Raw genomic sequence first — 1,153,433 nt, forward strand, 5'->3', positions numbered from 1 at the left:
AGAGTGGCTGCCAGAGGCAGCTGCATGTCCTCCTACCTGGGGACCTAATTTAGTAGGGGCACAGAGAGACTTTATCCACACCTGCCCAGAAGCGAGACCACGTAGATAGATAGTGAGCAGGGCACAGGCTCTGGTTAGATCCAAGGAATTCCCTGCCAGCACGCAGGGGACAGGTTTGTGAAGTGTGGGCTCCCACAGGGGTTGAACAGGTGGCAGAGCATTTTAGGAAGAGACCTGTCATCTACACTTGGCCTGAAGGTGGCAGCTCTTCCCAGGTCTGCAGACAGTTGGGAATTTCCTTCTCTGAAGCTCTTTAAAGTAGGCCAGCTTCTCTCCCCACTGCCTGGAACGTCTCCAGCCTTTGGAGATTATGAAACAGCCTCATTTCTGATTTCAGAGGTTTGTTGGTGGAATCATCCACACCAGCCACCGCTCCAAAGCCCGGGATGGCACAGAGCAGCCCCTGGCAAAAGGACCACTCCCCAAAGGGCTCATCATGCTGGGTGGGGGCACCCTCAGAGCCAGTCTGTGTGGATGAAAATGCCCGTTATGCCTCTTGCCAGTAGTGAGGGTTTTGCCCAGTGACTGAGCCCTTCCGAGGATGGGAATCAGAACCCAGGTGATTTCCTCCCTGTCTTCCTGCTCTCTTACCTTCCTCACAAACAAGTCACCTTCCAGGAGTCTTCAGGCATGATGGTTTAGAAAGATAAACATGGAGCCTGTGAAGGGATGGAAGCACTCATTGGTCCAATGGGATCCATTAAGTGGGTATCCAGCAGTTGGCATGCAGGGGAGCCCACAGTGAGGCCACCTCCTGCACACTCTGTGCCTCTGAACTGCAGGGCGCACCCTGCTGGACATGCTGGGGACTGCAGCTCCATCCTCCCAGGAAAGTCTACTAATAGTAATAATAATTACATCCAACCCTTACTGATGCTACCTGTGCCTGATGCTTTTTTTTTTTTTTTTTTTTTTTGAGACAGGGTCTCATTCTGTGACCCGAGGCTGGAGTGCAGTGGCACAATCATAGCTCACTGTAGTCTCAAACTCCTAGGCACAAGCAATACTCCTGCCTTAGCCTCCTGAGTAGCAGTGACTACAGGTGCATGCCACCACGCCTGATTAATTCTATTTTTTGTATTTTTTGTACAGACAGGGTCTCACTTTGTTGCCCAAGTTGGTCTCAAGCTCCTGGGCTCAAGCAATCCTCCCACCTTGGCCTCCCAAAGTACTGAGATTACAGGCGTGAGCCACCACACCCAGCCTGGCACTCTTCCAGGAAATTTATATCTATTACTTTGTTTGATGCTAACAAAGGCCCTGTACTGTTGATACACAATTTTATATGTGAGAAAACTGAGGCATACAGAAGTTAGAGAAATTGTTCAAATTCATACAGCTGGTAAGTGGCAGTTCTGAGATTCAAACCCAGGGCAATCTGGTTTGGCTTAAGAGAGTATTTTAAAAGGCTAAACTGAAGTGCCTCTTAAAGACACAGTCAGCACCACTGTTGACAGAAGCCAGGTACAGAATTATGGAGAACCAGGTTCCAGGGACCCAAGTCTGTTCTGTGTACAGAGCACAGAGAGCTGTCACTTCGCCACTAGTCTAGAATAGGTGCTCTGCAGTCCAGGTGGCAACCAGCAGAACAAAAGGGCAGCCTGTCTTTGGGGCTGGAGAGAATGAAGCTGGGGGAGCTCATTTCCAGGGTGCTGGACCACTCCTGAGCTGTCCCCATCAACACCCAAACTCTGTAATTCTGCTCCAAACCCTGAAATGGTACAGTGAAAGCCCCTGACAAGATAGCAGACCCTGGGGAGAATAGCTGCGGAAATGGAATCGCAAGTGCCAGCTGCGGGTGGGAGCCACATAAACATTAGAATGGAAATTAAGCTGGAGAAGAGACAGCTCAGAATGGACTTTGGGGACTGCTTTTCTTCGTTCTGTAGATTGCCTTTCAAAGAGAAATTAAACACTAAACATAAAGCAAATGTCCAAGGGAAGAGAGAATCTGCTTTCCTGCTGGTACCCTGGATGTTCTGGGCTGGGCCTGCCTCTGAGGCCCCCATCAGGCCTGAAGCCTAGAGCCTCGGCCTCCTTCTGTGGACACTGTGGGTGGAAAGGTGCAATGAGGGCATATTTCACAGAACTAACCTGCAGCAAAGACTCTGTGCACTATGAAGTGTTCAGTTTCGGGGGAGGAGGCAGCCCAAATGCATCAGCTGAAATTATTAGAGTCACTAATTGCTGCCTGGGATGAGCCAAGCTCTAACTGGGGCTTTTATGAACCAGCAGAATTTCCAGGGAGCCCGCAGGGCTGCGGCATCTCAGCGTCCTCCTCCTGCAGAACAGCAGCAGCCACTGCGCTAATCAGCCTGTCCTCAGCCTGCCTGTCTCTTTCCTCCCAGACCTCAGTTTGGTTCCCAGCGTCTTGCAGCCTAATTATTCCTGGAGGTTGGGGGGTGCATGGGGAGGTTGGACTCATAATTATATTAAGAGCTTTTGACAGGACCAACCTTTCTGTCTTCTATTTCTGTCTTGTTGAAATTCTACTCTGCCACGTTAAAGGCTGAAATAAATGTGAGGGGAAGGATCCATCAACTCTTTCTGGAAACAGGGGAGGCAGCGCAGTGCACTGTGTGCCCAGCACTCTTGTCCATGGTGAGATGTATGGCTTGTTCTCTTGACTAATAGGAAAACTGCCCAGACTTAAGTGAGGAGGAAAAAAAATCCCATGTTGTCTCACTCAGAGTTAAATTTGTTACGTTCAATTTTATCCCAATCTCAAACCATAAGACAAAATGGGGCCCCCAGAAGATATCTGGTCGACCCGTTTCTATTTCATGGGCTGGCTCTTTCCTGGCACCCCTGCTCTTGTCCTGACTTGCCCTGTGGTAGTTTGCCTCGTTGGGTATAAACAGGCTAGTGCTGGGAAAGTCAAGGCCACTGGCCAAGGCCTTCAGCTGGAAAGCGGCCAAGGCTCTGACTGTCCACCATCCCCAACACTGGCTTTTCTGACTTCAAGGGGAGTTAACAGTGTGAGCACATAACGGTCAGCACAGCAGGACTAAAGCAGAAAGCAGGAGAGTTGGAGGCAAGAAGGCCTTCTTGTGTGATAATAGCACCCTGGACAAATAGCCATCTGCTCTTGCTGGAGACCCTAACAATAACTAACATTATCAATGACCATAAGCCAGGGCCTGAGTTAAGTACATGGTGTGGCTTATCTAATTTAAGCTTCATGAAAACCCTGTGAATTAGGCATTGTTATTAGTCTGTTTTATAGATGGAGGACAGACTTAGAGAGTTTAAGTAACTTGTCCAGTGCTATATGGATAGTAACTCTCATAATTGGGTTGTATTCATAACTGAGGTTTGAACTCAGACAATCTGTTGCCTACACTGTTAGCCCCTGCATGAAATTGCCAATTTTGCACCCAGTGACAGAGAGAAAGAGTGGAGGACAAGGGGAGAGTCAGGCAGAGTCATCAACATCCCCACGTTTCTGGCACTCCCTGGGAAATATCTCGGGGTCTCCAACTTTGACTTCCGTCCTCCTTGACTGCTCTCCTTTCTGCTTTTCTCAGAAAGATCTTCATCAGGGTTTGGTGGGCTCTAAAGGGGTCTCAGAGATGACCACAGCCCTTCACAAGTTTGCTCCTGAAAGTCTATCAACTTTAGTTCGTGTTCTGTGCCTGATCATTGATCTAATATTTTAGTTTAGAGAAATAAAATACCAATTTCACATGACTCTCATTATTCCAAGAGTTTTATTATCATATCCAAGGGCTTCATGCCTGGCAAATGAATGGACTCCTATCTTGGTGCTTACTAACCAATAGAACTCACCTGACCAGGGCATCACAAGACTTGCTACTGCTTTAGTCTGTCCCATAAGGACCTGCATTCATCAAGAGTATGCTTGGCTGCAAGTTAGAGAAAGCCAGACTTTCAGGGGCTTAAAAAGAAAGGGGATGTATTTGTTGCACATACCGAGAAGCCTACAGCTAGGCAGCTGATGGTGTAGATCCGGTGGCTCAGTGATGTCAGGACCACCTGCTCTTGGCCTTTCTTACAAGTTTGCAAGATGGCTGGTGCTACTCAAGGAATGTGACCCCATTAAACCAAGAAGAAGGCGGGAAGAGGTGGAGTTAAATGGCATCTATCCCTTTCTTCAGAAAAAGCAGCAGCCTTCCCAGAAGCTCCTAATGGACTTCTGCTGACATCCCATTGGTCTGAACTGTCATGTAATCAGACCAGGGACTGAGAAAGGAAGAAATTGCCCTTCGTAAAGAGATGCCCAGGATAAGGGAGCGGGATTATCCATTGAGTCGATCAACAAAGAGTGTCTGCCAAAGGAGCCACTCGTCAAATACTGTCTAGAGCCACAGTTCCCACCCAGGCTCTGCCACTTACTAGCTATGTGACCTGGAGAGTCACCTAATCTATGAAGTCTCAATGTCCTTGTTTGTAAAGTGGAGGTGATAGCAGCTGCTCAACAAGCTTGTTCTGAGACTGAAACAATCTAATAAATGTGAAAGCACCACGCCAATGCCTGGCACGTCATAGAGCTGGTTCCCAATCAGACTTAACAGGGACAGCTGGCAGCCAAAGAACTGAGCAGGACTTCTCCACGCCCCTTGCCCTTTTCCTGGCTGTCTTCCCACTCTCTGCCTGCCATGTGGAGCAGCCCTGGCTTAATGAGTTCCTAAGATGAATGTCGGAGAACCGCAGAAAAAGCCAGTAGAGGACAGTGGTTCAGAGCAAGGACCTCACGCTCAGACGGGCCTGAGTTTGAATCCTGGCTCAGCTCCTTACAGCTGTGGCCCATGGGGAAGTTACTTAAGTTCCCAAAACCCTCACTCCCTAAAGCGGGGTATCATTAGTTGTTGTGAAAAATAATGCAATACTGCTTGTAAAACATGGAGTCAGACATCTAGCAAAAGTTTGACTAATTGTTAATATGAGAGATGTGAACTCCTCCAGTACTACGCTACTTTCAGGTACGAATCAATCCCAGTCTTAACCTTGCTGAACTGGAATGAAGTTCAGCAGAAGTGTCAGCCTGGGTTCCAATGTCAGCCCAGTCCCTCTATGAGCCTGAATTTGTTTGTCTGCACAATGAGGTAGAGCCTTCTCCGCTGGCTACCTGGGAAATCTGGAGACAGCCCTGGAAAAGCCCCAAGCCCAGAGTCAGGCACAGAGGAAGAACTCAATGGGTCCCTGCTGTTCTTACTACTGGAACCTTCATGGGTGATGTGGGCTGGGCTGGACATGGCTTGGGGCACAGAGGTGCTTGGTTTCATTTCTGACAGGCAACTTGGAGATTTCTTTGGAATTCTTTGACAGGGCCCCTGTTGATGAAATGTGACAGCACTGCAGCACCTGGGGCTCAGCCATAGCCCTGGACAAGTAAAGCAAAGAGGAATGACACAGGCAGTCATACCAGCCCTGCCCTTGGGGCCTGCGATGGCACAGGAAGCAAGCCGATGACGACAGCGATTGCCAGGGGCCACGCCCACTCGGAAGCACCAGCGATTCACTTTCTGAATCTTCCTAAAGGGGTCTGGGGCCTTTGTGGGTGAAGGGAAGCAAGAAAGCAAAATGTTTTACAATTTCTGTGTGAGTCTTTCCACACACACTCCCTCGATTCTATTGGGGCAGGTAAATCTCACAGTTTTTCTTCTCTGTGATTTAAGGCATAAAATATTGGGGAAGACAGAGCTTTGCCCCATATATCCAGAAATAGCATCTTCATTCCTGGTGATTCTGTGAATTGATTTCCACTAGGAGTTTATAGGTTCACTCTGCACACCACCAGAATGGGGTATGGGAGGACCAAGGATCTACCAGCCCAGGGAGCAGACACAGATTTTGTTTGCAGTATACAAAGGTTGAAGCTAATGCTATTTTAGGTACCTCCTAGATGCACTATTTCTTTATTCACCAGTAGTTAAAATAGGCCGTGTTTCACCCACGTTTGCTTTGCACGTACTCATCCAAACTGTTAATAGTAGTTGGTGAGGACTTTGCACATGTATTTTCCTATTCAACATATGTAAGAGTTGGCTAGTCGTATGAAAATTGGAGAAATGAGGAAACTGAGGTGCAAAGAATTATTCTACGATTTTCCTAATGTCACAAGTAGAAAACTGCAGAAAGGGCCCAAACCCAGGTCCTCAGACACAGCTCTTTTTTACAATACCATTTTGCTTAATTCATTAGCAGGTTTTGCACCCATGCATGGTGTCACATTGCCAGTCCATGCCTTGGCTTCCTCGTCGGGGGCAGCATAGCCTCATGGCTCAGAATATAGGATCTGGATGCAGACCTGCGACTTTGCCATTACCAGCTCTGTGACCTTAGCACTTCACAGAGTGATACAGCTTGAATGTTTGTTCACTCCGAATCTCAGGTTGAAATGCAATCCCCAGTGTTGGAGGTGGGGCCTGGTGGCAGGTGATTGGATCATGGGGGCAGATCCCTCATGAATGGCTTAGAGCCATCCTCTTGGTGATGAGTGAGTTCTCCCTCTGAGTTCATGTAAGATCTGGTTTAAAAGCATGTGGTCCCCTCCCCCACCGCCTCTCTTGCTCCCTCTCTCTCCATGTGACTGCTCCCCCTTCTCCTGCTCCTGCTTCATCTTCCACCATGATTGCAAGCTTCCTAAGGTCCCACCAGAAGCTGAGCAGATACTGGAACTGTGCTTGTACAGCCTGCAGAACTGTAAGCCAATTAAGCTTCTTTTCATTATAAATTGCCCAGCCTCAGGTATTCCTTTATCGTAATGCAAGAATGGACTAACACCCAGAGTTTGTTGTTTTGTCATCAAAACAAGGATAGTGCCCACCTTACAACTGCCAGGCACATACCATATGCTCAATAAATGGTGTTGTGTACTATTACATTAATAATAATATTCTCCTGGTCAGTATTATTTAACAGTGTGGCACCAACATGGATGACCCTCTGGTACTTTATGTATGCATTTATTTGAATTGGTCTATTTAAACATTAGATCGGTACTTAATTTGAATGCAAGCCTCCAGAGTTAAGGGACCATCATTTTACCCTGTGATACCCAACCTCTTCCTTCCTCATCTCCAGGGCACCTGCCTTGTACATGTCTATCAACTGAACTTGAATTAGGTGACAAAGGGCTTGATGTACATGTATATCCAGGCAGTCAGAAAAAACGAATATCCATAAGAAAACCCACAAAAAGCTAAATGAATTCATTCTAACAACTTTTGAGTAGAGATCATGAAGAAAGGGTTGGAAAGACTAGACCCACTGGCTTTGAATAAATGTTTGACATTGGTCTGGATGTTCTGTCCTCAGGCAAAGCCAGCAATCAACTGTGGCCAGATCTCTACATATGGGTTCTCCAGCTGTGCCCCATGAAAATGAAACAGCTTATCCAATAACGTGCCTCACCATTGTTTTGCTTGTAGAATAACAGGCAGGCATCTGTTTAGGCAGGAAAGGAAGAGACATGCAAAAGTGAAGAAGTTCCTGTTGAAAGTGCATGATGTCATGTATAGCTCTTAGTAAGTGAAAATCGTGTCTTTGCAGGAAATCTCGTTCCAGCACAGATGGTCCTGCCTGACAACCCCAGCCAGCCTTTGGAGCAACAGTTGAGATAAGTCTAAAATTATAGGGTCTTCCCACAAAGGTGAGAAAAGGTGGTATTTGAAGAAGAAAAGATTGTTGAAAATGGAATGTTTATACCCAAATTATTGGGCTCCCTTTGCCTCTCTTTTTTTCTTCCATTAGATTCATTTTTCTAGGATCGGCCTCAATGTTCTCAAAAGGGAAATTTTAAAACACTGTACCTTTCTCATGGTGGTGGAGCAATAATTTTTTTTCTCAATAGAATCATTCATTTCATTTTCCATTCATGCCTTCTCCTGCCCTCCAACAAGCAACTCTCTCTCCCCAGTGCTGACACAGAACCAGAGATGACCACTCCCAGTAGGGAACATCTGTGGATCAGAATCACAGCTCCATCCTATTCCCATCCTTCCATTCAGTGATGATGGGAAGTGCTCAGAGACTACGAGGCAGGTGTGTGCACTCAGGTGCCTGGGTCCTTACCTACAGCTGTGTGAACTTGGATGAGTTACTTAACCTTTCTGAGCTTCAGAATCCTTATTCAGAACCTTATGAGGTAATACCTCATAAGGTTATCATGAGACTCAGGAGATTTAAGACAGGCAAAGTAAACCCGGTGCTGTGGCTCAGGCCTATAATCCCAGCACTTTGGAGGGTCAAGGTGGGAGGATCACTTGAGGCCAACTGTTTGAGACCAGCCTGGACAACATAGCAAGATCCTGTCTCAATAAAAAAATTTTTAAAATTAGCCAGAATGGTGGTACATGTCTGTAGTCCCAGCTACTCAGGAGGCTGAGGCAGGAAGGTCTCTTGAGCCCAGGAGTTGGTGAATCTGCCTTTGCAAAGATTATGACAGTGAGAGAAATACGGCATGGCTGACTCCATCTTGCTTCTAGCCTCGCAGGCTGGCTGGCTGACTTTGCTCATTCCTGGGCACAGGCCAAGCTAATCATGGAAGGAATCTAACCTTGAAGCAAGGATGATAATAGTCCCTCCCTAGAACTAACCCCCTCCTTGCTCAGGGACCAAAAACTAATGAAAGGCTATGAGATTAAGATTATGGGAGGGATCTGAATTCTGCTAAAATATAGACATAGTTTATATAATCCCTAACTACTCAGGAGTCATATAATCAGAGGGCACAAGATTTGTGACTTTCCCAATTGCTCCTATAGATAGACCCCACCTGGACCCATGACTCATGACTCAACCAATCCTGCAGGCCCCACTCAGAGGCAAACTCAATGCTCAAAGACCGTTTCCCACCCCCCTGTGATTTCATCCCCAGCCAATCAGCAATACCTATTCCCTAGCCCCCCTACCCACCAAATTGTCCATCAAAACCCCAGCCTCTGAGTTCTTGCGGAGACTGATTTGAGTGATAACCTCATCTCCCACATGGCCAGCCTTCCATCAATTAAACTCTTTCTTAATTGTGGTATCATGGTCTCAGTGAACTGGTTTTGTCTGTGCAGTAGGCAGGAAGAACCCACTGAGTGATTACACTAGAGGCTGCAGTGACCTGTGATCCCTGCCACAGCACTCCAGCCTGGGTGATGGACTGAGACCCTGTCGGGAAAAAAAAAAAAAAAAAAAAGACAAGCAAAGCATGCTTCCAGCAGTTATTGACAACCACTATTAGACATAGTAGGCATATACTGTAAGGTAGTCTCATATATTCCCCTGTTCACATGCTCCCAGACCTTGAGGTATGTCCTCACCACTGTGTGTGCTCATTTTGGACTGTGTGTGCCCTCTGGGCACAAGAGCCACCACACCAGGCCATCTCAGAGAAGGATTTTCTGAGGCCCACAGGGATGGCTTTGTCAGCCAAGAAAGAACCAGGCCTGGAGGTCCAGTGACCTCATTCTCAGGCCCATATTTATTAGCCACCTTAAGGGTTTTAAATTTTGGCAAAGAGTGAAGCGTTCTCAAGATCCAAGTCACATGAAGCAGAGTCTGGTTCTGTGTGTTTGTTTAAATGAAGCAGCTTATGACGTGAGTATTCAATTTCTGTCATCTGTTCTAAATTTAAGCATGCAAAATGTCAAGTTATCTCACTATTTTGCTTGAGTTAAAAAAAAAGATTTAGATTTATGGCTGAATGTTATGAGAGCTTCTGCTTCATTTCAAATCCTGGCAGGCCCCACAAAAGAAGCAACTGACCGGTAAGTCCCTTCCTGAGCCTAAGGTCAATGTGCTGGTCCTGGAATGCACATTAGCAACAAGATCCAAACCTCTGGAGGGAGGGTCTGGATGCTCCAACTGCTCCTGCACCACCTATGCTCCCCACCCATGTCCCTCTCCAGCTCCACACCAAGGGCTACCTCTGAGCACCTCCAAGGCCAAGAGCTTGGAGCTCCTCCAAGACCTGGAGGACTGAATCCTCCTGGCCCTCAGCAACTTGCTCCTGGGGCAAGAGGATGTTTCTACAAAGGTGCCCCATGTGAAAGGACACTCTAAACTTAGGGCTGAGGCCCAAGGGACAGTGCCTGGCTTTAATATCCCAAGTTACTCTCCAATGTCCCTGGACATCTGCCACTTAAAGATAGCATCAGGGTAAAACATGCATCTACTGGTTTTGTTTTCTTAGATAATAGCTTTTAATAACATGCCATTGCCTTATCAAAGACCTCGTAAGAAAACTTCGTGATAAGTAAAAATTCTCTAAACAGACAAAGAAAATGGCACTTGGACTCACTGTTTATTCATTTTCTAACCAGGCCTGGTTACAACCTCTGTCTGGTATAGATAAGAAAACTTACTCACTTCTTTTGTAACTTAGAGCCAAAATTGCAGAACTCTGCAGTGTATCCGATAGTTTCTCAACCTGGTTAATGGTGTTGTGGATCATAAATTGTCAATTCCCCCCCACCCTCAACATCACAAGAGCTGCAGCAAAAGCCACCCAATCTAAAGCCATCCCCTGATGGAGCACGCAGTTGCAATCTCATCTTTTCATTTTAATTCTCAGCACATTACGCTCTGATAGTTTCCTTGTTTGTTTATCTTCTGCCTCCAAAACACAAGAATGTAAACTCCTAAGTCAATCTCATCCACAGCTATGGCCACAGAGTCCAAAACAATGAGGTGTTCAACACCTAGGTCTCTTTGCAGCTTTAACTATTGTTATCTAGGCAAGATCAGGAAGCCAGTGGAGAGCTAGAAGAGGAAGGAAAGTACCATAGGAGAGAGGGACATAAAGGTATCCATTAAGGAAAGGAAGCTGTATCCAGGAGAAAGCCAAGGAGGGAAAATCAAAGAAATGTCAGGGATGATGTGGAGGATAGAGGAGAGTTAGGAAGGGTGGCTTCCCCCTTTCTCCATTTCTGGACCTACTGAAATAAGGAAGAATTTTAAGAATGAACTGAGCTTTTCTATCAAGCTGCTTTGCAGGTGAGCTGCCTAATGTCCACATGATCCACTTTCTCATTCTCTACAACCATGGCTGAAACCCATTCCTCCCTCTGTTTCCGTCAACCCCTTACATAGCTGCCTCATGCTGTGGGCAACAAAGGCCACACCAGCCTGCTGATAGAAGCATAACAAACTATGCCTACTGTGTTAGTCTGTTCCCACACTGCTAATAAAGACATACCCAAGACTGGGTAATTTATAAAGGAAAGAGGTTTAATTGACTCACAGTTCCACATGGCTGAGGAGGCCTCACAATCATGGTGGAAGGGGAAGGAGGAACAAAGTCATGTCTTATATGGTGGCAGGCAAGAAAACTTGTGTAGGGGAACTCCCCTTTATAAAACCATCAGATCTCGTGATGGTTTTATACCTATTCACTACCATGAGAACAGCATGGGAAAGACCCGCCCCCATGATTCAATTTACTCCCACCGGGTGTCTCCCATGAGACACCTAGGAGCTACATTTCAAGATGAGATTTGGGTGGGAACACAGCCAAACCATATCACTTACCTACCTAAACTGAGAATGAAAATTACTGCATGGGTGTTACACACTGACATTCAGAGATGTGAGTCAAAAGAGATGACATGGGGCAGTGAGTGAGTCCTGGGGCAGTGCCTGGGAGAACTATCAAATGGAGCAATGTATCAGTCAGCTCTAGCTGCCATAATAGAATGCCACAGACTCAAATCTTTATTATTATTGTTATTATTATTATTATACTTTAAGTTCTAGGGTACATGTGCACAAAGTGCAGGTTTGATACATAGGCAAACATGTGCCATGTTGGTTTCCTGCACCCATCAACTCATCATTTACGTTAGGTATTTCTCCTAATGCCATCCCTCCCTCAGTCCCCCAGCCCCCGACAGGCCCTGGTATGTGATGTTCCCCACCCTGTGTGCAAGCCCTGGTATGTGATGTTCCCCACCCTGTGTGCAAGTGATCTGATTGTTCAATTCCCACCTATGAGTGAGAACATGTGATGTTTGGTTTTATGTCCTTTTACTAGTTTGCTGAGAATGATGGTTTCCAGCTTCATCAATGTCCCTGCAAAGGATATGAACTCATCCTTTTTTATGGCTGCATAGTATTCCATGGTATATATGTGCCACATTTTCTTAATCCAGTCTATCATTGATGGACATTTGGGTTGGTTCCAAGTCTTTGCTATTGTGAATAGTGATGCAATAAACATACGTGTGCATGTGTGTTTATAGCAGCATGATTTATAATCCTTTGGGTATATACCCAGTAATGGGATTGCTGGGTCAAATGGTAATTCTAGTTCTAGATCCTTGAAGAATCACCACACTATCTTCCACAATGCTTGAACTAATTTACACTCCTACCAACAGTGTAAAATCATTCCTATTTCTCCACATCCTCTCCAGCATCTGTTGTTTCCTGACTTTTTAATGATTGCCATTCTAACTGGCATGAGATGGTATCTCATTGTGGTTTTGATTTGCATTTACTTGATGACCAGTGATGATGAGCATTTTTTCTTGTGTCTGTTGGCTGCATAGATGTCTTCTTTTGAGAGGTGTCTGTTCATATCCTTTGCCAACTTTTTGATGGGATTGTTTGTTTTTTTCTTGTAAATTTGTTTGAGTTCTTTGTAGATTCTGTAGCCCTTTGTCAGATGGGGAGATTGCAAAATTTTTATACCATTCTGTAGGTTGCCTATTCACTCTAATGGTAGTTTCTTTTGCTGTGCAGAAGTTCTTTAGTTTGATTGGATCCCATTTATCTATTTTGCCTTTTGTTGCCATTGCTTTTGGTGTTTTAGTCATGAAGTCCTTGCCCATGCCTGTGTCCTGAATAGTATTGCCTAAGTTTTCTTCTAGAGTTTTTATGGTTTTAGGCCTAACATTTAAGTCTTTAATCTATCTTGAATTAATTTTTGTATAAGGTATAAGGAAGGGATCCAGTTTCAGCTTTCTACATATGGCTAACCAGTTTTCCCAGCACCATTTATTAAATAGGGAGTCCTTTCCCCATTTCTTGTTTTTGTCAGGTTTGTCAAAGATCAGATGGTTGTAGATGTGTGGTGTTATTTCTGAGGCCTCTGTTCTGTTCCATTGGTCTGTATATCTTTTTTGGTACCAGTGCCATGCTGTTTTGGTTACTGTAGCCCTGTGGTATAGTTTGAAGTCAGGTAGCGTGATGCCTCCAGCTTTGTTCTTTTTGCTTAGGATTGTCTTGGCAATGTGTGCTATTTTTCTGTTCCATATGAACTGTATAGTAGTTTTTTCCAATTATGTGAAGAAAGTCATTGGTAGCTTGATGGGGATGGCATTGAATCTATAAATTACTTTGGGCAGCATGGCCATTTTCACAATATTGATTCTTCCTATCCGTGAGCATGGAATATTCTTCCATTTGTGTGCTCTTTTATTTCGTTGAGCAGTGATTTGTAGTTCTCCTTGAAGAGGTCCTTCACATTCCTTGTAAGTTGGATTCCTAGGTATTTTATTCTCTTTGTAGCAATTGTGAATGGGAGTTCACTCGTGATTTGGCTGTTTGTTCATGGTGTATAGGAATGCTTGTGATTTTTGCATATTGATTGTGTATCCTGAGACTTTTCTGAAGTTGCTTATCAGCTTAAGGAGATTTTGGGCTGAGACAATGGGGTTTTCTAAGTATACAATCATGTCATCTGCAAACAGAGACAATTTGACTTCCTCATTTCCTAATTGAATACCCTTTATTTCTTTCTCTTGCCTGATTGCCCTGGCCAGAACTTCCAACACTATGTTGAATAGGAGTGGTGAGAGAGGGTATCCTTGTCTTGTGCCGGTTTTCAAAGGGAATACATGCCCATTAAGTATGATATTGGCTGTGGGTTTGTCATAAATAGCTCTTATTATTTTGAGATATGTCCCATCAATACCTGGTTTATTGAGAGTTTTTAGCAAGAAGGGCTGTTGAATTATGTTGAAGGCCTTTTCTTCATCTATTGAGATAATCGTGTGTTTTTTGTCAATGGTTCTGTTTATGTGATGGGTTACGTTTATTGATTTGCATATGTTGAACCAGCCTTGCATCCCAGGGATGAAGCCAACTTGATTGTGGTGAATAAGCTTTTTGGCATGCTGCTGGATTCGGTTTGCCAGTATTTTATTGAGGATTTTTGCATCGATGTTCAGGGATATTGGTCTAAAATTCTTTTTTGTTTGTTGTGTCTCTGCCAAACTTTGGCATCAGTATGATGTTGGACTCATTAAATGAGTTAGGGAGGAGTCCCTCTTTTTCTATTGATTGGAATAGTTTCAGAAGGAATGGTACCAGCTCATCTTTGTACCTCTGGTAGAATTTGCCTGTGAATCCATCTGGTCTTGGACTTTTTTGGTTGATAGGGTATTAATTATTGCCTCAATTTCAGAGCCTGTTATTGGTCTACTCAGAGATTCAACTTATTCCTGGCTTAGTCTTGGGAGGGTGTATGTGTCCAGGAATTTATCCATTTCTTCTAGATTTTCTAGTTTATTTGTGTAGTGGTGTTTTTAGTGTTCTCTGATGGTAGTTTGTATTTCTGTGGGATCTGTGGTGATATCCCCTTTATCATTTTTTATTGCATCCATTTGATTCTTCTCTCTTTTCTTCTTTATTAGTCTTGCTAGCGTTCTATCAATTTTGTTGATCTTTTCAAAAAACCAGCTCCTGGGTTCATTGATTTTTTGAAGGGTTTTTTTTGTGTCTCTATCTCTTTCGGTTCTGCTCTGATCTTAGTTATTTCTTGACTTCTGCTAGCTTTTGAATGTGTTTGCTCTTGCTTCTCTAGTTCTTTTAATTGTGATGTTAGGATGTTGATTTTAGATCTTTCCTGCTTTCTCTTGTGGGCATTTAGTGTTATAAATTTCTGTCTATACACTGCTTTAAATGTGTCCTAGAGATTCTGGTACATTGTGTCTTTGTTCTCATTGGTTTCAAAGAACATCTTTATTTCTGCCTTAATTTTGTTATTTACCCAGTAGTCATTCAGGAGCAAGTTGTTCAGTTTCCATGTAGTAGTATGGTTTTGAGTGAATTTTCTTAATCCTGAGTTCTAATTTGATTGTGCTGTGATCTGAGAGACAGTTTGTTGTGATTTCTGTTCTTTTACATTTGCTGAGGAGTTCTTTACTTCCAATTATGTGGTCAATTTTACAATAAGTGCGACGTGGTGGTGAGAAGAGTGTATATTCTGTTGATTTGGGGTGGAGAGTTCTATAGATGTCTATTAGGTCTGCCTGTTGCAGAGCTGAGTTCAAGTCCTGGATATCCTTATTAACATTCTGTCTCATTGATCTGTGTAATACTGACAGTGAGGTGTTAAAGTCTCCCATTATTATTGTGTGGGAGTCTAAGTCTCTTTGTAGGTCTCTAAGGACTTGCTTTATGAATCTTGGTGCTCCTGTATTGGGTGCATATATATTTAGGATAGTCAGCTCTTCTTGTTGAATTGATCCCTTTACCATTATGTAATGGCCTTCTTTGTCTCTTGATCTTCGTTGGTTTAAAATCTGTTTTATCAGAGAGTAGGATTGCAACTCCTGCTTTTTTTTGCTTTCTATTTGCTTGGTAGATCTTCCTCCACCCCTTTATTTTGAGCCTATGTGCGTCTTTGCACATGAGATGCATCTCCTGAATACAGCACACTGATGAATCTTGACTCTTTATCCAATTTGCCAGTCTGTGTCTTTTAATTGGGACATTTAGCCCATTTACATTTAAGGCTAATATTGTTATGTGTGAATTTGATCCTGTCATTATGATGTTCTGTGGTTATTTTATCATTAATTCATGCAGTTTCTTCATAGTATAAATGGTCTTTACAATTTGGCATGTTTTTGCAGTGGCTGGTACCAATTGTTTCTTTCCACGTTTAGTGCTTCCTTCAGGAGCTCTCGTCAGGCAGGCCTGGTGGTGACAAAATCTCTCAGCATTTGCTTGTCTGTAAAGGATTTTATTTCTCCTTCTCTTATGAAGCTTAGTTTGACAGGATATGAAGTTCTGGGTTGAAAATTCTTTTCTTTAAGAATGTTGAATATTGGCCCCCACCCTCTTCTGGCTTGTAGGGTTTCTGCTGAGAGATCTGCTGTTAGTCTGATGGGTTTCCCTTTGTGGGTAACTCAACCTTTCTCTCTGGCTGCCCTTAACACTTTTTCCTTCATTTCAACCTTGGTGAATCTGACAATTATGTGTCTTAGGATTGCTCTTCTCGAGGAGTATCTCTGTGGTGTTCTCTGTATTTCCTGAATTTGAATGTTGGTCTGCCTTTCTACACTGGGGAAGTTCTCCTGTATAATATCCTGAAGAGTGTTTTCCAACGTGGTTCTATTCTCCCCATCACTTTCAGGTACACCAATCAAATGCAGATTTGGTCTTTTCACATAGTCACATATTTCTTGGAGGCTTTGTTCATTTCTTTTTACTCTTTTTTCTCTAACCTTGTCTTCTCACTTTATTTCGTTAATTTGATCTTCAATCACTGATACCCTTTCTTCCACTTTATTGAATTGGCTATTGAAGCTTGTGCATGTGTCACGAAGTTCTCACACCATGGTTTTCAGCTCCATCGGGTCATTTAAGGTCTTCTCTACACTGTTTATTCTAGTTAGCCATTCGTCTAATCTTTTTTCAAGGTTTTTAGCTTCCTTGTGATGGGTTCAAACATTCTCCTTTAGCTCAGAGAAGTTTGTTATTACCGACCTTCTGAAGCCTACTTCTATCACACCTCAAAATCATTCTCCATTCAGCTTTGTTCCATTGCTGGTAAGGAGCTGCGATCCTTTGGAGGAGAAAAGGTGCTCTGATTTTTAGAATTATCAGCTTTTCTGCTCTGGTTTCTCCCCATCTTTGTGGTTTTATCTACGTTTGGTCTTTGATGTTGGTGACCTACAGATGGGATTTTGGTGTAGATGACCTTTGTGTTGATATTGATGCTATTCCTTTGTGTTTGTTAGTTTTCCTTCTCACAATCAGGTCCCCCAGCTGCATGTCTGTTGGAGTTTGCTGGAGGTCTACTCCAGACTCTGTTTGCCTGGGTATCACCAGTGGAGGCTGCAGAACAGCAAATATTGCTGCCTGATCCTTCCTCTGGAAGCTTCGGCCCAGAGGGGCAGCCACCTATATGAGGTGTCTGTCAGCCCCTACTGGGAGATGTCTCCCAGTTAGGCTACACAGGGGTCAGGCACCCACTTGAGGAGGCATACTCAGAGCTCAAACACCATGCTGGGAGAACGACTGCTCTCTTCAGAGCTATCAGACAGTCGTTTAAGTGTGCAGAAGTTGTCTGCTACCTTTTGTTCAGCTATGCCGTGCCCACAGAGGGAGAGTCTAGAGGCAGTGGGCCTTGTTTAGCTGCGTTGGGCTCTGCGCAGTTTAAGCTTCCTGGCCACTTTGTTTACCTACTCAACCCTCAGCAATGGTGGACGCCCCTCCCCCAGCCAGGCTGCCACCTAGCAGTTTGATCTCAGACTGCTGCGCTAGCAGTGTACAAGGCTCCATGGATGTGGGACCCACCAAGCCAGGCACAGGAGAGAATCTCCTTGTCTGCTGGTTGCTATGACCTTGGGAAAAGTGCAGTATTTGGGCGGGAGTGTCCCATTTTTCCAGGTAGTCTGTCACAGCTTCCCTTGGCTAGGAAAGGGAAATCCCCCAACCCCTTGAGTTTCCCGGTTGAGGCGACACCCCACCCGGCTTCAGCTCACTGTCCGTGGGCTGCACCCACTGTCCAACCAGTCCCAATGAGATGAACCAGGTACCTCAGTTGGAAATGCAGAAATCACCTGTCTTCTGCTTCGATCACACTGGGAGCTGCAGACCAGAGCTGTTCCTATTTGGCTATCTTGGCAACTTAGCTCTTTAAACAACAAAAACGTGTCTTCTCATTGTTCTGGAGGCTAGAAGTCCAAGATAGGTGTGGGCAGGTTTGGTTTCTCCTGACGCCTCTCTTCTTGGCTTGTAGATGGCTGCCTTCCTGCTGTGTCTTCACATGACCTTTTCTCTGTGTACATCCCTGGTGTCCAAATGTCTCCTTCTTATATGGATGCCAGTCAGGTTAGATTAGGTCCCACTCTCATGACCTTATGTTAGCTTATAATCACCTCTTTCAAGATCTCATCTCCAAATACAGTCACACTCTGAGGTATTGGGGGTTAGGGCTTCAATGTATGAATTTTTGTGGAGGGCAATTCAGTCCTAACAAGCTGTGTAAATGTATGGAACTGCAAGTGATGTTGGCCCTGGGCATGATATGGTTTGGCTGTGTTCCCACCCAAATCTCACCTCAAATTGTAATAATCCCCACATGTCAAGGGCAGGGCCAAGCGGAGATAATTGAATCATGGGAGTGGTTTCCCCCATACTGTTCTCATGGTAGTGAATAAATCTCACAAGATTGGATGGTTTTATAAATGGGAGTTCCCCTGCACAAGCTCTCTCTTACCTGCTGCAATGTAAGATGTGGCTTTGTTCTTCCTTCACCTCCTGCCATGATTGTGAGGCCTCCCCAGCATTGTGGAACTGTGAGTCAATTAAACCTCTTTCCTTCATAAATTACCCAGTCTTGGGTATGTCTTCATTAGCAGCATGAGAATGGACTAATACAGGGGGTTTGAAATGACGGCATAACTGCATCTGATCAGTTCTTCCTGCCCACTAATACAAACAACATCAATTTACTAAGACCATAGCGTTGCAGTAAAGAGTTTAATTGATGCAAGGTTGGCCACACCACATGGGAGACAGAGTTATTACTCAAATTAATCTCATCAAAGGCTCAGAGTTTAAGGGTTTTTCAAAGATAGTTTGCTGGGTAAGAGGCCAGGGAGTGGGGAGTGCTGACTGATTGGAGATGAAATCATAGGGAATTGAAGCTGTCCTCCTGAACTGAATCTGTTCCTGGGTGGGGGCCTCAGGGCTGGTTGGCAAGTCTGGATGGGGCCATCCAGTTGTCAGAAATGCAAAAACCTGAAAAGACAACTCAAAAGGCCAATCTTAGTTTCTCTAATAGTGATGTTATCTGCAGGAGTAATTGGAGAAGTTGCAACTCTTATGACCTCTGGAATAATGGCTGATAATTTTTTAACTATGCCTACATCATGTCCTCTTGTAAAACCTTTCATTAGTTTTACAAGAGCAGTTTAGTTTTGGGAAAGGGCTACTATAAATTAAATTTAAACTATAAATTAAATTTCTCCCGAAGTTAGCTTGACCCACACCCAGGAATGTGCAAAGACAGCTAGCCTGTAAGGCTAGAAGCAAGATGGAGTCAGCCATGTCAGATTCCTCTTATGTCATAACTTTGTAAAGGCAGTTTCAATGGGAGATAGAAAGGAAAGATGCAGTGGCAGTTAGACACAGGTAAGATCTGTAGTTTAGAACCATTAATTAGGATTTAGATTGTGCTATGGGTTGAATTATGTCCTCAAAATGTGGGGGCTATAGTCTCCTGGCCCCCTAAAAGTTCACTGAAAAATCACTGACATGAGGCAGATTGATTAGTAGGAGAAAGGCATACAATTTATTTAATGTGTATACATGGGAGCCTTCAGAATGAAGATCCTACCCAACAATATGTTCTAGAAGCTTCTGTGTCATCTTGGGAATATAGAAAAAATATGAACTCAAAGGATGCCCCAAAACCAGGTTTTAGTGGCGAGACAGGTTATGGGAGGGAGAAAGGAAGAGGCTTGGCTGCCGAAGATGGCCTTGTTATGTAGACAAAGCCTCCCTCTGACAGAATAGATGGTAAATGATTCTTTTTAGACTTTTAAAGATGTCAGACTCTCAACCTCTTTAAGATCCTGGAAAGGCATGGAAAGGGCCTGACTACACTTGATGAAGATGCTCCACAGATGCAAATTTTTCCCCACAAAATCCAGCTTTGTGAGGTCACTTCTGTTTGCTGGCTTTGTGGCAGCCATTTATATTTCTTTACATATAAAAAATATATTTTAGGGTAAAATATTTTTATTTCCTTCAGAGTTATTAAGGCCAGGTACAGTGGCTCTCACCTGTAATCCCAGCACTTTGGGAGGCCGAGGCAGGTGGATTACCTGAGGTCAGGAGTTCGAGACCAGCCTGGTCAACATGGCGAAACCTCGTCTCTACTAAAAATACAAAAAAAAAAAAAAAAAAAAAAGAGCCAGGTGTGGTGGCGTGTGCCTGTAAACCCAGCTACTCAGGAGGCTGAGGCACGAGAATTGCTTGAACTCGGGAGGCAGAGGTTGCAGTGAGCCAAGATTGTGCCATTGAACTCTAGCCTGAGAGACAGAGTGAGACTCCATCTCAAAAAAAAAAAAAAAAAAAAGATATGTCGAAGTCCTAACTCCTAATACCTCAGAACTGAACATACAGTTTTTACAGAGGTAAAAGATGAGGTCTTTAGTGGGACCTCTAGTCCAATATCACTGGTATCTTTGTTGAAAGGGGGAAATTTAAACATAGAGATAGACACATACAGAGGGAAGACACACAGGGAGGATCCCGTGTGAAGGTGGAACACTAGATGGACACATGTACAAGTCAAAGAATACCAAAAATTGCCAGCAAACCACCAAAGTGGGAAGAAGTCAGGAAGCATTCCCCTGCAGGTTTCAGAGGGACCGTGACCTTGCGACACCTTGGCCTCAGACTTTTCAGCCTTCATAACTGTGAGACAATACATTTCTGGTGTTCTAAGCCATGCAATGTGTGGTACTTTGTTTTGACAGCCCTAGGAAACTACTACAGATTGAGTCTGATAGTAGATGGCCAACCATTCCTGGTCTGGCCATCAGCCTGCCAACACCTACACAGAACCAACTTGGGCAGGTCACACATGCAGCAGAGGCAGCTGGACACCATGCTCCTGGATGGGTGGCCCACATCCACAGCTGACTGCCTCTAACTGTTAAAGTAGGTAGCTAGTCAGGCATGAGTGGAGCAGGAGGGGACTCCCCCCAACCCACTAGGAATGTCAGGCAACCGTCAGGTAATGGTCCAGCAGTTGTCACATTGCCTCTCTAAAATGATCATAGGTTACAGCTGGTGCCAGGGTGAGGTAGTTTCCCAATAGATACAAATACCTGAAATAGGTAATTGGCAGGCTCCAATAAGATCTCAGGAATTGGGCAAGTGGGCTCAATCATGCAGATTAAGAGGAAAAATGGCAGAGTATGACCTTCCAGGGGCATTCCACCAGAAAATGGAAGAAAGCCTCGCGTGAGCATGCACACAACTCCAGTAAACACAGTGCACACGCTTACCTCACAAGCACAAGCAGGGAACGGTGCATGCAGGCGTTTCACTCTAAGGGAAGAATGAAGGGAAAGGGGCACAAGACATGGAAGTAGGCCAGCATATGAAATTTTAAATTACATCCTGCACTGGACCTCCAAGATGTCAGCTTGGGTCTCTTCCAAATATATTTTCCTTTCTTTCCTGCTCTAAAGCTTTTTAATAAACTTCCACTCCTGCTATGAAACCTGCCTCAGTCTCCTTTTCAGTCTTATGCCTCTCAGTCAAATTCTTTTCTTCTGAGGAGGCAAGAATTAAGGTTCCTGCTGACTCATATGGATTTACCACCAGTAACTCAAATACCTTCTACCACTAACATATTTTGGTGCCTGGTGACTCGGATCCCCTCTGCCGGTAACACAGTCTTCTTGCCTGCCTGAAAACCTAGACCTCTTCAGTCAGTCAACAGCACATGGAGACTTTGCTTTCTAATATGGGACAGAAATCATTCCTGGTCTTTGGGCTCTGCTGTGGTTTGAATGTCTCCTCCAAAATTCATGGTGAAATTTGATTGCCATTGTGATGGTATTAAGAGGTGGGACCTTTGAGAGTTAGTTAGATCATGAGAGCTCTGCCCTCCTAAATGAGTTAATGCTGTTATTGTGGGAATGAGTTAGTTATCGCCAGAGTGGGCTCCTGATGTAAAAGATAAGTTTGGCTCCCTCCCTCTTTCTCTGTCTTGCATGCTCCCTGGCCCTTCTTCTTCCTTGTGGATGGGATGATGCAACAAGAAGGCCCTTACCAGATGCTGGCCCCTCAACCTTGGACTTCCCAGCCTCCAGAACTGTGAGAAGTAAATTTCCATTCTTTATAAATTATCCAGTTTCAGGTATTCTGTTACAGCAACACAGAATGTACTAAGGCTCTAAAAGATCTTATTCATTTCCCATCCCTGGGAACCTACCTACACCCTGTACTTTACTGTGTTTCCTGCTCGGCAGGAAAATGTTCCCACTCAGTGCCCAGCTTTGGTGCATTAGTTTTTATTTTCTTTTTAGCGGACTCCATTTTGTTCACTGTACTTGCAGCAAAATAGCTTACCATAAAAGCCAGACAATCCACAGCTCTGATTTCTGCACAAAATTGAAAATAAAATAAGTCAACTTGGAATATAAGCTCTACAAGGGTAGGGATCTTTGTTTTGTTCCCATTGTTGGATTTTAAGTACCTAGAGCAAATGTTTGTTGAGTATGCATTGAATAAAAATGTGCTGAATGAATAATGATTGACAAATGAGAAGACAAGTATATATTCTGAACAGGTCTCAATAATTAATCAGTAAAGCAGGAACTTGAGCTATTCAAAATGAACGGGTAGTATTTCAGAATATAGGCAATCTCATTTTAAAAAATGATCTGATATGGTTTAAAATAAAGTTTTCTCACATATTTCTCTGAATTTATTGCTTCCCCTGCAACCCTTTGAAGTGGTGGATGTTTTTTCCCAATAGCCATCACACCACTTGACCTAGAAGTAGAATAGGGTCCCTACTTATTTATTGACTATAACTCCTAGTGCATCATCACTGCGCACAACATAAGCCCCTGTTAATTTGTGTAGATTTACATAAAGATGATTCTTCCATCATCCTAGACTTTCAATTCCTTGAATTCTTCTCCTTTAAAAGCCTTCTTCCATTTTACCTTACTTCTATTTCCAAGATACATTTATTACCAATAATCAAAACTGTCTCTCATCTCATTTCCATGCATCCTACCCTGACCACCACCTTTAATCTTTCCTATACGCTCCTGTCAGTCCCCCATTTCCAACCATACTTTGAGTGTAGCAGAACATTAAAGCTATTATGCTATCACTCATCCACTTGATATCCTATTTCCTCATCTTCCTCTGCAAGAATTCCATGGTTAATCATTATAATCACTCTCTTGGTATATCCTCAACTCTCTGCCGCTCTCCATTTGTCATGCTGGCTCAGCAAAGAAACATTCCTGGTTGAATGAAAATCTCTGTTTCCTCTGCGCCTGCTCTCATATGGTTGAATGTGGCTGGAAACAAAACAAAACAAAAGAAAAAACACACAATCTTGCTGGCTGGTCTAACCTTAAACTCATGACCACGGTCTCAAATGGGCTTTTAGTGCCTCTGGGCAATCTTACTATACTTTCCAAACCCATTTGACCTCGTGCTTTTCTGGATGAAAATTTCAAGCTTCTCTTTTCCCAGACCTCCAGCACCTTCTCCCCGATCCTCTCAGCTAATGATCGTGATTCCTATTTCACCAAGGAAATAGAATCACCAGAGGGCTTCTATCCACTGCTGCCACCACACCTACCCACCTACAAGCACCTGTACCTGCAGCCTCTGTGGTTTCTCAGTTCCTGTAGGTGAACCATTCATGCTGCTATCTAAAGTCAATTCCTCCACTTATGCCTTCATCCCATCCTCTCTTACCTACTCAAGGGCATCACTCTATCAGTCTCTCTCCTGCATCAAAAATTTCCGCTTTCTGCCATTTCTCCCATCTGAAGGCATGGGAAGGGTGGAGAAATAGAAAACTGCTTTTGACCTGAGTTCTTTCATCAGGCACTACCTATTTATTTTCTCTTCTTTACAGAATCACCTATACTCGCTGGCTTCAGTTCCTCTCCTCTCATCATTTCTTAAAATCTTCTCTGGTTGGGCATTTGCCCACACCAACCACCAACTGTTCTCGAAGTCATCAATGTCCCCCGTGTTGTGTTGACCTTATGACAATGTATGACTAACTGTTCCTGTAGCTTAATTCCAACAATACTTGATATTTCCAGACTTTAATTTTTGCAAATTTAGTGGGTGAGAAATTGTATCTATTTGACATTTTATTTTCAATTTCCTGAGTGCTAACAAGGTTGAACATGTTTTCCTGTGGTCATTGGCTATTTATACTCTCTTCTAGTACAGGCATATTCATTGTTTGCCCTTTTTTCTATTGTTTATCTTTTTCTTATTAATTTGTAGAATTTCATTTAAATTATGGATACTAACCTTTTGTCATTTTATGTGCTACAAGTATCTTTTCTGAAAATAGATTTTTTGGAAGCTAGATGGTTTCCTATGAATAGAAAATCTTAATTTTAATGTAATTGTCATTGTCTATGTTTTCCCTTAGATTTAGCACTTTTTGTGACTTACTTAAAACATTCTTGTTTATCCTGAGGTCATAAAGATATTGTCTTACTATGAAACTTTGAATATTTCGTATTTCATATTTAAGTCCTTGATCCATCTGGAAGTATCTTTGCGTATGGTGTGAAGTAGGGATACATTTTCTTTTTTCTCATATGAATAATTAGTTGTGTATAATGCTAACACATTTACATTGTGTATCTTTTTCTCTTGGTCTACAATGCCATGTCAGATGCATATCAAGTTTTCAAATACATATGAGTCTGTTTCTGAGCCCTAGTTCCTGTTCTGTTGATCTATTTGTTTTTGCACCAACGTCACTCTTTTTAATTACTACCACCTCAAAATAACTCTTTACATTTTATAGGCCAATGTCTCCCCACTTTTGTTCTCACTCAAGAGCGTCTTTGCTATGGTCTTTATACAAATGTAGAATCAGTTTAACAAGGCCCGTGAAACCTCCTGTTGGGATTGATTGGAGTTATATTTTGTTTATTGGTCAGTAAGAGGATAAATATCTTTTTGTATTTAAGTCACCGTATTCATGAACATATTATCTTTCTACATTAGTATAAACCTTTCTTCCTTTTTTTTTTTTTTTTGAGACGGAGTCTCTCTCTGTCCCCCAGGCTGGAGTGCAGTGGCACAATATCGGCTCACTGCAAGCTCCGCCTCCCAGGTTCATGCCATTCTCCTGCCTCAGTCTCCTGAGTAGCTGGGACTACAGGCGCCCGGACCATGCCTGGCTAATTTTTTGTATTTTTAGTAGAGACGGGGTTTCACCGTGTTAGCTAGGATGGTCTCGATCTCCTGACCTTGTGATCCACCTGCCTCCATCTTCCAAAGTGCTGGGATTACAGGCGTGAGCCACCGCGCTTGGCTGACCTTTAATACCTTTTAGTAAAGCTTTATAATTTTATCTATGAAGATCTTTCACATTTTCATTAGATTTATCCCTATATCTATTTTGTTAGGTTTCAGTTATTTTGTGATATTTTAATTAGTATATTTTTAAAATTATATTTTCTAACTCTTTGTTGTGGATATTTGAAAGTGCAAAGGATTTTGGCATTTTGAGTAGTAGCAGGAATTTTGATAAACTCTCTTATGAATTCTGATAATTAATCCTTAGATTATGAGGTTTTGTTCATGTAGAAAATCTTATATAGATAATGATAGTTTGTTTCTTCTTTTCCAATCTTTGTATCTTATGTCATTTTTATTTCATTATAGCCAGGGCTACACTGGTTCTAGTGTGGTTGGATCACAGTGGTAATAGCTGGTGTGGGATGGGCCAGCATCTTTCTAGTTTCAATTTTTCTTTTTCTTTTTTTTTGAGATGGAGTCTCGCTCTGTTGCCTAGGCTGGAGTGCAATGGCACCATCCAGGCTCATTGCAGCCTCCACCGCCTGGGTTCAAATGATTCTCCTGCCTCAGCCTCCCGAGTAGCTGGGATTACAGGTGCCTGCCACCATTCCCAGCTAATTTTTGTATTTTTAGTAGAGAAAAGGTTTCATTATCTTGGCCAGGCTGGTCTCAAACTCCTGACTTCAGGTGATCCACCTGCCTCGGCCTCCCAAAGTGCTGGGATTACAGGTGTGAGCCACCGCACCCGGCCTCTAGTTTCAATTTTTCAAAAGTGCTTCTGATGTTTCACTATTGGGCCCTTAGGTTTAGAGTTGGTATTTAGGAATCCTTTATTAGGTTAAGAAACTTTCTCTCTATTCTAAATTTGCTAAGAGATTAAAAACAATTTTAAATCATAAAAGACTGTTAAATAACTATTACCTGCTTTAACTACATCTACTGAGCATATCCTATTTTATTTTCCTTTAATCTATGAGTGTGATAAATTACACTGATTTTTAGTATTCAACTACCATTGCATTATTGGAATAAACCCAGTCTGATCATGTTTTATTATTTTGCTATGTTCTGCTGGACTTGAGTTGCTAATATTTTGTATAGAATTTTTGCTTTTATGTTCACGAGTGACATAGGCTTTAATTTTTATTTATTGTACTGTCTTATCTAGTTTTGGAATCAATATTTTACTAGCCTCAGAGAAGGGGAGTGTTTTCTCTTTTTATTCTCTGGAAAAGTTTGTATAAGTTGAAAAAATTATTCCTCAAAATTTGGTTGAATTTACTCCTAAAAGCATCTGAGCCTAGCGTTCCCTTTTTGGGTAGGTTTCGGGGTTTTTTTGGACTGTTTATTTTTAGTTTTAATTTTTTAAGAGCAGTTTTAGGTTCACAGAAAAGTTGAGCAGAATATACAGTTCCCATATACCTCCTCCCCCACCACAGCACAGGCTTCCTCATCACCAACATTCCACCAGAGTGGAGCATTTGCCATAATCGATGAACCGGCATCGACACAGCATTATTGGCCAAAGTCAATAGCCCAGGTTAAGGCTCCCTCTTGATATACAATCTATGGATTTGGACAAATTTGTGATGCTATGTAACCACCATTATAGTATTGCAGAGTAGTTTCATTGCCCTAAAAATCTTCTGTGCTCTGCCTATTTACCTCTCCTTTTTGGAAACGTTTCAAAATACAGATTCCATTTTTTGTGTGAGTTAGTATTGGTAAATTATATTTTTCAGATAAGTTATCCTTTTTCTAAGTTTTCAAACTTATTTACTCAATAATAATGACTACAGTTCTGGCACTGGAGATACTGTAGTGCGTGAAAAATATGATAGATGAGAATCCTAACTTCATCAGGTTTGCATTAAATGCATTACAATGTTCCTATTATTTTCTCATTATTTCTGTTGTATCTTTAGTTAACTTTTCATTTCTACTTTTTATTTTTATTTTTTGAGACAGAATCTCTACCTCCTGTGCTCAAATGATCCTTCCACATCAGCCTCCCAATCCCAATTTTTGTATTTTTCTTTTACTTTTTTTTTTTTTTTTTTTTTTTTTTTTTTTTTGAGGTATGGTCTTGCTCTGCTACCTAGGCTGAGTGTAGTGGCACAATCACAGCTCACTGCAGCCTCAACCTCCCTAATTAAAGAAGCTTCACCATTGGCAGGGAACAGGAGGCTCTGCCACGGTGGCAACAATCCACAGCTTCTCTCTTCCACTGACGGCATCTCAAAGCAGAGGCCCTGATGAACTTGTGCTCTCGTTTTTAGTCAAGATGAGGAAACTCAGTCCAGATGACTTCAAAGAGATACAATAGGGCTCAAGTGATCCTCTTGCCTCAACCTTCTGAATAGCTGGGACTATAGGCATCTACCACAATAGTCGGCTAATTTTCTATTTTTTTTGTAGAGACAAGGTCTCACTGTGTTGGCCAGGCTGGACTCGAATTTCCGAGCTCAAGTGATTCTCTGCCTTGGCCTCCCAAAGTGTTGGGATTATAGGCTTAAGCCACCATGCCCAGCCTCTTTTCATTTCTAATATTGGCTTTTATATCTTTTTCTCTCCTTTTTTTCCCCCTAGGTCAAACCCACCAGAGGTTTTCTTTCTTAGTGGTACATAAAATCATTGCATGCCTTACAAACAAAAAGATCATATATTTGTTAGGAATGTGGTATTGTATCAACCTTTGCAAAGAACCAACTTTATTTTGGTTTCAGAGTTCAACATATGGTCACTGGATCAAGTGTATTAAATGGTTTTGCTTGTCGATTACTCATTGTAGTTTCATCAAGTATTCTTTACATATTGTAAACTTCACTAATAGGTCTATGCAAATTTAGAATGGTATATTCTGCTGAACTCAACTTTTTCTATTATGCGCTGGCCTTCTGCTATTTGCCTCAAAGTTTTTACTGATGTAATAGAGCAACAGTGACTTTATTTGTGTTAGTATTTGCCTGAAATATTATTGCTTTTGTCCTTTTATTTTAAGCCTTTCTCTGTTCTTAGGTTTTACATGTGTCATATCTTAGACTATAGCAGAATATTTTTTGACAGTTCCTAATTATTAAGTAAATAATTCAGCCCATTTTCATGTTTTGAGGCTCCTGATGTATTTTAACTTACTTCCAACATTTTATTATATGCTTTCATTTATCCCAATTTTTAAAGTTATATTTTCTGTAATTTTTGGAACAGATTAAATTTTTCCTGTGTTCTATTCTTTTTCTCTCTTTTCTAATGGTTATTCTAAAAACTACAACATGCATCCTAAAGAATGAAAAGTTCATCAATGTCTTTAATTCACCTTTCAAATAATACAAAGACCTTAGGAAAACCCCAACAAGAAATTGTCCATTGTGTTAGCTCTTTTGACCCCACAAGTTAAATATTATTCTGTATAACATGTTTTAGATTTTTTCCAAACTTACAATTTAAAATAATTTATTTATTTATATACAATTACAATTTATTTCTTTCTGTATCTCAGAACTAGATTCTGGAATCCTTTTTTTCTTCTTTTCTCTTAACTTTTTATGGTATGACAGATTTTCCATTAGTGTGAGTTTGGAGGTTAACTTTCTCAGTGTTCATCTGAAAATGTGTTTATTTTGCTCAAGAACTATTTCTTGAGAAATATTTCTACAAAATGTATTAACCTAGGTTGACAGTTATTTTATATCAGCATTTTGAAGAGACTTCTCTAGCGTTTTCTGACTTCCATCATTGCTGCTAAGTCAGCTGCCAGCCTAATTGTCACTCGTTGGTAGTTAGCTTTTTTTTCTCACTGTATTAAAGATCTTTTTGCCTCTGATTACCTTCGTAAATAATTATCTGAGTTACCATTGTTCCCGTTCCTCTCAGTCACTCTCTCATCCTCAGAATCTCTTTCCAGTTCTCCCAACAGCCTATGTTTTCTATGCAAGTGGTCTGGCGTATTTACTTGTACACCAGACTGCTCTTCGGAAGAACAAGACTTCTCCTTGTTCTTCCTTGGGTCTGGGAGTCCAGCTGAGCCTCGCAACATGTGGCTATGGTTTGCTGAGGTCCTCTCTGGAAAGAGGAAGTGAATACCTGTTCCCCAAACGGAGTCAGATGAGGAGAAAACTGCTAACAGGATAAGTGAGTGTGTTTAGGTCTCTAACATCTGGGGGATACAATGGCATCGTATTTTTATGTGTGGAAACAAAAATGTATGATTCAAAGTCAGCTTGATTTTAAGTAGGAGAAGGTCTGAAACATCACTGGAGCCAAAACAAATTCTTTGTTTACTTTAAGCAACCAAGAAATACATATACAGCTTATCATTGCTGAGAGCACTGGATCCATGTGATCACTAAAGAAGTTTTGCCATTGGCAAGGAACAAGAGGCTCTGCCATGGTGGCAACGACCCACAGTTTCTCTCTTCCACTGATGGCATTTCAAAGCAGAGGCCCTGATGAACTTGCCCTCTCATTTTTAGTCAAAATGAGGAAACCCCGTCCAGATGACTTCAAAGAGGTACAGTATCTCAAAATAATAAAATTCTTTCTTTCTTTCTTTCTAAAAGATTTTAATCAGAGAAAGGTACCTTATTTTATAAAATCACATTGTAAAATGGATTTTATGATGATAAAGACAAAAATAGACTAATGGCAATAAAAACACAGGTTTAGCTTAAGTCACAAAATTGAAGATCCCGGGATTAATGAAGTTGAGTATTTTTCATCCCAATCATCCTGCTAGCTTACCTAAGGAACTCACAATTCATCAGGCAGGTGGTTTATCATTTTCCAAATTGTAGCAAAATGAGATTGTCTCAGCAGCAAGTCAACTGGTTGGGCCAGGGCTCTCCATATTGTATACATCCTCTCTAACCTACACCTTGAGTTAGGCCAGAAGCTCCCAGAGAGCAGGGACCTATTTCACTTGTCTTTGGTACCCATGACATGATAAACACACTCAGGTGAGGAAAAGTGTAGGCATCTCTGCCCATGATTACCTAAGTGGCTCTCTGTGTAGGCGAGCAGGGATGCACGCGTGTTTGTATATTGATGGTATAAACCCAGGGCTTCCTGACATGTCTGTTGCTACTGATGGAGTTAATGCAGCAGGTCTTGGAATTTCATGCTGTCTTTTAAAAAATATATACATTGATATGTATTAACTGTAGAAGAAAATTGAGAAATACCAACAAACCAAAAAATAAAATAAAAGTCAATTATGACTTTTCTACCCAGAGAAAACTACTGATAATATTTTGGCTTACATTCCACTAGATTTTTTTTCTAGGCACATATATTTTTAACTGTTCAAATGGGATCCTATTTCACATGTAGCTAAAATTCAAACATAGAAACATATAGAGTAAAACATTCCCATCCCCTTACCTTGTTTAATCAGACACATCCTACAGATTATCTCCTATGGACATTGTAGTAGGCATCCTTCCTGACTTTGAAAAAGCTTATTTGCATAATAAATTTATGTGTATATACACCACATTCCTAACAAATATATGATCTTTTTGTTTGTAAGGCATGCAATGATTTTATGTACCACTAAGAAAGAAAAAACATTGGCAATTAATCTATGATGTTATTGATTTTAAGGTGTATTCAGATTTTTGATGTTCAAAGTGGGGGAAAAAACATCATATGATGCAATATGTTTTTTTAAAAGATATAAAAGAGACCTTGTGTTTTTCTATCTTGCTTTTCTCATGTAATGACATGTCTTAAAATAAATTTCTGTGTCACTGCTTAAGGCTCTGCCTAGTCATCTGGTTATGAATAGATCATCACCAGTTTAACCATTCTCCTATGAGACTGTTTTCAATTTTTTACTCTAAAAAAAAGCTGCAGTAAATATCATTGTTTACATATATAATATAGGTAACAATCATGTTTTATTTTACAAATTGACATCAATGGTGTATATCACACATATTGTTCCACCTTATGTAGCTTATTTTTTCTGTGTATAATCTTCTTGGACCCCATCTAAAGGTAAATTTCAAGAACAGAAACCCTGGATGAAAAGATATGTGCATTTACAATTGTGTTAGATGTTACACGATTGTCCTACCAAAAGGAGAGGGCAATTTACACTTTCTCCAGCAGTGTGTGAGGAAATCTTCACAACCTCACCAAGAATTAACACTGTCAATCATTTTAAACTCTGTCAAACCTATCAACAAAGAATAGATTTGTCCATGAACACTTGTAAGAGTTAACATTTTTTCAAGTTTATTGGCCATTTGTATTCTGTAACTTTTCTGTTTATGTCATTTATTTTATTTTATTATTATTTTTTTTTATACAGACCCTCACGCTGTCATCCAGGCTGGGTGCAGTGGCATGACCTTGGCTCACTGCAGCCTCCACCTCCTGGGCTCAAGTGATCCTCTTGCCTCAGCCTTCTGAGTAGCTGGGACTATAGGCATGCGCCACCACGCTCGGCTAATTTTTCCTATTTTTGGTAGAGACAGGATTTCGCCATGTTGCCCAGGCTAGTCTTGAACTCCTGAGCTCAGATAATCCACCTACTTCAGCGTCCAAAAGTGCTGGGATTACAGGTGTGAGCCACTGTGCCCAGCCTATGTCATTTTATTTCTCCTTTTTTATAGATTGCTTTTTAGAAATTTACCTTTCTCATTGGTCTTTTTATGGTATGGATAATATTCTCCTCCTTGGTGACTTTTTAAAAAATACTTTTTCTTTATTGAAGAAGTTTTTAATTTTATATGCTCAAATCTCTCAATGTTTTTCTTTACGGCTTTATGTTTTTTTTGTTTATTAGGAAGGTCTTATCTCAAGAATATAAAGAGATGTTCTATTAGCTATCTGGGTTTTCTTTTTGCATCTTGATCATTAATTCATTTGGAATTTATATCTGTGTATGGTATAAAATAGAGATCCAATTTAATTTTTTCCCTTAGGAAAATCCTTCATTGCTTCTTAATTACCTATTTGGCTTCCCTGAAAAGATACACCTGGAAATGATCAGTCCACAGTACGTTCTGTGGTCAGCAGTAGGATTCTGTTCCATTCTAGCTTCATAACTTATGGGGATTTTTTCAAGTGGAAAAAGTGCAAGTGAAACCAACCACGAATACTTCATTATTACACACGAGTGACTTGCTGCATTTCTTCCACAAGATGCTCTGACCGCAGCACTCTACCTCCCCAAGTCCATTTACTTTCCATTTCAAAAGGAGTGATCGTAGATTTGCTTTATACTCTGTACCCTGTGAATTACCACATAAGACACAGCCCCAATCTCAAAATGTCTCAAATGCTTATAGTCTTATGAAAAAACCAGTTCATACATATGTAATTAAAACATAGATGTATACACATGCAGATGAAGTGAAAAGCATCCTAAGGCAGTATATATTAATATTAATGTATGGGCCGGGCGCGGTGGCTCACACCTGTAATCCCAGCACTTTGGGAGGCCGAGGCGGCTGGATCACGAGGTCAGGAGATTGAGACCATCCTGGACAACATGGTGAAACCCCATCTCTACTAAAAATACAAAAAATTAGCCGGGTGTGGTGGCGGGTGCCTGTAGTTCCAGCTACTCGGGAGGCTGAGGCAGGAGAATGGTGTAAACCCGGGAGGCGGAGCTTGCAGTGAGCCGAGATGGCTCCACTGCACTCCAGCCTGGGTGACAGAGGGAGACTCCGTCTCAAAAAAAAAAAAAAAAAAAAAAAAAAAAAAAAAAAAAAAAAAAAATTAATGTGTGATGCATACTCTGATGAGCATGTGTGTCTCCCTGCCAACTTCCCGCGAGGGGAGGATGATGGCATTGTCATTTTCATTTGCTTGGAACAAAGTAGGAGCCTCATCTATGTTAATGAACAGATAAAATAGTAGGTAGCCAGGGAATTTAGAGAGAGCGAAATATTCTTGTGGTTAATAAAGGTCAGAGGGTGTTTCCCAGAGGCAGGATTGTGCTGGCCCTGAGGATTTGGAGAGACGGAAAATGGGAGAGTGGGCCTGCCGGGTTCAGGCCCTAAGGACTGGCTTTCTGGGAATCAGCTTTCTCTGTTCTCACGCAGTAGTTCAGGTTGTCTGGGAGGGAACTGCAAAGCTACAAACATTATGTAGATCTCCCTAAATCATCCTTATTCAAATGCTCCTGGAGCCCCATAGCTTTTCAGACCCATGAAAATCAAAGCTCTAGGAGCCACTCGACTGACTGTTCTGCTGGAATCCATTTTCCCCAGGGCATCAGCTCCAGGAGTGCATACGTGCTCACCTCACAGAAAATTCCAAACAATTATATCCCTTAAGTCTCAGCACAAAGCTAGGCCTCACCTTTCCTCTCAGAGCCAATTCTAGCAACAGGCACAAAACAGCAGCAAGTTCTCTGCCCAGGCAGAAAAGTGACACTGCTTTTCAGAGTCAGCCCTGAGAGAGCTGACCCTTCAAGTCAGTAGTGAGAGGGGAAAAGAAAAGATGTCACGGACCAAAAATGGACCTGAACCTTCAACTTCAGTCAGAGATGCCTGGATCTGCCTAGTGCATTTCCTGGGACGTCGGGACACTGGCACAAAGAGGAAGGTGGCAGTGCCTGTACGGCAGATGCACCCTACAGCAATAACAAGCATAATGTAAGAAGAATCCTATGGTCTAAGAAGAACATGTGTTCAGAATTGCAAGCTAAGGAATTGCAAACCTTGAGTATCTGAGATGGTTTCAGTTAATTTAGAAAGTTTATTTTGCCAAGGTTGAGGACGTGCGCTCGTGACCCAGCCTCAGGAATTCCTGATGACATGTGCCCAGGGTGGTCGGGGCACAGCTTGGTTTTATACATTTTAGGGAGACATGAGACATCAACCAATATATGTAAGAAGTACATTGGTTCCATCCAGAAAGGCGGGGACAATTTGAAGCAGGGAGGGCGCTTCCAGGTCACAGGTAGGGGAGAGATAAAAGGTTGAATATTGAGTTTCTGATAAGGCTTTTAGAAGGAGGCAATCAGATATGCATTTAGCTCAGTGAGCAGAGGGATGACTTTGAATAGAATGGGAGAGAGGTTCAACCTGAGCCGTTCCCAGCTTGACTTTTCCCTTTAGCTTAGTAATCTTGGGACCCCAAGATTTTCCTTTCACAGAATCTGAGCGGCCAACCTAGAGATTTGCTTTATCTATGATGGACATCTGAAACCTCAGCCCATTCTTTGGAACACAGGCCATACAGGGAGTTGAGGCCCTTTGTTTTGGGTTAAATGGAGGTTGCCAGGTAGAGGGTGTTAAGTGAAAATGCTTTATACACAACATGCTTTTTACAAACAATAGCAGTTCTCCTGTCCAGCCTGCCTCCACTGGATTTCTCTGTATATAAATTCACACCCCCCATGCCAATAAATCCTATGTCTCCAGGTCTCTTCTTTGGCCTCTCAGACATGGTACCATCCCTATTGGAGTCAATAGGGGGTTGGTAGGACCGTCCCACAAGTAGAAGAAACACTGATTCACTGGATGCCTCATGAGCACCTTCTCCAGGTCAGGCACTTTCTAGGAGCTGGAGAAATATCCAGGAACAAAACAGACAAGTATTCTTGTCTTCAGGGAGCTACATTATAGCAGGGGGAAAATAGGCAAATATTAAGAATAAATAGAAATAAGTTAACACAAATTAAGCTTCTTCCAGATTATCCCACCACAATGGCATCATCCCAACTTTAAAATATACATAGTTTTTCCTAGTGGCAATTTAATTCAGACCATAATGGCCAAAATGATTGCCTTTGTAAACTAAAAATAAATTTCTAAGCCTTCCAACCCTTTTATTGGACCCCTCTTCTCAGCTAAGGGAATTCTAAAGTTAACCTGAAAACCTAGTTCAGGTCAGGATGGGAAGCCAGGGTCAGGGATGTTGGCCATGCCTCATTATACCCTCCACCCTTCGGAAGTGAGGGACAACTGGCCAGCATTAACATCAAAACAGAGATCTTAAGACTCTTTTTGTAGCAATAAGACTTCAAATCCCAGCCTGACTTTAGTATAGCATCACATGACAGATAGCAGGCCCTGAATGAAATCAAAGTATTTTACCCTAAAATATCTTCCTTCCTTCCTTCCTTCCTTCCTTCCTTCCTTCCTTCCTTCCTTCCTTCCTTCCTTCCTTCCTTCCTTCCTTCCTTCCTTCCTTCCTTCCTTCCTTCCTCCCTCCCTCCCTCCCTTCCTTCCTTCCTTCCTCCTCCTTTTTTTTTTTTTTTTTTTCTGAGGCAGAGTTTCACTCTTGTTGCCCAGGCTGGAATGCAATGGTGTGATCTCGGCTCACCACAACCTCTGCCTCCTGGGTCCCGTTTCAAGCAGTTCTCCTGCCTCAACCTCCTAAGCAGCTGGGATTACAGGCACACGCCACCATACCCAACTAATTTGTGTATTTTTAGTAGAGACGGAGTTTCACCATGTTGGCCAGGCTGGTCTCAAACTCCTGACCTTGTAATCCGTCCGCCCTGGCCTCCCAAAGTGCTGGGATTATAGGCATGAGCCACCACGCCCGGCACCCTAAAATACATTTCTTTGACATATTTTAAAATGGCCCTGCAAAGCTGTGTCTTGTGGGGAAAAGTCTACATTCTGCAGAGACTCCCCTTCCCTTTCCAGGTCTTTTCTTCTGATCCAGGAGAGAATTAACTAAGAGTCTAGCACCTTTTTAAGTCTAACAAGAAACATTTACAATCTATTGTCTCTGAAGCCTGCTACCTGGAGGCTTCATCTGCTTAATAAGAACCTTGGTCTCCACAACTCCTTACCTTAGCCCAGACACTTCCTTCTATGGATTCCAGATTTGCAGATAAACTCTTTCAACCAATTGCCAATCAGAAAATCTTTGAATCCACCTATGACCTCGAAGCCCCACTTCTCACTCCCACTTCAAGTTGTCCTGCCTTTGCAGACTGAACCAATGTACATCTTACATGTATTGATGGATGTCTTATGTCTCCCTAAAATGTATAAATTCAAACTGTAGCCAAACTGAAGCAGAGCCATTTGTCTGGGATAATACCCCAGGTCTGTTGCCTCGTGGCCAAGGAAAGCAAGGACACGAACACACAAGCAGTAAGTTTAAGAGTGGATGTTTAAGGCCAGGTGTGGTGACTCACGCTTGTAATCCCAGCTCTTTGGGAGCCCGAGGTGGTTGATCATGAGGTCAGGAGTTCAAGACCAGCCCGACCAAGATGGTGAAACCCCGTCTCTACTAAAAATACAAAAATTAGTTGGGCGTGGTGGCACACGCCTGTAATCCCTGCTACTCGGGAGGCTGAGGCAGAGAATTGCTTGAACCCAGGAGGCGGAGACTGCAGTGAGCCAAGATCGCACCACTGCTCTCCAGCCTGGGCCACAGAGTGAGACTGAGTCTCAAAAAAAAAACAAAAACAGAGTGGATATTAAATAGGCGAGAGAAAGAGAAATGGTCTCTCTCCTGCAGAGAGGGGATCCCGAGTGGGTCTTCCATTTCCATGGTGAAATGCACGTGGTTTTATAGATGAGTTTGAGGAGGTGACTTTATAGATGAGTTTGAGGAGGTGATGTCTGATTTACATAGAGGATGAGAGATTGGTTGGATCAGGTGTGCCATTTGCATAGCATACAAAGATGCTGGCCACCCCACCCTCGTCTTTTATTATGCAGATGTGTTCCCTACCTGGCTGGCGCCATGTTGCCTGCTTCTTTACTGTACCCGTGGTTGACAAAGAAAAGGGAAGATGGAGCCTCCATGTTGTGGCACAGCTGCTGGCATTCACCCGTTCAAGCTTCTAGCTTGCTTTTTTATGTCTGCAGCTTGATTTTTCAGGCTTTTCTTTGTTAGAAAAAAATGATTCGGGGGCTGCTTTTTATTAAAAGGGAAACCTTGCCGAAGACTCTCTTACCCTCACTAAATGCCTAAATAATTTCTTTCTAGCTCCTGTATCGAAACTACCTTGGGTACATGTCAGAAACTCCTGAGGCTGTGCCACGGGCATGTCCTTAACCTTGGCAAAATAAACTTCTAAGTTGACTGAGATTGTCTCAGATACATTTTGGTTTATACTTTCAACTCCTAAGGCTACAGAGGCTAGTCATAGAGTTTTACAGAGATCTGTTTAAGTTTCTCTTTCAAAAACCCACATAGGTAAAAGAACAGACCCAGGAAAATCCTTCCTAAGTCCCACAGTAATATTTGAGAAAGCTCAACCTCATACAGGTATATGACTAAATTCTGTACATCTGAAACTAGGGCAAATCCAAGTAGCAGATGCATTGCATGTTAAGCCAGTAAGGGCTGGTTCAAAAATCATAAAGAGTCTGCACTATTGAAAACACTGAGAGAATCCGCTTCAGCAGATTGCTACCTGGCAGCCATCTTTCCCAAGCAGCTGTTGGGACCAAGGGAAACTTCCTATTTACCCTCTGAATGTTCACTGAAAGATCATCTCACAAAAGGCAGATTAGTTGGTGAAAAGTTATTCGAATTTTATTAACAAATTCATGAGGAGAATCACAAAGTGATTACCTCCTGCCAAGGGGTTTGGACGCTTCTATGGCATCCTGGCAAAACAGATTATGGGAAGGGGAGAAGAGGAATTCTTTTGAGGAGCAGTAAAGGCTTGCTAGGAAGAACTATGGATCCTGGAACAGAGATTAACTTGTAAACACTTCTCTTCGGGATTTGAATAAGCCTGAGAGGCAGACATTAGCTTGTGAAAAGGTCTGTTCAGGTGTGGTTACATACTTGGTCTTACAGTGACAGGAAGAAAAAATACTTGTTCTCCTTTTTGGTGGGGAGGGGGGTCCAGACTTAAGGGAGATAATGGAACTTAACAACTTTATCCTGTGCTTTGAGAAAGATGGTGGGGAGAGGAAGGTCGGAGAGACCTTGAGGCTTCTTCTACAGTTCAGCATGTCAAAAGCACCATATTTGGAGAATGGTTTCTGAGCTCCAACACTGCTGAAGATGATTCTGTGGCAGAGTTACCTAAGGGAGAAGGCATATGCCTCTAAACTAATAAATCTTACGTATTGAGAAGTAAGTGTCTTCTAGAAACTTCATTTACAGTAGGTATTTACACACAAATGGACACGCAAGTGTACAAACCCAGACATTTAAAATTTCCATCTAGTCCCCATTTTCTGTGAGAGCTTGATCTTGAGACAGGAGTTCTGCAGGGCTGGTTTCACAAGATACAGGTCACAAAGACCCCACTGATAAAGCAGGATGTGGGAAAGAGGCCAGCCAAACCCCACCAAAACCAAGATGGTGACATAAGTGATCTCTGGTCATCTTCACTGTGCATTATACACTAGTTATATAATACTATATATAATATATATATAAAATGCTAAAGAAAATCCCAACTGGTGCCACGGCAGTTTACTGATGCCATCACAATGTCCGGAAGTTACCCTGTATGGCCTGAAATGGGAAGGAACCCTCAGTTATGGGAATTCCCTGCCCCTTTCCTGGAAAACTCAGATGAATAATCTACCCCTTATTTAGCATATGCTCAAGAAATAACCATACAAGTAGCCAACTAGAAGATGTTGGGGCTGCTCTGCCTGTGGAGTAGCCACCCTTTTATTCCTTTACCCTCTTAATAAAGTAGATTTCACTTTACTCTTTTGACTGGCTCTTGAATTCCTTCATGCTCAAAGACAAGAACCCATGTGACCTCCTGGGATGAACCCCAATTTGGGGGTTTGCCCTGTGACATTGCCATTGGAGATTTTGCATGCCATGGAACACTCCAGCTCAAAACCTCAAAATCAGCTTCACTGATGTTTCTTGTCCTCTGGGAGTCAACTTACATGTCACATCCTGAGAGACCTTTCCTGACTAGTGTGACTATGCTCTTCAGCTCATACCTCCCACCCACATGGTTACTTCCTTTCAGAAGGGAAGGAAGAACTAAATATAATTTATCTTATCTGAACTAGACATAATAGGAAATTATCTCTTTACTCATTCATTTCTTTGCTTACTTGTTTATTGTGTGTTGCCTCCACTAGAACGGGGTCCCCAACCCCTGGGCCATGGACCAGTACCATACAGCAGTAGGCAAGCTGTGTGTGGTGCAGGCGAGCATTACCACCTGAGTTCTGCCTCCTGTTAGATCAGTGGTGGCATTGGATTCTCACAGGAGCGTGTATTAGCCTGTTCTTACACTGTTAATAAATTCATACCCGAGACTGGGTAATTTATAAAGGAAAGAGGTTTAATTGACTCCCAGTTCCACATGGCTGGGGAGGCCTCACAATCATGGCAGAAGGTAAATGAGGAGCAAAGTCATGTCTCACATGGTGGCAGGCAAGAGAGCTTGTGCAGGGGAGCTCCCATTTATGAAGCCGTCAGGTCTTGTGAAACTTATTCACTGCCATAAGAACAGTATGGGGGAAACCTCCCCCATTATTCAATTATCTCCACCTGGCCCTGACCTTGATATGTGGGCCCTGACCTTGATATCACAATTCAAGGCAAGATTTGGGTGAGGACACAGTCAAACCATATCAGAGCGCAAACCCTATTGTGAACTGCACATGTGAGGGGTTGAGGTTGTGTGCTCCTTATGAGAACCTAATGCCTGATGACCTGAGATGAAACAGTTTCATCCTGAAACCATCCCATGCCCCAGTCTGTGGAAAAATTGTTTTCCACAAAACCAGCCCCTTATGCCAAAAAGGTTGGGGACTGCTGCACTAGAAGATAAGTTCCATGGGAACAGGAAACTTAGTTTGCTTTCTCTCTCCCAGCTCCTAAAACAGCGTTTGGCAAGAGTGAATGCTCAATAAATATTTTCTGAATGGATGAATCAAAAACTGTGTCAGGTTTAATTTAACAAAGCAGCTTTGATTTTGCTGCTACCTTAAGCAACCATCTTGTTTCCCTTCCTTTTTCACGTAGTTCAGGGTTCCACCCCCACTTTTGATGGCTCCCTTCTCAAACTGGCTTCTTATCCAGCCCCCTTGCCTCCCTGAAGCAGCTCTCCTGAAGGCCAACCATGTCTTCTTCAAGGTTAGATCCAGCCTTGCCTCATCAACTTATCTCCAGATTGGGCACTGAGGAAACTTCTTGACATGCTTCTCACAGATGTGACCCTAGATGAAACTGAGCCCTTTGCTTGTCTATGTGTTTTTATTTTCCCTTCTCGAGTATGTGTTCCTCCTACTGTCATATAAATAAGAATGTTCTTTGAAGTTGTATCTTTAGAGCTTTGCTTTTCTCTCGTTCCTCTTTACATCAAAGATGGTACCTCCTGCTCTGTCATCATTGTCTTTTACATGGATGGCACCTATGGAAGTCAGTAGAGCAGTTTACAAATGGTGGTCTTTTGCCATAGGCACATGTAGAATCATTTTTCTGCATTCATCAGATCTCAGGAATGATAATGTGACTCACTTTGCCAGTGAAATGTAAGAAAAAAATGTCATATGTCACTTCTGGGCAGAAATTTTGTAAGCCAATGCTTGGCTCCTTTCCCTTATTCTCCTTTCCCTTTCTCCATAATCATTGAGAATATATGAATGAAACTGACTTGATTGTCAATTATAACAAATATTTATGATTTTTTTTAAATCAACATAGAAATAGAGGCTCCCTAGTCTTAAAACTTGAAACTTAACATTTGTTTCATCTGAGTTTCTTTCTCAGGAAACTTACTTTCAGGCACGGAACTGAAACTCACCAGATCACCACAACCGGTGAGATGCCAGACCCCTCATCCATCATAATTGCTTCCTTACTTTTTTCTAATTCCTGTTTTCCTACCTTGCCTGCTACATAAACCCCCCAATTTTAGTCAGCTGGGGAGACAGATTTGAAACTATCTCCTGTTCTGCTTGGCTGCAGCACCCGATCAAAGCCTTCTTCCCTGGCAATACTCATTGACTTAGTGATTGGCTTTCTATACAGTGAGCAGCAGGATCGATAGTGTTTGGCTCTGTGTCACCACCCAAATTTCATGTCGAATTGTAATTTGCAGTGTTGGGGAGGGATCTGGTGGGAGGTGATTGGATCATAAGGGTGGAATTCCCTCTTGCTGTTCTTGTGATAGTGAGTGAGTTCTCACAAGATCTGGTTGTTTAACAGTATGTGGCACCTCCCCCTTTGCTCTCTCTCTCTTCTGCTCCACCATGGTAAGACGTACTTGCTTCCCTTTCAGCTTCTACCATTATTATAAGTTTCCTGAGGCCTCCCAGCCATGCTTCGCTTCCTGTACAGCCTATGGAACTGTGAGTCAATTAAACCTCTTTTCTTCATAAATTATCCAGTCTCAGGTAGTTCTTTATATCTATGTGAGAAGAGACTGATACAAGGACCTAGACCAAACCCCTGCTGTTTCAGTAACAGATTTTGGTTCCCTAACTGGGAACATGCTTCTTGTGGCTTGACCACAGTGGGCTAGCAGTTTCAAAAGCCCTCCTAAGGAGCTGCCCACCTTTTTTTGGCCAGAGATTGGTTTCAGTCTCTCTCTCTCTAACCCCACCATTGCCAGCTCCAACCGCATTCTTGATTGCCTAAGAACAGCCTTTTTAATTTGGCATCAGTGTCTGGGTAGGTGAGTGTCTTTTGTGGGCTCAGACAGCAGGATCAGCTCCTCTCAATTTGGGAAATTCTGGAGGAATTTTCATTTGTAGATGGAACAAGCCCAACTGTCAGAGAGGAAAGCACTCGGACTGTTTCAGTTTGGACACTCTTGGGGCTTGTTAGTAATTGCTTGTGTGTCCTGGCAATTGAGTGTCTTTTGTGGTTACCAGACAGTGAGATCAGCTCCTCTCAGTTTGAGAAATGTCAAAAGACTTTCTGTTTGCAGGTTGAACAAACCCAACAGATAGAGAGAGGAAGCACCTCAGCTGTTTCAGTTTGGGCCCTTTTGGCCCTTGTTTGCTGCTGCAACAGTTGTATTACATTTTGTTGATTGTTTTGTGTGTGTTTTGATGCAGTTGTGGGAGGTCGGGATTTGATCCCACAGTTCAGCCCACTTTGATGCATCCTTTAAGGTTGGTCTGAATATAGTTATGGGCTTGGCCATCCCACACCGAAAGTGCCAGGTCTCATCTCATCTCGGAAGGTCTTCGAATTATAGTGCAGTCTTCATTTTGCTGTTGAACAGGAAAGCAGGAGGGACTTCCATGTATCCAGGATTTTTTGCTGCTGTTCTAAGCAGGGTTGGGCCTGGTTAGTACATAATGTTCTTCTGTAGTGTGTTTGGCCCCAGTATTCTTTGGAGTTTGGGAGAGTTTGGCCTCTAAAAGGAAATCTAACTGCCGTGGAAACTGCTTTACCCAAAACTTTGGTTCACAGCCTTCATCGGATTACCTATCAGAACAAATCAAGTTTAGCCATGTGGACAGGTCCCAATTTTGTCAGAAATCATTTGGATCCAGCTATCTTTTACAGACTGGTGAGTCTGTATTGCTATCTCATGGCTAGAATTCCAAGGTGAAGCTACTGGCTCTTTATTTATATGTGTGTACGTGTGTCTGAATGTTATGTGTTTTCATACAGTACCAAAATGGCTTATAACTAAAAGAGCACTCATAAGTTGAATAAATAAGTCCAAGCATTTTTCAAATGTACATGACTAAAGTAAATGTGTAATAAGCAAGCTGACTTTAAGATTATTAGTAAAATAAAAAATAAAAATGTCTTCAGAGTTGTCAGCATATATTTTTGTCTGGGTTTTATATTTGTCTCTGCTAAAAATTTTAAGGTGTCAGGGTTTGGCGCAAAAGGTTATAAGACTGCAAAGCCAGTCAAGAACAAAATGATCTTTCTGTGATTTTTTTTTTTTAATGAATAAAACTAATTTAATGTTGTTGGTTTAACAAAAACAGGTGAATCTTCTAGGGTATAGGTGAAAATACCTATGTGTGTGCCTTTAAGAGTCTTACCTAGATGAATGCCTAATAGGCACTGGTCATAAAAATGGTTAACAAGGAAATCATTACTAGCTTTTTCTGATATTGCTGTTTTCATAAGTCATCTAGATAAACTGCTAAAAATGAATGAAATATAAACGGGATAAATACTGTAAGGGAATCTTTGTGGTTTTAAAAATCTTATAATTATTTTGGAAGCTCATTAGATGTCTGGGTCATTTCTAATAAAGAAAGGGTTATGACCTAGAGAACCATGATTTTAAAAATTGTGGAAAGATTTCATCTGTGAAATGCTAAATTCTGACAGACAGTTCAGGATTTCTTACATCCTAGGTTTTCACTAAAATTTAAGGTTACTAAAAATAAGAATTCTAGTTAATATATAATTCTGTATATAGAGCATGCCAAAGAAGATGTGTCCTTATTGAGAAAAAGAATAATTTTGTCTAAATTCAGAAGTTATCTAAAGGTTGATTCAAATTATGGACTTGGAAAAGTTATTTATGAAACAAGGGGAAAAAAAGGAACCAGTAAGTAGGGGAAAGACACTTAAAAAAGTTATGGATATGAAGATGTATTTTTGGAAAGAAAGGTTATAAGGAAAAGAGAGTGATTTTGTATGAGAAAGGATCTTGTATAAGAGGCTTTGATTTTAATTCTATAAACTGTTTCTTTTTGAAAACTTCTCAGAGTTCTGTCTCTGAAACTCTACTTTGTTGTGTCTTGCTGTTTTCAGCTTTTTCCTCTCTCACTGAGACGGTAACTCTCTCCTTCAACTTTTTTTGTCAGCTCCTGTAACTTTATTTTTCTTCCTATTCTAACTGATGTTGTGGCCTGATGCTTGAACGTTTAGTTTGAAGGTCTAGAAAAGCAACGTTTTCCTCTAGAATAACTTAATTCTATACTCTTGGCTTTTCTTGCTATGTTGAAATTGTTCATCAGGTTTGACTTTCAGGTTATCTAAATAAGCTTCCCGTAAAGAGAAGAAATCACCACCTTAGCAGGCCGAGGCAGGCAGATCACTTGAGGCCAGGAGTTCAAGACCAGCCTGGCCACCATGGTGAAATGCTGTCTCTACTAAAAATACAAAAATTAGCCAGGCGTGGTGCTGGGCACCTGTAATCCCAACTACTCAGGAGACTGAGGCAGGAGAACCATTCAAACCCAGGAGACAGAGGTTGCAGAGAGCTGAGATTGCACCACTGAACTCCAGCCTGAGTAACACAGTGAGACTCTGTCTCAAAAAAAAAAAAAAAAAAAGAAGCAGTCACACTGTGGAAGGGCTTTCTTTGCCTTTTGGTATATGCTGCCAAAAACAAATCTTACATTTTACCAAGGTAATTCCTGTGTCATCATTATTAGGTTTTTGATTGCTTAGGAATACTGGGACTTAGAGGAACTGAGGAATTAATGGTTTTACATCCATGTAATTTTCTCTATTGCTAATAAAGTCCTTGTGCTGTTAAGTTACACAGCTTTGGCTGGGTCTGAAAAAGGCACTGCCTTCTGCTAAATCTTGAACACTGACACCAATCAAAGCCTCATCTTCAGACCTGACAGAAGATTGCAATCAAAATGAACTACTTTCATAAGACATGAGGCCAGAAGTTAAAAGTGTCTGATCTCTCTTGGCCCAGGGACTATTGCAGAAGAGCTGGGCATGTGAGATTGTAAGGGCTGATTTTGAGGAATAAGATTAGTTCAGAGTTTCTCTAGAAAGTAAACAATATCAAAAGCACACTTTTGCAAGGCCAATGTCTGGGCCACTGTGTCAGAATCACAGGATTCTTCTATAGCATTGATCTGCTCTTTCACAGAAAATTGTGAAAGGTTATAAAAGGCTTATGAAAATCTTACCTGTGGCCAAGTTTATCAAACTTAGATAGAATTATTTATAGAGATTTATTGAAATTAGCTTTAACATAAATAATACATCATACCAAGGTAAAATTTGTTTTTATCTTTATAATAAAATGTTCATATAATATTAATAAGAGATAATAAAAGATTTCTGTTTATCTTTTGAGTAACCTGCAGGAAAAAAAGAGGAAAAAGAGAGAGAGACTTTTATTTTGGCTTCATACTGCCTTTATTAGGCCTTATTATTTGATAATTATTATTTTGGCTAAATGAATACCTATTTTGTAGTGACCTGTGATCTTATTTTGTGATATGAAATGTTTTAAACCTTTGTTATTTGACAAACTTTCCAAAATCAAAATTTCAAGTTCTAAATTCAGTCTTTTGACTTAAAACTATCTTTTTAGATAGTAGGATTCCCTGAAGTCCAAGAGGGACATATTATGTTCATTTGATGTGTTAAAATTTTACAGGAAGTTTTGTCAAATATGAAATGGTGTTTTGCTTTCTTTGGGTTATATTTATATAAATGTGTTCCAAAATTGTATGAGATTCCTAAAATCCTGATTTATCTTAGTATATTATCAGGAATCATTATGATTATTATGTTAAATTGTCACATAAATAACCAAATTTCCTTGTCAATTGTGTCTTTAACTATGGGTGTCTTAAGACTTCTGTCATCTGCAATTATTGTTTCATTTTGATTCTTCTCAAAAAGCAGCTTACAATCAGCTATAGTCCAAAATTTACTTTTGCAAATTGCTGCTTCTTTTTGTTTTTGTTTTTGGAGTCAAGGAGGCTTTTTTTTTTCCCTTTTGAGCTAAGTATAGTCTTTGACTATTGAGTGGAGTATATCTTGTGATCAAAATTTGAAGCATATTTCTCTGTCTACCCGATTTCTCCAAAATTTGGAAACTATTTGTGTGTATTCCTAATTTATAGCAATAGTTATTTGCATAAGTTTAATAAGAATCTGTTTTCTTTTATAACTGGGCACAACTGGAGGCACTGGTTACTTTACCAAGGCTTTGACTGGAATAATGTATTTTCAGATATGAGCAGAATGTTTTGAGGAATGGATGCTGACTTATAGAGCCTATGAAAACCCCTCGGAAATGCTGGCCTTGTACCTGGTCTACACAGTTCCTTTGCAGGGTTCCTGGCCTGTGGTAAGTAAAGAATGTCACTTTCTGACAGGCCCAGAAACCTCAAGTTATTCTGGGACCTCAAAAAGAGAGGAATTCACCCAATTCATACAAGTATCTTCAGGCACAGGTACATCCTTGGTTGGGCTTGAGAGGTCTTTATTATAAAATCTGAGATTCCTTATGAAAAGTTCCAGCAGAGCCTAATTTAAAAGAGCCTGTGAGAACAATAGTTTTTGCTGTAATTTATGCAAGTAATCAGGTCACCTAGAATGAGACTAACACTTATTTTTGCAAATAAATTGGGTCTACTATGATTTGTCTTTGGTAGAAATGGGGGATGGGAAAGAGAAAAATTGTGTTTCAAAAAAAAACACTAGAGTACAGCTGTTATTAAATTAACCTTTGATTCTTTTTTTTTTTAAATTTATTTATTATTATTATACTTTAAGTTGTAGGGTACATGTGCATAACGTGCAGGTTTGTTACATATGTATACTTGTGCCATGTTGGTGTGCTGCACCCATCAACTCATCATTTACATCAGGTATAACTCCCAATGCAATCCCTCCCCCCTCCCCCCTCCCCATGATAGGCCCCTGTGTGTGATGTTCCCCTTCCTGAGTCCAAGTGATCTTATTGTTCAGTTCCCACCTATGAGTGAGAACATGCGGTGTTTGGTTTTCTGTTCTTGCGATAGTTTGCTAAGAATGATGGTTTCCAGCTGCATCCATGTCCCTACAAAGGACGCAAACTCATCCTTTTTTATGGCTGCATAGTATTCCATGGTGTATATGTGCCACATTTTCTTAATCCAATCTGTCACTGATGGACATTTGGGTTGATTCCAAGTCTTTGCTATTGTGAATAGTGCTGCAATAAGCATACGTGTGCATGTGTCTTTATAGCAGCATAATTTATAATCCTTTGGGTATATACCCAGTAATGGGATGGCTGGGTCATATGGTACATCTAGTTCTAGATCCTTGAGGAATCGCCATACTGTTTTCCATAATGGTTGAACTAGTTTACAATCCCACCAACAGTGTAAAAGTGTTCCTATTTCTCCACATCCTCTCCAGCACCTGTTGTTTCCTGACTTCACCCGGCCCGGACACGGACAGGATTGACAGATTGATAGCTCTTTCTCGATTCCGTGGGTGGTGGTGCATGGCCGTTCTTAGTTGGTGGAGCGATTTGTCTGGTTAATTCCGATAACGAACGAGACTCTGGCATGCTAACTAGTTACGTGACCCCCGAGCGGTCGGCGTCCCCCAACTTCTTAACCTTTGATTCCTGATGGCACTTTGGTCACCCATCATATGGAGCTGCAGCTGTGCTGCATTCAGTTATTAAAGCTAAAAATTACCAGTGGAATTTACAGCTGGATTAAGCTCCTGGGGAGCTGGCTCACTGGATGCATAAGGAAACGTGAACTAATGAGGAAAAAAAATTTCAATTCCTTAGTTATTGTTATCTATAATACTTCGAAAGAAAGTAAGAAAGTGCTGAGTTGGGCATTCAAACGAAACTAACCTCAGACGTGAGACTGTTTGGACTCAGATCACTAGCCTCAAAGCTACCCACAAAAGGGAAAATTATGCCAGGGCACCAGAAATTACCTTGGAGACCTGCAGTTTCCAAAAAGGTAGTCAATGTTGGGGAAAGGCAAAAATCAAGTAATTATTGAAACCAGAGTGTATAATGTAAAAGGATAAGTTCTGTTTTGTAGATGGGTACCATCAGCTTCCTCAGAAACCTTTACTAAAATGGGTTGTGAGAATAACTAATTGAAGAGCAATGTCTTTGGTTTTAAATGCTGCAAAGTAGAAGAGCATGTTTTGGTTGACTTAGAACCCACAACTTGCTAGTGAACAATCACAGATAAATATACATAATACAGACACACAAGAAGTTATTCTCAAGAGAACAGCCAGCCTGGTTGACTAGATAAAAGCCACTAATATCTGTTTACTTACTGAATACTTAGCCGGTAAGATCTGTTTACCCTGAGAAGGGAAACTGCTCAACTCCACTTATCAATGCCAAGTGGAGCACGTCAGATGAAGCAGATGATATGCTTCCTAGGCAAGCCAGAGGGGACTGGCTTTACAACAGCAGGGGTATTAACTTTACCCTTTGGAAATATATTAACTAGTTTCTCTGAGTTTACTTCCAACAGGCTCCAGTTCCCTATGGATGTGCCTCCTCACTCTTTGAAACTGAAACCAGAGAACCTCATGCTGAGGACCAGCTGCAACCACAGTGGGTCGGCCCTTTTGAGGTGCTGCTGGCCAGCCACCCATCTGTGCTTAATCAGTGTTGAGGCTTGGATTCACCAGACTTGAGTAAAACCAGTCCCTCTGGGATCCCTCCAGGGAAAACAGTCGTGGTCTTGTGAACCTTCGGAGGGCCTTGGGTTAGCATTCAAAGCCCAAAGACCCTAGATAAGAAATCATAAAGGGAACATGCAGCTTTCAGGAACATTTTCTTGTCTTCCCCAAGGGATTGACTCCATTTTCTTTGGCATTATTTACATTTGCATTATCTATGTAATTTATTATCTTAGTCAATGTGGTTTAAAATGTTGCTCTAAAACCAAGACAAAAGTACCCCCTGAGTGATTCCAATTATAGGGGCAACATTTCTGAGCCTCCTCATGATCCCACAACATCCCTCCTCAGCATGAAGCAGCCAGGAACATCGATGACCAGATTCCCCATGATTGAGGAACTGATCTATTGGAAAGGGGGACTGAAATCACCCCAATTGTCCCATAGAACTAACATTTACAGTTGTTTGAATAAACATAGAAATTGACCCTCCCTAGACTTAAAACTTGAAACTTATATTTGTCTCGTTTGAGTTTCCTCCTCAGGAAATCTACTGTCAGGCAAGAAACTAAAACTCACCGGATCATTTCATCTGAACAATGATATTCCAGACCCCTCATCCATCATGATTGCTTCCTTACCTCCACGAATTCCCATTTTCCCACCTTCCCTGCTTCCCTGCTATATACACCCCCCTAATTTTAGTCAGTCACGGAGGTGGATTTGAGACTTTATCTCCCATTCTCCTTGGCTGCAGCACCTGATTAAAGCCCTCTTCCCTGTCAGTACTCATTGCCTCAGTGATTGGCATTCTGTGCTGCAAGCAACAGGACCTAGACTGAACCCCTGGCATTTTGGTAACATCAAGATACAGCCTCTATTAAATGGAGCTCCTGAGTAACTAGGATGGACACAATGCCCCTGGTGAACCACAATGAACATGAAGCATGAGTTACAAATAAGCAGCACTGTTTCAAGTCACTAAGATGCTCATGTAGCTTACTATTGTAGCATAACCTAATCTATCTTTACTGATACATCTCAATTTGTTTCTTTCTCTGAAGCTCAAGTTCTACTTCTCCAGCTGCCATCAACATTTCTATATGATTTTACTTGTAGAAGTACAAGCTCAACATATCTATATCTATATTCATTATTTTTTCCTCCCTAACCCAGAAGCAGAAGTCTCTTCCTAATTTTTTTATTTTGGTCAATGGTACGAACACTCTTCTAAAAACCTAAACTTCATTCAATCACTTACAGTCATGTGCTGCATAATGATGTTTTGGTCGTGACAGACCACAAATACAACGGTGGTCCCATAAGATTATAATGGAGCATATGTAGAAGCCTGATATGTGGCACTTGATACTGGCGTTGCAGACCGAGTAGGGGAAATTATTGATATTCAGTAATGCTGCTGGGAAATTTGTTTTTCATATATATATGATCTAGGTTTGTGTAAGTACACTCTGTGATGTGTGCAGTACTGCAAAATCACCTAATGACACATTTCTCAGAAGGTATCTCCATTGTTAAGTGATGCGTGACTATATCACATTTTGTCCCCACTTTATTTGCAACTCTGCCTTATGGTTCCCACAGGTGCCTCCTTGCTTCTAGCTTTGGTCCCTTAATTCTTGCACTATTGTACCTCTTAAGTCATTTTGCTGCTTTCATTCTCTTCCCTTTTATGATCAATTATTCTTCCTTTGTCATTAGCCATCCATGAATGTGATAAAAGTAAATATCTAGGTTATATTATGCCTTTGCTCAAAACTCAGGTGTGTCCCTATCATCTACTGAACAAACTCTCAATCCTTGATCTGGTATTTAAGACCCTGCATTCTCTCACCTCTAATTTCATTTCCCCTACTCTTTTGCATGGATCTTACATGAGCAAAAAACTACATGGCCCACTATAAATGGGATATATCCTGTGATGGTTAATTTTATGTGTCAGTTTGACTGGGACATAGGATTCCCAGATATCTGGTTAAACATTTTTTTTTTTTTTGAGAGGGAATCTTGCTCTGTCACCCAGGCTGGAGTGCAATGGCACGATCTCCTCTCACTGCAACCTCCACTTCCTGGGCTCACGTGATTCTCCTGCCTCAGCCTTGCAAGTAGCTGGAATTACAGGCATGTGTCACCACACCCAGCTAATTTTTGTATTTTTAGTAGAGATGGAGTTTTACCATGTTGGCCAAGTTGGTATTGAACTCCTGATGTCGAGTGGTCCTCTTGCCTCTGCCTTCTAAACTGTTGGGATTACAGGTGTGAGCCGCCATGTCTGGCCTGGTTAAACATTATTTCTGGATGTATCTGTAAGGATGTTTCTGGAAGATATTTGTTTGAATTGGTGAACTGAGTAAAGTGAATTGCCTTCCCCAGTATTAGGATCATTCAACCTTTGAGGGCTCTGAACAAAAAGTCAGAGGAAGAGGAATTCTCTCTCTCTTCCTACTTAAGGTAGGTCATTGGTCTTCTCTTGCTGTTAGCCTGAGAATTACACCAACAGCTCCCCCGGTTCTCAGGCCTGCAGGCTTGGACTGGAATTTCCTTTACCAACATTCCTGGGTCTCCAGCTTGCACACAGCAGAGTGTGGGACTTCTCTACTTTCATAGTCACATGAGTCAATTCCTTATAAAAAAAAAATCATTCTCTATATATAGAATGAGTATATACTCTGATATGGTTTGGCTGTGTCCCCACCCAAATCTCATGTTGAATTGTAGCTCCCATAATTCCCACACGTTGTGGGAGGGACCCGCTGGGAGATCATTGAATCGTGGGAGCAGTTTCCCCCATACTGTTTCTGTGGTAGTGAATAAATCATGAGATCTGATGGTTTTATAAGGGGCTTCCCCTTTCACTTGACTCTCATTCTCTCTTTGCCTGCTGCCATCTAAGATATTTCTATGCTCTTCCTTTGTCTTCCGCCATGATTGTGAGGTCTCCCCAGTGATGTGGAACTGTGAGTCCATTAAACCTCTTTCCTTTATACATTACCCAGTCTCAGGTATGTCTTTATTAGCAGCTTAAGAACAGATGAATACATACTCTATTGATTCTGTTTCACTGGAGAACCCTGACTAATACATACCCTGAGCTTATTTGCCTCAGTGCTCTTAGAATTAAGTTTCTGTCTTTGAAATCCTTTTCTTCCCACATACTCATGTCAAAATTCAAGTTCACTTTTAAAATTCCGCTGAGATGCCACTTTCTTCATAGGAACATCTCTGATCCCTCCAATCAAAAGTGACTCCACTATCCTGGTACCCCTAAGGCACCTGCTGTGCTCTATTTCTTGTTGTTGCAGTAATAATTTCTCCAGGAGTCTCATCTCCCCTACTGGACAGTGAGTTTTTTACATGAAGTCACCGTATCCTGCACATTTTTGGCTCCCCCCTCATCCCCCAGAATGCAGTGGCGAAGCCCCATTGTTTTTCCATAACTGTTAGTTGAGTGAAGCAGCACCAGGACATGACCTCAATTCACAGAAAAGTTGTGTGGCCAAGCAAAGATAATTCATGTGAGAATTTCACATTTTGACAAAACAGAGGACAATATCAAGGTTAGGTAATAATTAGTGTTGTTGTTTTTTAGTTTTGCAACTAATAAAAATGGTCCACCCTTGGGTTATGAAATTTCATTTTGTTTGATTTACAGATTTACTGCTGGTGATAATAAAACACCTAAATATTAGAAACATCTGTAATTCTCCATCATTAACCTTTCCAGTATAGTATATTAGATAAATACCGCCAGACCTCAATTGTATACGGATGGCTCTTTATTGACAGCACTGCAAGTTCTGGAAACCCTCAAATCTCTCTGCTGTCATTTCTTCCAGAGAAAGAAAATCATTATCAATGTAATGGCTTATTTATGACCTTCTCGTTGCTCTTGGATATTATCTTCCAACTCTACCTCTCTGTGTTAGTCAGGGTTCTCTAGAGGGACAGAACCGATAGGATATATGTATATATGAAAGGGAGTTTTTTAAGGAGAATTGACTCACACGGTCACAAGGTGAAGCCCCACGATAGGCCGTCTGCAAGTTGAGGAGCAAGGAAGCCAGTGGTGGATCAGTCCGAGTCCCAAAACCTCAGAAATGGAGAAGCTGACAGTGCAGCCTTCATTTTGTGGCCAAAGGCCTGAGAGCCCCTAGCAAACCACTGGTGTAAGTCCAAGAGTCCCATCGCTGAAGAACTGGGAGTCCGACGTTCCAGGACAGGAAGCATCCAGCATGGGAGAAAGATGAAAGCCAGAAGACTCAGCAAGTCTGCTATTTCCAACGTCTGCCTGCTTTATTCTAGTCGCTATGGCAGCTGATTAGATGGTGCCCACCCAGATTGAGGGTGGGTCTGCCTTTCCCAGCCCGTTGACTCAAATGTTAATCTCCTTTGGCAACACCCTCACAGACACACCCAGGAACAATACTTTGCATCCCTTAATCCAATCAGGTTGACAGTCAATATTAACCATAACACCATCTAACCTTGGGAATATGGATGGCAGAATTTTGTGAAGTAATAAGTTACCATGGAGCTGGTGACTCTGTAAAGGCGGGAACCATAAACAGATGAACATTAAAATGAACTTACTCTGAGAATTATCCATGCCAGTGGTTCTTAAAGTGGGTTCCCCAGACCAGCAGCATTAGTACCACTGGGCACTTGTTGGAAATGCATACTCTTGGGCCTTTCCTCAGACCTACTGAATCAGAATCTCTGGCAATGGAGCCCAGACACTCATATTTTAACAAGGGTTTCTCAGAGATTCTGATGCACATTGAAGATTGAGAACTATTGCTTGATATCATCTCTTAAGTCCCAAAGTTAAGAGAACTAGAATAAATTCCTTTACCCAGTATGGTCAGAAAATGTCTCCGGACTTCCAGCTGCACATCTGTTCTTAATGTTTATGCCACTTCCTGTACTCATACAGTGCTCAGATTTGATGAATGTATTCATGTCATGGTTTGACAAATTGTCTGAATTATAGATGATGTTACAGTTTAGCTTGTCTCTTGGCTAAATAAATGGAGATTTACTCAAGCAAGCTAGCTTAAGGAAGGCGGGTGTTTATTGTGAGGACTAACATGAAGTGATTAGGAGAATTTCTTGGATATTTAAGAAGAGAAGAACTAAAATAGGGCTGGACTTCACACAGTCCAGATTCAAGATGGGTCTAAACATCTTGGCAGAGTGTTGGTGATACATCATGGTTTTGATACAATTGCACTTCATATGTCTGCTTTTTTCATCCTGCTATCAGTTAGTTTCCTCTGTTTAATCACGTTTCTGATCCTCCATCATTTGGGGTTGTAGGGTTAATTATTTCAATGAAAGAAAGGCTATGATAGGTTGAACTTATCTTTGAAGTGTCATGCTATTTGTCATTCATGTTGATAGTCAAATATTTAACAATTGATACATAAGAGGTATCAGCCAATCAGAATGAAGAACCAACATTTTAGAACAAGATGTCAATCAATTAGAATGGGCTCTGACTATATAAACCTGGCATGGCTCTACCAATGCATACCTGCTAAATATTGGGCTGAAAAAATGACTACGTACATTTGACCCTTCAGAAGAGACCATGAGCACAGCAGAAAGATTTGTATAGGCAGAAATTATGATTTTATTTTTGCTTAACATCACATCCATAAATTTCAGTACATGGCACATAAGAGACACACATTAAATGTTTAACAGGACATAATTTTGAATTATTTAAATAACACCAATAAACATACTTAAAATTCAAGCTTTAAATCAAATTTAATGTTATCTCTTCCTTGCAAATGGCCTTTCAGCCTCCTTATCTATTATTTTTGCCCTTACTTCTTCCTCACCAACATTCATTGTGCATAATTTCAATAATCTTCTAATTAACGTTCCTGTCTCTAGAATCTCTTTTTCTTTTTCTTTTCTTCTTCTTCTTTTTTTTTTTTTTTTTTTTTTTTTTTTAGATAGAGTTTCGCTCTTGTTGCACAGGCTGGAGTGCAATGGGGTGCTCTCTGCTCACTGCAACCTCTGCCTCCTGGGTTCAAGTGATTCTCCTGCCTCAGTCTCCCAAGACGCTGGGATTACAGGCACCCACCACCATGTCCAGCTAATTTTTGTTTTCTTTTTTGTATTTTTGGTAGAGACGGGGTTTCACCATGTTGGCTGGGCTGGTCTCGAACTCCTGACCTCAGGTGATCTACCTGCCTTGGCCTCCCAAAGTGTTGGGATTACAGGCATGAGCCGCTGCGCCCAGCCTCCTTTTCTAACACAACTTCTGTCTCCAAAGCATCTCTCTAATACAAGACTTAAGCATTTCAGTTACTTATCCATTTTCCTGTTTAAGGATAAATTCATGAATAGGAAAAGTATACTCACACATAGAAGCGATAAATGTAAAAACACAATAGTCGTTGCCTCTGGGGATACTAGGAATAGTCAGACAAAGATTTAACCTGGAAGTATAATTCTTTATATGTTCTAAAATTTAAAAATTAAAATAAAAAAATTAGACTTTATAAAACAGTCAAGAGTTGTTGTTATTATGCTCCTGTTAATAACGTTATCAATAAAAATAAATAAATATGTAAACTTTCCGGCTGTGTATTTCTGCTTCTAACCATAAAAGTACTGGACTTACCTTTCTGCTAAAAACAACTATACAACCAAATAATATATATGAAGCAATTGTTTTGGGGCATAAAACCACACATAGAGCAGGACTGTGATCTTGATAAAAGGAAATTCAAGAGATGAGCCCATGGGCACTCTGGCTTTCTGTCTGGGAACACTTACCTGGTACAACATAGGGAGGCACAAGCCTAGTAAAGTTGTGATTCTGCTGAGCTAAGAAGTCAGAAGATAGCATTCTGGACTACGGAAGCAGCTGGAATTTGTGGGCCAGATACCTGAGAAAAGGGAGCTGTTGAGAGTAGTGATCTCAGAAGTTAACACAAGAATTCCCTTTAATTCCTTGGCAAGAGCTGGATGGTACATGAAAGGGCTAAACTCCATAGGCCAGCATTTTGAGGATGCAAACTGAAAGGTGGAGCTGGGAGATGTTTGTATTCCAGACAAGCCAGAGTGGAGACAGCTCAGTGAGTACTTCAGACATGCAGTTTTGTCTCCAGAAAGACTAGGCCTTAGGTATGAGGGCCATGCTCTAAGTTCAAAGAATGAAACAAATCTGACAGGACCAAAAGAACCCATCATTAACTAAATAGTATCATATGGGGTAAAAACACTCAACGCAAAATTCTTTATCCATTAAAATTCTACTTCAAAGGATGAAATAAAGATATTTTCAGAACAACAAGCCTATAGAATTTATTGCCAGCAGATCTATATTATAAGAAATGCTTAAGAAAAGTTTTCAGACTGAAAGGAAATGACACCATATGGAAACTTGGATCTACAGGAAAGAATGAGAGAACCAGAAAAAGTAAATGTTATTAGAAATACAAAGAAATGTTTTTTCCTTCTCTGAATTTTTTGAAATATAACAAATTATTTAAAACAAAAATAATACATTGCATTATAGAATTTTATTACTTATGTAGACAAACTAAAGGACAACAATAGCAAAAAGGTTAGGCAGAGTAAATAGAATTTTGCTGTTGTAAGGGTCTTACATTTGATGTGAACTAGTAAAATATTAACTGTACATTGACAGTAATAAGTTAAGGATCCATCTTCTACTCTATCTAGAAGCAACCATAAAATATTAACACAAAGCAAAGAGAGGAATGAAAATGGAATATAAAAACATATTAATTCAAAAGACAGGAAAAGAAGAAACAGATAAACCAAACTAGATAGGATGACTTGGAAATAAATAACAAGAGGGTAGCTTACACCTAACCATATTATTAATTATATTAAATGTAAATGAGTTAAACTTTCCAATTAAGAGGCAGAAACCATCAGACTAGATTAAAAAGCAAAAGGCAGCCATATAATCCCAAAGGAGACAGAGAAACAATTTAAATAAACTGGCACAAACAGGTGAAGAGTAAAAGGATGGAAACAGTAAGCATAAGAAGGAGGTATAGGTATATCAACAGAAAATAAACTTCCAGACGAGGAGTATTACCAGTAATAAAAGGATACTGCATATAATGATAAACAATTTAATTCAACAGGAAGATATAGCAATCATATATCTTATGCAGTTAATAACAGAGGTTCAGGATACATGAAGAAAAAAACTGACAGAGCTAAAGGAAGAAATAGACACACCCACAAACATAGTTACAGATTTTAATACTTCTGTCTCACTAACTGACAGAATTAGACAATCAGGATATAGAAGATTTTAACAACAATATTAATCAACTTGACCTAATTAATATTCATAGAAAAATAACACTACACCCAACAACTGCAAAATGTACATTCTTTTCAAGTACACTTGTAATGTCAGCCAAAATAAACACTATGCTCAAAAGTAAAATAAGCTTCAATGGTCAAAAGATCAAAATCTTAAAGAATTTGTTTTCTGGCCAAAACAGAATTACTTAGAAATCAATAACAATAAGATAGCTAGAAAATGTCCAAATATTTGGAATTAGTACATTTCTACATACCCCATGGATTCAAATAGCAATCACAGGCATGACAAAACATTTTATCTGGATGGTGATGAAAATAACAATGTTTGGTAGAAGCAATTAAAGCATTGTTTGGAAGGAAATGTATAACTATAAAGAGTATATGGGAAAGGAAGAATGATTTTAAAACAATGATCTAAGCTTCCATCTTAAGAAACTAGGAAAAGAACAAATTAAACCCAAAGTAATTAGAGGTAGGAAATAATAACAGAAATCAATGAAATGGAAAAAATAGAGAAATATGACAAATCCCCAAATAGGTATGTTGAAAAGATTTTAAAAATTGATAAACTCATAGTAAGACTGCTCAAGAAAGAGAGAAAATTACCAATATCAAAACTGAAAGAGAGGTCATCATTTCAGATTCTACAGACATTAAAAGGATAATAACATTACACATACCTTTATAATGAAAAATTTGGAAACATATAAAATTGACAAATTCCTTGAAAAATATAGCCCAAACTGACAGATATTCTATTAACTTTTTATTTACTGAACAAATTTAATTTATAGTCAAAATGTTTCCACAAAGAAAACAAACTTCAAGTCTACATGTTTTTACTGTTGACTTTTATCAAATATTTAAGAAAGAAATAACATCAATATTAAACAAGTTGGTTCAGTAAATAGAGCAGGGAAACACTTCTCCACTAGCTTTTTCATGAGACCAACACATTAGAGGAAAGAAAATTGAAAACAAGTATCTGTCATAAATGTAGGTGCAGAAATCCTTAAGAAAATATCAAACTGAATCCAGCGCTATAGAAAGAGCTAATACATCATGATCAAGTCAGCTTTCTTGCCAAATTTTCAAATGTCTTAACAATGGAAAATCAATCAATGTAATTCATTATATTAACAGAGTACAAGAGAAAAAAAACCACCATACAATCATCTTAATAGAAGCAGAAAAAGCATTTGACAACATTTAACACCCATTCACGATAAAAAATAAAAAAAAAGTCTCAACAAATTTAAAATAAGAGGCAACTTCCTCAATATGACAAAAGAGCATCATATTTAATGGTTAAATATTAAACCATTAATATTTTCCTCCTTAGACTGGAAGTCTTGGGCAGGACTTCCAGGTCCAGGAAATCTTTAAAGGTAGCTGCCCAGTTGGCTGGTCCCTTTACTCTTCCCTCGTCCCCTCTCTCTTTTTTCCTAGAATGTAGATAGCAGGAGCTGCAGCTACCATCTTGTAACTGGGAAGTAACCCTGAATTAAAAATAAGCTTCTATAATTTTAGGTTACTTTTACTGAGGACTCTGTTATCCATGGCTGAATGCAATGCCTGATTGATACAAAGAAACAACTTTGGCTGAGTCCTTATTATATGCTGGGCTGTCATTTCTTTTGTCATTTAAATTCTCGAAGGCCTTTGTAGTGGGCATTGTGCACCTCAATTTACAGATGAGCAAACAGTAGACAGAAAAACGCACCTCTTCTGGGCAGCCTTCCTAAAGAAAATTAACCAATGCTTCTAAGATCCTGCCTAGCAGATCTTATCTAGCAACTGACACATCGTATTTTAGGTATAGAGGCATACAATTTGGTCATATTCAGGTAGGCTATTTGAGGTCTGGAATGATATCCACCATGTCATTGTTAGTGCTTGAACAGAATATGTTTTAAAAATACAGTTCAGGGAATAGCCTGTCATGTACTGTGTTATTCAGAATCGTCATTATCAAGAAGACCAACTGCGTACTAGAGTCAGGAGCAAGTGGCAATTGGTAAAGAGTTTCACCACCTAGAAACCAAGGATTGAAAAGTTCTCACATTACACAGGCTCTTTCCAGGGCGACTGCTTGCTAGTGCCTACCGGTATGTTCCTTGGGGCCTACCCTGTATTTTATGCCCCATGATCCTATTTCCTAGGTAGAAAATAGTGTGTTTGAAATCCAGCCGATAAACCACTCTGCCCAACAGATGAGAAAAATATCACTGACTGGGCAGACCCGTACTCTGATACTTCTTTAGTAAACGAAGAGAAAGGAAAAATAATGGACACACGATTCTGCAGTGGATGATAGCAGTAACCGCAAGGTATTTCCATTGCCACACATCGTGTTCCAAAGGAAGACCTTTCCATTGCAACGTTGCTGTGGTCCCACGCTCTGTGAGTGTGGTTTGTCCATCCCCAGGTTTATTCGGCCCTAGGATTTAAGTGTCCTCTTAAAGCCATGACCCCTCTCCTTGACCCTTTCAAGGCACACTCAGCTCATCGGGAAGACCCTGGAAGTAACTATGTAATTAAATGAAGCCTCCATATGTTTGTTTCTGTTTCCATTTTGCTTCTGGTTCTCACTCGCATTCACCTACTCTCCTGCCTCACTCTGAGCTAGATCTGAGAAAACAAGGATTACAATTCTAGATGGGGAAAAACAGACCAAATTCCAGTTAAGGGGTAGGTAGTTTTGAGACATTTTCTTCCCTGGTTCCTTCTTTTTCTATACTCTTCTTTCCTCTCCCTTTTCCTGCCCTCATTTCCTTTTTTCTTCCATGAAAAAGAGGGACAGGGTTTGAGGTTCAGTGTTGAATGAAGAGCCCACAATGTTTATACCTGAGGACCAAAATGGGATTCGTCGTGACAAAAGAAAAGATGTAAGACAGAAAAGATGAGTTTATGAGTATCTAGAGGTGGCTATTGAAAGAAGACCAGTCCTTTTAGAAGGACAATGATTCCTGGATATTTTTAAGAGCCTGTCTCCTAGTGGATCTGAAGACCGTAGCCCTGTTTGTGGAACCCCATCACTCCTCCTCTCTGAGCAAGCCCTGCAGATCTAGGTTTCTGGTTTCGTGAGTTTGGGATTTTCCCCTAACCAGGCTTGTACCGACAAGTTGACTGAGTTTTCAACTTTAAGTGCGCAGCGCTCATCGCATCTCAGGACGCTCGGGAGGCCCCTCCCCCCACCACCAAAGTTTTAGGATTTTTTTGTTAGTTTTTTACCATGTCACAAACAACTTGTATAAGCTCCATGGATGTTAGCACATGAGGTTTTATAGCAAATCAAGAATATCCCAGACAACGCGTCTCTTTCCCCACAGCTTCAATATTTCTCCAGTAAGAGAATAAGGTTTGCCAAGGAAGCTCATGACTGTTCATCCGACACAGGTCCCTGTCCTTCATCACTACCCAGACAGGGACCGAGTTGTCACAGGATCAGGTTCTCGGTAACCCCAACATATTGCCAGAGTTCCATTGTAGTCCACAGGGGCCCTGCAGTCCTTGGTGACTGTGAGTCCACCCAAGAAGCCTGCTGTCCCCAGCAGCCCACCAGCCAGACCTATGACACAGGGAGCCCAGCCTTTGGCGGCAAGCACTAGAGAAGAGCCTGACCTATTTCTTGCTTAGGAAATAACTAGAGAAGCTGTGTGATAAGGAATGTGAGGACCCACCCAGGAGGATTCTGAGGTCACCATTTTCCTATGTAGTGTGATCTTCCAGGGGCTGAGGCGTCCTCTGCCATCCCAAACTCCCTGACTCTCCAGGACCCTGAGAGCCAGCCCAAGGGTGTGAAACTCTGCTGGGGCATTTTTAAAGCCCTATCCTTTGGATGACTGCTGGACTGGTCTGCCCAGCTGCTCCTTTCTGAGAAGGCCTGGAGCTTCCTTGCAGTGTGGGATTCCTCACAGGGGTCTCTCTTTTAAGTAGTGGTGGGCAGTGGACTGCTGAGCCTGTGGGGGGTTCCTTCCTCTCCAGGGAAGGTCTGCTATGAGGGGGTTCAGCAGAGTCATCTCCACATCCAGCAGGGGATACCCCAGCTTGGTTCCCAGTGTTCAGAGGGGACTCTGCTTCCCTTAGAAGACTTGTGCCTTAGATGAGACAGTGCAGCAAAGAATGAAATGGTTTTCAAGACATTCTAATCAATTACCTATGCTAATAATTGGCATTTGTGAACACTAATTTTACAGCACTTATGGTACTATGTATTCTATATACGGAATCTCATTTAATCCCCTTACCAGCCCAGTGAACTGGGTAGTTTTATGATTTCCATTTTGCTGATGGGGGTAGTGAGGCTAAAAGAATATAAATGACTTTGTCAGGGCTGAACAGCTAGTAAGTGTCAGTCCAGGAACAAGCCAATAGAATATAATTCTTAAAGAAATAAAAACAAAATAATCGTTCGTGATGTAGAAATTTGTCACTGAAACACTTGGGAATAGGTCACTATTTCATTTTATAGTCATGACAATGAGGAAAATGGATGCTGGTCGTTATCAGACACATGTCCTGGAATTTTTAATTGATGTGTGAAAAAATTCAGAGGATGTAAGGATGATTCCTTGGCAGGAGTGGTACTAGCCAAAGATGCATAGAAAAATCTAGAAAAAAATAAACTTATTATTCTAAAATTCCAGTGAGAAAGAAAGGGAAAAAGTAGGTATGTATAAATATTTGCCTATATAAAACAAATATATAAACAAAACCAAAGCCAAAGCCAGTCTAATTACAGACAGGCACCACTGCTTAACTCAGATTTTAACAAATAAATATAAAAGGAGGAGGCTGGACCCATAATGAGGGCAAATAGAACCAGGGAGTGCACCTGAAGGAAGAGTGGCCAGAAGCAGAGGGTTAGAATCCAGAATGGCTGAAAAAATGCTGAAGGTGATAAAAACGTTCCTTTTATTTCCTTTGGGTCCAAGGAGTTGTTAAGGAAGGGGCAGATCCCTTCTACTACTCAAAGATAATGAAGGGAAAAATGCTGAAGCATTTCAGTTCTCTCTTGCTTTTCTTGTGTGCAACTAGAATAGTCTTTAACTGGAAACAAAACAGGAGTTGAGGCTCATGATAAGAAAAAGAGCGGCCATTCATGGGTGCCCATTTTATGCCAAGTCCATATACATGTTCTCGTCAAGTCCCAATAGTAACTCAGAAAAGATGGCATATAACCAGCAACCTCCTTCTCGCTCCCCACCCTGCCCTGCCTGACATGCTTTCTGTTGGCACCTAGATTACTCTATGAGGAAAACATATCAGTATTTCTGCAAATCATTTAGAAGGCCATAATGAATTCTCTGTGGATAAAGTGGGGAACTGTGTGGTGGATTATAGTCAAGTGAAGTGGCCTACAATTGATTGACCCACTCAATTTATTGTCAGAAGACCCACATTTCATCTGGATATGGCCCTTCTCAGATGGGGGACTTTGGTCACATTATTTAAACTATATGAACTATAGTTTCCTTATCTGCACAATAAAGTTGATGTTACTACTCACTCATAAAGTAGTCATAAAGATTGATTTAGATCAGGGTCCTGAACCTCCGGGGCATGGACCAGTACAGGCCCATAGCCTGTGAGGAGCTGGGCTGCACAGTGGGAGGTGAGGAGTGGACTAGTGAGGGAAGATTCATCTGTATTTATGGCTGCTCCCCATCGCTCTTATTGCTGCCTGAGCCTCGCCTCCTGTCAGAGCAGCAGTGGCATCAAGATTCTCATAGGAGTGCAAAGCCTACTGTGAACTGCACATGTGAGGGATCTAGGTTGCATACTCCTTATGAGAATCTAATGCCTGATGATCTGTCACTGTCATCACCCCTGATGAGACCATCCAGTTGCAGGAAAACAAGCTTAGGGCTCCTACTGATTCTACATTATGGTGAGTTGTATAATTATTTCATTGTATATTACAATGTAATAATAATAGAAATAAAATTCTCAATAAACATAATGTGCTTGAATCATCATGGAACCATCCCCCAACCACTCCAGTCTGTGGAAAAATTGTCTTCCAAAACCAGTTCCTGGTGCCAAAAAGGTTGGACACTGTTGATTTGGATCTTGTGTATTAAAGTCATTTTGTAGGTGTGTTACAAAATGTAACACATTTTGTGTTAGATGACAATACTATTGATATCAATTAATATTACCAGAAAAGAGTTACAAAACTTTGATCTTGGCCTTATTTTAGTCAACATTTTATCAAAGATGTGAATCAAAATAGAGGAAACGTCCTTATCAGATCTGCACGTGACACAGAGCTGGCAGTGAAAGCTGACATGTTTTATAAGTCTTAAGCCTTCAGCAAAATTCAGAGTGAATGCAGGTTTAGGGCAGTTGTGATGATTTTGATAAGGTGGAATATTGGACAAAACCAATAAGAAAAAAATTTAGCAAGAAAACTTTTATATCTATGCTTGGCTAAAAATGAAATTCCACAAGGTCAGGTAAGAAAGCAATTCAGATGGAGGATCGGAGAGATTTGTTTGACCACCAGCCTAGTCTGAAAAGGCTATGTGAGGTAGCTGCAGAAAACAGCAACAGAATCACAGGTTGTGTTTACAAAGCAGAGTCCATAGTACTCTTCTTGAGCCAGTACTCATCCGGAGTCATTTGCTTAAGCCAATGGAGAGGGTATGTTTAGAGGAAAAATAAGATGATGAGGTTTCTAGTAAGTGACAAGTGGTTGAAGGCATTATACGTGCCTGGAAGAGAAAAGAAAACTAATGGTAGTAAAACTAATAGTAATAATGACAATCACCACCACCACAGCAATAGCTAATACTTTATGTCTTAGCTGTACGTCTGGTATTGTGCTAGTCCCTTGTCTATGTTACATTGTTTAATCCTCTCAACAACCTTGTGAGTCAGGTACTGTTATTATCTCTACTTCCCCATTTAATAGATAAGAAAACAGACATGATAAGTGGCTTATTCAAGGCTATAGAGCTACTGCATAGTTATTATACAGCAAACGAGAAAACAATGTTTAAACTCAGGCATTCTTATTTAGAACAGGAATTTTAAGCCAACATGCTATTCTGCTTTCTAAGAGTTGGGGATAATAACATAGCTCACTAAAATATTTGAAGGACTATCTATGGAAAAGCGATCAGCCATTTGCTGTACATTTCTGCAAGGTAGTGCTATCCCAGGAAGTATAAAATACTGGGAGGAGACTTAGGCTAAGTGTTAAGGAATACAATTTAGGCTAAATGTTATGGAATGAAATGGATTGCAGCATTTATTTCTCCATCCATTTGTTAAGCAGAGGCTTAATGGCCACCCCTTAGGGTTTCCCTTCATGCTAAGAGGTGCCCTAGGTGAACCCAATGGCTCCTTCGAGATTCTAGTTTCATTAGAATCATCTTTGGCCAAATATATTAATTAGGACTCATGACCTCAAGCAGCAGGAACCCAACTAATTACAGCTACACTGTGTAAGCTTTCTTGGAAGGGCAGGGATGCTGCAGATACTGTCGTAATGGAACTAGGAACGTGGAATCTGTAGGACCCTCTCTCCAAGTCTTGCCTCCACTTGGTTTTGTTGACTTTCTTAGCATAAACCAACTTTCATCCTATATCAGAAAACACTGTCACTGGAGGCTCCTGCCTTTTCCCCCACAATGGGATAGTTTTTGTCACTGCAGATGGACTGCCTCTTTGGTATCAAGGCAAAACAAAACAAAACAAAACAATAACAAATCTTCACAGGCAAGGTAAAGATTGACCCAGTTTAAGAGTCTGCACCCTCTATACCACCATCATATGGGGCCAGGGGAATGGCAGGTCTCAGAGGAACAATCTGGATGGACTAGAAAAGATACTAAGCAATAGGATCCCTTGCCCCAAGGCAGGATTACAGGAAGCTGGCACTCAAAATGCATTAAGGACACGACAGGTTTAAAGTCTTTTTGATGTAACCGTACACAAACTATGAACATAAATTTCAGGACTCAGGAATCTTCCATGTTTATAACAACAATCTTTTTTTTTTTTTTGAGACACAGTCTTGCTCTGTCACCCAGGCTGGAGTGCAGTAGCGTGATCTCAGATCACTGCAACCTCAGCCTCCAGGGTTCAAGTGATTCTCGTGCCTCAGCCTCCCACAGGTGCCTGGCTAATTTTTGCATTTTTGGTAGAGATGGGGTTTCTCATGTTTCCAGGCTGGTCTCAAACTCCTGGCCTCAAGTGATCTGCACGGCTCGGCCTCCCAAAGTGCTGAGATTACAGGTGTGAGCCACTGCACTTGGCCGACAATAATCTATCTGAGAATATTTGAGAGGGACATTCACTGTTAATGCTGGATATCTGGCACCTATAATGTGCTCGGCATTGAGCTAGGTGCTGTGCTGGGTATGGAATTGCTGGCTTTGATTCCTATGTTCAAAGGCTTAACCATTTAATGGGATTAAGGACTAAGTAGCATTCTGAGAACCATTTCAAATATAATGAAAGATTAGACCTTATCAATTATGTCATTTAGAAATAGATTTCACATTAAGTTTAAATCAAAACTATCTTCCCAATAAAACTCTCAATGCTTTAGAAATAGCCCAAATGCAGGAATCTATAGATGCATTCATTCAACTCATTCACATCCTATGTGCTCATCACTGTTTTAGACACTATAAGATAATACAAATGGTAATGATTCCCTTTTCTCCACTTTCTTGCCTGTTGTTCTCTCCACCTGACATAGTCTTCATCTCACTCTTGCTTCCCATTGCCATCATCTCCTTCTGTTTAACTCCTGTTCATTTTTTTAGATATAAGCTTTCCCTAAATGTCTAAACTGGGTTGAAACACTTTGCTTTGTACTCCTGTAGCATTTTGGGGGCTTCACTTTAGGAGTTATCACACTTGGAATTGTTTACCCAATGTGTCTTCTTTAGAAGAATGAAAGCCCCATGAGGACAGGGCTAATGTTTGTTTTGTTCACTACTATGCCTGAAATAGTGCCTCAAAAAAAGCTAGGACTAAATAAACCTTCACTGGACAGATATTTATTGAACATCTATGTGTCAAAAAGTTTTTGATACTGAAGATATGGTCTCTGCCCTGAAGGAGCTTACATTTTAGTTAAAGTGTTGATTTAATGATAGATGAGAATCTACCTCAAACTCCATATTTTCCAGGTGAGGAAATGAATGCCCTGGAGAATAAGTGACCTGAGTAAGGGCATAGGGAAGATGTGAGTGGCACGGATTTGTTGTTTGTTCACTTAAAAAATTTCTCTTTTGCAAAGTATTTCTCAATACACATTTCACAATCCAGAGGTGGGTTGTACAAACTCCCGTTTCTTCAGTGCATAAATGCCCACAGAACACTGAGGGCATCACGAGCTGAGGGAGTTGAGACAAACACGTTGAGCACATGATTTTTACATGCACAGAATGGCAAGGGTTACATCAGTAGTCGGCAGACAGCTTTGGTGATCTGTTGCCTAATTCTATCATATCCACTACAAGAATATCATATCCTTTACTGTTGTCTATAGAGCCTCGGCATCTGGGGTCCCTGGGAAAGTGAAGGTGTTGGCGTCAATGGCAGCCGTGTTGTTAGGGTTTTGTCAGGAGCTGCCAAAAGAGCTCATTCGTGAGCTGGGAGTGGCAAGAAGGGACTCATATGTATTATTACTGAGAAAAGTAGAAGAGATTTTCAGGAGAGGGCACATGAGAAAGGGAAGGGAATTTTTGTAACAGGAATGTATGAACAAAAGCAATTCACTAGAGTGAGGGTATATATGGGATAAAGGAAAAAAAATACGGGATAGGTATGGGGAAATGGACTGGAGTTGAGTCTTTGGAAATGGAGGAAATGGTTGTTTCCAAGAATGGAAAGACAGCTAGACTTAGATTTCAGTTAGATTACTAAATAAATGTGAATTCAAACTAGCTCTTAAATTTCAGACCTGAAGCAGACTCCCATGAGAACTCCACAGGCGTTCCTTCTCCCAGTTGAGGAACTGCCCCAGAAGGATATGGAGAAATCCTGTCACCCATTCATATCCACACATAGAAGACAGTCTCTGGACAGGTTGTTATATGTCAGGTTACCACATGTCTCCCTACCCCAAAAACACACCCTCCACCTCCCACAAAGCAAAACTGAAACTTTAGCAGAAACACATATGCATAAAGCCAGCTATGCCTTCGCCATCTTCACTCAGGGGCTAGCAGAGCCTGTGCTTGAGTATTTGTGACTCTGCTGTCAGTGAAGGCCATGACTAACTTAAAAATTTCACTCATAAAATCTGTGAGTTGCTGAGTCATTTAATCAGAAAGCAACTCAATCCAAAATAACAACCTTTTAAAATACAGCAACTTTTAATAGTGTGAGCAGAAATCTTTTGGCATTTTGAAGAAGTGCTCTACTGAGGGCTATTGCTAAGACCAGCAGTCTACTTATGTTATTGAGAAGTAGGAGACGGTGATTTCATTCTTTAAATGATACATGAGTTCAGGAAACGAGCTGTAGCAGGCTCAGGGCTATGTGGGGAGAAAAGTCAGAGAAAGCACTGCAGATGTCTGTAAAGAAAATGTTTTATTTAAAGTGTTAAATACCATCACCAGAATGAATTTGATTTACATTAGTTGGTGTTCATTACAGGACTCATCTGCCCTTTTTTTCCAACTGGAATTCCCTTTACTTTTCAAACATACTATGTACAGGGCAACAACGGTCACTGGCATAGTGCTAGTTACATGACTAAACCACAAGTCGAGGTGCAGATGTGAAAATTTAAAAAAAAAAAAAAAAACACCAACTTTTAAATAAATACTGCATAATGACAAGTATGTACAAATATTCCATACAGTCATGTCCTTCTTATTAAAATTAGAAACAATTTGTATAGGAATATGCACAAAAGATTATGTGACTGCATCTTAGTATCAGGAAAATCATAAACCTTTATTCTAAGGGATAGTATAGACACTCTAGGTCTATTAAATCAATTGTTGCTGGTACACAGGTGTCTAAATTATTTTAATAAAGTTTTATTCATTCTTTTAACAACTTTACCTGGGTCCATCAGAATGTCAAGACACAGTCTTGGTGTATTTCATATTGCACCACATAAAGAGAAGGCATTTTTAGTGATACTCATTTTAACTTTTGCACCGTATCAAGCATGATAGTTTTTAATGGTCAGCACTGAACTAAAAAAAAAATTTGTGCATGGCCTTAATTTAAACAAATGAGATGTGGATTTCAAAAATTAAAGCAAAGAATTAAAATCAAGCTATAATAATGTTATCAAAATGTACATAAAGAACCATGGGTGGTTTATTACAATAACCAGTGACTTTTCCTCTAAATAGGGGAACTTAGGAGAAATTTGACCTTGCAGCACCACCCAATGGTAATAACTGTCTGTAAAACCAAAGGCAGGGGTTTTGACTTTAGGAGATTTTCACATAGACTTTTGGTGATGGCATCAAATAACTATTAATAGGCATACTGACTTTCTTTGAGTCACCAAAAAATCGGAGCTTTAAAATTGTTGCAGATTTATGTTTGCTATATTTCTTTAGAAATATAATTTGTGAAAAGTTGAATTTTACTACAGAAAAATGAATGAATAAACAGCCCTGTGTTTCAGGGCTCCCAATTTTTAGCAGTGTTTCTATTCACATAGTAAATGGAAACTGACTAAAGAAATTGCTTTAACTGATTAAAAAACAAACAAAACCTAAGACCTTCTACAAATAATACTTTAATCCCTGTATGAATAATGCTGGTGCTAAAAACAAATTTATTGGACATCACAATGGCAACATGATTTTAGAATTTTCCTGTAAACTGAATTTTAAAGGTGAAAAAAAAAAACCATGCACTGTACAATAAATTGCAAAAGTTCAAATATCTTCTTTTTCAAATACATGCTGACTTACTTTAATGTACTCCCAAGTCATGTTGCAAAATCCTTTTCAACATGCTTGAAATAAAGAAAGCTCTTAAAATTATTTTTCCCTTGAGAAATTCGCAAATTCAGAGACATCTACAGCTCTGAATTAAACATGGGGTATAAGAGAGGATCAGATCAAAACTTGTAATTTTTTAGTATAAGGTTCACTCTGGCAGGGAGAAAGAAAAGATTAAAAGAGGGAGAAGAGGAAAAGTGAGAGGAGAAAGATGTGAAAAATTTGCACATATTGAACTTCATAAGATTTGTATGTTTAAGATGGAGATAAATTGAATATATTATACTTATTTGTCACATAAAGAGAATTTTAAATATCTTCTAGAAAGTATTTCCATTTGTAATGTCTGCCAAAACACAGACTATGATTAAAGAATAAACATGGTGTATCTTTGTATCACCCTGTTGCATTCTCTCTCCTTTTTAAAACCATGCACTAGTGAAATTTATTTTTAAAAATAATATAAACTGTTGAAAATGGCTGATTTTTATTTTTATTTTTTGCAAGTTGCAGCCCCAAGAAAATAATTTAAGTATTCAGCTAATCTGTGTCCATGCAAAAAAAGTTTCTTTAATTTCATTCAGTACAGTGTAGCCACAGAATTTTGCTTTTCAGAGTCCAACACATCTTGGCATTAGTAAAGGACGTGCCTGTGGAGCTACAGAGTCTGCCACTCTTCCTGCTGCACAGACTGCTCTGATCCCCGGCCAGAGGAGGGCTGATGATTGTTCCTGACCACTTCTTTGGTCTCCTACTTTTCACTTGATGCTTCCTAGGATTTCACTCCTTGACCTGTAACACGGCTTCATGGCTGTATAGCTCCATTTCTGTGGCATATCAGGGCTTTGGGGTTAGATAAATGAAGAAAAAGGAACGATAAAAATATAAAGGTGCCATTGAAAAGGGCTTCTGTTGCATGAAACTGACTGATTCTTTGAGATTAATCCATGGCTTCAGATTGGACCAGAACTCGAATGTCATTTAATTCCAAACCTGATAGTTCTTCACAGCTCTGCTCTTTCACCTGAGGGCCTTCTTTAGGGCACAATGTGTGCAACTTCCTCTGAGAACACAGGATCGCTTTGTATCCCTAGAAACAGGCTCAGAAGACACAACATTAAGCATGCAGTGTTACCAGGGTTTGCAACCTGTGATTTGTTTTTTTTTGTTTTTTTTTGTTTTTGTAACGCTGGTTGCTGTGACAACAGTTTTACAGCTGCTATGAACGAGAGTAAGAAGGTCCAGTTGAACTTTCCAGAGATGATTGGGAAGCTCTTCTTGTCAAAGGGGCCAAGGTTGGATCTACTAGGGAGGAAGGAGGGAAAAGTTTGAACCATCCGATCACCATATTGGATAGCTCTAGTTCATCTAAAAGTATCTGGGCCACTCCCATAAAAGATTTGTGATCCATGCGGCCATAGTCTCCCCAAACGATGATCTGTTGGCAAAATAAAAAGTAGAGTGATGTCAGTGTAGCTGTGTAAATAGAAAAAGTTGTAAAATATATTAAAATACTAAAGTACATTCACTTAATTTTCTGACATCAAATATCAAGTTAAAATCTGTATAATGAAATAGTTGTCTTTAACTAGTGGAATCTAAAGGTACATTGGGGAAATTATACTGAAGCATTAAGGTTGTAAGAAATCCAGAGAGAGTGGAATTTATGTGTGGTGGAGATTTGCATGTCTATAAATCACTTTAAAGAAAATGACAACGTATATTGCTTTACAGCACTGGTCACCGCTTTGAAAAGTTTCCAAAGAATTTCAGTTGTGAGGAACATAAAAGAATACAACAGAAAAGATTTGGGGTATAACGTCTGACTCCATGAAAAATACTTTCTTAGGTAAGGGATAAACAATTAGGTAGATACCTGTAAAACTTTTCCTTGTGGACTCTCTTCGAAAGATAATAGCTGCTGGTAAAGGGGTTCCAGCGTTTTTCTTGCCACTTTTGTTTTCTTCTTGGCTATGCAGACTCCGTTATCTAACAGATACACCTTTACATATGGTGCTTGGGAAAGAAAAGATAGAGGAGAATAAGCGATAAACTATGGACATGAAATGGCCAACTCACAGTGACATTTACCACAGTTTAATCTTTGGCTGAAAGAGCTAGCAATCATGCCACTGGCCTAGCCGCATTCTGTCAAAATCACTAGATAAACAGTGGATAACTGTGTCTTTCAGAGAGTTTTAGGGGATGTTAACATAGCCCCTGAGTTTATTATTATTATTTTCATCAACTGGTTATACAGGTTTACACACTGCATTAAATAAAGTGAAATGCTTCCAGTCCTGAGAGATGTCCTACTCAGTCTTTAATTTATCAATACTTAAATCTATTTAACATGCTTGAAGCTATATTGTTTCATTCACTCATCCCCACAAATAGTGATTATCACTCAAAAGTACTTATTTATTGGTGGTGGTGTGGGTATAACAGTAGTGGAATTTCATGTGATATTGATCAAATTAGCTAAGAGGCAACTAATTAGAAAATCTATGGCTTAAAATTTATCCAACAGACACTTCTTAAAAACCACTTTTTATGCATGTACAAATCATGATATTCTTTATAGCAGAATGAGTTGACTAGCTCTAAGATATATAAACACAACTGTCTTAATCACCAGTGCAAGGTTATACAATAGATTATATAATTAAAACTTTCTGCAAGGATAGAAAAGTTGAGTCAAAGTTACAAGTCAATCAGTAGAGATGCTGAAGCTAGAAATAGAAAAGTTAGGAGTCAAAATTACAAGTCAATCAGTAGAGATGCTGAGGCTAGAAATCAAGTTTCAGAATCCTCAGGAATTGTTTTATCCATCTTATCAAGCAATCTCTACACAATGTATTTGGAGCACTGTGGCACCTTCCATGGCTTCAAGCGCCTTAGATTATAATGACATTTCAGTATGAAATATGTAGCATAAGAAGTTATAATAGTGCCTTTCTTTCCTCAGATTATAGGAAGTAAAAGTCTTATAATTAGAATATCCAGCATACATAGCTTATGCTACTTTTGGAGCCTGTATCTATTTTTATTCTAATTCCAGAGCCTTACGGATTCCTGAGGAGAATTTTGAAGCTCTAGAGAAACTGAAGAATAACACAAAAGACTAGCTAATAAGAAAAAAGAACTCCTTGTGTACATGGTGTGACAAAATGAATTTTCTAAGTGGGATGGTTTTTATTTTGCAGTGGTTTCTAGTATGTATGTACTTATTTAACAACTTACATTATCCCCACCGGATCATCCTCATTGAACACTCATTCAGGATAAACATACAAATGACTCCAGCCCCAAACCAGTCATAATGGACTATCCATTAATAACCTTGATTAACTAAATCAAAGGTCTAAACCAATCAAAAGATCTCTAAGTTGAAACAATATAGATTATGGACAATAATAGAAAACTCTCTTTTGTTTTTACCTGGCAGTGTCTTGGAACCTGGTTTTACAACAAGGCCACGGGCCCGGATGATTTCTACCTCCAACTGTCCCTTCTTGTCCATCATTCCTACCTGAATGTCACCTAATGGAAGGAGGAAGAAACAAATATGCTTTAATATACAAATGCACTAAGGAAAATACTTGAGTCAAAGACCTTGGTTTAACATCATTTCATCATTTCCCATATATTTTCTTAAATTCAAATATACTTAAAATTCTATCAATAATATCTTCCTTTAAAAAGCATTAAAATTAAAAGAGAAATAATGGTTAAATATTTTTTACTGCTAAAATCTAAGGTCTTGATTCCTGTTGATAATATTGTTACAGATTCTATTGGGCTGAGCCCAGTGGCTCATGCTGTAATCCCAGCACTTTGGGAGGTGGAGGCAGGAGGATTGATTGAGGCCAGGAGTTTGAGACCAGCTTGGTCAGCACAGTGAGGTCCTGTCTCTACAAAAAAAACAGTCAAAATATTTGCTGGGTATGGTGGCGTGTGCCTGTAGTCCCAGCTACTTGGGAAGATGAGGTGGGAGGATTTCTTGAGCCAAGGTGGTCAAGGCTGCAGTGAACCATAATCATGCCACTGCACTTCAGCCTGGGCAACAGAGTGAAACTCTGTCAAAAAAAAAAAAAAAAAAAAAAAAAAAAAAAAAAAAAGAGGGAGAGAGAGAGAGAAAGAGAGAGAGAGAGAGAAGATTCTATCAAATTTAGAGAATTTCATTTTCAATAATCTAAAACAAAATAGTGAAATCATGTGGCAGAAATCCTTACCCATTGCAGGTGTTGCCAGAGTCTGGCGTCCCACCAGCTGAGCAGGGCCAAGGCCATCTAGGAAATCGCTGAATTGGCTATCAGAGGCCAAGCGAACACCAGGGAAAATCAGACTGAAAGCAAAATAACATATGAGATTAAATCCCCAATCCCTATTTATTTTCAAGGAAGCTTGGTTTCATTCTAGCCTCGTTATTGTGGCAAAACTAGTCCTATTATTTTGCCACTTATGTTTACTGGATCCAAACACCCCGCTCCACCTCCCAGGGCTCTTCCTTCATACTCTCAGCAGCCCACGTATGACACCAGAAGCACCTGTCACACTGCATTGCAGGCTTCTGCTGGTGAGCCTTTCTCTTCCTTGGTCGCAAGGGCAGACTGTGATTTCTATGAGTAACACTCAGCACATATTGAGCACTTACTCCATCACAGGCTTTATCATATTTAATCTTCTTAGCTGCACTATGATACGTTCTATTATTTCTCCTATTTCATACATGAAGAAATGTTTCTGGATCATTCCCATCTGCATACAAATATGCTGTTATTTCTTCCACCATATAAAAAAATCTCTTTCCTGACCCCATTTCCCTCTCCAGTTACTACCCCATTTCTCTCCTTGAAATAATTGTCTCTATGTGCTGTCTTCCATTTCTTTCCTCTCATTCTCTCTTGAAAGTCTAATCATGTTTTCATTGTTGCCACTCCACTAAAACTCTCTGATCATTTGACACAACTGACCTTGCCCCTTCCTCCTTGAAGCACTGTCTCCCACTGCTTTCTGCACACTCTAGTCTCCTGGTTTCCCTTTTTTCCCTTCTGCCATTCAGCCTTAACCTCCTGTGCTAGTTCTGCCACTAAACACTGGAGCTCGATCCTTTGACCTCTTATCTTTTTTCTATGTCTGAATTCCCTTGATAATCTCATCCAGTCTCATGGTTTTAAATGCCATCTATGCTGCTATTGCCTAGATTGACATCTCCAGCCTGGATCTCTCCCTTGGGCCACAGACCTATGTTCCAACTGCTTAGTCTACACATCTGCTTGGATATGTAATAGGCACCTGAAAGTCAAATTGTTTAAAACGGACTCTCCCCATGCTCTTGTTCCCGCACTGCAAACACACAAACAAAAAATCCAAACTCTGGTCCTGTCAAAAGATTCCCATCTTGATAAATGGTAACTTCATTCTTCATTCTTCCAACTGCTCAACCTTGGAGCCATCTGTCTTCCTTCCTCTCTGTCATGGACTGAATGATGTCACCCCAAATTTCTTATGTTGAAGCCCTAACCCTTAATATGTTTGTATTTGGCCATAAGGCCTTTAAAGAGAGAAGGCTAAATGAGGCCATTAGCATGCAGCCCTAATCCAATATGACCCATGTCCTTGTAAGAAGAGGAAGAGACACCAGGAGTAGGTACGCACAGAGAAAAAGCTGTGAGAAGATATCACAAGAAGGTGGCCATCTGCAAGCCAAGGAGAAAAGCCTCAGGAGAACTCAAACCTGCGGACACCTTAATCTTGGACTTCTAGCCTACTGATCTGTGAGAAAATAAATTCCTGTTGTTTAAGCCACCCAGCCTGAGTATTTTATTATGGCAGCCTTGGCAAACAAATATACTATCTTTTCTCTCATTACCCACATCAAATGTACCAATAAATCTTACTTGTTCTACTGTCAAAATACATTCAGAATCTGACCTCACTAATGCTACACTCTGGTCCAAGCCACCATTCCCTAGCTTCCGTATTCCTGTAGTAGCCTTGCGAATGCTCTCCCTGTTGCTGCCCTTGCTGTCCTGGCCCCTTGCCCGCTCAGCATTCAGACTGATCTGCCAAAAACAGAAGTCAGATCCTGTCACTCCTCTGCTCAAAACCATCCAACATCTTCTCACCCCACTCAGTAAGAGCAGAGTCCTTACAATACATAAAGTCTATATAAGCTGTCCTCACCCCTGCCACATGCCCTAATTCCTCGTCCGTTACTGCTCTCACCCTTCCTCCCCAGTGCTGCCCTCCTCACTGCTGACACTAGGCCAGCTCCTGCCTCAGGGCTTCTGAAGCAATCTTCATCCTAGAATGTTCTTCCTTCAGATATCCCTCTGCTCACTAAATTCCTTCAGATCTTCATTCGAATATCTCCTTTCCCCTTTCCCCATCTATCCTGTGTCACATCTTACCTCCAACCTCTTGATCATCTTTCTTCCTTGCTGTATTTTTCTCCTTAGCACGTATGCTATCTAATCTACTATATATTTTACTAGTTTTTCTTTTATGTACATTTTAACAATTTTTCTTGTTGTTTGTCTTCTCTATTAGAGTGTAAATGTGAGGAGAGTATTTTATTTTATGGGGAGTGGTGTCTGCTTTGTTCAATGCTGTATCTCTAGCACCTAGAACCAAGCCTGGAATATTGTAAGTTCTACAGAAGGAAAGGAAAGGAAAGGGAAAAGGAAACAAAAGAAAAGAAAAGACTCAGTTGAGAGAACCAGGCCTATATGACTGCAAACCCCATGATCTTAGCCATGGAGATTTACTCCCTCCCCACTATGACTTATATCTCCAATGTACAGCACGGTGACTGGCCCACTGGAGGATATGGTAATATTTGTTGAATGAATTTATGGGTACTCATCCTCTTTTTCCAATAAGACTATAAACATCTGGAGCAAGGGCTATAGTGTAAACATTTTTATGTCCCTAACAGTACCTAACGTAGTTCTTTGCAATGATTAGTGCTCAGTGCACGTTTACTTTTCAGTTGATTTTCCCTCTCTTTTTAGACTTCTTTAATGAATAGCGAATCTATTTCTCCCCCCGACCTCAACTCTCAAATATTCAGTTAATACAAATGTTTTAGTCTGTTTCTATAAGTATCCCATATAAGCCTACTTACAAATGTATAGAAACCATTTATATCTCTTGTATTTATGTTATCATGCTAGACAAATTATCCTGAGACATACCATTCCTGCTGTGCCAACAGCTCCTATGGCCTCACATCTGTAAACCGGCCACACACAGGTTATCTAAACATCTAATACTTCCATGGTGGTGACAGTGAGGCCAGTAAACCCCATTTTCCTTTATTAATGTCCTCTACAGCCCCACTTCCAGATCTTTAGTTGCTAAGTACTATTAATTTGTTGGTGACAGAACTACACAAGCTACAAATGCTTTAAAAATATCTGAGACAGTTGATTCAAAGGAAAGCTACATGATAACCATGTAAAAGGCTCCCCAACTTTTTTGGTGGCATTTCTTTTTGGCTGTTATATTTAATATAATTAAATAATTATAGTTGTGTGTTACAACATGGAACTAAGTATACACCAGCATTCCATATTTTTTAGCAATCATTCTCAGGATAGAGATTCTTAAAACTAGCATTGTTCACATGGTATGGCAGGCATGCTTATTATTTTTGGGCTTTTATATATTATTTCAAGCTAGGGCAAAATACTGTATTTGCATTGCATTGTAAGAGTTACATTTTAGCAACTTGCCATTAAGGCAAAACACTTTATTCTTAAATCTATTTCACTTGATATAAAAAGCCAGATACGTCACATTGCTCAGTGGCAGGTGAGCAAAGTTCTCTTCACAGGAAATTAACCAGTGAAAATTCAAGTGGTTCTGAAGAGCATGAGAGTTAGAAAGTCTCTGTGGAAGCACAGAGAGTGAGACAGGTGAGGCGCGGAGGAGACACACATCATATGCAGCCTCACTCACTTTCCTTCTGAGCTGTAGCTGTTCATGCTGCCGTCTGTAGACTCTCGGCTTGCTTGTCGAGTCATCCAGTTCCTCATCTCCACGGCCAGGCCTGTTTCTGTACTTCTTTGGACAGTGCTCCTTAGTTTTTTACCTCCTGCTTCTGCAGAGATAGAAACAAAAAGTGTAACAGCTTTGTCATCACTATCTGGTAAGAAATATCAGCCAAGGCTCTCAGATCATCAGATGCAAAGAACTGTGTAAATACAAAGTGCTCTTTTTAAGGAGACAGAAAGAAAAGGTATTTAAAACAATTTTAAACAATGTCATGTTGAGTGGGACGAAGATTTTCTAAAAAATCTGTAAGCACAAAACAGCATTGTTTTATTTCCATTTAAAACAGTGTTCAAATTGTTAATGTAACAAAAAGATTCAACATAAGGAAAACAAAAAAGCTTTATTTTCATTGTAATACTTAAATGCAGGTTAATTTATGCCTATCTTTTGTTTTCATTGTAATATTTAAATGCCAGATTAATTTCTGCCCACCATATTTTCCCCTTTCTTTTAATCATAGTAAAAGAACCAGGCCTTCACACAATTTACAAAGAAACAGATGGTGAGTAATCCTCAAATTCCAGTCTTAACTTTTACAGGAAAGTCTGTTTTTGTAGGGTGATAGATATTAGAAGGAAAAAGAATCTACACAAAGGAGAGAGCCTAGTTTGCCAACAGTTTCACATCTCTTGGTAACTTTCAGAAAGATACTCCAAGGGGAATGCAAAAACCCACCAAAATAATGTGAAAAGAGATTTTTAATTTTTGTTCATGGACAGTCACGTCCTCAAGGATCTTTAATAGTTTGGTGATGTGATTTACTAATAGAAACCAATTAGAAGAGCAAACAGGAAACTGAGTCAAGTACTACAGATGTGACACAGATAGGAAGTACTATCTGGAGAGGTCAGGGAAGAAGGTGTGTCATAGAGGGTGTGGGATTTGAGCTGGGCATGCAAAATAGGTAGATTGGGACTTAACGAGAGGTGAGAAGAGAGCTTCGTAAGCAAGGGAAACGGCATGGGCAAAGGTGCAAAGATAAGGATAGCCACGTGCATTTAAGGGAGGTGCAATGACCAAAGCACATGTAAAGTAATGGGGGAGTGGGTTCCACAAAAAATTGAGCCCAAATTACAAAAGCTATGAGTGTTGAGATGCGAAGTTGAGAGGCTACCAAAGCTTGAGCAAGAGGGTGATAGTACAAATGATTTGTACTCGATTACTTCTTGTCAGGCTTAAATATTTATCCACACTGTGAATATTGATAGCTTTTTGGGATATGACCATACAGTTAGCTCTTTTAGTGCCTGGTATTAATAACCTTTTTTTTTTTTTTTTTGAGACAGAGTCTTGCACTGTTGCCCAGGCTGAAATGCAGTGGCGTGATCTCTGCTCACTGCAACCTCTGCCTCCCGGGTTCAAGTGATTCTCCTGCCTCAGCCTCCTGAGTAGCTGGGATTACAGATGCCCATCATCATGCCCTTCTAATTTTTTGTATTTTTAGTACAGACGGGGTTTCACTACGTTGGCCAGGCTGGTCTTGAACTCCTGACCTTGTGATCCGCCCGCCTCAGTCTCCCAAAGTGCTGGGATTACAGGCGTGAGCCACTGCACCCGGCAGTAAGTTATTTTTAGGTCTATAAATATTTGCTGATATTGCCAGTGATTTGTCGAAATCTCTTTTCACCAAGTCTCTTACAAGTAATTACCATTTTGAAATACTGCTTTAAATTTCATCCATTCTCTACTTCCAACATTAATGTACACCAAAATGCTTTAAAGAGTATATATGAAATACAAATTATGACTGATCTGTAACTCAGTTCCACAATCTAAGGCTGATATTTTAGATAACTGATGGTAAACATGTTGTACTGATATGAATTGTAACAAGATACAAAACATCCCCTACTAATGAGGGAAAGATCTTCTTTACAGCATAATATTAGTAAATGTAAAAGGAATAAAATTTAAAAATTACCAATTTGCAACCTCCATTGGAATAAATGATATAAGCAAGGCTCATCAAGGGAGGCTAACACTATTAGATGAAAGGTTGTAGAAAGGATACTCATATGAGCCAAATATTTGTTCCATAAATTATTCTAATTGTTAAAGGAAAAAAAAAGTACTTTAACACTGGGAGACCAGCTGCCACCATCTTAATTAAGTGATCAAACTTAGTAGCACTAAGAGGGGACAATAATATGCACCTCCGGATATAAGATACACAGTATCACTTGTCAAGCTGTTCTGGACAAAAACATGCAACCTGTTTTTAATCAGATCTTTGGAGCCAGCTTCAAATTTTCAAAAACAGGTGATAGAGTAACAAGATATATGATAGACACACATACACAAAACAATCAGAGAAATCCAGAACATGGACTACTGTTCAAGAGAGTTGACCTAGTCTCTTAAAAGAAGTTAATATAATGAAAACAAACAAAGAAATAAGGTAAGGGAATTATTCTGGATTAAAATATATCAAAGAAATTTAACCATCAAATGCTATGAGTGTACTCGAACTTCTTGTTTGGGAAAGCAAAACAAGAAATTCTATATGCAAAACAGTATAAAAGTAAATTTGAATATGCATTTGACATTAGATATTAGAAAACTGTTATTTTTTAAGGTGAATAATGACATGTATTATAAAGAATTTTCTTATTAGGAGATACATGCTAAAGTATTTAGACCTGAAATGTTATATATTCTGCAATTTACTTTCAAATGGTGTAGGAAAAAACAAAACAACCACCAAGCCCCCACCCCCACCCCAAAACTGCACATATATGTTTTAAAAAATGAGGGAGAATGTTAAGGAGAAATGAAAGAATGAGAATGCAGAGTACATCCTGATATTTATGAAGTTAATATTTATGATTTCATTTGAGCAGTCCTCAAATAACTATATCAAAAAGTAAGCTGGGCATGATGGTTCACACCTGTAATCCCAGCACTTTGGGAGGCTGAGGCAGGTGGATCACTTGAGACCAGCCTGACCAACATGGTGAAACTCTGTCTCTACTAAAAATACAAAAATTAGCTGGGTGTGGTGGCCCATACCTGTAATCCCAGCTACTTGGGAGGCTGAGACTGGAGAATCACTTGAACTCAGGAGGCAGAGTTTGCAGTGAGCTGAAATTGTACCATTGCACTCCAGCCTGGATGACAGAGCAAGACTCTGTCTCAAAAACAAACAAACACCCCAAGCAAGAAGTAATACAATTTTGTACAAGTGTGTCTCTCCATGTAGCTTTAATGTTCATTTCCTGTGAACAGTGCCCTTGTGAAAAAATTGCCATCAAGTGAGACATAAAACTTCAGTGAAATTTGAGCATGTGGAATGAGGATATGTACAAGAAACATATGACTTAGAAAGGAAATGAGATTCTGAAATATCTCAGAACACAGCCTCTGCAATGTCAAAGATCTACAGTTTTTAATTTAAGGTCTGACTCTATTATAGCGAAAGCGACTTGAAAATCTGCCATTATAGGGTTATGAGAACCAGCACCATTTGTCAAAGAATAATATGATCAGCATGTAATTCTTTTGTTTACAGATTGCTTCTTACATGTATCCCCTTCATAACGATGCTAAAAATCCCAATTTTACAGATATAGCATCTAAGGGCCCCAGAAGTTTACATAATTCCCTGAAGCAACATAGTAAGTGACAGAACCAGCATTTGTAGACAGTTCCCAGACTCCAAATTTTCTGCTATTCAGTACCTCATTGTCAGAATATAACTAAATGGGGAGCTTGTGCAGCTGTCTATGGAGATTATCCTGTGCTAATGCTGTAATTGCATATGGAAGGCCCTATTAGAAGCAGCTTAGTGGGGTGGGAAAAGCAGAGCACAGTGAAGGAGTCAGGTCCTGGGATCATCAAACTGCTTCTCTTTTAGTCTCCACTCTACCATTTACAAGGTGGGTGACACTTAAGCAAGTTACATACCCGCTCTGTGACTCAGTTTCCTCAAACTGAAATGACAACAATAATAAGCCTATCTCATTAGGAATGAGGTAGGAATTTTTGTGAGTATCAAGGAAAACAATACATTTAAAGCACTTAGGATAGTGCCTGATGCATAGAAAAGCTTCAGTTAATTGTACTGTTACTATTACCAGAGAGGGAATTTGAAACTAAGTATTCTAGGCCTGACTCTACCACTAACTTGTGAGCTCTATCTATTATCCTCTCTGAGTCACATCCCCTCTCTGAGTCTCTGGCTCCTCATTTATGAAAAAGGGAGGGGGAGGAGGGCAGATGATTTCTGATATCTTTGAGTTCTAATGTCTATGAGTTTGTGTATTAATGCATAACCGAGACCATGACTAACACCATACATTGAGGAGATACACTAGTCACTATCATCTGACATAATCAAATAAATCCAAAAATACACTGAACATTTATAGTAGCCCATTAATACATGTCTTTTTCAATGTTCCATTATCAAATACATTTATAGGCTTATTTTAAAATTAATTTTTCAGCACCACAAAATCTTTAGCTACATTCACAGTAAAACTAATTTAACTTGAATGTCATTCATTACCATGATTCACATTTAATGTTCCAAATGATTTGTCATGTTATTTAACTTAAAAACTGAATCTAGCCGGGCGCGGTGGCTCAAGCCTGTAATCCCAGCACTTTGGGAGGCCGAGACGGGCGGATCACAAGGTCAGGAGATCGAGACCAGCCTGGCTAATACGGTGAAACCCCGTCTCTACTAAAAAATACAAAAAACTAGCCGGGTGAGGTGGTGGGCGCCTGTAGTCCCAGCTACTCGGGAGGCTGAGGCAGGAGAATGGCGTAGAACCCGGGAGGTGGAGCTTGCAGTGAGCTGAGATGCGGCCACTGCACTCCAGCCTGGGCGACAGAGCGAGACTCTGTCTCAAAAAAAAAAAAAACAAAAAAAAAAAAACTGAATCTATATAATGGTGAAGGTCTATATAAAGAAAATGTGGTAGGGAGAACTCTAAGATGATACCCATGATTATGTTACTCTACATGTAAAAGGGATTTTGCAGATGTAATTAAGGTTACTAATCAGTCAACCTAAAGATAGGGTGATTATCTGAATGGGCCTAACTGAACCACACCAGCCCTTTCAAAGCAGAGTGCTTTCTCTGGCTGGTTCCAGAAGAGGAAATCAGAGAGATGTGAAACACAAGAAAATTCAATGTACCTCTGTCTGCCTGAAGAGGGAAGGGGCCACATGGAAAAGATGTGAGAGCAGCCTTTAGCTGCTGAGAGTGATGCCTGGCTGACAGCAAGAAAAGAGGGACTTCAGGCCTGCAACTGTAAGGAATTGGGTTCTGTCCACCACCTAAGGGGCCTTGAAAGCTGATTTTCTCCCCTAGAACCTCCAGACAAGAACTCAGCCCAGGCAACATCTTCATTTCAGCCATGTGATGCTCTAGAAAGAAAACCCAGCCAATCGTGCCAGACTTGTGACCTACAGAACTGTGAATTAATAAATGGGTGTTGTTTTCAGTTGTTAAATGTGATAATTGTTACACTGTAATATAAAACTAATACAGTAAGTTCTGAGTCCTTTGTAGATAAGTTTTTTAAATGAGGAGACTTATTAAAATATCCTATTATGACTTAGGGGTGGACCATCAAAACTGTAAAAACTTAGCCATTATTTAAAAAAGTGTACATTTTATTTTTTTATTTTTTGAGACGGAGTCTTGCTCTGTCCCCCTGGCTGGAGTGCAGTGGCACTATCTCGGCTCACTGCAAGCTCCGCCTCCCAGGATCATGCCATTCTCCTGCCTCAGCCTCCCGAGTAGCTGGGACTACAGGCGCCCGCCACCGCGCCCGGCTAATTTTTTTGTATTTTTAGTAGAGACGGGGTTTCACCATGTTAGCCAGGGTGGTCTCGATCTCCTGACCTTGTGATCCGCCCGCCTCGGCCTCCCAAAGTGCTGGGATTACAAGCGTGAGCCACCGCTCCCGGCCAAAAGTGTACATTTTAAAAAGTATACACATACATATAAATATACACATGCATACATAAACATATATGTATAATGTGTGTATGTGTGTGTGCACTGAAACATCAAAAAATACTCAGGTAAGGCCCAGATGGTGGTGTTGTTGAGGCCTTAAATCACTCATTTTGGTATTAGGTATTTTAAGCCAAAGTACATTTGGAGAAGATGCCTGCAGGTAAAAATCAAATTCTTGAACTGCAAAATATCACAGGCAGAAAGCAGAACACAGGAGGTGTCCTTGTTATTCTGCTCTGCTTAGTCTGATGACTCATTTACCTGGCACCCTCAGTAAAGCCATTTGATTAAACAAAAGACCAAAGGGTCAGTTTCCCCTAATAATATCTGGAAACCAGAAAACCTTTTGAGTTACTTGACAACAAAAACAAAAAGATCCTTTCTGCTACTGACTTGGAAACTGTTGTAAGCCCCACCCAAGGCAGGGCTTACAATGCACTGTCAAACTTAATGTCACAGTGACCTCCTTTCAAATCTTGGATTCACATAACCCATTCCTGGTTGCTCCCACCTGCAAGGTCTCATCTACTGCAGACAGACTTACTTTGGATTCAGGATTTTCTCAATGTCAGTATGCAAAATGATTTATGGAAACAGGATGAAGAATAGTTGGCAGATTATGAAAACTGACTTTACATTTTAGTTTAGACTACAATTTATATGCTTTAACAAGTTGCTATTTTTGCATTTTATTCATAATTACCATTTCTCAGAGTTAGTATAATTTAGAAAACCATTTGTGTTACATTTAAATAATTAAAAATGCATTATAATGAGAATTTCTAAAATTATTGACTCACAGATTTTAGGAAGTAATCTTGGGTAGCCAGTATATCTATGTAGTTTATGCACTCCCTTATTGCAGCAATGAGAAAGTTGAGGTCCTGAGTGGCTAGTTTGTCTTTGGTAGAAGACTTTTTCATCTTTAAGAATCATTAATAATTGTAAATTGTACTTTTACTCTCTTCCACCTTGCTCCTTTAATTCCTAAAATTTAAATATAACAATTGTCTCCAGCACCTTCATCAACCTCTGTGGTAGACTCTGTAGACATAACTTCTCTCCTATCAGCAGATTTTTTTTTTTTTTTTTTAATTTTACTTTAAGTTCTGGGATACATGTGCAGAACATGCAGGTTTGTTACATAGGTATACATGTGCCACGGTGCTTTGCTGCACCTAATCAACCCATCATCTAGGTTTTAAGCACCACATGTGTTAGGTATTTGTCCTAATGCTCTCTCTCCCCTTGCCCCCTACCGCCAAACTGGCCCCAGTGTGTGATGTTCCCCTCCCTGTGTCCATGTGTTCTCATTGTTCAACTCCCACTTATGAGTGAGAACATGTGGTGTTTGGTTTTTTGTTCCTGTGTTAGTTTGCTAAGAATGACGGCTTCCAGCTTCATCCATGTCCTTGCAAAGGACATGAACTCATTCTTTTTTATGGCTGCATAGTATTCCATGGTGTATATGTGCCACATTTTCTTTATTCAGTCTATCATTGATAGGCATTTGGGTTGGTTCCAAGTATTTGCTATTGTAAATAGTGCCCATCAGCAGATTTTATAACTTCCCTCCCATCAGCAGATTTTATATCAAGATATGAAAGATGTTGATTTATTTATCTATTTGGTTCTGCAAGACCTCAATATGGGGACACTGTCGTGGATTACTCTAACTACGTGTAAAAGCTCAAACACTTAGTTTCTCAGGTCTTGCTACTATCATAAATATAATTCAAATCTCTAAAAGTCTAAACAAAATAAAGACAAAGAGCCAACAATTTTGTTTGGGCTAATCCAGGCTCTGCATTTACAATTAAAATAAACAATTATTTTAAAAATGTTAAAATTAAAATTAAAAATGAACAATTGACACTCAAAATTGTTTCAGACTTTAACATGTATCCATTCATTCCAAAAGCTTTGTCACAACTATTTAATACTATAAAAGTTATGTATCGAATAGCTACAGCATGGTGAGCTTCAAGCAGAGGTCATAACTATGGTAGATGTTAGGGCTATTCATGTATTCATGTACTTATTCCCACCTCTGAAGTTAGGTGTGGTCATGTAACTTGCTTGTCCAATGAAATGTGAGCAAAACTAACCCATGTAACTTCAGGGTGGAAGATTTAGCAGCTGATGTATGTATGACTCACTATGTCTCCTTCCATCAGCCTGAGTACAGCCACACATAGGACTCTCAATGGACATGTAGCAGGAGTGAGACATAAATTTTTTGTGTTAAGCCATTAATATTTTTAGTTGTTTGTTATTACAACCTATTCTGACAGATACATACAATAGACAGTATTACATTTTCTTGTAAAAGTTTTAAATTTGTCTATTTTTTTGTTTTCAATATCATTTAAAAATTGGCCATTTTGAATACAGCTCTGTTAAAAACTCTGAATTTGATATTCTATTTTGTAACTGTTTTCATGGCTTTTGTTTTATAAGCATGCTTAAAAAAATTTAATCATTGTTCTTAAAATTCAGATTCACATTTAAAACACATTAAAATAATTTAAAATAAAGATTTGACTTTAGAATAGTTTGAGATTTACAGGAAAATTGCCAAAGATAGTACAGAGAATTCTAGCACCCCCATATCCAGTTTTCCCTATTATTAACATCTTACATGGGTATGGTAAATTTGTGACAATTACCGAACTAATATTGATATATGACTATTGACTAAAGTTTATACTTTATTCTGATGTCCTTAGTTTTTACCTGAAGTGCTTTTTCTGATCCAGGATACCACATTACATTTAGTCATCATGTCTCCTTACGTTCTTCTTGGAAACAAATTTTTTATATCTCTAATTCCTGATATTCTTTTACATTTGTAACTACTTTTTGTCTGCCTTTGTATATAAAATTAACATGCAGTATGACTCATAATAGTATTCACATATTCATTAATATATCCACTTATTTTTGGTAAAAACAATATATAAATTGAAAATACTTGTCTATAGAAAAGTAGAAAATGTCACATCATATGTGAAAGTGCTGTATGTAAGAAAATAAGTTATCCATGGAACACTATGCAGCCATAAAAAAGGATGAGTTTGTGTCCTTTGTAGGGACATGGATGCAGCTGGAAACCATCATTCTCAGCAAACTGTTGCAAGAACAGAAAACCAAACACCACATGTTCTCTCACTCATAGGTGGGAACTGAACAATGAGATCACTTGGACTCGGGAAGGGGAGCATCACACACCAGGGCCTATCACGGGGAGGGGGGAGGGGGGAGGGATTGCATTGGGAGTTATACCTGATGTAAATGACGAGTTGATGGGTGCTGACGAGTTGATGGGTGCAGCACACCAACATGGTACAAGTATACATATGTAACAAACCTGCACATTATGCACATGTACCCTAGAACTTAAAGTATAATAATATTAAAAAAAAGAAAATAAGTTATCAATACTATATTAATCCAGACTGTATGACACAATGTAAAAGGACAGACTTAATACACATTTTAAGTGTATTTATAAGTTTGATTATGTTTCAAAAAAATTCAATTAAAATTCTCAGTCCCAGTGTTATAATTGAGTCAGGCAAGGGTCAGCACTGGATATTAAAATTATTGGATAATTTTTAGAGAACAGAATATTCATGTGGTACCAAAGTATTACTCCAGAAATTGCTTAGTAATTCTAAAGGGAAAAATAAATCTTTTCCACAGAGAGAAACTGGCAGTCACCTCTTAACCAAGTGATGAAATGTAGCATGCCTAGGAGTAAGAATCTTGACATTAGGTGTCTATTGATGGACTATATCAAGTTTATATCACCTATGACATTTAACCTCAATGTAATCACATCTCTAGGTCTAACTTCCAGTTCACCAGAAATACAGGGAATAGAGAGAATGATTAAAAAAAAAAATCCAGAATGTTGGACATTCTACAACACAGTTTTATCTGGATTCTTCAAAAGTCAATGTCATGAAAAATAATAGGGAAAGTACTGTTTTAGATTAAGCATAACAACCAAATACAATGAATAAACCTTGACTGAATCCTGGATTAAGGAGAAAAACAACAAAAAGCTTTAAAAAACATTTTTTTGGGGGACAACTGAACTGAAGAAATTGATACGGAATGAATATGAGATAATAAAGAGTTTTTTTGGGTTAATTTTGTTTATATATATTTTTTAAAAATTTGAGATGTATGCTAAAAGTACTTAATGATTTATCATGATGTCTGCAACTTACCTTATGCTCAAATGTTTGACAAAAATACATACCACATGTATGTGGTGTATGTGTGTGAATGCATGCGTGTGTATGAGTGAAAAGAGAGCAACAAAGATAAAAGATAAAGTCAATAAAGTCTGTCAGTCTATGTAGTGGATGCTCGTTGTATTATTCCTTTTTTCATATTTAAAATATTTCAAAATAAAAGTTGGGAAAAAACTCAACTACTCAACTTAGAACAAAGGAGGGAAAGAGCTATTGTTTCACGACTTACAACTATGTGGAGATGCTTTGGATATAAAATCTACGTATCTCTAGTTTTCATAAGAAGATTGTATGGCAGTGATGACTATTATCATTTTCCATATGAGGAAAGAGCCCAATTCACACAGTTGACTAATGATATAGATGAGATTTGAATTCAAATTTTGGCAACGTTAAAACCTATGCTTGTTTCTCAAAGCATGCCGGGCTTCCATCTTCACTTAGTATTTTCGACACAAATTTCCAATTCCAGAATAATCAGTGACTTGAAACCTCATCTCAGGTTCTCCTCGTATGTCCAAATAAACTTAAAATACATTGTTTTATGGGTAGTGTTGAGACTCAGATCATTCACGATTTTTGGTCTCTCATGAAAAATGGGGAAACGTCACTTTCATTGCCAAATTCTGACTTCATGAAAATGATGGTAACATGTATTTATGATAAAAATGGAAACAAATGTGCTAGAAAGTTATTCCCTACAATACACATATGCATTTCAATCTCTCAGTGTGCCACTTTGGACCAACCCACACCAAAAATTAGAGATTTCATCAAACGATACCACAGCTGTCAACAGGACTGAATACATCGTGAAAAACTGAGGATTTGCCAACATGTGGAGTTGAAAAGGATCTTGACCTCTTGTGTGTCTTGATCCTCATCTGCAAAACAGAGGTATCAAGCCAGAGGACAGGCATACCCGTTTCCCATTATGGGTTCCTGTAACTGTTAATACCGACTTTTAATGAGAAGTAAGACCTTATGAAGAAATAAAGCTTAAGACTCTTCTGCAGTAAGATAATTACATTTTTTCTATAAAAGTAAGACTTATCATTTTGGTATTCTTAACACATTTAAATATAAGAAATTATAGCTGTCATTGTTACTCTTTTGGCATTTGTAATTTTTTGGTACTTCCTTGCTCTTCTTGTCTGATGTTGTTATTACTACACTAAGGGGGATCAAGTAAAAGCCCATTAGAAAATAATCCATTCCTGATCCACAGTTAAACTACTTAGATAGAGTTGCATATCCACTACCCCACTCCTTGGCTTTTTTTTTTTTTTTTAACTTTCAGATCTGTACTTGATCATGCATCAGTTCACTGATACCTGTGCCTGTTTCTGTCTCAAGAATGGATGTGAAATATCACCAAACTCTTCATAACTCTCAAGTTAGATATTTTGAGGCAATACTTTACGGTCGGATGAACATGCCATTTTAGAATCAGATGATATGAGTTCAAGTTCCTATTTGACTATTTGCAAATTTTGGGCAGGTAACTTATCTTTCTGTAGGTCAGAGTACTTTGGTGTAAACCTGGAATCATAATTAGCCTATGCCATAGAGTATACAACATGTATTGGTGTTTAATAAATAGTATTGAAAAAGAATCAGATCCTATAATCTGCATAGTTTTGGAAACTGAATAACATACAAAATTATAATAAATCTACAGGAAAAAAACTACACATAAATAAAAGGCCTTGCCATGTAAGAGGAGAGAGCCTATTGGCCAAATTGAACTAAGGGGTTGACTTCCCACCCAAATCCTTTTTTTCAGATGATATCAAGGTGGCTGCCATTAAGTTGAAAGCAAAGGAAGTGAGTAAAGCACAGAGGCTAGAAACTAAAGTATCAGAGTTGTTAGGCTGAAAGTCTGTGTCTAATGAGGCGTTTGGCTGAAGTGACTCACACTTGAAACTGATCTGAAGCAAACAGACTGTAAACCTACTGAATTTCTGCACTACTGGTATAGAAAAAAAATACTAGCTTACCTTATAAAATTCTGTTGAACCCATAAGATAACAATGGAGTTTCCAAACCTGTACTAGAAAGAAGCAGGCTATGACAGCAATGGAGCCACCTCTTCAATACAAACCTTCATGGCCATAGAGAATAAACAACAAAGAAACACCTTCCTGAAAACAGAACCAGGGTTGCCAGATGAATAAACTAAGAAACATACTCTACTGTCAATCTCTGCCATTCCTACCAAGTGAGATTGATAACTCCTATAGATGACTGATTGTTTTGGGTTTCCTATTCTCTCCTTTCTAAATGGGAATTTTTCTTTCAGTTATTCTATGGCTACCATACATTTAAATTACATTTAACAGAGTCAGAAAACGGAGGCAGATAACTTGTTTTCAGGCTTGCAGGTCACTATAATACGAAAAGCCACATCTAGATATAACAGGACTACACATTGCTCAAAGATTCTAGATTTCGAACAGCTGGGTAAGATTTTAAGGTTGTCCTTCTGAGGAGGAATTTATTATGCTCTATATGAAAAAACAAGAGAGTGCATGGATATTGGGTGTCAAATCTGCAGAAAAAGTTGAAATCGAGTACACCATATTCTTTACCTTAGATTTCTTCCATAGATTTTACCCTGTTCTTGTCTGCTTGCGCTCAATGAACAGAGAGGAAAATAACAATATGAGAAACTCTTATTTAAAAAGAATTAAAAAGAGCTAATCATATTGAGCTTAGTTTTTTTTTCTTACCATTGGTAATTATTTTATATTACAAAGTGGATATTTGTTAATGTTTTTGGCTTACCAGCATTTAAATCTTCTTTCTACATTTGAAAAATATCCCATCCTTTAATTATAGAAGTTGAAATCGTCAGGTGCCACTTTTCCAGCCTGCTTTGCAATTAGGGCATAAGCACATGGTTGAGGCACTACTTTTCCAAACTCTGAATCTGAAGTTAATAAAGCAAAGAAGCAGAGACACCATAGGCTTTCATTCCAATGAGGGTGGTCGCCAGAATATATTTTCCCAAAGTGACCCTACCCTGTAGCAGCATGCAGTGATTCGCCATGAGTTCTGACAATGGTGCAAGCTGTGATGTCTGTGCCAGGTAGCAGTGATAGTTTAGCAGGATTAACCTGCAGTGTGGTTTTGGGCATCACTCCTAACCTACAGCCCAGAATCTCCAGCCTTCCTAGAGATTCTGTGACCTGTCCAGGATCCCTTAGCAAATACCTTTCTTGTCTGCCTAAATTGCCAGAATTGATTTCTGTTGATTGCATCTGGGCACCTGAAAGGAAACATGTTGCATATACATGTTTCTTTGTAATGCATGATAGAAAAATATGTTGTTAGTATATATTAAGCTAAGTATACACAACTTCTAGGTGTAGCACAAAGAATGCATAACATTCAAGTACTCTTGTACATGCATGAATGCAAACAATCACCTAATCAGTATGGTCCCTTTCAGATCTAATAGCTTCTTTCCATTCCACAATAACAACACAGAAACCGACCAGGTACTTGTTCATTTATTCATTCACTATATATTTGTTAAGTACTTCCTGAATGTAAGGTACTGTGGGAGATAACAAATTTGTAATACATGATCACATAATTCCCAACTATGTGATTTTTAAATTTAGTAGGTAAGATAGTACACAAATAATGACAATGCAAGGTAATATGCGCTAAGTGCTTTATGAGTGGTAATGTTTCTAGAGCTGCATTGTCCAGTAGAACTTTCTGTGAATGAGATAAATGTTCTATAATTCTGCACTGCCTGATAAGGTAATCAGTAGTCATACGTAGCTACTGAATACTTGAAAGGTGGCTAGTGGGACTGAGGAATAAAATTTTAAATTTTTAAAAATTTATTTAAATTTAAACAGTCACATGTGGCTAATACCTCATGTAGTAGATAACACATATTTAGAGGTTCCGGAAAAGGCAAAAATATTTTGAAATGGGATTATAAGGGAATAGTAAGTATAATACTAGTTCACGATATTCATCAAGATAGGTATTGTTATATACACTTTACATACAAACGAGGAAACTAAAGCTGAAAGAAATTGTCTTCATAGTCCATACCAGTAGGAAGAGGTGGAGCCAGGATTTCCAGTTCAGCCACACAGTTTTTCCTCTGCCTACAGAAGCTCTCATAGCTTCTGAATACTTCATACAGTAGATGGGATATGGGCTGAGCTTTGAAGGACAATTAGACAGGATATACATACAGAGGTAAAGGAAGAATAGAAAGAAAGGCATGAACAAGACTTTGGAGACAAAGAGCAAGAAGGCTTAGTTTTATAGAATTACTAGCCTTGGAAGGTGGGGATGTTAAACCACACACACACACACACAAAAGTCTCCTATTGTTAAAGAATTTGAATGTCGGGCTAAAGGCTTTATTTAGTAGGAGATGTAAATTTACTGACGTTTTTGAAGGAAGGGTAGTGTTAAGATGAAGACGGTGTTTAAGAGAACTGATACAGGAGCAGTGATGTTGGATTGGTCCAGAAGGGAGAAAGAGAGAGTGAGCGAGCAGGTTGGGGGGTTACCAGATCACTTCAAAGATGAGCTCACGTGTCCCAAACTACCAAGGTGACAACAAGAATGGGAAAGAAAAAAGAGAACTGAGAAAAGCTGGGAATGAAGCATTTCCTTGGCAGAAGTTGCAAAATGTTGGTCTTAAATGTCAGGCCACATTTGGTCAATAAGTGTATTTTGTTTGGCCCAAATAATGTTTGAAAGTTTTTATTCATGTGCCAACATTTTAAAATATAAAAGTTTTAAGTAAACAACCAGATTTATAGCTTTCCTTCAGGAAAAAAAAGAGTAAATTTTCCAACCTTGGGATGACATTCAGTTTGGCATCAATTAGCTGGAACTGACTATTCATCCTTCTTTTATAGATAGGTAAGCTTTCTCCAGCACTTTGAGTACTTGTCTTTTCCCTTTCATTTTATTCCTATCCTACTTCACTGATGCATGTTACTTTCCTGGCCTGTGGTTTACAGGAATAATAAGGGAACAACCGATAATTTTATTTTATTTTTTTGAGACACAGTCTCACTTTGTCGCCCAGGCTGGAGTGCAGTGGCTTGATCTTGGCTCACTGCAACTTCCGCCTCCTGGGTTCAAGCGATTCTCATGCCTCAGCCTCCTGAGTAGCTGCGATTACAGGGGCCCACCAACATGCCCGGCTAATTTTTGTATTTTTAGTAGAGACAGGATTTCACCATTGTTGTCCATGCTGGTTGCGAATTCCTGACCTCAGGCGATCCACCTGGCTTGGCTTCCCAAAGTGCTGGGATTACAAGTGTGAGCCACTGGGCCCAGCTGATAATTTTATTTTTAAGTTGCTAAAATAAAATTTCCTTTCCTTTTAGCCTCATTTAAACAAAACCTATTTTTTTTTTTGGAGATGGAGTTTTGCTCTTGTTGCCTAGGCTGGAGTGCAATGGAGCGATCTCGGTTTACCCTAACCTCCACCTCCCAGGTTCAAGCGATTCTCCTACCTCAGCCTCCTGAGTAGCTGGGATTACAGGCATGCACCATCACGCCTGGCTAATTTTGTATTTTTAGTAGAGACGGGATTTCTCCATGTTGGTCAGGCTGGTCTCCAACTCCCGACCTCAGGTGATCCACCCACCTCAGCCTCCCAAAGTGCTGGGATTACAGGTGTGAGCCACCGCGCCTGGCACAAAATCTAAATTTTAAAAAATGGTACTTCAAATCCTTTGTTCTTGATGACCCAGACAAAAGCAGACACCTTCGGTGATGTCTACAAAGCTCACAATAACCACTTCCCTTCTTATTTGCCCAGAGAAATGCATTTTTGGTGACTACATTTATACATACATGGCCTTGCCTTCTGGCTGTATTGGGATGGACCAAACTTGGTAAGTGGAATCTCTTCTTTGGGAATTTGGGAGTGGGACTGAGAAAGACAGTAATATGCAGTGTGGGTGGAACTGTGACAGGTGAACTTGGATGCCATTGGCGGCCATTTTCCACAGGCCACATGGTCTGTGTAACACAGCAAGGGTGAGAGTTAGCTGCTGAGAAAGAAAAAAGCAGCCATGCAAAGACAGAATCAATGGCAAGAAATGGGAAAAGAATGCTCATGGGTTCCCAACAGCCTTCTGGCTCCCAGTTTAGGTCCATGTGAGGCCTGGTGGGATTTCTGCTCATGAGCTTAGTAAATTATCTTTGCATAAAGCATGATTTACATTAAAGTAAATACCCTGTTTTCATTTAAAGAGTGATACTTCCAAACTAGAATTATACTATCATTTTTGTGTTAGTTTGTTTTCTACTTGTTCAAATAATATTATATATACACAGTATTAGGTAAATCTCCCTCCTCCTCAATCAAAAACATTTCAATATGAAAGAGAATATACAGAATGATCTTGTCTGATCGATAAATAGGGGTCTATGTAATAAGAGCAGAGAACATTTACATTAAAACATAGTCCTTGGAAGAAATGGGATGCTGTTATTACAACTTTCTAGTGGGTTTCCTTTATAAGTCATTATATATAAGATGTCTCCACAGGGAAACTCGTTCCCATTACTGTTTTTGAATTTAGTGAATCTGTTAAAGGATGAAAGCCAATAGGGGTTTAATTTTACTTTTATATTAAAGGGGTTTTTTTCTCTGTAGAACTCAGTCTACTAAAGTTTCAAATTAAAGATACTATTTGGACACATGGTGGTGAAAGATTCTGAATCTTACATGAAAAAGGTAATATTTGATAAGCATTGAGTGGAACTGTTACTCAATTTACTTTTCTTAATTCCAAAATCCTTTGCTTCACTTTGTCTGTTACAAAAATATTGTGCTATTTTTGAATATGGTATGAACTCATTTATGGAATGATTTATTACACATAATCATAATCTAGAAAAAATAATATCCCCTATAAAAAGATCCATAGTAGCCTGTAACTGTCTATCCATCTCCTGCCTCCAAGGTTGGCTTCATGAAGATGTGCAAAAACTATGATCACTGCATTTAAAAAAGTCTCTATCACATGTTACATTTTTAAACAGTATAAATATAATCGATGGATGGCAGTCGGTTATACTGATATTCAGTGTGAAAAGAATGGTGGAACTATATACTGTTAATTATTAATAGGCACTGAATACCACTGTGCAAGGTATGATGTTTGCACTTTAAGAGGATTACATTTAAATGTATGAAGAATTTTTTTTATTTCAGTGGAGTAAGGGCAAAGTTCTAAACTATTTTAATCAAATGGGACTGATTATTAAGAATTAAGTATATTATTTACTATACACAAAGATTAGAATAAGGTATGTCTCTTTATACTCTTCTTGCTGGGTGAATAAACCTCTTAAAGAGTGAGGCTGAGTTAAATAGGTCTTTTTATTCCAGTTTATTTAGTCAATTTTATTTTAATTCCTCGTAGCTTCACTATCACATGCAAAGACTCTTTCCTCAGTTTTCTGGTGATCTTAAAGCTATTCTTGTTTCTTAGATGGTTTTCCTATAATTTATTTTATTTTATTTTATTTTGAGATGGAGTCTCACTCTGTCACTCAGGCCGGAGTGCAGCGGTGCGATCTCGGCTCACTGCAAGCTCTGCCTCCCAGGTTCACACCATTCTCCTGCCTCAGCCTCCTGAGTAGCTGGTTCTACAGGCGCCCGCCACCATGCCCGGCTAATTTTTTGTATTTTTAGTAGAGGCGGGGTTTCACCATGTTAGCCAGAATGGTCTCGATCTCCTGACCTCGTGATCTGCTTGCCTCGGCCTCCCAAAGTGCTGGAATTACAGGCGTGAGCCACCGTGCCCGGCCCCTATAATTTATTTTTAAGCTAGTGGGATGTAAAAGAAGTTAGATGAGTTAATTTATTCAGTTTTATAGTATTAAGCTGATAGGATCTCTTCTGTATGACTGCCAAACTATATTTGAACCAAAGGTGTCAGATCATAAAATCAGGCAGGCCAAATTTATCACATATGGACATAATTAAACAAGAATCACTAACCCAGAGCCACATGTAACATTAAGATAGCTTCTGAGAAACCAGATTCCCTAAGTATTAGAAAATGTGCCATTTTCCTTCATTATAGGGCCATAATCATTTGCCCTTGGATCTAGGGTGAGAAGTTGTGGGGTTGCTTCTCTTATTTAGGAATGGTAACATTTCCTTGAAATAGTTCCTTCTTTCTTATAATTGTCTCTAATGTTTGAAAACTCCACACACAGTAATATTCTACATTAGGGAGGTGGACCCAGTGTCGAGGCCAAGTAGTTTATATAGTGAAAATAATTCTTATCTCAAAGGGTTCAATGATAAAATAAGTATACACAATTTATAAACTGTTAAATAATATGAAGGTACTATTACTACTTTCACTGAAAAAAAAAAAAAACTCAGAGATTTGGAGAACATCTACCTAGAATATACTCAGGGAAAAGGATGAAAAAAAAAAAAAAAAAAAAAAAAAAACAGAGCTCCAATATACAAAAACGATTCCACAAACACCATCAACAATCTTAATTTATTTTGTTTATGGGAATGTCCCTTTCATCCTCACTGAAGTAAGCTTCATTGAGATTTATGATCTGTGGGCAAGTTGTTTAGCTTCTCTGAGTTTTGGTTTCCATATGTGTAAAATGAGGAAAATAGTAACATCCTTGAAAAATTATCATGAAATTAAATGAATGTGGCACATAGAAAGTGCACAATGAAATGGTAACTTTTATTACTATACTTGGTTTTCAAGACCATAGCATATTAAAAGGAAATGTCATATAATAATGAAGAAGCAACATACAGAGTAGTTAGATTATAAATTTCAAAGACAGATGTGGGGTTTATAGCTTAACTCCATCACGTACTGGTTGTGGGCTCCAGGAAAATTCTTTTCAAAGGTGTGTGGGAGGCTGCTGATACTGGCTTGGTTCATGAGAAACTGAGAGTTATCACTGACACCTGAATCAATGTTTAACCCTCACTTTCTCAGGGCATGCTTTTCTACCTCCTGAATTAGGTTTTCTTATAATCTCTTGTTGCACTCTGCACTTTACCTTCCTAAAACCTGTCACAGTTATAATTACGTAGATATTTCTATTAATGTCTACCTATCTCCATTAGGGTGTAAACTCTAAGAGGGAAAGGAACGTATCTACTCAATTCATTAGAGACTCATTGCTTCTAACACATCAAATAACCTCAATAAATATTTTTGAATGAATGAATGAGTGGATGAACGAAAAGAATATGATCTCTCTGTAGATTTCTCAGCACTTTTTGTGCAGAATGGAAACTAGATACGCTGTACAAGAAGAAAATGTGAATATGGAACTGGAAGACAGGGTATACTTGAAATTATTTAGCTATTGCACTCTTTCTGAAAAGAACAAAAAAAAAAAGACTAGCTTTAAAATCAGACTAGCTTACTGAACTGATTGGTTAATTTAGTCAAATCACACTGGTTAGTAGATCAGTGCTCTTTATACAAGTTGCTCTTAACCAGTGTGAAAATCATATGGTGGGATAGATTTACTTTCTTTATAAATGAGTCCCACAGTTATGATAATAGTAACATAATCCTGAGTATGTTATCCACATGACCTTCATGTATCCTATGTGGGTATCTCAAAAGAAAAAAAAAGTAGAGAAGCACTGCTTTAGGCCAACGGTTTCTAACTTTTACATACTCCTGCAGAGTATGTTGAAATATCTTCAAAAATCCCAGGACTTTCAAAGGTGTTAAGAGAATCACAAAATGAAAGAAAAAAGTTAAGATTTCTTCTCGTGGCTATAAAAATGTAAGCCAATGGAAAAACCTCTAATTTATGGAAAGTGCCTCCTCTCTAGTTACTAGTACAAAACTGTATGGTTAACTTTAAAAACGGTGCTTCCCATTTAAAACATTTTGTCTTGGCAACTTAAGAAGCCATATTACGGGACAGAAATCTGTTCCAATTTCCATGTAGAGATGTAGGAATTTCCTTTGGGATTAGTCTGTGTGAGCCGTGGTTATGCAAACATACTTTAAATATTGAAATAATTTCATATTTATATACATTTTTTTCTTGTCTCAAAAAGGTTTTTGGAATGATATTTTGTAAACTCGATGATCCTAATCATAATTTAAAGAAAAAGGATGATATCTTATCTGAAGCAAAGTCAAGACTGAAGACTTAGTGTAAAAATAAAAATCTGGGAAATGAGTCCATAATAACCTATGTTTTATTTAAATATATATTTTCAGGCACAAGTCTTTAAATTCTAGCCTCATCACTTACTAGGTATGGGAATGTGACCAAATATAAGAAAATAATAATCTAGTATAGCTTGGGAGCTGAATGAATAGGCTGTGTTGCTGAATGCCTGGGTTCAAACACTGGCTCTATTACCTACCACCCTGGTGACACTGGGCAAATTTCGGAACTCTCTCTGCCTCAGTCTTCTCATTTGTGAAATGAGGATAATAAAAGTACTGCTTCATAAGGTTGCTGTGGGCCTAAAAGAATACATGTCAAGTGTAGAACAGTGCCGGACTAATAATAAGTACTAAAAGTTTTAGCTACAATTATGATCATTCATTTACTCAATTTAATTTAATTCTTGACTTGTTTACATTTCCTAGAATTTTAAATATTTAATTATAGGAAGCAAGTGAAATGTAAATGTACAAACAAAAACAGAAAAGGACTAGTACGAAAATTAAATCATGTTTATATACGGAAGTACCCTGCTGTTAAATCTATATTGATTTATAGCCAACTGATATTGCAACAAATAACCCAGAAGAAACTTGGATAGCTCTAGCTAATAAATTAGTTTGAAGACAACTTCCCAGACATATTACCAATCCTCCATCTTCTACTTTCTCTCCTCCCCCATCAGGAAAAATAGCAGAAAAAAATTATTTCAATCTGTTTTTAGAACAGGCAATTTCTTTTAAATGAGGGCTCACTATAGATGTCCTAATAAGAGGTCATTGATTGTCACGGGATAAAAGCAAAACCAACCCTGTTATTTACAAAAATAGAGTTAACATCATGATAACTAACCTACTCTGGATATACATCTAAAAATGAACACAGTTTGCAACCAGCGTATCAGTAAATTAATACATATTTCAAATGTTGGGACACTACTTACTATTTGCCAGTCAAATCTCATTTTGATTTACAAATTGTATTTTCAGTGTTAGTTGTTAAATCTTATAGGAAAGTTCTTCATGAAGAAAATACATCTTATGTTATTCAAAACTTTATGAACTCCAAACCAACTGCTGTAAAGTTTAAAACAGCGAGTCATCCTCCTCGTGTTTTTTATTAGCTTAATTACAATGGCATTGCTGAAACACCAGAGATTGTGCTTTGAGCACAAACTCACCTTCGGTACTATCAACCCTCCACCTGTCTGTCTATTGTGTAACTCCTTCCCCTCACCCGATCGTGGGTTTTCATAGGTTGAGACTCCTGTTTCAAAGTTTTGCTGCTGCATTTCCCTTTAGTTTTCAAGTATTTCTGTCCTAGTAAACCAAAACAGAGTGGGGTGCACCCCAAGAGGCGCCGCCTTGCCTCCCACCAGTCTACATTCTCATTCAACTTCCAAGCACTTGTAAAATACTTCACAAGGAGAGCCTTTTCCCAAGTCGGCGCCTGTGGAGCTCTCCAAATAACCAAGAAACAACTTCTCTGCTCACCTGACGTGCTCTAGGGCTCTAGGGTTCTCGCCCCCCGGCACAGTCCCGGAGAGCAGAGGAGCTGGGACACTGCTACACGGAGTTCTCTCTGCCTCTGACAACCCTCCAGCCACTGACTTTCCAAACAGATAGAGACACCAACTACGGGGGAAGGGGTGTCTCACCTCCTTCTTCCTCCTCCAGGGAGTTCATGCAGGGAAAGTAGCCGGCCAGTGCCTCGAAGGAGGCAGACAGGCTGCTCCGGCTCTGGGAGCGCTGCATGGAGCGCCCTGCAGCGCCAGCACCCCCCAAGCCCTGCCGGCCCATCTTGGACGAGGACCCGCTTTTCCCTCGGTACAAGATACGCGGCGTCTTGGCGGCTGGGGCGCGACGTCCGCAGCGGTTCCAGGACCAGTGGGCCAGAAGCCAGGTTGGTGCCGCGGGACCCTGAGGCTCTGGCCCCTGCCTCCCTGACCTAGCCCGGAGGAGACGTGGCTTTCCTGGCCGCCGGGGCCTCCACTTTATTGGAGAGGGGTCTAGAGGAGGAGATAGAGGCGGTGGCGAACGGAGCGGCTGCTCGCAGTGAACGTCCGAGGTCTCGCCCCGGAGGGAGCTGAGAATCCTGGAGGCTGGAACTGCTGGAGTCTCGCTGCTCTCCCCGCGCAGGGAGATGCCGCTGATGCTGCGGTCTCCGCCAATCAGCGGCCGGAGGGGGAGGTGGCGGCGCGGCTGCACCTCGGCGGGCTGGTGGCCCCGGGGCGCGCGCCTCAGGTACCGGGCAGCTGCGCCGAGTAGCTCCCGCTATTTCCTCTTCCCTCCGCGTGGTTAGGGCCAGGGAGTGGTGACTAATTAGATGCAGTGTTAGGCATCTCAGATGAGTACACAGGTAAATTTCTGGTAGTCACTTTCCCTTTCCTCAGGTTCACAATTTTTTAAACGCTCCTCAAACACAGGCAAAAAATACTGAAATTTTCTTCAAGTCATGACACAAAGGCTCCTCAATTTTTACCAAGTTCCACGAAAACCTACAATTAAAGCTTTCTCGTTTGTTAAATGTTAAAATGATAAAAAGTGAACTAAAGAAATCAAGAACCGATAAACAGAAACACTGAAGAGCACAATGATGTCTATCAACTTTGTTTTAATTTTAGGAATTTTTATTGCCTTCTTTCTCTAAATTAAATAATCCACCCAGTATGGCTAAGAATGACAACATTGTAAGGCTTAACATCTAAGCAAAAGGTAACATCCTGTTAACATAAATGTGGAAACAACACAGAGTAGAGCAAAGTAGTTTATAAGCAACATTACATGATGCATCTGCAAACTGCACATCTCTATCCCGGAACCTAAAGCTACTTTAATTCCGTTTTCCCAGGAGTCAGATGACTGCCTTACTTTTTGTAACCTGAGACAAGTCATTCCACCTATTTCCCAATCTAGGGAGGTGGGAAGGTAGGTTACTATTCAGTCCTAACCCTGCCAAACATGACCATTGGGCGTGTGTAACAGGGGATTTCAACGTAAAATGTGAATTATACAATCTAAAATGGTTCATTTATTCAATAAATAGTTCCTATATAGTATATATGCACAAGCTACTTTCTTGATATGCTGAAAGATTCAAATACTCATTCAATTAATATTAATTGAGCTCCTAGTATATGCCAGGTACCATGGTAGATGTTTATATGATGATGCAACAGTGATCAAAGCAACTAAAAAATCCCTGCTCTCATGAAGCTTACATTTTAGTTGCAGGGGAGAGACACAACAAATCAGTAAATTATATAGCGCTAAAAAGGAGATGAATGCAAATAAAAAATTAAGGGGTATGTGACACTGCAATTCAAAAAGAGTTGTCAGGCTGGGTTCTCACTGACAGTATGACATTTGAACAGAGGTATGAAGAACCTGAGGAAGTGGCTAGTCAGATATTCCAGGAAGAGAGTAAGTTTGAGGCAGAGAGAACCTCTAGTGCAAAGGCCCTGAGGTGTGATGTCCTGGTGTGACCACAGAACAGCAAAGAGGCCAAGGCAGTTGAAGTGAGTGGAAAGGAATGAAGGACAGAGAGACAAGAGTCAGAGAAAGACACAGGTCATGCAGAGCCTTGTAGGTATGATAAAGACTTTCTTTGTCCATTGCACATCACAATTTAGAAGGTATGAAAAATGCATACAAGTAATAATCCTTTTAAATCCACTTAAAATTAGGAAACTTTCCTATAAATAAGAGTTCCATGGTAAGAAAAAGTAACAACTTTAGCTGTTTAGACTTAGGTTCATCCAGATTTATTGCTTTTGTTTTCCTGATAGACTTGTCCTTTCTCATTAATGTTCCTACAACTCCCTGTTAGTCCAATTTCCTTTTCGTTATTTATCTTCCTCAAATAATCAGCATTTCAAAACAACATTGATAAAACCAGAGAACGCTATGAGTACTTTTTCAAACCACATCACTTTTATTCAGAGACTAGAAAATTTTATCAAATGAGATTTTCATTATAAGAATCATAGAATTTTAGAAACTGCAAGGACTTTATTAAAGGTCACCTAATGTTTTTCTAAACAGTGGGACACAAGTGAGTCATGAAGATAACTTATTAAGTTTTGATTAGGATTTTAAAAAAATACAGTATCAGAGTTCAACCCATATGGTTAGTACATCAACTGCACTATTGTTTTATGAATATGTATGCTTATGTATGTGCGCATGTATGTATTGAGCTGTGATGTAAAATGTTTCTCACTTTTGAAAAAGTTTGAAAAACATGAATCTAATGTAATAAAATATGTACTTTAAGAGAAAATTTAGATTAAAGGTAAAACAAATATAGAAAATATATTTATATTTAAGAGGAAACAGCTGTTACCATAAAAATCTAATTATACTCAGAGAAATGGGGAAGTTTACCAACCAGTCAGACTCTCCTAAAGATTAAGTTACTTGTTTAGAAAAATTTGAGTACTTTTGACTGGATATCCCTAACTTCAGATCAGGGGGAAGGTATCAAGGAAGAGGGATTGAGCAGAAAATCTTAAAGAAATAAATTGGCAAGCTGCGCTCAGGTGGTTCATGCCTGCAATCACAGCACTTTGGGAGGCTGAGGTGGGAGGATCACTTGAGCTCAGAAGTTTGAGACAAGCCTGGGCAACATAGTGAAACCTCATCTCTAGAAAAAATTAAAAGTAAAAATTTAGCCAGGTGTGGTGGTGCACGCCTGTAGTCCCAGCTACTCAGGAGGCTAAGACAGGACAAAGGCTTAATTAAGCCTGCAAGGTTGAGGCTGTAGTGAGCAGTGATGGTCTCACTGCACTCCAGCCTGGGTGACAGAGTGGGGTTGTGTCTCAAAAATAAAATAAAATAAAATAAATTGGCTGGGGATGCATGGAAAACTTTTATTTTGGTACTCAGGGACATCACAATGATGGCTGAAAGTCATTTTGGAAAAAGATTTCTTGGGTTTCTGCTAGTGACTGCCCGGGGAAGGGGAGTCTGAGAATGGAATCAGTGGTTATGCCTGAGTTGCCTGGGCCCTGCCTTGTCTGTGTTAATAACCTGGTTTCATGAACCAGGAAAAAGTTAATCTGGAATAGTCTAGATGTGTCTACTACATGACCACCACTTCCCTCTTGCAGTTTCAGAATAAGGTTGTCCTGGGAAACTTTTTGATACTTTTTTCCTAGGATCTTACAGATATAGATGAGTGATAGAAGAATGGTACAGGTAGAGTAGAAAGAATGAAAGAGAAGGAAGAAAATAATCTTATTTAGGGGAAGAAAGCTTTAAGGAAAGAGTGTTGGCACAGAAGTACCAGAGTGACAGACCCACAATAATGGCCAGAGACTTCTAGTCTTGAATGACAACTTGTGGAATATACTGAAATTATTGAGAAAATTTAGAATTCTACTTTTTAAAAAATTTTTAAGTTCAATTGTTTTCCTATGTATAACATTAAATAATATTTCTGGTTTATATATATTTTAATAGGTTGATTTATTATTCTTTGATTTCATTCTAAGTACTGTCACCCCCTAAGGAATTTAAAAATTAACATAAAAATAAACAATTGATAAAAGATTGAAAATGTCCTTCCTCCACATCAGAATATAAAAGTAGTATATGTAGTTTTGGATGTAGTTCTCAAGCAATGGGCCACTATATAGTTTTATTACATGAAATTACTAACTGTAATTCCAGAATCATTATCATCCAGTATTTCAAATTATTTATAACTTTCTCATTAATTTAAAGATAGAGAAAAAATGAGTCACAAATATACACAATAAATTTGTCATCTAAAAGCAAAATATGGCCTTGAAAAAATACTGCACTATTAAACATAAAAATCACCTTTTTGAAGAAAAGATAAACAGATATAACTTGGATAAACTATCATAGTATCCTATTTGACAAGTGTGTACTCGCATTTTTATAGATATGTTGTACTTTAGAGTTTATAAAACATAGTAATTATGCCACTTAATTCTTATATCAGTACTGACAGAATGTCGTCATTATCTCTTTATAAATAGCCAATAAAGACTCAACATTAAATGACTTGCTTAACTAGAAAGTGGCAGAGCAAGACTCAAACTCAGGGTTCCCGATTTCAGGTTCAGCGTCCTGTATATCATATTACAGGTATCTTATACCACATAAACTTACATAAATCGTAGATTATAAATATGATTTTAACTGTGCAGTAAGTTACTTTGTCCAAAATAAATGTTGACAATGCATCTGTAAAACCATAGTGATTATTCAAACTATATACCAACATTAAATCCATATTCTTTTTAAAAATAAAAACATTTATATTAAATAGCCCTATATGTATTTAAAGTCCCATCAACTCTAACAGGGCTAGAAAGTTACACGTCATTTATGTATCACTTTTTGTAATAGTTTTTAAAAAATCACCAAAGTTTTAAATTACGTGAAATTAGTTTATTCCTGAAATAGAGGTTTGGTCACTTAAGTAAATACTCAGAAAGGTTGTTACAGGAAGTAGCTCTATCATGTCTAGACCATGTATTAGTTCCATCAGGAACATGGTTACGCCTGTGGCAGCCTCCCCCTTTTCTATGCTACAAATGATGTAAGCCAGGGGTCCCCAACCTACCCAGAGCCACACAGTAAGAAGTGAGCAGTGGTGGGTGAGCAAGGCTTCATCTGTTCTGTATTTACAGCTGCTCCCACCTAATTGCCTGCAGTACCACCTGAGCTCTGCCTCACAGGAGTGCGAACCTTATTTTAAACTGCGCACGTGAGGGATCTAGGTTGCGCACTCCTTATAGAATCTAATGCCTGATGATCTGTCCCTGTCTCCCATTACCCCCACATGGGACTGTCTAGTTACAGGAAAACAAGCTCAGGGCTCCCACTGATTCTACATTATGGTGAGTTGTATAATTATTTCATTATATACAACAATGTAATAATAATAGAAACAAAGTGCATAATAAATGTAATGCCCTTGAATCATCCTGAAACCATCCCCTGCTCCTGGTCTGTGGAAAAAGTTGTCTTCCACAAAACTGTTTCCTGTTGCCAGAAATGTTGGGGACCACTAATGTAGTTGGTGATGAGGAGAATACAAGCTGCTGGCTAATACCAAGGGAAGGGAAGAGAAAGTAAGTCCCTCTGGGAAGTTATGGAAAAAAAAAATGGCTATGCTAAAAAGAAGTAGAAAAACAAATGGCTACTTCCATCACTAAGTGTTTTCCAGTCAACTCAGAAAAGGCTAGTTGCTGAGAGAGATGGGAATTTCTCAGGAAAAGTTATAAATCATGCTGCAGACTGAACTAACCTCTTTCCTCTTGATATACACTTGTTGTCGGTAATAGGAGGATTCATCAGTTGTGAAGATTGATATGATAGTAGTTTTCACAACTGAGATCAATTACCTGTGACTGTGACTTAATTCCTTACATACAAGTGTCTTTATGCTAAATAGGAATATTTGTGGATATATTTTGGTTTGATTTATTAAAACCCACCTCTCAGGATCCTAAATTATTTTACTTTATTTTTATTTTTTTGCTGTAATGTAATATCTTTGCATTTAAGTCATGAGAGATAAACCCATGAAGTTGATATTTTTAAACTGACTTCAAATTGCTAATGTATTTAATGGTCTTGAGAAATTACCCTTGATGTGAATATGAAATCCAAAATATGTAATCTTTTCTTCCATCCCCAGTTTTATGTCAATATTGTACAAATAAATTTTAAGCTTTTGTGATTTCAGTTTTCAAAAGTATTTTTGGTTTTTACTCAGCAGTTTTCAAGAGTAAAGAGCAGATGTTATACTTCAGCTAGTTAACCCAAAACTTGCATAAAAATTGATGCGGTCAAAAAACATTTACAAGCTGGACATGTCAGCCCAGGCCTGTAGTCCCAGCACTTTGGGAGGCTGAGTTGGGTGGATTGCCTGAGCTCAGGAGCTCAAGACCAGTCTGGGCAACACGGTGAAACCCTCTCTCTACAAAAAATACAACAATTAGCCAGGTGTGATGGTGCGTGCCTGTAGTCCCAGCTACTTGGGGTGTTGATGTGGGAGGATCACTTAGGCCCTAGAGGTCAAGGTTGCAGTGAGCCATGTTCACGCCACTGCACTACAGCCTGGGTAACAAAGCAGGACCCTGTCTCAAAAAAAAAACAACAAAAAAACAAAAACAAAAACAAAAAAACCAAAAACAGATATTTACAGTATGAGAAGAAATATTAAATAATTAGTATTTTCATTATTTCTGCAATGAGATTTATGATAATATATCCATGGAAGTAAGAAAATAAACTTATTGAGTAAGATAAAAACTAATGGTAAGATTTGACTCAGGAATGAAGGGGAAAAAACTCTAAAGATTAAAATAATGAGTTATAAAAGCAGAGTAGGTAGATAATACAGGGGAAGAACAAATATCTGGACTCTAATTTTGATTATGGCCCTTTATAATAACGATGATGATAATAGGTAACTTTAGTTCTTCATATGCATTACCTCATTTAATTTTCATAAACACTATATAAGGTAGTTAATCCCATTATTCTCATTTCACAGACAAGAAAATTGATGCATATTCCTTCAATAAATATTTGTTGAGTGCTTACCACATGCCAGGTGCTATTCTAGTCACTGGGGATACAGCAGTGAACAAATATGGATAGAATCCTCTACCTTCACGAAGCTCACACTCTAGTAGAATAGTGGCTAACACTCACATCCCACTTACTATAAGCCAGGCCTTTTTCCTCAACAACTTTACTTACCAGCACATACACTCATTTAATACACACACAATCCTATGAGGGAGATATTATTGTTAGTATACTCATTATATAGATGAGGAAACCAAAGCACATTGAGGATGTCTCTTGCTCAAGGTCACATAGCTTATTAAGAAATGAGATCAGGAATAAGCCCATGAAGTTTGAGGCACAGTGTTACAAATAATTTTGTCCAATGTCACAAGGAGCAAACCTAAGATTTGAATCCAGGCCTTATGACTCCATAATCCATAGTCTTTAATTGCTAATTGACACAGCTGAAGAGACTGCTGAGATCAACAATTAGACAATGAAACTGCTAATAAGAACTGTTGACCATGATGATAAGACCATGTTGTCCAGGCTGGTCTCGATTTCCGGGCCTCAAGTGACCCTCCTGCCTCAGCCTCCTAAAGTGCTGGGATTACAACAAGGAACTTTTAACATGATTAGTTCTGTTTTCTTATATGGCATATTTATGTAAGTCTTTATTTAGCTATCGCCAGGAATCTAAAACTCTCACTGAATGTCTTCAAAAAGTTTTAGGAATTGGCGTATGGGTATGAGATCAGCCAAAAATCACATGAACAACTCAGCCTCCAGAGAAGAAAGGAAATATATATTCATGAGATTTGCAATTCATTGCTATTTGGCCACCCATGAAAGTATATTTCCAAAAATGAAGTATAGTCAATCATAAACCAAACATTTTGAAGGACGTTTGGTAGGCAGAAAATAGGGACAAAGAAAATTAAAAATGGAAGTTTCCCTACTCTGCCCATAATAACTAATATATATGCCTATTTTTTGATCTTTGAAAATGGGCAAGAGTTTGGGCTTCTCATGAGGGCTTCTCTTTTTCCTAGTCTCTCTAGGGCAGTCGTAGTGGCAAGGACGGTTTCCAAGTTTAAGAAACTCCCTGCTCACGCATTCTGTTCCACTGTTCCAAGCAATGCTCCAGCTTTGTGATAAATTCATACAAAGTCTTCACAGCAATGTTAGAAGAATATCCTTAAACACTTGAGAAAAGAAGAAACATGTCTCCTGACTATTATAATTTCCTTGAAATTCCAGATGAACATCACCTAGCAACTTCTCATATCATTATGAGATGAACAGCACTTTGAGATTTTGTGAGTGTAAGCATTCTATATGGCAAGATCTAAAAACTTTGAGTTTCAGATACCAATGCCAATAACTTTATGCAATATTTGTAAAAAGTGTGCATATTTACACTTTTCCTATTCATTTATTATTTATTCATTCACTATTCATTTACTCCTTACACCACAGTGTGACTAGAATAATATTAGGGATGAATAGAAAAATAAAAAATTCCCTTAACCACGATTAAAGTCTAGTTCTTACTTGTTCCTGTTCCTTTTTTTCATTACTAGCTAAGCTTCATGTATTCATTACAACATTTATGGCAATAAAGACTTCTTTTGATTACCACTTTGTTCAACTAAGTCATATATTAGTTGGATATAAATGGTTATAAGTTGCTTATACTGCTTGATATCATGCTGACATAAAAATAGAAAATTTGGCATTTTTCATAGATGTTTTTGCTTAACTGTCCAGTTGACTTTTTAAATTGCAGACACCTTATGTTTTATTATGCACAAAGACATAAGATTTGTAATAAAGTCATCTAAAGTTATTAAAGACCAAAGGCAGTAGAGAAGAGTGAGGGGTCTGTCAAAGCAATAGCATATTGGAAAAAAAGAGCCCATGGAAAACATTCATGTTATACAGATCCAGGTCAAACATCACCTAGATTGGGTATAAGTGAACTGTTGCCTGAAGGTAGTTCTATTTGTAGCTCAGTATATTTGGTAAACAGTTAAGGCTGTGGGCAAAGTAGCCAACTCAGGAACCAATCTAAGCAACTCATCATCAGCTGATTCCCACTTAAGGTACTCTGTTAAAGATGTCTTTCAGGCCGGGTGTGGTAGCTCACACCTGTAACTTTGGGAGGCCGAGGTGGGCTGACCACTTGAGGTCAGGAGTTAGAGATCAGCCTGGCCAACATGGTGAAACCCCATCTCTACCAAAAATACAAAAATTAGCTGGACATGGTGGTGGGCGCCTATAATCCCAGCTACTCACAAGGCTGAGGCAGGAGAATCACTTGAACCCGGGAGGTGAAGGTTGCAGTGAGCCGAGATCATGCCACTGCTCTCCAGTCTGGGTGACAGAGTGAGGCTCTGTCTCAAAGAAAAAAAAATATTTCAATAAGAGTTTGTCTGTCTTGTTGATATGAAACTTTATAGTAGGAAATAATAATATAGATTAAACATGTTTTCCTCCTAAAATTCAATTCAAAATGGTTCCATATAATTTGCTTCATTTATAGGTCCACAATAAGGTGAGTGGCTCACATCTAACAAGACTATTACCCAGGAAAAACAGTCTCACTAAGAGGTAAATGTGTGGTATGAAACAGAAACTCTCTAATAAATACAAGTAATTACAAGGAGAGGCAAATCAGTATGTATTCTAATTTCCTTGACCACTGCTTTATAACTTGGATTCCTCTGCTGGCAACTCCTTAGGCACCTCAACTTTCTAATGGGATAACATTTCAAACCCCAATCTCCTTTCCCATACTTCACAACAAACTATGAAAAGACATTTGCAAAGGAGCCACAAGTCTTGATCCATGATTTACAGCCTGCACTGTAACCAAATTAACAAACCCCAAAGCTATTCTACTTTCTGTGATTTCTCTTCTTTTTTTCCCCCGAGACAGCGTCTCGCTCTATCGCGAGGCTGGAGTACAGTGGCTCAATCTCGGCTCACTACAACCTCTGCCTCCCGGGTTCAAGAGATTCTCCTTGAACCCTGTAGCAGGGACTACAGGGGCATGCCACCACACCCAGCTAATTTTTGTATTTTTAGTAGAGACGGGGTTTCAACATGTTGGTCAGGATGGTCTTGATCTCTTGACCTTGTTATCCGCCCACCTTGGCCTCCCAAAGTGCTGGGATTAAAGGCGTCGGCCACTGCATCAGGCCCATTCATTTCTCTTCTGTCTGTTCAACAAATATTAGTTGACCACTACTATTTCCCAGGCACTTTCTTAAGCTTGAAAGCAAAGTAATGAGCAAACAGGAATGCGTGCTTTTCCTCATAAAGTTGACAAAGTAATGAGTAGGCAGACATTAACAAATAATCACAAAAATTAACTCACAATTATTGTTAAATACCATGAAAGAAAACTGCAAAGTGTAATGAGAGTGGGGACGTCATTTAGATCGGAATTTGGGGAAGTCACAGAAGGAAGAAGACTTTTCTTTTTGAGACGGAGTCTTGCTCTGTTGCACCGGCTGGAGTGCAGGGGCATCATCTAGGCTCGTTGCAACCTCTGCCTTCCGTTTCAGGTGATTCTCCTGCCTCAGCCTCCTGAGCAGCTGGGATTACAGGTATGTGCCACTATGCCTGGATAATTTTTGTATTTTTAGTAGAGATGGGGTTTCACCATGTTGGCCAGGCTGGTCTCGAACTCCTGACCTCAGGTGATCTGCCTCCCAAAGTGCTGGGACTTTTCTGAGAAACTTTCTTTGATTGTGACACTTGAAGGATAAACAGGTTACAGTTAAAGAAAAAACTGAGTTAAAGATTTTCCAGGTAGAGGGGACAGCATGTATAAAGGAGAGCTATAACACCCCCCAAACTCAACAATTTCTCATACGTCTCAACACAGTTCTCAATGTGTCTGTGGAGCATAGTGAAATTATCATCTCTTATGAGGACAGTGTTCACTTTTTTAGGTCACTCAATCTGGGTTCCACTCAGTTATAATAGCACTAAATTCCTGAAGTGGTTTATAAGACCTTTTAAAACCTAGCTTACTAATTAGTGAAGTATACAAATATCAGAGGAACAGAGTATACTGTTCTCTCAAGTAAAGAAATCATGATTTAGTTTTAGTTAAGAAAGAACATGGGTGCATGTGTGTGTGTGTGTGAGAGAGAGAGAGAGACAGAGAGAGAGAGAGAGAGAAAATTCTCACTGAGAAAAGCATGCTTTTCAGGGAAAGTGATTTCACTTTGGGAGTGGCTGGTACAGGCTGTGGTTTACTCTACAATGATTCTCAATAATTTCAGTCATCTATCAATTTTAGTTTGATGTTAGGGGAAAATATGGAGACTCAAACTTTTTGGGGGACTAATCATAAAATGGGTTCATAAAAATAGCCAAGTGAAGCTTATACTCCTTTACTTACAAAATTTAAAAGGTATGACATTATATTATGACATTCAGTCTTTAAAATATAGGAGAAAAAAGCTTAATATTCTAAACTAGATTGCATATATAATATGTAAATATATATTAATGTTGCATGTTAAATTTTAAGATTGGTAACAGCTTTCCTCCAAAAATGTTTATGTATTGTCTAGCCACCACCATTTGTCAGCATAGAAAATCTGTGGTGTAAAATTTCAGTTCCTTTATTTTCTGTTATGCATTTCTTTGTGATATTTGGCATTGATCTAACATCTGAAAAAAAGTCTTTGCAATTCACTGTTACATTAATTTCATTTCAATTAACACTATATTTCATAATACGAGGGCAGCATTTTATAGGTTCTCTGGGTGAGGCAAAACATTTATATCTCAATAAATCTTATATTGTATCTAAACAGACACTGGAAGACATTTCAAGGACAATGATCTTAAATAATGTAGTTGTTACACATTTTATCACAATTCAAGGTAACTGCAACTTTAAAACAATAATAAAGGATTTATTATATTAAATTTCATTTATTAAAAATGATCCTTTTTATTCTCAACTTCAGATTACAGGTTAAGATTAGCTGACAAAGGGTTAGTTTTCTGCCTTCTGTAGTGACTGAGAAGGTGCTTGTCATAGAACCTGAACATTCTAAAATAAATAAAATTATCATGGCAGGGGGTGACTACTCCTTTGTCACTCTTCTAAGACAGTTTGCCCCAGTCCTTTGCAGCATTAGAGCTTCACCTACTTCCATCTTCTTATATCTGTGTCCTCCTTGCATCCGTAGTCCATCTCAACATTACTCTGAATCTCACGATGGCAGTTACTCTGATCCTATGATTATCTGGGACTTACCAAATCATGATATCTCCTTTACTTAGACCCCACTGTAGCTGAACTTTTGAAATGAATAACAGAAGGGAGTTGCCCCCTATAACCTAAGTTCCTCTTTACTTCCACACATTTTCTCATTTGTTTTAACACAAACTTTTGTGGAAGAAAAACACCATTTTTTTCTCATAGTGGAGTCTGTTAAGAAAAATGTATTGAATCTAAACAATCCTTGAATCTAAACAAGCCAATGAGAATCTATTATCAACATGTATTCATTTCTCTAGTGATTCCAATAATTATAAAATAATTCTCCAAGCTGTATGTTTTTGATAATGTTCTCTATGCATATATATATATATATACATACACACACTTTTACATACACATTAACAATTTGCTAATGAAACGATCACTGACAGTCATGTCAACAACAGTGTTCAATGTAACATAAGAATCCCTATAAAAAGTTTTCTGGGCCGGAAGCTGTGGCTCACGCCTGTAATCCCAGCACTTTGGGAGGCTGAGGCGGGTGGATCACTAGGTCAGGAGATCAAGACCATCTTGGCTAACACGGTGAAACCCCATCTCTGCCAAAAATACAAAAAATTATTTTTTTTGGGTGTGGTGGCAGGCGCCTGCAGTCCCAGCTACTTAGGAGGCTGAGGCAGGAGAATGGCGTGAACCCGGAAGGCGGAGCTTGCAGTGAGCGGAGATCGCGCCACTGCACCCCATCCTGGACAGAGCAAGACTCTGCCTCAAAAAACAAAAACAACAACAACAAAAAACTTTTCTGGTTCTTATGTGAGGCATTCTGCATGGTTTAATTTTAAAGGTTTTTGATGTTATGTCTGTCTGATGCATAATTCTGTTTTATTTTTTATTTTTATTTTTATTTAATGTTTTGAGATACAGTCTCACTCTATAGCCCAGGATGGAGTACAGTAGCACGATCTTGCTCCTAGTTCAAGCGATTCTCCTGCCTCAGCCTCCCAAGTAGCTGGGGTTGTAGCTGGGAATAGAGGTGCATGCCACCATGCCCCTCTACATTTTGTATTTTTAGTAGAGACAGGATTTTGCCATGTTACCCAGGCTGGTCTCCAACTCCTGAGCTCAAAGCGATCCGCCCGTCTTAGCCTCCCAAAGTGCTGGAATTACAGGCACGAGCCACCATGCCGGGCCATAGTAATTTTTGTTTGTTTGTTTTTGTTTTGATTTTTGAGACGGAATCTCTCTTTGTTGCCCAAGCTGGAGTGCACTGGCGTGATCTCGGCTCATTGCAACCTCCACCTCCCAGGTTCAAGTGGTTCTTCTCCCTCAGCCTCCCAAGTAGCTGGGATTATAGGCACACGCCACCACGCCTGACTTTTTGTAATTTTAGGAGAGATGGGGTTTCATCATGTTGGTCAGGCTGGTCTTGAACTCCTGACCACAGGTGATCCACCCGCCTTGTCCTCCCAAAGTGCTGGAGTTACAGGCATGAGCCACTGCGCCCAGCCAGTAATTTTGTTTTATACAATGACTTCTCTCAAGTATTTTTAAAAAAACTATACATTCATCTCTAAAACGTATCCATGAAACTAGTCACTACTAGTCCTCATTTCACAAGTGCTGAAGTATAAAGAAGATAAAAGGCTACATCCACATCAATTACTGTAGATCTGGGTAAAGCCTAGATAGTTAAACTGTGCATTTAAAAACTTCTTACATTTCTGCATACTGAATATTTTCTTAGAAAAATATATGCGAAGTGCCAATGAATGTATTCCCATCAAAAGGCATTCTATTGAAAGTGTTTATGAAAGACAACTGATTGCTAGCTTACTAGAACTTATTGATTACTCAACCATTCATTAGTAAATAATATTATTTATCAAATAGCATCATGTGCAAATATGGTGCTTAGCAGAAGTAGTAGATAGTATAATTCATGAACTGACCATTGGTTAAATCTATTACTGTCATCCATTAATTATTATTTGAACTGGTAAACACAGAAAAGCAGAGAAGACAAACCATGTATTGCTGTGTAATTAAAAGTAAAGAGAGAATAATGGACCAACATGTATTTGGAACATTTTGTATGCAGTTCAAAAGCATTTAAAATATCAGCAACAAAGCAAAAAGAAGACAGCTTAAGTATTCCTGTTTTGAACATAATAATGCCACACTTTCAAGATCATGAGACATTAATTTTAAAAATTGTAGGACTATCATGTTCTAACATAACTTTGGGAAAGCATAGTATTCAACAGGAAAAGGGCACTAAAGAAGAAATCTGAAAATAAAGTACTTTGGCTATCACAAAAAATCAAATTATAGAGGCATAAAATGACTCAGAAAAGAGTAAAACAACAACAAAAATAATAAAAATAAAACTGCTCTTTAGAAGGTTCCAATGACCAGCTCGTTGTCATATCCAATGGGACTTTCAAGTCCTTATCTTATTGGCTCTCTGAGCAGCATTCCCCAGAGTTGAACACTCTTTAATCTGAAATTATTATCCTCTCTTGACTTCCATAAGATCACATTCTTGTTAGTTTTCTTCCTATCTCTGTGGCATCCTCTTAAAAAAAACCCTGGCTGACTTCACCTCTTCTATCAAATTTACACCTCCAACACCTGTTGTAACACATTCTTCATGTTCAACTTTGGGCCCTCTTCTTTTATTATACATTCCTTCCAGAGGATATAATTTCATTTCCAGTTTTAAACACCAAAACCATTTACTCAAATGTAAATATCTAGCTTAGCCCTCTCATCTGAGTCTCAGAGCTGTCTACTTGATGTCACTACTAGAATAATTCACAGACTTCTCAATCTACTCTTGACTTCTTTCCCACAGAAATTACTTCTTTTCTTATTTTCCCTCTCTAGATAAATGACATCAGCAGCCAAATAGTTGCTCAAACAAAAAAAATCTGGACATCCTCCTTTATTCCTTACTTTCCCTTACCATGTGCCTCCTCTTGTCCAATCATCATCGTAAAAATTCTGTCGATCCTACTTCTAAAACAGATCTCATTACTATCCATTTCTCTTAATCCTATTCCAAGATACTTTCAGTCTTGCCCCCAAGATATTCCTCATAAAGCAGTTAGGACTATCTTTAAATAATAATCCAGCCGAGCGCCCCAGCCTGGCCAACACGGTGAAATCCCATCTCTACCAAAAATACAAAAATTAGCCAGAAATCGCTTAAACCCGGGAGGCAGAGGTTGCAGTGAGCCAAGATCGTGCCACTGCACTCTAACCGGGGCAACAGAGCGAAACTCTGTTCCCCACCCCTACCGCCCAAAAAAAAAAAATCCATATTGGGTCATGTCACGAACCTCTTAAAAACCCTTCAATGTCTTTCTCCGCAATGAAAATAAAATACAAACACGTAGCATAACCTCGGAGGACCTGTATGTCTAATTTTATCACAAGTCGCACTCCCTGGTGATCACCATACTGAAATCACACTGGTTTATTCCTCAAACAGGGCCAAATTCTTTTCTGCTTCATGATCTTTTGTTATTGGTTTACTTCCTGTTCCTATAGGGCCTTTCCTGGCAATCCAATCTAAAGTAGAAGGCCATTTTATTTTCTTATATGGTGTCCTATTCTTTTTCTCATAAATATTATTCCAAAGGTATATTTATAAATGTCTTTGTTTATATTTTACTCTCTTCCCACCCCCACTCAACTGTAACCTTTATTAGAAAAAAAGACTCTCTGTTTTATTCCCTACTGCACACTTTCTCCCTATCCAGTGCCTAATATTTAGAACACGTTATCTTGTTTAGTTAATGTAATAAAATAAATTAGATTTTGGCTGTGTGTCTCTAGTTTCGAATGATTTTAAATTCTAGGTCCTCATCTGAAGAAGCACAATGTCAAACATGAAGAGGAAATATTTCTTAAGTTTTAAGCCTATAATGTAAGTTTTATTTCAACAGACATGAGATTGCAGTCGATCAACTTACTCCTAATCCCAAGAATGTCTGTGTCAGAGATGCATTTTAATCCTACATAATTGAACTAAGCTCCTTATTTAAAATATTAGGACATATTACTTCAGGTTGTACCATGTAGCACTGTTCTTGACAGGTCAATTTCAGTGAAAGAAATATAACTTGAATTAGAAAAAGAAATGAGCAGCCTGCCTCTGTGCAAAGGTCAGATGGAAAGGCCCTGTGATACTGCATTTCCACACAATAATCCAGAAGTCTATGGGCAAACATGGATGGGCCTTCTGAATTTTATGTTGATTTATGGCACTCCCAAAAGGGTCCCGGAACAACATTTAAAAAAAGAGAGATATGTGTATGTAGAGATCAGAAGAGGAATAAATACTTTGCATAAATACCTTTTTCAATTTAAAAGAATCTCCTTTAATTTTCCTTGAGAACACTCTCACTCAAAGTATAGGGCCCTCATTCCAAACAAAGAGCCAATGAAATTCCAAAGTACAGAAGAGGTAATAGATACTTAATATTTTATGCAGTGTAATATTTCTACCTGTAAACTCTTCTTGAACAATTTTCAGTGATGAAGATTTGTGGTTTTAATTAATAAATAATTATTCTTACTATGATGTCAAAAATTACCTCACTGTAAAATCCAGAAATTGGTTCTAGCTGTGCCTTCTGTAATTGTAAAAAAGTCCTCTTTCATGGGGGAGCCTTAAAATATTTAAAATACATCATTTTACTTTCTCCACAGCTTCCTGTTTTCCTATCTTTTCCTTCTGGCTTGTTTTTGGTGTTTCTATCTATACAAAAAATCTGCAGGTCATTTGGACTTCAGCCGTTGTGGTATTGTACTTATAGTTCTACATCATTTCCCTTCATCATTTTCCTGAATCTTTAATTGTATGTCCCTCTGTTTCCTTTCATTCTTTGGTATTTAAAAATCATAGTGATTGCAAGCTCCCCGCTCAGCCTAAAATGGTTTCTTATATATCCTTTCCCCTTACTTTTGAAAGATTAGAATCAATTTCATTTTTTATTATATATGTCAGGATTGTATTTTTAAGCTTTTCTCACTACTCAAGTCTAATTATTAAGTCAAATCAGTATAACTGCAACTTTAACACATTTCCAGTTTGTGTCCTTCAGACATACATGCAAGAAGTTTAATTCCTCTTCTACAAGACAGTCTTTCAGGTATTTCATTTATTTAACAGAATTTTTAGGCACCTACTATCTTAAGTACTTCAGATACATTAGTATACAAAACGAAGATCCTTGCTCCCTCAAGGCTCACATTCTAGCAAGGGGAAACAGACAACAAACAACAAACGAAATAAGCCAGTGAATTATACAGTAAGATGAAAGATGAGTGTGATTGAAAACAACATAATAGCACAGTAAGGGAGTGGTGGGAGGTGACAGTCGGTGCTCCTCACCAAGAAGGAGATATTTGAGCAAAGTCTTGAAGATAGTTCTCTTGTTCCTCTAAGCCTATTGCCTTCTCTTCCTTTATTTTATTACCAATGTCTTCCTACAGATTTTTTTTAGCACCTACAATGTGTGAGGCAACTAGGTCCTAGAGAGTAAAAGATCCATGAAAGAGTCTATTTCAATTATTAGCTCACAGCTAGTAAAAGCAGAACCACAAAACAAATATCCCTATGTGTTAAGTGTTGTAATAAAAGGGTGAATATAAATTATAGAATTGGAAGTAATTAATTCTGCCTGCTATATTTTGATTAATTTTGAAATCTAGGGAAATGTGGTCTCCTTCTCCCAAGATTTCTAACACTTGCTCTTCTCTGTCAGTTCTTTGTTGTTCCTATGAGTCTAGAAGGACAGTTATCCTGATTATCCTCAAAAAGACTTCTGCAAATGTTTAGATATTTATAGCTTTCTAATTACCCCATTTTGCCTCTGTAGTAGTTTTATGACCTGTTTTTAAGAAAATATTTTATCTTCTAGACTGTATTAAATCTTAAAATTACATAATTTTTCTTTTCAGCTTCACTTAAATGCTGTGTACTTGGCTTCCTTTGTCAAGTTCATGGAATTTCGGGTCCATTTAAAAGTCTCTATCAGGCCGGGCTCACACCTGTAATCCCAACACTTTGGGAGGCTTTTCAAGCCTCAGTTTTACCTCTAAAATTATATTTACATCTTCATGTTCAAATTTTAGGTTTTCCTTATGATCCCACAGGACTTCCCTGTAGTATTCGGTTTCTGCTATTTATTCTAATAAATCACTGAGCACCTTTGTCCATTGTGGTTTCTCTTGTTATATCATACTGATACCCTTTACAGAAAGTATTCTTCAAGTTTTTCTTTTTTTCTGAGATGGAGTCTTGCTCTGCCACCCAGGCTGGAGTTCAGTGGCTCGATCTCGGCTCACTGCCACCTCCGCCTCCCGGGTTCAAGCAATTCTCCTGCCTCAGCCTCCCGAGTAGCTGGGATTACAGGCGCCTGCCACTGCACCCGGCTAATTTTTGGATTTTTAGTAGAGACATGGTTTCACCTTGTTGGCCAGCCTGGTCTCGAACTCCTAAACTCAGGTGATCCGCCCCCGGTTGGCCTCTCAAAATGCTGGGTTTACAGGTGTGAGCCACCATGCCCTGCCTAGTATTCTTCAATTCTAAATAGACCTTTTCTTCCTCTCATATTCAGTTTAAAGAACTATTTAAAGGTCAGTCGATTCCTACCAAACGTATTTTTCAAGGTCTCATGAAATGTACTATATCTCTGGCCAGGAATATTTCATAACAGCATCATAATCCAGCGCTTGTTTAACACAACAATAACTTGTTAGAAGAGGACTTTAAAACTTACACTTGGTAGCTGGTCATGGTGGCTCATGCCTGTAATCCCAGTACTTTGGGAGGCTGAGGCAGGAGGACTGCTTGAGCCCAGGAGTTTGAGACCAGCCTGGGCACCATAGCAAGATCCTGCCTTAAACAAAAATAAAATAAATGAAAATCTACACTTGCATCCATGAAGAACCTGTGTCTCATTTATGTAGTGGGCCACTATTACTGAATATTATTCACAAATATATATATTTTATATATATATATATATATATTTTTTTTTTTTTTAGATGGAGTTTTCCACTTGTTGTCTGGGCTGGAGTATAATGGCATGATCTTGGCTCACTGCAACCTCCGCCTCCTGAGTTCAAGCAATTCTCCTGCCTCAGCCTCCCAAGTAGCTGGGATTACAGCTGCCTGCCACCAGGCCCAGCTAATTTTTCTTTGTATTTTTAGTAGAGACGGGGTTTTACTATGATGGTCAGGCTGGTCTCGAATTCCTGACCTCAGGTGATCTGCCTGCCTTGGCCTCCCAAAGTGCTGGGATTACAGGTGTGAGCCACCGTACCTGGCCCACAAATATATTTTATGGACAATATTATGCACAAGTATATTTCAAGTTATAAGCAAGGATAGGCTTAGGAACCTCAGGACCATGACATAGACAGCAGGATATTATTATTCTACTCCATCTACAAAGTCATTAAGAACATATTAAACTGGATTTAAATTTTTTAAAATGTATTTTAAATGTCACGTCTCATGTCCACTCTAATAAAATCTTCCAGTATCTATTAACTAGCTCTGCAGCCGGACAAAGACATTGGTTATCCATGATGGAAAAATGGGCTGGGCCTAGCAGACATAGGTAGGCCCAGATATTAGTCATCCTAAAACAAGACAAATTATGAATCTCCATACATACTTCTGGGTCTTTGGCAGACATTTAAAATCTTATATGTAAAAAAAGAAGCCTTTTTTTTTTTTTTTTAAATCCTAATCTCTCATTAACTAGATATCTCTTTAACAGACATGTGATTTTAGGCAAATTTAATCTCTCTGTCCCTTGGTTTCTTTTCTAAAAAGAGGTCAGATAACTTCTCTATCCTCTCTATAAAGATCACTGAGCTCCCTTCCAGCTTCAATAGCTTGCAATTTAAAACTTTCTGCTTTCTTCCACACAGAACTAAGAAAGAACTCTCTCTTAGTTCCATACAGAACTACCTTCTATCCCTCTCTTGTAAGAGACAGGAATATATGAAACTCTCTGGAAGCTAGGCCTCCTTACTCCTTGGAACATATTCCAAACAGTTTGGTCAGATGTTTACTTACTCTTACTCAAAGGGACATTATGGCACAGTGGTTAATCGTGTAAACTCAGGAATCAGACAGGCTTGGGTATATCCCAGCCTTTACACATCCTAGCAGTAAGGCACACTTGGGCAATTGCTTAAACTCTCTATACTTGTAAATAGGAGATAATAGTAATAACCTAATAGGTTGTTGTGAGAATTACTTCATTTGATAGTGAATACGAAGCTCCCAGTACAATGCCTGGTACATAATGAGAACTTAGGAAGTATTACTATTATCATCATTACATTTTATATTATTTTAAATGGATAATTTAATGGTATGTTCTTCTGAAATTGATCCAAGGCAACATCTCCCATGATATGAATCTATAAAAATGCAAACGATTTATTTCTTTTTAATGCAGTTAACATATTACTGAACAAAGCCTTGGTCACAGTTTGAATTTTTTGTTTCTAAAGTTTAGAGAGATAAGAATTTATATGAGCTACAATTCAGACCAGGCAAAAATTAATATCCCTTTTCAACTTTCAATATAAAGTGCTAATACGATTACCAAACACAAGAATAAAAATAATTCAGTAACCCCTTTCTGTGACTTTCAATAAAACAAACTTTGACAATTACAGAAACCAGTGAATCATGAGGCAACCTAAAATTTTATGGTGTTGTGGTAGATTACGGGGTCTTTATTATATAGGACCTCCTTTTCCTCTTCATAATATAAATAAGCAGTTCTTGGCTGGGTACAGTGCCTCACACCTGTAATCCCAACACTTTGGGAGGCCAAGGCAGGTGGATTACTTGAGGTCAGGAGTTTTAGAATAACCTGGCCAACATGGTGAAACCCCCTCTCTACTAAAAATATAAAACTCAGCTGGGCGTGATGGTGTTTGCCTATAATCTCGGCTACTTGGGAGGCTGAGGCAGGAGAATCGCTTGAACCCGTGAGCCGAGATCATGCCACTGCACTCCAGCCTTGGTGACACAGCGAGACTCCGTTTCAAAAAAAAAAAAAAAAAAAAAAAAAATCAAATAAATAAGCAGTTCTCAATGACAAGTGTGCCTGATAATCCCTAGAGAGCTGCTTCTGCTGCAGAGACTTTGATTGACCTATCAGGAAATTTGTATTCTTAACTATCATTTTAAGTGATATTAATACAAGTAGACCTAAACACACACCAATAGACACTGGTATAGAAAGCTTCTTATCTGTAAGAACTCACAACTTAAGTTATGATGAATAGGGAGGAAGGTGCATATGTATGTGCATGCTCGAACACACACACACACAGACACTTCACAAAATTTTTATTGTGAAGTGTCTATGTGTTAGTTGTTGGCAGCTCATAAACCATTTTCAAAAAGTTATAATGTAAATCAAAATGTCATTCATTTCCCAGGTCATCTCTGGCAAACATTCAAGCCAGAAAGTAATTACATTATATTTCATATAGTATCAGCTTGTGTTCTGATTCTGGAATCCAGTAATTATATAGTACAGTGGGGAGAACGAGAGAAGAGGAAGAAAATTTAAAAATGAGAAAATAAAAGAGGGTTTACGTCTCTATTCTTTAGTACAATGAAAATCCTAAAAACACTCTGAAATGGGGAAAAGGTATAGTTTTCACATTCCTAACAAATTTTCTTCATTGCTTTCTTATCTCCCTACATCTCTGAGCATCTCCAGATGGGTAGATCTAAAGGTAAACTCTGTCTCTCACTTTAGTATGTCACCAAGGCTGATGCCCGAAGTCTTCAGAAATTCCAAAACCATTAGCTCCATATCCTGCCTCCTTCAATTAAGACTTCTGCTCCTAAAGTATTGGTCATCTTAGGCTTATTTAGCATTAAAATAAACTGGTGGAGTCTATTCATCTTTCAGAGATATTCTTATTTTCAAACAATAACCTTAACTAGAGAAATTTCAGGGACTGTTAAAAGTGCATTTAAAAAACGTATAGGCAAACTTATAGAGGGACTGTAATTTGGAGCTGGTTACTTTCCTTAAATACAAGCCTCTTACAGGATTCTTCTCTGGGCTCAGTTCTTCTGACTTCTAGCTTTGTCATAGCCTCTCTCTTTCCTTAAACAAACCATATTCATAGATTTGCTAAAAAGGTCAAGTAATTTTTTTATTTTTGTTTTTAAATCAGGTGCTTTAGAGGTTGTGGTTGAGGAATTGAGGTCAGTTTTTCAGACAAGTGTTTAATATTTTTAAGAGCACTCTGTGTAAATTTTTTAATATATTCAAATTTAATTAATACTGTCCATAGAAATTTAACACCAGCTTCTGTACAACACCCCTGTGAGGCAGAGGAAGAACACTAAAATAACAGCGTCATGTTAAGACAGGTTTTTGATTAAGTAAAACTAAGCTTGGCAAAGCAGCCATCTCAAGTTAATCCCACATTCAGGACTAAAGGTTTATTACCTAGTTTGCATTACTTCATGATTATAATGTAAATATCACAAAGATTTTCAGCATGTAACATGCACTTACAAAGTTCTTAATTCTTCTCTAATATTGCATATATAGATAGGTTCACAATGTAGAATACTGTACACCATATATATGTATAGTTTCATGTACATCCATATGTTAACAACTGCCCACAGGTTTTATGGCCAAGTATACTCAGGACAAATTTATGTTCCAAAATTATTTTGCTGTTTTATCTAGCATTTTTAATGTGGGTGGAATGGCGACAGAGAGTCCTTCTGCATCAACTATTTCTGCTATAGCCACATGGGGCAACTTTGCAGACTTAGGAACTGTCAATTAACAATACTCAAACTATTGGCTTTGCCTCGTCCCTTTAATCAATTGAGAAGTAGCTGTAGCCATTGTTTATAAAAATCACCAAAGCAAAAACCATTCGAATGTTTCAGAAATAGTTTCTAATGGATTTATTGCTTCAATGGTTCTATTTAGTGTAATTAAAATAAAAAGTAGGCCAATCGCTGTGGTTCATGCTTGTAATCCCAGAACTTTGGGAGGCCAAGGCTGGCAGATCTCTTGAGGTCAGTAGTTCGAAACCAGACTGGCCAACATGGCAAAACCCCATCTCTACTAAAATTACAAAAATTAGCCAGCCATGGTAGCAGGTGCCTGTGAGTCCAGCTACTCGGGAGGCTGAGGCAGGAGAATCGCTTGAACCCAAGAGGCGGAGGTTGCAGTGAGCTGAGATCGCACCATTGAGCTCCAGCCTGGATGACAGAGCGAGGCTCCGTCCCCCCACCCCAAAAAAAAGTACAGTGTCTAGTTCCATGTCTAATAACTCCTATAACTTGTATTAAAAATTCAACTGGTTTTAAATGATCCTAAGTTGCTCTCTTCACTTGGTGTCTTCACTTAGAGATCATTTTAATAGGTTTCTGTGTTTGGGCCATAATATATTTATGAGACATGACAAAACTAGAAGTTTAAGAAATTTACTATCTTAAAAGCTTTTTCACACATCTTTTCCAATTTAATTCTTTTCTGCACATAATACATTACATGATAAAATTTTTGGTATGAAAAATATATTATTTTATTTTCCTGAAATTAATTTATTTCTGATAAAATAACTTGATATTTATTTTATACTAAATGTACCACTATTATAAATGTTTTCATGTTTCTAGGCCTGATATATCATTTTGTATTTGAGGGACTGGGAAGAATGACAATATCTTAGATTTGAAAGTGTCTTGAGAAAGTACTGGTATAATCTGTCTATGAATACAACTTCATGTGAAGGGAATCAATTACACTTCTCTTCTAAATATTTAGGAAACACACTTCCCCACATCTTGCACTTCCAGAGTCATGAGAGTCTTTAAGTGGAGACACTATCCTTTACAATTCATTATATACTTATTCCTACTAAACTGGAGAAAATTTATTGTGATTTATATCTCTTCACATGTGTTATGGGATTAAATTGTGTTCCTCCAAATTATATGTTGAAGTCCTAACCCCTAGTACTTCAGAGTATAATCATATTTAGAGATAGTATTTAAAGAGGTGATTAGGTTAACAGGGCATTAGAATGGGGTCCTAACCCAATATGACTGGTGTGCTTATAAGAAGAGACAGCAGGGATGGACTGGAACAGAGGAAAGGCCATGTGAAGAGGCAGCAAGAAAGTGGCCATCTGAAGTCAAGGAGAGGGTCTCAGAGGAAACCAGTCATGCTGGACGCTTGATCTTGGACTTGCAGTCAGCCTCAGGAACTATGAGAAAATTAAATTTCTGTTGTTTAAGCTACCCAGTCTGTGGTACGGTTTTTGTATAGTATGCTTCAAGATAAAGTGTCCTGTAATCTTTAGCTTTACAGTGCTTTCAAAAGCTTTCACCAGTCTCTTTTAAAAACTTTAAGGAATTTACTTAGGATTATTTAGATCTATTCTAAGATTTAAAAAAAATCTTGCACAGTTTTGCTGTCCCAATATACCATGTCTTTTTGTATCATGAAATTCAGCTGTAAAGTGAATTTCCATAAGTTAAATGATATGTCCTAAGCACGTCTGCTCTTTTAAAAATTGGTATGTCTATACCAATTCTGAGTATCATGCGTTCAGTTTAAACAAAGGTAAATTGTTTATATAATCTCTTAAAAACACACTTGTATTTTTATATACATAAGACTTCAAGTTTCCTAAAAGCAAAAATTCCATTTTATTAATGATGTTATTCTAATTCCCAGGGCCTACCACAATTATAAGCTCACTGATTTGCTTCTAAGCACACTATTTTATCTAAACAAATTCTAATAAAGAAACTACGTATTACCAACAGGCATACTTCAACTCTTATTTCATTATTCTTCTAAAGAAAATATTTTAAAATGAAAACTGTTAATACTAGCTTCTGCAATAGAGCTGAATGAGTCATCTGAATACTATTACTGTGGATTGTAGCTTTTGAAATTAATTTTTCTACATTAGCATTCTAAATCATTACAAATTCTATTTTTGATACTTAAAAATCTCTACAAAATGGAATTATAACTCATTCACATCACCAAAGAAAATAGATGCTCCAAACTCATTTTTATATTTCCACTTATCAGGAAGTAAATCAAAAGTGAACATGTTTCTCATTTCATCATTTAAAGGGTTCAGTACTAGAAGCCTGGATAATTTTTTAAGCCCGAATACACTAAATTAACTGTGTAATTTTCTAGCTACTTAATTAAATAGAATAGAAACGTAAGATCTTGCATTTCTAAGATGTGTCAATTCAATATCATTTAAATCTATGATGCCGAATTTTTTACATTCCTCAATTATGCATTAGCTTTTATGACCATATTCTTCTCCTAGATATCATTAATGACATACATTCAATTGAAGAGACTTAAAACTTATTTTGAGAATCTTTTTAGAATTTTGTGATGGTTCTGAAAAAATACGGAAACCCTAAGTTGTTACTAAATTAGCTTGGAAAGCCCTGAATTCTATGCAGCAATTAAAAATTTCCCACAAAAAGAATAAGACAAAGTGCACATATCTAATTATGTTTTAAAAGTTACTTCCTATGTTAGGATCAAAACTTTGTTTCATGCAAATCAAAACCACAATGAGATACCATCTCACACCAGTTAGAATGGCAATCATTCAAAAGTCAGGAAACAACAGGTGTTGGAGAGGATGTGGAGAAATAGGAACACTTTTACACTGTTGGTGGGATTGTAAACTAGTTCAACCATTATGGAAAACAGTATGGCGATTCCTCAAGGATCTAGAACTAGAAGTACCATATGACCCAGCCATCCCATTACTGGGTATATACCCAAAGGATTATAAATCATGCTGCTATAAAGACACATGCACACGTATGTTCATTGAAGCACTATTCACAATAGCAAAGACTTGGAATCAACCCAAATGTCCATCAGTGACAGACTGGATTAAGAAAATGTGGCACATACACACCATGGAATACTATGCAGCCAAAAAAAAGGATGAGTTTGTGTGCTTTGTAGGGACATGGATGCAGCTGGAAACCATCATTCTTAGCAAACTATCGCAAGAACAGAAAACCAAACACCGCATGTTCTCACTCATAGGTGGGAACTGAACAATGAGATCACTTGGACTTGGGAAGGGAACATCATACAACGGGGCCTATCATGGGGAGGGGGGAGGGATTGCATTGGGAGTTATACCTGATGTAAATGATGAATTGATGGGTGCTGATGAGTGGATGGGTGCAGCACGCCAACATGGCACAAGTATACATATGTAACAAACCTGCACGTTATGCACATATACCCTAGAACTTAAAATATAATAATAAATAAATTAATTAATTAAAAAAAAAAACAAACTTTGTTTCAGCATTGAGTACACATGGACACAAAGATGGGAACAACAGACACCAGGGCCTACTTGAGGGGAGAGGGTGGGAGGAGGGAGAGGGTTTAAAAAACTACCTATTGGGTACTATGCCCACTATCTGGGTAACGAAATCATTTGTACACCAAACCCCAGTGATGCAATTTACCCATGTAACAAACCTACATATGTACCTTCTGAACCTAAAAGTTGAGAGAAAAACAAGAACAAAAACAACCTTTGTTTTAGTACATACTGGCTAGGTTTTGCTGTTGTTTTTGAGACAGGGTCTCCCTTTGTCACCCAGCAGGAGTGCAGTGGCAGGATCATGGCTCACTGGGTTCCAGTGATCTTCCCACCTAAGCCACTCAGGTAGCTGGGACTATAGGTGCGTGTCATGAGCATCGCCCAGCTAGTGTTTTTGTGTGTATGTTCTTTTTTTTTTTTTTTTTTTTTTTTTGTAGAGACTGAGTTTCACCATGTTGCCTAGGCTGGTCTCCAAGTTCTGGCTCAAGTGATCCACCCGCCTTGGCCTCCAAAAGTGCTGGGATTACAGCGTGAGCATCACGCCCGGCCTCACACTGGCATAGTTTTAAGGTAAAAATGACTATTGACTCTGGCACCAACTCAGATTTAAAAATACATATGTTAAGTATTCCTCTTTTCAATTTCCACTCCTCATGCCATGGCCCTAGACCTTACTACTTTGTGCTTGGATTCCTTCACAGTCTGCTCACTGGCATTCCTGCCTCCGGTTTCTCCGTTTTAATCCTTTCTAGACATCTCTGCCAGATTTATTTTCCTAGAATATATATATTTATAAAATAAGTTTCTTTCTAAGGAAAACAACAACAAAAAACTATTAAGTGAATTGACAGGACAAAATCTAATCTACCAATCTTGGAATTCAGGGCTTCCAACCAAAGAGCTTTCCAATTTTACTCCTACTTTTCAACACACACAGTTTTAACTAAGTCTCTCTATTCGCTGCCCACCTCCCCACTCAGCATACCCCTTTGCTTCTCATTTATTTCTCTTCATTTGGATCCATTAGTAAGGTGTAGAATGCATCTTCCTGTCCAAAACTTCTTCCTGTCAGAGCTAAGCCCTGCCCTGACCATTCCTATATCCTGGGGCTGAAAGCTATTCGATTCCTCATGCTCTTTTAGCCTCTGGACCTTCAGAATCATGATAGGGCTTCTAGTCTGACTCTGAATGCTGACAGTTCTAGACAATTTCCTTGTCATGCCATTCCCTACCTCCTTTCCCCAAGTAGGAGCCAGGTTCATGACATTCCTCTTTAAAGCACACTTTAGACTTCAAATCAGGGTCTTCAGGAAGGGGGCCCAACTCCACAGCATTTCCAACACCACCCAGTTCAAGTTGCTTTCCTCCCAACTCTAGGCTTATGGTCCCAGCAGCCTTGCATATACAGAGCCTGTTAAAGACATTATTGTGTGCCGCTCATAGAATGTTCTCCTGCATCTCTGCTTATTGGTATATTGTCCATCCTTCAAGATTCAGTTCAGTTCCACCAGCTCTCTGAATCCGCTGAACCACAGGCATCCCTTCCTACTCTGAAATTCCTTTCTCTTATTCATTCTTTGGGAGTTTATCACACACTACCTGCTGAAGGAGTTAAAAATTTACCACTCTGGCATACTGATGATTTCAGTTAAAGACACTTGAGTGGCAGCTGGTGGAAAAGATCACCCTAACAGTGTTGTTTCTTAAAAATAGAAGATGAAATTCCCATGTGAAAGATGCCCTCCTTTTACATCTTATCATCAAGAATGGGAAATTTGAACCAAGAAAATCCTATATAGATCTTGTTAAAATAACAGTTATATTTTAAGCCTTTCTCCATAATTTAGTTGCTTCTTCATAGTTTACTATTCTTTGTCCAATTCATTATATAAGTAACTGACTTTAACTGCTTCTTTGGGTTATTTCCTTATGAAAGTTCCCCTGTCATGTAAAATTTGTATTAAATAAATTTGTATGCTTTTCTCCTATTAATCTATTTAATATCAGTGCAATTCTTGGGCCCATCCAGGACCCTAAGAAGATGGTGGTGGAATTGTGCTCCCTTGGCAGGCTCTGGTGACGACGACTGGACCTAAAAGGCTGGGATGCCCCACTCACTCCAGACCCTGAGGATAGTATCCCAGGAGAACTGACAAAAGCCAGAAGGTAGAAATTCCTACCAAAATCAGCCCTCCTGGATCTCTGTCTAGAATGCCTCATGGAGAGAGAAAAGTTTTTAATATTTTTTAAATATTAAAAAAATTTTTTTAAATATTTTTCTTTGTCCCTTCCTTCCAAATCTGGATTGGCAGGAGAAAAACATTTGTAGGAATTAGTTCTTTCAACTGTGACTCTTGTGAATTTGGTTCTGGGTACCCATTGCTTATTGATCCACAGCCTCCCACAAATAGTCCTTGTTTTCCTTGTCTCTGTCTTTTGTGTGGTTTCTCATAAGGAGGAAAACCATAGAATGAGATTCTCCTTTTGTCTTGTTTTATGTCTTGAAAACTAGGCTTTGTGATCAGTGAAAATATTCTCTGTGGTCTCCACCATGACAGCAGCACAAGTTGTCAGGCTTGCATCGGGCAGCTAGCTAGCTGGCCAGGGGTCTGAATCATGGAGTGTCTCTTTTTGCGACTCTGCCAGCACTCAGAAGAATTTGTGTTAATTGTCTCAACCTTTGTTGCCTTGTTAACAATGAGTGTCTTTGGTTTTTTAGCAAAAACTTTGGATCTTGAGGCGAACTGCATCTTCTGTGCCATCTTTGGGATATAATGGATGCCTCCATAATAATGCCATAAACGGATTGTTGATTTTGAACCATAAAAAAGGCTTATTGATTTTGAATCACAATTAAAATAGGTATACTTTTGAAGATTTTGACTGTATTTAAAGTTTTTAAAAAAATTTATTTTATTATTATTATTATTATTTTTAGAGAGCTCACATCCTAAGAAATTGTCTCATTGGTACCTATGTAAAGATTAAATTAAAAAGAGGACACAAAAAATGTGACGGCTAGCCTTAGGGACACCCTTACCAAGATTAAATAGAAATCAGACTTAGAACAAAAGCTAAAATACACACCTGCCAAAAATTCTCCTTTTCTACCCATCTATGCTCCCCTTAACCTCCAACTCTCTGTCCCTGACTGCCAACCCCAGAAGATCCTCTGGCTCTCTGAGTCCCTGGCTTAGACTACCCTTGCAAAATCCAGTCCCATCTCCTCAGACCTCAATGAGGAGTTTTAAGTTTTCAAGATCATGTGATCTGGGGTAATCTTTGATAAATAAAAAGTTAGTTTAAACGTGTTAGTTTAAAGAAGGTTTATCTTCAGAGTTGTCAACATTAAATATAATGCAGACATACAACTTATTCTACCTGAATTTCCTAATAAAATTGCTTACGTTGGCCAGGCGCGGTGGCTCACGCTTGTAATCCCAGAACTTTGGGAGACCCAGGCGAGTGGATCACCTGAGGTCAGGAGTTCGAGATCAGCCTGGCCAACATGGTGAAACACCATCTCTACTAAAAATACAAAAAACTAGCCAGGTGTGGTGGTGGGCGCTTGTAATTCCATATACTTGGGAGGCTGAGGCAGGAGAATTGCTAGAACCCAGGAGATGGAGGTTGCAGTGAGCCAAGTTCACACCATTGTACTCCAGCCTGGGCAACAAGAGCAAAACTCCATCAAAAAAAAAAAAAAAAAAAAAAAAAAAAAAAAGGCTTATGTTTAAGATTGTAGAATTACAAATTCAATAAATTCAACCTAAGAACAAAACATACAATCAAAATAAATTGCTTAATGTATGACAAAAACAACAATGAAAAAATAAAAAGAATTAAAAGATCCATATGTCTTAGTTTTTAGGTTCTTTGCGTCTGATTTATTTATATTTATTTATATTTGCCTGATTTATCTATAGGAAAAATATAAGATAATGACTAGCTTTGTTTAATGTCTCATGAAATTTTCATGAACAATTCAAAGATAATTGTTAAAACTAAGTAAATTAAATAAATGTAAGTGGGATAGAAGTTTATAAATAAACTTTTCAATAATTATGGTTTTTAGAGTATGTCTACTTAAAAATCATTTTCAAAATCTTTTTGGCAACGTAAAACTTTAAAGTTATACTAAGTTAAATTAAATGATGGATATTTGTTAAGTATCTATATGATTTCCAAATAGGACATAATACTGAAAAATATTCATTGTGAAATGTAAGTTTAAGCTTATAAACTGGGCTTCTTATTACAGAACAAAGGACATTTGGGTCTGTTAGCAAACACATCCTGTGCCACAGTGAAAAACTGTACTATCATCAAACATATTTCTAGAAATTATAAAATGGTGTTAATATGTAGAATGATGTTATATATCAGTTCATAATTACTTCTTAGTTTTCTAGTTTTCACTAGAAATTAAGATTACTAAGAATTAAAAATTCTAATTGATGTATGTAATTAAAGCTACAAGTAATAATAACAGAAAACAATGCTACATACAAAGCTTAGGAGGAAAATAAGATATATTTTTGGTAAGAAAAGCTGAACATAGGAAAGATATTTTTATTAAGGAAAGAGTAATTTGTTTAGGTTTAAAGGTTACTCAAAGGTTGTTTCAGAATCAATCAGTGAATCAAACATTAAAAGTGAATGGATATAAAAAGTTGAAAAGGAAAAACAAGAGAGAATCTTGCATGTTCAAGCAGACTAAATTTAATAAATTCACTATAAGACTTTGGAATTTGGTCTTTGTTAAAAAGACGAAGTGTTTTTTGGAGTATTGGTCTGCTCTTGGTAGAAAAACATTATGAAAGATTTTTCTTTACTTTTAAAATCACCTACCTAAAAAACAAATATTTCATGTTTTATAAAAATAATTTTCTGTGCTTCATGTTATCTTCATATTAGGTCTTTGATTACTTAAGAAAAAGAAATCTTCTCAATATTTAAAGAGCTAAGCATTTTATCCCTACAACTATGTAAGTTTCTATATTTGCATAAAAAGTCTTTTAATTATATAAAACGTGTATTAAATAAATTTATACACATTTGTCCTGTTAATCCGTCTTGTGCCAATTTAATTCTTGGGCCCAGCCATAACCCTAAAAAGATGGAGATAAGGCTGGGCATGGTGGCTCATGCCATAATCCCAGCACTTTGGGAGGCCGAGGTGGGCAGACTGCCTGAGCTCAGGAGTTCAAGCCAGCCTGGGCAATACGGTGAATCCCCGTCTCCCGTCTCTACTAAAATACAATAAATTAGCCAGGCGTGGCGACATGCACCTGTAGTCCCAGCAACTCGGAAGGCTGAGGCAGGAGAATTGCTTGAACCCAGGAGGCAGAGGTTGCAGTGAGTCGAGATCAAGCCACTGCCTTCCAGCCTGGGTGACAGAGAGAGATCCTTCTAAGAAAAAAAGAATGGAGATAAAATTTTGCCACCCTTACACTTCATTATTATTTAATATTTCTTATTCAGAGGCCCACTACACATCGTTACTTGAAAGTTCCTGAGGTATCAAAACTCAAACTATCCCCAAACGCTTTATCTTCTTGGCCAAACTTGCTCCTAATTCTGTGTTCTCTCACTTAGTCAGTGAGAGCACCATTCATTCATTCAGTCATCCAAGGTAGAAAACTGGGAGTCACCTTTGAATTCTACCTCTTCCTCAACTTCCCATCCATATCTAATCGATCACCAAGCCCTAATTCATACCTTCTAAATATCTATAATATCGATTCTTCTTAATCCCTAATCCAGGGCCTCACAATCTCTAACATCTATTATTAAAAATATTACCATTCTGTTGTTCCACCTCCAATCTAAATACTTTCCAGTTCACCCTTCATGAAGCCAGAATGATCTATTTAAAAGGCAGCTTAGGCACGTCACTCTTCTGCTTAAAAAGCTTTCAGCAGTTTCCCTTTCCTTGACCTAAAAGGCACACCTGTTATCCGTGTTTATATGTTGCTTCTTGTTTCTCACACCAAGCTTCAGTAATACTGAATTATGTGAGTTGTCTTGCATATCAGAGGTTCTTAACTCCCACATGTTTGTGAAGGTGAGGTACCTGGAATGTCCTCTTTGCTCCTTTTCTCTTTACCTGGACATTTTCTACTAATATGTTCAGGTATCTTTCAGGGAACAATTCCCAATCTCTCTAGGTCAGAGTAGATGCCTCTTTTCTGAGATTCCATACCATCTGGAGTCTGCCTCTACCAAATAGTATTAAACACTATGTTATAATATGTCTATTTATTCATTGATTCACCAAGTATTTATTGAACACCCATTCCGGGTCAGACAATTTTTGTGCCATGTACTAGATGGTCAAGAAATGATTTTTGCTAATGAGTCAGTGAATATATCCAATTGAACTTCAAGAGCAAGATTGTTATGTTTTAAAAATGTATTTCCATTCACCTTCATGTCCCCACCCTATGTCTAAAGCCGTATTTTATATGTAGTATAGCTCAAAAACGTCTTTAATTTTACATTCAGTCTTGATTTAGAGATGTTTTCAAGAAAAAATGTCATTGATTATAAATCACCATAAAGATTTTGAAAAGCTGTAAGAGCACAGAAAGTAAATAATGCCCAGTAATATTTATAATATCAAAAACCTTAATTGCTCATAATTTTGGTAAAATATTTGCAGAAAGCTTGCCCCAACACATGAATTTTGGAGCCACAATGTCTGAAGATTACAGAGAAATCATATGCAACAAAGATTCAAGTGCAAAAAGGGTCTATAGGAGCATTTTTCTCATTTGAAAAAAAAAGAATGAAAAAAATTCTCCTAATATTGATTATTTGCCATAGGAAAGTACTCTAAGCAGGCTGAAAAATAATGTAGTCATTGTGAAAAAAGACCATTTGGAGACCTTTGGCTCTTGGCCCTATGCCTATACTGCCTTAATAGTGAAGAGTCTTGCTTTGCGGTATTCTAGATTCTTCCAGATTTTACTGCATCACATTCCAAATGAAAAACAACAATAAAAACCTTCCAGATTACAGCTAGCAAGATTTTATAATGTCTCAAGTCAAAGAAGGTATTAATATCAGAAATACTCAAAAACCAAAAGGATAAAGATAGAAACCCCAATAAAAATGAGCAAGGGTTAGGAATAGAAAATTTACATAAGATCACACTGAAAGATTGACTTGTGTGAAAAGATTTTCAGACTCATTAGTTATCAGAGAAACACAAGTTAACATAACAATGATATATCACTAATTGCTGTCACTTATGCTAGCCATCACTAATGTTGATATTAGATGTACTGATATTGGCATGTTAAAAATTAGGAAGTAATGCCAATCTTTGGCAGAAATGTTGCGATACAGGGATCCTGACGCACTGCCAGTAGGAAGGTAGATGAAAGCAGGCAATCTGATGAAGAAGCTGTCAGACCTTGGCCCCAAATTAATTAAACACACATTGAAGGCTCGACTCTGTAAATCCAAAAGACATTCTCACCCAGGCTCATAAGTAGACATATATGAAGATACACAACTCAACGTTATTTGTGATGGCAGGAGTTGGAGTATATCTGGACGTCCGGCATCAGAAGAACAGCGAGGAAAAATACAGTAAATGAATACCACACAATGCAACAATTAGAAATACAGGAATAAAACCAGGAAGAGGATCTGAAAACCACAGTACTCAATCAGAAAAGTAAAAAGAATCTAAATTAAAAAGCATACACAAATACATTTATGAATTATATAAAACAATACTATTTTACAAGAGCACATACACACACCAAAGGTACACATTAAACATGTAGAAAATTAGAATAACCATTCTAACAGATGGAGGGAGAATGGAGATTAAAGGGAAGAAGGGAGGGAAGGAGGGAAGGAGAGAGAGAGAGGGGAGTAGAAAAAGAAGCAGACTCTTTCAGTGCAGACCTGTGTGAAGCTCTCTCCACCCTGTTTTCTCTAGTTTCTCTAAGTGTTTCCTTGTGCTGCCTCCTTTCTTATCAATAGCACATCTCATTATAGCGTAATGATACATTAAATGTCTCTTCAGCTAAGTTATAAGCCACGTGGTAGTGGGTACCATGTGTCTGTCTTGTTCACTGCTGTATCCTCTACAACTGGTACGGTGCTTGCACACAGTAGGTGCTCAAGGAATATTTGTTGAAAGAAGGTATAAATGCACAACTTTCTACGATGCTTACTCATGCTAAAAGAAAGAAAACCAAAATCTGAATTTAAGATCTTGAAAAAATATCACGTGGATCTATTCGGCATTAAATTCTGGGTTTCATCTCCAGAAAGACAAGTTCTTACATTTCATTCAAGTGAGGAAGTAGAGCAGCAATTTTGTTTTGAATGATACTCATTTGTGGCACCAGCTGAACCGCTTCTATATTAGCTAATACATTATACGAAAATTAATTCAAGATGGATTAGAGACTTAAATGTTAGACATAATACCATAAAAACCTAGAAGAAAACCTAGGTAATACCATTCAGGACATAGGCATGGGCAAGGACTTCATGTCTAAAACACCAAAAGCAATGGCAACAAAAGCCAAAATTGACAAATGGGATCTAATTAAACTAAAGAGCTTCTGCACTGCAAAAGAAACTACCACCAGAGTGAACAGGCAACCTACAGCATGGGAGAAAATTTTTGCAATCTACTCATCTGACAAAGGGCTAATATCCAGAACCTACAAAGAACTCAAACAAATATACAAGAAAAAAACAAACAACCCCATGAAAAAGTGGGCAAGGGATATGAACAGACATTTCTCAAAAGATGACATGCATACGGCCAACAGACACATGAAAAAATGCTCATCATCACTGGCCATCAGAGAAATGCAAATTAAAACCACAATGAGATACCATCTCACACCAGTTAGAATGGCAATCATTCAAAAGTCAGGAAACAACAGGTGCTGGAGAGGATGTGGAGAAATAGGCACTTTTACACTGTTGGTGGGATTGTAAACTAGTTCAACCATTATGGAAAACAGTATGGCGATTCCTCAAGGATCTAGAACTAGAAGTACCATATGACCCAGCCATCCCATTACTGGGTATATACCCAAAGGATTATAAATCATGCTGCTATAAAGACACATGCACACGTATGTTCATTGAAGCACTATTCACAATAGCAGAGACTTGGAATCAACCCAAATGTCCATCAGTGACAGACTGGATTAAGAAAATGTGGAACATACACACCATGGAATACTATGCAGCCATAAAAAAGGATGAGTTTGTGTGCTTTGTAGGGACATGGATGCAGCTGGAAACCATCATTCTCAGCAAACTATCGCAAGAACAGAAAACCAAACACCGCATGTTCTCACTCATAGGTGGGAACTGAACAATGAGATCACCTGGACTCGGGAAGGGGAACATCACACACCGGGGCCTGTTATGGGAAGGCGGGGGGGGGAGGGATTGCACTGGGAGTTATACCTGATGTAAAGGACAAGTTGATGGGTGCAGCACACCAACATGGCACAAGTATACATATGTAACAAACCTGCACGTTATGCACATGTATCCTAGAATTTAAAGTATAATAAAAATAAAAATAAAATAAAGTAAAATGGAGAAAATAAAATTTTTTATCTCCACCTTATTGTATCACAATGATAAATAAATACTACTGCTCAAATAACAAGAAATATTATTTAGAAAATAAAATTTAAAGTATAAAAATCAGAACTTTCCTATCAAAATATGATTGTTATGCTTTCTTTTAATGGAATTTCTTAAGACACAAATGCTGTCAGTGAGTTTTCCTTTCAGAGTCTATAATAATTACTACAAAATAATTCAGACTAGCACTCTACCTATCAGTTTCACAAAGTATGCATTTTTAAAGTATATCACTCAGTACTAAATACTGTATTATACTGAAGAAATGGCCCTATTCTTTCATTGCAGATACTGTTGATATTTGCATTTCATATGTTTTTCCTACTAGAATTCATAAATGCCTATCACTACTGCCTGCAGTTGAGAGAACTCTTACTAACGAATTAACTTGCAGAAATACCCTAGCTTCTCTTTATAGTAAAACTACACATTTTTTGGCTCATACATAGTATAGTGAAAATTTTCACTAGGCTTAATTCTTCTGGGAACAAACATTTTTCTAGGATAACTGCTCTTCTTGGGAAATGAATTTCTATTTCAGGGCATAGGATAATTTACTTAAATATAATTTTGTGACTGGGCATGGAGGCTCCTGTCTGTAATCCTAGTACTTTGGGAGGCTGAAGCAGGAGGATTGGCTGAGGTCAGGAGTTCGAAACCAACCTGGCCAAAATAGTGAGACCCCATCTTAAAAATAAATAAAGTAATAATAATAATAAAAAAAGAATTTTGTTCTAGGGCTATGTTGATGAGCTCTACACTAACAAATTTTCATTGTGCTATTTAATTGTTTATTATTAGCTAATTAGAAAGAGCCAAATATCATAAGGGTTAAAGACTGGTTAATACAAACTAATTGGCACTTAGATAATAATTTCCTTGAAACTGCTACAGCTTCTAAATATTTCTTTTGGCTTTCTAATCATGTTCTATTTTCAATGTACTTCCTACTAAACTTCTTTCATCTTTTGGTCGTAAGCTCAATTGTTTCTTGGAAAGGCACAGAACTCACTCTACATATGTATGATTAGTGTCACACTTTACTAAATCAGAGCTGATAAATCAGAGTTCTGAGACTCATATATATGAAACTAGTGAATTAGAAGAAGATGATTTTCACCACAAAAATACCTGTTAGGTAGAGTATGCTGATTCATAAACATGGGAATTTAAAACAGCTAAATTTTGTGCAAGAGTCTTCATTTCGGAAGCAGAATCCATGGCATAATCTTTACAAAGCTAAGACTTAGAATGATAGGCTTGATTTTCACTGTGCTGAGAAACCCACCATAAATACCCTCAAAATAGAGACTATGTTTCAACTGACAGCTTGCAATAAAATAAATTTTTTTTTGTTGGAAATAAGAGAAACTAGATCCTTCTAAAAGAGAGACTCCAGAAATGCATAATGATTTAGGTAACAAACCTTTGCCTCCTCTGGCCCTTCTTATGAAATGACCACATATATTTGCTTGATTCTATATTTATCACCTCTGTCTACTGCTTCCCATACCAGAAGAAGAGATTGAAACAAACAAAAACAAAAAAAGAGAAGAATTAAATTTATCATTCTTCAAATGCTTAAAGTGAGATTGGAGGAATGAAACTATAAAATATTTGCAACCTGTTATCAAAAATTCAGTCTGCCAGTAGCAACTGTATCTTTCTTATTTTTGAAGGCTTGAAATTATCTATGAAACGGTGAGGTTGTTAAGTAGTTACCCAAAAGGTCAATGTGCTCATAGGCTGCCAAAAAAAATGCATGCTGTCATATCTATAGGAATAGAGGAGATAGTCCACTCTACATCAATGCAGTCATTACGCACCCAGAGCCTCACTCACTTTTCAGTACTAAACTTAAGGAAAAATACAGGCAAACTTGAATACATTTGGAGGAGACACATCAAAATATTCAGAGACTTGCATCATATAGACAAAAAGGACAAAGCCTAAAAAGGAAATCCAGGCAAGACACCAGAACTTTCTTTTAAAATAAGAAGTATCATACAGGAGCTAAATGAGTCCAAACAGTAGAACTAGACCATTGGATGAAAGTCACGGAGAGCCAGATCCAAATCACACTAAAAGCTCCTAGAAAGATGAAGTAAGGATCTGCTCCTAGAAAGATAGAGTAAGGATCCTTATCTTTTTATTTTTAAGTAATTAATTTATATTTTTTAGAGACAGGGTCCCACTCTGTCACAGGCTGGGGTGCAATGGCATAATCATGGTCCACTGCAGCCTTGAACTCTTTGGCTCAAATGATTTTCCCACCTCAGTCTCCTGAACAGCTAGGTCTACAGCCATGTACCACCACATCCAGCTAATTTTCTAATTTTTTGTAGAGAGAAGGTCTCGTTATGTTGTCAGGCTGGTCTTGAACTTCTCACTTCTGGCCTCTAGTAATCCTCCCCCTCAGCCTCCCTAAGTGTTAGGATTACAGACATAAGCCACCATGCTGTAATCTATGTCTGTCACTCTTATCTTTAAGTAGTGAATTCTGTCACTGGAGGCCAATGACCCTTGTAGATGATGTGAGAAGATTCAAGCAATCAATGAGGTAGTTGAATCAGATGGTCCCTTCCAGCTCTGATATTCTATTTTGATCTCTGAAGCAAAGTAATTATTGGGTTTCTTCTTTGTCTTCAGAGATTCAGATTAAAAACTGGTTTACTTCACAATTTAATAATTAACTTAAAATATATACTACCTCAAATTATAATTTTATAGCCATTATTCTGCATTTTGTGGAAACTACGTATAATTTAAATGTGCATATATAGAGATACTATATATACATTTGGAATATATATTTGGAATTGTATACATATATTTGAAATACATTTAGAATATGTGTGTGTATATATATATAAATGTATATATTTGGAATGTATCTCTCTCTTTCTCTATCTGGTTTAGATAAACTTGCCAGAGTTTACGCCAGGATCTTTTGGTTATTTCACTCTTTGGACCTCTATAGAAATATTAGGTTCAGTTACACAGTAAGAGAGTAACAGAAGTAAAGGGACACACCTAAGTGAGTGCAGTTCTGTCCCATTCCTGGATCAGGAAGATAGACCAGTGTCCTGATGACAAAGGGCAAATGATTTATTCTCTATCAGAGACCTGTGTTTGTAGGTGGTGGAATGTATCTCTAGTGCCAAAAGCTGTAAATGGTTTAAGGAAAGAACAGGTGCTCTGCTCCAGCACCTTCTTCCCATTCCTTGTTTCGAAACTTATTGGAGGCTTTTCTTTATTTGATTCCTATAAAAACATCCATCTTGCAGGATAACTTACAGAAAAGTCTGGCTGCTTATTGTTCTTAAAATAATAATTGTTAAGAATTCACAATTTACTTTTGAAATACACAAAATAATTTGAAATACCAAATAAATTCACAATTTATTTTTTGAAATACAAAAAAACATAATTTAATTTATGAAGACCAATTAAAGTTATGGAAGGATGAACAATTTATAGACATGGGTGAGCCCTATGAAAGGCTAATATTTGTACTTCACAAGACTCGTTATGCTCACTAGCAGTCCCAGTCCATACAACTACTGCTTCTTTCTTTTCAGAATAGAAAAAGATATATAATTTTAAAAGTAACGTATGTTTATTGTAGAAAGCCTGGAAAGTACTGAAGAGTCTAGTGAAATAAACCCCCACACTCTTACTGCCTGAATGAAGGAAATAACATTTTGTTATATTTACTACCTGTAATTAAATATAATAAAAATGAATCATACTCTGTAAGTTTGTGTCCTATTTTTAAGCTTACATATTGTGACCATTTCCCGTGCATTTAGAGTAAATTGTCATTTGGATACTACATCTCTGCACAACGCCTACTACGAAAACCATTGAATACCTCTCATATTGGGCATATATTTAATTTGGCAAATTTTGAGTGTTTCACCCATAGGAAATGTACAAATCTTATTTATATTTGGGTATCTAGGAACTTCTATAAGCCTAGCATATAATGGATACTAGATATGTTTATTATACTCTTTTTGAATTATACATGGCAATTAAAATTAAACTACTGATTCAAAGAAAAACACTATTGAAATGGATGCTGGAAATATTGAGAAATTTTTAAGCTCTGGATAGCTCTAGATAAAAAATTAGAAAGATCAACTTTATACCTAGATGATTTTGTAGTCTGTCTGTCTGTCTGTCTGTCTGTCTGTCTATCTATCTATCTATCTATCTATCTATCTATCTATCTATCTATCTATCTATCTGTCCATCCAGACCATTAAAAGTCCCACTTCTTCATTCCTACTTCACCTTCCCTAATAAAAGTGGCCTTCAAGCTGAACTCTATCAATTTAGTACCGATCATTTAAGTATTGTCCTATTGAACAAACTGTTAGGCTACATCCATTCTCATCCTATAAATACTATTATATGTGATTACTTCTACATCTCCTGTGTTATATCTGCAGCTCATCTCCCTGAGGGAAGCTAGGTGAAGGGTTCATGAGACTCTCACTATTAATTTTGCAACTTCATGTGAGTCCATAAATTATTTCACAATAAAGAAGTTTAGAAAAAAAACTCTTCTCTTGAAAAAATTACTAGAAAATATGTGTGATTCTGAAAAGTATCCACTGTTAAGGGGAACATTTTTTATACTAAGCCTGTCAAATTTTATCACGGTGAAGTCTTAAAGAGTTTGGCAGTTCTTACCTCTATAGAATCTCATGATTTCTAAACAGTAAACAATGTATCTGAAATATATTTTATTCTCTTAATCATAAAATCATTTAAATAATTCAATAAAAATATGAATATGAGGAAAACCTTCAGTTAAATAAGATGGATTTCATGCTTCCAAATAAAACTTTAAGAAATACAAGTGTGTTGCTTTTAATGTTGAAAGAGATTTAGTTTTCAAGAAGGAACAGATCTAAACAAAAATAGAATTACATTTCTATGCTAGATCTGAATGTAGTGACAGAATAAAAGATGTCAGCTTTGAAATGTGTCAGTTTCACCTACAGATTTATTTTCTAAGCCTATTTTAATTCTGCATTGATATTTCACTAGCAGCAGGAAACTACTTGCCTGTCACGTCACTATGTTGCTTGAGATTTATTCTCAAATACACTATTATTATCATTATATTGTTCATTTTATAAGCACTGAATTGAAATTCTCACAGTGAAGAGGAATTAACCTCAAACAACAAACCAAGTGAATACATTGAATTATTTTGGAATTCATAATAACAGCTTCCATATGTATACTTCTACAAAGAGTCTGCCTCATGAAATCCATGAAGGAAAAGGCAGGAACCACACAGTGACTTTTGCATAGATTACCTCTTCTCCAAAATCAACCAGTTGACTGCTTCTAAGACAAAGTATATTAAAAATCATATAACTTGAGATGTGAGACTAGAACTATGGCTTTGTTTCATTTCTCAGTCCGTCAGTACTATTCTTTTTCCCATCTTCTTTCCTTTTTTTCCCCTAAACCAATTTGTACAAATAGGTTATTTCCTCTATTTTCCTGCAAGTCATATTTTCCTTTGAACAATATCTTTTCCTGCACTTTAGGAAATCTAGAAGATTGTGGCAGTCACGCTACAGGTCTGGCCTTTTTAGGTTAAAAATGTTACTTTTGGATCCTGACTTGGTCCTAGAATAGGCAAAAGGCCAAGGAGATGGAATATAAAATATTCTCTAATATAGATAAGTAAAAAAATCTGGCCTTACATAAGGAGACCCTCTCTGGACTGAATCCAGCAATCTATGAGTAGGTGAAGCCTAAAAGGACAAAAGGATTTAGTTAGTGGAAGGCATTAATACAGAAGCGATTGGCTTGGATATTAACATGAAGGGCTATGGAGAGCCTCTGGAGTTCTGAGAACGAAGTGACATGGTAGTCAGACCTATAGACAAAGCGAGCTAGTAATTCTCCCCAACTGTTTCTGCACACTGTATCCTCTACTCTGGCATCGCTAGAAGTCAAACCCCTCAGAGTAAAGAGTAGTAGAAATATTTTAGCTAAGAAAATATTTAGTGAGGAATAAAACAATAAATTTATATTGAAGCTTTAGATGTTTATTACATCATTCAGAGGTTTCTTTTGTATAAATTTACCAGGTAGAAGTGTAATTTTGCTACATGCGCAGGTTGTATAGTAGTGAAGTCACGGCTTTTAGGGTATCCATCACCCAAATAATGTACATTGTACCCATTAGGTAATTTCTCATCGTCCATCCCCTCGCTCTTCCAAATCTCCATTATCTGTAATTCCACACTGTACGTCCATGTGTACACATGAGTTAGCTCCCATTTATAACTGAGAAATTGTGGTATTTACCTTTCTGTGTCTTACTTTTTTCACTTAAGATAATGGTCTCCAGTTCCATTCATGTTGCTGCAAAGAATTGATTTCATTCTTTTTTTACAGCTGAATAGTGTTCCACTCCATATATATACCACATTTTCTTTATCTAATCATCCATTGACGGACACTGAGGTTGATTCTGTAACTTTTCTATTGCAAATAGTGCCATGATAAACATATGGGTGCAGGTATCTTTTTGATATAATGATTTCTTCTCCTTTAGGTAGATACACAGAAGTGAGATTGCTGGATTGAATGGTAATTCGATTTTTAGTTATTTCAGAAATCTTCATACTGTTTTTCATACTGATTGTACTAATTTATACTCCTACCAACAGTGTATAAGGGTTCCCTTTTCTCCACATCCTGCCAACATCTCTTATTTTTGGTCTTTTTAATGACATTCTGACTGGCGTACATAATATCTCATTGTGGTTAATTTGCATTTCTCTAATGACTAGTGATAATGATAATGAGAATTGTCTCATATATCTGTTAGCCATTTGTATGTCTTCTTTTGTAAAATGTGTATTCATGTCCTTTCCCACTTTATTGTTTGAAGTTTTAATGACAAATTTCTTTAATTTCTATCTCCATAGCTGAAGGCCCTCTTGTAGTATAATGTTTACTGTCTGCATTAATGCCTTTTGTCAGAATTTTTGGCTACAGATACCATTGATACAGGCAAACCTAAAAATGCTTTTGGCCCTTTGGAAATAACACCTATATATTATTTGGCCTGTTGAATAGCTCTTCATTCTTTGACAGCTTTGAAAGGTTACTGAGACCTAGGATAGTTGAAAACCTACACATAACCTACTATTACCAGGAAGGAACAACATACAAGTTTAAAGAATCATTTTTGTTTACTATGAAATGTAATTAATAACTGGCTTAAGCAAGATTGTATGCTTTTTTCTCAGGGCTTATTGAGTTGAAATTAGGTTCCTGGTGTGAAATGAAAATGTAACTGTAAATTTAAACACCGTTTCATTTATTCATAAGAATAAGAAGATATAATCAAGGCAATTATGCTTCATACAAACTAGGGTTAACTCTGAAAATATTTTATAACCCACCAGTCATAACAGACACTAGCTAGTACTATTGGTACACCCAAAATAATGTACGTAAAACAAAAAAGCATTCCATAGACCATACATTTCTATCTTCTTCTTCCCTATTATAAACTTTTGCTAGAATCTAATTTCTTATCATGATACCTATGTACATACATATTAAAAGCTTTCTTAAACACAGTACTTTTTAAAGGAGGCGATGAGTGTCAATTGACTTGATGCTTATTACTTCTAAAAATCTTTGATTTACTAAGTCTTTGACTTACTAAGGATTTCTAGGAAGTCCATCATGCTATCTTGATTTTTTACTGTATCTTTTTGTATCAAAACAAAACAAAATAAAAGTCATTCACTAACAACTACTAATAACCATTGAAAATTTCTTTAATCTATTTGGAAACAGTTCTAAAGAGAAATCCTAGAGAATTAGGTCTATAGTTAGTGAAATATTTCACCTTGATACTATCAGAAAGGATATTATGGCGAATCAAGCAAGACATATTTTTTACGCTTTTCAATAAAAACATTGTTTAGATATCATGAGGTAGGTAAAAGAGTTATAATAAACGGTGTTTTTCTCTAGTAGTTTTTAATTTAGCTGGGTAACAAGTAATTAAAATTACATGAAACATGTTTACACATGAATTTGAGTATAGATGCCTTAAGAATAATAGTAATTTACACAGAAGACAAAGTCTTTGTTCTTTAGAGGCATATTACCCAATTTAGTATAAGCAAACTAAGTAGAGTGTGGATATGATGACTTGAGAAAACACAGTCTCAGAAATACATATGTCTACATTTCATGTAATAACATTGTTACTTTGTCACTGGTCATATAGATGACCTGTTTAAGACAAAAAGTCACATTATATACATTTTCCACATAACTGAGGTAGAGTACAAGTTATGACATACATAGATGGCACACTGTTCTTTTCCTTTTGTGGGGTGTGTGGACACCTCCCACGCTTTCATGTTTATAGACCATGGCCAAAGGAAAAGATACAATGTTTCAGTACCAATTAAAGGAACAAAATTTTTTCCTCGAAAACCTCCATAATCTAAAGCTGTTATTAAGTGTCACAGGAAGTTTTACCAAAATATGTTGCTTTCACAGTTTTTAACTCTAGTCCAGAATTTAAAAGAGAAGTCTATCTACCACTTTCCCCAAAGTTTTCTAATGGTGATAATACATAAATTAATGAGACTTTAAAAAATAAACTCTAAAATTTCACCTCAAACAGTTATGGCAAAAGTTGTAGATCTTAGGTGCAGGAGATAAAATCATATTATTTTATACTCTGATGAGTTGTTCAGAATTCAATTTTAAAAAAATGAATACCTGTAGTATTTCCTAATAATTTCATCTCTATATTCCTTAATAGCTCAGATTTTTCTCTCTAAAAAAAGTCAAAGCTTAGTTTCAAAATAATGTTCACTTTTTCCCCCAAGGTATTCTGGAACTTCTGCATTATGGTGTTACTAGTATTTTAGTATTCAAAATTGTCTAATTCGAATGTCAATCTTATTAACCTTAAGTATCTGCAAAATAGCATGATCTCTGTCTCTGATTACTTATATTCTCGGTTTTATAAAATGTATGAATTTACATAATAAAGAAAAATGAAAAAATAATGGTAAAATATAGTAAAAAAGATAATAAAAATAATTATGTAAATTAGTAGAAACACACAGATTATAAAGTCCTACTTAATTGCTATGGTTGAATTGCAAATTTAACTTTGAATTCCTTGACAGCCAAAGTTAATACGGAACATAGATTAAATAATTAGAAAAAATATATCAATTCTGCCATAGAAAGCAGTCCTTTTGATCATTTAATTATTTGGAAAGCTAGTGGGCTAAGTGATTGGATTTATTTTGTTTAGTTGTACTCTATCAGGCAGAGCAGAATATAGAGCTGCAAACAACATTTAATATGGGTAAAAGTTTTAGTCACTTCTATATCCTTACAGATTCATTTTTAATGCCTCATTTATTTCTTTTTTTTCCCCTAAATCTAAAAGGAAGAGTGTGCTTTTAGCTGGATTACTGGAATAGCTGCAGCTGTTCCATGGCTTATATTAAAGGTAATTAAGCATCAATATTCGTAAACAGTGTACAAATACTTTCACATAAATTATATAACTTGATCTTAGCCAATTGAAATGGATATTATCTTCACTTCATAGAGGAGAAAACCAAGGCTGAAGAAAATGTACACCTATGAAAGCGATGAAGTCTAAACCTACACTGCCCAACATGGCAACCAGAAGCCACACATGGCAGCTGAGCACTTGAAATGTGGCCGGTGTGAATTGAGATGTGCAATAATTATGCTAAGTGAAAGAAGCCAGTCATAAGAGACCGCATACTATATGACTCCATTTGTATGAAAGTCCAGAACAGGGAAATCTAGAGAGACAGAAAGTAGATTAGTGGTTGATTAAGGTGAGGGCAGGAGGGATGAATGGGTGAAATGAGGATGGGGAGGAATAGCTAAAGGGTATGTGGTTTCTTTTTGAGGTAATAAAAGTGTTCTAAAATTGTGGAGATGGTTGTACATATCTTTGAGTACACTAAAACCTACTGGATTGTACATTTTAAATATGCAAATATGTGCTGTATGAATTAATCTCAATAAAGCTGTTAAGAAGAAGATATTTTTCTAAATTCAGTACGTTTTAAAAAATACAATGCTATTTAAGTTGTATTATATTTCTATGACAGATTATCTTTGTAACCAAAATATCTGTGGTAAGAATATACTTGTCACAATATTATTTGGAATATACACAGAACCCATTGTATAAAAACATGCTAATGGATTAGAAGAAAATATTCCTAATATTAACAGTAGTTTGTGGGATTTAAAGTTTCTGCAGTAATGGTACATCAAAATATTTATCTCCTAGGGAAAATATTATAACTTTCAAATATGACATTCCTCAAATTATATAAAATATTTCTATAATGAAAAAAGTCCTAAATGGATCTAACATAAAAGCAAAAGTCTACCAGTTAAGATCAGATTCAAGGAAAGGATATTTTACCACTCTCACACTACATCTAACATTTGCCTTGAGTAGCAGTAACTTTAATTTGTAAAAAGTGCATCATTAACTTTTAAGGGGAAATAAAAGGCTATGTAAACATAAATATTCCTTCAGAAATAAATGATTATAAATGTTGAAGCACAGAAAAAATTATATTCAACAAATGTTACCCAAAGATTAATGCATAAAAATCAATTTTTTTCATTTTAATTTGGTAAATTTAGTAAAGTATGCCATTATTTTCATAAAATCCTGGGTTATACTCTTTTCCCCTTATAGTTCAAAAGCAATAATAAAAAATTATCTAAAATAAAAGTACTTTTACCACTTGGACTCGGGAAGGGGAACATCACACACCGGGGCCTATCATGGGGAGAGGGAAGGGGGGAGGGGGGAGAGATTGCATTGGGAGTTATACCTGATGTAAATGACGAGTTGATGGGTGCTGACGAGTTGATGGGTGCAGCACACCAACATGGCACAAGTATACATATGTAACAAACCTGTATGTTATGCACATGTACCCTAGAACTTAAAGTGTAATAATAAAAAAAAAAAAGAAAAATTAATTGTGAAATTAAACAAACACTTGTGGAATTTTCTGTTATCTTGACATAATTTTTCCCAAAATTTTACCATAATTATAGCTCCTTTAATGGACTTGTGAGTACAGTTTAAGTTTGGGATACATAATATGAAATTACAACAGAAAGGGTTGATGGCTCAGATTAAAGATTTTACCTACTTCAGTCATTGGGTCACGATACTCTTAACTGTGAAAAGTCTTATTTTCTCTATGACCCCACAATGATAACAAGCAATATCTTAGAATGCTGAATTAATCATAATATTTTTTACCTACTTCTAAGTGTATCTTTTCTTAAAAACACATGCTGAAATTTAAATTTAAGGATGTTTAGATGTTTTCCAAAATACTCTAAGGAATATTAATTCCAAGATATGCTTCAATAGACAAACGGTTATTTCGTCAAAGTGAGTCAGGAAAAAGTCACTGATTCTATTTTGCTTTTGGAGAGTCACAAAGCACACAAACATAATAAAGGACTTTATGAAGTCTTGCAATTAAAAAAACACATATTAAAACTGTTTAACTCATATTTTCTTCTATACTTATTTGACGATGTAGCCTTATTTTTCTGCTTAATGCCTAATAGCTTCCAAAGAATTATTGTTTTGTAGGATACACTTTGGGAAACTCTGCTTTAAGTAAAAAAGTTTTCTATTTTCATAATGCTTCATATTGTCCACTTTTAATCAGTAGCACATTTAAATGAGAAGAATTAGAATGCTACAGGCATAAAAGCCCTTAATAAATATTGCTTCTGATTACTTTTTTGCCCTTGTCCTAGTTACTTTGTTAATACATTTTAAAAATTTACTTCTTATTCCTTTGAAAATTTTGATAGCTGGAAAAAGATTTTAGATTGGCCAAAGATCCAATGTCATATTAATACATTAAATAGTGTAATGACCTTAAAAAGCAATGAGTCATAGATTAAAGTTTATGCTTCAAAGAGCTACAAAGCAACAGTATAAATGAAAGCTTAATTTTGTTTTCTTGTTTGACAACATAACATACAATGCATATTTGGGGTTGGGAGGGAAACAATTGCTTCTCCTCCTTCCCGTTTTTAGAAAGCAGCTAGTCATACTGATCTACTTTCTGGAGTACCAGGGAACAAATACCGTATCTTTTCTGAACATATCTCAAGCAACTGCTCCAATTAATAATCTGTTGTTGAGTACTGAATAAAATGAAAATGAAAATTTGTACCAGATTGGCAAAGATTTTAAAAAAAACTCACTAAGAAAATATTACACTAGCATGGCCAAGAGTGGACAAAATTAAGTTCTCTCATATTCTCTCTGAGAGAATGTAAATTGTATAATACTTTTAGAGGGTAATTTGCAATATTTTTCAAAATTAAAAAATGAGCATGCCCTTTTAGTTAGTTATTCTATTTGCAGAAATTATCCTACAGATAAATCATACATACATTAGGTCAGTGCAAGTATGTTCACGGTAGCATTGTATAGAAAAGCCTAAATGCCCTTCAATAGGGCATTACATTAAATCTACGCAGTAGGAGAATATTCAACAGAGTTCCCTGAAAGATGAGACAGATCTTCATGTACTGACCTGTAAAGATTCTAAATTATATTTTTAAGTGAAAAACAGAAAGCAAATTGCAATAGAACATGTAGAGAGTATATACTGCAATGTATGATAAAGTCTGTATGATTATGCAACAAAATGTTAACAGGGGTTATCTTTGGGAGATGAGATAAAAGCAGAGGAGGTGGGTAAGTAAGGAAGCAACTTTTATTTTCTATTATAGGTATTTGTATTATTTTGATTTTTAAAAATAAAAATCAGATATTGGTTTTATAAATTAAAAACACAGAAAAGGGAATATTTTTGATGCATGTTTTCCTGGGAAAAAACCAAGGTAATAATTATGAATAGGTGTATATTCATTAGAGATTTACAGTTTGAAAATAATTTGCTATTATTTTACTACATTTTCCCAGCTGAGCCACTTAACTTCAGTAGCTAAGTTTACTAAGCACGAAATAGATTTTACGTAAATTTCAGAGAAGAAAGTTTTGTGCAGTAAATAATTAGTGGTTACATAAAATTATGCACAAGATCCCACATTTTATCAAGTGAAAATGGATTCTCCTGTGCATTATTATTAGTAAAGACTGGTCAGAACAATGGAGTCATATTTTTCTGTACAAATCCAGGAAGTGTTTTCTTAGAATCTTTAATAAGATAATAAGCATAAGTATGAATAACTGAATGATTACAAGAGGCTTATAGTGATAGAAATCTAATTATTTCATTGCACTGATATTTCATGCAGTTGCTATTACCAAACTATTAAAATCCCCATTTTGCTGTCCTTGAAATAAGAATATAACCAAGAAAATCCTGATTCTTAATTCATAGAAGACTATGAAAACCTCTATTTTATAGATTAATCTGAGCCATTCTTATTGTTATGCCCAAGCTCCCTATGTTCAATGACTGAGAGGCAAAAAATAAAGGCCACTGTCTCTGATTACACCAGGACTATGGTTCAATAATTAAGCCCATCAGTTCAGGCAGTGTTTAGGAATTGCTCATTATCTTGATATTCTTTAGCAATGGCAAAGATACTCTCATTTTCCTAAATAAAATAAAAATCCAGATTTTCCCAAGTTAGCAGTGGTGTAAGAATTTCCACCTGGAGAGGCACAACCTGAGCATAATTTCTCTTATTATCCAAGAACTTCTTTGAGATTTTTCTGCTAACTGCTCTTGCTACCACCATGTTGGTATATTCCTCCTCTAATCTGTTTTAAGTATGCATGATGGGGTGTACCTTTTTCTTAATTCCCTGAAGCATAGAAAAACTGGAACAGTTAAATACAAACTCACTAAAGCTTGTAGTATCAACAGCAACAACAAAATGTAGATTTTGATGTGAAACTAAATAACCTCATTTACATAATATGGCTTACTGTTGTTGAGGTAGTATGGTAGGCAGAATTCTAAAGCTGTCCCCCCAAGATTCCAACCTGTGGCTATTCAAACACTAGACAAGGTAATGGTGTTAACATTGGGAGCTTGTCCTAGATTATCCCTGTGGGCCTAATAGCACTGACTCCTTAAAAGAGAAGACGAAGGCGGGAAGAGTCAGTTACACAGTTTTTTCAGAAGAAAGAAACAGAGGGGAAAAGATTAGAGGCTGAAAACATAAGAGGGACTTGACTCACTATTGCTGGCTTTGAAAATGGAAGGGTGCTATGAGCCAAGTAATGAAGGCCAGCTCTAGGAGCTGAGAATGACCCTCAGCTGACAGGCAGCAAGAAGATGCGGACTTTAGTCCCACAGCCACATGTAATGGAAATTCTGCCATCAACCTAAACAAATTTGAAGAGGACTTATCCCCAGAGCCACCAGAAAGGAATCTAGTCCTGCCAGCACCTTGATTTTGGCCTTGTGAGATTCTAAGCAGAGAACCAGCTGAGTCACACTGTGTCTCAACTTCTTTCTGATCTAAGAAAGTATGAAATAATAAATTTGTGTTGTTTTGAGCCTCTAAATTTGTAGCATTTTTTTTATAGTAGCAATAGAAAACTCAGAGTCTCCCAGACTCTAGCTCATTTCTTGTCTGCTTCCATATGGTAGACACCATCATTAGAGTTCTTAATTAAAGCTGTGACATCTTCTTTCAAGTCTAGAACCAAACTCAAAGAGAAATGCATTATGGAGAGACTATTATCAAATACCACTTTTCCTCTGTTTGTTATGGTTATATAATTAGCAAATATTAATTTAATGATAGACACTGAGGCCAGCATTTTATAGTAAAAAAATAAATATGGTCTCCGTCCTCAGGAGGTTCTACAATCAGACAATATATAGCCAATAGAGTTATTTATAGTCTATATCTATGTAGTTAGTAGTGAATTTCAATCTGTTTACTTGTGTTTTTCTTATATGATCATTTGAAAATAGCAGACTATCTTATATCTAGGAATCCAACGTGTAATTATTCCTTCTTTGCCTGTGTGATCGATTTGAAGAGATCATATTTAAACATTTAAATTTATTTTACTTTTGTAATTGTTTATGTTATGAAAAATTTTCAGTAGCACTTCATATTGATTAACATGTAAAAGTTAGAAATTGGGCATAAATGTGTGAGATCTTATTAAGCAAGGAGAAGTCAGCTCAGTTCAGAAAAAAGTAAAAATATTACATATGAAGTACATAAATTTGCCATCCTAATGTAGTCCCTATGGAAATAGCTGTTATATAGAATATAGCCATAAATTTAAAAAGAAATTTTCCTACTACAAAGGCACCATCACCACACTATTAAACAAGGAACTAACTTTTGTCTTTATTTCATAATTAATATTACTATGAAACCTTGAGAAAGTCATTTAATATGTTGTTTCAGTTTCACATCCACAAAATGTTCTTACTACCAGTCTTATTTCACAGAGAAAAGTAATTCGTTTTAAGAATTGTGGTTATCTCCTTTAGATGCAAATGAAATACACTATATTATTATCCATAATTATAGTTAATTATAAACATATGAAACATATTTAAACACATCTATGAGTTGATTAACCCATTGATGTGATCTATACACGTGTCTGCTGACCTTAACGTATTTCAAAACAAATTCACTTGTTGAATTTGCCGCTTTCTTAGGTATGTCAAATAATCATACTGCTTTTAGTCAGCAACTATTTTGAAAGGCTGCTAATGATAAAATAGGAGTAGTACATAAAACCCGGTGCCGTTTATATCTTTTAGGTACAAGTTCATAGCTTCTATAGCCTACATAAATATTGAGAAAGTCTTGTGGAAAGAATATGGCTGTCATTCAATTATTTTTGTTTCATTTTTTCTTTCACTATCATATATAATGATATAAAAATATATGATTATATATTAATATATAATTATATGAATCATTTTCATTGGCATACAATGTTTAAATATATTTTCTTCATTATAAAAAGGCTTAGCTTGACTCTCCAAAGCTATGAAGATACTGTACTGTTATTATGGTTACTATAACTTCACAGCAAGGATAGAATAAATAAACCAATAGTTTGAGGACCAGGATTAAATCCTGGGAGAATGGAACCATGCTCATTATGATTTGATGCCAGGCCAGTAATGCTGTGTAGGAATAGTCTGGTGAGTATGATGATGTTGATAGTGGTAGGTGGTCCAGCTTATAATACAATCAGAGATGGTTTCTAGGTTGGATCCTGATTCAGCTTGCTATTACAATCAGAAGGGAAATGCTTAGGGACTCTACCAATTATCTTTCTTATTTTGATGAGGTCTGAATGGAAGACAGGAAAAAAGTCAGAGTTGGAGATACAGGCAAAGCTGTATCAGTATTAGCCAAGAAACAAGAAGTAAGGGAGTACATATTGCCAGGAGTCAATGCAAGGTAGCCCAGGTATAAGCAAGTTAGAATTACAGATATAAAACTGAAACAATGGTGTGAGGAACTCGAGATTGTTATAATTCCTGCTTCAGACAGAACTGCAGATAGAGAAATAGAGAGAGAATGAGAATATGAATGTGCCATCCTGAGAAGTTGAGTAGGACCAGTTTTGGACATAGCCACATCCTACTACAGCATGTCCTAATATAAAGAAAATTATGCAACTTGACTCAGTTCTTTTCAGTCTTTGAGGAAAAGAAAAAATGCAAGAAGAGAGCACGCATCAGTGACCAGCCACCTATAGAAACTGTGACAACCAGAATCTTTAGAGATTACTAGGCCTGTTTGGTGATGCTTCTTCAATTTTTACAAAAAGAATTCCTCTCAGGTGTGAAAGCTTTATATGACTCATCATGATACACTTTTCTTTACTTGTTCTTTCTCTTTTAGCCTCTGTTCTTCAAAGTCCACCTTTATGAGTAAGTTTCAATGTGGTTTGGGGACTCATTTTTCAGTAATGTAACTGGAGAAGTTTTAGTGTTTCTTATTGCCCCTTAAAAGCTGTTGAAAAGGGAAGTGGGGACAGTTAATGGGTATAAAAACACACAGAATGAATAAGATCTTGTTTAGCACAATGGAGTGATTACAGTCAGCAATAATTTATTATACGTTTTAAAATAACTGAGTATAATTTCATTGTAACACAATAAAAGGATAAATGCTTGAAGGGATAGAGACCCCATTTACCCTGATATGATTGTTACATATTATATGTCTGTATCAAAATAAATACCTCATACCCCATAAATATATACACCTACAGTAAAAATATGTACACACAAAAAATTTTAAAGTTAACAGGAAATTTTTAAAAAGAAAGAAAATAAAGATCCTGAAGTGTAGGAAATAAATGACAGATAATTCTGAAAAAAAAAAACTTGTTGAAAACTCTTGATGCTAAAGCAATTATATTTTAGCAGATAACCCATCTTTTGGCTTAACGAAAATGGCAGCTCTTCAAAGGTGCACTTGGTGTATGTACAAGAAAGAAGAGTACATATTCATCATAGAGGTGATTTTGGAGATACAGGAAGACTCTGTCTCTACAGACTTTTCTCTCTACTTGTCAATGACTAAAATCTCCTTTACAAATTCACTATTTTGGCTTAAGAGTTTTCAAATACTTGCAGAGAGTACTTAAGCATTTTAACCCTTCTGTATCTTAATGGAAATGTATTAGCCAATTAGTTCCTGAGAAAATAAAAAGGGTGAAAGTATCTGAAAACACTTAATAGGGATCAGGTATAGAAAGGAAGGCAGCCCTATTCAAAGAGAACAGAAAGTGGAGAATATCAGAAAATTTTCCAGCTTCACAATTTTAGCAGGACTTAACTCAAAATCATTTATTGTTTCTTTTCCTTCCTTCTTCCCCGCAACACCTTTCTTTCTGTTGCTTCTTTAGTTGCCTCATGTAAGAAGTAAAATCAGGAATCGTAACACCTATTTTAAAGAGCAACTATGGGGTTTTAAAAAGTTAATAAACTAGAAAGTGCTTTGCAAAGTACCAAGAACATAGCTGATGTTCAAATAAATGACTATCACTTCTCCTGCTTCTCCTGTCTCGTTGTTATTTGGCTTAAGAAATAACGCATTTTCAGCCGGGCGCGGTGGCTCACTTCTGTAATCCCAGCACTTTGGGAGGCCGAGGTGGGCGGATCACGAGGTCAGGAGATCAAGACCATCCTGGCTAACAGAGTGAAACCCCATCTCTACTAAAAAGACAAAAAATTAGCCAGGCATGGTGGCAGGCTCCTGTAGTCCCAGCTGCTCGGGAGGCTGAGGCAGGAGAATGGCGTGAACCCAGGAGCCGAGATTGCGCCACTGCACTCCGGCCTGGGCGACAGAGCAAGACTCTGTCTCAAGAAAAAAACAAAAAACCGCATTTTCTTCTAAATGAATATGGCAGTAAACCAATATTAATAAGGTAATATATTGTCATTACTCCTGAATTTATTTTTTAGCTCTTTGTGCTTTTTTAAGCCCATAATCTTTCAGCTTGCCATTTAACCTCCATACCCCGCAACAAAATATGCCAAGAAACCTATTATCAACTAGTTTAAGAGCCTGACTTAAATATCACTTCTATTTCCTTTTCCTAAACTTCTTTAGTAATGGTTAAAATGATCCTTTAGGGCCGGGTGCAGTGGCTCACGCCTGTAATCCCTGCACTTTGGGAGGCTGAGGCGGGTGGATCCCCTGAGGTCAGGAGTTCGAGACCAGCCTGGCCAACGTGGTGAAACCCCATCTCTACTAAAAATACAAAAATTAGCTGGGCATGGTGGGCAGATGCCTGTAATCCCAGCTACTTGGGAGGCTGGGGCAGGAGAATTGCTTGAACCAAGGAGGCAGAGATTGCAGTGGGCTGAGATCACGCCATTGCTCTCCAGCCTGGGAGACTAGAGAAACTCTGTCTCAAAATAAATAAATAAATAAATAAATAAATAAATAAATATATCCTTTAATGTTACCCACTACTTCTAGACCATGAAACTCTAAGTCCTAGAATCAGATTTAATTTTAAAAATCAGAAGAGCTAAGGTAGTAAAGATTTTAAGAAAGCAATAGCTTATAACTTTTTTCTTTGTTCTGTAAAAAATGTTTCATAGCATTATAGAAACTCTCATGATCAAAACCATAGTAAAAACATTAAATATTACTTCAATAAAATAATCGAGTGTTCATTAAAATAAACAATAATGTCATTGTTAACCAATAATTATCCACAAACGGCAGAACTTCCCAAACTGCACAGATCAGGAAGCAGCACAGCCTAACTGCCTACTTGTGTCATTTTTCTTGAAGAATGTCAAAACCCAGAAAGATTAATTCTAGGTAACAGGTATGAAACAAGAGTCTTCCAATAGCATTCTGAATTAAGTAGAAGACTGAAAACGAATACTCATTTTAAAGAATTTTTCTTTCATGCATGAGTATTAAATTTGTCACACTTGTTTCATGGTCTTAAACACTTATATTGGTCAGAAAATAAAAGACCAAAAATGAGCGGAGGCATTGTTAAATGCACTAAAAGCAGACATAGTAAGCAGGAAAGTTGTAATTTTATGCAGAGACTACAAAAAATGTGTTAGCAAACGTATGGACACTGGTAACATTTCAAGGTTATGTTAGTGGAAAATGCCACTCTTTCACAACAATGGAGCCAAACTTCTTGACTGGGCAATTTTCATGTAATCCATATAGTTAGAGTAGAGAACTCCTTTTGGAGTTTGGAAAGAACTGAAAATTAAGTATGAGGTGGAACACTGGCTGGACTAAGTGACATTTAAAGTTCTTTCTTATATTTTGAGATTTTAAAATTATCCAAGAAGATGTTTGGGAATCTATTTCCACACTTAGTCATATCCTCTCCTACATCTTCAATATTCACTTCCCTTTATGCTCAAACACAAAAAGATTTCTCTCATTTTTGGAGTATAAATGTTTGAATATCCAAAAGCATCAACTAGAATAGGTAGGCAAACTTTTTCTGTAAAGGGCCATATGGCAAATATTTTAGGCTTTGTGGATCATGTGGTTTCCTTGATCTACAGATGCTCAGATACTACTCATCTTAGCCACTGGAGCACAAAAGTAAACACAGACAATATACAATAACAAATGAACTTGGCCGTGTTCGGGCAAACTTTATTTATCAAATAAAAATTATTTATCAAGCAAAAAAACCCAACCAAACATAAAAGCAGCAGGTAAAATCTGGCTTGTGGCCCATACTTTGCTAGCCCGAAAACTAGGGCTTTTTCTTCTTTGTTTCTTTACAGTTGGTACCTCCCATTTCTACCATGTATTTCCTCTTTAAGTCCTGATGATCCAGACTTCTTCACATGTTAAAAGCTAACATTTATTAATAATTAAATTAGATGATGCCCTAACTGAGAGCTCCTCCAGTTATCTTTATCAAGTCTGGGAACTCTGTCTACCATTGGGTATTATATCTACCCATATGCTTTAGCTACAACAATTGCCTACCCAAGGGATACCTCCCCTATTGGCCTGAAGCCTGAATCATCAACTCAGTAAATAAAACATTGAAGAAAAATTAAATACATAAAGTATACACCATGAGAAAATGAGATAAGCTTCAAGAGATTCCTGTCATTCCAACCCCATGAGAGACAGTGAACTTGCCCACACAACAAGTACCAGACTATTACAAGCAGCATTTGGGAAAGCCAACACACAAAGACTCTGTATAAGGAACTCATCCAGAGGCTTCACATAAAACAGCCAAGAATCAAATTAGGCTATAATAAACAATAAATATTAAAGTCTTTTCCTTAAGAGGGGAAAAAAAGAAATTTACACAGTCCAATAGAAAATAAATTCAAGAACAATTTCAAGAAATAGTCTATACAAATGAACAGGAACCATAAAAGTGATTCTGGTATTATGAGAAAACAGGGCTTTATAACACCACCGAAAGATCATACTTGCTCCCCTGTAATGGATGCAAACCAAAATGAAATCTCTCAAATGCCAGATAAAAAATTCAGAAGGTTGATTATTAACCTACTCAAAGAGATAACAGAGAAAGGTGAAAACAAAATTAAAGAAATTTTTTAAAAATCCAGGACACAAATGAAAAAATTTCCAGAGATATATATAATAAAAAAAAATCAATCAGAACTTCTGGTTATAAAAGACACACTTAGGGAAATATAAAATGTAGTGGAAAGTTTCAACAATAGAACAAGTAGAAGAAAGAATTACAGAGCTCAAAGACAAGGCTTTTGAATTAATCCAATCAAACAAAGAAAAAAGAATAAAAATATGAACAAAGTCTCCAAAAAACATGGGATTATGTAAAACAGCTAAGCCTAAGATATAATTAATATTCCTGAAGGAGAAGTGAAGTTTAAAAGTTTGGAAAATTTATTTGAGGTAATAGTTGAGGAAAACCTTCTTGCCTTCTAGAGATCTGGACATCTAAATACAAAAAGCTCCAAGAACTTCTGGGAAAATTCATTGCAAAAGATCACCACAAAGGCACATAGTCATCAGGCTACCTAAAGTTAAGATGAAGGAAAGAATGTTAAGAGCTGAGACCAAAGCATCAGGTAACCTGTAAAGGGAAACCTATCAGACTAACAGCAGACTTCTCAGCAGAAAATTTACAAGCCCAAAGGGATGGGGGTCCTATCTTTAGCCTCCTTAAACAAAATAACTGTCAGCCAAAAATTTTCTATCCAGCAAAACTAAGCTTCATAAATGAAGGAGCGATTAAGTCTTTTTCAGACAAACTAATGCTGAGGGGATTTGCTGCTGTCAAACTAGCACTATCAGAAATGCTAAAAGGAGTTCTAAATATTGAAACAAAATCTCAGTATATACCAAAAGAGAACTTCCTTAAATCATAAATCTCACAGGACCTATACAACAATAACAATGAAAAAACAAAAAACAAAAAACAAAGTATGTAACAGCTAATATGATGAGTACAATAGTACATTATATCTCAGTATTAATGTTGAATGTAAGTTGCCTGAAGGCTCCACTTAAAAGATACAGAATGGTAGAATGGATAAAAAACCACCAACCAAATACTTGCTATCTTTAAGAAACTCACCTAACACATAAGGACGCTCATGAACTTAAGGTAAAGAGGTGGAAAAAGATATTTCACAAGAATGGAAACCAAAAGTGAGCAGGTGTAGCTATTCTTATATCAGACAAATCATACTTGAAATCAACAATAGTAAAAAAAGACAAAGAAGGATATTATATAATAACAAAGGGATTAGTTCAACAGGAAGATACTATATGCACCTAATGCTGGAGATCCCAAATTTATAAAACAATTACTACTAGACCTATGAAATGAGATAGATAGAAACACAATAATAGTGGGGTCACTCCAATACTCCAGTGACAGCACTAGACAGATCCTCAAGACAGAAAGTCAACAACAACAAAAAAATGGACTTAAATTAAACCATAGAACAAATGAACTTAACAGACATTTACAGAAAATTTTACCAACAATTGGAGAATATACATTCTTCTCATCAGTACATGGAACATTCTCCAAGATAGACAACATGATAGGCCACAAAACAAGTCTCAATACATTTATGAAAATTAAAATCATATCAAGTATCTTCTCAGATGAGAGGGGAATAAAACTGGAAATCAACTCCAAAAGGAACTCTCAAAACTATACAAATACATGGAAATTAAATAATCTGCTCTTGAACAATTTTTGGGTTAACAATTAAATCAAGATTGAAATTTAAAAATTCCTTGAAATGAATGATAATAATGACACAACTTATCAAAACCTCTGGCAAAAACAGTGTTAAGAAGAAAGTTCATTGTGTTAAATGCTTACTTCAAAAAGTCTGAAAGAGCACAAATAAGACAACCTAAGGTCACACCTCAAGGAACTAGAGAAACAACAAACTAAACCCAAACCCAGTAGAAGAAAATAAATAACAAAAATCAGAGCAGACCTAAGTGAAACTGAAACAAAAAAATACAAAAGATAAATAAAACAAAAAGCTGATTATTTGAAAAGATAAACAAAATTGATAGACCATTAGCGAGATTAATCAAGAAAAGAAGAGAAAAGATCCAAACAAGCTCAATTAGAGATGAAACTAGAGACATTACAGCTAATACCACAGAAATACTAAAGATTACTGAAGGCTACTAGGAACACCTTTCCACACACAAACTGGAAAATCTGGAGGAGATGGGCAAATTCCTGAAAATATGCAACTCTCCTAGTTTAAATCAGGAAGAAACAGAAACTCTAAACAGACTAATAACAAGTAATGAGATTGAATCAGTAAATTTTATATATTGCCAACAACAAAAAAAGTCCAGGACTGATGAATTCACAGCTCAATTCTATCAGACATTCAAAGACAATTTGGTACCAATCCTGCTGAAACTATTCCAAAAGACAAAGAAAGAGGGAGTTCTCCCTAAGTCATTCTATGAAGCCAGTATCACCCTAACACCAAAACCAAGAAAGGACTTAACGACAACAAAAAAAGAAAACTACAGGCCAATATCCCTGATGAACGTATTTAACAGATGCAAAAACCGTCAACAAAATTCTAGCTAACCAACTCCAACAGCATATCAAAAAGATAATATACCATGACTGAGTGGGTTTCATAACAGGGATGCAGGGATGGTCTAACTTACACAAGTCAATAAATGTGATACATCACATAAAAATAATTAAAAACAAAAATCATATGATCATCTCAACAGATGCAGAAAAAGCATTTGATAAAATCCAGCATCCCTTTCTGATAAAAACCCTCAACAAACTTGGCATAAAAGTGACATACCTCAAAGTAATAAAAGCCATCTATGACAAACCCACAGCCAACATCATACTGAATGTGGAAAAGTTGAAAGCATCCCTTTTGAGAATTGCAACAAGACAAGGATGCCCACTTTCACCACTTCTATTCAACATAGTACTGGAAGTGCTAGCCAGAGCAGATTAAAAAATAAATAAAGGGCATTCAAATCGGAAAAGAGGAAGTCAAACTGTCACTGATATGATCGTATACCCAGAAAACCCTAAAGACTCATCCAAAAAGCTCCTAGATCTGATAAACAAATTCAAGAAAGTCTCAGGATACAAAATCAATGTATACAAATTAGTAACACTGCTACACACTAATGACAACTAAGCTGAAAATCAAATGAACAACTCAATCCCTTTTACAAGAGCTGCACAAAGAAAATAAAATACTTAGGAATATACTTAACCAAGGAGGTGAAAGATCTCTACAAGGAAAACTACAAAACGCTGCTGAAAGAAATCATAGATGACACAAACAAATGGAAACACATCCCATGCTCATGAATGGGTAGAATCAATATTGTGAAAATGACCATACTGCCCAAAGCAATCTACAGATTCAATGCAATTCACATCAAAATACCATCATCATTCTTCACAGATAGAAAAAAATCCTAAAATTTATATGGAACCAAAAAAGAGACTGCATAGCCAAAACAATATTAAGCAAAAAGAACAAATCTGGAGGCATCACATTATGCAACTTCAAATTATACTACAAGGCTATAGTTACCAAAACAACATGGTACTGGTATAAATATAGGTACCTACACCAATGGAACAGAATAGAGAACCCAGGAATAAAGCCAAATACTTATAGCCGACTGATCTTCAACAAAACAAACAAAAACATAAATTGGGAAAAGAACACCCTATTCACTAAATGGTGCTGGAAAAACTGGCAAGTCACATGTAGAAGAATAAAACTGGGTCCTCTCACCTTATACAAAACTCAATGCAAGATGGATCAAAGACTTAAATCTAAGATCTGAAACCATAAAAACTCTAGAAGACAACATTGGAAAAACTCTTCCAGACACTGGCTTAGGCAAATAATTCATGACTAAAACTCCAAAAGCAAATGCAACAAAAACAAAGATAAATAGGTGGGACCTAGTTAAACTAAAAAGCTTCTGTACAGCAAAAGAAATAATTAGCAGGGTAAATAGACTAACCCACAGAGTGGGAGAAAGTATTCACCAACTTTGCATCTGACAAAGGACTAATATCCAGACTCTACACAGAGCTCAAACAAATCAGCAAGAAGAAAGCAAATAATCCCATCAAAAAGTGGTCAGAAAACACAGACAGCTATCAAAAAAAGGATATACAAATAGCCAACAAACATATGAAAGAATGCTCAACATCACTAATCGTCAGGGAAATGCAAATTAAAACCACAATGAGATATCCACTTACTCCTGCAAAAGTGGCCATAATTTAAAAGTCAATAAACAATATATGTTGGCATGGATGTGGTGAAAACAGAACACTTTTTTTTTTTATTATACTTTAAGTTCTAGGGTACATGTGCATAACGTGCAGGTTTGTTACATATGTATACTTGTGCCATGTTGGTGTGCTGCAACCATCAACTCGTCAGCACCCATCAACTTGTCATTTACATCAGGTATAACTCCCAATGCAATCCTTCCCCCCTCCCCCCTCCCCATAATAGGCCCTGGTGTGTGATGTTCCCCATTCCGAGTCCAAGTGATCTCATTGTTCAGTTCCTACCTATGAGTGAGAACATGTGGTGTTTGGTTTTCTGTTCTTGCATAGTTTGCTGAGAATGATGGTTTCCAGCTGCATCCATGTCCCTACAAAGGACACAAACTCATCCTTTTTTATGGCTGCATAGTATTCCATGGTGTATATGTGCCATATTTTCTTAATCCAGTCTGTCACTGATGGACATTTGGGTTGATTCCAAGTCTTTGCTATTGTGAATAGTGCTGCAATGAACATACGTGTGCATGTGTCTTTACAGCAGCATGATTTATAATCCTTTGGGTATACACCCAGTAATGGGATGGCTAGGTCATATGGTACTTCTAGTTCTAGATCCTTGAGGAATCGCCATACTGTTTTCCATAATGGTTGAACTAGTTTACAATCCCACCAACAGTGTAAAAGTGTGCCTGTTTCTCCACATCCTCTCCAGCACCTGTTGTTTCCTGACTTTTGAATGATTGCCATTCTAACTGGTGTGAGATGGTATCTCATTGTGGGTTTGATTTGCATTTCTCGGATCGCCAGTGATGACGAGCATTTTTTCATGTTTACACTGCTGGTGGGAATGTAAATTACTACAATCACTATGGAAAACAGTATGGAGATTCCTTAAAGAACTAAAAGTAGAATTACCATTTGATCCAACAATCCCACTACTGGGTATCCACCCAAAGGAAAGTAAGTCATTATAAGAAAAAGATACATGCACAGGTGTTTATATCAGCACAATTTGCAACTGCAAAGATATGGAACCAATTTAAGTGCCCATCAACCAATGAGTAGATACATGTGGTATATACACACCATGGAATACTGCTCAGCCATAAAACGGAATGAAATAATGTCTTTTGCAGTAACTTGAATAGAGCTGGAGGCCATCATTCTAAGTGAGGTAACTCAAGAATGGAAAACCAAATATTGTATGTTCTCACTTATAAGTGGGAGCTAAGCTATGAGGATGCAAAGGCATAATATTGATATAATGGACTTTGGGGACTCAGAAGGGAAGGTTGGGATATATTTATAGAGTATATTTATATAAAAATATAAATATTTATAGAGTTATAAATATAAAACTGTATGACTCTAGTTTCTATTTATAACTCTATCTCTTATACTCTATGCTTGAGGTCTTGAACATAGTTTTAGTTCCTTGAGTATGCTCTAAAGACATCCTTAGAGATTGAATTGTCCTGTGCTTCTAAAAGTTAAATGGGTTCCAATTGCTTAAATAAAAAGTTTGGAAACCAATACTTTCGTCAAAGTAGATCATTTGTCTTTCTCTGCTGCATACTAAATGTTTTTCTGAACTTACTCTACACTTCTGAAGTTCCCTATGCTTGATGTGCATTCCTATCTCATTTCATTGAAATATGACTTATTCTTTGAAGTCTGGCTCAAATTACAAACCTTCAAGAAGCCATCCAAAATACCATTCCAGTAAGAAGTGATCTTTCTGAAATCTTACAGCATTTTGTGCTACTGATAGGCTATCTAACATCTCTTCCCTAATGGATTTTAAGCTTTCTGAGAGTAGGTCTATGATTTGTTTAACTTTTATGTAATTTGTGTAATTTTTAAATTTTCCATATGCCTGCACAACACCATTTTTCTTTAATAGAAACACAGTTAATCATAATTGAATGGATATTTAGAAATTTGTATACTTTTAAAAAACCTAAGTGCTTAGTGTTAGTCTGATATTCTATTTAAATTTTTAAGCAATATTTGAGAAAAATGGAATCTAAACTAACCTTAGTATATTTAAATGTTTCACTGAAAATAGGACAAAACTTAATGTGGACTATTTTAAGAAAAAAAGCAATTTATACCAAGGATAGATAAAGACTGATGGAACAATCATAAAGGACCAAAAAGATACAGCAGATTAAAACTAAAAGAATTTACATAGTTCTCTTATTCAAAATGAGGTACAGAGTCAGCATAAGGTTTCATTGACACACACAAATATTCCATTAAAAAAAAAACAGAAAAAAGTATCTTTATATGAGATGTTACAGTTTTCCCCAGTTTAAGTTTCTACACATTAAGATAAATGCAAAATAAATACACATCTAAGGAGTAAGTCTAAGGAATAATAAATGTACTTAAAATGATTAAAAAGAGGAATAATCCAATATGTAAAATCTGTGAGGGAATTTTATTGTGATTGAGATTGGATAACTCAGAAGAAGAAGGCTAATTCATAGTTAAATATATGAAAGTGTATTCAAATATACAAATAATGCAAACCACTTGGTCTTCATCACAATAAAACATTAAACAAAAAGATTTGACAGTTAGTAGGATTAATCCTAGAACACAGTTTAAAGAGGATTCTGTATTGCTTTAAAATTGTGCACTGTACTGTATAATTTGGAAGAAAAGAATATTATTCTTCCTTGAGAAAGGAAATAAACTCCAGTTTACCATTTCAGTTAGAAATAAGAAGTGAACTTTCAAACATATAGTCATATGTATTTAGTTATCTGAAATGTCGTATTTTTTTTAACTGTTATGTTAAGTTCAGGGGTACATGTACAGGATTTGCAGGTTTGTTAGGTAAACATGTGTCATGGGGGTTGGTTGTACAGATTATTTCATCACCCAGGTATTAAGCCTAGTATCCATTAGTTACATTTCCTGCTTCTCTCCCACCTCCCAACCTCTGCCCTCCCAAAGACCCCAGAGTGTGTTGTTCCCCTCTCTGTGTTCATGAGTCCGCATCATTTAGCTTCCACTTGTAAGTAAGAACATGTGGTATTCGGTTTTCTGTTCCTGCATTAGTTTGCTAAGGATAATGGCTTCCAGCTCCATCCACATCCCTGAAAAGAACATGATCTCATTTTTTTTTTTGTGGCTGCATAGTACTCCATGGTATATATGTACCACATTTTTTTTTTTTATTCAATCTATCATTGATGGGCATTTGGGTTGATTTCATGTGTTTGCTATTGTGAATAGTTGAAATGGCATATCTTTCATTGTTCGTTAATTAAATTTATTATTTTTATTTTTAAAATACAGGTATTTTCACTTGTGTAAAAAACATTTTTGTCCTTTTTTTGGAAAAAAAACTTTCCAAATGAAATAAATCAAATGAATGCAGAGTTCTTAAATAATCTGTGTATTTTTTAAAACAGAAATCTATTTTAATGTATTGAAGCAGAATTTTATCAAACTAGTGCTTCCAGTAAGATAATTTCACAACTGGTTAAATGAAGAGGAATTCTGACTGACAGCAAATCAGAAAACTTCAGTCACTTATCGTTTCTTTCACACAGATGGCTCTAATTCCAGGTAAAATGACTGCTGGCAGTAGGAAGAGGAAGACAGAAAGAGACAAGAAATTGAGATACTTCAGATGTCAATGGGAGTGGAAAGGATTTGATAAGAGGTGGGTGGCCGCTGTTCCCCTACCTTTGGGCTACTGTATTTCCTTTGGAAAGGAGGATTTGGGTGAAAGGTGGTGAAGGAAAATTCCTCAATACCTCAGTTATGAGCACAGTGCCTTTCCTGGAGGCTCTCTGTGGTATTCTTTCTATTCTTTCTTATACTTCTGTATTACATGTTGCCTCACCATCAGTTTCCTCATCAGAACATTTCCTCATCTCAACTCATACATCTGTATCAGCTCTCATATCCTACTCTCACTTTCTAAGCAATTATGAAGTTTCAAGTAAAAAGCAATAAATTCCTCACATTACAAGATCAAAACCAAAACCACCCTTTTAAATCTTTGGATTAAAAGCTACAGAAATTACATTCTTATGTCAGCACCAAACTTTAATGCCTAAAAGAAATACACTAGATTCTACTTTTCCACTGTATTAGTCCCAAGCATATCCTAGGTTACATTAGAAACTATTGCCTCTCTTCCTCATTGTATGCACAGTATACAAATTCAGATCCTACACAGTGGATTTTAAATCAAAAGGTCATTTGTCTTTGTGGATAGAAAGATGAGACATAGTAGGTTAGTATCCTCTGCAATACACTCATATATCATTGGCACTTTTCATCAAGGCAAGATTTGTAATGTTGACTAATTATTACTTTATGTATTTGTTAAGGCCTGTCTTTCCCACTGGAACAGAGATACCATATGAGGAGGACCCTAGTTGGCACATACCACGCTGTTTGTCACTTAGTGGAAGTTCAACAAATATTTACTGAATAATAGTATGTTATATTAAATGTTTATATGGCAGTGAATAATAGAGTGTCAGTTAAAAAAAAACACTTCATCCAAGAATAATATTAGAAGAATTTGTCCACTTAGAGCTGCATCAAAGAGGGAAGATGAATTCATCTTAGTGCTTTTCATTCTATAAAGTCTGCAATGCCAGATAGTTTTCAAAGCCGAAGGGAACAATGAGCCAACAGTCTTATCTTTTTCCATACTCCTGATATCATTGCTCCTAGTATCATTACTGCTTAGCTAGGATTTTATTATATTTCTAGCAAATAACTGCAACTGTGTCTTTGGAAGTCTTTCTAGTAGGTAACACGGAAAGGACTCAATTGAGTAAATAGCATCTAGCAGCCCCACATACCAATTCAGAATGTATGGGGATTTCATTTAAAACGGCCTTAAAATTGCATTTCTGTTTATACTCTGATGCTCAAAAACCTTAAGGCACTTATAAATTTTAATGAAATTAAAGACTTCTGTTTCTTGTATGTGTTTCTTGGCTCAGAATTAAATTCTTTATGGTTTATTTACAATTACCACTCCTTTACTGATTACTAACATGGACAATCCCTGTTGGCTATTTACATCTTAAAATATGTCCAGTTAAATTAAATAAAGCTTATATTAAATTAAATAAAGCTTATACTAAATTAAAAGTACTTTCCTGATGAATTTTTATTTTGAAAAGAAAGATTCCCCCCCCAATAATATGAAAAAAGCTAATTATAAAAATACACTGTTAGCAATAATGGGTGTCATATAAAGAATACCAGCTTTAGAGCTTTATCTGTCAACCATGAAACTGCATTTTAGTTTCCTGATGTGTAAAATGGTAATGATAATAGTTACATCTCAAGTTGTGAAAATTAAACAACAAATTCATGGTATTGCTAATTATGTTTTTTAATGACTGATAAATTCCCTTCTAAATTTTATATTAGAAAAAAAGCTTAAATCTTAATAACTGGTGGGTGTTCTTTGGTCAAGGAGGGTAAGTTATGAAAATTAACATTTATTTCTATTTGTATTGACTCCCAGGAAGCATACAGGATGTAAATAATAACTTCAAAAATATGTCTACAGTATTTCTTGAATCTCTTTACCGTTTCATCTAATACTATCATTTCTGGTAGACAGAATGGTCCCCCAAAGATGTCCATGCATTGCACCCTGGACTCTGGGAATATGCCACATTACATAGCTAAAGGACCTTTTCAAATGTAATTAAGGTTATGAACCTTAAAATAGGGAGATTTTCCCAGATCACCTGAGTGGGCCCAATCTAATTACATAAGCCCTTAAAAGCAGGGAACCTTCTCTGACTGGAAGGCAGAAGGGATAAGGCAGAATGGATAGTCAGAGAGATTAAATGCACAAGAAGGATTCAATGTGCCTTTGTCAGCTTGAAGATGAAGGAGGTCATGTGTTCAGGAAAATGGGAACCTGAGGTCCACAACCACAAGGAACTGAGCTCCACCAACAACTGAATGACCTTGGAAATGGAGTCTTGCCTTGGGTCTTAAGATAAAATCCGAGTGTGGATGACACCTTGATTTTGGTCTTATGAGACACAGAGCAGAGAAGCCAGTAGAGCTCACCTAGTTTTAGGATGGCACGGTAAATGTGCATTGTTTTAAGTTGCTAAGTTAATGATAATGTGTTATAGCCTCAATAGGAAACTAATACACCATAGATCATGCCCTCATCATTTCTACTCTAATTAAAAAAGTCCCTTATTCTTGATCTCTAGTCTTTCTTATTGACAAAATCTTTCTAATTTATGTTGTCATGACCCTGCTTGAAATTCTACAATAGATCCCTATTGCCAGCCCTATGGCTCTAACTCCTTCAACAAACATGATTTGTAATCCGGCCCCAATCTCTATTGCTAGTCTCATTTATCACTATGTGTCAAATACTCACTGCCTGCTCATACATAAGATACCTTTCCATATCTCTGAGTCTAATATTTCCCATGTCCAAAATATCCAGGCCATATTCTCAGCATCTTCACAATGTAAACATTATCCACACTTCAAGGTTAAGATCAACTGGTACCCTGGCAACAATGCTGGAAGGAATCATTTCCACTATTACATTAATTATAATATAATAATATTAATGATAACAGCTAAACTTATGTTAACAATAATATTAATAATAACAGCTGTCATTTAATAGAAACTTAGTATATGTTAGACAAAGTTATAAGTGCTTAGTATAAGTGCTCATAACAACCTCATGACGTAGGATGATAGAGTCCATAGTTTTTAAAGCTGAGGAAATAGAGATTCAGAGAAGTTAAGTAACTTGCCCATGTGGCAGAATTGGGACCTGAATTCAGGCCTGCTTGAACTCTAAAATTTATGTTTTCTCCATTCTGCCACACTCCCTTACAGAATCTTGCTAATCCTCATCATGTTCCACCTTGTTTTATGTTTACTCAAGCCAACAACTCATTTCCTCTAGTAGATTTTAAGATCCTAAGAATAGAGAAGCTATGAGATAGTAGGGACAATGTTTTGTCAAGTTGTCTTCCATGGCATCCACTAAAATGAATCTTACAAATAGTGTAGTTGATAAAAATGTTTATTTAATGAAAAAATGTATGAATAAAATTTGTGGCTTAGGGAAATGATTAAAATACCATAAGAAAACATTAGCAAATTATTAATAATTTGATTATGACTGCAACCTTCATGTTTGGAAAGGGATAATTCAAGATAATGTGCATTTATAGCTGTAGATGTAAATATTCCTTAACAAAAGTTTTAAAGAGTTCTACTTATTATTTCCATAAACAATAATGAAACACTAGAATATGAGATGATAAATAAGAAACACTTGACATATATCCATATGATCATTTATAGCTTCAAAACATCAATGTGTCAGTTTAATAATTTGAGGAACATAGTTTCAAGTTACCTTCTCTATAAGAGATTAATTAAATTGTTATTCATTCATTTGTTCACTCATTTATTCATACACGCATTCCAACAAATACTGAGTATTTCGTAGATATCAACTATTATCTTAGGCACCACAGATGTACAAATGAATGAGATATAACTGCTTCCCTCAAGAAATTTATAGTCTGATGGGATTTGAACAAGTGCAAATAAGTTATAATACATGTTATTGTTAATACACAGATGATTCTTCTTTTTTCTTTTTTTTTTAGATGGAGCCTTGTTCTGTCACCCAAGCTGGAGTGCAGTGGCACCGTCTCAGCTCACTACAACCTCCGCTTCCCAGGTTTAAGGAATACTCCTGCCTCTGTCTCCCAAGTAGCTGGGATTACAGGTGCCCGCCACCATGCCCAGCTACTTTTTGTATTTTTAGTAGAGACGGGGTTTCACCATGTTGGCCAGGCTGCTCTTGCACTCCTGACCTCAGGTAATCTGCCTTCCTTGGCCTCCCAAACTGCTGGGATTCCAGGCGTGAGCCACTGTGCCCAGCCAGATGACTCCTAAGATTGAAAAAACCTGCTTATAATTTTCTATTTTAAAAAAGTTTATTTTTAACTTAACACAACCCCCCCCAAAACCTGATTAAGAAATGGGCAAAGGTATCCAATAAACAGTTGTCTAAAAAGATATACAAATGACCTATGAGCATATGAAAAGATGCTCAATACCACTAATCATTAGGGAAATGCAAATCCAAACCACAATGAGATACCACCCTCATACTCATTAGAATGGCTATTATTGGAAACCCCCCCAAAACAAAAAACATTAAGTGTTGGCAAGGATCTGAAGAAATTAGAACTCTTGTGCACTACTGGTAGGAATATAAACTTGTACAGCTTCTATGAAAACCAGTATGGCCTACCCAAGGTAATTTATAGATTCAATGCTATCCCCATCAAGCTACCACTGACTTTCTTCACAGAATTGGAAAAAACTACTTTAAAGTTCATGTGGAACCAAAAAAGAGCCCGCATAGCCAAGACAATCCTAAGCAAAAAGAACAAAGCTGGAGGCATCATACTACCTGACTTCAAACTACACTACAAGGTTACAGTAACCAAAACAGCATGGTACTGGTACCAAAACAAATATATAGACAAACAGAACAGAATAGAGGCTTCAGAATTAACACCACACATCTACAACCATCTCATCTTTGACAAACGTGACAAAAGCAAGCAATCGAAAAAGGATTCCTTATTTAATAAATTGTGCTGGGAAAACTGGCTAGCCATATGTAGAATGCTGAAACTGGATCCCTCCCTTACACCTTATACAAAAATTAACTCAAGATGGATTAAAGACTTAAATGTAAAACCTAAACCATAAAAACCGTAGAAGAAAACCTAGGCAATACCATTCAGGACATAGGCATGGGCAAAGACTTCATGACTAAAACACCAAAAGCAATGGCAACAAATGGCAAAATAGACAAATGGAATCTAATTAAACTAAAGAGCTTCTGCACAGCAAAAGAGCCTATCATCAGAGTGAACAGGCAACCTACAGCATGGGAGAAAATTTTTGCAATCTATCCATCTGACAAAGGTTAATATCCAGAATCTACAAAGAACTTAAACAAATTTATAAGAAAAAAACACAAAAACCAAACAACTCTATCAAAAAGTGGGCAAAGGATATGAACAGACATCTCTCAAAAGAAGACATTTATGCAGCCAACAGACACATGAAAAAATGCTCATCATCACTGGTCATCAGAGAAATGCAAATCAAAACCACAAAGAGATACCATCTCAGACCAGTTAGAATGGTGATCATTAAAAAGTCAGGAAACAACAGATGCTGGAGAGTATGTGTAGAAATAGGAATGCTTTTACACTGTTGGTAGGAGTGTAAATTAGTTCGACCATTGTGGAAGACAGTGTGGCGATTCCTCAAGGATCTAGAACTAGAAATACCACTTGACCCAGCAATCCCATTACTGGGTATATACCCAAAGGATTATAAATCATGCTGCTATAAAGACCCATGCACACTTATATTTGTTGCGGCACTATTCACAATAGCAAAGACCTGGAACCAACCCAAATGTCATCAATGATAGACTGGATAAAGAAAATGTGGCACATATACACCATGGAATACTATGCAGCCATAAAAAAGGGTGAGCTCATGTCCTTTGCAGGGACATGGATGAAGCTGGAAACCATCATTCTCAGCAAAATATCACAAGGACAGAAAACCAAATACCACATGTTCTCACTCATAAGTGGGAGCTGAACAATAAGAACACATGGACACAAGGAGGGGAACATCATACACTGGGGCCTGTTAGGGGGTGGGAGGCTGGGGGAGGGATAGCGTTAGGAGAAATATCTAATGTAAATGACAAGTTGATGGGTGCAGCAAACCAATATGGCACATGTATACCTATGTAACAAACCTGCACGTTGTGCACATGTACCCTAGAACTTAAAGTATAACAATAATAATAATAATTAGAAAACCAGTATGGCAGTTCCTCAAAAAACAAAAATGAAATTATCATATGATCCAGCAATTCCACTTCTAGGTATATCCCCAAAATAATTGAAAGGAGGGCCTGTTAGAAATATTTGTACACCCATATTCAAAGTAGCATTATTCACAATAACCAGAGGGTGAAGGAACCCAAGTGCCTACTGACAGATGAATGGATAAACAAAATGTGGTGTAGACATGCACATATGCATAATGGAATATTATTCAGCCTTAAAAAAGAAGCAAATTCTGATGGGTAGAAATATCTAGAGCAGTCAAATTCACAAAGACAAAGTAAAATGGTGGTTACCAAGGGCTGGGAAGAGGGGAGAATGAAGAGTTATTGATTAATGGATACATAGTTTAAGTTTTGCAACCGAAAATAATTGTGGAGATAGATTGTGGTGATGGTTGCACAACATAATAAACATATTTAATAACACTTAACTGTACACTTAAAATCGTTAACAGGTAAACTTTATGTCATGTGTATTTTACCACAATTAAAATATTTTACCACATTTTAAAAATATGTGTTTTAGAAGAAATAATATGAAATCCAATTCAAATTTAAGAAATACTAAATTTGTTTCCATGAACAATGAAACTGCTATCTTTCTTAGCTACATGCTGAGCCTAGATGCTGCATAAGTACCTTAACACAATTTATGATATATTAACACCAGCTTTCACTTCCAGAAAATGTTATGTTTACCTCACCTACAATACTTGAGCCACCTGAAGTTAGTAAATAACATAGAGTAGCATGAGTCAATATTTTAAAATAATGAATGATAGTATTATAAGGGCTAAAACATAGTTATAATTTTAAAGGCAAGAAACATGCCTAAATTTAGTGGTAAAAGCACATTGTTAGAATCCTATGTTAACATGCCATATCCTATAGGGTTAGTTTGAGATTTGTGATGATGTGAAAAGATAATACTATTACTTAACATCTCTTTTATTCTTATTACTTATTGTTTCCACAGATATTATTGTATTTAATGTAGGCTTGTGTATTAATAGGGCATACATCAAGTCACTTTCTGTATAACCTGGTCTGAATGCTGTCCAAAAAAGTAAGCATTAGGAAGGATGGATCCAGGATTACAGTGAGTTGGCTAGCAAATGAGTTTTTCTATGTTTCCTTAGCAAACATCCACTTAGTGCTATTACCTACTAGGTCAGTAGTTTTAAACCTCTAAAAATCTCACTTCTAGTTCTGTAAAAAATTATTTATTAATGATACACATATCCTACTATACTTTTACAATACATAAAATATATGTAGCTATTTTAAAAGGTGATTAAAATAAATATTTGCAAATAGTTATTTTAAATAATAAAATAAGTCATGCTCTTAGGAAAAATATGTGAAGTAAAATGCCTTATAATGTCTGAAAACAGTGGCTTAATGCTATGTGGCAGTATTAGATTGTAGTTTGCTTATTAAACCTGTTTGCTCTTTTTCCTGGGCACTCTCTAAGGCTATATTTCCCAGTGTTCCATTTTCAGCATCAGTTTGTAACTAAGCAGCCAATGGAATAGAAACAGAAGTGATGTTACCATTTCCAATTCCTGTCCGTAAAAACTTCCCATGTACTGGCTGAAGAGAAAGGGCTCTAAGGCCTTCTAAGAGGGAAAGCCCACAAGATGAAAGAAGTCTTGAGCCCTGCATGACTACAGAAAAGGCTACTGGAAATATCTACTTTGGACTGATATTTGATCAATAAATGAACTTTTGTATTAAGTTTTCAGGGTTTGTATATATTACAGAAGGTAATGTACGTTAGGTAAATACAGTATTTTGAAAGTTTGCTTCCAAGTTCAGTTTTCTCATATTTAGTTTTAATTATGTCATAGTTGAAAAAGAAACATCACAGAGACACACCATAGGCCATGTAAAGTATAAACCTAGGGTAAGGTTTATTGTTAATAATAGTAGGTGTAAATCCATATTTTATTAATCTTTTTGATAACAGAATTTTTTGGTAAACTTCTTGTCAGATCTTAAAGTGTCGTATTGTCTTCACTGGGGGCTAATGAAGAGCTTAACTAGGAGTAAAAGTTGCAAACTTGGTATTATATTCAAACCACAGTTTCATCACTATAACCTTTTTAAGCCACTTTCCTATTTTCTCATTATTAGTTTAGTTAAAACTAACACCCCCACAAAGGCATGAGACCATCTCGCATTTAGAGTGAGAATTCTAGGTGAAGCCATATATTAAATATTTGTAAAGTTTAATTTCTTTTTTGTTTTTTAGATTAAAAATTAAAAGTAAGTTCTACTATTTATTTCCATTCCCCAGGGAAGTGAATCATGTAGCCTCATGGAGTTCATGGGCCTTTCACTGAGGATCACCATATGTGATATAACACCAGACCCTGAGAAGAAGAAACTAAACAAAAAAAACAGTTTAACCAAGAGATAGATGACTAAATGATTACAGTTGCTAAATGTTATAACAAGAGTTACTTCAAAGTACTGTGTGAACTTACAAATTATTACAAGATGAAAAGAGCATAGATGCCTGAGTGACCACAGGTTACAACCAATGATCTCCACTTAAGTTCTGGATCTCACCTACCCAATTGTTCCCACAAGTAAGTCCCTCTTATTAAAAAAACAAAGCTCTTCTTTGATTATCTCTCCCCCAAGTTATAGTTCCATTTTAGAATTTCTATTTCTTATTTGTTTAAAAAAATCCTAGAAAGAATTGTTTTTAACTGTGCTGTCCAGTACAGTAATCACTAGTCATATGTGTCTATTTAAATTTAAAATAATCTAATTAAAATTGTAAAAATTAAAAAGTCAGTTAACTTACTTACCCTAGCCACATTTCAAGTGTTCAATGGCCACATGTGACTAGTGCTACCATATTGTACAGGACAGTGCAGATATAGAAGATTGCCATCACTGCCAAAAGTTCTATTGAACAGTGCTATTCTAGACTGTAATAGAAAAATTAAAAGTGAAGTCTCCAGATCCAGATTGTCTGGATTCAAATTCCAACTTCTACTCATGACATTAGCTGGGTAAATTGGGTAAATTTATTTCTTGTCTCCCTACTTTTTCCCCCCATCTATCGAATGGGGATAATAACTCATTCCTCCTTCATAACTTTGTTGTGAGGTTTAAATGATTCACAGGTAAAGGCTTTGAACTGTGTCTAGCACATAATAAGTGCTTAAAAAGTGTTAGGTGTTCATATTTTTATTCTCACTGACTCTGACTCACGTCTTCATTTTCTTTACAAGCTCCCATCAGGCTTTGTCCTCCACTGTAAGGTTTGTCAAGATTTACCAAATTTCTCCATCTTGCCAAATCCAATGGTAAATTATCAGTCTTCATCTTACTTGACCTGTCAGAGCCCCTGCCACAGTTGATCATGTCCTGTTTCTTAAAATATTTTCTTCATTTGGTTTCTAAGATATCCTTTTTTACATTTCCTCTAATGGTTGCTTTCTCTTAAGTCTTTGATGAATTTTCTTCCTCTTCCTGACCTCTAAATGGTAGAATGTCTTAGAGCTCAGTCTTTAGTTTTCTTCTTGATTGAAGTTACCATAAATAATCTTATCCAGTTCCATGGCTTCAAATGCTACCTGCGGATTACTCCTAAATTACATCCTTTGCTTTGATCTACTGGGCTCTGAATTAATCTATGCAATTAATCATGTAATAACTGTACTTAGATGTCTAATGGACATCTCAAAATCAAAATCATGTCTAAAACAGAATTCTTGATTCCCCCATGAGGATAAATTGGCTGCTGATGTCTTATATCTACCATGTGATTTTAAGTTTTCAATGTACTTTTCATACATTTAAAAATATTATCTTTATAGAAATGCTGGTAGGATAGCATATGTCAATTCCATCAGTCAGACAGACATACTATGACTCAGATCTGCTGGGTAAGTTTTTAAAGAGTCCATATTTAATATATAACCCAGAGTAAGCAATAGATTTCAAGTCTCCTTATTCCCTCTATATGCTCTCTACTAGGTTATGATGCCTATCAAGTCATACTCAATTCTTTAGAAACAGTGATTTAAAAGATGAGCTTCCAATTAACAGGCAATGGAACATACAAATAGTGTGACAGAAGAGAGATATAACTTAGTCACTATGTGTGTTGGTCAACATACCTTTATAAAAGGTTTCTCCTTTGCCAATTATTATTTACATATAATTACTGTGATATCATCCAGAATCATTTCACTATTCTTTAGGAAGACCCCGTTTTGCTGAGTTTCTACTCTTCAGAAGGGAGGTAAGTTGTCTTGTCTGATCTTGAAATCCATGATGGTATAATAACATTTATTTTTACAAAAGTAAATACCATCTCAAAAAATTGAAATAATTATGATATATCATTCATGACATAATGACTCTTTAACTTAATTACACATAGATCTTCACACAGAGACCAGGAAAATAAAGAGAATACTAAACAAATCTTTGAAAATACAAACATACTAGTGGAAAACACAAATAATTTATTTGTTTCAGGCAAGTTACTCAATACATCTTATATATTTATGTCTGAAGAAAGAAGCTATTATAAGATATAGCATTATAAAAACTAGTTCATTGCTGTAGATAATTACTTTTGATAATTTAATATCTAAGCTACTAGATCATACGCTCAAATACTGAAATTTGAAGATTTGTTTCAAATACTTTTGGAGCTTATGATTCCATTTTTTTCTTAAGAAAATACAGCATAATTAAAATCTTATTTTAAACACATATACATATGCACACAAATACAGAACTTAGAAATCCACTGAAAGTTTGAAGTCCAGTAATTTCTGGCTATGCTACAGTTAAACTTGGGCTTTAAAATGAGAGATAATCTAAATTCTATTGTCAGCAGGTCAAATCTATTAGGTGAGTAGGTATGAATAACTGCAAATATTAAGAACTATTAAAAATGTACCCATTATAATGTCACCGAATAGTAATTAAGACAATGACAAAGAGACTTTGTCATTTGCTATGTGATAGATAGGAAGAACTTTATGATATAACAAAAAACAAGACTACATTTCTTAAATCTGCCAACATGTCAATGTTTTTGAGATGAAAACCTATAACTACTCATACATGAAAACCAAATCGGTATTGTTACAGAATCTCAATGTATGGTCAATAGATCTATAATTTTGTAATACAAATACTATCAAAGAAAGATATATGGGATAGTTATGCCAAAAATGTAAAGACATGAAATTGGTCATTTAGAAATACTGACCCTTCTGTTTTTGAAATATTCTACATCTTAACTTCTGTGACACTATCCTCTCATAATTTTGGTCTTTTCTTTGTGATTGTTCCTTCTTCTTCTTCTTGGACTTTTCCTCCGCACAATTCTAAAATGCTAATCTTCCACAGGGCATTGTCTTGGCCTACTGCTATTTTATCTGTATCATTCTTCTTGGGCAATTTCAGCCATGTTCATGAATTTAAGTATTATCTAAACTTTGTAACTCTCATATTTATGTCCCTGGTCCTGACACAAGCTTCAAAAGTGTTTATTTAAATGTTCTAGACATTTCCACTTGGAAATTTTCACAGATATCACAAATTCAAAATTTCCTAAACCAAAGATTCATTCTCTTCCTCTTTCCCCAACATCTCTCTCTCTCTTTTTTTTTTTGTGTGTGGGGGAGTGCAGGACAGAGTCTTGCTCTGTCATGCAGGCTGGAGGGCAGCAGCCAATCTCGGCTCACTGTAACCTCTGCCTCCTGGGTTGAAGCAATTCTCATGCCTCAGCCTCCAGTGTAGCTGGGACTACAGGCATGAGTCATCACGAAGGGCCAACTTTTATAATTTTGTAGAGATGGGGTTTTGCCATGTTGCCCAGGCTGGTCTCGAATTCCTGACCTCAAGTGATCTGCCTGCCTTGGCCTCCCAAAGTGCTGTGATTACAGGCATCAGTCACCATGCCCCAACCACTCCTCTTATATTTCCAATGTCCATTAATGGCACTACCATCCACTCAGTGATGCAAGTCAGAAATATGGGAGTTATCTTAGAATTTTCTCTCCTTCACCTCCTCATATCCAATTAGTCACTTAATCAGGTAACTGACTACTAATTTTGCTCTTTAAAAATTCCCTGAATCTATCATCCCCTCTCTATCTTTATTACAACTGGCTTAGTTCAGGAGCTTATCTTTTGTCTGAATTATTGTACTTCTCCATTAATTCATCCTTAAATGCTCTTTTCCAGATGTGGACTTAAGTTTACCTCTTTATTGTAGCCCCACTGGAATATAAGCTCCAAGAGAAGAAGGATTTCTGTCTCTGTTTTCTTTAGGATAGTCCCTGGCAAATGATAGGTATGCAAAAATTATTTGTTACATAAACAAATGGCAGCCTGAATGGGCTAAAAACTATACATAAAGTACATACAAATATGACCATATCAATCCTCTACTGAGAACCTTTTAAAACTTCCTATCATCTATAACTATGATGTGAGATGCTCTATGACCTGGTCTCTATTTATCTACTAGCCTCATCTCTAGCTATTCAGTCTAATATTTTATGTTGAAATTATGTAACTGCTTATCATTCCTGCACATATCATGGATCTATGCCTTGTTTCTTATGGTTTCTATCTAGAACACCTTTCTAATTGTCTTTTACCTGATGATACCTCTGATTAGGTATCATCTCCAGGAATTCATTCCTGGAATTCCAGGTTGAGTCAAGTGGCCTTCCTCTGAGCATCCAGTGTACCTTCTATGTAATTCTAGATTCACCACTGGTGTATGACCTTGAAGCAATCTGTTTAAGTATCTGTCCTCTATTAGACTGTAAGCAACTTGGGTTATAAATGATTTCCTATTCATCTTTTTTCTTCATGTGTCTGGCACACGGTAAGTGGGCAATATTTATACATAACAACCCTGAATGAATGGAATTAATTATTTCATTTCATATATTTTCTAAATTGTAGTCTTATTAACATCCATTTGAGGTTCCTAATTTAAAAAACATTAGTAGACTTTATTTTTTAGAGAAATTTTAGATTGACAGATGTTTGTAAGTTTTAAAGAAAAAAACGCAATGAACTTCTATTAGAGAAGTATAAAAAAATCTCAATTTCAAAAGGCCAACATATATCATATTAGCACAACATAGTTAATTATGTATAAATATTAACAATTTTAAGTCATTAAAGTATGATCTGTATGTCCACTGTCCATAAATTAAACTTCTATTTATACATTCAAATGCAAAATAGTATTTTAAAACAACAAATAAAAAATCCTATAACAAAAATCACTTTAAATATCTTTAGTTACAATCAGAATATAAAAAATACCACCAAATAATTATTTCAACATAATATTGTTAAATAAGACTAAATTCCCAGAATTACAATTAGTTTGTAAAAATCAAGATTAGCCGGGTCCAAGAATTAAAGTAACCTTAAATTATTTTGTGCTGTAGATTTATATCTGACTTCTATGTACAAGAGTCCTAGTAGTCAAGCATAAATTAGATTTAATCCAGCTGCCTATAATTTATTTTGCAATAAAAGAAACACCATATTACATGCATTTGTTTGTTAAGTAGAAGATATGCTATTATTTCCAAGATACCAAGGATTTAATGTTTAATTATCAACACCCATTTGAAAAAAAGACATCGCTCTGATTCACAAATTTCTTAATTGCTAACAGTGGCTTTTCTGAGTAGGAGTGTTGTCTATAATTTGTTTTTGCAGATGTGATTTAGCAACTGAATTTTAAAGTAGCAAAGCTTTGAATATCTTCACTGTCAGCAGAAAATTCCTCCATCCCTGCTGCTGGAGAATATTGCTGTTTGAAGTTTTAACAGGGAAATAAAAATTGCAGTGAGAAAATTGACATTACTGGCAAATGTTGCTTACAAACTGAAAAGGAAGTTGGGTTGTCAGCAATACAAGAACTGTATTATTCACACAAAATATGAGGAGTCATCTTCACAGTATCTTGCTGGGAATGGAAATTAATTTAGCTGGTTCCAACTTGAGGAACCTAAAGAAAAGCAAATATCCCCCATTTCAGATTATCTTTACAAAGGATCAGCAACTGGCAATTGGGTGTCACAGCATAACTCTTCCCTGAGGAGGAAAGACATTATCTACATTTTAAGAACACTAGCCAAGGTTCATTTTGAAGCAGGCTCATTGATCACTGGAAAAAACATCATTGTTGATCTCAGAAAGGTTAACTAGTTTAAAATACCCTTTCCCTCTGGAACATGTCATCATCCACATATTACTGCAATAAAACGAATAGGAGAAAAGAAATATACCTTGTAATGACAACTCAAATATGAAGTTAAAAGTAACATTAAAATTCCTACCCGTTTGGCTGAGCTGAGAAGCACTGCGACTTTTCCGTGACAGACCAACAATAGCTACCATTTTGGCACCAATGCTAGAGCGCCGCTTTTTGCCACTGGTGCCCAAGGCGCCCACTGCAGTGTCAGACTGGCTGCCATCATTCTTCTCCAGTGAGCACATGTCTCCACTGATGCTGGTGCTTTTTGTCATGTTCTTCCCTGATATGCCCATTTGTCTGCTTTGCATTTTGGATGTAAAGACACTGTCAGCCGATGGATCATTAAAAGTGAGGACAAGAGTAAAAAGGAAAAGACAGAAAATGCATTTTAGATAAAACATTTGGAGTATAATTAAATTATATCATCTAATGGAATATATTTTTAGGATTTAAAAAATTTCAAGTACCATGGTCTTGATTTTGTGCTTTGCTACTCTGGGCCAACCTTACAGCAAATATGCAAAATCAGATTTATGATTTTATTTCTACTGTCAAAGACAAGGTGCAAGTTCGCATAATCACAGGAAAAAAATTCATGAAAAATCAGTGGGTTCATTTAAGACACTATGCTGTCCTGCAAGTGGAAGTATGCCTTTAGGTAGGCATACAACATAAGGGAGAAGTTTACAAAAACATTCTTCTGTACTTTACTGTTGCTTTCAAAAAGAAATTAGACAAGTGGGAAAATTTTACCAAAAAAAAAAAAAAAAAAAAAAAAAAAAGGCCAATAATATAGTATCCATTTCGAGAGTGGCCCTGTAACTTTTCTCATAATAAAGTTTATCTACTAATGGTTAAATTTTCTAAAAAGACTTGCTATTTTCATTAGCTTTGAATTAAAAAATACTTTATTTTACTTTACTTAATTTCATCATTACTGATATAAATCTATATTACAAAAATAAAGAAAAGAAAGATTTCCTTCTTGCATTCTTTTGAAAGAAAGAAAAATCATTAGCAGTTTTCCAGACAGTGCACCAGAAAGCAATCAATGAATCACTGAGGCATGTGAGCTGATTAATAATCTACTGCAAGACTAATACTGCAACTGGGAGTAATTAAAGAAATGACTTTGGATTTTTCCACGATTTCTGGGGTATGGTAGAGGTAGATTAGAAAGTGAAGAATCTGGAAGCAGGCTATCTAGCTAGTCCCCATAAACCTAGGAGGAATATGAGAGAAGAAGTCTGTTTTGCAGGAATGAAAAGACTTATTTACACATCAATTTTTGACTCAGTATTGGGGAAAGTTTTATTTTGGTTCTGATAATGAATGTTTAATATATAAAGTAATAAAAAAGAATAAGAATCAAGAAACAGAAATATCTTTAAACATTACATAAAGGATGAGAATTAGAAAACTAACCTATTGAGGTGAACTCTTATATCTAATTCAATATCTTGGTCTTCCAAAAAAAAAAAAAGTGTTTTCTATCCTAGAGTAAAATCTGGTTAAAGGCTAGGACCACATACTACTTTTGTTAACCTATGTAATATCTTCTCCAAGTATTTAAGAGGGAAAAGACCCAGTGTGAAATTAAAAAAATATATATAGTGAAGTATACTATTATATCCCTCACATTCGTTTTAAGAAAAAATGTGGCATACATAGTCAGAAACAGGACAGAGAGAGTCCGTGTGTGTGTGTGTGTGTGTGTGTGTGTGTGTGTGTGTGTGAGAGAGAGAGAGAGAGAGAGAGAAGGCACAGGCGGGTGAGGAGAGAGAGAAGAGAAGAGAAGAGAAAAGAGAAGAGAATATGTTTCTGTAATATCCTGAACTGATAATTTTCAACTTTGTTTGATTTTGATAGAAAGTAAAAAGACAAGGCTTGTTATAGTTTAAAAGGGCCAAAGTTTAACAGAAACTAAGGCTTTATATTATGACCTATGTTCCATAGTTAGAATAAACTAGTGTTTCTGTTATATAGCAATTTTTGGGTGGGCACAGTAGCTCACGCCTGTAATCCTAGCAATTAGGGAGGCTGAGGCAAGATGACTGCTTAAGCCCAGGAGTTTGATACCAGCCTGGGCAACATGTGAGACCCCATCTCTACAAAAAAGTAAAAAATTAGCCAGGCATGGTGGCACATGCCTGTAGTCCCAGCTACTTGGGAGGCACAGGTGGGAGGATCACCTGAGCCCGAGAGGTTGAGGTTGCAGTGAGCCGAGATGGTGCCACTCCACTCCAGCCTTGATGACAGACTGAGATCCTGTCTCAGAAAAAAGAAGAAGAAATTTTCACTAAAAACATATACTTTTCTAAAGAGCCACCTAATCTACTAATTACCAAGGATGTCAAAGATACACTCACAAAATTGTATCTTGTGATTTTTGCATTTGAATTTTTATGTTTGAATATCAAGGCCATAAAGAACTTGACCAAAATCAAGTAAGATACTACAATAAAATACTAATTGGAACTGATACATCTTTTTGTAGATAATATTTTAATGAGAACTTGGTTTGAAACAAGTACACTTCTCTTCAACCTAACAACTTTAATAAAGCATTATTTACAAAAGGAGTTATTTATTTTTATTCATTTGTTTTTTAGAGACAGTGTTTTGCTCTGTCACCCAGACTAGGGTGCAGTGGTACAACCATAGCTCATCGTAACCTTGAACACCTGGGCTCAAGTGATTTTCCTGCTTTAGCTTCCTAAGTAGCTAGGACTACAGTGCATGCCAGCACACCCGGCTAATTTTTTTGGGGGCGGGGGCAGGGTAGACAGAGTCTCACTGTGTTGCCAGGGCTGGTCTCAACTCCTGGACTCAAGGGATCCTCTCTCCTGGGCCTCCCAAAGTCCTGGGATTACAGGCGTGAGCCACCGAGCCTGGCCCAAAAGGGGTTATTAAAAGTTTTATAAGATGGATACTCTTTTTATTTCCTTGAACTTAGAGATCACCAGGGATGAGTTTATGAATAGTGGCACTAGAGTGGTTTGTTTTGATGAGAGAAAGGTTGCGGCTAGGGTTCCTTTTCTTTCTTCACTGGACATCATCTAAAACTATAAGCAAAAAATGTAAAAAAACAAGCTACCATTTTTTTTTTTTTTTGAGATAGGGTTTCGCTCTCGTTGCCCAGGCTGTAGTGCAATGGCACAATCTAGCTCACTGTAACCTCCACCTCCTGGGTTCAAGCGATTCTCCTGTCACAGCCTCACAAGTAGCTGGGATTGTAGGCATGCACCACCATGTCCAGCTATTTTTTTTTTTGTATTTTTAGTAGAGACGGGGTTTCTCCATGTTGGTCAGGTTGGTCTTGAACTCCCGACCTCCGGTGATCCTCCTGCCTTGGCCTCCCAAAGTGCTGGGATTACACACGTGAGCCACCGTGTCTGGTGACAAGTTACCAAAATTTTTAAAGTTTTGGGACTCTTGATTTATGAAATACTTTGTAGTAAAGAATTTGTAATTATGGGCAATATTTTAAAATGCTCAATTTGGTTAGGAAAAGATGTATTACATTAGCAATTGTTTTAAAAGAGAAATTTCATAAGGGTTTGGAAATACAGTATATTTCAATACTTCTGGTGAGATCTCAGTGATAGATTTCTAAAGAGCAACTAGGCAATATATGTCAAAAGCCTTAAAAAAAACAAGCCTACCCTTTAACCTGGCAATTCTAGTTTACAATTTATCACAAGAGAAAACTTAGCAATGTGTACAGATTTAGCTATAATGATATTTACTGCAAAATTGATTATAATAGCAAAAAAAATAAAAAATAAAAACAAGGGGAGAAAACCCACAAATGTCCAACAATAGTGGGTGTTTAAATAAATTATGTTCATCAATAAAAGACAATGTACTTTTGAAAATGCTGTTATATATAAATGTTTATGGACATAAAAAGATATTCTTGATGGTGGGGGATGGGGAGGGAGAAGCAGATATTTGTAACTTAGCTTTGGGTGACGTATGTATTAAATATGGATTCACCCTACTACGAGGGGACATAGGGAAATTCACATCCCAGAGTTTTTCCAGTGACAGAAATCCAAAAATAGTTTTATAAAAAAAGAAGAAATATTTTGTGCTAAACTAAGTAATTTGAGAAGCCTAGATTCATGAGATGATGTACCAGTCATCTGCACAAAAGGAGAATGAAGAGAGTATGACGAAAAATAAAATATTGTGTTCAGAAAAATTTTATTTTTAGGGGAAAAATATAAATGTACGTAGCCAAAAATATGAAATGTTATACTGTGACCAGTCTGCTAAAAGTCATTTTAATTTTTTCTGGTTGATAGCTATGTTTTAAAAAAAAAGTTTGTCTTTTTCTATTTTGTTTTTTCCAGAATAAACATAAAAAGTGTTGGTAATAAAAAAAAACTAAAACAGACAAATGAAAAAAGCAATCAAGGACCAACATCGCTTCTTCTTTTATGTAAGTCAAATTATTCAACCCACATTAGTTCATGTCAGGCGTTAAAGGTACAGTATGGATTTCTAGCTAATCCTAACAGATTACTACACAACATATTGAGTGTTGATATAGGGTGTTCAGTTTTAGAAAGGGACACTGTTTTTACATTTCTAAATATTGTTTTGTGCATATTTATAATTTTTGGCTTTAGAAAAACAATAAAAACTGTATATATTTAGTATTATCAAAGTTAAATATATAAAACTTCCAATACAAGAGACTGATTTATGGCAAAATTATAGTTGTTGAAAAGTTGTATCCTGAATGGTTAAAGAAAAAGGCAAATCTAGTATTGTCAATCATTAGGAGAAAAGTAACAAATAACTACAAAGCAAGTGAAATATGAGTATTCCCCAAATACATAAATAGCATATTAGGGATTATTGGAAGATGTGATTAAATTAAATGAAGTTTATATGCTATAGGGCCAAAAGTTTTCATTGATAGGTTTGAATGAATAGAGGTTAAGTGGTTTGGCTTCAAGATAATAAATAGCAAAGATGAGACAAAGACAAATTCTGAGTCTTAAGAATGCATAGTCATGCCAAAACAAATATTTCATCATATTAGAGCTGAGAAGGTAGTCTGGAAATAGTTTACCAAGGAATGAAAGACTGGGGTGATTCTATGGAGGCCTAACAGCTAATACAATGGAGTATTAGGACTGTGGCACAGGGACAGAAAAGACATTGAAGGATAGAAAGTAGACAGAGATAGTTCCAGGAGTGAAACTATTTATAACACCTTTGGCAAGGAAGTGGTGATAGAGAGGGCTTGTAGTGTTCAAGAGTTTGAAGACAATAGCATTCTGGTAGATTAGAAACAAACCCAGTAGGACTGGTCAAGCTCCTAAACATGTTATCTTGAAAGGCTTACTTCCTTATTCTTCCCACTGTTGTGCTCCCTCAGCCAGGTGCCACAAATTAACTGAATACCTGTTACTATTATAACTCATACTTCATCGCACCAGTTGGCAGTTACTGGATAGATGTCTGGATTTTAAAGTGCCATTTCTTGCATGTTCTTTGCAGGGGAAAAAAAAGCAACAACAACAACAACAAAATCTGGCTTCTGTCTAAAGTTCTCCTTTTATGTAAAAACTTCTCTATATTAAATACCATTTCTTTCCTAAAATGTGGTAGCTAAAATTATCATTATCCTAATTTACTACATAACAAACTTTATTTCACTTTAACTCAAATTACCATCTATGATTTTAGGCTAGTAAACTAGTAATCATTTATTCAACAAAGATTTAATGAACACCTATTATGACAAATATGGGGATACGAAAATGATATGACATAGTCTCTTTGATTAATTTGCTGGCAAGTATCAGCATGTAAAACACAAATATGGCTGCATAAGAACTTGGTTTTGGTTTACAACTGAAATTCCAATGGTCAACTCTAATGTCAATAAATCTTAATTTAGTTAAATGAAAACCTCTCTTTGAAGAGTATGTAAAAACTGAGTTTTTCATACTAATTCTTTGACTTCTGGAGATGACAGAAATGTAAAGTTTAGTATTTTTAACATTATTGCAAGTACTATATATAAATACATTATGTTAATATGCTTGAATGTATTAGTATAGTATCTAAACGTATTAGAGGGCGTGTGTGTGTGTGTCTGTGTCTATGCCACAAAATGTCCAGGGTTAGGGAGAAATATCTGGCTAATTAACAACGTACATTTAGTCAAAAACATCTGCCTTGATTATAGCCATTAGTAATTAATCTATGTTTAACCTTCTTACGTCTTAGGTCTCATGGCAGGAAGCAGTATTTCAGGGGTCACAAGGTAGGTCACTGCTTATTTGGGATAATTTAAGGAGCATCTAGGAGGCCTGTAATTTTCAAAATTCCTTTCCCAAGAGCTTGTTAATGCCAAAAATTCCAATGTATTAAATATTTCTTTTTTAAAAAAACGATTTGTTTCTTAGTTTAAAGTTTGCTCCCTTTTAACATGTCACATTCCTAGGATTTGGACATTCTTATTTAAAAGATATTTACTTTGGGCCGGGCGCAGTGGCTCATGTCTGTAATCCCAGCACTTTGGGAGGCTGAGGCGGGTGGATCACCTTGGGTCAGAAGTTTGAAACCAGCCTGGCCAACATGGCAAAACCCCATCTCTACTATAAATGACAAAAATTAGCTGGGCGTGGTGGCGGGCACCTGTAATCCTAGCGACTCGGGAGGCTGAGGCAGGAGAATCCCTTGAACCCGGGAGGCAGAGGTTGCAGTGAGCCGAGATCATGCCATTGCACTCCAGCCTGGGCAACAACAGTGAAACTCCATCACAAAATAAATAAATAAATAAAATAAAATAAAATAAAAAATTATTTGCAATAAATAAAAATAAATTAAAAGTAGTAGGCTATGTAGCAGGCACTATTCTCAAAATTAAGAGGTATAGCATAGAAAAGGACAGAATGCTCCTGTTTCATGGAGGTTTCATTCATACTGTCATAGTGAAAGACAGTAAACAAGTAAATAATTGATAATTTTAGATAGTGATATGTGATCTGAAGAAAATAAGATGGAATAAAATAACAAGGGACTGAAAAGTTTGGGGACAACATTAAATAAGGTTGTCAAGGAAGGCCTCTCTGAAGAGGAGACAATTGATCTGAGCTCTGAATGATGAACCCAGTCAGATAAAAGAAGTGTGTTCTAAGCTTAGAGAGGAGCAAGTGCAAATATCCTGAGGCAAGAATGAGAATGTTTGTTGGAGAAAATTTACAAAACTAAATATAAATGGAATGAAGTGAAGGTGAGCACTGTAGATAGGATAAGGCCTACCTGTGTGGGGACAAATGCACGGCCTGCATGACTTACTCATATTTAACTGCCTATTCAAGTATTACATCAGCGCTGCCCAAAGACTGTGAGAACTTAGAATGCACAGGTTCTTGTATCAGGAGACTTGGGATTCAGCTCAGTATTATGACTCCAAATATAACATCAAAGGGCATTCTGGAGAGATCATGGCTATCTTCCTTAAAAGTGATAAATTTATGAAGGCTAAATCTTTAAGGAAATTAGGAATATTCCTTTATTAACTGAACATAAAAAAATTCATTTAAACTCTTAAGTCTGTCTATATATTGAACCTTTACTATCTCTTGAATTTATAAATTATCTACCAAATTATTGAATAATAGACCTCTCCCTCCACCATAAGTTTGAAGGAAGTTACTTTAAAGAAAAATTTTAAATGTATTATGTTATATATCGTAAGCATATGTTTCTCTGTTTATTACACCATGCTCATGGTTCCTAATCATTTGTCTATTATGAAAGGATAAATTTTCAGTATCTTTTATTATGCTAGTTATATGTCCCTACACTCTCTAGCTGTGTTTTTTCTTCCTTAAAAACAATTAAACACAAAAACTACATTTAAAATGTACATGTTTAAAAAATAGGTGTCATTTGCTTTCTCTGTGGATTTAAGATAAAAATGTATACAAAAATTATGATTTTAAAATGTCTTCATTATAACATGTATCTTACAAAAACTGTATCTCTTCTCTGATGATTTCAGCTACTTTTTTTTTTTTTTTAATCATCCTTAGAGAGATGACCTGGTTTCCATTTTGTTTCTTTTTCTCCTTGAATTTTTAGTTCAAACATTTCTGGACTCAGCTAATTTAAACCATAGTAAACATCTTGCCACAAATTGATTGATTCCTTTAGCAAACATCTACCTTGCATCTACTTGGTGTTAGGTCCCAAGGACACAAGTGGGGGCTAAAATGGTACCTGCCCTCCATGCTCTGGCATATAGGGGCTGAAATTGACAAAAAGGAAGAATACATTGTTTTTTTCACATAAAAAGGGAGTTTTCTCTAACTGTTCTGTTCAAAGCAAATATACATTTCTAATTATCTACCTAGAGGTGCCACTTTTTCTAAATTGTGCAAAGCCTCCATTTAGGCAAATGGTAGCTTTGGCCCTGTGGTCAATAAGAACAATAAATAAGGCATGAGACATAGTTATGATCTAAGGGGCATATGCTTTAGGGGTACAAATATGAGTGAAAATGCTTATACAAATTAGCAAAAGAAAAGGTATAAGTACAGAGAAAAGGGACATAAACCCAGTGTTAGGAAATTTCACTAGAGGGAAGGATACTATTGAGAATCAGAGATGAGAAAAGCTTTATAAACTTGGGTCTTGAATGGTGGGTAAAAATTATGACATGTAGAGAGAGAAAGATATTCAAGAGAATATTACAAATAATACAGTGGTTAGAATGCACATGTCATGGTTTTAAGATGCAAAAATCTTCAATAATAGCAAACTGAATTCAACAATACATTAAAAAGATCTTTCATCATGACCAAGTGGGATTGATCCCAGCAATGCAAAGATGGTTCAACATATGTAAATCAATCAGTGTGATACATTATATCAACAGAATGAAGGACAAAAAGCATATGATAATTTCAATTGATGCTGAAAAAGCATTTGATAAAATTAAATATCCCTTCAGGATGAAAACCTTCAAAAAACTGGGTATAGAAAGAACATACGTAAACTCAATAAAAGCCATACACAATAGAACCACAGCTAGTATCATACTGAAGGGGGAAAAGCTGAAAGCCTTTCCTGCAAGATCTGAAACATGGCAAGGATGCCCATTTTCACGACTATTATTCAACATCATACTGGGAGTCCTAGCTAGATCAATCAGACAAGAGAAATAAACAAAGGGCATCCAAATTGGAAAGAAAGAAGTCAAATTATCTTTGTTTGCAGATGACAGGATTTTATATTTGGAAAAACCTAAAGACTCCACCAAAAAAATTATTAGAATTGATAAACAAATTCAGGAAAGTTGCAGGACATAAAATTGACATACAAAAGTCAGTAGCATTTCTATATGGCAACAGTAAACAATCTGAAAAAGAAATCAAGAAAGTAATCTCATGTATAATAGCTACAAATAAAATAAAATACCTAGGATAAACTTAACCAAGGAAGTGAAAGATCTCTATAATAAAACTACAAAACACTGGCAGGAGAAATTGAAGAGGACACAAAAAACGGAAAGATATTCCATGTTCATGGACTGGAAGAATCAATATTGTTAAAAATGTCCATACTACCCAAAGCAATCTACAGATTCAATGTAATCTGTATCACAATACCAATATTCTAAACAGAAATAGAAACAATAATCCTAAAATGTATATGGAGCCACAAAAGACCCAGAATAGCTAAAGCTATCCTAAGCAAAAGGAACAAAACTGGAGGAATCACATTATCTGACTTCAAATTATACTATAGAGCTCTATTAACCAAAACAGCATGATACTGGAATAAAAACAGACACATAGACCAATGGAACAGAATCGGAGAAAATGGAACATATAGCCCAATGGAACAGAATCGAACAGAATCGAAGAAAATATTTGCAAACTACCCATCTGACAAGGGATTAATAACCAGAATATACAAGAAGCTCAATCAACAGGAAAAAATGTAATAATCCAATTTTAAAATGGGCAAAAGATCTAAATAGAAATTTATCAGAAGAAGACAAACAAATGGCAAACAAGTATATGAAAAGGCATTCAACATCACTGATCATCAGAGAAATGCAAATCAAAACTACAATGAAATATCATTTCACCCCAGTTAAAATGGATTTTATTGAGAAAAGAGGTGATGAATGCTGGCGAGAATGTGCAAAAAAGGGAACCCTCTTACACCGTTGGTGGGAATGTAAATTAGTACAGCTACTATGAAGAAAAGTTTGGAGGTTCCTCAAGAAACTAAAAATAGAACTACCATATTATCCAGAAATCCCATTGTGAGATATACACCCAAATTGAAGAGATATCTGCACTCTCATGGTTACTGCAGCGCTATTCATAATAGCTAAGATTTGGAAGCAAACTAAGTGTCCATCAACAGATAAATGGATAAAGAAAATGTGGTACACACATACAATGGAGTACTATTCAGCCATATAAAAGAATGAGATCCCATCATTTACAACAACATGGATGGAACTGGAGGATGTTTTGTTAAGTGAAATAAGCCAGCCACAGCAAGACAAATTTTGCATGTTTTCACTTATTTGTGGGAGCTAAAAATTAAAACAACTGAACTCATGGATCTAGATTACAGAATGATGGTTATCAGGGGCTGAGAAGGGTACTGGCGAGGTGGAGGTGGGGAGAATAGGGATGGTTAATGGGTACAAAAATATGATTAGATAAAATGAACAATATCTAGTATTTGAAAGCATAACAGGGTGACTATAGTTAACAATAATTTATTATACATTTAAAAATAATTAAAAGAGTATCATTGGATTGTAAGAAAGGGTGAATCATTTTTTTCTAACATGTAGAATTTCTAACACAAATGTGAAGCATTGTTACGTCTGTGATCTCATTAAACAAACCTACAAATGAACAAATAAACAAGGCAATCTATTCAGTGAGGATGTCAAGAATAAAACTATGCTTCACTTCTAAGTATCTTCTATTGATTGTATACCTTTCTGCTATTTATGTTATGCCATCTATTTATTATATACACGATTGTAAGCTAAATGGGGCAAAGACTTTTCCTCTTTTGTTCATTGGTAAATTGTAGGTTTTAAAATAATGTTTGCCACATGGTAAGTGTTCAGCAAATATTTGTTGAATAAATGAGTTTATCTTTAAAACAAATGTAACTCTCTCAAGGTTGTGATGAGGTAATCCTCATGAATTAACGAAGCAACCCCAATGAGGTAACATATATACAGCAATTAGCACAACGTCTAGAATATGGTTAAGATATGTTGGCTCTAATTATTATGTATATTTACAATTACACGGAGGCATTAAGGTTTTACTAAAAATAGAAACAAACTTGTTAGATTTATTTGAAGAAGCAGCTATTTTATATAACCAGAGATGGTCTGTGGCCTCGAAGAAACAGTCCCTCAGATTTCATATAGCCAAATAATCCCCATACCTTTGGTAATTTCAAATGTGAAAAATATGTAATTCAATAAAAACCATTCATAAAATAATCTTGGAATGCAGATGATTGATAATAATGAATATACAAGTAAATTTAATTTCATAGACTAATTTATTTGTTAATTTTCAGATTATTGTTAATATGTGAGTACAGTCGAATTTTTTTAACTTTTAAATTCAGGGGTACAAGTGCAGGTTTGTTACATAGGTAAACTTGTGTTATAGGGATCTGTTGTACAGATTATCTCATTACCCGGGTATTAAGCCTAGTACCCATTAGTTATTTTTCCTGTTCTTCTCCCTTCTCCCACCCTTCACCCTCCAAAAGGCCCCAGCGTGTGTTGTTCCCCTCTCTGTGTCCATGTGTTCTCATCATTTAGCTCCCACTTATAAGTGAGAACATGTGGTATTTAAATTTCTGTTCCTGTGTTAGTTTGCTAAGGATAATGGCCTCCAGCTCTATCTATGTCCCTGCAAAGGATGTAATCTCATTCGTTTTTATGGCTGCATAGCATTCCATGGTGCATATGTACCACATTTTCTTTATCCAATCTATCACTGATGGGCATTTAGGTTGATTCCATGAACAGACTAATTTATTAACTACAAAATGTCAAATATTATGGTTGGCACTAAATAAAAAGTTATACACTTCTGGCATAAATGCTATACACAATCCACATGAATAAATTTACTCTTCAGTTTTGTTGGTAAATAATTACTAACATTGGAAATTCCCTTTATTCCTTAGATTATCCCTAGAAAACATTCCAAAACTCCAAAATGTAGATTTTCCCATACACCCCTTTTTGTCCGTTAAGGATGACAATTTAAGTGCTGTATTATTGCTTCTAGCTAAATGTTAATTACAATTGGATAAAAATGCTCAGTGAGAGTAGAGACATAAGATAGACAATAAATGGGTCATCAAAAACGTCGCCACTGTAACATGAACACATTTATGGCAAAAGTGTTGAACAAAGTATATGGATGATTTGTATATTTAATAAGCAGAGTAATTATCTACTGGTAAGCCAACTGAATTTAATTAGAAAACTCACATTCAAGATATAGCTACACTAATCAAGTTGTAACTGAATAATCAAAGTAGTCTCTATGCCTTGGTCTCCATATTATATAAAATGGGAATAACATTATCCAGAACGTTACCCCAACAGTATCCATAAGGTTGCTACAAGGCTTTCTGTCTCCTTTCCTTCTAGCTCAATTAATTAGTTATCTTTACTCTTCAACATTATGAGAACCTTGAGCCCTCCACTTTTTTCCCAATATCAGCCCCTTCCTCTTCACTTATACTTAACCAACTTAGGTTCCATAGCCCATCATTTCAATCACTCTTTTGCAAATATCTTAAACTTTCTGAGTATCCCTCCTCATAAGACATCCAACTGGCTGAACTGCCTGATAAATCCTACCACATGCTGCTTCTCTGTGTACATCTCAACATTTCAGCAGTTTTTTTTTTTTTTTTTTTTTTTTTTTTTTTTTTTTTTTTTTTTTAGGTTGGGAGACCTAAAAACCTGGTCTCACTCTGGCACCCAGGCTGGAGTGCACTGGTGCGATCACAATTCACTGTAACCTTGACTTCGTGGGCTCAAGTGATCCTCCCATCTCAGTCTCCCAGGTAGCTGGGACTACAGACATACACCACCACACCTGATGAATTTTTTCTACTTTTTTCTTTTTATAGAGATGAAGTTTGGCCAAGTTCCCCAGGCTGGTCTTAACTACTTCTGGGCTTGAGCCATGTGCCTGCCTTGGCCTCCCAAAGTGCTGGGATTGCAGGCATGAGCCACCATGCCTGGCCCATATCAGCATTCTTGAAAAAAATTCAGCAGAGCAGTTGCTCCACTATAATTCACTAACATTGGCCTCAAAATTATAGCATACATGTTCTCCCCACTCATACAATAAGGAGTGCATACCTACCTTCTTCATGCTATTCAAACCTCTCAGCTTCTGCTTTCCTCTCTGCAGACTTCTCATTACATTTCATAGAGAAAATAGAAGCTATCAGATGAAATTCCCTTACACCATATACACGAGGTTTTCAAAAATTCATGGAAAATTCATATTATGAAAAAAACTTCATGAATTTCAAATTTTTTTTGCACCAAAAATAAGCTCATACTAACTTGTTATAACATGTCTGAATAGGATCTATTTTGAGGTACTAAGAAGGATAAGACATCCATTTGAAAAGATCCCCTTTCACAGCAACATTAATTCTGCTTAAATTGAAGCAAGAACAACAAATTTAGGATGAAGTTTGGGTAGAAAATGGTGAAATCACTAATATTTTATGAAAAGTTTATGGGGACAATGCCCCAAAGAAATCAGCAGTTTACAAATGGATGACTTGTTTTAAGAAGGGACAGGATGATATGTTCAAGATGAACCCCCCAGTGGTAGATCATCCACATTAATTTGTGAGGAAAAAGTTAATCTTATTTGTGCCCTAATCAAAAAGATGAACAATTAATAGCACAAACAATAGCCAACACCATAGACATCTCAATTGGTTCAGCTTACACAATTCTGACTGAAAAATTAAAGTTGAGTAAACTTTCCACTTGATGGGTGCCAAACCTGTTGGATTCAGATTACCTGCAGACAAAAGCAGAGCTTTCAATCAAGTTTTTTTTTTTTTTTTTTTTGAGATGAATTCTCACTCTGTTGCCCACGCCGGAGTGCAGTGGCGCGATCTCAGCTCACTGTAAGCTCCACCTCCTGAGTTCATGCCATTCTCCTGCCTCAGCCTCCCAAGTAGCTGGGACTACAGGCACACGCCACCATGCCCAGCTAATTTTTTGGGTTTTTAGTAGAGACAGGGTTTAACCATGTTAGCCAGGATGGTCTTCATCTCCTGACCTCGTGATCCACCTGCCTCGGCCTCCCAAAGTGCTGGGATTATACTATGAGCGACAGCGCCCAGCAGATTTTTTTTTTTTTTTGAAACAGGGTCTCACTCTGTTGCCCAGGCTGGAGTGCAGTGGCATTATCATGGCTCACTATAGCCTTGATTTCCTCGGTTCAGGTGATTCTCTCACATCAGTCTCCCAAGTAGCTAGGACTACAGGTGCATGTCACCATGTCCAGCTAATTTTTTGTATTTTTGGTAAAGATGGCCTTTTGCCATGTTGCCCAGGCTGGTCTCAAACTCCTGGGCTCAAGCAATCCACCCACCCTGGCCTCCCAAAGTGCTGGGATTACAGGCGTCAGCCACCACGCCTGGCTCAACAGAAATTTTAAACAAGTCAGATCAAGATCCTGAAGCATTTCTTTGATGAACCATAATAGGAGACAGAACACGGCTTAAGTACTACGATGCTGAAGACAAAGCACAATCAAAGGAATGACATTCGAGAGATGGAAGTGGTCTACTCAAAGCAAAAGCAGACTGGCAAAGAGCAAAAATCATGGCAACTGTTTTTGGGGGATGCTCAAGGCATCTTGCTTGCTAACTTTCCGGAGTGTCAAAGAATCACAACATCTGCTTATTATGAAAGTGTTTTGAGAACGTTAGCCAAAGCTTTTTTCTGGGCAGAAAAACTGCCTAGAAATGCTTCACCAGAGAAGTGTCCACCACAACAATGTTCCTGCTCATTCCTCTCATCAAATAAGGGCAATTTTTCAATAGTTTTGATGGGAAATCATTAGCCATTCACCTTACAGTGCTGATTTGGCTCCTTCTGAATTCTTTTTGTTTCCCAATCTTAAAAACTCTTTAAAGGGCACCTATTTTTCTTCAGTTAATACCGTAAACAAGACTGCTGTGACATGGTTAAATTTCTTACGGATAAACTAATTCACTGGTATTATCACTTCCAAAGTGTCTTTTTTTTTTTTTTAGACGGAGTCTCACTCTGTTGCCCAGGCTAGAGTATAGTGGTGCGATCTTGGCTCACTGCAACCTCTGCCTCTCGGGTTCAAGCGGTTCTACTTCAGCCTCCCGAGTAGCTGGGATTGCAGGCGCTCACCACTATGCTTGGCTAATTTTTGTATTTTTAGTAGAGATGGGGTCTCACCATGTTGGCCAAGCTGGTCTTGAACTCCTGACCTCAAAAGATCCACCTGCCTTGGCCTCTCAAAGCGCTGGGATTACAGGCGTGAGCCACCATGCCTGGCCCCAAAGTATCTTGAATTTGCTGGGGCTTGTGTTGAGAAATAACATTTATTTAAAAAAATTTTTAGCTTTTAATTCCATTTTTTTCACAAAGTCTTTTGAGGTCTCCTTGTATGATACATGATACTATATATCATATATTAATGGATATTTGTAAATATATATAATCTCCAAATTTAAGTAGTAGGCTGAGCTTCTTTCTGAACTTCAGAACTATCTACCCAGTTGCCTACTTGTAACAAGCACTCAGATGTTACACAGAATATCACAAATTTGATCTGTTCTAAATTGATTTAATCTTTTCTCTCAAACATATTCCTTCTTCAGTGTTCCTTATTTCAGTAAAGAGTATAACTATTTACGTAGTTGCTGAAGGTAAAAATCCAGAGGCACCCTTGATTTCCCCCTTTCCTTCATCCCCACACCTAATCTATCACTAAGTCTTACAAATTCTATCTGTAAAATATTTTACATATCCTTCCATTTCTCCCCATCCAGACTTTGACCATTGAAATCCATGCCACTCTGTCTACTTTACTGCAACAGCATCCTACATGCTTATGTTCCAACTACAACTCATTCGCCACATAGAAGCCACGTGATTTTTCTAAAATACAAATCATTTTATGGCAGTCTACTACTAAAGTTCTTCAGTGTCTTCTCATTGTACTTGGGAAAAATCCAAAATCCATATAATATGAAATATCAGAAGGAATTCCCTTATCTTCCAAATACCAGTCTATAAACCTAATTGTTCTGCACCCTATCCTCTGTTTCTTCTGCCTGTAACAAAAAGTGTCCCTTCTCTTTGGAAAAATCAATTCCTCCACAGGACCTCAGGATCCCACTCTCTTCTCTAATAGGGTCCTACAAGATTTTGGAGATCTGGTCTCTGCCTTTCTCTTTCACCTAAATGTCAAGCCATTTGTCTTTGTGAACAACTCTTTAGCCACAGTAACCTCTTCTAAATTTCTCAAAAATGTCAAGCTCTTTTCCAACTCAGCACCTTCACATGTTACATACTTCACTTAAAATGGTACAAACACAGATGTGGAATGTGAAGGGCAGAAAGGTTATGAAGTTTGCTGAAAGTTTTGTTGCTAGCATTGGAACCCAGCAGTCTGAAACTAGAACTTAGGTTTTTAGTTACCAACTTTACCAGTAGTATAAGAAGATGAATACGAATTCCCCTTAGCTTAGAGCAGGAGTTGCCACACTTTAGCCTGCATCAGAATTACCTGGAGGGCTTGTTAAAACACAAACTTTTTGGTTCATTAGGTCTGGGGTGATACCTGAAAACTGCATTTCTAACAAATTCCCGGGTGATGCTGATGGTACAGATGCATCAAGCACATTTTGAGAATTGCTGGCAGAGACTTACAGAATACAAACTACATGCCATGTGAAAAAATACTAAGTCTTCATTTGATGTTTAGTAAACAACATTCAGGTCACTCCTTTGTTTTGCTCAATTATTTCAGACCTGTAAAAACTGTCTGCATGTAGCTGTTACCATACAGCTTTTTATGTTACCATAATACTTTACCATATAGGTATGATATGCTGTGGTAATTGTGCTTATCTGTCCTCCTATATCCCTTAGTCAGGAATTTTATAACACCTACCGTCAGAGGTTTATTTTATCTCTGTCTACCCGGTCAACATTTTTGCTTTCATTCCCTCCTGTAATAGAGCAGGTCAGAAAAAAGGTTGGAAATTCAAGTATTTGGCCTATTAAAAGGTAGTTCTATGCTTTTAAATGATTAGCAAATGTAGGTAGTAAGTACCTAGGCTAATGAGACTGGAGTTCCAACGTTAGCTCTAGATAGCATATACAGCATATACCCTGAGACATATGATATTGATTTCTCTGACCTCAGTTCTTCAACTGTAAATTTAAGGAAATAGATATTATGGAATATAATCTAATTCTGTTACAAAAGACAAATTATAAAATGACCCAAAAAGAAAGTCTGCAAAGCAGAATTTTAAAATAATAATGAATAAGCTTAGATTAATAAAGAACATGAATATTCCATCCATGAAAATAATGAATACTCTAAAATGCATTTATCTTAGTTCTAATTATTTAACATAGAAAATAAGACAAGGAAAATGAATAACTTTCAAAATTATTTGAATGTGTATACGCATTTGATTGTAACTGAAACAGAAAATATGTATTTTATGAATTTAGAAAATTACTAGCTACAATTAAGTATTAGAATCTTTATCCTCTCATCTTCCATACATTCTTTCATAATCACAATAATAACATAAAAATGGCAATTGGATCCCATTGTTTACTTCTTTTCTAAATTCTGTAGTGCTTATATTTTTAATGTAAATCACTCTCTTTGGTTTTAAGTTAATCTAATTTACACAAAGGTATTTGCCAGAAATACTCCCAATAAACCCCAATCTTCAGTTCCTGCCTCGGTCAAATTTAGTTGCCATCCACTGTGCATATGTTTTTCTTTCTTGCCTTTCCCCTTATTCACCATTATTTTCCTATTTTGAAAGATTCAATTTTCTCTCCTCCACAAATTTAAAATAGTTTTTAGCTTAATGTATCATGCACCTGCTAGAGCAATAATTGCATGATTGCTTCCAACCACTTACCATCTTTCCTAAGGGTAAAGAAACCCAACTCAATTTCATTTTCATATACATGTGAATGAATGAAGTGATTATTAGTTGATTATTCCAAATTGTCTACGTATCATCAAATATAACATATTTACTTTAAATACTGTATTAACATATGCATGCATTCATATATATTTCCTCCTCAGACTACCTGAGGGACATCATCATCCATCTAACTGCCCAGATCAGAATCCAAGAAATTTAAGATATGTGTTCTTTTATCCTTACTCTCTCTATCCAAGTTGAGGTTGGTTTAGTTTCCTATCTCTGCCTCTAGCCTTGCCCACTCCAATCATTAATTATAGTAATATTAATAATAATGCTAATAGCCACCATTTATATAATAATCTATGCTGGACTCTATGCAAAATACTTCACACATTTTCTCTTTAACTTACACAACTCTATGAAGTAGGCGCTATTATACTATGATGTCTATTTTATGGATAAGAAAGATGTGTTCATAGTAATATTTTATAGATAAAATTCTTGAGAGAATTTCTTTAATGACTTCTTCATCTATAGAATAAAACAGAAGCTCCGTTGCATGGCCCACAAAATGAGTAATGCTCTGACCTATGCCTAACATTGACTTCACCTCCTTCTTTTTTCCCTCTCAAACTAAATGCTCTAGAAACACATAACTATATGTTGTTATCTGAAATACCTGCATAATTTCAGTTTTATGTGCCCTTACATTTGCTTTTTTCTCTTTAATAAATACCATTCTTGCACATGGCCCCTTGGTTTACTAAGTCTCTGCTTGAATAAGAGTTCCTCTGTGAAGTCTTACCTAATCTCCACCGCCCAGCTTGGATAACTTTGATGCGTTTTCTTTTATGCCTACTGTATATACAGAAAAACTTTGCAATAACATTTTCTACAGTAATGTGAAATTAGATAACACTTTTGCCAATTTGCTGTCATCTTCTGCCTAAGCACCTGTTGGCAAATTGGTGGGTTAAAATTCTCATCTCCTACGAGGGGGATGTGGTGAGGATGGCAAGGCTCCCAAGCCCATTTTGAGAAACTGGGAGATGGAAAGTAGGTCCCCCAATCCTCTTCCATAGGCTTGGGAAACCAAGAAAGAGGTACCTGGACTTCTGCCACTACGCTAAAAGTTTCAGTCAGCTACAGGATTCAGAATCATTTTTATTTTGGGTATTTTTACTAGGGTCGAAAACTGCCACCAGGTGGCGTCAAATTGTAGCTGGAATCTGGGCAGTGGGTATGCCCCAGGACTGCTAGGCATACAGTTCACCCAGATCATTACATGAACCTAGTATTTCCACATTGCATCTGACATAGCGAATTTTTGGATATCAATTACAGTGTTTTCTCAGGATCTTACTATATATCCATTATGGAAATTCTTCTATTGCAATTGTTTGCCCTCATGGCATTTGTATATTTTGTCAGTGTTACTTCAGCTGAATAATAAATGTTTTAGAAATATATAGATGTGAACCAATTAACACATATTATTTGTACATCTACTGTGTATAAGGCACTAGAGTCAATGCTATGCTAATTAAAAAAGAAATACAAGACACAACATTTGTTCTAAAGTCACTTATAACCTAGATTGCTAGATGAAGCATAAAGAAAAAACAATCCCAAGGCAAAACGTGGCAAGTGCCAAGTGAATGGTAAAGACATCAAATAATAAAGAATTTCCAGTAAGAAATGAAGAAATCACACAAATCTCCTCTGCCCATCTGTATGTTTCACAACAGTCCTCAGTTCTATATAGGCCAAGCTGTTGTCTGATGATGAACCCATTTCTGCTTCTATGATGATACAGAATGCATTACCCTATCTGGCACAGTTTCCTCCTTCTTCCACTTAATCTAATCCTTCCATCTTCCAGGAACCACAGGTTATATTTAGATTATACTCTCAACAATGTGCAGACAATTAACGCCTACAGCAGGATGTCGAGAAATGTTTTTATTGATTTGTTTTAAAATCGTATTTATTTATTTGAGACAGGGTCTTGCTCGTTCCCAGGCCAGAGTGTAGTTGTATTATCAGAGCTGATGGTAACCTCAAACTCCTTTGCTCAAGTGATCCTCCTGCCTCAGCCTATGTAGCTAGACCTACAGGCTTGCACTGCCACACGTGGCTATTTTTTTTTTTTTTTAATTTTTAATAGAGACATGGTCTCGCTATGTTGCCCAGGCTGGTCTGGAACTCCTGGGCTCAATGGATCTATCCTGCTTCACTCTCAAAATGTTGGGATTATAGGCATAAGCCATTGTGTCTGGCCATAAAATCTTATTCTTAACTCTCACTTTTGTCCCTTCATATAAACAATTTAGTCTAAAATGTACCACTGTATTCTTCAGCCACTTTTAAAGTAAAATGTAAGGCATAATTGAAGGAAGAAATTATTTTTACATCTAGTCTAGAATAACATTCAGAAATTGCAAATTAGGTCACATCTTAGCCCATTGAGCCCAAGATTCTATAAACAACAAATACATTTTTTTTCCTCTTACAAATGTAAAAGATATTTAGCCACTCTATTTAAAACAGGTGTAACTGTTTTTTAATTTAAATTCAGTCTAGCATACTGAAGAAAACAAAAATTTAATGAAATGGGGGCACAGCTGGGAGTTAAACAATACTATTTATTTTGTTATGTAAGAGATAGATTATTTTTATGTATCTTAATTCCTCAAAGTTTAGAAAGTAAAACTCATTATTTATTTAAAAAGTATTACTCTTGTAAAGGCCTTTGGCAATTGTTTGATCAAATATCCAACTCATCAGCACAGAGGAATTTATAAATACCCCACCATCCCAAAACTGGACGTACTCATCATTCTTGCCCATGTTGGCTGTATGACCCTGTGGATCAGATAGTGACTGGGAAGAATTTAAATTTAGTGCTAGATCATTCCCACTTCTAAAATTAGCAGATTTGGTGATCTCCCTAGGTACAATGAATTAGTTATCATTTCAAATTGCCTCAGAAGAAACTCCCTGTTTCACCTGTTTCAATTGAGTGGCTTAATGTCATTTAATACGATAAAAATTTATTTGTTGTTTATAGAACCTTAGGCTACATGAGTTAAGATATACTCTGATGAAGCAATTGCTGAGTGTTACTCCGGAATAGATCCAAATCCCCTGTGACCTGCATTTGGGAAATGAGATGCTGCTTTTGGGCATAGTCAGTATCAGTTGGCAACGGATGAGTTACCAAGCTGGTATTCATTCCCAGTAATGTTAAATTAGTAGTACATGATTTTGTAAGTACTGGCATTTCATGTATAAGTTTTGTCTTTGAGGGCAAAAGTTATATTTCTATTTCTTTTTTATTTTTATTTTTGCAAACATTTATCACTGTTTACTATGTGGTGTATGTTGTAGGTGCTTTGCTAGTTTTAACTTAATCCTCAAACAATTCAATGAGGAACTATTATTATCATCATAATTACATAGATGAGAAAAGTGGGCACAGTGAGGCTAAGTAACTCATTCAAGGTTACATGTTTACACAAGATAGTAAGTGAGAGAGCCATGATTCAAACCCAACTGTCTGGTTTCAGAGTCTGCACTCTTAACACAACGCTATATACAACACATGCTGTTCATTCATTGATTTGCCTGTTCATTCACTCTTCCAGTATAGCGAACTCTTACTAGGAACCAGCTCTGGGCCGAACAATGATTGGAATTGAGCCCAGATGGGTAAGACTCAAGAGATGTCTGCTGAATTCATGGTTTTGCTTCAAGTTTTATCCTTTTCTTGTGAATCCTTAGGTCACTTCTGATGTAATTATAACTTAAATTAAAACAAGTACAGCTGTAAGTGGCCAAGGTTTTCTTTTAGAATAAGATAATTTAGGGTATTTTATTTTAGAATAGTCAAAAGCAGGCATACTTGTGGAAAAAGTTAACCTGAAAAAAGTGAACATTCTAGAGAGTTGATACTTAACTAAAATTTAAAAGTAGGATATTACATATTTTCCTGCATTTTACAAAAGCCACTGAAATAATTTAACTTTTTCTTGATAAAAGGATAATAATTATAAATATTATTATTATTCTGTGTTTCAGATAATTTAGAACTTTGAGCTGAATGGGCACTAGCCTCAAAGTAGCACGGATGAAAACTAGCTTGAAAACTTGCCCTTCCTCTTTAATCCCTTAGCTCTTGAGGCAAGCGTACTTGTAGGGATTTTTCTATCTTGAAAAGTACTGAGGAAATAAAAGACCAAAGCAGCTTTATAGAAGTTTATTCCTTGCATTTTTAAAAAATAATTTTTATAATGCCATCAATGTGCTACTTTTCAGTTTCATTCAAAGCATCTTGATTCCACTACATAAAACAACAGCTTCTAACTTTGTCTGAAATGTATTGAATGCTTACCCCATGGTAGGTATTGTGTTACAAGCATTCAAATATTTTAAAAATCTAATTCCACATTTCTAACATTCTTTAAGTTAGGTAATTATTCCTATTTTGCTGTTGAAGAAACTGAATATTTGGGAAGGTCACAAGCCAATGTGTGGTTCTAACGTAAAGCCAACTTAACCTGGTTCTAGAGACCATTTGCTTGAGTACTGTACTTTATTGGAGGACTTAGGCCCTATCAGCAAAACCCCAATGCATTTCATTATCCCATAGGTTATATTTAAAATCAGATTGTACCTATCACTTGATTTGGCTGGCACTATTTATTATCTAGCCATTGAAAAGTTTTGATATCCCCAAGTGAGTTTGAAAATAATGTTTCATTACAGTTGCAAAAAAGGTAAGAGAACACAGTAAAAAAACTATTTTTGCATTTATACATGTTTGCTTGTTTTTTGATTGGCCAACATTTTATTTTGCATTTTGACAATAGTTTCTCAGCTTCCATGCTTTTATTACTTTTCATTAAGTAAATAAAATTAGAATAGACTTGCTTTTTCTCAACCACAGTAAGACATAAAACCGGTTTCTTCCATGAAACCGGTCCCTGGTGCCAGAAAGGTTGGGGATCACTGATCTAGTCCACCTGCTAGCCTCAATCACAAGAAACCTAAGTCAGCCAACACTAAACTTTGCTTCTGAAGAGGAGAAACTTTGTAAACACAAAGGTGACCAGCAAAGATAAGCCTCTTATTACAACTTCACTTCTCATAAAATTGGAAAAGACCTTCAGGAATCAACAGCTATTCATTTATTCATCAACTATTTTGGGACTCTGAAAACTTTCCCCACAAATGAAAAAATTAGATTTAGCTTGCAGTTTTTGAGTAGTTAAAGATGTGTGACCTTTTGAAAGGTTTTAGAACTATAATTTTTTGTCACCAAGAATACCATACATTTAAGAACAGGTAGTCAATTCTTATTTGTTTTCAAACTGGAGACACCTGATTTACTGATATAACATAACCGTGTAAGTTGTTCATCATTAACATATCAATTTTTGAAAAAATATTCTCTAGGGTCATTTAAGATATCTCCTGTGGTAACAGGCATGTTATTCGTAAGGCCACGGCATCCTTCTAAAGCTTTATGATTTGCTGACATTTTACTTAAGCTCTTTAATTTTGTCTCTTAGTTTGAAAAGTAACAATGATAACAATAACCATTTGTTATGTACTAGGCATTATTCTAAGTAGTTTACATATACTAATTTAAACCTCATAAAGAATCTGATATAAGTACTATGATTATCTAGATTAAAGATGAGAAAACTGAGAAATCATAAAACTTGAGGAAGGTGTTGGAATCAGGGCTGCAACAAAAGCCCCAGCGTTTGTGCTGCCTCTCTTGAAGTGAAGAAGCTCGCTTTCTTAAAATACATATTGCTCAGTCAATTGTCATTCAAAAGTGTTTAGACTTTTAACTTGACCAGAACATAGAGACACTTATTTTCTATTCAGCTATAATAACTCAGAAATAACATGGTCTAGACATTCTGATTTATATGTATGCAGACATAGTCCTTTACCACGGGTAGCACAATACAATTCTATATACTGTTTAGATTTTAGTCTTTCCTCTACTGCTGATTCTCTTTTCTGGGTGGTAGTCTGCTGCTTACCACCTCCACTGCCTCCTGCTGCTACTCCCCACTCACTATGATTTGATCTATTTTTTTTCTGCTTTGTCTTCTTGTTTTTCATATTTAATGGTAAAACATTTATAGACATGACCATTAAATCAAAGTGCTCCTTATTCTCTATAGGGTAAACTGATAAATCACAAAATGCTGATTGTCATCATTGGTCTTCAGCTCCTTTTATTGCAGGTTGGACAGATCTGCTTCTCTTTTGGCAAAGCTTTTGGTGAAAATAAATTTGGACATTCTCCAAGGCATCTGGGCAAAAAGCCACGCACTAAATTTTGCCCTTGAATTATATTGTCCAATTGGAAGAGCATATAAAGTACACAATTTCTAAATGAATTAGAAAAATAGTTCTCAAATTTTAGTATTCACCACAACCACCTGAAGAGCTTTTCAAGAATACAGTCTGTGGTCTTAGCCTCAGGAATTCTAATAAGATACTTTTGGCATGAGGGCCAGATATTTCATTTTGAGGTTTCTCTGGCGATTCTATTGTGAATGACAAACAAAAATCACTTGAGAACCCTGGTAGAGGCTAACGAAAAGTGACACTGAGTGAGAAAAGGTAAAAGGTAAAATGAATTCACTAACTCATTCATCTAACCAAGTGATATATTTTTAATCTCACTTTGTTAGTTTTGCCTTTGCTTAGAAAAAATTTTATGGTTAAATTTCTAAGTCCACTGGCAAGCAGAAAGCAGATAATAGATAATACTGGATTTCTCCAGCCCCAGCTATCTGCATTTTCCCTTTTGGTTAAATATGTTCTGCATTATCTTCAGTTAGTTCTTAGTATATCTAGAACCATATTGGCTTATTTGTGTCATTCTGATTACCATACACTTAAGAAGTATTTAAGAAAAAAAGTTTTGTTTTTCTCTCATATATAGACATGATTGCATATCTTTAAATTAAAAAAATTTTTTTGCACTGGCTGCTTTTAAATTAAAAAATACCAAGATGTTATTTTCAGTATAGCAGTTGGTATAATTGCACAGGCCCACTTTTGTTGTTGATTCCACATATAGGCATACTTTATTTTAGTGAGTTTTGCTTTATTGCACATGGCAGACAGTATAAGAAAATCCACTTTAGAATTTTTTCATGTGTTGGTGTATAGAAATTTTATTTGGAAATTAGCTGATTTAACTTTATTCTGCATCTTATTAACTTTCTGACTTTACTATTCTCTTATTTTCCTATAAGATTTGAAGTAATTTTGTATTATAGTGCATTTTAAACATTTGTCCATTTGCATTTTGAGCTTTGAAAATAATTTAAAGTATTATCAGGCCTATATGTTTAAATTGTTTTAAAAATACTAATCACCATTTGTATTATTTTTTTTAAATCTACCAATGTTTTACATTTGCCATGTCCTATTACTACATGGAATGTATTGAAGAAATAACAGAAAAATCTACTTTGCATATCAAATACTATTTCTAAAAAAAGTCTACTGTTGTATCAGCCTACTGTCCCCACTGATGCACATAATAAAAAATTTAGTGTAAATAATACCTGTCATACTCATTGATTCTTACAACTACTATAAAACTTCATACTTAAAAGTTTTAATTTTTTTAAATGGAGGAAACTCCTAACTATGTAGAATGAACTAGTGCATTCTATATAATAAAAGATATAGATGATTTTTCTGTGTACCAGACTTTTCAGAATTATTGCCTATAATAATTAGAAATGCTTTTTAAAGTTGTTTAAATATCATAAGATCATTTCCTCTAAACATACATTTAGTAAAATAAAATTATATACATATTGAGTGAAAGTTAGCATTATACCATATTTTATAAACAATAATTAAATATCTCCCTTAAAATGACAATCTCCACACTTTCATTTTCAAATGTAGGTTTTTCTTTGTCTAAAAATGTCATTCAACTTCGGTCTAATGTATTGAGCATTTTTTGGCAATTATATTATATAAAATAACATGGCAGCAATGCAATGACTTCAGCACATTGAAAACTAAGATACTAAAATATAGCATCATTTGGTAAATCATATATTCTTTATTCAGCAATACAATAAAACTTTCTTTAGAATCATGTTTTTTGGGATTCTGAAAAGAAAGGTAACTTGATTGTCCAGTACTCTATTCAGAAAGTACATAGTGTAATAGAAAATGTAAACATTTGAAGAGTTAATAGTTTAAAATCTGAAGGTGGAATAATTAATGTCTTTTAAAACTACCATTACTTTAAAAGCTGAAGTTAAACATGAAGTTAATACTTACTTCGTTAATAACATAGATTGCTCTTATTTCCTTTCACCAGATTAAGTATGAATCAAGTAGAAATATGCAGACCCAGTCTCCAGTTAGCTTCATGCCAATTTCAGGCCTCACATGAAAATTCAAAATTTCTAAAATCAATTACTCTTCATCCACTGAAAACTCCTAACCCTCTTAACATCCCAAATTTTCTTTCAATAGTCACAGTTACCCAAAATAGGAGCACTGATGTCATTGCTATTTCTCTTTCCCTTTGCTTCCTATGTTCAGGTCAAGAGGGAACCCTGAATTTGAACTGCTTTGTGTAAGATCACCCCTCCAGCCCTATATGTTTGAGGGAAATAAGCCCTAGAACTCTGCATGCTCCAGGTAAAAACAAACTCCCATCCTAACCCTAGCACTTACAGCTTCACATCTAATAATCAGCTTTCAGATTACCAGTGCAAATCTCATTATATATCCCCTTTATCTCTGTTAATTTCAATCACCCACAAAGCTCAGAACTCTTAAATCGCCACTTACTTCTGGGATTTAAATCCAATTCTCCTTTCTGGGAAGTGAGGCAATGCTCCCATCTCCTCTGACACACACTGTCACCCTTCTCTACTATTATCATCTTATATCCAATATTTTGCACTTCTTTGTCAGTCCCCCCCATCAGAATACAAACTCCATGATGACAGGGATTTTGTGTGTTAGTTCATTACTTTATTATTTTATTTTATTTTTTTGAGATGGAGTCTCACTCTTGTTGCCCAGGCTGGAGTGCAATAGTGCGATCTCGGCTCACTGCAACCTCCGCCTTCTGGATTCAAGTGATTCTCCTGCCTCAGTTTCCCAAGTAGCTGGGATTACAGGTGTGTGTCACCATGCCCAGCTAATTTTTGTATTTTTAGTAGAGACAAGGTTTCACCATGTTGGTCAGGCTGGTACTCAAACTCCTGACCTCAAGTGATCCTCCCGTCTTGGTCTCCCAGAGTGCTGGGATTACAGGCCAGAGCCACCGTGCCTGGCCATTATTTTATTAAAAGCCTCGAGAATAGGGCCTGGTACTTAATAAGCACTCAATAGATATTTATTAAGTAAATGAGCTAATTAATTCAATCAAATACCAAAACCTATTTACACATACTTTGTAATAGTCTTGTATTTTTCCCTTTCTTATCCCTTTCTTGCTTTTGCTTTAGTCCAGAACCTTATTGAAACCAAATTAAAATTAATTTTTAGATTAACAGTAACAGTCTGATCATGACAAAATATTACCATTTAGAAAAAGGTAATGGTCTGAGATGACATACCATATGCCAGGATATGGCAGAATTAGGGATGTAAATTCATGTCTCAGAACTTCTGCCTTAATGTATTTAGAAATCCTCTGTTCCACTGTGGTTTAAGTGATATCTCCCCAGATTCTTCCCTATTTATTTGCACTTCCTTATTCAATGAAAATATGGAATTAGTAGTTATTTAATATATATCACTTTGGAATATTCAACAATTGAATGTATCTTTATAATAGCAGTGATTATAGCTGTATTATAATGATTTAAATGTCCATATCCTCCACTAGCCTTGACCTTCTTAAGGCAACAACTAGTTTTCATGTATTTCAGTATCTCACCATGAAGTACCGTAATTGCCTATGTGCAGCAGCTAGAAAAATGGTTAGAGAAAAAAAAGAGAGAAAAAGAAAGAAAGAGAAGAGATGGTGTGGGAAGAAAGAACAAAAGAAAGAAGAAGGTTGATTAGCTCACTTTCTTGTAAAATACTGCTAAGGTGAGAGAGTAGTGAGCTAATCTCCATGTTTATTTCTTTCAGGATTGGTGACTAGAGGGAAAGAACTGGATCTTTTAGAAAAATTCCTATAAACAATGCTGTCACCCCAAAGACAATGAAATTAATTGGCTATGTCTTGACAGGGAATAATGTAACACTTCTAATTTTTTTTCCTTTTTTTCCTTCTTTGTATCTTAATTTATAATACTCTAAGTTGCTGCCTGTTGTAAGATCATTTTTTCCCAGAAAACTTGTCTAAGAATTTTTAGATAAAAATCGTCACTTAATTTGATCATACACTGTGTATTATAAAATGAACCAAAATAATGAATAACAATATCCTTTAACTTTTTTTGCTAACAGGTTACTTATTTTATCTAAGGCAATACACACTTCTGAGGAGAATGAATTATTATTTCTGATTGATGGATACCAAAATTACTAACATACAGTCACAAACATCACAGTCTAGAAATATACCTGAAAACTATTCAGTGGTGAAAGAAAAACGGAGGAAAAGGTTACTAGACACTTTTTCAAGAAATTGCCAATGACTAACGTTAGTAATTAAATAGATTGTTCAAATAATATAATTCAATAATAATATCATTTTTGGATAAAAAGCATTAAGCGTTCACTTTTCTATGTTACAAATTATGATCTAGCTCATATTCTTTGAATTTTAAATGTTAAATGTTTACATTAAATGCTACTTAAATGTTAACATTATGATGATTTTAAACGTTTTATGAGTGAAGAGACTTGAAGATCATCTGGTTTGCTCTCTACATGAGTGAGAAAACTGAAGCCTGAAGAAATGAAAATACTTGCCCCAGATTTCACAGAGTGCTAAGAGTCAAGATGAAATTAGAATCTATGCAATTCAGTGCTGTCTCTATTATACCATAAGGAAATATCCAAAAAAATTTATTGGACAGTAACTCTGTGTTTTTGCAGTGTGCCCTACATTTGTCTAAAAATACAGTAGCTTACTGTCCTTAAGTACAAATGAAGCTCTAAAATAATCTTTTATTAATACGTTCATTTGCATTTGCTGTTCAAGCAACAAGATGTGTTCCTTTTGAAGGTTCTAGTGTAATTCTTCAGTTACCATGGCTTTTATTTTGAGTGAGACTGCAGCAATATGATAGGTAAGAATAGTAAATTGGCCCTTATGGAGTGTTAGCCTGGTAGTACTTGATTCATAGACCCCGTTGGGTAGAAGTTGACAATACACTACTAAAGAAGAAAGGTTTTATTTGTACTGTAATTTTATTTCAGAGAGAATACTCAGAAACCAAATTGTAAAGTAAACAAAAGTAAATAATATGCCATATTTTTTAACTTAAAAATAACATTTTTAACATTCAGAAAATCTTACTTTTAAGAATAAGAATACAGTGACATTTTTAAGATTATTTGAAAATGTTTACTCTTCAATCTTATGGGCAAAGTGTATTTTGCTAAGCATTTTTCTTTAACTGCCATATATATAAACCCAGATTTATAGTATACCAAAAGCCTAAAGTACAATAAATTATGGTTCTTTTGTTTGTTTATTTGTTTGTTTGAGATGGAGTCTTGCTTGGTTGCCAGGCTGGAGTGCAATGGAGCGATCTCGGCTCACTGCCAAGCTCCGCCGCCTGGTTTCAAGCGATTCTCCTGCCTCAGCCTCCTGAGTAGCTGGGATTACAGGCGCATGCCGCCACGCCCAGCTAATTTTTTTTTTTTTTTTTTTTTTTTTTAGTAGAGACGGGGTTTCACCACGTTGGCTAGGATGGTCTTGATCTCTTGACCTCATGATCCGCCCGCCTCGGCCTCTCAAAGTGCTGGGATTACAGGCCTGAGCCACCGCGCTTGGCCTAAAATCTGATTCTATACAGTAATAAAAGGAATATGTATTATGTACACCAACCGTAAGCTGACCATTTGTGTCCCTCAAAAATTCTTGTTGATACCATAAATCCTTAATGTGACAGTATCTGGAGATGAGCCCTTTGGGAGATAATTAGATCATAAGGGTGGAGCCCTCAAGATAGGATTACTGCTCCTATCAGAAGGGACAAGAAAGACCTTGCTTTCTCTCTCTCTCTCTCTGATTTCTGCCATGTGAAGACACAACGAAAAGACAGCCATCTGCAAACTAGGAAGAGTGCTTTCACCAGAATCCCCCAATACTGGCACAAGCTTCCCAGAACCGTGAAAAATAAATTTCTCTTTTTTAAACCACCCAGTCAATGTGTTATAGCAGCCTGAGGTGACTAAAACACCATGAAAACTTAAACATAAGAATTTTGGTCGGGCCCGGTGGCTCATGGCTATAACCCTAGCACTTTGGGAGGCCAAGGCAGGCAGATCACCTTGAGACCAGCCTGGCCAACATGGTGAAACCCCATCTCCACTAAAAATACAAAAATTAGACAGGTATGCTGGCACATGCCTGTAATCCTGGGAGGTTAAATTGCTTGGACTTGTAATCCTGGGAGGCAGGAGAATTGCTTGAACCTGGGAGATGGAGGCTGCAGTGAGCTGAGATTGCGCTACTACATTCCAGCCTGGGCGACAGAGCAAGACACTGTCTCAAAAAAACCAAAATAACAAAAAACAAACAAAAACCCCAAGAATTCTGGTAATTATCAACTGGAAGTTGGGAGAATCTTTGGTATTGAGCTTTTGCCTAAGAAATTCTTATATACTTCTTATAAGTTCTTCCTTTATGTAATAAGAATATCTCACACTATATAAAATATTCTAAAATTTTCATATTTTATCTATTATAATAAACAGGCAAAATAGGCTTAAAAAAGGAAACTCCTGTATCATGATGAGGAACTTTGTTACTAATTGGAAGTATTTTTACTCCCTTCTCATAATTTGTTTGCAATGCTGAAATATTCAGTTGTCAATGCCAGTAGAAGTTCATATTCTGTCCAGAACTGTTGTTCAATTCCATTTAAGTTCTTGATATGATTCTAAACAATCTCTGTAATCATAACGTAAATCTGACTAATAAGAAATCAATTCAATGCTTAAGAATTCCCTTAAGTTATTCATTTAAATACTTAAATATATACAGATATTAGGCAGCCCAAGGACAACTAAATTTTTAATAAGGCTATGTAGATATCATGTCAGAACTAAGCACTAGAAGAAATAAGACCACATTTCCTAAATATATACATTAAGATATTAGGGTTTCTTTGATAAAATAAAGCAGAAGACAGTACTCCATATAAACAAATAGAAAATGTAAAGATTATTTTGCCCACAATTACATTCCCTGGAAAATTTTAAAGATAAATTTTTGGCTAGGTGTGCTGGGTCATGCCTGTAATCCCAGCACTTTGGGAGGCCCAGGTAGGGGGGATTGCTTGAGGCTAGGATTTCAAGACCAGCCTGGAAAACAGAGAGAGATACCATCACTACAAAATATTTAACAGTTAGCCAGGCATGGTGGTGCAAGCACAGGAGTTTGAGGCTGCAGTGAGCTATGGTGGTGCTACTGTGCTACAGTCTGGCTGGCAGAGCAAGACCTTGCTTCTATTTAAAAAATAAAAGGAAATTTATTTCAAAGGTATATATTCTTATATAAATTTTAAAGTCCATTATCTTAAAACTATAGTCCTGTGTGAATACATTAGATTATAAGATATCCAAAACTTACAGAAGTACATGCTAAAATACACACTGTGCTCAGCTATATTATTGACATGATTAAAACTATTAATATATGCAAAGTGATAAATTTTGTTTTGCTTTATTTTGAGATGGGGATTTTGCTGTGTTGCCCACACTGGACTCAAACTCTTGGGTTCCAGTGATCCTCCTGCCTCAGTTTCCTGATTGGCTGGGATTATAGGTGAGAGTCACTGGGCCCACCAAGTGTGATGAATTTTAAACAAAACTGAATTAATCTTATACAAATACATTTATGAGTTGCTCGATCAGAAAAAAGAATGACAAAGCTGTCAACAGATTTCCAGTGAATAGTTACTGATGTTACTCAGTGTATGCAGAATTATTCCAAATTCACGCAATATGTACTTTATTATACTTAGAGTGATATAAGAAAAGCTCTTTATCATTAAAAAACAAATCTGAGAAGTATATTATAATTACCATTTATACTTAAGTTAGACTGATAAAGAAACATGTTTTTTTAAGGACATCTTATCTACCTTTCCAAATTATTCTTATAAGTATAATCATGTCATGCTCTTTTGTTTTCAGACACAACATTTTATCAGGGTTAAAAACAAAATTGAAACCATCATCTTTCATGGTAAATTTTATAGTATCTCCCAAATTTTAAAACTACTAGCTGAAAGTACAAAACTCAGCCTAACTCACTTCATACAAATGTAAATCCTAAACCAATCAATAATATAATTTTGCATTTTAAAGAGCTGCTTTTATTAAAACCACTTCAGAACAGATTTAACCGTTTTCCATTTTCTAGCAATATCAATAAAGTTTAATTTCTCCTTAATTTAGGTAGTCCTATTACAAAAAATAGAAAACATAATTTCCACATGGGGCAAGATAATTTATTTATACATATTTAACATTTCTATAATTAGCTCTACTTCCAGAGACTTAAAATCCATTACAACATTTCTTTCCATACCTGTGAAATACTATGGATTAATAGTATTCTCCATAATTTATAGAAGATCCTATTATTTTGCTTATTATCTGAGAAAAATGAGGCAGAGCCAGAGTTTAATTTGCTTTTTTTTTTTTTTTTTGAGACGGAGTCTTGCTCTGTCAGCAAGGCTGGAGTGCAGTGGTGCGATCTCGGCTCACTGCAGGCTCTGCCTCCTGGGTTCACGCCATTCTCCTGCCTCAGCCTCCCGAGTAGCTGGGACTACAGGCGCCTGCCACCACGCCCGGCTAATTTTTTTGTATTTTTAGTAGAGACGAGGTTTCACCGTGTTAACCAGGATGGTCTCGATCACCTGACCTCGTGATCCACCCGCCTCGGCCTCCCAAAGTGCTGGGATTACAGGCGTGAGCCACCACGCCCGGCTTAATTCGCTTTTAACACATACACATACACACGAGAGTACAGTGAAATTATAACCACCAAGCCTTTATTAACAGGAATACTTTAGAAATGCAATCTTCCGGTTAACTTTTATTCACATTACTAAAGACTGTTCTAAAACATACGAGCACTTTTCTGACTTAGAAATAACAAAACGAAGAATATGATTTATTCCCTTTTTGATTGTTTGGAAATTTTTGTCATTGAGGATCATCATTCCAACAATAATTACTACTGTAGCTGCAAACTGGTGGCCCATACATTGGATCTGGCCCACTGATATACTCTCTTTGGCCAAAAGAGTTGTTTACAAAGTTAACATAAGAATTAGGGTTTCTGGTCTCCTGAAGCAGCAGATCTGTCAATACTGCTGCATGTCAATAACTAGCTTAAGGGGAACAGCACTTTCCCCCTTTAATGGGTGCATACATTCTCCAGCTCACCACCATTCCCAACACTATCAAGTTCTTAAGCCTGACTTACTTCAATCACTTATATTACCTGCTTGGCTCCTTTAGGCCTTTAAGTTTGAGTTCCCCAGACCACTATTATATCACTGTAACTGTGGGAGTCCCAAGAAATTAAATGTAATACGGTCTGGAGAAAATTCTGTGAAAGTTGCCTTTAGAAGAAATCTGTTACCTTGATGTAGGCAGTTTCTATGTTCACTTTCCTATTTCTGGTAAAATATGGTTAATATAAAATCTAGTCAGTTTACTTCTAGTTGGCTAATACCAGATTTACTGAGCAACTGTTTCCATATTGCTAAGAATAATTAAAGATTTAGTTTATAATAAATGGTAAAAAAAAATCCTTCCTTCCTCACTGCACCATTTGAAAGATCATTTTACTGCATGTAATTCTCATTACAAGTATGCAAATACTGGAAACATAAATATTTAGTGATTCAGTAAAGACATCAAGCATGCTATTGTCAAGCTAGCACTGAAGAAACTATACTTGACTTAATGAACGAAATGCCTCACTGAATACACAACTATTTCTGAAATTTAAAAAAGTGAAAGGCTGTTATTCCTATGCAATTTATTTTGTTGAAAGTTTAAGAATTTAATCACCATTATTAACATTTCATTTTAGGGTTTATAATAAATTGAATGCAATTTGAAATACATTTATAATCTTAGCTTCAGATCAGTACTCTTACATTTTGTTACTACAGAATAATTATTAGAAAATATTATGCAGTAATATTCTGAGACAATGCATCTAGTTATTTTCAATTTACAAAGATACATTGACTTGCAGATGTTATACTATTAGAGTTAAATATTTGCAATCCTTCAATGTAAGCTTGAAAAGTTATTAAAGCTTAAAAATTTAAAATGTAGTTATTAAAGCTTATACTTTAATGTGGATGAAAAATTTAAATGATTATAAGAATTGAATAAAAACACTGTAAGCATATTGATATTTTAATCTATCATTTCTGCAGCAACTATGCTAATAATTAATACATGGATATCTAATCCATCAATACAAAAAAAAAAAGGCAATTGCCAGATTTCTCAAAGTCAGTGTTGAGTGTTGAGTTCCTAGAATCTTACTTTGGCTAACAGGAATATTAATGGTTAACATTTATGAACAAATTTCTAATGGGTTTAAATACTACTAATGTTATTTAATACAATGAAAAGATTAATAAAATGCTTTATAGTATAATTTACATATTCCTTAAGGAAAATAATAGTACCTAATCCTTTCAACATCTTTTTATTCTCTTCTTCATCTGTCATCTTCCTTTTTTCTGTGTTTCCATATAGTAACAACAAACTGACAATGTTTTTAAATTGTACTAAAGGCAAAGAAACCTTTCAATACAAGATGAATACATGATATATTGATTTAATACCAAATTGTGTAATAACCACAAATTGAGAAACAACTAGTATATAGCAAATGAAATGCAGATATAAATGGAACATGACAAACTATTAATGCAGAAAGGAATACTATTTAAAATGCCAAAATAGAATTTCTCTTTGGTGTTGTTTTTATCTTAAAGGTAAATAATAATTTCAAAATAACAGTGAAAGTATTTTAAACACATTTGGAGAACATGAAAATTACTTTTCAGTTCAAACAACATTGACAAAAACTAGGAATTCTAATATCAGAACAATTTATTTGTCAGAGACAAATTCAGGTCTTTATCTAAATTTATTCAATTTAACTATTCAAGCCACATTAAAATAAAATATGTACAAAATAGATTATGAAAATACATTTTCCTTGTGGTTAATTTTTTGTATGCCATTAATCCATTATCTAATCTTATAATGTGGTAGAAAGACTGAAAACTGGATTTAAAAAAATCACTGAATTGTTTACATATCTTCTTGTGGCTCTCAACAAAATTTGATAGTGGGAGTAGTCTCTTCTATTTGAAAAAAAACATAATTTGGGATCAGCAGTGTAGGGCTGGAGCATAAAAGCTCTATGAAAAAATGAAGAATTATACTAATAAAAGTAGAACTATTATATATGTACATATTACATGTATGTATATAATATATATGTGTGTGTGTGTGTGTATGTCAGTGGGTTCAAGCATAACTAAGGCCAATTCCAAAATGATAGTCCCTGATGCAATTCTTTCTTCCAATCCTGTTTTCATATTTTAAAAACTGCGAAACATATCATAAATACAGAAATGCGTAAGATACATGCTCAATTAAAAGATAATTTTAAAATTAATATCTTTGCAATCACTCCCAAGTAAAGAGTAGTCTTCTTTAAAGAAGTTATAGGCAGGTAGGATTTGGCCCAACTGGGAAAAATCTTTATAATAATTACAAATGTCCAAGAATATGAACTGCCTCATAAGGTAGAGGGGCTCTGAACTGTTCAAGCAGATTGGACATCAACTGTTAGTGATATCGTATAGCGTTAGAGCATTCATCACATTTAGATACAAACTGGAATAGAATTCTCATGTCAAGGCCAGAAAATTTATGTTTTTAGAAAGCTCCCTCAGTGTTTTGTTCATGAGCCTGATTTGAGAACCAGTGATATAGGAAAAGTCCTAGTTTAGTTCAGAGTACTAGATAGTTAACTTCTAAAGTCCTTTCCAATGATGGCCTATGGTTTTCTGGATATTGTAATCTAATTATGAAAGAGAAGTACTATGTTACAATTTTAAGAATGAATCATTAGCAGAAAAGAATGATCAAAAAGAATATGATGACTATATTTCACCACAGTTAAAGGATTAATGAAAAAGGCACTACATTTTACCTAATACTTTGATATTTAAAATTTGATTTTTAGAATTATCTTTCTCATTTATTGTCTGAGTTCAGTAGTTTTAATGAAAAACTGAAGTTTTAAAAGTGACTGAAATAGGGATTCATTCTTTCTTCAACAGGTATTTGCTGAGCACCTATGCCGTGCTAGGCAGCGTTCCAGGCACTGGGGATACAGCAGTGCTCAGAACAGATGAAGACTTTGCTCCCATGAAGCTAAAATTTCAGTATGCCCTAAATATTGTTCTCTGAAAGAAGCATGCCTGAAACACAAGTTCTTTTTCTTTTGTAGTTATAATCATTTATATAGATTGAACCTAAATTCTAAATTTATTTAGTTAGAGCAGCAACAGAATCTTAAACCAGGAGAATCCCCATCTCAGAATGTAAATAATAAAATCTGGTCTGTCAGTCTCTCAAGTTTGCTGTTAACATCCCATGATACATACTTATATCATATATGTAAGTATATATCATATATGTATTAGGTATTACATATAAATATATCTATACAGTATATGAATATCATGTTATACATATATACATATATTACATATGCATGAGCTATAAAATCAGTTTTTAGCCAGAAAAGCACCCTACAAATGAGATATTGACATTACTATTTGTTAAAATCATGATTAAAATAAAATGGTGAAGACTCTGAAAGTATAACAGGAAATGAGGTAGCAATATTTTATCTTAACAGAAGTCTCTAAATATCTCCTTATAATAGTCACTCGTTATTACATTGAGTGACCTTCAATATCTTATTTGACAAATATAAGAGAATTTGTTCATTTTGTGTAATATGTAAAATTAATTCTTTTAATGAAGAGGGTATATTCCAATTAATAGCAGAAATAGGAAACTTTAATGATGTGCTGAAATATTAGATATGGGAATAATGGACTCATAATCATTAAATAACAATGTAAAACCAACCTGGAAATGAAAATGACAAAGACAGAAATAAACAGACCTTAGGGCAAGAATAGGATAGAGCAATTCAGAAAGAGGGAAACTGGGAGACAGTCTTCTAAGCATGTGCTGGATTAGAGCATGGTATATACACATGAATATATAGACACACATATGCATGCATGCATGTACACATGTATATATGACATAAAGGGAGCTCTAGAGCTGTAATCTCCTTTATTACAGCTAATGGTTCCAAGTCAATGTATTGTTGGAAGCACAGAAAGACAGACAGATAGACAATGGGAGGTTGGGCATGGTGGCTCATGCCTGTAATACCAGCACTTTGGGAGGCTGAGGCGGGCGAATCACGAGGTCAAGAGATGGAGACCATCCTGGCCAACACGGTGAAACCCCGTCTCTTAGTAAATACAAAATTTAGCCGGGCATGGTTGCAGGCACTTGCAGTCCCAGCTGCTGGGGAGGCTGAGGCAGGAGAATCACTTGAACCTGTGAGACAGGTTGCAGTGAGCCGAGATCACGCCACTGCACTCCAGCCTGGGCGACAGAGTGAAACTCCGTCTCAAAAACAAACAAACAAACAAACAAACAAACAAACAAAAGAAAATGGGCCACTTGTCATTTCAATCTCTTTATACTGTGGCTTAATTGCTTTGCTTGAAGTGATTCCCCAAACAATAGACAGATTGAATTTTTAAAATATATATGGGAAGTCAGCAAAAATGATCAATTCTCATAATATTTGTTGAACTATATAAACTATTTTTATATTCCCTCTATTAGTGTCATTGCTTGAGAGAGAAATCTCATCTTGTATTCCTTGGATATTTTTCCTCTTTGCTGGATTTGTTAATCCTTACTTGATTTTACAATTCATTTCCAAGTTCCATCTGTCAGCTTCTTTAGAGATAATATCAATCCCTACAGTAAGTTTTTTTCAGTTACAAAGATCTTTTCTAGACAACCCCATATTTTGTACCATAATTTTATGCTTAAACTCAGCAAGAATAAAAATATTTATTTTACTGAAAGAATAGAAGCTAAAGTTTGAAATGAAAAACTAAAGCATGTCAATGAGTTTTAAGCACATTCCCTGAATAACTGAAAATATTACACTAAAATAGTTCCACCATAAACAAAGTTTGGAAAATGCTGGTTTAAATACAACTTTATTATAGCGCTTCTCAGAGTGTTCAGGTATGCTATGAATCTTGATGAGAAGGACTGTATGTGTAGTAGTTCCCAAATTTATTTGATAGTGGAATAACTTTTTTAAAGCATCAGTGCATGGGATTAACTTTCTGAAAATACACTTGAAAAGCACTGATTTAAAAGATTCAATTTTATATTTCTAAGTATTCATACCTCATATTCTTACCTTGTTGACTGATTTTAGCTAGAGGCCCTCTCAGATTCACATAGCTGGAATATTTTAAAAAGACTAAACAAGAAAACCCATGAGACTCATGTGCAAAATAATATGTAATGTTTTAATTACTGTATTTCTTATAATTTAAAAACCTTATGCTTGGTTTGGATCAAGGATAAGAAAAACTGTTTAAGCTTCTCAAATATGTTCTTAAGCTATTAATTCAGAAAAAGACTTTTTAATGGTTAGAGGCAGCTAGAAATTAGATTTTCTTTTGAGAATGTTTTTCTGCCTTATATAGGGCTGAGTTTCACTTATCTTTTCTCGTACAGTTTATGTCTTCAAAAGGTATTCTGTAGTGAAGTGGAAGGAACCCTGAACTTTGGTTACAAACGTATGATTTGTATCACTACTTTGACACTTATGTAATACTGGGCAATTTAGATAACCTCTTACTTATAACATCAGTTTTCCATCAATCTGAGCTTCAAAGAGAGCTTTAAGTGAAATTCTTAAGAGGATTATAAAATGCTTTATCAATGGGAAGTATTATTTTCAAATCAATCTAATTACTTTTTATCCTTTTTTTTTTTTGAGACAGAGTCTCGCTCTGTCGCCCAGGCTGGAGTGCAATGGCGCGATCTCGGCTCACTGCAGGCTCCGCCTCCCGGGTTCACGCCATTCTCCTGTGTCAGCCTCCTGAGTAGCTGGGACTACAGGCGCCTGCCACCACGCCCGGCTAATTTTTTGTATTTTTAGTAGAGACGGGGTTTCACCATGTCAGCCAGGATGGTCTCCATCTCCTGACCTCATGATCCACCCGCCTCGGCCTCACAAAGTGCTGGGATTACAGGCATGAGCCACCACGCCCGGCCACTTTTTATACTTTTTATTCTATATTGTAATCATTTGTTCACTTATCCATCTCCCTTCTAGACTTTATGCTCTTTGAGGAAAGGGATAGGTTTTGTTAACAACTATTTTCCCTATTTTGGCACAGGGTCTAGAATACAGATGTTAAAAATCATTTGCTGAATAAAATGAAGGCAATTTGAGAAATGAAATAATTTTAATTCCATAACCACTAAAGGTCAACCATATCAAACTATGAAACAAACCTTATAAACATTGTCCACAATCTCTACCCTATTACTTTGTGAAATTATAATGAAATCTTTTGGTAATTCAGAAAATATTTTCTCTTGTATGAAATGCAAAATGGATCTATCCTATTCTGAATTGTCATCTGGCAAAGTGTGAGGAAAGTTTCTATGGAATATGCAGTTCTAAAAAGCTAAAATATGTGAGAATTTTATAAATTTAGTTTTCCTCTTTCTGATTCCTTTTTTTTTTTTTTTTAAACCCATCTCTACTATTTATGAAATGCTTGTCATGTGCCAGAAAGTGTTAAGTGCCTTAAGGGCATTATTGCATTGAGTTCTCATGACAACCCTCTAAGAAAATTACTATTATTATCCCCAGCATATGAAGAGAGTGGCTTTTATTTTCCCAAGTTTATATTGTTAGAAACTGGCAGAGCAAGGACTCAATCGAGTTCTGTCTGAATACAGAGTTAACTTTTAATCATTATGCTATATTACCTCTCATGCATGTTTCTGGGGGACTTAAAGCATTACTTCTTTTTTTTTTTTGAGATGGAGTCTCACTCTGCCGCCCAGGCTGGAGGGCAGTGGCGCAATCTCGGCTCACTGCAAGCTCCACCTCCTAGGTTCACGCCATTCTCCTGCCTCAGCCTCCCAAGTGGCTGGGTCTACAGGTGCCCGCCACCACACCCGGCTAATTTTTTATGTTTTTAGTAGAGACAGGGTTTCACCATGTTAGCTAGGATGGTCTCGATCTCCTGACCTCGTGATCCGCATGCCTCGGCCTCCCAAAGTGCTGGGATTACAGGCAGTATTATTTCTTATAATACTAAAAATTCACATGATGAAAAATGATGAAGACTCATTGTATGCTTACTATGAGTCAGTGTAACATGGCATCAAGTTCTCATTCACAGCTTAGCAATGCAAGCCAGTCTAATCCTCAATGTGCCAGATCAGAACTCTCAGTCTCTATATATGACAGGTGTACCATACAAGGTAGCAATTCACAGTGTGATATACAGAAATAGTAAAAGAAAGTTGAGTAAATAATAGACTATCTAGAAATACACAGTTGTCTTCAGACAACTATGTATCTATTCAAAATATTTTCACAGAAAGCCCCAGAAGACTAATTCTACAAATTTTCTTATTTTTGCGTCTCCAAATGATAATTACATTATATCTCAAAATCCTGTATGAAATCTAACAAGAGTGGGAGAAAACCATAAGAAAAGATAACAAAAGGCTTGGTATGGTGGGTTATGCCTGTAATCCAAGCACTCTGGGAGGCCAAGGTGGGAGGATCATTTGAGGACAGGAGTTTGAGACCAGCCTGGGCACACAGCAAAATCCAATCTCAACAGAAATGAAAATTAAAAAAAAATAGCCAGGCATGGTGGTGCATGCCTGTAGTCCTAGCTACTTGGGAGGCTGAGGCAGGAAGATCACTTGAGCCAAGGAGTTGGAGGCTGCAGTGAGCTATGATCATGCCACTGTACTACAGCCTGGGTGATAAAACAAGACCCTTGTCTCTTAAATAAAAAAAAGAAAAAATAACAAAAAACACCATTAGAATTTAAACATTAAGCAAACTCATACCAATCTTTGAATATGCCCCAAAAGTGTAAAGAGTGTAAATAGTGTAAAGAGAGTTCTGTTGAAAGATGAAAAGATGAGGGGAATGACTATTCATCATATATCAGTAAATCAACCAACCAACCAACCAACCAACCAAATTGCTCCTAAATGGAATACATATGAGCCATGAAATATATCACTATGAAGTAATTTCCACTGATTCCTGAAATAGAAGTTCATTTCCATTGTGGGGGGCAGGGGAAAGACCACCTGGACTATTTATTTATTTATTATTTATTGAGACAGGATCTCTCTCTGTTGCCCAGACTGGAATGCAATGGTTTGATCATGGCTGACTGCAGGCTTGAACTCCTGAGCTCAAGCTATCCTCTTGCCTCAGCCTCGGCATGTGTGATCACAGGGTAATTTTTTAAAAGTTTTTGTAGAGATGGAGTCTTGCTCTGTTGCCCAGGGTGGTCTTGAACTGCTGGGCTCAAGCAGTCCTCTTGCCTTGGCCTCCCAAAGTGCTAGGATTACATGTGTGAGCCACCAATACCAGCCTGTCCTGGACTATTTAAAAACTTTTGTCAAAGAAGACTGTGACGAGCATATTGGGTATTGCATTATGTCAGAAGTACTACGTTGGAAGCTCTATTCCTTTGGAGCTCTTCACACTTGTAAACTTTCTCTGTTTTACTGCAATCTAATTTATTCATATACAAACTTTTATTGAGTCCCTACTATGTATGAAATATCGTAGATACTGGGAGGCAGAAAAATAAAGATAAAAATGAGAGATATACTATACTCAACTAATCAACCATGATAGATTAATTATATACTTAAATAACTGTATCATAGGAAGAAAATGGGTATCACAAGAGAAACTATTATTTTAAAAGAATATTATATATAATCTGTGAAGTAAGAGAAGAGAAGGTGCATCATGGAAGAATTCACATGTCAGTTGAATGGTGAAGGATGAGTAGGTACTTTACTCATAAAGAAACCAGAAGCCACATTTCAGGTAGAAGAGACAACGTGAACATACGCACAAGGAACAAAGGCAAGATCCTGGAATGAGAGGGGTCAAGAAGAAGTGCAAAGGGTTGAAGTCAAGATATGGCTAAAAAATAAAGACTGGAATTGTTTCTTCCTTAAAATCCTAAAGTCTCAGGCCAGGTGTTCTTGGATTTTTTTTTTTTTTCACTTTTGTATCCTGAAGATTAGATTCCATTTTTTCTGTATGGAGAATCAGAATTTGAAAATAAAGTCATACTATAGTACCACACTATACTGATGTCATGGCATCTAACAATAATACTCACGCATGAAAGTTTTTTGTATTTCAAACTTTTTCTTTTACTATATCTATAAAATTCGAACTTCTGTATGTTAAATTTGTTTATCATGAGGGATAAACATGATTATGAGGGAGTCACTGGTCAGAATACTGCATTTAGTTTGAATAACAGCTATAGATTAGTTGTACTTATTTGCTTTTTTTTTTTTTTTGAGACAGAGTCTTGCTCTGTCACCTAGGCTGGAGTGCAGTGGCACGATCTCGGCTCACTGCAAGCTCTGCCTCCTGGGTTCATGCCATTCTCCTGCCTCAGCCTCCTGATTAGCTGGGACTACAGGCACTCACCACCACGCCCGGCTAATCTTTTTGTATTTTTAGTAGAGACAGGGTTTCACCATGTTAGCCAGGATGGTCTCGATCTCTGACCTTGTGATCTGCCCGCCTCGGCCTCCCAAAGTGCTGGGATTACAGGTGTAAGCCACCGCGCCTGGCCCTTATTTGCTTTTAAAAATAAATATTGAATGTAATGGAAGCTACTGCAGTATTTTTTTCTACTGTAATTATTTCATACAGTATAATTCATTCCAATTTCACGATTTCTCTACTTTCATACTAAATTCATTTTACTCCTTAATGTATAATCAGTGGGAAAAATGTTAGAAATTAAATGTGAAAAGAGCAAAGAAATGCATTTCATCCCTATAGCAGACAAGTTAATAGAAATAATATTTACCTGTAGATTAATAGTAATGCCATAAAACAAAAGTTGAATATATTAATGAATGATAATGGACATTTTTAATGTATATAACTCTAAATTGTTATTTTTTCTATAAGGAAATTAATCAGTAAAAAATAATCTGTGCAGGCATCTCTGAATAAGGAGAGAATAACCAGTTATCACAGAAATACAAATAAATAGAAGATAGAAGTTACTAACTATATTACAAAGTAAAACTGTACAAGTCTCTTAAAACTTATGTAAGATATGAGAATGAATTTTAGGCTGGGGGGCTCATGCCTATAATCCCAGCACTCTGGGAGCCTTCAGTGAGAGGATTGTCTGTGGTCAGGAGTTCAAGACAAGTCTGGGTAGGTAACATAGTGAGACACTGTCTGTACTAAAATGTTATGTTTTCTTTTCTTCTTTTCTCTCTTTCTTTTTTTTTTTTTTTTTTTTTTTGTGACGGAGTCTTGCTCTGTCACCCAGGCTGGAGTGCAGTGGTGCAATCTCGGCTCACTGCAACCTCTGCTCCCTGTTCAAGCGATTCTCCTGCCTCAGCCTCCCAAGTGACTGGGACTACTGGTGCGTGCCACCATACCCGGCTAATTATTTTTTTTTTGTATTTTTAGTGGAGACGGGGTTTCACCGTGTTAGCCAGGATGGTCTCGATCTCCTGACCTCATGATCTGCCCACCTTGGCCTCCCAAAGTGCTGGGATTACAGGCATGAGCCACCGTGTCTGGCCTTCTAAAACTTTTTAAAAAAATTAGCCAGGCATGGTGGCATGTACCTGTATAGTACCAGTTACTTGGGAGACTGAGGTAGGAGGATTGCTTGAGCCTAGAAGGTCAAGGTTGAAGTGAGCTATGATAGCACCACTACACTTTAGTCTGGATGACAAAATGAGGCTCTGTATTAAAACTTTTTTTTTAATTGACACTGATGTCCAATTTCATATCAATGAAGAGAGATATGGCATCGAATTAGAAATACAATCAGTTACTAGAAATGATCACCCTGAAAGTGTGGCGACACCAATAGCAAGGGGAACCCTTTCCACTATGCACAATGCAATATCAACTTTTATCTTATCTTAATTAAAACCTGGTTCTTCCTTGAACACGCTGTTTCCCCTGAGGTTCTTTCTAGTAACAAATACTTATCCTTCTTCCTAGGTTGTAATATTTCTGGCTAGTTGCTACTTTTTCTTGAATACTTACCTTCCACTTTTATTTAAAAGTTTAAATTTCTTCGTAGTTTATGACAACTGGCTATGCTAACTTATACCTCTGCCCCTCCCGAAGCCCCACCACTTTTATTCCCTTTCTGGTATCTAATGGTCATTGCTTCATTTACTGAAGTCCTTGAGAGCTGGCTTAGACTTTTCTTCGTTTCTCAATTTTACCACAATCCTAAAGGACTTAAATAGCCGTTACAAAAACCTAACCAACTACCCAATAATCCCAAACCTACATAAATTCAGTTATCTTCATATTTATCTTCTCTTCCGTTAACACTTTATTCACTCCAATGCTGTGTCATATAATTTTTCAACTAATAGAATAGCATCTACATAAAATCTTACATTTCAAAGACATGTTCTCTCTCTCTCTTTTTATTTTTTTCTTGAGACAGGGTCTCACTCTGTCAACCAGGTTGGAGTGCAGTGGTGCAAGCTCAGCTCACTGCAGCCTTCACCTCACTGGTTCAAGGGATCCTCCCATCTCAGCCTCCCAAGTAGCTAAGTCCACAGGTGTACAACACTATGCCTGCCTAATTTTTGTATTTTTTGAAGAGGCTGGTCTTAAATTCCTGGAGTCAAGCTATCTAACTGCCTTGACCTTCCAAAGTGCTGGGATTACAGACATGAGCCATCACACAAGCCTCAAAGACATATTATAACTAAAATCTCTTACCTCCCTGAACCCTATTTTTACTATATCATATAATTTTCCAATTCTTGGATTTCATCTATTTTATCCTACTTCATCAGTTCCCACATGAACTTGTCTTCCTTCTTATTTAGCACTGACATTTATACAACCACTCTCAGTTTCCTTCTACTGCTTTTTTTTCAACAACCCCATCCATCAAAACTCCACTCATCAATAAATGCTATAGTGTGACTTAACTGTTTCTACACTTTACCTGTCTCAATGCTGCTGAGAAAGATCACACTGCTCTCTCATGCTGGTGTCTCTTGAAACTGTTTGTCTCCAACTTGCAGAGCTATTCAACAACCCTTTAATTTGTCCATGGTCAGCTACTTCTCATATTTTCTTCAGTAGTTATTCCAAATCTTCAAACCCCCAACTCAACGTTTAAACTCTTATATTCCTACCTTGTATGTGATTGAGAAAATTGAGGCCATCAGGCAGTATTAACCAACCTCCCAACTCCTTATCTAATAACATCTATTTTCATATTTGTTTTTCCTTTTTCAAGCCAGTTTATCCAGCTATGTTTCTGATCCCATTTCCTCCATCTTCAGGTTCTTACTCTAGTAGATGTGCCTTCTCAGTCCTCTATCTACAGACAGATCTTTTCTTCAGACCATGTATGTTACCTGTTCTCAAATTTCTCACTTGCAGGGTCCCATATAGTGACTATGAAGTCATGAGTACACTCAAGTTTACCAATAGGAAAATAATATGATGGTGTATCAACATTTAACCTAGTAATTTTCCTAAATTTTTGAGAATAATATATGTAATTATTAACTGAGAATCTTCAATATGTAGACAGTTCACAATTTTAATGCCAATGATTATATTTATGTCCAAAGAATAAATTTTGGACAGTAACGGAAAGGAAAAAAAATCACCTTTTCTTGAGCATAAGGTCTGTGTTTTATTCATCTTCAGCACTCTGGAAATTTAAAAATATATGCACTAATGAAAAAGAATAGAAAAAAGATGAATGAATATTTTAGGGAAGGGAGGCTGGAAGGAGTATCAGAATAAAAGAAAAGATGCTTAACAAACTAAACCCTAAACAAAATATTGTTTGCATATTATCACCACTAAAATCATATTTATAGAAGAAGCAACATAGACTATAGATTCTCCTTTCCCCACTTTTTTTGGAGACTTTCTTTTTGGCATTTAAAAAAGATATAATTCATAGGTGATAAAATATGCCCTTTTAAAGTATATGATTCAGTAGCTTTTAGAACATTCACAAAGTTGTGTGACTATCACCACTATCTATTTTGACAACATTTCATCAGCCCAAAAATGAACTCTGTATCTATTAGTAGTCATTCTCCAGTCTTCTTTCCCCTTAACCCCTGGCAACAAGTAATCTACTTTTTTTTTTTTCTAAGGATTTTCCTATTCTGGACATTTCATATAAATGGAATAATACAATATATGGCCTTTTGTGCCTTTCTTCTTTTACTTAGTGTCAGTTTTGCAAACTTCATCCATGTTGTAGTATGAATCAGTGGTTCAATCCCTTCTACAGCTGAATAATATTCCATTGTATGGATATACCACATTGCTTATTTATTTACCAAAGCAGAGATCTTTTTCTCTGATGTTTTCACAAATTAACTACTTCAGAGAACTGACTACTCATATTTTATGCTATTATCCTAATGAGCTTGTGATATGGTTTGGCTGTGTCACCACCCAAACCTCATCTTGAATCACAGCTCCCATAATCTCCATATGTCATTAGAGGGATTGGGTGGGAGGTAACTGAATTATGGGGATGGGTTTTTCCCATGCTGCTCTTGCGATAGTGAATAAATCTCTTGAGATCTGATGGTTTTATAAAGGGCATTTCCCTTGCACATGGTCTCTTACCTGCTGCTGTGTAAAATGTGCCTTGCTCCTCCTTCCCCTTCCTCCATGATTGTGAGGCCTCCCTAGGCATGTGGAACTATGAGTCATTTAAACCTCTTTTTTTTTTTATAAATTATCCAGTCTCAGGTATTTCTTCATAGCAGTATGAAAATGGACTAATACAGCTTAGATTTGTGTTTTTTTTAAGATAAGAATTTCCTATTAAACTAATCTCCATGAGAGATAATATCTCAAATTATGAAGGAGAAATGGGATTATGAAGAAATAAACATATTTCAGAGGCAATTAAGCATTAGAATTAACAAGATTTGGTGAGTGGAGGGAAAGAATTGTGCCCAGTGGAGAAGAACTAATCAAGAGTGATGCTCAGGCTTCTGGTTTGAGCAGGTGCAAAGATACCAGGCCTTGCACTGAGACTAAGTGTATAGAAGAAGGAATAAGTTATTTATTTTGGCTGCTGGTTTGGTGAGAGGTATAATGAATTTAATTTTACATGCTGAGCTTAGCATGCCCCTTGGACACACAGGAAGATGTCGAGAACCCAAGTGGACAGATCTGGCAGATACTTAGGAAGGAGAACTGGGTTGAAAGTATAGATTTGGAAGTTATCAATACATACATGCTACTTGAAGCCATGAAGCAGAATGCACCATCAAGATAATAGGTATAGATAGTGAAGAAAAGAGGGCCCAGGATGGGATCCTGGAAAATGTCAACATGGAGGACATACAGAAAGCTCACAAAGAAGATAGAGGTGGCCAGAGTATACGGAGAACTAAGAGACAATCATAAAAGCCAAGAGGGCAAACAAAATGTTTCAAGAAGAGACTGGCAATGAGATCAAATCCTAAATACAGTTTGCCTGATAAAATATAAAAACGGCTAACTAAATTTAGCAGCATACATAATTTCAGTTATGTAACAAAAACTTACATAACTTGTAATTGTAATAAAATAGAATTAGAAAAACAAACCCTCAAAAAGGAGGCAAACAAGAGAGTAGATTTTAGGTACCCCTAACACACAAAATAAAAGAAAGAAAGAAAGGTAATTATATGAGACAATGGGTATGTTAAGTTGCTTGACTACAGTAAATGCTATGTGTATGTATAGATGTGTGTGTGTGTTTGTGTATGTGTGTATATATATATATATATATATCTCAAAATAAGCATATCAAAACATCACGTTTTACACCTTAAATGTGTACAACAAAAAATAGACAATGGTGAAAAATTTCAATTATTATATCTAATATGGTAGTATTAACATAGTCCAAGAAGGCCGGGCACAGTGGCTCACACCTGTAATCCCAGCACTTTGGGAGGCTGAGGCGGGTGGATCAGTTGAGGTCAGGAGTTTGAGACCAGCCCCTGGGCAACATGGCAAAACTCTGTCTCTACTAAAAATATAAAAATTAGTTGGGCATGGTGGAACATGCCTGTAATCCCAGCTACTTGGGAGGCTGAGGCAGGAGAACTGTTTGAACCTGGATGATGGAAGTTGCAGTCAGCTGAGATTGTGCCACTGCACTCTAGCCTGGGCAGCAGAGTGAGACCCTCTCTCTCTCTCTCTCTCTCTCTCTCTCTCTCTCTATATATATATATATATATATATATATAAAGAAATTGAATGGGATTAGTATGTTTTTGGCATTTCACTTGAACTTGCCGACAGACTAGATAAAAAAGAAAATACAATGGGCTACATTGTTTTCCTATCAGTAAGACAGCTGTATCAGTTCTTTAAGAGAGATAATAATAAAATCTTAAAGTTTTACCTAGATTATTCTAAAATGGATGGTAGCATAAGAGACAATATCCTCAAAAATGCTTGGATAGCTACTGTAAAAGTAATTCTATATGTCTATTGCTGTTTCTTTAAGAACTTTCCATGAGTCTCTTCTACTTAACATAGTAGAGGAGGTTCTAGCCATAAGTTAACCAACATAGTAGAGGAGATTCATTAGGCAAGAAACAGAAATAAAAGGGATTCAGATTGAAAAAGAGAAGGTAAAACTATCTTTAAATGCAGGTGATATGATCTCCTATATAGAAAATTCTAAGGAATTAACAAAACAACTATTAGAGCTAATAAATGAGTACGGCAAGGATACAAGATCAACATACACAAATTAATTGTATTTCTATACAATAGCAATGAACAATGAAAAATGAAAGTAACGAAACAATTCAATTTACAATAGCATCTAAATAAAATACTTGGAATAAATTTAACAAAAGAAGTAAAATATGTATATACTGAAAACTACAAAACATCATTGCAAGAAAGTAAAGAAGCTGGGTATGGTGGCTTACACCCATAATCCCAGCCCTTTGGGAGGCTGAGGAGGGAGGATTGCTTGAGCCCAGGGGTTCGAAACCAGCCCAGACAACATGGCCAAACCCCGTCTCTACAGAATTTTTTAAAAAAATTAGCTGGATGTGGTGGCGCGCCCCTGTAGTTACAACTATTCAGGAGGCTGATGTGGGAGGATAACCTGAGCCTGGGGAGATAGAGGGTGCGGTGAGCCATGATTGCACCACTGTACTCCAGCCTGGGCGACACAGTGAGATGCTGTCTCAAAATAAGAGAAAAAAATGAGAAAGTAAAGAAAAAATAAATGCTTTCTGCAGATCATATGGGGCAGAAAAATAAAGAAAAAATAAATGGAACAACATTTTGTGCTCATGGATTAGAAGACTTAATATTCTTAAAATGGCAACAATCCTAAAATTGACCTAACGGAACACAATCTCTATCAAAATCCCAGAAATTTTCCCCCTGAATTGACAAGTTGAACTGAAATTTCATTAGGAAATACAAGCAACCAAAAAGAGAGGAGGAATAGCACCTACACTCTACTGGCATCATAATCACCTGTGGTGTTTTAAAAATGCAGAACCATAACTTTAGCAGTGATGTTCAAGTACTTTTAAAAAGTTCCCAGTTGAGTATTAAGCACAATCATAAAACAGAGTAGAAGTTATTAGGGCTTATAAGATTTTCATTGGTGATAAACAGAAGATAGCCTTAGTGATAAAGAAGAAAACAACAACAAAAAAGAAAGTACAAGCCACACCTAATACTTGGTGGAGAAGCATAGCCCATCATACCCTCTGGGATGAGTTGGCACTGAAACACACTTCCAGAAAATTAAAACAAAAACAAAAACAACAACTAAGCTTGATGGAATATTGGAATGGAATATTAAATACTGTCTGGAAACATCTACCAAATAGTAGAAACTTATGTTCAGCTGTTTGTTGTACCAGTGGTCAAAGAACCAATTACCTCTTGAATTTATGATAATAAAGGCAAATCATCAGTATAAAAGGCAATGCTCACTTTCCTGTTTGCTGCTTACTATCATCTAAGCTATGGAAAAGTGCGTGAATCATTGAAAAATCCATTCTTCTGTTTAACAAGCTAAAAAGCCTAGACAGACAAAATGGATAGGTGTACACGGCAGTCAGGATGACAATCTTCATATTTTAGAGTCCTAATCACAACTATTTTCAAGAGACCTCTGCTTCCCCTTTAAAATTCTATAATATAGGCATAAATAGGCTGTATATATAAAGTTGTATCACATGGTTATGTAATCTGTTTTCACACTAACTCTGATCTAGAATATGTTAGCAGCAATGATTTTGAATAAATGTTTCATTAACAATTGTTCTGCTTGCCCTTCTAAAGATTATGAGATCTTTTGCTAGATAATTGAAATGGCTTAAGTCTCTTACAATCGGGTATTCATGAAAATTTGAACTGATGACAAATTTTTCCTTAAAAAATTCTCTAGCTTAAAAAGAGCAATTCTCTTAAAAAAGAGTAATGATAATTCCATAGCATTTATAGATATGCCTGAGAACCATAAGAATATAGAGAAATAATTTCTTGATTTTTAGTTTGAACACAAAGTTACCAACATTGTTGATTTTGACAATACTATGCTTTTCAGTATTTTTTTTTTCCTATCTTCCATTGCAAATTACTTAAGATTGCCTCTCTCTGAATATTTCATCAAATATTCTTATGAATTTGTTAAGGCCATCCTGATGACACTTCGGATATGGAACTATCCTCAAACATCCATCCACACATGGCTAAGAAACTGCATCACTCTCAGGCTTAGAAATTTTAACATGTTTAATTTCATTAAACTTTTTAAATTTTTCTTTTTGATGTATGTGTAAATATAGCTAAGTATAAATATATTACTCATTACTCAACAGGAAAAATATTATATTCAAACACTTAACAAACTGTTTTTGAACTTACTCTTTGCTATTCATTTCTCCTTTTACATTCAGTAGACTTACTATAATGTGACTTACTATAAAATGAACATAATCATGCAGTAAGATCTGTATCATACAATTAGATTTAATTAATGAAAATAGTAATTACAATGGATTCTGTTTAGTTACTGTGTTAATTGTAAGTACTAGCATTGCTATAAATATTAAACTTTGAGGTAAGTTTTTTTCTTCATATTAGGTTGGTGCAAAAGTAATTGTGGCTTCTGCCATTAAAATTAATGGCATTAAAAGTAATGGCCATTAAACGTAATGGCAAAAGCTGCAATTACTTTTGGACCACCCTTAATACAATTTAGATTTCAAATAAAATATAAAAAAAGTCAATCATATATAGGTTGAGCATTCCCTAATTTGAAAATCTGAAATCCTAACTGCTCCAAAATCCAAAACTTTCTGAGTGCCACAATGCACAGTAACCTTTAAATGAAAACATGACATTGTAAGGAGAGACTGAAAGCCTGCCTTTTTTTTTTTTTTTTTTTTTTTTTGCTATTGCTTAACAGCTGATATAGGTGTTCTGGTGATGCTACTATGCTGCTTAGCTCCCTGAACACAATACCCTTTCACTGCATTAATAGTTTGTCATATTTTTTTACTGTTAAGTATTTATGTGTTAAGTGCAAAAAAGTGACTATTGGTTGAGACCACAGAAATTCAGAGTCAGAAATGGCGATGATGCCAAACAACCACAGACTGTCCACACAAGTGACTGAGACAGATGTCTTTGCTTGCTTCTGATCATTCAATGCAGACAAATTTTGTTTCATGCACAAAAGTATTAAAAATACTGGATAAAATTACCTTCAGGCTATGTGTATAAGGTGTTTATAAAACATAAATGAATTTAGTGTTTACACGTGGGTCCTATCCTCAATATATCTCGTTATATATATGCAAAAATTTCAAAATCTGAAAAAAATCCAAACTCGGAAACACGTCTCGTCCCAAGCATTTCAGATATGGACTATTCAGCCTGTATTATAGAATAAGATTATTTACAATAATGTTGTATAAGAACATAAGCTGTTATTAATATTTAAACAATCTATGATTGTGTTTATCAACTACCAAAACAAAATGATGCTTGGCATACTCAGACATATTTTCCCTCACAATAAAGACTGAGATTTATTCTAAGAAGTAAAAGCAAATTCAAAAGCCTATGTTGAAATGATTAATGAGTGCTACCAACATTTTCTTTTTCTTTTTCTCTTTTGGGGATGGAGTCTCGCTCTGTCACCAGGCTGGACTGCAGTGGCATGATCTCGGCTCACTGCAACCTCCACCTCCTGGGTTCAAGCGATTCTCCCGCCTCAGCCTCCCGAGTAGCTGGGAATATGGGCACACACCACCATGCCCAGCTAATTTTTGTATTTTTAGTAGAGACGGGGTTTCACCATGTTGGCCAGGATGGCCTTGATCTCCTGGCCTCGTGATCCTCCCACCTCAGTCTCCCAAAGTGCTGGGATTACAGGCGTGAGCCACTGCACCTGGCCCCAATATTTCCTTATAAACAACTGCCGTTGATACTTCTTGCCATGTTCCAGGATATATGTTCCCTACAGAGATCAACCTGGTCTCCTCTAGTTTACAGTTCCAGAAGTATTACACAGTTACTTAAGCTAAGTGTAGTGCTTTGATGAACTGCATTTCTAGAATATACCATCTTTCCCTTTTCCTTGGAAAATAATGTGCTCTTTCTTTGAAGAAATAATGACGTAAGTACTATTTAAAAACCAGAAACTTAAGGTTATAGTCGTCTCTGAATCTCTGCCCAGCAAGCCAGGTATGGCAGTGTGGGATCTGGGCTCCGGGCAAATACCAATGGACTCATGTGTTCTCATCTATACAGTATGTAGAAAACACATTAGAGACTCATTCTTTTCTTTGCTCTTGGAAGAAAGGAAACTCTATGTATCTTTCCAAGGACACCTTGGAAAGCTTTTCTCTGTGAATTAGTGATGAAATAATCCTATGCCCAACAAATCAGAAAAATGGTCATCTTTATTAGTAAACCAATGTAATTATCAAAAGTTAGATGAATACCAAAGACAGATTTGAAATTACTAATTTAGACTCAAATAATAAAATATGCCTTAAGATTCATTTGTATGTTTAATGCCTGTTATAGAGAAACTGTCATAGAGCACAAATACAGTTAAATATATCTAAGATAACAAGTGAAGGGACACTGGCTAAATCACTGAATTGTATACTCAATGGGTAGAGATCTATCCCAATTATCTATCTCACTGTGAGAAAAGTGAGAAAAGCACAATTTTAGATTGGGCTTAGATATAATAAGGCAAAATCTTGCTTATAAATAAGGTGTGCTTTTATTGAGCAGGCTTTGTACTAACACAAAATCAAATTCTGGACTACTAGAAAATTCAATCCCTCCAAAATGTACATAATTTACAATTTTCAGTCTCATATAAATGTAATTAGAACAACCTCATATCCTCAAGCAGAAGGATAAAGTCTTACTGCACACTTGTGCTAAGTTGACTGTATGTAATACATATAATACTGTAAAGATAGCTTCATACTTACTTACTGGCTTGTGCTATGAAAATTAAAATACAGTTGTTTTTATGCCATGCTGCCTGTATTTTTTCCCTGCCTTTCTCCCTGTTCAAAGTTCCCTCTGCAGAAATTTATCTAATGGCACGAGTTTAAGAAAAGCACAACCCATGTTTGCCTTCTAATAAACCCTAAGGTATCTATTCTTTCTTTTCAGAGTATTAAAAAACATTGCTCCTGCTTTGTAATCTTCTGCAGGACTGAAACTGCACTAGAACCTACCAGAAAACTAAGAAGCAGCAAGGGAACCAGAGCCAGAATAAAGTCTACTGTTTGCTACCTGTTTTCTCATTCATTTTTGAAGTTTGTTTCTAGGACATAATATTTCTTGTAAAGTAAGTTCAATTTTTTTCAGCCACTTCAGAAGTTCATTTTAAAGAACTTTGCCTTATTTTTGTCTGAAGCAGTTTTCAATATTGGTAAAGAATTTTCAAGTTTCTCTTTTCAATGATCTTTATTAGACCTTACAGATAAAGAAGATCCACAGTAATTCATGTTAAAAGAGACAGGGAAATTTACATTTGATTCAGCTACTCATAACGAACTTGGGAACCAAATAAATCAGACTCTCAGAGCTAGTGGATACAAATTCAAGACTGTTTAACAAATCAATCTATTTGATAATAGTTTATCAACATATTAATTAGTATTATTAGAAGCTAAATAGATAAAACACAAGAAAACAAAGCAAATGTAAATGGCAAAATAATTTTTAAGAATAGTAAAAAAGACTACATTACTAATGGGAAATGCCTACAAATAACATATTTTACCTGGCATCATCTTGTGAGAATCTCCTTTGCAAATCCTCTTTATTCCACTGTTCTTTTTCTTTCCCTTGCTCAGGTATATCTTGTGTTTTTTCCTCGTCTCCTGATTCTCTGTTTTTCTCCTTATTACACGTTTTGGCAATCTCTTTCCCTTTCTCATTCTCATTAATTCTTTCTTCCTTTACCTCTTCCTTCTCATGAACTATCTCTTCATGCTTATCCCCTTCTTTCCCTCCCTCTTCTATTCCCTTTGGTCTTTTGAAAGCAACACAAATTGAAGGCATGCAAATAAACACACACAAAAAGAAAGAAAGTCAAGAAAAAACACTTATGAAATTAAACAGAAAGGTAATAAAACTATCAAAACATAAGTAAAAATTATATCTTTTAAATGTTGAAAACTTACTTCAGTGTATACCAGAGAAGCACTGTATAAATAGCACTTAATTGTAATAGTTTTAAAATCATTTTCCTTTTACAAAATTACATGAAAAAAGGTAAAAGCTGTGATCTCCCTATTATACATTTTTTAATCCAATAAGAGTAAAACAAAATTTAGCTTAGGCATCTATAAAATCTATAGGACAAGTAAGAAATGCAAATTATACTAACTTATATACTACATGCATAAATTTTCTTGAGAAGATGAGTACTTTTTCTATGCATACATAAAAAATTCAAGTGGATGGGAAAGCATACTACTGAAAAAGTATTATTCTTATGTTTTCTAATAACAAAATATATTATTTTCATGTTCCTTGGAACGTGAAAAATTCAAGTCTCAGCCATCACTTTTATTTCAGTAAAGATGTAATAAAAGGTCTTAATTTTTAAATTACAAACATGAAAAAAGGTATTATTTCCAGTGATCTAGTAAGCAAAATTATCCACAGTTCCATAACATTTTTTTTCGATGCAAGAAGTCCGAAATGTGTGTTAAAATATATTAAAAAGTAGTATGTACTGAAATTGAGCTCCCCTCGCTTTAAAATAGATATTAACCTTTTAGAAATATATAATTTTACGTTCATCCAAGAAACACAAAGACCTTCTAAAACATATTTGGAGAAGTTTGTTGTTGAAATCCCCTTACTCACCTGATTTTCTTGTTTCCTCTTGGGCGTTCTGATTGGACAGACATGTAGCTTGTGCTGCTGAAACGAGAAGCACTACTAGTCCTTGAAACCGCAGATATATCACTTACATCACTGTCCGAAGATTTAGTAGAAACATTATCTGCCCCTCTATGAGGATCCCATCCTGATCGATACTGTTAACACAGATTGACAAATACGCAGAAGTTGTCAGTATTACCACACAAAGCAATTATTAGCTTTCTCCTATTTCAGCACTTTCATTGTCCACAGAGGAAACTGCAAAATCCCACTCAGTTGCATATAAAACAAAAGTGAATGGCAATTATCCTAAAAGAAAAATTCAATTTATATGAAACCTTTGTTTTCAGCAAAGTAATTAGAATGTTTTTACCACACCCCAATGAAGGCCATTAAAATAGTTTCAAAACAGCGCTGGCCTCAGGAAAGAACATTTAGGTAAGATCTGGGAAATGAGCATTTGGCTTAATATTAGGAAGTATAATTTTTTTATTTTTTAATAAATTTTTTTTAAAAATCCCAAGTATAATAAAGCTGCCATTATCACTTATAGAAACCAATTCTAGTAGCCATCAATTAATCCATTATGCTTCACTGAAAACCTAGAGATAATATAAAACCTAATTATTCAACCATTAACTTTTTTAGAAAAGCCAAGAGAAAAGAGAAAGTTTAATTTCAAAGTGGCTGCTGGATTTTGATGAATCCTAGAAATACTAGAAAAAGTCATTATTATTTACAATAGTTCAAACTTCCTGGAATTGAAATAATCAGATAGTTAACTGGCACAGCCAGGGTTGCAGGGTATTCTTGGGTGTTCAAATATTCTGGTAAATTAAAAACCATCGTAAATGCTTTACGTTAATGACCTAGTCTCATAAAATACATTTAATGTAAAAACTAATGGACAAAATTTAACTTTATTCTGACAACAAAAAAATCATTTGCTAAGAGTCGTCTTGTTGAGATGTAAAAAGGATAGACTTTGGAGTCTGGAAACCTGAAGTAAGAAAAACTCTCACTAGTTGACTAAATCTGAGCAAATCATTTAATCTGTAAAAGGCTTCTTATAAAAAAATGGATAATAATATCTTTTTTTTTGCAAGGCCTAGAACTAAGACATATGTGGTATCTGGCATAATGTAAGTAAATGTAGCCTGTAGTATTACGGTATTATTACAACTTGGTGATACAACAGTATTCTTACTATAAACATCAAATATGACTATTATTGGGTTAAGAGATTATCTACTAATTGATTTTGATTTGTTTAGATGTGCTTCAAACTTAATGTTGAAACACTCTTAACTAGTTAATTTTGCAAAGGAGAATTTTCTAATCACAGATATTAGCAAATTCCATAAAGCCTTAGAAAGATGATTATTTTATATCAACCACTTGCTATGTCTTAGAGAATAATTACCTAATAAACAATCCCCCACGAATGACAATTCATTGCAAGTATTAGATAGATATAAACATTTTGACCAAGATAAATTGAGTGGCAACAGAGCATAAACAGTAAATTCGATATAAGTTATCTGTTGATATTTTTTTTTCCAAAACCTCTCAGTATCTAGCTATCCATTTTAAAAGCTGACTCTTCTTCAAACGTAAAGAAATTATTTCTAAGGCTCCATAAAATTTTAGTTAAATCCATTAATCTAGCAACATATATTCAAATTAGGTGAGAATTAGCCTTTCTTAGTCCACTTTAATTTTCTATCTTGTTAGATAAACTCTCAATTATCAAAAAGCATACAATTAAATTCTTCTAAAAATTGCTGCTTTTTCCCAGGAAATATCTATTTAAATAGAGCCAGAGGGTTTAATTTTAAAAGAAACATTATTAATATACAGTGCATTTATTCAAAGACAATTTAGATCATAATATTATTTTTCAAATAAAGTCATTTTAAAATACCATTTTGCCTTAAATGACAATGATGAAAGCCATTGCCTAGAATAGCATTTAAATGAATGGTATCAACATTATCCATGTTATATCTGTCTATATAATATATACAATATGTACACTATATAATAATATATTGTATACTATATAATACAATAAATGACATATCTATATATATTTTCACAAAACGTATTGAAAGTAAATGTGATCTCAAGGTAAGGTATATGTGGAAAGATTTCATTTTACTTATATTTTTTTGGGCATTTATTCATACGAAAATCAAAGTTTTAAGAAATTTTTCAAAGCTATAAAATTGTTCAATAGATACTATACTGCATATGGGGGACTTTTCTCTGATTCTTATAATTTATAATAAAAAAGAAAAACAGCTGCTATTCTTTCTTTTAAAGTAATTTATTATTGAATATGAAAGCAGTTTTGGTAATATATTTCTTATTTGTTTTTGCTCATGGGATTATTATATCATCTAAATTCAAATGGAAAACTGTAAGTTTTAACTCTGGCAGTAGTAAGGGCAATAATGTAATCATTAAGAGCCAATGCTCTGGAATGGGACGGAATCATTTGAATTCTGGCTACATAGATTATTAGGTTTGTGATCTTGGATCAACTGCTTCTATGAGTCTCAGTTTTTCATCTGTTAAAATATGGATAATAATTGTGCCTATCTCTAAGGCTTGCTGCAAGGATTAAGCAAGACAATGTGTGTCAAGTACTTAGCACAATATCTGACACATAACAAGTGATGACAAATGATGACAATGATAATGATGACAATGATGATTAAATAGTAGCCAAATACTGACTTATGTAAATTTCAGGACTATCTTTAGCTAAAGAATATTAGGTAGAAATATTTAATAAATATATTAAGACTATTCTAAGCTACAAAAACATAATTATTTTTACATATATCCAAGAGATCTGCTTCAGAAAATATGTTTATAAAACAAAATTAAAATTTTAAACCCAACTTTACTACTGACTCCTAGTATGTCCTCAGGCTTCGCCTTCCCCATTTGGCCAGGTTCATCCATATCCCATCACCTAATAGGGAAATACTGATTCCCAACTGCAGGATGAAGAATATATTTATCTCAGCAGGAAATATATGACACTTCTTGGCCGACATAGAACATGTCTTATTTTTAATATTTGTCTTAGAACCTTATCCTGACATCCAAAGCCACTAGGTACTCATGTATCCCATGCTTTCCTGATTGGTTTTTGTCCAATTTGCTTTTCTTTCATATCTGAAACCTAACTACTTATTTGGCTTTTCAATTTCAGTAGTTAGGATTCTGATTTTGTCTACTCTAGGCTTTGTCTTTTTAGGTCTGTCACGATGTCTAGTCTTGTTGCTATGATTCATAGCTGCATACAGGCTTTAATTTGTTTAGCTTTTAAAAGACAGGTTAGCATGGTGTGCACTGTGCATATCTTTATCCGAGACTTCTCAGATCATCCAGTTTGCTGAGCTAAAATTTTAGATATGCAAAATTTAAGGAAAGGTAAGATTCCCCATATTGTAGTTTTATGCCTTTTTTCACAGCATTATAATAGTGTAAAGGTTTTATGCCTTTTATTCACACACAGCCCTACGACAAGAGACAGTGTGTGTAATTCATCACACATGACCTCTTGTCATAGGGCTGTGTCTGTCTATGTATCTATGTATCTATCTATCTATCTATCTATCTCTATATCTATCTATCTATCTCTATATCTATCTCTATATCTATATCTAGCCCTATATCTATATCTATCTATATATACATACATAGATGTGTGCATGTGTATATAAACATGTTCATGTTTAATTTTCAAACCCCCATTAGACTACAAACTCCTGAAGGCCAGCACAGTATCTTCCTCACCTTTGTGTGTCTCTTAGCACCTAAGAGTCAAAGATTTAACTTAATTTAATTTAAACTATGAGTTTTAGCCTTCTTACTAGGAAGATAAGAATACACTCCAGTTTAAGAACTTTTGAGAAAATATATTCAAAATATATATTCAAAATACATAATAGTATGCTTAGCAAATAGCAAAAGCTTATTTCCAATGCCTAAAGCAGAAGGTCATTAAATAGAAGGACACTGAATGGAATAGTTTATATAAAGAAAGAATAGAAATTAGCTAAAGGCTCTAGTTTAATGGTGATTAATGATGATTCTGCTATCTACTCAAGGCTTTCATCAAATGTATTTCTCTGTTGACTTCTAAGCCACTGAGCATGTTTACCATTGGGATTAGCTCAGGTTTCCATTACAAATAGACATAAGCTTTTAAAAATGAGAAATCTGGCCAGTGAGAAAGAATATGAAAAATATTTTTAATAAATAAAATTTCAGAAGAATACATTTTGAACATATTTAGAATTTAACTTATTCACATATACAACTCAACTCCCACCCCCAAAAATCTAAGTACTAAACGACTTAATAATAGAGTCAACACTTAAAATGGATAAATGTAGTTTTACTTTTCCTAAAATATGATAAACAAAAGTTCTATACTTCAACGAGAGAAAAGCAGCTGAATTGTTATTATACCAAGGTAATGAGCTATGAATGTGAGTAAGTAAATTTATTTATTTAGGAAATGGTTGGTGTTGTTTTGGCACTATACAATACATAATGTTTTAAATAATTAGCATGTATTACAATATAGCTGATGGATGAACAATGAATGGCCTGTTAATCATTCTCTTTAATGGAACAAAAACAAAGAACAATAACATGATCTTAGCTGAAAACTGTGCTCCGATTAAAGATCATTAAAATCTTGGAAGAGAGTAAAGAAGTTTTTCCGGACAACATTTTAATGTTTTGTACATTACTATTAAGAAGATCATGAACTAGAAAAATTTACAGGAAATGATTGTTCTTCAGGATGTTCCAGACTCTAAAGAGTTCCTAAGTGGCTTGGAAAAGTTAATGTTCTTCCTATATATCTAACATCAGTGGAGAGTAACAGTGTACCTACAGAGCTCTATTGAAAAGAAGGCTATTATTAAAGTGTTAGAATGATATACTTAAAAAATAAATTACAATTTCTAAAATCAGTTTCATTTTCTCCAGTAGTCATTTGAAGTTCTTAGGCCATTTCTAACTCTGATTTTGCTAAAGCACCTCAAGAACTCTGGTTGTTTGATCTTCAGACAAAGATGGAGGCAGGATTATGAATGTCCTTAAATATCACTTGTCTCAAAGACAATAATCAAAAATTTAATTATAGCAAAATACTGGATAATATAGAAGCCCAATTTTGAAGAAAAACAAGTCTTATGCTATCAAGAAGTACCTGGATACCTGAATATCATACTCAAGAAGGAAATACTGAGCTAATCAAAAGACCAGGGGGGCACGGGTGGGGAAGAAAACAGGCAAACATAATCTTTGGAAGATAAAAGTTAGGCTGAAGTTCTGGGCAGGGCTCTTGATATCAGTCTAGGGGAGGTAGAGGAAAGAAGAGGGCAGAGGGAATTCTGGCACTGCAGTCATTAAATAACCATGTGCATTTTTGTCATCTTGTTTTTATTTCATATAATAATAGAAAGAAAACAGCTGTTGCTCTTTGATAGTAACACAATTGCAGGTACTTTTTCTTTGACGAGCTACTTCAAGATGATGTTTTTCTCTGTCCTACCCAAGGCTCTTATCAGTGCCTGATCTGAATGCTGAATTGTATAAAAAATGTATTTGTCAGAGATAATTTTGTTCAGCTATAACTTCTAAAGAAGGTATTGTGTGATAATGGTCTAAAATTGGGAGGAGAAGGCAGAGAGAAAATGCCAAAGACATTGGAGGACTTTTAAGATTTAGTCTTGTAAACAAAATTCTGCAAATGAAATCCCAGCTTGAAAGATTTCTGATAGCTGCAGAGCTCAAAAGGAAGGAGTCTGCAGTAAAGCTGAGCCTAATGAACAGCATGCCTCAGTCTGGAAAGGAGTCAAGTATATAAAATTTTCACTGGAGACTGAGGCACTGAATTTTCTCCCTTGTTGGTCTTCAGGACTGATGGCCTCTTCAGTTTGGTATAGTAATTAAAATAGCTACAATTATTATTTGTATACCCTGTGAAACATACTGTTGTAAGTAATATATGTGGATTATTTTATTTAATTCTCCCAAACCTTATGAGGTGGCCTTTGTGATAGCTGGAGTCAGAAGGAAGTACAGTTAGGTAGGATGAGCCACACTCAATACCCTCTCCATTAAATAGGTCTAGTCATCCTCTGAGGCACAGTTTAAGATGTCACCTCCTCTGCGAAGTCTTCCTTAACTCCTTCGAAGAGAATTAATAACTGCCTCGAATGTTCCTCAACTACTTTACTCATGCCTTTATTATATCTATATAATCCTCAACTACTTTACTCATGCCTTTATTATTAAAACTATATATTATATATATAGTTTTATCATGTGGTATTATGTGTACTTCTCCCTTGTCTATCCATCCATCCACGTATCAATCATCTATCTAGCTATTTATCCATCTATTTGTAATCTACCCACCCCACTAGATTATAAACTCCCAGAGGATAATGACTTTTGTTGATTTCAGTAATCTTATTATCTACATCTGGGCCTGGCATTTAGAAGGAACTCAATGAACGTTTAATGATCCAAATGAATGAATGGAATGATTTGCTTTATCTGGGCTATATACTGAAGCATTATTCCATTATGAAGTACCAAATCAGTGCACAAGATACTACATTGATAGCTGTATAGGGCTTAGTCACCTAATTATTTCATTCTCTGTGGTGGGTATAGGCAGTGCTGTTAAACAGTAAATGTTTAACAACTAGCTTTCTGGGGAAAAAAATTCCAATTTATGGAGTTTTCTGATTTCCATGATATAAATACTCCCATTATGGCAGATTTCAAGTTACCAAGTGGTCACTGAACAGACAGTTGGGCACACCACTGGTTGTGGGGTTTAGGAATACAGGCTTTGTTTACAGGGCTCACTAAGACTCCTGAGGAGAGAATGAGTAAGGGACAATAAATATTTACTATGTATCAAGACCTATGATCTCGTTTAAAGTTCACATTGGATCTGTGAAGAAGGCATTTTCTCCATTCTAGAGATCTAGAAACAGACTCATCCAGAGAAGTCTTTGAAACATGAAATAGCAAGAACAGCTTAAAGTAAAAAGCTGCAGTCAAAGAAAGGGTAGCCATTAGCATGTATGCCAAGACTTACAAACGAACCAGCTGTTGCTTGATGTGAAGGAAATTTATGAGGTGAATAATTTTTCCTGGAGAATTTACAGAGGAAGAATTACTGCCAGTAGTCAATTATGACTTTCCCTAAGGCTTGGCTTTGTGGGAACTCAATGTCTATTAGTAATCAGCTTCTCCTTGAGAAACAATCTTAATTTACTTCTATCGATTTCTCAGTTTTCAGAGATAGAAATGCCAGTGCTGCAATGAAACCCCAGGTTTAGAGATCTCAGGTAGCTGCAAAGCTTATGCTTTTGCCCTTAACAAATGAATTTATCATGTTCTTCAAGAGAATCAACAACTCTTAAGCCATTCTATCATGTACTAAAACTCTTCTCAAAAAAAAACTAAACAAAAACAAAAACAACCCACCGAACAAAATTCCCCAATAACATCCTAATTTACCAGTCAGTGGTATCTTTTTAGTCTTTTTCTTTCCCCTCTCTTCTTGAAAATTTCCCATAATGACTTCTGAGATAATGCCACTCAGGGTTTCTAGTCTATGTCCCTGAGTGTTACTTTTTAATCTCCTTTCCCAGCTTTGTTTTCCCTAACCTGATTTTAAATCACATTTTCGCAAAGTTCCCATCTTTAGCCTTCTTTTAACTATAATATATTACCCCAGGATGATATAATCCATCATCTACCCATTTTTATTACCAAGTAATGACTAATAAAATCCTTATTCTCACCTCTCCCAAGCTTCAGACCTGTATTTCCAGATGCTGACAAGACATCTCCTGTACATTCTTTTGTTAGCACAACAAATTCAATATAGCCCAAACCAAATTTATTCTTTCACCCTAAACCAGCTCTCCCTGTACCTCTTATGTTGCCTGCACAATAGGTTCCATATCCAACTAAAACCTAGAAAAGTTGTGAATTATCTTTGCTTCCTCCTTCCCCAGTATCCTCCATTCTAATCAGTCAAGAAATATTATTTAGTCATGTAATGGAAACAAATATTATCTAAATATTTAGCTATCAGGGGTTATGAATGGGTCCTTGGTCTTTCCTTTTGGTAACTAGCATACTTAATACCTATTTATTTGTGGCAGTTGCTGCTGAATGCCTACTCAATATTCCCTCTCCCACTTTGGTCTTTATTAAAAGAATTCACACTGATTTTAATAACAACAAAACAAAACAACTTCATTTTCTACCTTGTATGTAAGGTGATCATTTTTTATGAGTGTGATCTCCGAAATATAAGCAGTAATCTAGGGGAGGAGTTTAGGGAGAGCTACTGTGTTTCTGATTACAGTGAGCTAACATAGCTGGTATGACCATATGTCTTTCACTTTTTTTTTCCTTTTTTACTGGAGTTCAAACCCAAGCCTACAGCTACAGCAGGCATTCTGTGATGATGGGGACAGAGTGCTTGGGTCTTAAGTAACAGTACCAGCCCTAGGCTGTTTGGATTTCTTGTGTGAAGTAAAATTCCTTGTTTATTCATATAATTTTGTCAGGTGTTTTGTTATAAACAGCTGAGTGCAAACATGACTGATACACTTTCCTGAATGCAAACTCTTCCTGGTCTGTATCAGAAAAAAATTTCTGACCTCATAGTATAAACATATTCCCTAAGCAACAATATTGATGAAAACCATAATAGTCATCTAATTTTGATAAGAGGCAGTATACCATAATGAACAAGGGATTAAGAGCTGAAAGATATGAGTGTGTAATTGCTCTTCCACTTACTAGGAGCTACACAATCTTAGGCAAGTCTCTTCTTTAAGTCTGCTTCTAGATTCACATTGTGGAGACAATACCTTCTTAATAGGACCAATATGAATTTTAAATGAGATCACAGGTCTTGACACATAGTAAATATTTACCATGATAATTAATTAGGCATAGTCCATGATGAAATAAAAGAAGCTGTAGATTATGATACTAAATATACACCATCATTAATCCATAAGCTCAAAAATTTTACCTTGACTTGAAAAAAACATGAAAATGGCTATGAATACTTTATAAATAGGTTCCTAATTGCATGTCTCACAAAAAACAAACAAAAACCAAAAGGGCATTGTCCTTTCACACTAGATTGGTTTATTTACTTAGAGTAGGATAATACCAAACCTGCCTTGGAAATTCAGGTTTATTCATTCCTGAAACCGTTCTACTTGAGTTAGGTTTTTTTTTTTTTTTTTTTTTTTTTTTTTTTTTTTTTGAGACAGAGTCTTTTTTTTTTTTTTGAGACAGAGTCTTGCTCAGTTAGCTGGAGTGCAGTGGCGTGATCTCAACTCACTGCAACCTCTGCCTCCCGGGTTCAAGCGATTCTCCTGCCTCAGCCTCCCGAGTAGCTGGGATTACAGGTGCCCGCCACCACATCCGGCTAGTTTTTGTATTTTTAGTAGAGACGAGGTTTCACCATGTTGGCCAAGCTGGTCTTGAACTCCTGACCTCAAGGGATCCACTCACTTCGACCTCCCAAAGTGCTGGGATTATAGGCACGAGCCACCACAACCGGTCAGTTAGTTTTTATAATTATGTTTATACTTGATACTAAGGAAAGTTAAACTGAGGACTATAACAATCTATCACCATAACACTAATAATAATTAAAATTTAATTACTTTTTATGGTTTACAAACAACTTTCAAATATCTTATATATAGTTTTCTTTTTCACATCTGATAAAACAGATTTTTAACCTTTTTAAGATTAAGATTTTTAACCTTTTACAGATAATATGTAATATAACATTAACACTTAGCTGTGTATTGATATAGATGTAACCACATAAAATAAATATTTTTTTCAATAGCTTTAGTCTTAGATTTATTCGTAAACCCTTTATTATTCAGTAATAGCTCAAACTCATGTCATCTGAAATATCTGCCTCAGTCAACAAGTATTCTCAAAGTCTGTTTTTCTCAGACCCTTAGATATATTAATAATATTCTGACACATACATACAATTTCATGTCTATCCAAGCCCCAGAGAGTAGAACAAAATGCCTGCTGCTAATCTAAACCAAGGCACCCAGTTGAAAGCCCTTATGTTATTATTATGACTAAATGCTTCTCCAAGCCCTCAAATCAGAAACCCATAAGATCTAGCTAGAATTAAGAAAAGTCATAAAGAAACTGTCACTAGCCATAAAAATTCCTGGCACTTGGCCCTTTGTGACCCTCTTTAAACATTATATGGATTATATGATTTTTATGAATGTTTAAAGAATATCTAAATGATTGGGATATAGGGTATAGATATTACAGATATCACGTGGCAAGCTAGCATCCCAAAAGTTGCAACAGAAATAAGACATGAGAACATAGCAGTAGGACCAATGCCCTGGGAATCTGAAGGAGGCAGAAACACAACAAAAATATATGAGCTGGAGATAGGAAATAAGGTTCCCTTTCAATTATTAGTACTTTAGAAAGTAATAGCGTAACTCAAAGTATTTGTGTTGAAAAGAATCAAGGCTAAATAATAGCCTGAATAACTACATAATGTTAAAAAACCTGAAGGGGCCTGAGAATTGCTCTGATCTATCAAATTCAGAGATAGGGCAAATATAATTACATTCTGTTGGAAATCTGAAGAGGCCCACTACTCTTGTTCCCTATGTGAGAAGACAGAGAAGCATCAACTGGGCTTACAGAAAGACCTTTTGGGATGGAGCCAACAGACAAAGAAGGAACAAAGACTAACAATTACCTCTTGCTTGGACTACTACAATAACCTCCTAATGGGACTCCTTGTCTGTAATGTTCTTTTCAAATGCTTCTTAAGTATATCATTAGAGTTACCTCCTAAAAGCACAAATTTGTTCATATCAGCAACTTCCTCAAAAATCTTCCAAACCCATAATTCTGTATGGGTTGTATAAGATACAGAAAAATAATATAGAACATTAAGTAACATAGATATTAAAATATTAAAATAATACGGATATATAGATATTAACATATAAGATATAGGCATTAAAATAATATGGGTATTTAAAATAATATAAAAAAAATTTAGAAGAATATAACCATAAAATTTAAAATGTAGTAGAACATTCTATATTTTTAACTGAGAGATTCAAAGTTCTCCACAGTCTTGTCCCAGTCAACTTTTCCATTCTTTTCTCCTAATACATATCCTCCCCATTTGTTGTATATTTCCACACTGAAGAACTATTAGCTGTTTCTTAAACATGGCTTGTGCTCATGTAACGCCATAACTTTGTTTAAGTTCTCTCCTGAGCCTGACAAGTCCTTGACTTCATGTGTTCTATTCTATTCTATTCCCAGATTTCTCCCAGCCAAATGAATATTTCTTTTGCTATTCTTCCTTTGTATGTGTATTTTTAAAAATTACATCACTCAGCACAGCCTATTTTGTACCATCATTACTTATGTACATGCCTTTCTCTAATTTGATAGTGAACTCTTGGATTGAAAGGATATGCTAGCCTGCCTTCCTCCATTCTTTCCCTCTCTCCTTCCTTTAATTCTCTTCTCCTTTTCTTTTTTCCCCTCTCTTTATCCCCTTTCCCTTCCTTTCTTTATTCCTTCTTTACTCACTATTTCCTTCATTTTATTGTAATTCACATGGTTATTTCTCTGGCATTTTCTCTTCTTTAATGTTGCAGAACCAGAATCCAGAATTACAGCTGATGAGCTTCAGCAACACCCCTGCTATGAAGTTTTGACTTGCAGGTAAGAGAAAGATAATCAATGACCACTAAATGACCACCAAAATCGCAAAAAAAAAAAAAAAAAATTCACATGTCTTAAAAAACAGAGAGGGCAAGAAGACTCATATAACCATTTGTTGTTGTTGTTGTTGTTGTTGTTGTTGTTCAAGAGAACAGCCCAGAAAAGTTACCTGGTGCTGCACCACACATTTGGTTATTTACTCATCACTGAGTCATTCACAAATTCACCATATTTAGCTTCAAAGCTAAAAGAGACCTCAGAGAGAATGTAATCTATCTTCTTCATTTCACAGATGAGAAAATTGAGAAATATGACTAAGATTATACAACTTGTTATTATAAGGTCTATTTCTTTTCATTAAACTTTTTTTTTCACTTTTATTATCAAATTTGATTTTACTTTTAATTAAAAGTGATAATTTGTATTCATTTTAATAGGACACTGGGCAAGCAAGTTTAAAACTTATTTCTTTTTAAAATATTCATATTGCTTTCAACTTTAGGGATATGCTTAAAATAAAGATTTTCAGCCCTTTTTGAAATTTTGGAAAATCTGTCTAAAATGACCTAAATAATCAGAATACAAAACAGCATTAAAATAACATTGCTTGTAAGTATAATTGGATGGATTTTAATAAAGTAAAACTTTAACAACAATATCATATAAACTAACTCGAAGAAAAACATGTTTTGTGTTCTATTGAATAAAAACGTGTTTTATGTTCTATTGAAATAACTCCTTTAAACTCATTTAAAATTTAGGTGATTTTTTTTTGGCAGAAAATCGAAAAGGGCTTAAGAAGTAACATGTTCTTATGTGACTGGACCCTGGAGACTGCTGGCCTTGTTTGTAAGCATTCCGAGTCATAAAAATGATCTGAAAATGGTCAATCATAAAATCACAGCCATTTCTTTGTTACTCAGGAAGTTATATTGAGGTAGTAAGTTTTGATTTATCCATCAGAATGGAGTTCAACTGTGAGTTGTTTTTTATTACTCCTACCTCCCATGTTATAATAAATACTAAAAAGTAACTATGATTAATGGACACTCCCATTCGCTACGCCTAGTGCTATAGAGATGTTTCCATTCTCTGAAGTTATCACCAAAGTCCCTTCCTTCATATGAAATATATTTCAAGGTTAGCTATATTATTTCCAGACTGGAGTATTATTATACAATCTTCAAAACTGATGCAATAGAAGTAATCAATTTTCCAAATGTTTAATAAAACAATATATTTGTTTTGCTAATAAATGATATCTGTAATCCTTCCAACTAAAGAAAATTACAGCTGAATTTTGTGCTGATGAACAAAGCCATTACATAACAAAATTTTAGATACATTTGTATTATAAATAGTTGAACTAAATTGAAGTTATAGATGTGGATGTTTCCATGTTACCCTGGATGACTGACTTTATTGACTAAAGGTTTCTACACAAGTGTCAATTCAAACTTAATTATCAATTACTTCATGTGAAATATGCGAAACATTACACATATAAATTTATTCTCTAAATCATAGTTATTATGCCACAAGTTCATTAAAAATTATATAGATTCAGGCATTTGTGAGAACATGTCTAGTAGAGAGCCTTACACTGATCAGAGAGTACTCAATCAATGAATGAAACATCAGAATTGAAAGAAACAAAATACAGAAAATATATTTCAAATCTAATTTTAAGACTAGACTCTGAGATTAAATAATTTACTTAATTAATGATGAGACTGATTAAAACCCAAATGTTAATTCATAGTGGTCTTTTCAATGCTTCCTCCAAAGTACCACATATTTGTTTAACACTTTATAGCTTATAAGGTTCCTTCAATTTGTAGATAGAAAAAAGTTGAGTTGTGAAGAACTATTGGGCAACTTATCCAAAGTCTTATTACATGAATGGCATAACCAAAATTAAAAGCCCAATCTTCCCATTCTTTCTCAGTATTCTTTCCACTATGATTATCTCTAGATGGAAATCAATAATTGTATGCCCATTAGGAAACATGCTTTTGACTATTATGCAATAATTCACCTATATCTTCTTTTAAAAATCATATTTTGTTCTTATATTGATACAAAATGCTTAAAATTCACCTGCTCTAGAACCTTTTTCAAACTATCCTATCCTACCATTTTAGTTTTCTCTCAGCATCCACGTCCATGTTCATTCACTAAAATTAATCCCATTGAGTGCTTATTGTGGCCAAGGCAAAGTACATGCTACTGAGAGACTACAAAGATGAATAATATCGTCACCTTTCTCAAGAAGTGTATAGTTTAATATAAAAGACATAAATAATCCACTTATAAAACAGAATATATGTATTTTATGTGGTAATGCCATGGATGGTTCAGAAGGTATATATGTTTTCACCTATCTGTTCTTTTCCATATTCTTTTACTTCATATATGTATATGTATATGTGTGTGCATATATATATACACATATATCTCCATGCTTAATCCTTTCAGTTATATGAAATTTGATTGGAAAGAATGTATCTGCTCTATTTGACCACTTTTTTTTCCTTCTTTTCCCATATCCTCCCTGATTTTATAAAGCGAGACCTCTTTCCCTTCTGTGGTCTACTATAATTCATTCCCTGTAGAATATTCTAGCTGTTAACAAGCTAGCAACTCTGGAGGCTTGAGGAAAGCAAAGATGAAGTCATACAGTTATTATTATTATTTTTTATTTTGCTGAAGGTAAAAGGAAACGCTTCTCCTTTATATTCTTAAGTGATTATAGGAGGGTACTGCATTCTTGGCAATGGCAGCTATTCTCCACAGATTGACCTGCAAGTAGCTGCATGCAACTTATCTACAATTCTTTCTTTTGTCAGTATTTAGAAACTTTATGTTACTAAAAAGGGACAAATTAAAATTTCTGCTATAATTCTACAGTATTCTATAATATACAAGTTGCTGTTTTCATCATCTTAAATGACTTTTTTTTTTTTTTTTTTTTTTTTACATAATACTGCAATACTGGATGACTTATTCATAATTTAAAATAGTCTTTTTATACTTCCTGGCTTAAATGTGAATATATGGTAAAAGGTAGCAATTCACAAATACATATAAAAGAAAGGGACCCATGCTTGAATATCAGCATAAAATTATGGCTACGTGAGTCATATTTAAATGTGGTTTTTCATGGCTAAGACAGCAAGTTTTTAAGATGTATTTGCAAAACCAAAATATTTTATCTCTTAGGATTTGAGAAGGCAGTTGTAAAAATAGGAAGAAATAGAGAAAAGTAATAAAATCAAAAAAATAAAAAGTTTAAAGCAAAACAGCTACACTTAGTTGCTTAAAAATCCCTATTCACATTATAATCAAATATGCTTTCATAATGCAGTAAAGTTTTAATTTAAAAAATCATTAGCTACTTTGTAGAGATGTGTTATAGACTGAATTGTGTTCCTCCCAAATTCCTATGCTGGAATCCTAGTCTTCAGTACCTCAGAATGTGACTGTACTTGAAGCTAGGACTTTTCAAGAGGTAATTAAGGTAAAATGAGGTCACATAGGTAGTTCCTAATCCAATATGACTGGTGTCCTTATAAGAAGAGATTAGGACACAGACATACACAAAGTGAAGACACAGCAAGAAGGCAGCCATCTGAAAGCCATGGAAAGGCCTCAGAAGGAGCCAGCCTAGCCAACACCTGAAAGTTCTAGCCACCAAAACTGGGAAAATACATTTCTGTTCTTTAAGCCACCCCTTCTACGGTATTTTGTTATAGCAGCCCTAATCAACTAATATGGGATATTAAGGAAAAAGAAATATAAAGTAGAAACTTTTAAAATCAAAGATTAATCACAAATAAAAATATAAAATATCTAAAATTTCATTAAAATTAGTTACCATCAAATTTTTTTTTTTTTTGGTTTTTTTCTTTCTTTTGTTTTTGAGATGGAGTCTCACTCTTGTTGCCTAGTTTTTGGAGTACAGCGATCTCGGCTCACTGCAACCTCTGCCTCCCAGGTGCAAGCGATTCTCCTGCCTCAGCCGTCTAAGTAGCTGGGATTACAGGCACAGCCACCACACCCAGGTAATTTTTGGTATTTTTAGTAGAGATGGGGTTTCACCATGTTGGCCAGGCTGGTCTCAAACTCCTGACCTCAGGTGATCCACCTGCCTCGGCCTCCCAAAGTGCTGGGATTACAGGTGTGAGCCACCATGCCTGGCCACAACCAAGTTTTTAACTGTAGATCTTTTATGTAACAGGAGAGAAAAGAAATAAATGAGAATTTCTTCCAATGAGGCAAGGAATAAGTGAATAGTTGTTGCTTCTATCAGCTAAATCATAGAGGACAGAAATTCTCTGGTTCAGAGCTTTAGGGTACGAGTAAATGTATGTGTAAACACAGATGTATAAATTATGTGTAAATACAATATAATTTTATATCTGCCTACAGGTATATCTATACCAATAGATAGATATTTAGATTAAAATTTAAATACAATCAGCTTGCTAGGGAATATAAACTATACGATAAGAATTTGGGGTAGACAAAAATTTGGATAGATTGGCAAAAAAGACAAATCAATTTTAGGCTTTTGAAAGTACCATTTTTTTTTTTAACTTTTCATCCTTTTCTCCCCACCTGTTTTTAAGATTACCTTAAAGATATACTTAACTATCTCTACAAGATTCCTGATGACAACAAATATACACCTGAACCCCCAAGGGCTTTGGTAAGAGGAAGTTAGCTGTTGGAAACAGTGATTCTTCCTTTTATCCTTCTTTCCTATCATCATCATCATCATCATCACCACCACCACCACCACCTCCACAACCATCATTATCATATCACAGCTAACGCTTACTGATTGCTATTACATATCAAGCTCTGCTCTAAGAGTTTTATCTTTATATGTAGACAATCTTGAAAACAATCTGGCTGGGCGTGGTGGCTCATGCCTGTAATCCTAGCACTTTGAGAGGCCGAGGCGAGCGGATCACTTGAGATCTGGAGTTCAAAACCAGCCTGGCCAACGTGGTGAAACCCTGTCTCTACTAAAAATACAAAAAAATTAGCTGGGTGTGGTGGCACGTGCCTGTAATCCCAGTTACTCAGGAGGCTGAGGTAGGAGAATCACTTAAACCCGGCAGGCAGACGTTGCAGTGACCCAAGATCACGCCCCTGCACTCCAGCCTGGGTGACAGAGCAAGACTCTGTTTCCAAAAAAAAAAAAAAAAAAAAAAAAAAAAGATAAAAGAAAACAATCCTCTGAGGTAGGTATTATTAACACACCTTATAGAATAAGAAACTGAGGCACAAGGATGTTAAGGAACTTGCCCAAGGTCATACAGATAGTAGAAGAGGTAGGATTTTAATCTAGACAGTTTGGTTATGGAGTCTACACTTTTAATACTACTCTGTAGTCTTTATTTAACCCTAATCACTAAAAATATATTGAAGAGTGATTAACAAACTGTCCGTATATCTCTATTACTGTAAACAAGACTTCAGAATTTCTGCCATAAATGTGGTTGCAACAGTAATAATAATTAACAATATTGTGTACCAATTGTAAGAAATTATACTTCCAACGGCTCCTTCTCTCTTGACATCACTCCTTCTTTTACTTATCTCATAATGGAAGAAATTAAATAAACACATACAGAAATTTTTAGTTACTTTTAAATGCTAGTTTGATGGATGTTTAATATCACACAAATGAGAAACCCATCCTTGCAAGCATGAATTTAAAAAAACCATAGAAGGGGGAAAATAGGACATAAATGATTTTAAAAATGTAATGTTATCCTTTTTCATTTTGAACTATGACTCTTTTAATTAGGCTATATAACCATTTGGTGATTTTGTAAGTGTGACTGAAGCCTTTAATCAGGCCTTGATAAGATTACTATTAGCATCCTCGTGCACTTCTACAGCTATATTATATAATGCTGCTCTTATTTGCTAGTTTAATAACCTAGATTTCAAAATCTAAGTTTATGTATCTTCATAAATATACTTGGTAAAGGAAGCACCACAGGGTGATGTAAAAATAAAACATACACATCAAATGATTAATTAAAGTCCTGGAGGATGGCTGGCTTGGACAAGCAACTTAGACAGCTTAGAAGACTGTGGCCTGGTTTGGGGCCAAGAAGCAATCAAAGGGGTACAATACTTGGTCAAATGTATCCTCAGCTGGTGGAGAGGTGGGGAGTATAGCAGGTGGCAGCATCATCAAGGGCTCAGCATACTCTCATAGTTTCGTAGGCTAGTCTGGCATTTAAGAATACTTCCAAGTAATGTAGGCTGTCCTTTTTTCTCTTATGCTCCCATATCAGCAGTTCACTGATTTCCAGATATTTTTCTTGGGATTCTGCTATAGAACCTGAAGTTACCTGCTTGCTGAGGCATGAAGAAATAAATAAAATTATAGGAAAATATGAAAAAGTAAAATAAGAGTTTACAGAAGTGATGTGTTTCATTGAAGATATCCAGGTACAGCCACTGGCATAGTCTCTGACATCTTCATCAGTGCAAGATAAGATTACTTGACTTGGCTTGAGTTGAAAATCATGAGTAAGTGATCTTAATTCTAATCCAAAAATAGAAAACTATTCTGCTGGATATCTGGTTAGACTATGCTAGCAGGGTTTTTTTTTGAAAATCTGAATCCAACTTCTGTTCATGAAACAGTAGATTGCTTATTCCAAGGAAGAATGCTTCATTCATTACTTTCTATTTAAAACATCTTATTGTACTCCCTGAGGACCTTGTAGAATAGAGACTGCTTCCATGAGATCATGCCTATTAGAATCCTTCTATTAGGATAAATATCCTTCTGTTCTATTTATCAGAGGATTCCATCTTACACCTGCACAATGATGTCTGTTTTACATGAATACTAGGTTCTCTTGGTAGCTTGAGAGCTGATGCTGCAGCAGCTCTTCCTGTAGCAGGCACAAGGCCTGGCTCTATCTACCTCATTTTGTCACTGGGCTGAGTTACATACTAACAGCAACTCAATTTTTCTCCCTAAGAAAAAAACTTTTCCCCAAGTATTTTATTTCTATCACTGCTATAAAATTAAAACATAACTCTTATTTCTTCATGTCTACATTATATCTAAATTCATGTATTGTCATGTTTCTTCTTGATAATATGTATAAGGCTATCTAATCTACATTTTAAAATTTGCCTTTGAAAAACTTGGTCTTAGTTTTCAGGTCCATTTATGTCATCACTATTAATAAGTATTTATTTGAAAACACCCATACCCATATGCATGTCCATGAATCACTTCATCAAGGACCAGTCACCTTTAATGTCAACCGTGATAGCATAATTTCTTAATTTCAGTAATTTGATTTGTAATTTTTCATCACACATTATGTTCCAGTCTCTTTTAATTAAAAAACTTCATATCCCCTTAAGATTCATAAATTCTTTTCCTCTAAATTTCATTTTTCCTTTTAGATTTCTGCTGCTTGAATCTCCTTATTTGAGAGTAAATGGAACATTCAATGATATTTGAACATTCAATGATATCATTTTCCTTAAATTAGTCATTTCTTTATCATTTCTTTTTGGTCTTGTCAGATTCATATCTGTTGTCTATGATTATATTTGCTGTTGTTACTATAAAATAATAACTAATATTAGCTGCATTATTTATTGAGCATTTACTAGGTGCTAAACAACTTATATACATCATCTCATTTAATCCTCATCACTACCCTATAAAATAGATACCAAAGTCTTGTTTAATAGATTAAAAAAGCTGTGAGGTTAAACTAACCCCAAGCTAGGCAGAGTCCACTTGACTCCAAGCTGTGCCCTTTCTAACACACCACTCCCACTGCTGCCACATTCTGATGATATTTGAGACTTAAAAGTATTCCTGACTTACATTAAATTTTTAAAGAGCTCATATATGACCACTTCTAACAAGCCTCAACTTTTCTCCCCTCACTGCCTGTGCCTTGAATGTCAATGTAAAATACTTAAGGTTAGCACTGAATGTGTCTTCTCAGTGTTGAGAAGAGCATAAGCGCTAATCAAATGAAATAAACAGTTTAGATAACAGTGGTATTTTACTTGACCAAACATACTTCAACTATCTGAAATATTTTCTATTAATACTGCCTATAAGTCCACCAATTTCAGTTTATTTTGTATTTATAAGGGCTTTTTAAAAAATGAAGCTCTGTATTGTCATTCATATTTTAATGTAAACTAGTTTAATCAAACTGCTTTCCCCAATACATCTTTGAGATCTGTGAATGGGTGCCTAAAAGACTAGACGCCTGGGAAAGAAGTGACAGGATGTAGGTGAAAAGTGCCTAGGGTCAGGCATGCACAGTAAATGTAGACAAACTTTCTTTTCCTTTCTTTTACTACATTGTCCTCTGTTCTACTCAATGTATTCTATTATGGGTTAAATAGATTATCATAGGCTTCTGGCCTCCATTTGAAGAGATCTGGGCAACTCATGGATTACACTGCTTCTTAATTCCAGGGAGACAAATAAGAGAATTGAAAATTATGACATAACTGCTATAATAGGAGTAAGACATTTTTGTGATAATTTTGTTGAAGTATTGCCACAACACACTCCTTAAAAAAGAGCATTGTTTTTCCAGAGAAATAAGCTTTGTGTTCCAATAAATACTGTGCCAATAAACATTATTTGTTGCATGAGCCTTATTTGTTGAAATGCTATGGGGCCACTATTTCAAAGAGTATCTTCATAGCAATATTGCTTTTGGGAACATTTAAAAATATTAAATATAGCGAATTTAAAAACTAAAGCTCATATGTTTAAATAAGGATTATCAAATCATCCATATTAATTTCAAAGTATAAATACATTATTGGACTTTTAAGTATTAATAATTATGCCAATTTATCATTATATAACTCACAGAAGGGTAGCTGACCTGTGGTGAACCATAATTTACACTGTTAAACTTAATAAATCACATTTTTCTGAGAAAATAAAAAGGAAAGTTGATTTTATAGAAAGAATATGTTGATCCTTAAATTGTTGCCAAGAATAGATGAAACACATTCAAGCTGGGATAAAAAGAGTACAAGAGGCATGCAAGAGTACATTGAGTATAATAAATTCTATTTTGAGGGAAACTCCTGAGAAATCATCCACTGATTAACTAGAAATCACGTCTGTATATGCCTTTGCTGCTCTTATTAAAAATAGACTCTCTTCTTTCAAGTTTTCTAGTATACTGAAAATATTCTTAGAAAGACAGTAGCTTAATAGGCATTGCTCTATAGATGCTTTCAAAGTGAGTTACTAAGAAGATCTCTTTAAATTTAGTAGGAATTATTTAAAACTATCAATGCAGAAGTCTTGAGAAATTCAGAGAGCAATGCCATTTAGAATGTGAACAGTACGGTTTTTTTTTTTTTTTTTTAAACCTAGGCTAACAATTAGATTCCACACAGGGCTTCACGATGGTGTCACTGGAATTTCAGGAATACAGCTTAGGAGAGAGCATATGCTTTATATGTCTGAGGCTTTGGATTTCATCACAGTTACGTCAAATTTGAAAAACTAAATTAGCTACAAGTAATACTTTCCATGACTTAGTGGCTATGTGAACCTGGATAGATTGCATAACCTTGCTATATCTTAGTTCCCTTATTTGTTAAATGATTTTCTTCAGCAACTAGATCTAATGTTAAAACACATAGCTCAATCGGAGGCTCTATAATTTGCATTTGTTATCAAAATAAAAAGTAAAAAATGTAAATATAAGCTAAATAGCCCTCATCATAAAAGAGAGAAATGATGTTGAAAATTTTAATCTAAGGAATTAATTGAAAATTAATATAACTTATATATGTCTGAAAAAGATTCCTCTGTAACTTTCTCTTTGACCTATATCAGAGGAAGATGAACCCCACATGCTGGGGAGATAGGTGATCCAGCAAAGATAGTTCCACATCAAGAAGTACTTTGTTGTGGTACAAAATAGTGTTGTATTTTGGATCCCCTTAAAAAGTTGTACTTAAGAGACTTGATTTTATTTTGAGGTAAGCTGCCTGCATAATCCTGGCAATAGAAAACAGAGTGATAAGTATCCTACATTCAGTAGGATTTGTCAGACATTATTAGAGGCCTTATAAAGATGTCAGATCATTTATTCTCAAAATGTCTCCATTTTTTTGAAGACATCATTCACCTCTGGCTTCTAGTTGAAACCCTAATTGAGCAAGTCAACTCAGTTATCTAAAGGATAATTTTACAATAGTTCTTCACCTTAGAGCAGTAATTCTCAGACTTTAGTCTACATCAGAATCATCTGATAGACTTGTTAAAACACAGGGATCCGGCCGGGCACGGGGGTTCATGCCTGTAATCCCAGCACTTGGGGAGGCCGAGGCGGGCAGATTATGAGGTCAGGAGATTGAGACAATCCTGGCTAACATGGTGAAACCCCATCTCTACTAAAAAAGTACAAAAAATTAGCCGGGCATGGTGGCGCGTGCCTGTAGTCCCAGCTACTTGGGAGGCTGAGGCAGGAGAATCACTTGAACCCGGGAGGCAGAGGTTGAGAGAATCACTTGAACATGGGAGGCAGAGGTTGAGAGGTTGAGCTGAGATGGTGCCACTGCACTCCAGCCTGGGTGACAGAGCGAGACTCCATCTCAAAAACAAACAAACAAACAAACAAACAAACACCACAGGGACCCCAACTCCAGAGTTTTTATTCCATTGGTCTGAAAGGGCCCCAGACAATTGCATTTCTAAAAGTCTCCAAGTGATGCTGCTGCTGCTGATCTACTGCCTTAGAGAATATCTAGGAAATTATAATGCTTAGTACAATTAATTTTTACCAGTATTTATTTTTTCCCAACTTAAAATGATTGCTGTCAAAGTTATACAACTTTGAAGCTTAAGGCATTCATTTATTCATGAATCGAAGTAAAATCAAAATTAAAAAAGAAATCCCAGCTATACCTATAGTATTCCTTTGGTCCATCCTTCTTTAACAAATTTCTGTCAGGTTTCTATAACAAGAATCACGGCTATTGCTTCTAAGACATTTGTCTTTATTGTATGAACAATATAAATCATATAACTGATCAAGTTTCCCTTTCTGTCTTTGCTGCTTGTTAGGAAGCTCAGGGTAGACATATAGTCCACATGTAGCGGGTATGTAGGACCTTACACTATGCATTTTTTTTTTTCACAGACTTTACTTCTGGAGTTACCTTGTTTTAAGCTGACTTTATTTTCTCTTGATCTTTTCTTCATTGACAATATTATTGAGACTATTATAAGTGTTTTTATAAATCATCTACATTCCTTCCTGAAGTATAGTAAAATATAAACCAACAAACAAATTTGTGTTATCTGAAGACATATTTAGAAAAAATTTAATATCTTATTTTATCAGGACTTTATGCTTTGGCCTCTGGATTATATAAGGTGAACAGATGAGAGACTACAGCATAAAAAACACACAAAAGGTCAGGTGTGTCTATTTAGTTCTAGGCAAAAATACAAAACAAACAAACGAAAAACACATATCATTTCTGATATCCAACTCAAATAGTTAGGAATGTATCTAAAATATTATAGCATTATAGAACTATTTTCTATACAATTCACTGTGCCTGTTGGAAGTTATTCATATTTTCATTTTAGTGAAAAAATTCTGGAAATTTAGAACCTATTGAGTAAAGCCAAGGCTATTTTAATTTGTCTTAAATTTACTTTCGTCTAGCTTTAGTCCTGTGACATTTCCAGTATATCAGAATTCTGTGATAAATAATTTTGTATGCACCACGTTGGTAATAATGTAATCTGGGGAAGAGACTGGTAATTTAGAAGTACATGCTGATGTTAAGAATCTCTGCCTTCTCTATGTTGTCTTATTGAAGAAGCTAGAAACTGGTACATATGTACATACCTGTTACATATGTATACCCAACATAGCCACTCATGCTTTACTTAATTAGTACTTGAGGTTATGAAGGGATGAAATGTAATAGAAACTGAAAATTATGTAAGAATAAAACAAGCCTAAGTTTTAAAAAATCCAAATTGCTTTTCTCTATTACACAGAGACCATAAATATTACAACTATAATGATTCAATTACTAAGTCATAGAGCATATAACAGCTACATGTTATGAGTAAAGTTTACTATTTTAAGTCTTTTATTAAATCTTCAATAGCTATATCAGAACAAAGTATTTTCATGACTTTCACCATGAATAATATCAAAAAACTAAAAATGTCTTGAATATAAAAAGGTAATAGAGTAAAAGAAAAATGAAATAGGCCAGGTGCAGTGGCTCACGCTTGTAATCCCAGCACTTTGGGCTGAGGCAGGCACAAGGTCAGAAGTTCGAGACCAGCCTGGCCAACACAGTGAAACCTCGTCTCTACTAAAAATACAAAAATTAGTTAGGCATTGTGGTGCATGCCTGTAGTCCCAGGTACTTGGGACGCTGAGGCAGGAGAATCGCTTGAACCCAGGAGGTGGAGGTTGCAGTGAGCCGAGATTGCACCACCACACCCCTGTACTCCAGTCTGGGCAACAGAGTGAGACTGCATCTCAAAACAAACAAACAAACAAACAAACAAAACCAACCAATTAATTAATACCTTATTTCCTCCCTTGGTAGACCTCATACTTCAACTTATTCCCAAAAAGTAGTTAAAAAAAGATTCATACTAAAAGACTTTTTAACCTCTAACAGCACTTCATGAATATGTACAGATGCTGTTTGCTTCATGATGGGGTTATGTCCCAATGAACCCATTGTAAGTTGAAAATGCATTCAATACATCTTCCGAACATCACAGCTAAGCCTAGCCCACCTCAAACATGTTTAGAACACTTGACATTTGCCTACAGTTGGGCAACAATCATCTAACTGAAAGCCTATTTTATAATAAAGTATTGAATAGCTCATGTCATTTATTGAATACTGAAAGTGAAAAACAGAATGGTTGTATGAGTACTTGATATATGGCTTCTACTAAATGTGTATTGCTTTCACACTATCCTAAAGTCAGAAACTTATAAGTTGATCCATTATAAGCCAGGCACCATTTGTATTTTGATCCAATAATTCAGTAATAAACTAGATTCAATTAAAATACTATAAAATGGGAAAAAAATCTATATGAAAGAAAACCATAAGATCATTTAAGTTCTTAAACATTTTTGAGGGGCTATAGATTTTACAAAATGAAAAATTCTAAAAGATTTGTCCTTCAGATGTTTAATCTTTTGTATTTTATAATTTTTTTTAAGTAAGGCAAATTCTATTGCTAACAGCTGTACACAAACACATAAATTTTAGCACTTAATAATATCATGGGGCCATGGCATTATATGTTTGTGTCTGACTAATCTGCATTTAGTAGTTTGAAAGAATCTGTTTCATATGATTGATTATTTTACAACTTTTAAAAAGAAAAATGTCTTGCCTTCGAATGGTAATCTTGTTCCAGTCTGGGATCTGATCCGGCTACCTGTTTGTATTTGTTAATTTTCATTTGACGATTTCTCTCCTCTATATCCATAGTACCTATCGAGTAGAAAAAAACCCATAAAATTAATGTTCAGTTCTTATTTCTGAGTCGGACTTACAGGATGTATAAAAGAAGAAATGCTAGGCTGGTATATTACTTTCACTCAACATAGCATGTACAAATTAAATGTCATATAATTTTGAAGATTTATTTAAAACATACAATTTGGTAATTAAAAACATGATGTTAAATATGTAAAATAATTTCAATCTGAATAAAATATAAATAAGTTTAAAGAGAAGATAACAAATCTTCATTAAATAGAAAACAATTTCTGGTACGTGTATGTCCGGAATATATTTGACTGCACAGAAATTTGACAATAGTAATATCGTGTGAACTTTGACTTTTAATTCATCATGATTTATTTATAGGTATTAAAGTTATAAGTTGCTTTCAAATACAATTTTAGAACTGCATTTAGAAACTATTATCATAAAATTAGGCTACGTATTGAAGCAGTTTGCCCCAGCATATGTGTGAATCCAAATATCAGAAACTTTTGAATTTGAATTTTCTAGAACTAGGATCAACAACGAGGTTCTTGTAATAATACTGCTGATAGCATACCATGTCAGTAAAGGCACAAAGTATGACTGAAATCAATTTTATAAAAAAGTTAGAATATAAAGAGTTAAGAAAGTGAGATGGCAAGCCTCTTACAGAAAGACATTAATGCCCTCTATAACAGGTGCTACCTCAAAATACATCAGTTGTAAATATTCAGAAAGTCTTCAAAAATTTGGGTTAGAACAAGAACTAAATTCAGTTAGCAAATTCTAGAAAACATGAAAAAGCATTTTGAATGTATATTTACGGGGCAGGCACAGTGGCTTATGCCTATAATCCCAACACTTTGAGGGGCTGAAGCAGGAGGATTGCTTGAGACCAGGAGTTCAAGACCATCCTGGGCAACATAGCGTGACCCTGTCTCCACAACAACAACAAAAAATTAGCTAGGTGTGGTGACACATGCCTATAGTCTCAGTATCCTGGGAGGCTGAGGCTGGAGGATTATTTGAGACCAGGAGTTGGGAGGCTGCAGTGAGCTATGATCACACTACTGCCCTCCAGATTGGCCAACACAGTGAGATCCCATCTCAAAAAAAAGTATATTTATGATTTTTAAAAGAAAGATTTATAGGAATATTCAATTTCTCATAAATATATATAATTTAAAAATCTCGATCATATAGTACAAATCTACATACTGGGAAAAATGAGCTTAGCGAACTCAACTGGATATCCATAATAAAATGTCAGTAAATTCACACAGTGTGTTTAGGTAGGAATGTCAACATACACACACACCCCTTGCTTAAGATCATGACTTTAAAACTGCAGTAAAGACAACTAGATGTAAGTGTGCCTATTAAAAAACAGGTATGTTAATACTTACCTGATTTTTTAAATCAAGTAAAGGAAAAGGGGATTAAAAAGGTACCAGTATAACTAGAAGTTATGGTATCCCCTCTTAAGCCAATATTTTTAAATTTTTAATGTTTTAATTTTTTAGTATTACTCTCTGCCTTGCAAAAATCTCATTGCATATTATATAGTTCTTGTTAGCAACAAATTTTAAAGGAAAATTGGTTAATTAAAATAATTTGAAAAGGGAAGAAAATGTTTCAAAAAGAAAACCTTAGATAAATATACAAAAGAACTTATACTATATTACCTCTAAATACCAGCAAATTTAAATCAACTATTCGATAAAGTGAGACAATTTCTTTCTTGTAATAGTCACATGTTAATAATGATTTGAGTAATTGACTCTGAGTCAAATTTGAAAGTGAGGAATATTAATGCTAGGTTAATATAATTTGAATGACATATAAAACCAGGTGAGTGCCTCCATGATGTAAATGTGAAATATAGTCAAATACAAATATCTATTAGTCTATTAAAATACGACTTTGGAATTCTTTATACTTCAAAAGATACTTTCAGGTAAACATGTTTTCTCCAAAGGCAAGCCAATTAAAAAAAAATGAGCCCAACATTACAAAGTTATGGGTCATAAAAGAATATTAGCTAAAAGGTGTGTTTGGAAAGTTTCTCAAAAAGTTTCATGTTGATATAATATAAATAGCACCAATTGACAAGTTTAAACACACACACATATAGATATAAATATGTAGGGATAAATATATACATAGAAACAGGTATATAAATTTTCCAATATTTAAACTATTTTCTGGATGGCAACATCCTAGGAAAGCTACATTAAAATTCCTTCTGATTACTAGGTAGTAATGTGAATAACACTGGCAGTAGCTGGCAAACTTTTTCTGTAAAGGGCCTAATAACAAATATTGCAGACTTTGTGAACCATATGAAAACTATTACTCTGCCACAACTCTGCCACCTTAGCATGAAAGCAACTGCAGACAATGCACACATAATAAGTGTGGCTTTATTCCAATAAAACTTTGTTTACAAAACAGGTAGTGAGTCAGATTTGGTCTCTGGCATATTGATTTAACAGTGCTTGCAAAAGTGTCTTTCTCTATAGAAATGGTTTAAAAATTAGGTAGATTTATACAATATAACTTTTATTTAACAGACCACTGGCAGATCTAAGGAGAATATTAATCTGTATTTGCTGGATAAGCAAAACAAGATGCAAACAGAGCTTTCTAACCATTTAAATATGTCATCAGTTAAATTACATTCTCAAACAAATCTCTCATCTCCAGACCCAATCATCATCTATAGACAGTTCCCAAATGGGAAAATTCTGCATTGGAGTCTTAACCAATGAAATCTCAAAGGACTACTTTAGTCAGCAAACTTGAGTAAATATCCTTTTACCTTATAACTTCAAATCCTCCTGGGAGAATAAAACCCTTGGGGCAAACAGTAACCAAACAGGTCTCCCTACCCAAAAATTATTTGGTTCATATGAAGTCTTCTGTTCCTTTTCTATATTTGTAGAAGTTATTCCCAAAAAGAAAACACTCCATGTAGAATAAAAACCTTAGAGAGAAAAGTCTCCTATTGATAAAGTCATCCAGTATAAAGGATTCTTCACCAGCAAGGTGATTTTTCTTTGCTGGTCCTTTGCTCTATCTAAGAAAAATAATCCAGTAATAATATTTTGATTTCAACCAAACTTAGTCTTTCTCCCTTGGAATGAAAAGCAATTTAGAGAAATCAATAAAATAGAAGGGCTGTTCACTAGTTGAGGAAAGGACCACATAATTCCTAAACTTTGTTTCAGCTCTGATATACTATATACATTCTATAAAAGGAAAATAAATGAAAGTGATGAAGTGAATGAATTTTGTTCAATTTCCTCTCTCTCTCAGATTCACAGTAAAAATCTGTATATGCAAGGCCCTCAAAAACCTATAATAAAGAATACACTCAACCACAGAACACTTACCTTTTTTCTCCATCTGTTAATATTTTACTGAAATAATTTCAAACTTTCCAAAATAAAAATTTTGAAAAATGCCAGTTTATAGGTTTAGAAAGTAAGTTTCTCTTGGACTCTCTAAGATTCATTTTCTTATATGTGAAAATGCTTATTTCAGAAGACTTCTTAGTGGTTTGATATGGTTTTGTAATTCAAGTATGCTTAAAAAATTAGGGTAATTATATCTTAGAAATCAAATCAAATACCAAGATATTTTCAAATGGTAAAAAAATTTGATTAAGATGGTAATGGGACAACTCAATTTTGTCCACAAATACATTTACAATGACAGTTTCTACATGTTTGTAAATATATATTAATGTAATAATCTGTTAATGTATAATGTATTAAACTAATATTCAAGTTATCTCAAATTCTTTTTGATATAAGTAAATTATTAACTAAATAGAGAAAATATAATTTCTTGTTTCATAAATACTACAGTTGATTTAAATTATGCTGGAAATGGCCCTCTGTTTTTTGATATGTATATATATAAATACTCCTAAATTCCATACATGTTAGCATTCCTACTTAATAAATGACATTTTAAACAAAACTTTTCTTTCTTTCCCTTAATTTATAGTAATCTCCTTCCTTAAATTATAAAAAATTTTTATTCTACTTTATAAATTTTAAGGCAGAGCACAAAAAAAAAGACAGTATATGTGGATGTTCCGGAATTAATAAATATCTCAAAATATTCATTTTTTAAATTGGAAACTTCTGGCCCATTTTCAGCCACTGACTTAAAAAATCCAATATTTTGTTGTTCTTGATTTAACTTATTTCCTTAAATCATATCACATATTCTGTAGGTATTTATTTTGATACAAGGCTTTGAAGAGATTTACTTGTTCTTAAATAAAAAATTAAAAAGCTATTTAATGTGCCCGGAAAGTTAAAGTTATACTGATAAAGCTGCTATGGCATCCAATATAAAAAAAAAGTTAATTTATAGGTGGATTTTTTTAATCAAAGATATAGTTGAATATGGCCACATTAGCTGGCAGCCAGCTAGTGGTTGTTTAGGTTTTACTACATGCACACACTACAAAGATCATCAGTATACTTTCAGTGATTTCTGTAGTATGCAAACAGTAATCATTTTAAGTTTGCTTTTCCAAACACACACACACTCCCCCACACACAGAAAGACAGAGAGAGAGAGAGAGAGAAAGAGCATGAGCATGCCCCTGGAGTCCCAATGCAATTTCATACCCCAAACTTCTTTGAAGTAAGGGCACAGGTTTAGCAGTGACGTAATCCACAAGGAAGCTGAACAGCGACCAGAATATGGCAGGATTGTTGACTCAGTCATCCATCTTGAAATCTTAAACAAAATGCTCAAATCCGAGGATCTTAAGAGGGAAAACTCTTAAGCCCAATATGAAAACTCAAGAAAGAACCCCAAACTTCAGGAAAAAATTAGAAATTTGCAATTATAGACATCTTGGAAGTCAGAAATGGCATTGATTAGTACTTCAAATTCTTGTGGATAATTTAGTGATTTAAAAACATTCCCTCTATTCCTTACCCCATCTCTTCTATTTTTATATAAATATTCAACCTTAAATTAAAAAAATCTTTCCTTTAGTTGAGATAAAGAATTGCACTAACTGGCTATTTGATGAAGGTTTCTGATAAACAGTCATATGTGGAGTTGTTTTTGATTATTGTATGTCTTTACAAAACTAACATCTGCTTTGAAATAACTGGAGTTTAGAAAACAAATTTTGTTTATATTTTTTAACATAACAACATATCAAGAACTTGTAGGATGATCATTAAACATTTGCACTTTATACTTAAATTTATTCTAAATAGTATTCTTTTAAAAAGTACACATTAGGCTTGTTTTTCAGTTCAATTTAAGAATTAAAGGTATTGGTGTAAATATGAAGCTGTAATCAGTAGTGAAGGATTCCCAAATGCAAAATGCTTTCTGTTGAAACTATCCAAATAATTGATAACAAAATACACAAAGTATAGCTTTAATAAATCTAATTGATTTTTAAAAAGTACAGAGTGATATAATAAATATAATCTGAACATAAATCAAAATATTATCTGAGGCTTTGTTTCTAATTGAAGCTAAAGAAGTATATTACTTATATAGAAAAGACACATTTTTTAAAAAATTAAAGTTAACTTAAACTATTGAGAAGAAATAATTTTGATAACTATCTTATTAAATTGCATTTCATGAACTTTTAAGAAAATACAAACAATGTGGAATAGACACAAAAGAAGATACAGAAAATAATGAGAATGACAGAAATAACATATTTAAAATGAACAAAACTAAAAAAGCCAAGTTGTGCACCCTCAATGCTAAATTCACCATTTAAATATGCACCAAATGAAGTGTAGTGAATAAAAAGGTATCATCAGTGTATACAGCTATTGGCTCACTTCAAGGTGGCAATTACAGATGGGAAAGCATGGCTACACATATTTATTTTTTAGATTCAATGAGATATACTATAAAAAAAACAATTTCAACAGAGAAGTATAGAAATTGCTAATATGTCTCATGAGATAAGAATGTGTAATATTTTATGTCATAACTGTATTTTAAAGGGCAGTGCCACTCAAGAAGAAAATAAAATACTTGATTTTAATGAATTATTTATTTATTTATTTTTGAGACGGAGTTTCGCTCTGTTGCCAGGTTGGAGTGCAGTGGTGCAATCTCGGCTCACTGCATCCTCTGCCTCCTGGGTTCAAGCAGTTCTCCTGCTTCAGCCTCCCGAGTAGTTGGGATTACAGACATGCGCCACCATGCCCAGCTAATTTTTGTATTTTTCGTAGAGACAGGGTTTCACCATGTTGGCCAGGATGGTCTCGATCTCTTGACCTCGTGATCTGCCCGCCTCGGCCTCCCAAAGTGCTGAGATCACAGGCATGAGCCACTGTGCCTGGCCAATTTTAATGAATATTTTAATTGCTCTTTCAATACCTAAAAACTGCAAAAAAATTACTTTAAAATATAACTTATTGGCACTGTATATGAAAAAACTTAAAAATGATCATATTTTTGGTCATTTTTGATCAAATTTTTGACCACATTTTGATCATTTGAATTTTGACCCTGAAATTTCACCTCCCAGGAGGTTTCCTCAAGAAATGTCAGCGTGCAAAGATGTGTACACAAGCATACTAATCATACCATTGTTTGATAATTGTAAAGACATTGGGAAAAAAATTCCTAAAGGTGCAAAATAGGTAATTATCTAATTGCGTAATGGTATATCTATAGAATACAATGCATCCGTAAAAAATGATGAGGATGTTGTACATGTGTGTTCGTATACTATAAACGTATTGCAATTAGTAATTATAAAACAGATTAAACAGTAAAAATAATAGCACAGTTTAGAACAATTTTAAAGATAAATATATATTTATAAAAATATATATACACACAACCTATAAATAAAACAGAGAACAAAAAAGATTTGAAGACTTATACACCAGAATGTTAGCAGTTATTACTGGGTATTGACAGTATGTATAAACGCTATTTGATTTCTTGTTTAGGTTAATACATGATTTATAAATTTTACACAACTGTATGTTACTTTTATAAGAAGAAAAGTGTAATTAAAAAATACAAGATACAATGTTTATGTGAAAAGCAAATTATCCAGTTTGAAAGTCATATGTTTTTGTTGTAATTTGATTAAAATGTTTTGGAAATAAATGTGAAATGCTTTGTAAAATGCAGATGTGAAATTATTCATTACTTAATTTAGCATAAGGACATATATTTGTTAAATAAAGAATTTGGATGTATTAATTGAAAGTGATATATAAAAAGAAATAATTCTAAATTGAATAAACTATAGATTTTTCCAATTTTTATGAATATTAATGCAAAAAATGTCATGCTTTAAAATTTTCCATATTAGTGTTTTCAGATGTGAGACTTAAGGATTTATGCAAGAAATTTTTCAAAAGGTACTTCAAAATCATTTCTTCAGAATCACTTACCTAGAATGAAATATTTTATAATTTTATAATGAAACTTCATATATACTAGAACTTCATAAAAAATTATGCTTTTTCTTTTTTGAGACAGGATCTCACTCTGCTGCCCAGGATGGAGTGCAGTGGTGCAATCATTGCTCACTGCTGTCTCCACCTCCCATGCTCAAGTGATCCTTCCACCTTGGCCTCCTGAGTAGCTGGGTCTACAGGTGCGTGCTACCACATCTGGCTATTTTTTTGTATTTTTTTTTGTAGAGGTAGGTTTTTGCCATGTTGCCCAGGCTGGTCTCAAACACAAGAGTTGAGCTCAAGAGTTCCACCCACCCTGGACTCCCAAAGTGCTGGGATTACTTGTGTGAACCATCGTACCTGGACAAGAGTGCTTTTCGTTAAATTATTTATTAAAAGTAGATGGTAATGCAAGGAATAACAAAAACCAGAACAAATTGAGAAGAAGCATGGAAATGAATACTTCATGAAAAGCATGAATTATGTACCAAATTATGTTAGTATATTGTACTAATGCAAACTGAAGTATTTTATTTTAAAGAGTAAACAAATTAATTGTTCAACTAAGATACACTAGTTTTGAGGCATATTTACTTCCAAATCAATCAATGTTGAGCATTTTTCTATTGTTTTTACTAGCACCTGACACATTTGGAATAGAGGAATATTAATTTGATTTTGCTTATAACAATGTTTAAAAATAACATTTCCTTTGCTCCTAGGAATGCTGTAAGAAACCTGAACTCCACATGTGCTTTAATGAAAAAAGGGAATGAAATGAAAAAGGAAAGAAACTTACAAAATTGTATTACCTCCAGGTTCACAGTTATGAATGCTAGTCTTTTAAATTGGGCTCTAAACCTTAACAACCTATTTTAGATGTTTAGGTTACTTGTTACTGTGTGTAGTTGTCTTGTGCTTCTCTATTAACTCTCCACCATATTCATTAAAAAATACTTCAAGGGAGGTGTATAGACAAATATCACAGACTCCTTTCCCTATAGTAAAAAGAAACTGATATCTAAACTATTTTGGATATAAGTTGATTAGGAGGGATCTAGTAATCTAAGAAAATAGCATATGTTTGTTTTTGATCTCTAAATTCAGTGAACAGACTAACTGAAATTTTATTATCCAGAGGACTTAGATTTTAGTATTATTTTAGGTTTTGATATTAAAAATCAGGATGTAGCTGTGCGAGATGGCTCACGCCTGTAATCCCAGCACTTTGAGAGACTGAGGCAGGAGGACTGGTTGAGCCCAGGAGTTTGCAACCAGCCTGGGCAATAAAGTGAGAACTCGTCTCAACAAAAAATCAAAAATTTAGCCAGGGTGGTAGCATGTGCCTGTGATCCCACATACATGAGAAGCTGAGGAAGGAGGATTGCTTGAGCCTAAGAGGTCAAGGCTGTAGTGAGCCATGTTTGCGCTACTGCACTCCAGCCTGAGTGAGACCTTGTCTCAAAAAAAAAGAAAAAGAAAAAAGAAATAAGGATGTACTTGGTCCATGGGGGAAGATTAGGGTTTATGCTAGCAGAGTACAGTGGAAGTAACCACCATAGAGTTGATGGGACCTTGAAACTGCTCAGATTTAGGAAATGGGCATATTTATGATACATAGGATTAAATAAAAACTTTTTTTTTTTGAGACAGAGTGTTGCTCTGTCAGCCAGGATCGAATGCAGTAGCTCAATCACAGTTCATTATAGAGTTTTGACCTCCCAGGCTTAAGTGATCCTCCTGCCTCAGCCTTCCAAGTAGCTGAGACCACAGGTGTTCATACCATGCTCAGTTGTTTTTATTTTTTATTTTTAGTAGAGACGAGGTATCGCTATGTTTCCCTGGCTGGTCTCAAAAACATGGGCTCAAGCAATTCTCCCACCTTGGTTTCCCAAAGTGTTGGGATTACAGGCATGAGCCACTGTGCCCAGCTAAAGAAAACGTTTAAAAACAGCATTGGTTGAAAAGATAAAAAAGAGACAAGACTTGGGTTTTAGTCCTGGCTTCACGAGTCCTGTACTTACAAACATGTGACTTTCTGAGCATAAAAGTCTTCATCTGTAAAACGAATAGTTTTGGACTAGATATTCATCACAATCCCATCTGCTACATAACTCTGTTTTTTTGTTTTTTTTTTGAGACAGTGTCTCGCTCTGTTATCCAGGCTGGAGTGCAATGGCATGATCTCAGCTCACTGCAACCTCTGCCTCCTGGATTCAAGCGATTCTCCTGCCTCAGCCTCTCGAGTAGCTGGGACTACAGATGCATGCCACCACGCCCAGCTAATTTTTTGTATTTTTAGTAGAGACCGGTTTTACCATGTTAGCCAGGATGGCCTCGATCTCCTGACCTCGTGATCTGCCTGCCTTGGCCCCCCAAAGTGCTGGGATTACAGGCATGACCCACCACGCCTGGTCAGTTGGTTGACTTTGAAGTCAAATGATGTTTAAGTCTTTTTTGTTTTATATTATCATATTTATTTCATTAATATAGATAGTGTAAAGTGCTCTAGAAATTTTTAATATTTGTCCTGGTACCGCGTTCGTTACATTTCCCTTTACAAAATATTCGTATGTGTGCAGAGGTAGGAAAGAAAATGGAATAAAGGAAGAAGTGACGGAAAGACAGAGATAAAGAAAGAGGAAGAGAGGAAGAAAGAGAGGATTAGCCAGAGCCCAGGAGAGACAGACAGGACGTATGAAACACTGATTACATTGAAAAATTCATTAAACCAGGAACTTTGTCCAGGAAAAAGAGTCACAAGAGTGCTCTTATCTAGAAGGATCTTTTAGGCTAAAGTGCAAATGCTTCCCTATATACATTTCTTTTTTCATAATATACAGTGACAGGTATAGAAGAAAATGTTACTAACCTTCTAGTAACTTAGTTAACTTGTTAGTCACAATTCCTGTATCTTTGAAAAAGCAAGATATATTTTGAGGGTAAACTAAATTTTAAAATGAAAAGTCCCTCAGAGAAGAAATACAATGGTTATTGAAATTGCTTCTAAGAAAAGGTACAATAATTGTTTATAAAAGATACAAATATCAGTCACATTCACTGTGTTAATAAACTATTCCCCATTTGTGTTATGGACTTTAGAACACTCTACCTTTTACATGATTGCTAAATACCCACATTAAAGGAGATATGATTAACAGAGTAGCATGTATTATCACCCTGTACATCTTATCCTCATCTTTTAATGTTCTGATATGACATAATTATCAAATACCACTGTATTCCACATCTGGGATCTAAATGTATGAACTAAATGAAATTTGTGAACTAAATTTAAATTATATTAACTATGGCATTAAAATTATGATATAACATATTTTTGAGAGTATTAAAGATATCTTTTACCTTCCATGTTAGGCAGACAAACAGGCACATAAAGAATGAGAAAAAATTCATAATAGAATCCTATGATACTATGTATACTCTTAAAAGGATCCAAACACAACACGTGTGATCATGTCCCCCAAACCTTAATGAAAGTTTGATATAATGAACCTCGCTCTTCTCCTCCTTCGAAAAGAGTGGAATCATAAATGGAGAAAGAAGACTGAAATAGGGCAAAATAACTAAATGAAAAAATATTAGTTGCTAGATATATCACTTCATATTTTCACTGATGTTATATTTAATTTTCTTTATGCTAATACCATGTTGCAAACAACACACATGTCAAATAAGATGATTAAACTGTGCCTGGAAAATTAAATTGTGCAAACTTACAGAGAAAAATAAAATTTTTGATACTTAAAGAAACATCACTAAAATAAATTATGATTATAAATTGCAAATGTGATATGACTCTAATATAAGAACAGATAAGAAGGATTTGTGAAAGTAATTTCCTCCTTATATTCATGGCGATCATCCTGGAAAATGATTATACACTTGAGTTATGAATTAGAATAAAATCAGTGAAGCTTATGTAGCAATATTGTGATTAAAAGGAAAGAAGCACATTTTAACTTTTGCTACATTTTATCCATTTGGCTAATTTTTTTTTTACAAAGTGATATAACATTTTTAGACAAATTAGGATCACTCTTAAATTGAAATAATTATTTTTAATGACAAAAAGAAATATTTAGATATATGGATTTTAGACAGTACTCATGCTTGGACACTAAACTGTATTGCTTTTTCCCGAGATGCTGCTGCTCATTGTTATTGGTTAAGTGTACAAGAATGACTACACAGAGCAGCTAACGTCATGTAGTGTAACATTACCTTAGAATTCAAAGGAATGCATCCTAAATGTTTCATGAATAGGGAAATCTCATAAAACGTTTCCATTCAATACTGAGAATAAAGAGGAATTAACAATTAGATGTGGTCACTCTCAGATTAAGAAGGATGAGAATTAGATGGACAGACATCAGGACAGACTAGGAGAAACTGGACTGAGTTTTTAATTTAATTTTTTTCTTTTTTCTCAATGTAATGTTGGCTCCAATGACTTTTAACCCTTCAGATGCCCTTGTGTGAAAACTAGTTACATTGAGGATCTTAAATATCATTGCAAACCAGAGTGAGCTGGTCTCCATGGATGTTAAATATCCCTTTCTGAATTCCTCTCTTATTGCTTTCCCCTTTCCAGACCTCTAGTATTGTTCCCTCATAATATTCTCTGCACAGTGTCCCCATTCTTTGTTTGGTCTTCTTGGCTTTAAAGACATGGGTTCTGGCACAAAGTCATTGCTTTGGTTAAAATTTCAGCTTCAAATGGCTTGGGTAATTTATTTAACTAACCTGTACTTCGATTTTTCAATCTGTAAGCTAGAAATAAAAATAGCACCTGCATACAGTGTTACACTCTATTACATATTAAAACAATTTATACTAAGTGATTTAATTATCCAAAATGTTGACTGCATTTTAAAAGAGTTAAGAAATTTGAGAAAATGCACAATAAAAATTGGTTTTGATCACTGAGTCCTCCTTCCTCAACTACTCTAAAACATTCCCAATCTCCTTGTCAGAACTAGTTCTTATACTGAATTTCCCAAGAGAAGATCTGTAATATGTGTAATTAACAATCTAGCCATCAATCATTCATTATCATTCCAAGTTTTTTAAGTGGGACCTATTGCAGCTAGAATAAAAACAATGAGTTTTTACATAACTTGAGCATCTGGGTTCATTCAACTGAGCCTTATATATTTGAGCTATAAAGTAAGAATACCCAAATATAGGAAGCTTCTTACTGTATCTCCAATATTGAGTTCAATGCAACACGTTGTGTGGTTTACTAGTGGTTCATTAGTAAGAATTCCCTCTACTTAATTTGTGGTGACTTGAAAGAAAAACCTAATCACTGATTACTGTAGCTAGGTGGATATTGTAAAACTTCTCTCTCAAAGGTTCCTAGAAAAACCCTATCTGCCAAATCAAGTGATCATTCCTCAGCACCATTTTATTGGACCTTTCTTCAGCATTTGCTAAAATTATTACACTGTCCTTGACATTTTCTTCAACTGTTTGGCCCTGTACTTTTCTCCCAATTCCCTCTTTATCAAGCTACTTTGCTGGCTCATCATTCTCAGCTGATTTTTCAAATTTGTGCATTTCCCAAAGTGTTGTTATAGCTTTCCTTTTTTATTCTATCCCTGAGTAGTTTTTTATTTAATTCTATATCTTTAATGTCCCATCAATACTGAAGGCACTATCCTTCAGCTTCTACCTTTCCTGTAAGCTCTAAGACTCACATTTCCAGTTGTCTCCTAGTCATCCCCAAGTGGGCCCCATTAGCACCTGAAACTCAACTTGCCCCAAACAAATTAAAATTATATCTCATATCTCTTCTTCTCCTATAATAATTATCAATGAATATCTACAATATCCAGAATCTATTTCTTTGTTAACTGTCTTGCCTGCTCTCAGACACTATGTCAGCCCTAAACATATCTCGATCTTTTTTGGTTTCTTGCCCACTGCTTGAGATTCAAAGCTCTAGTCCCTTCTTTGATTTCTAGCTAAACCCCTTAGTCATCTTGTCTCTTTCACTTTGAGTTCTGAAGCTGCAGGCTAACCCCACCCATGACCATGGCCCTGTGGACCCCTATCTTGGGAAGGGATCTTAGTTGCTTGGGATGTGTTAGATTAGGTAAATTATTTTTTTCTATTAGTATATTAGAACTATTTTAGTATTATATAAAATCCATTTTAATTTTCTGTATTTTCAATAATTTTAAAAGTCAGATTTATCGAGGAATAATTTACATAAAGTTCACACAACTTAGTGCAAAGTTCTGTGACATTTGACAAACGGATTTAGTCATGTAAACTCACCGCAATCAATATACAGAGTATTTCTATCACCCTAAAAATTCCCTGATGCTGCTTTGATGTCAGTCCTCTTCCTGCCTGCCCAGGTAACCACTGACCACATTTATGTCTAGCTTTTTCTTTTTCTTCAGTAATGTTTTTAGTCTAGAATTCTACTTGCTGAAGGCATAGAAAACGAAATGTAACAAAGCTGTAGAGACTACACAGTTAAAATCTATTTTAGAACTTAGTACTACTGTTCTCTGAAAAATCAAATTCTTAAAAATAATAATACTCTGTATATCCCAGGAATTGTGCTAAGAGTTTTGCATGTATTACAAGTCTGTCACTTAATCAGCACAACTTTACGAGATAGGACTTATTTTTTTCTCAATTTTACTTAGTAGACAATTTACACAAGATCATATAACTAGTAGGTGACAGAGATTGACATGCCCTTCTCCAAAACTTATGATCGAAAATATTGTCATGAAATGACTCTTCTTTCTCTCTCTCTCTCTCTCTCTCTCACACACACACACACACACATGCACAGAGTCAGATTTTATTTCATTCTTTCCTCTTTTTCCAGCATCTTTCCTTCCTTTTGACATCTTGACCCTTTTCTTTTTGAGCAGTTTCTCCTCTGTCCATTTTTTTTGGTAATATTTCATCTGATTTCCCTATGAACCCAACCTTGGGCTATAATATAGTCATTCTTTAATATTTTTACAGATTTCCTTAAATTCTCACCCCTTTACTCTAAACAAGCCTATCAACCTCCTTCATACTCAGCACAATCTATAATCTATAACTATGTTCTTCCCATAAGTTATGCAACATAATGTATTAATCAAATTATTTTACATAGCTTTCTTCATGTCAACTGACCTTATTTTGAAATATATGTATGTGTGTGTGTGTGTGTGTATATACACACACTTTTTTTGAGACAGGGTCTTGCTGCATTATCTAGGCTGGAGTGCAGTGCTGCAATTATGGCTCACTGTAGCCTTCAACTCCTAGGCTCAAGACAACCTCCCACCTCAGCCTCCCAAATAGCAGGGACTACAGGCGTGTGCCGCCACACCCAGCTGATTTTTAAATTTTTTTGTAGAGATGGGGTCTTGCTGTGTTGTCCAGGCTGGTCTCAAACTCCTGGCCTCAAGTGATCCTCCCTGCCTTGGACTCCTAAAGTGCTGGGATTACAGGCATGCACCACTGTGCATGGCCAATTTACCTTCGTATATGTTACGTTTTCATCACAGATATAGAAGTATAGGGCTTTAAATGGGCAAAGAGGAAGAAAGGGATCCGAAAAAAATCATAACTTAAATTCACTATGTTCTAATGAATATTAAGTATTGTGTACATGTTAATATTTACTAAATCCTTGATCACAAACTTGGCTTATTACAAATGTACTCTTTCATTTCAACTCAGAAAATTTAACAAATATATTTTAATCATAACTGTCATCCAGTGCTACACTTTACTCATTCATCTTCCTGTAAAACTTAAAGTTTAAAAACTCCCTTATCCTTCACTGACGCTTAAATGCCTGCTCGCAAAAATACTTTATAGCATAAATTATTCTCCTCTTCTAAACTTTAATTCCCTTACTTTATCTTCTGTTTAAGGGTCTTTAGTATGATGTATTTCCTGGCTACTTTACATATCTGGTTTCTTCTTACTCTTCTGGTTTAGTTCAAACATCACTTCCTTAGATAAGACTTCCTGGATTATTCCATCAAAAATAGCTCCTTCCCCACCCCAATCCCACTAGATTGCAAAAGAATTTTAAATAAGAGCACTTAAACTATCTAAGTTTAACTTTTTAGGGACTACTTTCTTTCAAAAAGATAATTTCCATGTGGGGAGATCTTGTATGTCTATGTCACTGTTATGTCTCCAGCACCTAGAATAAGGCCTGATGCATACATATTTAATAGATGTTTGTTGAACAAATAAATTTTTGGAATATAAAATATCTTTATAGTAGGAGAATACGAATTTCAGAAATAACCTTTCCTTTATGGAGAGCAATTATATTGCATTACACTTTAATATACCATATAATAACTAGGAATGATTTGAGTCTAGCATAGCCAAATTTGCTGATTATTTGGTTATTTTATAAGGAGATTTTAATAGTCTTGGAATTGTATTCCTATCTTAGTAAAGACTCATATTTTCACTACTAACACCTGAAATCTAGAACTGACTGTAATTCTGAGCACAAAGTATACATTTGGGCATTAGAAAACTATTTAAAGAAGGAATTTGAATAGTTTAAAATGATTTGTATTAACAATATGCTTCTGGCCACCTGCTAGACATTTAATGAAAAATTTCTCTAATTTTAAACACAAGTCTTCAATCCTAAATGAGAAAAGTGGTAGACTATGTCTTTTTGTGTGTTTTCCTTTTTTGAAATATATTTGCTTGCTATTGAAGTGGAAAATTTTTCATTTTGGCTGGTCATTTATTTTTATTTTTTCCTGTTGGTTGAAAGTATACAAACACGCACACATACACACAAATTATCAACCCTCCACCTTATTTTTTAACAATGATGAAACTGAGATTGGAGAAATTAGGAAACTTGTCCAAGATCACATTGGCCTTCAAATTTCATGTTTTATTGCCTATACCAACATGCCTCTAAACAGGGCAACAGAGAATAAAACATTACTTGTTTTATTGTTCTTTAATAAAAGCACGGTTTCGGTTTTTTGTTTTTTTGAGATGGTGTCTCCACTCTGTCGCCCAGGGTGGAGCGCAGCGGCGGGATCTCGCCCGGGGGCTCGCTGCAAGCTCCGCCTTCCGGGTTCACGCCATTCTCCTGCCTCAGCCTCCCGAGTAGCTGGGACTACAGGCGCCCGCCACCACGCTCAGCTAATTTTTGGTATTTTTAGTAGAGATGCCGTTTCATCGTGTTAGCAAGGATGGTCTCGATCTCCTGACCTCGTGATCTGCCCGCCTAGGCCTCCCAAAGTGCTGGGATTACAGGCGTGAGCCACCGTGCCCGGCTAATTTTTTGTATTTTTAGTAGAGACGGGGTTTCACCGTGTTAGCCACTATGGTCTAGATCTCCCGACCTCGTGATCCGGCCGCCTTGGCCTCCCAAAGTGCTGGGATTACAGGAGTGAGCCACCGCCCGGCCTTTTTATTTTTTTTGAAGAAAAATCTAGAAGTAATTTGTCTTGTTTCTGGTGCTACGGATGAACAAATGAAGTGTTCAAGGTATAGTCCAATGCCCAGTTCTACTATTAAAAGAAATTTTCTCTTTTTAAAAATAATCCTGGAAGTGGGTATTATACAAACTCCTTACTAATTCATCATTACAGGTTACTGAGGTATTAAATCTGGATTCAAAATCCTGCTGATTTTGCTTATAACAAACATAAATCATAAAGAGTTAATAATGTATTTATCTAAAAAATAACCTCTTGACATAATTTGAGTTGTGTAATAATTAATAAGAGCAACCATTGTTTGATTTTTTACTGTGGATGAAACTTTGTAACAAGTTCTTTACAGATACTACTTCCAATTTCTTTCAAATTACAAAAAAGAAATGTGTTTCTAATGTATATGGCAAAAAAATTCTTCGTTTAAATGGTTGTGTATGCATATAACTTATTTAGCCATTGCCACATTATTTAATATTCATGGTAAGATCATTTTTATTGTTACAAATAATGCTTAGTGAACATATCATACATATGTTTTAATTTGAATTTCTATTTCTACAGAGTCCAAAGTTTATGAACATTTTTAAGGTTCTTCATTTATATCGCAGAAGTGCTTTACGGAAAGGTTATGCTAAATTTCACTGCTACTCTGTTATCATACTCTTACCATGGTTTTTTTTTCAAATTTTTTCTCTCCACATACAGGCATCACCATGGCGTTTTAAATAGGTGGACATGATATCTCATTTAAAATAGTATTTATTGATTGAATAGTATTTCATGATTGAAATGAAATTTTTTCATATGTTTACTTACCGCTGCATGTCTTGTTTAGAGAAATGTCTGTATATATCCTTTGCCCATTTTTTCTATTAGAGTTTTATTGAATATATACTTTGTAAAAGTTATTCAGATGTTAAGGCTTTTAACATTTTATCTGAGTTGCAGCAAATATCTTCCCAACTTGTGTGCCTTTTATTTATGATTATTTTGATATTCTGAAATTTATACCTGCCACGTTGCACTCAGGATTCTTCCTCTTTTTAAATTTATTTCATTGCTTTTATTTTTAGGATGGCTTTCTTTTTTCACAGAAATAAATATTTTATGCTTTCATTAAAACATAATTAACCCCTTAATCTAGCTGGAGTTTACTAAGATTAATAAGAAGTGTTAAGCAGCCAGCCCAAAGTCATATCCCTAGTGACAGGCAGAACCTGAATAATAATTCATACCTGATTTCAATGCTCTTCCTCCTTCCACCCAACTATGTTTTTCAGAAATGATAAAGCTTAAGAGTACAGGTGCAATAAGCTTGATGCATAGATTTGCTTGTCAGTTATCTCCTAAACTAGCAATCACAAACTAGTATATCTGTAATGCATATAACAAAGAATTAATTCTAGATAATGGAAACAATGCATACACATCAAAATGCAGATGATCTGAAATAAAAATTCAGTTTTCATGTATTTTTGTAAAAAATAAAATTCTTTTATAGGGCTTGCTCTGTAGTGGACATAGTTTTCATGTGTTTTGCACATTATATTTTGGCTAACTTAATCTTTGCAATATCCATTTGAGGTGGTACTATAATTATTCCCATTTTACAGATGAGGAATCTGAGGCACAGGGTAACTTTCACAAGATCATGGAGCAAGTAAGTGGTGGAGCTGATGAGGCAGTTTAGTTCCAGAATCTGCTCTTATACTGCTTCTCAGACCAACATTTCTTACAGGAACAAATATTTTCCCTAACAGCTGAAATTTTTAGGACACAGAGTTAAGGTGGGTGATAGGCGTAGGTAAAACAGAATGTTATAGTATTCAGAATGTATGAGTAATACATTCATAATTTAGCAGTAACATCTTAAATTCAGGATTCAATTTCCAGTGTAGATGAAATTTTATATCTAAAAATAACTACAAAATGGTGCATTCCAAACCTCGTTTTAAATGACTGACTTAAACACTAAATAGCTAATTGTTCCATAGTTATTTGTTCCATGTTGGGGTATCCTTACTCTTTTGAGTTCCAAGAGCTTTAATTATTTTCTTTTATTTGAATATTTATAAGCTTTAGTAAATTGAGCTTAAGTATTATACTTTATCAATAGAAGCTGTCATATGTGATATTTTATATGTACATATATATTTCATTTGAGACTTTTTTTAGATGTATCATAATACTTAGTAAAATATTTAAGCTTAAGCTTATATAAAATATTCCTATATACTAACATTTAAACTATCTATCCCAGTATTGAACATAGCATTGACACTTTGTGCCTCCTTATAGACTGAGTGATTTGCATTTTCAAGATTTCAGGGTACTAGGGTTATATAAGGTTTTCATGACTGAGCCATCTTGAGTATCTCCGTCTTTGACTTTCATCAATAATACTGAGTTAATCAAATAAAAGATGTAATCAATGCACACAGAGTATCTATAAAATGGATAGAATGTGAAATACAATTGATAATAATTAAGATTTTGGAAAATTTCAAGAACAGCTTATATGTGCATTTATATGTGTCTGTACATGCACATATATTAAATTACTACTATAATGAATGTTACTTCTCTTTACTTTTAAGGACATAAGTGCAACAATATGCCATATAAAAGCACAGAGCATTCAAAATATGTCATATATGCCACTCAAATCTGACAAGAATTGACATACAAGTTTGAAATGATACATGCTATAGTCTGAATATTTGTGTCTCCTCAAAATTCATGTTGAAACCCTAACCACTGAAGTGAGCATATTAGGAGATGGAGCCTTTGGCAGGTAATTAGGTCATGTGGGTGTTGTGGGATTTGTGCCATAATGAAAGAGGCCAAGAGAGATCCATTGCCCCTTCTACCATATTAAGACAAAGAGAAAAAAAGATGGCGGTCAATGAACCACAAAGCAGGCCCTAGCAGACACTAAATTTGTTGGCGCCTTGATCTTACTTAGACTTTCCAGTCCCCAGAACTGTAAGAAATAAATTTTTGTGCATTATAAGCCACCTAGCTTATGACATTTTGTTACAGCAGTCTGAATGGACTAAGATAATACATATCAATGGGCAACATTCAGAATAATCAGAGAAACAAAACAGAAAAGAGTACTGTAATTGTATTAATTTTTAGAATTTTCACTTAGCTAACCCTAACAGGAAGTGATTATTTTACTAAACATTATAATTACAACACAAAATATATGTTACTTATTCCCAACTGTATTTTTATTAAGAAATGTTTGAAATCTATTCCATTTGAATTGTTAAGCTTTTCAAATTAACATTAGTATCTGGAAGACAAATGGATCAGTCTGAAATAGTAATTTATAACATATTTCTCAAACTCTTAAGGTAGCACAGATCCAACTATAATAATAATTTAATAATTATTATCATAATATCATAACAAAAATAAATATCACAATAATAATAATTAATCTAAGAGACTGGTGAGAAACACAGCTGACAAAACATTTTTTAAGCTGAGATCTCCTTATGAGTAAAATGTATATTATACAAGCACCAATCTTGTCAAATGCTCTAAATCAGGTCTGGAAGTAATTCTAAAAATTTTTGTAGTTGAAACTTAAGATATTAGTTTATGTAACTTAACAAATAGTATTTAAAAAAATTATTTTGTATTAGACTTGTTTAACAACGATTTTAAAAAACTGTGATATGAAATTTCATATGAGTAAGAAAAGGTGTACTACACCCTAATAAAGCATGCTACTTCTCATTTAAAAGAAGCTTCATTATGATTTGCAAGTGCTAAGTCAACATTTTTTGCTGCTTTCAGATGTGTAATCAATTCCTCCATTTATTGTGTAGAATGATGTAGTGATTGTAATTGGACCTTGTAATGCAATTGAAGGTCTTATAATTGTGGTTTAAAACATAAAACATATACTTTGACCAAATATGTTAGTGAGGTAATTGGACTTGTGAAATCATTTCTCCATCATATTTTGGGCTAAAATTTATAAAGAATGATAACCAACTTGCATATTCATTAGAGATGTGAGTGACAGAATAATAAAGATATTACCTTTTATTGGCCACATACTACAGTCAGTTTTTGAAAAGCCTTAACTTTAGTTTGCTTTTATTAAACAGGTGAAATACATTCTGAATTGCTTGTCACAAAATTTACTGCTTCCTCTTCTAAAATGATTTCCTTTTTCTCTGAATGTTTTCCTATCCTCTGTATTATTCTCACTTTACTCTTACTTTGGAAGAGAATGCATTAGTCTTTATTTATCTCTAGGCTTATGTGAGTTTGTAGAATCCCAAATACTGCTGGTTATATAGACCATGTCTCCCTTACAGTATTAGGGGTCTGTAACAGAAATCCAGAAAGCTCAGGCTTCAACTTCATCATACTAGGAGGAAAATGGGTGTTATAGATCTATAGCTACCATTACAATTTTAAAAGTGTATGTTAAGAAAGACTTTAAATTATGTTTAGTTAACTATGATAATTAATTTAGAACTTAATATTTGAAGACAATAAAACATTTTTGCCTCCATAAATTTAAACATTCAACACACATCCTAGATACCATTTTTTTTTTTTTTTGTAAGAAAAGTTGCTTCCATTATTAATCTTCTCCTCTTTGGAGTCTTCCAATTCTCTCAACCAAGTCCTTTTCCTCTGCCTTTATGCATATCATAAAGATTCCTTTGCTCAACCTTTAAGTTGTACCTCTGAATTTTCTTCCCTCTCTAAGCTTAAATTCCTTATTATTCTCCTTGTTTTGCTACTACTAAATTACATGGTTCATTCCTTCCAACCAGCACTCATTCTTAACATTTTCCAGTTGGTACGTCAAAACCCTACTATCCTGAGCTTCTTTCTCTAATTCTTTCTGCATTGCTTAGAGACCTCCTAATCTTTTCTACTGTGGTCTAAAACCCTGTTCCTTTTACTTAAATACAATATATCCCTCAACTTCATCAGAGAACGTTCATTTCCCTTCGTATCATGAATGGAATGTTGACCCTTCAAGAATACTATCTCCCTCAGAAACATTCTGAGGGGAAGCTGCTCAAAATCCTTTAACTTACATATATACTATAGAAGCTCGGAAACGGCATCAACATTCTTCTTGGTATGAATTGCTGCTTCCACATGTTTACTTTTCTAATCTATGTGAAGTCTATGCCTTTTATGTTCATACCATTATTCTTCCTTGTTGCTACCATCTATATTCCAGGCAATTTCCTTCACATATCTATCAAGCTGAGGCCGTCAATAATTTCAATGTCTGCATCAAAATTTGTTGCTTTATTTGCATTCCCAAACTGTAATCCATGCTCCATCTTGGAAACTCACTCCTCAAAACAAACATTTTATCTTCACATTATTTGGAATTGTCCAACATCTGAAAATTCTAAAGATAATTAAATTGTCTCTCATAATAACCTGCTTAGTTTGCTTCTATTGCCTTAGATATCACCACAAATTTCATTTCTTTCATTGAGACCTTCTCTCCCAATTCATCAAAAATTCTGCATGATTTTACATGAAAACATGATTTAACACAACATCCTTCCCAATCCATTTGAACATCACTTCAACTACTTCCCTTGCCAGCCACCCTAAATATCCCTATTCTCCTCTACTTTCTATATAACTGCCCACAAAGTTCCAGCTGTGATCCAAATGATTAATTACTACATCCAAAGTGTACTAATGAGCCAATCATTACACAATCTTAGAGAACTAATGCCATCACAAATTTAGGGTCTCCACTCAGCTAAACTATAACCATTCTTCAGGATATCCTTGGTGAGCTCCCTGTCTCATTTCCCATGGTATTCTTAACTTTAAAATTTCCCCAAGCCATCAAGAAGCCTATTTTATATTAACTACCTTCATTTTTTTCTTTTCCATCTCCTTTCCCTTCTATTTGGTTTCTACCCAAAACTTTACTGAATCAATAAGGCAAAGATCATTATTGACTAGTTCTACCATTTAACAACATATTTGTCTTCTCTAGAATTTGTCTCCGCTGCTTATACCCCTTTCTTAAGATTCACTTCTATCATAGATTTTTTTTAAATTCTCTTCTTTCATGAATATCCTACTGTCTTTAATCATGTTCAACATAGTTTTCTGGCTTTTGTTCTTTCATCCATTCCTTAAATGTAAATAAGTGCTGGTGATCCCCAAATTTTGATTCTTGTCTCTCTTACTCTTCACATACTACTGACAATTCCATTAATTCCAATGGCATCACTTGAATGCTGATATGCTACCCTAGTCTATGTCTCTAACACAGACTTCTCTCCTGAATTCCAGACAACCAATCATCTGTACAAGATATTTATACGTGAATATTTCTAAAAGTGAATTCTGTCTTTCGCCTGAAACTTGTACAACATATATTCCCTATCCTAATAAAATGTACCATCAAACATTTCAGTCACCTGAAATCATTCTATTCCTCTTCTTCCTGCATCAATAATATCCAGTCTGATCAGTGACCGGGACTTGTAGGTTCTACACCTTTATATAACTTCTCATGTATTGATTGCCTCTACTGATACCTTAATTCAGACCATTATCATTTCTTAACTGATTCATTACACTATCTCCATATATGACCTTTCTGCTTATATTGCTGCAGTCCATCTTTTACATAACTGCCAAAGTAATCTTTTAGAAACAAATATCTACCTATTCTGTTGCTTTATATGTTTCAGTAACTTACACAATCTTTATAAATCTGGTCTCTGCCTATTTTTGCCTAAACTTGTGTGAAGCTATTGGCCATACTGTTTCCTCTGCCTGAAATGCTCTCTACACAAGAGGCTAACAGTGTTCTAGCTTTTAATATTCAACCAAATTCTTCTATGAAGTCTTTCTTGAACTAATATCTATCCTTCCCAGGGGAAAGGAATCATACCATCTTTTCTGATTCCATTATATTTTATATATATGTGTATATATATATGTACATACACAATATATATACACACATACACATACATACACTCACACTAGGAAACACCTGCAAGGATATATATACACACACACACATACATACACTCACACTAGGAAACACCTGCAAGGATAGGGAGCTATTGTGTGTCTCCTGTTACTTCCAGCACTTAGAACAGTACCAAATGTGTTTAATGAATGCTCAAGTTTCAGCTCAAGTGTTACCTCTTCTAAGACACTTTTTCTGACTGTCTAGTTGAAATACGCTTTATTTCAGTTTATATCTCTGTAGAATATATTGTCAGAATAAGCTGCACTGACACATAAACAGACCATGTTATCCACATCTTTTAACTCTTCAGTGATATTGATAGCTTTTTTAGGGTATTAGGTCTTTGGTATTCTCCACAGTGTAGAACACTGATGAACTCATGTTAGAAATCAAATACTTTTGAAATTATTTTAAAAAACCAAAAACTACTTTTAAGTCTAAAATGCTTGAAACCAAACATATATTTCTCTGTGTGTGTGTGTGTACCTAAGCATACACATACACACACATTCTATTTGCCTTTAGTTATTCAGTTTATGGAAAAATTACACATATACATATTAAAAAATTAATTATTTTACTTTTATCCATCTAATTGGAGCAGTTGCTGTTGATAGTTGAATATACAAATGCCTAAATTAAAATACTCATAAGATTTAATATTTTGTTATATTACAAAGGAATGAAAAATTATGAAATGAATAAAAAATGATTAAACATTTCTAGGACAAGTTAGATAAATAAAATAATAACAAAAAAAGCAGAAGAGACAGACCTGCATATCTTCTCCTTGTAGAGTCCAGTTCTTCTGTGATCACATCGTGTAATGGACAGACATAGACAAAGGAGATGGGAGTGAGTGGATGTACTCAAAAGGTAAAAAGTGACACTGATGGAAAGGGCCTCAAATCATTTTGAGAAAGAATCCTGTGTACAGTTTTAGGGAAGATATAATCAAATGCATTCCACAAAAAAATACATAAGAACTAATGGCAAGTTGATTTTGCTACTATAGGTTAGCAGATTTAGAAAAATAAAGTTAGTGTAGAAATAAAGAGGATCCAAAAGTTTACAATTATTTACGTACAGCAAATCCTGAACACCAATGCTGAAGAAAGATACCATTAGTAAAAACAGTGTTAGTTGTATGACCACATTGTTCAAGACATTACTGAGTTAATTTAAAATCTGTTACAATGCTTTCGAACTTTTAATTGTCTGAAGAAAAGATTTAATTGAGTCATCACCAAAAAGAGCAATACAAATAGTTTCAACAGATTTCTATTCCTTTTATGCTTCCCCAGTAAACCAGTGTGCACACAAAAACAAAGAATGGTCATCAGGCTAATATTTAATTGAATTATTTCAATACAGCAAAATATCATAAAAATTTAATGAAGTAATAATTATAGTACAAGTCTTTATTAGAAGAGTAGCTGAAATATATGGCTTCATTTCAGCATTAAAAATCCAAACTAAACTTCAATGTAGACAAATTTTCTTTGATCATATTCCCTTTTAATCCTATTCATTCAACAGATTCTTACAAATGCCACTTTATAGATTATTAAAATTTATGCTAAAATGTATCCATCCAAATCCATAAACTATAACAGATATTACACATGTTTTGGAAATACTTTTTCCCTCAGTGCTAGTGAAGAAGTTCAAATAACATTTTACACAGTGACTTCAAAACAGAAAAATGTCTGTTAAAATCAGCATTCTAAGAAAAAATTTCTTCCAAAGATATTAGTGAGCATGATTGACACAGATGAACAATATGCCACAAAACCAAAATTTTCTATTTTAATTTACACACTTAGCGCTGAATCAGCTACTACAAATTCTAAAATCAAACACCACATTTAAGTTCTGCAATAGTTGCATCATTCTTTTTGAGTGATGTATACAGCAAAGCATATTGCATCAAAATATACTTGCAATATCAACATATTAAAATTATAGCTCTTTAGAGAATGATTTCCTATAACAAATTTGTCTCTTTATATGAATAGTGATAAAATAAAAACTTTCCATTAGACTAAGTCCATTAGTACTAGCTAAGATGACCAATGTAGACAAATTTTTGTTAGAAAAAACCCAGAAATCTTAGTATGAATTATAGAAAACTGGAAAAGAAATGACATTTTGAAATTTAATATCATTTTCATTATTATATGAACACATTTTTTCACCTGTTGAAAATAAGACATTAAATCTCATCACAAATTACAAACCATACTGCTAACAGGATTAACCACTAGAAAAAAAATCTTCATATTCTTCTGAAATTTACTAATACATATTAAAATGATACATGCTATGTTTTTGTTTCCATCATCAATCCACCTGCTTCTCAAAGAATAAGAAGGTAGGAAAATCACAGTTTATTAATAACCTAGGCTAATGCCGACTTTCATATGTTGCATTGTGTTTTTAAACACAAAATTTCCCTAGATATACATTTTCCACACTACTAAAAGAGTTTTCTCAAATGTTAAAATGAAATTGGTATGAAGTGGATGAAATAATGGTTTCCATATATTCCATCTCTAAGAAAAGATTTTATTGTTTGCAGGAAGTATTAAAAACTACACAAATAAATGAAGCTTCTTTCTTCACCTAGTATTTTCCTATATTTTGGATTACTTTATGTGTTATCAATCCAATAGTTTTCATATTACGTGGATCCAAATATGAAAAATTATTCTCAATTCACTCATTAATTAATTTTAGTGAGTAACAGAGGCACACATAGTTCCAGTGACTTACCCAATGATAAAAAACAAGTTCAGTTGCAGAGCCAGAAATAGAACAGGGGTCTCCTGATTACCAGGTCAATTTTCTTTGTACTAGATACTATATGACCCAATGAAAACATGTAAAATACAAAGTCAAAGAAGAAAAAATAATTCTCTCATGGTGACGCCTGAACTGGACATTTTATTATACAGTATTTAATTAAAAACATTTTTTTCAAAGTGGCACATTCTGCAACTGTCAAGTAATTCACCAATGCTTTCATTCTTGTAAGGAATATGGCAAAACTTATCTTAGAGTCAATAAAAAACTTTTTTTCAGGAAGTACAAAATTTATATGACTAATAAGGGGATGAAAATGAAATATTTTGAAAATGATTTCACTACTAACAAAGTATCAATTAAGTCATTTGCCATAGTTTATCTGAATATGATCCATTAATGAGTCCATAACTAAGCTTACATAAAAATATAACTTTAGCAAATAAAAATTAATGTAATACATAAAATCTCAATATATAAATATAGTTGTATCATATACATTTAAAATATTTTTGGTTTTTTGGATTTCCTGTGGTTATAGTTTTATTATGTACTACTGCATTTAAACAGCCTCATTTTAAAAGAGAAACATATAGTCAACTACCTTACTTAAGCAGCCATGTCTTAGGCAAATGATAATATGCGACAAGTACTTATTTTGCATATAGTATTATAATGACTAGCAGACTTCGGTGAACCTTGAAAGAAGCTAAGAGCATCCCCTCTACTTCTCCCATATTTCTCATTACCATGCCACAGTCAAATATTCTACTTTTTAGTGCAGTTAATGAAGGGTTCTAATGAGAACTCTTTTTTTTCATTTATCCAATAACCAGTTACCAGCCTCTTCTATAACTAATAAACTCAACTTTTCATCTAATCAATAACCAGTTAAGACTGATTAAGGATAGTAACTGTATTCCCTCTTTTAGGTGCCCAGGTACTATTACAATTATGGCTGGATCTTTGTTTTAGACAGAAAATATAAAGAATTTCTTTGTAAAAACAAAAACAAGTACAGTGTTTTTTGTTCATTCCATCATACAAAATAAAATATTTTCATAAATTATGATGAAATAAAAGACACATAAATAATACTGAATAAACTCATAAGCACCATGTCATCACTTATGGTAAATTATTTTACAACAAATATTTTAAAATTTAAGATACCATCAAGTTGCAAACTATTTAATATAAAAAGCAAGATGGGTGTGATTTCATTATTGTGTATCATATAGTGTGCTTATACAAACCTACATGGTATAGCCTACTACACACCCAGGCTATGATATAGTCCTGTTGTGCCTAGGCTACAAACCTGTACAGCATGTTATTCTATTCAATACTATAGGCAACTGTGACACAATTGTATTTTGTATATCCAAACACAGAAAAGATACAGAAAAAATACAGTATTATAATCTTATGCGACCACTATCATATAGACATCCATCCTTGACTGAACCATCATGATTTGGCACATGATTGTATATCTACATATCTGCATATATAGATATTAATGCATGTATAAAATCATTTTCACAAGCATATTTGGTAATATAGCAAGTTCATGAGAATATGATGTGAGCTTTTATGAAAATTTTGTGCAAACTAAGAATTCTTCCCTTGCCAATGTAATAATGTTTTAACTATTGTTATGTTTCTACTGAACACATATCTCACGTTCAAATAGAAATGATCATCTGTAATCAATTAAAAAAAGACAAACACATGGGGCCTCTTTATCCACAAATGCAGTTTGCACCAAGGGTATTTGATATCTATCTGAGATTCTGTTGATTGGCTAATGTTCTCACTTACCACCATTTACAACAGGCATACACTTGGTACTGTTACCAGATTTAATTGCAGTTGAATAAAATATGTCTATGTCTCATAGAAACAAGCACTATGTTAACAAGGTTCCTGACACAATGAAACAGAAGCATGAAGATTCTAAGTGTATATTAGAATTTGAATATAATTAGAAGCTAACCATAGTGTGAGGGCTCATTGAGTCTTAGAATGTTTCCTTTGGGGGAAGGAGAAATACCTTTCAAAAAAGAAGCCTAAGAAAGAACCTAGTAAGAGGGCCTCAGTGATACAAAGATCAGAATAGAAATCTCCTATTAAAACTAAATGCTTACCAAGTTTACAGATGACAAACTAGAACATCTCCACAGTGACAAAATCTTTTTGAAAAATTTCTCAATCCAAATGATGTGAAGTAATCATTTCTAAACTAATTATTTCCAATAATTTTGTCTACAACCATAAAATTACTGAACATTTACAATAATTTCAACCTATTAAATGGCCATCTATTAAATTAAGTGCACTATTTTCAAATACTTTGCTATTTTTAAAAATTCACTATAGTTACATAAAGAGGTTACTTTTTTTTTTTTTTAGAAGGAGTCTCACTTTGTCACCCAAGGCAGACTGCAGTGGCATGATCTTGGCTCACTGCAACCTTTGCCTCCTGGGTTCAAGTGATTCTCCTGCCTCAGCCTCCTGAGTAGCTGGGATTACAGGTGCATGCCACCACACCCAGATAATTTTTGTGTTTTTAGTAGAGACAGGGTTTCACCATGTTGGTCAGTCTGGTCTCAAACTCCTGCCTGCCTTGGCCTCCTGAAGCGCTGGGATTACAGGAATCAGCCATTGTGCCTGGCCTAAAAAGCTTATCTTTTAAATGCCTTCCTATTTTGGGCAGTGCTGTTTTTCTTTGATTTTGTCTTTGAAATCCAACATGTAATACATTTTTAAATGCAGAAAAAAAGAGAGTATGTACTGAGGGAGTTTAAAATAATTTATTTCCAGGCCGGGCACTGTGGCTCACGCCTATAATCCCAGCACTTTGGGAGACTGAGGTGGGAGGATCACGAGGTCAGGAGATCGAGACCATCCTGGCTAACATGGTGAAACTCTGTCTCTATTAAAAATACAAAAAAATTAGCCAGGCGTGGTGGTGGGCGCCTGTAGTCCCAGCTACATGGGAGGCTGAGGCAGGAGAATGCCATGAACCCAGGAGGTGGAGCTTGCAGTGAGCCGGGGTTGTGCCACTGAACTCCAGCCTGGGCGACAGAGTGAGACCCTGTCTCAAAAATAAAAATAAAATAAAATAAAATAAAATACATTTTATTTCCAAACTATAGCATGCTGTTTATCATAAGAAGAATAGTTACTGGAAAAAAGTCTTGGTATTACAAACTTGTCTCTATATGCAGAGAAAACAACTAATTTCAAATAAGCAACTAACTTCATAAATCATGAAATTTCACTTCATGATTACTATGAAAGAATGTGTTATTTACTTCTTAAGATATTAGTAGTATTTAATTCCAAATTCTACCACCTGATTTGTCATATAAAACATTTGTTTGTCTTACATCATTTTTTCCATTAAGAATAAAATACGCTTATTTTACAACAATTCAGAAATTACCAGAAATTATCAAGCTGCTGATAATGACCAAGAACAGAACCCTGATTCCTTTTTCCAGACTGGATGGCTTAAACTAGCACTTAATAAGAAGACTGATTTGGAATACTGCTTTAGACTAAAATAAATTTTTCCTACTTTCAGGAAATCTTAAACATTCAAGAATAAAAAGAAACAAAAGTACAAAATATCAAAATGCTCAAGAAAAAAATGTTACAGTATAAAATTCACTAACAAAACACTTAATTGAATATTTACTTTTCCTAAAGATACGTTTTCTAAAACATAATTCCAAAGGTAAAATTAAGCAAAAAAACCCCTACTTACACTATAATTATAAATTCCATAAAGAACACAGTACAGAAATGTTCATGTTAGAAAAAATTTAAAGGTTAATACATTAATTAAATCAAATAATGCTAAATCTAGGGGCTTATGTACACATTAAAATATTATAGTTTAAATATTAAAATATTAACAATTTGTTACTCTGAATATTTTCAGCTTTCAAAAATACTGTAAAATCATACAGTATATCAGCAAAGGGTTTAGTTGCAAAAAAAGTTATTTTCCATATAAGATACAAGATAAGAGCACATTATGGTTTCAGTTACAATAACAATAGCTGTGTCAATTCAAGATTTTCCTAGATGTAGCATAACTTACACTTAGAAAATGACAAATCAAAGCTCATAATCATTTTAAAGTTATAAGTCCAAGTAAATAAATTCTGAACTACGTAAGTGCAAGATTAGTTTCTAAGACTAATTTTGGAGAATATGCAAAATGGTATCAATTCCAAAACATTCATTAAGCCTGAAGAACTTCTAATTTAAGGTAGCTTTCCCACTACTTTTTTGTGTGGTAAATAAAATATCAGCCTAAAATATTTTATGTGGAAATATGCTCTTATAAACATTTCTAATTACTATAAGGACAGATAAACTCAGAAGGTAAAAATTATAAAATTCAATTGCGTAAAGCTTTTTTTTCCAATATTTAATATTACTGAATTATTAAAGATCATAATATTCTTATCTGGGATCAGATTGCTTATTGAAAAGATAACAGATTATCCACGCTCATGTATCTTTGATTTACATTAAAAATATTTTATTAACTTTAAGGCCTAAAAATTTCTAATCCACATTCTACAGGAAGAAGACATTAAATGATTTACTCTAAAAATTATTTACAAAAGCTTGGGTTTAAAATAATACATAGGATTCATATATTTTATGTTCACATGAAAGATATTAATATGATAAATATTACATTTCCCAGTGATCTTTATCTATACTGATGTCAATTAAGATAAAAATATTACAAGTATGGTCGGCCGCCGTAGCTCATGCCTATAATTCTAGCACTTTGGGAGGCCGAGGCGGGTGGATCACCTGAGGTCAGGAGTTTGAGACCATCCCGGCCAGCATGGTGAAACTCCATCTCTACTAAAAATACAAAAATTACCCAAGCGTGGTGGTGGGTGCCTGTAACCCCAGCTACTTGGTAGGCTGAGGCAGGAGAATCGCTTGAACCAGGAGGTGGAGGTTGCAGTGAGCCAAGATTGTACCACTGCACTCCAGCTTGGCAACAAGAGTGAAACTCTGTTTAAAAAAAAAAAAAAAAAAAGATACTGCAAGCAAATCACTTCTTTTGCTGATAATCCTCTCAAGACATCCCAGTTAAGAAATACTAAGATTATTCTTTAAAAAAAGCAGATATTAGTCATAGTACTCAAAATTCATCCAAATACTTGTTAACTCATTTACTAGTCCATGTCATGCCATTTAGCTCTTTGGTTCTATAGTCTCACATTTAAAATAAAAAATTCAAGTGTTATTTTTACTGCTAGTAAACATCCCAGAAATGGCAAATTCCCAGGCATTATAAATTGTTCTGGCATAGATTTTCATAAAACATCAATTGAAAAAGAAAACAATATATGCTATTGATGCACAGCCAACTTTCCATCTCAAGTTTGGGCTCAATCCCATACAGTTTTTCTGATCCCACAAGTTTGCCAAATTAACCAACCCTTTGATGAGGAATCTTTGGCAATTTATTGAAGTGGGTTTCTTAGATTTCAGCACATAAAAATTAGATATTAAGCACTGTTTATAATCAATAGATTATTAATATAAATGCACTTAAACATAAAAGAAATAACTCCAAACATGTCTTCTGTAAAGCATAGGCTCATATAAACATGTTGTTGCAATATAATCTGCTATATCTGTATCCTACTACTTCCTTCCCATTTTATTACTCCAAAGTTTTCATAATTAAACATATTCTTTAAATATCCTAATTTCCTTTTAGAAACAAACAGATAAGAATATTTATGAAGCACTAAAATTTAACATTGTTTTTACTGCCTTAGAATATTGCATACTTACTCACGACATTTAGGGTTTCAATTTCCAGGACCAATTTTCTAGGATACAGGAAAATACATAATCGCCAAAACAAAAAAAAACTATAATCATTTTAAACTATGACATTAAGGCACTATAGTTAAATTCAACTAAATAAAATATTTAAAGTAGATCTTTAAAATGTTGTGTTTCTGAGATGTCAAAATATTTTTTAGTTAAACATTGCATTGTTTTGTGTTTTAATATACAATGTAACTTATTTACATAGATATATATGGCCACAAACATATTCATGTATTGGACATGATGACAAAGTGGACAACAAATAATAGTTTATGATCAAGGATAACATGTATCATACAATGTAGCAAGGGGAGAGGTTTACAGTAATAATTTTTGATATATAAATCATAACAAAACATTGATTTTATATTTATCTTGTTTACTTAAAAATATCCTTAAATATATTAAGCTAATCACTGTTTTCCCAATAAACTAATATTAACCGAAGATTTGAAAAGATATATATTTTCTTACAACTTTATGAATAAATTTAAATTCCCAATGTGAATTCCGGTTTATTTTATTACATTTTCAGTATGTACTGTTTTACTAAAAAAAATTCACAGATTAAGTTTTCACTATGCCATCTTTCTTTGCTCTTCAGACTTATGTTACATGATACATTTTCTCAAAGCATCCTATCCTCCTTAAAGCACTTATTACAATTGTAATAGCTTAATCATGAGTATAATTATTTTAAAATTATGTATTTTTGCAGACATAATATGCATAATATGCAAACATAATAAGCAAGACAGGTAATTGCTATATCTGTCTTGTCTACACTAATAAGTCAGTGCCAACTAAAATGCTTGGAATACAGCAGGATGGCAACAAATACTTGTTAAACACTAGTTTAATTTTTACATTGACATCTTTTAAAATATGAATCTTAGAGCTTTAACATGAAATGAGTCAGTACATAAAAATACTTTATTACTACAGACACAACATTTTAAATTATAATATCATTAGTAAAACTCCATTTGAATTTTTAAATTTTCAATGAATCAATGTATTCTCATCCAATTACTAATTAAAAGTAGTACTGGATTTTTAGTTAATCAATTATCTCTGCACTTTGCCTTTTTAAATTTTATTCTTGGTTCAAGTTTTGTCTTCTACTTAACCCATTTATGCCTAGTGTTTCATAATTGGAATGCTAAGCTTGTGGGAATTATTTATATCCTACTGCTTAAGTTCATTGTCAAGGTCTGATTTTTCACACATAAAAAATGTGCAACCTCCAGCATAAATGGGTTAATCATATCTCTCCATAAAAAAAGAAGAAAGGGAGAAGAAAACAAAAACACTTTGTTTCAATTCACTGGTAGAATTAACAGTTTGAAGAGACTCCTTATTGAATTCACATACTATGCTAACCCTCTTCCTTGTGGTTGGCAACATATTTTATCTCCCGAGATTGTAAATAAATAATTACCAATATATGGTGTAAATATCTCAATAGCATTTGCAGTTAAATAATAGAAATATCCTAAAAAGACAAACTTTAGATAGTATATTAAGCTTTTATTGTACTTTTTAGGGAAGCAAGTACCTCTGCATTGAAGTACTTCAGTTTTAGTCAACGTAATTAAATATGTAAAGTGGATGACCATCTGTGTTTAAATTAGTCATTTTTTCCCTAAAGGACTAATCTTCATCAGAATAAAATAATTATATTTTTCCCAAAGTATGTGTAATTAGTTTTCTAAACAAATCTTGAAATAAAGTATTTGCCACTCTAATCTAAATGGAATCTACACACTATCAAGTTCACACCAAAATGAGAAAAATGAGGTACAACAAGCACACACGCATTTTAGAAAGCATGAAATGCAATGCTTGTAGTCTCATGCTTTCATATGGTTTCCAAAGCCTGACAAACCTGGCTCAGATTGATGTTTCTTTTTCGGCAATGGTTTGTCATCACTTATTGTACCATTCACCTTTCTCTGCTGATCTTCCCATGTAACTTCTAGTATAAATCAAAAATAATAATCAGAGCTTATCAGAAACATTAGACAATGTGCATAACAAGAATCTAAATACACTTCAGGGATCTATGGGATTTGGGGGGCTATTTTTCCTAAATTCTCACATAAACTATGTAATATGCAGTTAACATTTTAAATATAGAAATGTGACATTAAAATTCTGCTCAATAAATTTCAAATTCCAAAGCACTAAAATTTACTTTCAGTATATCCCAAACAGAATTAAAGTCATAAAAAGAACAGAATTAATAAAATGGCATGTAATTAAAAGTTGTAAATTTATTTGTTTTTAAAATTCAATAAAATACAGAGGAACAAGCTTTAAGATTTGAAATTCTTAAATGATCATTGTATGTATCCCATCTTTATAGATTAAAGTTAATTTAATAAATATTAGGTAATTTGAAGAATGATTATATTCATGGAGACTTAACTATGAGGTGACTTTTTAGTAAGTAATATTTAAGAAACCCATATGTCTGCAAAGTAATTATATTCCAGCTAGTCTTTATCACACTATGTAGCCAATTCTATCTGAACACTATAATTTAAAGAGCATACAGTTTGAGACCAGCCTGGACAACATAGGTTCTCTTTTTTTAGATCTTTTTTTTTTTTTTTTAGAGATTCTATCTTGGAAGGCTGAGGTGGGAGAATCACTTGAGCCCAGGAGATCAAGGCTGCAGTGAGCTATTATTGCACCACTGCACTACAGCCTGAGTGACCGTGAGACCCTTTCTCTAAATAAAATAAAATAGCATAAATTCATTTATTAGTAAGATTTATATAATATGTTCCAATGTGCTTTCATAGACGGCATCACGTTTGACCCTACAAAACACAGATGGGACCTTCTATTAGGTGGTTTATACAGGTGAGAAAATAGAGCTGACTGATAAGGATAAGCACTGAAAAATTATCTTAGCTTACAATTTCATACTCATTACATCACTTGATTTTCAAAGTAGCATACTGGGAATGGAAGAAATACGTTACAATTTCCTTTACTCAGATGAACTAACTTGGGGCAAAGGTCTAGAGTCACACAGTTAGTACACTGTAAAGCAGGCCCTGAGGCAAAGTTTCAAGAACTAAGCTCTTTGTCTTGTATCATATCACCTTCCTTTCAACAACAAAGAGAAGATGATTTAAGGATAGCATTTAGGAAGTCAACAATGATATAGCCTTGAAGAATAACTAAGTTTGCAGGAAGGTATGAGGTGAAAGGGAGTTCTTTCCTAAATTTGATTAGTCAGTTGGGACTTTGGAAGCATAGAAGAAATAAGATGAGAAAAGGGAAACAAAAGTAAATTTAAGGGGAACGGTCTCCCAGAATGAAAGGAAAGGTTAGGAAAAGAAATTAGAAATATTCATTTACAAGTACTTCACTTAAACAACAGGTACACTTAAGCTTATGGATTATGAATGGGGAGAGGAAATCTTAAGGGCATTCCTTCCACTTTATTCCAACCTCTGCTTTAGTTCAGGCTATCAAATATTGGATGACTGAATTGCCCTAAATGGTCCTATGCCCTCAGTTTCTTCTCTTTCAAGTCCATCTTGCTTGCTGTCACCAAGTTACTTTTCTTAATACAGATGTGATTGAATGTCCATCCTGCTCAAAAACATATGATAAATCCCTTGGTATTTTAAAGTATCCCTGAATCCCTCTCATATTAATTTTGGACACATGTTCATTTATCTAAGTTGGGAAGGAATGATATAGTTAGGAAATATCCACCAATTCCACTATAAAATCCACTCCTAGGTAGATACTAGTCAAATTTGGAAATTAAGATATGGGTGCTAACATTCTCCCTGCCCTAGTAGCATTCATGAGAATAGAGAGAGCAACAAAACAAAGCCAAGATCCTCTATCACTGTTGTATCCTATCACCCTAAATGGTATTCAATACCTAGAATGCCTGCAGAAGCAATCATTAATTACAAAGACTGTCAAAATAACTATCACTTTTGGTTCCTTTGTAAACTTTTTAAATACGTTTGCTTGTTTTTATTTTCCCCCCTCCCCTCCCTCCTTCCTTTTCTTTCTTTCTTATTTATAAGGTTATCTGTATTTGAAACAATGTAGACATTGTACACATTAAAGGAACAACATATATTTTTTTTCAATCTCATTGTGTATTTTTAATAGGTGATATGGTAGGGTTTAGTCTATATAATCCTGGCAAAGAATTAATCACTAACAGTCAATTAGCAAGTTTGTAGATGTTAACTTTCCAAAACCAAACAAAATTAACCAACAATAATAAAACATAAAGAATAAATTGGAAAGAAAACTATTTGATACTTTAGACTTTATCAGCCACATTTCCAAAAATTCTTACTTTTTGTTAAATCCTAATGGATTAAACAGTTCTCTGGCCTAGAGAAAAGTATCCTAAAATTTGTATATTGATTTTTACACATGCATTGAAATATGAGAAATGTATTAGCACATTATGAGATAACTTATGCTGCAATCCAATCCTATTTATTTCCACCCTGGTATTGTTTCTTATGCAAGTCATTTGATTAAGAATAGCATCATGATTACTAATTCCCAAAAATCTATGAAACTATATACAGTCATACATTGCTTAATGACAGGGATATGTTCTGAGAAATGCATTGTTAGGTGATTTCGTCATTGTGCAAAGATCACAAAGTATACTCACACAAACCTAGATGGGGTAGCCTACTATATACCTAGGCTATTTGATATAGCTTGTTGCTCCTAGGCTACAAACCTGTACAGCATGTTACTATACTAAATATTGCAGGCAATTACAACACAATGATAAGTATATATGTATTTAAGCATATCTAAATATAGAAAAGGTACAGGAAAAATATAGTATGATAATATTATGAGAGTATTGTTGTATATGGAGTCTGTTATTGACCAAAACAGCATTATGTGGTACATTACTGTGTGTGTGTATATATGTATGTATATGTGTGTGTGTATATATATATACACATTTGTTTATGTTTATGTTTAACAACTGCTTCAGGGTAATCATAATCAGACTTAATTTGACTTTAAATATAAAACTAAAATTTTCAGATTTTTTGCTGAAAATACAAAATCATAGCAAGATATTACTAAGAAATTATAGTAATAATAACTAACATTTATATAGTAATTATTATGCGACAAGTATTGTTCCGCTGCATCTTCCCAACTTCAAACTTATTTGTTTGTATATTTGCTTTAGAGACAGAGTCACCCTTTGTCACCCCGGCTGGAGTGTGGTGGTGCAATCACAGCTCACTGGAGCCTCAAACTCCTGGGTTCAGCGATCTTCCTGCCTCAAGCTCCCAAGTAGCTGGGACTAGAGGTGAACACCACTACGCTTGGGTAATAAAAAAAAAATTTTTTTTGATAGAGGCAGGGTCTTGTTAGGTTGTCCAGGCTGGTCTCAAACTCCTTTCCTCAAGCAATCCTCCTGCCTCGGCCTCCTAAAGCTTTGGGATTACATCTGTGAGCCACTGCACCTGGCCTATTATGTGACAACTATTTGTTCTAAGCAATTTTAATATACCAAATTATTTTAAAAAGTAAATTTATAGCATATCTACACAGCAAATAATATAATTTAGAATGGACAGATTTTGCCATTATAACCCTTCCAAGACAACTAGCAGTCTGCCACACCTTTTCTTACACTTGATTTCCTCCACCCACTTGTTTTCTATGAAGATGTATATGTGATAATAGCTTGGGATTGTGCCCTCAGGAATATTTATATTTCAGTGTTCTAGAAAGGCTAAAAGCTTTGTATTACAAAAATAAGCCATTAGGTAATAGCGGAATATGAAATACCATGACAGGTAATGGCAGAAATATTTGGGACTGAAAACCTACCCAGAACCTCTCAAAACTTACCTTCTCCTTATAAAATTGACCCTGAATATGTACCATGATCTTAAGACACTTAATGTAAGTTACACATTATAGAGTAATTTTACCAGCTATGTTTTATTTCTTATCATTATATTATTTTTTCCCCTTGGGAGCTCCCTAAAGGCAAGAAATATGTCTTGTTTATCTTTGCATCCTTAATGGCTATCTAGTATAATACATTTAAAATAGAAGATATTGGTTGAACTACATCTTTAGCTAACATCTAAAAGCAACAATTACAACAACAGCAAAAAACAAAAAACAAACAAACAAAAAACCGGTTGAAGTCCATGCAAAGAGAACACAATCTAGAACAGTGTCATAGAACGCTATGAAGAGGCATGGTATATCAACACATGAGATTAACAGTCTAGACTAGAGATCTGCTGCTATGTGGATTGAAGAAAGGTAGTTATCCTCCAGAATTCTCCTCCTTTATCTATAAGGGAAAATAGTTTTATCAAAAGATGTATAATGTTCCTTCCAAATCTAAAAGTATTTGATTCTAAATCAAGGAGCTATGTCACAGAACACTGATAGATATCTTGGTGAACTATAGGCACACGGTTCGAGGCCACATGGCATTAAACAGCAAAGTGGCAGACCTGGATTCAGAAGAAGCCAAGGGAACAAGAAGTTTCCCACATATCCTTCATGTATTCTGTTTCTTCGACCTCTCCTCACAGCTCTAGATATTTTTCTTTTCTTCCCTTTACAGCCTTTCAAAGGTGTCTGCACTTGCTGTCTCCATTCCTCTCTTCCCTTGAATCTACTCTAATCAGTCCTTTAGTCCTTATCACTCTACCAAAACTGCTCTTAATAAAAGTCAACATGGTGACTTCCTACTTGCTAAGTGTGCTGATTGTTTCACATTCTTGATAATTCTCTCCTTCAAGTAATTTCTTAACTTGTTACTCTTCTCCCAATTTCTCCATTTTTGGCTGCTTCATCTTCTCAACTTCAAAGTATCAAAGTGGTCCAGTTTATACTTCCTGGACCTCTTCTTTATCTACCTACATGTGTCTACTTGTCCTCTTGATAACCAGTCTTACAGTGTAAATACCTCTTTATATGGATGAGTCCCAGATTTATAGCTACAGTCTACACCTCTAATATGAAATGTAGACCATATTTAATTTGGCATCTTCACTTGGATGTCTAACAGCATCTCTAACTTATCATATCCAAAACTGAGCACCTGATATTCTCACTCAATCTATTATTCTCAAGTATTTCCCTGTATTAGTTAATAGAAACTCCATTGTTTTTCTACTTAGGCTAAAAACTTGGATGTCATTATGGAATCTTTCTTTCTCTTTTACCTTGTTGGGAAATGTTGTTGGCTCTATCTTCAATATCTATTCAGAATCCAACAACTTATACTGCTACCACACTGGTCTAAGCCAGTATCATCTGTTTCCGGGGTTAGTGCAAAACCTAACAATGTTCCCTGTTAACAATCTTAATTCTTGAGGGCATTCTCAACGTAGCAATTGAAGTCATCTTACTAAAAAAAAAAGGGGTATTGTGTCACTTTAATCCAAACCTTCCCATTTTATGTGATAAAAACCAAAATCCCAACTATGATCTATAAGTTCATATATGAGTCACCCCTCTAGCCCCAACTATCCTTCTGACTGCACCTGCTACAACAATATACTTTAACATATCCACAATATGCTTTAACCAATTAAAAAAAAAGTCCTCCCTTAAACTTACTTAGGAACTTTATTGTGATATATAAAATAAACTGTAAATAAAAAGCCAATCTCTCAGAAGAAGATAGCAAAGGACAAATTGAATAAATCTTAATTATAGGTATAATCAAAACATTAAGCCAAGTAAAAACCAAGTTAGCATATGTGAAATATGTGCAGAGTTCTCATCTTACAAATTTATTCATTAATTTCTAGGTTCAACTATATCATATGTTGGATTGATTTATATAGCAATAGCAATGTTTTACAGTGGAGAGGATTTCATATAATGATAAAAACACAAATTTATAAGTGTGCATATAAAAACAAATTTATAACTGAGGTTTCAACAATCATTGTCACTAGAAAACTTTACATGTGAAACTGCCTTTGCAAAATAAAGACGTTATGAGAAATCCGAAGCCGGGAGCGGTGGCTCACACCTGTAATCCCAGCACTTTGGGAGGCCGAGGTGGGAGGATCACTTGAGGTCAGGAGTCTGAGATCAGCCCGGCCAACATGGTGAAACCCGTCTTTACTAGAAACACAAAACTTAGCCGGGTGTGGTGGCAGGCGCCTGTAATCCCAGCTACTCAGGAGGCTGAGGCAGGAGAATCGCTTGAGCCAAATTTTATGATATAGAACGGGATATTACTTTTTTGATAAAATCATTTTAAAATGCTAATATTCTAAATCAATATATGTAGACATATTTGATAATCAATTACTGCAAAACATACACAGTCCTACCATTCTGATAGAATTTGGTTGTGGCAGATTACAGAATTATGTCAGCAATAATTATAGGAAAATCACATCTAAGTATTAAAATCAATCATCTTTTTACTTTCCAGGCAGTTTTAATTCATGTATATAGAACTATGAAAAATCCACAAATGTTATAAATCTTCCTTTTATGTTATTGTTAAACTTATGATTAAATTTGTCTCATTTTCTACTTTAAACTTCTACTTTAAAATGTTTTTAAAATAATTCAATTTTAAAACGATTTCTGGATTGAAAAATACCCATGCTGTGATTCTGTAAATGTATAACATGACCACTAGTATCTTCCTCAGAATCCTTTCCCTTAACATGATCAACAAAGTTAGTCTTCCAATTTTAATGCCATTACAGTTCAATAAAATAGAATTGTATCAGAATCATTAAAGGTAAGTATTTTGAAGACTAATTTCCTATTTAGAAATAAATAAAAAAGAATAGACATATTAAATACTGGATAACTTAAATTGAGACTAATACTTGTACTTATGCTTATTTTAAAAAGCAATTCAAGTATATTACAAATGTCAATACGGAGTGTTTAATATCTAGAAAGGCACCATAAACTTCATTTTAAGACTTGCCTTTTTTCCCATTAGTAGGTGGTGTTGGTGTTTCTCCCTCATTGTCTTTATAATATTGAAAACAGACAATAGCGATTAATGATTAAGATCATTAATAACCAAAATAAAAACAAAGCACATCAAAAAAGATGAAATCACACAACAGGGAAACAAATCCATGCACTACACATGACATCCCATATTAATGAACACAAGAGAAAAGTATATACTTCCTATCTTATAGGAGAATTAATAAAAACCAAATAAGTGAAAAATCATCTTAATAGTATATAGTTATGCTTTTATGTTAATTTAAAAACTGATGCAACTTACTAATTACTTTTGACAATAAAACACCAGCAACAAACTGGTTTAGCACATGGGCGTCTTTATCTTAATTTATTTAAAATAAGGAAAAGTGATATTAACTATTGCTGAAGTCCCCAAACTAATGCTATCTTAAAAAATGACTTTAATGTGGAAGACAATTAATGGCGTGAAAGGCTGCAGTGTTTGTATGGACTATATGAGATGCAGAGGAATGAGCTAATGGGAAAACATTAACAGCTAAGCTAAAATGAAATTCATTCTTATAGTATTCCATAAAAATGTGATTCCTAAATTATTCCAGGAAAATGGAAGAAAAATGACATTCTAGAAGTTAGATACTAGATATTCAGAACCCAAGCAATTCTATATGTCTAGAAATATGCAATTAAACTTGCCTGTTTCCATTATCAGATGACTTTGATATTTGTCACCTTTACGACATTGAAAAGTTACTGATAATGAGCAATTCTAGTAGCTTAAGAGATGTTTTCAGTTGTAAAACTAAAAACTCCACTGAAAGAATGCTTCCATGAAAATATATCTTAGGTATAATATACGTAATGGTATTGCTTTCACACCATGGAAAGCAGAGGAAAAAAAGGCATAAAAAGAACACTCTATTATTCATAAATAAAAAGTGGTCAGTTAAACACTTGATAAAATTAAAGATATTCTGTATCATTCAAAGAAAGTTACAATTAAACTTGACAATTGGATAAGATTAGTATTCAATTCTGAGTTTCAAATAAAAATAGTGAAAATTTGATAAAGGTAGTATATAAAAATACACTGATTTACTGATTATATAATGTTTTAACTTTTTTGAGACAGAGTCTCGCTCTGTTGCCCAGGCTGGAGTGCAGTGGCATGATCTTGGCTCACTGTAACCTCTGCCTCTCGGGTTCAAGCGATTCTCCTGCTTCGGCCTCCCAGGTAGCTGGGACTACAGGCGCATACCACCATGCCCAGCTAATTTTTTTATTTTTAGTAGAGATGGGGTTTCGCCATGTTGGCCAGGCTGGAATCTTTTAAGTTTTAAAATCCTTTCACCAACATTAAACATTATGATAGATAAACATAATAGGGACTTTAAAAACAACAAAAATAAAAGGTATGCATTTCATTTAGAAAGATGGGGAGAAATTATGATTGACAATAAATATTAGAGTAATATTGAACTGGAATGAAGAAGAGAAACCTATAATTGCTTTACTTTAGGAAAAAAATATAATGGAAAAAATGATCATGGTCTATAAATGTTTTAATGGAATTTATATTCTGCTCTATATTTCTTTATAATTTGCTTCTACTAGATTCAAAATCCATGGGAGAAGGTGCTAAAGCTTCAACAAACCTTTACTCACCACAACACATGATAAAGTATAGTTTTCTAGTAGGTACTCGTTAAATTTTTTTGAATAAACAAATGAATGTAAAGCTGGGTAAAGGGTAGGTGTATATCTTGGTCAGGGGCACTATCTATAATTCTAGTTTGATTTAAACATCAGGGAAAATATTTAGCCAGTTGGGTAAATTACATATTCTGACAAATTGCCTAGATAGCTTAAGTAATACCCATTCATTAATAAAATTAGGTAATTTATCTTAAAGTTAGTGCTGAAAAACAATCTATTCTTCATTGTGCAGTTATAAATTTGGAGCCTAAAGTCTTATGTAAAATTGAAAAGTCATATTTGAAAACATTCACTTATTTATTTTAGATACGCAGTCAGACAGACCTGCCTTGACCTCTTCTCCCTGCTTTTCTTCCCCCTGCTCTTCCATATGCTCAGTTTCTTCATTAACTTCTGTACTTGCATAAGCAAAGGTAAAGAAAAATATAAGACCAAATAGGTGTATCTGTTACTCTTCAAAGAAACTAAACAAATAAAAAATTCTAAATTATTCAGAATGATAAATACACCAATATTTATTTATTTATTTATTTATTTAGAAACAGAGTCTCACTATCACCCAGGCTGGAGTGCAGTGGCACAATCACAGCTCACTGCAACCTGCGTCTCCTGGGCTCAAGTGATCCTCCCACTTCAGCCTCCTGAGTAGTGGGGACTATGGGAGTGCACCACCATGCCTGGCTAATTTTGTATTTTTTTGTAGCGATGGGGTTTCACCACGTTACCCAGGTTGGTCTTGAACTCCCGAGCTCAAGCGATCCACCCGCCTCAGCCTCCCAAAGTGCTGGGATTACAGATGTGAGCCACAGGAGCCACTGCACCTGGCCCAATAGATAACTTTTAATAAGTTTCTGACATGCTATAGAAAAGTAAATAAACTTACTGGTTAATTATCACATTGTCTGCTTTTATGATGACTTTGTAAAAGAGAAACTGTGACTTTTAAAATATTTGTAATATGTGGATAACTGGGTAAAGTAGGCAAAATATATATAAACTTGGTATATTACTAAAAAAAGTTATGTAACTTTTCTTCTAGAAAAAGAGAACATGACATTTTACAAAATGGCAGTGCATAAAAGGGAAAAATAAAATAATAACAACGCCTTATAGTTTTTTAGTACATTGTGCTTTCTATATTATTCTTATTTTACTTCTCTGGTTCTAAACAAAGATAAGTGGCCAAATACATAAGACTAAAATATAAAATAATCAAAATCATAAAGAGTTAAAGTATGACTCGGTCATACGTTGGCTGTCGAAAAGGATTTGAAAATAAATATTTCAATACTTTAATTCTAAAATAATGCCATTAAATTACAACTTCTCACAATTAACTTTTTAGGTGATAATCCAAACATAATTTGATTTAGACCATCAACTGGTAAGTCTATTTTGTGCTACTTACTGAAGATTAACTGAAGTTGACATTTCTAAAAGAGATATTATATCTTCTTTAAAACTAAAAAAGTTTGCATAATCTACTGAAGTCTCCATATCAGCATTTATAAAAACACTTTAAAATATCATCCATACTTTTATATAAAACAAAACCCCTTTTATTTCATACTAAAAAGGGTAAGGGAGGTTTTGGCTCCTCTTTCTTTTATGAAATTAAAAAAATGGAAAAATCACAACTGGGAACTTTAAAGGAAAATTTTGGTTTTAATTAATTTTATAGGGTCAAAAACAATAGTAAAGAGAATCTTTACTGAGAAGCCCATCAGAAACTTAACCAACCCTGACTTTCAGCATCACCAATAGGCTCTGTTTTCTAGTATACTTACTATTACAAAGAATAGAGCTACTTGTATTTCAACAGTCTATTGCTATAAACGACATTAAAAATTCAATTTTAAAAATGTGCACAAATGATAGTTTCTGAGTTTATATGCCAATAAATGATGTTGAAACTCCATCTTTAAAAACACTGAAGAGAAAAAAAGTTACATAAATATTACTAAACTTTCCTTAGGAAAAGTGATTTAAAATTCTATGCCCCCAATTGTATGCAAATAATTAAGAAGTATAAAAATGCTGTGAAGTCTTTTTATCAGGCAGCATAATAGACCATCAGTCACAATATCACTGGATTGTTCAAAATTATGGTACTTGGAAATAGAAAGAATGACAAAACAGAAGTTGACCATCATCCAGTTAACAAGAACACAACTTATATCAACAAGTTATATAAGGGTATAAAAGTATTGCTGCTCAAATGCAGCACACTTACAAATTTGTTACAAATAGTTTACAGAAATATGAATTTTAATATAAACATATATAGAATGACAAGATTATTGTAGTGGTACTTTGTATACTATTTGAGGTAGCTTTTCCCTTTTTAAATAAATATTTCATGAATTTATTCAACAAAGATTTATTGAGGGTCTACAATATGCCAGGCATTATTCTATGTGCTAGAGATTCATCAGTAAACAGTCAACAAGTTTTTAAAGATACAAAGTTAATTTCAGATTTCCATAACAGGCAGATGATTTTGTATTGATCTAGCAAATGTATGACACTCCATATATCACCATTCAGTATTTTCTTCTGAGTCATAATGTAGTGTTTGATAATAAAACTGTATCATATTTAACTCTGATATACGTAAGTCTTATATGTAAGTCTTGCTACAACATGAAAAATGATGTTGGAAACACAAGCCACAATCACTATCTAATTCAACAACTTTATTTTCTAGAAAGCCAAATTTAATAATTAAAAACATCATCATAAATAAAAAATGAAATATATGATGATAAATATAACTAAACTATGTGCACATCCTCAATGATGTAAACGTAGACTGCAATTGATATCTTTGGTTAAAGTCTTACTCAAAATCTAGTATTCTGGTTAAAAGGTACATAAAAATTTTATGAAAGAGCACATTTTATCTGCTCATTTAAGAGAAGTTAAACTCCTTGCATTCTTATTTGATCAATCAAAGAAATTTAACTCCTTGGTATAATTTCCAAGTTAAAAAAAAAAGTTGAATACTTTGTCAGATATCATAAAACAAAATAATTTTACTGTATATAAGTCTATACAACAAAGGGACATCAATTGCAGTTGGGTTTATTTTTGCTTACTAGCTCCCCAAAAAGGCTGTTAGCACAAAACAAACCCTCCTTTATGTACAGACCTTCATAAGGTTCTATCTCCTTGACTCCATTGTCTAGGGAAACAAAATAAAAATAAAAAACAAAACAAAAACAAAAGAAAAAAAAAAAAGGAAAAAAAGGGAACCAAAACACAGGGGTTAAAAACAACAGAAATTTCCAAAGGCACAGAATGTATTATCTACTAGAGAAAAGTTAAATGATTTAAATATATATGTATTATTTGCAAAACACATCCAGTTACTAAATAAAGGGATCATTGAAAAAATGATCTTAAAAACCGTTATATTCAGTTATTCATGCTTTTAGAGGTCCTTTATCCAAGAATTTATAGAAGTTTGGGAAGTATGTTCATGTGTGTGTCAGCAAATAGTGCTTTTTATGCAAAAATGTAAAATTAATAAAAACATCAGTACAACATGCATCTTTCATTGTATATTCATGATTACCTTTTTCTTGTTCTCCAGTATTGAGAAGGATCACCATTGTTGTGCATCAGCTAACCAGTCCTTTGCAGTGTGTGAAAATTGATTTGGCTAGTTACTAATAAACTTTATATAACTATCAACAATTACATAAACTTAGTTGTGGCAAAGAAATATTATCCAACAGCTCATTTAAGACTATTATGTTTACTTTTTAAGATGCATTTATTCAAATTTAAAAATGTGCAAGAGCAATAAAGATACCTTATTTTACGTGGAAATATTACAAATTTTTATGCAAAAATACATAATATTTATAAATATAACTATTATCAAATAAGACAAGGCATACAATTAACAAAAGAAGAAAACTAACACAAAAGTAAGAAAATCTTGATTCACCTTAGCTTCCATGTGTATTTCCTAAACGACATAATTAGAAATAAAACTTACTTCTATCCAATGTTCCCTTTGGTGGAAGTTGTGGAAGCTGTCGGCCCCTTCGTCCTGCCACTGGAGTACTTGATGGGCTTGTCTGGACAGACCCAGTACGAGGATGAGACCTAAAGACACACAATTAATATTAATTTTCAGTATAATGAGTTACATATTTTTAATACCTATATTTGGTTCATATGATAGCTGTATAAATACAATTTAAAAAGAAGTTTGGCTGCAGATTAAAAGGTTAGGAAAACTAGACAAAATATGGATATCTGAATGATTAAATAGCAAAAGATGTTTATTTTTGGTGTAATATGCATACATACACATACATGCACACAAAACCCTACAGTAAAATCCATGGAATTATTAATGTAAATTAGTACTCTATCCATTGAAAGCAAGAGGACAATTTTGCAGATCAAGAAAGAAAAGACTGTACTTTCTTTCTACCAGATTTCAAACTTTCAACACTAACCTTTCTCCCTTGATCCAGAGATTTTTACTCAGGCTTATATTAAATATCCCTTTATTAGAAAACATCTCATGAAACTACAAATAAAACCCTGAACAATTCAAGATTTAACTAAGGAAAATATTGGTTAATACATAACAGTAGTATCGATAGAAACTAAAAAATCTAGTTTTATTTGTAATCATTATGATGATTTGAAAAGTGATGTGTAATGGACACAAATAGTTTCTCATTCTGTAGGAGAGGAACATGACAGTTAATGACGGAATTTACCCAGGACTCCTGATTAATGAGAAATCACAAAACAAATGCAGTCTGGACAGTTAATAAACAAATTACAATGGTAGCCACACACTATTATATCCACTGAATATAAATAGTGTGTTTACATTGAAAGGTTAGTATCAATTATTACTAGTGATCAGCCAAAGATGATAGAAGAGACCATTTAGTTGCTGGGAAAATAAAATGGTGTGCTGGTGGGGCAAAGGGGAAATTAGTCTGATTGATTTATCTTTCACCTCGATAAGGCAGGTGAAGGAGGGGCAGATCTTCCAGTCATTAATGAAGGCATCGACCTCATGAGGTTTGTATCAGGACGTTCAGTGGATCTGGAGCGGGTGGTGGTCCGCTCAAGGAGAGGCCGTTGTTCTGTTGATCTGGATCTGTGATATGGCTGTCTATCTGCTGCTTCACAATCCCTGAAACGTTAGTCAAAAAGCAGCTCAGTTGATCTTTCGTGCCCTTCTGCTATTTGGTTATGATGCATCAAACTGATTTTGAAAAAGGTAACTGTTTAAAATTATGGAGTATGTAAAAATTTTTCTTTTCCCCAACATATTCTGAGCAATTTCAAATGAAACTTCTTAAGAATTTCTAAAAAACCAAATCTGCCTTTCAAAGTAATTTCCAGCAAAGATAATAGTCGCTCAGTCATAAAAAAAACAACAAACAAAACTGCTTGCTTTCCAAAATGAATTCCCTAAATGGAATACGTGAAATATGTGAATTATTCTATTTTAAAGAATTCAATGACTTTTCCTAACATTTTCAAGAGTGAAGAAAACCATATAAGCATTAATTCTGTAGCACCTGAAGCTGTTTAGTACTATACCAACTAAGATATAAAAAGGCTTTCAGAAAACACTATACACCTGAACATTTAAACAGAAGAATCAAAATGAGGTTATAAGAAAATAGGGTGACTTTGAAGTCTGTAGCCATATTTAAACCCGATCCACAAGAAAAATTACCCTGTAGAAAACTGGTTAACTGGCTGTCTATCTCGGTGCACTTTAGCTATGCCAACTGATTCAATTCAGAATGGGTATTAACTGAAACAATAATTCTGAAACAACATGATCTCTTTGACCACAAATAAATCTAATACCAAAACTTAATCCTTGTTGAAGGAAGTATCCTTAAATTTAAGCAACCTCTCATTGTTGACCTTTCTATCCCTGGAACCTAGCATAATACTTTTACATCTAACATGATCAATAAATGTTTTCTAATACCAGCCCCACAATTTGGGAGAGGACTTTAAAAACACTAGCTTTGGCTCCAGAATTCAAAAGTAAAACATGCCAAAGTATATTTCAAATAAAATTATTCCTCCCCATCCAGTTGTAAGCACAAAAATGGAAATGCTTATATAATACCGACAGTCAAGAAAGCATTAGTCTCCCTCAAAGCTAATGTTTCAATGACATCCACTTTACCTATAAGTTATCTCAACCTTATTTTGGATAATGAAAAATGCAAGTAATTTAAAAAAAAAAGAAAAAAAGGACATAATTTCCCAAATGTCATGAATTATATGGCAAATAATTGTGTACTAGTTGATATTAGATTAGGTGACTTTAGAAAGTGAATATTGGCTTTATTCTACACCATATCTTGTGATTATTTAACATTTTAAAGTCATAGGGTAACATATAAGTCAGAGCATTTTTAAATACTTTTAAATCCATATACTATCAAGTGATTTACTATCTAAGTTCAGTATTTTCATATAAGTGCATCCAGAATATGTCAAAATAACTGACATTAAATGTAAATATATAAAAAATATTTAATTATTAGTAACAGTTACATGGCAAGAGAAATGAAAAGGTAACTTCATAGTGTAAATATCATAGCTGTCTTTTTGTTTCTGAAAAACTATTTTAAAAGAACACTTTTTTTTTATTATACTTTATGTTCTAGGGTACATGTGCACAACATGCAGGTTTGTTACATGTGTATACATGTGCCATGTTGGTGTGCTGCACCCATTAACTCATCATTTACATTAGGTGTATCTCCTAATGCTATCCCTCCCCCCTCCCCCGACCCCATATGTCCCCCCCTGTGTCCAAGTGTTCTCATTAAAGAACACTTTTCTTTAGAAATAAGTGTCTTCAGTAGTTTGCTACATGTTTTTAGTCTAACATCTTTATATATCTTCATCATAATAAACAGAAACAAAAGGTATATCTCTTTATATATTATTTCTTAAATTGCTTAAAACCTATTTTTTAAGAGTATCCATCTTTACATTTATTTTAAAGATTTATCTTACATTAATAATAAACATCTTATTATATAACAAAACTTTGGGAAATAGCTACAATTACCCTAACAGAAAATTAGACTAATATTTCATGTGTTTATATATAATTTAATTTATTCTGATTCCATCAAGAAATTTTTCCAAGTGGAAAGTGGAGTAAATGTTAGGATATGCAGTTTCACTTCTTTGTGAAGCATCATTTTTAATAATTGAAAAATATGATAATGAGTGAAAACCAGAGAATTATTTTAAATGTGTTGCTATGTCCTACGTCCTCAAAAGGAGACCATTATTTATAAAACAGAGGTCACTCCTTAGGAAGTAGCCCTTATGAAAAATGTCTCTTTATAAAAAAGTTGTTTGAAAATTAACCCATCTTTTACATTTTACTTATATAGTTTTGTCCATAAATACAAAGTATATATTAAATAAATACCATAGTGTGAAATGAAAATAGGTTAATAAATGAAAAATGAAAAGAACCACAGTAGAAGGTAGAAATTTCCCCAAATGTCCCAACACAGTTAAGGGGAATGGAAAGCTACTGTATTTTAAACTTTGACAGCACACAAGAGAAGGCTGACACAGGCTCCTGCTCCTACATTGGATAAAAATAGGTCTGACTAGCTTAGACACAATGTTACTGCTATGAAAATTTAAAGTAGTAATGCCTAAATTACCCAGTCTTATATCAGGCCCCTTAAAGGGATTGAGATATAACACTCACAAACTCCCACCAAAATTCTGAATTTGTTTTAATTTAAAGATGAGAATATATAATTAATTTTGAATAGCAGCAACTGAAAAGTGGGAAATAATAAACACTTGCAAGGCTTAAAATATTTTAGGGCCCACTTGGGGTTCTTAACTTGGAGTCTTTATTTCAATATAAGTCGTTTCTTCTGTAACCATTTTATTTACCTTAGTTTATGTTATGCATATAAAATATTATTCCAAAAACAGTGGCCATGGTTTTATCAGATTACCAAAGGATAAGCCACTGAAAAAGCTAGGGCCCCCTCACCTGTAAATTTAAATCTTTCTTATGTAAATAATTCCATTGTCTTTTAAAAAGTGATTTAATATCTATCACTGTTACATCTTTTTGAATAGTTTACATTTTCTAATCTCTATTTATAGTTAATTTTTTTTGCACTTGAATTGATCTAGGCTACTGTCCATCATTATCTAATGGCTGTTATTCTAAACTGCATGCATTCACAAAGGATACTGTGTATCAGCTCCTCCACTAATTTATGTTGACTAACAATGTGATAACAATACATACTACTGTTAACAACCCAGTCTTAAAAGCACATTATTAGCATATGCAGATTTTGAGATGAGGATGAACTGACAATAGGCCACAATAAAGAAAACAATTTAGAAGACTTTTGTCTTAAATAGCAATCTTTATGCATAAGAAAAACTAAAACTGAAATAATGTGATTTAGTATTTATTTTCAGTCATTCTAAGGGAAAAATAATTTTATAATCATTCAGCGAAGTTGTCAGTTTTGAATCATTTTTTCAGGTCAACATAGTTGCTCATAAAATATTTTAAAAAATTTCCAAGTATTTGATGCAACTTCCTACCTATTTTATCAGTTTTGCGATGTACTTTAGGTTTCCTAATTCAATGAAAGGACAAGGGATTTGTATGCAAGGGATTGTATGCAAGGGACTGTCTTGCAAGGGATTTCCCTCTATTAGGGAAGAAGAGGTCAGTGGGCACTCTTGTCTATAATCCAATGTTATTGCCATCCATCCATCCATCCATCCATCCATCCATCCATCCATCCATCCATCCATCCATATCTTTCACAATGATACAACTCCAGATCAAAGTAAGCTCAATGTAGAGTATCTCTACAGGTATGATAAATACTAAGAATACTAAAACTCAGAAATCAATGAAAATTTTCCCAATATGTAACTCAGAACCTAGTCTGTATTAAATCAGACTTATTTCATGTTTATATTGGAAAGATGTCATAAGTAAATGTAATAGGTTTTCTTGAAAAGTAAACTTGTAAAAAGTAAAGCTACTTAGGAATTATTATTTTCCTTTATAAAGCTGACATCTTAAATTTAAAAAAATTGGATATATCTCTGAAGGACAAGTATAGTCCCAGGTTTGGGGCAAGAAATGACTTCTCTATATCCATACTGTATAGAATAAGCTGATGAATAGCAGAAGTGCCAGACACAGTGGCTCATGTCTGTATCCCAGCACTTTCAGATGCTGAGGCAGACAGATGGCTTGAGCTTAGGCATTTGAGACCAGACTGGGCAACATGGTGAAACCCTAGATCTACAAAAAATACAAAAAAAAACTAGCGGGTGTGGTGGCAAACACTTATCGTCCTAGTTGTTCAGGAGGCTAAAGTGGGAGGAATGCTTGAACTCAGGAGGTCGAGGCTGCAGTGAGCTGTGATCATACCATTGCACTCCAGTCTGGGTGACAGAGTGAGACCCTGTCTCAAAAAAAAAAAAAAAAAAAAAAAAAAAACCCAGCAGAAACATTTTATTTTTGTTAAAATATCTTGAATATCTACAGATTTTCTGGGCGTTAACTGCATAACTGAAGTATAAATACATGATAAAATATACTAGAAAACATTAAAAATGAAACATTTTAGAATAATTAATATAGCATATATACATATTTGTATATAACAAATAATTTAAAGTAATTATGACAACTTTAAAATTACAATTTTCATGGTCATCACTAATGTGCAAGACTAACTTTTTAAAAACTCTAGCTCATTATTTTAGCATCGTTTCTAATGTTAAGAGGATTGCAAGATACAAAATATTTGTCATAGAAATCATGGTAAATAAGCAAATAGGTATTGTGCACAAATAGGAATATTATATTATTTTGGAGATTAATTTATCATTGGGCATAACAGCATTATTCTACAGAATCTTTCTGTTGAGTTAGATGTAAAGACTTTATATTAGTTAAAAGTAAAGAAGCTTATTCAAAAATGACAATATTTAGTCAGCCAAGTTAATAACAATCTAAAATGTGAAAATGGTATAATATATATATTGATGTGACAAAGCAAGACATCATTCATGTAGGAAAAAAATTACTATTACCCACAAGCCTATTATTTTATTATCAAAAAGAGAAGTATTCTCACATCTACAAAGGTATTTAAAAAATATATTCATTATTGAAAATTGCACAAAGAAATGACCAAATGTCCCATTTTCCTCAAGAAAATTAGGGACAAATACAATACTGAACAATAACATATACTGTATTATTAAACACACACACACACACACACAAACATATAAGATGTAAATATTTTGAAGATATTTTAAGTATATTAAATATTTATAATTTTCATTGTTACTTAATTTTTATTTAAAAAGTAACAGAAACAAAACCACAAAGCAGGATTATTTACCCAGCATAATTAATGCAGAACAAATTAATACATCTTTAAAATATAAATTTTAAGAATACTGAGAGACAATATTACATCTTACCTGTAAAATCCTTATTTTTATGAAATAGGTAGTTCCCATATTCAATGAATGTTCAAATTTAATAATGATTTGTCAAACGTAAAAATTAAAGTTATTCCACCAAGTTATTGATCTTGATTATGACTTCCCAGATTCTCAGATTCCATAAAATAGCAAACATTTTAAAGGTATATCTCTAAACAATATAGTTATGAATTGCTATTGTATTATATCAGTATACTGATGAGGTGTGGCTCTCAAGCTAGAATACAGATTCAATAGTTTCACTGATCAATTTTGAACAATTCACCAGCATTCCTTTTGTTTTGCTGTTTTTATGTGGATAGAGAAATGGGTATAATGCAAATCTCTCAAATGCACTGTTGCCTGCTGCCAGCAGCGGTCACTTCATAGTACCAGTTCAAATCTCATACTCAGATGTAGCAGTCTGAAGATTGCTTAATGCTCCCCAACCCCCCAACTAACAGAACAAAAGTTGTGCTCATTTTCAAGCATAAATACTATCGGCCTCAATCATTACTGATGATATGATCTCAACATTCAACACAAATTTATTTGAAACACAAAAAAGCATGACAAATAAGGCCCACCTGTCAAGGACAAAGCCACCAACAGAGGCAGACTAAGAGATGGTATAGGTGTTGAAACTATCAAATGGGGAATCTGAAATAAGTCTGTTTGATAAAGACTGTAGTAAAAAAGATGAACAGCATGCATGAACAGATGGGGAAATTTTAGCAGACACATAGATGATGGAAGATAAAATAGTCAAATGGAAAGGCTAGGAATAACAAAGTAGAATATGGTAAAATGTTAGCTAAAAAATTAGATCAGAATCAATTTATGACCATTTTTAATGCCTAGTTAAGAGGTTTAAACAGTTTAATTTTCAATGAGAGTAATAAGAAAAACTTCTGAACAAAGGTAATTTCCAAGTAATAAATTAAGAAGAATAATTCAACGGTACTGCAGAGAATGAGCTAGATTAGGAAAAGGCTCTGACTTGTAGTAATAAGGGTGGAAACAGAGAAGAAGGTATGAATGACAAACATTACAAATCACAATATACAAAACATATAATATAAAATATAGAGAACATACATAATATTCAGAAGCATGCAAACAATATTAGCGATAGAAGGAATCTCAGAAGTTATATAATCCAAACTCTCTCACTTTAGAAATGAGCAAACTAAGGCTTATAGAAGCTTGGAGGAATTCACAGAATTTGATGTTTTCTGGGCTGGAACTTGAACTGGGCTGTCTTTATTCTAAGCCTGCTAATTTCACTGAACTGCGTTTTCTTTGCTAGTAGGGATTTTTTTTCTCTCAAAAATGTTAGACAAATCACCATATAAATTAAATATTAAAAAAACCTTTGAAATTTTCAGCCTCAGAAATGAAATGATGATCTATTAACAGAAATTAAATAGTTCAAAAAAGGTGCATACAAAAACCCAAACCCAAATATATATATTTATATCTATAATATCAGTAAAGCACTGAAGGCAGAGGTCAAACTGTAGAAGGTTAAGGCTTAGGAGCTGATGAAGGAGTGAAGGAAGCATATGTAAAAACACATACTCGAGATAACTGACTTAAGTAAAAAGAGAGAGAGAGAGAAATAGACCACTCTCAAGTTAGCTTGAAGAAAGAAGGTATTATTATTATTATAGTTTATTTATATTTTTATTTTTGAGGAGTTTTGCTCTTGTTGCCCAGGCTGGAGTACAATGGCGCCATCTCAACTCACTGCAACCTCCACCTCCCGGGTTCAAGTGATTCTCCTGCCTCAGCCTCCTGAGCAGGTGTGATTACAGGCATGCACCATCATGCCCAGCTAATTTTGTATTTTTAGTAGAGATGGGGTTTCTCCATGTTGGTCAGGCTAGTCTCAAACTCCCGACCTCAGGTGATCCACCCACCTTGGCCTCCCAAAGGGCTGGGATTACAGGCGTGAGCTACCGCGCCCGGCCGGAAGGTATTATTAAGACAACTTCAACAGTAATTTGAGGAGAAATAAAATCAGTAAAGGAAGAAAGATTGAAATACAACAGAAACAAGAAATAATAAATGCAGGAAAATTCCACAGAAACTAAGACAGGCTAGAGTCAGAAATGTAAGAAGTTAGTTTTGATGGAGAACAAAACAGTTGTAAGAGGACAGAAGATGACTGGTAATGTAGAGAAACTAATATTAAAAATGATAGCAGTTTGGAAAGTGTGTTATTGGCTTACATCACATTGACTAAGAGCACTCAGCACTACCTTCCATGTAGGGAATCTTTAAGAAAACAGTCTATGTGTAGAACCATGACTCCACTAGCTTTGTCAGAATCCTTTCTTTAACCAGGGTTCTAGTTATGATACCTATCTTGAGATAAGACCATCATTGCCTCTCTTCAAACTTCATAGCAGCCCTCATCATTAATCTGGACACAGGTCAAACCTTTCCAGGGACCCTCAGCCAGTTCTGGTATTACAACAACTGACAATTAACTTAGAATATTTTAATTTAATCAGTTCTATTCAATTATCTTATCTCTGTGATTCTTGGCTATCAAGTAAAAGGCAATCCCCACTGCCCCCTGGTATCTTCTTCTCCCTAAATTCTTCATTTCCTATTCTCTCTTCTGTATCATTCTTAATCTCTTCTAATTCTCTTTTGTATTTTCGAGAACCCTTATTCCATTATTAATAAACTTCCTTAAACATCAACCTTCCTGCAGGATGGTTTTTGCATATTCCTGCCTCAAATAACATTTAGTTCAACTGTGTAGCCTCTGCTTCCATTGTAGCCTTCATCTGCAGAAGCTACTTATTCTTTCACATTTCATAGTCCAGGAATCCAGGAGGGGAAGTTGGCTCCCTAGAGACACTTCTGACTATTACCCTCTGAACCATAATGGACATAGTCCTTACTTCTCTTAAGCATTCCACTTGGCAGTAACGTTCATTATTAATACAGGTTGCTATTATCTATCCAACTTCCAATCACTATCCCTTAGTCATTGCTAATTTTAGGGACTGACTAAGGTAGTGCTAGAAGATTTCAATGCAAAGGCAGAAAATCATTGAACAATCATGAAGCCCAATCTCCAGATTTTCAAGACTTCAATAATCCTTACTTTATTCTGGCATCAGTCCCACAAATTCCTGCTAGTGTATATCACTATCTTTGACTTTCTTCTTTCCTTATCCACCCTGGACTCTATGACTGATCATCTCAACCACTCCCATAAAACACTCAGCTTCCCTTCTAACCAATCTTCCTACTCACACAGTCATTAAAACACTCACAATGGTTTAATAACTAACTTGATTTCTCTCTATTAGCATCCTTTTACTTAGCTTCACTTCTCCCACCTATTTTCTTCCTGCCTCAGTGGTAAATAACAGTTTCTTTCTGCTCACAAAATCCACCCGTGTGTTTAGTCTGATTACTTCCTACCTCTCCTAAGACTCTTCTTCCAATCATTCTCTTTTTCTGTATTTTTGACTTATCTTTCTCTAAAACATCCTTTGCTCCAGTGTGTGAACACATGGACATATTTCCTAATCAAAGGGAAATAAACATCTTTTGATATCACATATGCTATCTAATTCTTCTCCTTCACACTTTCTTGATAAGTTCATTTTCTTATCTCCTGGTCATACTTAGGCTACTGCAACCTGCTTTCCCCCCCACCACCTTCCTTCTAAAATTACCCTAGCTAAAGTCATCCATGACACCTCACTTGACATATCCAACACGCATTTTTCATTCATTATTTTTACTGTAATGTTATTACTTTCTTCTTGAAACTATTCCTTTAGCTCTTGTCATTCCACTTTTCTCATTCTTCTTTATGTAGCTCAGAAGTTCCTCTTCCTCCCTCTGCCACTTAATGATAATGTTCCTCAGGCAGGGAAAAATTTCTAAGCCCTCATTTCATGGGTTGTTTCTCAGACTGACTTCGCTTACTTTTTATGACTGCTTACCATTAGTAGTGAATTTACTCTGAAATTACTCTATGTAGCTTAGGCAACTTCAAGTTTTAAAATTGTTTACTTTATTCCTTGCTAGACATTTCCTCTTAGCTTTCTCAGTAATTCCAAAACTGAACTTGTCTCACAGCTAAACTGATTCCCCCCCTAAAAACCCACCTGGACCCTGTTAAGGTACCTTATGAATCTAGTTATCCAAGGTGTAAGACTGGGAATTTTTCATGACTCTGTACTCTCTCAAAATCCAAATTCCATTATTTATCAAGTATTGCTGATTTCGGTTTATTAAAACCACTATTTTCTCTCTGTTCTTCCATCCACTACATGTCTCTCTTTTCATTTTTTCTCTTCAAATCAATCATTCACATAGTGTGTAGGTAGGTACTCTAAGGTGAACAAGCTTGTTATCACTATTCCTAATTAAATCCCTTCAAGGTACCTCTAGAACCTACAGTCTTTGATCTAAGTTCCTTAACATTTATAAAGAGTATATAAGATTCTTCAGGCTGGGCATGGTGGCTCACATCTGTAATCCCAGCGCTTTGGGAGGCCGAAGTGGGCAGATCACCTGAGGTCAGGAGTTCGAGACTAGCCTGGTCAACATGGGGAAAACCCCTCTCTACTAAAAATACAAAAATTAGCCAGATGCAGTGGCACATGCCTGTAATCCCAGCTACTCAGGAGGCTGAAGCAGGAGAATCGCTTGAACCTGGGAGGTGGAGGTTGCAGTGAGCCAAGATCTGCCATTGGCACTCCAGCCTGGCGACAGAGTGAGACTCCATCTCAATAATAATAATAATAATAAACAAGAGATTCTTCATAAGTGGAACCCTCTCTATCATTCCAGATTCATTTCTTCCTATTTCCTGCCTTGCGAATAATGTTACAACAATTCTAAAATACGATATTTATTACCTCTGTGACCCTGTTCATACATTTCTTTAAAATGTCACAAACATCCTCCCTCATCTCCACATGAATCTAAATAATTCCTATTTATTCTTTAAGATACAGCTGGAGTTGTTGTCTCTTCCATGACACTTTACATAAAAATCTAGCTGCCCACAATAGATGTTAGTAGTTCCTTAATATGTTGTGTATAGCTCTAAGCAGGGATGAATACTAGAAAAATAAGTAGGATACAAAGGTAAATGTTAAAAAAGGTTATATTTATTAAAATAAAGGGTATATTTTAATAGAGATATTAATAAAGGGTAACATGATATCCATCCTAAACATGTTTGTTTAAATGAGTGCATTTTAAAAGGCACAATGAACCAAATATTATTTCATACTAGTTAGCATAACCTGGCCAGAAGACTTGCTTTGATTTCTATTGTTAATTAATATTGTCTCTTGAAGTAATATAAAAAAAGCTTAGCAAACATTATTTAAGTCTCTATTCTTCTGTTCCAAAAGAGGTAGTCCTCATAATTTTTCATGTTATACACTACGGTAGACCAGTGAAAGTCCAGCTTCTTCTAATGGAGTGGGCATAACTGGAGATGTCATGTTGAATTTACTGCATTCATCCCATTCATTTAGAAAGTTCCAGATATCATATAGCCAAACTATGGCCCAATTGAAGCTATTAACACATATTTTATTCCTAGGAAACAATTTCCAGTTGCAAGTATATGCTACCTTGAAACCGAGGCTAGAGAACTGAATACTTAGATACATACTGATGCTACTTTTTTTTACCACAGCTCTCAATGAAAAAGTTACTTTTTATTGTCCACTTTTAAGTGGTCAATTATTTTGACTCAAGTAAGTAAGAATATGGATAATCTAGTCCAAAAACCATTCTACAAGAGAAAGAAAGTAATCCAGGTTTGAACCTTGTTCAATACGTAAAAGAACAATGTAGCAACAGCATTGAGGATATTTCTGAGAATGGATTCAACTTCTGGATACGTAAGTAGATAAAGAAAGATGGAGGCTAACAGCAAGAAAATAAAGGGGTCAAGAGAGTAGTATTCTCTACTGAGACAGAAGAACAAGTGAAGTAGAAATAACTTAATGAAACAATAAGAAAAAAAGTGTGCAATCATGGAGTCCAAGAGCGTAGTATTCAAATTAAGATTTCAGAGCTAGAACAATTTCTACTGATAATAAAATGTGAAGTATGGTCATGAGAGTGACTGACCAAAGTAGAATTGGAGATAAAGCTCACTACATTAGAGAAAGTTAAGGAAGTGAGTGGGTGCTAAATACATTATTGAGGTAAATGCTGACATTACTCTCGCTTGATGGCAGGAATTTGATGTTGAGGAAGACTAAAGCCAGGTTCTAAAATAATCCGTGAATAAAATGATATTACTAAGAGGTCAACAAACAACAGCAACAAGGAAGGGTAGTGGGTGGTTGTATTTACTTGCATTACACACAAAGGTACAAGATATAAAAATAACACGCACAAAACATTACAGAAATAAATACAGGAGAATGGATAGATTACTAGGTCAGCATTCACATGTTCAACACATGTCCAAAAAAGATCAGTCCAAGAATCTCAAAGTGGATTGGGATGGAGGTCAGAAGGATGAGAAACTTAGAAAGTTAGTAGAGTAAATAAGAAATGATCAAAGTCCCTTTAAAAAAAGTAAAAAAAGAGGAAGTTACACTGCAAACTCAACATAGCATTTATTACTTCTGTGAAAGAGGCACAGGGATATAATAGGCAAGGAGAGTGCAGGGAAATGTGAGATACATAATTAGATGTTCTGGTTCTTGGTTTGGGTAGTAGATTCAAGGATGTCATGTTATTACATTGTGTTGTAACTAATACACATTCATTTGTATGTAGTAAAATTAGGAGAAAGCTAATATTTAAAAAAATTATGGATACATAATAGTTATACATATTTATGGGGTACTGTTACATTTTGATACAAACATACAATATGTAATGATCAAATCTGGGTAATTGGGATATATATCACTTCAAACATTTACATTTTATTGTGTTGGGAACGTTTCAAATCTTCTCTTCCAGATATTTTAAAATATACAGCAAGTTATTGTTAATTATAGTTGCCTGACTGTGCTGTTGAACACTAGATTTTACTCCTTCTATCTAGCAAAGATTTCTTGAGTAAGACCTCAAAAATACAGGCAACCAAAGCAAAAATTGACAAATGAGATTCTATCACGGTAAAAAGCTTCTTCTGTACAGCTTAGAAAACAATAAACAAAGTGAAGTGACATCTACAGAATGGAAGAAAATATTTGCAAGCTATTCACCCAACAAGGGATTAATAACCAGAATATATAAGGAACTCAATAGCACAAAATAACAATAATAATCTGATTTTTTTAAATGGATGAATAGACATTTCTCAAAAGAAGATATACAATGGCCAACAGGTATATAAAAAAATGCTCAACATCACTAATTATCAGAGAAATGCAAATCAAAACCACAATGAGACATCATTTCACCCAGGTTAAAATGCCTATTATAAAAAAAATCTGAAAATAACAAGTGCTGGAGAGGAATGCTCGTACACTGCTGGTGGAAATATAAATTAATACAACCAGTATAGAAAACAGTATGGAGGTTCTTAAAAATCTAAACATGGAACTACCATATGATCTAGCAATCCCTTTGCTGGGTATATATCCATGAGAAAGGAAATCAGTATATTGAAGAGATACCTGCACTCCCATGTTCACTACAGCACTATTTAAAATAGCCAAGATATGGAATCAACCTAAGTGTCCATCAACAAATGAATGCATAAAGAAAATGTGATATATATACACACAATGTAGTATCAGCTAAAAAAGAAAGAATAAAATCATGTATGAAATGGATGATTAGCAAGATGAATGAAAACGGAGGACATTATATTGAATGAAATAAGCTAGGCACAGAAAGACAAATATTGCATGTTTTCACTCATATGTGGGAGCTAAAAAATTGATCTCAGGGAGGCAGTGAATAGAATGGTAGTTACCAAAGACTGGGAAGGATAGTAGAGAGAAGGAGAGGAAGAGCGGTTGGTTAATGGGTACAAAATATTTTTAAAAAAAACTAAGGAACTTCATTCTTACGAGTTCTACCCATATTGTCTAGGTCACTAGACTTAGACCCTCAAGAATTTCTGTTGTCCCAGGGCAAGGCAAATACCTTAATACATATAAAATAAATATTACATATACATGTAAATATACATAGTAAATCCTACATTAGATATTTGATAACTTGCTTGTGGAAACAGATTTTTCCATGTTACATTTCAATATAAACATTAATGATCTCTGTTTCCTCAGCACAAACCAAACTGTGGCACCAAAAGACAATTCATAAATGTCTTCTTCAAAACGGGCCAATTAGGCTGAAGTTGAGAATCTGGGGAAAAGTGCAAAATTGAGATGACCAAGAACTAATTCTAGCTACATTGGTGAATGGAGAAACTAAGTAACATAAAGCAAACAACTTATTTGTTGATAACTAGGAAAAAAAAAACTATTGAAAAAGTGATGTGATATGATTTTAACTTAGAATGAAATGAAGAGACACCAGAGTATATACAGTAAGTCTATAATCAGTAATGTCTCATTCATGTGTATCACCCACCTTTAAAAAGGCTTTAGCCAATTATCAAAATACAGTTACATAACTACTTTTCCATATTTTTGTAAAGTAAATGTATAATTACTGAAAGTAAAAAATAATGGGAATGTAATATATAGCAACAGTAAAAACAAAAAACAACAAAAGATAATTAGGATTGAAGCAGAATAATAAAAAAGTAAAAAATTGCAAAGAAAATTAAATATAGCAATAACCATTATCATATAATAAACTGGAAGGCACTAAATTTCAATTATATTTGCTGAAAGATATTACAAAAGTTATTAGTAAATTGCAGTTGCTATTATCTCTTATGTTTCCTTTCACCTTTACCCATATAAATAAAATACTTATAAATTTACTCATTAGTTTTTAATAATTTTTATAAACTCTTTTATTATCGACTCTTGGTTAATTTCCTAGGGATGAAGGAAGTCACACATAACTCTGAATCACTTAGAAACAATAGTCAAGGTGACCAACCATGGCACATAATTCCTAATTTATACTAGCTAAGCTTTCCACCACATTATTTCTTTACCTAAATGATCTCAAATGTTGTCACTGGCTCAAATCTCTAAATCTTCATACAGCCTTGAGAACTTTTCAAATTTTAGAGATCTTCTCTCCCTTTTCTTTCTAATTAACCTCTCTTTCTAGTTAATCCCTCTTGCTGTTACATGCCAGGAAACTGAGATTTCCCTCCAATGTAAATTATATTTCCTTAAGGCATTGTAGCTGTACTATCTATGATTCACTGCAAATTCCCACTTTGGAAAGAGAAATGGTGGTAGGGTAGAAATGAACAAGTGTTTTCTCACAGACTCAGTATTCTCTGCAGATATGGATTACCTACTATGACAAAGGAGTAGATTACAGCCACCTCCGACAAGGTAACCACAAACAAATCAGTTCAACCTAAGCACTTCAAGGACAGATTCCTCTACTCTGGAGTAGTGAGGTGGAAAAGTGAGTTTTCAAGACCTATGCCATCTAAATACCTAATTATGGACTCTGCTGAGGAAGGTGAGTAGTCAATTGGAGTTAACTTAAAGAGAATACTGTTACTCTATCTTTATGGATAATAGAGAGTTAACCGTAATTCCTGGCGAACTAAATTTTTAGAATCACCAAAGAGATGATCCTAATTTACAAAAGGGACACTGTATTTTTGATGTCCTACTACAATTAGTTAATATGTTTTATTTCATGTTATTTTATATGGGTGATATTTCTGTATTTCATTAACAACCATATATGTATATACATAAAAACAGAAATAAAAGTGACCTATATCATATCAATACACAGGCACAAGCAATTGCACAAACAGACTCAATTGTAAGAAAAATATACCTGTCATCCCTGTGATGATGGTCAATGGTCTGACTGTATCTGGAGCGAGGTAGAGTAAGAAAATGACTGCAAGCATGGCAGAAACAAGAATATAAATAAGACTCAAGAAAGAAGTGAAAAAAGTATAGTTTAATTTAAAAAGTGAGATTTAAAAAGATAGGCAGATAGTAAGCAAAGCAAATGGAAACTGTTATTGGAAAGCTTGCCCCTTCCTCCCAGTGTTCATTGTAATATGACAGTGCCAAAGGTTAAAATATTCTAAATATTTTAAAATAAAATGCAACAAAAATATAACATTATCAATTACTACTTAAACATCTTTAGCACCATCTAGAATATGTTATATGATAGAGATGCTTTACCATTTTTTTAGGAGGAAAGATGAGATGAGAAAAATAAAATAAGCAGAAAGTTTAAGAAGGAAATAATAAATGAAGTAATTTCAAATACTTATAAACGTTGGGAAATTTATAAGGTAACTATTTCTCTTTTAATTATTGATAATTAAAAATAACTACAAAGGGCTTTAACAATTCCATTTAATTAAGAGCAAACTGATCCAGATTACTTTTATTATTAATTGTATTTATTAAATTTATTGGATGCCATTCATTTTTCCATTCACTATGTTTATTATGTATTATGTATTACATGCTATTGGCTTTGCTACCTTTCTTGCCTCATAACTACCATAAGCAATTCAAGCAGCACACTGATCTTTTACCTATCTCTTCTTTCCAAAGCACTAATTTAAAATTTCCTACTTTCTTAGAACCTTTAATACTAAAACAATTGATCTTAGGAGTTTATCATTATATTTCCATAAACAATGGAAATGAACCTTGAACTCTCTCAACTTCCACAATTCTATCTCTAAAGTAAACATACATTTAAATCTTCACTTGTCCTTGTCTTCTGCACCTAAAGAGATACCTCTACTTGTAATCCTGCTTCCCATATGACCTTGCTTCATTTATTATTCTCTTCTGCCTTCCCTTCCTCAACTGCACTTAACCCTAAAAATAAAACCCCTGCTAACCTTTCCTTCCGTTCAAGCCACTGCATCTCGCTCATTTTCTTTTCAATATAGAACATCGTAAAATACATACCTACAATTCTTGCCACCTCTGCCAGATTTTGCTTTCATGCTTTAAGCTTACTGTAATTTGACTTCTGCTTCTACCACACTCTCGAAGCTACCTTATGAATGTGAAATCCCCCCAAAATTCTTTCTTCTCCTCTTAATCCTCATCATAGTCCACTTACCTTTGGTATTAGACATTGATTTTCAAACCTCTATTTTTTAATACTCTCTCCTTTTTTGGTTTCTAAAACCTCTTTGGCTATTAAACATAATATTTATTTAACAATGAACTATATGCCAAGTACACCATTAAAAGCTTTGCCTACATTATCTCATTTACTTCTCATAACAACTCTTTGAGGTAGGTTCTACTATTCCCACTTTTGCACAGACAGATAAACTGAGGCTGTGAGTGCTTGTTCAGAGTTGGCCTCATAAATGAGAGTTGAGTTGGATGTTTCTAGGATTACCCTCTCCTTTTACTATGGGTGAATTTGGAATTTGGCTCTCTGTTTGTCTGTTAACTGTGTTTAAGCTATGAATTGTTGATTTTTGCAAGCCTGCTAATTTTGGTATTCCAATTCTCCTGGGTTTTCGTATATAAGTAAGTGGCAGGACTGGGTTTCAAAGTCAGGGCTTTCTTAATTCAAAACTCAGGCTCTTAACACATTTGTACATATAGCCTGGTCTCTCACCTATATGACTGGTTCTTCATGCATTTAATGTACTGGATTTCCTTTCTCTGTAGAGAGGCAGTGGTTTTCCAAGATTCATTTCCTGATCTTATATTCCAACACATTCTTTCTAAGTAATGCAATTTTTTTTTATGGTGTAAACAGTAACTCTGCTTTATTACTGATTATTCTTTGGGTGGCACAACACTTTTCTATCTGCTTCTGGGCTCTCCACATAATGCTTGAGTGACAGATAGACACTTCAGGAAAACACACGTTCATTGTGAGACTGGAACAATACCCTTTGCCTATTTGGACATTGGTGCCAATTTGTGAAATGAGGAGGTTCAAGCAGTGGTTTTCAAACTCTTTTTTTTTTTTTTTAGCTGATCACTTTTTTTCAAACAAATATCTCAGCTTTTATGCCTAGTGGGTGTCTCTTGTAAGGCAGAGCTGGTGTTAGTCTGATGGTGTAACAAAAAGCTTTCAGCTTCTGTGGATTTTCGTTTGATAATTGCTTCTAATTATACACTTAGTCTGTTATTGGATATAGAATCAATATACAGTAATCAAATAATATCAGAATGATGCTGGCTAAAGAGAGTAAGAAGCCTAGATCCTTATCCATTTAGCCTCATTTTTACCTGTCATAGTAGTCTCTCAGGTACCGCTACAAAACATAGGACTCCATCATCTCTGAAGTCCCTTCTAATCTCTAACATAATTCTTTAATCTCCCTTTGGAACTTAATATAATACTTCAGCTATTCCTCTTTTTGTAATCTCTTACAATTCGAACTTCAACTAAGGATTAAAATATTTATTTAATAAGCCAAGTTTTACGGTCTCAGAATTTAACTCCTCCATTTCCTCATTTTTCACATTCAATTGATTTACAAACCTTGCTTGTTCTGATGCCTGAATAACTCAGATTTCTCTCCTTTACCTTTTGTCTTGCCACCACCTTGGGACCCTCCCGGCCAGGGTGTGGGATATGATCTCCAGGTGTGCCTGTTTTTAAAGCGCAGTATTGGGGTAGGAGTTACCCGATTTTCCAGGTGTTGTGTGTCTCTTCCATTGCTAGGGAAAAGGGACTCCCTTCCCCCTTGCGCTTCCCAGGTGGAGGCAATGCCTCAGCCCTGCTTCAGCTTCGCTGGTCGGGCTGCAGCAGCTGACCACACCGATTGTCCGGCCTCCCCAGTGAGATTGAACCCATACCTCAGTTGAAAATGCAGAAATCAGGAAACTGGAGGTTTCTCTATCTCGGCTTCATTTCTCGGATTTGAGGTGCTTCAATTGCCTCAAGTCAGGGCTTTTTTAATACTCTCTTCACAGGTTTCTAAACTCTTTGCATTTGATCACTGGTTTTACCTTGCTCGTGTAGAGAGGCATCCATGATTCATTTCGCTGGCATTATATTCAAGGACCCAGCTTTGAGCCAAGTTTACTATGCCTATTTAAACAACCCTCTCTTAGGTCTTCCTACCTTCAGACCCCAGTCTTCCCTTGACTCAATCCAATCTTCATCCTGTCTACAGAAGTTTATTTGCATATTATGCTTTCTGATCATATCGGTACCTCACTGAAAATCCTTCACTGGTTCCTGATATCAAAAAACAAGTATAAATTCCCTAAAAGTTCTAAACTACTTTCAATCTTCATCTTCTACCCCCTTCCATTCCCCATACCACTACCTCTTATCTAGGTACAACAGACTACCTAAGATTCTCTAAATTATCATATGTTTTCCTGACTCAAGACTTTGTTCATGTTCATCATTCTGTCAAGAATGCCCACCATTCTCCATCTCCACTGCTTCACTTTTCACAGTCTTATTCAACTTTTGAAGTCCAGCTTCTCTGTAATGCCTTTTCCAGTTCACCCGATCAAGTAATTTTCTCTCCAATCTGTTCCAATATTATTATCCTTCTGCCACACAGATTCTCTAAATTATCATATGTTTTCCTGACTCAAGACTTTGTTCATGTTCATCATTCTGTCAAGAATGCCCACCATTCTCCATCTCCACTGCTTCACTTTTCACAGTCTTATTCAACTTTTGAAGTCCAGCTTCTCTGTAATGCCTTTTCCAGTTCACCCGATCAAGTAATTTTCTCTCCAATCTGTTCCAATATTATTATCCTTCTGCCACACAGTCTTCAACATTTTAAAATTAGTTGATATATGATAATTTGTCCAGCTAGACCAGGATAATGTCTGTTTTAAATCTTTGTGCACAATGGCTGACCCACTCAAGTATATTTTGGATTGCACTTAAAAGTAAAATCCAGGCCGGGCGCGGTGGCTCAAGCCTGTAATCCCAGCACTTTGGGAGGCCGAGACGGGCGGATCACGAGGTCAGGAGATCGAGACCATCCTGGCTGATATGGTGAAACCCCGTCTCTACTAAAAAATACAAAAAACTAGCCGGGTGAGGTGGTGGGCGCCTGTAGTCCCAGCTACTCGGGAGGCTGAGGCAGGAGAATGGCGTAAACCCGGGAGGCGGAGCTTGCAGTGAGCTGAGATCCGGCCACTGCACTCCAGCCTGGGCGACAAAGCGAGACTCCGTCTCAAAATAAAAAAAAAAAAAAAAAAAAAAAAGTAAAATCCAAATTATACTGTTCTCATGATGAACCTTCTCTCAAAAAACAGCAGTGGTTCATATGTGGTTCATATAATTATAGAAACATTCTAGTCATAGATTCTAAGGCTCATGATAAAAAATTACTATTCAAAGTATTAAACTAGATTACTAACCCAATTTCTGGAAGATTATGAGCCTATGTAAGAAAATATTTAAAAAAGTATTCATAGCTTTATGAAGAAGAGAAATAATACCCAACAGTTGTGATGTTGGGCTTTACTGCTTTAAAAGGAATAGGTTTTCTCCAAAATTACTTAAGAATAACAGAAAATATGTAAACTTCAAAGCTTGTTAAAATTTATAAATTTATAAAATATATATATATATAATCATCCAATTTCTAATAGTTTCCTTAAAGAGTCTTATAATTAACTTTGTCCCTATAAAGCCAAAGCAGCCATTAAGCAAGAATCACCTTTATCAAGCATCAGTTTATTTTATTCTTCTTTTCTGTCTCTAGTCATGTTAGTTCTTAACCTTATCTGGTCATGACCGTCTTTGAGGTTCTGTTGAAAACTATAAAAACTCATGCATGAACATACAAAATTTACCCTTGTGTTTTAGTAAGCCCTCTAAAATCTACCTAAGGTCCATAGCCATACTCAAAGTCCTTTGCTGCATCCACTTGGTACAACCTTAAAACATAATACACTTCTCCACTGAACCATGTTTACTTTTTTTCCAAAATTAATGGACATTATAAAATTTGAGCAATAAGTATGAATAGTGCCTTAAATATGCATAATGACTTAAACAAATAAAGTAAGTTATATTAAAACTGCAGTTAGTCCAATCTGAGCAGTAAATCACTGTAAAAGAAAAAAACAGAAAAACAATACATTTACTAACTTTTAAAAAGCAAAAACAAAATAAAGAAGTCATAGATTCTAAGGCTCATGATAAAAAATTACTATTTCGAGTATTAAACTAGATTACTAATCCAATTTCTAGACACTTGGATTCTTAAGCAATAGAATCTTTAAAGACAACACAAGGCCAGGCGCGGTGGCTCACGCCTGTAACCCCAGCACTTTAGGAGGCCAAGGCGGGTGAATTACGAGGTCAGGAGATCGAGACCATTCTGGCTAACATGGTGAAACCCCGTCTCCACTAAAGAATACAAAAAATTAGCCGGGCGTAGTGGCGAGCGCCTATAGTCCCAGCTACTTGGGAGGCTGAGGCAGGAGAACGGCATGAACCCAGGAGGCGGAGGTTGCAGTGAGCCGAGATTGCGCCGCTGCACTCCAGCCTGGGGGACAGAGCAAGACTCCGTCTCAAAAAAAAAAAAAAAAGACAACACAAAATTCTATTTATAATGAATTGTTCTTCTACTATATTAAATTAGCCGAATGTCCCCTTTAGGAATCACTTTAGTCCATACAAAAAAGAACTGCAAAAATGGGCGATAAAATATTCCATTCTTAAATAAAACTATAGTTTCCAACAACCCTTACTTAATGCAAAAACTTTTAAAATTTTCATTTATTTATTTATTTATTTATTTAGAGATAGGGTCGTGCTCTGTCACCCTGGCTGCAGTACAGTGGTGCGATCTCAGCTCTCTGCAGCCTTGACTTCCCTGGGCTAATGTAATCCTCCCACCTCAGAGTAGCTGAGATAAAAAAAAAGGTGCACACCACCACATCTGGGATAATTTTACTTTATTTTATTATTTATTTTTTTGTGTGTGTGGAGATAGGGTCTCACTATATGGCCTAGACTGGTTGAGAACCCCTGGGCTCAAGTGATGTGCCTGCCTCAACCTCCCAAAATTCTGGCATTACAGGAATAAGCCACTGTGCTTGGCATGTGTCTTTAATATTGTTAATGTTTTCCTTATGTTGTAGTCCTTACATTCTACTCAGTATGATTTAACTATCTTAAAATGTTTCTGAAACACAGCAAATAAAATAAGTAAAATAAAATGTTATATTATTTTTGTAAAGTGAATTTTCTTTTTTCATTTACTTTATAATTTTAAACTATTAGAGATATGTTTCCTTCATAGTTGACAACTGAAAGGAAAAAAGAGACTATTCTTTTTGGTGAAATAGTTATGAGTGTGTGTTATACTTTCTGGTAGGTGACTTGACAAGGAATAGAGAAATAGCATGAGTGTGTAAGGTATGCCAGTGGTCCATATAATGGGGCATTTTGCTTTTTAGAATATATATTTATTAATTGAATGTATAGGAGAAAAAAAGTTTGTAAAGTAATTTATCTTTTGCCAGTATTAACTGTATTCTTATGATACTAAAAGTATACTCTATGGAAATAAATGCCCCTAATGTATTTTGGCCTCCAGGATAGACATAAAAATGCATACTACGGAGTACTTCTGACATGTTACAGAAATACTAATACTCTATACTTATTCTAATAGTAAACTAACTCAAGTAAACAAAAAGCTCTTAAAATAATTTTTTTTTTTTTTTTTTTTTTTTTTGAGACAGAGTCTTACTCTGTCACCCAGGTGCGATCTCGCCTCACTGCAACCTCTGCCACTCGGGTTCAAGTGATTCTCCTGCTTCAGCCTCCTGACTAGCTGGGATTACAGGCACCTGCCACCACGCTCGGCTAATTTTTGTACTGATTTCTAATACTAAGGCCACATAGTCTGCCTCAGGAAAAATTATGTTCCTAGTTGTAGCAGTTACCAGGACCTATCGGAAAAACAATGGTATAAAAAGCGGGGGAATGGAGGTAGAAGATGAAAGATACGCTTAATAATTCCTTGTTTTAGCTGAGTCCTTGCATCCAGGTTTCTAAATTACTTGTAAAGCATCTATTTACTTTGCAAAGCAGAATAGGATTTTGACTAATGATACTACAGTGAGATATGCAGAGAAACAAAGACCTAATAAAAATTTTATGTATAAATTATTTTTATATTACCTATAGAAAGGATATAAATACTATATCTTCTCCTTACACCACCCAAGTTTAACCAAGTACTATTAATGAATGTCAAATAGCATCGTTTCTCATTCAATATAGTCCATCCTTGCTCTTGGTCTTGCCTGAATAAACATGCCCATTTTTCAAGGTCCAATTCATGCCCTACATTCATTATATACAAAACTTAAAAAAAAAAAAAAAAAAAAAAAAAAAAACTACATGGGCCGAGTGTGGTGGCTCATGCCTGTAATCCCAACACTTTGGGAGACTGAGGCGGGTGGATCACCTGAGGTCAGGAGTTCAAGACCAGGTTGGCCAACATGGCAAAACCCCGTATCTACTAAAAATACAAAAAAAAAAAACCACCAAAAAACAATAATAATAATAAATTAGCTGGGCATGGTGGCACAGCTACTTGGGAGGCTGAGTCAGGAGAATCGCTTGAACCTGGGAGGCAGATGTTGCAGTGAGCCAAGATAACTCCATTGCACTCCAGCTTGGGTGACCGAGTGAGACACTGTCTCAAAAAACAAACAAATAAACAAAACAACAACAACACTACATGAACTGGCTGATTTCTCTCTCTTTTTTCTTGATTACTAAGCACATTAAATGTAAATTATTTGCAAGTGAATATAGCCTTTTAAAATGCAGGAATTTTCAGTACTTACTATACAATTGGAGGCAGTGTCATTTAATCTACACAACTCAATAAAGTTGATACGAGTCATTTAATCTACACAACTCAGTAAAGTTGATACTGATATTCTAATTTTACAGAAAAGAAAATCAAGTGTCAGAGAGGTTAATTTTCCCAAAGACACAGGTAGCAAGAGGTTAAATCCTGCATTCAAAATCAAGGCCATTTGGTTTCAAATCCTATGAAAAAGATTCAATAAAATAATATTACATTCAACAAAATACATTCTAGTCCAGTGCATCAATTCTTACTGACAAGAAAGGTTATTTATTGCACCTCTCAAAAGACCTAAATTACTATTATTATCTCAAAGGAAATTCTCTTAGGCTTTTAAATCAACATTATTATTGATTAAAATGCTATTCATGAAAATTCACTGTAAGAGTTCTAGAGTATTCTTATTTTCTAAAATCATAATGCACCCATATGCATTTTATTACCAAAACTCTTAGAATATTAAGATAAAACAGAAATTAAGAACTTGTTGCTTAATAATGTGATAGACTATATATATAATATTGAACTTTTTTATTCCTATTAATAAATGATTACACAGATAATCAAATAATATTAGAAATGGTTTTATATTCCTATTTAAATAAAATTCTATTTTACTTATTTGAAAAAAGGATTTAAGGCAGTTCACAATTAAGATAAATTTTGATCTGGCATCAACAGTGGTCTAAAAGAAAAATAAAAACCACATGGATCAATTTTCTCGAAAACTTCAGAAAACAATTATATGAACATTTTTGCTAAACTAAAAGATTTATAAATTTTTTAAATAAAAAAATGACGTTTCAGTTGTAGACATAAATTGAGATAGATATAAAAATGCACATTGTAGGATCTCTCTGACATGATAATTACCTAATATGACCACATTAACTAATACCAAGGATTAATCATCTAGGCTTTAATAGGAAGTTGTGTTGCCATTAAACCTAGGGTCATTTGCCTTTAAATATTTATAAAGTATTATGCATTTTACATGATAGCAATCATTTTTATTTATAAGTATAATTCCAGATGTTAATTTTATCTTTTTCTGCAAGATTTAGACAGTATTTGCTTGTCTTAAAGAAAATAAAGTCCATTTTTTCATTAAAATAAAACTTCACATAAAATTGAAGAAAGTTTAAATTCATTTCAGAATTTTCTCTCTCATCATTTCCATTAACAAACCTTCAAGGAACAAGAAGTTTATGACTTGATATATAAATAATTTCCAGAAACAATCAAGCTCATTAAAATGCTATTAGGCAACTAAAATACCTCTTCATTCATCCTAATATGACTCCTTTCAACTCCTAATCATGCCAACATAGTTACTCTTCTTTCTATTACAGTATTGTACTTGATAAGCATCAACTTCTATAGGTAGCATGTCTGTAATTACCCCTAAAGACATAGATTACTAAGAAAAAGTTAAGCAAATTAAAAGAAAATAAAATACATTAACTTTCATTTATCACTAAAAGCAATATTAATTTAATAACTTCTTATATATAATTTCTTCTTAGATCTCAGGCACAAAAACCAATACTTGTTAGACACTATTAAAGACTATGATATCCCCTCTTTACTTTTGGAGAAGTATACTAAATCACAGTGAAATTATAAGCATGAATTAAGTATAATCTTAATTTAGACAAAAAAATTAAGTGTATAAATGTAAACAGTAATTTCTCGTATCAGCTTATTTAAAAGCCCCTAAATGTTCTTCCTAAAATCAGTTTAGGATGCATACAAAGGAACTTCTGAGTTCCTTCATTATTTTATCATATCCTTTGAAGAGTTGGGGAAATATAATGGCACTTACTTCACGTATAACCAAAGCATGAATTAGAGTTTATCAATTTGCTTAACTTAAAAATATTAATAGTAGTTAATGTAAGCATTATAACATACCATGTTACTTCCAAGTTTGTCACATTTAATGGAGCAAATTCAGAGAGCTCTTCCAAATACAGCAATCAATCTTTAAGATGCTTAAAAGGTTTACTGAAAGCCATGAGGAAAAACCTCTTCATGAATCATAAAATGTTTCCTAAACAAATCAGACTCTGTCTCAATACTTCTATATGTGAAAAGTCACACCAATTTCTCTGATGAATGTAAAAGACTTTAAAATATTTGTCTCATGAAAGTATTTATATATAATAATTGGTTATGACAAAAATAATGAAACATCTTGGTTTCACTATAATTAACATTATAATCACTTATACAGATTCACTAACTTAACTGGTTTGATTAAACAAAAAACCAAAATGGCAAGAGAAAGATAATTTTGTTTTTTTCTTACCAGAGAAAAGGTTGTGTTTATTTATTTTTAACAATGTGGCAGTCATAAGAAATAATGTAAGCGTTGTAACAGAAAAACATTGTTTTAGAAACTAAGATAAAGGAATATGTGAAAACATTTTATGGTAACCCCTTCCTGAAAGCAGTGATTATATTACTAATAAGGTCTAATAGTATTTAATCATATTTACCTGTCTCTATCTGGAGAATAATGGTCATCCATGACACGATGTCTATCCATTCGGCTAATTGTATTATAATGTCCAGTAGTAGTGCGTGTCCCTCGATGCCCCTGTTCCACATTCCGACTAAAACAACAAGATCTATTAAGTATCTTAGTAAACCATTTGAAACACTAAGAAATGAGGTTTATTTTAAAGCACAATAGAAAAAGACAAAGTCACTATAAGGTGAAGTCCAAATTTTGTTTTCACTAATTGCATCTCGGTTAAAGGTATAAGTTTCAGTGGAAGGTTGACAGTTAAATAAGATTACTGCTATAACAGATGCAGCATAAGGAGCTCAAATTAAACTAATAACAGTGGGGATATGATAAGGACTATCAAAGTTATTAAAGGATGACTACCAGGTCTCTAGTACTGATATTCAATAATATGCTCAAGAGGATGAGTAGATTTGTATGGAGAAAATATGTTCAGTGTTAGACACATTTGTATACATGACCTATAGGACTGCAGATAGGGATGCCTCATAGGTGGTTGGACATGAGTTCAGAGCTTAGGGGAACAAGTCAAAATTTGCACACTTTGTGCCATCTCCCTTGATACCACTCTAGTCCAAACTACCATAATTGTGAATATGCCATAAAAATAGCTACCTAGGCTGGGTGTGGTGGCTCATGCCTGTAATCCCAGCATTTTGGGAGGCTGAGGTGGGCAGATCACCTGAGGTCGGGAGTTCAAAACCAGTCTGACCAACATGGAGAAATCCCGTCTCTACTAAAAAATAAAAAATGAGCAAGGCGTAGTGGTGCATGCCTGTAATCCCAGCTACTCGGGTGGCTGAGGCAGAAGAATCACTTGAACTCGGGAGGCGGAGGTTGCGGTGAGTGGAGATCCCACCATTGCACTTTAGCCTGGGCAACAAGAGCAAATCTCTGTCTCAAAAAAAAGGGGGGAAAAAGCTACCTAAGTAATCTCTTGCTTCAACTCTTACCTCATCCCTGATGACATGCAACAGCCCTTTAAAACACAATTAAGACATGGCATGTCATGTTGTAGGATGAAAGACAGGAGTCCAGTTTTTAATTTATTCCACTGGTGAGCTAATTTTCCTATCCTGTCGGACCCACCCTTTCCATATTAATTGTAGTGCCACTTTATCATCATATGTCAAGTTCACATATAAATATCACTGTAAATGCATATATATTATTCTTTTACTATTGATTCCCTTCGATATGTCTATTTTGCTGCTGTTATTCAAGTTCCATCCTAGTTTTAATTATTCTTGCCTGCTGGCAAATTTTTCTCTTCTTTTTTCAAAATGGATTTATTGGTATTTTATTTGCACATAAAATTTTGATTGTTATGGCATTAGATTTATAAACTAATTTATGGAAAATTGATATCTTTATTATAGGAAGTAATTCTACCCATGCATAGGGCGTATCTCTCATTGATTGCTTACCCAAAGTTTTACATCTTACTTAAAAAGATCCTGTGAATTCTTAGTACATGAATTGTTAGATACTTCAGGTTACTTTTGAGAATAGCACTTACATTTTATTATATTTTCCAACTAGTAATTGCTCATTTTATAAGTTGATCTATAGACAGCTATTTGGCAGAACTCCTATATTAGTTTTAATATTTTGATTATATTGGGTTTCCTGTGTAGATAATCCTATCATTAACAAATAATGATGATTTTTCACCTCTTCTCTTCCAATCCTGAAATCTCTTATTTCCTTTTATTAGCACTTTTCAGGACCTGAAGCACTATTTCAAACAGTGACAATATTAATGAACATCCATCTCTTATTTCTGCTATTAATGTAAATTCCTCTAAAGTTTTTCCATTATAATGCTTGCTTTATTAAGCCTTTATGAAGTGTAGGTGGTTTTCTTCTAGTTTACTATCTTATGTGAATAGAAGTTGAACAATAAAATTCCTTTTCTGCCTCTAGTAAGATTTATTTCCCCATTAGTCCATTAATAAGATGAATTACCGTAACAATTTTTCTGGTGTCTCACTGCCATGATTTAAACTCATGGTTAGATTTACTTAAAGTAAGATGTTTTTACATATGTTTGTAACTAAAATGGGCTTCTTAAGCTGGGCACAGAGGCACATAGTCCCAGCATCTGAGCCTAGAGGACTGCTTGAGCCCAGGAGTTCAAGTCTAGCCTGGGCAACATAGTGAGACTCTGTCCTTGAAAAAAAAAATGAAAATGGAATACATATATATTTTATTATACTTTAAGAATTAGAACTAAGGTTATGTTAGTTCCAGAAAAAGAATTAGGCAACTTCCCTTCTTTATCTGTTTCTAGAGCCAGTTGTATAGAACAGATATTAGTTCTCAAATACTTGGTTAAAATTTACCCATAATAACTTTTTAGTCTGGAATTCTCTTTACGGATGGATGGGGGGAAGACAGTAGTTTGTCTTTGGGTACTGTTTCAACCTATTTGCTGGTTGTTATTTTTTATTATTATTTAATTGGTTTTTTTTTGAGGCTGAGTTTCACTCTTCTTCCCCAGGTTGGAGTACAATGGCAGAATCTCAGCTCTCTGCAACCTCCACCTCCCGGGTGCAAGCAATTCTCCTGTATCGGCCTCCCAGGTAGCTGGGATTACAGGCACCTGTCACCACGCCTGGCTAATTGCTTTGTATTTTTAGTAGAGATGGGGTTTCACCATGTTGGCCAGGCTGGTCATGAACATTCATTGTTATTTTATTTAACTTTCATTTCTTCTTGTGTCAATTTTAATATATCTATTTCAGAAATTTAACCATTTTGCCTAGATTAACAAATTTAATAACATAATTTCATAATGATTATTATTTTTAAAGTCTTTTTCTTATCTGTAGTTGTTTCTCTTTTTCAACATTTTATTTATTTATACCGCTCATTTTTCATGTACAGTCCTTTTATTGTATTGATGTCACCAATCTTTTCAAATAACTGACTTTTGGGTTAACAAACATTCTTATCTTCACTTCTTTTTCTTACTCTCTGTGCCTCATTTTGTCTCAGTTTCACTGATTTTTTCCTAATCTTTATTAATTCCCTCCTTCATATTTCTTCAGGACTTTCTCCATTGTTCTGTACTGTTTCCTAAATTCAGTGTTTATTTAGTTCTCTATTTTCATTAAAATTTTTTTGTCAAGTAAACATTGCACATATTTATGGTATACATGATGTTTTGATATGATAAGTAAACACTGCACATATTTATGGTATACATGATGTTTTCATATGACAAGTAAACATTACACATATTTATGGTATACATGATGTTTTCATATGACAAGTAAACATTGCACATATTTATGGTATACATGATGTTTTTATATAACAAGTAAACATTGCACATATTTATGGTATACATGATGTTTTGATATGACAAACATTGCACATATTTATGGTATACATGATGTTTTGATATGACAAGTAAACACTGCACATATTTATGGTATACATGATGTTTTGATATGCGTATACATTGCAGAATGGCTAAATCAAACTATTTAACATTTGCACTACCTCAAATATTTATTCTTTTGTGTGAGAACACTTTACTCTCTCAGAAATTTTCAAATATATATTAACTATAGTTGTCATTATATACAGTAGATCTCTTAAACTTATTCCTCTTGTCTAAGTGAAATTTTGAGTCTTTTGACCTATATCTCCCCAATCCTCTCACCCCACCAGGCTCTTTTCTCTGTTTCAGAGACTGCAACTTTTTAGATTCTACATATAAATTAGATCATCTGGTATTTGTTTTCTATACCTGGCTTATTTCACCTAACATAATGGCCTCTAGGTTCAACTATGTTGTCAGAAATGACAGAATTTTCTTCTTTTTAAAAGTTGAATAGTATTTCATTGTGTATATTAACATTTTTATTACCTGTATATCTGTTGATGACAGTTTCATTCTGTATCAATTCTGTTGTGGATAATGTTGCAATGATCATGGGAGTGCAGATATCTTTTTTAATATTAATTTTTTAACTTTGTGAGTACATAATAGGTGTATGTATTTATGGAGTACAGGAGATATATTGATAAGGGCACAAAATACCTAATAATTCCAACATAGAAAATGGGAAATCCATCCCTTCAAGCATTTATATTTTGTGTTACACAGAATCCAATTATACTCTTCTTTTTTTCTTTTTTCTTTTCTTTTTTTTTTTTTGAGACAGAGTCTTGCTTTGTTGCCCAGGCTGGAGTGCAGTGGTGCAATCCTGGCTCACTGCAACCTCCACCTCCCAGATTCAAGCGATTTTCCTGCCTCAGCCTTCCAAGTAGGTGGGACTATAGGCGTGCACCACCACACTCGGCTAATTTTTGTATTTTTAGTAGAGATGGGGTTTCACCATATTGGCCAGGCTGGTCTCGAACTCCTGACCTCATGAACCATCTGCCTTGGCCTTCCAAAGTGCTGGGATTACAGGTGTAAGCCACCGTGCCTGGCCCCAATTATACTCTTTTAGTTATTTTTAAATGTACAATTGAATTATTTTGACTATAGTTGCCTTGTTGTGCTATCGAATACTAGGTTCTATTTATTATTTCCATTCTTTGTACCCATTAACCATCGCCACATCCCCTTCACCCCCGCTACCCATCCTAGCCTCTGGTAATCATCCTACTAGTCTCTATCTCCATATGTTAAATTGTTTTGATTTTTATATCCCACAAATAAGTGACAACATGCAATGTTTGTGTTTCTGTGCCTGGCTTATTTCACTTGACATAACGACCTCCAGTTCCATCCATGTTGTTACAAATGACAGGATCTCATTTCTTTCTGGCTGAATAGTACTCCATCATGTACAAATACATTTTCTGTATCCATTAATCTGCTGATGGACATGTAGGTTGCTCCCAGATCTTGGCTATTGTGAACAGTACTTCAACAAACATAACAGTGCAAATATCTCTTTGATATACTGATTTCCCTTCTTTTGGGTATATACCAAGGAGTGGGATAGTGGATCATATAGTAGCTCTATTTTTAGTTTTTTGAGGAACCTCCAAACCGTTCTCCATAGTGGTTGTACTAATTTACATTCCAACCAATAGTGTACAAGGGTTCCCTTTTCTTCACATACTCGCCAGCATTTGTTATTGTTTTAGGATATAAGCCATTTTGACTGGGGTGAGATAACATGTCATTGTAGTTTTGATCTGCATTTCTCTGATGATCAGTGATGTTGAGAATCTTCTGATATGCCTGGTTGCTATTTGTATGTCTTCTTTTGAGAAATCTCTATTAAAATCTTTTACCCACTTTTTAACTGGCTTATTGGAATTTTTTTCCTATAGAGTTGTTTGAGTTCCTAATACTTTCTGGCTATGAATCCCTTTTCAGATGGATAGCTTCTTTGCAAATATTTCCTCCCATTCTGTAGGTTGTGTCTTCATTTTGTTATTTCCTTTGCTGTACAGAAGCTTTTTAACTTGATACGATCCCTTTTGTCTACTTTTTTTTTTTTTGAGACAGTGTCTCACTCGTCGCCCAGGCTGGAATGCAGTGGCATGATCTCTGCTCACTGCAAGCTCTGCCTCCCAGGTTCATGCCATTCTCCTGCCTCAGCCTCCCAAGTAGCTGGGACTACAGGCGCCCGCCACCACGCCCGGCTAATTTCTTTTTTTTTTTAAGTAGAGACGGGGTTTCACCATGTCAGCCATGATGGTCTCGATCTCCTGACCTCGTGATCCGCCTGCCTCGGCCTCCCAAAATGCTACGATTACAGGCATGAGCCACTGTACCCTTTTGTCTACTTTTGCTTTGTTTGCCTGTGTGTGGGGTATTACTCTAGAAATTGTTGCCAAGATGAATGTCCCAGAGAGTTTCTTGAATGTTTTCTTGTAGTAGTTTCATAGTTTGAGGTATTAGATTTAGGTCTTTAATCCATTTTAATTTGATTTTTGTATATGGCAAGAGATAGGGGTCAAGTTTCATTATTATTCATCTAGATATCCAGTTTTCCCAGCATCATTTATTGAAGAGACTTTCTTTCTCTAATGTATGCTCTTGGCACGTTTGTCAAAAATGAGTTCACTGTAGGTGTATGGATTTGCTTCTGGGTTCTCTATTGTGTTCCACTGGTCTATATGTCTGTTTTTATGGCAGTATCATGCTTTTTCAGTTACTATAGCTCTGTAGCATAATTTGAAGAAAGGTAATGTGATTCCTTCAGTTTTGTTCTTTTTGCTCAGAATAGTTTTGGCTATTCTGGGTCTTCTGTGGCTCCACATGAATTTTAGAATTATTTTTCCAATTTCTGTGAAGAATGCCATTGGTATTCTGATAAGGATTGCACTGAATCTGTAGATTGCTTTGGGTAGTATAGAAAGTTTAACATCATTGATTATACTAATCCATGAATGTGGAATATCTTTCTATTTTTGTGTGTGTCATCTTCAATTTCCTGCACCAATGTTTTAGTTTTCATTGTAGAGATCTTTCATTTCTTTTGTTAAGTCAATTTCTAGGTATTTAATTTTATTTGCGATTGTTATAAATGGAATTACTTTCTTGATTTCTTTTTCAGATTGTTCACTGTTGCCATATAGAAATGCTACTGATTTATGTTGATCTTGTATCCTGAAACTTTACTGAATTTATCAGTTCGAATAGTTTTTGGTGGAGTCTTTAGGTTTTTCCAAATATAAGATCATGTCATCTGCAAGCAAGAATAACCTGACTTCTAACTTTCCAATTTAGATGCCCTTTATTTATTTCTCTTGTCTGATTGCACTAGCTAGGACTTCCAGTATTATGTTGAATAAGAGTGGTATTCATTCATATTCACGGCATCCTTGTTGTGTTCCAGATCTTAGAGGAAAGGCTTTCAGTTTGTCCGCATTCAGTATGATACTAGCTGTGAGTCTGTTGTATATGGCTTTTATCATGTTGAGGTATGTTCTTTGTATCCTCAGTTTTTTGAGGGTTTTTATCTTGAAGGGATATTGAATTTTATCAAAAGTTTTTTCAGCATCAATTAAAATAATCATATGGTTTTAGTACTTCATTCTGATGATATATCACATTAATTGGCTTGTATATGTTGAATCATCCTTGCATCCCAGGGATAAATTTTACTTGGTCATGATGAACGACCTTTTTAATGTATTGTTGAATTTGGTTTCCTAGTTTTTTGTTTTGTTTGTTTTGTTTTTCCAGGATTTCTGCATCAATATTCATTAGAGATATTGGCCTATAGTTTTTTTTTTTTTTTTAATGCATCTTGTCTGCTTTTGGTATCAAAGTAATAATGGCCTTGTAGAATGAGTTTGGAAGTATTTCCTCCTTCTTTATTTTTTGAAATAGTTTGAGTAGATTTGGTATTGGTTCTTCTTTAAATGTTTGTTAGAATTTAGCACTGAAGCCATTGGGTTCAGGTTTTTCTTTACTGGGAGACTGTTCATTATGGCTTTGATCTTGTTATTTGTTATTGATCTGTTTAGCTACTGGATTTCTTCGTGGCTCAATCTAGTGTCTAGGAGTTTATGCATTTCCTCTATATTTTCCAATTTATTGGCATATAGTTGCTCACAGCAGCCACTAATTATCCTTTGAATTTCTGTGGTATCAGTTGTAATGTGTTCTCTTCATCTCTGATTTTGTTTATTTGGGTCTTCTCTCTTTTTTCCTCTGTTAGTCTGGCTAAAGGTTATCAATTTTGTTTATCTTTTAAAAAAAAAACCTGTTTCATTGATCTTTTGTATTGTTTTCTATCCATCTTAAAGTCAATAACTCTTAGATTTGCTCTTTTGAGTCTATTTTCTAGATCTTGTAGGTGTGCTTCACTATTTTTTATTTGTTTTTCTTTTGTTTGCTCTTTGCATTTTCAAATGGCCTCTTGAAGGTCACTAATTCTTTCCTCTGCTTGATCTATTCTGCTCTTAAGTGACATTGATGCATTCTTCAGTATTTCAATTGCATTTTTCAACACCAGAATATCTTTTGATTATTTTTAAATATTTCAATCTCTTTGTTAAATTTACCATAGAATTCAGAATTCCTTCTCTGTGTTATATAGAATTTCATTGAGTTTCCTCAAAACAGCAATTTTGAATTTTCTATCTGAAAGGTCATATCTGTTTCTCAAGTATTGGTCCCTGGTGCCTTATTTAGTTTCTTTGGTGAAGTCATATTTTCCCGGATGATCCTGATGCTTATAGATGGTCTTTGGTGTCTTGGCATTGAAGAGTTAGGTATCTATTGCAGTCTTGGCTTGTTATGCCCATCCTTCTTGGGAAGGTTTTCCAGGTATTCAAAGGGACTTGGGCCGCAAACCCAATAATGCTGTTTTTTGCAGACTCATAGAGGTACCACTTTGGTGGTCTTTGATAAGATCCAGAATAATTCTCTGGATCACCGGAGACTCTTATTCTTTTCCCTTATTTTCTCCCAGACAAATGGAGTCTCTTTCTCTCTCTCTGCTGAGCTGCCTGGAAGTGGGGTTGTGGTGATGCAAACACCTCTGTGGTTACCACCACTGGTTCTGCACAGGGTCAGACCTGAAGCCAGAACAGCATCGGGGCTTGCCCAAGGCCCACTGTAACCACTAATTAGCTACTATTGCCTATGTTTACTCAAGGTCCTAGGGCTCTACAATCACCACATGGCAAAGCCATCCAGGTTTGGGTCCTTCTCTTCAAGGTGGTAAGTTCCCCTAGGCCCTGAGCAGATCCACAGGTGCTATCTGGGAGCTATGGATTGGAGTCAAACACCTTAGAAATTTGCCTGATGTTCTATTCTACTGTGGCTAAGCTGGCTCTCAAACCACAACATAAAGTCCTTTCTGCTCTTCTCTCCCCTTTCCACAGGCAGAAGAGCCTCTCCCTGTGGGATCTACCACCACTGGCCCACAAGGGAGTTCTGTCAGGCCACTGCAATGTTCACTGAAAGCCCAAGGTTTCTTCTGTCAGTTTGTGGTGAATGCTGCCAGGCCTGTGACTCACCTCTCAGGGAAATGGGCTCCCCTCTGGCCCAGGGCAGGTACAGAAATGCTAAGCTTATACTAACTTTGTACTCAGGGACTCCATGAGCCTGTTGCTCTAACCCACTGTGGCTGAGCTGACATCTAAGGTGCAAGACAAAGTCATGTTAGTTTTCCCTCTGTTTTTCTCAAACAGAAGCAGTCTTTCATCATAGCCACCACAGGTGGGAATGTGCTGAGTCACCCGTGAAGCCTGCACATCTCAGAGCCCAATGCCCACAGCATAGTTTCTGGGTATCACTGCTGGTTATTCAGTGCCCAGGGGGCCTTTATTCAGCAGGTGATTAATCCTGCAGGACTGGGTCCTTCCCTTCAAGGCAGCAACTTCCTTTTGGCCTGTGTTTGTCTAGAAATATGCCAGAGCTAGGGCCTGGAATGGGGGCTTCATGACTCTGCCTAGTTCCCTCTCCTACTGTGGCTGAGCTGGTATCCAAGATGCAAGACAAAGCCCTCTTTACTCTTTCCTCTCCTCCCCTTAAACAGAAGGAAGGAGACACTTTAATTGCTGTGAGTTGCACTGCCTGGGGTTGGAGGAGGAGTGGTACAAGCACTCCTTTAGCCATGCCATCTGGTATCTCCTTAGGTCATGTGCCACCCTAGTCCTCTGGCTCTGAGCCCAGCCCAGCACTAGGTGCTGCCCAGGAGTTGTAGTCTTTGTGTCCTTTCCAGTTTACCTAGGTCTCCAGAGCACTTTGTCCCACTGTGGCATGGCTTGCTAAGAAACTTAAGTTCTGACTGATGGAATGGGTGATTCCTCTCCGGCTAAATCTGGTCCAAATGCTTCCTCCATATCCAGGCACTGGCCGAGCCCAGCACAGCTTTGCTCTCTGCTATGACATAGCAACACTGAGTTCAATGTAAAGTTCCCCAGTCACTGCGCTCTTCCTCTCCCAAATGCAGACTCTCCATGTTGAACAACTGTTGGTGGGGGATAGGAGAAGGATGGCATTGGTGATTCAAGACTGTCTCTCCAACCCTCCTCAATGTCACTTCCAATCATATGAAGTTAAAACCAGGTACTGTGTGTGCTCACCTGATTTTTGGGTCTTGTGATAGTGCTTTTCAGTGTACAGATAGCTGGTAAAATTTGGTATTCCTGTGAAGATATGAATGATGTAGGTATTCCACCATCTTGCTTTGTCCCCTCACAGGTATCTTTTTGACATACTGATTTCATATCCTTTGATACTTGGTAGTGGAACTACTGAATCATATGATAGTTCCATTTTAATTTTTGGCGGGTACCTCCATACTGTTTTCATTAAATAATGACTGTATTAGTTTACATTGCAATCAATAGTGTACCAGGGTTCCCTTTTCTCCACGTCCTTGCCATCTCATATTATTTTTTGCCTTTTGATAAGAGCCATTCTAACAGTTGTGAGGTAATATCCTATTTCATCATTTTGAAGCATTCCTATTTTTTGATAAATATCCTTTAAGATAAAAATTTCCTAAATACTGCTTGTGTCCCACAAATGCTTGCATCATTTTCATTTGTCATTCAATCCTTATATTTCCTAATATCTCAATTATTTCACTTATAATCAAAAGTTATTTCACAGTATTTTAGCTAAGTTCTAGGAATTTAAAAACTATCTTTGCAAAATTGCTTTATAAGTTTATTGAATAATATTCAGAGAAAATGATTTATCTGGGATTTATTGAGGTTTACTTTTTAACGAGTTTCTGTTACCAGTTATTTTTGTAAAGTTATGTTGTGTTAAAAATAATTTATATTCTTTGCTTTAATGGTATGTAATTTTATATTGAGATACACAAAAAGATACATATACAAAATATAGCATAGTTGAGTCACATAATAAATTTGACATTATTCAAACCTTCTAAGTCATTGCTAATTTTTTTGGGGGGGGCCTGATTATTGATTTCCGTTAGGGATATGTTAAAACTTCCAACTAAAATTGTTTATTTCTTTCTTTCTATAACCCTGCCAGTTGTTGCTTCTTATCTTTAGAAGCTCTTTATATGTTAAGGAACAAATTTGTCCATGATCATTATACCCAGGTATTTTTATTAGTTTTTATAATGCCTCAGGGCAAATTTGAAAAAGTACTGCTTCTTTACAGAAATGGCCTTATGAGCATACAATTGAGCAAAATTCTAGCTACAGTTTGGCCCTTTCTTGGCTTTTGGTCCAGTCTTTGTGCAAAGTACAGACTGTCTAATTCAAAGTGGTAGTAATGGTTATATATTTTGAATTCAGTAATTTTTCCTAGAACATATATTTCTTTGTCCTTTATGACACTTTTGATATTGCATTCATTTTTTTCTTCTGATTGAAATTGGGATCTTATTTTCATTTCAGTTGATATATAGTTATTATATTTTTTCATGCCTTTGTTTTCATATTCTCTGTGTTCTTTTGGAATGATAAGGTTACTTGTATTTTAAAAATGTTACTTCTCTCTATAATTTATCAATGATGCCTTTTTTTAAGCTAACATTTTTGCCCTAGATTGTCTAGTTACACACTTCTGTTTCATAATGGAATAAACACTTTGTTTGAACTCCTGTTATGATGGGTTTTCTATCATATGAAACATAATCTGATCTAAAACAGTAGATATTTAAAAAGATAGATATTCCTATCTTCTATTGGACTGTTCAACTGTTCTTTACCTGATAAAATAAAGTGTGATATAATATGAAACACATTTGGTCTTTGTCTTGAGTTCCTAAAACCATTAGAATTTCTTAAGTGATAGAGTGTCTTTTGTTACTGATCCCCTCTGATAACTTCTGAGTTTATGCTAATGATTACTAAGGGTGGGTCCCCTGGATATCCTCTTGATGGGACCAGTCTACAGAGAGACCAAGTGATTACAGGGCTGGAACTTTCAGCCCCACCTACTGACCTACAGAAAGAGGGTTGAGGGCTGGAGATTAAACTCTATAGAAACTTTTGAACAAAATTTGATGAGCTTCCATGTTGCCCAAATCTCATCCTACGCATTTCTTCATCTGCATTTTAACAAATGTCTTTTATAATAAACTGGTAAACATAATTAAAGTGTTTAACTGAGTTCTGTGAGCTGTCCAAGCAAATTATCAAATTAAGGAGAGGGGCTATGGAAACTCCAATTTACAACTGGATAAGTCACAATCTGGGACTTGCAATTGGCATTTGAAGTAGGGGACAGTCTTGTGGGACTGAGCCTTTAACCCTTTAACATGTGAAATCTGATACAATTTCCAGATTATAGTGTCAGAATTGAACTGAATTATAGGATACTTAGGTGCTATCTGCTGGCAAGTTGCTTGGTGTGGGAAAAAATCCCCACAAATCTGGTCACAAATGTGTTCTGTGTTGAGTAGAGTGTACAAAGAACAAAAACATTGTTGTTTTTCCTCGTACACAGGCATTCTTTTATTTTCCTAGAGGAGGGTAGGGTTCAGTTTATTAAAGTTACAAATTTAAAACTAGTTCTCAAACTTTAAATTTCAGATTACACATGTTATTATATTGATAAGTGTACCACAGTTAAGTACTTTTAAAAAATGTTTAATAATTTTGGTCCCATTTATAAACTTTGTTAATTCAACATCTTCAAACATTTTAAACCATGTTTGTCAACTTAATATATCAGATATTCTTTTTAATTTCTGCAATTGTCTAAGTTACATAAATCTTATTTTAGTGGCTTATATCCTTCAAACATAATAAATCTAAAGCTCTCTTAGACATTCCAATATTCTGTGTAAAATTAAGACTGAATTAAAATTCTTAGTCAAATACTCAATTATTTATTTAAAATAGGATGTAAAAGTGTGTCATTCTAACTGGTCAAAATTTCTTAAACATTCCAAGTATGTACAATGTAAATTATGCACATATGTCTTGTTAGCTTCACCTATTATTTCCATGATTCTTATTCCATTAAGCTTGTCTGTACTTAACCGGGTTAATCAGAGATTTCTAGTAAGCTTAAGACTGCTAGCTGCAGATTTTCTGAGCCATTCGTCCCACTGCACATGCTTTTAAAAATTACTATTCTCACCTGTAAACCCAGCACTTTGGGAGGCCAAAGCAGGCAGATCACCAGGTCAGGAGATCAAGACCATCCTGGCCAACATGGTGAAACCCCATCTCTATTAAAATACAAAAAATTAGCCGGGCATGGTGGTGTGGGCCTGTAATCCCAGCTACTCGGGAGGCTGAGGAAGGGGACTCGCTTGAACCCAGGAGGCAGAGGCTGCAGTGAGCCAAGGTCGCAACACTGCACTCCAGCCTGGCGACAGAGCGAGACTCTGTCTCAAAAAAAAAAAAAAAAAAAAGAAAGAAAAAAATTATTATTCTGATATTTGTTACTAATTTTAAACATCAGTCAAATTTTCATTTTTTCCTATATATTAAATTACCAATTATCTATATCATTCATGAGTATAATTAGTTGGTTCTACCTAGATATACTCATATCAATATGTGATTGAAAACTGGTTCTTCTGAGTTATTTTGAACTCTTAAAATAAAATAACATATAGGTAGTCTAAAATTACAAAATAAGTCATATTTCATTTTACTCTCGTTATGCAGGTTATTGTATAGCATCTTGTTTTTCCTTGAATAGCATTTTGTTTTTCCTTAAATAAATAAAACCATCTTGTTTTTCCTTAAATTCTTTTTCCACAAGAATCTCTTATCTTTAGAGATTATTAATGATATGTGATAAATAGGTCTATAATGCCATTGTGATGGTTCATATTAGGTGTCAACTTGAACGGAATGCAAGATGCCTAGGCTGGTAAAGTATCGTTTCTAGGTGTGTCTGTAAGGATGTTGCCAGAGGAGACTGACATTTGAATATGTGGACTGGGAGAGGGAGACCCACCCAATCCACCATCCAGTCAGCTGCCAATGCAGCTAGAACAAAGCAGGTGAAGAAGGTGGGATAACCTTGCTTGCTAAGTTTTCTGGCTTCTTTCTTTTTCCTGTGCTGGTTAACTCCTTTCACTCCTCCTGCCCTTGGATACTCAACTCCAGGTTCTTTGGCCTTTGGACTCTGGAGCTTGCACCGGTGGCTTGCTGGTGGCTCTCAGGCCTTTGACCACAGACTGAAGGCTGCACTGTCGGCTTCCCTGGTTTTAAGGCTTTCAAAATGGACTCACACTCAGACTGAGCCACTACTGGCTTCTCCCTTCCCCAGCTTGCAGAAGTCCTATGGTGGGACTTTGTGTTATAATCACATGAGCCAATTCTCCCTAATAACTCCCTTTCATATATACATATATCCTATTAGTTTTGTCCCTCTGAGTAATACAGCCACCCTACAAATAAAATGAGTAGTCTATCTTACCTTTGTGGAGGAGGGACACTGGGTGACCATGATCTAGTCCTTCCTATAACATCTACTCGATGAGGAGACCCTGATGGTGAACAATGGTTTGATGACATTACTTGTTCTGGCACTGACAATGTTGAGCTTTGAAGATCTCGACCATCATGTCGATAATCTAAAGGTATAAAATTAATAAATATTATAGTTATATATATACACTAAGTCCTTTGTGTCTTTTGTACTTTACTCAAAAACAAAATGTTGGTGAAGTTGAAAGACTTCTAATATATTAAATATAAAGTATAAAGAATAAACCATAATATTATGACAAAACATTTTATGAATACATAAATTAAAAAGGAATGACAGATATCCAAATATTTAGATAGTTACTATATCTAAGGCATTGTGCTGGGTAAAGCTTTTATATAAACTTAGAGTAAAATTTTATCTACAGTTAACTATCTCCAATAAAAGATTCAAATTTATTCTAAAAATATTTTCATCTCTTCAATGACCTAGAAAAGCTTCAAATAATTCTTAACAATTATTATTTAAAATTATTAAGCTCATAAAAAACTCCTAAACATTAAGATCATTTCTTTAAGTGATAAAAGTTTTAGAAAACACCCTGAATACCATTTGTAGTACATGTGTAAATGGTTTTTGCTTTTTTTTTTTTTAAATGAGATGGAGGTCTCACTATGTTGCTTAGGCTAGCCTCAAATGACCCTTCCACCTCAGCCTCCCAAGTAGCTGGAACTACAGGCCCATGCCACTGCACCTGGCTACCATTTTTCTTACAGTATATGACAGGGCTGATATACAGTAGAAGTCTGAGAATAAAAATACGACAAATCAGAGGAAAGTAACAGCCCAATGATCTGACACATTTACACAAAGAATATTAGAAGAGATACTATCTAAAAGAGTATTAGAAAGCAATTGGTATGTGGACAGATGGAAGGAAAGTAGAAGGACTTCTAAGTTGGTAGAAAAACAACAGTTCAATGTGGGGCAGCAGTATGGAAATGAGCAGGAAAAGTAAGTTTGACTCAAGTTGTAGATATCTAAAACATCATGAGGTTGGTAATGGAAAGAGCCTGAACATTTCTGAGCAGGAAGTAATATTATCACCACCACCACCATTACCTTCATCATACTCTTTGTGGCTATTATTAATTGACGTTTTACTATGTGCTAGGAACTCTGCTATGCACTTTAAAAAAGTGTTCTGTTACAACATTTGTTTCAGAAATAACTCAGAAACAACTGTTCATATGTGGTATTTCCTATCCTGATGTTTTACACTATTATCTCACATTAGATTCCCTAGAAACAAAGATTCACATGCACATAGATAAGTGAAGTAGTGTCCTCAGGAAAAAGGAGAAGAGCAGAATAGGGTAAGAAAAAAGGGAAGAAACTAAGCAATGATGTATTCTCAGTCTGATCCAATTGTATGCTCTGAAACATGAACAATTGCCCAGGGTTGGTCTGACTTTGAGGTAAGAGGCCTGGATTTTTGTACTCCTGTGCTAGCCACTTACTGGCTAAAGACTGCCAGTGGAGAGTCGGCAAGGTGTTTAACCTTATGGATGAGGTGGTTTCCATTTGACCAGGCAATTCTCCAGAGAGAGGGACAGCTATGAGTTGTTAACAACCAACACTCTCTGTAACTGGATGAATAAATGAGCTGGTAAAGGGGATATGGGTGGAACATCAACAGTGTCCACTACAACTTCCAAATAATTGCAGCTGAATGTAAAGTACACTAACACAGCGGGATGCAGCAAACCAGAAAAATACAGAACTGCACACAATGCCCATTCATCCCAAGAATCTCATGTTCCTCCTCTTGGCTCTTTGGTCACAAACTCTGTCTTAGATATATGTACTGAGTGAGTCTTTACTGGTGTTTGTGGATCGTCCCCTTGAGTTCATAACTTTGCAGACTTATCCTTCTTTCCATCTAGATATACTCCTTCCATCTAGATACTTTCATTTTATTTTAGACTCCTATTATATAGTAAATATTTTTATTGCTTAAAATTTAACATGACTTTTTAATTGTGTTATTTTAATTTTTACTCTTCAGTTTTCAAAGCTGCATGAGTTTTGAACGGTCTTTCTTAACCTTTTTTTTCCAGAGCTCTGCTGTTTTTAGTCCATGATTTTGCACAGCATAAGGTTTTCCCAGGAACACATATACTATATAATAGAAAACAACTCTGCCAAGAAGATATTACCTCCATTTTCATTTGAGAAAACAGAGGTAAAAAAAAATCTAAATTAAGTGTCAAATACCAGGGTTGAGACTTAAAAGAAGATATTTCTGACTCCAGTGCTCTCACTGTCTCCCAATACTACATTCTGCTCTGATGATGGAAGTAATACTTTAGGAAGATGAAGCTGATATCAGTATACAATTCATACTGAAGGTTAGAGAAATTGCAACAAGATTAATTGTTCTTATAAAACTTAGAACAGTATTGTCCAATAGAACTCTAAAATGATGGAATGCTCTTCTATCAGTGCTGTCCAATTTGGTAGCCACTAGACTACACATGACTATTGAGCATTTGAAATCTGGATGGTATAATGAGAATCTAAAATTTAAACATGTTTCTTTTAAATTCATTTAAATAACCACATACAGCTAGTGGCTATATATACACTACATATTTAGTAAAATAGAACAAGAAAAAGGAAAATCAAAATGCCACAAGAGGAGGGCATTTTGTAATTTTATATAGGGTGGTTAGACTAGATAACACAAATTGAGAAGGTGACATTTCAGAAAGAATTGAATGAGATGTTTTTCCAAGCTGATAAACACAGAGAGAAGGGTTCCAAGACAAGTGAAAAGGCCCCAAGGTAGCAGTGCATCTCACATGTTCACAGAACAGCAAAGAGGATAGGGTGCTTGGAGTGGAGCAAGTGATGAAGAGCAGATATTGGAGACATTCGGAGGGAAGGGGGAAGATTATGTAGAGGCTTGTACATTATTGCAAACATTTTGGCATTTAATCTGAGTGATTTTAACCCATTAGCGGGTTTTAAGCAGAAATTGTGCATGTTTTAACTTTTGCTTAAGGCTAGACAAGGTAGTAAATCATACATGCAATAACAGCAGCTTGAACTAGGATAATAATGGAGATTATGGAAGTGGATGTATTTTGAAGGCATAGCAATAAAGACAATTTTGTGAAAGATTTGAGAGACATGAGAGAAAGAGAAGAGACAAGAACAAATCTAAAATTCTGACTCAAGGAGAAGAATGAAGTTACCAAATGACATGGTTTGGTGGAAAGGATCAAAAGTTTAGTTTTGGACATGTTAAGCTGGAGATATCTACTACATTTCCAAGTGAAGATGTCAGGTGGGCAGTAAACTATAAAAATTTAAAGAAAAAATAAGTAGAATTGACTGGAGATGTACATTTGAGAGTTTTAGCATATAGATAACTATTTAAAGGCATGGACTTTAAACAGACTTGAGATCACTATAAGAAGGTGTAAGATAGAGAAAAGATCCAAGAATAGAGTTCAGGCCAAGCCAATATGAATCAATTACATTTTGTGACTAGATAAAAAAGCAAAAAAAGAGCAACAATTAAGAAAGAAAGAAAGAATTACATACTAAAAGGCAAAAAACACAATTTGGGTAAAAAGAGCAAGTGTCAGAATCAGATACAGCAGGAATGCTGGATTTATAAGACTGAGAATTTAAAACCACTATGATTGCAGTAAGCCAAGATTGCACCACTGCATTCCAGTCTGGGTGATAGAGCCAGACCCTGTCTCAAAAAGCAAAACAAACAGGCCGGACATGGTGGCTCATGCCTGTAATCCCAGCACTGTGGGAGGCCGAGGCTGGTGGATTACGTCAGGTCAGGAGTTCGAGACCCGCCTGACCAAAATGGAGAAATCCTATGTCTACTAAAAATACAAAAAAAAAATTAGCCAGGCATGGTGGCGCATGCCTGTAAACCCAGCTACTTGGGAGGCTGAGGCAGGAGAATCACTTGAACCTGGGAGGCGGAGGTTGCAGTGAGCTGAGATCGCACTGTTGCACTCCAGCCTGGACAACAAGAGTGAAACTCTATCTCAAAACAAACAAACAAACAAACAAACAAACAAACAAAAAACAGATCAAGCAGGCAGAAAATCAGTAAGAAGATAAGTGAACTCAAAACACAATCAACTGGATATAATCAACATTTATGGACTACTTCATCAAAAATTAGCAGCATATACATTCTTCTCAAGTTCACCTGGAACATTCACTAAAATAGAGCATATTCTGGGTCATAAAACACACCTTAGCAAATTAATTTTTAAAACATACAATGCTGCTCTGAGTCCACAATGACAATAAATTAGAAAGCAGTAACAGAAAGATAACTGCAAAATCCCCAAGTATGTGCATATTAAATAATATACTTCTAAATAACACATGGGTCAAGAAAGAAATCTCAAGAGAAATTTAAAAATATCTTTAAATAAATAAAAATGAAAACAATTTATCAAAATTTGTGGGATGCAGTGAAAGCAGTACTTAGAAGAAAATTTATAGTACTGAATGTATATATATATTAGAAAAAAAGGAATACCTAAAATCAATAATCTAAATTTCTATCTCAGGTATATAGAAAAAGAGGAGCAAATTAAATGCAAAGTAAGCAGTTAGAAAATAAAGAGTAGAATTAGGGTCAATAAAATTGAAAACAGAAAATCAATAGAGAAAATCAACAAAACCAAAATCTGGTTCTTTGAAAAGATTAATAGAATAAATTAGCCTCTAGCCATGCTAATTAAGAGAAAGAGGATATAAAAATTACTAATATCAGAAATGAAAAAGGGGACATCACTACAGATCCCATGGACATTAAAAGGATAATAAAGGAATATTATGAAAACTCTATGCCCACAAATTTGATAATGTAGATGAAACTAGACCAATTCCTTGAAAGACACAGTTATGTCAAACTCAAACAAAAATAGACAACCTGAACAGACCTACATCTATTAAATAAAATGAATCAATAATTAATATCCTTCTAAAATGGAAAGCAACAAAGTCCAGATGGGTTCACTGGTGAATTCTACCAAACATTTAAGAAAGAAATTATTCCATTTTTTTCCAATCTCTTTCAGAGAACAGAACCAGAGAGACTACTCTCTTAACTCATTTTATAAGGCCAGTATTACCTCAATATCAAAACCAGACAAAGACATTAAAAGAAAAGAACATATCTCTCATGAACATCAATGCAAAAATTATCAATTATAATATTAGCACACTGAATCCAACAATGTATAAAAAGAATTATACACAATAAGTGGGATTAATCTTGGAAACCAAAGCTGGTTCCACATTCAAAAATCAATTAATGTAATCCACCACATCAACAGGCTATTAAAAAAAAATCACATGACTATATCAACAGATGGAGAAGAGACAATTTGACAAAATCTAACATCCTGAATTTACTAAAAACTCTCAGTACACTAGGAATATGGGGGATCTTCTTCAAGTGGATGTAGAATATCTACAAAAAAACCCTACAGCTAACATCATATTTACCAGTTAAAAAAAAACCTCAAAACTTTCCCACTGAGATCAGAAACAAGGTAAGTATGTCCACTCTCACCACTTGTATTCAACACTGTACTGGAAGTACTTTGATAATTCAATAAGAAAGAAAAGAAAATACATGCATACAGATTAGGGAGAAAGAAATAAAACTCTTTTTGTGATGCCATCATTGTCAATGTAAAAACACAAAAGAATTGAAACAAATAGACAAAAACCTCCAGAAACTAATAAGTGATTATAGAAATGTTGTAGGATATAAGGTTAATATTCCAAAGTCAATAACTTTCCTATATATGAGCAATGAACAAGTGAAATTAAAAATGCAACACCATTTACATTAGCAGTCCCCAACAATGAAATACTTAGGTATAATCTGACAAAATATATATGAGATCTACATGAGAAAAATAACAAAACTCTGATGAATGAAATAAAAAAGAACTAAATATATAGATATTCCATATAAAGAAATACTCAATATTGTCAAGATGTCCAATCTTCCCAACTTGACCTACAGATTCAAAGCAATCTCAGTCAAAATCTCAGCATATCAGTTTGTGGAGTCTAATAACCAGATTCCAGAGTTCATATGGAGAAGCAAAAGACAGAAGATTCAACACAGTATTGAAGGAGAAGAACAAAGTTGGAGAATTGACACTGATTTTTCAATACTTACAATGAAATTACAGTAATCAAGTCACTGTGGTACTGATTGGTCAACGAGTAGACAAATAAATCAATGGAACATATAGACAGCCTAGAAATAAGCTGATATAAATATATTGAACTGATCTCTGACAACATAAAAGCAAAGGCAATACAATGGAGCAATGATGGTCTTTTCAACAAATGGTGCTGGAACAATTGGATGTCAACATGCAAAAAAGGGCACCTAGACATAGACATTACACTCTTCAAAAATTTAACTCAAAATGCATCATATATGTAAATATAAAATGCAAAATAATAAAACTCCTAGAAGGTAACATAGGAGAAAACATAAATAACCTTGGGTATTGTGATAAATTTTTAGATATAATAGTGTAGGCATGATTGATGAAAGAAATGATTAATAACCTGAATTTCACTGAAATTAAAACTACTCTGCAAAAGACAATGTCAAGAGAATTCCTGCTTTACAGAAGAGAGAAAATATTTGTAAAAGACACATTTTATAAAGGACTGTTGTCCAAAATATACAGAGAACTCTTAAAACTCAACAACAAGAAAACAACCCAATTAAAAAAAAAAATGAGCCAAAGACCTGAACAGACACCTCACTGAAGAAATTAAATAGATGGCAAATAAGCATATGAAAAGATGTTTAACCTCATATGTCATCAGGGAAATGCAAACAAAAACAATGAGATACCACTATACACCCACTGGAATGGTCAGAACACTGACAACACCAAATGCTGGCAAGATGTGGAACAACAGGAACTCTTATTCATTGCTGGTGGGAAAGCAAAAAGGTACAGATGTTTTGGAAGTTTCTTACAAAACTATACTCTTACCATATGATCCAGCAATTGTGCTGGTTGGCATTTGCGAAAAGGAGTTGAAAAGTTATGTCCACACAAAAACCTGCACACAGATGTTTATAGCAGCTTTATTTATAATTGCCAAAAATTGGAAGCAACCAAGATGCCCTTCAGTAGACGAATCAATGAACAAACTGTGGTATATCCAGACAATGGAATATTATTCAGCACTAAAAATAAATGAGCTATCAAACCATGAAAAGACAAAGCATATTACTAAGTGAAAGATGCCTGTCTAAAAGGCTACAAACTGTATGATTCCAACTATGTGACATTCTGGAAAAGGCAAAACTATGGAGACAGTAAGAAGATCAATAATTGCCAGGGGTTAGGAGAAAGGGAAAGATGAATTTTTAAGGCAGTGAAAATATTCTGCATGATAACATAATGATGGATACATGTCATTATCCATTTGTCCAAACTCAATGAATGTTTGACACCAAGAGTGAGCCCCAGTGTAAACTATGGATCATGGGTGATTATGATGTGTCAAAGTAGGTTCATCAGTTGTAACAAACATACCAGTTTGGTGGAGGAGGTTGATAATGGGAGAGGGTATGAATGTATTCGGGTAGGAAGACATATGGGAAATCTGTATACTTTCCTCTCAATTTTGCTATAAACCTAATGCTGCCCTAAAATTTAAAAAAGCACATGGAAAATATTACTTCTGACATAGTTAGTATTTGAGACATCTGCCTTGCAAGCTTAGAAAAACCGAATAAGTTAGTTGAAACAGTTCCTACTTAAGAACAGTTTTGATAGCTCAGGTTTATTATGAATGATTGTAACTGATACTCTGACCTTATTCAATGTGCAATTGGAAAGAAATCTCTGCATATAAGCAACAAACTATCAATAGATTTTGCTGGTTTATTGACTCATACTATGTGTTTAAATATTATTAAGAGAGGTGGGCGTGTGCATTTTGTACATGTATATACTGCATTTCACATCTGAGTTGCTTTACCCGGAAAATATATTATTTATTTTATCTGGTGGCCCTTACATTATTTGATAAGCTATTGATTAAAGCATTTATTCTCTATTAAAACTAGTTTCAATATTGGAGCTGTAAAATGAAAAGGCCATAAAGAAGAAATGTAAGAAAAATATTTAACAGAACGAATATATGTTTAAGTCTTGGTTATCATAAGTCTTACGTAAATGTAATTTCTACAGCATTTACTAAAGTGATGGGTTATGAAAAAAAAACTACATATACCATAATTTCAGAAACTACAATACCATCATACTAATTTTTGAGTACTAAAGGTATTGTTAAAGTGTAGTATATCCAAAATTTAGCTGGGCTTAGAAAAAAATAAGGGACTAGTTAGTAGTAGTTAGTACACACAATAGGTAAGGTACCCTAGTTAGTAACCCTAGTTAGTACACAAACTAGGTAGTGTGCACCTGTAGTCCCAGCTACTGGTGAGGCTGAGGTGAGAGGGTCAAATGAGCCTGGGGAAATTGAGGATACAGTGAGCTGTGATCGCCCTACTGCACTCCAGCCTGGGCAACAGAGTGAGACCCTGTCTGAAAAATCAATCAATCAATCAATAAAAAATAAAGTGTAGTATATCATGAAAAATCTATTTCTCAAAATCACATTGGATTTCAAAATAGCAAAATTTAGGATATTTCATGGCAGTCTTTTCAGGCTCATTAAATGATTCACCAGACAGTTTCTGACTGGAAAAATAATAGTAACAATAATGTCAAGACAGGAAAGAATGTTTTTCATATTGAGAGACTTAATGAATCCAGAGTAAGCACTTTGAGTTAGGGAGGGTTTCTAAACACAATTCTGTAGTACCAAAAAATTATTCCAGAAACTATTAACACAAATAAATGAAAAATAAACAATTTTTTCAAAAGATACAACTCCTTTTATAGAAAGGAAAAACTTAAAATGATCATATTAAATAAAGAAATATTTCTGTTATCTTGAAAACAGAAAATAAAAGGATAGAAACATCCAAAAACGGCATCAAGATGAACGATCTGAATGGAAATCATTTGGATGAAGAAAACCTGATGGACTAGATATTTACAAAAGATAAGAAATGGAATAGTCAAATAACAAAGGAATAGAATACAAATAGGAAAAAAATTTAATGATCTCCAAGAAAGCGATCATGAGAAATATTTCTCAAAACTACTTTATGAGTTTTAACTCTTCTAAACCATAATACATGAAAAGAATTTTTGTAGTCTTATACTGTTCACCCTTAGTACAAAGAAAGGGAAAAAGTAGTCATTGAGTTTTTAAAAAGTGGTACACTGATAAAGGCATGCTAACTGACTCAACAAAAATAGGCAAAAAAAATTATCAATCACTAATGCAACTGTGGCATGTCTAACATATATTTTCTTTAGAGTAAAATTAGTCATAATTATGAAATCTATTAGGTTATTTAACTTCAAAAGGAATAGAATACTTTTCTTTTTACAATAAGCATATTACATGTAAACATTGTCATCAGAACTTGCAGAAAAGATACATACTTACCTAAAATAGTAAATCATTGGATAAATTTCTAACTTTAAAATGAGGCAAATATGTTAAACTACAATACTATAATTTCAAAATGTAGCTGTACGTGATACTTAATATACAAACAATTTTAAAGTTTCAAAAACTCTGATTTAAATATTTGACATATTTAGATATGGTGGTTACATAAAAAAGATTTCATCTTTTTTCCACCATATTAGTGCAGTATAAAAAAGTCTGAATTATGCAAGAACTCTTCCAATTTATTGTAAAATCCTTATTATTGTCTTAAAATATAAAATTTATTGAGATCTACTTATCTGGCATCTTTCAAGACTATTCAGTCTAATTGGTACAGGTGTTCCAGCAATTGGGATTTCTCAGGAGTTTAAGTTGTCATAGGTTGCCATAGGCTGTTTTGGAGGGTGAGGAGGTAAGTTGTTTATTTCTCTTTTACTTATTTACTTTTATGGTAAATGATGATGAATTGTACTCCAGTTTTTTTTTTTTTTTGAGACGGAGTCTCGCTCTGTCGCCCAGGCTGGAGTGCAGTGGCTGGATCTCAGCTCACTGCAAGCTCCGCCTCCCGGGTTTACGCCATTCTCCTGCCTCAGCCTTCCGAGTAGCTGGGACTACAGGCGCCCGCCACCTCGCTGGGCTAGTCTTTTGTATTTTTTTAGTAGAGACGGGGTTTCACCCTGTTAGCCAGGATGGTCTCGATCTCCTGACCTCGTGATCCGCCCGTCTTGGCCTCCCAAAGTGCTGGGATTACAGGCTTGAGCCACCACGCCCGGCCTCCAGTTTTAATACTATAAAATAATTTTAAAATTCTTACCTGATACTACACCAATTCCATCATCACAGTCATAGTCAGAGACTTCACTATCACTTATTCTCTTTGACCCTATGAAGTAAACAACAGCAATAATTAAAAATTGTGATTATTTAAGGAAGAAAATTCCCCAAACACCTGAAACACAAATGAAAATATTCTGAATGAATCAGTTAATAACAAAAAATATGTACAGAAGAAAAGTCATTATGAGCTTATTGTCATTTATTTTCATATACATTTCATGATGTGAGGATATGGGTAATGAGGAGTTAACAATTTATATAATTATTATTCTGGAAATATATAAGATAAAGTTCCTAAATGATTTGAGGTTAAAATAACATTAAATACTAAATAATATGTGTAAGTTATCCAACACTGATAAAATCTATTAGAAAATAGATAAGTTAATTTTAGATGCTTATGGATAAAGACACTTGAGATCAGATAAATTTCAAAACACAGTGTGTTATATTCCAATGCATTAATGCGTCTTTTTCTAATATGCATGACCAATACATTGACTATGGTCAATTCCTTATTTTTCATGCTCATGCAGAGAAAGTATAATTCAGAAAGCAAACTCACTTAAGACATCTTAAATATCCTTTTAAAAAAAACTATGTAGTTTAGCTATTTCTCTATTGCTTTGAAAAGACAATAAGAAAAAAGTCATCCACAATACTAATACATAAAAATTGTGAATTTTGGTATGTTTTCTATGAAAAAAACTAGAAAAGGCACTCATAGTGATTACAATTCAAGAGCACCATGTTTGTGTTTTTCCTCACAAAACAAATCTATAGCAAAATTTTTAAATGTGAATCTTACTATGGCAAAAATAGCATCAAACTAAATCAACCAGAGCTTTGAGGGCTAAAGCAGATTGACTACACGCTTAAATATGAAATTATTGCATATAAAAACAAACATGTGGTTATTTGTTTTTAAATTTTTTTCACCTCCATGTGTTTCAGGAACAGACACACCCTACACAACAGAATTCTTTATTAAAGCATTTTTCCCTTCTTTGGTATCAGAAAACATTTAATGAATGAAGACAGTGTTGCTATTTCAAAAAGATATTGTCTATTTTCTTACAGTATACATTATTTTTTACATGGAAATCGGTTTTATCAGAAAATAAGTGCTTTCATGTATGGTTTATAAAACACTGAGAACTCACATTGCATGAGGTGTCTAAGGCAGAGATCATTAAAATGTCCCAGAATTACCCTCAAGTATTTACAACCTACTCTTGGAGGCACCCGATAAATTTTTTTCATTTGTTTATTTTACTACCTGTGCTTTGCCAGCAGGGAAAGTCTCTATTGCCAGAAACTGAAGTTCTCATTTTCTCCTCATAATGGTGAGGAAGAAGACACCTATCTTTTTTATCATATGGCCCTACTGAATGAACTCTTTCTATTATTTTCATTCCAAATGCTTATGTTCATAAAGCTTTAGACATGATCAAATCTGAAGCTTTTATAGCCCCAATAGATATTAAACTAGAATTACCTGACAACATCGCAACAGACTGGGCACAAAAGCATTTAGAGAATTCAGACATACATTCGAAAAAGACTTGGGACAGAAGGGGTATCACATGAATGGGCTATTGAGGAGAACTTAAGGAGAACTGCTACCCAGCTTGTCTGTAAATGGGCAAGGATAGGGTAATGATTAGTTTACTATGTCAGGTGCACTCCAGAACAGAAAGATTACAAGTTTTCGGTATTTGTAAAAAATCAGATAAAACATGACAACAGAAAATGATGTTTATTTTATCAGCCTTTGTAAGCTGTACCATGTGTGGGTACATGGGTGAAGTGGCATATTTGGTTTGTAAATGCTGCCTCCTTCAAAATTGTATTGATTCCTTTCTAGATTGAGATTTTATCTGTTTGATCTTAACCCTATATAAGTTAAACATATTCCAATTCAGTTCCCTCTAATTGTCTCATCTTCTGTCATTCTGACGAAAACAGGTTATTAAGTTCAGTATTTTCTTTTAAAATTAGTGGGTTTTTTTTTTTTTGTTTTTTGTTTTTTGTTTTTTTTTGAGATGGAGTTTTGCTGTTGTTGCCCAGGCTGGAGTGCAATGGCATTATCTTGGCTCACGGCAACTTCTGCCTGTGGAGTTCAAGTGATTCTCTGGCCTCAGCCTCCCGAGTAGCTGGGATTACAGGCACCCAGCACTACGCCTGGCTAATTTTGTATTTTTAGTAGAAACGGGGTTTCACCATGGTAGTCGGGCTGGTCTCAAACTCCTGACCTCAAGTGATCCACCTGCCTTGGCCTCCCAAAGTGCTGGAATTACAGGTGTGAGTCACTGCAGCTGGCCAAAATTAGTGTTTTTAGTGTCCTATATATAATTCTTGCTTTATAAGCAAAGAGAGAGTCTCCCATATTTTCTTCTGAAAATTTAAAAATTTTGCTTTTTGCATTTACATCCTCATCTGTCTTGAACTGAGTTGGTGTATAGTATGAGATATAAATGCAATTTCACTTTTTCCATATGGCTAACCCATATCTCAGTATTATTTATTTAATATTTCCACCTTTCCCAAATAATCTGTGATGTCACCTCTGTCATCAATAAATGTATTCTATCTGCAAGAATGTAATGCAATTCAAATCAAAGTCCCTATAGGATGATCTGTATTCTAATTTTTTGCCCCTTGTACAGGTTGTCTATCCACAAATCAATAACTCATTGTGTTTGTTACTACAATGTTACATATTGAAGCAAATACATCCACCTTATTATTTTCATCTTGGATCATGCCCCTTTACTCTTTCATATAAATTTTAGATTCAAGTTATCATCTTGAACAAAAACATCCTATTGGGATTTTGATTTTGAATTTCACTGAATCAATAAATTAATTCAGAAAGAAGTGCCATATTTTACAGCATTGTTTTAGTAGTCAGGTACATGGCATTTTCTCCATCTAAGTTTGGCCTTTCTATAAAACTTTTAATTTTGGCTACTCAAATTATCCACATTTGTTGGATATATCCTTTCTATCTTATAATTTCAATTGCTATTAGCTATACAGTTAAGAACTATGTTTTCTAAATTAATTGCTCAGACACAGAAATGCAATTTCATTGTGAATGTTAACCAATCACCTTGTTAAAGTCTTTTTCTCTCTCTTCTTACTTCTATTAAAGTGATTCTGGTTTACTTTGAATTTTTCTATGTAGACAATCATCATCCCCAATCGTTATGTGTTTTTCTTTTTTTTTCCTGCCTTGCTATGCTGATAACTACAATGCTGGGAAAAAAAAACCAGAAAAATTTTACATTCTTTTAAAAATTGTGATTTAAAATATAAGTTTTCTAATATTTTTCCCTTAGAAATGGTATTTGCTAAAGTTACACTTTATCACATTGGGGAAGGTCTCTATATTGTTAGTTTGCAGAGGTTTGCAGAGTGAGATGTAATTTTTATTAAATGTGTTTTCTGCATCTATTGAATTAATCGTGCAGATTCTATAATATACTTATTTGGAAAATTACATGTAAATGTATATTACATATATATTGATATGATAAACGATTCTTTCATTCCTGAGTTTAAGTTCAGTGATATTTCTTACGGATTTTAGACTTTTACTTCTTAATTATTCTTTTAGAGACAAGGTCTTGATGTGTCACCCAGGTTGGGGTACAATGGCACAATCATAGCTCACTGTAACCTCAAACTCCGAGGCTGAACCAACCCTCCAGTCTCAGCTTTCTGAGTAGCTAGGACTACAGTTGCACACCACCATGCCTGGCTAATTTTTAACTTTCTTTGCAGAGACGGGGCTCTTGCTATATTGCCCAGACTGGTCTCAAATTCCTGGCCTCAAGCAGTCATCCTGCCTCAGCCTACCAAAGCACTGGGATTGAAAGCAATTTTTGCATTTTTATTTATTCACTCTAAGTTTTCAAAGTGTTTGCTGTAATGATCACAATTTCATTTTGTTATCAATTTTTATTTTCTGATATATCAATTATGTTTCCTTTGCATCCTGTAACTTCTTTTTATTCTATCAATAAATTTCACTAAAGGTTTATCTTGCTATTAATTTCAAGGGATGAACTTTTGGGCTCCATTATCCTACCAATTAGAAATTTGTTTCACATACTATTAATTTTTGTTCCTACTTTTATGATTTCTATCCTTCTGCTTTAAATTTGTTTCACTATTTTTTTCCCTAAACTCTTACATTGGATGAGTACTTTATAATTTTCTGCCTTTTAATGTTTACTAACATGAACATTCCCCTGTTAGCACTTCCCTATATTACTCAAATATTTATATGTAGTATATTGATTAAAGTTCTATTCTAGTTATTTTCTTCTTAGGACTATAAGATATTTGCCATATTTCTTAAATCCAAGACACTATCAACTGAGTGACTACTCATGATTTCAGAGATGCTAGAGCTTGAAAAAAATGCTGATTACAATATAAGTTTCTACTTTTTTAAATTTTCAAAAGCACGAGTACAATTTATCTTTCTTTTTACAATTGATGTGATAACACAGTATTAGAGAATATTATGTTAATTTTTAAAATTTGTCAAAAGGAATTATAAAATAGTATATTTATAACTCACATATTTCATGGTTGTAACAGAGGAATGTGAATTCATTAATTAAGTGCAGAATTCTTTATTTGACCACGAGATTAAACTTGTTAATTGTGCTGCCTGATTCTTTTGTAACTTTCCTAAATTTTTGTTTGCTTGACCTGTCAATGATGGAAAGCAAATTATATTGGAATCTCCATAAGTGGTGGTAAATTTAATTTTTCTCTCTAGTGTTACTTTTGTATATTGCAGTTATTCCATGTAATTCATGCAAGTTGAAAAATATTTCAATAGATTTAGAAAAATAATTTGAAAAATTATTACCCCCAATCGTGATAAAATGTCTCAGCAAACTAGTAAAAAAAGAATGTTCATAAACTGATAAAGGGTATCTACAAAAAAACCTACAGCTGACATCACACTTAATTATGAAATACTGAATGTTCACTCTAAGATAAAGAACATGTAAAGGATGTTCACTCCAAGGATGGTCCTTCTACTCAACATTATATTGCAAGTCCTAAAAAGAGCAATACAGCCAGGAAAAGAAATAAAAGGTATAGGTCGGGCGCGGTGGCTCAAGCCTGTAATCCCAGCACTTTGGGAGGCCAAGACGGGCGGATCACGAGGTCAGGAGATCGAGACCATCCTGGCTAACAGGGTGAAACCCCGTCTCTACTAAAAAAATACAAAAGACTAGCCCAGCGAGGTGGCGGGCGCCTGTAGTCCCAGCTACTCGGAAGGCTGAGGCAGGAGAATGGCGTAAACCCGGGAGGCAGAGCTTACAGTGAGCTGAGATCCGGCCACTGCACTCCAGCCCAAGCAACAGAGAGAGACTCCGTCTCAAAAAAAAAAAAAAAAAAAAAAAAAAGAAAGAAATAAAAGGTATACAGATTAGAAAGTAAGAAAGAATATGATCATGTCAATATAAAGTCTTAAGGAAACTATACAAAACTTATTAAGACTAGTAAGAAAATTTAGCAAGATTGCAGGATACATAGTCAATATAAAAATGAATATTTCTTACAGAATAGGAATATACAAACAGAATATTAATTCCCAAACCATGTCATTTACAAGAATTTCCAAAATCATGAACTATTTAGAAATAAATTTAATATAAAATGTCCAAACCACAAAACACTGCTATACTAGTTTCCTATGGTTGTTATAACAAGATATTAAAAACTGAGTGCTTAAAACATCAGAAATCTGTTGTCTCATATCTCTGGGGGATAGAAGTTCAAAATCAAGGTCTCAGCAGGGCCATGCACTTTGATGGCTCTGGACAGAATCCTTCCTTGTCTCTCTTTGCTTCCGGTATTTGCCAAGAAACCTTGGTGTTCTTTCGTTTGTAGACTTATCACTCTAGTCGCATGGACATCTTCTCCCTGTATATCTTCATATTGTCTTCCCTCTGTGCATTGTCTGTCTCTGTGTCCACATTTCCTATTTTTCTAAGGACACCAGTCATATTGGTTTAGGGCCCACCCTAATGACCTTGTTTTACCTTGGTTACTCCTGTAAAGATGCTATTTACAAATAAGTTCACACCCTGAGGTATTGAGGGTTAAGGTTTCAACATATCTTTTTGGGGGATCACAATTCAACCCAAACAACTGCTAACAAGTTAAAGAAGACATAAATAAATGGAGATTCTTTTCTGCCAAATCAAAAGTCAGATATATTAAAATAACATTATTAGGACACTGAGAGAAAATAAAAGTCATTCTAGGATGTTATACATAGCTAAACTTTCTATTAGTAAAACAAAACGAAACAAAACAAAACAAAAGAACCCAGAAGGCCAAGTGCAGTGGCTCACGCCTATAATCCCGGTACTTTGGGAGGCTGAGGCAGGCGTATCACCTGAGGTCAGGAGGTGGAGACCAGCCTGGCCAACATGGTGAAACCCTGTCTCTACTAAAAATACAAAAATTAGCCAGGCATGGTGGCGCGAGCCTGTAATCCCAGCTACTCGAGAGGCTGAGGCACAAGAATCACTTGAACCTGGGAAGCGGAGGTTGCTGAGAGCCAACATTGCAAAATGGCACTCCAGCCTGGGCAACAAGAGCAAAACTCAGTCCCGCAACCGAAAAAAATAAAAATAAGAATAAAAAATAAAAAATAAAAAATAATATTCAGAAAAACAAAGCCTTTTTCCAATTCTTCAGTGAAGGAATGACTGTAAAAAGTACTTCAAAAATAAACTTACCCCAAAATGAAGGGGTGATTGAAAAAAAGAAAAAAGGTAAAAATTTTGGTAAAGCTAAAAAAACCTGAATGAATAAAATGACAATTATAATGATAATCTGGAGGCTGAGGTAAACTTCTGTTAGTAATATGTTAGATGATAGGGAAGAGGGTGTTTACCAAATTGCAAAATTTTATATGGTTTGGAAAAAAAGGTAGAGATATACGCTGGCTCACACCTATAATTCTAGCACTTTGGGAAGCCGAGGCGGGCAGATTGCCTGAGCTTAAGCATTCGAGACCAGCCTGGACAACATGGTGAAACTCCGTCTCTACTAAAATACAAAAAAAAAAAAAAAAAGAAAAAATAAATAAATATCAGCCAGGCATGGAGGTGTGCACCTGTAGTCCCAGCTACTAGGGAGGCTGAGGCAGGAGGCGGAGGTTGCAGTAAGCCAAGATTGCACCACTGCACTACAGCCTGGGTGACAGAGTGAGACTCCATCTCCAAAAAAAAAAAAAAAAAAACAAACAAACCTTTTTTAGGTATGCATGTTAATATTTCAAAAGTAACCATTAAAACAACAGAGATTAAAAGCAGACAGAAAGCAGAGTATACAAAATAGTAATAACATGTCCCTATTATGATATAAAAAAGAAAAAATAATCCATATACATTTGTCTGTGTGTGCATTTTTGAGAGATTGTCAATATAATTGCAATTTTGCAATTTCTCCTTTCACTTCTTTCTGGTTTTGTTTTGTTTTGAGACAGAGTCTCGCTCTGTTGCCCAGACTGGAGTGGGTGTGATAAAACTGAAGTCTAGGATTTTAGATGCTTGTCTGATCCTGATAAATACCCTCTTTGAATCTTCTCCCAGACCTGAGCTAAGCACACCTGGAGATTCATAACAAAGGACATCAGTTGCAGTTGCTTCTGTAGATGGCCCACAAAATCAGGGTGAGAAGGGATGAGAGATAAACACAGGCTCCAGTTTGTCCACATGGATTCCAGTTTTCCTTGATTTTCCTTTTTGGATGTGTTTTTCCTAACCAGTCTATCCTTCTGTCCCACAGAGACTTCCAGAACCACTACTAAATGAAGAGGCAACAGACTTTTTCACTAGATCCTCTTTGGGGTCTTTGGCAAGTGACTTTTCTCAGATTCCTCAACCATTGTCTTACAAACCTTCCTAAAAGAATTCCAAGTTTCTCCCACCACTTTGTAAAGTTTAATCTTTAAAATAAATATCTTATTTGGTATTACTTCAGCACTAAATGCTTTGGCTTCCTCACTGAGGCTTAAATTATATTTCAGTCTTTAATTCATCTAGAGTTCATTTTTTTGTATATGGTTCAAGAAAAAGATCAAGTTCTTCTATCGTCTTTTCTTTATGAATAGCATTTTTTAAGCTCATTTATTCTTTTTTAAACTTTTATTTTAGGTTGGAAGGTACATGTGAAGGTTTGTTATATAGGTGAACTCGTGTCCCGAGAGTTTGTTTTACAGAGTATTTCGTCACCCAGGTACTAAGCACAGTGTCCAACAGTTATCTTTTCTGCTCCTTTCTATCCTCCCACCCTCCACCCTCAAGTAGACCCCAGTGTCTGTTGTTCCCTTCTTTGTGTTCATGAGTTATCTTTATTTAGCTCCCACTTCCAAGTAAGAACATGTGGTATTTGGTCTTCTGTTCCTGCATTAGTTTGCTAAGTATAATGGTGTACAGTTCCATCCATGTTCCTGCTAAAGACATGATGTTGTTCTTTTTTATGGCTTCATAATATTCTATGGTGTATATGTACCACATTTTTTTAATCCAATCGGTCATTGATGGGCATTTAGGTTAATTCCATGTCTTTGCTATTGTGAATAGTGCTATAAAGAACATTCACATGCATGTGTCATTATGGTAGAATGATGTATATTCATCTGGGAATATACCCAGTAATGGGATTGCTGGGTCAAATGGTAGTTCTACATTTAGCTCTATGAGGAATCACCATATTGCTTTCCACAATGGTTGAACTAATTTACACTCCCACCAACAATGTGTAAGTGTTCCCTTTTCTCCACAACCTTGCCAGCATCTGTTATTTTTTGACTTTTTAATGATAGCCATTTTGTCTGGTGTGCAATGGTACCTCATTGTAGTTTTGATCTGCATTGCCCTAATGATTAGTGATATTGAGCTTATTTTATATGCTTGTTGGCCACATGCATGTCTTCTTTTTTTATTATTATACTTTAAGTTCTGGGGTACATGTGCAGAACATGCATGTTTGTTACATAGGTATACACGTGCCATGGTGGTTTGCGGCACCCATCAACCCATCAACCCATCAACTATATTAGGTATTTCTCCTAATGCTATCCCTCTCCTACCCGCTAATCCCCCAACAGGTCCTGCTGTGTGATGTTCCCCTCCCTGTGTCCCTGTGTTCTCAATGTTCAACTCCCAATTATGAGTGAGAACATGCAGTGTTTCATTTTCTGTTCCTGCATTAGTTTACTGAGAATGATGGTTTCCAACACCATCCATGTCCCTGAAAAGGACATGCACTCATCCTTTTTTTGGCTGCATAGTATTCCATGGTGTATATGTGCCACATTTTCTTTAACCAGTCTATCATTGATGGGCATTTGGGTTGGGTCCAAGTCTGCTATTGTGAACAATGCCAGAGTAAACAGACGTGTGCATGTGTCCTTACATTAGAATGATTCATAATCCTTTGGGTATATAACCAGTAATGGGATGGCTGGGTCAAATGGTATTTCTAGTTCTAGATCCTTGAGGAATCGCCACACTGTCTTCCACAATGGTTGAACTAACTTATACTCCCACCAACAGTGTAAAAGCGTTCCTATTTCTCCACATCCTCTTCAGCATCTGTTGTTTCCTGACTTTTTAATGATCGGCATTCTAACTGGCATGAGATGGTACCTCACTGTGGTTTTGATTTACATTTCCCTAATGACCAGTGATGATGAGCTTTTTTTCGTATGTTTGTGGGTTGCTTAAATGTCTTCTTTTGAGAAGTGTCTGTTCATGTCCTTAGTCCACGTTTTGATGCATTTGTTTGTTTTTTTCTTGTAAATCTGTTTAAGTTCTTTGTAGATTCTGGATATTAGCCCTTTGTCAGATAGATAGACTGAAAAAATTTTCTCCCATTCTGTAGGTTGCCTGTTCACTCTGATGATAGTTTCTTTTGCTGTGCAGAAGCTCTTTAGTTTAATCAGCTTCCCATTTGTCTATTTTGGCTTTTGTTGCCATTGCTTTTGGTGTTTTAATCATGAAGTCTGTGCCCACGCCAATATCCTCAATGGTATTGCCTAGGTTTTCTTCTAGGGTTTTTATGGTTTTAAGTCTTATGTTTAAGTCTTTAATCCATCTTGAGTTAACTTTTTGTAAAAGATGTCAGGAAGGGATCCAGTTTCAGCTTTCTGCATATGGCTAGCCACTCTTCCCAACACTAGTTATTAAATAGAGAATCCTTTCCCCATTGTTTGTTTTTGTCAGGTTTGTCAAAGATCAAATGGTTGTAGATGTGTGGCATTATTTCTGAGGCTTCTGTTCTGTTCCATTGGTCTATATATCTGTTTTGGTACCAGTGCCATGCTGTTTTGGTTACTGTAGCCCTGCAGTATAGTTTGAAGTCAGGTAGCATGATGCCTCCAGCTTTCTTCTTTCTGCTTAGGATTGTCTTGGCTATGTGGGCTCTTTTTTTGTTCCATATGGAATTTAAAGTCATTTTTTCCAATTCTGTGAAGAAAGTCAATGGTAGCTTGATCAGGATAGCATTAAATCTATAAATTACTTTGGGCAGTATGGCCATTTTGATTTTGACTCTTCCTATCCATAAGCATGGAATGTTTTCCCATTTGTTTGTGTTCTCTCTTATTTCCTTGAGCAGTAGTTTGTAGTTATTCTTGAAGAGGTCCTTCACATCCCTTGTAAGTTGGATTCCTAGGTATTTTTTTCTTTTTGTAGCAATTGTGAATGGGAGGTCACTCATGATTTGGCTCTATGTTTGTCTGTTATTAGTGTATAGGAATGCCTGTGATTTTTGCACATTGATTTTGTATCCTGAGACTTTGCTGAAGTTGCTTTTCAGTGTAAGGAGATTTCGGGCTGAGATGATGGGGTTTTCTAAATACACAATCATTTCATCTGCAAACAGAGACAATCTGATCTAGCTTTTTCTTACTTGAATACCCTTTGTTTCTTTCTCTTGCCTGACTGCCCTGGCCAGAACTTCCAATACTATGTTGAACAGGAGTGGTGATAGAGGGCATCCTTGTCTTGGGCCAGTTTTCAAAGGGAATGCTTCCAGTTTTTGCCCATTCAGTATGATATTGGCTGTGGGTCTGTCACAAATTGCTTGTATTATTTTGAGATATATTCCATTGATCAATGCCTAGTTTATTGAGAGTTTTTAGCATGAAGGGGTGTTGAATTTTGTTGAAGGCCTTTTCTGCATCTATTGAGATAATCATGTGGTTTTTATCATTGGTTCTGTTTATGTGATGGATTATGTTTATTGATTGATATGTGTATGTTGAACCAGCCTTACATCCCAGGGATGAAGCCAATTTGATCGTGGTGGATAACCTTCTTCATGTGCTGCTGGCTCCAGTTTGTCAGTATTTTACTGAAGATTTTCGCATCAATGTTCATCAGGGATATTGGCCTGAAATTGTCTTTTTTGTTGTTGTTGTGTCACAGCCAGGTTTTGTTATCAGGAAGATGCTGGCCTCATAAAATGAGTTAGGGAGGATTCCCTCTTTTTCTATTGTTTGGAGTAGTTTCAGAAGGAATGGTACCAGCTCCTCTTTGTGCCTCTGGTAGAATTTGGTTGCGAATCCGTCTGGTCCTGGACTTAGTTTTGTTGGTAGACTATTAAGTGCTGCCTCAATTTCAGAACTTGTTATTGGTCTATTCAGGTATTCGACTTCTTCCTGGTTTAGTCTTGGGAGGGTGTATGTGCCCAGGAATTTATCCACTTCTTCTAGATTTTCTAGTTTGTTTGTGTTGAGGTGTTTATAGTATTCTCTGATGGTAGTTTGTATTTCTGTGGGATTGGTGGTGATATCCCCTTTATCATTTTTTACGGCATCTATTTGATTCTTCTCTCTTTTCTTCTTTATTAGTCTGGCTAGTGGTCTATCTATTGTGTTGATCTTTTCAAAAAACGAGCTCCTGGATTTGTTGACTTTTTAAATGGTTTTTCGTGTTTCTGTGTCCTTCAGTTCTGCTCTGATCTTAGTTATCTCTTGCCTTCTGCTAGCTTTTGAATGTGTTTGCTCTTGCTTCTCTAGTTCTTTTAATTGTGATGTTAGGGTGTCAATTTTACATCTTTCCTGCTTTCTCCTGTGGGCATTTAGTGCTATAAATTTCACTCTACACACAGCTTTAAATGTGTCCCAGAGATTCTGGTACACTGTGTCTTTGTTCTCACTGGATTCAAAGAACATCTTTATTTCTGCCTTCATTTCGTTATTTACCCAGTAGTCATTCAGGAGCAGGTTGTTCAGTTTCCATGTAGTTGTGTGGTTTTGAGGGAGTTTCTTAATCCTGAGTTCTAGTTTGATTGCAGTGTGGTCTGAAAGACTGTTTGTTATGATTTCTGTTCTCTTGCCTTTGCTGAGGAGTGTTTTACTTCCAATTATGTGGTCAATTTTAGAGTAAGTGCAATGTGGTGCTGAGAAAAACATATATTCTGTTGATTTGGGGTTGAGAGTTCTGTAGGTGTCTATTAGGTTCGCTTGGTCCAGAGCTGGGTTCAAGTCCTGAATATCCTTGTTAATTTTCTGTCGTGTTGATCTGTCTAATGTTGACAGCAGGGTGTTAAAGTCTTCCACTACTATTGTGTGGGAGTATACGTCTCTTTGTAGGTCTCTAAGAACTTGCTTTATGAATCTGGGTGCTCCTGTATTGGGTGCATATATTTTTAGAATAGTTAGCTCTTCTTGTTGCATTGATCCCTTTACCATTATGTAATGGCCTTGTTTGTCTCTTTTGATTTCTGTTGGTTTAAAGTCTGTTTTATCAGAGACTAGGATTGTAACCCTTGCTTTTTTTTTTTTTTTTTTTTTTTTTTTTTTGCTTTCCATCTGTTTGGTAGATCTTCCTCCAACCCTTTATTTTGAGCCTATATGTGTCTGTGCTCGTGAGACGTGAGATGGATCTCCCAAATACAGCACACCGATGGGTCTTGACTCTTTATCCAATTTGCCAGTCTGTGTCTTTTAATTGGGGTATTTAGCCCATTTACATTTAAGGTTAATATTGTCATGTGTGAATTCGATTCTGCCATTATGATCTTAGCTGGTTATCTTGCATGTTAGTTTATGCAGTTTCTTCGTAGTGTTGATGGTCTTTACAATTTGGTATGTTTTTGCAGTGGCTGGTATTGGTTGTTCCTTTCCATGTTTAGTGCTTCCTTCAGGAGCTCTTGTAGGACAGGCCTGGTGGTGACAAAATCTCTCAGCATTTGCTTGTCTGTAAAGGATTTTATTTCTGCTTCACTTATGAAGCTTAGTTTGGCTGGATATTAAATTCTGGGTGGAAAAAATCTTTTCTTTAACAATGTTGAATATTGGTCCCCACTCTCTTCTGGCTTAAGATATCATTGTTACTCTGATGGGCTTCCCTCTGTGGGTAACCCGCCCTTTCTCTCTGGCTGTCCTTAACATTTTTTCCTTCATTTCAACCTTGCTGAATCTGATGATTATATGTCTTGGGGTTGCTCTTCTCGAGGAGTATCTTTGTGGTGTTCTTTGTATTTCCTGAATTTGAATGTTGGCCTGCCTTGCTAGGCTGGGTAAATTCTCCTGGATAATATCCTGAAGAGTGTTTTCCAGCTTGGTTCTATTCTCCCCGTCACTGTCAGGTACACCAATCAAACATAGATTTGGTCTTTTCACATCGTCCCATACTTTTTGTTCATTTTTCACTCTTTTTTCTCTAATCTTGTTTTCTTGTTTTATTTCATTGAGTTGATCTTCAATCTCTGATATCCTTTTTTCTACTTGATCAGTTCAGCTAATGATACTTGTGTTGCTTCACAAAGTTCTTGTGATGTGTTTTTCAGCTCCAACAGGTGATTTATGTTCTTCTCTAAACTGGTTATTCTAGTTAGTAATTCGTCTAACCTCTTTTCAAGGTTCTTAGCTTCCTTGCAGTGGGTGAGAATATGTTCCTTTAGCTGGGAGGAGTTTGTTATTACCCGCCTTCTGAAGTTGACTTCTGTCAATTTGTCAAACTCATTCTCCATCCAGTTTTGTTCCCTTGCTGGCGAGGAGTTGTGATCCTTTGGAGGAGAAGAGGCATTCTGGTTTTTGGAATTTTCAGTCTTTTTGCACTGGTTTCTCCCCATCTTCGTGGATTTATCTACCTTGGTCTTTGAAGTCAGTGACTGTCTGATGGGGTCTCTGAGTGGACATCCTTTTTGTTGATGTTAATACTATTCCTTTCTGTTTGGTAGTTTCCTTCCAACAGTCAGGCTCCTCTGCTGCAGGTCTGCTGGAGTTTGCTGGAGGTCCGCTCCCAACCCTGTTTGCCTAGATGTCACCAGTAGAGACTGCAGTCCAGCAAAGATTGCAGCCTGTTCCTTCCTCTGGAAGCTTTGTCCCAGAGGGGCACCCACCAGATGCCAGCCAGAGTTCTCCTGTATGAGGTGTCTGCCGGCTCCAACTGGGAGGTGTCTCCTAGTCAGGATACACGGAGTTCAGGGACCCACTTGAGGAGGCAGTCTGTCCCTTATCAGAGCTGGAACACTGTGCTGGGAGATCCACTGCTGTATTCAGAGCTACCAGGCAAGGACGTTTAAGTCTGCTGAAGCGGCTCCCCCAACTGCTCCTTCCCACAGGTGCTCTGTCCCAGGGAGGTGAGCGTTTTATCTATAAGTTCCTGACTGGAGCTGCTGCCTTTTTTTCAGAGATGCCCTTCCCAGGAAGGAGGGATTCTGCAGAGGCAGTCTGGCAACAGTGGCCTTGCTGAGCTGTGGTGGGCTCCACCCAGTTCAAACTTCCTGGCTGCTTTGTTTACACTGCGAGGGTGAAACCGCCTATTCAAGCCTTAGCAATGGTGGATGCCCCTCCCCACACCAAGTTCAAGAGTCCCAGGTAGAGCTCAGACTGCTGCGTTAGCAGCAAGAATTTCAAGCCAGTGTGTCTTAGCTTGCTGGGCTCCATTGGGGTGGGATCCGTGGAGCCAGACCACTTGGCTCCCTGGCTTCAGCCTTCTTTCCAGGGGAGTAAATGGTTCTGTCTTGCTGGCATTCTGGGTGCCAGTGGGGTATGAAAAACAAAATTCCTGTGGCTAGCTTGGTGTCTGCCCAAATGGCTGCCCAGTTTTGTGCTGGAAACCCAGGGCCCTGGTAGCCTGGGCACTGCAGTGAATCTCCTGGTCTGGGGATCGTGAAGACCATGGGAAAAGTGCAGTATCTGGGCCACAGTCCAAGGTACAGTCCCTAGTGGGTTCCCTTGGCTAGGAAAGGGAGTTCCCCAACCCCTTGCACTTCCTGGGCGAGGCAACGCCCCACCCTGCTTTGGCTTGCCCTCCTTGGGCTGCACCCACTTCCAACCAGTCCCAGTGAGATGAACTGGGTACCTCAGTTGGAAATGCAGAAATCACCTGCCTTCTGCATTGATCTTACTGGGAGCTGCAAACCAGAGCTGTTCCTGTTTGGCCATCTTGCCAGCAATTGTGGCAGTTTTCAAGGGAAATGCTTCCAGCTTTTGCCCATTCACTATTAAGTTGGTTATGGATTTGTCATAGGTGGCTCTCATTATTTTGAAGTATGTTCCTTCGATGCCTAGTTTCTTGAGAGTTTTAAACATCAAGGAATGTGGAATTTTAATGAAAGCCACTTCTGCATCTATTGAAACGATTATGTGATTTTTGTATTTAGTTTAGATTATGTGATGAATCACATTTATCGATTTGTGCATGTTGAACCAATCTTGCATCCCAGGCATAGAGACTACTTGTTCGTGGTGAATTGACTTTTTCATATGGCACTGTATTTTTCAATTTTCAATTGTTTATTGCTGGTACATGGAAATATTGATATTGTATCTTGATCTTATATCCAGTAACCGTGATAGATTCACTTCTTATAATAGTTTTTGCATAGATCCCATCTGACTTTCTATATGAATGAACATGTATGCAAATAAGCACCCTTTTACTTCTTTTTCAATCTGGATGCATTTGATTTTTCTTACCTTATGATACAAGCTAGAAGCACAATTACAACTTTCAATAACAGTTGCGAGGGCAGACATTTTTTTTTCTCATTTGTGACCTTGGGAGGAAAGAATGCAGTCTTTTACCAATATGATTTAGCTGTAGGGTTTGATACATGTTCTTTATTGGATTGAGAAAGTTCCTTTCTCTCCTACTTTGCTTAGGGTCTTTTACAGGGATGAACATTGGATTTTATCAAATGCTCTTTCTTGAGATGATCTCTTGAGATTATTATATATTTTTTTTCTTTTTCAGTTTAATATGATGAGTGACATTCTGTTTTCCAAATGTTAAACAAACATTGCATCCGTGGTATAAAAACATTTGTTCATGAGATATTATGCCTTTTATGTATTGTGGATTCAATTTTCTATATTTTTATTTTACAACATATTTCTAAATTTAATATGCTAAATTTGCTAAAATTTTCATGAGGTTTATTGGTGTACAGATTTCTTTTAATATGTTAGTTGTTGGTATCAGAGTAATGTTTACTTCATAAAATGAGCTGGATGGTATTCCCAACATTATAATATTCTGCAAGAGTTTGTAAAGAACTGGTATTGTATCCCCCTTCCATGTTTGGCAGAATTCATTGATAAAGTCATCTGGGCCTGAAATTTTTTTGAGGGAAAATTTTTAGCTACAAATTCCATTTCTCAAATAGATATTGGGCTACTCAAGTTATTTCTTTCTTCTTGAGAGAGACTCAAGTTTGTGTCTTTCCAGGAAATTTTCTATTTCATCTAGGTTGTCAAATGTATTTGTATCAAGTTGTTCACAGTTTTCCCTTACTGTCTTTTTAATATTTGTAGAATGTGTACTGATATCACCTTTTTCCTGATATTGATAATTTGTCTTCTGTCTTTCTTTGCTGATCATTCTGCCTAAAGGCTTATCAATTATATTGATATTTTCATAGATGCAACCTTTGGTTGCATTTACTTTCTCAATTGACTTTCTGTCTTTATTTCACTTATTTCTATTTTGACTTTTAGTCCCTTTCTTCTACTTGAGTCTATTTTGCTCTTCTTTTTGAAGTTTGTTAGGCTGAAAACCTGTCACTGATTCAAGTTATTTTTGGTATTAATAATACATGTCCTTAAGGCTATACATTTCCCTACTGTTCTGCTTTAGCTGTATCCCATGAATTTCGATACATTAGGTGTTCATTTCATTCAGGTCAAAATAATTTTTAATTTCCTGTTTAACTTCTTTGAGTCATGGTTATTTAGAAGTGTTACTTCATTTATAAATATTTCAAGCTTGTCCAGAGATTTTCTGTTATTGATTTCTATTTTATTTCTATCATGATCAGATAACACACTTTGACCTGAGTACTTTTAAATTTATTGATACTTGTTTGGGCAGGAGTAAGGTCTACCTTAGTGATTCTCAATGAACATGGAGGGAAGGTGTTTTCTGATTTGTGGAATGTTTTGTAAATGTCACATAAATCCTTCAAGCCTTCTATTTGTTCTATAAACATTGATAGAGGAGTACTAAAATCTCTTACTGTAATTGAGATTGTATCTATCCTGTAGTTTTATCACTGCATTTTCTTTTCTCTTCTCTTCTCCCTTTCTTTCCCTTTCCCTTTCCTTCCTTCCTTCCTTCCTTCCTTGTTTCCTTCCTTCCCTTCTTTCTCTTTCTTTTCTTTCTCTTTCCCTTTCTCTTTCTCTCTCTCTCTCTTTCTTTTTTGACAGAGTCTCACTCTGTTGCCCAGGCTAGAGTGCAGTGTGATCATGGCTCACTGCAGCCTCGACTTCCCAGGCTCAAGCCATCTTACCAGCTCAGCCTCTCAAGTAGCTGGAACTGCAGGTGCATGTCACTGAACCCGGGTAATTTTTTTAAAAATAAAAATGGGGTCTCATTATGTTGTCCAGGTTGGTCTCGAACTCTCGGGCTCAATCAATTCTCCCACTCAGCCTCCCAAAGTGCTGAGATTATAGGTGTGGTCACTATACCCGGCTTTGACTAAAATTGAGGTATAATTTATATAACATAAATATCTGTTTTAAGTATACAGTTTACAAATTTTCAGTAAATTCTAAAATCTGTGTATATATCACTACAATCTAATGTTAGAATATCTCCTTCACTGCCAAAGGATTACTCACACCCATTTTCAGTCACTGTCTATTGCTACTTCCAGCCAACTGCTAACTTAATCTGTCTCAATAGATTTGTCACTTCTATACATGTTATGTAAGTCGAATCATAGAACACATGGCCTTTTGCATCTAGCATCTTTCATTTAGCATAATATTTTTGAGGTTTGACTACATTGTAGTATGTAGCAGTATCTTCTTTCTTGTTATATATAGTAATCAGTTGTGCAGATATACCACATTTTATTATCCATTCACTGGTTGATGAATATTTCGACTATTTCTACCTTTTAATCATTGTGAATAATGCTGCTGTAAACGTTCATGTACAAGTCTTTCAGTGAACCTTCACTTTTGTTTCTCTTGAAGGTAAATTAGTGGTTATATGGTAAATTCATTTTTAACTTTTTAACAAAAGACGAAAATGTTTTCCAAAGTGTCTGTACCATTTCACATTTACATCAGCAAATGGATGAGGGTTCCAATTTCTGCCCTTCTTGCAAAAATTTGTTATCATCTTTCTTTTTTATTACATTCATTCTAGTGGGTGTTAAATAATATAATTATGGCATAACTTGCATTTCACTAATAACTAACGATGTTGGGCGTCTTTTCATGGCCTTATTTGTGATCCATATATTTTATTCTTTCAAATGACTATCAAGTATTTGCCCACTTTTTGACAGCACTATTTATCTTCTTACTATTATTGCATTTTAAGGGCTCCTTATATATTCTGGATACAAATCCTCTGTCAAATATGAGATTCACAGATAAACATTATGTGCCGCATAATGATGTTTAAGTAAACGACTAATTGTATATAAGATAGTGGTCCCATACAATTATGATGGAACTGAAAAATTCCCTATTGATGTCACAGCCATCACAATGTCACAGTATAATCACTTTATTTTTTATAAATAAAGTGTAGCCTAAGTTTTCAATGTTTATAAAGTCTACTGTAGTATATACAATAATGTGCTAGGCCTTCGCATTCACTTACCAAGTTTCTCACCGACTCACCCTGAACAACTTCCAGTCCTGCAATCTCCACTCATGGTAAGTACCCTATTCACGTATATCATTTTTTAATCTTTTATACCATATTTTGACTGTACCTTTTCTATATTTACATACATTTAGATAAATAAATACTTGTCATTGTGCTACAACTGCTTATAGTATTCAGCATAGTAACGTGCTTGTACAGGTTTGTAGCCTACAAGCAACAGACTATACCACATTGCTGAGGTGTATAGTAGGCTATACCACCTAGGCTTGTATAAGTGCACTCTATGATGTTCATGCAATGATGACAATGTTTAATGGCACATTTCTCAGAAAGTAATCTGGTCATTAGCTGCCACGTGACTGTGTTTTCTCCCAGCCTGAGGCTTTAAAAAAATCTTCTTAATGATGTCTTCAAAAGCAAATATTTTAAATTTTGGTGCAGTCCAATGTATTATTTTTTACTGATCAAGCCTTTGGTGGTGTTTTGGGGAAAACTGCCTAACCCAAAGGAATGAAGATTTTTCTCCTATGTTTTCTTTGAAGACTTTTATAGTCTTAACTCTTACAGCTGGGTCTATTATCCACTTTAAGTTAATTTTTGTGTATAGCGTGAGGTCAGGTCTAAATTGAGTATTTTGTATGTGGATATTAAATTGTTCCAGCATTATTAGTAAAAAAAAACAAAAACAAAACTATTTCTCCCATTGATTTGCTTTGGATCCTTTGTTGAGAGTCAACTGACCATGAATGTAATTTTTAATTCTAAATTTGGTTCAATTTATCTATAGGTCTATCATTATGCCTGTATTATACCATTGCAATTACTGTAGCTATACAATAAATATGGAAATGAGGAAATATATATCTTCCAGATTTGTTTTAGCTGCTCTAGATCTTATACTTTCTCATAGAAAGGCTAGAATCTGCTTGTTAATTTCAGCAAAATATCCTGCTTAGATTTTGATAGGAATTGGGTTTGATCTGTAGACTAATTGGGAGAAGAGCTATCATCTTAATAATACTGGCTGTTCCAATTCATGCATGTGGAATACATCTCCATTTATTTATGTCTCTTTTTCGTTTCTCTGAACAATGTTTTGTGATTTTTTAGTGTACAAGTTTGAACTTCTTTTGTAAAATTTAATTCATCGTTGTTTTTTTTTTGTTTGTTTGTTTTGCGATGGAGTCTTACTCTCTTACCCAGGCTGGAGTGCAGTGGCATGATTTCAGCTCACTGCAACCTCTGCCCTCCAAGTTCAAGTGATTATCCTGTCTCAGCCTCCTGAGTAGCTGTGATTACAGGCGCCTGCCACCATGCCCGGCTAATTTTTGTACTGTTAGTAGAGATGGGGTTTCACCATGTTGGCCAGGCTGGTCTCAAACTCCTGACTTCAAGTGATCTGCCCACCTTGGCATCCCAAAGTGCTGGGATTACAGGCATGAGTCACTGCGCCTGGTCAAAAATGTTTTCTTAATTTCATTTTCAAAATGTTAATGGATAGATTCTTGTATATTGTTCATGTATCTTGGGACCTTGCTGTCCTTGTTTATTAGTTCTAGTAGTTTTTGTGTGGCTTCTTTAGAATCTTCTACATATAGAATCATGTCATCTGTGAATAAACGCAGTTTCTCTCTCTTCTCCCTCACCATTCTGAATGCCTTTTATGTATTTTTCTTGCCTGACTGTCCTAACTACAATCTCCAGTGCACTGCTGAATAGAAGTGATAAGAAGAGACATCCTTTCCTAGTTATCAATACTAGAGGGGAAAGCATTTATTACCATGAAATATGGTTTGTCATCTAAAGGGTGTTCATAGGTGGTCTTTATCAGAAAGTTCTCTTCTATGCCCACTTTGTGGAGGGTTCTTTTCTAGGCCTACTATGTTCTCTTCCATGCCCATTCACTTTTTTTTTTTAAATTGTGAATGAGCACTGAATTCTGCCAAAGCTTTTTCTTCATATTTTCATATATTCATGTGGTTTTTGTTCTTTTTTCTATTACTATGTTGAATTACATTAATTGACTTTTGGATAATAAATCAACTCTATATCACTAGGATAAATCCCTTTTGGCTATGGTGTACAATCTTTTGCATATACTGTTGGATTCGATTCATTAATAGTTTGCTGAAGATGTCTGTGTGTATGTTCATGAGGAATATTGGTCTGTAGTTTTCTTTTCTTTTAATGTGTTTGTCTGACTTTGGCATGAGGGAAATACTGGTCTTATAGAATGAATTGGTGGGTATTCCCTTTCTCTTTCTAATCAAGGAATTTGAGAAACATTAGTGTTTCTTTTCTTAGGTTTAAAAGAATTCAAGAGTGAAGCCTAGGCTTTTCTTTGTGGGAAGATTTTTTCATTATCAATTCATTAATTCAACTTCTTTACTTATTATAGGTTTATTCAGATTTTTAGCTGTTTATGGATCAGTTTCTGCAATTTGTGGCTCTCCAGGAATTTATCCATGTCATCCATGTTGTTTAACTTTTTGGCATAGAATTGTTCATTGTATTCCAAAATAATTCCCCAAAGGGGAATTATACACTTTTAATGATAACTGTTCACCTGTATGTTCTCTCAACATATATTTTCAGCAGTGTCTCACTCTACTGGTATCAATTTACTGTATTAGTTCGTTTTCATGCTGTGATAAAGACATACTTGAGACTGGGAAGAAGAAGAGTTTTAATGGACTTATAGTTCCACATGACTGGGGAGGCCTCACAATCATGGTGGAAGGCATGATCTTTGAAATATGATACATATACTTAAAATTAAATGCAATATTTATCCACCAGATGAAGAAAAACCCTTAAGGAGGTTCTTGTCACCAAAGGAGTTTATAACATATTAGTAATTTATTCATATTCTGACTTGTACCTTCCATTATGACTAATATATCGTATTAGCCTAATTAGCCAAAGGTAATGTTGTTTTTAGCTTTCTATCTATTCCTAAATGTTATTTCCTAGTTTTTGTTTCTTTCTTTTATGTGTATGTACATGTTTTTACTTATCTTCAGGCTTACATATCATTAATAAATTATTTACTAGAGGTTAGTTGATAGTGACAAGACTGACATGGTACAACATGGAGTCATTATGTCACCCATGGGTAAGTTTAATACTATTACTGACTAAGTATCAGAAAGATCATTTGGGGATGTGAAAATATTAAAAGCTGCAAGATAAATTATAACAACTGCATGAAAATCCATGACACATACAGCTAACCAGTACTCTAATCTCATTTTTTCTCACATCCACTCTTCCTAAGTAGCATGGGGAAAAAAATGAAAAATGTTGATAGATTTAACTGTTTCAGGTATTGAGAGTCCTCAAGTCTACCAGTTATTGCAATAAAAACTGAAGGAAAGGTCAATCCCGAATGAAAAGAAGATGCTGGCTAGCGTTAGCAGCCTATAAACTTTAAGAATTAGTATATAAATTACATTAGGTTGGGACATATAGTAGTAATCATTATGTAGTAACCCGTCATCCCACACTGTAATTCAGAGAGAAAGTACTGAATAGATACAATGGTCACAAAGAATAAAATTAATTTACATACAGTTCATTGTAACATGATTATTACAACAAAAGATGTCGTAATGGCATTTGAAAATAGAAATGGATCAGTGTTTACTGTGTGGGGAGGCTGAAAGAAGTTGACGCTGTAGAATTAGTGTTCAATTAATACCATCCAAAGGTACAAGACTATATTAAGTGGAAATAAAATTCCAGTAGAGGGGTTATTTTAAAAAGGATTGAAAATAATTCTCTAGGTTTTCCTATGACTACTAAGTATCCCATAAGATCAATCCTTACCTCTAATTCTCTACTAATCAAGCAGTCTTCTAATATATATATGATGTATTCTTCTATTCAGCAGAAGTGTGTGATCCAGATAGACAATACTCATTTGTCAAACTCCCAGCTATACTTCCCATGATTAATAAATGACATGGCATTTGTGCTTATAAATTTATACTTCTAAAATTTGGTTAATGTCAATGAGTCCTGAAGCACTTGACAAAATGTTGCTAAAACTGGAGCATGCTGTCTCCATAAAGATATAACTACCCCATGAATACTATGCAAAACAGTATACATATACCTCAGTTTCCAATAGTAGATTGATTAGAAAAATAATGACCTGAGTTTTAGGGGCGAAGAGTTTAAAATGTCATTATTCAATCTGGAAAATATTTCTGAGTTTATTTTAAGCATCTATCGAATGATGTAATTGTATTTTACATTTCAGACTGTAAAATCCAGGGCAAAATGTAATGTTGATGATCATAATAACAATAATAACAATAACATCAGTTTATATTATTGAGACTAATTAATTCTTATAACTACCCTGTAATGCAGGTATTACTATTTCCCTTTTATGAACGAAGAAAGTGAGGCATAGAGAGAGGATCTGCCACAAAACATACAGTTCTAAAGTGTAAGAATTAATATTTAAACTCAGGGTAGTCTGAAATTAAAATTCATGGTTTCAACCACTATAGTATACTTGGTATACTACATATTCATAAAATACCTAGAGTAATAAAGGAGGAAATGATAATTTTGTGCATACAGCTATGTGGCTAAATTCATATTAGCCATCTTATTCCTATATTTAGGATTCTAAGCACTAAGATTTAAATGTAAATGTGCTTATTTGGTGTCATATCACCCAAAATACAAATATAAACCACTTCAACATTGTGATAGGTGATTGCTATGGGTACAACCTTATTTTAGTGTTTCAAACAATTCAAAAGCTTCAATAATAGCTATGGAAATACTAACAAATGATTATTAATATTTACAATGATATCTTCAAATTCTGTATCATACATATAACTCAAGATTAGGAAAATTCAATAAAAATATGAAAGAATTTTGGTAAAACTTACTTTGCAATCTCCGTGTTGGGCTCTCTCCATGGAGCTGTCTTCGTGGCATATATGGAGAAGGGTGGGGGAGTGGCAATGAAGAGACATCATGCGTCTGAAGTTTGTACCAATGTGGCTCATCATCTAATAATGCTGTTTCTAATTCAATTAAAATCTACAAACCCAAGAGACAAAGGACAGTTATAATATACCAATAATAAAGAAATTATGTTAAGTGGTCCTACAACTTTTGTAGTAATAATTATAATAGTAATGCTATTACATGAAAAACAAGGTCATTTAGACGTTGCAAAATTGTCAGTATGCTTTTGACAATAAATAAACTTTTATAACTTCTTTAGTGATTTAATAGTTTTAAATATCTAAGACATTTATTTTTTTGACCCTTGACTACCCGTTACAAAAGTAACACTTTTCATTTTAAATGACTGTAATAATAACTAATATTTGTATATCATTTTAGAATTTTAAAAGCGTTTTTATTTAGAGTCAACCTAAACCCCCCTCAGTGATGACTAAGTAAAGAAAATATGGTACATACACACCATGGAATACTAAGCAACCATAAAAAAGAACAAGATCATGTCCTTTGCAGGGACATGGATGGAGCAGGAGGCCATCATCCTTAGCAAACTAATGCATGAACAGAAAACCAAATACTGCATTCTCACTTTTAAGTGGGAGCTAAATGATGAGAATACATGGACCCACTGAGGCAAATAATACATACTGGGGCCTATCGGAGAGTAGAGGGTAGGAGGAGGGAGAGTATCAGGAAAAATACTAGTTGGTACTAGGCTTAATACCTCGGTAATGAAATAATCTGCACAACAAACCCCATTAAACATGTTTACCTATGTGACAAACCTCCACATGTATCCCTGAACTTAAAAGTTAAAAAAAATTAACTTTTATAAGAACTTTTAAATGGGAAGAGTAAAACAAATTTGAAGTGCCTACTGTGTATTATGAACCGTGCCATATTATCTGCCATAATTATTTTAAAAATTACTAGCTTTGTCTTATTGTTTAATTTTCATAAGCAAAAATACCAAGGCTAAGAAAGGTTAAAAGAACTTATCTAAGGTCACACCAGCTTTTAAGTGAAAGAGGTGTAAACTGAATCAGCCTGTCTAATTTAAAATTCTGAATTTATCATACCATCCTGCTAAAGATTTAAAACAAGAAAAGAAAAAAACAAGAATGGATTTTAAACATGAACTATATTATAATACAAATTTTATAACACAAATTTTTAAAAATTTACCCAAAATATAAGTCTGTAGAAATTAATGTCTACTTTTTTTTAGGAGGTTGTGCAAGTGACAGTGTTTGTGCTTTGTGTTTACAAGAATGGCCACATAAAGATAAATTACTATTTACCTAAGGGAGGTAAAGAAGCAACACAGCCAAGTTAATATTTCATTCTTTCTTTTTTGTTTTTGAGACAGGGTCTTGCTCTGTCACCCAGGGCGGGGTGCAGGGGTGCACTCATAGCTAACTGCAGCCTCAAACTCCTGGGGTAAGGCAATTCTCCCACCTCAGCCTCATGAGTAGCTACGACTACTGTATGCAGCACCATGCCTAGCTAATTTCTTTTTTTATTTTTTATTTTTAAACATGGGGGTCTTGCTATGTTACCTAGGCTGGTCTTGGACTCCTGGTCTCAAGCTATCCCCGTCTCCACTTCCCAAAGGATTGGTATTACAAGTGTGAGCCACCATGCCTGGAGTTATTTCACTCTTTCTAAATTTTCCCTAGTCATTTTCAAAATTATAGGTACTGTGTTCCAAAGTATTACAAACACACAATACAACACACTTATTTAATTCTCATATTAACCCTGAGTTGCATAAAGTATTATTCCCACTTGGTTGAAGAACAAACTGAAGCACAGATGGGCCAAATAACTTGTTCAAAGACCCAAGGCTAAGAAGTGGTAGTGCCAGGAATATAAACCCAGTCAGTTAGCTCCAGAATCTCTGCTCCTAACAACTGTATGACCCTTCTTCCCAAAGGTCACACAAGGGATTTTAGTTTAGTTTAGCTTTTTTTTTTTTTTTTTTGAGATGGAGTCTTGCTCTGTCGCCCAGACTGGAGTGCAGTGGCGTGATCTTGGCTCACTGCAAGCTCTGCCTCCCGGGCTCAAGCGATTCTCTTGCCTTAGACTCCTGAGTAGTTGGAATTACAGGAGCCCACCACCGTGCCCAGCTAATTTTTGTATTTTGGGTAGAGATGGGGTTTTGCCACATTGGCCAGGCTGGTCTTGAACTCCTGACTTCAGGTGATCTCCCCCCGCTTGGCCTCCCAAAGTGCTGGGAATACAGAAGCATTTTTAGTTTACCACTCTTTGGTTCCTCAGCTGACAACACTCACTTCAATATTTCTATAGACTTGTTTTTCCCGTGAGATTACCATTTAATTTACTCAGAAACAAACAAACAAACAAAAAAACCAAAAAACTGATATAGTTTGGCTGTGTTCCCACCCAAATCTCATCTTGAATTTTAACTCACACAATACCCTCATGTCATGAGAGAAACTCAGTGGGAGGTAATTGAATAATGAAGGTGGGTCTTTCTCATGTTATTCTCCTCATAATGAATAAATCTCGCAAGATCTAATTGTTTTATAAAGAGGAGTTCTCCTGCATAAGTTCTCTCTTTGCCTGCTTCCATCCATGTTAAGACATGACTTGCTCTTCCTTGCCTTCCACCATGATTGTGAGGCCTCCCCAGTCACGTGGAACTATAAGTCCATTAAAACTCTTCTTCTTCCCAGTCTCGAGTATGTCTTTATCAGCAGCATGAAAACGAACTAATATAGTAAATTGACACTAGTAGAGTGAGACACTGCTGAAAAGATACCTGAAAATGTGGAAGTGCTTTGGAACTGAGTAATGGACAGGGGTTGAAACAGTTTGGAGGGCTCAGAAGAAGACGCGAAAATGTGGGAAAGTTTGGAACTTCCTAGATCCTTGTTGAATGACTTTGCCCAAAATGCTGATAGCTATATGGACAATAAAGTCTACGCTGAGGTAGTCTCATATGGAAAGGAGGAATTTTTTTGGGAACTGCAGCAAAGGTGATTCTTATTATGTTTTAGCAAAGAGACTGGTGGCATTTTATCCCTGCCCCAGAGATTTGTGGAACTTTGAACTTGAGGGAGATGATTTAGACTATCTGGTGGAACAAATGTTGAAGCAGCAAAGCATTCAAGAGGTGACTTGGGTTCTGTTAAAGGCATTTCGTTTTATAAGGGAAGCAGAGCATAAAAGTTTGGAAAACTTGTATCCTGACTATATGATAGAAAAGAAAATATCATTTTCTGAGGAAAAGTTCAAGCCAGCTGCAGAAATTTGCATAAGTAATGAGGGGCCAAATGATAATCGTCTATGTGCAATGGGGAAAATGTCTCCAGGGCAATTCAGAGGTCTTCATAGCAGCCCCTCCCATCACAGGCCTGGAGCCCTAGGAGGAAGAAATGGTTTTGTGGGCCAGGCCCAGGGTCCCCATGCTGTGACACCAAGTCTGTGGACTTGGTGTCCTGCGTCCCAGCTGCTTCAGCTGTGACAAAAAGGAGCCAAGCTACAGCTTGGGCCATTGCTTCAGAGGGTGCAAGCCCAAGCCTTGGCAGCTTCCACATGGTGATGAGCCTGCAGGTGTACAGAAGTCAAGAATTGAGATTTGGGAACCTCTGCTTAGATTTCAGAGGATGTATGGAAATGCCTGGATGTCCAGGTAAAAGTTTGTTGCAGGGGTGGGGCTCTCATGGAGAACCTCTGCTAGGGCAGTGCAGAAGGGAAATGTGGGGTCAGAGCCCAAATACAGAGTTCCTACTGGGGCATGGCCTAGTGAAGCTGTGAGAAGATGGCCACCAACCAGAATGGTAGATCCACCTACAGCTTGCACTGTGCACCTGGAAAACCCAGAGACACTCAATGGCAGCCCATGAAAACAGCCAGAAGGGAGGCTATACACTGCAAAGCCACAGGGGCGGAGTTGCCCAAGATCATGGGAACCCACCTCTTGCATCAGCATGACCTGGATGTGAGACATGGAGTCAAAGGAGATTATTTTAGAGCTTTAAGATTTGATAGTATCACTGGATTTCAGACTTGCATGAGGCTTTGTTTTGGGCAATTTCTCCCATTTGGAATGGCTGTATTTACCCAATGCCTGTACTCCCATTGTATCTAGGGAGTAACTAACTTACTTTTGATTATATAGTCTCACAGGCAGAAGGGACTTACCTAGTCTCAGATGAGACTTTAGACTTTGGACTCTGGACTTTTGAGTTAATTCTGAGTTAAAACTTTGGAGACTATTGGGAAGGCATGATTGGTTTTGGAATGTGATGACATGAGATTTGGGAGGGGACAGATGGAATGATATGGTTTGGCTGTGTCCCCACCCAAATTTCCTCTTGAATTGTAACTTCCACAATTTCCATGTGCCGTGGGAAGGACCCAGTGGGAGGTAATCAAATAATGTGGGTGGGACTTTCTGATGCTGTTCTCCTCATAGTGAATAAATCTCACGAGATCTGACGGTTTTATAAAGAGGAGTTCCCCTGCACAATCTCTCTCTCTCTTTGCCCAGCACCATCCATGTAAGATGTGACTTGCTCCTCCTTGCCTTCTGCCATGTGGACTGTAAGTACACTAAATCCCTTTTTCTTCTCAGTCTCGGGTATGTCTTTATCAGCAGCATGAAAATGAACTAATATACCAACCACACTGAAAAAGGCTGAAAGTGAGTAACTTAACATGCTAATAGCTGGATAATTGCTTCCCATCTTGCCTTCTTCAATCATTCTCCACATTACAGTTGGAAATACTTTTCTCAAGTACAGTCAAACCATTTTCTTTTTAAAGAAAATATGAGACTGGGCAAGATGACGAGACCCATTCCTACAAAAAAAATAAAATTAGCTGGGCATGGTGGTGGGTGCCTATAGTCCCAGCTACTTGGGAAGCTGAGGCAGAAGAATTACTTGAGCCCAAGAGCTTGAGGCAGCAGTGAGCTATGACTGTGCCACTGTGACAAAGTGAGACTCCATAGAGATGGGAAAGAGAGAATTGGTTATTGGTTATTGGTTCCTATTATCAACCAGATAAATCCAAATTTGTTTATACATTAAGTGACATGCCCAGGTCTCAGTTTAAGCCTCAAACCTCATTTCTTACCATATTCCCTTCCAATTTCAGTGCAATTGACCAATATCTCCTCACCCTGATGTCTTCTTATTCCCTCTGCAGGAATTTCACTCCCCTTGAATTTGCTAAATTCCTCTCTCTCTGTGAAGACTTGCTTTGACCACCTGCCCTCCTCTGCATAGCAATTATGTATTCCTATTGCATTTTCCCCTCCATATCAATTGGCATGTTATATTCTAATTGCTATTCATGTGTCTGTATCACCAATGAATTGTAAATTCCTTGAAGTAAGTAACACTCCTTATTTACCTTTGAAGGCTCAATCTATAGCACAGTGCCTGTTACATTGTAGGGCTTGAAAATAATCCATAAATAAATGGTTTAACTACTTATTAGTGGTACAGTCTGTTCAGTAAACTACCAAAATATATACATATCACTATAAAACAAAGCAACGTATTTGTGAAATACAAATCTTTTATCATTCAACACTGAGAGTTCTAAAATAAGAAATGACATGTAAAAACTGTCAGAGTATGTACAACCACTGTTTTCTATAGTTTCAAGTTTTGTCCTAAAGCAGCAGCTGAAATACATTCCATTAAAGAAATTGTGCCTACCTTTGCAGATATTCTACATATAAAATCATACTGACAGTTATATAAATAAAAGCATTCAGGATAACATGAATAGCATAAACTTGAAAACAACTCCAGATACCTCGCCTAAGAATTCACTTTCTTCCTCTCGAACTCGAGCTTGATCCCAAAGGGTAATCTCTAGCATTCGTTCCCGAAATTCTCTTCGGTGGACTGGAGAATAAATGAATGTTTGGTTCCATTTGGGTTCCAATGTTTTCTTTACTGTTTTAGTTCTTCTCTTGTTTTTATCACTATGGAAAAAAACCAACAAATTATGAACTTACATAGAACCACAAGTTTTATCCTAAAATTTTTTCATTTAAAATTTCTCGGTAAACAAGTTAGGTGATATTTTACCATCAAATTATCATACATTGCAAGTGTTATAACCTTTAAAATTATTATGAAAAATTTAAGGTGTATGCTATATCACACTTTATAGATATGACAATAATGGCGAAGTTACAATAAATGTTAAATTTTTTCCATGACAAATTATTGAAAACTTAATCTTTCTCAAAATCTAAATAAAACCACACGTGAGAATCTTAACTCAATAATTTTTTAACACATCGCCCTACTGAAAACCTTCTAAATGATAATTAACCAGTAACATTACATATACTATTCATTTAAACTACAGAAGTCTCATTGTACAAAAAGAGGAGTAAATTGTGATATTCACAACTTCTTATCTACAAAGTTCTAGCTAATGACCAATTATAATCTATTTTTTATAAAGATACTTTTTTAAATATAAGAAATTCATATTTATTTGACATATATTTGGTATTTTAAAACACTGTAAATTTATTTCTATGTGAGGTAGTCACCACAACGTGAGTTGAAAATGCAAGATAACCATCCCAATAAATGGGATTGCCAGTTCAAAGGTTTTCATGTTCTTTTTGGTTGTATATCTCTGTACGTGTGTCACCATACTGTTATACTAACATATTGTCCATATTGGAAAATAGACAAAAACAGAAACTAAAAATAATAAAATAAAAATTTTTAAACATTCAAATATTTCTTCCTGATCATGAAAGGATTATCCTGTACATCACCTAGGGTACATCCAACCTATTTGGAGATCATTAATCTTGCTTATTAGACAGGATCACTGGCTGGATAGGAATACAATTTTCTAGGAAATACAATTTAAGCTACCTAAGAGAACTGTCTAAAATGACACACAAGCTCCAGTTAGAACAGTATCAACTGCTACAAATTATCTCAGCACAACACAGTCCCAAGAGTTTTGGGAAACAGGGAGGAGAGAGAACTAAGAAGGGGTAGAATTGTCTCTGAAATTGGGAAGTAATGCAACTTCTTCTCATTGGAATTTTAAGTTTAATATAGATTTTACTTGAATGATGAAGAGGTATTATATGTTTCCAAAGCACACATATATAATGTGGCAGAAAGATGACTTTAAATATACAAATTGATAATGAATTTTGTTAATACACATGGACAAGATAACATGCAAGGTAGCTTTATTAACCATGAAGGCATTGGCAGAAAAATGACATTGCAAACCCATGTAGGAGATTTTATTTCTATACCTGGAAAGAAGTGATAATGTGTATGGGAATAACTTATCTGAAACAAGGACTGTGATGTATGATCTTTCTCTCCCTCCTTTGCTTACAGCTTTAACAAATATTTATTTAACATCTACTCATATTTCATTGATGAAGAATGAATTTTGAGACCCTGTCAAGAGATAAAGGTCCTTCCAAGAAGCCCAGGATGAAAGTATTTAACAGGAGCCTTGCTATCTAATTCAAGAATGGTTTATATCTGGCCAGGCACAGTAGCTCACGCCTGTAATCCCAGCACTTCGGGAGGCCAAGGCAGGTGGATCACGAGGTCAAGAGATCGAGACCATCCTGGCCAACATGGTGAAACCCCATCTCTACTAAAAATACAAAAAATTAGCTGGGCATGGTGGCAGGCACCTGTAATCCCAGCTACTAGGGAGGCTGAGTCAGGAGAATTGCTTGAACCCGGGAGGTGGAGGTTGCAGTGAGCCGAGATCGTGCCTTTGCACTCCAGCCTGGGCAAAAAGAGCAAAACTCTGTCTCAAAAACAAACAAACAAACAAAAATGGTTTCTATCAAAATCTGAAAGGAAAAAGAAGAGGAAGTCATGAACTTCCTCTTAAGGACAGAAAAAACTTCTCAGATAAAGAATGAAAATTTTAGACAGGATTTCTATGTTGAATAGGAAGAGGAATAGACAATCTCTGAAGTTTCTTATAAACCTAACATATATGATTACAATTTAATAAGGCAATTTGGTACGTACCCAAGCACCAATTCACAAAAAGAACCATTAAAAATAACCTTATTTTCAGCAAGTTAAAAAAAAATGAGTTTTACTTTTTCTAGAAGTATAAATAAAGCCTTCAGAATCAAAGCATACTGCGTAAGTCAAACACTGAGAAGGTGCTAAAGATATTTAAACACTAAGATCAATAAGCATGCTATAGACATCATTTTAAAATAAAAGCCTAATTATAATAAAATAAATAATTGATCTTTTAATGAATCATCAAATTGCTGAGAAGGTAGTTAATTTTTAAAAACAATAAAATCCAACCTAATCCTTTTTAAAAATTTATTTTCATGTTACTAGAACTTTGGTTTCCATTAAATGTAATTCAGTAACAGCATGCAAACACTTGATGTTTTTACTTAAAATTAGAAGAAGAAATATATTTTAACTGGCGACTAACTTCAAGATATAAAAAGAGTATAAAACTTCAAAATATGTATCAAATAAAATGCAAAGCCTTTGTTCATTGTCTATTCTTTTGTCCTTTTCTTTGCTGAGATTGTTGTTCAGGTGACACTTTGGTACCGAACTTAACCTTGATGACTTTCTACTTGAACCAAATAACTAAATCAATGAGAATCCAAAAGTGTATAAACATGTTTAAGATCACATCTGTGCCTATCCACTTCCAACCTGAGAAAAAATAACGAGATCTTGAGAGCACTCTGCCGTGGGAGGCAGGGATGCAGACAGATAACTGGGGAAAGGTAACTGGTATCATTCCTTCTTTTTTTTTCATGATGCCTATTGAATAGTCTCTTTTATTTTTTACGTGCCTGAAATTCAGAGTGATTAGATTTGTTTTCAGATAAAGTATTTCTCCAATCAAATCAGGGTAGAACAAAAAGAAAAAAAATTAAGGGTAGAACAATACCATTTATATTGATTAGAATAAACACAAAACAAATAATGCTTGAGGAAGGTGATTCTGGGACTTGTGGTAAGTTTTCTTGATGATATAAGGTGATGAATACAAAACAACTTGTTAAATTTATAGAATAGAGAGAAATAATATCTTGGTAAGAGGAGGTAGAAATTGCAGAGAAATGAGCACTTTTTAGCAGTATTTTTAGCTTTTTGACTAAAAGAGCTAGTATTTTTGACTAAAAATTCTAGTATTTTAGCTTTTTGACTCTATAATTTGTGTTAAAAATTTGATTTTAGGAAGCATAACTTTTAATGATTTTGAATAATGAAAATATATACAAGAATACACACATGCCTAAAATTAATATTTAAAATCACATATACAACATTTAAGTTTTTAAAAATCTAACTTACTGTCACTATTTTGATTCCTAAGAACCATCACGTTTATGTTAAACTTCACATATCTCACTAGTATGATACCAATAAATGATACAGAATTGAAATACCCATTGCTATTAACATTTCCTCATTTATTTTCCAGAACATTTATTTTTGTTTTATATCCTTACCTTCTGTCTGGAAGAAAGTAAATTTTAACATAAGGATTCCTTGGCCTCCCATCTTCCCTGGAAGGGAGATCCTTTGCTCCCAAAATTGTAACTATTAATTGGTGACCAACCTTGTCAAACCATAGTTTTATCTGAAAAGCAAAAATATTATCAATTCAAACATTTACTACACAAACACAATGTTTACCTTTCCAATCTTCACCCCATTCTCTTACAGTATCATTAGCACAGAATATAAATTTTACTCAGTAAATTGTGGCTAGTTAAAAATAAAAGGATATACTATAATAACTTCAATGAATAAAAGAATGATTCAGACATTTCAGTTTGATCAAGCATGTGGGCTTTTTATTATCTTAATGTGATTGCTTATTAACATGTACATAATTACATTATCATAATTAAGGACTTTATATAAAATGACTGATCTGTATCTTTACTTATGCAAGAATCACTAGTTCATTTTGGTTCCCCTACAAAAAAAACTGAGTTCAGAATAAGTGCTCAAAATGAATTGAGTAGATAATATCCTGTTTATATAACATTCATAGGGAATTTTCAAGTAAATGTTTTATGTTGTTCCATAGTTAAAAACATTTAAAATATTATAAGCAAAAGGGATTTACTAGTAGCTTTAGTCAATAGATTCCTTCAGTTTGAACTTAAAATGATAATGAATTCATCTTTAAAATTTTTCCTTATTCAGACATTAAGTCTCATTCTTTTGTGAAGCTGATGAATAATATCCTTAGGATAATAAGAGTACATTTTATTATTTGAGATAAGAAAATGAGAACAATTTCCCTGCGCCATAATTAGGGAAGGGAACTTCATATCCAACTGCTGAATTCACTTGATTTAACAGTTATCACCTCCCACACACATACCTCACACTTGCACACCTAGCTGTCTGATTCTACTATGTCAGGATCTATGATAATTATGGCTCTGATCCACATCTTGGCCCAGAACTCAGCACATATCTAACCACTATGTTGAAACTGAAATGGAACCAAAATTTGGAACTTGAGAATAACAGTTACAAATCAGTACTGGTTATACATAAAACACTGGCAATTCAATTCCAATTCCAACATGGCTTTGTTGAGTCCCTCACTTCATATTCTAGAGAATGAGACACTGAGCAACTTTTGAGTCAGAAAAGGTAAACTGACAGTCTTAAAAAAGTATATAAAATTATTTCCATCTTTTTTTTTGCCAAATGGAATCAGCCCTTTTATAGGAATAAGAGTAAGAAATATCCAACTTGTTTAAATTATAGTTATCAATTTTTATGTTTTTACATTTAATGCAGGTATTATCTTGCTACTGAATAACAAGAAATTTTTCTAATGGAGCTGCTAAGTACAAAAATAGGCCCTAGACAAGTATTTTTTACATTGGGCTAATAAACTTTCCGTGTCAGTATTATCTCACTTATTTATTAAAAAGTTACAAATTCCTGGGCCCACCTCTCGCCTACTGAATCAGAACGAGGCCCTGGAAGTTGGATTTTAACAAGTCCCTAGGTGATCCTCAAGTGCATTAAAGTTTGAGAACCACTGCCTTACATTAAGAGATTAACAACTTGAAGAAAAAAGTCTCCAATATATGAAAACAGTTAAAATATTTGCTTTTCTAATAATATTAGAACATAGATACAGATAAGAAAAAGGGGCCAAAAGGAGACTATTCTTCTGACAAAAGATATGAGTGAAAAAGAGAGAAATGCAGGATTGTCTGATTGTATATGAGATCAAAGAGGTGTTATAGATAATATCATAAATGTGTGACAAAAACCCAACTGATTTCTATGGTAGTCTCTATTTTCATCAGTTTTAAAGAGTTTATGGCTTCATTTTTTCTAAGACATTAAAAAGCTTTCTCTGAGGTTCATGACATGAATATTAAGCACCTCAAAGGAAAAAAAAAAAGATTCTGTAAGGTTAAAAAGATTTATTTCCAATAAATGTTACATTTAAGAAACAATAATTATTATGAGACTAAGCTAAAAATTATTAGAGCAAATTATTGGTTTCTATGAGAACCTTTTGGGGGGTTAAACTAAGTACATGTGGCCATCTCCACCAGCAATATTTTTTCTCCTTTAAAATCATTAAAACTAGCATTTGAGATATATATTTCAAAAGTCTGATAGAGTATTCTTGTCAGATTTCCTTATGCCATGGAAAACCAAAACATTATCAGTTACTAATATTGTCCATTTCTCATACAGAGTAAACATATGGCTTATTTTTGGTATAATATTTTAGAGTTTACTAAATTATAAATTACAAATGTACAAATATTAAAATAATTTAAACAGCAAATAGGCACATTTTAACTTTACTAATTATTTGACCAAAATTATACCTTTTAATAGACTGCTTTAAACTGACTATTTGAATATAGCCCTAATTTTTATTTGTATTATAGGACTTGCATTGAAGTTTTTAATAGATATCCAGTTCACATAATCGAAACAGATTTTATTAGGTACATCACTTTATAACATTCTTAATTTCTTATCTGTGCTTTTTAAATAAGTGTTTAAAATATAGCTGTTGATTCCCCCAAATATAACAAACATATCTTCACAATTCTGGTCCTGACATAGTTCCTGTTCAGCCCCAATTTCATTAATAAAAATATTAGTATAATTTAAATTGTTTTAAAATATTTCTCATTCCAGCTTTAGCATGTAACTATTTTTAATTTTCCTAAGTAGGACCTAAGCAGCATAGGTAAATATTTTATATTGTATAATATTAACAAGAATAATTTAATTTTTAAAATTTAAACAAAATAAGTATTACTCAGAAGCAACAAATTTTTAAAAAAACAACATGCAGCAAAGCAAGGAAAGCATAATACTACTTAAAAAAAACTATATTGCCATTACTTTACCATATAAGGGGTTCCTAATGAAAAGAGGCAAACAACTTGTACCCAAGTATTACATAAAATTAAATAAAACTACAATGGCAAAATATTAACAAAATAAATCCAACTTATTTTATTTGGATTAGAATTTTGTTCTTTCAAAGTAAAATACTTTCCAAAAAATGAACATTATATATAATATGCATAAAATTCATATTTTAAATAAGGTACAAATTTATTTGCCAGTCTCCTCAAGGAGTTATTACTTGGAAAATGCAAGAGAATATAGATGTTAAGTGACATAATGAGTGATTTAAAGAGACAGCAACCTTAGTGTAACAAAGGAAAATATCAACAGTATAAAATTAGCTATTTCTGTAAATGTCATATATTATAAGTAGAATCTACATTAAATACCACTTTGAAATCTATAAGGTTTAGTATTTAGTTTATCATATAAAATCACTAACAAAGATTGTCTCTTTAAATTTTTATTCAATATTCTAATCCCCATGCAAATTTTTACAAGCTGGCTAATAAAATGATTTGAAAGTCAATAATATGGTTTGGAGCAACATACCAAAAAAAGTTTTCCTACTAACGCATTTTCCAAAAACATACAAATAAGGGTTAAACACAACTTTAGTTTCTATCAGGCAGACAAGGCCTTTACCTGAACCCTAGGAACAAAAGGCGTTGTTCTTCTACTAAGGCTTTGGCTCTGGTAAGCAAAATTAAAGAAAAAAGCAATAAAACAAAACCAAAAAGGACAACACACTGGAACTAAAAGACCAAAAGTAAAAACAAACACATACAACTATCCCTTAAATACAATTTTTCCATGACAATATTTATCGAAATTAAGTACTTCAGTGTAATGAATAAATTAATTTTGTCCAATGCCAAAAAACATTAAAAACTATACAAAATACTAGAATTTGTATAATCAAATTTTTCAAATGTAGTTCACAAAACAAGAATTAAGACTGGATATAAAATAATATATTTGGGCTCATGTATTTTGAAAGAATGATTAAAAGCATAACCCAAGAATCAATAAATTTCATATTTTATCCTTAAACATACTACACAGAAGATAGGACAGTGTAAAAAGAAGTTAGTTGAAAATGTATCACAGAGTTATTAGTGAAAACCCATCTGTGGAAGTAATTGTGTGACTTCTCCAAAGTATGTCTACCCAAAGTCCAAAAACTATTAGCCAAGTTGGCTTTAGAATTTCTTAAAAGAATAAACACATTAAAATAAAAGTGTGCAGAAATGCATTGGATTAATTACTTGATTCATACTTGATGGATCCCTATCAGGTTCTAGTATTGAAACACCATCATCAGACATTTATTATGTACCACTTAAGGTAACACTGTTTATTGCTAATCACACCTATTAATGACAATATCTTATCTCTTTTTGCTTATACAGTTTGTTGGACTTTTTCAAGGCTTTATTGACAGTTTATTGTAAGTTTATTGCCTCATGGTATTTCCAACAACCTTATGAGGTAGTTGCTTCTACTCACAATTTGTAGGTGAGGAAACACAGAAAAGGGCTAGACACACTTGCCCATACTCAAACAAAAAGCAAGGTAGTGTAAAGACAGAAAATAGAACCCAGTTCTAATTAAATCACTAAATCAAATTCTCAGAATCAAATCAAATTTCCTTTCTCTTACTGACTTTTGTTTTCATTTTGAAAGTTTCCAAAAGACACCACAATAATCAGAATGTTGTGCCTTTATTAGGCATTCCAACAGCTAAATCAGAACACGATCAGGTTTGGGAATGGATTTCAAGGCATTTAATTCTGCTTCTATCACCAAGATTCCATCCCATTCCTCACATTTCTTTGAAGTCTCTCTTGTCTACTTCAAAGTCATAAATAGTTAAAGGCTTCTCTCTTTCCACTGCTAACTGGAAACAGATAATGAGTACTAAGAGTACTTTTTCTCAGTCCAGTTGGCATTGATCAGACACGTTTATTTAAGACATAAATCTAAAACCCAAAGGAAAGCAGACTTAAAAGCAGACTGTCATTCAATCATGAGTCATCTTTCTCTCTCTCTCAATCTCTCTCTCTCTCTTTCTCTCTGTCTGTCTCTTTCAAAACCAAGGCAGTTTCAAATCTAAGCTGTCTTATTTTTTATGTGGAAATATTCCCAAAGGAAGAAAGAAATATTCAGATGTGGAGTGTGTTACTGATGTCTGTCGGCATAACCACAGGCTATTATAATGCTTTAGCAAATGACAGAGGGCATATATGAAATTCATAGAGAAATTTGGCATGCTGAAGAAAGGGACTAAAGAAGGTACTTTAGAAATACATTTTATTTCCCCTGTCCTCCTACCTGTTTTGTTTTAGACCAAAAATATTAAGGTTACAGAATGTTTTTACAAGTAAATATTATGTCATAAAATAAAAGATTCCCTTTAAAAGAAATAATACTTTCAAATAAATGAATCCTTTAAAGCAAACATTTTTCCATGTTCTAAAATGAACTCATACATGCATCTCACAGACTTCTGAAATCAACCTTCTGAAACCTATGGCAATTTACACCTAATCTTTACCCATGAGTTTATATTTTAAATATGGCTATAAAAATATATTTTTGTGTTGACAATATTTTTTAAATTAATGTAAAATTCACCAGACATACAACTGACTATTTTAAAGTATACAATTCAGTGGCAAATACTGTGTCCAGAATTCTGTGGAATTACCACCTCCTTCCAGTTTCAAAATATTTTCATCATCCCAGAACACTCTGTACTTTACATAATCACTCCCTACTTTTCCATCTCGCTGTCCATTAGTAACCACTGCTTTCTGTCTCTATGGATATTTCAGATAGGGATGGCAAACACTATGTGTCTCACTGTAATTTGTAATTACTATTAATTCATTTATTGTAAGCATGAGAGACCTGATGATATCTATAACAATTCAGGCTTCATACAAATGAAGAATTTGAATTTGTACACCACAATCCATTTTGCATTTTTAATATCACTTTCCACTATTAATTGCACTAGTATCTTTGGAACATTCTTTTCATACAATACTTTCAGAATAATAAAGTCATAACAATGAAGTGTAACAGATAAAAGCTCAAAAAAAACCTTTCATTTATAGAAAGTTTTAAAAAGGCTATGGAGTTTCCAGGGAGATAGAAAGGACATATACCGCTCCTTAAATTATGTATTCCTTTCAAATGGGCATATAAAATGGATATTTGTAATATTTACTTAAAATGGAGTCAAAAGATATTTTTTAAAGTAACTTGGAAAAACACTGCAACCATAAATCAACCACAGATCATGAAGTGAATGAAATAAAATATGATTATCAGTAGTATCAATTGTGTAATATGTTCCCACAGAAAGAGAATTCTGAGCCTTTTCTCACTTTGAAAAAAATTGAAAGCTATATTTTCTTTTAATGCCCTCTTATCAAAATAGTCAAAGACTATAAACTAATTGAAACTATTAAGAACCACAAAAGTAATCAACTGAAGGAGAAAAACTGCTAAATTCTGGAAGAACACATATTAAAAATAGGGTCCTAGTAAGGGAGTGCTGTCAGTGAAAATGCTAACATACAGCCTACATGGCATAAACCTGAATTCATGCTGATTTTCTTCACCAAATACATTAATGGCATTTTCACTGCTATGCCCTAGAATAATAAACAGCAGGACAATTCAAAAATGGAGAGAAAATAAATTGCATACATTTAAAAAAATCAACAGCCTTGAGCATGAAAATGTAAACAACAAATTTACTTTTTTTTTTAATAATCATCTCCTTTGAGAATGATATTATATGTATATATTTTCTATTTGAGACATGAACAGACAGAATATTAGGAAGGCCAACTCACATACTATAAAAATTATCATTGTTCTCAGGCATTAGCAATATCATAATTTTGTAAGTAAAGTACGGGCCCAAGTAAAAACTAACCAAAAGCAAAAACGTCCAAAGGTAGAAAAGAAGGAAAAAGGAATTGTAATGTTGGTTTATGACTTCCTAGTTTTCCTTAGGGTTGATATATGTAGATATATTTTTCCAACCTCTACATCATTAGAGCAAACCAAAATTATCTCCAGGCTAATAGAGACAGGATTAAATATAAAGGGAATTATTATATATCAGATAGCATCTTAGTTATATTTTCCTGGATGCAAAAATATAAGAATAAAATTCATAAGTTACATGAAGGTAAAAACTTGTATTTGCAGTGACTAGTACTATACCTGATGTGGGGGTCAGAACTTAACACAGATTTCTTAAGTAGATGATTGGAATTTAATTAGGTAAAATCATTTCTGAAGGAAAAATTTGAAAAAAGATTTCAAGAATCCTAAAATTTTCCTTTGCCTTTTATATTGTAATTTTATTTCTGGAAAGTTATTCTGACAATAGAATTTTGTCCTAACAAAAATATTCAAGATTTATATTCAAGGATTTCCACAGTATCATTATTCATAAAAATTAGTTAGAAACAAGCAAGGTACCCTAAAATAGTGATTTAGGTTACAATGAAGTATTAAAATGGACATTAAAACAACTTTAAGAGGAATTTTTAAAGACAGGAAAAAGTCCACAATATTACTAAGAGAAAAATCAGGATTCAAAATAGTATTTTTTTTTCAGTTTTGTTTAAAAATTTATATGTAGTGAATGGTTATATTTCAGTGTTAGGATTATAGGTGATTTTTACGTCTTATTAATTTTCTGTGCTTTCCAGATTTCCCACAATAAATGTGCAGTATATTTATAACCAACATTTTTTATATATAGGGTAGGGTATGGGTATATGTGTGAACAATTTCAAAACATATACAGCTAAAAGTTTTACTAATAATATCATACTGGAACATATTCCTTCGAAGTCATAAGAAAAGGAGAAAATAGTACACATTTTTAATTACAAAATCACTTATAAATCTAAATACTATAACTTTACATTGTTACACATAAATTTAGAAGTGAAACTTTTAAGTTTATATTTCCCCCAAATATTTAACAGTTGTACCTTTTACTGTATTAATTTTGAACCATGAAGAAAAATATTGAATTTGAAATTTGTCTAAATCCCTGAACTATGCTTCTCGTCCTCCCTTCCTAGTCCAATCTGTAGTAAGACCTTGGGATTCAAATGAGAAAACAAAGTGATACTTACTTATTATAGAAAATCTAACTTCCACTCCTTCTTTATGAACTCAAGCAAACTATACATACACACAGACACAGACAGACAGACAGACAGACACACACACCCCCCACAAACACAGTTTTATTTATGGACTGGGATCATCCAGCCCCAAAAACATTATTTAAGGATGAACTACTGAAATGGATCCATAATAAGAAACAACATTTATTAGCATTTTATAGCATAGTAGAAGAAAACATACATTTGTAACTATAAATGACAACATGTGCTGTCGATATATGTAAGAATAAGTAGAAAGATGCTACTTATTTTGCAGACTTGAAAAAAGACCACTAGCCTCAAATGAAAAAGTTCACTCTGTTTATGAAATAGAAAGGAAAAAAAATAATAAGGGAAGAAATTTATTTTAGTGGAACATTTACAATCTCCTAATAGCATCACATATTCTTTCTTACATAACTTTTCTGTTATTGTCACCTTTATGGTCAAAATCATTCTAAAAAAGACATGTCTAATGACTTTTTTAATGACTGCAAATGAACTTTTTTCCTTTTTGCATATACTTCCTATAACTCCTTTTAATTAATGAAAATACTTCAGAAAAAACAAATACTACCCTTTCCCACTCTCCCCCCAAAAAAAATCAAAGGAAAAATTTCATAGCTAATTTAACAAAAAGCTATCTTTTTTGGGCTTAAAATATCAGCCTCAAATAATTTAGTTTTTAACTGTAACTTTTTGTTAATCCAAAATTCAATGTCTGAATCTTGACAACCTAAATATCTTTTTAATACTCGTGAAATTTCAAGTTTTGTAATCCCCAACAATACTGGTAATATTAACCGGTATTTTTCTAATGTATAAGAATAAATTTATTTTGTTACTACTTTTAAATGGTTTAATAAGGTAATGACAACAGAACAAATGAATAAAAAGTAAAGACTTACATTTGTAAAGCTCCTCTGATATCAACACAATATAAAATGCATAAATGAATATTTAAGTTTTATTTTAAAATGTTCAAATCAGGGATCACTTAATGTGCAAAATTATCTGAAGTAGTCAGCAATCCATTATATATTTCTCTGTTTATTTCATTTTGTCTATTGACAAAAAATCTCAAGTATCATTATATTTCATAGCAATATTGAACTCCAATGATGACTATAAACTGACACCAAAATCCTTAAAGTTGAAAAGCAGTGAAGAATTCATATTTACTTTTATCTGAAATATCATCTTTACATAGTGCAACATTTTTATTTCTCTTAAAAATCTATGACAAATTATAGTCATCTTAAGGTATAGGGCAAAAATTATGAACTTGAATTTTCTTATAATTACTAACTTAAAAAAGAGTTTAGGTACCTTCACAAAATATAACTGTTATTAAATTCCAGAAAATCTAACTCTAATAAATGAAGCAGTATGATAAAGAGTCAAAATTGGATTTCAAAACTAAAAGAATGATAAAGTGGGAGGTTAAAAGCACAATTATGTTCTAGTAATAACTTGGTTTGTAGAAAACTAGCATCGTATTTTAAAAGCACTATTTGATATTCTGAAAAGGAGAGTAAATGTAATGACTACATACTGAAAGTTGTCCTGATAAGAACTGTGGAACATCCCTCAACATTCCAGGACTCATAGGAGAGGTAACAGAAATAGAAGGACGATCCATTTTTTGAGATTCAAATGAGCTAGAACCTGCAACGATAATTACACATAACAAATAACAATGGCTCTTCACAAGTATTTAGTAAGTTTTGCCATATAACTTTTAAATTATTTATTTTTTTTATGTCCACAAAATGTCATTATATAGGCCATTTTCTTAGACACAACATTGAAATATTCTTAAAGCGTTTTTTTTGGAAGCAAAAGTGCAGTATAGGGATTCTCTTAAGACCAACAGTGAACCATTTTCTGTGCCAATTATAGTAGAGACAGGCCTCTACCTCAGGACTTAGTTACTATCTGTTAAGTGTACTATATTTATATCTTACGATGACATATTAAGAAAAATTTAAAAATAGAAACAAGGAGTAATCAAAACATAAATCAATAAAGCAACTGAAAGACTACATTTGCAAATAATAAGAAAATAAGTACAAAATTATTAAATTTTTAAAATGATGTATAGAACAATATAACAAATTATACTGGCAGAAAGAAGTGAGGGGCATAAAAAATGAATAAAATATTAAATATTTATTGTCACTATTTTCATTCTTGGGGATAAGAATATTCCCTGTATGTCTGTCATGTTCTCTGGACAGAACATTGCTGATATTCATTGGGATTCAGAACACTGGGGAAGACCTGTTTTTTGTTTTTTTTTTGTTTTTGAGATGGAGTCTCACTCTGTCACCCAGGCTGGAGTGCAGTGGCTGATCTTGGCTCACTGCAACCTCCGCCTCCCGGGTTCACGCCATTCTCCTGCCTCAGCCTCCCAAGTAGATGGTACTACAGGCGCCCGCCAACACGCCCGGCTAATTTTTTGTTTTTTGTTTTTTTCTAGTAGAGACAGGGTTTCACCGTGTTAGCCAGGATGGTCTTGATCTCCTGACCTCGTGATCCACCTGCCTCGGCCTCCCAAAGTGCTGGGATTACAGGTGTGAGCCACCGCGCTTGGCCAGGGAGACCTGTGTTTAAGGGAATGGATGTATAAAAACTTAATTGGGAACACAGTGAACCTACAACACCTCTGAGACATCCAATGGGAGATGTAAAGCAGGTAAGTGGAAGTACAGATGGGACCAAATGTCCAAGTAGAGACTAGTGTTGGAAATTAACCTGTAGAGTTGTATGCCTAATTGGAAATGAAGGTAGATAAAACTCACCTCTAGAGAGAATACGGTGTAAAATGAAAGGGAAACTGCAAGGCTTAGGATTAGAAGTAACAGTGATATCTTTTATATTACTAGCAAGTAGGACGAATGAAACCTTTCTACTAAGAAAGAAGCCGGGTTTTTTGTTGTTGTTGTTGTTGTTGTTGTCGTTGTTGTTTTTACAATAAAGGTTGTTAAACTTCAGGCAGCAGAAGACACAACAGAATGTATTCTTTGAACATCCAGGCATGTAGGGACAATGATACCTACTTTTGATAATGTAAACTTAGAAGTCATACAGCTGGCAATTACAACCATAAGAAGAAAAGAATTTATTGAGGAACCAGGAATAAAGATGGTTAAGGACAGGGGCTTGGAAAAACATCAATGTTTAAAGAATAAAAGATTGGATCTAATCTGAGAAAGGACCCCTGTCTCCTCAGAAACTATTTTGGAATTATAGCCTAGGGTCTTTTTAAATAGCTAAAATAAGATAAAGGTTTCCTTGTTGCTCATACAATATCTGAGAGATGTAATAAAGGTGAATAAAAATTTTAACCTACCCCATAGCATTGTTGTAAAAATTAAATGTGATGGTATAGGTACAACATCAAGCACAGTTATAAGTACTAAATACAATGGTAGCAATAAGGATAATGATGATAATATCATTTTATAATAATTATAATTTGATTATTTATGTTACAGTTTTATGTGATCATGATATTCTTTGGATAAAATCATTTAGCACGTAGTCAAAGATACTAAATCAAATAAGTCATGGGACCATATTTTAAAGTATAGAGCTATGGCATTCAAAGGACTACTCTGATAAAGACTTTAAAGAAACTTGTAATTGTAAATATGAAAGTTAAAAAACATCTATTTTAATAGTGCATTCTCAATTATTGTGGTATATAGAGAATCTGACCACTTCTCACCATCCTCATTGCTACCACCATGGTTTACGTCACCACTGTCTTACCACTAGATTAGCCTTCTCACTAGTCTCTTTGCTTTTACCCTCGACTCTATTAATCTATTTGCAGCCTAGTAGCCAGATTTTAACACTAAGTATCTAAGTATCAACCTAGTAGCCAGTATTTAACACTAAGTATCAAAACCATCCTAGATAGCTCCCAATTTTCCTGAAAGTAAAAGCCAATGTCCTTACAGTGGGTTACACGGCCTATGCAATTTGCCCATTATTCCTCTATCCTCATTCATACCATTCTTCCTCTTGCTCATTCCATTCAGCTACACTGGCCTCCTTGAATTTCCTTAAATGCACCTTAGGCTTTCTTGCCATTGCATCCACACATCCTGTACCTGGAAAGATTTCCCCCCAGGCAGCCACTCCAAATGTTTCCTTCAATCCTTCCTTCTCAGTGTGGTCTATCCTGATCAACATATTTCAAACTGCAATCCTTTTTTTCCTCTCTCCCAGTATCCCTTACTGTACTCTCAATCAATAAAGAAACTTACTTCATTGAAAAAAAATAATTTAACATCTGAAATACCACTAAAAATAATGTTTAAAATTATAGATAAATTTGACTTTAAACTTATGTATTTATTGTTCCACTACTCCTCTGATGTTAAATCAGAACTGTTATCCCATTTTCCAAAAACATAAATTAGAATAAATGTAATTATTCACTAGTGTATTCTAAGCATCTTCCCCTACTTAATGAGGATGAGGTTACAAACAGTAAATCTTAAAACTAGGGGAAGTTTTGGGGGTGAATTTTTGGGAGCAGTGACTATGTTCATGATTTTTTGTTGGGATAATGGTTTCACAGGTATATATGTATGTCAAAACTTACCTAATTGTGTACTTTAAGTATGTGCAGTTTATTGCAGTATACCTTAATCATGCTATCTAAAAATCTGTAATAAGACAATATGTTTAAAAAAAACTTAAAATATTCTACATTTTTGTATTTTTTCCCACAGTGACATGAAATAATACTAAATTTTCCATCTTTATATGCTTACATACTTGATAGTAATGGTATCATATTTCTTACTTCACATTACTAGCTAAATACTTCATCTGACCTCTGATGAATGCAATTATAAATAACATTTTCTTCTAGAATAAATAAAACTTACTGGACTCCAGTTGTGCATGTGTGCTATCAGGTATTCTAGGTATATCTCTGAAATGATAAAAAGAAAAAGAAAGAAAAAGAAAGAGAAAGAAAGAAAGAGAAACTGTTTCAACAATTAATACAACTCATATTTTTTATCATTATCAACCTATTAATAGGACAGTGTAAAATGAAGAAAACTGTGTATAATAGTGGTATTATATAAATAAGAAACAAGCCTTAGTACTTATTGCTCATAAAAGTATTCTGGGCCAACCTCAACTATTTAAAAGGAAATAAAATTCATATGCATCCATAGCATACTTTTAAAAACAGACTTTATTTTCTATGTGTCTCACTGCACAATTATCCATTATAAAAAATTTGTATTAAACAAGATAAGTTTTACAGATAGGTTTTTATTCTCTTCTGCTCTTTGGTTTTACCTGCTGTTCTAAATCAGTAACATTAAAGTACAAATAAAATATCACCAAAATAAAAAGCAAAATATTCATGTTGTGATTAAAACTTTCATTTTATTTTATTTTATTTATTTTTATTTTTTAAAGATGGAGTCTCACTCTGTCACCAGGCTGGAGTGCAGTGGCGCGATCTCAGCTCACAGCAACCTCCACTTTCTGGGTTCAAGCAGTTTTCCTGCCTCACTCTAATTTTTGTATTTTTAGCAGAGACAAGGTTTCACCATGTTGGCCAGGTTGGTTTTGAACTGCTGACTTCAAGGGATCCACCCGCCTCACCCTCCCAAAATGCTGGGATAACAGGCATGAGCCAACGGAAACTTTTAAAATGTAGTAACATCACTGAGAAAAGACAAACACGTTTCTTATGGGGAAATCTCAAATTACCATGGAACTATATTTACACCAAAAATAAGTGTATATTTTTATTTGAGATTTGACACAAGGATTAAATATTAATGGTTACATTCATTCAGTAAATTACATAAAGGACTATAAATTATTTAAAATATTAAACAAAAACAAGACTTGAAGATCCTTTAATACCAAGAAATATATTTGATCAATACACTAATCTTAAACACTGCAGTTTTATCATAATACAAAACTATGAAAAGACAAAATAAAAAATGAATACAATTTCAAGTACCAGATTTAATACTTTAAAAGGAACATTTCAATAAAAGCTACCACCCTAAGTCGTTTTCTTCAGCATTTTTAAAAAAGAGATAAAAATAATACAGGCCCATCATTTCCTAAATGAATTAACACTGGACATTACTATTCTACAACAAATGATTTCTGTAGGCTTTACCCTAGAATGCTCTTACCCTAAATCTGCATTTAATAATTCACTAACAGTAATATTTTTCTGTTACTTTTACTCTGATACAAGTATATATTTTGCCTTGGCATATAATGTAATTCAGTTGCCTCTTTAACATTTATTGCCAATGTTTGGAAATTGTCAATTTTAATCTATAGGCATTACATTTAATGCATAGGCATTATAAAACAGAGGTATAAATTACAAAGCCAAAGAGTACTTTGATGTTTGCTTATTTTGGGTCTGTTTGTTCACCTTGTTAAAAAAGATGTCATGTTTTTCCATAAACTATTACCTCTATCTAGGAATAGTATGTCCTTTGGCCCTTTCTTTCCTATGTTGAAATCTCTATTTTGAAAAATGTAAAATGTGTAGACTATAGATGATTTATAGTCTCCTTCCCCTACTAAATCCTATAACCACCGTCTAAGGTGTTACAATAAAATGAATAAACACGTAAACATTTCTTCTTTTGTAAGTAACTGTATATTCTACCATCTATATGATTAGATAAAGAGATATTATTTTTGGTGTGATGCTTTTGGTAAGGAAAGAGAAAAAGTTACTGTCTACAAAATAATTTATTTCCATAAAGCAATCAGAAATTATTAAATGGCACATTACAAATAGTTTAACAGTATTCAACTTCACACACATATAAAATACTGAAACCAACTTACCCAATAGGCCTTGAAACTACAAGCTCTACTTGTGGTTCAGGTTTGGATTCTAGAATGATGTTGTATACTTCCTCAAATGTGGCTCCTTGCAATAGCCTTCCATTCCATTCTAATACTTCATCACCTATAGTGTGTGTCAGTAATAATAATCTCATAAAGAAAATTTGATCCAATAAATTACACTTAACAGCATCTTAAACTTCAATAAACTCCATAGGATAAAATAACTATTATACAATATGAAACATACTCAGAACAGTTCCAGTGACACAAAATTTGATGACCATGGTGATTAGTGTATTTCACAGAAAAGGACAATGATTAGAAGAAAAAATTACATAACATTATTTCTATGTGATTTCTTAATAGAAATTCAAATTCTAAGCAACAATCAAAATCAGTTGCCTCTTTAAAGATTTTATGACTTTATACTCTAGGTTTCTCAATATATGTGCAACTGAGCACCTTGTTTTTTTGTAAAGGGTTTCCACTGTCTAAACTCTCTTGTAAAAATCTTAATAATTAGTATATTATCAAATCCTCTTTAAGGTACTCAAGGATTTCTCCAATAGTATCCATTGCCGAAGAGATAAGGGGTGACACATGGTAGGAAATATGCCTTTGTCCATAAAGTTTGTTCTAAACTACGTTAGAATTTTCTCAAAAGAAAAAGGTCTTATGGGAAACAAAATAGGTTAATATTATATACAGATTAGAATACCCATCAGAAAAAAATAAGATATAGTCAACATAAAAATGATTTTGATCTACTATGACTCAAGAAATAATAGTTTTGACTTTCCATTAATGAATAGAGATTTATATCTAAGTTAAATGAGCTCTTTGTTATTGTCAAATCACTTCTAAATAAATGAAAATAACTCATAACTACTAAAGTTGGACAGTTTAAATGTAAATAATCAAAGGTAAAACCCTACCTGGTCTAAGATGTCCTACAGTATCAGCTAAACTTCCTTTTTTTACTTTAGTAATAAATGCACAAAGCCGGCCTGATTCAGTCATCTTTCCTCCTACAACCTGTTTAAAAGAGGAAAGTATTAACACAGGAATATTGTTAAAATGAGCATAGTTGAAGATTCAGGTAAAAAATACCTAGAACAATTTGCAACATCTAAAACGCTAATTTAATGTACAGAAAATGATTTCTTAAATAATTTATTGTCTCTATTAGGTTAGTACGTGCCCTAAAAGCTAGTTCTTTTTCACATATTCCAACTGTTTTGCCATTTAATACCCATTATTTGCTGAAATGTTGCATAACTTAGAAAGAACATAACAATTGGTAATTTTTGTCCTTATTCTAAAATTCTTGCTTTTGTCATTTCCAAAAACATATTTTACAGTATCATATTAATTATACAAACATTTCTAGTTATAGATGTAAATACTTTAATACAAAATTTTTGTTTCTTTTACTATAATTAGGATACACCACCAAACTTTCATTGGTAATCTTTTAGAAACACTGATAATGTGCATAATGATGATGGATCTTACTTGAAAAAAATTACAAAATTTACTTAATCGCATTAGAAGTAATGTAAACTTCAGACCATCTGAATCTCAATTTTTCATTTTTATGTTTCTATTAAAATATAACTTTTAGAAAATGAATAAAAATGTTAAGAATAATGCTGTGGAGTCATATGTATACTTGTATATCTTACAAAATTAATGCTTTGATTCTAATCAACTACCATTCAGTCAAATATCTCAATTTGATGGCAAGTGAAGCAAATAATAGCAACTAACTTCACTGACTGAAATGAATTGGTTTTTCTCTTCTAAACAGAGTGAAAGTTATTTGAATTCAAAAATCATGGGGTGTATCTTATTCCATGCATTTTTTTCATAATTACAGTGAATTACACATAGCTGCAATTCAGTTAATAAACTAATTAGTCCTATGTTTGAATCTGAAAATTAAATGTATAGCTCTTATTGACTTATATCCTTAAGTAAATATTTAAAAACTTTCTTGGCTTAACAAACATTAATAATAATTAATTAATTACACTAGCTATAATGATTATTGATATCTTAAAGCTTGCCAGGCACTTTACTAAATGTCTGTATGTTTGTTTATTTAATCATATTACAACAATTCAATTATCCTCATTGAATAGATAAGAAATCTAAAGCTAAGAGAAGTTTATTTGTCCAGTTTCATGTAACGAGTAACTCCTGTATTTGGAATTGAAGCCAAGACTTCCTAATCTTTATTCTAACACTATAATAGGCATCTCTGGATTAAAAAATTGTTTTTAAGACAAAGGGTCTCACTATTTTGCTCAGGCTGGACTTGAAACCCTAGGCTCAAGCAATCCTCCTGCCTTAGCCTTCCAAGTAGCTGGGACTATAGACACATCTCACTGTTCCTGGAAATGGGTCAAATCTGAATTTAAATTCCACCATCATCACCATCTTGTGACCACGGGGAAGTTAAACACCTCTCTAAGCCTATTTCTCATCTATTTTGAGTGTTAACTAGGATAACAGATATAAAATGCTCAGGTGAGTGCAAGTACATGGATGCCACCCAATAAATGTTCTTCCAAGATCTGGTCATTTAAACCTATGTGGCACCTTGCTTCCCACTCCCACTCTCTCATGCTCCTGCTTTTGCCATGTGACATGTGTACTCTCCCTTCACCTTTGACCATAATTGTAAGCTTCCTGAGGCCTCCCCAGAAGCCAAGCAGATGTTGGCACCATGCTTCCTTTAAAGCTTGCAAAACTATGAGCTGATTAAACCTCTTTTCTTTATAAATTATCCAGTCTCAGGTATTTCTTTAAAGCAATGCAAGAAAGACCTAATACATAGCCCATTTCCACCTACATCCAAAGTTTCCTAATATCTCTTATATTCTACAGGACAATTTTTATAGGAATGACTTAGCTCTAAAACATTTACTTTATTTAGAGAGAGACAGAGTCTCACGCTGTTGCCCAGGCTGGAGTGCAGTGGTGTGATCACAGCCCACTCTAACCTCAAACTCCTGGGCTTAAGCAGTCCTCCTGCCTCAGCCTTCTCAGTAGCTAAGACTCCAGGCATGTGCTGCTATGTCCAGCTATTTAAAAATTTTTTGGGCTGAGCGCAGTGGTTCAATCCCAGCACGTTGGGAGGGCAAGGTGGGTGGATCACGAGGTCAAGAGATAAAGATGATCCTGGCCAACATAGTGAAATCCCATCACTACTAAGAATACAAAATAAATAAATAAATAAATAGCTGGGAGTGGTGGTACACGCCTATAGTCACAGCTACTCGGGAGGCTGAGGCAGGAGAATCACTTGAATCCAGGAGGCAGAGGTTGCAGTGAGCCGAGATCACAACACTGCACTCCAGCCTGGGCCACAGAGCGAGACTCCATCTCAAAAAAAAAAAAAAAAAAAATTGGTAGAGACAGGACTTCACTATGTTGTCTAGGTAGGTCCAAAGCAATATTCTCCTGGTCCAAAGCAATATTCCCACCTGGGCCTTTCAAAGTGCTGTAATTACAGGCATGAACCATGACACCCAGCATATTCCTTTTTCATTTCAGGTTTTAATTGGGTATACTAGATGCACAAAAACCAAACAAAGCTCTATTTAATGTATTTACCAAATAATTTCCTGGTATTTTACAGTAAAACATAAATCAATATTTGTATTTAATTTCCCAGCATAATTATTTTTGTTTTTAGAATTCAAACAGTACTCTCTTAAGTGCACATATGCACATACACATACATACACACATTTTACAGCATTTATACAAAATTATATATATACATATGTAATATACATATTACATTTCCCAAGTTTTCATTTTGAGTAATTATAAAAAACTATCACTTTAATAAAATATAAACACAGATTTAGACTTAAAGAATAAACTGTATAGTTAAAATGAGTTTGACCACTGTATTTCAGATTCAGGTAGATTCTAATGAGGTTACTTTTAATGTCTTCCAAATTTATATATACACAAGTATTACTGTGGAATTATGGCAACTTCTTAAATAATAGTGGGAAAATGAAATGTTTTAGATAATGAGTGCAAATCTTCACAAATTATTGAAAATGGAAAAATACACTACTAAATTGGTACAGGTTGAAAGTTATCGTTTGCTTTCCGGGTAAACCTATAAGAGTATAGAGCCAAAATATCATACATTTTATTACATACCTTCAAGCCAAGCATTGCTCCTGAATCTCGAGGTACACTTCCATCTTTTAGACGCTTATTTAATAAAATGCGACCAATTAAACGATCTCCATCTTTAGATGGTTGCCAGGTTACAGGGTGCTGACATTTTGCATCAACAAACAAAATAAATAAATACAAAATAAATAAATGATTTTGTCAATTTATGACAAATGGTCTCTGATTGTATGACCTCTCTAAACTTCAGATTTCCAGTGTTATGATTACACAAACCAGCTTTCATTTCAAAGCACTGCTCATAAGGGTGTACTATATTATGCTTATAACCTCAGTATAATCTCAAAGTTTTTTTCAAACTCCAGTTAATTCCAGTTCTTACAGTTCTCTAACACAATAATGAATAGCTCTACAAAATCTGAGAAATTTTGAAAATGCGTGCAACTAATTATCTACATGCTGAAAAATAAAAATTCACAGGTAGAAAAGATACACTGAAATTCTATGCAAGTGAATTAATTTAAAAATGAAAATTTCCTCTTCAAACACATTTGGAAGATTTTGAAAGACTGTATTACAGTAATAATTAAAAATCAAATCATATTAAAACATTAAATTTGACCCTATGATGAGGGCTTTTTTGAAGAGGTTTCTAGATTAAAATAATGAAGTGTACATAAACCCCAATAAATTTCCAACTGAATCTGCATGGGAGAGAAACAGGCTTCATTTACAGGTGGGAATAGATTACATTTCTCACTTCTCAGAGGTTCTTTCATGATTCTTTCAGGTTTCTGATCTATTTAGTAAATTACCTTTACTAGATAATTCAATGATATCTATTGTTAAATAACCTTGAAAACATTAGTAGTTTCTTTGTTTCTCAGGGCTGAACCAAGGCCTCTGTAAATAATGACACTATTCTATTATGAATGATATGCTTAATAGGAAAGTAAATGATTTGTGTAATCATAGTTTCATAGTTATCAAAAAGTAACAGGCATATCTTCATGCAAAATTTAGCAGGCAAAATGCAAGTTCCAGTCAATCGCATCTATATGGTAAAAAGATTTCAAAAGTCCCACTATCCTAAAAGCAAAAATAATAAATATCAAAGCAGATGGCAAGGGCTCTAATACTAATTAATACTACATTAAAATGCTATGACAATAAAACAAAAGACCAAAATGACAGTGAAAGGGAAAAAAGAAAAACAACTTTTTCTGTGCAAACAGTCCCAATTATCTCCCTTTTGTCTGGGATTCAAACTATTAATAATTTAATTTTCATCCCAAGGAAAACATATGCAAGCAATCAAATAAGCCAATCCAAAAATTATTTATTATTTGTGGTTTTTAATAACACTACAAAGTTCTCTCATGCAACGAAAGACAAAACATTCCTTTGTTCCTAAGATTTATTTTTATATATTTATTTTTTGGTATGCCGTCAAATAATAAAAACAGCAAAGTAAGCAAGAGTTTTTTTGGTTTGTTGTTTGTTTAGTTTGGTTTTGTTTTTCTTTTCTGCACCTTAAGAAATGCTACAGTGACCCTTGAGATGCCCTGTCCTTTTATTATGTTCTGTTTTAATGAGTGACAGAGAGCAAACGAAGACCGAATGAGCAGGTTAAAAGGCAGGCTCCACAATCTCAGTACCTTATCACTATGGCTATGCTCCTCGTTAAGGGTTGTGCTACTACACGTATCTACCCCAGAGTCCTTAATCTGAGGTTCAGACCATTCCAAATCCTCTTCCAAAGAGTGGCCACCAAAGTGCATCATTTTCTTTTGTCTTTCAGACCTGGTGTTAGAGTCCGACAAAACTGCCTGCTCACTAGTTTTTCTTTTTCCCTTTTGACTGTCCCCTACAGGTATGGGATAAAAAAAAAAAAAGAAAGAAACAAAAAAGAAACATGCAAAGGTGTAAATAAAAAAGGAAAAGTGAAATGATAACGAAAATTAAATAGTAAGGCTCCACATGTCTCACCAAAGACATTGGGGATGCCTCACTGCTATGCCAAGACGTATGATCCAACCAGTTGTAATCCATGTCTCCTGTGAGAGTCAGACAAAAGAGTGCAGTAAAGGAGATGGTGAAAAAAGGGACAGACAGAGACATTATAAACATTTTAAACTGTGTGATCCTGTCTGGTCTCAAGAACTTTGTCTGTATAAATATATATATATATTTATGCCAAAAGAAAGCTAATATTTAAAATGAGTAAAATTTATAGAAAGTATAATATAAGGTTTATATCTCTAGACAGATCCTACAGAACAAAAGTCCTGCGAAAAGAGAAATAATAATAAACAGAAATAGAAACAAAAAAATGTATATGCTGAAAAAGACTATCAGCTATGACTGTTATTCATGCTATTTTTTTTACTCCCATGTTGGTCTAAAGACATGAGTTTGTTCTCCAAAGATTAAGGGACATTTAAAAAGTTTACATTGGTTTGCCAATAACCAGTATTTTAAAAAGCCAAATAATTAAATGCCATTTCTGAAATGCAGTATGATATTCTTCATCATGCTAAAACCTCCTAAGAAATTTGGGTGGTTAAAAAAATTGTTTCCACAAAATAGTAATTTGTATGAAAATTATAAAACAGATTCATTCAATATAGTAAAAATAAACTTTACTTAAACATCATGAATCACTTAATATTTTGAAATAATTTTTCAAATTTTTTCAGAAATCACATTCTTATAAAAAGTAAATTAAAAAAATTTTGTCAGATAATTTATGTAACTGGCAACTAAGAATGTATATCCACCATTTCCCAAACTTATATGCATCTTATTTGCTCAGTATTTCAAAATATAAAATATTTGTTATCTTTAATATCTTTTTAGTCTATATATTCACATATATCTTTTAAAATTCTATTTATAATTTTATTTTCTAAAAATACATACTGAACACCTTCCATTTGCTATGTATTGTGCTGAGCTCTACTGTAAAGGGTAAAACAATGAAATATGCTTACAACAGAGTAGGGATAGAGAAACAGAACAAATCATCAGTATCATATAGGAAAATACAAGACACTATGAAAGAGTACAATAAGATCTAATTTAGACTTTGGGGTCAGCAAACACCCCTAAAGTAATAATGTTTAAGATGAGAACTGAAAGATGTGATATGGTGCTATAAAAGAACTGAAGGAACACAATGGTTTCTGAACCAAAAAGAATGAAGAAGAATATGGTACTAAGTGAAACTGGTAAGGCAGCACAGAACAACTTAGATAAGTCTTTTATTTCATATTAAAGATTTTAAATTTCAACCATTGAGGGATTTTAAGTGTAATGGTGACATAATCTGATTAACATTTTAAAATGATGAATATAAGTACTACATAGAGACTAGGCTGTATGACACCAAAAGTTAAAAGACATTTACAATAACCCTTGGAAAAGGTAGTTATGGCTTGAATAAAGATAATAGCAATAGACATGGTAAGAAAAAAGGGACTGAGATGTTTTTGAGTGTTAAGAAAGACTAAAGAGTCAAGGTTAACTCCCCAGTTTCTGGCATTAATAACTGAATGGAAGAAAAAATTTATGAGATGGAGAAGATTGGAGGAAGAGCACTTCTTGTTAGGGAAGGGTAAGAGGGAATCTATTTCATAAAACATATGACACCATTGACTATAGGATTCATAACTTTCAGGATATAAAAATGTTCGTCTTAGAATTTATTAAATATGGTGGTTGAATTTTGATATATTATTTGAACCTAGTGCACATACAAGAAGGAAACTGGCGAGGGTGTAATAAAACTTAAAGTTTTGGCCGGACATGGTGGCTCATGCCTGTAATCGCAGCACTTTGGGAGGCTGAGGTGGATGGATCATGAGGTCAAGAGATGGAGATCATCCTGGCCAACGTGGTGAAGCTCCATCTCTACTAAAAATACAAAAAATTAGCTGGGTGCGGTGGTGCACACCTGTAGTCCAAGCTACTCAGGAGGCTGAGGCAGGAGGATTGCTTGAAACCTGGAGGCGAAGGTTGCAGTGAGCTGAGATCACACCACTGCACTCCAGCCTGGAGACAGAGCAAGACTGTCTCAAAAAACAAAACAAACAAACAAAAAACTTAAAGTTTTGATCTGGAGACATAAATTGGCAATTATTAACATATAGACAGGAGTAAGTGAGATCATTTAGGTATAGAGGGTAAAATAAGGTATGAAGAGAACCCAAACTGAATTCTGACATTTAGGGTTTGATTTGAGAAAAAAAAAAGGGGGGAGAGAGAGAAGATTCAAAAACAGCATGCAGAGAAAAAAAGGAAGGAGGGAGACAGAGGGAGGTCTCCAAATCAAATAGAGTTGCCTAAAACAAAGAAGAAATAAACTATCCTGAAGGATTTTTACATATCAAATAAGATGAGGAGGTTAAAAATATGCATTGGATTTGGCAACCATGAAGATTAGAAAAGATGTCAGGAAGAACAATTGGATAGAATGATGAAAATTAAAATCAGGTTGAAGAAACCAAAAAACCAAGGGAAGTGAAAAGTAGAAAAAGTTGTGTGTAAATGAATGGTTCTCAAATTGCAGTTCTCAAAATAGCATCAACGGCAACACCTGGGAACATGTTAGAAATGTAAATTCTGGGTGTCACCCTAGATTTAATGAATCAGAAACTGTTAGTGGGCCTAGCAATCTGTATTTTAACAAGCCTTCCAGATGATTATGGTCAGATGTTTGAGAATTACTGGAGACAATTCTTTTAAGAAACTCATTTATGAAAGAGAATAGGCTTTATTATCTAACACACACAATATGCAATTTGTAGAAAGAATCCCATTCTTTAACTTACGGGCCAGAGAAGTGCTTCCCAAGCTTTTTCATAATTACAATATTAGTAAAACACACTGGAGTATATGGAGATGACCAGTTCCTAGGATACTTATGCCCATGCCTGGATGGCTACCCAAAAAGCTAAGAGTATCTGTGTCTCAGAAAACCTGTAGCCCTTTCAAAATACAGTTGTGTCCCACAACAAAGCATTGACAAATCTGTGCAGTAGAGAAAAAGCAGTATGAAGCCTGTAAATAAAAATTCTTAACTGGTTTATGTGACAGTAAGAAAATTCAACTCAAAATTTCTCTTCTCCTCTGTGCTTGCAATCTACCAAAAAGGCAGACATGTAATTTCTTTTGTTCTGAAAATAAAAAACATAAGCTGTTTAACCATTTGAAACTAAAGTTAAAACCTCTGATTGACAAAAAAAAAAAAAAAAAAAAAAAAAAAATTGTCCTATATTCTGGGCACAGTGGCTCACGCCTGTAATCCCAGCACTTTGTGAGGCCGAGGCGGGTAGATCACCTGAGGTCAGGAGTTTGAGATCAGCCTGGTCAACATGATGAAACTCCGTCTCTAATAAAAATACAAAAACTAGCCGGGCATGGTGGCATGTAGCTCCCAGTCCCAGTTACTTGGAAGGCTGAGGCAAGAGAATCATTTGAACCCAGAAGGCGGAGGTTGCAGTGAGCTGAGACAGTGCCATTGCACTCCAGCCTGGGCAACAACAAAGCGAGACTTCATCTCCAAAAACAAAAACAAAAGCAAAACAAAACAAAAAACTGTCATGTATAAGTACTAAATAAAAACTTGTTGAATGAGTAAAATTAGTGTCCCTGTAAGAATAAGATAATTAATGGTAAATCATATAGAAAATAGTCTTAAAAACTATTAAGACTATTATTATAGACCTAATAATACTTACCACTGGATATTCTTATTTTTTGCAGCTTAATAGTATAGAACTAAGATAATAAAATTTTCTCTTTTTTTTTGCTGTGCAGAAGCTCTTTAGTTTAATGAGATCCCATTTGTCAATTTTGGCTTTTGCTGCCGTTGCTTTTGGTGTTTTAGACATGAAGTCTTTGCCCATGCGTATGTCCTGAATGGTACTACCTAGGTTTTCCTCTAGGGTTTTTATGGTATTAGGTCTAACATTTAAGTCTCTGATCCATCTTGAATTAATTTTCGTATAAGGAGTAAGGAAAGGATCCAGTTTCAGCTTTCTACTTATGGCTAGCCAATTTTCCCAGCACCATTTATTAAATAGGGAATCCTTTCCCCATTTCTTGTTTTTGTCAGGTTTGTCAAAGATCAGATGGCTGTAGATGTGTGGTATTATTTCTGAGGACTCTGTTCTGTTCCATTGGTCTATATCTCTGTTTTGGTACCAGTACCATGCTGTTTTGGTTACTGTAGCCTTGTAGTATAGTTTGAAGTCAGGTAGCGTGATGCCTCCAGCTTTGTTCTTTTGACTTAGGATTGTCTTAGAGATGCGGGCTCTTTTTTGGTTCCATATGAACTTTAAAGCAATTTTTTACAATTCTGTGAAGAAACTCATTGGTAGCTTGATGGGGATGGCATTGAATCTATAAATAATCTTGGGCAGTATGGCCATTTTCATGATATTGATTCTTCCTATCCATGAGCATGGTATGTTCTTCCATTTGTTTGTGTCCTCTTTTATTTCACTGAGCAGTGGTTTGTAGTTCTCCTTGAAGAGGTCCTTTACATCCCTTGTAAGCTGGATTCCTAGGTATTTTATTCTCTTTGAAGCAATTGTGAATGGAAGTTCATTCATGATTTGGCTCTCTGTTTGTCTGTTACTGGTGTATAAGAATGCTTGTGATTTTTGCACATTAATTTTGTATCCTGAGACTTTGCTGAAGTTGCTTATCAGCTTAAGGAGATTTTGGGCTGAGACAATGGGGTTTTCTAAATATACAATCATGTCATCTGCAAACAGGGACAATTTGACTTCTTCTTTTCCTAACTGAATACCCTTGATTTCTTTCTCTTGCCTGATTGCCCTAGCCAGAACTTCCAACACTATGTTGAATAGGAGTGGTGAGAGAGGGCATCCCTGTCCTACCATCAGTGTGAACAGGCAACCTATAGAATGGGAGAAAATTTTTGCAATCTACTCATCTGACAAAGGGCTAATATCCAGAACCTACAAAGAACACAAACAAATATACAAGAAAAAAACAAACAACCCCATCAAAAAGTGGGCAAAGGATACGAACAGACAGTTCTCAAAAGAAGACATTCATACAGCCAACAGACACATGAAAAAATGCTCATTATCACTGGCCATCAGAGAAATGCAAATCAAAACCACAATGAGATACCATCTCACACCAGTTAGAATGGCGATCATTGAAAAGTCAGGAAACAATAGGTGCTGGAGAGGATGTGGAGAAATAGGAACACTTTTACACTGTTGGTGGGATTGTAAACTAGTTCAACCATTATGGAAAACAGTATGGCGATTCCTCAAGGATCTAGAACTAGATGTACCATATGACCCAGCCATCCCATTACTGGGTATATACCCAAAGGATTATAAATCATGCTGCTATAAAGACACATGCACACGTATGTTTATTGCGGGACTATTGACAATAGCAAAGACTTGGAATCAACCCAAATGTCCATCAGTGACAGACTGGATTAAGAAAATGTGGCACATATACACCATGGAATACTATGCAGCCATAAAAAAGGATGAGTTTGTGTCCTTTGTAGGGACATGGATGCAGCTGGAAACCATCATTCTTAGCAAACTATCACAAGAACAGAAAACCAAACACCGCATGTTCTCACTCATAGGTGGGAACTGAACAATGAGATCACTTGGACTTGGGAAGGGGAACATCACACACTGGGGCCTATCATGGGGAGGGGGGAGGGGGGAGGGATTGCATTGGGAGTTATACCTGATGTAAATGACGAGTTGATGGGAGCTGACGAGTTGATGGGTGCAGCACACCAACATGGCACAAGTATACATATGTAACAAACCTGCACGTTATGCACATGTACCCTAGAACTTCAAGTATAATAATAATAAAAAATAAATTAAAAAAAATAAAAATAAAAATAAAATAAAATTTTTTTTTTAGTAACAGTACAAAAATGTATTAGCGTGCTTTCCAGTTCTAGAACAAGAACTAGAAAGCACATGAAGAACCAAATGGAAATTTTAGAACTGAAAAATAACTGAAATACAAAATACAAAATACAAAAATAACTGAAATACAAAAAGCAACCACAGAATGGAGAGGACAGAGGAATGACTCAGTGAACTTGAAGACAGAACAATAAAAATGACCCAATCTGAAAAACAGACAGAAAATAGAATAAAGAAAAAAAAAAAGAAGAAAAGAAAATGAACAGAGCCTCAAGGGCCAAGAAACTATAGCAAAAAGTCTAACACTCATATCATTGTAAGTCCAGGAGAAAAGAAAGTGAATGGGTTTAAAAAAAAAAAAGTATTCAAAGAAATAAAGACAGAAAATTCCCCAAATTTGGCCAAAGGTATAAGCCTATAGATTCAAGAAACTATGTAAAACCCTAAACAAACAATACCCAAAGATATCTGTTACAAGATACACCATAATCAAACTAAAACTAACAACGAAATATCTTAAAAGCAGCAAGAAAAAGCAACACCTTACCTAAAAGGGAAAAACAATTCAAATGATAGCGGACCTCTCATCAGAAACGTGAGAGGCCAGAAGGAAGTGGCACAATATTTTTCAATTGCTAAAATAAAAGAAATGTCAACCTGAATTCTAAATATGATGAAATTATCTCTTAGAAATGAATGAGAAATACATTCTCAGGCAAAAGAAAACAAAGAGATTCTGTCACCAGCAGATCTACCCTAAAAAAATAACTAACGGAAGTTCTTGAAGCAAAAGAGAAAGAAAGAAAGAAGGGACCTGAAAGTATGAAGAAGGAATAAAGAACATACTAAGCAAAAATGTGGGGTTTCTTTCTCCTCTTGAGTTTTCTAAATTATGTTTTTGATATTTAAAGGCAGAACATACATTGTCTGATGTGGTTTTCAACATATATAAAGAAAATATTTAAGACAAGTCCATTATGAGATAAAGGAGAAAATAAAGGAATTTAAGTGACTTAAGGTTTCTACATTCCAGTCTAGTTAAACTCAACACCAATACAATGTGATACGTTGTGTACATGTAACATATTGCCTAAAGCAACCACACAAAAAAACTACAAAAAGAAATACACTTAAACACTCTAGGTCAATCAAAACACAATTCACAAAGCGTTTCAAATAAAAAAAAAGTTCAAATAACCCGTAGGAAGGCAAGGAAAAGAAAACAACAAAATTAGCAATAGAAGGAACAAACAGAAAACAAAAAAGAAAATGACAAACTATAAATGAGCTGTAGACCAATACTCCTCATGATTATAAACACAGAAATCCTTAACAAAATATTAGCAAAGAGAATTCAGTGATATGTAAAAAGAATTACACACTATGACCAAATGAGGTTTACTCCTGGAATGCAAGACTGGTCAAATATTTGAAAATCAATGTGATCCACATTTTAAAAAGTTAAAGGAAAAAAAATTACATGATCTTATCCATTAAGTGCTAATGCAGAAAAAGTATTCATGATTTTTAAAAACTCTAAAAAATAACCAAGGAGAACTGGCTCAAACTAACATAGAACAACAATAAAAATCCAACATCTAAGATCATACTTAATGATAAAAGGTTGAATGCTTTATATAAACAGAAATTTCACCAAAGAAGATATCTTCATTTATAACAGCCAAAAAGTGGAAACAACCAAAATATCCATTAATAACTGTAGCATATCTATACTATGGAATGCTACTTAGAAATAAAAAGGAAAAAACTATACACACAACATGGATAGACCTCAAGGGCATTATATGAATTGGGAAAAAAACTCAAAATGTCACATACTGTATGATTTCGTTCATATATCATTCTCTAAATGATAAAAATATAGACACAAAAAACAAATTAGTGGTTGGCAGATGTCAGGGATGGTGGAGAGGGAGTAGGATGTCATTAGAAAGAGGAAGTGTAATAATGATCTTTGCTGTAATACAGTAGTTCTTCATCGTTATAGAAGTGGTGGTTATATGAATCCATATATGTGATAAGATGTCCTAGAACTATAAAAACATTGTTCCAGTATTAGTTTCTTAATTACAGCTATGCAAGATAAAACCACTAAGGAAACTGGGTGAAGCATATATAGGATCTCACTGAACTATCTTTCCAACTTCCTACAAATCTATAAATACTTCAAAGTAAAAATCTAAAAGTAATGTTTTGCTGCCTTCATAGACTGTCACCACGCCGTCACAACAGGTGTTCAAAGAAAAGGCTAAAGTATCACTTGTCAGCATGATGTAGAGAAGGTCAATGCTTCAGATAGGAAGTTACACAAAAAGCACACTAAATCCTGTCTAACTCTGGTATTCAGTTATTCTACTAGCACAAGTTAAACATACTTAAATACGAGGACCTGACAAAAAATAATTTAAAAATTTGAACCTTTGACTAAAATTTCCCCTTCACCTACCTCTATTGTAAAATACAAACTAACCTAATTATGTGTGTATGTGTGTTCTACACACAGAGAAAAAATGTTCATATATTGTATTTACAACATTTTTTCATACAGTCATTACATTAAGACAAGAGATTATTAACTGTTTTATATCATTGCTTTTCATTTTTGGGTTAATAAATATTTAAAAATTAAATCACATAGTACATAAAGGCATTCTTCAACAACTTCAACAACTTCATCATGATTATAAAGTAATAGCATGTTGTAACAGAAAGAGTTTTATAGTTGAAGCTAGAAAAGCTATATTAAAATACTGACTTCACTTCTTATCAATTTTATGACTTGTGCAAGTCATAGGCCTCATTTTCTCATCTGTTTTGAAAAAAATTAGTTGTGATATCTAACAGACTGCTGAGAGTTTTAAATAAGATAGTAATGGAAGCTCTTTGCAAAGTGTAGTCACACCAAGTTCATGATATCATCATCATTTAAAAAAAATATTAACTTTCATTCTAATTAGGTAGGGAATATTTAACTATGGCCCTTTTATGTTTTCGTTTTCGTTTTGTTTTTTTTTGTTTTTTTCTCTTCTTGGTATTCTGTCCTCCTTTTCAACTTGTCAAGTTATATATGTGGGCATTTCCCAATGTGTAGTCCATGGAATACTGGTTCTACAAAATGTTAAAGGGCATTGAGTAATTTAAAAGTTCTCTAATCAAATAACTTTGGAAAACTTTGGTTTAAGTACAATTAAATAGATTTCTTGAGTGTAGGCCTTTTTTCAAATAATAATGACACCATGCTTCACTAAGAGGATTATATAATATATTGTTTCCACAAACTTAATTGAAACACAGAAGCTTTCTCAGAGGAGAAGTGTCCCAGGAACTATATTTTGAGATATAATGCTGAAACCTTCCTAGAGGGTCATTTCCCCTCATAAGATAGTCACTAAAACTGAGAATAAGTCTTAAGTCTTTCCCATTCCAAAGAAAATGTTCTAGTAAACTATTAAAGTAAACACAAAGTCCAACTCAAAAAGGTTTTATTTAGGGTATATTATGTAAGACAATGGTTTGCAAACTATGTTCCATTGAGTTGCTTCAGAGACAACTGTTGGACACTGTGCAGAGGACTGATTCTAAGACGGTAGCCCATAATGCCCACCTCATGGTATTCATGCCTTTGTGGGACCTGTGACTTGCTCATAAACAAGGTAGGGGGATGGCAAGGTAATGGGATCTTACTCCCATGACACTGTTAAGTTTCATAAGACTTTGCCTTGCTAGTCGGCTTGTTTTAGATACTCTCTTTGCTGGTTTAATGAAGTAAGAAGCCATGATGTAAAGTCCATGTTACAAAGGAACTTCAGGCAGCCTTTAGGAACCGTGGATACCTTCTAGGAACTGCTAACAGACTTTAGGAGATGTGGGGGAGCTGATGGTAGCTTCTTGTCAAAAGGAAATAAATTCTGCCAACAATCTTATTAAACTTGGAATCAGATTCTTCCCTGCATCAAATGTTCAGAGAGAAATGCAGCACAGATGACAACTTGATTGTAGCTCCAGGAAACCTAGCTTAGCCATGCTAAGACTCCTAACCAACAGAAACTGTGAGATAATAAACATGTGTTGTTGTTTTAAGCCGCTAAGTGTCTGGTAATTTGCTCTTAATTCATTGCCAGTTCTGAAAGCAGCAGATTTTAGAATATGAACCAAACCAAAATGTCAGTAGATCTAGAGGCCCCATGTGCTTAGACCAAGTCTTAAGTTCCAATACAAAAGCATGGCTGGATAAAGTACAGTAGAATTTGAAATAGGATGATAAACATTATCCATAATTAGCTTATTTTTTAAAATCTTACTCTTTTGGTATTACCAACATATTCTTACTTAATAACATGTAATTGATGAAATGATTGTATATATGGCATCTATTAGAATTTATCTTAATAATTACACAATTTGAAACTGTTCTAGTTCCACAGGTACAAATAGGAGCTTAAGAAATTAACATTCTAGAAAGATAGACAGGTAAAATACATAATTTAAATATGTATATAGATTTTCTTGGAAGCATATAGTCTCATTTCCTGTAACTAGTGGGCACAAACAGCTAAGTATCAAGCTCAAATGTTAATTATAAAGGTACGTGCTCTAAAGAAAGTAAAATTCTCCATGTCAGCAAGTTTGCTATACTAAGGGCAGATTCCTGATAGTAGGGAAACCTGAGGCATGAGATGGGAACATCTTAGCTCCATGTACTTGAAATTCCTAAAACTAGATCCCCTGAACCCTCTGAATCTGAGGATTCAGATGCCCCTCCATTTGCTAAAGAAATAAGAAACACACTGCAGAGGCAGACACCAGCATCATTGAGAATACCAGTGTTGGCTTTCCTCTGACTGATAGGACTGACAGTAAGAGATACTGTTATTTAACTGGGGTCCCCAAAAACAATCAGATAAAGAGGAGCCTGAAATAGAGGCCAGGTGACAGCTATTAGCAATCAAATACATAGTGAGTGCCATTATTATAATGAGTGTCAAGGCAGGAGTGGTAGCCACAGAGTATTGATACACAAAGCTAAGGAGAAGATCATTGAGTATAGCATCCCTAGGGGCAAGACAGATGGGCAACCAATGAGGATATGCCCAATCTATATAATCAAAACAAACAATTATGGATGATCAGGAGGCTAAGGGAAACCACCCCAATAAAAAGACAAAACTCCTTGCATAGTTTCTGGATCTAAACCAGTTTTCAGACATGGAATTTTGTGACTGAAAGAAAGGATGAGTTGCCAGGAGGAAGAACTCTAACACCACAGAAAGTGAATTCAGCTATTTTCTCAGGTAACAGTAAACACAGGAAAGGAAATAACTCACACATTTTAAGAACCACTGGACACAATGAACCAAGTTGACAGTGACACTGAAAATCCCAGTGTCATCATAACCCCACTTTTAAATTAGAGGTATATAGAAAATAAGTAATAAATTGAGTCCTGGCCCAGGTCTGGCCCATGGTGGGCTCAATAATTCCACAGATGCCATTTAGTGGTAATTACAGCAGTCTCCAAATGGACATACTTGGTATTCAGAATAACCCCTACATTAGTTCCTTGGCCTGTGGAATTAAGAACTACGATAATGGACTTGCCAACACGGTGAAACTTTGTCTCTACTAAAAATATAAAAATTAACTGGGCGTGGTGGTGGGCACCTGTAATCCGAGCTACTGGGGAGGCTGAGGCAGGAGAATCGCTTGAACCCGGGAGGTGGAGGTTGTAGTGAGCTGAGATCACACCATTGCACTCCAGTCTGGGAGACAAGAGTGAGACTCCACCTCAAACAAACAAACAAAAAGAACTACCATAATGGGGAAAATCAAGCCTAAGCCTATGAAAATTCCATCTCCCACTGGTGAAAATTACACATAAAAAAAGGACACAAAGGTGATGGCCCACATTATATTCCTTTTTTAATTCACTAGTCTGCCCCCCTGAAAAAACAAGTGCATTGATACATCCTGAAAAATGACAGTGGACTACTATAAACTCAATCAAGTAGTAGCCCCATCTCAGGTTAACTTGCCAGATGTTGCATCTTCCCTAAATAATTAATACCACCCCAAGTACAAGATACGCAGACACTGAATCGGTAAATGTGTTTTTTTCCATTCCTATCAAGAACGACCAGAACTACTCATATACACCTGGGATGGAAAAAAGACATACTGATAGTTCTTTCTAGGGTTATGCTAATTCTGTTGCCTTCTACCATAATACAGTCCAAAAAGACTGAGACCATAGGGACATTCCACAGAACATCATATTGATTCACTACATGGTGAGAAAGTAGTAATTATATTTGAAGTCTTGTTTAGTCATATACTCTTTAGAGGGTAGGAGGTAAATCCTACAAAGATTTAGGGGCCTATAACACCAGAGAAATTTTTAGAGACCTAGTGGTCATGGGAATGGTCAGATCATCCCCTCTGAGACAAAGGATAAATTATTACTTCTTGTGCCTACCACCAATGAGAAGGAAGCACACTGCGTGGTAGGTTATCTATTTGGATTCTGAAGGTAGCATATTCCACACTATGGAATATTGCTTGGACTCAATTGCCAAGAATCACAGAAGGCTTCCAGCTCAAAATGGAACACAGAGCGGGAAGATGCTTTAGATAAAGTCCAACCCTGTCACTTGGGCCACATGATGTAACAGACTGTATGGTATTAGATGCATCTATGGCGGGAAAAGAAGCCATATACAACTTATGGCAAGTCTCACTAGGGCAATCACAATGTACACACTTGTTTCTGGAACAAGGCCATGTAGTCTGCAGTGGAAACCTATATACTACTTGGAAAACAGTTCTTGGTATGCTCCTAGCCCCTTCAGAGGGCAAAGAGCTAGTCATAAATCATCAATGACCAAACAAGTAGAAGTGCCCATTATAAGCTAGCATCTGCTAGGTCTGCAAACTGAAAGGCTGGACAAGCCAAACAATGATTCATTATAAGACAGAAGTAGTGATCCATGTTTGAGCATCAGTAGGGTCAAAGGGCATAAGTAAAACACATATGAAGGTAACCCAGACTTCCATACCATCTACTAATATTGTGTTGTCATCTCTCCCTCAGCTCACATCTATGGCCACACAAGGGGCCACTTATGGCTACCTGACAAAGGAGGACAAACATCATGCCTGGTTCACTGATGGGATAGCTCAGCATGTGCATAAAAGCCAAAAGTAGACTGGTGCTGTACCACAGCCCTATTCAAGAGTGGCCCTGAAAGAAAGCAATGAAGAAAATAGGGCAGGGCTTCAGATGGCCATCCACTTTGTATAGAAAAAGAAGGTGCCATGAAGTAAGAATATATACAAACACATAGGCAGGGCAAATGGCTTGGCTAATTAATAGGCCAACAAGGAAAAAGAAATTGACAAGATTGAAGACAAGGATGTCTGGAGAAGTGGTTTGTGAAAATATCCATGGGAATAAGGAAAAAAAAAAAGATGTATGTATCATGCTTTAAAGCCCTTTGGGTAACTGGGCTCTTTGGATGGTCCTTGAACAAACCATGTCTTCCAGTATTCATGCCCTTCTGTATTTTCTGTGACTTTTCTTTAATACCAAATAGAATATGGTAGGAATGATGCCACATGAGTCCAAAGCTAGGACAGAATAAGTGGTGTCTCAGAATTATAGCTCTGCGAGCCCTGAGCCATCATATAAGAAGTCCTGCTAACTAGAAACTGCTATGTTAGGGAGACCAAAAATAGGTGCACTGGTTCAGAATCCCATCTAACCATCCCTGCTAAGGTATCAGATGTGCAAAAGAAGTCATCTTGGACACTCTAGATGAGCTCATACCACCAACTAAATTCCACCAGTGTTAACCTTTATAGCATCATATGAAGAAGAAAAACTACACAGTTGAACCTTGCCTGAATTCCAGACTCACAAAATCATGCAAAAGGTGGTATTTCTAGGCAGTGGCACAAAGTGTTAACTACTTCTCTTCACAAAAATCAAGTATAAGTCTTGAAAAATTGGTCACAACAATTGCATGGCTGTGGAAACCAAACAAAAGCAGATACCAAATTGAGAAAAACTTCTAGAGCTTCAGATAATAACAACAGATATATGTTACCTTCTTACCTAGGGTTGCTTCCATAACTTTCTTCTACCAGAGTACAAACATGGAAGGGGTCTACTGAAAGGATCAATAAATCTATCAGTGTGATGATGGCTGGGAAAACCAGCAGCTTTTTTGCTACCAGAAGACATAAACTTGATTTGGAGTGGAGCTGAAAACCCAAGGTTTTTTCAGCTAAAAGAGGCAAACCCAGTAAGAACAGAAAACCAGCAATTTTTCTAGCCTAAGGTTGTGGTCCAACAAAGGGTGAAACAGATCAGTCAGAAATTTAACAGGAAGACCATGGAAATAAGAGACCCTCAGAAAAGCTAAATACACTCTCCACATATATCAGGCTAAGAAATTATATCACTTCTTAGTCACAGGGGAGATCCTGAGACAGCATGGTAGAAAGTAAAACCCAAGAGTTACTTGAGAACTGGCTGAACTTTAAATGTGTCCATATACCATACAAAAATTAAATGGCATAAGGTGGGGGCTTTCAAATTCAAGATATTTGAGCACAACTTCTGCCCCAATCTTTGGCTAACAATTTGGATCATGACCCAAAGAGTAGAGACTTCAGAGGGACACATACCACAGGGAGGCAAATTATATACTTTAAGTCCAAGAAAGTTACTGAAAAAGGGAAAAGAAAAAAGAAACATAATCCTCAGGAAAATCTGTAAGAATCCAGAGTTATTACATGATCATCATTTAAAATGCCCAATTTTCAACCAAAAATTATAAGACATTCAAAGAAATAGGAAAACATTACTCATAACTAGGAAAAAAAATCATTCAAAGAAACTGACTGCTATGTACTAAATGTTTGCATGCCCCTCCTGCCAAATTCATGTGTTGAAGCCTTAATCCCCAATATAATAGTTTCTGAGGTGAAGTCTTAGGGAAGTCATGAGAGTAGAGCCCTCATGATAGAATTAGTCCATTTATAAGAAGAAACACAAGAGAGATTATCTCTCCCACATCATGTAAGAATACAGCAAAAAGAGCTATTTGCAACTTGGGAAGAGGGCTTCCACTAGACACTGAATCTGCCAGTACCTTAATCTCAAACTTCCCAACCTCCAGAACTGTAAAAAATAAACATCTGCTTTATAAGCTATCCAGTCTATGGTAATTTGGTATAGTAGTCTGAGCTAAGACACTGACTCTCAGTGGGATAGATATTGGATTTAGCAGACAAAGATTTTAAAGCAGCTATTAAAAGTATGTTCAAAAATGAAAAAAAAAAAAAAAACCCTTGTCAAGGAATTAAAGGAAAATACGATAACAACTCAGTAAGTACACCTAATTTTATTTCCTAAAATAAATTATATTGCTTAAAAAGTGAAGCAAAGTAATTTAAATTCTGAAAAAAATAAATGTCCAGCAGAAAAAGGCATAATAAATTATAACAATGTTTAATTTTTAAAACTTAATTTTTTTAGCTTTTAAAAGTTAAAAAAGTATTAATGATTATTTGCTCATTTTTAGAAAATATCATCAACTGATCTCAAGATAACTATCGAAAATTAACAATGCATGTAATCCAGGGATCGGCAAACTTTTTCTCTGACGAGCCAAATAACAAATATTTTAGGAGCAAAAGAGCAAAATTGAGGCTATTATGTAGGTCTTAAGTAATAACAGTGAAGACAAATTTCTACAATTTTTATTGATGAAACTTAAAATATAAATAGTTGACTGTAATTTTTGAAATATAGACCTATACATTTTGAGGATAATATTTCACGTAACTGGGGTTCAATGTTAGTGTTTCCTGTCATCAAAATTTCATCTGCTACCACTGATCTGTAATAAGAGGTATTTGATCTTCAAAAATTTTCTTTTCATACAGATAGGTACTGCCAAACACTGATATCAATTGATAAACATATAATCTAACTATGCATATTTATCCCTTGTAATACATTTCTAGGTTTTTACTAGATTCTTCTACTAAAAGCTTAGCATGTTATTATATTGCAGATTAGCCATTTCTAGTTGAAGGTCCTCAACTGCACAATTAAACAAATTTTGAAATATGCAGGTTTCTTTGTATTCACACTGAAGTCTGATAAACATTGCTGGAACTGTAGTTTGAGCTTAGAAGATATTTCTACTGCAAAATTCTGCAGGGATAGAGATCTTGCTATTTTGTTTTAACTTTTGACACCAAGTCAAGTATATAAAACAGCTTGACATTAGTTAAGATTCAAACATTAATTGTTGAAATAACTTTACCACAGTATAAATTTCTCTTAAAAATAGTTATTTTTTGTCTCATAATTTTGGGTTAAGTTCATTAAGAAAAGTCACCAAATCTGGTGACTTAAATTTTCAAATTTTTCTGGACTTTGCTTTCCTGTGAGTTGATAATATTGTGATGGGTGTTTAATCTGGTAACATGTGATCCACATTCCACGGTGCCTTAAAGCTGTAACATTCAAAGTCCACTTTCCTTATCCTTTCTTGATATGACATAATGTGTGCACAGTTAATAAAAAATAAATGAAATGTCACAGCATGGTTGTGTGCATGCTACTCAAAACACTGTGGAGTCATAAACATGTCACTGTAATTTGCAGTTGCTGAGCAGCACTGCAAAGCAATGACAGCAAACATGTAATCTGTCTCGACCACTCAACTCTGTCATAAAAAAAGTATTGATGAAAGAATTGATAGGCAATACATAAATGACTGGGTTGGCATGTGTAAATAAAACTTAGTTTATATACACTAAAATTTAACAGTGTGGCGATTCCTCAAGGATCTAGAACTAGAAATACCATTTGACTCAGCCATCCCATTACTGGGTAAATACCCAGAGGATTATAAATCATGCTGCTATAAAGACATATGCACACATATGTTTACTGTGGCACTATTCACAATAGCAAAGACTTGGAACCAACCCAAATGTCCATCAGTGACAGACTGGATTAAGAAAATGTGGCACATATACACGATGGAATACTATGCAGCCATAAAAAAGGATGAGTTCATATCCTTTGTAGGGACAGGATGAAGCTGGGAACCATCATTCGCAGCAAACTATCACAAGAACAGAAAACCAAACACCACATGTTCTCACTCATAGATGGGAATTGAACAATGAGAACACTTGGACACAGGAAGGGGAACATCACACACCGGGGCCTGTTGTGGGGTCGGGGGAGGTGGGAGGGATAGCATTAGGAGATATACCTAATGTAAATGATGAGTTAATGGGTTCAGCACATCAACATGGCACATGTATACATATGTAACAAATCTGCACGTTTTGCACATGTACCCTAGAACATAAAGTATAATAAAAAATAAATAAATTTCATGTGATTTTTATATCACAAAATATTTAAGTTTTTTTAACCATTCAAAAATGTAAAAAACATTCCAAGCTCAAAAACAAGAGATACAGAGAAAAGTGATGGGTTGAATTGGGCACACAAACCATAGTTTAACTATCCCTAATCTAGACTGCGTTATCTGATCATTTTCTCAAGTGAGACTTCATAATAAATGGATAATCTCCCACATGCAGTAAAATTACATTGTATATCCAAAAGGTTGAGGCTTAAATAAGAAGTCAAGTTGTTTTGCTGCTAAATCAACTCTAAAATCCTTTCACTTGTGTAATATTTCTAGCACAGGCTAACAAAAATAAAAGCCTATCCCAGATACAATTTTCTAGGATAAGTCAACCATATATGCAGTTAAATTTACAGTCTAAGATTTTACTCCTGTACCCCAAAGGTGGAATTCTAGAGCAAGAAAAAATGCTATCTTATTTCATGTTTCATACTCTAGTACTACATATTATTGACATTTGATATATTTTAATTGAAAGAAATAATCAATAAATGAATGAATGAATCTACTCTATACCTCTTGAAATACTGAATTAGTCTTAGACCCAACTTATCTGCTATTTCAATGCTTTTCAGCTCAATTATAAATGCCCTATACACCATTTGTAATACCATAAGGGCATTTACTCTTTTATGTCTCTCATCGATTAATAATAATAATAATATAATAACAATATATCCTCCTTAAAAGTATACATTTTTCTGTCCATTGAAGAAATTTAATCATCAAATGTTTAAAGCTCTACTAAATATTAAAATCTAGGCATCCTCTACTGAATTCTAATCCAACATAACAGCTTTCACTTTCAATTAAAATTTGCGCCAGGCGCAGTGGCTCACTCCTGTAATCCCAGCACTTTGGGAGGCTGAGGCGGGCGGATTACCTGAGGTCAGGAGTTACAATGATGCCTAATACAGCAACAGAGTAATTTATTATATCCAAGTAACATCAATGTGATTGGGTCCTTTTTATTCAAGGGTAAAGTCCTAAGACTCACATTAAAATTGGAATAATTATTTAGCATAAGATTATTTTACCCATAGGTGGAGTGAATACATAAAAGAATAATCAATCTTTGACTTTTTAAAAATTTTACTTGTGAAAGTCTTAGTAAATTTTATTGCAAGTCAGGAGTGGTGGCTCACAACTGTAATCCCAGCACTTTGGGAGGCTGAGGCAGGAGGATTGCTGGAGCCCACATGTTCAAGACCAGCCTGGGCAACACAGTAAGACCTCATCTCTAATAAAAATTTAAAAATTAGCTGGGCTTGGTGGTGAAAGCCTGTGGTCCCAGCTACTTGGGGAGCTGAGACAGAAGGATTTCTTGAGCCCAAGAGGTCAAGGCTGCAGTAAGCTATGACCATGCCACTGCTCTCCAGCCTGGATAACAGAGTGAGACCCTGTCTCAAATTAAAAAAAAAAAAAATTGTTATCTAGCCATCTAATAATTTTTAACATATTCTTATTATTAGAACTTGTCCTAAAAATTTTTGAGTCCAGTTGGTTTCGAATTCCTCAGATGTTTAATTGGTCTCAGATACCATAAATTAATATTTTTCTCATACTGCTAATGTACATTGTCTTCAATAGCCTATTTTCTTTACAAACGTATAGTAAATTCATTACTTAAAAATTATAAAAAATTATGAGACTATGTAAGGCAGTAAATTTCACTAATGATACTGACAACATCTAAATTCAGACAAATACAAAGCCGACATTTTTTGGGTTTGTTTTTAAAGCTTAAAGGATCATGCTTCTATCTGAAAGGTGTAGTCTATTTTTCCTTCCTCCTATGCTAGGTCTTTTCTCCAAATTAATCCACCACCATCTCCATTCACCTTCTCATCTTACAAAATAAGTAAAAGTGTGTTGTGCTAATTTCACATGTAAGAATTGATTCAAACATTTCATAATTTACAGCAAGAAAACTACCATATACATGTATTCTTGCATTTGCTAGGCCACTTTTTACACAAAATTTTATACAGAAAAAATAAAGGCCTGCAACTACCAGGTAAAAATAGTCAAATTAGGCCATGGAACACAGAAGAAACTAAAACTCCCCACAACAGATTGTAACTTAAAGAAGATCAAATGGGGCATCTTTTGTGCAGTTGGTCAAATGGTTAACAACATGGCTATTTAATTAAAGTGAAAAATTACACTGGATTATAATATTAAGATTAAAATATATCTAAGGAAAAGTTCAGAATCTATTATACGAGATATTAACTCGCCACTGAAGCTAATTTCTAGACGTTTCTCTGGGTCTAAACGCGAAACACGAGCATCAAGTGAGTCACAAAATTCTAATATAAGTGAGTAACTTTAAAACATTTTTGGTCATAATCTACAGAAAGAAATATATATTTTACATTGTAACAAAGCAAAAATTTACTGAACACAATTACCCTTACTCTGTGAACTTGACTTTGATATTTTCTACTCTATTCTAGTCTACTCTTTTTAAAAAAATGATAGTTATGATCCTCTCAATTGGTTCTGAAAGTGAAGTGGGGAGGAGACCCAATGAAGGGGATAAGGATGAGGACGAGGGTTGGAGATGGTGAACTTTGCCCCACAAGAGATATTTTGTAATGTCTGGGGATATTTTTGGCTGTCACAACTGTGATTAGGGATGCTACTGGCATCTAGTAGGTAGAGGCCAGGGATGCTGTTAAATACCTTACAATGCATGAGATAGTGCAACACAACAATTATCCAGCCTCAAATGTTAGTAGTGCTGAAGTTGAGAAACCTGCTATAGACTACTCAATAAGAAAATAATAGATAAAATTAGAAATCCAATATTATTTTTAAAGGCTACAAAGAAATACATTTTAAACTTTGAGAAGAATGTTCGAAATATTTAAATTCAGAAATACTATGCCATTAGCAATCTAAGACTTACCTCCTTCTATAACCCAAAGGCAAAAAACAAACAGACAAACAAAAAAAATGAAAAAAAATCAGTTTGCAATTTCCTAACCCAACACAAAGTATGGGAAAGCGATCAATTTAGTGTTGTAAAAAGCAAACTATATCATACTGAGTAAAGAAAAGTGTTACAAGACATACAGAGCACGCAAAATCAGTAAATACAACTAATGCTTCTTTCCTCTGAAGTCCTATGGTACCTGTTTAGTACAATGGCCTTATATTGCTAGTTATTTTAGATTCTCAATTTCTAGGATAGAAAAAATGTGTAACTCATTTCTGCATTTTCCACTGGATCCAATCCAACACCTTGCAAATGATAGGTATTGAAAGAGTTCTTGGCAGAAAAATGAGTAAATAGGTGTTCAGTATTCAGTAAGACATTGAATTACATCTTAAAATTACATCTCAACAAGTAAAGCATATTCTTTCTACCCTGAAAACAAGCTTCATTCAATTTAGGACAGATCTTGGAAGAGGCGAAACCAACACAAATGACCACATCCATATGACCACAATTATACTTTCATTCAGAGCTCTTTAGAGTTGTCCTATAGAAGTCTTAACTATCACAGAACATTAAGTAATCCAAAAATGATTTGAATACTGTATGATGAGTATTGTGTATACACAGTCTCATCTGATCCTTACAATGACTGAACAATAGAGATACTATTATCCCGATTTACAGATTTATAGGTAAAGAAACAGACCTAGAGTGGTTAAAAAGGTAGAACTAAATGACAGAGTTAGTGAAGGGTTTGATCATCTTCTTTTACTCCAAAACTGATACTTTTCCCATGAAACCTCTGTTTTTGTTACACAAACAATGGCCCAGTTATTGTAATTAGCAGCATCATTTAACAGAATATACTGAATGAAATGACATCTATTATAAATTTGAGTGAAACTCTGTATATTTAAAATAATGAAATCCATCTGAAGTGACAAGTAAGAGACGAGCCAAAACTTAAAGATAGAAGAAGAAAAGAAACAGACTATCCAAAAGGACAGCAGAGAAAAAAAAATTAGGTAGAGTAAATTATAAACTTGCTACCAACTGCCAAGGAATTTTATTATTTATAGACCAGGAAAGATTCTGCTACGTAGTAGAAGCTATGATGTACTAGGACCTAGAAAAAAATTATTTTGCAATGATAATGTTGCTTGGTGCTATCTATAAAGTGTTGTTAACATTTTAAAATTAGATAACTTGATGAAAATTTGCCTTGCATATTTTTGAAAGATTATGCACAAAATTGAAAAGAAACAGAAAAGTAAAGACAAGGAGAAAGATATCGGAGTTGTAAAACACATTCTTTGCAGTTATTTAGTGTAGGGATAATAAAACAAAGTGGTGATTATTTTTTAAAAGTTGGTTGGTTCTTAGAATGATGTCTCTACATATAAAAATACAGAAAAACATGTTTAAAATTCACTAGCGAAATTTCTTTAACTATTAGGAAGAATTTTCAAACATTAGTTAACTATCAAAGATGAACCACAATGTTAGATACTTCTAAAGGTAATTTATTCCCAAATCAAATTGCCAATTTTCCACAAATAATTAAAAAAATGCTACTTTAATGATGAAAAGCCAAGACATGATATAACTCAATCTCTTTCCCATAATATCCCAGTGTCTCGACAGCTACAATTTATCCTCACTGAATTCAATTATTGGGGAAATACTAAACATAAAAAAGATTACTTCATTCAAGTTTATTCCTCCAAATTCAAATTAAAGTGTAGTTTTCTGCCGAATACATGTTAGCAGAAACTGTCCTCTGTGAAACAAATGATTAAATACATGAGAAAGAGGACTATTTTCAACAGTGTCTACTAGAAGTTCAAGTTTGGGAATAAAAAAAATGTGAGAGTCATTTTTTTTCTATATTTTCTAAGTGTTTTAGCTTTGCTAATTTGTTTCAAATAGGATTTTAATTTAACTCATATATACCTTTTTATTTATATGAGATTTTTATAAGTGGATACTTCAGAATACTAAAATAAAGATATCACATATAAAAAAGCTTTCAAGCACTGAATTGATACATTTCTGGGTTTTTTACATTTTTATGTGGTACAAGTGAAGGCATTACTTTAGCAAAGGATAACAGAAATACCTACCAGATAGAATCTAAACCAAACCACCAAAGATAACAAAACTATCCTTTTTCTTATTTTTTAGTATCATGATATACTCTGGCAAATGTGAAAAATGACCAAACTAAAGATGATTAAATATACTTAAGGAAGTACTACAGCTTAGGGAAAATAAAATTTGTATATACTCCACAAAAAATTAATTAAGATTGACAGTTGCTCTTTATAGATAATTATATTTTAATAAGCAAGTTTTTCTTAGTATTTATCATTTGAATGCAACAAATATGAAATACCCCTAACTTGATTTTTTAAAACTGCATATGCATTTCCCCAATCCTATTTGTTGAATAGTTTATCTCTTCCCTCTTGGATTGTTGTGCATTTTATATTTTATCATTTATTAGTTTTAATATATTAAAATTTCACTGATATGTCCAAATTATCTATCAGTACCACATTTTCAATTATTGTCATTTTATACTATCTGGTCAAGTGAGTTCTCCCTCACTACTCTTAACTATTCTTACAAGTGTTATTTCTTCCAGATTAACTTTAGAAATAAAATACTTCAAGGGTCCAATTGGTATTATGTCTAGAATGTTATTAACTCCAAGAGATTATCTGCAAAGAGCTTGCATCTTTATACTACTTAGCCTTCCTAATTAGGAACCGCTACTCACATCTTCCTTATGCTACTCAGTAAAATTTTACGGCTCTTCCTGTAGGCCCCTCATTTCTTGTTAGTTATTTTTATATCACAGTTTTTATTTTTAATTCAGAATGGAAACTCTCAATTTATGTGTTCTAGCTAATTATTTTGGTACAGTATAAAATGATTCCATAATCATTTCATACCTAGCTCTGTTCTTGAATATCCCTTGTGATTCCTGTTGATTCTATAAAGAAAAAATTGACTATTCATCAAATGGTATAAGGAAATTGGGAGTAGGAGGTTGGTATGATACTCATCAATCTGGGATATTTTTCTCATATTCCAAAATAAATTCCAGAATGTTTAAAAAGTTAATGGTTAAAAAATAATTTAAAAATGACATAATATACAGTTAAATACTTAATTGATTTGGAAGTGAATAAAGAGCTTTTAAAGATGAAAATAGGCCGGGCGCGGTGGCTCAAGCCTGTAATCCCAGCACTTTGGGAGGCCGAGACGGGCGGATCACGAGGTCAGGAGATCGAGACCATCCTGGCGAACACGGTGAAACCCCGTCTCTACTAAAAAAATACAAAAAAACTAGCCGGGCGAGGTGGCGGGCGCCTGTAGTCCCAGCTACACAGGAGGCTGAGGCAGGAGAATGGCGTAAACCCGGGAGGCGGAGCTTGCAGTGAGCTGAGATCCGGCCACTGCGCTCCAGCCTGGGCGACAGAGCGAGACTCCGTCTCAAAAAAAAAAAAAAAAAAAGATGAAAATAATGGAAAAAAATCACCAAATACAAAGGTTTAGCTACATTAAATTCAATAGTTTCAAATAAACAAAGTAAAATACTAGGTAAACATTAAAATGAGAAATGTATTTGGCAAATAACAGTTAAATGGGGTGAAATCCTAACTATATAAAAAGCGCTTTTAAATCAATAAGAGAAAAACTAATACCCAGAGAAAGAAGGGCAGAAAGAATTAAAGGAATGAACAGATAATTCACAGAAGATATCAAATGCAGATAAACGTATAAAACATTCAACTTTACAATCAAATTCAAATTAAAATGACAAAGAGAGCATTTTTGTGGCTATTCAATTGGCAAAGATTTGGTGAATTGAGACTGAAAACTCAAGTACATCTGACAAGAGTAAAGCATGTTACAACCTTTTTGGAAAGCAATTTGGTAATCTGAATTAAAGCTTAAAATAATCCAAAGTACGAATATATATTTTTGAAATACTCAAGAGATGTAGGCAAAAAGTATGTATAAAGATAACCATTATAATTTACATTGGCAAATGGAAGCCACGGCAATGCCCCAAATAAAGAAATATTTAGTTTGTGGTATAATCTTATGATAGAATGTTAGTGTAGCTATTTAAAATGTATTACTAAAGAACATCTAATGGTTTGGGGAAAAACCACTTATGATGTGATAACAATTGAAAGCATCAGTATACAAAATTATACATAGCAAGATACCAATTTTATAAATCTATAAACCATACATGCATAGGAAAAAAAAAGAAGGAAAATACAATAAAAGGTTAACAATGGTTATATCGGGGGAAAGAAATACGGATAACTTGCATTTCATTCTTTATGCTTTGAAGACTTTTTCAGATGTTTTATAGTGAACATATTGTTACTTTTATAAGGAGACAAAAAATTAATGTTATTTTTAAAACTACAGTTAATGGATATTTTTGAAATATGCTGCCAAGTGATACAAGAAAACTTTCAGAAACAAAGCAAGAAAGCAATTTTTAAAAATCAATAGAACATCATTCTGTTGTTCTTATACCTGAACAACAGAAGATACTTTTTATAACATGAAGTTTTCTTCACACGTTCGATACCATCAAAAGACTTTTAAAATAAAGCTAGTAATACCTATTACATTTTCACTCAGAAATACAACCTATAAAAAAACGCTTATCTAATCAATTACAGCAAAATGTGTAATTAGAAAGCTTACCTTTTTCACTTACACTCTCACTTTCAATCTCAACATCATCACAACTTGTATATTCGGGCGTGGAAGCCAATTCCTCCTCTGAACTGCTCAACGAAACCTGGCGCATTTTACCTCCTTTCTTCGATTTATGAGGCTTTGGTGGGGGAGGTCTCACTGACTCTGACTGGTCTGAACTGAGAGAATCATTCCTTAACATTGTTTCCATTTTTTCCCGTTTCGTTTTTCTTACAGCAGAGCTAGGATCTAAGTGGTGCTGTTTCCGTAGTGAGTCAGTACGCCTCAAGTCTGGTCTATCTATGGGTAGCGGACTCCTCCTAGGGGTAGGAGGACTATGGTTTGTGGTCCTTTGTGCATAAGAACTTGGTCCCTGAGCCTCTCGAGTTCTTTCCATTGAATAAGATCGCTGATTTTCCATGGCAGCTCTACGTTCAGATATAGATCTTTGCCTTGATGGTCGGTCCATCCTTAGCATAGAAATCCTGGAATCTTCCAGGTCAGCATTTGCCAAAGAAACATCACTATGCCTTCTCTCATGCCGTGCCCGGGACACTTCAGCATGGATCCGCATTTGTTCTTCATAGGGTTGTGGCTTTACTGGATAACGGGCCAAATTCGGATCACTTCGGTAGCGTGACTGGTACTCTTCCTCTCTCCTTTGTCTTTCGTATTCATCTCTGCTTTCCACATCCTCATCATCTACAATATATTCTTTGGAATGCCTATGACTTCTCCTGTTGGAGTCCCTATAACTTAAATGATCAGAGTCTTCATAAAACTGAGGTTCATGTTGAGATCGCCTATCAGCATAATCTGATGGAGATCTAGGCATTGCGCTATCCGAAGTAGCATACTGTGAATATTCCTCTCTTTCTTCCCTTTGGTCGTATCTTCTATTCTGATCTCTGGACACAGATGGGCTTCTTTTCCTAAGTAACCAAAGGAAAAGAACAATGAGAAGAGCAAAAATTTATCAATTTTACATTTCATTGATTTGCTGGCAGGTTGATGGATAACTAAGTAGTCCTTTTGCCTTTTTAAAATTTCATTTTAAAGGCATACCAAAACAATGGTTTTAGTAGTATTCATTATATTAAGTTCAAATAAGTACTTTGTTGTGGTTATTAAGTGCCTGCAACACTATATCTGGAATATGCTTATGCTCCAAAATTAGATAATATGATATTCCACTGCTATAAAATAGCCTTTATTCTAATTTCCTTGCTTGGCTTGCTACATACACTTCCACTATCCACCAACTATTATTCAGCAGCTTAGAAAAATATTTTCTTCCATCTGCTCTATACCTAACATATTATGAAAGTTACCTGAAAATGTAATGAAGCCAAACTGATTTGGCTCAAGAGTTGAATACTTTCTGACTAAAACTAAGTGCTGGCTCTTAAAAATCGTTTTCATTCATCATCTGTCTAGTTCATTCCTCGTATTGGTTCACCTAAATTTTCATTTTATCATCATGTCTCCAACATTTTTTAATCGATCTAACTTGAGATAAGCAATTTAAATAGATAAATAATAATGATCCACTCATTACAAAAATCCTAGAAATCAGAAAAACTGCTATTTTTATTCCATCTTCATTTAGATTAAGGCCAGCTTGGTGATATTATTCTACTAAGTCTCTACATCTGACCCCTCATATTTCCTTATAGTCTCAGAAGAAGAAACTGCCTATTACGTTCTCAACTTACCCTTCTAACACTGGTAAAACCTAGTGAACCTTGCAATCACACATAATACCCTGTTAACAAAATATTCACACCAACCTTTTCTCTGGAATAAACTCAGATAATATCAACTATTAGTCATGAAAAGCAATAGGATTAGAATCCTGAAGATAACAGAAAAGGTTTAGAAAACTATTATGGGGATTTTGCCAGGACATGAACAGCAGATAATGAAAGAGTGAAGTCAGTTGAAGTTAAAGATGACTAAGATTCAACAGTCCAGTTGTGAATTTCTTAGTCAATGGTTTATTAGTCCAAAAGCAAGAACAGAGAAAGGACAGAGTAGAATGACCCAACCTGGAAAAATCAGCACTCTTCTCTAATATCTCCCCTGGGTCACAGAATCTTTTTCCCTCATATTTGGAATACAGTCTGCCAATCTATCAATTAGGTTCACTAACAAAAACAGAAGTTATTCTAGGTTTTCCAGGTAGGAAGGGTTTTAATTCAGGAACCAGAAGCTACACAACGGTTGAATGGGCTACAGGAATGAAAGCCAGGAAAGTTAATGCTGATGATCTTAGCCTGAAGATGCAGAGACAAGGGTTCTCAAAATGGACATTAGAAAGCTGCTATGAATGCCAAGAGTCTATGGACATCTGCCAGCAATTATTTCAACCACCTAAAGCATCAGGGTGGCCAATTAACAGGAGTTTGCCCAGGAGCCACTAAGACTTTTATATCTGCCCATCTGCTAGCCAACAACTAACGCATGACAATAATGGCTTCTGTATATCCTCCACCTTTCAAATCTCATGTAAGTACAAAGCCAGGATAAACTCTAACCTGGAACTATAAAGGAATAACTACTGTAGAAAGTGAAAAAATTAGTCTATCCCTTAAATGTTTCATAATTAAGAAAGTGGATATGACATTTTTTAGCATTTACATTTATATATAAAACATTTAGGACTTAATTACAAATCTTTTAGATTACAATTGTTACATAAAACCATAGATTCCTACAGTTTAAAATTTACAATCAAAACAAAACATTCAAAAAAATTTATAGTAACACCCTATGTTTGTGTGTATATGTGTGTGCACACTGTGCATCATTCATTTTACTTTTGTCATTACTTTTATACATTTGACTAAAAAAAAAAATACTCTGGCATGATAGTAGTCTATCAAAAGAACACCAGATTTAAGGAATCTACAGTTCTTAGTCATACTTTTGCAATTAGCCAGTTATTTCAAACTATATAACCATTAAATCCTTAGGAGTTTGTGCTTTAAATCGAGAGACATAGATTTTACATGTTAACTCATATATTACTTTAACAAACATATATTAGGTAAGAAATAAATGCCACACACTATCATATAAATTAGGAATACAGAAATGATTAAGACACATTTCTTGTTCTTAAGAGGGTGAATGATTCTGAAACCATCTTCCATTTCATAGGTAGTATGATTTTATTGATACCACAAATTCATCAAGTTAATAAGCCTACATGAAAGCTTAATGCATTAAGGATTTCCCATAATATATTTAATGCAAACTGAGTATAGAAGTACGAAAAAAAAGGAACACTTCATTCCTATCTTAAAGAATTAACATGAATTTTTGAAAGTAGAGTATAAAGTGAATACAGTATATTTTATCTTACTGATAAATATTTATTTCCTATTAAGGACTTCAGTTCCAAGAGAAAGGTTATTAATAATTAGTTCCTAGCAAGCCATCTAGGTACTTTTAAAAAATCATACCTTAGGAAAATTGAATTCATTGTTAAATCTAGCAATCACATTGTTCTAGAGATTATGAAATTTGCCAGAAATATGTGAATCATACTGTAGATGTCGATTTGTACTGGATTTAAGATTATAACCACTATAAAAAATAGAACAGTGGTTATAATTGGAAATTGGGATGACTACTGTCACTGTTACAAAGACTTAGGTTTTCAAAAATACACTTTAAGGTATAGTACTTTACAGTATGTTAACACTATGCGAGAAACAAGGCACGATTTCATTCTAACAATATATGTATCAAACAATGAAGAACCTGCAATCAATTATTTCTAAATAATAAATATTCTATCAAATAATTTTTACCAACTATATTATGAATTACTTCATATATACTGTCCTTTAAATTTTAAACTTCTATATTTCATGATACTATATTCCTTTCAGGAACTAAATAAAATCAATGTAAATTCAAGTAATGTGTTTCTAGTCTATATCTTTGCTACCAGCCTTTATAAACAAGACTTAGCATTTATCATCATCAGGTGGAAAACATTTAATAGATAAAACAATATCATTGATAATTTATACATTTCTCTAAAGAACCATAAGGCATTTAGCAGTATTTAATTCATCTATTATAATACAAAGGAAAAGGAACGATTCATCTAGGATTTTACATTTCACTTAATCCTTCAAAGACCCTGAGAAATTAAGAGGCAGAATCCAAAATTATGCCTTTCTTTAGCATAAAATGTGTTTGTGGCATCATATAGTGCCTTAATCTTTAATCCTATGCATTCTATCAATCCCTATTTCTGTTATAACAATATCAGTATATATTTATATTCACTTTATATTTATCTAATATCGATTCACTTCTCTTTACTGACACCTGCATTGTTAGAATTGTTTTCTCTTTCACCATAGTATTCTCTCCTTAATTAGAAACAGTTTATAGAAAACCACATTTTAAACATCCTAAATCTACTGTAATAAGTATCATTTCTACTCCTTGCTTACAGTTGTTTGTCATGTGGACTATTCAATCTATTTCTAAATATTCTAGCTTGTATAACACATCTGATGCTCCATTATAAATGTTATTCTAACTATGCAAAATAGTATGCATAGGTAATCCTACCAATTAGACTCCTTAAATTCCATGTCCAAAAAGCATACTGACTGATGGGAAAACTCCAATGAAGCTTCTTTCCCAATTAAAATCACTTCCAGATTTCCCAAAGGCATCCAGGGTTTATATACCATAAATTAATTCATCATGTTTTTACCATAACTTCCATTTTAATATTTACAGGCTTTACCATCTTAAGTGATTTGTGTTACTAATACCACCTATAATACTGACCATATTGATAAAATAATAATCAAATCTCTGAAAATATAGTCTAATGAACATTTGAAAACATTTATAAACGTTGAAAAATTACATGGAAACCTACATTGTAATATTTACATATTTTAACTCAACTGAAGAAATATGCAATTTTTAAAAATTATAACACTGGAAATACAGTGCAGAATTTGAAGATTACTAATTTTTGTAAATTCAAATTTTACATTAAATTAAGTACTACCTATATGAAAATTTTTGTGACTCATAAGCATTAATAGTAGAGATCATTAAAAAATTGTTACTTTATAAATAAAAAGATGTAAATCACACTTGAAAAATCAATAACCTGAAAAAAATACCTACTTGTTTTTAAAAATCTTTATAAAGCACGGATATTGCTAAATAAACTAATATAATACTTCATGAATACAATTACACAATGCTAACTAACCATACAGTTTAAATGTAACATTGCAACAAAATTCTAAAATTTTAAGCTGTTAAAACACATTAAATCAAGGATTTAACAGAAGTATATGATCCTGTAAAACATGAAAACAAAGGCCCATTTCTATAATTCCTACAAAAAGCTTTTAATAAATCAATTTATATTTATAAAAAATCAAAAATATAGAAATTTTTACATATCACAATTAATATTTAATCTATTTTTATTGTTTTACCTTTGTTCAACCAATGCACATCTGTCGAGCATGAAGCATCATGTTGACAAAAATACATCAACAGTGTGCCAGGCAGTGCTTTCATTTAATCCTTCTAGCCCTGGCAAAATCATAGAAGCCATCCTTAATCAGACGATTTGAAAGTCTCTACTTGCTAACAATTGTTTTATTTCAAAACTCAGTTACTAAAAAATTACACAAAAACAACACTCATTCAAGGATGGAGTCATAGAATCCTCTAGTGATGGGTCTGTTAAGAAAAAGGTTATTCTTTAATGCTGTTACTATGTGGCTGTATATAGCTCCAGATCAAGTAAGAATGTACCCTGTAAGGAGGATTATGGTACTTAGCTGATTAGTGCCTCATAATACTGAACGCCAAATGCAAGCTACATCCAAGGCATTTCTGGGCACTATGAAACTCAGAAGTTGGTTAGACACTAAGTTTAAATCAAATTTTGCTCATTTTGTCAATTAACATCTCAATGCTCATTCAGTGATTTAAAAAAAAATTAAAAAGAGAATAAGGCCACACAAATTCCTTCCTAGCAAAAGCCAGTTATCTGGATATTAATATTACAACTCTGAAAGTTATATTTAAATGATTCCAAATAATTTTATATAAAAACCTGAGAAAAGGCCAGTGTTAGATGAGTAGAAAAAGATTAAAAAGGGCTGTGCTGTTTTTAGGTCTCACAAATAGCAAGTTTAAATGAGGGTCTAGGAATATATGGTAGCACCATTCAACTATTTGTATAGGTATTCACCTCTATAATTTTATTTTAGAATTAAATGTAGGTCTTGAAAAGATTGGAGGGAAAATGTGGATAGAAAATGTGATTTTTTTACCTCTCAGATTTCTAATAAAGACTGGCAGATTATTCAGAGAGAAATGTAATAAAATTTCAAAATAATTCATTTTCATAGGAATGTAAAACCAGTAATAAATTTCAACCATACAGACCCCACAGTTCATATTAAACTGAAAAAAAAATCCATTTGCCCACAGTTTATTTTTATTAAGTCAAGAAAATTTCAGAAACACTGCAGTTAATAGCAATCCTTCTTCCTCTTTACTTTTCCTTCCATTCACTTTACCACCTCAGTGAGTTCTCTTGGTGATGTTCCTCTAACTGTAATGCACACTCTGGTGCCAATGCCCTTCTCTATCAATCGTCTTGTTTCTAGCTCCTCTTATTCATCTACCCCAGACTTTCATTTGTATCACCTTTAATACCACTATTGTTTTCCCTTCACTCTCTACTGATCTTTCTAGGGCTCCAATTTCTTTCTCCTTTTCTCTTTAGAATGTTTATTCTCCTTTCAGGACTAGTTTCCCCATTTTTAACTCTTTACTCTTAACATGTTTTCTTTTGTTTATTGCTTTTGTAACTACTTCCCATGCATTCAAATTTTTGAGGACCCAAATTGGGATCTAAGAGGTTTTCATGAGAATAATTGTAATCTTATTATCCAGTTAAGATTACAATTGGATCTTAAACTACAAAACAACAAAAAGATTATATGAATCAGATGCTAGTTAAATTAATTTTTATTTTATTTTATTCATGAAAGTTTTTTCAACTTGTATTTAAAAGATGAAGGTTCTTAAATATTCAAATCTCTAGAAAATGCTGCACAATTGATGATCCCTTCAGGAGATCAATAATGAGTAGTGAGATTGAATCAGCAATAAAAAATCTTCAAACAAAAAAATAAAGCTCTAGACCAGGTGAATTCACACAGGAAATCTACTAAACATTCAAAGAAGATCTGGTACCAATACTACTGAAACCATCAAAAGATTAAGAAGGAGGGAATCCTACCTGACTCATGCTATGAAGTATCACTCTGATACCAGAAAAGGACACAACAAAAAGAGAGAGATAGAGATCAATATCTCTGATGAACTGAGATGCAAAAATCCTCAACAAATACTAGCAAACCAAACCCAACAGCATATCAAAAAGATAACTCACCACAACCAAGTAGGTTCCATTCCAGGCGTGAAAGGATGATTCAACATACCCAAGTCAATAAGTGGGATTCTCCACACATAAAATACCTAGGAATATACTTAACCAAGGAGGTTGCATTACTCTGTTCTCACACTGCTAGAAAGAAATACCCAAAACTGGGTAATTTAAAAAGGAAAGAGGCTTAATTGACTCACAGTTCTCCATGGCTGGGGAAGCCTCAGGAAACTTACAATCATGGCAAAAGGAGAAGAAAAGACACGTCTTACATGGCAGCATGCAAGAGTGAGTGTGTATCAGTACAGGAAAAACTACCATTTATAAAACCATCAGATATCGTGAGAATTCACTCACTACCAAGAGAACAGCATAGGAGAAACCACCCCCATAAATCCAATCATGTCCCAACAGGTCTCTCCCTAAACATCAGGGGATTACAATTCAAGATAAGATTTTGCGGGGGAACAAAGGTTAACCATATTAGAGGTGAAAGATCTCCACAAGTAGAACTACAAAACATTGATGAAAGAAATCACAGATGACACAAACAAATGAATAAACATCCCATGCTCATGGATTGGAAGAATCAATATCATTAAAATGATCATACTGCTCAAAGCAATCTACAGACTCAACACAATTCCTACTAAAATATCAGCATCATTTTTTCACAGAGTTAAAAAAAAATCCTTAAGTTCATATAGAACCAAAAATAGAGCCCCGAATAGAAAAAGTAATTCTAAGCAAAATGAACAAAGCTGGAGGCATCACATTACCTGACTTCAAATTAAACTATAAGGCTACAGTAAATAAAACAGAATGGTATTTGTATAAAAGTAGACATATAGACCAATGGAACAGAACAGGTAACTTAGAAATAACAGCCAAATACCTATAACCAACAAAACATACACCTAGCAGCAGAGTAAACAGACAATCCACAAAGTGGGAGAAAATCTTTACAATCTATACATCTGACAAATGACTAATATCCAGAATCTACAAGGAACTCAAACAATTAAGAAAAAAAAACCCATCAAAAAGTGGGCTAAGGACATGAATAAACAATTCTCAAAAGAAGATATACAAATGGCCAACAGACATATGAAAAAATACTCAACATCACTAATAATCAGGGAAATGCAAATCAAACCCACTATGTGATACCACCTTACTCCTGCAAGAATGGCCATAATCAAAATGTGAAAAAATAATAAATGTTGGTGTAGATTCAGTGAAAAGAGAACACTTCTACACTACTGGTGGAAATGTAAACTAGTACAACCACTATGGAAAACATGAGATTCCTTAAAGAACTAAAAGTAGAATGATCATTTGATCCAGCAATCTCACTACTAGGTATCTACTCAAGGGAAAAGAAGTCATTATACGAAAAAGGTACTTGCACATGCATGTTTATAGCAGCATAATTCACAATTACAAAAATATGGAACCAGCCCAAATGCCCATCAATCAATGAGTGGATAAAGAAACTGATATGTATATGTGTGTGTGTGTGTGTGTGTGTGTGTGTGTGTGTGTGTGTGTATGCATTTCTATAATTCCCACAAAAAGCTTTTAATAAACCAATTTCTATTCATAAAAGCACAAAATATATAAATAAAACAAAATATATAAATATATAAACAAATTTTTTGCATATATACTGTATATATACATATATATATACACACAGTCCACACACAATGGACTACTACTAAGCCACAAAAAGGAACGTAATAATGGCATTCACAGCAACCTGGATAGGAATGGAGACTATCATTCCAAATGAAGTAACTTAGGAATGGAAAACCAAACATTGTATGTTCTCATTCATAAGTGTAAGCTAAGCTATGAGGATGAAAGGCATAAGGATGATGGACTTTGGGGACTCAGGGAGAAAGGGTGGGAAGGGGGTGAGGAATGAAAGGCTACAAATTAGGTTCAGTGTATACTGCTTGGGTGCACCAAAATCTCACAAATCACCACTAAAGAACGTACTCATGTAACCAAATACCACCTGTTCCTCCAAAAACCTATGGAAACAAAAATTTAAAAAGAATCAGACCACCCTACTTCTTCATAAGGTGTTTTTTAAAAAATACAAGTTTGGATTAAAAAAAAAATACACTGGGGAAGGGATACCTTGTTCAATAAATGGTGCTTGGAAAATTGGATAGCCACATTCAGAGTAATAAAACTGGACCCCTATCTCTCTCCATTGTCAAAAATTAACTCCAGAGGGATTAAAGACTTAAATATACGATCTAAAACCATAAAAATTCTAGAAGAAAACTTAGGAAAACCTCTTCTGGACATTGACTTGGCAAATAATTTATGACTAATATCCCAAAAGCAAATGCAACAGAAGCAAAAATAAATAAGACTTAATTAAACTAAAAAGCTTCTGCACAGCAAAAGAAATAATCAACAGAGCAGACAGACAACCTAGAGAACAGGAGAAAATATTCACAAACTGTGTATGCAACAAAGGACGAATATCTAGATTGTACAAAGAAGTCAAACAAATCAGCAAAAAAACCCAAATAATTACACGAAAAGTAGACAAAAAACATGAATAGACATTTCTCAAAAGAAGATATAGAGGTTGCCAACAAACATGAAAAAATTATTAACATCTCTAACGACAAGGAAAATGCAAATTAAAATCACAGTGAGTACTATATTACCCTAGTCAAGAATGGCCATTATTAAAAAGTCAGAAAACAATAGATGTTGGCACAAGTGTGCTGAAAATTGAACACTTATACGCCACTGATGGAACTGTAAATTAGTACAGCCTCTGTGGAAAGCAGTATAGACATTTCTCAAAGAACTAAAACTAGATCTACCATTCAATTCACCAAACCCATTACTGAGAGTATCCATCCAAAGAAAAAGAAGTCATTATATTAAAAAGACACCTGCCCACATTTATCACGGTACAATTTACGATGGCAAAGATGAGGAATCAACCTAAGTGCCCATGATGTGATGAGTGGATAAAGAAAATGTGGTACATACATACCATGGAATACTACTCAGCAATAAAAAATAATGAAATCATATCCTTTGCAGCAACTTGGAAGGAACTGGAGGCCATTATCCTACATGAAGTAACTCAGGAATGGAAAACCAAATATTGTATGTTCTTACTCATAAGTGGGAGCTAAACCATGGGTATAAAAGGTACACGGAGTATAAAATGGACATTGGAGATTCAGAATTGGGGAAAGTGAGATGGCAGTGAGAGATAAAACATCACCTATTGGGTACAATATACACTATGTAGGGGACAGGTATACTAAAAGCTCAGGCTTCACTATTACACAATTCATCAATGTAACCAAAAACCACTTGTACCCCTAAAGCTATAGAAATAAAAAAATTTAATCTTTTTTTAATAATTCTGCTCTTGAAGTAAATCTATCTTCAATAAAGCTCTCTTATCTTCTTTCCAGTTTCTTTCCCAATACTCCTATAGAAATTTCCTCTCCCAGTGATGCATTAGAGCCAGCAAAAAACCAAAAGAAAGAAAGAAACAAACAAAAGAGTGTGGTGCTTGCTGGAGCTAGGCCCCAAATAAGATGAAGAAGCAGATGCAACCAAAGACGCTGGTGAGGCTGAGCTTTGTGAAAGAAGGTTGTTAAATTTCAACAAGTGTTTGTATGTGATCTGATCATATTTTAAACATGGTGTTCTTTATTAAACACCACATTAAAAGGGGGATATCAACTAAGAGGCATGTCTGAGACTATGAGAATGATGAGTCACCAGATTAGACAACACAGTTAGAATTCTCTTTTAAATTCTAAAAATTTTAAACATATTTTTAGACATGTTTTTAACATAAATTCCTCTAAATTATGTGTTTTTAAACTTTTATAGAAAAGTTTCTTTAGCAATTTTTAAAGTAACTGATAGAAAATAATTTCACACTGTGAAATTACTTGTTTAGCCTTTAATTTATATATATTCTCTAAAAACGTGTTAGATTACAAGGTAAAAGTAGGTGACTTTTAGGGTTACTAAGTCTTCTGAATGAAGAAAATAGGAAATGTACTCTGGAAGCAACTGTAATGAATATTTGTTGTTGGCTTTCTGTCATCTATTTCTCTTTCTTCTTGAAACAGAAAGAATGTCTCCTCCCTTCTAAGCTTTGTGGTTTTGATTGAACTGGCTTCAACTGTTTCAGGGTTGAGCCATGATTAGCAGAGCTAATGAGAATGTACCATTCCTGTTCAAAATGACTAGCACAATGACCTAAGCTGGTCCAACCACAGTGCCTCTTAAGGACATTGGTCTGACAGTACTGAGACATAGACTTATTGTTTCACGATTTAGAGTTCATGTAACTCTCACAGTTACTAGAAGACAATTTAAGGGTATAAGTCAGAGAGCCTTCCCCAAATGGAGTCAATATCCACATAGTGACAATTAAAAATAGAAATAAAGAAATTAGGTTCTAAGTCACTTTACCGGAGATTCAGGATCAATCCCCACCTGAATCAACTCATGTACTTCTCAAGTTTCAATGAGTTAACAAATAAATTATCTTTAAGTTTAAAGCCAGCCTCATTTGGGGTTTCTATTACTTGAACCTAAACTTTTCTTTGCTGACACAGAATCTGTGACATAGACAGACCCCAAAATCTGTATGTTGCTTTCTCATCAGCTGTCATGATGCTTCTGAGCTCTGTTTCTATGAAAATTGTTTTTTTTTCCTTTCTAAAATATAGGCACTTTGGCACCTTTACATATGCCGTAGTCATATGGTTTCTTTAAAGTATTTCCAGTTTTACAGTAAAAATAGTCACTTAATGAGATGAAAATCTTTCCTGAGATTAAAAATCAAAAGATTGCATATTTAATATTGAATTTTACATGATAATTCTGACATTGGGCTTGTTCTATTTAAGGCTAGAAAGAGATAACAACAAACCACACACAACATGTTTCAAGCGACAGCAACAAGCTGCCTTTTTAAAGTAATTCTCAGTAAACTATCCCTCGGCCAACTGCTAACCTAATTCAGAAACAGAAAAAAGAGGCAGATGACATGAAATATTACCTCCATTACTGATAAAACAGAAATTGTAGAACGGGTCTCCAGTAAAAAGTGAGATTCCTAATACAAAAACTCAGAATCATACAGACACACCCATCCAGGCACAGACTACATTGGTCTGAGACTATTTTACAGCCTGTTTCTATAAAACTTGTGGCAGGCAACAGGAGAGAATGTAAGTTCTCTGTGAGCATCTTGTTCCCAAGAGAAAGAGGAAAAACAAAGAAACTGCTACTTAGGCTCACTTCCTTATCCCAAGGGGCAGAACAGAAGAGGGAGTAGGAGGAAGCCAGGAATATTATTTTAAAGCAGCTCCATCCATGAGGGAGGGAATATATGAGAAAAAAGGAGGATATCCTATCTACCAAAACATTTTAAGTCTAGAATTGTGTTCGGTTAAAGCAGCTCTAGTGCACGCAGAACTTCATGATTTAGGGTTCAAATAATACTTTTCTTAAACTGAAAGCTGATAAGATAGCAGTAAGAATTAATAGCTTTATAAAATCCATAAAAGGACCAAAGGCAAAGAGAATGTGGCAAATATAGTTGGTTGCCTACTGAATATCTAATCTCTCTACTTTCTTACAAATAGAATCCAAATTTTATTCTGGACAGCAGTGTGCCTGGTCTAACAAATTTCTTTTCTGGGTTTTCTCATGGCTGTGACTCAGGCCAATAAGATTTAGATAGAAGTTTATTAGGTACAGTTTCTACAAAGCTACGTATTCTTAGTGAAAAGACATAAGCACAATAGGCTGACACCTTTCATACTTTATTCTTCCAACGTCGTAACTGTAATGTGGTCCTACTACCTATAACACAATAGCCCTCTTTTAATCTTGAGTTTTAGAGCCACACATTGTAGTAGCAGGGCATTAAGCAAGAGGAACATAGGTCTCTGTTAACTTCCTTGAGTAGTAGTATCATCCTTGTGCTGTCTACCTCCAGACTTCTTTTTACATGAGAAAAACATAAACTTCTTTATTTAAGCATGTGGTTATGAGATCTATGTTACATATAGTTAAACATAATGTCAACTAAAGCCGACTCGTCTCAACTGAGAACTCTCTAAGACATCTAGGCTCATCAGTAAATAAACAACACACTTGTTATAAACAAGTAAATAAAAGGCTACAATAGATACAAATGGTCTAGGAACAAAAATATGTGCAGGTTGTCTGATGAAATACAAGCCAAGGAGAGAGTGACTTCAAATAAGAGATAGAACAGTACAACATACGTCATAATTCCTTAATCAGTGGCTGCTGGAGCCAAGAGTCTATCATGAGCATCTCCTCCTAATTCTGTGTTCTGTGATGTCACATTGGTAGCTTAAACTCAGCCATGGATACTGACACCATGGAAATAGGCTAATGCTGTAAATCAGGTCTTTTTTCTTTGGCGAGCTTGTTGTCAAGTATTTACCAGCACATCACTGCTTACACACTCCTGTACAGTTAGGCAAGAGTCTAGAAAAAAATGTGCAATGGGTAGCCAAACTGCTAATGCTGTTCATCCAGAGACTTTATTAAAGAATACCTAACGTAGGGTCTGACTCAGTCACTGTTTGAGAAAACAAGACAGTAGGAGAGAAAGAAAGAATTCGTTCTTGGCATTATAACTACAGAGTTAATTTTACTTTCCAAAACAACTAAATGTAAAAAAAACCAAACACCTTTGGTTTTAATTTAAAGACACCCAAAAATCAATACAATTCTTTGAATATGCCATTCTACCCCGATCCTACAGTCTTTTGAGTTGCATGTTGTGACAGAGTTTAAGTGTGTTTATGAAATCAGAACATGTCAGAGCATTTTAAAAAACCATTGTAAATATGGTTTCCAAAGATCTAATGGCTAATGTAATGACAGTAAGCAGGAAGAGTGTCAGACTGCATTTAAAGTAGTAGATAATATGGAAAATAAAAAACCTGAAAGTAGTTACCACTAGATGGCACTAGAATGTATAACTGAATCTACACATTTGTATCCACAAAAAAAAAAAAAAAAATATATACTAGATTTTTATATTATACAAAATCCCTTTGACTTTATTTATTTATTTATTTATTTATTTATTTATTTATTTAGACGGAGTCTTGCTCTGCCGCTCAGGCTGGAGTGCAGTGGTGCAATATCAGCTCACTGCAACCTCTGCCTCCCAGGTTCAAGCTATTCTCTTGCCTCAGCCTCCCAAGTAGCTGGGATTACAGGCGCTGTCCACCGCTTATTTTTAGTACAGATGGGGTTTCACCATGTTGGCCAGGCTGGTCTTGAACTCTTGACCTTAGGTGATCCATCCACCTCGGCCTCCCAAAGTGCTGGGATTACAGGCATGAGCCACCGCGCCTGGCCCTTTTACATTATTTTCTATTGGAATTATTTACATCATACTTCTTTGCACAAAGAGTTTGAAATGGCACAAAAATAAGATGCAGAAAATAGTTAAGTAGAAATTGAAATTGGGATCAAAATCAGAAGTGGCAGCAGAGACCATAAATGAAAATTGGGTAAAAATTGAAAAAGGCTTATAAAACATCACAAGCATTCTGAACTTTCATCCTGTAGACAAAAGCGATATCATCAGATGTTTTGTATTGGCAGATATTCTGGTTGTAATCCTATGGTTAAACCTGGGGACCAGGAACAAATCTAGTGTCATAAAGATCAATTGGATTATTCCAATAATCCAAGTAGGAAACTATGAGGTCCTGAATCAAAGCAGTGGAAGAGAATGAAACAAAATATATTTAGGAGGTTAATTCTGTGGAACTTTAGATGCAGGAAGTAAGAAAAAATAAACGTTGACTAAGTTTTTCTTTTCTTGAGGGGCAAAATGATTAAGATTTGGAATAGAGGAAAAAGAAAGTTTGTAGAAAAAATATGTTCTATTGACCAATAAATAAATATATTTAATAAACAACATTGAACAGAAAGAATTTGACAGTGTTTTCCCATCACTAATAAAAGTCTACATGGCAGAGTCTATTTCTATAATGGGTATGAAGACTTGAAGACATTATGCCATTAGTTAATGTGTGTGATAAAGAATGTTATAATTTTTTTTTTATTATTGCAGTGGTGTAGTGGTGGTGGTGGTGGTGGTAAGAGTGGTTTAGTTAACTTAGCACTGAGTTGTGGGCACTTTACATGTATCCACTAATTCGTTTTTCAAAATAATCCTGTGCAGTACTATTATTATCATCCCGATTTTTCAGATGTGTAAACTGAGCCCAAAGTTATTTACTTTGCCTAAAATCACACGACTGGTAAATAGTAGAAAAGGAATTTAAAACTAGTGGAAAAAAAAAAAAAAAGCTGTCCTTATTGCTATCAGCTGTTAGCTGACATAGTTGCTACCAGTTGGGCTCTGATTCCCCCCAGTACACATAAACAATTTCACAGAATATCAACATCAGCCAAAGGCTCACTGTAACTGTTGTAGAACAAAGGAAAAACAATACTATTCCATCATCCTGCCTGAACAGAGATAAACGCAAAGATGCCGTGCAACCAAAAATAACCAAACATGCCCCTCCCCTAACTGCCACAAGTGACTATTACTTCTTCTCCAGTAGAAACTCTACCACTGTTCTGTTTATTCCATCTCCAAGATTAAAATTAAGACCCTCAAACTGCCCCCACTCTCTAACAGCATCAAATTCAACAAAGACCCCATTTTTAAAATCCTCCCTCAAATCACCTAATGCAAAAGTCCAACTTGTATAAGTGCCCCTTAACGCCTTCTTATTGAGATAACTCACAGTTTCACAAGGTTTGTGTCCTGCCTTGCTGTAGCCAACTTTTTTTTTTTTATTAGAAATGTGTTCCTTGTTGGGCGTGGTGGCTCATGCCTGTAACCCCAGCACTTTGGGAGGCTGAGGAGGGCAGATCACCTGAGGTCAGGAATTGGAGACCAGCCTGGCCAAAATGGTGAAGCCCGGTCTCTACGAAAAATTAGCTGGGTGTGGTGGTGGACACCTGTAGTCCCAGCACTTTGGGAGATCAAGATGGGCAGATCACTTGAAGTCAGGAGTTCAAGACCAGCTTGACCAACATGGTGAAACCCCATCTCTTACTAAAAATAAAAAACTTAGCCAGGCATGGTGGTGGGCGCCTGTAATCCCAGCTACTCAGGAGGCTGAGGCAGGAGACTAGCTTGAACTCAGGAGGCAGAGATTGCAGTGAGCAGAGATCATGCCATTGCACTCCAGCCTGGGCGAAAGAGTGAAACTCCATCTCAAAAAAAAAAAAAACACTGTTCCTGGTTGTCTTTGGCTGGTGGACATCAACAGTAGCTCTTCAGGCTCCCTCCAAGGCTTACGTTCTTAAACACAATGTGAACACTCCTCATACATGAAATGCACATATCAGGGAAACAATCAATCTTAAAGCTAATTAAAGAGCTGGAAAAATAATACAAAAAGAGAAACTAAAAAATAATCAAATTTGTCATAAAATAAGTACTTGCAGTTAAATAGTTATGATGAATTTTGGTATAAAATAAGTATTTGCAGTTAAATACTTAACATACATGCCAAATTAACAATGATAATGCTTATATTTATATTAGTTTTTTCTATGTCTTATTCCACAATAGGACTACATTTGTAGCTATTTACAGATCGTCACTTCAACAAAATATAGGGAAACATGGTCACAAGTTCCTCATGAATTATATCAAGTGAACATATTTAATAGGTTCAAATACATGTTTTTGATATTCTATTAAGTGATAAAAGTTTTACAAAAAAAAACTAAAATTCACATAAAACTGTAACTTTTTACTTAATTTGGATAATACTGTCTGAAAAACCATGAAAAAAATTTAATCAAACTTGTTTAATCTTAACACATGGGAATTTACTCATGGTATTATTATTAATAATGACTACTAAACACATTCCCAATACAAGAAGAGATTCTTTAAAAAGATACTGCACAGATTCATGACCTTTTTAGAACTTAAATAAAAAACACACAAAAAATTTATAGTTCAGGAACCATAAAGGAGAAAAAATCCAGAGAGTAAAGTCTATAATGTATTTTATTTTTTTAATAATAAAACAGAAGTAGGAACAAGAATGTATTCACTTACATTCATTCTGGGCTAGTCAAAAGAATCCAAGTTCAAGGAAAACTAAGATGATTTCTAGGTTTTCACCTTGTAGTTTCCCATCATCACTAATGAGTTAAGACAATGTTTCAAATAAAAAATTTATAATACTAGAACCTTATCTAATCAATTTATGTATATGTACCCAACCAAGACTGCTAAAAAATTAAGAATTACTTCGTTGTTACAATCTCTGTGATCCCGACTGTTGAAAATTATCCCTAGCACTACCAAAGATGTCTAGTAAATGTTGGCTATATGATGAACAAAGAATGAATAAACAAATTAAGCCAAAAACAAATTTGTAACGGAACATTATTACGCATCATGGGTTTAAAATTATAATCTTCAGTATAAAAGTTATTAGAAAGACATAATACCAATGGTAATTATTATTTTGGTATGTAAATTTTCAGTAGCAGGCATCTCCAGAAAGTGTTTTATACTGACTAAAGTAAGTAGCAGGCACCTCTGACCTTCCCAGTGAATCATTCCAATCTCTTAACTTCATAGCCTAACTCTAATTATTAAAGTTCTTTGTTTTGCAGAAAAATGGAATTTTATTTTTTATTTAATTTTATTTTTTCACAGATTTTTCTAATATTAGAAGTACAAGCTATCTTTGTCAAGGTTATCATCATAATTATTATTATCTCACAGCATAGAAGCATAAGTAGAACAACTAATTTTGTAATTCCTCTCAATTGCTACTTTGGCATTTATTATTGCATTTATATATTCATTATTAGCTTTTTACCTTAACTATTAATCAAAGACTAACTCCTTACATTGTTTTATAATGAGTTATTTGCCTTAGAAAACTTAAAAGGTTAGTTCTGATGACAAAGAGTAACTGAATATAATTTATTTAAGCCAATTTTTAAAATGGATTAAAAACATTTATGTTTTCAGAATAGATTTTTCAAAATATTTGTATCATAATGAGAATACATAATAATTGTATTTTGTGAATATTTCAGAATATTAATTATTAAATTAAATGAATGTTATTTCAGAATTTTCAATTTTGCTTATTATTTGCTTATTTTTCAGTTGACACAATTTATAAAACCTTAAGAATGTTGACAATCTTAATGATATTTAGAAAATCCGATTTTCTGAAACTGTAACTGGCTAGCATCTCCTTAAATACTTCCTTTTAAAACAGATTTAATTTTTATTAAACTGAAATTTTGAAGTTTAGTTAAGTAAAAACTTCTTTTAATCATAATTTCAAATTTTTATATTAAACATTTAGTAAGGATTATATCACAGTTTTAAAAATGTATATGCAATAATTCTTCCTTTCCGTAACCTAAATGTATTTCCAGTTAATTGGTGTTGCTAAGTAAATGACACAGAACCTTATGACAAGATATTCATCCTATATGAACCTAGCTCTGCCATTCTAAATATTTTAAAACACCTGAAAATGCAAAAAAAAAAAAAAAAAAAAGTCACAAAAGTGTGAGATTAAGTTCAAAAAATGTGGTTATAAGATTGTGTAATTAATAGTAAAAGCCAAAATACTTTCTACAATTACAGATTCACTTGTCATCTTGTTCAGTAATATCCAATGTTAAGAGGTCTCTCTTTTGAATAGCATTAGTAAACATATTACCATGTCAGATTATACAAAGACAACATTAATCCAAAAGTTTATGAAAGCACAAATCTTTGACAGATGATGCATCTACTGACATTAGTACCTGTGCTTAGGTAAGTAGCAAAATTGGAGTCTCTGAAGAGAAATGACTGTTCACACATACTTTGTTATGCAAAGAAGTACCAAAATAAGTTTCCAAAAAGGGGGAAAAAATTAGGTTTTAAGCAAATACAGCATGACTCTGTATACTTGTGCAATGACAGGAGGTGTAAAGACAAAGATTCATTCTGAAGACCTTGAGATTCAAGTAATTGTTTTATTCTGAGAAAAGCCATTACATGTAGATATGAATTCCACATTAAATGATATTACCAAAATATTGTCTAAATAAAATCTAAGACATTGTAGTTCTGTTATTGTCAGCTTTATACAAAGAAGTAGCATCAGCATATCACTCACTTTCTGCTGTTACATTATGAATGTGGTCCCTGTTCACAAAAAGTGCTCTGAAGAATTTAGGGGACAAAACAAGTAATCTGAAAATATTTTGTTGATGATACACATAAACATGGCATTTTGGAGCACCAGAATGAACTTCTTAGACAATTTTAAGGACTGCATTTTAAAAATATTACTGTTTTCTAAGAAAGTTTATAAATTCAGAATAAAAAACCTAATCTGGAAAAGTGAAACTAAAATTATGAAATTTGTCATTTAAGTCCTAAAGAGCAACATCCATATGTACTGAAGAGCAAGTGAAATAATTGAAACACTTGTAGAAATAAGTTGAAATGATACTAAATCCAATTGCATTATCATAATAATACAATTTTCCATTGTTAGAAAATGAAGAGGTGTTAAAGACTAAAATATCATACTTTAATCAATTTTTTAAAAATATTATCCAAATTCTCAATAATAGAAAAAAAATAGTGCTTCTGTTAATCAGAGAAAAGGCAGTAATCTTCTATTTCTGTCACCTTTTAAGTAAAGTTTTTTTCTGATAATGAACATAAAGAATTTAAAGACATCATATTTAAATATATTAAGTTATCAGGAAATGAAGGTAGCCATTTGAAACATAAAAACTGATATTGATGCTAGGCGTGGTGGCTCATACCTGTAATTCCAGCACTTTGGGAGGCTGAGGTGGACATATCGCCCGAGGTCAGGAGTTCAAGACCAGCCTTGCCAACATGGCAAAACCCCATCTCTACTAAAAATACAGAAATTAGCTGGGTGTGGTGGTGTGCACCTGTAATCCCAGTTACTTGGGAGGCTGAGGTAGGAGAATCGTTTGAACCCAGGAGGCGGAGGTTGCAATGAGCTGAGATCGTGCCACTGCACTCCAGCCTGGGAGACAGAGCAAGACTCCATCTCAAAAAACAAAACAAAAAAGAAAAAAAAAGAAAAAAAAACCTGATATTGAAAAGTTATATTCACAGAGAAACTCAAATTTCTCATTAAAAATTTTAATGGTAGTTGGAAAGTTATAATAATTCGTGAGACTTTGTATTTATTTTTATTTTATAATTATGATAAAATTATAATAAAATTATTACCAAACCTCATATAAACATCTCCAAATCCCATATGTTTATTCAAGTATACAATGTATATTAACATTTTCTATGTTTGCTATGAAGGGAAATAGTTTGGGAAACACTGTTATTTGGTCTTGTTTAGAAAGTATAGTATGGTTAGCATTAATCCATTCTGAATATAAAGCTCAACTCATTTGCCTTACTGATGATGAGAGATAATAATAATTAATTAAGTTCTCTTAAGGAGTTTATTTTGCTTTTCCAAAATAACTTTTAAATAATAAATGGTGTGACAGAATACTTCGGTGCACAAGCACAAGCCATAAGCCACAAGCTCGAGTCAGGCACACTTGATGCTCTGTGATTGTTAGTGCTGTAACTCTGTGACTGTTAGTTGTATGACCTCAGTTTACTGATCTATTAGTGGGAATAAGAAATTTTCTTAAGAATAATTAATAAAATTAAATGAGATAATATATGTCCAGTGCTTAACACAATACCTAGCACACAGCAAGTGCTCGATAGTGAAAACCGTTTATTTTTTTTTTACCATATGTCAGGTTATAAATTTAGCATAAAGTAAGTCTCAGGAAATTTTTTAAAATCAAAATCATAACAAGCATTTTCTCAGACCATAGTGGAAGAAAATTAGAATCAATATATAGAAGAACTTTCAAAACCACACAAGTACCTGGAAACTAATCAATTTGCTCCTAAATGACTTTTGGGTAAACAATAAAATTAACACAGAAATCAAACAATTTTTTGAAACAAATGAAGAGAAACCCCTACCAAACTAACATACCAAACCCCCTGTGATACAGCAAAAAGAATGTTAAGAGGAAAGTGTATAGTATTAAATGCCTACATCAAAAAGACAGAAAGGGCCAGGTGCAGTGGCTCATGCCTGTAATCCCAGTACTCTGGGAGGCCGAGGCAGTCAGATCACTAGGTCAGGAGATTGAGACCATCCTGGCTAACACAGTGAAACTCCGTCTCTACCAAAAAGTACAAAAAATTAGCCAGGCATGGTGGCGGGCGCCTGTAGTCCCAGCTACTCGGGAGGCTGAGGCAGGAGAATGGCATGAACCTGGGAGGAGGAGCTTGTAGTGAGCAGAGATCAGGCCACTGCACACCAGCATGCCTGGGCAACAAAGCAAGACTGCCTCAAAGAAAAAAAAAAAAAAAAAAAGAAAGATCTCAAACTAACAACCTAATGTGACACCTGAACTTGAGAAATAAGAATAAACCAAACCCAAAAGTAGCAGAAGAAAAAAAAATAATGAAGAACTAAATGAAACTGAGACAAAAAACAAATCATACAAGGAATCAGTAATATGAAAAGTTGGTTCTCAGCCTGGCCAACATAGTGAAACCCTGTCTCTATTAAAAACACAAAAATTAGCCTGGCATGGTGGCACACACCTGCAGTCCCAGCTGCTCGGGGGGCTGACGCAGGAGAATGGCATGAACCTAGAAGGCGAGGTTGCAGTGAGCCAAGATCGCGACACTGCACTCCAGCCTGGACCACAGAGCAAGACTCCATCAAAAAAAAAAAAAAAAAAAAAAACAACAACAACAACAACAACCAAAAAAACTTCGTTCTTTGAAAATATAAACAAAATTGATACACTGCTAGTTAGATTAACCAGGACAAACAAAAAGAAGATTCAAATCAGAACAATCGGAAACAATAAAGGTAACATTACAACTGATACTAAAGAAACAGAAAAGATCCTCAAAGACTACTATGAACATCTCTACAAACACAAACTAGAAAATCTAGGATATATTTCTGGAAACATACAACTTCCTAAGAACCCAGAAGAAATTAAATCCTGAACAGACCAGTAATGAATAATGAAATTGAATCATTAACAAAAAGACTTCCAACAATAAAAAAAAGCCCAGGATCAGATGGATTCATACCCAAATTCTACCAGACATACAAGGAAGAACTTACACCAATCCTACTGCATATATTCCAAAAAATTAAGGAGAGGCACCTCCCTAACTCATTCTATGAAGCCAGCATCAGCCTAATACCAAAATCTGGCAGACATACCACAAGAAAACTCTGGGTCAATATACTTGATGAACATAGAGGCAAAAATCTTCAACAAAATACTAGCAAACCAAATCCAACATCAAATAAAAAAATTAATACACCACAATCAGGTTGGCTTTATTCCTGGGATGCAAGAATGGTTCAATATAAGCAAATCAGAAAATGCGATTCACCACCGTGTAAAGAGAATTAAAAACAAAAAGCATGTGGTTATCTCAACAGATGCCAAAAAAATCTTCTGAAAAAATCCAACATCCCTTCATGATAAAAATCCTCAACAAACCAGGCATCGAAGAAACATACCTCAAAATAATAAGAGCCATCTATGACAAACTCACAGCCAATATTACAGTGAATGGGGAAAAGTTGAAAGCATTCTCCCTAAGAACCAGAACAAGATAAGGATGTCCACTATCACCATTTATATTCAATACAGTACTGGAACTCTCAGTCAGAGCAATCAGGCAAGAGGAAGATAAATAAATAAAACACATCCAAATAGGAAAAGGGGAAGTCAAATTATCTCTGATCACTGATGACACGATTTTACACACAGAAAACTCAAAAGATTCTTAGACTTAACAAATGACTTCAGTAAAGTTTCAGGATGCAAAATCAATCTACACAAAATCAGTAGCTTTTTTATACACAAATATCACCTCAAGCTGAGAACCAAATAAAGAAATCAATCCCATTTACAATAGCCACAACAAAATAAAATACCTAGGAATACATTTAACAAAGAAGGTGAAAGATCTCTACAAGGAGAACTACAAAACACTGATAAAATAAATTATAGATGACATCCACAAATGGAAAAACATCCCATGTTCATGGATTGCAGGAGGTAATATCATGGAGATGTCCAAACTTCCCAAATCAAGCTACAGACTCAAAGTAATTCTTATTAAAATACCAACATAATTCTTCACAAAATTAAAAAAAATTCTAAAGGCCATATGGAAGCAAAAAAGAGCCTGAAAACCAAAGCAATCCAAGGAAAATGAAAGCTGGAGGCATCACATTACCTGATTTCAAATTATACGACAAGAATAGGGTAAATAAAAGAGCAGGGAATTCATACAAAAACAGACACATAGATCAATGGAACAGAATAGAGAACCCAGAAATAAAATCGAGCAACTACAAACATGTTGTAATGGTTGTAATGTTCATCAACAAAATCAATAAAAATAAACAATGGGTAAATGACACTATATTAAATAACTGGTGCTGTGAAAATTGGATAACCACATTAAGAAGAGTGAACTGAATCCATCTCTCTCACCATATATGAAAATTAACTCAAGATAGATTTTTTTAAATATTTTTTTTTTTATACTTTAAGTTCTAGGGTACATGTGGATAACGTGCAGGTTTGTTACATATGTATACTTGTGCCATGTTGGCGTGCTGCACCCATCAACTCGTCAGCACCCATCAACTCGTCATTTACATCAGGTATAACTCCCAATGCAATCCCTCCCCGCTCCCCGCTCCCCGTGATAGGCCCCGGTGTGTGATGTTCCCCTTCCCGAGTCCAAGTGATCTCATTGTTCAGTTCCCACCTATGAGTGAGAACATGTGCTGTTTGGTTTTCTGTTCTTGCGATAGTTTGCTGAGAATGATGGTTTCCAGCTGCATCCATGTCCCTACAAAGGGCACAAACTCATCCTTTTTTATGGCTGCATAGTATTCCATGGTGTATATGTGCCACGTTTTCTTAATCCAGTCTGTCACTGATGGACATTTGGGTTGATTCCAAGTCTTTGCTATTGTGAACAGTCCCGCAATAAACATACGTGTGCATGTGTCTTTATAGCAGCATGATTTATAATCCTTTGGGTATATACCCAGTAATGGGATGGCTGGGTCATATGGTACTTCTAGTTCTAGATCCTTGAGGGATCGCCATACTGTTTTCCATAATGGTTGAACTAGTTTACAATCCCACCAACAGTGTAAAAGTGTTCCTATTTCTCCACATCCTCTCCAGCACCTGTTGTTTCCTGACTTTTGAATGATTGCCATTCTAACTGGTATCTCATTGTGGTTTTGATTTGCATTTCTCTGATGGCCAGTGACGATGAGCATTTTTTCATGTGTCTGTTGGCTGTATGAATGTCTTCTTTTGAGAAATGTCTAGTCATATCCTTTGCCCACTTTTCGATGGGGTTGTTTGTTTTTTTCTTGTAAATTTGTTTGAGTACTTGGTAGGTTCTGGATATTAGCGCTTTGTCAGATGAGTAGATTGCAAAAATTTTCTCCCATTTTATAGGTTGCCTGTTCACTCTGATGGTACTTTCTTTTGCTGTGCAGAAGCTCTTTAGTTTAATTAGATCCCATTTGTCAATTTTGGCTTTTGTTGCCATTGCTTTTGGTGTTTTAGACATGAAGTCCTTGCCCATGCCTATGTCCTGAATGGTATTACCTAGGTTTTCTTCTAGGGTTTTTATGGTATTAGGTCTGACATTTAAGTCTCTAATCCATCTTGAATTAATTTTCATATAAGGAGTAAAGAAAGGATCCAGTTTCAGCTTTCTACTTATGGCTAGCCAATTTTCCCAGCACCATTTATTAAATAGGGAATACTTTCCCCATTTCTTGTTTTTGTCAGGTTTGTCAAAGATCAGATGGCTGTAGATGTGTGGTATTATTTCTGAGGACTCTGTTCTGTTCCATTGGTCTATATCTCTGTTTTGGTACCAGTACCATGCTGTTTTGGTTACTGTAGCCTTGTAGTATAGTTTGAAGTCAGGTAGTGTGATGCCTCCAGCTTTGTTCTTTTGACTTAGGATTGTCTTGGCAATGCGGGCTCTTTTTTGGTTCCATATGAACTTTAAAGCAGTTTTTTCCAATTCTGTGAAGAAACTCATTGGTAGCTTGATGGGGATGGCATTAAATCTATAAATTACCTTGGGCAGTATGGCCATTTTCACGATATTGATTCTTCTTATCCATGAGCATGGAATGTTCTTCCATTTGTTTGTGTCCTCTTTTATTTCACTGAGCAGTGGTTTGTAGTTCTCCTTGAAGAGGTCTTTTACATCCCTTGTAAGTTGGATTCCTAGGTATTTTATTCTCTTTGAAGCAATTGTGAATGGAAATTCATTCATGATTTGGCTCTCTGTTTGTCTGTTACTGGTGTATAAGAATGCTTGTGATTTTTGCACATTAATTTTGTATCCTGAGACTTTGCTGAAGTTTCTTATCAGCTTAAGGAGATTTTGGGCTGAGGCAATGGGGTTTTCTAAATATACAATCACGTCATCTGCAAACAGGGACAATTTGACTTCTTCTTTTCCTAACTGAATACCCTTGATTTCTTTCTCTTGCCTGATTGCCCTAGCCAGAACTTCCAACACTATGTTGAATAGGAGTGGTGAGAGAGGGCATCCCTGTCTTGTGCCAGTTTTCAAAGGGAATGTTTCCAGTTTTTGCCCATTCAGTATGATATTGGCTGTGGGTTTGTCATAAATAGCTCTTATGATTTTGAGATACGTTCCATCAATACCGAATTTATTGAGAGTTTTTAGCATGAAGGGCTGTTGAATTTTGTCAAAGGCCTTTTCTGCATCTATTGAGATAATCATGTGGTTTTTGTCTTTGGTTCTGTTTATATGCCGGATTACGTTTATTGACTTGTGTATGTTGAACCAGCCTTGCATCCCAGGGATGAAGCCCACTTGATCATGGTGGATAAGCTTTTTGATGTGCTGCTGGATCCGGTTTGCCAGTATTTTATTGAGGATTTTTGCATCGATGTTCATCAGGGATATTGGTCTAAAATTATCTTTTTTTGTTGTGTCTCTGCCAGGCTTTGGTATCAGGATAATGTTGGCCTCATGAAATGAGTTAGGGAGGATTCCCTCTTTTTCTATTGATTGGAATAGTTTCAGAAGGAATGGTACCAGCTCCTCCTTGTACTTCTGGTAGAATTCAGCTGTGAATCCATCTGGTCCTGGACTTTCAAAATAAAGGGATGGAGGAAGGTCTACCGAGCAAATGGAGAACAAAAAAAAGCAGGGGTTGCAATACTAGTCTCTGATAAAACAGACTTTAAACCATCAAAGATCAAAAGAGACAAAGAAGGCCATTACATAATGGTAAAGGGATCAATTCAACAGGAAGAGCTAACTATCCTAAATATATATGCACCCAATACAGGAGCACCAAGATTCATAAAGCAAGTCCTTAAAGACTTACAAAGAGAGTTAGACTCCCATACAATAATAATGGGAGACTTCACCACCCCACTGTCAACATTCGACAGATCAACAAGACAGAAAGTTAACAAGGATATCCAGGAATTGAACTCATCTCTGCAGCAAGCAGACCTAATAGACATCTACAGAACTCTCCACCCCAAATCAACAGAATATACATTCTACTCAGCACCACATCACACTTATTCCAAATTTGACCACATAATTGGAAGTAAAGCACTCCTCAGCAAATGTACAAGAAGAGAAATTATAACAAACTGTCTCTCAGACCACAGTGCAATCAAACTAGAACTCAGGACTAAGAAACTCACTCAAAACCACTCAACTACATGGAAACTGAACAACCTGCTCCTGAATGACTACTGGGTACATAATGAAATGAAGGCAGAAATAAAGATGTTCTTTGAAACCAATAAGAACAAAGATATAACATACCAAAATCTCTGGTACACATTTAAAGCAGTGTGTAGAGGGAAATTTATAGCACTAAATGCCCACAAGAGAAAGCAGGAAAGATCTAAAATTGACACTCTAACATCACAATTAAAAGAACTAGAGAAGCAAGAGCAAACACATTCGAAAGCTAGCAGAAGGCAAGAAATAACTAAGATCAGAGCAGAACTGAAGGAGATAGAGACACAAAAAACCCTCCAAAAAATCAATGAATCCAGGAGTTCGTTTTTGGAAAAGATCAACAAAATTGATAGACTGCTAGCAAGACTAATAAAGAAGAAAAGAGAGAAGAATCAAATAGACGCAATAAAAAATGATAAAGGGGTTATCACCACCGACCCCACAGAAATACAAACTACCATCAGAGAATACTATAAACACCTCTATGCAAATAAACTAGAAAATCTAGAAGAAATGGATAATTTCCTGGACACTTACACTCTCCCAAGACTAAACCAGGAAGAAGCTGAATTCCTGAATAGACCAATAGCAGGCTCTGAAATTGAGGCAATAATTAATAGCCTACCAACTCAAGATAGATTAAATAATTAAATGTAGGACCTGAAACTATAAAAGTCCTAGGAAAAAGCCTAGGAAAAACTCTTTCAGACATTGGCTTAGGCAAAGAATTTATGACTAAGGGCCCAAAAGCAAATACAACACAATCAGAAATAAATAATAAAATTAAACTAAAAAGCTGCTGCACAGCAAAAGAAATAACCAACAGAGCAAACAGACAACTTACAGAATGGGAGAAAATATTTGTAAATTATGCCTCTGACAAAGGACTAATATTTAGAATCTACATGGAACTCAAACACCTCAACTAGAGAAAAACAAACTATCCCATTAAAAAGTAGACAAAGGACATGAACAGACATTTCTCAAAGGGAAACATAAAAGCAGACAAAAAACATGTAAATATAGTCAACATCACCAATCATCAGAGAAATGCAAATTAAAACTACAGTGAGATACCATCTTATACCACTCAGAATGGCTATAATTAAAAAGTCAAAAAACAACAGATGTTGGCAAGGATGCACAGAAAAAGGTTAAATTTATACAGTGTTAGTGAGAATGTAAATTGGTACAACCTCTGTGGAAAACAGTATGGAGATTTCCCAAAGAACTGAAAAAGAACTACCATCAACCCAGCAATCCCACTACTGGGTATTACCCAAACGAAAATGAATCCTTATATCAAAAAGACACATGCACTCATATGTTTGTTGTAGCATGATTTGCAATTATATAGTCATGGGGTCAACCTAAGTGTCCATCAACAGTTGACTGCAGAAAGAAAATGTGGTATATATATGCAACATGGAATATTACACAACCACAAAAAGAATGAAATCACGTCCTTTGCAGCAGCATGGGTGGAGCTGGAGGCCATTAGCCTAAGTGAAATAACTCAGAAACAGAAAATCAAATACCACATGTCCTCACTTACAAGTGGGAGCTAAACAACAGGTATACATAAACATAAAATTGGAAACAATAAACACTGGGGACCCTAAAAATGAGGGGTTTAAGAGTTGGGGGAGACCTGAAAATTACTTATTCTGTGTGATGGTCACTATTTGGTTGATGGGCAAGAAGTCCAAACCTCACCATTATGTAATATATCCATATAACAAACTTGTATATGTAATTCCTGAATCTAAAATAAAAAAAAAAATAAAAACAAATTTTAAAAAGAAAAAATATAACATACTGTGTCTACTTACCTTTGTATAGACAATTGTTTAAGTTATGCTGCTTTTAACATTTGCACTTGGATAAAATGCTTATGTGTGCATAGGAATGTCATAGTGCAAGATGCTGCTAACCCAGGCACAAAGTATTAAAATTATTGTGTAGGGAAAAAAAACATTATTTTACAATATTTCTGCTCACTGGGAGGTGTAAAGTTTCCCTTACTTGACCCTAGAAGAAATGTTGAATTAAGAAAAATTTGTCATATATTCCCGCATACTTCTTTTTTTATCTCTAATTTACCTCCTAGTGTATGTACTCTTTCACTAAGCCCTCAAATGGCTAAAAATAACAGTGGCTGTTAATATTTATTGAATATGTATTATTTGCTAAATACTACACATGGTGATTTACTGCACTATCTCATTTAATTCTCACAAAAAACTTGCACGTACCCTTTCCCTAAGTCCCCAAATGCCTAACAATAACAATGGCTGTTAATATTTACTGAATATGTACTGTTTGCTAAATACTATGCATGGTGATTTACTGCACTATCTCATTTAATTCTCACAAACAACTCCATGAAGAAGGTTCTATTACATTATCATTTGTACAAATAAGAAAAGTGAAACAGAGTACTTAAGTAAAAGATGAACCACTAAGGAGTGACAAAACCTAAATTCGGGCCCAGTGTGTTTTACTCTAGAACCTGCACTCTCAAAACATGCCATTCCCTTATGTGTGCAGATCAGTGAGCCTTCTCAGTTCAATAGGGAATAAATTTGAGAATATTATTATATTTCTCCAATCAGTGCACTCAACTATGTTCTGTTGAACTTCCCTTTCCCATTCCATAATGACATCTAGAATAGCTCAATCATAGCCATCTTCAATGATGCTGATTAGACCTACGGAAAATTCATTATGGTAGATATTACTGGGGTCTTGTGACATGAAATTTTCCTCCCCTTCTGGCACACAGAGGAACACACATCTGATTTTCATCCATTAGGGAGGGGTCAAGTGATGAAGCCTGTCCACTGAATTCCTAAAGAAAGTCTATCATTTCTGTGCTGAGGTAGTAAAAAGCCCATGCCCTATTCTCCAGTCTTTTCCCCCTGCCCACATGCACTAGACAGTGTGGCTTCAAGATGTTAGACCCTGGACTGCTAGATCACATAAGAGGTAATTACCCTGGAGAGTCCCCCTTACCCACAGTGAACTACACAAGAACAAAAAGTAAACCTCTTTTGTATGTTAAGCATTGACATACTAGATTTGCTTGTTCCTGCTATATAATCTTGCCAATCATGAATACTAGATAAACATTCCTTTCCACCCCACAAACGGAAATACAGGCTGCTCTCTGACACCCATTCACCTAACCTCTTTTCAATGATCTTTTTCTGTGTTGAAATAAGAATAGGAATAGATAGATTGGTAACTTAACTGCTTAAGTAGATGGCCAACCAGGGAATTGAATGCTATCATCCCCTTTCTGTTAGCTCCTCTAATTGCTACAAAAAATTCTGTTGGAGATTCCCTTCATTTGGCCTTCAGTGGGGGTGGGAGGAAATAGTACATCCCTCCCCAAAGTGGTGGAAAAGGGAGGAGAAAGCTTCTGCATTCTCCACTAGGCTCCAGATTTATTACTCAGATAGCTCTCTTACCCCTTTCCTTTCCTCAGTCCTCATTTATATGATGGAAAGTGAAGGTTCCAGTGGGTTTAAGGGCTGAAGGTAATCGCCAGTTTCTTTCCTTTTAGAAAACCCTGAGAAGAGTATCAGGACCCAATAGTTGCCAGAACTCTTTTTAATAAGATGCTTAATGCTTTTTTTGCCCAGTCTGTAATTCCAAGCCAACAGAAAAAGACCCTCTCTGTATCCAATTATAACAATTTAGTGCCTCATGATCTATCTTGTAGTACTTGAGTTTATTTGATCCTGAAACTTTATTCAAACCTCAATTATCTATATCTATTGTTATGCTATAAAGAACTACTTCAGATTGAACCCATTCACACAAATAAATGAATGACAAGCTCAATGAATATATTCCAGAGCGCTTCTATTTCCCCTTCTTTGTAAAACGTATGGCTCAGACTAGAGAATGAAGATTCCCTTTAGTTCTACTCCACTATAATCATATAATTCTGTAGACTATTCTGTTGTATATTATGATCCCGTGTGTGTGTGTGTGTATAGGTATGTATATGTATGTGTGTGTATACGTATATACACACACGTATATATACACATATATACACACACACATATATATACACACACACACATATATGTGTATAAATATATGTAGTTAAGGTTTCCTATACTATTCAGCTAGGAGAAATAAAAATAACTTTAGGTAACTAGGTTCTGAATTAGATGAGCTCAGCCAATCTCTTTGCTAAGGTTCTCCATAACTTAATTTTTCTGATTTTACATGATAATCTGTCTACTAATATTAAAATACAATTGGAAAGTTGGCCAGCAGTACCCAATAATTTATAAATTGTTTCACTCAATTTTTATTCCTTCATATATATCTTAATTTTTTACTAGCTACAAAGCATTATGCTAGACATGACTGGGATTTAAAATGTTAAAACAGTATTCACTGTGTCCAAAAATGTATTCTGAGGAGATATATAAAATGGTTACACAGGCCTCGCCAGGCCAATGTCTCATGCCTGTTTTAGCAATAATGTGCAAATGTTTTTGAAGCTCATCTCAAAAAGTTAACCTAATTATCAGTTAAGACTACATTTGGCTGCAAGTCCTAGAAAATCTATAAAACATCTAAACAGGAGAGGTATTTATTTCTCTGTACAACAAGAAGTCAATCTAAGCCTGGTGCAGCACTAAATGATGCCCAAAAGACACCAGACTCTCTCTAACTTATTGCACTATAATACTGGACTTTGGATATTACAGCTCAGACATTTCTCCTTAGGAAGGATAAAGGTCAAAGCCAGAGAAGCTGCACTAGCTGACCACATTCTCTTTGTCCAGAATGGAGTCACAAGGCTACCTGAAGTTACAATGAAAAGATGAGCTTTTTGTTTTGTGGCTTCTATAGTAGAGGAGAATGCATAGTAGAGGAATAAAGTGAGAAGAGAGTTGTAATGGACATAATAAGATCACACAGAGTATTGACACATCTCTTGATTTGGTGACTATTATTTTGATTTTCCAATTAAGTGTAATTCTAAAAACAACAAATTGATTAGAATATAACAATAATTGTATGATAAAATTAAAAATACTAAATATTGGGTATCTCATGGGGAATTAATGATCAACAACTACTTTGAGATTAACCCAACGGCCAGAATACATACAACTGCATATACATACATATCCTAAAATAAACAAAAATATTTCAAAGCAAAACATAAGTTTCACAACTCCAAAAAAATTGATAAATGAAGACCTTTAAAATAAGTACAATATTAAATATTGAGTTAAATATTGAGTAGCAGTTTTTTATAATATATATGAACAAATAGCTGCGTAAGGACAAAAATAAAAACAAGTGAGCATTATAATACACAACTGATTTGAAGAATTTCAATAAACTATAACTGTCCTATTCATAACAAAATAAGCAAATAGCTCAATAAAAGATTCTGAGGCACTAGTCATGTCCTTAGAGTCTTCATTAAATGCAACACATATTTGTAAACCTAGATTTGTAAATCAATAATTAAACTTTTTTTTTTTTTTTTTTTGGTGAGTAGTTGAGTTTATTAGGACCTGATTATGAGACACTCCTGGATGGCAGAAAGAGAGCTTTTTTTTTTTAATTATTATTATTAAACTTTAAGTTCTAGGGTACATGTGCATAACGTGCAGGTTTATTACATATGTATACTTGTGCCATGTTGGCGTGCTGCACCCATCAACTCGTCAGCACCCATCAACTCGTCATTTACATCAGGTATAACTCCCAATGCAATCCCTCCCCCCTCCCCCCTCCCCATGATAGGCCCCAGTGTGTGATGTTCCCCTTCCCAAGTCCAAGTGATCTCATTGTTCAGTTCCCACCTATGAGTGAGAACATGCGGTGTTTGGTTTTCTGTTCTTGTGATAGTTTGCTAAGAATGATGGTTTCCAGCTGCATCCATGTCCCTACAAAGGACATAAACTCATCCTTTTTTATGGCTGCATAGTATTCCATGGTGTATATGTGCCACATTTTCTTAATCCAGTCTGTCACTGATGGACATTTGGGTTGATTCCAAGTCTTTGCTATTGTGAACAGTCCCGCAATAAACATACGTGTGCATGTGTCTTTATAGCAGCATGATTTATAATCCTTTGGGTATATACCCAGTAATGGGATGGCTGGGTCATATGGTACATCTAGTTCTAGATCTTTGAGGAGTCGCCATACTGTTTTCCATAATGGTTGAACTAGTTTACAATCCCACCAACAGTGTAAAAGTGTTCCTATTTCTCCACATCCTCTCCAGCACCTGTTGTTTCCTGACTTTTGAATGATCGCCATTCTAACTGGTGTGAGATGGTATCTCATTGTGGTTTTGATTTGCATTTCTCTGATGGCCAGTGATGATGAGCATTTTTTCATGTGTCTGTTGGCTGTAATTAAACTCTTATCTGATTTCTTATCCATTAACTTCGGTAACTCATGAACCATCCTGAGTAAAATTTTATATAACACTGTATCTCAGCTATTATCACACCTTAAAGAAGACAGACTGCAGATTTGTAGGGGAAAAACTCAAAATTCAATGTAATGATATTGATTGTCTCTACCTATACATAAATACTTAAAAGAAAAAACTTAGCTTAAATTTATTGAAAATCTTTTTAAAGATAACTGTGTCGTGCCATCTGTAGTCCCAGCTACTCAGGAGGTTGAGGCAGGAGAATTGCTTGAACCTGAGAGGCGGAGGTTGCAATGAGCCGAGACTGTGCCACTGCACTCCAGGCTGGGCGACAAAGTGAGACTCCGTCTCAGAGAAAAAATAGAAAATAAAAAATAAACTGAGTTATCTATATTATCCCACCAGGACTGAAAGATGGCAAACTGAACAAAACAAACTATTAATTAAAATGTTCAATTAATGTTCATGGTAGCTAGTATTAGATATATGCCATATGTATCATAAGTAGAATCAGTGCTTTGGTTGTTTAACAAACGAATGCTTTCAGGCATAAACTATGTGCATAAACTATGAAAGGCCACCAACTTTCCTCTCTTTAATCCCCTCCTTTCAAATTGCCATGTGAATGTATTCTTGACAAATTAATCAGCTACAACTGAAAATCAATTTAGTGTAGCAGACAAGACAGCTTCTTCTGAATAAAAATGTTTCATGTTGCCATTCCAGTATAAAAGTCACATCTGAAACACAGAAGTTTTGTATTCTCCGTGACATATTAGTAAGTTAAAACTTGTACATAAAAGTGCTTTGTGACACAGCAAGTTAGATAAAAAGACAAGCTCCAACCATCTCTGTCTTCAAGAGACCCATCTCACATGTAACAACACCGACAGGCTCAAAGTGAAGGGCTGTAGTAAGATTTACCACCCAAATGGAAAACAAAAATGAGCAGGAGTTACTATCCTATATCAGATAACAGAGTTGCTATCCTATATCAGATTAACACAGATTTTAAACTACTAAAAAGTAAGAAATACATTACAAAATGATCTGCACATGGAACACATTCTAACATTGACCATGTGCTCAGTCATAAAGTATGTCTTAATAAATAAATTTAAAAAAATACCACAGAGATTCTTGCATCACAGTACAATAAAAACAGAAACGAATATCAAGATGACCTCTCAAAACTACACAAATTTATGGAAATTAAACAACTTGTTCCTCAATAACTCATAGGTAAACACTGAAATTAGGGCAGAAATAAAAAAATTCTTCCAAATTCACGAAAATAAAGACACAACTTACCAAAATCTCTGAGATGAAACTAAAGTAGTGTTAAGAGGAAAGTTAAGAGAAAAGTGACAAATGCCTTTATCAAGAAGTTAGAAAGATCTCAAATTAACAATCTAACTTTGCACTTAAAGGAACTAGAACAAAAAGAATGAACCAATCCCAAAGCTAGTAGAAGAAAAGAAATAACTAAAATTAGAGAAGACTCTAATGAAATTGAGATGCAAAAATCCATACAAAATATCAATGAAACCAAGAGTTTATTATTTGAAAAAATAAACAAGATTGATAGACAACTAGATTAATAACAAAAAAAGATCCAAATAAGTACAATCAGAAAATATAAAGATGACATTAGAACTGATCTCACAGAAATACAAAAGGTCTTTGGAGAATACTATAAACATCTCTATGCACAAAAACTAGAAAACACAGAGGAAATAGATGAATTCCTGGAAAAACACAGTCTCCCAAGATTGAATCAGGAATAGACTGAAATCCTGAATAGACCAATATCGAGCTCTGAAATTGAATTAGTAATAAAAAGCCTACCATCCAAAAAAAGCCCTGGACCAGACGCATTCACAGCTGAATTCTACCAATTATACAAAGAAGAAATAATACCAATCCTAATGAAAATATTACAGAAAAGTGAGGTGCTCCTCCCTAACTTATTCTATGAAGCCAAATCTGACAGATACACCACGAGAAAAGAAATCATCAGGTCAATATCCCTGATAAACATAGATGCAAAAATCCTCAACAAAATACTAGCAAACCAAATCCAACAGCACGTCAAAAAGTTAATACACCACAACCAAGCAGGCTTTTTCCTGGGATACAAGGATGGTTCAAGATACACAAATCAATATATATTACCACATGAACAGAATTCAAAACAAAAAGCATATGATCATCTCAATAGATGCAGAGAAAGCTTTTGATGAAATCCATCATCTCTTCATGATTAAAAAAAAAAAAGTCAACAAACTAGGCAACAAAACAACATGTCTCAAAATAATAAGAGCCATCTATGACAAACCCACAGCCAGCATCATACTGATTAGGCAAAACCTGGAACAATTCTCCCTGAGAAATTGAACAAGACAAGGATGTCCACTCTCACGACTCCTATTCAACATATTACTGAAGTCCTAGCCAGAGCAATCAGGCAAGAGAAAAAAATAAAAGACATCCAAATAGGGAACGAAGAAGTCAATCTCTCTCTCTCACTGATAATATAATTATATACCTAGAAAACCCCAAGGATTCTGCCAAAAGTCTACTAGAACGATAAAAATTACAAAATCATTGTAAAATATCAGTCACATTTCTATACACCAATAATGTCCAGGCTGAGTGCCAAATCAAGAACACAATCCCATTTACAACAGCCAAAAGGAAAACGAAATATCTCGGAATATAGCTAACCAAGGAGGTTCTAGAAGGAGAACTAAAACACTGATAAAAACAAATCAGGGTCTACACAAATAAATGGAAAAATATCCCATGCTCATGGATTGGAAGAATCAATATTGTTAAAATGTCCATACTGGCCAAGGCAATTTACGGGTTCAGTGAAATTCCTACCAAACTACCAATGTCATCCTTTACAGAATTAGAAAAAAAAACTGTTCTAAAATTCAAGTAGAATCAAAAAAGAGCCCAAATAGCCAGAGCCGTCCTAAGCAAAAAGAACAAAGCTGGAGGCATCACACTACCTGACTTCAAATTATGCTATAATTGTACAGTAACCAAAACAGCATGGTACTGGTGCAAAAACAAACACATAGACCAATGGAACAGAAAATAAAACTCAGAAATAAAGCCTCATACTTACAACCATCTGTTCTTTCACAAGGCTGACAAAAACAAGCAATGGGTAACGAACTCCCTACTCAATAAACGGTGCCGAGACAACTGGCTAGTCATATGCAGAGGAATAAAACCAGACTCTGACCTTTCACCATATATAAAAATTAACTCAAGATGGATTAAAGAGTTCAATGTAAGACCTCAAACTATTAAAATCCTAGAAGAAAATTAGAAAATACCCTTGTCAGCTCAGCCTTAGCAAAGAATTTTTGGCTAAATCCCCAAGAGTACTTGCAACAGAAACAAAAATTGACAAATGGTACCTAATTAAACTAAAGAGTTTCTGTATAGTAAAAGAAACTACTAACAGAGTAAACAGACTATGTGCAGAACAGGAGAAAATATTCACAAACTATGCATCAGAAACAATTCAACAAGCAAAGAAAAAAAATTAAAAGATTGGCAAAGGATATGAACAGACACTTCTCAAAAGAAGACATACAAGCAGCCAGCAAACATGAAAAAAATGCTCAGCATCACTAATCATCAGAGAAATGCATTTTCAAAACCACATTGAGATACTTACTACTCCATGGCAGTCAGAATGGTTATTAAAAAGTAAGAAAAAGAAGATTTTTTGGTGAGACTGTGGAGAAAAGGGAACACTTACATACTGTTGATAGGAATGTAAACTAGTTCAGCCACTGTGGAAAGCAGTTTGGAGATTTCTCAAAGAACTTAAGATAGAGTTACCATTTCACTCAGCAATCTGATTACTGGGTATACACCCAAAGGAAAATAGATCATTATATCCAAAAGACACATGCACTCATATGTTCATGGTAGTGCTGTTCACAAGAGCAAAGACAGAGAATCAACCATTGCCTATCAATGACAGATTGGATAAAGAAAATGTGGTACATATACATCATGGAATACCACATAGCCATAAAAAAGAAGTAAATCATGTCCTTTGCAGCAACACGAATAAAGCTGGCGGCCATAATCCTAAGTGAATTAATGCAGGAACAGAAAACCATATACCATATGTTCTTACTTGCAAGTGGGGGCTAAATATTGAACACCCATGAACATAAACATGGGAACGATAGACACTGTGCTGTACTTGAGGCAGGAGGGAGAGAGTGAGGTTTGGGTCAAAAAACTACCTATTAGGTACCATGCTTGCAACCTGATTGCAATATACCCATTGAGGTATACTGCAATTGAGCACAAACGTGCACATGTACATCTTGTATCTTTTAAAAAATGTAAAAAAATAAAAGAAAGTGCTTTGTAACCTACAAAATTTAATTCTATTGTAATACTACCTATAATCTTAGTTTCAGACTTCAAATAAATGAAATCATTTTTAAATGTATTTAATTAATTCACGATTAAATTGTTAAAATTAGCCCCCAAGTCCCTATGTGAGTCCGTCGCTACTATATCCATACTACTTTCTTTTGTCACTGGCTTGCTTCTTAGTTTTATTAATGTTAATTCCCCTCAGGCAAACCAGCTTTTCTGACATAAGAGAAAAAACAGGATCCAATCTTGCTGGAAGTTGCAATCACAATCCTACGTTAAAATAGCCTCTTCACTCTCTAGGCAATGTTTTCTGGGGGGAGGTCATTAGCGTCTATCCCATCTTGTAAGGGAGAAGAATACAGAAACTGCAGTGGAGGATTGGTCTAAATGTCTAAATGCCCATCTGCCTGAATACGATTTGTAGCATCTACACACGAGAGATACAGAAAGATGCAATCTAGCCGGTTCTAATTTTTTTTGTTGTTGTTCTTTACAGTGCTGAACCATAAAATAATTAATGATTTTTCTAAAAGTGCAATTCATTTTCATATTCTACATGTCTTTGCACTGCAATAAAAAATATATGCAGCAAATGAAATCATAATATGAATAAAGTCCCATTTTGCATGTCAGTGCACGTAATTTGTTTGGTTTAATTTATTACAGTCGAAAAGTGTCATTCTTTGAAACTTAAACTTTTGAGTTGCCTCTGTGTGTGGGTGGGGTGTGTGTGTGTACATAGCATTCGTATAGACACAGGCATACACATCTATACATATACAATTGGTCTGCAGCTAGCAACTATAAGAATACTAAAATCAAACTATTTTCAGTACATAAAGATAAGGAAGAAAATATACTCTACTCTTAGTCATATATTTGAAATCTCACTGTTCTAACTATATAGAATATATATTTTTCATTTATGTTATTTTTCTTATATTCTTATTTTAAGGAATCACTCCTATATTATCAGATTTTTTCATGTTTTATTGACAATATAAATATTTCTGAATCATCAAAATTATAAGGCAACTTAATATAAACTAGCAAAACATATAGCCTGTAATTCTTAATAGAAATACATTACCACATACGAATAGAACATTCACAACCATTTTAAAAACAAGTTACTTAACTCTAAGAATTATCAAAAAGAAAACTAGATATATAACGTTTGATTATGTCTGGTCACTTCATTTCCCTTTTGATCTTCTATGTTACTTCATGAAGAAAAGTTTAAATAAATATTAATAGTTGTTCTCTAAGCACCTTTCCCATTATGCCTGAATATAAAAATTCACATGAGATTTGACAAAAATAATTTACAATGCAAAAACCATATGAGTTTGTAAGTTACTTTTCCAAAACTCCAACTAAGTGAATAATTAGGATATTCTTTAGCATTTATCTAAAAGTTATAAAAAGCTTTTCCCACTCAAGGACATCATAGATTTAACACAGGGAAACATATTTAATGCACCTTATACTCAATAATTGGTTGTCTTATCCAGTAGTGAATACTGGATAAGAAACATATAGGATTCTAAATATACTTTCAGATAAAGAAGATCATGTGCAACAGAGCAGATCTGGTACATTTCAATCATTCACATTAAAAATATATGACTTACCTACTAAACTCCAAGACTATTTCTTAGCTCTGTTCGTTTAAGAGTTGTAGCCAGAAATGTAAATAAAAGGTAAAAGTACAAAGTCATAGTCATCCAAAAAGAATAGATGGCCACAAAAGATAAAGAGATTAGAACTAGGATGCCTCCAGTCTCTTCACCCTCAACCAAAACCACAGCATTTGGTCTCTGGCATTCATTGGAGAACTAAACAGGCACCAGGGAGCTACATTGGGAAGATGATCCTTCCTATCAGACAGTGTACTTAGCAGCCTCTGTAACAAGACTCCAAATAGCACAGGCACCAGAGGAAATCTACTGAGTTGTCAACGACTTGGGGACCCTGATCATGATGGAGTAAGAATTTTGTTTGACAATTTATTATCAATACCAAGTATATGTTATATTTTGAAATTACTCATTGCATAAGAATAATGTTTTCTTCAAATGGAATAGTATTTCATTCTTTTGTTCTACAAATAGAAGTCACAGATACAAATCTTGGAAATTTTTCTATTTGTGTAATACATAGTCATATGTAATTGAATAACTATATTTAAACAGTAAAGACTAGATTAGGAATATTACCTTAAATTATAAAGAATGATTTCTGGAGTGAAATAAAAGTGAGTGAAAACAAAAATGTTAATACTTTGTTAAATAAGATACTGGCAAACTTCCCAATATTCAATATTGTTTTCCTTCTAGTATGGAATCCATTCGGTAATTGTCTTGTACTACATCCATCCTCTTAAACAAAGTTACGTGTAAACAGCTATATTAGGACCATTTTTCTTTTTGACATTTTTCCTCACCAACTTACTCAATGACTAATATATCCACCTCCCTCTTTAGACAAAAGAGTTATAATATGGTAAAACACTGAAATTTTTATAATATGGTAAAACACTGAAATCTGTAGAGAGTTCCTAAGCCACAGTATTTCAGGAAGATATACATAATTTTTGTTTCTCCTTATGGTAGAGACTATTAATGTCCTTTTCTGATACCCTTTACCAGTCTTATGAATCCCTCCCGCAGCTGTTGTGAGTGTTGGCTACAATAATGGTAAACATTTTCCATTCTCCAGAGAACTGGCCCCCTCAACTAACAGAAGTCACCTCCACTGGAAAGTAGCACTGCTATTCCCTCCCCAGGTATGGTTTAGAGCTAATGACCTACTGATATGGTGATACCAAAGTTGGCCACCCTTGCTTCAAAGGAAAAAACAGTGCCTTGCAATTTACATTCAAAAAAATAACTCTCCAAAATACACACTTCCCCATACACAAACAGCGAGGATTAGCCAAGGCAAGGCTTTACCTGAGACCACATGCTTCCTCAGCTCTTTTCTCATTCCTGTCTTGCTTCCATCACCTCCTTAAAGATTTTTCCTGAAGAACATTCCTTCATTAAATCATGTGTACAGAAATCCCTGTCTTAAGCTCTGTTTCTAATGAACTTGACCTAAGACAATGCCAGGAGTGAGCCTAGAGACAGACACTAGGAAGGAAATTCTGGAGTTGGATTACTTGCTGGCCAACTAGAAATGAACACCCCATCACTGCTGTAAGTGGAATGAATATGTCCGTGGTCCCTGCCACACAGTGGTAATGCAACTGCTAAGATTTTCACCTATAGTGAATTGGAATAGATTATAGGTAGCAAGGGATACACTGGATTATGTGGTATCTATCATTTCAAAGGTATGGGAGAAACAGTAATTGTAAAAGACTAGAATTAGATGGTCATTGCTGAATGCCAAACTGATGCATTACAAATTAAGAATGACAAGGTCAGGGAAGTCATCCACTAATATAAAGCAAAGTATGAGAGTCAAAAGGCCTCTCTAGCATTGTTTAAAGGGTTCTTCATCTCTTAAAGTTAGAAAGAAGATAGAGCTAAAGACTAGTCACAGAATTTAATTATAATATTGAGAGAACTTCAGAGAAGGCTAAATTCTCAGCCTAAGCAATTCTTCTATGCTAAAGTGAGGGTCCTGTCAGAGTAGGGCCCAGAGCAAAACCAGAGATCCACAATTGGTCCAGAACATGATACAATCCCATATAACCCATGGTACTAGAGACACCTGTGGTAGAATAACATAAACCCATAGGGTTCTAGAATAGAGCATACTGTCAAAGCAGAAAACCATTCATGTCATGTAGTCGGGGTAGAAATGGAACATCTGATCTCAAGACATCAAGTGACTATGAATCCAGAAGCACCCATCATGAAACCTATCAAATCATAAGACCAGACAGACTCAGCCGCATTCCATTTCTAATAAAATGGAAGTAGCTGATCTGGGCCTCGGGTTGAGCAGGTCCAGATGGGACAAGGAAGATGCCCAAAACATGTGGCTCAGACAACCAAGTTACTTAACACTATTGCATCCATGCTGCCTCTGAAGTTCATATCCACTTGAAGAAAAAAGAAAAAGGCCAAGCTTGGATAGTGAATGGATCAGCTCAGTATGTGAGTGTAAACTAAAAATGGAGTGCGTCTTCACTTCAGCCCTGTTCAGTGTTGGCCCTGAAATAAAGTAATGAGAAGAAATCCTCCCAATAAGCAGAGTTTCAGTTCACAAACTGGTTATCCATTTTGTGTAAAAAGAAAAGAAGCCTGAGGTCATAACACATATGGACAGGAATAGTGGTGAATAGCTTAGCTGATTGATCGGGGGCTTCTGGAAATTAAGAACAAGGAGTTCTAATAAAGAGGCATGTGGATGGACCTTTGGGAGTGGGCTGAGGGTGTGTGGATCCTTGCATTACATACTTACGTGTACCAGAGAAGATCTACACAAGAGGTATTAAATAACCAAGAAAACCAATGAATTCATCATGAGATATCTGCTGGTCTCTGTCCTCACCAACTCCACCCACCTCCATAAGTAGAATAAAGCCATACTGACAGATATGTAGGCAATGCATGTGCCCAACAGCATATTCTACTCCTAACATGATGTATATAACGCTTGCTTCTGCTGAAAGCCTCATCTGTCAATCACAGACCCCTCCCCAACCTCAACATGATTCCACCCTTCAAGGAAACAACTGGACATCTGGTGATAAGTTGGCCGCACTAGATACCTTCTACCTTATAAGGGCCAATAATTCATTCACACAGATATAAAGAGGCATTCCAAGTATGAGTTTGCCTTTCCTGCCCAAAGCACCTCAGCAAGTACTTTTATACATGTGCTCATAGACTGCCTGCTTTACCTACATGGGATACCACATATTTAAGACAAAGCAAAGGAAATATGTTTCTTTGTAGTGTTACTGCAGTAAAAACACTAACTATAAGATCCACTGATCCTACCACATACTGTGCCATCCAGAACTCTTCAGTCTGATACAGCAGTAAAATGCCCCATTAAACATGTAGCTAAGACTCTGCTTACAGTGGACACTTTGCAGGACGGGACACTATCCTTCAGGACATAATATATTCCCTAATTCAATGGTTATCATAAGCTGCTATGCCCCGGATATGTAGAATTCACAGATCTAAGAACCAAGGGAGAGAAGTAGGAGTGGCACCACTAACCATTACTGCCAGGTATCCACTTGGGAAATCTGTACAATACTGTTGCTTCAGGCTCTGTGAATCAAGAAATCCTGGTTCCTAAAGTGGGGGATGCTTCAACAGGGGACACATAAAGCTATGGCTACTGCCCGGTCACTGTGTGATCCTTGTGCCAGAAAAAATAATAATCATCACACTGGCATTAGTAATTGACCCTGATCACTGTGAGCAAGTAACAGAGCTGCTACAATTCAGGTTAGCCATTGGAGTGACTTGTTATTCCCAAGTCACGCTGCAACTATAAATGAGAAACCATAAGTACATGATGACAAGGAGCTCAGACTCTGCAGGGATGAGGATCTGAATCAATCTACCAGGTAAGTCATCTAAATCAGTAAAAGTGGAAAAAATATAAATAAGTATCAGTTAAGGTCAAAAGATCAGAGACAAGTTTTAACAGAAATTGTGAGCATAGAATCCTGGAGGACCTGTTCCTGAATAGAGTAAATTTAATTATCAGAGGCAACTGGCTCTGACTAGTACAAAGGGTACACTAATGTACACATTGTTGGTGGCTTATCCAAATCCCCTTTATCTGGATAGTGCACTCATCTTCCAGCTGCTGTGAATATTGGCTGCTAATTGCACATAGTATCCCTGTTCTCCAAAGAAATAACCTCAAATGATAGCCATCTCATGTAGGAGGTTACCATGAGCCCAAGGATAGCTCTGATAGGGGTATACAGATAAGAGAAAAAACTGAGGAATGACTTATGCTCAGAGTCCTTCACCCCCAAGACTAGGCTTAACCTGAAACCATGCCCTTGACTATTTCTTCTTTCCCTATCCTGCTTCACTCCATTCCCTTACAGTTTATTCCTGAAGAGCATTCCCACTATAAAGTATATGCACCTGAATTCTTATCTTAAGCTCTGCTTCTAGGCAATACTCCTCTTTTTCTTTCTTTTTCTAAGCCTCAGCATAAATTCAAATGAACTGGAATTTTCAAGCACAAGGCAGTAAAAAGAAAATAGACTTCAAGATTAATATTAATTAAATATCAAAATTCTGACTTACAGTCCTCAGGCCCCAAATTTCATGCAACCTTAATTAAAAAGAAGTGACACAGCCAGTCAACTGCAAATGACTTTTCAAATGGGCAGAATCGAGGTGAAACAAAAGGCCTAGTTTAAGAATGGTTTGTTTGAATACAAGTTTTCCTTGTAGTTAAGGTCACAGGTAAGTATTAGTTCTTCAAGAATAGAGACCCTTAGTATCTTTTTCCCTACCTTCCTCCTCAGTGCCAAAAAAGAACTTGGCAAGTTGTAGGTACTTAAGTATTAGTTCAAAGAACAAATAAAAAGCACTGGATAAATAGCGGCCTTTGTTTGAAACAGGTGCTTTTTAATTTTCCCAGGAAGAAAATAATGCACACACAGCAACCTAGACAGGACTTAACAAAATTTATTACCTACACCAAGGTCAAGGTTCTCAAATAAAATTAAAGGATATAATCAAGTTTTTGTCTAAGGTTGTGCAAGTCTCTGCAAAAGTGGAAAAGCCGAGAAGAAACAGTCTGTATGGAATCAGTTGTAGAAGAAAAAGGCAGATAGCACTTCAATTGGTATATAACACAAAACAAATTGAAAAAAACAGGAAAATGAACAAAGCAGTAAGGGACAAATTGAAAGAAAATTTCAATTTGAAATTTTTGAGGTGAAGTGCAAGTAACATTTATGTCACTTGATTTGATCAAATCCCTCTATTACTCTTGCCATAATGAAAAAATACCTAGGGCCCAGGGCTGTCTCAATGCAGTTAAAAATCAGGAAAACAGGCCAGGCGCGGTGGCTCACACCTGTAATCCCAGCACTTTGGGAGGCCGAGTGGTCAGATCACCTGAGGTCAGGAGTTCGAGACCAGCCTGGCCAACATGTTGAAACCCCGTCTCTACTAAAAAAAAATATATATATATATATAGAAAAATTAGCCAGGCATGGTGGTGGGCGCCTGTAATCCCAGCTACTCAGGAGGCTTAGGCAGGATAATAGCTTGAAACCAGGAGGTGGGAGATTGCAGTGAGCTGAGATTGCGCCACTGCACTCCAGCCTCGGCAACAGAGTGACTCCATCTCAAAAAAAAAAAAAAAAAAAAAAAATTCAGAAAAATAGTTACCAAACATTCCTAAAAAGGCTAAAATTCTCTATCACCTTGCTTGCTCTTTCCTTTCTTGCATTTTTGATGTTTTAGTTAGTAGTCAGCATATTCAAATCCGCAGCCTCTACTTACGCTTCTTTCACTTAACTAATCATTATGATTCTTTCTGGACAGTATTACTCCACTAATATCAACATGCTAGCATAAGACTACCATAGTAGAAATTTCCTAATTAGGAATAGATGAAAAAGAGGAAAGAAAGCATTTCAAGAGAAACTAAAAGAGTCAAGATAAAGAAAATAAGGAAAGTACTGCAACTAAAGAAAGTACTCAAGATCCAGTTAGCAACTATAAAAAGAAGCAAAGCAGGCAAACAAGAATACAGAATCAGAAAAAAAGAGAAGCGTTAGGGAAGGTAACTTATATAAAACTTTAAAATGTGACATTTCCTTACAGACAACTCACAGCAAACTAGGAATACATAAAATCAACATTGCCATAACTCACAAGAAACAGACTATGGGACCAGGTATAAGCTTAACAAAAGATGAAACTGAATACAAAAACCTCATGACTAGGGATAAACCACTGAATGTGGCTTATCCTATAGGTTATTAGAATTTATGTTCAGAAAGGGGTTCTTGTTTAATAAATGCAGAGCTACAAAGAAATATGAAAGCTAAAAATTCCATATATGATTATATATGACAAATGAATGGAAATATGAAAGAAAATCAGAGTATAAAATAATATGGCCCTCCATATTATTAAAAGCAAAGTTCTTCAAAGAAATTGCTGCCTCCTCATATTTACAGCAGAAAGCTTATGTCCATATGAAGATTTATAAGTAAATATTCACAGCAACTTTAACACCAAAAATGTAGAAAAAACCAAGGTGCCCATCAACAGGTGAACAGTTATACAAATTCTGGTATATCTATATAAGGGAATACCAATGCTCAGTAATGGATTTAAAAATAAATGAAGAATAAATTATTTATACATATAATAACATGGATGAATCTCAAACTCATCACACTAAGTGAAAGCTGTCAGATTTTTAAGAGTACATAATATAATTTTATTTACATAAAACTCATACTAACATAGGACAGAAAGCACATCAGTGGCTACTCAGGGATAGAGCAGAGCAGAGATGGATAGGAAGCAGGAATTATCAAGGGGTTAAACAAGAAACTTTCAGCAGTTGTATTGATGCTATATTATCTTAACTATGGTGATGTTTCCACAGGTGAATACTTGTGTATATTTGTGTATTTTACATATGTTCAGTTTATTGCATATCAATTATACTTCAATAAGCTATTTTAAAAATCCAGGTCTCTCTCCAACTTCAAATTTCATGCTCTACATTTAAAGGATATCCTACCTCTTTAATATGAAGCTAAGTGATCAACAAAATTGCATGGAAAGATGCTCAACAAATAATAAATCTATTTCCTCTTCCCCATTCTTGTCTCAGAGAAGAATCTGCCATAGTAAGGTATTAATCGGAATCCATGTTGGCATTTGGGATTAAGACCTGTGGACTTCATGATCTTCCTATTCTATTCAACTATGAACTACCACAAAAAACTAGAGATGTTGTCTTAGGCTGTTGCTATTCCCAACCTTTACCCCACATATGCTAAGTTCCTACAGTGTGGGAACTTTCAAGCCCTTTTTCTTATACCTAGCAAAAAGCATATTTGACATGTATCTGGCTATGAAAAACTACATAATTTTAAGTCAGAGCACCTGGGTTTGGGTCCTAGTTTCTGCCAGTTGTGAAATCATGGGCATATTACTTACTTATCTAAACATAATTTCTAAAACCTGTAAAATGATGACAGTATACTAATACTACATGATTTAGAGAGTCATAGTAATGATTATCTAAGATAAGTGAAAGTACTGATTAATTGTAAGGCATCAAAATATTAGTAAGCATTACAATTGTTTTAAAATAATTTTCACTAGTAATAACAGGTAGGGATAGTAGTAACTAAGGTGGCAGTTTCCTAATAATGAAAGAATTATAGATCATTTCTCCATATCTTCTGCTTTTCCTACCACATTGGCTACAGAAATCAAGTATACCCATAAAAAAGGAGAATGGTACAAAGTGATATAAAAAAGTGATGTACAAGCAAGAGATTTTGGATGTGTAAAAAGTGTTTTTAAAAAGGATCTTTGACTATTCTCCACAAAACTTGCTTAAAATTGAAGTGATTGTAGGTTTAACTTTCACAAGCAACAATAAAATTGTATAATTTTGAGAATAAGATAAGATTTTATTTTGTTAAAAAACAAAGACTTGACAGAAATAAGGAAACTAAGAAAACTTATTTTTCCACAAAAAAAATTAAAAAATAATCTTGAAGCTAGAAGTTTACTCTATTAGGAGCTGGAAAATGCTGAAATGCTGAAGTATGTTGAAAAGCATTTTAAAATGCAACGAAGTCAATAAAGTAATATTCTCCTTAAAAATTGAATATTTTTACTGAGTGGCAAACAGAAAGAATAGCTAAGGTAGAAGAAAAAGGTAATAGGGAGAAGCAGAAACAAAAGACAGATAATTTCAGTAATATGAAAGAAAAAGACTAGAGAATAACCTCTCATTCCCTGTCTCTTCTTAACCAAAAAGCACTGAAAAATGTTCAAAGAAAATAAAAAGTGAAGGTATTTGCAGGTTTACCATTTTTAGGAAAAAATAAATTTATAAAAACTACAAAGAAAAGTTACTAACAAAGTGGCTTTATTTCTATATGATGACTTTCAGAGCCAATGACATTATCAAAGAAGAGGAGTGAGCTTGAGATATAACTTAGAAAGATTTTTTTAAAAGAGAGGACTTGAAAACTAAGACTAAATACAGTTCAAGAAAAGAATCATAACCAATCTTCAAGACTGATGAACCATATCTGGGACTGACAGTTCAGTTTGAGTACAGCTGAAGTGAATCTCTTAAAACCTTTAATGAAATATGGAAATAGAAGAAAACTAAACTGACTACAATATTTTCCTCTTTTCAAAATACAAGGTACTAGAAGCTGCTAAGCACACTAAAAATACAGCACATTTCTCACAGATATTACCTTATAAAAACTGGTGAAAGTAATTAAAGACACACAAACAAGGATGTCTTAAAAGGAAAATGTATTTGTCCATTTTCACGCTGCTGATAAAGACATACCTGAGACTGGGCAGTTTACAAAGGAAAGAGGTTTAATGGAGAACTCACAGTTCCACGTGGCTAGGGAAGCCTCACAATCGTGGCGGAAGGTAAGGAGGAGCAAGTCACATTTTATGTGAATGGCAGCAGGCAAATAAAGCTTGTGCAGGGAAACTCCCCTTTTTAAAATCACCAGATCTCGTGAGACTTATTTGCTATCATGAGAACAGCATGGGAAAGACCTGCCCCCATAATTCAATTGCTCCTACTGGGTCCCTCCCACAACACATGCGAATTCAAGATGAGATTTGGGTGGGGATACAGCCAAACCATAGCAGAAAGAAAATTCAAATCATGCCACAAAAAAGTTATTTTAATTACAACAATCATAAATTTTTATAAGATTCTGAAAGATTATATAAAAGACAAATAATTATTAATAGATATGCCATAGTATCATGTGGTAAAACTCATTCCTATAAGAGAAATAATAAGGTAGTTTTCACCATAGTTATGATAAAGTATTATTGATGGGCAATATGCACTACTCTATTATAGTGTGACTTCAAAAGAATAATCACTTCGCTCCCTAAAAAACTTTGAAGAAAACCATTAATTCAAAGAGCATATATGCCTAGGAATAAGAGGAATATGAGGGAAAAGTCTCAAACAGACACATTCTCAAAAAACATAATCAATATCCTTCCTTTAAAAGTTACTGAAAGCATTCACTGTCTGCTGAAAAATAAATTACATTTAAGAAATCAAGAACAGACAGGCACAGTGGTGCACGCCTGGAGTGCATAATATGCCTGGAGTGTGTATTAGCAAGGCTGAGGCAGGGCGATTGCTTGAACTCAGGAGTTCAAAATCCAACCAGGGCAAGATGGCAACACCCTGTCTGTTTAAAACCAAAAAGAAATCACGAACAATGAAATTGTTGGAGTTAATAACTAGAGAAAGCAGGCACAGAAACAGAAGCACTAAATTCTCATGAAAATATATCGATTTATCCTTGATTAATAATTAAATGATCTTGTGGGCTGAACTGTATCTACTCAAAATTCATGTTGAAGCTCTAACTCCCAGTATCTCAGAATCTGACTGTATTTGGAGATAGGACCTTTAAAGAGGTGATTAATTAAAAGAAGGCCATTGGGGTGGGTCCTAATCCAATCTAACTAGTATACTTATAAGAAGAGGAAATTTGGACAGAGACACTAAGGATTGTGTACAAGGAGGAAAGATCAGTGAAGACATAGCAGGAAGGCAGCTATCTGCAAGATTAAGGAGCTAGGCTTCAGAAGAAACCAAACCTCCTCCTAACACCTTGATCTTGGACTTCTAGAATCCAAAACTGTGAGAAATTAATTCCTGTTGTTTAAGCCACCCAGTTTATGGTACACTTTGTTGTGGCAGCCCTAGCAGACTAATACAGATGAGTAAATGTTTAAATTTTTTAAAAAACTTCTATAACAACCAATGAAATTACAAATAGGACAATATGAAAGCAATCAATGACAATGATGAAAAGCAATTCTAGGTGTTCATGGTAGAAACGTAATTACCTTTTGGGAAAGCAATTAGACAGTAAGTCTTAGAAAAGTTGATACATTTTGACACAGTAATTAAACATCAAGAAATCTTTCAGAGTGAAATCCTGAATAAAAGAAAAGGCTTAATCAGTAAGAAGCAGTAATAATTGATAATAATTAATTTATTATAAGTTATTATTTAATTAGTGTTTGTTATTTGCGAGGCCATCTTCTAAATCTTCATAAAATTCATTCCTACATTTTTTATTTTTAGTTATATTTAAAATTATAAAGCCCAAAGCAATTGCTGTTAACATTTTGCTACAGTTTCTTTAGGGTTTCTTTAATTCTTCTTTCTATGCCTTTTTATTTCTTATATGTAAAACAAAAACAAAAAGTATAACTGTATTTTTTTCACTTAATATGGATGAAGGCAGTCAAAAAGCATTATTCTAATATCAAATAACTGAAATTATAAAAGCAGCCAATAGAAAACTAGGGTTTTGCTTTATGTGCCAGATTTTATGAACATACCTAAAATGAGGTTAAGCTCTATTCTTCTGATTACCATAATCTCATACATATTTGGTTGCTTTTGTTTCTTTTTCACTTCAATTATAGTTGCACTAGAAGTAGACTTAGTGCTGAATAAGTGTAAGACATAAAGCTATCTATTTCCTTCTTTCTTTCTTTTTTTTTTTTTTTTTTTTTGAGACAGAGTCTCGCTTTGTCACCCAAGCTGGAGTGCAGAGGCGCGATCTCAGCTCACTGCAACCTCTGCCTCCCGGGTTCTAGCAATTCTCCTGCCTCAGCCTCCCAAGTAGCTGGGATTACAGGTGTGTGCCATCACACCCGGCTAATTTTTGTGTTTTTAGTAGAGACAGGGTTTCGTCATGTTGGCCAGGCTGGTCGATGTAAAGCTATTTTTTAATGGCAATCCTCAAATGTCTACAGATGTGTAGCCAAGGGTAACCACAAACAGGATTCAAGCAAAATAGGTAGAAGCAGTTTGAGAGTTTCAAACAGATGCTAAGAGACTTCTGATACATCAGAACCATCTGTAAGATTTTACGGAGTAAAATGTCTAGCTGATTGAGTTAACAAGGCTCACCTGCATTTCTGGAGCTACATGTAGATTGGACAGTACTATCAGGCTGTGAAGATTGAAATTCTTACGATGATTCACCTGGTTGTACTCTGTTGCTGATAACGGTCATTTACACCAAGACAGAAAATCATCAAGTCTAGATTTTTCGATGTTTAATAAAAAAGATATAAAAAGAGATATTTATAAAGTAATATTATGTATGAGAGAAAGTAGGGAAACATTCTTCTGAGCTAGTAAGAAAAAAAAGCAGCAATTTCAGATCTTGAAATACATTTTAGAGACTTGGCATTTATTATTTCTGGATATAAAAGTCAAAAAGGAATTAATTTCCTGATAAAAATGTATGGAGAGGGAGGACACATGACACTAATTAATTGGCAATAAATAAATAATTCCTTAACAACAGCATTAAGGACCTAGATGAGCTCAGAGAGCCTAATTTGTTTTCACTACAGCAATAGTTTTCTCTGGCAATACTTAGCAATCTGGAGACTTTATCAATGAAAATACCCTGTGCTCTTTAAGTCCTGCTCTGTAAACTACACCTAGCATTCCTGCCTGTTTCAAAGCTCTTCCTTCACTGATGCAGGAAGGTTTTATACATTGTTTTGGTATTTTAAAAAAAGGAAAAGAAAGAAATTTCTGAGTAAGTTCACTTCAGATACACTTATTCTATAATTTTATTTTTGTCAAAATAACAAGTGTACCTTCCAGCAGCTGCCTGGTTTAAATTTTCCAACTTTTTAATTAAGGTTTTGCTCTTGAACCATTTCATTCCCACAGTATACAGCGAATACACTGAACTGTCATTGCCTTAAAACTAACTGGAAAATACCTCAGTATTATTTCCTAAAGTTAACATATGAAGGAAAAGTATCCACGAGAAGTTCCTACATATGTGCAACAGAAAACATGCACAAAAATGTTCACAGCAGCACTTTTACAGTGCCAAAAGCATGGAAACAACCCCAACAATCTCTCTGTGGGAGAGTGGATTAAAAACTGTGATACACTCAAACTCTAAAATATTATAAAGCAGTCAAAATAAATGAATTACCACAACCCACAACAATATGAATGCAATGTAAAATTAGTGGGAAAATAGAAAAATGCCTTTTTATAAAGATGAAATAACCAATGATTTTTAGAAATACATATAAGAAACCTGTATAAGAGAAAAAACAGGAATGATGAACTTAGGGCTGAATATCATGATAGCCACAAACTGAAGGAGTCAAGGAAATGATTGCCAAGGTTCTAGCTCTTGCTTGATAGGGTAGTTTCATGGATGTTTATTACATTATGAAATAATTAACAGGTTCCCGAGTAGCTAGTATTAGGTTTGTCTTCTGTTTATAAACAACTGTAAAACTGGGCAGAATATGAAACAATCACTTTAATGTGTTGGACAAGACAGAACATAAGGCTAAGATTCTTAAGAAAGCGGTAAGCTTCACATTAGCTTTCCACCTGGAAACAATCTTCCAACTGTAGTATTAGGAACTGGAGTCCAAGCAGAAAGTATTGGTTTCACAGAGCATAAGAAGCACAGTCTGGTGTTAAAAATAGAGATTAAAATTCAGGCTTGTTAAGACAGCTAGAATTTTGTTTTTGTTTTTGTTTTGCTCTACACATTCATAGAAACTTCTTTAGTAATGAACTGTAGAAATAATCCCTGAAAGTATGGTCTTGGCAGCTAGAATTTTTGATGCAAAGTACTAGGACAAAAGAGAGCTAAGTGAAAAAGCTCCAGAAATAGGAATAGAAGTTTTGCTCTGTTCCTGCCCAGACTCTAAGCAGTACATATGCAGGCTATCTGGAGCCTGGCAGACTGCACCTGCTGAGGGCTGAAAGTTGAAGAGAAATTTCAGAAGTCACACCCTACTATAAAACTCTCTGATCAAGCAAGCTTGGAGAGATATTTGTGAAAAATTCCGGGGCATTCAGTTGAGGCCTCACAAAGGCCACGCATTAAGAGTAAAAAAACCATACCCTAGAAGTAAGGGCTGTGCCCTATGACAAAGAAAAAAAAAAAAAAAAGAGGACTCTCCAAATAAAGCCTAAAACCAAACTTTGATAAGATTGAGGTGATCCTCCTTAATTTAACTTCCTGACACAATCAAAATTAGCATCCTCAAGATGAAAACGTAACATAAAAATTCTATAATACATCATTTAGGTGTTTACCCTACAAGACTATGTTACAAGACATCCAAGGAAGCAAAAAAATTAATCTATAACCATGAGAACACAGAGTCAATGGAAGCATTAGAAACAGTCCTACAGATGACCAGAATGTTGCAACTAGCAGAGAGGAGCTTTAAAATAACACAATGAATATGTAAAAGGATTTCGTGGAAAAGTGGATAAAGTAGGAAAACAGATGGGGAATTTCAGCAGATTAATAGGAACTTTAAAAAATGACAATTCTAGAAGCGAAACATGCAATAATAGAAGTGTAGAATACACTGCACATGATTAACAGTAGAATGAAATAAAATCAAAGGTAACCTACACCTTCTGCCTATCCAAAATATATGTAACTTTTGAGAAGTAATAGAATGGTAGACACTCTGACATTATTATATAATAGAGTGAGAGATGTTGAGATTGACATCTGTGTTCTCACAAATCACTTGATGAAAACAAAAGCTACCTAATAGTTTAGTCTTGTTGAAACCAATATGGATAATAAATTATGCTTAGAGGCAGGAAATATTACTTTAAAATTGAGACTATTTTCTTTGGCTTCTCCTTTTGCTATAATGCTGTAGGGTCATGTGCCTCAGGAAAACAGCTGTATTAATTCTAAATCACAATTTCTAATGACTTTTGCTTACATGTAGTTTAAACCTTGCTAGCAGAAAAGGAAGTGAGAAGGATTTCAAGCAGGTGAAGGATCTGATATGCTATTGCTGGCTTTGAAAATAGAGGGAACAAGGCCTGGCGCAGTGGCTTATGCTTGTAATGTCAGCACTCTGGAAGGTGGAGGTGGGTGGATCTCTTGAGCTCAGCAGTTTGAGACCAGCCTGGGCAACATGGTGAAACCCCATTTCTACAAAAAATACAAAAATTAGCCAGGCATGATGGCTTGTACCTATAGTCCCAGCTATTTGGGGGCCTGAGGCGGTAGAATCACTTGAGCCAGGGAGGTCAAAGCTGCAGTAAGTGGAGATACTGCCACTGCACTCCAGCCTGGCCAGATCATGGGAGGGAGACACACTGTCCCAGAAAAAAAAAAGAAAGAAAGAAAGAAAGAAAAAAAAAAAAAAAAAGAAAAGAAAGAAAGAAAGAAAGAAAGAAAGAAAGAAAGAAAGAAAGAAAGAAAAGAAAAGAAAAGAAAAGAAAAGAAAAGAAAAGAAAAGAAAAGAAAAGAAAAGAAAAGAAAAGAAAAGAAAAAAAAGAAAAGAAAAAAGAAAAGAAAAGAAAAAGAAAATGCGGGGCACTATGAGGCAAGTAATGTTAAGAATCCTCTAGAAGCTGAGAGCTGTCCCCAGCTAAGAGCCAGTAAGGAAACAGTTACATCAGCACATAACTGTGAAGAACTGGGTTCTGGCAGCAATCTGAATTGTTTGGAAGTACAATTCAGATAAGTGCCAATGCTAGTCCACACCTTGATTTCAACCTTGTGAGACACTAAGCAGGGAACTCAAACAAGCCCACCTGGACTTCTGACCTACAGAACTGCAAGACAGTAAACAGGTGGAGTGTTTTAAACCACCAAGCTATGGTTATTTATTAGACAACATTAGACAACTAACATATAGTGCATTTGTATTAAGTGTTTTATAAAGTAATGAATCTTCTTTGTATTAACCGTCATAAAAAACTATGTAGAGAAAATTAAAAGATTCGTGCGTTCATGCAGGTGAACAATTCCATATAATCTGTGCACTGTACAATCAAACCGTGGTACCACTTTTCATCGAAACTGCTCATCTATACATTTGTTGCAACGCCAACACTAAAAAATACAAATAAGAATGTCCTTAGTTGTGTGTGTTTCATGGGAAATATGGTAATATTTTTTAAAGCACACATTTCTCTATGTGTATTTTCATCATCAGATTTACATTTTGTGCAAATAGTTTTTATAACAAGCTGTTCAACTTCTCTAGAAAAGGTAGTGTGTCCTATTTTTATGTTCATCATGTTTTGTTCTAAAATTAAGATATAACTCAGAAAGACCCAAAAAATTATTGTAGAGAAACTTATTGCAAAAAATACATTGTGTGGCATAGGAAATTTTATTTATTTATTTATTTAGAGATGGGGTCTCAGTCTGCCACTTAAGCTAAAGTGCAGTGGTGCAATCATGTCATGGCTCACTGCAGCGTTCAATTCCTAGGCTCAATGATCCTCCTGCATCAGCCTCCCAAGTAGCTGGGATGACAGGTGCACACCACCATGACTGGCTATTTTTTTTTCTTTCTTTCCTTGTTTTTGTAAAGAGGGGGATCTCACAATATTTCCCAGGCTGGTCTCAAACTCCTAGCCTCAAGGATCCTGCTGCCTGGGTCTCCCAAAGGGGTGGGATTACAAACACCACGCCCAGCTGGAAAACATATTAATTTAAAAGATCAGCCACAATTTTAAGTAATTATAAAATTTTTCAGCACACACTTTCCATTTCTTATACTGTGATGGACACCAGTTGAAGATCAATTGATCAATTAATTTCATCTTTAACCTACTCATTCTCACTACAACCCTAAATCAAATTTCCTTTAAAAATTCCCTGTGAAAACTGTCTTTGTAATGGATGCCTACCCAGTTAGAAGGTAATGAAAAAGTACGATAGATTTTTGTCTCTTCATTTTATCTTATCAGAAGTTTTCTTTTAAAATTAGATCAGTCACATCGATCTTGCATTTTCTGTGAAGAAAGCCTTTGCATATCTTGCTCATGTTTTGTCATTAGCAACAGTCACTAGAATCTAGATGAAGTAAAGTAGTAAAGAAAGAATATTTAAACGTTATATATTCTTAGTATACTCTGATAATATAGTGATTATTTAATTAGGACATACAGTTCCAAATCAGCCACTGAACAACAGGCTAACCAATGATATTTAGAAAAGCGCAACAAATTATAAAGAATGAAGCTGAGGATTACAGAAGAAGCTACATATATAATTCCCACCAGCAAGTATAGGATCAATACAACTTAAAATATAAAAGAACAGATTCCTTTTTTTGATAATGGCCAATCAGCTTTGCTCAAGCTAACCTTGCCAGAGATGGTAAGTAAAAATCCTGGACAAGGTATGAACACACAACTATTTGAGGCCCTCAATAACAAAAAGACAAAAAATACTGGAGAGCAATTGATTCTTGGAGGAAGATGACACCAAGTGAATTTCTCATTTTTATGATTTTAACCAAATTCAATCAATACCTGGAGGCTAAATATATGTTAGAAAACTCAGTCTTGGCCGGGCGCGGTGGCTCATGCCTGTAATCCCGGCACTTTGGGAGGTTGGGTCAGGCAGATCACAAGGTCAGGAGTTCAAGACCAGCCCGGCCAACACAGTGAAACCCTGTCTCTACTAAAAATACAAAAAATTAGCTGGGCATGGTGGCACGTGCCTGTAGTCCCAGCTACTCGGGAGGCTGAGGCAGGAGACTCTCTTGAACCCGGGAGGTGGAGGTTGCAGTGAGCCAAGATCGCGCCACTGCACTCCAGCTTGGGCAACAGCGTAAGACTCCATCTCCAAAAAAAAAAAAAAAAAAAAAGGAAAAAGAAAACTCAGTCTTGGCCAGATGCAGTGGCTCATGCTGTAATCTCAGCACTCTGGGAAGCCGAGGTGGGCAGATCGCTTGAGTCTAGGAGTTCAAGACCTGCCTGGACAACACGGCGAGAACCTGTCTCTACAGAAAATACAAAAATTAGCTGGGCAGGATGGCGCATGCCAATAGTCCCAGCTACTCAGGAGGTTAAGGTGAGAGGATTGCTTGAGCCTGGAGCAGGAAGTGGCAGTAAGCCGAGACAGTGCCACTGCACTCCAGTCTGAGCCTACTGACTTGAAAAACCTGAGGAAGGAGTTCGAGCAAAAACAGACTGGAAAGTGAGGGAGATATGACAAAAAGAAAGTTAAAGAAAGAAAAAATAAAATTATGTGTATAAAAAACACTGCCAAAATCTCATGCATACACAAGAAGACTTCAAGGAGCTCTGCTGAGCATAGTGGTATGCCCCCTACAATCCCAGTACTTTGGGAGGCCGTGGCAGGGGGATTCCTTCAACCCAGGAGTTTGAAGCTGCAGTGAGCAATAATTGTGCCACAGCACTCCAGCCTAGGTGACAGAATGAGACCCCCATTTCTTAAAAAAAGAAAAAAGAAAAGATTTTTAATTTACAAAAAATAGAAGCTCAGATAAAATTAAAACAATTAAATTACATTTTAAGCTACTGTCATCTCAAGGGAAACAGAGTTAATAGCTAAAGCTCAAACTAACTTCTTTTAAAAATAATCAATGCTGTCTCTACAAAAAATAAAAAAAAAAATTGGTGCATGCCTGTAGTTCCAGTTACTCAGGAAGCTGAGTATATAACAGAAGATAAAGATAAATTTTTGAAAGAAACCAAAGAAAGCAAATTAAATACAGAAAGACTATCAAGTGCCAATGACTTGTCATCATGAACCACTTACTCCTCATCAAAAATTTATGAAGGCCAGTTTAAACTACAGAAACTTAAATTTAAAAATAAACAAAAAGGCTGTCAACAATAGAATTCTATTTCCACCAAAAATATTCACAAAGAATGAAGACTAAGTAAAGATTTTTTCAGGTAAAAGCAAATGGAGATGTGAATATCTGCATTTCAAGTAATACTAAAGGGTGTTCTCCAGGCTGAATAAAAAGTCTATCAGATGGAAATCTGCATCTTCAGAAAAGAAACTTAAAATGAGGAATATGTGAATAAATGTAAAAGACTACTCATTTCTCTTGATTTGTTTAAAATATGTAAGACTGTTTAAAGCATTTCACATAAAATGGCACAATATAAACACTAAATAGATTGTGAATGATTGTAAATAGATTGTGAAAGTGCAACCAATAAGAACTAATGGTAAAGAATATATGTAGCTAATAAGCAAATAGGTAAATAAAAAATTGCAGCCATAAAAAAAGAATGAGATCATGTCTATTGCAGGGACATGGATAAGCTGGAAGCTAATATCCTTAGCAAATTAATACAGGAACAGAAAACCAAATACTACATGTTCTCACTTAAAAGTGGGAGCTAAACGATGTGAACACATGGACACACAGAGGAGAACAACACGCACTGGGGCCTTTTGGAGGGTGGAGGGTGGGAGGAGGGAGAGGATCAGAAAAAATAACTGATGGGTACTAGGCTTAACACCCAGGTGATGAAATAATCTGTACAACAAACTCCCATGACACAAGTTTACCTCTGTAACAAATCTGCACATGCACCCCTGAACTTAAAATAAAAGTTTAAAAAAATGAGTTCCACAACATATTCATATAATTCAAAAACATGGCAGGAAGAAGCAAAAATAAAAGTGGAACAAAATCCATAAAACAAATACCTAAATTCAAATATATCAATAATTATATTAAATGTTAATGAACTAAATACTCTATGTAAAAGGCAAAAATTGTCAAAGTGGATGAAAAAAGTAAGAGCCAATTATGCTCTTAAAGTGATAAAAGATACATTTTATATTAAAGTCACAGATACATTGACAGTAAATGACTAGAAAAAGACACACTAGAGAAACAGTATGCATACATGGTTATATTAATATCAAATAAGATGTTTTTGTTTTTGGAACAGGAGCATTTTTCACTAGTGAGACAAAAAAAGGAAAAGACATAGGGTGCTGAGCTATCCTAATGATCTCCCTGACCACCTTCAACTAAGGGTTAGACCCATGAGACAAAAACAGGACTCTGAGGCTTTTTGTGAGTACATAGATCCAGCTGAGGCTGAAACTAGTACTATCAGTTTTGTTTTGTTTTGTTTTCAGTTACGTGAACTGATAAATACTCTTTTTCCTTAAGCCATTTTTAGTTGGGTTTTCCATTTCAGCGAAAGAATAATCACTAGTCAGGACTCTACCTGAGCCTCACTTTCCTTAATGGTATAACGAAACTTGTAAGTTAATACAATTAACTACCAAAGACAAGCTTACAAAAATTAGATTTCATATCATTATGAAAGCAAAAAGCAAAGGAAGCAAAGCAAGGTGTGAAAATTCTCTGGAGCTCCTCTGTGTTCAGAGTAGGCCAATTGGCTGAGGTCAGTGCTCAGTGAAGCCTAGGATCTGGCTTGGACTGTTCAGAGTTACACAATTAGAAAGGACCACTGACCTTGAGTCACTCTGAGACTGGTTTTTCTCCAACGAGTGTTCCCTGACACTATGTGTTATTAGCCACGCAGAAGGAAAAGAAAAGCCCTCTTGCAGGTCAAAGATGAGGCTTCTCACTGCTTTTCTCTTTACTTTGATATGTGTCTTTTAAAAAAATAATTGACTATTCATATTTGGAAGGGGGAGTAAATGCTGTAAACTAAGAATAAACATAGAACAAGTACAAAAAAAATTAATATTAATAAGACTTATACACAAACAGTAATATCAAGGAAACGAGAAACATTTCACGAAGCCTTTCCTATAATGTCAATTAATCAAGAAAACATAGGCCAGGCATGGTGGCTGATGCCTGTAATCCCAGTACTTTGGGAGGCCGAGGCAGGAGGATCACTTGAGCTCAGGAGTTCGAGACCAGACTGGGAAACACAGTGAGACCTCATCTCTAGAAAAAATAAACAAAATTAGCCAGGTGTGGTGGCTTGCACCTGTAGGCCCAGCTACTCAGAAGGCTGAGGTGGGAGGATTGCTTGAGCATGGGAAGATGAGGCTGCGGTGAGTCAAGGTTGTACCACTGCACTGCAGCCTGAGCAACAGATCAAGACCCTGTCTGAAGAAAAAAAAAAAGAAAAGAAAACATAAATATCACAAATGTGTAGATATCCAGTAACAGAGCTTTAAGGCACATAGAGCAAAAGCTGACAGAATTAAACAGACAATAAATTCTATAATCATAGTTAAAATTTTTTAACACATTTCTCTCAGCAATTGAGAGGAAAAAATAGGATAAAAAGTCATTGAGACATAAGATCTGAACAACACTATTAAACATCATGACATAATTGATATTTATAGATCACAACATCCAGCAAGTACAGAATACACATTCCTTTCAAATACATGTGGAATGTTCAAGATAGTCCTCACAGTGGGCAGTAGAACGAATACCAATAATCTTAAACTGATTGAGATTATACAGGTATGTTCTCTCTTTAGAATAAAATGTCATCATAAAAAATAGTAAGATATTTCTCTCACCAGAATAAAATATTATCATAAAAAATAATAAGATATTTTTAAATTAAATCTTTAGAAATGACCACACTTTAAAATAATTCATGAATCAGAAGAAATCATACAGTTCCACCTTCCGAAGCTTTAAAAAGAAGAGGAAATTAAATCCACAATAAGTAGAAGAAAAGGAGTAATTAAGGCAGGAACAGTAATCATTGAAATGGTAGATAAACAAGAGAGAAAAGTAACAAAATCAAAAAAAAAAAAAAAAGATGATACACTCCTAGGTAAACTGATAGGCAAATGAGAGAAAGATCACACATCACAAAATAACAGTATCAGAATAAAATAAGGGTCATCACTATCAGATCCATAGATATTAACAAGATATAAAGAAATATGAAATTTATAACAACAAATTAGTCAACTTAAATAAAAATAAAAATTTACTGAAAAACATAACTGACCATATTGAGAAAAACTGAACAGAAAATCTCATCAATCCTATCTTAAAGAAATTGAATTCTTTTTAAAATTTTTAGTATTTTTGTCATCATATTGTTATCATCTTTTTCTTTCCAACTTTAATTTTCAGTTTGGGGGTACATGTGCAGGTTTTTTACATGAGTAAACTTGGGGATCTGGTATATAGACTATTTCATTACCCATGTAATGAGCATAGTACCTGATAGGTAGTTTTTCCATGCTCATTCTCCTCCTATCCTCCATCCACAAGTAGACCCCAGTGTCTACTCTTCCCTTCTTTGTGTCCATGTGTATTCAAGCTTAGCTCCGATTCATAAGTGAGAACATGCAGTATTTGGTTTTGTGTTCCCACATTAAATTGGTTAGGATAATGGCCTCCAACTCGAACTATGTTGCTGCAAAGGACATAATCTCATACTTTTTATGGTTGTATAATATTCCATGATGTATACGTATATTTTCTTCATCGAGTCTATTATTGATGGACATCTGAATTGATTCTATGCTTTTTCTATTGCGAATAGTGCTGCAATTAACATATGCATGCATGTGCCTTTATGGTAGAACAATTATATTCCTTTGGGTATATACCCAGTAATGGGATTGCTGAGTTGAGAAATCTCCAAACTGCTTTCCACAGTGACTCAACAAATTTATGTTCCCAACAACAGTGTATAAACATTCTGTTTTCTCCACAACCTTGCCAGCATCTGTTATTTTGACTTTTTAATAACAGCCATTCTGACTGGTGTAGATGGTATCTCATGCTGGTTTCTGATTTGCATTTCTCTAATGATTAGAGCTGTTTAACATTTTTTAAACTATCAACAGTATTTTGCACAAAATTAGCCAAAAAAAAAAAAAAAAAAAAAAAAACCACGATTCTTAAATTCACATAGAACCAAAAAAGAGCCCAAATAGCCAAAGCAATCCTTAGCAAAAAGAACAAAGCTAGAGGCATCATCACACTATCCAACTTCAAACTATACTACAAGATTACATTAAACCAAACAACATGGTACTGGTACAAAAACAAATATAAAGTCCAACAGAACAGATTACAGAACCCACAAATAAAGCCACACAACTACAACCATCTGATCTTCAACAAAGTTGACAAAAAAAAGCAATGGGGAAAGGGGACTCTGTATTCAATAAATAGTGCTGATATAACTGGCTAGCCATATGCAGAAGATTGAATCTGGACCCCTTCCTTTCACCACCTACAAAAATCAACTTAACACGGATTAAAGACATAAATGTAAAACCCAAAACTTAAAAACAAACAAACAAACAAACAAAAAAACAGAAAATACCATTCTGGACTAGGACCTGGCAAAGATTTCATGACATAAAGGCTCCAAAAGCAATTGCAACTGAACCAAAAATTGACAAGTGGGACCTAATTAAACTAGAGAGCCTCTGCACAGCAAAAGAAATTATCAACAGACACCTACAGAATGGGAGAAAATATTTGTAAACTATGCATTTGACAAAGGTCTAATATCCAGAATCTATAAGGAACTTAAACAAATTAACATGCAAATACCCAAAACTCCATTAAAACATAGGCAAAGCACATGAGCAGACACATCTCAAAAGAAGACATACATGCAGCCAAAAAAATTGAATACTTTATCAAAATTTTCACATACACAAAACTTTATGTCCAGATGGTTTTGCTGGTGAATTCTATCAAATATTTAAGGAATAAATAACACCAATCTTGATACCAACTGTTCATCCAGTAGAGAAAAAGCAAATGCCAAACTCATTTCATGAGATCAAAATAACCCCAATGCCCAAACCTGTCATGGACATTTCAACTTAAGAAAACTAAAATCTCTCATGAACATAGATGCAAAAAAAAACCTATGAAAATCACAGAAAATCTACACCAGCAATATATAACATGGAAAATATCCCATGAGGTGGTATTTAACCCAGAAATGCAAAGTTGGTTTAATATTCAAAAACTAAACTTATACAATTAGCATTATTATGGAATCAGGAATAAGAATTATATAATAATTTCAGTTACTGAAGACAAAGCACTTCACGAAATGCACACCCTTTTTTTTTTTTTTTTTTTTTGAGATGGAGTCTCACTCTGTCACCCAGGCTGGAGTGCAGTGGCATGATTCTTAAAAATTCTTTTTAAGAATTTAAGTAGCACGATCTCGGCTCACTGCAACCTCCGCCTCCTGGGTTCAAGTGATTCTCCTGCCTCAGTCTCCTGAGTAGCTGGGATTAGAGGCACACACCACCATGCCTGGCTAATTTTTGTATATTTAGTAGAGACGGGGTTTCACCATGTTGGTCACGCTGGACTCGAACTCCTGACCTCTTGATCTGCCTGCCTCAGCCTCTCAAAGTGTTGGGATCACAGGCGTGAGTCACCGTGCCTGGCCCATTTGTGATTTTTTTAAAAAAAACTATTATTTAACAAAGAGACTCTCACAACTTCTGTTTGACATTATACTGTTGGTTCTATGCATTATAATAAGGCAATAAAAAGAAATAAAAAGCATAAATACTGGAAAAGAAATAAAACTGTCTCTGCAAATGACATGATTGTTTACAAGGAATAGCATAACAAATCTACAAAGCAACTATTAGAACTAGTAAGTGAATTTGAAAAAGTTAAAAGATAAAAGGTTAATATTAAAAATAAGATTTTAATATACTAGCATCAAACAACTGGATATTGAAATTTTAAAAAGAATTCCATTTATAATGAGATAAAAAACTTAAAATATGGAAATTATCACAAAGTCATACAAGATCTCTACTCTAAAAACCATGAAACATTGTTTGGATAAATTTAAGGAGACCTAAATAAATGAAGAGATACAACACTGGAAGACTCAATGTTAAGATGTTATTTCTCTCCAAATCAATCTACAAAAATACATTGCAATCCGAGATTTAATCCCAGCAAACTTCTCAAATCAAAATTAACAAGGTGATTATAAAAAATATATGAGGCTGGGCATAGTGGCTCATGCCTGTAATCCCAGTGCTTCGGGAAGCCAAGGCAGAAGTATAGCAGATAGCCTGAAGCCAGGAGTTCCAGAATATCCTGGGCAATATAGCAAGACAAAAAAAAAAACAAGTTTTGTCTCTACAAAATTCTACAAAAATAGTTCTAGCTCCTGGGAGGCTGAGGAAGAAGGATCACTTGAGTCCAGGAGTTGGAGGCTGCAGTGAGCTATGATCACACCACTGGGTGACAGAGACCTTATCTCAAATATATATATATTTGAAATATATATATATGCAGAAGACCTGGACTATCTAACCTATTGGACAAAAAGAACAAAGGTGGAGGATTAACACTGCCTGACATCAAGATTACAAAAAGTAAGACTGGCGTATTGCACAGATCAGAAATAGAACCATGCTTATACAACTATTCAATTTTCTACAAATGTGACAAATCCATCCAATGAGGAATAGAAACCTTTAAGCCTTTTCAGCAAATGGTAATGCAATAACTGGATATCCATCCAGAAAAAATATTAATCTTGACCCCTACCTCACACTATATGCACAAAAATTAATTTATGATGGATCATATATGTTAACCAAAAAGCTAAAACTCAAGCTTCCGGAAGATATAGAGAAAGATAGTTTCCTGACTTAGGGGTTAACAAGAATTTTTAGAGAGCAAACAGAAAATAAAAACCACAATGGAAGACAATTACTAAATCACATTTTAGCGGAACTAAAACTTCTGCTCATCAAAAGGCATTGTTAAGAAAATAAACAGGCAAACCACAGAATGGGAGAAAACATACATTATATATATATACATTCACTTACTAGTGAATTTAATAAAAACACAGCCTAATTTTTAAAATATTGGACACTTTACAAAGGAGGATACACAAATAGCCAACAACAGTATGAAAAAGTTCTTGGAGTTGTTAGTCATGAGGCAAATATAATAAAATTATCATAAGAAGATGCCACTATAAACTCACCAGAATGATAAAAATTAAAAACCTATATCACCAAATGTTGGAAAGCATATGGCATCACCAAAATCTTCAATCATTGTTGTTGGGAGTCTAAAACTTCTTTCAATAAAGAAAATACTTAAAAACTGTAGATAAGTACCATTTAAATGTGTTTTTAAAAATGATGTGGCATTATGAAACTAAACATACACCCACCCTATGATCCACAAATTTCTCTTTTAGTTATTTGCCCAAGAGAAATAAAAATAGATGACCACAAAAAGACTTACGTGAAAGTGTGGTATATTCATAAAAAGAAATACTATTCAGCAATGAAAAGGAAAAAACTACTCACACATGCCACAATTATGAATGAATGTTTTAAAACTATGCTGAGTAGGCTGGAGGCAGTGGCTTATGTCTAATCCCTGCACTTTGGGAGGCGAGGCAGGTGGATCGCCTGAGCTCAGGGTCTTGAGACCAGCCTGGGCAACATGGTGAAACCCTATCTCTACCAAAAAAAGAATTAGCTAGGCATGGTAGCACATGCCTGTGGTCCCAGCTTCTCAGCAGGCTGAAGTGGAAGGATCACTTGAGTTTGGGGGAGGTTGTCATGAGCCGAGATCACATCACACTGCACTCCAGCCTAGGTGACAGAGTGAGATCACATCAAAAAACAAAAATAAAAACAAAAAAATAGATGAAATTATGCTGAGTAAAGTGCCTTACCAAAAAAGAGTAGCTTCTATAAAATTTGATTATGTGAAGTTTCAGAACAAGCAAAACTAATCTACACTAGTGGGGAAAAGCAGTACAACAGTTGGTTCTGGAGGCTGAGGAGAGTGGGTATTGACTGGGAAGGAGTGTGAAGAATATAACTGTGGGAATTCAGAGATTAATAAATATGTAGCCCCTAACTCAAGGAGCTCTTAGGACAGCAACTTTACCAGTAACACATAGCCAGTAAGCAGCAGACCCTAGATAGGAGCATAACTGCTATGTTCAATACTACCCAACACAAAGCTACAACGTGTAGTAGAAAAATCAGGCACAAATAAATCCTTACTTAAACGCAGCAGTTTTCCTTGTCCTTTTCCATTAACTCTATGTCTGACATTTCAAAGGACTTACAATGAAATGAAAAGTTTAAAGCCATGTAAGTAACTGTCCTGAGTTTAAGTAAGCAGCTGGACTTTAGTTTGTTCAAGAGTAAAATGACAGCAGTAGAATAAAAAAGTCTCCAAATGTGTTTCTTAGAACCAAACATGGGTCCCATGTCCCACTTTCTGTACCGGAGTTGCTCTACTTTTATCTGCTTTACATATTGAGTTAGACCTTGAAAGTGTTCTCTGCCCAAAACAGAAAGCATAGTTTAAAAAATACTAGGCAAAATAAAGAGCCCTCATATTTTAAGATACTATAATTTTTAATGTGCAATGGGTTTTTCTATTTTGCCCTATAAGAAATGTTCATACATTTTTCTAAAATACTTACAATTTCTCAAATTTGAAAGCACAACTAAAATTGTGGAATTCTTTTGTTGGGGCCATGAATTTTTTGTGAGTAATTCATAGATGGATAAGAAGAAAGCCTATAGCCCACATGAAACGAATTCATTTTACTATTTAGTGAGTAGTGCCAGAATTAAAGAAGTTTACTAGTAATTATTTCTAACTTTCAAAATCCTTTATGATCACACAGAAGTTGAAAATTTAAAAGTAGAGTTAACATTTACCTGTCAGTCATCACCAAAAGCAGTAGCTTTATAAAACTGTTTTCAATAAAGAAAATGCTTAAAGACTGTAGATCAGTGTCAGATTAAGGACCTATACTAATAATTGTAGTATATCGCTAAGGTCCACAGGTAAATATTCTTGTGAAAATACTAATGACACACGTATCTAAATCAAAAGCCATTTTGATTAGAAATCTAAATAGATAATTGTGTTACAAGCTTTTATGTCTATAATGAATAATGTTATAGTTATAAAAATATTTTATAATCACAATTATGTATGTTTAATAAAGTATATATATGTACATAAAATGTGTATATTAGATGACTGGGTGCTTTATAACTCGTAACACAGACGTTTCTTGCAATATGAAAAATCAGTTGTGCTGGAATCATACCAAGTCCAAACAAAGCACACTGTGTAGAGAGCACCCTGAGAACTATGAAAAGTAAGCATGTTGTTCTTTCAATGTCAAAGTAGTCATTAACGTACCATGATGAAGAATCATTATCTGTGCCAAAATTCCTGAACACGAATTACTGGTTTGATTATAAACCAAAGCAATAATAAATGCTACAGGAGTAACTAAGAACTTCTGACCAAAAATAATACTAAATAAACATTTATTTAGCAAATCACATTTTACTTAAAATATTAATGTTTTAGAAAAGTGTCAATATTTCAATGGAAAAGAATCCACTTAAACTAAGTGAATTTAAGCTTTATATTTCACTTTTATAATTAGAGTAGCCCTGTAATTTACTTTCAAATCACAACACCTTTGAGAGAGAATAGTACTAATAATAATCACTGGATGACTGCAGGCATAAATTGGGAGTACTCCAGGCAAACTGGATCATATGGTTATCTTACTTGTAACTGAAAAAAAAAAAACTACAAATATTCTTCAGTCTACTAACATTTTTTCTTTTCTTACTTTTAAATATGAAAGTCTGCATATTTCATTGTACGTATACGGAGAGACTGTTTTTAATATCTACTCTAAATAAATTCCAGTTCTATTATGCCCCTGTGTGGCCAGAAGGCACAGCAAATTCACTGTCACACATTCAGTGGCAAAGAAATACATCTAGAGGAAAATACAGATCTCTTTATTGTATAAAAAAGATGGCTAAAAATTAGCAAATGGAAAAACTTAGAGGATGAATTTTATCACAAAAGATAGCCATCATTAGCATGTTTATTTGAATATTGCCCAAAGCAATTGATAACTCAATGCAGTGAACCATGCTAAAAAATATATCTTCTAGCATCTCAATATTTATGTTTGCTTCCAAAGACAAGCTCACAAAAATTAGATTTCATATTGAACTCAGTACTTGACTTTTTTATTAATGATAAAAGCAATTATCTTTGTGTCCTGATTAAGTAATTTCACTTGAGAGAGTTTACAATGAGAAAACTTGATAACAAAAAATTAAACTAAAGTGGCATTTCATCAAAACCTATTAAGTGAGTCAAGTGAGTTTATGCAGGATGAAGACAATTTTTTTTATAGACTTCCAGTTGTTTCATTTTAGCTGTAAAAGAACAAAGAATCCTGCTGCCTCCTTCATGCACTAAAATGGCACTCAAGAACCATACAATAAGAGAATAAGCTAAACACTTTAAGCATGAAAATAAGGTTTGTGCTGTATGGTTTGCAACAAAAAGTTAGTCTAAAATATTTTAATAATTATTACTCGGATATATTTCATTTAATCATTAGTTAATGAATTCACTTAACAATCTATATTAATCTCCAGTTGGGGGACTTATGACACATACAGTATTATTGGTGGATTTAAAAATCTTTCCTCCTTTGACAAGTTGAACTTGGAAATTTTTCTGGAGCAGTTATTATGGAAGATTTTCATCCTTTAATGTTTTATTGCTAATATGTCATAGGAGTCAACTGCCTCACCATCTAAAATCCTAATGAAAGTTGAGTTGCAGTTTGGGAATAAGATTAGCTACCAAACAGGAGTCTTAATTTAAAAACTACTTGAAAGGGCCCCCTTTTAATAATATATTGTCTACAGATGATGCATAATACTATTCTAGTAATCCCTACTAGAAAGCAATTCAGAATAAAATATCTAATTGTCCAAATTGATGGCTATTTTTCTATCAATTTAAAGATCATAGTTAATGTCACAATACAAATACTGAATATTCCATGTCAACTACTCCAAACAATTAAATGATCACTACTCATGTACTAACAACCAACACTGTTCTTTCCAGAGGTGATAGTTATATAATTGATGCTTAAGAAGATCATAGAGGTCTAATTGAAAGGTCCATTATTCAGAAAAAAATTTAAATTCTTGCATATGAGATATTTTGATGACATATTCAGGTCATTCTTCTTCCATGATTTTTTTGTTCAAGAATAATTTTTTAGTCTATATCTTTACTTTCCACTTTAGTGTTAACTAAAATGTTAATACCTATGCAGGATGCATAGGCACTTATATTGTTTAAAAGAATATAAGCAGAATAAAAGGTTTAAAAGACCCTTGTATCTAAACTGAACACAAAAAATAACCAAAAAATTAAAATATGTGGAAGCATAAAATTCATATACTTATTTTTTCACTCATCATACTTGTAAAACAATAACTATTTGCAGAACTTTTTGATTGATTTTAAAAGTAAATCAAGTAGCTGATCATTTATGAAGATGCATAGATGTATTTGTGATATAAGGTCACATGATTTTTAAAGACTAATAAGTTAAGGACATATAAAGGCAGAGATTTTTTCCCCTAAAGCAAGATAAATTCTTTATTGATTAATTGGTAGTTTGGGATAATTTCAAATAATAATCAATACAAGTTAAACTATATTGGTCATATAGAGAAGTATTAAAAACTTCATAGTCTAATGTTTAAGGGCAGTAGCATAAAAGTCCAGATTTTAATGACAGCTTTAAAGGCTCTTACTGAAATTAGAGGCATGCAAACAATAAAAGAAATTTGAAGCCAAAGCAAGTACACAGTGATAGGTATGCACACAATTTCCTCAAAAAATAGTTATTTTCAGATTTTTAAATTAATAATACTTACTTTAAAACCAATTCCTTATGATGCTGTTAATAGCATAATTTCTATACCTAAACCCTAATATTAATACGTTTACACACAAATTCTTAGCATTAAAAAAAAAAGATGGAATTAAAACAAGGAAAAGGTTTATAAAGGATGAGTACAAATTCTAAAACTCTGGTAGCTTCAGGACATGGAAATTTTTAGAAAGCCATACTTGCTTTTTAATTTAAATATAACATAAAATAGATATTTTTTCATAAATTATAGACACTAAAGTGATGTATTACTTTAAAAAAGGAAAAAAGCATCTTAAAATATAGATATCCAATTTAGCATATCCTAACATTTCATATACGGTTTTATGTTTTTAATTAGTCTCAAGATAAAATATAAACAAAATCCAATTCATTTATTGAATAAAACTGAATTGAGGAAAGAAAGTGAAATTTTATAAGAAATAGATATGTTATTCCATATTCAAAGTAAAGGTTGTAAATATACTTATCATCAGTAAACATTTTAAATGCCAACAAATTTTAAAAGACTTGTTTTCATTTGCTAAATTAAGATACATATTGTATAACAGGTATTTTTTTAATCTCCAAAACAAGATGCCTCACATTGTGCAGAGATACTAAAAAGAAGAGACGAGTAAATCATTCAATATTTTATGCACTATTAGTTCCCCATCAGTTTCCAGAAGGTTTCAGTGCATTGCCATGTTCACAGAATTTCTTTCTCAGTCTTCTCCACATATATTTAGTTAAAATGGGGTCTTTTTTATACTAAGTATATAACATGGGAAATTTTCAAAAGCCAAACAACTTAAATGAGCAAAGAACTGGGTGATAAAACTGCATTCCAAAAGCATTCTTTAATAGAATATCTTTTAGTGTAAGCCAGAGAAACCATCTGAAAGATATGTTCATAATTTAACAGCCTTCACCACAGAAAAATGATCAGGTTGAAAAAGCAATAGGAATTTATAACAAAGAATCCTGCCAAATTAGCCAACCTAATGCAAAGCATTATTCGTAGTTCCACAATATATCTTGTTTAAAAGTGATTATTGAGCTACCCTGCAGAGAGAAATGTCTTAAACCTAGAAAACATCTACCACATGTTTCACAGGAGCATGCACGATTGCTAATTCACATTTTCAACCAAATCACACATGATTATATGGCCCCATCCCTATATATGCAATGTAATCACTGCCATGATCACAAAGAAAACATCTATCTGGCATTTTTAAGTCATTTTACGTATTTAGAAAACAAAATAATGAAACAGCCTGATATCTGTATTACGTTTCAGAGGTCAAGCTACTTAAATTTAAGATGCTTTTTCTGCTTTGAAGTAAGCTTATTTTCCTTCTTAAAATCAAATTAAGAATGCTACATAAAATCTTAAATTTACAATAAAAAGATAACACCTTTGTAATACTAGCACTTTAATACAAAACAATTTTTACAGGCACATAAGATTATTATTCTGAAAATAACAATATTAAAAGAAAATACAGTTTAGCTCTACTCACCTTGCATTGTTCAGTGTTTGTCCAAAAAGCTCATTTTGTAAGATATTTGGTGGGGATGAAAAAACCCCATGAAAATGAGATAAAACAGAATTGCAGACCTGGCGCAATGTCTCAAATTGCATTTTCTTTCTTTTTTTTCCCCCTTCTCTTATTTTTCTCTACCACCTGTCTTCAAAATCATCTATTTGCTGACACCATCAAATAAAAATATGCCAATCAAGTTCCATATTTCTCCTGAGCTCTGTAAAAACTGTGCTTAAATGAACAGAGGTTGATAGTTAATTGTACAGTCATTATTCTTCTAATTCAGTTGTAGGAGATTCAGTACCCGTGCAGCTTTCGGCTTTCTCCTGACTGTAGCAAGAATTCTAAACAGCAGTAAGCTTTTTGGGCATTCCCAGCTGAAGTGTGAAGCTGAGCTGCTTTCATGTACTCTACTCATATTTCTCTAAGCCTATTAAAAACACGCAATGAATAGATGCTGTCGTCAGGAGTTTTAGCACATCTGGCTGCCAGCAATAAAATATCAGAAGTAATAAAAATGGGGACAAGGTATCTTCTCAATGCTACCACTGGGTAAGAATAAGAGAAATCATGCATTTCCCCAACCCTTTTCTCTATTCCTGAAAAACAAATAACTCCAGCAACAGAGTATATCTCTTCAATGTGCAAGCTGCTGCAAAGGACCAGAACACTCTAAAAATAAGTGGTAGATTCTTCTCTTGATGTCATGAAGCAATGAAAATATGATCAACAATAGAGCATTTATCATCTGCATTTAAAATGCCATGCTTCTAAGAGAAGTACATTTGGAAAACATGTATTTAGGTGTTTTAATATCTCATTTAAAAATTTCTCCATTTATTTATTTTTAAAGCAAAGTGGATTAATGTTGAATCTAGTTCCGTTCTAAAGGCTATATACATAGTGACTACATGGTTATTCACATAATTTATACATTATATAAATTATAAAAAATTATAGCTTATCAATTAAAATTCACCTAAACACCACACACTAAATTAAAACTTCTCTCCAAATCCAAGCGGAGGAAAAACCCTACAGTCAAGACCAGAGACACTTCATCAGTTATTACTAATTTATTTCAATAATGGTGGTCATAGCATTTTGTAGAAGAAAATGTTCCCTGAAGGCTCCTATGGTCTTGGAAACCCACCCCATCATCATCTATTATCATTGAATAATTCTGTTTCTGATAAACATTTAGGTTATCCTATACCAAAGTACAGCCATCTTTCTATAACAGATCTCTAAAACTAGTGTGTAAGCCAAATTTTAAATATCAACTCACTTACAGAGATGTTTAGTATACTTATTGACTTTTAATAGCTCCTAACCTTTGACATTTCTTTAATAGATCCAGCCCTTTTTGCCCTTTTTACCTCAACTCATTGCCTTTTTATCCTTTTCCACACACTATCAATAAATAGACATTTAAATACATTAAGTTTTTAAAAGCTATGAATTCTTTTTTGGCATAATCATGTCACAAAAGAACAACACAAATTAAACATGTAATAATATAAATTTTTAAACAACCATTTTTAAAAATAAGATGTTCAATTATGGGTTTCTTCTCAACTAAGAATGTCCCTATTTTATTATTTCAGTTTATTATTTTATTACTTCAATATTATTTATTATTTCAGATTTTTATAGGTACATGCCAATCTATTTGTCAAACACACATACATGCCTAAAAAATCATAAAGTATTTTTAGTTCATAAAGCACTTCCAAATTTATTTTAAAATATCCAGAAAACATTGTACGTGCTAATGTTACTATCATTTTATGGATGAAAAGAAACTGAGGCTTTATTTATTTATTTTTAAATTAATTAATTAATTATTTTTTTGGGGAGACAGAGTGTCACTCATTGTCACTCAGGCTGGAACGCAGTGGTGCTCACCGCAACATCTGCCTCCTGGGTTCAAGCAATTCTGCCTCAGTCTCCTGAGTAGCTGGGATTACAGGAGTGTGCCACCACGCCCGGCTAATTTTGTATTTTTAGTGGAGACAGGCTTTCACCATATTGGCCAGGCTGATCTCAAACTCCTGACCTCAAGTGATCCACCCAGCCTGGCCTCCCAAAGTGCTGGGATTACAGGCATGAGCCACTGCACCTGGCCCGAAGCTGTATTGAATTAAATATCACATAATTTATAAAAGATAGCAAACATATTTTGAATTTGAACAGAACAGAGTCCACAGAAATAATACCAGACATCTACAGCCATCTGATCTTTGACAAACCTGACAAAAACAAGAAATGGGGAAAGGATTCCCTATTTAATAAATGGTGCTGGGAAAATTGGCTAGCCATAAGTAGAAAGCTGAAACTGGATCCTTTCCTTACTCCTTATACGAAAATTAATTCAAGATGGATTAGAGACTTAAATGTTAGACCTAATACCATAAAAACCTTATAAGAAAACCTAGGCAATACCATTCAGGACATAGGCATGGGCAAGGACTTCATGTCTAAAACACCAAAAGCAACGGCAACAAAAGCCAAAATTGACAAATGGGATCTCATTAAACTAAAGAGCTTCTGCACAGCAAAAGAAACTACCATCAGAGTGAACAGGCAACCTACAGAATGGAAGAAAATTTTTGCAATCTACCCATCTGACAAAGGGCTAATATCCAGAACCTACAAAGAACTCAAACAAATTTACAAGAAAAAACAACCCCATCAAAAAGTGGGCAAAGGATATGAACAGACAGTTCTCAAAAGAAAACATTCATACAGCCAACAGACACATGAAAAAATGCTCATCATCACTGGCCATCAGAGAAATGCAAATCAAAACCACAATGAGATACCATCTCACACCAGTTAGAATGGCGATCATTCAAAAGTCAGGAAACAACAGGTGCTGGAGAGGATGTGGAGAAATAGGAACACTTTTACACTGTTGGTGGGATTGTAAACTAGTTCAACCATTATGGAAAACAGTATGGCGATTCCTCAAAGATCTAGAACTAGATGTACCATATGACCCAGCCATCCCATTACTGGGTATATACCCAAAGGATTATAAATCATGCTGCTATAAAGACACACACACACGTATGTTTATTGTGGCACCATTCACAATAGCAAAGACTTGGAATCAACCCAAATGTCCATCAGTGACAGACTGGATTAAGAAAATGTGGCACATATACACCATGGAATACTATGCAGCCATAAAAAAGGATGAGTTTATGTCCTTTGTAGGGACATGGATGAAGCTGGAAACCATCATTCTTAGCAAACTATCACAAGAACAGAAAACCAAACACCGCATGTTCTCACTCATAGGTGGGAACTGAACAATGAGATCACTTGGACTCGGGAAGGGGAACATCACACACCGGGGCCTATCATGGGGAGGGGGCAGGGGGGAGGGATTGCATTGGGAGTTATACCTGATGTAAATGACGAGTTGATGGGTGCTGACGAGTTGATGGGTGCAGCACGCCAACATGGCACAAGTATACATATGTAACAAACCTGCACGTTATGCACATGTACCCTAGAACTTAAAGTATAATTTGCTTTTGGAGTCTTTGCTTTGGACTCCATTTTCTATGCTCCTTCCCTATGATTCTATTTTTTTACATATGTACACACATGTGCACATGTACACACACACACAAATGCACACCTATTGTAAAATGGCCAATTTCGATAGATGAATAGGAAAACTATCTGCCAGTGTCCTAATCAAGGACATTTTAGTTACAGCAAATATCTCAAATGTTTTAACTCACAAGTAACTTTAAATGGGTTTCTTCCATTTACCTCAAGCAGAAGCAACCTGAAGTGCTTTAATTTTTAAGCCTCTGATTATGAGTTGACTTTTCACATCTATGAAAGGTCAATTTCTACAAGTGTAAACAAACATTTTAAAAATTCTTATTTTCAAGTCAATTTCACAGCTCGTACTATCTGTGATGGGAAAAAATTTAAAGTCTCCCCTTTTAAATAGATTTAATTTTTATCAACAATCAGAAGTCCTTTAGAAACAAGTCTACTAAGTAAGAAGGTGATTATACTGCAAAACAACATTTGTTATTAAAAAGGTTTCTTTTATATTTCAAAATTGGATATAAAGACCAAGTCAAAGAAAAAGCATCAAAGTGGTCTAAGTAATGCAAACACTAGAAAGAGACTTAAAAACGACTCATTTGAAAGAGTGAATGATATATCAACTGCCTTCCTCGGAGACTAATTTTTCCAGCTCTCACTATACAACACCCATACTACTGAGCAGCTTTCTTCTAGTTCCCTCAGTATCCCAGAAATGATTTCTTCCACCTTCCTTCTCCATTACCACCCTTTAACCTGCTCCTACTCATCCTTAAGGGCTCAAATGTCCCTCCTTTAGAAAGACTTTCTCTGACCTAAATTAGGTCCCCTCTTATGCATTCTCATTACACCCTGTGCTCATTCTTCACAGCATTTGATATGTGTGACTATATATTTACTTGAAAAAAATGTTTAATATCTTTCACCCTCAATTCCATGAGTTTAAGTCCTGCACTCTTATCTCACTCATCTAGCATAATGCCTAGTACAGAGTAGGCAGTTCATTAAACATTATTGAATAAATGAATGCCTAAATGTTAACAAAAAGTTAATTCTTTTTCAATAACATACATAGACAGGATAGGAAACCACCTCAGGACTTCATTTGGTTCTCAGTTTCTACAGGGTTTTTTTGCTTGTTTATTTTTAGTCTGCCACATCATCTTATAAGGGTCATAAACACAGGAGTAACCAATATTTGCAATCAAAAACATTGTGCTCTGAATGGACTTTGTAATTTGTTATGGATATCCTGAATATTATAAAGAACATTTAAAGATAATGTTTGTTTTAAATTTTCAATATAGTGCAGGTTCACATGTGACATAAATATTGGAGACTTCTGTCAGAACAGAAAGAACACGGTATTTGGCATCAGGCAGCCTGGTTTTAAGTACTGACCCCAACCCAAACTAGTTATATTACCTGAGCATATTTACTTTATGTATCTGAGCTATGGTTTTATCAAATGTAAAATAAGCTATCTCACCTCATAGGGAAATTACTGTATTAAAATCTCATAAGTACCAACGCATTTTATAAATTATAAAGTGTTTGGAAGTAAACTCACTATGAACTATTTAGGGAATCAAATTACTGGTATCTGAATTCTTTTTTTTTGTTTGTTTGTTTTTGAGACGGAGTCTTGCTCTGTCGCCCAGGCTGGGGTGCAGTGGCCGGATCTCAGCTCACTGCAAGCTCCGCCTCCCGGGTTCACGCCATTCTCCTGCCTCAGCCTCCAGAGTAGCTGGGACTACAGGCGCCCGCCACCTCGCCCGGCTAGTTTTTTGTATTTTTTAGTAGAGAGGGGGTTTCACCGTGTTAGCCAGGATGGTCTCGATCTCCTGACCTCGTGATCCACCCGTCTCGGCCTCCCAAAGTGCTGGGATTACAGGCTTGAGCCACCGCGCCCGGCCGGTATCTGAATTCTAATAATTATGTTCAAGTATCTTTTACTTATCACACTTACTCATTTGACAAATATTTATATTTTCCTTGTGCAAATCTCTATCCTTCTATCCGTTAGTGCTGATAGGATGTAGGGCTTATGATTATCCTTTTCCAGAAACATCAGATAAACTCAAAAGGACTTCCAAGCAAGATCAGCTCCATATTTACATTGAGTCCAGCAGAGAGACATTAACTCTTACAAATGGTATAGATGATGGCAATTGCTTTCTCTATAGAATCTTTAGTGTCTCACTGGAAATGACAGTGAAAATAAGAGTTCTAACAGAAGATGTGTTAAAGAACTTTTGGAAGCAAAGGCAATTTCATGACAGAAGATATCTAAAAAACTAATCAACACTTGAATAAATTCAATCTAAAAGTAATCAAAAGAATGCAAATAAAAATAATAAGGTAATGTATTTTTCCTATTAAATTGACAAAATATTGACCAGAGGATCAAAAAATGCACAATCTCATACCATATTTATTGGTAAGAGTGTATATTGGTACAACATTTTAATAAATATTTAGTAGTATATCTCAGAAGGTTTTTAAATGTTCAAAATCTGAGAGCACACTGCAACAATATAAACCAAAATGATAATATTGATTATCTCTGGGTAAGAACATGACAAAATTTTTATACTTTTTGATACACTAGTCACAAGTAAAGCTCAAAATTTAATTTACAAACAGTGGAGAACTCTAAAATTATAATACAATCATTAACCATCACATATTAAATATGATGTTGGCCCATGAACTTTTCTTTAGCAATGCTCAAGTAAATAAAATAGATTATTAGCTTTCATGTGATTAGCTGTATCATTAGCAATGGTTTCTCCCCTTCTATATCAATATAGATATAGGTATAGATATAGATATTTTGAGACAGCGTCTTGCTCTGTCACCTCGGTGTAACCCCGAACTCCTGGGTTCAACAGATCCTCTCGCTTTGGCCTCCCATGTAGCTAAGACTATAGGTGTGTACCATCATGCCTGAATAATTTTTGATTTTCTTGTAGATATGGGGGGGTCTCACTATGTTGCCCAGGCTAGTCTTGAACTCCTGGCCTCAATCAATCCTCCCTCCTCAGCCTCCCAAAGTGTTAGGATTACAGGTGTGGGCCACTGTGCCTGACTTCTCCTTCTTAAACAGTAAGTTCCTAAAATTCTGTAATAACTCAAATTGTTTAATTAGTACTATGAAACATCCAAATGACAAGAGAAACCAAAACTCAGCACTAACTTCTTTACATCATCCTCAAAAATATTTGAAGTGTAAATCTTTTTTTTTTTTTTAAGTTTTTTTTAACTTTTAAGTTTAGGGGTACATGTGCAGGTATGTTACATAGGTAAATTTGTGTCATGGAGGTTTGTTGTACAGATTATTTCATCATCCAGATATCAAGCATAGTACTTATTAATTATTTTTCCTGAACCTCTCCCTTCTCCTAGCCTCCACCCTCCAATGGGCCACAGTGTCTGTTGTTCCCCTCCATGTGTCCATGTGTTCTCATCATGTAGCTCCCACTTATAAGTGAGAACATACAGTATTTGGTTTTCTCTTCCTGTATCAGTTTGCTAAGAATAATGACCTCTAGCTCCATCCATGTCCCTGCAAAAAAACATGATCTTGTTCTTTTTCATGGCTGCATAGTATTCCATGGCATATATGTACCACTTTTTTTAATGCAGTCTACCATTGATGGGCATTTAGATGGATGCAATGTCTTTACTCTTGTGAGTAGTGTTGCAATGAACATACGAATGCATATTTCTTTTTTCATCCCATTACTGGGTATATACCCAAAGGATTATAAATCATGCTGCTATAAAGACACATGCACACTTATGTTTATTGTGGCACTATTCACAATAGCAAAGACCTGGAACCAACCCAAATGTCCATCAAAGATAGACTGGATTAAGAAAATGTGGCACATATACACCATGGAATACTATGCAGCCATAAAAAAGGATGAGTTCATGTCCTGTGTAGGGACATGGATGAAGCTGGAAACCATCATTCTGAGCAAACTATCGCAAGGACAGAAAACCAAACACTGCATGTTCTCACTCATAGGTGGGAATTGAACAATGAGAACACTTGGATACAGGGTGGGGAACATCACATACTGGGGCCTGTCATGGGGTGGGGGCAGGCGGGAGGGATAGCATTAGGAGATATACCTAATGGAAATGACGAGTTAATGGCTGCAGCACACCAACGTGACACATGTATACATATGTAACAAACCTGTACTTTGTGCATATGCACCTTAGAACTTAAAGTATAATAATAAAAATAAATAAATAAGAAAAAAAAAGAAGTGTAAATTCTTAAATTAAAATTATTTAAGAATCTTGGTTTACAAATGCCTAGTGGCTAAGCTAAATAATCTTAAGAAAGTTAACACCAACTCAAAAATTAAATAAAAGAATCAAAATTGGAAAGTTATGCTCTTGAATTAAAAACAACACAAGTCTCTAACCTGATAAGCCATGATAATTCATGACATACTTAATTTTACAGGCTGGGTTTAGTTTTAATTTTTAAGAGTACCAAAGCATTTCTATTAAAATATTCCATACATGAAAACAAACAAATAACTAAATAAAGTTAATGAATCATTAAAATCATAAGATATATACCATATATAATCTATAACCAAAATCCCTGAAATGCTAAAGGAATTTTTCCTTTTCTTAAAATTTGTATCTGTAGTCCCATCTATATAATTGAAACAACTGCATTCTCTCTTCCATTGCATTATTCTTGTTCCACTAACTACTTGAAGCATCCGACTGATAAAAATCTAAGGGTTATAAGAAAGTCCAGAGAACAAACATTTTGAAAATAGTATCTTCATATATTTTGCACATTAAAGTACTCTGTTGTAAAGTATTCTGTATTTCCCTGAGGCACAGATCATAGAACAATTGACCTCAGGGATAACATATAAGAAAAAAAAGGCAGATGATGGAATTCCTAACAAAAGAAGGAAGATGAAGGCATTCAAAAAAGGTAATGTGGGCCGGGTACAGTGGCTCACGCCTGTCATCACAACACTTTGGGAGGCCAAGGCAGGCAGATCACCTGAGGTCAGGAGTTCGAGATCAGCCTGGCCAACATTCTGACCATTGCTGCAGAACAGACTAATAACACAACAGTTTCTGGCATCTAATTCACAAAGAAAGGGGAAGAACCTCGCCTCTACTAAAAATACAAAAATTAGCCAGGTATAGTGGCATGCACCTGTAATCCCAGCTACCTGGGAGGGTGAGGCAGGAAAATCGCTTGAACCCGAGAGGTGGAGGTGTATGCCGAGATCGCGCAGTGTGTGGAGATTGCACAGTAAGCCCAGATCGTGCCATTGCACTCAAGCCTGGGAGACAAGAGCGAAACTCCATCTCAAAAATAATAATAATAATAATAATGTAACAATTTGACTTATGCTTCAACTTAGGATGAACCATACAGTACACTCAGGAATGGAAGAAAGGAAGAACAGCCTAGACCTAAATAACCACACTACAAATCTAAAGATGACTAGTACATTTCTACTCATAACATTTCAGATAAAACACAGGAAACAGTCCAAAATTGTTACATCGGTTTTCATAAGTTTTAAAAATTTGTTGATGGCCAGCTGAAAAAAACATGTTGTTTTCTGATGTACAAAAACATTTTATAGCATTGCTAGGGACTCAACCCTGTATCTATCGATAATTCTGACCATTGCTGCAGAACAGACTAATAACACAACAGTTTCTGGCATTTAATTCAAAAAAGAAAGGGGAAGCATGGTGAAAGCCACCACAAATGTGTGAAGCCGCACCATAATTGTGATCTCTCTCACTCTTCTTTCTAAACCAGAAGTTTAAGGGCTAATCCTACTCTGCTTTGGTTTGAGGGGCATTATTCTCAAAAGTATTACTAGGTTGCTTTAATAATCCAGTACAAAAGCAGGTTTTGCGACAGCAGTTCCAACACCTAAAACCTGGCAACAGCTGGGCATGGTGGCCCATGTCTGTAGTCCCAGCACTCTGGGAGGCCGAGGTGGGTGGATCACCTGAGGCCAGGAGTTCGAGACCAGCCTGGCCAACATGGTGAAACCCCGTCTCTATCAAAAATACAAAAAATTAGCCAGGTATGGTGGTGGGTGCCTGTAATCCCAGCTACTTGGGAGGCTGAGCCAGGAGGATCACTTGAACCCAGGTGGCAGAGGTTGCAGTAAGCCAAGATCGTGCCACTGCACTCCAGCCTGGGTGACAGAGTAAGATTCCAACTCAAAAATAAATTAATTAATTTAATTAAATAAAAATAAAAGCTGGCAACAGCAGAAATATCTTTCTTGTTGAATGTAAGAGTTAGTTATAGAGTACCAAACCTAGATTTAAGCTCCACAATGAGAATGTCCAGAGTGACACCTGGAGATTCTACCAATTAAAAGAAAAAGGACCAAGATCCCTGAAAAAACAATTTGGAAAATCCTTTTAGAGTTAGGACTGCTAGTTCCAAGTATATATTTCATTGGTAACTAACAAGAGAACCACTGAAAGCAACATTACAATTTCAGGGAGCTATATCAACATAAATAAGCTTCAACTCCATCTCCAATAGTTACATTCACCAAGAGCCACAATATAAGGAATGTTTATAGCCCTGGGACTTCAAGGACTCACACCTAAACTTGCAAACTGCCTCTACAAGTCACCTGTTACCTAGTAACTTCCAAGTGCACCTAGATTCCTCGAGAAACAAATATTGACTGCACATTGTTACTATATAAGATATTAGAAATAATAATCATTGGCACAACTATTAAAAGTGTTTCAGCAAAATATGTGAACAAATGAAATACTATGGAATAATATTGGCCTCCAAGAGTGCCCATTCATAATTCCTTTCTTTCATATAATTCCTCTCTCTACTCATTACACTACGAAAAAAAGGCGGTGAGGGATCTTTTCTCCCAAAGGCTACCTATTCTATAAATACAAATATTTGTTTCACTTTGACATTGGCTGTCAGAAAAAAGTGCCTTAGAAGTTTTAAGAACATTAGGATATGTTAATTTGCATGAGTAAAGTAACTTTTTCAGTATCTGTATGTATATCAAAACATCATGTTGTAGACCTTAAATATTTACAATAAAAAATTTTTAAAGGACATCATTAGGTTCAATACTGAAGAAAAAATATCTACATAAAGGTATAACAATAAAGTTTAAAGTACTTTGCTTTCACTAGAACTTGCATATGACAGAACACTTCTCATAAACTAGAATATATTGTCATTGCCAGCTATATAATACATTCAGTTAAATATGCTACAAGTACTGACTAGCTGCTTGCCACTGATTGAGTGTCAATGGGAAACAGTGAGTTGGAAGGTACTTGGCTGACTCTCTTTCATTGCCTCCCTTCTCCTTTCTTTCTTTTTTATCTTTCCCTGCCCACCTTCCTTGTCAGCATAGCCCAGGAAGCCACTAGAACTAATACAATTGCCTCTAAGGAGGCTCAGCTTAGAGGCAATATTAATGGTGATTCTAATGGGAACATTTTTTTCTATTCCAATATAGGCAGATGTCTTTGGAGAGCTACTGAAGAGTGAACTGGTTAGAATTAGTCCTGTGACAAAGGCTCAAGCAATTGCTGTTATGTTCCACCTTGCTGCCCTTAAATGTATTCAAGAAGAGGACATAAGGGATTTGTGTAAAGGAAGACTGAATTATGCAGAAGCTAAGATTATCTGACTTACAAAGTTCCTTCAAAATTTTATGCTGAATCCCAAATGCCTTCTGCTCCATCGTGCTTTAGTTACAAAAGGGATTACATCAAGACTAATATCTCAAATTTCCTTGGATTTTTTACCTACCTGTATTTAGCAGGACGTCAGCTTCCTGCTAAATGACCTCCTATAAATGTGCAAGTACCAGGCATACCAAATATGCCTCCACAGTCCTCTAAGTCTACTCATATCCTCTCATCAGTAACATGTGCTGATTATAAAGCCACTTGAGGATGGAGCCTCCCCACTTGATGGTGCCCTCAGTCTGAATTCCAGTCCTCAGCCAAAGGTGGCGAATCTTAAGGTTACTGCAGTTCAAGGTATTGTGCTTTATGCAGGTATTGGGAGAATAAATCACTGTTCAAAATTCACTCATTCACTCAACAAGTATTTAAATACTGACTAAAGTATCAGAGGTACTTTTCTAAGTACTAAAGCAGGAAAGAAAGAAAAAGGAGTAGAGGGAGGAGGGAAGAAGAGAAAAAGAAAAGGAAAAAGGAAGTAGCGAGGACACCATCCAGCCCTTATAGGAGTTTTTATCTGTAGTATAGCAGGGAAGACAGAGACTAAGAAATTATATGTGTTATTGAGAATTCAGATTAGAAATGTGAAGAAAACTTGTAATAATAGGTTACCTTGAAATAGTCTTGGAGTTCAGAAGTTCATAGGAAGTTTTCCTAAACAAACAGACAAAAAAAAAAAAATAGATTCAAGATGAGAAACACCAAATGATAAGCATTGGCCAAGCCAAAAGTGGGACAAAGAAGTATTCCAGATATGGAATACTCATATACAAAGATGTACAAAGATCAAGAGACGACACTGATTATGGCAAAATCAAAGAACCACAAGAGGTCAATTCAGGGAGAAATCAAATAGCTGGAGAAGAAACAGTAGCCACATCCTACAGAGCATGGAAAACTGTTGAGATTCTGATTTTTAATCAAATCCATGAATAATTATGTGTTCTGCTGTAACAATGCTTTTTGAGTCAACAGATGTATCAAGTCCTAGTAGCCAGAATGGAGAAGATTCAGGAGTTAATAAGAAATACATAGGAGGATATATAACCATAAATACACCAAAATATTATCTCACTGTATGTGGAAGCAGAGAGATCATTTAGAAAGTTAATGTAATAGTCCAGGCAAGATTTTAGTTGGCGTGGATTAAAGTGATCATAATAAGATAGAGAAAAAAGAACAGACTTAAAAGGTAGACGTTGAATCAACAGGACTTAGTCATTGAGTGGTCATGGTCAAGATAGGAGTAAAAAGTACTCTTAGATTTATCTAAGATCCTATCACATTTAAAATAGAATCTAAACCTCCTCCTTCTACAGAAAAGAGATATGATGCATTGTTTCATCCAAGGCTTTTTGGACCAAATGGTTGGTCACAAAGTTAGAACTAGTACCTAGATCTTGTGACTTATAGTCCAGTGCTTCTTACGTGGTACTACTGTATCTCTGTCATTCCGCAACTTCTTATGGAACTCTCACTTAAAATGTAAGTTAGTGTTACAGTTTTTAAGGGTCCTTGGAATTTAAAATCCAAAGGTGATATAAAAATACAGATTAAAAGAACAAGGCCTTCAGCCTTGAAGATAAACATAACTCTTAAGCCTTATGCTTTCTGAGAGAATAAAACAATAAAGCATAGATTCAAACACGTTTAGGCAGAAAAAAGAAATATTGCAAGGGCACAAATCGAATCTTCATAATCCTCCCACCCTCGTGACCCTAATTCTTATTAAACAAAGTCAAATAGAAGAGAATCTGTTGTCTTACCACTTTCTAGACAGGGGTTTTAGTTATACCTCAAAACTTTATGTTAAATTTTTCATATAAGTGAGTTTCAGATATATATCACAGAAATAAAAAAGTTATTTTACATTGCAACAATTTGGACTCCCTACACACTGTAGTCTTGCCATCTTGGTTATGTGAAAAATACTATAAATATTTCTGAGAGATGTAACTAAAATTTATTAATCCTGCTTTATCACAACTGAGGCAGAGAAAAGGAAGATTAAAGTGATTAAAGAGATTGAATATACAGAAAACTCAATAGGAATTTGAAAATATCAATGAGGAAAAATAAGGTGAAAACTAACTCTAAGAAATAGATAAAAAAGTTCAGGTGGAAATGTAATAAAAGAAAAAATGAAAAGAAGTGGAAGAGAGATTGCATTAGTAGAGATTGGGAAGTCAAAATAAAGTTTAATTTTCCAGCTCAAGTACTGTGTAATTAGGTAAGCAAAATGAGAACTGTTCTACCAATAACCTTCAAACCAACCTTGAAAGACCTTATTTCCAAACAAAGAGTTCCAAATCATACCTTAAAATTTCCAACTGTGTCAAATAATAGATATTAACAACTCTCAGGTATGTATCACAGAAATAAAAATAGTTGATTATATGTAACAACAATTTTGATTCTCTGTACTATTTATTTTTGCTGACTTGGTTATTTAAAAAAAAAAGAGTAGCTGCAGATTACTAAAGAAGAAATCCACACAATATATTAATGTTTGTAACACTAAGCTGCATCCCAAATCCTAGGACAATAAAGAATTTATCAAGTATTAAGCTATCTTGAGATGCACGGGGCTAATTCACTCTTCAGGATTCCTAGGAATAAAAATGGTCGCACAAAATTAAACAAAAACACTCAAGAGAAATAACAATTAGTACCATTATTAAGTATTACACATACAGAAAAAAACACATACATAAAAATAGATAAACACACTTTTTAAAAAATAAGCCTGGGTGTGGTGGTTCATCCTGTAATGTCAGCACTTTAGGAGGCCAAGCCAGGAAGATTGCTTGAGGCCAGGAGTTCGAGACTCACCTGGGCAATGTAGTCAGACCCCATCTTAACAAAAATAAAAAATTAGCTGGGCGTGGTGGCATTCGCCTGTAGTCCTAGCTACTTAGGAGGCTAAGGTAGGAAGACTGCTTGATCTCAGGAGCTAGAGGCTGCAGTCACCTATGACTGTACCTCTGTACTCCAGCCTGGGTGACAGAGCAAGACTCTCAAAGAAAAAAAAAAAAAGAAAATTCCTATAAACTTCTTATAAGTGAAAAACCACAGTTTAAAAACTCCTCTTGGGTTTTAAATCAAATCTCTCAATGGCTACAGCACCTTTGCAGGTAAATACTACAGTCAAAGTATGCCAGGATGATTTAGAAAAACTCTGTCTCAATTCACTGCATATTAAACTATTCCTATCTATTACTCCTAGAAATGAGAGTCAGTAAGGATCTACTGTATTTTCTTACCAGAAGGAGTAGAGAAAATAAACCACATAGACAAACTCAAGGACAAAAGCAGAAATCAAGTGAAAAACAGTCAAGGAAGCTGAGTGTTCCATATATGTTACGTTATCTTATATAATCTTGTCCACATGCAATTCAATACTCTGTTGGTGGTAGAGGAGGAGACTACTGAAAATTTATTCCAAAATCTAGCAGTTCTTAAAAGTGTAATCCAGTGCCCTCAGTAGAATCCCCAAATCCCTTTCAGAGGATCTGCAGGGTCAAACCTATATGTATAATACTAAAATATTATTTGCCTTTTTGATTCTCATTCTCTCTTGGGTGTACAGTGGAGTTTTCCAGAGGCTAAATTATGTGTGATATCTCGATATATTGAATACAGAAGCTGTCTTCCACTAAGTTAGACAATAATGGAATTTCCCAAAAATGTAAAATAGTGTCACTTTTCTCACTAAATTTTTCTTTTCTTTACTTTTTTTGAAATATGCTGTACTAGTTTTCCATTGCTGCAAAACAAATAACCATACTTTTAATAGCTTTAAAAACATATATTTATTATCTCACAGTTTCCATAGATCAGGAGTCCAAGTACGGTTTAAATGATCCTCTGACTCAGGGCCTCAGAAGGCTGTTATTAAGATGTCCACTGGACCACGTTTATTTCTGAGCTCAGGATCCTTTTGCAAGCTCATGTGATTGTTGGCATGCCTTAGTTCCTTGTGGCTCAAAGATTTAGGTCCTCACTTTCTCGCTTGCTGTCAGAGACATACTACTCAGCTCCTACAGGCCCCACACAGATCCCTGACGCATGGCTCTCTCACAACCCTTTTACAACATGGCAGTTTATTTACTTCTAAACCAGCAGAAGAATCTCTTGCTCCAATTGAAGACATAATCTCATATAATGTAATATAACTATATAACTGACTATCCCAACATCTTTGCCATACTCTACTAGCTAGAAGCAAGTCATAGGTTTTATATGTACCCAAGGGAAGGGTAAGACTCATTGTACATAACTTAGAATTCTGTCTACTGCATACAGTTAGTTGTCATACAGTGGATTTACTGCTATTTTTAAATTAATTAATAAATGCATATTTTAAAATTTTTATCAGTTATTTCTAATATGGTAAATATCAATAAATATAATCCACATAAACAAAAGCTCTTTGAGGTCTTCAAGCATTTTTAAGATTGTAAAGAGGCCCCAAGACCAAAAAGTTTGAGAACCACCACTTTAGTCTAAGTTACCTCTTACAGTTGACACATAACACTAATTTTAAACAGAATAAGCCGAAGTCAAATCCCCAATATAAAAGACATTTTAAATTACGAAAATTATTCAAGTTATTCAGTTATTCCATATCATTTAGCATAAAAATTTGAACTATGATAATTATTTTTATAAAACTTTATTCCCCACCCAATCTCATACTGCATTTCAGAGAATTTCATGAGCTATGTCCTTGAGTAGATAAAAATAGGGTAGGTTCCACGCACAGAGCAGGGATTGCTTATCTTTTCTATAGTAACAAGCAGGAAGGCAGAGAATATAAGTGCAGGTGCTTCAATGTAAATGAGTAAAAAATCTCAAAGGTTCCACCATGATGCTCAATTCATGTTATTATGAACTGACCAATTTAAATGCCTGAATCCTTGGAAAATTAAAAATATACAATAGGAAAATGTATCTTCATCTTTATTAAAAGTGTTGATTCCAACTCCCCATCCCCCCATCTTTTTTTAAACTCTAATGAGATGGCTAGACCTTGTATGACCCTTGAAAAGACTATTTCTGCTCCTTAAACTTCAGTAATAAACAAGATCAATTTAGTGGCTAGCTCCTTAGTCTCATTCTTCTTCCCCTTTGATCCTCCAAAAGGTACTTCTTAACTGGTTCAACCCAGGTCTGTCCTAGCACATTGGCTCTAAGACAGAAAAATATCCAGTGAGGCAAATAAAAGAAGAAATTTATTTCAAACCACTTTCTTTATTACTGTTTTATTTGCTTTACAAAAAGATCTAAATAAACACTTTTACATTCACCAGCCCCTACCCTTGCCTCACCTTAGTATGGTTGCCAAATTTTGTAGTCTTTATCCATTATATCCTTGACCAATATCAGAACTACTTCACTTGTGTGTATTGGGAGAGCCAAAGGGTAAGGGGAAAGGTGGGTGAGAAGTCAGCATATAGCATTAATATTGCCATAAAAGCCCAACTAGAGGCAATGTACTCCCACAGTCCACTATGCACACTCACATATATACTTCTGCCAATATATCTGTAAAATATCTGTGAAAAAGGATTATACGAGCATATACACAAATATCAGTTAAGAACGCCTTACAATTTATTAAATTTTATGTTGTTAATGCATGAGAGACTTGGGTAATCTAAGACACACATTAATGTTGGAATAAATTAAAGAGTCTCAAAAATGGTCATTTTGGTGTTAAAATTCTCTCCACAACAGCTTAAAAAAGAGTGCTGCTGGCTAATAAAACCACCACCATTGGCTAACAAATACTCCCATTTTAATGCCTTGCCAGCTTTTCTTTGCTTGCAATGTTACTACTAAAGCATTTTCCTTGATACAATTATCAATAACAAAATGTATTTTACAAATGAATATATGATGCTGAAAGAAAGCTTGTTAAAAATGAATTTACAGATATTGTCAAGAAATAGCAAGTAACAAGTAGTGTCTTGGTCAGTTAAATGTCACTGATTATGACATTGGATATTGGCTTACAATAGTTAAAGTATGATTGAAAAGCAAGTGCTTCAAAAGTGGACTATCTGGTGAAGTCAGGCCCTACAGGAAATAGGTAACAGCTTCCCTAGACTTTAAATAAGAAGGACAAAACAAGTGGATAGCAGACTAAAAGGCAAAACTTCTGCAAGGTAAAGGTGAATGACAATGATTGAATATCTCAGATGAAAAGTAAAAAAGTCACTAAGTCCAGCCTGAAACAATGAGAAATGATCACTAAAATTATCCCAATAGTACTGGCAGATATAAAAGTGAGTTGAAATTGGAATTAAATATAGGTGTAAGATATATAGATTAGTATGGAACATGAAAAAGGTTAAGATGTAAAAGAGTATGAAAATGTCTATTCTGCCTCTAATATTTTAAAAGGAAAAGAAAGAATACTTTTTAAATGATTAGACATCCCTAGAATAAATATAGCTACCATGGTTATATATTTACTCAACTGTAAAAATATCCATATGCTCAAGGATAAATAAATAACCTGAACGGCTGTATAATCATTGAAAAAACTGAATTCATAGTTTTTAAAGACATTGCTGGCTGGGTGCCGTGGCCCACGCCTATAATTCCAGCACTTTGGGAGGCGGAGGTGGGCAGATTGCCTGAGCTCAGGAGTTCGCGACCAGCCTGGGTAATACGTGAAACCCCGTCTCTATTAAAATACAAAAAAAAATTGGCCGGGCATGACGGTGTGCGCCTGTAGTCCCAGCTACTTGGGAGGCTGACGCAGGAGAATTGCCAGAGGCGGCGAAGGCAATTCTGGGCTTCAGAGCGAAGCCTGAGCGACAGAGCGAGACTCCGTCTCAAAAATAGAAAACATAGAATAAATAAATAAATAAAAATACAGAACTACAAGAGAACTCTAGGCCCAAATGGCAGTAGAGGCAAATTTTATCAAACATTTAAAGAAATAATAGCTCTACAAAAACTATTCTAGAAAATTGAAGATAGAAGATAATTTCCTAACTTATCTTAGGAGGCCAGCATTCCCCTGATTAAACCAATGATATTACAAGGAAAGGAAACTACATACAACTCTCCCTCATGAACATAAATTTAAAAATTTTCAAACAAAGTATTTGTAAATCCAATCCAGCAATACATAAATAGAATAATACCATCACCAAGAGGAGTATCCCAGAAATGCAACGTTGATGCAGCATTTGAAAACAGTCAGTATGATTCACCACATAAAGGACTAAAGAAGAAAAACCATGTGATCATTTCAATAGAGGCATTAAAAAAAGCAAATGACAAAATTCCATAGCCATTCATGAAAGAATTATCAGCAAATTAGTAATAGAAGACAATTTTTTCAGTCTAATAAAGGACATCTATGGAAAACCTATAGTTAACATCACATTTGATTGTGAAAGACTCAAAGCATTCACCCTAGGACTGGAAAGAAGGCAAAGATGTTATTCTCACCACTTCTTTTAGTGGAGGCACTAGCCAGTAAAATAGGATAAGAAAATGAAACAAAAGGCTTATGACTTGAAAAGTAAAAAGGCTTTTTCCATTATAAGTGATGCAACCATCTATGTAAAAAATGCCAAAGAACCAAAAAAAAAAAAAAAAAAAAAAAAATTCACAGTGTGGTACTATTACAGGGTAGAAAATAGACCAATAAGACAGAACAGAGAGCTCAAAAGTGGCCCAATTATATATAAGTACATTATAAACATTATATATAAGTACAAAAACCAGTGATATGAGAATGGTTTGTTTAAAAGCTTCTGCTGGAAACAGTGGCTCACTATATGGGAAAAAAAAAAAAACTTGGATTCATACTTCATCATGTCCACAAGTGAACTCTGAATTAATTTAAAATATACACGAGAAAAGTAAAAACTGTAAAGCTGGTAGTAGAAGTGTAAAAGAGTATTTCTAGTGAATTCTGAATGATGACTGACTTTTTAATCCTGACTAAAAGAAAACAAACTATAAATTTTAAAAAGTAATGAATTTAACTACATCAACATTAAAATGCCTGCTAAAAAAAACAACAGACAAAAATGATGTGGAGCGAATTTTTTCAAATTGACAGATAAATAAATACTTCATAGTGATGGCAATCCAAGTAGCTAATATGTATGTGAGGGGATCCTCAGCTTCAATGTAAAAAACAAAAATACCCCCTCATATCTACCAGATTGCAAACACATGAAACTCTTATCAAATATTAGTAATGATATGGGAAATCACAAATCCTTAAGCACTACAAGTAGAAGTATGGACGGAGGCATTCTTGAGAACAAAACTAGTGAAATAAAGTATACATACCCTATGCCACATTAATTATGCACCTACATAGACAGACTACAAAGTCTTGCATAGGTCCATAAGGAGACATGTACAAGGATGTTCACTGACTCACTGTTTATAGTAACGAGTTTTGACATAGCCTAGAATATCCATCACTAATGGAATGTCAAATAAAATATAGTGTATTCACAAAAGGGAGTATCTATTAATTTTATATTGTTGAGGTAAAGAAAATTACCACCAATTTAATGGTTCAAAACACAAGTTTGTTGTCTTACACATATGTAGGTCAGAAAGTCTGGTAGAAGTCTCAGTGGACTAAAATTAAGATGCCAGCTGAGTTTCTTTTTGGAGGTTCTGGGGGGAATCTATTTTTTGCTCATTCAATTGGCAGAATTCACTTCTCTGTGGTGGTAAGACCAAGGTCCCCATTTTCTTGCTGGCTATAAATTGAGGGAGATTCCTAGCTTCCAGAGGCTGGCAAATTCTTTGACTCATGGTCCCCTTCCCCCATCTTCAAACTCAATAACAGGCATTTTAGTCCCTTTCCTGCTTTGAATCTCTCCTTCTTCCATCTCACCTCATTGACACAGCCAAAAAAAAAAAAAAAAAGTTTTCTACCTTTAAGGCTTTGTGTGATTAGATTGGGCCCACATAGACAATCTAAATTAATCTCCCTATCTCAAGGTCCATAACTTAATCATGTCTGCAAAGTCTCTTTTGCCAGGTAAGGTAACATACAGGGGTTCCAGGGATCAAGGTGTGGACATTTTTGGAGGCCATTATTCTGTCTACCACCTTATAATGCAGCAGTCTGGAATAACAAATTGATATTCCCACATGAATGAATCTTTTAAAATGTAAGATCTAAAGCACCATATCCTTTAGGTAATTTAAAACACATACATACACAAAGCAACATTCTGTATTATGTAAAGATATATAAGCGGGAAAAAAACACAAATCACTGAAGTGCCATAAACTGACAAATGATTAACAAACCTCACTGTATCTGAAGACCAAAATAAAATAAGAGTGACAGAAGAAAAACTGATAAAATAGGAATGTCTATACTATACAAACTTGCTTTCATGCTATTTTTACACAATGCTGTATCTTCTATCTTTTAAAATTCCTTTATTAAAATTTTGTTGGTTTTAACAAATCTACAAAACTTCTCCCAAACTTCCCTATTTGGTTTCATCATTTAAATTTGTTAATGTATAAAAGTAGTCAATTATTTGACTACTTTTATATATTTCTAAATTACATTTTCATATATTTATATTTGCCCATTTCAAATATTTATGTTTATATAACCATATCATTAATCCTGACTTATTAGATTATAAATTCATATGACACAGAGAATCTTCTACTGTCTTTGTATTTCTCCATATAAACTGTTATATATAAAATATATACTCAATCAATATTGTAGACTACGTACCTGAAGTAATATTTGCTGCAGTATGATTCCACTGGGAATTTTCAATAAGTCTAACAAGTATTGGGCAGCCTTGTATATGAGCTATCACATAGAAAGCCTCAAAGAAGAATAGGAAGAGCACGTAATTCATTGTCAACCCCAGGATACTTTTGAGGGTGAAAAGGGTGCTCTTAATAATTATGCCAAGATAACATATATGAGCCAGGACCGGCAGTGACAAACTGGGACATAAGCCGGGCGCGGTGGCTCAAGCCTGTAATCCCAGCACTTTGGGAGGCCGAGGCGGGCGGATCACAAGGTCAGGAGATCGAGACCACAGTGAAACCCCGTCTCTACTAAAAATACAAAAAATTAGCCGGGCGCGGTGGCGGGCGCCTGTAGTCCCAGCTACTCAGGAGGCTGAGGCAGGAGAATGGCGGGAACCCGGGAGGCGGAGCTTGCAGTGAGCCGAGATCGCGCCACTGCCTGCACTCCAGCCTGGGCCACAGAGCGAGACTCCGTCTCCAAAAAAAAAAAAAAAAAAAAAAAAAAAAAAAAAAACTGGGACATAAGTCATGCTGCCCAAAAATAGATAGGAGATCATGGAAAAAAGCAAGACATTCAAGTAAATTATTTAAAATGAAGCTAGAATGTGACAGGTTAAAGCAAATAGGCATAACAATTTCTTTTAAAATATGCTAATACACTTTAAATGATCCATCATCATTGCAGGTTTCTAAGAAAAAATTGAATACTAAAAATGAATCTGATATGTAGCAACAAGCAGTTTAATTCTTTTATGCATGTTAACATGGTTTTACAAAGACATTGGGGCAAAATGAGGATAAGGGGGCAGGGAAAATTACCAGATACTTTAAGTAAATTCTGTTTTTGTAAACACAGGATAATTGTAACAAGTAAAAGATATGAAGAAGATAACGAGTAGCTACTACTTTTTCAGTGATTTAGTTCAATTCATTCTAATTCAGCTAGTATTCAATTTCTAGAACCTTAACTTGGTATGTATAAATCCAAAGATGTAAAAGACAGTATGCCCTCAAGTTGTTCGAAATTGAGTAAGAGAAAAAAGAAACATTGACAAGTATACTGAAGATCACACAGTGGTAAGTGCATTAATAAAGGTATCCTTTCTAAGCAAAAATATGATTCTTGCTATAAAAACATACAGGAACGATTCATGTAACTAGGAATACTTGAGTTAGGCTTTGAAGAAAAAGGTAAGATTTAGGCCGATATGCCAAGGCACACCCTCACTTAAGAATCTTGATGCTTGCTATTTCTCTGCCTAGAGTGCCCTTCCCTCAGATATCTACATGTCTTAGATATCTTCCTTTAAGTCTTAACTTCCTTTAAGTCTTAACTAAATCTTAAGCAACGCCTTCCCTAACACCCTATTTAAAATTATAAACTGCTTCCCCACAAAAAAAATCCCTTTCCTTCCTCCCATGTATTATTATACTACCTTCCTCCACAGCACTTGTCACTAGGACCTCAGAGGTGCAGAACTCCTAGTTGTGACACTCACACTAAGTGAATTGTGCCTCCTGGAGTTCTGTTACACACAACCTCGACAGCGAAATGCACAGGCCTAAAGCTACACTCCTATCCAACATATTAGTTTTTTCTTATTTCTTTGTCTTTATCAACTAAAAAGTAGTTTTGTCTATTTGTTCACAGCTATACTCTAAGCATCTAGAAATCTGACACACAATCAATACTCAATAAATATTTGTTGAATTAATACATACATAGCAAGAATAGAATTCTAGATAAGAGGAAAAACATGAGCAAATACTAAAAATTTTAAGAATGAAAGATTTTTAAAAATTCCCCAGTGATCTGCTGAGGCTAGATTATAGGGGAAAGGGAAAAAAGCAGTGGGAGATGAGGTGAGAAAAGGTAGATAATAGTGAGTCTCAAAAAGGGGCATAACAGGCTTTTGAGTTAGAAAAACCTATGTTCCACTGGAAACTCTACCTCTAATTTTGTTATGTTAAAAATTATTTTTGTATAAAAGGATATCTTAAATACCATTTTATGACATTTTTATGGGAATTAAAATTACACGCATTAATTTTTTTTCTCACAAAGTCTAGAACATTGTAGGTACTCAGTAAATGTTCATTTCTCTTAGAAAGCTAAGAATTTGAACTTTAAGTGCAAAATGAGAAGGCATCAAAAGTGAGCAATTTAATGACTTCATCATATCTACACTTTAATATCACATTGCAGGAAACACAGTAGAAAATGGAGAGCAGTAAATAAAGCTGAAAAGCAGGAGGCCAGAAAGGCAGAAAAATATATTGTGGAGAGTTGATGGGGAAGGGGATGAAATTAATCAAAATCATAAATATGTACATATTATAAAAATCAAGAGGAAGAAGATTAGAAAAATGATACCTAAGTATCTTTAATTGGCCAGAAGAATGATTGATGGTGAATAAGATGGGCTAGGGGATAACAAAGAAGCTGCTACTTTGGGAGGAAGTATATACTTACATTTTGAACATCTCGATTTTGAAATATTTGTGGAACAAAAGGTAAGACTATAAAACTTGGAGTTGTAAATACAAGTCTAGTACTGGGAAATCTCAGAACTAGAGATAAACATTTGGGAATAAATATCATATTTGAATATGAAAGGCAGTGATACATGTGAAGACTTGTTTTCTACAATCTCAAATGTCAACAAAACAATCTCTACAACTAGTTCAGGTGGAACAGAGAATTGTAAATCTTTTGCTTTTAGGATGCATGTTCGCCATCTGGTGGGAAAAACAATGAATACAGGCTTTTTTTTTTTTTCTTTCTACTTCTTATTTTATTATTATTAATATTATACTTTAAGTTCTAGGGTACATACGCACAACGTGCAGGTTTGTTACATATGTATACATGTGCCACGTTGGTGTGCTGCACCCATTAACTCATCATTTCTGTTAGGTATATCTCCTAATACTATCCCTCTCACCTCCCCCAACCCCATGACAGACCCTAGTGTGTGATGTTCCCTACCCTGTGTCCAAGTGTTCTCATTGATCAATTCCCACCTGTGAGTGAGGACATGTGGTGTTTGGTTTTCTGTCCTTGCAATAGTTTGCTCAGAATGATTTCCAGCTTCATCCATGTCCCTATAAAGGACATAAACTCATCATTTTTATGGTTGCATAGTATTCCATGGTGTATATGTGCCACATTTTCTTAATCCAGTCTATCACTGATGACATTTGGGTTGGCTCCAGGTCTTTGCTATTGTGAACAGTGCCGCAACAAACATACGTGTGCATATGTCTTTATAGCAGCATGATTTATAATCCTTTGGGACTATATCCAGTAATGGGATGGCTGGGTCAAATGGTAATTCTATTCTAGATCCTTAAGGAATCACCACACTGTCTTCCACAATGGTTGAACTAGTTTACAGTCCCACGAACAGTGTAAAAGCATTCCTATTTCCTCACATCCTCTCCAGCACCTGTTGTTTCCTGACTTTTTAATGATCACCATTCTAACTTGTGTGAGATGGTATCTCATTGTGGTTTTGATTGTCATTTCTCTGATGGCCAGTGATGATGAGCATTTTTTCATGTGTCTGTTGGCTGCATAAATGTCTTCTTTTGAGAAGTGTCTGTTCATATCCTTTCGCCACTTTTTGATGGGGTTGTTTGGTTTTTTCTTGTAAATATGTTTAAGTTCTTTGTAGATTCTGGATATTAGCGCTTTGTCAGACGGGTAGATTGTAAAAATTTTCTGCCATTCTGTAGGTTACCTGTTTACCCTGATGGTAGTTTCTTTTGCTGTGCAGAAGTTCTTTAGTTTACTTAGATCCCATTTGTCTATTGTGGCTTTTGTTGCCATTGCTTTTGGTGTTTTAGTCATGAAGTCCTTGCCCATGCCTATGTCCTGAATGGTATTGTTTTCTTCTAGGGTTTTTAAGGTTTTAAGTCTAACATTTAAGTCTTTAATCCATCATGAATTCATTTTTGTATAAGGCGTAAGGAAGGGATCCAGTTTCAGCTTTCTACATATGACTAGCCAGTTTTCCCAGCACCATTAATTAAATAGGGAATCCTTTTCCCATTTCTTGTTTTTGTTCGGTTTGTCAAAGATCACATGGTTGTAAATATGTGGTATTATTTCTGAGGCCTCTGTTCTGTTCCATTGGTCTGTATCTCTGCTTTGGTACCAGTACCATGCTGTTTTGGTTACAGTAGCCTTGTAGTATAGTTTGAAGTCAGGTAGCAGGATGTCTCCAGCTTTGTTCTTTTGGCTTAGGATTGTCTTGGAAATGTGGGCCCTTTTTTGGTTCCATATGAAGTTTAAAGTAGTTTTTTCCAATTCTGTGAGGAAAGTCATTGGTACCTTGATGGGGCTGGCATTGAATCTATAAAGCACCTTGGGCAGTATGGCCATTTTCACGAAATTGATGCTTCCTATCCACGAGCATGGAATGTTCCATTTGTTTGTGTCCTCTTTTATTTCACTGAGCAGTGGTTTGTAGTTCTCCTTGAAGAAGTCCTTTACATCCCTTGTAAGTTGGATTCCTAGGTATTTTATCCTCTCTGTAGTAATTGAGAATGGGAGTTCACTCATGATTTGGCTGTTTGTTATTCATGTATAGGAATGCTTGTGATGTTTGCACATTGATTTTGTATCCTGAGACTTTGCTGAAGTTGCTTATCAGCTTAAGGAGATTTGGGGCTGAGATGATGGAGTTTTCTAAATATACAATCATGTCATCTGCAAACAGGGACAATTTGACTTCCTTTTTTCCTAATTGAACACCCTTTATTTCTTTCTCCTGCCTGACTGCCCTGGCCAGAACTTCCAACACTATGTTGAATAGGAGTGGTGAGAGAAGGCATCCCTGTCTTGTGCCAGTTTTCCCTAAAGGGAATGCTTCCAGTTTTTGCCCATTCAGTATAATATTGGCTGTGGTTCTGTCATAAACAGCTCTCATTATTTTGAGATACATCCCATCAATACTTAGTTTATTGAGAGTTTTTAGCATGAAGGGCTGTTGAATTCTGTCCATAGCCTTTTCTGCATCTATTGAGATGATCATGTAGTTTTTGTCTTGGTTCTGTTTATATGATGCATTATGTTTATTGATTTGCATATGCTGAACCAGCCTTGCATCCCAGGGATGAAGCCAACTTGATCGTCGTGGATAAGCTGTTTGATGTGCTGCTGGATTCGGTTTGCCAGTATTTATTGAGAATTTTTGCATCAATGTTCATCAGGGATATTGGTCTAAAATTCTCTTTTTTGTTGTTGTTGTTGTGTCTCTGCCAGGCTTTCGTATCAGAATGATGCTGGCCTCATAAAATGAGTTAGGGAGGATTCCCTCTTTTTCTATTGATTGGAATAGTTTCAGAAGGAATGGTACCAGCTCCTCCTTGTACCTCTGGTAGAATTCGGCTGTGAATTCATCTGGTCCTGGACTTTATTTGTTTGGTAGGCTATTAATTATTGCCTCAATTTCAGAACCTGTTATTGGTCTATTCAGGGATTCAACTTCTTCCCGGTTTAGTCTTGGGAAGGTGTATGTGTCCAGGAATTTATCCATTTCTTCTAGATTTTCTAGTTTATTTGTGTAGAGGTGTTTATAGCATCCTCTGATGGTAGTTTGTATTTCTATGGGATTGGTGATGATATCCCCTTCATTATTTTTCATTGTGTCTACTTGATTCTTCCTCTCTTCTTCTTTATTAGTCTTGCTAGTGGTCTATCAATTTTGTTGATCTTTTCAGAAAACCAACGCCTGGATTCATTGATTTTTTTTGAAGGGTTTTTTGGTCTCTGATCTCCCTCAGTTCTGCTCTGATCTTAGTTATTTCTTGCCTTCTGCTAGCTTTTGAATGTGTTTGCTCTTGCTTCTCTAGTTCTTTTAATTGTGATGTTACGGTGTCAAGTTTAGATATTTCCTGCTTTCTCTTGTGGGCATTTAGTGTTATAAATTTCCCTCTACACACTGCTTTAAATGTGTCTCAGAGATTCTGGTATGTTGTATCTTTGTTCTAACTGGTTTCAAAGAACATCTTTATTTCTGCCTTCATTTCGTTATGTACCCAGTAGTCATTCAGGAGCAGGTTGTTCAGTTTCCATGTAGTTGAGTGGTTTTGAGTGAGTTTCTTAATCCCGAGTTCTAACTTGATTGCACTGTGGTCTGAGAGAAAGTTTGTTATAATTTCTGTTCTTTTACATTTGCTGAGGAGTGCTTTACTTCCAACTATGTGGTCGATTTCGGAATAAGTGTGATGTGGTGCTGAGAAGAATGTATATTCTGTTGATTTGGGGTGGAGAGTTCTGTAGATATCTATTAGGTCTGCTTGCTGCAGAGCTGAGTTCAATTCCTGGGTGTCCTTGTTAACTTTCTGTCTCGTCCATCTGTCTAATGTTGACAGTGGGGTGTTAAAGTCTCCCATTATTATTGTGTGGGAGTCTAAGTCTCTTTGTAGGCCTCTAAGGACTTGCTTTATGAATCTGGGTGCTCCTGTATTGGGTGCATATATATTTAGGATAGTCAGGTCTTCTTGTTAAATTTATCCCTTTACCATTATGTAATGGCCTTCTTTGTCTCTTTTGATCTTTACTGGTTTAAAGTCTGTTTTATCAGAGATTAGGATTGCAACCCCTGCCTTTTTTTGTTTTCTATTTACTTGGTAGATTTGCCTCCATCCCTTTATTCTGAGCCTATGTGTATCTCTGCACGTTAGGTGCATTTCCTGAATACAGCACACTGATGGGTCTTGACTCTATCCAATTTGCCAGTCTGTGTCTTTTAATTTGGGGCATTTAGCCCATTTACATTTAAGGTTAATATCGTTATGTGTGAATTTGATCATGGCATGATATTAGCTGGTTTATTTTGCTCGTTAGTTGATGCAGTTTCTTCCTAGCATCAATGTTCTTTACAATTTGGCATGTTTTTGCAGTGGCTGGTACCGGTTGTTCCTTTTCATGTTTAGTGCTTCCTTCAGGAGCTCTTGTAAGGCAGGCCTGGTGGTGACAAAAATCTCTCATCATTTGCTTGTCTGTAAAGGATTTTATTTCTCCTTCACTTATAAAGCTTAGTTTGGCTGTATATGAAATTCTGGGTTGAAAATTCTTTTCTTTAAGAATGTTGCATATTGGCTGCTACTCTCTTCTGGCTTGTAGAGTTTCTGCCGAGAGATCCGCTGTTAGTCTGATGGGCTTCCCTTTGTGGGTAACCCACCCTTTCTCTCTGGCTGTCCTTAACATTTTTTCCTTTGGTTCAACTTTGTTGAATCTGACAATTATGTTTCTTGGAGTTGCTCTTCTCGGGAAGTTTCTTTTGTGGTGTTCTCTGTGTTTCCTAATTTGAATGTTGGCCTGCCTTGCTAGGTTAGGGAAGTTCTCCTGCATAATATCCTGAAGAGTGTTTTCCAACTCTGTTCCATTCTCCCTGTTACTTTCAGGTACACCAATCAGACGTAGATTTGGTCTTTTCACATAGTCCCATACTTCTTGGAGGCTTTGTTCATGTTTCACCTAACACCATACTTTAATACATTTCAGACAGATCAATTTTTTTTACAATGTAAAGATAAAATCATAACAGTATTAGAGTAACAGAAATATGTATTAATCTTAGTGAAGAAGAAAGGGCCTTTTAAGCAGAACCCCAACAAAGGATTTGATTCGGTATTTCTCCAAAGAAGATATATAAATAGCCAATGAGCATAAGAAAAGATGCTCAACATCACTGGTCATTAGGGAAATACAAATAAAAACCACTTCATACTCCCCAGAATGCTTATAATAAAAATACAGACAACAGAATTAAAAACATATGTCCACACAAAAAGTTATATACAAATGTCTATAATAGCATTATTCATAAAGCTAAAAAGGAGAAACTCAAATGTCCATCAACTGATGAATAAAAGAGATGTGGTATATACATACAATGAAATATTATTCCATCATAAAAAGGAATGAATTACTGATTCATGCTGCATAATAAATGAACTTTGAAAACATTATGCTAACTGAAAGAGCCAGTAACAAAAGGCTACATATTGCATGATACTATTTTTATGAAATGTCCAGAATAGGCAAATCCAGAGACATAAAGTAGATTAGTGGTTGCAGAGGACTGAGGAAAGAGAAGAATGACAAGTGACTGCTAATGGGCACAAGTTTTCTGGGGTTTATGGAAATATTCTGGAATTAGATAGTGGTAATAGTTGGACAACTTCAAAAATAAACTAAACACCACTGAAGTGTATATTTTTAAAGGGTTAATTTTATGACACATGAATTATATCTCCATTAAAAATAAATAAATCAAGAGCCATAAAAGAAAAATATAGGCTGGGCAGGGTGGCTCATACCTGTAATCCCACCACTTTGGGAAGCCAAGGCAGAAGGGTAACTTGAACCTAGGAGTCTGAGACCAGCCTAAACAGGCTAGAGAGATGCCATTTCTACTAAAAATTTAAAAATAGAAAAAAATAGCTGGACTTGGTGGCACACACTTGTAGTCCCAGCTATTTGGGACGCTGAGGTGGAAAAATTGCTAGAGCTCGGGAGGTTGAGGCTGCAGTGAGCATGACTGTGCTACTGTACTCCAGCCTGGGCAACAAAGCCAGACTCTGTCTCAAAAAAAAAAAAAAAAGAAAAGAAAAAGAATACAATCCATCATAATGTATGTTTATGTTTATGCATTGGTAAAAAGAGTAATATAAGCAAAACTAAAAGATAATAAACTGGGGAAAAGTATTTGCAATCTGAGGTGGGCAGAATTCTAAGCTGGCTCCTATAATTCTCACCACCTGGTTTACACACCCTGGTCATCATCCCTCCCCTTGAATGTTGGCAGGATCTGTGAATATGATGAGATATCACTCCCATTATTAGGTTACATTATATGACAAAGTGAGGTGATTTTGCAGATGTGATTAAGGTCCCTCCTTAGTTGACTTTAAACTAATCGAAAGGGAAATTAATTTTATCAGGCCGTAAGTGGGTCTGATAAATCATGTTAGCCCTTTAAAAGAGAGTTTAGAGGTCAGAGACAGAAGTCAGAGAGATCCCAAGCAGCATAAACACTCTCTACTGGCTTTGAAAAAACACACTGCCATGCTATGAAGAAGGCCATCTGATAGGGAATATTGGGTAGCCCCTAAGGGCTGAGGGCATGTCATACAATTGCAAGGCAGTGAATTCTGTCAACAACCAGGGAGTTTTGAAGAGGACCCTGAGCATGAGATGATATTTCAGACAGGCAACACCTTGATTTCAGCCTCCTGAGATCCTAAGCAGAAGACCCAGCTAAGCTAAATTGTACCCTAATCTTGACCTACACAAACTGAAATTAAAAAGTATGTTTTTATAATCCTCTAAGTGTGTGGTCATTCATTATATAGATACAGAAAACTAACATACAGTCCATTCCACAAAGAGTTATTTTCTATAATGTAAATGGAGATGCTAAAAATCCATGGAAATAAAAACCAAAAACTCAATGGAAAAATGGAAGAAGATATAAACAGCGTGTTAAAAGAAAAAACTATTCTTAAACATATGCAGAAATGCTCAGTTTGACTCACTTATGATAAAAAAAGAAAAATTAGAAATATAATGCAGTATCATTTTTCACCTATTGCACTGGTAAAGATCAAAAGTTGTATAATATTGTGTTGGCTAATGAACTAGAAAGTAAAACCCTAATACCTATTGATAGAAGTATAACTTTGTGTATCCTTTCTAGTGGGCAATATCGCAATGACTACAAAAATTTAAACTGCATACATTCTTTAACCAAGAGATTGTACTTCTAGGAATTTTCGTTTATCTTACAGATTTACTATTATGCAAAACTATAAGTACACACACACACATATGTATCATGTGTGTATCATGTGTATTATGTATCATGATAGCATTTGTAATAGCAAAAAAAATGTGGTAATAATCTAACTGTCTATCATTACAGACTAAATAAATATGACACATCCACTAAAATTTATGAAGAAGAACACTCTATCCACTGGTAAAGAAAGATTTCCAACATATGCTGCTAAATTAAAAAAGAAAGATAAGGAAATACTATATATAGTATGGTATCACTTCAAAGAAATAGATATATACAGTGTACATATATATTCTTATATTTGCAGAGGATGTCTATAAAAATACACACTCAAACAAAAATAGTAACAGTGTTAGAGGAAAAAAAAAAAAGAAAACAGAAACTGTGCAGCTGGAGTATGCAGTAAATATATAGAATAGGGGAGATAAGGCCAGGTGTGGTGGCTCACACTTTTAATCCAAGCTCTTTGGGAGGCCGAGACAGGCAGATCACTGGAGGTCAGGAGTTTGATAGCAGCCTGACCAACATGGTGAAACCCTGTCTCTACTAAAAATACAAAAATTAGCCAGGCATGGTGGTATACACCTGTAATCCCAATTACTTGGGAGGCTGAGGCAGGAGAATCACTTGAACCTGGGAGGCAGAGGTTGCAGTGAGCCGAGATCACGACATTGCACTCTAGCCTGGGCGACAAAAGTGAAACTCTGTCTCAAACAAACAAACAAACAAACAAACAATAGCAGAGATAATATACAGAAGAAATAAACCTTGAAACATGAGAAAATTCTTCTCCAAAACTGAGAAGTCTTAAGATTTACTCCAAAACACATTCACAGAGAACATGCAAATCAAAAAATTTGAGTAATTATGGAAACAAGATTTTAAACCGTTTTTAAAAATAAGCATAGTAACTTTCTCAAGTACCTATCAAAGCCATCTCTATAGCAACAATACTAAGTCATTTTGAACAAAATAACTTCTAACACTTGCTGATGAAAAAATAATTTTAACTTTACTAAAAATATATACTTTTGTTTCGGTTCCAAAATGACAAAGAACCAAGCTGGCTTCACTCCCTCCACCCCCACAGAAAATGAAAAACAAATATACGGCACCAATTTATCATGAGCAATATCCCAGAATTCAAACGTGAAGAAGAGATAGTTCCCAGGGCCACAAAGAGGGAAAAAAACTCCAAGAAAACTGTAAGATATTTGATGCCTTTCCCCATAATCTGCCCACCATGAAGTGCGTGGAATACTTCCCCAACTCACAATTTCTATACTGAATCTCAGTCCTGGAAACTGTTCCTTAACTCAATCAAAGGAGATGCCAAATCAGAGGGGCTAATCCACAGCACCATGCTACAATTCCACAGATCCCCTGGGCATGAACCCCTGGCCAGCCTCCAGCACTGCCAGAATATCCCCTTTGGACTTTTCCCATTCAGGATGGGCAGCAACCCAATCATTTACTATAGCCAGGCAAACTTTGGCTTAAGGTACCATCCAACACCAAAAAGAAGGCAGCAACCTAGAAAAAAAAAATCAACAGGTAAATTAAAAAGAATCTCTAAGAAAACAAGTCAAGTAAAAAACAAAACAAGCCAGACAGGATAGATTGGAATAGACAATCTTTCAATGCAAAGACATAGAAAGACATCCACAAAAGCAATAGCAAACAGGAAACCATTATCTCTCCAAATGGACAAACCAAGGAACCAGTTACTGATGCCACTGAGAAAGTGATATGTGAGCTCTCTCACATATAAAAATAGTAGTTTTAAGGAAACTCAGTGATCTCCGAGTTAACACAGAAAAGCAATTCAAGTATTCATCTGAGAAATTTAACAAATTTTACAAAGATATTAAAATAATTTTTTAAAAACAGAAATCTTGCAACTGAGAAATACATCAGCTGAACTGAAAAAAATCATTAGAGGTTCTCAAAAACAGAATGGATCAAGCAGAGGAAAGAATCGGAGAGCTCAAAGACAAGCATTTGAAAATATGATCAGAGGAGAAAGAAGAAAAACAATGAAAAATAATAAAGATGATCTACATGAAATAGAAAATTACCAGAAAAGACCAAATCTAAGAATTATTTGTGTCTAAGAGGGAGTTGAACAAGAGCAACGGGTAAAAGCTTATTCAAAGAAATAATGTTGAAATTTTTCCAAAACTTGAGAAATATATAAATATCCAGGTAGAGGAAGGTCAGAGAATATCAAAGAGATTCAACCCAAATAATACTAACTCAAGTCATCTAATAATCAAATCCTCAAAGGTAAAGGATAAAGAGAGGATCCTAAAAGCAGCTAGAGGAAAGAAGCAAGTAACATATAAAGGAACTCCAATTCATCTGATAATTTCAAGAGAAATTCATATGATAATTTCAAGGGATGTAAATATCCCTTTACAAAAAAAAAAAAAAAAAAAAAAAAAAAAAAAAAAAAAAACAGAACATGAAAGGAACATATGCCAAAAGAATAAAGGCCATATATGACAAATCCACAGCTAATATCATACCGAATGGGGAAAAACTGTCTTTCCTCTAAGATCTGGAACAAGACAAGGATGCCTAATTTCACTACACTATGTTTAGTCAACATAATACTAGAAGTCCTGGCCAGAACAATTAGACAAGAGGGGAAAAAAAGCGGCGGGGGAGCATCCAAATTGGAAAATAAAAGAAGTCAAATTAGCCTTGTTTAAAAATGAGAAAACTCTGAAGACTCCACCAAAAAACTGTTAGAACTGATAAATTCAGTAAAGTTGCAGGATACAAAATCAACATACAAAACTCAGCAGCATTTCTGTATGCAAACAGGAAACAATCTGAAAGAGAAATGAAGAAAGCGGTATCATTTACGATAGCCACAAAAAGAATATCAAATACCTAACAATTAATTCAACTAAAGAAGTGAAATATCTATAAAAAATATAAAACATTAATGAATGAAATTGAAAAGGACACAAAAAATTAAATTTAAAACTTAAAATGTCAATACTACCCAAAGCAATTTATAGATTAAATGCAATCCTTATCAAAATCTGAATGATATTCTTTACAAAAATAATTTTAAAATCCTAAAATGTATATGGAACAACAAAAGAGCCCAAATAGCCAGAGCTAGAAGCATCACACTACCTAACTTCAAAATGTACTACAAAGCTATGGTAACCAAATCAGTATGGTACTGGCATAAAAACAGACACACAGACCAATGAAACAGAATAGAGAATCCAGACATAAACCCATGCATTTATAGCCAACTAATTTTCAACAAAGGCACCAAGAACATTCATAGGGTGAAAGGATAGTCTTTTCAATACACTGTGCTGGGAAAACTGGATATCCATATATAGAAGAATGAAACTAGAACCATATCTTTCACCATATTAAAAAAAATCAAATCAAGATGGATTAAAAACTTATGTTGAAGACCCAAACTCTGAAATTACTAGAAGAAAACATTGGGAAAATGTTCCAGGACATAGGTCTGGGCAAAGATTTTGACTAAGGCCTCAAAATCACAGGCAGCCAAAGCAAAAATAGACAAATGGGATTATATCAAGCTTAAAAGCTTCTGCACAGAAAACAATAAACAAAATGAAGAGACAACCTATATAATGGCAGAAAATATTTGCAAACTATCCATGTGGCAAGGAATTGATAACCAGAATATATAAAGAGCTCAAACAACTCAGTAGCAAAAAACTGACTAATCCAATTTAAAAGTGGGCAAAAGATCTGAACAGACGTTTCTCAGAGGAAAACATAAAAATGACCAACAGGTATATGAAAATGTTTAACATCACTAATAATCAGAGAAATGCAAATCAAATCACAATGAGATATCTTCTCACTCCAGTTAAAATGACTTCTTCAAAAAGGCAAGCATAAGGGATGCTGGTGATGATGTGGAAAAAAGGAGAACTCTCATACGCTGTTGGTGGGGATGTAAATTAGCATAGCCACTATGGAGAACAGTTTGGCGGTTCCTCAAAAAACGAAAAATAGAACTATCATATGATCCAGCAACTGCACTACTGAGTATACATCCTAAAGAAATGAAATTAATACATTAAAGACACATCTGTACTCCCATATTTACTGCAGCACTATTCACAAGAGCCAAAATATAAAATCAACCTAAGAGCCCATCAATGGATAAACAGATAATGTGACATATATATAGAATGGAATATTATTTGGCCATAAAAAGAATGAAATCCTGTCATTTCCAGCAACATGGATGGAACTGGAGGTCTTTATGTTAAGTGAAATAAGCCAAGCACAGAAGACCAAATATTACATGTTCTCACTCATGTGGGAGCTACAAAAGTAGATCTCATGAAGATCTCTAGAAAGTAGACTGACAGTTACCAGAGGCCAGAAAGGGCAGAGGGAAGGAGCATAAGGAGGTTGATCAACGGATGCAAATATACAATTAGATAGAAATAAGACCTAGTGTTTGATAGATCAGTAGGATGATACTAGTTAACAATAATCAATTGTACATTTCAAAATAGCCAAAAGAGAATAATTTGAATGTTCCTAGCATAAAGATAAGATATTTAGGTAGTGGATATCCCAACTACCTTGATTTGATCTTTACATATTATATGAATGTGTCAAAATATCCTATGTACTCTCAAAATATGTATATCTATTATATATCAATAAAAAATCAAAAATACATAAATAAAAATGTGTACTTTTCATGTTACTTAATTTTTTTACTTCCAACCTATGAAGAAAAGTAACAAACTGTTTAAAAATGTCAAAGTCATGGCAAGTTTTGACATTTTTAAGTGTCAGCAAAAAAAGATAACTTAAAATTATATGCTATGATTGAGTTCAGAAGTTGTTACCCTTGTCTCTGTACCCAGTTTAAGAGGCATGAAACAAAATTCTATTTGTATCTTTTTAAGAGAGGATGATTTTTTTATGGTCCACAGATCAATTTTGATAACCAATATCAGATCAAAATGCATACAGCCCATTTAAAAATACTTTTATATGCATACCATTATGAAATCAAACGATGAAATATTTTAACAGCTTTCAAATGGCAGTTTGTATTTATTTTCTGTCTATCAACCGTAATTAGCATAAAGCACTGTTCAACTATATGCTATCTTAGACCTCAACTGTATTTTCATCACAACATTTTGACTACTGAATCTCTCAGTCACCAAAATAAATAAAATAGCTTTTATTTAAGTTATCATATTAATTCCCAAGCAGGATGTATGATACATATGCCAATAATGTACTGATTTTCAATATGAAGACCAGTATAAAACTCCTTTCTTTCATTTATTCACAAATTTCTATTGATGACCATTTTTCATTCCACGCAGAACAGCTGACCAGTGAAAACATTTTGGAAACACACAAAAGAACAGATATACTGAAAAATAGAGGCAAGATATGGGGATAGAGTTCATAGCATTTGAGTCCATAACTCTAATTGTTTGTAAGGTCTATCTTCATTCTTTTCCTGGGGTTCTGTCAGATACTCTAATATACTTATAATTCTTCCTTCTTTTTTCTTAAGCTTTTTTACTTATCTATTCATTCAGTCTTTCAACAACTATTTAATGAGCACTACTATGTATCAATTACTGTGTGAGGTGCTAGGAATACACTGAGGAAGAAGATACACATGACTGTTGCATAATGAAATTTGTTTAATTTGTTCAATTCTTCCCTTTCTTTTGTAGAGAAAATTTAAATGTCTTAGTGTTGAAAAGCATTGGTTTTAAAATGCCTTTTAAAATGTCAACACTTACAAGTAAAGTTTTTCTGATAATGGAGCCAATGATTTACTTTTTTGATTGCACACACACACACACACAAACTTTAGTTAACTGAAATTGACTAAAATTAAAAAGAATAGCTGTCTAATCTAAAGGAAAAGTCATGCTTCACAGCTAACTTATAAAATGCACTTTGCACATCTTTGTCATCGTTGGGTTTTATTAAAATAATTCTACTAACTTTTGAAATTGATGTTGCTTCTTCAACAGGTTTATTTTTTTCTTTTTGCAAGGATGTATTCTGTGACTACTAGCCCCCTAGTGGATAGCAAACGTCAACAAAAAATTTGCACAAGTTACACATTCATCAGTAAAAACGCATTTTCATTTTTAGCATCTTGCTGCTGAAATATTTGTTGCAAATTTTTAAAATTACCAAATAATAAAATACACAAATATTTATAAATTTACACTATACAATAAATGACAAAACCACTGCAGAAAAAAAATCCAGACTACCTTCTGTAAATTCTATGACAGGACAGTTCAGCCTCTATTTCCTACCCTAATTTATAATCTCCAACAACCTTATAGTCTCCTTTCTGAAATGCCAAAACTGGCCAATACATCAAAAGGCAAATGGCACAGCAATGTCAAATACTTCTACCACCACCACCAAAGATCTTTCTATCAGACTGGCCAATACATCAAAAGGCAAATGGCACAGCAATGTCAAATACTTCTACCACCACCACCAAAGATCTTTCTATCAGACTTCGTTTGAGTAGTGGTACCTTGCATCCTGTCCTTTAAAAAGAAATGTTAGCTGTCTTGTATCTGAAAAGTTAGGGAAAAGATGGATTCTTGCTGATTATATTTCAGTTGAGAACTCTTCACCACACATGCATCCCACACAGTATGAAATCATGGCAGGAGCACTATGTAAGTACAAAATGGAGACCTTCCAAACTCACCCCAGCTTATTTTAATGCAACTCTTAATAAAAATACTTCATATAAAATCCAGGACAAATGTCAATCTATGCAGAATGCCGGGCCAGCATGTGTAAACTGGGACTGTCCTAGGCAAGCTGGCACGTGTTGCAACTCTATTTATAGGTCACTTAAATGAAGGAAAGTTGACAATGGTTCAAGTTTAATTCAGTTGGAAATAGAAAGAGAGATTCTTTTTTTCACCTAAAAATTGAAATATTTAAGTTATGTATTCCAAGAGAACAAACTGACTTCTATGCAGTAAAACCAATTATTATACTATGTTAAACATCCTTTTTAAGGGAGATATTTTGTCTTTCAGAGCTCATATCATATTCTTGAAAATAAAAAAGTCTATTAAGCATTGGCCATATAAGAACAGATCATTATTTGTCTTCAAGTCTATTAATCATCCTTTCAATAAAAGATTAAAATGTTACAGAAAAGACACCAGTCATGTTAAAGACATTTGTTAATTATTACAATTTTCTCTCATTCATCATATGCACCAAGCATTTATTGAATGTGCATAATTCATAGAAAGTGGCACGAAAGACATAGCCATTTTTGTTGCCTTTTTGTTTTACCTGTATTCTAAAAAGTATAAGAAGAAATATCTAGGAATAAAGGTTATGAGATCATTTGCTTCCAGGTTATTAGATTCTTTTTTCCCCTAAGAAAAACATTGGTGATTTATTTTTTCTAGTTCCTTAGCTCTATAGTTTAACCTTTTTCTTAACCACACTTTTTTTCCTTTTACAAATTATTTCCCTTTACAACATTTTATCTTATTTCTCTCATGGTTATGCTATTTTTTCTTACCACATAGCACAGATGACCACTTCGAATAAGAGTCGTGACAATCATGGTCATGATTTCATGAAAGCAGATTACCCAGATAGTCCTTAAACCATATGTAATGCACACTTAGTAAATTCTAAATACAGTTGATTGGTGTTAGGTACACTATCAGCATTCTATAAATATAAGCATCTGAATCTACTGAAAAGATCCATTATCGAAACACTGATTATAAAGAAAATTTCATTAATTTAGACTCGATTTCACGATAAGTCTTAAATATTTACTACTAATAAAATTTCAATGAAACCAGTGATTTTAAAATGTAGCAATTATGCACATAATTCTCCTTTAATTTTTTACTAAATATAATTTACATGCAGTTAAAAGTACACATATCTTAAATGTTACTACTATAATAGCCATTGACAAATACATCACCCAGTAATCCATATCCCTATGGAAGATACAGGTTTCCATCACCCCAGAAAGTTCCCTCAAGGAAAACATCATTATGATTTCTTTTCTATAGATTTGTTTTATCTCTTCTTGACCTTCATATAAATGGAATCATATCATATGTACTCTTTTGTGTCTAGCTTCTTCCATTCATCACAATGATTTTGAGATTTATCCATGTTTCTGTGCATGTAAATAGTTCCCTCACTTCATGGATAAATAATACACTTATTTGAATATACTTGCATATACCACAGTTTGTTTATTCATTCTCCTGTTGATGGACATATGGGAAGTTTCCATTTTGGAAATTCTATGAATGAGACTGCTATAAACATTATCATACAAGTATTTTGTAGATATATTACTTCATCTCTCTTAATTAAATACCTAGGAGTAGAACTGCTGGGTCATTGGGAAAGTGTATATTTAATTTTATAAGAAACTGTCAAATACTTTTCTAATGTTTAGACCATTTTATTATTTATTTATTTATTTATTTATTTATTTATTTATTTATTGAGACAGCGTCTCACTCAGTCACCCAGGCTGGAGTGCAGTGGTGCAATCTCAGCTCACTGCAACCTCTGCCTCCCGGGTTCAAGCAATTCTCGTGCCTCAACCTCCTGAGTAGCTGGGATTACAGGCATGTGCCACCGCACCCAGCTAATTTTTGTATTTGTAGCAGAGACGGGGTTTCACCATATTGGCCAAGCTGGTCTCAAACTCTTCACCTCAAATGATCTGCCTGCCTCAGCCTCCCATGTTTATACCATTTTAATTGTTTTATACTTTCACTAGCAAGATGTTAGCAGTCAAATTCCTCTTAATTCTCACAAAAGGTAAGTGTTGTCAGAATTTTTGTTGTTTTAAATCGTAGCATTCCTAGTGGATATATCAAAGTATCTCCTTATAGTTTTTTGGGGTTTTTGGTTTTTGTTTTTTGTTTTTAGATGTAGTTTCCCTCTTGTCGCCCAGGCTGGAGTGCAATGGCGCCATCTTGGCTCACCGCACCACCACCTCCCGGATTCAAGTGATTCTCCTGCCTCAGCCTTCCTGAGTATAGCTGGGATTACAGGTATACACCACCACACCCAACTAACTTTGTATTTTTAGTAGAGATGGGGTCTCTCCATGTTGGTCAGGCTGGTCTTGAACTTCCAACCTCAGATGATCCACCCGCCTGTGCCTTCCAAAGTGCTGGGATTAGAGGCGTGAGCCACCGCTCCCAGCACTTTATAGTCTTGATTTGTATTTCTCAAATAACGAAACACATAGGACACTTCTTGTACTTACTAGCAATGCATTTTCTTTTTTTTATAAACAGCCTATTCCAACTTCTTATACTTTAGGGTTAAGTTAATGAATTTTAAGAGTGCTTTATATACCTTTTTAAGCAATATGCATTTTAAGCAATAAGCAAGTATTTTCTCTTGAAATTTCTTGAAATACAATGTGGTTATACAGTTTCTTAATAGTGTCTCAATGAATAAAAGTTTTTATTTTGATGAAGTCTAATTTGTTGTGGATTTTTTTTTCATTTTATAGAATTAGTGCTTTCTGTGTCTTGTCTAAGAAATTATTGACTACTCTAAAATCTGGAAGAAGTTCTCCTCTAATTCCTCCTACAAGCTTTACAGTTATAGCCAAAACCAAGATCAAATAATATTATCCAATATTTTCTTCCAGAAGTTTTATACTTTTAGGTTTTACATGTATCTCTATGATCCACTTTCAGTTAATTTTATACAGTAAAAAGAACTAGGCTTCAAACTTTTTTGGATATGGATATTCAGTTATTCCAGCACCATTTGTTGAAAACACTATCCTTTCTCTACTGAACTGCTTTTGCCTCTCTGTCAAAAATTACTTGTCTATCCATGAATGGCTTTATATATAGACTCTCCATTCTGTTTCACTGATCTATTTGTCTTTATGCCAATGCCACAATGTTTTGATTACTGTAGACTTATAATGTATTCAAATCAGGTAGTGTTAGGCCTCTAACTTCGTTCTTCATAAAAGCTGTTTTGGTTATTTCAAACATTTCTATTTTAAGTTTAGAATCTATCTATATATATAGATCAAATTGGGGAGAAATGACATCTTAACAATACTGAGTTGTATGATCCGTGAACACAGTTTATCTTTCCATTTATGCGGACTTTATTTCTTTCATCAGTGTTTCAGTGTTTTCAACATACAAACCTTGTGCATATTTTGTTAGATTTATATCTAAGTACTTCATTTTTTGGTGCTAGTATAAATTTATTTTGTATTTTTAATGGTCTTAAAATTTTTTTAATTTCTATTTATAAGTGTTTCCTTGCTACTATTTAGAAATATAAATGGTTATCAGATATTGACTATATTCTACAGCCTTACTAAACTCACCAGTTCTAGTAACAATTTTATAGATCCCTTTAATGTTCTCTATAAATATTCATGTTCTCTGTGAATAAAGTGTTAGTTCTTTCTTTTCAATCTAGATGCCTTTTATTTTATTTTATTATGCCTATTGTGTAAGAGTAAATCCAGGCACTATTATTCCATCTGTACTGGAAGCTGAAGTGTTAAGTACGTATTTGAATATTATTTTTATTTTTAAATAATCAATGTCACAGAGATATGTGGAAAGTCATAAGTATTAGATAACAAGGAAATGGTGATTACCAAACTGCTAAATATTCATCATGCTGAACCTACCTTAAAACTTTAAAGTTTAGATCCAAGATAATTGTTTTATATTTTTATTACCCTTGGTATTTTCATTAAGAGTCATCATTCAAGCAGTAAAATGTAGAAACAAATACTACACTGAAATTCAATAAATATCTGTTGAATGAATGAATTATAACAATGAATTATAGTATGAATGAAGACAATCCTGCATTAATTTGTCATACAACTACCAGTTATAGGAGGAAAAAAATAGCGACAGAGAATGCCTTCAAGTTTATCTCATGGCAGAGGAGCTTAAAATACAACACAATACAGAATTTTGGAACTGGAAGTCTTCTCAGGATTTAGACTGTCTTTTCCCATTCCAGAGATGAGAAGAAGGAGACACCGAGAAAAAAATAAACATCTAGAAATGATGACACTATGGGCCGAGGTTTTCTGACTTCTAGTTCTTTCTCATCTACCATACAAACTATCCATATTTCTTACTTTTTAACTTCTCTAAATGTTGTAGAAACTGCTACATATTAAATAAATAGTAAAATTTTGCAAATAAAAAAACTTTCCTATATTTCACTTATTTTCAACTACGAAAATTATGAAGCATCCAACTATTAAATAATTTCAAATGTAAGAAATATCAACTAAATGTTTTTAAACAGTTTTACTTTAATTTTCACTAATTTTATTTTCCTAACCAGAAAAAAAATCCAGTTTTAAAATGTATTTCACAAGTTATTTTGAAATAAAAACATACTTGAAACTCAAAAATATTTTGCATCTAAGTTGATAAAGAATTGCAATTTTATGAGTATATGTTAAGTAAGTATTCGCCTACTCAACGCTAAGGTCTGGGGCCAACTTGATATTCATTCATTCAATAAATACTAATGACCTATCTGTAAAACACTATACGAAAACCTGTGAGAGAAATAACAAGTCATTTAAAAAGGTCAAAACTACTGCATCACGTTACAGATCAAAGCTCCTTAAAAGAGTAACATACTTTTCTGTCTCAAATATAGTTACAAGTCCATAGAGATTTAAATTAAGTTGAACTGAAGTTTCTCTTTCTGAAGCCACTGGTTTCTGAATGGTATTGAAAAAACAAATTACTAATGCTTTAAACTGAAATTATATTCCTAGCAATACCTCCACTTCCCTGTCCAATTCAAATACTGCAAGAAAACCCACTCTGGTAAGAAAGAAGAAAGAGAGACAGAGAGAGAAGGATGGAAGCTGGGAAGCAGGGCGGGAGATAAAGTAACAAAAAAAAATAGGTTTAATTGAAAAAATTTAAATGGTGACAAAAGAAAATGGGCAAAGGGAGAAATTTCTACAACACTAACAGAACTGCTCTCTAGGGCAGGGACTGGCACACTTTTTCTGTAAAAGATCAGAGAGCAAATATTTGCAGTTTTTGTTTTTGTTTTTTTTTTTGGAGACAGGGTTTCACGCTTGTTGCCCGGACTGGAGTGCAATGGCACGATCTTGGCTCACTGCAACCTCCAGCTTCCAGGTTCAAGCGATTGTACCACCTCAGCCTCCCAAGTAGCTGGGATTATAGGCATACACCACCACATCCAGCTAATTTTTGTATTTTTAGTAAACATGGGGTTTCAAGATGTTGGCCAGGCTGGTCTTAAACCCCTGACTTCAGGTGATCCATCCTCCTCGGCCTCCCAAAGTGCTGGGATTACAGGCATGAGCCACTGCACCCGTCCTATATTTGCAGTTTTGAGGCCCATATGGTCTTTCACAACAGCTCAACTATGGAACTGTAGCTGAGAGCAGCCGTAGACAATAAGTAAATGAACAGGAGTGGCTGTGTTCCAAAAGAACTTTGTTTACAAAAACCAAGTGGCAAGTCAAATTTGGCCCAGGTTCATAGTTTGCTGACCCCTTGCTGTAGGGGAAAAAATTCAAAGGACTCAATACTGGCTACAGATAAATGTCTAATTAACTACTGTATAATCTGCATTTTAAAACAAAAGAAATACTCTTTAAAGTGTTTCCCAAATAAACATTTATGTAAGTTATAATGAGTTCTATTTTCTAGGCATAACTACCAAATCTGATATTAAACTCTAACTTCTTTCCTGACTAAAAGTAATTTTTGTGAACAAAAGGAGCTATTGGTTGAGCATTTATAAGGTTTGGAAAGAAGATATACAGTATGCTTTGAGTCATTTAGCATGAATTTATTAGCAGTAGTAGCCAAAGCACCAGGCAAAAGAGAAAAGACTAAAAGGAACTACAACCTGTTGGCTCCCCACAATAGGTCAATTTCAATTGTTTATTCAGGCCAGTATTTGTGAGTGAAAGAGGCAATAAGGAATATAAGATTCTTATTTGTTCTCATTACCACCTTCTTCTAAGATTACAGATAGGCAACCGGGCGCAGTGGCTCACACCTGTAATCCCAACACTTTGGGAGGCCTAGGTGGGTGGATCATCTGAGGTCAGGAGTATGAGACCAGCCTGGCCAACATGGTGAAACCCCGTCTCTACTAAAAACACAAAAAAATTAGCCAGGCATGGTGGTGGGTGCCTGTAATCCCAGCTACTTGGGAAGTTGAGGCAGGAGAATCGCTTGAACCCAGGAGGTGGAGGTTGCAGTGAGCTGAGATCATGCCACTGCACTCCAGCCTGAGCAACAAAAAGACTTCTGTCTCAAAACAAAACAAAACAAAAAACATAAAGATTACAGATAGGCTTTACCTTGTCTATAATGATGAATTAATTACTCATAAATTTACTGAATTTATTTTTAACATGCATAACTTCCTGATGAAATGCATTCCAAAACTTAATATTCTATTATATGACCCAGTGCTTTAGTATTTCGTTTTATTCTTCCTAAACCTGCCTCTCTAAGCTCCACAAAAAGCTATCTCATGTGGTTAATTTTTAAACAAATGGAGTCTATATTCCTATTTTCCATTTTTTTTTAGTCTGATCTTATCGATGTGTTACTCAAGAAATCTTATTTCTGACTGGATTCAGACATAGAAGTAGAAGCTCCCAGAGAGGAAAGTCTGAATTTCTTGGCAATTTGTTCCTGGCGCTTCTGTTTACCCTCCTTCATTCTCTTGGCCGCAAGTTAAGCATATTCTGCAGCCTCTTCCTAATTTTTCTTAGTATGCTGCTTCTCAGGCAATATGCCGCCATTTGTGCTGCAGGACATGTGGAGTAACAAGACGCTGAATCTTGGGTGCTTTGGTCCTAGGTTTCTTACCTTCTTTGTTTAAAGGCTTTCTTACAACATACTGGCGGACATCATCTTCTTTAGAGAGACTGAAAAGTTTGAGGATTCTGCTAGCTTTTTTGGGCCCCAGGCGACGAGGCACCATAGTATCAGTCAATCCAGGAATATACTTCTCTCCTTTTTTAACAATAACCAAGTTAGAATGCTCCAATTGGCATCCACAATGCAACCACAAACTGATTTTCTCTTTCTTTCTCCAGTTCTTCTTAGTCTGTAACAGGAATGCCCCTTACTCATTAGCAGGTGGACACGGCCATGAATCAAGATACCCCGCTTCATGGGGAATCATTGTTTGTCGTTACCACCACTGATTAGGACCACATAACCCTTCCATTCTTCAACCAGAGCATCAGCAGCAACTTCCGTGGCCATATGCTTCTCATAAAAAGTGCAGTTTGTGTTTATTGTCCACTTCAATGAGTTTCTGGCAGCCAGTGGCTGGGAAGGAGATGTCCAGTTTCATCTTGAAGCAGGCGAATGCCTCCGAGGTGCCATGAAAAAGAGCTCATTATCCATTTTATTTAGTTATTCATTCACTCATTTTAAAAAAATCCTATCTCCATTGGTTATCTATTTTTTCATATACCTTGACCATTATAACTGCCATTTGGGGAACTTTCTTGATCTCTGAAGTCATTGTGTAGCAGATACTACCAGCAACCCAACCATATTGCCTCATCATTCACCATTCCCTACATAGCAATATTGGCTTACTATAAGTGTCTGTTACATGCTGCCTGAGCGCTTTCTCTGGCCAGTGAGTTTCAGAGAGTTAACAATTCCCATGATCAGCCCTGGACCAACAACAAAGGAGAGTTGATAAATAAATACTCCAACTTTCTTGTCCTCTATATAGGATAACTCTGAGGTCTTTCTACCCAGTCTCCCAGAAGAAGTCTCCACAAGATTAAGATGACTGTTTTCCCCAAAGATAGGATTATATATACTGTTCCCTTTTACCACTTTGTAAAAGAAGTGATGCAGTCATTGTTTTCTTTTTCTCTTAAGATCCAGCAACGTATTGGAGTGGTGACTTTAGGCACCATCTAAAATGACCTCCAGTGGTCTTACTTGTTAGAACTGATACCTGAGAACCCACCATACTATATATACAATTTGTTTCTGCAGAAATGCATGACTTTGTACTTATTCAACACAGAAATAAATGTACCTGCTACTTCTGGGCAACAGAAATAGTATAAACCAAATTTAAATTTATCTTTATTCAAACAGAAAAATAAGGTATAGAAAAATAGGCCGAGCACGGTGGCTCACACCTGTAATCTCAGGACTTTGGGAGGCTGAGGTGGGCAGATCACGAGGTCATGAGATTGAGACCATCCTGGCCAACATGGTGAAACCCTGCCTCTATTAAAGTACAAAAAATTAGCCAAGCATGGTGGTGCACACCTGTAGTCCCAGCTACTTGGGAGGCTGAGGCAGGGGAATCACCTGAACCTAGGAGGCAGAGATTGCAGTGAGCCAAGATCGTGCCACCGCACTCCAGCCTGACAACAGCGTAAGACTCCGTCTCAAGAAAATAAATAAATAAATAAATAAATAAGGAAGAAAAAGAATCTTCCCATCAAAATCCTTTATTCTCCTTCCAAAGGTAGGAAATATAAGAGCCCTATGTACTATTTTAAGTATCACACTTTGAACACGGAGAAGCCCATAGAACTGAGCCAAAATAGTTACAACAGAGTTAGCACATGGATATATCAAACTCATGAAATCCTTCACTATAAACCTGACGTTGGGTCTGCATATACTTGCTTGAAAAACCACATCATCCTTCAGCCCAGGATAGAACCTTTGGAGATATTGTTAACCTTCCCCATTATCTTAACTCCCACTTCCAACTAGTCCCATCAATCCAACCTCTATAAAGTGTCTTATAGCCATCTCTTCTTCATTCCCATTAGTCCAATGCCAGTCTCTCTTTCCTATGACAAAAACTTCTAAGTTCCCTGTTTTATTTCACTTCTTTATTCTGGGAAATCTATCTGATAACCTAACACTCCCACATCCCATCTAAGATAGTTCAAACCTATGATAGGTCAAGTCCTGAACATCACATACAGTATTTATGTAAAACATACGAATGTTTACATTACTTAGACAACTCACCGTTGCCTAAACATTTCATGTATTGTTATCTCTGTTTGGAATGAAGACTAAAAGTAAAAACATTTGCCTAAAGATTAAACAAAATGTTTACCTGTCTGAAGCTATGTCACTGGCAATGTGATGCTTCACGCCTGACCCATTTTTAATAGAATCCTGTCTTGTGAGCCCATGAGATCGACTTTTCTCCACTGCAGGTACAGATAAGTCACCTGAGGGTCCTTGGAACTGGGTCTGCTCATGTAGTTTTGGTTTCTTCTCCTGAGGTGCCTCCTCATTTCTTAGCCCTCGAAGAACCTTTTGATCAGGTTGCTGTGGTGTATTAGTTCCACTATTATAAAACCACGCTCCTGATTTAGTGAGGATTTCTTGTTGTTTTCGGCACAAATTACATACCCACATAACCTGCACATGAAGACATAGGGGGAAAAAATTAGTGTTCCCAAAAGTTAAAAACAAAGAAAAAGAGACAAAAATTCAAGCAAACAAAACATTATATGGTTATCCTTCTGAAGTTAAAACATAATCCCAATTAACTGCTACTGTAAATTAAATAATACATACTTTCTTTTAATTTTTTTTGAATAATTCTAATGAAATAGACAACATTTATTGACCACAAAGATAGCAAACTAGAGTCCCAAATTGCTGATTGTTCATTTGTACTATTTAATTCGTTTTATTTAAATTAGAGGCATTGTGTAACACACAGAAAATAGATTTTGAAGCTAGACAGTTGGGTTTAAATACCAACTCCAAAATTAGAAACTTTGCAACTTTCAACAAGGAACTGAATCTTCGTATCTATAAAACTTAGTTTCCTTAATGATAAAATAGGGAAATAAAGACGATAATTTCCCTGTATTTTGAGGTTGAATATTAGAAATAATTTATTTAAAATATCTGCAATATTACTTATTATAAAGAAAACTAGCTGTTAATATTATGTTAACATTCTATCAGCAATTATATTATTCTTAAGGGGGTTTTTATTTTTTTCAAGTAGCACCTAATGGCTAAAATAAAGCTACAAGCTGTGTTGATCCTCTATTTAAAAAAACCTATTAATTGCTAATAATTTATAGTAATGCACTTGATGTTTTTACTGTGGCAAAAGACACAAAATAAAATTTGTATTTTATTTTTAATTGTACACACCTCAGTAGCAATAAGTATATTCACATTGTGAAACAGATCTTCAAAACTTTTCTTGCAAAACTGAAACTCTACACCCCATTAAACAGCAACAGCCCTTTTCCTCTCCCAGCACAACTATTCTATACTCAATTTTTCAACAGATATATTTTTCAGATTCCAGAAATCTAAACATATTGTAATTAATATCTCTGTGGCCAGAAAACCCTTCACCATTTTCCGAAAAATCCTTTTCAATTAATCATTTAAAAAGTCATATTATCATAAAATAAGCATTCATAATTCAAGTGTATGAGTGCTAATGTTTTACGTCAAATACTTACTCTTACACAGCTCTCCAGGTTGCTAAACATTTTCTCACATGAAATAAATTACAACAGTATAGATAATCACAGTAAAAGGTTCAACATGGTATTTTCAACTGACACAAAAATGTTTCTGTAAAATACCACGTAGATTTTTTACCTTATTGTCCATTATTCCAGTTCATAGTTTGTGCAGATCTTATCACACAACATTGTACTTGCTCATTTTTATTATTTTTTTCTTTCATTGAATTGTATATACATTTCTTTTCTCCCCAATTAAATTTGAAGCTTATTGAAGGCAGGAACTACATCTTCTACTAACGTAATAAAACTTTATAAATTATAGAATGGTAAGATATAATAAATGTTTGCTAAGTTTAAGTTTTTTAAAATTCTTCTGGGGGAAATAGGGTAATAATATATTTGATATTATTAGGCCAAGATGTATGTTCATTAATTTCCTAAAGAATTAGTCATAAATAATATCAATATATGTATGTATTTTATTTTTATAAGTATTTTGATGTGAAAACACCATTATTTCACTGAAATTAAAAAGAATATGCCTCACAGTTCAAATTTCTTTTGCTATAATTGATTTGAATAGACATGAAATATATCTAACCCATCAACAGTCTCAAAATCAAATTTGAGTCAGCATCTCAGTCTTTTGATGCCATCTTGTGACAAATGCAAGTACTGCAGATCTCTTTTAAAAAGTCACGCTAAACAGATCCACAAAATAATGCAAAAATAAATGAAGTTTGAATTTCAACTTTTCTATTTTAAACAAGTTGTTATTTATGCTTCAGTGATAATCTATGCTAGATTATTATAAGATATAAATTTATCTGAATTAGGTCACACTCAAAGTACTGAAAAAGAGCATCCTTTCGTGCCTGATAATCAACAAATGAAACAGAAATGAGAGCTTGTGAGACAGACAATTATCCAATCACTATCATCTGCAGAAACAGCATTTTGCTGCTTTGTAGCAGTTGAAAAATAAAATTTTTCACAAGGTAAGCAGGTTACTTAATGTATTTTAGAGCAGAGCTTCTCAAAGAATATCCCGGAGAGAACAGCATCAGTATCACCAGAAGTGCAAATTTCCAGGTCCCACCCCAGACTTACTGAATAGGAAACTCTGGGGCAGTTCCCAGTAATATTTTACCCCAAATCCTCCAGGTAATTCTGTTTGCTAACATTTGAGATCCACCAATCTATGGCAGAGATTCCTAGTTCAATATGTTAAATGGGTTACAAGTATGCTCCTCAGACTGGCTAAGACCAAAGGAGTTCATATTCAGCCTTGTCAGTTTACCTTAGTGTGAACTGCTGACTGTACAAATAGTATTGTTTCTGTGGAGCCCAAAATGAGAAAAAGAATTGGAAACACTATCAGCTTAATCTTCCTCATCTGCTAATATCCAGTGAATATTAATATAACACAGATGGTATAAGGTATGAAGGATGTCTGATTCCTATTAAAGACTCTCCATGTGTTAATATCCTTCTCACATTGCCTGGGCTATGCACACTGCTTGCTCCTTTTCTGACTAGATCATTTGTTCCCTCCTAAATCACTAGCTCCTATATCCTTCCCTTCCTCCTTTCCTCCCTCCTTTATTCTATATTCCTCCCTCCCTTATCCTATATCCCTGCCTTCCTCCCTTCCTTCTCTCCTTCCTCCCTCCCTTCCTTTCTTCCTTCTTCTTCTTTTCTTTTCTTTCTTGAAACAGGGTCTTACTTTGTCACCCAGGCTGGAGTTCAATGGCACAGTCTCAGTTCACTATAGCCTCAACCTGCCAAGCTAAAATGATCCTCCTGCCTCAGTCCCTCAAGTAGCTGGGAGTACGGGTGTCGCCACCACGCCAGCTAACTTTTGTATTTTTTGTAGAGATGGGGTTTCACTATGTTGCCCAGGCTGGTCTTGAATGCCTGAGCTCAAGCAATCTGCCCGCTTCAGCCTTCCAAAGTGCTAGGATTATAGGTGTGAGCCATCACGCCTCCTAGTATTTTCTTATTCATGTATTGACACCTTGGGTACCTTTCTTTTCTTCTTCTACCATCTCCTCCTTCTCTTGGATTAATAGTTTATTAATTCTTTAAGCTCAGGAATTCCAAATCTACCCACATCAAGTACTGTCATGTGCTGCATAACAATAGTTCAGTCAACAAAAGACCACATATAGAAGGGTGGTTCCCTAATATTATAATACTGTATTTTTACCATGCCTTTTCTATATTTAAATATGTTCAGATACATAAACACTTTTCATTATGTTACTACTGCCTACAATATTCAATACAGTAACATGTTGTACAGGTTTGTAGCCTTGGAGCAACAGACAATATCATCTAGCCTAGGTGTGTAGAAGGCTAGACCATCTAGATTTAAGTACACTCCATGATGTTCGCGTGACAAAATTGCCTAATGATGCACTTCTTGGACTGTATCCCCATCATTACCAATATGATTGTAGTACAGAAAAACTGACACTTTCACTTGTAGCCCTTTACACAGATAGCAGCTTAGCTTATAAATTGGTGACAATATTGAACTACTTCTCACAAACACCAATACCTCTCACAAATACATATATGCTGTAAAATGATTTTTCATTAATTGGCTATGAAATGATTAATGGCTATTAAAGATAAACTCTGCGTCCATGGAACAAAATTTATAGAATTTGGCAACAAAGTCACAGGCCTTTTGCTAATAGAACACTTTAACCAATTACATTAACCACATACGGAATGCTGTCTAAAATATCTCAGAAATACACATGCGTATAAATCTCCCTGGTTAGAGACTATTAACCAATTCTCATAATTACCAAAAACATCTAGAACCTGAGAATACAAAACATGTAGGGTTCAAAATTATAGATTATTATTACCTTCAGTCGTAAATAAGCCAAAATTTAAAAAATAATATAGCAATATTAAGAGATGGAATAATGTCTAATGACCCAAATTTGTCACTTACTACCATGTGTTTTATTCCATAAACACCCTGAAAGGAAGGGAAAAACTAAGGAAAATACAAATATCTTTTTTAAACCACAAAAATAATAACCATAACAGCTGCAGTGAATAGTAAAAGAAAGCAAGAAAACCAAACTTACATTAGGTATATACAATAATTGAGAGCAATCTAAAGGTCTGCAAAATACTATGATTTTCTTCTAAACAGGGACAAAAAAATAGAGTAATTCAAAAAAGGGAGGGATTATAGGTTAAAGACTGATGCTAACGAGACCATAGGCCAAGATCCTATGATCCAGCTAACTGCACAGAAAAAGGAATTCACTAGACACTACCTCTAACCATTGCCAACCTGCTCCTAAGTGTGTGTATGCATTTGTCAGAGAGGAAATAAGGTAAAAGAGTATAAACTGATCCATTACATAAACAGAAAATCGTTGAAGATTCTGGCTAGCTATTCAACAACTTATTTCCTTTCCTCTTAGAAAACTACATTTTCCATGTTATCATGGGCAGCCATGACCATACAATTATATTCTAGCCAATGGATTATAAGTGGAATGGGTGTGCCACTTTCATAAACTTTTAAAAATTCTCATGTGCTATCTTCATGCTGTTTAGCCAAGACCTTGGAGATAAGGAAACCACAGGAAAAAAAGGTGCTGCCTGGGAACCTGAATAATCACTAGGAGGAGAGCACTCAGCTGATCAGCTCACCAGTGTGGACTTCACATAGGTGAAAACTAAACTTCTACTAAGTTGAGCTTTAAAGACTTTTTGAGTTTATCTTTTATAATTGATAGCATTACCTTGACTAATTCACAGTCTTTTTAAAGTACATGTTTATTCAATGTGTATTACTAGCACAATCTTGTATGTGAAGAACAATACATTACTAGGGCATGAATATGAAAGAGCTTCAATGTTGTTCACTAACTCATGAGAACCAATTGTGTGCTTTCTTCCCAACTCCACATTCCATGAAGTAATGTGGGTTAGGCTGAAATCAGCCGTGGTGGATGTATTTAGACTAAATAAATTGGAAAATGCCAAAAGTCAGAGATTTTTCTAAAAGAGAGCTGGTTGTTAGCATGTACGAACACACCAGTGACTATAATATATTCACTACATTCTACTAAAAGAATAATATTACATTTAGTAGATAAACTTAGATGAAACTATAATGTAATTTACCATAAAAATTAACTGAAATCATAAAATTCCAATTTTATTATAGATGGGCAAGTAACCAATTCATTATTTATTTACTTATACAATATTTACTAAATGGCTACTATATGCCAAACACTAAAGCTTAACAAATATAGATTTTGCTACAGAGTATAAAGTATAGTAGGAGGACAATAAGCAAACAAATAATTGCACAAATATTATTATAATTATCATAAATGCTACAAAAGGAATGCAGTCCCACCATAGATCTTTCCCTCTGGCCCGCATTGTGTTGGGAAAAAACAAGGATGCAGAGATCTGCAAGAGGTCTGGAAATCCAGAGGCTCAACCAGAGCATTACCCTAAAGCTTTCCCACAATCAGAATCATGGTGTGTGTGTCTCTAAAAAGGCAGAATTCAAGGGTAGCCTGCGCTACTAAACTACAAGCCCTCACCCAGCACTGCCATGGTGGATTTTGAAAGTAGACACATTGGCTCATATCCTGGAAGGTTAATGTTTTCTAATAGGATTCCTTAGGCAATTAAGAGATACTGTCATCCATAAATAAAATCAGAAATTTTCTTCATCTGATGCCCCTGATACAAGCAGCAAGACTCCCAGATTTCTCCTGAACTGTAATCATGGCATTTCTAGCAACACTCACACTTATAGGCTGAAGCAGGAAAGTCTGACTGGTCTTCCTTAAATCTCTCAGGAGGCAACAGCACATCCTCCTGAGAGCTTTAACCTTAAGCATTTCCCAGTCTTAGCTGTTACAAACTCTTCTATGTTGGCTATTGTTGTGGCTTTGAAAAATTTACTCACAAAGAAAGGTAGCTTATTTATTTCTCTATTTTTGATCTGATTTTTCTCAACAGCACACTTGCCAGATTCTTCTTTAAAGCCACTCAGTAAATTGTAGGCTGATAAATAATAGCTCCTTTGGACAAATTCTCTATTTCTTATATTTCTGCTCCTTTTTTGGCTGTTCTCCAAGAAAGTATTCAGGTGTTCTGTGAGGCTTATGCTGCTACACAACCTGCAGCTCATCAAATCCACAGTCTGATTCTTCTCAACTTAGACAGACTTGTACTTCTCAAAAAACCTGATCTCACTTCAGTTCCCACAGCACTGCCAACTTCTCTTAGTCCCTGAATGATCCTCTATTTCTCTATGGCACAAGCTGTCTACTAGGCAGCTTCTTCTGCAAAGTCATCTCATCCCTCACTATAGATGGGTGTCATGTCTGGGACATGTAGTTATGCTCATTACTACAACAAAGGATAGTTCTGGAAGTCAAGTCTGACCTTTTCTTGGCCTTTCTGAATCATGATGCACTGCCAAGTTCATTCTGAGGTACCTATGTCCCTGGTGGATGCTAGGGCATCCCAAAGGGTGATTCCCTTCCATGGATCTCCAATAATAATAAGAGTAAAGGTACCCTTCAATTTAACCAAAATGCATCCTCATCCTGGGTCAAAGCCTGGAAAGAAGAGACTGGAACATACCTCTAATCATCTACTGGCCTCACCTGTCTTCTTTCTCTTCCCCTACAATGTAGAAGAATAGAAGAAGCAAGCTTTTCCTTGACTTTTCTTTTTTGTATACCTAATACTTTCCCCAAATACCCTCAGGCTTGAAGTCATGAGCTTCAATCTTCCCATTTCATCGATTTCATCCCTTAAGCCATCCATTGCCTTAATGGCAAAGAAGAAAAAAGACACCAGCTTACCGATAAAAGAATCTAAATAGGAAGGCAATTATAATATAATATATGCATTACACTGTGTTTTGAACATTGTTGGCTATGTTCAGAGATTAATACTTGCCCAAGTACAAAGTACGGACCAGATACACCTCGAGAAAGAGAAGTCCTGGTAGCTTCTGGTTTCTGATAAAATGGCTGATTTCCCAGCTTTAGGCAGGAGTTGTGGGGTGGAAGGAGGAAGGCTGAAGAAGATAGAAAAGGAAGCCTGGGCTGATACTTAAAGAATGTAAAAGTGGCCAAGCATGGTGGTTCATGCCTGTAATTCCAGCATTTTGGGAGGCCAAGGCAGGAGGATCATGAGGTCAAGAGATTGAGACCATCCTGGCCAACATGGTGAAACCCCATCTCTACTAAAATTACAAAAATTAACTGGGCGTGGTGGCATGTGCCTGTAGTCCCAGCTACTCAGGAGGCTGAGGCAGGAGAATCGCTTGAAACTGGGAGGGAGAGGTTGCAGTGAGCCGAGATCTTGCCACTGCACTCCAGCCTGGCAACAGAGTGAGACTCTGTCTCAAAAAACAAAAAAGTTAAAAGTGCAAGTTTTGAATATAGCAAAATCAACCAATAATAGCTCTCAAAAGAAACAGCACAACAGATCAAAGGTAGAAGGGCTTGGAGTAAATACCAGAAACTAGAAAACAGATGGTTTAGCAAGTCATAGGGAACAAAGCATGGGATTGCTGAAAACATGAAACTGCTACTAAGGTTAAACTTTAACACACTATTTAAAGCATGCTAGTATTAAGCTATTTCCTTTGAAAAGAAACAGATGGCATTATCAGAATTATTGAGATATTCATTCAGTATGTGGGTACGCTCCAAAGAAATAGCAAATGAAACTCAACCAATTAAATTAGAGAACTGGGATGGATAAAATTACTAAGTATTAATTTCTGTAAACTTACAATAAATAACTGGTTAAATCAGAAAACTGAAACAATCAGATAATTAAGTAGAAATTTTAACAGCTTCATAATTAATATGATGAGTACATCTTCCAAGTTTTGACAACTGTAAATGCCAAATATTAATTAAAAGACAGGAAATGATAATAAAAACAAGGCAAGCTGAAAATACAATCATACATTATGCCATGAAGTTTGTATTACTAAAAATTTTAGATATCTACATTATTTATTGAAACAAAATACAAAATTGCAAAGAAACGCAATGTAACTTGCACTTAAAGCCTCACATACGTTATAATTAAAATTATACTGAGTTTTACCACTTTGCCTAAATTTAAACTTTTAACCCTCTCTATTACTTTCCCCAAACTCTATTTTTACCTCTACTTATGTAATTTGTTTTATGCCATGATACAAATCTAAACTTTTAACCTTTTTTTGCTAAAAGCAGACATGTCTTTGAAAAGAAAGACTGTTGTTTCTACACCCAGAATTTTAACTTATAAACGAATAAATAAAAATAAAAAACAAATGAAAGGAAATGAGCAGAGCTAAAGCCTCAGGCCTACTATGTCCCCAGCCAAAAAGCAGGTACCAGTGAATAAGAGCACAGGTCTTATGGTTTAGCAGAACTAGAAGTGCTCCATGTGAAATGAGAAACTGAAATTCATGTTCACTTCTGGATGCCTGGTGCCTTCTTCATTAATAAAAAAAAGCTGAAAAAAATGCTGTGGAAATCTTCTCAACCTACACCTTCCTAGAAGCTGTAGGCTTAGGCAAGTGGGACACACTTGTAACTTTGACACTGAACAACGCCTCCACAGACTTGGTTTATGTATATGAATTTATAAGATCACTAATGTAAAATATCACTAATATATTAATTTGCAATATCACGCAATGCCATGATTGAGGCAAGACCCCAGCTCATTAATGAATATCTGGTTCTGAAATGGAGATCCCAGAGACTGCATGAAGGCAACCATGAAATTATTAATACGGAAGAAGTAAGTTCAGAGGAAAGGGGAAGGAAGAAAAGAAGAAGAGAGAGAAAGACAGGAAATCCTAGATGGTTTCACAGTTGACTTCTCTCAATCACTGAAGGAATAGCTATCTAAAACTTATACAAAATATTATAGAAGGGGGAAAAAATGGAAACTTCCATGACTCAATTTATGAGAAATTTTTAATGGTAATATCAGAAAATAGCAGTGGATCCATTTCCTGAATTGGCTGTTACAAATCACCCGAAACTGGTGGCGTAAAACAACAAGAAATGTATTCCCTCACAGCTCTGGGACCAGAAGTCCAATTTCAGTATCACCTGACCAAAATCAAGATATCAACAAGGCCAGGCTCCTTCAGAAGGCTCTAGGGAAAACCAGTTCCTTGTATCCTCTGGCAATCAGCTTCTGGTTAGTATCATCATTCCTTGGCTTGTGGCCACGTCAATCCAATATTCAAGAACAGCATCTTTGAACTCTCTCTGTTAAATCTTCACATTGTCTTCTCCTCTGTGTTTGTGCACAGATACATATGCACTGATGATACAAGGGATTGCATTTAGGGCTGACCTGCATAATCTCCCTATCTCAAGATCTTTACTGTATCACATCTGCATCTTTTTTGAGGAAAGGGAAGAGTTCGGGGCCATATAAGATAACATTCATAGGTTTCAGGAATTAAGACATGGTTATCTTTAGAGGGGCCATTTTTCTGCCTACCACAGACAAAATTAAAGTGAAGAGCCCAATAGCACAAGTGGAAATGAATGCATACGTCTTAAAATCTTGAACCAAATCCTTAATTTTATATAGCAAATATATATGAGAAAGAAATGAACAAAGACGAACCTACCATGACAAAGGGGAGATTACACCAAAGATGCAAGAATAGTTTAATTTCAAAAAACATATTAATGAAATTCATCAGACTATTTAATTAAAATAGAAATAAAATGACGTTATCAATACACATAGAAAAACCATTCAACATTCATAAAATGCAAGATTCATTTGTGTGAAAACAATATAAAATCTAGCAACTAAATATTATAGAAATTAGCAATGATTTGACCTAAGAAAGGATATCTACAAAAACTCTATATCCTATTTTATATTTAAGAATTAAAGGTAAGAGCATTCCTTTTAAAGTAAGAAATGAGCAAAGGATTCCCAGTATCACCACCTCTGTTCAACACTGTATTGGAGATGCTAGCCAAGTAAATCTCTCCTCAATCTCTCTCTCTCTGTCTCTCTCTCTCTCACACACACACAGACACACACAGACACACACAAACACACATACACGAGAAAGGATGAAATAAAGCTGTCCTTATTTGAACACTATTTGATTAAGAATGCCATTTGATTATGATACAAAATGCAAAAATCTACAGCCAAAATATTGAGTAGTAAGGGAGCTCAGTAAGTTTCCTCGATCAAATCATGATTAAGCAAAATAAACAGCATTTCCATACACTACCTATAACCAATTACAAAACATTAAATAAAATTTTTAAAGACATCTGTTATAAAGAATAATAATAGGCTGGGCACGGTGGCTATGCCTGTACTCCTAGCACTTTGGAAGGCTGAGGTAGGCAGATTGCTTGTGCTCAGGAGTTCAAGACCAGCCTGGGCAACATGGCAAAATCCGGTCTCTACAAAAAATTTAAAAATTAGCTAGGCACAGTGACATGGCCCACCCCAGCTACTTGTGGGGCTGAGACTGGAGGAACACTTGAGCCCAGCAGGTCGAGGCTCCAGTGAGCCAAGATGTGCCCCTGCACTCCAGCCTGGGTGACAAAGTGAGACCTGTCTTAAGAAAAAAAAAGAAAGAAAGAAAGAAAAGAAAATAATATACAAGAGTCCTCTAAATTTAAAAAAAAAAAAAAAAAAAAACCCTCCTGAGGATCCATTTCAACATGGCCAAATAGGAACAGCTCCGGTCTGCAGCTCCCAGCAGGATCAAGGCAGGAGACGGGTGATTTCTACATTTCCAACTGAGCCTCTGCTGGTGATACTCAGGCAAACAGGGTCTGGAGTGGGCCTCAAGCAAACTCCAACAAATCTACAGCTGAGGGACCTGACTGTTAGAAGGAAAACTAACAAACAGAAAGGAATAGCATCAACATCAACAAAAAGGACATTCACACCAAAACCCCATCTATAGGACACCAACATCAAAGATCAAAGGTAGATAAAACCACAAAGATGGGGAGAAACCAGAGCAGAAAGGCTGAAAATTCTAAAAACCAGAGCAACTCTTTGACTCCAAGGGATTACAGCCACTCGCCAGTAACGGAACAAAGCTGGACGGAGAATGACTTTGATGAGTTGACAGAAGTAGGCTTCAGAAGGTCGGTAATAACAAACTCCTCCAAGCTAAAGGAACATGTACTAACCCAATGCAAAGAAGCTAAGAACCTTGAAAAAAGTTAGATGAATTGCTAAATAGAATAACCAGTTTAGAGAAGAACATAAACGAACTGATGGAGCTGAAAAACACATCACGAGAACTTTGTGAAGCATACACAAGTATCATTAGCTGAACTGATCAAGTGGAAGAAAGGATATCAGAGATTGAAAATCAACTCAATGAGATAAAACAAGAAAACAAGATTAGAGAAAAAAAAGGGTAAAAATGAACAAAGCCTCCAAGAAGTATGGGACAATGTGAAAAGACCAAATCTATATTTGACTGGTGTACCTGAAAGTGATGGGGTGAACAGAACCAAGTTGGAAAACATTCTTCAGTATATTATCAAGGAAAACTTACTCAGCCTGGCAAGGCAGGCCAACATTCAAATTCAGGAAATACAAAGAACACCACAGAGATACTCCTCGAGAAGAGCAAATCCAAAACACATAATCGTCAGATTCACCAAGGTTGAAATGAAGGAAAAAATGTTAACGACAGCCAGAGAGAAAGGGTGGGTTACCCACAAACGGAAGCCCATCAGAGTAACAGTGGATACCTCAGCAGAAACCCTACAGGCCAGAAGAGAGTGGGGGCCAATATTCAACATTCTTAAAGAAAAGATTTTTCAACCCAGAATTTCATATCCAGACAAACTAAGCTGCATAAGTGAAGCAGAAATAAAATCCTTTACAGACAAGGAAATGCTGAGAGATTTTGTCACCACCAGGCCTGGTCTACAAGAGCTCCTGAAGGAAGCACTAAACATGGAAAAGAACAACCGGCACCAGCTATTGCAAAAACACACCAAATTGTACAGACCATCAACACTATGATGAAACTGCATAAACTAACGGGCAAAAGAACCAGCTAGGATCTTAATGGAAGAATCAAATTCCCACATAACATATTAGCCTTAAATGTAAAATGGGCTAAATGCCCCAATTAAAAGACACAGACTGGCAAACTGGATAAAGAGTCAAGACCCATCAGTGTGTTGTATTCAGGAGACCCAACTCACGTTCAGAGACACATATAGGCTCAAAATAAAGGGATGGAGGAAGATCTACCAAGCAAATGGAAAACAAAACAAAAAAAAAGCAGGGCTTCCAATCCTAGTCTCTGATAAAACAGACTTTAAACCATCAAAGATCAAAAGAGACAAAGAAGGCTATTACATAATGGTAAAGGGATCAATTCAACAAGAAGACCTAACTATCCTAAATATATATGCACCCAATACAGGAGCACCAAGATTCATAAAGCAAGTCCTTAGAGACCTACAAAGAGACTTAGACTCCCACACAATAATAATGGGAGACTTTAACACCCCACTGTCAACATTAGACAGATGAACGAGACAGAAAATTAACAAGGACACCCAGGAATCGAGCTCAGCTCTGTACCAAGCAGACCTAATAGACATCTACAGAACTCTCCACCCCAAATCAACAGAATATACTTTCTTCTCAGCACCACATTGCACTTATTCCAAAATTAACCACATAATTGGAAGTAAAGCACTCCTCAGCAAATGTAAAAGAACACAAATCACAACAATCTCAGACCACAGTGCAATCAAATTAGAACTCAGGATCAAGAAACTCACTCAAAACCACACAACTACATGGAAACTGAACAACCTGCTCCTGAATGACTACTGGGTACATAATGAAATGAAGGCAGAAACAAACATGTTCTTTAAAAGCAATGAGAACAAAGAAACAATGTACCAGAATCTCTAGGACACATTTAAAGCAGTGTATAGAGGGAAATTTATAGCACTAAATGCCCACAACAGAAAGCAGGAAAGATCTAAAATTGAGACCGTAACATCACAATTAAAAGAACTAGAGAGAGGCTGGGGGAGGGGTGCCCACCATTGCTGAGGCTTAAGTAGGTAAACAAAGCTGCCAAAAATCTCAAACTTGGTGGAGCCCACTGCAGCTCAAGGAGGCCTGCCTGTCTCTGTAGACTCCACCTCTGGGCACAGCATAAAGCAACAGAAACCTCTGCAAATGTCAATGACCCTGTCTGACAGCTTTGAAGAGAGCAATGGATCTCCCAGCACAGAGGTTGAGATCTGAGAACAGACAGACTGCCTGCTCAAGTGGGTCCCTGACCCCTGAGTAGCCTAACTGGGAGACAACCACCACTAGGTGCAGACCAACACCTCACACCTCACACAGCGGGGTACACCCCTGAGACGAAGCTTCCAGAGCAAGAATCAGACAGCAACACTGGCTGTTCAGCAATATTTTATCTTCTGCAGCCTCCACTGCTGATACCCAGGCAAACAGGGTCTGGAGTAGACCTCAAGCAATCTCCAACAGACCTACAACTGAGGGTCCTGACTGTTAGAAGGAAAACTAACAAACAGAAAGGACACCCACATCAAAACTTCACCAGTTCTTCACCATCATCAAAGGCCAAAGGAAGATAAAACAACAAAGATGGGGAAAAAAGCAGGTCAGAAAAACTGGCAATTCAAAAAATCAGAGTGCATCTCTCCCTCCAAAGGAACGCAACTCATTGCCAGCAACGGATCAAAGCTGGACGGAGAATGACTTTGACGAGTTGAGAGAAGAAGGTTTCAGTTGATCAAACTTCTCAGAGCTAAAGGAGGAACTACGTACCCAGCGCAAAGAAACTAAAAATCTAGAAAAAAGAATGGAAGAATGGATAACTAGTATAATCAATGCAGAGAAGGCCATAAACGAACTGAGAGATAAAAACCATGACACGAGAAATACGTGACAAATGCACAAGCTTCAGTAATTGACTCAATCAACTGGAAGAAAGAGTATCAATGATTGAAGATCAAATGAATGAAACGAAGCGAGAAGAGAAGTCTAGAGAAAAAAGAGGAAAAAGAAATGAACAAAGCCTCCAAGAAATATGGGATTATGTGAAAAGACCAAATCTATGTCGGAATGGTGTGCCTGAAAGTGAGGGGGAAAATGGAACCAAGTTGGAAAACACTCTGCAGGATATCTTCCAGGAGAACTTCCTCAACCTAGTAAGGAAGGCCAACATTCAAATTCAGGAAATAGAACACCACAAAGATACTCCTCGAGAAGAGCAACTCCAAGACACATAATTGTCAGATTCACCAAAGTTGAAATGAAGGAAAAAATGTTAAGGGCAGCCAGAGAGAAAGGTCGGCTTACACACAAAGGGAAGCCCATCAGACTAACAGCAGATCTCCTGGCAGAAACTCTACAAGACAGAAGAGAGTGGGGGCCAATATTAAACATTCTTAAAGAAAAGAATTTTCAACCCAGAATTTCATATCCAGCCAAACTAAGTTTCATAAGTGAAGGAGAAATAAAATCCTTTACAGACAAGCAAATGCTGAGAGATTTTGTCACCACCAAGCCTGCCCTACAAGAGACCCTGAAGGAAGCACTAAACATGGAAAGGAGCAACAGGTACCAGCCATTGCAAAAACATGCCAAAATGTAAAGACCATCGATGCTAGGAAAAAACTGCATCAATTAACGAGCAAAAACCAACTAATATCACAATGACAGGATCAAGTTCACACATAAAAATATTAACCTTAAATGTAAACAGACTAAATGGTCCAACTAAAAGACACAGACTGGCAAATTGGAAAAAGAGTCAAGACCCATCAGTTTGCTTTGTTTAAGAGACCCATCTCACATGAAGAGACACACATAGACTCAAAATAAAGGGATAGAGGAAGATCTACCAAGCAAATGAAGAACAAAAAAAAAGTAGGGGTTGCAATCCTAGTCTCTGATAAAACAGACTTTAAACCATCAAAGATCAAAAGAGACAAAGAAGGCCATTACATAATGGTAAAGGGATCAATTCATCAGGAAGAGCTAATTATCCTAAATATATATGCACCTAATACAGGAGCATCCAGATTCATAAAGCAAGTCCTTAGAGACCTACAAAGAGACTTAGACTCCCACACAATAATAATGGGAGACTTTAACATCCCACTGTCAACATTAGACAGATGGACGAGACAGAAAGTTAACAAGGACACCCAGGAATCAAACTCAGCTCTGTACCAAGCAGACCTAATAGACATCTACAGAACTCTCCACCCCAAATCAACAGAATATACATTCTTCTCAGCACGACATCACACTTATTCCAAAATTGAACACATAGGTGGAAATAAAGCACTCCTCAGCAAATGTAAAAGAACAGAAATTATAACAAACTGTCTCTCACACCACAGTGCAATCAAACTAGAACTCAGGACTAAGAAACTCACTCAAAACCACTCAACTACATGGAAACTGAACAACCTGCTCCTGAATGACTACTGGGTACATAATGAAATGAAGGCAGAAATAAAGATGTTCTTTGAAACCAATAAGAACAAAGATATAACATACCAAAATCTCTGGTACACATTTAAAGCAGTGTGTAGAGGGAAATTTATAGCACTAAATGCCCACAAGAGAAAGCTAGAAAGATCTAAAATTGACACCCTAACATCACAATTAAAAGAACTAGAGAAGCAAGAGCAAACACATTCAAAAGCTAGCAGAAGGCAAGAAATAACTAAGATCAGAGCAGAACTGAAGCAGATAGAGACACAAAAAACCCTCCAAAAAAAATCAATGAATCCAGGAGCTAGTTTTTTGAAAAGATCAACAAAATTGATAGACTGCTAGCAAGACTAATAAAGAAGAAAAGAGAGAAGAATCAAATAGACGCAATAAAAAATGATAAAGGTGATATCACCACCGACCCCACAGAAATACAAACTACCATCAGAGAATACTATAAACACCTCTATGCAAATAAACTAGAAAATCTACAAGAAATGGATAATTTCCTGGACACTTACACTCTCCCAAGACTAAACCAGGAAGAAGCTGAATCCCTGAATAGACCAATAGCAGGCTCTGAAATTGAGGCAATAATTAATAGCCTACCAACCAAAAAAAGTCCAGGACCAGACAGATTCACAGCCAAATTCTACCGGAGGTACAAGGAGGAGCTGGTACCATTCCTTCTGAAACTATTCCAATCAATAGAAAAAGAGGGAATCCTCCCTAACTCATTTTATGAGGCCAACATTATCCTGATACCAAAGCCTGGCAGAGACACAACAAAAAAAGAGAATTTTAGACCAATATCCCTGATGAACATCAATGCAAAAATCCTCAATAAAATACTGGCAAACCGAATCCAGCAGCACATCAAAAAGCTTATCCACCATGATCAAATGGGCTTCATCCTGGGATGCAAGGCTGGTTCAACATACGCAAATCAATAAACGTAATCCAGCATATAAACAGAACCAAAGACCAAAACCACATGATTATCTCAATAGATGCAGAAAAGGCTGTTGACAAAATTCAACAGCCCTTCATGCTAAAAACTCTCAATGAATTCAGTATTGAGGGAACGTATCTCAAAATCATAAGAGCTATTTATGACAAACCCACAGCCAATATCATACTGAATGGGCAAAAACTGGAAGCATTTCCTTTGAAAACTGGGACAAGACAGGGATGCCCTCTCTCACCACTCCTATTCAACATGGTGTTGGAAGTTCTGGCTAGGGCAATCAGGCAAGAGAAAGAAACAAAGGGTATTCAGTTAGGAAAAGAATAAGTCAAATTGTCCCTGTTTGCAGATGACATGACTGTATATTTAGAAAACCCCATCATCTCAGGCCAAAATCTCCTTAAGCTGATAAGCAACTTCTGAAAAGTCTCAGCATACAAAATTAATGTGCAAAAATCACAAGTATTCTTATACACCAGTAACAGACAAACAGAGAGCCAAATCATGAATGAATTTCCATTCACAATTGCTTTAAAGAGAATAAATTACCTAAGAATCCAACTTGCAAGGGATGTAAAGGACCTCTCCAAGGAGAACTACAAACCACTGCTCAGTGAAATAAAAGAGGACACAAACAAATGGAAGAACATTCCATGCTCATGGATAGGAAGAATCAATATCGTGAAAATGGCCATACTGCCAAAGGTAATTTATAGATTCAATGCCATCCCCTTCAAGCTACCAATGACTTTCTTCCCAGAATTGGAAAAAACTGCTTTAAAGTTCATATGGAACCAAAAAAGACCCCACATTGCCAAGACAATACTAAGTCAAAAGAAGAAAGCTGGAGGCATCACGCTACCTGACTTCAAACTATACTACAAGGCTACAGTAACCAAAACAGCATGGTACTGCTACCAAAACAGACATAATAGACCAATGGAACAGAACAGAGCCCTCAGAAATAATACCACACATCTACAGCCATCTGATCTTTGACAAACCTGAGAAAAACAAGATATGGGGGAAGGATTCCCTATTTAATAAATGGTGCTGGGAAAATTGGCTAGCCATAAGTAGAAAGCTGAAACTGGATCCTTTCCTTACTCCTTATACGAAAATTAACTCAAGATGGATTAGAGACTTAAATGTTAGACCTAATACCATAAAAACCCTAGAAGAAAACCTAGGTAATACCATTCAGGACATAGGCGTGGATAAGGACTTTATGTCTAAAACACCAAAAGCAATGGCAACAAAAGCCAAAATTGACAACTGAGATCTAATTAAACTAAAGAGCTTCTGCACAGCAAAAGAAACTACCATCAGAGTGAACAGGCAACCTACAGAATGGAAGAAAATTTTTGCAATCTATTCAGCTGAGAAAGGGCTAATATCCAAAAGCTATAAAGAACTCAAACAAATTTACAAGAAAAAAAGCAAACAACTCCATCAAAAAGTGGGCAAAGGACATGAACAGACATTTCTCAAAAGAAGACATTCATGCAGCCAACAGACACATGAAAAAATGCTCGTCATCACTGGGCATCAGGGAAATGCAAATCAACACCACAATGAGATACCATCTCACACCCGCTAGAATGGCAATCATTAAAAACTCAGGAAACAACAGGTGCTGGAGAGGATGTGGAGAAATAGGAACACTTTTACACTGTTGGTGGGATTGTAAACTAGTTCAACCATTATGGAAAACAGTATGGCGATTCCTCAAGGATCTAGAACTAGAAATGCCATATGACCCAGCCATCGCATTACTGGGTATATACCCAAAGGATTATAAATCATGCTGCTATAAAGACACATGCACACATATGTTTATTGCAGCACCATTCACAATAGCAAAGACTTGGAATCAAGCCAAATGTCCATCAGTGACAGACTGGATTAAGAAAATGTGGCACATATACACCATGGAATACTATGCAGCCATAAAAAAGGATGAGTTCGTGTCCTTTGTAGGGACATGGATGTAACTGGAAACCATCATTCTCAGCAAACTATCGCAAGAACAGAAAACCAAACACCACATGTTCTCACTCACAAGTGGGAATTGAACAATGAGATCACTTGGACACGGGAAGGGGAATATCACACACTGGGGCCTATTAGGGGAGGGGGGAGCAGGGACGGATGGCATTGGGAGTTATAACTGATGTAAATGACGAGTTGATGGGTGCTGACGAGTTGATGGGTGCAGCACACCAACATGGCACATGTATACATATGTAACAAACCTGCACGTTGTGCACATGTACCCTAGAACTTAAAAGTATAATAAAAAATAAATAAATAAATCATTCACAAGTTTTAAAATAAATAAATAAATAAATAAATAAAAATAAAAGAACTAGAGAAGCAAGAGCAAACACATTCAAAAGTCAGCAGAAAGCAAGAAATAACTAAGAGCTGAACTGAAGGAGATAGAAACATAAAAAAACCCTTCAAAACGAATCCAGGAGCTCGTTTTTTTAAAAGATCAATAAAATTGATAGACCACTAGCAAGACTAATAAAGAAGAAAAGAGAGAAGAATCAAATAGAAGCAATAAAAAATGATACAGGGGATATCACTACCGATCCCACAGAAATACAAACTACCATCAGAGAATACTATAAACACCTCTATGCAAATAAACTAGAAAATCTACAAGAAATGGATAAATTTCTGGCACATACACCCTCCAAAGACTAAACCAGGAGGAAGCTGAATCTCTGAATAGGCCAATAACAGGCTCTGAAATTGAGGCAATAATTATAGCCTACCCACCAAAAAAAAGTCCAGGACCAGATGGATTCACAGCTAAATTCTACCAGAGGTAAAAGAGGAGCTGGTACCATTCCTTCTGAAACTATTCCAATCAATAGAAAAAGAGGGAATCCTCCCTAACTCATTTTAAGAGGCCAGCATCATCCTGATATGAAAGCCTGGTAGAGACACAACCAAAAAAAAGATAAATTCAGACCAATATCCCTGATGAACATCAATGCAAAAATCCTCAATAAAATACTGGCAAACCAAATGCAGCAGCACATCAAAAAAAAGCGTATTCACCATGATCAAGTGGGTTTCATCCCTGGGATGTAAGGCTGGTTTAACATACGCAAATCAGTACACATAATCCGTCACATAAACAAGCAATGACAAAAACCACATGATTTTCTCAATAGATGCAGAAAAGGCTGTTGACAAAATTCAACAGCGCTTCATGCTAAAAACTCTCAATAAACTAGGTATTGATGGAATGTATCTCAAAATAATAAGAGTTATTTATGACAAACCCACAGCCAATATCATACTGAATGGTCAAAAACTGGAAGCATTCCCTTTGAAAACTGGCACAAGACAGGGATGCCCTCTTACCACTCCTATTCAATATAGTGTTGGAAGTTCTGGCCAGGACAATCAGGCAGGAGAAAGAAACAAAGGGTATTCAATTAGGAAAAAAGGAGTCAAATTGTCCCTGTTTGGAGATGACAAGATTGTATATTTAGAAAACCCCATCGTGTCACTCCAAATCTCCTTAAGCTGATAAGCAACTTCAGCAAAGTGTCAGGATACAATATCAATGTGCAAAAATCACAAGCATTCCTATACACCAATAACAGACAAACAGAGAGCCAAATTACTGATGAGTTGACAGAAGTAGGCTTCAGAAGGTCGGTAATAACAAACTCCCCCAGGCTAAAGGAACATGTCCTAACCCAATGCAAGGAAGCTAAGAACCTTGAAAAAAGTTAGATGAATTGCTAAATAGAATAACCAGTTTACAGAAGAATATAAATGAACTGATGGAGCTGAAAAAACCATCATGAGAACTTTGTGAAGCATACACAAGTAAGCATACACAAAGCAAACTTCAATTCACAATTGCTACAAGGAGAATAAAATACCTAGGAATCCAACTTACAAGGGATGTGAAGGACCTCTTCAAGGAGAACTACAAACCACTGCTCAACGAAATAAAAGAGGACACTAACAAATGGAAGAATATTCCATGCTCATGGGCAGGAAGAATCAATATCATGAAAATGGCCATACTGCCCAAGGTAATTTATAGATTCAATGCCATCCCCTTCAAGCTACCAATGACTTTCTTCACAGAATTGTAAAAAATGACTTTAAATTTCGCGTGGAATCCAAAAACAGCTTGCACAGTCAAGACAATCCTAAGCCAAAAGAACAAAGCTGGAGGCATCCTGCTACCTGACTTCAAACTACACTACAAGGCTACAGTAACCAAAACAGCATGGTACTGGTACGAAAACAGAGATATAGACCAATGGAACAGAACAGAGGCCTCAGAAATAACACCACACATCTGCAACTATCTGATCTTTGACAAACCAAACAAAAACAGGAAATGGGGAAAGGATTCCCTATTTAATAAATGGTGCTGGGAAAACTGGCTAGCCATATGTAGAAAGCTGAAACCGGACCCCTTCCTTACACCTTATACAGAAACTAATTCAAGATGGATTAAAGACTTAAATGTTAGACCTAAAACCATAAAAACCCTGGAAGAAAACCTAGGCAATACCATTCAGGACATAGGCATGGGCAAGGACTTCATGACTAAAACACCAAAAGCAATGGCAACAAAGGCAAAATAGACAAATGGGATCTAAGTAAACTAAAGAGCTCCTGCACAGCAAAAGAAACTACCATCAGGGTAAACAGGCAACCTACAGAATGGGAGAAACTTTTTGCAACCTACCCATCTGACAAAATGCTAATATCCAGAATCTACAAAGAACTTAAACAAATTTACAAGAAAAAAAACAAACAACTCCATCAAAAAGTGGGCAAAGGATACGAACAGACACTTCTCAAAAGAAGACATTTATGCAGCCAACAAACACATGAAAAAATGCTCATCATCACTGGTCATCAGAGAAATGCCAATCAAAACCACAATGAGATACCATCTCACACCAGTTAGAATGGCGATCATTAAAAAGTCAGGAAACAACAGATGATGGAGAGGATGTGGAGAAATAGGAACGCTTTTACACTGTTGGTGAGAGTGTAAACTAGTTCAACCATTGTGGAAGACAGTGTGGCAGTTCCTCAAGGATCTAGAACTAGAAATACCATTTCACCCAGGGATGTCATTACTGGGTATATACCCAAAGGATCAGAAATCATGCTACTATAAAGACACGTGCACACTTATGTTTATTGCGGCACTATTAATGATAGCAAAGACCTGGAACCAATCCAAATGTCCATCAATGATAGACTGGATTAAGAAAATGTGGCACATATACACCATGGAATATTATGCAGCCATAAAAAAGGATGAGTACCTGTCCTTTGCAAGGACATGAATGCAGCTGGAAACCATCATTCTGAGCAAACTATCCCAAGGGCAGAAAATCAAACACCACATGTTCTCACTCATAGCTGGGAATTGAACAATGAGAACAGTTGGACACAGGGCCGGGAACATCACACCCCAGGGCCTGTCGGGGGTGGGGGGCAGGGGGAGGGATAACATTAGGAGAAACACCTAATATAAATCACGAGTTAATGGGTGCAGCAAACCAACATGGCACATGTATACCTATGTAACAAACCTGCATGTTGTGCACATGTACCCTAGAACTTAAAGTATAATAATAATTTTTAAAAAATTAAAACTATAAAACTTCATTGAAAGCCCTGAAAGAGAACTTACATAAGTGGAGAGATTTACTATTTTGGCATGACTAGAACAAATACTAAAAGGATGTCAGTCTGCCCAAATTAAATCTATAAAATTCAATGCAATTTTAATCAAAACTCCTATCCTGTTTTCCACAGATTTTATCATGCTGATTATAAAATAAACATGAAAGAACCAAAGATAAGAAGAATCATGATAGTTCTCAAGAGAAATAGCAGTTTAAAGTGGACTTGCTCTTCTTATTGTAAAGTGACAAAAATTAAGGTGGTGTGGAATTAGTTGACAGATGCTAACTAGAATATGCAACATAATAAAAGCTCCAGAAACAGACTCTCATATACATCAGTGTTGACCTTACAAATCAGTGGAGAAACAACGCACTATCAAATTTATATGGCTGGGACAACTGGTTGTCTCATTTTAGGAAAAAAAAGAGATTCTGACCTCACACCATATACAAAAAATCGATTTCAAATGGATTAAACACTGAAACATGAAAGGCAAAACTTCAAAGCTTTTAGAAAAAAACATCCAGAAAATCGTTATGAAATAACGAAAACAGAAGATTTCTTGACCCAGATACAAAAAGCACAAACTATAATAAACTGAAATTTTTGATTGCATTAAGGTTTTTTAACACTTTCGAATAGTAAAATAATATGATAAAGTAAAAAGAGTAAAAAACTTCTCTCGCAATCTGGGAGGAGTTTTATCGCAATATAGAGTTAACAAAGGATATTTATTTTGAGTATACGAAGAATTCCCATAGTTTAATAAGAAAAAGACTAGGTCAAGGAATGAGTATGTAATTCCACAGAGAAGCCCAACTGGACTATATACAGGTGCTTAATAAATAGGTGCTTAATATCATCAGTCAGAAAATGCAAAATTAAATCAATTAGTTAACATTTCACACTCATCAGTTTGGCAACATTCGTAATTCTGACATCAAAAACTGGAGAAGTAAAGCAACCAATGCAAACATTCCCCTCAAGAATGTAAATTATTTCTACCAGTTTAGAGAGCCATTCTGCAGTATCTAGTGAAAATGAAAACAGCTATCTATACTTTATGATCTAGAAATCTTACTTCTACCCTAGAGAAATTCTCAAGCAACCACAAGAAGCCATTAACAGAGATGTTCATTGAGCACTGTCAATTTTACAAAAAAAATTAGATAACCTACATCAGCATGACAATGCATAAACTGTAGCATATTCATGCAACAGAATTATATTCAACATTCAGAAGGAATTAGATTTAGACAAATCTAAATTTTGAGACAACTCTCAAAATATAGAGATAAAGAAAGCAAGTTTCAGAAAAATATACAGTATGATAATATAATATAAAACTAAAAACCTTATAAAATAGTAATATATATGGTTTACAAGTCTATAAGCATAAAGTATACCAATAAAAACATGGATGGAATAAGTATTTAAAATAATTGTTGTACTCCTAAAAAAATACAAAACAAATACTATAGCAAAATATTAAGATACATATAATTGGTATTACTCTCTAAATTTTTTGATATATTTGAAATATTTCAAAATTTTAAAATGAAGGGTAAGGAAAAACAGTAGGAATGTCCAACTAGGAATGAAGGAAGGTTAGCTGAATCTAGTGGAAATATTTATTGATACTTATAATCACACTGGAAGTAAATGTGCATTTGATATAAATATATCAGTTAATTGAGAATTACTAAATTTTCACACAAATATAATTTTACAAATACAATATAGCTTATTTTCAGGCCTTTTCTTGTGAAGCAGTGGGAGTATAAAATTCATTTTATAAATGTTCTGTTCTAAATGAAATTTTATCAAAAAAAGTAGGAAGTAGTTTCCAAAGTAAATTAGTCATTAAGAAGCATTTGTTTATTGATTATTATCAGAATAGGTCATTGTTGCCTTCATAATAAATGTAAAATTTAAAAATCTTATTTTAATTCAGAATTGCTTCTAAGCTTAAATTCCTTCAAGTAATTTTTTTTTTTAAGACAGCTGTTAAAACAGTGGGTATATCCTACAAGATTAAGGAAATGGAACATTTTTGCAGTTATTAAGTTTTCCCACTAGTCTGTGCTATAGCACTTTGTTCAATATGGCCCAACTGGATTCACTGCATATTGGTATTACATTGTTAACCTATTTCTTCCCCTAAGAAACAAAACATTTCCATTAAAAATTTAGTAACTTCAGTAAAAGAAAAAGAATCAGTTGGAAAAGTATCATAATTCCCCATTAGAAAATGTGGTGATATTAATTAGAAGAATTATTTTCCATCACGTATTTACTGATTCAGAGATTAAACAAGACATAAATACAACCAAATATACTATCAGTTGACAGTTTTCTTTTCCATTATATACAAGAATTTGCCAGTTATGATGCTTAAATTACAAAACTATAAGTCATTTCATCTTAAAATAACTTAAAGAGTGTAACTGGATTGTCTGTAACTCAATGGATAAATATTTGAGGGGATGGAGACCCCATTCATTATGATGTGTTTAAACACGGTTTGGTTCTGTGTCCCCACCCAAATCTCACCTTGAATTGTAATCATCCCCACGTGCCAAGTATGGGACCAAGTGGAAATCATTGGATCATGGGAGCGGTTTACCCCATGCTGTTCCCATGCTAATGAGTCTCAGGAGATCTGATGGTTTTATAAGTGTCTGTTTTATAAGAGAATGAGTGCCAGGCATGTCCCCTGCTGGCACTCATTCTGTCTCCTGCCGCCCTGTGAAGAGATGTCTTCCGCCGTGATTGTAAGTTTCCTGAGGCTTCACCAGCAAAGTGGAACTGTGAGTCAATTAAACCACTTGTCTTTATAAATTACCCAGTGATACGGTTTGGCTGTGTCCCTACCCAAATTTCATCTTGAATTCCCATGTGTTGTGGGAGGGACCCAGTAGAAGGTAATTGAATCATGGGAGCAGGTCTTTCTCGTGCTGTTCTCCTGACAGAGAATAAATCTCAAGAGATCTGATGGTTTTAAAAAGGGCAGTTTCCCTGCATAAGCTCTCTTCTCTTGTCTACCCCCATGTGAGATGGGCCTTTCACCTTCCGCCATGATTGTGAGGCCTCCCCAGCCACATGGAACTGTAAGTCCAATAAACCTCTTTCTTTTGTAAATTGCCCAGTCTTGGGTATGACTTTATCAGCAGCATGAAAACAGACTTACATCCCGTCTCAGGTATTTTTTCATAGCAACATGAGAACGGACTAATACAGCTTATTTCATATTGTATGCCTCTATCAAAACATCTCATATTCCCCATAAATATATACACCTACTATGTACCCCCAAAATTAAAAATATTAAAGTAAAATCATGGTTTTAAAAAATGAAAAGAGAGTTTAGTTTTTCTTAAAATATAAAGTGGCTGGGCGCGGTGGCTCACACCTGTAATCCCAGCACTTTGGGAGGGCGAGGCGGGCGGATCACGAGGTCAGGAGATCGAGACCATCCTGGCTAACATGGTGAAACCCCGTCTCTACTAAAAATACAAAAAAGTTAGCTGGGCGTGGTGGCGGGTGCCTGTAGTCTCAGCTACTCGTAAGGCTGAGGCAGGCTAATGGTGTGAACCCGGGAGGCGGAGCTTACAGTGACCCAAGATCGCGCCACGGCACTACAGCCTGGGTGACAGAGCAAGACCCTGTCTAAAAAAAAAAAAAAAATAGAAAGCATATGGCCAGGCACGGTAGCTAATGCCTGTAATCCCAGCACTTTGGAAGGCCGAGGCAGGCAGATCACCTGAGGTTGGGAGTTTGAGACCAGCCTGACCAACATGGAGAAACCCAGTCTCTACTAAAAATACAAAACTAGCTGGAGGTGGTGGCACATGCCCGTAATCCTAGCTACTCGGGAGGCTGAGGCAGGAGAATTGCTTGAACCTGGGAGGCGGAGGTTGCGGTGAGCTGAGCTCACGCCATTGCACTCCAGCCTGCACAACAAGAGTAAAACTGTCTCGGCCGGGCGCGGTGGCTCAAGCCTGTAATCCCAGCACTTTGGGAGGCCGAGACGGGCGGATCACAAGGTCAGGAGATCGAGACCATCCTGGCTAACATGGCGAAACCCCGTCTCTACTAAAAACACAAAAAATTAGCCGGGCGAGGTGGCGGCGCCTGTGGTCCCAGCTACTCGGGAGGCTGAGGCAGGAGAATGGCGGGAACCCGGGAGGCGGAGCTTGCAGTGAGCTGAGATCTGGCCACTGCACTCCAGCCTGGGCGACAGAGCGAGACTCCGTCTCAAAAAAAAAAAAAAAAAAAAAAAAAAAAAAAAAAAAAAAAAAGAGTAAAACTGTCTCAAAAAAAAAAAAAAAAAAAAAAAAAGGAAGTATATTCACATAGAAGGTTTCATTTAAAATGGTGATTGGAACACGAAAATTTCTGAAGAGGATAAATTATAAAAGACAAAGGACCAGACATAATTATATAAAGATTAACAGATGGTAAAGAAGACGATGCTTTATACGAATTGAAGAGAATTGAAGATGTAAACTAGAGGCAATGATGGTGAAATAGCAATGAAATTTGGTTATATGGAAATCACCAGAACAACCTTGGAGAGAAGAAATTTTTAAAAAAGGAATGTTAATTCAGAGAAAAAAGTTGAGGGTATAAAGCTTCATTCACCCGTTTCTCAGATTCCCACTGGTATGTATGTGTGTGTGTGTGTGTGTGTGTGTGTGTGTGTGTGTATGTATGTATGTATGTATGTATGTGAGACAGGGTCTCATTCTGTTGCTCAGGCTGGAGTGCAGTGGTGTGATCATGGCTCACTGCAGCCTCAACTTTTTAGGTTCAAGCAATCCTCTCACCTCAGCCTCTTAAGTAACTGGGACTACAGGCACACACCACCATATCCAGCTAATTTTTTTTTTTTTTTTTTTTTTTTTTTGTAGAGACAGGGTTTCACCATGTTTCCCAGTCTAGTCTTGAACTCCTAGACTCAAGGAATCTGCCTGCCTCAGCCTCTCAAAGTACTGGGATTATAGGTGTGAGCCACCACACCCTGCTAATTCTTGAAAACTTTAAGGTTAATGAATAAAACTATTTGAGATCCTCCATGATTTCTTGCAAATAAATTTCCAGAAGCCATGGACTAATATGTGAACTTCCCTTTGCCAAGTGTGCTTCTTTCTCCTGTACTGCTAAAAAGCAATAGCATCACTAATCAGGTATAGTCATCTGACCTACTCCAAATGCAAGACAAGTCCAACTTTGCCCACCAAGGAGGATTTACTATTCTAAGATAAACTATATCACAACACTACCACAGCACAAAATTAAAAACACAACTTCATTTATATCTAAGCTTCAGTATACTTGTATTTTGATTTATCTCAAACGTAACAAGTCCAAAAGTGAATTTCAGACCTTCACAAGGAAATTGCTCCATCTGCAGTCTTACCCATAGCAGTTAATGGCAACTTACCATTCTTCCAGTTTGTCTCAGGCCAAAAATCTTGGGAGTAATATTTTTCTCTGATATCCTACATATATTTCATCAGAGAATCTCTTATTACACTTTTAAGATATATCCACAAAGATGACATCTCACTACCTCCACTACAATTACCTTAGCCTAAGTCACCACGTATCTCTCATATAAATTATTTCTTCATAACTAATCTTCCAGCTTCCATTCTTTTCATACCTCCACTAATGTATCGTAACAAAACTATCAAAGTAAGCCTTTTAAAATGTGTTAAAATGTGAGTAAGATCAGGTCATATTAGTTTTTTTTTTTTTTTTTTTTGGTGAGAACATTTTAATACATCCTGTTTTGCTCCAAATAAATGCCAAAGTCCTTACAATGACCCAAAAAGTTCTTTACAGTCTCACTCCCCAAACCTGTCTCTTACCATTTTTTGCTTCTCTGCTCCATGCTCACTTGCTCTGCCCTGGCCATACACTGGGTTCATCACTCTTCTTCCAACATTTCAAGCATGCTCCCACCATATGGTCTTATTGTTTGTACCATACTTACTGTTATGTCCTTCTAGACTGCCTTTCCTCTAAACATATGCAGCACTAACTCCCTCATCCCTTTCAAGCTCAATTATCACTTTTTATGGCCACAAAAATTAAAAATATATTCATTTTCACTTTCTCAAAGTCACTTACAATTTCTAATACTATTTATCTCATTTGTTGTCTGCACCTCCTAATTAGAATATATTCTCTGGAAGGTAAGAATCGTTTGTTTTAGTTCACTACTATTTCCCAGGTTCCTAAAAAAACACCAAAATGTGTTCAAAAAATTAGTGAATTAGTATATTAACTATAGGTATATAACAATTATACATTACTATCTATAAAATATATGTGCTTAGAAAATTTCTACAATCTAAATACTATGTGCTTTCATGAAAGTGTCTTTAAGAAAAAAATAAACAAACATTTAAGAACTTTATTATTTATATTTATTATAAAATATGTTTCTAATAAAAATACTTTTAATAAAATTCAAAACACAGAAACAAAATATTTAAGATTATTTTATGTGCATTAAAATTAAATATTTAAATGAAAATATAATCTGTATTGCTTATCTCAGAAGTTTCCAGATTTTTTCAACTGAGGTATACTTTTGATTTATCCCAACTGATTTTAGAACCTTACTAGGTCTTTTATTGGGAGGTAGACACATTTATTTATTCTGGATAAATATCCATTTCTATGTATAATACTCTTAACAACATATAATTACATTTCGGAAAAACAGTTTAAATATAACTAGTTTTTGAGGTTCTGGAGAAAATACATTGCTGGTGGGAGTGTAAATTAGTTCAACCAATGTAAAAGACAGTGTGGTGATTCCCCAAAGTCCTAATGTCAGAAATACCATTCAACCCAGCAATCCCACTACTGGGTATATATCCAAAGGAATATAAATCATTCTATTATAAAGACACATGCACACATGTTCACTGCAGCACTATTCACAATAGCAAAGACATGGAATCAACCTAAATCTCCAACAATGATAGACTGAATAAAGAAAATGTGGTACACGTACCACACTGAGTAATATGCAGGTGTAACAAAGAACAAGATCATGTCCATTGCAGGGACACGGATGGAGTTGGAGGCCATTATCCTTAGCAAACTAACACAGGAACAGAAAACAAAATACCACATGTTCTCACTTAAAAGTGGGAACTCCTGTAATCCCAGCATTTTGGGAGGCCAAGGCAGGCAGATCACGAGGTCAGGAGATCAAGACCATCCTGGCTAATATGATGAAACCCAGTCTCTACTAAAAATACAAAAAATTAGCGGGGCGTGGTGGCACGCACCTGTAGTCCCAGCTACCCGGGAGGCTGAAGCAGGAGAATCGCTTGAACCCGGGAGGCGGAGGTTGCAGTAAGCCCAGATGGCACCACTGCACTCCAGCCTGGGCGACAGAGCAAGACGCCGTCTCAAAAAAAAAAAGTGGGAACTAAATGATGAGAACACATGAATGCATAGAGGGGAACAACACACACTGGGGCCTTTCAGAGGCTGCAGGGTGGGAAGAGGGAGAGGATCAGGAAAACAACTAATGGATATTAGGCTTAATACCTGAGTGATGAAATAATCTGCACAATGAACCCCCATGACACAAGTCCACCTATGTAACAAACCTGAACATGTACCTCTGAACTTAAAAGTTAAAAATAAAATAGAATAAAATAAATATAGCTACTCTTTAAAATATACCAGTAGGAACTAATAAGGTATCAGAGACCTCTTATACAATTCAGATATCCTGATTTCAAACTTACTACAAAGCTACAGTTATAATGACAGTGAGATACTGGAATAAGGATAGACATACAGATCAAGGGAATAGAATTGAGAGTTCAGAAATAAACCCGTACATCTATGGTTAACTGATTTTCAACAAGGGAGCCAAGCTCATTCAATGGGAATAGTCTTTTCAATAAATGGCACTGGAACAACTTGATATCCACATGCAAAACAATGAAGTTGGACCCCTAACTCATACTATACACAAAAATTAATGTAAAATGGACCAAAGACCTCAATGTAAGAACTAAAACTATATAATTATTAAAGAAAACATAGGAATAAATCTTCATGACCTTGGTTTAGGCACTGTTTCTTAGATATTATGCCAAAAGAACAACCAACCAAAAAAAAAATAGATAAATTGGACTTCATAAAAAAAAAACATTTTCAAGAAAATGAAAAGATGACCCATAGAATAAGAAAAAATATTTGCAAATTATATATCGGATAAGGGTCTGGCATCCAAAATATATAAAGAACTCTTAAAACTCAACAATAAAAAGACAAACAACCCAACTTTAAATGGGCAAAGGACTTGAATATTTCTGCACGAACATATCCAAATGGCCAAGAAGCACAAGAAGCGATGCTTAATGTCATTAGTCACTGGAAAATGCAAATCAAAAGCCACAATGAGATACCACTTCATATCCACTGAAATATATATCATTTTTTTAAAAGAACAGAAAATAAGTATTGGTGAAGATGTGAGGATCCTGTAACTCTTGTACATTGTTGGTGGGAATGTAAAATGATATAGTTACTATGAAAAACAACTTGGTAGTTCCTCAAAAACTTAAACATAGAATTACCATATAACCCAGGAATTCCACTCCTAGGTAATATCCAAGATAATTGAAAACAATGTTTACACAACTTGCAAATGAATGTGCACAGCAGCATTATTCACAAGAGCCAAAAAGTATAAACAACAAAAGTGTCTTTCAATTGATGAATAACAAAATGTGGTATATCCATACAATAAAATATAATTCAGCCATAAAAAGGAACAAAGTACTAACTCTTGCCACAACACAGATGAGCCCTAAAAGCATAATATGTAATGTGCAGTATAGATAAACCCATAGAAGAAGAAAGTAGATTAGTGATTGCAGGGGTATAGGGAAGTAAGGGAGTGTCTACTAATGGGTACAGGGGTTTTTTGGGAAGATGGTGATGAAAATGTTCTGGAATTGGACAAATTGTGATGGTTGCATGACACTGTTAAGGTACTAAAAACCACTAACTTATATACTTTAAAGTAGTTAATTTTACTATATAAATATCTCAACTAAAAAAGGTTTTAATGTAGCTTTTCTACAGAAAATATTAGGCCCACATGGCTTTTGTATTATTTCAGGCTTTTCTACAAGCAGATCCTGAGGCCAACATTTGGTGCAAAGAAGTTTATTTGAATGACAATCCAAAAAAGTATAGTCAGAGTGGAGAAGTGAAACATGAAAGGGAGGAAAGCCAATAGATGTCAATTAAAGAGTAGATTATTTCTAGGGGCAAAGTTTGGCCATGATGAGACCTTCTCAGAATCAACCCACTGAGGAGCAAGGGGTCTGGGGTATTTATATGTTAGCTCATTGGCATGCCTGTCTCTCCCCTTTAGGTTAGGCTTGTTCCCTTGGCCATAAAATGCCCTTAGGCATAGAGGTACAGGATGCTATTGTATGTTCAGGAACCATTTGCAGGTACCATTTGGAATGAGCTGAAGGCATATCAGTAGGGTACATATAAAAATTGCTAGTTTTGCAGGTGAATCCTACTAAACTTTTCAGGAACGATTAATTCGTATCTTATGTAAATTGTTTCATAAAATTAAATTTTAAAAACTAAAGCCATACAGCTCATTTTATGAAAATAATATAATTTTGACACAAGATAAGCAAAGCACATACCAATTCCACTGACATATATTTGGAGCCAAAACATAAGCGAAAACTTAAATATAAAACTCCTGGCCAGGCACAGTGGCTCATGCCTGTAATCCCAGCACTTTGGGAGGCTGAGGTGGGCGGATCACAAGGTTAAGAGATCGAGACCATCGTGGCCAACATGGTGACACCCCATCTCTACTAAAAATACAAAAATTAGCTGGGTGTGGTGGCATATGCCTATAGTCCCAGCTACTCGGGAGGCTGAAGCAAAAGGATCACTTAAACCTGGGAGGCAGAGGTTGCAGTGAGCCAAGATCCTGCCATTGCACTCCAGCCTGGCAACAGAGCAACACTCCATCTCAAAAAACAAACAAACAAAAAACAACAAAAAATCCTACACAACTAGGAAACCTATCATAATATAATTAATACTATTTAACTCCTTGAATGTAACGATGATCCAATTCAAATGTACTTCAACATACTAATAGACTAAAGGAGAAAAACAAACATGATTCTCTCAATCAATGAAGAAAAAGCATTTAATAAAGGTCAACCCCACTTATGTCTTAAAGTAATTATTAGAAAACTAGAAATACAAGTGTATTTCTTTAACTTGGTAACAGAAATAGGAATAAAAGGACATTTCCTTAGGATGGTAAAGATTATATATCAAAACACTGTGTCAAAGATTATACTTAATGGGCAAGTTTTAGATTCATTCTCTTTAAATTTGCATACTATCTGACCAAATAAAACCAGGTTTTCTCAAATACTTCCATAGAGCATAAATTAATATATGTTTACAATATAAATGTAAACAAAAGAATCTGTGATATCAATAAAATCATAAGACAAGTAATAAATATAGATGCTAATTATAGGAGATGACAAAAAAGAAACTTCAGCTCAGTTATGTCATTTTTAAATGATCTTGATAGCTGAGTAAACTATAATGTGGGTTTTTTCATCCTAATAATCCAGAGTTATCAATTTTTAAAGAATATTTTCAAATCAGACACTGTTAACCCAATGGAATAGAAAATGCAGATAAACAAATTTATCTGGCAATAATTCTGCAGTCATCATAATTTTCTTAACTTAGTTTCTCAATAGATCTCTAAAGTATTCATTATAGTCAATTGCCAAATATCTTGAAAAGACAGAAATATGTGGCTGATTCCTGTTATATACATGAAATACAGAATGCATTTGTAGATTAGATATTGACATAAATGGAGTTGTGTCAACATCTAACAAAAGTACTTGCTTATTAAAGGTACAGAGTTTTCTTCTGTGTCCAGAGAACATTAGTGATGCTACAGTTATACACCCATGACTAAAACAAGGTACTTGCTAAACAAATTTTGGAAGAGGGCATAAAAAGAACTTAATTCTGTTTCCACTAATACTGGGAAATATAATTTGAGGGTAAGGAGCAGTTGAGATTATTATTTTTAACTGACATCTTTATAAAAATATCTTAATTGCTAATAATGTAGATCAGACCTTAAAAAGCCTGTTCATGGTATGCTATCTAATAATAAACTAATGCTATTTAATAACTTGAAATTTGTTAGAATTCATAAAGCATTAAGAAGAACGGTATGAGTATATGTAAGATAATGTCCTCAGACATATAATCTTCCTGGGAAAGTGACTCCTAATTATGAAAGAATGCACTGCTCCAGAGGACCCCTGAGAGATTCTGCTCTCGAGACATTGTTGTCAAAGGAAACAGTATGAAACCATCTCTCTTGAAATATCATTTATTGGCAAAACATTCAAACCCTAAAGAAAACTATTCACATTATAAGAAAACAGATAGTATTAGCAACTTACAAGCAGTTACTCAAGACTGGCTTTGGAGAGCTTTTATAAATTAATATTGCTTACTACTAAAGCTAGAAAATCTTATATGACCAAAAGGGTTATTGTGTCTGCTACAAAAGTGAAAAGCTAAAAGGATGTTGCCTGATAAGTCTGTCAGTGCAATTGTATTAAACCCTTACAGATATCATTAAACTTTGTAGAGTTTATAAAACTGCAGGAGGCATTATTCAGATTGTGGCAAAAGTAAAGGTAGACAGAAGATATTACTTACAGACTCATTATGTACATATGGTTCCAGTCATTTGCAATCATAACAAAAATAACATCTTTGATGAAATGATGGCACATACAAGAGACTTGCCCAGGAATCCACTAGTTAAGAGAATTCAAAACTGTGAATACTCACATTTGGGTTGTTTTGGTTTTAGTTGGCTAAATATATAAGGATCTTCAGGATCTTTACATCCATCTCAAGAATTGAGTTGACTCAGTGGATAATCATAAGAAATAGCCTAATGGATAACACCTATACTTTAAAGCCTACATTGAAAGCATTCATGTTCATAAACAAACTGTTCTTAAAAAGTTGAGTCCTGATTGGAGTATCAGATGCTACCATTAACATGGGGACTATTATTAATACAGCATTAATACACATAATATTGAATTTTTTCAAGTGGTGAGTAAGTAAACAGGGTGCACTCATACATAGCTTTTGTCACATTATGTAATCACATTCTCAGATGATCTGTATTAACATACTTATTTAAATTGCAAAGTAAAGTAAGACTTTCTCTGACAGTTTCCTGTGGCTAATTGGTTTGACAACAGGACGAGCTTTAGCAATTAGCTCACATGTTTCACATTTTCTATAAACTCAAAGCTAAATATACAATTCTAAGATACTTATAAAAATAACTTAAAGCATGTGAAAAGGCAAAATAACTTTATCAATAGTAATTGTAATTGGCAGGGACACTAAAATTAGCATTTTCCAAATCCTTTTTAGTATATTGGCTTAAACAAGGTGCCCCTAAGTGAAAGGATGGTTAAGTTTAAATAGTCATTTGATAAGTCTTGGTACAGCTTTTTTGGTATAAGTCCCAGAAACAGACAGAATGACTCACCAACTGGGTAACAAATCATTTTGCAAGCCTGGTGTTTTCAATTATTTGCTTTCAACAAGTTGAGGAAAAACCTAAATTAATAGTCAGCTGATATATAATTAAAAATAATTTGTGAGGATAGATTACTATAATTTTGTTCACATAATTTGGAAAGAGTTCAAAGAATTGAGCGAATTGTTTTAACCAAACTCCTTCTATTCACATCTAGTCATTAATGTGAACATATTTCCTCAGCATTTGCATCTATAAAAATGAAGGAAACAGAAATAGAATTGATGCTGAATTCTATCTGGGTCTGTACTAAGTAATATTTGTCCATGGATTTATGAACAATTTTGAAAGAAAACCAGTCCCTTTTGTCTCATTAAGAAGTGAATTTCTAGTAAAATTTTGTGTCTTATATTTAATTACTTGTAATGAAAATTTGCACTTATTTTAAACAATTGTGTATAATAATAATTACAATTAAACTCAATCCAATAGATATTTTTCAAAACTTTAAGACTTACGGTCACTAAAATTCTTAAAATGTTTAATTTCAACTTATATACATATTTTGTTGAAAAAATACAAAAAGGTTATCTTTTTAAAAATTCTAGCAAAAAATATATTATATGTGTAGGAAATGTAAATAAAAATTCAATAAAAAACAAGGAAAGAAAACTTTCAATTGTTAAACAAAAAGTTTGTTCATGTGTTTGTTTCATTTTTAAGGCTAATTGAAGTTATCAAACTGCTATGCTATTTATATTCCACTGGATACATTTTTAAAGAGGCTGTAACAGTTTTACTGTAAAAGGTCATATTGATAATATGCTAAAATCTGTACCCTTTGCAACCACTTAAACATACATTGAAAATGTTAGATGTCATCTTAAAAATATGTGATGAAGTAACAGGTTTTTCAAAATTAAATTAAGGATTCGAAGTAAACATATTCCAAGATCAGTGTCAGAACTGCCATCTCAGCTACTGCTTATAATATTCAGCCTCCTCCACCCATCTCCTCACCCCAGACTAGATAAGTTCCCCAATCCATAACCATCTTCCATTGAGCTAAAGAGTACAATATTTTCTTAGCAAAGTCATAAATTGCTATCCTCTACAAGAAGTCCTATAAGCCAGGCGTTGCCTACTGAGGCATTTCTTCCCTTCTCTACCATCTGACTGCCAAGATGTCAGCAGGCATCTAGGTTAAGTCAGCATGGCTTATGCAGTAATACCCACTAATATTCTATTTAATCACCATTTATAAAATTGTTTCTGTGGGAAAATACACTTCACGTTCCCACTTGGCATATTAACAATGTATATTCTTCCTCTCCTTTCTCTTCACTGCCCCACAATCTTAATAGTAGTGACTATTCTGACAACAGATGAAAAGCTATTTATCACTGAACACTAACAGAATGTTAACTTCCTATGTTGGCATAAAACAATACTTATCTAAACCAATCATTTCCCATCCACTCTAAATTAAAGTACAAAGGGTGGATATTCTCTCTGGGCCTGGGACAAGGTTCATATTTATAAATATGCATCTTAATCTATTTCCATCATCCAATATAATAAAAACGGCCCTCAAAAGTGAAATAGACCCCAAGATATATAATGATGACACTTAAGGACTTAGTCTATGGTACAGAGAAATAGACTAGCCAGTGAGCACTCTATTACACTTGAGTGTTATGTTTTGCTCCTAGAAACTATTGGTCCCTGAGAAGCAGAAAAAGGAATCCCTTGGAAAGCACACTGAGGAAGGAGTAACACATGATAAAGAGATAATTGTCACAATATCTAATTGAACTATTCATTTTTATTTTCTATGTTCTCTTAATTTCAAATGACTGTATCAAAAGTTAGAAAGCGAATATAAAGTAAACAGAGAAAAAAATCACCAGGTCTGTTGCAGCCAGTGTTTTAGCTAAGTTCCAGTGATATGCCTGACACAATTTTTAAATTTTAAATAATATCGAAGTGTAAATCAAAGTGACTGAAATTTAAAATCTTTCCACTTCAATCTGGGGTATATAATGTGTTATACAATAACTTAATAAAATAATGATCTCATTTTATGTCTTTTTTTTCTTATTTCATCTGCTCATTTTGGGTTGAGGGCAGGGAATAAAATTAGTGATATCAGGAAATATCTATTTCATTCAATCACTGAATTATTTATATATTAATAAACAATTATTGAACACATATTACTGTGTACCAAGCCCTAGGCTACTTACTAGAAACAAAGTATTAAAGAAGACAGAGATGTTCCTATTCTCATGGAATTTATCATCTAGTGGAGAAGATACACAATAAACAAGTAAACAGACATATAAACAAAATAATTATGTAAGTGTGCTTTCAAGAAAAATCAGAGTGATACGACGAGAGTAGGTGATGTTGACAGAAGTAATACCCTACAGAGGGTAGTTAGAGAAAAACCCTGTAAAATGATGACAGGAGAACTATATCAAAGATGAGAATGAGCTTGCCATGTAAAAATCTGGTGAAGTTCATTCCAAGTATAAGATACAACATATGTAAATGCCTTTAGGTAGGAAAGGGCTTGGTTGCTTCAGGAACAGAAATACCTGAGGGGAAGAATGGTAGGAGATGTTAGAAAGATAGAAGCCAGATTGCGTTTCACCTTCCCTGTGTGCCCTAATAGGAAGTTATGTGAGTAAGCACATGAGAATGAAAATGACACGATCTGATTGCATTTTGAAAAATACCATCCTAGTAGATGTATGAAAGTTTGGAGAAAAGAAGCAAAGAGACCAATTAAGTTATTCCAGGCTGGGCACAGTGGCTCACTCCTGTAATCTCAGCACTCTGGGAGACCTAGGCAGGAGGATCACCAGAGGTTGGGAGTTCGAGACAAGCCTGGCCAACATGATGAAACCCTATCTCTACTAAAAATAGAAAAAAGTTAGCCAGGCATGGTGGCATGCACCTGTAATCCCAGCTACTCAGGAGGCTGAGGCAGGAGAACCACTTGAACCCAGGAGGCGGAGGTTGCAGTGAGCTGAGATTGTACCCCTGTACTTCAGCCTGGGCAGCAGAGTGAGACTCTGTCTCAAAAAAAAAAAAAAAAAAAGAAAGAAAGAAAGAAAAGGAAAGGAAAGGAAAAATTATGCCTAGAGGTTTTTGGTTAAAGGAATAAAGTATCCAATAATGCTTTCAGAGGGATGCATATTAAGTTTGAGATACATATTACATATCTAAGGAAACATGTCATAGAATACACATTTAGAAAATAGTGGCACACAGATTATATTTAAAGCCCATCTTCTATTCTCTCACTCTTGGAATTTCACTTGATACTACAGATAAAATAGATGGCTGATCTGAGGAAAACAAGCCCAATAATTCACAATTCATTCCTGCTCACAAAGGTCTATAAGATGCTGTTCTACCTAAATGTCAACCCTAGTATAAAATAAAAGAAAGAAAAACTCTTCATGGAAAAGGTGTCATTTTTAGTGACAAAACTCAATTATAGGCCATTATATTATGCTTTAAGAATTCCTAAAGTCCTCCCAAAAACAAACCAAAATTTTGTTTCCATACAAAATCCAATTTTCCAATTAAAATCAGTTGAGAACTAAACTTGAGCCAAACGTGAGTAACTATGAAGAGAAATAGGTTTTTTAGATTCCTGCCAGCCAATTCATAACTGGACATAATAGAACAAAATTAGTTCAAGGTAAGGGTAAAAGAAATCAAGGCCATATTCTCACTAATACCAGAATATAGTTTTGTGTCCCTTCACTTGGGTAAAAAATATGAATAAGTTATTTCTCATAATGAATAGATTCAAAACATGCAGAAGTTCAAGCGAATAAACTGGTTAGGTCTGTTCATACAAGTGACAAAGTGGAACTAGCTATTTGTTGTTGTACTGTTCTCCTCTTTAAAATGTAGCCCCATGGGTCTTTGGTGTCAAAAACTTCTATTATCCATTGTTCTGTAGAATTCCAGCTTAACTCAATATAACAGAAATTAAACTCTAAAAATATTCTAATTGCCATGGGTTACTTCAAGGAACTCAAATTTTGACTTGAGTTTTGACTCACATTACAACCAGCATGATTGCACATTAAAATATTCTGAAAATTACTATGGCTATAAAACCCAAATTATATTAAATGAAAAGCTGAGCTGCAAAGAAAGAAAAGCCAAGGTACCAAAATGGAAGATGGAATTTCAAACCAGAATATCATGCTCATAAACTGACACTGTGTAATTTAGATTTTAATACCTATGCAGGAACAACACAGAATTTAAAAATAAAGCCTAAGTACTACATAGGCTGAAGAGCTGAATCTAAGATGAAGCACAAAGCCAGGGTATTTAAAAATCAGTATCTTTAATGAAAAGATAAACTAGAAAAAGTTCATCTACTGACAAAAGAAAGCACAAAGAAGTACGTCTCTGCTTATACTCTAGACTAACAAAAAAAACGTCTCTCCCAGTAATTCAGAACATTGTCCTGTACTTCACATGCAGGTTTACAATTTGCAGTTTGGTCCACGAACCAAGAAACCTGAAATCATCAAGAACACTAATCCCAGGCCAAATATTCCAGGAAAACACTTAGAAGAAAAATTTAAAACTCTTAAGGGACATACCATCAACAATGGCTGCCAAAGATTCCCAGGAATTGAGGTCCTCCAAAAGTAAGTTCACAGGTAAAAATTATAAATCACATGAGTGGAATAATCTACTATGAATGAACATCAGCAACCATAAAAAATAGAATCAAAACCAAAAGAACTTCAAATAAAAGAACAATATATTAAAAATTATAAATATGTTTAAAATTATTAATGATGTAAAGGAGTAAATAAAACACTAAAAAGGATTAAACATATATGAAATAAAATAGAACTTCTGGAAATTAAAAATATTTTCATTGGCATTTGTCTGTTTCTGCTTAGGCTACAGAAAGTAACAAGAAAACATCACTCCCACTTTAACAATGAAAATCCGCCAGATTCAACTACAAAACCTGTTTTCTGGAGCCCTTCACTGTACTAAGGTCAAAAAGAAATTTACTGAACTGAAAACCAACATTATAACAAGCCTCTTTGAGGAGAAAGCAAAGCAGCTTTCATCGCTAACAGAGCAATGAGAAGAGGAGGAAGCTGCCACAGATGTGAGGAGAAATAGGCTGAACTTTTAACAAATGTTGAAAAGACTGAGTGTGGGTTGGTGTAGCAGTGTTAGTATTCCTGTAACCCCAGACACAGGGGAATCTAAACCCACCTAGTGACTATTTTCCATGATCCCTTACCAACTGCTCATAAAAAAGACTAGTGACAGGACAGAAAACCTGAGAGACAGCTCTTCAGTGGCACAGAAGTGTGGTTAGAAAACTGAGAGAAGAACCCTCCAGTATTTCAGGCCTTATAATAAGAGGTAGAAAACATGCATTACCACTAAGGGATGATCATGGGAACTGAGAGAAACCCTTGACCAAAAAAGAAATAGGCACAAGAGGCCTACCAAAGCTTGCAGATGTAGCTAGAGATCTGAGGAACCCTTCAGACATGCTAGACTTTGCACTTAGTATGAAAGCATCTGCAAATGACAGAACTGCAGAAATGTTAAAACAGACACTCTGTCAGGAATAGGCATATAGTACCTGTTGCCAAGGCAGGAGAGTTGGGAGAAAACCTGCAGATACTCCAGTCCTTACAAGGAATAACAAGCAGAGGGTGTCTACTATTTCACCTGAGAAACAATGGAGCTCAGAAGACAAAAAAAGAAATAAAAATACTAATATGTTTAAAGTACTAAAAAAAAAGAGAGAGAGAACCATTCAACCTAGAATTACAAATTCATAAAATATATCCTCAAAAATGTGGATAAAATAAAGACATTTTCAGATGTACAAAAGTTGAAATATTTCATCCCTAGCAAACCTGCACTAAAAGAAATGTTTTTTAAAAAAGCTTGTAGGCTGGGTGCGGAGGCTCACATCTGTAATCCCAACACTTTGGGAGGATGAGGTGGGTAGATCACGAGGTCAAGAGATCGAGACCATCCTGGCCAACATGGTGAAACCCCATCTCTACTGAAAATACAAAACTTAGCTTGGCGTGGTGGCATGTGCCTGTAGCCCCAGCTACTTGGGAGGCTGAGGCAGGAGAATCACTTGAACCCGGGAGGCAAAGCTTGCAGTAAGCAGAGATCATGCCACCGGGAGACAGAGCTTGCAGTGAGCAGAGATCATGCCTTGGACTCCAGCCTGGTGACAGAGTGAGACTCTGTCTAAAAAAAACAAAACAAACAAACAAACAAAAAAAACTCTTAGGAGAGGTAGGTAGAGCAAGATGGCCACATAGAAGCCTCCAGTGATCATTCCCACTGTAGAAACACCAAATTGAACAACTATCCACAATCATCATCATAAAAACCCAAATCAGGTGAGCAATCACAGTATCTGGTTTTAACAACATATTAAGAAAAGAGGAACTGAAGAGGATAGAAAAGACCATCTTAAATCACCTACACCACCCATCCCCAAGTCCACAGCAGCAATCATGAAGTGTGGAAAGAGAATCTGTGAGTTTGGAGGAAGGACAGAACGGTGATTATGGGACTTAGCGTTGGAACTCAGCGCTGACCTGTTACAGTGGAAAGCAACACCAGCCAGCACTCAGCCACTACCCACAGAAGCAGCATTTAGACCAGTCCTAGCCAGAAGGGAATCACCCATCCCAGCAGTGAGAACCTGAGTTCAGACAAGCCTCATCACCATGTGCTAAAGTGTTCCGGGGTACTAAATAAACTTGAAAGTCATTCTAGGCCACCACGACTGTGATTCCTGGACAAGTCCTGGTGCTATGCTGGGCTTGAAGCCAGTGAACTTGGGGAGCAAGCAACCAAGTGAGACACCAGCTGAGGTAGCAAGGGGAGTGCTTGCACCACCCTTTCCCCCAGCCCCAGGCAGTGCAGCTCACACTACTGGGAGAGATTTCATTCCTCTGCTTGGAAGAGTAAAAAGGATTTGTCTTGCAACATGGATACCAGTTAAGCCACAGTAGAACAGGGTCCCAGGCAGAGTCATGAAGTCCCCATTCCAGGCTCTAGCTCCCAAACAACATTGCTAGACACACCTTGGACAAAAAGAGAACCCACTGCCTTGAATAGAAGAACTCAGTCCTGGCAGGAATCATCACCTGCAGACTAAAGGGTCCTTGGACCCAGAATAAACACCAGTGGAAGCCAGGCAGTACTTGCTGTGGGCCTTGAGTGAGACTCAGAGCCATGTGCCCTCAGGTGTTACTCAGCACATTTCAGGCTATGGTGGTTAATAGACTCCTGCTGCGTGAGAAAAGGAAAGGGAAGAGTAAAAAGGACTTTGTCTTGCAGCTGTACCAGCTCAGTGACAGTGTGGGAGAGCACCAAGTGAGCTCATGGAGTCCCACTTCCAAGCCTTCACTCCTTGACCCTGGACCTACCCTGAGTCAAAAGGGAGCCTACTACCCTGAAGGGAGAGACTCCGGATTTGAAGTATTCACTACGAGCTAACTAAAAAGATCTTGGTACTTGAGTGAACATCAGCAGAAGCCAGGTAGTAGAGGCCATAGGTCCGCAGTGATAGCGATGAGGGGAAAGTCCTCTTTGGAAGGAGAGGGAGGAGTGGGAAAGATTTTGTCTTTCAGCTTGGATACAAGCTCAGCTGCAGTAGTACAGAGCACCAGGTAGATTTTGAGGGTTCCCAACTCCAGGCCCTGGCTCCCAGATGATATCTCTGGACCCACCCAAGACTGAGGGAAACTTACCACACTGAAAGGAAGGATGGAAGCCTGGCAGGCTTTAATCACCTGCTGATTTCTATAGAGCCCTTGAGCCTTGAGTGAACACAGATGATATGTTCACCAGCGGTCATTATGGGCCTTAAGCAACCTCCAGGGCTCTGCTGCCTTTGGATCTGACGTAGCACAGTCACAGTGGTGTAGACCACAGGAGTGCTTGTGTCACCCCTCCTACAACCCCAGGCAGCTCAGCACAAAGAGAGGCTCCATTTCTTTGGGAGAAACGAAGGGAAGACAAGAGTCTCTGCCTAGTAATACATGAAATTCTTCCAGATCTTACCCAAGACCACCATGGCATCAGCACCTAGGTGAGTCTGTTAGAGTCACAGCATTAATGGGCTGGGGGTGCCCCCTTACATAGATATGGCTACAGTGACCAAAAACTTAGATCACAACACCCAAGTCCCTTTGAATACTTGGAAAACCTATCCAAGAAAGTACAAGTACAAACAACCCCAGACTATGAAGACTACAATAAATACCTAACTCTTCAATGCCCAGACATCAACAAACATCAACAAGCACCAAGACTATCCAGGAAAACATGACTTCACCAAACAAAGGCACAAGAGAGACAGATATGTGACCTTTCAGGTAGAAAATTCAAAATAGCTGTTTTGAAGAAGCTCAATGAAATTCAAGATAACATGGAGAAGGAATTCAGAATCCTATCAGATAAATTTAACAAAGAGATTGAAATGATTAAAAAAGAATCAAGCAGAAATTCTGGAGTTCAGAAATGCAACTGACATACTGAAGAATGCATCAGTCTCTTAATGGCAAAACTGATCAAGGAGAAGAAAGAATTAGTGAGCTTGCAGACAGCCTATTTGAATAAACACAGTGATAGGAGACAAAAGAAAAAATAATGAAAAAGAATAAAGCAGGACTACAAGATTTAGAAAATAGCTTCAAAATGGCAAATCTAGGAGTTAATTGGCCTGAAAGAGGAGATAGAGTTAGAAAGTTTGTTCAAAGGGATAATAACAAAGAACTTCCTATACCTACAGAAAGCTATCAATATTAAAGTGCAAGAAGATTAGAATACCAAAATTTAACTCCAAGAAGACTACCTCAAAACATTTAATAATCAAACTCCTGAAGGTCAAGGATAAAAGCTTCTTTTCAGCTACAGAAACAAACAAACAAAACAACATAGAATGGAGCTCCAATATGTCTGGCAGCAGACTTCTCAGTGGAAACCTTATGGACTAGGAGAGAGTGGCATGACATCTTTCAAGTGGGAAAGAAAAAAAACAAACTTTTATCCTTGAACAGTATATCCAGTGTGATAAGGTTCGGCTGTGTCCCCACCCAAATCTCACCTTGAATTGTAGCTTCCACAATTCCCATGTGTCATGGGAGGGACCCTGTGGGAGGTAACTGAATCATGGGGTGCGTCATTCCCATGCTGATCTCATGATAGTGAGTAAGTCTCACAATATCTGATGGTTTTATAAAGAGGAGTTCCCCTGCACAAGCTCTCTCTTGACTGCCACCATCCATGTAAGATGTGACTTTGCTCCTCCTCGCCTTCCGCCATGACTGTGAGGTCTCCCCCTCATATGGAACTGTGAGTCAATTAAACCTCTTTCCTTTATAAGTTATCCAGTCTCAGATACATATTTATCAGCAACATAAAAATGAACTAATACACAGTGAAAACATCCTTAAAACATGAGGGAGAAATACAGACTTTCCCAGACAAAATAAAGCTGAGAGATTTCATCAACATCAGATCTGTCCTACAGAAAATACTAGAGTTCTTCTCTCTCAAAGAAAATAATGTTAATGAGCAATAAAAAATTATCCAAAGGTACAAAACTCATTGCTAATGGTAACTACACAGAAAAACACAGATTATACCAATGCAATTGTGATGTGTAAACTACTCATAACTTGAGCAGAAAGACCAAAAGATGAATCTATCAAGATAGTAACTACAAAAAATTTCCAAAGACAGTATAATAAGATATGAATAGAAACAACAAAAGTTAAAAAGTGGTGAAATTAGGTTAAAGTGTACAAGTTAGCTATATTTAGACAAAATAAATTTCAAGACAAAAACTATAAAAAGAGACAAAGAAGGTCATTATATAATGATAATGGTGTCAATCAGCAAAAGAATATAATAATTGCAAATATATAATCACCCAACACTGGAGCACCCACAAATAGAAAGCGAATATTATTAGAGGTCCTCTATACATACAACAACTGCAAAAATATAATCACCCAACACTGGAGCACTCAGAAATAGAAAGCAAATATTACTAGAGCTAAAGAAAGAGAGAGAGACCTAACCCCCCTGCCACCCACCGACAATACAATGATACCTGAAGACTTCAACACCCCACTCTCAGCACTGGACAAATCATCCTAGCAGACAGTCAACAAAGAAACATCAAACATAATCTGCAGTATAGTCCAAATGGACCTAATAGATAATTACAGAACACTGCATCCAACAACTACAGAATATACATTATTTTCCTCAGCACATGAATCATTCTCAAGCATAGACCATATGCTAGGCCACAAAACAAGTCTAAAAATTCTAGAAAAACTAACATTATATTAAGTATCTTCTCTGACCACAGTGAAATAAAACTAAAAATCAATAACAAGAGGAATTTTACTAACCATATTAACACATGGAAATTAAACAATGCTCCTGAGTGACTTGTAGGCCAATGAACAAATTAAGAAGGAAACTGAAAAGTTTCTTGAAACAAATGAAAATGGAAATACAACATACCAAAACCTATGGGGTACAGCAAAAGCAGTACTAAGAAGAAAGTTCATAACAATAAACGAATACCAAAAAAGTAGAAAAACTTAAACAAACAGTGCATCTTAAAAAACTAGAAAATCAAACCCAAAATTAGTAAAAGTAATAATAAAAACCATACTAGAAATAAATGAAAATAAAATGAAAAAATACAAAAGATCAATAAAACAAAGTTAGTATTTTGAAAAGGTAAACAAAATAAACAAACTTTTAGCCAGACTAAGAAAAAAAGAAGGAAAACTGAAATAAATCAGACATGAAAAAGGAGATATTAAAATTGATATTGCAGAAATTCAAAGGATCATTAGAGGCTACTATGAACACCAATATGCCAATAAGTTGGAAAACCTAGAAAAAACAGATAAATTCATAGACACATACAACCTACCAAGATCCAAACATGAAGAACTCCAAAGCTTAGCTAGACCAAGAACAAGTAATGAGATCAAAGCCATAATTAAAAGTTTCCCAGCAAAGAAAAGTCCAGGATCCAATGTCTTCACTGCTGAATTTTACCAAACAGTTAAGGAAAAACTAATACCAATCTTACAGTATTCCCAAAAATAAAGAAGGGAATACTTCCAAACTAATTCTATGAGGCCATTATGACCCTGATACCAAAATCAGACAAAGACACAGTGAAAAACAAAAAAACTAAAGGCCAAAATCACTGATGAACATTGATGCAAAAATTCTCAACACAATACCAGCAAACCAAATTCAACAATACATTAGAAAGATTATTCATCATGACCAAATGAGATTTATCCCAGGGATACAAGGATGGCTTAACATACATAAATCTATTAATTTGTTACATCATGTCAACAGAATGAAGGACAAAAACGACATGATCATTTCAACTGATAACAATAAAGCAAGTGATACAATTCACCATTCCTTCAAGAGAGAAATCTTCAAAAAAAAAAAAAAAAAAAAGGAGCATACCTCAACAAAATAAAAGCCATATGTAACAGGACTATATCTAGCGTAACATTGTACAGGGAAAAACTTTTTAAAATGGGCACAGAAAACTAAAAGAAGGGTACATCCCCCAAAAAAAGGGTATAGAGCGAACACACCTGAACAAAATAAAAGCCATGTATGACAGACCCACAGCTAGTAATATACTGAACAGGGAACAACTAGAAGCATTTCCCCTTAGATCTGGAACAAGACAATAATGACCACTTTCACCACTGTTATTCAACATAGTACTGGAGGTCCTAGATAAAGCAACCAGAAAAGAATTCATCTGGAAAAACCTAAAGACTCCACCAAAAACCTATTCAAACCGATAAATTCAGTAAAGTTCCAGAATATAAAATCAACATACCAAAATCAGCAGTATTGCTATATGCCAACAGTAAAAAATCTGAAAAAGAAATCAAGAAAGCCATCCCATTTACAATAAACACAAATAACATCAAACACCTAGGAATTAACCAAAGAAGTAAAAGATCGCTAGAACAAAAATTGTAAAACATTAATGGAGGAAACTGAAGAGAACACACACAAAAAAATGAAAAGATATTCCATGTTCATTAACTGGAAAGATCAATATTGTTACAGTGTCCATACTACCCAAAGTAACTGACAGATTTAATGAGATCCCTATTAAAATACCAGTAAGATTCTTCACAGAAATAAAAAAAAAATACTAAAATTTGTATGGAAACACAAAAGACCCAGAATAGACAAAGCTATCTTAAGGAAAAAGAATAACACTGGAAGAATCACATTACTTGACTTCAAATTATACTACCAAGCTACACTAATGAAAACAGCACAGTACTAGCATAAAAACAGACACATAGATCAATGGATCACAATACAGAACCCAGAAACAAATCCATACATCAACAGTGAACTTATTTTTGACAAAGGTGCCAAGAACATACACTGGGAAAATGTCAGTCTCTTCAATAAAAGGTGCTGAGGAAACTGCATATCCACATACGGAAGAATAAAACTAGATCCCAATCTCTTGCCAAAAGACTTATATCTAGCACCTGAAACAATGAAATTACTAACAGGTAGGAGACACTCCAGGACATTGGTCTGGGCAAAGATTTCTTGAGAAATACCCTAAAAGCAGAGGCAATCAAAGCAAAGGTGGACAAATGAGATCACATGAAGTTAAAAAAAAAAAAAAAAAAAAAAAAAAAAAAACTTCTGCACATCAAAGGAAATAAACAAAGTGAAGAGACAATCCACAGAATAGAAGAAAATACTTGCAAACTATCATCAAGTAAAATTTAAAATATAACAAAATGACAAGTTATAAAGATTATTTCAGTTACATAAGTGAATATATTGTTATTTCACATTATTCTCAAGAGTCTAGCTAATGCAATTAAACAAGAGAAATAAATGAGAAAGACGAAGGTAAATTATTATTATTTTCTGGTCATATGGTTGCATATTGTTAAAATTCAAGAGAAACAACTAAAAAATTCAAATAATATCATTCAGAAAGGTAGCTGTGTACATTAATAACACGCAAAACACAATATTCTTTCTATATAAAAACAAGTAGAAGTAGTAAAAATATTTTATTTATAATCTTAAAATAAAATTATTAAGAAATATATAAAATTGACTGGGTGTGGTGGCTCACGCCTGTAATCCCAGCACTTTGGGAGGCCGAAGTGGGCGAATCACAAGGTCAGCAGTTCAAGACCAGCCTGGCCAACATAGTGAAACCCCGTCTCTACTAAAAATACAAAAATTAGCTGGGCGTGGTGGTGCATGCCTACAATCTCAGCTATCTGGGAGGCTGAAGCAGGAGAACTGCTTTAACTGGGACCCAGGAGACAAGCTGCAGTGAGCCGAGATAGCACCACTGCACTCCAGCCTGAGCTACAAAGTAAGACTCTGTCTCAAAAAAAAAAAAAATATATATATATATATACACACACACACACACACACTATATATATATATATATATATATATATATATATATAAAATAATCCCATTGAGGGACATAAAGGAAGGTGAATAGATAAAAAAAATTCTAATTTTGAATATGAAGACTTAATATCATAAAGATGACAATTCTTCCCAAACTTATCCATAAATTAAATGTGATCCCGGTAAAACATACCTATATGGGCTATTTAGGACTAAACAAATTGATTCTAAAATAAAGAACGAAAACTAAATTTAAAAAGTATAGCAAGGGAATATCTTTGCATCCCTGAGACAGGGAAAGATTTCTTAGGCTACAAAAAGCACTAACCATAAAAGAAAAAGTTAATAAATTGGACTTCATCAAAATGTAAATTATCTGTTCTCCAAAATACACCATTAAGAAAATGAAAACCCAAGCCACAGACAGAAAATATTCTCAATCCTTAACAGATGCTCCTTGACTTACAATGGGGATATGTCCTATAAACCCAACATTAAGCTGAAAATATCTTAAGTTAAAAGCTTATTTTCAACTTACAATATCTTTAACTTATGATGGGTTTATTTAGATGTAACTCCATCATAAGTCAAGGAGCATAATAAATGCATATTGCTTTCTCACCATTGTAAAGTTAAAAATTATAAGTCAAACCATCATAAGTCAGGAACCATCTATATATGATATTTGTTCGGTATATATAGAGTGAGAACATCTGTAAGTCAATAATAAAAAGACAAACAACCCAAATTTAGGCATAAGATTGAAGCAGACATTTCTCAAAAGAAGTAATATGAATGGCCAAAAAACACAAATAATGCTCATCATCATTGGTCATTAGAAAAATGGAAACAAAAAGCCAAACCAGTAACCCAGCCAAATGCTGGTGAAGTTAGGGAGCAACCAGAGTGTTCATATCTGGCTGATAAGAATATAAAATTGTATATGACCTTTGCAAAATTGTTTGCAATGAAAATTGAATCCAGCTTCTTGATCCGGCATACTCTACTCCTAGGTTCTACCAAAAAGAAACATAAAAGCCCACAAAAAGACCTGAACACAAATGTTTACAGTGGCTTTATTGTAGCCAACAACATTGGAAGCAATCCTTATTCCCACAACAGAAGAATGGATAAACATATTGTGGCATATTCATATAATAAAGTAGTATCAGCAATAAAAAGGAACAAACTACAGTTATAGGCAACATCATGGATGAATCTCATAGATTTTGAATTGAAAGAGGATACTACATATTATATGATTCCATTTATATGAAGTTCAAAAACAGGCAAATCTACCTATGGTAATAAATGTCAGAAAGGTGATTGTCTTTTGGGAGATGGGGATAAAAAACTGACAGGAAAAGGGCATGCATAAACCTCCTAGGATGATGAAAACAATATATATCTTGATGTGGTGCTAGGCACATTGGGAATATACATATCTTTCAAAATTCGTCAAACTATGCTTAAATTCTGTGCATCTTATTATGTTCAAGTTACACTTTCTGAAAGGAAATAAAATAGCCAGGAAATTTTTGTAAAGAAGAGTAATGTGAGGAAACTAACTCCAGTAGTGTAACAAATGTGGGGGTGGGGGAGATAGGAGTTGTAATCTGCCACAGTGGGGAGGAGTATTTTAACACTAAATTTAGTATTAAATTTAGTTTTGTTCACATATGGAGTTAATAAACAGGCCAATTTTTAGTCCCTTTCCATATTTTTAAAATATTTTCTACAGACAGTTCATCCACCTCACACTGTCTAGAGCCAGGGTGGTCCACTACCAACAATAGTCCCTTAGTATGCCACTGACCATTGCTACAAGCTACTAGTAACACATACTAAAAAGATGCAGTCATTAAACTATGTGGTACTTGTATTTGCAAAATAATTAAAAAATCAATGGGCAGATTAAAAAGACCAGAAATGTGCCAGAATGCATATGGGAATTCTACATATGAAAAAAGTGGCTGTGAACATTAGTAGACAAAAAAATAGGTTACTCAATAAATAGTATTATGACAAATGAGTAACAATATGAAATAAAGTAGGATCCATATCTTATATTGTACATCAAAATGAATTCTGAATAAATCAAAGCCGTAAATAATTTTTAAAACTTAATAACTATTCTACAAAAAAGATAAAATATTGGAGAATTCATTTTTGTAATATTGAAATAAACTTTTACTATGTGTAACAAAATCCAGTGCTAAAAAGACTGATAAATTTGACTAAAGGCAATTAAATGGTTTTACATCTAAATGAAGTCAAAAGAAAAAATAAGACCTGAGATATTTTCAGCATATGTGGTAAAGAATTATATTCTTTAACAAAGAAACCATATTTAAAAATACAAACATAGTAATACAAATGAGAAAGGAATAGTACACAATAAGAGAAATACAGAGAGTGATATCAGGAAGATGGCAGAGTAGGACTTTTCTACCCTCACCTCCTCTCAGAAACATCAATTTAAACAGCGATCCAACCATAAAAATACATTCACAAGAGCTAAGGAATCCAGGTAAGAGATTATAGTACCTGGGTGGAACACAGAAATAAGAACAGACGCATCGAAGGGGGTAGGAAGGACAGTTTCACATTATTTACATCACCCCTCCCTCACATCCGTGCAGTACAGTGCCAAGAGAGATAATTTCTGTGGGTTGAGTGGGGAAGAGGGTGAAGCAAGCACCTGACTTCAGTGGGTACCCCAGCATCAGGCCTTCCCCAGTGACCACTGGCACAAAGCCAGCTCCTGTGGACCCCATCTCCAAGCTTCCCCTAGCACCAGGCCATTCCTCCTGGCCCCAGGCTCCAGGCTCCCCCACAGTGAACTCAGACTCTAGGCCCACATCAGGATAAGACCAGCTCCTACACACCAAGGTTCCTGTCCTTTTCCAGTGCTGGGCCAGCTCTGTGGCCTCAGGCTCCAGGCTAGACCCTATAGACCTAGACTTCAAGCCTTTCATGTTGACTCAGGGATCAAGCAAGTCCCATCACCAGGCTAGCCCCCACAGCCTCAGACTCCAGGTTGGACCTAGTAGCTCCAGTCATCAGGCCAGCACCTGTGGACAGAGACTCCATGCCAGCACCCACAGTCCCAGGCTCTAGATCCACCCAGGACCAGGCCAGCCCATGATACCCTAGGCTGCAAGTCAGTCCTTATGAATGCAGACTCCAGGCCACACACATATGCTGGAAACATGCCAGCCCCTGTGGACACAAGAGTCAGGCCTGCTTGTCCACTGACCTAGGTACCAAGCCATCTGACCCACAGACTCCAGCAGCAAGCCTGCCCATGGATCCTGAAGACACTTGGTCTAGAATCTCTGAACAGGCTAACTGGTAAAAGCCTTTTCCTGCTGAAGCCAGTTTGTAAAGAGAACAAGAAGTGCTTACTTCCTCAAATGTGCCCACACCAATACAAGTCCAAAAGATTGTGAATAATCAGAGAAACATGACATCATCAAAAGATCAAAATAAAGCACTGATGGTACAGGAGTTAAGAAATTATTTAGGCAGATAGTGAGGGTAAGGAAGTCCTCGGTAAGGTTTACCTTTTAATGAAAAACAACCCACAAATCATTTTCTTTTTGTTTCTTTGTTTGTTTATTTGGAGACAGGGTCTTGCTCTGTCACCCAGGCTGGAATGCAGTGGCACGATCTCGGCTCACTGCAACCTCCACCTCCTGGGTTCAAGCGATTCTCCTGCCTCAGCCTCCCAAGTAGCTGAGATTACAGGTGGGTCACATGCCCGGTTAATTTTTGCATTTTTTAGTAGAGGTAGGGTTTCTCCACGTTGGTCAGGCTGGTCTTGAAAATGAAAATATATCAATTTATTCTGCCAGAGATGAGAAATCACAAGCAGTTTCATACAAAAAAGACCTGGTCCATATGGTGTTCTTTCCCAGCTCTGTCCTAGTCAGACATATTAAACCAAGGCCCTGGAAAGACCCGACAAAGCTAACAAGAGAAGAATCTATGCAGAACCTATTAGATCAAAGATACCCCCAACAGATCACGAGTACCAATCCATGACCTGTTAGGAACTGGGCTGCACAGCAGGAGGTGAGTGGTGGGAGCAAGCAAAGCTTATCTATATTTACAGCAGCTCCCCATCACTTGCATTACTGCCTGAGCTCTGCCTCCTGTCAGATCAGTGTTGGCATTAGATTATCATAGGAACACAAACCCTATCGTGAACCGCACATGGGAGGGATCTAGGTTGCTCACTGCTTATCAGAATCTAATGCCCGATGATCTGTCACTGTCTCCCATCGACTCCAGGTGGAACCATCTAGTTGCAGGAAAACAGGCTCAGGGCTCCCACTGATTCTATATTATGATGAATTGTATAATTATTTCATTATATATTACAATGTAATAATAATAGAAATAAAGGGCACAATAACTGTAATATGCTTGAACAATCCCGAAACCATCCCCTCACCCCTGTGTGGCTGGGAGTACAGGCGTGCACCACCACACTAGGCTAACTTTTTTTTTGCATTTTTAGTAGAGTAGAGTTCACCACGTTGGCCAGGCTAGTCTCAAGCTCCTGGCCTCAAGTGATCTGCCCACCTTGGCCTCCCAAAGTGCTGGGATTATAGGTATGAGTCACCACACCTGGCCAATAAATGTTAAATGATATTAATGAACATATCTACCCTGGTTTCCTGAAGGCTCTTCAAATTCAATATCTTCATAAAATCATTGCCTTCCCTACCCTCACCCTCTGACCCCCACCACCCCAAAAAGGCTCTTCCATCTTCCATATACTGGTTTCAGCACAAATATCCTCATTCAGTGCAGAAATCTAGTTGTCATCCTTGACTCCTCTATCTTTTTATTCTCTTCTCAACTCTCAAATCCACCAACCCTATATAGCCACTGACATTTTCTCCCACTTTAGGAGCTCATAAACTCTCACTGATGGTATTTTATAGTTATGGGAATCCCATGCAGGATAAGAAAATAGATTTCATTTTCAGTTATAGATTGGATGGAATGGTATTCACGATTGAAATAACTTGCTCAAAACAAACTTACCTAAAAGATTAAAAAGCAGTAACATATATAATAAAAATGTATGACCTGTGCCTGCTCACAAAAAGTTAGGTATGCTGCAATTATAAGTATGCTTTGTCATCTCTCCAACTTTCTGTGAACTCTATCCCAGCCAAACTGAAAGTCATTTTAAATCAGTTCTTACTAATATCATCTTCTATAAAACTTCAACATATGTTCTTTATTAATATTTTCAGTTGTCATATACATTTTTTATAATTGCCCTATAGGATATTTTAATTCACAGAATTTTCACAGTGTGAATTTTAATCCCTTTTTATAGGAGAACTGTATTAGTCCATTCTCATATTGCTATAAAGAAATACCTGAGACTGCATAATTTATAAAGAAAACAGGTTTAATTGGCTCGCAGTTTCTCAGGCTGTACAGGAAGCATGATTCTGGCGTCTGCTTGGCTTCTGGGGAGGTCTCAGAAAACAAACAAACACGGCCTCAGGAAACATGCAATCATGGCGGAAGGCAAAGGGGAAGCCAGGACATATTACATGGCCAGAGCAGGAGCAAAAGAGAGGAGTACGGAGGTGTTACACACTTTTAAACAACTAGATCTTGTAAGAACTCTATCAGGAGAACAGCACCAAAGGGATGGTGCTAAACCATTCATGAAGGATCCACCCCCATGATCAATCACCTCTCACCAGGCCCCACCTCTAACACTGGGGATTACAAGGGAACATGAGATTTGATCAGGGATACAAATCCGAACCATATCAGGAACTAAATCAGGTTTTCTAAGTTCATTTGTGAATTTATTCTAAATACGCAAGCAGGTGAATGGTTTTTAAAACCATAATTTTAAAATTATAATTTCTAAACTTAGAATTAAAATTATAATTTTATAATTATAATTTTAAATTTCATAATTAAAATTATAATTTAAAAATTTTAATTTTAATTTTAATTTAATTTTAATTTAAATTTTAAATTTTAAAATTTTAGAATTAAAATAATTTTATAACTATAATTTTAAATTTTATAATTAAATTTTATAATTTAAATTATAATTTTAAAATATGTAAAATATATAATTTTTATATAAATTTTTATATATAAAATATATAATTTTTAAAATTATAATTTATAAACTTAGAATTATACATTCTAAGTTTAGAAAAAAGATTCATAATGTATAATATATTAAAACAAATAGTCAGTAGCCTCTCTCTGCCTTTTAAATTACTCAAAACTCTTCTAGCCTTCTAGATTCATTTTGTCCCATATTCTTATTGAATAGTATGCTGTCTGAATAATACAGTCCAAAATACTTCTATGTTGCTGATAAAAATACTCTGGATGTTTGTCTAATTTCCTGGTTAAACAAGGTAAGAATGCTGGTCTTTGTCAGGTTTACAATATAATAGGTCTAATGGTAGCAGTAATACATAAACTTGTGATTTTTTTATAAGTTTGCTATGACAGACTGTTATATTCAGTTTCTAGAACGATTTTGTTAAGGTGATTTACATGTTACTGTATTAACAAATAGAAGTGCAAATGCAAATAAATTAATCTACCAGTGTTAAGTCAGTATTTACTGGAATGAAGCTCCAGCTCCACACAGCCATTGCCCAGATGAAATGGAATAATCAAAAATGATGTAATTTGAAAAATACTTTTAAGTATATGCTAAATTGCATATACTTTATTTAGTGTAAGTATATGCTAAATTGCAACTCTATATGAGAACAATGAGCAGCTAGAAGAATACATAGGTTATGAAGGCCTATGTGCTTAAATTATGAAGGTATAATGTGCTTAATCAGAAAGAGATTACATTGAAAACACAGAGCACCTTCCTCTGAATATCGTAGCTGCGGCTGCAAACCAAGAGATAACTTGTATGCTTCTGAAATGTGAGAATTACTGCAAGCCATATATCACCCTTCCACACCCTTCATTTCAATAATCGTGATCATTAGTAACATTATTCTTGTACAATAAAAGTTAACAACCTGTTAATAACAAGTGACACTTTTATCTAGTGTTGTCTCAAGAGATACCAATATCCTAAGAAAACTAATAACTGTTGTAAAAAGAGAAAAAGGAATAATTTAACACCCACATTAAAGTTGTCTTTCTATAAACAGATGATATGCCTCTAGACAGTGAAACGGGCTTAATTTTGTTCCAAAACTTTAATTTCATGTGGTTCTCACTAGACATGCCAAGGTCAGTATTTAGTAATAGATGAACAGTTAGATACATGTTCTGGCCTGTGAGAAAATAATTTACCATAGAGCGTAAGTTTACTTATTTGCTCTATGCATCCTAAAAGGTCTGGGAAATGTAAAATTATGTTTAAAAAATTTCAATTCTCTTTATTTTGATCCTATGCAAAATAGAATAATTCATAACTGAGGAAAAATTCAATCTCTAAGACCAACATGTTCATAGTAATTTACTACTAACAGCCTGAGGCTATTTATATGTAATAAATGAGAAAATGTGTTAAATGATCCTACTTCTTAAAACATGTATAGAGGCAAAAACATATAGATGAGTACTGGGCAATGATCATCATGCACTTCCTTTACTGCACTTCTGCATTTCTGAAGAAAATCAACTCTAGATGTTTGTATGGCTTCCCTGCAGCACACTGCATATCTTACTAGTGTTTCCATTAGGAGTATTTTTGGGTATAAGAAGCAAAAAAACATTGACTACTGGTGACAGAAACAAATTTGGGAAGGGAATATTTTTCTCACATTGGGAAAAGTATCTGATTACATCGAATCAGTGGCTCAACAATGTCATGACTAATGACTCCAGTGCTCTTGGCCCTTCCTTCATCATCACAAATGGCTGGTCAAGTCAAAACATTACTTTTGCACTAAAAGGTTGTGCCAGCTACATCTTTTTTTTTAACTCATGACCTCCCAGCAGTTCTCAAATACTTTCTTATAAACTCATTTGCTAGAACTGTGTCACACAGCCATTCCCAGTTACAAGGAAAGCTAAGAATAGTTTATATTCTTCCAGTGGGGACTGCAAGAGGGAAGGAAGTTAAAAATGTCTGTTGGAGGAGGGGCGCAGTCGCTCACGCCTATAATCCCAGCACTTTAGGAGGCCGAGGCATTCGAGATCAGCTGGGCCAACATGGTGAAACTCTGTCTCTACTAAAAATACACACAAAAAAAAGTACCCGGGGGAGGTGACAGGCACCTGTAATCCCAGCCACTTGGGAGGCTGAGGCAGGAGAATCGCTTGAACTCGGGAGGTGGAGGTTGCAGTGAGCTGAGATCACACCACTGCACTCCAGCCTGGGCAACAGAGTGAGTGACCCCCACCTTCCTCCCCACCACCCACACACACAAAAAAAGGTTGTTGAGCCATTGAGCATAGTCGATAACAGTCTCCTTTTTCAGCTATTCAACATTCCATACATATATTTTGCATGTAATACATTCTCCTCCTCCCTAAAGGAGGTAATCCCAAAGTTTCATCTAGTTATAAAATCTAATTCCAAATCCTGGATCTCTGAGGAAAAACAAATCTTACCATCATGGCCCAGTGTGCATCATTGTGAACCACTCAACTATACACTAGAAGACAAATTATACCTGTTCCCAATACACCCAATACACAATGATTGAGAAAAATCAAGGTAACTATAATAAAAACTCTCATTCATAAATATGAACAATCATAAATATACAGCGACAACTGTCCATAGCACACAGCAACCCGTATATGAACAATAGCTTAGTTTCATTGGTTAGCCTATCTGGTTGCCCCTGATTGAGCTATCTAGATATTTTCCCTTGATGACTGTCTTTCATATCCCTTGAGTCTACCTTGGCAGAATGTCCCTTGCCCATTATCCTCCTTGGCATTAGATACGATTGGGACTAACAAGTATACTCTTCTTAGAGTCTGTATGGCATTCACATCCACTGCTAGAACATACATCATATTACTAGTATGAGTTCAAGAGCTTCTATATTGCCTTAGAAGTTGAAAACTCATAGAATTTGCTATCTAGACTTAGGTTTACTTTAACCATTAACCACATGTGGTTATTTAAATTAAAATTAATTAAAATTAAAGAAAATTTAAAATTCAGTTTTTCAGTCAACTAGCTACTTTTCAAGTGTTCAATAGCTATATGTGACTAGAACATACTGAACTGGATAGTGAAGATGTAAAACATTTTCATCATTGCTGAAAGTTCTATTGAACAGTGATGTATAGTATTATAAAAAGGCCTGCTGAATTTTATTTGCAATGTCCCAAATCCACACAAAATTATACTTTTATCTTGTAGTCAATCTTAAATTTAAAATATAGACTGCTAAATTATGAAATCTTATCAATGCATAAAAGTCATTTCTAAAGCTGGGTTTTATCATCATTAAGTGCCTCATTTCTGGGGCAGGTGTCAGAATTCATTACAGAAGCCACAAACAATAATTCGACCATTATGCATCCTGCATTAACTCTGTACACAAAAGTAGCACCAGATATTTTAAAGGTTATAAATTGCCTGAATTATGCTACTTGTGAGTCAGAAGATCAGGTGGGCTGGTAGATAGCTCATAGGTTCTCTAGGGAACCTGCCCCAGATCAAGGATGATGCACAGTCTGGGACATGTCTACAGAAATTGACCCATATATCTTCAAAACTGCATCTAAAATTTGGTAGGATTCCTACAGGTTTTTTTTTAAAGGGAAAGAAAAAGAAAGAAATTGTAGTAACCTTTCTTTTACTCAGAGATTTTATTCTAAGCCCACATTCAATATTTGCCACCATCTACATCATCCCCAACTGAGTAACTAAAGACTTGGAGGGGAAGAAAAAGGCTCCAGCTGGTAAAAGAAAAAAAAAAGAAGACACTATTTAGAAACTATCAGCTGAATGATATTCTCTTGGAGTTTTATGCCAATTTGAAATGGGTAAACTTGAAAAGTCCTCAAGTTTAAGTCTGACTCATCCAAAAGAATCAGATAAAAGGATTTTTATCTGTATTTGCAGGGAGTCATCAGTCTCCATGGCAAATCCAAATTCAAATCAGACCACTAAGGGCACACACTAACAGATTATTAAAACCTAGCCTGTAGTCTAGTCGTATCCACCTATTTTTAAAGTATAAATACATCCAATATTTAACATGAAGATAATAAGATAAAAATTTTACCAAATTCTAAAACATATGAGAAAAATAAAATACATGAAATACTTATAATCAACTGCCAAATACATACTTCAGAAAATTCATATTCAGTGTTATTACTTCATTATTACAACAGTTAAATCTTTATACTAAGTCAGAAAGATAAGATTTTAAAACCTTAGCAGTGCAACAATGAGTTTAGCATAATAGAAGATTATAGAAATTTTATCACAATGAGGAATGCTATGAGTCTCCTTGAAAAAAATTCTAAAAAGGCAAGCCTCTTTAAAAATCAAATAATCAATTTTTTATCTATAATATATAAAGTGTAAATAATTTAATGTAAGTTTTTCAGTAAAAGCAGATAGCATGCTTAAATATGCCATAATGTTTAGCAATGACCATGCATCATAACTATAACAAAACACTGAGAAGTATATAAATTAAATATAGCTATAAAATTAAAACTGGCAATAACAACAATAAGGAAAAACTAATATTAGACAGAAAAAAAGACTCTAACCACTTTGTCCTCCTGGAGTGAATATCCACGAAAGCAAGTTAGAAAAGACAGAAAAGACAAAACAAAAAAGAAATAATTAATTCCATTCTTAAAACAAATAAGAGTTTCTACAAGTTTTTTTAGTGAAATTAAAATTCTGAAAATGTCTAAATTACATTTTGACTGAAATCTAAAATTTTAGATTTTAAAAAATTTTAGGGGGGAAATTTTTGTCCATACATTTCTTTCAATTCAAGCAAAAGCATGCTACATAAGAGAATATATTAAGATATATAAACAAAATAATTTCCATAAAAGCAATTAAATATCCAAACATTGGAAAAAAAAGAATGCTATTTCTACAAACAAAACCAGTTAAACACTGAGATCAAAAGACTGAAAAATGTTTAAGAACAAAAGTTTTATATACAAAGACAATAAAAAACATAGCATCAATGTTTAATTTCATCATATACTATTAAAAGTCGATAAAATGTAATTTTACATGAATTATACATATTGCTTCTGAAGTTTATCTCTGTCCCAATTTTTTCAGAAGTCTTTTATACTTAATATAACTAAAAAGAAAACCTTTTTAAAGTCATTATTATTGATTACCACTGGTAATTTGGGGTCACTGTTTCCCAATATGATAAGTGTGGAAAAGAAAATGAGAAAATACATATTTTGGTCAAAAGGTCATTTAAATAAACTACAAAGTAAACTCAATTGTTTCATTTCTCTTTTCTTTAACATAAAGTAATGATAACAGTGAAAGTGATAATGCAATAATAATGACTGATACAAGAACTTACAATAATTAAAAACCAAATCATGTGTTTTGAGATATCACTGTTTCTTTGAAATATGGGTGATAGTACAACATTTGTGACTCAGAAGAAAGACAATCACACAGTCCTATCTTAAAATCCCACATGTTTGGGAGCTGAACAATGAGAACACACGGACACAGGGAGGGGGAACAACACACCATACACTGGGGCCTGTTGGTGGGGGGCAGGCAGTAGGGGTGGGGGACGTAAAGCCTCAAGAAAAATAGCTAATGCATGTGGGCTTAATACCTAGGTGATGGGCTGATAGGTGCAGCAAACCACCATGGCACACATTTACCCATGTAACAAACCTGCACATCCTGCACATGTATCCTGAAACTTAAAATAAAATTAAAAACAAAAACAACATCTTCTCTCACTTCAGATCTTGCACTATAGTCACTTGATAGTGCTGCCTCTATATAATGCCAGTGTCCTTGGTTGATTTTATATCTCTTTTCTCTATAATTTAATTGATCAGCTAATTATTTTAGGTCATAATTACTAGACCTGGAAACTCCAGTGGTAACTTGAAGTATGCCCAGGAATAGTCATTAAAGATTTAATAATACAATTATGTGTTAAAATTTCTTTTAAATAGTTATTAACATTTTATCCTATTTTATTATCTAAAAAAATTGTATACCAACTACTTTTTTCTCATAATCAACCATCCTTATGGCCATCCTTACTATCTTATCACTTCTAATAATCAGTCACCCTTCCTCTCCACAAGATCAATTTATGTATTACTCCCAAATCTACCTTCTCATTATCACATATCATTGATTCTATCATTATTTTCCCCCTCTTATATTTCCTCTTGATTGTCATGGCACCATTTCAGACTACATATGACAAAATCATCTGTCAATAACTATTCTTTGTGCAATTTTCCATGATTAGTTCCCCAGTCTTCGAGGAAACTAATGTTAATTTCCCCCTCAGAATCCTTCTTCAGATAGAGTATTCCATTTTTCTGATCCCTCCCTCTATATCAGTGCTCTGTATTCTGTGTAGTCAAACTACCATCACTTGCCTCTCACTTCTTGACTACCTTCTCTAATCAACCCAAAAATATCTTTCACCCCACTACAATATTCTCTCTCAGGGCTGGTCGTCTTTTTTCCAAGAATAACAACAATTAAATTCTATCTGTATAGTTTATATTTTTAATTCATCCACAAATTTAGATTGCCATCTTCCATAAAACATTATCACAGTGCTGAGCTACAGCATAGAGCTGGACTTAAACGCAATGTTTACCCCACAATAACATGCCCATGGTAAGTACACTAGACATTTCTTCCATTAATTTACTGACCCATTATGTGCCAAAACATAGAAGCCTACAGCAGTCAAGGGGAATTAAACAGATCTAATCAACTAATAATAACAAACTTTTAAGAGTACTAGACTGAAGGTCTGAAGAATCCAGTGTGGCACAAAAAAGTGAGTGGTTAATTCACATGAGACATCCAAAGAAAGCATCATAAAGGAGATGATGCTTAAATCCAGAAAAATAAGTAAGTGCTCATCAAGTGGGTAAGAATTGTGGACTGGGAGTAGGATCTAGAGGGAATAAAAGAAGTATTTCAGGGAAAAGAAAAAAGAAAAAAAAGGCAGAGATAAGAGAAGTGCAAGTAGCATAATCCAGTTAAGACATCTAGAATGGAGTGAAGCTCATGCCTAGAATTAGGCGAGGAATACATCAGAGAATGGTGACTCTCTCTGGTGATAAGAAGTCACTGAATCATTTTTAAGCAGAAGGTAAAAATAATCAAATTTGTATTTTACAAATCACTACAGCAGTATTTGAAGGATGTGATTAACAGGCCAAAACTGAAGCAGAGAGACCAATTAGAAGACTGGCCTTAGTCTAGGTGACAGAAGATGAGAACCTAAAAAAGACAGTATTCGTAGTTTACATACAGAGAGAGGAAATTATAAAATCAAAAAATGTTGGGAAAGGAAAGAAATCTAAGATGATTCCTACCTTTCTGGCTTAGATGACAAAGTGGATAGTGGGGCCAATTAAAAAGTTGAAAATTATAGGAGGTGTAGATTTGGGGGTTCTTCCAGCAATAGGAAATACATAGAAAGTCTGTTTGGACTAAGTGAGATTCAGCAGTATTCTAATATATTTACTGCAAAGAACTTAGAAACACAAGACATTAGGCCGGGCATGGTGGCTCATGCCTGCAAACCCAGCACTTTGGGAGGCCAAGGCAGGCAGATCACCTGAGGTCAGTAGTTCAAGACCAGTCTGGCCAACGTGGCGAAACCTCATCTCTACTAAAAATACAAATATTAGCTAAGCATGGTGGTCCGCGCCTGTAATCCCAGCTACTCAGGAGGCTGAAGCAGGAGAATCACTTGAACCCGGGAGGTAGAGGTTGCAATAAGCCAAGATTTCACCACTGCACTACAGCCTGGGCAAAAGTGATAATCCATCAAAAAGAAAGGAAAGGAAAGGTAAGATAAGGAAAGGAGAGGGGAGGGGAGGGGAGGAGAGAGGAGGGGAGGGGAGGGGAGGGGGAGAAAAATCCAATGTCCTATTTAATGGATTTTAACATAAAATAAGTTAAAAATAATGATTATTACTACACTTTTATTTTAACTTCAAAAAATATTCTTTCATTGTTCATTTACTTTTTGCTTATGTTTGAAATTAAAGGTTTCTGTTAGGAATCCTGAAAAGAAATTGGGTGAAGTTAACTAGGTATTCCATTTAAAATGGATAAAGGAATTCATGACCAATGTCTAACCCACCTTACATGTCTTGCCTGCTTTCCATTTCCTTTGTGCTCCTGTATCTACAGTCTGTTTTGCCATCCTACAGTTTTGGTGATATCATGAATTTTTTATACCTTAAACTGTTGTATAGTCTCCTATTATGATTACAATTCATTATAGATTCTATTATTAATCTTCCTTATATATGCTAAATGAAATCTATTTAACTTGGTACTCACCTTATCTATTGATAAGGAGCTTAACTACTGATGAGCACATCATGTACTAAGCAGTATCCTTGACACCAAGAGATTAGGAACAAGTGGATACCAAAAGCAGCTTTCAAATGTAGATGTACCAATAACCAAGCATACCTTGCCTTTGCCATATGTCCAGTGAGCTACAAGTACTTTTTCTCTAATCTAAAATAAATCTCTAAAACCATATACTCCTCATACATTTTTAAATTAACATTTAAGTTTTAAGTCAGGCATGGTGGCTCACACCTGTAATCCCAGCACTTTGGGAGGCCAAGGCAAGAGGATTGTTTGAGCCCAGGGGTTCAAAACTATTTCCTGGGCAAGGTGGCATGACCATGTCTCTATAAAAAAATAAAGTTAAAAATTAAGTGGGTGAGGTGGTGTGCACCTGTAATCTCTGCTACTCAGGAGGCTGAAGCAGGAGGATTCCTTGAGCCCATAGTTCAAGGATCCAGTGAGCTGTGATTGTGCCTCTGCACTCTAACCTGGGTAACAGAGTGAAACCACATCTCTTAAAAAAAAAAAAAAAGAAAATTAAAGTTTAAATGGTTAGGATGCATTTTCAGATATATTGTATATTGTACAAGTACATTTTAAAAGTGTAATATAAAAAAAGTGTATATGTACAAGTACATATAAAAGTGTCAGATGGGGTCTGGCTCTGTTGCTCAGGCTGGAGTGCAGTGGCAGATCTTGGCTTACTCCATCCGCCACCTCCCAGGCTCAAGCGATCCTCCCACCTCAGCCTGCCAAGTAGCTGGGACCACAGGCACTCACCACCACACCTGGCTAATTTTTTGTATTTTTGATAGAGATGAGATTTCACCATGTTGCCCAGCCTGATCTCAAACTCCTGAGCTCAAGTGATCCACCCCACCTTGGCCTCCGAAAAGTGGTGTGATTACAGGCTTGAGCCACTGCACCTGCCCAATATATTTTCATCAAATCTCGGAACTGCACATTTAGCTTATACACAGAATATATATGGAAAATGTCTACTGTATAACCCATTTGGCAAACCACTCCACACTGTTAAACCATCAAATGTGGCTTTCTATCAAAAAGAGTCCAACTTCATTTTTAAATTAAAATAGCTATTATAATGATTCACAAATGGCCATCTCACATTCAAATTCTAATTCTAAAAACAATCGAAGAGGCAATAGAATCTTGCCAAAAATCTGTTGCCTGAATTAAATAAGGCGCTGCCCCCTTCTATATTTCTTTTTTTTTTTTTTTTTTTTTTGAGACGGAGTCTCGCTCTGTCACCCAGGCTGGAGTGCAGTGGCCGGATCTCAGCTCACTGTAAGCTCCGCCTCCCGGGTTCACGCCATTCTCCTGCCTCAGCCTCCCGAGTAGCTGGGACTACAGGCGCCTGCCACCTCGCCCGGCTAAGTTTTTTTTTTTTTTTTTTTTGTATTTTTAGTAGAGACGGGGTTTCACTGTGTTAGCCAGGATGGTCTCGATCTCCTGACCTCGTGATCCGCCCCTTCTATATTTCTTACCAACCCTCTCATTGCTTTGCCTCTGAACTCTCCCTGAGGACAACACATTCTGGAATTGTCACTTTGCGTGGTGCCCCAGAGATTTCTACACCCTGAGCCAATGTACTATATAAAAGCTAGATTCAGAATAGGTAAGGTTGAGGAATGTACCTTTCTTTTGAAAAATAGAACAGTTGTAAAGGTGAGTTGAAAAAGAAAGATTCACAAAAAAAGAAAGTGTTCTAAGGTAGATCAGCTTTAAGAACACACTACTAAAAACTTTGCCCTTGAAGTTATTCACACCACTTACTCCCAAAAACCATTCCTTCCACATTAGCGATATACTATCTCACTTTCAAGACTGCTGTAATATATTTCAGAATATGAAGAACTTGTGAACTCACCTAGAGATTCCCAAAGAGAAACAACCCCCAAATTGGCAATGTATATTAATATATTTCAAAGAACTTGCTTAAGAATCACTTTCTAAAAATAAAATAAAAAATTTAAAAATCACTTTCCTTTATAACCATTATAAAATTATGTCATTATGCTTAAAATCTGATAATTTATGAAGTGAAAAAATTCATGTTACATTTTATGTTAAATAATACAATTATGGAAAAGGTACATTATTTATTTTTTTCAAAATTAGTGATTAAGCAGGTTGTAATATATTTTTCTTACCAAAAAGCAAAAGAAACAAAAAGTTAAAGTTGCCACACTTTGACGCTTAAAATAATCCTTATTGTAAATTACTTTTAATGTCTTTCTAATATCACTATCCAATAATTACAAAGTAATTGTTTCCTTATAAAGTCATTATTTTTTCACTTGACTAAATATATGGCTTTTATTTATTAAAAGGGTATCATCTTTAAAGGAAACAAAGAGAACCAATATTTCATAAAATTTTGTTGTGTTGGTACTTCCATATGTCCTGCCCTTCATTTATTCTCTATGTCCTAAATGTACTTCAAGAGAATTAATTAAATGTTAAGGATGGCTCCACATGAAAGAGCCTCAAAATTAAAACAAAAGGTTATTTTATTGTGTTCTCTTAAAAGATCATTAAGAGAATTTTTAAATAGCTTTATAATTAAATCATAAGCTATGTAATATTTGTGTTCTCATTATTCTAATTCATAAGGTTAGTAAGACGAGCTTTCACTGAGATTAATCCTTTTGGGCTATGATAAATCAAAGAAATGTATTTAGTACCTGTTGAGAACAAAAGCCTTCTACATAAGGCAACTAAGCATGATGATCAAATTTGAAAAAAAAAAAATTAAATTCATAGTCTTTTTGTTTAGAATATAGGCAAGCTTTATACATGACAAGTCTCTTGCTTGAATAAAAATGTAGAAAAACTAATGAAAGAAATCCAGGGATGTCTTCCTTGAGCTAAAATGTAGATTATATTTTATTATCTTTACAAATCCTCAGACTTAAGGAAAATATGAGATAAGTGGGGAGTATTGCCTCTGGCTCCATCCTTCTTCCATAAACCATCCCCATCAGGCTAACCCTCAACATATAAAGAGACAGAGTTGATACAGAAAGCTGCACAGAGGCAAAACCCAACAGAATTCCAGGGGTTTCTTCAAGTCTTCAGTTCAGTAATGATCAGTGAACATACATGTGAGAAACACACTCAAGGGAATGGGGTTAAAGAAAAAAAAGAACATCTAAAAGAATTAGAAAGAAAATAGCTGTTCCTACCAGCAAGACTGGAAAAACTCATAATTCATGGGATATTGGTTAAAGACTCAGTCTTTCCTCTGTAGAGGAGAATAATTAGTGTTAAAACTGAGCATTGCTCCAAACACACCTAACAAACCCTGAAAGAATGTGTACAAGTATCAAACTGTTTCCATTTAGCTTAACTACATCTGAAAGCTCAAGAACAGTTACAGAAACACAAAAATAGCCAACATCCAACAAAGTAAAATATACAACACCTGTCATCCAACCTAAGCTACCACACATGAAAAAAGTACAAAAAAAGAAGGAAAAAAAAAAACCCCCACACACCGTAATGACGGTAACCAAGCAAAACTAACCTGGACTCAAGGGGGGTTAGAATTAGCAAAAGAGAATATTGAAACAATAATTATAACTGTATTCTATATGTTTTAAAAGTTACATAGAGCATAGAATATATCTTTTTAAGTCCCAAATTAAAATTCTAGTCATAGAAACTACAATGTCTGCAATTATTAAAAAATACACTGAATTCTATAAAGAGCAGATTTGACATTGTAGAAGAAAAGACAAGTAAACTTGAATGCACAATAATATAAGGAATACAAAATAAAACACAAAGAAAAAAATAAAATTAAAATTAAAGGAAAGAACATAAGTGAACTGTATGACAATTTCAAGTTGCCTAATATATTGGGAACAGAAATTCTTGAAGCTGTCTAGAGAAAGGAGGGAACAGTAAAAATATTTGAAAAATAATGGCCAAAACTCCCCCAGGCCCTCAACTAACCTCAAATGAAAGAGACACAAAGAAAAACACACCAGAAAAAACATAATTTAATTGCACATAACTAGTGTTAAAAAATACTTAAGCAGCAAGTGAAAAAAATGCTACATTATGCACAGAAAATAAAAGATGAGAATGATATATTTCTCAATGGAAACAGTGAAAGGGAGGAGGCAAAAAAGCAGTGCCTTTAAAATATTGAAAGAGAGAATGATTTAGGGAAGGCAGAGCAAGATGGTGAAAGAGAATCTCCTGTGATAATGTCCCTGGCAAGAACATCAACTTCGAACAACTATTTACACAAAAAATTAAAACATCATGTGAGAGATCACAATACCTAGTTTTAGCATAGTAACAAGAAAAGATGCATTGAAGAGGATGAAAAGAACAGCATTGTCTACACCACTCCTCACCCAACCCTAGAGAGTATAGCCAGAAGAAAGAATATGTGCTTAGAGTGGAACATTAACACCAGGCAGAATTCCACAAGTGCCCTTGGAGGGAGCATTTAGAACAAGTCCTGGAGCAGAGGAGAACCTGCCACCCCAGCAGAAAGAACCCAAACCCCGGCCCACTTCACCACAGGCTAACAAAAGTGGCCTTGAGCCGCAAATAAATTTCAGTGGCATTCAGGCCATAGCAACTGCAGTCCTTGGGTGAACCCTGACACTGCACTGCTCTCGAAAGTTGTGTACTCCAAGTGCAACCCAGCACGAAACTATCTGGTTGTATCCATTAAAGAATGCCTGCATCACTCGTCTCCCAACTTCAGGCAATACAGCGCACAGATTCCTTTCTCTTAGAGTAAACAGAGGAAACTTTTTCTTACAATTGGGTACCAGCCCAGCTACAGTAAAATAAACCACCAGGCAGGATCCCCAAGCTCCCAGTTGGCCATTGCTTCCGGATGGCCCTTCCAGGCGTACCCTAGGCCAAAAGGAAATATGTTTCCTCCGGCAGCACAAACCCAAGTCCCAGCAGGTTTCACCACCTGTTGACTACAGTGGCCTTAGCCCTACGTAAACATCAGTTGCAGTCAGGCAACAGTGGCCAGGGTCCTTGGGCAAGCCCCTGTACTGTGCTGATCTGAGACGCCATGGGATTCGAATATAGCCCAGCATGGTGTCACTTGCTATGGTCACAGGGGTGCCGAGTCACCCATCCCCCAACTCCAGGGAACACAGTGCAGCGAGAGACCCTTTCACTGGGGGAAAAGGGAGAGAAGAAAGCTAAAGACTTTGCCTGGGAACCTTATCTTCCCCAAGTCCTTCAGGGTTTGATCGCGAGGATTTGCAGCACACATGGGCTTGCAGTGCCCTCTAGTGCTGAAATGGCTACAGTTACCACCGGCTTAAGTAAATACTCAGTACCCTCAACAATTCTTGGAAGACCCTCTGAAGGACTGGAACAAACAAGGCCAGACTACAAAGACTAGAATAAATACTTAATTCTTCAATGCCTAGGCATCAACAAACATACACAGGCATCAAGAACATTCAGAAACATATGACCTCACCAAATTTACTAAATAAGTTCCCAGTAACCAACCGTGCAGTGATAGAGATACGTAACCTCTCAAGAAATTCAAAATAGCTATTTTGGGGATACTGAATGAACTTAAAGAAATCACAGAGAAGGAATTCAGATATTTCTCAGAAAAAAAAAGGCAGCATGGAAACTGAACCGATTAAACAACCAAACAAATCCTGGAGCTGGAAACATCAATGATTAATAAGAAATGCATTAGAATGCCTCCGTGTGGAATTGATCAAGCAGAAGAATCAGTAACTCGAAGACAGGCTATTAGAAAATTCACATATTATAAAAAAGAAAATAAATGAAAGAAATGAAGCACACTTACGTGATCTAGAAAACAGGCTAAAAGGGACAAATATATGAGTCATTGGCCTTGTAAAGGAGGCTGCCAAAGAGATTGGGTAAAAAATGTATTTGAAGAAATAATAAGAGAACTTTCCAAACCTAGAGAAAGATGGATATACAGGTACAAGGTCAAAGAATACCAAGCAGATACAACTCAAATAAGACTACTCCAAGACATATAATAATCAAACTTTTAAACATCAAGGACAAAGAAAGGATCTTAAAAGCAGCAAGAGAAAAGAAGCAAATAACATATAAAAAAACTCCAATACACCTGGCTGCAGACGTAGCAGCAGATGTAGCAGCCAAGAGGAAGTGAGGTGACATATTCAAAGTGCTGGAGGAAAAACTTGCAACAGAGAACTCTGTACTCAACACAGCAATCCTTCAAACATGAAGGAGAAAAGTTTTCAAACAAAACCTGAGGGAATTCATTACCACCAGACCTATTTAACAAAAAAAACGTAAAATTGAGTTAATCAATTAAATAAAAAAAAAAAGAAAGAAAGAAACAATGATCCAAAAAAATCCTGTGAAGGCATAAAACTCACTGGTATAAGTAACTACACTGGCAAATTCAGACTACACTAAAACTGTAATCATCGCATATAGTATCTTTAGTATGAAGACTAAAAGTCTACCAAAAATAATAACCACAACAATCTGTTGAGAGAAAGGCATATTTAAAAGATTAAATTTGAGATAACAAAAACAAAATGGAGAAATGAAGCTGAAGTGTAGTTTTCACTTCGCTTGCTTGATTCTTTTCTTTGAAATCAAAGGGAAGTTGTCATCAGTTTAAAATAACTTTCTGTAACTATAAAATGTATTTTGTAAGCTAACAGAAACCATGAAGAAATGTCTACAATAGGTTCACTAAAAATAAAAAAGAAGGAATTAAAATATAATACCAGGAAAAAAAAATCACTTATCCACAAAAGAAGACAGTAGGAAAGAAAGGAAGAAAGAAATTACAAAATAACCAGAAAACAAATTTTAAAATGGTAGTAAGTGATTACTGATCAATAATACCATCGAATGTAAATTGCCTAAATCCCCTACTTAAAAGACAGAGAAGCAAAATGAATTAAAAAAAAAAAGGATCCAATTATATGTTGTCTACAAGAAACTCACTTATTTAAAGACATACATACATGGAAAAGATATTCCATGTAAGTAGAAAACAAAACAGATCAGCAGAAGCTATTAGATTTCAAGTAAAAAGCTATAAAAATGGCATTATTTAATGATAAAGGGGTCAATTCAAGAGATATAAAAACTGTAAATCTATATGCAACCAATGTCACAGAACCCAAATATATAGGGAAAATATTATCACATCTAAAGGAAGAGACAGATTGCAATACAATAATATTGGGGAACATCAGCACCCTGCTCTTAGTAATGAACACAGCATGCAGGCAGAAAAATCAACAATAAAAATATCAGAATTAAACTAAAACTCTAGACCAAATGGACCTAACTGACATTTACAAAATATTTCATCCAACTGTGACAAACTACACATTCTTTTCATTAGCACATAGAACATTCTCCAGAACAGATTATGTCTTAGGCCAGAAAACAAGTCATAATGAAATTTTTAAAGTAAAAATCATATCAGGTATCTTTTCTGACCATAAGGAACAAATTCAAAATCAGTAACAAGAGGAATGTTGAAAACTGTACATATACATGGAAATTAAACAACATGCTTGTGAATGACCAATAAGTCAATGAAGAAATTAAGAAGCAAATTAAAAACTTTCTTGGAACAAATTTAAATGGAAATGCTAAATTACCAAAACTGATGGGATACAGTAAAGCAGAGGGAAGTTTACTGCAATAAATGGCTACATCAAAAAAAGTAGAAAGACTTCAAATAAACAACCTAATAATGCATGTTAAAGAACTAGAAAAGCAAGAACAAATCAAACCCAATATTAATAAAAGAAAACATACAATAAAAAAGCAGGAATAATTAAAATCAAGACAAAAACACAAAAGAAAAATGAAAGGAAAAGTTGGCTTTTTGAAAACATAAACAAAATTAACAAACCTCTCACTAGGTAACTAAGAAGAGACCAAAATAAATAAAGTCAGAGATAAAAAAGAAGACATTAAAACTGATACTATGAAAATGCAAAGGATCATTAGAGACTACTATGAACAAATATATGCCAAAAAATTGAAAAATACACAAGAAATTGATACATTTCTTAAGATTGGATCATGATTAAATGGAAAACCTAAACAGACCAATATGAGTAAAAAGATTAAAGCCATAATGAAAAGTCTGTCCATCAAACAAAAGCCCAAGACCTCATGGAGTCACTGCTGAATTCTATCAAATATTTAAAAGAAGAATTAATACCAATCCTACTCCAACTCTGCCAACAAATTTTGAAGAGGAGAGACTACTTCCAAACTCATTCTATGAGGCTAGTATTAACCTGAGAATGAAAACAGGCAAAGACACAAAAACAACAACAATGACAACCACAGGCCAGTATCTCTGAAGAACGAACATAGAAGCAAAAATCTTCAAAAACATTCTAGCAAACTGAATTGAATAAAACATTATAAAGATCAATCACCATGATCATCCCAGGAATGCAAAGATGGTTCAACATTCACAATTCAATAAATGTAACACATCACAATCATAGAAATAAAGACCAAAACCATACAGTCATGATAGTACATTTCAATAAATGCTTTTAATAATGATTTTTTAACTCTGAACATACTAGATATAAAAGAAACATGCCTGAAAATAAAAAAGGCCATATTTGACAAACCTACAGCTAGCACCATATGGAAGGGAAAAAGAATTAAAAGTCTTTCCTCTAAGATCTGGAACAAGTCTAGGATACTCACTTTCACCACTTTTATTCAATATAGTACTGAAAATTCTAGCAAAAGCAATTAGGCAACAGAAATATACGAAAGGAATTCATATTGGAAAGGAAGAAGTCAAATTAGACTTTTACACAGATAACAGAGTCTTATGTTAAAACCTTAAAGATGACACCAAAAACTCTTAGCACTCAAACAAATTCAGTAAAGTTACAGGATACAAAATCAACATACAAAAATCAGTAGCATTTCTGTACGCCAGCAGCAATCTGAAAACAAAATCAAACAAGCAATCCCATTTACAGTAGCTACAAAAATAAAATAAAATAAAATAACTAGGAATAAACTTAACTAAAGAAGAGAAAGATCTCTACCATGAAAACTATAAGACACTGATGAAATAAATTGAATACCCAAAAAAAAGGAAAAGTATCCTATTATCATGGATTGAAAGAATTACTACTGTTAAAATGTTGAAACTACCAAAAGCAATCTATATATTCAATGTAATCTCTATTAAAATACCAATAACAGGCCAGGCCTGGTGGCTCATGTCTGTAATTCCAGCACTTTGGGAGTCTGAATGGGTGGATCACTTGAGGTCAGAAGTTAGAGACCAGCCTAGCCAATATGGCAAAACCCTGTCTCTACTATGAATACAAAATTTAGCTGGATGTGGTGGTGTATGCCTGTAATCCCCGCTACTCAGAAGGCTGAGGCAGGAGAATCATGTGAACTTGCGAGGTGGAGGTTGCAGTGAGCCGAGATGATGCCACTGCACTCCAGCCTGGGCAAAAGAGGAAGACTTTGTCTTAAAAACAAAACAAACAAACAAACAAAAAACAATGACAGAAGTGTGAGAGTGAAACCAGCCAGGGCAACATAGTGAGACCTCATATCTACAAAAAAAATCAAAAAATCAGCCAAGTATGGTGATGCATACTATAGTCCCAGCTACTCAAAAGGCCGAGGCAGGAGAATCATTTGAGCTCAGTGGATCAACAAAACAAACAAAAACACCCAGTAACATTCTTCACAAAACAGAAAAAAAAAATCCTAAAACTCTAATGGAACCAAAAAGATGCTAGACAGCCAAAGCAATTCTTAGCCACAAGACAAAGGAAAAAAAAAAAAAAAAAGGCTGGAGTAATTACATCACCTGACCTCAAAATATACTATAAAGCTAGAGTAACCAAAACAGCATGGTACTAGCATAAAAACAGACATAGACTCAGGGAAAAGAACACAGAATTCAGAAATAAATCAATGCATCTACAGCTAAGTCATATTCAACAAAGGTACCAAGTATAAACACCAGGTAAAGGACTGTCTCTTAAATAATGGTTCTGAGAAAATTAAGTATCCATATGCAGAATGAAACTAGAATTCTGTCACCATATATAAAAATCAAATCAAAATAAAGACTTAAATCTTAAGACCTGAAACTGTTTCACTACTACTATAAAAAAACAAAAACAAAAACAAAAACAAAAACAAAACACTGGTCTAGGCAAATATTTATTGTATAAGACCTCAAAAACAGACAACAAAAGCAAATATTGACAAATGAAATTATATCAAGCTAAAAGATCATGCCTAGCAAAGGAAACAATCAACAGAGTGAAGAGATAGCCCGCAGAATGAAAGAATATATTTACAAATTATCTAATAATGGATTAATAACTAGAATATACAAAAAACTCAAACAACTCAATAGCAAAATAAAAAATAATCAGATTTAAAAATGGACAAAAGATATAAATAGACATTTCTCAAAAGAATAGAAATATCCAACAGGTATATGAAAAAAATGATCAACATTACTAATTATCAGAGAAATGCAAATTAAAGCCACAATGTGATATCATCTCACCCTCATTAAAATCACAATTATGAAAAAGAAAATAACAACTGTTAACAAGGATGCAGACAAAGGTGAACACTTGTATACTGTTGGTAGGAATATAAATTAGTACAGCCACTATGGAGAAGAGTATAGAGGTTCCTCGAAAAAAGCCTAAAAATAGAACCACCATATGATCCAGCACTATCGGGTCTATACCCAAAAGAAAGGAAATAAACGTATTGAAGAGATACCTGTACTCCCCTGCTTATTGAAGCATATTCACAATAGCCAAGATAGGAAATCACCCTAAGTGACCATCAACAGATGAAAGAATTTTAAAATGTTGTATATATACACAATGGAATATTATTCAGCCCTAAAAAAGAATAAAATCCTCTCATTTGCAGCAACACAGATGGAACTGGATGTCATTGTGTTAAGTGAAACAGGCCAGGCCCGGAAAGACAAATACCACAAGTTCTCATTCATATGGGGGAGAAAAAAATTGATTTCATGCAGGTAGTAAATAGAATGGTAATTACTGGAGGCTGGGAAGGGTAGGAGGAAGCGGGAATAAAGAGCGGTTGGTTAATGGGTATAAAAATATAATTAGATAGAAAACACAAGGTCAGTGCTCAGTTACAATAAGAAAGAGACTATGGTTAACAGTAATTCACTGTATATTTCAAAATAGCTGGGAGAAAAGATTTGGGATGTTCCCCAAACAATGAAATGGTCAGTGTCTGCTGTGACAGATATCCCAATTATCCAGATTTAATCATTACACATTGTACAATTGTTATCATTATCACATATACCACATTAATATGTATGACTATTAAATATTATGTATCCATAAATTTTCAATTTAAAAATACTGAAAGACAAAAACTGTCAACCAAGAATTCCACAATCAGCAAAAATATCTTTTTAAAAAATGAAGGCAAAATTTTCAGCATGAAAAAAATTGAAACCATTCATTAGCAGCAGACTTGCCCTTCAAGAAATACTGAAGGAAATACTTAAGACAGACAAAATATGATACCAGATATAATTATAGATCTACAAAAACAAACAATGCCAGCAACAACTACAAGAATAAATATAGTATAAATATAGTTCTTTTCAAAAATTATTTAATATTTGAAACTCTTGGAAGATAAACTTTTTATACAAAAAGAATAACAATATATTGTGGGGTTTATAAAATGAATAAAAGTAAAATATGACACCAGTAACATAGAATCCAACATTATTGTAAGCTTCTTATAATACACATGAAATAGTGTAATATCAGTTGAAGGTTGACAACAATAATTTAAATATGTATTCCACAAATCTTGAATAACTTAATAAAATAACAAAACAGTTACAGCTATTAAGCCAACAAAGGAGAAAATACGAATCATAAAAAAACTTGAGTAATCTCAAAAAAGGCTTAAAAAAGGCTAAAAATGAAAAAACAAAGAACAGATGACATAAGACAAAATCAAAAAGCAAGATGATGTTATCAAATGAAACCATATCCATAATCACAGTAAATGTACATTTTATAAACATCCAATAAAAAGGAAGAGATTATCAGGTTGGATAATAAAGCAAGATCCAACTATATGCTGGCTATAAGAAAAGTACTTCAAACAAATAAATTTTAAGTAAAATAATAGAAGAACATATACTATGCTAATACCTAAGGCAATACATATATGCAATTCCATTTCCAAATATATATCTAGATAGAGAGAGAGAGAGAGACTTGGTCTGTATATATATATATATTAGACCAAGTGAATTTCAGAGCAAAGAATATTATCAAAAATAAAGAATATCACTTAATAAAAAGGGGTCTGTTAAACTAGAGGATATAACAATCCTAATGTTTATGTCCCTAAAAACAGAGTCTAAAAATACATAAAACTATAACTAATAGAACTCCAAGGAGAAACAGACAAATCTACATATTATATATTTCAAAACCCCTCTCTTAACAACTAATAGAATAGGCAGGAAATCAACAGTGAGATAGCAGACTTAAATGACTCTATCAATGAAATTGGCCTTGAATGGGCATTTTAAAATATTCTGGCCAAAAACAGAAGAATATGCATGCTTCTTAAGTGCACATAAAGCACTTACCAAAGTAAACTATATTCTGGGCCATAAAATAAGTATCAACAAATTCCAAATGATTCAAGACATATAAAGTATATTCTAAGACCACAAGAGAGGTAAATTAGAAATCATTAACAAAAAGATCCCTAGGAACCACACAATATTTGAAAAATAAATAACATACTTCTAAATTATCTATAGGTAAAAGAAGAAAAGAAAAATGAGAAAGTATTTTTAACTTAATAAAACGAAGAAACAACACACGAGAATTGTGATGATGCCAGTAAAGTAGTACTTAGGGAAAATTTATAGAAATGTGACTCCTAATTTAGAAAAGAAGAAAAGTATCAAGGCAATGACCTCAGCTTCTATTTTAAGAAAGTAAAAAAGGTAAAATTAAACCCAAAGTAAGCAGAAAAAGACAAGACAAGAAAAGAAACAAAAAGAAAAGAAAAAAGATCAAAGATCAAAGCAGAAATCAACAACAAAGAAAAATCAATAAAACAAAAATCTGGGCCAGGCGTGGTGGCTCACACCTGTAGTCCCAGCACTTTGGGAAGCCAAAGTGGGAGAACTGCTTGAGGCCAGAAGCTCAAAATCAGCCTGGGCAACACAGCAAGGCCCCATCGCTACAAAAATAATTTTAAAAATTAGTAGGGCATGGTGGCACACACCCATAGTCCCTGCTACTTGGGAGCCCAAAGTGACAAGATTACCTGAGCCCAGGGGGTCAAGACTGCAGTGAGCTGTGGTTGTGCCACTACAATCCAGCCTGGGCAACAGAGTAAGATCCCTTCTCTAGCCAGGTTGAGCAGGAACAAAAAAGATACAAATTACCAATATCAGGAATGAAAGAGGTAGCATCACTGCAGATTCCATAGATACTAAAAGACTAATAATGGAACACTATGAACAAGTTCATGCCAATAAATTCAACCACTTATAAGAAAGTAGACAAACCAAGATATAACAATGAAACCTTATTCAGGAAATATAACCTGAATAACCCCATATCCACTAAGAAAACAAACTTTACTTAAAAACCTTCCCAACAAATAAAATTGCATGCCCACATGCCTTCACTGGTGTAATCTACCAGTTCTACACAATCTCTTCCAAAATGTTGAAGAGGAGGAAATACTTCCCAACACATTTTATCAGGCCAGCATTATCCCAATACCAAAACCAAAGAAAAACATTACAAGGAAGAATAATACAGACACATGCCTCATGAACATAGAAGCAAAAGTTGTAAACAAAATTTTATTAAATCAGCCAGGCACCATGGCATGTATCTGTCATCCTAGCTACTTGGGAGGCTGAGGCAGAAGGAACACTTGAGCCCAGGAGTTCAATTCCAGCCTAGGCAACATAGCAAGACACTCATCCCTAAAACAAAAATAATCAAATCAAATCCATTAATATATAAAAGAGATAATCCATCATGACAAAACGGGGTTTATCCCAGTAATAAAAGCTGATTTAACATATAAAAATCAACCAATGTATTTCACCACATTAACAAACAAAATAAAAATATGTATGATTAATCTAAACAGATGGAGAAAAGGCACTTGGCAAAATCCAACATCTATTCCTGATCTTACAAAACCAACCAAACAACAACAAACTCAGCAAAGTAGGAATAGATGGCATCTATGAAAAGCATACAGCTAACATTATACCTGATAGTGAAGACTAAGGGCTTTCTCCCTAAGATTAAGAACAATACAATGGAATGTCTGCTTTCATCCATTTTATTCAAAATTATACTGCAGTTTCTAGTCAATGTACCTAGTCAAGAAAAAAAAAATCATAATCAGGTAATCCAGGGGAAACAATTAGAAGTGGTTAGTTCTTAGCAAAACAAAATAATGAAAAATGGGGATTAATGAAGAAAATGAAGAAATGAAATCACATAGGAGAACTAATTTCCACAATTATGTCTAAGTAATGTATGTAAAACAATAGCTTCCTATTTAAAAATTACTTAAATAAATAAGTAGGTGATAAGATTAGTAAGTAGATAAATGCAAAGTCTAAAGAATTTACTGACACAAACTTTTTTTTTTGAGACGGAGTATCTGTTGCCCAGGCTGAAGTGCAGTTCTCCTGCCTCAGCCTCCTGAGTAGCTGGGACTATAGGCGCACACCACCACGCCCAGCTAACTCTTGTATTTTTTAGTAGAGACGGGGTTTCACCATATTGGCCAGGCTGGTCTCAAACTCCTGACCTCGTGATCTGCCCACCTCGGCCTCCCAAAGTGCTGGGATTACAGGTTTGAGCCATGGCGCCCGGCCCAAACTTTTTTTTTTTTTTTTGAGACATGGTTTCACTCTGTCACCCAGGCTGGAGTACAGTGGCACAATCATGGCTCACCACAGCCTTGACCTCTCTGGCTCAGGTCATCCTCCCACCTCTGCCTCCTGAGTAGCTAGGACTATAGGAGCCTGCCACCATGCCTGGCTAATTTTTGTGTGTCTTTTTTTTTTTTTTTTTTTTTTTTTTGTAGAGACAGGGTTTCATGTTACCCAGGCTAGTCTAGAATTCCTGGGCTAAAGTGATCTGCCCACCTCGGCCTACCAAAGGGCTAAGATTACAGGCATGAGCCACCACGCCTGGCCACAAGCATTTTAATAAATTGTTTTTGCTAATTTCAACAAAGCATTATTTGGGTTGAATTAACATACTCTGTAACGCAAATGGATAAATACAATAAGCTTAACTAGAAGAGAATTGTAATTTTCATTTCTGTACCTTGTTTGAGCGTAATGACACTCGACCTCCACAACGAGCACAGAACTTTGTTTGGCAATATGAACAGTTATGGCCACATCCATCAGCAAACTTTGTTTTGTGGCAGATACCACAGGTTGGCGCATCACCCTTCTGTTCTTGCTGTTGCTGTGATTCTTCTCCCATCTTCTTTACCTGTTCCTTATACATTTCAAACTGCTGATGCAGTTTTCTGTAGAGAAAATAAATAAGAAAAAAATTGGTTTCCTGATGCTCTCTAAAGGAAAAATTATCACAATTTATAGACACAATTTTATAACCAAAAAATATACAAGATGAGAATAAAAAGAATGAAAATTTAATTTTCTGATGATAAATTAACACTTTTCATGGCACACTATTTGCAAAAGTATTGCAACTAGTTCCACCTTCTTTTTTGAGACGAAGTCTCACTCTGCTGCCCAGGCTAAAGCGCAGTGGTGCGATCTTGGCTCACTGTAACCTCTGCCTCCCCAGTTTAAGCAATTCTCCCACCTCAGCCTCCTGAATAGCTAGGACTACAGGCACACACCACCATGTCAGCTAATTTTTATACTTTTAGTAGAGATGGGGTTTCGCCACGTTGACCAGGCTGGTCTCGAACTCCTGACCTCAAGGCATTCACCTGCCTCAGCCTCCTAAAGTGCTATGATTATAGGTGTGGACCACCATAGTCAGTCTCCACCTTCTAATATACACATTAAATAACCAATTAATATAATACACGTTCATGGAAATATTTCTTGAGATTATATTTCTAAATTTCTATCTACCATTTGGAGTACATTTTCAATCACATGTTCTAAAATACTTACAATATTATTTTTCTACCATTTAACTTCAGAAATACAGAAAGCTAATTTGACTTACACAGTGAGGTCAAGACCTATGAACTTCAAATCACTGAGACACAGTCTTTCAATAAGAGTGATATAAAGAATCCAGAGAGAGAAAAAATACTACATAGGCGCTCCAGTCCAATGGAAGAAAATTTACATGCTATTAAAAATGAAGAATTCCTTCATTTTGGGGGCTCTTGGGTAGACTTGAAAGTGCTGAGGCAAATATAAATAAACTTTAAAAATTAGTCAATAAAAATTATCCAAACTAAAATAAAAAGAAAAATATGTATAAGTGGGGAATATAAAACAACAGTGCATCCAAGAGTTAACCCAACCTACCATATGTATAATTGTTCACAGAAATAGAATAGAAATGAAGGAAATATTTGAAGGGATTATGACCAAAAATTTTCCAAAACTAATGAAAGACACCAAATTAAACACAAAAACCTCAGAGAATCCCTGGAAGCACAAATGTCAAATCAAATACCAAACATAAACACATGCTCCTAGTTTGCCTTCATAGTCAAACTGCTAAAACCCAAAGATAAAGAAAAAACTTTGAAAGCGGCCAAAAAAAAATACACATTGTGTAGCGAGACCCAATGATAAGAATTAGAGAAGATTACTCTTGAGAAACCATGCAAGCTGGAAAGCTTTGGAGTCATGTCTATAAATTGAGAGAAAAAAAAAAAAAAAAAAACCCTGACAACCCAGAATCTCATACACAGTGAAATTAGGCTTTGGAAAATATAAATAAGTAAATAAAAATTATAAAAATGAATAAATAAAAACTTTTCCAGATGGACACGTATTGAAGAAATTCATTGGCAGTAGACCTTCACTGCATGGAACTTAAAGGAAGTTCTTAAAACAGAAAGAATATGATACTCCTTGGAAGTACCATATGGAAAAAGAGACCTAGAAAAAGAAATACACGCTTATATTAAAAATAAAATGTGTCTCAAAAACTTAAGAAAAATAGAAAATTAAACCCAAAGAAAGCAGAAGAAATACAAGAGATTAGAACAGAAATCAATGAAACCAAATGCTGGTTTTATGAAAAAAATCAGTGGAGACTGACATAAGCAAGTTAAAAGAATAGGACTTTCCAACATTTGTCCCTCAACAGCAACATCAACTTGAACAACTGTTCACATGTGAAAATACCTTCATGAGACCTAAGGAAACCAGGTGGGAGATTATAGCAACTGAGTGTAGCAAAAAAAATAAAAGACGCACTGAACAGGGCAAGAAGAACAGTTTAACATTTCCTGTTCATCCCTCCCCAACCACAGAGATAAACAGAGATACTCATTGCTAAGGAGAAAAAGAGAGAACAGAACACTCAACTCTGCCTTGAACTCCAATACCAGGCAATTGTTTACTGTTTCACCAGTAAAATGCAGTGCTAGGCAGACCCCCACAGTCTCAGACGTCAGGGTTGTACACACAGATGGAGCCTCCAGGTCCACTCCCGTGCCAGAACAAATCCCACATCCCCAGGCTCCATGCCTGACCACCAGACTTGGTCTCTGGGCCTGCCCAATCTCTAGGATGACTCCAGACTTCTACAATGCCCTCAGTACCAGGCTGGCTCCCATGACTCCAGGCTTCAGGCACACCCCAGCATCAGGCCAGGCCCTGCAGCTCAATCATCAGGCTAGCACCCTCAGAACCAGCCTCCAGACAAGCCTCTGTGGATATAGGCTCCAGGCACACCTAGCACCAAACCAGCCCCCATAGCCCACGATCCAGGCTGTTTGTTATCTGCAGACCAAGCCTCCCAGCCCACCCTGGCATCAGGTGAGATCCCACAGCTCTAGGTTCCAGGCCTGTCCAGTGGACAAGGTCTACATGCAACCTCCAGGCATATTACAGAGCCAGGACAGCCCCAGCCATCCTGGACTCCTGAATACTCCCATTATTATACTGGCTCACATGGCCCCAGGTTACAAAGCATGTCCCAGCACAGCACAAGTGCCTAAAACCCTAGTCATCAAGCCAGCACACAAAGACCCAGCCTCCAGGGTGGCACCTGCAGGTACAAGGTCCAGGCCCACTCAGCACAAGACCAGCCCCCGTAGTCCTAGCCTCCAGGCTTCCTTCAGGTTTCAGACCAGCCCAGTAAAACAGAGGCCCACACCACTGTAAACATCAGCCCAACACAGCGACAGGTTAGCATCCTGGTCTAAGGCAAAGGTCAGAACCTGCAAAAACAGATTCTAGGCATACACAATGCCATGCTGGTCCCTGAGGCCCCACCCTCCAGGCCAGCCCTTGTAAAGTCACACTCCAACAGACCAACAGACCAATAGTATGGCAGTAGAACCCAGTGCCAAGACAAACCATCGGAAAGAGTGTCCAAATCCACTCTTGCGGACACAAAACAAGTTCCACCCTAAAAGACTCAGGCCCCAGGACCAACCAAGCAACAGGTCAGGTCCCATGGTCACAAGGTCCATCCCAGTGCACCTGTGCACTAACGCCATCCCAACACCTAGCCAGCCCCTCCTGACACAGGCTCAAGGCCAACTTCAATGCCAGGTCAGCCTCTGTGGGCCCAAGTTTAAGGTCAGTTACCACAGAAACAGATTTGAGGACAAAGCCTACAGACCAAATGAATCGGTCCACAACAGAGGTTCCAGGATCAAAGCCCAACCCAACGAACCCAGGGACGAGGGACACACACCTGCTGACCCAGGCACTGGTTCAGTCTGCTCAAGAATTCCAGCAACAAGACCACCTACCAACCATGCAAACAGCTTGCCCAGAATCACCACACGGGCTGACTGGTGAAGACATTTTCCAGACAAAGACAATCTAAACAGACTGGAATAAGTCCCCACTTCCTACATACACAGACATCAGCAGAAGGTAAGCATAATCATGAAAAACCAAGGAGATATAACACTACCAAAAAAGCAATCATTTCCAGCAAGGAAGTATAAGAAGATGGTGGAAGAGAAGCCTCCATTAATCATCCTCCTCACAGGAACACCAAATTGAACAACTATTCACACAAAAAAAGCACTGTCATAAGAACCAAAGATCAAGTGAGCAATCACAGTACCTTGTTTTAACTTTATATATAAAAAAGAGGCACTGAAGAGGGTAGAAAAGACAGTCTTAAATTCTTGATGTCATCCCTCCTTCACCTATCAGCAGCAGCCACAGAGTGCAGGAAGAGAATCTGCGAACTTACGGAAGGGAGAGTGTAGTAACTGTGGGACTCTGCATTGAAACTCAGTGATGACCTGTCACAGATGAAAGCAACACTAGGCAGAACTCAGCCACCCCTCATAGAGGGAGCATTTAGACCAGCCCTAGCCAGAAGGGAATTGCCCATCCCAGGAGTAGGAACCAGAGTTCAGGCAAAGGCAAGCCCCATCACCATGAGCTAAAGGGGTCTGGGGTCCTAAATAAACCTGAAAGGCAGTCCATGCCACAAGGACCACAATTCCTGGGCAATTCCTGATTCTGTGCTGGGCTCAAAGCCAGTGAATGAGGGGAGCATGCAACCCAGTGAGATACCAGCTGAGGTGGCAAAGGGAGTGCTTGCATCACCCCTCCTTCAACCCCAGGTAGCAGAGCTCACAATTCTGAGACTCTATCCCTCACTTGGAAGAGTATAAAGGACTTTGTCTGGCACCTTGGATACCAGCCACAGTAGAATATGGTACCAGGCAGAGTTGTGAGGCCCCCATTCCAGGCCCTAGCTCCCAGACAACATTTTTAGACAAACTCTGGGCCAGAAAGGAACCCACTGCCTTGAAGGAAAGAACCCAGTCCTAGCACGATTCATCACCTGCTGACTAAAAAGCTTTAGGCTCTGAATAGACAGCAGGAATGCCCAGGCAGTACTCGCCATGGGCCTTCAGTGAGACTCACAGATGTGCTGGCTTCAACAAATTCCCAGTTGTTGTAGTCATAGGAAGAGACTTCACTGTTTGTGGAAAAAAGAGAGAAGAGTGGGAAGAACTTGGTCTTGTGGCTTGGGTGCCAGCTCAGGGGCAGTAGAATAGAGAGCACCAGGTAGATTCCTAAGATTTCTGACTCCAGGCCCTGGCTCTGAAATACCATTTCTCAGCCTGTGTGGGAAAGGGAGGCAACTCACTATCCTGAAGAAAAGGACAAAAGCCTGGCTGGCTTCAGCACTTGCAGATTGTAAAGCCCTTAAACCTTGAGTGAACACAGGTGGTACTCAGGCAGGGGTTGCTGTAAGCCTTCAGTGAGGCACAAGGCTGGGCTGGCTTTAGGTCTGACCCAGCGCAGTCTCATTGGTGGTGGCCACAGGGGTACTTGTGTCACTCTTCCCCAACCTCAGGCAGCCCCACAGAGAGAGAGAGAGACAGAGAGAGAGAGAGAGAGACAGAGAGACTCCATTTGTTTGGGAGAGAATAAGGAAAGAGAACAAGAGTCTCTGCCTAGTAATCCGGAGAATTCTTCCAGATTTTACCCAAGACCTTATCCAAGGCAGTACCGCTATGAGTCTGCAGCATTCCTAGGATTGGTGTGGCCCCTTGTGATGACACAGCTACACTGATCAAAGACATCGATCACAATATCCAAGTCCCTTCAAATACCTGGAAAGCTTTACCAAGAAGGATGGGTACAAACAACCCCAGACTGTGAAGACTACAATAAATACTCTACTCTTTGATCCCCAGAAACCAAAGAATACCCACAAGCATCAAGACCATCCAGGAAGACATGACCACACTAAACAGACTAAGTAAGGCACTAGGGAGCAATCCCAGAGAGACAGAAATATGTGTCCTTTAAGACAGAGGAATTCAAAATAGCTGTTTTGAGGAAGCTCAATGAAATTCAAGATACCATGGAGAAGGAATTCAGGATCCTATCAGATAAATTTAACAAAGAGATTAAAATAATGTAAAAGAATCAAGTAGAAATTCTAGAGTTGAAAAATGCAACTGACATACTGAAGAATGCATGAGTTTCTTCATAGCAGACTTGATCAAGCAGAAGAAAGAATTAATGACCTTGAAAACAGGCTATTTGAAAATACATGGTCAGAAGAGAAAAAAAAGAATAAGAAACACTAAAGTACACCTACGAGATCTAGAAAATAGCCTCAAAATGGCAAATCTAAGAGTTATTGGCCTTAAAGATATAGATAGAGATAGGGGTAAAAGTTTGTTCAAAGGGATAGTAACAAAGAACTTCCCAAACCTAAAGAAAGATATCAATATTCGAGCACAAGCAAGTTATAGAACACCAAGCAGATTTAACCCAAAGAAGACTACCTCAAGGCATTTAATAACCAAACTCCCAAAAGTAAAGGATAAAGAAAGAATCCCAAAAGCAGCAAGAGAAAAGAAAGAGACAACATAGAATGAAGCTCCAGTATGTCTGGCAGCAGACTTCTTAGTGGAAACCTTACAGGCCAAGAGAAAGTAACATGATTATTCAAAGTGTTGAAAGAAAACAACTTTTCTCCTAGAATAGTACATCCAGTAAAAATATCCTTCAAATATAAAGGAATCAAGACTTCCCCCGACAAACAAAAGCTGAGGGATTTAATCAACATCAGACCTGCCAACAAGAAATGCTAAAGGGGCCGGGCGCGGTGGCTCAAGCCTGTAATCCCAGCACTTTGGGAGGCCGAGACGGGCGGATCACAAGGTCAGGAGATCAAGACCACGGTGAAACCCCGTCTCTACTAAAAAATACAAAAAACTAGCCGGGCGAGGTGGCGGCGCCTGTAGTCCCAGCTACTCGGGAGGCTGAGGCAGGAGAATGGGGTGAACCCGGGAGGCGGAGCTTGCAGTGAGCTGAGATCGGGCCACTCACTCCAGCCTGGGCGACAGAGCGAGACTCCATCTGGAAAAAAAAAAAAAAGAAATGCTAAAGGGAGTTCTTCAATCTCAAAGAAGAATGTTAATGAGCAATAGGAAATCACCTGAAGATACAAAACTCACTAGTAATAGTAAATGCATGAAAAACACAAAATATTATAACACTGATTGTGGTGTATAAACTACTGATATCTTAAATAGAAAGATTAAAAGATGAATGCATAAAAAATAGTAACTACAAAAACTTTTCGAGACATAGACACTATAATAAGATATAAACAGAAACAACAAAGATAATACGCAGGGGAATAAAGGTTAAGTATAGTATTTTTATTAGTTTTGTTTTTGCTTATTAGTTTATGCAGTCAGTGTTAAGTTGTCATCAGTTTAAAATAATGGATTCTGATATGTTATTTGTTAACTTCATGGTAACCTCAAATGAAAAAACACACAATGGATACACAAAAAGTAAAATACGAGCAATTAAAGCACACCACAAGAGAAACTGACCTTCACTACAAAGAAGACAGGAAGGAAGGAAAGAAGGAAGAAAGGACCATAAAGCAACCATAAAAAACAAAATGGCAGGGGTAAATCCTTATTAACATTGAATGTAAATCAACTAAACTCTCCAATCAAAAGACACATGGGGCCAGGAGAGGTGGCTCATGCCTGTAATCCCAGAACTTCGGGAGGCTGAGGTGGGAGGATCACTTGAGGTCAGGAGTTTGAGACTAGCCTGGCCAACATTCTGAAACCCCACCTCTAGTAAAAATACAAAAATAATTAGCTGGGCATCATGGCACATGCCTGTAACCCCAACTACTCAGAAGGCTGAGGCAGTAGAATCACTAGAACCCAGGGAGCAGACGTTGCAGTAAGCTGAGATTACGCCACCGCACCCCAGCCTGGGCAACAAAGTAAGACTCCATCTCAAAGAAAAAAAAAAAAAGGCACATGGAGTAGCTGAATGTATTAAAACAAACAAACAGAAAACCCAATGATCTGTTGCCTAAAAGTAACACACTTCACCTATAAAGATACACATAAACAGAAAATAAAGGAATGGAAAAAGGAATCTTTCTATTCAAGATATCAGTATTTTATACATCACAATCACAGTGTTATAATATTTTGTGTTTTTCTGTGCATTTACAATTACTAGCGAGTTTTGTACCTTCAAGGTGATTTCCTATTGCAAAAGGAAACCAAAAAAGGAGCAGGAGTAGCTATACTTGTATCAGACAAAATAGATTTCAAAACAAAAATTATAAAAAGAAACAAAGAAGGTCATTATGTAATGACAAAGGGATCAATTCAGCAAAAGAATATAACAATTATAAATCTATATGCACAAAACGCTGAAGCATCCAGATATTGAAAATAAATATTATTAGAGCTAAAAAGAGAGATAGAACTAAATACAATGATAGCTGGAGACTTCAAAACCCCACTTTTAGCATTGGACAGATCATCCAGACAGAAAATCAACAAAGAAACATCAGACTTAATCTGCACTACAGACCAAATGGAATTAATAGGTATTTACAGAACATCTCATCCAATGACTGCAGAATACACATTCTTCCCCTCAGCACATGGATCATTCTCAAGGGCAGACCATAAGTTAGGCCACAAAACAAACCTTTAAAAATTTTTTTTAAAATAAAATTATATCAAGTATTTTTCTCTGGCCACAATGAAATAAAACTAGAAATCAATAATAAGAGAAATTTTGGAAACTATGCAAACACATGGAAATTAAACAATATGCTCCTGAATGACCAGTGGGTCAAAGAAGAAATTAAAACGCAAGTTAAAAAAATACCTTGAGACAAAGAAAAATGGAAACAACACACACCAAAATATATGTGATGCAGCATGGGCAATTCTAAGAGGACAATTATAACAATAAATGGGTAGATCAAAAAAAGAAGAGAGATCCAAAATAAACAGCCTAAAATTACGACCAACGAAAGTATGAAAAGAAGAACAAACTAAGCCCAAAGTTAGTAGAAGGAGGGAAATAATACATATCAGAGCAGAAATCAGTGAAATCAGAAATTTTAAAAAATAGAAAAGATAAAACTAAGAGTTGTTTTCTTAAAAAGATAAACTCAACAAGCTTTTAGCTACACTAAGAAAAAGGAGGCTGCTCTAAATGAAATCAGGCATTAAAGTTCACACCACAGAAATGCAAAGGATCATAAGACACTGCTATGAACTAATAACAATCCTTCTCAAACTCTTCCAAAACACTGAATAGAAGAGAATGCATCCAAACTCATTTTATGAGGCCAGCATTACCCTGATACTAAAGCCAGAAAATAAACTACAAAAATAATAAAATTACAGGCCAATATTCTTGATGAACATAGATGCAAAATCCTCAACCAAATACTAGCAAACTGAATTCAACTGCACATATAAAAGGATCATCCACTATGATTAAGTTGGATTCCTTGACAGTTCAGAATGCAAAGATAGTTCAACATATACAATTCTACCAATGTGATGCACCACGTTAACAGAATGAAGGACACAAACCGTATGATCATTTTAATAGATGCAGGAAAAGCATTTGATAAAATTCAATATCCTTTCATGATAAACAAACTCTTAAATTAGGTATACAAGAAATATGTCAACACAATACAGGTGTTACATGACAAACCCACAGCTAACATCATACTCAATGGTGAAAAGTTGGAACCTTTCCTCTAAGATCAAGAAGAAGACAAGGATGCCAACTATTGCAACTTATATTCAACACAGTAATGGAAATCTTAGCAAGAGCTATTAAGCGTAAGAAAGAAATAAAAGGCATCCAAATTGAAAAGGAAATTTAATTGTCTCTGCTTGTGGACAACATGATCTTATCTATAGTAAACCGTAAAGACTCCAGTATGTTGAAGAGATATCCATAGTCCTATGTTCATTGCAGCATTATTTACAATAGCCAAGATATAGATCAACGTAAGTATCCATCAGTGAATGAATCAATAAAGAAAATATGTTATATACAAACAATGGAACACTATTCAGCTTTAAAAAAGAAAGAAGTCCTGTCATTTGTGACAACACAGATGAACTCAGAGGACATTATATTAAGTGAAGTAAGCCAGGCACAGAAAGACAAATACTACATGATCTCATTTACACGTAAAATCTTAAAAAGTTGAACTCATAGATGTAGAGGGTAGAATTATGATCACTGGAGACTGGGGTATGGGAGGTTAGGGAGATGTTGGTCAAAGGATACAAAATTTCAGTTAGATGGGAGATTCAAGTGATCTATTGTACAACATGGTGTCTATAGTAAATAACAATATATTGTATTTTGAAAATCATAAGAGGGTAGACTTAATGTGTTCTCACCACAAAAATAAGTATGTGAGGTAATGCATATGGTAATTAGCTGGATTGAATCATTCCACAACATATACAGACTTGAAAACATCATGTTATATAAATATACACAATTTTTGTTAATTTAAAATTAAATTTTAAAAATTTTTTAAATTCAAGAAAAAAATCACTAAAATTGATAAACCTCAAGTTAGAATGATGAAAAAAACAAGACACAAATTACCTACAGCAAGAATGACAGAGATTACTACAGAAGTCACAATTAATCTAAATTAATTTAAAAGACTGCAAAGGAATACTATAAGCAACCGTATGCCCATATGTATGTATGTCTTCCTTTGAAAGACAGAAACTAGCATACCTCATTCACCAAAAAAAAAAAAAAAAATAGCTTGACAAGCTTTATATCTATTAAATAACTTTAATTCATAGTTTAAGAACCTTCCAAATCTAAAACTCTGGTTCTCAATGGTTTCATTGGTGAATGCTACCAAACACTGAAGGAAGAAATAATACCAATTCTACATAGTCTCTCCCAGAAAACAGAGGATGGAACATCTCCCAACTAATCTCTTAATGCCAGTATTACTCTGACCCTAAAACCACACAAAGAAGCCGGGCATGGTGGTATATCCCTGTAGTCCCAGCTACTCAAGAGGCTGAGGCAGGAGGATTGCTTGAGCCCAGGAATGCAAGGCTGCAGAGAGCTATGATTGCACATTGTACTCCAGTCTGGTCAACAAAGCAAGACCCCATCACTTAAAAAAATTACAAAGATACTGGAAGAAATTATAGACCAATAAAGTATTTCTCATAAGCAGAGTTTTTGTAAAAATCCTCAACACTAAAAATATTAGAAAATCAAATCCAAAAATGTGTTAAAGAGTAGTATCTCACAAACAGGTGATGTTTATCTTAGGAATGTAAGTTTGGATACATATTTTAAATTCAAGCAATATAATCTGTCATATTAATATGATTACCTAAATATGTGCTAAGAAAGCATGTCACACAACTGCTTAGCAAACTAGGAATTGACAGAAACTTCCTTAGCACAGTAAAAGCACCTGTAAAACAGTCTACCACTAACATCACACTGTATGGTGAAAAATTGAATGCTTTCCCCTAAGATCAGTAATAAAGCAAGGTGTTCTCTTTCACTACTTCTAATCAACATCAAACTGAAAATTGTAGCCACTACATTAAGGCAGGAAAATAAAATGAAAATAAAAAGTTTACAGATTAGAAAGGAAAATAGAAAACTATTTGCAGTTGCCCTACTTGCCTTTGTATAAAATCTCAAAGAAACGAGCAAAAAAAAAAAAAAAAACCGCTTGTAACAACTAAATGAATTTAGCAAGGTCACAGGATACAAGATAAATATACAAAAAACAATTACGTTTGTATTTAGTAGTAATGAACAATTGAAAATGAATATTTTTATAAACAGTCTGCAACAACAGCAAAAAAGAAAAAAAGAAAAAAGATTCAGGTATAACTCTAACAAGATAGGAACAAGCTTCCTATGGTGAAAACTATAAAACACTGATAAAAGAATCAAAGGAGACCTAAATAACAGGAAAAATATACCACATTAACCAATGGCAAGACTCAAATTGTTAAGATCACAATTCTCTTCAAATCAATCTATTCAATCAATGCCATTCCCAATAAAAATCCCAGTATTGTTTTTTATTAAAAATTGACAAGCTACCTCTAAAATTTATGTGAAAAAGTGAAATCCTGGAATAAACAAAAATTTTTTTAAAAAAGAAGAAAGGTGAAAGACTCAAAGTACCTGATTTGAAGACTTACTATAAAAGCTGTAGTGATCAAGTAAACATGGTATTGACAAAGGATAAAGATACATATCAATGGATGCAATGGGAAGTCCAGGAGTGGTACAATACTTAGTGATCATTAAGATTTTTTACAAAGGTCCTGAAGTAATTCAATGGAGAAAAAAAAAATTGTCTCTTAAGCAATTAGAAATTTACATGTAAAACTAATGATATCATTTGGATGTTTTGTACCCTCTAAATCTCATATTGAAATGTGATCTCCAATGTTGGAGGTGGGGCCTGTTGGGAGCTGTCTGGGTCATGGGGGTGGATCCCTCATAAATGAGGTGCTATCCTCATGCTAATAGAGTGAGTTCTTGCTCTGCTAGTTTACAGGAGAACTAGTTGTTTTAAAAAGTCTGGAACTACTCCCTGCCTTGCTCTCTCTCTTGCCATGTGACATGTCTGCTTCCTCTTTGCCTTCCACCATGAATGGAGGGTTTCTGAGGCCTCACCAGAAGCCAGTGACAGCACTTTGCTTCTGGTACAGTCTGCAGAACCATGAGCCAAATAAAACTCTTTTCTTTAAAAATTACCCAGGTATTTCTTCATAGCAATGCAAAACAGACTAACATAAACAGTAATTGAAAATCCAAGTGTAAAAAACAAAAACCTCAACTTGCATCTTACATCTTATACAAAAATTAACTCAAAATGAATTGCAAAACTAAATATAATGGCTAAAACTATAAAACTTCTAGAAGAAAACATGCAAGAAAATCTTTGTGACCTTGGGATTTGGGTCTTGGGAAAGACTTCTTAGATAGGTTAGGAAAATATCTTTTTAATAGGATATAAAAAGTATGTGCCAGGTAAAGTGGCTCACGCCTGTAATCCCAGTACTTTGGGAGGCCAAGGTGGGCAGATCACCTGAAGTCAGGAGTTCGAGACCAGCCTGGTCAACATAGTGAAACCCATCTCTACCAAAAATACAAAAATCAGCAGGCATGGTGGTGGGCACCTGTAATCCCAGCTACTCGGGAGGCTGAGGCAGGAGAATTGCTTTAACCTGGGAGGCGGAAGTGAGCCAAGATCACACCACTGCACTCCAGCCTGAGGGACAGAGCAAGACTCCGTCTCAAAAAAAAAAAAAAAAGTTTGAAAAGAAAGTAGTCATAAACAATATATAAATGAATGAGTGTAGCTGTGTTCCAGTAAAGATTTATTTATGGGCACTGAAATTTGAATTTTATGTTGTTTTTACAATTACAAAGTATCATAAATTTAAAAAAATTAATCAACCATTTAAAAGTGTAAAAAACTGTTTTTAACTTACTGGTTATACACGAACAGGCAGTGGGATAGAACTGGCTTGTGTACCATAGACTGCCTACTTCTCCATGATATAGTTTTACTTATATGACATTCTGGGAAAAGCAAAATCAGATTAATGGTTGCCAGGGGCTGGAGTAGAGTGATGGGCACAAGAAACCTTTTGGGGTAAAGGAAATAGTCTATGTCTTGATTATACTGATAGATTTTATATTTGTCAAAACTCACTCAACTGCATACATAAGAGGTGAATTCTACTGTAAATAAACTATAGCTCAAAAAACCTGACATTAAGAAAAGTTAGATTTCAAAGTGCTAACCTGAAGTCAGCCAGTAAATTAAAAGATAAAATTCCAGGAGTCCTTATATCTACTTCATCACAAGAGTATACTTCCTTTCTACACCTAATATCAATGAAAACTTTTAAAACCAATTTTGTTAACTTTTTCTGTCACTTCAGATAATACCCTGTTTTTCCCTGATAATCTCACACCAGGTTTAAGTGAAGCTCTGCTAACACAAAACAAGCACCACTACAGGAGGTTCAGGCCCACAAATGAATGAGCTCTGCATCAGAGCTTCTCCCACCATTTAGAAGAATCATCTTTCCAAGTGTAGAAATATGACACATATTTGTACATTTGTGCCATAGTGTACATTTCCACTGCAACACTGTTGATACACTTCTTATCTTTGAGATGCTTCTCAGTAAATGACTAAACCCCACTGGGAGAAAAAACAAGACAGAAAAATTAGAAAGAGCAATATTGTTTCAGTTCCAGAGACACTGGATTACTAGACAATTTACCAAGTGCTATGGGTTGAATGTCCCTGCCAAAACTCATGTTGAACTTGATTCCCAATGTGGCAGTGTTGGCAGGTGCGGCCTAGGAGTTATTTGGGTTATGGGACAGACACCTCATGAACAGATTAATGCTCTTCCTTGGGGGTGAGTGAATTCTTGCACTAAAATGGATTAGTTCTCACAAGAGTGAGTTGTCAAAAAGACTCTGGCTTCCTTCGTTTTACTCTCTTGCTTCCTCTTTAACCATGTGATCTCTTCACACCTGCCCACTCGCCTTCAGTTTTCTGTTAGAGTGGAAGCAGCATAAAGTCCTGAACATTGTTCCCTGTATCAGTAAATGGTGCCACCATTCAATTATACAGGCCTGAAATCTAGAATGATTCTGGAATTGTGTCTCTCCCTCAAATGCATAATTTATCTACCAGTAAGTCCTTTCAATTTTACATCCTACACGTGCTTTGAATCCTTCCACTTCTCTCCATTATATGCTGCCAATACTATAGGTCTTGCTAACATCAATTCCACCTAATCCAGAGAACAGTCTCCTAGTTATGCTACTCACATCCATGCTTCTTCCCTTCAATCTACTCTGTACACTACAGAAAAAAATTATCTCTACTTAAAAAAAGAGTTATTCTTCTCTCACTGCTAATTGTTCTTAGGAAGAGAAATCTTATGAGGACCTACAAAACCTTGCATATACTATACACATCTTTAACTTCATTTTTTTGCAGTTTCTTTTCCCACCTTCTGCTAAAGTCTTTCTTTCCATCCTTTTTCTTTCATCCCATTTTAGTCTGTATTTTATACATGCTCTTGCCTCTGTCTAGAATGAATGAATGGATTGCTATGTACACTTTTTTAAATTCTCTTTTTTAAAACCTTAGGTATCCATAATATAATTGATCATACCCTTGGTAGCACTGGTCCATGCTTGGCTCTTGTTCTATTTAACTATTTTCCCTTCCCCAGTTTGATCTCCCTTCCCTGAGGAAACCAGTCTTGTATATTTGCATAGATGGCATGTGCCATTTACTTATTTCCATCTATTTCTGTCACTCAATTTTACATTTTTATATTAAAATCTAAATAGATAAGCCATAGCTAATATGCATGGTACTTATTATGTATCAGGTAAACAGATAGTATTATCGTTATTCATATTATTGTCCCTATTCTACAGACAAGTTATGTGGCTCATAGTTAAACAGCTGGTAAACTGTAAAAGCCAAATCCAAATTTAGTGTTGTTCCAAGAGTTCGTGCTCTTTACCCCTATAGCTGCTGCATCTAGTTCATGCATTTTAATGGCTGTATAATGTTTCCGTTTGGATAATCACATTTTATTCATCCATTTCTTTAAGCTGGCCCTTATAATTCATTACTCTTTAATATATCTATGCCATATTTGTTAAGTGAATATAAAGTTTTCTCTAGGGCATTTATGCAGAAATATGATGTACATACTAATGTTCACTAGATACTTTTAAACTGCTCTTCCAAATGGATTAACCCTGTTAGTACACCTGCAAGCAAAGTATAAATACTCTAGTTTTCTCTCATCCTTGCCAATGTGTGATTATTATTCAACTTTTAAAATTTTTGCTGATTTGATGGGTATTAATTGATGTCCCATTTTTTAGTTCATAGTTTTCTGATTTCCGTGAAATCCAGCCAGTTTGACTGCCCTTCCTATGAACTGCCTATTCATAACCTTTACTGGATTGGATTTCCTGTATTATTATTCTTGATATGCAGGGAGTATATACTATATAGCCTATATATACATAGTTGAACATAGGAAATTTCTTCTCTCAGACTGTTAATTTTGTTAAACAGAAACCTTTAATTTTGAGGTAGTCAAATACAGCAATTTCTCCCTTCATCATTTGTGGCTTTGGTGGCTGGCTATATAAAACAAAATAAAACAGAACAGAACAACCTTACCTAACCCTAAGTCAGGCACCAAAAATTTCTGTGGTTTCTTCTAGTAGCTTTATAATTTTACCAGTCATATTTAGACTTTTAATCAATCTGAAGTTTATTTTTATATGTGCTGTGTTGCAGGGATTTAATGTCAATCTTCTCCATATAGAGACTCTAAATTCCAAGCATCATATACTAGCTAGTTTGTCCTTTCTTCCACTGATTTGTGATCTCAATCTATCGTATACTAAGTTCCCATATATGCATAGGTCTGTTTATGAACTCTGCATTCTGTTTCAATGGTGTTTGTGTCTGCTTTTACTCAAGAACAAGATAATAACAACCAAACTCTAAATAAAATTAAAGATGAAAAAAATCTTAAATATATAAATTCAAATATATAACTTTCTAGTGATGTAGATCAGAAGTCAACAAACATTTTCTGTAAAGCGCCAGATAGTAGGTAATTTAGGCCTTGTGGTCCATACAGTCTCTGTCGCTACTCAACTCTGCCACTGGGATGCAAAGGTAACCATTAATAATATTAAAACATGAGTTTGACTATATTCCAATAAAATGCTATTTACAAAAGCAGACAGCAGGCAGGATTTTGGTCTACAGGTCATATTTTGCAAATTCTTGATGCAGATAAAAGAGGCAAAGATATAATAAAATTAGTTTAAAACTTTTATTACAAATAAATATTTAAATAAACATAAATTTAGAAAGTTTTTTCTACTTTCTTATCTCATAAAGTTATTGTATCTAAATTTTTCATGTATATCTTCTATATCAAAGTCTGCCTCATCACTAAGGAAACTCAATGAAATCAGTATTTTCTAAAGTAAACATTTTTTCACTTCTGAGTTCTGTGAAATAATGAAACTTTTTCAATTCATGTTTACTGTTGTTCCTGGAAATTTTTTTACCAGCCACATAGTTCTGTTGTTGTTGTTTCCCTATTCATATTATAAGTGTGTTTTCATATTCTCCAAAAGTTAACTACCTATATTACTCCTTTTTAAAGTAATCTTTTAAAAAGTTTGTTTACTAGGATTTCCAACACTTGCTACTGTGAGGTCATACCACTGTGAATTTCTTGATTGATGTTAAATTTCTTGTTTCTCTATAGGCCTAGGTATACAAAACTAGATTTGTCTGAGGTCCTTTCAGGATAATATGTTCTCTCCAAGCAGTTCTCTGTAGTTCAAAATAAAGAAATTAAGAGCTCCTCATAAGATAAGATTTATGAGGGATCAAATCGAGCAGTTTCCTTTTACTAGAGGGATGGTTTCAGGGGAAGGGGAGAATCCATATATTTCAGGATATATAGTATTCTGGCTTTGTAACTTGCTTTGCTATCTGGTAAAATGGGTTTGCCTCTGGTCTTCTTCATGGAAACTTACTATTTGTAAAATCAGTTCCTCCATATAAATATTATAACACTTTTATCCAACTTTCTTGGAAATCCTAGAGGGATTTTTATTAAAATTGCATTGTATTTATAGATTACTTTTAGGATAATTGACATCTTCACAGTGTTGAGTCTTACCACCTAAAAACATCTACCTGCATTTATTGCCAATCCTCAAAAAAACAGTAACCACCTGTATGGATTACAGGTGATTCTTTTAACTCAAATTTTTCTATCTTAACTTGTGATCCACCCCCAGATAGTCCATGAATAGATTGGTATCTCAATTGAATTGATTTCATTTTTAATTGCATGTATTATCTTTTGTGCATTTAAAAACATTTTGAGAAAGAGTCAATAGGCTTCACCAGGCTGTCAAACGGATTCATATACAAAACAGATTAAGGACCTCTAAGAAATATTTCCACGTTCTATATGTTGTTTCAGAAAGAAAGAAAAAGCAAGTTCTCTAACAATGTCATGAAGTTAATATAACCATACTTCCATACTCCTCCTTATTCTCATGCACTTCAATATCACTTCCTTGGAGAGGTATTCCTTAACATCACTGACTAGGTCAAATCCCTCTGTTAAATATTGTCAAAGCACTGTATTATATGACATTTACTGCAGTTGCACCTTTTGTTCATGTATGTAATTATCTCATTAATCTCTACCTCTCTAATTAGAAAAGTCATGAGAATTGCTTTGTTTTTGCTTTCCATTTTATCCCAGTGACTAGCATAATACATGGCTCACAGTCAAGTTCTCAATAAATATTTACTGAATGTTTACATTAATAATGAATAAACAAATATGTATTGTGTATATACTATTTGATACATGATAGAGAAAAATATAAAGCTGAATATTACCCTGTTCTTGTCATCAGTAAAATAAGATAGATAAGGACATGCATAGATAGGAGACAGACATGGAAACAAATATAATTAAGTCTATTAAATTAAGTTTAGCCTACAGCTGCCTCCTTATAAGTTTGCCCTAAGGGTTTCGTCATACATTTGTCTGGAGTACAGTTACATAGTGAACTGTTACCTAAATGGATGTATAAACAGACTGTAACTTACTCTTGTAACTATCACTGAGTTTCAGTGAAGCATAGATAGATAAATACATACATACACACATACATACAGAATAAATAAGGCAAGCACCTAACCGTAACTAATTCAGCTCCTTCTATACATCCCTTCTATATTTTTGTATGTCACTTCTTTTTTTTGTCCAAAAATCTTTTCCAACCACACAGAAGCACTGGAGTCTCTCTGACTCTGTTCTGGTTGGGGGGCTACCTGAGTCACAAATCATTCTTTGCTCAATTAAACTGTTAAATTTAATTTGTCCAAAATTTTAAATTTTAACACATGGTATCAGAAGTGGGAACCAAAATAGAGTTTCTAGTGAGCCCCAAGAGCACTGAGTAACCGAGCAAAGTACCTGCTTGGCCATTGTGTCCATTGCTCTCACAGAAACTGGGGACTATGGGTAAGTTCTCTCTTGGATTCTTAAAATCCATGGATTTCTGTTTTGAGCTATCTAAGTTTGTTTGAGCAAATTTTTTATCTGAACTGGGTTCAGAAGTCATGACAGAAACTAAACTGGGTCCCAGATCACACTCTATCTGATAATTATCTGGCTTGAATCCAGTTAGAGGCCTAAGGTGTCTGACTAGGTCAGGTAGAAACTGGCAGTAAATGGCAATATGGCAGGGGATGTGAACCCCAGCTTTCAGGAGTTCTCAAAGATTTTTGTGTACCATCCCCTTTGTTTCTTTTTTTTTTTACATACTTAAGTGGAAAAAATCATTGGCCAAGTTGATCAAGGGGATCTGAGAGGCAAAGCCAAGATTCCATGTGCAAATGGAATCCTAATTTCTAAAGAACTGAGAACACCAACTTCCAACTATACCTACATTTACATGTATAACTATTAAGCCCCAAAAGCAGGAAACACTTGGAGAAATGGCAAAATCTTACTAAAGGTAATTTAAAATTACACTGAAACTTTCCAAATGAACAACACTACACTTTAAAAAGTATATTTTATTTATTTTTAAGACGGAGTCTTACTCTCACCCAGGCTGGAGTGGAGTGGCACAATCTCAGCTCCCTGCAACCTCTGCCTCCTGGGTTCAAGCTACTCTCCTAACTCAGGCTCTTGTGTAACTGAAATTACAAATATGCACCACCATGTCCAGCTACTTTTTTGAATTTTTAGTAGAGACAGGGTTTCACCATGTTGGCCAGGCTACTCTTGAACTCTTGACCTCAAGTGATCCACCCGCCTTGGCCTCCCAAAGTGCTGGGATCACAGGTGTAAGCCACCATGCCCAGCCAAGAAGTATATTTTAAAATGAGGGCTCCTGAATTAGGCTTACCCAGATATGCCTATTGATATGCAGAAGCTTCTAAAACTATTTCAATATTGTTATTCCCTCTTTATTAAAAAAAAAAAAAAAAAAAAGACTGTTTAAAAGGCAAATAAAAAGCTTAGCAACTAATTGTTAATAAGAATTGAACCTGTTAACTTTTGGCTTAATTACTATCCTGTTCTCAAGGGAAAAAGAAAGTTATTCTGGATAAAGTGTTTATAAAAGGTAGGCCCTAAGGTAAAGCAGACTTGCTTCTTTTTAAGAGCTATAAATGCTAAATCCAGGCATAAAGGTTTTCTTTGCCCTATTACTTGAGGGGCTCTACCCTGAGCTCAGTAATTTTAGCTAAGAAACAATAGCTTAGTTTAAAAGACCACCTATTGAACTAAATTGTTTTGAAAATATACCTTTCTGGCATTTAGCAGTCTATATTAAAAACCCTTTTGCAAAAAAAGTTTACATCTCATAAGGAAATTTCCATTTGCAAGGGTGTATGAAAGGGAAGACTGGGTCACTAAAAACTCTTACCATTGTTTTAAATTTACATAACAAGTCTTACCTTTGTTTAAGGTAGTTTTCTGGCCATTTTGTCTTAAATGGGTCTTTATGTACCTTTTTTCCTTGGTTTGAATAAATGGAGATACAATATTTAGGCCTAAAGTCTCAGCTCTGTGCTTTTCACATATAAATTTTCTACCTTTTTTTCACCTAAGAGTCATCACTTTAAAAGACAAATTGTTGCTTAACTAATAATTGCTTAGGACAAAAAAAAAAAAACAAAAAAAAAAAACAGGTAATTGGAAGACTGATAGAGTAAATAGGGAAAAGAAAAACTATTTAAAAGTCCACAAACCAGAATTCTTTATAAAAGCTAAAAGATATGCTTTTGTCTGAGTGTCTGTATGTCTGTAAGTCTATATGTGTTATGTGCATGTGCTAATACTTGGTAAATAAAAGTAGTTGTAAAACTGTTGGTAAAACAACTTTAATTGTCTTCAAAATTGGCTTCAAAATTGTCAGTTAAATATAATTCGGTAATCTCTGCCTGTGTGTACTGGTCAGACAGGCTTATGCTATCTCTGTTACATGTTTTAAGGTCATAAAACAGGTGCTTCCTTAATATTTTTAATACTTGTTTAATTTGACAGTGAACTTATGTTTATGTTTCAAGCCTCTAGGTTCTGGGATCTGGACAGGCATTCAAGGTAGGACCTGAAGATATGTCCTCAAGTACTTAGACCACCAGCTGCAGGGCCGAGTCAAGCCCATTATGGCCCCTTCCTCCCTGGTCCACTTTTGCCTCCTAGCCATTCTGCAAAGGGTTGCATGGAACAGGAATCACCTTCACAGCTGTCTTCTCTTCTGAGTTCTATGCCTAATATGTAAATTCAGGACCCAGATGGGCCCTGGCCTTCATAGCCATCCAGGATGCCATGTGGCTACCTAAGACCCAGGACTACTAGGAAAGACTTTAGAGAGGGTCACATTTCAAAATTCTTTTCAGGACCAGGTCTGGTGGCTCATATCTGTAATCCTAGCACTTTGGGAGGCCAAAGCGGGCAGATCACTTGAGGTCAGGAGTTCAAGACCAGCCAGGCCAAGATAATGAAACCCCATCTCTACTAAAAATACAAAAAATTATCCGGGCATGGTGGCGGGTGCCTGTAATCCCCGCTACTCAGGAGGCTGAGGCAGGAAAATCATTTAATCTTTTCAGTAACTTAAAATCTTCAAATCATGTTATATTAAATTAAGTAACAAATAATCAAAAAATGATTCATTTGTAAGTAGATTAAAATACTGAAACATTAATTATTAAACATAAATTCAAGGTCATATGCTTTGGCATCTTATTTTTATGTTACATAAAAATGCTAAACATTTAAATCAATTAATAAACAAAAATTTGAGAAAACATAATTCTCAAAATCATAAAATCATTTTCATCTGCAAATGCTGATATAAAACAGTTCAAAATTACTTACGCTAGGTCTTCACTAAAAACTAGGGTTACTCAGAGTTAAAATTATAGTTAATGTGTGTAACTATAACTACTAGATATAGGAAAAACAATTCTGTATACAGAGTGTATAAAAAAAGTAAGATATGTTTTTAGTGAGAAAAGTTGTAGAGGGATAAAAATATGCGTTTGTTGAGAAAATCAATTCTGCCCATCTAGAAGTTACTTAAAGGTTGCTTCAAATTAAAAGAGTAAAAATGATATAGATATATTTAAAAAATTAAACATAAAAAGACTTAAATATTTCTAAGAGATATAAAAGGTTTATGAAAATCTTGTGTGGTCGAAAGCTGACCGAGATTGGATGGATTTGTTTACAAGATTTTAGCAATATTAACTTCTATATGGATAGTACCAAGGAATAGGGCATTGCTATAAAGATACCTGAAAATGAGGAAGCAACTTGGGAACTGGGTAATGGGCAGATGTTGGAAGAGTTTGGAGGGCTCAAAATAAGACAGGAAGATGAGGGAAAGTTTGGAACTTCTTAGGGACTGATTAAACAGTTGTGACCAAAATGCTGACAGTGGTATGGACACTAAAATCAAGGTTGGCAAGGTCTCAGATGGAAATGAGAACCTTACTGGGAGCTGGAATAAATGTCACACATGTTATGCCTAAGCACAGAGTTTAGCTGCATTCTGTTCATGTCCTAGGGACCTGTGGAAGTTTGAACTTCAGAGTGATGACCTAGGGTATCGGAAGGAAGAAATTTCTAAGCAGCAAAAAGTTCAAGATGTGGCCTCCCTGCTTCTAACAACCTATACTCACATGTGGGACCAAAGAATAATCTAAAGTCAACACTTATATTTCAAAGGAAACAGAACCTAAACGTTTGGAAAATCTGCAGCCTGGCCATATGGCAAAGGAAAAGCTTCTTTGGAAGAGGAATTCAAGCTGATTGTGAAGCAACAATTTACTAGAGATATTTATATTACTAAATGAGAGCCACCTGCTAATATTCAAGACAATGGAGAAAAAACCTTGATGGAGTTCAGAAACCTTCACAGCAGGCCCTCCTATCACCGGCACTGAGGCCTAGGAGAACAGAAACCACTACCCTGCGGCACCTCAAGACATGGCACCTGGCACGCTGGCTGCTCCACAGCTTGAGCTGACACTTTGAAGAATGCAAGCCATGAGCCTTGGCAGCTTCCACATAAGATTGCAGGCACAGAGTGCAATCTTGGCAGCCTCCTCCTAGATTTGAGAGTATGTATGAAAAAGCACAGGTGTCCAGGCAGAAGCCTCGTAAGAGTGGAGCCCTCACGGAGAATCTCTAGTAGGAGAGTGCAGAGGAGAAATGTGGGGTTAGAGCTTCCACACAGAATCCCCACTGGGGCACTGCCTAGTAGAGTTGTGAGAAAGGGACCACCATCCTCCAAATTCCAGAACAGCAGATCCAGTGGGAGCTTGAATCTTGCATGTGGAAAAGCTGCAGGCACTCAATAACTTATGAGGGTAGCTACAGGGACAGTACCCAGCAAAGCCACAGGGGTGGAGCTGCCCAAGGCCATAGGAGCCCACCTCATGTAGCAGTGTGTCCTGCATGCAGGACATGGAGTCAAAGGAGATTTCTTGGAGCTTTAAGAATTAATGACTGCCCTGCTTGGTTTCAAACTTACATAAGGCCTGGAGCCCCTTTCTTTTGGCCAATTTCTACCTTTTGGGATAAAATGTTTACCCAATTCCTATACCCCACTTGTATTGTGGGAGTAGATAACTTGTTTGATTTTACAGGCTCATAGGTAAAAGAGACTGGCCTTGTCTCAGATGAAACTTTGGACTTTGGACTTTAAACAATAGAACAAGTTACAATGTTGGGGGGGCTGTTGTGAAGGCATGATTGTATTTAGCCATGTGAGAAGGAAATGAGATTTGGGAGGGACAAGGGATGGAATGATATAGTTTGGATATTTGTCCTTACCCAAATCTCATGTAGAAGTGTAATCCCCAGTGCTGGAGGTGAGGCCTAGTATAAAGTGTTTGGGTCATGGGGCTGGATCCCTCATGTCTTGGTGCTATCTTCACTAAAGTGAGTGAGTTCTCACTAACTCTGGTTATCTTTAAAAAATGTGTGGCACTTCTCCCCACCACCCTCTCTTCTTCCTGTTCTAGCCATGCTCCTGCAATGGCCTGCTCCCCCTTCACCTTGAACTGTGACTGTAAGCTTCCTGGAGCCTCCCTAAAAGCCCAAGCAGATGCCAGCACCATGTTTACTTTAAAGCCTGCAGAACTGTGAGCCAATTAAAACTCTCTTATTTATAAATTACCCAATCAATGGTATTTATTTATAGCAATGCAAGAATGGCCTAATACAATTGATAATATTATTATCTGTTAATAAGTAACATTTGGTTTTCTATTTTGAACAAGATTTTCATATAATATTAATAAGAGATAGTAGATAAATTTCTGTTCAACATTTGAGTAAACTGTGGGAAAAAAAAAACAATAGAAGAGAAAGGCAGACACAGATACTGTCCCATATTGTCTTCATTAGGTCTCCAGATTGTTTGGAAAACTGAAAACAGATTTTTGCTTTTTAAAACCTTTTATTTATCCTTTGGCTAAATAAATATTATTTACAATGACTAGTGATCCTATTTTAATTGTTTTAAATCTTTGACATATTTGATATGCTTCCCCAAATCAAACTTCAAATTAAAAGTTGTCTTTTTGTGACCTCAAACTACTTTGGAATGCTACAGAGGGACCCCGAAACATTCAAGAGAAAGATGAACAGGCTTATTTGGTATATTAAAGCATATGGAAGCTGGGTGCAGTGGCTCACGCCTGTAATCCCAGCACTTTGGGAGGCCGAGGCAGGCAGATCACGAGGTCAGGAGATCGAGACCATCCTGGCCAAAGCGGTGAAACACCATCTCTACTAAAAATAAAAAAATTAGCTGTGCATGGTGGCGGGCACCTGTAGTGCCAGCTACTTGGGAGGCTGAGGCAGGAGAATGGCATGAACCTGGGAAGTGGAGCTTGCAGTGAGTGGAGATGATGCCACTGCACTCCAACCTGGGTGACAAAGCAAGACTCCGTCTAACAAAAAAAAAAAGGTCTATGGGAAGCACTGTCAAATAAGAAATGTTTTACCCTCTTTGAGTTATGTTATGAATATGTTATTAATATACATTCCAAAATTGTATGAGATTCCTAAAATCCTGTTATATCTTGGTAGGAAATCAGTCATAACTATAGTTACTATGTTAAGTTATTATAGGCCACAGAAATAACCAAATTTTCTTCTCACTTGTGTCTTTGACCATGATCATATTAATTCCTGTCCCAGTTAAGTGCTTAATTCTGATACATTTTAAAACAACTCTTTACAAGCAAATAAAATCCTAAAATGTTGTGTCTTCAAGGAAGTTCATGGAAAGGGTAGAAAGGACCATAAGAAGCACCTTTGAATACAGGTTTCTGATGACTTTAGGATCATATCATTTGGACTAAGTAAGGATTCCTAGCACTCCAATGAAAAGACTAACTGATTTATAAAACTGCTAACCCAAGGAGGACAATAATTAATTGAATACCAAGAAAATACTTTGCCAGATTTTCATAATAAATCAGCCAGCACTGAAATTATTAAGAAGTGCTATTCGAATGAACTCTATGATCCAAGTCAAATTACCAATGTGATATGCTTTGGCTGTGTCCACACCCAAATCTTATCTTGAAACTGTAGCTCCCATAATTCCCACGTTTTGGGAGGGACCCGGTGGGAGATAACTGAATCATGAGGGCGGTTTCCCCCCTACTATTCCCATGGTAGTGAATAAGACTCACAAGATCTGATAGTTTTATAAGGGGAAACCCCTTTTGCTTGGCTCTCTTTCTGTCTTTGCCTGCCACCATGTAAGATGTGCCTTTGCCTCCCACCATGATTGTGAGACATCCCCAGCCATGTGGAACTATGAGTCCATTAAACCTCTTTCCTTTATAAATTACCCAATATCAAGCATGTCAATATCAACAGCATGAAAATGGACTAATGCAGCAAACAGGTACCATTAGAGTGGGGTGCTACTGTAAAGGTACCTGAAAATGTGGAAGCAACTTTGGAACTGGATAACAAGCCAGAGGTTTGGAACAGTCTGGAGGGCTCAGAAGAAGACAGCAAAATGTGGGAAAGTTTGGAACTTCCCGGAGACTTGTTGAATGGCTTTGACCAAAATGCTGATAATGATATAGACAATGAAATCCAGGGTGAGGTAGTCTCAGATGGAGATAAGTAACTTGTTGGGAAGTGGAGCAAAGCTGACTCTTATTTCTTAGCAAAGAGACTGGCAACATTTTGTCCCTGCCCTAGAGGTTTGTGGAACTTTGAACTTGAGAGGGATGATTTAGGGTACCTGGCAGAAGAAATTTCTAAGCAGCAAAGTATTCAAGAGGTGACTTGGGTGCTGTTAAAAATATTCAGTTTTAAAAGGGACACAGCATAAAAGTTCAGAAAATTTGCAGCCTGATGATGCAACAGAAAAGAAAAACCCATTTTCTAAGGAGAAATTCAAGCCAGATGCAGAAATCTGCTTAAGTAACAAGGGGCCAAATGTTAATTGCCAAGACAATGGGGAAAATAGCTCCAGAGCATGTCAGAGACTTTTGCAGCAGCCCCTCCCATCACAGGTCTAGAGGTCTAGGAGGGAAAAATGGTTTTGTGGGCTGGGCCCAGGCTGTATGCAGCCTAGGGACTTTGTGCCCTGCATCCCAGCTGCTCTAGCCATGGTTAAAAAGGGCCAAGATACAGCTTGGGCTATGGCTTCAGGGGGTGCAAGCCCAAAGCCTTGACAGCTTCCACCTGGTGTTGAGCCTGAGGGTTTACAGAAGTCACAAATTGAGGTTTGGGAACCTCTGCCTAGATTTCAGAGAATGTATGGAAACGCCTAGATGTCCAGGCAGAAGTTTACTGCAGGAGCAGGGCCTTCATAAAGAACCTCTACTATAGCAATGCAGAAGGAAAATGTGGGGTTGGAGCTCCCACACAGAGTCCTCACTGGGGCACTGCCTAGTGGAGCTGTGAGAAGAGGGCCACCATCCTCCAGACTCCAGAATGGTAGATCCACTGACAGCTTTGCACCATGCACCTGGAAAAGCCACAGGCACTCAATGCCAGCCCACGAAAGCAGCCAGAAGGGGGTCTGTACCCTGCAAAGCCACAGAGCAGAGTTGTCCAAGACTATGGAAACCCACCTCTTGCATCAGTGTGACCTGGATGTGAGCCACATGGAGTCAATGGAAATCATTTTGGAGCTTTAAGATTTTACTGTCCCACTGGATTTCAGACTTGCATGGGGCCTGTAGCCCCCGTGTTTTGGCCAATTTCTCCCATTGGGAATGGTTGTATTTATCAAATGCCTATACCCCCATTGTATCTAGGAAGTAATAACTTACTTTTGATTTTACAGGTTCATAGGTGGAAGGGACTTGCCTTGTCTCAAATGAGATTTCGGACTGCGGACTTCTGAGTTAATGGTGAAATGAGTTAAGACTTTGAGTGACTGTTGGGAAGGCATGATTGATTTTGACATATGAGGACATGAGATTTGAAAGTGGCCAGGGATGAAATAATATGGTATGGCTATGTCCCCACCCAAATCTCATCTTGAATTGTAGCTCTCACAATTCCCACATGTTTTGGGAGGAACCCAGGGAAAGACAACTGAATCATGGGGGGGGTTCCCCCATACACTTCTCTTGGTAATGAATAAGTCTCACGAGATCTGATGGTTTTATAAGGGGAAACACTTGTGCATGGCTCTCATTCTCTCTTTGCCTGCTACCATGTAAGATGTGAATTTTGCCTCCCACCATGATTGTGAGGCCTCCCCAGCCACATCAAACTATGAGTCCATTAAACCTCTTTCCTTTATAAATTACCCAGTCTTGGGTATGTCTTTATCGGCAGCATGAAAACACAGATTAATAAACTATGATAATCCATCTAGAAAACAATGCTACACACTTGATTTGGAAATCCAATGTTAAGTGTAGACTCACAGAGAGAGGCTGGACAGTCACCTGGTACTTCTTAAGTCCTTAAACCTCCATTATTAAAAGCTCTACCTGGGCATTGTGGCTTCCACCTGTAATCTCAGCTTCTCAGGAGGCTTAGGTGGGAGAATTGCTTGAGCCTGGGAGTTCAAGGCTACACTGAGCTATGACTGTGCCACCACACTCCAACCTGGGTGACAGAGCAAGACTCCATCTCTAAATAAATAAGTAAATAAATACTCCATGACTCATCATGGAGGAGATAAAATGATCCAAATAGAATACACACACGTGCACATACATGCACACACGCACACACTCACATACTGGTGTGGTGACTCTTCTAAATTACCAAAATGACTTGTGACAAATATACTTCAGGTATATTTCTGCTACCTGATGGGCCATTTGAACATAGAGAGATTTCATTCCATTGTTGTTTTCAGTGCATATATTCTGGTTATATAGAAGCTTTCTCATACAAGAAGGCTAATCCTATAATAGTAGCTAAAAGGTTATCAGAAAATGTATTTGCCTCATGGGACATTCCTGGAAAAATCTCTAGTGATAAAGGTACTTATTTCACTGGACAAGTAAAATAGTTAAATAAGATATTACAAATATAATAACATTAGACAAAGCTAATTAATTCAACTAGGTTGCCTTGGTCAAAGATATTGCAGATTGATAACAATCAGATCAAGTTCCAGAGGAAAAGATAAGTTGATCCCCTATGAAATAGTCACTGGAAGGCCTATGCTCCTAATAATAGAACCTCATGTATCTTCCACTCCTAAACTCTAATATGACTAAACTCTAACAGGCTTTAACGTATTATGCCAAAGTGTATTTTTACCAGGTTAAAGAAAGCTTGTCGTGGTCTACCAACAAAGAAAACCATAAACAATAAAACCCAGGTGATCTAAAACTCAGAGATCTGGTCTTCTGGAAATATCAAGGAAAGACTGCCCTTGCAACCCACACTGCAACAAAACTGTGGGACTGTGAACCTTGAGCTTGTAATCTCACAACTCAGAAGAGCCCCTACAGACTCTTGGAACTATACACCCATTGGAGACCTTAAGGTAAAGCTAACCATGGAAGTTTATCCCTAGAAGCAGATGACATTCCAGATGCAGACAGCTTTCACAAGATCACAGATCAAGACTTCTCTGCTATCATGAAACTCTTACTTCTTAAAATTTTCCTTGCTTATACCTCTATGAACAATACAACTGGAAAAGGGGTTTGTGTGCACTCATGAAGTATGCTTTTATTTGTGGGGGATTTTGCAGCCAACCTTATTTATGGACAACCTATGTTTTGACAGATGAAAGATAAAAAACAACATGTTCAAGAAATTTTAATGATACCTTTGTTGCTTCATAATCTGTCAGAAACAGAACAGTGGTCCACTCTCTTAACCTACATCATCAGTTAAAGAGAAAACTGCCAGAAGGCCTTCCCTATTGAAGATGGGTGGTCTCTTTTGACACAGTTTGGAGTAAATGAGGCAATTATTAAAAATGTATTCCTTATAACAGGTTCTACAGCAGATTCTACTGCAAAGGCTATGGCTGCACAAAAAGCTTCTTTAAGTTATCTTGCTAAAGTTATGCTAGATATAAAATTATAACTTACTGCTGAACAGAGAAGTATCTGTGCAGTTACTGACACTTCTTGTTGCACATAATACATACATTAGGTATTATACAGATTCTGTTGTAGGGGATTAACAAATAGGTTGCTTGGTTGAAACAAACAGATACTTTATCTAGCTTATTCTTTGGTCTTTGATTTTAGCTGGTTTGGTTCATGAGGATCCTGGCTAAGGTATACTCCAAACTCTTAGTATTATCCTCCTGACAGTCATAATAGTAGTCTCCCTGGTGCACTGTATTTTCTCAAAAGTTTTAAATGTTTGCATACAGTCATCTATAGAAGGTCAAATGGTTTCTTTTCAAATAGAACAACAAAAACTCAAAGAAATGCATGATTATGAGAACACCATAACCTATGAATGACATACTGTCACTGGAAACCCTAAATGATGGTAACTAAGAGTAGTGCTAATGACCCAAGCTTTGGTCACACTCTCACCTAAGTAAAAACCTGACCAAAAGGGGTGAGTTAAACAAAATTATGGGAGGTCATTGTTTTGGACTGAGCTCATACACTAGGCCTTAACAGACCAGACCGGATCAAATCAAAATGGAGTCACTCATGCTAAATGTGACATAATCAAATTGAAACTTTAAAGACGCAGATAGCCCCCCAAAAAAAGACCAGAAATTATTTTCTCTCTTGAAAACAGGACATTCCAGCATAATAAGGAAGTCTCCTCTAGGCTATCTTTTACCAAAAAAGTAAGTTAAAGTCCTGTTTACAAGGACTTACAAAACCCACTGTTCTGTTATGTTCTAGTGAGATTTGAGACCAAGTACATACATTTACCATGTACTTAAAGAATGATCATTAAAGAATGATGTCAATGCATAAAGTTTTCGTCAACCTCTCAGGTTGACCAAATGAAGGGAATTGTTAAATTAAGCTTAGCCTAAAACTGCCCTCATTATAAGTTTGGTCTAAAGGTTTCTCTGTACATAGTGAACCATAATCTAACTAGATGTATAAACAGACTGCAACTTATTCTTGTACCAATCACTGAGTTTCAGCCAACAGTTGGCCACAGGTGGCCAACTGTTCAACTATAGCAAATGCTGAACTTTAACACATCTAGCTATTCCTGTACCTCATTTTAATTTTCTACACATCATTTCCTTTTCCTGTCCAGAAATCCTCTCTGACCACGTGGCAGTGCCAAAGTCTCTCTGAACCTATTCTGATTTAGGGGATTCCTGATTCAGGAATCATTCTTTCCTCAATTAAACTCTGTTAAATTTAATTTGTCTAAGGTTTTTATTTTAACAAGTCAACTGAAACATGTACTAGATAAGTATTAATATATAAGAAAAATGTTACTGGAGCACAAGGAAAAGAGGCATTAGTTGTGAACGGTGTTGATAAAACTTCATAGAAGAAAAATACTTTTTAATTTTTAAGCGTTTTGGCCATGAAAGACATGCAAAATTGTGACAGGCATAAAATGAAGGATAAATTTCAGGCTTACATTTTTTCATATGCAAAGTATGAAAGCAAATGGAAAATTCAGGAAGTTGAAAGTATTCTCATTTGGAATAAGGTATGCATGGGGGGAAAACAGGGAGGAAAATACAATAGAAGAAGCTGGAAAGTCAGCGTGGGGTAGAATACTAAGGATTATTCCCCATATTATCTAATATCCAATTAAGTTTGTAACATCACTAGTTATAGAAATCAGTAAGACAATGCTGAGAAACATTACAAACCTATCTCAAATATATCAGATATTTGATTCATTCTTTTTAGACTCACAGCATATCTCAAAACCATTTCTGAACTACTGGCTAAAAGAGACTTTACGCCAGAAGTCACATGAAGCTCTTTATCAATATTAATCCTTTATCTTTCACACATTTCTTTTTTTAACACCAGATGGGTAATGTGAAAATATCATACCAAGGTTTGAGGGAGGAACATCTCAAATGAGCATTAAACACCCAATCACACTTATCAACTATGAAAGAATCTCTAACACACATTTTTTTATTATACTTTAAGTTCTAGGGTACATATGCAAAACGTACAGGTTTGTTCCATAGGTATACACGTGCCACGTTGGTTTGCTGCACCCATCGACTTGTCATTTACATTAGGTATTTCTCCTAATTCTATTCCTCTCCCAGGCTGCCACCCTCCAAGAGGCCGCGGTGTGCGATGTTCCCTGCCCTGTGTCCATGCGTTCTCACTGTTCAACTCTAACCTATGAGTGAGAACAAGCAGTATTTGGTTTTCTGTCCTTGTGATAGTTTGCTTAGAATGATGGTTTCCAGCTCCATCCATGTCCCTGCAAAGGACATAAACTCATCCATTTTTATGGCTGCATAGTATTCCATGGTGTATATGTGCCACATTTTCTTAATACCGTCTGTCACTGATGGACATTTGGGTTGGTTCCAAGTCTTTGCTATTGTAAACAGTGCTGCAATAAACATACATGTGCCTGTGTCTTTATAATAGCATGATTTATAATCCTTTAAGCATATACCCAGTAATAGGATTGCTGGGTCAAATGGCACTTCTAGTTCTAGATGCTTGAGAAATTGCCACACTGTCTTCCACAATGGTTGAACTAATTTACACTCCCACCGACAGTGTAAAAGTGTTCCTATTTCTCCACATCCTCTCCAACATCTGTTGTTTCCTGACTTTTTAATGATCGCCATTCTAACTGGCGTGAGATGGTATCTCATTGTGGTTTTGATTTGCATTTCCCTAATGACCAGTGATGATGAGCTTTTTTTCATATGTTTGTTGGCCAGATAAACGTCTTATTTTGAGAAGTGTCTGTTCATATCCTTCATCCACTTTTTGATGAGTTTGTTTTTTTTTTTTCTTGTAAATCTGTTTAAGTTCTCTGTAGATTCTGGATATTAGCCCTTTCTCAGATGGGTAGATCGCAAAGGTTTTCTCCCATTCTGTAGGTTGCCTGTTCACTCTGATGATACTTTCTTTTGCTGTGCAGAAGCTCTTTAGTATAATGAGATCCCATTTGTCTATTTTGGCTTTTGTTGTCATTGCTTTCAGTGTTTTAGTCATGAAGTCTTTGCTCATGCCTATGTCCTGGATGGTACTGCCTAGGTTTTCTTCTAGGGTTTTTATGGTATTAGGTCTTACATTTAAGTCTTTAATCCATCTTGAATTAATTTTTTATACTGTGTAAGGAAAGGATCCAGTTTCAGCTTTCTACATATGGCTAGCCAGTTTTCCCAGCACCATTGATTAAATAGGGAATCCTTTCCCCATTGCTTTTGTCAGCTTTGTCAAACATCAGATGGTTGTAGATGTATGGTGTTATTTCTGAGGCCTGTCTTCAGTTCCATTGGTCTACATACCTGTTTTGGTACCAGTACCATGCTGTTTTGGTTACTGTAGCCTTGTAGTATAGTTTGAAGTCAGGTAGTGTGATACCTCCAGCTTTGTTCTTTTTGCTTAGGACTGTCTTGGCTATGTGGGCTCTTTTTTGGTTCCATATGAACTTTAAAGTAGTTTTTCTCCAATTCTGTGAAGAAAGTCAGTGGTAGCTTGATGGGGATACCACTGAATCTATAAATTACCTTGGGCCATATGGCCATTTTCACAATATTGATTCTTCCTATCCATGAGCATGGAATGTTCTTCCATTTGTTTGTGTCCTCTTTTATTTCGTTGAGCAGTGGTTTGTAGTTCTCCTTGAAGAGGTCCTTCACATCCCTTCTAAGTTGGATTCCTAGGTATTTTATTCTCTTGGTAGTAATTGTGAATGGGAGTTCACTCATGATTTGGCTCTCTGTTTGTCTGTTATTGGTGTATAAGAATGCTTGTGATTTTTGCACATTGATTTTATATCCTGAGACTCTGCTGAAGTTGCTTATCAGCTTAAGGAGATTTGGGGCTGACACAATGAGGTTTTCTAAATATACAATCATGTCACCTGCAAACAGAGACAATTTGACTTCCCCTTTTCCTAATTGAATACCTTTTATTTCTCTCTATTGTAATACACATCTTTAATACAAATGTCTTTGTTTCATGATGCCACCATAACTGAAACTGTATTGAAAAGGGAATTAAGAGAGTCTTTCCCTCCAGAAAAATAAAAAATAAAAAAAATTTTTTTTTTGAGACAGAATCTCACGCTCTGTCGCCCAGGCTGGAGTGCAGTGGCGCAATCTCAGCTCACTGCAATCTCTGCCTCCCAGATTCAAGCAATTCTCCTGCCTCAGCCTCCTGAGTAGCTGGATTACAGTATGCGCCACTATGCCCAGCTAATTTTTTGTGTTTTTAGTAGAGACGGGGTTTCACCATGTTGGGCAGGCTGGTCTGAAACTCCTGACCTCGTGATTCGCCCACCTTGGCCTCCCAAAGTGCTAGGATTACAGGCATGAGCAACCGTGCCTGGACTCCTCCTGAAAAATTTATGTAGTCGCTAGATACAGAATCTTCAGAGCTGACATTATTACTCCGTTCACAAAATAAAATAATCTTGATATTAGAGACTGAGATTAAAAATATGTAAAAATTACATTTGTAGCTTGTTATTGACACTAGAGAATGACTATATTTGTATGACTGTAGATAGATAGATAGATAGATAGATAGATAGATAGATAGATAGATAGATAAACCCTTCCTAAATCCAAAGGGAAAAGGTGTTTCATTGCTTCTCTGAAATTTGCTTCTTGAAGAAAAGTATCAACTCAATTCCGAAATAAAAATATGGTGATAAATACAAGAATCATTTTGAGTTCATTATAAATATTCCACCTATAACTGCTTTCTGTCTGAGCAAAAAAAGTACTTCTTTGAAAAAGAAATTGGAGAGCAAAAACACTTTTATCCACTGTTGCCTAGGTATAATAACATGTGTTTTTCACACAAAACATAAAAAGAAAAAACTCTGATAACATTATTTACATTTTTTACAATTTGTGTAAACTTAGTTGCACTTAATCTCAATTGATGTCATTAACTGTAAACTTTCGACTACTATATGATGCAGAGTGATATGCTCTGATTTGTATTTTAGAAGAAATCACTACCATAAGAAGCACATAGCTTATACAAAAACATCTTCTGTCTATGTGAAGTTTGTCTAACCTGCAGCCCATAGGCCACATGAGGCCCAGGACAGCCTTGAATACAGTCCAACAAAAATTTGTAAACTTTCTTAAAGCATTATAAGATTTTTGGAAACTTTTTTTAGCTCATCAGCTATCATTAGTGTTCCTGTATTTTATGTGTGGCCCAAGACAATTAATTCTTCTTCCAATGTGGCCCAGGGAAGCCAAAAGATTGGACACCCCAGGTCTACATCATTCTCAATATCATTCTCTGTGTCTTTCTCAATATTCAGAAAAAGTAGAAATAACAAGTGAAATATCAAAATTTGTATTTTAGAACAAATCATATCATATCACACCTTTTCTCCCTTTCTAGGCCAGATGCAAAGGCACCAAAACATCAAATAGTAAGGCATGCTCAAAAAACAGCATCTAGGCTACATGCGGTGGCTCACGTCTGTTATCCTAGCACTTTGGGAGGCCAAGCAGGCAGATTGCCTGAGCTCAGAAGTTCAAAACCAGCCTGGGAAATACAGTGAAATCCCATCTCTACTAAAAATACAAAAAAATCAGCCAGGGGTGGCGGGCATGTGCCTGTAGTCCCAGCTACTTGGGAGGCTGAGGCAGGAGAATTGATTGTACCAGGGAGGCAGAGGTTGCAGTGAGCTGATATTGCGCCACTGCACTCCAGCCTGGGTGACAGAGCAAGACTCTGTCTCGCAAAAAAAACAAAAAAAACAAAACAAAAACAAAACAAAACAGCATCTATAGTATTACCAAACAACTAAATGGGAAATTAGGGAAATTAAAGCTAGTAACTAGAGAGTTACTAGCTTTAATATTTTAAAGTATTGTGAAGTAGCTGAAGTACTTTACTTTCACAAATAACCCCAAAATTCTCCTCCAAACTAATAGGAAAATAATAATGACATCAGAATGTATACAGCAGCACTATTCATAATAGGCAAAAATTAGAAACAAACCCAAATGCGTATCAATAGTAAAACTGATCAATAAAATGTAGTATATTCAGATACTGGAGGACACACAGCACTGAGAATGAATGAAATACAACTGCATGCAATTATATAGCTGAATCTCATGAACATTATATTGAGCAAAACAATACAGAATCAATAGAATACATTGTATGATTCTTTCTGTAAACTCTAAATAAAAATAGGCCAAAATAATGGTGCTGGACAGAAAATAGTGGTGCTAGGTTAAAGGATAAAAGTTACCTTTGGAGATGGGAAACAGTTCTCCCTGAAAGGGAGCATGAGGAAATCCTGGAGGGCTGTTAATGTTCTGCTTCTTGATCTCAGTGCTACTTTTTATACTTTCAATCTGTGCACTCTCCATTGTATGTTTTATGTTACTTAGCAATAAGCACTTTGCTGCTTTTATCAGTTTTTCTAAATATCCTTTTCTGAGCAACCTATCATTTGTCATTTTAAAAGTTTCTTTACTTATCCCTGCCTTGAGCCACACAGCATTTAATATGATTCTAAGGTATGAAAAAGATTCTGTAAATTTTATATTATTCAGATTAAAGATTATCTATGTTGGACCTGGAAACACATCTATGTCCAGGAACTGCCTTTACCATTTCACAATTCCGTATCAGCTTTGTTTGTTTGTTTTTGTTTTTGTTTTATCTACGAAGCAGCATATTTATTCCGGGCCCTAGTAGACAGCCCCCTGATTTCATTCCCACTCATCATCACCGGCTGGACGGACAGTTCCACCAGACATTGGCAGAGTCTACTTAGGCTCAGCTCCTCAACATCCAGGTAACTGACGTGGAAGGCCTGCTCATCAGAGAGCTCACAGAGGACACAGCAGCAGGCAAGGCCCAGGGCACCTAGGGAGCCCAGTGAGCAACTGCAGAAGGACAGGATCTTCTCTCCAATGAATTTTGTAGAAAATCCCAGGTGCAGCCTGGGCTCTGGTTCCGAAGACCATCCGGGCGGGAGCCCACATCAGTGGAGAAGTAGTCATCATCAGGCTCCACCTCATTGCCATCCCAGGCATCCAGAGAAAACGTGTGCACTCGAAGCAGCATTTTGGTCACCGCATTACACCTTGTTAATGTGACACTTGGAAGTGCCACTGCCAATCTCAATGAAACACTCCATTCATCAGGTCATGGTGAACTCTTCATGGTGATCTGGCCTGGACTCCTGGGTCACTGTGTACTCTAGCAACCACCAGCCTTTCTGCACCACCAGTTCCGGAAGAGCACCAACAGGGATGCACTCGGACTGCTGAAGGGAGGAGCAGAGGCTGCTTTTCCATGGGGGTGCTCCTGGTTAGGACAACAGATGAAACTGGGGTAGCAGCTGCTGCAGCAGTAAAAAACAGAGCGTTCCCAAGCAGTGAAGAGTCTAGGGGAGAAAAAGAACTGCTGTCCTCCGGGGCTAGCTGCAACATGCTCCCCAATCTGAGGTATTTGAAGGCCACCTCAGCTGCCTTGTGCCTGCCTGCCTTCTTGCTGGGGCCCTGACCAGTGCAGCTGGTGTCGCCAACAGTGTGACCCGGAAGGTGAAATTAGGCTGGTGGGCCCTCGGCTTTGAGAAGGTCGTACACAGGTGTCCTTCCCTATTGTGGTCCCATACTTCTGCAGAAGGCTGATAGGCATCTTGCCAGGGTTGATGGCCAGCATTTTCTCTACACTAGGCAGCCTGCAGCCCGTGGTAGTGCCAGAGTCTTGCTCCTCTTCACTCATTCCCTTCTCTGTCCCCACAGGCACCACTGTGACTGCCTCCATATCAACTTATTTGACCAGTCAAGCACCGTAAGAAGCACATAGCTTACAAAAACAATATTTTGTCTATATCATTCTTAATCTTCAGAAAAAGTAGAAATCACAAGTGAAATTTTAAAATTAAAATTAAATATCCTCAAGGACTCTTCAATTTCCATCACCATTAGCCTTCAAAACAAAAAGATAAACATTTTTAGGGACCCATCTGCTTTCTCCTTATGAATGAATAATGGACTGCCCCACATATTTTTAAATTTCACCTTTGATCCTATATTCTGCCATTACAAGCTAAGATGAGTAGACAAAGCAAAGAAACCACGTGATGCACTCAGTCTTGTCATCAACAGGTAAAAGCAGTCTTTCCAAAACATCCTTCTAAGCAACTTTCCATGACCTGAGATCTGCAGATTTAGCACTCTGGAGGAGACATGGGAGAAAAACTGTCCTGGACACTTAATGAAAAGAGTGTAAAAAGTCATGCTAATAATTAGCACTTCAGTTAAAAGCCCCAAAACGTTGACCCTTGAATTCATGTTTCACAACTAAAAAGATACACACCATTTTCCCTGGGCTTGAAAATCTTCTCCACTGGGGGTCCAGAAGCAGATGATCTTTGGAAAAAAAACAGCTAATGACTCCTGGATCAAGCAAATGACAAACCAAAGCATACAGCTTCCACCCAAGACAGAAGATTATAACTTTTCTAGTATCTTTGCTCCTCCTTTCTAAAATAATTTTGTTTACTTTTAATCTTATTTATTAGTGTGCTTTGGCATCCCTAGTGATCAACTAAAGGCTTCTCAGAATATGTGTATACATTCACATATTGTCAGTGTTATCACATTCTTTATCTCCATTAGTCTTTCATTACCATCTAAGAGAAGGCAAAAATCTCCCTGTTATCTCACTGACAAAACTTAATATTAGGTTGGTGCAAGGTAATTGCAGTTTTGGCATTGAAAGTAATTTACTTTTGCACCAACCTAATAGCTGTTACTTAAAACACTATAAGTAGCAATTTTCCTTCCTGAGGACACTTGTACATTTGAATTTTCTTTACATTATAAGCTAACCTTCAGTCTTGTAAAAAATAGACCTTGATCTCAGTCATTATAGCAGTTACGGTAGAAGCAACTACTGTATGGGAGTTGTGAGCAAATGTGAACCTGAAAGAGCTAATCCTTCAAGATGGAACTCAAGTGGCTAACTGGGCCTAGATTTTAAAGATTTTAAAGACAGCCAAGCTGCCATTTGCTAAGTAGCAGTCATCACATACTCTGAGTTTCCAGAAAACCCACACCTCTACTGAACTTTGTGCTCACCTAAACGAACCAATCAGGGCTCAGCTATATCAACTAATCAGAACCCAGCTGTAACAACCAGTCAGAACTGAGCTGTGTTAACCAATGAGAACGAAGCAAGTTTGAATCCTCCATTTTCATAAAGAAACTGGATTAAGAATATGGGTAGGAACGTTTGCTATAAAATTAGGATCATCCCTTTGCTTTCTGGAATGCACTTTCCTCTATCATTGAAAACTATGTCTACCCCATTTGCAAACAGTCTCTTTCCTCAAAATTCCTTTCCAGAAAAATTTTGTTGACAGAGCAATCCTTGCTACAGTAACTATTCTTCTGGCAAATCTTTATCTTTTGACATCCTAAAATTTCTATCTCATTGCAATAAATAAGAATCAAATGTAAACTAACTGTAGGTATTACCAGAACTCATTATATAGAGGATAGTGCCTTGTGAGAAGTTTTAGGCAATAATCTGTGAGCAAAAGTGACCTATGACACTTCTGTCTTACATAATTAAGTGTGAGTTTTCCGTTATCTCTCTTCCACTGGTGTAGCAACCCCGGAAGCTATGTGTTCCAGATGGCTTACAAGACAGCAGCAGCCTAAATCTCTGAGTTGCCACTTGGAAGAGAAACCTACTCCTACAAATAGGTTTCAGTTTTAGTGAACCTGTGCTCTTGGGCTGTGACTCTGAAAGTGACTCTCAGCTTCTTGTCCCCCTTAGGTGAGGCGGAAAATCTAAAGACTGGAGTTATTTTCCTTTTCTCATGTTGATTCACCTCTGGTAAAGTTGTTTCTCTTGAGGCAAGGTGGGGAACAGAAAGTTCTAGGAGTATGTCAAAATGGTTCCTCCTCCCCTGGACTATTTCAGAATGGTTACTTTCCCTTCCCCCAGCTGGAGGCATGAGGGGACTTTTCTCTGATCTTCACTTTCAGAGCTTCATGGTACTCCTAGAAGTAAAACCTCAAAATTGTGGGGGCTTCCCACAATTGTGGGCTAGGACCCCAGGAAGTTTTAACTTTTAAGTTAGTCCACATTCAGCTTCCAGCAGTTCATCAATTATAGTTTAAGTTTTCCTAACAGAATCTGTGGTTTCTTCACCCAGTAAACTTATTCTTTGTATTTGCCCCTCTCTCTACACTACTCAGGGCTTTATTTGCCCTGTGACCTCAATTTTCTGATGGATTTAAGAAAAGTTGTTGGTTTTCAGATCAGCATTTTTCTTGTTGTGAGAATAGCAGTGACAACTTTCATGCTCTTTCACCTATCAAAAAGAAAACCAGAAGTCCCCACACAATTGTTTTTAATTACTTATCAGCTTGTCTCTTTTTTCCACTTAACCATGAACTATTTGAGAGTAGGAACCATAGTCTTTTTATCTCAGGACCCAGGATAAGTACAAGGATTCTTCAGAGCTTAACAAATCTTTCTGTCTGCTCTTTATCACACACTCTCTTTCTAGGTTATTTTATGCATTTTTTCTAGCTTTATGTGCCATACTAACCACTCTCAAACATATATCTCTGGCCAGTCCATCTCTCTCTTTTAATGCTGGATAATTATAAGCATCTTAAATTTTAAAAGTTCAAAATGTAAGTTTTAGTTTATACCTCCAACCTGTTCATCTTCTCCTCTTCTTGATCATATTTAATAACATCATGACCCAATTAGTTCTTTCAACTAGAAACCTGGGAGTCATCTTGGGTTCTTTTCCCTTCTTCAACAACTTCTAAATCTATTCCTCTGACAAATCATATCATTTCAATCTTCAAATATATTCTCAATTTACTTCTCTCCATCTTCACTGTAATCAGTGTGGTCCAGGTTATCACTATCACTAGCAAAGTCTTCAAAAAAGGCCTCTTCCATTGCTCTCTCCATTTCTATTCTCGCTCATGCTACTCATAGAGCACTCAGAATGATCTTTATATACATAAAGTAAATCCAGCCGGGCGCGGTGGCTCACACCTGTAATCCCAGCACTTTGGGAGGCCGAGATGGGCGGATCACAAGGTCAGGATATCAAGACCATCCTGGCTAACACGGTGAAACCCCATGTCTACTAAAAATACAAAAACTTAGCCGGGCGTGGTGGCGGGCGCCTGTAGTCCCAGCTACTCACGAGGCTGAGGCAGGAGAATGGCGTGAACCCGGGAGGCGGAGCTTGCAGTGAGCCAAGATCGCGCCACTGCACTCCAGCCTGGGCGACTGAACAAGACTCCATCTCAAAAAAATAAAAATAAATAAAGTAAATCATGTCACTCCCATGTTTAAATCTCTTAAATATCTTCCCTGTATACTGAGACTCAGATTCAAACTCCTTATCATTCTCTGTAAAACCACTGCCCTATCTCAGTCCTACCTCTGGAACCTCATCTCCTGCCACACTCCCTCTCATCTACTATACTACACCCGCGTTGGTCTTCTTTGTGACCTTGCTACTTAAAGACTTTCACATATCATGTTCCCTATGCTTAAAACACTCTTCCCTTTAACATTTTGTTTCTATTAAAAGACCTCACAAACAGCCTGGGCGACACAGCGAGACTCTGTCTCAAAAAAAAAAAAAAAAAAAAAAAAAAAAGACCTCACAACCAAAGAGGATTACTATATTAGGTGGTTATCTAATTCCAATAATTCAAATCTTAGATTTTCCTAGTATTTCAAACATACATTTATTAATCATAGCAAAACATAAATAAAACTAAAATATAAAATTCAAAGTGAAGTAATCCAATTGATTACTTTAATGCATTTGCATTAGAAAGTTTCTTAATTACCTTTACCATTTTGCTATGTATTGCAGATACAAAGTTAAAATAACAGCCGCATCTTAAGGCATTTATCATTTTTCCTAGTATTTCCATCTTTAATTATCCAGAGGCTTGTTTTATACCTTACATAAAACCTGTTACGTTATATTGTCTTTGCAGAAAACTTTCCCTCATTTTAATGCTGATACAAAAGATAGCAAAAGAAAAGAAAAAGAAATATTAAAATTATTTAATTTATATATTAAGCAGTTTCTACAAAGGGTGAATTAACTGGCAACTAAAACAAAAGGCTCATTCAATTTTCTATGCCTCAAATCTCATGAAAAGTTGAATACAATAGTCTACTTATATCTATAATTTCACATCAATTACCAAAATCAAAATAAGTAAATCTTCCTGTTATGCTAAAGAATATGAAATGAACAAACCTCAAAAATACAGACCTCAAGAAGCCTACATCATCACTACATTTTTCAACAACCGCACAATGGAATTTATATAAATTGATTAAAATGGAACTACTATTTAGGAAACATAATAGATTTTTAATGCTAGCTATCTGGTAGAATATTTCGTTATTCTACTATGAAAGTATTTGCACAAAATACGAAAACCTTACTTTTCAACATTTAAAACTTAAAATGAATACCTGGAATTCAGCTCCCCAAAATAATTTTATGGATGAATAATAGAAAGTAAGCAGATAGGAAGTTATCCCACTCAGATAGTATTCATATTGGGAAAGAAACAAGATAACGCAGAAAGAAGAAGCCTTATAACTCCAAACAGAGAGTAAGTGAATTAAAGGGCATTCTGAAGTAACCCTGGTCTGTGGTTCAGAAAGATAAAAGGAAGGCTTCTAGAAAAATAAATACCAAAAATCTTCAATGTAACAAGAATGTAAGATGAAGAATGTAACTATTAAGAGAATATATTGATTCTGAATTTTTAAAACTACATAAATCACAGAGCAAGAATGAATTAGTTGTCAAAGACATCTTAATTGAAATAATACCAATTAACCAAGAATTAATTTTTAAATCATCCAAAAGTGCTAATTTTTTCTACCATCTTCCTATCCAAAAATCAAAGCAGATTGGATTATATTTATTATTAAAGTGATTTCTTTTGTGTTTATGCCGATCAAATGTCACTTTGTTACAGTAATCTAAATATCTTTTTTTTTTTTTTTGAGACGGAGTCTTGTTCTGTTGCCCAGGCTGGAGTGCAGTGGTGCAATCTCAGCTCACTGCAAGCTCTGCCTCCCGGGTTCACGCCATTCTCCTGCCTCAGCCTCCCGAGTAGCTGGGACTACAGGCGCCCGCCACCACACCTGGCTAATTTTTTGTATTTTTAGTAGAGATGGGGTTTCACCGTGTTAGCCAGGATGGTCTCAATCTCCTGACCTCGTGATCCGCCCACCTCGGCCTCCCAAAATGCTGGGATTACAGGCGTGAGCCACCGCGCCTGGCCTAAATATCATTTTTTAAAAGTCACAAAATATCTGTCATTTTATTTAATGGCCATGGTAATCTAATACATAATATGGCACAATCTTGATTATTTTCAAAACCTCACACACAAGATACATAACTGAAGTCATTTAAAACCAAGACAAAATTATATCTAATTATGTTTTGTTATTGGTTTCTCCATTTTATTTTATTGTAAGCTTCAGTGCCATAGTGAAAAAGCAAAACAATGACATTGTGTGGCATTTTAATATAATGCTTGCTAGTTAGAAAAGAAATTATTAAATTTAATTTTACTCCTTATGTCATAAAACTCCTGTGTCATAAAAGGATAAAATATGATAAATCAATTATGAAGAAATATTTATTGAGTTCCTACTATGTATTAGGCATTCTGCTAAATGCCAAGAATAAAACAGTAGGCAAGACAAATACTGGCCTGACTTCAATGACCTTAAGTACAGGAAAAGTTCCAATTTGAGAACTACATATTAACTATTAGGAAGAGTATATCACATCATACTTTTACTTCAGTTGAAACTAAAACCCTGACAAAATATAACATAAAATGTATGCAAAGTAGCATAAAATGGATGAGGAGATTATCCTCATCAATAGCAACAAGACAAAAAAGATGTTTATCTTTTACTCTGCATTAAAGGCAAAACATGAATGTTTTTCTGAGTGTTTCATCATACTCATCATTCTCATTCTCTCCTGGGGTCCATGTCACTTTTCAACTTGTCCATTCCTACAACCAAACCAGCTTCTCCGAAGTCATAATTCAAAAGGAAGCACTGAGGATAAGTGGTTGGAGCACCTCTGAATATTATGGCAACTGTCAGAAGACTGGAATTTAAATATATGCGGTCTCTCTCACATCCTGAGCTACCTCAACTTCACAACATAAATAATATTACTTGCACAAAATTAAAATGATACAGAAGTGAACAACTTTCTAAACAGTGTTTTTAATCTATTAACAAAAAAATTAATCAATACTTCTTTAATGTTTCAGGTCAGTGTGAGAATATATTGCCACATTTCCCAAATTATATTTCATAACCTAATGAAATGTTTAGTAAAAACAGGATTCAGTGGTCAAATAAATGTATTAAACAGTGTATGTTCTAATACCCTTGGGGCATATTTGGGTTCTCTGAATAATTGTAATAAAGAAACTTGCTTAACCTTTTTTAAAACCACCTTTCCAAAACTATTTGACCAAATATTGACTTTGAGGGTTAATATCTTTTAACGTTCTCTAGAACAATTTTGAAAGAAACACACTCTAGTTACATATTGCATTGTTGGAAAAGGATGTTTTACTGAATAAGTATGGCTTACATTATTTATACTAAAATATAGCGGGGTAGGGGGAATTACCTCTTCTTTTTAACTACCCTATTAATTATCCTTGCCATCTTTTTAGATTTCCATTAAGGGTAATAGTATCAATTTCCTTTCTGAGGGCATACTATTCCAAAGACAGTATTTTAACACATACTTTTCAGTATGTTATGCTATCAGAGATAATATTTAGTCTATATAGATCAGCTTACTTACGTCTGGGGCTCCTTTTCATTTTGTTGTTTTTGCTGGGGCTGAAGAACGTTATTTACCAGTTCAGTGATTCCACTAAAGGGAAACCACCTGTTTAAATAAGCAAATAATGTGACTGAATAACCAAATGAATAACAATGTAGGTTAATGTTTTCTTATCCATAATAAAAATACACAGGCACAAAAGCTACAGCCAATGGTAATGTGAGCTCCAATTATCCAGGCAGTCAAAATGTAGGGAAATTAAATTTGAACACTTAACTAGTCCACAAGCAGGCAGCAAAAAACTACATCCAGTCACTATGTGGGTGAAGTAAGAAGCTGCAGGCAGCTCTCTTACAAGCCAGAGAGTCAGAAAGCAGAAGACACACTAGCTGCAGCCTATCCAGTATTAGTATAAACTAATACCAGAAAGCAGTATGTGGCAAAAGTACAGAAGTCAAGCCTACTACACTCTTAATACATTTACTTACTGTGTCAGTTGTGGTTTGTGTTCTTCTTTGACCCTAAAAAGATAAGTTTGCACAACTGAGTGCACTGTACTATGAAGAGACTTCTATTTACAAATTTGTGTTCATATAAAATGGACACCAAAAATAAGAATTTTATATAGAAAGACTCAGTGCTTTGCCATATATTGAAATTATACGTTTCAATCAATTTTACACAAAAAAAGAGAAATTGAATCATTTGTTCTCAACAGAAAACTAATATTAAAATTCTACCTCTGTTTTAAAGCAATGATTTGGTCCTGAAGTTTTCTGAATATTTTTATTGATATTAAAGATTTTAAAATAATTATGTTAACATACTATATTAAACACAATTACATTTGGTTAAGCGCAAATAGATTTCCTTTTCTTAATTTTTCCTTAATATTGAGATAAGGCATAAGTATTTTAAATAAAACATAGAGTTTTATGAATGTATTTTTAAAAGGCTTACAAATGAATTTCTTTATGCCTAAAGAAGCAGAGAAAGGAATGGGGGATGGGGGAGGGCAAGTATTCAAACTCTCTTAAAATAGCTATTAAAATAACTGTATATTAAATTAGAAATGTTCATAAGTTAATTATGCAAACAACTATTCCAGAATGAAAATGAATTTAAATAAATAGTATATAAATAACTATAATAAGTCAGTGCTTCACTTCTAGTTCTGCTGAGTTCAATAAAGTCTTGTCTAAAATAGCATATAGAAAAAACTGCTTTCTAATTCTCTGAGATGAGAAGATATTTTTATATTACAAAAATCTAAAAATTCACAGTCAGAAACTGATTTAGAAGTAGACAGTTGTGGAAAGCTAAGACAGCCGATTGAAAGCAGCTGCAGTCCACAGCGCTCAAGGAGAGGAATGAAAGGAGCAAGTCAGTTCAGCACCTTCAACTGAAATATCTGAGTTCTCATATTGAAACTGACTAAGCAAACAACTTGACCCTCAGAGAATAAAGAGAAGCAGGGTGGGGCAATAGCCCACCTGGCAGCAGCACAGAGCCAAGGGAAGTGGTCAGTGATTGTGTGACCTGCCTAGGAAACCACGCTTCTCCCACAGATCTTTGCAACCAATGGATCAGGAGATCTCCTCATGAACCCACATCACCAAGGCCTTGGGTCCAATACACTGAGCTATGTGAAGTTTCAGCAGAGCGGCTGCTTAGACACACACAGAGACCCAGGAGTTTTGCATACTCTGGCCCCGGAATCTGTGGCAAGGCAGGAGATCCATCTGTGAATGCCCCTAGGAAGGGGACTGAGTCCAGGAAGCAAAGTGGCATCATTCTGTGGGCCCCACTTCCATGGTGCCCCACAAGTTGGGACCCACTGGCTTGGAATTCCAGTCAGCTGGTAGCAGCAGGTTGGAGTCTGCCTGAGTCAGGACTGAGTTCCCAGGTGGGTGGGTGACCACCATCTCTGTGGTTCAGTAGACTCAGTCATTTCAGCCTGCCAACTTTGAAGAATACAGGCAGTTTGGACGAGGAGGGGTCCCCCAGAGAGCAGCATAGCTGCCTTGATGGATCATGGCCAGACTGCTTCTTTAAGCGGAACCCGATTGATTCGTCCTCACTTGGCAAGACCTCCCTGTGACGGCTTCAGCCACTCCAGCAAGGATTCTCTGGACACAGCTTTGATCTTTCTCAGGGATGAAGCTCCCAGTGGTTCTCTGTCCCTGCGGTTCAGTAGACTCAGCCATTCCAGCCTGTCAGCTTTGGAGAATTCAAATGGTCCAGACAAAGAAAGGACCCCTGAATGCAGCATACCTGCTCTACCAAAGGCCTGCCTGATTGCTTCTTTAGGCAGATCCCTGATCCTGTTCCTCCTGACTGGGTGAGACCTCCCAGCAGGAGTCTCCAGTCACCTCCTACAGGCATATTTGGGCCAGCAACAGGTCAGTGCCCCACTGAAACAAAGCTTCCAGAAAAAGGGGAAGGCTGCCATCTTTGCTGGTTCACAGCTTTCACTGGTGATAACTCGGGGTAGGAGAGAAACGAAGGCAACTAGGGCCTGAAGGGGACCCCTCGCAAACCACAGCAGCCCCACGAAACAGTGCCATCACTTAAAGAAAAACAGAAAAAAACAACAACATCAATAAAAAAAGACCCCATAAAAACCCAAATCAAAGGTCACCAACCCCAAAGACCAAAGGTAGGTAAGCCCATAAAGAAAGAATCAACCAAAAAATGCTAAAAACTCAAAAAGCCAGAATGGCTCTTCTCTTCCAAATGACCAAAACACCTCTCCAGCAAGGGCACAAACTGGACTGAGGCTGAGACGGATGAAGTGACAAGTAGGCTTCAGAAGGTGGGTAATAACAAACTTTGCTGAGCTAAAGGAGCATGTTGTAACCCAATGCAAAGAAGCTAAGAATCATGATAAAACAATACAGGAGCTGATAGCCAGAACAGCCAGTTTAGAGAGGAATATAACCAACCTGATGGAGCTGAAAAACACAACATGAGAACTACAGATCAAGCAGAGAAAAGAATCTCAGAGCTTGAAGAGTATCTTTCTGACATAAGACAGGCATATAAGAACAGAAAAAAAAATAAACAAGAATGAGAAGGAATGAACAAAACCTCCAAAAAATATGAAATTCTTTAAAAAGATGGAACCCAAGACTGACTAGGGTACCTGAAAGAGATGGGGAGAATGGAACCAAGTTGCAAAACATACTTAAGTATATCATCCAGGAGAACTTCCCCAACAGAGAAAGGCCAACATTCAAATCCAGGAAATACAGAGAACCCCAGTAAGTTACTTCATGAGAAGATCAACCCCAAGACACATAATAATCAGATTCTGCAATATACAAATGAAAGAAAAAATGTTAAAGGCAGCCAGATAGAAAGGTCAGGTCACCTACAAAATGCAGCCCATCAGACTAACAGAGGACCTCTCAGCAAAAACCCTAGAAGTGAGAAAAGATTAGGGGCCAATATTCAACATTATTAAAGAAAAGAAATTCCAACCCACAACTGCATATTCACCCAAACTAAACTTCATAAGTGAAGGAGAAAAGGGATCCTTTTCTTCCAATCAAATGCTTAGGGAATTTCCACCACCATGCCTGCCTTGCAAGAGCTCCTGAACAAAGCACTAAATATAAAAAGGAAAAACAATTACTACCCACTACAAAAACACACTGAAGTACACAGAACAGTAACATTATGAAGCAACCACATAAACAAGTATGCAAAATAACCAGCTAGCATCATGATGACAGAATCAAATTCACAAATAACAATACTAACCTTAACTGTAAATGGGCTAAATGCCCCAATTAAAAGACACAAAATTGCAAGTTGGATATAAAACCAAGACCCATTGGTATGCTGTCTTCAAGAGACCCATCTCACATGCAAAGACACACAATAGGCTCAAAATAAAAGGATAGAGGAACGAAACAAATTTAAAACAGAAAACACAGGGGTTGCAATTCCAGTTTCTGACAAAACAAAAACATTAAACCAACAAAGATCAAAAAAGACAAAGAAGGTTATTATGGAATGATAAAGGGTTCAATTCAACAAGAAGAGCTAATTATCCTAAATATAAATACACCCAATACAGGAGCATTCAGATTCACAAAGCAAGTTCTTAGAGACAAAAAGACTTAAAATTCCCAAACAAAAACAGTGGGAGACTTTAACACCCCACCGTCAATATGAGACACATTGAGACAGAAAATTACCAAAGATATTCAGGACCTGAACTCAGCACTGAATCAAGTAGACCTGATAGATACCTAAAGAACTCTCCACCAAGAAAAGAACAGAATATACATTCTTCTCATCACCACATGGCACTTAATTTTATCTAACTAAAATGTATCACATAATCTGAGGGAAAACACTCCTCAGCAAATATAAAAGAGCTGAAATAATAACAAACATTCTCTCAGACTACAGCACAATCAAATTAGAACTCAAGAATAAGAAAATCACTCAAGAACACACAACTACATTGAAATTGAACAACCTGTTCTTAAATGACTCCTGTGTAAATAATGAAATTAAGGGAAAAATAAGAAACTTCTTTGAAACTAATGAGAACAAAGACACAATGTACCAGAAACTCTGAGATGCAGCAAAAGCAGTGTTAGGAGGGAAATTTATAGCATTAAATGTCCATATCAAAAAGCTAGAAAGATCTCAAGTTAACAACCTAACATCACACCTAAAAAAACCTAAAAAAACTGGCAAACCAAGAGAAAGCTCCACAGCTAAAAGAATACAAGAAATAACCAAGATCAGAACTGAACTGAAGGTGATACAAATATTAAAAAGAAATCCTTAAAAAAAAAAAATCAATGAAACCAGCAGCTGGGTTTTTTTTTTAAACAAAATTAATGTAATAGAACACTAGATAGACCAATAAAAAAGAAAGAAGAATCAAATAAACACAATCAGAAATAAGAGGGATATCACCATTGACCCCAGAGAAATATAAACCACCATCAGAGAATACTATAAACACCTCTATGCACATAAACTAGAAAATATATAAGAAATGAATAAATGTCTGGACACATACACCCACCCAAGGCTGAACCAGGAAGAAACTGAGTCTGTTAAAAGACCAATAATAAGTTCTGAATTGAGGCAGGAATAAATAGCCTACCAACTCAAAAAGAGCCCAGGACGAGATGGATTCACAACTGAATTCTACCAGAGGTACAAATAAGAGCTGGTACAATTCTACTGAAACTATTCCAAAAAATTGAAAAGGAGGGTCTCCGCTCTAACTCATTCTATGAGGCCAACATCATACTGATACCAAGACCTGGCACAGACACAACAACCTACAAAACCTTCAGGCCAATGTCCTTGATGAACATCAATGCAAAAACATCACACTGATACCAAAACCTGGCACAGATACAACAACAACAAAAAACTTCAGGCCAATGTCCTTGATGAACATCGATGCAAAAACTGTCAAACATCAATGCAAAATACTGGCAAACCGAATTCAGCAGCACATCAAAAAGTATATCCACCATGATAAAGTAGGCTTCATTCCCAAGATAAAAGGTTGGTTTGACATACAAAACTAAATAAATGTAACTCATCACATAAACAGGACTGAAGGTCAAAAAAAAAAAAAAATGCATAATTTGTCTAATTAGATGCAGAAAAGGCCCTCAATAAAATTCAAAATCCCTTCATGTTAAAAACTCTCAATCAACTAGGTATTGAAGAAACATACCTCAAAATAATAAGAGCCATACATGAAAAAGCCACAGCCAATATCATACTGAATAGGCAACAGCTGGAAACATTCTTCTTGAAAATGAGCACAAGACAAGGATACTCTCTCCTACCACTCCTATTCAACATAGTATTGGAAGTTCTGGCCAGGGCAATCAGGCAAGAGAAAAAAATAAATGGTATTCAAATAGGAAGAGAGGAAGTCAAAGTATCTTTCTTTGCAGATGACATGATCCTACATCTAGAAAACCCCATTGTCTCAGCCCAAATCATGTCCTTTGCAGGGACATGGATAAAGCTGAAAGGCATTATCCTCAGCAAACTAACACAGGAAGAGAAAACTAAACACCACATGTTCTCACTTATAAGTCGGAGCTGAATGATGAGAACACACGGACACACCGGGGGGAACAACAAACACTGGGGCCTGCTGGAGCTGGGTGTGGAGAGAGGTAGAACATCAGGAAGAATAGCTAATGAATGCTGGGCTTAATACACAGGTTGTGGGATGATGTGTGCAGCAAATCACCATGGCACACATTTGCCTGTGTAACAAACCTGAACATCTGGCACATGTACTCCTGAACTTAAAATAAAAATTGAAGAAAAAAAAAGGAGACAAGTAATTCATGATGCATATGATATGAAAAATTAGGTACACCTAACTAAAAAAAAACTTCCACCTCATGTGGCACATATTTAGTGAGTCATTCTTGGGATTAATATTATTCATTTTTTAATATTCCTTTATTAAAATTAAATTATTCCTTCTACAGACCTATTAGTGTGTACTGCTTTCACAATATTCAGGAAATTAAGGGAGACTGACCCAATATAGATCACTGAATATCAAAATGAAATAAGACAAGGTAGAGAAAAATCGTACACAAGCATAATAAAGGCCTCTAAGGGAGTTATACCTGATATAAAGGACCAGTTGATGGGTGCTGACGAGTTGATGGGTGCAGCACACCAACATGGCACAAGTATACATATGTAACAAACCTGCATATTATGCACATGTACCCTAGAACTTAAAGTATCATAATAAAAAAAATCCAAAAAAAAAAAAAAAAATCCTACTCATCCAAAAAGCTCAACTCAAAAAAAAAAAAAAAAAGCCTCTGAAATTTGACTTCTCACAATTTCCTAGAACTTATCCTAAGAGGTAAACTTATGACTACACGATCAGTTTATTAGTTTTTACCTTCTCAAAGGGAAACTAATAATTAGTCATGAAAACTGGTCAGCAAAATCCTAGACTTTCATTAGAAGGCTGTATCTAACACTGTAAATTAAATTGTCTTTAGATCAAATTGATTCACTTTTACACTGTGTTCATTTTTTAATGATATAGCAATAAATGAAAGGCATACTCTTAGACATATTTGTGTCACAATAACAAATATAACTGTTTATTATTTATAAATAATAAACATTTCTATATTAACAATAAAATTATATCCTGTATTCTCTTTATAAAATTCAGAGTGTAATATCTTATTTGCAAGAATGAAAGTCACATCATTTAGAATTTAAATATAGTCACAAAATGGATTAATATTTAAAAGATTCTTAGTTTAAAACCAAATGTCATATAAACATTCAAACACAAGCAAACTATAGTGACACTGAATTCTATTTAGAAAACTTGTATTTCTTTGAGAAAAAGACAAAAATCTCTTTTTAGAACAAAACATTCACAAAAAGATAAAAAGATAATGGCAAAGAAAGATTACCATATGAGCTCATTAAAATGAAGAACAATTAAAATGACCCTTCACCAAATAATAGTTTGCTAAAAACAAGAAATACTGAAATAAATATGTAAATGAGCTCATTTACTTGTTAAAGAAGTCCTGGGTGAGAATCTGCAAGAAATCATGTTGCTCTTAATCAGTGACAAGTTTGTATCATAAATGTTGATATCAATCTAAAAATCAGTTTCCCATTTCAAAATCTTTACTAGAAAACATAGCCATAAAACTCTAAATTATTAAAACTGGATTTCATAAAAATATCTATATATAAAATGTAAAATATTTGCATCAACCTCCCAAACAAAATATGTATAAATATTTAAAATATTTATATTTTATATTTGTTTTAAATAAATATTTAAAATGCCTTTAAACACAGTTAAAAGTATAAAATTATTCTTCTCCTTTTGCCAATATTTTAGATAAAATCACACTGCAAAGTATCACACCAAAATTAAAATGTTGAGATAATGAATTAAAAATTGATAATATGAGAAACTAATTACATCACCTATTTCTCTGACAATATGCTAACATTATTAACAGTGAACGCCTACATTCGTCCATTCCAAGAAGCTGATGAGGAGATTCTGGTTTCCAATCTGACATATAAAGAGCTTGGAAATTATCACTCCCATCCTCAAAATGAGAAAAAAAGCTGAACTGAAAATCAACAACTCTTGTTAGCATCATCAAGAAATTAATGTGACCTCGCAAACTGCTGCCACAAAAACTAAACAGACAAATGCCAAGTTCCACAGCTTACCAGAACCAAAAGCCCAGTAGCAGAGGCCTGCAGGTGGAACCAGTATATCCACAAACACTTTATAATTAATTGCCAGAGGCTCAGGGTAGACTACTTTTTAAGTTTCAAATTCCAAATCTTAGTTTCTCAGTCTTACGGGTGCCAACACACTTGCATAAGTTTTATCTCCAGAAGCTCTACCAGGTTCTCTCAGTGAAAATCAGAGAAAAATCCTCTCCTGCATCCAATAGGGGGAGAAGGAAAGTAACCATTTTGAAATGCACTTGAAGCTTTCTCTTTTAACAAGGTCTTCTCTCAAGGGAAACTATTTTATAAAAGACGATGTTTTGCCAAAGCTTAACAGGCCTGAGGAAGGTAAATATCCAATTCCATCCTCCTCTAGCCTTCAATGTAGAAAATGGAAAATACCAAATTCCAGTCCTTTCTAGCCTTCAATGTAGGGAGAAGAAAATATTCAACTCAAGCTCATTGACAGACTGAGGCCCAATGACAGAACTATCAGATGCCTCTCCTTCCTCTACACCTACCACCAAATCAGTAGAGTTCTTATATAATAACAGGTGAAACAACCAAAAGAACTGCAATCCTCAGAAACTATTTAGTAAGGAGTCAATACGGAAACACAAAACAGAAAAAAAAAAAAAAAGATAAACACAAGGACAATAGAAGAAATTATAGCCTCTGATGCCACAGCTACAATAAACAGTAAACACAGTCTAACTCTTGTCCGGATCAACATAAAATGTCACACTTAAAAGCTAACTACCTAAGCTCCTTTTACTGAATAACCCTTGTCCAGCTTTCAATAAGAAATTACAAGGCATTCTAAGTGGCAAGAAAAAATTTCTGAAGAGACAAAGAAAGCATAAATCAAATATGGCAGAAAATTTGGAATTGCTAGACTGGGAAAAATAGCTGTGGTTAATATACTAAGAGTTCCAATGTGAAACATAGACAACATGCAAGAATACATTGGCACTGTTAGCAAAGAGAGGCAAACTCTTGAATGAATCAAAAAGGAAATGCCAAAAAGAAAAAAACAATAGAAATAAAGAATGCCTTTGATAGACTCATCAACAGAGCAGTAGACTTGGCCAAAAAAACAATCAATGAGCTTGAAAATATGTCAATAAAAACTTCTAAAACTGAAAAACAAAAAGACAAAACAGTGAAAAAGATGGAACAGCATATTCAAAAACTGAGGGACAATTATAAAAACTATAACGTATGTGTAATGGGAATAGCAGATGGAGAAGAAAGGAACAAAAGAAATATTTTAAGTAATAACAACTGAAAATTTTCTAAAATTAATGACAAACACTAAACCAGGAATCCAGGAAGCTCAGAGAACACCAAATAGGATGAATATCAAAAAATGTTTCAAATAAGAATGTACTATTCAAACTGCAGAAAATGAAAGACAGAGATGACATTTTGAAAGAAAAAAAGCAAACACCTTATCTACAGAGAAACAGTATAAGAATTACATCAGACTTCTGTTCATACAGAAAAGAAAAAAGTAGAATGAAATATCTAAAGTGTTAAATAAAGAAACCAACCAACCTATAGGTCTACACCCAGTCAAATTATCCTTCAAAAGTCAGAAAGAAATATTTTCTCAAACAAACAAAAATTGTAAAAATGTGTCACCAGATCTGCCTTGCAAGAAATACTAAAAAGAAGTTTTTCATTTCCTTCAGAGAGAAGAAAATTATATAGGTCAGAAATTCTGATGTACATTTAATAAAAGGAATAGCATTAGGGAAGGAACAAATAAGGATAAAATAAAACCTTTTATTTTTCTTATTCTTAATCTATCAGTTTGTCAAATATGGAACTATAGCAATATTGTATTCTGTGACAGTATTTTATGGATAAGTGAAATAAATTACAGTGATGTTATATGGTACAGAAGAGGGGAATTGTGAATAATCTGTTACCAGGTTTACACCATTTGTGAAGTTGTACGTGTGATTTTAAAGTGGACTTGGATTCATTATAAATAAATGCTACAATCTCTTAAGCGACCACCCAAATAAAATTTTAAAAGGAAGTACAATTGATATGCTAAAAGAAGAGAGAAAATAGAATCATATAAAATGCTAAAATAAAGGGAAAGAAGAGAGAGAAAAATTAGAAGACAAAATAAGAAATAAAACAAGCGCAATAAATGCAGCACAGTTACAAATACAGTAACCATAAATCCTACTAAAAATAGTCACCTTAAATGTGAATGGTCTAAATACACCAATTAAAAAGCAGAGACTATCAGAATGGATGAAAAACAAAAGACACAATGTCTTAGTCCATTAATGTTGCTATAAAGGAATACATTAGGCTGGGTCATTTATAATGAACAAATGTTTATTTGGCTTATAGTTCTGCAGACTTTATAAAAAGCATGGCAACAGCATCTGCATCAGATGAGGGCCTCAAGTTGCTTCCACTCATGGTGGAAGGTGAGGGGTGCCATGCAGAGATCACATAGAAAGAGAGGAAGCAAGAAAGAGGGCAGGAGGTGCCAGGCTCTTTTTAACAACCAAAACTCATGAGAATGAACAAAATGAGAATTCACTCACCCTCCACTCCCAAGAAGGGCATTAATTTACTTATGAGGGATACACCTCCATGACCTAAACACCTCACATTAGGCTCTACCTCCCAACACTGCCATACTAGGGATCAAATTTTAACATGAAATTTGGTAGGGACAAACAAACAATAACCAAGCTATAGCCCCATGGGAATGGGGAATTAAGAGAGATTGATTGATAGGTACATATATACAGTTAGACAGAAGAAATATGACCTAGTGTTTGATAGATCAGTACAGTAATAATAGTTTACAATAATCTATTGTATATTTCAAAACAGAAGAGAATAACTCAAATGTTTCTCGCATAAAGAAAAGACAAATATTTAAGGTGATGAGCATCCCAATGACACTGATTTAATCTTACAGAATATACTAATGTATTAAATCATTACACATACCTCTAAAATTTGTATATCCATTATGTATCAATAAGAAATTGAAGAAATGAATAACACCAAGCAATGTATTGTCTCTACAAGAAACCCACTTTAAATATAAACGAAAACTAGAGTATCCACATGAATTTCAAACAAAGCCAACTTTAGAGCAAGGGAAATTATCAGAGATAAATCAAGGTATTTCATAGTAATAAAAGGATGAATGCCCCCAAGAAAACATAACAATCTTTAATGTGTGCGTACATAACAACAAAGTGTCAAAATACAGGAGGCAAAAACTGATACACTTGCAATGATAAAGAGATTAATCCACTGTTACAGATGCTGTTTACACAGCTATCAATAATTGACATATACAGTTGGCAGAAAATCAGTGAAGATGTAGTTGAAATGAACAGCATCAATAAAATTGATCTAATGAACATTTTATAATGCTCTATCCAACAACAGCATAATACATATTCTTCTTAAGCGCCCAGGGAACATACACCAAGACAGACCACATTCTAGGCCATGAAACGCCCTTTAATACATTTAAAAGAATACAAATCATTCAAAGTATGCTCTGAGTTCACAGGGAAACTAAATAAGAAATTAACAGCAAAACTACAGTGAAAAATCTCAAAATATCTGGAAATTAAACCATACGCTTCTAAAAACACATGAGTCAATTCTCAAAATAGATTAAAAATATGCTTAACTAAATGAAAGCGAAAATACAATCTATCAAAACTTGTGAGATGCAGCTAAAGCAGTGCTTAGATGAAAATGTCTAGCATTTTAATGTATATATTATAAAACATATCTACAATCAATAAAGCTTCTACCTTAGTAAACTAGAAAAAGAAAATCAAATCTAAAGTAAGCAGAGGAAAATAAATAATAAAAGTTACAAAATCAATGAACTTGAAAATGGGCATCAATAGAGAAAATAAACAATACCAAACCCGCCTCTTTGAAAAGACCAATAAATTGATAAATTCCTAGCTAGGCTAATAAAGGAAAAAAGAAAAGACACAAATCACTAATATAAAAAATGAAAGACAGTCCATCACTTCTGATCACATGACATTAAAAAGATTAAAAAATAGTAAGAACACTATCCCAAATCTGATAATTTTGATGAAATGAACCATTTCCTTGAAAGATACAATGTACCAATGCTCACAAAAGGACATGTCTACATCTATTTCAAAAATTGAATCAATATATAAACCAAAGAAATATATACCAAATCTATAAAAGGAAAACTACAGAACTCTGATGAAATAAATATAAGAAAATTTAAATAAATAGGGAAGTATGTCATGCTCATGGATAAAAAGACTCAACATTTTTAAGATGTCAGTTCTCATGATTTGATCTATAGAAACATGGTAATCCCAATCAAAATCTCATCAAGTTGTTTTGTACATATCAACAATGACTCAAAGTTTATACAAAAAGGCAAAAGACCTAGCAATCCCACTTTCTAGGTATGTAGTCAGATAGACTGAAAACATGTTCACACAAAAACCTATACATCAATGTTTCTAGCAGCTTTATTCATAATCTCAGAAAACTGAAAACAACCAAGACGTTAAGATGTGAATGAATAAACAAACTATGGTAAATCCATGTAAGGGAATACTACTCAGCAATAAAAAAGAAATAAACTACTGATATGAACAGCATGACTAAATATTAAATGTATTTTGCTAAAAGAAACAATTGAGAACTAAAAAGCTGCATAAGGTTTGATTCAAATTATATGACATTCTGGGAAAGGCAAAACTATAGATAAAGAAAACAGAGTAGAGGCTAATGGGTCAATGACAGAGGGAAGTATTAACTACAAAGAAGTCACACAAGGAAATTTTTAGAGTGTTAAAACTATTCTATAGTGTTGCTGGATAATTATGTGTGTGTCAAAATCCATGGAATTATGCATCACAAACATTAAATCTTAATGTTTGCAAACTTTTTTTAAAAATCCCTGGAAGGAATACAAAATGTGACAAATTGATCAAATTGTATTTAAAAGGTACAATATAACCTAGTTAGTTAAAAGAGAGTGAGGAATAAAGGAGGTGTCCTAAAGAACATTAGGAAAGGATATTTTAACTAGATAATTGTAATACCAAAGACAAAAAATAACAATACATAAGCATTGTACTCTGGTAAACTTGTTTCCATACTATACAAGTTAGTAATTGTGAAACTATTCTACATTTATACTGTGGTTGAGCAATGAGTAAATAACTGCCACAGAATACAAATAAACAAAGAAAGGAGGCTAGAATGAACCCTGCCTGCAGTGCTAAATTTAGAGTCAGACACATCAGTATAAAATCACACATATTTACATATTTTAAAGGTAGATGATAGATGAATAAATAAATAGAGGTTGAGAAATAAATAGAGATATGTGTGTCTACACAAGTTTATATATACAAGTATTTCCTCATTTTGTTTGCTGAGAGAGCCTAGAAACAGTGACATCCCAATTGCAATGAGCACATCTGGTACAAAGATCTTTGTTTCTAAATACCATTCTCCAATCAAAGACACTTTGAGAAATGGCTAATTTTCCAGGTAGGCAGAAAAAAACACAAAGTTAACCTAGATTATCTTGTAACGCCAGAAAATAAGAAATTGTTCAAAAACATAAAAACATGGAGTATGTCAAAAAGCACAAAATCAACCTGAAAGAGTTCCCAATGGCCAAAGCTGGAACTATTTGAGGACAAACAAAAACCCCATATGGATTATAATGATCCCTCGAAAAATAAATACCTATTAATCCGTACTGATATAGATAAATAAATAGAGGAGATGGCGCGTATTTCCCTTACAGAAGAATGCCAAATAATAAATACTAAAGGCATGAAGAAAATAGAAAGTCATCATTAGAACATCACAGTAGTAACTGTTGCAGGTAAGATCCACTGATATATGCTAATACTAGAAATCAAAGCTTAAAGGAGAAGCAATATTTGCATAGCCTCAAGTATCTCCCCCCAAATATTTATTAATTACTGTGGTTTAGATAGATGTCTAAAAATTATTTTATACCCATTCTTCAAGTGGTGGAGCCTAATTCCTCTCCCCTTAAACAGTGACTGAAATTAGTGACTCACTTGCAACTAAGAGAAAATAAAAAGGAAACAAGTATAACTTTACAGTGGAGAAACCTGAGAGACACAACTCTAACTATATGATCAAAATTAGCCCCCAGTATGATGTGATACCACTGTGGTATTCTTCCAAAAACTTCAAAACCCCAGTTGAATCAGGGGAAAAATAAAAACAAACCCAAACTGAAGAACATCTACAAAAACTGAAATTAAGGAACACTCTTTTTCTTTGTTTTCACAACTTTCGCCAGTATTCTTCACAAGTATCAAAATCATGAAAACAAGGAAAGAGTGAGAAACTGTCACAAATTGGAAGAGACGAAGGAGACATGACAATTAAATGCACTTATCCTAGACTGAATCCTGGAAAAGAAAAAGAACGTCAGTAAAAAATATGGTAAACTTTGAATAAATCCTACAGTTGTTTAATAGTATTGTACCAATGCTGTTTTCTTTCTTTTGATAAATACACTGTAATTGTGTAAATTGTTGACTGCAGAAACCTAGGTGTACAAGATACAGGAACTCTCTGAATCATTTTTGCAACTCTTCTAAAAAGTTAAAATTATTTCAAAATGAAAAGTTAAAACAAAACAAACAAAAAAACCTTCCCACAAAAAACCACAGGCCCATATGGCTTCAATGGTGAATTCCATAAAACATTTTAAAAATAAGTAATACTTATCTTTCACAAGTACTTATCTGTCACAAAAATCACACTTATTTTCAAAAAATGGAACACATTCCAACTCAGTTTGGGAAGCCAGCATTATTATTCTGATAACAAAACTAGAAAAAGTAAATTCAAGAAAAGAAAGTTACTAATATCCTTAATGAACACAGATGCAAAAATTCTTAACACATTAGTGTGAAGTTAAACTGTAAATGAGACTCCAAGCACTCCAGACTAGATGTACTCACTGTGACTAATAGAAGAAATACTCAAATTGAGATTACAGAACAAAGCGGCCATGGTGGAGTGAAAGAAGAGTGTTTACATGCCCTTTGTTCATAGAAAAGGCAAATCTGGATAAACATTCTACTTTACTCCCATAAGCCAGAACAGTTCCTGTGACCAAAGCCAAGAAAACCTGGCAAGAAAGGACCCATCACTAGCCCTTTAGAAGAAACATCTCAGAGCCTTCTAGTTTGGGTCTTAGGAAGCCACCCAATCAAGGGCTCAACTATCTTGGCCAATCAGAACTAAACAAGCTTGAATCCTTCGTTTGCACAAATAGATCTGATTGAGAACTTGGGTGAGAACTTTCCTTATGTGAGCCAAACATTCCTTTTGTTCTTTAAAGAGGATACTTTCATTTTTCTTGAAGGCTGTGCCTACCCAAAATGCAGATTATTGTGAGGCAGTTTTATATAGAAAAAAAGCAAGGAGAGTGGCCAAGATTGCCAATTAGAAGGAGCTAGTGTGCATGGCTCTCAAGGAAAGGAATACAAGGGCCAAATAAATACACCTTCAACAATAACATCCAGGTACTTGCACTGAAATTAATCAGGAAAACAACCTGACCCAAAGAGAATGAAGAAAAGAAAGACAGGGCAATGGCCCACATGGGAGCAACACAGACCCAGGGAATTCTCCCCTGCCCAAAGAAGCAGTGAGTGAATGAGCAACCCTGGGAAACCACGTTTCTCCAAAAGATCTATACAACCCTCAGTCAGGAGATCTCCTTGTGAACCCACTCAACCAGGGCCTTCAGTCTGACAAACAGAGCTACATGGAGTCTCAGAAGAGCAGCTGCTCAGGCATGCATGGACACCCTAGAGCGATAGATACTTGCAATTTCTGACAAAAGTAGCTGCAGTTCCAGCAAACTGGGAGGTTAGACTTCTGTGCATACCCCTAGGAAACAGACTGACTCCAGGGCACTGAGCAGCAACAGCCCGCAGGCCCCACTTCCACAGCACCTCACAAGATAAAACCAACTGGCTTGCAATTCCAGCCAGCTACCAGTAGCAGCATTGCACCTACCTAAGAAGGAGCTCCCAGGCAGGGCCACCATCTTCGCTGTTAAGGCATTTTAGCCATTCCAGCCTTCACACTATGGAGAGTGTGAGCTGACCTGGAGTAGAAGGGATCCACTAGCACAGCACAGCTGCTCTACCAAAACGAGGCCAGACTGCTGCTTTAAGGGAGTACCTGATCCTGTTTCTCCTCACTGGGCAAAGCCTCCCAACTAAGGCCTCCAACCATTCCCTGCCTGAGCTCTCCAGCCAAAAAAGATCTAAATTCCCCCTGGTACAGTGCTCCTAGAGGAAGGGGTGGGCTCCCATCTTTGCTGTTTGGACAACTTAGCCATTCCAGCCTTTAGGCTTCAGAGTGTGTGGCATGACTGGGGGCTGAGGTGGACCCCCAGCACAGCACAGCTGCTCAGCCAAAATGTGGCCAAACTTCTTTCTTAAGAAGGTACTGATCCTGCTCCTCCTCACTGGGCAGGACCTCCTAACTGGGGTCTCCAGCCACTTCCTGCAGGTGCCCTTGGGACAGTAAGAGGTCAGTACCTCCCTGTGACAAAGCTCCCAGAGGAAGGAATAGGCTGTTATCTTTGCTGTTTTGCAGCCTTCACTGGTGACACCTCCAGGTTCTGGAAAATCCAAGGTGACTAGGGACTGGAAGGGGCCCCAAGCACACTGAAGCAGCTCTATGGAAAAGTGGCCAGACTGTTATGTGGGTGCCCATTCCCATATCTCCTCACTGGGTGGGTCATCCAGGCCTGGGCCTCCAATCACACCCCACCAGAGCTAAGGATCCAGTCAGTACCAACTCAGCAACTCCCTGGACAGAGCCTCCAGGGGCAACTGAAAGCCTCTCTGCCTTTTCGATAAGAAAATGTTGATAAACTTCCTTACCACCAAACCTGCCTTATAAGACATCTTGAAAGAAGCACTAAATATGGAAAGAAAGACCACTACCACCTAATACAAAAACAAACATAAACACAAAGACCACTGCCACTGTAAAATAAGCCACACAAACAAGCCAAAATAATAACATACAAACAAGCCAACATAATAACCACACAAACAGGCCAACATAATAATCAACCAACAGCACAATGACATGATCAAATCCACACAGAGCAATACTAACCCTGAATGCAAATGGGCTAAATGTCCCACTTAAACAGCAAAGAGTGGCAAGCTGGATAAAAATGACCCAATGGTATGGTGTCTTCAAGAGACCCATCTCACACATGACACTCACAGGCTCAAAATAAAGGGATGAAGAAAAATCTACCAAGCAAATGAAAAACAGAAAAAAAAAAGCAGGGTTGACAATCTTCATTTCAGACAGAACAGATTTCAAACCAACAAAAATCAAAAAAGACAAGGAAGGGAATTACATAACGGTAAAGAGTTCAATTCAACAAGAAGACCTAACTATTGTAAATACATACGCACCCAACACAGGAGCAACCAGATTCATAAAGCAAGTTCCTAGAGAATTACAGAGACATAGACTATGAAACAATAACAGTGGGAGATTTCAACACTCCACTGACGGAATTAGACAGATCATTGACACAGAAAATGAACAAAGATATTCAGAACCAGAACTCAGTATTGTACCAAATGGATCTCATAAACCTTTACAGAACTCTTCACTCAAAAACAACTGAATATACATTCTTCTCCTCACCACATGGAATATACTCTAAAATCAACTACATAATTAAACACAAAATAATCCTCAACAAATGTAAAATAACCGAAATCACACCAACCACACTCTCAGGTCATAGAACAATAAAAATAAAAGTCAACACAATGAAAGTCGCTCAAAACAATACAGTAAAATGGAAATTAAACAAAATGCTCCTGAATGACTTTTGAGTAAATAATGAAATTAAGGCAGAAATCAAGAAGTTCTTTGAAAATAATGAGAACAAAGATACAACTTACCAGAGTCTTTGGGACAAAACCAAGGCAGTGTTAAGAGGGAAATTCACAGCACTAAAAACCTACATCAAAAGTAAGAAAGATCTCAAATTAACAAACTAACTTCACAACTCAGTCAGAATTAGAGAAGCAAGAACAAATCAACCCAAAGCTAGCAGAAGATGAGAAATACAAAAATCAGAGCTGAACTGAAGGAAATCGAGACATGAAAAATCATTCAAAAGATCAACACATCCAGCAGTTGGTTTTTTGAAAAAATTAACAGGCCACTAGCTACACTAATAAAGAAAAGACAACATCCAAATAAAAACAATTAGAAATGATGAAGGGAATGTTACTACTGATGCCACAGAAATAGGAACAACCATCAGAAACTACTACAAACACCTGTACACACACAAACAAAAAAACTTAGAAGAGATGGATAAATTCCTGGACACATACACCCTCCCAAGACCAAGCCAGGAAGAAACTGATTCCCCGAACAGACCAATAAGGAGCTCCAAAATTGAATCAGTAATAAATAGCCTGAAAACCAAAAAATGCCCAAGACCTGATGGATTCACAGCGAAATTCTACCAGATGTCCAAAGAAGATGTAGTACCATTCCTACAGAAACTACATGAAATAACTGAGGAGGGAAGACACTTCCCAGTTCATTTTGTGAGGCCAGCATCATCTTGACACCAAAACCTGGAAGAGACAAGAGAAAAAAAAAGAAAACTTCATGCCAAAATTGTTGATGAACATGATGTAAAAATCAACAAAATACTTGCAAACTGAATCCAGCAGTACAACAGAAAGTTAATCCACCATGATCAAGTAGGCTTCATCCCCAGGATGCAAGTTTGGTTCAACACATAAAAATCAGGCCGGGCGCAGTGGTTCACGCCTGTAATCCCAGCACTTTGGGAAATCGAGGCAAGTGGATCACCTGAGGTCAGGAGTTCGAGACCAGCCTGGCCAATATGGCAAAAACTCATCTATAGTATAAAAAAAAAAAAAAATAGCCAGGCATGGTGGCACGTGCCTGTAGTCCTGGCTACTCAGGAGGCTGAGGCAGGATAATTGCTTGAACTCGGGAGGTGGAGGTTGCAGTGAGCCAAGATCGCAAGGCAGCACTCCAGCCTGGGTGACACAGCGAGACTCCGTCTCAAGGAAAAAAAAAAAAAGGCTGGGTGCGGTGGCTCATGCCTGTAATCCCAGCACTTTAGGAGGCCGAGGTGGGTGGATCACAGGGTCAGGAGATGGACATAATCCTGGCTAACACAGTGAAACCCCACGTCTACTAAAAATACAAAAATTAGCGGGGTGTGGTGGCGGGTGCCTGTACTCCCAGCTACTGGGGAGGCTGAAGCAGGAGAATGGCGTGAAGCTGGGAGGTGGAGCTTTCAGTGAGCCGAGATCGCGCCACTGCACTCCAGCCTGGGCAACAGAGGGAGACTCCATCTCAATAAATAAATAAATAAATAAATAAATATGGGAAGGCGCAGTGGCTCATGCCCGTAATCCGAGCACTTTGGGAGGCCAAGGCAGACAGGTCACCCGAGGTCAGGAGTTCCAGACTAGTCTAGCCAACATGGTAAAACCCCATCTCTACTAAAAATACAAAAATTAGCTGGACATGGTGGCAGGTGATTGTAATCCCAGCTACTCAGGAGGCTGAAGCAGAAGAATCGCTTGAACCCCGGGGGCGGAGGTTGCAGTGAGCCAAGATCACACCACCTCACTCCAGCCTAGGTGAAAGAGTGAGACTCTGCCTCAAAAAAAAAAAAAAAAAAAAAAAAAAAATTTCAATAAATATGATTCATCACATAAGCTGAACTGAAGACAAAACACACATGATTATCTCAATAGATGTAGAAAAGGTTTTTGATAAAATTCAACATTCTTTCACGTTAAAAATTCTGAATAAACTAGGAAATGAAGGCACATACCTCAAAATAATAAGAGTCATCTATGACAAACCCACAGCCAACATTATACTGAATGGGTAAAAGCTGGAAGCTTTCCTCTTGAAAACTGACACAAGACAAGGATGCCCTCTCTCACCACTCCTATTGAACACAATACTGCAAGTCCTAGCTAGAGGAATCAGGCAAGAGGAAGAAATAAAATGCATATAAATAGAAAAAGATGAGGTCAAACTATCTCCATTTGCCAACTATATGATTCCACATCTAGAAAACCCCATACTCTCTACACAAAAGCTCATACCTAGCAAACGGCTTCAGCAAAGTTTTAGGATACCAAATCAACATACAAAAGTCAACAGCATTTTTATACACCAACAATGTTCAAGCTGAGAGCCAAGTCAAGAACACAGTTTCATTCAGAGCAGCCACAAAAAGAATAAAATACCTAAGAATACAGCTAACCAGGAAGGTAAAAGATCTCTACAAGGAGAATTACAAAACACTGTTCAAAGAAATCAGAGAATACAAAAACAAATGTAAAAACATCCCATGCTCATGGATAGGAAGAATCTATATCATTAAAATGCCCATACTACCCAAAACAATTTAGATTCGGTGCTATTTTTATCAAACTACCAATGACATTCTTCACAGAACTAGAAAAATCTACTTTAAAATTCATATGGAACCAAAAAAGAGGCCAAATAGCCAAGGCAATCCTAGGTAAAGAGAACAAAGCCAGTGGCATCACATTACCTGACTTTGAACTATACCACAAGGCTACAGTCACCAAAACAGCATGGTACTGGTACAAAAACAAGCACATAGACCAATGAAACAGAATAGTGAGCCCAGAAATAAGGGTGCACATCTACAAACATCTGATCTTCAACAAAACTCACAAAAATAAGCAATGGGGAAAAGAATATCTATGCAATAAATGATGCTGGGTTAACTGGCTAGCCATAAGCAGAAGATTGAAGTGGAACCCCTTCCTTACCCCTTCCTTACACCATATACAACAATCAACTCAAGATGGATTAAAGACTTGAATATAAAACCCAAAACTATAAAAACCCTGGAAGAAAACCTAGGCAATACCATTCTGGACATAGGAAAAGGCAAAGATTTCATGGCAAAGGCACCAAAAGCAATTGCAACAAAAGCAAAAATTGACAAATGGGATCTAACTAAATTTAAGAGTTTCTGCACAACAAAAGAAACTATCAACAGAGTAAACAGACAACCTACAGAATGGGAGAAAATATTTGTGAACCATGCATCTGACAAAGATCTAATATCCAACGTCTACAAAGAACTTAACCAAATTTACAAGAGAAAAACAAGCAAGTCCATTAAAAAGTGGGCAGAGAGCATGAACAGACACTTCTCAAAAGAAGACATACATGCAGCCAACAAGCATATTAAAAAAACAAAAACAGCTCAATTCACTGCTCATTAGGATGATATTTTGGGTTGTGTTCCACTTGTTCTCACTGTTTTTCTTTTTTTGGTTCCTTTTTTTCTGTTCTTTTTTGGGTTACTGCAGCATATTTTATTATTCTAGTACTTCATTTTCTTTTATCAATAGTGTTTGGGGCACATCTCTTTTCATAGTTTTCTAGGAATATGTGTGTGTGTGTTTGTGTGTGTGACTTATCATAGTCTTTCAACATCTTACCACTGTAAGTAGCATGTACAAATTTCTTTTTTTTTTTTTTTTTGAGATGGAGTTTTGCTCTTGTTGCCCAGGCTGGAGTGCAATGGCACGATCTCCGCTCACTGCAACCTTTGCTTACCTGGTTCTAGTGATTCTCCTGCCTCAGCCTCCTACGTAACTGAGATTACAGGTACCTGCCACTACGCCCAGATAATTTTTGTATTTTTAGTAGAGACAGGGTTTCACCATGTTGGCTTGGCTGGTCTGAAACTCCTGACCTCAGGTGGTCTGCCCACTTTGGCCTCCCAAAGTGCTGGGATTACAGGCATGAGCCACCACACCCAGCCACATCTAGAAATCTTATTATTTTATAAGCCTCTCTACCTGTCCTCTTTGTTATATAGTTGTCTTAAATATTCCTTTATATACTTTGAGAAACCCATCAGTGTTGTAATTTTCTTTCAGCCATCAAACATAAAGAACTCAAAAGGAAAATATTCTCTCATAATTACCCAAATACTTACTCTTTCTATTGCTCTTTCTTCATTATGGTTGTTCTAAGTTTCCTGTTATTATTTCCTATCTTTCTGTTTCTAAAACTGCCTTTATTCATTCTTTTAGAGTAAGCCTGCGGGTAACAAATGTTCTTAGATTTCCTTCATCTGAGAATGCTTTGTATTTCACCTTAACTCTTGAAGGATATTTTTGATAGATTTAAGATTTTGAATTTACCGTTCTTTTGTTACAGCATTTCAAAAATGTAACCATTTACTTCCAGTCTTTATGGGTTTTGATGAGAAATCTGCTATCATTCGAAAAAAATATGCTGCTGTTCTCCTAGTCAAAATATTATCACTCCTATGTTAGGCATCATTTCTTTCTGGCTGCTTTCGAGATTTTTTTTTTCTTTTCTTTTTTTTTTTTTTTTTTTTTTTTTTTGTCTTCAGTTTTCAAATTTGATTATGATGTGTCTCAGACGGAATTTCTTTTGGTTTGGACTGACATTGGTTCACTCAGTTTCTTGAATCTGTATGTTTATGACTTTCCCCCAATTTGTGAAGCTTTTGCTCGTATTTCTTCAAAATTTCTTTTTAATTTTGTGCTCTTCTCCTTTTCTTCTGGGACTCTGAGGACACATATGTTAGATATTTTACTCCCCCTCTCCCTGCCTTCCTTTGTACTGCCAGAGTATCCAAGATGGTTCATTTGTTAATTTCTTTTTTCTCTTCATCAGATTTTAAAATTGGTATTACTCAGGTTTCAAGTTTATAGTTTATTTTCTATTTCATCTTGTTCTGCTACTGAGCTCATCTAGTATGGTTTTTGGTTATTCCATTTTTTAATTCTAAAGTGATAGCCTTTTAATGATAGCTGCTTTAAAATATTTGGAATTAATAATCATCTATGTCATCTTAGTGTTGGCATATGTTAATTGTATTTTTTCATTGGAATTGAAATTTTCCTAGTTCTGAATATGACAAGTAGTTTTAAATGGTATCCTGTACCTTTTACATATTATTTTATGATACCCTTCTTCCTATTTTTAACTTCCTGTTAGATGACATATACATATCTTCGCTTATTTTTGTGGGCTGCAGTTCAAATGTCAGTTTAGTTTTCAAAGCCTTTCCAATGTGCTTCTGGTCTGCCCCACTTACGTGTTATCCCGAAGCCAATCTAAAACCCGGGAGTTATTCTATACCACTGCTGAGTTCTTAAAGCGTTTGCTGTTTTGATTTTGGTCAGCTTCTTGCCTTGTCTGTTCAGGGATCTGTCCAGGACTTCATATGCAGATTATAAAAATTCTTCCCTCTAACACTCTCAGTAATCCTTCTTCAGCTCTCTAATTGAGAGGATATGGTATTCTGGCTCATGATTGCATCATGGGGATGGAGGAGAGGGTCTGTCCACAATCTGTTGGCTGCAGCACCCAGTTGCAGCAGGTGCGGCGGGGTGGGGGTGAAGAGGTACTATCTCATTACTGAAGGGCAAGGATGCAATATAGTTTCTGCTGAGAACCTGCATCTGGGAACAGGGGCCTCTCTCACTATTGCAGGGCAAGGATAAAAGGGCTCTTACCACAATCCCAACAGGTATGGAGAGGGTGCTGCTTTGTTTTTCAGGCTGTGGTTGGTGGACAGAGCTCTGCTCACAATCTGGGAAGCTGCAGTGCTCCGTGGGGAGGGGAAGGAGTCTATCTCTTTTTATGCTGTTTTCCTGGAGCAGGCAAGTATAATCGAAATGTTTTTGTTCTATTGGCTGTCCTTTTTCTGGTCCTTTAGCTAGAGACAGCAGGCTTTCCTTGGGACTTTTTTTTTTTTTGTAGTATGTGTCTGTTGATGTTTCTGGGTTGTGGGTCTCTTTAGTGCCCATGCTGGGGTATAGAGAGGGCAAAACAACACAAAAAAAAAACCCAGGGGCCAGCCACGGTGCCTCACACCTGTAATCACAGTACTTTGGGAGGCCGAGGTGGGCAGATTACCTGAGGTTGGGAGTTCCAGACCAGTCTGACCAACATGGAGAAACTCCGTCTCTTCTAAAAATACAAAATTAGCTGGCCGTTGTGGCACATGCCTGTAATCCCAGCTACTCGGGAGGCTGAGGCAGGAAAATTGCCTTAACCCAGGAGGCGGAGGTTGCAGTGAGCCAACATCATGCCATTGCACTCCAGGCCTGGGCCACAAGAAGAAATTCCGATTCAAAAAAAAAAAAAAAAGAAGGGATCTCACTCCCACTCACTCCCAGGGGTTTTCTCTTGAAGTTCCTATCCAGTCCACTTTATTTTCTTTCTCTTGTAAGGTCTTCTATTAGTTGCTTTTTGAATTTTGTCTAGAGTTTTAAAATTGTAATTAGTAGAGAAAATAAAGTGGAGTGCGCATACTCAACTTGTCTGGAACCAGCCATAGTTTATTTACTGTTCACTTAATGTTTTGTTTCCTCACCAGTTTATTTTCCCCAATGCCTTATATAAAGTACCTAATTTGTTAATATTACAATGATTAAACAAAATTAATTACAGGTAACTCTGGATTGTGAAACTGAGGTCTAGATAGTATACATGCAGTTGTTCAGTAACTTTGGAGAGCCTGAATCCATGAAGAGTTGTAAATTTGGCACCCAGTTACATAAAAGAGCAGGTGCATTTAGGTTTTGAAAAGCACTAGATTGACATAAATTAAAAGCACCTAAAGTACGCTTCATCTAAATTTAAAGCATGAAGAAAGGTATAAATGATTATTTTTTCTATACCAAATAAAATGAGCTTAACTGATTACTATTTTGGGTTGACAATCATTATGTTATAGCATGTGAAGTCAGTAGTTCTCTACTGTAAAACTGATCTCTCTTTTTACTTTCTTGATGAACTCTTAAAGGGCATCTGTTGCAGGAAGTCAGGGACCCTGAATGGAGGGACTGCCTGGAACCGAGGCAGAAGAACATAAATTGTGCAGATTTCATGGACATTTATCAGTTCCCAAAATTAATACTTTTATAATTTCTTCTACCTGTCTTTACTGCAATCTCTGAACATAAATCGTGAAGATTTCATGACATTTATCACTTCCCCAATCAATACTCTTATAATTTCTTATGCCTGTCTTTACTTTAATCTCTTAATCACATTATCTTCGTAAGCTGAAAATGTACATCACCTCAGGACCGCTATTGTACAAATGGATTGTAAAATATGTGTGTTTGAACAATATTAAATCAGTGCACCCTGAAAAAGAACAGAACAGCAATTTTCAAGGAACAAGGAAAGATAACCATAAGATCTGACTGCCTGCAGGGTCAGGCAGAATAAAGTCATATTTTTCTTCTTGCAGGGAGCCTATAAACGGACGTGCGAGTAGGAGAAATATCGCTGAATTCTTTTCCCAGCAAGGAATATTAATAATTGAAACCCTGGGGAAGGAATGCATTCCCGGGGGTAGGTCTATAGACGGCCGCTCTGTGAGTGTCTGTCTTATGCAGTTGAGATAAGGACTGAAATATGCCCTGGTCTCCTGCAGTACCCTCAGGCTTACTAGGATTGGGAAATTCCAGCCTGGTAAATTCTAGTCAGACCAGTTGTCTGCTCTCGAATCCTGCTTCCTGTAAAGATGTTTATCAAGACAATGCATGCACAGTGGGACATAGACCCTCATCAGTAATTCTAATTTTGCCTTGCCTTGTGATCTTTATTGCCCTTTGAAGCATGTGATCCTTGTGACCTACTCCCTGTTCGTACACCCCCTCCCCTTTTAAAATCCCTAATAAAAACTTGCTGGTTTCACAGCTCAAGGTTGCCATCATGGTCCTACCAATATGTGATGACACCCCTGGAGGCCCAGCTGTAAAATTTCTCTTTGTACTCTTTCTCTTTATTTCTCAGACTGGCCAACACTTAGGCAAAGTAGAAAGAACCTATGTTGAAATATTGGGGGCTGGTTCCCCCAGTAGACATCAATATTTTTTATGGTATTAGATCAATATATGCATTACTGGAAAACATTCAGTTGTATCATTTTTATGTGAAACAGCTGTTTAGAATAATTTAAACTTGTTTGTAGCTTTTTATGTTGTGTCCTATATTATTATAATAATTGTTTGCTGATGTTCATATTTTTGCAGTTAGTCTGGAATATTTTGTTATTATTATTATTACTATATTTTTCTTTCTTGGCTGCTGCTAGTATATTGCTTCTTCAATGACTGCCCTATTCATTTTTTACACACATCAAAGAAAAACTGGCAGTAAAGAATGATTGCAATTACTTGGTAACAGAAGAGGTTGACAGCTTTGTAACCATGCTTTATTAAGAATTGAATATCTTCAATCTATGAATCAAAACTCAGGTTTTCAACATTCAACAATTCTCTTAATACAAATACCTGAATGAAACATTTTCATGAGAGTTAACACATATATTTAAATTAAACTGTGTCCCTATGTTTCAGATAATGTACCATCTAAAGTGTTAATATATAGAGAATTTATAATTCACTTATGCACCTAACAAACGTTTATCACGTACTTATTATGTGACAGGTATTGTGCTAGGTCTTGAAGTCATAAAGATGAATGAAACATGTTTCCTATTATCAAGCAGTTCATACCCTATTGAGAAAAGATAAATATATGAACAGTTAACTCTACCAGTGTGTGTGTGTATATATATTTACACACACACACATATATACACATAATAAATGTATGTCTACATTTTATATATATTATATAATGTATTCATGTATGTATGCATCTATCTATCATAAAAGCAGAATAATGTTATAAAGCCAGCAGGACTACAAACTATGTAGTTCATTGATGCACAATTATAACTACATCAGACCTGCCTGCATTCAATAAATGTCTGTTAAATGTTTGCTGAATTAACATAGATAATTTTCACTTACTTTGCTTTCTTTCATCATTATACCCTTTATCAGTGTGATCTCCAGATGTCACTCAAACTATTCAAGCTTTGGTTCATACTGTGTTAAACAGGCTTTATCATTAGAAATAATTCTCCCTTTATATGTTGTTCTAAGGACAACAAATAAACACATGGGAAAGCATTTTGTAAACTTTAAGTTACTGTGTTAGGTAATGTAAAGAATCCTATCTTTGATTTTATGCTATTGTATGAATAAAAAGACAAAAGCAAAATATTATATTATTAACTCCATTTTTCATTTCTGCCTTCTCAGTGCTCTGTTCTAGAATATAGCTCTTGAACCAGAATGTGAACTCATTGTGGGCAGGATACTTTGAGTCTTAGTATCTACCTTATTCAGTACTCCTTAAGTGCCTTGACTTTGTACCTGATATAGTAGGTGCTTAAAAAATGTTGTTGATGGACAACTTTGCTTTGTGCACATGTACCCTAGAACTTAAAGTATAATAATTAAAAAAAAAAAGAAGGTTGCATTATACTGCAAAATAAACAAACACCCCTGCCCAGCCCTTTACATAGCCAACCTCCTTCCCCCTAGAAACACTGTATGAGTTAGTAGCAGGATGAACAAGAAAGACAGCCAGTTGAAGCAAGAAACAAAAATTAAAGAATCTGACAGGATATAAACTGATTATATTTAAAAAGTAAAAATGCTGTTTTTACATATTTACTTTATTTCCTTTACCCTTCCACATTCTTCTGCCAAAAAGGGGCTTAGTATTTTCTGTGCACCATTTTATTTGTGTGTATATGTATGTGTCTATAAATATTCATTGGTTAAAATCAGAAAATACAGATATGTATAAAGATGAAAACCACTCATAAGACTTATCTTTTAAATTGAGGATAATAAGAGTCCCTACCATTAGAGTGAAGAGGATTAAATGAATTAATATTTGTAAATACTTAGAATAGTGTCTGATACATAGTAAGTCATTATATAAAAATATTTGTATATTAAATAGAATAAAATCAAACAAGCAAATGATATCCACTATTAATATTACACATATACACATGCATAGCAAAGTTAGATTATTCCCTGAAGAATTTCACGGTGACAGTAAGCAAAAGAAATTCTTATAATAAACCTTGTCATATATATAAAGGGAGAGTTATTATGAGGAATTGGCTCACGTGATTATGGAGGCTGAGAAGTCCCACAGTCTGCCATTTGCAAGCTAGGAAATCAGTGCTGTAACTCAGTCAGAGTCCGAAGGCATGAGAACTAGTGGAGCTGAGGGTACAGATCTCAGTCCGAGGGATGTCCTAGCTTAAGCAGGCAGGCAGTCAGCAAATGGGGAGAATTCCTCCTTCCTCTGCCTTTTATTTATTTATTTATTTATTTATTTATTTATTTATTATTATACTTTAAGTTCTAGGGTACATGTGGATAACGTGCAGGTTTGTTACATATGTATACTTGTGCCATGTTGGCGTGCTGCACCCATCAACTCGTCAGCACCCATCAACTCGTCATTTACATCAGGTATAACTCCCAGTGCAATCCCTCCCCCATCCCCGCTCCCCATAATAGGCCCCGGTGTATGATGTTCCCCTTTCCGAGTCCACGTGATCTCATTGTTCAGTTCCCACCTATGAGTGAGAACATGCGGTGTTTGGTTTTCTGTTCTTGCGATAGTTTGCTGAGAATGATGGTTTCCAGCTGCATCCATGTCCCTACAAAGGACACAAACTCATGCCTTTTTATGGCTGCATAGTATCCTCTGCCTTTTATTTTGTTCAAGCCCTCAACTGATTGCATAATGCGACACACATTAGGGAGGGCAATTCACTTTACTGAGTTTAGCTTTTCAAATGCTAATCTCATCTGGAAACACATTCACAGACACACCTCAAGATAATGTTTAATCTGGGCATCCTTTGGCCAGTCAAGTTGACACATCAAATTAACTATCATAATGGGTTTTGTTTGTGAGTTTTGCTTACTATGGGTTTGTAGCTTTTAGCCATTTAAACTAGAGAGGTCCTTAGAAGTGAGTCTTTTTTTTACAATTAACATTAACTTAGTCTATTCTGGATTTAATTGATCATTTTTTCCCTTTTAAGTTTCTTTTCTCTTAGACACTGAGAAAAATCCCTCTTGTACCCTTGTGCTGAAGGTCATCCGAGGATATTTATTTAATGTGATAGATCTCCCTAGAGGTAGAGGTCTGAACTTGATACTTGATAACCTCTAGTTCCTTTCTTTTAAAAAAAAAAAAAAAAAAACTGAAGAAACCCTACTTTAATATTTATGTCTGTACCAAGGAAATGATTCAACATTTATTAAGAGCCAATTATTTGCCATACATACTACATATTTTTATAATTAGAAAATATTTCAAACATATAAAAAATTTTATATAGCCATAAAATGTGTTCTGTACTTTATTATTTTACTTAATCCCAACTACCAGTCTATGAGGTAGCTATTGTAGTCCCCATTTTTACAAATGGGTAATAAAATGGTTAAATAACTTACTAGGGATGAATGTTAGGGCTAGCATAAAACCTCAGTCTGCTTGACTCAGAAGCCCATACTCTTTCATATAAAAACTAGCAAAATCACACTGGGAGATCATGTTGCTTTTTTTTAACCATCAATATGTCAGATCAAATCTGTCACCTGCATTTTCTTTGAGACTGTCTTATGGATAAAACAGACAGTGTCTTTCTTTACTCTTTTCAAGTTGTTTCAGAAATTCTCATTATTTTAAGTGCTCTCATATGTTGTGACAGCAGGTTCCTTTGTCAGCCATCCTGTTCAGAATAAATAATCTGTACTATGCCAGCATGATTTATTGCTGCTACTTCCTTTATGTTTTGAGTAATTTTATCACAAAGGACATAAAGTGTTTTAGACATGTGCAAATGCCTGAGTGACTAGAGCAGTTTCCCTGGCTGTTTAGCCAACTGCCTGTGGCTGGTGCTCCATTTGATAGCAGGGGAGAGAAGATAGGAGAGCACATACGGTTATCAAATAAGGTAGATATACTGAATCACAGCACCCTTGTTAAACAGGTGGTGCTAATTGCAAATCCCTTTTCTTGAGGACTATTGAAAATGGAATTTGCATCTGTATATATGAGATTGCTCAATCTATGACCTGGCTACAATCATAGTGTACAGTGGGTGGTTACTTTTTTTTAAAACCAGATGGCATCTTAAAAATGTTACATATATTTAATTATTTTAAAAAGTGAAAAATAGAAACAGGAAAGATAAAATTCCCCACAATCTTGACACTGTCACTGAAATACTAATAACATTTTTATGTGTTTTGTGTTTGTCTTCTTAAAAGGTTATGCATTAAAAAAACACTTAGAGGTAATCTTCCAGATAGTATCTTCACATTTCTTCTGGACTCAAGGTTTATATGTCTTATAGTGATGCTGAAAAATTTCAGAATATAATGTATGTGTCATTGTTTGTATTCATTTAATCAGACATAGACACCTTTCTAATTTGTTGCTCTACTTTAAATCATAAATTCTTATAATCCACTACAGCAAAAGTATTTTTTTCTTCATAATTTACTTTTGTCTTCTCTTCCATAAAAGGTGATAACCTTATTCTTTGTGAATAATTTTTATATTGTTAGAAATGTACTTTTCTCTACAAATCTCTAGAAATTAATGATAATTTTAAAAAATGATACTATGGCAAATCACAATATTTTTGGATTATTTTTATACACACAAGCATTAAATATATCATTTGGGAACCAATTATTTTTGGTTACACTGATAGTCCAGTAAATTAAGTTGCTGTACTCATATTCTATTATATAACTTAGGTACTTAGAAACAATAAGAGAGTTAATTTCAGTTTTATTTTTGCTGCCGTACATATATGATCAAAATGTACACAGATGTCTCAAAAATACAACCATTTCTCCTACATCCATTCGTTCTGATGTTTGTGAATATTTACTATGTGCCAAGCATTGTTCAAAAATTTTGGGTCCCAGAGATAAATGTAAAAAGTAAAGTAGAGGTTCCACTTCAAAGACTTTCCTCTCCATCTAATTAGGAATAAATAGTAACTTCTCTTAGAAGCAAAATTTATTCAAGGACCTGTGCTAACATTCTTAAATATCTGCTAGCCATAATGAAGAAATCAATGAACTTTATGTTCTTAGCTCCCACAATTTAGCCTAAATATTTGCCCTGGCATGCTTATACTGGTCCAAGCGAGCATTAGGTCATAGCCTATTCCTCTTCCTTATTTGAAGGTGTTTTTACCTTTCTCAGTATTCCACAAGTTACTTCCTCCTTCCTTTGTTCTCCTCTGCCTTTGCCTCTTTTAAAAAGTTCTAAGTTGCTAACCAATTAGGACAAATACAGAATGTGAGGTTCTGTTCCAGCCAGTGGAAACCAGACATAGCAGTAGGGTGGATGCATCAGGTTATCAATGACCCTGTCTCCTTTGTTCGGTGTACTCTCGTGGCAAAACTGCTGGCAGGTGTACCCTTTCTGCAGAAAGTAAAAATGGCCTTGCTGAGGAAATTAAATTTATGTTCAAGTGCTATTTCTTTACGGCAACAAGAAACAAGCATTTCTAACATAAATAAGACATAATCCCTACTTTCAGGGGAATCACATAAAATTATTAGGACTTCATGTGTAATATTTATTTGACTATATTTTTCAATTTACTGTTTTATTATTTTTATTTAAATTTCATTTATTTAGTTTCAAATACATAATATAGTCACATAGTTCAAAAGTTACAAAAAGTATGCAGTGAAATTTTCCTTCCCACATCATTGTTCTATCTACCTATTCTTCTCCCTTAGGATAATATGTTTACAGTAAATACTTAAAAGGATTTTTTTTTTAATTTTGAAAAGAAAATTTAGTTTTAAAAACGGTGTTCTTATTTATTGAGCAACTGCTATATGCCAGGCACTTTCTATATATCTTATTTAATCCACTTAATATCCTTCATCTGGTATGATCACAATTTTATTAATTATAAACAGAAACTCAATGAAATAAAGTAAGTTCCTGATGATCACATAAATACCAAATAATGTAACTAAGAATAGGGACTAGGTCTGTCTAAATTCTCCTTTGCCCATTCTCTTTGCACTCTCTTACACAAAATTAATGTTTTGGAATTCCAGCTGTCTACATTAATCAGTTGCTGTCATTTTTCCCTCGGATGATGGATAAAAAACAGGTTTTCACCCCAAACTAATAATGATAAACTTGAGTAAGTAGTCATAGAAATTTGGAGATATATATGTTTTTAAATGATGTAGTCAACATTCAGTTGTTCATATTCATATAAAACAAGAATTAAAAGTAATTTGTGTTGAGTTTTCATTATGGGTTTATTGTCATATATATGTTTAACTTAGAAAAAAATTTAAGCTTGTATTCCCTGAGCAAATATCATCTAGCAGTGAAGGAACATCTTTGGTGTCAGATGAAAAACAATTTGACATTGAAAAGTTGCCACATATACAACCTGGATTGATTATTGTAACATTTTTGACTACTTTTAATATGGAAAATATTTCAGTATTCATTGACAATCACTTTATTGACCAACAGTTTGACAAATGTTATCTTATTATTCATAAGTATAGTGGCTCATTCTCATAGGCAAGGGTGGTGACAGCTAGAGTTTAGGAGCAATAGTTCTTAAAACACTAGTCTGTATGTCATAGGTAAAATGCAAAAATAAGTCCATTTATAGGTGCATATAAATGATAAAATATTTAGTATTATACAGAAAATTATGTGTTTGTTTCATAGAAATGTTCATATTCTCCCTTTGAGTATTTCCAGCTATGTACATGTATCTTGTAGCAGAAAAATACATAGCCTTTTCCAGGAACTGTTATAAAAGTAGAGAAGCCAAAATGCAGATTAAAGGGAGAATCTTGTGGGCAAGCAGTAGTAGTGGTAGCTTTGAGTATTGATGGTAGAGGTGAAGGAAGCGAGAAAGTGGTTGGTATTTGTTATGTGTTATTTCATTTAGGTTTACATTTACATAGAGAGTAGAAGTCTTTCTCTAAGTGATCAGTTTTCTTCTCCTGCCTCCTTTTTGTAGTTCTGATTTATTTTACTGCTCTTTCTTTTCTTCCCCACTGTTTACCACCATTGAATGCAGAAGATTTTTTTTCTGCTGCTTAAAAGTTTGATTTTGATTTTGTTCTTAGAATATTTTTCCTTAATTCAGACCCAAATATTGGGAATTTCCCCAATATTCCAAATATTTATTTGCATATATTCACTTCTTAAATATGTTAATATCTACATAATTTCTCTAATAAGATAAATATTTAAATATATTTTCATGATTCTTTGGTGTACAACTACTCTCCCTCAACCACAATGTTGATATCATCTAGAATTTTAGCTTGGTTTTTAAAAAATACAACTTTGCTTTTTTTTTCCCGAAATAGGCAGTTTTTACAAAACAGACAATAATAAATTTTACTAAGATACTTTTCTAAGATACTCTTACTTCATATATTTCTTGCCATATCTCTTGGTTTTGGTTCTCTTGTTACTTGAGAGCGTTTTCTCTTTTCAAGTACTCACTGTTTTCCACATTGGTTTTGTTTTTTGTTTTGTTTTGTTTTGTTTTTTTCCAGCAAAAAGTGAGGTTATTGACTCGTGTAACAGGGGAACATATCCAGAAGTGGAATTGGCTTCAGGCATATCTGGATCTAGAAGTTCAAACACTGTCATTCAGGCAACTTTTCTTTCTCTACCTTTTTGCCTCTCTTTGTCTGTTCTACAGACAAGTTCCCTCTATGTGGTAGTCAAAATGGGTAACAATATCCCTGAACCGAATTTTCAAGCTTAGCAACCACGAGTGAAAATAGGTTTGTCTTCCAATGTCCTTGCATTACCCTCAGAGAAAACTCTCATTTGCTCCACTTGGGTCATGTGTTCATTCTTAAAGTAGTCCCCCAGCTGGGAAGACAGCACATGTGAACTGAATGATCTGGGTAAGTACTCATCTGTGTGAAGATGACAGGATACTGCCACTGAGAGGCCCCTAAGGAAACATGTAGTCAGGGAATCGTTTCTCTAGAGGAATCAGAAGAAGAGGGGTGGGAAATGGGATGGATAGACAAAAGTCATAGTTACTACAGCCTTGAAAATGGTCTCACAGAATAATTCCCTTCCTCTCATCCTACCAGATTCTGCCTTTTTTGTAAGTGTCTGGGTCTCTCCAGCTTCAGAAAACTTCTTTTCATCCTGTCCCTACTCTAATGTCTTTTACAACATACATTGACTGTACTGCCGATTTAAAAATTAATCATATGCCTCACTGTATTCTTCCCCAAACCATTTCCTTAGGGTTCTTGTAATAGTTATCTTTTCTGCTTCTCTCCCTCCTCCCACCCTCTCCATCCAAGTAGATCCTAGTGTTTGTTGTTTCCTTCTTTGTGTTTGTAAGTTATAATTTAGCTTCCTCTTATAAGTGAGAATATGTGGTATTTGGTTTTCTGTTCCTGCGTTACTTAGCCTCCAGCTCCATCCATGTTCCTGCAAAAGATATGATCTCATTTGTCATGGCCATATGAAATTCCATGGAGTATGTGTACCACATTTTCTTTATCTAGTCTGTTACTGATGGACATTCAGGTTGATTCCATGGTCTTTCCCATTGAGAACAACGTTGCAATGAACATTTGCATACATGTGTCTTTATGGTGAAATGATTTATATTCCTATAGGATTGCTGGGTCAAATGGTATTTCTGCTATTAGCTCTTTGAGGAATTGCCATACTGCTTTCCACAATGGTTGAACCAATTTACACCCCCACCAACGCTTTATAAGTGTTCCATTTTCCCTGCAACCCTGCCAGCATCTGTAATTTTTTTGCTTTTCAGTAATAGCCATTCTGACTGGTGTGAGGTGGTATGTCATTATGGTTTTGATTTGCATTTCTCTAATGATCACTGATACTGAATCTTTTTCATATGTCTGTTGAACGCATATACGTCTTCTTTTGAGAAGTGTCTGATCATGTTCTTTGCCCACTTTTTAATGGGCTTGTTTTTCTCTTATAAATTTGTTGAAGTTCCTTGTAGATGCTGAATATTAGACCTTTGTCAGATGCATACTTTGCAAATATTTTCACCCATTCTATAGGTTGTCTGTTTACTCTGTTGATAGTTTCTTTCGCTGTGCAGAAGTTCTTCAATTTAATTACATCACATGTCAATTTTTACTTCTGTTGAGATTGCTTTTGGTGTCTTTGTCATGGAATCTTTCCCCATTCCTATGTCCAGAATGGTATTGACTAGGTTTTCTTCCAGGGTTTTTATAGTTTTGGGCTTCACAATTAAGTCTTTAATCCATCTTCAGTTGAATTTTGGGTATGGCATAAGGAAGGAGTCCAGCTTCAATCTTCTGCATATGGCTAGCCAGTTAGCCCAGCACCATTTATTGAATAGGAATTCTTTTCCCCATTGCTTGTTTTTGTCAGTTTTGTCGAAGATCAGATGGTTATAAACATGTGGTCTTATGTCTGGGCTCTCTATTCCATTCCATTGGTCTATGTGCCTCTTTTCATATCCGCACTATGCTGGTTGGTTACTGTAGCCTTGTTGTATGGTTTGGAGTTGGGTAACATGATGCTGCCAGCTTTGTCCTTTTTACTTAGGATTGCCTTGGCTATTTGGGCTTTTTGGTTCCATATGAATTTTAAAATAGATTTTTCTAGTTCTATGAAGAATATCATTGGTAGCTTGATAAGAATAGCACCAAATTTATAAATTGCTTTGGGGAGTATAGCCATTTTAATGATATTGATTCTTCCTATCCATGAGCATGGGATGTTTTTCCATTTGTTTTTGTCTTCTCTGATTTCTTTGAGCAGAGTTTTGTAATTCTCATTGTAGAGATCTTTTACCTCCCTGGTTATCTGTATTCCTAGGTATTTTATTTTTTGTGTGGCAATTGTGGATGGTATTACCTTTCTGATTTGGCTCTCAGATTAGTTGTTGTTGGTGTGTGGAAATACTAGTGATTTTTTTTTTACAATGACTTTGTATCCTGCAACTTTGTTAAAGTTGTTTATCAGCTGAAGGAGCTTTTGGGCCTAGACTATGGGGTTTTCTAGATATAGAATCATGTCATCTGCAAATAAAGATAGTTTGACTTCCTGTCTTCCTATCTGGATGCCCATTATTTCTTTCTCTTGCCTGACTGCTCTGGCTAGGACTTCCAAAACTATGTTGAATAGAAGTTGTGAGAGAGGGCATCCTTGTCTTGTGTCAGTTTCCAAGGGGAATGCTTCCAACTTTTGTCCATTCAATATAATGTTGGCTGTAGGTTTGTCACAGGTGGCTATTATTATTTTGAGGTATGTTCCTTCATTTCCTAGTTTATTCAGAGTTTGTAACATGAAAAAATGTTGAATTTTATCAAAGCCTTTTCTGTATCTATTGAGACAATCATGTGTTTTTTTGTCTTCAGTTCAGCTTATGTGATGAATCATATTTATTGGTTTTTATGTGTTGAACCAAACTTGCATCCCGGGGATGAAGCCTACCTGATCATGATGGATTAGCCTTCTATTGTGCTGCTGGATTCAGTCTGCAAGTATTTTGCTGATTTTTACATCAGTGTTCATCAACAATTTTGGCTTGACGCTTTCTTTTTTTTTTATCACGTCTCTTCCAGGTTTTGGTATCAAGATGATGCTGGCCTCATAGAATGAGTTGGGAAGTGTCCCTTCTCCTTGATTTTTTCAAATAGTTTCTGTAGGAATGGTACCACGTCTTTTTTGGACATCTGGTAGAATTTGGCTGTGAATCCATCAGGTCTTGGGTGTTTTTGGTTTTCGGGCTATTTACTACTGATTCAATTTTGGAGCTCATTATCGGTCTGTTCATGTAATCAATTTCTTCCTGGCTCAGTCTTCAGAGGGTGTGTGTGTCCAGGAATTTATTCATCTCTTCTAAGCGTTCTAGTTTGTGTGCGTAGAGGTGTTTGTAGTAGTTTCTGATGGTTGTTTTTATTTCTGTGGTGTCAGTAGTAACATTCCTTTCATCATTTCTAATTGTGTTTATTTGGATGTTCTCTCTTTTCTTCTTTATTAGTCTAGCTAGTGGTCTGTTTTATCAAATTTTTTAAAAATCAACTCCTGAATTTGTTGATCTTTTGAATGATTTTTCATATCTTGCTTTCCTTCAATTCATCTCTAATTTTTGTTATTTCTCAACTTCTGCTAGCTTTGGTGTTGATTTGTTCTTGCTTCTCTAATTCTTTCAGTTGTGAAATTAGGTTGTTAATGTAAGATCATTGTAACTTTTTGATGTGGGCATTTAGAGCTATGAATTTCCCTTTTTAACACTGTTTTAGCTGTGTCTCAGACACTCTGGTAAGTTGTATTTTTGTTCTCATTATTTTCAAAGAACTTCCTGATTTCTGCCTTAATTTCATTATTTACCCAAAAGTCATGAAGGAGCACATTGTTCAATTTCTATGTAGGTTTTGAGCAATTTTCATAGTCTTGACTTCTATTTTTATTGCGCTCTAGTCTGAGAGTGTGCTTGGTATTATTTCAGTTCTTTTACATTTGCTGAGGATTGTTTTATGTCCAATTATGTAGTCAATTTTTGAGCATTAAAAGGAACGTTTTAAAAAGACCTTTATTATGCTAATTATAGCCAGTAAGAGCAAATAATATAATATAAACATAATTAAAAGACCTAATTAGCATTGCATGTGAAACAGAGAAATGTAATGAGATAGAAATTTCTCCAATAAATACCAACTCAGTTGTAAAGTCAAAAGTTTAATATCTGTTAGAAATGTGTCACAAAAGTCTTCATATAAAGGGCAGTGAACATCATATTAGGTAATGTCCTCAACAGCATTACCCCGAAACATGTATTAATAGGAATATGACACAGCTGTTAATTTCATGGGACTTCTGCAACTGTTACAAGCATAATATTGAATCTTTTTATGGAAGTAAAAAGATATACTAAGATATACTCCTTTGTGATGATCACTCTCATTATAAAGATTAATTTTGGAAACTTGAATAGAAAGGAGGGTTGCTGTAATCACCATGATTTGAGAATACAAGCTCTGGAGGAAGGCAGAGCAAGATGGCAGAATAGAAGACTATACCATTTGTTACCCTGCATGAACACCAAATTCCAACAACGATCTGCACACAGAAAAGCACTATCTCAAGAACCAAAACTCTAGTGAGCAATCACAGTACCTGGCTTTAACTTATATCATTAAAAGGGACATGAGAAGGATCAAAGAGACAGTCTTAAATTGTCAGTGTCATGCCTCTCGAATGCACTAGCAAAGACCATGCAGCACAGTCTGTGCACTTAGGGAAGGGAGAGCAGAGTGATTGGGGGACATTACACAGATCTCAGTATTGCCCTGTCATAGTGGAGAGCAAAGCTGTGCTGGGCTCAGCCAGTGCCCAGGCATGGAGAGAGCAATTGGACCAGACCTGGCCAGGGGGAAATTGCCCATCCCAATGGTCAGAACTCGAGTTTCTTGGCAAGACTTACCACAGGCAGAAGTACTCTAGGATCCTAAAGAAGCTGAAAAGACAGTCTAGGTCATAAGAACTGCAATTCCTAGGCAACTTCTAGTGCTGGGATGGGCTCAGAGCCAGAGGACAAAGGAGGCACTTGACCTAGGGAGGCACGTGACCTATGGAGACACCAGCTGGGGTGGTGAAAGTAGTGCTTGCACCATCCCTTTCTGAACACCCAAGAGTGGAGCTCACAGTAACAAAAGTGTTTCATTCCTGCTGCTTAACAGGCAGAGAGAGAAAAGTAAAGAGAAATTTGAATACATATGTGCTTGAATACATACGTGCTCAGCCATAGCAGGATAGGGCACTGAGAAGAGTCATGAGAACCCTATTCCTGACCTTAGCTCCCAGGTGACATTTCTAGACACACCCAGGACCATGAGTGTGTCTTGAAGGAAGAATCCAGTACTAGTCTTGGGAGGATTAATCACCTGGTGACTCTTAAAGAGCCCTTAGTCTCCAAATAACCAGCAGTGATACCCAGGTAAGTATGCCATGGGCCTTGGGGTCTGAAATGCACTGACTATAGATGCAACCCAGGGCACTCCCAGCTGCAGTGGCTACAGTGAAATACTTTTGTTTGATAAAATCAGAAGGAGACCTAAAGGAAACTATGTCTTGCATCTTAGGTACCAGTCCAGCCACAGTGGGGTGGAGCAATAAGTAGGCTCATGAGGTCCCTTAGCCCAGGCTTAGGCTCCTGGAGAGAATTTCTGGACCTGCCCTAGGCCATGGGGGAGCCCACTGCCCTGAAGGGTGAGTCTGACACATGGAAGCATTCACCACAATTTTATGGAAGAGCCCTTGGGCTTTAAATGAACATCAGCGATGGCCTGGCAGAATCCTCCCCAACACCTCAGTGGGCTAGGGCTGGTATGCCCACAGGGATAGACTCCTCTGTCTGTTGAAGGGAGAGGGGAGAGTGAAAGGGACTTTATATTGTGATTTAAGTGTCACCTTAGCCACAGTAGAATACAATATCAGACAAATTTCTAAGGTTTTTGACTCCAAATCCTAGCTCCCAGAAAGCATCTCTAGACTCAACCGGAGCCTGGGAAAACTCACCACCCTGAAGTGAAGGACCCAAACCTGCCTGCCTTCACCATCCGCTAATTGTAGAATCCTAGGGCCTTGAGTACACATAGGTGGCAACCAAGGACTTAAGCAAGACTCAATGCTCTGTTGGCTTCAGGTCTGACCCAATGCAGTATCAGCGGTGGTAGCCACAAGAGTGCTTGCATCAACACACCCCCAGTTCCAGGTGGCACAGCACAGAGAGAGACTCCATTTGTCTGGAAGAAAGTAAGGTAAAAGAACAAGAGTCTCGGCCAGGTGCAGTGGCTCACGCCTGCAATCCCAGCACTTTGAGAGGCCAAGGCAGGCAGATCACGAGGTCAGGAGCTTGAGACCAGCCTGGCCAACACTGTGAAACCCCATCTCTACTAAAAATACAAAAAATTAGCTAGGTGTGGTGGCACGCACCTGTAATCCCAGCTGCTTGGGAGGCTGAGGCAGTAGAATTGCTTGAACCCAGGAGGCAGAGGTTGCAGTGAGCCAAGATGGCACCACTGCACTCCAGCCTGGGTGACAGCACGAGATTCCGTCTCGACGGGAAAAAAAAAAAAAAAAAGTCTCTGTCTAGTAATCCAGAGAACTCTTCCAGATGTTATACAAGACCACCAAAGTGGTACCTGCATGAGTCTGCAAGAACCACAGTAGTATTGGGCCTGAGACCCATGTCCATTCAAATACCTGAAACACCTTCTCGAGAAAGACAGGCAGAAACAAGCCCAGATTGTGAAGATGACAATAAATACCTAACTCTTCAATGCCCAGAGATCAACAAACATCTATAAGCATCAAAACCATCCAGAAAAGTATGCCCTCACCAAACAAACTAAATAAGGCATCAGGGCTCAATCCTGAAAATAGAGAGACATGTGACCTGTCAGACACCGAATTCAATATAGCTATTTTAAGAAAACTCAAAGAAATTCAAGATAACACAGGGAAGGAATTCAAAATTCTATCAGATAAATTTAACAAAGAGATTAAAATAATTTTTAAAAATCAAGCAGAAATTTTAGAGTTACAAAAATGCAACTGACATGCTGAAGAATGCATCAGAGTGTCTTTATAGCAGAATAGATCAGGCAGAAGAGAGAATTACTGACCTTGAAGATAGGCTATTTGAAAATACATGCTCAGGCGCCTATGATGGCCGAATAGGAACAGCTCCAGCCTCCAGCTCCCAGCATGAGAGACACAGAAGACGGGTGATTTCTGCATTTTCAACTGAGGTACTGGGTTCATCTCACTGGGGAGTGCTGGACAATCAGTGCTGGTCAGCTGGTGCAGCCTGAACAGCAAGAGCTGAAGCAGGGCAAGGCATCGCCTCACCTGGGAAGCACAAGGGCTAAGGGAATTCCTTTTCCTAGAGGGGAGGGATAGCATTAGGAGATATACCTAATGTAAATGACGAGTTAATGGATGCAACACACCAACATGGCACATGTATACATATGTAACAAACCTGCACGTTGTGCACACGTACCCTAGAACTTAAAATATAATAAAAGATTAATAGATAGATAGATAAATAAATAAATGAATAAAATAAAATCAAAAGGTGGAAAAAAAAAAGAAAATACATGCTCAGAGAAGACAAAAGAGAAAAAATATAAAAAACAATGAAATACGCCTACAAGATCTAGAAAATAGACTGAAAAGGGCAAATCTAAGAATCATTGGCCTTAAAGAAGAGGTAGAGAAAGAGATACGGATAGAAGGTTTATTGAACTACCCAAACCTAGAGAAACTACCCAAACCTAGAGAAAGATATCAACATTGAAGTACAAGAAAGCTACAGAACACCAAGCAGATTTAACCCAAAGAAGACGATGTCAAGGCATTTAATAACCAAACTCCCACAGCTCAAGGATAAAGAAAGGATCCTAAAAGCAGCAGAAAAAAAAAGCAACAAATAATAGACAATGTAGCTCCAATATGACAGGCAGCTGACTTTTCACAGGCCAAGAGAGAGTGGCATGACATATTTAAATAGCTAAAGGAAAAAACTTTTACCCTAAAATACTATATCTGGCAAAAAAAAAAAAAAAAAGCCTCCCAACACAAGCAAAGGCTGAGGGATGCATCAACACTAGACCTATCCTACAAGAAATGCTAAAGGGTATTCTTGAACCTGAAAAAAACAAATGTTAATGAGCAAGAAGAAATCATCTGAAAATACAAAACTCACTAAGCATGCAGAAAAAAACAAAATATTAAAACACTGTAACTGCTTTATCTAAACTACTCTTAAGCAGAAAGACTAAATGACGAACCAATCAAAATAATAATCATAACAATAATCCATCAAGACATAGATAGTATAATAAGACATAAAGAGAAACAATAAAAGTTTTAAAACGGGAATGAAATAAACACAATTAGAAATGACAAAGGGTAAATGACCACTGATCCCATAGAAACACAAAACAAAACAAAACAAAAAACCCTCAGGGACTACTACTACAAACACCTTTATGCACACAAACTAGAAAATCAAGAAGAAGTGAATAAATTCCTAAAAACATAAAACCTCCCAAGACTGAACCAGGAAGAAATTGAATCCCTGAACAGACCAATAATGAATTCGATAATTGAATCAGTAGTAAAAATCCTACCAACTCAAAGAAGCCCAGGCCCAGATGGATTCACGCCTGAATTCTACCAGATGTATAGAGAAGAGCTGATACCATTCCTATTGAAACTATTCCCAAAAATTGTGAAGAAACTCCTCTCCAACTCATTCTATGAGGCCGGCATTATCCTGATACCAAAACCTGGCAGACACATGATTAAAAAAAAAAAAAAATTCCAGCCAATATCTTTGATGTACATAGATGTAAAAATCTTCAACAAAATATTAGCAAATCAAATCCAGCAGCACATCCAAAAGCTACTCCACCACAATCAAACTGCTTTTATCCCTGGGATGCAAGGCTGGCTAAACAAATGCAAATCAATCAATATGATTCATCACATAAATAGGACTATAAACAGATTATCGCAATAGAGGCAGGAAAGGTTTTTGATAAAATTCAACATTCCTTCATGTTAAAAACCTGCAGTAAAGTAGGCATTGAAAGAACATACTTCAAAATAATAAGAACTATCTATGACAAACCCACAGCCAATGTCATACTGAATGAGCAAAAGCTGGAGGCATTCCCCTTGAAAACCAGAATAGACACGGATGCCCTCTATCACCACTCCTATTCACTACAGTATTGGAAGTCCTGGCCAGAGCAATGAGACATGAAAAAGAAATAAAAGGCATCCAAATAGGAAGACAGAAAGTCAAACTATCCCTCATCACATATGACATAGTTCTATATCTATAAAACCTCCTACTCTATCCTCAAAAGCACTTTGGTCTGATAAACAACTTCAGCAAGGTTTCAGAATACAAAATCAATGTACAAAAACCAGTGGCATTCCTATACACCAACAATGTCCAAGTGGAGAGCCAAATTAAGAATGCAGTTCCATTCACAACTGCCACAAAATGAAGAAAATGCCTAGGAATACAGCTAATGAAGGAAGTGAAAGATCTCTACAATGAGAATTACAAAATACCACTCAAAGAAATCAGAGATGACATAAACAAATAGAAAGACATTCCATATTCATGGATGGGAAGAATCAATATCATTAAAATGGCTATATTGCCCAAAGCAATTTACAGATTCACTGCTATTCTTATCAAACTACCAACGACATACTTCATAGAATTAGAAATAAAAACTATTTAAAAATTCATACAGAAGCAAAAAAGAGCAGAAATAGCCAAGGCAATCCTAAGCAGAAAAAACAAATCTGAAAGCAACACATTACCCAACTTCAAACTATACAAGGCTACCATAACCAAACAGCATGGAACAGTTACAAAGACACATAGGCCAATGGAACAGAGATAATGCCACACACCTACAACCATCTGATCTTGGACAAAGGTGACAAAAACAAGCAATAAAGGACTTCCTAATAAATAAATAGTGTTGGGATAACTGACTGGTATTTGCAGAAAATTAAAGCTGGACCCTTTCCTTATACCATATCCCAACAGGAACTCAAGATGGATTAAAGACTCAAATGTAAAACCTGAAACTATAAAAACTCTAGAAGATAATCTAGGAAATACCATTCTGGATATAGGACCTAGCAAAGATTTCATGATGAAGATGCGAACAGCAATTGCAACAAAAACAAACATTGACAAATAGAACTTAATTAAACTAACAAGGTTCTGTACAGCAAAAGAAATTATCAACAAAGTAAACAGACAACCTACAGAATGGGACAAAATATTTGTAAACTATGCATCCAACAAAGGTCTAATATCCAGCATCTATTTAAAAACTTAGACAAATTTACAAGCAAAAAACAACTCCTTTAAAAAGTGGGCAAAAGACATGAACAGGCACTTTTCAAAACAAGACACACATGTGGCCAACAAGCATATGAAAAAATGCTCAACATCACTAATCATTAGAAAAATGCAAATCAAAACCAAAATGAGATACCATCTCACACCAGTCAGATAGCTATTATTAAAAAGTCAAAAAATAACAGATTCTAGCAAGCCTGCTAAGAAAAGGAAACACTTATACACTGTTGGTGGGACTGTAAATTAGTTCAGCCATTGTGGAAAACAGCGTGACAATTACACAAATAACATAAAACAGAATTATCATTTGACCCAGCAATCCCATTAATGGGAATATACCAAAAAGAATGAATATAAATTCCTCTACCGTAGAGACACATACTTGTGTATGGTCATAGCAGTACTATTCACAGTAGCAAAGACATGGATTCAACCCAAATGTGCATCAATGATAGACTGTATGAAGAAAGTGTAGAACATACACACCATGAAATGCAATGAAGCCATAAAAAAAGGAGATCATGTCCTTTTCAGCAACATGGATGGAACTGAAAGCCACTTTCCTAAGCAAACTAATGCAGGAACAGAAAACCAAATACTACATGTTCTCACTTGTAAGTGGGAACTAAACAATGAGAATGCATGGATACTAGGAGGAAAACAAAATACACTGGAGCCTCCTTGAGGATGAAGGGTGGGAGGAGGGACAGGATCAGAAAAAAAAATTACTTATTGGGTACTATGCTTATTACCTAGGTGATTAAATAATCTGTACAATAAACACCCATGACATGCAGTTTACCTATATAAAAACCTGCACACGTAACCCTGAACCTAAAATAAAAGTCGTAACTTTAAAAAAGCATGGGCCGGACGTGGTGGCTCATGCCTGTAATCCCAGCACTTTGGGAGGCCAACGTGGGCAGATCACGAGGTCAGGAGATCAAGACCATCCTGGCTAACACAGTGAAACCCCGTCTCTACTAAATATACAACAACAGCAAAAAAAATTAGCCGGGCATGGTGGCATGCACCTGTAGTCCCAGCTACTCGGGAGGCTAAGGCAGGAGAATCGCTTGAACCTGGGAGGCAGAGGTTGCAGTGAGCCAAGATGGTGCTACTACACTCCAACCCTCCAGCCTGGGCAACAAGAGCAAGACATCGTCTCAAAAAAAAATAATAATAATAAAAATTAAAAAGCATGAAGATGAAGTTAAAGGGTAGAATTTTTATTAGATTTTGTCAAGTTTATTTGTTTATGCTATCAGTGTGAAGCTGTCATGAGTTTAAAATAATAGATTATAAGAAAGTATTTGCAAGCCTCACAGTAACCTCAAATCGAAAAACACAGAACAGATACATAAAAAATAAAAAGCAAAAAGTTAAATCACACAACCAGAGGAAATCACTTACACTAAAAAAGACAGGGAAGAGAAGACCACCTAAACAACCAGAAAATAAATAACAAAATTTCAGGAGTAAGTCCTTATCAATAATAACAATATAAATGGACTAAACTTTCCCATCAAAAGACACAGAGTGGCTGAATGGATGAAAAAAAAAAAAAACTCCACAATCTGTTGCCTACAAAAAAACACACTTCACCTATATGTATGCATATAGACTGAAAATAAAGGGATGAAGAAAGATATTCCATGCCAATGGAAACCAAAAAAGAGGAGAAGTCACGATATTTATATCAGACAAAACAGATTTCAAGACAAAAACTGTAAGAAGACACAAAGAAGGTCATTATATGATAAAGTATTCAATCCAGCAACAGGATATAATTATTGTAAATATATATGCACCCAACACTGGAACACCCAGATATACAAAGGTAACATTATTGGAGGTACAGAGAGAGAGAGAGGCTCAAATAAAATAATAGCTGGAGACTTCAACAACACACCACAGGCATGGGCAACCAAAGCAAAAATGGTCAAATGGGATCACATCATGTTAAAAAGCTTCTGTATAGCAAAGGATACAATAAACAAATTGAAGCAACAATCACCGAATGGGAGAAATATTTTGCAAACTATGCATCTGATAAGGGGTTAATACCCAGAATATGTAAGGAGTTCAAACAACTCTATAGGAAAAGAATCTAATAATCCATTAAAAATAGGCAACAGATATTAATAGACATTTCTCAAAAGAAGACATACAAATGACAAACAGGCATACGAAAAGGTGTTCAAATCACTGATTCATTGATTAATTCATCAGAGAAATACAAATCAAAACTACAATGAGATATCTTACCACAGTTAAAATGGCTTGTATCCAAAAGACAAGCAATAACAAATGTTAGAGAGGATGTGAAAAAAAGGGAACCCTCATACACTGTGGGTGAGAATGTAAATTAGTACAACCACTGTCGAGAACAGTTCAGAGGTTCCTCAAAAAAACTAAAATATTGAGCTACCATATGATTCAACACTCCCACTGATGGTTATACAGCCAAAACAAGGAAATCAGCATATTGAAGAGATATCTGCACTCCTATGTTTGTTGTAGCACTGTTCACAATAGACAAGATTTACAAGCAACCCAAGCATCCATCAATAGATGAATGGATAAAGAAAGTATGTCCCAGGCATGGTGGCTCATGTCTGTAATCCCAGCACTTTGGGAGGCCAAGGCAGGCGGATCAATTGAGGTCAGGAGTTTGAGACCAGCCTGGCTAACATGGCAAAACCCCATGTCTGCTAAAAATACAAAAACTTAGCGAGGCATGGTGGCACATGCCTATAGTCCCAGAGGCTGAGGCATGATAACTACTTGCACCCGGGAGGCAGAGGTTGCAGTGAGCCAAGATCACACTACTGCACTCCAGCCTGGGTGACAGAATGAGACTCTGTCTCAAAAAAAAAAAAAAAAAAAAAGAAAAGAAAAGAAAAAAAGAAAGAAAGAAAATGTACTATTTATACACAATGGAGTACTACTCAGCCATTAAAAGACTGAGAATCTGTCATCTGCAACAACATGAATGCAACTGGGGGTAAGACAGGCACAGAAAGACAAACATTGTATGTTCTCACTCATTTGTGGGATATAAAAATTTGTGGGAGATAGAGAGTAGAAGGAGGGTTATCAAAGGCTGATAAGGGTAGTGAGGGGTTAGCGGAGATGAGAGTGATTACTGGACACAAAAAAATAGTTTGAAAGAATTAATAAGACCGTATTTGATAGCACAACAGGGTGACTATAGTCAAAATAATTTGATTGTAAATTTTTAAATAACTGCAAGAGTATAATTGGATGGTTTGTAACACAAAGAATAAAGGCTTGAAGGAACAGATACCAATTTTCCATGATGTGATTATTATTCACTGCATGTCTTATCTAAATATCTCATGTACCCTATAAATATTTACTATGTATGCACAAAAATTAAAAATTAAAAATGGCCAGGTGCAGTGACTCATGCCTATAATCCCAGCACTTCACAGGCCAAGGCAAGAGGATCACTTGAGCCTAGGAGTTCAAGACCAGCCTGGGCAGTATAGTGACGTCTCGTCTCTACCAAAAAAATAAAAATAAATAATGAATTAGCTGGGCATGGTGGTGTGCACCTATAGTCCCTGCTACTCTGGAGGCTGAGGTGTGAGGATCACCTGAGCCCAGGAGGTGGAGGTTGCACTGAACAGAGATCACACCCCTGCATGACAATCAAGGCAACAGAATGAGACCCTGTCTCAAAGAAAAAAAATATATATATATATAAATATACATACATACACACACATATATGTATATATTTATTTATATATTAAAATATACATTATATATAAAATAAATAAAAACAATACAGACTGAAGTCAAAGATACTAGATTTGTATGCTGATTTCATCACTAACTACCTGTGATACCTTGGACACTTCCCTACCCTCTCGGAGCCTGAATTTCCTCATTTGTAAAAATGGAGAATAAAAACAGTATCTATTTCACAAATACAAATGTTCATTTGTATTTGAATAAAATCCAAATACAGATGAAAGGTCCTGGTTCATATATTAGATGCTGTATAACTGTAAGTAGTAGCAGTAGTGTTATTGTTGTTCTTAAAAAGAAAAAAATAAAGAGGAAGGAGAAGAGTTTTAATATGCCTTTAAGACAACTTTTGCATAACAGCTGTCTCTCCCTAGCTCTTGGCAAAAATTGAGAGGAGAAAATATTCAAAATTGAGGCCAGTAAGAGTAGGTCTTCTGGGTTAATAGAAATATCAATATGTTTTAGCTAACAGATACATCAATGGTAACAACAATAACTTACTGTAAAAAATATAAAGATCCTATCTATCTTGGTCATCCCACTTATAGACAGAAGCAGATCATAGAACTACCTGTCAGCAAAGCCAGGACTTTCCTTTAAAAGAAGCTCTATCTCCTATTTACTTTTGGAACAAGTATTTGTTGAAACCCCAGAATTCTGTACTTTAAACTATAGAAGAGATACTCTTGGTTTGGAAGACTTTGAGATCAAGATGTGCCGCTGAAAACCATTATATCATCATGTCAAAGAACACTCCCCAATTGGGCAAGTAACAAATAATAATGTCCTCGTGCCAGGACAGAGTATACGGGTAAGGTTTTGCTTCTAGCACTACTTGTTATTAATTCATTAACTACTTGCTGCCACTTGAATCGGCCCAATTAATAATCCTGCCACAGCATAAAATCTCCTAGCGCATATTTTTCTGACAAAAAAAATATTATATCAATGAATTCCATTTTTGCAAGGTTATGAATAGGAAGATGAATAAGGATTTATTTCAATATCTTGATGTCTTTCAATGCATTCATCTTAGCTCTCTCAGCCTATTCATTTCAAAATGTAGCACAAGACCAAAAGAGCTGCAACAGAGCTTCAAATGTCCATATGATCAGGAATTGCTTTGGAATCCCAGTTTTTATAGTGGTTTCACTAAATTAAGTTGACCTAAGCACCTCAGAGACAGTAATGTTATTTTGGGGCTCATATAAAAGTTGTGACGGAATTTAAAGGTTTCTATGGTAAATCTGATTTAGTTCAGATCCCCTTTTCCAAGGCTTTCTACGAATGTTTCTAAAATTGATCACAAACATATAAAGTGGTTGATCCAAATAAGTATACTTTGAAAGCAGCTAAGCCTAAAAAGTATATCTTATATACAATTACATTCAAACTTTTTTGAATTTGACCCATAGCAAGAAAGACATTTACATATAACATATACTTACAGAAATGCATATAACTAAAAATAAAATTCCATGAAATACTTGCTAAGTGCAATATCCAATGATATAGCCTATTATTTTCAATTTACATCTTTGTTCTTAATTAATAGTTTTATTCACACCAAACTGATTTCATGATCCACAGTTTAAAAAACATTATTCTATACAGATGATTATAGCTTAAAACCTCTGGACAATATTCAGAATATTCCTAAGGTTCAGAGAGCAGGTGAATACAAAAAAATAACCAAATAACATGAGGTGCCTTCATAGTTACCTATCACAGATGCAGATATAGTAGGTTGGTTAGTCACCCTACAGGTTTCAAATCATTGTAGTTCTATATATATAAAGGAGTGCAAAGGAGAGGGATAATTATTAGGGACAGAAGGAAAGTATAACATTGAACAAAGAAAAGGAAATGAACATTAAGTAAGCAGAGAGGTAGGAGGTGTGGGACCTACTGGGCTGACAAAGGAAGCAGAGACTGGAAAATAAACACAACCAGAGCCAGGAAAACAAGTAGAACCTGAAGCAGGAGGCTAAATGGAGCTAGAGCCAGAAGGGTATGCATAAACAAGGACACAAGAGGAAACAAGGCCAACAGAAAACAATGTGCATGCCAGAAAGTAAAAAGCCTGATGGCATTTGGCTGTCTTATGCATGAGAGCAGAAAGGCCTGAAACTGTGCTACTATGTGTGTTCTCTCAGGCTATCAGAGAACTAGAACTTTATACGCAGCTAAATCTCACTATAGTTAAAGAAAATATGGTCATTATCTATTATGCTCTATTAATAAGCACTTCTTTTCTACCAATAATTTTGATATTTTTTTATTAGAATGCTCAAGTGAGAAAATAAGCATACGCTCTTAAGCTGTTTGTTAATTTTCCACTGCCAGAATTTAGAATCAAATTTAATTTCTACCACATTGTTATCCAAATCATTTCCTGGTATCTTTAATACTTCATGTACACAACACAACAATGCTATGGAAATAATTGCACTCTTTTGGTGGAAAAAATATTAAGATTCATATTATGTGGAAGCTATCTTCTTTTATGTTTTACTAATAAAGTATTTCCAATAGAGCTCCGCAAATTAGTGATGTAATTATTACAAAATAACAACTATTTGGCAAAGTGCTTAAGCTTTGTCTTTAAAAAATGATTGGATAGGTTTTTATTATTTTTTCTTTATTATTATTTTATTTTTACAGGAATCAGTACTATGTAACAAAAAAAAAGTCAAATTTCAGGTCAAATTTTAATTTTTTATACTCAGATATTTATTTTTATTTTTTATTGACAAGTAATAATTGCACATGTACAAGGAATACATAGTAGTGTTTCAATACATATAACGTATGGTGATCAGATAAAAGTAATTAGCATATCCACTACAGTTAATAATATATAGTTTCAAATAGCGAGAAGGAGGATATTGAATGTTTCCAACCAAAGAAATTATTAATATTTGAGATCTTTATATTTATGAGCAGAGCTAATTCACCACATGGCAATTCAGCAGAGCCTATTCAATCCAGTTAAGTATTAAGCAAATGTGCACCACCTCTACCAAAAAACAACAAAAACAAAACAAAAACCCAAGGTTTATAAAGTATTTGAGTATTTGCTGTCATCTTAATTGGTGATCACTTAAATTAATTGGCTATCACCTAAATTAATTGGCAAAGTATTATTTATGGTTAAATAATTTCAAAAAGCAAGTTAGTAACATGTAAACACATACCACCTTAAATAAATATTTCAAAAAATAAAACATATAGCACAGATAATATCCTGAACAATTTTGAAATTTAGAAATTGTCCTTATTCAATTAATTGACTTATTATTTAAGAAGTACATAAAAGTTGTTTGTAAAAGAAAAAAGATATGAAAATAAGTTCAAATTAAGACAAATTTCAGAATCTAAAAGAGTAAAAGGTATAAATGCTCTACAGTCCATGAATTAGCCATTGTGTTCACAGCAACATGGTTTTTGAAAGTAACTTCTTGGTAGGTTAATCAGTTACCAAAAACAAAAACAAAAACCTCCCATTGTTTATTCACAGGAAAAGAAAGATGGAAGAGGTGTTCTGTGGGATGTGATTGAAGAGGAAGTCCTCATTTATTCTTAAAATTATACTATGACTAGATACCATACTATTTAGAGGGTTGAGGTAAATCACTAAGGTTAGAAACAACTATGTCTCTTCCATTGAGATGCTCCACTGCTCCCCAAGAAGAATGAACTGACTGACCCAACTGCTAAGTACAGAAAATTGCATCTTCTTATACTGCAGTTCCTAAATTTGAAGTTTGCCATGTCTAAGCACAAATCCAAATGACTGCTTAGGTCTCTCTCTTGGAATTTTCCACAGCCCTAACACTTCCCTTCTTACTTTATAGATTTGAGAGTAAGTCCATCCTTTTCTAAACCTTCACTCTTCTTACTTCCCTCTGTCAAGGTTCAAATATCAGGGCCCCACAGCCAATTATTATTATTACACTTTCTCCCATCTCATGAATCTGAATGAAAAACTTGATGGTGAGGGACAAAACACTGTATTTCTGGAAATTCTGATGTAACTATGGAAAATAAGATGAGAAATTGTACATTTTACTGTATTTGTAAGGAAATATACATAAACTAGGATATGTGTTTATATGATGATGATTAATTGTATAATCACAAATCTGCTAATGTGGATACTTCAAATAGATATTAATATTAAAAGACAAAGGGAAAAGAGAAACTCTGATTTGACAATCTATAAAGAATAAAAATTACTGTAGTAATTTTCTACAATGAGAATTACATATATCGAACTTTTATAATTTTACCAAGTATAACACTAAATTCTGCAGAAGCATAAACCATCCATTTTATATTTACGTGACATGGTCATCTACTTACAGAACATAATCTTACCACAACGAGAAAAAGAAATGAAAAGAATGCAGATGAACACTGGCAAAAATTTACCTCAGAACGAATAATCATGAGCTATTTGGCTTTCAAATCTCACTGAACTGCTCCCAGGTTTCATGGACTTTCTCGAAACCATCTCTTATACGGATGGCAGCCAGGTGAAACATACTTAGATATTGTAAACGAAGGTGAGGCAACTTAGAAACACATCTAAAGATTTGAAGCCAAGTAATCACCAACCTACTTTGTCTGTATTTTCTTTGTCTTGAGGTTAGAAACGTTTACAATTTACTAATATCCTATATTTCCATAAGTATCTATGGATATGCCGTCCAGCCGCAATCTGCATTCCCTTTTATCAGAAAACACAAATACAGTTGATTCTCATTATTTACAGACAATTTAGGTGTTGTATAAAATTGCTATAAACAATGAATTAGCAAATACTGAACTACTGCTACCAAGGAGGAATATGTAGGGTTAGCTTCCTATCAGCCTCTGATCACATTTTCATCAACCAATCAACTCATAGGCTTTTTTTATATGTGTTTCTGTTTAAACATGCCTTATTTAATACATACTGTTGATTGATTAATATGGAACTCATAGCCATTAGCACTATGATTCATGCCTGAATGAAACTTAACTAACACATGTATTTTCTCCATTAAGGAACATCTTATCTTGAGAACGCTAGATTATACTTTTTTAATTTTGCTATTTTAAACCGCGAAATTACCAACAAAGAGCATAAAAATGAAAAAAAAAATGTGGCACTAAATAGGCCACAAAAAGGACACTTGTTAACAGTTATCACAGAGGAAACAAAAAGGCAGTGTCTCTTTGTTGAACCTCAGCTGGGAGCATCCACATGGAGTTACTCAAATTATTCACTGTTCTGTGCATGTACACACCCAAAAATAATCATGAAAGTGCTGTACTGTAAGTATTAATTTTGAGGTTGCAAATATATTTTAGCAGGTAAGTCAGTTCACAAATACAGAATCTGAAAAAAATGAGAATCAACTGTACATCTAAAATACTATGTCTTTCCTCTATTCCATCAGTTCTCCAACTTTTTTGCCTCAGAATCCCTTCATATTAGTAAAAGTTACTAAGGATCTGAATGTGCTTTAGTTTAATAAGTTATATATATATTTCTGTCTACTTTATTAGAAATTTAAACTAAATTTTCTATTTATTTTTAAATTGATTTTTAATTATTAATAGTAAATCCATTGCATGCTAACATAAGTTGTAACCTGTTATGTACTGTTTATATTAACATTAATTAATTAAAAGTAATTACATTTCTCAAAAGATTTACTGAGAAAATAATATGACTTTACATTTTTGCAAAACTCTTAAGGTCTGGCTTAATAGAACGTGGCTGGATTTTCATACCTGCTTCTGTGTTCTACATGTCCTAATATATTGCTTTGGTTGAAGTAAATGAAGAAAATTTGGGTTTACATAGATATTTGATTGGAAAAGGAAAGAATATTTAATAATTTGTTCAGGTCATTGTAGATATCTTTTGGTATATGCTCTACCAAAAATCAGCAGGTAGTCGTTTCAGAAAGGTTAACTCTATGCAAAAACCAAAACCGTATCAATGAAGTTTCTGCACTTTGTTACATTAAAATATTTTGGTCCCTCTTGCACTTTGAATAGATCTTTTACCCATGTACAATTTTGCAGCAGCACACATTGGTCAGTTGGAGGAAGTTCTTCAAATATTCCAAATGTTAACATATTCCATCACACAATATCCAAAATCATATCATTAACATCACCACTGATCTCATCAGAGAAGTCTTCAAAACTCAAGACACTGTCACATTCATGGTGGTGAACAAGTTTTCCAAAATTCTAATTTTTACTTGAAAGCTCAAATGTTATCACTGGCAACAAATATTGTCAGTTGTCTTCCTTTAAGTGACAGGCTCAACTTGGTTCAATTTCAAGAAAATGTCTTCAAACACCCAAATGTAAATAACAATAGTTTGGCACTTCTTTCAAATAAAAATTGAGTCCCATGAAAAAAAAGCAACTAGTTTGGCTCAAAATTCAAATAACTGTACAAGTTCTGTGGGACAATCATTCTCCAATATGTAGAAATGTTCTATGTGTACCTCCCATTTCATCACACAGGATATTTAAACAATGTGTACTCAAAGGTCGAGATTTAATAAAATTAATAATTTTTACTGCTTCATTAAAGACCTTAAGTCAACCTGACTTTCATTTTCTGCAGGTGCCTTGCGGTGAAAAATGTGTATTAAAAAATGTTTAATACTAATATCTTATTCTTGTGTTTTACCTGCATTGCTTCTGCACCAGATGCAAATATAAACACCATAAAAAAAGCAAATAAAACCTTAGTATGATTATGAAAATAGTTTTGACTTCACATATATCCTGAAATGATCTTGAAGACTGCCAATGGCCCACATATCACACTTTGAGAACCACTGTTCTATGTCATATATTGGATTTGTATAGTTTTGAATCTTTGTTTTATCTAATATTGTTGAAAATTAAGGGAAAACATATTTAGATATAGGTGATTACTCAATGCCAAGATGCCATGGACACTAAATGATTTTAGGTGCATTGGGATGAATGCTCTACTTTGCAAGATACCAAGAGCTTACAAGATGAAAATGAAATTGGTAAATGAAACTATCAATATTAAACATCTCTGAAATGGAAGAAAATACTGTATTTGTAGAATCATTACTCCTTGACATAGGATAATGGTTGTTATAATAAATTAAGGGTAGAAGTATTTGGAGGGAGAAAAAAGTAAATAAACAGAAAGAAAATTGTGAAAACGTTATAGTGAGAAATTAGGATTTCTAACATCAAACACTTTCTCAAAATATTCTCCTTTAAGTTTATTGATTATACCACCTGTTCCCATGACATCAAAGGGCAACACGTCCTAAGATTCTCCAAGAACATCTAAATAAATCAAGAGATATACAGTATTCATGAATGGGAAGTTCTAATATTGTTAAATGTCAATTCTTTCCAAATAGATCTAAAGATTCAATGCAACCCCAATCATAATTTCACTAAGCTGTTTTGTAATAATTGACTAGCTGATTCTTTCTTAACTTTATATGGATATACAAAAGGACATAGAATATTAATCCAACCCTGAGAGAGAAAAAAAGGTAAGAGGTTTAAACATCCCATCTTCAATATTTATTCTAAATCCATAGTAATAAAGACAGTGTGGCCCTGACATAAGGATTAACAAATAGATCAGTGGAACAGAATACAGAGCCAAAAATGAAATAATTTGATTTTCTACAAAAACACTGAAGCACTCCATTGAGGAAAAAAATTTTTGTTTAACAACTAATACTGCAAAACTGGATATCCAGATAGAAAAATCTTTAAAAGGAATGTCAACCCTCAATTCATACCATATACAATAATTAATTCAACATGGATTATAGATCTAAACATAAAAGTTAAACCTATAAAGATTTTAGAAGGAAACAGAATGTCTGTGATATTTAGAGGTAAGCAAAGGTATTCTAGAAAGAACACAGAGACAATAATCACAGAATTTTAAAAGTGATAAATCCCATTTCATCAAAACTTCAAGCTAACTTTCATCAGAAGATATTACTAAGAAAATGAGAAGACAAGCATAGACTGGGAGAAAATATTTGCGAAACATAGATGAGATAGTAAATTCATATCCAGCATGAATAAAGAGAACTTAAAAACTCATTGATTAAAAAAATCCAACAACCCAATACAAAAAATGAGCAAAACATTTGAACAGACGGTTCATGAAGCAATATGTATGAATGATCAATAAGCACAGGGAAAAGCTTAACATCTTTAGTCATGAGGGATATGCAAGTTAAAACCACAGTGAGCTACCTCTACATATTATAAAATGAACACAAAATGTTAGTGAAGATACAGAGAAACCAGAACTCTCATACCTTTTTTGGTGGGAGTATAAAATAGTAAAAGCACTCTGGAAAAAGGCCTGGCAATTTCTCATAAAAATAAACATAAACCTGCCCTACTATCCAGCAATTTCACTTACAGGTATTTATCCAAAAGTAAAGAAAACATATGTCTACAAAAAGACTTCAACAAGAACCACAAATTAGGAAATATCCTAAAAATTTATCTGATACATTCAATAACATAAATGAATCTCAAAAACATTATCCTCAGTGAAATATGCCTTACACAGAAGAATATAGTCTACATAGCATTAATATGAAGTTTCTCTACAAGCAAAACTAATTCATGCTGGGAAAAAAAAAAAGCCTTCCTAAGGGCAGGGAAGTGGACGAAATATACAATAGATTCATGAATGTATAAAGGAATAGATGGGTATGATAAAGCAAGTATAATAAAATGTTAATTGTAACATCTAGGTGGCGAGTATATGGGTGTTCACTATAAAATTCTTTCAACTTTTCTGTATGCTTGAAATTTTTCACGATAAACTGTTGGAAAAAAATAAAAAATTCTGACAGATGTAAGGATCTGCAGTAGTAGAGTTTCACAGGAAGAAAGCATGCAAAGAACAATGTTAAGGCATTAAAACATGAGATTTTCTCAAAGATCTACAGACACCTGGGGCTTCAGGGATATAGCCTAGGTTCCAGGAATTCTCACAGGGATCCCCAACCCCCAAGTCACAGATGGGTACCAGTCCACAGCCTGTTAGGAACCAGGCCACAGAGCAGAAGGGGTGCAGCCAGCAAGAATTACTGCCTGAGCTCCGCCTCCTGTCGGATTTAGTGGCGGCATTAGATTCATAGGAAGGATCTAGGTTGGGTTCTCCTTATGAGAACCTAACGCCTGATGATCTGAGATGGAACAGTTTCATCCTGAAACCATCACCACCCCAATCCCTGTCCATGGAAAATTTGTCTTCCACAAAACCAGTCCCTGGTGCTAAAAAGGTTGGGGACTGCTGCCCCGTGAGAATTTTATACTTAATACTTTCATTTTAATAAACACCTAAAAATAATAATACAAAGATGGCCTGGTGCTGTGGCTGACGCCTGTAATCACAGCACTTTGGAAGGCCGAGGTGGGCAGATCACCTGAAGTCAGGAGCTCGAGGTCAGCCTGGCCAACATGGTGAAACCTCCTCTCTACTAAAAAAAATATAAAAATTAGCTGGGCATGGCAGCAGGCGCCTGTTATCCCGGCTACTCAGGAGGCTGAGGCAGGAGAATGGCTTGAACTCCAGAGTCTAGGGCTGCCGTGACCCAAGATCACGCCACTGCACTCCACCCTGGGCTGTTTTAGAGAGCACCCCAAGCCCAGTAATGCTGTGGTTCTTGCAAACTCATAGAGGTACTACCTTGAGAATCTTAAATAAGAACTAGGAGAATTCTCTGGATTATCAAGCAGAGACTCTGTTCTCTTGTCTTTCTCCCAAACATAAAGTGTTTCTCTCTCTGTTCAGAGCCACCTAAAGCTAAGGGTGGAGTGACACAAGCACCCCTGTGGCCACCACCACTATGACTGCACTGAGTCAGACTTGAAGCCAGCACAGCACTGGGGCTTGCCCAAGGCCTGCTGCAACCACTCCATGGCTACTTCCTATTTTGCTCAAGGCCCTGGGGCTCTGCAATAAGCAGGTGGCAAAGCCAGACAGACCTGTGTCCTTCTCTTCAGGGCAGGGAGGTACCCCAGGCCCAAGGTGGGTCCAGAGGTGCCATCTGGGGGTCAGGGACTAGAGTCAAAAACCTTAGAAGTCTACCTGGTGTTCCATTTTTATTGTAGCTGAGCTGGTAATCAAACCACAAGACACAGTCCTTTCCACTCTTCCTTCCTCTTTCCAAAGGCAGAGGAGCCTCATTCTGTAGCTATCATTACCCGCCAACCACAAGGAGTATTGCTAGACTAATACAGATGTTCCTTTAAGGTCCAAGGTCTCTTAAGTCAGCTTATTGTGAATGCTGCCTGGCCTGGGACTTACCCTTCCAGGCATGGACTCCCCTCTAGCCCAAGACACGTCCAGAAATACCATCCAAGAGTCAAGTCCTAGAATTGGGGACCCCAAGAGTCCACTTGGTGCTCTATCCCCCTGTGGCTATTTTGGTACCTAAGGTGCAAGACAAAGTTCCCTTTACTTTTCCCTCCACTTTTCTCAAGCAGAAAGTTTTTCCCCATAGCCACCATAGCTGGTAATGTGCTGACTCTCGTCTGATGCCAGCAAGTCTCACAAGCTTACTCAAGGTCCTCGATGTAGTACCTAAGTATTGCTGCTGGTTATTCAGGGCTCAGGGGCTCTTCAATTAGCAGGTGATGAATGCTGCCAGGACTGGGTCCTTTCCTTCAGGCAGTGGGTTCCATCCTGGCCCAGGATGTGTCTAGAAATGTCAACCTGGAGCTAGGGCCTGGAAAAGGGACCTCGCAACTCTGACGAGTGCCCTATCCTGCTGTGGCTGAGCTGGTATTCTAAATGCAAGACAAAGTCCTCTCCACTCTTCCCTCTCCTCTCCTCAATTGGAAGAAAGAGTTCTCTTTTGTAGCAACAAGCTGTGCAGCCTGGGTTTAGGGGAGGAGTGATGCCTACATTCCCCGGCTGCCCCAGTGGTGTCTCAGTATGTTGCATGCCACCACCCCCAATTCACTGTCTCTCAGCCTAGTTCGGTACTAGGACTCGCCTTAGAGTTGCAGTCCTTATGGCCTAGACTGCTTTTCAAGTTTACCTGGAGAGACAGCACACTGCAGCCTTTGGTGGTGAGGTATCCTTATGGGGGAGATGATTGGTGGAGGCTTCTATCCACCATTTTGCTCCTCCTCTGACCTCACGTTTTTGTAAGTATAAGATCATGTCATCTGCAAACAAACCTAATGTGACTTCTTCCTTTCTAATTTGAATGCCCTTAATTTCCTTCTCTTGCTTAATTGCTCTGGCCAGGACTTTCACTTTTATGATAATTAAAAGTGGTGAAAGCAGGCATCTTTGTCTTGTTCTGGATCTTAAAGAAACCGCCTTCAATTTTTCTCCATTCAGTATGATGTTAGCTGGGGGATTTTCACATATGGCCTTTATTATTTTGAGTTATGTTCCTTCTACATTCAGTGTGTTGAGGGTCTTTAGCATAAAAGGATGTCAAATTTCAATGAATACTTTTTCAGCATCTACTGAAATGATCATATAGTTTTTGTTCCTGGTTCTTTTAATGTGATGTATTATTCATTTACATATGTTGGCTCATGCTTGATTCTCTGAGATGAATCCCACTTGACCATGGTGAATGATCTTTATAATGTGTTGTTGAATTTGGTTTGCTAGTATTTTGTTGAGCATTTTACATTTATGCTCTGCAGTCTTCTTATTTTGTTGTGTCCTTGTCTAGTTCTGGTATCAGGGTAATGCTTGCCTAGTAGAATGAGTTTGAAAGTATTCCCTTCTCTTCAGTCTTTTTGAGGAATTTGAGTAGACATGATATTAGTTCATCTTTAAATGTATCGCAGAATTCAGCTATGAAGCAATCAAGTTGTGGGCTTTTCTTTTGATGGGAAACATTTCATTACACTGTTGATCTCATTACTCATTACTGGCTTGAGGTTTTATATTTCTTTACGGTTAAAGCTTGTTAGATTGGATTGCATGTGTCCCCTGTTATTATTGCATTGCAATCTATCTCTGCCATTAGATCTATTAATGTTTGCTTTATGTACTAGGGAGCTCCAGTGTCACATCCACAGAAATGCATAATTGTTATGTCATCTTGTTGAATTGATCCCCTTTATCATTTTATACACACACACATGCACACATGTGTTTTGTATTTACAGTCTTTGATTTGTAGTTTATTTTATCTAAGTATAGCTACTTCTGCTTGATTATGGTTTCCAATTGCAATAAAATACGTTTTTCCACCCCTTCAAGCTTAGTCTATGTGTATCTACAGGTGAGGTGGGTTTTTTGTAAGAAACATACAGTTGGTTCTTGTTTCTTTAGCTATTCAGTCACTCTATGCCTTTTAGTTGGAGAATTAATTCCATTTACATTCAAGGTTGTAACTGATAAAGACTTACTACTGCCATTTGTTGCCTGTTTTCTGGTTGTTCTGTAATGCCTATCTTCCTTTCTTACTGTGTCCTTTGGTGGCTGATATGGTTTTGCTCTGTGTACCCACCCAAATCTCATGTCGAATTGTAATTCTCAGTGTTAGACGAGAGACCTGATGGGAGGTGATTGGATCATGGGGGCAGATTTCCCCCTTGCTGTTCTCATGATAGTGAGTGAGTTCTCACGAGATCTGGTTTTTTAAAAATGTGAAGCATTTCCCTCTTCACTCTGTCTGTCTCCTGCCACCATGTGAAGAAATACTTGCTTCCCCTTTGCCCTCCCACCATGATTGTAAGTTTCCTGAGGCTTCCCAACCATGCTTCCTGCACAGCCTGCAGAACTGTGAGTCTTTATTCATAAATTACCCAGTCTTAGGTAGTTCTTTATAGCAGTGTGAGAACAGACTAATACAGTGGTTAAGCAATGCTTCTGGTATTCTATTTTAATTCATTACTTTTTATTTTTAGTGAATCTATTGTAAGATTTGGCATTGTGGTAACCATGAAGCTTATAAAAAACATCTTATAGGTTAAGAAGTTATTTTAAAGAAGTGAAAACTTACCTTACATCACAAAGAAAACAGAAAAAAAAAACTCTACACTTTAAATCAATCCTCTCACATTTTGACTTTATGTTGTCTCAATATACATATATAGACTTTCTCTTAAAAGGTAGGTGTAACTATTATTGTTAGATTTGTCTTTTGGGCTTCATACTAAAGTTATGAATGGATTGCACACTGTAATTACACTATTTTCTGGGTTTGTCCTTGTACTTAATTTTACCAGTAGGTTTTATACCTTCAGATGTTTTCTTTTTGCATGTATTTTTTCCTTTCAGATTGAATAACTCCCTTTGGCATTTCGTGTATGTGTGTGTGTGTGTGTGTGTGTGAGACAGAGAGAGAGAGACAGACAGACAGAGAGACAGACAGAGAGAGAAAGAGAGAAAGAAAGTATCGCTATGCTGCCCTGGTCCTTAACTCCCAGGCTCAACCAATTCTCCCACTTCTTTCTCCCAAGTAGCTGGGATTACAGGCACATGCCATTGTAACTGGCTCCCTTTAAGTATTTCTTCCCATATTCGTGGTGGTGAATTCTCCCAGCTTTTGTGTATCTGGGAAAGACTTTCTCCTTCATGTCTGATGGATAGTGTTTGCTAAATATCTTTTTTTTTTTTTTTGAGATGGAGTCTTGCTCTGTTGTCCAGGTTGGAGTGCAGTGGTGCAACCTCAGATCAGTGCAACTTCCACCTTCCAGTTTGGGCGATTCTCCTGCCTCAGCTTCCTGAGTAGCTGGGATTACAGGTGTGTGCCACCATGGCCAGCTAATTTTTTTTTGTATTTTTAGTAGAGATAGGGTTTCACCATGTTGGCCAGGGCTGGTCACAAACTCCTGACCTCAGATGATATGCCTGCCTTGGCCTCCCAAAGTGCTGGGATTACAGGTGTAAGCCACTGTGCCCAGCCATGGTATTCTTAAAACGGCAGATTTTTTTCCTCAGCACTTTGAAAATGTTGCTTCACTCCCCTCCTGAAATGTATGATTTCCACTGAAAAGTCTGTTGCCAGAAACAATGGAGCTCCTTTATGTGTTGCTTTTTTTTTTTTTTTTTTTTTTGACAGGGGCTCACTCTGTCACCCAGGCTGGAGTGCAGTGGTGTGATCTTGGCTCACTGCAACCTCCAACTCCCAGGCTCAAATGATTCTCCTGCCTCAGTCTTCCAAGTAGCTGGGATTGCAGGTGCACACCAATTCCACTTGGCTAATTTTTGTATTTTTAGTAGAGATGGGGTTTCACCATGCTGGGCAGTCTGGTCTTGAACTCCTGACCTCAAATGATCCACCTGCCTCGGCCTCCCACAGTGCTGGGATTAAAGGCATGAACCACAATGCCTGGCCGATATGTTAGTTGCTTCTTTTCTCCTGCTGATTTTAGAATTCTCTCTTTGTCCTTGACCTTTGAGAATTTGATTATATTCCTTGGGGTACTCTTATTCAGCTCTAATCTGTTTGGTGTTCTCTTTGACCTTCCTGCACATGGATATTTATTTCTTTTCCAAGGTTAGGAAAGTTTTCTGTTATTATTTCTTTAAATAATCTTTCCACTCCTTATTCTTGCACAATTCCCTCTGGAACATCAATAAATCTTAGATTTGCTCCTTTAAGGTAATTTCCTACATCTTGTAGATGATCTTCATTCCTTTTAAATTTTTTCTTATTCCTCTTCTATTTTCAGTATTTCATATTTCAGTATTTTCAAAAACCTTGTCTTTGAACTCACTAATTCTTTCCTCTGCTTCATCCATTCTGCTACTGAGAGGCTCTAATGAGTCTGTCAGATCAGGAAATGTATTTCTCAGGTCCAAGGTTTCTGTCTGGCTTTTAAAAAGTATTTTAATTTCTTTGTCAAATTTCTTTGATGATTTCTGAATTGTTTTTTCATTTTTGTAAATATTTATTTTCACTCATATTGGGTAAATACCAAGAAATGAAATGGATAGATCACACAGTAACTGTATTAATACTTTAATTTTTTTTAAATTATACTTTAAGTTCTGGGATACATGTGCAGAATGTGCAGCTTTGTTACATAGGTATACACACGCCATGATGGTTTGCTGCACCCATCAACCCGTCAACTACAATAGATATTTTTCCTAATGCTATCCCTCCCCTAGCCCCCACCCCCTGACAGGCCCCGGTGTGTGATGTTCCCCTCCCTGTGTCCATGTGTTCTCACTGTTCAATTCCCACTTATGAGTGTTAGGTTGAAATAGTGTCTCATAGTGGTTCTGATTTGCACTTCTCTGATGACCAGTGATGATGAGTATTTTTTCATGTGTCTGTTGGCTGCATAGATGTCTTCTTTTAAGAAGTGTCTGTTCATATCCTTTGCCCACTTTTTGGTGGGGTCGTTTGTTTTCTCTTGCAAATTTAAGTTCCTTGTAGATTCTGGATATTAGCCCTTTGTCAGATGGATAGATGGTAAAAATTTTCTCCTATTCTGTAGGTTGCCTGTTCACTCTGATGATAGTTCCTTTTGCTGTGCAGAAGTGCTTTAGGTTAATAAGATCCCATTTGTCAATTTTGGCTTTTGTTGCCATTGCTTTTGGTGTTTTACTCATGAAGTCTTTGCCCATGCCTACATCCTGAATGCTATTGTCTGGGTTTTCTTCTAGGGTTTTTATGGTTTTAGGTCTTACATTTAAGTCTTTAATCCATCTTAAGTTAATTTTTGTATAAGGTGTAAGGAAGGGGTCCAGTTTTAGTTTCCTGCATATGGCTAGTCAGTTTTCCCAATACCATTGATTAAACAGGTAATTCTTTCCCCATTTGCTTGTTTTTGTTCGGGTTATCAAAGATCAGATGGTTCTAGATGTGTTATTTCTGAGGCCTCTGTTCTGTTCCATTGGTCTGTGTATCTGTTTTGGTACCGGTACCATGCTATTTTGGTTACTGTAGCCTTGTAGTATAGTTTGAAGTCAGGTAGCATTATGCCTCCAGCTTTGTTCTTTTTACTTAGGATTGTCTTGGCTCTATGGGCTCTTTTTTTGTTTTTATATGTTATCTTGGCGATCATTTAGTTTCCTTAAAACTGGTATTTTGAATTCTTAGAGAGTTCACATATGGCTGTCTCGTTAGGGTCAGCCACTGGTTTCATTCTTTCTCCATTTGAGGAGATCATGGTTCCGTCTGCTGTTGTTTCTTGTGAACGTACATTTATGTCTTTGCATTCAAGGATTAGTTATTTATTCCAGTCTTACATATCTGGCTTATTGTGGTTTTTACTGGATATGTTTGCTTACAGATGCTTTGTAATTTACATGTTGATTTTGTTTCTTATGATTGTTTTGTTTTTTTCTGCCATGTTGCTGCGTCCTTTTTGGCACTAGCTGGTGCATTAAACCTAAGTTTGCCTTGGTTGTAGTAAACATTCAGAGTGCCACCCATCCCAGATGAGTCCCAAAGGGGATAGCCTTACAGTGTGGGAAGGCTGGCTAGGGATTCATGCCCAGGGGACCTGTGGAACAAACCTCCTACAGCATGGCATCTCCTTTGGCTGACCTACATAGCAGGTTTCCATGCTGAGGATAGTGGTCCTGCCCTCCCAGTTTTGTGTCTGGTTGTTCTCAAGGATAATTTTTCTTTCAAGTACTCCTGATGTTTTCCCTGGGTTGAGGCAGGGACAGTCTCCTGCTAGGAAACTCAAGTTAAAAGGAAAACTAGTTATCCACCTTGATCTCACTTTTTCCAGTGTAGAAACTGTAGTTTTGGGGAAACTTTCTGCATATTTGGTGCCAGGCAGATTGTGGGGAGAAGCATCATGGAAGTCCAATTCTCTTAATCTGTTCAGAGTTTTTTCAATTCTCCGTAGTCTCAGGAACTGTCTCTTCTGCATATTTGAGTTCTGGGATATTACTGGTGATAATCTCAGTGCTTTATGTATGTGTGTTTATACATATATATATGTGTCTGTTTATATATAAATTATATACAAAACATAAACATATTATATAAATATATATTTCCTGTGGTGGAGGGAGTGTAGCCAGCTTCACTTCACCACCTTTGAAACCAATATTTGTGGTAATTTGTTACAGTAGCAATGGGAAACTAATATAGGAACATTATAAACAATGTTGCAGTGAACATTCTTGACTTTTTTTTTGGTGAGTACATGTATTCATTTCCGCTGAGTATATACCTAGGAATGAAATTTCTGGGTCATATGATATCATAGGTTCAGCTTTGGTAGATACTGCCCATTTTCCAAAATGGCTAAATTTAGTTTAAACTGCTAAAAACAATGTATCAGAGTAGCAATTGTTTCATAACCTTACAACACCTAGTATTGTCTCTTTTTTAAGCCACTCTAGTGGGTACACAGTAGTGTTTCATTGTGGTTTTATTCTGTATTCCCATTGCGACTAATGAAGTTGAGCACTTTCCACATGTTCATTGGCCATTTATATAAGTTCTTTTATCTAGTAATCTCATAAGTGTCTTTCCCATTTTTTAATTGAGTGATATGTTCTCTTATTGATTTCTGTGAGTTTTATATATTCTAGATATGAGTCCATTGCCAGATAAATTAGGACCTTTTGATAGTAAAAAGGGACACATTCTTGTGACTCTACCAAGAATCCTTCCATGTAAAAATTTTTAAGAGCTACAATGCTGATATTGTGATTGCTATCATAGGCATTCAATGTAATATGGCTAAAAGTCTAGATTTAAAGTTACTTCACAGCAAGGGCTAGAAATATCTTCTATCTCCTTTGTATCTTCGGCAGATCCTAAGCATTAAGTACACATTTGGTGTACACTAAGTAAACATTTAAATCAAAGAATGTTCTAAGGTAAACAATGTATTTCTCTTCCCGAGGGCTTTCCTTTAACCCACCAGTTACAATTACTAAAGCTCATGAAAATGTCTACCAGCCAAGTACCACTCGTGTAACACTGAAACAATGGAGGGAGTCCCAAGAACCAGGGAAGACCAAGAAGCATATCTATGAAGAGTAACCAAAGACAGCTTAGAAAGACAGAATGGAATTGCAGTGAATCCAAACATTATAGACAGCGAATGACATTCTTGGTATAGTTCCATATCAGAGGAATAAAGTGAAGAAATAAACAGAGAAATTAATCTCTAAAAATAAGAGCAAGTCAACCATAATAAACTAAAGCAAGGAGTTCAGGACAAGGTTATGAACAATATCAGTCTGTGAGATGCTTGCTTTTATATACCAAAGCTTAGTGGAAACTACACAAAGACTGGTGTTGGAGAGAACTGTCTGAAGATTCATTGTTATAAAAAAGAATGGCAAAAGCACTCCATACTAGAATTATTATGGTTTGTCCAAATATCTTTTTATGTATTAAAGTGGGGGAACCTAGGGCAAATATGATATCCAGTTTTTATTTGAATAGCATCCAGTAAGTGTTATCTCTTGGGTCGTTCTAAGCAGATTACAATATAAGTAAACAGTTCAACTTGCAAAAGAATGAAGCATACATACACTGGCCAGATGAAACACTTTTAGACAGGAAAAAATATATATATATTGCTTGCTGAAGTCAATGGCTAATTGGGAACATTTAAGATGCAAAAACCTGAAACAAATAAATACAATACTGACATGCCAGTGAAAATAATACAATTAATTATCTAAAACCCTTTGTTTTTGCCCATACCTAGGAATACATCAAACCAAGTAGGTAAAAGATCTCTATAGGGAGAACTAAAAAACACCGAGGAAAGAAATCACAGAGGATACAAACAAATGGAAAAACATTCCATACTCATGGATCAGAAGAGTCTATATCATTAAAATTTCCAGATTGCCCAAAGCAATCTACAGATCAAATGCAATTCCAATCAAATTACTAACATCATTTTTCACAGAATTAAAAAAAAATCTAAAATTCATATGGATCCAAAAAAGAGCCTAAATAGCCAAAGAATTATAAGTGAAAAGAACAAAGCTGGAGGTATCACATTACCCAACTTCAAACTGTACTACAGGATTATAATAACCAAAACGACATGGTACTGGTACAAAAATAGACACAGGGACCAACATAACAGAATAGAGAACCCAGAAACAAAGCTGCACACCTGCAACCAAATGATCTTAGACAGTCAACAAAAATAAACAATAGAGAAAGGATACCCTATTAAATAAATGGTAATGGACAAACTGGCTAGCAATATGCAGAATAATGAAACTGGACCCCTAACTGTACCTTATTCAACAGTTAACTCAAGATGGATTAAAGACAAGGCTGGCTGCTGTAGCTTGCACCTACAACCCCAGCACTTTTGGAGGCTGACACAGGTGGATCACTTGAAGTCAGGAGTTCAAGACCAGCCTGGCCAACATAGTGAAACCTCGTCTCTACTGAAAAAAATATATATATACACATATATATATGTATAAATTAGCTAAGCGTGGTGGCGTGCACCTGTAGTCCCAGCTACTTGGGAGGCTGAGGCATGAGAATCACTTGAACCTGAGAGGCAGAGGACCTGAGCCAGGATCACACCACCGCATCCAGCCTGGGCAACAGAGTGAGACTCTGTCTGGGGGGAAAAAAAATGGATTGAAGACTTAAATTTAAGGGTAAGGCCTCAAACCATAAAAATCCTAGAAGAAAACCTAGGAAATACTCATTTGAACATTGGCCTAGGGGAAGAATTTATGACTACAACCTCAAAAGCAAATGAAGCATAAACAAAAATTGACAACTGGGACCTAATTGAATTCAAGAGCTTCTGTACAGCAAAAGAAGCTATCGACAGAGTAAACAGACAAACTACAGTATGGAAGAAAATATTTACAAACTATGTATCCAAGTACTAATATCCAAAATCTATAAGGAACTTAAATAAGTTGACAAATAAAAAATAAATGACCCCATTAAAAAGTTGGCAAAGAGCATAAACAGATACTTCTCAAAAGAAGACATACAAGTGGCCAACAAATATATGAAAAAATGTTCAACATCACTAATCATCGGAGAAATGCAAATAAAACCACAATGAGATACCATCTCACACCAGTCACAATGGCCATTAAAAAGTGGGAAAAAAACAAAACAAAACCGATAGTGGCAATGCTGCAGAGAAGAGGAAATACTTACACACTGTTAGTGTGAATGTCAATTAGTTCAGCCCCTGTGGAAAGCAGTTTGGAGATTTCTCAAAGAGCTAAAAATAGAACTATTCAACCCAGCAACCTCATTACTGGGTGTCTACCGAAAGGAAAGAAGTCATTCTACCAAAAAGACACCTGCACTTGTATGTTTATAGCAGCACTATACACAACAGCAAAGTCATGGAATCAACCCAGGTGCCCATCAACAGTGGACTGAATAAAGGAAATATGAGATAGATAGATAGATAGATAGATAGATAGATAGATAGATAGATAAACATGGAATACTACAGAGCCATAAAAAAGGATGAAATCATGTCCTCTGTGGCAACACAGATGCAGCTGAAAGCCATTAGCCTAACTGAATTAACACAGAAACAGAAAATTAAATACCACATGTTCTCCTTTATAAGTGGGAACTAAACAATGGGTACATACAGACGTAAAGATGGAAACAATAGACACTGGGACTCCAAAGCCAGGAAGGGGAGAAAGGGGTAATGAATGAATAACGACCTATTGCATACTATGTTCAATATTTGAGTGATGGGTTCAAAAGCCCAAACCTGAGCATTACACAATATATCCATGTAACAAACCTCCACATGTATACCCTGAATCTAAAATCAAAAAGAAAAATAAAGGCAAAAGACAAACTCTATCTTAATCACTAAAATTATGCTAGTCATTATGCTTTAACAAGCGTGATCTTATCTGGATTCAATATATTTTTTAAAGTAGTCTAAATAATATTTTGAAAAGTATATTTTGTCATTATTTTATCTGCTTCATTTTTCTTTTTTTCCATTTAAGACTTTTTAAGGTTATTATAAATCAAATTTCTTTAAAATATAGATAGCTTTAAACCATTTTGAAACTTCCCGAAGTGATGTGTTTTCAAAAGTTAATTAGTTTAAGATTTGCATTATTTAATGACTCCAACAATGTACTACCAGCAAATGATCCCACCTAAAAGAAACACAACTCATTTAATGAGTCTGTAATCAAAACTGACAATACTGTTAGCCTCTGACAGATGCCACTGAGCTTTCAATGATTAATACAGAACTCTCTATTGTTAAGCATCATGGTCAACAAAATGTTTATTTTGTGGACATGTGGAGTTTTTTAAAATATACCCAAGATTACTTTCTTTAGGGAAACACTCTCCTCCATGCCATATGGTTCTAGTAAGACTAGCTATGGGCCTAGGCACATGACCCAGCTCTGAGTAAACATGGTACCATCATTTCCTTGCACAGAGTGACTGGTCTGAGAAGGGCATGTGACAGACAAAGCAGAGATAATAAGAGTTCTTCCCTAAGCAGACAGTACAGCATAGTGGCAAGCACAGAGTCTGCCTGGATTTTAATTCTTGGCTCTATCACTAACTAGTTAAATAATCAAACAAGTAACTTAATTGGTTTGTATCTTAATTTCCTCATCTTTGAAATGTAGCTACTAACAATACCTTCCTCAAAGAGCTATTATGAAGATAAAATACAGTATAACATACATAAAGTGTTGGCATGGTAATTAGCATATAAAAAGCATTAAATACATTTTAATATTAGTTATCAATACCATTATGTCTGGGCTTCTGGATTGGGTGGGGACTTGGAGAACATTTCTGTCTAGCTAAAGGATTGTAAACACACCAATCAGTGCTCTGTGTCTAGCTAAAGATTTGTAAACACACCAATCAGCACTCTGTAAAAACACACCAGTGTTCTGTGTCTAGCTAAAGGTTTGTAAACGCACCAATCAGCACTCTGTAAAAACACACCAGTGTTCTGTGTCTAGCTAAAGGTTTGTAAACGCACCAATCAGCACTCTGTAAAAACGCACCATGCTCGCTACGGCAGCACATATACTAAAATTGGAACGATACAGAGAAGATTAGCATGGCTCCTGCACAAGGATGACACGCAAATTCGTGAAGCGGTCCATATTTAAAAAAAAAAAAAAATGCACCAATCAGTGCTCTGTGTCTAGCTAAAAGTTTGTAAACGCACCAATCAGCACTCTGTAAAAATGCACCAATCAGTGCTCTGTGTCTAATGTCTAGCTAAAGGTTTGTAAATACACCAGTCAGCATTCTGTAAAAATGGACTAATCAGCACTCTGTAAAATGTACCAATCAGTGCTCTGTAAAATGGACCAATCAGCAGGTCGTGGGCGGGGCCAAATAAGGGAATAAAAACTGGCCACCCGAGCCAGCAGTGGCAACCTGCTCCGGTCACCTTCCATGCTGTGGAAGCTTTGTACTTTCGCTCTTGGCAATAAATCTTGTTGCTGCTCACTCTTTGGATTCACACTACCTTTTACGAGCTGTAACACTCGCCAAGAAGGTCTGCAGCTTCACTCCTGAAGTCAAGCAAGACCACGAACCCACCAGAAGGAAGAAACTCTAGACACATCTGAGCATCAAAAGGAACAAACTCCGGACACACCATCTTTAAGAACTGTAACACTCACCACGAGGGTCCGTGGCTTTATTCTTGAAATCAGCAAGACCAAGAACCCACTGGAAGGAACCAATTCTGGACACACTATTACTATTATTGTTGCTGTTGCTTTTGTTATTTGCATTATAAATATGTGATGGAACTATTAAATCTGGACAATGCAGCCTAAATATGGAAGCAGTGTGTCTTTCCCAGTGGCAGAGCAGATAGAAGAAAATTTTTGAAGCAAACAAAAGGAAACAGAACGGAGGGGCGGAGCAAGATGGCCGAATAGGAACAGCTCCAGTCTACAGTTCCCAGCGCGAGCAACACAGAAGACAGGTGATTTCTGCATTATCAACTGAGGTACTGGGTTCATCTCACTGGGGAGTGCCGGACAATCAGTGCTGGTCAGCTGCTGCAGCCCGACCAGCGAGAGCTAAAGCAGGGCGAGGCATCGCGTCACCTGGGAAGCGCAAGGGGTAAGGGAATCCCTTTTCCTAGCCAGGGGAACAGAGACACACAACACCTGGAAAATCGGGTAACTCCCACCCCAATACTGCGCTTTAAGCAAACAGGCACACCAGGAGATTATATCCCACACCTGGCCGGGAGGGTCCCATGCCCACGGAGCCTTCCTCATTGCTAGCACAGCAGTCTGCGATCTAACCACAAGGCAGCAGCGAGGCTGGGGGAGGGGCGCCCTCCATTGCTGAGGCTTAAGTAGGTAAACAAACCCCTGGGAAGATCGAACTGGGTGGAGCTCACAGCAGCTCAAGGAGGCCTGCCAGTCTCTGTAGACTCCACCTCTGGGGACAGGGCACAGCTAAACAACAACAACAACAAACAAACAAAAAAAAGCAGCAGAAACCTCTGCAGACGCAAGCAACTCTGTCTGACAGCTTTGAAGAGAGCAGTGGATCTCCCAACACGGAAGTTGAGATCTGAGAACGGACAGACTGCCTGCTCAAGTGGGACTCTGACCCCTGAGTAGCCTAACTGGGACACATGCTCCACTAGGAGCAGACCGACACCCCACACCTCACACGGTGGAGTACACCCCAAGAGGAAGCTTCCAAAGCAAGAATCAGACAGATACACTCGCTGTTCAGCAGTATTCTATCTTCTGCAGCCTCTGCTGCTGACACCCAGGCAAACAGGGTCTGGAGTGGACCTCATGCAATCTCCAACAGACCTACAGCTGAGGGTCCTGACTGTTAGAAAGAAAACTAACAAACAGGAAGGACACCCACACCAAAACCCCATCAGTACGTCACCATCATCAAAGACCAGAGGCAGATAAAAACACAAAGATGGGGAAAAAGCAGGGCAGAAAAGCTGGAAATTCAAAAAATAAGAGCGCATCTCCCCCTCCAAAGGAACGCAGCTCATCGCCAGCAACAGATCAAAGCTGGATGGAGAATGACTTTGACGAGATGAGAGAAGAAGGCTTCAGTCCATCAAACTTCTCAGAGCTAAAGGAGGAATTACGTACCCAGCGCAAAGAAACTAAAAAGCTTGAAAAAAGAGTAGAAGAATTGATAACCAGAATAATTAATGCAGAGAAGGCCATAAAGGAATGGACAGAGATGAAAACCATGACACGAGAAATAAGTGACAAATGCACAAGCTTCAGTAACCGACTCGATCAACTGGAAGAAAGAGTATCTGCGATTGAGGATCAAATGAATGAAATGAAGCGAGAAGAGAAATCTAAAGAAAATAGAAGAAAAAGAAATGAACAAGCCTGCAAGAATTATGGGATTATGTAAAAAGACCAAATCTACGTCTGATTGGGGTGCCTGAAAGTGAGGGGTAAAATGGAACCAAGTTGGAAAACATTCTTCAGGATATCATCCAGGAGAACTTCCCCAACCTAGTAAGGCAGGCCAACATTCAAATTCAGGAAATACAGAGAACGCCACAAAGATACTCCTCGAGAAGAGTAACTCTAAGACACATAATTGCCAGATTCACCAAAGTTGAAATGAAGGAAAAAATCTTAAGGGCAGCCAGAGAGAAAGGTCAGGTTACCCACAAAGGGAAGCCCATCAGACTAACAGCAGATCTCTCGGCAGAAACTCTACAAGCCAGAAGAGAGTGGGGGCCAATATTCAACATTCTTAAAGAAAAGAATTTTAAACCCAGAATTTCATATCCAGCCAAACTAAGTTTCATAAGTGCAGGAGAAATAAAATCCTTTACAGATAAGCAAATGCTTAGAGATTTTGTCACCACCAGGCCTGCCCTACAAGAGATCCTGAAGGAAGCACTAAACATGGAAAGGAACAACTGGTACCAGCCATTGCAAAAACATGCCAAAATGTGAAGAACATCGAGGCTAGGAAGAAACTGCATCAACTAACGAGCAAAATAACCAGTTAATATTATAATGGCAGGATCAAGTTCACACATAATAATATTAACCTTAAATGTAAATGGACTAAATGCTCCAATTAAAAGACACAGACTAGCAAACTGGATAAAGAGTCAAGACCCATCAGTGTGCTGTATTCAGGAGACCCATCTCACATGCAGAGACATACATAGGCTCAAAATAAAGGGATGGAGGAAGATCTACCAAGCAAATGGAGAAAAAAAAAAAGCAGGGGTTGCAATACTAGTCTCTGATACAACAGACTTTAAACTATCAAAGATCAAAAGAGACAAAGAAGGCCATTACATAATGGTAAAGGGATCAATTCAACAGGAAGAGCTAACTATCCTAAATATATATGCACCCAATACAGGAGCACCCAGATTCATAAAGCAAGTCCTTAGAGACTTACAAAGAGACTTAGATTCCCATACAATAATAATGGGAGACTTCAACACTCCATTGTCAACATTAGACAGATCAACGAGACAGAAAGTTAATAAGGATATCCAGGAATTGAACTCATCTCTGCAGCAAGCAGACCTAATAGACTCTACAGAACTCTCCACCCCAAATCAACAGAATATACATTCTTCTCAGCACCACATCACACTTATTCCAAAATTGACCACATAATTGGAAGTAAAGCACTCCTTAGCAAATGTACAAGAACAGAAATTATAACAAACTGTCTCTCACACCACAGTGCAATCAAACTAGAACTCAGGACTAAGAAACTCAATCAAAACCGCTCAACTACATGGAAACTGAATAACCTCCTCCTGAATGACTAGTGCATGCACAACGAAATGAAGGCAGAAATAAAGATGTTCTTTGAAACCAGTGAGAACAATGATACAACATACCAGAATCTCTGGAACACATTTAAAGCAGTGTGTAGAGGGAAATTTATAGAACTAAATGCCCACAAGAGAAAGCTGGAAAGATCTAAAATTGACACTCTAACATCACAATTAAAAGAACTAGAGAAGCAAGAGCAAACACATTCAAAAGCTAGCAGAAGGCAAGAAATAACTAAGATCAGAGCAGAACTGAAGGAGATAGAGACACAAAAAACCCTCCAAAAAATCAATGAATCCAGGAGTTGGTTTTTGGAAAAGATCAACAAAATTGATAGACTGCTAGCAAGACTAATAAAGAAGAAAAGAGAGAAGAATCAAATAGACGCAATAAAAAATGATAAAGGGGATATCACCACCAACCCCACAGAAATACAAACGAGCATCAGAGAATACTATAAACACCTCTACGCAAATAAACTAGAAAATCTAGAAGAAATGGATAATTTCCTGGACACTTACACTCTCCCAAGACTAAACCAGGAAGAAGTTGAATCCCTGAATAGACCAATAGCAGGCTCTGAAATTGAGGCAATAATTAATAGCCTACCAACCAAAAAAAGTCCAGGACCAGATAGATTCACAGCTGAATTCTACCAGAGGTACAAGGAGGAGCTGGTACCATTCCTTCTGCAACTATTCCAATCAATAGAAAAAGAGGGAATCCTCCCTAACTCATTTTATGAGGCCAACATCATCCTGATACCAAAGCCTGGCAGAGACACAACAAAAAAAGAGAATTTTAGACCAATATCCCTGATGAACATCAATGCAAAAATCCTCAATAAAATACTGGCAAACCGGATCCAGCAGCACATCAAAAAGCTTATCCACCATGATCAGGTTGGCTCCATCCCTGGGATGCAAGGCTGGTTCAACATACACAAATCAATAAACGTAATCCAGCATATAAACAGAACCAAAGACAAAAACCACATGATTATCTCAATAGCTGCAGAAAAGGCCTTTGACAAAATTCAACAGCCCTTCATGCTAAAAACTCTCAATAAATTCGGTATTGATGGAACGTATCTCAAAATCATAAGAGCTATTTATGACAAACTCACAGCCAATATCATACTGAATGGGCAAAAACTGGAAACATTCCCTTTGAAAACTGGCACAAGACAGGGATGCCCTCTCTCACCACTCCTATTCAACATAGTGTTGGAAGTTCTGGCCAGGGCAATCAGGCAAGAGAAAGAAATCAAGGGTATTCAGTTAGGCAAAGAAGAAGACAAATTGTCCCTGTTTGCAGATGACATGATTGTATATTTAGAAAACCCCATTGCCTCAGCCCAAAATCTCCTTAAGCTGATAAGAAACTTCAGCAAAGTCTCAGGATACAAAATTAATGTGCAAAAATCACAAGCATTCTTATACACCAGTAACAGACAAACAGAGAGCCAAATCATGAATGAACTTCCATTCACAATTGCTTCAAAGAGAATAAAATACCTAGGAATCCAACTTACAAGGGATGTAAAGGACCTCTTCAAGGAGAGCTACAAACCACTGCTCAGTGAAATAAAAGAGGACATAAACAAATGGAAGAACATACCATGCTCATGGATAGGAAGAATCAATATTGTGAAAATGGCCATACTGCCCAAGGTAATTTATAGATTCAATGCCATCCCCATCAAGCTACCAATGAGTTTCTTCACAGAATTGGAAAAAACTGCTTTAAAGTTCATATGGAACCAAAAAAGACCCCGCATCTCCAAGACAATCCTAAGTCAAAAGAACGAAGCTGGAGGCATCACGCTACCTGACTTCAAACTATACTACAAGGCTACAGTAACCAAAACAGCATGGTACTGGTACCAAAACAGAGATATAGACCAATGGAACTGAACAGAGTCCTCAGAAATCATACCACACATCTACAGCCATCTGATCTTTGATAAACCTGAGAAAAACAAGAAATGGGGAAAGGATCCCCTATTTAATAAATGGTGCTGGGAAAATTGGCTAGCCATAAGTAGAAAGCTGAAACTGGATCCTTTCCTTACTCCTTATACGAAAATTAATTCAAGATGGATTAGAGACTTAAATGTTAGACCTAATACCATAAAAACCCTAGAAGAAAACCTAGGTAATACCATTTAGGACATAGGCACAGGCAAGGACTTCATGTCTAAAACACCAAAAGCAACGGCAACAAAAGCCAAAATTGACAAATGGGATCTCATTAAACTAAAGAGCTTCTGCACAGCAAAAGAAACTATCATCAGAGTGAACAGGCAACCTACAGAATGGGAGAAAATTTTTGCAATCTACTCATCTGACAAAGGGCTAATATCCAGAACCTACAAAGAACTCAAACAAATTTACAAGAAAAAAACAAACCACCCCATCAAAAAGTGGGCAAAGGATATGAATAGACATTTCTCAAAAGAGGACATTCATACGGCCAACAGACACATGAAAAAATGCTCATCATCACTGGCCACCAGAGAAATGCAAATCAAAAGCACAATGAGATACCATCTCACACCAGTTAGAATGGCGATCATTCAAAAGTCAGGAAACAACAGGTGCTGGAGAGGATGTGGAGAAATAGGAACACTTTTACACTGTTGGTGGGATTGTAAACTAGTTCAACCATTATGGAAAACAGTATGGTGATTCCTCAAGGATCTAGAACTAGAAATACCATATGACCCAGCCATCCCATTACTGGGTATATACCCAAAGGATTATAAATCATGCTGCTATAAAGACACATGCACACATATGTTTACTGCAGCACTATTCACAAGAGCAAAGACTTGGAATCAACCCAAGTGTCCATCAGTGACAGACGGGATTAAGAAAATGTGGCACATATACACCATGGAATATTATGCAGCCATAAAAAAGGATGAGTTCATGTCCTTTGTAGGCACATGGATGCAGCTGGAAACCATCATTCTCAGCAAACTATCGCAAGAACAGAAAACCAAACAGCGCATGTTCTCACTCATAGGTGGGAACTGAACAATGAGATCACTTGGACTCGGGAAGGGGAACATCACACACCGGGGCCTATCACGGGGAGGGGGGAGGGGGGAAGGATTGCACTGGGAGTTATACCTGATGTAAATGACGAGTTGATGGGTGCTGATGAGTTGATGGGTGCAGCACACCAACATGGCACAAGTATACATATGTAACAAACCTGCACGTTATGCACATGCACCCTAGAACTCATAGTATAATAAAAAAAAAAAAAAGGGAAATAGAACCAAGAGACCAATGGAAAGAATCCTAAAGATATTCTCTGAGGCTTTGAATCCAGTTATCTGTTGGACTTTCCAGTCATATGAACAAATAAATTTATTTTTCTTCCCTTATGCTAGTTTAAGGTGAGTTTTTTTACTCAAAACAAAAAGTACTAATATAACATCTTTTGCCTATAAATCACAAAAAAAATAGAAATGCATATATACACATATAGTAGGTACATATATATACACACAAACATACATATGACAAATATATATGCCATATATAAGAAATCTATGTGTGTCAATATGGTTTTCACTATTTGTTGTCACAGTATCCACAACAAAAGTAAAAAAAAGGAAGGCAGCCTTATTCTACACTCCCAGTTGATAAGTTAATATTCCATCTCCATTAACATCCTATTACAGTATTTTCAAGAAACTTCAAGGAGGCTTCCATGTATTAAGGTGGGAAAGGGGAACAATGCAGATGTGGTTGGAAAGGTAAATTGATCAGACTATTAAGAGTGTTGTATACTAGGGGATTTGAAATTTTATCTTGTTGAACATAGGTATCCATGATGTTTTTAAGATCAAAGTGACATTCTTTATTCATTCAATAAACACTTAATGAATACATAGTATGTGCCAAACACAATACTAAAGCATATACACATCATAGCTGCTGACAGGTCTGTGTTCTCTAACCCTGATGACAGATCATAACAGATAAGAAAAATGAGTGAGAATTTATATAGATACTTAAGAAAAAGGAAAAATTATAAGTAGACCAATTGGTCATTAGGACAGTAAACAGCAGTCAAAGAAGGTTCCAATATATTTATTTTGAGTCATTGGTATAGGAAAAACAGTAAAAACAATAGCTTTTGTCAGTAAATGTTTAGGCTGGTGCAAAAGTAGTTGAGCTGTTGCAATTACTTTTAATTGCAAATTTTATCTGGAAATATTGAGTTCTCCCTACTTACTAGAAGCTAAGCTCCATGAAAGCTCTAATCACTATACAAAACAGAGATTAGACTAGTGACTGGCACTTAGTAGGTGCTCAATAAATGTGTTATTTTTGAACAAACTATCTTCAAAATTTGCAGGTAGAAACATAAATTCAATAATTAATTTATTGATACCTATCATGTTATCAGGGACCATACTAACAATTGGGGACTATGCTACCAGTAAATAAAACACAATTCCATGCTCCTAAGGTATTGCCAGTGTGCTGGAGCATTATCGACCTTTTCCATCCCTAAACACATTTACAATCTCCTGCAAAAATTTTTTCCTGGAAAACTTTAGAGAAGCAAAGCATCAGAGGATTTGTGAAATGGGAGAGACTTATTTATAAGAACATTCGATATTCATGTGAGTTTAGCTAACTCATTTAAAGAACTCAAAAATTTATCTTTTGATAATGAACAAATAAGTAATAAAGAATGAGATAATTCATACATTTTTCAATTCTAACTCTATTTTTTCATTAGTGTTATTTTTCCAAAACTCTATTCTTTGTGGAGAATTTGTTGGCAACATCAGTATTGAAAACCAATCTAAGAGTTTAGATGAGAGGTCTACAAACAAACTTACAGCAACAAAACAGCATAGAGGTACATTGTATAATTAGGGTATGGGGAAGGATTTAGGGCAACATAAAGAAGGGTTACCTAATGCAGTCCTAAAGGATGTGTAAAAACTTCCTGGAACACACGATATTTGACAAAAGTCTTAAGAACTGAGTAGATTAAAACTAATTGCAGGATACAAGACCAATATTCAAAGATCGATTGTATTTCTGATACTAGCAATGAACATTTCCAAAATGAAATTATGAAAACAACTGCATGTTTAAAATAGCATGAGCCAGGCATGATGACTCACACCTATAATCCCAGCAACTTGGGAGGCTGAGGTAGTAGGACTGCTTGAGGCCAGGAGTTCAAGACCAGCCTAGGCAACATAGCAAGACCTTGTCTCTGCAAAAAGAAAAAAAAAAATTAGCCAGGTGTAATAGCACATGCTTGTAGTCCTAGCTACTCAGGAGGCAGATGTGGGAAGACTGTTTGAGCCCAGGATTTCAAGGCTACAGGGAGCTGAAATCAACACCACTATACTCTAGCTTGAGCAAAAGAGCAAGATCCTGTATCTTTAAAAAAAAAATAAAAAAGAAAAAAATACTTAGGTACAAATTTAACAAAAGATGTGTTAAGATTTGTATACTGAAAACTACAAATCATTATTGGGAAAAAAATAAAGAAGATTTAAATACATGGAAAGACACCCTATATCCATAAGCCACAAAACGTAATATTGTTAAGACAGCAATACTCCTGAAATTGACACACATTCGATACAATTAGTATCAAAATCCAAGTTAGCTTTTTTCAGATCAGTTCTATTGATCTGAAGTCCAGAAATAAGCCCTTGTATCAATGATGAATTGATTTTTGACAAAGGTGCAAAGGCTATTCAGTAGAGAAAGAATAGCATTTACAACAAATAGTGCTGAGAAAATTGTTTATCCTTATACAAGAGAATGAAGTTAGACTCCTATTTCACATCATATAAAATTAACTCCAAGGGGATTAAAGACCTAAATGTCAAAGCCAAAACCATAAAACTCTTAGAAGAAAACATAAAAGTAATTTTCATGACCTTGGGTTAGGTAATGGTTTCCTTCAATATGACACTGAAGCACAAACAACAAAAACAAAAAAAGACAAACTGGACATCAAAATTAAAAACTTTGTCCAAAGGGCACCATCAAGAAAGTGAAAAGAGCGAAAGGAACACGGTGATCAGCTCATGCAGCTGTAAGACACCATGAACTCACTTTCAGATCAGTTTTGTAATGCCACTGATGTGTTGCAGCAATGTGGTCTTCCTGCCTCTTTTAATAATATTCAGACAGCAATTAACAAAGACCAGCCAGCTAACCCTACAGAAGAGTATGCTCAGCTTCTTACAGCACTGATTGCACAAACAGCAAAAGACATTGATGTTTTGATAGACTCCTTATCCAGTGAAGAATCTACAGCTGCTTTATAGGCTACCAGCTTATATAAGCTACAATAAAACCATGAGGCTGCTACATATTGTTTATCTAGGGAAATGCTTCTAGAAAAGATACAAAGTGCACTTGCTGATATTGCAGTCACACACAGCTGATCACAGTTACAGCTGAAGACAAGAAGTAGTACCCACAGCCAGTCTCTTCCAGACTTATAGTACCAGTGAATACTATGTGGCTGAGAAAAGGATTGTTCCAATACCATTAAGAATTCTGCATCAGATTTAGATGTAAGCCTTACCAACAGTTACAGAAACATTAAACACTGATATGTGTTACCTTTTTAGTACTTTTAATAATTTCCAATTTTCACTCTTGATAAACAAGGTTATAAAACTGTGATTGAACCATCTCTAAATATAATTCTAATTTATTTTACTTTATTTTATTCTTATTTTATTTTGAAACAGGGTCTTGCTCTGTCACCCAAGCTGGAGTGCAGTAGCAGGATCACAGATCAGTGCCACCTCAACCTCACAGGCTCAAGGAATCCTCCCACCTCTGCCTCCTGAGTAGCTGGGACTACAGAGGCACACCACCAAGCCCAGCTAATTTTTTTGTTTTTATTTCATTTATTTTTATTTATTTGTTTGTTTTGTAGAGATAGGGTGTCACTATGTTGCCCAAGCTGGTCTTGAACTCCTAGGCTCAAGAAATCCTCCCACCTCAACCTCTCAATGTGCTGGGATTACAGGCAAAAGCCACCATGCCAGGCCAAGGATTTGAATACATATTTCTTCAAATAAAATATAAAAATAGCCAATGAACACAAGAAAAGTTGCTCACCATCATTTGTCATTAGAGAAATGCAAGTCAAACCCACAGTAGGATACTACTTCATACCCACCAGGATGGACACAATCAAAAAGAGAAAATAACAAGTGTTGGGAAGGATGTGGAGAAAGTAAAACCCTCACACATTGCTGGTGGGAATGTAAAATAGTGCAACCACTTTGGAAAAGTTTGGTAGTTTTTTAAAAACTTAAACCTAGAGTTACCATATGACCCAGCAATTCCATTCCTAGGTATATATCCAAGAACAATGGAAACACACATCTACACAAAAACTTGTACATGAATGTTCACAGCATTATTCATAATAGTCAAAAAAATGGAAATAACTCAAATCATCTGATGGACATTTGTCCACATACATGTGGCATATTCATATAACAGATTATTATTTGGCTATAAAAGAAAACAAAAAAGTACTATACATGTTATGACATGAACGAATCTTGAAAACATTATTCTAAGTAAAAGAAGCCAGGCACACACAAAAATTACATACTGTATGATTCCATTTATATAAAATATCGAGAACAGACAAATCTAGAGAGACAGAAAGAGATTAGTGGTTGCCAGATTAGTGGCTGGGGTGAGGGAATAATGGAGAGTGAGTACTTAATGAACACAGGGTTTCCTTTTGGGGTGATGAAAATATTCCAAAACTGGATAGTGGTGATGTTTGCATAACACTGCAAATGTACCAAATGCCATATGGTAAAATTTTATATGTGCATTTTATCACAATAAAAAAAGAAGAAAAGTACTGACACATGTTATGACGTGAATGACCCTTGAGAACATTATGTTAAGTGAAAGAAGAAGTCACAAAAGACAACATACCGTATGGTTCTGTTTATATGAAATCTCCAGAATAGGCAAATCCATAGAAAGATTAGTGGTTGCCTAGGATGAGGGAAGGGAAAAGGGAGGAGGGAGTGCTAACGGGTACAGGGTTTCTTTCAGGAGGAACAAAAGAATGAAATGGTCTAAAATTAGACTGTGGTTATAGTTGCACCACTCTGAGAATATACTAGAAAGCACTGAACTCTACACTTTGAAAGGCTGAATTGTACAGTATGTGAATTATCTCAATGAAGGGATTCGAGGAGACAGAAAGGGAGATAACTGAGTAAGAATTGGCCAGGAAAATGAAGGGTTAGTAAAGGATAGGAATAATCAGTACAAGGATATAGGAAAGGATATAGAATAAGACCATCTTTGCTCTTGAAGATTCCATACATCTTGTTCCAGAGTAATTACCACCTAAATTAGATGGCTAGGAAATTTAGAATACGATTAGATAGGAGGAACAGGTTTCTATCCTGGGAGAAGTCATCAACAAACGTTCACTACAAAATACAAATATACGTAAATATATCCAAGCAATATTAAGTGGAAAGTAGAAAAACTGAGAGTACACATGTTATAGACTCCATTTTCCCAACAAAGTCAGAAGTCAGGTCACCAGCTGAGAGTGAAGGGTATCAGAGCAGTGTTGAAAATCTATAGAAAATGACAAGTTTGAACGTATCCCTGAAACAGCTGAGAAAGAGAGCCCTTTTCTGACTTCTTTATGAGACAGGAATATGGGGTGGTCACAGAAGAAACAGGAAATACCAGGCAACAGTTTCACATGACTAACATAGAAGGAACACAGAAACCAGCTAGAGGAATGGGGAAGGGAGAGGAGCCAATAAGACCCTAACAAACAGGATATAAGAAATACCAGTTAAGACCAGCTAGATCTAACATGGCACTGGATTTGACTCAAATTGTACCCCAGGTTCAATTATAAACTCATTATTATACTAAACCACATCTCACCAGACCATGACAGTTCCAGGTATACCCATGTTTGTTATAAAACTCAGTGGCACCTCAATTCCAAGAAATCTCATTCTCTTCCCAGAAATCCTTATGATCATTCTGCCTCTTAATTTGAAAAACCTTTTTTTGGTTTGGACAAACCACAAACACATTGGGCACAACATACTCTCCTGAGTAGGCCTATACTCCCACTCTTGAGTGTGTACTTTCACTTTTAAAAAAATACTTTTTACTTTTGCTTTGACTTGTCCTTGAATTTTCTTGCAAAGGTGTCAAGAACCTGGACAGTGGCTGGGGTCAACGTCTCACCGGTGTTCAGAGGCCTCCCTAAGCCCACTGACATCACTGATACTCCATAAGACTACAGCACCAACACCAACAGTACAGTAGACCTATTCTTGACTTTCACCTTCAGTAAAATTCTACATGTCGTTCTTCTCAACCTGCTCCTTTTTATACAATTACATAAAATTTCATAGGATCAAAACATTTGCAAGGCCAGGTGCACTGTAATGCCAGCACTTTGGGAGGCCAAGGTGGGCAGATTACTAGAGCTGAGATATTCAAGACCAGCCTAGGCAACATGGCAGAAACAATGCGTCTAAAACAAAATAAGAAAATTAGCAGGTGTGGTGGTGCATGCCTGTAGTCCTGGCTACTTGGGAGGCTGAGGTAGAAGGATCACCTGATCCCAGGTGGTCAAGACTGCAGTGAGCTGAGATGGCACCACTGCACTCCAGCCTGAACAACAGAGTGAGACCTTGTCTCAAAAAAAAAAAAAAAAAAAAATTAAACAGCACAAAATCAGATTTCCTTCTCCCTCCCTCCTTCACTTTAGTACATTTACATCTAACAAAGACCACTGGAGCTAAAGAGAGTTGCTGTATGGCAGCTTTTATAAACTGCACCTAGACTATTCATTCTGTCACTAACCAGGGCACAGATGCTATGTAGTTCCTAGGCTAGTGTAAATCTTAATGAGAAACAATGAACTTCTGTACACATACATGTCTTTAGCCCATATGTCTGTCAAGTCTCAGATGACAACATAAATAGAACCCAGTAAAAGTCCCCAGTATGAGGCTTCTCTACACGTGTGGTTAAAAGGCTGTAGAGTTGTGTCATATAACGTTCAGTCTCTCTCTCCTCACTCTCACTCTTCAAAAAGATAACCATGCCTAATTCCTAAAAAATGATAAAAGCAGTGTGATGGTTGAGTGTCAACTTGGTTGGACTGAAGGATGCAAAGTATTGTTCCTGGGTATCTGTGGGGGTGTTGCCAAAGGATTAACATTTGAGTCAGTGGACTGCAAGAGGCAGACCCACCCTCAATCTGGGTAGGCACCATCTAATCAGCTGCCAGCAGGCAGAAGAATGTGGAAGGACTAGACTGGCCAAGTCTTCTGGATTTCATCTTTCTCCCATGGTGGAAGTTTCCTGCCCTCAAACATCGGACTCCAAGTTCTTCAGCTTTTGGACTCTCGGACTTACACCAGTGGTTTGCCAGGGGCTCTTGGACCTTCAACCACAAACTGAAGGCTGCACTGTCAGCTTCCCTACTTTTGAGGTTTTGGGACTCAGACTGGCTTCCTTGCTCCTCAGCTTGCAGATGGCCTATTGTGGGACTTCACCTTGTGATCATGTGAGTCAATACTCCTTAATAAACTCTGCTTTATACATACATCTATGCTATTAGTTCTGTTCCTCTAGAGAACCCTAATACCAACAGTGACAGATGGCTGGAATAAACCCATAGTCTCCCAAGGTGACTACTTTGAAGAAGACAATCCTCATTTAAAGGTATAGAATCTGATAGAGTTGTTTTACATCAGTTAAATTTTGCACGTAATCATATTTCAAATAAATACACTTCAGATGAGTTGAACAAAGAGATTAACTTTAGTACACGTCTTAACAAAAGTTATGTTCTTCTCCTATCTAGGAGAATTAAGACCAAGAGTATGCAACAGAATTAGGCACTGCAGTGCAACAATGTGGACTGCAATTTAAGGCCATGATATGGTTTGGTTTTGCCCCCACCCAAATCTCATCTTGAATTCCCATGTGTTGTGGGAGGCACTGGTGAAAGGTAATTAAATCATGGGGGCAGGTCTTTCCTGTGCTCTTCTCATGATAGTGAATAAGTCTCATGAGATTTGCTGGTTTTATACTTGCCCCTGTACAAGCTCTTTCTTGGCCTGCCACCATCCACGTAAGATGTGACTTGCTCCTCCTTGCCTTCTGCCATGATTGTGAGACCTTCCCAGCCATGTGGAACTGTAAGACCATTAAACCTCTTTCTTTTGTATATTGCCTAGTCTTGGGTATGTCCTTTACGTGAAAATGGACTAATACAGTAAATTGGTACCAGGAGTGGGGTGCTACTGAAAAGATACACAAAAAAGTGGAAGTGACTTTGGAACTGGGTAACAGGCAGAGGTTGGAACAGTTTGGAGGGCTCAGAAGAAAGAAAAATATGGGAAAGTTTGGAACTCCCTAGTGACCTGTCGAATGGCTTTGACCAAAATGCTGATAATGATATGGACAATGAAATCCAGGATAAAGTAGTCTCAGATGGAGATAAGGAACTTGTTGGGAATTACAGCAAAGGTGACTACTGTTATGTTTTAGCAAAGAGACTGGCGGCATTTTACCCCTGCCCTAGAGATGTGTGGAACTCTGAACTTAAGAGAGATGATTTAGGGTATCTGTGGGAAGAAATTTCTAAGCAGCAAAGCGTTCAAGATGTGACTTGGGTGCTGTTAAAGGCATTCAGTTTCAAAAAGGAACCAGTATAAAAGTGTGAAAAATTTGCAGCCTGATAATGTGATAGAAAACAAAATCCCATTTTCTGGGGAGAAATTCAAGCCAGCTGCAGAAATTTGCATAAGTAACAGGGAGCCAGATGTTAATCACCAAGACAATGGAGGAAATGTCTCCAGGGCTTGTCAGAGACCTTTGCAGCAGCCCCTTCCATCACAGGCCTGGAGATTTAGGAGGAAAAACTGGTTTTGTGGGTCAGGCCCCGGGTACCCCTTCTGTTTGCAGTCTAGGGACTTGGTGCCCTGTGTCCCAGCTGCTCCAGCCTGACTAAAAGGGGCCAAGGTACAGCTCAGGCTGCTGCTTCAGAGGGTGGAAGCCCCAAGCCTTGGCAGCTTCCACATGGTGTTGAGCCTGTGGGTGCACAGAAATCAAGAACTGAGGTTTGGGAACCTTAACCTAGATTTCAGACGATGTATGGAAATGCCTGGGTGCCCAGGCAAAAGTTTGCTGCAGGGGCAGGGCCCTCATAGAAAACCTTTGTTAGGGCAGTGGAGAAACGAAAAGTAGGGTCGGAGTCTCCACACAGAGTCCCTACTGAGGCACCACCTAGTGGAGCTATGAGAAGAGGGCCACCATCCTCCAGACCCCAGAATGGTAGACCCACTGACAGCAAGTTGCCTGGAAAAGCCGCAGACACTCAACACCAGCCTATGAAGGCAGTGGGAGGGAGGCTGTACCCTTGAAAGCCACATGTGTGGAGCTGCCCAAGACCATGGGAACCCACCTCTTGCATCAGCATGACCTAGATGTGAGACATGGTGTCAAAGGAGACTGTTTTGGAACTTTAAGGTGTAATGACTGCCCTATTGGATTTTGGACTTGCATGGGGCCTGTAGCCCCTCATTTTGGCCAATTTCTCCCATTTGCAACAGTTATATTTATTCAATGCCTGTACTCCCAATGTATCTAGGAAGTAACTAACTTGCTTCTGATTTTACAGGCTCATAGGCAGAAGGGATTGCCTTGTCTCAGATGAGACTTTGGAATGTGGACTTTTGAGTTAATGCTGAAATGAGTTAAGACTTTGGGGAACTGTTAGGAAGGCATGACTGCTTTTGAAATGTGAAGACATAAGATTTGGGAATGACCAGGGGTGGAATTATATGGTTTGGTTGTTTCCTCACCCAGATCTCATCTTGAATTCCCACATGTTGTGGGAGGGACTCAGTGGGAGGTAACTGAATCATGGGGGCAGGTCTTTCCCATGCTGTTCTCATGATAGTGAATAAGTCTCACAAGATCTAATGATTTTATAAGAGCAAGTTTCCCTGCACAAGCTCTCTCTTTGCCTGTCACTATCCATGTAACATGTAACTTGCTCCTCCTTGCCTTCCACCATGATTGTGAGGCCTCTCCAGCCATGTGGAACTGTAAGTCCATTAAACCTCTCTTTTGTAAATTGCCCAGTCTCAGATACATTATCACCAGAATGAAAATGGACTCATACAGGCCATAAAAACAAAGACAGGGAAAAAACACCTGCCCATATAAAGATCTTGAATAACTCACTCAGGTAGGCATTAACTCACTTTTATGGCAGTCAAGAAGCTACCATTTATTAACTCAAGATATAATGGGAGCACACTTTTTTGTTTCGTTGCTCTAGTTTTGTTGTTGCTATAGTTTTGTTGTTGCTGATATGAGAAAAGAAGTGGTGCTGTGGTTTGGGGGGGTTTTTTAAACAAGAAATGTATTTCGATGGGCAAGAACTGGTAATGTTTATGTATCTCTTGACTTCTACCACTGTCATAACAGAGAAATAATTTTAATCATTACAGAAGCAATAAATCAGATATCAAGACATAGTGACTGGGCTATATAACAAGTGTTAAAGTAGCTATTTCTAACCAAAAGGAGTACTTCTTTCATATGCCTGAATTTTCTAAATTGATTCAATGGGTATGTTTCTTATTTTTAAAATATATAGTCATTTGGAATTCCTATTATTTTTATCTAGCCAGATCAAAATTATCTAAAATAAAAAGTATATAAAAATTGCTCTTTGTTAAGCCTATACTAAGTTGTTATTCTTAAATATGAATGACTAAGATAATCTCTTAAGATATATATATATTTCAGATTCTTGGTCACTGAGAGGAAAAAGCCACAGGAAGCTGCACTCTGTTAGATTAAGCCAGCTAGTATAAAAAGCTCATGACCAATTATTTGGAACAGCTGCAACTGAGTCACTGAGCTAAATTTTAAATCCAACCTAAGTTTGTCAAACAAACTCTAAAAAATGCTTAGGAATTTAAAGGTACAGATAGTAATTTTTGGTTGTTGGTTTGTTTTCACTAATGTCTGGTTTGTAGGATTTGTTGTTGTTGTCTATTTACAAGCACTACTAGTCAAGTTGCTAACAATTCCTACTTAACATAAAAAGAACACCGATGTTTATTAACACAACCTCAAAATAACATAAATACGGTATCTGGGGTTTCATTTTTCATTAAGAATTTTGATAAGGTGAAAGAAATATCTGAAATAAACTTATTCTTGAAATTTAAAAACAGATCTTAAATTTCAAATGTTTATGTTTATCTTGTGTTAACAATCTCTGAATCCCCAGAAATTGACACACAGCCCAATTACTTTATATGTAAAACACTTGAATTATTATATGAGCTACTTTTCCATCCTTTCCTTGAGTCAATGAGCAAGTACAGGTAATTGTTCGATCTGTGTATTCAGCAACATTCAAGAATTTACTTAAATGTTGCTTTCAGAGTGTGCTCCCTTCTGAAGATTGTTTATAAAAAGGGCACATGTTTATCAGTTTCTAGTATTTTAGTTTGTAGAGATAGATAAGATCAAGTCTAAACTTATCCTTCTTTTTTTTTTTTAAGACAGAGTTTCACTCTTGTCACCCAGGCTGGAATGCAGTGGCGCAATCTTGGCTCACTGCAACCTCCACCTCCCAGGTTCAGCAATTCTCCTGCCTCAGCCTCCCGAGTAGCTGGGACTACAGGCACATGCCACCATGCCCAGCTATTTTATCCTTTAATATAACAATAATTCTAATACTGTGTTGGAAGGCAATTCATGGATGTCCCTTGTTTCTTCATGTCCTATAAGATGCATGACTTACTGTTCTGAACTATCTCGTTTGCACCGTAAACACTTGGAAGATAAGCTCTGCTTCAGCGACAGATTTGGGGGCAGCTTTGGAAAACAATGTCTCCTTCTAGGTCAAAGGGCAGTAAAACATACTTACTACAAGCTATGAAAGATTTGACGCCCTAGCCTGAGAGCTCCTCTCCTATAATTCAGCTCACTGCATGTGCAGGTATAATCTGGCCCTCTTTATTGCACCCTGTGGGAATAGGAGCTTACCGAATTGAAACAAATGATGATACACTGCCTACTATTATTGCTGTGAGTAATCAACTGTCCTTCATCTCTGACCCAGAGTTTCATTTCTTCTGCCAGCATCTTGAAACCATGGCAGGCTAACTTGTTAGTTTATCAATAGAATAAAACCTCAGACATTCCACAGTTTTTTATAATCTAACACATATGCTATAATTTCATTAAGTATTTATTGAATGTCTTCAGTGTGCTAGCACTAGTTTTAACTTATAATGAGACTTAAATTCTGGATCCTCTATGAGTTGACAGTGTCATTAGGAAAAGAGCGCATTCTAAAGAAAAGATACTTTAGCCTCACTGGCTGCTCTTAAAATCTATCTTTGCATTTTTCTCAGTCCTGCTCCCTTCTCACAGCAGCCACATCCACAGCAGGAAACTCTGTAGCTTTATCACCAGAGTCCCTGAACTCTCGCTTTCTTTTTAATTCCCTGTATCAGATCACTGGCATGCTCCACCATGAAGCAGCCATGGACACTAGCTGTGAGATCACCACCAAGGGCATAAAGGAGAAGGAACTTATGCGGAGGCAGAAAATGGAGGAGATGCCCCTGCTAATGGGAAGGCTAATTAGGAAAATGAGGAGCAGGAGGCTGGCAATGAGAGAGATGAAAAAGAGGAAGAAGGTGGGGAGGAAGAGGAAGAGAAATAAGAAGATAATGGTGAGGAAGAGGATGGAGATGAAGATGAGGGAGCTGAGGCTGCTATGGGCAAATGGGCAGCTGAAGAGGATGATGATGTTGATACCAAAATAGACCAAATAAGGATGATCAGACAGCAAAAAAAAAAAAAAAAAGAAAGAAAGAAAAGTTAAAAAATATTTGGAAGGCCACCGTGACATATTTCCTCTCCATTTTCCATCTCAGAATCTAAACACATGGTCACCTTTGGGGAGAGAGGCCCAGCAGTGCTCTCCACCACCCAATCAAAACCACAAGAATTTGTAACAGAGGAGAAAAAAGAACTAAAACTTCCAAGGCCCTGCTTGTTTTCTTAAAAGTACTTTAAAAAGGAAATGTGTTTGTATTTTTAATTTACATTTTATATTTTTGTACATATTGTCTGGGTCAGCCATTTTTAGTGATCTCCAACGACCAAACCCCCTTCGGATTGTTCTCTGTCCTACTTCTGACTTTACTTGTGGTGTGACCATGTTCATATTTATAATCTCAAAGGAGGAAAAATCTTGTTTAAAAAAAGCAAAACCTACGACAAAATTACTATCTTATCCCAAGCATTCCAGTAAACTTTTTCGTGTATGTACTTAGCTTTACTTAGTCATTGGTTTGTATGAAATGGTTAAAAAAGCCAAAGATAAAAGATTTGGGGCAGGCACGGTGGCTCATACCTATAATCCCAATACTTTGGGAGGTCGAGGTGGGCAGATCACCTGAGGCCTGGAGTTTGAGACCACCCTAGCCAACATAGCAAAACCCCATCTCTACAAAAAATACAAACATTAGCCAGGCATGGTGGTGCACACCTGTAATCCCAGCTACTCGGGAGGCTGAAGCTCAAGAATCATTTGAACAACACAGGAGGCAGAGGTTGCAGTGAGCCAAGATCACGCCACTGCACTCCAGCCTGGGTGGGAGAGTGAGACTCTGTCTCTAAACTAAACTAAAATAAAAATAAAAACAAGGTTTCTTTTTTTTCCTCTTTTGTCTATCAAATTTCAAATTGCTGGGGGTTTTGTTTGTTTGTTTGTTTTTTGAGTTAATGCCTACCTGTAAAACAATGTGGTCCAAAAATAAACTGAAATTTTAGTTTGCTGACCTGTTAAAAAAGAAAAAAAGAAAAAACAAAGGTACTTTACATACCTGTTGAAAACTTTAAGATCACAGAAATTTTTATAACTGAAGGAACTCTGGAGACAACCCAATCTTAAATTTTAATTTTACCCATGGTTGGGAGAATTTATGTAACTTGCTCAAGGTTGCACATTCATTTACAGGAGAGCTGTAACTGGAGCACAGACTACTCATTTTCAGTTCTCTTTCTATAATACTAGAAATTATTTTATTACACTTGATTTATGTACATTTTCAAAATTGTGCATGGTTAGGCCTAAATTATAACTGAAAAGGTTGTAATTTAGTTATAAATCAAGGAGTTACAATTCAGTTAGTTACAAGTGAAAAGTGTTGAATAAAAACAAAAACATATTCCGGCCATAAGACTATTACAGTCATTACTTATGGAAATAGCAATGATATAGAATGTAAACTCCTGTATGGTAGAAATTATCAAGGGTTTATTTGATAGTTTTATTCATTGTAGTGTCCCAAATTTCTAGAACAGTGCCTGGAACACAGCAGGTGATAAATATATTCTAAATGATATATAAAACATATTTTAAAATATCACAAAGTCTAAAACCAATACACAACTATGTTTACTCTGTGTTTTTCCCTAAAGTGGGAAAGAAAATAAGAAAATCAGAATGAACACACGGACATTTTTCCTGACCAAGAAGGTCCAGAAAGACAGGTAACGTTATAAAATTCTCAGGAGTTAGCAGATTCACAGTGAATGGAATATTTGATGCTGGCAGTTCAGAAAAGTCTCGAAAGGGCTTTCGAAAACGCACTGCTTAGCAGTCAGGTGTTAAGATAAGGTAGTTCTATCCTAGCCAGCAGGAGACAGAATGGAGATTATATTGCAGTGTCAGTAATCACTAAGGATCAGTAATATGAGTAAAAAGAAGAGAGACAGTAAGCTATCAGTTTTTGAGAATCTACTAGCATTTATTGAGGCAAACACTGTGTTAAGTACTTTACATACATTTTTTCATTTAATTCTCTCCAATCAGAACATTTATATTTTGATTTGTATTTCCTAAACCACTGATCCTAACTCTATTTATCCACATCCAATTTTCAAGTTGATTATATTCTAAAATTATCTTTCCTAAATCAGTTGTTTTAACCTATAATGCATATTCCCAAAGAAGTAGCTTTAGGTTCCCGCCATGATCCATAGAAGCTAATGTAGATAAAATACTATAATGTTGCAACAAATGACAAACCCTGCTTTGTCATTAAAACTACCTATTTGTTAGGTAGGTTTTGGGGTTAACTCTGGGAACCTAACCTTTATCAATATATTTTTTTCCTATAGAAACATGTGGTATACGAAGAAAACACAAAATTACTGAGAACACGTTCAACTCTCTGGTAGTGGCTCCTCAATATTATAAAAAAATATATATACTAGCTTACAAAATATTCTCTGAGTTCTGTGGGTAAACTGATCTCGACACAGCATTATGCCAGTCTTAACTAATACACAAAATTTCCTATGGAGAAGAGGTAGGTATAAATTCAAAAGATCTAGATCGAGTCCTAGCTACCACAGTATAACTTTGAATGTTACTTAACTTCTTTAAATTTCAGTTACTGCATCTGTAAGAATAATGTTATTTCCTCTACATTATGGGATCATTGCAAGTATAAGATGAGATAACTGGTAAAAGGGGTTTTAAGCTGAAAATAACTTGAGAAAGTATGTCATTTTACATTTGAGTAGCTATTTTGGATCAAGCTTTACAGGAATTTTTTATCCTCATTTTTTAATTGACAAGTAGTATAAATTGTATATATTCATGGTGCACAAGTTTTGATATATGAATACATTGTAGAATGACTAAATCAAGCTATAAAACAAATGCATTACCTCACATACCATTTTTTGTGTGGTGACACTTAAAATCTACTCTTAGAAATTTTCAACTGTACAATACATCATTAACTATAGTCACCATGTTACACAATATATGTCTTGAACATATTCCTTCTATCTAACTGAAATTTTGTGTCCTTTCACCATCTCACAAATCCCCTTATTTCAACCCCACCACAGAGTCCCTGGTAAACAGAATTCTACTCTCTCTTTCTATGAATTAAACTTCTTTAGAGTTCACATATAAGTGAAATCGCCCAGTATTTATCTTTCTGTCCATAGCTTATTTCACTTAACATAATATCCTCTGAGATCATTCACATTGTTGCATATGATAGAATTTCCTTTCTTTTAAAAGGTTAAATAGTATTCCACTGTGCATTTATAGCACTTTTTTTTCCTTTTTTTTTTTTTTTTTTTTAAGAGAGAGGGTCTTGCTCTGACACCAAGGCTGCAGGGCAGTGACACAATCACACCTCACTGGTCTCAAATTCCTGGGCTCAAGTGATCCTCCCACCTTGGCCTCCCAAAGTGTTTGGATTACAGGCATTAACCACCATGCCAGGCCATATTTTTTCTTTATTCATTCCTGGATATCCTTGTTAACCTTGTCTCTTGTTGATCTGTCTAATATTGACAGAGGGGTGTTAAAGTCTCCCATTATTATTGTGTGGGAGTCTAAGTCTCTTTCTAGTTCTCTAAGGACTTGCTTTATGAATCTGGGTGCTCCTGTATTGGGTGCATATATATTTAGGATAGTTAGCTCTTCTTGTTGAAATGATCCCTTTACCATTACGTAATGGCCTTGTTGCTTTTGATCTTTGTTGGTTTAAAGTCTGTTTTATCAGAGACTAGCATTGCCAGCCCTGCTTCTTTTTTGTTTTCCATTTGCTTGGTAGATTTTCCTCCATCCCTTTCTTTTGAGCCTACGTATGTCTCTGCATGTGAGATGGGTCTCCTGAATACAGCACACTGATGGGTCTTGACTCTTTATCCAATTTGCCAGTCTGTGTCTTTTAATTGGAGCATTTAGCCTATTTACATTTAAGGTTAATATTGTTATGTGTGAATTTGATCATGTCATTATGATGTTAGCTGATTATTTTGCTCGTTAGTTGATGCAGTTTCTTCCTAGCATCGATGGTCTTTACAATTTGGCATGTTTTTGCAGTGGCTGGTACCAGTTGTTCCTTTCCATGTTTAGTGCTTCCTTCAGGAGCTCTTGTAAGGCAGGTCTGGTGGTGACAAAATCTCTCAGCAATTGCTTGTCTGTAAAGGATTTTGTTTCTCCTTCACTTATGAAGCTTAGTTTGACTGGATATGAAATTCTGGGTTGAAAATTCTTTCTTTAAGAATGTTGAATATTAGCCCCCACTCTCTTCTGTCTTGTAGAGTTTCTGCCAAGAGATCTGCTGTTAGTCTGATGGGCTTCCCTTTGTGGGTAACCCAATCTTTCGCTCTGGCTGCCCTTAATGCTTTTTTCCTTCAGTTCTACTTTGGTGAATCTGACAATTATGTGTCTTGGAGTAGCTCTTCACGAGGAGTATCTTGGTGGTGTTCTCTGTATTTCCTGAATTTGAATGTTGAGTATGGCCATTTTAATGATACTGATTCTTCCTATCCATCAGCACAGAATGTTTTTCCATTTGTCTGTGGCATCTCTGATTTCTTTGAGCAATGTTTTGTAATTCTCACTGTAGAGATCTTTCACCTCCCTAGTTAGCTGTATTCCTAGGTATTTTATTCTTTTTGTGGTTACTCTGAATGGGACTGCATTCTTGACTTGGCTTTCAGCTTGGGCATTGCTGATGTATAAAAATGCTTTTGGTTTTTGTACATTGATTTGGTACCCTAAAACTCTGCTGAAGTTGTTTGTCAGATCTAGGAGCTTTTGGGTAAAGACTATGGGGTTTTCTAGGTAGAGAATCATATAGCTGGCAAAGAGAAATAATTTGACTTCATCTCTTCCTATTTAGATGCATTTTATTTCTTTCTCTTGCCTTACTACTCTAGCTAAGACTTGCACACTATGTTGAATAGGAATGGTGACAGTGGGCATCTTTGTCTTCTTCCTGTTCTCAAGAGAAATGTTTCCAGCTTTTGCCCATTCAGTATAATGTTGGTTGCAGGTTTTACATAGATGGCTCTTATTATTTTGATGTACGTTCCTTCAATGCCTAGTTTGTTGCAGGTTTTTAACATGAAGGGATGTTGAATTTATTGAAAGACTTTTCTCCCCATCTGTTGAGATGACCATGTGGTTTCTGTTTATGTGGTGAATTCTGTTTATGTGGTGAATCACACTTATTGACTGGCATATGTTGAACAAAACTTGTATCCCAGAGATAAAGCCTACTTGATCGTGGTGCATCAGCTTTTTGATGTGCTGTCAGATTCAGTCTGCTAGTATTTTGTTGAAGATTTTTGCATCTGTGTTCATCAAGAATATTAGCCTGAAGTTTTTTGTCACCATTGTGTCTCTGCCAGGTTTTGGTATCAGGATGACACTGGCCTCATAGAATGAGTTAAGGAGGAGTCCCTTCTCCTCAATTGTTTTGGAACAGTTTCAGCAGAAATGGTATCAGATCTTCTTTATAAATCTGATAGAATCCAACTGTGGAATCATCTGCTTCTCGGCTTTTTTTGGTTGGTAGAGTTTTTATTACTAATTAAATTTCAGAATTCCTTATTGGTCTGTCCCAGGATACAGTTTCTTCCTGGTTCAATCTTGGCAGGTGGTATGTTTCCAGAAATTTAGCCATTTCTTCTAAGTTTTCTAGTTTGTGTGCATAGAAGTGTTCATCATAGTCTCTGAAGGTTTTTTAGTATTTCTGTGGGGTCAGTGGTAATGTCTGCTTTGTTATTTCTGATTGTGTTTATTTGGATGTTCTCTATTTTTCCCTTTATTAACCTAGCTACCAATCTATCATTCTTATTTATTTCTCCAAAAAACAAACTCTTGGATTCAGTGATCTTTTGCATTTTTGTGTATATCTCAATTTCCTTCAGGTCAGCATTGATTTTAGTTATTTTCTGTCTTCTACTAGCTTTGGGGTTGGTTTGCTCTTGTTTCTCTAGTTCCTCTAGGTATGATGTTAGGTTGTTAATTTAAAATCTTTCCAGTGCTTTTATGTGAACATTTAGCACTACAAACTTCCCCGTTAACACTGCTTAAGTTGTGTCCCAGAGATTCTGGTACGTTGTATCATTGTTCTCATTAGTTTCAAAGAATTTCTTGATTTCTGCCTTAATGTCATTGTTTACCCAAAAGTCATTCAGGAGCAGATTGCTTAATTGTCATGTAATCAACATGGTGTTGAGCGATTTTCTTTTTTTTTCCCAATATCTTCATTCACTCATTTATTCAACATTTGTTGAAAGCCAGCAAAGTGTGACAAGATACAGAGATCTAGAGAAGGAATCTCTCTTCTACTTTGGGAAGGATAACATGAGATCAAGAAAAAGTCCCTATTGTTCTTGTCACTTGTTCTTTCTTAATTCACTTTCCTAAAGGAACAGGGAAACCTCTTTCCACTCAATCCTAACAAATACCAGTGGCCTAGGATTACATGAAAAGTACATCTTTTACCTCTGTAAACTAAGAATTCTGCCGACTTGGTCAATTTCTTTTTCTGTGTCTGTGAACACTTTCCATGGGAGTTTACTGGAAGCCTAAGGGGAAAACTGCCTTAATTTTAGCTAGGATGTCTCAGTGAGGCAGCGCATAACTCAAGATAATTGTGATCACATACAGGACACAATCTTAAGATGTACCTTGTTTGCCAAGGCCTGAGAAAACATTTCCTAAAGGCACAGATGAAAAGCAAAGCTGGTCAGAAAGCAGCAGGGATCAGAAGGTAGTAGGATGGGGACTGCTTCATGGGGCTGGGAGTCAGGGACTCAGGGAGAACAGCCACTACCCCTGCAGAGAACACATCTCATGGCTGATCGGTTTTGAGCGATTTTCTTAGTATTGATTTCTATTTTCATTGAGCTGTGGTCCAAGATTGTGCTGAGTATGATTTAGGTGTTTTTGAATTTGCTGAGGAATTTTTTTATGACTGATTGTGTGGTCAACGTTAGAGTATGTGGCATGTGCAGATGAGAAAAATGTATATTCTCTTGGTTTTGGGTGAAGAGTTCTGTAGCTGTCTGTTAGGCCCATTTAGTCAGATGTTGAGTTCAGGTAACAAATGTCTTTGTTAATTTTCTGTTTCTATGATGTCTCTAATACTGTCCGTGGGGTTTTGAAGTCTCCCACTATTAGTATGTCATTACCTAAGCCTCCTCATAGAACTCTAAGAATGTGCTTTATGAGTCTGGGTGCTCCTGTTTTGGGTGCATATATATTTAGGACAGTTAACTCTTCTTGCTGAATTGAACCCTTTACCATTATGTAATGCTCTTCTTTGTCTCTTAAATCATTGTTGGCTTAAAGTCTGTTTTGTCTGAAATTAGAATAGCAACTACTGTTTTTTCTGTTTTCCATTTGCTTGGTAGATTTTTCTCCATCCCTCTACTTTGAGCCTATGGGTATCAATGCATGCAGGATGGGTCTCTTGTAGACAATATAAAATTGGGTCTTGTTTTTCTATCCAGCTTGCCCCTCTGTGCCTTTTAATTGGAGCACTTTGCTCATTTACATTCAAGGTTAGTATTGATACGTGCAGGTTCAATCCTGTCAATGTGTAATGAGCTGGTTATTAATGCAGACTTGATTGTGTGGTTGCTTTATAGTGTCAATGATCTATGTACTTAAGTGTGTTTTGTGGTGACCAGTAAGCCTTTCCTTTCCATTTTTAGCCCTCTCTTAAGGACCAGAGAGGTAGGTAGGTAAGGCAGGTTCAGTGGTAATGAATTCCCTAAGGACTTTACTTGTTAGAAAAGGATTTTATTTCGCCTTCATTTATGAAGCTTAGTTTGGCTGGATATGAAGTTTTTGATTGGAATTTCTTTTCTTTAAGAATGCTGAAAATAAGCCCCCAATCTCTTCTTGTAGCTTGTAGAGTTTCTGCTGAAAAATTCACTGTTAACCTGATGGGGTTTCCTTTATAAGGGATGTGTCCCTTCTCTCTAGCCATCTTTAAAATTTTTTCTTTTATTTCAGCCTTGGAGAATCTGATGTCTATGTGTCTTGGTGATCGTCATCTTGTATAGTATCTCACAGGGATTCTCTGCATTTCCTGGATGTCAATGTTCACCTCTCTAGCAAAGCTGGGAAAATGTTGTGAATGATAGCCTCAAATATGTTTTCCAAGTTGCTTGCTTTCTCTTCCTCTCTTTCAGGGATGGCAATGAGTTGTAGATTTTGTCTCTGTACATAATCCCATATTTCTCAGAGGTTTTGTTCACTCTGTTTTGTTTTGTTCTTAATTTCTGTCTAAATTATTTCAGAGAGCGGGTCTTTCACATCTGAGATTCTTTCCTCAGTTTGGTCGATTCTGCTGTGAATACTTGTGATGGCATTATACAGCCAGTCTATCAATTCAGTTTGGTTCTTTCTTGAAATGGCCATTTTGTGTTTATCTCCTGTATTATTTTATTATATTCCCTAGATTCCTTGAATCAAGTTTCATCTTTCTCCTGAATGGTGACGATCTTCATTCCTATTCATACTCTGAATTCTATTTCTGACATTTCAGCCATTTAAGCCTGGTTAAGAACCATCGCTGGGGAACCAGTGTGGTCACTTGGAGGTAAGAAGACACTGGCTTTTTGAGTAGCTAGAGTTCTTGCACTGGTTTTTTCACATGTGTGGGCTGATGTTCCCTCAGTGTTTGAAGTTGTTGTTCTTTGGATGGGTTTGTTGTTTTTTTTGTTTTATTGTTTTTTTGTGGGTTTTTTTGGCTTGTATCTTCTTTGATGACCTTGAGGGTTTGATTGTGGTATAAGCTGGGTTCACTCAACTGGCTTTGATTCTAGTTTGCTCATGGGTCTTGTGGGAGCCCCCTCCGATTACTGTCTCCATGCCTGTATTTCTTTTCTTGGGTGTTCTGGTGCACAGGGTTCCCTCAGGCAGGGGCCACAGTTGGCAGACAAGCCATATCTTCACCAGCTTGACCCTAATCTGCTGTCTGAGTGCTTCACAGGGGAACATGGCATTGTGGCGGCACACAGAGTTCAGGCAGAAGTGGGACCACTGGGCTGGAAGCTCTAGCAGGTGTGGTCTGTCTGGCTACAAGAGGTGGGGGTGGGTAGAGTTGCCTGCCCTGCCATCTAGGTGTCTCTAGGGCAACAGGAGATTGCTCCCCTCAGCAAATGCAGGCAGAAACATGCTCACAAGGCTGGAAGCTCTAGCAGGCACTGCCTGCCTGGCTACCAGCAGTGGAGGTGGGTAGGGCCACTTGCCCTGCCCTGCTACACAGTTGTTTCCCAGGACAAGGGTAAGCTGCACCCACCAGCTGAGTTCAGGCAGAAGAGGGATGGTCGGGCCGGAAGCTGTAGCAGGTGTTGCCCACCTGGCTACCAGCAGCAGGGGTAGGCAGAGTCACCTGCCCTGCCACTCAGGTGTTTCCCTGGACAACAGGAGTCTGCAACTACCTATTGAAATCACACAAAAGCGGGACTGCTGGGCCAGAAGCTCTAGTAGAGATTGCCTGCCTGGCTCTTTGCCCATTGTTAAATTGAGTTGTATGTTTTCTTGCTATTGAGTTGTTTGACTTCCTAATATATTCTGGATATTAACCCCTTATCAGATGTATGGTCTGCAAATATTTTCTCCGTTCCTGTAGGTTGCCTCTTCACTCTGTTGTTTCCTTTGCTGTACAGAAGCTTTTTAGTTTCATGTAATTCCATTTGGCTACTTTCGCTGTTGGGATCATACCTTAAAAAATCATTGTACAGACCAATGTCATGGAGCTTTTCCACTATGTTGTCCTCTAGAAGTTTAAGAGTTTCAGATCTTAGATTTCAGTATTTAACCCATTTTGAGTTAATTTTGTATATGGTGTGACATAAGGGTCTAATTTTATTCTTCTACATGTGAGTAGCAATTTCCCCAATATCATGTACTGAAGAGATTGCCCTCTGCCCATTGTGTATTCTTGGCATCTCTGTCAAGGATCAATTGACTGGAAATGCCTGAATTTATTTCTGCACTCTCTATTCTGTACCAGTGGTCTATATATCTGTTTATAATACCATGCTCTTTTGGTACTATAGCTTTGGAGATTTTAGAATCAGGTATGTTATGCCCTAGCTTTGTTCTTTTTGCTCAAAACTGCTTTTGCTCTCCAGGGTCTTTTGTAGTTCCATAAATATCTTTAGGATTGTTTTTCTGCTTCTGTGAAAAATATCATGGAATTTTCATAGGGATTGCATTAAATCTGTAGGTAGCTTTGAGGAGTATGAACATTTAAACAATATTCTTCTAATTCATTAACACGAAATTTCCATTTATTTGTGTCATCTTCAATGTCTTTCATCAATGTTTTATACTTTTCAATATACTTATCTTTCACCTCCTTGGTTACATGTATTCGTAGATATTTTTTTGTAGCTATTGTAAACAGGATATTTCCTTGATTTGTTTATCTGGTACATCATTCTCACTGCACAAAAATGCTACTGATTTTTGTAGGTTGATTTTGTATCCTGCAACTTTAGTGAATTCATTTCTTAGTTTTAGTAGTTCTTTGGCTGAGTCTATAGGGTTTGCTGTATATAAGATCGTATTATTTGCAAATACAGACAATTTAACTTCCTCCTTTCCAATTTGGGTGCCTTTATTTCATTCTTTTGCCTAATTGCTCTGGCAAAAGCTTCCAGTACTATATTGACTAGAAGTGGTAAGAGTGGGCATCCTTTTCTTGTTCCTGATCTTAGAGGAAAGTTTTCAACTTTCACCATTTAGAATGATGTTAGTTGTGAGTTTATGATATAACGCCTGAGGTACACTCTTTCTATACCTCATTTTTTAGAAGTTTATTTATCATGAAAGGATGTTCAGGTTTGTCAAATGCTTTTCTGCATCTATTGAGATGATCATATGATTTTTGTCCTTCATTCTGTTGTGGTGTATCACATTTATAGAATTGTGCATGTTGAACTATCCTTGTATCCTACGATGAATCCCACTTTATCATGGTGGATGATCCATTTAATATGGTGTTGAATTCAGTTTGCTAGTATTTGGTTGGGGATTTCTGCATCTATGTTCATCAAGAATATTTGCCTGTGAATTTATTTTCTTTGTAATTAAAAAGTTTAAGAAATTTTTAATTTCTTAGTGTCCTTGTCTGGATATTGGCATAATGCCAGCTTTATAAAATAAGTCTGGAAGTATTCACTCCTCTTCATTTATTTTGGAAAAGTTTGAGAAAGATTGGTATCAGTTCTTCTTTACATGTTTAGTAAAATTCAGCAGTGAAACCATCAGGTTCTGGGCTTTGCTTTGATGGGAAACATTACTGATTCTAGCTCCTTATTCATTATTGATCTGTTTAGATTTTCTGTTTCTTCATGATTCAGTCTTGGTAGATTATATGTGTTAAATAATTAATCTTATTTTTCTAGTTTATCCAGTTTTTTGGTGTATAATTATTCATAGTAGACTTTTATGATCTTTTGTGGTTCTGTGGTCTGAGTTGAAATATCTTTTCTTTAATTCCTGATTTCATTTAATGGAGTCTTCTCTTCCTTTCATAGTCCTGCGAAAGGTTTGTCAGTTTACTATTTCCTTCCCTCTAACTTTGCTCTTGGTTGTTTTGTGGATCTTTTGTTCCTTTTTCCTTCTCCAGCCATGTTACTTTGTGATTAGATTATTTTCTGCAGTGGTGTGCTTTGATTCCTTACTTTTTAGCCTTATATATCTACTATAGGTTTTCATTTTGTGGTTACCATGAGGTTTATCTAAAATATGTTATAGTTGTAACAGACTATTTTAACATAATAACAACTAAACTTTGATTGCATTTTTAAAGCTATACTTTTACTACACCCCTCCCCAACATTTTATGTTTTTGTTGTCACAATTTATATCTTTTTTCATTGTATGTCCCTTAACAAATTATTGTAGCTATTACTATTTTCAGTAGTTTGTTAACCTTCATACTAAAGCTATAAGCGATTTACACACCACCATTACAGGACTAGAGTATTTTGAATGTAACTGTGTACTTACTTTTACCAGTGAGTTTTATACTTTAATATGTGTTCATATTACTAGTTAGCACCCTTCTCATTCCACTTCAAAAGCATTTCTTTTTTTTTTTTTTTATTTCAGTTTGAATAACTCTCCTTAGCATTTCTTTTTTTCTTTCAGCTAGGAAGAACTCTCCTTAGCATTTCTTGTAAGACAGGTCTGGTGGTGATTATCTCTGTCAGCTTTTGTTTGTATGGAAAGTATTTACCTCTCCTTCATTTCTGAAGAAGAGCTTTGTGGGTAAAGTATTGGTTAACAGATACTTCCTTCAGCACTTTGAATATATCATCCCATTCTCTCCTGGCTTGTAAGGTTTCTGCTGAGAAGCAGGCTGTTGGCCTTACTGTAACTCCATTATGTGTGGTTTGCTTCTCTTCTCTTGCTGCTTTCAGGATCCTCTCTGTGTCTTTGATAGCTTGATCATGTCTTGATGTGGTCGTGTATGGACTGAATCTGACTGAACTCCCTGACCTTCCTGTAATTGGATATTTATATTTTCCCCAATTTGTAAAGTGTTCTGCTATCATTTAAGTAAACTTTCTGCCCCTTTCTCTCTTCTCCTCAAACCCCTATAATTCAAAACTTTGCTTTTTTGATGTTGTCCCATAAATCCCATAAGCTTTCTTTGTTCTTTTTTGTTTCTTTTTTATTCCTCTCACTCTATATTTTCAAGTAACTTGTCTTTGAATTCACCGATTCTTTCTTCTGCTTGATCAATTCTGCTGCTGACACTCCCTATTGCATTTTTCATTCATTGTGTTTTCTCCTCCAGATTTTCTTTTTTGTTCGCTTGTTTATTTACAATTTCCAGCTCAAAAGTGTTTTGTCCATTTGCTGTTTTCTTGAGCTTGTTGAACGATTTCTCTGTATTCCTTGACATTTGCTGAGTTTCCTTAAAACAATTACTTTGCATTCTTTCTCAGGCAGGCTTATATAGCTCAATTTATTTGGCATCAGTTAGTGGGAAATTAGTATGTTCTTTTGGTGGTGTTATACCTCACTTTCTCATGTTTCTTGTCATTTTATGTTGATGGCTGCACATCTGGTACAGCAACCAACTATTCAAGACTTTATAAGCTAGTTTCACTGCAGAAATACTTTCCCCTATGGTGGGGATACAAGGGTGCTTGCATGAGTGGAGTACAGATGTTCTGGCACCAGTGAGGGTGCAGCTATGTTGTCTCTGTAGAGCTCTGGCAGCTGAGGTCAGTGCTGATGAAGACTGCAGGAGCTTCAGCGGCCAACACTGTGGATGGCCACAATGGTGGGAAGGATTGGAGTCTTCAGTGGTGATGACTGCTAAGATCCACCCAATTTCTTTTTCTCCCACTGAGGAAGTTGTGACTAAAGGGGTCCCTTTTCACATTGGGTCTGGCTTATGAGCCCACTCATGGTGGTGGTGGCAACAGTGTCAGATGAGTGGCACCTGTAAAGTACCCATGGAGCTGAGGCCTGAGGCACAAACATGTGTGGAGTACCTATGACTCTGAGATCCAGGGCAGAAATGGCACTGTTGTCTGTGGCACAGGCAACCCCACTGCCATATTGGTAATAGTATGTGATGCTTGTGAAGCAGCCAAGCAGCCAAGAATGGGAATGTAGATGTGCATAGAGTTATTATGGCTCCAGGGTTAGGTCAGGTTCTTGCTCCGTTAAGTGACTGAGCCGGTGCCTAGAGCACTGGCATGCATAGCAAGAGCTTGGCTCCAAGGCCCAGTATGCAAATTAACTCACTATGGCAATGGCTCCAATGTCTGGAATGTGAACAAGAACAGTGCAGCCACAGAGCCTGAGTCTGAAGTGTGGGCACTCTCAGGGCAACTGCAGCTCAGGGGTTAGGGCACAGGAAGGGTTGGAAGAGAGAGAGCATTTCCTTTCCTGAAGCAACTTAACAGTGGCTGCTGCTTCGGCAGGGGAAGAATATACAGCTGTGTGGCCCTCTCTGGGATCCCTCAGAGGGAATGACTGTTGGTTACCTTGGGGGCAAAAAATGCCTGCATGCTCTGTGGAGCAGGCTCTTGGGGATGATGGTGGTTTCAACAATATAGCTCATACTGATAGTCTCTTCCTTTCTTTCCTGCCCCTAGACATCTCCTGGCATCTCAGGTAAGCCAGTTCACCAGTGATCATTCCTATATGGATATTCTCCATGTTTTCTGCTCTACTTTGTTGCTTCAGATACTTTATTGGACGCTTGAGCCCTCTCAGACCTATTTCAGTTTATGGATAGCTGTCTATACTTGTTTTTATGTGTGTGAAATAAAGGCTGGTATCTCCTACTCTGCCATCTTGGTGGTGTCTCTGAGGCCTTTACATGCCAGTCAGAAGTGTTTGGACTTTTTTCCCTAAATGAATGAGAAGCCATCAAATATTTTTTAGTAGGAAAATAATGTCATCGTTTTTCAGTGGCAGTCTCCCTGTGTTGCTCAGGCTGGAGAGCAGTGGCTATTCACAGGTGCCACCATCACACACTACAGCCCCAAACTTCTGTACTCAAGTGATCCTCCTGCCTCAACCTCTCAAGTAGCTGACCTCAAAGGCACATGCCATTACTCCTAGCTAATTTTTCTAAAAAATAACTTATGAAAAATTAACTTGGATACAATATGCAAAGCATAAAAAGGTGAATACTTCCCAGCCATAAAAAGGAATCAATTAACCGCATTTGCAAAGACTAGGATGAGATTAGAAACTATTATTCTAAGTGAAGTAACTCAGGAATGGAAAACCAAACATAATATGTTCTCACTGATATGTGGGAGATAAGCTATGAGGACGCAAAGACATAAGAATGATACCATGGACTAGGCCGGGCGCAGTGGTTCACGCCTGTAGTCCCAGCACTTTGGGAGGCTGCGGCAGGTGGATCACGGGATCGAGACCATCCTGGCTAACACGGTGAAATCCTGTCTCTCTCAAAAATACAAAAAATTAGCTGGGCGTAGTGGTGGGCGCCTGTAGTCCCAGCTACTCGGGAGGCTGAGGCAGGAGAATGGTGTGAACCCGGGAGGCAGAGCTTGCAGTGAGCCGAGACTGCACCACTGTACTCCAGCCTGGACAACAGAGCGAGACTCCGTCTTAAAAAAAAGAATGATACAATGGACTTTGGGGACTTGGGGGGAAGAGCAGAGAAGGGTGAGGGATAAAAGACAACAAATATAGTGCAGTGTATACTGCTGAGGTGATGGGTGCACCAGGTTCTCACAAATCTCCACTAAATAACTTATTCATATAACCAAATACCACCCGTATCCCAATAACTTATGGAAAAATAAAATTTTTAAAAAAGAATAAAAGGTGAATATAAGGAAATCTGTTACAATTGCAATAATTCCAGAATGAGATAAGATTGTTATTAGAATATTAACAAAAGAAACAGAAAGAAAAGCAATATTACAAAGAAAGGAAGAAGCAACAGGGCTTTGCATCTAATTGGGTCTTTGTTGGTCTCTATCAAATAGGTCAAAGCCTAACTATGCTGTGTATATATATATATACATATGTGCCATTTTAAAGACCATAGGATTTTATATCAATTCTAGGATTACATCAGGAAATTCTTTCTAATGTTTATCCTAACTATCTCATACTACAGTAAAAATAATTCCATCTATTCTTGATAAAACAGAAATTAACTGTGTTGGCCATAAAATTCAAAAAGTTATCTTTTTTTGCAGGTAAGCAAAATATATCGCATAGCCCTCCAGAGAGGCACAGGGTTAGTATATTGGTAAACATCTCCCATTCTCATTTGGCAGAAAAAAAAAAATATGGCATAGAAAACTAACCTTTCCATTTTCCCCTTAGTTGGAAAGATTAAAGCAAAAGACCATGGCAAAGACTATAATCAAGCAGCAATCAAGGAATACTACCTGACTACTTAATATTACTGCATTATTAAAAATCATTATTATAATTTCCCTTTACTGACCACTTACCAAGCCACACATGGTAAGTACTACCCTATGAAGGAAGTACTATTATCCTTACTTTATATAAGGAGACTGAGGCAAATAAAAAATTAATTTGCTAAAGGTCAGATGCTTAAAAACCAGGCTTAGAACTCAAATCTCAAGGTCTCAAATTGCTGAAATTGCTGTACTGGTAGAATAGAAAGATTGAAGAACTACTCTTTGGCAAATACATTAGATCTTACTAAAACTGTCATATCCTTAACAATATCTCTGAATAAAGTAGGTGTTCGGTGAGATACATTTTGAACTATTCTAAGTTTTCAATTCCAAAAATCAAATTTTTCCAATTTCATTTAAGTTTCTCCAGGATTCAATGCCATTTGCTCTGAGGCATTAACCATATAGCATTTGTAGAAACCTCAACTACAATATAATCACTGTTAATTTCTGTCTCCTTTACTATTGTGTTAGTTGAGCTCCTATGTAGCCAAGTGCTTTATATGAATTTAATGTATTTTCTTATTTAAACTTCACATACACGCAAAACAATTTGAGCTAAGTATTACAAACTGATTTTATGGGTGAGAAACTGAGACTTAATAGAGATTAGCACAAAGACTATGTCTTCTTCATCTATGTATCCCCTGTACCTGGCAAATATGCTGCCATATAGTGAACTAAAAGTTCAAAGAACAGATCAGAGAATTAATTTATCAGTTGCAAGTTTGGTTTTTGTTTTACAACCTATTGTCAAGTGTTGCAGTTTTCCTTTGTTATATTTCTTGTCATTTTTAAATTTACAATCCAAAAATAGACATTACTCAAAGTGTGACTGATATGTTTTTGATCTATGTCCCAACCCAAATCTCACATCGAATTGTGATCCCCAGTGTTGGAGGGTGGGACCTGGTGGGAGGTGATTGGATCACAGGGGCAGAGTTCTCATGAATAGTTTAGCACCATTTCCTGGTGCTGTTCTCACGACGGTGAGTGAGTTTTTGCAAGATCTAGCTATTTAAAAGTGTATAGAGCCTCCCCCTTAGTTGTCTCTTGCTCTTGCTCTGGCCATGTAAGATGTGCCTGCTTCCCCCTCACTTTCCACCATGATTGAAAGGTCTCCCCAGAAACCGAGCAGATGTCAGCATCATGCTTCCTGTACAGCCTGTGGAACCATGAGGTTAATTAACCTGCTTTTCTTTATAAATTACCTAGTCTCAAGTATTCCTTTATAGCAATGCAAGAATGGACTGATACAGTGACCAATGCACATCTTAAGATTATTTCACAGTTTCTATACTCTATATTACTTCTCCTTTCTTACTGCTTGTTCTTAGGTCCATGGAGAGTCTTAAAGTCTTCTCTACCATAAATCACATTTATAGAAGTATTTAAATAAACCTTAAATTTTTAATTTGGTCCACTACCCACAAAAGTGCCCTTGTGTGTTTGTGCTGATACAAAATCAAGAGAGCATCTTCCTAGAACTTCCTACAACCAAAGTAGGTTATCAGAATATCTCTGCAGTTTCCATTCCCAGAAAGTAAGTCTGAACCAAACAATTGGCTCCCCAGTAAAACACAATATGATGACACTAAAGCAGAGGTGACCCAAACTACTATTGTATTATTGGCTTCTTCTACTTTTGCTATAGTCTCTACTTGTGTCAACTGTATCATAAGAATACAAGTATTGAAGAGAGATGGACTCGGATTTTAATATACTATCTGCTACTATAATTACTTGATCTCTGAGTTTCATCCATAAAATAAGCATAGTAGCACCTTCCTCCTGGATTTTTTTGCTATAATAAAACGATACACATAAAGCACCTCACACCATGCCTACTGCTCTATAAATTTTAGCTCCTTCGGAACTTTGTTCCTTATGTTATTTCACACTGTTCATCACACTAATCTCAGAGTATTCGGAAGCTTGTTAAAGTTGAGCCCTACTTATCTTGTCGCATTTAGCTACCTGAAAGACTAAGCCATCACCCATTGCTAAACCTATCATTAATCAAAATGCACCAAACTGTTGCCCCACAGTTTGGCAAGAACTGAAGGTGAGGAAGCAGAACAGATGGCCAAAGTACACCACTGGCTCCTGGAGTCTAGCCAAACGCTAATGTTGAATTCTGGCAAAGCTCTGCGGGCATTCAAATCAGTTCTTCTAGCTGTAATCAACTCAATAATGGGGTTACACATTATAATATTAAAATCTTGTAGATATATTTGAGCCTGATCTGCCACATATGGAATGAATAATCACATTTCTGAGCAAGGCTCCTGGTAGTTTCTAATATCAGAGTCAAAAGTTTAGGTAGAGAGAAGGCTTTTCTAGCAGTATAGCGCATTGCTAAACTATGTAGAAATAATTAAGGGCAATTGATAGGCTGCATAGCAAGGGAAGAGGAAGCATTTACACTACTCCTCCAAACTTTACTTCTGCTAGCGTAACCTCTACTACAGTTAATGCTTACATAACTAGGATAAAATTTCACAAAGAGGAAGTTCTGACATTCAGAGCTGATGATAAAGGTAGCTGTTGAAATTAACCATACATAAGTACATTCTAAAGTCATAACTAACAATTTATACTCAAAGGCAAAAAAACATTCTTTTAGCCAGAAAGAGGCAACAGTAAACTGGGTATTTTCAAGCTAAACAGAAATAAATTTCTCTTGTTCATTCAAAGAAGAAAATCAATACAATGTAAAGATTTCAAATAAGTCTCAACTGGTATTTTTTACTGGCCTAAATCAAGGGTTGGCAAGCTTTTTTTTTTTTCTGTAAAGTGCCAGACAGTAAATATTTGAGGCTTTGTAAGTCAAAAGGCAAAATTAATGATAATGTGTAGTGCTAAAAGAATAAAAAACAAATTTCTACAAAATCCTTATTGATAAAATTCAAATAATTGAGGGTAATAATACAGGTCTACTGATGAGAATAATGGAATTCCCTTTTGGGGGGAAAATATTTCACTTAATTGGGATTCAAAGTTAGTATTCCAAATGATCTAAATCAACTGCAAATGTCCTTTGGTTAATGCTGATCTGTAATATGATTTTGCGTATTTCATTTTAGTAATATCTTTTCGCACAGATAGGAAATGCAAATATATACTGATATCAAACAATGAGAATTTTTTTAATTGATGATATTCATCACTTAGAGGATACTTATAGAATTGAGTTTGAGACTTCTCTAGATATTTGCCTTTAAGCATGTTATTATACATTATACATTGCAGATGAAAGTTGGGTAGTAACTCCTCAATTACACTGTTAAATAAATTTTGAAATATGTAAATGTCTTTTGTACTTGCTTCAAAGTCTGAAAAATTAGGTTGATACTATAGTCTGAGCTTGGAAAATATATCAACTGAAAATTGTGTGTGGGAATGAGGAGTTCACTACTTAACTATCGACAGCATAGGAAGCATATAAAGTAGCTTGAAATTATTTGTGATAAACATTATTGTCATTAAAATGACTTTAAGTTCCATGGTAGAACTTACAAATTCCACAGGTAAGCACAGTTTTATCTTGAATGTGGAACTTGTAAGTTGAACACAGAAATTTATCAATTTTGCAGCAAAAGCAAATTTCCAAAGCCATCCAGTGTTCAATAACAGGGCTTAGTGCATTTTTCAGAAAGAGTTTAATGTCAGCCCTGAGCTCAAAAAACTGAAATAAAATTTTATGACTGCTAGACCATCACATTTCTATTTGATAGAGCGAGTCATAATATTCAATTTCTGACAAAAATGGACAAAATTTTCCTACAAGAAGGAATGAAGTTCACTGTTGACACTAGTGACTCAATAACACAGGATGATTCAAATATTTTCTGCAGAATATCTACTCATAAATAACACAATGAATAACCATGAGCTCTAAACACCTTAATTTTTACAAGCTTTGAAAAGTTGTCCAACTAAGCCTTTTTCTACTCCATACATTATTTTTATCTTTTATCAGGTTTCTTTGTTTCTTTTTTCTCTTTTTTTTTTAAGACAGGGTCTCGCTTTGTCACCCAGACTGGAGTGCAGTGGCATGATCTCAGCTCACTGCAACCTCTGCCCCCCAGGTTCAAGCAGTTCTCCTGCCTCAGCCTCCCATGTTTTATCAGTTTTTAACACATCTTAGCAGATTCCACTTCAGGTTGTACTAAATTAATGTTTTCTCAAATTATTTGAAAATGTTCTTGCCACTCATTGTTCCATACTGACTATTCACAGAGGCTTATTAAAACTCAATACTAACTCCTAAATAAAAAACAACAGAAAAGTATTGGTAACATCTGTCAGGTCAGCAAGAGTCAAGGAAAACCATTCAAAATCACTTGTGTTTTGTAACTGACTAGAAATGCTGCTCCCAATACCCTCAACTCTTTGAGAAACTGTTCCCACCAAAAGGCTTAATGTTTATTTTCTCTAGATACACTTTTTCAGTTTCTGCAATCTAATATGATTTAATTAAATGGATTTATTTGCTTGGCTAACAAGAGAACCACTTAGAAACTTACTTTTTGGTCACAGCCTCATTTTCACTTATTACTTTCGTAAAGAAAATCTGCTTATATTCCATTTTAAATTTTCTAATTTTCCCTACTTGAGAATATTGTGATCAATGCTTAGTCTGGTAATGCCAATATATATTATATCCCTTTACTATAACTACAGCACTAATACATAATAAACTCAATACTTTGTCGTCTAACTTAGCAACTCATACTCTACTGTACTTTAAAACCACATTTGAAGTCCATTTTCTCTTATTTTTTCTTTTTTTTTTTTTTTTGGTTCTCTTTTTTTATTGTTTGACATGATGTGTATTCACTAGTAATTAAAAACGAAACAGAACCGTCATAGTACAGCTATATTCATGGCACTCAAAATGCTGTTGAGTTGTAACCATATCACTGCAATTTGCAGTGGACCAAACAGCAGTGTAAAGTTAAGTGTGCCACCTATGGTCACTGTCCCAACAACTCAATTCTGCCAGTATAGTGCAAAAGCAGCCCATACAATACATAAACAAATGAGCATAGCTTTGCTCCAACTCCATATTTTTCACAAGTCATATCCTTCTTTTGACTTTTTAAAAGCATTTAAACATGTAAAGGCCATTCTTAATTCACAGGTCTGCAAAACCAGAGAATGGATCAGATATGCACTGTAATATTTATTGTCAGATTAGCTATATTCCTATCAATTCCTAATTTGCTATATTTTTAATCAAAAGTTGATCAGATTTTGCCCATAGGCAGTATTTGCTGACTCCCCACCAAAACCAATCAATGGAATGACAAATAGAGAAATCAGAACATTCAGAAAAGTTTTTCCTTCACTCCTGAGACCACATCTCAGAGCTACTAAATCACAATTCTATGGTGTAATAAGTGGGAAGTAGGTTTGAATGAAAAAGAAGATCATATTTGTGTACGACGAAGAGCCAGAAAGAAATAAGATGATCTAACTGGGAACATAACAAAGCTATTTCCTTCAGCCATGCCTGGCTCAGCATTTTGACATAACTTAATGAGGGAGAATTAGAAGTTAACACTAGAAGTACACAATAGTTATATCTGCATTTTATTGTACTTTATTGCATATAATTCATGCCTAAATTGACTATAGTTATTTAATATTGCACAGTGTCATTTCTAACTAATTATTTTTCTTGTCTATATGTAGCCTCAGGTACAAAGTCTGCTGACATAGTGTTAAAGAGAGGGTGTAAGAGAAAATAAATATTTAGCAACTGTAAATACCATGGTTATGGACTGTATTACAAACTTCATTAGTTTTTTCACTTAATTCTCACAACACTACCTATATGGTAGATTTACTAGTTTATTAAAATGTTTATTAAAACATTTACTAGTTTATTAAAATTCCAATTCATATGAACAGGCATTTGAATTAGAATTTGAACTCCATATTTTTTATGTCATATTCTTCTGATGTTTCAAAATCATTTAAACATGTAAAAGCCATTCTTAACTCATAGGTCTACAAAGCCAAAGAGTAGATCAGATATGCACTGTAATATAAAGGGTGAGGTATGAGGGTGTGGGCATGCAGAGCTCCCATGCCCTCTCCAGGTGTAACACCTCCCAGCAACTCCAGGTGTTCAGCAACCCAGAAACTCTCAGGTAAAAATACTTTTTAATTCTCTTTGTGATTTGTTCCTTAATCTTTGGATTATTTAGAAGATTATTTATTAATTTCTAAATATGTAAGAATCTTATTATTATTTTCATTATTGATTTCCAGCATGGTGATGAGAGAATGCATATTTCTCTCATCAGAATGCAGATTGTATATTTCAATCTTCTGATTTTTTTGAGAATTGCCTTATAATATAGGAGATGGTCGATTTTGGTATTCCATGTGTCCTTGAAAAGAATATGTACTCTGCAGTTGTTTAGTGTGCACATTAAAGGTATTCTGTAGTCATTGGGTAAAGTGCTCTGTATATACCAGTAAAGTCCAGCATATTAATTATTTTGTTCATATATTCTATAGTTTTACTATTTTTTGTCTGCTTGATCTACTGATAATCTTGTTTTGTCTGTGTGTTAATGTTTCTCATTATAATTTGTATTTACCTTTAAATTCTGTCCATTTTTAAAATAAACTTTTAATGAAAGTATAACATACAGACAGAAAGGTACATAAACCATAAAAGTTAAGGTCATTAAATTTTCACATTTAATATATCCATGTAACCAGCATTTCAAAGCAAAAAATAAAACAGTTCTAGCCCCTGCCTCCCAGTCAGTATCATTATGATTTCTAACACCATAGATTTGTCTTGTCTTTGTTTTTACTTACAATTCTGTAAAATTTTTCCTTCTACATATTTTAGCCTATATTATTATACATAAAAATTAGAGGTATTATACATTTATTATAAATTCTGGTGAATTAAAACTTAAAACAAAATGTCCTTCCTTACCTCTAGTAATATTTTTGCTTTAAATTCTACTTTATCTGATATTAATACAGCTTCACCAGATTTCTTTTGCTTAGTGCTTGCAAAGTATATTTTTAATATCATTTTATTTTTAATCTTTCTATATATTTTAAATATCTATAAAAGAGACTTTAGATACATCTCATAAATAGCGTATAGTTGGATTCTGTTTTTTATCCTATCTGTCAATTTTTTATTATAACACTTAGTCCATTTATATTCAATGTGTTAATAGATTTGTGGTCAAATCTACTGTTTTACTAATTTCTATTTGCCTCCAACTGTTCTATGTTTAGTTTCCTCTCCTTGTTTGTCTTTTTTAATTAATTAAATACTTTTTATTATATTTTTCTTCTCTACTAGCTTGGAAGGTATACATTATGCTACTAACATTTTAAAATAAACTCAGCAATTATAACATGCATCTACAAATCATCAAACCCTAACATATATATGTTTACTTCTTCCTGGCAATGTAACTTAAAACCATCTATACTGTCCCAACATATACCCTACTATCATGTATTTTTAATTCTTACCATATATTTAAAACCTACTAAGACATTTTATTTGTTTTACAGCCAACATTAATTTCCATTTATCCACACATTTATACTTGTCATCTTTCCTCATTCCTTTCTCCACTTCTAGCTTTCTGTCTGAGACCATTTTCCTTCTACCTGAATAACACTCTTTAATACAGTTAGCCTTCCATATCAATGAGTTCTGCATCCACAGATTCAACCAACCACAGATCAAAATATTTTGGGAAAAAAAATAAAAAGTAATATTTATTTAAAAATACAGTATAACAACTATTTACATAGAATCTGCATTGGATACTGTAAGCAATCTAAAGATTATTTAAAGTATACTGGATGATGTGCATAGGCTATATGTAAATACTATGCAATTTTATATTAGAAACCTAAGCAACCACAGATTTGGGTATCTGCAAGGGGTCTTGGAATTAATTCTCCACTGATACTGAGGGATAACTGTATTACCTTAAGTGTGGGAAGCCGGTGACATATCTCTGGTTTTATATGTCTGCTATGTCCTTTATTTTGCCCTTATTTCTGAGTGCTATTTTAATTAGAAATAAAATGCTAACTGTGCAGTTTTTTTCTTCAGCACTTTGAAGACATCAGCCCATTGTCTAATAGTCTTTATTGTTTCTGTTGAGAATCAGCTGTAAACATTATTGGGGATACTTTGATACATACTCCCCATTTATATTACTTTTTTTCTTTCTCCTACATACTGTTATATTTCTGTGCTTTATTACACATATTTTCTCGTATCTCCCACTTAACTATTTCTCTCTTCACCTGTATTTAATGCTGTTGAATACATTCAATGAGTTGATTTCATTTATTGCCTTTTTCAGTTTTTTTATTTTGATTTAATTTTCATGATGTACAGTGCTCTGCCAAAGCACTCATTCTTATATTTTGCTAGTCTAAACAGATTCATGTTTTAAAATTCAGTGACAGAACTCCATTATTTGAATCCCCTGTTGGTCTATCTACTATGGTCTATTGTTTATCTTAGTTGCAGTTAAATGGCATCATATAACTTATGTCTTGTATACCTGATTATTTTTGTGTCCATGTAAGACATTATAAGTAAAAACTGTAGAAATTATTTGAGGCCTAGGATGGTATTATCTTCCATCAGAAAGAATTTACTTTTGCTTTAACAAGTAGCTAGAGTCATTAACAATCTTAGGTGTCTGTAATCTAATTAAAGACTACAATGATTCTAAACTGGTTTTCTTCTGTATGTGGACCATTCAATTCGCAGCTCATCCTTACTCCTAAGGAATCACCCTTCAGGTCCCAACCCAAAGCCTGGCGGATTTAGCAGGCCATCTCCCTGTTTAGTGGACCATGAATTCAAACTGTTGCTCCATTAGCCCCACCCCATGAGTGTTTCAAAAGCTCTTCTTAGCTTCTCAGCCTCTTGGCCACCTCTACTGGAAATAGGAGATTCCCATAGTAGAAAGAGGCTTCAAATGCACAGCTCACCTTTTGGGTTTCCTTCTTCTCCAGGATCTTGTCCCCACAGTCTTCAATGATGTGTTAGCTCTCTGATACAAACAGATGATTTTTATATTTGATCCAGCTTTTCTGGTTGTTCTCAGTGGAAGAGTTAGTCCAAATTGCCTAATCCACCATCATCAGAAGTGCACCTCTCAATTTTTCTCATCTGTAAAATGAGGATAATAATGACAACTTCCTCAAAGATATTATTAAAAGAGATCAGAGCGCCTGTTACATATTAAGTGCTCAAGAACTTTCGGGTATGGTTTTGAGCTACCTACTGCTAATTTAAAACAAGCTTCAATTAGTAGATATTTTGTCATTTTTGCCTGTCACTATAGTATCTATTCTCCTCTAATATCTCAAATTTTCTTTGAGAACTAGTCCTCAATTACTGAATGCAGTCTTGATGTCAATCAAGGTAACATACTCTCCTCTGTCCAAGGGTAGGTAACTAACCCAAGTTAGGCCAGACTGCCTCTTTCCATGTAATGTGAACTTTAAGCAGCAAATAGTGAAGCTGATCCATGTAAACAGTGGGTAGCACATTGAACAGGCCATCCATTAGTTTCTGCAAACAGCTATCCAGAGCTAACCTAATTTCTGTCTTTTCCAGGGACTAGTCAACTTTTCTTAGAGCTATTCCTTAGGGCTTACAATAAATTATTTTCTGTTTAAGTTAACAGGGGCCATTTTTGTTGCCTGAAACAAAAATACCTTGATACCTCAATGAAGAACTATCTCACTTTCAAAGTTTTTCTTTTACAGCCCCTGTAACTTAATCATTTAACCAAAAAAAAGAAGAGTTTTGACATTATTCAGAAAGTTTGCAAAAATGTTTCTTTCTTCTTATGATTAAAGAATCAATATTTTGTAACTTCTTCCTGTGCTGGCTTTATATTAGCTCTCAACGCATTCCTGCTCTTATTTCAGACTGTCCTCTCTAAAGATTACATTTGTCATACTCCCTTGAAAGCTGGTTTCCAACTATGTTCTACCACTGGGAAACACTGGTAAAAACTGGATGGCAGGAGAAGGTAAATCATTTTATTTTCTTCCTTCTGTTTCTAATTCCTGCAGGAGCAGCATCAGTATTCCAGGAAACTCAGCAGATTGCCCATGGTCTCTGGTTCTAGCAGCAATTGTAGCACCAGATAACCACAATGCAAATTCTAACTACTGCAACAACAGTGCAGTTCTGGCAGGGGTAGCAATGGGTGACTGCAGGCTTCAGCATCCTCTGAGGTGAGTTCAGCATCATCAACAGGACTATAGGCTTTCTGGATCAGTAGAAGTACAGGCTCATGGCATCCTGCAAAGCAGCAGCAACAGCTTCAAGGGTAGCAGTAGTACTCCAACAACCTTAGCATCATAGTACTTATTAGCTGTTTAACACCATTTTCCTTTTTTTCTCTCCCAGCCCAAGGAGCAGTAGTGTCTTCCTGCAGTTACTGATCTTTTGATAAATTCATTGTCCATTTTCTGCTTCTCCAGCCCTACCAGGACTTTTGGCAATTGATTCCCTATGTATTAAATTTTCTTTGTTTAAAATATTTAGTGTGGCTTTTGTTTTCTTAATTACACAACTTTCGGTGGCATGGATCTCCTCATTTCAAATGTTTCATTTCAAATGTATCAGCACTATCCCATGAGCAAAAAGAGAAACCTTGTCATTTTTGTGTTTCTTGTCCACTCTTCCTCTTTCTCATTCATCCATTCCAACTCTCTATACTCTCTCTTCAACTTCTTTTCTTTTTCTTCTTAGCCTATTTCTTAAGTATACCAATGACACCTATGTTGTTATGTATTTTAATAACACTTGGGGCAAATGAAGGTGGACCATTGTCAGTTTAAACAATCAGCAGTTCAAATGCAAAAACAGAAAGTCCCTCTAAAACTTTATTAAAATATAATCCAATTTTTATTATAATTACAGTTGTCAGTACTTAGAAAATATTTTCCACAAACACCACAATTCATTTCTTGGGTAGCAACATCATCTTAGTCCTGAAGACTAAAGGCAAGTAACAATTTTAATTACAATAGAAATTATAACTCATACCTATAGGTTGTACTTCATGTATCATTTCAAATCTATCAGCGCTATTCCATAAGCAAAAAGAGAAATATAGTAAATGTTTTAGAAAACAGAAATAATAAAATGTCAAGATAACTTAGCTCACCTGGAAAATTGAAAAAAAAAAATCACAAGTCTTGGGAGACATAAGACTTCCATTTACTTTGGATCACAAACCAAACTTCACATTTGTTCAAAACTGAACTGTTATTTGAGCCAGAAATCTGCCACCTCTTTTGCCCTCACTCTAAAACACTATCACCATGTTCCCCAACATCACACCCCTCAACCTGCCTGCTTTACATTGTCAGTATAATTAGAATAAAGCCAAATTCCTTGCCATGTCATGTAAGTCCCTGCCTAATCCTGCCCCAACCTACTGGTCCATTTTCAACTTATCTACTTTCCTTATTCAGGACAGACATTTTAAAAATAACAAATGATCACAGAATGACTCAATCCTAACCCACCACACACACACAAAATTACTTTAAGTCCATGGGCAAGACCCAAATAGCTGCAGTCAAAGTCAATCACATCTTACCTGGGCAAAGAATAGGTGGCAAGTGAACTGATGCCCAATCCAAAATCAAATGGTGAATCTGCACAGTTTGGCAAGTAATGCATTAACACAGAATGAATACTGAAGACTCAAGACATCCTCTATGTAAAGATTAAATAATCTCCCATATGCTTCTCCCGTTTTTCTCTCTCTCCCCTCTCTCATACTGCACACACACTTACATGCACACACACATTCACACACACATAAACATACACATCCCATCATCATTCCTGGTCACAGCAAAATGATTAATTCCAGTTTACATTCAAGGTCAGTTTTTCTATGATTCTAAAATCCCCTGTCATTGTACCCCTTTATTTCTTCTATCAATCTCTTGAAACTCTTCAAACAAAGTTTCTTTAATTCCTTCATTAATTCATTACTTACACCTACTATGTGTCAGGCACTGTGCTAAACTCAAGGAGGAAAAGAACGCTATATCACACTCAATTTCTGCTCTCAGGCTCCACAAAAACGTAAGTTACCAATAACTGGCTTAACCGGTAAGTAAATATCTGTTTAAGGTTATAACTTATTAGCCATTCAGAAATTTTAAGGTTATTGTATTGTTATTTCCCATTTGGAAAAATATAAATAATAGATTACTCTTTTTCTAATGCACTAGGGACTGAGGAGAGAATAAAGAGTTGGAAAGCATCAGACACCGAAAGGAAGAAGTCATTTGTAAGCGGTAAAAAGAAAGGTACCAAATGGGAAAACGACAAAGAACACAAGATAGGTTCCAACAAGCTCCCTACTTTACGATGACCCAGGTCTCATTATCATCAAATTTGGGCAGATAAATAGAAACCGCACTGCCATTAGTAACACTGCCTTAGAGCCACAAGAATCAGAACAACTCTGTTTAACATGACCAATAATCTTTTCTTCTATCTTACTGAGGCTATTTTAAAGGAGCTATATCCTCGAAGAATTTGTTAATCAAAGTATCACTCTACTCCATATGAACTTAAGAAAAAAAACTGCTGAAATCTAATTATAATGACAACCTAATGGCTCTTCACCTTTCTCTTAAGTAGATATAGTAAAACCCTTACGGAAATCTTAATATTAGTTAGGTCTAGGCAAACCTAAGTCTGAAGGAATCCCCTAAAGACCAACAAAATTCAATTGAGCAACAATTTATAGAAAAGATTATGCAGCAGAATGGAGGAAAAATACTTTACCAAATGATATTGAAGATTTTTTCTTTGAGGAAGAAACTGTCCATTTAGGAAAATACTTTGATAAACCACTGCAGAGTTGAAAGGAAATTCCAACAGAAAATAGACTGAAAGAAAAAAACATTCCTAGCCTGATATTACAAAACTAATAGAGATTGGAGAGTGGGAAAGAAATGAGAGAAGAAAGGTAGAGCAGGAAGAAGCAGGGGGCAACAAAATGGACATAAGTGGGTAGAAATGCTCAAAGTGCTTTTGTTTTTTTTTCAGAATCAGTAAGTGTAATGAATTATCCACTCTGTGGGAACCTCATCATCTTTATCCCCAAATCTCCAGAGAAATGCTACTAATGTAGCTGCCTGATATGAGTAAAATTTTAGAATCCAGGAAATAGGGTTATGTCCCACATTTGGCATAACACCGGAGCAGAAATCAAAGCAAAACACACAGCAAAAATGAATAGTAAACTGTTCAATATTTTTGTTTTAATTGCAGTGAAATTTTCTGCAATTACTGAAAACTAGAATGGAGAAGAACCCATTTGATTGAATACGGCTGGCATGTGACAGATGCTGAGGTAGATGGCTGAGAAAATCTATTCATGGAAGAAATATTTATGATATCCTATTAAGTAAAAAATTATAATAAATAAGCAAAATATAAAACTGCATATATACCATAACTGCATCTATGTAAAACATATGATACATACAGATAAAAATAGAGAGGAAGATGTAAAAATGAACAGTTGTATAGGATGGTGAGGTTACACACACTTTTTTCATTTTAAAAACTATTGTTATTATTGCATTTTTATAATGAAAATTGAGATAAAAATGAATAGTCTTCGAACTTTCTATGTTTATATAAGGTAATCAGAGCTCCAGATGAAAGTATTTGAAAGATGGTGATTTCAGTACTTAGAATGGTCAGAAGAGAATATAAATTTAAGAATACTACTGTTTGCATAAAATTTGAAAAAGTCATGAACAACTTTGAAATATACACCTGTCAAACTACATGGTAAGTCCACAGCAGGGCTTAGATGTGAATAAGCCTGTTTGCATAATTTTTAAAACTATTTTTAAATTATTACTATTTTGAAATATTTATGAAAATACTTTAAAGTTATAATTTTCAGATTACTAATGGCAAGCAAAGAGCAAAGATGACACTCTGTTTAACTATTTTCAGCACACTGTTTATTTTTAAAAATGTTTAAACAAACAAAAAACACCTTCTTACCCCAACAGAGCAATTTGCTGTTATCAACAATCTCAAAAACTCTCTAGTAAAGACAATGTTCAAGGACAAATACTCAGATGAATTTCACCTGTGTTCTTCTCACTTCCTCTCACTCTAGGCTCACCTTCTAACCGTCAAGACTGACCTTCATATAAACAAATGAATCTAACTTCAGATGGGGATGCAGACCACAAGAATAGTAGCAGAAAAAGTAGCCTAAAATGCATAGTATCTATTTTCCTATTAACATTTATTGAATGTCTTCTGTGTGTCCGTCACATTACATTTGCATCTCACCACAACCCTATGAAACAGTCATTGTTTTTAATTTATAGATGAAAAAACAGAGTCCAAGAGATTAAGTGACTTACTCAAGGTCACAAAATTAGTAACTGGGAAACTAGGATATGACCCAGAGTTGACTAATGCCAAAGCCTTTCCTTACATACACTGTACTGCCTTGACTCCTCGAACCAGCTAAGTAAACACAGGATTAGAAGGAAAATAAGCAGGAAAGCAATATTTGCAGTCACAAAAATCCAGTTACTTATAAAAAGCCATTTTAATTGATTAGATTTAGACTACAGAAATTCCCCTCAGCTCTAACCAGATGAATACAGGGTTTCTAAGAGGAAAAATTTTACTGAAAATATTATATTGTTACAGGAGCCAGCCTGAGTCTAGACCGTAATGTTTCTGGCTCTGGTAAATTTAAATACAGGTTAAAAAAAAAAAAAGGAGTAAAGCCATGAAAACATGTACTGAGAGATCTGAGAGATCAGAACCCAAGTCAGAAAATCAAGAATTCTAAATTCAGGATTAAGCATTGCTTATTTTAACTGACTAAAAAAAGGTCCAGGAAAGAGAACCAGTATAGAATGAACTCCAAACTGGAAGGCTAAAACAAGGATTAACCATGACTCAGAGAAATGAATGAGAATTGTGGGGTAAGAGCTGGGACAAAGCTGAGAAATGTGAACTGGAAGGGGTGGGAAAGAGAGGAGAGTGTTTGAAAACATTGGAAATATTGAAACATATGGTAAATTGTGAGACAGTTTGAGCTATGGCATGATTATATAAATTCCTGCTGCAAAATCTGGTGGCAGATTGGAAGCATGTGTTCCAAAACAATTCCATAAGATTTCCTATTGAAGTTGAAGAAAATGAGTAATGAGAGTTTTATGTCTTTAATGGTGTCTGAATTTCTTCCAAAGGTGATTTTAAAATGAAAGCAACACTGATTTGGTCCCAATTTCAAATATTTCAGGATACATAGTATATATAATAAATAAATTCACTGAATTGTTTATTCCATATTATGAAAGGGTCCCCTTTACTCCTTCAATGCTCCAAAAACAGTAAAAATTTTATTATAACTAAAAGTAAAGATACATGAAAGGATGGAGTGGAAGATGAAGCTGGAAAAACAAATTGGAGAGGGGCTGTGAAGCACAGTGTATGCAAAAGGAGCTTGAATTGTATTCAAAGCAATAGAAAGCCTAAAAAGATTCTTCGGCCATAAAATTAATTATTTAAATTTCATTTTTAAGAAGATACTCTGCAGCAATACAGAGGACAAACCCAGAAGAGACACAAGATCCCAGGATACAAGGCAGTACCAGTGAAAATGCACTGGTAGGAATTCTCATGCTAGTGAGACTTTACACTAAGTCATCAGAAGTCACTTGTTAACATATTATAACAGGCCCTATCACTATCTCATTTCAAAAACTTTCACTACAGATCAAACATGCCAATAAGATAAATTCAAATTTCTTAGCATGACTTAGAACCATAGGTGATTCTAAATATTTAACAACTGATACAGCAATATAAAATTAATATAAAAATCAATATATAAATTAACATTAAAATATATTTTCTTTTTTCCCAATAAACTATAGATGTAGATATATAGATACCTGCTTTCCATATGACAAGAGTTACAACAAGCTTGTCCAACCCGCAGCCCGGAGGCCACATGTGGCCCAGAACAGCTTTGAATGAGGCTCAACACATAAAACATTATGAGATTTTTTTTTTTTTTAGCTCATCAGCTATCGTTAGTGTTAGTGTATTTTATGTGTGGCCCAAGACAATTCCTCTTCTTCCACTGTGGCCCAGGGAAGTTCAAAGATTGGACACACCAGAGTTATAGCATAAATTCTTTATACAGTCATTCTAATAACTTGCAAATCATTTGTTCAATTTTAGAAAGTGTCAATCTCTTAACAGAGCCATGGTTGGATATTTAGAAAAATATTAGACTTCTCTTGACACGTTCATAATTCAAATGAGAATCATTAGGTCCCTGATAACCACCATTTTGCTACAACTTTAAAACAACTGGGCAGACTGCCTGCATGTAATCGTCACATAAACATCTAGATTGAGCCTGTACAACCCACAGGCCAAGAGCAGCTTTGAGTGTGGCCCACCACAAATTTGTAAACCTTCTTAAAATATTAATTAGTTTTTTGCAATTTTTTTTAAGCTCATCAGCTATCGTATTAGTGTACTTTATGTGTGGCCCAAGGCAATTCTTCTTCTTCCAATGTGGCCCAGGGAAGCCAAAAGATTGGATACCCCTGATCTAGCTCTGTGTTTTCCACAGACACTGAAAGCACTGTGCCTCAGGACACTCCCCACCAAATGCAGTTACCACGAAAACCATATGCACTGCAGCCTTTCATTGCCTCCACCAACAGGGCACAGCGTATCAGGCAGGCACTGACACTCCAGGCAGTACATGCCTTCCAAGGACCATGTTAATACATACCAGCAAGGTTACTAAGTTCCATAATTCTTTAAGACTGCACTAGACAACATCGTTAGATAATTTATTCTCTCCATAATATTTACTAGTCTGCATCAAAGTGATTCAGTTTTTAAAAATTAGTGTCTGTGTACTGGTGCATACCAACTGAATACCAGTCCTGCATATGATGCCCTTTGTAACTGACTCTCACCAACTAGCTTCACCTTCCACCACTCCATCCCTTCTTTCCATCTTCCATGCACCTAGCAATATAGGAATATTGGCTATTCCCCAAAGACACTATGCACTATGCTTTTCACAGTCCATGCTTTGCATATGTCTAAAATGCCCTTCTCCTTCTCCACATACTTTTTCCTGCAAGGCCAATTTGAATGCGATCTTTGGTTATAAAGACTTCCTTAAATCCTCCATGTTCATATACTAGCCCCTTCCTCTGTTCAACACTTGGTATATAAGTACTTTAAAGCACTTATCAGCATTTGGATTATTTATTTAGATGACTCTTTTCCACTAAATTATAAGCACCTCAAGGGCAAACACTGTGTCCTATTCCTCTCTGTTTCCTAAATTAGTACAGTGGCTGGTATAGAACAGATGCTCAAAATGCATTTGTTTAAAGGAATAACAAATAAATACCTAAACTAAAAACAATCATCTTTGATTCCCTATACTGTATTGCTGGAAAATTTTAGATACAGACTTAAACATGTATAAGGGGATATCCATTGTTTAAATTCTTTTAGAGAGTAGAGTGTATTGTAGAAGCAGCACCATGTAGCATCTCTCCCCTGACCTTCCCATTGGATCATCTCAGGTAGTCTAATTATTACTTTTGTCCCAATTGGGTTATTATCACTGAAATTCGTTGTCTTATATACACATGTAAAACATTTATTTTTAATTTTCTCTTGTTTCTGTATTTTTCCAGCACATAAAGTATGCAGGATTACTACATTGCATCAATAGCAATATCTAGTATTAGATGTACCACATAAGATATAAATTATTTTGTCAATCTTTTTATTGTTTGTATTCCCTTCTTTTCTTCCCTATTTCATTCTGGTCCTCTTTATTTCTTTCTTATTGGCTTTTAATGTTAACAATTACCAAGACAGTCATTCGTGACAGAATTTCATAATGGATTGTTTTAATTTTAGAAATAAAAAATAACGTAACAATTTAATTAAATAAGTTCAGTAAAGGGACTGCAGACTTTTTTGAAAATATGAGTACAAGTATAAAATTTTTGAAATTTTAGTTACTGAAGTAAATCATTATTTCAGCAATACAATACATTTCTCAAATTTGGGTTCCTGTACTCCTATAATTCCTCTCTTCCTCAAACTAAGTGTCCTATTTGCATGAAAAAGTTAGCACCTAAAGCTATGGGGCCAATAAACAATGCCTGCACCTTGCCACAAAGCAAGATTTTAACTTTTTTAAATGTCTGCAAGTTTAAAATAACAAAGCATAATACAGAACCTCTCATTTAGAAGTCTACATAGAAACTGCCAACTGCCAACACTATATTTGAAATCGATGAACCAAAAAGAAAAAAAGACAAAGAACATGTATCACTTTCAATGATATTAGTAAGTGTATAGATGGCACATGAGAGGATACAGAGACAACACTAACCAAAATTACTAACTAAAGTTTTCACCGCAGATTAATGAATCTATAGTTAGAAAACAGTATTAAGTTAATAACTGACACTATAGCCACTAAAGAGGAATAACTAAAAAGGTATTTGTCCTGCAAAGATGTACCAAAAACAAAATATATTCAAATTGGTAAATTAAGATTTTGAAATATTAATAGTTATAAAATATTACAGAAATATTGTATAAATTTGCAATGACAAGTAGAAAAATTCTATAATCAGAGTTCATTCTGAAAAATCTGAAATTCAAGTAATACTTTATTTCCAGAGCTCTTGAATGTAAAATTTTGCCTTTAGATATGAATTCCACATCAAATGTTATCAAAATGAAAAATCTTATCAATTCCAAGCTGCTTCAGTCCCAATTACTGTTGGCTTTATATAAAGAAACAAGATCAGAATATTCTTCTCTGTTGTTCCATACCTAAGTTTGTTGTCTATGAAAGGAAAAGCTTTTATTTTGAAGTTTATGGGTTAAAAATATCATTGAAATGTAAGTTATTCTCACTGTACAGATCTGTTGAAAGGTAGTTATTGACTTCAAAAAATGGATTAACTGAATTTAGAACATTTGAATGAACTTAATAAAAAATTTTCATAAACTGTATGGAAGTACATTAATGAATATGACAAGGTTTATAGATTCAAAGCAACAGTTTAGCTTCAGAATAGTGAGATTAAAGTCATAGTCAATGTTACAGTATGAGTGACAGTCAATGATAGTCAATGTCATTGATAGTCAAATGTTACAACATGAGTCCTAAAGAAAAATTATTAAGATGAGCAGAGCATCACATATACTTGTGGAACACCAACATTATTTTTAAATATTTTATGTTGTTTTTAAAGTTCAAATGGATTAGAATACCATTCGCATTATCAGAGGAAATTTCAATATTACAATTGTCACTGAAAGAAAAGGAAGTGAGTTAAAGAATATGCTAGCTTTGAAGTAAAATTTAAGGAGGGTGAATTTTCAAAATTCTAATAGCATAAAAAGCAGTTTCCATCAATCAGAAAAAAAAAGAAGTTTTTTTGTTTTTTGTTCTGTGTGTGTGTGTGTGTGTGTGTGTGTGTGTGTGTGTGTTTGAGACAGAGTCTTGCTCTTATAAATGATGGAGCTGGGACTATTATCCGAATATCTAAATCTCATTTTCTATCCCCTATCCAAGACTAACCATAATGGGAAAAAATCCTATAGTCATTTCATATTACATGTACCTGTAATTCCCCGGCCCAGCTCACCCAGAGCACTTGCCGACTGCAGGCAGCCTCCAAGCCCATACATTCTGGGTACATCCTGGGAAATCCAGTCCAAGGACCATGCATACGTCCAGGAATGACATGACCTGGACAGCAGGCTCCAGCCCTGTCACTTTCTATATCTTATAAGAATTAGTTAATGCAACATTTTCCAAATGGAAAATTTAAAAATAAAAGTCTATTTGTACTTAACCTTCAAAAAAAAAAAACTTCCTGCTGATTTAGCTTATCAGGTTCACTATGTTGCACAAATGACTAAGCTCATTGCCTAGTTTGACTTCACGGACTCAGAAGTGAAAAGCATCATCAATTCTTATGTTGATACATTTTTCACTAAAATTTATTTTTTAGAAAGTATAAAGCAAATAAGACAAAATTGTAAAGGGGGAACTACAATTATCCTAAGGATTGCCCACTTTTCTAATGCCAATTCTATCAATCCTGTGATCGTTATATTTTTCAACAAATACTCCTGGTTCTCCCTCTATACGTGATAGGATTGCACTTCTCCACGCTGAGTTAGGTAGGCATGATCATGAAATTTGCTTTGGCCAAAAAAATGCAAGCAGAAGTTGTATGCATACCGCTGAAAGGAAATTTTAAGAGACAACTTAGGATTCACTGCAGTCTCCCTTTTCAGCTGCTCAGAATGTTCCAGAAAGCATTTTCTCCACTAACCTGTGCCCCAGGATGAGGATGACATGGAGTAGAAACCCAAAGGGATCCAGAAAAAACATATAACATCAAAAAGAAATAAATTTTTGTTTTAAGGTACAAATATTGGGGATAACATAGCCTACTATAAATTTATTGCCTCTCGGCTCCAAATCCACCCTTCTTTGACCTGCTTTGTGATAGTGAATCTGGACTCTGTCACCATTTCTCCTTTGCAGTTGGCAAAATGTTAAACTTTGTCAGTAGAGGGAGCCATAGTGACATTAAAGGGAAAAAGGACTTCAAGGTTCCGGGTGTTTTGTTGTTTTTGCTACAACACATGGTTGCCAGAAGCTTATAGACACCCAAGTTTCAGTGGCACCCCAGCAGACAGTTTCTCAAGAAGTCTCACTGGCACCCCAAGAGGTGGCTTCCCAATGAGTTTCCTAAGCACCTCAGCCAGCTTCTCACCAAGTCCCACCAACATTCCCACAGATGATGTCCTGCTTGCCTGCCACAGCCTGAGACAGCTCAGTGGGCCACAATCACATCCTCCAATGAGGGCTGAATCTCAGCCTCAGACATGTAGGAAGGGCTTCTCTGAAATTTGTTTCTGTCGTAGGTACTGTACCTCACCCCTATAAGAGGGCTGCACCCTGCTACAGGTAGTAATCCTTTATATTAAAATGTCCCTGTTCAAATTACTATTATAGTTTCTATCATGACTGGACTCTGATATCTAGTCTATCCTAACATACTGTTAACTGCAACATAAATTTATATAAGTAGTTTTAAAGAAAAATCTTGGATTACTTTCTTTTTCTACTTTATTTCATAGCTGCTTTTAATCTTTATATGCCAAAATTAAACAACTGATTATATCCTAAACCCTGTCATGAAGTTTAATCATAACATACAGTACTATACATCTTTTCATTAAACCAGACTCTTGGGTAAAAATTACAAAAAAAAATATATGAAGGCACACTTATGTAGAGTATGGCTATTCAACCAAACATTCCAAAAGAAACTACTTCTTGTGGAAAAATTATATTCAAATATTTACTTACTCATACTGGAATATAAAGCCATGCTGCGTCTTTTAACATGACCATCGGATAATGAAAATACTGCATATGAAAATATTTCAATGACTCTTCACTATGTTAGTCATATGGTAAAATTATTTACTCCTCTCCCTATAAAAATAAATACAATTATTAACTAACATGACTACTACTTAGGAATAGTACTTAAATTCACACTTCTTGCCCCCAGTCCCTCCACCCCAAACCCAGTTAAATCAACATTTTAACTCTGGAGGAAACTGTTAAATAAATAAAAAGTGTAACGCAGACTGGCGGTAATTTGAGGGCAATATACTATTAGAAACTATAGTAAAACATATATAGTAAAATATTATTTCAGAGATATTGTGGAATTTGTATCTCTGAATACAAAATACATTTTAAAACATAAGAGTAGTTCAGTATCTACTTTATAAAAAATATATATCCAAATTTATATCTACTGGCACTCTTTAGTGGAATGTCATAAGGAGAACAAATGGCCCCCCAAAGATGTTCTGTGCTAATCGCAGGAACACATAAATATGTTTCCTTATATGGCAAAAAGAACTCTACAGATATGATTAAAATAGGGAGATTATTCCGGAATATCTGGGTGAATTCAAGCTAATCACATGAGTTCCTAAAAGAGAAAAAAATATTTTCTAGTTGTGGCAGAGAGAGATGCAATGACAGAAGAAAGGTCAGAGAGATGGCATCGTGATAAAGATTCAAAATACCCCATTGCTTGTTCAGAGATATAGCAAGCTATATGCAAGTACCAGAAAGAGGCCTCTAGGAGGTAAGAACAGTCCTAAGCTGAATATCCAACAAGAATCTCGGTCCTATAACTTAAAGAACACAATTCTTTCAACAACCCAAATGAGCAAGGAAACAATCCTCCTACAGTTTCCAGAAAGAAATGCAGCCCTGCTTACACCTAGATTTTGGCCCAGTAAAAAAAATATATGTGCTAATAAAAGCATTAATTAATTCTTTCAGATTGAAGACAGCTTTTAGTTAAAAGGAATTATGTGTGATAAAACAGATTTCCATCTATGTGCCTGGGAAGCAAAGTATTATAAAAATGATAATAGATACCACATATGCCAACAAAACAAGATGAATGTGAGCACCACCTCCATCTGTCAACTGAACAATACCAAAGCACCAAACACCACTGTGGTTATTCTACTACCTAGTTATATTGTTTAGAGTATCCTTTTTCCCTAGTTTTAGCCTCCCAGAAGCCTAATTACAGGATGCAAGAAACTACCAAACTATTTTTCTCTTCAAGCTGAACATAAGCTTCATTGGAAGAAAAAAAATGCTAAAGGGCATTCCTCCTGTGCCTAAAGGAGCATTTTTCCAGTTCCTCTGTTTAGCAGAACCTATCAAATTATCTGTATTATATACAAATACTAAATGTTTATAACCATATAACTATACAAAAGTTGTGAATTCCAAATGCCTTAAAAAGCATGTAGCTAGCACCATGTTGTACGAAAAGTAATAGAGTTTTGACAGGTATATATAATATAGATATATGTTCATAATATATAAACTGTATTAAAGTTGTTAGTTCTTGGCCAATTAATTTATACTATCTAGTTGTCTTCAATTTTGTAGGTTACCTATATTAGAAAGAAAGTAGGTAAAATAATATATTACTCCTGTGTCAAAACCTTTTATTAACTTTCCCCTTTCCAAAACCCTACCTCAATTCCTATTTCTGGAACTTTCCATTACAAAGCCCAAAATTTATCTCCCTTTTATAATACAAGCACTTTCTGAAATTCTGCAATAATTCAGTAAGCTAATATAAAGATGCCCAGAATCTTCACCGACTTCAGCATGTCATTTCCATAACTAATCTCCTCTCTATATTTTCCTAAAATACATGCACATTTCCAAAATTCCCTTAGAGGGAAGGAAATTTGTCCTTGCTAAGCCTAACATATAAAACAAAGATTGTGTGATAGTTTAAAATATACAAAGAATGAAATAAAACCAGAGGGTGAGAAATTCATTGAGACTAAGTTATCAATGGAAGTAGGGAATATTCAATAAAAGGATGATAGTCCTGAAGTTCTGAAAAGATTATATGGTGTGAATATATCCAGTAGAAAAAGTTTTATAAACTAAGATATTAAGAAGGGTTCCTTCTAATTGTGAATGGATTCCAAGAGCCCTAATCTTACTTTCTCCCCTTTGTTCTTTGTCCTTTCTTTTCTGCTTTCTCCCTTTTGGCCCTTTTTACTACCGTCCCATTATCCCAAGTTGTAGTCACTTCTAGTACTCATATCAATGTTACAAATGCTCTAGAATAACTAAAACAATAAAATAAGCCACTTCACAACTGCTCCCTCAAAAGAACACTGGTCCTGGGACCAGATGACTTCACAGAGCTAACGATAAGTAAGATAAGCAGATACAGGCAGATATATATTATGTACAGTAGTCAGTTAAGCAAGTCTGGCATCATACGAGTTTACCTGACCCTTAACACACAACTGTCAAATCCTGGCAATTTTGACTCCTAAATTTTTCAGAAATCTGTCATGACTCTCCACCTCCACCTCTACTGCCTTATTTCATATCTTCATCATTTATTACCTGGATTACTGTAAGAATCTCCTAAATAGTGATGAGAGTGTTTTTTGTTCCAACAGAAGTCTAATTATATTGTGTCACTGCTTAAAATCCCTCCATGACTCCCCACTGCCAAATCCAAAGAATAGCATAGAAGGCTTTTTAGGCTCTGAACCTTGCCATCTCTCCAGTCTCCTCTATTGATGCATCTCCATTTGAATCTGTGCTCTTCTGAACCACTTCAGGCAAATTTCTTGACCATGTCCTGCGTCATCATCTTCTTTTTTGTTTGTTTGTTTTTGTTTTTGTTTACAAATGAAGGGTTTTGGGGGCAAAGAGGAATTGGGAGTTTTAGGATATTTGCTTACAGAACAATCTGCCCAGCTAACATCTACTCATCATTTGAGATTCAGCCTAGATGGCATCTTCCCAGGACTGAATCAGGTGCTCCTCCTGTAAAATATATCCATGAAACACTGTAGTGCATAGCAGTCTCCTTGCACTTACCATGCAAAATTTTCATGTGGTTTATCATGTTTCTTACAATAAACTCCTTAAGAATTACCTAATAATAGTTAAATTATTTCAACACCCAGAGATATCTGCATTTCATTAGGTGACGAGAGAATACAAAAGTTTTTAATATCTAGCAGTGAAACTTTCAGAAATTTTAACAGGACAAACTATGTGACACCATATAATACAACACAATATAATCAAGCAATACCACAGAGGCAAGAAACTACTAGTAAGATTAGTCTGACATATTTTTTACTATGGTTATAATGTACTAAAAACACCTTATCGTTATTTTTTCATGACACTTTACATTTTTATGTGTTCATATGATTATGGTTGGCCTTAGATGGTCTGTCCCTGGAGGGCATGAACTATTTCTATCCAAAGCATTCTGTGTACTCCTTATCAGTCAGCTGTGCTAAACACAATGGAAATGTATTAATTCTCTTAAAGTAATCACTTTTACAGCCAAATTTTCCCTAATTCCTAATATTCCTTAAATTAAAAAATGATATCTATCACAATGTTCTTCTAGTCAAAAAAGATATGCTCTTAGTCCAAAAGAAAGATAAGCTGTAATCATACACAAACACTGTAAGTTTCCTTCCATGGAAAATAAGCAAAATTGGGCATATGTTTAAAAATTACATTTGATTCAAAAATAAGGGCACTACTACATGAGCAAATCTTGTTTCTTAAGATTATTGGAGTTCACCTTGAAAGTTGGTACCACCTAGATGAACATAGCATTTCATTCCCAATGTGTGTTCATTCACCCAATTAATATTTTTGAGTACTACTATGTGTAAGGCATTGTATTAAATTAGAAGTTGAGGCTGCATTAGTGAACAAAACAGACATGGTGTGTGCTCTCTTTGAGTTGATAATCTAGCAGGATGGACAGACCATAAACAAGTAAATAAATCATTATAAATTTTGAGAAGTATAATTAGGGAAATATAAAAGGTATTGTTATAAAGAATAATGGAGAGAATCTATGTAGAAAGAGTGGTCAGAAAAGAGCTCTCTAAAGATCCAAATTTGAAGCTAAGCCAGAAGGATGAGAAACCAGCAATCATACAAAGCTTACGTGTATTTGAGGGGTGATGTGAAGATGAGCGTTCTAAGCTCAATAACCATACTTCAGAATTAGCTTAACCTAATATGGTTCTCTGGGTTCTTAGATATAATGTGAATAAGACAAATATGTAAATACAGATTTTAGTTAAATAATAGAGTAAAAAGTTTAACCTAGGCAAATCTAAAGTCAATTACAAAGTAGTTTCCACAAGTAAGTCCCCTCAATTCACCTTTGACTATGAGTATCTTGCCAATTACCAATAACTTGATGTCAGTGTTATTTTCACTGCTATGTCTTAGTTATCAGGCTCCTTAAGAATGGTATTTGCTGAGGAAACTACTTTCAAGTTGTCACCCACCCTCTCCCCATCCCTAGTCTTCTAAACAAATAACAAAGTCACTTAAAAGCCTTCCAGGCATATTTTGACTTCATAATAGACAAGGAAAAGAATCTCTCAATTTTTAGAAAATAAGAAAATTTCACCCAGCAATCCTATGATAATACTAAGGTTTCAAGAGAGCTAGCTATATTAGTTAACAATAATGATTATTTATTGCACAACTACTTATACCAGGATACTTAGTCTATAACAATCACAATCCTTCAAAATAGGTGTTATTACTCAAACAGTATAGATGAGCACACTCAGAGTTTAATAATATAAGCAAGACGTTACCATTATTAATTAGTAAAGTAAGGTGTCAAGTCAAAATTCATGTGGTCTATCAAACTTGCTTCCACTACCTCTTTCTTCATCGCACAATACAATGAGTTCTTTATCAAAATCTATTGTCAAGAGGAAGATATTATTTAATTGCCCTTACTTTAAAATATAGAATATATACAAATTTATTGGGTACTTTCTCATAAAATGTAAATCAATTTTTTGTTTGCTTGTTTTCTTATAAAATGTCTATCAACTTTTTAGAATGCATTTCGAATCCTTAAAAACTATAGTTTTTCATTTTTTTGGCAATGGCAACATTGGTTTACATATGCAATTTTTATTTAAAAGTATTCATGATTCAACTGGTAGTTTTTAAAAATACTAGAATAGGGAAGGTCATTCTAACAAGATCACAAACCCAAAATCCATAAAACAAAACTACAATAAATTCAAATTTTTTTAACCCTGACCAGCAAAAAAGGCATAAACAAGGTCCTAAAACAAGTAACATGTAAGAGTCTCTACAAATCACTAAAAATTACTAATAGAAAAGGGAATACAAATGGCTCTAACCAAATTTTTTTAAAAAGGTTCTCAATCTCTCTGATAAGAAAATTGCAAATAAGTCTACAGTGGCATCTTTTTCATTGAAATATTGGTAAAGATTGCCACACACTGAGTTGGCAAGGATGTGGGAAAGTCCCCTTAGTACACGTCACTTATACGCATTTCCTCTACAAAAGTAAATTTCACAATATTTATTAGATTTAAAATATACTAACCCTTTGACCCAACAACTTTGTTTCTAGGAATCTGTCTCAAATATACATTCATACATGTAGGAAATGTATGTACAAAAATATTTATCACAGATAATACTGCGATAAATACTAAAAATTACTAATGACAAAATACTTAGAAAAAAATTTAAATACCCACAAATATGGTACTAGTTAAAGAAATTACAGAATATTGATTAAAAGGGATAGTATATATCCTATATCCATTAAAATTAATGAAGCAGCTATATAGTCACAGATGTGGAACTGACCTCCTACAAAGCAAACTGTAGGACACATTTGTGTTTTTACATTTACATCCATCCATATATACATGTATGAGCACACACATACACACATATACAGACACACACACAATATTATATATACACATGCATTCTTATGCATAGACTGTCTCTGGAAGAGTAGACAATATAAAATATACTAGTAACAGTAGTTGGCTCTGGGTGGGGGAAATAGGTAGCTAAGAAATTTGGGGGCTGCAGAAATTTGGGGGCTCACACTTGTAATCCCAACACTTTGAGAGTCCAAGGCAGGAGGATGACTTGAGCCCAGGAGTTCAAGACCAGCCTGGGCAACATAGGGAGACCTCATCTCTACAAGAACAAAAAATATATTAGTGAAGTGTCGTGACACCTGCCTGTGGTCCCAGTTACTTGAGAGGCTGAGGTGAGAGAATCGTGTGAGCCCAGGAGGTGGTGGCTGCAGTGAGCCGTTACTGCACCACCTCACTCCAGCCTGGGCCTCACAGCAAGAAATACTCTGTCTCAAAAAAAAAAAGAAATTTTATTTCAAAATTTTATAAATTAACTTTGGAAAATACTTTTAAAATTGAATTATTTCAAAAAATAGAGAACTGCTCACTATATATGTGTTAAATATATATACTAATTGTTACCCTAATCTATCAGGAAAATTTTTACTTCTTGCCTTCCTTTATTTGGGGAGCAAATTAACCCTTTAAGAGAAAATCTAAACTATGAATGAAAATATACACATCAAGAAACACAAAATTTCTAATTTGTGTTACAAAAAGCTTATCTGAAAGGCCATGATATGTACATATTAGAAACTGAGTATTTACTGAATGAATACTTCTCTATTGATTTAGTGGGTTTGCTTTCCTCAGACATTTTTTCACAATTTTTTTTTTCAAAACAGCCCACTGGAAATTCAACTTTTAATAAATTATGCTTTTCTTTCAAACAGTGATTCTTCATTGTCCCACAAAATTGATAAGCTACCTCATTAACATTACCACAATTCAAATAAACAATTTATTAAGTACTTATTATGTGCAGGTGTTAAAGATGTTGCAAAACACAAACTCAAAAAAAGGGTAAATTTTGATTCTTCCCCTCAAGAAGTTTACAATGTTGAAAGACAAGACTTAAAAACATTAATCATCTGGATGTCTTGGAAGATTGAAAAAAAAAAATTAGTCAGTAAAAGGACATTATAAATTTTACTGATAAATTGAATTAGCCAAATTAAAACTGCTACAGGAACACATGAAAGGATTTTTTAAAGTAATTACTGATCGGGGTTCTACTGAGATTTTTAAATGCTTCCAAAATTATAGTACCTTGCTCACATGTAAAATGGTATTATTTGATTATGATAGACTTCCTATGTGGATGTTCAGTTGAACTTTGAAGAAATTACTAATAATTAGGAGTACTTTTTAATTATTCAGGCTCATAAGGTGAAAGATAACAATAATGGTCTCAGTTTTGATCATTCAGTTCTCTTATTAAAAATATCTCAAGCATGAATCTTTTACTACATGCATATTTACTTTAAAATTATATGCACCTAGGTATTGTCATCTATATATTAAATATTAACAAGGTTCAAATTCCTGCTTTTTCTCCACTTTGCATGAATACTTAATATAGTCATTGAAACTCATAGATCATGCAAAAATATTTTTATCTAACCATTGAAATATCTTCACACATCAAACGTACTTTTTAACATAATTGTTAAAAGGCAGAGACGTACATTTAAATTTCAGTTTATTTTTCTCTCTACTCTTAAAATACATGTTAACTTCCAATGTAATGAACAGCACTAAAAAGAAACAAAGGATAGTGATGACCAGGTAAGTGAACCCCAAAACTTCATGGGAAATAGTAACCATTGAAGAATGTTAGTATTATTTTTCTTACGTATTTGTTATTTAATACTCAATATTGATAATGTATTATTTAGTAAACCATCAAAATCTTCAAAACAATTTTTGTTTCTCATTACTATAATTCCATTATAAAGTTTATTCATTCCTCATTTCCTTGCCTACTCTTTTATTAAAAAGAAATTAAGAACATTTAAAACCAAATGTCCAAATATATTATGCTTTAACCTCCAAATAACTGTTTGTTAAAATAAATATAACAAGAATTGTGAAACCATGAAAGTCATTCTGAGGTACGACCCCTTCCTAAGACTAAGTTAGGTGGCAATGCAAATAAATATTTAAAATAAATCTGAATATATATTTTTCATCAGTGTAATTTTATAGATTGTATAAATACGTATTTAGAGAACATCTGTTTCTATCTAAACTATGTAAATATGAATACGTAAATATTATATGTATTTGAATAGTATGTAGGTTTACATACAGATATAATATATACACATGTAGTTACCTGGAAAACCCTTTTACAACATCTCTAACATACTGTTCATTTTGAATAATCCTAATACTTAAAAATCCACTTAAATTTCTATATTAAAACAATAAATAAACTTAGAACTACAGTGAACTAGCCACATAGTATTTCTACTATGAAGAAATAAAAACACATTTTATATTTAAATAGGTAAGTCAAAAAAAAAACACTACATTTAACTGGAGCATCATTTTGGCCACACCGATTTTTATCAATGATAGTAAAAGGCAAAAGTTCATATTTAAATATCAAACTGCAAGTCATCAAAAGCTTGGCATTATTAGCATACAAAATAAAGTCAGGCACAGTAAGAAGCATGCTCAAAAAGCTTCTAAAAATAATGCTTTATTCTTCCAATAGTTGGAGTAAACTGCTTAAGTTTCTTAATTTCTTCATATCCCAAGGCTGTTAATAAATAGCATTCCCAAATAAGTATTCAACCCTAGAAATTAGCTTTCATGAAGAAATTCTTAATTTCAGTTATGTCAGAAACATATTTGCTGTTTTAATCACTCAATATTTTGTGAGAAATAGTATCTTTCTCTAAGATTTATGAATATTTGTTTGTTACTATAAATTAAAGTTGTATTTTTCATTAAAATATGAAAATGTATACCTATTGACAATGAAACCTGTTTCTTTATAAGTACATGAAAGACAACTAAATTCAACAACCTGCTTTTAAAATGTACCTGAAGTGAGTGTATTAGTTCCTTCACAGAGGAACTCTAAACTTTCAATTGTATATTTCTGTAGAGAATATAGGAAACGTGTACTTGATAAAACGCAAAAGAATCATCTGAATAACTCACTTCAAAAAAAGAAAAAGGCCAAGTTGGAAAAACATAAAAAGGTTACACATCTTCTGAACAACCTCTTTCACAAACTGAGAAATAAAATAACCATAAAACATTCAAAAGCAAACCTCGTAGAAACAAATCTCTTTGCTAGACTAACCAGAAAAGGAGTCTCAGAGCTAAAGATAACCCTGTCTGGACAGTTCCCTGGTGCTGAAGTTCCAGAGCCGGTAAACGGATGCCTGGGTGCTGCTTTCACTCCTCCCACCCTCGGAAAAACCCGGGCTGTCAAGACTGTGAGCACGAATAGTAGAACTTCACAAGGTAAGGAGTATGCCAAACTGCAGTGATGGTAGGAACTGGAGTCTCTTCAGGATTAAACAGATTTACTAGTTACAAACAGGAAGAGCAGGAGAGTGCAGGGTGTTAGCACTCGCCGGGGGGGAGGGGCTGGAAGATGGCGGCGGACGCACACCCACCCGAGACGCGACAGAGCTTAGGCCCCTCGCCCGCACCTCCGCCCGCCGCCCGCAGCCACCGTGGGCAGCCCTGCTCTGTCCAGCGTGGCTGGCAGAGCCGCCCCGCGGAGGCATGGGACCAGGGTAGCCTCCGCATCCCCTGCCAGCGCGCCTTCGCCTGGGTCCGGCCAGGGAGCACCTGTGCACGGCCATATTGGATTCTGTGCCCCAGTCACAGTCTCCGCGCGGCGGGAAAGGAGAGGGTACGCGCAGAGCCTGGGTTCAGCCCCAGTCCCGCTGGGGCCCCGGAGCCAAGATGACCAGCGGGGAAATCCGGAAAGGCGCCAGGGAAAATCACACCGCCCTAAGGCTAGCCGCCCTCACCTCAGCCGGCCTTGGCGCCCTCCCTCCCCGACACACACCCCCGCGCTCAGACACCCAGAAAACAGCCCGGCGGCCGGCGCTGGCCGCAGCCCTCGTGGCCTGGGCGCCGCCGGCGGGAGGGAGGGCGGCGAACTGGGGCGCGCAGGCGGCCGCAGGGCAGCGGCCGAGGGGGCGGAGGGCAGGGAGAGAGGCGGGAATATGGAGCCAGGTCCTTACTTGAGCACGGACTGCTCCTTCTCCTCTTCTTTCTTCTGCCTATCCATGACGGCCAGGATGATTTTCCTCTCCTCCTCCGTGAGGTGGCTGAGGTCAGGCATCTCGGGCTGCAGAGGCGGCTGAGAGGCCGCCGGGGTGGCAGCCGGGCGGCCCCGGGGCCCGACAGGAGCCGACATGTTTGGTGGAGCCGAACCACCCTAGGGAAGCGGGGAGGCAACTCCACTGGCAGCAGCGGCACCGGCGCGGCGGCTGGGGCAGCCTCCAGCGCTGGGACAAATACATACAAATCAATGGCCTTCAATCCAAGGCGACAGCCCCCCTCCCCCAGGAAAGAGCAGGGGGAGGGGAGGGCGAGCGTGTGGGGAGGGAGGGCTGATGAGTGCGCTTCGGGAAATGTTTCTTCTTCCCGGGGGCGACGGGCTGTGAAGTGAGCGGTTCAAGGGAAAGGGGAGCTGGAGGCCGGGACGCGGAGTGCGCGGAGAGGCAGAGGAGGGTGGTGGAGTAAGGTGGCGGGGACAGCTAAGGGTGGGGTGACTGGAGGGAGCAGGCGGGAGGGCGACAGGCGGACCGGGGCGCGAGTGTGTCCGGCAGCGTGGGGGCCGGGAGCGCGCGCGCCGCCTCCGAGGGGAAGGGGTGCCTGCGAACCAGCCCCCCGGGAACTCGCTTCGAGTGCCCGGAGGCAGAGTACTGCCGGCCCGAGGGACACCCAGGCGGGAGCGGGGAGGGTCGTGAGGAAGCGGGGACGGTTTCCCAGAGAAGCAACTCAGCCGTCCCGCCGGCTGACGCGTCAAAGGGCTCCCGCGCGCCACAGAGGGAGAACTCCTCCAGGCACGCCCGGGAGAGGGCCGCGGGGCCGGAAACCGCCGCGGAGACCCCAACCCCACCCCCCTACTCCACCCCGGGCTACAGCGGAGAAGCGAAAGTGTAGAAGGTATGACAGGGGCTAGCGGCGGAGAGTCCCGGGGCCAGGGCCCTTTGGCTGCCAACGCCCGGATCCAGGCGAGCTCCGACGTGCAGCAGGGTCTGGCGCCGGCCCCTCCTCATCACGCGCCCGGCCCAGGGTCGCTCAGCCGCCGCCGCCGCCGCCGCCGCCCCTTGGGTCCATGGAGTCGGCGCGGAGGGCCCGCGCGCCCTGCGCCGCCGCCGCCGCTCAGTGCAGCCTCCCGCACCTCCTCCGCCCCTCCGCCTCCCGGGCTCTTCCCGCGGGGGCCGCGTCACCTCCTCGCCGCCCAGGCCAGGGCACCGCGGGCCCCCCGCGGGCGGCAGCCTCCCTTCCCGAGCACGATCTCCAGGCTGGGGCCGGGGCGGGTCGGGGAGGGAGGGGAGACTGAGCGTGAAGGGAGGGGGCGCCCGAGTTTTCGGGGACGGAAGTGTGGAGAATACGAGCGTGTGAGGGGGCGCCCGAGATGTCGGGGGCGGGGGGAAGAGTGTGAGCGGGGGTGGGGGCAGGGGTGCCAGGTGTGGCAGGTAGGGAGGTAGAGGCGGGGGAGTGGGGGAGACCGGGGCGGGGAGCGTTAAGTGTGGCAAGACGCCCGAGAGTCAGGACTGGAGCTGAAGGTGGGTGACGGGGAGGGGGCGCCCGGGTGTCAGGACCTGAAGAGAAAGAGTGCGCGTAGCGGGAGGGCCCCCGAAGTGTCGGGGCGGGATCCTGGAAGGAGGTAGGACGTGAGTAGGAAGGAAGGGTCCCTGGGTGTCAGGGATGGGGCCCAGGAAAGGGGCAGAGAGCTGGAGGCCCGCCAGGGGGCATAGCGGGGAAGGAAGGTTGGAGCGAGTGGGGAACGCAGGTGATGTAGAGGGCGGGGACAGGGCGAGGGGCGCAGGGCGTGAAGAAGTTGTGGAAAACTGCGCTGGACGCTGAGAATGTGCGGAGGGATCCGGAGGGGAGGACGCGGGACAGCGCGGTGAGAGAGGAGGAGAGTTAGGGTTGGCTGGGAGGGTGCGAAGATGACGCGACCACTGGAGGCTGTGAGGGTGAAAGGAGTAAGAATCGTCTAGAGACAGGGGCTGGGCCGGTGCTGGGGCCAACGGCTTCTTTCTGTCAGGCCCTTTTTGGCGTTCACTCTAGTCTAGAAAGAAGAGGCGAAGACGCGAAGAGATCGGGTTAGAGTCAGATTTTCGAAGCACGGAGATGGGTTCAGTAACATAGGACAAAGGAAGACGAGAAACCAGCTGCTGGAGAACGGAGGTGGCCGCCGCTGTCCTTTGCTCTGCGCGGGGCTGGGCGCCGCCCCGAGAGCCCTCCCGGAGGGGGCGGGGCAGGGCCGGGTGGCTCGCCTGCCCTTCCGGGCGCCCTGGGCAAGCAATGCGGGTGACTGAGCTGGGGTGTGTGTGCCAGTGTGTGTGTGTGTGTGTGTGTGTACACACGGGTGAGCGTGTGTGCGCACCCCACCCAGACTTCCACACGCGCCCTGCTTAGTACCAAGCCATATTGTGGTCTGATGAGTAACGTAAAGCCTTTGGGGTTTATATTATATTTACCTTCTTGCTGTGTAGTAAGCGCTCTCCCTCCTCTGTTCCCCAGGTACCATCTGACTAGCTCCCCACTTAGAGCTGGGGACAGGCAAAGCAGCCCTGGAAGTCTCCTGTGATTTCTAAGCTTAAATGTCTGTTTTTCTTTTCTCCCATGCCTTGTAATTGGGAAGAGGGAAAAGTTTACTTAAGAGCTGTTTTTTTAAATTATTACTCATTTGTTTCAAGCAACACTCTCATACTCCAGATAATTCCATTTTCATCTCTTTGGAGCTGAGCAAACCAGATGAAATTATATGAATCCCAGTTTATTTAATTTTGTTTTAGAATTCAACAATTTTTATGAATTTCTAATCCAACCTCATCATCCTATGGGAAACAGAAGACCACCAAGAACAGCCAGCCGGTAAGTGGCAGGGCTGGAACTAGAACCTAGATATTTTTAAGCCACTTTGAAACCATGCTGGTTTTCAACCCTAGCTGCACTCTAAAATTACTTGTCTCACTTTTTTTTTTTCTTTTTCTAGTCATCTGAGTTGAAGATTCACTGGGTCACTTTTTTAAAATACCACCTGGGCCCGTATGTCAAATGAATCCGACTCTGGTGTTAGGACCCTGGCCGTGAATATAGTTTGAAAGTTCCCCAAGTGATTAAGGTATAACAAATGTTGAGAACTACACTATATGCATTGCAAAATAGATAACGGAGAAGGAAAAAAAAAGTGGCAAACTAAGAAGAAAAAAGAAAAGCGACAACTAAAACCAACACTTTAAAAGAGAACAGAATTTTTTACCTGAAATTGAAATTGACGTTTACTATCCATACTTTCCTCTCATACACAATGACATGTACCAGTAAATACATGTATCTTTGACTTTCGCTTAGGAAACCCTAAGTACTGCTAAAATGCACTAACTGCTCCTTCAGAAGAGAGGAGAGCAGAACTAAAAATAATCAAGGAATGGGTGGAACAGTCTACCTTATTCAACTATTTCTGTGCCAGATTTGAAAAAACAAACACCCCAACCCCAGCTAACTATCAACCCAAGCAGAACCAGAAGCCAGAATATACACACTGCTCTGAGGTTTAAACTTTTTGAGGTTAAAATAGCTTAGTTATTTTGAGTATATAAAATGTGAACTTCAAAGTCGAAGTCCAAATTAGACGATTTTGGCTTCCTTTACAGTAGAGGGTCACCCTCTGGGCCCTGCACTGATTTCTAGCAGTCATATGGTTAGCATGCTGGGTTCCTGAGGCTGTGTCTCCCTGCAACCCCACTCATGCTTCGCCTACCTGGAGACAGTGCCAGCTCATGAAATACAATGGGCATGAGCCAGTATCACTGGAACATACGACTTTTTACAGGAATGAAGCAGAAGTCAGTGAGGTTACTGTTACTGTGTTTCCTTTTTACAGTTTTTACTACAACTAGATGTGTTTTTCCTATTAAAGGGACTACTGAGGAGTGGAAGGAAGTCTTTTAAACAATCTTCCACTGTTATTCACACACCTGGACAAAGTAAAAATTTGTCACAGTATTTATATGTCGCATACATAGAATATATATCATATAGAATTTTTAAATTAACTTTAGCGTAAATGAACTCCTTTTCAAAGTACTTGCCCCAGTTTGACAGAAGATTGCTAGGCTCAGAACTAAAGAAAGTAAAATGTATTCACAAGATCTCTGTCTTTTGGTCTTTCTACAATATGGATCTTAGAGGTGTTTAGTTTGTTTTGGTACAGTGTTTTACTTAAAATCTTCATCTGACTGTGTCCTGTACAGCATTATCTTTTACTTTGGCCTGTCCCTCAGTGTATGAACACATTTAAAGTTCAGTCAAAACTGCAATGTTCTTGTTGAACTTTAGAAGTAACAGCTGTCTTCATCACTGAATTTTCAAGATCTTGACAGGCCATCAACTAATCCCAAAATGCAAGTCCTGGCCAGGCACTGTGGTTTACACCAGTAATCCCAGCACTTTGGAAGGCCAAGGCAAGGGGATCCCTTGAGCCCAGGAGTTCAAGGCTACAGTGAGCTATGAATGCTCCACTGCACTTCAGCCTGAGTGATGAGTGAGACCCTGTCTTAAAAAACAATACAGGCTGGCTGGGCACAGTGGCTCATGCCTGCAATTCTAGCACTTTGGGAGGACAAGGCAGGTGAATCACCTGAGGTCAGGATATCGAGACCAACCTGACCAACATGGTGAAATCCCATCTCTACTAAAATACAAAAATTAGCCAGGCATGGTGGCAGGTGCCTGTAATATCTGCTACTTGGGAGGCTGAGGCAGGAGAATCACTTGAACCCTGGAGGCAGAGGTTGCAGTGAGCCAAGATCATGCCACTGCACTCCAGGCTGGGCAACAGAGCGAGACTCCCTCTCAAAAACATAAAGAAAGATAGATTAAAAAACAAACAGGCTGGGCATGGTGGCTCACACCTGGAATCCCGGCACTTTGGGAAGCCGAGGTGGGTGGATCACCTGAGGTCAGGAGTTCGAGACCAGCCTGGCCAGCATGGTGAAAACACATCTATACTAAAAATACAAAAAAGTAGCCAGGCCTGGTGGCAGACGCCTGTAATCCCCGCCAGTTTGGAAGCTGAGGCAGGAGAATCACTTCAGCCTGGGAGCCGGAGGTTGCAGTATGCTGAGATCAGGCCACTGCACTCCAGTCTGGGTGACAGAGTTCAAAAAATAAAAAACAAGCAAACAACAAAAAAACCACAAGTCCTTTCTGCAGTTCCTATAGGCTCTTGAAATCTATAATTCTGTGGACTTGCATTTTTACATATGAGTAAGGGCTACTTGTAAGTAAATAGGTATTAGGAGGTATATCTAAAGTCACAAACTGAAATAGTTACCTCATTAGAATTTACTGAGGACCTAGTACTCTGCTACAAAAGCTGGGTGTTTCACGACGCTCAGAATCATTGCAGCACCCCTTACTGCATGTAAATATGCCTAGATGGTGGGCATTTCTATAGATTCTCATAACAGGTTTCCCTGCTTCTATGCTTGCAGCTCTTGCAGCTCTATAGTCTCTTCTCAACACTGCCAAACCGGAAGCCTCCTAAAACATTAGATCAAAACACTCTGCTGGTCAAAATCCCAAGGTGGCTCCCCACTTCATTCACAAGAGTTCTTTAAATGGCTTACAAGTCCCACATGATCACTGACTTCATCTCCTAGTACTTTCTTTTAGGCTTTCCTTGAGCTGTTCCCTGTGCCTAGAATACCCTTCACTAAGATACTCACTTGGCTAAATCCCTCTTCCTCAAATTTTTGCTCAATTGTCAAATACTCCTACCTGCCCCACACCCTCCCTGGTCATTATGATGATCTTTACCTTACCCTACTTTTTCTTTTTGCCACGGCACTTACCACTCTCTCTGACAACTGTATTTTTATTCCAAGTTAAATATATACCAGTTTATTATATTTATCATCTACTTCCTTGTACTTCAATATAAGCACAAGGACAGAGTATGAATTGTATTAATGTATCCCAAACACTTAGAACAATACATGGCACATAGTAGGTATTCCAACAAATATTTGTTCAATGAATTTCTGGAAAGAGGATTTGACATTATATTTGTCTAAGTTGGGCAGCAAAAGGGAAAAAGCATTCTCAAAAAAGGGGAAAAGCAGTGCAAATAAGTAACATCTAAAGTATTTGCCAAGCTGTACAGATTCCTTTAGGATTAAGTTGCTGTCTACCTCTCTAGCTTTGCCTCCAACCCAGCCTACAAACACATCCTCCTCTTCAGCCATGACAGTTTACTTGCACTTTACTGAATATGTGAATTTTCTCATCTCTGTGACTTTCTATTCCCTCAACTTAGATCACCTTTTCTACTCCCTCTCTCATAACTTTCTTAGTTAATTTCTTTGTCTTCACCATATACTCATCCCTCTCTCTCCCTTTCTTCCACGTGTTTTCCCTAGACTGTCATACCATGTGCTTATAGATAGCACTTGTCACAGTGTGTTGTGGCCATTTATTTCCTTGTCTGTTTCCTCGACAGGACCATGAATTCTTTAAGATCAAATAATGTGCCTTTAACTTCAGTTTCCCCAGGGCTTATCAGAGTGTCTCATATATTATAGAGACTCAATAAATACATACTGAAAAAATACATGAACAGTCACAAAATAATGAGAAAATTACAGTTGTTAGAGTATGAAGAAAGGGAGGCAAGGAGTTGTAGCAAAACATAAAGCTGGAGAAATTGGTTCTGGTAAGATTATGCTACAATCTTATATGCTGTGTTGAAGAATTTGAACTTACATCATTAGACAGTGGAGGTTTTTTAGTGAGAGAACTGACATGATCAGCTTTGATTTTCAGGAGGATATCCTGCCTTCAGTTCTTCACCCATGTCTAAAATGCCTACTAGTAGAATTACTCAATGGACTCAGATGCATAATGGTTTGGGCCTGGAGACACAAATAACAGAATTTTGCTTCCTGCTTTCAGAATTTATTTTTGTAACTATTTTGCTCAGTAGATTATAACAGCATGATAATGAGGCCAAGGTCATGGTTTAAATCCCTGAGTGAGTCAGTCAGTGCAGTGGCCACAGCTGACTGTTAATCTTTGCCAGTTGTCAGATGACAACATGTTATTTCTTGACCAGGAACTGGGTGAGAGAATATGACTGGTTCATCCAAAGTTAATCACCATTATTGTAGAAGCAACTCAAAGTACATGGCTATTGGTTATAGGACTATAATTTCATTTTAATGAAAATAATAGTATTATATTAGTGATGGCCAAAGAGCACAACCTCAGAGAGAAACATACATTGTTTGTTCCTGGAAAAGAAGCTAGAGATTAGTAAAGTTTAATTATTGGAATTCAAGGCCAAAAAATAATGAAAAGCTTAATGGATGTTAGTGTAGGTAAGCATTATTAATTACTTTTTGTGTATTTAGCAATATAGGAAGTTATTTATTATTATGTCATAAAACTCATAGAGCCATTCATATTAAAAGTGGGAACATAATAATTGTCTTTTTTTTTTTTTTTTTTAAAGACAAAGTCTCACTCTGTCACCTGCCTGAGCTTCCCAAGTAGCTGGGATTACTGGCGTCCACCACTACATCCGGCTAATTTTTGCATTTTTAGTAGAGACAGGGTTTCACCATTTTTGGCCAGGCTGGTCTCAAACTCCTGACATCAAGCGATCCGCCCACCTCGGCATTCCAAAGTGCTGGGATTACAGGCATGAGCCACCTCGCCCAGACTTCATCTTCTGATGTTATTATTTTCTTAATTACATCTTTATCCTTTTTTATTTAACTTTTAAGTTCAGGAGTAAGGCGGGCGCGGTGGCTCATGCCTGTAATCCTAGCATTTTGGGAGGCTGAGGCAGGTGGATTGCCTGAGCTCAGGAGTTCGAGACCAGCCTGGGCAACACGGTGAAACCCTGCCTCTACTAAAATATGAAAAATTAGCTAGGCGTGGTGGCGTGCACTTGTAATCCCAGCTACTCAGGAGACTGAGGCAGGAGAATTGCTAGAATCTGGGAGGCAGAGGTTGCAGGGAGCTGAGATTACACCACTGCACTTCAGCCTGGGCAACAGAGCAAGACTTTGTCTCTAAACAAAAAAAAAGAAAGAAAGAAAGAAAAAGTTCAGGGGTACAAGTTCAGTTTGTTACATAAATAAACTTGTGTCTTGAGAGTTTGTTTTATAGATAATTTTGTCACCCAGCTCCCTTACAAGTGAGAACATGCGGTATTTGATTTTCTGTTCCTGTGTTAGCGTTCATTCAGTCTAGTACCATTAGTTTTTTTTTTTTCTGATCCTCTCCCTCCTCCCACCCTCCACTGTTCGATAGGCACCACTGTGTGTTGTTCCCTTGTATGTGTCCGTGTGTTCCTATCATCAAGGATAATAGGGAATTATTGTTAATTTTAGGATAATAATGGTATTGTAATGATATTAAAAATAAATCCTTAGTAATAAATACTAAAATAATTCCGGATGAAAAGATGTGATATCTGAGATTTGCTTCAAAATAATATGACTTGCAGGATTGGCAATGGAAGATCAGAAAAAAAATCTGCATAATAAGTTTTCACAAAGAGAGTGAGTCTTCTAGCTTCCTTTCTGGATGTCTTTCATTAAACTAGAACATCAGCAAACTCAGATAACCCTTTATCAAGCATTCATTATTTGACACATACTGTGTCAAGTGCTGTCACATTTTTTTACCTTCTCATTCTATGAAAAATTAGTATCATTCCATTTTATAGGTAAGAAAACTGAGCCTCAGAGGGGTTAAATGATGTGACCAAAGGGAGTGCTTGAAATTCAAGGCTAATTTTCAAATCTAGGTCTCCTGGCTCCCTGTCCAGTATTCATTCCACTATATGCATTTGCTCAATATGATTGTATGCATATATTTGTTTTCCCTGACTAAATCTGAGTACACTTTTATTGTAGTGCCTGGCATATAATAGACATCATAAAGTAGTTATATCTAACCCAACATGGCCCCTAATAACTATTATACTTAAAATGTGAAAATACAAGTATAACAGAAACTGATATTTAATTAAGGTGACCATATGTTCCACTTTGTCTGACACTATCTCATTTTCCCAAGACAGTCTTTATTTAACCTGTTGATCAGGTATGATTATTGATTACAACTCCTTTCACTCCCCACAGTATCCCAGTTTGCACTTCACATTACATAGTCTTGCTAAATTTAGTGTAACATGAATTAGACTCAGATGCACAATATGTAATAGGTGTAGAAAATCTTAAAAATCTAGACAGTATGTCATGACCATCCTGTAATTGCAATACTACATGTAGACATTTAATAAATGTTGGTTGAAATTAAGTTAACGAATTCCCCCACTAGAAAAGAATAAATCACTCTAATTAGGTTATATTCTCCCCAGGAAAAGATTTTTGACACCAGCTGGAATTCAGAAATAACTACCAATAATAGGAATACCAGGAATACCAAGCCCATCTTCTTATAAAGATTCATGGCAAAAAAAAAAAAAAATGAGTCAAACTACCCAGGGATTTGTAAGACAATCGTTATAATTGATGTAGAAGTAATCAACATAGGCCTGATATTCAGTGCAAGAAGATAAAGTCATAGCAAGCTTCCCAACTGGAAAAAAAAAAAGTAATCACCGTTTATGTAAAATCATATAGGAAGCGACTATAGAAGTTTGGGGCAAAATCTGGAAAATTAGGAATAGCCTGCAATCCAAGATTTCCCACAATTGTGGCTTTCTGAAACAAAAGGGGGGTTTATCTTCCACAATGTGACTGGCTGCTATATGCTTCAAATGTCTCCCTGTGCCCACGAGGATTGATTTAATCTCATCTAGATAGTGCCTGATCCAGCTGCTTTCCTGCATGTCCTTTACTCTGCCAGGCACTATGAAATTCAAGAAACCCCATCCTCGATCTGATGAAAGGAGATGCAAAGCTTACTATCAGCTGTGTACTGATGGTACTGCATCCCTAATTACTTCACTATCTTTCTGATTAGCATCATATAACACTAAAGTGAAAAGGAGATAGAAAAAAGCCCTGTCATTTCCCAGAAGGGAAGAGTGAAGAAAGGATTAACAGAAGAAATCAAGAATAACCCAACTTTATTAGACTCTTTATCTTACTAGTGGAGAGAAATTTAGTTCATCCCAATACCAGAGAAAGAAAAATAAGTTTACCATGTTTATTAGCTGCATATTTTATGGGGTGTCTAATATAAAGAAAATGTTACCATGCCAATAATTTTGTAAAAGTCATTCAACTTTGAAAGCTTCAGTTTTCCCCTTGTAAAATAAAAATTCTCTATAAAATGATCAGTAAGAATTTATTATTATTATTATTTGAGATGGAATCTCATTCTGTCACCAGGCTGGAGTGCAGTGACACGATCTCGGCTCACTGCAACCTCCACCTCCTCGGTTCAAGCAATTCTCCTGCCTCAGCCTCCCAAGTAGCTGGCATTACAGGCACGCGCCACCACACCCAGCTAATTTTTGTATTTTTAGTAGAGATGGGGGTTTCACTATGTTGGCCAGGCTGGTCTCAATCTCCTGACGTGGTGATCCTCCCACATCGGCCTCCCAAAGTGTTGGGATTACAGGCGTGAGCCACCGCTCCCGGTCCAGTAAGATTCTGTATTGCTTTCAAATGTAATGATTCTATGAAATACTACAATTATTTAATATGTACCTCTGAAAGACATTATTGAACCAGCAAGCATGTACTGAGAACTATTGAGAACACCATAGCTGTGTAAGAAATAATGCCTGCCCTCAAAAGAGACACACAAATACTTAGAATCCATTGTGGTATGTTCTGTAAGAGTAATATCTATAAAAGTCTGTGAGAGTACAAAGAGGATATACCTAATTCTTATGAAGAAACATAGAAAAAAAAATTTTCAGTTGGGTCTAGACCTGGAAAAAGGAGTTATTTCAATAGAGGAACAAAATTGGATACACAGAATTGCAAATTATTTTGTATGACTTGGAGTATAGTGGTTTTTGTTTGTTTTTTGTTTGTTTGTTTGAGACAGAGTCTTGCTGTGTCACCCAGGCTAGAGTGCAGTGGCCCGATCTCGGCTCACTGCAACCTCTGCCTCCTGGGTTTAAGCGATTCTCCTGCCTGAGCCTCCTGAGTAGGTGGGATTACAGGCGCGTGCCACCATGCCTGGCTAATTTTTATATTTTTAGTAGAGACAGGGTTTCAAACCATGTTGACCAAGCTGGTCTCAAACTCCTGACCTCATGATCCACCTGCCTCAGCCTCCCAAAGTGCTGGGATTACAGGCATGAGCCACCGCGCCCGGCCAGAGTGTAGGTTTGAAGAGGCTCAGAAGGAGCAGTTGCTGGAGATGAGGCTGGAAACTGAGCTGGACCAAATCATGTATACCCTCCAAGATATGCTAAGGAGTTTGGACTTCATGCTGCAACAGTGCTTCTTGGATCTGCATAATAATCACCTTTGTAGATCTTGTTAAAATGCAGATTCTGATCCAGTTAGTTTGAAGTGGAGACCGAGATACTGCATTTCTCATGAGCTCCAATTGATGCCTATACTGCTGGTCTCGGGCCACATTTTAAGTGGGGGAAGTGTATTCTACAGCAAGGAAGTGTTATGGTGAGATTGTTTTTAGGGAGGTCATTCTATGAGGAGATAGGAAATGAAATGGAAAGAAGCAAGAATGGTATAAAGAGGAATATTAGAAGCAATGATAAAGGTCAAATAGAAAGTAAACAGTGGTGATGAAGATGGAAAGGAGGGGTATCTTTAAGATGTATTTAAGATGTAGGATGAATAGGACTTGGTGACCAGACAGCTGTGATAGGTGAAGGAGAGAGGAGCCCACACAGTAATCCAGTAGTCTCAATTCGATTTAAGTTAATAAAATCTTGTTAAATAAGCCAGGTGTGCCTCTTGCCTATAGTCCCGGCTACTCAGGAGGCTGAGATGGGAGGCTGAGATGGGAGGATCACTTGAGCCCAGGAGTTCAACTCCAGCCTCGGCAAGATAGTGAGACACTGTCTCCTTTAAAAAAAAAAGAAAAGAAAAGAAAAAAGAAGGAAGGAAAAGAAAAGAAAACAAAACCTCATTAAATGCACATTGAACATCTCAAAGATAAGAAAAAACTTTAGAAGTGCACTTGTTAGGCTGCAGCATTCAATTGCCACTTATTTAACCCTGCAATATTCTAGGGTTGATCTTCTGCTGTGTTGTCTAATATGGTAGCACTAACCATAGCCATCCTAACCACATGTGGCTATTGAAATTTAAACATAGATTAATTTATTATGTTAATTAAGATTAAGTAACATTAAACATTCAGTTCCTCAGTTACACTAACCACATTTTAAGTGCTCATAGCTATATGTGGCTAGTGGCTGCCATTTTGCATAGTGCAGATATAAAATATTTTCACCTTGAAAGAAATTTCTATTGAACAGCACTGATAGAGGATTAGTTAGGCATCTGTGTTGCAAGGAGTCGACAAGGAAAACATCCCATTGTTTTTATTTTTTGTTTACTACTTTTAAAATGTATATTTTTCTTCTTGTAAGATGCTTTAATTTTTTTTTAATGTGATGGTCAATGAATTAAGAAATAGCATTTTTGTAAACCATATTGAAGGTGGGGAAATCTTGGCAGGCTCAACAACATCATTTTCTCTTAAGAAACAACATCATGCTTTGGAAATCCCGGAAGATCATAAAACCCCTGAGGGAATGAGCTCATTTGTAAGTAAGTCTGTGAGAATGATAACAGACATACTCCTCGCATGTAAGTAAGGAATAAATAAAGCTCAGTTTCAAAGCCTTATGCAACTGCCATGAGTAGCTTAGTCAAGAAGGAAGAACTGAGTATAGAGGTGTAAAGTTGGAATCTACAGGGCTTTCCTCTATAACAACAGTTAGCTTATCAATAGAAAAAGAAAGCTCTACCTCTTAGGACACTTCCAGTAACATATAAAGGAAATTCAATACAAAATGACAAACAATAAAGAAATTTATTGGCTCATGTAACTAGAAAATTCAGAAATAGATATCAGAATTGAGAATTGATTAATCCAGCAGCCTAATTATTTTTTTAAATTATACTTTACATTCTAGGGTACATGTGCACAACGTGCAGGTTTGTTACATATGTATACATGTGCCATGTTGGTGTGCTGCACCCATTACCTCGTCATTGACATTGGGTATATCTCCTAATGCTATCCCCCCCTCCCCCTACCCATGACATGCCCCGGTGTGTGATGTTCCCCTTCCTGTGTCCAAGTGTTCTCATTGTTCAATTCTCACCTATGAGTAGAAGATGCGGTGTTTGGTTTTTTGCTGAGAATGATGGTTTCCAGCTGCATCCATGTCCCTACAAAGGACATAAACTCATCCTTTTTTATGGCTGCATAGTATTCCATGGTGTATATATGCCACTTTTTCTTAATCTAGTCTATCATTGATGGACATTTGGGTTGGTTCCAAGTCTTTGCTATTGTGAACAGTGCTGCAATAAACATACATGCACATGTGTCTTTATGGCAGTATGATTTATAATCCTTTGGGTATATACCCAGTAATGGGATGGCTGGATCAAATGGTATTTCTAGTTCTAGATCCTTGAGGAATCGCCACACTGTCTTCCACAACGGTTGAAATAGTTTACGGTCCCACCAACAGTGTAAAAGTGTTCCTATGTCTCCACATCCTCTCCAGCACCTGTTGTTTCCTGACTTTTTAATGATTGCCATTCTAAATGGTGTGAGATGGTATCTCATTGTGGTTTTGATTTGCATTTCTCTGATGACCAGTGATGATGAGCATTTTTTCATGTGTCTGTTGGCTGCATAAATGTCTTCCTTTTAGAAGTGTCTGTTCATATCCTTCGCCCACTTCTTGATGAGGTTGTTTTTTTCTTGTAAATTTGTTTGAGTTCTTTGTAGCTTTTGTATATTAGCCCTTTGTCAGCTGAGTAGATTGCAAAAATTTTCTCCCATTCTGTAGGTTGCCTGTTCACTCCAATGGTAGTTTCTTTTGCTGTACAGAAGCTCTTTAGTTTAATTAGATCCCATTTGTCAATTTTGGCTTTTGTTGCCATCGCTTTTGGTGTTTTAGACATGAAGTCCTTGCCCATGCCTATGGCCTGAATGGTATTGCCTAGGTTTTCTTCTAGGGTTTTTATGGTTTTAGGTCTAACATTTAAGTCTTTAATCCATCTTGAATTAATTTTTGTATAAGGTGTCAGGAAGGGATCCAGTTTCAACTTTCTACATATGGCTACCCAGTTTTCCCAGCACCATTTATTAAATAGGGAATCCTTTCCCCATTTCTTGTTTTTGTCAGGTTTGTCAAAGATCAGATGGTTGTGGATGTATGGTATTATTTCTGAGGGCTCTGTTCTGTTCCATTTGTCTATATCTCTGTTTTGGTACCAGTACCATGCTGTTTTGGTACCAGTACCATGATGTTTTGGTTATAGTAGTCTTGTAGTATAGTTTGAAGTCAGGTAGCATGATGCCTCCAGCTTTGTTCTTTTGGCTTAGCATTGTGTTGCCAATGTGGGCTCTTTTTTGGTTCCATATGAACTTTAAAGTAGTTTTTTCCAATTCTGTGAAGAAAGTCATTGGTAGCTTGATGGGGGTGGCATTGAATCTATAAATTACCTTGGGCAGTATGGCCATTTTCCCAATATTGATTCTTCCTATCCATGAGCATGGAATGTTCTTCCATTTGTTTGTGTCCTCTTTTATTTCGTTGAGCAGTGGTTTGTAGTTCTCCTTGGAGAGGTCCTTCCCATCCTTTGTGAGTTGGATTCCTAGTTATTTTATTCTCTTTGAAGCAATTGAGAATGGGAGTTCACTCATGATTTGGCTCTCTGTCTGTTATTGGTGTATAAGAATGCTTGTGATTTTTGCACATTGATTTTGTATCCTGAGACTTTGCTGAAGTTGCTTATCAGCTTAAGGAGATTTGGGGCTGAGATGATGGAGTTTTCTAAATATACAATCATGTCATCTGCAATGGGACAATTTGACTTCCTCTTTTCCTGATTGAATACCCTTTATTTCTTTCTCCTGCCTGATTGCCCTGGCCAGAACTTCCAACACTATGTTGAATAGGAGTGGTGAGAGAGGGCATCTCTCTGTCTTGTGCTAGTTTTCAAAGGGAATGCTTCCAGTTTTGGCCCATTCAGTATGATACTGGCTGTGTGTTTGTCATAAATAGCTCTTAATATTTTGAGATACGTCCCCATCAATACCTAATTTATTGAGAGTTTTTAGCATGAAGGGCTGTTGAATTTTGTCAAAGGCCTTTTCTGCATCTATTGAGATAATCATGTGGTTTTGTCTTTGGTTCTGTTTATATGTTGGATTACGTTTATGATTTTTGTATGTTGAACCAGCCTTGCATCCCAGGGATGAAGCCCACTTGATCATGGTGGGTGAGCTTTTTGATGTGCTGCTGGATTCGGTTTGCCAGTATTTTATTGAGGATTTTTGCGTTGATGTTCATCAGGGATGTTGATCTAAAATTCTCTTTTTTTGTTGTGTCTCTGCCAGGCTTTGGTATCAGGATGATGCTGGCCTCATAAAATGAGTTAGGGAGGATTCTCTCTTCTTCTATTGATTGGAATAGTTTCAGAAGGAATGGTACCAGCTCCTCCTTGTATCTCTGGTAGAATTCGACTGTGAATCCGTCTGGTCCTGGACTTTTTTTTGGTTGGTAGGCTATTAATTATTGCCTCAAATTTCAGAGCCTGTTATTGGTCTATTCGGGGATTCAACTTCTTCCTGGTTTAGTCTAGGGAGGATGTATGTGTCCTGGAATTTATCCATTTCTTCTAGATTTTCTAGTTTATTTGCATAGAGGTGTTTATAGTATTATCTGATGGTAGTTTGTATTTCTGTAGGATCGTTGGTGATATCCCCTTTATCATTTTTTACTGCGTCTATTGACTCTTCTCTCTTTTCTTCTTTATTAAGGTCTTGCTAGCAGTCTATCAATTTTGTTGATCTTTTCAAAAAACGAACTCCTGGATTCACTGATTTTTCAAAGGGTTTTTTGTGTCTCTATCTCCTTCAGTTCTGCTCTGATCTTAGTTATTTCTTGCCTTCTGCTAGCTTTTGAATATGTTTGCTCTTGCTTCTCTAGTTCTTTTAATTGTGATGTTAGGGTGTCAATTTTAGATCTTTCCTGCTTTCTCTTGTGGGCATTTAGTGCTATAAATTTCCCTCTACACACTGCTTTAAATGTGTCCCAGAGATTCTGGTATGTTGTGTCTTTGTTCTCATTGGTTTCAAAGAACATCTTTATTTCTGCCTGCATTTCGTTATGTACCCAGTAGTCATTCAGGAGCAGGTTGTTCAGTTTCCGTGTGGTTGAGCAGTTTTGAGTGAATTTCTTAATCCTGAGTTCTAGTTTGATTGCACTGTGGTCTCAGAGACAGTTTGTTACAATTTCTGTTCTTTTACATTTGCTGAGGAGTGCTTTACTTCCGACTATGTGGTCAATTTTGGAGTGTAATAAACACGTAAAAGAATTGACCTGTTTTACTGTTAGAATAAGTCTGTACAGCCTCACAACATGCTACCCTCAAAGGAAACAAGGGCTACTGGGACAGATATGTATCTGCTCTTAAAGTTTTGTTTGGGGCACATAAATATGGATCTGATTTTATGATAGTGGAGGGAAAATGAGCATAGCTAAGGGAAGACTACAAAATATTCTGCATTGAGTATATTAGGTATTGTAGAAAAGACGTCACTTCTTCCTTTAAGGCTGTTTTATAATATGTATAAGGACTGGAATTGTGTTTTTAAAGAAAAGCATTCAAGCATGACAATATACTATCTGTGTTTTCACCGTTCAAAGTGCTGTTTAGTAGTTGAAACTTAAACTATTTAATGTCATTTAATAAAGTGACCAAAATGTGTTGTGTTCTTATTGTATTTTCACAGCTTTGAAAATGTGTGCACATACTGTTTCACAGAAAATGTATAGCTTTTGTTGTCCTATATAATGGTGGTTCTTTTGCACATTTAGTTATTTAATACTGAGAGGTCACGAAGTTTGGTTATTGAATCTGTTATATACTAAGTTCTGTAAAGGGAGATCTCCAATCTCAAAAAGAATTTACATACCAGGAAACCCATGTGTGTTTGTGTTAGTTTTGGATGTCTTTGTGTAGTCCAGCCCCTTTTCCTGTTTCCTAACAGCTGTAAAACTCATTTTAAGTCAAGCAGGGATACCAACCCACACTTGATAGAAAAACTGCTTACCATTCAGAAGCTATAGCAGGTAGATGGAAACCTTATTACCTGGCCTCCAGCAGCCTAGTTATTACATCAGGACTCAATTTCATTCTGGTTCTGTACTTCGCTGTCTATGGTATTGATATTAACAATGATTCCTTTCACGGACATAATATGGCTGACAAAAACAGTCAGGGCCTTTCCACATCTGAGCTAGTCTACTCCTATATCCATTCAATAGAAGTTCTGAACTGTGCACTGATTTGAGCACCTTTTGTTCATCCCTGTGGCCAGGGCATGCCATGCTCTTGTGACTTAAGTCTGACTCACCTGAACCTATCTCTGTAGCAAGGGAGTAGGATTACCTGATATGCTTGACCCAACAAAACCACATGATTGCCACGTAATAGGGAAGGGTGAAATAGATGCTGGGAAATAATCATAATACTTCACTATGTCAGTAGACAGAAAGTATTGATTATTTTTTAGTTTTCGTTAATGTCAACTAATTTCTGAAATCTTTACATTTTAAGCAATTTTTTTCACAAAAAAAAAAAAATGCTGTGGGCCAAGCGCAGTGGCTCACTCCTGTAGTCCCAGCACTTTGGGAGGCCAAGACAGGCAGATCACTTCAGGCCAGGAGTTGCAGGCCAGCCTGTCCAACATGGCGAAACCCCGTCTCTGCTAAAAATACAAAAATTAGCCAGATGTCGTGGCGCGTGCCTGTAATCCCAGCTACTCAGGAGGCTGAGGAATGAGAATCATTTGAGTCTGGGAGGCAGACGTTGCAGTGAGCTGAGATCATGCCACTGTACTCCAGCCTGGGCAACAGAGTGAAACTCTGTCTCAATATATACGTATATAATGTGAAGCATAAAAGTTAGCAAATGATGTTGATTTCAGAATCACAATGAAAATCACATAGAGATAGCATAAGGAAAAAAATAGTAGCATGAAAGTGATAAATTTTATATTTTCAATATAGTCACAAAAAATAGGGGAAGATAGAATTTTTTAAATGTTATAAAGAGATGATTGAGATATATCCAGATTTTACCCTAACACTATAGATGACAATCTTTGAAAAAATAAATAGCACCAAAAGTGAAATAGAAGGACTCTGACCACCCCGCTCTTAAAACAATACATGTATAGGAATTATTTACTTTATCAGTAGAGTTCCTGTTATATAAGCATGTATTGACTTCATGACCATGATAAGGTACAACCATAAACATGTTGTTTCTTATTTCTTCACTCATGAAAGAATATTGCAGAATTTTTACCCAAGTTCACTATAAATATTACAAAAGGTTTTTTTTTTTTGGATTGTGTTTTTTTGTTTTGAGATTTTTGAGCCTCAGCCTCCCAAGTAGATAACAAAAGTTTTTGCAAACAACCAAAAGGACCCTAGATGTATGCAGGAACTTTTAAAAAAATGATGATGATGCCCTCACTTTGTTTTGCCTTCACTTTAAGATTAATGATAAAATTATGGTTACAACTATTACTTCAATGAAGCTAATATCTAAAACTGTATCTCCATTTTCAGTTATTCATTCCCGTTTGTCTATATAGCATCTATACTTGAGGGTTTCACTATCAACTCAAACTGAATATATCTAAAACAGAGTTTATACACTATCTCCTCCAACAACAAAAAACCAATTCTTTGTCTGACTTCCATTTTTCTGTCACTAGTGTCATCATTTTCCACAAATCTCCCAAGGAAGGAATGTTAAAAACATCCATGATTATTCCTTATGGTTTCCTTATTTCTAATCAATTCTTACATACTATCAATTATCAGGTATTAATACATCAATTCTTTCTTTGTAATATTTCAGTTGTACTAAAATTTTATGCAAGAACTATTTTCCCTTGCTTCAATCTCTTCTACTCTTCTCCAAATTATTCTGTTTGCTGCTATCAAATTAATCTTTTAAAAATACCACTTTTATTATGAGGCAGACTAAAGCATTAGTTAAGAGTGCCTGCTCTGAGGTCAGATGCAAGGGTTTCATATCAGCTCTACTGCTTAGTAGCCACAGTACTAAGCATGTTCCTCATTTGCAAAACAGGAAAAATTATAGGACTTTGTTAAATATTGCAATAATTAAATGAGATAATATAAATATCATGCCCAGCACATAAGTAGTCAGTAAATGTTTATTATTTTTACATTCCCCAATCAAAACCCATTAACTGACCTTGCCTACAAAAGGTCCAAAATCCATAGCTCAAGTTTTACATTTTTATACATCTGCCTCTGAACCAGTTGTTTTTTGTTTTTGTTTTGTTTTGTTTGTATATTTTTACACTTTACCATTACATTGTATACACCCTCCGTCTTCAAAATATTGGTCTACTTTTTATCTTCCAGGAGTTTCTAACTTACTTGCATTTCTTATTACTTGTTTCTGAAACACTCTAACTTCTTTACTTATTTGAAATGTACCCATCTAAATCAGAAGGCTTTCAACTACATGAAACAAAACAAGCAAACAAAACTTAAACTGAGTCAAACAGTAAGAAAATATATTGGTCCAGCAGTAAGACAGGCTTCACATTGGCTTGATCCAGTGGCTCTACTTCTGTTTCTTTGCAGATATCTTGGCAGTACCCTCCTCCATATATTTCCTTGGCCCTCAACTTACATCTAGCAAAATCACTATTGGTTCCAGGCTTCACATCCATCCAACATCGTGTTGGAGGAACAGAGATGTTTTCTCTTCCTGGTGTTTTCCCAGACATTTCTTAGCTGACATTTCAAACAAGGGTCCTGAAATTCACCCTGGTTGGGTCATGTTCTCCCCTTCCCATTACCCATCCCCACCCCCAACCAAAAATGATGTAAGCGGGAGAAATTGAATGTACCAATGTTTGTTTTTAAAGAAGCCACAGCCCCCTCCCCAGCCCCCCTACTGAAGCTTGAAGTGGGATCAGCTTTCCCCAAAGTACTTGAGCTTATGGTAAAGAATATATGTTATCCAAGTTAAAGTCTGGATGCTGTTAGTAATGGGAAGGCAGGTAATGAATGTTAGCTATGGAGCCAACAGACAGTGTCCACTCCATTGTCTTTAAGGCCCAACTAAAGACAGCCTCTTTACCAATGTCAGTTTATTTATTCATTTATTTATTTATTGAGATGGAGTCTCACTCTGTTGCCCAAGCTGGAGTGCAGTGGAATGATCTGAGCTCACTGCAACTTCTACTTCCCAGGTTCAAGCGATTCTTCTGCCTCAGCCTTCCAATTAGCTGGGATTACAGGCGCACACCACCATGCCCGGCTATTTCTTGTATTTTTAGTAGAGATAGGGTTTCACCGTGTTGGCCAGGTTGGTCTTGAACACCTGATATCTAGTGATCTGCCTGCCTTGGCCCCCAAAGGTGTGAGCCACAGTGTCAGTTTCTATAAATATGGCCTTGACTTGCTTTGTTTGCTTGTTTTGTTTGTTTGTTTTTAAATTTTATTATTTTTTTTTTAGAGACGGGGTCTGAATCTGTTGCCCAGGCTTGAGTGCAGTGGTGCAATCGTAGCTTACTGAAGCATTGGACTCCCGGGCCCAAGCAGTCCTCCCACATCAGCCTCCCAAGTAGCTGGGACTACAGGCATGCACCATCCTGTCTGGCTAATTTTTTATTTTTGGTAGGTTGAGGTTTCACTATGTTGCCCAAGGTGGCCTCAAACTCCTGGCCTCAAGTAATCCTCTGGCATCAGCCTCCCAAAGCCCACTCACGCAGCTTCACTCCCTAAAACAAGAGCCCACAGAATCCCATTTCTGCTTTCAGAATGAGTTTGAGGCCAATATTATTTTCTTTTTCTTTTTCTTTTTCTTTTTTCTTTTTTTTTTTTTTTTTTTTTTTTTTTTGGAGACAGAGTTTTACTCTTGTTGCCCCAGCTGGTTTGATCTCAGCTCACTGGGGTTCAAGCGATTCTCCTTCCTCAACCTCCCAAGCTGGGATTACAGGCATGTGACACCACACCTGGCTAATTTTGTATTTTTAGTAGAGACGGGGTTTCTCCGTGTTGGTCAGGCTGGTCTGAAACTCCCGACCTCAGGTGATGCGCCTGCCTCGGCCCAGCCTCCAATATGATTTTCTAATAGCTGTGTTTGATGATTATATTTATTCCTCCATCAGTAGGTTTTTTAGCCTTGAAAATGTCTATTTAAGTTTCTTATTTCCTTTGGATCTAGCAAAGTGTTTTTCCCCAAGTGGCACCTGGGAAAACATATTCTATTCATTTCTTTTATAACTGTTCCCTTGACCTCTTTATTGCTTCCCTAACTATTACAACCCAAGATGTTCTTGTAAACCTGACTTAATATTGGCAGTCTTCATCCCTTGCAAATGGAAGTAATGACAGACCCAATACTTTGTGTACAAATATTTTGCTATTTCTGTACAAAATATTTTATTAATGGAAACCACATGTTATGTATTTTATATATGTTATGACTTGAAATTGGAGAATATTATATGTCTCTAATAATGAAGGCTTCACAGTACAACTGTTGTTTGTAGATTTACAGATGGCTGGCATTTTAATTTTTTAATTTAAATTTTTAATTCAAATATGATTGACCTGAAATATTAACAAAAATGATCCTTGAATTGTTGCACTGCAAAATAAGAAAGCAAAATCAGCTATCTGTGATGCAACATTTTATTTATAAATTAAGATCGTTAGCACTCATCTATTGATTTTTCTCTCTATTAAATGTACTCCTAATAATGAAGGGAAGAAAGGATCTTTGTAAAGTTAAATTTACCATAGCAAAGAATAGAGGTGATAATTAATAACATGTTAAAACTCCTTTCTAAAAGCAGATTCGATAAACAGTAAGTATTCAAATAACTACTACAGTTTATCTAACTCAAACGTTAAAAAATACATTCCAACGTATTAGTTCTGATAGTTGTTCTGTCTTTTCCACTGGATTATTATGAACTCCTTAAAAACATGTGAAATGTCAGCCGGGCACAGGGGCTCACACCTGTAATCCCAGCACTTTGAGAGGCTGAGGCTGGCAGACCCCTTGGGTCCAGGAGTTTGAGACCAGCCTAGGCAACATGGCAAAACCCTGTCTCTACAAAAAAATTCAAAAATTAGCCAAGCATGGAGGTACATGCCTATAGTCCTAACTGCTTGGGATGCTGAAGTTGGAGCATGGTTTGAGCCCAGGAGGCAGAGGTTGCAGTGAGCCAAGATTGCACCACTGCACTCCAGCCTGGGCAACAAAGAGACCCTGTCTCAAAAATAAAAAATTTAAAAAAAAAAGAAAATATGTAAAGTGTCTTGTGTGTCTTTATATTTGCCTATTCTCTTAGCACAGTGTCTTTTACACCACTGAATATTTGTTGAATTTAATTTAAAATCAATAAGCCCTGATAATAAAACAACTACTGATAGGCAATGTTTTGACCCTAAAATATTGACACTTGAAAAAAAAAATCCAGGTATAGGAATATTATTTTCTTTTAAAATGTTGAGGAACTTTTTCTACTGCTTTTAGCTTTTATTATTAACATAAATGTTGAAAAAAATTTAAATCTATCTGGTTAAGTAAATCAATGAAACATTACTTCACATTCTAGCTCACCTGCAAATGAACCTTTTTTTTTTAACAGGGTTTCGCCATGTTGCCCAGGCTGGTCTCGAACTCCTGGACTCGAGCAATGCACCTGCCTCAGCCTCCCAAAGTGCTAGAATCACAGGCATGAGCCACCATTCCTGGTCCAAATGAACATTTTAATTTAACTTTCTTTTTTTTAGAAAAAATGAAAAATGATTAAACACTTTTCAAACTCAGAGGGTAGGAGGTCATAACTGTCTACCCAGGATACTTTTTCCTTCTTCATTCCCTATGTGTTTCTATGAAAGGACTACTCTGTTGTCACTGTGTATGTGTTATGGTGATAATGATTCATACCATTTTGTGATGATGATGATGATGATGATGATGATGATGATAGTCCTTTAAGTCAGTGTCTCACAGAACACTCAAGAAGTTAACCTCAGTGAGAAATGCTCAGATCTGTTAACCTCAGTAAGAAAGTTTTGGATAAATAACTGTGTCAACTATAATTCCAGTAAAACACTATGGGTAAGTTGTATACCTCAGGCTAAAACCTGAGCTGGGTGGGAAGATCTTAATTAGTCTGAGAAGTTCAAACCAGGCTCCTAAGCCTTGGCCCAAGAATGAGTAAGTTTGTCAAGAAAACAGCTCTTTTGTGATGGTAAATGAGATGCCCTGTCGTATGGAGGCAGGAACATGAAAGGGAAGGAAACCATGCTTTCAAAATTGAATTAATTCTTTAGGATTGCTGTATAGTTATAATTATCTCATCATCAAAACTCATATCTTTTATGCTTGATTTTTCTTTGCTATTTTAATTTTTCTTTTATTTTAATATCTAATGAAGTTTTCAAAATAATCACCTAAATATTGTTCACATTTGGGCCAGAGTTTAGTGCCCAGCATAATTCAAATTGTAACAGCACAAATCTTCCCAAGGGAAGTTGAGTAAAGGTGGAGAAAACTGAAGGTAGTTTAGTCAGCTTCTCCTCCTAGAAATTTTTCTTCTAGAACTTTCACTGAACGAACCTTAGAAGATTTTGTGTTTTACCTTTTATAAGAAAAGGATATTTCATTGTGGCTCAGCATATAATATTTTTATGAAGTTTATAAGTTCATTCTTAAGCATGTCAACCCATATGGTTTCCCTAAGAGAATGAGATGGCATAAATAAATCTCAGAAAAACAAGGTGAAAGATGTGGGGACATCTTTGACTATTATCATCATCTTCAATTTAATTATAAATCCCCATGGTACCTGATGATTAACTTCTACTCCACATGGTGCTGTGCTGGGTTGGTACAAAGATAACTCCCTAATGGCTTCAAGTAATAATTGGGAATATGAGATTTAACAGATTTGAAATAATAATGGGAGATAGAAGAAGAAGATATGAAAATTTAGTTAGAGGAAAGTTTCGAGAAGTTAAAAATAAAAGAGAAATAGCATTGAGAACAGGGAGAATTTGGGACTGGTTATTTACAAATATAAATGAGAAAAAATAAAATGCTAGGGAAAAATCCTAATATATATAAAATGTTATATATATTATATGTACTAGGGAAGCAAAGATGATACCTAGGAGGTAAAGGGTAGAGAAATAAGGTTCTCATTAGCTTCAACCAATTAGCAAAGTGTCTTGTAGAGCATTATCAAATTTATCAATTCTTCTAGGCATGTAGGCTAGAAGAACTAAGACGCACTTTTGACTCTATCCTCCACTTCATCCCGTATATTCATACTATTCGTAAGTCTTTCTGTTTTAACCATTTTCTCTACTTTCACTCTTTTTCTTTCCTCCTCACTGTTGTTACCCCAGTATAGGTCATCCTACTCCAATCTATTTTATATGTGCCTACCAGATTAATCTTTCTAATATTTAAGAAAGACATGATTTTCATCATGTCACTACTCATCCTGCTTAAGAATCTACATTGCCTAGAATATCAAGTCCAAGCTTCTCTTTCTGAGAAGCTAGAGCTCTCCGTAAGCCAACTCTACCCAAAGATGCATAAATTTTATCTCCCATTAATGCCTAAAACATACACTTGCTTCAGGCAGAAATAACTACCTAGGCACTTTCCCCATGATACCAAGCACATTCCTGCTTTAATGCCTGCAGAAGTGTTAGCATATTGCTGGAATGACTTTACTGCTTCCCTCCCCTCTAAATTCTCTCATCTTCAAAGTTTAGTTCAAGTCCCATAGCCAGAATGAAACTTTTTCCAGTTATTCCAACTCTTAAAACAATATACATGCCTCATATTTCTGAAATCACTCTGGTGCAGACAACTACTTGCTTTTTTATGCTTTGCTAGAAAGATTGGAAACTACTTGATGACATGGGCCATGTTTTTAACTCCTTTTTTCTCCAATAGTATGTAAAATGTGTTGGACCTTTGTTTATTCTTAGTGCTTTGACTCACAATAAAACTGAAATTTAAAAAGACTGTGATTTGGGAAAAATCTTTAGAGATTTGTATAAATTTAGACATTTATAGAGTACTTATACAGTGTAAGTTTTTACAACTTATGTTAAATAGATTTTTTTAAAAATACACTATTCTTGCCGTGTGATGTGGCTCACGCCTATAGTCTCAACACTTTGGGAGACTGAGGCAGGAGGATCATTCTAGCCTAGGAGTTCAAGACCAGCCTGGGCAACATAGTAAGACTCCATCTCTATGAAAAATACAAAAAAACAAAAACAAAAACCTACCCAGGCGTGGTGGTGCATGTCTGTGGTCCTAGCTTCTCCAGAGGCTGAGGTGGGAGGATCACTTGGGCCCAGGAGTCTGAGGTTGCAATTAGTTAGGATAACGCCACTGCACTCCAGCCTGCGCAACAGAGCAAGACTCTGTCTCTAAATAAATAAATTAAATTAAATAATGAAATAAAATACACTATACTCATGGCAAAAAAGGAATTCAAAAGTTTCTTTATTTATCTCCAGCCACTCTATTCCCACTCCCACTCTCCAAAGGTAACCTGTGTTAATAATTTCTTTTAAAATCATTCAGAAATTTGCTATGCATATACATGTAATTTTTAAGGCAAATGAGTTTATAATGTACACATTGTTTTACCAATTTGCACTTTTCTTTAAAATATATCTTGGAACCCTTTCTATGTTAGTACTGTAGAATTATATCATTCTTAATGTTTTGCATACTTTGCCATTTATATCAGTGTACCACAGTTTATTTAACCAGTCCCCTAGTGATAGTCATTAAAGTTGTTTCCAGTTTTCTTGCTATTACAAACGATGCTACAATGCACTTTTTTTGGGGGGAGTGGCTACAGTGCAATGGCGCAATATTGGCTCACTACAGCCAATCTTCCTGCCTCAGTCTCCCGAGTAGCTGGGACTACAGGTGCCTGCCACCAGGCCTGGCTAATGTTTTTATTTTTTGTAGAGACGAGGTCTCACTATGTTGACCAGGTTGATTACAAACTCCTAGCCTCAAGAGATTCTCCTGCCTCAGCCTCCCAAAGTGCTGGGATTATAGACATGAGCCACCACACCTGGTTAATGTATTTTATTTCTTTAAAAATTAATTCAAACATTTATTTGGAAACTGATGGTTGAATTCAGTCATTAATTTATTACTTTAAGGTTAAGTAGTTTGAGAAACTTCAACTCTATCATTATATCCTGATAGTACATATTCTCATGCAGCTAAATTTTAGTGACTATTTTATGATATCTTTTGATAAGAAAGGTCAGATTCCTCTCTTTCTTTCACATCCCTCAGCCAATCTATCAGCAAGACCTGCCAACATTACCTTTAAAATATATTATGGACCAGGTGCAGTGGCTCACGCCTGTAATCCCAGCACTTTGGGAGGCCGAGGTGGGCAGATCACAAGGTCAAGAGATAGAGACCATTCTGGCCAACATGGTGAAACCACGCCTCTACTAAAAATACAAAAATTAGCTGGGTGTGGTGGCACGTGCCAGTAGTCCCAGTTACTCAGGAGGCTGAGGAAGGAGAGTGGCTTGAACCCAGGAGGGGGAAGTTGCAATGAGCCGAGATCATACCACTGCACTCTAGCCTGGTGACAGAGTGAGACTCCATCTCAAAAACAACAACAGTAACAACAACAACTATATATATATATAAAATCCGGTCACTTTTCACCATTACTACAACTTGCATAATAGGCCCAGGCTATTGTCAACACTTGCCTGGACCATAGCAGTAGCCTCCCAACTAGTCTACCTCCTTTCAGTCTTGTCTCCCATGGGATCTCTTCCCCATAGCGATGTTTTCAAAATGTAGCCTGAATCATGTTGCTTTTCTGCTCCAAAGCCTCTAAAAGCTTTCTAAAATATGCAGAATACAATCTGAACTACAAAACCCTATGTGATTTGGGTCCTGACTACCACTCTTTCTGTCTCTTTCCCCACTTCAGGAACACTGGCCTTTTCTCACTCTTCCTCATATATACTGTATGAAGCTAACTTGTGTCTCAGGGATATTGTATGCACTCCATCCACTGCCTGGAAGCTTCTTGCCTTGTAGAGTCGTATGTCTCAGGTCTCTGTTCAATGCTACCTCCTCAGAGAAACCATCCCTTACCATGTTTTCTAATTAGGTCACCTGCCTTTTGTCATTCTCAATATCCTTGATTCCCTTTATATTTCTTCATGGAACTTCTCACTACCTGAATTTATATTACAGGTTGAGTATCCCTTATCTGAAATGCTTGGGATCAGAAATGTTTTGGATTTCACATTTTTTGTGGATTTTGGAATATTTGCATATACATGATGAAATATCCTGGGGGTGAAATCAGTCTAAACACAAAATTTATCTATATTTCATATATACCTTATACACATACCCTAAAGGTAATTTTTGTGCTATTTTAAATAATTTTTTAAATGAAATAAAGTTTTTAATGAAACCTGTCACATGAGGTCAGGCATCAGATTTTCTACTTGTGGTACCATGTTGGCACACAAAACATTTAAGACTTTGGAACATTTTGGATTTTGGATTTTTGGATTAAGGATGCTCAACCTGTACATATATTTCTGTTTATAGGGTTTTTTTTTTAATCTCTCTCGCCTACCAGAATGTAATTTTCATGATGGAAAGAGTATTGTCCTGTGCATTGATGTATTCCCAGCGTCTAAATTGGCCAGGTATATAATATGTGCTCAATAAATATTGTTTCACTTGAAAAAGGATGCAGAGTTGACTAATACAGGATTTTGGCTCCCTAGATTTGTATCATTCCATCATATTGCAAATTATGCATTATTATCATAGAAACATTCTTAGAGGCACAATTATCAGCAAATACTGTCTCCTGGACAACCTACCTAAAGAAGTCTAGGTAATATTAGAAGACAATTGAATTAGATTGTCACCAGTTGATCAATTACCTGATTTGTTTTTTCACTTGTGATCATCATTTCTGCCAAGTAACCCAGACATAGGTACTATTGATTTGCAGAATCACTGAGGTTAGATGTCACATCCATGGAACATCACTTGCACACCTGCTCTGTGTTATTATGGTTAGTTTTCTATCTTGGTTTCTCACAAATCATTGAATATTCTGTGTTGTGGTAATTTCCTATGCTCTTTTTTATTAATATTAATTTTAATTGGCAAATTATAATTGTATACATTTATGGGATGCAATGCAATGTTTTGTTTTGTTTTGTTTTTTGAGATAGAGTCTTGCTCTGTTGTCCAGGCTGGAGTGCAGTGGCACAATCTTGGCTCACTGCAACATCTGCCTCCCGGGTTCCAGCAATTCTCCTGCCTCAGCCTCCCAAGTAGCTGGGATTATAGCACCTGCCATCATGCCCAGCTAATTTGTGTATTTTTAGTAGAGATGAGGTTTCACCATTTTGGCCAGTCTGGTCTCAAAATCCTGACCTCAGGTGATCCATGCATCTTGGCCTTCCAAAGTGCTGGGATTACAGACTTGAGCCACTGCACCTGGCCCAGTGTTTTGATATATGCAGACAAAGCAGATTTTATTGTAACTAAAGCTAATTAGATTAATCTAATTAACGTATTCATCACTTTGCTTACCTATCATTAAGCTCATTAACATGTTCATCAACTTTACATACCTTCCTTAAAAAAATACCATTTTTATGATGAGACATTCAAAATTTACTCTTAGTTATTTTGGAATATACAATACATTAATAGATCTCAAGTCCCTACTTTATTCCTCCCATCTGTCTCAAACTTTGTACCCTTAAGTGAAAAAAAACAAAGCTGGAGGTAACACACTCCTTGATTTTGAAACATGTTATAAAGCGATAATGATCAAAACACCACAATGATGTTATAAAAACATTAACATCAACCAATTGAATGGGACAGAAAGCCCAGAAATAAACCCAAAGGCTTGCAGTCAATTGATTTTCAACAAAAGTGCCAAGAACGCACATGTTAAAAAGAAAGTTTCCTCAATAAATTATGTTGAGAAATCCACATGCAGAAGAATGAAATTGGATCCTTACCTCACACCATATACAAAAGTAAACTCAAAATGGATTAAATACTTAAATATAAAACCTGAAACTGTAAAACTACTAAAAGAAAACATAGAGGAAAAGCTCTATGACATTGATCTGGGCAATGACATTTTGGCTGTAACCCCAAAATCACAGACAACAAAAGCGAAAATAGGCAAATGGGATGGCATCAAACTAAAAAGCTTCTGCACAGCAAAAGAAACAGTTAACAAAGTGAAGAAACAGTGCACAGAATGGGAAAAAATATTTGCAAACCATACATATAAGAGATTAATATTCAAATTATACAAGGAACTCAAATAACTCAATAGCAAGATAAAAACACCCAATTAAAATATGGACAAACACCAGATATTTCTGAAAAGAAGACACACAAATGGCCAACAAGCACATGAAAAAATACTCAGCATCACTAATAATTAGGGAAATGCAAATTGAAAACCATGATATCACCTCACACCGTTTAAAGCAGCTTTTATCAAAAAGATGAAAGACAAAGGTTGGCAAAGATGTGGAAAAAAGGGAACTCTGTGCATTGGTGGTGGGAAGGTAAATTAGTACAGCCATTATGGAAAACAGTATGGAAGTTTCTCAAATATCTAAAAAAGGAAATAACCATTGATCCAATAATCCCATTTCTCAGTGTCCATCCAAATGAAAGTAATACATCAAAGGGATATTTGCACTCTTGTGTTCATTGCAGCATTATTCACAATAGCCAACATATGGAACCAACCTAAATATTCATGAATAGATGAATGGATAAAGAAAATGTGGTACACATACACAATTAATTACTATTCAGCCTTTAAAAAGAAGGAAATACATGGAATCTCTAGCAAGGACCCTCATTTTAGGAACTCTAATAGTTTCCTCATCTTAGGAACCTGCTGAGAGCAGGGTGTCATATTCAGGCAGTGTGCTATACATTCCTGCTACTCCCACCTCACTGCGATTGCAACTTGAGCTCTTAGGGAGCTACAGCTATCAGAGGACAATCAGTAATAGTAATAGTAAATGATAATAATATCTGAGTGTATGCCAGGACTGGACTAAGTGCTTTAAATACCTTTCCCATTTAATTCTCAAAGAACTCTATGATGAAGGTACTGTTACTGACAGAGGATATAGCATAAAAAATGAGATTGTGGGCTTTAGAGACAGATTTGTCTGGCATTGTATCTTAGCTCTATCATTACCTAATTATGTAGTCTTGGCCAAATTGCCTAACCTTTTTCACCTATAGAATGGGGATAATGATAGTACTCATAGGACTTATTGGTGAGCATTTAATGAGTTGACATATGTTCCTCCTCAGAATAAGGCTGGTTTAAAATATGGACACAGCTCAGAGCTAGAGCTGGGATATAAACTTTACTTTACACAGCTGTGTAGCCCTGGGCAAGTTACCTAACTTAGTGCCTTGGTTTCTTCATCTGTAAAATGGGTGTGGCAAGAATAGTACCTACCTCAGAGAGTTTTTATGAGGATTAAATAAGATAGATCTGTAAAGTACTTAAAGCAGCGGGTGGCAAATAATAAACTTCTTCATATTCTTTCACATCTCCTTCTCGGACTCCAGATGCATATGTGTTAAGCCTATTTGCTGTGTCAATGTATCTTTTACTATATTTTCTGTAATTTCCATAACTTTGGGCTTAAGTCTGAGTATTTTCTTCTGACCCATCTTCCAATTTGTTAAGTCAGAAATAAATAAGTGAATGGACACTCTGGGCATGATATATACTCAATGAATATTAGCTGTCATTATTAACCCCAATATAACATTGGAGGAAACTGAAACTTAGGGAGGTCAAATATGTTTTCAAGGTTAAACAGCTAGCAGGTGGTACAGCCAGCATTTAAACACAGAGTCCATAGACTTAGTTACCTTAATTATACTCTATTGCAATTACTGGAAAACTGGTAGGACACTGCAGATGTTTTGTGATTTACCTTGTTCTTGAGGGTGAATACTGGCTCTGTGTGTGTGTGTGTGTGTGTGTGTGTGTGTGTGTGTGTGTGTATGTGTTTTGAGGGCTTTGTCAGAATGGGGATCATTTCAATCTAATCTACCCTGCCTACACCATGTTTAATTTTGCTCAAAATATCTCCCAAATAGAAAGCTTAATCCTCATTTGTTATTCTGTAAATGCAATCAGTGGCAGCTCCCTACCCACAAGGAGATGAGAAGTGAAGCTAACAGTTTTCAAGCAAGCAGCCTTTGAGTCCAGAATTAACCTCATGCTGCTGCCATCCTTGAGCCCTGAGGCTGAGATGTGGCTCTGGCAGAGGAAATGAATGAATCACCTTTTTTAAAAAAAAATTAGTCTTTAGCTATTTGAAGCATCACCACTTTAAATAATGAAAGGAATTCAAAGGAAAAAAATTAAAGAAACAGTAATTTCTTTCTTTGTTGATAAAGCCCAAATACATCAATATTAACTCGCTGAGAAAGAAGAGAGGAAAAACCTTCAGATGATTCACTAGGAACAGTTCTGCTTAACTAAAAGGGATAGATAGCTGGAAATCAGATATAAAACTGGAATGACAGCAGACTACAAGGAAAGTATAATTATTATTTTGTCAAACCATCTGCTTCCCATCAAACACACAATACATACAAATATTATCCTTTTTGCAGTAAGTTTAGTGATTTAATTCTGAGTCTCCAATTATCAGGGTTTTTTTTTTTCTTTTTTTTTTCCCTAAAATATTATCTATTCTATCGGCTTTGCTTATCACTTCTACATATTGAGGACTAAGCTCTGATTTTTTATTTTGCCTAAATTCCTATCTAAGGGGTCTGGGGATTCATGCCATACAAACCATAAATTCTCATCAGATGGGTTTTATTTGACCCTATATATTGTGACTAACTTTTCAATCTGACTCTGGTGCAACATTGCAAGACAAGGAAAAAATGTTTTACCCAAAAATATATTTCCTTGCCATACTTGAAATTGCCCTGCAAAGTCTCTTATGGTTTTCCTTTCTTTCTTTCCAGATCCAGGAGGTAATCAGCTAAGAGCCAGGCACTCCTTTAAGTCTGATAAGAAATATTTTACAACCTGCTGTCTCTCTGAAGTCTGCTATCTGAGGGATTCCTCTGCACAATAAAACCTGGTCTCCATAATCATTTATCTTAACCTGAATATCTCTTTCCATTAATCCCAGGTCTTCAAATAAACTCAACCAACTGCCAACCAGAAAATGTTTAAATTTACCTATAGCCTGGAAACCCCCAAACCACCACCCCACTTTGAGTTGTCCCGCCTTTCTGAACCAAACCAATGTATTTCTTAAATGTATTTAATAGGCCGGGCGCAGTGGCTCACGCCTGTAATCCCAACACTTTGGGAGGCCGAGGAGGAGGGCGGATCATGAGGTCAAGAGATTGAGACTGTCCCGGCCAACATGGTGAAACCCCGTCTCTACTAAAAATACAAAAATAAATTAGCCGGGCGTGGTGGCGTGTGCCTGTAATCCCAGCTAGTTGGGAGGCTGAGGCAGGAGTGTTGCTTGAATCCAGGAGGCAGAGGTTGCAGTGAGCCGAGATCACGCCACTGCACTCCGGCCTGGCGACAGAGCTAGACTCTGTCTCGAAAAAAAAAAGTATTTGATTGATGTCTCATGCCTCCCTAAAAATATACAAAAGCAAGCTGTATCCTGACCACCTTGGGCACATGTTCTGAGGACCTCCTGAGGGCTGTGTCACAGGCCATGGTTACTCATATTTGGTTCGGAATAAATCTCTTCAAATATTTTACAGAGTTTGACCCTCTTCGTCAACAAGAAGACATCTGAATTTGTTTATCTTGTGTCTTATATTTGCAATACTTCTTGGAAATATCTGCTTCGTTATCCTGCCATCAGCCCAAATCAATTATATTTAAAAGTGAACATAATTCCGGTCGGGCGTGGTGGCTCCTGCCTGTAATCCCAGCACTTTGGGAGGCCAAGGCGGGTGGATCACGAGGTCAGAAGTTTGAGACCAGCCTGACCAACATGGTGAAACCCCATCTCTACTAAAAATACAAAAATTAGCCTGGCTTGGTGGCACGCGCCTGTAATCCCAGTTACTCAGGAGGCTGAGGCAGGAGAATCGCTTGAAACAGGGAGGCGCAAGTTGCAATGAGCCGAGATCACACCACTGCACTCCACCCTGGGCAACAGAACAAGACTCTGTCTTAAAAAAAAAAAAAAAAAAAAAAAAGTGAACATAATCCACTCCCATCTAGAATGTAGAAAGCTGGAAAGAAGGTTGCTTCCATCCTAACAAATAGGAAAAAGCAGATAATCAACATAATCATAACTTTTCTTAAACCCATCAAGGATCTGCTATCACAGGGCAACAAAGTATACTGAAATCCAAGGAGAGACAGAAACTTCCAAGGAGTGATAAGTGGGAATATTGACTCACTTGTGGCACAGCCTAGGAGGAAGAAACCCCAGGTGTCATGCAAGCAGATAAGACGAATACAAGCATTTTTAAAGGATATTGCTAAAAGCTGAGTGTGAGCTAGTGAGAGAATTTAGAATTCCTGGAAGCTGCAGACACAAGGGGAAATCATACCTACTTGCAGGCTCTTCTCTATGTATATCCATTTGGGGTATATAGTAAATAGGTGCTCAAAATATGTGTAGTGGAGAGCACATGGTGTCTAAACAGAGCCATTTCACAGGGACAGGAAACATTTACAGGTGAAAACAAAGGACACCTTAGTGGAGAAAAAAAAATGTCACAGAAGACTATATATAGCCTGAACATCAGGCACATATGCATTTGTGTTTGAGAAGGAACATGAAGGAGTTAGTGGGGAACATGAATTCTCATTTAATGTACCTTGGAAATGACAGGTTTTAGGGGTCAACCATAGTGTGACTCCTCAACAATATCTAACATGAGCATAGCAGTTTTTTCATTTGTTTGTTTGTTTTGAGACGGAGTCTTGCTCTGTCGCCCAGGCTGGAGTGCAGTGGCACAACCTCGGCTCACTGCAAGCTCCTCCTCCCGGGTTCACGCCATTCTCCTGCCTCAGCCTCCCGAGTAGCTGGGATTACAAGCACCTGCTACCACACCCAGCTAAATTTTTTTTTTTTTTTGTATGTTTAGTAGAGACAGGGTTTCACCGTGTTAGCCAGGATGGTCTCGATCTCCTGACCTTGTGATCTGCCCGCCTCGGCCTCCCAAAGTGCTGGGATTACAGGCGTGAGCCACCGCACCCGGCCAGCAGTTGTTAATATCATAATGGAAGGACACAGAGGAAGCAGAGTGAAATTGATACTGAGAAATGGTAGAGCAGGAAGACAAGGTGTGGCAGCTTTTTAATGTGGTTGTTCCCTTCTCAAAAAATGTTTTATCTATCATCCCCATCTACCCTAGCTGCTTCCACGGTCTTGCATGTGCAAATGTCAAATCCCTGATAGATGATCTCTTTCTCCCCTTCACTGATTGGCCCGCACTAAGTTTTTACCCCATTGCAGTGCGTGGGATCGAAGCACAAAATAGCCCAGGAGAGTATCCCCAGGTTTGATTGATGGCTGTCCCTGTGCCAGATGCAAACTATGCCTAACACTTGACATGAGCCTCCCATTTCTGAGGAAGCACAGTGTCATGTGCCATGTTTTTCTTTGTTGGTACAGTTCTGATTCTACCACGCAAGCCACTTCATTTTAATAAATTTTCCACATTCCAAAATCAATATTTTGTGCTGCCTATGTTAACCACTGGGGTCAATTAGCAGCTTTGTTTTAAAAACTAGAAAAACAAACAAACCCTATTTTATAATATAATTGGTATTTTGAGGGAAAAGGCTCTGAGAAAAATTTGTGAGGTTTTATCAAATCCAAAATAAAACAAGTTAAAAGAAACTTACATCATAAGCAATCAAAAACATATTATTGCTCCTCAAATCCAAATTATAACATGAATCTTTGACTGCAGGGAAGAATAGAGGAATTGTGGCAGAAAAATGAAGGCTAGAGAATTTAGCTTTGTGGTTTTTTTAATTTAACTTTTAATATGGGGTAAATTTGATTTGAAAGAAAACATATATAAAAGTATTTCATTTATACTCCAGTTATGCATGGGATTTCTATGTGCATTTTTCCTAAGTGCACCTTGACCTACCTCAGTTCATCCTCAGTACTAGACATGGACATGATTTGAAGGGTACTAGAAATATCCCACACCCCAAAATAATTATCTTTGTACTTTGGTACAAAAACATATCAGAGCAACCCCTAGAGAGAATCTTCCTAGAATTCCATGACTGGTAAATTTCCCTGTCGCCACCTTATGGACCAAGGCTTTTTCTTTTTATTATCCTTGAATGTCTCTAGCTTTCTCTGCTTTCTGGCTCCTGTTATTTCCGTCCAGTCAGTCACTTGGGTTTTAACATGACATTGTTCTGCAGTGAGGAAATTTCAGAATATTCAGAGTCACAGGAATACAGTGTGGCAACTTAAACCAGCTTTGATGCTTCTTAACTCACTAAACCCAATTTTAATAGATTGTTCCTCAAAATTCACTGCCAGGCCGGCTGGTAATTCAGCTTAGTCCTAGCCACCAGTTACTGCTTTCACTCCCAATTGAAGATAAAATGTTCTCTGCAACCTTCAGATACTGCTTGGGCAGTTGTATTTAATATTTGGATTCCATCCTAAAGCTCTTTATCAAATTTCTCATCTCAAGGTTCCTTCAGTCTGCTTAGATGAAGTGATTGAAGCTGCAGCTTCTTTTCAAGGCTTTTCTAGATAACTGATCTGTATAAAGCTTATGCCCTTCTCTCCTTGGACTCTCCAAGCATCCTTACAACTTCCTGTGTCTGCTCCAGTTTCCCATGCTTCCTGAGCTTTTCCCAAGTGTTTCTCTAACTCACATCCAGATTTAATTCTATCTATCCTTTTCTCTCATAGTTATATCTCTAGCCTTCTCCTGTCAGTATTTTCAGAACCTTAATCCTATACCACTTAGTACAACATAAAACCCATTTACATCTCAATTACTACTGCCTCCATATAGAGAGGAGTACTATATCCTTAAATCCACACACTCATTGAGGGAAGAATTATCTTTTTGAATCACAAGTTTTAATCAACCACAACCTGGTTAGCAACAACAATTACTTTACAATTGAGCACCTGATTGAGATAGAAAGGTCTTACTATAGGGCATGGACTAGAGCCAGGGAGTAGAGATGCTGAGGAACTGCACAGAAGAGTGCAGTAATTCATTAAGGCTCCAAATAGGATATAGCTATCCTATATATAATTATATATCCTATATATAATTTGGGGGTAAAGTCGAGGAAAAGTTAACTTGATATTAAAACTAATAAAAATTAGATGCACCTGCAGAAATAACTCCCATTAAGTGGTTTATAAACAAGCTCAAATAGAGCCACTGTCTCTTAGTCCAATTAAGGAAGTCACTGGATTTTTCAGAAAGCTGTAGTGTACTCAGTGATATTGTCAAATGCCTCAAATTACTGTTGTGCTGCCATAAAGGAGGAGAAAAGAAATGCAAGAAAACAAATTAATACTAGTTTTACCAAGCCTTTCCAGAGGGAAGGGCACTTTCACTTCAGAAGACCAATGTCAATGTCTACGTAAGAATACACCTAAAATAGACCAGGGCAAGCTACATCTAATTTTATAAAAATAGCCAGTAATTATATCTAGCTATTTTTGTTGTAATTATTTTCATCAAGTGTTGTAGTAGGCAGAAAGAACTAGCAAGAAGAGTGCATAGGAATGTCATGGAGAGGAAAATAATGCACATTTATTTAGTTCAAGATGGAGAAATATATTCCCAAATGGAAGTTTTCAAGAGAGATGCATCTCAGGAGTGGGTGAACAGAAAGAAAGGCTGGAGAAAGGCAAGGGTGACCTACTGATAAGAGAACGTTACGATGAGACATAATCACAGGGAGTGCATCTGTAGATAAATGCTGAATCTGAATGCTTGAGCGAAGAGGAAAATTGAAAGAAGATGTCCCACGGAGAGGTTGCCATAGTAAGCATTTTTCCAAATGAAGTTGATATTTTGTTATGTCAAGTGATGGAGGGGTAAGCATTTATGAGTATAACCCGTCAAATAAAGTAGGAGATAGGGACTAGAATGGGATTCATTGGATGGGTCAAATCAGCTATAAAGACACATTGTGTAAATGCTGCTAAAACTTTGTTACTAATATAAAGTGAGAAATAAATTCCCAAATTTTAGTCTTTGAGTTCTACCTTCATCATCTTTGCCATATTCTCATACCATTCTTATCTGCTTAATATAATTCTTTAAAACAATTTTTTAAAAATCTTTATACTTTAGCTTCATTCTAAGCCACAATATCTAGGACACCAGGAGTTTGATAAGCTAGTTAGGTCTTTTGCTAACACACATTAACATAAATGCATAACCTTAAAAAATAAAAGCTCTTCACCTGGGTAAAAGCTAAAATCAACCAATATACTACTGGTGATACCAAGATCCCATTCTGAGAAACCCTGAAATATATATTAGTTTGTCCACAGTAATATTGTAGTTCGGAATGCAGGAAGGGAAGGTATTAAATGCACTTAGGACCCACTTCACTTTTGCTTCAGACTTGATCTTGCTTTTGTTTGTTTGTTTGTTTGTTTGTTTGAGACAGAGTTCCTTTGTCGCCCAGGCTGAAGTGCAATGGCACAATCTTGGCTCACTGCAACCTCCACCTACCGAGTTCAAGCGATTCTCCTGCCTCAGCCTCCCAAGCAGCTGGGATTATAGGCACGTGCCAACATGCCCCGCTAATTTTTGTATTTTCAGTAGAGATGGGGTTTCACTAAGATGGCCAGGCTGGTCTTAAACTCCTGACCTCGGGTGATCTGCCCCTATCAGCCTCCCAAAGTGCTGGGATTACAGGTGTGAGCCACAGCACCCAGCCTCTCAATCTTGCTTTTTTGAGAGAAAAAAAAGCAGGAGAAAATAAAGTATCACTAACTTCCTCCTACATGGATGACTCCAGGGCTTATTTTAAGTTATTGAAACTGCTGAATTACTAGAAGTATAAGCCCTCTAGAGGAGCAGCAATTTGATAACTGGGCTTTAGATTAAGAGAAAAGCATGATCTTCTCTGATATGGGTACAACTGTAGGTCCTGATAGATTCTCCTAGATAGATACTCTGAATATACTTCTATCAGGGCTACAAAAGAGAAAAGCTATATGGGAATGAACAGGTACCTATTGAAAGACAGACCTCTTTGAGGAAAAGCAACTAATATTTATGCAAGTACACTCATACTGTGAGTTAAGAGAGGCAGGTGAAGATCCCTCCTACCTGGACCCATCACACACCCTTCTACTGTTTTCACCATAGCGCAGCACCAACAATTTGTTCTCTCAAGTGGATTTACCACTAAGAGAAAGAAGTTGTAGCAAATAGCCAATACTGGCATCTGGGGAGATATAAATTCTGCCCCCCATAAGTTCTGATACTGGCCTCCTGACTTATAAAGCATCCTTTTGTGAGTTAAGTTAGAATGAATGTGTTCCCCCTAAACTTGCACACTTTGTAGGAAGTAAAAAAAAAAAAAAAAAATCTAGTTTTTCAGCCCACAAAGCTAAAAGTCAATGGTTCCTCCACCAAGAAAACTTATATCACTTGTATTTGGGGCCCAGTCTAGTCAGAGGGATGTGCTTTCTTTGAAACTTCAGTAAGTACAATAGATACTAAAGACAAACTTAATCTCTAGTCTAATTTTCCAAAGGCTGGCCTTGTCTATTGGATATCATTATGAGGGCAGTCCTACTACATTTCAAGGCTATGACTTATATCTTACTGGTGGAGGCTCTGTCATGATATTCAATGAAAGCTATTCACTAATGGAGCTGTTTAAGAAATAAAATGAGTTTAGGTGGTAGCTAAAGTATTTTCAACATAGCAAAGAGTGGTTTGTGCTACTAGTCTTCATTTGGTAAGAAGCTTGGCACCTTGTCCTTGAAGGTGTCTGTCTATCTTCCAAGTCCAAGGGATATGCTGACCTTCTTGTTAAATTGTATTTTTCTCACTTAGCTCATCAGTTAACATTCTCTGTTAATTAGATGCTAAGAGGACAATGTGAGATCTAGGTAGCAGAACTCAGGACCAACATCTAATTATATAGTATTCAAAACAAAAAGCCTTTGGCACTAGGTAAGTATTCTCTGGAGCAGATTAGTGCATAAACTATATTCCTTTTCAACATTTTATTTCAGTTAGTCATGTTGAAAACTTCACATAAGTATTTGATGTCATAAAACTCTTAGAAGAAAACATAATGATAAATCTTCAGGGCCTTGGATTTGGCAATGAATTCTTAGATATGACACCGAAAGCATGAACAGCAAAAGAAAAACTAAATTGGACTTTTTCAAAATCTAAAACTTTTGAGCATCAAGGGACATTATCAAGAATTTGAAAAGACAGCTCATATAATAGGAGAGAATATTTGCAAACCGTGTATCTGACAAAGGAATTATTTCCAGAATATATACAGAACTCAACAATAGAAAGACAAACAACCCAATTTAAAAATGGGCAAAGAGGCCAGGTGCAGTGGCTCACACTTGTACTTATAGCACTTTGGGAGGCCAAGGTGGGTGGATCACAAGGTCAGGAGTTCAAGACCAGCCTGGCCAACACAGTGAAACCCCATCTCTCCTAAAAATACAAAAATTAGCTGGGTGTGGTGGCAGGCGCCTGTAATCCCAGCTACTCGGGAGGCTGAGGCAGGAGAATCTCTGGAACCCGGGAGGCAAAGGTTGCAGTGAGCCGAAATCATGCCACTGCACTCCAGCCTGCATGACAGAGCTAGACTCCATCTCAAAAAAAAAAAAAAAAAAAAAAGGGCAAAGAACTCATATAGACATTTCCCTAAAGAAGATATGCAAATGGCCAACAAGCACATGAAAAGATGTTCAACAGTGTTAGTCATTAAGGAAATGCAAGTCAAAACAACAATGAGATGCAACTTTATATTTAATTGAATGGCTATCATTTTCTTTAAAAAGCAAAATAAGCATTGGTAAGGATGTGAACAAATTGGAACACTTGTATGTTGCTGGTGGATATGTAAAAGGGTGCAGCTGCTGTGGAAAACAGTGTGGTTGTTCCTCAAAAGGCTAAACATAAAATCACCTTATGACCCAGCAATTCTATTCCTAGGTATATAGACAAAAAAAAATTAAAATAAGTACTCAAACAAATTCTTGTACATGAATGTCTACAGCAGCACTTAGTCACAATAGCCCAAAGGTGAAAACCACATAGATGTCTGTGAATGAAAGAATGGCTAAACAAAATGTGGTATATGAACACAATGGAATATTATTCAGCCATAAAAAGAAACAAAGTACTGATACATGCTGTGACATGGATGAACCTCGAAAATGGTATGCTAAGTAGAAGCCAAACACAAAAGTTCACATATATGATTCCATTTAGTTTAGATATCCAGAATATGTAAATCCATAGAGACAGAAAGCAGATTAGTGGTTGTGTCAGGCTGGAAGGAGAGAATAATTTTGAGTGACTGGGTTTTCTTTTCTTTTTCTTTCTTTTTTTTTTTTGGTAGAGACAGAATCTCACTCTGTCGCCCAGGCCGGAGTGCTGGAGTGCTGGAGTGCAGTGGCACAATCCCGGCTCACTGCAACCTCCGCCTCCTGAGTTCAAGCAATTCTCCTACCTCAACATCCCAAGTAGCTGGGACTACAGGCGCACGCTGCCAGGCCCCACTAATTTCTTTTGTATTTTAGTAGAAACTGTTGCCCAGGCTGGTCTCAAACTCCTGAGCTCAGGCTGCCCAAAGTGCTAAGATTACAGGCGTGAGCCACCACGCCTGGCCAATATGTACAGGGTTTTCTTTTGGGATGATGAAAATGTTTTGGAACTTGAAAAGTTAGTGGTTGTAGAACATTGTGAATATATAAAATGTCACTGCATTGTATACTTTAAACTGGACAATTTTATGTTATGTGAATTTAACCTCAATTTAAAACAAAAAGCAGTTGATGGTTGTTATTGAATGATCTGATGTACAAATTTGAAGCCAGAATCAGCGAACAATTGATGGAGAATTGGTTCAGAACAGGTGGCATTAACGAACTAGACTGGCTATCTGAAGTGACTGCGAGATCATGGGGAACTTGATAGTGTCAGATGACAAGGCTGATAGACACATGGCATGGCAGCTGATAGCTTAGAAACTATAGAAGTACATCTACTATTCTGTGGAGTACTTATTAGGACCAGACAGAGTCCACAGAAAAGGTGCTTTGGAAGAGTTGTTCCTCATTCTACTAAAAACAGAGGAGCCTGTCAAGAGAGCGAGTTCTGTTTTGTATCTATTCAGTACAAAATTGAGGTAGAAGAACTAAGAATCCTTACAGAGAGGACATGCTTTCCGCTTTATAGAAGTCAGTTTCATTACCTTCCAAAGAAAATGCATTGATATGATAAGCCACCTGAACCCTGCCCCTTCATGGTCTGTAATCGGCCTCATTTCCAAACTGGTTAAAAGTTATTATCACCTGGAGGATGATTTTTGAGCTGTGTTACATGCACATCTTGATAATGAACTGTTTGCATGATACCAAACTATCACTTCTTTTTCATCCTTTCGAAAATGTCCAGCTTACTTACTGAATCAAAGAAAAGTTATAATGATTATTACAGATAGAACAATCTTACCTAAAATAGATAAGAAATGAAATGGAAAGTATTCACTTACCCTTTGGAGTGGGGGGTGGTTTTTAGACTGAAACTTAAAAACAAGTCTTGTCATTAGACTGTTTTCTTGGTTGTTAAGTATTCAGAAAATCAAACTAACACTGGCTTAAGCTGAAAGTAATTTATTTGTCTCTCATAATTAGAAGACAGGAGACAGCAGGTTGGATCTCCTGGTGAGTGATGTCCTAAAAGACGCTGGCCTTTTCTGTTTTTTCATTCCACTATCCTTCACCTTATTCTTTTGGACTCATGGTCACAATATGGTCACCACAGTAAAAGGTATCAGGTTCACATTTAAGGCGTAAAGAAGAGGCGGGAGAAGAGGTAGTACCAACAACATCTGTTCCTTTATTAAGAAAGAAATGCTTTCCTAGAAAAAGAAACCTCACAGTAGACTTCTGCTTATGCCACATTGGCCAGAACAGGTTCACATAGCCACCCCTAGGTGCAAGGGAAGTAGAAAAAAATATATTCAGCATTTTCAGCCTCTCTAGTGAAGGACTGCAGATAGAGAAGAGGGCTGGGAATAGGCTTTAGGCTGGCCAGCTTTCACTATTTACCACACTTTTCCTTGTACAAATGTAAAAGAGATTCTTAGATGAAGAAATAAAATAACTAATTTTAGGCCTAATAAACAAGCACATGAACAATGTTTTGATTTTTATTTCAGCTGTCAACCTAGGAAGTACGTAGTGGCTTAAGTTTCACTACATCACAGGAAAAAAGAAAACTGACATTCTCCCCTTAATGATTTGTGGCCTTACTTTTCAGGTCCTAAAGATCTTGATGTATATTGATCTATTTGGTTTTACTACATTTAAGAGAAAGACACTGCGGGTTGGGATTGGGGGAGATGAGAAACAAGCTACATGATCATTTACTCACCTAAATTTAGAACTTTAAGGGGTCACAATTTGGAATCCAGGATATTTGGTAAGACACTCTTTCTCTACTATTCTCCCTACTTTTAAATGTCCAGTTAAATACACGCACACACGCACATGCAAAGTGATATAAACATAGTCACCACCAGCATAGAAGAAAGCAATTTTCTAAACGTTGGCCCGGGCAAATTAAAGTTGTGACTGAATCCCCAACGTCAGGAAAATTATTATTTCCCTGGGGAATACAAATCTTTTAAGTTATCACACCTAAAAACTGGATTTATGCAGCAATATTTCAGGGAACAGTGGTCAGATTTATGACATAAAATTCATTCAATTTACAAAATAATCCAGCTTCTTCTTTGTTATCCACAGAACCTATCTTACCCGACCAGACAAAATAAGCTTAACCTTGACAAATTTTCTCCCTGCAGCAAATGCTTGCATCAACTGGCAGATTTTCCCGGCTGTGTACTTGTAATTACTTTCTGAATTTTGAAGAACAGATTAAATGACTACATAAGGATCTGAATATTACCATCCACAAATCTTTGTGCTAACTGATTACTATGAGTTGTTATTAAATGGGTTTTCCATGTTTCATAAGCATTTCCTGTGCTGGTGCAGCTTTTGTGATACACCATATTGCCTCTGACAAATGATTCAAAAAATAAAATATTAGCTTTAAAGTAAATGAAGCCACCTATGTGGCAGAGTAGATTTCAAGGAAGATTTTTAGAGTATACTAGGGGGAAGAACTTTAAAAACACATTTTCCAAGGGAAAAAAGCACATAAATGTTAAAATAAATTTTACCAAAGGAACAAAAGCCTTTATAGAATTCAACATTTATAGGTTTAACATTTCAGCTTTAAAAACTTGGGTTACAACTGTGATAGAAATTATCTGTAAATACCACTTACAGGCAAAATATATTCTCTTATACTAGGTTGAAATGGTCTTCTAATCAGCTAGCCAAAGGGCACAGTTTATCTCTATGGCAACCATCTTTTTCATTTATTGCAGCCTCTGAAGAAAGAACACACTGTATACAGCAGGGTAATGCAGTTGTCCTAGACTTCAATAAATTTGCTTTTCCATGCTATTTACAGATTTCTATCATATCTACAATCTTAGTCATTAAAGTTGAGAGATACACAGGGTCTTCATAAAGTTCTTCTACAGATATGTGGTAATATTAATCCCCTTTGACAAACTCCTACAGTACAATGCTTTATGTTTGGAAAGTACATTCTAATCACTTCCATTTATCTTCTCAATATCCGTAAGATGGAATAACTTCTGGACAGGGAAAGTGCTGGTTAATATGGAAGGCAGAGGAGGCTGCTGACCTTTCGCAGAGATTTTATAACAACAATAGGACGTTGAGAAGACAGATCGTCTTGTCACAAATGCCATAATAAAGGGGACATCCAAGGACGCCAAACTGAGAACCAAATGTTGGAACCCAGGAAAAGAGTTAGACCTACTAACTTTTGAGTGCAGAGAGAAAAGCCCGTGATTGTTGAGCTTAGTGTGCTGGGCACTGGTATTGCAGTTTACATACTTAATTGTCACTGAAATCTCATAACGGTCCTGTAAAGAAGCTATTATTTCCCTCATTTTTCAGATAAGGACAGGAGGTTTACGGAAATTTCTTAATAAGGGTTAGGTATCTTTTCTGCTATTATCCTTTATGATATTTGATGAATGATGACCATTCATTCACTCATTCTTGTATTCTTGCTACAAATATTTAATGTACAACTATTTAATACAAGGCACTGTGCTAGTCATTGAGTAAACCAAAATAAACAAGGCCACCATAAGCCCTACCCTCATAGAATTAACTTTGCTAGTCTGTATGGCCCAGAGTCTGTGTTCAAAATGATAATAGCAAATACTTGCATAGCATGCATTATATACAGGTGCTGTTCCGTTTGACATATATTAATTCATTTAATTATCCTAACAACCCTTTAAGGTAAGTATTTCTACTGTCTTACAAATGAGGAAACTCTGTCATGACTAGAGGTTGAGCAATCTACTTGAGTCACACTTGTTGTCATTGGCAAAGTCAGGATTTGAACTCAAGGTCTAACTTGAGGGACCACTATGTTAATTACTATACCATTGCACCTCTCCGAAATGGATTGTTGAAATAGGTTGATTAGATACTTCTCTCACGACTCTCAGGGCTGTAGGATGTTAAATGTGGGATATTTTTCTCTAAAGGAATTTGAAATGAGAAAATAATAACATAATATCTCCTCAGGGCATGGCAAAAGAGGGAGTTTTCGTGGATGTGACAAAGTAGAGAGGTCAGGAATTGGAGAAGACAAATGAGGATAAGACAGGCATAGTCCATGTCCTCTTAGGGCTCGCAGTTAGCAGAGAAGTGCCATGGGATTATGTGACAAAGACATACCCGCCCTGTGGGGTCAGGAGAGTTTCCTCTGAGAAAATGATGTTTGAGCAGACCTGAAGAATGTGAGACAAGCCGTGAGGGCAGAGGAGACATTTGTGGAAGGTCTCAAGGCAGGAGAAAATAAAACGTCATCAAAGAACTAAGAGAAATCCACCACAGACATAGAGGAGGAGTGTAGCATGAGATGGAACCCAAGATGTTGATGGAGAGGGTAGAGCCTTGATAATGCAGGTTAAAAACTTGGACTTTATTATAATGGCAATAGCAAGCCAGTGAAATATTTTTTTAAGAAGAGAGTTGTGAGAGAAATTTGCTTTTTAAAAAGATCACTTTGGTTAAAGAGTGGAGAACAAATTAAAAGGGGGCAAAATGTGCATAAAAAGACAGATTAGAGGGCCATTGCTATAATCTGAATGAGAGATGATGGTGAGCTAGATTGGGGTGTTGGCAGTGGTGATGAAGAGAAGAGGAAATATTGAAAGATGTTTAGAAGATGTTTAGGACCTTGTGACTTGATGAAGCGACAGCCAAGGACATCCAAAGGTATAAGTCTACTGTCTGGGTAATAACTAAGTGAACCAGTAGAAGAATGCTATTGTGTTGCAGAGCAGGTAAAATGTATGGCTGCTGGATGAGAGTCAGGGATAGATGGCCTGAGATGACAGAGGGGAAGAATGTTGATGGTTGTTGGCAGAGTCTGCAAGTTGGGGGGTCCCCTACAGCTTCTTTGGCACTGTCAAATATACTTCTTAAACATTTTACTAAAATTCATTTCCGCTATCTGGTGCAGATTTACTGCTCAAGACAGAATTTAAAGAATAGAGAATTTGAAGAATGGAAATAGTTATTAGTACATTGATATATTAATCAATTATAAATATAATACAAATATAAAGAAAATAAAAATATTTTCTTCATCAAAACTCAAATCAACTTTAAACTGAAGTCTCCTTTACTTAATAAGTCATCACTGCTGACATTAGTACTCTTCTACTTGACTTCCTCTGGAAAGGCAGTTCACAACCTACCTGAAATCACCTTATGAGAGATTATTTGTAAGACCACTGTTTGACTCGTGGCATACATAAATATATATATTATATATATAAAATACATAAAATGTTTTATATATTATATATCTTAATATATCATATATATTTTATGTATATACATATATTTTTTTTTTCAGAGAAAGGATCTCACTCTATCGCCCAGGCTAAAGTCCAGTGGTGTGATCAGAACTCACTGCAGCCCCAAACTCCTGGGCTCAAGCAATCCTCCCACCTGAGCCTCCTGAGTAGCAGCTAGGACTACAGGCATGCCACTACGCCTAGGATTTTATTTTCTTTTGTACAGACAAGGTCTTATTATGCTACCCAGGGTGTTCTCAAACTGCTGGCCTCAAGTGATCCTCTGGCCTTGGTCTCCCAAAGCTCTGGGATTAGACATGAGCCACTACACCAGGCCCCTATATTTTCCAATGAACAAACAAGATATAAATTGTGGATAAATTTCCAAACCAGTTCACAAGAACTTATTTTAAGCCTTAATGTAATTAGAATAGGAATTTCTTTTTTTTTTTTTTCCTTTCTTTTTTCTTTTAAAACTGACAAAGACAATAGAATAGGAATTTCTACATGTTGCAAGGGCAGGTGGCAGAGGCTGAATGCTATTGTGTTGCGGGGCAGGTAGGCTGTATGACAGCTGGAGAAGGCAGGGATTGACGGCTTGAGATAACAGTGGGAAGAATGTTGGTGGACCTCTTCATGCTGAAGAGATCCATCACAATTATTGAGTAAACTCAATTGAGCATATCATGTGGTAGATGCTGTTTATGTGCTGAGAAGTTAACAATAAACAATGCAGTCCCCTGTAGTCTAGTTGAAAATAAGGGACTGAGGGTAGGAAGTTGTGACAAGAAGGTTTCCATTCCTCTTCTATTTTTCCTCATTTCTTTATCCTAAGAAGTGGAAAGCAGAAATTGGGCATGGAATGTAGAATAGTGAAATTTACTAAAATAAAAATGTGACAGGCTTTCCTTCCTGCCCCTTCCCCCCTTCCCAGATGCTGACTAAAGTTTTCCCTTCCTTTGTGCTCCTTCTTTCTGCAGAATCCCCCCTCCTTCGCCAACTGGGGCTAGCTAGTGCATCAGTGGTAGGAATGTGGGAAGGGGCAGGAGATGAGAAAAAAAAAAAAATGGTCTTGGGAAGAACAAGACATAGTTACCAAGAAAAAAAAAGAGAGAGAAGGAAATGTACAGCCCCAATAGGAGGAAAAAAATTCCTATCCAAACCAGAAGAAGCAGTTCATATGCAAGATACTCAGATCAAGATAGTACAGGGCTTTACCTTCTTTGCAGCATTCCCCACCAATCATTTTTTTAAGAAAAATAATTATCAGGAAGGCAAGATTTACTTAAGAAAAGCTAATTAATTAGAACCCTCTCTAATGTAACTTCTAAAAGGTAGGTTTCTAGTTAATTAATTGGCCAAGGACTATACACATCTAGGTTACAGCATCAGAAACTGACTTTTGCTAACTTCAGTAGAAAAGGAATTTGTTGCAAAGGTATAGAATGGCTCAAAGATTGGACAGAAAGGCTGGATTTGAAGGCTAGAAATTTGATAGGGGCCAGGGAAGGTTAGGGAGAAGGAATCAGGCCAAGGTCCTACTGCAGGAATGGTCTGTTTGGGATGTCTCAATGGACATGACTGCCACTGCTGTAACTAGATGCATCTCCTTGTCACTTCAAAGCTGTCTCTGTCCACTGCCTTCACTAACCCCAGATGCAACATCCTGGGCAGGAACACCCAATTGGCTTTGTCCCTAAGGGAGTGGGGAAAGGCAGTCTCTGGCTGCATCATTTCCAAGAATTACATAGTACAGATTCCATCAAAATAGATGCTGTGCAGCCAGGGAAAGGACAAATGTTCATGCACACTGCTTATGATAATTTATAAAAGTAGTATGGTAATAAAGGGGTAGAATTTCAGCCAAAGATTTCAGAAATGTTTTTAAGGGCAGCAAAGGAGCTCTGCCCATGAGTTACCTCCACTGATGGAGGTAACTCAAATAACAAACACCACTCAGGCCTACGCTTGACTTTGATGCTTAGATCTTGAAGCAGATATCTTTGTCAAGATTGCTACTTGCCTAGGGCACAGCATTGTCTCATTAGAAATCCTCAGCTCTAAAGGTGTGGGTGTGCCCACCTTCATATACCCATTTGACATAAGACATGACTGAATTTCAGAGGTGTTTTGCCCTACAATCACTTACTAGAGGCATAATTGATTATTACAGAGTACCAACAGATTTGGAGCAATTAATTTCTTCTACCTTATTTACTCTAACTTAAGCAAAACGTGGCTAGTAAAAGTATTTTAAGATATGTATTTCCTCTAGAAAATATTTCACATTTTTTCCTCATAAAATGAATAGTGATTTGAAAGTCCCAGATGGATAAATAGGAAATTTCTTTGTTACAGCTGAAAGTGAATTCATTCATTATAAATCAGATTGGACAATGCTATTCAAAGCTTCATATTTCACCTGGAAAGAAATCTAATTAACAAGATTGCTTTTTACAAATTAATTTCCTGACCTATTTTCCTATAGAGTTGAAACTAAACTCAAATATATTTGTTCTAATTACTGAGTACTTATATTCGAGCTTGAAACTCTTATATTTGGGATTCTATATGCTGTAATAACACACGTAAATCCAAGTGAATTTTAAAATTAAAATTAGAAATTTTGAGAATAGCTTTGAGGAACATGTATTGTCATGCCAAACGCAATATTTGGGCTTATCTTCCTCCCAATTCTAGTTGTTTAAGGGAACTTTTGTGTGATGTTTTCATTAGTAAGTCCTTGAGGGAAACAAGTTTCTTCATAAGGAAGTTCAAGGTGTTAAACCCAACAAACACCTTCATAAATGAATGCAAAGCGAGGCTTCCTGAATGTGCTAGCTGGAGAGCAACACTTCTATGTAAAGCTTCTATTTCATCCCTGCCAAAGTGAAGATAAAATTCCCTTTGAGATAATTATGAAGTCTGCAAAATTTGTGTTCTTCTCGGGTGCAATGCATGCTAAGACCTCAGCTCTTGCTTGGCCAATTAAGGGTTGCATTTACCAGGAATGCCTGCAGTACTCTCAGCAGTGTGGTTTTGCAAGTTTGGGCAGAATTCAGGGGTTCATCTGTGGTTGGCCAGAGCACAGAGGGAGGGTTTCTGTGTGGTAGTTCAATTTAGGAACCAGGAAAGACATATACCAAAGTGTCCATTATGCCAGTAATAAGCCAGGCATTGCTGGCAGCCATGAGGAAGCAGATTTGGTAGGAGCTAGTCAGGGTTCCATGACACTACTCAACATAGGGGCTCAGGGTGGAGCCACTTGGAGAAAAAATGGCAATTGGGGTCTACACCCAGACCTGGGAGACACGGAGGGTCTAGGGAGCTTAACTGGATTCCAAGCCCTCACTATACTTATTTCATTCAGTAGCACCAGAGGCAAGACTGAGCCTATGAGCTGTTTTTTGGGGTGTATATCAGGAGGCCTAGAATTATGGATCTAGGAAAACAGGCAGTGGAAATAAAGTTAACATTTGCCCCTCTTCCAGTGCCCTTTATTGACTCAAGGTCACCTGTACTACTTACTCCTTAGTTTCTTCACCTCCCTCCCCATGTGAAAATACTGATTTGGTATTGCTATTTATTTTGATGATTAACTGATATGTACTAAGCATTTTATAGGCTTGCCTACCCATGGCTCATTTTGAAGACCCCCTACTTCTAGCCCAAGCTAAGACAGCTGTCAAAGGTAGACATCTGAAAGCTGCTAACCAGGGCCTCTGATGGAACACTGCTACAAAAGACCCTTCCCCTAAATACACATTTCTAGCTAAGTTTTCTTCTCTTAGGAACTGAAATTGAAAGACAGAGAGGTAAGTGGATAACTGATGGGGCACTGGAACTGCAAAGTGATGTCAAGTCAGTCTGGGGCAGCCATTTTGGGACATGAAGAGCTGAAGCTATGGAAGAGTAGAAATTGTGAGCAAGGACAAGATAATTAGTAGAGAATGCACAGAATAGAGGCACAAAAAATCTCATTTTTGTGACTATCTAGTGTCCAGCTCCAGAGTCCTGGATGTCTGGCCCAGCTGTATTGGGGTTCCTGTACTTGGGTTTCTGTGTGAGATTCCTGCTCACAAACAGCTTGAAATGCCTTAAGGAAAATATCATTCCCTGTAACAAAATGATCCCCAGTCTACAAGAAAACTATTTACTCAACTAACCATTGTATTTTAAATCTTTGTGTTCAATTGCAGTAAAGATGTTTTATTCACTGAAGGCAGAAGAGGGAATCATAAAATCATCCAGGCCTATTTTTAAAGCTAGGCCTATTTTTAAAGCTGGTCCTACAGATAAAACTGATTTTCTCCTTGAGTGGATGAATTACGGTGGGTAAAGAGCAGAGGATAAAAATGTGTGTGTGTGTGTGTGTGTGTGTTTATGTGTATTACAATGTATGTATTTTGCTGCTGGCTTGCCCTCTGTTCCTTTCGGTATGCACGGGCATGTGTGTACACCTGCTGTGAGCCTACTTCCTGTCGCTGCTGGCTGATCTTGTCATGGTCCCATCCAGCCACAGGATTTGCAGCACAGCACACTCAGCTCTGGCTCCGTGCCTGCATTTCTCACACCCACCTTCATTTTTACCTAATACTTGCCCTTTCTTATCCTCTGCCCTAAGACCCCCTAGATCTGTATTTTGTGCTTTCTGATCCATTAATCTTAAGCACCCTAATGAAAGTTCTATCCCGTAAGTTGCTTATCTCTCTGGAGAATATTAGCCCAAATCTTATAGTTGACCCTTAAATGACGTGGATTTGAACTGCACAGCTCTACTTATGCAGAATTTTTTTTTCAAACAGATAAAAAATACAGCATTCATGGGATGTGAAACATGCATATACAAAGGCCCAACTTTCTCACACCCAGGGGTTCCACAGAACCGACTTTGGGGACTTGAGAATGTATGGATTTTGGTATATGCAGGACAGGGTTGTAGGGTCCTGGAATCCATCCCCCATGTATACAAGGGACAAATGTGTATTATATGACCTAAGATAATGAATTTCTGATACAGATTGCTGGAAGTTTCTTTCATTAATAGTGCCATATCTGAATGACAGATCATAGATTTTGAAAACAGCCCTACTGTATTTCTACTCACTCATGCAATATCCCAAAACCAAATGGTGTTTGATAAATGCCATTCACCTCTGAAGGGCTTCTTTCCCCAGCAGGAAGTCAGGCTTTCCTCTTGGGCACTACTATAGTATCCTGCTAAGACATCATAATGTACTGCAATTACTTGTTTTCATGTTTATTTCCTTTGAGACTGAGCCCTTTTCGAATCTTTTATAGATTCAGTGCACAGTACTGAGACTAAATATGAATTATAATAGGACCTTCCTTTTGTGGTTCTTAGGAAAATTAAATTAAGTGCATGTAAAGCATTTGCAGTGTTGTAGATGTCCGATGAACATTAGCTGCAATTGTTACTAGTATTAATTTAATAAAACTTGTGCCCTTACACCCAGGTTTGTGTCTTGGTTATCTCTGTGGATGGTGTGTCATGCAGAGACAGGGAACACAGGAGATGAAATTTAGGGGTTGGAGCAAAATAATGAGCTCATTTCTGGATACTGGCTTCAATGCTTGTGAAAACATCTGGCCACCAAGCTGGTATTGCCTTTGACTTAAAAAGGCACCTAGCTGGGACTCAATACATGTTGACTAAATGAAAAAATGCTCATTCAATAAATCATTAATTCATCCAGGTTCTTGGCCCTGACTTAATCTATTTAAATAACTTTAAGGGAATCAAAGCAAACAATGTTTAAAATGTATGCACCATTAGCACTATTAGGAGTGTCACAATACCCTAAAACTAGAAAACACTGATCCATGTTTCAAAATCCCTGTCACTGGAATTAATTACTGATTTGGTATTTTCTAATATGGGACTTTAAGGCCCTGTATGAATTACTGATGTTCACTGGGTAGCAATCAATTTTGAATTTATTGCTCAAACATTCAAGCTGACCACGAATGTTGCCTAAGAACAAGATGTCTTGATTTGCTGATTAACTCTTCTTGCCCATGATAATCCTTAAGTCTTTTCCTTTTCTCTAAAAATACGATGATGAATGGGGAATATAAAAGAACAGATTGCATAGCAACCTGTTTTCTCTGGGTCCATCAAAGAGAAGGGTCAAAACAGTGACCAAGTGGCAAGACTTAATAACAAAGCATTTGATGTAACTTTTCTTACCTGAAGGGCTACTGTAAATCCTTTGTATTTACTTATGTTTCTTCATTTCCATTAGTACCCTTTCATGTTGCCACCATCCTTACTTTCTTTCTCAGGATTCTACCCTAACAACCTCAGTCCTTAAAACATATCTGTGCATTTTATTTCATAAGATTTTACTCGTAAAGTTGCATTTCAAAATGATCAAAACCATGCTCCCATTTCTAGATGAGTAAGACTTTAATTACAGAAAGCAGCTCAGGTCTTTAACCAGTCAGGTTCTGTTGTGTGAAAGTCACTGAGACATCACTATGGAAACCACAGGTTGTAGCAGGAGGTAGTGCCAGTGACTCAGCAGGTGGAACAACTTCAAGGCAGTATTACCAAATGCCCTGACAAGATGCCAGGCAAACATCATACTACGGTTCATTCATTTTTTAGGTGGTATATAAACTGGGCTAAGGTACATTAGATTTTAGATGAGCCAAAACATGAGCAAGAAAAGCAGAAAAAGAGAAAGATCAGAGTTAAGTGGTGAAAGGGAAAGGTAAAAAAAATAAAATAAAATAAGGTAAACTTCTATTCTACCAACTTTGTAAATCACTTGAAAACTGGCCCAAGTAACTGGAATTGATTACTCAAGGGAAGGCTTTAAGAGAAGGATGCTCTTTTCTGTTAGGCTTCTTCTCAGTGCCTGTAAAGGTTAACATATTGCTACATGATGAAACAGCTTTCCTACCTGGAATTATTTCCCCTTAATTAATTATAAGCTGCTCAAAATTTGCAGTGGAAGACAAAGAGGATGAGTATGTTTTGGTCCTTCAGGGAAAAGGGCTACTGATCACACGACCAACCTCCACCTTCTGAGAGATGTACATGGAACCACGGAGGAGTTGCTCCCAAAACCTGCAAGAGACAGATCTATGTGGTGCAAAAAGGTGGATGTTGGCAGATCTAGAAATGTGGAACAGGAAGCCCAGTTGACTGGCAGTCCTAGATGCCATCCCTCTGGATTCACCACTACATTAGCTGCAAGGCCCAGGGCTGCTCCCTGCCTTGGATGGCACAGTGATGGTATGAGTGCAAGCAACACAAACTCCTCTGGCTGGCAACTTTGGCTCGAGGACTCCCCATCAGCCTGGCCCAACCTTCTGTAGGACTGCATCAACAGTCTGAGATTCCTCCTACCAATCCTCCTTCCCTCTCTTATCACAGGTGTTAGGTTTACGGTAGTCTGAAGGCTCTCCCTGCCTACTCCTACTCCCTCCCCTTTGTCCTATACAAGTGAGTTCCTCCAATAAATCTCTTGCATGTCTAATACCATCTAGTCATCTGTTTCTTGAAGGGCTCAAACTGACAGAGGAGCTCACATTTATGGATCAGTATTTGCATATTCTTTGAAACCACACACAAACTAACAGCAATATAGGTGCACAGGTGAACTTCGTTCACCCTAAGAATCAAGTAATTTGAGTCCTACAATAGATCATCAGGCTGGACATGGTGGCTCACACCTCTAACCCCAGCACTTTGGGAGGCCGAAATGGGTGGATCACCTGAGGCCAGGAGTTTGAGACCAGCCTGGCCAACATGGTGAAACCCCGTTTCCACTAAAAACACAAAAATTAGCTGGGCATGGTGGCGGGTGCCTGTAACCCCAGCTACTCGGGAGGCTGAAACAGAACTGCTTGAACCCAGGAGGCAGACGCTGTAGTGAGTCGAGATTGTGCCACTGCACTCCAGCCTGGGTGACAAGAGCAAAACTCAGTTTCAAAAAAAAAAAATCATCAGAATTAAAAACTATGGTTGATCCCTTACCAGCCTTAAGAAAAATATATACCAGATATCCAAGAAAGCATAAAAAAAAGAAAAAAAATGCAGCTTAAGAAAGAAAATGTTACCAAAAGAGTTGAAATCTCCTGTGTACTGCACCCTGACTGCATCCTCCTCCCACTCTTGATTTTGATCTTTATCATTCCCGTGCATACTTCACATTTTTCCTATAAATGATAATGTACAGTCGGCCCTCCATATCTGTGGGTTCCTAACCCATAAACTCAACCAACTGTGGCTCAAAAGCATTTGGACAAAAGAAATTGCATCTGTACTGAACATGTACAGACTCTTTTTTTCTCATCATTATTCCCTAAACAATACAGTATAACAACTATTTATTTAGCATTTACATTGTATTAGGTATTATAAGTAATCTAGAGATGATTTTAAGTACTTGGGAGAATATGCAGAGGTTATATGCATATACTATGCCATTTAATACCAAGGACTTGGGCATCCTTGGATTTTGGCATCCATTGTAGGTCTTGAAATCAATCTCCCACAGATACAGAGTGATGACTGTATTCTTAACACATTCTTTTCTTTGGATTTTAAAATCTCTTCTTTACTTACAATTTCCTAAAATTTGGATTTATACATATTTATAATAAAGTTTACTAAGTTGATGATTAAAAAAAAACCTATGTCACACAGCTATTTAGGATTTAGTGAAATTGAAAATTATTTACCAAAATTAGGCCAAAGTTTCAATGCTGAAAGGAACTTTTAATATCTTAACTTGACCCAAATTAGATTATTATTTATAAAAGTCATATAAATGCAGGCTGATTGTTTTGAAAGAGTCAAAAAGCCAAATATAAGCACTAGAAATAAATTCAGTTGTAAAAAATTGACATCATTATTCGAAATGTTACGTGGAATCATAGGAAGAAACATTGCAATCATTATTCAAAGTAATATTAAAGATAACGTAAGAGATGGTTTGGTCTTAAATGTCAATTTGAAGGTACAGTGTCTACAATAATGGATCAGAAAGAAAAAGTGTATCTGTAATAAAAACAAGAAAAAATGAGTTGCAAATACTGTATTCTACAATGAAAGAAGAATGCAGATTAAGGATAAAACAGATAGTCTTATCAACTAGGCCACCTTTAGGGATCATTTTTCAGGGTAGCTAAAAGGAGTAACAATAAAGCTCTACACATATAACTAAAATGTCTGCAATTAATCTAGTACCAGCACTTTTATTTGTAGAGTTCTCAAATCAAAAGTAACAAATAATTATACATCAGGATTGTTAGGAATACCAATTATTTTACAACTGCCACTATATGTTTCTTCTTCTCTGACACAATTGGCACAGATCCAGGCTTGCTGTGTTTAATACGATTCACTTCCCTAGAAATAAAATATATAAAATATAAGCAAGTTTATGAGAATTCATCTTAAAACTTTCTCAGAAAAATCAAAGCATTTTCTTTCACTAGAAAAACATCTATTTAAAAAAATAATTTCACAACCACAATAGGTGAAAGGAAGTTAGTACTAAGAAATCAACTTTACTTATTTAATTGCTTCTTATCCTATTTACCTAACAGGGTCCTTTACTAAGTCTAAAAACCTGCCACAGTTAATACAATTTCTAAAAGTGATTCTACCGCAACATCTACCCAAAGACAGAGAAATAATAGCCATTTGTATATTCTAAATGAAAAATAAAGACCTCTTAGAATTTCATGCCTGACTTTAAATATTTCAAAGAAAAGAATATTTCACAGGGGAAATGGTGGTAGTGGCAGTAGCTCTGCTCTATATCCAAAATGATAGATGTCATGTTATAATAAAGTATATTAGAAAACTTTTACTTAAGAGCTCTACTATAGATTAATTCTTTAACTTGGAAGTACACAAAATCTCTGAATTCCAGCTACATCAGAAATTATTTTTAAAACATTATTTACAATAATTTTTTAATATGAGCAAGTGTTTTCTTATTTTGGTAATTCATTTTCCTTGTTTGTCCTTTAAACATATTCTCAAAAACAGGTAATGGAAATTCTCCCATTCTCAGATAGTCATTGCTTCCCTTTATCGGGAAAAGGAAAAAGAAATGGCCTTCTGGGCCGGGCGTGGTGGCTCACACCTGTAATCCCAGCACTTTGGGAGGCTGAGGTGGGCGATCACGAGGTCAGGAGATCGAGACCATTTTGGCTAACATGGTGAAACCTCGTCTCTACTAAAAATACAAAAAATTAACAGGGCATCGTGGCGGGTGCCTGTAGTCCCAGCTACTCAAGAGGCTGAGACAGGAGAATGGCATGAACCCGGGAGGCGGAGCTTGCAGTGAACTTAGATTGTGCCACTGCACTCCAGAGTGAGACTCCGTCTCAAAAAAAAAAAAAGGCCTTCTGTAGAAGTCTTCAAACACATCACTAATGTACCATTAAATAACAGCACATAAACTACTCCCTTGAATGGCAGTTGTTTGTTTTCGGTGAGATTAGAGCAGAAGTCAGAAAAGGGTAATAGATAGAGTCAAATGCCTCAAAACATACTTTCGTCGACGAGCTTCTTTCATGATGCGCTGTTCCTGAATCTGGCTGTAGATAGATTTTGGTAGATGTCGATGACGAGCTATACGTTTTATATGAGGATAATGCTGAAATTTTTCCTTCAATTTCTGGTTATAATCTTTGGCTGCCTTTTCTCGTGATGTAAGCTGAAAATACACATTTTAGTATCTTAATGAACAGTGTGTTGTTTCGCTTCAGTATAAAGAAACTAGAAAGCACCCTTTTCCCCCAAACCTAAACTTTTATGATATGCAACCAAAATTGCCAATGTAATTCTACACTTTACAAGGTTATATTAGTAACACTAGCTCTGCAAGCACTGAATTTCCTTTTAGACAACACACTCGCCATGTAGAATAGATGCCACCCAGTAGAAAGCAGCAGTGCTGAAGGAGTAGGGCCGTGTGGATCACTGAGTTGAACCTTCCCTAGGCATCAATAACATAGAAAAGCACCTAAATCACTCACTGAAAATTTTGGGGGTGGGTAGGGAGGTGAGTTAAACATAGTGAAACAGAAAAGTAAAAATAAGTATCCAATTCCATAAGAACTAGCCTTTGTTTAACAAATGTTCCATCCTGGCTGACACGGTGAAACCCCGTCTCTACTAAAAAATACAAAAAACTAGCCGGGCAAGGTGGTGGGCGCCTGTAGTCCCAGCTACTCGGGAGGCTGAGGCAGGAGAATGGCGTGAACCCGGGAGGCGGAGCTTGCAGTGAGCTGAGATCCGGCCACTGCACTCCAGCCTGGGTGGCAGAGCGAGACTCCGTCTCAAAAAACAAAACAAAACAAAACAAAACAAAAAACAAACAAACAAAAAAACAAATGTTAAGGATGATATAATTTAGAGGAACATTTAATGATGGACCTAGGCACAATGCAATACTTATCAATCATTAAAACAGAATTGCCTCTGATTTTCCTATCAGGGCTAAGTAGGAAATAATTCACACTTACTCTTTACTTCTTAAACTTAGTATTTATTTCTAATATAAACACTTTGTATGTTTCTTATAGAAAATATGGGACATTTAGAAAAACATCAAGAACAAAACAAAATCAACCATAATCCCCTATCCTGGAGGTAACTAGCCAGTGATAACACCTGCTATTTTTTCATGGAATCTTTTTTAAAGTCTGAAGCTTTCTGTATTTATTAAACATTCCATTGTGTCTTTGATATTAAAAGATCTCCCAGGGACTTGCAGCCTTTGAGTTGCTGGATGACTATTTCTCTAACAAAAGAGATACAAGCTCTTAAGTTCTGAGCTTCTAGTTCCTGCATCTTCTGTCCCTACCTCAAGCAAAACACAAAATACCAATAAGACTCCATATTATCAAACATCTGAATTAATAAAGGTATTCTGAAGGTCTTAAATGTCAATTTGAATGTACAGTGTCTCCAATAGATCAGAATGAAACAAATAATTATCAATACAACCTTGTCCATTTATTGCTAACTTATTTTTTTATCACAGCTATGTCAATTTGATCAAAATACCCAAAAATACCAAAAAGTAAATTTTCACAATGTAATATCTAATAAAATTAGAAATCAGCTTTATGACAATGAAAGAAAATGAATTCTCTTACCACACCCAATTTTTCAGAAGCATTAGCTTTCCACAGGCGAATGTTCATTTCATCAGATCCACACATAATATACTTGCTGTCGGAAGTCCATTTTACACAGATAACATGCTGCATTCTCTTTGTGTGATATACCTCCCTATAGAAAAGGAATTAAGTTAAAACCCTTTGGATTTTGGTACAGATTTTCTTTGAGTAACCACTGCCTATTAAGTATCAGGATATCATTTCTGAGTCCTATAGGAGTATAAAATAAAAATTCAAATTATTGTCAATGCATTTTTATTGAACCCAGCTAATAACGTTCTGTGTTAAGTGCTGGGGTATTAAACAAATCTCCGCTCTCAGAGACCTTACTATCTAGTAAGAGAAATAAATATGAACAAACTAAGCAAAATCAGATGTACAGAAAAGTTCACAGAATAAAAGCATAAAATGCAAACAAAATATGATGTTCAACTGAGGTAACTTTGTAACAATAAGAAAGGATTTGATCTTAAAAGGCCTCTTCCCCGTATCAAATCAATTCAGGTCAACACACTTTTTTCTCCCTTCATTTTACTGAAAAAGAAAGAAATGCAATGGTCTTCAAAGAGTACCTCCTGATATGCTGAATCTAATGCCAGAATTTTGTTTTGGTTAAATTGTTTAAAAAGCTTAATTAATTAGACCAGCCTGGCCAACATGGTGAAATCCTGTCTCTACTAAAATTACAAAAATTAGCTGGGTGTGGTGGCACACACCTGTAATCCCAGCTAGTCAGGAGGCTGAGGCAGGAGAATCTCTTGAACCTGGGAGGTAGAGGTTGTAGTGAGCCAAGTTCATGACACTGTACTCCAGCCTGGATGACAGAGTGAAACTGTCTCAAAAAAAAAAAAAAAAAAAAAAAAAAAAAAAAAAAAAAAAAAAACCTTAATTAAAGTAAGTTGATGATTTACATGTGTGAAAAGAAAGGGAGGGCTACAGAAGTGTCTGATAAGTTGAGGTAGGAATCATTTAATAAATGGAGATGTCAAATACCTATTAGGAAAGGCTGTGAAATATGCTAGCTAAATTCACAGGTGATACTATATTAGTAAGTGTTAAGAAGGGCATTCAAAAGCAAGTAAAATACAAGGTCAGAAAAAGTAAGATGAAACTTCTGGATAAATAAAATTTCTGTGTCTGGATTAAATTATTCAAAATGCAGAGTATATAAACAGGAAGGAAATAGGCTCAATAAACTATGCACAGTAAAAGAAAACTCAAAACAGAATGACTAAATCAAATATTCATACCTATAAAAAATATCTCTAAAGTAGGCAAGGTGTGGTGGCTCACACCTGTAATCTCAGTGCTTTGGTAAGAGGATTACTTGAGCCCAGGAGTTTAAGACCAGCCTGCGTAACATAGAGAGACCCCATACCTACTAAAGATAAATTTTAAAAATTAGCTAGGTGTGGTGCTGCTCAGGAGTCTGAGGTAGGAGGATCACTTGAGCCCAGAAGACCGGGGCTGTAGAGAGCCGTGTGGCATCACTGCACTCTAGCCTGGGTGACAGAGCCAGATTCCATCTCAAAAAAAAAAAAAAGAAATCTCTCAACCATACTCACAAAACTAGTTTTTACACTGTTTCTGAGAGGTATGTTTTAAGCACTTTGATAAACCATGAGAAATTTATTTTTAAAAGATGATTAAAAAGAATGTCCTATTAAAATGAAAACTAGATGATAGACTGCTTTTTCTTCTCCCCCTCAATGCTCTGCTTTTGAAGACTCATTTCTTATAATCTCCATATACCTAAGAAGCCCTTTTTTCCAAAGCAGTATAATGCGTTTGAAGTAGGGAAATTCAATCAGGCTTCCATAACCATTAAACATAATCTGTTCATGCAGTAGACCGGTTAAATCCAATGGTTATTAGTCACTTAAGTAACTGAGAATCCTCCTCAATGGTAAACTATGCTGAGTTCTTAACTTCTAGATATGTTTATGTCTGCATATATTCTAAGTTTATTAAGCTCACCAAAAGTTCTACTATTAGGGGCCGGGCACGGTGGCTCAAACCTGTAATCCCAGCACTTTGGGAGGCCGAGATGGGCGGATCACGAGGTCAGGAGATCGAGACCATCCTGGCTAACACGGTGAAACCCAGTCTCTACTAAAAAAACACAAAAAACTAGCCGGGAGAGGTGGCGGGCGCCTGTAGTCCCAGCTACTCGGGAGGCTGAGGCAGGAAAATGGCGTAAACCTGGGAGGCAGAGCTTGCAGTGAGCTGAGATTGGGCCACTGCACTCCGGCCTGGGCAACAGAGCCAGACTCCATCTCAAAAAAAAAAAAAAAAAAAAAAAAGTTCTACTATTAGGAGACAAATACATTTTCAAAGGCTTAAATTTTTTATATACACAGTCACACTAATTTTTCCATGTGAACACTATTAATTTACTTGTTTGTTCAGTAAATACTGAATGAACTTCCAACAAAAGCCTACTTTCAAATACTGACTTCACTGTAGTTTTAAAAAATTTACTCAAAATTTATTTTTAAAATATTATGCTTTAGCCATTTTAAGGTCTTTTAAAGGAAAATATTTTTTAAATACAGATTATTCATCCAAGCACGAGCTATTTGATGTTTATAATGATAGGAAACAAACCACAGAAACAAATTAGAACTGGCTTTCCAGCAGATAAAGGCAAAGGTCAGAGGGAACACCATTTATATCTAAACACAACAGGACGTTAACACATATTAACACCGTGATTACAAAACCTCCAAATGACATCAGGAGACAATTCCTTGGAAATGAAATAGAAGAACCCTTTTATACAATTTTGGAATAATGTGAGCTTTCTAGCTAGACCTACATTCAGCTGTCCATGCTAGCTTTGGAATAATTCAGCCTGAACTCAGCTGCTGGACCTTTGGAATCACAGGTCCTGTTTTTTTCTTTGTTCTCTTCTCATTCTTTGCGTGTACTTATGTATCATGTTGGAAAAATATTATCCTACTACCTTTGGAAGTTGTGGTGCCAAGAAATGATGGAGGACTATATTCTCTTGATTCTCAACATTTTCCAGAGGTGTGAGAAAAATGAAAGCTATTAGTCTTGCCTTGGGCCTAAATGAATAATCCCAAAAAACCCCTCATGACAATTAGGAGAATATCAAGGCAGCGACAAAGGAAGCAATAGTCACATAGGAACACATAGCAGAAGCTCTACAACAGAAATGATGAAATGAAGATCAAAGTCATCAAAACACTCCTGTCAGTACGCTTCTAACTGAAGCACCTTCAAAATCAGATAAACAGTGATAATGACAATTATCTGCTGACAATGACGATACATGGTTTAGAAATTCATATGGCTTCCTCAAATTACAGTGGAAAAAGACACAAATATCACAAGTAAAACAGCAAAGAGTTAGATAAGTAGATTGGCTATGACCATAATCATCCAATTATCATAATTTTTTAAGAAAAATTATTTCCATTTATTTGGATTTATTTTATGCATGCTTCTAGGAACACATCTAAAGCATTACTAAGGAACAATGGGAATGTGTGTAACAGCTCTTTGTAAACCATAATTCACTACACAGGGGGCTGTATCTGTACAGGACTTAAAGTCAGTCTATGAAGCAAAAACTAGAGAACAAAATTCCCCTTGCAAACTCCTTAAAATGCCATCATTTTCTGGTAAACTACCTCTACACAAAAGTATGATACAATAGATGTATAAATAGATACTGTATTTAATAACATATAGTATGTAGTAAAGGGCCAAACTATACAAAACACAATACAAATATTAAATATTAGAATCACACTCAATGTGCTTACAGAATGAGACACACACACGAGACTATGGGACAGCTGAGTATTCAAATCTCCTACCTCTCATCAACCAAGCCATACACCTACTAAAGTAAAATCGAGGAGGATGGTCTTGACAATTTAAACTTACTTTTATTTCTTTTTAATTTTTGGTTTGGTGTACAGAGTTGGATTTGACTAAGTAAAAAGTAACAAATGTATTATTACTAATTTTTCTTAAACTGTATTGGGGCAAAAAACTTTATTAAACTTCAGGTACCCTCTCAGAAAAGATAAATAATAATCAGGACAAAGAAAAATGAAACAAAAATAGTCATATGACATTTTGGTCAATGACAGAGTGCATACATGACAGTGGTCCATTAAGATTATAATACTGGATTTTTACTGTACTTTGTCTATGTTTATATATGTTTACATAAACAAATACCACTGTGTTACAACTGCCCACAGTATTCAGCACAGTAACATATTGTACCGATTTGTAGTCTAGCAGCAACAGGCTACACCATATGACCACACAGCCTTAGGTGTGCAACAGGTTATACCGTCTAGTTTTGTTTAAGTGCACTCTATGATGTTCACACAATGATGAAATCGCCCAACAACTCATTTCTCAGAATGTATCCCCATTGTTGTGACCTAAGAATATAAATGGTTTACTGGTAGGCACATACCTGCTTCGACTTTTGTCTACAGGAAAGATTCGAATAGATTTATCGAAACTAGCAGACACAAACTCCTTCCCAGTGGGAGAGTAATCCACATCAAGCACTGCAGATACATGATCCATATGGACCATTACAGGAGTGTCCAGTGCACGCATATCAAAAGTATATAAGCTGTAAAAGAATTTTTAAATATTTGACACATTATTTCTAGAAAGATGCCATATGCAGTACTAAAAGATACCAGTGAAAACAAGACCCATATGCAAAACAATGCACATCTAAACAAAAAGCTCAATGCTGTACACAAGCAGGTGAGGGATAAGGAAAAATTTCAGCAGTTTTTATGATGCCTTAAGACTCCACTTACATATACACCGACACATTTTCCTCCTTATAAATCTCATTGTAGAAAATGTGGAAATTTCAAAAAAGTACACAGAACAAAAATTACCTTTAATTCTGCTACCCAGAGGCCAGTTATTTAGTGCAGCATAATTTTTTAAAAAACCTTTTCACCATACTATTTAAATGCATACTTTTAATGAAATTGAAATACTATGTAAAGCTCTATATTCTGATATTTCATGTAGCATATTAATGAGCATTACCCATGTTATTAAACAATCTTTGAAAATATTTTAATGGCTGTATATATAAGTTCAAATAATTTATTTCCCTATATATTTTTATTATACTTTAAGTTATAGGGTCCACGTGCACAACATGCAGATTTGTTACATATGTATACATGTGCCATGCTGGTGTGCTGCACCCATTAACTTGTCATTTACATTAGGTGTATCTCCTAATGCTATCCCTCCCCCCTCCCCCCACCCCACGACAGGCCCCAGTGTGTGATGTTCCCCTTCCTGTGTCCAAGTGTTCTCATTGTTCAATTCCCACCTATAAGTGAGAACATGTGGTGTTTGGTTTTCTGTCCTTATGATATTTCCCTATATTTTAATAGTTTCCAATGTTTTATTATAAATAATGCTTAATAAAATCCCAACGTTTGGATTTTTTGCTGTATTACTCATCTTTTATTGCCTTTAACTGGAAGATGTCACTTAATTTCAAAACATCAATAAAGGTTAAAAAAAAAAAGCTTCAATTACTGTGGTTTGGTATTGCTAGTTAATGAGAGTCTAATTGAGCTTCTTTTATTATTTTAAGACACCAGGGTCTTGTTCTGTTGGCCAGGCTGGAGTGCAGTGGCCCAATCACAACTCACTGCAACCTCAAACTCCTGGACTAAACCTATTTTTAGCAGAAAGTCATAAAAGATGCTTTTAGTTGGCACCACTAAAACATCATATAATAAATCCTTTTATGAGCTAATACTACTTTTTTGCTTTCAAATCTATATAGTGGAACATAATACAGAAGATCTAAAGTTCAATCCACCAACAACCTTCTGCCTTGTTAAAAAAACATGTATTAAGAATCTATCAAAGGCATAACACTATAATAAATGCTTTGTGGAAAAAAAAGAGAAGACACCCTTTCCTCCCTGGGAGATTAATCTCCCTGCTTTAATATCTTAAAAAGGGGATAACGTGCATGTCCCACCTACCTTATATGGATACTGAAAAGATAACCATAATTTTTCTTCCGTCTGACTGAATAGTGATAGCTGATGACTACATGAGTATCAGCTACCTGATACTCATTGCAATACAAACATTGCAGGCAGATATTTTCATTTCCATTAAAACATGTATGCTTCAGTCATTATTTATAAGATCTACATCAAACATCAGCCAACTTCTTCTGTAAAGGGCCAAATGGCAAACATTTTCAGGCAAGTGGGCCATAAGGTCTCTGCTGCAACTATTCAACTCAGGCATTATAGCACAAAAGCAGCCATATCAAATATATAAATACGTGGGTGTGGCCATATTCCAACAAACCTTTATAAAAACAGGCAACAGAAAGGATTTGGTCCACTAGTTGTTTACTGTCCTTGGTCTACATCATTCTAAATACTGACAAAATAAATACTTTTCTAAGAAGTTCTTCTCCAATTTGGAAAACTTTTTAAAGCTAAACAAATGAGTTTTCAAACTTTATAGGTATACCTACCTAGTGGTATATATTTTATTAGTACGACTCATACAATTAAGCCATTCCTGATAGAAATACACAAGTTTTTAAAAGAGGGAAACTTACTTATAATCTTCATTTGCTGCTGTAAAAATGAAAGCTTCCATAGGGTTCCAACAGATTGTATTTGTTCTCATATCTAAGATAACCTGAGAAAGGAAGCATATACTATCCCATTACCATGAAATTAATTACCTCTAAAATGGATGAATTTCCCACTTCCTTTCGCTTTTTTCCCCCACTGATTTAAGCAAATATTTCCTAAACACCTATTATGTGTAAAGTACTCAGCTCAGTGCAATGGGAAGAGAAAGCAATCAGTAATTGCTTCTTAAATACACAGGCATAGTAGTAAATATAAAAACAGAAATGATTAACTCCCAGTCCCCTATCTCAAACAACTTATAGTTTAGTCAGAAAAATGTGACACATAATAAAAGTTAAAATATAAACAATAAAGTAACAAATGACTAAGTATCAAATTAGGGGCAAAATTAATGGTGAGCTTAGGGTTAACATAGAGAACTGTTTCTAAAGACAAGTATGATTTGAACTGACCTGTGAAGGATCAGTAATTCAGTGCTTCTCAATGGGAACACTATTGGCATTTTGAGCAGGATTATCTTTTGTTGTGTATTGACTATCCACTGTAGGATGTTTTGTCACTCAGGGACCTCCCACTAAATGTCCCTCTTGCATTCCCAGAACTGTACCTGGTAGGGGACTACAACCCCTGATTAAGAACTACTACATTTATGAGAGAAAGGATAAAAGAAACACTGATAGACTAGTAGAGCAAAGAAGCAATAGAAAGTAGCAGTGTTTAACAATCCCTACATCTGTCAAAGTGACCTACATGTAACAAACTCCAATTCCATGTTACCTTACTGACTAAAAGAAATAAATGAGTTGCAAATTAGAACCAGATTTCAGAGCACCTTGAAAGCCAGGCTACATTTTCTTCAACCTAAAATTAATGGAGCTCCATTAAAAACTGAGAATGTGCAAAGCAGGAGGCAATAACGACGAAAAATAAACTAAATTAAAAAAAAAAACAGAATGAGTGTTAGGTAGGTGGGAGGGGGCAGAAATGACCGTTTATTAAACTAGTACCTCATGTCAGCATTCTGCTAAATGCTTCAAGTATCATGTTTTATTCTTGGCAAAGTGCTGTGAGATAGTTATTAATACCACCACTTTACAGGAGAAACACAGATTAGGTTAACTTGCTTAAAGTCTAAGACCAAAGTTCGTACAGGATCTTCCCATTAAATCACATGAATGAGTGAAATGATATAAGTGGTACTTTGGGAAGATCTATCATATTTATCTATTTCAAACTTCAATGAATGTACTCTCCTAGTATCTCTAGTTTATTACCTGTTGTAAAAATGATTTAGGAATAACAAAAGCAAGTATTAAAAGCATTTCTTTTGTATGTGGACTATGAAAACAGACTTGTGGCATCTGAATGATGTCCAGCCCTTTCTGTCACTCAAAATTCTAGTACCTGAAATAAACTTTACACCCTTTTACTTACAATGGCACTCCTTTCCTTACTTATAGACAGTACCTGTCTCCCGCTTGAGAGTTAGCATAAGGTTGTATTATTAGCTTTGATATCTAAGTCCTGAAATTACTACTTTAGAATTGTTAGGAAATCTGTTACTTTGAACAGGATAGTGCTTGCCTAAATGTCAAACTAGTATTGATCAGCATGTAACTGAACAAAAAAAAAGCTGGTTATGTGAATGAGTTCTAAAACTTTCTGGAATAAAATACTGTATATGTCATATGATAATCATGGGGCTTGAATTTTATTGAATATTATTTGAATATTATTACATGGTTAAGTAACGGGATGCAATACCCTTAAGAACTTTCAATTCAGTAAGTATTAACTAGAGGCCTAAAATGTACTGGCATCATGGAAGACACAAGGATGATGACTAGGATACAATACCCAGTAGAAATTTAAGAGTCTCTAAAAAGCAATGAGGAGCTGAAAGAACATGGTTATCATCATGGAGAGTTCTAAGAACATCTGTATAAAAAATTTTTTTAATTCTGAGAAAATATTTGCTCCATATTTTTAGTCACTCTATTTACAGAGGAATATATAATACCAACTGTATGAAGCAAAAGTCAAAACTGAAACTCACCTTTTTCAAAGGAGTAGCTTGCCTCATATCGTACAGTACTATATTCCTGTCAGATGCACAACTTCCCAAGAGAAAAGTCTAAAAACAAGTAAAATAATCACTGGTTAAAAGCCAGACCTGGCAGCAAACCACATCCATTCAGTAAACAAATTATTTAATTGCCCTTAATATTTATGTTAAAAAACAAAGTCCATTTTAAGAGGGTACAATAAATTATCCATAATCTCAGCAACTTAAACCAAGTATTTTCATTGTAAAATCCCCATGCTTGTATTTTATTTTATTTATTTATTTATTTAGAAATAGAGTCTTGCTCTATCACTAGGCTGGAGTGCAGTAGCACAATCTTGGCTCACTGCAACCTCTACCTCCCAGGTTCAAGCAATTCTCATGCCTCAGCCTCTGGAGTAGCTGGGATTACAGGGGTGCGCCACCACAATGGGCTAATATTTTGTATTTTTAGTAGAGACAGGGTTTCACCATGTTGCTCAGGCTGGTATCGAACTCCTGACCTAACGTGATCCACCTGCCTCAGCCTCCCCAAGTGCTGGGATTACAGGCATGAGCCACCGTGCCCGGCCCCCATGCATGTATTTTAGATGTCAGGGATGATAACGTACAGATATTACTATGTTCTAATTTGTAATAAAATGTATTTTACTTATCCACTCTTCAACTTAAGACTTGTTTCCTGTTTTTTACTGTTATAAGTAATACTTCAATAAACATTCCCCCCCCCATATTTATCTCTTCTTTTGAATTATTTCCTTAGGATAAAATTTCACGAATGACATTACTGAATCAAAAGGTATGAACAACTTTATAGCTTTTGATATTTAGGGCTAATTATTTTCCAAAGAGCTGTACCAGTATACACTACAATGTGGGATACGTCCATTTTAATGCAACTGGGCAGCACTGGGTAGTGTCATTTAAAAGTTAATATCTGTATGACAGTATTTCCTAGCTGTATAAATTTATTGTTTTATTAGTAGTTAAATGTTCCTTTATGTTTAACTCTCTATAAATTAGGCCTGTCTTTTGTCCAACTGTTTGAAGATTTTTCTAATTATTTTTTTTTTTTTTTTGAGACGGAGTCTCGCTCTGTCGCCCAGGCTGGAGTGCAGTGGCCGGATCTCAGCTCACTGCAAGCTCCGCCTCCCGGGTTCACGCCATTCTCCTGCCTACAGGCGCCCACCACCTCACCCGGCTAGTTTTTTTGGTATTTTTTAGTAGAGACGGGGTTTCACCGTGTTAGCCAGGATGGTCTCGATCTGCTGACCTTGTGATCCACCCGTCTTGGCCTCCCAAAGTGCTGGGATTACAGGCTTGAGCCACCGCGCCCGGCCTAATTATTTTATTTGTAAGTCAATTAAAAATGTGCATGGTACTTACATAACCCATTGGCATTAAGTAAAAATAAGCCCTTTATCATCCAGTGGATCCCTGAAACCCTCTTTCTGTAGCATCATTCCTCTTCACTCATGGTTCCTGACACTCACAACTATTGGCTTCTGCCCACAATTACTTCCTATTGCAAGTATGGGGGCTGCAAGAAGAGCTATTTACTAAATAGTTGCATGGCCAGCTAACTCCTCCTACTGTCTGTACACAGTTCAAATAACACATCATAAAGCTAATGTTATGATCATGATTTCCTCTCAGTTCTTTCTGAAAGCCTGCTATCTTAATGGCTGCTTTTCGGAGACTTCCCTAGTGAGGTACCTCAACCTTTCTTGGCTTGTTATGTCAATGTCACCTCAGGGTCTGACCAGGTTCCATTTCTTAAAAGAAAGACTTTGAACAAAGCAAAACAATCTACCTAGACCAAATGCCAACTTTCACACTGTAAAACGTGCCAATGATCAGCATAAACTTTTGGCTTTACCAGAATTCTACGCTTCAATATTTTTAGAGAAAATTAATTATTAATGATTAGAGGAGACAAATACACTCCATTTGTTCACAGCAACATGCCCTTTCCATTAAATTTAAAATAGGGTAAGAGACATGCACACCATTTACTTTTACCACTAAGTTCATAAGGTTAATAGTAATTAAAAAAAACAAAAAAACAGCTGAACAAATACAGCTGTTATACAGGCAAGTTTGAAAAACACGGTCACTAGGTCATCCCTAACAATTATGATTTTAGAATTGGTGATCAGCTCTTCTGATACAGATGTTCACCAAAACAGAGAAGCAAAAGACTTTTTTGTTCCTCTAAATAGTAAGAACCAGTGTCTGTTTGGGTTTTGTTTGTGTGTGTTTTCTTTTTTTTTTTTTTAGTAAGTAATACCATCACCATCTTCAATTTGGAGAGCACTTAAAAAATGCTCACATATGTTATCAACTTTTAGAGTTGGTCCTGCTCTGCAAAGGTAGCTGCCTTTCCATGCATGCCATTTCTCTCTTCTACAACCAAGGGGAACATAAGGAAGGAAGATGGAGGATAGAATGAGAAAGATGTAACAGAGACAGATACTCCAGACCAGGCATCAGAAAACTTTTTCTGTAAATGGACAGAGAGTAAGTATTTTAGGTTTTGTGGGCCATATGGTCTCTGTGGCAATTACTCAACTCTGCCATCATAGCACAAAAGCAGCTACCGACAATATGTACACAAGAGAACATGGCCGTCTTCTAGTAGAGCTCTATTTACAAAAACAGGCAGTGGGGCCATATGTGGCTCACAGACTAGTTTGCCAACCTATTCTAGACCTGTAGCCTCTCTAGAAAGTGTGTGTGTGTGAGCATGTGGTAGTTGCAGGAAGAGTGTCCTCTGACTTCTCAGCAATTCCTCAAGGCCAAGCTCACATCACACTGCAGCATCTCATTTTCCAGTACATCATACAAACAATTTTTATACCTATTTTGACTCAACCTTACTTCCTACCCTTTATCAGGTTGAGTCTTTAAGAGCATACACTTGCATATTAGGATTTTTCTCTCATACTACCTAAAATGGTAGCCTCACAATAACTGCTAAAATTGGCTTATATATGCTGTCATTGCCTTTTCTTTCAGCAGGAAAAAAGTATCCCTACTGAGTATTTTGGACAATCAGTTCATCTACTGTTATGTATTAAGAAAAAGTTCAGAGAAAGATCTGGGGTCCAAGGGCTAGCTTAGCCTTCAGGACAGCCTCCATTCCTAAATTCAGACCTAAACAGACAATATGTAGTGGCCAATCTCCAACTCTTCCCTTAGGCCTGGAGGAACTGGGAATCACAATTCAGACTTCTCAGCAAAGAAAAATATAACTATAACTAATTACCATGCAGTTCAACAATAATCACAAATGTTTTTATGAAGCATTGGTACCTTACCAACTACAAATAGACAAAATGATGTCCAATGCTCCTTCTTCTGACCGCCAAGCGGGGTAGAAAAATTAACATTTTCCTAAATGTAAAATGACATAATCTATGGCACATGAGGTTGAAGGCATGAGTAAAACTAAAGTTAAAACAGGACTATATTTACTTGGATTTTACCCCAATGGGGAAATGCACACACCACTCCTCTAACAATGCTTAACTCTAGTATCTGGGACTAAACTGCTGGGAAACATGTTGGGATTTGAGCAAAGGTATCAGAACTCATATACAATCAGGAAAATTGACAAAATGCCAAAACACCATTAAAATTCAGACGTTTCTATCATACATTCAAAAGTTTCCTAAACAGAACTGAAATTATTAAGCAATAATAAGGAAACAAAAAGCAAAACATACTTTAAAAAAACACATTACCTCAACTGGGTTAAATTTAACACTACTTATACTGTCAAATCCCCAGGTCATTGAACATATAGGATTAGTTCTTTGTTCATCCCAAATGTCTACTTGCTGTCCACATGTGGCAAAAACAGCTTCTTTCCAGTGATGATCAATCCCAGTATAGACTGTCTTTAAAAGCAAAAAGATTGTTATGAAGAGGATTGTTTTCATTACCAATTCAAATCTGCAGAATAATATTTTAAACATATTTATCTACACTATCTTTTTTTGAGAAAAGTCCTGTTCACAAAGAAACTTCTTTGAAGTCCTTACGGAGGAAACAATACCATAGACAAGACATTTTAAGAATGAAATCAATTTTGTTTTAGAAATTACTAACGTGTTTCCAACTACAAATTATCTATACCTCATACTCATACCCCATTCCCCTATCCCTTTAAGAACATTTAGAACTTCTTGAAACCTAAAGCAGAACCTATATATTATATACTAACTATAATATTGAAATGACAAAGTGATTTTTAAAATGTATATTTAATTTAAAGATTAAATCTAATTTTGGAATTGTTAGGTGAATATAAAAATGTAAACATTATAAAACATGGATAGGCCAAATGTTCTAAATTATTCTTAAGATAAAACTAAACCATCCATCATCTGATTTGCAGAATAATTTGGTAGAAACATTAATAAGATTTATACATGATGCATAATACTATTAAATTTCTTCATTTCCTAAAGGAGTCTTTCAACTAAGAAATTCTGAGTTTTGTGTAAGATCTATGATGATATAAACCGGACAAGCTGAAGCATTTTCTGAACGTCTATCTTTTTCTCCATGGTCTTGCTATAGGAAATGTTTCATTGTATTCTCTAGCTAAAAACAGAAATCAAACTCTACTACAACGAATACCAAAAAAAAAACTTGTTAAAATTCTTTAGCATCAAAGGACCTTAGCTGCATTAAATATTGCGTAAATGGGTCAACAATTACAGCCTAAAGTCTTTCGTTTCTTATTTGCATCTTCTTCCCCATCTTTGGAAATTATAACTATAAAATAATTTTAAATAAAATAATTTTAATAAGCAAGCTATTAGTCAATTTACTTTTGTACCTTTCCTAATATCGTATGTAATGGCTCTTCCTCCTCTCCATAGCCTGGCCCATCCATTTTCCACTGCTTCACAGTTTTGTCATCACCAACCTAGAAATATATGTTTTATTATGATGATGATAATGAACAAGAGTTATAAATTAAAACTTGCCAACACATATATCAAATTATAACTATCTTGTTTAAAAAAGATAACATACCATATCATTCCAGTATACTTATTGATGCATTTATATCCCACCTTGTTTTAGTAGAGATTTGTGACAAATATATAAAGTACATAAAACTAAAAATATAATGAGTAGAGCAAAAGAAAAACAAGAACAGGGGCAAAGTTAGGTCATGCATATTATGATAAACATGGCATTTCAACTTAGAGAAAAAATGGATTATAAAAAATGGTATTATAATATCAGGTTAGTCATTTTAAAAAATTGAGCCAATTTGATGCCTACATGAAAATAAAATTCCAGGTAGTTTTAAATGTAAAAAATAAAATGAAAAACATGAAAATACTGGAGAGAAGGCATTGTTATAATACTGAAGTAGATAAAGTCCTTTTCTGCATGAACTGCAGAAGCTACTAAGTCAGTGGTTTTCAAACTGAACTTTGGGCCTCTGGAGGACCCTGAGAACTTTTCAGGGTCCACACGGTCAAAACTATTTTCATAATGTTAGTAAAGACATAGTTTGTCTTTTCACTGTGCTGACAGCTGCATAAATAGTAAAAAAGCAACAGTGAGCTGAACTGTTGGCACGTTAGCCCAAATCAAGGCAAAGCAACAAACTATGGTAATTTAGACATGGGTATTTGGCAGACATGTTCAAGCTATCAGGTGAAACAGACCACAAAACAGAACATATAATATAGTTTGAAGTTGAAAACAAAATCATAAATGTGGTACTATATAACTACATATATACCAAACTGCTAGTTTTAACTTGAAATCTTACATTTATATATTAGATACAATCTATATCCACTTTTTGATAAAAACATTAACAAAGATATATTTATCTATGGGAAGAATATGAATGTAGCTCTTTCCTTGCAGCAAATTCAAAAAGGAAAACACTTCTTGCAAAACACTTTCCAGTGCCCATGAGATGAGAACAGGTAAGTGATCAGGAAAGGTTTTGGTACGAAGATTACACAGGGATGTCTTTTGTTGAGGATGCCAATGAACAGAATATCCTTGTAATAGACAAAAAGTATTTAATAGGGCTACATCTCATTAACAACTCTGAATCTGAGCCACTGGCACTATCAACTCAATTCTAGAAACCTGATTCTACCGGGAGAATGTAAGATGTAATCTAGGTACCAGGTCTTGACTGACCTGGCTTGACCCAAAGAGACATTTTAGCACCTACAGAACACAGGGTAAACTGTGTCCCCGAGCATCCCATTCCTAAAGACAGCATCCCTCCATCAAGTTTCTGATAGTGTCTGCAAGCTCAAGACTGAATTTCCTTGTAAATGACCAAGATGTTCTGCAGTCTATTGAGTACAAACCTCAGCAGACCACCAATTCTGGGAAAGGTTTTCTCATTTTATAGAAATGAGTAGCCAAACAAGAACATGTGCCTGGCTACAACAACATCTCATCTCCAGGCTGGTTATGCTGAAGAAGGAACTGTTGGTATTATAAATTGGGATATCTTAGTGAAGTTCATGTAATAAAAGTTTATGTTTTGCAACAGTGTGTACTAAATTTTTTAAAAACATTCTTAAAGTTGTACCAGCAAGTAGTCTTCACGTGTCTTATCTTTGACAAAGCACACATTACTCAAAAATATCTTCATGGCCGGGCGCGGTGGCTCACGCCTGTAATCCCAGCACTTTCAGAGGCCAAGGCAGGCAGATCACTAGGTCACGAGATCGAGACCATCATGGCTAACAGTGAAATGCCGTCTGTACTAAAAATACAAAAAAAAAAAAAAAAGGAAAAATTAGCCAAGAGTGGTGGTGGGAGCCTGTAGTCCCAGCTACTGGGGAGACTGAAGCAAGAGAATGACATGAACCCGGGAGGCAGAGCTTGCAGTGAGCAGAGATCGTGCCATTGCACTCCAACCTAGGCAACGGAGGGAGAGAGACTTCATCTCAAAAAAACAAGAAAAAAATCTTTTTGAAAAAGGGAGAAACAATGAACTGAGCATGGTGACTCATGCCTGTAATCCCAACACTTTTTGGGAGGCTGAGACAGGCTTGAGCCCAGGAGTTCAACACCAGCCTGGGCAATATAACAAGACCCTGTCACTTTAAAAAAATAAAGTGGGGGAAATAAGTGGTGAATATGAAACATTTTCAGTCTTTATTCATTTCTTAAAATGTTTTTATTTAATTTACCAATAAAAGTTATATATATTTATGATGTACAACATTGTGTTTTGATATATGTAGGCACTGTGGAACGGCTAAACCAAGCTAATTAACATATCTATTACCTCACATACTTACTGTTTTGTGGTGAGAACATTTAATTCACTTTCATAGCAGTTGTCAAGACAGCATATTGTTATTAACTATAATCACCATGTTGTACACTTTCTATCCATTTGAAATTTTGTCTCTTTTGACCAACATCTCCCCAATCTCCCTCCCTCAAAGCCCCTAGTAATGACCATTTTACTCCATTTCTATGAGTTTGGCTTTTTTAGATTCCACACAAGTGAGATCACGTGGTATTTGTCTTATTTAACTCAGCATCATGTCCTCCAGGTTCATTCATGTATGCTGCAAGTGACAGGATTTCCTTCTTTCTGAAGGCTGAATAGTATTCCTGTGTGCGCATGTGTGTACTTTTTTAAAAAATTCATTCATCCACTGCTGGACACTTTAGGTTGATTCCATATCCTGGGTATTGTGAATAATGCTGCAAATTAGCCTTTATTCATTTTAAGCATTAAAATAAATAAATAAATAAATAAATAATACACTAAGTCTTCTGGCTGAGCTATTAATCAATATATCCAAAAGAATAACCAAGTGTAAGAAGCCTTAGTTGCCATCCATTCCCACTTGCCAACCAATTCCTTGCACAACATTGGGCTTGCAGAGTCAGGCAGCTTATCTGCACCCCTCTAGTGAAAAGTAACTGAATGCTTTGCAAGGTAGCCTATTCTGCTTTTTGACAGCAAATAAGTTTTTACACCAAAACCAAATCTTTTAACATTAACACCTATTTCCAGTGCCCTCTATGGAGCAACAAATTAGTCTATTTTCTTTCTCACATGACAATCTTTGAAATTGTAGCTATCAGGTTTCCCAGAAGTCATCTTTTCCCTTTATTATTCTCTTGTAATCTGGCTTCTGCACCCAGCCAACCTAGAGTGTAACCTAAACTTTATAACTCAGTTCAACCTGCTTTTTAAAAAGTCACCAGTAAATCAAGAATAAGGAAGATCTATTTGACTGATTAGTGCATGAGTATACAAAAACTGTTGTATAGGTAGGTCAAAACACTTAGAAAGACATACACCAAACTAACAGTGTTAGAAGTGAAAGACTAGAATTACACGATCTTTAACTTTCTATTTTTTACATCTCTACATTCCTAAAATGTTTTTCTCAGTCTTTATTTCTCATTATTCTTTATAGTAGTTCACACAACTGACTATTCCTTCCTCCTAGGACACTATGCTCATTCAGATTCTTTGAGCTCTCTGGATACTCCCAGAGTTTTCCCACTTCCCAGAGGTGGGCATTCCCCGAGGCTACATCCTTGACATCTTTGTATTTCTATATTTTCCTCTTCATTTCCTCCCAATGATGCCGTACTATGGCTTCAATGAATAATTCTATATTGATGATGTCAAGTTCAGCTCTGACCTCCCTCCTGAGCTCCAGACCTGATAGACATCTTCACTCGAACAGCCCATGAGCAGCCCAGTTTGTCACATCATATCCTTCCCAATGCCACCCTTCCAAACTTCCTAATGCTCCTCAGCAACAGGAACCAACCTCTTCCCAGGCACCTCTCAGTTGTCAAACCTTTCAATCCTCCAAAGTGTTTCTAAATCCAACCACTGATTTCTAGTTTTCAGTCTCCATAATAAGGTAGCCTCTTATTATTGCCTACCAAACTATTAAAATGGCTTTCAAACTGATCACTAACTGCTGTCAAATTATTTAACTCAAAGCACAACTCAGATTTTGTCGTTCCCCTTGTTAAAAAAGACCTTCAATGAACTTGAAGTGGTATTTGTACACCAATGGTCATGGCAACACTATTCACAATAGCCAAAAGGTGGAAACAAACCAAATGCTCATTGATGAATGAACGGATAAAGAAAATGTGACATATACAATGGAATGTTATTTAGCCATAAAAAGAAAGGAAATTCTGACATGTACTACACCATGGATAAACCTTGAAGACAATTATGTTAAGTAAAAAAAGCCAGACACAAAAGGCTTATTCCACATACACAAAATGGTATAATTCTTTAAAATATGTTTCTATTTATATGAGGTACCCAGAACAGTCAAAATCACCAGAGGCAAACTGGTTACCAGGGGTTGGGGACTGAGGGGAAAAGGGAGTTATTGTTTAATGACTCTAGTTTCAGCTGGAGAAGATGAAAAAGTTCTGAAGACGGATGGTGGTGAGGGTTGCACAGTGATGTGAATGTACCGGATGCCACCAAACTGTGTATTTAAAAACAGATAGTAAATTTTACGTTCTGGATATTTTGCCACACACAGGCATAAAACTTCAATGATTCCTTACTATCTGACTAACAAAAGTACAAATTACTCATCTTAGCACCAAAAATCCTCCAGAGTAAGCCAAACTCTTTCTAGACTCACCTCTCATTAATTCCACTTTTGTGGTAAATTGAGTATTAGTTTAATCATGTTACGTTATGGGGAAGGCTGAATTACATAAAGAAAACTAGTAATTTTCAAGGTTTCATAAGCTATTTTGCATTGTGAAACTCCCAAAAGGGCCTAGGAACAAATAAATGAACTTGAAAAAAATGTATTCAATTAAATTATTCTTACCTATGTCGATCAAATTGAATGACTTAATGGTGTTATACTTACAGTGAAAAAAGAAGTCCCACAAAAGCGAGTACATATTCCTCGTACAAAGCCTTCATGTGCTTGTATTGTACGGATACAATTCCGCTGAGTCAGGTTCCAAATTCTAACCTATGATAAAGCATACCAGGAAATTTCAGTGAACTATAAATGTAAAATGTTCAGGATAAATTCAACATTGACAAGGCTACAAATCACTCTACTGGGGAGCTAAAACAAAAATCCTTTGGATTAAAACAATGCAATGCATATGGATAAGTATATCGATGAGGAAAAAATACAATCTGGCAAATACTCTGTTGATTCTAGTTTAAAGTGTTGCAAAACCTTTTCACTTGCCATAGTAGGAAATTAGGTGTTGACAACATCTTCTGTGAAAACACTCACACTTAAATACTTTAATTATAAAAATGATTTAATTTACTATCAAATTGATCCTTAAACTACTGCATTTATACTTTCTTAGGTTTAAAGAAGAAAATACGAAACTTAGTATTCCTAACAAAATTTAGTCTTGAGAAGTAAATTGAAATCCAATAAAAACCTACAGTAACTAAAAACTAAAGGAAAAAACATTTGTAATATAACTACTTTTAGTTGAAAATATCAACATTTAGAGTGACACTTGCCTCTCCATCGCATGCCCCAGAAAGGATAGTAGCCAGGTTCTTTGGATGCTTTGCCAAGCAATTGACTCCATCACGGTGACCATCCAGAGACGCAAGGAATGGTTTTGCAAATACTCGTTCCAGTTTGGTAGCATTTAAAGCTCTTACATATTCTCGTGGGACCTCAAAAGGATGTAAAGTAGGATCATAGTTTCTCGGAACTGAAATAAGAATGATTCTTTTTGATAATTCACACTTAATATTTCCTGCTGTCTTCCTCAGCTAATCACTCTGTTATTCAATAAGCATTTAGTTAGTGACACTGTTCTATACCTAACACTAAGAATACAAAAGTAGAAAACCTGCTGTTCAGAAATCTTTCTGAAATTACTGGAAAATCATGGGATGCATACATCTTGCAAAACAATTAGACCCTAGATATCTATACATGCAGCCTTTCCCTTTTATGTGTCCTAGTACACTCTTCAACTGGGTGGTAAGTGTTCACTGTCAGGGCTTCCAATACACTTTTCATTTGTATTTCCTTATGCCTAGCACAGTTACTGTGACAAAACATGTGCATGATGTTTGCTCAACAGAACTCTAAGCTTTCTGTGGGGCAGGGAACATTATTAATCTCTGGTGCTAAATACTGTGCTGATAGACACATGAAGTTGTGATTATGATGATATTACACAGCTATTATTTACTGAGTACTTTCTATGTTTGTTTACTTAAAAAAGACTCACATAAGAGTTCACCAGGTGCCAGGCACTGTTCCAAAAACCTTAATCATTTAATTTCCACAGCATCCTATGTGTTAAGTTCTATTACTATCTCACACTTTATTGATGGGAAAACTGAGGCACAAAGAGGTTAACTAACCTGAATATGACATGATGGAGACAGGATTCAAACCAAGGCAGTATGGCTCCAGAATCTATGTTTTTTTTTTTTTTTTTTTTTTTTTTTTTTTTTTTTTTTTTGAGATGGAGTCTTGCTCTGTTGCCCAGGCTGGAGTGCAGTGGCCAGATCTCAGCTCGCTGCAAGCTCCACCTCCCGGGTTCACTCCAGTCTCCTGCCTCAGCCTCCCGAGTAGCTGGGACCACAGGCACCGCCACCTCACCCGGCTAATTTTTTGTGTTTTTAGTAGAGACGGGGTTTCACCGTGTTAGCCAGGATGGTCTCGATCTCCTGACCTTGTGATCCGCCCGTCTCGGCCTCCCAAAGTGCTGGGATTACAGGCTTGAGCCACCGCGCCCGGCCCAGAATCTATGTTTTAACTGTCCTGATATGCTGCTAAACACATTGTCTTGGTTAATAATCAGGCTTAGGGCCGGGCGTGGTGGCTCATACCTGTAATCCCAGTACTTTCGGAGGCCGGAGTGGGCAGATCATGAGGTCCGGAGATCGAGACCATCCTGGCTAACACAGTGAAATCCCATCTCTACTAAAAATACAAAAAGTTAGCCGGCGGGAGGGTGGTACGTGCCTGTAGTCCCAGCTACTCGGGAGGCTGAGGCAAAAGAATCGCTTGAACCTGGGAGGTGGAGGTTGCAGTGAGCCAAAATCGCGCCACTGCACTCCAGCCCGGCTGACAGAGTGTGACTTCATCTCAAAAAACAAAACAAAACAAAACTCTCTCTCTCTATATATATATATATAAAATTATGCTTAGTAATTTTAAGCTCGTATGTCTAAAAAACTCAATGTGTAAAAAGTAAATGCATCTTCTTACCCCATGACTTCGCCCTGCTGTTTCTGACTCCCTGGTAATGGTATTATACCTAACATTCAACAAAGCTCTAGCCTAGGTCATTCTTATGTATTCCATCTTCCATATTCCCTACTACCAAAACTCCAAGTTCTACTCATCATCTCTTTGCAACATTTATCCATCTTTCCCTTTAACTATTTCTAGTAACTTAGTTTTGTTTTGTTTTGTTTTTTTTTGAGATGCAGTATCACTCTGTCACCCAAGCTGGAGTGCAGTGGTGTGACTATAGTCTACTGCAGCCTCAATCTCCAGAGCTTAAGTGAGCCACCTACCTTAGCCTCTCACCTCAGCCTCCCAAGTAGCTTGGACCTGAGGCATGCACCACCATGCCCCATTAATCTTTAAATTTTTTGTAGAGATGGGGGTCTCTCGAACTCCTGGACTCAAGTGATCCTCCCACCTTTGCCTCCCAAAAAGTGTTGGGTTTATGAGTGTGAGCCACTGCATCCCCAGGCAGTTTGGGTCTTCATTACCTTATACTTGGGCTACCGTAATATCATCCCTACTTGATTTGGTGGCAATTTACACTATTATCAGATGTCATCCTAAAACAGCTTTTTACACGTCACTCCTACGCTTAAAACTTCCAGAGGCTCCCTATATAGCAGTCTTCAAACTTTTTGTGTGCCCCATTAATAACAGAGTTTTTGAGCAGATCCCTTCTCCTCAACATATGTGTATGTTAATGAGGGCATGTAATTAAAGATTTTTATTTTTTGAGATGGAGACTCGCTCTGTCGCCCAGGCTGGAGTGCAGTGGCGCCATCTCGGCTCACTGCAAGCTCCGCCCGGCCGGTTCACGCCATTCTGCTGCCTCAGCCTCCGAGTCTCTGGGACTACAGGCGCCCGCCGCCACGTCCGGCTAATTTTTTTGTATTTTTAGTAGAGACAGGGTTTCACCGTGTTAGCCAGGATGGTCTGGATCTCCTGACCTTGTGATGCGCCCATCTCAGCCTCCCAAAGTGCTGGGATTACAGGCGTGAGCCACCGCGCCGGGCCAAAAAGGTTTTTGTTTTTTGTTTTTTGTTTTTAAAGAAAAATCTTGATTTAACACCGTAGTAGATTTAAAGGTTCTAATTTCAGCTTAATTCAATGTTTGGTTTTAATGGCTACTATTATAAAAAAAAATTCAGGCAGTACTCACTTTCGCACAGTACTGTATTAACTGGATGACATGCATACTGGAATCAATTACCCACTTTGCAAAGTTTCGTGGTTAACAGATGTGATTTCAATCACTGTAAACCTCTCAAAGAGTGGGATTGGTTCAGTTAATATGGTACTGTGCAAATTGCAGAATGCCGCCTGTACTTCACAAAGACAAGCATACCCAAAATGATAATGTCCATAGTTGGCTACATTTATTTAATATATTTAATTTTCAGTCTCATCTATCAGTTTTGCAAAGATTATTTTTGAAGTCTAGAAAATTTCCATCTACTCTGATGTCAGCAGCTGTTTCTACAACTAAAATTAGCATTTTAATAATTTCAACAAAGTTTTAAACCCCAACAAGATAGGTCATTTTGTTTCTAAATCTCTTCACGTAGGCAAAAACGAATCTTTATAGATGGAGAAACGGACATTTATAAAGCCACTATTATGTGCTAGGTGCTATCTAAACACAGTGCATACACGAACATGATTCTTCCCCTTTTTGGGCGCTAAGTCTGATGGGAAAGACTATTAACCAAAATAATAATCATGAGACAATGTGATAAACACTGTGATGAAGTGATAGAATCATAGAACACGGGTGCTGAAAGGGTCGGGGCTCATGCAGGAGGTAAGTAGGAACAGATTATTGTTCAGTGAAAGTTTTCCAGAGAAAGTGGCTAAACTGGGTAAGGGTGTGTGCCATAGGAAACCTTAAAAAAGATGACTGAAATGCACTGAGATTGGCAAGAGTGAATACGAAACCACTTGTGGGAAACGTAGTGACTGACAAAAGCGACAAGGAAGGTGGGACCAGAAATTCAAGGACTGGGAATGATGACAAATCTAATTTATATTTTAGAAACATTACCGCCTTGTGACAAACTGTAAACATCTTTTGAGCAAAGACTTCTTAGCAATGCTGACACACATGTTGATAATATCTACTACTCAAAATAGTGAAATACTGTTCTCGCCTCATCTCATCTCACTTACTCCTCCCTCATTCAAACTCTAATGACACAGCTTTTCTTTCTATACCTTAGGTTCATTCCTGCCTGAAGACCTTTGCTCCTGCTATTCTCTTTACTTAGAACAATCTGCTTATGCATGGTTGGTCCCTTGTCATTTAGGTATCACAAGGTACAATTTATAAGTAGTTAGCAGTCAATGGGGGAACAGACCAGAAAGATTAAATTAATTTCATTTTAACCATTCTTTCATCAAACGTCTTAAGGGATGGTAAGAGAAAACTGAAAACTGATGCTTTTAAATTCATCTTTGTCTCTTCCAACATGCAGAACTAATGTGAAGTAGTAAAGTGGCAAGAGCAGTAGGAAGATTTTAAAAGCCTGTTTAACTCTCAGCCCTTCAACCCACGAGTTTGGCTCATTCAAGTCCACTTTTCAGTAATAGGAATCTGAAGACAATCCTAGAGCAGCAGCTGGAATCTTTCTCCACTATAGACAACTATTTCCCACTCACCACTAGAGGAAATTCTTAGAAAAAGGACTTTAACAGACTTTACTTGCTATCCAATTCCGCAGCGACTCTGTAAGCACAAAGTTTGCCTTAGCGAAAGGGAACTTGGGAAGAACCAGCCTGGAGTGCCAGCCTCCCCCGGCTTTACTCCGCGAAAGCCGAGGCTAGACCCAAGGACTCGCGGAAAGCGTCCTTTTCTCCCTACCAACTTATCTTACCTCTCTGTAAGTCCAACTTGGTTTCGCGGACATAATTGTCCGGATTCCGGCTCAGCATCTTCACCTTCATCTTGCTTGCTCCTACGGCCGGACTCCAGGAGCTCTCCGGTACGAGTTCCGCCCACCGCCGCCTACTCCCACATGCGACTTCCGCTTTCCCCAGACTACTTCCAGTCACGTGACCCGCGGAGCGGAGGCCGGCTGGCTCAACTGGATCCTGCGGCGCTCCGTAGTTTTGCCGGCAAACGTTAGCAAGGGGCGGTTCTTGCTGTGCAGTGTCTTCCGCGTCTGTGCGCTGGCGCATTTGTGGGCGAGGCAGGGCGGAGACTCGGCCGAGGCTGCCACCTCCCTTCCATCGCGCTTTCCGCCGGCGTGACGTAGTGGCTGCGCCCCATTCATGCCCCCTCAGTGCTAGAGTCTTGCGGCTTCGCTCACGCGCCGTGGGCGTAAGAATCCTTTCGCCGGTCCCGGAGGTGGACTTGCGCTCAAAAGGGGCGACCGTCGCCACGGTGGCGGCCACTGCATCGCGTCCCACCTCCGCGGCCCTGGGCGCCGTGGTGTCGGTGGGCCCCGAGCCTATGACGGGCCAGGGCCATTCGGCGTCCGGGTCGTCGGCGTGGAGCACGGTATTCCGCCACGTCCGGTATGAGAATCTGGTAGCGGGCGTGAGCGGCGGCGTCTTATCCAACCTTGCGCTGCACCCGCTCGACCTCGTGAAAATCCGCTTCGCCGGTAAGAGCCCGCCCAGACACCGGGCTGCATCCTCTTACTGTCATCCCGAACTGGGTGGTAAAGATTCAAAAGGAGGCCTGAATCTCCTCCGCCTTTTCCGTTCTAAGAGGAGGAGGAGGAGCGGTGAAGGGGGTGCTGTCCGCCTTGGCGCACCTGAACTAGATTTGAGGAAATGGTGCTTGCTTTGTAGAGGGGTCGGCCTGCGATCGATCTTCCACGCTCCTCAAGACTAAGGGAGGGGGCGTGTATGTAGAGAAGTCTGAGAAAAAACATCCTCTTTGGCAGAGAAGATGGGATTCAAAGCCTGATTTGTAAAATAAAGAAGAGATGGTCACATTTTAAGGTTTAGTCCTCACACGTGCAAATCATTCACTCTTGGAGGAACTTTGAAATCTTAGCATACCCACGTGGTTTGGCAGCTCGCTAGTATTGGGATAGGACGTAATCTTCAGCGAATGGTTGGGAGATTTGGAATAGAATTCTCTTGAATGTTTGTTTTTTGGCGGTTATAGAATGGTACAAGGTCCTGTGAAAGAATAGGTTGCTAGAATCGAAATACTATTTTAAGTGTATTAGATGAATTGAGTATGTTGAAATAAAGCATTTTAGAAGTTAAACTCGACACTGAAGTCTGGAAAAAGAGTTTCAGAGATGATCTTTGATAACTGAAATTGCAGAAAATAGTTTCCAAATAAAGTTGTTACAAGTTAAGTTCTGCCTTGAGAATTAAATCTACAGAAGTTGTTTATCTTAGCATTAGGTAATTCAGTTCTCTTAATTTATATTCTCATAATGTCTGTAGACTGCTGTGTGGGCTACAGAAGTATCTAATAAAGTTCTTGCCTTCAGGGAACTTAGAATCTAATTGGAGTCGTTAGACTTAGTCGTATAAAAGGTAATTCTAGACAATATAAAATCAAGAAATACGAATACAAAATATAAATACCCATAAACCGTCAAGAAAATTCTACAATGCTGATGGCCATATGTATCTTTAAGGTTCAATGGAAGATTGGGGCTTGGGGTTTCCCATAGAAAGGCTAATATTTTGACAGCTGGAAGAAGCAAGAAGCCGTTCTATGAAGGAAAATCATCGAAAATTATGGAGCATTATCTCTAGAAAAAACACAAAGGCATATAATTTCATGAAGTTTTATGATGCATGCACAAATAATTATTGACAAGTAATCTTTATCGAATGTTTACTAGGAGCAAGGCAGTGAACTATGCTTTAGATGCATTATCTCATTTATTATCCTGTAAATCTATTCACAGGAACAATCCTGTGAGTTTATGATCCCTGCTATACAGGTGAGGATAACAGAAATTGACTAACTTACCCAAGTCACAAGTTTGTTAAGATGGATCTGGGATTTAAACCCAGGTAATCTAACTCTGGAACCCTCTGGCACTTAACCCCTCACCATACTACCGCTATAAGTCCCTGTTATACAATGGTTTGAACATTACAAGAATTTTAGACTTGGCTGCAGGTGCAGGCCTGTATGACTTAGTGTCTCTCTTCAGTAGCATTTTATCTAGGAGCAGAAGAGGTGATAGTCGAGGTGATCATTGAAGAATAGCGTGGTTGGCCTGATGAATTTAAATAGTGCTTTGAAGCGTATCATTCCTGAGGAAAAGGAATTCTTGGTACCTGAGAAGATTAACAGTCTTGATGAATTGGGAAGAGTATTGGGAGACTAGTGGGGCTGAGGTGACAGATAAAAGGATTGAGATTGGATTGGAGGCCTAAATCTAGGAGTGGAAGCAGGACTTTGTAATAATAAAGCTCACAGTGTAGCTCTGAAATGATGATAGAAAGGAGGAAAATTTAAGAAGATAAATAACAGAAATAAAAATTTATTGATTATCAGCATCAATGCTGAATAACATACTGTACTTTTTATGCTTCCTTGTAATTAAACTCATTTAATAAAATTAAAATCTAATGAAGACAGGATATGGGGGTTAATTCTGAATGCATGCGCTGTTAAACCAAACCTGGAATTTTTCTGTGAGTTCAAGTATAAATTGGAACTCAGAGGTGTCCAGAGTGGTAGAAAGATTAGAAATTATTTCATATGAAAAATGACTGGAGGAACTAGTTTAGCTCAGGAGAGAAAAAAAACTCAAGATATTTAGAGAACTTCCATGTGGGAAAGGGGGCTGCCTTATTGTGGGTTGATCCTAAGGTCAGACACAGGTTGAGTGGAAATTACAGGAAAGCAGATTTTGGTTTGGCAGCGTGGTAGTGCTCAGAAATGAAATTGATGATGACCAGAAGTGGTTCAGATAGTAGTTGGATGACAAATGTTAGAAGATATTCTTGTATTAGGTGGAAAGATTGGATTGGATGATTGTTCAGGCTCCTTTTAACTTTACTATGTAATTTTAAACCCTCAAGAATGATGAGAGAGTCCCAACAAAGAATGTGAATGAGATATAAAAATAATAATTTTCTTAAATACCCAAAAGCCTAATCTGCAAGTTAAAGATATGTGTGAGCTCTTGTGAAGAATATAGAGAGTATGACTACATCCAAAATATTAAGGAACCAAATGTAAAATTCAGTGACAGTAGTGCAGAGTAAAGTTGTATAAGTATGTGGTATCACAAAACCCAGTAGCGTAAATAAGCTAGTACTTATTGAGTGCTTGCAATATGTCAGGCATAATTCTAAGAGCTTTATATGTACTAACTCATTTGATCCTTTATAATTTTTAGAGTTAGGTTCTACTGTTTTTCCTATCTTATGGAAAAACTCAGGCAGAGAGTAATCAAGTAACTTAGGGTTGCAAAGTAATTGCTAGAACTAGGAGTCAAGCTCAGAAAGTCTGTTTCCATAACATATGCTGTTAGTTTGAAACCATGAGTGGGTAGTTGGTATAGCTAAAGGGTAAATTAAAATGCTAGAGATGAAAATAAAGAATGATTCCAGAAAGTTAAGCTGCCAGATTGACGTTATCTTTTATGCCATGTAAAAATGGAAACTGGCAGTAAGACCGCAACCCTCAGTAGGGCAGGATGTTAGGAATGAGAGATCAGGACTAGTAGCACAGGGCTGGCAGTTGAAGCCGCTTAATGGTTGAGACACCACCCCTGTTTGGTGGAAATTGTGCCTATAAATCAGCATTTAAGGATGGGCAGAGAAAAGGGGGCCCAGGAAATTTATTGGCAAAGAAGCAAGAGGACATTCAAGATGGTGTAAGAAGAGAGGGCTTTACACAATATCAGGTGTATTAAGGGGTTCTTAAGAAAGAGAGGACTCCAGAGTGCCTTTGAAGGTTCTTAATTAGAGCGCGTGCAGTAATTGGTGAAGCTCAAACCAGATTGCAGTGGGAATGAGAGAGTCCCTGCTGAGATTGGGAGGGGGAGGGGCTGGTTTTCTCATTGCAGACACTTAACTGATGAGGAGGCACTGGGATCAAAGAGGAAATACTTAGGAGAAACTTAAGTCTGTTTAAATACTAATGGGAAAGAACTGAAATCAAGGAAGATATTGGGAAATGGAGGCAGGAGGATAAGGAGTAAGGTATCTAACTAAGGGGGTTTGTCTGAAGAAGCAGGATCCAGAACAAGCTTTTTTGACCAAAACATTTAGTAGGAAATAAATTTTACCTTTGCTATCCAGTGCATACACATACACACACAAACATTACTGAAACACAAGTTTCATGAAACATTACTTATCCTTACTACTTGTAATGTCATTTATATTTGTTTTCAATTCCAGTCTGATTTTAAAGAAAAGATACTAGCTGTCTGTTCAATTGGTTTCTTGATTCATCTGCAATTTTAAAGATACCAATATAGAGCACAGGTGGGGGGGAGATTAATTTTATTAAAAGAGACAAACTCTTAATTGTCACAGAGCTGTCACAGAGGAAAGAGGGGTAAAACTAACATCCCACAAATTAAACAGGTTGTGTTAGGGTGATAGTGCTAGATGGTAATTTTTAAAAAGTCATTATATTGTCTTTCTTTGAAAATGAATTTAAAATTAGTGTCCTGTCTTGGCTCCTCTCTGTGCACCAAACTTTTTATCTTCAGCTTGTGTCCATTGGCATTTTTTAGTGCTATGATAGGCCATTGTAAGCTATTTGATAGGTACTTAGATCTACATGCTAATTCATTAGTGGCAAATGTTTTTAAAACAGTCATGAGGTCATTTAAGCCAGTGGTCCCCAACCATTTTGGCACCAGGGACTGATTCATGGAAGACAATTTTTCCACGAATGAGGGTGAAGGAGGTATGGATGATTTCAGGATGAAACTGTTCCACCTCAGATCATCAGGCAATAAATTCGCATAAGGAGTGTGCAGCCTAGATCCCTTGCATGCGCAGTTCACAGTAGGGTTCAAGATTCTGTAAGAACCTAATACCACCACTGATTGGACAGGAGGCAGAGTTCAGGCAGTAATGCAAGCGATGGGGAGCAGCTGTAAGTACAGGTGAAGCTTCACCCGTACTCTGCCCACCTAGCTCACCTCCTGCGACCAGTTCCCAACAGGCCATGGATTGGTACCGGGAGTTGGGGACCCCTGATTTAGACCGAAAAAATTTACTGTATTTCATCTATAAAACAATTTTAATTTTATGTTGGGGAGATTATAATTCAGCATTGGTTTATACCTATGAAAAGAACAGGTAGTGTTTTTATGGTTGGTTTTGCTTTTTACCTCAAGAGAGAAATGGTATTGTGAGTTTATTATTGAGAGGAAAATGGAAAGTTCTTAGAAAAAGGCATCTGTACAGAAGAATGAGACACATAGAATCCAGGGGAAGCATCAGAAAGAATATAAACTACACAGGAAAACATTTCTCAAGAGCCTGTCATTCTGCTGCCTGCCTTTAAACTTGTTGTCTTATATAAACCTCAACCCTGTGAGGTACATGACTTATCCCATTTTATAAGTGAGGATGCTGAAGCTCAGAAAGGGTAAGACCATGTAGCGAATTAGGGAAGTTACCTATCAAACCCAGGTCTTCTGACAAAACCCGATGCACTGTAATCTCCCTTCATGCTATAACATTGCCAGGTTAATGATGAAAGAAATTGACTTTTCCCCCTTTGCCTGGCAATGGTAAATAGTGATTCTTCTTTGCCAGGCTGGATTATACACAGTGAGGTAGTGGCAAGGCGACATTGAACCGGGGATGCTCATATGGCTAGTGGGGTGTAATTTGTATAAACTTTCTGGAAGGCAGGTTCAGTGTGTATTTGTAACTTAAGTTTATACCCATTGACCCATATCAGTTCTGTTTCTAATAGCTGATTCTAAGGCAATAATAAGTGTTCATGCAGATTGTTGTACAGAATGTTCTTTAAAGGACTTCTTGTAATGGCCAAAAAAAAAAAAATTCATATGTCAGATGGAGGAATGACTGTAAATTATGGGATATCTATAAGATGGAAAGCCATAATGTCATATGTTAAAATCTTATTGGGGGAATCTATTGAATAACAAGGGGGAATGCTCACAAATAATCTTGAGTGGAAAACAAAGCTGTATACAAAATTATATATAGTAAAATTACAAGTTTGGATATACTATAGTATAATGTAGAATGGTTTGTATGATGTAGAGTGCCGTTGCCGATTACTGAGATACTTAATACTCATATAATTAAGTGATTTTTCAAAACAGTAAAGAAATAATTGATACTGTATTATTCCTTGTGGTTTTCTACAACCTGCGCATACCTTTGTAAATAGTCCTTTTAACTATCCCTTATGCCCTAGAGTTACCCTATTTTGAATGTGCTTTCTGTTTCCTACAGAGAGGCGAAATGAAAAAGTGCCAGATTTATAATCTAGGTTATATTTTTTACAAAATTGGCAAGAAGACTACTTTAAATGCTGATGATGCTAGTTGAAAACGGATGGCATCTCAAAGTAGGATGATGGCAGTGTGAACTGAGACATAGACAGGTGCAAGAGAAATTTGTGATATAGAATTAAAAAGACTCATTATTTGATAAAAAGGGATGGGAGGGAGGAGGGTTCATGGATAGTCCCCAGGTATCTGGCGTGGGCGTCTATGTAGATGATGATAACGTTTGTTGAGCTATATGGAACACTTGAGTTAAGAGCAGCTTCGGAAGGGATGGGGAAAACTAGTTCAATTTTGGATGTGTTCAAGTGAAATACTTTTCTACTTTCTACTTGGATTTTGACGTATGTTGGTGGGGAGAATAAAAAGAATTTCCAGGAAAAAAAGTTTACCCCATCCTCTGCATTTTCTTTCCTGCCGCTCCTCAGGTCTTGCTAGCACTCGATATAATTGAGGCTCCTAGCTAGTTTATTTTTTGAGTAATATTTTTTAACATTCAAATCCTTAACCTTGGAGCAAAAACAAAACCTAGGTGTCTACACCTAGTTACCTAAGAGACTTTCGGATTATTTAAGAACTAATCTAATATTTCCTAAAATATTATTTGAATGCTTGGTATGCCCCCAATAAACACTTGAATAAATTCATGAATGTAGTAGTTTTAAAATATTAAAGCCTGGGCTGGGCATGGTGGCTCACGCCTGTAATCCCAGCACTTTGGAAGACCGAGGCGGGTGGATCACCTGAGGTCTGGGGTTTGAGACCAGGCTGGCCAACATGGTGAAACCCCGTCTCTACCAAAAAAAAAAAAAAAATACAAAAATTAGCTGGGCATGGTTGTGCGTACCTGTAATCCCAGCTACTAGGGGAGCTGAGGCAGGAGGATTGCTTGAACCTGGGAAGTGGAGGTTGCAGTGAGCCAAGATCGTGCCACTGCACTCCAGCCTGGGCAATAGAGTGGGACTCTGTCGCAAAAAATATATATGTATGTATGTATTTATATAAATATATGTAATAAATATATAAGCCTGGAAAATAATTTTCCTACCTAAAAAAAGTTTTTCTTCTAAGTTTATCTCCTTATATAACTGATTGTGCAGTATCTGTGTTTATATGTGATACAGAGCTAGAACTTTGTTCTTACCTGACTTTGTATATCCCTTAATGCAGTGAGCGATGGATTGGAACTGAGACCGAAATATAATGGAATTTTACATTGCTTGACTACTATTTGGAAACTTGATGGCCTACGGGGACTTTATCAAGGAGTAACCCCAAATGTGTGGGGTGCAGGTTTATCCTGGGGACTCTACTTTTTCTTGTGAGTAGATTTGGGAGATTTTACAATATTAAATAAAAAAGGAATTTTTGTTTTTAGTGATTTTTACATGTCACATGATGAAATAAGATGAGTCATTTAATCAATTTCTCTGAATTGGAAGGATCAGAAAGAACAAAGTGGCTTATTAGTTTGATTAGTTTGATTATCAGATGCCTCTGATAATGGCTAATAAGCCATTTGGTCTGGAAGAAAGTTCTTAATAGGAAAAATGCTAAGACAGGTGGAGTAATACTCTTACAGAAGCCATTTCTGTGGGGTGAATTCAGGAAGATGAAATGTTTATCTGATTACTTTTGTAAGCTAAATACACATTAAGAGAGCTTTTTATTTTAGTTAAAGCCATTTGAAAAACAGCCAACTCCAGATAATTCGCAATGAAATTGTAGGGCCCCTTTGGTGTTTTATTAGGTGTTTTGGCCATATCAGTATATACTCTTGAGCATTTCTAATAGAGTCAAAGTATCACTAGATTAGGAAAAGTTGAATCAGTCGGTTTATTATTTATTAGTGGTTTTGGAAAGTGTTGTAGAGACTGGAAGAGCCTGCAGCTGTTGTCCAAAATGAATCCTGTAGATTTCAGCCCTCTTTGGTATTCAGTTTTGATAAAGAAAGATTGTTTAAATAACTATGTTATTTTCTCCATTTATCAGAGATTAGTTGCAGAGTGCCCCAAACAGAAAATTTATAAATACTGAAGCAACATTAATTACTTGTTTATCCTCAGCCAGATTCCCAAAATATTTGAGATGGCTTACAAAAATACATTTGTTTATGATGAAGGTGGAAAAGCAGGAGAGGATAGACCTTGGGGTCCTCATATGAATACGTACCATAGGAAATCCCTGTTGGGAACAGAAAGCAAAAGCCAGTGCATGGCTGAAAGGGTTTGAGGCAAATTGTTTCTTCTTGTTTGACCTGCCTTATCATCTTCCCAGCTCATTCCTTTCCTTACTCCTTCACCAGTCAGATGTCATCACCGTTTAAAATAACTACTGTCACCTGCCTCCTGAAGAAGCCATGGAAAGTTCCTGTGGCAGGCACATTCAGCTTATTTAGTGAACAAGAGCGTTGTCACAAAGCATCATCACACTGTATTGCAGGAACATGCGCTGCTCTGAGCATGCCTCTGATCCGTGAAACTGAAACCGTGAATAAGGAAGCTTTTCTTTGCTTCAATAGGTTTCATTGTTAGGAAAACATCAATATCTATCTAGTGTATTTGCCTTTGTCTTCTTTGTGTCATGTATTTTGCTTGATCTCCCATATGTTTATGGCAGTATCCAAACCAATCTTAAAGTAACTTTTAAGTGAAAGCAAAATAAAATTCAGCCTTAAAATTGTTTAAATATTTTTTCTCTTTTTCTTCTCTTTAGAGTGGTGTGTGTGTGTGAAACTATACACACACACACTCCTTGACATATATATATGTATATATATACACACACACACACATACTTTATGAATTCGAGTTGTATAGATTCTCCAAGACAGTTTCTAAGGACAAGCCATATAAAATTTTCACAATGAGAATTTCTTGGGCCAGGTGCAGTGGCTCACACCTGTAATCCTAGCACTTTAGGAGGCCAAGGTGAGAGGATCACATGAGTCTGGGAGTTTAAGACCTGCTTGGGCAACATAGTGAGACCCCCATCTCTTCAAAAAATTTAAAAAAGAATTAGTCTGGCATCATGATGCTGCATGCCTGTAGTCTTAGCTCATTGGGAGGCTGAGGCAGGAGGACTGCTTGAGCCTAGGAATTCACGGTTACAGTGAGCTATGATTGTGTCACTGCACTCCAGCCTGGGTAATAGAATGAGACTCTGTCTCTGAAACAAAAAGCAAAAAAGAATGTGTTCACTTGAGATCGTCATCGAAGTGAAGAGTAGAAATTGGTATTAAAGGAAATAGGCCGATTTGACTCCCTTACTCTGAAACATTTAATGGGTATATTCTACCAAATAAAATGCAAATCTCAGTCTACCACTCAAGTGTGGCTAGTTTTCCCTGTCTTCCCACCCACCCTTATTACTTTTCACCATGCTCATCTTTTTCCCTGTTGAAACTGTGCCTGTCTCAATACTACCTCCTACACAAAGCTTTCTGTTATCTCAGTCATAATTCCTGAATTTCTTCTATTGTCTGTGTTGTCTTTTATTATGATTTTTTGTGCCACTTAATAGTCCTTATTAATTTGTTAAGAAAAATTCATCACATGTTTATCTTTTTATTGTCTATTAGAAAGCTGATGATAGTACCTGAACACAGGTGCTCAGTATATATTTGTTAGGTACTCCTTCTTTGGTCCCTTTTGTCTTTTATGACCAGTCTGTGTACCACTACTGTACTCTCACCTCCTCCCAGTTTTCCTGTCTTTTGAGATTAATTGATGAGTGTCTGATTAAAATATTTTACGTTTGTATTGCTAGCCATATTCATTTGAGAGGGAGGGGTGGTATAATCTTGCAGCAAACCACTTCCAGCAAATTCATTCTTGAAAAAGGTCTCATTTTGTGGTTGCATTATGCATTGACTTTTGCTTTAGGGGTAATGCTGTTGAGTTACATAACACTTTAAAATGGACTTTGTGACACTTGTTCAAATTAAACTGCTTGCATTTAATTCTTTTAGTTACAATGCCATCAAGTCATATAAGACAGAAGGAAGAGCTGAACGGTTAGAGGCAACAGAATACCTTGTCTCAGCTGCTGAAGCTGGTAAGGCAATGTGTGAAATATAAAAATGTCACCTTCCAAACTTAATTTTCAGTTTCTGTTTTTGATTTTTTTTCTTTGAACACCTGAGTTTAAATATGCCCATCTAACCGTGTTAAATCAGTTATATGGAATTTCTTTTTTCGTTTGTTTTTTTTTTTGAGACGGAGTTTTGCTCTTGTTGCCCACGCCAGAGTGCAGTGGCGTTATCTTGGCTCACCGCAACCTCTGCCTTCCAGTTTCAAGCGATTCTTCTGCCTCAGCCTCCCGAGTAGCTGGGACTACAGGCACACGCCACCAAGCCCAGCTAATTTTTTGTATTTTTAGTAGAGATGGGGTTTCACCATGTTGGCCAGAATGGTCTTGATCTCTTGACCTTGTGATACGCCCGCTCCGGCCTCCCAAAGTGTTGGGATTATAGGCGTGAGCCACCACGCCCAGCTGTTACATGGAATTTCTTAGAAGAAATTCTTATGATTACTCTGTGCAGATTTCAAGAATTTTACTTATAACAGAGTGGTAAAGTTTAGAAAAGTTATGAATCCCTAATGGTTTAAAATGATTTGGTATAGTGTTTCTTTAAAGTATAATTTTAGTTTTCAAATTATACAATTTAGTAGCCTTGTTTAATCGCCTCACTTATGTATACTATCCAGAAGAAAAAAACAGTAAGAGCCATAAGTCTTTATAACTCCTACTTTAATACCTTGATTTCTTAATGTTTGATTAGTCAGAAACTAACTTAGTCATTTTTGAATAGATAGCCACTAGCAAAAACCTGAGTCATAACAGGACCAAATATTTGTTGAATAAAGGACTACTTAGGAAACCTGGCAAATGAAAAACTTAACCAGATGAATTTTTTTAAAAATTGTCACTCTATAAAGGATGTAAAATGTGACTTACTGTATTACATAATTATTTAATTTTTTAGGCATAGTTACTTTGGATTTGAGAAAGATTGTGATAAAGCTGGGGTAGATATATGTGTCACATGCACAGATTATTGGGGTGCCAGATTCCTGGTCCTTTTTGCCTATCTTAAACCCCTCTCGGATTATACCATGTGCTACACCTGAGGTCTGTATCTGCCTACCATCTGTTCTCTGCACCAGGCCACGTTGTTTAGGAGTCAAGACATTTTTGCTATCCTTACGCTTCAAAGGGAAAGCATTTCACATTTCCATTTCCCTTTTAATTTACCTCTCACTAACTGCATGAGGAACTTTTTATGACTACCAAAAATGACGTCTACCCTTTGACCCTAAGACTGTGCCTCAGAGACTACATTTCACAATTTCCGATATGGTCCTGTGCATTATCTTTTTTTTTTTTTTTTTTTTTTTTTTTTTTTTTACATAAAGGTACTGGTTTTAATTTGGGTTGTCATAAGTGCGAAAGTATCTGTATGCTGAATAATCTTATTGAAATCTCATTTTAGGAGCCATGACCCTCTGCATTACAAACCCATTATGGGTAACAAAAACTCGCCTTATGTTACAGTATGATGCTGTTATTAACTCCCCACACCGACAGTATAAAGGAATGTTTGATACACTTGTGAAAATATATAAGTATGAAGGTGTGCGTGGATTATATAAGGTAACAAATTATCAATATATTTTAAATAACTGAAAATGGCAATTTCCATTGGCTCTGTTGTCTTAGTTCTGAATGACCTATAGTAAGTCCTAAAAAGAAGCCAAACTTAAGCAAGAAACAATTTAATGAAAACCGAAATATAGTTAATAATACTGAAATTGTACTTTAAGCTGTTTGTCCCCATTAACATAGGATGTATCATCATGACATTGGTGGGCATGAGATCTGTCTAAAACTTTGTCAAATATCTAATTGATAAGTTACACAACCAGGTCACTCATTCCTTACTCCATTCCTTGGAAGCTGTGGTCTCTTGGGAACCTGGGATAATGTAGTCTGGAGAAGACAGTAGCAGTCCTAACAGGATCTTATTTTATTGAGTTTTTTAATTCATCTCAAATCTTACATAAATTAAAAAATAACGACACAAATCAAACCCAACCTTTTGCCTGTTGTAATATTTTAAAAATTTCTTCCTAGTGTCAAATCTGTTTTCTGATTTTGTAACTCCTTTTTATTTTCCCCTTTTCTACCTTCTATTCCCATCTATTGCTTACCCCATAAAGAAATTTTTAAGCATACATAGTTTAAAATCAAAATTAGACATGTTGAATTTCAGTTTGTTTTTTAAGAATTGAGTAATAGCTTTTAAAATCATTTTAAGGCTTATAGGATTTTACTGACCTGTGGGCAAGAATTTTGTAAATATATTACTCAATTTTATGTCTTTTCATCACTTTCTGCTTTATTCTTTCAGAATACCTATGCACAGTTCATTGATTTACCATTATTACCTTTAGTTTCTTAACTTTCCAGAATTTAATTTCCCACTCACACCTCAAATCTTGAGAGTGTGGGTCTTCTTTATATGTATACTGTTTAAAGAAAAACTAACATATGAACATCCAAACCTTTAAAAATAAAGTAGAAGAGAATACTACCCGTTTCTTTATATTACTACAAGTTTTTAACCCAATATTTTAAAAATGTGACTTGTGCAAAATTAAATGAATTTGCTTAAAGTGCTGTAATGAGAGAGAAGAGAAAGTATTTTACTTAAATATATTGTTCTTCAAACATACGTTGTTTTGCTTTTTAAAAATCATTCCCTTATAGGGATTTGTTCCTGGGCTGTTTGGAACATCACACGGTGCCCTTCAGTTTATGGCGTATGAATTGCTGAAGTTGAAGTACAACCAGCATATCAATAGATTACCAGAAGCCCAGTTGGTAAGATGATTCTTGTAAAAATGATATAATTTCCTTTTATGGGTATTTAATAGGTAGAAATTTTTGTCATGCTTACCTTGGTGGTAGTGCTGTGATAATAAGTACTGGCTTGGCTCTGCCACTGATTTATAGTTAAATATTTATAGGCTGATGCCACACAAATGTCAAAAATAGAATCCCTTAAAGATCCATTAAAATGTTTTTTCTATATAATTTTTACTTCTGTATTTTAAAAGAAATACTGTCTAAAGAAAAAACTGTTTTGTGTTGCCATTTTAGAGCACAGTAGAATATATATCTGTTGCAGCACTATCCAAAATATTTGCTGTCGCAGCAACATACCCATATCAAGTCGTAAGAGCTCGTCTTCAGGATCAACACATGTTTTACAGTGGTGTAATAGATGTAATCACAAAGACATGGAGGTGAGAGCATGTGCTATATCAAAAATTGTTTTGATAAGGTACCTTGCATATCTTAGACCATGCTGTTGATACTAGTTTTATAGCAAAGGCCAGTTTGCTGTGGTGAACACATGATGGTGGTCCCTGCTTTCCCAATTATTACATATGTGACCATGGCCTTAATCTCTCTGAGGCTTAATTTCTTCATTTGTAAAATAAGACTTTCTAGGCTAATAGGTTGTTATAAGAATCAAATTAAATGTGTGAAAATGTTTTGGAAAATAAAATTTAGGTGTTATAAAATATCTGAATGGTGTTGAATATAAGAAGTCATAAGCTAGCTTAATACATTCAAGAAGGCTCCACACCTGCTACTGGCACCATAACTTTTGCAAGTACTTGTTTCCATATAGGAAAGAGATGATTTGTTCTTCAGTATGAGATTAAATTATTATAGGCAGACATCACCATATTTCCCTTTAATTCTAAAAGAACAGAGCAGAACATTTAGGATGTTTAAATTTAATTCAATTCAAGAAATATTTAATGAACACCTAAATGACAAATTTCTAGGCCATATTATTGGCATTAAGGGAATAAAGTTTTATCTTTATATGTGCTGTATTTTATATTTATATATGCTTTATATGTGCTGTTGGCTAGCATTTATCCAAGCTATGAGGTTTTTTAATGCCTACATTAGCTCAATTAAAGCTCCTGCCTGTTCATACGTTTAAAAACATTTGAAAGATAGCTAATTGAAAGGACTTTTTAGTTCAGTTTTGAGATGTTCCGACCCTCTCTTCCTCAGTCCATCCATAAAAGGAATATAAATCCCTATAAATCCCATATAAACTACATTACTTTAGGACATTGAAAACATGAACTTAAATCAGAGTGAGGTTTGACTGCTGCTTGCTCCATGCCTTGTGCCAGTTAAAACTTTCATGTTTTCAAGCTAGCACTACAGAAAATTAAGCATTATCTGTTTTTCCCTCTAAAGGAAAGAAGGCATCGGTGGATTTTACAAGGGAATTGCTCCTAATTTGATTAGAGTGACTCCAGCCTGCTGTATTACCTTTGTGGTATATGAAAACGTCTCACATTTTTTACTTGACCTTAGAGAAAAGAGAAAGTAAGCTAAAAGAGGACAATTCCAGTATATCTGCCCAAGGCAGCAACAAGCTCTTTTGTGTTTAAGGCATAAAAGAAGAATTCTGCATAGAAACGTGGCTCATATTCGAAATTGGTCTATAGTTATCAGAAGCCAGAGAACTGCTAAGTCTTCCGCAATGTATTTCTGCTTTTTGCCTTCCCCATATATATGGAACTTGGGTACCTCTGCCTGAAATGGCTGCCATCAACACAGTGCTAAAACTGACACGAAGTATAGAGTTTCACAGATTTCTGCGTTTTATTGGTAGAACCTGATTCGCAACATTTGCTAAATGGATTAGATGAATGTACTTCTTTTTGTGAACTTAATTGCCTGGATTGCTTTAAAGTTAACCTTCGTGCAATACCAAGAAAATGGCTCCTTAAAAGAATGTCTTTGTATGTCTCAAGGTGAATTAAGGATTTACTGAATAAGGTGTTGACCAAATCCAGACCATTTTAGAATTGGGAAATTTTAGTGAGAAAAAATCCACTGTAAATATGCTTTAGTTTTAATTCAATTGGGATGCACTACCTAGCGAAAATGGAGAAACTATATACTTCTCAGAGAAATATCTGACATCTATTGTCATTCCATTGCTATTTTTTTTCCCCAGAGACTTCCATAGTTTAAAATCCTAGATGAATTTCTTGTTTTTTGGCATAAATACTTTATTGTAAATTTATAAAGTCTGAGCTTCTAGGATCCAGCTGTGTCAACCTTTATTTAGCATATATAGTTATAAATCACTTATTACAAATGCTAAATCACCTTTTACAGATGCTGAAATGTTTGGCATGTGTTTATCGACAAAGTGAATGGAAATGAGAAACTTTATACTTTAGTTTTCAGATATATGGATCTAGATCCCAAATGAATGATTTTCATTGGTTTCTCAAATTCAGGTTGAAACACAAATTAATAGCCTTTATTGATTTTTACTTTTATGAGTTATTATAGACGTCTATAAATATAAAAGGGCCTGTTCCCAAAGGATGCCAGAATACTAGTATTTTTATTTATCATAAACATCCACGAGTGCTGTTGCACTACCATCTATTTGTTGTAAATAAAACAGTATTGTTTTCAAAGCCATCTTTAAGTAGTTCTTTAAAAATAGGTCTATTTTTTTAAATTTTGGAAGTGGCATTGTTTTTAAAGTAAAGAGAAAATGATAAGTACTTAGTTGTATTTACTGTAATATCTTGTAACATGCAGATGAATGCTTTATCAGTTAAATGTGATGTATTTTTTCATACTTCTGGATTATACTATAATTCATATGAAATCTTGATATTAGTCCCCATATGGAAAAAATGAACTGCAGTTGATATTTGGTGTTTAAGACAGCACCATTATTTAAAAACCTATGTACTCCCAAATGAATAAAACATAATTCTTGTCCTCTGAGAGCATACAAGCTTGTGTGATAAATGCATTAAATAATTACAGCTATAGATTAAGAACATGTAAGGAATATCTTACAAAGCCTGGTAAGAGTTCTGAGAGAAGAGAACTCAATTTTAGTCATTCAACAACAAATAGTCGCTTCAGTTCCTGCTCTTTGCCAGGTATGTCGCCAAGCACTGAGGATATAGCAAATAAGCCAGACAATATTCCTGCCCTCAGGCAATTTTCATCTTGTGTAAGGGACAGAAAAGGAAATATATGCGTAATATAATTTCAGGTATTTAAAGCTGTAAATAAAACTACAGCAGAATTTGCGGAATAGTGTTGCTATCTTAGGTATTATGGTTGGGGTCAGGAAAGGTCTCTGAGGTAATATTTGGAACATTTTGAAAGAAGTGAGGAAGCAAGCCACAGTGAGAGGAAACACATTTTAGGCAGAGAGGATAGGAAGTAAAAAGGGCCTGAGGCAGGAATTAACTTAGTTAGAGGGGATGGGTGAGGAGAGAGAGGAGGTTGGAGAAGTGGCCATTGCAGTATGGTGGGAAAGAGCTCAGGTTGGACAGCCAGGCCCTCTGGCCTCAAAATTCAGCTTTCCCATTTTCTGTTTGACCTTAGGCAGGTCACTTCAGCCCTCTTTGTCTTAGGTTTCCTGATCTGTAATATGGTGTCTTAGATCAGTTTCTCTGTAACAATGCCAGAGATGGGGATTCTTGGGCAAGTGACTGAGGGAGCACTTTCAGGAGAAATCTGTAATGGAGTAAAGCAAACAGGATAAGGCCAGGGAAGAAGAGTTTCAGGAGTAGTGTAGCCTCAGCCTGACCTTATAGGGCACTCTGCCAAATAAATTGGGCCACAGCAGATGTCCTGCCCAGAGATGAAGGGGCTGAGCCATTAGGTTCCCACATCAGGCTGTCACAGACCACTGGCTATGGGGAGAAGGGATGGAGGAGTGACTAGGTACCTCTCCTCAGCCAAGGGCAATCCTCCAAGTAAGGGCGGAGGTGTCAGCTCTTACCAGCCAACACCTACAGCAGCTAGGGTATGGGTGCAACAGTCCCGTAAAAGGGGTCTGGGTAAGTCACTAACAGCATCTGCTGCAAATGAGGATATTAAAAGTACATAGCTGTAGGATTATTGAGAGGATTAAATTAATGAATTTTTAAAAAGCTCTTAGTGTGCCTGGGCCAATAAATGTTAGCAGAGACCAGGCTTTATAGGCCATGGTAAAGAGTTTCGATTGAGAGATCATTCTGGTGACTGTATAGAGGAAACAGGAGAAAGGCAAAACAGGAATACTAGTTAGGAAGCTTTTACAAATGTCGAGTCATGAGCAGGTGGCAGCTTGGACCTGGTTGATGGAGTCTGAAGTGGTGAATTATAGCTTGGGGGAACTAGAGCAGGGTTCATGGAGGGGGAAACATTTAAGCTGGGCATTGAATGAAAATTCCAGAGGGAACCATGGAAAAAGGAAAGCACAGGTGACTTGCCTTGAACAGTGAGTTGTCAATTAACGTGATAATAAAAGGAAAAGGAGGAGAAAGCTGGAAGATTGGGACCAGGACATGAGAACGCGGAGCCTGACAACCTGTGTAGGCTTTATTGGGTAAAAGAGAAGTGAGAGTAATTAAAGAACAGAGAGACATGGCTACTGCTTAGGGGTGACAGAGGAAGACTGGTCAGATAAGAGGAACAAATTCAAAACACAAAGTGTTAGTCAACCAATAGATAGTTCAGTAGGATGAAGATTGATGCCACTGATAAAGCAGATTCAAATTATAGAGGCTGATGACACATTGCAAGCAACTTAGGGGGTGGGGTGACTGTAAGTATTCATTTCACTATGGACTCTCCTGGATTTTGGCAGATGAAGGTAAAGAACTTTAGCTTGTAAATGTACTGCAATTCTATGAAGGAGTGTAGGTAGGAGAGGTTGGCAAAGGGAAAACCCTTGAAGATAAAGATACAGGATAAGGGGACGGGTGCAGTGGCTCACGCCTATAATCCCAGCACTTTGGGAGGCTGAGGCGGGCAGATCACAAGATCAGGAGATCGAGACCATCCTGGCCAACATGGTGAAACCCCGTCTCTACTAAAAATACAAAAATCAGCTGGGCGTGGTGGTGCATGCTTGTAATCCCAGCTGCTCTGGAGGTTGAGGCAGGAGAATAGCTTGAACCAGGGAGTCAGAGGTTGCAGTGAGCTGAGATCACGCCACCGTACACCAGTCTGGTGACAGAGCGAGACTCTGTCTCAAAAAAAAAAAAACCAACTTGCTGGAGCTATGCACCAGAGAATGTAATCAAAGACAATGATGGGTACCATGCCTTGTGAAAAGAAGGCTATTACATTTCAATACGTGCTTTTGTAGTGTGACAATATTTAGAAAGTCATGTCTTCTAAACACACTAAAAAAGGGGATCAACTAAAAAGTATATTGGAGTTTATGAGTCATCAGAGTTACTATTTTCTTTTGAATGTGGACACAATATAAAATCCTCCAGATAAAGTATGTATTTTTACCATTTTTAAAACAAGGTCTCTTTGGCTATTGTAAAATAGCTTATACAAACAAAATCCTGTGAGATGATTTAGTTACCTTTATGCTTGTTTTCCAAAGATGTGTTAGGTAACGTGCAGAAATTATGTGAAGTTTGGGGTTAAAGTCTTACATTTCATTCTAAAGGACTAAATAGGAGAAAAACTCTGGAAGTACCTGTAATGAATCCTGTTGATTGGCTGCACAGCATCCATGTCTCCTCTTCCTTCTTGGAGTAGTAGTCTGAAGTTCTATTTTTTTTTTTTTTTTTTTTTTTTTTTTAGACAGGGTCTCGCTCTGTCACCCAGTTTGGAGTGCAGTGACATGATCACATGATCACATGATCATAGCTCACTGCAGGCTCAAACTCCTGGATTCAAGGGATCTTCCCACCTCATAGCTGGGACTACAGACATGAGCTACCTCACCTGGCCCCTGAATTTCTTTTTGAAACCCACCCCCTCCCTCCATTCTCAGTTTTGTGATTTAGATGGGATCAACCTCACCTGCACCAGAGGTAGGCCCTAATAAACAGAGCAAATCTGAATGTGCCATCTCTATCCATAATGAGTGGTTTGGAATTGGCATAGTTACTTAAGCTGGTCTGATCAGAGTGACTCTTAAAGTCATTTTCACCCTGATTATATTGACATAAATTCTCTCTTTGCTGTTTCATGAATCCTCATTAGGGGTGACAGAGGAACCTCCTCATTCATGAAACAGCAAAGAGAATTTATGTCACTATACTCAAGGTGAAAGAACTTAGAGCTAATTTTTAGAGCTTCTCAAAGCCAATTTAGAATCATAGCTTAAACAGAGTGAGTTTGTCCAAAATGGAGTCAGCACCAAGGAAGTAACAATAAGAAATTGAAAGAAATGAACTAGGTACTTTGTTGTGTTACATGGGATTCTGCATCAACCCTTACACCTAGCAGCATGTACTTCTGGAGTTTTCAGTGGGTGACCCAGTAGATTTCCTGGGTTTTTTTGTTTGTTTGTTTTTGAGATGGAGTATCGCTCTGTCACCCAGGTAGGAGTGCAGTGGTGTGATGTTGGCTCACTGCAACCTCAGCCTCCCAGGTTCAAGCGATTCTCCTGTCTCAGCCTCCCAAGTAGCTGGGACTATAGGCGTGTGCCAGCACACCTTGCTAGTTATTATATTTTTAATAAAAACAGGGTTTCACCATGTTGGCCAGGCTGGTCTCGAACTCCTGACCTCAAGTGATCCGCCCACCTCGGCCTCCCAAAGTGCTAGGATTACAGGTGTGGGTCACCGTGCCTGGCCGACTTCCTGTATTTTTAAAGCTAGTCTCGGTTTGGTTTTTCTATCACTTGCTGCAACTGAAAACTTCCCGATGGCACAGAATCTGTGATACCCTGAATTCTGTATGTCACTTCCTCATCAGCTGTTTTGTTCTAGGTGGACTCTTGTTTTTGTGGAAATTGAAGTCAACTTTATGAAAATTGAGCACTTTGGGACCATTGTGTGATCACGTAGTTTCTTTAAAATGTGTTCAGTTTTACAGGAAAACATCATTTGATATTTATATAAGTTAAAGAGATTATTCAACTCATAAAAAGCATAAAGGTAGAAGATTGATAGACTTAGAAAAATAAAATATGCTTATGGTGGAAGATCCAACTGTACAAAAGTTGAATGATTTGTAAGTTCTCCCTGGTGAATTTTCTGAGATCTAATATTCCAGAATTGTGTTTAGTATTAAATTTCAATATTATGATATTGGACTTGTACCACTGTAAAGGCTAGGAAATTATAAAACCTGTTCACATTGAACATGTCAAAAGGAAAAGCAGCAAGCTGTTTTTGTTAAGTGATTCACATTAATCTCTTTCCCATCTAAGTTCCAAGCCAATCCAGACATAGACAAGAGGTAGAGGGAGCATGGGATATTGCCTTTATTAATGATAAAGCTAAAATTAGAGAATGAGGCTTATATAGATGTAAAAGTAGGTTTCCTTATACCAAGCCCCAGAATCATATAGCCATCTAAACCGCAGACAACACTGAACTAAGACTATTTATGGCCTGCTCTTGTGAAAGTTACAGCAAGGAGAAGTGGGGCAGAATGCATTTTCTCTGTAAGCAGCTTATTTCCAAAGAGAGAGGAGGGAAAGAAAGTGCCACTCATGCTCACTTCCCTATCCCAAACTTAACAATCAAATCGATTACATCTGTCAGTCTAGGTTCAACCAGGAGACAGAACACACCGTAATTTAAATATGCTAAGTTTAAAGAATTATTATGCTGTGGTAGAACAATATAAATATGTTTAGAAAATCTAAACTATTCTAGGGCTGAGGCTGAGTAGCCAAAGAAGGACAAAGTTGGAAGAGAATCCCCCTCTGGTGTTCAGACTTTATAGGAGAAGTTGTGGCTGCAGACCACTGGATGATGTGGAAGTTTGCTGGAGTGCCTCGGGCCAGAGGTGGTTTAGAATTGTCTGATAAACAGGAAATGGTTCTCTGGGACACGGGCAAGCCAAGGCTAGTGAGCAGATTGCAGAAAGAGTTAGGACATTTCTGCAGGTGTGAAACTGGGGCAGAACTTATACACATTGGAAGGACCTCAGAAGCCAACCTTTAGGAGAAAGGAAAGCTGAGATTGATGGGTGGGTATACAGAGAGAGTCAGGGCACTGCTACAGGTACCTGGCCAGGAGCATGTGGGGTGCATCTCAAGAGGGCTGCAGCAAGGTGGTCACCAAGCTTCCTAGGCTGGGACTGCAAGGTAGACTGTATATTCTGTGTGCAACCGGAGCAAAACACCACCAGATGCATATACCACTGACCTTGCAGTGGGAGCAAAAAAGAAAAAAAAAATGAGCACGCTGACACTAGGATGAGAAATTCCTTTCCTCCTGCAGTGCCCCTCCAATGTCCTCTACTTATTCTCATTGTAAAGGAGAAATGCTTATTGTTCAATCTGTTGTCACAGAGTAAATACTGAAGGATGAATTTGGAGCTGAGAAGTGACAAATTGACAAGGGGGCCCTTTGGACTGCTCAGCTTCCATACGCACCTTTCTACACATATTTGAACTCCTGCACAACAACAGAGCAACTAACTATATTTTGGCCTAGCAAGATAGTATCCTTCTGATAAGTGAAGCTCTTACTGTTCCCCAGAATAAGACGCAAAGTCTCAACAGTCATTGGATTCATTGCTGCATATATTAATTACTCCTCAATTCAGTCATCATCCTACCTAATTTTCTGTTAAGACTGAATTGTAAAGTTGACCTTCAGCAACCTGTATAATAAAAAATAGGGAGAATGGGAAAGTAGAAAATAAAAATAAACACATGCATACAAACAAAGAGAATATATGCAGAGCTACAGTTCTTGCTTCTATGATTGGTCACAAAGTTATGGTTGATATCTATAGCTTCCACCTCCAACTACCTCTATATTTCCCTTTCCCACAGTCAGAATCAGCTGCTGTGGGTTCTTTGCCTAGTAGAGGGCTTCAAGCCTTCCTTTTTGAAAGGTCTGAATCCTCAATCATCCTGCCCTTTTCTGATTCTTGTGATTTTCCATTTAACCTTTACAGTTGGACATGGAAGTATTAAGAGGCATCTTAGAACATCTCCTGGGTTCCAGAAAGTCCTCCTTGCTTCCATTTGCAGAAGCAAACCAATTTACCTTGGAAATTGAGATCAATCACTGCAGCCAATAAATTAACCCCCTCTTTTTCATCCGTTGGTTAAGTGTTATATGAAGTGCAAAATGACCAGGTGGCAGTCTGATAAGCAGAATTCTAAAATGAATGCCATAACTTTTCCTCTCTTGTACACACCCTGTGTAATCTCCCCTTGAGGATGGTTGAGACCTATAAACATAATTGGATAGCACCTCCATGATTATGCTATATGGCAAAGGGTTCCTAATCAGTTGACTGTAATCCAAAGGGAGATTATCCTGTGTAGGTATGATCTAATCAGGCAACTTGTTTAAAAGCAGAAGAGTTATCCTGCTGGTCTAGAAGAAAAACAGCCTGTTGTGAAAGTAGGGACCATAGGGACCTGAGGATGACCTCTAGGAGCTGAGAGCAGTCCTCAGCTAACAGTAAAAAAAACGAGAACTTTAATCACAACTGCAAGGAACTGGATTGTGCTAGCAACCACATGAGCTAGGAATAGGATCCTAAGTCTCAGATGAGATCACAGCCCTAGCCAATGCTTTAATTTCAGCCTGGTAACACTGAGCAGAGGATTCAGCTAACCTGTATCCAGACCCTTGACCCACAGAAACCATGAGATAAATAAATTTGTGTTGTTTCAAGTTACTAAATTTGTAGCAATTTGTTATGCAGCCAATAGGAAACTGATAACCTGTCTCATCCTACAACTCAGTGGAACCACTATTTTGTTCCCCTGGTGGGTACTAAGCTTTCCAAACCAGCAAACTCAAGAGTTGCCGGGACACGAAGCAAAAAGTCTGTAAGCCGGTTATTAGGTGTAATAATGAGATAAGTCTGTGATAGTTTATTTTAGATGTCAACATGACTAGGCTAGGGGTTACTCAGCTAGCTGTTAAGGCATTATTTCTAGCTATATCTATGAGTGTGTTTCCAGAAGAGATCGGCATTTAAATCAGTGGACTGAGGAAGGAAGATCTGCCCTTAGTGAGGGTGGGTGCAGTCCAATCAGCTGAGGGCCACATTCAAACAAAAAGGCAGGGAGGAAAGGTGAATGTGATCTTTATTCTGGAGAAGGGATACCTTTCTTTGACTGCCCTTGGACATCAGAACTCCAGATTCTCCAGCTTTCGGACTTGGACTTACACCAGCACACCTCCTGCCCCGAGCTCCCAGGGTTCGGCCTCAAACTGAAAATTACACCATGGGCCTCCCTGGTTCTCCAGTTTGCAAATGGCTTGTTGTGAGACTTCTCAGCCTCCGTAATTGGGTGAGCCAGTTCCCCTAATAAATTTCCTCTCATTTATTAAGAGATTTATAAGTATATAGGCATACCTTTGAGATCTCTGAGATATTTTTATAGTTCAGTTCCAGACCACTGCAACCAAGTGAATATCACAATGAGTCATGTGAATTTTTTGATTTCCCAGTGTATATAAAAATTATGTTGATATTATACTGTAGCCTATTAAGTGTATAATAGCATTATGTCTAGAAATACCTTGTACATAGCTTAATTTTAAAATACTTTATTGCTAAAAAAATTCTGACAATCATCTCAGCCTTCAGTGAGTTGTAATCTTTTTGCTGGTGGAGGATCTTGCCTCATGATGGCTGCTGATTGATCAGGTTGGTGGTTGCTGAGGTTGGGGTGGCTGTGGCAATTTCTTAAAATAAGATAATGGAGTTTACCACATTGATTGACTCTTGCTTTAATGGAAGATTTCTCTGTAGCTTGTGGTGGTGTTTGATAGCATTTTACTCACAGTAGAACTTTGTTTGAAATTGTAGTTGATTTTTTCCATCCCTGCTGCTGCTTTATCAAGTAAGTTTATGTAATATACCAAATCCTTTGTTGTCATTTCACAATACTGACAGCATCTTCACCAGGAGTAGATTCCATCTCAAGGAACCACTTTTCTGAAATGTTAATTTTTATGGGTACATAGTAGATATATATTTATGGGGTACATGAGACATTTTGATTCAGGCGGCATACACCATGTAATAATCGCATTAGGGTAAATGGGGCATCCGTCACCTCAAGCATGTATCGTTTCTTTGCGTCACGAACATTCCAATTATACTCTTTTAGTTATTTTTAAATGTACTATAAATTATTCTTAATTGTAGCAACCCTGTTGTGCTATCAAATACTAGATTTTATTCATTCTTTCTATTTTTTGTGCCCATTAACTATCCCCACTCTCCCCCGACTCCCCACTACCCATCCCAGCCTCTGGTAGCTAACATTCTACTGCCTATCTCCATGAGTTCAATTGTTTAATTTTCAGCTGCTACAAATGAGTGACAACATGTGAAGTTTGTCTCTCTGTGCTTGGCTTATTTCACTTAACGTAATGTGCTCCAGTTCTATCGATGTGTTGCACATGACAGGATCCTTTGTGTATAAGTACCACATTTTCTTTATCTATTTGTCTGTTGTTGGACAGGTAGGTTGATTCCAAATCTTTGCTGTTATGAATTATGCTGCAATAAATATGGGAGTGCAGATATCTCTTCAATATACCGATTTCCTTTCTTTTGGTTATATGTCTGGCAGTGGGATTGCTGGATCATATGATAGTTCTTAGTTTTTTTCAGAAACCGCCAAACCATTCTCCATAGTGACTCTAATAATTTACATTTCCACCAACAGTGTATGACGGTTCCCTTTTCTCTACATCCTCACCAGCATTCATTAATTGCCTGTCTTTTGGATAAAAGCCATTTTAACTGGGGTGAGGTGATATCACATTGTAGTTTTGATTTGCATTTCTCTGATGATTAGTAATATTGAGCACATTTTCATATGCCTGTTAACCATTTGTATGTCTTCTTTCAAGAAATGTCTATTCAAATCTTTTGCCCATTTTTAAATTGAATTATTAGATTTTTTTATATAAAGTTGTTTGAGCTTCTTATATGTTCTGGTTGTTAACCCCTTGTCAGATGGATAATTTGCAAATATTTTCTCCCATTCTGTGGGTTGTCTCTTCAGTTTGTCGATTGTATCCTTTGCTCTGCAGAAGCTTTTTAACTTGATGTGATACCACTTGTCCATTTTTGCTGTGGTTGCCTGTGCTTTTAGGTTATTACACAAGAAATAACTTTGGGAGGCCAAGGCAGATGGATCACCTGAGGTCAGGAGTTTGAGACAAGCCTGGCCAACATGGTGAAACCAGGTCTCTACTAAAAATACAAAAATTAGCCAGGTGTGGTGGCTCACACTGGTAATCCCAGCTACTGGAAAGGCTGGGGTAGGAAAATCCCTTGAACCCAGCAGGCAGAGTTGTGTTCTTTAGAGTGGCAACTTTTGACGTTTCTCAAATCTATTCTCTCTTTTATTCCTATGGTCATCACTAAAGCCCATACCATTCCAGTAAACTTTTTTTATTGTAGATAATATATCTAACATAAATTTGCCATTTTAGCCACTTTAAAGTGCACCATTCATTGGAATTTAGTGTATTTACAGTGTTATACAACCATCATCACTCTGTAGTTTCAGAATATTTATATTATTCCAAAAGGAAACCATATACCTATTAAGCAATCATTCTCCATTATTCCCTCCTCTAACCCCTAGCAATCACTAATCTGCTTTCTGTCTCTATGGATTTGCCTTTTCTGGGCATTTCATATAAATAGAATCATACCACATGTTGCCTTCTGTGTCTGTCTGCGTAATATTTTTGAGGTTCATCCATGTTATAAGAATGTATTGACACTTAATTCCTTTTTATGACTGAATAATATTACATTGTATTCATACACCACATTTTGGCTATCAATTTTTTTTCAGTTGATGGACATTTGGATTGTGTTGACGTTTTGGCTATCGTGAAGAGCGCTGCTATGACCATTCATGTTCAAGATTATGTTTGTACCACTGTTTTCAGTTCTTCTGGGTACAATGGCTATACCATTTTGTATTCCCACTAGCAATGTATCAGAACTTCATTTTCTCCATATCATTGCCAACACTTATTTTCCATTTTTTAATTATAACTATCCTGGTCGATGTAAAGTGGTATCTCAATATAGTTTTAACTTGCACTATCCTAATGACTAATGATGTTAAGCATGTTTTCATGTGTCTGTGGGCTCTTCATATATCTTCTTTGGGGAAATGCCTATTCATTTCTTTTGCAAATCTTTTGACTAAGTACTTTTTCTTTTTGTTGTCTTAACAGCCTCTTAAGCTGGCCTTCCTCTACTCTTCGTACCTCTAACTTTTGTTTTTTAACTCAGCTGTTGGAATGAGTTTTTCTTATATAATGTTCTTCTACACCAAACTGTCAATAGCTCTCCACAGCTCTACAGATAACTCTGGCATTCATGGCCTCCACAGTATTTTCTCAGCCTCCTTTACCAGCTTTGACTCTTTTTTTTTTTTGCCCTGATGTACATTTATTTTTCTTTTATATATATATAAATATATATAATATATAAATATAAATAAATATATAAATGTATATTTATTTATACATTTATTTTTATGTACATTTATTCTTTTATATATAAAAATATATAAAATATATATATTTATATCTTTATAGTATAAATATATATAATATATATTATAAATATATATAGAAGAAAAATATATATATAATTACACTTCAAGTTCTGGGGTACATGTGCAGAACATGCAGGTTTGTTACATAGTTATACACATGCCATGGTGGTTTGCTGCACCCATCAATCTGCCACCTATATTAGGTATTTCTCCTAATATTATTCCTCCCCTAGCTCCCCTACCTACCGACAGGCCCTGCTGTGTGATGTTTCCCTATGTCCATGTGTTTTCATTGTTCAACTCCCACTTATGACTGAGAACATGCAGTGCTTGGTTTTCTGTTCTTGTGATAGTTTGCTTAGAATGATGGTTTCCAGCTTCATCCATCTCCCTGCAAAGGACATGGACTCCTTTTTTATGGCTGCATAGTATTCCATGGTGTATATGTGCCACATTTTCTTTATCCAATCTATCATTGATGGGCATTTGGGATGGTTCCAAGTATTTGCTATTGTGAATAGTGCCACAATAAACATATGTGTTCATGTGTCTTTATAGCAGCATGATTTATAATCCTTTGGGTATATACCCAGTAATATAGCTGAGTCAAATGGTATTTCTAGTTCTAGATCCTTGATGAATCACCACACTGTCTTCCACAATGGTTGAACTAATTTACACTCCCATTAACAGTGTAAAAGCGTTCCTATTTCTCCACATCCTTTCCAACATCTGTTGTTTCCTTTTTTTTTTTTTGAGACAGTGTCTCCCTCTGCCACCAGGCTGGAGTGCAGTGGCGTGATCTCAGCTCACTGCAACCTCCTCCTCCCAGGTTCAAGTGATTCCCCTGCCTCAGCCTCCAAAGTGACTGGGACCACAGGCACGCACCAGAACACCTGGCTAATTTTTTGTATTTTAGTAGAGATGGGGTTTCACCATGTTGGCCAGGATGGTCTCGATCTCCTGACCTCATGATCCCCCTGCCTCGGCCTCCCAAAGTGCTGAGATTACAGGCATGAGTCACTGTGCCCAGCCTGTTTCCTGACTTTTTAATGATCGCCATTCTAACCGGGGTGAGTTGGTATCTCATTGTGATTTTGATTTGCGTTTCTCTAATGACCAGTGATGATGAGCATTTTTTCATATGTCTGTTGGCTGCATAAATATCTTTTTCTGAGAAGCGTCTGTTCATATCCTTTGCCCACTTTTTGATAGGGTTTTTTTTTTTTTTTTTTTTTTTTTTTTTTTTGTAAATTTGTTTAAGTTCTTTGTAGATTCTGGACATTCGCCCTTTGGTCAGAGGGATAGATTGCAAAAATTTTCTCCCATTCTGTTGGTTGCCTGTTCACTCTGATGATAGTTCCTTTTGCTGTGAAGAAGCTCTTTAGTTTAATTAGATCCCACTTGCCAATTTTGGTTTTTGTTGCCATTGCTTTTGGTGTTTTAGACATGAAGTCTTTGCCTATGCCTATGTCCTGAATGGTATTGCCCAGGTTTTCTTCTAGGATTTTTATGGTCCTAAGTCTCTGTTTAAGTCTTTGATCCATCTTGAGTTGATTTTTGTATAAGGTGTAAGGAAGGGGTCCAGTTTCAGTTTTCTGCGTATAGCTAGCCAGTTTTCCCAACACCAATGATTAAATAGGTAATCCTTTCCCCATTTGCTTGTTTGTGTCAGGTTTGTCAAAAATAAGATGGTTGGAGATGTGTGGTGGTATTTCTGAGGCCTCTGTTCTGTTCCATTGGTCTGTATATCTGTTTTGGTACCAGTACCATGCTGTTTTGGTTACTATAGCCTTGTGTTTTAGTTTGAAGTCAGGTAGCATGATGCCTCCAGCTTTGTTCTTCTTGCCTAGGATTGTCTTGGCTAGGCGGGCTCTTTTTTGGTTCCATATGAAGTTTAAAGTAGTTTTTTCCAATTCTATGAAGAAAGTCAGTGGTAGCTTAATGTGGATCTCATTGAATCTATAAATTACTTTGGGCACTGTGGCCATTTTCACGATGTTGATTCTTCCTATCCATAAGCATGGAATGATTTTCCACTGGTTTGTGTCCTCTCATTTCCTGGAGCAGTGATTTGTAGTTCTCCTTGAAGAGGTCCTTCACATCCCTTGTAAGTTGTATTCCTATATATTTTATTCTCTTAGTAGCAGTTGTGAATGGGAGTTCACTCCTGATTTGGCTTTCTGTTTGTTAGTTATTGGTGTATAGGAATGCTTGTGATTTTTGCACATTGATTTTGTATCCTGAGACTTTACTGAAGTTGCTTATCAGCCTAAGGGAACTTTTGGCTGAGACGATGGAGTTTTCTAAATATACAATCATGTCATGTGCAGAGACAATTTGACTTCCTCTCTTCCTATTTGAATACCCTTTATTTCTTTCTGTTGCCTGATTGCCCTGACCAGAACTTCCAATGCCATGTTGAATAGGAGTGGTGAGAGAGGGCATCCTTGTCTTGTGCCAGTTTTCAAAGGGAATGCTTCCCGTTTTTGCCCATTCAATATGATATTAGCTGTGGGTTTGTCAAAAATAGCTCTTATTTTGAGATACATTCCATCATTACCCAAATTACTGAGAGTTTTTAGCATGAAGGGGTGTTGAATTTTGTTGAAGGCCTTTTCGGCATCTATTGAGATAATCGTGGTTTTTATCATTGGTTTTGTTTATGTGATGGATTACATTTATTGATTTGCATATAGGGATGAAGCCAACCTGATCGTAGTGGATAAGCTTTTTAATGTGCTGCTGGATTTGGTTTGCCAGTATTTTATTGAGGATTTTTGCATTGATGTTCATCAGAGATATTGGCCTGAAATTTTCTTTTTTTGTTATGTTTCTGCCAGGTTTTGGTATCAGGATGATGCTGGCCTCATGCAATGAGTTAGGGAAGTTTCCCTCTTTGTCTATTGTTTGGAATAGTTTCAGAAGGAATGGTACCAGCAAAAATATGGAACGCTTCATGAATTAGCATGTCATCCTTGCACAGGGGCCATGCTAATCTTCTATGTATCATTCCAATTTTAGTATATGTGCTGCCGAAATGAGCACACCACCTTTGTCTCTTACTGTTTCTACACACATTACTTAAGCTCAACCCACCTAAACACATAATTTCTGTTTTATTAATACCCCAGTGTTTTCACTAATGTTCTTGCCTCTACCAAAACTATTCTTAACAACTTTCCCCACTTGTCAAAATTTTTACCCATCTTGGTTAACATTTCCCTATCTGCAATATTATTTCATCTAGAAATAATATCTCCTTCTACTTCCCATTTCTAGATTATTCTGAAGCAAACTCAAGATGTCACATCACTTTACCTTAAATATTTCAGTATCTCTAAAAGATAAAAGTACTATTTAAAAAGAACCACAATACTATTACCAGGCATAAATAATAATTATTTAATATCATCAACTATGTCATTCAAGTTTCCCACAGTCTGGATTTTGCTGATTATATCCCTGTGGTGTCAATGAACATGCTCTTCTATCCCCTGTATTTCCCACAAATTAATGGTTAGAACTAGAGGCTAAATCAGATCCTGGCTTGCTTGTGTCTTGGATAACTACTTCCTAAGTGCTGTTATATACTTTCATTAGAGGGACATAGCTGGTCTATCTCTTTTGAGAATGTTATCAGTCACTGATGTTCATTACTAGGTCCCTTCATGAGGGGTTGAAAAAAAGGTAGTATTGGAATTTTATCATTCTTTCTTCATTTACAAACTATACCACCAACATGTGATGTTACTATAAGACATATAATATTGTGTGTATGTATGTATACTTTTAGAAAGAGAAATTTCCCTTCATCAACAATTTGGTTACTCAGAGATACAGTACATACAGAGAAAGCAGAAGAAATGTTTGGTTCTATTTACCAATTTTCAAAGTAACAAGTTGGTTTGCTGGCATACTGTAAGTTGACCAATAATTTTTATTTTAATATATTATGAACTCATGTATTTAAACATATTTGATGTTTTAAACCATTGCAGTTATTCTCTTTATTGATGCTTAAATTGTATCATCTTTAACAGTGAGAACCAATTGGAGTTGGCTCTTGGATCTTTTTGAGTTGTTTTTCATAGCTGCCTTGTTTTCCAGTATGACAAAATGTTCCACAGTCATATTGTACATTTCCTGCCCCATAGGTGAAATCTCCCATTTCTTCAATGATTTTTAGTTCCTTTTAATAGGAAATGGGAGTGTAGAGATCACATTCTGGGCATTACTGATAGGTAATTGTTTCTGGGCCTTTTCAGTAAACAAAGCTAGATTTTGTTATTGTTTTGTAGCTTTTTAAAGATAAAGTACTTTATGAGTTCATACAGCAACTTCCAATTCAAGCCCAGAATTTACTTAACTTCACCAATCTTATATGTATACTGCCTTCATGGATTTTTTTCTGATCACCTCAGCCAGAAATGATCACTCTTCCTTTGAACCACATCACCCACTTCAACACTTTTATAGTAATCAACATATTAACCTTTAATTTATTGTCATTTCTATATATGTCTGATTTTCTCTACCAAATGGTAAGGAATTTGAGGATAGAATCCATCCTTTGTTACTCTTTGTTAAATAAAGATAAAATTCCTAAAGTGCTGATATATTTCCTGACACATAAATACCACTTTCTCTTTGTATTCCTTTAAAAATGGAACCGTATTATACATGTACTAAAAATTATATAAATGAGAGTTAAATGAATAAATACAAATTGGATTTATGTTAAACTTTTCAGATATAGTGTACTAGAAACTCCAATTTTAGTGGCAATTAATTTAAAGATATTAAGGTTGTTGGAAATAATTTTTATTTAACAGATATAAAAACTTCTTAACATTTACAAATTGTACAAAGATTGGTAGCTTAGATATTTTTTTAAAAATGCTATACTAAGAGAAAAAACTAAAGACCATGACAATATTCCACATTATAGGTTGAGAGAATGTGACTATGAAGAAAGTATTCTAATCAACTAAAAAAAATATTGAAACCACTTTTGATTGAAGTAAAATGAATAATGCTAGATTTAAAGACAGTGTGAAGTCACACTTTGGTCTGTAACCATGTTTATTACATAAACTTATTTAAAATGTCATTTAAATGAACCATTCCAAGGTATAATAAAAAAAAGAGGTAGCAAATGAAAATTAAAGCATTTATTTTGGTAGTTCTTCAATAATGATGCGAGAAACTGAATTCCATCCAGTAGAAGCATCTCCTTTTGGGTAATCTGAACAAGTGCCAACCCAGATAGCAACATCTACTAATCCAGCACCAATTCCTTCACAAAGTCCTTCCACTGCAAGACAAAGATGAAAGTTACATCTTTCTTTTGAACAAACAGCAAAATCCTTTAGTTACATTTTATAACTTTAGAAAGCTAGTTTGTAATTCTGTTTAATGTAATGCTACTTAAACATTCTAATACTTGATAAGGTTTTCATAATAAAGTCCTCTTTTTCTAAATTGATACATAAATATTTTTAAAAGATGTATACATATCCATTCTATGATACAAGTTTAACAGTCAGTGTTCTTATAGGTTTCAATCTTAAAACCAGAAATTGCATGGTTACAGAGATAACTTAAAACAGCAATTTATTTGAGTAAACAAAGAAGGGCTATATATACTTTTAAAAGCCAAGACTTTCATTTGATATGCAAGTCTTTTTTAAAAAAGAAAACGCTTTCCAACACTTATCTGCTGATAAGTGATGCTAGACAAGTAGACGAAATAACTTTTTTTTTTTTGAGATGGAGTCTCACTCTGTCGCCCAGGCTGGAGTGCACTGGCGCGATCTCAGCGAACTGCAACCTCTGCCTCCCAGGTTCGAGCAATTCTCCTATCTCGGCCTCCTGAGTAGCTGGGACTACAGGCACGTGCCTCCACACCTGGCTAATTTTTTGTATTTTTAGTAGAGATGAGGTTTCACCGTGTTAGCTAGGATGGTCTTGATCTCCTGATCTCATGATCTGCCCACTTCGGCCTCCCAAAGTGCTGGGATTACAGGCGTGAGCCACTGTGCCCACCAGAAGAAATAACTTTTATAACATTAAAAGAAATTCTACATAATCATTACACCAGTCCTTCAATCTAGGAATCCCATTTTACACAGAATTTCCTCATAGTGAAAAAACATAAACCCAAAAAAAACCCTGCTTTTCCTCTGTGTTTTTATGCATTATAATTATGCACCTTTTCACATGTCCTCTGGACTTTCAACTACTAACAATACAAGTTGCATTCCATCTTACCAAAGTCTTCTCTTAAATTAAAAAAAAAATCCCTCAGTGACCATTTTAGCAGGCAAAAAGACATGGTACCTTTGATGTATGTGTAAAGCTGGAGAAGAAACTGTAGGTTGGCAGATTCTTTAAGAAAATGAATCCTGGTTTTCTGTCCTTGTGATAGTTTGCTCACTCGTAGGTGGGAATTGAACAATGAGAACACTTGGACACAGGGCAGGGAACATCACACCCCGGGCCTGTCGTGGGGTTGGGGGCAGGGGGAGGGATAGCATTAGGAGAAATACCTAATGTAAATGATGAGTTAATGGGTGCAGCAAACCAACATGGCACATGTAGACCTATGTAACAAACCTGCATGTTGTGTACATGTACCCTAGAACTTAAAGTATAATAATAATTTTTAAAAAGAAAGAAAATGAATCCTGATATATAAGCACTGTAGTGGATGACTTCATGTGACTGGTTAGGCTTCCTATTTGATTGAGGTTAGTGCATTCCTGCTGAGACCCAGGGATGTAGGTCTGAAGCAATCTACTTACCTAAACTATCACAGGAGTAAATCCAAGGCAAGTCTCTCAGAATCCAGGGACCTGTCTCTGGTTCAGGCCTCTTCCCAAGTTGGGGGAACTAAATAGTAGGCCCACAATCCCATTTAATCTGGTACTCTTAGTACCATGACAAGTGGAAATGCCTAGAAATGCTCATGTTTTCCCAAGGTCTTAACAGCCATGGCCTAGAAACTTGTTCACTTTCCCCTATGGCCTAAGGACATCAGACAAGCTTGGGTCTTGCATCAGCCTCATCTAAGGAGAGTCAAATGGTCACTTCATGGTCTTTAGCAGATGAAATAATGTTGAATGAATATTTTTGCTGTGATAATGTAGTATGATAGCTTGTTAAGTGAAAACGATATGTTGGATTGGGAGTTCTCAACCTGTTTTCCTCTTAGACCCATGTAACAGATGACAACCATTTGTCAAACTCCCATGGGCATATCAAGGCTTTAAGCCATACTCTGATATGCTAACTGTAAGTGCACCCCTTTCCTTTCTCTTAAGAGAGACTATCAGTATGTCAGAGAAAGTGATTCTATTACAGAGATAACTTTTAACCCACAATAATACAAAACTGTTCATAACAAATTACTTGTGACACTCCACCCAACTGATCACACCAAATGAGTTTGCACACAATGGTTGGGAAATGCTATGTTAAATTATTTATAAAGTATATGCATGTATAGGTCACAGTTCCTGGGCCTAAGGGCTTACATTAGCAAAATATTAACACATACCTTAAAGATAACAGAATAGAATGTAAGTTGCTTATATCAACTACTGTCTAAACATATCACTTCCTAATCAAATTTTATTTTTAATATCTAGATTCTTATTTTAAAGACTGTTTCTTAGATGGGAAGCATGTATCTAAGGACTTAGTGAAGAAGGTTTTTAATCTGATTACAAAGAGAACTGGAAGCCAAGAGAACAGGGAGTCAGTTTCTGCTCTCCTGAACACTGATTCTACTTTCCTGTGTAAGATGCTGTATTTCCCTGGGTTTCTCAATATGCAAAGAGAGGGGGTTAAAATCTCTTCTTTATGTTTTAAGGATATTGTGAGGATCTGAGGGAAAATGTGGAGGGCATGCCCTTGATTGCTTAGGAATAAATTGGTTTTGGGGTTCAGTATCTGACTTGGAGCCCCAAATAATGCTGAAATGTTATTTCTGAGGGAAGGGAAGAGTGAGATTATCTCCTCCCTCCCCTCAACCATTTTTAAGTATAAGATTAGTGAAAAATCTCTCCAAGAAATTAAGGGAATGATGCTAACCATATGTACAGTTTCTTATTTTTCTTCTATGAAAAGGCATATGAATATAACAGTATGTACACTTTCTGATGCTACCAGGCTGTGCCGTCATGGTGTGCCATCCACCACAACTCAAGAAACCAAAATGGCCGACAACCAAATATTGATAGTGGTGTCTCTAGAGGATGAGATTAATAGTTTTTGTTTTGTTTTGTTTTTTGTTTTTTTAACTCTTCTACTTCTGGTATTTTGTAAACTTTCTTTAATGAATCTTAAAATAGAACAAACAGGCTGTGCATGGTGGCTCATGCCTGTAATCACAGCACTTCGGGAAGCTGAGTAGCAGGATCACTTGAGGTCAAGTGTTCAAAGTTGCAGTGAGCTATGATCCTGCCACTGTACTCCAGGCTGAGCAACAGAGTAAGACCCTGTCTCTAAAATAAATAAATAAATAAACAAACAAATACATAAGTACATAAAACAACCCAATGGTATTTTTCTGACAGTTTAAGTGACCACTGAATGTCTTTTTTCTCATACTAGGTGGAAACCGAGAATACAGAAACAGTATAAAAATTTTCTCTTTTACAAATTCAGCAGACAGTATCCACCCTTTTAAAGGATAAGGCAGAAAAATCAGTTAGTCTGAGCCAGTGGTTCTCAATTTTGGCTGAACATTAGAATAACCAGGAGATTTTTTTTTTTTTTTTTTTTTTTTTGAGACTGGGACTCACTGTCATCACTCAGGATGGAGTGCAGTGGGGCAGCCTCAGCTCACTGCAACCTCCACCTCCTGGGCTGAAGCCATCCTCCCACCTCAGCCTCCCTAGCAGTTGGGACTAATTGTGTTTTTTTTTTTTTTTTTTGTAGAGATGGGGTTTCACTATGTTGCCCAGGTTTGTCTCAAACTGCTAGGCTCAAGTGATTGCCCGCATCAGCCTCCGAAAGTGCTGGGATTACAGGTGTGAGCCACCATGCCCGGCCAACCAAGAAATATTTAGAAAGTCCCATTGCCAAGTCTGCACCCAGACCTATTAAATCTAACTCTCTGGAAGGGTGGGATGGGCATTTCTTTTTAAAGTTTCCACAGTTTCTAAAGTGAGCCCAACATGCAGCCAAAGTTGAAAGATCACTGCTCTATAGCATTACTGGCTATTTTTCCATGTCATTTAACTCATTGATTTTCAAGCCTGGGGCACATCAGAATCACCAGGGGATCTCAAAAGAAAATATTCATACAGCCAACAGACACATGAAAAAATGCTCGTCATCACTGGCCATCAGAGAAACGCAAATCAAAACCACAATGAGATACCATCTCACACCAGTCAGAATGGCAATCATTAAAAAGTCAGGAAACAACAGGTGCTGGAGAGGATGTGGAGAAATAGGAACACTTTTACACTGTTGGTGGGATTGTAAACTAGTTCAACCATTGTGGAAAACAGTATGGCGATTCCTCAAGGATCTAGAACTAGAAATGCCATATGACCCAGCCATCGCATTACTGGATATATACCCAAAGGATTATAAATCATGCTGCTATAAAGACACATGCACACGTATGTTTATTGTGGCACTATTCACAATAGCAAAGACTTGGAATCAAGCCAAATGTCCATCAGTGACGGACTGGATTAAGAAAATGTGGCACATATACACGATGGAATACTATGCAGCCATAAAAAGGATGAGTTTGTGTCCTTTGTAGGGACATGGATGCAGCTGGAAACCATCATTCTCAGCAAACTATCACAAGAACAGAAAACCAAACACCGCATGTTCTCACTTGTAGGTGGGAATTGAACAATGAGATCACTTGGACACAGGAAGGGGAACATCACACACCAGGGCCTATTGTGGGGAGTGGGGAGGGGGAGGGATAACATTAGGAGATACTAATGTAAATGACGAGTTAATGGGTGCAGCACACCAACATGGCACATGTATACATATGTAACAAACCTGCGCATTGTGCACATGTACCCTAGAACTTAAAGTATAATATTAAAAAACAAACAAAACACAGAAGCTATGGTCTTACGGCTAGAGATTCTGAGTCAGTTCATCAGAGATAAGGCCCAGGCATCTATATATTTTTAAAAGATCGAGAGGTAATGCAGAAGTACAACCCAGGGTGAAGAACCATGCATTGAAAACTTGTAGAGGTACCTTTACAGTAGGCTAGTGAACCAACATGATAGTGGGACTCAAAACTAATCTTACTTAGATCTGAGGCACATCTTACAATGTCACAATTTTACATACCAGAAGAAGTGCGATGAATATTAATTGTTGAATTCATTTCAGGGCTTCCTTGGTCCAAATAAATGATAGCTTCAATGGGAAGAGGTCCTGAACATTCAGCTCCATTGAATGTGAAATACCAACGCTGACAGCATGCATTTCTGCATTTTAGCCGAAGTGAGCCACTGAACAAAACTCTTAGAGCACTGTTTGAACGCATCTTTGTAAATGTACACTCCTGTCACAAACATAGAAATACGATTTAATTAACATTTTCTATTCTAATTAAAAATAGCTTTTGAGATTGGTGAATTTTACTTAACTATCCTTTTCCCCAAAATGTATTTAAAAAGTTTAACTCGGCCGGGCACGGTGGCTCATGCCTGTAAACCCAGCACTTTGGGAGGCCGAGGGGGACAGATTACTTGAGGCCAGGGGTCCGAGACAAGCCTGGCCAACATGGTGAAACCCATCTCTACTAAAAATACAAAAAATTAGCTGGGTGTGGTGCGGCGCATGCCTGTAATCCCAGTTACTCGGGAGGCTGAGATGTGAGAATCACTTGAACCTGGGAAGTGGAGGTTGCAGTAAGTCAAAATTGTGCCACTGCACTTTAGCCTGGGCAAGAGAGTAAGACTGTCTCAAAAAAATTTAAAAAAAAAAAAAGAAAGCTTAACTTTTATAAAGGGAGAGAGATTTTCTGCAAGCTAGATAAGAGATTTTGATATAGAAACTCTAAGAAAATCAAATTGCAGCTTTCTTAGAACTTTTCACCCCATTGAGGGTATCTTTCAGATTTACCAAAAAAGGCTAGCCTTTAGTACTTTTGATAAACTCAATGTATATATTTCCTCTTTTTTTGCATTCAAAAAATACTTACTGAGCCCCAGCTATGTGCTAGTGCTAGATGGTACAGATAGAGCAGTTAACAAACCAGAATCCCTACCCTCATGGAACTTACATTCTAGACTAGTGCTGTCCATTCGTATTCACTCTTGATCTGTTTCTTTTCGAGCAACAGCAAACAGTATGAGGGAGTAAAGGATAGGCAGAGTTTTTAGTCTTTATCTATATGGCACAATGATAAGGCCCAGGTTTCTTGTTTGCTTATTTTCTCATTGGTCGTTGCAAATTTGACTGTCTATTGGCTCATGGACCTATTATCATTTACTTGTAGAAGGTTCCCATACCCATCCTGACCATTGCTAAAAGGAACTTGAAAATATATTAATAATTCAGAACCCACAAGGATAGCTTTTAGAAAGAACTCGGTAACTTTTGATGAACAACTATAAACAACCAGTCTATCAATGTCAGATGTTTAAATAACTAGGGAATATTTTAACAAAATGCTTTCTAGAAACACACATGAACACAGAAAAGGTCAGAGTCATCATAACTGTGGAAGCTACATAGAAATTCTATCGCAAAACAATTAAATCAAGACAGTCTCAAACTCTTATGGATAATACAGCAGAAAAAGCTGAGATAAGGAACAGGGATTATACAGAGTGCATTTTAAAATCTTAGAGTTTTATGAAATGAAAATGTCTTGTAATTGCTTGATGGTAGCAGCAAAATCATGAAGTAATATGCTGTGAATATGGAACCATGTACAGAGTTGATCAACAAGAGAAAAGAGGCTTATAAATAGCATCAACTTCTTCAACTCTCTTCCATGCCAGTGGACTTGCCAATTACTTTTGAAGCAAACACTAATCAAAGTGACTGAAACATTAGTCAAAATACATTACCAGACAGGCTATTTTGAGTAATTCCCCACCTCTCAGCCTTAATGTTGCAGAATAACCTAAAATAATCGCTGTAGTACCTCACATCTAACCCATTTCACTTCTCTTAGGCTTAGCAGTTTTAAGCTGGGCATGCTACCTGAATAAAGACAAACACCAATGGACTTCTGCTTCCAGATCAATGTGGTAATTTCTTGGAAATTGTTTCCCACCTTTATGTCTGAAGCCAGGGCAAAATTTCTTAGACTAAATTTAAATTTACTTTAGGATAAGACTGGAAAGTTGCTTACTGTCCAACATAGACACATATGCTCTCTTTTGTTTGCATTTTTAAAAAGTATTTTAGATACTATGGTTAAAATCATATGCATTTGTCTTAGAAATATCTGTATGAAATTAATTCTGAAATGTTATAAAGTTTTTCATTAGTTTTAGATTAAAAGTCACATGCTACATACTTCTCTTCTTTAAGTCTTTTTAGTTAAAAAAAAAAATAAAATGTCACCTAAAAATTAACACTAAACTATGAAAACCCTTAAATTTTGCTTCAATTTTAAAATAATTCAAACTTTACTTACCGCAATTTTCCCAAGATCTATGCCATAATTCAGTGAACTCCATGAACACTGCTTGTAGTTGGGTGTCCAGGACTCCTCAAAGCTTTCCCTCAGACATTCCCCCTTTTCTCCTTTGAATCCATCCCGACCTGGAATCCCAGGGGTACCCGGAATGCCATTGGCCCCAGGGCTCCCATCTCGACCAGGCACTCCTGCTGGCCCTTGTAAGCACATTCCATTATACTATAATGAGAAAGAAAAGGCAAAGAAAACTCTCACTACTTAAGAGTCAAAGACTCAGTATGATTAGAACTGCATTTATTTTGAGCACTTGGAGTCAAGAATCCCTTCATATCACATGTCCATGTTCTAGATGAGTTATTATAGAGAATTCATTTTCAAATTATTTCTAAAATATTGTGATTTCTTTCACATTTTTTAGTGCACAAACTTTACACACACACAGGTACACACACACACATCAGAGGAGGACAAAATTATTTCATTTACCTGCTCCCTTCTACTGCTTATTATAAGCATATACAATTTTAAATAGCTGTATTCCAAGGTGGAAATAATTTGATATTCTGCTTTTTTCTTCTAACTCTGTATCTTGCAAAGAGACCTGGACTTTTACAGTTTTATGCAAACATTGCACTATTTTTGGATACATAGTTTATTTCTACTTTTTTCTTATGAATATTATTTTTATCCATATAGCCTTTTTCTTCTTTTGAATTATTTCCCTAAGATAAATTCCTAGGGAACATAATTAGAAAATAAAATCTTAAGAGTCAATAATTATCTTGTACTGGCAGTATCTCCAACTTGGATATGGAAATCCCTGCTTCTCCCTGGTTTTTTTTTTGTTTGTTTTTTTTTTTTGAGACGGAGTCTCGCTCTGTCACTCAGGCTGGAGTGCAGTGGTGCGATCTCGGCTCACTGCAAGCTCCGCCTCCTGGGTTCACGCCATTCTCCTGCCTCAGCCTCCCCAGTAGCTGGGACTGCAGGCGGCCGCCACCACGCCTGGCTAATTCTTTTTTGTTTTTTGTTTTTTTTTAGTAGAGACGGGGTTTCACCGTGTTAGCCAGGATGGTCTCAATCTCCTGACCTCGTGATCCGCCCGCCTCGGCCTCCCGAAGTGCTGGGATTACAGGGGTGAGCCACCGCTCCCGGCCGCTTCTCCCTGTTTTTAAGTGGGGGAAGCAGTGCTTAACATTTCTGGCCTCTCATCCCACCCCTCCTCCCCAAGGAGAAGCAGTAAGTGCCCTAGTTTCAGGTGACCATTAGTTCCCAACAGGGGACTATTCACAATCTGTCAGTCTGTCTGTAAGGACTAGGATTCTGTATGTTAGTTTTGGGGAAGGATATCTTGTAGCATCTAATGCATGAATTCCAGAGCCAGTTTCTTTGGATTTTATCCCGGCGCCACCTTACATTAGCTCTGTGAGACAGGGCAAGTTACTCAACATTTTGGTGCCTGTTTCCTTATCTGTAAAATGTGGATGATAATAAAGAGTCTTACTTTATAGGGTTTGTATGAGATTTAAGTGAATAATATATAAAATGTGCTTAGAACAATGCCTGGAACACAGTAAACACTGCGTGTGTCAGCCATTATTATTTCTATGATTCCCCCAAGACCAGTGCAAGGCAGCGACTCTGGGTAAGTGTGTCCACTGCCCTGGGTGGACCTTTCAGGGTCTAGACCTGGGGAAGAGAGCATTAGCAAACCCACCAGCCTAGCACACATAAGCCATACATGCCAATGCTGTATGATCAGTGGTAAAGGTGATATCTTGTGCTCCACCTGTCTAATTCCTGTGTCTACACCTGAATTGGTTCAGCTAGGAACAAAGGTGCCATTATTAGACACTCCAAAACCCAAGGCAATCCATTTAAATTTTTACTCTAACATTTCCTCTAATTGTGTAAGTTGCCTAGTATTATCATTCGGCATAACTATACTTTCCAATGAAAACAAAAACCAAAGTTTCTTAGATATTAAAGTAACTTCAAAGCTTATCTTTTGACAACAGTATCTGGGATTGGATGATAAAATCCAATAGTTATCTGGGAAAAATCCGATATAATTAGACTGATGTTTGCTAATCAATTTGCTTCTCCATCGCCAGTTTGAGTTTTGGTTTGATAAATGATTTTTTTAGTCTTTGACATTGCCATTTTCCTGACTGTAAGAAGAAAAAGACACTACTACTCATTCTACTCATTTACTGTCAGAGAAATAGTAAAAAAAAAAAAAAAAAAAAAGAAAAAAGAAAAAGCATTTAACAATTACAAAAGTATTCAAAGACACACAAAATAAAGTATTTTAAAAGTGCAAAATATTTCAAAAGTTTGGTGTGTTTTAGATTTTATTTTTATTTTAGTAATTTAATTCACTTTCACAAGCAGATATATACAATGTTTAGACATACATTTCAAATGGGAATAAGACTGCTTCTGATATTCTTTGATTTTTTTCACCATTATTCCCCTCAGGGCAAGATGCTACACGACTAAATTTTATTTTCTTATATATCAGTGGATCTCAACTGGCGACAATTTTGTCCTCCAGGGGTCACTTGGCTATGTCTAGAGACATTTTTGGTTGTCACAACTTGGCAGGGGGGATTGCTACTGGCATCTAGTTTGTACAAACGAGGGATGCTGCCAAATATGCTACAATGCACAGGACACTCCCCACAAGAATTATCTGGCCCAACATGTCCATCGTGCCATATTGAGAATTTTTATTCACCTTTTCATCTAAAAGATACATTTCAGAGACTATATAACTTTACTTGACTCGATTCCACAGGTGTTACATCAGTCTTCTACTTTAAAATGCTAACCCAACACATGCTCAGTACTCTCAGTAAATGTCTGGAATGAAAAAAAAAAGGTTGAAGGGAAGCGCACTTATATACGCCCCTGTTTCTTTCGTTGGCCACCAGGGGGCAGACCTTGGTGGAAGCTTGAAAGGAAAGCTTTGAAAGATCCTATACAAAGAAGTTGCTTTATAGAATCTGTTGAAACCTTAATGACTGTGGACTTTTTCTGTCAGCAAAACCAAATTCAACCTACAGGATACACCTGAGCCTGACTGCAAAATGTTTTCCAAGTCTGGCTAGAGTTGTGGGAAACCACAGGTACTGTAAATCCTTGAAGGGGGAAAAATAGCAAGCTTCACAGGAAAAATGGGCATTTTGTGTATCATAACTATAAATTCATAAAATGCAAACTACACATGAACCACACTCATTTGGTACAGTTTTAATAATTTGGACACTTAAAATAGAACTGTTGCCTGAACACATAGTTCCCTTTTGTGGAGCAAAATTACACAGCCTGTCACCAAAAAGTGCTGTAGTGAAATGGGGGGAATTTTTTTTTCCAGCACTTTTGAATCCAATATAGAACTAGCTGCCAGGGAACTTGGTATATTAGCTCAGTTTAAAATGGCAGCTTAACAAATTCAAAACTTTCTTTTAATTAAAAAAAAAAATGCTCCAACTTACGTCTTGCAATGCCTGTAAGTCATGTTTGTCTTTAAGTGAGACTGAAGTTTATGATATGCCAAGGACTATGGTAGCTGTGAAAGGCTCCCTCAAATCACAGGGCAGAGAACCTCTCCGCCCTCCACTGGGTTTGTTGATTTTCAGAGGGAAGGATTTTAAGCAAACATACCTTCCCACAGATGAGCCCCTGGAAAGCACCACGGCCGTTCATTTCCAGTTTCCTGGAAACTGTTTTCTCCCCTAGCTTGACTGTAATGCTCCTACCGGGCGGCCACATCCGAAGACCCAGGGTGTGTGTAAGGACTGACTGCCCATTTGGTTTAAACAGAAGACGCAAAACAGGTCCTTAGGGGGTTAGCGCCGGGCCCCTTCATTTCCCCTTCCGGCCTTAAACCCTCTGAACCATTCCTAGTCCCAGCTGTGGTTGTCCAACAAAGTAAATTGCAGCCCATACTCCCTAGGAAGATGACCCAACGTGACTCATAGTCTTCAAGTTACAAAGAGTTGGACGGATGCTTTGTGGGGGTTGTTATTCTCTCTCGCAGGCAGACGTGGCCACCAGCCCCAACAAAGGACACGTTGCACCGCCCTGGCCCAGGTCCAAGTCCATGGGATCAGCGAGGCCAGGGTTTTTCCCAGGTCCACTTCGGACCTACCCAAGCTCCTCATCCTACTCTCACTGCCGCCCTATCCCTCCCACCCTTCCCAAGGGGTCCCCCTGAGGCCAGAAATTATTGGGAGACTCCCTGTACTTCAGGGAGTCCCACTGGGCCCATATCGCATGCCCGCTCCACGATGGCCTCCCATTTTGGTCTCGCCTCTGAGTTCCAAGACTCACTGCACGCATAACCAAGGTCCTGCTTTACCTGTAAATAAAAAGCAGGACACCCAGGCGCAGCAAGACACACGACACACAGCTGTACAGACAGACACCCCCAACACCCGGACTGACGCCCTGCCCGTGCGGCACGCGGCCAGGTCCCCTCCACCAGAGCGGCGGTCCGGCTCGGCTCCCCCGGACTCACCAGGTCCACCACCTCCCTCTGCCGGAGCTGCGCCTTTTGCTTCCCCTTGGGGATCTCAGAGGCGCTCGACGGCGCGGGCAGCTGCAGCAGCAGGAGCAGCAGGAGGCCTCGGAGCCGCTGCGGGGAGGCGGCAGGGCCCTGGGGTCTCATGGCTCCCGGCTGCCCGGCTGCCCGGCAGCGCGGAGCTGGAGGCGGAGGAGGAGACCGAGGAGCTGAACGTGGTCAGTTTCTGGCCCCGCCGCGCTCGGAGGCCGCCGCAGGCTGCATCAATGCGCCTTTCACCCGCGCGCCTCTCTCCCTCCCTCAATACCTCCCGCCCCCGCGACACCCGGAGCTTCCATCCCGTAATAGGCCCCGAGCCCCCACCCCGAGCCGGGCGTGGGGCGGACCAAGAGCCGGGCCCGCCCCCTCCCACTGCAGTCTCACTGCCTGCAAGGACCCCCGCGGGGCTGCGCAGACCCCAGAGGAGAGCCCGCCTGCAGGGTCGGGGCGGGATGGACGTGGTCAGGAGCCGCAGGTCGGGGATTCCAGTAGGGAAGACAGCGCCGCCTAAATGAACATTGTAGAGACACGTGGCTTAACCTGGGTCCAGGAGCCACCTTCAAGGGTCGTCAATCTATGGCATGGGTCGGCAAGCCTTTTTTTTTTTTTTTTTTTTTTTTTTTTTTTTTTTTTTTTTGAGACGGAGTCTGGGGCTGGAGCGCAGTGGCCGGATCTCAGCTCACTGCAAGCTCCGCCTCCCGGGTTTACGCCATTCTCCTGCCTCAGCCTCCTGTGTAGCTGGGACTACAGGCGCCCGCCACCTCACCCGGCTAGTTTTTTGTATTTTTTTTAGTAGAGACGGGGTTTCACCGTGTTCGCCAGGATGGTCTCGATCTCCTGACCTCGTGATCCGCCCGTCTCGGCCTCCCAAAGTGCTGGGATTACAGGCTTGAGCCACCGCGCCCGGCCTGGCAAGCCTTTTTATTTGTTTTTTGGCGATGACATTTTTGGAGGCTGGAAGGTGGAGGCGGGGCGGGGGCTGGAAGGAACCATAGGTTTCATCAGGTTTTCCAAGAGTCCCACGATCCAAATGATGTGTAAACGCTGTTTTCAAAAGTGCTAACACACTAAGCTCTTGGCACAGTGCAAAACCTTGCACGCGTACTCTGTCCTCTCAGCAATCCTAGCGGGTTGGGAGGGTTAATGCCTCCTGGGCTACTCTCATAAACGAATGAGGAAACTGAGGCTCGGGGAAGTTAATCAACATCCAGTGGAAATGGTAGAAGTTCACTTTTGAGTACTCTTTGCCTCTGATGGATATTATCTTTTTGTAACCCCCCCTGTCCTCCTTTGGTCTGTCCATTCTAGAAGAAAGCATTCTCAGGGCCCAGGCTACCCACCAGGTAGGGCCCGGTTGGAGCAGGAGATCCTTTATATATAACTGGCTGGAATCAGGCATAACAGAAGTCTTGCCACACCCGTAATGACACAAGGCTGTGACGGATGGCAATACTGTGAAGTCAAATTCAGCTCAGCAGGGGTCTCCTTATAGACCCGTACAGGTTTTCAGGCGTTGGGGAGTCCAGCTGATGGATATTAAAGAGAGGAGGCAGTCTAGCAGGGAAGCAGGTCAGGGCAGTTCTGAGAATGCCCACTCCTGGGTTGGTAGCTAATTACAGGTAAATCTCACTTGTTTTTCTAGAAGCAGCACAAATCCAAATGAACTGTAAAGCCAGGGCTGGTTATATAATTTGCCCCGCCCAGTGCAAAATGAAAATGCAGGGGCTTTTGTTAAAAAATTATTCAGAATTGCAAAATGGTGTCAACAGAGCAATAAATCGTGTGTGGAGTCCTTCTAAGTGCCTGGCCCTGTGTGACAGCACAGGTCAAATGCCCATGAAACTGGCCCTGTATGGGGTTGCAATCATAGTCTCTGATAAAACAGACTTTAAACCAACAAAGATCAAAAAAGACAAAGAAGGACGTTATATAATAGTAAAGGGATCAATGCAACAAGAAGAGCTAACTATGCTAAATATATACGCACCCAATACAGGAGCACCCAGGTTCATAAAGCAAGTTCTCAGAGACCTATGAAGAGACTTAGACTCCCACACAATAATATTGGGAGACATTAACACCGCACTGTCAATATTAGACAGATCAACAAGACAGAAAGTTAACAAGGATATTCGGACTTGAACTCAGCTCTGGACTAAGCAGACCTAATAGACGTTGACAGAACTCTCCACCCCAAATCAACAGAATATACATTCTTCTCAGCACCACATCGCACTTATTCTAAAATTGACCACATAATTGGAAGTAAAACACTCCTCAGCAAATGCAAAAGAATGAAAATCATAACAAACAGTCTCTCAGACTACAGTGCAATCAAATTAGAACTCAGGATTAAGAAGCTCACTCAAAACCACACAACTACATGGAAACTGAACAACCTGCTCCTGAATGACTACTGGGTAAATAACGAAATTAAGGCAGAAATAAATAAATTCTTTGAAACCAATGAGAACAAATACGCAACATACCAGAATCTCTGGGACACAGCTAAAGCAGTGTTTAGAGGGAAATTTATAGCCCACAGGAGAAAGTGGGAAAGATCTAAAATTGACACCCTAACATCACAATTAAAAGAACTAGAGAAGCAAGAGCAAACACATTCAAAAGCTAGCAGAAGACAAGATATAACTAAGATTAGAGCAGAACTGAAGGAGATAGAGACATGAAAAACCCTTCAAAAAATCAATGAACCCAGGAGCTGGTTTTTTGAAAAGATTAATAAAAAGACCACTAGTCAGACTAATAAAGTAGAAAAAAGAAAAGAATCAAATAGATACAATAAAAAAATGATAAAGGGGATATCACCGCTGATCCCACAGAAATATAAACTACCATCAGAGAATACTATAAACACCTCTACACAAATAAACTAGAAAATCTAGAAAAATAGATAAATTCTTGGACACATACACATTCCCAAGACTAAACTAGGAAGAAGTCGAATCCCTGACTAGACCAATAAAAAGTTCTGAAATTGAAGCAGTAATTAATAGCCTATCAACCAAAAAAAGCCCAGGACCAGAGGGATTCACATCCAAATTCTACCAGAAGTACAAAGAGGAGCTGCTACCATTCCTTCTGAAACTATTCCAAACAATAGAAAAAGAGGGATTCCTCCCCAACTCATTTTATGAGGCCAGCATCATCCTGATACCAAAACCAAAACAAAAAAACAAAAAAGAAAATTTCAAGCCGATATCCCTAATGAACACCAGAGAGAAAATCCTCAATAAAATACTGGCAAACTGAATCCAGCAGCACATCAAAAAACTTATTCACCACGATCAAGTCGGCTTCATCCCTATGATGTAAGGCTGGTTCAACATATGCAAATCAATCAATGTAATCCATCACATAAACAGAACCAAAAACAAAAACCACATGATTATCTCAATAGATGCAGAAAAGGCCTTTGACAAAATTCAACAGCCCTTCATGCTAAAAAAATCTCAATAAACTAGGTATTGATGGAACTCATCTCAAAATAATAAGAGCTATTTATGACAAACCCATAGCCAATATCATATTGAATCGTCAAAAACAGGAAACATTCCCTTTGACAACCTGCACAAGACAAGGATGCCCCCTCTCACCACTCCTATTCAACATAGTATTGGAAGTTCTGGCCAGGGCAATCAGACAAGAAAAAGAAATAAGGGTATTCATATAGGAAGAGAGGAAGTCAAATTGTCTCTGTTTGCACATGACATGATTGTATATTTAGAAAACCCCATCTTCTCAGCCTAAAATCTCCTTAAGCTGATAAGCAATTTTAGCAAGTCTCAGGAAACAAAATCAATGTGCAAAAATCACAAGCATTCCTATACACCAAAAACAGACCAACAGAGAGCCAAATCATGAGTCAACTCCCATCCACAATTGCTACAAAGAGAATAAAATACCTAGGAATCCAACTTACACGGGATATGAAGGACCTTTTCAGGGAGAACTACAAACCACTGCTCAAGGAAATAAGAGAGGACACAAACAAATGGAAAAACATTCCATGCTCATGGATAGGAATAATCAATATTGTGAAAATGGCCATACTGCTCAAACTAATTTATAGATTCAATGCTATTCCCATCAAGCTACCATTGACTTTCTTCACAGAATTAGAAAAAAACTACTTTAAACTTCATATGGAACCAAAAAGAAGCCCGTATATAGCCAAGACAATCCTGGGCAAAAAGAACAAAGCTGGAGGCATCACACTACCTGACTTCAAACTATGCTACAAGGCTACAGTAACCAAAACAGCATGGTACTGGTACCAAAACAGAGATATAGACCAATGGAACAGAACAGAGGCCTCAGAAGTAATACCACACATCTCCAACCATCTTATCTTTGACAAACCTGACACAAACAAGCAATGGGGAAAGGATTACCTATTTAATAAATGGTATTGGGAAAACTGGCTAGCCAGAAGCAGAAAACTGAAACTGGACCCCTTCCTTACACCTTATACAAAAATTAACTCAAGTTGGATTAAAGAATTAAACATTAAACCTAAAACCATAAAAAAACCATAGAAGAAAACCTAGGCAATACCACAGGTCATAGGCATGGGCAAAAACTTCATGACTAAAACGCTAAAAGCAACGGGAACAAAAGTCAAAATTGACAAATGGGATCTAATTAAACTAAAGCGCTTCTGCACAGCAAAAGAAACTATCATCAGAGTGAACAGGCAACCTACAGAATGGGAGAAAATTTTTGCAATCTATCCATCTGACAAAGGGCTAATATCCAGAATCTACAAGGCACTCAAACAAATTTACAAGAAAAAAACAAATGACTCATCATAAAATGGGCAAAGGATATGAACAGACCTTATCAAAAGAAGACATTTATGTGGCCAACAATCATATGGAAAAAATCTCATCATCACTGGTCATTAGAGAAATGCAAATCAAAACCACAATGAGATACCATTTCGCACCACTTAGAATGACAGTCATTAAAAAGTCAGGAAACAACAGATGCTGGAGAGGATGTGGAGATTTAGGAATGCTTTTACACTGTTAGTGGGAGTGTAAATTACTTCAACCATTGTGGGAGACAGTGTGGTGATTCCTCAAGGATCTAGAACCAGAAATACCATTTGACCCAGCAATCCCATTACTGGGTATATACCCAAAGAATTATAAATCATTCTACTGTAAAGGCACATGAACATGTATGTTTATGTATGTTTATTGCAGCACTATTCACAGTACCAAAGACTTGGAACCAACCCAAATGCCCATCAATAATAGACTGGATAAAAAACTGTAGCATATATACATCATGGAATACTATGCAGCCATATAAAAGGATAAGTTTATGTCCTTTGCAGGGAGATGGATGAAGCTGGAAACCATCATTCTCAGTAAACTAACAGGAACAGAAAACCGTACACCACATATTCTCACTCATAAGTGGGAGTTGAACAATGAGAATACATGGACTCAGGGAGGGGAACATCACACACTGGGGCCTGTTGGGAGGGGGAGTTAGGGGAGGGATAACATTAGGAAAAATACCTAATGTAGGTGACAGGTTGATGGGTGCAGCAGACCACCATGGCACGTGTATACCTATGTAACAAACCTGCACGTTCTGCACATGTACACTTTAAGCACGTTCTGTACGTGATACTTTAAGTTCCTGGAACTTAAACTTCATATGGAACCAAAAAGAAGCCCGTATAAGTTCCGGGAACTTAAAGTATCCAAAAAAAAAAAAAAAAAAAAAAAAAAAGAAAAAAAAGAAAAGAAACTGGCCCTGTATAAAACTGAACAAAGTCCCAGCTGTTGCCTTTTAGCAGCCAAACCACTGTGATGGCAGCAGTCTCCGGGCTGGAAAGGAGAGCAGGGAACCACCAAAGAGTCTGTCTTTTAGCCAATTCCAGTTCCAGTGCCTGCTGTTGCTGTTGCTGCAACTATCACCCACTGACATCAGATGGTCGCTCTGTGTAAATGTAGGGTCCAGATTGGGTTTCAGCAAAACGCTAGCCCTGCATTAACATCCAGGCATTTTTAAACTATACATTCTCAGAATTGACCAAATTACAATGTAAAGTAAGCCAGATATCTTGAATTTAAAGATAATATATAATAACGTATAAATGCTTTACAGCATAAAGAGGATTTTCACATATCCTGTCTCCGAGGTCCTAAAATTAGCACAAAAGCATACCACTATGGTTTTATTAACTACACTGTCTCTATGCTTACTTTTATACTTCTACGGGTTTACAAAGGCATTTATCTTTCCATCCCTGGAATATACTCTCTCAGTCCAGCTGAGTTTTCTTGGTCTAAAACTTGAGCTCATTCTACCTTTATAGATTTTAGTTCTGTTTAGAGATTATGGGTTATTTTTGTGTCATGAAGGCTATTTCCAGAGTGACCCTTTCTGAACCACAAATTAACAAACAGCCTTTTGTAGATTCTAATTTTGAAGCCTAATTTTAGGAATAAGTCTTTTAACAATTATGATGACATGTTTTAGTTAAACATTAACATTCTAATGTTATTGAAACATTTGAGACATTTAAGAATATGTAACACATTAGATTTCTGATATTAATTTGAAATGAATAACAAAATTTAATCAAGCTTGTAAAGGTTTTAAATGTTTGATAAAACTTTACTACTACATTTATAAGCTTGATTATTAGATTTAAAAGAAGAGCTTGGGTGTTTTAAATTATTCTTCGTACTAGATTTTTAAAAAATTATTTTTTAGTTTTTGAAGCAGGGTCTCACCATGTTGTCCAGGCTGGTCTAGAACTCCTGGTCAACAATCCTCCCACCTTACCCTCCAGAGTAGCTGGACTAACTACAGCACCATCGTGCCAGGCTTTCTCATTAGATTTTAAAGTTTGCCCTGATAGGCATTTGGCATTTGAGAAAATTAGATATATTAAATTTGTAAGTGCCGTTTAAAATGTGTAAAATAATTTAACTCAGTTTTTAAATATAGCTACATTTTAGGTAAATTGAATCTTTTAAATAAGTGAGTCAGTTGAACCTGAATCTTCCATGTTGAGCTTAAAAACTTAAGAAAAACTTGATTTTTAAATTTAAATACTTAAGTAGTTAATAATTAGAAGTAGCTTCAAGTAGTATTTTTCATGCACATATAATGCCCATTTCCAACCGAAAAACAAACAAACAACAACAAAAAAACTCTCCATTGAAAGGAATTGAAAAGAGAAATGAATGGGTTAATTAATACTGTTGGGTGTAGTTTATCACGACTTAGTTCATGTGATGCAAGTTCTAATTCTTTGGTAGAGTAGAATCATAGGCTTTGAGAGTTCGCAAGAGTTTTAGAGATAATCTAATTCAATCCATTTATTTTACGATTGATGCACATAATTAAAGGCAACTCAGAGAGCTCAAAGAACTTTCTAAAGGTCAAAGCGTCAAAGCAGGGTTGTATTAAGGTTGGAGAATTCTTAGTTCATGTACAGTATTTAATAATATTCCTTTTGAATATTGTAGGCTTCCACAGTGTGACTACTGGAGATTGAGGAAAGAATTGTGTACACTTGAGCCAAAGGTTGAAAGCCTTAAAGGCAAAGCAAACCAGACATGGTGGCTTATGCCTGTAATCCCAGCACTTTGGGAGGCTGAGGTAGGAGGATCATTTGAGGTCAGGAGTTCAAGATCAACCTGGGCAGCATAGTGAACTCCTCAACTCTACAAAAAATAAAAAGATTAGCTGGACATGGTGTTGTGTGCTGATACTCCCAGCTACTTGGGAGGCTGAGGAAGGAGCATTGCTTGAACCTAGGAGTTGGAGGCTGCAGTGAGCTATGATCACACCACTGCGCTCCAGCCTGGGTGACAGAATGAGACCCTGTCTCTAAAAAACAAAAACAAGAAACAAAGGCAAAAAAGTGGCTTTGGACTCAGCTGTCATATGAACAAAAAGGGATTAAAGTGAAAGGACCCCAAGGGAATGGTAAAACTAGAGTTAGCAGCGAGCTGTACTCTGGAGAATGTGGGTTGGGATTAGCCGAAGAAAGTGTTCCCTTAAGAAGCTGCATGTAGTTTTGATCCATATGCCCTGGTTTTGCTTTCTAAAACTATGCATAGCAAGTCCATTCACTTGTGCCCTTAATAACCTTTCTTCTGTTTGAAAGCAGCACACCATCAAGGGGGGCAGTTGTGAAATTTGAAGTCAGTAGATCCAAGTTTTGAATCTTGAATCCATCACTACTGCTGGATTCATTCATTCATTCATTGAACAAATGTTTATCAAAGTCCTACTATGTTCTCAGCCCTGTTCAAGGGTACAGGAATTTATCAATAAATAATAACAACAAACGTCCCAGCCTTCAAAGGGCTTACAAGTTAGTTTGTCATGACAGGCAGTAAACAATAGATATAATAAATGCATTATATAAGTATGTTCGGTGATAAATTCTATGGAATATAATAGAAGATGGAAGAGGAACTAAAAGTGTTAGTGGCAGTATAGAGGAAGCCAATTGTAATTTTGCATAGAGTGGTCAGGCTTGGTCTCATAAGTAGGTGGCATTTGAGCGAAGGCTTGAAGGTAGGGAAGTAAGTAAGCTTTGCAGGTATCTTTGAGAAGACCATTCCAGGCAGTGGGTATCCCAACGCAAAGCCCCTGAGGCAAGAGAATGCCCACGTCTTTCCATCATTCTGTTCTGTCATCTTCAGTGGGTCAGTTTTACCCTCTGGCTTTCTCCACTCCTGATAATCAGATGGTCTTAGACACCACATTCAGGCACAGAATATCCAGAAAAGATGAGCTATAGTTTCCTCTCTCTGTCATTGTTAGGGACAAGGAATCTCCTCCAAAGTCATGTTACAGAACTTGGTCATGTCTTCAGCCAGGATCAGACCACACGTCAGTTTCCTAACCAATTATTATCCAGGGGAATGAGTGTAGTTTGACTTAGTTCAATCATTTGAAGTGGAATAGATGCTGGCGATTTTGCTATCATAGGCTATTTTCAACTTATAAAAAACACTGCATTGAATATCATTCTACAAAATCATTTAGCACGCATGTCATTATATCCTATGGATAGAATACTAGAAGTGAAATTACTAAATCAAAGAGGATGAACTTTTTAAAGACTCTTGATATGCAATATAAAATTATATTTTATAAAAATTATACCACTTGATACACCCATTGCAGTGATGAGGGCACACATCTCTTACACCCTCAACTTTAAATATTATTGTATTTGAAATTTTTGCCACTTTAAAATTGACCATATTTATTGATAATTTCCAAGTTTATTGGCTATTTCCAAGTCTTCCAACATTTCTGTTCAAGTTCTTCACTTTTTTTTCTATTGGGCTATTAATGCATTTTTATTGGACATAAAAATTCTTTAAATACTGATGTATTTAAAACACTTAATCTTTCCTCATAGGGACATAATATGTCTCCCCATTTTTCTAAATTCCCTTTTATTGATCTGTGAAGTTTTATAATTTTTAAAATTTAGCTTATGCATTTCTTTTTTCTTTTTTTTTTTTTTTTTTTTTGGCAGACTCTTACTCTGTTGCCCAGGCTGGAATGCAGTGGCATGATCATGGCTCACTGCAAACTTAGCCTCCCAAGCTCAAGCAGTCCTTTCACCTCAGCCTCCTGAATATCTGGTACTACAGGCAGACACTACCACACTTGGCTTGTATTTTTTTGTAGAGATGTGGTCTCATCGTGTTGCACAGGCTGGTCTTGAACCTGCCCACCTTGGCCTCCCAAAGTGCTGAGATTGCAGGTATGAGCCACTGTGCCCTTTTCTTATTGTGACTATTATAAATTTTGCTGCTATTGCAAAAGGAATTCCCACCCACCTATATATTATATTACATTTCTATTACTTGTAACAAGTTGCCTCAAATGTAGTGGCTTAACATAACATAAATTTACTATCTCACCATTTTTGTGAGTCAGGAGTTCAGCATGTCTACCTAGGTCCTCTGCTCAGTATTATCCTAGGCTGAAGTCAAGGTGTTCACCAGGTGCATCCTCATTTGGAAGCTCAACCAGGGTAAAGAAAAAAAAAGTCCCCTCCAAGCTTCTTCAGAATGTTGGAAGGATTTATTTCCTTATGGCTGTATGACTGATGTTCCCATTCTTTTGCTCTCTGTGGGTTAGGGATCATTCTCAGGTACCAGAAATTGGTTTCAGATTCCTGCCATGTGGCCCCCTTTAAAGGAGCTCTATCTCATGTCTTAAATGTCTGACTTCAGGAAGGATTTTGTCCCTTTTGAGGGCTCACACAATTAAGTCAGTCTCACCAAGGATAATCTCCCTTTTAAGTTAAAGACAACTGATTGGGGACCTTAATTATACCTGGAAAATCCTTCTGCTGTATAATATAATATAATATAATATAATATAATATAATATAATATAATCATGACAGTGACATAGATCATAGTCACAGGTTCACTCACACCCAAGGGAGGGGATTATACAGGACTTGTCTACAAGAAGACAGGAATTTTGGGGGTCATCTTAGAACTCTGCCTACTGTATGAGGTGATTAGCTATGGTTAGAAGTTTTTGATTTTCATCACTTGTCTCCTTAAGGCACAAAATTGTATCGGGCTTGCTCAAGAAGATGAAGATGGTTAATAAAAATGTTCTAATTATGCTACTGGCCGTAGGTGGCCACTAAAGTTTTTATATTTCCTTTGCAGGAAAGCAAATACAAGCAGTTCTCAACTTTTAAAATGTTAAGTGGTCACATGATTCTCAGTCATCCTTGTACCAAGTGTATCTTTCATGTATCAGCCAATGATCAACATTTCAAAGTATCATGTGATTACTGCCTGCCAGTCAAAAGTTAGGTTCCAACAGCACGTCTATCCTTATATAGTGGTATTCGTGCAATTGTTCGACTATTTTGTACATTCCTATTTTATAAAAAGAAAATAATTAAAAAGTAGTGATATTAATTATAAGAGCTCATAAACTTTGTATAGCTGAAATAGAGATATAAATGGGCTGCAAGTGCCAATTTTTTAGCATCAATGGGACAGTCACTGGAACGAAGATAAGAAGAACCTGTTTAGTCAGAGTAGCATAAATCATGCTAGATATTTCAACCAGAGTAGACACAATACAGGAAATTGATTACCTAGCTGTTGGAAAACCAGGATGCTGAGGTAAGCCAGATGGGTACTGATGGAAGTGGCTACCATCTGCAGGGCTGGAGAAACAAAAGGGAGGAAGTGTCTGCGAGGAGGTCCTAGAAGCTTGAACTTAGAAGAAGGTCCACCCCTACTCTGGCTCAGTTCTTAGACTTCTCCCTGGAGCAGCAAGTGCACAGGGATTGAACCATCAACGGGGGCAAAGCACAGCTGGCACTGGAAGCGGTGAGAGAAGCTGGACTAGGCTTTGCTGTCATTGTGGAGCTAGCAGAAATCTGTAACAGGAAGTGAGTTACTTTTTCTCTCCTTGTGCCTTGTTATGTCTTTCTAGTGCCTCCAATTGTCCAATCATTAGACTGTAACAGGAAGCCAGCTGGTAAGAACATCTGGGAGATGTAGTTTTTAGCCTCTAGACCTAGCATTTCAGAGCAGGGTATAGAGGGAGGGCTTTGAGTTGAAAACAATAGAAAATAACCCACCAAGAGTGGGAAATGTCTAGGGAATTCATCATATTTCTCAGGTTGGGAAGGAATGTGAACTCTCCTCTGTTGAACAGCCTTTGCCTTTGTGTTTTTAAAACCACTTCTTTGATTTCTTCTGGTGACAGAATTCTTCTTTAGAGTAAGGAACCCATTCTCATTCTCTGTAGGTCAAGTAGGGCTTTGCTTTGACCCACCACCACTGAGAGGGGGCGTGTTATCCAGGCCCCAACAACTTCAGGGCCCCATTCACTTAGCCACAGTAATTGGTTCAGAGATGAGCAGATGACCTTAACCAGACTAATCAGGGCTCTCCCTGGGATTTTTTATTTTTAAAGCCATTTGCAGCAAAAGCTGGCTTTTTCTGCTGGCCTTCCTAAGCTGGCAGAGTATGAGTTTGGGCTGCCAGTTGCTGTTTTGTCTGTTACTGGAGAGAGCTCTTCCAAGAGACAGAGAGAAAGAAAGACATAAAGACCCAAAACATCGTTTGGGCCCTGTCTTGAAGTGAGCTGGTACTTTTCAGTTATATGATTCCATAAGTTCTTTTATTTTCTGTAATGTGAGTTTGTTTTAATTGTAAGATACTTGACTTTTATCCACTTTTTAAATTTTTTTGAGACAAGGTCTTTCTCTGTTGCCCAAGCTAGAGTGCCGTGCGTGATCATAGCTTACTGCAGCCTCAAACTCCTGGGCTCTAGCAATCCTATCCCAGCCTCCCAAGTAGCTAGGATGACAGGTACGTACCACCATACCTGGCTAATTTTTTATTTTTTATTTTTGTAGAGACAAGGTCTGGCTATGTTGCCCAGGCTGGTCTCAAACTCCTGGCCTTAAGTGATTCTCCTGCCTTGACCTCCCAAAGTGCTGGGATTATAGGTGTCAGCCACCATACCCAGCCTAGCTACATTTTTTATAAGTACAATATGTTTAAAGACAACATAATACAGTGATTAAAAGTGAGAACACTGGACCTTGGTTATAAAAACGATGATTACATTCTGACTCAGCCACTTAATGAGCATGATCTTGGACAAGTTACCTAAAATCTAATTGAATTTCAAGTTCCTCAAATGAGGTTAGTGTTAGTACCTTCTTCATACAATTATTATGTGAAGACCAACTTGGAGGCCAGGCGTGGTGGCTCATGCCTATAATCCCAGCACTTTGGGAGGCCGAGATGGGTGGATCACGAGGTCAGGAGTTCGAAACTAGCCTGGCCAACATGGCAAAACCCTGTCTCTACTAAAAATACAAAAATTAGCCCGATGTAGTGGTGCGCACCTGTAATCCCAGTTACTCAGGAGGTTGAGGCAGGAGAATTGCTTGAACCCGGGAGGCGGAGGTTGCAGTGAGCCGAGATCACACTACCGCACTCCAGCCTGGACAACAGATTAAGACTCAGTTTCAAAAAAAAAAAAAGTGCTCGAGACATATTAGCTATTGTTACTTTAGTTAGTTAATTAGGGGATTCCATCTAGATTAAAGGAAGTCATGATTCAGTGGAAAACACCTAACCTATACATCAGTTTTATCATTCAGGGTCCATCTGGGAAACAGAAACAACTCTGATTATTTTTAAAGAGTAAATTTAATGTGAGAAATGGATCATCCACACAGACTACAAGCTAAACAGAGCATGGTTAGGCACCTCCACCCCAGATTGGCGGTAGCTTGTAAACTGCTACCACCCCTAAGATGGAGAGACTTAAGGTGTCCAATCAAAGTTGGAATTATGTTGGGCTTGTCCGTTGGAAGCTGGAGCCATGAAAAAGAAGCCACTGCCAGAAGAGCCACCTGTAGCAGAGAAGTCAGATGAGGAATATTTTGGCTTCTCTCTTATTTCTATCCTCCAATCTTTGATTGGCTATGCCCAACTGAAGGCCTATGAAGCAGGAGCCTGGGAAACAGCCTGCAGAGGTTGGAGCAGAGCCAGGGAAGCTCAAAGAATAGATCTGAAGGCAAACAGCACCAATCAGTCCCAGAAGGAGGTTACTGAATTTCTTCCTCCACTGGCTCATGTTCACATGCACACGAATAGCCATAAAATCCAACAGTGTGGCATCTTCACCCACATTCCTAAACACCTAGATTACCAGGCTGTTTGTATTGGTATTAAATGGTTAACCTACCCACACTCTGTACTGGTAGACATTAAATATACGCCATCCTTACCAGTTTATGAGTGATTGGAATTTTTGTAGTTCTAAGAGAATACAAGTTGATGGAAAATCATACACCCTAAATCATTGGTGAAAGATGACCGAAAGTCCCTGGCCTGCGTTTATGGATAAGTACATTTTACCTGCATCCTTTTTTATTTCTGCATATTTATACAACTGCAAGCTAACACCAGTGCTTGGGCGGAAGCTCTGGTTTCTTGGACCTGGAAGAATTATATTTCATTTATTCTGAATCATAGCATACTATATGCTTTCAACGTGGGTAGTCTTTCATTTCCGGTCAAATTTTATCCCTTTTTATTAAGTTACCTGAAGCCATGCACTTTCTTCCCCTCTTCATTATGCTGTGTGTACAGAGGTTTTTAAAATCAGCATCCTCCGAACAGACTCTGCTTTGTAAGAATTCCTCAGAAAACTGTGCACTGTGGAGATCGGTGTTTGAAAATGGTCAAGATTAAAGACATTTCTCGGCAGTTCAGATGACTCTTTGCAGCCTGTTTGTCTCTTTCAAAGTACAATGAACCACCTGTTTTTGATAAAAGGAAGCCAAAGTAAGCAGAAGTTTTAAAACTGCATCTCAAAACACTTATGTTTAAAAAATATGTCCACTTCTCCAGTCTCCTTCCACAAATCTCCAACTCCATCAGCTGCACTATGATTTCTTGTTATTCTTCTTCAGCTCCTCTGTTAGAGATGCAATTGCATTGTTGGTATAAAATCATGTTATTGTAGTGGAAATTGAAATAAGCCAATAATTTTAATCTTCTCCCTCACTTCACAGGGCTTTTAGTAAATGACAAAGCAAGCTGAATACAGTTTCACCTCTCCCTAAACTATCCAATAAAGAATGCTAAAAAGTGAAAAAATGCAACTGATGGGTGACAGGAGAGAGAAACATTAAGAGGTTTGGATACTGATATGGTTTGGCTTTGTGCCCCCTCCCAAACCTCATGTTGAACTGTTAACCGCCAATTCTGGAGGAGGATCCTGGTGGGAGGTGATTGGATCATGGGGGCGGATTGTCCTGTTGCTGTTCTGGTGATAGTGAGTGAGTTCTCAAGAGATCTGGTTGTTTAATACAAGTGTGTAGCTTTTCCTCCTTTACTCTTTTCCTCCTGCTCTGGCCATGTAGGACATGCCTGCTTCCCCTTCCACCATGATTGTAAGTTTCCTGAGGCCAACCCAGCCATGCTTCCTGTATAGCCTGTGGAACCATGAGCCAATTAAGCCTTTTTTCTTTATAAATTACCCAGTTTCAGGTATTTCCAGCAGTGTGAGAATGGACTAATTCACATACAAAACAAGAAATTGGTAACTATTCTAAGTACAAAACAAGAGATAATGGAATAATTCATTGTCAATATGGCAAAGAGATTACTGGTTCTTAAGACTTGCTAATCACTGTGTAGAAAATTAAAATTAAGTCTAGGCCGGGTGGATCACGAGGTCAGGAGATCAAGACCATCCTGGCTAACCCAGTGAAACCCCGTCTCTACTAAAAAATACAAAAAACTAGCCGGGCGAGGTGGTGGGCGCCTGTAGTCCCAGCTACTCGGGAGGCTGAGGCAGGAGAATGGCGTAAACCCAGGAGGCGGAGCTTGCAGTGAACTGAGATCCGGCCAAACTGCCTTCCCGTGTTCTTTACTGTGATTTGAAAATAATCAGTTGGCAATATTATCAGATGCTATGGTAGTATTATCAGAGTTATCAGAAACATCCTCCTATCACCTTTTCCTTCTAATTCTTGGCTAGTTAATGATTCCTACTTTTTTTTTTTTTTTTTTTTTGAGATAGGGTCTCACTCTGTTGCCCAGGCTGGACTGCAGAGGTGCAATCACGACTCACTGCAATCTTCTCCCCCTGGGCTCAAGCAATCCTCCCACCTCAGCCACCCAAGTACCTGGGACCACAGGCACATACCACCATGCTGGTTAAATTTTGTAATTATTTTTGGGTAGACATGGGGTTTCATAGTGTTACCCAGGCTGGTCTTGAACTCCTGAGTTCAAGTGATCTGCCTGCCTCAGTCTCCCAAAGTGCTGAGATTACAGATGAGAGCCATGGCACATGGCCAGTGATTCCTATTTTTGTGGACACTGTTGACCCCTTGATTTATGGACTGTATAGAAAAGCATGCTTCAAAATTTATAGATGACCCAAAGCTAGAAGAGATAGCTAATATAATGCTCTAGCTGCATGCTCCAAAGCAAGAAAAATATCAGCTGAATAGATGAGGGTATAATGGGGAGGGGGAAGCATGCAGATATTGAATTACTCACTAGCTAAGTGAAAACCAATGAATTCTCATACAGAAGAAAATCACCAGAAATTGAAAAATGAGAGATAACAAAAATTCTCGTGTATCTATTAAGCAGATATACACTTCTACTAATCCCAGCTATATACGAATTTTCTTTTGGGGTTTAAATGCACCAGGTTAGATGCTACTGTCAGTTGTGTGTGACTCTCATGCTAGGGATAAGAAGGGATGACCTGGGGCTCTACCCCTTCATGGTTTCACTGTAAAATTTTTTCATCAGATAACTGGAGTGCTTGGCATGGGCCTTAATTGTTAAGGTGATTGCTCCCTTGGGTATCACAGGAAATTTGCACCCTTACCTTACTCCTTTCTACCTTTTCTTTTAGGTAGAATTCTTCTAAGAGCCAGGCTATATCCTCAGCATCTGCTCAATATGTCTCCAGGAACCTCTGCATCTTGGTAACCCTGTATTAAGCATCTGACAAGATTTCAAGGTTATGGCTGGAATATAACATTCCTGGGCTACCTACAAGTCACCCTGCCTTCCCACCCCATATTCATGCACATAGACAAATACAAAATCGTGCATTTCCATTTCTATTCTAATTATCTTTTTTTTTTTTTGAGATGGAGTCTCAGTCTGTTGCCCAGGCTGGAGTATAGTAGCATAATCTCAGCTCACTACAACCTCTGCCTCCTGGTTCAAGCGATTCTCATGCCTCAGCCTCCTGAATAGCTGGGACTACAGGTGCACACCAACATGCCCAGCTAATTTTTGTATTTTTTAAGTAGAGACAGGGTTTCACCGTGTTAGCCAGGTTGGTCTCAAACTCCTGACCTCAGGTGATCTGCCGGCCTTGGCCTCCCAAAGTGCTGGGATTACAGGTGTGTGCCACCGCGCCTGGCTTAATTATCATTATATTGCTCTATATTTTACAATTATCAAGGATGGGCTGATATGGCTACTGAAAACCAAGGCCATTTTAGTGGCATTATAACCACTATAAGAAATAAGTGCACTGACAGATGTCAACTGTTGTGCATGCTTAAGAACACCTCTCCAGTACTGGGTTCTACTCCAGACAACACAGTTTAAGAGCAACATTTTGTGAATACAGCAGAGGAATGCTCCTAAGTAAAGTGAGCATGATTGTGAAGGGGTTTAGAAACCATCTCAAAAGAAGGAATTGTTGAAAAAATGGAGAAGCCTAGCTAAGGGAACAAAATGCAAAAACCTGAAGGCCTGTCACAGAAGGGAGAGGAAAGCCTTGGTCTATTGTGCTCAAGGGGATGGTGTAACCTTCCTGAGATGATCTGCTGCGTTCCAGGGAGTGCCAAGAGTGGAAACGAGCCTTTTGGGCTGATGTTTGCATTGTGATAATAGTCCAGTTGCCCTGGTGGTGAGCAGGCAGGAACACAGGTACTGTCTAAATGTGCAGTGGTACCCCTGTGAGGCCCCCTATTTGAGGGTAGTTTGCATATGGCAATTGTGGTTGATCTTGGTAGACAAAGATTATATTCTAGAAATAGGATATGAGAGGGCAATGTTTAACTCCCGGAAATTGAGCTTGGTAGGTAGTACATGTCTCAGAGACTGAGATTGGATGCCTAGTCTCAAAACAGTCTTGAATCACAGACAGTTTAAGAGTGGCAAGGCTGTGGGGGACAGACCCCATACTTTAAAAAGCAGAGATTAGACACTCCACTTTTTTCTCAACTTTATCGCAGGACTTTGCATTGTGAGGACATCCCACACCCCTCCCCCCACCCCCAGCCCTGCCTCACCTGACAACGGTGTAAATCACCTCTTGCACTTTGGACTGCCTCTAATATATGGTGCCCTGTTAACTCTGTCACATGAGGTTTCTCCGTTATTCCTGGAAGTCATTCATTCATTCACTCAGCTAACATTTATGGAGCACCTGCTATGAATTAGGTTCCTGCTAGACACTGAGGAAAGATGATAAGAAAAAGACATAATCTCTGTCCTCAAAGAACTCTATGCTTAGAAAGAAAGATTTCTAACGTGGTGAGCGCAGAACAGGGTGATTGGTGCCCTGGTAAAAGTGAGTACAGGTTGCCAGAGGTGGGGAGATTGAAGAGAGGAAGAGGCCATGGAAGGCTTCCTAGAGGAGGTAATACCTGGCCATTATAAAGAGCAGGTTGGAGTTAGCCAGGCAAAGGGCAGATACTGGGATTTGGGGAAATCAACATGAAGAGTAATGAAAGGAAGAGCATTTGGTTAAGGTGGCAGTATGAGGACTGGCAGGGAACAGCCCCACATTTAAGAAGCTGTACAGCTGGGGTTGTCAGAGCTTATGGTGCAAGGCAGAGCGTGTCCAGAAATGAGGCTGGAGGGGGCTAGCGGGGGTCAGTGCATGGTGAACTCTGTGTTGCCTGGGAAGGTGACTGGTTTTGTCCTGGAGTCTCTGGGAAACTTTGGGTGGTTGTTAACTAGGACTGGCCTGGTCAGGTTTGTTTAGGCAGAAACTTTTGGCTGCATGGAGAGGCAGGACTTGAGGGAGCCACAGTGCTGTGTCTGATCAGTCTGAGGATGGTCTCTGGTTCCTACAGGGCCTGGAAGCTGTCCAGGATCTGAAGCCTGTTTCATCAGTGCTGCATGTTGATGGCCATAGAGTGTCCTGCACACGTCTGTTGTGATGATACATGAATATTTGTTTCTTGGGAGAAAAGAGATTGGGGCCCACTGGTAGAGGTTAGAGATGGCAAGGAACTGAGCTGGGTGGTGAGAAAACTCTAGGGAATGCAACCAGAGTGAGAAGACCACAGTGATTCTTCTCCCCTCTCTGGATTTCTAGCTTAGGGGACAATCCATGGATTGTGATCATAAACTGGGATATAAAGTATAGCAAAAGAAACAATTTTCAGGGCATAAATAAACAAATGCAATCTTGGACCTTTGCGGTTGAATGTGCCTGAGTGACATCTGAGAGAGCTGTCCTACAGGCAGTTGGAAAGACAGTTCTGAAGCTTGGTGGAGGACTCATCAACATAGAGATGACCACCAAGCCAAGGTAGCTGAGGAAGACAGGGCCGGAAGGTACACTGAGGCTAAGTAGCCTGACTTATTTCTTATGTCTCATCCTAGAGGGCGGATACCCAAATATAGAAGTGTGGCATTTTAGTATGGATGCAAACCAATGTGCAAATTATGCTATAGTTCTGGGATGAGGGAAGTTTAGTAAATGTGTTTACAGATGCAATGGCAATGAGTAATGGATGTTGAAAACCTTTGGGCTTCGGCCAGGCACAGTGGCTCATGTCTGTAATCCCAGCACTTTGGGAGGCCCAGGCGGGCAGATCACGTGACGTCAGGAGTTCAAGACCAGCCTGACCAACATGGAGAAACCTCATCTCTCCTAAAAATACAAAATTAGCCAGGCATGGTGGTGCATGCCTGAAATCCCAGCTACTTTGGGGGCTGAGGCAGGAGAATCGCTTGAACCTGGGAACCTGAGTCGAGATCGTGCCATTGCACTCCAGTCTAAGCAACAAGAGCAAAACTCCGTCTCAAACAACAACAACAACAACAACAACAACAAAAACCTTTGGGCTTCAAGGTCTAGTCTTGTCTGGAAATTCACATGTTGTGTAATGTTCAACTCTATGCTAGAACTGTGGTGCTTGGAGACATGCAGGGCCTGGTTCAAGCATCTTTTGTGGAGAAAGGAGTTGGAGGTGCAAGAAAGGAAATCTAGTAGTCTGTCCACGGAGAAGGACTGCAATGAAGTGGCAGAGCAGATGGTGAAGATTTGGGCCTAATTATTGGGCTCCTGTCACCATCATTTCCAGCGGGTTTGGCCAGTTATCTGACATATTGAGGCTGGGTTTGCAGCAATGTTTGGGAGCAGCAGGTGCTTCAGGAGGCTGGCTTTTGTCCAAGCTGCATTCTATAAGCCTGCTTTACCATTAATAAACTGACATTTTCTTCCCATCAGTTTTAGAATCTGGGAACAGGGTGATTACTTGACCCTGCCAATGATAGTAGGGGCCATCACTGCACATAACACTCACTTTCCCCTCGATCTCTCCTTCTGAAGGCCTATTGTAGCCATTCATTATGTGCCTGCTCTCACTCTCCTTCCCCTTCTGCAGAAACAATAAAAAAATCCAAGCCAACTGCCCTTCACTGCTCCCCTTTCTCTTGCTGCACAATGATCTAAGCAATGAGCCCAAATAGACCCATGGAGGTTTTCCCACCTTCCCCCAGGGATCCCCTCCATAGCATCTGCGTCTCTCCACCCATCTCCAAATTGCTATCATGGATTACTGACTTCGTTGTACTTTACAGCTCATACCAGGCCTGAATTCCTTGTTCCTTAGACCTAATCTCAGTCAGAGAGAAGGCAACATGATTATATGGGGAAAGCAGTTGGTGTTTCAGTGAATGCTTCCTAGGAATATTTGAATTTTAACATGGCAAACAGTAAACCTAAGCACTCTGTGACTAGACAGGAGAGCAATTTCTGAGCAGGATGTTTCTGAAGACTCAGTTTCTAGAGCCTACCAGCTTTCTTGGATGCTCCCCCACCAATAGCGTAAATGAAGTTATTGACAGTTAGATGCTGTTATGGGCTTAATTGTGTCTCCTCAAAAGTGGATATGTTAAAGCTCTAACCCCCAGAACCTCAGAGCATGATTGTATTTGGAGACGGGGCCTTTAAAGCGATGATTCAGTTAGAATGAGGTCATTAGGGTGGGCCTAGTCCAATATGACTGGTGTTCTAGTAAGAAGAGGAAATTTGGACACACAGAGAAACACCAGAGATGCACCCGCACAGAGATAAAACCACGTGATGCTCCAGGGAGAAGGCAGTCGCCTGCAAGCCAACGAGAGAGGCTTCAGGGAACACCAAACCTGCTGACACCTTCATCTCAGAGTTTGAGCATCCAGAACTGTAAGGAAAGAAATTTCTGTTGTTTAAGCCACCCAGTCTGAGGTATTTTGTTATGACAGCCCTAGTATCCTAACACAGGTGCATAACCCATGTGGGAGCCACGGCCTCTTGGGCACTTGTGTTCGGAAGACTCAGGAATGTGTTTCTGCTCACCGTGGAGAAATGTTGGGGGACTGGTGTATGACAGCAGAGTTTCTTAAACTTCCATGTGCATGAGCATCCCCCAGAGGGCTTGTGAAACAGGAGTGCTGGGCCCCACCTCCAGGGCTTCTGAGTTAATAGTTCTGGGAAGGGGCCCAAGAATCTGCATTTCCTTATTTTTTTTTATTTTAAGAAACAAGGTCTATTTATGTTGCCCAGGCTGGAGTGCGATGGCTATTCACAGTTGCAATCATAGCAGACTACAGCCGCAAACTCCGGGGCTTCAGTGATGCTCTTGCCTCAGCTTCCCCAATTGCTGGGACTGCAGGTGCATGTCACTGCACCTGGCTCAAGATGCTGCATTTCTAATAAGCTCTGATGGTCCTAGTCAAGGAACCATACATTAGAATTTGAAACAGAGAAATTTAAAAATTCTTTTTTAGTTCATTTTAAGACAGCAGTAATTAACCCATTATATTTTAGAATAAATAACAAGTTTTAATTTAAAAAGCTATATTCTCAAAACAAAAAAAAGTCCCATCATATCTCTTGGAAATTCCACTATTGGATATGTAAGAGGAGGAGAGTGAAAATAGAAAATAACACCTTGGTATTATTATGAAAATAGTTTTAATTGTCACATTCTCCCTGAAAGTGCCCAAGGGACCCCCAAGGGTTCCTGGACCATATTTTGAGAACAGATGACTATGAGATGGGCAGAAGAAGGAAAGAGCTCCATTGAAGAGGCCAGAGAAGTAGGACAAAAACCGGGAGAGGGCCCTGTGATAGGAGCAGAACCTTAGTCTGTGCTGTGACCAAGATCCACCCACGTGGGAGTAACTCAGATTCTCTTTTACCTCACACACACGGCTGAGCCCACACACACCTGTGCAAAGGAGTTAAACTGCACAACAGAGAACAAATATCCTTAGTATGAGATCAGAAGTAAGTGTCACCCTGTGAAGCACCCGTTTGTCTTCCCAGATTCTAGGACTATTGATTCTGTTCCTCAGCCTGAGACTTTGGCACTGCATCGTCTCCTGAATCTTTGGTGATCTCTTGGGCTTTGGAGCTCGTTGATTTTCTTGGCACCCTGGTGCTGTTCTTCTCCCGCTCATCTCCTTGCCGTTAGCCTTTGTCCACAGCATGCATTTCCTCCTTCCTGACCTTCCCACACATGAAAAGATCCTTTGTGTGTTCCCTTTCAAAAGCGGGAAAATTCTTCCCAGAGTCCTTCCTGCAGGCTTCCCTCCTGTCTCATTGGCCAGGATTGTCTCACATGCCTGTTTCCTAAAACAAGTCACTTGGCAAGGGATATTAACCCCATGAGGCTAGAAAGAGACAGTGTCTCCCCTGAAGGACACGGCCACCTGGGAGATAATGAACAACATTTGGGTTCTATAGCAAAAAAGAAGAGTGAGTGGTGGTGTGGTGATTGACTGCTGAGCACACAACATAAGAATGTCTGCCACAGAACACAGTCTTACTTAGCAGTGACCCTCTTACCATTTTCCCCTTCCTGTCAACCACAGCAAAGTCTTTGGCTTGTTTACCCAACCTCCTACCAGTTATTTCAGTTCTAGTTATCTTTTGGAAATGAGAGATCTCCAGGAGTTGGGCTTAGGATAAAGTACCAGGGGAAATAAGTACCCAAGTTTGAAGGATGTATCATCAAGAGCCATTCATAGATGTTAACCCATGATACCCACCCACTTGTACCAGTAGTTTTTCTAGCACACAAAAGCTAATCACAGAACCCAGCTCTGTTTTTAGGTAAGTAGCCTCAGCTTATTTGTAGTTGCAATGGATGTTCCAGAGAAGATTTTTATAAATGTTTTATGCAAAATCCAAGAAACTTTGCAAACTTCCTCACTTACTCAGTGGATTGTCCATATTATGCTTGCTTCCTGTCTCCCAGGATTCCACAATAGTCTTGATGGAATGTGCTTTTTTTCCTCTTTGGAGGATCATGTGTGGGGCCCCTCTTACTAAAGAAGCCTTGTGTATGTCTGGAAAATGTCACTGACACACTGGATTTTCTGGTTAGTCATTTCCACAAGCAGTTTGTATCTCTTGCTAATTCCTCAGATGAAACTTAGTCTCAGATTCTCACAACGCTCAGATTCTTTTCCTAGACTCAGTATGTCTTTAAGTTCCTGGAGTATTGGTTCTTTAGCAGAAACTCAATTATTAGGCATTTATTTCAAATTGCTCTTCATGATTGCTACCATACCTCTATAATAATCATCATTATTGCACTTCGGTTCACTACTTGTTTCCACACTGGTCTTTATTTCCAGTGGTGTGTTTTTTGTTTCTGCACCAAAAAAGAAAGTCTCAATTCTTGTGATAAATCTTCACTTACAGAGTCCTCCACCAGTTTATCTGTTTGAAAGAGGTATAAGGTGATTGTTTCATTCCCTCTTCTATTCTGCCTGCTCTAGTGACATCAGTAAAAATGAAATGCATATGCAGTTTATAAGCTTATAAAGAAGACATAAAAACTACTTGGTACCGGCCGGGCGCGGTGGCTCAAGCCTGTAATCCCAGCACTTTGGGAGGCCGAGACGGGCGGATCACGAGGTCGGGAGATCGAGACCATCCTGGCTAACATGGTGAAACCCCATCTCTACTAAAAATACAAAAAACTAGCCGGGCGAGGTGGCGGGCGCCTGTAGTCCCAGCTACACGGGAGGCTGAGGCAGGAGAATGGCGTAAACCCGGGAGGCGGAGCTTGCAGTGAGCTGAGATCCGGCCACTGCACTCCAGCCCGGGCGACAGAGCGAGACTCCGTCTCACCAAAAAAAAAAAAAAAAAAAAAAAAAACCTACTTGGTACCATACAACAATGGTGGATATATGTCATTATACATTTGTCAAGTGCATGAAGAGTAAACCCTCATGTAAACTATGGGTTTTGGATGATAATGATGCATCAATATAGGCTCATCACTTGCTACACATGCCCCACTCTGGTGGCGGATGTTGACAGTAGGGGGAAGGGAGGATTTGGAAATTCTCTGCATCTTCTGCTCAATTTTGCTGTGAACCTAAAATTGCTCTAAAAAAATAAAGTCCATTTTAAATCAATAGGGATGATTGGATGGAATAGTACAGTGTTGATTAAGGTCCACACGAAACCATGGCTCTGGGTAATCTTTTGAACAAAGGCTTACTGGAATTGCCATCACCTTCATTGTAAAAATTGCTTTGGCTGTGGCAATATGCAAAGCAGATCTGTATGGATCTATCTAAGTACCGAAGATTTATCTAAGTATCGAAGAGTAGAGGAACTCAGGGTGTAACAGAAAGCTTCCAACCTTTTGTTCTAGAGGCTCAGTATCTGTTTGATTAATCTTAACCAGCCTTCAGATTTAGAAAAACTTGCAGCTTGTCACTTATTCTGCCTTGCCATCATTCCCTCATGTTTATAGCAGAATTTTCAAGGATTTCATACTGAAGGTTGAAGTTCCTGTAGTTGTAAATCACATTTCCCCAGCCAGATGGTTACTGTTGCTTTCCCCGCTACATTTATCTATCTATCTATCTATCTATCTATCTATCTATCTATCTATCTATCTATCTATCTATCTATCTATCTATCTATCTATCTAATCTATCTGTCTGTCTGTCTGTCTGTCTGTCTGTCTGTCTGTCTGTCTATCTATCTATCTATCTATCTATCTATCTATCTATCTATCTATCTATCTATCTATCTAGAGACAGAGTCTCTCTCTGTCGCCCAGGCTGGAGTGGAATGGCGTGATCATAGCTCAGTGCAGCCTCAAACTCCTGGGCTCACGCTATCTTCTCCTTTCACCTCCTGAGTAGCTGATACTACTGGCATGAGCCACTGTGCCCAGCTCTCTGATATGCTTGACCATCAGTGATTCCCAGATGGCCTCACTCCACATAAATCCTACATGTCCTCTTACTTTTCTACTCATTTTGCAGTATAAATAAGCTCAAATTCAGACTTACTTGGATGGAATGATGTGTCTGTAGTTATCAAAGTGTCTGATATATACTGTTTTTTTTGTTTTTTGTTTTTTTTTTGGTAGATTCTCACTCTGTCACCCAGGCTGGAGTGCAGTTGAGCTATTTCAGCTCACTGCAACCTCTGTCTCCCAGGTTCAAGCAATTCTTCTGCCTCAGCCTCCCAAGTAGCTGGGATTACAGGTTTGCACCGCCATGCCTGCCTAATTTTTACATTTTTAGTAGAGAAGGGGTTTCACCATGTTGACCAGGCTGGTCTGGAGCACCTGACCTCAAGTGATCTGCCTGCCTCGGCCTCCCAAAGTGCTGGGATTACAAGCGTGAGCCACCATGCCAAGCCGTATACATTTCTTATAATATTTCAGCAAACATTGACTGAGTGTCTTTTATGTGATAGACACTATATTGGGAAATATGCATCACCCCCCAAAAAGTTGATTGTTAAATCAGTTAAGGTGCTATCAGCAGCGTGTAATATCAACTCCAACTCAGTATGACTTAAACAAGAAGGAAATTTATTTTCTATTTTAATAAGAAGTTCAGAAGGAGGGCTGCTCTGGGTTGAATTAATTCAGAGTTCAACCACATCATCAAAGATTCAAGTTTTTTTCCATCTTTAGGTTCTGCATTTTAAGATTCTGGCTTTGTCCTCACAGTATCATCCTCCCTGGGAGACAGCTCACTCAGGTGTCCCTGATAGATGCAACAATGCCTAGAGGAAGAAGAGGACCATCTCTTGCATTATTTCTTTCTTGAGGAAGAGAATCTTTCTCAGGAGCCCCTGCTCTATACACATCTCATTGGCCAGAAGGAGGCCACATACTTAACCCTAAAATAATCCTTAATCCTGTGAATGAGATAACCACAATAGACTCAGGCAAATCAAGGAGAAACTCCTGGGACTAATTTCCCTATGTAGAATAGAATAGCCTCTTAAGTAAATTGGAGTTTTGCAATGAAAAAGAATGGGGGAAATGGATATTGAGTTGGCAATTGGCAGCTTTTGGTTGAGGACACAGATATGTTAAAGATGACTGTTCCTTTTTCCTCAGAACTTTGGATGAAGCCCAAATAGATGACATAGGCCCACACATTTTATGGAGAGATAATAGACATGCCTATACAACTGTATGACCCTTTCCAGGCTAACCTGTCTCTCGCCCACTTCTGGACGATGTGCTTTTTGTGTGCGCATTGTGTCTGGTTTCCTTTGCTCAGTGTAATGTTTTTGAGATTCATCCATTGTTGCGTGTATTAGTCGTTTCTTCTTTTTCTCACTCAGCAAAATTCTACAGTTTTTTTCTCATGTATCTGGGAAGATTTACACCCCAACAGCATTTACAGTTTGAGGTAAGCAAGTGCATCAGCTCCTTTTGAGAGCGTAGTTTGTCCCTGGGAGGCCCAGAGCTCTGGAGTGTTCCCTTTGCAGAGCTGTGACTCCCAAGGTCAGGAGCACGCAGAAAGAGAAGGTGACAGATTGCCAGCAGACACCCGTCTGCTGCTTTCCCTGCTGGAGGAGGCCCAGATACAAGTTGCATTGTCCTGAGTGCTCCTGGGGATCCCCTAAGATGGCAAGGAAATACAACTTTCTTTCTCCTTACAACTTGTCACCTACAGCTTTCTTTCTCATTACAACTTGTCACCAGAACTACTTTTGTTCTGAGATTTTTGGACTTTGCATCTGAAGCAATAATCCAAGTCACACCACGGCCTGCTGCAAAGATATTTTCCCCCTCTTGCCTGACAGAGTCCTGGAAAATAGAAGGCAGAAGGAGGCAGGGAGGTTCCCCTCCTGTCTGAGTCCTACAGGGTACATTATTAGCAAACTCTTGGCCTTGAAGTTGGGAGTCGAGTCCAGTATCTAATCCAATCACTATTTTCTGTTGGAGTTATAGTAATCCCAGACCTCAGGACACCCAGAACTATGAGCTAAACACTTAGTTCCTCAGTATATTTAACTCATGTGGTTATGAGTCATTGTTAATACGTTCAACAGATATGCTGGTTTCCAAGCTGCCTATCCAAAGTAAGGGTTTTAATTATTTTTCTTAGTGATTTGCTCATGTCTGCATACCAGCAGTCAGGCTTGGCTGACCAAAGTCATCTTGAAATATTTAACTTAGAATTCTGTATAGGACTAAAACACATCAAATATTTCTAAGATGTCTATCGAGAGACACAGGACACTCATCAAAGTTAAGTTCTAAACCAAGTTACAGTAGAAGGTAAAAACCAACTTTGCATTTTATACATTAATATCATCTATAGAATCAATGAAATTTTACAGGTTGTGTTCCAGAAACAAGCATATTTTATCTTTTACAAAATTGAAAAAAAAGTTTATTTGGTAATAAATAATTTGGAAACTTCTAGAATAGTGTTTAAGATAATTAAATTCATAAAGTTGCTTATTTTCATTTATATCTTGATATGTAGCTTGAACTGCAATATGCCTCAATTTACCTGAAGCGTCAAATTAGTTAAACAAGTAATAGAAGTTTGCAAAACAGGCTGTTCTTTCTTACCACTTTGAGCTACCACTCTCTTCCTCCACCCCTATTTTGGAGGTAGGTGGGGAATAGCATGTACTTATTTTGAAATCAAACAATGTAGAAGTACACAGTGCAGAAAGTAAAAGTTTTCCCTGCTATTGACCCCCACCATAATCTCACTCCTCTAAAATAACCATTGTCTGTAGTTTGGTACATATATTTCTAGTCATTATACATATACAACTGCATTAGAATATAAACCAAACAGGATTATCATATACATATTATGCTATAACCTGCTTTTTTCACTAACAGTGAATCCTGGGCATCTGTCCCTATGAACACTTACCGTTCTTCCTTGTCTTTTAATTAATTTAGTATTTTCACAGTATTCCATGGAATGGAATAAAGTATATAACCAGTTGCATATTTGTAGACACTTCAGCTTCTGTTATAAATGATGTTTTGGTTAACATCATTGAGTAATATTCCAGTATTTAATACCTTCCCTATATGAATTGACCTTGTTTGTTTATTCAATAACTTGCTTATTTTCTGATACCTCCTGGAATGTAAGTTTCATGAGAGCAAGGACCTTTAGCGTTTTCCATTAGATCCTTATCCGTGAGATGGTACCTGACAGATACCATAATTTGTGGTTATTTCTGGGAGCACTTGGCTATTGCTAGAGTCCATCAATGAAGCAGGGAGTCAAGGGGCACTCTAGAGAGGTGGCTGCCTCTGGCCCTCTCCCTGCCTCATCCCACATTCAGCCCTTAGAGCTCCTTCCTGCCCAAGCAGTTCTCTTTTTGGATGGTCTGATGCCTTGGGATCTTTCCAGTCTGAAAGCCAGGATCCAGTTTAGGTCTCAGGAATCCCACACCCACCCTGGCACCTTTCTTCTTTGCAACCGATCTGGCTGTATGGGGCCAGGACACATTTAGTCACTCACATCCCCTGACCCCTGTGCTCTTGGCTGTATCTGATGTTCTCCTGAGGGGGTGAATGCCCTTCATTGATCCAATGTGTTGGGAGCTGCACAGCAAGAATTATTTGATATAAAAATACTTTAAGCTGGGTGTGGTGGCTCATGCCTGTAATCCCAGCATTTGGGAGGCTGAGGCAGGGGGATCACTTGAGGCCAGAAGTTCGAGACCACCTGGTCAACATGGCAAAACCTCATCTCTACTAAAAATACAAAAATTAACCAGGCGTGGTGGCCTGTGCCTGTAATCTCAGCTTCTTGGGAGTCTGAGGCAGGATAGTCGCTTGAACCCCGGAGGTGAAAGCTGCAGTGAGCCAAGATCGTGCCACTGAACTGCAGCCTGGGCAACAGAGCGAGACTCAAAAACCAAAGCAAAACAAAAAAACTTTAAAATATTTATTTTTTCTTTTGGATAAAAGTAACAAAATCCTTTAAATATCACCATGACTACTGTAGGGTAATGCTTATGCTCCTGAAATAAAACTTAAATCAGCAACAAACCAATGCTTTCATCTAGGTAGTGTCAGAAAGGGGGGAAGTTCTGAGGCCTAAGCTCATATCCTATAGCTGCCTCTTCCCTTACCCACCCCACGTTTCCCTCTTTGTCCACCAGCCTTTCATTTGGTTGGAGACTTTTTTCCAAGTGAAGACCCAAACTGTCATTTCTAAACGATTAGGGCCTTGGTGGCCCTGTATTTGTTGAGTTGCCACAGTTTTCCAAGGAGTGCAGTGGTGCGATCTCAGCTCACTGCAACGTCCGCCTCCCAGGTTCAAGTGATTCTCCTGCCTCAGCCTCCCGAGTAGCTGGGACTACAGGCATGCACCACCATGCCTGGCTGATTTTTGTATTTTTAGTAGAGATGGAGTTTTGCCATGCTGGCCAGGTATCAAATTCCTGGCCTCAAGTGATCCACCTGCCTGGGCCTCCCAAAGTGCAGGATTACAGGCACGAGCCACCATGCCTGGCCTCTTATTAGATATTATATGTTCTGTTATTTTAGTTATCTTCTTTGGGGTCACTAGTTATAGAAATACTAATGTCCTTTGTCTTCTAGAACTACCATGTTCTCTTTCAATGTCTTTAACTCTTAGTCATTTTTATTTATTTTACTATTTTCGGTCCTCTTCTCTATGTCCATTACTGTTATAGGAAATGCTTGTTATCCTCTGTGCTGCTTCCAATTCTTTTCTATTTCTTTACTGAGTTTTGGTGGTAATTCATGTTTTGCCTCCTTGTATCTTTTCCCCATGTCATCTTCAAGCTCTTATGTTGTTTATTTCTTTTACAGTGTTGATTGTTTCACTGATTTCTAAAACTTGTAAAAATGATATGTTTTGTCAAACATTTTATCTGCCCTATAACAATATTTTCTGGGAGGTGTTCTGTGTCTGCCATTTGTTTGTCTTGTTTCTTTTCTTTTTCTTGTAGCTTTATTGCATAGGTCCTCAGTTCCACTTTAAAATTGCTATTCATTTTTCGATGAGTTGAATTGTTTCTGGACCAACTATTGTGTAAGAGTTCATATAAGTGAGAAACCAGAGTATTGTTCCATGGTAATAGGAATTCTTATTTTGACACAGGATTGTGCATATGACCTCTTTCAATTTTTTCCCTAACTAATTAGCAACACAGGGTTGAGAAGAAAGCAGAGCCTCTTCTTTTTCACTTTATTTACAAATAGATTTACCAAATACCTCTGTAGTTTGTCTGAGTGAGTGCTCATTTAGTTATACCTCCCCCTGATTTTTGAGAATGTATGTTGATGTTAAACCTGCCACTGGAGAATGTGGCTTATTGTGAGAATCAAATGGGTTTGCTTGTGTTCCTGGCCTCCTGATCCTCCCAAGATTAGATCTTAGAACACATCACTCAAGGCAAAATTTGGTCTTCAGAGCAGACCCATTTACCTGAGTGTGTGTGACGGAGGCTTGACGTGGGGTTTTCTTAGGAGTTCTTAAGTGGTGTTCCAAAAGCTTCACACACACACACACACACACACACACACACACACACACACACACACAGACATGCACTTGATATTTATAAATTTTAAAACCTAGGATGCCAATTACACCCTTTAGTTTACCTTAGTAAACAGGGCTTTATAACCAATAAATGGTCCTGTTTCCAGATCCAGAGAAATATGGAAGAAGGGTCTTAGTAAAATATTTAAAAAACCATAAGGTTCCATTATTCCCATGGGTCTCTGTTCTATGTATGAGATATAATCTTAACTCCTTGGTATATCTCGAGTTCTGTGCCATGAGGACCTGGTCTAGAGCTTGAAGTACAGATGACAGTAGACTTTATCACCTCCTCCCACTTCCAGACAATGAGGAGGAGGAACTGTAACATGCATCCCAGTCTGAATACCAGCCTCTAGTTCTGCAAAAAACCATAAAATCAACCCAAACCCTGATGTGATCACTATATATGTATTGAAATGTTGTTGCGTATTCCACAAATATGTACAATTATTATGTGTCAATTAAAAAATTTAAAAAAACTTTTGGTGGGCGCAGTGGCTCATGTCTGTAATCCCAGCACTTTGGGAGGCCGAGGCGGGCAGACCACAAGGTCAAGAGATCAAGACCATCCTGGCCAACCAACACGGTGAAACCCTGTCTCTACTAAAAATACAAAAATTAGCTGGGTGTAGTGGTGCATGCCTTTAGTCCCGGCTACTTGGGAGGCTGAGGCAGGAGAATTGCTTGAAACCAGGAGGCGGAGGTTGCAGTGAGATGAGATCACACCACTGCACTCCAGCCTGGGTGACAGAGCAAGACTCCATCTCAAAACAAAACAAAACAAAACAAAACAAAAATTTTAAAGACAGAAAAAAACTCTTGAGAGTCACTGAGTTCAGGGTCTATAGTGTGTATGTTATCTTGTCAAAATATAATATGCTCTTTCTTCTTGGCTATATTCTACAGGTTGATTGGCAGATCCAGCAGTGATAGAAGAATATCTTTGGGAGGCTCTAGTGGTCTCCCAGGCCACAACCGGGGTTTATCTTTCACTGATGTATTAAGTATTCTTATTGGAACATTTTGTCCTCTTGCTTAAAAATAATGACTCTTTGGTTTAAGTGTCAGATGGTTAGGAAAGTTATTTTTGCTATTGGCAAACATGTTAAGAGGAAAAGTTGACTCATCTGACCTAGAGGGAAGGGACTAGGTTAAATTCTAAAATCAAAACCTAATCTCTTAGCAGCTTAGGCAGTAGGCAAGTACAGACAAGAAACTTAGGCCCTTCGCAGTTCAGCCTATGTAGGAACTATCCAGCAAGCTGGGAACTGCTGATCAAAATTCGGTGGTCCCCATGAACACCTAGCCATGGCTACTAGGACAAAGCGAGCTGTAAACAGCCAACTTTTTCAGCTCCATGGGTTCCTGTTCCTCTGTCCAGAACTCAAGGGACTGGGTCAACTGCATGGCTCTAAGGGACATGGGTGAATATATTGCTGGAGTTTCCAGAGAAGAACAGGGGTTTATCTTCTGCAGAAAGCCACGAATGCCTTACATTCTCCCTAACCTCAGATCACACTTTTGAGCAGTTTCGCAACTTGAGGTTGAGGCACATAGAAGAAAAATTGTGGTGATGAGTTGCCTGCTGCTGGCAGCACTTGAGGTACTGGTGGTGTGTGCACTAGGGTGTGGACAGGAGGAATCGGTCCTAGTGGGTGTTCCACTGAACGCAGCCTACCTCAGCTTTGTCTCCTTTGCCTTGTCCCTGATGTCTCACCCTGGGAGGCTCCTCCATCTTCCCGGTGGGGGAACAAATTACCAGGTCTGTGCTTTATTTGTGGGGGTGGGAGTCAAATCTGGAGAAGGCACTGAAGAGAAAGAAGCAGGCACAGAGGTTCCCAATACGTGGTGATTGCCAACTAAAGAGAATGTGGTTCCAGAGAAAGGAGAAGCACAGGATTGAGGAGCCAAGGGGAGTTTGAACTGGATGCACCGGTGGCTTTTCCTGACCTCAGCGGTGTAGGCTGCCCCTCCCTGGCCTGCAGGTGTGTGGCCCACATCCACAGAAACAATGGCTGCATCAGGCCCAGACTCAGGCAGTTGTGACTGAACCCACGAATTAGCTAGATCTGTGCTTAGTGGATTTTCTTTTTAAAAATGCATATTCTTGGCTGTGTGCGGTGGCTCACGCCTGTAATCCCAGCACTTTGAGAGGCCAAGGCAGGCGGATCATTTGAGGTCAGGAATTCAAGACCAGCCTGGCCAACATGGTGAAACCTTGTCTCTATTAAAAATACAAAAATTAGCTGGACGTGGTGGCAGGCACCTGTAATCCCAGCTACTCGGTAGGCTGAGGCAGGAGAATCAGTTGAACCCAGGAGGCGGAGGTTGCAGTGAGCAAAGGTTGCACCACTGCACTCCAGCCTAGGTAACAAAGCAAGACTCTGTTTCAAAATAAATAAGTAAATAAATAAATAAGGAGATTCTTAATGATTACATATGATACGTTAATAGAGTCCCTTTACATTACAGATCAGGCTAAAGTCTGCTTTGATCATCACTTACAATACTGACCCTCTCCACAGAGATAACCCATGTTTCTATATTTTCCTCAACTTCCCATATGCATTTATTTACATGTAACCATAGAAAACATATAGTATTGTTCTATGGGGTGAAGGTTGTTAACACACATGGTATCATTATGCATGTAGATACCTGTGTAAGTAATAATAGAAAGTATTAGTGTGGTTTTGTGGGGTGGAGGTTGTTTACATACATGGTATTATTGTGTAAGTATAATTTTGCAAGTTTTTTTGTGCTTGAAAATATTTTGGGAATTGATATGGTTTGGCTCTATGTCCCCATCCAAATCTCACCTTGAATTGTAATAATCCCTTCATGTCATGGGAGGGACACAGTGGGAGGTAACTGAATCATGGGGGCAGGTTTTTCTTGTTATGGTGATAAGTCTCACGAGATCTGATGCTGAGAGTTACCCCGCACATGCCCCCTTGCCTGCTGCCGCGTAAGATATGTTTTGCTTCCCCTTCGCCTTCTGCCGTGATTGTGAGGCCTCCCCAGCCACGTGGAACTGTGAGTCAATTAAACTTCTTTTCTTTATAAGTTTCCCAATCTTGGGTATGTCTTTATGAGCAGTGTGAGAACAGACTAATACAAGAATCTTCCAAGTCCATGCAGGTAGATTTCATATGGATTACCTGCTAGTTCTTTAGATGTTCGTCCCCCTTGCAAGGGTGAATGCAGTCTCCCCTGTCACTCTGTACTCTTACTGAGTTGAGGCTGTGTTTTTATATTGTGTTTGGTCTCTTCAGAGTGTCCAGGTAGCCAGACTCTGCCTTGTCTACAGTGCCCCGAGGCACCCTCCCCCCACTTTGGGTTGTGTTGTATGCCACGTTCATGGTCTTTGCTTTCATAAAAGAACACCTCTGGACTGCTCAGTGTCCATGTGGTAAGCCTGCAAAGGCCTCCCCAGAGCCTGAGGATGCGTGACAAGGAGGCAGTGATGCCTGTCAGTCGAGGAAACACAGCCCTCCTGTTTTGTTTTACTGTACCTTTTATTTGCCCACAGCCTGCCAACAAGGTCAGCTCCAGAAACACAGCATGTCATTCTTTTTCACATGGAGCCTGCACTAATAGAGGTGGCAGTTAAGAGGCTGGAAATGCCAGTAAGGGTTTTGCCAGTGGTCAGCTTTGTTTACAAGTCTGAAGGTTTCTGTTTTATGAGAATTCTCATGAGGGGACACTGGGCTGACAGTTGGGAAGGACTAAAACCATGAGGGAAGCTCTTACCTTGCTGGTCAGTTTCTCTAGATAATGTGTAGTATGTATATTCAGACTTATGTATTTCCTGACAGTGAAACTAATTAGATCCTGGAATAGGTCCCTAAGGAAATAAACCCACAAACTAGACAGTTTTACTCTAGTTAGCACTTGGGAAAAAAGATATTCAGATATTTCATTTTCGTGCAACTTTAGAAAAATTTTTTTCTTAATCTCTATTGATTTTGTGCCTCTCTTTGCAACATATTCTAAATGTATTATGATCATTATAATTATTATAATGAATAGTATATAAACATAGGTATTAAATGTAAGCTTTAATAGATTCTACACTAGGTATGTTTGTTAAAACCTAATCTAAGTGAAATAGTAGAAAATACTTAAAGTGTGTTCAGTATTAATGGAGATGAACTATGGCATGTGTTTAGAAAATAATTTATTTGAAAACTTTCTCTAAGATGTTTCTATCAAGTCTTAAGTAGGTTCATCCTCCTTCATGTCTTTTTTTCTTTTTGTGGCGGAAAATTAGAAAACCTTTTTTCTTCAACGTTTTCTCTGGCTCTTTTTTTCTTCTAGGGATAGAAAATGCAAACCTCAGAACTGGCTGCTAAACTGACTCACCTTAGCAATAATTTTCCATCTGTTTTTATATTTACAAGTCTTTTCTCCTTTTCATTTCAATGTATTTCTTTCCATACTGCTTCCATTTGGCTACCATCCTGCAGTAATATTCATAATGAACTTTACTATGCTGCTCTCCACTACTGCCTGGCTCTGGATCCCAATGTCTTTGATCATTTTGGATTAAACTTTTAATTTTTTCTCGCTCTTTGTGGACACATTTTCACTGTGAGTTAATGAAAGTTTTGATTCTTCTGCACATGACAGATCACAGGGGCCATGGTTAAAACTTGGAATTTAAGTATCTGACTTGTGCAGTGGGCAGTGAGGTATTAAATATCATGCTTTCCATGCAGAAAAGCAACTGCAGGACTTCTTGTGGTTATTACAAATCATATCTTTCATTTCCTGAGAGTAACTGCCTGCTTGGCAAGGTTAAAACTTTCCAGCAGTAGGAACTGGAAACACCTACCTGTGGTACGTTTCTGAGAAGATGAAAGAGTAAGAAAGCACTAAAACTGTGATTTTGATGATGGCTGGCAATTATGATCTGTTTTCAGTCTAGTTTGATTAAGAGAGTGTAGGGAAGATTTCTTCAGAACCATGAACAGCATAGCAGTGGTGGATCCCAGTGTGTGTTCTGAGTCTTTTTGAAACATGGCATTTCATGAAATTTTGTTGAAGGTTTGTAGCAGACTTTCAATGTGAGGGTTTCTAGCAGACTTTGCTGCTGTTGGGTTTAGCTGCACAGTGCTCGTGCCAATTTTGTTACTGTAAATGTAAATGCATTATGTAATTTAAGTCAACTTTCTTGGCTGAAAACTGCTATGTAATTCTTATAAAAATTAACTTCACCTTTTTTTCTGAGACAGCAGACCTTTTTTTTTTTTTTTTTTTTTTTTTTTTTTTTTTTTTTTTTTTTTTGAGATGGAGTCTTGCTCTGTCACCCAGGCTGGAGTGCAATGGCGCAATCTTGGCTCACTGCAATCTCCGCCTTCTGGGTTCAGGCAATTCTCCTGCCTCAGCCTCTTGAGTAGCTGGGACTACAGGCGCCCGCCACCATGCCCAGCTAATTTTTGTATTTTTAGTAGAGACAAGGTTTCACCATGTTTGTCAGGCTGGTCGACAGCAGGCTTTATTTTTTTGGGGGGCCTCAAAGACTCTGGTGACATGAAAAAGAAAAACTGCTTTTTTAAAAAATTAAATAATGCTTTTGAATTTTGCTATTAAAAATAAATACTTTTAAAATTCAAGTTTACTTATTACAAATATTGTTGGCCGGGCGCGGTGGCTCACGCCTGTAATCCCAGCACTTTGGGAGGCCGAGGCGGGCGAATCACAGGTCAGGAGATCGAGACCACGGTGAAACCCCGTCTCTACTAAAAATACAAAAAATTAGCCGGGCGCGGTTGTGGGCGCCTGTAGTCCCAGCTACTCGGGAGGCTGAGGCAGGAGAATGGCGTGAACCCGGGAGGCGGAGCTTGCAGTGAGCCGAGATCGCGCCACTGCACTCCAGCCTGGGCGACAGAGCGAGACTCCATCTCAAAAAAAAAAAAAAAATATTGTAATATTGCCTGGGGCTGGTAAATCATTTACAATATAGGTAGATATAGATGCACATTTAAAAACTCCTAAATAAATCACTAACAAATCAAATCCAGAAGTATTAAATGATACATCATGATCAAGCAGGGTTATTCAAGGAATGAAAGGATGGCATTATGTTAGGAAATTTATTTAACACATCACATTAGTAGACTGACATGCTGGCCAATGGCTCAGTAAGTCTGTTTCTCCTCCCTGTCAGGAAGACATCTAGATTTATGCCTGAGTTCTGGTAAATGAAATGCAGCTGGAAATGTTGCATGTCACTTTCAACTCTAGCTCATGAAACATTTTTCTGTGCAATCATTTACTTTCTCTCTTTCTCACTCAGTGAGAGAGATGGCAGAGCCATAAGATGGAAGTGGTGGTTGCTTGAATTTGGAAGGCTACCTCAAGAACATTCACACCTGTCACATGAATAAGTTTCTAAAGCTACTACGATTTTGAGGATTGTTACAGAAGTTAGCCTCATACTGACTAATCCTGGTAGCAAAAGGGCATTTGATAAAATTCGGTACATATTGCTCATTAAAAAAAAATTATAAGATGGAATAGGATTCTTTTAACTCGTTAAGAAATACCTATCTTATGTTGAATGCCAACATTGTTCTTCATGATGAAGTACTATAGGCATTTTCTTTAAAATAAAGAAACAAGACAAGGATGTCTACTGCTACTACTATTAATGTTAACTGGCTAGAAGTTCCAGCTTACATCTGAGAAATAAAATTATCATTATTTGAGAGGAAAAGATCATCCACCTAGAAAATCCAGGAAAAATCAACTGCAAAATTATTAGAGGGACTGAGGGACTTTAATAAAGTCACCTGCTACAAAATAAATATTATAAATTAATGTTTCCCATATGACCTTTAAGAAGTAAATTGTGTATCTTGAAATACAGCATATATGAAATAATCATAAAACAGAAAGGTACTTAAAAAGAACACAATTTTTTAAATGTTGTGAAATTAAAAAATTATAGCCAAAAAAACTTCAAACAAAAATTTAAAAATACATTTAATAAAGTTTCAAAGAAAAAAATCCAAAGAGGTCGGCAAAAGAAGAGGAAAGATGAGAAAATTAAAGGATTCATCAAGGAGTTCAATATCTGACTAAAAGGTGGAAAAAGCAAGCAGAAGGAAGAAAATTATCACACACAATTAAAGAACATTTAGCTGACTTGGATGACTAAGCTTTATTCGAATTTCCTTAGGTTTTATCTAATGTGCTTTTTTCTTTTCCAAGATACCACATTACGTTTAGTGGTCATGTCTCCTTCAGCTCCTCTTGGCTGTGATAGTTTCCCAAACTTTCCTTGTTCTTGAGGATTTTAACTCCTTTTGAGGAGGACTGGTCAGCTATCTTGTAAAATGTCCATCTGCTGAGATTCATCTCATATTTCACAACTAGAATGAGATTATAGGTTTTGGGAAGATCAGAGGTAAACTGCAGTTTTCATCACATCATATGAAAGGTAACACTCTCAACATGACTTACCACTCTTGACTTTGTTCGCCTTCTGAGTAGTGAGGTACCTCTCGCTGAGAGTTTGTCAGGTTTCTCCACTGCAAATGCTACTCTCCCTGTACCACCTGTACTTGGATTCTTTGGAAGGAAGTCACTATGTGCTGCCCATTCTTATATGTGTGTAGTATCTTATTGTTTTCCTTGCTTGTACTTTTAATTTACATAATGTATGTCTAGTAATACATCAGCAGTACCTGGGGATCTTCTTCTCTTGCTTGTGCCAATTCTTGTTCACGTTTTAATGAACAAAAATAGTCTTTCTGGCATACCTGATTGTTTGATTGTATGATGAGCACTGTGGTACTTTTAGAGTATATAAAATAACATTTTCTTCCTCCAGAGAAGGTTTTCATTTACCTGGTGCTTGAGGGTATTACTAATCCAGAGCTACCTTAATCTAATGTCAGGGTTTGAGCTTTTTCTATCTACCCAGACAACTTGAAGCAGGGCTGCTTTATGTACAACTCACATGTACTTTTAGGATCCAGCCCTTTGAGGTCAAAATTCTAAGTGTAGGGTGGCTGCAGACCCCTTGTCTTCCAGCCCTTTGAGGCTGTCAATAGCACTGTTCCACTTCTCAGCCACCCTTTCCAAGTAATCAAATGCTCCTGGGCAAAAGCAGCTCCAAATGTTGGGCTTCATAGTGAGAATTTCTCTCTTTTCCCAGATCTTAACCTGGCAATTCCTCACTATCTTATTAGTTTTTTAATGTTTGGGGGTAATATTATTTTACTTCTTTTTTTCCCCATCACAGAAATCTGCCTACTGTTTTATTTCATCCATATATTTTAGCCTTCTTTTTTGGGAGGTTTGTCTGTATCACCTAATCACTGTTAGGAGGAAAACAGGGTCCTGGGGTTCCTTTTGCTTCACACCCCACACCCCAGATCTTTCCTACTGGCTTTAAAAAGTTACACTTAATATAGCTGTATTATTTACATTTTTGGAGAGAAATCGTGACAAAAAACAAGAGTCTTGACTGTATTCTCCTTCAAAGTTAAAAAGAAGCTTCTGACTTATCAGTCATGGAGTCACTAATCTAAAAAATTACACTACTTCCTTGGCCAGAACTACTATACCTAACCACAGAATACTCCATAATTCTTATACAAAGATAATTTTATTAATGAAAAGATCACACAAAACAAAGTTTTTGTATTCAAAGTTATCTGTTTAAAATGTGGAAAAGGTAATATTTACAACATTTTCCATACAGTACATAGTTTTTATGCCTTAACAGAATGCTAAATAGAGAAAAAAACTGAGAGCAAATGCTAAATGGAGAGAAAACCAAAAGCATCAGAAAACCTTGTTCAGAGAATAATACGTAATAGGCAACAAAATTAAGAAAACTCCTTAATATTTTTAAGTATGTTGTATAAAAACATTGTGTCTTGTTTATTGGGACTACCTTTTTTCCATTTGATTGGCATTAATATCGCTATCACACTCTTTAATGTTCAGCAAAATCCTAGTGAGCTGCCGAAATGAATTCTACAAAATGTCTGAGAAGGATACAAATTTTACATTTGTACGATACAAAATTTAATATTCTAAATGTTGAAAAACAAAAGTTAAAACAAAGAAAAAGTATAAGCAACTGTCAGTGGTTATAATGCAATCAATGGGTGGTCATGAAACATTAAAAAAAGAAAATCAATTGCACTTGGCCTAATATACAAAAGACTAACATTTTATCTACTAACCCTTTAGGACATTTTATTTGAAATAAGCAGAAGGATCAGTGAGCAGCATAACACAATCAATAGTGGACACTCTGAGTAAGCACCTTATTTCAGTTACGTAATTTAGATCCGTGAAATTCCTCAAACAATGAGACTATAAAATTCACACATTTTAGATGGTAAGGTATCAATAAGTGGGTTTTTAAAGTTAAATTCCTATTAAAAGACTTTTTGGTATATCTTTTTTTATAGTATAAAATAGTACTATTTTACAATTTTCTTAGAAATTCAGTGTAAAAGCTACCAAAGTGCTAAAATATCACAATAGCATGATAACAATACTTGAATAGGATTTCAAAAAAGTTCAAATACATATAAGCTTATTTCTAAATATGTATAAAAAGATACAAGGATAAGTTTTAAATACCTCAGCAAAGAAATATCTTGATTTTATATCAAAAAAGTAAAATAGCATAGTATATCTTAAAATACTCTTAACAAGAGTAGAATCTTCATAAATAGAAAAGGAAGATTCCTCTAACTCTGTCCTCCCACACCATTAAAAAAATATTATTAACCTGCATATTTCTGTTTTCAGGTATACTGTTGTCATTAACCTTTGTGTGAAATGAGTCATATTATTCTTGAACTCTATTTTTTCCAGTATAACAGTAGGCAATGCAGCTTGAAGTGCAAAAGAAGAATGTAACAGTGGTTCTTACAAAACAGTGCATAGGTCACTTCCAGTGTAACACAAATTTGCTTCTGAGTAATGAGAGAAATGTTCTTCAAGTATCTGAATGACAACCACCTCCCTGCTCTTTTCTCACTCCTGAAACCGGGTGAACAAGTAGAGATGTGGAACCTTTGAGGCTGCTTGGTTCTGAAGAACTGGGGACCTGCAAACTGTTGCTCTGTGCCAGGCCAGTGTCAGTAATATCACTCTTTGGACTAATCCTAGATAAAAGAAAAAACATTGACGCACACACATCCACAAGCACAAATATGATGCCATTTTTCATGAGTTTAACCCCTAACCAGTGTCCACCTTTATCAGAGAATAAGTAGTTAAACGTCTTTAGGTGTACTTTAACACTTCAAAATACAAATAATTTTTGTTTTTATTTTTTTTTTTTTGAGACGGACTCTCACTCTGTTGCCCAGGCTGGACTGCAGTAGCGCGATCTCGGCTCACTGCAACCTCCGCCTCCTGGTTTCAAGAGATTCTCCTGCCTCAGCCTCCCAAGTAGCTGGGACTACAGGTGGGTGCCACCATACCCGGCTAATTTTTTGTATTTTTAGTAGAGATGGGGTTTCACCGTGTTAGCCAGAATGGTCTCAATCTCCTGACCTTGTGATCTGCCCACCTTGGCCTCCCAAAGTGCTGGGATTACAGGTATGAGCCACCATGCCTGGCCAAATAATTTTTAAAAATATAATATTCACTGACTTCAGAAATTTCATCAAGCACTACCCGTATATAGGCTGAACATGGAGTCTCATGGGGAATAGAATTAATAAGGCAGGATTCCTGTCCTCAGTTTAACAAATGTTTTATTGATTTTCCACCATAGATCAGTACTGTGTAAGAAATTGGGAACATAAAGATGAGTAAGACTTCAGCTTTCCCTTTGAGAAGGTTACAAATCTACTAGAAGATAAAGCATGTATCTAATTCCAATCCAAATATATGAAAGCTGCCATAGGAACACAGAGAAGGTGCATTTAGCCTAGTCTGAGAGGGTTAGGTAAGATAACTTTGAGATCTTAATGCAATTAGCTGTTTGCATTCTGGCTTACCTGTGTTTTGGTCACCTATGGCCATTGAGAAAACTCATTAAAGATAATGTCAATATCATTTCATGTTCAGAAAATAAAATAATTTTAGATAAAATGACACATTATAATTTTGTATAGGGTGACACCTTTTAGACAGAATTAAAATGCAGTATTAATTAAAACTTAGCCTGTATTTCAGGTAAATTGCATTTACTTAAATGTACAAGTAACTCTTAACGATTACCACAGAAATGAACATTCCTACTTGAACAACATATATTAAAGCTGTTCTCAAAGCTAAGAATTAAACTACTAAATAGCATTATTTATAGGCTGAACCCAAACTTCCTTCGGGTAGGAGTACAGACATAATATATCACAAAATGCTTTCCAGATGTGTTATGCTTTAATAAAAAATGTGTAATGCAGTATTTAAAATAGTGATGATTTTACATAAAATCAAATCTCACCTTCCTTCGCTCCGTGCACCTTCAGATACACTGCCTGCCTGGCCCTTCTTGTTGACCTGTTCCCCAGAGAGTCTGGAGCTGGATGCTGCTGGCGAGGCAGGTTCACCACAGTCCTGTTCTCTTAACCTGGGGGTGCTAGCTCCGTCCGCTCTCACCTCTCTCATTGATGTTTCTGGTGAGGTTTGGATTTCTGTCAAAGTTTCTTGTCCTAGGTAATCATGGCTAGTAATTGCTACTGCAGAAGTGCCATGATTTGCTGTAGCTCCTGTGCTGGTTCCCATGGATTTGGAAATGACCTTCAGCTTGTGTGAACTTGGTTTATAGTGCTTCTTTTTGTGTTTAACTTTAGAATTGTGCTTTAAGAAAAACTCACATGATTCCTGTAGTACTCTTCGACTTTCACTGATTGGACTGTAAGAAAATTGAAGGAGAGGATTTACTCAAATTACAAGTGTTACAGTAGAGGCTCTAAAGGATATCACGTATCTTTTGCCAAAAATCCTTAGTAACTAAGGTTGAAAATTCTATGGTTTGTATTATTATAAAATCTGAGATTATAAATACTAGGACATAAATTGATTTTATAAAATCTTTTGGGTATACACTCTAAGTCGCTTTTGTCAGTATAAATAGTAAACTGGTAAGAAATTAAAAAGGCAAGAATCAAAGGATGAGGGCAAGGAGACTCAAAACAGCATAAATGTACTATACATAATACTGTATTTGTATTGTATATAAATACGTAATATAAAAGTAAACCAGAAGAAAAGGATAGAGAATACAATTAATGGTCTTCATTTAAATATAACTCTTTCCTTTCTAACATTAAAAATTAGCAAGTTACACTGAAATTAGTGTGAGTACATAAATATGAGATAGACATATAATAATAGTGCAAAAAAAATCCAGTTTAATATGATTCTTCAGGTCTACAGTTCTGAAATAAGTTAATCAAACCAGTGGGGGACAATTTTTAAAAAGCTATAGTACATTGTATATAGTGTGTGTGTACACACGAGTATATATATTATATATATATAACTAAGATGAATTACTCATAAATATAAATCAATATTGTTATAGAATATTCTATAAGTTTGAATTTTTAACATCTTAAGCAAGATAAATAAGCGAAAATAGGTCATAGCTGTGTGTAATAAGATTTAAAGGTAGTAAATAATGGCCATAACATATCACTTATATTTGAATCATACTTTATAGGTTTCTTTATATATAGTCTTATTTAATCTTTTATCATTGATAAAAAGGATAAAATTATTTAAAATGCTGTACCCAAAATAATGAATCCAATGACAGCAGTAATAATATTGGATATACTATAAATCATGAAAAGAAAATATGCCTTTCATAAATCTTTCATTTATATTTCAAATAGAATAGTATATGTCAAAGACTAGTATAACAAATGCAAAAATAAAGCATGTCTCTCTCATGAAAAAAATTTCCAAACTTCAGTTGGCTAATCAAATTGAAATAATAGTTGATATAATGAAACTCTAGTACATTGGTATTTTGGTTCCTTGGTATTTTGATCTGCTTATTTAAAAATCATGTCAGACAATTCAATAGTTTCTTACTCTCTCTTGCGGTTTCGTTTAAAAAACCCAGCCCATTCTGTGCATGTCTTTTTGCTTCCAACCCAGAAGACAGCAGAGATGCCAACAATTAATGTCATCAGGTATTTTATCATAAATAAAGCCAATTCTGGTCGAGCTTTTGCTTTTGCCTACAAAAAAAACAGTGAATAATAATATTTTCAGTGATGCACTTAAAGTGGAAAGAAGTCTATATTATCAATATAAAACGAACGAAAATTATAAATCTTCAACTGTTTCACTAAAAAAGTTTGAAATGATATAATGAAGCATGCTCTAAGTGCAATACATTTTTTATCTAAATGCTGAACAAAGAAGCTTTATGAACCAAATCTCTAGAAAGGGGAAAATACGGAAATATATTTAAGAATAATCTCCTAAATCTTGGCATGATTTCCTCACATTTTTTTCTTGATAGATACAGTAGCCTCTTATAATTGCCAGAATATTTGCCTCTAAATATTTACCTATTTCCCCCCACTACAGTCTACCACAAAAATTCATTTAAACTCATCATAACAACAAATATTTTATAGCTTTTATACATTATTAATATTTATATTATAAAAACTTGGTTAAAGTAAATTAAGTAAAATGTGAAAATTTCCTAAGAATTGAAATTATACTTTTCTTTTAGGCATAAACTTTGAAATTCTAACCTTAAACATTGCACAAGGGTCAAGATATTACATACTCTGCATTTCTTGCCTTTTTGACTTACTAATATTTCTTGGAGACCATTCTGTATCAGTACAAACAGAACTCTTTATTTTATTTTATATTTTTATTTTTATTTTTTGAGATGGGAGTCTCACTCTGTCACCCAGGCTGGAGTGCAGTGGCGTGATCTCGGCTCACTGCAACCTCCGCCTCCCGGTTCAAGCAATTCTCCCACCTCAGCCTCCCGAGTACCTGGGACTACAAGCGCACACAGCCATGCCCGGCTAATTTGTTGTATTTTAGTAGAGACGGGGTTTTACCGTGTTGCCCAGGCTAGTCTTGAACTCCTGAGCTCAGGCAATCCGCCCTCCTCAGCCTCCCCAAATGCTAGGATTACAGGCGTGAGCCACCGTGCCCAGCCAGAGCTCTTTATTCTTTGTAAAGGCTGTTCCATTGTGTGAGTGAACCATAACTTATTCTACTATCCCTATTAATAGATATTTACTTCCAATCTATTGTCATTTGCAAATAATGTTGTAGTGACTATCTTGGTATTATTTAATTTCTCATATTTGTAAGCAAATCTGTCTATAAATTCCCAGAAGGGCAGGATCATCGTACACACATTATAAATCTATACATACTGTGAAATTGCTTCAAGAGAAGGTTGAAATAGCTCCTAATAGCAAAGTCTGAAAATATGTATTTTGCTATTGTCTCACCACACAGTGGTCAGGACACCTTTAGATGTTTGCCATATCATACATGGAAATATAATTTAAGTTATTTTACTATAACTTTTTTCACATGTTTAAGAATAGTTTTTTCATTTTTATTTTCTGTGAATCTTTTCCCTCCTCTTTTCTCATTTTTATATCAGATGGATGGTTTTTTTCTTATTGATCTGTAGCAACTCTTTATAAATTAGAGAAATTAGCTCTTCAACTATGATGTCATATGCAAATAAACTTTCCCAGTTGGTCTTTTGACATTGATTATGGATTGGTTGTTGTTTTTGTTTTGTCACACAGAATTTTAAAAAAAATTTTTTTACTTAGTCAAATTTAGCAATCTTTTGTAATTTCTATAACTACAAGAATATTATATCCTTCTCTACTTGAAGATTATAATTTTCTAATTATATCCTATTATATTTTATAATTTCTTACATAAAACATAATATAAGAAACATAGATCTTAAACTTAAAAACCATAGATCTTAAACTTTTTAGCAGTATGTAATAATTTCCTCTCCCAAACCTTGCCAAAAAGACTGAGGAACCTAGGAGTCATTATTAATATAGCAGGATCACATTAAGACACAGCCCTCTTATTAGGTATATAGTAAAAACAAACTATGGGTAACAGATTATGGACAAGGTATAAGGCAAGTAAAACTAGCATCCCCACATACCAACATAAAAAATAGGTTCCACAATGTTATAAAGCAGTAACTTTCTGAAATATAACCTATTATATGAAATAGTTTGACCTTTCCATTGCATAATTTGATATACTGTGTTGGCAGTGCTCTTATTCAACGCACTTAATACCACACAGAGTCAGGAATAACGTCTAAAATCTATTAAAACAAAACCAAATTTATATTTACAAAACTTCAACTAAAAAGCTTTAAGAAATTTTATATTTTCAGAAATTTACTTTTATTAATTTTAAAAACACCACCCTTATACTAATCATAAGAATCAGAAATAGATAAAACATATTTTGTTACAACTGTGTTTTTTTCAATTGAGAAATGACAGATGAGTCAGGCAAAAAGCAAATTCTGTTTTTGTAAGTATATACTATGTAAAAAGCTGTAAGATAATATGATCAAATTAAATATATCCAAATAAGATTTTTTACTACTAACTAAAAAATTAAAAACAATTGCCAATGCGGCAAAAAGTGACTTCTGTTTTCCTCCCAATGTCAAGGTCTGTTCTTTTGACTCTGCTCTTTATTGCTATTAATCTGCCTTTGCAGCTTAATTTAATTTTTCAGAGAATAAAGGAAGTGCTTTACTACACAACTGAAGCTAAAGCTTGAGGAAGGAAGTCATGAAACATTCACCCCAGTTTCAGTTGATGTGTAGGAAATCCTTACCTATGGCTCTTGTATTTTCTCACCTGAAATCAACTTTTACATCCATGACTAATACAAGTATATTTCCATGGAACATTTTCCACATTAAATGTAAATATAGACATAATCCAAGTGATAGCCTTTACCTGATAAGGACATGGGATATGGTACTGACGACAATGATCAGAGACCCAAGTTATCTCCCAGGTAATCCTGTTCACTTGCTCATAGACGTAACATCCGAGAAGTGTCACTAATGGCACAAGATACAAGCCGCTGAAGACTCCAATTCGAATCATAAATTTCTTTAGTTTTTCTTGGTTCCGGCCATCATGTTGTATGACTTGTCGAACATGATTTAAGGAAATAATGCCAGCTAAAAGAAGAGAGAGCCCAACAAACACACAAAGGCACAGTGGCAAGAGTACAAAGTAGCGAGAAGCATCCAGGTCATAAAGGCCTACAAAGCAAACTCCACTAATGTTGTCTCCTTCAACTTTGTTCATAGCAAGAAGCATAACAGTCAGGAAACCTGGTGTTCCCCATGCAACAGCATGAAACCACACTGCTTTTTGTTCGATGGCTTCACAACTCCATTTTCTTCCTGCAGCTAAGAACCAAGTAATGGTAAGAATCACCCACCACACAGTGCCAGCCATTGTGAAAAAATACAAAAGCATGAACAAAATGGTGCAAGCCTTATTTTGAGACCCTAGGACAACAGTGTCACCAAGTTCTAGCTTCTCATCTGCCTTATTGCAGGCTGTGCTATCGCCTAGCAAAAATCCAATGAAGTACATAAGAGATACAATGCTGTAACAGACAGAGTAATATATAATCGGTCTCTCTGGGTATCTGAATCTTCTAACATCAATTAAAAAAGTAAGGAATGTGAACAGAGTTGCACAAAGACAAAATATTGAAACTATTCCAATAAAACTTTTTGCAAACTCTAGCTCATCGCTTTGAAAATACATGTTGGGGCACGGAGGCGCACATTGGTCAATTCCCAGAAACTTATATCCTTGTCCCCCAGAAGTCTTAAGATGTCTTGGACACCAAAATCCAATGTCTCTTTGGACTTGTTCTGTTTTCTTCTGAGGACCAAGAAATTCTGTGTGTGGATCAAAAGTTACAGGAACAGTCTCATCACAGTATTGTAATCTGTAAAGATTATAAAAATTAAATATATGAAATCAACATTTTTATTGATTCACTATTTTAAGCTATGCTTTCCAACTATAAAATATTACCTTATGTATTCATGATTGATGGGAAGAGATACAAACCTAAATGGATTACAGATAAGAGTTGAGTAGAAATTTTTGAAGTTGACTAAAAACTTGTGGCTGTTAATGGGGCCTCAACACAATAATTTATATTAAATACAAAGCAGGTGAACATGAAAAGGCACTTCCTTGGAAAAAATTAGCCAGTTAACAGTTTTAAAATAATTTCGGTTTTTAAGGCTAAATATTTAAGAATTTATCTTAATTGGTAGCTTCCAGAGAAGTACTGGCTTGTCTCTTTATAGCATATGAAGTATGTCTTTATATCATATGAACTGTCTTGTCTATTCACTTTTATTTTCTCATGCCCATAAGAAAAGTGAAGCAACCATATAACTAAGGCGATGATAACTAAAATGACAGAAACGAAATCCTTCTCTGGATTGACAGGATAGAGTTCAAGTTTTAAAGAAAGGCAAGTATACCAGCAAGAGGTAGGCTGAGGACCAGCTGAATGAAGATCACCATTTTGTTCAGGTCGGGCTCTTTGCCTCCCTTGTTTATGGACAGTCCTGAGTGATAGATGGAGATATTTCCATCTCGTACAGAACTTTATCACTAAGTTGAGTTTGCATATACCAGTATTATTTTGGGGGATCTATAATGGTTTAAAAAGTATTGGAGGTTTTGGCCAGGCACGGTGGCTCACGCTTGTAAACCCAGCACTTTGGGAGGCCGAGGCAGGCGGATAACTTGAGGTCAGGAGTTCAAGACCAGCCTGGCTAACATGGTGAAACCCTGTCTCTACTAAAAATACGAAAATTGGTGACAGGTGCCAGTAATCCCAGCGACTTGGGAAGCTGAGGCAGGAGAATCACTTGAACCTGGGAGGCGGAGGTTGCAGTGAGCCAAGACCGAGCCATTGCACTCCAGCCTGGGAGACAGAGGGAGACTCTGTCTCAAGGAAAAAAAAAAAAAAGTATTGGAGGTTTTAAATGAGAAAGCATTTTAAATATACCTTAGAAAGAACAGACTAAAACATATGCCCATAAAATGAAATACAAAAAAATCATCTACCAGCTTTATTAAAACATAATATTATGTCAATTTTGCTTTATACATTTTAAAATAAAGTAATACAACACTATAGATACAGTGGGGACCCCTTTCTGGTCTTATTTCCTTCTCTCTCTCCTCAGAAGTATTCATTACCACAAATTCAGTTTTTACTCTCAAGCATTTAAAAAAATATTTTTTATTACATTATTTACTAACCATAACCTTATAAAGTATTGTTTTTCAAGTTTTGAACTTTATATAAATGACATCATGCTGTATATAGCATGCTATAACTTACGTTTTAAAATTTAACACTATATTTTCTAGATTTATCCATGTTGACAGATGTGGGTCAACTTTATTCATTTTATCAACTGTATGGTGGTATTCCAGTGTCTAAGTATATCACAATTTACTAATCATTCTTCTATGATGGACTTTTAGATTTTTTCCCATTAAAAGAATTAGGAAGAATATACAATCAATATTCTTGTGCACGACTCTCTGTGTAAGAGTTTCTATGGGAGGGGATTTCCTAGGATGCAGGGTTAAGCATCTGCCATTTTACTATATATTACTAAGTTGTTCCTGAAAATGATTATGTATCTACCAGAAGTGTATAAGTTCCACATAGGTTCTATAGTTTCTTCAGTCTAAAAATAAAACAAAAAGCTAACCAGTTTCTCTCCCCAATTTATTATATGAGGTCTCACTGTATCAGTAGAATAAATTACCAGCCTCCACTGTCTAGAGAACAGGAAAAAAAATTATTAATCAAGACTAATGTGGAAAAGGTCAGTCAGTGAATGGATACATTCATTTACAAGTTAATTGTGCTTAAAATCTTATTTTCTCCACATGAACTCTAATTGCAAACAATCAAGTCCGTCAGTATTCATCATGTTTATTCACTATCATAGAAAAATCCAGATAGAATATTTCTCTTAAATATATGCCTGTATATGCCTGAGATTCTTTTTTTTTTTTTTTTTTTTTTTTTTAATGGAGACTGGGTCTCGCTGTGTTACCCAGGCTGGTCTTGATTTCCTGGACTCAAGCAATCCTCTTAAATAGCTGAGAATACAGCTGTGCAACACCATTCCTAGCTTATGCAAAGAGTTTTATATCCAAAAAAGACGATTCACCTTGCCAAAATATTACATTAACACTGGTCTGAAGGTATATGGAACAAGTACAGTCAGCATTTTGATCTTAACGCAGTAGAATATTTCATGTTATAAAAACATCTGTTAAGCATGTTTGTAACGTTTTCACTTTGAAATGCACTTATTAATTATAAAATCTGTCATAGCATAGTGGCTGAGGTATGGAAAGGCCTCTGATAAATCATATTAGGAAAGTGGTTTTCATGAAATCAAGTCAGCTATACCTTTGAGGAGAAAAAGTTTGACTATCATAATAAAGACAGGAAAATGAGTGTAAGGAAACAAGTATAACAGAAACTAAGGTTCCACAGACTCTCAGGTGGTATGGTGGACATGCACTGCTGTGAGGAAAGAGGGAGAAATGAAGAGAAGGAGCACTATGGGTCAAATGAGTGGAATTCATCTATTGGCAAGCTACCCGAGGATGGCTGGAGCTGGAAGTGAAAACAAAGTTCAGTTTACAAAACTCTTCACGTAGAAAAGAATGTGTCTGTGCTCTGATGAGCTGAGGAAACTACAGACCTCAAAGAATGAACGCACCTTTTTCTTCCAAGGCAAAGGCATTCTCCTGGGGAACCAAGAGCCTAAGGCATGTCATAACCACACAGTTCTGCTGTTTCTCAAATAATAGATGCGGCCTTCATGTTTTTACCACAGTTATGTTAAATCTTTCATTATGCTAGAAATCTTTCAATGAGCTAGATTTTATGTTTTAATCAGAGGTTCCCCTCTTTCTTTGTGTGTGTTTTCAAAGTAAATAAGATGCCACAAAAGCCTGAAGGTCTTATTTATAGAAATGAAAAAATATTCTCCAGTATAGGCCATACTAGAATTATTTTTATGTGCAACTGACCCAAGTAACATTGTATAAAAGGATGTTTATGGGTTTGCTTTATATTAATGGGATATGGTTTAATGTAGGGCTTAAACAATTTTAAAAAATGAATTCTACTTCCCAATTCAATGTATCAAGCATTCTCAAACATGAATAAATTTGATTTAGTTTAATTATTTAAAAACTATCTGTTTCTCAAAAAATCAAGTTACAAAGACCAAAACTCCAACAGAGTTAGAAACTAAGCATAGATGCCAGCGTAAATTTTTTCAAGTTATAACCTCCCCTGCTTTGAAACTGAGTAGGCAATCTCATAATGAAAGAGCAAGTATTTTCTCCATAGGCCTCGCCATCTTCTCATATAAATATAACTTACTTACTGAATCTTCTTCCCTCCACTAAAATGTAAGGTTCATGATGGCAGAAATTTTTGCCTGTTATAACTCTAGTGCCTAGAACAGTCCTGGCACACAGTAAGAGTGCAAGAAATATGAGTTAAATGAATCATCAGTTTTCTCTCCTTTGCTTTTGCTGTCATCATCCTTGGTGACTTGACCAAGAACAAGCCATCCACACTCTGGCTTCTCTGCTATTTAGCCTCCTCATCTCCAGTGACTATCCCTAACCCACAGTGGCCACCCGTAATCAAAGTCACACAGGGAACCCTGCCACAACCTGCAAGTACATACTATCTCCAAAAATCAACTCAAGCATCCTGCCCTTCGTCTGCAAGTTCCTATCCTTGCAATTCATTTTTTAAAAAATTCTCATTATGCCTTAAAAAAAAAAACAAACCTCATTGGGATAGATCTCCTCCAGCTTGTCTCCATACATTAGTTCTTTTCTCTCTTCATTTCGCTCCCCATCCATTTAGACTTTCATAGGCTATTGTTTCAGTAACACCCTTCTCATTATCCTTCATTTTTTAGTGCATCTTTATCTTTGCACTGAATCCATCTGACAAAACCCCAACCACAACTATTTGCCTTCTCTGTGCTTAGTCCCAAGCATCCCACCACAGCTGGAGAAGTTCTCAATAGGCCAGATGAGATCCACAAATTCAGGATCGCCTGATTTACCTGAAATGTTATGAAGCCTCTCTAGTTGACTCATTCTCCTATGCTCCATAATGACCACTTCTCTTGAACACATATCCTTCTTTTCCAGACTCACAACAGAGGACCTCCTTGACTCTTATTATGTCACAATGGAAATAGAAACCATCAGAAAGAAATTCTTGCAACAACTCTTACAAAACACACAAACCTACCTATATCCACAGCCGTCCTATCCTTTCCTACTGGTACAACAGATGTTCCTCCCATCCACGGTCAAAATGTCATCTATGCTTGGGATCCTACCTCCTTCTTAGAAAACTACTATTGAAGACCTCTTCTACCCCATATATGCTTGCTTCTTCCTTTTTCCTAGTAATTCTTAAAATAGTTATTTCCCATTAAACTGATAAACTTTCCTCTTTTATAGCCAACTTCCCTAAGAACTCTGTTTCTGGCTTCACTTTCTCCTCACTCCTTCACCTACTGTGATCTGTCCTTTGCCCCAATCACTCTAGTGAAATAGCATAGTGTAATATTCTTTTTGACTGGCAGCACCTGACATGTCCTCTGCCTTGAATACTTTTTTCCTTCGGGACACACATTTATTATTTGTTTCAGTTATAACCACATGACTGACATCTTGCCAACAGGAATGCATGTGGAAAAGGTGTAACACTTCCCATCTGAGGCACTCAAGAAAAGGTGTGGGTTCTCTACCTTCTCTCTCCCATCCACCTGGCTGACAGAGTTGCAGGATGGAAGTGTCCTGGATTCCTAACAGAAACTGCCACAGAGTGCTGCCCAACCCTCAGGAGACTGACACAGGTGCCATGCTCTATACAGAAGCTCACAGGATCGTGCTACCCATTCCTATCTAAAATATTGAAGACCTCATTGCTTTCAGCATAAAAATATGCAAGATGGGCCCTGGATGGTCTGACTGCTGCTTCTCTCTCCTTCCTTATCTTGCACCATATTCTTTCTTACTCTCATCACTCCAGCTATACTAGTTTTTTAATTCCCTGTATATGCCATGCTCCCTCACTCCCTGTTCAGGCTCTGCAGGGTCTCTGAATAAGCTATTCCCACTGCCCAAAATGCTCTTCCCTCCTCTCATTGCCTAGTTACCTCTGTCTTACCCTTACCCTTCATACTTTAGCTCAACAGTCATTTCCTTCGCTTTTCCCCAGTTTAGGTCAAAGCTATCATTATATATTCTCATAGAACTATCTACCTTTCCGTTGTTGTATCTATCACAGTCATAATTTTGTACTTATTTGCATAATTATTTGATTACTGCCTGTTCCTCTCACCTCACTGTAAGTTCCCTGAGAACAAGAACCGAGTCTGTTTTTTGCTCACCTTTGTGTCCACAACACTTAGCACTATAGTGCCTGGCATATATTAAGTGTGTAATAAACATTTATGGAATTAAATAATGAAAGCCTGTCACTAACATCCCAGAGAGCTAGTACCAGTAGTAAAATACCATTAGTAGCTTTCCATGAAAAACATAATTTACCTGTCACATTCAAGCTCCTCAGGCCATCGGATCCCAAAAGTGTCAATTAATTTTTTGCAATCAGAATATACTTTCTCACAAAGTTTACGACAAGGTGGAACCACATGAATTTGCTCTGTGCAGGTTGGTACAAATGCCTTGCAGAGGAAAGTTTCAATGTTTGGTGAACATTCCAGATTTGCAAGAGGAAGAAAATGCTATTAAAGACATCAAGATACAGTTAGAAAACATTTTAATAATAGATGAATAAAATTAATATATTTACTGTTTAAAGTATATACTTTTTCACTTATACTCCAAAAGAATCTTTAAATCTCCCTCTACCAGACTTATGAACTCTTCATACACAATTTTATTCAATCATATATTTTTCAAGAAGACATGGATTATTCCAGGGAAATCACTTGTCAGAGTCACCAAGAAACTCCACATTGTCAAATCTGATGGTAAATTCTGAATGTTCCTTCTACTCAACTCTTAACAGCAATCGACACAGTGGCTCCTAGCTTCCTCTTGAGGCCCCTTTTGCACTTGTCTTCTAGGACACAAATTCTCTTGGACTTCTAGCTGTCTCATTGGCTGTTCCTTTTCTGGTCCTCTTCCATTTCCCAATTATGATCACTGAAATGCTCCAGAGCTCAGTCCCCAAGACCTCTTCTCTATCTCTACTGACTCTCAGGGGAAACTCATCCAGCCTCCATCTCTACCGTGAACCATAGACTTGAATGAGCATCTGCTCTGGGACAACCCCATTTGGCTGTTAATGGGCATCTCGAACCCAAAGTATGCAAAATACAACTCAATCTCACCCTATCTCTGCCTCCCAAACACTCCATCTCAGTAAATAATGCCACCATTCACCAAGTTGCTCAGGCCGAGAATCTTACAACTTACTTTTTTCTTTCTTTTTCTTTTCTTTTCTTCTTTTTTTCTTTTTTTTTGAGATGGAGTATTGCTCTGTTGCCCAGGCTGGAGTGCAGTGGCATAATCTCGGCTCACCACAACCTCTGCCGCCCAGGTTCAAGCAATTCTCCTGCCTCAGCCTCCCAAGCAGCTAGGACTATAGGCGCATACCACCACACCCAGCTAATTTTTGTATTTTTAGTAGAGACGAGGTTTCACCATGTTGGCCAGGCTGGTCTTACAACTCGTTCTTTACTCCTCTCTTCTTTCATCCCATCTCCAACCCATCAGCAAATCCTGTTGACTCTCCCTTTAAAGTATATTCCAAATCTGACCATTTCTCACTATTACCACCCAATCTAAGCCACTATTGTCTTTCACCTCAACTACTAAACTGGCCTCCTAACAGGTCTCACTACTTCCCACACTTGCTAATCTTACAGTCAATTTCCCAACCAATGTGATTCTTTAAAATGTAAGTGTATCCTTGTTCAAAGACTCCAATAAAATAAATTCCAAAGTCTTTTCCAATTCCCAGGAGCCCTTAAATTTCCGGTTTCCCGCTATGTCTCCAGTTTCATTTCTGGCCACTTTGTCTCTTATTTACTCCATTGCCACTAAACTGGACTTTTGCTTTTCATAGTTTCACATGTGTTTCTGTCTCAGAGTCTTTGCACTGGCTGTTCCCCTCACCTCTTCACCCAGATAGTGAGTCTTGTGCCCTCATTTGAGCATTTGAGTCTCTGCTCAATTCACCTCAAAAAGGCATTCCTGCCCATCCTATCTAAAATTATCCTGTTCTTATCTTTCTCATTACCCTGGTTTGCATTTCTTTTAAGCCCTTATCACTATCTGACATTTCATTATGCACTAGTTTATTTAATTTTTGCCTTCACCACTAGAATGTAAATTCTAAAAGGGAAAGGATTTTTTCTATTTTGCTCACTGCTCTAGCTCCAGTGCCTAAAACAGTGTCTGCTACATGGCCATTTTTCTATAATTACAGAATAAATACATGATTCTCCAAAACAATAAATGAACACTAAAAAAGCATATCAATAAAACATTTCAGAGCATCAAGACAGAGAAGATCATAAATGTTTCCAGAGGGGGGAAAAAAACAGAATACATGTAACTAAATTAAACTGTGAATATTTGATAATATCAGAAGTTAGAAAAAAATGAAAAAATAACTATAAAATTATAAAGAAAAATGCATTTCAACCTAGAATTCTAGATCCACTCAAACATTTAGAGGGTAGACTACTGACATTTTTGGCGCTGTAAGGAATACAAAATTTAAACTTTCAAGCATCCCTGTTTAGGAAGCAACTAGAAGATGTAATATTCCTGAAATAAATTGAAGGAATATATGAATAAACCAGGAAGGAAGATAATATGGGACCCAGGAATTAGCTGATTCAACAGTGAAGAATGACAAGAGAAATTCTCCGTGTGACAACTACAAATCTAGTTCAGAAGCAATCAGAGCACATTTCACAGAAGGGCAGATGGCTGAGGAAGAAAGGTCTCCAAGGGAAAGGAGTGGGGATTGAGATTGACAGATTATATGTTATTTTGAGCACTAGGAAAATTGCTGCCAGGTGTATGACAAGTCTGTTAGGATATCTAAAAACAGTCAGACATTGTTACATAAAAAACAAAGCAAAATACAGCTACTGTGTTAATTGTCTGGAGGGTATTAAAAACATAAATGTACTCAAAGTATACTACCTGACTCAGCAGTATGCAATATTTAATATTTCTAGTAAGGTTATCAGTGACTATTCATTTAATCAAAAACTGTATTAGGAGAAGTAAAAGCGGCAGGGTAAGAGAAATGAATTATCAACTACCCTAATAGGAAAGAATAAACAGAAACAGCCTGAAGTTCTAAACTGATTAATCTATAACCAACAGAGTAAACCTGTTAGTTAGAATGTGGCCTGCATACCAGAGGAACACCTAAAAGAGGTGCCTCTCAAGGGCAGGACTGGGATGTGGATAGAAAAGGTGGGTAAGGACTATTATTTTTCTGTTCAAAGCCTTTTAGTATTGAGGGTTTTCTTTTCCAGCTTTATTCAGGTACAGCTGATGTATGATAAACTGAACATGTATAAAGTATACAATTTGATAGGTTTTGAAATGATTATCACAGTCAAGGTAATAAATATATCCCTCACCATCAGAAGTTTCCTCTGGCTCCCTTGTCATCCCTCCCGCCCTTCCATTCTCCTCAGCCCCTCAGTAACTCTCACGCCTGACAACTGATCTGCCTGCTGTCACTGCAGAGTGGTATTTTCTATAATTTTACATAAGTGGAATCATATAATATGTTTTCTTTTTTGTCTGGCTTCTTTTACTCAGCATCATTGTTTTGTGATTCAGTCATGTTGTTTGATGCATCTGTAGTTCATTCCTTTTAATTGCTGAGTAATATTCCACTGTATGGCTGTACCATACTTTTCTTAACAATTTACCAGTTGATGGACAGTCTGAAGTGCCCATGGGACATTTGAGTATGGAATATCTACTAGCAGGTGGTTAAATAAAGCTATATAGAGGTGAGACTTTAAATTAAGGATATGGATTTAAAAGTCATCAGTATAAAAGTGGTAATTGAAATAATTGGCTGAAACTACCTAAGGAGAACAAGTAGAGTGAGAGAAGATGAAAATTCTGATTCAAGGGAAATGCACTGACTATATATTAGCATGTCCTTCCACTAGAAATGCCATTGAAATGAAAGAAAAGGTTTAAAGGTAAAAAACAAAATCTATAACTGCATTTAAAAAATAAGGAAAGGGCTCCCTATAAGCTTTGGGAAATTTTTGAAATATAAAAAAAAGGAATGACAACTTCTTTCATCAGTATGGCCAATGAAATATCTCCTGCCACAAAACATTCAGGTTCTGGATAAAGTGCAACAAATATACTTTAAAATGCATTACTGAGCACTGTACACATCTTAAAACTAGACTTAAAACATATAAACAAAAAGCAATAAAACTATAGGGAGAAATGGACAATTCCACGGTCATGAGAAATTTCAATATATCTTCTTCAGTAAATGAACGGTCAAGCAGACAAAAATTAATAGGTAAATATAAGCTTTGATTATAGACTACAATTAACAATTAAGTCTGACTTAAAGGGCATATACAGAACCCACACCCAACAATTAGAGGACAATAGCTATGGAGGATGTCAGACCAGTGGGAAGTTCTCCTGTCCTGATAGGGCAAAGTGACTAAGCAGAGACAGGGTTGCCACCGTTGACATATGTTATTGCTTTTATTTGAATGATGCTCTGAGATTGGATCCTTTGTCACCTCACAGGAACTTGGAGTGCAAACAGCATGGTACTTTTCTCAGTTTCCTCCATCGTGAGGGGGAGAGAGTGCCCAGACGGTGTGCAAATCCTCCTCTGAACCTGAGGTAGCAGAAGGGGAGCTGCGGGCAACTAGTAAACTCTAGTAAACTCTTTGTTTACTGTCCCAAAAAAGCCTAGTTCCTAAATTTTTTGACTATCTGGTAATCAGATCCTTTGGTGGAAAGAATTAAAACACACTGTGTTTATTTAGTTCTTCTAACTCAGAAGCCATGATTAACTGGTGGTCAGCACTTAAGAAGTAATTATCTAGTTCAAGGGCAGACAAAATGAATGCAATACATGTACTTTTGTTATACTAAAACACTTTTCTTACATGGAAAACACAAGTCACTTCCCTAATTTAATTCTTCTACAGTGCCAAAGTTGGCTAATCCAATAACGTTGATATTCCTGCACTGTGTGGAGGATAAACTGAATGCTGAAAACTCAGATACCTTCAGAGGCCAGCCAGGTAAACTCAAATGCCTGTAAGACGATAGAGAATATTTGAGAAGCAGTGCTACTCAACCCCAGCAGACTATTATTTGGAAATGGGGGCATAGAATTGTCAGGTATATCCATTTTTCCCAAGAAAACAGAACTTAGATTGTTATGTGTAATTTCTCAAATTTTAGATTTTGGTACTTTACACATTTGAAACAGGACCCCCTCTCCCTCCCCACCACACACACACACAGAAAAATCAAGTCTCAGTTCAGATCCAGTGTGGGCCACCAACTTCCAAGTTCAGTTGCAGATGAAGAGCCTTAAAGAATTTTAGACTTGGAAGGGACTTGAGAGAAAACCTTTAAGTTAATTATTTTCGAAGTGTATGTGTGTCTGTGCATGCACACATACACATTTTGCCAAGAAACATTTTCCTTAAATAAGAAGTTAAAAGGAGGCCGATATACTAAACAAATAAAAGCACAGTTTCTTGGGCTGAAAAGGAAGCTCTCCCTGCTGAGATACCTCTCACCATTCCCCTTTGCTACCAGTGACCTCAAAGTACCTCCAGAGATCACAGATGAAAAACCACTGACCTAATCTAAGCCCTTGGATCAAGTGAGAAAACTGAAGCCAATTTCTTATTAAAATTGTTACTCACATTCCAAAATGTACTCTGAATTAGAAGCTAGGTATCTTTATTCCTGATTGAGTGCTACTTTTACCAATTCTATGGCTACTAATAATAAATCAGAGCTTTGGCTCATTTGGTACTTACCAAAAACCAGGCACTGTGCTTTTTCATATACCATTTTCCTTTATTACAACTTGTTCTCTCCACCTTGCAGCTGAGGCAACTGAGACTCTGAGAGGTTAAGGAACTTGTATAGTCACAATAGTAGTAAGAAGCAGAACTAGGACTAATGTCCCTATGACTCCAGAGTATGTCCTCTTTAACCTTCACTCTGTGCTGCTGTCCGTTTCTCCCTGAAAATTACCCTTTCCCAAAGCACAGCGACAGGCAAAAATGCCAATGAGGATGAAGGGAAGAAAATATATCAAGAGGATTGGGACTCTTCCACATGAAAGAAACTCTTCAGTTTAAAAAAATTAATGTTCACAGGATACATATCAAACACTATAAAACCTCAAGCTATGTTGATTACATTCCAGATGATGATGTATCTCGTGAAGCAAAAGCAAGTATTCCATCATATAGAATACTTTCAGAACAAGTCACAGCACTTTAAATAATGGGTAGTCAGCCTAGTATTGAACTCGTTATACCAATCTGTTGAAACATAACTAGGAGGAACATATTTGCAGTCTTTTGAAGTAAAAATCATGATCGAAATATTTTACTTTCTTCCTCAAAATGTCCTGGGTACCATTCTCAGAAACCAAATCTAACATGACACATTGAGATATTTCTTATGTCCTTAATTTTATGCTATGAATTTCATCATGTTATTAAACTAGCATTTAGCATGGTAAGTGCCAAACCTGTGAATTAAACTCATGAATTAAAGTGCAAATCCATGAATTGAGTAGATATCAAACCTGGTCACATCAGTCTGTTCCTTTTACTCCCCTTTAGTGATACCACCTTCTTCAACTCTTAGTAACCCAGTGCCTTCATGATCTCACTTATAAACTCCTCCTTTCAAATTTCATTCTCAAAAAAACTCATCTAATAACTATCAGTGTTGGTTCTGAGATTCTACCATTCAATAACCAAAACAGTGCTATTTACTACAGTTTCAAAACTCAAGAAATAAAAGGTCAGCTCCTTTAAGGAAATGGTCAGTCCCTGGCAGAAATCCCTGGAAACAGCAGTTACTATTAGTACTGGCAGAGATGAGAAAGAAGAGGACATCTGAGAAGGCAATTCACATCTCTATCGTGAAAAACAGCCTGAGCCAACAGTAAGAAAAATGAAAAATGAGAATCAAAATCAAAATACATGGAGTATTTTATATAATCCTTCGTTGGAAATAATGCCAGCATTTTAACTCTAACTAGGTTCTAACTCTTCTTTAATTCTAATACTTTAATTCTAACTATTTAATTTAACTACCTGTGCTTCCTTTGGCAGGTAGTTTTCTGTTTCTGAGTCTCAGAGTATCCATCAGTAAAGTGAGAGTGATGAACTAGATGACCACTAAGGAGATTTATGGCTCAAAAGTTTAGGAAGAGGGTAACAAAGAATTGAGTAGAAGAACTGGAGATCAATTTCACAACAACTGTAGGCGCTACAGTGAAATTTTCTCCTTGGTAAGGAACACTTTTTTTTTTTTTTTTTTTTTTTTTTTTTTTTAAGAGATAGGTTCTCACTCTGTGGCCTAGGCTGGAGTGCAGTGGCAAAATCATAGTTCACTGCAGCCTCCCGTTCCTGGGCTCAGGTGAGCCTCAGGCCTCAGCCTCCCAAGTAGAGAGAGTCTGTGTTGCCCAGACTGGTCTTGAACTCCTGAGCTCAAGTGATTCTCCTGCCTCAGCCTCCCAAAATTCTGGGATTACAAGTATGAATCACTGTTCCCAGAGAGTAACACTGTTTTGCACTGTGCTCTAGAGTGAATATTTACTATTTGGGGGAATCCAAAAGTAGGTAAGACACCATGGAAGCTAAGAGGGATTCAGGGATACAACCTGGCAATGAAAACATAGGCTCCTGACCTAAGCTTGGCCATTTGTATACTCTGGGTATTGTGATTCCTGGGGAGAGGGTTATGCAAAAGAACAGATATAGTCAGATTATTTGAGGAAGCTGCAATGCGATCAGTAATTCTTGCAGTGGCCAAATAAGTGTCCAGTGACAATGGCTCAGGAAGTATCCAATGGTATTGGCACTGGTGACAAACTAATCCTGTGGTATGACCTTAGCTATGCCCCAGTTCCCTTTGCTCCTCCTTACATTTTGAACCTGGTTCTCCTGCCTTCCCATTAATCTTACAAGCTGTCCAATATCTATCTATTTTCTCCTTATTCAGAATTGGTTTCTGTTGTTTGTAATCAAGAAGACCAACCAGTACAGAAAAAAAACATACAGAATGGTTTGCAAGTGATCTCAGCAAAACAGGAGGAACTCTAGAACTGGGTTTCTGGTCTGAGGCCAAAGGCAGTGAGCATCCTGTTAGTATTTAAAGATGGAAATCTGGCAATGCATGGCAAAGTGAATTAAGTTATCCTTGTAAGCACTTAGCTTGGTTTTCGCTTAGCTTCTCTGTACATATTAGAGTGATGTGCCCCGTGAACATGAGGCTATGGGAGATCAAATGAGTGGCTGCTGCCAGAGAACCAGAAAATAATATAAAAAGCATGAGTTATTCAGATTGTAGGGTAGGGTGTTGACTTCTAACGGTACTGCTTGGTTTAGGAAGAGAAGAACAAACTGGCATCTCTGAATTTTTGACTCAAGGTGGGGAGCAAAATACTAGGCTGGGCACGGAGGCTCACACCTGTAATCTCAGCACTTTGGGAGACCAAGGTGGAAGGACTGCTTTATGCCAGAAGTTCAAGACCAGCCGGGGCAACACAGCAAGACCCTGTCTCTTAAAAAAAAAAAAATTAGCAGGTTCTGGATGCACACAGCCCTATAGTCCCAGCTGCCTCTGGGGCTGAGGCCTGAGGCTCACTTGAGCCCAGGAGTTCCAGGTTGCACTGAGCTATGATTGTGCCACTGCACTCCAGCCCAGGCAACAGAGTGAGACCCTGTCTTTAAAAAAAAAAATGAAACACACACACACACAAGGACTAAAAGGACTTAAGGCTTAAGGAGTTGAAAACCAAGCAGTTTGATCTGCAGGTGGCTAAATTATATCAGTTTAATGTGCTTCCCATTCATGTAAGAGACCTGGTGATATTGTAACTAGGAAACAGTGAGACCTAGAGTTCTGTAGTGGGGACACATGACAAGGCTCAGGATATCACAGAGTGCTCAGAACCTGCAGTTCTCAAGGTAGACCCTTTCTGTAAGAAGAAAATAAATAGCCCCCTGCCCCATCCCACCAGTCTTCGATGTCTCAACCTATAACGAGAGTTTCACCCCAGCATGCCGTAGGAGCATCAAGTCAAAATCGAATCTGAAAAAAAGACCTACAAACTAGTTGTAAGACTGTAATTTATATTGGTTTCTGAGGGTTACAAATTGAGGAGGAAATAATACAATTTTAGATGGGGCTAAGACATACTGATACGGGGTTATTTCTCAGAGATTCTAGATTCATTGTGCTAGCTTCAGAGACTGGGCTTTTGGAGGTAAGATGATAAATGGGCTTTTGACAAGGGTTCAGTGAGACCTAAATCCAACCCACTGCAATTTTCCAAGTTCATGTATGTACACTTAAAATAGCTGTATTTAGCAAAAGCACAATCATCATATTTGTTTCCTGGGTAAATGTTATTATGGTAGGGACCAAACAAAAACCATTAGGGTCTCCCTCCCTACCATGATAGAAAATCAAAAACCATACTGCAGATTAAGGGGACTTTCAGAGATTGGCAACACCACTAGAAACACACTCGGGGTAACAGTTCCCACCACCTGCTCATTTCAACTTTCCAGTGGATTGTCTTAAGCAACCTCAACTCAATTGGCTAAGGTGATTCTCCAGATGTGGTCTCTTTCCTGTAGCAAATAGTAAAGCTCAGGCACCTTGTATGCCTCTCTAAGCTAGCCAGTTTTTTCTTCTACAAAAGCAATTTGTTCTCACCCAGCAGGGACAGCAGCATATCTTTGCCAACTTGCCTTAGAGCAGTGGTTCCCAACAAGTGGCCCCTGAGTGAGCAGCATCAGCATCCCCTAGGAACTTGTTAGATGTGGAATTTTTCCACCCCATCCCAGACCTATTGATTCAGGGACTCGGGTGGAGCCAGTGATCTGTGTTTTAACAAGTCCTTCAGATGATTCTGATGCACACCAAAGTTTAAGAGCTTCAGCCTTAGGGGAACATCAGCTCTTCAACTCTGTGCCTCAAATTCAGTCAGTGAAACATATCACCGACTTCACAGGACATCACACTAATCTATCTTATCGAAGACATAAAGATGATGAGGCCATAGACATGTACTCTAGATGCCATAGTAAGACACAAGTGCAGATGAGGAGATTAACCCTCCATAATTAAAAGGGACTTGGCTTTTGCTACTAGTTCCTCATAGAAACTAAACAGGAGAGAACATCTAGAGATCATCAAGTCAAGTTACCTCTCATGAATTGAGTGTTACTGAACTCACCAACTCATGATGTCAGGGACCAGTTGCATTCATCTTCAAGTGGCCGGGTAGTTCTCAAAGATATGGGAAAGTAGCACATTCTCAGAATGCCTGCTTCTGCCATATTACAATCCTTTCCTTAAAACACACCTATGGCTTCAAGGAGAGTTCCCTCTGACCAAATGACTCATGACGAAACAATTACAGCCTGGCTTACAATAGCTAGCCCCAGCCAAGAGTGAGCTACTATAGGATTATAACTCCATTCAGAGGTGACCCCAGCAGGCAGAACTTCAATCACTGTCTATGTTATCAGTAGAAAGATGGTCTCAGGTAAGAAGTTACATTGATTCATGGGCTATAGCTAATGGTATAACAAGATAGGGACCTGCAAGCAACAAGAGCTTGGAAGAGTTCTAGAGAACTGGTATTAGGAGTCCAGAAAAGCAGTATGTGACTGGACTTCTCCAAAATGGGCCTATAATCTCAAAAATAAAATTTTTTTTTGCATGTGAATGCAAACCCAAAGGTCCCAAGACAGAGGAGGCTCTTAAATGTGTAGACTAAATAATCTACTCTGTGGATGTCAATCAGCCTTTTCTCTAGTTACACCAGTATAGGCTTAATAGGCTCAGGAACAAACGGGTCATGGTGGCAGAAGAGTGCCCAGATCCAATAGCATAGACTTCTCCTTCTTGGGGTCATCTGGCTATTGCTGAGTAGTTCATTTGCCAGAAGCAGAGCAGTAACCAATCTTAAGCCCTCAATATGGTATCATGTCCCAGCAGGATCAACCAACTATCTAGTGTCAGGTTAAGTATCCTGGATCCTTTCTATCCAAGACTCGTCCTCACTGAAATCCCCTGCTTATAAGTTCCCAAGTAGACTATACCTGTGCCAGCATCTTAGCTGTAGCATGTTTTCTTACAGCCTGAGCTTGAATTCTAGCCCACCTGTTGATTCTATGAGCTACCTGCTACTCTTATAATCAATTCCTTTTCTGCTTAACCAGTCTGGGTACCCTATCTAAGGTGGAAAGGACATAAAAACAAAAACAAACAAACAAACAAACAAAACCAAAAACCTTAGAACACAAGGAAAGGAGGCTCCTTTTTCAGAGTTAAAAGAATTAAGAGCTATATAAAACCAGTGAAGAAATGACCAGGGCAAAATAATATTAAAATAAGTCTATAAGTATTTTTTGGAAATGAGTAAACAAGGGCAAAAAAGTAATCTAAGAAAATAAGCCTTTGTCAAAAAGTAGAACTGAAGGTACAATGACAAAAACAGATAGGTTGTTTTACATTCCCTCCACCAGAATATAAATTCTGTGAGGTCTGTTTGTGCATTACTGTATGTCAAGTACCTGAACAGTGCCTCAAATATTTATTTATTTAGGCATTCAAATATTTGTTGAATGAATAAATACCAGCTGGTCTCAGTGAAATATACAGGGAAAGGACCAGCTAGCTCCTGATGCTATAATAATATCATAATGGAAGGAACCATAATATGGGCCTGGGGTAGGTGGCACTGTAAGATTCTGAATGGAAAGTCTGGGCTAGAATTTTAATTGAGAGGGATCAAAAGAAGGAACTGTTTGGTTTCTTAAAAATATATAAAGCATAACCTAAGCAGAGTGGTCCTGTGGCAGTATCTTGGCAGTGCCTTGCTTCCCTGAGTACTGAAAATATGGGATATATAAACGTTTGTCACTTTTCTGAAGCATGAATCAGAATCCCACTGGTACATGGAAGCAAGCCACATCAACAGTGAACAAGACCAAGTGACTCCAAAGCATCTGATCCTAAGCTCAGGATTTGTGCTTTCTACTCATGGTGACATACACAATAACTCCCATGTAGTGAGAAAAGTTATATTTCTTGCTCTAAATTGGCACCAAAAACAAAGTCGATTTACAGTGATGGTGATGAAAACTGAGTGAAAGAAATTTAAAATGTGGTTGAAAAAAAGTGATGAACCTTAGCAAAACAACAGGCTCACTAAAGTGTAAAGGGGCCCTTAAATGTTTTCAGTTACACTTCACTGGGCAAATACTGTTAAAGTGGTTATAAAAGTCTCGAGTAAATTCTTCGAGAATGCCAATGGACTACTGTATAGGAAAGTGATGCAAATTTTGTTACTTATTTTCATGAATGTGATCAATCCCAGGCAAGTCACCTTCTTTAAAAAATGTAAAGTGGAGCCTGGAATACAAGAGAATAAAAAGCAGGAATTTACATTATTTCCATAATGGAAAACTTGTTATTTTAAAACTATTTCTTGTGAGGGACCATTAGAAAATTTAAATCATTTCTCCAAAAGAGATTTCCTTTGGAAATTAGACAAATGTACATATTAACTGATTGATACTACAAAGGAATTGATCTAGAATCAATTATTTTTTTAATGTAAACCTTAGAACTTGAAAAACTACAATTCTGGGAAAGCTATATATTCAGGTACATATTCAATAAATATGAATGAACGAACACATGACAAATATATAACCTAGAGTAATAAAGTTTCATTTTACATGCCACGTTCTTGGGGAAAGGAAATAATCACAACAGTCTTCCCGTGGAATACTAAGGAATGGGCTAGGAACCTTGTGCTTCTCAGCAGAGCCTCCCAGGAGAAATATCCTTTCTCTTCACATACAGGCCTGCCCTTATTCTGCAGATTCAAAAGAAGGAGTCAAGGGACTTTTCCTGCTACTGCAATGCAACATCATGAAGGAAGGTTTCTACCTTTAAAACACAACAGTAGTCATTATACACGCAACTGGCTTGGAACACTTCTCAGTATTTATTTCATTTTATATGATTAATATCTTACTTTCAGAATAGCTACAGTTATTTTCAGATAGTCTTTCCTGAAAAACAAACAGGTTAATCTCACTAAACATTTTCTTTCTTTGTGTATGGACATACAAGGGTAGAGAATATGGAAGAAAGGTGAAAGCAGGAAGGGACTGGACTCTTCGAAAAGCAGGAAAATAAAAATGCTTAAAAGCTACTATGCAACAGAAATAGATATTTTCCTTAAAAGTCTGTCTATCCAGTTTTTCTCCATTTATTTTTAACTGAATAGAGACATTCTAACAGCACATATTAACAGGTGGAAAGGAAAGTTTTTTGTTTTTTTTTTTTGGCTCACTTCCCTTTAGACTGTTTAAAAGGGGAATGACCACTTGCTGTTCCAAACACAATATGTGACCTGGCTTTTGCCTAGACCTCAATGAAGGCAATTGAAATAGAAAAATACAACATTCTTGTTTCCATTTTCCCTACATCAGTCTCAGCTCTTTTGGGATGAAATCAGTCTCTCAAGGGACCTCAATCTCACAATATGTGAAACAATGCTCTAGATATGAAACAAAAGGGACACAATGGAAAAGCAGCAGCCATTTGTTTTTCCACTTGGGAGAGTTAGACTGTACATCCTTTTCATTACAAAGCCCAGTTACTATGCAGAATTGTAAATTAACTCTTTGTAATACAAATGATTTCAGGTTCACATAATAAAATAAGGAAAAAACTGAAGTCCCTAATTTTAAGCAATCTCCGAAACAAAATTAAAGAACCAACATATCCCAGTGAGATCCTTTTTGTTTGTGATAAATTTTACTTAAAAAAATTTATGCGGAAAGTAACATAAAACTTAGGTAATGTATTAACATAAGAATGCACATAATGTCCACTTATTACATTCTACACTATCCTTAAAACATTTTCAAATACTTTAAACCAAGGTTCAGCAAACTGTAGCTCCTGGTTCAAATATAGCCCACTGCCTGTTTTTGTAAATAAAGTTTTATTGAACACTGCCTGTTTTTGTAAATAAAGTTTTATTGAAACACAGCTACACTCATTTGTTGGCATATTGTCTGTGACTGCTTCTGTGCTACAATTTCAAAGTTGAATAGCTGTGACAGAGACTGTATGGTCTGGAAAACCAAAATAATTTTGTTTTTTACAGTAAAAATCTGCAATCCAAACTTCTAAACCAGTGGGTCTTGAACTTTAACACTCATAAGAAACACCTGGGCAGCTTGTGAAACCACAGCTGGGCTCCATCTTCAGCAATCATGATTCAGTAGGTTGGGGTAGCAGTCTGTGAACTTGCATTTCGAACAAGCTCACAAGCTGCTGGTCTATGAACTAAAGTTTAAGAACCATTGCTCTAAACCATCTCATATAATCACAGATTAAAAATGACCATAAATGCTTACATTCTATAGAACAGGCTAGCTGTTACAAAATGAAAACTAGGAACAAAAAAGGAATGAGATAGATCTCTTGACTTATATGGGATTCTTGGTGGCTAACAGAGTACAATTCATTGCCACAGCCATCAGCTTCAGCCCCTCATCCTAACACTAATACACAGTGAATCCTGGAAATTCAATAGGAACCAGCAGAAACTAAAGGCAATTGGGTTGGAGGTGTAAAACCTAAACTGATCTTTAGAGAAGCTATAAAACACATTTTTAGTAAAAGCCAAGTTACAAGCAGCTATACTTTAGTACTCAATTGGAATATACACTTCAGGACTAAAGTACAATGTTTGGGGAAAAAAAAGACGCATATAGCTTATAATCCAACAGTCCAATCAAAAGTTGAATTCCTTTACTTCATACAAACAACTAGAAATGGTTAAAAATCAAATTTTTTAAACAAATTCTAATGAGTATGTGTAGAGCTAATGTGGGAAACAAAACAGAGGATGTCAACTGATAAATTTCATTAAAGCTAGGCTCAGACAGGATGAAAAAGAATGGTATGTAAACCACCTAAAAATATTAGTATGTCTTTGATTTGGACACTATAGATGATAGAAGTGGAAGGTAAACATTTTGAGGGAAAATTCCCTTTGCTGACTTACTGGGACATAAAATCCTACCTTTTTCTTTATTTAGCTTCTATGGAGCCTCTACCATGCTCAGAGGCATTGTACTTAGTATTAGGGATAGAAATGGAAAAAAAAACCAAAACAAACCCACCATCCCTACCTTCAACTAACTCTCAATCTAGAGACATGTAGATCACTGTAAAACAGCATGATAAGTATAAGAACAAATGTACATTATAAGTACTGTAAGGGTGTAGAGTGGGCTGATTAAATATGCTCAGGAGAAAGGTGAAAGAAGGCTTCACTAAAAACAGTTATTGCTTTAACTGAGACCTGAAGGAACTGAGCAGGTGAAGAAAGCTAGGTAGACAGACAGCTCACCAGAGGATACAGTGTGTGTAAAGATACAGAGGTGATGGAGAGTAATATGGATTTGAATTCTCCAAACAGGTCAGTTGGCTAAAGCAGTGTGTGCAATGTGGGATGGTACAAGATGGGAGACTAGACAAGAAGCCAGAGACTCACATGAAGGGCCTGGGGTGCTCAAGAATCAGGTCTTTATTTCCCCAGCTTTAGGGAAAATGATGAAGGATTTTAACCCTAAAGTGGACTGCACAAATTTGAATTATAGTAAAATCACTGTGGCACCACTAGAGAGACTGAAGATTAGGGAGTTAACTTTTGCTTTGTTTTTGTTGTTATTGTTTTCATTTTGTTTTGGTGAGTTAAAGTCTCACTCTGTTGCCCAGACTGGAGTGCAATGGAACGATCATAGCTCACTGCAGCCTCCAACTCTTGGGCTTAAGTGATCCTCCCACCTCAGCCTCCAGAGTAGATGGGACTACAGGTGTGTGACACAGAGATTTTATTTTTGCTCTAATAAGACTTTGTATTCAAGGCACTTGTAAGAAGGAAAAAGACAGACAGAGCTAAACAGAGGTAAAACAATCACCCAGTTTAATTTTTATCTAAATGAAGTTTGCAAAGAAGTAGCAAAGTGTGAAATTTACACATTGCATTCTAAAGCATAAGAAATATTATCTTGTTTATCCAATAAGGACAAGAGCCTTAAAAAAAAAAAACAGTTAAAGATGACATTATGGTCCATGTAGACAGAGAAGACTATCAGATTGGAGTGCCTGAACCTTGGACAAATCATAACAACTCTGGGTTTCAGTTTTTTCATCTGTATAATGAAGGGTTCAGGGGTTCTTTACCTGAGCTATAAGTATATTTCAATCTAATTTGTTTTCTTTGTAATCCTACCCATTTTATTTATTTAAATATTAAAACTTATTCTGAGAAGGGGTTAATGGCACAAAAAAGGCTAAGAAGCTTATAAAAAAGGCTAAGAAGTGATCTTTAGGGTCACTTACAACTCTCAAATTATAGGATTTTGGACATTCAAATACAGTAACTAAAAGAGAATACTATTGTATAAGGAAAAATAGGAATGGGGTGGTAGGAAAAACACAACAGTATAGACTAAAATATTACGTATAGAGATTAAAAGCCTGACCTAAGTTGACAATATTATTGCCTTTTCACTTCTCTTTCCTTTCTTCTGTAGACTTAGGTTAATGCTGGTATTGTGACTGCTTGAGGGCTTTCTTCTTGTGTATCCTTAAACTTACTGAAGTAAGATTTATAGCAAAAAAAAAAAAAAAAAAAAAAAAAAACCTTCATTAGCAAAGGCTATGAGAAAAGTTACTTACATGTGGAAAATTATATAATGAAGAGATTGGTAGTGTTAGCAATCACATAAAAGAGGTAAGAACCAAAAGCCTTCTTAATAATATCCAGGCACAAAACCACTTGGGAAAGAAGCTATGTAAATTAAAAAGTAACTTTTTTTTTTTTTTTGAAAGTAAAAAACAATTGGTTCTACATGTGTAGAACAAAGCTAGTTGCTACTATCTTATAATTATAGGCATTTAATAGCAGGGATGTATCTCTCTTGAGTCTAGATGATATGAATTTATAAGGTCACTTCTAGCATTCAAACTTAAAATGGTCGGCCAGGTGCAGTGGCTCATGCCTGTAATCTTAGCACTTTGGGATGCTGAGGCAGGACGGATCACTTGAGCCTAGGAGTACAAGACCAGCCTGGGCAACATAGTGAGACCGCATCTCTAAAAGAAAAAACAAAAACCTTAAAATGTATGTAGTTACCACATACAAAGGAAATCAGATTAAAAAAATTTAGGAACACTATCAAAACATGAACACTACAAAACATCATCAGAGAAAAAGTGAATGAATGAAGTAATTATTGCTTCACAGTGTTCTCACTATATACTTTATACACTTTATATTGAATCAGACTGAACCATCAAAATGGTTCTGATTAATGAAAGTCTCAGTGCCTCATTTGTTCAGTGTTCAAAAGGACATCTTGCATCGATTTGGAAAAAAAACACTGAAAGATAACAATAATACAATCTGTATTATCCTTTTAAATAACATCTACTTAGTATTTATAAGCTTTCCTATTCCAGACATGAGTCCACAATGAGGCAGTCAGACGACTATTCAATTGAACAACAATAGAAAACTTTCAAAGCTGCAAAATCAAATCTAATCAATTTCAAAAAGAGTATATATATTAAATTTGTAGGGATTTCTTCTCTTAGCAACAATCTGAGGGGAAAAAGCCTTTACTATTCTCAGTTTTTCTGGAGAAAAACTACAAAAACAATACATGTGTCCAGTTCCCTTCAGGAGACTTAACAACCTAACAAATCTGCATGGGAAGGCAGGTTCCTGTCTGTACAGGTAGCTTTCTTCCCACACTCCCTAGTAATTTGCATATCTCTAAACCAGAGACAGGTAACTAAGGCACCTAAGGCAATCTTTAGTGTCACTGTACTCCTCCCAAGTGGTTTCTTTTAACAAGTATCTTATAAAGAACATATATGTGTTATGCTTAGAAAACAAAGTCACTTTTCAGAGACTTTGTGATAACCTTAAAATACAGTCTACAGCAACAAAATATTCTGATAATTTATTTCAGAAAAACTGTATCAAGTGAATATTACAACTACTTATAAAAACATGTAGATTTCTTCACTTTTAGTCCAGGCAATAAATATTACATGTTCACTGAATTAGAAAAATATTCAGAATTCCCATTTAGAGGAACTATCATACTTGATTCAGGAAAGCAAAATATTTTCCAGGTACAAGGTATTTAGAAATCATTTGTCACCATACTTCATTATATAAAATGAACCCTATTTAAACGAGTCTACTAAACCGGGCCGCAAATGTACATAAAACATAAGTCAGTAGAGGGATTTAATTTTCAAAAGGACTTTTCAAAACACGACTTGTACACAACTTGAAGAAATCGGCTGTGTTTAAAAATAAGTCACATTACTAGTTTCTAGAACAGAGCATAAACTACTTTTCAATAAAGGTATGAAGCACTACTCACCTCCATTTCCACGGCGGCAATACTCTGGTCATAATGACCCATCAGATTAGGGAAAAATGTCATGTTGTAGGCCATTTTCATACATCTGGGAACAGTAATTGGTTCACAGGTGAAGAGACTGTGCCCTCTTATGAGGGGTAGAAAAATACACGTCAACAAAAATGTAAACATTTCCATTTTCTTCAAATTCCTGATTCTACCACATGGCTTGGATGAATCACTCTTTGCATCCTCAGAAGATCCCCATCCAAAGATAAAATATTCAAATTCCTCATTTCACGATTTTATTCATTTTCAGGAAAACCTGAAAATGGGTCAATTACTGTAAAAACAAACAAGAGGGTGTATCAGCAACATTTGTCATAAACTCAAATGTGGAGTCAAAGTGCAGAGTTAAGATTTTCATCCCAGGTAACAAACACTGGAAAAACAACGGAAAATTCTGTCCTAGCGAGATACTCTTCCACCTGCCTTAGCATGGAATGCATCATTTGCTAAGGAAGCTGCACCTCTAGGAAACCGATGCTAGGAGGTTGCTGCTGTATGGAACACAGGGTTAAAAGGGGGAATGGCAAGAGTGAGATGGAGGAAAAAAGGAACGCTGGTGATTCGGAGTAAATCATAAAAGATTAATATAAGCATACAATCTAAGGGCCCCTGTTGGAAAGCTTATTAAGTACAAGAAAACTAAGGCCCTGGGAAATTCCTTAAGACCCAAAGAGTTCTTAAACTTGTAAAAGACTCTAAAGAGTCAATTTTTGTAGCAGTCTTAGTTTTCTCGTTTTTCAAAAGGCCAACTAGAGAGAGACTTTTAGGATTCCTCCAGCGGAGGAGCAACATTGCAGTTTTCACTGGCTAGGAGGGTGTAGCGCTGCCGTCGAAAGGAAAGTGCGCAAATCCGTCCCGCGGGAAGGGCGAAGGCAGTCCCCTGGGGGAGGAAGGCTGTGGGCCCCGGATTACGAATTACCCGCGCCCCAACACACACTGATGGCCGGTCTGCCAGCGCCCCACACCCGGGCACCTGCCCCAGGCCTAGAGCCAGACAGCGCGTTCCTGGCCTGCGCGGTGCCGCCGGGCCCCGGCACAGCCAGCCTTTCAGAGCCGGCTCCCGTTTCCGAGGAAACTCGGGTGCGGGCCGTCCCGCCACCGCCTCCCCAGCACCTGCGGCTCCCGGCGCGCCTCACCCAGCCGCGGCCCCTCGCGCCCCTCGAGGCCCGCCCCGCTTCCCCCGGCACCCGCCCGGCCCCTGCCCAGTCCCGGCCGTGGGAGCCCCACCTCGGGCAGCGGTCGAAGGCCGCTCTCCCTTCCCGTCCCCGTCTAGCCCACCGTCCCCCCAGCGACCTGAGACGGCTCCGGGGAGCGTCCGGGACTGAAGCTGCCTCGAGAGCCGCACGGGGAGCGAGAGCTGAGCGATCCCGCGAGACTGCGCCGCCAGGTCGGGCGGGCAGGTCCGGGCTCGCGGCGGCGGCGGCGGTGGGACTGGCCCTGCGCCCGGGCACCGCCTGAGCTGCGCCGCCCGGCCTGACTCCGCGGCCCGCCAGGACCCGGCCCCGGTGAACGCGCTCGGGGTGCCGAGGTCCGGCTGTGGGCCCGGGAAGCCCCCTCCACCTTGCCGTCTGTTACCGCCCCCGAGGCACAAGGCTGAGCCCTGTCTCACTATCCGGGTCCAGAGGGGTTCACTTTAGAAGGGTTTTTTTGAAGCTCTTGGCGCTCCCTCTAAAAGAACCCACTTCCTTGCGGATTTCAGGAGCCAAGAATCCTTAAACGGGGCCAATTTGCTCTGTAAAGTCAGTTGCCCAGTGACCTGAGTTCGAAAGGAGATACTTCCTGGACAACTGCTATAAAAACAACAACAACAAATCCTTTTATTAATTCGGGGAGTCTGGTCACCAACTGTATGCTCAGGTAGCAGTGGGATTCCAGCCCTGGCGGGTCCTACAGTTTTATTGATACAAACCCTAATAGGAAGTTGAACTGCCGTAGAAATCAACCTAGTTTGGGGTACCAACACTGTCATAGATGTTAGATAAATTACCTTAATCTTTCAGGGACATAGTTTCCTCACAATATGGGAATGACAATAGTTGTAGTGATGGTTAACGTTAATTGAGCCCTGGCTGTAAGTCAAATAGTGCCAAGTTCGTTACAAGTGTTTACACCTATCCTGTAAGACCCTCCTATGAAACAGAATTGTATGAGAAGCAAATGAACTTGTAGAAGTACTTTGAAAAATGCAAAGTAACTTGTAAATGGAGGCTATTCTTGTCAGATAAATCATCCTGTTGCAGAAAAGGAATGTCATATTGCCATACCTAGAAGGACAACACTGAACAACCAGAGTAAGAGTTTTGAAATCTGTGGGTGAAAGGCTTGAACTTGGAAAGGGGAATTCCTCCCCAGTTTTATCAAAAGCTTAAGACTGATGTTGGGAGACAGGTAGTGATGAAGCAATATTAATATCATTAAGAGCTGGATAGTTGATGTCTTGCAGAGTAAATTTCTATATAGGAAGAGTATTTCCCCCTAAATTTCTAAGTTTCTACATCGGAAGACTCTTTCTCTCCAATTTCTACGAACTTAATGAATCTTTTTGTGATCAGGCTCTAGTGACTACTAGGCAGTGAAGTATCGCTAAAAGTAGTAATTACCAGGCAGTGAGGTATCACTAAAAGTATCATTTAAAAACAATACTTTTAAAAGTATTTTAAAACGATACTTTTTAAAGTATCATTTACAAACGACACTTTTAAAGTATCATTTGAAAACGATACTTTTGTAATTCAAGTGAATACTTGTTCCATGATTTGGAAGGAAAAATTGTAGTAAGTTGATTTATACAGAAATAAAGCCTGTTTTATTTTTAATTGTATTTAATTATATAGTGAGCAATGATTAACTGGAATTATTAATTTTTTTGTCAGGATGGATTTGGAATACTTAGGCAATCATCTATATCGTTGCTTGTCTTTCACTGTACAAATTTCATCCCAATGGTACGAGATTAAGAACACAAACTTTGGAGTTCAAAACCCCTGGATTCAAAACCTAGCTCCAGCACTTACTTGCTGTATGAACTTGAGCAAATTATTCAGATCCTCTTTAGTTTCTTCATCTGTAAATAACTATCTGATAGTTTTCCTCATTTTCCTTCTCTTTCTCTTTGCATTGTTCCTCTGGGCTGATGCTAGGGGACAGTGGTGACCAAAAGTAGAAGAAACAGACTTTTACTTTTGAAGGCTAATTTTGCAAGGTACAGAATTATAGGTTAGTAGTTTTTTTCTCTCAACAGTTTTACTCCACCTCTCTTCTTGTCTACATGGTTTCTGAGAAGTTGGATGTCATTCTTTATTTTTATTCCTCTATAGGTAAGTTCCACATCATTAAGTATGATGTTACCTTAGGGTTTTTGTAGATGTTCTTTAGCAAATGAGGAAGTTCCCCACTCTGTCCCTAGTTTGCTGAAAGTTTTTATCGTGAAAATATGTTGGATTTTGTCAAATGCATTTTCTGCATCTATTGATGTGATCATGTGATTTTTCTTCTTGAGTCTATTCATATGGTAGATTACATGAATGAATTTTCAAATATTGGACCAAGCCTTTCATACCTGGGATAAATCTTGGTTATGCTGTACAATTCTTTTTATGCATTGCTGGATTCTACTAGCTAATATTTTGTTGAGGATTTTTACATCTTTGTTCTAGAGATGTATTGGTTTATAGTTTTCTTTGCTAGTAATGTTTTTGTCTGGTTCTGGTATTAGGGCAATGCTGCTAGGAAGTATTCCCTCTGTTTCTATCTTCTGGAAGAGATTTTAGAGAGGTGGTCTAACATTGTTGGTGACTGACATTAATTTGGGGAAATTTTCAGTCACTGTTGCTTCAAATATTTCTTCTGTTCCTGTCTCTATTTCTTCTCCTTCTGGTATTCCTGTTACACATATGTTATATTTTTGTAGTTGTTTCACAGTTCTTGGATATTGTTTCTTTAAGTCTTTTTTTCTCTTTATTTTTCAATTTTGGAAGTTTCCATTGACGTATCCTCAAGCTCAGAGATTCTTTTCTCAACCATGTCCAACCTATTAATGAATCCATCAAAGGCATTCTTCATTTCTGTTATAGAACTTTATATCTCTAGCAATTCTTATTTATTCTTCCTTAAAAATTTCATTTCTGCTTACATTAACCATCTGTTCTTTCAAGTTGTCTACATTTACCTTTACAGCCCTTAATATATTAATCAGTTATTTGAAGTTCCTGGTCTGATAATTCCAATATCTCTGCCATATGTGAGTCTAGTTCTGATGATTGCTTTGTCTCTTCAAACTGTGTTTTTTGCTCTATAGTGTGCCGTGTAATTTTTAGTTGAAAGCTGGACATGATGTACTGGGTGAAAGGCACTGGAATAAATGGGCTTTAGTGATGTGGTGTTAAGATGTGGGAGGAGGGGAAGCATTCCATAGACCTGTGATTAGGTCTCAGTCTTAGTGAGCCTGTGTCCCTAGGCTGGGAACTTCACAAGTGCTTCTTAGTTTTTATCCCCCTTCTTGGGTGGGACAGGATGTCTAGAGGGGGCTGGATATTTGCCATATACCAGCTTGATTAGACTCTGCTAAAACTAATAGGTTAGGCTCTGGTAAAGTAGTTTCTCTTGAGGACAGGCCTTGTTGAAAAGAGCAGAATATTTTGACATATTTCAAAATGGTTACTTTAAACCTTTCCCTATTGGATGTAGGAGGTGATTTTTCTTTGATTTTCACTGACAGAACCTGGAAGAACTCCTGGAGGTAAAACTTATGAAAGTGTGGGTGTGCCCTCCAAAGACTAGCCCCCTACCCCTTTTGTATGTGTGTGTGTGTGTGTGTGTGTGTGTATGTATGTGTGTGTGTGAGTCTCGCTCTGTTGCCAGGCTGGAGTGCAGTAGTGCAATCTTGACTCACTGCAACCTCCGCCTCCCAGGTTCAAACGATTCTCCTTCCTCAGCCTCCCAAGTAGCGGGGATTATAGGTGCACACCACCATGCCCAGCTAATTTTTGTATTTTTAGTAGAGACAGAGTTTCCCCATACTGGTCAGGATAGTCTCAGTCTCCTAACCTTGCGATCTGCCTGCCTAGGCCTCCCAGAGTGCTGGGATTACAGGTGTGAGCCACCGTGCCTAGCTAACCCCCTGAAGTTTTAAACTCTTAGTCTTGACCACACTGAACCTCTAGCAATTCATCAGTTACAGTTCTGGTCTTCTTACCCTGTACTCGTGCCCCTGGAGGTTTCTGCTGGTGGGTTGCTGCTCTAATAAATTATGATTCTCTGTATCTGCCTGTTTGTCTCTCCAGCTTTGGAAGCAGCGGCTTGCTCTGTGTCCCCACTTCTCTGCTAGATCTAGGAAGAGTTGTTGATTTTCCGTTTGTTCAACTTTCTACTTTTTGTTAGGACGGATTAACAGCTAAGCTCCTTACATGCCACACTACAAACCTTAATATCTCATTTTAAAAAATAGGTATAACTTTAAGAATTTTATTGATAATTCCAGTTGCTACTGCCTTAGCAGAGCAAAGTATCTCCAAGTTAAAATCAAGTTGAAAATCCCAAGAGCTGCAATAATTCAGGAAAATTATGTAATTTGGCATTAGTATTCATAGAATACTGACTATGAAAATTTTGATTATGACAATATAATTAAGGGATTTTGCTAAAATGAAGAGAAGAAAGTAAATATCACAGGGGTAAATATGTAATTTGTAAACTGTGTAAATTTTTATTTAATTACTTACCCGAACATCTCCAGCCTATCACCAGACTATGCAAACACGTGCAATAATAATTGAATTGATCTATTTTTGATATTTTGCCTACTCATTAAAACATAGCTTTACACATTAAAAACATTTCTGTCTTTATAAAGGTACGTTTTTTCAAAGTAGGAGGATAGAACATATTTCAAGTAGCAGTTTGTTAGTTTGATATATGAGTTTTAGCTATGTAGACATATAGCATGGTATCCTCCTTTGTACTCCTGCCTGGTCCCTATACACATACTAGGGGATAGGCCTGCTTGTGGCCACTGACCTGGTGCTGAGACATTAGTAGTTTGAGGAACAAATAGCAGTAGAGGGACCCCAGCTGGAGGAGGCTGGGTTGAGCAGAGGCATTGAAGAGTACAGAAGCATAAAGGGACTTGGGAGGAAGCAGTTAGAACTTCCAGTGGTATGAACCCCTTCTCTCATGAAGTTCTCTCCCAAATACTTCTTTCCCTAACCCTTAAAAGCTCTACCATGGCTTCACTCCCTCCAAGTAGCATTGTGAATTTGATCATGCACTGACTTAATTTATTAAGGAAGTCTATGCACACGACGTAGAGGATAGTTTCTATTTAAAAACTAACTTTCACTTGAAATACATTCCCTGTCACTCCCTACTCTAAAAGCTAATTGCTGCAGTGTTTGTAGCATAGCAATTAACCTTTGGGTTGTGTCCATTATGGTTGTATCTATTATGGTTGGCCAGAAATAATAGACCTAATTACTACCTCCGGTATTACTGGAAAAATAAAATTTTCAGTGCAGTAGTAACATGACACTGCAGGAAAGAGCCACATATTTTAATGACAGTTTGATGTATAAGACTGCCTCTTTAGAGCTCTGGTATAGTCATTGCAAATAAAGAGATTCATAATGCTAAAGAAAAACAGCCTCAGCTCTACTAATGCTTTGAGTTACATTTTGTGCCTGTGAGTTTGCCCTGCTGAGTTTGGTTTTAGTGGATTCAAACCTACCATCTGGTCATTTTAAATATTTAATATGTTATCCTTTTTTTTAAACCAAAGCAGCCAGGTTAAGTCGAATATTAGAAATAGTATTTTCCCTTTATAAAGCTTGTAGCATCTAGAAAAGGGCTTCTTGCCCCAATTCAGTAATTTAGACAATAACTAAATTAATGTTCTTTGATGTACAGAACCAACTTTATACCAATTATGGATCATGGGCTGCTAATAACTCTGATTTTTAAAATTACATTAAAAACAAATGGATTAGAATAATTAATATTGTTAAAATGTCCATAGTACCCAAAGCAATCTGTAGATTTGATGCAATTTATATCAAAATTTCAATGGCATTTTTCAAAGAAATAGAAAAAATAATCCTAGAAGTCATACGGAACCACAAAAGACCCTGCATAGTGAAAGCAATCTTGAGAAAGAGGAACAAAACTAGAGGCATCACACTGTCTGATTTCAAACTGTATTACAAAGCTACAGTAATCAAACCAGTATGATGCTGGTATAAAAACAGACCAATGGAACAGTAGAGAGAGCCCAGAAATAAGCCTATATATATATACAATCAGCTAATCTTTGACAAGGGCACCAAGAATGTACAATAGGGAAAAGATAGTTTCTTCAATAAATGATGTTGAAAAAACTAGATATCCACATGCCAAAAAATGAAAGTGGGCTCTTTTCTTATACAATGTAAAAAAAAATTAACTTGAAATGGATTAAAGACTTAAATATAAGAGCCAACACTGTAAAACTCCTAGAAGAAAACATAAGGGGACAGCTGCTTGACATTGGTCTTGGCAATAATTTTTTTTGATATGACATCAAAAGCACAGGCAACAAAAGCAAAATTTCCTAAGTAGAACTACATATGCACAGCAAAGAAAATAATCAATAGAATGGAAAGGCAATCCTATGGATTGGGAAAAAGTATTTGCAAACTACATATCTGATAAGGAGTTAATATCTAAAATATATAAGGAATCCATACAACTTAATAGCAAAAAATACAAAACAAACAAACAAACAAAAAACAAAATCAAACCAACCAAAGAACAAATAACTAAAAAATAGGCAAAAGACCTGAATAGATGTTTTACCAAGTAAAACATTCAAATAGCTAATAAGTGTATGGGAAGATGCTCAACATCACTAATCATCAGGGAAATGCAAATCAAAACCACAATGAGATACATCTTATACCTCTTAGGATGGCTATTATCAACATGATGAGATAAATATTGGCAAGAGTATGGACAAGAGGGAAACTTGGCACACTACTGGTGGGAATGTAAATTAGTGGAGGAACACCTCATTTGATTGCACTTTGCTTTATTGTGCTTTGTAGATACTGTGCTTTTTACAAACAGAAGATTTCTGGAAACCCTGCTTGGAGCAAGTCATTGGTGCCATTTTCCCAGTGATCTGTGCTCAGTTCACGTCTCTGTGTCACATTTTTTAATTCTTACAATATTTCAAACTTTTTTATTTTTATCATATCTGTTATGGTGATCTGTGATCAGTGATCTTTGATATTACTATTTAATTGTTTGGGAGCACTGTGAACCATGCCCGTAGAAGATGGCGAACTTATTTGAAAAATGTTGAGTATGTTCTGACTACTCCACCAACCGACTGTTTTCCCCATCTCTCTCCCTCTCCTTGGGCCTCCCTGCTCCCAGAGGCACAACAATATTGAAATTAGGCCAATTAATAATCCTACAGTGGCCTCTAAATGTTCAAGTGACAGGAAGAGTCACATATCTCTCACTTTGAGTCAAAAGCTGGAAATGATTAAGCTTAGTGAAGAAGGCACATTGAAAGCTGAGACAGGCTGAGAGGTAGGCCTCCTGTGCCAAACAGTTAGCAAAGTTGTGATGCAAAGGAAAAGTTATTGAAGGAAATTAAAAGTGCTACTCTAGTGAACACACAAATGATAGTAAAGCAAAACAGCCCTATTGCTCATATGGACAAAGTTTGAATGGTCTGGATAGAAGATCAAACCAGTCATAACCTTCCCTTAAGCAAAAGCCTAGTCCAGAACAAGGTTCTAACTCACTTCAATTCTATGAAGGCAGAAAGAGGTGAGGAAGCTGCAGAGCTAGAAGAGGTTGGTTCATGAGGTTTAAGGAAAGAAGCCGTCTCCATAACATAAAAGTGAAAGGTGAAGCAGCAAGTTCTAATGGAGAAACTGCAGTAAATTATCCAGAATATCTAAGATCATTGATGAAGGTGGCTACGCTAAATAACAGATTTTCAATGCAGACTAAATAGCCTTATGCTGGAAGAAGATGCCATCTAAGACTTTCATAGCTAGGGAGAAGATGTCAATACCTGCTTCAAAGCTTTTAAGGATAGAATGACTCTCTTGTTAAAGGCTAATGCAGCTGGTGGCTTTAAGATGAAGCCAATTCTTATTTACCATTCCAAAAACCCCAAGGCCCTTAAGAATTATGCTAAATAGGCTGGGCACGGTGGCTCACGCCTGTAATCCCAGCACTCTGGGAGTCTGAGGCAGTCAGATTACAAGGTCAGGAGTTCGAGACCAGCCTGACCAATATAATGAAACCCCATCTCTACTAAAAATACAAAAACTAGCCCAGCATGGTGGTGCACGCCTGTAGTCCCAGCTTCTCGGGAGGCTGAGGCAGGAGAATCACTTGAACCTGGAGGTGGAGGTTGTCGTGAGCTGAGATTGTGCAACTGCACTCCAACCTGGACAACAACAAGACGCTGTCTCAAAAAAAAAAAAAAAAAAAAAATGCTAATCCACTCTGCCTGTGCTCAATAAATGAAACAACAAGGTTTGGATGACAGCACTTCTGTTTACAGCATGGCTTACTGAGTATTTTAAGCCAACTCTTGAGACCTATTGTTCAAAAAAAAAAGATTTCTTTTAAAATATTACTGCTCATTGAGAATACATCTGGTCACCCAAGAGCTCTGATGGAAATATACAAGGAGATTAATGTTTTCATGCCTGCTAGCACAACATCTATTCTGCAGCCCATGGATCAAGGAGTAATTCTGACTTTCAAATCTTATTATTTAAGAAACAAATTTCATAAGGCTATAGCTGCCAGAGAGAGTGATTCATCTGATAGAGCTGGGCAAAGTAAATTGAAACCTTCTGGAAAGGATTCACCATTCTGGATGCTATGAAGAACATTCATAATTCATGGGAGGTCAAAATATCAACATAGAGGCTGGGCACAGTGGCTCACGTCTGTAATCCTGCACTTTGGGAGGCTGAGGTAGTCAGATTGCTTGGGCCCAGGAGTTCGAGACCAGCCTGGGCAACATGGCAAAACCCCATCTCTGCAAAAAGTACAAAAAATTAGCCAAGCATGGTGGCACATGCTTGTAGTCCCAGCTACTTGGGTGGCTGAGGCAGGAGGATGGCTTGGGCCTGGGAAGTTGAGGCTGCAGTGAACCGAGATTGTGCCACTGCACTCCAGCCTGGGCAACAGAGCAAAACCCTGTCAAAAACAAAAAACAAAACAACAACAACAACAACAAAAAACCATGAATGAGAGTTTGGAAAAAGTTTATTGCAACCCTCATGGATGACCTTTGAGGTGTTCAAAATTCAAGTGGAAGAAACTGCAGATGTGGTAGAAATTGCAAGAGAACTAGAATTAAAAGTGGAACCTGAAGATGTGACTGAATTGCTGCCATCCCATGATCAAACTTTAATGAATAAAGAGTTGCTTTTTATAGATGAGCAAAGAAAGTGGTTTCTTGAAGTGGAATCTACTCCTGGTGAAGATGTGAATATTGTTGAAATGATAGCAAAGGATTTAGAATATTATGTAACTTAGTTGATAAAGCAGCAGCACAGTTGAAGAGGATTGACTCCAATTTTGAAGGAAGTTCTGTGGGTAAAATGATATTAAACAGCATCATCTACTTCAGAGAAATCTTTTGTGCAAGGAAGAGTCAATCAATAAGGTACAGTTCATTGTTGTCTTATTTTAAGAAATTGCTACAGCTGCTGCAACCTTCACCAACCATCACCCTGATCAGTCAGCAGCCATCAACACCAAGGCAAGACCCTCCACCAGCGAAAAGATTGTGACTCACTAAAGGCTCAGATGATTGTTAGCATTTTTTAGCAATAAGATATTTTACATTGTTTTTTAGACATAATGCTGTCACACACTTAATAGGCTACAGTATAGTGTGAACTGGGAAACTAAATATGCACTGGGAAACCAAATAATTATGTGACTGACTTTGTTGCAAAATTTATAGTGGTGATCTGGAACCAAACCTGAAATATCTCCTAGGTATGCCTGTATGCCAGATGGAAAACAGTATGGAGGTTCCTCAAAAAATTAAAAATAGAACTACCGTATAATCCAGCAATCATGCTTATGGTTATATATCCAAAAGAACTGAAGTCAGTATGTTGAAAAGATATATGCATGTCCATGTTCATTGTAGCATTATTCACAATAGCCAAGATATAGAAACTACTTAAGCATTTGTTGGTGGATGAATGGATGAAGAAAAATATGGTATAAGTATACAATGAAATATAATTCAGCCATAAAAGAAGGAAATCCTGCCATTTGCAACAACACAGATGAACCTGGAGGACATAATGAAATAAGCCAGACACAGAAAGACAAATACTGTAAGAACTCACTTATATGTGGAATCTAAAAAAGTCAAAATCACAGAAGCAGCAAGTAGAAAGGTGGTGGCTAGGGGGTGGGAGATAGGGGAAATGGGAAGATGTTCGTCAAAGGAGAAAAAAATTCATCTTATGATGAATAAGTTCTGGGTCAGGTGCGGTGACTCACACCTGTAATCCCAGCACTTTGGGAGGCCGAGGCGGGTGGATCACGAGGTCAGGAGATTGAGGCCATCCTGGCTAACATGGTGAAACCCTGTCTCTACTAAAAATACAAAAAATTAGCCAGGCATTGTGGCAGGCACCTGTAGTCCCAGCTACTCGGGAGGCTGAGGCAGGAGAATCGCTTGAACCTGGGAGGCAGAGGTTGCAGTTAGCCGAGATGCTAAGATCTACTTTGCTAAGAAAGTAGATCTTAAGTGTCTCACCACACACACACACACATACACATACCACAAAATGGTAACTATGTAAGGTGATGAATGTGTTAATTAACTTGATTGTGGTCATCATTTCACAATGTTTATGTATATCAAATTATCACATTGTATGTCTTGAATATACACAATTTTTATTTGCCAATTCTACCTTAATAAAGCTAGGGAAAAAGAAATACAAAAAATAAGCACAATGGGATAAGTATGTATCATAGGTTGATAAGTGAAGGAAAACATGGAGTTAAATTTTTAGAGAAAGTGGAATTAAAGAAATATGACTATATTTCAGTTCAATAGAACAGATTTTATAGAGGAGGTGGGCTTTGGGGAGCTACTTGAATATAAAATTATTGAGAGATTTGGTGTTTCCAACATGGTATGTGGACGGGGAGATGGTTTAGAGGCAGCAATGGGATAATTTAATACAAAGGATCTTGTATGTTTTCACCTGAAGGCAGATGTACTATTAATAATGAAGCTTAAGCATCAGGGACCTTTCCAAGGCTCTATCTAATTTGATATTATGGAATCTTACATTCTTTTTCTTTAAAAAGTCTCAAAATTGTATAAGCTTTAAGAACCTCACAATTAAAATTCACTCTTCTTGAATGGGGGAAAATAATATAGTGGAGACCAGGGAAGTTGGGTAATTCAGATGGGTTTTGAGGCAGTTAATAACATCTAGAAGAGTTTCATTGATTTCTCCTTTGAAAGGGAGAATGGTGGAAGAGGAAGTTGCTGGCATATATTTTTTTTGAATAATAAACCTTGTATTACTAGTTAACTTTTGTATGCATAAATTTGACAAAACTTAAAACTATTTATTTGTTTATTTATTTGCGGGGAGATGGAACCCTGAGCAGCCCATGTACATGCAAGATCTTTATTGCAGAGATCTTCAAACCAGGTAAACCCTGCCAGCTTTTGTCCCTCCACTCCTCCCTCCAATCCGGAGATCCTTGCTGCCAAAGGAAGAATTTGTGAGAAGAGGAAACTCTTCTCTCTTGTTGCCTGGCCTGGCCCTCCACCTTCTCCATTAATGATGAGGAATTTCTTTTCATCAAACGGTCCTCTTCATTATCCTCTTTCCCTGGGTTGGATTTTCCCCCACACTGCCATGTCTGAAAGTAGAATTGAGTTATCCTCAAGGCGGATTCAGCTTCCAAGTAACTCCACCAATGAAAAACTTAATTCACAATAAAAACATGGGTTAGTCTTGACTCTTTTTAAATGTAATTTTGGATGACCACTTTTATTTTTAATTTTAAAGCATGGCCCTAACTAAAATGATTATACTTTTGCTCAAATTGAATGGATTATAATCTTAAAGATATTATTCAAAAGAAAGAGATGATTTAAACAAGAATCTTAATAAAACATTTCTATCTTAGTAAGAACTCTGGATAGAATAAATGTTGTCTTTAATTTGATTAACAAATTCATCATAACATAAATGACAATAAGAGAATTACATGGGACGTTTAACAACTAGAGACATCTGAGATTGTAAAAGCCATTCTGTGGCCTTACTACAGTTATAAGACAAACTGAAAGTTTGTCTTCCTACATAAAATTTTCTTTAGTTATAAACACACACACACAATTGACAGGTCTAGGCTTGAGTTGGGTGAGACTGGGATATAATGAGAGGGACAGAGATAGAGAGGGGAGATAAAATATATATTTCCAAGCAAGTATAAGAAACTATTAACTTTGGGTCCCTTATGGCTGCATGGAATAAGTGGGAGTCTGATGTGGAAAGGAGACTGTTGCCTCTCTTTCACATCAATCATGCATGACTTTTATAAAAACACTTTGGAGGAAAATAGGAAAATTTCACAGTATAGTATACACACAAGAGCAAAAGGCAAAAATGAAATAAATACACAAAGGTAAAAACAACAATGATATACCATACAGAGTTATTAAAATGGTCAAAATCCAAAGCAGTGACAACACCAAATGCTGACAAGAATGTACAGCAACAGGAACTCTCAATCTTTGCTGGTGGGGATGCAAAATCATGTAGTCACTCTGGAAGACAGTTTGGTCATTTCGTATAAAACTAGACATACTCTCACCATGTGATCCAGCAATTACACACCTTGGTATTTACCCAAAGGTGTAGAAAATTTATGTTGACACTAAAACCTGTACATGGATGTTTATAGCAGCTATGTTTATAATTGTCAAAACTTGGAGGTAACCAAGATGTCCTTCAGTAGGTGGATGGATAAACTGTGGTACATCCAGAAAATGGAATCCTATTCAGCACTAGAAAGATGGGCTATCCAGCCATGAAAAGACATGAAGGAACCTTAAATATATATTCCTAAGAGATATAAGCTAATCGGAAAAGTCAAAATACTACAGCATGATTGCAACTACGTAGCATTCTGAAAATATGGAAAACTATGCACAGGTGAAACTACGCAGACAGTAAAAAGATTGGGCCGGGTGTGGAGGCTCACGCCTGTAATCCCAGCACTTTGGGAGGCCAAGGCGGGTGGATCACCTGAGACTGAGGCTGGGGGTTCCAGACCAGCCTGACAAACATTGAGAAACCCCGTCTCTACTAAAAATACAAAATTAGCCGGCCGTGGTGGTGCATACCTGTGATCCCAGCTACTCAGGAGGCTGAGGCAGGAGAATAGCTTGAACCCGGGAGGCAGAGGTTGCGGCGAGCCGAGATTGCGCCATTGCGCTCCAGCCTGGGCAACAGAGCAAAACTCTGTCTCAAAAAAAAAAAAAAAAAAAAAGTTTGGTGGTTGCCAGGGGTTAGGAGGGAAAGAAGAATAAATAAGCAGAGCATAAAGGATTTGGGGGCAGTGAAACTACTCTGTAAGATACCTCTGTAAGATACCTAACTACTCTGTAAGATACCTCTGTAAGATACCTAATGGCAGATGCATGTCATTGTGCATGTGTCAAAACCCACCTAATGGCAGATGCATGTCAAAACCCACCTAATGGCAGATGCATGTCATTGTGCATGTGTCAAAACCCACAGAATGTGTTCATCAAGAGTGAACACAAACTACAGACTTCGGGTGATAATGATGTATCAATGTAGGTGCATGGATTATAACAAATGTACCATCTGGTGGGGGATGTTCATAGTCGGGGAGGCTGTGCATGTTTGAGGGCAGGGGGTGATATGGGAAATCTCTGTATTTTCTGCTGTTTTGCTGTGAACCTAAAGCTTCTCAAAAAAAAAATACAGTTGAAAAGGAGAGAAGAGGAGAGAGGAGGGGAGGAGGGGACAGGAAGGATTCCATGAAAACTTCCCAGAACAAGACTGACATCTTGCTTTTGAGAGTCTGGTGGTTAAAGGGTGGAAGGAGTTGGGGGCTCCTATCTGGGCCTTAAAAAGGCATGGGCAAGAGGAAGTTGAAATTACCAGAGTTTCCTAAAACATTAGTTACACAGTGGGTGAAATAAAAGCAAGGTCTGTGCAGACACACAGGCATTGACACTACTCTGCCTAGAGGCAGTGGTCAAATCCCTAGCAGTAGGCGGGGGGTGCAGATGGGGGTCCTAGGGGATTCCCACTGCCCCACATTAATTAAGTTAACAATTACTAAGCTGTACTCTGTGTGTGTGTGTTAGGGGTGGGGAGAACTGCACCAGGGCCCCAAGAGGTATCTCAGAAAAAACCCACAATGGCAGGGAAATAAATGATACTGCCTCCTCTAATGGGGAAATTAGATAAGGCAGAAGAAATTTCTAGAAAAGTGTATATATCTTGGTCATGTTTCATCCAGTTTTGGAAATGGAATTTCCATTTAAGATATCTCAAAACAGAGAGCTATATACTACCAGACTTTGCAGAAAATGTTGGAATAGACACATTCCTTGGCTTTTTTCCTGTTGGGCTGGTTTAACTGTAGTTGAAATGTTGGCAGTCTATTGTATTCAATAAGAAAAACAGGGGTTTAAGACATTTTGTAATTATCTTGAGCTTCAGGGAGACTATATCTAGGAGAAAAAAAAAAACCTGACCCATCTTGGATGTCAGGCATGATTATTAAACCTGCTTTTTTAACATTTTATTTAGCATTTGATTCCCTGCTTAAGACTTTTGCATAAGCTTGTCTCGTATGTTTCTTAAACCTGATTTACACACATTTCCAATTGTGAATAGAATGGAAACTCTCATACTGGAGAACTAATTCTCTTTTGGAAAAGGAGTGTTTCTTCTACTTGCTCCCATGTTTTTGGTAATGAGTCTTTTTTTTTTTTTTTTTTGAGACAGAATCTTGTTCTGTCGCCCAAGCTGGAGTGCAATGGCGCGATCTTGGCTCACTGCAAGCTCCACTTCCCGGGTTCACGCCATTCTCCTGCCTCAGCCTCCCAAGTAGCTGGGACTACAGGCGCCCGTCACCACGCCCGGCTAATTTTTCATGTTTTTAGTAGAGACGGGGTTTCACCGTGTTAGCCAGGATGGTCTCAATCTCCTGACCTTGTGATCCGCCCGCCTCGGCTTCCCAAAGTACTGGGATTACAGGTGTGAGCCACCGCGCCCGGCCAGTAATGAGTCTTTTAAAACATTTCTCCTGATCATAGATTCTAGGTTTCAAGCTTAACAGTGAGATTACGCAGAAATAGGCAGTAAGAAAATGACTTTCAGGTGGGAGAAATGTGGAAAATGAACAAGATATTTGGTGACATCCCAGACTCTGTAAAGAAAGCCTGGTGAAAATAATAAGGAAATGCACCTACTAGGTTTTGTGAGTGCAAGTATAGTCCCTGCACACAACTTCCCATTAGGACGGCTAGCAGGAGGCAGTGTGGTGTGGCTAATAGCAAGAGCTGTGGCTTTAGACTTTTTGGGTTCCATTACTGGGCTGGGCATTTACTAACTCTGTACCTTAGGTAAGTTCCTTAAGTTCTCTGCCATGGTTTCTATATCTGTGAAATCAGTTTCATAACAATAATCAATTTTTCGCTGCTTGTTGTGAGGCTTAAGAATTAATTTGTGCAAAACACTAAGACTATTGCCTGGCAAGTAGTAAGATGCCCAATTAATGTTGGATGTTACTATGTCCATTGAGGAAAGCCCCTGGAGGCCTTCTGACATACAGGCAGATGATAGTGGCATGAACTATTCTGACAGGGACATCAGGCCGTCTTTTTATCTTCCCTTCATGTCAGGAGGTGCCTATGAGAATCATGCAGCAACCATTTCTTATTGCCCTTGAGTTTATGGGTCAACTGGTTGGTTCTTCTGGTCTCCACTGAGCTTGCCCATGAATATGTGGTGAGCTACAAGGCAGCTAGGTTGTTCTGCTTCTAGAGGTTGGCTAGCTATTCACTGGGACATTTCTATTCTCTTCCATGTAGCCTCTCATCCTCCAGCAGGCTAGTCTAGCTACAGTTTGTTCACTTGGTAGCCTCAGGGTTTCAAAAAGGAGATTGAAACTATGCAAGGCCTTTTGAAGCCTAGAGTTAGAACTGGCATGAAATGTCTTTTGCTGCATTCTTTTGGGCAAAGCCAGTCAAAAGCCAGCACAGATTCAAGGGGTGGGGAAATACCACCTCTCAATGGGAGGAGCTTAAGAGTCATCTTACAAAAGAGAACGTGTAAAGGGAAGGGAATAACTGCAGCCATCTTCCAAACAATCGTCTACACTACACAATTTAATAATTTCTTGTTCAACATTTCTGGCATGTGGTCATGTACCTGGAACATCTTCAAAAATGGGTAGGTCACTGTTTTACTAGGCAGCTCTCACTGTGGGAATGTTTTCCCTTATTATCCCTTTGTAGAGACACAGACTCACAGAATCTGAATCACAGAATTGAAGGTCATTCAGGCAGTGGACTCTTTGAAGCCAGGTTCCTGTACAGGAAGCCACAGGAAGTCTGCAATTTCCACTGATTTGTCCCAGTTATACCTTTTGGAGCAAAACAAAACATGTATTTGTTACTCGTTTGTTTTTAAGAGCTTCTAATCAAGGCCAACATGGGCATTACATAACAGATACATGCTCCATTCCAGCCACTGTTTATTCATGGTCCTTTATTTATTCATGTGCTCAATATATATTAAGCAGTTTCCATGGGTCAGGAACGCATCTTAAGGTAAGTAAGGTGTGGGGCTTCAAGTCACTTAGATGTGGATTTAAGCCTCATTTTACTATCTGCCAACTGTGTGAGACTGGGGAAAGTTATTTAATTTCTCTAATTCTCAGTGTCCTCACCTAAAAAATGAGTATGATTATCCCTACCTCACAGGGAGATTGCGATAGTTAAATAAAATAACAAATATAAAGTGTCTGGCCTATACTGGAGACTCAGTTAATGGTAGCTATTAATCATTATTATTAAGGGATAATAATATTCTGGATATGTTTTCTGTGATCTCACCATCTTCTGTTGTGGTCTCAAAATATTCTTCATGTCTTGACAATGCTTCCTTTTTTGTTTTTCAGACAGAGTCTCTCTCTGTTGCCTAGGGCTGGAGTGCAGTTGTGCCATCTTGGCTCACTACAACCTCCACTTCTCAGGTTTAATCGATTCTTTTGCCTCAGCCTCCTGAGTATCTGGGACTACAGGTGCCCGCCACAACGCCTGGCTAATTTTTAAATTTTTAGTAGAGATAGAGTTTTGCCATGTTGGCCAGGCTGGTCTCAAACTCCTGACCTCAGGAGATCCACCCCCTTTGGCCTTCCAAAGTGCTGGGATTTCAGTGAGCCACTGTGCCTGGCCAATTTTCATATTTTCAGTAGAGACGTGGTTTTGCCATGTTGACCAGGCTGGTCTTAAACTCCTGACCTCAGCTGATCCACCTATCTCAGCCTGCCAGAGTACTGGAATTAAAGGCTTGAGCCACTGTGCCCAACGAACAACACTTTTTTCTTTAGAATGAGTATTGTTCTGCATATACACTAGAGTATAGCATAGTGGTTTGAGGAAATGGCCTTTGCAGTCAGACTTATCTGTATTTGAATCCTGGCTCAGTCATTTACTAACTCTGTTATTTAAACCCTCAAACCTCAGTGTATAAGTCTGTAAAACAAGACGAAGAATTCAAAGCTTTGGTATGAGAATTATAAGAAAGAAGGTATATATAACCCTTAGCTTGGTGCCTGACACCTAGTGCTTCCCTGCACTGCCCACTCTCCACTAAGTGGAAGCTGTGCATTTTATTCAATGCATTTTTGTTATGAGCAGCACGGTGCCCTGGAAAGAATCAGAAGAAAATGGGTCAATTCACTCCAGCTCTTGGAGTCTTCAGCTCAATGTGTAAGGAAGGGGACCAGTTCTGTGGTCCCCAGGTATCTGATAGCCCAGCAATTGCTTCTTCCAGATTGTTCCTTTACTTCCTTTATCAGAAATAGAATTATGTAGGAGTGTTGGAGTGTAGAAAGTGCATGAAAATGGAAATTCACAGCCCTTCCAGATGAAATAATCCCATAATTGTGAGCATCTTGGCTACCTAGGAATGTGCCAGGCCACCCTGGCTTTGATGATCAAGTATGACTGTCTGGAAAGTCAAAGTTGGAAAGAAATTGCCCTCTTTGTCCAGACATTATGCCAGGAGTTAAACAGAATGGTGTTAAACAGAATACGGGGCATCACAGCAGCTGTAACTGAAAGGGCAGGCAACTAGATAGTCTGTTTTGAAAAGCACTAATGACTACGGGCTAATTTCCTTTCGCTGGCTACATATTGTTCGGAGGTAGAAAGGAAGATTGGAGCAAATTATTCACTTCCATATTCTAGTGCCTTACAATATTTTTTAAAAATCTGAGTCTTGGCAAATGATTTCCTTAAAGATAACTCCCCCAGACATGATGAGTAGATTTAATATGAGTAGAGGATTGCAGAACAATTGTGGGACTTGTGACTTTTTTAATGTAAAGAGCTCCCACTAGTGTTAATAGAGGATCCACAGGAAAAATTCAGTGCAGTACACAACATTGCCTGACTTTGGTGAAAAGCCTGATGTGCCATCACATATTATGAATAGCAGCCCACTGCAGCTGCATGCAGCTCATCTTGTTATTGTTGGGTTTGGTTCCATTTCGGACTCAGCATTGTTTTATGTTTATTCTTCTTTTTCCAAAGGCTCCCTGTAAGTTATCTAAGAAAAATACTATGTCCAAGATGTAGTTGAGCAATGAAATTTTTTTAGTTGTTTTTTGCCCCTATGAGAAAATAATTTCACTCCCAGATGTGTTTCATTAGAACCGTTTCTGACTTAAACAAAGGTGCTTCTTTAACACAGTTGCAAGAGTGGTTCTGTCTTGTGCAATTCCTGTCATTTCAATTAGAATATTGTTCTTTAAGAAGCTGACAATATATAGGCTGTATCAACATTATTTGTCTAAGAGATAGATCTCTGGATGCTCATCTATTCTCTTAAACCACTGAAAGAACAAAAGAGATTGTGGGAGAGATGTCTAGGTTTGGCACAAAATATGACATTTCTTAATAAATTAAGCCTCTGAAATGTATTAGAACTATTATAAAATACTTGTAAATATATATAACTCTTTTTTATCTTTAAGCATATGACAAGGAAAAGTCAACATAAACATACAGTGCTATGTGTTCTGATTAAAGTCTTAGCATGTCAGAATGGTGTCAGAAAAATCACCCCGGGAACAAAAGAGCAAAGAGCAAGAAAACTTATATCATGGTGTCAGATCCAACAAACATTATTTTGACATAATCATGAGCTTCCATAACATATGATAATTAAGTCAGTCTTCCATAATAGTATGAAACTTCCATAATGTATGACAATTAAGTCAAGGAAAAATGATTCCTACTATAAGAAGAATAAGAAGACATTGAAATTACCAGCTAGACAAAAAGATAATAACACAGAAAAGAGGGAGAAAGAAAATATTTAGCAAGTACATTCACAAAATTATAGCTAAAAGGAACATTAGGAGACAAACTCTTACTCTGTTCACCATGATCAAAGTTTTGAAAATACTTCTTTTAAGTGATAATTATAATGAACATTTATTGGGCACTTACCATGAGTCAGGTCTTTGCAGAATAGTTGCATCATCTTGTTTAGTTGTTCCAATAACTCTTTCATCCTAAGAGGTATTATTATTATTGTCACTTTTCTAGATGGCCCCCCAAAATTGAGGAACTTGCCCAAGGCTACGCAGCTTGTGAGTGACAGAGCCAGGGTGAGAGCCATGTCTGTCTGAGCATTATGATCTTCTGCCAATCATTTGCCTGCCTACTCCTAGCTCCAATCTCATACTTCCATTATCTGCTTTGCATCATAGATGCTAACTCTATGCTGTCCAGTATGGAAACCGCTAGCCACATGTGGCTCTTTAAATTAAACAAATTTAAAATTTAGTTCCTAGTCATCTCAGACACATTTCAAGGGCTCAATAGTCCCCATGTAACTAGGGGCTATTGTATCAGACAACACAGATTATAGAACATTTCCATCACAGCAGAAAATTCTGCTTCATGTCAGGAGGTGCTTATGAGAATCCTGAATTCTAGACCCTGTAAACAACATTTTCTTTCAATAAACTCTCAGTGCCAATGGAAAGCACTGATGGGAGGTGGGAGAAACCACTGTTCTTCCTCTAACAACCTCTGATGGCTACAGACTGTGGTGTCCTTTGGCAATTTTGAGCAGCACTAGCTGTGGGCTACAGTTGCTGGTAAGCAGTATGTAGCAGTGGTGGCAGCTGCAGGCCCTGGTCATGTGTTAGTGGTTCTGGCAGCAACAGCAAGCCTCAGCAGTAATAGAGATGAATGCCTGACGGGACTGGTAACAGCAATTTCTTCCTTTCTTTTGCTCCAGCCTTAGGGTGGTAGCAGATTCCTGCAGTTGCTAATTTCTCAGTTATCTCATAGTCTCATTTTTACTCCTTCAGCGCTTCCAGCACTTTCTTCTATTAACTCCCCCATTTGAAATACCTAGAGTGTTTCTTACTAGACTCCAACTCTGAGTCTAAATTCTTAACCAGTAAGTTATGATTGAAAGAAAATGAAAAGAGTTAAGATTTAACCAAATGTAGAGTGACTATTATCTAGACCAAAGCTGGAGTGAGTATTAGCTAGAATGAAAGCCTAAACAATCAAAATACTTTGAGAAGCAGAGCTATAACTATTTTTTCTATGGTAAACATTTATTACTTGCATAAATTTTTTTTTAAATTTAGAAGTTATAGATCTTCCCTTGATCTTTAATCTTACCCTAAATTTTTATTGACAAACCTAAAATCAGATTTATTAGGAATACTGAAATAATCAATTAGATTAATTCCATGATTAATCAGCTGATTTTAATCTCAAAAAAATTACAGCTTACACCTACTGTACTTAACATATTCAAACTTAATACTACTCATTAATGGTTCAAGGGGTTGAAGATACAGAGGATGGGAAGATCCTAGAATGTAAATTCTCCTATTATTTCTAATAATCCATAATATACAATATAGAAATCTATAGTATCTATGAGTTTCTATAGAATCTATAGTTTCTATGAATCTAACTGCTTAAGAGAACTTTCCACAAAGGAGATATTTGATTGTTGACTTCCTGCTTATTCATGCTCCTCCCACCAACTGCTGATCAGGGAGAGAAATAGCAAAAGAGGATGAGATGGGACTTCCAAAATGATGGCTCAGGAGTTACATGGATCTTCTCACCAGCAAAACAGTGATATAACTGATGAAAACTATTTTTAAAAAATCAAAGTATCTGGAAATTGTCTGAAGGGAATATGACAAGGAAGAAACATTCATTCAAGAAAGTCTACTAAATTTTGTTAAGAACAGTGGCAGTTTGTGGCATTTGAGCTGCAACCAGCTACATTACTCTTTCCTCTGCCTCTAACTCTGTGTTACAAATGTTCTACTCCAAGTGTTTGCAGCCAAGAAGACAGCGGCTCTTTCTCTCTCAGTCTGGGGTCATGGTTCACCATGAAAGGGCAGGCCACTAGAAATTCTCACCCCTAACCCTCAGTACCATGTTGCAGAATCTCTGTAATTCTGCAGACAAATTATTTTAGTGTATGTAATATATGTAATTAAAAAGAGTTGTATTTAATGTATGTAATTCTGCAGAAGAAAGGTAATTTTGGACAGCCATGGCTGAGAGAACTGGGTCTCTATTCTGCCTTCCAGTCACTATTGATAAGTGAAAGCTCTATCTCAGGCATTGCAGACAAAGAATACTCGGACCACAATTCATCCCTATCCCAGCTCATAAAATAAAGGGTCCATACCAGAAGGAACAAGTCCAAAAGATCACAGGCTGCTAACCCTGCCCACATGTCCACTTATAGGGTGGGGGTGCCACACTAGATAAAGCATGTCTCTATCTTCAGCTTCATTGCAGTTGTATAGGATTTTTACCCAGAAGGAAAGGCAGATAGTAAGGACAAAGAGCTCTGCCAGAGGAACTAATTTTATTTGGAAAAGAGAATAGAGAAAAGCCTTGTTGAAAACAGTGAAGATCTTAGCAGAGAACAGTTAAGAGGAAGCTGATAGCTCTGCCACAAATAAAGTGGCAGAAAAACCAAGAGACAGCAAAGAGATAACTAAGAAGAGCTCTTCTGGGATCACACAGGAAAGTTGTGTACCTATGCTAGGTTGCACCCACTCAGGGCAATCAGAGCAAGGCATGCACAGACTTGAAAACATTCCCCAACCTGCACACAGACTCATCAACACAAGTGACTTAAATATAACCCCATGAGCAAGTACTGACTACACAATATTCTACTTTACCACCAGGATGACTCCTAGGAAGTCAGGCTTAAAAATAATCATAGTCATCCCTGGCTCTCTGGAATACTGTGTGCATGCCCAAAGCTTTGTCCTCCTAGGAATGATCAGAGAGGGAATCTTCAAGCTAGTTGTCACTGGATAAATGTAGGACAGAAACAAATAAAAACAAACTCCATGAATTGTGACAATAGTTTACAAATCACACATACATCCAGTATTAAAGTACAAATCTAACTAGCTAAGAGAACTGAAGCACAACCTTTGACCAGTAAGTTGCTTATGCCAATCCAAGGACAATCTGTAGGTATCCAGGTTAAAAGATAAAATCAAGGGGAAAAAAATCTGAGCAGAGACATTAGAGGCTGCACACTGCAGGGGAAAGAGATGTCATGGCATTAGTTCAGCTAAATCACCTAACAAATAAGCAAATGACAAGGAAAACAACACTCTCCTGGGGTGGGGTGAGAGGGAATCAGTATCCAGAGTTATTACATTATTTAAAATGTCCAGTTTTCAAAAAAATTACGAGACATGCTAAGAACCAGGAAAATGTTACCCATACATAGGAAAAGAATTAGTAGAAATAGAAACTGACTTCAAAAGGACCCAGATGATAAACTAAGCAGACAGAGACTTTAAGGAAGCAATTACAAATATGTTAAAAGAGCTAAAGAAAACCATACTTAAAGAATTAAAAGAAGGTGTGATGACAATGTCTTATAAAATAGAGAATATCAATAAAAGTACAGATATTATTTAAAATAACCAAGTGGAAATTTGGAGTTGAAAATTGTGATAACTGAAATCAAAAATTCACTAGAAGGGTTCAACAGTAGATTTGAGCTTGTAGAAGAAACATCGAACTTGAAGACAGATCTTCTGAGATGATTCAGTTTGAAAAACAGACAGAATAAAGAATAAAGAACAAGGAACAAAGTCTCAGAAAAATGTGAGACACTATTAAGGACGCCCACATATACATTAGTGTGAGTCACCAAATTAGAGGAGAAAAAGGACAGAAAACATTTTTGAAGAAACAATGCCTGAAAATGTCCCAAATTTGATAGAAAACATATACCTCTAAGAAGGTCAATGAATTCCACGTAAGATAAACACACTCACTTTTCACTTTTAAAATGTGGAAAGACAAAAAGAAAATCTTGCAAACAGCATGACAAAAATAACTCATCACATACAAGGAAATCCTAAGATTAACAGCCAGCTTTTCACCACAACAGTGAGGGCCAGAAGGCAATGGGATGACATATTAAAATGCTGAAAATAAAAAAAGTCTGTCAACTAATAATCTTATATCAAGGAAAACTATTATTCAAAAATGAGGATAAAATAAAGACATTCCCAGATAAACAAAAACTGAGATAATTTGTTGTTAGTGTATACACTTTACAAGAAATAATTATTCAGCTGTAAGCAGGTGAAACAAGGTGGTAACTCAAAGCCGTATTAAAAAAAGAAAAGGTGACCAGTAAAGGTAATTATGCCTGCAATTACAAAAGATAGTATAATTTCACATTCCTCCTCCTCTTTTTCCTTGACTGACATAAAAACAAATTACATAAAACAATATGTATGTAACTGTAGTTTAAGGACTATAATATAATATAATCTATTTGGCAATTACAGCACATAGAAGGCAGATGTAAACAAAGCTGTATTGAAGTAAGGAAATGGTACCAGAGTAACTCAAATCCACAGGAAAAAATAAAGAGAACCAGACAGGGCAATAGGAAACTTAAGGTGACAAACTCTATAAAGATATGCCTGCTTTCCATTCTTCTCTTACCTTCTTTAAAAGATACAAAGTTAAATTAGTAATAATTATGTCCAGTTATCATTGAGTTTGTAATATATATAGACATAATATTTATAACAGTAATTGCCCAAAAAAGGTAGAAAAGGATTAGAATTATATCTGAGTAAAGTTTCTGTATTTAATTAGAATCAAGTCAGTATAAGTTTAAAGTAGGTTCTGATAAGATGTATATTGTAGGCCCTGAAGCAACTGAGAACACAACTTTCAAAAGTAACTTTAAAATATCGTTCAGAGGCCGAGGAGGGCAGATCACAAGGTCAGGAGTTCAAGACCAGCCTGACCAAGATGGTGAAACCCCATCTCTACTAAAAATACAAAAATTAGCCAGGCGTGATGGTGAGTACATGTAATCCCAGCTACTCAGGAGGCTGAGGCGGGAGAATCACTTGAACCCAGGAGGCAGAGGTTGCAGTGAGCCAAGATCATGCCACTGCACTCCAGCCTGGGTGACAGAGTGAGACTCCGTCTCAAAAAAAAAAAGAAATTAATGAAATTAAAATGCAAATGTATTCAACAATCCAACCCAAAGGCAAAAAGCAGAACTTGGTCTAGTGAATACAAAACAAAATTCAGCTGTATTCTATCTACAGGAGACATATTAGATTCAAAGATACAAATAGCTGAAAGTATAAGGATAAAAAAAAATACATAAAAACAACAACCATAAAAAACCTGGAATGGCTATACTAATAGATAAAACTGGCTTCAAAACAAAAAGCATTACTAGAGACAAAGGGAGACATTATGTAATGATAAAAGGGTCAATCTATTAAGAAGATACAACAATTACTAACATATATGCACCTAACAACAGAATACCAAAATACATGAAACAAAAACTGGCAAAATTGAAGGATGAAATAGAATTTTGGGAGGCCAAAGTGGGTGGATCACTTGAGGTCAGGAGTTCTAAACCAGCCTGGCCAACATGGCAAAAGCCCATCTCTACTAAAAATGCAAAAAATTAACCAGCCATGGTGGCAGGCACCTGTAATCCCAGCTACTCTGGAGGCTGAGGATGGAGAATCGCTTGAACTTGGGAGGCAGAGGTTGCAGTGAGCTGAGATTACTCCACTGCACTCCAGCCTTGGCAACAGAGCAAGACTCTGTCTCAAAAAAAAAAAAAAAAAAAAGCATGAAATAGAGAATTCAACAATAATAGTTGAGGCCAGATGCTGTAGCTAATACCTGTAAGCCTACCACTCTGGGAGGCTGAAGTGGAAGGATCATTCGAAGCCAGGGTTTCAGGACTAGCCTGGACAACATAGCAAGACTCTGTCTCTACATAAAGCAATAAAACTGGGCATGGTGGTGTGCATTTATACTTCCAGCTACTTGGGAGGCTGAGGCAGGAGGATCGCTTGGGCCGAGGAGTTCAAGACTGCAGTGAACTATAATGGTCACTGCACTACAGCCTGGGCAATACAGTGAGATCCTGTCTCAAAACAACAATAACGACAATAAAACCTCCCCCTGAATTCCTAATAATAGTTGGAGATTTCAATACTCTGGTTTCAATAATGGATAGAAAAATGAGGCAGAAGATCAATAAGGAGATGAAAGAGTTGAATAGGGCCATAAACCAACCTGACCTAACAGAGATCTATAGGACACACTCCATCAACATTTTGCTCAAGAATACACATTTGCAGCAGAATACACATTTTGCTCAAGTGAACATGGAACATTTTATAGAATAGACTATATTGTAGGCCACAAAACAAACCTCAATAAATTTAAGGAGAATGAAATAATACCAAGTATCTTTTCCAATCGTAGTGGAATTAGATTAGAAATCAATAACAGATATGTGGGAAACTCACAAATATGTAAAAATTAAACATGTTATTAACCATGGTTTGAAGAAAAATATCACATGGAAAAATCAGAAAATATTCAAGATGAATGAAAACAAAATATAACATATGAAAACTTATGGTATACACCTCATGGAAAACCTGATCCTAAAATTCATATGGAAATAAAAGATATCTAGAATAGCCAAAACAATAATGACAAGAAAAGGACAAATTTGGAGTACTCACACTCCCGATTCCAAAACTTACCACAAACTTCAAGTAATCAAGATTGTGTGTTATAGGCTTAAGGATAGACATATAGGTCAATGGAACAGAATGGAGAGTCCAGAAATAAACTCATACATCCCTGGTTAGTTTAGTTTTGACATCAATAGGGGAAAGAATAGTCTTTTCTGCAAAGGATATCCACATGCAGAAGAATGGATTTAGACCTTTATTCACACCATATGCAAAAATTAACTCAAAATGCATCAAAGACCTAAATGTAAGAGCTAAAGCTATAAAACTCTTAGAAGAAAGCATAGGAGTAAATCTTTATGAACTCGGGTTAGGCAGTGGTTTCTTAGATATAGCACCTAATGCACAAAAAGCCAAAGAAAAATAAATAAATTGGACTACAGAAAAATTAAAGCCTTTTGTGCTTCAAAGAAACTATGAAGACAATGAAAAACAACTGACAGAATGGGAGAAATCTGGAAATTGTGTCTAATAAGGGTATTGTATCAAGAACATATGGAAAACTTTTACAACTCAACAATAAAATAAATAACCTGGTAAAAAATGAGGAAAGTACTTGAATAGTAATTTCTCCCAAGAAGATATATAAATGGCCAATAAACACATGAAAAGATACTCAACATCATTGGGAAAATGGAAATAAAAACTACAACAAGATTCCACTTCACACATGCTAGTATAGTTATGAGAAAAAAAAAGAAAGATAGTAACAAATGTTGGTGAGGAAGTGGAGAAAATGTGTATATTAGCTTGCTCTCATATTGCTATAAAGAACTACCTGAGACAAGGTAATTTATAAAGAAAAGAGGTTTAGTTGGCTCATGGTTTCACAGACTGTACAGGAAGTGTAGCTGGAGAGGCCTCAGGAAACTTACAATCATGGCAGAAAGTGAAGGGGAAACAGACATGTCCGACATGGCTGGAGCAGGAGGAAGAGAGTGAAGGAGGAGGTGCTAGATACTTTTAAACAACCAGATCTCATGAGATCTCACTCACTATCATGAGAACAGCAAAGAGGAAATCTGCCCCAATGATCCAATCACCTCCCACCAGGCCCCTCCTCCAACACTGGAGATTACAATTTGACTTGCGATTTGGGTAGGGACACAGAGCTAAATCATATCTTTCTGCCCCCAGCCCCTCCCAAATCTCATGTTTTTCTCACATTTCAGAACACAATCATGACTTCTCAACAGTCCGCCAGAGTCTTTACTCATTCCAGCATTAACTCAAAAGGCCAAGTCCAGAGTCTCATCTGAGACAAGGCAAGTCCCTTCTGCCTATGAGCCTGTAAAATCAAAACAAGTCAGTTACTTCCAAGATACAATGGGGGTACAGACATTGGGAAAATGCTCCCATTCCAAAAGGGAGAAAAATAGTCTAAAACAAAGGGGCTACCAGGCCCATGCAAGTTGAAATCCAGTAGGGCAGCTGTTAAATCTCAAAGCTCCAAAATCATCTCCTTTGACTTCATGTCTCACATCCAGGCCACACTGATGCAAGGGGTGGACTCCCAAGGCCTCAGGCACCTCCACCCCTGTGCTACTGTGGGGTACAGTCCCCAGGGCTGCTTTCATGACTGGTGTTGAGTGTCTGTGGCTTTTCCAGACACATGATGCAGGTTGTCAGTGGATCTACCATTCTGGGGTCTGGAGGATTGTGGCCTTCTCCTCACAGCTCCATTAGGCAGTGCCCCAGTGGGGACTCTGTGTGGGAACTCCAACCCCACATTTCCCCTCCATACTTCCCTAGAAGAGGTTATCCATGAGGGCTCTACCCCCACAGCAGACTTCTGCCTGGACATCTAGGTGTTTCCATATATCTTCTGAAATCCAGGTGAAGGCTCCCAAGCCTCAACTCGTGCCCTCTGCACACCTGCAGGCTTAATACCACATGGAAGCCCTTGATACCACAAGGTTTATGTCTTACACCCTCTGGAGCAGTGGCCTGAGATGTATCTGGAGCCCTTTAAGCCAAGGCTGGAGCTGAAGTGTCTGGGACACAGGGAGAAATGTCCTGAGGTTGCACAGGCAAGCAGGACCCCAGGTGTGACTTCTGAAACTACTCTTCCCTCCCAGGCCTCTGGGCCTGTATGGGAGGGAGGCTGCTGTGAAAGTCTGAAATGCCTTCTAGTTCTTTTCCCCATTACCTTGGCTGTTAACATTTGGCTCCTCTTTACTTATGCAGATTTCTGCAGCTGGATTGAATTCATCCCCAGAAAATGAATTTTTCTTTTCCATCACATGGTCAGGCTGCAAATTTTGTAAACTTTATTCTTGGCTTCCCTTTAAAATACAAGTAGATCATGTCTTTGCTCATGCATACGACCACATTAAAAGCAGCCAGGTCACTTTTTGAATGGTTTGTTGCTTAAAAATTTCTTCTGCCATATACCCTAACTCATCACTCTCAAGTTCAAAGTTCCAAAGATCCCTAGAGCACAGGAACAATGCCACCAGTCTCTTTGCTAAAGCATAGCAAAGTTGACCTTTGCTCCAGTTCCCAGTAAGTTACTCATCTCCATCTGATACGACTTCAGCCTGGACTTCATTGTCCATTTCACTGTCAGCATTTTGGTCACAACAATTTAACAAGTCTCTAGGAAGTTCCAAACTTTCCTTCATCTTCCTTTCTTCTTCTGACCCCTCCAAACTGTTTCAACCTCTGCCTGTTACCCAATTCCAAAATTGCTTTTGCATCTTCAGGTATCTGCATAGCAATGACTCACTTCTCTGTTGCCAATTTTCTATATTAATCCGTTCTTACATTGCTAAAAAGAAGTTCTTGAAATGGGATAATTTATAGAGGTTTAATAGGCTCACGGTTCCACAGGTTGTACAGGTAGCATGGCTGGGGAGGCCTCGGGAAACTTAGAATCACGGCAGAAGGTGAAGGGGAAGCAGACATGTCCCGCATGCTTAGAGGAAGGGGAAGAGAGTAAAGCAGGGAGGTGCTACACACTTTTAAACAACAAGATTCCGTGAGAACTCACTATCATGAGAACAGCACAGGGGAAATCCCCCCGCCATGATTCAATCACCTCCCACCAGACCCCTCCTCCAACACTGGAGCACAATTCAACATGAGATTTGGGTGGGAACACAGAGCCAAACTATATCATTGGAACGCTGATTTTTTCTGGTAGGAATGTGAAATGTAGCCATTGCTTTCTATAACAATTTGGCAATTCTTTAAAAAATTAAACTTAAGGTTATCAAATGACCCAGAAATTTTACTCTAAGGTATATATCCAAGAGAAATAAAAACCTATGTCTACACAAAAAGTTGTACTCAAATGTTCAGAGTAGCATTATTCAGAACAGCCAAAAAAAGTAGGAACAACCCAAATTTTCATCAACTGATGAATGGATGAATAACATGTAGAATACTCATGCAATGGAATACTATTTGGCCATAAAAAGACATGAAGTTCTAATACATGCTGCAACATAGACGGGCCTTGAAAACATTAGGCTAGGTGAAAGGAGCCAAACGACCACATTTTATATGTGGCCATTTATATAAAATGTTCAGAATAAGAAAATGTATAATGACAGAAAATATATTAGCATTTGTGTCGGGCTAGAGAGGGCCTAACGGGGGAATGGAGGTTACTGCTGATGGACACTGGGTTTCTTTCAGGGGAGATAAAAATGTTCTAAAATTAGACTGTGATGATGGTTTAGTAGAAACACCTTGTGTTTCTATTAAAACAATTAAATGGGTGAATTGTATGGTACCTGAATTATATTTTAGTAAAGCTGTTTTAACAAAAGTAAGAGATCGTGAGAAAGTTGGATATAGGACACCGTATCACAGGTTCAAGGAATGTTTATTAGATCTCTAGTAGTTAGAGAGTACAAATCCCTTATCCACGCTAAGTGAACACATATATCTCTTTGCCCCTGGAGTTTCTGAGTATTGTGTTCTTTGTCACAATTACTGGAATAGAACCAGTGCTGCTGTCAATTGGGAAGTGATGAATGTTACAGCATGAAACCAACACAGATGGTGTTGGGCAATGTAGCTCCATGGGGATCTGAGAGTTCTCCTAATATGGGCATCTTTTTCTTGAATTTCTGCTGACATCTGACCTCTAAATAGCAGAGGTGTTGGGAAAGGCTCAGGAAATGGTCCTGACTCAGTTGATAGTTTCTATAGACTCCTTGCAAATAGGGCTGTGTTGAAGTTAGAAGTCAAAACTAATGAAAGTAGTCTTAACAACAGTACTGAAAAGACCTCCTTTCCTAGAAAATAATAGCATTTTAAGAAGCCTAGGGACAATTCTAGGCCAATAAAAATAACAACAACAATAATTACCACCACCACTGCTATTTACTGAGCCCATGTATTAGACATTGTGTTACATGCTTTAATATGATTAAGTATCTAGTAGGTATTGAGTTCTTATCATGTGCCCAGCTCTGTGCTAAATGATCTTTGTTGATTCTTAAGACAACCTTCTGAAATAAACAATTATTATGTTCATTTTATTTATTAGGAAACTGAGGCTAAAGAGTTTAGTATTCTGCCAAGGCCAGCTAATAGTTACAGAGCATGGGTCCAAACTCAGAGCTGTCGGAAGCTTAAGCCCATGTGGCGAACCATGAATGTGATTTTACCTAATTTAAGCCTTGCAGCAACTCTGCCAAATAAGTAGGATTATCCTTATTGGAAAGGATGATTGCTTATTCCTATTACTCCGCCTGTCTCCAGGCAGAGAAGCTTTCATTAGTACAATACACCCAGTAACTTTCTATTCCCTGCAGGAAGAGTTTGGAAGAAAGATCTTTATAAGCACTGTTGATCCATTTATCTCCTATTTCTCTCCCATTTCTGTCTTTGTCTCTGTCAAATCTGCCCACCAGCAGCTACTGTGCCTTTACTCCTGCCTCTCCATGCCTCAAGAAGGAATGAAGAGGTCTCTGCTGTCCATTTGAGCCAGTGACTGGGTGAATATGCCTGCTCAATTCTAGCATGCAGTATTAGGAAGCCCACTCTTGCTGTGCACCTAAGCCCAGGTTTTCCAGTATCAGCTCTTTTATTAATAAAGTTGGCGTTGTAGTTTCCAGCTACCTGACCTCTTTGGCTATCTCATGATTGGTTTTGAGCTTGAATGGGAAATATGGATGCCATTTATAGGGCCTAGTATAGTCCCAAAATCCATTTTATGTATGAAGTAGCCTTGGCTTCAGAGGGTTTATGTGACTTGTTTATTTTTCATAGAAGAGTACTGCTGAGCCTTATATAAGAGATACAGTTATTATTGAGGATCTCATAGTGGTTTGAACTCAAACAAGTATAACCCTTTCTATCCTCAATGCCTGAGTGGTCTATTACTGCTCTTCTACCATTCTCTAGTGCTCCTTTAAAGGTGGCTAGGGCTGATCCAGTATCAATCACTTCCTTGAGCAAGGGATCTCATCTCTTGCTTTTGGAGATTCATTTACCATCCATTGTTAGTTCATGTACCTATGATGTTCAGTACACATGTAAGATACTATCATCTTCCTCAATAAAACCACACTGTCATCCTCTAAAGTTATCAGTGGGTGGGAAATTGACACTGAAAGCAGCTGATGTTAGAGCCCTATCTCCTGTCCTCTGAGATCTTCCTTTCCCTTAAGAATCTCACATTCATCACAGCTGTCACCACCACAATGCCCCCAGGGAACTCTGATTCTCTTTTCCCACATGCATGGATTCTCCTTTTAACTTCCCATAGCTCAGCTAAGACTTTCTTGACAGCTCAGGGACTCCAAAAGGGAATTGTTGTAGAATAATTGGCCCCTAGATATAACTATTCCCAAGAGCTCTCTTACAGGCTGTCTCTACCAGGCCGGAATTTGGGGCAGGTAAGATTTTCAGCATCCCTAAAATCACACTAAGAAGATAAACATGGAAACAGCTTGGAGCTGGCCTACCCATAGTGAGGTGGTACTGACTGGAAGACAGCTTAAATGATTTGGAGAAAAATGGAATACATTGATCTCAGAAAACTCTACCACCTGTAGAAAGAGAGCTAAAATGGAGACAACCACAGGCAGTCTAAGATATGCTGAACTACTACAGACAATAATTCAGCAAGAAGGAGTGCTGGCAGGTATGGTGTCAGAGCAAGCTGATGGAGGGTCCTTCATTTCCAAGCTGTGAGTACAGCAGGCTATCAGGCTTAGTTCATAAGAACATCTCCAGAAAGACAATCTCTATAAAAACTGCTTCAATAGAAAGAATGCAAGATGTAACTGCTTCATAATAGGACTGATATTTTTAAAAACAAATGAACGTAATAGAAGACTAGATGGATGTGCTTCTCAAAGTCATCTCTGTGGGAGGCTTCATCCTCACTCTAGATTTGTTGCCTGTAGTAGCTATTATTGATTACCCACTCATAGCCTATCCATACTTATTCATCTTTCCTTTATATACCAGTGGCATCCTATTGGAACCACCTGTGACTTTCTTAGGGCTTTCTCTTGGCCAAGCATTGGAAGGCCAGCAGTATTGAAAAGTTAATAGTGTTGGAAGCACTGGCCCTCAACTGATGACAAAGAAAAAATATAAGATAAATTCCCCAGCTTCTTTGCCCCTTGAATGGGTCAAGTCTGTGGTGTGTTCTACCCGTTTTCCAGAGGTCCCATGATTTTAAACCCTAGCTGTTCAAGACAATTTCCTGATAATTGATGTACTCTCTGTTGGCTAATTTTTAGATAGTATGGAATATGCTCAAAATATGATACCCAAAGAAAAAATCAAATGCCGAAATTGTATACACTGAATGAGTTCAATTATGTATAAGTGTGGACGTACACACATCAAAAGAAATATGGAACGAAAGATATTAAGTGTTTATAGTGGTTATTTCTGGGTGTTGAAATTTTACGTGATTTTCCTTTTCTTCTTCATAATTGTCTCTATTTTTCAGTTTTTTCAATATACCCTGTATTTCTTTTAAAATCAGAACAAACCATCATAAGTTATTTTAAAATGCTTATAAAGCTGATGAATATTTTGTCTTTGTTTCGTCTTACCATAGTCTGAGGCAGTAGTTCTCAAATGCGGTCTCTAGACTAGCAACATCAACATTACCTGGGAACTTGTTAGAAATGCGAATTCTCAGATGGTGCCTAGGACCTTCTGAATGAGAAACTCTCGGGGTTGGGGGTGAAGGGGACAGCAATCGGCATTTTAAGAAGCTCTCCAGGTGATTTTCATGCACACTAAAGTTTGTGAACCACTGGTCTAAAGATAACTTTTATTACACATACCTGTAAGTCCCCACTAAAGCTCCCTAGGTGGGGTCCCAAAAATTTCAGTCATGTAAAATGTAGGATTGCATTTGTGTGGGGTTGGCAAACTGATTGGGATGAGCCTGCTGAGTAAGATGAAAGCTCATCACAGTAGTCTTATGTCTGAATTCATTGTAGGGCAAATTATGTTGGGGTTTCATCATAAATATATTGGTCTGCAGAGTTTATATATTCTACATTGAAATCTATGGTGCATTTAATAGGCAGAAGGCTAGACTAATTTAAATCTAATCTGATGATCATGGTGACTGCTTGACACCTGTGACGTTTCACAGGCTTGGAGAACGTTTTGTTTTCTTTATACCTTTATTTTCTACTTGCCTGGTGGCTTCATTTCCTTAGTTTGATTTTTCTTCAGTAATAGTTCCCTCTTTCCCCCAATTATGCAAAGATAGTGAATTTCAATATTTTGTGGAAAAAACTACTATCCCCTGGATTTGAGAGGCCCCTCCTCAGTTTCCCCCATGGAGCTTTTGTTTTCCAGTGTGTTACATTAGTTGTTTGTGAATCCATCTTCTCCCCCACCAAATGGAGGCCCTAGGTGCCATGTGAGCAGGGACAGTGACTTATACCTCCTGGCATGCTTGGTTCTTAGCACAGGGCCTGGCAGAGACAGCAAGAGCTCAAAACATATTGGTGAATGAGTGAATTTTGATGCTGTAATTCAAGACACACATTCATTTATTCAGCATTAAAATGTTTTACATAGCAAATATTAATACAAGAAATGCATGCCAAGAACTTTACCTACATTAATTTTAATATGTGAAGAATAGGATTATGTGTACTTAAAATACAATGTGCTGTGCTATTTATCATTTTGTTCATCTTCACCTCATCAATTTTTCGGAAACTTCCAGCAGATGGCACCAATAAATACTGTCATGGGACTGCATTAGAAATTGGTTAATATTTTTCCACATGAGCTTAAAAATTAAAATGAATAAAAGTTTCATAGTTCAATTCATAATAATAACTGGTATTTATTTGACATCTTCCCATTAACAAAGTGCTTTTAAATCTTTGTCTTGATTCTGTTTCATTCTGTCAACATATTAAGAAATGATTATGTACTTTAGACTTTTGTTGATATGTCATTCAGTCATAGTTGCTGAACAATTTATAATCATTAATGACAGTGCTATTATTTCATATTTGTAACACACCAATCTTTTAAAGACCAATTTTTTCTATGGAAAATGTGAGCAAGATCCTACACGTGAGAACTGAACAGTAACTCAGACCACTAATAATGTAGTGAACTGCTTCTCTAGCTCATTAAACAGGAATGATTCCTCTCATTTGTGTGGCGTACTGTGGATGCAAAGCACTTACACAGACACAACATCCTTTGATCCTTGCAGTAGCCCTATGATGTGGGCCAAACAAGTGTTATTTTGTGGACAAAGAGATAGTGGTTGTTCTTCTGTCTTTCTTTTCCATTCCTCATCCCTCCCTGCTGGGCCCCATTACTGCCCTTCCCAACTTGGTTAACTCAGGCTTAATATCTCATAAATCTTAGCAAAAATCCAGTGACACATGAATGGCAATTAATATTAGTTTCACTTAGCAAATTACAAGGAAATGCTTGGAAAGGTTAAAACTCATTTCTAAGGACACAGAGTTATCTGATAATTGGAGATAGGAATGTTTCTTTCTGCTCCCCTCCGGGCTAAACAGAGTCATGAGCCTGAAAAAACTGGTGTTCCATTCTTTGCCCATTCTCTGGGGACTAAAAATCCACTCACATGAGGGAGTTAGAGACTTCATACGGCAATTACCCTTAAGGTAATTGATACATGTTTTAAAAGAGAACTCTGGGACAGCAGCATCTAATATAAAGTAATGAATTAGTAATGGAGCAACCTCAGAAGTCTTGAATAATATATGGTATATTTCTAGATAAGTCACAAGTGAAAATAGCTGAAGGTGTGTTAAGACACAACCAACTCCCAACTTCATATAATTTTTGAGATTTAATTCACATACCATAAAATTTTACCCTTTTAAAGCTTACAGTTTAGTTGCATTTAGTATATTCAGACTGTTGTGTAAACATCACCACTATCAAATTCCAGAACATTTTTATCACCCTCAAAAGAAATCTTATGGCTGGGTGTGGTGGCTCACGCCTGTAATCCCAGCACTTTGGGAGGCTGAGGCAGGTAGATCACGAGGTCAGGAGATGGAGACCATCCTGGCCAACATGATGAAACCCCATCTCCACTAAAAATACAAAAATTAGCTGGGCATGGTGGCACGTGCCTGTAATCCCAGTTACTCAGGAGGCTGAGGCAGAAGAATCGCTTGAACCAGGGAGTCAGAGGATGCAGTGAGCTGAGATCATGCCACTGAACACTCCAGCCTGGAGACAGTGAGAGTCCATCTCAAAAAAAAAAAAAAAAATCTTATTATTAGTCACTTCCCTTTTTCTCCTCCCCACAACTCCCAGAAATCACTAATCTATTCTCTCTACTCTATGTTCTAAGCAATCTGTATAAATGGAATCACACAATAAGTGACTTTTTGTGTGAAAAAGTGTAGCGTAGTGTTTTCAAGGTTCATCCCTGTCTGTTAGGTCTAGTTGGTTTATAATGTTGTTCAAGTGTTCAGTTTTCTTGTTGATTTTTTGTCTGTTCTGTTATTAAAAGTGGGATATTGAAGTCTCTAACTATTATTGTTGAATTATTTTCATTTCCTTTCCAATCTGTCAATTTTGCTTCATGTTGTTAGGTGCATATGTATGTATACTGTTATATCTTTTTGCTGGATTGAGTCTTTTACCATCATATTTTACAGTCTATTTTGCCTAATATTAGTATAGCCACTTCATCTCTCTTTTGGTTACTGTTTACCTGGTATATTTTCCCCATATTTTAACTTTCAGCCTATTTGTGTCTTTTAATCTAAAGGAGTCTCTTGTACCTAGCATAAAGTTGGATCATGTTTTGTTTTTGTTTTTGATTTTTTTTACAAAATGTAGTTCTGTCTTTTAATTAAAATGTTCAATTTATTTATATTCAGTGTAATTACTGTTAAGGTAAGATTTATGTCAGTCATTTTTCTATTTGTTTTCTATTCATCTTTTATGTTTTATTCCTTCATTCATCCATTATTGCCTTTTTTGTGATAAATATTTTCTGGTATATAATCTTAATTCCCATGTTATTTCTTTTACTACACATATTTTTAGTTATATTCATAGTAGTTTTCCTGGGAATTATAATTAATATTTTTTAAGTCAATTAAATTTTTAAAATTTTAAAAATAGTGTCTTGCTATGTTGCTCAGGCTGGTTTCAAACTCCTGTCCTCAAGCAATCCTCTCACCTCAGCCTCCTGAGTAGCTGGTTTACACATTTTATCCTATATAGTTCTGTCCCACCACTTCTTTGTCCTATTGTTGTCATACAGATTACATCTCTGCCCAACAACACAGATTTACATTAGTACTTTATATAGTTGCATTTTAAATGAGATAGGAAGAAAAAAAGAGTTACAAACAAAAGATTTATACCACCTTTGTATCAGCCAATATAGTTACTTTTGCCACCACTCTTTTTTTTTTTTTTTTTCCAGAGACAGGGTACTGCCCTGTTGCCCAGGCTGGAGTGCAGTTGCCATCATAGTTCACCACAGCCTCAAACTCCTGGGATCAAGGAATCCTCCTGCCTCAGCCTCCCAAGTAGTATGTAGGACTGTAGGCACATGCCACCACACCTGGCTAATTTTTAAATTTTTTTGTAGAGACAGTGTCTTGCTATGTTGCCCAGGCCGGACTTGAACTTCTGGCCTCAAGTGATCTTCCTGCCTTGGTCTCCCAAACTGTTGGGATTATAGGTGTGAGCCACTTAGCCCAGCCCTACCAGTGCTCTTTATCTCTTCATTTGTATTTGACTTACTATCTGGTTTTTATTCATTTCAGCCTGAAACACACCCTTTAGTGTTTCTTGTAGTACAAGTTTGCTAGTGACAAATTCTTTCAGTTTTTGTTTATCTTAATTTCTCCTTTATTTTCGAAGGTTAGTTCTGCTGGATATAAAATTCTTGGTTGACAGGATGCCCCCACCCCCACCCCATCCCTCTGCTTTCTGACCTCCAATTTCTGATGAGAAATTATCTGTTAATCTTATTGAAGATCACTTATATGTGATGAATCACTTCCCTCTTGTTGCTTTCAAAATTATATCTTTGTCTTTTGACAATTTAACAATAATGCATCTATGGGTGGATCTCTTTGAGTTTTATTCTACCTGGAGCTTGTAGAGACTTCTTGGATTGTAAATTAATGTTTTTTCATCAAATTTGTGAAGTTTTCAGTCATTATGTCTGCAAATATTCTTTCTACTCTTGTTTCTTTTCTCCTTTTCTGGCACTCTCATTATGAGTATGTTGACATGCTTAATGTGTCCCACAGATGTCTAAGCCTCTGTTTATTTTTCTTCATTCGTTTTTCTTCTCTCTCTAATCTTCAAACTGGATAATGTCAGTTGGCCTATCTTTAGATTTGATTATTCTTTCTACTGCTAGCTCAAATCTGCTGTTGAATCCCTCTAGATAACTTTTAAATTTCAGTTGTTCTACCTTCCAACTATAGAATTTTTATTAATTCTTTTTGATATGTTCCATATCCTTATTGATATTCTCTATTTGGTGAGAAATTGTTCTCATATATTCTTTTAATTCTTTAGACATAATATTTCTTTAGTTAGTTGAAAATATTTAAATAGGTATTTTAAAGTCTTTGGCTATTAAGTCCAACATCTGGGCTTCCTCAATGAATATTTATAATGACTACTTTTGTTTCCCTCTGTGTATGGGCAATACTTTCTTGATTTTTTAAATATCCCTCTTATTTTGTTGAAAATTAGACATTTTAAATTATAAAATAGAGCGACTTTGAAAATCTGATTCTTCCTCCTTCCCCAGGATTGTTGTTATTTCTGTTTTTACTTGTTGTTTGTTTAATGACATTGCTAAACTTATTCTGCAAGGTCTATATTCATTGTAGTGTATAGCCATGGAAATCTGCTCAGTCGGCTTTGTGGTCAGCTAATAATTGGGCGTAGATATCCTTAAATACCTGAAACCAGTAAGTCTTCTAGCCTTTGCTAAGAGGTTTTGCATACATATTGAGACATACCATCAATGCTTAGGCACACCATTTACAACCTCAATCTCTTTTTATTTTTTATTTTTCTTGAGACGGAGTTTCTCTCTTGTTGCCCAGACTGGAGTTCAATGGTGTGATCTCAGCTCACTGCAACCTCTGCCTCCTGGGTTCAAGCGGTTCTCCTGCCTCAGCCTCCCAAGTAGCTGGGATTATAGGCATGTGCCACCACGCCTGATAATTTTGTATTTTTAGTAGAGACAGGGTTTCTCTATGTTGGTCAGGCTGGTCTGGAACTCCCGACCTCAGGTGATCCGCTCATCTTGGCCTCCCACAGTGCTGGGATTATAAGCGTGAGCCACTGCCCCCAGCCTATTTTATTTTTAGAAATGGGGTCTTGCTGTATCACCCAGGCTGAAGTGCAGTGGCATAATCATAGCTCACTGCAGCCTCAACTCCTGGGCTCAGAGATTCTCCAGCCTCAGCCTTCCAAGTAGCTGGGACTACAGGTGTGCACCACCATACCTGGATATTTTTTACATTTTTTGTAGAGATGAGGCCTCTCTATGTTGCCCAGACTGGTCTTGAATTCCTGGCTTCAAGCAATACTCCTGCCTCAACTTCCCAAAGTGCTGGGATTCTAGGCGTGAGCCACTATACCCAGCCAAATTTCTACTTCTTGCTTGTGTAGAGCCTCAGGGGCAGCCAGAGAAATGAGCTTAGGACTTTCTTAAGTATTTCCTGGGCCTGTACACAGCTCTATACACATGCATGGACTTCTAGATTTCCAGGAATATGTTGGAATTTGTCAAGCCCCCTATGGAATGTCATTCCCCAGATTTTTCTAAGTTTTTTTGGTCCGATTTTTTGCTTACCCAAATTGTTATTGCTACTTCATACAGCTGTTTCATTGTGTATAACTGCCACTGATTGTTTTCAATAAACACTCTTGGGGAAAATGTTGTCACTGGGCAAGCTCTAGTAGGTCAGCTAAAGACAAACTCTGCAAGTGGATTTTCCAGGGAATTCGCAGACAGGTCAAGCAATGACAATTCTCTGAAAATGAGGCTTTGAAAGAACTCCAGCCCCATTGTGTGTCCCCCAGAAGCTTCTGATTTTCACAGTAACTGTGGGCTATTTGTTTTCAAGGCTACCACAGAGCTGGGAGAGAGGCATAGAAACAAAATGAGTTAAAATGTCAAAAAAAATTTGTTAAGATTCAGTCATTTTTCTTGAATTAATGCTTCCTGAATGGTTGTAAGCTTTTGGTTAATATCCAGGATTCTGAAGAAGTTGATATATTTTTTTCTAGTGTTTTTGTTGCTTTTGTAGACGAGATGATATTCAATGATTCTTATTCCATCATTCTTGCTGATTTCATCATCCAATACAATTTTTAGTAAGACCACACTGCAACTCATTTTACCTTTCTGTGCCTCAGCTTACTCATCTGTTTATTAGGAGTAATATTGGTGTCTACCATGAGGGTTTTTGAGGATAAAATAAGTTAATTCATGTAAAAGACCTAGCATAGTAAATGTTAAATATTATTATTTGTCTCTTCTTTTCTTGGCTCTGTAATTTTCAATTTGGTATTCAAGAACATCTCACTATTTGGAAAATGAAATGGGAGTCAAAGAACCTTTAGTCTGGGAGTAATCACTGGTATAACTGGAGATGTTACTGATTTTAAGACTGAGCGCATCTGATTTGGAACCAATAGATCTCCCCATCCCCCACCCCCTACCTCTTGCCATTATTTCCCCTTATCCCTTAACACTTGATTGCTTTCTTTCCATTGAGCGCACTCTGCAGAGTATTCTTCTGGTTGCTCTGGAAATGGGTCACTTCCTCATTTAACAAACCCAGGTCCACAATGGCGCCTGATAGAAAACACAGCCCTTGAGGGAGCACGCCCTTGAGGGAGCACTACTCAGTATTTTAAAGTCATACAATTAATACATGGTGTGTACACAAGCCCTGAAGTATTACTGGGGGCTGATAAAATATATAGCACAAGCCCAGGGAAAAGCTCATTACATGGCAGCAAAATTGTCTCATTGATGTTTCAATTCCAGAAGGACAACTGAACCACTTACTCAGAGATTTTACATGCCATAAATGAGGCAGAAGTAGCTATTTGTCATATTGTGTAATTTCACATACTTCCTTTCTCTTGTTACTGAAAGCAACTTGGTATGAGAGGAAAAGCAAATGATTTGGAGCTACAAAGACCTCGGTTCAAATCTCAGCTCTGACACTTATTCCCAGTATGGCTTACATGAATTCTTTGAGTTCCACTTTTTACAAATGTGAAAAAGAGATAATAACACAGCTCATAGATATTTGAAAGATTAGAGGAGCTAGTATATGCTAAATATTTAGTAGAATGCCTAGCCACATAGTAAACATTTAATAAATATTGAATTTACTTTTAAATAAATATTTTTTTCTCCTTCCTTACTAATTGAGTTTCCTCTAGATGGCAAACACAGTATTAAACACTGAGTGTAACTAACAAACAAAACATCTGTCCTCTTTCCTAACAGAGTATGAGGGCTGACGGGAAAGAATGACACTGAACATTTAAAACAAACAAGTATCAATTACAAATTGTAATTAGGACACTAAAAGAAAAGAACTTAGTCTGTGGGAAAATAATAGGGGGGACAATTTAGATTAGACAGAAAAGGAAGTTCTTCTAAGGAGGAGCCATTTAGGCGTAAAAGATGAGAAGGGGCCACCTGGACGACAGGGAAGGAACCGCTTAGGGGAGGATTCTGAAATAAGCAAAAGCTTGATGTGTTCAAGAATCTGGAGGATGACCAGAGTGAATGCAGCATACTGCAGGAGGGAGAAAGTGACTGACAGCAGAGTGAGGCAAGGGAGAGGTCATGGGAAGCCTTGCCAGGTAAGCATGGTAGAGGAGGGAGAGGAGAGAAGGAAGGAGAACGACAGCTAGAATTCACTGAGCACTTGCTGTATGCCAGGCACAGTTCTAAGAATTTTACATTTATTAACTCACATGACACCCCAGATGAGCGGCCTGTTATTGTAGGCCTTGTAAAGGGGCTTGTGTTTATTCTGAATGTAATGGGAAACCATTGAGGGATTTTAAGCAAGGAGAGCCATGTTTGGGTTTAAATCTCACAAAGGGCCTGCTGCTGTGTTGAGGAAAGTTTGGAAATATTCAAGAGTAGAAACTAGTCATTATATTCTTAACCACTTTTTTCCTCTTCCAAATCCTGTGACTTGAAGATTTGTTGGATGTAAAGTGCCTTCTAATGAATGGATACAGTTATTACAGTAAGTTCATTGCAAGTGCAGCAGGAAAGAAAAGCAGAAATAAAAATGTAAAAACCATAACATATGACAATTTTATACCTTGTATTAAGTTCTATGGGTAAAAAGTATCTATTGGGATAAAAATTCAAGTTTTAAAAGAAGGAAAAAAAATGGATTTCACGGATTCCTTGGCCTTATGAAAACGGGACCTTACAGAATAGTAATCAAGTTTACACAAAGAGAGTCTGTTGCAATTATTTTGCAAGTCAGCTGAGAATTTTTTAAGTGAATCAGAAATGGTGTAAGTTGCCCACAGCACTGTAAGAGAATCAGACTATAGTGATATGTGGTACTTCCCTGAGTGTGTGAACGCCTCTGCTGTAGGACGGGGTTGTCAGTGCATGCTTACCAACTCACACAGTCCTAGCAAAGGTGATGCTTCATCAGGAGAAATATTAGCTTTAACATCTAATACTGGTTCCTTACATAGGCATAATCCAATTTCAAGGATTTAATTGGCATGTTTCAGTTAAAATCACGGGTTGTCTACATTGAGATTTCATCGTTACTTACTTCCCTGCCATGCTTGATTTAGCAGATTAGTGACCTGGTAGCGGAGAGTATATCTGTTGTATCTTTTTGCCTCTCTACCTTACATGGTGAATTAATTTTTAAGGCTTAAATAAACATTCAAAAGGAATGGCTCTGAAGTTGATTTCTTTGGAGATGTGTGAAAATGTAGGGACTCCTTTCTGCTAGATTGTCCTTAAATGTCTGAGTATGCCAGGACCTGGGTCTCTGGTTCTGGCAGCCTTCACTTGGCTCAAGGGGTTTCACTGTATTTGGTTGTGTTTACATTTGTAATTGTCTAGGGTAAGATATTTGTACTGGGCGAGGCCTTTTAGACCACAGAAAGATCACTATCAACTTCAAACCTATTCATTTCCATCTGTTAGAGAAACACATTTTGCTTTTATTGTTTATAGAGTTAGAGCCAGGCTTATTGTTCTGATGGGAAGGAGAATGATGTCATCTCTGCTGACTGTAGTAATTGTTCAGGAATGTATTGATATGGTTTTCTACTGCTGGTGTTGTAAGTGTTTTCCTTGTAAATGGCCCAAGGTGGGCAGGGGTGTCTTTGCCTAGACAGGCCTTTGCACTCACAGGAAATCTCAGCTTTTCCTTTTCCTCGTGTCCCTGAAATGTGCACAAACTTCTTTCCCCCTTCCTCTACCACTTATCAAACCCTATGGCCTGGTGTCCCATGATGTGTCCATCAAGATTAGTTACAGATAACAGAACACTCTTGTTGGTTTTAGCAGAAAGGGATTTAATTTGAAAAATTAGATGCTTAATGAACCTCTGGAAGGGTTCTAAGCTTAACCTCCCATGAATGAACTCTGGTACAGCTCCACAGAGCTGCCCTGTTCAGGGAACTGCTACAAGAGAAAAGGAGAAAAACTTGAGACCTTGGTCAAAGCTTTTGCTAAGAATCCATCATTGATTTGTCATTGTTGTGTTGGTTATGGATCGACAGAATGGCTTTATTATGTTAATGTTGGGGAAAAAACTGTGGCCTGTGCAACAAGGTCAGTGCAACAAGGTCCCTAGATTTGTAGCCTGGGAGCTTGTTACAAATAAAAGATCTTGAGCCCCCACCCCACTCCTATTGAACTAAAAGCTCCAGGGGTGCAGCCCAGGAATCTGTGCTTTAACAAGTCCTCCAGGTGATTCTGATGCAGAGAGGGTAACCAACCATCCTGGTTTGTCTGGGATTGTTGGAAGGATTTCTGGGGTACTGGACTATATTGCTAAAACCAGTAAAGTCCTGAACAAGTTAGGACAAATTGGGCACCTTAGATGCAGCTAAAGTGTTGGGAAATACAAATTTTATTTGTATCTGTTGTACAAATACAACAATGCCTGACTTGTTGGCAAGGGTTAAAAAGGGTATTTGTGAGTCATGAGTATGAGGTACAATGTTACTGAAGTAATGACGGAACAGCAAAATACTCATTTGTTACGAATTTTCATACATCAATGAAGAATGTGCCAAAATTCTGAGCTTTCAAAAGTGACTTTTAGAAGTGCGAATTGACAAACTGAAAAAGCATGTTTTGCATATGAATTTTCACAAGTCATACACTCAGTTGTACAAAATAATTTTTTCTATAACTGAATTTTAATTTTAAATCTCCATTCTGCCTGGTAAGATAATTTAACCCTGGCCATTTTAAAGAAAACACAGTCAAATCAGAATTTTCACTCTCAGATCTGCATTCCCCCCCACTCCAGTCAGTTCAAGGTTTTCACCACCTTCTGTTCCCCAGATCATGTCTAAATTCTGAGAAGTTTTCACAGAGCCACATGTTGAGGGAGGGGGAGGCATCTGTCCCTGCTGGCATCTGTGGAGTTGTACATCATCCCCAAAGGAAATTTCTAGGACATCTAGGTTCCCCATCTGGTTTCTGGTAGTTGGTCCAGGAAGGTTACCCCATATCTTGCTCATCTCTGACTTAGTCTTCAAACCTGCTGGTCCCTCTCAGCTACTTTTGAGCCTCTCATAATGAAGTGTGAAGACCTTGGGACATTTTGGGTGCTCTTCCAAACTACTGTAGGATCACACATGGTCTCATAGAGTTGTCGCAGGCTTTGCTGCCTAGACACGCCAGGCTGCCATTTCCAGTATGGATATCTCACCAGGCAGGTCAGGGGAAATGCCATGAAGCTTGTTACCTCTATCAGGTGCAAGGCACAGGACTTCCCTCTTCTGGATCTGCCAGTCTATCTGAGGTTTCTGGTGCCCCCTCTGGAGGATCTGATGATGAATCTTAGGGCAGGCACAGGGACCTGCGTGGGGATGCATAACATCTATTTTCTTTTCACTTCCTTTCTGTTACTTTGCTCATCCTCCAGTCCAAAGAATGTTTATCTCATCTGGGGTTAGAAAATTTGCACCTGCATAATTAAGAATTATTCTCAACTTATACTTATGGTATCAACTTTACCCCTTGGGTTCTTTAGGGATGTGGCAGGGACTGTTATTTGCAACCCGACATCCATTCTCCCTTTCTGCTTCAGTAACAAATGCTGGTTTTGTTTGAATCAGCTGTGTGCCCTGCTAAAAGATTATGTTTTCCAGCCTCCCTTGAAGCCCAGCATGGTCATGTAACTACAATCAGACAAATGAAATATAAGCATAAGAGTTGTGTGATACTTCTGAGATGGCTGCATAAGTGATCTGACTCAGCAGGAAGGGCTACTCTTTGCCTTTCCCTAGTTCCTATTGCCTCATATGTAGTTATAACGGTTGGAGCTCTAGCAACCATCTTGTACCAGGAGGTAATCTTGAGGCTGCAAGCTAGTACTAGCAGATAACTGAAATACAGATGGAGTCTGAATCTCTGATAACCACACCAGCTCTAGCCTATCTACCAGACTTCTTCAAGAAAGAGAAATAAACTGTATTCACGCTCTCCCATTTTCTTTTTTATGCAGGCTAACTAACTCTAAGAGGGATTTGGCTTTCATTCTTGAAAACTCTTTTCTCTCAAGCTGTTTTTCAGCCATGGGTCCAAAGATCGACATTGAAACTCAAAAGATAAAATCGGATCCCTTTCGTTTCTTTGCATTTATATTGCAAGAACCCTTTTCTGAAAGCCACTGAGAGGACATCTTTTTGCTATCTGAAAAATTAGAGAGAAAGAAACAAATGCTAATATTTTAAAATGTTCTATCCTCACACATGAAATTTATCTAAGCAGTCACCATGTCTCGGATTAAAATCTGAACTTTAGGGTTTTAAAGATCCAAGAGAAGCCATATAGAAAAATGAAAGATTATCAATACAATTGATGATGTCTGAAAGCAGCACTATAGGAGTTTGTTTTAAAACAAAAGCTGCAAATAACATTCTTAGCTGCTTCTCCTAGCCCCTTCTTAATACTTGAGTGTTCTCTCATAGCAGCTGTAGGATCATATTTCTTTGTATAGCCTACTGTATTTCACAGTATGCCCCTTAGTTAACATTTGTTTATTGATCTGGGGCTCGTCGGGTTGACTTTTCAATAAATGGAACAAGTCACCAACTTCATAAATAATTTACTGCTCCTCTGTGTTGATAGCTGTAGCAAATTGTATTCCTTCTTAAGGAAGTGATAGCTATTCAACCATGGTTAATTAGGTTTCCTGAAATACGTATGTATCACAGGGCATGTCTTTCTTAATTTTATTTTATTTTTGCAAGATTGTGATTAATTTGATTACTGAATTTGATGGTATAGATATTGATTTAGCTTGGCAATCTATAACTACAATTAATTTCAATAAAAATTCAGCAAAGGCATTTATGTTCTATCTCCAAGAATATATCCCCACTTGAAAATCTATTCCTTTCCTCTCTGATATTCATGAGCCATAATTTCAAGTTTTATAGTATCAATTATTAAAAGCTACACTGATTCTTTGATCAGATACTATTGGGACAATCATGTTGACAAACAGGCCCTATGACTTGTATTTTGCAGGTCAGTCTTTTTTTTTTTTTTTTTTTTTTTGAGACAGAGTCTCGTTCTGTCACCCAGGCTGGAGTGTCGTAGCACGATCTTGGCTCACTGCAACCTCCGCCTCCTGGGTTCAAGCAATTCTCCTGCCTCAGCCTCCCAAGTAGCTGGGACTACAGGTGCCCGCTACCACACCCGGCTAATTTTTGTATTTTTAGTAGAGACGAGATTTAACCATATTGGCCAGGCTGGTCTCGAACTCTTGACCTTGTGGTGTGCCCACATCGGCCTCCAAAGTGCTGGGATTATAGGCATGAGCCACTGCACCCAGCCTCAGGTCAGTCTTGATTTTTATTTAATGAATTTGTACTCCACTCTACTCCACAAACATAATGTCACTCACAAGAACATATACAATAATGCCAAATAAAACTCAAATACAGAATTAGGACAAGGAAAATCAAGAGGAAAATCAAGATCAGACTAAAAAAACAAAAACCAACAAATACGTAAAACCCAGGAACCTGAGCTGATAATTGCTTCCCATTTGTCTCAGCCTCCAGAAAGCCAAAACAAAAGGAGAAGCTCTGTAAGTCACATAGTTTTATTTTTAAAAAGGAAGCAAACAACTTCCTCAGGAGGTACATGTTTTCCCCTGGCACCAGATTCTCAAAGAAATTTACCCTTTGGGACTTCATAGGGGACCCGGAGGTGCAGAATGGACAAAATTGTGACTCACTTTCCTTTTACTTTAAACCAAAGCTGAGGAAATAATGCTTAAAATTCAGTGAGTGATCTCCCAATTTGGTGTTCAAGGAAACAATGTTCTGGAAGATATTTATAGGAATGTTATTTAAAAAAAAATGTATTCCATACTCATATAAGTTAGGGAACCACTGAATTAATCAAAGTCAACAAGGTTTCTTAATAATAGATTTTTTTTTTTTTTTTTTGGGAAACTGACATTTTGATGTGCACTGTGGTTCTCTACAAAAAGGGAATACACAACTCCGTGTTCTTAGAACTTAACTTACCACAGAAACCTTTCTGCTGAGGCATGTCTATGAATTTTTAAAACAAAAGCTGCAAATAACATTCTTAGCTGCTTCTCCTAGCCCCCTCTTAATACTTGAGTGTTCTCTCATAGCAGCTGTAGGATCAGAACTCAGCAGCTGATCAGAACTCAGCTGTCTGAGTTCTGTGACACATGGTTTGGGAAGGATGAGACGTGGTGAACGGATGCAGATACGGTGATGGGAGGGCACTGCAGTGCTCTTCTGAGTAACAGCATGTGTGTTGGTGCTGGGCAGATGTGGGTACAAATCCTGTTTCTAGCACCTACTGGCCACAGGAGTTTGGAGAAATTACCCAAACTCACTGAGCTTTAGTTTTCTCATTCATAAGATGAAGCGCCTCAATTCGAAATATGTTTGGCTCCAAGAACAAAAGAATCTATCAGAATTACTTAGGGGGTTATTTTTCTGATATAATAAGTCCAGGGTTGGGCCATCCATGGCCAATGCAGCTATTCATGAATGTTTTCTGGGTCCAGCCTCTTTCTGTATTCCTGCTTTGATGTTCTTAGCATGGAGGCCTCTGTCTTCATGCTTGTTGCCTTATGGTTGCAAAATGGCTGTGGCACCTTCATTCTCACATCAGCATTTCAGTCATGAAGGAGGAAAGAAATGTACATTGTTTGTGAGTAGCCAATACAAAGCATCAGCCATAGGAGGATAATAAGAGACTGTCACTCAAAGACTAATTTTGACATCTTGGACAACATAGTGGGACCCTGTCTCTACAAAACAATTTTTAAAAATTAGTCAGGTGTGGTAGCATGCACCTGTAGTCCCAGCTACTTGGGAGGCTGAGGAGGGAAGATTGCTTGAGCACAGGAGGTGGAGGCTGCAGTGAGCCATGATCACACCACTACACTCCAGCCTAGGTGACAGCCTAGGTGACATATATATATATATATACACATACCCACACAAAACGGGGTAGAATTTCCTTATAAAAGTTATAATATAAATATGTTTTATGTCATATAGTATAGACTAAGAGCTTCGGCTCAGGAGTAGCACAAAGGTGAGCCATCCATGGCCAATGCAGCTATTCATGGATGTTTTCTGGGTCCAGGCTCTTTCTGTATTTCTGCTTTATATATACATAAAGAGAGAGGGGTTAAGTGAGATAATGAAAGTAAAGTGCTTATATAATGCCTAGCTCTCAATAAACATCAGCTGTTAACATGTATAGGCAGCCTTGGATTCAATGTGATACAAGTCTATCATTTAGAGTACCTGGAAAGGTGAAAAACTATATATTCTTCAGCCAATAACAAGTATATATCTTTTTTATTGGGGAGGCTTTTGATAGAAGCAGACCAGACTGTTTGATGCAACTCTTTCTTGCAAGGCTCTGGAATACTGGTAGATAGACACCCTGTTTGACAGCAGATGTCCTAGAAACCAGACAATGAAGAGGAAGGCTGGCATCCTATTGCACCAGGGTGGAACCCAACAGTACTGTCCTTAAGAAGAGACCCATTCCATCTTTGCATGGAGGCATGCCATGGAGTTCCTAGGCCAGAATTTGATTAGGAAGCAATTTTGAGGACAAAGCTTGGTCAAGTCTAATACATTTCTATCATTGAATGTAGTCAAGTTGATGTGGGGAAGGCTCAATTCTAAGTGTTCTGTCCCCTTGTCAGACTGTGGATATAATGTTGTGTCCTGACTTTTGGGTTACAAAATACAATAACTGTATATGGAAATAACATTTTGAAATGCAAATTACAAATATATATTATTTATATATCCAATATTATCTCATGGCTATGTGGAGGTGGAGGTGGTTTAATACTTTTTTTAGTCATTTTGGGAAATATTGAGATACATGTCACTCATATTAGGAGAAGTGCATTGGCAATTAGAGGGGAAAGAAAGGTATCACAAAAGTAACTTGGACTAAATATCATCTAGGAAATGAAATGCAGTCTAGTATAGTGATGAGGAAGAAGAAGAAGGTGATGACATCAATGATAACAGCTAAGGTTTAATCAGCACCTACCATGTGCCAGACACTGTTTTACGTGCTTTCCATACCATATGTCATCAATTACAAATATGTGATTTTCCCCATATTTTTAACATCAATAGCTCACTACTTGGAGTAGTTGTTTTGTGTCCAGCAGTAGCACTTCATCCTCACATCAAATCTGTAAGGTAGATGCTATTATTATTCTCATTCCAAAGATGAGGAATCTGAGGCTTAGCAAGATAGTGACATGGCTAGTAATTGGGAAGCTGGGATTAGCATGCACATTTGTGCTACTCCTGAGCCAAAGCTCTTAGTCTATACTATACGACATAAAATATATTTATAACTTTTATAAGGAAATTTTACCCCGTTTTTTTTTTTGTGTGTGTGTGTGTGTGTGTGTGTGTGTGTGTGTATGAATTGGAGATTTATTTATAAGTTGAACATTGCTCTGCTGAAGACAGTCTAGATGAAATGACCCAGGTTCCCTTCTAGCTATTTAATTTAAAAAATTAGTATCTAATATCCATATCCTTAAAAAGAGGGAAGAGGCAGGGTGTGGTGGCTCATGCCTGTACTCCCAGCACTTTGGGAGGCTGAGGCAGAAGGATCACCTGTGCCCGGGAGTTCAAGACCAGCCTGGGCAACAAAGCAAGACCCTGTCCCCATTTTTAAAAAAAGGAGAGGGGAGATGAGGAAAGAAAGCAATACAACAATGAGTCATTCCCTGTGCTAGGCTAGCTCCTAATTTGTTAGTGCTAAGAGGAAAAGGATCTGACCCAGAATTACCAAATTCTTAGACTCTTGGCTCAACTGGTTTCCAACAAAGTTATCAGATGGACCCAGTTCCACATTACACGGTTTACCTCAAGCATTGGAGCATGTCTTTCTTCCCACTCTCCCCAAACCTGCTCTCCCTCACTCTTCTGTTCTTTTGAATTCCTTGTTCCAATTGCCCTCAGCCTGCTTAGGGGTTTTTCTGGCATCTCAAGCTGTTTACCAGAGAAGATCACCTTGAGCCCTCAAAGATATAGCACAGAGCATGAGTCATGTTCTTGCTCACAAGGTTTTTGTTATTTGCTGATGGCCTGGATAGCATCGTCTTTCTTCATAGCTTTTATTTTAAGACATTTAAAGAGCAATCTCTGGGCTGTTTCTTGGCAGGTGGTATAGAGGAAATGTACCTGATAGCAATAATGTAAGCATACTCTGATCATGACCCCATAGGGCAGACACACCTGAATGTGTGTTTCAAGCTATAGAATCTGGGAGTGGCCAACGCTGAGATTCACTCCTTGTCTATGAATAACATCTGAGCCCCTGTCTCATGCTGTGGAACATAAGCCGTACAGGAGATTGAGGCCCTGGGTTTTGGGTTATATGAAGGTTGCAAGTGGAGGTTGTTAAGGGGAGGGTGTTAAGTGAAAATGCTATATACACTGGATATTTGCAAGCCATTGCAGTTTTCCTGTCCAGCCCACTGTCACTGGACTGAAGGAAGGTGGATACGTTGTCCAGCCCACCGCCACTGGGCTCTCTCTGCTGTTTGTGAGCCCCTAATAAAACCCCATGTCTCGTGTCCTGGCTCAGGATCTCTTGTTTGGCCTCTTGAAAATGGAGGCTTCTCTGTTGAGGTTAACAAGGGTTCAGCACAACACGGGGGCAAAATAGGAGTTTAGGAGGAACACATGGAGTATCTTCAATAAACTATCTTTTGTGAATGTTGTTGTAAATACAACTGTAAAGTTGTAAATTTCCTACTGATAGCCAATATTAGAGAACAAATAAAGTGCATGGAACAGAATATCCAAGTGATTTGTCATATCTAAAAACACCTCAGAAAAACTTAATTGAATATTAAATTTAAAATATAGATTCTACAGTATGGTACCAGAAGGTTTAATTTTAAAAAAGGAAACTGTACCAGAATGTTCTGAGAGCTGTGATTATGGAGCTGTGATTTGCAGCCCTTGTGTGATTATTCATCACAGAGAAAATTGAGATTTGACCTCATCCTCCTTATTCTCTACTCTGATCAACACCAAATCTGCCTTCACTTCAATTCCAAGCACTAGGTCCATAGGGGTTCCCCTCTTTCCCTCATGGATTAGCACTTGAATCTTAAAAATGATCAAGTATGGCTGTAATCCCAGCATTTTGGGAGGCCAAGGCGGGTGGATCACGAGGTCAGGAGATTGAGACCATCCTATCCTGGCTAACACGGTGAAACCCCATCTCTACTAAAAATACAAAAAGTTAGCAGGGTGTGGTGGCAGGCGCCTGTAGTCCCAGCTACTTGGGAGGCTGAGGCAGGAGAATGGTGTGAACCCGGGAGGCAGAGCTTGCAGTGAGTGGAGATCATGCCATGGCACTCCAGCCTGGGCAACAGAGCAAGACTCCATCTCAAAAAAAAAAAAAAAAAATCAAGTATAAAAGGGGAGGATGAGCACTGATATTTATAGCATACCTATTCTGTGCCAGGCAATTCATGTTTTACATACACCAGTTACCTCATTTAATCTTTAATACAGCCCTTAAACACTACCTGTATTAAGCTGTTCTTGTGTTGCTATAAAGAAATACCTGAGACTGGGTAACTTATAAAGAACAGAGGTTCAGTTGGTTCATGGTTCTGCAAGATGTACAAGCATGTTGCTGGCATCTGCTCCACTTCTGGGGAGGCCTCAGGGAGCTTTTACTTATGGCAAAAGATGAAGCAGGAGCAGCAGTGATTGCGGGAGGTGCCACACTTTTAAATAACCAGCTCTTGAGAGAACTCACTCACTAGCTCAAGGACAGCACTGGGCCATGAGGAATCCACTCCTATGACCCGAACATCTCCCACCAGGCCCACCTCCCGGGTTAGGGATTGCATTTAACATGAGATTTGATGGGGACATATATTCAAACTATCTGACTACTCCATCTTCCTTTAGACAGAGGAGGAAATTTAGGCTTAAAATTATTAAGTAATTCTCCCCAAATCACACAACCAGTAAGTGGTAGAGCAGGGATTTGAACTAAAGTCTGTCCACCTCCAAAGCCTGCATTATGTTCTCTCTACTCGTGGTTCCACACCCCAGCTTCAGATTAGAATCACCTGTGGAGATTTTAATGCAATGCTGACACCTTGATTTTCACCCCACAGCAATTAAGTCAGAATATCTAAGATTGTGTGTGGCTTAACTATTGCTTTAAAAATCCCCAGATTATTCTAATGTGCAGCTATGGTTGAAAAATCTGTATACTAAACTTAATGTTAAATGTCAAAGTTGGAGAATGAACACATTATTATGGATCTAATACTTACATATGACTAATCTGCAACAATCAAATTGTTTATGATAAAAATTACCCCAACACATACCCAAAGAGCTTTACTTCCCATTGTATTTGCTGCTGTTAGAAATGTAATCAACATTGTTCTCTCCAACTTGAATTCTGAGTAGGAACTGAGCACAAAGACTCAGGTTACCTCCATAGTAAATGGAGAAGTTGGCAGGAGAATAAGGGAATTTTCAGTCTTTTGTGTATTTTCCGGGGCTCCTCTTGAAACTGGAGTAGGTTAGAAATTGTTTTCCAAAGAAAAATGAAAAATATCTTCAGAACTTTGTTTCAACACTTGTAGTTCTGAAGGACTTCATAAAAACTAAGAAAATTATGCTCTGGCTTGTAACTTAAATTCACTGAGAAGGAAAAAAGAGCTAACAAATTCTACCACCTTTGGATGCATAGAGTTGGAGGCTGATTGCAGAAAGACATTGCTCGTGGCAGGAAGACGTTGAAGTTTCTCACATGTCACCTTCCTTTCTCAGGATCTTGTAAGGGTGTGAGGATACAGACATCAAAGGCCCTGTGCTAAGACAGCTCCATAACAGCATGCAGATATTTGGTGATGAGGGTTCAGAAGAGGACTTGCTGTGGGGAAGAGAGAAAAGAGATGGGAAGACTCTGTGAATGAATAGAGAACTCTGCAATCATCCCAGTTCCTTTGGTTGCCCTGCAGTCTGCAGGTGCCAGGAGGAATCAGAAGGTGTCTGGAAAGGCTTTCTGTCTGTATGGAGTCAAGGGAGGGTCTTCAAATCTATGCTTTCTAAAACAAAGAAATAATGTAGATGAAACAAATTTTCCCCAGAGAAAGGGGAGAGCCCACAGGGTGAAGAAGATGCCTGGAGAAGGCGGCATCCTCAAATGGAAGGTAATTGTCCTCAAATCACTTAACTAGGATGACCTATGTTGCTTTCTTGTGTAGCCAGGTCTGTTATCAGATTAGAGTGGCTGCTTTCTTCCCTTATCTTCAGAGGCATCATGCCAGAGCCTGGGGCGAGAAAGGGCTGATATCCAGGAATGCAGGTGAAATTATAGCTATTAGCCCTGTCTTAGAGTGCGAGGAAAATGTGCCCCCCTACCCCTGGCTAAGTTTGTGTGTTCCCATGTCATAAATTCCCTCCCTCTCTAATAGCTCTGCATAAACATCCCAGGGACTCAAAGTAACATTTGATTTCCCAAAAAGAACATTTGCATTTGTAACTGTCAGAAATAGGAGAGATCATGAAAGCTAAATGAATTGGGCTAAAAACAGTTTGAAATATGTCTTTAAATTTTAAAAAACATGTTTTTTGTTTGTTTGTTTGTTTTGGGAAGAGAGGATCATTTAGACTCAACAACAAAACAGAAAACTGTGAGTGCCATTTTGAGGCAAGACCAATTGGTCCTTCCCCCTCATACTTTCTGCTACCCCGTGACCTCCCTCTCTCCTTCCAGTCACAGAGTAGCCACCTGGTTTTGGAGTTTTAAAGGTGTGGTCCTGAGAGAGAGAGGAGGGCAAGAGAATCTCAAGATAGATTTGGAGGATTGAGGTAAGACAGTGGGGGTACTAGAGGTGCTTTCCCAAGTGAGTCCCCAGAAGGGAGGGAAAATATCCATGGAGAAGGGGCAGTGTGGTTGGTCCTGGCTAACAGGCCTGAACAGCAGACGCTATCGCAGCCCTGCATAGCACAGGGCAGTGGAATAACTTCACCGGTTCCCAAACTGCAGGGAAGCAGATAGGGTCTTAGAAGCATGGGGTTGCTTTCCTGAATCCAGTGTGGCTTGGAAGCCACAAAATGTTTCCTGTGCGCCCACAAGAGTGTAAGAAAACCACTGGGTAGGAAAGGACCTTGCAGACTGGAATGAGTCATCATGCAGACCAAAGTCCACCTCAGTGGATGGCAGTGTGGATGGATAGGGACGGATGTCTGAATACTGTCTCTCGTGTGCACCCCTGTCCCAGCCTTTTGGTATTCCTAGTACAAAGATATAGCTCTTAGGAAAAGAGGAAACCCTAAATAGGCTGAGATTAAGTTTCTTTCACCTGGAAGAATGAAGACTATGGTAGATTTTGAGTTACAGAACTCGAACAGATTTTTGCATTTCTTGAACACCTAAGTCTATGGACTTACGTTAGCACCATCTGTAGAAATAAGCACGGTTCTCACCACTTTTCGATTTGAATGCAGAAGGAGCCCTATCTGGCCATAGCTCTGCCCTCTGCAATGGAAAACATAATTTTAGTGGAACTTAGAGATCTTTGAGTAAAGACAGAAAAATAACAAAGTCTGTTCTTTACCACCTCACTTTTTTTGTACACATATTTGAAAGCATTTTCACATTAAACAATTTGTTTCTATCTGTTTTGTGGCAAACACATCTGTTAGAGGAATTATTGCATTTTTTTCCTCCTAGAAAGTTGTTTCCTTAATCTTTCCACAAAGTCTTGAGAATGTTAGCTTCTCTTTCTACATTCCTGGAAATCACAGCATGCTGTTCCTCCTAATGGCACTCCCACCTTCATCATTCTGTGCTTACAGTTTCACTGCATTCCATTGTTCTAATGAGGCGACTGAGTGGAAGCTGAGGTTAGCAAATAAAACTTAGAACAGGAGCAGCCCTTGGCTCCTTTCCCTTGGAGGCTGCTTCAAAAGAGGTGAAATTTTCAAAGATAGAACTTCAGGGAGAGGGTTTTGTGTTCCGGCTTCAAAGTGGCAATTCTTTCCTGAGTTGTCACCTGGACTATCTTACCATATTTCCTGGTTGAATGACTCCTCTAAATCTTACCTTAGCCTGGCCAAATATCCCTGGTCCCTTTGATATCTAAGTCTTCTGGCCAAGAAGCAAATTCCTGCAGTTCCAAGTCAGTAGCTCAAGTTCCTGGGACAGACTACCCGCAGGCCCTCAGGTTGCTGTCTGGTTGTCATCTAAAAAGTTGATATCACAGGCCAGTTGAGATCGAAGAGTCTTGGGTTGAAAAACTGACTCACAACTTCTAATTGTAAGGCCTTACACAAAATTCTTAAGTTTCCTCAGCTATAAAGTGCGGATTATAACAATATCCCACAATACCTCTGACAATGAAATAATGTGTATATATTGCTTGGCACCGGATATGGTTTGGGTCTGTATCCCCACCCAAATCTCACGTTGAAATGTCATCCGTAATGTTGGAGGTGGGACCTGGTAGGAGGTGACTGAATCATGGGGGTGATTTCTAATGGTTTATCACCATCTCCCTAGAGCTGTTCTCATGATAGAGTTCTCGTGAGATCTGGTTGTTTAAAATTGTGTGGCACCTCCCCACCCCACTTTTCATGCTGCTCCAGCCGTGTACAATGTGCCTGCTTCCTCTTCACCTTCTGCCATGTTTGTAAGTTTCCTGAGGCCTCCCCTGCCATGCTTCCTGTACAGCCTGTGGAACTATGAGCCAATTAAACCTCTTTTCTTTATAAATTGTCCAGCCTCAGGTATTTCTTTATAGCAGTACAAGAACTAAAACAGCACCTAATAGGCATTAAACAAATAATAATTCCCTGCTCCTTCTGCCTAAGCAGACATGGATGGGTTTGTGTATCTAAACTGTGGGACTTTACAAAGACTAAAATGGAATCTCTTGAGGCATTTCACTATAATCAATAAAATAAAGTACTTGTAATCATGTTTATTTATCTGCTGATTTCTTGTTATGTATTTATCACATTATATTTTAGCTGTCTGATTATGTTATGAGATCATTCAAGGTTGGAACTCTGTCTAAAATTCTCTGTAAATCTCCAGGACTTCAAAAACGTCAGTGAATGCTTGATAAGTGCACAAATGAATTAATAGATTCCTAATTAGGCATTTAGATGATGGATTTTGCTAATGCCCTTGTCCCATAAGTACTTTAAATTTAATAAATAATTGTTGAGGACATAGAATGCTCAACATAATGTGTCTTATGATGCTTATAAGGTCCTTACAATAAAGTGGAAGATCCTAATCACTTACTAGACAAGCACAAGAACTTCTACAACATGAATAGATTGGTACCATAAACTATACATAGAAAGATGGGGTATTTAGCAGAGGGAGAGATTACATTTGGTTGAGGGATTAAGAAAAGTTTCATTGCAGAATGAGGTAGCAATGGAACTGAACCTCAGAAGGTGAATGAGTGTGACAACAGTGACGACAGGGATGCTCCAGTGGACATTTGTGTCTAAGGCACAGTGTGATGGGTGTCCAGAGGGCTGCAAGTAGACTGGTGTATAGCACAAAGTATGTGTAAGTTGGTTAAAGCTGCAGACAGAGGGAGGGTTTTGAAAACCAGCCAGACTGAGAAATTGGGTAAGTCCGGCAATGAGAGTTACTAAAAATTTAGAGCAAGGAAGCTTCAGTTTTAATTAATGTTTATGGAGTGCCTTCATTTTACAGATTAGGCAAATGAAGTTCAGACAAGTTAAATGACTTGCCCAAAGTCAGACGGATTGAAAGTGACAGAGCTAGAATTCCACTGGGGTCCCTTGACTCCAAGATCAATACTCCCAGCACACCACAGCCACTCCTCTCGCTGTGCAGCAGGATAGGCTGAACTGCAGCGAGGGTGACTGAAGGTAGGAATCTCAGCTGAGAGGAAGGAGATATGTTTCCTTTACATTCAGGCACTGAATCACTGCCACAAGCAAAGCAACCTCAAACATAAGATGATCTCCCATCTTCCCAATGAGAGGATCCAAAAAGATCTGATCTGAATATAGAAACTGACTGGAAGTGATGGAAGGAGCCAGATTTTGAAGTAAATATGGAGGAAGCCAGTCTTAGTAAAGTCTAAATCTTAAGGGGTACAAAGATACAGTTAGATAAAAGGCATAAGTCCTAGTATTTGATAGTACAGTAGGGATATTATAGTTAACAATAATTTATTGTGTATTTCAGAATAGCTGGAAGAGAAGAATTGCAATGTTCCCAACACAAAGAAAAGATCAATGTTTAAGGTGATGGATATTCCAATGACCCTGATTTGATCATTACACATTGTAGACAGCAATCAAAAAAGCACCAGCATTCCCAAAATATGTACAACTGTTATATATCAATAAAAAATTTAAAATTTAAAAAGCATAAATGATGAAGGCAGCAAGTGCTATAATCAGATTTGCATTTTAAAAAGATAATTTTGTCATCAGTGTGGAGCCTGGATTAGAGGCAAAGTGGGAGATAAATAATGCAGTAGACTTCTAGAGAAATCTAGGGGTTTGGTGGCCTGTGCTAAGGTGGTGGTTGTGAGACATGAGAGGAAAAGACAGATATAAGAGGTATTTGGGAAGTGTGGGAGAAAAGATTCCATCAGAGAGGGAGAAAGGAGGGTCAAGGGTGACTCCAGAGTTTCTGTTTTGAGCAATTTTGTGTATAGTGGGTCATTGAGTGTCAGATGCAAGGCACGTTGATGAGGACAAATTTATAGAGCTAGGAAACTGGAGTGGTATCAGGAAGGGAGAGATAAGGAGGAGAGAAAAGATGTGATAGCAATGTAAGCAGAAGAGTCAGGAGGAGTGGCTGAATTCAGGGAGATGCTGAGCTCAGTTTGAGGCACTTTATTGTCTCCTGCCCCTCTCCCTCCAGCTGAGATTTCAGCTTTGTCTTGAGAGTTAATCACGTGCCACCATCAAAAATATTGTCTTTCTTGTTCTGATTATTCCAGGAGGAGCAAGAAAACATGGTAATTACCACTTTGTAATTTCCTCTCGGGGAAAGCTAAGTCTTATTTCAAATGAACATAATATTTCATTGACATAGAAAAGAATGAAAATCTTCCCTTGAAAACAAGAGTAAACAAAGCAGTCACAGCAATCAATCACTTCCAGGTCACCAAAGGAGAAAATGGTTAGATGATATAATCACTGGCCTAGGAATAGGGTGATCGACCCTCCTTGGCTGCCTGGAACTTCCATGGTTTTAGCACTGCAAGTGCTGCACCCTGGAATCCCTCAGTGGGATTAGGTTTGGATTCTAATCCTGATTCTACTGCTGATTCACTATGAAAACAGATACATTCTAAGCATAGTTCCTTCATCTATAGAATGAGGGGAAAGGGCTTCTTTATATTCTCTCCTGAGATGAGCTCCTGCAGTCCCACGAATCATGTATTACCGATGACTGCTGAGAGACCACCTGCTCTCATCCCTAAGCTACAGACTTGAATTTCCAATGGCCTACTCGACATCTCCACCCAAATGTCTAATAAACATTAAACACTTTCATGACCAAACAGAACTCTTTTTGTTTGTTTTTTGAGATAGGGTCTCACTCTATCACCTAGGTTGGAGTGCAGTGGCACGATCATGGCTCACTGCAGCCTCAAATTCCTGGGCTCAGGTGATCCTCCTGCCTCAGCCTCTCAAGGAGCTGGGACTATAGGTTCATGCCACCACACCCAGCTAATTTTTCCTTTTCCGTTTTTTGTAGAGACAGGGTTTCACCATGTTGCCCAGGCTGGTCTCGAGCCATCTACTCGGCCCCAAAATGTTGGGATTATAGGCATGAACCACTGTGCCCAGGCCCAAAGAGGACTCTTGATTTTCTTTCCCAAACCTATTCTTCCCCATACCTTCTATTTCCCGTAAAATGACATCAACCAAATATCTAGGAATCCTCTTTGATTTTCTCATCTGCTCTCTGTACCAATTCCAGGCCAAAACAGCAAATTCTGTCAGTTCAACCTCTAAAATGTATCCCAAATCCATCTACTTCTGCTAACAGTAGCCAGAGGGATCCTTTAAAAATAAAAACTCGGCCAGGCACGGTGGCTCATGCCTGTAATCCCAGCACTTTGGGAGGCCGAGGCGGGTGGATCACCTGAGGTTGGGCATTCAAGACCAGCCTGGCCAACATGGAGAAAGCCCATCTCTACTAAAACTACAAAATTATCCAGGCATGGTGGCGCATGCCTGTAATCCCAGCTACTCAGGAGGCTGAGGCAGGAGAATCACTTGAACCCAGGAGGCAGAGGTTGTGGTGAGCCGAGATCACACCATTGCACTCCAGCCTGGGCAACAAGAGCAGAATTCCGTCTCAAAAATAAATAAATAAAGGCAAATAAAAATTAAATAAATAAAAATAAAAACTCTAACTCCTATTCTTCCTCTTTCGAATATCTCAAATAAAAAACTGTTTTAGAAGCATCTCTTCTTTAAAGGGATTTAATTTAACTTTCTTTGCCCACTCAATTGATGTATTGGAATATACATATTTACTTGGGTCTTTCATGGATCTACAGGGAGTGTTGCTGACCTTGTTACACTGCTGGGTATGAGTATTCTGTCTGCCTGGAAAACAACATAGCATATTTGATGCTAACTTCTAGGTGTTTATCTGTACAAAGGAAAGATGTGAAAGCCCCAAATTCACTGCCCTATAACTCCTAACAAATCACATCTTTACATCCGAAATCATGTCTCACTTGCCAGTTACCAGTTTGGGGAAAACTACCTGCCAAAGAGTCTGCAAATGAAAGATGTCACGTTTAAAGGAACATCATAAAGTTCCTAGAGCCCAAACCAACTAAAGAGATGTCTTCCTCTACATTATCTGGAGTCAGTGCTTCTTCCCAGAACCAACAAGTACATGCTCCTCAGGATGGTTTCTTGAAGATATTACTTTCCTCACCCCAGGGATGTCTAAGTTCCATTTTGTGTTAGATAAGAAGGTGCTTATTTTGAAAAAAGGTTCATTTTGTGGTGGATGGGAACAAAGTACTTAAATAAAGGGCCAGCCTTCTGGGACATTTACCCTTGACAGCTGAATTTTCTATGCTAGGCTTGCTCATGTCCTGAAAATTTCAGGGCTGAATCACAGTTCAACAATATTAACCTTGTGTTTACCTTCCTGTGCTAGACAGTGTGCTAAGTGCTTTTTCAATATATCCTTACTAAATCCTCCCAATATCATGAGATATTTTGAGTCCCATTTTCTAAATGGGCAGAAGGGAACATGGGGAACTGAAATGACTTGCCAAGGTTACAAACCTAGTAGGTGGTGAAGCTGGCATTCAATCCAGGAAGTCTGACTTAAGGCTGCCTCATGGAGTTTTTGAGACATGAGTTCCATCTGTGATCTGCTGAGCCAGTGATTCTCAACCATGGCTGTACGTCAGGACCATCTGGGGAATTTTTAAACATCTTGATTCTAGGTTGTACCCCAGACCAGTTAAGCCAGAATCTCTAGGGGGTGGGGCCCAGGCAGCAATAGTTTTTAAATCTCCTTAGGTGATTCCAGTGTGCAGCCGTATTGCCAATCAGTGTTCTATACAATCGTAATTCTTTCCACTTGTTATTTTTAAAATTGTATTATTATTTTTTGAGGCGGAGTCTAGCTCTCTTGTCCAGGATAGAATGCAGTGATGTGATCTCAGCTCACTGCAACCTCTGCCTCCCAGATTCAAGCAATTCTCCTGTCTCAGCCACCTGAGACTACAAGTACACACCACCACACCTGGCTAATTTTTATATTTTTAATAGAGATAGGGTTTTACCATATTGGTCAGGCTGGTCTTGAACTCCTGACCTCAGGTGATCCACCCACCTCGGCTCCCAAAGTGCTAGGATTACAGGTATGAGCCACCGCACCCAGCCTCCACCTGTTATTTTTTAAAACTAGAAAATAGTTATATTTGTTGCTTTCCACAAGGAATAGTCAAGAGGCCAATGAGTACAAGACATTGTATACCCCCTATATTTGCATTTCCTTTCTCTTTGGGGACCCAGCTAGCTCAGGCCTTCACTTTCCTATTAAGGAAGAGGAAAAAGTGATTACGGTGGTACCTAGATAATGCTTAGATTTGTAATGTGTTTTAGAAAAAAAATGAATTTATTAGTATTATCTTCAAATGATTTTTAATATTGTGGCACAACTGGAAAGACTGCTACTGCTTTATTGCTGTTAAGAAAAGAAAGAAACAAAGCTGAATTTTGCAGATTTGTATCTAGGGTGCTATAATTGATCCTAGAGTGGCACTGACAACTTGGAAGTGCCAAGATATGATGCTCTACAAAGGGCTGTGAAGTTACTTGCATAGTGACAGAAAGTGAATGAACTTTTATTGAGCACTTACTCATGGTTTGGTGGACAGAACATGGGTTTTTATAGACAGGCAGACATGGGTGTAAATCCCAACTCTGTCATTTACTAGCTGTGGTTTTTTTGGTTTTGTTTGTTTTTATTTTTTAAGACAGGATCTTGCTCTGTTGCCCTGGCTGGAGTGCAGTTGTGCCATCTTGGCTCACCACAACTTCCGCTTCCCGGGTTCAAGTGATTCTTGTGCCTCAGCCTCCCAAGTAGCTGAGATTACAGGCCTGTGCCACCATGCCTGGCTAATTTTTGTATTTTTAGTAGCGACGGGGGTTTCACCATGTTGTCCAGGCTGGTCTTGAACTCCTGACATCAGGAGATCTGCCCTCCTGGGCCTCCCAAAGTGCTGGGATTACAGGCGTGAGCCACTGTGCCTGGTTGGCCTTGGGCCTGTAAGTCTCCATTTCCTCATCTGTGAAGCGGGGGCTGATAAGGCTCACCTGGCAGGACTGTATGATTGATGAGATATGTGCGAAGCATCCAGTACAGTATCTGACGCATGGCGATAATTATAATCATGTGGCAGATGCCATGTTATCCACATTTATTATCTCCCTTTATCTTCACAATACACCCTCAAAAAGATGCTGTTATTTTCATTGATGGAGGTGAGCCCTGAGAGGCTCCACAATTTGCCCCAAGGCACACAGCCGTGAGACGTCCAGTTAGGATTGGTCTTCTGTACCCAAAGCCTGTGAAGGCTGGCTGCCACACCGTGCTTCACAGGCCATCCCGTAGCTGATATATCTATTAGAACAGAGGGAGAGAGTGTCTGGATAATGGAATCAAATTTAAAAGGCAAACAAATTTTCAGCTATCTTCCAAGCACATGACAATGTTATGAAAAAGGCTATTTGGCTCAGAAAGGGCACTATCACTTACCCCTTTTCCTTTTAAGGTGGAGCTCTACCTGTAGAACACCCATCTAAGAAACTGAAATTGCAAAGCTCCCTCTGGCTTAAGTACTCCTAGCCTTAGCTCTATGCTAAACTAAAAAAAAAAACAAAAACAACAACAACAAAAAAAACCTGGGTGAGCCATTGTCTAATCACATCATATCCACATTCCCAAGAGAATTAAGCATAAATTTTTTCTGCCGCTGGCTTTTATGGTTTCCCATGAGAGACCATAAAAATTCAAATTGTGGTACATTTTGAAGTAATTTAAGAAGAATGAAATATTGTTGAAATAATTTGGGAGCTCACTGCAAGGGAACTTGGGAAATATAGCCAAGCTGGGTTCCTAGGAAGGAAGAGAATGGGTTTTACAGAATAGGCACAAAATCCCTGCCACACAGGCCATCAAGTGGAGGTGTGCAGTGGTCATTTGGAAATATGGCATAGGAGCTTGGGATAGAGTGGAAATAGCATCTAAATTGTTGAGGCCATGGGATCAGATGAACTTGTTAAGAAAATTGGGTAGAGTCTGCAGAGGAAAGGTTGAAAAAAGAACCTTGAGGAATACCAGAAACTAAGGGACAAGCAGAGGAAGAGGAATCAGCAAAGGAGACTGACAAAGAGTAGAATCTGAAAGACAGGGGTGCCCAAAAGCAGGGTAGCATTAAAAGTTGACAAAACTTTGAGGAAAGCCATCCTAGGGCTGCCATGACAAAATACCACAGACCAGTGGGCTTTAAAAACGAAATTTATTTTAACAGATGCAGAGAGGTCCAGTAGGATGAGAACTTAGATGGTGTCATTGACTTTGGCAATTAGAGTATTCGTGATCCTAGAGTGTAGTTTCAGTTGGAGTGGTGGAATCAGAAGTGAGATGGTAGAGGCCTGAGAAGGAAATGCAAAGTGATGAAGTGGAGTTATGGAGCAGAGGGCTCACTGACAATGGAAGACTTTTCTGGCATCCCAAGCAACTACTGATTATGAGATCTCAATTAGTCAGTAAATCTGTGCTGGGCACCATATTTCTTGAAGTGCCATCTTAACAGTTTTTAGTTGAGTCAGCTATTGCAAATGTCTTTCTTCATCAGGGAGAGTGACAGGCTCACTGTGTGGAGCTCTTAAGTTTGCATGCATTTTCCTTCTCATCCCAGCTCCCACTACTCACAATGCCTTATAGCATCCATTTATATCACGTGCCTGTCCCCTGAAAGCATGTAGTTTGTGACTTCTGTTAAGGTATCTCTTGGGGCTCTTTTCCAAGTTACTTCTTATATCTAGGATAAATCAGAGATTCCCTCTGAAGCAAAACAGAACATTTATTTACTTACTTATTGTTCTTAACATCTTTTATTGTGGTACAATATACATAAACAGAATGTTTATAGACCAGTGGCAGTGGGATGTATGTCTCATGCTAGGGAGGAAGTGGAGGACTATCTACTGGTGGAAACCAAGTTGTGGAAAAGATGATATTTGACAATGATAATAAAAAAGAAACACAAGAGAGAGGATGCTGTTTATATAGAAGCCTGCAACTACAATGACTCTACCCTGGAAATTGATCAAGGAAGCATCCAGTAAAGGAATGTGTTACTAAACCAGCTACCTGCTGAGTAACTGGAACTTAATACAGCTGGGAAAACTCTAGGAGCTTGTACAAAATACCTATCTCAGCATTACCCCACCCAAGCTTGAGGGAGCTCTCAGCAGTCATTGACTGATTGACAGGTGCTGGGATGGGGATAGGAATGAATAAGCATCAACAGCGCCAAAGTCCTAGCAACTCCTGCCATGGGAGTGGTGAGATAAAGACTTCAGGCCACAGAGAGCAGGTGCCACAGTTGGAAGTCAACATGGGTGCAGTAAAGGGGTTGAAGGAAAGGTAGAGCCAGTGTTGTCTGCTGTAGTCCTGTGCTCATTTGTCCTCTGCCATTCTGATTCCTTTGAATCAAGTTCCACAAGTCTGAGTCCTGTCCCACAAATACGTGTCTCATAAAAATGTGCAGATATTTTTCTAGGGTATTGTATTAGATCGCTAGGGTTGCCATAACAAAATATTGCAGACCAGTGGGCTTATAAAACAAAAATTTATTTTCTCATAGTCCTAGAGGCTAGAAGTCTGAGGCAAGGCTGGTTTCTTCTGAAGCCTCTCTCCTTGGTTTGTAGGTGACCATTTTCTCTTTTGAATTCATAGGGTCTTTCCTCTGTGTGTGCCTGTCCTAATCTCCCAATCTTGTAAGAACACCAGTCATATTGAATTATGGCCCATCTACATGACCTTATTTTACCCTACTTAACCTCCTGAAAGACACTATATAAAAATACAGTCAGTCATATTCTCAGGTATTGGGGGTTAGGATTTCAAATATGAATTTGAATTTGGGGGGGACACAGTTCAGCCCTTTACAGGTATATATTTAAAAATGGGATTGTTTTTCCAAATAATATACACATTTTAAATTTGAATAAGTTGGCTAAATTGACATTGAAGAGTGACAGAATATGCCTCTCCAGAATATGCCATTTTGGCATAAGGGTTATTTTGAGCTAAAAGCACTTTTAAAAAGCGGGTGCAAACAAAACTTTTTTTTTTTTTTTTGAGACAAAGTCTCACTCTGTCACCCAGGCTGAAGTGCAGTGGCATGACCTTGGCTCACTGCAGCCTTGATCTCCTGGGCTCAAGTGATCCACCTGCCTCAGCCTCCTGAGGAGCTGGGACTGTGGATGCACACCACCATGCCTGGCTAACTTTCTTTTTTTCTTTCTTTCTTTCTTTCTTTCTTTCTTTCTTTCTTTCTTTCTTTCTTTCTTTCTTTCTTTCTTTCTTTCTTTTCTTTCTTTCTTTCTTTCTTTCTTTCTTTCTTTCTTTCTTTTCTTTCTTTTTTCTTTCTTTCTCTCTCTCTCTCTCTCTCTCTCTCTCTCTCCCTTCCTTCCTTCCTTCCCTCCCTCCCTCCCTCCCCTTCTTTCTTCCCTTTTTCTTTCTTTTCTTTCTTTCTTTCTTTCTTTCTTTTTCTTTCTTTCTTTCTTTCTTTCTTTCTTTCTTTCTTTCTTTCTTTCTCTTTCTTTCCTTCTTTCTTTCTCTCTCTCTCTTTCTCTCTTTCTCTCTTTCTTTCTTTCTTCTTTCTTTTTGTAGAGATGGGGTCTTGTTGTGTTGCCCAAGCTGATCTAAAATTCCTGGCCTCAAGTGATCCTCCCGCCTCAGCCTCCCAAAGTGCTGGGATTACAGGTATGAGCCAAGTGCTCAGTTCTTCAAGCAGAACTTTCTGACTTCTTTTTTTCCTGAAAGCACATAAAACTCCCATGTAAAAGATGCCTGCTTTGTATCAGGAGGAAAGAAATCTTTATCAACAGAGACAGAGAAAATTCTCTGTAAACAATCGAATTTTGTTAAAACAACTCTTATCTTTCTTTAGCTTTCCTGTATATTTTAATTACTTTTTCACAATTGCCTCACTTTGTGCAACATAGTAGGAAAGCATTGAGATTTTGCAACTTCCTTGGGCAGTCATTTCTTTATAAAGTCTCTCAAGTCACATAAAACTTAAAATTAAATAAATCTGTATGTTCCTCTCCTGCTAGTCTGTTTTATGCCAATCTAATTCTCAGGCCCTGCTGGGGTTCCTATGAAGGTAGAGGTAAAGCTTTGTCTGCCCTACACCATCCAACATAGTATCACTAATTCCGTTTCAACCAGCAGTGTGTGACATTACTTCTTTCCCACACCCTTCCCAACACTGATATTATCACATTTTAAAAACTTTGCTAATCAGGTAAAAAAGTGGCATCTTTTTTTTTTTAAACCCACATATGCCTAATTACTGATGACACTGAGGATCTTTTTGTATTTTTATTGGCCATTCAACTTTCCTCCTGCCTGTTCATGTTATTTTCTCTTGGTCATTTGTCTTTTGCTTATGAAATTCTCATTTGTTTAAATGTATATGACTATACTAACTCTGTGATACATGGGCTGTAGATATCTTCTAATAGACTATCATTCATCTTTATGTGGATGTTTATCATACAGAGGTTTTAAATTTCAATGTGGTTACCTGCGCCCTGGATCTGTTCTCTTCTCACTTCCTCAAGGACTTTTTTACTCCATGGATAATGCCCCCACCCTTCCAGCTTCAACCTCACCCTAAGGAATCCTTGCAATTGTTGAGAAATATACTCTACTATGTCACACTTTTTATGACTTCTCCTTGACCTGTCCCTTTCTCCAATTGCTGGCCTCTTTTTGCTTTGTTTCATAGCAACATTTCTCAAAAGACAGTTTGTTTTTTTGTCATTCTCTCCACTTCCTCACCACCCCTCCAGTCATCAACCTCTGTAGTCTGGCTCTGTGACCACTCTCTGCTGGAATTGTTCTTGTTAAGATCACCAGTCACTTTCATGGTGCTAGCTGGAGTCACATCTCTGTTCTCACGTGATTTCACCTTTTGGCAGCATTCACCATGACTGACCATTTCTCCCTTCATGAAACCTTTTTTTAAATGTTGGCTTCAGTAAATGAGCTCCCTGTTTTCTTCCTAACTGCCTCAGCACTTCTCAGTACCCTTTACTGACTCTTCCTCCACCACCAACTCTCTGAATGTTGGAGTGTCTCTCGGCACAGCCCTGGACTTCCCTCACTAGCTTCTCATCAGGTGAACTAACTCCTGTGCCATTAAATATCTTGCATGTGTTGATGACCCCCAAATGCACAGCTCCACCCTTGACCAATTCCTTGAACTTTAGACTCGTACATCCAGTTCCCTGCTGGACACCTCCCTTTGGTTATTTCATACTTAATTGGTCTAAAATGGTTCTTTTTGATTTTCACTGCCTCCCCAAAAAAACTTTTCCCGCCTCGTTTTCCCCTATCTTGCCAAGAACCCTGTTGCTCAAATCAAAAAACTTAGGAATCACCCTGATTTCTCCCTTGACTTCACTTTCTACACCCAGTCCATCAGCAAGTCCTAATGTTTCTATTTCCAAAATGTTCTCAGCATCCATCTATTTTCATCCATCTTTGCAACCATTACCCTATTCCTTGCACTGACATCTCTTCCCAGGGTTATAGCTGTAGCCTCCTAAACGGTCTCCTGCTTCCATTCCTGCTTCTGTCCAGCTCATTCTCCTGTTAACATTCTTTTCAGCATTTATCCCCATCTTAAGTTACTGTAATAACTTATTTCTTTACATTGTTATTGTCTGTTTCCTCTACTATTTTGCCATCTCCATGAGGGTAGGGACCATATCTGTGGTATCTCTCACCACATCCCAACTTCTGGCACATTGAAGAGTCTCAGTAAATACATTTGGATTAAATAAATAAGTTAAGTGAATGCATGATTTTAAATATTAGATAATATTCATAATTTGCTCAGAAAATTCTCCTGAGATTAGCCACTTCCCAGACTGGTGAAACAGAAGAATATGACCTTGTGTATCTTAATGACTCCTGAAAAGAGTGTAAAGACAACATGCTTGGGAACATAAAGTGGAGCAGGAGTTACAAGCTCAAATGTCTCTAGGTTCTGGCAGGTAACAGAAATGGGGAGGTTACCGTGTGTAAGCCACAATAAGTGGTAGGGACCATCACAATCTGAGACCCCCCAGCTATAGCCAATGCAGACTCATCAACTCCAGCCAGATGTGGCCAAGCAGCCAAGGGCCCAAGGGTGAGCGATCTTCCAATTTTTCGAAAGATGGAAGTATATGCATACAAATTATAATAGTTTTGTTCAATTTCTCAGACTTGAAAAGAAAAGGAATTAGTTTTGGATGTGAGTAATCATTTGAAACAGCGACTTCCCCACAAAAAGAGGTTTGAGGTATGTAGTCAAAGACTCATGAAGCTCAAAGGAATTAGGGACTCATGCTCCTTCTAACTTGTTGCTCATCTTGGCATGGTTTTCATTCTTGAAGTTACTTTATGGCCCAGTGGACTGAGGTAGCTCCAGCCATTACCTCCTCATTCTGTACACCAGGAAGCAAAAGGGGAAAGAGCGAGCCTGACTTCCTGGAAACTTCTATGCCTCATTTTTATTTCATTTCATTGTCTAGAACTTAATTGTGCAGCAACTTCTAGCTGCAAGGGAGGCTGGAAAGTGTAATGTTTTTTCTAAGTGGACATGTGCTAAACTAAGGAAGAAGGGAAGGATGGATATTGGAGTTCTAAAGTAGGAGTCTCTGCCAGAGCTGGTTATTTATGTGAAATTCCTAAGTTTTGACACCATGACAGCTAAAAACAGCAGCTCTGTTACCTGATTTCAGCAGAGGAGCTGCCAGTATCGTAAACCCTGCTTATAGCAGCAAACGTGAATGGGAGGCATTTCAGTGTCACATGGGGCAGCCTGCAAGTCTGGCTGGTGAGGATCAAAAACAGATGCAGGTTAGCAGGACTCAGACAGGCAGTGCAAACGGGAGTGTGTTCAGGTACCCTGGGAGGTGGGGGTGGGTTGTGGAAAGCACTGTGAAGGTGGGCCATGAATAAAGTCTGAGGGGCTACTGTCTGTTACCTGTACATCTAAGCTGTGCTCAGGACGTTGGCAGCAGCATGGGCAGTCCCTGGCTTCCCTTACCTTTAGGTCTAAGCAGTTATTCCAAGGAGTGCAATTTCTATGTTCTCTGAACTATAAAGTCCCTCTCAGTATCCTGACCTCTCACACCAGGTCAAGGTCACCCTCTCTGGAGGGATAAGTGAGCCTGGACCAGACCCAAACTCCCTGAGAACTCACTGGCCCTTTCCAGTCACTGCCTTCACTACCAGCCCTCTTCAATTCTCTCTCTCTAGCCCCCTCCAATCACCCAAATTGTCCTCTTAGACTTGGGCTCAGCCCAGCCCAAGGCTCCATGACAATTCCCCTCTAAATGGCCTCATCTCCCGGTTACACCAGACCTTCTAGACATGGTGGCACCATGTGGTGGTAGGAAAAGAACTGAATTTGCAGACAGTCTTCCCCCACTTGAATCTCTACACCAAAACTTACTAGTTGACTAGACTATAAATATTTCTATAAGTGTAAATTGGTGCTAATAGCATTCTCCTTACCTACTTCACAAGGCTTTTTGGAGGATTCACAGGGATCACTTATGTAAAAGGTCTTCGTTTAAAAAAAAAAAAAAGTCTAAATAGCTCTGCATACAAATTTAAGGTTCCAGTAAAGATTCTCTGTAACTGCCCAAATATGTTTAAAATTAATGACTTTATTGACACAAACTTTGCCATGAAAAGTGTTATCCTAAAAGGATAGGAAGGATTAGTTTCTGTCTCATACACACATGAAAAAGTAGCCAGATGCATTTTTAGTCACATGGTTTAACTTCTGGTTGCTGTCTCCATGAAATCCAGATTGTTCTGGGGAGGGCCAGATCATATGCCCTGCATTTCCTTCTCCCCTGGAAGTGAGAAAGTGCTTCTATATAAAACAGAGACACTTTCTTACGGTGATAAATTCCAAACGACATGCAGCAGCGAACTGATGCAGAAACAAAGCTGTAAAGAGAAGCCACAAAGCACATCCCCAGGGAGAAAGAGCCCTTGAACTCGCAGGATCACTGCCAACCTTTGGCAGCTGGGGGCTCCTGCTGAGTAATGTCAGTGGGGACATATGAGTCACAGGTTTTGCTTTTGTTTTATTATTATTAAGACAATTTTTTTAGAACATAAAGTTCCTAAAAGCCCTTTCTCAAAGAATCACAAAATGATAAAGGTTTAGAAAAACTATAGTTTTGTGTATGGTAAAGTCTTGTACAGTGATTAGAACACCTAGTTTAAGACACAAACCTACCCTGAATATAAAAGATTCCATTGCTGAGTGATTTGCAACACACACTATACCTTAAGGGTCTAATTCAGTCTCCTAGTTATGAAGTCACTGTTAGATTCAGGATAGACAGTAATGACTAACCAGACTCCAAATCCCTCAACATCTGCACAGTACCTGGCACAGGATGGACATTTAATGTTTATTGAATAAATATGCAATCTGCCAATGAAAGGAAGGAAGGAAGGAAAAATGACACTACCCACTTGTGTGTGAAGAATAACAGAGTTAGCAGATAAGGAGGTTGTGTATCTGACTTTTGACCTGCATGTCAGTTCTCCGGACTATGTTATATAAACATAACATCATTAGGCTGCCTATTTCTGCTAAACATGGAATTTATTGGTATAGTTTGGTACAACTTTAGTCCTATCTTTCCCAATCCCAGGCATGTTAACAATCCTTGAAAAATCCTGCTACATTAGTTTGGAGGAAAATACATCCAGATGAACGTTTCAAGACATACTAGAAAATTATTCCTATCAAAACATCCTTTTTCTGTGTCAGCTACCTCATTTCTAATGCAGTGCACATCAATCTAATGTCAGTGTGAATACACATCAACCAGGTGCTGGCTTTCTAAAGTGATTCCTTTGTAGATGCCAAAATGATAGTCCTGGGGTGGTGAACAGAGAGACCAAGGTGAAGCCATGCATGCTGCCACATGTCTCTGGATCATCTCCTTCTCCTACGCAGTGTTCAATCTTTGATTAACAATTGCAAATGACCCCAATAGAGAGGGAAGACAGTTAAGAAGATAAGCAAAGGGAACTGGAAAGCTATGTAAAATTGCAATGTCTGGCTGAGCCCTGAGGGGTATCCTTATTTGGATGCATTGGCCACAAGCATGGTGACATTAAGGACTGGAGGCCAACGTGGACATCAGAATAGGAGGACTTTCCAGGCAGATGAGGAGCAGGTATGACTGCTTCACAGACACCTCCCAAAGACATGCTATGGGCAGTGGGTTGATCCATGGGAAACTGGATCTGATCTGTCTCATACGAAGCTAAGGAAACAAGGATAACAAGGAGTTTTTCTCTACCTTGATTTTTTCAATATGTGGGTTTAGAGTTGGATGGAAGCCAGCTTTTAAGTGACCCTGGTAAGATTTGTAATGATAATATTTAAAATGAAAGAAGGAAAGAATAAGCTTGCCTGAAACAGAACACACTATAATGGTCAGGAGAGTTTAGTACTAAGGTGTGACTCTTTCACCCAGGAAATGCATTCCTACTTTTCTGTTTCATAAACTGACCTGTAGTTTTAACTCACTACTTTTACACCAGACCCTATTATAGGAGTTGCAAAGAGACAAACTGAACTGCACATTTGCAGTTTATTAACATATGTAAGCACTATGCCAATACATTTACATGATAAGTAGAAGGCTCAGAAGGGTCCCAACAAATCAGGCAGCAGTTTGCTGCCAGGTAAGACAGTCTTGCCAGGGACTCAGTAGCATTCAGGTCCAGCAAGGGGCAGCCACTTCTTCAAGGTTCTTTGATGGTATCCAGTGCCTTGAAGGACACAGAAGAAGTCCATCTACCCTTCTGCTTGGACTCTCTGCTAGTTGACACAGTTCTTTGTGATTCTTCGACTTCTGTCCATCTGTTGGATGCTGTCTGTTACATTAATGGTGACTTCTTTTGCAGACATTCTCTTAGCATCTCTTTTAGCCTGTTAAGTTGAAAACAGTGAATTGAGTTACTAGGAAATGTAAACCAAAGAAAATGACTGAGGCAAGTCTCAATCAATTTAGAGGTTTATTTTGCCCCAGTTGAGAGTGTGCCTGGGAAAAAGGAACACAAATCACAGGAACATTTGTGATCTGTGAGAAAACTCCCAAAGAGGGTTTGAGGACTTCAATATTTAAGGGGGAAAGAGTCGGCAGTAGGGGAAAGAGGAAAGGAAAAGGGAGGGTAGAGAAAAAGGGAAAACAGTTACATTCTTTTGAAGCTTTGATGAGCATTCACTGAATCTACATTTTATATGTGAGAGGAAGGGATAGAGAAACAGTCAAATATGCATTCGTCTCATGCTCAATGAACTTGCATTTTTACATAAGATAAAAGAAACATAGAATAGTTAATGAGTAAAATGTGCATTTGTCTCAAGTGAGCAGAAGGATGACTCCTAGTCCTGTCTTTGTCCCACACCTGTGAAGATAAGCTGTTAATTTACATGGGGTGAAATCCAACAGAAATCTGTTTTAGGGTAAAGACCTTAGGGCCCACAAGGAATTTCTTTGTGAGAAATTGTGAGGGAGTCCCCTAGAAAGGTACGTGGCCTTCTGTCTTTGCAGTTATCTATTTAGGAACAAAATGGAAGGCAGTTTTGGGTAACTTAACTCCTAAGCTTAACTTTTCCCTTTGGCATAGTGAGTTTGGAGTCCTGAGATTTTTATTTTCCTTTCACAGAAATATGTGAAGGTCCTCACAATTTGCATTAATCTCTTGAGATTATCACAAATACACACACACACTCACACACACACAGAGTGAGGAAGGATGACCCACAAGAACGCAGGCACATATGCTTCCTATCAGAGGTTTCTTTGTTGAATCTTTAATACCAACACAGCACAGAGCCTGGAATAGGGCATGTTCATTAAAACATTGTTGAGTGGCCGGGCGTGGTGGCTCACGCCTGTAATCTCAGCACTTCGGGAGGCTGAGGCAGGTGGATCACGAGGTCAGGAGATCGAGACCATCCTGGCTAATACAGTGAAACCCTGTCTCTGCTAAAAATACAAAAATTAGCTGGGCGTGGTGGCAGGTGCCTGTAGTCCCAGCTACTTGGGAGGCTGAGGCAGAAGAATTACGTGAACCCGGAAGGTGGAGCTTGCAGTGAGCCGAGATCGCACCACTGCACTCCAGCCTGGACAACAGAGTGAGACTCTGTCTCAAAAAAAAAAAAAAAAAAAAAAAAAAAAAGAACCATTGCTGAGTGAATGAGTGAATGAGCTACGGTCCATCAAAGGGTAATGTGAAAGTTTTCATAGTTGGCTTCAGTAGAGTGGTTAAGAGTTTGAGCTTTGGAGTCAGAGAGACTTTGGTTCAAATACTGGCTATATGATTTCACTATGGGCAAGTTTTTTCTAACCTCTCTAACCCTTATCTATAAAATTGGAAATAATAATATTATCTCTCTCATAAGATTTTTGTATGGATTAAATAAGGTAATGCATGTAAGGTACTTAGTACAATGCCTGTCACTAAATGAAAATGGGAAAAAAATAACCTTAAAAAGTAGGATAGACTATCCACTTCTAACTAAGGATAAACCAGTGACAAAAGTTCTGAATTAATATTAAACATTGAAGCATTAATTAAATTGTAGGTTCTTTAAGTATGTGTGTCCAGTCCCTGACTTTCCATCCCCCCCAATGAGAAAACAACTTTGGTGAGGGGCAGTCTTGTGCCTATTCTTGTGATTGTGTGCTGGGGGTGAATACGAGTGAGCCTGTGAGTTGCCTCCACTAGTGGATGGACACAGTTATTTGCTGCCCAGCCCCATTCCAGAAAGGACCTGCTGCCTCGCTGCAGGGAGAACAGTCAGCAAGTAGCCTCCAGTTGTCCCTTGAGGGGACAGCATCAGCTGCAGAGAGCCACCTCACTCAAGTTCATGCCCTTCCCAAGATGGCCCAATATGCAGGTAAATGGAAGGGCATAAAGGTGTGACCATTTGGGCCCTAAACAGGTCAGCTCCCACAAGCCATTTAGCTGCACCGGGCAGGGGTGGCTGGACTTCTCCCTTAACTCACTCCTGCTTCCATTGCCCCTTTCCACAGGTGTTGGCCTCAAGGGCACTTCCTAACATCCTGTGTGATGACATCTGGGTCTGCCTCCTGGGAACATAGTCTGCCTCAGATCCTGTGGGAACACCCTTCCAGGCATGAGCATCTCCTTGTGCTGGGTGTTGAGAGACGCACATTTTTCATACAACATGGCCCCTGAACACAAGCAAACTACTTCCTCTGTAGTGCATCCAAATAAATGGTGAACTATTGCACTGATGGGGAAAAATCTATTGTTCTGTTGTATTTATTAACAAATGATATGTATGTTTCTAACATGTCACATAAATCCTGTGTCCTTGTGTAGCTGATGGCGACATCCCTCTCCAGATTCCCTTTACTCTGCCAGAGCATCCCTCCCAGCTGCTGTGACTGTTGGCTGCTAACTGCTCACAGCACACTCTTCTTTTGAGAACTGCCCACATCCGATTGGAGCCACCTCCTCCAGGAATGCCAAACAGGCCCATGTCCTGGAGAGGCCCATATCCCATGCCTGATTGTTAGGATACAAAAGGCTGCCCTTTTTGTCTTTTGGGGGTACAAATCCATGGTGCTTTGTGTGCCCCACGGCTCCTTGTAGTCAGGCTGAGGCTAGACTATAGCTGTTCAGCTGACTGAACTCACACATTTGCTGAATCTGATCCTCTGCCCTGCCCTGCTTCCTCTACTACCATGCAGGTTTCACCTGAGAGTACTTTTTCAATTACTTTCATCCTTTCAATTACTTGCATCCTTATCTCAGGTTCTGCTTCTAGGGAACCTAACCAAAGACAACACTTTATGGGTGATTTGAGAAACATTTAAGGATAATTTTGACTCTACATAATTTTAGTCTTATCTATTGATTTCATGAGATAGGATGTCACTGCTTTCCTCTGTGTGTTCCTAGTGCCTAGCACAGTTCTGAGACATCACAAGCTCTCAGTTTAACTTTGTTCGAATAAATGAATGAATGAATGAATGAATGCACTACACTTGTCAGTGTACCCTTGCTTTAACAACCAGTAGGCAATACTGTTTAGGGCTCAGTCTTACACTCAGGTTTTCTGAGCCTGAACTGGCACCAGGGCTAGCAAAGACTTTTATGGGCTTATTTTTCCCCAAAAGCAGAGAACTGATAAAATCACACAACCTTGAAACTAAGCATTTCTTGTTGTCTGTAACTCCTCCTGTCCTTTAAAGCATTCTTTCTAAGAGTAGTGAGGACTAAGCTCTGATTTTTAAAAATCTTGCCCAAATTCCTAAGGGGTCTGGAGAGTCATGCCCTACAAACCATAAATTCTCGTCAGATGGGTTTTATTTAACCCTGTATATCGTGACTTACTTTTCAATCTGACTCTGGCATAACAAGGAAGAAAATAAAAATATTTTACCCCAAAATGTTTTTCTGTCATATTTTGAAATGGTCCTGCAAAGCCATCCCTTGGGGGAAAACTCCACATTCTGTAGAGAATCCCCTTTCCCCTTCCTTTTGTCTTCCTTCCTTCCTTTCCAGACCCAGGCGATAATCAACTAAGTGCTAGGTGCCCTTTTAGGTAGGATAAGAAACATTTTACAACCTGCTCTCCCTGAAGTCTGCTATCTGAGAGCTTCCTCTGCACAACAAAACTTGGTCTCCACAATCCTTTATCTTAACCTGAACATTTCCTTTCTATTGATCCTAGATCTTCAGATAAACGCAACCAATTGTCTACCAGAAAATGTTTAAATTTACCTATAGCCTGGAAGCCCCCGCCCCCTGTCCGCCCACTCTGCTTTAAGTTGTCCTGCCTTTCTGAACCAAACCAATGTATTTCTTAAATGTATTTGATTGATGTCTCCTGCCTCCCTAAAATATACAAAACCAAGCTGTGCCCTGCCCACCTTGGGCACATGTTCTTGGGACCTCCAGAGGGTTGTGTCGTGGGCCATGGTCACTCATATTTGGCTCAGAATAAATCTCTTCAAATGTTTTACAGAGTTTGACTGTTTTCATCTACAGTAGTTATTTCATTTTCCGAGTTCACATTGCGCTATCCCATGCCTGCTAAACACACACACACACACACACACACGCACACAGATGCACATGCACGTATGCACACACACACAAAGCGTTGTGAAGGAAAACAGTGATTCTGTTTCCTAAAGAAAACCGTGATGATTATGAGACCAGTTCCATCTGACTTCCATCTCTGGTGTACTACACAGCTTTGAGGACTGGGGCATGGAATACAATGCAGGGGTTTCTTTAAAGTGAGCCAAATTGACAGTAGAATTCCCTTCAAATTGGTGGGAGGTAAGAGGGCTTTCCAGAATGGAAATGGAAATGTTCCAAACTGCAGAAATGCTTTTCTTTAGAAAAGACTGTTGGTAAGATTTCACAAAAGTGTATTAAAGGTGATACACAGATGATACAAAGCTCTCTATTTCAGTCTGTACTTCTAAGCTTAAAAATCTAAGCAAAAATCCAGTAGTTGGATTTCCAAGCCTATTTAAGAGGCTACAAAGTAGTCATTCCTGTAACAGCCACAGATATATGTAATTGTAACCCAATTACAATAGGGCCATTTCTTAAATCTGTATATCATAAGCCTGCACAATGGAAATGTTCAGAGCACAAGTTTTGGGGCCAGATAGACCTGGGCATGGAGCAAGCCTTTGCTACCAGTTAGTTGCAACAAGACATGTTGCTTTGACATTTGAGTTTCAGTTCTATTATCTGAAAAATGAAGGAAATAATGCCTGCTTTTTACTTTTCTTTGAGAGAATTAAGTACGTCACATAACATTGAGAGGGTTACCAACTTCTCCTAGTTTATTCTGGTTTATCCAGGGCTGATAATTTTTTTTTTTTTTTTTTTTTTTTTTTTTTTAGAGAGAGTTTCACTCTGTTGCTAGGCTGGAGTGCAGTGGCGCAATGTTGGCTCACTGCATCCTCCGCCTCCCGGGTTCAAGAGATTCTCCTGCCTCAGCCTCCTGAGTAGCTGGGACTACAGGTGTGAGCCATGCCCAGCTAATTTTTGTATTTTTAGTAGAGATGGGGTCTCACAATGTTGGCCAGGATGGTCTTGATCTCCTGACCTTGTGATCTGCCCGCCTCAGCCTCCCAAAGTGCTGGGATTATAGGCGTGAGCCACCGCCATGCCCGGCCTGCCAGAAAGTTTTAAAACTAAATATCCTGCATCACAGAAACCTACTCAGGCCCCAGCAAACCAGGATGGTTAGTCACATCAATTATAGCTATTAACATTAATTTTATTTGTAAAAAGATGATGTCAGTCAAACAGCAAATTAAAATATAAAGCCCTATTATACTGAAACGAGGACTACTGCTACTACTACTTCTAAATGGCAACAACAATAACTCTAAAAGTTGTGCTTCCGGATAAAGGACAAACTGGAGTTCTGTAACTCCGATGATACAGGACTCAAAAGGTTCCAAGCCATAAACAAATCCACTTTCAAATAATGACACTGCATTTAAGTTAGCAAATTAAACAATTAGAATAACAATGCATTTTCTCAGAAACGTTTTATGAAAGAGAAGCTTTTGAATCTGACATATCGACAGAAAAGTACCCAACCAAAAGCAGCCATGAGGATGTTCAAGAGGTTGGTAGTCGTTGCAATTGAGGACTAAACTCTGATTTGTTTTATCTTGCCCAAATTCCTATCTAAGGGGCCTGGGGAGTCATGACCTACAAACCATAAATTCTCATCAGATAGGTTTTGTTCGACCCTGTATATTATGTCTACTTTCCAGTCTGACTCTGGCATAACAAGGAAGAAAATCAAAATGTTTTACCCCAAAATATATTTCCTTGCCATATCTTGAAATCGCCCCACAGAGTCTCTTGTGGGAAAAATCCACATTCTATAGAGAATCCTTTTTCCCCTTTGTTTTCCTTCCTTCCTTCCTTCCCAGATCCAGGAGGTAATCATCTAAGAGCCAGCCACCGCTTTAAGTCTGTAAAAAATTTACAACCTGCTCTCTCTAAAGTCTGCCATCTAAGAGCTTCCTCTACACAATAAAACTTGGTCTCCACAATCCTTGTTCTTAACCTAAACATTCCTTTCTATGGATCCCAGGTCTTTAGACAAACTCAACCAATTGTCGACCAGAAAATGTTTAAATTTACCTATAGCCTGGAAGCCCCCATCCCCCGCCTGCCCACTCTGCTTTGAGTTGTCCCGCCTTTTTACACCAAACCAATGTATTTCTTAAACGTATGTGACTGATGTCTCATGCCTCCCTAAAATATATAAAACCCAGCTGTGCCCCAACCACCCTGTGCACATATTCTCAGGATCTCCTGAGGGCTGTGTCGTGGGCCATGGTCACTCATATTTGGTTCAGAATAAATCTCTTCAAATATTTTACAGAGTTTGACTCTTTTCATCAACACGATCTAGTTACAACTCAAAAACCTCAGATTTCAAGTCCAAACAAGAGAGAAAGAAGATGAGAAAAAGAACTATCATGCCAGATATTTTATCTAGAAGTTTGGAGAAGTGAGTTGTTTTGCCCTCTGCTGAGAAGAGCAACATAAATACAAGAAACAATCACACCATTTTGCCCCTCAGTGCCTGTGATGCTTTATACAACATATTTTTTCCTCTGATGTAGTTTTCAGCCAGCCAAACCTTTTTATTTAACATCACGCCCCCGTCCCTTTTTAATGACAAGAAAAAAAAATGTGTTTCTATTGCAATTACTGGCTAAAAAAAAAAAGTATGGGCCCCAATTTCATAATGAGAGGAGCCTAATTGGCACCTTTTTCTCGTGCAGCCGCGCCAATCCTTCCTCTACTTCTAACATTCTTGTTTTGTGAGTTTTATCACCATTGACTCTTGTTAATGGGCCACCTCTGTTTTCTCACCCAGTTTTACAGCTTTTCAACTCTTTCCTTACCTCATTTTAAGTTCTGCAGCTTTCGTACCCATGAATCATAGATTTTAGTCTTCTTGATACTGCCTCTTTAATTAAAAGCAGTCTGCCATTTCTCAAGGGTGACCAGATTGGCCGTGATGACCTCTTGCCAGTCTCTGACCCAGACGGACTTGTTTATCTTGGGGTTCAGATGTCAATAATTAGCCTGTTTCCTGTGGAGGTTGGGACAGCTTGGCTGCTCCTGGAGACCTAGATTCAAGACTGCAGCTACCTTTGTTCAGCCTTTTTTCACTTTCCCCACAGATGGAAATAGAGATGTTCTCAGCTTTGCTTGAACTCCACAAATATATCTGTACCTAATATGGGATTATACAAACCTTTTCATAGTTCTTCACAGACAACAAAGAAAAGCATGGCTTCTGAGATTATGATGTGTGAGACACCAATTTTTCTGCATAAGTAGTATTTTTAATTATAAAAGGAAGACATAATTATGGCAAAAAGAAATTCAATGAGTAAAGAAGGGCTTCTAGTGCCTTCCCTAGAGATAATTATGACTAATAATTTCTTACGGAATGTTGCAGGGATTTTCTAGGCATATACAAGCATAGGGCTCTATTATTCTCTCTCCCTATATTCTTTACTTCCTTCCTGGCCTTTAACCACAGTTTAAATTATGCATTTTTTTAACTTATTTTTTACTTTCTTCTCATATTGTAAACTTCAAGACAAGAGGAACCTAGTCTATTTTGTTTATTATAGTATTGCCAGACTCTAATTTAGTGCCTGTCGCATAATAGACACCCAATAAATAACTTGACCATGAACACATGTGTGAAGATAAATCTTCAGAAAGAAAAGAAAAGGAAAATCCCTGGGAACAGAAACTGTGTGCATTGCCCTACCTCAATGTCCCAGAACTTTGCTACAAGATTTCAATTACATCCATGATTAATCATTCCTTGCACCATTCCTGAGAGACAGGTGGGAATGTTACTGTATTCACTTTCCCAATGAGGCAGCTGAAACCAGTCAGGCAAATGCACTTAACTCAAGGCCAATGTCAATATTGGTGATGAGTCAAAAAAGATGGTGGCCCCAGGTTTCATATCCCACCTCTCACAACTCTGCCAAGGCTCACTCTAAATCCTCCACCACTAAGTTTCAGATAATGGGAAGGAAGAACATGGGGCTTAGATGGAGACAGATCTGGGTTTGAATTTGAACACAGTCAAATCATGACTCCTTGGGCCATGTTGACCAGATACCTAGTTTCTGAGTCTCTGTTTTCCCAGGTAGGAAATGATGCTGCTTACCTTTTAGAGCTGTAAGGGTTAAAAATGATGTCATAGTGTGTCTGGCACGTTGCAGGCACTTCGAAATATTAGTTTTATCCTCTCTTCCTTCCCAAAAGATTAAAGACTAGAGTTTGACAGCTGCAACTCCAGATGTTTGACTTCTTTTCAGACAGGTCTCATGAAAGGAAGATACACAATAACACACCCTAGTTGTTCTCAAATTCTGTGAATTTATTTGCTGCTGCTTTGTGAATTTGTGCGGCATTAATGCAAGGTCAGTCGGGGGATATTCGATCTTAGCAACTCCACCAAGGGCCAGCTGCTAGCCTTGGAAGGCAGGGGTCAGACCATGCTGCAGGTAAAACTCTCAAGAATCCTCCAAGCCTGGAGCACATTCTATGCAGACCACAGCCCCCTTCCCCATCTACACTTAGACTTACTCACCCTGGGAGTTTGTATCAAGTGCCAAAAGGAGTTGTTGCTTTTCAACTTGAACCTCAGATAGACGAACAGACATTAGGAAGGCAGCAGAACCTGCTTTAGAAAAGCAACTGGGCACCCACAGAACAGTCATCACAGGATGGTGGTGCAGAGCCGGGATGGGTGTGGTCAAAGCTATGGGAACCTTTTCTAATCTGAGTGATGACTAGGCTGTCTCATTTAATCAACACGTAGGTAGCGAGTAACGGTTAGGTTCATAACCCTGAAGTAGGCTCAGGAGTCAAGGGAAAAATATAAAGAAAAATAAGGCAGTCTCTGCCCTGAGAGCCTTCTAGTTGAACTGGTTTGACTGCAGACCCTTAGACGAACACCGAGTCTTGCAAGTCTCTACAAGAGGTAGCAGCCAGTAGGTAGGTGCACATCTCTGTATTGCTAAATTCCTTCCTTTTTCCCCAGGCTTGCATTAGAGAGGACACCAAAGTGCCCTTCTAATAGCTTTCCCTCCCTTTGGTTTTCCCACAGGTTTCTGTTATTCTCTCCCTCCTTATAAGGTCCTGTTTTTGTTTTTCTAGGAGAGACTCATATTTACTTTCCAAACTCTTCCTTGATATGTCTCATATAAGTGTTATCCAGGAGAAATCCTGGGCTGGTCCTAATCTCCTTTCTTGAGCAGGTCTCCTAGCTCTGTGGACCTTCACCTGTCTCTCCTAGACTGGCCAGGCCTTGCCAATGATGTTGACCAGACACTGGGGGAGGGGGCAGGAGGAGGAGGAGGAGAAAACTCCTTAGCTGAGAATCAGTCCCCCTGCTAATTCCTTTAGCACGGTCCAGTCACTTTGCCAATAATAATAAAGCAACTTGAAAATATGTAGCTTCTGAAGACAGGAGGGTTCCCTGGAAGGCCAGCCACATGTCAGAGCCTTTTCCACTTGAGCTATGGTCACATATACATTTCTACTGTAGCTGAATACTTGAGGAGGTATTTTAAGCGCGGTGGGCGGGATGGGGGGAGGTGGGGAACAAGAGTCCTAAGCCCAAGGAAATGGCACATTCAGGTTAGAGAGTAAATGTTTGGAGGCAGCTCAAAGTTCCTGAACAACTAATTAGCGGGAGAAGACAAGCAACTATAGCGCTGCCTCTCATGTTGTTTGTTGAGCTCAGGTAGGGAGCTGGATGAAGGAGACCAAGCCAATGATTTATCAGACACTGTGGAGTCAGTAAGTCTCCAAATGACTGGGGAAATCAAGGTGCAACAGAGAAAGAGAAAGAGCTCCCCACCGAGACGGTCAGTTCCAATTTGTGAAAGATCATTTTTGCCACAATCTTCTTGCCAGTTAACACCTATTAACACCAGGCATAAGGCGGCGGGGGGACTGGAGGGAATTGACAAAAAGGAAGATATGGTTTGTTTGATGGGACAGGAAGTGGAGAAGGGCTCCAAACACAAGGTGCAGTTGCTAACAGCCATGAGCAGCATTAGTTGCCCCATCACCCTTCGGAAAGCAGCTTAAACGTGAGGTGTCATCTGCGTTAAATAGAGTAGCTGCTACCCCTGACTAGTGACCTTCTACTTCCTTCATAGCACCATTCAGAGTCTATAAATGCTTTATTTATTCTATATTATTTGGCTCCCAACCCACCTCCATTAAAACTAGCAGCTGCTTCAGAGCAAAAGCTGTGTCTGTCTTTTCTACCCTTGGATCCTTGGCACTAGAACAGTGCCTGGCACCTAGACAGCACTCAATGAACATTTGATGAATGAATCCTAAGAGTAGTTATAGGAACTGATGAAAAATTTTCCAGGCCTAGCAAGGATTGCCTTTCACATACAAATTTGTTTTGTAAGTCTGAATGGCAGCACTACAGTAGGCCTGTGGATGAGGTCACATGCTTCATGAAAGGGGTCTTCTGGAGAAGGAAAGCTTTAAAAAAAATGCCAAAGAACCACCAACCAGGTGGCCTGATGGCACCTAAGGGGAGCGCTGTGATATGCTAATAGCTCACATAGGGGTGTGATGGAAGACTGGAAGGGGCAAGTGGATACTGACTGAGCCAGATACTGAAAATGCACAAAGCTTTGGCCCAGAGTCTAAGAGACACACTAGGAAAAAACAGTCTATCAAAGGCCCAGGAGGGAATAGGAAGAAAAGTATTTTCTCTGGGCAAATAGTAGGCAGTTGAGAGCCTGCCTGAGTGTTGGTATGAGATAGCACTGCTGACAGAAGCATCAATCACGGTAAATTTAGCTTCTAAACTAACATCTTAGACAGAAAACCTTTGTCTTGGCCTTTGAGGGACTCAGAATGGCCAGTGACTGGTGAGGTCTCAGGATGTGAAGACCACTGATTATCTTTTAAATGTAAACCCTTAAAACTGAAGTTATCAGCTCCCTGATCTTATTTTGAAAATAGTTACAATACAGCCACGTTCACTTAATTATGAAAACAAAAGCTGCACAGGCTGCTCATCGATATGCATCGTCTGGCCAGGGGTGCTGCGTTGGGCAGGTGTGTGTGGTCATCACTCCTCTGTGACAGTTTCCACTGCTGTTGAAGCCCTATGGGGGCTGACTCTGCCTGCCCCATTTTAAAGCCCCAAGAGCTCCCAAAATGTGTATGTGTGTGTATGTGCATGTATGCGTCTGGGTGTGTGTGTGTGTATGCGTCTGTGTGTGTGTGTATGTGTGTATGTGTGTGTATGCGTCTGGGTGTGTGTATGTGTGTGTATGCGTCTGTGTGTGTATGTGTGTGCATGTGTGTGTGTGTATGTATGTGTGAGTGTGTGTATATGTCTGTGCGTGTGTGTATGTGTGAGTGTGTGTATGTGTGTGTACATGCATGTACGCATGTGTGTGCATTTCCGTGTGTGTGTGCGTGTATGTGTGTAGGTGTGTGTGCATGTGTGTATGTGCGTGTGTGTATGTGTGTGCACGTGTGCACCATGTGAGTGCACGTGTGTATGTGTGTATGTGTGTGTGTGTCCACGTGTGCTTGTGTATGTGCGTGTCTGCGCATGTGTATGTGCATGTGTGGTGTATGTGTGTGTGTGCACATATGTGTGTGCATGGTATGCGTGTATGTATGTGCATGTGCATGTGAGAGTGTGTGTATGTGTGAGTGTATGTGTATGTGTGTGTGTGGGCGTGTGTGCATGATGTGCGTGTGTGTGTGGTGTGCATGTGTATGTCCGTGTATGTGCGTGTGTGAGTGTGTGTGTGAGTGTGTGTGCGTGTGTGTGCATATGTGTATGTGCATGTGTATATGCGTATGTGCATGTGTATATGCATATGTGTGTGTGCTGTATGTGCATGCATGTGTGTGCGTGTGTGCATGTGTGTGTGCGTGTGTGCATGTGTATGTATATGTGTGTGTGCGTGTGTGCGTGTGTATGTGTGTGTATGTATGTGTGTGTGTATGTGTGTGTGCGTGTGTGTGCGTGTGTGTGTATAAGAGTGTGTGTGTGTGTGGGGGGGGGGGAGCATGGGGACCTACTTTCCCTAGCTATATCTGAGTACCAATTCCCATCTGTAAATTGGAGACAATGTCAACATTTTAGAGTTATTGTGAGGATTAAGAGATAATATAACAAAGTGCTTAGCACCCTATGTCATACCTAGACCACACATGAATAAATATTTGCTACTGGCTGGGTGCAGTGGCTCACACCTATAATCCTAGCACTTTGGGAGGCTGAGGCAGAAGGATTGCTTGAGCTCAGGAGTTTGAGACCAGCCTGGGCAACATAGTGAGATCTCCTCTCTGCAAATAATTAACAAATTGGCTGGGCCTGGTGGTGTGTGCTTATGGTCCCAGTTAGTTGGGAGGCTGCACTTGAGCCCAGGCACTGGAGGCTGCAGAGACCAGTGACCGAACCACTGCACTCCAGCCTGGGTAATAGAGTGAGACCTGGTCTAAAAATAAGTAAATAAATAATAAATGAATAAGTAGTTGCTACCACAAGGAAGACAGACTAAGCACAACTTACTGATTTTTAATTCTTTTGTTCCGTAACTGAAACTCAACCACTGCTAGTTAGAGTATAAAGCAGCAAAACCACTTTGGAAAACTATTTGTCAGTGTCTATGAAAGTCAAATATACCCCTGTCCTATGACCCAGCAATTCCACTCCCAAGTATATTCCCAAAAGAAGTGCTGTCCACCAAAGGACATGCACACAAACATTAAAAGCTGTATTGTTCACAATAGCCCCAAACTGGAAACAACCCAAATGTTTATCAAGTAAAATGGTTAAATTGCAGTGTGTTCATATAAAGAAATATACATAACAATGAAAATGAGAAAATTATTGCAACTCAGAACAACATGGGTGATTTTCACAAGGATAATGTTGAGCAAAAGAAGCCAGACATGAAAAAGCTCACACTTGTATGATTCTATTTATAAAAGTCTCAAAAATAAATCAAACTGATCTATAATACTAGGAGTGAGAAGAATGGTGACACTGTGGATTTCTGGGCTGGTGATAGTGTTCTATATCTTCATCTGCATGATGGTTACATGGATGTGCCACCTTACAAGAATTCATTGAAGTTATGAGTTGCATTTCTTTGTGTATGTATGTGGCATGGGGTAGCCTGCATTATTGACCCTAATTCTTTGCTCTCTCTCCACTTTGGACAGAGTATGTTTCCCTGCTTGAAGTTGGGCTTGTCCATTTGACTTGCTTTGGCCAATGGGATATTAGTCGGTATGATGTGAGCAGAGACATGAAATGTGTTCAAGTAGTTTGGTTTTGCCCCCTCGTGTTTCTGCCGTAGTCATAAGAATATACCCCAGAAAGCTGCTGCTTTCTTGGCCTGGTTTCCAGAATAATATATATGAAACAGACTGAGCCAGCCCTTGAAAAGTCAGGCTGAGCCTTTTTAAGTTACAGCTGACCATGGTGGCAGTGGTGGGGGTCAGGGGAGGTGTTGTCTCAAGCAACTGAATGTTGCTGTGTTTCGTTATGCAGCATTATTGAGGCAACAACTGACTAATACCCTATTCATTTTTAAAATGTACTTGCAGCTCTTATGTTCTATCTTCTTAATAGAAACCTTTTCCAATTTAAAGTTACCAACATCCTTCTACAGCACTTATATGGCCTTATTCATGTAACACAATCAAAGGAATCTCAGTTTCCTTGTCTATAAAATGGGGATAATGCTTACTTCACAATGCTCTTAGGGGAACTTAAGGAGCCAGTACACTTAAAAGCACTTTGTATACTGCAAAACACAATTTTAAAGTGATGAATGAGGCGGGCAGAAAATGAGGTGGGGAAACAAGTGCATGGATCATGCCATCCATCAGGCAAAGCTTGAGCCTCTTGACCACGGCTCATCCTGGCTCAGAGGGTGAGGGCACAAATGTGGAGAGGAGACTAGAAGACAAATATCTGCGCCTATGGTAGAGCAGTCACCACAGGGTCCAGACTGTCTTGAGAGATGGCAATGATGATTAGGTCTCTAGAAGGCCAGCTTATGCATAGGCAAAGTAGACAATACAGAACTCTAAGAAGGACACCACAACCCTGAAATCTACACCCCCCATTACCTTCTCCAGTGTCTGCAGGGCCCCCATTAGTGTTTCATTTAAGTAGGTTATGGTGCTGTGTGCCTAACTGTCCCCTGTTAATCCTAACTGCCATTCTTATCTATATCCCAGTTTATAAGAGCAGACCCATCTGTTCACTCGTTTTGGTATTATTTCCATTGTGTGGATAATGAACCTGAGATTCTGAGAGCTTAGTGATTTCTGAAAGGCCCTTAGTTAATGAGCTTTAGAGATGAATTTGCAACAGGTTTTCTGACCAAAACTTAGAGAGGCAAACTCACTGATATGAGCAAGAATTCCATCATTAGATAATGAGTTGCACTCTCAGAAAACAGCTGACATTGACCCAAGGACACAGGACTGGTAAGTTTTTGGAACTGGGGGCTAACCTGATTAAGCTTATCAAACTTAACCTGCATTGCTTGCTTTTAATAACTTACTTCTAGTTAATCTTAAAACCTATATAGCTAAAAGTCCCATAGCTAACCAATCCACTAGCTTTGTTACAGACTACATATCTGACATATAAATCACTACTGTAACAGTTGCTTAAAGTTGTTTTTCAGGAACTTGGGGTTAGCTCTTATCCAGTTAAAGCCAGATGAGATCACTGACCCTTCAACTGGGTTTGTAGAAATGCCCAAGAGGTGACCTTTTGAAGTCAGAAGACCAAAACCCTTTCTGAAGATCATGCAAACACAGCCATTTTCTCAACATGAGTCCTGTGAAGAGCCATGAACCATGACTATGCAAGCACAGACTATTGATTATCTCACTTTACCCCACTGCCAATCATCTTTCCCCATGCCTTAGACTACCCAGCTTCTTTATCCCATAGATAGCCCTAAACCCTATCTTTGCGGAGGCAGATTTGGGATCTGTTCTTCTGCCTCCTCACTTGGCTGCCTCATGAATAAACTTTCTCTTTTGCAAAACCTATTGTTACAGTGATTGGTTTGCTGTGCACAGACAGAATGAGCCTGGTTCAGTATCATTTTGACAGAAGGATAGGAGAAAATGGGTATGGAGCATAGGGTAAGCAGTGGATTTTGAAGGGAGTGGGGCATAGGGAAGACAAGGAAGTCAGAAGGAGGAACTGGGTGGAAGAGGAAGAGACTGCAGATGCCTGAGCCCAGCCTACTGAAAGCGTTCATTCTGGGCTGCCCCTCCTGTACCCATAAGAAGAGCTTCCCAAAAGTAGCTCTTGGAGAAAAGAAAGGATGCCAGCCATGTCCAGGGACATCACTGCCCTACCTCTTCCAACAGTGTGGGGATGATACTGTCACCACATTCTGCTATGAGAGCCACCTTTGGGGGCCCTTCCACTGCCCTCCTGGTTGGAGGACCTGAGTAAAATGCCAGGCTTGTTTCCAACAACTCTGGTCTTCTCTTTCCTTCCTCTGCCCACTCTCCACCCTGCCAACCCCTGAGACTGGTCAGCTGCCTGGCCTAAGACTGGTTCCTCTAACCAGCACAGTCCTCACCATCAACATGGTGACAGTGGCCACAGAAAACAAGATCCTTGAATAAAGTTGTACTTAAGCAAACATACACATGGAAACAAAAAGCAGCAACCCTCAAGGCAGGGTTTTGGGGTGGGGTTTGCAGCAATTTTACATGGGTGGGGTAGAGACTTTTTATTGCCAAGGTGAGCCATCCCCGGTCCCTCCCTGGACACAGCTGCTGCGTGGCTCTGCCCTGAAGCAAGCCCTGCCCCCATTCTCCAGTCCCCAGTTGATTCTGTGGCTGTAACCCTACCTCTGTGGTCTGAAGGCCATTCTGTTTCTGGGTCAGAGGGCCTGAGCTGAGGCTCTGGGGATTTGGGCACTGGGTCTCACAGTTCGTCTTCTTCTCTGGATTGGGTATTCCACCTGGGACTGTAGATCGGGGCACACCATTGGAGGACAGTCCATCTTCCAGCACGCCTGGGGGAGGTAAGCAGAGGATGGAACCAGAAGCTTGCACATGGCAGATGTTGCAAACAATCCCAAAATGGAGGAGAAAAAGATAGTCAAAATGAAAAAACAAAAGTTGGCAGAAATCCCACCATGCAGAGCTACACTTTTCTATAACAACATGTATGCTTTTTACAAAAAGGAGATTTTAAAACAATTCTGTAACCTGAAATTTTTACCTAATGATACCTTGATGACTTTTTTCTACACCATTAAATATTCTGCCATATTATTTTTCGCAAATCTATGTCATCATTTATTTACCTAATCCCCTCTGCTTGGATATTTGTTTCCACATTTTCGTAATAAATCTTACTGTGATGAAACACCTTGTGGTTAAAGCTTTATTTTAAATTACTTCCTTGGGATAAATTCCTAGAAGTGGAATTACTGGCTTGAAGGTTATATAAATGTCGGGTTTTTGTTCTGTTTTGTTTTTTTAGAGAGAGGGTCTCGCTCTGTTGTCTAGGCTGGAGTATAGTGGCATGATCATCGCTTGCTCCAGTCTCAAACTCCTGGGCTCAAGCGATCCTCTCACCTCAGCTTTCCAAATAGCTGGGACTAAAGGCATGTGTCACCATGCCCGGCTAATTTTTGTATATTTTTTTGTAGAGACAGGGTCTCACTATATTGCCCAGGCTGGTCTTGAACTCCTGGCCTTGAGCAATCCTCCCACCTTGGTCTTCTAAAGTGCTGAGATTACAGGCATGAGACAACATGTTTGGCCAATACATAAATTTTTTAAATAGCTCCATCTCAAAGTATTGGACTGAGTATGTGTGCCTTTTACAACAAATGCCAAGAAATGATAGAAAGAAGTTTAAATAAAAAGCCTCACTGAAAAGGGAGAGGACTACACTGAGGAATTAATAAAGGATGAAAATAATCTTATTGGAAAGAGAAAAGGTAGCCCAGGAAGTATGACAGGGAATGCCAAGTATGATGCCAGAAGCTGACAGGGTCTCTGCTGTAGTTACAGGGAGGCAAGGAGCAGCCAGGTAGCCTGGGCTTTCTACTCCTCCACCTGCTGAGGCCAGTCAGCAACAATAGAGGAGTCTGTGAGGGGCAAGGACTAGAGAGAAGGGCAGTGCTCTCAGGAGCTGGAGACCCTGACAGAAACAAAAACCCTGGCTAAGAAGACTGGTATTTTGAAAATAGTGCCAAGAGTTAGGCCAATAGTAGTTCCCATCCCTGCTCTCCAAATGGGTCTCTCAAATAGATGCAGATGACATTCTAGCAGGAAACTTCAGTTACAAAAATCATACAAAAACAAGAATGAGCAAACATTTGAGGAAGGCCAACACCATAAAAAAGAGACAACTAACTCTGCAATGGAGATCCCCAAAAGAAATGGAGTTAATATGGTATTCAGAAAAGAATTTTCAATAAGTATAGTCAATCTGCTCAGAAAAATGAAGATAATATAACCACAGAATGAGGATAAGAGTCACCCAAAAAGGTTCAGAGATATTTGAAATAATAATCTTAAATGTTGAAAGAAAAAACCCTCAATAGAGAAGCTGAACAACACAATAGACAGAAAGAGCAGTTTAGTGAGCTGAAAGGGCAGGCCAAGGAATCCTCTGTGGTAGCACAGAGGGCTGAACGTTATTAGGAAATGCAGGATAGAAATCCAGTAAATTAAACCTTGATCTAACAAGAGTTTTAGATGAGAGGCTAGAGAAGATTGAGGGGAAGCGATATTCACAGAAATGATAGATAAAGACTTCTTAGAACCAAAGAAAGATGTGAAACCTCAATTTGAAGTAGGCTACCAAATACTTGGCAAGATAAGTAAAAAGAGAAGCCCAACCTAAGACAGATGTTAGTGAAGTTTCAGAACATCAATTATATCAAGAACAGCTTCAGAAGAGGAAAAAAAAAAAACTCAAGAATGAGACTGACATCAACTTTTCATTCATCTTATGAAAACATCGTTTCATAAGAAGACTATGAAACAATGTTTTCAAGATTTCAAAGGATATACACATTTTTAAGTCTTTTGCAATGTATTTTCAAATTTACTTCTACAAGTCTTGCTTCTGTTGACCATCTGTCAATAGTATATAAGACAGCAATATTCCCTAAATCCTGACAAATACTGAATATTTTCTTTTCTGGTTTTCATCTTTGTCAATTTAAGAGGTAAAATAAAGTATCTCATTGCTTGGATTAATGCTTCTTGATTTACTAAAGATGTTATATTATTTATATGCCTAATGACTAATTGTGCAGGTTTTTATTTTAATTGTAAAGTCATTTGTTTCTCTTTCCTTTGGGGTATTTGCCTGGGCTTGCTTTTAATCAAACGTAAAGAAAAACAAACAAAATGCTTTCCCTGGGTGTTGAGAAATTATTTGCCATGGAGCAGGCATCAGAAGCACGGTGTATTTTTGTATATCAAGGGCGGGAGGGTGTTGACTGGCAGAGCTGCTAAGACTGCAGTTCCCACACAGTGAGATGGCAGTGTCCACAGGACACCTATCCGTGTGTCACCCACTTGCTCTGCCAAATGCTAATGAGCTTTCAACTGTGACCATGGGATAGAAATCAGAATTCAAAACATTGAAAGTCACAGTGGAAAATATCTGGTCCAGAGCTCCCTCACTGGCAGGCCTCAGCACATTGGGGTGCTGTGATGGATTCAAAGTGAACAGATAAATGGATTCCTGCATCTGGGCTTGCCCCAAATCCTTATGGCTTCCTTCCTCCATCAGTTACAGCCTGCCGCTGTCTCTTCCCATTCCCACCCATTCTCCATCCTGTACCTAAAGGGGCCTGAGATGCGTGTGTATGAACACCACAGCACACATGTCTCATCTCTGCCCACTCCTCCCTGCAAACAGCCTGGAGCTAGGGCAGTGTACACCTGCAGGAGAGATCGGGAAAATAGGCCCATGAAGACCCTGGAAGCAGGCTTGGTGTGGATTTGGATTTGGTGTGATTCAGACTAGATTCTAGGGTCCCACAACCCACAGAAGAGTCTAGAATAGTGCTACTCAGTGTCCTCCAGGGACCAAACTGTTGTTACTGTCTGCTGTGGGATACATATAAGAACTGAGTGCAAGCATTTACAAATTTCTATAGCAACTTGACATTGCCAGAACATCCAAAGGCAGACTTGCTTGATTGAACTTACTGGGTGCAAACTAGGCTGAGTGCTTTTAAACTCATATGGTGAGTCACAAGTGGGGTGAGTTGTGTATTAATCACAAACAGCAGAACCACATATTTGTCTGTGATGGACTGGGGGAATAAAAGCAATGAATCCTGAAGGAGGGCTGAGGCTTTGGTAGATATGTCCCCTTGGCCTCTGGATAACTCACCCTGTGGGAAGGGTGGGGCTGATGGGGTGAAAGGGGCTAGGGGTGTCTGAAGCACAAGACCAAGGTAGAGACTCCATTTCCTAAGCCTAGGGTAGGACTGCCTTCAGCCCTTAGGGCTACTGAGTGGGAGTCAAGGCTGGCCAGGGCTCCCTTTGCTTGCTGTTTCCCCCAGTGTACCATACAGATGTTGCCTTGTTTTTTTGAGATGGAGTCTTGCTCTGTCGCCCAGGGTGGAGTGCAGTGGCATGATCTCAGCTCACTGCAGCCTCTGCCTCCTGGGTTCAAGCAACTGAACCGCCTCAGCCTCCTGAGTAGCTGGGACTACAGGCATGCACTAACACACCCAGCTAATTTTTGTGTTTTAAGTGGAGATGGAGTCTTACCATGTTGGCTAGGCTGGTCTCAAACTCCTGGCCTCAAGTGATCCACCCGCCTTGGCCTCCCAAAGTGCTGGGATTACAGGTGTGAGCCCCCACACCCAACCTCCAGATGTTGCCATTTTCTATGTGCATCATGACTTGGTACCGGGGTCAAAGGTGAGTGAGAGGCCCCTACCAAGCCATCCTCTGAATGCACCATGATGCTGCCAGCCTGAATGGGGATGGCTACTCCCTTGTCATACCTGAGACACTTCAAGGGGCACACCTGACCCCAATCCTCCCCATGCCTATGGCCAGGTCCCTCTGGGGGTTGAAGGACACGAAACACAGCTCCCTTCTCCCTTCCCCCAATGCAATCCAGTTGCTGACACCCAAGGAGGGCAGCGGGGAAGCAAGGAGAGGCCTAGCGCACCAGGATGAAGAGCAGGCAGCAGGGAACATATCCCAGGGAGGTGGAAAGGCAACAGCAAGTGGGGTCAAGTATGATTTAGAGCTCCAAGCCCGGGGACACGCTTCCTTGTCCATTGGATTTACTTACAAAACACACATTAAAAGACAAAAGTGTGAAGGATTTCAAGATGGTGCCTGCAGAGCATTAGATACTAAGCACAGGGCCCCTTGTGAGCACAGCAGGCCCTGTGAGGCTGCACTGGCTGCACATTCATGAAGCCATCCCTGCCAACCCATAAAACAGACCAAGGCAGGGCTGCCATAACTGAGGTGCCAATGGCCAGTCCTTCTCTCTCAGCAGCTCCTATCCCTGGCATCTTTGCTAAGCCTAAGGGCTGCTAGAAACGCAATTTAAAAATCCATCATTTGGTCTAAAGTTTTCATTTTTCGCCAAACAAAAATTACAACTTCGATCTTTTAAGCCCCCAGTCTAGAGACTTCCTCATCTATTAAATGGAGATAATACTGCCACCTTCATGGGGTGATGGTAAAGATTAAGTGAGACCATATCTAAAGGTTCTAACAGTGCCTGCACATATATTGCACTGATTATTGGTAACACAGCCTATCCCCGCCTCTGGCCCCTCTCCATTAGCCACACTGGTTGCATTCCTGACTTATGAGTCACACAACCAGCTAAGTGCTAAGCCACTGGCTTACTGAGTATGATGAAACAGAGAAGCTCTGTGCCAAGCAGGGCCAGCTTGGGGGATTGGCACCTGCCAAACAATGAGCAGGGGTCATCTGCCCAGTGTGGTCAAGAGGACACCCCAAGGGGTTAGGAATATAAGGCCATTTTCTGTTACTTCTATCTGTAACAAACCAGGTGATTTTGCTGCATGGATTTAATTTAACTCATATTTTCTGGTTATGAAAAATAGATTCAATGTTAGAAAACTTTTAGAATTCAGAAAAACACAAAGGAAAAATAATTTTTTTACCTCCTCACCCAGCGATATGTCCTGTGTAGGAGACCAGAATATGCCACTCCAAAAAAATGCCACTTTGGCATAAGGATTATTTTAAGCTGAAGGTAATGGAGAAGTAGTTACAAAAAGTTCTCTGCCACTGCCTCCCACCCGCCCCCTCCCCCTGCCATTTGCCTAAAAGTAGGACATAAATTTACTTTTCACTGGTCACTAAACAAGAGGAAAGGCTTCTTCCCCTCTCCACCAGGAAAGACAAAGGTTGATCACTGAAGACAACTTTAGACCCTTGTCAGCCTGGAGAGGGCACCAGAGGAATCTACATTAACAAGCTTTACTAACTAGCCTTTATCTACTGTCTGTCTGCCTTCCCATAATTTTTCATCCCTAGAGACTCAAAGTCCTTTTCCTTTTTCTTGTCACTTCTCTAAAAATTTACGGGTTTTTGTTGAAGATGCTACATATGCTGGAATTCCAAGACACTTCTTTGAGATTTAGTAATTGCCTAGATATCTCCCATGTATATGTAAAATATACATGTTAATGAGCTTCTGTTTGCTTTTCTCTTATTAATCTATCTTTCATTACAGGATTAATCACAGCTAATAACTGAGAGTGGAAAGAAAGTTATTTTTTCCTCCCCTGGACCTGTCAACAGAGCTGTATGTCCTTCCAACAGATGCTATTAGTGCCTGCCCAGATCCACACACCTGACCCTGCACCCATCCCCAGGTGTGGTGGATGTTGGTGGCTAACAGCTCACCTCTGGCTTCTTCTCCTAAGGCTTGCCCTTGGCTGAAGGGAGCCCCCTTACCAGGAGAAGCCTTGCCAGTTATATTAATATCAGTGGCAGTCCATGCTAATGACCAACTAAAAGTATCTGTTGATGGGGAGAGTGGGAACAACAGCCCAGCTCCTTTGCTTCTAAGCAATTTCTGTCCTTTCACTTCAAAGTGACCCATAGGATCAGGCTGAGGCTAGACTAATCCTGAAACCACATCTTTGCTCAGCTCCTTGTCCTGCCCCATCCTGCTTCTCTCCCTCCCTCCTTCACACTCTCCTCCCAGGAATGCCCCTAGGAGTCACTTGCACAAAATCTCCATCTCAGGCTTTGTTTCTAGGGAACCAAACCCAAGACAATATACATACCCTGCTTATTGGATATATTTCTTCTGCCTCTCCAGTCTCACTCTCCCCTTCTCTCTACCCTGCTTTCTCTCCCGGGAGACTGACCTGAATGCACGTCAACAGGGTCTCTTGTCCGCTGGCTTCTAGTGAGGTTTGACCAATAGGAAGCACTAGCTTTAGAGGGGAAGGGTCTGCGGCGGCACATTGAGGTCAGGTTTTTATTTCCCTAGCTCCTTCCTTGCAGGTTGTTGTGGGTGGACCATGTCCTCTACATACTTCTCCACCAGAAAAGGGTGTAAGCAAGAAAAGCCTGAGAGATTGTTCAGTTAAGTCTCCCTGATGACTTCAGGGAGAGCTCAGGGAAGTGAGGAGAACAGAAGACAGATGGTCAGTTGTTGAGTAGAGAGTTACAGATGCTGTATCAGTCAGGGTTCTCAGCTGTAAGCAACAGAAATTGATTGGAGAATTAAGGCTTTAAAAAAGGATTTATTAAAATAATCTGGGAGCTCACAGCGTTTCTGGGAAGGCTGGAGGTTGAGGCATGGACGCTATCAAGGGACAACTTCCTAAATCTTTCCACCAACCCTAGACTCTGAAATTGCCCTCAGCACTGCTGCCACACTTATATTCAAAACTTACTATTTATCTGAGATAAACGTTTAACTGGGTGTCTTGAATTTTATCTGGCAACCCTATTGGGGTTATGCAAAATACTCATCAAGTGCCCCCGAGTGGGGACACTGTTGTGAAAGTTGCACTGTACTAAACCCTGGGCTCTATTTGCATGTCTACTCCACACCACTCCTCTCATGCTGAGGAGACAGGAGAAATCCCTTTATTTTACAGAGGAAGAAATTGAAGTTTAACCCAGGTTCTATATGTTTCCAAAGCTTGTAGTATCAGCAAAAACTCCCAAGTAGGCAGTTCTCAAATTTTAATGCATGAAACTACATGAAACTCACCTGGGGTGTCTGTTAAAATGCAGACCTCTACATTCATTCCCCCAGAACTTCTGATTCAGTAGGGGCCCAGGAATATGCATCTTAACAAGTTCCCTCTATCCCACCCCCAGGGATTCTGAGGCAGGGGATTCTAAAGACTGCAGAGGCTCATCTATATTATAAATATATACAGATCTATCTATCTATCTATCTATCTATCTATCTATCTATCTATCTATCATCTATCTTTCTATCTATCTATCTGACGTAGACATCCACACTCATGTTAGTTTTGAGGGTCACAAAGTACTCATCCATGTTTTTTCCACAGTGAAGTCTGTACCAGTAAATTAAGAGACATTTGTGTGCCCCTAGAGTATGTCTTTTTTGACACCCTTCACAAAATTTTCATTCCATGCAGGAGACAAGCCAAATCACTGACTTTGCCAAAAGATGGGAAAGAGCTGTATCCACAGCTTGCTGATAAATTGCAACCCCAGTGATCCCTTGCCAAAGCTTCTTGCTATTTTGGAAATGGAGCTGGGCAAGAGGGAAGAGTACAGAAATTAAAAATGGTAGCTGGAAGCCATGTGGAGAGCAGGTCAAGGGGTAATTTCTCCTTAGCTTGAGCACCTGGCTTTCCTTGGTGAAGATGGTCACAGAGAGTTGGTCCAAAATCATCAGAAACAACCTGCAAGTCATTCTCCTCAATGACAGAAAACCGAAGTATAAGACATTGGCAATCAATATGGAAAGAATCTCCTAAAGTCACAGCCAGTGAAACTCTGGTTCATCAAACACTGTCTGGGCTCTCAGGTCCTGAACACATGGCTGATAATAATTTTGTCTAAACTGAGGTATAAGTTAAACAAGCTGTGATTGCTCAGCCACTTACTAAGAATTTGTTTCATCCTTAAAATGAACTAGAGTGGGACAGTGTCATTTCTTCAATCTGATGAGAAATTGTTGGCCACATTCTATGTATAATACTATAATATATGACTTTTTGCATGGCTATTACAAACACATTCTTAGAAAATATTGAGCAACCCTTAAATTTATGGTCATTTTTTTTCTGGACAATGGTGCCAAGACACTTCAATGGGTAAAGAATAGTTTTTCACCACATGTGCTATGACAACTGAATATCTACATACAAAAGAATGAAGTGCACCCCCTACCTCACACCATATACAAAAACCAAGTCAAAAGGATCAAAGACCTAAATGTAAGGGCTAAAATCATAAAACACTGAAAGGAAAATATAGGTGTAAGTCTTCATGACCTTGGATTATCCAATTGTTTCTTAGAAATGACCCCAAAAGCATAAGCAACAACCATGAAAAATAGATATAATGAGCATTATCAAAACTGAAAACTTTTGTGATTCAAAGGACACCATGAAGAAAGTGAAAAGACAATCCACAGAATAGGAGAAAAATTTTACGAATTATATATTTGGTAAGGAACTAACTCTGAAAGAACTCCTACAACTCAATAATAAAAAAGATAAATAATCCAAATAAAACATCAGCAAAGGACCTGAGCAGACATTTCATTATAGAAGATATGCAAATGGCCAATAAACATATGAAAAGATACTTAGCATCATTAGCTATCAAAAAATTGCACATCAAAAACCACAAGGAGATACCACTTCACACCCACTAGGATGGGGCTGTAATAAAAATAGATAGAGAATAAGTGTTCTCAGAAATGTAGAGAATTTGGAAATCTCATACACTGCTGGTGGGAAGACAAAATGGTACAGCTGCTTTCAGTCTGCAATTCCATAAAAGGTTGAACATAGTGGTACCATAACCCAGAAATTCCTCTAGGGTATACACCCAAGAGAAACAAAAGCCTGTATCCACACAAAAACTTGTTCATGAGTGTTCTTAGCAATCTTATTTATAATAGCCAAAAAGTAGAAACAACCCAAATACCCATCAATTGATGGATAAATAAATAAAATATAGTATGTATATAAAATGGAATATTATTTGGCAGTTTGACAAAAAATGAAGTTCTGATATATACTATGACATTGATGAACCTTGAAAACATTATGCTACATGAAAGAAGCCAGTTACAGAAGACCACATATTATATAATTCCATTTATATGAAATGTTCAGAAATAGGCAATTCTATAGATAGAAAAGTAGTGGTTGTGTAGGCCTGGGGGTTTGGGAGGAAATGAGAGTGACTGTTAATAGGTTCAGGGTTTCTTTTTGATGTGATGAAAATGTTCTAAAATTGATTGTGCACAACACCAAGAATTTAAAAAATCATTTAATTGTATGCTTTAAATGGGTCAATTGTATGGTATGTGAATTATACCTCAGCAAAGCTGTCATTTTTTCAAATGGTGAGTAATACATTTTGGAATGTTTATTGACTAAAGAAAATATAGAAGCACATTTGGATTTGAACAGCAATGATCAAGGAAAGAAATTGACTAATGGACATGTATAGTCCTTAAGGACTAGCAACAGTCCCCAAAGGACATGGGTCCTGACAAGGAAGACATTGGAAGACCACTGTTCCCTGAGATTAACCACCAGCCTGTCACATCTGCCATTGGCCATAGGGTTTAGTAGGGGAAATGGCTTCCCCATGGTACCCAGCAGCATACAAGGCAGGAGCCTGCTGAGAGTGACAGCTGGAATTGACAGGACAGGAGGCAGAAGCAAGGAGTGTCCTGTTTGTCTTTGGTGAAATGGGCCTGAATTCTTCTCTTCCCAAAGAGATGCCCAGGAGACAATAGACAAGCTAATGAACTGGAAGGCAGCCAAAAGGAAAAGTTAAAATCTCACTTGCATTCTCTCTAGCGCTACACTTTGGACCTGCCAGTCTTTTCTGAGGGTGTACTTACTTTCCTCTCTCCCTTTGCTCCTCTCAGAGGTGCCTGCCTTCCTTGAAATTTCTTCACCTCTGCTTCAAGAGCACCACAGACCAGATTCTTCAAGGCAGGTACTGCCATATCTTTGTGTTAATTACCGTGGGGTGTCCCAACTCGTTCATGAAATTCAGTTCTCTCTCCCACCAAATGTGTTTATATCTTACTACAGTATGCAATATTGCTAGGATTGTAACAATACTCTATATTTTACCAGAGCCTTCCTCCAAAATTGCTCAAAACACTTCTCTTATGCTCTTCTCTTTCCTGTTTGTGTCTCCTTGAATAACTCTCTGACACTTTTAAAATGTATACCTTCTGTATTAGTCTGCTCAGGTTGCCATAACAAAGTACCACAGACTGATGGCTTAACCAAGAGATATTTATTTTCTCATAGTCCTGCAGGCTGGAGGTCCAAGACTAAGGTGTCAACTGGTTGGTTTCTCCTGAGGCCTCTCTCTTTGGCTTGTAGATGGATGTCTTCTCCCTCTGTCTTCACATGGTCTTCCCTCTGAGTGTCTGAGTGTCTGAGTGTCTGTATCCTAATCTTTTCTTACGACACCAGTCATATTGGATTTCTGCCTACCCAAATGACCTCATTTACTTTAACTACCTCTTTAAAGGCCCTATCTTCAATTATAATCACATTCTGAGGTGCTGGGGAAAGGCCTTCAAGCCGTGAATTTTAGGGGTACACAGCTCAGCCCATATTACCTTGCATTTCTTTTTATAAAATAACATTTATGATTTTCTTACATAAGAAATAGGTGTTTCATGTAGAAATCTGTACTATATTGGTAAGAAAAAAGTAAACAAAATTACCCATAATCTTGTCTACCAGGAATAACTATTATTGACATTTTGCCTACTGTGTCCCAAAACTTCATTCAGTGCATAGACATGCATAGATTCTAAAAATTGAGACTATACAATAATACGGTTCCATTTTCCACCTTTATCTGCCAACACTTCTCTTCTGTTTCATTCTTCCTTCATCTGCTTCTTCTTCATCATAGATGATGTATTCTTTCCTTTGTCTTTCAATCAGTTAATTATTTGAAAAGTATTTATTTGGTACCTACTATGTGCCAGGCACTATGGTGGGTGCTGGGGTCACATCTGAGGCTTCTAGTTTAGCAGTAGGTTGCAGTCTCTCAGCTAAATCCTGTCTCCAACCACCTTCCTTTCCTTGCTGCTTCTCCCTGTCTCTGCCTAGTTCCTCAGTTCTACACTGGAGAGGATACAGGGCATAGATGGCAAAGACTGAATTCTCATTGGAGGGAGAAGAAAGAGAAGAATTTGAATGGGCATTAACACAATTCTCCTTAGGGAGAACAAGGCAAAGTGGAGAACATTTAGAAGGCAATACATCTTATCCATCCACATGTCTAACTCCCCCTTCCTCTTGCATGTGACACAGTATAGATCTCACCTTCTTACTCAGGCTCAGATGGTCTCTCCAGGGAATTGTTTACCTGTACAGTCCCAACAAGCAGCACCCTTACCATGGAATGCTCCCCTAGGGTGACCAACAGATGCCTGGGAACAAAGTCGCAGGGGTTGCCTATGAGGGGTGGTCCTCAGAATCATACTGCCCCTCTGGTGGCTGGTTTACTCAGGAAGAGCTGCTGACTTTCCTTGGCCAAGGCCCTGCCCATCATGGCCTCATTTCTGTTTGAATACAGAGACCTACTTTGATCTTTTATTCTTATTTCACTTCCTTACATATCCAGACAATATTCCCTGCTTGTAGCCTGACCTTTCTCCACAAAGTCAGCAGATCTAATCAGTAGGAGATTTTTAAAACGCCCTGGAAGTGACTCCCTTAAACTGCTCCAAAGGTACCTAATACCATAGGATGCCTGATGGCCTTCACTTTAGACTCTTTTTCTTAGTCACTGGTATTTTTCTTTGGCAAAAGAGTATTCTAATGCAATCTTCCTCCCTGCTATGGTCTGAATGTTGGTGTTCCCCCAAAATTCATATACATAAATCTAACCCCCAATGCAATAGTATTAAGAGGTATGAACTTCAGAAAGCAATGGCCATGACAGTTCTGTCTTCATGAATGAGATTGGTGCCCTTATAAAAGAGGCTGAAGGGAGCTCATTGACCCTTCCACCACGTGAGAACACAGCAAGAGGTGCCATCTTTGAAGCAAAGAGCAAGCCTTCATCAGACACTGAATCTGTTGGTGCCTTGATCTTGGACTTCTCAGCCTCCAAAACTGTGAGAAATAGTTTTCTGTTGCTTATAAATTACTCAGTATAGGTATTTCAGTCTAAACCAGAACAGAGTAAGATATTCCCTGTTGTATTTTACTCCTTGGTTAAATTATTTTGGGGGGTGGTTAACCTTTTAAGGAAGTGGCAGCTGTTTTCCTGGTTGTTTTTGTTTGTTTTTTACCCCTTGACATTTTCTGACCTTAGTACAACTAGTCTTTCATTAGGCTATTTCCACATCAACTGTAGTTGGCACTAAATTTTTCTCTGAGGTAGATATTAGAAATTAGATGATATTCCTTTGGGTATACATCTAGTAATAGGATTGCTGGGCTGAATGGTATTTCCATCTTTCGGTCTTTGAGGATTTGCCACACTATCTTCCAGAACGGCTGAACTAATTTACATTCCCACCAACAGTATATAAGTGCCCTTTTTCTCCACAAGCTCACCAGCATCTGTTATTTTTTGACTCTTTAATAATAACCATTCTGACTGGTGTTAGATGGTATCTCATTGTAGTATAAAGACATATGTCGTGCATGTCCATTGCAGCACTATTCACAGTAGTAAAGACATGGAATCAACCTAAATACTCCTTAGTGATAGACTGGACAAAGAAAATGTGGTACATATACACCATGGAACACTATGCAGCCATAAAAAAGGATGAGTTCGTGTCCTTTATAGGGACATGGATGCAGCTGGGAACCATCATTCTGAGCAAACTATTGCAAGGACAAAAAAACCAAATACCGCATGTTCTCACTCATAGGTGGGAATTGAACAATGATAACAGTTGGACACAGGAAGTGGGGGAACATCACACACTGGGGCCTGTCGTGGAGTGGGAGGACAGGGGAGAGATAGCATTAGGAAATAAACCTAATGTAAATGACGAGTGGATGGGTGCAGCACACCAACATGGCACATGTATACATATGTAACAAACCTGTATGCTGTGCACATATACCCTAGAACTTACAGTGTAATTAAAAAAAAAAAAAAGAAAAGAAACTCAAATATTCATACATAACGTAGTTGTAGACAACATAAAAATGACTTGGCCTATGTTGTTATTTGGAATAAAAACTTTTTATTTAAAAAAAAAAAAAAACTTTGCCAAGTTGGCCAGGATGCAGCAACTCCGAAAGGAACTAAAATCCAGATACTAAAGGGCCCCAGGAGGCTAACCAGGAGGTCAGAGGTTAAGCTGAAGCAGGAAACCCAGATTTACAGAGCAGACTGCAGCTCTATCAGGGTCTGTTTACCGCATGCATATCAGAGGCCTGGTAAGTGACGCCTGTGACGGGGTAAGCCATAAAACATAATGTTCGCAAGCTCTTTCTATGCCTCACCTTCTTTAGAAGGGCAGATAATTGGGGGCTTGGCTAGCTACTGAAACTTGGTCATGCTGAATAGAAGTGGACAGAGCCATAGAAAAACAGACCACGGGGTTGCAGATCGTGGAGTTCTACACCAAATACTGCACCTCTCTGATGGGCTAGGCTGTGCTCTAGGGCTGGGGGTGCAGAGGGGAAGGAGAGAGGCTCAGTCCTTGCCCCCCCGTGGTGATATCTGGGATGCTGGTAAGAGAGAAGTCTAAGAGGTATTGCTGGTGGCAAAGCACAGAACAGGCCACAGAGAGGCACAGGACAAGTCATGCATGGCCATATGTATCTTGCTAAGGAGTGGATGCTGTCCCATGGCAACGGCAGCCCAGGAACCGTGTGGAGGATCCATTAGAAGGGCTCAAGCCTGGAAGTAGGGAGTCCAGCCAAGGGAGCCTTGCCTTGGGGGTGCTGCCTCCTTTTAGAGTTTCCCTTGGCCATCTGAATGTATTATCTTCCCACCTGGACTCACTGAATTGGAAATCTCTCTCAGAAGGCTGTAACTGGGAATTGTGCCACTTCAGAATTGATGGCTTTTGCCAAAAAACTCACCTGATAAGTGCAACTGACTATTTAGAAAGAAAGGGGGAAAAGCAAAACAATGGTGAATTAATAAGGATGATCATGTATCTATAGCCACAATCTAAATAAGAAGGATTTCAGTAACAATTTAGAAACGACACAGTCAGGATGAACAGGATGATGTTTGACAATCTACTCACTACATAGCTCACTATTAATAATTAAGTAGTTGGCCGGGCGTGGTGGCTCACACCTGCAATCCCAGCACTTTGGGAGGCTGAGGCGGGCAGGTTGCCTGAGGTCAGGAGTTCGAGACCAGCCTGACCAATATGATGAAACCCCATCTCTACTAAAAATACAAAAATTAGCTGGGCGTGGTGACACATGCCTGTAATCCCAGCTACTCAGGAGGCTGAGACAGGAGAATCGCTTGAACCTGGGAGGTGGAGGTTGTGGTGAGCTGAGATCGCACCACTACACTCCAGCCTGGGCAACAAGAGCAAAACTCCATCTCAAATAATAACAACAACAGTAATAATAATAATAGTTAAGTAGTTGTTGACACCCAAACTCTCTGTTTTGGCAGTCACATAAGACACTGATGCTGTGGGTTTTCTACAGAAAGTATAAAACAAAAACTCCAAGTGGGCTGATTTGATTTTGTATTTCTGAAATGCAGGCAATTGGCTCTTAAACTCCCATTCCTGTCTCTGTAGCTTTCCCTGGGTAGCTTCAAAAGCAAGTTTAAGCTTACTTTTTTCTTGTGAGAAATCTAATTTGAGTTCCCCCTTTTGACAAGTGCCTGCAAAGTTCTGGGAGTGGATGCAGTTGGATTTGCCTTAAATCATATTCCTGTTCTTGATATTTATGTAGGGGGCTGGCTTTTCTGATGGAACAGTTTGAGCATCATCATCCGTAAAGTCCATAACCTGCTTGTGTGATCTGGCCCCATTCTAGATGTATGGATTCCATTTTGAACCAGAAGTTCTGCTTGGTTCGGCACACTAGAACCAGGGTATGTGAAGACAGAAAAATTGAAACCCCTTCTAGGGATTTTCCTGTACCGTATTTTTTCTTCAGTGTAAAACAGCAGCAAAACTGATATTTCTTTGTTTCTATTTCTTTGTTTCCCATTCAAAATATCTGGATCACGCTTCAGGGATATACAAGAATACCTATGGAAAAACTCATAAACTCAAGGTCATGCAGGGACTTAGGGCAGAATTGGGACTGGCTTATCCAGACTCTACACTACTGACCCAGGGCTTGGCAGTTTCTGTCCTAGAAATCAGCACACATAGCTCATGTGTTACCAAGAAGATGGTCACCCTAAGAAGTGGTTCTCCACTCTTTGTTCTAAGATATTCCTCTCTCAGAAACCACATCTGTTTTCAACTTTTTTTTTTTTTTTTTTTTTTTTTAGACAGTCTCACTCTTGTCACCCAGGCTGGAGTACAGTGGTGCAATCTCAGCTCGCTGCAACCTCTGCCTCCTGGGTTCAGGCGATTCTCCTGCCTCAGCCTTCCAGGGAGCTGGGACTACAGGCATGTGCCACCATGCCCAGCTAGTTTCTTGTATTTTATCAGTAGAGACGGGGTTTCACCATATTGTCCAGTATGATCTCAAACTGCTGAGCTCAGGCAATCCACCCGCCTCAGCCTCCCAAAATGCTAGGATTACAGGTGTTAGTCACTGCTCCCGGCCTGTTTTCAACTAATTTAACTCACATCTGATACCCAACTCTCTGCTCCCATCAGTTCATCTCAACTGGGATTTGCTGACTATACATGCCAGCCATTTCACCAGGCTCTGGGGACTCACAGAGGCATAAACTGCCATCTTCATCCTGCAGGCACTCAGATCTAGGGCAGGAGTTGAAAATGGATATCAGTTAAGTCCTTATAAATCATGTCATCCTTGTGGTCTAGTCCCAGAGTACCGTTAGATTAAAAGAAATAATGTTCAATACTCATAAGTTATTGGAAAGTAATCTAAATTCTTTACTTGCTTTTTTCAAAGAAAAGCAAAGAAAGTCTCATTCATATTCCATTGCAACACTTTATAATATCCCTAGATAATTGCTGAATAGTCAAGAAAACAGAAATATAGCCTTAATGAAAACATGAGAGAAAAGTTCAAAGACATGGAGGAGAATGGATGAAAGGGGGTGAGACTGGAGGAAGGAAAATTGGCTAGACCTATTACCGTGGTAGTAATAGGAGGCAAGAGGTGACGAGAGCCTCCACTCAAACAATGGGGTGGAGTTGAACAGGATGAATTCAAGAGATATTTAGAGAGATGTGAGGGAGCGATTCAGGAAGTGATGTTCACAGCCCTGCAGAACCAGCTGCAAGTCTAACTCTCTCACATGGTGGTTTCTCGAGTCACTTTAGACTCAATATGTCCAAACTGCATTTACCATGTTACCTTCAAGCCAGTTCCCCTTCCTGATTCTGCCATTTCTGTCAGACATGCCACCAATTTTCTAACCTCTGACCTTAAAAACTGGTGAGCTATCACTTCCCTTCCCTTCTCCTTCATTACCTCTAATCACGTCTGACACTAATCCCTGTGTATCTCCTCAAATCGCCCTTTGTTCTCTATGCTTCCACTGGAAAGGTCCAGCTCACCTCATCTCACCTCTAGATTACTGCAGTAACCTCCAGCTGACCTCCTTGACTCCAGTTTCCTCCCACTGTCCAGCACATCCTAATCACGACAGGAAGACAGATCTTCCCTCAGCATGTATTTCTCCCTCACACCGTATTGCCCCACTGCATCTGGTCCAAATACCTCTGCCTGGCTTGCAAGAGCTCCATCTTATGGGCTCATGGTAATCATCAAGCTTGGTTCCGGTCGGGTGGGTATCCCTAGGCTCCTCAGAAAGGCCAGGCTCATGCCAACCTGGGTGTTACTGCTCCAGATGATCCCCTACTTGGAATGCTTTCTCCCCTCCTTCACCTTACCAGTCTGGTGAGGGGGCGACCTCTGATCAGTGCCTTGCTTGCTGATGCCTGCCATCTGCAGTTAGTGTCACACAGCTGAACTCTAAATGATCCCTCGCTTATTCCAAGTGTCCAGGTTTTCTCTCCCCAGCTGGGCTGTCTATTGCCTCGGGAACAAAATCTCTCCCTTTGCTCAACTGTCTTTGCTAATCCTGGAAGAAGAAAGATCTCAAGGGAGCTTTAGTATTTCAGCTTTTGATCGTATTTATGCTGTTTTTATCCATATAAAGCACAATGTACTAAGCAGTTAAGGAGATGAACAAGTAACCCAATGTCCCCACAAGGCCTGTGGCCACAGTGACTTGTATTTCAAGTTCAAAGTCCTTTGTACACTTTGGACTTCATTAATGACTATTTCATTAATGATTTGGTTACTGTTTGCCCCCAGTGCTAGATGATAATCCTTTCTCAAATGAAAAATGGTGCCATTTTGGGGAGGAAAGAAACACAGTATCACAGAGAATCCAGTTTACAATCCCAGTCCCTCTAGTGTCCACAGACAGCTCAGTGAGGTGTCATTGGTCTCAGTCTCTGTGGAGTCAATTTTGAGGCCTAGGGCAGAGCTCTGTATGTTATTCTGAAGCACTGGTGCCTTTGTTATAGCAAGAAATTAAATTGACATAGGAACAGGGAATGATATTGATATCTTTATACTTTGATAAATTATGTGTGTATAAACTTTAGGATAACCATGAGAATAGAAAGAGAATGCAAGGACTCCAAACTAGTATAGGGAAAAACATAAGAAATGAGGAACAATCCAAAAGAAGATGAAAACACAGAGGAAAAATTAGGAAAGTAGGAGACAATTTGAAGAATTTCATGGGCCCATTTCTCTGCATGAGCAGAAAGTGTGGTGCTCCCTGGAGAGGGTGGGGCCATGCTGGGAGTCCGGCGAGTTTGGAATGGTTAAAGACAGAAATGAGGAGAGACCATCTAGATTGAGTCAAGTAATCATCTTGCAGTAACCAGGGCCTGGCTGAGACTTCAATTACGCTTTTGCAATAGAGGCAATCAGCTATAAAGATACCAAATCAGGCAGAAAGCTGCCTTGTATGTACAGAACCAGTGCACACAGAATTAGGTGTTGAGGCTACTCTTCGGAAGCTAGGGAGTGGTGAAGCCGGGGACAGGAACACCGCTCCCCTGCCCATCGTGCCACCATGCCCAAGGACATAGATCTCTCCTTTACTGAGGGCTGGATAAACACTGAGACATTCTTATTACCCATTTCCCACACTTGGGCAAGTCATAAATCAACAGAATAAATGACAGCTCTCTGTGGTTTAGTCCACATGGGTCTCTTGAGCCTGCATCCTGGCTGTCAGCAGCCGAACAGTCACCAGTTCTGCCCTAGGTGAGTCACCACATCTGGTTGCTACACTCATCTATTTTAAGTTGAACCTCTTTAGCTTCAAATTCAGAAGGTGACTTTTTACTATGTTTTTGTCCTCCCTCCCATATAGACTCACATGTGCTCATGCACATGCTGAAGCCTCTGGAACTATCTGGGAGGGAGCAAAGGGTAACACAAGGCAGCATGGACTGGAGGACAGATGGACTGAGTTCTGTCGTTACCAGCTATATGACTTTGGGCAAGTCACTAAGCCTCTCTGAGCCATCATTGTCTCACTTGCAAACTAAGGATTGAATGTTGGGGGATGCAGTGAAATCATTTATAAGGTACCTAACACTGTCTGGCACACAGAAGGTGCTCAATGAATGGCAGATCTCATCCCCTGCAGCTCTCTGTGTATTAGCACAACTCTGGTGACATGGTTTGAAGGCAGAATAACCCTCGGTCCCAAAGATGTCCACTTCTAAGCACCGGAACCTGTGAATATATGAGGTTCCACAGCAAAAGGGAATTCAGGTTGTAAGTGGAATTAAGGTTGATAATCTGCTGGTCTTAAAATAGACTATCCTGAAATATCCTAGTGGGCCCAATGTAATCACCAAAGTCCTTAAAGGTAAAAGAGGGAGCTAAAAGAGAGAGACTTAAAGGAGATATGACTGTTTTTAAAAGGCACAGAGAGAAAACGAAGGAAGGGGCCATGAACAAAGGCATGCAGGCTGCCTCTAGAAGCTGAAAAAGTAAAGAAAATGGATTATCCCAAGGAGCCTCCAGTAGGGAATGCAGCTCTGCTGACAACTTAGCCCAGGGAGACCATATCAGGCTTCTAACCTATGGAGCTGGAAGATAATACATTTGTATTGTTCAAGCCACTAAAGTTGTGGTAGTTTGTTGCAGTAGCAATGGGAACAAACACACTTGACATCATGGGAGTTTCCCATTCTGTTTTCAAGGACCATGCCCAGGAATTCAGTTAATACCTAATGGTGCTCTGTAAACTTGGGTATTCCAGTGACACAACCATAACTTCTGTGCCCGCAACTAGCTTCAGTAATTATATGCCTAGGTTCATGAGCAGATATGGAGCAGAGGTGGCAGGGATGGATAGCTACTCACTACAACTTTGCTGGAAAAGAACTGACCACTGCTAGCAATTCCATGGCAGTCATACTGAAGCCTGAGGGTCCACCCACTGCCAGAAAACATGCCTCGTGATGTCTGAGCCTGAGAGGCTCTCCCGAGCTATAAATTACCTGGTTTTGCAGGGTTGTCCCATACCCACCTCCCCAGATCTTGTCCCCCCACCCCCGCCATCTCCTCTCTTACCTATACATGGTGTGTGGCCACGCTACCTGCACAGTCCTTCTTGAACCAGCAGAGCCCCTAAACTGTTGTCTCTCCAGGCAAGTGCAAAGGCAAGAGGGTAATGGGCTAATGGGCAAAACCAGGAAGTAAGAACAGTGGAAGTGGTTAGGACTCAAAAGGGAAATAAGATGTTTCATGTTCTTCTCCACTTCCCATCACCTTTGACATTCTGACAAAGGACTCTTGGCCATCTTGCTGGTGCCCACCCAACAGCCATTTTCACTCTTCTTGGTAGACCTAATTTCCTATGACAAAGGCTGAAATGGCAATCTTGGCTCTCCCAGCTCCCCAGCAGCACTTCCCCCAGTCCCAGGGAATAAAGTATGACTGGTTTGAGATAGTTATGGTTAAATCCTCTCATTTTCCAGTGATGTGTTCTATGGTGAGAATGTGATTTAATTCTGCCCCATGATATGTCAAGGTCATCTTCTGTGGGGCTTCTGGGAAAAAGATAATGGAGGAAACTTCCTTTCCTGCCTCTGAATGGTGTTGCCTGAGAGTGAATAAAGACCTGACCTCATGGGGAAGAAGACCTGGAAGCCTGGCCTCCCTGTGCTATGGAGTTAGCTCGACCTGGAGCCTCCCTGCCTCTGAGTTTCTTGCTGTGGAAATAACAAATTCCATGCTACTTAGCAGCCTGGTAGGTCATTCTGTCACTTGCAGCTGAAAGCTCTCTCACGGATAAGCATCTTGGGATTACGCAGACCTCAGGAATTCCTGGTCAGTTAGCGCCTTCTTAATGGAGATGTATGGACCAAGTGGACAACACAGTAATAATCAACAACACAGGGTCTCTACTATGAGGACTTCACAGTCAAACGCTGTGAGGATGGAAACCTCTTCCTACCTGCTCCTTCCTCTGGATTCCAGAAGTCATGAAGACAGTGTGAGTCTTGTCACTTACTTCATGTTAAATCCACACTTAAATCTCACTAGAGATCATTGATTGTCAGACGGAAAATTTGTTCTCTTAAAAACCCAGGTGTTCCATATATAATAACCACATGTTAAGCCTTTCTGTCCCTCTTCTCAACACTGCAGAATGAGGGAGAAGGCAATAAAAGCCATTTGGGCGAAAGAGCAGCTGAAGCAGGCACTTTGCAGAGGTCACATCAAAGGGCAGTAAATGTTCAAAAGCCCAAAGCCCTAGCCTTGTGCGGATCTAAACAGTAAGATACTGGGAAGGGAGCCGGCTGGAGCCTCAGAAAATGTAGTTACAGTTGAGATGTTGCACACCCGCAGATGAAGAAATGGGGGTTCCTTGGAGGCTAATTAATTCTGTGGCAAACCAGGGTGAGATGTGAAACAGCAAAGGATGCAGAATGAGGAAGACAAAAGAAGAAAAGGCTCTGGATGAAGCAGACAGGAAATTTCATGTCTCATGCCCGGCTAGGTGCTTCACCCAAAATCCTCACGGAGAGGGATCTGGAGTCAGCCCCAGAACGACACTGCAAAATCTATCCAGTAGATAAAGTATGGTTATATATATGAACTAACATTTTTTATGTTCAATGAACAGCATAAGGTGTGTTCTATAATACAGATTTGGAGTTTTTAACTTTGGTTGCAAATCCCAGGTTAAAAGAAGCCAACTTTTCACCTGCTACCTAAGTGGGTGCCACCACCAGTAGGCAGCATGTTTGGCCCATAGAAACTGCTAATAAACATTAGTTTTAATATTAGCTACTATTAACCAAATTCTCATTTATTTTTTTATGGCTATTAGGTCCAAATCCCCTGTAGCTATGGCCCTAGGTCCCGAGGAAATCAATGTACACTAAGACAGAAACTATTTAGCTACAGCACACGGGGAATTTTATTAGTGGCATGGGGTTACCTAAAGATATTCCTGGTTGTGTGCGGTGGCTCACGCCTATAATCCCAGCACTTTGGGAGGCCGAGGCGGGCGGGTCACGAGGTCAGGAGATCCAGACCATCCTGGCTAACATGGTGAAACCCCATCTCTACTAAAAATACAAAAAATTAGCCGGGTGTGGTGGCAGGCGCCTGTAGTGCCAGCTACTTAGGAGGCTGAGGCAGGAGAATGGTGTGAACCCAGGAGTCGGAGCTTGCAATAAGCCGAGATTGCACCACTGCACTCCAGCCTAGGCAACAGAGCAAGACTCTGTTTTAAAAAAAAAAAAAAAAAAAAAAAAGATATTCTTGCAACTCCCTGCTCACAGACTGACTCACCCAGGGAGCTTTTGCAAAGATGAACACTCCAAAATTGCTAATTCCCTCCCCTTCCACCTCCAGAGCACAACCACTCACCTCCAGGGAGTGGCAGGGAGGAACCCTTGTGGGATAGTCAGTTCCTACAGCACCTCCATCCTTTCCTGAGAATCCTCTCTCTTCCTTTTAATATTCCAAAAGGCCTCAAAACCTCAACACCAAACCTAAACTCTACATCTTATATCCCAGAGAAAGGAAAGCCAGCTCTCTTCAACTTTTCCCCTTTTGAGCTGTGTTTTCAGGGATGCTGTAACTGAGGTTTACTAGAGTTTTCTAATCCAATTGTCCAGAAAGGAAAGAATAACAGAAAAGCTATTATATAGATGTTTGGTCATCAAGAGTCACCTGAATTCAAGAAGTTGGGCAGATAAAAAGATTGTCTTGGTTCATTTTCAATCCTATCTATTTTCACACGATCATTGCTTTATATCTCACCTTGTTCTCCTCCTTGCCTGAAAGGGTTTCCCCAAGGAAGGCTTGCCTGCTGAACCCCAAAGAACTGTCGGGCAGCATCCCCACTTTGCACCTTGCTCTGGCCCTTATTTTGTCTAATCCTCTCCCTACATCCTTCTGGTCCCTATTTTCCAGTTTCTCTCTCCCTGGTGAATCATGAGGAACGAGGCAACGGCTTGAAGGATGCTAAAGTTGGAAGCCTCCTTCCTGTAACTGCCACAACATGTGAGGTTGGTGCTTCGGATGTAAAATATCTTGGAAGCAGCTCCTGTGCCAGCCAGGCCTGGATTCATGCTCTGCCAAGTTTTTGTTCTGAGTCCCAGTTCCATTCCCTTTCCTCTCCGAGGCCAAGCACATGAGCTTTGCAGGGTGCAGCCAGCCAGGAAGTCCCAGATTCAGATCCTGGGTGCCATTCATGCAGTCAGATTTCTGGAAACCATAGTGACCACTAACAGTAAACCACGGGCACCACCGTGCTCTAAACACTGCTGTGGTTTTACCCAGTTGTTCTCTTCTTCCTGGAACTCTAGTTGTCTTAATTTCTCCATCTCAGAATTGCATTCCTCCCACTCACCCACCCTGTCCTATCTTTGGCCTGATCTCTTGGCTATAAATCTGTTCCTTTCTTCCACTTTCTCTTCACAGCTCCCCATTTCTTCACTCCCCCGCCCCCGCTTATCATTGCCTTCTGGGCCTCCCAGTAATCCCAGAACCTGGCCCACGCCTACACTGTGGGCAGATTCGCTTTCAGGCCTCACATTCCCTCTGAGCCAGGAACAACAACTTCCCTCTGCAATGAGTACAACCACCTCTCTTTGACCATGGCGCTGGGAATTCTGGTCCTCCTCAGACTCCCTTAGGGCTTATCCCTGAGACTCTAAGGCCATCACAGCCTTCATCCTCAGCCTGCACTACTGAATATCCCTCCCGCAGTAATAATTTGCCTACATCCTTATCTCCCCAGGAAGACCATCAGTGCCTCAAGAGCAGGACCTTTTGTTAGCCATCACCTGGCTGTGAGCCCAGCACAGAGCATGGCACATAATTGGCACCTACAAAGTTTTAATGACTTTGTAATGACTGCTTCACATCCATTTTGAAAGAAGACAGGATTGAATTGGACACACCCACATGAACTAGCTGTGTGCCTTTATGGGAGCTGTCTCCACTGGTATTCCTCAGCTGGGAAACGAGGAGGGTGAGGCAGGCCTAGTAAATCTCTAAGGATCTTGTTCTGCTAAAAGTCTGTGACTCCTCCTAGAGCACACTGTGCTTCTACTCAGCACAGTGACCCTGCAACTGGTAGTTTTATTTGTGAAGAACAATTATCCAGAGTTTGGGATAATGCAGAAAAGATGATTAACGTTATGCTAAGAGCGCTTCCCAACAAGCTCGCCTAAAGGTGTTCTGGGGTTCCTACCCAGCATGACTTTATCCCCGGTGGACATGTGGAGACATTTCAGCTGTAGAGGCCACACATGCTACTAAACATCCTACATGCCCACAACAGCACCCTCAACAAAGAATTATTTGGGCCCCAAATTTCAATAGTGCTGGTGGTGTTGAGAGATCCTGGCCTAGAGCATGCAACTTGGTTTGTGCATTTGATTAGGGCCAAACAGTTTACAATTCTGAGAACTGATCATGTGTGATGAGTTTCTTTTCTGTCTGATAGAGAAGAGAACCCCAAAGACTATCGGTTTGGGTTTTGTGGGACTTTTTTGTTTTTGTTTTGTTTTGTCTTTTAGGATGTAACTAGTTTCATATTTAATTTAGCAATCTTATCTCAGCTTTCCTTTTTTTAAAGGTTTCTCATATACCCTTTTTTTTTTGAGCCATTTATTTATTTTGTTTTTAAATTAAACTTTTTTTTTTTTTTTTTTTTTTTTTGAGACAGGGTCTCACTTTGTATCCGAGGCTGGAGTGCAGTGGCACGATCTCGGCTCGCTGCAACCTCTGTCTCCCGGGTCCCCATTCAAGCAATTATCTTGCCTCAGCCTCCCAAGTACCTGGGATTACAGGCACATGCCACCATGCCCAGCTAATTATTTTATTTTTAGTAGAGACAGGGTTTCACCATGTTGGCCAGGCTGGTCTTGAATTTCTGACCTTGTGATCTGCCCACCTCAGCATCCCAAAGTGCTGGGATTACAGGCATGAGCCACTGTGCCCAGCCTAAATTAAACTTTTCAATTCAAAATCACCTATAGATTCACATGAAGTTGTAAGAAATCGTACAGAGTGATCTCCGTTCTCTTTTCTAATTTCCCCCAATGGTAACATCTTACAGAATTGTAGTACGAGATTCTATCCAGGATACTGACATTGGTACAATCCACCAATCCTATTTAGATTTCCCTGGTTTTAATTTGTACTCATTTGTATATTTGTATTTAATCCTATACAATTTTATTACATGTGCACTTTCACGTATCCACCACGGCAACCAAGATACAGAACAGCTCCATCACCACAAGGATTCTTCATGTTGCCCTTGTAATAATCACATCCTCATATCCTCTTTTGAGCTGACTTTATCATCCGGCTGTGACCCTCATCAATGAGTTAAAAAGATAGTGATACCTGCTCACTATTTATTTGTATGATAATTAAGTTTTTAACATTTTGAGAAATACACTTTGATATATTCCTTTGCTTTTTAATGAAACTACCTGTTAAGTAGCAACTCGATAGCTGAGCTCCAATGACAAGACCAGATGGTTCCTAATTTCCCCACGAGAGATTATATTAATGAAAACCATCACTCTACATGTTAGGAACACACAGTGACCTTGAGCAAGCAGCCTAACTTCTACATGATTTAGTTCCTTCTTCTCTAAAATAATATCTCTGATTTTAAGGAATTTGTGGAGGATTCAACTAGTTAATATACACAAAGCACTTAGAATAGTGCATTGCACATAATAAATTTCAATAAATTTTATGTTATGTTCTTTCATTTAATATCCACATCAATCCTATGAGGTAACGACTCTTGTTACTGGAATGCAACAGATAAGAAAATTAGGATTGAGAAAGTTCAAGTAATTTTCCCAAGGTCTCAGCCTAGTAAGAGGTAGAGCAACAATTAGAACTCTAGTCTCTGTGATTCCAAGCACCACCTTGCCCTATTTACTGTGAGAAATTGGAATGCTGTACTCAGAGTAAAAACCAGAAACTATGGTTCTAGGAGAATACAGACTGCGAAGATAGTGGGGGGTTCTGCATGGGATAGGTGGCTATCTAGAGAAGGAGAAGGCCAGGTACAGTGGCTTATGCCTAAAAACTCCCAGTGCTTTGGGAGGCCAAGGTGGGAGCATCACTCAAGGCCAGGAGTTTGAGACCAGCCCGGGCAACATAGTAAGACCCCATCTCTACAAAAAATACAAAAGTTAGCTGGGAGTGGTGGTGCACATCAGCAGTCTCAGCTACTTGGGAGGCTGAGGCGGGAGGATCACTTGGGCCCAGGAGTTTGAAGCTACAGTGAGCCAAGATCATGTCACTGTACTTCAGCCTGGGCAATAGAATGAGATTCTGTCTCAAAAAAAACACACACACACACACAGAGAGAGCAAGAGGAAATTTTGAGATCCATATATGCTCTTCATCTTCATAAAGTTTGAGAAATATCCCTTTTAACAACTTCAGCAACAAAAACCCAGAGGAAAATCTTTGTAACATGAGCACAAGCATATTTTGTCTAAATTTTCTTCCCACAAGAGGCTAGAAACACATGGGGAGATGAAACAAGTATCCACCAGCTCAAACTAATTCAGCAAGTCCAGCAAAGGGGAGGTAGCACAGCAGGAAGGCACGCGAAGCCCTGCAGCCTTTGCCCTCAGAAAGCAGAAGTGTTGGCCGGGCGCGGTGGCTCAAGCCTGTAATCCCAGCACTTTGGGAGGCTGAGATGGGCGGATCACGAGGTCAGGAAATCGAGACCATCCTGGCTAACACGGTGAAACCCCGTCTCTACTAAAAAATACAAAAAACTAGCCGGGAGAGGTGGCGGGCGCCTGTAGTCCCAGCTACTCGGGAGGCTGAGGCAGGAGAATGGCGTGAACCCGGGAGGCGGAGCTTGCAGTGAGCCGAGATCCCGCCACTGCACTCCAGCCAGCCTGGGCGGCAGAGCGAGACTCCGTCTCAAAAAAAAAGAAAGCAGAAGTGTTTATTCACAGTTCTTGCTTCAAACTATTGATTCACACTGGGGCAAAATGAAAAATTTCCCTGATCATGTCAGAGGCAAGATAAGACTGCAGCCAACGAAGCCTGAGAGGAAATGAACTAGAAGCAGAGTCTGAACCCTTCATACACGTCCCTCCCATTTCAACTTTTGTGGAGCTAGGACAGCACAGGGCAGAGGTTTCCAAAAGGTGGGTCACAGAGACAATTTCCCTGGCACATGGTACAATGAGAAAAATGAGATAGAGCGGTGGTTAGTGTGGGGGCTAGGATTGCTCACTCCCTTTCTTAGCAAGATTGGTGTGTTTCTGTCCCTTCTTCAGGAAGGGCTTCCTTCCTCACATACCTATCTATCCCTCTCCTCTCTTTTTTTTCTTATAGCACTGAGTTCTACGTATTAACACTATGTCCTTTCCTTCTTCTTTGTTTTAAATCTATTACCCTGTACCTAGGCTTTAAGCATGAGGGCAGGAATTTTTTTTTTTTTTTTGTCACTATTATATTCTGCAACGACTAGAACGGTGCCTAGCGCATCAAAAGTGCTAGTACATACTTTCTGAATTATTTAGCAGTGCTTTCTGCAGTGTGTGTGCGTGTGCATGTGTGCGTGGGTATGCATAAGATAGCCTTTCTTATGAAATGGTGGAAGTAATAAATGACAGGTCTTTTTCATGCCCCCCTGAATAAAACGTTAGCACCTCGATCAGCACGCACACACACGCACACCTTTTTTTCTTTTAAATGTACACATTTTTTTTTTTTCCTTTTTACTGGCCAATGAATTCCAAAAGTCTGGGACTCAGTGGTCTCAAAAAAGGGTTTTAGAGTAAAGCAAAGCTTGGCTTGAGTCTGGCACTTTCAACCGTGTGACTTTGGGTAGCTTCTTTTATATCTCGAAGCCTCAATTTCTTCTACAAAGTGGGAATAGTGATGCTAACCTCATGAGGCTGTTCTACAAATTAATTGAGAGGATACTATGTCAAGCAGGGACCTGGTCCAGAATAGGATTAGTGGTATAAATAGATGACACCCCCAGTGTGGCTCCACTGTGGGCAAGGCAGGACCTCTCCACCCAGGCCTTGTCTCAAAAGCCTCCTTGGAGTTTGGGCTCTTTGCTCCAGTGAGACTGCCCACAACTGAGGTCATGCCCAGTCAAATGCCACCCAAAGGCAGTTTCCTGGCATTCAGCGGAGTTATTCTTAATTCAGTCCTGCTTCAAATTCAACTACCTTGCTATAAATGTGAACATTTAAATCAAAGGTTTTAAGGTACCACTTCCAAATTGCTGAAGTAAGCCTATTCGCTTGGGGGTGGTGACTTCTGAGATTCTCCCAAATTAATAGATTTACACATGAGTTCCTTTGCCCATTTAACTAAGAAAGAGAAGAATCATGTCAGGAACCTCACAGAAGGATATCATTCAGAAATGATGACAAAACAGTCCTAAAATTACAACATAAGTAAGCAAAGAAACACAAATCATTTCTGAGCTATTTGAATTGCACACATTTTCAATTGTTTATGTTTTTGCTTTCATGAAAGCACACAGTATTGCCTTTTGTTGTAGTTCACACTATTAGAGGATTGTGTTAATAAAGGAAAGTGAGTAAACTTGGAGTTGTGTAGAGAGAAAGAAAGTGAAGCAGAGATGAGGTCTCTGGTGCTTAGCCCTGAGAAAGAGAGAGCTGAGTCAAAATGAAGAGGCCTGAGACAAAGCTCTCTGGGCTTTCAACTATTTAGGGCAGGGAGGGCCAAGAGGTGAGTAACTGCAGGGCATAAGGAAGTTCCGCCACAGGCTGACAGGCTCTGTCCTGGAGTTATCCTGGGGGGAGATCAACTGGTATAATTCCATGCAATGGAAATGGAAGTGAAAAGCCCCCTTTAGCAGTGGTTACCATTTTTTTCAAAATGATGCCCCAAAAGTTGGGGAACTGTTGTCAGACTGCTAGTTGTCTTCCAATATGAGGCCTTTGCTTTTGCTATTGTAACAGAATCTTGGCTTTTAGTTTGATCTGTTGCTGCTCAGCTAAAAGATATTTCCCGCTTCCCTTGCAGCTAGATGTGGCCATGTGACATAGTTCCAACTATTACTATGGGAATGTACACTGTGTCTCTCTAAGAGGAGTTCAGGGTATGGAGCATTTCCCAAGCTTGTCGAACCATGAAGCATGGCCAAGTTGCCTTCTTGGAGTGAGTCTAAAAAAGTGACTTTCTCTATCCTCAGGTCTCTTCCAGGTCCAAACATCTATGAATTACCATTTGCCCATGATCTATTTCCAAATGCATTCATCCAGGGTTTTCTCTGCCCCTTGCCTGCATCTTTGCAGTTCACAAGTTGAGCCCAGAAAATCAGCTAGCTGGCATCCTTGCAGCAGAGTCCCAAGGTCACGGCTGGAAGAGTAGCAGGCCATGCTGTGAGTCTGTGAGGGAAGCCCTTCTTGGAGCGTGGCATGCAGTTTCCTTTGCCATCAGGCCCCTAGCTGTGCCCAATGTGAGAAGATCCAGTCTCACCACAATTGCTTCCCAACAAACACAAAAATGACTTTCTCCTTTATTCCCAGGGCACCCTCACTGGCACTCTATTTTTTTTTTTTTTTTTTTTTTTTTTTTTTTTTTTTTTTTTTTTTTTTTTGGTGGTGCTTTGCCAGAGGGTTCCCTGACAACCACATTGGAATTTGTGCATTTGTCCTTTCCTGTGAGAACTCCATCTTGATGGGGGAGGCCAGCAGAATGGATTCAGGATTCCCTTTCACAGTCTGAGCAGCTATCAGCTTCTGGGGTTTGAATCTTCCGAAATCAGCTCTGTATCCTGGCCCTGTAATTTTCATGCTCTGGATTGTCTATGGATGAAGGCCTTCAGTTTCTCTACAAGACAACCTTGCTCATTGTGAGAATGGGTGTCCTTTCCATAGCCTCTTGTTCCTTAATGTGACAGGTTTTACAGTAATTTCTTCAGGCCCTTTTGGTTCTTATGTAGACTACAAGTCTGTGGGCAAGGACCGTGACTAACTTTGCACTCTGCAAACAACTTTACTCACTTCTGGCACCAGTGTTGCTAGTTACTTAATATTCCAATTCAACTTTGTCAAAGTTTAAGTTGAGTAATGTTTTCCCTAATGCTTTTTAATTTTTTTGAGACATAGAATCACTGAAGTCCAGTTATGGAACTTTGAAGTTTGGAAATCTCTGGCCTTCCTGGATGGTTTTGGCGTGAATTTCATAAAAACTTTTCTTTACCAGGTACCTACTACATGCCAGACACTTTCCTACATTTTGGCCAATTTGCCTAAAAATGTGACAGTCAGCAAATTCCTGGGGGGATCTGAGGATATACTATCATTCTTCTGTTTTACGGTAATTGTGAAAAAAAACAAAAACAAAAACAAAACACTATTATTAGCAAATTTGGAATCATCCAAATGATCTCAACTTAATAGAATTCCATGATTTGGTGCTGACATCTGTATTGTTTTAAAGGCTGAAATGGCATCAACTCCTTCAGTAGTCTTGAAGTATGAAGAAAGGAAGATATAAATGAGATCTCTATACTTCATGACAGCAAAATGGTATCATGGATGAAAGCTTCTGAGTCATTTAAATATAGAAGAAGGTGAGAGCATTGAATCTTCACCTGTGCAGGAGCCCTGTGATGGAAACAGTGGCATCCACATCTGTGTCACACAGTTTCCATCCTTAGAGGCACCAACTTATAGTAAGTGCAGTGGATGGCTGAAGCTGGCACCACTGTTAAAATGAAAAATAACTGATAGTGATAACGATTCAAATGACGGCCCATCGTGCCTCAAAAATCAAAAGGATCCAGTGGGCAAAAGTGAAATGGAAAATAAGCAAATGTATCTTTCTACCACTAAAAGCAATATTTGTGATTCAGTTTCTATAAAACAAAACTACTTGTTTTATTAGATTAATGCTGTTATTCAGAATGTCACTGGCCTGGTTTGCACCTCTCTCCTTTGTAAATCATATTTCTGTTTTATAATTGTTTGTAAGCTATAAGGAGTAACTTTATCTGATTTAATATGCACATTTTTAAGTAAATCATAATTTTAAAAAAAGCATTCAAGTTATCCCCAAGGTCATTTAATCCTTACATCTGTGAAGTTGGCAATATTATCTCCATTTTACAGGGAAACTGGAGCTTGGGGATGTAGAGCTCTACCTCGATGAGTGAAAAGCAAGCCAGAGGCTAGGCATGGTGGCGTATGTCGGTAATCCCAGCACTTTAGGAGGCTGAGGCAGGGGGTTCACCTGAGGTCAGGAGTTCAAGACCAGCCTGGCCAACATGGTGGAAACCCTGTCTCTACCAAAAATTAGCCAGGCATGGTGGTGGGTGCCTGTAATCCCAGCCACTCAGGAGGCTGAGGCAGGAGAATTGCTTGAACCCGGGAGGCCGAGGTTGCAGTGAGCTGAGATCACACCACTGTACTGTACTCCAGCCTGGGCAATAGAGCGAGACTCTGTCTCAAAAAAAAAAAAAAAAAAAAAAAAAAAAAAAAAGCAAGCCAGAATAGAATTCAGGCTACCTAATCCTAATGACCTTCTATTGCCTTCCTAAAGCAAAAGATGCTTTCTTGCATAGGACATCTGGCCTCTGGATCATTTTATCAAGTTGTAATTCACCAACAACCATTTCACTGAAAGTCCAGAAATACTAGCCAAGAGCTAGTCAAATGTTCTTTTCATTGAACAGGGGTAAAGAAAGAACCCAGGGTTCCAATCTCCCAAACACTGCCCCATGGATATAGAAGTAGATACAGGCAGGGGCAGGAACAGGAGCAGAGCAGAAGCCCAAAGAAAAAGTTTAGGGGAAATAAAACAGCAAAAATGGATTTAAAGGAAAGCCCATCATTCACACTTAGAAGAATTCCTGGACTAACAATTCCAACCCAAGGCAGCTGCGGCAACAGCTGAGACAGAATTAAAACCCGGGGAAAGACCTTAGGTATTCAGGTGGGTTCACTAAGCGGCAAATTCATTTTGTGAGAATTGGCTTTTGAACTGTGTGAAATCTAGTTTTGGGGCTATTTCTTCACCAATAGTGAACTCTGCTGGGAAGCAGATTTTGCCTGGGTTTCCTGCATCCGGCTTGGTCCTCACTCTGACATGAGAGGTAAACAGATGCAAAGGAGACAGAAAATCTGTTAGTGAGGTCTTTCCTGGGGCTCTTCTCATTGTTTCTCTTTGTTCTCCACAGGTCCTTGTGGTCACCTGCATTTACTAATGTGTCCTTTAGAACTAGTGCTTTCTAGCTCTTTAGGAAAAGCTACAGCCCCAGGGCAACTGCAAAAACAGAAAGTCCTTAGAACAATCTGTGTGGAGGGACTAGAATCTGGATATTGGGTTCATATTGCTGGAAGATTTTCCAGAGTTTAGGTCAAAATGAATGAAGATATATTTGGACTCCCTCTTTTCCTTCCTTTCTTCCTTCCTTCCTTCCTTTCTTTTCTTTTATTTTCTTTTTCTCTTCTCCTTCCTTCTTTGCTTTTTCCTCTTTCCTTCTTCTTTCTCTCTTTCTCTTACTCTTTCCTCCTCCCTCCCCCACTTCCTTCCTTCGTTTCCTTCCTTCCATCCCTTCCCCTTCCCCGTCCCCTTCTTCTTCTTTCTTTCTTTCTTCCCTTCTTTCCTTTCTTCCTTCCTTTCTTTCTCTCTTTCTCTCTTTCCTTCCTTCTTTCTCTCTTTCTCTCTTTCCTTCCTTCTTTCTCTCTCTCTCTTTCCTTCCTCCCTCCCTCCCTTCCTTTCCTTTCTTTCTCTCTTCCCTTCCCTTCTCTCCTCTCTCTCTTTCTTTTTTCCTTTTTCTTTCTTCTAATTAGCTTTCTCAATGTTCAGCTGGTTCTGTTTGGCTTGATAGCTTTCCAAATAAATCAGATTGGCATTTTAAAAGTTAGCCAGAAGAAGACACATCAGATGTGTTCTATACCATGAAAATTTTATAGTGTTGAAGAATAATTAAGATATTTACTCAATGAAACTGCCAGATAACAAATTATATAGAGAATAAATTGCTGCTTCAGGGAAAATCACCCTCCATTTCTCAAAGCATCTTCCATTTCTAAGAATATTGAAAGTTTCTCAAAGGGCCCCCATTTCTAAGAACACTAAATCACGTAACTTAATACCTACCTGTATTAGTTTCATGGGACTGCTGTAACAAAGAACCAAAAAATGGGTGATTGAAAACAGTAGAAATTTATTGTCTCACAGTTCTGGGAGCTAGAAGTCTGAAATAAAAGTGTTGGCAGGGTTGGTTCTTTCTGGAGGACCTGAGAATCAGTTCCACGCCTTCTTCGAGCTTGCGGTGGCTGCGGACAGTCCGTAGTGTCCCTTGGTTTATAGATGCATCACTTCAATCTCTGCCTTCACTGCATATGGCATTCTCCTCTCTCTCTGTGTCTGTGTCCAAATTTCCTTTTTCTTACAAGAACACTAGCCATTGGATTAAGGTTCACCTTAATATCGTATAATCTCATCTTACCTTGATTACATCTGTAAAGACCCTATTTCCAAATAAGGCCACACACAGGTACTGGGAGTTAGGACTTCAACATGTCTTTCTGGGGGATACAATTCTACTCTCTATACTATCCAATACAAAACCAACAGAACCATGAAGTCCATTTTCTACAATATAACCAAGGGACTTAAAAAAAAAAAAAAAGGCTCATTGAATTCCAGTTTTTAAATGGCAAATTCTGTCATTGCAAATGCAATGAGCTCTGTCCCACTCCCAAATCCCACTAAAACAAACATAAGAGAACGTTTAGAGGCATAAACTCATAGGAAAAAGAGCAGAGAGTAGATGTACTACAAAATTTTGGAAGCTGGAAAGGAGATAAGCAAGTGCTTACTATCTTAGCAGTTCAAGAAATCTGAATCCTGAGGAAAAAAAGAAAAGAAAACTGGAGTACAACGTGGTTTTTATCCCTCTATCCCCAAGGAACTCAGGAATTGAAGATGCTAGATATCTTTGGAAGGGGGAGAGAAAGGATTTGTGGAAAACTGGCTTAAGAAGCAGTTAGAACCCAAGGACCTCTCCCCAAAATACCAAATCTGAATGACTGCCCCTCCTTCACCCTGAAAGAAGTTATTGTTTTATTTTCTAGTAAAAAACTTCCTGGTGAAACTTTTTGGGCAGAGGATCACTTAGAACAATTGAGGTCGGGGCTATTGTGCTGAAAATATGAAGCACTGGGACTCCAGGCTTCTTCCCCTACTCAGTCAGGCATGCGCCCTCCAGGTAGGAAATTGGGAGAGTCTGCTCAGCGGAATCTGATCAATCCCTTTCCCTCAAAAAGGCCTGAAAATACAGACATCAAAAGTTCCTGAAAGGAATGATCCAGCCAGATACTCTACAGTGAAGACAGCAGACCTTAAGCCCAACTTCATAAATGGAGCTTCCAACCAACGTCGGAGTGCTCTCTCCTTAAATATGAGTCAACAGTTTAGGGCCAGCAGACATTAGAGGAAAGCCTCCAAACAAGAGAAAGGCCAACAAAACAGACAGAGGGGACATAAACTTGAATAAACAAACTATAAGGGGAGAAAACCTAATTAATGTTATAATCAGAAAGATATTGCATCTAAAAAACTGAGAATGAGATGCTATGAAAAGGAACATTCAGAGAACCAAAAAAGAGTTCTTAGAAATTAAAAATAAGGTAGAGGGAATGAAAAATTCAAAAGAAAATTTGGAAGACAATATGGAAGAAATCTCGAAAAAAGTAGAATGAGAGGAAAGATAAGAAAATTGGAGGACCAGCCTAGGGCAAAAAAGAATAACAATAATAACTTGAGAAAATGTTTTCATAATTGAAGGCTACGAGATATTTTTTTTAAAGGCACACAGAGGGATGGGGGCAGGAGGAAAGGACAAATCTCATACAAAGGATTGAGGATCAGAATGACATCAGACTTGTCAACACCTTCAAAACCCTAAGGAAATATAATTTTACACCCTGCCAAACTATCAATTAAATGTACAAGGCATAAAAAATTTTTTGAAAAGCAAAGTCTCAAACAAATGTCACCTCTCACATAGAAAGCTACTTCAGGATGTTCTTGCCCAAACAAGAGAACAAACCAAGGAAGAGAAAGACACAGAATACAGGAACTATGAGATCAATTCAACACAGGAGAGAGGCCAAGGAAATCCTCAGGTTAATGTCAAAGAAAGAGTCTGGGCCAAGAGGTATGCAGCCAGCCTGGACAGCAACCAGCCCAGATTGGAACAGGTCAGAAAGCTCCAAGGGCAATTAAAAAAAAAAAAAAAGTGATAGAATTCCTAACGTGCTCAAACTTGTTGAAAGGAGATTTACACAACCAGAAGAAGGTTTGATGTGAATTAGTGATGAGTTCACATTAAAAAAATTTGTTTTAATGCAGCAAAAATAAAATATCACCTGTGAAAGGAAAAGTAATCCTAATCTGGTTTAGCTGCGAAAGTGTTAACAAAATACCAACAATGAACACTGATCTAACCGAATTATGCTACAATGTATTGGCAGTGGTGGGATGGAGGTGAAAGACCCTCACCTTTCATGTGGGTAATCAACAGATCAGGCCTTAGACTGAAACACCAAGAAAGAGTATGACTCCCATCAAAAAGTGGGCAAAGGATATGGACAGACACTTCTCAAAAGAAGACATTTATGCAGCCAACAGACACATGAAAAAATGCTCATCATCACTGGCCATCAGAGAAATGCAAATCAAAACCACAATGAGATACCATCTCACACCAGTTAGAATGACTATCATTAAAAAGTCAGGAAAAAACAGGTGCTGGAGAGGATGTGGAGAAATAGGAACTTTTACACTGTTGGTGGGACTGTAAACTAGTTCAACCATTGTGGAAAACAGTGTGGCAATTCCTCAAGGATCTAGAACTAGAAATACCGTTTGACCCAGCCATCCCGTTACTAGGTAGATACCCAAAGGATTATAAATCATGCTGCTATAAAGACACATACACATGTATGTTTATTGTGGCACTATTCACAATAGCAAGGACTTGGAACCAACCCGAATGTCCATCAATGATAGACTGGATTAAGAAAATGTGGTACATGGATGAAGTTGGAGACCATCATTCTGAGCAAACTATTGCAAGGACAGAAAACCAAACACCGCATGTTCTCACTCATAGGCGGGAATTGAACAACGAGATCACTTGGACACAGGGTGGGGAACACCACACACTGGGGCCTGTCATGGGGTCGGGGGTGGGGGGAGGGATAGCATTAGGAGACATACCTAATGTAAATGACAAGTTAACAGGTGCAGCACACCAACATGGCATATGTATACATATGTAACAAACCTGCACATTGTGCACATGTACCCTAGAACTTAAAGTATAATAACAAAAAAAGAGTATGACTTGTCAATTATTTAGAGACAAGGAAATAAAACAAGAGAGCGAACTTAAAAAGTTGATAGTGGTTACTCCACGAGAACTGATAAACTGGGATGCATAACAGGGTTGATTTTCATAGCAAGCCTTTTAGAACTCTTTGTCTAAATGTTATGCATGCGGTATATAGCCCAGTAGAGCCAGTGGTTACCACACTGGACGGCACAGGTAGAAGGAGAAATAAATAACAAACTAATTTACACAACTAGTTAATTATAAATGTAAGTGCTCTGAAAGAGAAGTCAGGCACTATGAAAAAATAAAACTGGGAAATGTCACATAATCTAAGAGTCAGCTAAGATTTCTGAGATATTGGCATCTGTGCTAAAAACAGAAGCTGTATTTGATGAATATCTTTTTTAAAATGTAATGCAATTGGATCAAGGGACTTTCCTGCTCAAAACCCATCCAAGGCTTCTCATCGCTGTTAGGATAAAGTCCAGGCTCCTCAATGTGGCCTACAGGCTCCCATGTGATCCAGCCTTTCCTGCTCCCAGCACTGCCTCCCCTCACTCATGGCTTGCATGATGCTCCAATAACATTGCTGTCCTCCAATAGCTGGAAAGTGCCAAACTCTTCCTGCCTCAAGGCCTTTGCCCATGCTGTTCCTTTTGCTAGAAATGTTCCCCATACCAACTTTTCATTGTATCTGACTTCTCTTGTAGCACTTGCAACAATAATAATTAATTGTGTGAGTTCATTTGCTATCTACCTCTTCTGCCTGTGCTGTCCAGTATGGTAGCTGCCAGCTCCACCAGGCTATGCAAATTTAAATTAACATGAAATCATGTGAAAAATTCAGTTCTTCAGCAGCGCTAGCCCCATTTCCAGTGATCCGTAGTCACATGACTGTATTGGACAATGCAAAGAACATTGAGTCTCTGGACAGCGCTGCTCTAGACTGCAAACTCCACAAGGGCTCCTCCTAGATCTAGCCTGAGTGCCTAGGACTATGTCTAGCACTTTGAAAGTGCACCCTAAATAATTGTTGAATAAATAAATTTATTATTTCATTTAGGGTAAGGCCACTGCCCTGTCTGAAAGGACATTTATATTTGGTCTATCTTGGTATCTTAAGCCTTTCAATAATGTCTATTTCTATATAATCCCAATGGCAAAATCCACATCAAAAAAAATTAAAATTTAGGTAGCAAAATAAACACTCATGGGACCATTTAGGTCATAATAGTGGACTTTAGAGACTCATGAAGGCAAAGGGTTCCATTTCACCTCAGGTATCATTCTTAGAAATAGGTTCCCCATTTGTCCTACAAACCAATCATTAGAATTAACCTGGAAGATGTGTATTTTCAGAGTCCATATAGATTTAAAGCATCTTAAAGTATCCTTTGACTGCCAAGTGAAGTCACTTTGGGCATTGTGGATTATAAATCCAATTTAGATGCCATATTTAGCATTATAAACAAAGAAAGATATTAAATAGGTACAATTTTCTTTTAAGAGGATTATTACCAGGTTTTCAAAGGAGCACAAGCACCTCATTAATAGTCAATGTGTTCATTGGGTTCCAACAAATTCAACAACCCAGAGATGCATTCAAATATATTTATTTAAGCATTCTGGAGGTTTTCAAAAAAATAAAATCAGATCTTTCAAGACAACAGTAAAATCACTATCTTTCTTTCCCCAGCATGCTGACTGTGGGAGAATCTCCTTGCCAGTGTCACTGTCCATTCCCAAAACAAAAAAACAAAATGGTTTCTGCCCTCAGGCCCTTTGTCTCCCCTACCTACCCACACATCTGCTCCACTTCAAGCCTGGATTCCAGGAGGTCCCTGGAAACAAAGAAAATATTCCTGAGGCTTAAAAAGAAAAAGGAGTGTGAGGAAGCAGGGCTCTCTGGCTCTTTTCCAGTGATGGAAATTTAGCTTCTCCTTCTCTTTATCTGTATCTCTTCCCTCTTGGTTCTCCCACTCTCTAGAACAAAACAACCAGCAGGCGAGCCTGTGGCATTCCAAGAACAGACACTAGCAGGAACAAATGTTACAGAAGCGAGTGACTCTAAGAATCAAGCAAGACATGGAATGGCAGAAAATTAAATTCTGAGTCCCTAAAAGACATGATGCAAAGACGACCTCCTCTCCCAAGGACATGTCCTCATCCCACGTTGATTGTGTGTGGCCATTTCAGGAAAAGCAAATAATGGAGAATCTGCTTGGATGATACTTAGACCTGGGACAACTAAAAGGAGTTGCACTTACACAACTCGATGCAGCAGAGTCCCCTGGGAGGAGCCCCAGTCACACGGGGAGAGACAGTCACAGCTGTAATAAATAATGGCTAACATGTATCAAGCACTGGCTGAGTCCTCGGCATACATTACATTACAGAATTCAATGTGCACCTCAATGTTCTGGGGGTGTATTTTTAGGAGAACTGTATCACAAAGAGGGTAAGTGTCTTACTAACTGTGTGGCTCATCTGCAAAGCAGGGGTTGTCTGACCCCATGGGGTTGCCACAAGTATTCAATTAGTTTTATTTTACAATTAGAACAGTGGCAGGCTGAAGAAGTAAAATATACAAGTATTTGTTATGCAAAAACAAATTCGTTGTAAATCTCCATCTTACAGATAAGAAAATGCATTCTAGTTTTGGTTCTGTTGCTGACAAACTATGGGACTTCAGGAAAGGTGGTGAAGCTCTTGGGTCTTAATTGCCTCTTAAAATCCTCAGAGTACAAATAATCATTTGTACTCAATGATTATTTGGATCCTTTTTCAGCTCCAAGCTTCTTCTGATGAGCAGAACATAATTTCTTTGTAGCTTTTCCTTCACCTAACTCCCCTTGTGCTCATAATCTAGGGATCTTAACCGGCAGGGAGACGGGGAGTTTGTGTAAAGGACCAGGGGCATTTGGGGTTGTCTTGATGACAAGGGGGCCATACTGCATTTGGTAGGAGAGTGAAAGGATGCTTAGTGTTCAGCAATGCTTGCTGCAGTCCCACCCAAGATGCGAATGGCTCTCCTGTAGAAAATATAGTCAGCTTCAGAATGCTGGTAGAAATCATGATGTAACTCACAGAAATGCAAAGGGAAGGTTTTCTGTCAAAGTTGTGGAGTCACCCAGCCATGGAACCATGCAAACTGTGGCCAGACAGCTCTGCTTCCATATTCTCATGCAGCTAAACAGTCACACAATTAGGCAGCTATGCAACCACACAGCTGGATGTCCATGGAGCCATGCCCCAAATCCCACAGTTTTGAAACCAAGCAATAGCCTATCACATTCTTCAAATGCAAGACAGATACCAAAGTAAGTGTGTTCCTAGCTTGTCAATCTCAGACAACAGTAATGGCAAGCCTTTTTAGGGGATGGGTGATGAGCAAGACCCAATTCCTGACCCCAAGAAACACTCATTCCTGGGGAAGGGCAGACCTGCACACATGTGCAGAGGCTGACCATACAGCAGTGGAAATAGTGATGAGAAGAAAAGGCATATGGGGAAAACAGAGATTCATTCCACTTGGGGAGGGCCTAGGGAGGCTTTGCAGAGCGAGTGGCTTTTGGGTTAGATTTGTACAATGAGTAAGGGTGAGGGTAATATGTTCCATCGGAGGAAGCTGCAAGACTAAAGACACAGAGAAGGAAGGAAAGGGCAGGCCCAGTGAGGACTCAATAGTGTGGAATTGGCAGAAATAGAAGGCTCAGACCTGATGGCTGAAGGCCTGGAATGCCATGCCAAGAATTTCATCATTTGTCTAGTAGGAAATAGCGGTCATGAAACATTATTGGGCACAGGGTGACACAATCACATCCATCCTCCAGAAAGACTCTTTGGCAGGAATGTGAAAAATGAACTGAAGAAAAGTCAGAAGTAAACGAGAGGTTTAGAGGTTCCAGCAGGGACACACAATCCTATCTCTGCTTCCACTGACACTGGAATAAAGCCCAAACCCCTGCCCATCACTCACAAGGCCCTAAATAGTCTACATCCATACAGACATCCTCTCCTACCCGACATCCCCCCCCACCGCCAGTTTCCCCCAATTACCTTCACCTCACTCTGGGCCTCAAACACATCAAGCTCATTCCTGTCTCAGGGCCTTTGCACTGCTGGGGGCCCTTCCTGGAGCACTCTGTCCCCTAATGCTCACAAGGCAGCTCCTGCTCTTCACTCACAAGTTAGCTCCTTCCTCAAAGACCCCTTCCTTCACCACCCAATCTGCTTCCCCATATCCAGTCATTCTCTATTTTATTATCTTGGTTTTCTTCACGGTGCTTACCAATGTTTGAAATTGCCTTGGTTGTTTCTTTCTCTACCCATCACCATTAGCTCAAACCCAAATGTAAGCTCTGAGAGAAGAATCTTTGTCTTGTCCACTGCTCGAACCCCAGCATCTAAAACAGCACTCATTCCAGAGTGGGTTCTGAAGAATATTTGTGGGAAGGAAGGAAGGAAGGAAGGAAGGAAGGAAGGAAGGAAGGAAGGAAGGAAGGAAGGAAGGAAGGAAGGGAGGGAGGGAGGGAGGGAGGGAGGGAGGGAGGGAGGGAGGGAGGGAGAGAGGGAGGAAGGAAGGAAAGGAAGAAAGGATTTTCTGTGTGATAAATACACAAAATTCAACTGAGCTTGTGATTTTGTAAGAGACACACACGGAGGAATAGGGGAGGAAGGGAATGACTATCTAGCCACCAAGATGCCCCCACATCCAGGAAGGGCAGTGGTAGGTGATTTGAAGGGGACCATTAATGAGGGTTGGAACTAGGGCAGCAGTCGGTCCTGGAAAGAAAGGAACAATTCACTGCAACCATTCATTTCAGCGACAGGCTGTAGAAGTTGGTGCCTGATTAGATGTGCAGAGAAAGATAGGAGTAAAACAAAAATAACCCGAGTCTTACACCTGAACAACCAGAGATGATTCTGATGAACAGAGAGGGATGGCACCATAGGGTGGGCAGTTATGTGGGAGAAGAGGTTAATTTGGTTTGGGGCAAGTTGAATTTGAGGAACTTGGCTGACAGTATTTGGATGCCTTGTGATAGTTGGAAATGTGGTCTGGAATCAGGAGCAGATATGGTGGGAAGCAGCCACTGGGAGGATAACATCAGCAGCAGGTGAGTCCTCTGGGAGAGCCTGCTGGATGAGAGAAGAGAACTGGGCAAGGGCATGAAGAGACGTGGGTGGAGCCTGGGACAAATCAGGAAAGAGGAACTAAAAAAGGAGGACGAGGCAGAGAAGACGTAATCAGAGGTGGAAGGGAAATGGTGGTGTAATGAAACTGAGGGAGAAGGTCCATTTCCAAAATGTGGAGGAAGGGTAGGCAGAGGAGACTGGCCAGGTCAGTGGTGCTGAAAGCTGCAGAAAGGGACATGAGCGCTGACTCTCCATTTACAAGGTAATTGGTACTCTGTGAGAAGAGCTTCAGTAGATTAATAGGAATGGAAATTTCCTGTAACACATGTGCAGGAATCTATCTGGACCCATCTGCTTCTCCCCAGTGAGACTTGGGGGAACAGGGACTGATGCAAATATGCTAATGCTCAGAAGGTTTACTATGCCACAGTGGTAAAGTCCTTTGTTTCTAACCCTGGAGTCTCATGTCTTACCAGTATTCAAGAAACTGTGACAGGCTAACTTGTAGGGTAAAATCCTTCACAGTTATTAAAACTGCCATGCTCTTCTAGAAACTTGCCATTCCTCCATTAAGAAGTAGAGTCTGATTTCCCTTCCTTTAAATCTGGGCAGGCTTGTGACTCATTTGTAACCAATAGAGTACAGGAGAAGTAACACTGTATAATTTCCAAGACTAGGACACAAAAGGCAAAGCAGCTTCTACCTTGCTAGCTGGGGCTTGCTCTGGAGTTCTGAGCAGTTACGCAAACATACTGACTGCCCTGGGCCACCATGCTGTGAGGAAGCCCAAACTAGCCCTTGCAGAAAGAGCATATGGAGAAGTCCTGGGACTTTACTGAGAGAGATGCCCAGGCAGTCCCAGCTGTTCCATCTGACAGCAAAACCCCAGCAATTTTATTCAACAAATAACTTTAGGTTTTTGCTTTTCAACTTTTTGCTTTTAGACTTTTTGCTTTTCAAAACATCTCAGTCACCTTCAAAGGATGAAGATTTACAACTAGTGAATGTGGTCAAAAGAACAGGCCCAAGCTGGGCATGGTGGCTCATTCCTGTAATCCCAACACTTCCAGAGGCCAAGGTGGGAGAATTGCTTCAGCCCAGGAGTTGGAGACCAGCATGGGTAATATGGCAAAACCCCATCTCTATGAAAAAAAAAATTTTAATTAGCTGGGCATGGCAGCTCACCTGTGGTCCCAGCTAGTTGGGAGGCTGAGGTAGAAAAACTGCTTGAGACCAGGAGATCAAGGCTGCAGTGAACCGTGATCATACCACCATGCTTCAGCCTGCGGGACAGAGCAAAACCCCGTTTCAAAAAAACAAAAACAAAAAACAAAGAACAGGTCCAGAGATGTGAACAGATTGTATATAGGGCAGAAAAGGCAGTTTTTACAGAATTATATAAAAAGATGGCAACTTCACTCTTAGAGATGCACACTAAAACTAACTGAGCTACAATTCCATACCTACTAACGTGATAAAAATCCCTAAGTTTGATAATATACCCTGCTGGCAGGTTATAGGGAAACAGGCACTTTCATATGCTGCTGATGGGAATGCAAAATGTCACAAGGCCTCTGGGGGGAAATTTGGCAACATCTAGCAAAATTACATTTGCATTCAGCATCTGGCCCAGCCGTACCACTTTTTAGGGATCTACCTAAATCTACACTGGCAAAAAATGAAAAGACACCTGGGCAAGATTATTTATTACAGTAAAAGATTGGGAACAGACCTAATGGCTATCAGTAGGATACTGGTTTACTGAACTAGGGCACATCCAAACAATTGAGCACTATGCAGCTATAAAAAGGAATGAGGAATTTATATAGTGCTTTGAAGTGATATCTGGGATATAGTCTTTGGTGAAAGCCAAGGGACAGAACAGTAGGTATAGTATGCTGCCTTTTATCTTAAAAATGAAAAGCATCTAACTATATAGATACAGATATAGATGTAGAGATTTGTGTGTATGTGTGCGTATGTTTGCTTGTTTGAAAAAAAAAAAAAAGATAAACCAAAAACTAATAAAATGGTTATCTATAGGATGACAAAGGAATCAGAGGAAAGGGGGCAGAGATGATGAAAGCCGAACTTTTTATATGTAGCTTATTTTATAGATTTGTCTTTAGAACCATGTAAATGTTTGAACAATATAAAACAAAATTAAACTGAAATGAAAGAAATAGCAATTTTTCCTGAAATACAAAAGTAAAATGAAACAAACGAACCTACCTATCTAGCAAGTGGATGGCTTAACCACTGTGATGGTTAATACTGAGTGTCAACTTGATTGGATTGAAGGATGCAAAGTATTGATCCTGGGTGTGTCTGTGAGGGTGTTGCCAAAGGAGGTTAACATTTGAGTCAGTGGACTGGGAAAGGCTCTCTTTGCTCCTTAGCTTGCAGAGAGCCTAGTGTGGGACCTTGTGATCATGTAAGTTAATGCTCAATAAACTCATATATATATATATATATCCTATTAGTTCTGTCCCTCTAGAGAACCCTAATACAACCACCCAGCAAGAAATTATTTCAATGTACTTTAAAACACAGTAATCTAACTATATGTTCCTATTGGGATATACCCTAAAGACAAAATCTCCCACAAAATCTTTACAAACATTTTCAGTCATCACGTTGAGGGAGGAAAATAGTCTGGAGGTAGGGAACATAAGGCTGATCCACACTTCAGCTATAACAGGAAACATCCTCTCCATAGGGCATAGGTGGTAAATGACTTTGTAACTTTACTTCATCCTCTCCATTTACATAGGGCATACCCAAAGTGACCAGTGGAATCCTCTAGGGGATATTTAAACTCCTCAAAATTCTGTAATGGGGCCTTTGAGCCCCTATGCTCAGGCCTGCTCTTACACTGTGGAGTGTACTTTCATTCTCAATAAATCCCCCTTCATTCTTTCCTTGCTTTGTTTGTGCATTTTGTCTAATTATGTGTTCAAGATGCCAAGAAACTGGACTCCCTCCACCATTAACAATACTGTTACATATGTAAGACAAAGAAACCTTAGTTGCTTACTTATAATGTTGTTAGGAACCAAGAATTTTAGCATCTAAAAAAAGAATAAAGTTTTAAAAGGATGAAAAATCTGAATTGATAATATCAATACAAACACATAGTCTCTTTAAAAATAGTTTCTGGTTCTGTCCAGTGAAAAGGGATATAAACAACAACCAACCCAGTAGCAACAAGCAGCCTAGGTGCTCAGGCTGTAGGCTGTAAGTATTATATTTCAGTTACAGGAACCAGGGCTCCTTAGAGAAATCAATAATTCCAAGTCCTAGCCCAGAAAAATAAAAGAATGAGCCTAGAAAAACATAATAAGCCTAGAAATAATAATAAGCCTAGAAAAACATACCATACCAGAAAGCCAGGACTATCAAAGACTACTAGAGGTGTGTGAAAAGGAGTCAAGAGTCAAACAGGGGCTCCCACTAGCCAAAGATGGGAAACCCCAAGCACACACATACAAGATATTAAGTGCAATGAATTAAAACCCATCCAATACGCTAATGAGCCATGAATCCATCATGATGCTTTAAGAAACACTCTTTGGGTCACCTTCAGAGGATACTAGGGGAGAAACTGAGAACTGACCATTAAAGGGAAACATCTGGCATTAACTCAGACTTTTCAGGGAAGCCAAAGGGGATGTGGGGAAAAGTTATTCTTTATAAAAGAATTTCTGGTAATAAATGTTGAAGAAATGTTAGACTATCACCACTTTGTAATTCTTAATGAAATAATGGATGTAGGCAATGATTATCAATAGCTGCTAAAAGCATTAGGTAGAAAGCTGATGAGAAACTTTATAAAGGATGGATCAGGTGGCCTAAGCCAATCTTAACATCACAAAAAATGAGAAACAACCTGATGTGTGGTTCCTGATGCAGAATACCTCATCAACTATGAAGTTTCTTACTAAAAAATCAAACCGGAATTCCATCAAGCCCATTGTTCTATTAGTTTACAGAGAATACAGAAACTTTTTTCAATTAATTAATTAATTTTTAAATTGACAAATAAAATTTTATATATGGTGTACAACATGATGTTTTCATATATATATTATTGAATGACTAAATCAAGCTAATTAACATATTCATGATCTCAGATATCTTTCTTTGTGGTGAGATCATTTAAAATCTACTTTTTAAGCAATTTTCAAATACAGTTGTCCCTCCCTACCTGCAGCTTTCATTTTTGCAGTTTCAGTTACCTATGGTCAACCAAAGTCCAAAAATATTAAATGGAAAGTTCCAGAAATAAACAATTCATAAGTTTTAAATTGTGTGCCATTCTGAGTAGCATGATGAAATGTCTCGCTATCTTGCTCTGTCTTGCCTGGGATGTGTATGTATGTATTGTATGTATTGTATACATGTATTGTCCTATGTATCCGTGCTGTAGACACCATTGGCCTGTTAGCTACTTTGTAGCCCTCTTGGTGATCAGATCAATTGTCCAGGTATCATGGTGCTTGCATTCAAGTCACCCTTCTTTTACTTAATAATGGCACCAAAGCAAGAGTAGTGATGGTGGCAATTCCGATATGCCAAAGAGAAACCCTAAAGTGCTTCTTTAAAATAAGGTGTGAAAGTTCTCTATTTGGTAAGGAAAGGAAGAACCGTATATATAGGATTTTGTACTAATTGTGGCTTCAGGCATCCCCTGGAAGTATTGGAACTTGTTCTCCATGGATAAGGAGGAACTACTCTATACAATACATTGTTATTAACTCTAGTCACCATGTTGTGCAATAGATTTCCTAAAGGTTTTCCTCCTGTCTAACTGAATATAGCAACATTTTAAACAACACCACAGGGAGGCAATCAGCAAAATCCAAAAAATTAGAAACTCTGCAAGACAAAACAACCAGTTTCTTCAACAAATAAATTGAAGGGGAAAGGGAGGAAATGGGAAACCTATAAACTGAAAGAAACAAGAAAAATATAAACCAAAGACAATATGCAGACATTGTTTGTATCTCAATTCAAACAAACCAATGATAGAAAAACATTTATGAGACCATTGGGAAAATTTGGACACTGGCTGAATTTTTATTACATTAGATAATTAAGAATTAAGGAATTTTCATTAATTTGAGATGTGATAATGGTATTGTGGTTATATATTAGGTTGAAGCATATAGAATTGCTGATATTACACCATTTCAACCTATGAAAAATGACAAT

The 1,153,433-nt window shown here is 36.9% G+C and overlaps 6 protein-coding genes, 4 non-coding genes and 5 pseudogenes across 100 annotated transcripts in view; 4 read left to right on the top strand and 11 right to left on the bottom strand.

Annotated features, from left to right (window-relative positions):
- Positions 1 to 67,403: 67,403 nt before the first annotated feature.
- Positions 67,404 to 819,711, bottom strand: RIMS2 (regulating synaptic membrane exocytosis 2). Of its 50 annotated transcripts, none has more exons than XM_050800632.1 (33): positions 818,679 to 819,710; positions 681,727 to 681,759; positions 681,257 to 681,343; positions 636,949 to 637,159; positions 558,181 to 558,491; positions 439,449 to 440,374; positions 413,988 to 414,196; positions 412,354 to 412,473; positions 409,101 to 409,200; positions 408,163 to 408,286; positions 406,200 to 406,246; positions 402,848 to 402,960; positions 396,731 to 396,778; positions 393,175 to 393,305; positions 389,472 to 389,643; positions 383,594 to 383,747; positions 359,522 to 359,590; positions 349,060 to 349,216; positions 334,720 to 334,836; positions 324,223 to 324,288; positions 308,756 to 308,935; positions 307,769 to 307,878; positions 306,914 to 306,946; positions 285,149 to 285,181; positions 260,358 to 260,458; positions 235,052 to 235,224; positions 233,958 to 234,209; positions 178,847 to 179,088; positions 76,767 to 76,908; positions 73,034 to 73,146; positions 72,240 to 72,341; positions 70,675 to 70,814; positions 67,404 to 70,236 (listed from the first exon to the last, which is right to left on the bottom strand). In XM_050800632.1, exons 1-33 carry the CDS (start codon positions 818,852 to 818,854, stop codon positions 70,018 to 70,020), a joined length of 5,211 nt encoding a protein of 1,736 aa, XP_050656589.1. In that variant the 5' UTR covers positions 818,855 to 819,710; the 3' UTR covers positions 67,404 to 70,017. The 50 variants fall into 50 exon arrangements, with proteins under 50 accessions (XP_050656589.1, XP_050656597.1, XP_050656604.1 ...); XM_050800640.1 differs by lacking the exon at positions 413,988 to 414,196 and adding an exon at positions 414,319 to 414,386; XM_050800647.1 differs by lacking the exon at positions 818,679 to 819,710 and adding an exon at positions 795,978 to 803,072.
- On the bottom strand, positions 492,480 to 492,577 carry LOC126961972 (uncharacterized; annotated as a pseudogene).
- LOC126960892 (40S ribosomal protein S6-like) lies at positions 553,408 to 558,168 on the bottom strand (annotated as a pseudogene).
- On the bottom strand, positions 668,203 to 668,302 carry LOC126961955 (small nucleolar RNA U13). The gene has a single exon (XR_007728531.1). It is a non-coding gene; the product is annotated as a small nucleolar RNA U13 (small nucleolar RNA).
- LOC126960888 (RISC-loading complex subunit TARBP2-like) lies at positions 672,073 to 677,428 on the bottom strand (annotated as a pseudogene).
- Positions 751,298 to 751,404, top strand: LOC126961984 (U6 spliceosomal RNA). The gene has a single exon (XR_007728549.1). It is a non-coding gene; the product is annotated as a U6 spliceosomal RNA (small nuclear RNA).
- On the top strand, positions 759,526 to 761,633 carry LOC126961541 (mediator of RNA polymerase II transcription subunit 21-like; annotated as a pseudogene).
- On the top strand, positions 817,665 to 917,693 carry SLC25A32 (solute carrier family 25 member 32). Of its 2 annotated transcripts, none has more exons than XM_050800710.1 (7): positions 817,665 to 817,944; positions 909,002 to 909,152; positions 911,802 to 911,887; positions 913,326 to 913,486; positions 914,603 to 914,716; positions 914,996 to 915,141; positions 916,124 to 917,693. In XM_050800710.1, exons 4-7 carry the CDS (start codon positions 913,331 to 913,333, stop codon positions 916,257 to 916,259), a joined length of 552 nt encoding a protein of 183 aa, XP_050656667.1. In that variant the 5' UTR covers positions 817,665 to 817,944; positions 909,002 to 909,152; positions 911,802 to 911,887; positions 913,326 to 913,330; the 3' UTR covers positions 916,260 to 917,693. The 2 variants fall into 2 exon arrangements, with proteins under 2 accessions (XP_050656667.1, XP_050656666.1); XM_050800709.1 differs by lacking the exon at positions 817,665 to 817,944 and adding an exon at positions 901,792 to 901,996.
- Positions 873,950 to 901,792, bottom strand: DCAF13 (DDB1 and CUL4 associated factor 13). Its single transcript, XM_050800780.1, is given in 13 exon segments — positions 873,950 to 874,603; positions 875,761 to 875,924; positions 877,372 to 877,507; positions 881,861 to 882,025; positions 884,024 to 884,106; positions 886,120 to 886,197; positions 889,875 to 890,030; positions 890,978 to 891,067; positions 896,028 to 896,135; positions 896,654 to 896,853; positions 901,265 to 901,530; positions 901,532 to 901,683; positions 901,685 to 901,792. Coding segments are annotated over 13 exon segments (1,791 nt in total). The 5' UTR covers positions 901,790 to 901,792; the 3' UTR covers positions 873,950 to 874,515.
- A 13,648-nt stretch (positions 917,694 to 931,341) lies between the features above and the next one.
- LOC126961982 (U6 spliceosomal RNA) lies at positions 931,342 to 931,448 on the bottom strand. Its single transcript, XR_007728547.1, has one exon. It is a non-coding gene; the product is annotated as a U6 spliceosomal RNA (small nuclear RNA).
- A 1,754-nt stretch (positions 931,449 to 933,202) lies between these two features.
- The window catches only part of CTHRC1 (collagen triple helix repeat containing 1), a 403,863-nt gene continuing 183,632 nt past the window's right edge, over positions 933,203 to 1,153,433 (bottom strand). Inside the window, exons 2-5 of one of the 2 annotated variants that reach the window (XM_050800718.1) lie at positions 945,578 to 945,845; positions 941,053 to 941,274; positions 938,745 to 938,961; positions 933,203 to 933,717 (exon numbers count right to left, since the gene is read on the bottom strand). In XM_050800718.1, coding sequence (XP_050656675.1) covers positions 933,575 to 933,717; positions 938,745 to 938,961; positions 941,053 to 941,274; positions 945,578 to 945,727 — 732 coding nt within the window. In that variant the 5' untranslated portion in view covers positions 945,728 to 945,845 and the 3' untranslated portion in view covers positions 933,203 to 933,574. Of the gene's footprint in view, positions 933,718 to 938,744; positions 938,962 to 941,052; positions 941,275 to 944,721; positions 945,235 to 945,577; positions 945,846 to 1,153,433 lie in introns of those variants that run through there. The other variant, XM_050800719.1, reaches the window with a different exon arrangement.
- FZD6 (frizzled class receptor 6) lies at positions 984,865 to 1,018,593 on the bottom strand. Of its 3 annotated transcripts, none has more exons than XM_050800689.1 (7): positions 1,018,496 to 1,018,593; positions 1,017,155 to 1,017,476; positions 998,931 to 999,127; positions 992,208 to 993,225; positions 989,296 to 989,444; positions 987,698 to 988,108; positions 984,865 to 986,405 (listed from the first exon to the last, which is right to left on the bottom strand). In XM_050800689.1, the coding sequence occupies exons 2-7, from the start codon at positions 1,017,329 to 1,017,331 to the stop codon at positions 986,237 to 986,239; spliced, it is 2,121 nt and encodes a 706-aa protein (XP_050656646.1). In that variant the 5' UTR covers positions 1,017,332 to 1,017,476; positions 1,018,496 to 1,018,593; the 3' UTR covers positions 984,865 to 986,236. The 3 variants fall into 3 exon arrangements, with proteins under 3 accessions (XP_050656646.1, XP_050656645.1, XP_050656647.1); XM_050800688.1 differs by having other exon boundaries at positions 1,018,430 to 1,018,587; XM_050800690.1 differs by lacking the exon at positions 998,931 to 999,127 and having other exon boundaries at positions 1,018,430 to 1,018,574.
- On the bottom strand, positions 1,008,573 to 1,008,615 carry LOC126961957 (small nucleolar RNA ZL63). The gene has a single exon (XR_007728533.1). It is a non-coding gene; the product is annotated as a small nucleolar RNA ZL63 (small nucleolar RNA).
- LOC126960652 (tigger transposable element-derived protein 1-like) lies at positions 1,025,555 to 1,028,116 on the top strand (annotated as a pseudogene).
- The window catches only part of BAALC (BAALC binder of MAP3K1 and KLF4), a 1,274,875-nt gene continuing 1,209,802 nt past the window's right edge, over positions 1,088,361 to 1,153,433 (bottom strand). For 37 of the 38 annotated variants that reach the window (XM_050800757.1, XM_050800737.1, XM_050800752.1 and 34 more), the window contains exons 3-4: positions 1,106,724 to 1,106,890; positions 1,088,361 to 1,090,680 (exon numbers count right to left, since the gene is read on the bottom strand). In XM_050800757.1, the coding sequence (XP_050656714.1) occupies positions 1,090,570 to 1,090,680; positions 1,106,724 to 1,106,890 (278 nt within the window). In that variant the 3' untranslated portion in view covers positions 1,088,361 to 1,090,569. The remainder of the gene's footprint in view (positions 1,090,681 to 1,106,723; positions 1,106,891 to 1,153,433) is intronic. The other variant, XM_050800772.1, reaches the window with a different exon arrangement.

The sequence above is a fragment of the Macaca thibetana genome, chromosome 8 (assembly GCF_024542745.1).
Source record: "Macaca thibetana thibetana isolate TM-01 chromosome 8, ASM2454274v1, whole genome shotgun sequence".
Taxonomy (NCBI): domain Eukaryota; kingdom Metazoa; phylum Chordata; class Mammalia; order Primates; family Cercopithecidae; genus Macaca; species Macaca thibetana.

Coding starts and splice junctions, on each gene's coding strand:
- RIMS2 (XM_050800632.1), bottom strand. CDS start 818,854: ATGTCGGCTCCTGTCGGGCCCCGGGGCCGCCCGGCTGCCACCCCGGCG. Junction 681,760..818,678: donor AAGGAGCAGTCCGTGCTCAA/GTAAGGACCTGG, acceptor TTATCTTTTTAG/GGTCAAAGAAGAACACAAAC. Junction 396,779..402,847: donor TCTTATCAGGACAACTTTCA/GTATGTAGTCAT, acceptor TTTGCTTACCAG/AGCCAAAGCCTTAGTAGAAG.
- SLC25A32 (XM_050800709.1), top strand. CDS start 901,843: ATGACGGGCCAGGGCCATTCGGCGTCCGGGTCGTCGGCGTGGAGCACG. Junction 901,997..909,001: donor CGTGAAAATCCGCTTCGCCG/GTAAGAGCCCGC, acceptor CCCTTAATGCAG/TGAGCGATGGATTGGAACTG. Junction 913,487..914,602: donor GTGTGCGTGGATTATATAAG/GTAACAAATTAT, acceptor ATTCCCTTATAG/GGATTTGTTCCTGGGCTGTT.
- FZD6 (XM_050800689.1), bottom strand. CDS start 1,017,331: ATGGAAATGTTTACATTTTTGTTGACGTGTATTTTTCTACCCCTCATA. Junction 999,128..1,017,154: donor TTGCCGCCGTGGAAATGGAG/GTGAGTAGTGCT, acceptor TGTCTTTAATAG/CATTTTCTTCCTCTTGCAAA. Junction 993,226..998,930: donor GAGGAGCTTGAATGTGACAG/GTAAATTATGTT, acceptor TAATCTTTACAG/ATTACAATACTGTGATGAGA.